Raw genomic sequence first — 1,153,433 nt, forward strand, 5'->3', positions numbered from 1 at the left:
TTTTGCCGGAATTCTGGCAGAATTGCGGCAAAAGTGGCTGCGAGACATAGCCAACCGTCTGGGGGAAAATCTGCCCGCCGCGTGCTAGTGGGTTATATCTCTCCTTTTTTTTCAATTCGTTAATCCCACAGACTAACAGACAGGACACTCAAATTAGATTCTTCACATGTGTCAAGATGGCGCAACGTTACCCTATCAAAAACATCCTGTCTGTCATCTCCCACTTAGAAAAAAACGTTCAACAGTGGTCCTTCATTGGTCCAATACGTTGAATCATTGGTTCAATGAAAGTCCAATCAATCGTTCAACGGGAGGCCAACGCGAGACCTTCGTTTGCCGATTTTGAAACAGACCGTTGAACCGAACGCCATTTTTTTCGTTCAACAAACCCGGCAGACACCCATTGTTGAGCCATTTTTAATATGAGGAGTTGGAGCCCCGTTGGACTAGTTTTACTGCAGAATTTCTGAAGTTTTTTCCACTTATTTGTTCAAACTAACAATACATACCTGCACAATACTTCTACCTAGAGTGCCTATAACCAGAGTGACGACATCTCATCCGTAATGCTGGCAACAATTAAAAACATTCCATTAGCTTTACATTGAATTGACAGGTCGTCTGCTCGTTTGGAACTGGTAGCTGTCATTCCAAACGAACAGCTGTCGCCACTCTGATTATAGTCACTCTACTTCTACCAAATACAAATAATAATACCCCTAAGTCCCATATAAAAGAATCGCAAATGTTTGGTTCACAGCCTGAACAAGTAAGCCTAGCAAATATCTCCCTTTCGTTGCGATAGTGTGAAAATGTGAAAGGAGCTCGTTTCTGGCAACGCTTTATGCTAGTTGCTATGGTGCAAAACAAACTTGTTTGTTTATCGTTGCTGTATTAAACTATTAAATGTTATAGGCACTCTAGTTATTAGGCTCTCTGACAGCTCACTTACAACCACAAATGCAAATGAGATTGGTTTGTTTTCATCAGGAAACGCATGCATTAAACACGATTCAGACGATCAATCAACTTCGGTCGACGTCCAGATTAATTTATTAATTATTTTAGCCGAATATTGCTCACGTATCCGACGTTAAAATGTTCCGTGAACTTAACGTAGTGTCGTTTCAGATTAATCGCATACTATTAATGTTGTTGTTCCGTAATCGTTCCATGCAGGTGATAGTCGCTTGATGCTGCGTGTGAATCGCTTTTACATATTGTTTTGTTTTCATCAGGAAACGTGTTGGCCACCCATTTTTCAGTAGGGCCGCCATTCATTTTTCACCGGGCATAGAAACCCCAATAGGCACTCTAGATCAGCGCTGCCAACTATACCGATTTCTCGGTATTTGTACCGATTTTTGGACACGATACAGGAATACAGATATGCTCTCTCAAAATACCGATATTTCAATTTTCATACAGACAAATACCGATTTTCAGTTTTTGTGTTGGATTCCATAGGGGTAAACCAGGACGAGCGACCTTTTTTTTTGGTCGCAAAATCAGTTTCCGCACTAAATCGATGTTTGATTTTTTGAGAAAGATGTTGTACAGATAGATTTTTCCGCCGTATACAGTTTTTTGGAAAAAACAGTTGGCTGCACTGGTTTTGACCCAAAATTAGGTAACAACTGGTAAGAGTGTATCCTTTGGTTACCAAGGTGTTTTCAGTAAATTTAATTTTATACAAAATTGTCGAAGCTTTACTACAGATCTCGCAAAAATTTCTTGTTGGTAATTTAAATTACAAGTTCGTAATCGAAAAGTGCTTCGCGTTCTAGAGTAAAATGGTTCAAGCAACGCAAAAGAATCATGGAGACGCTTCATTTTATGAAAAATACAAAGCCGCCGTGGCATCATACCAAAATTTTATGGAAGGACTGCAATTGGTTTTGTCTCATAAAGGTTTTTCTTTGATGTCATGCAATCATTCCTCAAACTGTAGTTGTTATAAATTCCAGAACATATGATGAAGGAAATAAGTAAAAGACGGTTGCTTCCTTTGTGGTTCCAAGAACTATCGAACGGGCAAATCGAAGCCATGAATTTACTTTTAGGAGCTATACAGGACGATTTGGACGAGAACACAGTATTCCGTTGCCGAAAATTAATTCGACGTCTAGGTGTTTATCCAATTTGTCCTGAAGTAAAGTTTAGAGAAGCTCTAATAATGTCTCGAGGGAACGATCTTTCGTTTCTCTGGTTTCTGCTTGAGTTGTTCTACTCGAAGCAACGGAAGGATTACAGCAATAATGAGCGTTTGTTAATGTCCGCCATATGCCACCTTGATATGATGACCACACTTCGAGGATTAGAAGCGGTTCTTCCTCCTGCTTCTGTAAAAACGAGGTGTTGCTTTAGAACCAAATGTGAATTATCGGACTGTTCGAGTAATGCACGTTGTTCTCCGTATTTGGAACGCCAGAAGGTTATTTGTCGGGAATTGAAATGTTCCCAATTCTGTACATTTACACCATCAGCCCCGTTTTGTGTTTCACGTTATGAAAATTACAGTGATCCGAATTACATAATTCCGAATGAGGCAACCCGTTGGTTTGCCCGCCAAGCACGTGGAAATCAGACCTCATTCGATGAACCGGAAGAGCAAACTATGCGAAAAATTCCTCAATCCAATGCATGCGACAGTGCGGAACTCATTGTGAAGGAATTGCTGAACGACCAGATCGGCCTTATGGTTGGTCAGGTGAATGAGCATGAACATCTCTGTCGGAAGCACAGAGACATGGATCAGAGGCGGAAAAAGTTGATGGGACTGCTGACGAAACGTAATGTAATAAGGTAAGAATTTGTAATTAATACTTTTCTCCCCATTAAGATGATTAGAAAATACGACAGAAACAAAAGTTTAAATTAGTTCATAATTCGAAGTGAACATTTCTAATGGACCTAATCTGCTGTTCTAGGCGAAATTATCCCTATTTTCGATTTGTAGATTATGCTAACTTACGACCGAACAAGCTTTCCTGTTACATAAATGATTATCCCGCAAAGGATTATAAATCATGAAAACTATCTGTCACGGTGCGAGTGACCCTTCCTTAACGTCTACCTTACTTGCGTTAGAAATTCAGTTTGCCAAAGTCACAAATTTAACTTGCCACATCCAAAAAGTTCGATCTAAAACAAACGATTTCCAAATTTCTCTATTTCGGCACCTCTTCGATCTTGGCACCCTAGGCGGCCGCCAATTTTGCCTACGACTTTACCCAGGTCTGTGTTTCAGAAAAAAAAATATATTTAATATCAACACTCTTACCAGCCGCTACCTAATTTTGGGTCAAACCCTACACAAAATCAACTAAAGTGCATTTCCCCAATTTTGGGTAACGAGTGATGACCTCAAAATTTAGGTAAATGTAAGTTTAGTACAAGTTTTATGCCACAACAAAGCACGCTACCCATTTTTACCGATCAACTCAAAATTTGAGCAGATAACGACCTAATTTTGGGTAGTTTATAGAATGAGTGATTTCACCTAAAAAAAATAGGTAGATGTGTGTATGTGTAAATTATTATTTATTAATTATTTGTTGTGTGTTTTATACAATGTTTGTTTTACATTTTAAGTGATTTGGCCTTTTGGCCCTACATCTTCGATGAAATTAAGTATATGTAATATATGGTGTTTGTAGTTTTGTCTGTTCGTGAAAATTAAGGTTTGTGTCTTAACACATTGTTATTGGAAGATTATTTAAATTGAAATTTCTTACCTACTTATATCTAACCTAAACCTAAAACATTCAATTTTTGAATGATTTGCATTTCTGAGGTTGAGCACCTCTCTCCAAATTTTATAGTTTGATGTTCGAAACGTTGTTCTACGGTTTCCAGGGAAGCCAGCTCATGCACTTCACTGGTTCTCGCCCAAGGGGCCAGATTCAGGATCACTTTCAGGATTTTATTTTGAACTCGCTGGAGCTTTAGCTTGTGTGCTCGTGCACAACCCCGCCAAACGGGGACTGCGTATTCGATTGCTAAAAAATAGGTAGAAATGATTTTCTGTGAAGCTACACTACTACCGACGATATTGACAACACTTTTATACCACCGTTCAGTAACTGGCTGGCACGATGGATACAGCTGTTTGTCAGGTTCAGTGCGGTAAAATTTCATTTTCAATCGAATGATATAAGATAAAAATGAAATTTATGGCCGCTTACCGTCAGCATATCCCTATTAATTCATTTGACTTTTGCAGCCATTTTCAAGTGAAGCTCCCGGAATTCATCGTCAGTTGAATAATCGTACCTAGTCATTTGAAGTTTTGCTTGCTCAGTTTCAGGTGCCAAGTAGTCTAGCTGCTTCATTGTCTTCGCTCTTGGTAGTAAGCAATTTCGAACGAATAGAATTATAAATGGAGTAAAGTGTTAAAAATGAAAACTTAAGGAGGAAACAATTAATTTATGTGTATTCTCCGATTGATATTTCAGCCATCTGATTAGTTTTTCATCTATTATCCTGAACCAATTCGAATGTTCACATGAACCTCATTTGAAGACCGCTCTCACACTATTGAATGAGATATTTTGTTACTTCAAGAGATCAACTGACGGTGGTTAAACTGAGCCTCGATTGAAGTGAAACGAGTGATGAACTGAATGCTGCTCGTTCGGGCCATCAGCAAACATTGTGTGTGTCAGAGAGTGAAGTTTACTGCAGTGGAGAGATCGTCAATGTGTTCCACATTCAATTTAAATTGAATTGAATGAACTTTTACTGCACTGGTCAGGTTCTGTTTTTGTCGTAGTACCACTGGTTTAGCATTCAACAAATGCTTTTATCATTTTCGTTCGTTTATTCGTGCTTTGGAGCTGAATTGCACCAAAGTAGTGCAATTTGAAAACAAAACAAAAATGCCGCATCATAATCATTTCATTTTCCTGTTTCAAACGTATCATGTACCAGCATGTCACTCAGCGGTCGGTTTACGTAAAAACGTCAAAATAAATCACACGAACACAAGTGTACTAATTTTATGAATGAAATCGCGTTCCATTTGTTGTTTGTTTGATTTGGAATGATCCTAAATATAACGCGGTCTCGTTTTCAAGGTGAATCTGTTATCACAGATTTATCGTGCGTCCGGATATTTTATCTCATTAACCATCGTGCGTGCATAGAAGCTGCAGTTACAGTCCGAGTGTTTTGTCCGAAGAAAATGCCATGAGAAGATGTTCCCAGCAAAGACTAGTTTGTTGAATTTTCTTACCTACTGCTGGTTACTGGTGACTTTGATCGACAGTCAGTCCTGTACGGAGAAACCTTGGGAAGTGGTGCACAGACGATTAGCCACCAAAACCCCATACCGACATGTTCTACGAGAGCCTGCTTCGAAACCGATCGAAATCGATGGTTGTCGCATTACGAAAACATGGGGCTTGTTCAGGCATGGGACCCGAAATCCATCACGGAAGGTTATAGAAGGAATGAATAGTGACTTGGTAAGCATTCGAGACGAAATTTTGCAGCACCGAAAATTGTGCAAGAAGGAATTAGAGTTGTTTGAGCGGTGGCAACCCGCGTTGGAACCCGATCAAGAAAAGCTTCTGGTGACGGAAGGAGCGGACGAAATGTTTCAAATCGGACGACGGTTCAGACAACGCTATGCCGGAGCACTTCCGGCTCACTATCATGTAAACGATTTTTATTTCAAGTTTACTAAAACGGAACGAGCCGAAAATAGCGCTCGTAACTTTAGTTATGGATTATTTGACCGGATCGAGAACATCTTCTTTCCGGAACCGTTGGCCAAAGATCCAATTCTAAGATTTTACAAGTTGTGTGAACGTTGGAGACAGAACATAAAACATAATCCGGAAACTCTGCGAGAAGTAGATCTGTTTTACAACAGCAAGCTTATGAAGGAAGTAATTGGAAAAATATCCAAAAAAGTTGGAACGTACGTTGATGCGGAAAGTATTCATTTGATGTACCAGACTTGTGCCTTCGAGACAGCTTGGACCAAAGAGTACATTTCACCTTGGTGTCTGCTGTTCGATAAATCATCCGTTAAGATTTTGGAATTCGGAGAGGATTTAGAATACTATTGGATTGATGGGTACGGTTACGACCTGACGTACCAACAGGCGTGTGCAGCTTTTGCAGATCTGTTTCGACGATTCGACGAAGATCTTGAACCGTACACATTCTATTTCACCCATTCTGGAACGCTTTTGAAAGCTGTGGCTTTTCTCGGGCTGTATCGTGACGATTATCCGCTGACGCATAGAGATTTTGAACGAAGCCGAAAGTGGAGAGTCAGCGAAATTGATGCCTTTGCTACGAATTTAGTGTTTACTAAATTAGAGTAAGCGCGAAATGCTTCAATTTTCAGATGGGAAACCTGTGATCAGTTTTTCTCTTTATTATAGATGCTCCAACGGTACCCAAGTGATGCTAATGCACCAAGAACGTCCCGTAACTATACCGGGTTGTCCCCAGAATCAGACGTTATGCGATTATCGTACACTCAAACGAATATTCAACGACAAAATAGAAAACTGTGCTTTCGAGCCGATGTGCTCGCTTAATGTGCCTCGTAGGGATGAGTTATGACTAGGCGAGCAGCAAAGTCGCACAAGTATATAATCAGTAAGATTTTAAGAGCCTTTACCATGTGGTATAAAACAACATTTGATGTTGGATTTAGACAAAAGTTAACCATTATAATTGATATATTCGCTGGTTGTTAGTCGTTAGGGCCAGGTCTGATCAGCCGAATATGATTCATTACTGCGAGAATTATATATGCTATAATTAAAACTGCTTTGTTAGGTTTTGCTTTATGAAATATACTGCCTTCAGAGGAATGAAATTTTTCATTGTTTCAGGTAATCACTAAAAATATTTTAGCTTCTTTGGAGCCTACTGCATATCTCACAAATATTTCCACCTGTGACCAGAAGACTCACATCAACACAAAATAGAGATTTCTGACGACCGGTGGGAATTTGGGAGAACAGAAATATACTGGATAGGGTAACGGTACCCCTATTCATCTTAGCTCCAGTAGTCTTATATACGAAAACCATTAGTAATAGTGAGATCTGCTGTCTCTAATCGATAGATTGATTTTAAGAGGAAGATGAAACGCAGAGTGTTCGCTTCGACATCAGAATTGCACAATTTTCGAACTATTTTTTCGGTGGTATTGCATTTTAGAGCCAGCCGCAAAGATATTGTATTCGATTTTATCACAATTCGTTGATTGAAAGTCGAATAAACGGCAAAATAACATGGCGACTCTACAAATGAGATGACTAATGGTACAATAGTGTATATGAAATGTACAGGATAATAGTAATATACAGGATTGGAGCTATGCTCGAACCTTGAGCTCGTAGTGATTCAGGTTTACAACATGGGGAGTACGATCAGTTATATAATTTTTAATCATTTTAATCGAATAAATAGGAAACTTAAAGTCGGACATTTTTGTTACTGAACCTTTGTGTAAAACGCAAAGGTTCATTCCTTATAGTTTCCTTATAAGGAAACTATAAGGAATGAACCTTTGTGTGAAACGCGGTCGAATATTTTTCCTATGCATAGAAAAGAAATTTTACCTTTTGCTTTTATCGTGTCTTGTTATCTTAACAAATTGATGAGTAGTTGAAAAGGCGAAATCCAAACTGCTCTGGTAAAAACTCATTCTTACTAAGATATGTTTTTCATTCATCGTTCTTACTAAGATAAGATTTTCGACTAATGATAACTAATTTAGCATTTTCATCATCTCCTAGGGCAGTAACAGGCAGTATTATACACTAGATACTGATTGAAAACTCTAATCAAGAGCCTCAAGACAACGTCAGGAAGATTTGAATAAGAATATTCAAAACTCCACCATTACACAGGAGCCTTCATGTTTTTAAGTTATCTAATTATTGACTTATTTTCATTAAAATTCGTGTCAATAATTTCATCTTGTTACAATACTTGTGTTGAAATATGACACTATAAAACTGCTGAGTGAGTTTTTGAGCTTTTCCATCATTTGTAAGAAATATTTGATTTACTTCTTTGAGAGCTGAATTTTGTTTAGAAAGATTTCAGAAAGGTTTAGGAATTTGTATTATTTGAAATTCTGAATGTAACTGGAATATGATCTGAGTAAAAGTCTGCTTGAGTAATCATTTCACTAGAAAATTCATTTCATGTGTATGAAAAAAGTGTGTCGAAAATAAGTTAGACCAGACAACATAAGTTGTGTTGCTTTTCAATTTGACATTTGGTTTTAGAAATGTTTCGATCACATGAGCAATATGAATTTTGCGAAAGTTAAAAAATAAATCATCTTCACTGGATTTCAAGGATCGAACATTCCAGTTTAGAATATTCAAATGATTATTTAACACCATTGTTGAATTTTAAGATAATTATTGTGTTGTTGCTGCAAAAATGAACGAAACCAAGCTCCGATCATAATTTAAAATAATTTTTCTTGCAGTAAAATACGTTTACTTTCCGTTATGTTACTCAAATCAACGCCGTTGAGAGAAGCGATTGACATGATAGGAGTGTTAGTTTCAGGTCTAATTCTATTTGTGATAGTAGCACACGTGACACCAGATGAAGAAGATTATTTGACAGGAATACCTGTTGATTGTTTATTTGTATTGGAAGGTGAAGTGATAGATGTAGCTACTGTTTGATTGTACGCATCAGAAGAAATAGGTGTCTTAGAAGAACCAGGCTGGGTAGAATGATGTTTTTGCTAAATTTCAGCTTTATTCTGCAGTTTGAATGAAGTTGAATTGGCTCGTTGTTGTCTCAGCGAAGGAGCATTAAATTTATTAATTGATTTTATGTCCTACGAATAAAACTTATAAATCTTCACACATACTGACGAAGGTGTTTGAAATCTTTGATTGCATCCACAAAGACTCTATTCTCCTCTTCGTCCGAAGACTACATTCTCCTCTTCGTCCGGTTTGATAGGAGACTTTCACTTCAGGATGTAACGAAAAAAACTTCGTGCAAAATGCTTCTAAATCAGAGATCTTCACAGTTACTGGAGGCATATATTGTTGTTTTCTGCAGAGTGACATGCCTAAAATTTAGGAATTTGAGAGGAATTTTATTCTATTGTTGTGTCCAAAAAGAAAGTCGTTCCGCAGAATGCCATTCAAACGCGTCAAATCAAGAACACCGATTTTTTTAATGAAAGGCGTCTTGTTGAAGCGAGTAAAACCATGCTTTCTGACAATCAATACAGGCTAAAACGCATCATTACGGACGATGAAACTTAGACCGAAAAACTCGTGCCAAAACTGCCAAAAATTCTACAAATATCCTCAGTTCGCATTCACATCTCATCCAAGTCAGTCGATAAAACAAAACCGCTTACGTTCGGGACAGAAGAAACCAAGTACAGTATTGTGTAGTGAACAATAGAACGACCTCGAAATGAGTGAACCAAACGAACAAAAGCTACCGCCGACACGAAAGAATACAATTGTTGTTGACTTCAGACAGTGCTAAATTCGACCTTCGATACGAGAACTTGAAAGTTTGCTTAAGGAGCCAATGCATCTTGACATTAAACGTGTGCATTTACTTCAATGCAATAAGGCAAATAATGTTATTTACATCCAGTTTTATAAAGAGTTGGATGCAATTCAATTCGCTAAAGACAATAATAATTTGCGCTATGTGTAGCATGAAAATATCAAGTACAACATTCCAGTATATATGGAAGATAGTGCTATAGAAGTGCGTGTGCATGATCTTCCCTCAAGCGTCATCGATTTTTATATTCGTAAAACTATGTCCCAATACGGAGAGATTCTCTCTATCGAAAAAGGAAAGTGGAAGAATTTTTTCCCCGGTATTCTAAATGGCGTACGTTTGTTACGCATGCGCTTGAGGAGGCCTATACCTTCTTATGTGACATTCGGTCAGGATACAAGAATCCCGTGCAAATCACTTGTTACCTATGACAATCAGATGGCCACATGTCAATATTGCCAAAAAGCTGTTTACTACGGTAAGCCATGTGATAAACTGGACAAGGAGACAACTACACCAAAGGACAACGGTGCTTCCTTCACATCAACCCCAAGCAACCCCAGTACACCTGTGACAGTCACCAACAACAGTGAAGCATCCCCTTCAACGAAACCATCCAACGTATCCCCTATAGAACAAAGTACACCAGCTGCAGTTAATAGCTTACCATCCAACCAACCAGAAACTGCAAACAATGTACAACGCATCTACAACAACGAAATCAACAACAATACCACCGGTGCGGCAATGGATGATGAGGCGAACCGCGAACAAACTGCCCCTCAATCCTCGCAGGAGGGAAATGGAAGCTCCTCTCCCCCTAGAAAAAGGGTGACAACGAGATCCCATACAAAAAAAAATATCCTTAAAACTCAGCTAAATCGGCCACGTAAAGCTTGTACGCAAATAGGCATGAATAAAATATCTTTTAAATGAATAAAAAAAAAATCCTTTTACAACTCCGTGTTATTTCGTTGTTTTCTAAACTCAAAAGGCTTAAAGGTGAATTTAAGAAGGAGCTTAAGGTCTAACCGAAGAAGGACTGAAAAAATGTTGGCATAAGTGCTTTTTCTTCGCATTTGAGGAAGACGCATGTTGACCATAATCATGGAGTCCTGGATGATCGTGTTCAGCATCTTTCATCATCAACAGACTAAACGGTATGTTTCAGGGCATTCAAAATTTTTGTCGGGACAGTAAACAGACTCTAACTATGGATGATTTTAAACCATGAGTATTTTCAATTGACTAATATTCATAACAATACACTACAACTTCATGAGTCGACCAATCCGATCAATTTTGATTTTGATATTCCTATGATTTCCAAGTTTCAAAATTCGAACAGCCAAAACCAAGCAGATTCTTCGAATTTATGTTTTATTGAATCCCTGAAAATCCAAAAATATTTGGTTTCATTTGATTTTTGCCTTTCTCATATAGAAAGGTTATGCAATCACTTGAAAAACCGACTAGTGAAAATTGGCCCGGAGGGCCAAGTGTCATATACCATTCGACTCAGTTCATCGAGCAGAACAATGTCTGTGTGTGTGTGTATGTATGTATGTGTGTGTGTGTGTGTGTGTGTGTGTGTGTGTGTGTGTGTGTGTGTGTGTGTGTGTGTGTGTGTGTGTGTGTGTGTGTGTGTGTGTGTGTGTGTGTATGTATGTGTGTGTGTATGTGTCAAATAATCTCACTAGGTTTTCTCGGAGATGGCCGAACCGATTTTGACAAACTAGGATTCAAATGAAAGGTCTCGTGGTCCCATACGGAATTCCTGAATTTCATCCGGATCCGACTTCCGGTTCCGGAATTATAGGGTAAAGTGTGTTCAATATTGTACACCGTCACTTAAACCGGCGAAACAAAAAACGTGAAAATTTTTCTAAACTGGTCTCAAAACTACACAAATCGATAGTCATTATCAGTAGGCAACTAAACAAACCGATTCCGGCTAACCTGGTTCCCGGTATCCGGTTCCGGAAGTACCAGAAATAGTGGTCATATATACCAAAATGGATCTCACTCACTTTTCTCAGCGATGGTTTGACCGATTTCACAAACTTAGATTCAAATAAAAGGTCTTCCGGTCCCATACGGAATTCCTGAATTTCATCCAGATCCGACTTCCGGTTCCGGAATTATAGGGTAAAGTGTGTTCAATAGTGTACACCGTCACTTAAACCGGCGAAACAAAAAACGTAAAAAAATTTCTAAACTGGTCTCAAAATCACACAAATCGAAAGTCATTATCAGTAGGCAACTAAACAAACCGATTCCGGCTATCCTGGTTCCCGCTATCCGGTTCCGGAAGTACCGGAATTAGTGGTCATATATACCAAAATGGATCTCACTCACTTTTCTCAGCGATGGTTTGACCGATTTCCACAAACTTAGATTCGAATAAAAGGTCTTCCGGTCCCATACGGAATTCCTGAATTTCATCCAGATCCGACTTCCGGTTCCGGAATTATAGGGTAAAGTGTGTTCAATATTGTACACCGTCACTTAAACCGGCGAAACAAAAAACGTGAAAATTTTTCTAAACTGGTCTCAAAACTACACAAATCGATAGTCATTATCAGTAGGCAACTACACAAACCGATTCCGGCTAACCTGGTTCCCGGTATCCGGTTCCGGAAGTACCGGAAATAGTGGTCATATATACCAAAATGGATCTCACTCACTTTTCTCAGCGATGGTTTGACCGATTTCCACAAATTTAGATTCAAATGAAAGGTCTCGTGATCCCATACGGAATCCCTGAATTTCATCCGGATCCGACTTCCGGTTCCGGAATTATAGGGTAAAGTGTGTTCAATATTGTACACCGTCACTTAAACCGGCGAAACAAAAAACGTGAAAATTTTTCTAAACTGGTCTCAAAACTACACAAATCGATAGTCATTATTAGTAGGCAACTAAACAAACCGATTCCGGCTGTCCTGGTTCCCGGTATCCGGTTCCGGAAGTACCGGAAATAGTGGTCATATATACCAAAATGGATCTCACTCACTTTTCTCAGCGATGGTTTGACCGATTTCCACAAATTTAGATTCAAATGAAAGGTCTCGTGGTCACATACGGAATCCTTGAATTTCATCCGGATCCGACTTCCGGTTCCGGAATTATAGGGTGCGTATTAGAAGAGTTTGTGTGTCATGTTAGTTGGTGGCCGTACGAACCGACTTCGATTATACCGGTTCTCGGGTTCCGGTGCCGGAAGTGCATATAATAGTGAACCCATTTCGTTCTCTTAAGGATGGCTTACGCAATCAAAGCACTGATTTATTTTGTATGTTATGCATAAACAATCACTTGGTTTCTTTCAAAAATCGAAGACAAAATTTTTGAATAGAATACCACAATATTATATGTACATGAGAAAGGCATCATTACACCACTAGGTGGATTAAAACAGGTAAAGGTATACGTCGGTCGTCGCCATCGCTTTAACTGTAGTATCATGAGAAATTTTCTTGGGAAGGTTGGACATTCGTCTATTATGTTTGTTTACCTTTTTTCGCTCAAACTAAGGAACAATTTTCCGAAGCGTGGAAATGTATGCCAATTTCATTCGTATTCACGTCATTCAGTTAAAGTTTTTAAGGAACACACAAAAAAAACTACTGCCTAAATATTTAAAATAAATTTTAGCTGAGATTTTGACGATAAATGTGAAGTCTTACGTCAACAAAGCGACCTTTGGACTGTTCCTGGTAGTTTTTGTCTATTGATGAATATCATTCAGATCTGATTAGCGGATTCACTTATCAAAGCTTGATTATTAAATTGATGAGTTTAGTATTTAGATCATTTTTGCGATGATGGTTTACAAGTTTAAGAATTCTACCTCTTTTTCGCAAGTTGCACTTTCGCGGCTTCACTAATCGATCGTTTTATCGTGTCATATGCCAATCGATTCAGCTCGACGAACTGAGCAAATGTCCGTGTGTGTGTATGTGTGTGTGTCTGTATGTGTGTTGTCAACAAAGAGGTCGAGATCTCAGAGATGGCTAGACCGATTTTGATCAAACTTGTCGCAAATAAAAGGTCTTTCCGTCACCCTGAACGCTATTGAATGGTTTTGAGATCAGATTTTACTTTTTGAGGTATACGGAGTTTTATGTCAAAATTTTCAGTTTTTTGACAGTATCTGTCACAATTGACCTTGAAAACAGAATATGTTTTCAGACTTAGATTCCGCACGGTAATACCTACCCAACAAGCCATAGATTGTTAAAATGCGTCCATTTTTAACAGAGATTTCGAAATTTTTTTGTAAGCGACTTTTTCCCCTATTCCAGCAGTGGGAGTTTTGTGCATTGTAGGAAAAAGCAATGCTTGGGAGCAACGTAAAACACGATTTTTTATACTGTTACATATTCATGCAAAAAACACATGCGGATTGATAAAAAAAGGTATCATCTCACTGCTAGGTGGATTAAGCACGTTTTTAATATATTTCTCATTGGGTTGGTAGTTTAGAAGATGAACTTTTCCCTGTGACACAAAGTTGAACAAAATTGTTCTAAATCTTCGATATTTGAGCTACTTAAGATTTGCTACAACAGAGACCATATAAAATTTGCCCTGAAGATCGGAAATCACTGCTGATATACACCCTCATTCTTCTTTACGTCCGTATCGACCATTCGACGAATACACACTTTCGAACAAATATGAATAAGCCATTTTTGTTTTCACTCGAATGTATTCGAACGCGACTCGTTTGCCACAAAATATTGAAATATCAGTAAACTTCTTCAAATAAATGCTAAGCCATGATGAAATCACTCAAATTCCGTTGATTAACCATATGTGAAACGCTAGAATTTCTGCCAGTTTATTCTCGAACAATACCAGTGGTGTCTCGTTCTTATGTTCACCTTGTGCACTGCACAACCGGTCAAATTTCCATCCCCATCAGCATCCTATTATTTTTAGATTCTTTATTTATACGATGAAATCAGGTCGGATTGTACCGAAAAGAAACTAATGAACGATTTTGTTCACAGCACAATATGCACAAATTCACTGTAAGCTATTTGCACGTGGCGCTCTGAATTCAATCACTTTGCTTTGTACATCGAAATTGCCTGTATTTACACACATCTCATATACATCCAACTTCAAGTTTCAAGTATCTCTTGTCGCAGTGTTAGTGTCTTTTCCGTGCACGACAGTTACTGCACAGATTCAAGAAGAAAGGGAATTACTTAGCTCAGCTCAGAAATTTGTTGTTCTGTCTGTCACGTTTGGCTCAGTAATAACTTGTATGCACATCTTCAGGAGAGGCTTTAATGGCTCATGCTTATGGTAAATAAAAACAAATTGCTGTCTCCAGAGATACCAGGTTCACAGATTTATCTGAGTTCCACAGATTCTAAATATGCTGCACAGATTTAAAAAATGGCACAGATTTCTGAAATCAATCTGACAATGAACCCCTAAAAGTCATCAAATTGCTAGGAAAAACAAAGTGTCCTAAAGAGCGTTTAAAGTGTCGGGTCCTTTTTTTGCTTAGACTGATTTCTGGTTCGAACTCAGAATTTGCTCGAAGTGCAACACGCGGTTTTTTCTATTGTATCGATGATATGAAATAAGTTTAATAAAAATATCCTATCTAAAAGTATATCGATATTTTATTATATTGAAAAACACAAGCGAATATCAATTCTTCAATCTTTAGTTTTCGTTTACAACGAACTGTTACATCTGTTATAATCAGTGCACAACCCTTAAATTTTGCCACGAGACGCCACTGAACAATACGTGTATTCGTACGAATGAAAAGTCTCTTTCTCGTGTACAGACGAATAGCCGAAATGCAGTGGTTTGGATTCGTCAGTCCAATGTTGCGAATTAACCGTTCGAATACATTGAAAACAGTTTAACCGATTTACAACAATCTTCCTTTAGAATGTGAAGGTGATTTGCAATCAAATGATTTTTTTTAATAAAACATTTAGAAAGCATAGCAGACATAGTGGAAGGCTTTTTTTCTGACGCGCATTCGAATATATGCGCGGTTCCAAGTTTTTACGCATCAAACTGTACTATATCTATTGGGTACTTAGAGTTGGATTGGTGTTGTTCTTATGTATGTACGATGTTTGAAAGTGCGATTGACTCGAACGTAAATAGTAATACGAATTTGACATACTTTCAAACGTATCGCATACGGCCGTAAACAAGAATGAGGGTGATTATTCTATTACGAGAAAGGCATCATTACACCACTAGGTGGGTCAAAAAAAGTTTTTTTTCCATTGGAGAAAAATCTGGAAGAATCACACAGTCTAGCAATTACAGTTTCTACAGCATCCACTATTTGCAGAACGAAGATTAACGACGATGTCACCCGGACTCGGGAAGAAATGCGTCACTCCAAACAGATTGCGCATGACAATCATATGATCAAACTGCTGCTGCGAAAGATCATCGATGATTCGATCGTAACCGCTATGCTAACTCCTCGGAGCAACTGTCCCGAGTGTTGGACATCATTCGAACGGCAACGGATGCTACAGCAGGGAACCCGTTGCTCGTGTGATTCGGCTCGTGGTGTTTTCTGCCTTCGTAGTATGCTGGCGATCAATCAGACACCGGCCCAAAAGTTGTTCCGAATGTGCCGTGGAACTGTCCCGTACGAGTTCGATTATCACAGGATTCTAGAAGATGATGTGGGCCGTAAAGTTCGTTGTCCAGTCAAGAAGGCTATTCGAGTGGCACTCGGGATGGAAGAAAGAGACTGCGACGAGGGACAGGCAATCGGTCGGTGTTTGAAGGACATGTGGCTTTGTGAGTTGAAACTGTGGAACGAACGGTTTTTGAAAGGACAGGAAGAAGCTAGACAGCAAAAGATGGAAGGTGACATTTTGGACTTTGAAAGTATTGATTCCAAAGATCCTTTGTTTTTGGAACTACTTCTAAAGGTAACTAAACAAAAGAAACAGATTTTCGCCGGTGATACGAACTGAACTGTTTTGCAGAGAGCTCTTTTGAAACTTTGCGAGGATCCGAAATATGTCTTGGCGACATTTCCAGAAGCATTCAAAATTCCTTTTCTAAATGCGTGGATTCAAAATCGCTATGGCGTTCGTGCTTCCAGGAAAGAGAAAGATAAATTACTTCACGAGAGTAAGATTTTCTGGGATTGGCTCATACCGAAAGTAACGGCTTTGCGCTGGCCAGGTTGTAAAGATATCGGCATGCAAGGGCGAACCAACTGGAATTACAAGCGGAGATTGGAGATGACAGTAGGTTTTATCGTTTCTAGTTTTTTTTTTGGTTGTGATCACTGTACTGCTTTCCCACTTAGGTTAAAAAACAACTATCTAAATTTTATCGCAAGTTCAAGAATGTTCAAATTCAAGAAGGTCGCCTTTTCTGGTCTACAATGGATGCCTACAACACAAATGTTGATCGATTCCGACAGATTTATCTAGATTACTTACCCAACTGTGAACCGTTGATAGGACCATTGGTAAGGCCATGGCATCCGTTCGAGCATCGTTTGAGTGCAGCTGTAGTTCCGGGAAGCGAGAGTAAAACGCGTTGTTAGTTGCACTCATGAATATTTATTCTAATATAATTCTATATACTAAATTTTTGTATTTTGCTACAATATAGTGTATTTGTAGGGCTTTTCAGGAATAAATTCCACTCATTCAATTACTAATAATATATTTCTTTAACAAATATTTGTGTACTCCAGTATTTTAGTCCCTAACATGTAATATCACAATAGTTTTTCTACTCTGTGGTCATATTAGGAATGAAATGTCCTCTTGTATCCTGAAGAGGTGTATTTGTAACGAACTTTTCCGTTTGCCGCCCCTCGGTAAAATTCAGCAATATACCAGCTATTCTTACTTGAACTGTAATTTAAACTATTCTTTAGGCGGGCTCATTAAGCGATAATGGCATATTTGTTGGTTGGTGTGTGAGAAAACACATTTTAAACAATGCTTTATTCAACACATTTTTTTCTCGACTGGGCAAATGGCAGGATATTGAAAATAAGAATGTAATTTCCTATTATTTAACAATCTTCAGAGGTTCTCCCTCTTCTATCTCGGCAGCATCCAACGACGCTTTGGTAGGTTTTTGGTTTCTTGTGATCCACAGCCAGTTTCTCCGCTGAAAGTAGTCTTCAATGTCGTGCAGTGTCCGACCCTTGGTTTCCGGTAGCATCAGGTACAGCAACAGGGACGCTCCGAACGAAGCGATTCCAAAAATTAGAAAAAGTCCTTGTGTTTTGAATGCTTCCTTCACATACGGAAAGCCTTTGGCTACGCCAAAAAGCATCAAGTTGAAGATTGTAAACAAATAGCCCGCTATTCGTCCACGGATTTTCGCCGGCAGCAGTTCACCGATCATGATTCCGGGCATGGTCATGAAACCAGTGTTAGTTCCGATGTAGATTAGAATGAACGTTGCCGCCAGGTAGGTGTCGACCGGTGTTTTTACCGCATCCAATCGGACATACATGAGAACCGAAATCGCAAGGCAACTAAATCCGGAGCCAATTCCACTGCCGATGACCATCATTCGTCGTGGCATCACCAGTAAAAGGAAGCAATAGACGAACGTAAAAACTAGCCTCACAACGGCCGTCAGAACTGCTGCCTGCATAGTGTTGATATCGCTTCCACCCATGTCAGAAATGATGTCCACCGCGTAGAAAACTACCAAATACGTCCCGGATAGAATTTGTAGAATATGAAATCCATTGATAATTATTAGCGGTTTGATCAGTGAAACTCTTGTCAGCGATTTCCAAATGCCTGTGTTCTTGTCCTCCCGAGTTTCGATCTGAAAACGCTCGATCAATTGCAACAGTTCCGACTTGGCCTGGATCGGACATCCACGCAACCACGACAGCGCTTTGGCTGCCTTCTCCAGTTTGTTGTTTCGCGCTAGATAAACCGGTGTTTCCGGAGTCAACGTGATCGCTATGAAGGACAGCAGCGGAAGAAAGGTTGCGCTCCATGCCACCTTTCGCCAGTGCATATGGCTGCCCATGGCGTAAACCAGCAAGATTCCCATCGAGTAGGAAACGAAAGGGGCACCGATTAGCAAACCTCGGAGACGCGGCTCGGCGATCTCCGCCAGGAGAACCTGCAAAGAGACGAGAAAAGTAAATGAACTTTCATTAACCGCAATCAGCCAGTGTGATGACCGTGAGTTTTTTCTTCTCGTGTTCGTAGGAAACATCGCTCTCTGCAGCCAAAGACATCATATTAACAAGATATCCAGCTCTCACATTTCCCGAACAGTTCATTGGCAACATCCATTTTTGCGAGTATTGCGCCCTCAGGCGAGTCCGCATCGAATCTCGTACTCAGAAGTAGGGGATAGAAATGTCAAATTCTTGCGCGCCAAAATAGCAGCGCTGCACACCCATACAATTGGCTTGATATGTTGAATGTGATGCCATGTGATGGCGTTGTTGAACTGAAGATTAATCTCGGTCCAAGCTGACAGGGTCTGCTGCAGCCGAACCGGAAAGCAACGCTTTGGCATGATTCGAAGAATAACATTTTAAGTACCGGCGTTTTCACTCGGTACTGTCGAAATGTTAGAAATGATGACCTTGGCCTGATTTCGGTTTACGTTAGCTTTTCGGGGTGTCACATTTTGAAGCATTGATATAAATAGTTTTTATATTTGTCTAAATATGACCAGTTATTGTATGAAGATTCTGTTGGCAGAGTTGCGCTTATTATTCAATTTGAGAACTTTCGCAGTTTCGAAGTTGATTTATATTCCAATAAGCGGTGTTTCGAAATCAGTTAATGCTTTTGAAGGTCTGCTGAATAAGCAATTCCCCTCAAATAATAGGGACAAATTGGAATCGGAACATCCGCTGCAATTGAATTTAAATACTCTGTAATTGTGGATCCGGAAGTCGGTTATTGTATAACATTTCTTTATGTGAAAGGCAGAACGTATTTATTTCATCTAACAGTAAAAACAAACCTTTTTCAACACTATTTGTGTGATTTTCCGAATCAATATTCAATAATATTGGAAGCATTGAAATAAATCTACATGGAATTTTACATATCAATATAATATAGGAAACTAAAAATCTTAAATTTCTCATAGTTTGACTTTCAGTTGCCATTTCCTCACAATCGAATTCAGAAAATAAGAACTTCCCACAAATGATGTTTTGCTGGGACAAAATTCGTCACATTCAAAGTAATAAAACAATATTTCTATACACGCAAAAAAAATCACTATCTTTTTTTTTTTGTTTCTATTATAGAGGCTTTAACATTAATGTCATTCACCTCTTCGGAACAGAAAAACTTTCTGACCCTATGTGCGGGGTTGGGAATCGAACCCAGGCGGACTGCGTGAAAGGCATCGACGTATCCATCACGCTATACCCGTCCCCTAAAATCACTATCGTATTCATACTAAGCCAGCTGATATTGTGATATTGATCTGAAGTTGAATACAAAAAAGTTGACGCATTTGTTTGCTCACACCGTCCTCTAGTTTAAATCCCTCCAAATTTACTACTAGACCCAATAGTTAAAGTTTTGTTAGTTAGTTTCTTTTTATAGTCCAAAGGACTACACAATCGCCCGTTATGGTATTATATCTATTGGGTATCGCACGTGAGAAACTTATTTTCGCTTCTACGAAAAACTCCAAACTTCTCCGCTAGAGTGGTGAAAAGAGCCGCAACGCGTATGTATTACTAACTAGGAATTTGGAAGATCAATAGTGTTTTTCCAGTTTCGTGGATTTGGAATTCAACCCCCTTGACATATAGAGTAATCATAACCTTTTAATCAAACCCGAGTAGGATGTTATACCAAACCTTAATCCCGAGGAATTCACATACAATTTCACACAAAATAGAGTTGCACCTTATGGAGTGTGAAATCATGTTCGATTTATGCGTTTCTAGAAAAGAAACATATTTTGTTATGAAATTTTTAGCAGTTTTTATTGAAGAATGAATTCATGTTCTCCCATAGAACAGTAAACAGAGTCTTCGAAGACGATTCTTAAAATGAACAAAAAAAAACACGCCCAGCTTGCAGCTAATGAGTCTAAAATGTTTGACAAATCCGCAAAAATCAATTGTACAGTTTATAATAATTGGAAAAATAAACAATGCAATTCATGACAAATGCGTAGCAAGTAGTTTTCTGTTTTTTCATGGGAATCTGGTAAATAAGGTTTTCGTGTTTGTCACGTTCAAATACAACTTGTGATCTATGTAAAATTTCATCACAAAATTGAAATCATAACTCAAGTTGGGGAAGGTTAACGTGTCAGAGTCCTGTAATTTCTCATCTCATTTTCTACAGTTTTCCAATCTATCCCGCTATAATTATGTTTTTTTGTGATTACGATCAATAAGCCACTTCACTTTGAAGAGGAACTGTTGATGTTTTGACCATTATACCAATTGTAGGAGTCAATCACTTTAAACTAAGTCTGACCTCAAACAAAATCGAGTGGAGTTTGAAGAGTTTAGGCAGGATTGCGCGGGATTAGGTGAACTTTAGATTAGTGATTCCCCCCTTGTATAAATCGTATATTGCCCGACTTAGTTTTTGTGATATTCGACAGCGTTTTCTAGGCCCTATACTTCCGGATGAGATATGTGCAGTTGGCAGCCCTAAATACAGTGCTAGGCGTTGAAAAAAAAATTCCTTATCCTATTAGGATTGGCACAAACATGACATAACCTCACACAAAAAGTTAAATGGACGTTATATGACAGCTATAAACCGTTTTTGTTTACTCTTCTAGTTACACTCATTTATATTGAACATGTAAACGAACAGCTGTCACACATGAACTTCATTAGTCACGAGCTAATTTTTGCAATACATTGCATTCATTGAAATCGTCTTCTCTTCGTCGATTATTGACGGTCAAGAACGAGGTTCATGGTCATACGCTCTACAGAGATAATCTATTCTGTTCCCATACGATGACTGAAAAGACAGTTCACTGGACATGCAAATTGAATAAAGCTTGTCAAACGGTTTTTGCATTTCCCAGCACATTACTCCGGGTGATGCTTTTCAACCGCATATGCCATCATAAATATTATAGCATAAGCTAGAGATGATCGTGGATCGTCGAAAATTTACGAATGCCACATTGTGATTAGGTTTCATGTGACTTTCTAATGATTCAATTTTCAATCATGTATTCCAAACGCTTTGGTTTGATTTGATATGTCAAAACTACGTCAAATTATAAGGAAAAAAAATCAATCATCTCTAGTACAATAATTCCAGGCGCATTCACAGTCCACTCAAGCGGTTATCCTAAGTTTGGATGCCGTACGCAAATGAATTATGATTTGTGCGAACAAACCAGTTCCTGGTTGGACGAGGCGTCAGGACCGTGGAAGTTGTTTTGTGCTTCCACTTACGCTTCGGAAGCAGTAGATGAGCGGAATTGTGCGATCTGACATATGTCAGAGCAATAAATTTAATCCAGAGTATTTTTGTAATTTTACTAGAGAAATTGAAGTTCACGGACCTACTTGTCAGCTTCAAGTGACTAACGAAGAAATTGTTGTGCGTAAAAGCATGCCTTTCTCTGCCATACCGCGAACTAGATAGTCAGACAGTATTTTTTCATCTTGAACAATCTCGAACTTATGTAAATTTTGTCGCGAGCCGATTCATCGTCCAGAGTCGGATAACTATTTGACAAGGTCGTTCGTTGGCACTTCGTTGTGTGATGGCGCAGCGGAACGACTCTGTCGCATATACGATGCCACTTTATATTTATGGAGATTCAACGGAAACTTCCCAGTGTCCAAATTGGTCCGTACGACGTTACAAATCAAAACAATACATTTTTATAATCGTATACATATATTAATATACCTGTGCGGGGGCTGCGATCAGTCCAACGGAAATACCAGTAATGATACGGCCGACCAGGATGAGGAAGTGCGATGATGCCATAGCGAGGCAAATCCAACCGCAGAAGAGGGGCACGATGGCCATCAGAAGTGCAGGTTTGCGACCCCAGCGATCCATAATGGGTCCGGAAGCGAAGGAACCAACCGGTGTAGCGAGGCTGTGTACACTGGCTTAGGAAGGGAATAGAAAAATAAGACCGATGAAATTAGTTAAAAAATACATTGTTTTATCTAAGCACGAAACAAAATTTGAAGAGAGAAATGCGGAAATATCGAACATAGGCTGGTTGTAAAAAAGGCATTTTCCCATTCACACGAATTCGTCTAAAGTTGAACTCTGATACATACAATAGATATATCCAATATTAATCATCTTGTCGACTAAAATGCGTGAACTTCGAAAACCACAGAAATTTAAAAATAATTGGTAACATTTAGATAGATATAAGAATATCAGGGGTTTCTGTCGGTTTTGTTAAAAAAAGCTTGTAGAACAATTTTGTTTATACATTCGTTCAGATTTTTTATCGTTTGAACGGGTTCTAAGGCTGTGAACCATTTCGCGGTTAATTTTAAGGGACGGGTAGGGTCTAAAACTTTTGAAAAATCATTTATTTTTTTCTTTGTATATTTTTATAATAAAACATTTCAAGAATATTCTGTGAAATTTTCAAGTCTACCGGAACAAAACTCTGGAAGTTATGGATATTTACTTTTACTTATCTCATACTGCGAAGGAGTAAGAGCTCGGCACACAGGCCCAAGATTTCTGCTTCGATTGACTTAAAAACTAGATAAAACATTCTTGAAATGTTTCATTATAACAAATTATAATAGAAAAAATATAAAATAATGATGTTTTTTCCATTCATTTTATGGACAAAAAACTTTAAACGCGTTTTTCTAGAAAGAAGGTTTTGAAAGTCCGTGTCCATCGTCATTCAAAAACTAATGCACCAATTTTGTTCAAATTTTGCACACACTTTCTACATATAAAAAAAACATACCCTAACGTTTTCATTTTCGTTGTTTGTTACTTTGGAGAGGTTTTACAGCTACAAAATGACGAATTTTTTCGTGAAAATCGTAGTTTTCACTTTGATCAACCACCAAAAATTCAAACAATTAATAAAACAGAAACGTTGGGGTCCATAAAAACTTCTCCTCTAACTATGCTGGTTTGATTTGTTCACTTCTGATTAATCTGCGCTTAGATACAGCGGACACCGCAAATCATGATTTTTAAGAAGTTTTCTCAAAAATACCTCTTCACCGACTTATTTCTCTATATTTTTCTACAAAAAAAAAATCACAAAGTGTTGTTTGAATGATGCTTTGAACTTGAGCGGTTATTTTGTGTCGAGTAGTTAAATTTAACTAAAACTGCGGCCTACTTCAAAGTTATTTGAGTTTATTTTCCACTGGAAATAATTTCAACTAAAGAAATAATATTAGAATTTTCATTGCAAGATTTTTTTCAGTTTCGGAAAATAACCATCGATCTGTCAATAATAATCATGCTTTCGAGCAGGGTTATTTTTGATAACATCAAATTAACCGCTCGAGTGTCAGATTTTAACTAAAAGTTAAAATTAACAGCGAAATGGTTAACAGTTTTCCCGAATGTTGGTGTTGTTGTTAGTTGACGCGTTTTGTTACACATTAGTTTTAGTGGATGCTAGTGATTCATTTTTCTGGATTCGGATCGGAGTTCCGTTGTTGTGTCATTGAGCGCATGGACAACACATGAACATAGATGAATAGTATTCCTTCGTACTGTGGAATGGCTGCTCCTCAATAGCGGTTGAAGAAAGCTCATGCACACGCATTTTATGACATGATCTTTCAAGTACATTGTTATGTAGTATTTAGCGTTTTCATTTTCAAGTTAATGTTGCTATCAGTGAAAAAATCAAAATTTCGAAAATCGCAACTGAATTTGTTTGCAAGTGATTTCAGACAAAAAAATCATCGATCAGAAAATTCACTGATCTGACACGGAGGAAAACCAGTAGTGAAAAGTTCACTAGTGAACATACTTCTCGAAGATATTTAAGAAAAAGGTTCGCACATTGAATAAATCTGATGCGATTCTCGAACAGAAGATTTTTGGGAAATGAATTTTCATAGCCGTCATATCTCAACATTTTGCAGAATATATGATGAATAAATTCACCGATGAACAAAAACTAACCTTTATGAAAATGTTCAGTGCGCGTAGAGTGGTTGAAATGAAAACCAAAATGTTAAATTTTGTAGCTCTTGCAGTTTGATGCTTTGTTGATAAAAGGATCAATAGTAAAGATGTATTCGATTTTTTTTCGGCAATACCATTGCGGTGGAGAAATATCATCAATAAAAGCTGCTGTGATCAATAATAGTTATATTATAATAAAATCATTGATTAAAAATATTGCCCAATTTAGCTTGATATCATACTCAGAAGTAACAGGGGCGCAAGGTTATTGCTACGCCAATTCAAATGCGTCATTCAAACGCTGCGCCAAGACATGAAAAATGCTGCGCTCCTGTTACTTCTATAAATCAAATTCATGCCAAATAGCGTTTTATTGAGCTTGATCTAAATAGTGCTGTGTAATCAATCAGCTGGAATTAAAATTGGAATGCGGAAAATATATTGATGTTCATATTGACCACCTTACGTGCATCGAAAATACAGCAGTCATTTTTTCTCAGTTGCGAGTTTTTTCAGGGGAGATTTTTTTAATAATAAAAATATAGTAATTGAATCTTGCACGAATTACTTCGGTGTCGAACTGCAACGTAGTGGAAATTCAGCATCGAAATATCATCGGAGACTCTTCTCCCTTTCGATTAGCTCTTTAGCGATATTCCTGTGGGTGAAAATTCGTCATCAAGTTTCGCTGACCCAAAAAATCACTTGTGAACTTCGAGATTCATAGTTTTGTGGACTCTTGTTTCATGCATGAAATACTCGGAAGTGATTTTTTCAGTAACAGAGTTTTTTTTAGAAAATTTCTTGGATTGATTTTTCCACGAGTGATAATGAAAACAATTTTTTTTTATCATGGTTTTCCCAACACTGGTTGTTATTATCACTTGCGAATTCAACGGCCTCGCACTCTAAGGAGAAATCATCGTACATTGCAATGCTGTTTTTGTTCATTTGAATCTCACGCATCTTCTCCAGATTTCAACTGGAATAATTTTTTTTAAATATCATAAAATTCGCTCAAACTAAAGACAAATTTTCTGAAGTGTGGAAAAGCATGTCAGTTTTATTCGTATTTACGTCATTCAGCGATGTCTGTGACATTACCCATCCGTCTTTTTTACTGTTAGTTTTTTCGGAATATATCACAAAGTAATGTAATTGAATACAATTTTCATTTGGGGTCCTAGAAGGTGTAGTGGGGGTTGATTTTTTTTGGAAAAGCTCATTGAATCAGGACAATTTTTGCTTTAAAATGGTTTACGCAAAAAGAAATAAACTCCGGGCAATTCTAATGAATATTTCTGTTGGAATAGTGACAGTATAATTCTGCTGTGATACGGAAAATGTTTTTATGAAGCAATTAATATTTCTTTGGACAATCAAACTCTAGTTTGAATCAAGCATATTTTGTTTGTATGTACGATATCGTTATTCGAAACACCACATTGCGATTAAAAACAACTTCACCGTGTGCAAAACGAAATTATACCTAAGTAACTGCTTATAACTTTAGCACTAAATTCAGAGATGATATAGAAATATAACAATAGACTTTAATTCCCAAGATGGAATTAATCAGCAAAATGTACATGTATATTTTTACTTCGTTTGCAGCATGGCTTACTGGAAGAGCATTTCTAATTCCGTTTTCATGAATGTTACTGATACAAGTACCATCGCTTTACATTAGCAACAATTTTTAAACACTACGCGTTTCCAAATTCCAAATTGTCTGAGGTTAACAAGTTAACCCATAGGTTTTACTCCTTCAGATCAGTCAGTTTTACCTCCAATAGTAATACTATTGCACCAAGTGATTGAAAACATTTCTAAGCACTGTCATATTTTTCATTCAAGAGGAACAGTTTATATTGAACAGCCACACCGTCCAGCATTGCAGCATAAACCGCTAAGAAGACGTAGACTGAACTCTACTTATGAGGGGGTAGGCTCTAAATGATGGAAAAAATTATAATTTTTGCGAATTTTTTTCAGAACTATAGCTCAACAAAATAAAATCAAATGTTTTGCATGATAAAAAGCATCATTCGAACAACATTTTGTAATTTTTTCGTGGGATAATATTGAGAAATAAGTTGGTGAAGAGGTATTTTCGAGAACGCTTCTTAAAAATCATGATTTGCGGTGTTCACTGTATTTCAGCGCAGGCTAATCAGAAGTAAACAAATCAAAGCAACATAGTTAGAGTAGAAGTTTTTCTAGATTCCAACGTTTCTGTTTGTTTTTTTTTTACTTTTATTGAATTTTTGGTGGTTGTTAAAAGTGAAAACTACGATTTTTCACGAAAAAAGCGCCATTTTGTAGCTGTAAAACCTCCGCAAAGTAACAAACAGCAAAAAGGAAAACGTTGGGGTCTGGTTTTTATATGTAGAAAGAGTGTGCAAAATTTGAAAACAATTGGTGCAGTAGTTTTTGAATGACGATGGACACGGAATTTCAAAATCTGTTTTCGAGAAAAACGCTTTTAAAGTTTTTTGTCTATAAAATCAATGGAAAAAATTTTTTTATTGAAGGAAGCCCATAGGGTCTAACGTTTTTAAAAAATCATATTGTTTCTTCTTCAATTTGTTATAATGAAACATTTCAAGAATGTTTTGTCAAGTTTTTAAGTCAACAAAAGCAGAAATCTTGGGCCTGTGTGCCGAGCTCTCACTTCTTCGCAGTCTGAGTTAAGTAAAGATAAAGGCCCATAACTTCCAGAGTTTTGTTCCGATAGACTTGAAAATTTCACAGAATATTCTTGAAATGTTTTACTATAAGAAACAGAGAGAAAATAATAAATGATTTTTCAAAAGTGTTAGACCCTACCCGTCCCTTAAGGTGAAATGTAGCGTCATAAAATGCGCGCAAAATTTTATCCGCTTCAGTTGAACGAACCGTCGCACAAAGCATAACAAGAAAAACCGACACATAGAAACCAGAACTTTTTTCAGTGATCGAGCGCAGTGAGCTTACCTCTCGTTATGTTGGCTTGTAAAAAAGATTGGACGTAATGGATGTTTGAATCCTTCACACTTTGAATATAATAATTCAATCGTTATTGTTAGTGATTACTCTTACACTAGAGCTATGAATCATGAGTATTGTCTAATGAATGACTAACATGAGGTTACATGTATAAGTATTGACTAACTTGCTAACCATGTATATGCCTGAGTTTAGTAGCAAGCATGGATTCTTCTTCAATAGAACGATTGAAGACAAGAGAACATTCAAGTATTTTCGATATCTTTGCCAGTAGTTACCCAGGCCGCATTGTTTGTATCACAGGTTATATAAAAGTTTTATTTTCAAATATTTTACATAAACGATAATACTTGGCTTGTATTCATTTCATTCAGTAGCCTGTCAAGGTTGACAGTAGCCTGTCATTTCATCACAAAACCCAATGCTGCATAAACTCGTTTCATTTGATATGTAATTTTTGCTCACGATATAATGCCACTATGCCCACCGTGCATTTCTCACACCATCTCAATACGAAACAGCAGCGCGCAAGCAATAAAAAAATGCGGAAAATTTTATGTAAACTTTTTCAAATTTCGATTGTTTTGGCTAAAGTTTTATAATTTTTAGTTGCATTTTCAGATTCTTTGTGAAATTCTGCTCCAAGCACTACTTTTCAGTTCTAAAACCATCCCCGTGGAACGGAACAGTAACCGTTTATACATTTCAAAAACCAATTACGGATCGGCAAAGCAAAATTTCAAAATTCTAAGAATGCTTAGTTGTGATAAATTTGATTTCGAAAACTTAAGTGTTTTTGGTTTTTCGAAAATCGGTCTAGTTTTTGAATAATTGATCAAAAACGCGATTCGCGCATTCCGCTACATTTCACCTTAAGGTCTGAGGACAGAGGGTCGCGTGTTGAGTTTTAAATCGACCACGTGGCTCGCTCAATTCCCTTTGCGCTTCGTATTTCTCTTGTACTCTCTTGTATATGAGCAAACTGTACCGGGTTGTCAGCATACATTTTATTATTTTGATGAGAAGTTTTATCACATTAATCTGTCGTATGGATTCCAATGAACAATGAAAAAATATTCCACTTTCACAAAGATTGAATGTCTGGCTTTGGAAACCAAAGCGAAAAAAAATGGCGGATGCATTGAAACTGACTTTGTATCACAGAACAAAAACAAGACTTTATTTTTATCGCGATAACATATATGTTTTTATGTACTAATCGCATCTGAATTAAATTATCTAGACTTTGTCACGGTAGATTTATGATACAAGCCTTCAAAGCCGAGATATTCGATGAACAAGTAGAGGTATGCATTTCCGAGCGTTCCAATTTTCAGCAGTTCTTCAGTCAGAAAAAAATACAAACGACCGCTAAACTCAATGAATCATTCTGAAAATTTCACAGAATATTCTCAACTAAATTTCGAAGACATTGTCAGGTGGGTTTTTCTATATTCTGCACCGTTTTCAAGAAAATTTAATTTGAAACGGAAAAGTAGCAAAAAACCTACCACTTTACGGTACGGTCCTCAGCCCTTAAGAGATACTTCAAGTTATACCATAGCACAGTGTCTTCACTGATGACGTCCCGAACGTGTATAAATTTACGACATACTGGTCGGTTTGAGTTTGTTGACATCTAGGGGTATTGATTACAAGTCACCTGTTTATGCTAAACGCACCTAACTAATCTAGATTTCGTCTTCATTTCGTCTTCGACTTATCAGTGCATAACAGTGTATGTTGTTCTGGAATGTGGCCAAATATACGGCGTAAGCAGATCTAAATTGGGTTTGTGTCAAAATTGTATCAATGAAGAAAGATATGTTCGAATGATGAAGGAAAGACATTATCACACATCACTAGGTGGATTAGGAAGAGGTTGTTTTGTATAAAACCACCGTCTCATTTTTAGTGGTATAAACGGGGTCTCTAGACTCGAAATCTATTCGTCATTTATTCCTAACAAAGCGCTTAGTTCCAGGTCACGATAGTTGAGAACTCCCTTCATCAATTCACTTTCAAAGTCAGTTTTTGTACAGCATCATGATTTACTACTCATGAGTATCGTGCATTTGCTTCAATGAACAATTTCAAATTTTCTATCAATCACGGAAATAAAAGAAGTGATCAACTAAGCTAAAGGCTAAACACGAAACTGGATTTACTTTCTGGTTACATCATACGTCATTTCTTCGTTGTGTTGCTGTTGTTTTTTTTTGTACATTGAAACAAGTACTTCTCTCGTTTTGAATATATTTGCCAGATTGCTGAAAAATTTGTGCAACCTCATCGAAATCACTTCTCAACGAATTTGATTCTCTTAACAGGAATAACAAGTCATCATTACTTTGCACCCATCCAACCTGTTAGAAACTTTCTGCTCTCGCGCATTGGGACCAGGTTTTTCTGATTTGAGAGACAAATAAATAATCACAAGGTTGTAGCCCCTATAATCGAAAAAATAACACCACTTTTGCCGTAGTTCTAGGAATCAATTGAGCGGCGGCTTATGGACTACTGACAGCGTTAACTGTCGCATATTTGCGAGACAGGGGGAAAGGAAGGAACCGCATCGATAAGTGGTGTCTGTTTAGTTAGATTGTTGTTATTGACCCTGGACCTATCTTGATGGCACTGAAAAGACCCGCCCTATGATCAACATCCACCATCTGCCCTGCCTCCGCGGCAACTACATTCAATCAGTCCGATGATGTCTCTACAACCGTGTCTACATAAATCCCTGTCAAGGCTTATGATGAAGCCGAATGAAAAGAATGATCATTTAATTTTCGAAATTTTTGGAGCATCACACACAGTAACGCGACAATTCTGAACACGCATAAGCTAAGGGTTCGGGTTTAGATCCTGAAGTGAAGTTGAAAATTTGTTACTACTCATGCTCAATGAATTCGTCTTTGTCGGTAGTTGCCGAATCTTCGTTCGGCAAAGTGAATTTTCCGCAAAAGTTGAAGTGTTGGATCAAATTTTTTTCGTGTACAGTAACCTCTCTAAGAAAATTTCTAGCTGAAATACGACACACTAGCAGAGATTCTCCCTTACAGCATTGATCGTTTACTGCCTTTCACATATTTGTATATGTAGATTCGTACAAGAATGAATGCTGGTGTTTTATCAAGTAGTGGCATTTGACCTACTTTTTTCGCGGTAGTCACCACAATGAAATTAATAATATTTTTATTCCACCCATCCATTCATTCATTCATTGGAATAAACAACTCGGGGTCGAACCTTGCCCAAGCTCCAGAACGTTACGCTGGGTGAATCGTCTTCCCAAATGATAGTTATCATTTACATACCGTGTCCCGATGGGACGGAACACCTTGCAGGAACCTTCTAGGGTACTTCGTCACGTTTAGCATCCCATACAAACAAACGCATACATAGGTGTACTTACCGATCCACGAGCCCATTTCGATGTCGATGGAAAGCGGCTCGCTCGCGTTGTACAACTGAGGTAGCAGGACGGCCGAGTATCCGATGGGCATCCCGCATGCTGCCGCCAGCAGCAGCACCGCACATGTCACCATAATCTGTGTGGAGAAGTGACGAAACGGTTAGTGGCGATTCGATTACATATCGGGCAATTGAATGAGTCAGTTAGATTGGAATTGTTGCTGCAACGGTTCGATTATTCAATGGAATGGAAATGATTGTTCCAATTGGGATCGGGATGATGTTGTAACTATTTGAAAAAATGATGTTTTAATAGAAACAATTTCATTTTGATTTCAAGCAAAGCAAAATATACTGCCCATACTCGTATATGTGTGTGTTATAGATGTTCGTCATTTTTGAGTCAACTTGACTAATGAAGCCTATCCTTAGTAAACTTTACGGAAATGCAATAATAAATGCAGGTTTATTCAGTGAAATATGAAAAAATATAAACTCGTTTCTGTCCCATATGAAAACTCCCCACATTCAAATATTCATGCAATAGTACCAAGATTTAGCGTTTTGTAGCACAATAAATTAAAAACGTATTTTTCTTAACATGTCGATTTTCCATATGGGACTGATGTGCGAGTATGGGCAGTATCTGAAAGATGCAATTAGTTCTGTTTTTCTCCTACATGGGATATTTTAGTCCTTCACATTTTATAAGAAGTATTAAGATTTGTCAGTCATATTTTATCATGTGTTCGATTTAATCGATTCTAAATTGCCCCATTCAAATACATTAGCAGTTGGTGACTTGCGATTTCCAGTGGAAATCTTTGCAGTGACGTATTTGTACGGCTGTGTTTTAATTGCATCTCGGTAGACTGGATACTGTTATGGCTGTTTACTTGTTCGTTAGTCATCAATGGGAAATGCACAGATTTATCCTCATAAACAATTCAATGTCATGACAATATTTTTTTCTATTCATTATGCAGACTAATGTGTAGATCTGCTTTTGTGAAAAATCTCATGCGATTCATAAGTTGAAAGGAGCTAGAAAGCTCCAGTTCCTTTCCTTTAGAAAACTCCAATTGACTTAATGGATATTTTGTCACTTCAAAAAAGGTCGATGACTTCTTTGTTCATGAGAAAACCAGGGCGCGTTTTCAGTTCGTGTTCACACTTCATTCGAAATAGTCGAAAATCGCTTAAGGTCGAGACGACAAAAACAAAGACAATACAGTCTAGTGAACAATAGTGTATTTAAAATGAGAAAACATGATATACAAATGCCTGAAACTTGACAAATACAAAATCCCTGTGTACGTGATAGACGGTGCAACAGAAGTGCGTGTACATTACCTTCCCCCGCAAATCAATGAACATTACGTTCGAGAAAATATATCGCAGTACGGAAAAATTCTTTCCATCGAAAAAATCTTTCGTGATTCAGGGACAGGGCGGGTGACATCCTTGTAAATCGCTGGTAACTTACGAGAATCAGCTGACTACATGTCAGTTTTATGAACAACCTGCGGTGAATTTTGCACTGAAACTGCGAAAAATACAGCTTCAACCAAAGACAAGGTAACTAGTGAACCCAGCACTCTATGTTCCAGAAATTATTATTATTATTATTGTATCGTTTATTTGTTCCAGAAATACTTTCATCATCGAACTGTCATCAATGCAACCGCCATCAATGCACAACAAGGCACAAACTATGGAACTGGTAATGACCCCGAGACTGCAAACAACAATAAAAAGGGAAAGAAAATAAAAACCACTCACAACAGTACGTTTGACAACAGCAACTACAATACCGACGATGAACCAATGGAGGATAAGACGAGCCGCGAACAAAGTGCCCCACAATCCTCGCTGAATGGAAATAAAAGCTCCTTTTCCTCAATAGTAAGGGTGACAACGAGATACAAGACCAAAAAAATATTTTTAACTAACAAAAAAGGGCTTATTCGGTCACGTAAAGTTAAAAAAAACAGCACGTTCTAAAAAACGATAGTGTACTTAAACTTGATAGAAAGTTATAGATTTCAAATACGACAAATCTTGATGAAATCGGTTCAGCCATCTGCAAGCAAATCGAGTGGAGAGAAAAAAGTGCATTTTGTTGGTTACGTCACTTACACCATTATATCTCCGGAATCGGAAGTGAAGCCTTTTGATATTTGAACAAGTTCAATGAGCTTTAAAATGGTTCAATGAGCTTTAAAATAAAGAGACTGTGCTTATTGAAATCGATACTATTATATCTCCGGAACCAGAAACGACTTCTATTTGATCTTCGAATTTGATCAATGAACCATTTATCCACGCAAAGACCGAAATCAGCTTTTTGGCGAAAAAATTAGTTGATTTGCTGATTTTAGTTAGTTATTTTTTAGGACAACTAAAAAATTCTTATATTTGCTAATTCTGACTTGTTATTTTTGAACCCCTTAATAATGCTAAAAAGTTGGTTGAATTTGCTCATTTTTCAGTTGATTTTGCAACATTTACATGCTGTCATTTCTTAGCAAAGACACGCTCCACTTTCATTCAACTAATATTTTTAGCAAAATCAGCAAAACTATGGTTGATTTTAACAAATAATTATTGTTGATTTCAGTAAAAAATGTTGTAGAATTAAGAGATATTGTTGTTAATTTCAATGAAAATTGACAGTTAATAATAACAATAAACCTTCTTGAGTTAAGTAAAATATATACTGATTCCAACTAATACGAACTGTTAATTTTAGCTACAGCCAAAACGAGTCCAATTAATTAATTTATTTTAATTGGAATTGTCAGTTGATTTGATCAATAAACTTCTTGAGTTTAATAAATTTATTTATGTTTATAATGTGAATAATTGATTTTGCACTATAAACTAATAGCTGCTTTCCTAAATTTGTAAAAGGCCTCTTAACAAAAGAAACAATACATATGGGTACGGTCCTGATTATAACTCATTTTATCTAATTTGTTAAATTTTTATGCACTGTAAAAATGATTTGCTTCTCCAAAGCAACATTTTGTTTGTTCATTGTAAACTCTCACTTACAATCACGAAGCGTAATTACAAACGATCTGCTTTGGTTAGGCACGGAATGTAATGAATGGCCAATGAAAATGTCTTACCATTTCGGATAGTAGCTCTTTGATTCATGTGTCCTACTCTATTGTTGTAGACTCTTCTTGTAACATCACGGTAAATTTTCCAAATGACCGTACAGGGAAGTGTCAGTTTCGATTTGTTTACTTTCTTTTCTGATTATTGAGCGACTAAACGAGTATATTTTCGTTTATTTATATACATGTACTAAGCGGAAACCATAGCATTCAGATGTCGTCTCATACAAAAAGTTCAGAGATAGAAGTCGGAAAGCAAGCATAGAATATGCAATAAACATGTACTTTCTGCACTGGTCACAGAAAAGATTGTTAGTTAATCTTTTTTTTTTTTTTTTTTCATAAATACGTTTATTTCATAGGCAATATACATAAGTTTTTCTTCGCCGTGGCATCCACAATACATAGTAGGTTAAACCTAATACATTTCGAATATCATATTAGTATGTTGGTACTCATTAGTTAATCTAAACACTGTTTTTATCAAGCGAGTTGCTATTTTAAATTACATTAAATAAAATACATTTATTTTGTACATGATCTTATAACTATTTCAGGATTGTTTGTATCAGTTCACCACTTATATTCAATATCCTATAGTTGGCTATTGGTTGAACTCATGGAAGAGAAAACAGTTTAACATAAAATAAAATTTAAATTGGAACTCCAATGGATTTAATGAAATGATAAAGAAGTTTCATGTATGGAAGGTCACGACAAGCAAGAATGTCGCGAACTGGGACATTGGATAGTCTACCTTGGGTACGCAAGGAATTTATTAGTTGAGATCTGACATCACGAAACTCCACGCATGTCCAAACAACATGGTCAATATCGCGGTAACCTTCGCCGCAAGCACAATGATTAGTCTCGGAAAGTCCAATTCGAAGGAGATGTGCATCTAACGTGTAGTGATTGGACATGAGTCTGGACATCACACGAATGAAATCTCTACTCACATCCAGTCCCCTGAACCATGCCTTTGTCGATATTTTAGGAATAATTGAGTGCATCCACCGACCCAGATCATCTTTATCCCAAGAAGCTTGCCAGCTGGCAAGTGTTCTTTGGCGAGACGCGCTATAGAATTCGTTGAAAGCAATCGGTCTCTCATAAATTTCACCCTCAATAGCACCACGTTTGGCTAAAATATCGGCTCTTTCATTGCCTGGAATGGAGCAATGAGCCGGAACCCAAACTATTGTGATTAGATAATTATTATTCAATATGTCGTTCAGACACTGTTTTATTTTACCCAAGAAAAACGGTTCATTTTTGCCAGCAGCGTTTGAGCGAATGGCTTCAATTGCACTCAGACTATCTGTGAAGAGGAAATAATGGTTTGGAGATAATGTGACGATTACATTCAAGCTATAATGAACTGCTGCTAACTCTGCTATATAAACAGATGCAGGTTCTTGAAGCTTGAATGAGGCCGAAACATTATTGTTGAACATACCAAACCCTGTCGCTTCTTCCATTCGCGATCCGTCCGTGTAAAACATTTTCTCAGAGTTAATATGCCTGAACTTACTTGAAAATATTTTTGGGATTTCCATAGAGCGTAGGTGGTCCGGGATTCCACGCACTTCGCGCTGCATGGATGTGTCGAAAAATAAAGTTGAGTCAGGTACATTTAGGAGGCTGACACGGATAGGAATATATCTTGAAGGGTTGATTTCCTGTGACATATGGTTAAAATATACTGTCATGAATTTTGTTTGAGATCGAAGCTCGACTAGTCGTTCGAAATTATTAATTACCATGGGATTCAGCACATCACATCTTATTAGCAGGCGTGATGAAAGCTCCCAAAATCGATCTTTTAATGGAAGAACTCCCGCCAGAACTTCAAGACTCATTGTATGTGTCGAATGCATGCAGCCTAAAGCAATTCGCAAACAACGGTACTGAATTCGCTCAAGTTTGATAATATGAGAATTTGCAGCGGAACGAAAACAAACGCATCCATATTCCATCACTGAAAGTATCGTTGTCTGATACAATTTTATTAGATCTTGCGGATGAGCACCCCACCAAGACCCTGTTATTGTTCGAAGAAAATTTACTCTTTGTTGGCATTTCGTTATCAGATACCTAATGTGTCCTCCCCACGTGCATTTGGAATCAAACCACACCCCGAGGTATTTGAAAGTCAAAACCTGTTCGATTATTCTTCCCATCATATGAAGCTGAAGTTGCGCGGGATCATGCTTTTTTGAAAAGACGACCAGCTCTGTTTTCTCCGCAGAGAATTCGATACCAAGATGAACAGCCCAAACGGACAATTTATCTAAGGTATCTTGCAATGGTTTTTGCAGATCAATAGCTTTGGATCCAGTAACTGAAACCACGCCATCATCTGCCAATTGTCTTAGTGTACATGGGGTTACTAGACAGCTGTCAATGTCATTCACGTAAAAATTATAGAGGAGCGGACTGAGGCATGAGCCTTGCGGGAGACCCATGTAGCTAATTCTGATTGTTGCCAAATCGCCATGTGAAAAATGCATGCGTTTCTCTGACAAAAGGTTGTGCAAATAATTATTTATAACCGCTGGGAGTCCATGTTGGTGGAGCTTGTCTGAAAGAACATCAATGGAAACTGAATCAAATGCTCCTTTAATGTCTAAAAATACAGATGCCATTTGTTGCTTTTGAGCGAAGGCAATTTGGATGTCAGACGAAAGTAATGCAAGGCAATCATTCGTCCCTTTATTTCTACGGAAGCCAAACTGAGTATCTGACAACAAACCGTTCGTCTCGACCCAAGTGTCGAGACGTCGTAGAATAATTTTTTCGAACAATTTTCTGATGCAGGACAACATCGCAATGGGTCTATATGAGTTGTGATTGGAAGCTGGTTTCCCCGGCTTTTGAATGGCGATAACTTTCACTTGTCTCCAGTCAGGTGGAACAATATTTTGCTCAAGAAACTTGTTGAACAATTCCAACAAACGTCTTTTTGCGAGGTCGGGCAGATTCTTCACCAAGTTGAATTTAATTCTGTCCAATCCAGGAGCGTTATTGTTACAAGACATGAGTGCTATGGAAAATTCCATCATTGAAAAGGGGCTATCAATGGAATCATCATTTGAAGAAGACTCCCTAACAATGCTATGCGTAGGAACGGAATCTGGACAAACTTTCCTCGCAAAATCAAATATCCATCGATTCGAGTACTCCTCACTCTCATTTCCTACGTTACGATTCCTCATTCGTCTGGCCGTATTCCAAAGAGTGCTCATTGAGGTTTCTCTTGACAAACCTTCCACAAAATGTCTCCAATAGCTGCATTTCTTAACCCGAAGTATGTTCTTGTACTTGGTTTCTAAAACCAAGAATTTTTCAAAATTCTGAGGAGTTCCTCCTCCTCGTTTTAAAAATGTCTTGAAAGCATTTTGTTTCGCGTGTTTAGCATCTGAGCACTCTTTGTCCCACCAAGGATTTGGAGGTCTTCTGTTAGACGATGGACCAAGAAATCGTTTGGTTTGGGCTTGTTCTGCGGCCTCCAGAATCGAACAAACGAGGAAGTCATATTCTTCAAGTGGGGGAAGCTCTTCCATTGAAGTTAAGACACTTGAAATATTACTTTGGTATTTAATCCAGTCAATATTTTTTGTCAAATCATATGGAATATTAACTGAATTAGCAATGCCTTTGTTACTGCTAATTGAGATGATGATTGGTAAATGATCGCTACCATGTAAATCAGGAAATACTTTCCAGGTGCAATCTAGTCGAATTGAAGTCGAACAAAGAGATAAATCTAATGCACTTGGACGTGCAGGAGGTCTTGGGATCCGTGTCATGCTACCCATATTTAGTACCGTCATGCTAAAATTGTCGCAAATATTATATATTAGAGATGATCTGCTATCATTGTAAACGGAACCCCACATCATTCCGTGCGAATTGAAATCTCCTAAAATCAAACGTGGAGCAGGAAGGGCTTCGACAATTTCATTAAGCTGTCGTTGTCCAACTTGAGCTCTTGGAGGAATATATACCGAAGCAATGCAAATGTCCTTTCCTTTAATGTTTATTTGACAAGCAACAACTTCTATACTAGAAGTCGAAGGAATGTTTAATCTATAAAAGGAATAACATTTCTTAATTCCTAAAAGCACTCCACCATACGGGGAGTCTCTGTCGAGACGTATAATGTTAAAGTCATTAAAATTTAAGGCTATGTTTGATGTAAGCCATGTTTCGCACAAAGCAAATACATCACATTTTTGACTATGCAACAAAACTTTAAATGAATCAAGTTTTGGCATGATGCTTCGACAATTCCACTGCAGGACAGTGATTGAATCATTTGCGGCGGATGATAAATTATCCATCAAATGATACAAAACCTGTAAGAGCTGGCCATTGAGCTGATAACTGTTTCAAAAAAGTTCTAGCTATTGGAAGGAATGCTGTTATGATGGTCTTTAGAGGTTCAGAAATATTGAATGCAGCGAAAATCCATTCTACAATTTCCGAAAATTTCAGTAATCCTGTTGGTGAATGTGAAATGGAGCCCACTGGATTATTGTCTTTTCTTGAGCTAGTTCCTGGATTGGTTTGTGAATTTGACAAACCAGGAGGCACAGTTTTTGGTTTTAAATTTGGCTTTTTAGCTTTAACACGGGGATCTTTTTTTGAAGGTATAATTTTAGGTGTCTTTTTTGGTATTTTGTGGTTTGTTAATCTCCTCTTAACAGACCCTTGAGGAGTGACAAACGAGGTATCTTCACTATTTCCGTCAGAGTCAGATTCCTCTGGCTCCGCAAGATTTGAAAAACCGTTTTCGGTTTCCAAAGGGGAGACATGTATGACCGTTTTGAGCATTTCTGCATATGTGCGCTTAGACCGTGCTTTTAAAGAAAGCTTCATTTTGTCTTTACGCAGCTTAAATGCAGCGCACACTGAAAGATCATCATGAGGGCTTTCCCCACAATAAACACATTTTTCAACATCTTTATCGCAAAGATTATCCTTATGAGGCCCTTGACATTTGATACATTTGGACTTATTACTACAGTAAGTAGCTGTATGTCCGAATTTTTTACAGTTCGTGCAATTCATAACATGCGGTACGAAAAGCCGAACAGGAAGACGAATTTTATCGATATAGACATGGCTAGGCAATGCAGATCCGGCAAATGTTACGCGAAACGAATCTGAGGGACGATAAGACTTTTTTCCATCGACAATAGATGCTGAGTACAATTGTTTGCACTCGAGTATCTTAACTCCCTCAAGCATGGAGTTTTTAAAACGGCCAACTCCATTTTTAAGTAAATCATCTGCTGTCAGACTTGCTTCAGTCACAACACCGTCAATTTCTACCTCCTTCGATGGAATGTAAACTCGATATTCAATAGCAAATAATTTACAGGTTACAATATCGTTTGCCTGTTTCAAGTCGTTAACTACAACTCGAATTTTATCTCTATTAACCTTACAGATTTCTTTAACTTCAGAGAAATGTGATGTCAAATCCTTTGTAATTTGCATCAAGTTTAAAATCTTTTCTTTTTTTCGAAGATAGACTATCCATGGCCCAGTGGTACCCTGTGGATAATGTTTAGCCCTCGGAGTATTTAAACTTTTACTAGTATCCGGAATCGGATTCGGATGATCTTCCATGAGATCATCCATTACATTAAATTTTTTTTGTAAATTAATAATACCAAAATAAAAACTTATGTTTAGTAAAATTTCAGATATAAGAAATAAAAAATAAATTAAATTAAATCTACCTTGTAGCTGATGTCTCTGTTCCTTTATCGTGAAGAACGACGTGAAGCTCTTCCAACGATTTCCAATTGGCAGTCTTTTGCTGTTTCCAATTGGCAGTCTTCTGTCGTTTACTGCTATCTCAGTTGCTCTGCCGTCGTTGTGAACACCACTGCACTTGCTGTACCTGACCCCAGGTACAGTGCTTTTGCTCTTGGTGGCGATCAAATGCGATGCTTGCAGTGTAGCACCTCGCGATATATGCCGTCTCTTTTGATCCTACGCAGCGTACAAATTCTGGTACCTGGTAGATCAGCACTGGGTTGCTTTAGCACCTCTGTGCCTTTGCACCCCTTCGTCTTCGCACCTTTATGCGATGGCACCTCTGTGACTCGTCACTTCTATGCTCTCGCACCTCTGTGTCTCTACACCTCTGTGCGTATGAACGGGATGGCCTTCGTTGCTAGCTTTCCAGTCGGGAAACGCCCCGAATATTGCGTTTGCTATGGGCAGTTTAACTACCTGAAGCTTAGAATTGTCTCGGTAGCAGCCGTTAACTCACGAGCCAGTACAATCGAAACACAACCTCTTCGCTTGAATGGTTTTTACTGAATGTTAGTTAATCTTTTAATAATTCACTGATAGCTGAAAGCACTCCACAAATAAACTTAAACCAAGCAACTTTACAGCAGTTTTACATATCGGTCAGTTAGAAATTTCAAAATCTATATATAAAATATATCAAAACAATTTCAACAAGACTATCCTGTTTTGTTTTTCAACGAATTGTGTTGCTTTGACACTTCTTATGAGTTTTTGACTTGTTAATAAAACCAATTGCATTCTTGTTTTCTTTGTGCTGTCTTTCTGCAGTGATGATGACAGCCAAAAAGCGTCAAACTATTTGATTTTAACAACAAAATTAGTTGACAACGAGAATTTCGTGTGGGATTCAAATGTTGCTGGTTTGTGTCCAGGATTTTCGCCATCTAAATTTATTCGCTAAAAAAACTTTTTTCAGCAAATTAAATTCTGAATATTAACCAATTTATTAGTTATTTTGGCAGTTTTGATGTTAAAATCAACTAATTCAAAAACAGTAATACGAATTAGGCGCAAAGCTAATTTCGGTCGTTCCGTGTCCAAACTTGTTGCAATTGGTTCAACCATCACGGAGAGAATCGAGCGGAAGGAAAAATCTTTGTAAGATTTTTACACACATTTACACACACAAACTCACACAGACATTTTCCGATCTCGTATAGCTGAGTTGAAGAGTATAACACTAGGAATCTCCGGGGCTTCGATCATAAGTTGGTTCTTTTAGCCATTAGGTTCTGCACGACCACAGTCATCAGGCTCGCTTTCACATGGTTTTGTTAACTCCTGGTTGTACAACTCCCGGGTATGGCATTTTGCGACCATTTTTTGTTTCTCGTCACGGTTTGGGGACAGCTGAACATTAACAGTTCGATAAACAGTCATACGTTCTTTGAATCGTTTTATGATAACAGACAACGTGAAAATCGTGATTCCCAGCTTTTTCCGATAGTGCGATGTGATGCAAAACTTTTTCGCACACGCACTGTTCTTTCGTCGCCATTATAAAAACTTTTGCGCACTTGATGAGTGTAAACAATACACAATAAGCTGTGCAGATTAATTTTTAATTGTTCTCAATGGATCAAAAGTTTAATTAATTAAATTTAATTAATTTTTCTCAATGGATCAAAAGTTAGAGCAATTTGGAGTGTGTGCGGGTTTTAAACAGTACACCCTGTAGAGATGTCGACTGATCAACAATGATTTTTTTTTCTGACGAAACAACTTTGTAGACGTAAATTCAAGTTAAGCATGCCTGGTTGAGAAACAGTACCGAATAAAGGGCATCACGGCTTCTGTAGCGGCAATTTGGATACGCAGAATTTTTATATAGCAAAAAGGCTGCAGATTTACAAACCTAGCCTTATGAAATTGGCCAAGGAGATGCTTGGACTTAATCACAGAATTTGGGCCATCAAGACGCATAATTTGTGACAGATATAAATTATGAGCCTTGGTAACCCAAGCAGGGTTTTACTCGAGTTTCAAACATTTAAAAAAAATCGAGGTTATGTACGAGACACGACCGATCACGGTGACATTAAACTTAAAAAGCCTTGGTATTACATTCCTTTTGAGAAATTTAACCTCTACAGACTTCGTTTCAACCGACTTCGCAGTCGAATCATAGTATAATACAGAACCATTTAATGGTTGGTGCTATGATTCTACTGACACTTGTAAGGCCAGTGCCTTATGCATTTAACCCGTAATCTGGACATTGAATATGCAATTTTCAAATTCACTCATAAATGCAGTCAAATTTGAAAAAACCAAACAACAAATCGTGATTCAAGGATCCTAAAATTAAAGGATTTAATATGACATTCATTTTGAAACCTGTTTGCCAAACTTGTTCATAAAATACAAACAATACCGAAAGCCGCCATCTTGAATTTAAAGAAGTTTTCAACCATACATTATTAAAATATACACGTCAAGTAAGTTTGAAAAGTATCTATGATAATATCGGTAGTAACAGTACCGACTTCTGAAGGAGGGAAAACAGTTGCGTGGAGCTTTTCACACAGAATCTGAATTCAGCGAAAATTCTCGAAATTCACAAACGTAGCCTTATTAATTCGACCGAGGAAATTGACGTCAACACCATGGCTATCCCAATCTCTCGACGCAAACCCAATCGAAAATGGGTTCACACAAAAAGAGGAATTTTTCAGGAAAATCCGTTCCAAATTTAAATCTGCTGCCTCGGCAAATTCGAATGATTTGGCTTTTTATTTCAACAAACTACGTCAAACAATTCTCAATGATGGTGGTGACTACACTTTTCTAACGTATGTGTAATAAACGTACGCCGTTCAGGATACTGGGGAATACATTCCTGTGATTTTTATCATAATCAGTTGCTTTGTCCTTCTTATGAAATTGAACGTAAATAATATTATAAATTTTGTTTTATTGAAGCAAATGTACATGCTTTAGATTGATGTGCATTTGATCCTGAAGTAAAGTTTCAAGTTCGTGTATCGAAGATACAGTTTTACACTACTTTAAAGTCATCATGATTAAATACTTTCTCTACTGACTAATACTCATGTCTCTTTTCTTGTAGAACAGATTGTACATCTGAGCTCCGACGAATATTTTAGAAGAATTAACACAACAGTAACACCAACTTTTCGATCCCAAAATTAAATTAACAGCCAAATCTAACAGAATCTGTAAAATGTAACCTCAATGCAAAAAGTACTCGTTACTTTGACTTTGATAAGCTTCGTTCCGCCGTTTTTGATATTCAAAATGCACTTGACCGTCGAAGGTTTTTGTAGTTCAAATTAAATTATCTCGCATCTGAAATAGTGTACAAAGCTTATTACCTGTATGTGAGATATTTGTTCTATCTTGGGATTGTTTCGAAAATGGTAGTTGAGATACAAAAAAAAATTAGCGCTCTTTTGCAAAGTCATCTATAGTCATATTCGGTCTTGTTGTTGATGGAATAACGAACTTTTCGTGAAATTTCTCGCGTAAGCTGACGTCTCTGAAGCATTATTCTTGTCTTTTTTCAAATACCAGTTTCTGATGAAATCCACCATTTTGCCACGGCTTAACTGAAGTGTCTATCGACTATAGTGTGACAATTAGCCAAATCTAGTCTAAACTTAACAGGGCCTTTCGTAATTGGAAGAGTGCGCTTTAGGTCCCCTTTTCCATATAAAACTGCGAGTTTATAAACTCATTTCAAGCATAAATTTGAGCATTTTGTCCGCAGAAGTAAATCGTTTGCCAAATCAAGAATTGTCTATCCAATATATCGGGATATTTGTTCGTTGGATTTGTAAGAATCGTATGAGAGTAGATTTGCTCGAATCGTCTTCAATACGTTACAGTACAGTTGCTGATCGTAACTTCAACTACGACGCTTACTTTGATCTTTTAAAACAATGGTTCAATGCTTACGACAATATATTGAAGAGGACGTGGTGGATTTGGCCAAATTCAAATTTAGTTGAATTTTCAGCAATGTTGTCGAAATTCATTTCCTTTTTCGATTTCCATCTTTCTCGAGTTTTTTGAATATCCTTCCGTAAAGAGAACGCTGTTAGAAAATAAGTAGTTAGTATATAAAGTCTTATGCCTGCACATAGTGGACTTGACAAGATCGGTAAAAGGCTGTGTATGCATTGTTTTACGCTATTTCTATCTACTTCATTTTTTCGGGGATGAAAGAACCCATTCTAACAATTATAAGCTCGTTTAGAAGCTACTATTGGGTCATGGATCTAGTTCGAAAAACAATTGAAATTGAAAAATTTGGATTGGGTAATGTAAAAGAAATAACTGCAAGATTGACGTAGTCCAACTAAATAAAAATACTGTGCCTTAATACTACCCATCTTCTAGCTGCTGGTATTGGCAATTTCCTGAATAAATTCGTGAGATTTTTGGGGTTCTGAAGAAAAAAAACTATTTGAGACACTGAACTTAGATACGTTAGATGCACACCTCCATCGAATTGGATTTTCTAAGACTAATCTTTGTGCTTGTGGCGGAGGTTATCGCGATATTGATCATATCGTTTGGACATACGTGGAGTATCGTGATGTCAGATCTCAACTAATAAATTCCTTGTGTACTCAAGGTAGACCATCCAATGTCCCAGTTCGCGACATTTTTGCTTGTCGTGACCTTTCTTTGTAGTTCCAATTTAAATTTAATTTTATGTTAGACTCTTTTCTCTTCCATGAGTTCAACCAATAGCCAGCTATATTATATTGAATAAAAGTGATGAACTGATACAAACGAACCTTAAATAGTTATAAGGTCATGTACAAAATAAATGTGTTTTATTTAATGTAATTTATAATAGCAAATCGCTTGATAAAAACAGTGTTCAGATTAACTAATGAATACTAACATATTTATATGATATTCGAAATGTATCAGGTTTAAAGTACACGGCGAAGAAAAACTTATGTACTGAATTTAGAAGCGCCGAACTGTAAAATTTTCTCCGATATTAAACATTGTTCGGTGCATATTTCTTTCAACAAAAAAGCAGTTGAATGTTGGTTTTATTTGCACTTGTTTGATGCATTGAGAACGGTGCACTAAATTGATAACTTCGATATGGATATCCACTGAACTGACTTTTATTTCTAATTTGCATATTTAAATGGAAGAATTTTTCTTATAGCTCTTCGAACCATTGAATTTTGTGGAGTATTTTTCGCTAATGCAAAGAACCAGCAGCTGAATGTTTGCAAAATTAACGGTACACTAAACCGAACCGCGGTGGCCCGATTTGTTAATGTCGTTTTCGCTTGATGCCAAACCTAGCCCAGTTTCCACTCCAACTGTTGCTAAACCGTTAGTTTGAAGCCAGTTTTAAACCTAGTTTCAACGTTGTTGAACTGAAAAACGAGTCTGTTTCGAACCTGGTTTTTTTCATCAAGTTTGTTCAAACCCCCGCTGCTACACAGTTTCGTGTTGTGTTTGATGAAACTACCCTGGGTCAGTTTCAGTTTTCTCAAGCGAAAACGACATTAGTGTTGTCGTTCACTCTATTGATGTAGATGGCGGTCTGCGCACTCGAAGGGTATCCGTTTATGGATTTACCAAAGACATCATATTAACAAGATATCCAGCTCTCACATTTCCCGAACAAATAATTGGCAACATCCTTTTTTGTGAGCATGTCGCCCTCAGGTGAGTCCGCATCGAATCTCATACATAGAAGTAGGGGAGAGAAATGTCAAATTCTTATGCGCCAAAATAGCAGGGCTGCGCACCCATACAATTGACATGACATGTTGAATGAGACGCCGTGCGATGGCGTTGCTGAACTGAAGATTGAGATCGCTCCAAGCTGACAGGGTCTGGATTTACTTAGATTGAAGCTGTCAAACGTGCAACAGGGTGTATTTATAGATTTCACCGATTTTAATGTTTTGTGTTTGGGCCTATTTGTGTACTATTTAAACAACGTTCACTTAATAAATGTGATTTGCAAAGTGTGTGCCGCGTTTACTAATAGCTGATCACAAATAAGTTACCGTTACGATGGTTAAGTTTCATGAATTGACATTCGAATTCGCCTGATATTGTTCCCAGAGTTAAAAACCAGCAACCCCCCCCCCCCTGCGCTCGGGCCTGGTACGAATAATGATAAGATTATTATTACTTCTTCTAGGTCTCACAATGCAAACTATTCTCATTAGTTTGATTGCTAATCTGCGTTCGAATCTAAACAAATAAAACACTGTATTTATCACTTATAATTTGAAAATGATTCCATCACTCGTGCTGGATTCATTGACGCGCGTCACAAAACTCGTTTACTCATCAGTAGTCATTCCTTGCTTCGGTACCAACGAGTGTCAGTATTGTTTATTTACACATTTTACCGTAAACCGCGGCAAAGTCCGTGATTAGTGGGCTGCGGATATGGAAAATGTATTCCCATTGAATATATAGGGATGGAAAATTCCGTCCGCACAACTTATCCGGGGAGGATGACCGTACAATTAATCCAGTGAGATTGATCGATTCATTGGCAAGTTTAATCAAATCTCACAGTATGTCGATGTATCAGATGAACTGGAAACAATGTAGAACATTCCACGGATGAACTGAGCTGCAATGATTAGTTTCTGATTAATTTTATTCGTCTGTAGGGTTCTGGTTGAAGAATTTTATCCTCAACAACAGTTTCGCGTTGAAATACAACCTGAATATCCCAGACGATATTCCAAACATTCATAGCAGCATAACAATAAAAAGTTACCCCAAACAATAGTGAAACTTCTTTGTTTTTTACAAATTGCTTCATTTACGAAAAGCCCGATCATAAAAATCGACCATTGTAACTTAATCTATAGGTGAAGTCCAAGCAATTGAATTGACGACACTTTCAACGAATGTTTAATTGCATATCAATTAATTCTAAAGGATCTGGGGACAGCAAATTATTTCGGTTGCGAGCTTTTCCGTCAATTATGACTGAAGAATTGACTTTGCTACAACAAGCTTAGTTGTTTGATGGATCTCAACATGCTTACCATTAGCTTTAAGAAAAGGTTTTCACACACCTGTGGACGCCGGCCCTGCATAGTTGTGAAGTTAAAATAATGGCTTCTGCGTTCCCGCACTAACCTGTTCTGATGACTCGATAGACGCTTCACCTATCTAACAACAACCAGTTTGTGCCTAAGCTTGCATTCAATGAGTTGATACCTTTTTACTTTTCTCGCGTAGAAAAGTCGTCAATATCGAATGGCGGATTGAGTGTCATATACCACTCGAATCAGTTCGTCAAGATCGTATAATTGGTGTATAATCGAAATGTGCGATTGGTTTTCTCGGAGATCACTTCATTGATTTTTTAAAATGAAAAGTAGTTCAGCCCTATAAAACGATTTTGAATTTCTGTTTTAACAGACTTCGCATCCGATTCTTATCGTACAGAATCATTGTATGGCTAGGACTACCATCCTACTTCCACTAAGAATCCTTCAAGGGACAATTGACTTGTAAGACCAGCGAAAGCTTAAAAAATAGAGCTATCGAAGGATTCTCATCAATATTTCAGATAGGATCGGACCGATTTTCACAAAGTTAGAAACACAACCCCGATTGAGAATCCAAGATAAAAATCCAGAATCCCAGAGTTCAGGTCTAGAATACCGTTACAGAATGCATGTTAAAATTCAGGAACAAAAACGGTTAGGTCATATTTTATTATTTATATCAACATCGTATGAATATTTTATTTCAAACTCGTTATTGAAACCAACAACGCGAGTAGTATCTTTTTAAAACTCGAGAAGTTACAGCTCAAATAATTTACACACCTTTGCGACATTTCAATTCCTTGTTGAAAAATAATCTCTAAAGCCCTAGAATATGATTCTAAGGATCACAAGTAATAAATTTGTTCGTAGAATCCGCAAAATATCTATGCTCGTAGGTGACAAAAATAATCAGCAATAATAATAACGTGTTTTGTCGGTTACCTCACTTATACAATTATATCTTCGGAACCAGAAGTCACAGTCATATGATCTTCGAACTCGATCAATGACCCAATAGTAGTGTCGAACTACATTTGTTGAAATCGTTATCGTCGAGAAAATGGAGCTGTAAAAACTTCCGTTGGAGGGTAAAGCCAAGTCTTGGCATAACATTCCTTTTGTGAAATTTGGCCTATCTGTTTCAACAGAGTTCGTAGCCGGTTTTTAGTGTACAGAATCATTGCATGGCTAGCACACTACGATCCTACTGACACCAAGAATCCTTCCAGGTCAGGGCTCGAAACACGACAACTGACTTGTGAGACCAGCGTCCTATGCATTGAACCGACAATCCGTTCGTTGGAAGGTGCGCATACAAATTTACATTAAGGTCTGAGGACAGAGGGCCACGTGTTGAGTTTTAAATCGACCACGTGGCTCGTTCAATTTCCTTTGCGCATTGTATTTCTTTTGTACTCTCTTGTATATGAGCAAACTGTACCGGGTTGCCAGTATATATTTTATTATTTTGATAATAAGTTTTATCACATTAATCTATCGTATGGGTTGGACATTACATGGATTCCAATGAACAATGAAAAAATATTCAACTTTCACAAAGATTGAATGTCTGTGTGTTTGGCAGCCTTGTCGAGTCAATTTTATTCCTCTCTCCTTTTTCAGAATGCTATCAGGAAACCAGAGCGAAAAAAATGGTGGATGCATTGAAACTGACTTTGTTTCACAGAAAAATACAAGACTTTATTTTTATCGCGATAACATATATGTTTTTATGTACTAATCGCATCCAAACTAAATTATCTAGACTTTGTCACGGTAGAATTATGATACAAGCCTTCAAAGCCGAGATATTCGATGAAGAAGTAGAGGTATGCATTTCCGAGCGTTCCAATTTTCAGCAGTTCTTCAGTCAGAAAAAAATACAACACGACCGCTAAACTCAATGAATCATTCTGAAAATTTCACAGAATATTCTCAACTAAATTTCGAAGACATTGTCAGGTGGGTTTTTCTATATTCTGCACTGTTTCCAAGAAAATTTAATATGAAACGGGTAAATAGCAAAAAACCTACCATTTTACGGTACTGTCCTCAGCCCTTAATTTTCCGATATGAGTCGAAAGTCGGGTTTTCCAGCAATTCTAGTACCTTTCTATAGAGAAAGGCAAATCCTTCAACGTTAAAAGTATGGTAATTTCTCAAAATTCTTTCGGTTTAGGTTGTTTACAAAACCGATAGTCTTGTTAATTGATGACAACAAAAAACTCACTGCGGCTATGCTGAATTTCGGATCCGAAGGTAGCGGTCCAAAAACTCCTAAATCGTACATCATTGATTTCTAAAAGATGGTTGAACTAAGACAGTACAGTGTAGTGAACAATAGGGTAAAAATGAGCAAATACGATTTAAAAAAAACATTTCAATTGGTATTGATTAAGTGGTTGTAAGCTAGTCCAGTGTAGACGGTATCTAGTGAGTCCAGTATTTACTCCTGTTCCAAAAATGCTTTCACCAACGAACCAACTAGCAACTGCAATCAATGTACTGCAACTTGCAACGACCCCAAAACTGCGAACAACAATCAAAACGAAAAGAATCTCGACAACAACAACAACAACGACGATAAAGCAATGGATACTAAGATGAGCCGCGTACAAAATGTCAGTTAATCCTCGTTGTATGAGCTTCTCTCCAGTAAGAAAAAGGATGACAATGAGATACAATAAAAATTTGTTTAAATAACAAAAAAATGACTAAGTCAGCCACATAAATCTTGTACGCAAAGGAGCTTGAATGAAAATGTTTTATTCAATTAAAATGTTAAATGATTTTCAAGCAAATTTTCTTGTTTTCATTCAATAGTCAATAGTCAATTTTGTTTTCGAAAATCTCATAGTAGAACATACGCTTATTAGAAAATTATCAGTAAGTGGACCATTTGCGGATTTTTTTTTGTTTCGATTATAGAGGTTTTACCCTTAAGGTCATTCGCCTCTTCGGGCCACAAAAACTTTCTGACCCTATGTGCGGGGTTGGGGATCGAACCCAGGTGGGCTGCGTGAAAGGCGTCAACTAACCCATCACGCTATACCCGTTCCGGATTTGTGGAATTATTTTGTGCGCCATTCGCACTTCGCGTTCAAGGAAAATGCTGAACGACATTATTAATTGAATGTTGGCTGATCTTGATCAGTAACTTTCATCACCAACACTATAAATGTTCAATTACAGGACACCAACAATATTCAAAGTGTCATATTCGTAAGAACTTTTTGCATACATACGAATAACTATATGAGGGAACACAAAAATAACTGCCTGAATATTAAAAAAACCTTTTTTAATACACCTAGCCTTTCTCATATTACTTATATTTTCAAAAATATCACTAGAAGATTCTTTGAAGAATTTTTTTTTTTCAATCTTGAATAAAATAAGAAACTTTCTTTTGGTATAAACTAACATAACTTTTTCAATTTGTAAACAGTTATGTCAAGTTAATAAGTCGCACTAAAGATCAAACATTCTTTACCCTATAGTTCTGTAACCGGATGAAATCAAACAGCAACCTATGAGACTATAGGAACTTTTATTTGAGCCTGTTTGTGGAAAACGATCAAACCATCTCTGCGAAAATTGAGTGTGTCTCGTTTTAAACTTTTTGACTACTATTTCCGGAACTTCTGGAACCGGGAACTGGAAACCAGTATAGCCGAAGTCGGTTGGCTTAGTAAGTAACTAATAAAGTCTACAAATTGAATCAGTTTTAAGCCAAATATAGAAAAAATTTACCCTTTTTTGCAACGTCGCTCTAATAGACAGTGTGAAATTCAATAGCAAAGTATGGTACTACGAGAATTTTTATTTTATGAGTGACATTTGACACATACTCACATACATACACGAACGGACACATACATTGCTCAGCTCGATTTTTCAAGTGATTGCATAAACTTTCTATATGACAAAGGCAATAACTGTACTCTGGGAATTACAAGGAAATATGTGCAAATTTATTTGAAGACCTTTTATTTGCATGTTATAATTAAATCGTAGAACATACGGCAAATATAACCTATGCGTGCAAAAGTGGAGGCGATATACATACAATTTCGGAAAATCTAAAGCTAGATGCGATGTAATAAAGCATTCAGTTTATGTTTCACTGTATCAGTATCAGTGATTTTCTTTTGCAATGTATGCGATCATAAGCATATTTAACTGAGAGTTTATTCAAGTGCCTATGCGATTCTAACCATACATCCTCCTAATAAGCAAAAAATAAGGACGAGCTTTTACGAATCAAGGCTCGAATCTGAAACTTCTGGATCGTTTACCGAGGAGTTTTTCTACTCTCAGCCATATCTTAGCTGTTGTTAAACCCGATTTCAGACGAATACATTCTTCTTGTATCGTAGAGATGATTGAGACATATCGCATTTCTAAGCAAATACAAGATCTTACAGCGCAACATAATTTATTATGTTGTGTGATGTATACTATCATTCACATTCACACACATGTGTTCACAGTATATCACAGAAAAGAAGGCTTATAGAATTTCGAATTGAGAAGCCAAAGGATTTATGATCTTGTGCGAGGTGTTTTACATACAATGTGATTTTGTGCTCTTCGTCGCAGTAAGTTTTTGCGATAACATCATATAAGAAAAAATATAGAGTTCAGTCATATGAATGTTTTTGTAAACATTCCTTGATGTATATTTCGCTGTTCATTGAAGCAGTGGTGATGAAGGGTTTCGAAATCTTACCGCAGCTACAAATTGCTTGCCAGATCATAGCTTTCCTACCATATTTTTCGACTTCAATCGATGTCTCGGACTGGTTTCACACTTGCCCCTCTCGCACCGTATAATATTGTGGCCCCTGCAAGAATTTGTATTAGAGTTTCACGTAGGTTTTGTCGTCCATGATAATGCAGTTCAAATTTCCAGCAAGAATCGTATTGTACAGCTTTCGAACCCTCGACCTGATCGATGCTTCTTGTTTCGGACTACGTTTTTGTTGTTTCTGCTTCTTATAGGTTCGAAGATTCAAAGATTCTTTAGCACGAAGCACATTTGACTTCGAAGTGCCCACTTTTTTGGCCACATCCCAAACTGAAACCTCCTTCTTTTGATCGAACGCCTTCAGTATACGTTTATCCAAGGGTTAGCAGGACCTTTTTTTCGACCCGTTTTCGGTTTATCCTCAAAGGTGTTATCCTCACCGAACTTCCTGATTGCATTTCGCACGGCTTTTTCACTTACTCCTTCCATTTTTGCTATCTTTCTCAGTGACAGTCCGCGTTTTGTGCGCCATCTGTACACAATTTTTCGACGTTGTTCTGCTGAAAGTTCACGCATTTCGAAACAAACTAATGAAAACGAATAAACAACTGCACAAGTGGATAGAGAAGAGTGTGAACGACAGGACGCAGCCATAAAAATTGACAGATTTTGAACCATTGCAAAATGGCAGCGGTTTTTAGTTGCGTCCATACTTAATTATGTGACATTATTTGTCACATACACACATACATACACACACAGACATTTTGTGATTCCGACGAACTGAGTCGGGCCTCGGTTGTGAAGTCGGTTTTCACAGCGATTACATAGCCTTTCTATATGAGATGCAAAAACTATAATTTAGATAGTAACCGTGTAGTTCTACTCCACTTTAATTTCACTATTTTTGAACAAGCATTCAACTGCCCATATGGTTTTCCATACTGAAGACGTGTACAAAGTTTCATCTTAACTCGGCGAACGACCAAAATTTGTTGGAAGCCGGGTATAAATAAACGATATAAAAACACTTTACTTCAATTTACCATCACAATAATGATTGTTACCAGTTTTTCACAAAAGAACTTCAAATTTCAGAATAAAGTCATTGGAAGATTATTGAGTTAGATTAGATTTGAATTCATCGGGTAAATGCTTCAATCAGACAATGGAGTCAGGTTTTATATATTGATATCAGGTGATGACACTACTCACCTGATGAAATACTCCCAACGCCGTGGAATGTATTCCGGGGGTCCTACGACGGCTTGTTTCGGTAACCTGAGACGATCTCCGCCTTTCCTGGGGATCAATTTTTGTTTCTTTTTCACTCCCAAGGTATGGGTTCAATAGCACAGCCATTTCTGGTTTCCGCTCCCTAACTATATCTGGTTCATCATTTGGCAAAATGTCCGATGGATCTTCTCCGATGGCCAACCGTGTTTGATCTTTGTTGTTCTGATCATTTTTGTCGTTTGTACAATTGCTGGCATCGGTTCGTGTCGGGTATTCCAACTGCCGCCTGGTTGATGGGATGCAGCTATTGTGAACGGTGTCAGACGATTGACTGCTGTCATTAGGAAAATTGATATGCATTTATCAGAAACTGTAGGTAATTAACAATCCCTCTGTCAACACGATTGTCTGATTGATTCGTGCTTTGAATATACTGAGAACTACTCTGCACGCTTGAATGAGTTAAAATCGTAGGTTTATTTGTTTGAATAATAACGGCACTATTTATTAACTTATAAACAAGAACAGGAATCAGGTTATATATGACTCAAACGAAGATTGCCACTAGAAAAAACTCGTTTCACTAAGAAATCACTCCATGGAAGTTTTATAAATCTTCTAGAATACTTACTTCTTAGAATTTATCCAAATATTTCAATCCTATCCTACTACCATTTTAGTTTCAAGGACCCTGACTCTCGAATTGACCGTCATTGTTGCTCGATAAAAAAGAATTCTACTTCGCATGCACTTGATAGTAAAAAACTGTGTCATTGCCACTGTTAATCATGTTATCCACAATACTTATTTACGCCGACTTCCATGAAGGCGTGAGTATGCTGGATAATAGCTTGTACACCATCATCACTTAAAATTCATCAAATATCGTATATTCGTTCGTTTAGTCCTGCTTCTCACATAACCTCCTTCCCGCGAAGAGATCCTGTTCAATGACCCTGCGCTACGCTGATACACAAACACACTCTTCCGATGCTGAGGTTAAAGTTGATAGATAAATTTGGTGTTTCTTACACATTAGTGAGCTCAGTTTCACATTTCTAGTAAACGAAAATAATTACCTTTCTCCGTACTTCATGTTTATCTCATTTATTGCCCGCCGTTTTACTTAGTAAGCAACAGAATTGTTGCTCTCATTATTCAATAGATTTTCTTAAGAACTCAACACCAGATTTCTAGTTGCACCTTGAAAGCACTTGTTTTTTTTCTTCTTCAAATCACCCTTTCCAATAACCAATCTGTCGAACACAATCGCAATCGATCACACACGATAACAACGATGATTCTCACTTTCCACTGGCAGTTTGAAACATGTATATCAGCAATATAACATTCGCGAACGCTTGTTAGCTCGGTGACTGCTGCTAAACGAATGCCTGCTGTCGCTGGGATCGATTTCGTATATATATTATTTACTCAGGAACTTCTTCGCGAACGCCTCTGATATCCACGTAGGTACATCAAAATACTCTTATACGAATGCTTCAGGCAACTAATATCAAAACCTGTCCCGTCTAGATGCCGCGCGCGCTCTTGTTGGATGTATTTTGTGACGTTGCAAGCAACGGTCCGTGCGGTTAGCACGCACCGACGAAACCAGAAAGCGGATAATCATGACGTAGCTAAACAAACAAGAATTTACCAAGAGAAAACCGTGCAAAAATGAGTGAGCGCAATTGAAACAGAGAGAGAGAGAGAGAAGCCGCGTGTTGTGCTCGCACACGGCTCTCTGTTGACAGTGCGGTAACCGTGGGCAACCGACCGAAGTGTTAGCAATCACTAAATACCGGCTGATTATTGGAGATGTAGTTGTGTAAGCAACGCACAAACCCTTTGAATCCCACCGAATAAACTATATCGCTAGAGCCCTCCCGAAACGTCGAACAATTCTGGAATGCTTGTTTTAAAAAGCATGCCTTCAAAAAGTTGGGTCAAGTAGAAAGTTCATTTAATTATTGGAAAGCTTGCTAACAATATTCCATATCTTACACGCAAGAAAGAGCTAAATGGAATATACAATTACCCAGTCACGTACCCAGAGGGGGGGCCCGAGGGGCCCTGGCCCCTCCCGAAATCAAAAACATATAATCATTTAGAATGTCTCAGACATGTGAGACCGAGAAGTAGGTGCATACCCAAGTAACATTTTTAATATTAATAAATACTTGTAGCTATCTTCAATGCTACATAATAAATCTTGCATTAAAACTTTAAACTCCACGAAAGCCTACTGAAAACCTCTATAAGAGCATGTTCCTGCCAAGTGGACCATTCTTCATAAGGTTTATAAAGCAAAGTGAAGAATCATCATAAAGCTGCGTTAAAACTTCAAATTCAAGAAAATTTTGAAACCAGCTTTACGATCAACATTAAATTTATTTGGATGGAATAAATTCCACTATGAATAAACTGTCGTTTTGGTAATATTTTTCTGGATTATATTTGTGTCATATCTGCTTTGAATGCAATCATTAACAATTTATTTGATTGTATTTACAAGTTCGAGGCTTTTACCGAACGTAAAAACTTCATGCGCTTTTATTTTTATCGTGAATGTATGGATAAAAATAAGAATTATAACTAATCGCCTTGAAATAAATACGGTTTTTGCGAAAGTCCCCATAATTCATGAAAATTATTTTCTGTGATTTATCGTCTTTTTTGTATAAAACTATTTCATGGCAATAAAACTTGTGCATACGTTTTGAAAATAAATCATAAAAGTCCATCATACTTCTTCGTTTTTGTATTTCGAAGTTTATTTGATGTCAATAAAGGCTACGGCAAAGAACATTATAATGGCGGCCATGAAATTTTCTTTAATACAAATTACACTTAATCTAAGAAGCAATAAATCAAATAGCCCACAACAGGAATGTCATAAATGTACTTTAGAACTCTCAAATTTGCTCTGAGTGAAACTGTCATTCAATGAACGCGCACACACACAAATCTAGATTTATGAAAGAATTTTACTGACAATAATGTTTTAGAGAAAATTTTCTAAAGCAATATTAAGAGCGTTTGCATGGTTTTATTCTAGTACAAATTGATTTATTTTTAGTCCAGTTGTTAGTCTAGGTAAAAGGTTTTATAGAAGCTTTAAAAACTATGATATTACTTGTCAAAAGCGACACATATTATAGTTGTTATAAAACAAGTAGTGATTGAACAATCAATTACAAAACTCCTATAAATTATAATCAAAACCAAAAGGCATTCGAATTGTTACTTGGGTAAGCAATCTGCAGTAACATTATTTTTTAGTCTTTGGGCCCCTCCCGAAATGAAATCCTGGGTACGGGCCTGCAATTACCTATAACTTATAGAACCTTAGCAATTCAACAAATATTGGAGTAGTTTAGATTCGATGTCTAAACATCTAAACCATGAGAAATCTCGAATCATTAGTCATAATGTCATTATCTGCGACAATCAAGTGATTTCTAGGTAATAGTAGGGAAAAGTGTTCGGTTGCCGGCAGTATTCGGTTGTCGGCACCCCCCACCGTAACTTTTGACAGAAAGCAGATAGCGTCATTCCGACAAATGTCATGTGTGTGTGTGTGTAATAGCAGCACATTGTTTTTGTGCCGAATACCGAAGCAAACAGACGCTTGAACTTTTTGCTGCGCTCAAAACAAATTTTAACTGCGTGAAAATCAACACAAACGTTTTTTTCTGATTTTTTTATAGTATCATAAATTGAAAAGCATCAATCGAAAAGCTGAGTGGATTGAATATTTATGAGATGAAATCTCGTGATTTAATACCGCATGTTATCAAAATTTTCACAACCAAACATTTGTTTTGTCATTTTAAAAATCTCTACCGATTTCGGTTACCGGCATCCCAAGGTGTTCGGTTACCGGCATCCCATTTTTTTCGACAAATCATGAAAAATTGTTAGTGATATGCAGGCTGCTGTCGAGACAAAGCAAGCCAAAGTTTTGGCCAAACATCTAGCTGCTCATACATCAGATGCTCTGGCTGTATGAGCAGCTAGATGTTTGGCGTGGAAGACCGGCCAAATCATCGACCAAGAGAGCCAAGGCAAAGTCACCATTAGGCAATGAAGAATGTCCAAAACGCTTCAAAAAAGAAAAAAAATTGTTTTTCCGTTGAATAACTGCAGTCTGTACCTATATTTTTCCATTTTTAGTGAAATTTCTTGGGGTGCCGGTAACCGAATACCTTTTTTGAAATGATCAAAATTTATCGCTTTACTAAATTGATATTTTTTCCAATCAAATGAAGCAACTTAGTTTCTTAATCAGTTGTTAGCTAGGGACTTTAGCTTTCCATTGATGTAGAGATGTCCGCATAATGTGAACTAAGTCGGAGGTTATGAGCTTAAAATAAAAGGATGCCGGTAACCAAGCACTCTCCCCTATGTTCACATTAGCGCTGATATAACTTAATATACCGAGATGATATGCATATTACGTCGAAGTATTTGCATATGAACGATATGATATCGTTTGACAATTAAGTTGTCATTTTGATTATCCTCATTAAAAATAAGGTCAGTAAAATTACCTTTCTCTATTAAAATTCATTATTCGAACGCCAATATTCGTTGATAAAATCAAAATTATAATTATTGTTTATTGTCACTGTCAAAGTGACATTCATAAATGAGTGCGCTGAATACCATTATCCGGGTTGCTAGTCGCAACTTTCGACAATTCGACATGATATCATTCATGAAATTACCGGATATCATGCAAAAATAATGATATGCGTTGAAATCAAATTGTATAAGATATCAATATGGATATGGAACATGATATCATCGTATATCAATTATATCCGCATATCACTTGATATCAGCGCTAATGGGAACATACTATAACTCGTGTTTTAAAAAATTACATAAGTTTTCCAACACTTTTGCGTAAAATCTAAAGGTAAATCTCTTTAAAATTGTTATGTGTGAATATTATTTACACTCTAAAATAAGTTTGCCTGAAGAGTGGTTCTCTTGACTCATGGGCGGGTCTGCAGCGGACCCATTCGCGAGTGTTTTTATTTTATTCTTTCAGTGGTCATGTTTCATCTCGTGTTGTTGACAGCAGAGCGAGTGGGAGAAAAGGGATACTGGTGAGATCGTTCCTTGGAGATATTTTATATTTTTCTTACTTATTATATTTCTCCTTAGTATCTCTACTAACAAATCTTCTATCCCGTGATGTTCGTGGAGATACAGTGGTACCCGCGGTCTCTAGAAACAACGAGTATCGGACTAACATTCCTCCCTTTCCCTCAGTAGCACAGCCTTTGATCGTAGCCAGCGTCGTTATTGATCATTTAATGAAAAGTTAGGACTGTGTATGTACAGTGAAAATAATTTGCTCCTCCCAAGCTTCATTTTCTTGGTTCATTGTACATTTTACATTCATTCGGTCTATCACGAAGTGCAACTACTCGGCTATACAAGCTCAGCTCGGCTATATTTTGCATTGAAAACTTATGTCTTTGAACGTTTTACACGAATATTTGTTCAAGCTGTATCACGATTTATCAAAATGAAAAAATTCAATATTTTTAATAATCCTTATAACTTTTATTGAAACTCGAACTTTCAGATTCGGCTTGCTCTAATACGTGGCATTAGTCTACTAGTTTAAGCTTTATGTCTCCAATTTCGAAAAACTCCGATTTTCCGGTGAGTTATCAGTCTGAATCAAAGTGTGGTTCGAAATTAAAATCAAAGTGGGGTCACTTGCCGCTACTAAATTGGAAATTATTCTAGCTGAAAATTTTCGATTTTTATGAAGGCACTTTTAATTGTAATTTAATTTACGACGAGTTCCTGAATTTTATTTGGTTCCGACTTCCGGTTCCGGAATTACAGGGTGATAAGTGCAAAATTCCAATTTCAATTCTTTTCCTCAATTTTCTCAGAGATGGCATGACCGATTTCAACAAACTTAGGTTCAAATGAAAGGTCGCATGGTCTCATACAAAACTCCCGAGTTCCGGTGCCGAAATTACAGGATGAAGAGTGTTGAACATTTAAAACAGTTATACAGAGTGGTGATGCAAAACACGAAAGTATATTTCAATCGATATGCCTTGTCAGTTGACGGTCAGTCCCCAGGTTCCGGAAACACCGGAAATATTGTTCACAAACTCTAAAATCGAACTAACTTTTCCAGGCGATGGCTTGACCTATTATCGCAAAATTAGTTTCAAATGAAAGGCCAAAAAATTCAAACCTTTCTATATAGCGCACCGTTACGTATATGTGCTGATACGGAAGAAGAAAATACTACACCGCCTCTTCGGATGAAGCACACAGCGTGCTGCGTTCGAATTCATACACGTTTCGGATGCGTTACAGTAGATTGAAGTTTATTTGAAAAGACATGCGTCGGATTTATAATTAAAATTATAATAATAAAAATCCAATCACAAAGCATATTATATATTGCAGGTTCAAAAGTATTACCATATGTAGCATTAATTTCATATACAAAAGTAACACGAGCGCAGGATTTCGCTCGTTTAATTTGTTTAATCGAAAGAGTGCATGAGATGTCAATCAACCAACTTGAGTTAAAACAAGGTCATTGTCTCTATAATCAATATTCAGAATGGAATATTTTGCATTTTTCATATAAAAAGTTTATGCAATGACTTGAAAGATCGACTAGTAGAAATTGTGCCCTATACCATTCGATTCACTTCGTCGAGCTGAGTAATGTCTGTGTGTAATCGGTGTCTTGAAGCGGTATAGCAAGAAACGTAAAAAAGATTAAACTTGCCTCCAAACTACTCCGATTGGTAGTCATTATCAGTAGACGTCCAAACAAACTAGTTTCGGCTTTCCTGGTTCTCGGTTTTCAATTAACGGCCGGAGATTGTAGTTTTCCCAAGTAGCAATTAAAACATGTTAAAATTGGTATGTTTTACGATTGCTACAGAACGGTTATTTTTGTTGGATAAGTTAGAAAAGTGTTTTTGTAACAAATGTGAAAATCATTCATATTACTGCTTGTGAAACCAACCAAAAAACCTGAAAAAATATGTTTCAACTCGGTTTTAATAACTGGCTGTACACTATGTTCATTTGAACAGTTTCATCTTCGGCTTTCTCATAATAAATATTACTCCTGTGAAACATATCAAACAAGGAACTTGTTGCACATCATACAAGCAAACTGCGCTTTTTCAATCGTACAATCGTTGCGAGAAGAGTAAAGAAATACTCAAAAAGGGAACTCATCCACTGTTCTCGATCCGAATTCGAGTATACCGATTCCCGGATTCCGATTTCGAAAGTAATTTTGTGTTTTTCAAGAATCAAAGAAAATTATTTGACGAATGTAATATGTTTATATATGAGAGTATGAGAGATATGAATAAGGATTCATTACACCACTAGGTGGATTGTAACAGGTTTTTTTTTACAGTGTAGAGTTTTTGTTAGTTGATGGGCAAAGAACTCACTTTGGCTAAACCGGTTTCGAACGAATCTGTACTTTTGTTGATTGTATCTAGAGATAACTTTTTTGTTCTTTTGTTACTTGGGAAACATTTATAAGCTATTTCTGTACCAACTAACTTGAATGTTACAACCTACTAGACGAAAAATATTTCTAGTCGTTATGAATAAAACCTTTGGCACAGAATTGCAACTTGTGAAAACATTTGTGTCTAATTTATGTGTGTAAATTCATGGTTGCCCTGAAGATGATGAAAAAAACATTCGAAACGTCCATTGACATGAAATCCATTTTTAAGGGAACAATGACTTAAAAAGCTATATTCCAAAACATTAGCGATCAAAAGTCTCCGAAATGAAACTGAAATTGATTTGTCCAAGATGGGTTAACCCACTTTCACAAATTTATGTTCAAATAAAAGATGCTCTTGTTCTTTCATTTGTTTTCCGATTGCAAAACTACAAGGTACTGAATGCAAACGATTTCAAACGTTTCTACTGTAAGAAGAATTAATTAACAATAAGCTTTACATAGTCTAGCCATCAGAAGAGTACTGATCGATTGAGGTCAAATGTTGTTTGTATGGTGATCATGGTCGAAGTATTATTTTTTTGTTCAATATAATCAAACTTTGATAGGGTTGTAAGTTACTTTGTTTACATATTCGTTTAGCTAGTTCATGGGAAAAAAAACTCTGAATTTTTCTTCCAGCTTTAGACTGTGGAAGCAAAAACCCAAAATTATTAAAATATTTCTTCCTTCTTCCTCACGTATTCTTATTATGTAGAAATCAAATAAACATAAATTTCAATGAAGAATTAAATCCGATTACGCGGGTGAAATGTAATCGAGGAACTTGATCGTATATTTTCGAGATATGGTAACCTCCACTATTGGTGTGGATGTGATAAGCACAGCATCGGTTTATGTTCCTCGAGATAATACTGAGTCACTTCCGCATTCAAATCGGAATGACGCCGAGTACAAGCGCACTCGCAGTACAAGTGCACTCGCAACTCTTTCTATTGAGGTCATAGGGTTGATATGGGTATTTGCTATGAAATAGTATGCAACAAATTCTGACTGATTCATGAAAGTACGTTGTTCTAATTAATTGTCGGGTTTGCAGACAATGTAGAAAGACAGACGCTCTGGCTACCAAAAAAGACTATTTTTCCAGAATTTGTTTTTTCAAATGATATAAACAAATAGTGCTTTCTGACGCGCCAATATACAGTCCCACGATCTGTATATTAGTTCCAATATGTCAATATACAGCAATCTTTCCTGTGCCTGATAAAACCCGCGAATCGAGTTCAACAATAGTGTAGGCCAGGTTCGAGGAGGGTTAATGAAGGCGAAAGTGATCTAAACGCCAGAACACGTTTTCTACTCGACAGTAAATAATTTACATTATCTACTTCGCCACAGAGCAGTTTAACTTAAACCATTTTAAGGTTTACGTGTACTCAACGGTTTAAATTGTACTGCTAGGTGACATAGCAGCTCAATTTAAACTGTAAAGCATAAAAAAAACTGAAGACGAAACGTAAAGAGAACACAAAAATGACAAAAAAAATACTAATAGCGCCACTTAGATACATCAATCTACGATGCTGAGCACCGTTTGCGTTAAGCTCGAACGTCACTTTTGCCACCATTTCTGCTGTAGTAAAATGTAGCAAAGAAAAAAATAAGCTGATTAGACGAGGAACACTTGATTCCGCAACGGACAGTTATTCAATCATTAACAGGCAGTCCAAGCAAGCAGGAGGAGGACCCTCGTATGTTCAGTGTGATGCTCAGATTGTTTTTGCCTGCCGATCAATTAGCTGACTGAAGTGTACTGTTCTTAGTTTTTTGTTTTAAATTAAAAGTTTTCATTTTTGCCGTATAGCGTTAGAGAATCTTAAGTTTTTTGCAAACACGATGAACGATCCTACGAAAACTAGTGACAGTAGCAGTTCAGAATTGAGCCCTTGTGGGACACCTGGTGTTGTGAGCAATGGGATAGAAAGGAGAGGTAAATCAGTTCATTGCAACAGATGCGTGATTCCTAACTTGAAAAAATTCTCCTTCCCGAAACTTTTTGTTTTTAGTTAGTTTTTATCCTTGGATCCTTTTTATCCTCGAATGTGTGAATATATGTAATTTAAATCACCGGACACAATTTAGTGCTGATGTTTATGTATGATTAGAGAGGTTGACCGCAAGAAATAGTGCGACAATAGACGAAAGAACAAACTGTTTCGAGCAGCATACGATCGAGTATTTATGTTTTATTGGCAAGACGTGCGGAACAATCGATTCCGTCTGAATATAATCATTACTTATGAACCACTTAACCATATTCAAGTAGTCCTTCAGGAGTTATCCCATGTTTGTACTTAGGGCACATAACCGTATTCACTTTTCTTTACGCTTAGTCTTAGTCTTAGTAAAGTCAATGCTTTTCTGAAACACTTGTTTTGCACCGAAGTGCAACGTCTTTATTAACGTGTCGAACGAAACCTTTGATTTCGGTTGTTCTTGCCGATTCAGATAGTGGCCCTTGAATAAACAAACTTGAATAAAATCAAAAACTTTCTTTGGAATAAACTACCATCACCTTTTCAATTTGTAAACAGTTATGTCAGATTAATATAGATTTAAATGTGACAACCCTGCACACTATACAAAATTGAACTAAGCACGTTGTGTGCTAGGCGGTGGCGTTTTCTTCTGCCGTGTCAGCGTACATTATATCGATTTTGCATCATTTTGTATGACGGTTTGAAAGCTGTGATACTCATCGCCCTATAATTTTGGAACCGGAAGTCGGATGTGGATGAAATCGCACAGTATCTTTTAAGACACTGAGAGCTTTAATTTGAATCATGATTTGTGAAAATTGGTTTAACCGTTTGCAGAGAAAAAAGTCATTTAGGGGTTAGCCAAATTTTGTGCTAGGGCACATAACCGTTTTTATTATTTTTTACATTTCGCCTTTGACTCATCAGTGCAGAGCAGTTCAAATTGAACTGCATAGTGCTAAACTCGGCAGTTCAATTTGAACCGCTAAGCAGACGTAAAGTTTCTGCTACATACAGAACACTCTATGTTTTGATACGAAGTGCACTGTCTTTTTTGACGTGCCGAACGAAGACGTGTTTTCGACTATTTCTGACCGATGGAGGTTTGGTCATTTAGGGATTAGTCAAATTTTGTGCTAGGGCACATAATCGTTTTTATTAGCAAAAAGAATTGAGTTCCGTTTGTGGAGCGTTTCTTCACTATCACCGGTGCGTTCGGAAGCGAAAACCGGGGACTAGTAGTCCCAAAGTAGATTTACATATCCATTAGCTTGTAATTCCGGAACCGGAAGTCGAATAAAAATAAAATTCAATAACGAACTATGGTAGACCTTTCGTTTGAATCTAAGTTTGTGAAAATCGGTCGCTGAGAAAAGTCAGTGGCAATTTTTTTGGTGCATATCACCCTGTCATTCCGGAACCGGAAGTCATATCGGGATAAAATTCAATAGCGATGGGATGGGATCATAAGACCTTTCATTTGAATCTGAATTTGTGAAAATCGGTACAGCCATCTCTGAGGAAATCGAGTGACATTATTTGTCACATACACACATACATACATACACACATACATACACACATACACACAGACATTTGCTCAGTTCGAACTGAGTCGAATGGTATATGACATTCGGTCCTCTGGACCTCTGTTCAAAAGTCGGTTTTCACAGTGATTCTATAGCCTTTCTATATGAAAAAGGCTAGGCAAAAATTGAATGGAAATTTATTATGAATAAGCTTCTACTAACTGCTCTCTTTATAAATTAGTGATATTACGAGTTATCAATTCCGATAGAAAAACCCTAGATATTGTTATACTGAACTTATCTTAAAGTTTCCGTTTTCTTTTTAATTTATTTTAAATACTGATCTATATCGAACGTTCTTTAGAGCAAAATGTAATAAGAGAACAAGATCAAAAGCAGAAAGACAGTGGAATAACTCACAACAAAAAAAATATTGCTCCAATTCAACTTGTGTTCCTGATAGAACCAGGTGATCAAACTGGCTGACGTTTTTCTGACAGATGATAATTATTCCCCGGTGACCTTTGATATGCCGTTATCGAAGCAAATTCAAAGCAGCTACTTGTGAAATGCAACATTGTAGTAGCAATCTAAACGGCATAATGGCAAGAAAAAGCGATAGGGGAATGTATTATAAAGCGCCTCTGCTGGCCAAAATGTCCCCTGCCTTCCTTTTAAAGTATTCAACACTTTTCTAAACAAAAGTTTTTCACCAACACTTTTTTCGTAAGAAAATATGAACAAACTGAGAGTATCATTAGGCAGCTTTTCGATGTAAGATTTTGCTTCGAATAAACAAGCATTTTGCTACTTAGTAATGAAATTTTAGCATTTACAGTATAAAAATCGATAGAAACAAAGCCATTTCTTTGATATACGAATTTACTCATAACAGTCACTCTATGGACATTATGCCCCACCTTCGAAAAAACAGTATGCTTCGAGTTCAAATATTGTTTTAAAGATTTGTAACGGTTATTAAAATAAAATGGATCAAAAATGTTGGTTCCCAATTGCAATTAATTGATTATGCAATTGATTTCTGATGCAAAGAATATCATCTTTATCTGTTTTTCTTCTATATCGACATTTCAATTGCATCATTGTTGTGGGACGCAATGCAGAGCACAACACTGATTTGTTGTGAGGCATATTATACGGTTGCTGGGGCATTATGCCTACGGCATGCGAAAAAACAGAGAATGTGGTCGTTTTGGAAAATGTGTTTGTATCGACCAATTCTCATCACTTCTACCGAAATCGTTGGAAATTATGTTCCTCAGGTGTAGTGCAATGAAATACCCACATTCTCGAAGACAATTTATCAGTACATTTAGAAAGATCTCCATGTTTTCTCAAGGAGGGCATATTATAACACTTTACCCTAGATGCGATGAACCTGAACAGAAGCAATACTCATTTGTTTCGCTTCGAGTGAAGATAACTGAACATTTTTGAGTTATGTTTACTGCGCGATCTTCGGTAGTGGTTTCGCAAATCATGTTATTGTAAACAGTGTAAAATAGTGAAATAATTTGATTGCCAATTTCTAAGATTCCAAAACATCACACAGGGGAGAGGTGGCGATTAGTGCCAATAACCCTTAATGAACAATTACAATTATTACGTTTCTTACGAGTATGAAAGCCACAAAATAGTCATGTTTTGTTCCTAATAGTGCGCTAGAGTAAGGTAATAGTGTGAAGTGGTACATAATAATGCGCACAATGAATTTTCCGTAATTCTCGAGTCTTCGTTGAAGGAAAAAAACTTTTTCGACCCATATCGTAGGATGGACACAAATCAACCCTTGGACACGTTACATGTACATATTTTTTTGGAGAAGTTTACTAAATTCGGCGAGCAATTTGCAATTTACTAATCATACCAATGTTCTAACCCGGGTTGGTGGTTCAATGCATAGGACGCTGGTCTTACAAGCCAGTTGTCGTATGTTCGAGCCCCGACCTGGAAGGATTCTTAGTGTCAGTAGGATCCATAGTACTAGCCATGCAATGATTCTGTACGCTAAGAATTGGCTGAGAAGTCTGTTGAAACAGGAAAGCCAAATTCCACAGAAGGAATGTAATGCCAAGACTTTGCTTTTTACCAATGCTATATTTACAAAAAAGGAAAAATTATATATTATAATTTGCATTTTAAACATACGATAACGTTCCGATTGACGTTTATGCCCACACACGCCATTTAAACATTCGCTCATTACAACAATAATTTTCGGTCGCCATTTTACACGCATCGAAAAAGCATTGTGAAATTGACTAAACTTGGGCTTGTCACAACGATTTATTTTATTGAAATAGTGACAACAGAATCTGGCTCGATACTGTAAATATTGTTTTTCAAAACAACAAAACAAGATATTTGTTATTTCCTAATGGGTTAGTTAGTTAGATGTCAATTTGCATCATTATCAGTTCAGGGGCTAGGTAATATTATTGCATTGCGTTCTTCAGAAAGCCGCAAGCGGACTGGTTGGAAATTAGATTTGTGCGCCTCTTGTACCGAGTTAATGGCAAGTATATTCATCGACATTCAGCTACAAAAGCTCCTCTTTTGAAAACAAGCCACTCATCATTATTTGACATCGACGGAATAAAGAACGAACGGTTCTTTTTGGAACCAATGGATTGATTTTTGAAAATTGGATAAATCTCCATTGAACGATGAAGTCTACCTGTTATTATTGTATTGACGTAAATCCGGTTATGATTACATGACAGCTATTTAGGTGGTGCTACTTTTGCCATTTTCAAAATAATGGATACAAAACAATTTCGTGTGTTAATTTATCATTGCTTCTTGACGAAAAACAAATAAGCTCAGGTGAACGTACCGATGATGGTGAACCTACTACCAAAGATATCATATTAACAAGATATCCAGCTCTCACATTTTCCGAACAAATCTTAGGCAACATCCTTTTTTGCGAGCATGGCGCCCTCAGGCGAGTCCGTATCGAATCACGTACATAGAAGTAAGGGGAGAGAAATGTCAAATTCGTACGCGCCAAAATAGCAGCACTGCGCACCCATACAATTGACATGACATGTTGAATGAGACGCCGTGCGATGGCGTTGCTGAACTGAAGATTGCGATCGCTCCAAGCTGACAGGGTCTGCTACTACTCAACACGGGTTTATGCCGAAGCGTTCAACAGCTACCAACTTCGTTATCTATACAAATCTCTCTTCTGCTTTCGATAAAATCAATTATGACATCACAATTGCAAAATTAAATCGACTCGGCTTTGGTGCAAACGTCATTCAATGGATACAATCATATCTCAGCAATCGACGTCTTACTATCAGAATTGATGATTGTGTTTCCGAAGAATTTGTTGAAACGTCTGGAATTCCACAGGGGAGTCATCTTGGCCCTTTGATTTTCTTACTGTGCTTCAATGATGTAAATATTTGTCTGGATGGACCACGAGTTTCTTTCGCTGATGACCTCAAGATCTATCATACCATCTGCAGCTCAGAAGATGCGGCATTCCTTCTATGGCAATTGTAAATCTTATCTTTGCGAATTGGTGCAAAATCAATCATATGATAGTGAATCCCGAAAAGTGCTTAATCATTACGTTCACAAGGAAAAAGTTACCGTTCAAGTTCGAATATTATCATGAAGGATTCATGACTAGTAGATCGACATGCGTCAAAGATCTTGGTGTCTTTCTCGATAAGCAGTTATCGTTCAAACAGCACATTAACTTCATTGTTGCGAAAGCTTCTCGCTGTTTGGGATTCATATTTAGAATGGCTAAGCACTTCAATGATATTTATTGCCTGAAGACTCTATACTGTACACTCGTTCGTTCTACTTTGGAATATTGTTCAGTAGTCTGAAACCCTCTTCACCTGAATGGAGCTCATAGAATAGAATCTATACAACGGAGATTCGTACGTTTTGTTCTTCGACGATTACCTTAGAATAATCCACATCAACTGCCGAGCTATGAAAGTCGCGGATTGCTGATTAGTCTTGACACACTACAAGTACGACGAGTGCTGTCGCGTGCTTTGATGATAGCTAATATTTTGAATGATAGTATTGACGGTGCTGTTATAGGCTTGCAAAGATCGTTCAATCGTGTATCATCTGGATTTGACTTCAACCTTCCACGCAAAACAATTCAAGCCAATTTTTTACTTAGTATTAGAAAGTATCATTAGGACTACAATGTGTCTGTTGATTTTACAATAATAAACAAGACAAAAACTTCGCTAGCGGCAAGTCTTCCAGAATCTTTCTTCAAAGTGCAACTCGACAGATGGATCCGTTTTTAGAAAAAAAAAATCGCGAGGTTTAATTATTTCCCGTAGATATCTGGAGAAATAATGCAAAATCCGTAGATTTCAAGAGGTTCATCCATAGATCCGTAGAAAAGGCAGAAATGCGTAGATCTACGGATAAATCCGTAGGGTTGGCATCACTGCCTATAACACACGTAGCCCGCCTGGGTTCGATTCCCAACCTCGCACATAGAGTCAGAAAGTTTTTCTAGTCCGAAGAGTCGAATATACTTAAGATTAAAACCTCTACAATCAATACAAAGCATGGCCTATCATAAACCATTCGCGCTATGCATTCAAAAAAAAAAGAAGTATTTTATTTACGGTAACAATCAATGTATCTAGTCACCATATGTGATTCGACGAAGGAACCACGCATCGTCATTGGACTTTTTCTAAAGTCTTAACTTAATACAAATTTCAGCTCAACATGAGTATAAGAAGGAGGTCGTGAAGGACATGGCAATCGACAAAATGCGAGAAAAGATGGATGTAAGTTTTTTTTAAGTAAAAAATCAGACCAACTACCTTTTTCGTTTTTTTTCTTCCATATTTTAGACCATCGTCCAAAACATGGAGAAAAACGTCAAACACCAACTTGACTTGCTGGTTGATGATCTAGTCAATGAAGTGAAAATTTTCAACTTGAGAAACTACGAATTACGGAAACTTTTTCGGGATGCAAGTCCTTCTTCGCCTGTGTCGTCGGCAATGGCAGTACAAAGCACCTCACATCCATCCGATCGTCGACGTAGAAGAGTCGATGGAAAACTACCGGAAAAGGAATTCTTAGCAAGGAACTCTCTACTAACCGATCTTTTTGAGGTTAAACACATTAAAACAATCTATCACATATTCATTGTGATACTAATTATCATGTTTCTGAATACTGCAGTGCATGATTTTGTCGACCGTGGAAAGTAAGTTATTTTCTTCCATAAACCTAGAACAGTCTGATAGTTGACCTGCTTACTTTTTACAGTATAAATTTAGGTCTTCGTCCTATCATTACTGGATTCGGTAAATTTCATATCGGCTTACTTCTTTGGGGATGCATGCAACTGTCTGCGTTCAGTATCTATCCATGCTATACTGCTTGGGCTTATATTCATCGGATCAACAAAAGTAGTATGATCCTAAAGAATATTCCAGCTATTACCTATTCTAATCTTTCAATTCAATTGCAGGCGAATTTAGAAAAATCGGTGATGTAGGTTTCACTTTAGGTTTTATTGTGTACCAATGTCTGTTTATTACTCTCGTGATCAGAGCCGTCCTACACTACAACTTACCACCGGCAACATCCATAGCCGTTCTAATGGAGATGACTCGTTTTGCGATGAAAATCCACGCCTTCGTCCGAAGTAACGTTGCCCGTAGCTCAACGTCATCAGGCAAAGCGTCATCGGAGGATAAACCAGCGTACGCTAGGACCGTACCGGCCTTTTCGAAGTTTGCTTATTTTCTGTTTGCACCAACACTTGTGTACCGAGATGAATATCCGCGTTCCAAACGCATACGCTGGTCGGTAGTGTTTCGGCACGCTCTGGAAGTTCTGGGTGTTATTTTTTACATCAGTTTTATCTTCGAACGATTTCTGTCACCACTGTTCAATCACTTCGGGCATGAACAAATCACAACCGGAAACTTTGTTCTAACATTGTTCAGTTGCATTCTGCCGGGTTCACTTTCTTTCCTGTGTGGATTCTACTGTCTTTTGCACGCCTGGATGAATGGTGCGGCAGAAATGTTTCGGTTCGCCGATCGGATGTTCTATCGCGATTGGTGGAACGCTTCATCTTTTCCGGAATACATGCGTTCCTGGAATGTCGTAGTTCACGACTGGCTTTACACCTATGTCTACAAGGATTCCGTTGAACACCTGTTCAAGAACTGCCGCCCGCTTGCAACCGTTCTGGTATTCACCGTTTCGGCCGTGTTCCACGAAGTTATTCTAGGGTTTGCATTCCGATTTTTTTATCCTGTAATGTTCGTGCAGTTCGAGTTTATGGGCCTGCTGCTGATGTTCGTAATGCGTAACGTCAGCAAAGATGTGGGAAATATTTTAATTTGGTTGACTCTGTGTGTTGGCAACGGCATCCATTTGAGCTTGTACAACATGGAGTACTACGCAAGGAGGAACTGCCCGATCAGCGGTGCCTCGATCACAGACTATATGATCCCGGTGTCGTGGTCGTGTAATGGAATCTCACATAATCCAAACTGGACGATTACTGCCCCGTGGAACATGGGATCATAGCTGATGGTAGTGGATCAGTGTAAAATAATTTGTGATTGCAAACGATATAATATATCAGTAAGACTATGTGAAACATAATCAATCGTTTTAATTACATTGTATATGCGGAATTAAACAATACTGTTTCAACAGAGTTCGCAGCCGATTCTTAGCGTATATAACCATTGCAGGTCTAGTGGTACGATGCTTTTGACATTAGGAAACATTCGAAAACTGGTTTGTAAGACCTGCGCCCTATGTATTGAACCGTTAATCCCAAGATACCTGTTGCTGTTATGATTCAAATTCAAGAACATGAACTTTTCTGTTTAGCAACTGTCATGGTTGATCTTATTAACAATAATCCATATTTTTTATGAGAGTTTTTTTTTGTTTAGATTATAGAGGTTTTAACCTTAAGGCGTCTCCAACAATAAGCCCCTCCCATTGGTTGGTGGGCTTAACGGTATTGCAAACATCATCACATACAATCAATTAGCGTTACAATTTGATAAATATACGCGTTACAGCTTTTAGTTTCATAATTGAATTAAATGAATAAGTTATGAAACGAATTAAATGAATAAGATGTTGATTGCATTATCCCTCCCTTTGGTTGGTGGGCTTGACGGTATTGCAAACATCATCACATACAATCAATTAGCGTTACAATTTGATAAAGATATGCGTTACAGTTTTTAGTTTCATAATTGAATTAAATGAATAATATATGGAACGACTTGAATAAGATGTTGATTGCATTACGCTCCAACATCCGGGGTTGGAGAGGCCGGTAGGGCTCAACTGAGCTCTTTTTTATGTTTTATTTTCATACTACCGGCCCTTATTACCAGTGTGAAGTGAAAATTAAGTAGAGTAAACGTATCCCAATTGGGTTTCACACGATGACAATAAATGAACGGTAAATCGAATCCATCTTTGACGTTTATTGGTGGTTTGTGTACCATGGAATACTGTGGAATGAAATAGAATATTGTAGAATATAATAAAATAATAATGACCGAACCAATGAGCAAACCACTGATAGCTGTCAAACGATGTTCATCCAGTTTATATTGTGAGGATGTATCGTTTGGGATATGATGAAGATCTGTTATCTCTGTTTGATAGATTAATTTCAAGAATAACATGAAATCTGGAGCATTTTTTTTTTGTTCGTTAAAACAGCAGTATTGAATCATTTCTGAACTACTTTTATGTGCCATTGCTTCTTACAGACGAGGCAAAGATTTTGTATTCGATTTTATCTCAATAAATTTATTGAAAGTCGAGTAATCGGTAAAATAACATGGTGACACTACTAATGAGATGACTATTGGCACACAAATTTTAGTTAGAATCTATTAGAATAGAAATAGTAACTCAATGTTGTGATGCTTGCTTGTGGAATACATGTAGGTATGTATGCATGTGTGTATGCGTATGTGCCTGTGTGTATGTATGTGTTTTTGTGTGTACAACATACATTATACCGTTCCCTCGGGTGTGTTCTATAAAATTGGTTGTGACACATTTCGATTGCGAGTCAGTGTACCAAATGTTCAAAAGTGCCTGAGCGGATGGTAATATACTGTCAAGAATCAACCGAAGATAACGAAATGTGAACATGCTGTAGCAATACTATTAAACCCAAGTGTTATTATCATTTAAATAAAAACGCATGTCCTCAGTTCTTATCCGTCAAACCATGATGAGCTGCTCTACAAAGATCAATGAAACACTAATTTTTTTTTTATTTTTTTTTTGGAAACGGATGACTGGATGAGGAACAAGAAATACGAAAATGCTGAAAGAATTAGAAAGGAATATTGGTAAGAATATAAACACCATTGCATACAACTAACTTTTACATTTAAGGAAGCAACATAACATGCCAGCAAAAGTACGGAGTGAAAAATGACAACAAAAGACACGAATCACAGCTGAATAGAACACTGGAATTAAGGTAAAACAGAATACAAACTATGAACAAAGGTAAGAAAACCAACATGAAGAAATAATAGAAACTGCTGGGTAACAATGTAATTTCTTCATATTGAAAGAGGCGTTTATATGGCGCGCATGCGCTAATTCGGCCTGATACAAATTAACGGGGAGGGCAATACATTTTGGACAGGGCTGTAAAAAGCTGATTGGAACCCTTTCCCCACCAAAATGTAATATAAGGAAACTATAAGGAAGATGTTGATTGCATTACGCTCCAACATCCGGGGTTGGAGAGGCCGGTAGGGCTTATCTGAGCTCTTTTTATGTTTTATTTTCATACTACCGGTCCTTATTACCAGTGTGAAGTGGAAATAAAGTGGAGTGAACGTATCTCAATTGGGTTTCACACGATGACAACAAATGAACGGCAAATCGAGTTCATATTTGACGTTTATTGGTGGTTTGTGTACAATGGATTACTGTGGAATGAGATAGAATATTGTAGAATAGAACGAAATAATAATGACTTAACCAATGAGCAAACCACTGATAGCTGTCAAACGATGTTCATCCAGTTTGTATTGTGAGGATGCATCGTTTGGGACCTGATGGGTGAGATGATGTGTGAGTGATATGTAAGAGTAAGTGCATGCAAAAATGGTAATAAAGGCCACCGTTTCAGCTCAGGACTAACGATCGACCATTAGAAGAGATAGAAATTGGGTAACGGTACCCCCATTCATCTCAAATCTATTAGTCATTTCATATACGAGAACCATTACTTATAGTGAGATAGATTAATTTCAGAAGTAACATGAAATTTGGAGCATTTTACTTCGTCAAAACAGCAGTATTGAACCACTTCCGAACTACTGCTATGCGTTATTGCTTCTTAGAGAAGAGGCAAAGACTTTGTATTCGATTTTATCACAATTCATTTATTGAAAGTCGAATGATTGCTAAAATAACATGGTGACTCTACTAATGAGATGACTATTGGCACACTAGTTTTAGTTAGGATCTATTAGAGTAGAAATAGTAACTCAATGTTGTAATACTGGCGTGTGGAATACATGTAGGTATGTATGCATGTGTGTATATGTGTGTGCATGTGTGTATGTATGTATGTATGTGTTTTTGTGTGTATGTACAATATACATTTTACCGTGCCTTTGGGTTCGTTGTATCAAATTGGTAGTGATGCATTTCGATTGTGAGTCAGTGTACACCAGATGCCCAAAAGTGCCTGAGCGGATGGTAACACTGTCAAGGATCAACCGAAGATAACGAAATGTGAACATGCTGTAGTAATACTTATGGGACCCAAGTTTCAATATAATTTAAATAAAAACGCATGTCCTCAGTTCTTTTCCGTCAAACCATCATGACCGGCCTTACAAAGATGTACACACGAATCCTTTTTTTCGGAAATGGATAACTGAGAATGAATAAGAAAGCTGAAAAATTGGAAAATAATTTAATTAACACTCTTAGGAAATCTTAGATACAAAATGGAACATGGGTAAGAATAAAAACACATACAACTAACTTTTACATTTAAGGAAATAAAATAACATATCAGCAAAAGTACGGAATGGAAATAAAATACAATGACAACAAAAGACACATCACATTCGAATACAACCGGAATAGAAAAATGAACCTACGATTTTAACCTACATCAAAACATAAATTAGACATTATGGGATTGCAGTTCGTCACGCTCTACATTCAGAATGTTACACACAGTTCTTATGCGAGCCTGTCTATCTGTTCTCTCTGCTTATTAAGTATTCTACCGTCACTGCTAACCGCAATTTATTTGTAAATTCAGCAGTAGTTTATATGTTCGGAAGGCAATTTGGTTTAACATAAGACAGCCATAAGGGAAAGTCCATGCAGACAGTACTGCTTAACTTTCAAAAATGATCGTTCATTTTTGAGATCACAATAAAAAAAAACCTAATACCCATCCAAATGAACATGACTTAGCGACTGATGTTCTGCGCACTTAGAAAAAGTAGTTTGAAAAAGAATTAGATCCTACTAATTTTCAAAAGAAGTGAAACGTCCTCGGCGTTTTGACCATCTTGGCAGCCATGAGTACCAGACGGCTGCCATGACCATGATTCAAATACGGCTGTCAAAGCCAAAACGACATAAAACATTCGTCCGTCGTCTAGTATCCTGTACATTTCCACTGATTATTTGCTGCCAATGATGGTTAGGACAACGCATCTTATTTTTCGCAGGATACAGGTTAGTTGAACAAAAATAAAGATGGATACAGATGTATCGTGTGAGGTGTATGTCTGGCAGCGGTGAGGCAGCCGGACACTAGAATGGCTTCCAGCCATATTTTGCCCGCTGGCAGCCATCTGAGTTTTTTGTACGTGCCACTACGGATCACATATTCGCGATAAGACGAGTACTCCAGAAGTGTATTGAATACAACGTACTGACGGGATTTTGTCGAAACAACGATGGATAGAGTGATGTGCTACGTCCGAGTATCTGGGACGTTCCTTCGAATCTCGGAGCTACGGCAAGATGATGGACTCTCTTGTACCGTGTTTAACATTGCGTTGGGAGATGTGATTCGAAGAGCAAGGATCGACACGAGTGGTACAATCTTCCGATAGTCTGTACAGCTTTTCGGCTTCGCTGATGACGTTGATATTGTGACACGTAACTCCAGGAAGATAATGGAATCACACATCAAACCAAGAGTCGAAGCTAGGCCCATCGGACGGGCTATAAATTCGTCGGAAACAAAAAAAACGAGAGGAAGAGGCACTCAAAAAATGATAGATGACGACGATATCGAGGTGGTTTACGAGTTCGTATATTCAGGCTCACTGGTGACCGCCGATAATGATACCAGCAGAGAAATACAGAGGCATATTTTAGCAGAAAATCGTGCGTACTTTGGACTCTGCAAAAACCTTCGATCGAGTAAAGTACGCCACCGCACGAAATTGACCATCTATAAAACGCTCATTACACCGGTTTTTCTCTATGACCACAAAACCTGGACTAAGTTGGCAGAGAATCAACGCGCCCTTAGCGTTTTCGAAAGAAAACTGTTGTGGACCAGCTATGGTGGAATGCAGATGGTAAATGGAACATGAAGACGGCGTATGTTGTAGGAATTGCAACAGGTGATTGAAGAATCACCTATCGTACGTACATCAAAAGGTAGATTACTGCGATGGGTTGGGCATGACGTCAAGAAAATAGCGATTAAATCTGATCCGTTAAGCACAAAAAAAAGAGGGTCACAGTGAGCAAGGTTAACGAAGTATACGTACCTTGATTGATAAGCTAAAAGCGACCATGGATCGAGCAACATTCTTGATACAGCAAAGAACACCACATCACTAGACTGATGGGTAAGATAAGTAAGATGACGATATCAGCAAAGAAATTCAGAGAAATTTCGGAATTCACAGAATGCTTCGATTCTGGACAAGCCTTGTGATCAACAATGAATTGCAGCAGTGCTTGGGAGGACCATTCAAATTCACAAATTATTCCCTTATTCAGATTTTCAAACTCGTGTATGTAATTTACAATTTCTTTAATAACATATCTTTCACACAATAATAAGAAACCTTATCACCAGCCGGATCCACCGGTTATTGCTTGTCTAACAGTAGTGCCGATTGCTGCCGGTTGTAGTCCACCGGTGTTGTTTTCCGCACTTTTCTCGTTGATTTCGGGGCAGATGGTACTGAGATTGAAGTTCGTTAGTGAACTTCCGGCCGTCACAGTATTATTACCTCCCGCGTGCATCGGATAGGGCCCGGTTCCGGACCCGAACGAGTAATTAGGTACCGCCGCATTCTGGTACGGTTGTGTGTAACAGCTGGCACTTTTCGCCGTCACCGAGGGGTTGAAATTGAAGTTATTGTAGCAATGTGTATCATCCTGTAGGTTTGGTGGAGGTGGCGGCGGTGGTAGGATACCCGCAGGAAAATAGCTGCTGGTGGTTGTCGTTGTTGGATGCGAGCTGTGGTCGGTATTCGTCTGTGGTTGCTTGGAATACTTCTTCGATTTAGAAGAAGTCGCTCGTTTTTCACTGGATGGCACGTAGTATGGAATTTCCGCAGAAGGAGCTACTTGATACGATGAAGTCTGATAGTAGCTGCTGGTTTGTTTTTTCTCCGATGAATATCCGTAGCTGCTGTAGTTGGTGCTGCTCGTGGAGGACGTGGCGACAGCCGGAAGCGTTGGTAAACCGTAGCTGTTGTCCATGAAAGATGTCATATAGTTTTGCTGGCAGTTGTAGTTGTAATTTTTGTTGTAATCCGTTGAGTAGTCGAAGTTGAACGAGAGTCCAGTTGTAGCGTTCGTATCGGCATTGTATGTGCCGTAGCTATTGTAGCTTGTTTCGTGCAACAATTTATCTTTCTTGGATGCGCTGTTACTAGGAGCAGCGATTAGTGCCTCAGCAGAATAATTGTTTTGCAGAGGTTTCTGATTATTGGGATAACTGGTGCAATTGAAGTAGTTTTTATTGGTACTTTTTCTAGGCTGATCAACTAGCTGTTGCACCGACAAAAAGCTACTGCCTGTGTCGTTGACTTTTCGAGTTTGACCAGAGAATTTGGTCGTGGTGACCGGTGGACAATTGTTGATAATGCTGTTCAACGCAAGATCGCCGTTGAGGTTCGGCAAACTGACCGTAGTTGGCGGATAGTAGGAGGATGTTGTGTCATTCAAAATGTTGGTGAGTTTGTTCGGTGACCAAGCGACGAGATTTTCTTCCCCGGTAGAAGGATGAGCGAAGAAGATGTCCGATTTGCGGCTCAGATCAATGTTGGCCGTTTGGAACGAGTGTGATGACGTTGGGTTGATGTCGAGTCCGGGAAGCAATTGAGCACACTCCTGATTGGTGTTTGGTTTCGGATCTTGCGACGCCATCCAGTTGACGTCGTATTTGGATTGTTGGCAACTCGATGGTTGTGATTGATATGTGATGTGGGAGCTCGTTGCAGTGGGATAAGTTTGAAGGAGTTTTTGTTTGGGAGGGTTTTTGTATGGATGTGTTGTCGATTTGGCTATTTTGTACAGACAATCTTCTACTTTCGAGTATGAAGAAGAAATACTTGTGACGGCGTTTTGCATTACACATGCAGTCGACGGTGTCGCTATGGATGATTGCGTATACTTCGGCAAGGTTTTAGTTGTTGACGTCAGGGAAAATGTGAAACTGGTTGCAGGTTTTTCTGCTTCTAGGAAATCGTACTTTTTGGGAGTTTTCATATCGGGCTTTGGCGTCTCCGGTATGTAGTTTGCAGTATAACTTGCTGCTTTGTTTGCGATTTTAGATTGATAGTCATATGTACTGTACGATGGGGTTGTCATGGTAGAGGAATGAATGCTACTATTTGTGTATTGTGACTGCATAGTTTTGGGAGCACTTGAGGTTGTGCTGGTTAATGAAAACGTGAACTCACTTACTATTGCCGGTTTCAGCAGTCCATACTCATCGATAGGTTTGGTGGTCGTTACGGTAGTAGGGTAGTAATAGTTTGACGTCGAGGAATGTCTATAGTCGAATGAAGATTGCGTTGTAACGGTTGAGCTAGTAGGTGTCAAAGTGAAGGTAAATGAAGTTGCATTGTACCTGCAGTCGGAAGTATTTTTTGTACATGATGTCTTGTGTTCCAACATGCTGTCAATGGATTGGTAGATTGTAGAGAAGTTCGTAGAAGTAACGGCCGCAGTCGTCACTGGTTCTGAAACAACGGGAACCACACCATCTAATCCTCCGTATACACTCGAGCTGAAGTAAGACGAAAAGTTGTCCAAGAGCAAATTATTGTCATTGGTTTGCAATGGTGTGACCTTTTTGTCATTTTCCACAACATCCGAAATTTCACCGTCACCAGGTGCGAACGTTTGATTACCGGCTATCTTTCCCCCACTGGCAACCAACGGGAAATTCATCAGGTAAGCTGCCGTAGGTGAAAGTGATCCCTGATTTTCACCCGAATCGGCATCTGGGACTTGAAGATTTGCAAACAGATCATTCGATAAATCTGTTTGGTCTAGATTCATATCCAGTGAGTTGGCTCCCTCTTCAATTGTCGTTTCCGAGGCCGTTAGTTGTGCTGCTGTTTGCAACCTCACATTTTCCGAAATACTTGTTACAATTGGTTGTGATTCTTCTGTTACTTCCTGTTGAGTACAATTCGCAACTTTCTCCTCCTTTGTTTGCGTTCCAGATTCAAGTTTCATCTTTTTATCATTTAGTTCCTCTCTTTCCTTTGTATCCGTGATTTTTCGCTTTCGTCGTTTCTTCCGTGGTTCTTTCCTCAGTTTCACCAAAGTTCGGCAAGCTCGCTTCAAAGGTGGTATCGGAATTTTGCCATTTATAATTCGACCGGGAATCACGTCAATGGATTTTATACTAAACTTTGAGTTTTGCAGGTGTTTGGCCTTTGATTGGGACTTGGCGGAATCCGATTTCTTTTTCAAGCATATCTTGAATCGCACATCTTCATTGCTTACAATCAGCAGGGATGATTGGGGAGGAACAAGTGGCATCTGCAGTACGCTCCCGTTGTTCGATATCAGAACACCCGTAGCCATTATCGGTGTAGAGAGGAGAGTCGGAGTGACGTTAACTGAAATGAATGAAGAAGTTAATGAGATCAAATATAGTGTTTTGTCTTTCACATATAGAAAGATTATGCAATCACTGTAAAAACCGACTCGTCTGGATCACAAAATGTAAGTACGTGCAAAAAATTATGCCCTTGATTGAATCTTAAATTCATATGAAAGATCTTATGATCCCATAGAACGCTATAGAGTTTTATTCGGGTCGTACTTCGGGTTCCGGAATTATAGAATGATGTACGAAAAATTGCCACAATATGTTATATGCACTCAATTTTCTCGTAGATTGTTGAGCCCATTTTCACAAGTCCAAGTTTATAAAAAAAGCAATACTTCTTTTAAATTTCTCACGAAACTTCAATAATTTAGTTTTCTCAAATTTATGGAAACAATGAGAAAAACTCTTTATGTTTGCTTGCCTTTCTCGCGCTTGGACGACTGTTTTGAGGTAGTTTCTGTCCCGATGTTCAGCTGGAGTATAAAAGGTAAACCATGGTCGAAAATCGAACATATCTCCTTGTGCGCTAGACGGGACTGGACGTCGTGGCGAGGAAATACCACCAACAGCAACAACAACAACAGACCTACTGCGTGATATCATACCTCAAATGCTTAAGTCGTGCTCTCATTCGCTTCTCGGTCGTCGTGGCGAACAACCAGCAGCAGCAAAAACAGGATCGCTTGGATTGGATTCTGGGACTGATCTTGAGCTTGAGCGACCACCCCTGGTTGCTACTCCGTTACTGATCGGGATTAGCTGAAATTGTACAGGGAGTTTCTAGATGATCCGACCTGGGACTGGTAAATCATCCTTCAATGTACATCTTCTGGTAATCCCAGAAATCAATGATCAGTACCGGCGCTGGCCAGGCCCGAACGTAGATCGTCTAAGGAATGGGAAGGGATGTTAATCCAACACTTGTTGTTACTAGAGGCCGTATATACTACTGCGCACTCCACAAGTGTCACGGGAGAAGGATATTTGTTAGTAAAAAATTCAGTATTGATAATATTCGCGCGCGACTCATTATGTTCCGGTTTCAAGATGCTCGGATGCACAACTAAACTCACTGACTTCCCGAGTGAACGTTTCAACAACATCCTATATTGAAGTCCCGAGAAGTCTTGATTCACAGCTCTTATTGGAGGAAACTAAAGAAAAATTTGCAATACTACCGCGTAAAGAATAAAAACTTCCCTATTTTTACCTTTTTTATATATATAAAAAATAGGTATAGAATTCGCTCAAACTTTCGAAAAATTTTCCGAGGCCCGGAGGGCCGAATGTCATATACCAATCGATTCAGCTCGACGAACTGAGCAAATGTCTGTCTGTGTGTGTGTGTGTGTGTGTGTGTGTGTGTGTGTGTGTGTGTGTGTGTGTGTGTGTGTGTGTGTGTGTGTGTGTGTGTGTGTGTGTGTGTGTGTGTGTGTGTGTGTGTGTGTGTGTCTGTATGTGTGTTGTCAACTAAGAGGTCGAGATCTCAGAGATGGCTGGACCGATTTTGATCAAACTAGTCGCAAATGAAAGGTCTCCCCGTCACCCAAAACGGTATTGAATGGTTTTGAGATAGGATGTTTACTTTTTGAGTTATACGGAGTTTTATGTCAAAATTTTCAATTTTTTGACAGTATCTGTCACAATTGACCTTGAAAACAGAATATGTTTTTAGACTTAGATTCCGCACGGTAATAGCTATCCAACAAGCCATAGTTTGTTAAAATCCGTCCATTTTTAACGGAGATATCAATATTTTTTGTGTAAACGACTTTTCCCCTTATTCCAGCAGTAGAAGTTTTGAGCACTGTATGACAAAGAAATGCTTGGGAGCAACGGAAAATACGATTTTTATACTGTGACATACAATTGTTTCTAAGTGCCCAAAAGACTGTGTGCAGCATCCTTTTTCATGACAATTTGCCTTGGACCGATTTTAGCACGGTTCGTTTTTGGCAACATAATCGTTCGAATATGGCATTTATAAACCAGATGATATCAGCATTTTCGAGTTGAAAGTAATTCCATAATTATATTGATTTATACTACTTACAGCAATAAAAGCTGGAAGAACATAACTTCCATATACCATACGACTCAGTTCGTCGAGATCAGCAAATGCGTGTGTGACAAATAATTTCGCTCAATTTTTTCGGAGATGGCTAAACCGTTTTCTACAAACTCAGATTCATATGAAAACTAGTATACTTCCAAATTTGGATCCGACTTCTGATTTCGGAACCACAGGATGACATGTGAAACGAAATTAAAATAATGCAATTCATTTTTCTCGTAGATGGCTGAACCGATCTAAGATTCAAATGAAATCTAAGAATCATCTATGATTCAAATGAGAGGTCTTAAAATCCTATGAAAATTAGTCAGATCCGATTTCTGGTTTAGGAGATACAGGGTGATTAGTATAAAAATGTCCATTTCACATAAATTAATCAGGTTTATCGGGTTTGCTAATTTGGATAGTCGATTACCAAATAAATTTATTTCAGTTTAAGCGGTATTCTTTTTTGGATTCGGAATGTACCCCCAAATTTTAATTCGCACTACAATTTCTCAAAGATGTCTACACACTCCTCAGGTGAATTTATCTGATTTCGGCTACACCGATCTTAGAACTCCGGATCCAGTTTCGAATCGTTTCTCTAAGTTTAATCATTTTTTCAAAAAGGCCAAATCGAACTTCAAAAACAAAAATTCAAATTAAAGGACTTAAGGTCCCATACAAAATTGGTGAATTTTATCCGATTTTGGAATTACAGATGATGAATTTTCAAAATTCATACCGATAAAGAAGATGTAAATTGTTTGGCGTATTAATTTATGGCCATTCGAATCATTTTGGGTTTTGCTAGTTCCTGAATACCAGCTCTGGAAGTACCATAAATAATGACGAAAAACTCTAAAGTGGAATGTTCAATCGAATGTCACACGTTAAGATTGAAATTCGATACGATACGCAGATTCGAAATTACAGGGTAATGAGTGATTAAAATCTCAATTTGCCGTTTGAAACGACGATAATTAAAATAATGTCATGAGAACTAAAACACCTAAGAATATCCATGCAAAAAACACATGCGGATTGATAAAAAAAGATATCATCTCACTGCTAGGTGGATTAATCACGTTTTTTATAAATGAAATTACTAGTACAAAATAAACGAGTGAATAGGATTGAGACAAAATAGTTGATTCATTGCATTGACATATTCTAAACAGATGTTTAAAATCATTTAAATCACCAAATAAAGGTCAACAGATTTCACACGCGTCTTGATTCTTTATTATTTCCGATTTATTATTTTAATTATTTATTAAAATTATTAATTGGTTATATTGGTTGATCTGGGCAGCCGGCTACCGAGAAAAATAAAAATTTCTTGTTGGAAATTTTAATATCAAGTGTTTTTCTACTATGTATTCAATATACCGATTTATGTTATCTCTGTTGTTAACTTTGTAATATCAACGGATTTGCGCAATAGTTGATTTTTATCATTCAATTTATAATCCTGAAAGACAATCAATAACATGGAAGTAGAAAACATTCTAAATAAAACTAGAAGCTAGACGGAAATTAATTGGTTGAATGAAGAGATAATTTAGTAAATTAGAGTAATCCGAAGTGAAACGTTGAAAATATCTGATAACTGAAACTCCTGCAATTGTCGCCTTTTACGACATGGAAGCAGGAACCCAATGGATCTATTCTTGGTTCATTTTTTCCCGCCGGATTCCACACGGCATCTAGGCTGGTACTGTCCGGAGAGAGCTGATAGGTACTATCAATCTCCTAGTGGACCCCAGCCCCTGCTTGGATTGGATTCTGGGACTGAAACCCAAAACTAAATTTTGGAACTGAATTCAGAACCTGAATTCGGGTATACCTGAATTCTGAACTTAATATATAGTTTAGAACTTAGCTTCAGAATTTTGTTCCATAATACAAGTTGGAAAGTAAAAATTAACTTGAATCCTAAATCTAGATTTTGGAACTAAATTATTGAAAATGGCTTCTTAACAAGATTTTGGAACAGATTTAGTATCATAATTCAAATTTTAATTAGGGCATTCAACTTCAGAACTTTAAGATATAAATTATAGATCTGTATTATGGAACAAAATCTTAGATCGGAACTCCGAACCTGACTTTGCAACTGCACGCCAGTCCCACGTTCCGAATTTAGCTCTCTAATTCAGTTCCAGTTCCTGAATGTCCAAAATTCAGGTTCTGGAGCTTCTTTAGGCATTCTTCCTGGTATATTTCTTTGGTTATCGCTTCGGTAGTAATGAAGCTTTGACTTTTTCGTCATGAAATGCTACTCTACGCCGGTGCATGGAAGTATAGAAAGACATTTCGGGAAGCTGTTCAAAGTCTTCCAGCACATACGTTTCATAGTTCATTTTCACACAAGGAGCCCGGGTTTCAGCTGTCAAATTCTGTTTACAATTACGGTTCGGCACAGTTTTCACCTTGAACAACTTCACACCTTACCGGTGTTTGAAAATATGCATTAAAGTTGAAGGCATTTTTATTCTTGTGCAATATATGCTTCACCTTCACGTCCTTCTGGTGCTACCTGAGATCCATTTTTGTTTCGCTCCCAGCCTTCCTGGCTGTTGTCAATCGTGTATCGAAAGATTTAGGAACGTTATAGACAGTGCTTGCAGGAAAATCAAGCTATTTTGCAAGTTTTCATACTGACAGATTTGGGTTTTGATTACTATTCGCACTTGCCCTTCTTCCGACGCCATCATTGATCTAAAAATTTGTAGTATCACCAACAATTGATTTTTCACACACAGACATACGTTTATCAGTCATATTTCAGGAATCAGGAATCAGAACAAATTGGCTCGTATTCAGGGATGTACATCCTTCAGTTATGTTTGTGACATTACCAACCTGTTTTTTTATTTATGCAAACATAGATTGTTTTTTTTCTGGTTATCTCCAGGTTGAACCATCGAAGTCGTGCGCGTAATATCGACAGAACATATGAGCGTTGCATATTGCTTTGCAAATGTTTGTCTGACGACATTCATGGGACCATGTTCAACTAGAAGGTACGTAAATATCGTTTGAACCACGAGGAATATCCATACGATATTCAATGATTTTGGTTAGGAATTTGATATGGATATGAATGCGTATCGTGGAACGCGGTTTTTGTGTGATTAATAGTTCGATCAAATGATGTCTTGCTAGTTACGGTTGTCCATTAAAAATACAGAACGCGAAATTTTAAATGTATGAAAGAGTATGTCCGGAGTTTTACGAATATCGGAAAGTAATCGTTTCATACATCGTATCTTAGTAGGAAATACATAATAACAAAAAACATGATAAAATTTCAACGCATTCTCAGTAGCCCAGAGCAATAAACACATGATAATATTATTCAAATATTTACTAACAAGCACCTCTCTTTATGATTCATGGGAAAATTTAGAGAATTTCTCGGTTTGTAGTAGCAACATACATCGAATCAACAATTTCTCTCTTCCCAAGTTGATCTGCATTTGCACGTGATCGGCGTCGGTATAAGGGAATCAATACAGTTTGCACAATAAGACACAATATGTTATTTCCAAGTATATTGTTTTAAAACAACCATTTTGCATTTTCATTTTTTTCTGATCAATGGCCTTTATTAAATTTGATATGATTTATCATGTGCTATATCATGGCAACTTGACTCTCAATTTCTTGCAATCAAAATTGAACACTTACTTGTTATTTGAAAGGCAAAAACAACCAAAGTTGGTTATGTGCACTAAGCATAAAGGTAGTTTTCAACCACTCAAATTAGCGCAATTTGTACGTGTTTGTTAAGTGTTTTGCAAATAGCATTAACTTTCCGTCTCCTTAGCGGTTCATATTGAGCTGTCTAGTCTTGCTAGCAGTTCAATCTTAAGTGCTGACGAGTCTAAGACGAAACTAAAAAAACAACTACACTCTTACTGTTTCGAAAACGTACCTCCATTAGTTTGTTTCAATGTGCCAACAATTTGGTTGTTGGCCATCACAAAACACGTGCTGGGTATGCAGGTTGACATCGTGACCGTTGTCGCAATTTTTGCTTCGTTGTTACTATCATGTTTCCGGGTATCCAGTACACTGGATGTTACACTAGAATCGCTAGTTTCGGGTGATCCAGATGTAACCGCGTCAGTAGTAGACGCACTTGTTCCGTCACTAATAGTTGCTTGTTGCTCTATCACAGAATTTATCGGAGGAACTATTGGCTCCGATTGTTGATCAATCTTTTTCTCCTTATCCTTTTTTTTCGGCGAAGTTTTTTTGTTAGGTTTGCTAGACTTTTTAGCGATTTCCGGAACATCTATTGACGTATCTTGGGATCCGTCTTTGATTCCAGTCGAACCGTGCTTACAAGGCGGAACAGTAATATTTGCCTTTTTCAGTAGAGCAGCTAAATCCTCGTTTCTAGCTATCAAAGCCTGCAGTCGTTCTTCAAGCTCGTCGACGTGCTCTAAAATTGAAAATTAATTGATTAGAAGCAATGTTCGTATTATTTAAATTTTATATAGGTACTTTTTAAAAAAACATCCCGCTCCTCCAAGAAAGCTTTAATCTTGTTTTGTAATTTCTCCACATACTCGATCGTCCTCTGGAGGATTTCGATTTTGCTGAGCTGAGTGGCCGGCTCATAATCCGGAAGTAGCTTGGAAAGTCCGTCGAAAGTTTGATTTAGCCGATCACGTCGTTCCTTTTCCCAGATACGATTTTGTCTAAGCGAAAAACGATTTTCATATGTATGTGTGCTGCTATTGCACTTCATTATAAAAGAAAACAATACTTACGGAGATGGTTTCTTTTTAGTCATTCTAACTATTCAACCCGCCAGGTTGACGAGATAACATTTTTAGAGAGTTTTCGACCATAGAAGTAATGTTGTTTGTCGTATTTAAAAATCCAATCACTAGCCTACCAATATTGCTCACGAACTGTTTTTGTTTATCTTTGCTTTGACATTTCAACAAAGAAGGTAGTTGATGCAGAAACGGTAGGTAGTCTCCAGCGGTAAACACAAAATGAAACAGTAAAGGTGATCACCTAAGCTATGTCTGAATGCGTTGGTATGGCACTTGGCAGGCAGTAACAACGTTATCGTAAATCTCGGTTGATTTTTCATTAGGGCGTATAAGCAAGTGACAGTTTCTCTTTGTTTACTTTCTTTTCTATTAATTACCAAGCGGTTTCCACGTTTATCACTCAACTCTTGGCAAATGATACCCGGAACTTTCGACATTCAAACAGTGTAGTGAAATCAAAGAAAATCTTTTTAATCACATCACAATAATCGGAAGAGAGAGTGATTAAAGAGAAACTGTTACTTGCTTATACGCCCTAATGAAAAATCAACCGAGAAATGTCTAATTTATTCACATTACTTCACTGATAAAAATTTGATTTTCATGACCTTACATTTCTAGTTGTTTCAACTGTATGCTGAAATAGTGCGTTGTTCATGTGATTGATATTATCCATATTGTTCCATTTTATGTTTGTTACAACAATAACCGATATTTTACAACAAGAAAGTTCGATTAACTACTAGAAGTTGAGTGAATGTACTTTTGAATGAAAAAAAAATGATTCATTTTATCCTTATTCATTTTACTAACACATGGAAAATTGGGTCAATGGAATGAACTTAATTATGATCGCGTAATCGAAACTAACTTTTTGTTCTTGTAGGAGCATAATGTGAAACGAATCCCTGTTAATCAGAATAATATCTTATAGTAATTTCTGCAAATCTTCATTAAATGAAGTACAGCTTGAAAAGTTTCCAGAATTTTAACCAGAATTATAGCAATCTTTGAAAGAGTATTAATTACTATTACTGGATTGAATGATCATTAGAGCTGGTTGGGTAACGAGTATTTGTTCCCCGAAACCCGGTCCGAACTCATGCCCGACGTGTTCTAGTCGGGTAAGGGTAATGATTTTTATTATTTAATCGGGTTCGTGTTGGGTACGAGTAAATATTTTTAATATGAAATCGGGCAGGACTCGGGTATAAGAATTTGCACCCGACTATCTCTACGTAACATATTGTACTTATCACTGAATATTAGCAAAGACTGCGATGTGACAGTGTCTACGCAAAGAAAGCGAAATTTTAGTTTTCTTCATTTTCAAAAAATAAAAATACGAATATTAGTCAACCAAGCTAAAATAATGTTTCATCAGCTAAGTTTTACCTGAGGAAAGACGGATTCGAAGAATGTAAATGTCTAGCATTGCGGATGTGCAAATTTGCGAAAAACACACCTTAGAGGCAGAACTAGAGATTTTCTAGTAAAATTGTTCTTTTGGATCTCTTTTCGACGAAAATCCATTTTGTTTCCTATTCTTCATATCGTAAAAACAATTATGAACGGTCCCTAAACGAAAGGTTTATGAACGGTCCTTAAATGAAAGTGTTGGGTTTTCGATTAATTAGAATCAAAATAATCAAAAATGGAAAATGTGTGCCATTTGTAACAAGTTTTTCATACAGCATTGGCGGAAAATTGATAAAATTTAATGTTTTTACCAAAATGTCATTCTTTTCAATTGTTTGGAAATAAATTATTGGAAAAATAGAATGTTTAATGTGTAACGCAACTTTGATAAACTGGTTGCACCTAACTGAATTTAAAATTCGTCAGAGTTAGTATGTGCACCGCCAAATGCATCACATGAGTGTTAGTGTCCCATGTTGAAATGGAAAACCACCACTAAAGTTATCAGCTGGTTACTGCACCTTTATTATATAAAGTATTCTGAACGCTTTTCTTTAGCTGTAAGATTATACATGAATCCGTTCGATTATATTTATTACAATAACGGAAACTTTAGGGATAGAGTGAATTGCATATGGTGTAAAACGAAAAAGATTTTTAATTATTTACGAAGCAGAAAGGACAGATTTTTTTCTGGAAATAAAATGATATTTGTTTGCATGAAACTTTGCGTCAAAGGTAATACGTATAACATATATTTTAGTAGAAGTATTACAATAACATACTGAAAAATCAAATTATTGAATTCTGCTAAGAGATAATCCATTTTTTTTGTCCAGAATGAGTTCTATGGCAATTGTTACATACTATATAGCCTTTACCTACGACACGTCCAAATTAACTAAAATTGTGGCCATTGATATAAATACTACTAATTGTAAATTAAAAATTTCATGCTATTTGCAATTTTGGGGTATTGGGAATAGGTCTACGGTATACATACTGAATAAAACGTACGTAGTACACAAACTATTAACACCAGTAAACTTGGCTTACATTTGATCCTCAACAGGTGCATTAGAAGAAAACGCACTAGTTCTAAGAAAAACTGCCGGCGTGGCAGCAGAATTGTTTAGCTGAAATTCAAGTATATTTCACTAATGCAATAATCGTCTTTATCAAAGCGAACGAGCATTAAGAAATGTTGTGTCATTGCCAGTAATTTGACTTATTGTTATCACAACAATTAGAACGTAAACATTTGTATGTGATTTCGTTAATTAGATAGACGTCTTCAGAATTCGAACTACCACGATTCAAGTAGCGAACATCTAATATGACAATTTTTCGTTCCACATCCGAAACTCTGGAAACGAAGGCCTTGTTAGGTTCGGAATGTCATTATGCCGATTAAAATGTTTTCATATAATGTTCTCGTGGAACAATGTGATTATTAATCGCTTTGAAAAAAGTTTGACGTACTAAACTTCTGTTTTCAAGAAATATTGCAGATAAATCACACGTTATTACATCGAAACAACGTATTGAGTTCATTACATCAGCTTGACTGAATACTTAGATGATTCTGATAGTAAATTATGCATCTTTCCGTGTAATATTACAATCTTTAGAACGACACCAACATATTTGTGATATTACATCAAAATTGCTGCACATCACTTCTCACTACTGATATGTTGCTTTTGAATTTCACCAGAACTTCCGGTTTGGGAGTAACGAGGTAAAATGTGCCAAAAAATAGGAAAAAGTTCACTCGATTATTTCAGAGACCGCTCAACTTGGATTCAAATAAAGGCCCCTTACATGCTCAGGTTCAACCCCATATTACCAGACCTAATTTTATCCGGATATGACTTTCGTTTCCGGAATTACAGGTTGATAAATATGAAAATTTCATTTTCAGGTGCGCGTTTTAATACATGACGCTCAAGAATCAAGCCAAATACATTCAATTAGCCGAATAATTCTTCAGTTAGGCAGGAAGGGCTTCAAATTCTAGGATTACCATTACTTATATTTTCATAAATATCACTAGAGAATTCCATTAAAAAAGTGTTACTGCAATTTGAATAAAATTTAGAATTTTTTTTTGGGTATAAACTAACGTAACCTTTTGAATTTGTAAACATCCCGCTCAATGCAGTTTCGCTCTAAGTGACGGTTTGGAATTCCAAACACACTCCACTCTCTAGTTCCGGTACCGGAAGTCAGGTTCGGATCAAAATCAATGGCAATCTCTTGCGCTATAAGACCGTTCAGTTGAGTCTAAGTTTGTGAAAATCGGTTCAGTCATCTCTGAACAAAATGAGTGAGTTCCGTTAGGAAGTTTTTGACCATTTTTTCCAGTTCCGGAACCGGGAACTGATAACCGGTATAGCTGCAGTTGATTCGTTCAGCAAGCAGCTAATGTAGCTCACAAATTGAAACAGGTTTGAGACAAATTTAGAAAATTTTGCTTTCCTCTTATAGAAAGGCTATGTAATCACTGTGGAAATCGACTGTTGGACGGAAGGCCGATTTCATATATTATTCTACTCAGTTCGTCGAGTACGCAAAATGTCTCTGTGTGTATGTAATCAAAATGTGCATTCGATTTTCTCGGAGATAGCTGGGTCGATTTTCACAAACTTAGATTCATATGAAAGGTCTTTTAATAACATTTAACATTTAATATGGATCAGGGTCATTTCTCCGAAAGCCATTTCACCGAAAGCCGTTTCGCCAAAAGCCGTTTCGCCGAAAGCTATTTCGCCGAAAGGGTTATTTCGCAGAATGACATTTCGCCGAATGGGTCACTTCGCCGAATGCCATTTCGCCGGAAGGGTCATTTCGCCGAATCCTGAAAACGTCTTGAAATCGTATTTAGAATTGATTTAAATCAAAGACAAACGAAAAATGATAGCGTTAACGCCCGTTTTGTTGATCTACTATTGTACTTCTTGAATAATGATTGATTTTTGTATTTGAATTCTTGAATAAAGATTAATTCACGAACCTCAGAAAGTAGTTCCCAAGAAAACTTGTTGACTATTAACTACTAAGCATCAAAGCAATTGCATAGGTGTATCTACCAGGCAAATGAAGGTGGTATTTTCCGTTTATTAAGTGAAAACGAAAAATATCTGATGCGGCTACGCCACATAGTTTTGGTTCATGTGCTACCGCTCGTTCGGACCTAACTAAAGCAAAGAAACCTAGCTTTGAGTAGACCGGGCAAACGAGGCGGTTACAGGTTTGTATGCAAAAAGGCCGCCGCTTCCGACGGCGGGTCAGCGGCCGACTCAGCTGGCGTCGGCTCGGCCATCTTGGCTTCGGTTATGTGGCTGCGCCACATCAGTTATACAGGAGACATAACATGTAGGAGATATGACCCCTATGGAGATTATTTAGCCGAGATTCAGCAAAAAAAAAGTGTGTAACAAGCTGATGCGTAGTTGAATATACAAAACGTAATCAACACTGCTCTGGCAATTAAAAAAATCTCATATTGATGAGACTTCATTTTTACTAAGATATTTTTTTCAAAACAGTTTACTAACAGAAGAAGGTAAACTAATTGGTCGATGAATGTTTCTGCTGGGTTTTAATCGGGTTTGAGGATAGGAGTTACTTTAGTATTTTTCCATCGTTAGGGAAGTAAACTAATGAAAAACACTTGCTGAAAACTTTAACCATGAGGCTCAAGGCAACATCGGGAATATTTTTAAATAGAATGTTAAAAATATCATCATTACCTGGAGCCTTCATTTTTTCAAGTTTCCTAATGATTGACTTAATTTCATCAAAATTTATCTCAGTAATGACATCTTGTAACAATACTCGAACTGAAATATTATTATGTTTCAGGAAAACATCGTTTTCAATAGGACTCACAACGTTCAAATAAAAATTGTGTGCACTCTTTCCATCTCAGTACTACTATTATGTATTTCAACTAAGCATTTTTTTTTTTTTTTCATAAATACGTTTATTTCATAGGCAATATACATAAGTTTTTCTTCGCCGTGGCATCCACAATACATAGTAGTTTAAACCTAATACATTTCGAATATCATATTAGTATGTTGGTACTCATTAGTTAATCTAAACACTGTTTTTATCAAGCGAGTTGCTATTTTAAATTACATTAAATAAAATACATTTATTTTGTACATGATCTTATAACTATTTCAGGATTGTTTGTATCAGTTCACCACTTATATTCAATATCCTATAGTTGGCTATTGGTTGAACTCATGGAAGAGAAAACAGTTTAACATAAAATAAAATTTAAATTGGAACTCCAATGGATTTAATGAAATGATAAAGAAGTTTCATGTATGGAAGGTCACGACAAGCAAGAATGTCGCGAACTGGGACATTGGATAGTCTACCTTGGGTACGCAAGGAATTTATTAGTTGAGATCTGACATCACGAAACTCCACGCATGTCCAAACAACATGGTCAATATCGCGGTAACCTTCGCCGCAAGCACAATGATTAGTCTCGGAAAGTCCAATTCGAAGGAGATGTGCATCTAACGTGTAGTGATTGGACATGAGTCTGGACATCACACGAATGAAATCTCTACTCACATCCAGTCCCCTGAACCATGCCTTTGTCGATATTTTAGGAATAATTGAGTGCATCCACCGACCCAGATCATCTTTATCCCAAGAAGCTTGCCAGCTGGCAAGTGTTCTTTGGCGAGACGCGCTATAGAATTCGTTGAAAGCAATCGGTCTCTCATAAATTTCACCCTCAATAGCACCACGTTTGGCTAAAATATCGGCTCTTTCATTGCCTGGAATGGAGCAATGAGCCGGAACCCAAACTATTGTGATTAGATAATTATTATTCAATATGTCGTTCAGACACTGTTTTATTTTACCCAAGAAAAACGGTTCATTTTTGCCAGCAGCGTTTGAGCGAATGGCTTCAATTGCACTCAGACTATCTGTGAAGAGGAAATAATGGTTTGGAGATAATGTGACGATTACATTCAAGCTATAATGAACTGCTGCTAACTCTGCTATATAAACAGATGCAGGTTCTTGAAGCTTGAATGAGGCCGAAACATTATTGTTGAACATACCAAACCCTGTCGCTTCTTCCATTCGCGATCCGTCCGTGTAAAACATTTTCTCAGAGTTAATATGCCTGAACTTACTTGAAAATATTTTTGGGATTTCCATAGAGCGTAGGTGGTCCGGGATTCCACGCACTTCGCGCTGCATGGATGTGTCGAAAAATAAAGTTGAGTCAGGTACATTTAGGAGGCTGACACGGATAGGAATATATCTTGAAGGGTTGATTTCCTGTGACATATGGTTAAAATATACTGTCATGAATTTTGTTTGAGATCGAAGCTCGACTAGTCGTTCGAAATTATTAATTACCATGGGATTCAGCACATCACATCTTATTAGCAGGCGTGATGAAAGCTCCCAAAATCGATCTTTTAATGGAAGAACTCCCGCCAGAACTTCAAGACTCATTGTATGTGTCGAATGCATGCAGCCTAAAGCAATTCGCAAACAACGGTACTGAATTCGCTCAAGTTTGATAATATGAGAATTTGCAGCGGAACGAAAACAAACGCATCCATATTCCATCACTGAAAGTATCGTTGTCTGATACAATTTTATTAGATCTTGCGGATGAGCACCCCACCAAGACCCTGTTATTGTTCGAAGAAAATTTACTCTTTGTTGGCATTTCGTTATCAGATACCTAATGTGTCCTCCCCACGTGCATTTGGAATCAAACCACACCCCGAGGTATTTGAAAGTCAAAACCTGTTCGATTATTCTTCCCATCATATGAAGCTGAAGTTGCGCGGGATCATGCTTTTTTGAAAAGACGACCAGCTCTGTTTTCTCCGCAGAGAATTCGATACCAAGATGAACAGCCCAAACGGACAATTTATCTAAGGTATCTTGCAATGGTTTTTGCAGATCAATAGCTTTGGATCCAGTAACTGAAACCACGCCATCATCTGCCAATTGTCTTAGTGTACATGGGGTTACTAGACAGCTGTCAATGTCATTCACGTAAAAATTATAGAGGAGCGGACTGAGGCATGAGCCTTGCGGGAGACCCATGTAGCTAATTCTGATTGTTGCCAAATCGCCATGTGAAAAATGCATGCGTTTCTCTGACAAAAGGTTGTGCAAATAATTATTTATAACCGCTGGGAGTCCATGTTGGTGGAGCTTGTCTGAAAGAACATCAATGGAAACTGAATCAAATGCTCCTTTAATGTCTAAAAATACAGATGCCATTTGTTGCTTTTGAGCGAAGGCAATTTGGATGTCAGACGAAAGTAATGCAAGGCAATCATTCGTCCCTTTATTTCTACGGAAGCCAAACTGAGTATCTGACAACAAACCGTTCGTCTCGACCCAAGTGTCGAGACGTCGTAGAATAATTTTTTCGAACAATTTTCTGATGCAGGACAACATCGCAATGGGTCTATATGAGTTGTGATTGGAAGCTGGTTTCCCCGGCTTTTGAATGGCGATAACTTTCACTTGTCTCCAGTCAGGTGGAACAATATTTTGCTCAAGAAACTTGTTGAACAATTCCAACAAACGTCTTTTTGCGAGGTCGGGCAGATTCTTCACCAAGTTGAATTTAATTCTGTCCAATCCAGGAGCGTTATTGTTACAAGACATGAGTGCTATGGAAAATTCCATCATTGAAAAGGGGCTATCAATGGAATCATCATTTGAAGAAGACTCCCTAACAATGCTATGCGTAGGAACGGAATCTGGACAAACTTTCCTCGCAAAATCAAATATCCATCGATTCGAGTACTCCTCACTCTCATTTCCTACGTTACGATTCCTCATTCGTCTGGCCGTATTCCAAAGAGTGCTCATTGAGGTTTCTCTTGACAAACCTTCCACAAAATGTCTCCAATAGCTGCATTTCTTAACCCGAAGTATGTTCTTGTACTTGGTTTCTAAAACCAAGAATTTTTCAAAATTCTGAGGAGTTCCTCCTCCTCGTTTTAAAAACGTCTTGAAAGCATTTTGTTTCGCGTGTTTAGCATCTGAGCACTCTTTGTCCCACCAAGGATTTGGAGGTCTTCTGTTAGACGATGGACCAAGAAATCGTTTGGTTTGGGCTTGTTCTGCGGCCTCCAGAATCGAACAAACGAGGAAGTCATATTCTTCAAGTGGGGGAAGCTCTTCCATTGAAGTTAAGACACTTGAAATATTACTTTGGTATTTAATCCAGTCAATATTTTTTGTCAAATCATATGGAATATTAACTGAATTAGCAATGCCTTTGTTACTGCTAATTGAGATGATGATTGGTAAATGATCGCTACCATGTAAATCAGGAAATACTTTCCAGGTGCAATCTAGTCGAATTGAAGTCGAACAAAGAGATAAATCTAATGCACTTGGACGTGCCGGAGGTCTTGGGATCCGTGTCATGCTACCCATATTTAGTACCGTCATGCTAAAATTGTCGCAAATATTATATATTAGAGATGATCTGCTATCATTGTAAACGGAACCCCACATCATTCCGTGCGAATTGAAATCTCCTAAAATCAAACGTGGAGCAGGAAGGGCTTCGACAATTTCATTAAGCTGTCGTTGTCCAACTTGAGCTCTTGGAGGAATATATACCGAAGCAATGCAAATGTCCTTTCCTTTAATGTTTATTTGACAAGCAACAACTTCTATACTAGAAGTCGAAGGAATGTTTAATCTATAAAAGGAATAACATTTCTTAATTCCTAAAAGCACTCCACCATACGGGGAGTCTCTGTCGAGACGTATAATGTTAAAGTCATTAAAATTTAAGGCTATGTTTGATGTAAGCCATGTTTCGCACAAAGCAAATACATCACATTTTTGACTATGCAACAAAACTTTAAATGAATCAAGTTTTGGCATGATGCTTCGACAATTCCACTGCAGGACAGTGATTGAATCATTTGCGGCGGATGATAAATTATCCATCAAATGATACAAAACCTGAAAGAGCTGGCCATTGAGCTGATAACTGTTTCAAAAAAGTTCTAGCTATTGGAAGGAATGCTGTTATGATGGTCTTTAGAGGTTCAGAAATATTGAATGCAGCGAAAATCCATTCTACAATTTCCGAAAATTTCAGTAATCCTGTTGGTGAATGTGAAATGGAGCCCACTGGATTATTGTCTTTTCTTGAGCTAGTTCCTGGATTGGTTTGTGAATTTGACAAACCAGGAGGCACAGTTTTTGGTTTTAAATTTGGCTTTTTAGCTTTAACACGGGGATCTTTTTTTGAAGGTATAATTTTAGGTGTCTTTTTTGGTATTTTGTGGTTTGTTAATCTCCTCTTAACAGACCCTTGAGGAGTGACAAACGAGGTATCTTCACTATTTCCGTCAGAGTCAGATTCCTCTGGCTCCGCAAGATTTGAAAAACCGTTTTCGGTTTCCAAAGGGGAGACATGTATGACCGTTTTGAGCATTTCTGCATATGTGCGCTTAGACCGTGCTTTTAAAGAAAGCTTCATTTTGTCTTTACGCAGCTTAAATGCAGCGCACACTGAAAGATCATCATGAGGGCTTTCCCCACAATAAACACATTTTTCAACATCTTTATCGCAAAGATTATCCTTATGAGGCCCTTGACATTTGATACATTTGGACTTATTACTACAGTAAGTAGCTGTATGTCCGAATTTTTTACAGTTCGTGCAATTCATAACATGCGGTACGAAAAGCCGAACAGGAAGACGAATTTTATCGATATAGACATGGCTAGGCAATGCAGATCCGGCAAATGTTACGCGAAACGAATCTGAGGGACGATAAGACTTTTTTCCATCGACAATAGATGCTGAGTACAATTGTTTGCACTCGAGTATCTTAACTCCCTCAAGCATGGAGTTTTTAAAACGGCCAACTCCATTTTTAAGTAAATCATCTGCTGTCAGACTTGCTTCAGTCACAACACCGTCAATTTCTACCTCCTTCGATGGAATGTAAACTCGATATTCAATAGCAAATAATTTACAGGTTACAATATCGTTTGCCTGTTTCAAGTCGTTAACTACAACTCGAATTTTATCTCTATTAACCTTACAGATTTCTTTAACTTCAGAGAAATGTGATGTCAAATCCTTTGTAATTTGCATCAAGTTTAAAATCTTTTCTTTTTTTCGAAGATAGACTATCCATGGCCCAGTGGTACCCTGTGGATAATGTTTAGCCCTCGGAGTATTTAAACTTTTACTAGTATCCGGAATCGGATTCGGGATCAACTAAGCATTGTTCTCAGTAATTAATTGTTTATTTTCAGTTCTAAATTCACGTTTTCTTCAAAAACGAATTCTAATAATCGAAGGAATTTATGCTTTGAGTCAATGTATCTTAATCTTAAATTAATTTCACATTAACTCTTCGCCCGGTGAAAGTTCAGACCAAAATAAAAATTATTTGCGTATGTGTACCAGTATGGCACTACAAATAACAAGGACAGTTTTCCGAAAACTTCAATAATTTCACACCCACTTCAATTTTCAGTTCCAATTAATTGACGAGTCAAACTAGAAGCATGACTTCATCATCGTACGGTGCAGTGAATTTTCCACCGAATGGCGACACACACCTCCTTATCTGTCATCAACTTTTCGATACAATAACAGCAAATGTGCGTGAGTGAATGCATGTTCACTGCGAGCACCGCAAATATCCTTTTCTCGACAAAATGCCAAATTGAAAAGTAAAATTTTGCACGTGGAATCAGGTATAACCATAAATCAAGTGATAATTCAAATTATCCTTTAGCTATATTCTGCACCAAGCTCGCAGTGGTTACGTCATTCTCTGTTTGTCCTCACCGGCATCGACGACAACGGTGGAAACTTGCATACTTACGGTTATTAGACTTTAATACCTAGGTGAAACCTCCCATTGTCGTGTCCTACCTCGAGTTCTTCCACTCAACGCCGAGCGTGTCACGCATCGCTGAGTCCTGGCCGCGGAAACAACGGAATCCAACACGCGATCGGAGGGAAATTGTTTTACGCGTGAATGGAAACCCATCCCATCTGCATCAGCGTTTGGGTGAAACAAACCTTGCCGCCGTGCCGGTGCAAATGTTGGAGTGTCATGAAGGTACGAAAATACGTGAATTTCTTGTACGTACGACAATTGGGATGCCCAATATTTCCGGGAAAGGATATAAAACCAAAAACAATAAAAACCTAGGCACTGATAGTAATGTAGAATTTTTTTTGGATAAATATCATTTTTCAATGTTGTTGGGAGTTGTTTTAAGCTCAACAATAATTCTTAAGGTATCCTAAAAACATATTACTTTCAACGACTGAAAAATTCACTAGCACATTTCAAAGATATATTCAATTCAGTCATTTTACACAACTCTTTCATTGCGGTCTGCATCAACACTGTCAATAGCCAAACGTTTATGAGTCTCGATAATTAGTTTGTTAGTTAATGAGTCTCGATAATTAGTTAATTCGACGTAGTCAATATGCACCGAACGCACGACAATGATTCCGACTAACTATGAAACTATCGGAATTCTCAGTATTTTCAATTTGGCAGAGAATTTGCATTTACCAAGGCTTTCGGCAGACAAATGATCGACATTATCGTTATTCACGTATATGAGTTTTTGCTTTGATTTTCAGTCATTAAAATCCGTGAGGAAATTCGTGAGCCAGCAATTATTGTGACTTATGACGAAAAGTATGACTCGCGGCATGGTTTATTCATACGCGCCGGAAGTTGCAAAGCGCGAATTTGTCAACACTCATAAAAGTTTCCAATGCACATTGACAAGCTCTGGTCCTAAACTTTGCTTTGTTTTGCTGTGAATTTTGAAAACTTTGTCTCTAATACCTGCTCCTGTTTTCGAATAGAATGTGTCACCCGCAAGCTAAAACTTAGAAAGTTTGATAACACATGGATGTCACTTTTCTCAGTTAACTGTTGTATGACATCCCTAGTCCTCTATTAATAAAGACCACACAATCAACGCGGAGAATTCAACATACCACATGTTGTGCCAATATGTACTTAACCTCGTTTAAACTTGAAAACAAATTTATTTACATAAATAATGTCGATTGTTTCGACCTGACTGCGGCTGATGTATACTTGATTTATATGGGTTTTATCTAGGCATTGTATATAGATGTTAGCATGTATAGGAAAGCAATTTTTCGTTGAAAAATATTGAGTAATAAATCGGTAAAGAGGTATTTTTTAGAACGCTACTTAAAAATCATGATTGGCGGTGTCCACTTTATCTCAGCGTAGACTAATCAGAAGTGAACAAATGAATGCAGCATAGTTAGAGTAGAAGTTTTTCTAGACCCCAACGTTTCTGTTTGATTTTTTTTTATTTTTTAAGTTTTTGGTGGTTGTTCAAAGCGAAAACTACGATTTTTCACGAAAAAATTCGCCATTTTGTAGCTGTTAAACCTCCCTAAAGTAACAAAGAACGAAAAGGAAAACGTTGGGGTCTGGTTTTTTAAATGTAGAAAGAGTGTGCAAAATTTGAAAAAATTGGTGCAGTAGTTTTTGCATGACGATAGACACAGACTTTCAAAACCTGCTTTCGAGAAAATCGCGTTCAAAATTTTTTGTCTATTAAATGAATGGAGACAATTAATTATGTGTATGAGATAAGTAAAGATAAAGGTCCATAACTTCCAGGGTTTCGTTACAATAGGCTTGAAAATTTCACAGAAAATTCTTCAAATGTTTTACTATGAGAAAATATAAACAAATAATAAATGATTTAGACCCACCCGCCCCTTAAGAAAACATAAAAATTAAGCAAAAATAATTCCAAGGAAAGATGGAACCATTTGTAATTTTTACCATCTTTGCTATTCCCTTTTATTCAATTTGTACCCACTTGTTAGCATTATCACAAAATCATGATAATGATTCTGTTCTATAAAAGTATACTTATTGGTTTTCTCATACAGAAAGTTTATACAACAACTTGTAAAATTGACTAGTGAAAATTGGTCCGGAGGGCTGAGCAATGTCTCTGTGTGTATGTGCGTAAGTATGTGTCAAATAATGTCTCTCATTTTTCTCAGAGATGGCTTGATTGATTTTCACGAACTTAGGATCAAATAAAAAATCTCATAGTCCCATAGGTTGCTGTTGAATTTCATCCGGGTCCGACTATCGATTTCGGAACTATGAGGTGAAGTGTGTTTAAAATTTCAAATCGTCATTGTGCGACGATGCAAAATAAAGAAGAATTCTTATTAATTTGGCATAGTTGTTTACAAATTGATACGGTTTTGTTAGTTTATACCCGAAGAAAGTCGTTAGTTTTCATTCAGGGATTTGTCACATTTTGTTCTAGGGCACATAACCGTTTTCAATATGTTTCGTCTTCGACTCATCAGTGCCTAACAGTTCAAATTGAACTGCTTATTGCACGGCAGTTCGCTAAGCAGACGTAAAGTTTCTGCTATTTGCAGAACACTCTTTTGTTTTGCATCGAAGTACAATGTCTATAATGACGTGTGTTTTTGACTTTTTCTGGCCGACGTGCATGACCTGCCGAGTTTTGCCTTTTTTAATTTGAGCTGTTATGCACTGATGAGTCAAAGACGATCAAAGATAATCTCTAATTTTATTTAAGTTTGGAAAATAAAATTTCTTCTTGTGGTATTTTTGAAAATATGAGTAAAGTGAGAAAGGCATCATTACACCACTAGGAAGATCAAATAAGGTTTTTTTTAATTATACAGTCTTGTTAATTGAAAACGTAATGAATTTCAATTTAATCATTCCAAATTAATCATGGTTTTAAATAAGATCTTCGATTCTGTTGATGTCTATGTAATAGTACAATTGATTTACATTTTTTTTCTAATAAAAATCTAAATATAGATCAATTGTTGAGCTCTTCTTGTGTGCATTTTTAAGAGATCATGCAGGAAAATCCTTTCTAATGGAATACAGAACTAGATACTTATTGTATATAATACTGCAAATGACTTCATAAATTTTGGTTATGTCGCTCTATGTCCATACTGACGGGCAGAGGTTATTTACGAAGGGTACTTACCGCATGCCGAAAAACTCGGGAACGTAACCAAACATACAACGAGTCAAATGACCCAGTCTCCCGGACGCCACCAGCGTTCCACCATAACTGACTGACTTTACGTGGTAATCCGATAAGTAGTAAGACCACTGCATATTGAGGTGTTTTCCGCTTTCCCGGCAGTGCTTTGGTGAACAGTTTTTCTTCCGTTTCCTCCCCCAAACTGTCATACACTAGCTGCCGAGGGGATACCGATTCGAAGAACTGCTTTGGGCTAGCAAGAAATAGTTCCAAAACAGTCATACCCCTCGATTTAGAAGTGACGCTAGTCACAGTAATATTCACAGGGTCCGCTTTTGGAAGATCGAATTCCGGTATATGCTACTGCATTCTTATATCGACCTGCTGCTGCGACGTCCCTTCATGTGGGTAAATTTTTAAGCAGTACAGTTGCGTAATCAGGTATGGATTCGTCATAGTGAGTAAGAATTTGAAATTTGGATGAATTAGGTTTTTATGTTGCTTATGAAATCTTGCAAAAAACCACCTGCATCCGACATATTTCCTCCCCATGTGTTTTCGCGAATTGATATCTTCAGTGTAGAACTGGGATTTCGAACGAGCGCCCTTCCGGACTGCAACGCCTCTGGTTACTCGCTCAGCAATACTATCCATAGAAATGGGGACAGCATGACTGAGTGCGAGGGAGGTTCAGGCACTTCAAAAGTGGCTCCGTGTGCTTGCAAGTATTTACCATCGTCGCCACCGCAAGGATTTATTTATTTAGCATTGGAATATATAGCATGATGCATGATATAATTTTACAATTTTTGTTGGTCATTTGTGGGCCGCTCAACGTCGCGTCATACTGAATCTGGAGTGCAGAAAACTGTGCTTTTCCGTTGGTTTGAGAAATAGGCTTATCGCGGTTGCTTTATTGCATGGTTTGGGAAAATGCTTTATTGGGGCAGATAAGGACCCAAACAAGACCGATGCATTGTTTCTATTTTCTATAGATATGCCTTTGCAAAGATTCAGTGCCATTTTTTTGGAAGTCGCATTCTCAGACAAAATCATTTTGATGTTAAATATTAATTCCATTAGCGGTCAATTAGTCACCATAAAGTTTATAATCGAAATACCGGCCGTACATTCTGTTGAATTTCAAACATTAATTATATTAATTGAGCGCTTGTGGCGCATAAATTTTCATATCCCAGCCTTCTGCTTCGAAAAGTTTTTTTTGTTTTTGTTTACCAAGATGGTGAGATGGATAGCTACAGCAGTCCTGGGCGAGAGTGCTGGATGATTGAACCGAAAGTCTCACATTACATCGCGTGAGGCACACATACTGTTTTAATGGGAACGCGCCACGCGAATTCACACGTGAATTCACCTGTAATATGACATGGTTTTACGCATCAAAGCTTGCTAGTTTCAACTAGTGGTGAAGCATATTCAGGAAAATGTCGTGCACGGCCGCTATGTTCATGGTACTATGTGTAAAATTTATCCAAAGGGATACGATTTTCAGAAGGCATGGCATAATTGAATCCGGAATTTGATCGTAGGTATGCAAATTAACAGCTACAGTTAATATTGTTTGAATTGTTAAAATCGAAAAAAGGGCAAAAATGCATAATTCTTTTGTCAATTTTTTACAAAATTGAATAATGTAAGGATTCAACTTGTGCTGACTGTGTCAGGTAATGGCCATTACGGAGGTAACCAATTATTGTGCTTAGGGCACATGACCGTATTGTACATCGGTGTTCTGCAAATAGAATAAACTTTCCGTCTGCTTAGCGGTTTATGTTGAACTGCTAGGTGGTATAACAGTTCAACATAAACTGTTAGGTACACACGAGTCGAAGAGGAAACGTGAAGAAAAATAAATACGAAATGAAACAAACGATAAAGATATTGTCTTTTTTTCTGAAAATTATTCATTTATTATACAAAATGCTGCTCAAGGATATTATTGGACTAATTCTCAAGCAACAATACATCCATTTGAAATTTACTATAAGAAAAACAATAAACTTGCAAATGTAAGCTTTATTCTCATATCACAAGTAATGACTCACACACTAATACAATTGCAGTTCAGTTATTCGTGGCCGAAACATTCTTAAAACCGAATAACAAATTGAAAGGAAACCAACTTATGCAGTTTAACGATTTGGTATAGGTTTACTGGAACGTCAACGTTAAATTAAACATCGCACATTACCTTCTGCCAACATCAAAGTCATTGATAACTTGAAATCGAAATAGAAATCAGTCATAGAATCATTCTTATTGCAACAGTGAATTTAACATTTAAATGCGCTGTTCAGAAAATAAATTCCTTTATTCGGTTTGAAAAAAAAATTCTTTAGGCGATTTGCAAAAAAACCTGTTTTAATCCACCTAGTGGTGTAATGATGCCTTTCCCATATTTCTTATATTTCCACAAATATCACTAGAAGAATCTGTGAAGAATTTTTTTTTTTCAATCTTGAATAAAATAAGAAACTTTTCTTTGGGTATTAACTAACATAACCTTTTCAATTTGTAAACAGTTATATCAAGTCAATAAGAATTTTTCTTTATTTTAGATCGTTGCACTAAATGATTAAACACACTTTACCCTATAGTACTGGAACCGGAAGTCGGACCCGGATGAAATAAAACAGCAGCCTATGAGACTATAGGAACTCTTGTTTGAGTCTGTTTGTGGAAATCGATCAAATCATCTCTGAGAAAATTGTGTGAGTCTCGTTTCAAACTTTTTGACCACTATTTCTGGTACTTCTGGAACCGGAAACTTGGAACCAGTATAGTCGAAGTCGGTTCGTTTAGTAAGTAACTAATGTAGCCTACAAATTGAATCAGTTTTAAGCCAAATCTAGAATAATTTTACCCATTTTGCATCGTCGCTCTAAATGACGGTGTGAAATTCAATAGCAACCTGTGGAACTATAAGATTTTTTATTTTATGAGTGACAATATTTGACACATACTCACACACAGACACATACTTTGCTCAGCTCGATGAACTGTGTCAAATAATACAGAACACTTAGTCCTTTGGGCCAATTTTCACTAGTCAATTATTCAATTGATTGCATAAACTTTCTATATGACTACAAACTGAATAAAAGAATTAAGAATTTACTCATTTTTCACCTGAAAAATATAAATTTTAATGTGGCAACCCTGCACGCTATACGAAATTGAACAAAGCACCCTGCGAACGGAGCAAAGCCGCACGTACCATCGTGTACTAGTTTTGTATCGTCGCACAGTGGTCCAAAACTGGAAAAAGGCAGTCAAAAGTCTGTACTGACTTTCACTGATTTTTAAGAGCTAACGTGTCTTCGAAGAAGTTTTAGAAGATTATATTGCGCTTCTTTCGAAAGTGGCACCTTTATTTTTTGTTAAGGGGGTAGTACCAATTTCGAAAAAAATATATAGTGAACCTGGCATCCCTGCTTACCAGTGCGGTGAACTGGTGAGCTGCGGTTCTTTTAAAAAGCGCTGTGAGCTATCAGCTCACTTTAAAGATTCGATTCACTGGAATAACTCAGGAGCGAATTGCACATCTTTACGGTCACTGCAAAAGTGAGTTACAGAAATAGCAGACGCGTGACGCCCTCCGTTTCTTAACCATTCAGCATGGCTATAGTGAAAATGAGTCAGACGAATAGTATTCAGGATATTCTCATTGGAAAATAAATTTTATTAGGAATATATTTTCCTATAAGTATTGTAAAAGTTTGCTGCATTAAGATGCATATTTCGCTTCAGCACAAGGTTTCCTAGGTAAAAATAGGTAAATTGATGTATAACTTTTCCAGAAAAGAATAAACCTATGTATTACCTTCTACAAAATTATGGGATTTTATATTTTCTACAATTATTCCAAATAAAGTATGTATAAAAAACTAACTTGAAACAAGTTATAATTAGAAAACTAGTTTTAAGGGGGTTGTCATAATTCAATAACTAAAACTAACTTTGAAAAGACTTAAAAAAAGTTCCATCGAGTTCCACTTAAATTTTTTTTATAGCATATCTTTTCCTATAAACTTTGTAAAAATCAGCTGCATAAAGTTGCATATTTTGCTTCGGTGTAAGGTTTTATCATAGGTAAAAACCTGTTTTAATCCACCTAGTGGTGTAATGATGCCTTTCTCATATCAATCAAAATATCATATATAATACTGTGGTATTCTTCAAAATTATTTTTCTTCGATTCCTTAAAGAATAATCGAAACAGATTTGTTTGACCGTCTACTGATAAAAACTATCAAATGGAAAAGATTTGAGGTCCATTTAGAAAACTTTTTACGGTTTTTCGCTCTTTTCAGTGATGGTATAAAATTTTTAGCACACTTTACCCTATATTTCCGGATCCGGAAGTCGGATCCTGATGAAATCCAGGAATTACGTATGGGACCACAGGACCTTTCATGTGAAAATCGGTCAAGCCATCTATGAGAAAAGTTAGAACACATATTTTCATTTTTTTGCACATTTTACCCCATAAAGTTAGGGCAAAAAACGTTACATACACACATACGCACATACACACACACACAAACACACACTCACAGACATTTTGCGTACTCGACGAACTGAGTCGAATGGTATATGACACTCCCCCTTCGGGCCTCGGTTCGAAAGTCGGTTTTCACAGTGATTGCATAACCTTTCTATATGAGAAAGGCAAAAAGGCGAAAAAAAAATTTTTCTTCGATTCTTAAAAGAATAACCGAAATCGGTTTGTTTGACCGTCTACTGATAAAAACCATCAAATTGGAAAAGATTTGAGGTCGATTTAGAAATTTTTTTAAGGTTTTTCCCCATTTTCAGTGATGGTGTACAATTTTTAACACACTTTACCTTATATTTTCGGATCCGGAAGTCGGATCCGCATGAAATTCAGGAATAACGCATCGGACCACAGGACTTTTCATTTGAACCTAAGTTTGTGAAAATCGGTCGCGCCATCTATGAGAAAAGTTAAAACACATATTTTCTGTTTTTTTGCACATTTTACCCCATAACTCTCGAACCGGAAGTCGGATCCAAATAATATTCAGGAATTTTGTATGGGACCACAAGACCTTTCATTTGAATCTAAGTTTGTTAAAATCGGTTCAGCCATCTCCGAGAAAAGTTAGTGCAAAAAAACGTTACATACACACATACGCACATACACACACACACATATACACACACACACACATACACACAGACATTTTGCGTACTCGACGAACTGAGTCGAATGATATATGACACTCGGCCCTCCGGGCCTCGGTTCAAAAGTCGGTTTTCACAGTGATTGCATAACCTTTCTATATGAGAAAGGCAAAAAGGTAAAATGATGTATAACTTTGCCAGGAAACAACAAATCTATGCACTACCTTCAACAAAATATGGGATTTTCTATTGTCTTCAATTATTCCAAACAAAGTATGCAAGAAAAAATAACTCGAAACAAGTTATGAATAGAAAACTGATTTTAGAGGGGTTGCCATGAAAACGCTTTGTATATCCGAAACGGTGCGACCTTGACTTTTGGTACATTTGACAAAATAAATTATTTGCAATGATTCTAAAACTTTGTAGAAGTAGTGTAGAATCAAATTACGCGGTATATATTTGTAAAAAATTTCTTAAAAGCAACTATATGCATTAAAAGAACGGTTTAGCAGCTACTGATTTATGTCCACGTTTTTATTGATTCGAACCACTGTGCGTCGTTTTGAATGACGATTTGAATGTTTTGACACTCATCGCCCTATAACTTCGGAACCGGAAGTCGAATCAGGATGAAATTGCACAGTATATTTAAAGACAATGAGAGCTTCAATTTGAATTATGATTCGTAAAAATCGGCTTAATCGTTGCTGAGAAATCGAGATGAGTTCCGTTTTTGGAGATTTTCTTCACTATTATCGGTCCTTTCGGAAGCGGAAATGGGAGACTAGTAGTCCAAAAGTAGTTTTATATATTCACTTACTAACAAGATCTGTCAACTAGATGAATTTAGCAGTAAGTTTTATAAAAATGTGCACCTCGTTTCGCTGTCGCTTGTGAAAAAATAATCATGAAATTGTAAATTTTCACTAATTGCACTTTAATACCGGAACCGTAAGTCGAATCTGGATCAACTTTTCGGGGACTTTTTCAAGAATTTTAAAACCTTTTATTTGCTTCCTAGTTTTTGAAAATCGGTTAAGAAATTTCCGAAAAAAATCGAATGCGCATTTTGTAATAAATTTGCACATATTTCCTTATAATTCCGCTGAGGACAGTACCATAAAGTGGTAGGTTTTTTTACTATTTTCCCGTTTCAATTAAAATTTTCTTGGAAACGGTGCAGAATATAGAAAAACCTACCTGACAATGTCTTCGAAATTTAATTGAGAATATTCTGTGAAATTTTCAGAATGATTCATTGAGTCGTGTTGTATTTTTTTCTGACTGAAGAACTGCTGAAAATTAGAACGCTCGGAAATACATACCTCTACTTGTTCATCGAATATCTCGGCTTTTAAGGCTTGTATCATAAATCTATCACGACAAAGTCTAGATAATTTAGTTTAGATGCGATTAGTAAATAAAAACATGTATGTTATCGCGATAAAAAAAGTCTTGTATTTTTTTGTGAAACAAAGTCAGTTTCAATGCATCCGCCATTTTTTGTGCTTTGGTTTCTTGATAGCATTCTGAAAAAGGAGAGAGAAATCAAATTGGCTCGACAAGGTTGCCAAACACACAGACATTCAATCTTTGTGAAAGTTGAATATTTTCTCATTGTTCATTGGGATCATGTAATGTCCAACCCATACGATAGATTAACGTGATAAAACTTCTCATCAAAATAATAAAATGTATGCTGGCAACCCGGTACAGTTTGCTCATATACGAGAGAGTACAAGAGAAATACGATGCGCAAAGGGAATTGAGCGAGCCACGTGGTCGATTTAAAACTCAACACGCGACCCTCTGCCCTCAGACCTTAAGACCTTTCATTTGAATCTTAGTTTGTGAAAATCGGTTCAGTCATCTCTGGGAAAATTGAGTGACATTATTTATCACACACACGCACACGCACACACACACACACACACACACACACATACACACACACATCACAGAAATTGCATAGCCTTTCTATATGAGAAAGGCAAAAACAACTTACTAGATATCCTTTAAAATTGATTCCTTTTCAGAGACGAAATTTTCCATTAAATCGATTCGATGTTATAGAATTAGTTTTCGAGTCCCTTTCATCCTTTTGCGACAAAACTTTAAATCAAAAATACACTTTCCCTGAAAAGTGTCTCGGATTTCGGCTCTGGTTTATCGGAGTCCAGGGACGGAATAAACAATGGCTGTTGCTGGTCGGCCAGAGCATTCCTGGTACCCGGGGGAAATTTTGGCTTCGGAATAAAAATTATTGCACCATCAACATGCGGCGTTATGTAACGGAATTATGCAATCGAAATCAGTAGGAAGCGATGAGGGTTTGAGACGGTTTGGTTTAATATTCAATTTAGTTCACTTTCGGTGCCGAACACCGGTTGATACAGTAGTTATTATTTTTTTGTTTGAACGTCTTCTGAGTTCGAGAAAATCTTCCTTTTACCGTTATATGTGCTATTTCTACACTCAAAATAATAATCATGTTATAGTTACGTGAAAAGTTATGTGAATATTTTCCACCCTATTTTTTACGAAGGTTTTAATGGACTGGCATTTAAAAGCTGTTTAATGCATAATCCAGTAAAAGTTACGTTTTTCATAGGTAAAATGTAATGTATTGTTCATATCACATTTACCTATCATTTCATATCAAATTTAGATACCAGAGAATTACTATTTTATATATTGGTTGAAGTCAAAAGGGAGATATCAGATTTTTATATAAATCTATGAAATGAAAAATTCCATGAAAAATAAAACATTTATTTCAGAAAATTAGCATATAATTTCAATAGCTTAAAAAGCAACTAATAACGTCGTGGTATCTCAAATCGACAAGCCTCCAGAAATCGTTTTTGTTGTCACTGCCATCCAACCGAAGCCGTAGTCGAGATTCGAGAACTCTCTCAACACTACCGATTTGAAGTCGCATTACATGGTTCCAGTGTCTCTAGCTTTATACCGATTTGAGTTGTTCGGTGGACCACCGGCCTGTTTCGGTAGGAGCGGTCTCACGCAGGCACTCGGTCCAGTTGAACACATGGAAACTTTCATACTGGAATGGTCCGGACGATGTAGTCAAAAATTGTAACTAATTAACATTTCTCGCAAATATTTACACTACTTACACTTTGAGGGTCACTGTTCGCCATTTTCAAATCGAGTTTTTCACACTGGAAATTCACGTAGATTGTTTGCCGTTTGGTCAATTCACGTAAACTTTATGTGATGACTCTATTCATTTTAGGGGATGTTCGTATAACATTCATTTTCGTCACGCAAAATATTCAATTTGACATTTGAAACCATTTTACGTGATTTTTCAAGTAAATCGAACGTGAATTTTTAATTGAGTGTATACAAAAATCATTTCTCTTCTAAAAAAAAACACTTGGTTTTTGAGTATTGAATAATGTCTACTACTATCATACGATAGACTCCGTTTGCAACCGACGTCACTTGGCATAGTACTCGTTTGGCAATGGTTTCACTCTTTCTACATTTTATATTTGTTATTGAACCGGAAAGTCCTAGCGTAGTAAACGCCTTTGAGTAGACAATCATCGCCCAAAAAAAATTGCGACGGCGTCTACGGCACAGTTGCTGAAAATTGTGACAAGAGGGCACCCATCCTTTTGGAATACAATGACAGGGAAAAAAATCTAATCTAACAACAAATGTGAAATGAAAAGCAATAAATCGCTCCTTGTACTGATAGTCAAAGGTTATGCTAGGCAAAAAATAAAGGGAATGGGGCACAGCAATTGAACTTCGCTAGGCATTCTAAACAGTTCAAACTCTGTTTTTCTGAGTAGAGAAAACGATTCCAGAATTGCGAATCAAAATTGGCACAATTATCATAGCAGAAGGAAGCGTTACATTTTTTTTAGCAAGAGCTAGCTAGAGCTCATTTTGCCGTTTTTTCATATTTCGAAAAACAGTAGCGTAGCCAAGTCAAAATTATTATAGGCTGGCTCCAATATTAAAACCTTTTTTAACGTGAAAAATTTTCTTATTCCTTGTGAAACTTACACACAGAAAAATGTGATCACCATAGTTAGTTACAATATCGTGATTTCAACCAATTTTTTTCTAGTTATAACCAATCATCAAATTGGTTTTGTTTTCTGCACGAAACATATGACACTTGTCTTTCTCTAGCGATTTACCGCTGCTTATAGAGCGCTCTGCTCTACTTACGCTCCTGGTGGTGATTCTCGCGAAAATGCATTTCGTTGAAAAATAGTCCCGACTCAATTTGTTGCTCCAATTGACAGGCAACAGCCTGATATTTTTTTTTTGTATTTTCCTTCCGGTGTGTCTTCGATCGCGCCGTTTGAAAGTGACATACGGAAAGGAAAAGTGATGACACGTTTTTTACCTTTGTTTGTTCGCCGTAGAAGGGTTGTTTTCATTGTTCGATTATTTATCGACTGTTAGGCGGAGTGTTTCCTTTATTCAATCATTTTGAAACGGGCGTTGCTTCCTATCATGTGCTGTAATGATGTCAAATGCCTTACTATGTTGGCTATGCTAGTATCGCTACAAGCAAAAAAAATATATCGAATTGAAATTGTTTGCTTTCATGTGAACTTATCATATTTTTAAGCACTATTTGTATCTAACAAAATAATGAACAAGTGAAGTGTGTCGTGATCGATTGCTTTCCGTAAAAATTAGATCACATATTGGTAGACCAAATCATTCTGCTTTCTTTTTGTATATAAAATTGAAAAAAAAATCCTTATTTGTTATTAAATCACCAGAGAACTGGTGGAACCGCTATGGAGGTTTCTTAGTTATCTATCTAGACACTGGACAACTTTGTATAATAAAAAAATAGTTCGGTAAAAATGAAAGCGGTAAAAATGTAGAAAGTGGATTTGCGTAGATCTTAATTTATACAGACGCAAATCTCATCAGGATTTACCCTTTTATGTTCATCGCGTCAAATAACATTTTCTTTAATAACTTTTTATTGGAATATGAGTTAAAATAAATTATTAAGATTTAAATTGGGTGTTCAGCAGTGGTAACTGTTCAGCCCTATTATATACATGATTTGGTTATTACCATGAGGACATCATTTGCTTCCGCAATTCATAGATTTTTGTGTAGGGAAAATTCTAAACCTACTTATATTGTGTAATGGGGAAAAAGAACTTATATACTAACTTAGTAACTAATACAGAGAGCGAATCGATTCAATTGAAGATTGTATCGATTTTTGTCGGAATTTACTTATAATATTATGTGACATTACATCTAATGGTTCTATATTTGTGAGTCTGTGTAACTCATTTGTACTAAACCAGGGAGGACGCTTTAAAATCATTTTCAGAATTTTATTCTGAATCCTTTGAAGCGTTTTCTTCCTGGTGGAACAACAACTTGACCAAATTGGTGCTGCATAAAGCATGGCTGGTCTGAAAATTTGTTTATAAATTAACAATTTGTTTTTTAGGCAGAGCTTAGAATTTCTGTTTATAAGAGGATATAAACATTTAATATATTTATTACACTTTGCCTGGATTCCTTCAATGTGATCCTTGAAAGTGAGTTTTTTGTCATACGTTAAACCTAAGTATTTAGCTTGATCAGACCATGTCAATTCCAAGCCATTCAATTTGAGAATGTGATTATTGTTTGGTTTAAGAAAAGAAGCTCTTGGCTTATGAGGAAAGATAATTAATTTCGTTTTTACTGCATTTGGTTAAATTTTCCATTTTGACAGATAATCACTGAAAATATTTAAACTTCTTTGTAGGCGACCGTAGATCACTCTTAGATTTCTACCTGTGGCTAACAGACTTGTGTCGTCACAGAATAGCGATTTCTGACAACCAACGGGTAGATTTGGAAGATCAGAAGTGAAAATATTATACAAGATTGGAGCTACGCTCGAACCCTGCGGAACACCTCATCGTACGGGTAGCAATTAAGATTTACAATTCTGATAGCTAACCTGAAGAGTACGATCAATTAAATAATTTTAAATCATTTTGATCAAATAAATAGGAAACTGGAAATCAGACATTTTTGCTATTAAACCTTTGTGCCAAATACTGTCGAATGCTTTTTCTATGTCTAGAAGAGCAACTCCAGTGGATAACCCAGAAGATTTATTTGCTTTTATCATGTTCGTTACTCTGACAAGTTGATGAGTAGTTGAATGTTCATGACGAAATCCGAACTGCTCTGGTAACAAAAATTGAATTCTCATTTATATGAGACATCATTCTCAACAAGATAATTTTTTCAAAAAGTTTACTGATAGAAGAAAGTAAGCTAATTGGTCGATAACTTGATGTTTCTGCTGGGTTTTTATCAGGTTTGAGGATAGAAATTACTTTAACGTTTTTCCATCTTTTTGGGAAGTAAGCTAATGAAAAACACTTGTTGAAATTTTTAACCAGGAGTCTCAAGGCAACATCGGGAAAAATTTTAATAAGAATATTAAAGATTCCATCATTACCAGCCTTCATGTTTTTAAGTTTCCCAATGATTGACTTCATTTTATCAAAATTCGTCTCGATAATGTCATTTGGTAATAACACTTGAGTTGAAATACGATCATATTTCAGTGAGACTTCATTTTCAATAGGACTCACAACGTTCAAATTAAAATTGTGGGCACTCTCGAACTACTAAGTTTTTGAGCTTTTTCGCCATTTGTAAGAAGTATTTGATTTCCTTCCTTGAGAGCAGGAATTGGTTTCTGAGGTTTCTTAAGAACCTTAGAAAGTTTCCAGAAAGGTTTAGAATATGGTTTAATTTGTTCAACTTCTTTAGCGAAATTTTTATTTCGCAAAAGAGTAAATCAATGTTTAATTTCTTTTCGTATATCCTTAACTATGTTTTGCATAGCAAGATCACGAGAACGTCGATATTGTCGTCGACGAACGTTCTTCAACCGAATGAGCAGTTGAAGATTGTCATCGATGATAGGAGATTTTAATTTAGTTTGAGCTTTGGGAACTGAAAGATTTCTAGCTTCGATAATGTAATGATTCAAATTATCAATTGCTGTGTCGATGTCCGCAGAATTTTCTAAAATAGTTTCATGATCCACATGATTTTCAATGTGAGATCTGTAATCCAACCAATTTGCTTCAAGATAGTTGAATATAGAACCAATTGGATTAATTATAGCTTCGTTGGAGAGTCTGAATGATACAGGAAGATGATCTGAGTCAAAGTCAGCATGTGTAATCGGTTCACTACAAATGTGACTTTGATCTGTTAGAACCAGATCAATTGTAGAGGGATTTTTCACCGAATAGAAGCAAGTCGGATTACTAGGATAAAGAACTGTGAAGTAACCAGCTGAGAGTTGATTTTTACCATTACTGTTATTTTGCCTACAATTCCACTGGACATGCTTAGCATTGAGGTCCCCTATTACGAAAAATTTCGATCGATTTCTTATTAGTTTTTGCAAATCGCCTTTAAAGAAATTTAATTGTTCGCCGGTGAATTGGAATGGTAAATATGCTCCAGTGATGAAATAAATTCCATGAATGGTTTCAACTTCGATTCCCAAGCTTGCAATAACTTTAGTTTTGAAAGAAGGTAAAATTCGATGTTTAATTTGCCGTTGGACAAAAATGGCAACTCCACCACCCATTCCAGTAAACCTATCAAATATATGAACCACATAATGTGGATAGCTTTTCAATTTGACATTAGGTTTAAGAAAAGTTTCTGTCACAATGGCAATATGAATTTTGTGAACTTTGAGAAAATTATAAAATTCATCTTCACTCGATTTCAAAGATCGAGAATTTTAATTAAAAATATTCAAATAATTATTTAACATCACTGTTAAATTGTAAATTCATTATAATATTATTTGCAAATTGCCATCCGATTTGAAATTTAAAAAAGTGATGAAGTTGAATTCATTCGGATGATCATTTGAAAAAGTTGATCTTGTAGATAGATCATTTTATTTTTCGTTATATCGCCTAAATCGACTTCGTTTAAAGAAGCGAATGGCATTGAAGGAATATTGGTAGGTAGATGTCTACTTGTTACACCAGTGTAACTGCCATTAGAAGAAGATGACTTGGACGATCTACCTGTATGTATGTATGTATGTATATGTGAAGCCACCATCAGTTCAAGGCATTACCAATGTATGCGGGTAGACTTACAGTAGATCCGAATTTAATTATCAGATAGCTTTCATATTATTACTGTTAAGAAGGCCAAAATGGGTTATTTGGACCCGGCGCCTTCCAGCAATAACATCCAGCCATATAATAAAGATTTTCGCTGTACCAGCTTAAACCCGCCTGATGGTTTGTTTGTTAGAAGGGCGCGTCTTACTCATTTCAGACCTTCAGGGAGAAACACGAAGTTTCTCCCATGTGACTCAGGTTGGCAATCCACTCCATCATCCAGTCATTCACTTGTAAGATACCCTGATGCACTCCCTGCCCCTCACCATTGTAATAAAATAATATAATATTTGTGACGAAGTACAATATAGTAAAATAATAAGACATAATATAATATCATTTAATATAATACAATACAACAAATCGTCATACAATATAACATAATAAAATATAACATAGAGCAATATAATATCACATAATATAACATATATACTACAATATATTATCCTATAGAAGGGTTCCGTCATCATCCATCATCTCCGTTCCGCTATCCACTCATGTTCGAAAACTGACAATTATAGTAAAATCTGCTATCTCTTATCGATATGTTGACTATAGTGTTTGTCCGAAGAAAAGATGCCTACATTCCGTATCTCCTCGAAGTAATGACAGCAACATTATTATATAAGTAAAATCAAATAATATAACTCATTATAATATAATATAATATAATACAATATTATATAATATAATACAATACATATAGTATAACATAATACAATATAATACAATATAATATAATATAACATAATATAATATAACATAGTATAATATAATATAATATAATACAATATACCATACTATAGAAGGGTTTCCGTTATCATCCTTCATCTCCCTCCGCTAGTCAACTCATGCGCTAAAACTGACAATTATAGTGACATAAGCTATCTCTTATCAATATGTTGACTATAGTGGTTGGACGAACAAAGATGCCTACATTCCGTACCTCCGCGATGTTATAACAGCAGCAGTATTATATAATTAAAATCAAATAATATAACTCATTATAATATAATAAAATATAATACTATATTATATACTATAATACAATACATATAGTATAATATAATACAACATAACATAATATAATACAATACATATAGTATAACATAATACAATATAATATAATATAATACAATATACTATACTATAGCAGGGTTTACGTTATCATCCTTCATCTCCCTCCGCTAGACAACTCAAGTGCGAAAACTGACAATTGTGAAATATGCTACCTCTTGCTATTGTCAATTGAACAGAATATGAAAAAATGTTTAAGGAACGATCTCACCAGTATCCTGAATCCTGTATTTAACGTATTTTCAGTAATGTGTCTTGGTCGATCGCTTTACCACCTAAATTACGTGCGGTAGACACTAAATCATGCGGCCAAGATGACGCGCCAGTAGCAAAAACGTTGAACATTCGCGATTTCGATGATAGCCATCACTATAATGATCGTCCGAGTAAAACGCAGCAAATGAATTTGAGCGATCTTACGCGACGAGTGCTCCACACGAATCACTACAAATACATCGTCCGATTGATAAATCATACATGAAAAATAAAACCTTGCGACCGAACGTAGTTTCAGCCATTTGTCGTGGAGAGCACACTAAAATGAAAAATCTGTTCTCTACAGCAACTTCTGCTACTTGTCGCAAGATGACACATCACTTTTTAAAATGTTCAGGTACTCGTGTTAACTATTTCTATTTTGGTGGTGAAATACACGATAGCGACTTGCGTGTTGCAATAATGAAATGATATCAATATTACGAAATAAAATTTGGGATTCCGCACTTTTGATTTCAGGGCATTTTCAAATTTTCACATCACTGCATCATCAATAAAATGACTTCTTTAGCATATAAAACCATGCGAATCCGGGAGGCGGAAACGGAATACGAAAAGACCGACCGGTACAGCCCGAGCGAAACACAATTAACACTGAGAAAGCAGAAAATATGATCTTATGCGATGAGGGCTCTAAACCTGGTTCCTGTCGTTTTCTGCATGCGAAAACTCCACAGTCAGAACACACTAACACTTGCACTTTCATGAATCCGGGTGGCAGAAACCCAGCACACATAGCAGTCCGGATGGCGCAACCCGAGCGACATTCAACGAAAGAGCACAGAGCGAAAGAAAAACACGACCGTGCGCGATGGATGTTATACACGAACTGTGATGACTTGGACGATCTACCTATTAATAAATTGATTTCGTTAGAAGATGAACTGGAAGGCGTTCCTGTGTTTTGATGATTTACATTAGAAGAATTAAGAGGTAGTTGTCTACCTGTTACCAAAGCGTAACTGTCACTAGAAGAAGATGATGACGAGGTCGATCTACCTGTCAATAAATTGTTTTCGTTAGAAGACGAATTGGAAGGCGTACCTTTTTTTTTGTTTTAAATTCGAAGAAATAAGTGCCTTAGAAGAATTAGGCGTGGCATTTGTAACGGTTTTTTTATTTTCAGGTATGTTCTGTAAATTTAAGGTCGTTGATTTGACTTTTTGTCTAAGCGAACGAGCGTTTAAAATTTTTTTCCCTGACAGGACATTTCAAATAATTGGATTTATGATTTCCATCGCAATTTGAACATGAAAATTTATCAGTGGTTTCATTCATTGGACAAACGTCTTTCGAATGCGACGATTTTGAAGCACAGTTTCTTTCACATTTTCGATGTTATCGTCGTAAACAAAGGTGGGCGGGCGTACAGCAAGAGGCAAATTTTCTACAATCTCATGAGCCTCACTGAAAGCTTTATACCACTCAAATACTTGCGCTCTCTGCAATGTAGATTCCCTAAAACACTAAAACACGTAATATTATATTCTTATTATTATTATTCATTTATTATTACTACCATTCTTTTAAATTTAAATCCTCATTATAAATATAGATCACGGTTGAATTAATTCTAAATTATTTTGTTAAATATTCACTTTAAATTATTATTATTTTTTTTTGTTTCGATTATAGAGGTTTTAACCTTAAGGTCATTCGCCTCTTCGGGCCAGAAAAATTTTCTGACCCTATGTGCGGGGGTTGGGAATCGAACCCAGGTGGGCTGCGTGAAAGGGCATCGACTTACCCATCACGCTATACCCGTCCCCCACTTTAAATTATTCTTTAATATTCAACTTTACATCCTTGTCCATATACGGTGTCAGATTTCCCCTAAACAAATAAACACAAATGAATTGCAATTCTATACATAATTTAATGTGAAACCGACACCCTGTTATATTCTCAAAAATTGGAATTTTGGAGTTTTTTTTAATGTTAAATTATTGCTTCCGTTTCGATATTCTTTTAATTTTTTTTTAATTAAATGCAAGGAAAGTAAGTTCGCATTCTACCGGGTAAAATTGACCCGCGCAGAGCAGGTTAGAGAAAAAGGTAAGAAAGTGAAGCATAATCTAACCTAAATAAAATAATCAAAAGTGACACGCGTTGCGCAAAAAAAGTTACACAGTCCAGGAAAAAAATGATCGATTGGGACCAGTCCGTGTCAATTTTGATCAGAAAGTATTTAGAACGAAATCTTTTATCTCTATTCAAGGTATTGACTCAAAGGATATAGTGAAGATGGGTTTAGAGAACGGCAAGACTAAAACCATAGGTAAACAAAATGTATTGCATCAAGCAGAACTATAACTTTTGTTGCTCTATTGTTTAACAATCAGTTAATGAGAGGAAAGTCATGTATGTATACAGACTTGCGGAATAACATGGTTACTGCTACGATTCTACTGACACGAGAAATCCCTTCAGGGTAGTTTCATCAAACAATTGCTTTTCTCGAAACTGTTTTGGTTTTGCACTTAGCAACGGAGGTTTGAGCAAACCAGGCATAATAGTCAGGTTCGAAACTGACTTGGATTTTAGTTCAATGACGTTTAAACTAGGTTCGATACTGGCTTCAAACAAACGGTTTGGCTGCAGTTATGGTGGAAACTGGGTTTGGTATAAAGTGTCCCGGTGGACAGTAAAAAGGATCTTAGAACAAGAAAAGAAAGGATAACTATCCGCAAAGGTGACAACATGCCGTCCGAGGTCAGCGAGTGTTATCGCTGCCGTCGAAAGGAAGATTCGGGTGTATAGATATAGAAATGAGTTCCGCGACGGAATACTTTATAGAAATGAGTTCGCTTTGAGGCTGCCTTTATGAGCACTCACCAAAAAAAAAAAGCAGTATTGACGTATTTTGCGCCAACTAGAATTATTGAAATTTGAAACTCGAAATCTCCGCTTAGCGCAACTCATATGAAACATAGCTTACTGATCGCGATTGGTCGAAAACAATTTTCTCGGATGAAGCATCTTTTCGGAATAGATTTTAGTGACCTTTGGTGCAGCCGTGAAGAGACCTTTGGTGCAGCCGTGAAGAGACCTTTGGTGCAATCGTGAAGAGACCTTTGGTGCAATCGTGAAGTTCATAGATAGCTACCGGAGCATAGTCATTTGACGGTCCAAACATAAACTAGGGCTATGACGATTCCGCATCTGCTAACATTCTCAGCTGGTACAATAAACAGTTCGTGACAGCGTAAAGATGACGGTAATGGTAATCAGTACATTGAAATTACCATTACTGGAGCCCGTTGAGGATGTTTGCATAAACCCAGCGCTCCGCCTCAAAACAACAGGGATACAGTCAGACCCGTTGGCGGTCGATTGGTATCTTCGTTAGCAACAAGTTCGACATGATAATCGAGTAAATATCAGCCGTACTTTGTTCGGGTGCGTGCAGTAGACAGGCGTGGTTGATGCGTTAGAGAATCGTGATAAAGATCTTCAACAGAAGTTAGCTTCAACACTCCCCGAGCAGTCGGTGGTTGTCAGAGGGCGAGGATTGCGTGCAAAAGGTAATGAATGATTTGCTGATGGCATAACAGTATCATATTTCATTAATACACTAGTCGTTTGTCGAAGACAGCTTCTGGAAAGCAAAAAGAATGCATCCAACTCGGGCTGAGCATTTCAGTTTTGTAGAAAACATTTCGGTAGCACTATGCAAGCACATTTCTTCATAATGCCATTAGTCTGCGGATGCATTCCAGAGCACCCGTAAAACTGTCAACAGAGTGAGACTGGAGATGAAATATTTTGTATGCACGAGATGGTATGCTTTATAACTTATCTACTCGGAATACTTCTACTCTACCGCAGTGAACCTGACTAAATCCGAGGCATCTACTGAGATTTATCGAAGCTACAAGTTTTTACTGAGTTTTCTTTTGGCGTTGAGTATCGCATGGTTTTCGTGATAGTAGTTCAATAAATTGTTGATAATGTACACACTTTGAAAAAAATTAGCCGAATTCGGAAATTTTTCACCGAATTTTCAACAGCGGAACGTTTGGTTATCAGTTCGTTATTTGAATTGATTACAGAACGTTCGGTAATATAATGTTGATGATTTGTCCAACAATGCCGAGCTCTTCGGTAAGTTCAATGATGTAAGGTAACGAAACCAAAAACTAATCATAAAATTTATTTCAGATTAACAATAGATTTTCGGTTTTTTCAAACAATGCACTTATTTTTATGGTTAAAAATTTGTTCATGCATTTATTCGTTGATAAAACCAAAATGTTGAGCGCTTGGAAAAAAATAATATGTTGAAAACTGAGAAATGTGTCCAGGGACATGCTCTCGTTAAATTATTTTTTAGAAACATAAAACATCTGAAAATTAAAAGTTTTTCGTTTAAAAAAATTAAAAGTTTTTCGTTTTAGACTCATCAGTACATTAGCAGTTTATGATGAAATACTACTGATTCCACCTCGTGGTTCAACATGAACAAATAAGCAGACGTGAACTTTATTTTTGCTGTTTACAAACTACTTGTTATTCGTACCGAAGCGCAGAGTCTTTTCGGATATGTTGAAGGAACGGAACCACTACTATCTGGTTGCAGCATGTAGTAGTCATTTAGGGGTTTTGGTATCTTCAGGGTAGCCGGTTTGTGCAACACGAACCGCGATGAGGTATTATCAGTGTTTGGACAAAAACTGCTAGTGCACTGATGAGTTTGACACGGAACGTAATAATTACTAAAATGAACTTTTTACAAACCGACTGTCCTTAAGGTACCAAAACCTCTAAATGACGATTTATACATTACAACTGAAAATTTCAATGATGCACACAAAAAAAATTTGAATTTCACAGACGAATTAATTCCTCATACGCTGTAATTCATAAAGAAATAATTTGTCAAATGACAGGAAATTTCATTTATAATGACTTGATGTTGGGTTAGCATGGATTTTACTAGTTTCGACTGTAAGGAACATTCGGCTAGCGGGTCAGTCTGTATGAATTTAATTGCACCTTTTACCAGCCAAGCAGATGTGGGCTTCTGTGGTTCAGTCGATCAACGGACGTACTTTGTGATCTGATGATTCTCGGTTTTATAAGTCACTGCGGGTCGGGACACAATATTGAATGTTCTTGTACGTAAATTTACGTGAACTGCGACGCTCCATTTATTTGCATCTGATGAAACGTAAACTCACAGGATTTTGGCGAAGTGTGTGCGCTTACCTTTTCCTAGAGCCATGTTTTGTTACGCTAGCTTATTTAAGACTAATCTTAGTCACCATCGACATTATAAACATTGAATGAATCCATAATACTGTTCTATCAACAATAAAAACGCAGTATAGTACTTAAAATTACAAAATTACTACAAGGTACAAAAGGCCACAACGATTTTAAAGCTGTCGAGTGAAATTCTATTTTAATTTACTGTTTTTTTATGCACCTTCAATCACAATCTGTTTATGAAGATATGAAAAATAAACGAGGAAATAACTGTATTCAGAATGCTTGAAATTAATCCAAGTAGAGTGATTTCTCATCATTTTTAATTTATGTATCATGAGAATTACAGGGTTGTTCCGGTCACGCGGATTTCACGGTTGTCCGAGCAGATTTTGATGCGATGGCGCGGATTTCGCGCGAATAGCAAGAAACATTATTTCAGATTTGAGAATCATTTGTTCGAGAAAAAAAAGTTCGTTTATGAAACCCCCAAAAATTAAAGATGGGGAACGTTTCAGCAATCGAGCCAGCAGGTCGAGCCGACCGAAATGGTGAATTTCCACCTTGATAAAACCAAAGTTTACGAGGATGCGGCTCTAGCAAATATTTTCTTCAGTGAACAACACTTCGATTTTATACTCTCCAATCTCGAGTTGTACATATCGCTATTTAAGCATAGCTGTTACCAGGAATTACAAAAACTTTCCGATATATGTGCTTGCGTTGTCCCATTCTAATGCGGAAATCGAAAGCAGATTTTTGCACTCGAAGATATTGATGTCTGATGGAAGATATCGTCTCAGTGAAAACACATTCAATAATGCAAAGAACTTAATTAATGGGATGCTATAATTCGATAATATTAACATAAATTTTGTTTGTGATAAAAATCTCATTCTCAAAGCAAAATTTGCACGACAGGCTTACGAAACGAAGTTGGACAAGAAAAGAAGCGGAGAAGAAAAGTTAAAACGTAAATCTAGTGCTGGACCCGTCAGGATTCCATCCGTGGTGATTAGAAATTGTTCTAAAAGTTTGTTGGGTTCACTATCCAACATTTTCAATTGCTCTTTGCGTTCTGGCTTTTTTCCTGAAATATGGAAGAAATCCTATGTGTTTCCGGTTTACAAAAGTTGGTGGGTAATGTCAGAAACATAACTGGATGACGTGGATATGAAATGATATGGTGTTTCTTCACACTTCTTGATATCTGAAACGGAAGATGATATATTGTGTGAATTTTGCATACTTCCATTTCTTAATTTCCTGAGCAAGAATTTCAATGGAAAAGTATCAAAAAGTGCTTTACTAAATAAATCATTAATTTACTGAGAGGTACCACGAGAATGAAATGTTCTTCACTGCATCAAAACCGTCGTCCGAACACGAGTAAGACAAACAAGCCTCATGAGTTTTTCTCTTTGATACTCGTTGATACCATATGGCTTCGATCATATCTAACTGGTCGTGAAATGATAGTGAAAATTAGAGATTGTACAACATCACCATTTACTGTAATCTCTGGAGTTCCTCAAGGAAGTCACATTGGACCTTTTATATTTTTACTGTATCTCAACGAATTAAATTTTTCGATCAAGTGCATGAAACTATCGTTCGTCGATGACCTTCAAATATTTCATATAATCAAATCTGTAGCTGACTCAGAGTACCTACAATAACAGTTAGATAATTTAACTAATTGGTGTAAAATCAACAAAATGATTTTAAATGCCTCTAAATGCTGCGTCATCTCTTTTAGTCGCATCGTCTGTAAGGGACCTGGGTGTTCTGGATTCCAAGTTAAATTTCAAGGAGCTCGTAGATTTTACTATTTTCAAAGACTCTAAGCTGTTAGGATTTATTTTCCACAAAATTGTAAGCAATTTAATTTTCACTGTTAGTTCTGCGATGCTTACCGCAAAAATAGTGGAGTAAACGCTTCGCTCAAATATCGCGCGTTTTAGTTTTCAACTTCGCGCGGATTTCGCGCGTTTTGATTTTGAAATTTTTTGTAACAACCCTAGAATTATAATTTTATCATAATCGATGTTCAATCCCAATATTGTTTTCTTCGTGTTTATGATAGTGCATAGAACAAAAATGACTATTCCGTCTTGCATTATTTTGACCAAAAATAGTTTTTTTAAAAAAAGTAATATTCTGGTTTTATTTATGTTTCATACACTTCTTACAACTCCATAGTGTGTTCGCCATATTGAAACCAACAAAAGTTTTTTGGGTTGCATTTTCGTTATCATTACGTTGGACAAACTTACCGATAGCTATCTGAATCAATGCCAAAAATTGTAATCTTGTAACATCTATTTTATTGCTATATTAATTCACAGATTTATATTCACTAAGCGTGTTTATAATGGTTTCGCAACAGAAAATTAATCCTTTTTGCCTTTCTCTATAGAAAGGTATTAGAATTGCTGGAAAAACCGACTTTCGAACGGAGCCTCGGAGACCCATAGTGTTATATACCATTCGACTCAGTTCGACGAGATCGGAAAATGTCTGTGTGTATGTGTGTGTGTGTATGTGTGTGTGCACTTTTAGAAGATATTTGAACGCGCTCAATTTTCTCAGAGATGGCTGAACCGATTTTAACAAACTTGGGCTCGTTTGAAAGCTACTGTCGGGCCATTGATCAAGTTCGAAGATCAAATGGCTTTAAGTTTTGGTTTCGGAGATATGATTGTATAAGTGACGTAACCGACAAAAAGCGTTGTATTTGAGCGCGTTCAATTTTCTCAGAGATAACTGAACCGATTTTAACAAACTTGGGCTCATTTGAAAGCTACTGTCGGGCCATTGATCAAGTTCGAAGATCAAATGGTTGTGACTTTTGGTTCCAGATATATGATGGTATAAGTGACGTAACCGACAAAACACATTGATTTTTACCGCTCTTATATATATATATATATATATATATATATATATATATATATATATATATATATATATATATATATATATATATATATATATATATATATATATATATATATATATATATATATATATATATATATATATATATATATATATATATATATAAGGGTGCCAAAATTTTAGGATCACCTCTATTTTCGTTAAGTTGTAGTGCTCAAAAGTTTAAGCACCTCGAAAAAAGCCTTCATGCAAAATTTGAGCTAAATCGGACATGCGTAAGGGGTGCTGCCCGGTGGTAAAGGTTTGACAATTTTCGACCTTGAAAAAGCACCATAGGGGGGAGTACATGAAATTTCCAAAATCGAAACTTTTTTTGATGCCGAAACCCTTAAAACTGCATGAAACATCGAAATTTAGTGTTATCTCAAAAAAATTTTTTTTTGAAAAAATCAACTTTCTGGGACTTTGAAAAATTTTCATATTTTTTCGAAGTCCCAAAAAGTCGACTTTTTCAAAAAATTTTTTTTTCAAGATGACACTAAATTTCGACGTTTCATGCAATTCTAAGCCTTTTGGCATCAAAAATTTTTTTTCGATTTCGAAAATTTCATGTAGTCCCCCCTATGGTGATTTTTCAAGATATATGAAAATTCCACTAAGTGGGCTAAGAACGCTTTTTTAAGATTAGCATCACTGATTACAAATAGGCAACGCAAATGTCAAGCACTAGTTTGGAAAAATGATGCTGACTGTGTGACATAAACACTGAAGAATGCTTTTGTGAACTATTCTAATCAATCTGAATCAATTGGTGTCAAAATTAGTATCCAAAATTATTTAATAAAAGTATGAAACATATTTTCATGAGACTGTTATGAAAGAAGAGAAAGTCATTATCACACCACTAGGTGGATTAAGAAGGGTTTTTAATCTTACACATGATAATTAGTTCAATGTTTATTTGGTAAAGAAACACTGCTGTCGCCTTGTTTTAACCATGTTCGTGCTCGTGTTGCAACATAGTTGCGTTAAGTTAATACACGTTCGAGGACAAAATGCTCGCCCTTTGACATTAAATTTTTCTTGGTTGTCAAATTCAGCTAAGCTCGACGATAAAAAGTTTATTTTACTATTTCCTCGGTATGTTATTTACAGAATTTCTGTAAAATATTTTTGTGAAACTTATCGTTCGGTAATAATATACAAAATTTCAGTAAAATAAATTACCGAAAAAGCAGTGTAGAGTGAACTTTTCGCGGAATATACCGTTTTTATATTCCGGATCATTGTTCTATTCCAGGCCTTGAAAAAACTGTTGAATTAACCAAATTTGCTGCATTACATGAAAGACCTGTTGTATTCAATGGATTTCTCAAAGATAGAAATAGGAGAGAAAAAATGTTCATAAATTTAAATTTTTAACTTGGAATTTCACAGGCACGTATGGGATTATGAGACCTAATGTATGGAAATCGGTTTAGCCATCTCGGAGAGATCGATGAGGGTTTCAGTTTGTGATTTTTGATAACTATTTCCGACACGTATGGAACCAGAGACTGGGGATCCTATTTTCTAAAGCCGACTTATGTTCATTTGATGTGCTGTTCACTCAGTTGAGCCTCAGTACATCAAATCAAATCAAACACGGTGAGTGCGAAAGTGTTGATTTTTTCGTCAAAAGTAAAATTTTCTAGTTCGAAATTATTTGGGTTATAGAACATATTTCCAGCAACAAATCATATTCGGTGAGTGTCTTTATCTAATTAAAATGCGCTGAGTTGAATGGTACTAGTGATCAGGGATGGCTTTTATCGTATCAAAGAATGCTCACCAGCAACTTTCCACACGATTGAATCAGTGCCATCAAAGAGAAACGGATATCATCTCAGCAACAAAAAAAAAACCGGCATGTTTCATTTAACATAGAATAGACACCAGTGCGAGACTGAATTTCTCTCGATGACATTTCTGAGAATCAAAGGTTATCACGAAGCTGTGGGGATTCTCTCTGAAGCAACAAACGGTCGCTTATTCTCGTTTCGCGATCCGATTCTATACAGGCAGTTGATAATTGCGATAGAATCATTTTACTATTGCCGCTCATTCTAACTATGTGCATATAATCTTTGTATATACACAAGGGTTTTGCATTGCAACCTAGTATGAAAATCATCAAGTTGAATCATCGATTCGATTTTCTGCGATAATTGTCAACTTGCGATTCTCTCTTGGGAAATTCCACACAGCAACGATCATTATCAGACTGTACATTTTTTAAGGGCCATGAAACACTCGTAGTATGAAGTGCAGCGAAGAAATGTAGAAAAATTCTCTCGCGGTTCATGCATTGAGAGACTCGAGTTCTTGTAGCATCTTCTACCGGATTGAAAATTTTGTATACAATATAGATAGCAATATAGCAGCTTCTGTCAAATTTTCGGTAATCACCAACACTGCTAGTGATAGTTATGAAAACAAAATCAAAAAGAAGTGGTGGGGCGAAAATGGTCACTTTTTGATTGAAATTTATTGTTGTTTTATCACAAAAACTTACTAATTTTCTGAAGCTCAACATTATTTTCCAGTACGCACCAACAAAATAGTCAAAATATCCCCAAAGCCCTTAATTTTAAAAGGACTATAAATTACCGAGATCTTCGTCGCTTTTGGAAAGAAATTACCGAAGTTATCGGTGTTCGTGCATGCGAGTTATTGTCGAGATTTTAAGCAATTAATTAAAATGAACTTTAAAATAAAACATTTAAACATTCCAATTATTTCCAATAGGGAACACAATTTTATTCTCCGCCGATCATATTTCTGCTACAACGAAAGTAATGGCTCAATAAAACATTGAACATTTAAGAGAATATATCATACCGGAATCCAATCAATTTCATTGCATTAGCATTGCGAGGATCTTTATCCAGTAAGAATGCTCTGGAGGATTTCTTGTCACGAATAATCGTTGAACATTAAACAAATTTGTTTTTAATATCACGAAACATATCGCTATATTCGGATTCAATTTTTAGTTGCAACTGATCTCACATATGAACACTTGCACTTATTTATATCGCTTAGTTTTGCACTGAATAAAAATGATTACTTTGATGAATCACCGAATTTCGGTTGTCTAAATGCTGTTTACTGAGATGCCGGTAAGTTGATATCATTAATTTGCTGATTTCAGTAAAACGAACATTTGCTGGTAGACACGGTACTTTACATAACCGAATATCAGTTTAACATTTTGAATTGCCAAGAAATCGGAAATAATGAACCGAGTAATTTGGAAAAAGCTATCCTAGCCGAGATTTCAGTAAAATATCGCCTCGCCGTTCGTTTTCGGCATTTTTTTTGCCGAGATCAAAAGTTAAGATAAAGATTAAGTTGTAAGTGTGAATTGTATTGTCTAAAGTATGTGCTTTCAGAAAATGCAACAAAAATTCCTGTTGACCCGCAACAAACAACTCCATCTACCTGTTTAATTTGGGCAATAGTTCAATCCTTCCCACAAAAGAAGAAAAAAATAATAAAAAACAACATAAAAAGTGCATTTTCAAAATAATTATCAACGAACGTAATTGGTCACAAATTGAGGTCGAAATACGTGATTGTTCCGGTACATTTCCAGTAACGCACATTGTTTTGCTAGCCAAAAAAAAGTGTTTGAAATAATCCGGGCGAACGGAATTTACTGATTCAGTATCTAGCTTTGTCCGACATCAAATTGACCAGCTGATTGCTCGGTCGAGTAATTGAAAGGAATTTTACACAATTCTCCGTCCCACTGACTTTTCCACAGTTTTTCGATTCCAATCCACATTCGACAAGTGAAAAGCAAAAGCAAACTATTTCTATAAAACCAAGCTTGTTTCGCGTGGTAATGGAAAATGTATGCTCTGCCGCAGCTCAAAGCCTTCCCGAGAGGTACAGACAACGCCCACCAACGGGCAGTGAAATCGTTCTGGTATAAAACGGTGAATCTTTTGCTAGTGAAGAGGGAGGTTATAAATAAAAAAATAAAAAAAATTCATAATTATTTTTTGTTTTGTATTCGATTATTTATCCCCCAAAACTGTTTTGCCGAATGCTTTATTTACTGTCATGTTTGAAAGGTGTGTAATCGGCAAAATAACATGCACACTAGCGATGGTCGGGTATAGAAATAGAACCCGACCCGTACCCGAGTGATCAGCAAAAAAGTTTACTCGTACCCGACCCCTACCCGAGTGAGCAGTATTTTTTTTTAACCGTACCCGATTGAAAATAAAAATATTTACTATTTTTCACCTGGAGCTGTTAGCGGAATTTATTCAACAGTTGCACTGTTTATGTACCATTTAATTCCACTATTTCACTGTCACGTTATTACACTTTCACAAAGTCACTATACTTTAATGAAGCATAACAAACGTTACAATACAGATACGCGTATTTCGGAATGTTATTTACATCCTTCTTCAGTGTATCGGTTTTATAAGTTTGTTTTATGTCAATGAAAACAAACTTATAAAACCGATACACTGAAGAAGGATGTAAATAACATTCCGAAATACGCGTATCTGTATTGTAACGTTTGTTATGCTTCATTAAAGTATAGTGACTTTGTGAAAGTGTAATAACGTGACAGTGAAATAGTGCAATTAAATGGTACATAAATAGTGCAACTGTTGAAAAATATTTACCCATACCCGACCAAAAACCCGACGGGTACGGGTACGGGTCGGGTTTCGGGTAAAATACCCGAGACCCGACCATCTCTAATGCACACCAACATAATTTGAATTTTTCAGGTGACTTAATCTCTCATATGATGTAATTCATGAATAGCTAATTTGTCAAATGACGGAAAATATCATTTGTTATGACTTAATGTTAGATTAGTACCAATTTGACTGATTTCGATTGTAACTTGCATTATACTAGCAGGTGTTTTTTTATTTCCAAGAATTTCATGCCATGTAGTTTAGACGCAATATTGAATTTTCTTCCATGTAAATTTACGTGAGCTGCGACGCTCCATTTATGTGCATCTAATGAGATGTTAAATCACAGGGTTTTTTCGAAGTATGTGGCGATTCTACTAATGAGATGACTAGCATGCATTATAATTGTATTTAATTGTTTTTGTCGTGAATACTTACTTGTTAACTTACTTTACTATGGGGCACCTTGCAAAATTTACCCTATACAAGAATGGGTAGAACTTAATCGTGAGTATCCTTTGTTGTACTTAACCCAACAACATATTTTTTCTCAATGCTATCGAAAATATGATCAACAATTTATGATAGAATTTTCAGTAGTATGATATAATAATATCTTTCTCGGGCTCGGACGATTGCTTTGATGTAGAGATCGACATTGCATTCTCACGTTACCAACTGGGTAGGAATAAAATGTAAAAATTGACTCGTATCAATTAATATTTTCTCCCATTTATATGATTGTAATTCGTACCGTGTGTACTTCTGCAGGCGAATAATTTTGTACTCCCTTTAGCCCTGTCTTATTCATTTGTGTGTTAGAATAAGTGTGTCGTGGATTCGTCGTACTTTAGTGTAGGTGCACCGTTACAATTCTGGCTGTGAATAAATGAAACCTTGCACAATTCACAAAATATATCAACTTGTAAGAACGATTTTAGATATTCAGAAGTGTGAAGTAACGTGTTAGTTTTATTCGTATTTACGTCATCCAGTTACCCAATTTAGTTGATTTATTGGGGGTGTTAAGACACTAAAGCTGTCTTGAACTAAGCTAAGCTTTTCACCTCTGTCAAACGAGAACAGACTGAGATTGAGGAAATAGCAAAAAAATGATAATTTTGCGAAAAAGTATCACCCAGAGGAAGCACTTGAAACTACAACTTTCTGTAATTGAAGTCATTATTTACCGCTATTTGTTGCATATCCTAAATTTCTTCTATTTTGTTTCTTCTCATTTTCCTTATGGACATTTTGGCAATTATTTATGTACCATACAAAAGAATCTTAAAAACAGTTAAATATTCATCTCTTGCATTTTTTGTAATAAGATGTTTACATTTTGAGTAGACTTTTCGTCTGTACGTTCTTGAAGTAAATGAAATAGTGCAATTTATTTTGACAACGGTTTGAAAAAAAAATGAAATTAAAAAACATCTTTTTGATTTTTTTCAATAATTTTATTATTAATTTAAACTTTAACCAACGTTTAACGCTGTGATAGTAGTTTTAAAAATAAGGAAGTTACAACTAAACCATTCTGCGAGCATTCAAAAACTGCCTGTAGATTGTTTAAGCGGCAACTTTTTAAAAAGGCACTTATCGCCTTAAGGGCTGAGGCCAGTAGGTGGAGTATAACCACGTGTCTCGCATATGTACAAAACGACTCTCGATGGACCGGGTGACCAGAAAAGTGTCTGTATCCAATAAAGCTACCGCTTGTTTGGCAGCCTTGCTGAGCCGTTTTTATTTCTTTTTCATTTTTCGTTCCGTACCAGAAAACTGGAGCAGAAACAATGGTGCGTACATAAACACCGACTTACCTTCACAAAACTAACATTCACTTAATTTTTATCGCGACAACATATATGTTTTTATGCACTAATCGCATCTAAATTAAATTATCTAGACATTGTCTGGATAGATTTTTGATCCATGATTTTGAAGGCGAGATATTCAATAAACAAGTTGGAAGTTGCCGTTTTCAGCTATGCAATTCTTGCTTCAGAAAAAAGACTTTCCCGACCGTTAAAGTCAATGAATCATTCCGAAATTTTCACTGAATAATCTAAACTAATTGATTGTCAGTTGGGTTTTTTATATTCGTCACCATTTCTGAGAAAATCAGATTTGAAGCGTGAAAATAGCCCTCTAAGAAACGCTCGCTCTAAAACACACTGGCCTCAGCCCTTAATATCAAGTATTAGTTTTAATATCAAATTATGTAGAAAAAAGGTAAAAAAGTTTTTTGGGCATGAAAACTTAAATTGGCAAAACTTTGAACCGTGTTTTCTCGATATCATATTTTGATAGTCCGTTCACACATTTAAAAACAAACTATTGAATCAATTAACATGAATCTATTGAGAATAGATGTCACATTTGACCTTGAAAACAGAATATGTTTCCAGACTTAGATTCCGCACGGTAAAACCTATCCAACAAGCCATAGATTGTTAAAATCCGTCATTTTTAACGGTGATATCGATATTTTTGTGTAAACGATTTTTCGCCTTATTCCAGTAGTAGAAGTTTCACGCGTGTGATGACAAAGCGCCGTTTTGGAACCAAATTTAACACGATTTTTTATACTGTTACATACATTTCATGACATTTTGCCTCGGACCGATTTTAGCACGGTTCGTTTTTGGCAACATAATCGTTCGAATATGACATATGTAAACCAGATGATGGCAGAATTTTCGAGTTGAAAGCAATTCCATAATTATATTGATTTGAACTACTTACAGCAATAAATGCTGGAAGAACATAACTTCCATATACCATACGTCCAGTTCGTCGAGATCAGCAAATGTGTGCGTGTCAAATAATTTCACTCAATTTTCTCGGAGATGACTCAACCGTTTTCTACAAACTCTGATTCATATGAAAAATCGTATGCTCCTACACAAGGTTCCTGAATTAAGTTTGGATCCGACTTTTGATTGCGGAACCACAGGATGATATGTGAAACGAAATTAAAATAATGCAACTCATTTTTTTCGTAGCTGAACCGATCTAAGATTCAAATGAAATCTAAGAACTATATATGATTCAAATGAGAGGTCTTAAAATCCTATGAAACATCTTACTTTATAGTCAGATCTGACTTCCGGTTTATGAGATACAGGGTGATTAGTATAAAAATGTCCGATTCACATAAAATAATCAGGTTTATCGAGTTGGCAGATTTTGATAGTCGATTACCAAATAAATTTATTTCAGTTTAAGCGGTATTCAGTTTTCGATTCGGAAGGTACCCAAAAATTTAATTCGTACTACAATTTCTCAAAGATGTCTACATACTCCTCAGGTGAATTTTACTGAATTCGGCTACACCGATTTTAGAATTCCGGTTCCAGTATCGAATTGTTTTCGAAAGCTCAATAATTTTTTAAAAAAGTCCAAATCAAACTTCAAAAACAAAAATTCGAATTAAAGGAGTTATGGTCCCATACAATATTGGTGAATTTTATCCGATTCTGGAATTAAAGGATGATGAGTTTTTAAAATTCATACCGATATAGAATATGTGAATTGTTTGGCGTATTAATTTATGGCCATTCGAATCATTTTGGGTTATACTAGTTCCTGAATACCGGCTCTGGAAGTACCATAAATAACGACGAAAAACTCTAAAGTGGAACTTACTTCGACATCTTATGGAATGTTCAATCGATTGTCACACGTTAAGATTGAAATTCGATTCGATTTGCAGTTTCGACATAACAGGGTAATGAGTGATTAAAATCTCAATTTGCCGTTTAAAACGACGATAATTAAAATAATGTCATGAGAACTAAAACACCGAAGAAAACACATGCGGATTGATAAAAAAGGTATCATAACACTGCTAGGTGGATTAATCACGTTTTATAACTTAGAACTCGTACAGTTTTCATGGTTCACACTCTTGAGACGAGTCTCTCTGGTCAATTTTCTCGAAGATGGCTGCATCGATTGTAACAAGCTTGAACTCGTTTAAAGGCCAATTCTGGTTTGTGAATCAAGTTGGCTGTCATTTTTTTGGTTTTAGAGATATAATTGTATAAGTGACATAACCGACCAAACTCAATTTTCCCGGAGATGGCCGAACCGATTCCAACAAGCTAAGGCTCTTTCGGGATCAATATTGGATTATGGATCAAGTTCGGTAGATATAATCGTAGAAGTGACGGAACGGACAATACGCATTTTTTCCTATACGCACATTATTTCAGAAACTGTCCAATGACCAAGTTCAATTGTATTATTGCTGATACTTTTTGTTTCGAGAATGTTGTCGAATATGCGACCTAAGTGCTGAATGACGATTTTGTGAACTAACCGAATTAATCTGAATGAATTTGTGTAGAAATCAGCCTTAATTCGTGATAGAAATTGTCCTGATAAAAAAAAGTTTTCAGGGAGTTTGAATGAAAAAAGAAAGGCACTATCACACCATTTGGTGAATTACGAAGAGTTTTTTTCTAGTTCATCTACACATTTTGTAACGGTATTTTGTCTAGCATTTCAAAGTTTTTTCTCCCTGGTCAGTTTACGAGTTAAAACGATTTCAAGAAAGTGCTCACCATATTTCATTCGCCAATTTCCAAAATTTGTCTTTAGTTTTCATTCATTTTGCTATGACGAATATCCATGCAAAGTGTCGTCCAAATCGAAACAACTCGATCCAGTTCGCACTATCTTTTCTATTAGGTTTTGCACGATGACGACACAAATGAACTGCCGATGAATCAAGTTCATCTTTGACAGTTGCCGTGTACTTGTTTTGTTTTGCGACTGCAAGTTAAAAATTGAAAAAATGACGAAAAAGTGCCTGTTAAAAACGTATTCCACAGTGAAAATAACTAAAAAGATTGCCCTGTATGTGATTCCAGCATCAAGGAGCGATATATGTATAAATCTGTTGAGTGTGAGGCGACTTGCAATTTTTACATTCGAACGATGAACTTCTGATGAACTTTTAAACTGTAAACAAGTACACGTCGACTGTCAAAAAAAGTTCATTCTGTTCATTTTTGTGAGGTTATGTCATGTTCGTGCAAAACCTAATTTTCAATTTCTGGAATTACTCAACAGTGAACACGAAGTGATTGACGAAAGCATAATCTGTGAACCAATTCCTTTTGAATCAGTTCGGGTTTACATCTAATCCAAGTCAGTCGATAAAACAAAACCGCTTACGTTGGGGACAGAAGAAACCAAGTACAGTATTGTGTAGTGAACAATAGACCTCGAAAATGAGTGAACCAAACGAACAAAAGCTACCGTCGGTACGAAAGAATACTATTGTTGTTGACTTCAGACAGTGCAAAATTCGACCTTCGATACGAGAACTTGAAGGTTTGCTTAAGGAGCAAATGCATCTTGACAATGCAGACCAATAATGTTGTTTATATCCAGTTCTATAAAGAGTTGGATGCAATTCAATTCGCTGAAGACAATAATAATGTGCACTATGTGGAGCATGAAAGTATCAAGTACAACATTCCAGTATATATGGAAGATAGTGCTATAGAAGTGCGTGTGCATGATCTTCCCTCAAGCGTCATCGATCCTTATATTCGGAAAACTATGTCTCAATACGGAGAGATTCTCTCTATCGAAAAAGAAAAGTGGAAGAATTTTTTCCCCGGTATTCTAAATGGCGTACGTTTGTTACGCATGCGCTTGAGAAAGCCTATACCTTCTTATATGACATTCGGTCAGGATACAAGAATTCCGTGCAAATCTTTTGTTACCAATGACAATCAGATGGCCACATGTCAATATTGCCAAAAAGCTGTTCACTACGGTAAGCCATGTGATAAACCGGACAAGGAGACAATCACACCAAAGGACAACGGTGCTTCCTTCACATCAACCCCAAGCAACCCCAGTACACCTGTGACAGTCACCAACAACAGGGAAGTATCCCCTTCAACGAAACCTTCCAACGTATCTCCTATAGAACAAAGTACACCAGCTGCAGTTAACAGCTTACCATCCAACCAATCAGCAACTGCAAACAATGTACAACAAGGCGCATCTACAGCAACTAGCAACGAAATCAACAACAATACCACGGCAATGGATGACGAGACGAACCACGAACAAACTGCCCGTCAATCCTCGCAGGAGGAAAATGGAAGCTCCTCTCCCCCTAGAAAAAGGGTGACAACGAGATCCAATATAAAAAAATTTTTATCTAAAAACTCAGCTAAATCGGCCACGTAAAGCTTGTACGCAAATAGGCCTGATTTAAATATCTTTAAAATAAAAAATAAATTTCTTTTGAATCTTTGTTGAATCGTACTGATTGCCCAAGAAAAAAATGATGAAATTGTTAACAAGTTCCATAACTTCTTTGTGCCATCTATTTTTCAACGAATTAACTTTGTATTGACATCTCTAACTAATCTGCTGTTACCACTTTAAGGTTCCATTAAAAACCGTTAAGAAGACGCAAAGTCGACTCTACTTGAATACTGATTTTATGATAATTTAACCGAAGCACAATGTCGCATCTGATGTTCTGTTTTTGATTCTAAACCGACCGATTGTAGATATGTCAAAAACGAAAAATGAAAAAAATTAAATGAAAAAAAAAACAAATACATTTTCGGCTACGATTGTAATCAACACTACAAAATATGCGAATCTGTATTGTTGGGAAATATTTGAACTTCACAAAAAAAACAATTAATTTAATTTCAGATCCACCCCAATCATTAAGCCGCGTGTGAGCCCTGCAGCAGCTCACTTTATACAGTAGCAAACATTTACTGCCGTTTCTAGATTAAATTTACTCTTTGCTTCTTATTAAGTTTGTGCAAGCCGTTCAAGCTAACAAGCAACCGAAGAAAGTGAACGTAAATGTTTTCACTCTATCAAATTACATGCGAAGGCAACACAATTTTAGGAAGGGTTTCAAGATGGTTGAATTTTTAAAGAAAAAAAAAAAGAGAAAAAACTAGGGCCATTATTCTAGTAATTTAGACAAAATAAACGAATATTGCAAATCTGTATGGCATTGTATTGTGCACAGAGAGTGTTTGTTTGGATGTTCCGATCGACAACCCGACAATGGCTGGTTTTGACAGAGAAATGCCACCTTGGGAAAATGTGAACGGGAACTCGTAGCGCTCTGACCTCTTCCCGTACTTAAAAATATCTCGTCCAAGATTTATTTGCTGACTCGGTGGAACCCTGCGGACAAAATTACTCACCCAGATGACAACGGAACGAAACCAGCGCAATTCTCTGCAGAAACGAGAGGTGGGGAACGCTCGCCGCTTCAAACGAGAGGTTTGTCAACCGGTGTGCGATCGGCCGCCGGAACTTCTATCGGTCACGTTGGTCTCGAGCTACAAAAATACAATCCAAGATCAACGAGGGCAGCAGCAGTAGCCGCAGAACTGTCAGACGCTCCACCCGAGCTGACCACATGCCAGGTCGACCAAAACAGTGCAAAGTGTGAAATTTGTCTTCATAAATTTGAGCGCACAAATAGGACTGTGGTCGCATTAGTGTCCACCAGATGCAAACGATGGGACTGAAAATTTATTGTTTTCGAAAGCCAACGCCTAATGGTGTTGAATGAAGGCATGTACTTGAAAAAGAAGCTAATCGAAGGGAATTGAAATTTTAGATGAAAACAGTTTGAATACTTTTATTTATTTAGTACTTCAAGTATTGCGCGTAAAAGCTGTGCAACTACAAAATCGCACTGTTGCTTTTATAAACTATATCTCTACTTGTAGTGTAATGGACAAATTCGCCAAGGTGATTTGCAGGCGCAGCAACTTAGGGGGGGAGGATTAGTATTAATGAATAAATAAATTAATTTTAGCAATCAAAAAAAGCATTAAGGCTCTTGGCCAGAGCTTAAAGCTGTTACGTATTTTTAATGAATGAATATAATCCAAAAGCATCATCTTCGTTGTTTACTGTTTCATTCGTATATGATCACATTCAAAACAAACGAAGAGAGAGGAAGCATTTTCGTCTTTCACTTAAACAAAAGAGAGTATCGATGCTAACGTCACTTGTTTTCTAAGACAAGACGAAATAAAAACTTTATTTGCATGGAAATTCAGTCGGATTTCAATTCTCATAGTTTCTTCGATATTCGATTTCGTTTATTTTGAGTCAATGAAAAGGACTTTTATTAGCTCTGTTCCCGGCTATGATGAATCAGTACGGATTTCGTCTTGAGCACTACTGATCAACTTTTTAGAGTAACTAACAGGATAAAAGTAAATAAATCTCCTGGTTTATTTATTGGGGTTGGCTCCGCTTAAAATAGAATAAGTATTAGAAAATCGTTTGGCACAAATGTTTAATAGTAAAAATGTCCTACATTCAGTTTCCAATTTATTTAATTAAAATGATTGAAAATTATTTAACTGATCATACGCTCCAGGTTAGCTATCAGAACTGTTAGAAGCGACCCAGCGAACGACTATGATTAGTTTAAAGCCGGGTCTAAATAAACGATATAAACAAAAACTGTAAATCTGAATGGCTTCCCATAGGAGCATGAGTTTCTCAAGGTTCGATCGAAGTTTTTTTTCGTATGCAATATTTATATTTTGAAAGTTGCTCATGAGAAATCTCTATTCTGTGACGATAACAATCTTTTAGTTCCTCGGTGAACGACCAAAAGGTTAAAGCCGGGCTAAAATAAATGATATTAATAATAATAATAATCTTTTAGTTACAGCTAATAATCTTCGAGTGATTTGCGGTCGCCTTCAAAGGAGATCGAATTATTACAGTGATTATCTGACAAAATAGAAAATTTCACCAAATATCACAAAACATATTATCTTTCCTCATAATTCCAGACCTTCTTTCGTTTAGCCAAACATTAATTATGTTTGGATTTGACATGATCTGATCAAGCAAAATATTTAGGTCTCACGTACGATAAAAATCTCACTTTCAAGGATCACATAGAAGTAAGTCAAACGAATGGTTATAAATAAATATATTAAATTTATTAAATGTTTACATCCTCTTATTAACAGATATTCTAAGCTTCGTCTTATAAAAATATACAGACCTTCCAGGTTTTATTCAGTGCCAATTTGGTCAGGTTATTGTTTCACCAGAAAGAAAATGCTTCACATAATTCAGAATGGTGGTAGCTAAATCATGCAAATAGTAGGCCTCAAAAAAGCACCAATTTTGACTAAAGAGTAAAGACCCAACTTGAATCTTAACAATGTCAAATTAAATCATACTCCATTTTTAATATGGTGAAGTAAAAATGAATTCTCATGTACTTGTTCTTGAAAGTGATTCGGAGTACCATTCTGCTAAATAGATACACTATCCATATTTCCACTGGGGCATGAAGCAGAACAACAGGCCACGGTATAACCTCTATAATCCGAAACCGTTCGGAATCATTCAATCTATTATTGTACCCAGGTCAAAACACGCAATTCTTGGTGCGGACTTGGAGGGAAGCCGGACAACGATGCGCTACGCATTAGGGGTTTGAAAACAAAACAATGATTTCCCGGCAGTGGATGAGGTTTGAAGCGTGTGTCAACAATAAAACGATAAACTATAATGTATTGGCGTCAGCTGGTAGACACTAGAATCAAAAAGCTTTGGTTCTAATTTTTACTCGATTGAACCACCACTAGAAAAAGTGCTGCAAATGGTGGATCATTCTTTTTTTTCTGAGCTCGTTTGTGAGTTGAAGTACACTCTAATCTTCAGTAATGACTTTTATAAATAGCTAAAACGATTGTTCTGTCCATGAGTTGTCTATTCAATCACGTCCTTTCTTTGCGCAGGACACATTCCGATCGCAGAGTGAAGTCAGTCACGTGGCACCGCCTGAATCCAAAATGGAACCTTACTAATATCAACATCACTCGAGATAACTCTTCTACAAATAGGAAGAGAGAAAGAGAAAGCGGTACACGAGGTTGCAGCATCCAATGACGAGACAGCGTACAACTCGATTGTTAAACTAGGGGTAAACTGTAACAGCTCACCATTGCGAAGTGCTATTTCAAATTATAATTAGGGCATGCGCATCGATTAGCACAGCATCTTGCTTTGATTTGCGTTTGCCAATCACCGGCATGTGAACCGAGTTAACCGTAAATTGTTGCCCGAAGGCTGCTGATGTACGAAACAAACATGTCCTACGTTATCACCCAGTATAGGGTATTTATTTTGTCCAACCGAGCTGACCCTTCCGACCTCTGTTGTGCGATTGATGCGGTCGAATAGCAACGGATTTGATTCGAACTAGCGATTTTCTTCCCAAGCTCGGATCCGTTGCATTTCAAACAGAACAGCTTGTCGACGGCACTCCGGAATCGCAAGCCTCGGCAAGACAGTACCGATCGGTTGAAGCGCGTGTTGATAACCTATAGTCCCCCGATGAAGGTCGAAATGTGATTAGTAGTTTACTTAGGACGGGTAAAACCGAATGGAGTTCCGAGTGCACGATGCTACCAGAATCCACCGTGGCCCGGTTACTGGTAACATGGAAACGTCATCTGTTGCACAACTGTTTACTGATTACGGCTGAAGCCGTAGATGTACCGAGTATGTATCTCCGGGTAAACAGCAAATTGATGTCACAACAATTAAAGGCATTTAATTCAATTTTGGATGTTGTTTCAATGAGTGATATTTCAACAAGTATTCATTATTCTTACTATGAATTTACTTCCAATCTTAATTAAAACTATCAAGGCTCAGTACTACACGTTGGTCAAGTTCAACATAATCCGTGTGTGCACTTTTTTGTAGTTTGAAGATCAAATAGCTGTAACTTCCGGAGATACTATATTCCATCCGATAAATTTTCTCTGAGATGGCTGAACAGATTTTCACAAGCTTAGGCTCTTGAGATAGATATTGGTTTCAGAGATATAATGGCTCAATTTTCTCGGAGTCGAAAGCTACTACTGAATCATTGATCAAGTTCAAAGATCAAATTGCGGATACTTTCGGTTCCCAAAGATAAATTCGTATAATTAACGTAACTGACAAATCGCTTTTTTTTTAATAGCACATTTTTACCTTTTTTTATATATATAAAAAATAGGTATAGAATTCGCTCAAACTTTAGAAAATTTTTCCGAGGCCCGAAGGGCCGAATGACATATACCAATCGATTCATCTCGACGAACTGAGCAAATGTCCGTGTGTGTATGTGTGTGTGTGTGTCTGTATGTGTGTTGTCAACTAAGAGGTCGAGATCTCAGAGATGGCTGGATCGATTTTGGTCAAACTAGTCGCAAATGAAAGGTCACCTCGTCACCCAAAACGCTATTGAATGGTTTTGGGATCGGATGTTTACTTTTTGAGTTATACGAAGTATTATGTGGAAATTTTCAGTTTTTTGACAGTATCTGTCACAATTGACCTTGAAAACAGAATATGTTTCCAGACTTAGATTCCGCACGGTAATACCTATCCAAGAAGCCATAGATTGTTAAAATCCGTCCATTTTTAACGAAGATATCGAAATTTTTGTGTAAACGACTTTTCCCCTTATTCCAGCAGTAGAAGTTTTGAGCGCTGTATGACAAAAAAATGCTTGGGAGCAACGGAAAACACGATTTTTTATAATGTTACATACAATTGTTACTAAGTACCAAAAAGACTGTGTACAGCATCCTTTTTCATGACATTTTCTCTCGGACCGATTTTAGCACGGTTCGTTTTTGGCAACATAATCGTTCGAATATGACATATGTCATATTCGAACCAGATGATGGCAGAATTTTTTTTAATTATATTGTTTTAAACTACTTACAGCAATAAATGCTGGAAGAACATAACATTCATATACCATTCGAATCAGTTAGTCGAGATCAGCAAATGCGTGTGTGACAAATAATTTCACTCAATTTTCTCGGAAAATTTCTTTTCTACAAATTCAGATTCATACGAAAAGTCGTATGCTCCCAAACAAAGTTCCTGAATAATGTTTGGTTCCGACCTCTGGTTCCGGAACTACAGGATGATATGTGAAACGAAATCAAAATTGTTTAACTCATTCTTCTCGTAGATGGCTGAACCGATCTAAGATTCAAATGAAATCTAAGACTCATCTAAGATTCAAATGAAAAGTTTCAAGATTCTATAAAACATCTTGCTCTTCAGTCAGATCTAACTTCCGGTTTCGGGGATACAGGGTGATTGGTATAAAAATGTATATTCCACATCAATTATTCAGGTTTATCGGGTTAGCAGATTTGGATAGTCGATAAAAAAATTAACTTTTTCAGTTTTAGTGGTATTCAGTTGTCGATTCAGAAGGCACCCAAAAATTTAATTCGTGCTATGATTTCTCAAAGATGTCTTCACTGATTTTCAAATATTTTGAAACAAATATAAACTATACAGCTACTCAGGTGAATTTATCTGACTTCGGCCATACCGATTTTAGAATTCCGGTTCCAGTATAAAATCGTTTCTCAAAGCTCAATTGTTTTCTCAAAAAAAGCCTAATCAAATTTCAGAAACAAAAATTCAAATTAAAATAAACTTATATACAAAATTATTTAATTTTATCCAATTATGACTTCCGGTTCTCGAATTACATGATGATGAATTTTCAAAATTCAAACCGATATAGAAGATGACAATCCCGAAAAGCTTCAAAGTTGGACTCAAAACTGTTGTAATTTATTCGTCATATGGCCATATGAATCGGTTTGGGTTATGCTGGTACCTGAATACCGGCTCTGGAAGTACCTTAAATTACCGTAAACTCTAAAGTGGAACTTACATATCATGGCATGTTTAATCGATCATATCACACTTCTAGATTCAAATTCGATCCGATTTGCAGTTTCGACATTACAGAGTAATGAGTGATTAAAATCTCAAATTGTCGCTTAAAACGACGGTCATTAAAATAATGTCATGAAAACTTAAACACCGAAGAATATTCATGCAAAAAACACATGCGGATTGATAAAAAAGGTATCATCTCACCGCTAGGTGGATTAAGCACTTTTTTTTCGGAATGATTGAACCATGACAACTTTTGGTAAGAAAATAATGCTTTAACTAAACTCAGATTGTGATTTCCCAGATGGAATTGACCAGCAAAATGTTCACAGGCCATTAGACAATGTTTACTTCACTTGCAAATTGGATTGCTGGAAGCGCATAATTTCGTTTTCTAGTATGTTGTAGATGAAGCCAATGCGTTAATAATTTTTAATCTCATTGACATGAGCTATCCGAAAATATAGTACATGCAGATAAAATGAAAGTATTTATATTGCAGATAAAATTGGATTAAACACGTTTTTCCAGAAATGATCAACTTCCAATGTATTGTTGCTGATACTTCCGGGTTCGAGAATATTGTCGCATATGCGACCTAAGTGCTGATGTCCACTTTTATGAATTAACCGAATTAACTCTTTCAGGTATATCACAAATCAACCCAAATTGGTGTCATATATTATCTTAATGAAAACATATGTTCTCATGAGGATACCTTATGATAAAAAATGAACCGGAATTTTCATTTTAAAATTCCCGCGCTTGTCCAATCGGTAAACTTTTATTCTCTCAACGTTGACAACACTTCTATACACATTATGTCAAATTTTGACGCATATCGTACGATTAGTTTTTGTTTGGCGTCTATACAAAGAAGTAGAAAAAATTTCGTGAGGCGATTTTTATAATGGATGAAAATTTAGAACAACGAGCGTGCATCAAATTTTGTGTTGCAAATGGATTTAAGTGTTCCGAAACGTTGAAAATGTTAGAAAAGGCCTTTAGTGAATCGTGTTTAGGAAAAACACAGGCATACGAGTGGTATAAACAAGTTTTTGTGTGGGTGTTCTTTCGGGGAATGGAAACAATTTTTGATTTGCTTTTTGTTTTAAATTTTATTGAATGTAGTCGATGTACAAAAACAAAAGTCGAACCGTAGCGTGATGTATACCATAAACGATTGAATTTTATGTCTCGAGCTAAACACAACTGGCTACTGAACCGAATGCGTTTTCCAGCATACGAGAACATGTCTTGAGAATTGGATTGAAATGGCATCGAGGGGGAATACACTGAGGTCTCTTTTTACGCGGGGGATACGTACCGCGCAAAAACAAACCACGTAACTTTGGAAATCCGCGTAACTTCGGAAATCCCCTTTAAAATAACCGCGTAACTTCGGAAATCCGCGTAAAAAACCTCCAAACTAAAGAAAAAAAATTGGTTGATTCCTAATATCTTAGAAATGCATGAAACGTCCAGATCTAGTGTAATCTCAAAATTTTTTTTTGTGAAAATTGACTTTGGAACATAGAAAATTTTTGAGACTTCCAAAATCGAAAATTTACTTTTGATGCCGTAAAAAAACGGCGTAATTTTGAAAATCCGCGTAAAAAAACGCGTAACTTCGGAAATCCACGTAAAAAGAAACCGCGTTAAAAAAAGGAGAAAAAAGAGACCCCAGTGTACTAGCGAGACAGTGTCAGAAGAATCTGAATCAATGTGTTAATATACAAACCAGAGGTGAAAATAAGCCCATTTTGCGCACGAAAATGTGAATCAAGATTGCGAATCAAAAAACCGAACATCGTGAATTAAAAAATTGCGATTATTTTTTAAAATGTGGGAACTGTATATTCCACAGAGTAGCAGCAGACCTTATGCATACGCGCTCTTTTTATTGCGCTCAGACAAATTTGTTCTCATTCTCAGAAGACAACCATTCGCAGGCGAAGAGTTTTAGTTGCTCTCACAAAAACTCGTTTGCGCATTTTTGTACCGCGGCAGAAAGGAATGTACAGCGCTTCGTACGTTCTCAGCGCATTTAGCCAAAAACGAGGTTCGAGTGGTCCAGATTAATAACATTTATGAAATTTTATAAGAATATTAAACCCTACATTTTTCGGCAGTTGTGTTTTCTGAGATTCTGAGATTACTTTCCTTGGCGTACGGCACAAAATTGCTAATAATTAGGTTTTCAGAAGCAAGAAAAAGTATTCAATCATTCGAAAGTTTTCTTTTATCTATTTCTTGAAAATCTTGATGCGATCTTGCTCAACATCACCTTAAAATTTATTTAAAATTGTTTGCGTGGTCATACATAAAAAACCCATTCAATTTATGATCTAGAATAAAGAGAGAGTAATCACGTTAGTAATTTTAGTTATATTAAACTACTTTTTAAATCTGATAATATCGATAGTTGGAGTAATTTTTTACACTTTAACCACCCGGTGAATGACAATTAATGGTTAAATCCGGGGTGAATTAGAATAACAATGTAATAATAATAATAACAATAATTCACTTTAATGAATTATGATTCCGAAAAATATTTCAATAGACATATATTATCGAATAAGATCAAAATAAAAATATCTGATCTCTATACAATAAGATTAAAAAAAAAGGTTCGTCATCAATATCCCGTATTCAAAAATCGTGGAAAGTTTCCATGTAAAAATCAACACATTTGTTCTGAAAGTACCGGCTAAGTTTTTTTTTTTTTTTTTTTTTTCATAAATACGTTTATTTCATAGGCAATATACATAAGTTTTTCTTCGCCGTGGCATCCACAATACATAGTAGTTTAAACCTAATACATTTCGAATATCATATTAGTATGTTGGTACTCATTAGTTAATCTAAACACTGTTTTTATCAAGCGAGTTGCTATTTTAAATTACATTAAATAAAATACATTTATTTTGTACATGATCTTATAACTATTTCAGGATTGTTTGTATCAGTTCACCACTTATATTCAATATCCTATAGTTGGCTATTGGTTGAACTCATGGAAGAGAAAACAGTTTAACATAAAATAAAATTTAAATTGGAACTCCAATGGATTTAATGAAATGATAAAGAAGTTTCATGTATGGAAGGTCACGACAAGCAAGAATGTCGCGAACTGGGACATTGGATAGTCTACCTTGGGTACGCAAGGAATTTATTAGTTGAGATCTGACATCACGAAACTCCACGCATGTCCAAACAACATGGTCAATATCGCGGTAACCTTCGCCGCAAGCACAATGATTAGTCTCGGAAAGTCCAATTCGAAGGAGATGTGCATCTAACGTGTAGTGATTGGACATGAGTCTGGACATCACACGAATGAAATCTCTACTCACATCCAGTCCCCTGAACCATGCCTTTGTCGATATTTTAGGAATAATTGAGTGCATCCACCGACCCAGATCATCTTTATCCCAAGAAGCTTGCCAGCTGGCAAGTGTTCTTTGGCGAGACGCGCTATAGAATTCGTTGAAAGCAATCGGTCTCTCATAAATTTCACCCTCAATAGCACCACGTTTGGCTAAAATATCGGCTCTTTCATTGCCTGGAATGGAGCAATGAGCCGGAACCCAAACTATTGTGATTAGATAATTATTATTCAATATGTCGTTCAGACACTGTTTTATTTTACCCAAGAAAAACGGTTCATTTTTGCCAGCAGCGTTTGAGCGAATGGCTTCAATTGCACTCAGACTATCTGTGAAGAGGAAATAATGGTTTGGAGATAATGTGACGATTACATTCAAGCTATAATGAACTGCTGCTAACTCTGCTATATAAACAGATGCAGGTTCTTGAAGCTTGAATGAGGCCGAAACATTATTGTTGAACATACCAAACCCTGTCGCTTCTTCCATTCGCGATCCGTCCGTGTAAAACATTTTCTCAGAGTTAATATGCCTGAACTTACTTGAAAATATTTTTGGGATTTCCATAGAGCGTAGGTGGTCCGGGATTCCACGCACTTCGCGCTGCATGGATGTGTCGAAAAATAAAGTTGAGTCAGGTACATTTAGGAGGCTGACACGGATAGGAATATATCTTGAAGGGTTGATTTCCTGTGACATATGGTTAAAATATACTGTCATGAATTTTGTTTGAGATCGAAGCTCGACTAGTCGTTCGAAATTATTAATTACCATGGGATTCAGCACATCACATCTTATTAGCAGGCGTGATGAAAGCTCCCAAAATCGATCTTTTAATGGAAGAACTCCCGCCAGAACTTCAAGACTCATTGTATGTGTCGAATGCATGCAGCCTAAAGCAATTCGCAAACAACGGTACTGAATTCGCTCAAGTTTGATAATATGAGAATTTGCAGCGGAACGAAAACAAACGCATCCATATTCCATCACTGAAAGTATCGTTGTCTGATACAATTTTATTAGATCTTGCGGATGAGCACCCCACCAAGACCCTGTTATTGTTCGAAGAAAATTTACTCTTTGTTGGCATTTCGTTATCAGATACCTAATGTGTCCTCCCCACGTGCATTTGGAATCAAACCACACCCCGAGGTATTTGAAAGTCAAAACCTGTTCGATTATTCTTCCCATCATATGAAGCTGAAGTTGCGCGGGATCATGCTTTTTTGAAAAGACGACCAGCTCTGTTTTCTCCGCAGAGAATTCGATACCAAGATGAACAGCCCAAACGGACAATTTATCTAAGGTATCTTGCAATGGTTTTTGCAGATCAATAGCTTTGGATCCAGTAACTGAAACCACGCCATCATCTGCCAATTGTCTTAGTGTACATGGGGTTACTAGACAGCTGTCAATGTCATTCACGTAAAAATTATAGAGGAGCGGACTGAGGCATGAGCCTTGCGGGAGACCCATGTAGCTAATTCTGATTGTTGCCAAATCGCCATGTGAAAAATGCATGCGTTTCTCTGACAAAAGGTTGTGCAAATAATTATTTATAACCGCTGGGAGTCCATGTTGGTGGAGCTTGTCTGAAAGAACATCAATGGAAACTGAATCAAATGCTCCTTTAATGTCTAAAAATACAGATGCCATTTGTTGCTTTTGAGCGAAGGCAATTTGGATGTCAGACGAAAGTAATGCAAGGCAATCATTCGTCCCTTTATTTCTACGGAAGCCAAACTGAGTATCTGACAACAAACCGTTCGTCTCGACCCAAGTGTCGAGACGTCGTAGAATAATTTTTTCGAACAATTTTCTGATGCAGGACAACATCGCAATGGGTCTATATGAGTTGTGATTGGAAGCTGGTTTCCCCGGCTTTTGAATGGCGATAACTTTCACTTGTCTCCAGTCAGGTGGAACAATATTTTGCTCAAGAAACTTGTTGAACAATTCCAACAAACGTCTTTTTGCGAGGTCGGGCAGATTCTTCACCAAGTTGAATTTAATTCTGTCCAATCCAGGAGCGTTATTGTTACAAGACATGAGTGCTATGGAAAATTCCATCATTGAAAAGGGGCTATCAATGGAATCATCATTTGAAGAAGACTCCCTAACAATGCTATGCGTAGGAACGGAATCTGGACAAACTTTCCTCGCAAAATCAAATATCCATCGATTCGAGTACTCCTCACTCTCATTTCCTACGTTACGATTCCTCATTCGTCTGGCCGTATTCCAAAGAGTGCTCATTGAGGTTTCTCTTGACAAACCTTCCACAAAATGTCTCCAATAGCTGCATTTCTTAACCCGAAGTATGTTCTTGTACTTGGTTTCTAAAACCAAGAATTTTTCAAAATTCTGAGGAGTTCCTCCTCCTCGTTTTAAAAACGTCTTGAAAGCATTTTGTTTCGCGTGTTTAGCATCTGAGCACTCTTTGTCCCACCAAGGATTTGGAGGTCTTCTGTTAGACGATGGACCAAGAAATCGTTTGGTTTGGGCTTGTTCTGCGGCCTCCAGAATCGAACAAACGAGGAAGTCATATTCTTCAAGTGGGGGAAGCTCTTCCATTGAAGTTAAGACACTTGAAATATTACTTTGGTATTTAATCCAGTCAATATTTTTTGTCAAATCATATGGAATATTAACTGAATTAGCAATGCCTTTGTTACTGCTAATTGAGATGATGATTGGTAAATGATCGCTACCATGTAAATCAGGAAATACTTTCCAGGTGCAATCTAGTCGAATTGAAGTCGAACAAAGAGATAAATCTAATGCACTTGGACGTGCAGGAGGTCTTGGGATCCGTGTCATGCTACCCATATTTAGTACCGTCATGCTAAAATTGTCGCAAATATTATATATTAGAGATGATCTGCTATCATTGTAAACGGAACCCCACATCATTCCGTGCGAATTGAAATCTCCTAAAATCAAACGTGGAGCAGGAAGGGCTTCGACAATTTCATTAAGCTGTCGTTGTCCAACTTGAGCTCTTGGAGGAATATATACCGAAGCAATGCAAATGTCCTTTCCTTTAATGTTTATTTGACAAGCAACAACTTCTATACTAGAAGTCGAAGGAATGTTTAATCTATAAAAGGAATAACATTTCTTAATTCCTAAAAGCACTCCACCATACGGAGAGTCTCTATCGAGACGTATAATGTTAAAGTCATTAAAATTTAAGGCTATGTTTGATGTAAGCCATGTTTCGCACAAAGCAAATACATCACATTTTTGACTATGCAACAAAACTTTAAATGAATCAAGTTTTGGCATGATGCTTCGACAATTCCACTGCAGGACAGTGATTGAATCATTTGCGGCGGATGATAAATTATCCATCAAATGATACAAAACCTGTAAGAGCTGGCCATTGAGCTGATAACTGTTTCAAAAAAGTTCTAGCTATTGGAAGGAATGCTGTTATGATGGTCTTTAGAGGTTCAGAAATATTGAATGCAGCGAAAATCCATTCTACAATTTCCGAAAATTTCAGTAATCCTGTTGGTGAATGTGAAATGGAGCCCACTGGATTATTGTCTTTTCTTGAGCTAGTTCCTGGATTGGTTTGTGAATTTGACAAACCAGGAGGCACAGTTTTTGGTTTTAAATTTGGCTTTTTAGCTTTAACACGGGGATCTTTTTTTGAAGGTATAATTTTAGGTGTCTTTTTTGGTATTTTGTGGTTTGTTAATCTCCTCTTAACAGACCCTTGAGGAGTGACAAACGAGGTATCTTCACTGTTTCCGTCAGAGTCAGATTCCTCTGGCTCCGCAAGATTTGAAAAACCGTTTTCGGTTTCCAAAGGGGAGACATGTATGACCGTTTTGAGCATTTCTGCATATGTGCGCTTAGACCGTGCTTTTAAAGAAAGCTTCATTTTGTCTTTACGCAGCTTAAATGCAGCGCACACTGAAAGATCATCATGAGGGCTTTCCCCACAATAAACACATTTTTCAACATCTTTATCGCAAAGATTATCCTTATGAGGCCCTTGACATTTGATACATTTGGACTTATTACTACAGTAAGTAGCTGTATGTCCGAATTTTTTACAGTTCGTGCAATTCATAACATGCGGTACGAAAAGCCGAACAGGAAGACGAATTTTATCGATATAGACATGGCTAGGCAATGCAGATCCGGCAAATGTTACGCGAAACGAATCTGAGGGACGATAAGACTTTTTTCCATCGACAATAGATGCTGAGTACAATTGTTTGCACTCGAGTATCTTAACTCCCTCAAGCATGGAGTTTTTAAAACGGCCAACTCCATTTTTAAGTAAATCATCTGCTGTCAGACTTGCTTCAGTCACAACACCGTCAATTTCTACCTCCTTCGATGGAATGTAAACTCGATATTCAATAGCAAATAATTTACAGGTTACAATATCGTTTGCCTGTTTCAAGTCGTTAACTACAACTCGAATTTTATCTCTATTAACCTTACAGATTTCTTTAACTTCAGAGAAATGTGATGTCAAATCCTTTGTAATTTGCATCAAGTTTAAAATCTTTTCTTTTTTTCGAAGATAGACTATCCATGGCCCAGTAGTACCCTGTGGATAATGTTTAGCCCTCGGAGTATTTAAACTTTTACTAGTATCCGGAATCGGATTCGGATGATCTTCCATGAGATCATCCATTACATTAATTTTTTTTTGTAAATTAATAATACCAAAATAAAAACTTATGTTTAGTAAAATTTCAGATATAAGAAATAAAAATAAATTAAATTAAATCTACCTTGTAGCTGATGTCTCTGTTCCTTTATCGTGAAGAACGACGTGAAGCTCTTCCAACGATTTCCAATTGGCAGTCTTTTGCTGTTTCCAATTGGCAGTCTTCTGTCGTTTACTGCTATCTCAGTTGCTCTGCCGTCGTTGTGAACACCACTGCACTTGCTGTACCTGACCCCAGGTACAGTGCTTTTGCTCTTGGTGGCGATCAAATGCGATGCTTGCAGTGTAGCACCTCGCGATATATGCCGTCTCTTTTGATCCTACGCAGCGTACAAATTCTGGTACCTGGTAGATCAGCACTGGGTTGCTTTAGCACCTCTGTGCCTTTGCACCCCTTCGTCTTCGCACCTTTATGCGATGGCACCTCTGTGACTCGTCACTTCTATGCTCTCGCACCTCTGTGTCTCTACACCTCTGTGCGTATGAACGGGATGGCCTTCGTTGCTAGCTTTCCAGTCGGGAAACGCCCCGAATATTGCGTTTGCTATGGGCAGTTTAACTACCTGAAGCTTAGAATTGTCTCGGTAGCAGCCGTTAACTCACGAGCCAGTACAATCGAAACACAACCTCTTCGCTTGAATGGTTTTTACTGAATGACGGCTAAGTTTTTATCCGGTTATCCTATTCAAAGCTTTTTGCCCGGTTCTTGCACTAAAAAATTCTCTAAACGTTTTCTGCTCTGGAAAGTTCAAGTCCGATTTTGGCATATAAAGTATTAATTCTGTTTTCGTATTCAAAACTAATTAAAGGGAGTTTCAACGATAAGTTGCACTTATCAGACGTTCATATAACGCTCAATCACTCAAGCTTTGGAAATTTATGTTTCATTCATGTTAACTTGAATATGTGGTATTGGGCCGCAGATTTTTTTTTAGACTCAAAACAAAGCTATTATGAATTGAATTTTATTCAGATTCAACTTCCGATTCTGCAATTTCTGAATTATGAGGCTTTTAACCTCATGGTTATTCAACTCAACGGATCAGAAAAACTCCACAAAATATAAATAAAACTGGCATATAATTCCACACAAAAAGGGTATAAATCTTCTAAACTGGTCTCACACATACATTTCAAATTACCTTTTATGTCGAACGAATAAACAGAATCAGGAATTTATTCAAAGAAAATTACGAGTTTGATTTTTATGCTGATTTGATAGAACGTTTTGCTGAGAATCTACGAATAGTTAGGGCATCATTTTTTTTATCTAATTAGAAAGCCATACCCATATGTAAAAGATCCTGCAGTTGAATTCTTGAACTTAACAGACAGTGAAACTGTTAACTTCGAAGATACTCTTGAATCAGGTCAGGAAAAATCAATATCAAAAAATCATAAAATCATAATCACTAGCGAAGATGATCGCTTGTGATCTTCACCAATAAAGATCACTACTGAACTAACCCTTTTAAGATCAGTTGATCAGTGATCTTTGAATCACATCGATCTTCCGTCACACAACCTGGTAGGATTCTTAGTGTCAGTAGGATCGTAACTCTAGCAATGCAATGATTTTGTACGCTATGAATCGGCTGCGAAGTCTGTTGAAACAGAAAGACTAAATTCCACGAAAGGAATGTAATGCCAGGACTTTGATTTTCGACCATCTTTGAGCATTGGGGAAGAAAATCACATATGAGCAAGATCAGAAATGAGTGCCGATTGCTTTACTTCTAAAATCGTTGATCACGATGAGAGGTCCTACAGGAATTTTTAACTATGGATGACGCGTATCAATGAGACTTTAAAAAAATTGCCAATTTTGTACCTTTGGGAAGTTTAGTGATGGGTGATAAGGAATATTAAAAGAGCATGTACATCAATGTTTTTCGTCAGTTCATATGCTTGAGGATGCTCAAATTGGGGAAAATTGTCAATTTTTAACTTTTCGGAATGCTCCTTCAGCAGTCCTTATCACCAGAGCTGGGAAAAATACCGGTTTCATGGTTTGTCCATGCACTAATTAGGTTAAACTTAATAAAACGCTATTTGACATGAATTTGATTATTATAGAAGTAACAAGAGCGCAGCATTTGACGCAGCGTTTGAATAATGCGTTTGAATTGGCGTAGCAAAATCCTGCACTTCTGTTACTTCTATGTATGATATTCAAGCATCAAGCACTTTGTGATTGGACATGTTTTTCTTATCATTATAATTATTATTCATTGCAGCATGTAGGGTAATATTATTAGCTGCTTTTATTGATAGTATTACTCCATTACGACGGTATCACTAAGTAAATTTCAAATACATCACGAAACATGGAATTTCGATGCGACCGACGAAATAAACTCACCTAACGAGCCTAAAATTATTAATATCGGATTATCCATATCCGAGAAAACTGAGCGGTAATCAGTTTTGACGTTTTTGTCATTTATACCATTATATCACCGGAACCGTAAGTGACAGCCCTTTGAAGTTCAAACCTGTTTAAGGAACACAGAGTAGCATTAATACGAGCCTAACTTTTTTGAATGTTGATTCCGGTTATCAGACAATGATACTGATAACGATGAAGACATTTTTAAACTCTAAGTGAAACCAAAATTTATTTTATCAAAAATCATTCGTTTCAAAATCCATTATAATATCCACAATATATATGTGATACGAAAAAATTATACTGACTATTTTTATTTACTGTGAATCAAAAAAATTTCTTATTTCCACCCCTGGTACAAACAACGTTGATGACACAGCTCACAAATCGTCTCTCAGTGGGTTCTAATATTTGATGTGCACACAGTGCTTATCTGCTGATTGCTTGACTCTACGATGTTGAGACGATGTTTTCTCTACACAAATGGTTACCCAGTTACTCAACTCGCTCAGCGATGCTTCTGAAACCGATTTGCAGGTGAGCTGAACTCGGTGATGATGTAGTACGGAGTTGACTATTGCCAGCCCTGGACATAGGTTGATATTTTTTCACATTTTACTGAACAAACCCTCAACTTTTATTGCAATTTCTGAGAGTATATTGAGGATAGATTTCATTCCTCAAGATAATTAAAAATTGGCGAAAATCGATATGGGACTGATATGCGAGTATGGGCAGTATGGGACTATGAGAATTTTTATTTTATGAGTGACACAGTCACATACATTTCTTAGCTCGATCAACTGTGTCGAATGATATAGAACACTTAGGCCCTCTGGGCCAATTTTCACTAGTCAATTTTTCAAGTGATTGCATAAACTTTCTATATGAGAAAGGCAATATGTGTACTTTTATAGAAAAGCACATAATTTTTACCTGAAAAATATGGATTTAAATGTGGCAACCCTGCACGCTATACGAAATTGAACAAAGCACGCTGCGAACGGAGCAAAGCCGCACGTATCGACACGTACCAGTTTTGCATCGTCATTTTGAATGATTTGAATTTAAATATTTTGACACTCATAATTTCAGACCGGGTCTGGATGAAATTGTATAGTGTATTTAAATACAATGAGAGCTTTAATTTGAATCAGGATTCGTGAAAATCGGTTTAACCGTGGCTAAGGAATCGATATGAGTTCCGTTTTCAGAGCTTTCCTTCACTATTATCAGTGCTATCGAAAGCGGAAACCGAGGACTAGCAGTCCAAAAGTAGTTTTATATTTTCACTAACTAACAAGATCTGCCAACAAGATGAATTTAGCAGTAAGTTTTATAAAAATGTGCACCTCGTGTCGCCATCGCTTGTGAAAAAATTCCCATGAAATTGAAAATTTTCAACTTTTCGGAGACTTTTTCAAGAATTTTATGATCTTTTATTTGATTGTTAGTTTGTGAAAATAAATTTGCACATATTTCCTTGTAATTCCGGAACCGGAAGTCGGATCCAAATGGAATTCAAGAAAACTGTATAAGGCTATAAGACCTTTCATTTGAATCCAAGTTTGTGAAAATCGGCTTAGCCATCACTGAGAAACGTGTGTGACTATTGTTTCCTTCTTTTGATACCTATCACCCTGTAATTCCGGAACCGGAAGTCGAATCGAGATAATATTTAATAGCAATCTATGGGATCATAATACCTTTCATTTGAGTTTGAGTTTGTGAACATCGGTTCAGTGATCTCTGAGTAAATTGAGTGACATACAAACATACATATACACACATACACACACAGACATTTTGTGTTCTCGACGAACTGAGTCTGAATGGTATATGACACTCGGCCCTCCGGGCCTTGGTTTTAAAGTCGGTATTCACAGTGATTGCATAGCCATTCTATATGAGAAAGGCAAAACTATTATATCAAAGATATGGCTAGCCAAAAGTTAGTGATGAAACTTTTGAAAAAGGAAGGGGGCGTGTTAGCCAGTAGGGAGGCTTTCAAATACTTTCCCCTATGCCAGACAAAAGCTGGAGGAACGAAGAAATACAAATGTCCAAAATTTACAAACAGGAACCCTTAGGATAACTTTTAAGTTAGTTTACGTTCATGGCTAACAACCTGTCGTCCTACCAATTTTGTGGAACCAGGACATATCTGAAAAATTCAGGGGGAGGACTTAGCCCAGAGAGGCAAGCTAGGATCACTCTTCCCTAATTTTTTTATTGTGTCTCGAGCGGATGATGGCTTCCCACTTACCACCATATTTGCATGCATTCGTACAAACACGATTACAGATTCTAGGAGTCCACCCAGTCAGTTTCACATATTTAATTCCGATTGACTGTGTTGGATGAAAACAAAAAAAAGCAAAACAGAACAATAAATCAAACTAAATCGAATGCAGCATCCCAGCGTCAAAAAACGTATTCAAAGTCTGACAAAGTCATTATTCATGGCTGCACTGGGAAAGTGGAATATCGGAATGAAACTGGGTTAATTTCGAATCGCTACCGAATTCGAAATACCCCTGCCTGCACCCAGCCCACAATTACTCCGCTGGACGTGTTAAAATCCAGGTGTCGAAACGATGATTTGTGTTTTCAGAAAGCCACAACTTGACAAACTTGAATCCGAACTATGCTCGGTTCCAATGGGGCACGATGGACTGTTTCAAAACTGACAACAAAGAAAATGTCGCATGGATTTGAAACACGATACTCTGGGCATACCAGGACCGTCAACTGTTTGTTCTATTCGGTCCCGTCGTCGTTTGTGTGATTTGCTCGGTTTGCCCCGATTTTGTAAGGCTTCCTCGCCGAGGGAAGTGGAAAATTTAGCATCTGAGCCTACGATTTCCATACGGACGGAGGAATTTCTTCGGGTATTTGCCACTTTGGTACAATCACTGATCGCATTGTAGTTCTTCCTTTATTTTCGAACGAACGAGGGGCAAGGCAGGCCATATGACTTATTCATAGTTTAAAGTCGCTTTTGCTGGTCTGTACCGGGCGAAGGAAGCATTGGAAGAGGTACGACCAAAGCCAGAATCAATAATCGATTACATTCAGCTGAACTTTCTGGCGCTGGAAAATTTGAAAATCAAAGTACCTACCCATCCGTTGCGTTTGGCGATGGTATGCTGCTACAAACTTCCCCGCCGACTACATTTGGCCCGGCCCGACCGTTCGTTTGGTAAACTGTACATTACTACATTGAAATGTGACCTAAAATTTGACTTTGTCTATGCGGCTTTGCCGGTTACGTGAAACGGTCTGGTCGAAGGACTAGGGCCCCGGCTGAAACAGCGGAAGGACGCCAGCAGCGAAAATGAATTTATTTATAACTTTGTTGATGACCCCGGCTGACCCGGAATATCTTTGCATTTTGTCAACGCAAGCAACACGGCTGTATGGTCGTCGTTCGATAGTTGTTAATATTTGTAGCACTTTTATTCCAACCCGTGCATATTGGTTAAGATCGAACTGGTCTACAATGCTGTCGATGTGAGAGGGATGGAAAGGGTCGTTCGAAGTTTTCGTCCGAAGCGGGACCCGGAAATTGGAAATCGTTTGTTCGAGTGGTCTGCCGGATGTTTGAGGAATTTCTAATGTGTTTCATATAATATAATATGTTCTTCAATGTTAAACGGAAACAGTTGAAACATATCGACCCAAACTTGTCACAGAATATTTAATTCGAATACGATCGGTATAACATTAAGAACTTGGTTGAAAGCTAACTCGATCCAAGAGTCAAATTTAGCATAAAATAAAATTACTTTCCCAAATGGTGTCGAGACTGACTTTAGGTTCAGAGTTGAAAACATTATCAGCTGATTACATCTTCTAGGGTCTGGAATCCAAAGAGATAAATGAGATTTTTTTCTTTTTCTGTTTGGTTTGTTTGCATGTACCGCACCGAATCAGCCGAGAATGGGAGAATTGTGGACGGAGTTGGTTTTGTGCTACTGTGATAAGAACAGTCGTTTTATGTTGACTGAGCCTTGGTCACACCACACTGTGATAGAAGAAATGAAACGAAAAAAAAAAAATGGAGATAAGCGAGATGTGTCACTTCGAAAGCCATGCATGGTAAATAGGTCTGATGATCAAACGGATGAAGGATTAGTCGCTTTACCGATCGACGACAGACACAGTGAGAATGCCGATTATCACTATCTCGGTTTCCCTAGAGACAAGATAGTATAATCAACGGTCCATTCTAAGAACACCATCGAAATCATTTATCTCCAGTGTTGTTATTTCTCGAAACAATCTTTCACAGCACCTCACCGAGTAACTGTGCCGTGCGGTTGAACGTTTGAACGACACGACGAAATCAATCAACAGCTTCAGTCACATCATCCAGTCGCACGCGATAGAGCGGGATAGGAACAGAGAGTCGTTTTCTATTTCCGGATCGGCTGTGCGGTTCTAAATAGGATTGATGTCTGTCGGTAACAAAGGTCGACTGCTTCAACTGCCACAAATCAAACTATTCTTACTTCACCGACTCGCTCACTGATTCAGAGTCGGAATTAGAACTTCTTACGATTTTCTTCCATTATCCAACATTGTCGCGAATGAAGCGACATTGTTAAGGAAACTGAGCCTTTAGGTTTAATCACCCTAAATCGAATCAGGTTGTCAGTATTTCGGTATTAAAATGCCATACTCTTCACTATACGGAGCAGGCTGTCAATTAAAAAATACAAAACTAGTCGTGTATAACTTTTTCTGTCACCATTTTGAACGATAATAACTCAGTCATTTGTTGATGAATTGATATAATTTAATAACCAATCGATTCGAAAATATTCAACTTAAACATGTATGGCAACGTCGTTTAAGTATTTCAATAGCATACCATTGAAAAATTGGTTAGAATCGTCCGATGTTTTGATCGATGCTTAACACCTCGCATTTCGCTCAGTAGCAGTTCTGCTTTGATCGGCATAAAGACTGTCCCAGAAAGTATGGACGCAACCAAAAACCGCTGCCATTTCGCAATGGCTCAGAATCTGTCAATTTTTATGGCCGCGTCCAGTTGTTTACACTCTTCTCTAACCACTTGTGCAGTTGTTTATTCATTTTCATTAGTTTGTTTCGAAATGCGTGGACTTTCAGCAGAACAGCGTCGAAAAATTGTATACAAATGGTGCACAGAACGCGGACTGTCACTGAGAAAGATAGCAAAAATAGAAGGAGTAAGTGAAAACGCCGTGCGAAATGCAATCAGGAAGTTCGGTGAAGGTGTTATATCTTCGAGGATAAACCGAAAACGGGTCGAAAAAAACCCTCCTGCTAACCTTCAGTTGGATAAACGTATACTGAAGGCGTTCGAGCAAAAAAAAGGAGGTTTCAGTTCGGGATGTGGCCAAAAAAGTGGGCACTTCGAAGTCAAATGTTCTTCGTGCTAAAGAACGTTTGAATCTTCGAACCTATAAGAAGCAGAAACAACCAAAACGTAACCAAACGGATATTTGAACCGCATAATCATGGACGACGAAACCTACGTGAAACTCGATTACAAATCCTTGCCGGGACCACAATATTATACGGTGCGAGAAGGGGCAAGTGTGAAACTTCGACCAATTGATGAATTTTGGGAATTAACGAAGGTACATCTTGGAAAACATGACTCGGCAGCCGAAACCATTCAACATTTCGAAAAAGATTGGAAAAAAAGTGTCAAAGCTTGTCGCCAAGAAGTCTGTACGGAATTTAATGAGGAACGTTCGCAAGAAGGTGCGCCAGCTAGTCTACAATGGCTAAGTAGCAAATGTTGAGAATAATATTCTGTTGTTGTAGTCTAATATTATCAGTATATCGAATAAAATTTGAATATCTAACACTTGTAAATTATTTACAGCGAAATGTCTGTTCATACTGGGACAGTCTTTGGGGAGGTTTCGTATCATTTCGATTTCATCACCCCAATCAGAACTCGTAATGGGTGTCTGACATTATCTTCTCTCGAGCCTCTGCCTTTCATGTACTTTGTCTTTGACACATTGATGTCTAGTCCGATCCGATTGGCCGAATTTTTTTAGCCCGATGTACGTATCTTTCATCTTCTCAAAGTTGCATACTATAATGTAAATATTATCAGCGCAATCAAGTAGCTGGACGGATTTTCTGAAAATCGTGCCACTCGTGTCTATCCTCGCTCTTCTTATCACATCCTCCAAAGCAATGTTGAAAAGCAGACACGAAAGGCCATCACCATACCGTAGCCCTCTGCGAGTTTCGAAGGGATTCGAGTTTATCCCCGATACTCGAACAACGCACCTCACTCGATCCATCGAAGCCTTGACCGATCGTATCAGTTTGCCCGGGAATCCGTAGTCGTGCATGATTTTCCATAGCTGATTTCGATCGATTGTGTCGTAGGCTGATTTGAAATCGATGAATAAGTGATGTGTGGGCACATTGTATTCGCGGCATTTTCGCAACACCTGGCGGATGGCGAACACTTGGTCCGTGGTAGCGCGTTCGCCCATAAATCCTGCCTGATATTGTCCCACGAATTCGTTTGCAATCGGTGAAAGTCGACGGCATAAAATTTGGGAGAGTACCTTGTAGGTGGCGTTCAGCAGACTTATCGGGCGGGAATTGCAGCAATCCAGCTTGTCGCCCTTTTTGTAGATGGGACACACGATTCTCCGGTAAAACTTCGTCCTCCCAGATCTTGGTAACGACCCAGTGCAGTGATTCCACCAGTGCATTACCACCGTGTTTTAGTAGCTCGCTTGGTAGTTAGTCAACGCCAGCGGCCTTATTATTTTTCAACCGGCTTAACTCCTCCTCGACTTCTTGGAGGTCTGGGACCGGCAGTCTATCGTCCTCCGCACGCGTTCCCAAGTTCGTTACCGCGCCGCCACTTTCGTATTCCGCCACATCGCCATTGAGGTGCTCGTCGAAATACTGCCGCCACCTCTCGATCACCTCACAGTCGTTCGTGAGAAGATCCCCATTGGTGTCCTTGCACATATTGGCCTGTGGCACATGGCCTCTGCGCGAACGGTTCACCTTCTCGTAAAACTTCCTTGTGTCATTAGCACGGAACAGCTGTTCCATCGCTTCGCGATCTCGGTCTTCCTGTTGGCGCTTTTTTAGTCTGTTCCGCGCCTGTCTGTATCGCTCCTCGTTTGCTCTCGTCCGGTATTGCAGCTTGCTCGCCCAAGCTGCATTCTTCTCGGCCACTAACTGTTCACATTCGTCGTCGAACCAGTCGTTCCTCACGTTCGGAGCCGCCGTACCTAGCATTGCTGATGCAGTGCTACCTATGGCAGAACGGATGTCTCTCCAGCCATCTTCAAGAGTAGCTGCACCAAGCTGCTCTTTCGTTGGTAGTGCCACTGCCAACTGCTGCGCGTAATCTTGTTTCGGTTTCGACGTTTGGTAGCCACCGTCGAAAGTTTTGAGCGCATGCATACAGCAACCAAGTAGTGGTCCGAATCTATATTCGTGCTGCGGTAGGTGCGAACATTGTTGACGTCCGAGAAAAATTTTCCATCGATCAAAACGTGGTCGATTTGGTTTTCGGTCTGTTGGTCAGGTGATCTCCAGGTAGCTTTGTGTATATCCTTGCGGGGAAAGAAGGTGCTTCTGACTACCATTCCTCGGGATGCCGCAAAGTTGACACAACGTTGGCCGTTGTTCGGCCCGATTACCGGTCGGTACATTGCCTCCCTTCCTACCTAGGTATTCATGTCTCCGATGATAATTTTTACATCTCTGCAAGTAGTACGCTTCTTTCTAGTCATCGGGTCTCCCTTCGTGTGGGCAGTGCACGTTAATGATGCTGTAATTGAAAAAACGGCCTTTATTTCTCAACTCAACACATCCTAGCGTTGATCAGCTGCCACCCAATTACTCGTTGACGCATCTTGTCCAGCACTATAAAGCCTGTTCCCAGCTCGTTCGTTGTGTCACAGCTTTGGTAGAAGGTAGCCGCTCGATGTCCGCTCTTCCACACCTTCTTCCCGTCCAACAAAGCTCCTTCAGCGCTACGACGCCGAAGTTGCGAGGATTTAGTTCGTCGTATATTATCCTGTCGCAGCCTGCGAAACCTAGCGACTTGTTACCCGGGGAGCAGAGAGGTAGGGATAGGAGTTACTGGACAAGAGGCTAAGAGCCACACTGGGGCCTGAATTACGCATTGTCCAGTCGTTTACCAACCAAACATATGCACTCTTCTGTTGAATCGATTCACTGTATATAAAATAATAAGTTTGTACGTTCTCGAACATTTTTATTATAATATTAAATCGTTTCATTTGTCCAGGTATTTATCTTGATATTGATCTTTTAAGTAACGTTGAAATCATCATCATTTACTTCCAGTTAAAGGATGTATTTCAAAAACTTTACAATATAAAAAATGGGAAGGGTTAAAAAAACAATTATTATAAAAGAATTCAATGGTCAATTTTATCATTCGCAAATAATCTTAGTGCCAAATTAAGTTTATATTTGGTCACTTGGATAAGTTTTTAGTTTAGTGCATCCACCATTATCTTTATTTTTTTATTTATTACCTATGAATTATTTCATTTTTAATGTAATTGTGCTCGGTCGTGTCTTGCATACAACCCGGTAATCTTTTCTTTTCGAATTCGCATAAGAAAAAAGTATTTTGACTTGCAATTGCAGAGAAAGAAATCGACCCTTCAGCAACGGAAAGTGAAAAAGATGCATCGAGTATTGAGTTTTTATCATTAGAACACCGAGGGAGACTTTTTAAATAAGTGTTTGCTACTTTCAACATTAAATGCGATCGTTCAGCAGTGGCAACCGTGACCAAAATTGATGTAGTCTGTCTTCGGAAAAGGGCCGAACATTTTTGTCATTTTTTTTTTCAAATGGTTATAGTCTAAAAATGACAATTTCTCCAAAATGGTTTTGTATTAGCGATTTTAACAAAATAGACACATTTTAAAAAGAAATACAAAAGAAGATCGATTCACCCAAAAAATTGTTGACGATATACAAAAACACACCATTATTGATTTTGATGAACTCAACATCAACTCCGAATACGAGAAATTTGTCTTTAAACAACTTTTTTTTCAATTTTAGAGGTTTTATCCTTTAGGTCATTCGCTTCTTCGAGCCAGAAAAACTTTCTGACCCTATGTGCGGGATTGAGAATCGAACTCAGGTGGGCTGTTTGAAAGGCATCGACTTACCCATTACGCTATATCCGTTCCCCAAAAAACTTTTGATTTAATTTTATTCTGTTTATTTCAAAAATACCTAAACTTACAAAAATATTAACTAATAACTTAAAAAAACCTAATTCCACAAAAGGAATGTAATGCCAAGACTTTGTGTTATATATTAATACAAAACACAATAAAATTTCAACGTATTCTCGGTAACCGCCTATCCAGACAATAAACACATGATAATTTTCACCTTTCTTTATAGAAAAGTATTAGAATTGCTGGAAAACCCGGCTTTCGAACGGAGCCTCGCAGACCCATAGTGTTATATACCATTCGACTCAGTTCGACGAGATCTGAAAATGTCTCTGTGTGTATGTGCACTTTTCGAAGATATTTTTACCGCTCAATTTTCTCAGAGATGGCTGAACCGATTTTAACAAACTTAGGCTCGTTTGAAAGCTACTGTCGGCCCATTGATCAAGTTCGAAGATCAAATAGCTGTGACTTCTGGTTCCGGAGATATAATGGAATAAGTGATGTAACCAGCGAAATGTATTTTTAGATTAGCATCACTCTTCTCATTCAAATAGGCAACGCAACTGTCAAGCACTAGTTTGGAAAAATGATGCTAACTGTGTGACATAAACACCGAATCATGCTTTTGTGAACTACTCGAATCAATTTGAATCAATTGGTGTCAAAATTAGTATTCGAAATTATTTAATAAAAGTATGAGATATATTTTCATGAAAAAAAGTCATTATCACACCACTAGGTGGATTAAGAAGGGGTTTTTTTTTCCATAATTACGTTTATTTCATAAGGCAATCAGTATATATTAGTTTTTCTTCGCCGTAACTTCCACCATATATAGTACTATAAATCTAATATATTTCGCATACAGTCACAACGATAATTATTTAATAAAACATATTAGTGCTAGTTTCTTTAAATATCATATTAGTATTTCGGTATTCATTCGATAATATACTCAAAAACACTATTGGTATCAAACTATTAGCTGCTGTAAATTACATTAAAGAAAAAAATAGCACACTTTCCCGAACGAACCCATCGCTGCGTCTGCGGGGAAGGTCATGTACTTCTATGACATTGTCCACCATGTACACAGGGATTTTATATTTAACATTGTCAAAACTTTAGCACACAACGGTACACATGAGGTACCAAACCCCTGAATGAATATCATTTTTATTCAAATGAAGATTGTTTGCTATTGGTTGAACTCATGAAGAGGAAGGAGGCAAGCCTAAAAATAAAAATTAAATTGAAATTCCAATGGTCTTAATGAAATGGTAAAGAGGTTTCATGTATGGAAAGCCACGACAAGCAAACAACATGGTCAATATCGCGATAACCTTCGTCATAAGTACAGTGATTAGTTTCAGAAGGTTCGACACGAATACGTCTAGCATGTAATGGTTGGACATGAGTCTAGACATGACACTAATAAAATCCCTACTCACATCCAGCCCCCTGAACCATGCCTTTGTCGATATTTTAGGAATAGTTGAGCACATCCACCGATCCAGATCATCTTTATCCTAAGAAGCTTGCAGACTGGAAAGTGTTCTTTGGTGAGACGCGCTATAATATTCGTTGACGGCAATCGGTCGCTCATAAATTTCACCCTCACGAGCCTTCATTACCTGGAATGAAACAATGAGCTGGGACCCAGACGATAGTGATTTGAAAATTATCATTCAATATGTCGTTCAGGCACTGTATTATTTTGCTCAAGAAAAACGGTTCATTCTTGCCACCCATATTTGAGCGAACGGCTTCGTTTGCACTCAGACTATATTTTCTTCCTGTAATACATGTGGAAATGCAGAGGATTCCTCGGTTTCTAGTAGCAACATGCATTGGCGTCGGTATTGATCAGCATGTAGTAACAATCAGCATGTAGGAATCAATAAAGTTCACACATTATGAAACTACGTACTATTCCCAAGCACTTTTTTCAGGAAAATATTTTGCAAGCTTAATTGGTTCTGGTTAATAATGGAGTAGCGAATATGATAAACTTATTTATAAATATTCTAAACTTATTTGAATTGAGCTGAAATCCTCCTAATTTGTACTTTCTTAAGTGCTAAAAACGTAGTTTGAATTCACTCATAACATTTTAACTTTCAGAATTAAAATAATCTTATTATATTTTATTTTATATCAGAATTAAAATAATTTATATTATATTTTATATTTTTATTTTATTATTTCTGAAAATGATATTCTGCTAAAATTCGCTAAATGATTCTTTGTTAAAATACGCTGTCCTACGAAAATTCTCTGAAATTTTCCAGCGAATGCTTTTTCTAAATTTCGTTCGAGATTAATCGGAGATCTTTGAAAGATCGGATTTTTCACAAACTTAAGATAAAATATAAGGTCACTTTTTGAGTCTCATCATCCTGACATTTCGGAACCGGAATTCGGATCCGGATAAAATTACACAGCAGTCTATAAGACTATTAATTTAAATCTAACTTTGTGAAAATCGGTTCAACCATCGAAGTAAGTTCCATTTTGGAGTTTTTTTGTCATTACTTCCAGTGCTTCCGGAATGGGAAACCGGAAGAATTTATCAGGCAGTTTTCTGGAACTTTCACTTCTATCAACGACACTTGTAAAAAAATGCCCAATGAAATCAAAAATTATCCAATTGTCTTTTTGGAACTAGACGGCGGATTTTGATTTATTTAATGAATTTATCATGGACCTAGAAAACTTTCTATTTAAATTTAATTTTGTGAAAATCGATCAAATCATTTCTGGGAAAATGGGGTGCATATTTTTGTACATATTACACTCTAACTCTGGATCTAACGGAAGGATCTCAGTAAAATCAACAGCAACGATCATGAGATCTTTTATTTGGTATGGGAGAAGTAGACCTATTAAATATTTAGTGTGATACAATTAGTGTCTGAAACCACATTGATAATATTTTTTTCCAATAAAAGGCTTTAGATTCGAATCTATCAAGATCATTTTCAACATACATCATGTTTCGACCTTATTTGGTCATGAAGATTATTTTTGTCTTTGTTTTTTTTTGTATCTATGAAGAGCTAGAATCAATTCTTGATCACAGGTCAGACCAACACTGTATCGACAAGTTGACTTTAAAGCTGTTTTTTGTTTGTCGAAGAAATGAGCATCCACCAAACGTGAAAGGTTAGTTTGAGGAGTGAACGTCGTCGTGTTCAACAAAATCCGTTCTTACAGTCAATGAACAAGAAAATGCAATGGAAAAACCCTTCGCGAGAAAACTACAATGGGGAAAAGCGCACCGTTCAAAGATAGCAACGAAGTAGGAAATCGCTGTCATTTCAATTTATTTTCCTCATTACTTCTGCCTCGCCTCACCCGTGTTTTTTCGTTACCAAAATTGTTTGCTCTGTCTGCCAGTCTGTCTTTCTTTCTTTCTGTCCCCATTGCAATGGATCCCTTCGAGCGTCGACGATCCACTTTCGTCTGAGGAAAGCATTCAATGGCCATCATTTATTCCACTTAGTAGCCAACGCAACGCTTTCCACTTAGAATGTGTGGCGTTGTGTATTTGCTACTCTATGTGACACAAATCGACCATCGTGCCGAACATTTACATACATACGTACAATGAGCAACGGAGGGACGGTGCAAGGTAAACGACAAAGGGGAGAATGATTTTGAATTCACCCAATAGTGATACACACAATTGCTTTAGTTGATTGTTTGAAGTGTTTAATATGATAATACAAAGTAGGTTGGAAATTGATTGTCCGGTGACAATCGGTAACATTTACAGAGATTGCTTCGTTATAAATGACAAACATAATTAAATGTAATTGTACAGGTTATTGATTGGACAAATTGTTATGAATGTATGCTGATACCCAAAATTTATCAACTTGATTACGATTCGACTACACACTAAAAACAAACTCTCAATCTATTCACAACAAAGTGTCGAAACTGAGAAAAAAAATCTTTATTTACTTATTGAGCGCTGCTCGTTCCCAGATAGAGGCATTGGTGACAAAATAGTATTTGTATTTTAGATAAGCTAAGGATTATTGAAACAAAACTCCGAAACTATGCATTGGTGGGCAATGTTGAAGCTAAATCTATTTTTGTGTTCAATTACTGCTGACTCGATAATTCACGATTCAATTATGATCACTTTCGCGAAATTCAATTGGACGAATATAAAAGATAAAACATCGTCTGAAATCGATCATTTCTTCTTGTGCTTCACTCGGATCTGGACATCGTGGTGAGAACCTTTCACCAACCGAAGCAGACCTTCTACATGGTATAAAGCCACAAACGTTCAGGTCGCGCTCTCATTCGCTTTTCGGATGTCGTGGCCTTCTCAAACGGCAATAGTAACAACAGATTATCAGTAATCGCAATCAGCTTCTCAATTTTGTTTTCAGAAGTAAAATTCAAAAACTGAATTTCTGCACTGAATTTTGAACTTGATTTCAAATTTAGAATTCAAGAATTAATTTCAAGTTTCAGAACTAAGTTTCAGGCTCAGAAATTGAAACCATGACTCTCGAACTGAATTCTAATTCAGAATTCTGGGTTTCTTTACTAGATTTTGGAACTGAATTTAGTTCCTTTACTCATGCCCGGAATACAAGTTCAGAATTCAGTTTTAGAACTTCTGGATTTTGAAAATGAGTTCAGTTTCATAATTCATGAGCTGAATTCTTGATCTGAATTCCGAATCAGAATTTTGCAACTGAGCTCAGAGTCTGTTCTATAATTTGAATTTAGTTCTTGAATTCTGTTTCAATTCCTTAATCTTGATCCAGAATTTTGGTTCCGGTGTAGATGAATAAATGATGGAAAAACGTACTCATGTGAACATCGGATAAATTCCGCAAATTTATTCTTTTTAGAATTTGTTTAGTGTATTTTTTACTCTCATTTGTTCCGTATTATTTATTGTATGTTAAAATATGTTTGTCTATATTATCTATATTCGGAAGTGTAGAAGAATCAAACGGAAGTTTAGAAGAAGCATTATTCGTATTCACGTTCATTCAGTTATGTCTGTACCCACCCTTATATACGAAAAAATGAATTAGTACATTCCACCAAACGGGTCGAATAATCGATAATCAATCCAAATTGGTTATCGATTAAATGACCCTTTTGGTGGAATGGCCTGTTCAACGAGACGGTATTAGGTGAAATAACGCTTTCGGTGAAGGAAAGAGTAATTTATGCAACAAAACGAGAGAAGAAAAAAGCAAGTAAAAAAAATACTCATAGCCTTTCATGACGTGCCAAACGAAAGCTTGTGACGGCTTCTGGACGTATTCAGGCATGAACTTGGGTTCTGATTAGCGATTTTTATCGAACCGAGTGGTTGAAGATAAACTGCCATTGCAATGATGAGTCGAAGACGAAACTAGAAATAGTTTTTTTTAAACTTGCTAAATAACTGTTCGAATTTGCTGATCTTTCAAGTTGATGGTCACACTATCTCACTTCGACCATATTGAAGCCCAATTTCCTATTCCGGAAGTAGTATTCGAAATTCTCGGGGCAAAATTGAACCGTTTCCTCACTGATGCCTAGACATATTTTTGTAAACTTTGATTTAAATAAAAGGTCTCATGGTTTCATGGGTTGCCATTGAATATAATCCGGACCTAACTTCCAATAACCCATTGACACTGTCTTATTAAAAAAAATTTTCGATCATATGATGTGAAATGATGTGAAATTATCAATCCTAATAGTAGCTCTCAAACGAGCCTTTACTTGTTGGAATCATTTAACCATCTCCAAAAAAGGTGAAGGAGGCAAACATTGCATTTCTCGGTTACGTTACTTATGCCATTCACAGAAAAAAATAATGAAATTTACACGACATGTAAATCAATAGTGCTATTAAATAAGGAGTGTATCGAAAAGTAGTTAGCAACATTGATTATTGAATAAAAAAGCGAAAAAAAACATATTTTGACATCAGTTTTCGATATATTGTAGAAAAATTACATTTTTATGCATTTCACTGATTATATTGAAGAAAATCCTAGTTTCTGTGAAACGCTCGCAATTTGGACTTGACATTCTTCATTAAATTCTGCACAGTTACTTTTGTGACTTTCCTTGTGGCAGCTGTCCAGTTTTTTTAAACTCCTGCATGTTTTGGGACACTGTACCTTCCTTCCGAAAGTGCCGCTTGACAATTGCCCAATACCATTTCAATTGGCCGAAGATCCGGGCAGTTCGGTGGGTTGATGTCCTTTTCCACGAAATGTACATTATTTTTTGACAACCACTGTAGAACGGAGTTGGCGTAGTGGGCTGAAGCCAAATCCGGCCAGAAGAGAGGAGGAGCCTTACGTTTTCTGTACAGTGGCAGCATTCTCTTTTTCAAACATTCTTCCTCGTACACCTTGGCATTAATTGTGCAAACCACAGGTGCAACTCGGGTGCTTGCCAGACCAACACCTTCTGCTCAAACTTTTCCATCGTCAGCGTCGTCCAGGTCCTGGTACACCGATTTCGTATAATATTGCGGTCCGAGCAGCGCTCGAAAGTCTTCCTTGGCGTTTTTTATGGTTAATATGTTCAGAAAGATTTTTAAATATATTGAAATCGGTTGTGCAACTTATCACTGTCAAGTTTTACAATACTAGCGAAAAAATCACTAAAGAACAGTTTTAAGTACATCTGAAACAATTCTGCAGCAAATCACCAACATGTCCAGGTTGCACTAGCAGTTATAGAGATTCTGCAAAAGTTTTCACATTTTCATGTAAAAACGAAGTAACTAAAACAATTGTTCAACTTATCAAAAACTGTCCAAATGGCTGTCATAATTGTATCGGGCACAATATATGCCGAAATGGCTGTATATCTCTTGTGAAGCAAAAAAAAAAAGGAAATTATGCTCTCCGCAAGGCGAAAAATGATAAGCCGAATTGAAAACCTCGCAGTAAAAAATGTTTTGCTACCGAGTCCGCATAGTCTTGGTTGCCTAATGAAATTTTAGGTCAGTGTGTGCAGTTTTCTTCATTTTTAGACAAAAAATTCGAAACTTGCAAATAAGTTGTACTAGATTTATCTGATTGAAATATACGAAAAACTTATTGACATAAGAATATTATCATAAAAGTTTTAGAAATACAGCATTAGATACGCAATGAAAACAAAAATCAATCAGATAATTTGTAATCAATATTCATCTCGCGGAAAAAATGAGCAGACCTGACATCACTTTTTATAGATATTGAATGAAATGTTAAATTCATCATAGTTACTATCATAGTTATATATTACCGCTTGAGCAACTTGTTTTTGCAACTAAAGCACATGTGCTCACCAAAATAATACCTACAGTGCGTATCACAAATATCGGGTTCACTTAGATAAATGACTAAACTGTATTGTTGTTTAAGTCAACTAGTTTGATAAATTTAAAAACAATAAGTTTGATAAAAAAATCTTTTTTCAACATTTACATGTTTATATTTCCTTTTATTTAGATAAAATAAATCATTACGTCGGGTGAACTATTTTCTTTTCACACTGTTACTATCGATGCCATATTGGAAAATATTGAAGAAAAATTCATTTTTCAGATTAATTGAAACATCAATATGATTAAAATCGTCTGAAAAGGTGTATGAATGTTTGATAGCTTTCTTATACATATTTTGAACACTATCCCGATCTTACTCATTGAAAAGAATAGGTTGTTATTTTCATAGAAATTGATGTGCAATCATCAAAACACGTATATTCAAAGGCGCTTAGAAATTTCAGGCGTACGAAGAAATGTTTCACCATAAAAATGCAGTTCGTTGTCGATTTTCTATTTACTAAAACACAAAAAATCAATTCTACAATATAAAGTATTACCATTTATTTATGTTCAGAATATTTTTAAAGTTCCAGGTTTGTGTTATGAGCAGTTGTTTTGAAAATCAAATGTAAAGCTTATTCATTAGAGATTATGTTTGCTATTTTTTGTAAACATCAATTCAATTCTTGTTTACATTACGTAGTAATTTCCATGAGTTTCACAATTGTTTTTTCGTTGATTGAATTGCTGCATCTGTAATGGGATCGATGCATGAGTATTTGTATCAGTTTCACAATAATTGTGAATAAATGTTCGTGACAACGGAAGAACTTAAAGATATGTTGCACAACACAGAAAAATTGCGCTTTTTCATAACACAACAGTTACTAGAATAGTAATATAAACTAATTTGATAAATTGCACAATCAGTAGAAAAATACATGACGGCAACTTAACGTGCTACTTGGGTCTGTTTCTTGTACGTTTCCGAACTTTCAACCGTTGAATCATCCCGATGCTGGTGTTGAACTGCTTGGCCAAATCCCGCGTCGACGCCGATGGGTTTTTCCTGATGTACTCAACCACTTCTAAGTCCCGGCCGGGCTGGCTGGGACCCGTTTTCCTACCGGATCGGGGCAAATCCTTCATGGAAAGGGTCTTACCGAACTTCTCGATAATATTTTTGACACTGGTGTGGTGCACTTTCACCCGTTTTGCAATTTCGTTGTACGTGACACCATCTTCTGAGCACCAAGTGTGCAGAATTTTCTTTCGCGTTTCCGGATCCATTCGACTCATCATTGAAACGATAAACCGTACCGAAACCAATCAATTGCGCATTTATTATTGACATGTAAACAAACATGTCACCGCAAAACACGCTGCAAAAAATTAAGCCATTTAAGAGTAATAACTGTTCGAATGTTGCTAACTATTTATCGATACACTCCTTAGACATCAGTTGAATCGAGAATCTGATTTAAAATCATGATTAATGTAAAATTGAATAGGAATGCATTGATTTATCAATAAACAATACTGTATGGTTCAAAAATTGGCTAGTTTTACTTCTTAAGTACATTGAAAAATGAAGAAATGTGAAGTAACTTTCCATTCAATTGCCTGCTCCAAATATGTGCATGAAAATTGATGTAAATTCACAAAATATTTTTATCTGTGTTGTATCTACGGAATCGGAAGTGACGACCGTTTGATCTTCGAACTTGATTACTTGCTACTTCCTGCTCTTTATAAAAATTGTTATGAAATCATTAATTGCTCAAAATTTTCCATCTGATAATGATTATTTTACAACGAAAGGCTGTTTAACATCATAACTACATTCGTACTATAGAATAACTTTTTTATATCATTTATTTTACCACGGCTTTAATTATTTTGGTCGTTCACCGGGGAGGAAAACCTATGAAATAACGATTCAGTTAATACAAATGTTGTTGTAATCTTATTTCAATCACCTTAAGTCGACAGTTTTCTCAATTTACATAATAAAATGCACATTGATTTTATGATTTCGTCAATTCAGATCAATGTTGAGAATACTTATTCCCCCTCCCTCTTGTGAATATTTTTGTGAACCTCACTGAGTTGCTAGATATATACTGTACTCTTAAAGAAGTACCAATTTTTCGTAAACCCGATCAATTTTCCCTCACACTTCTCATAGTCGGGGCAATTACTCCACTCTCTCAACCTCAAAATAACCTTATAATCTATTTTTAATTATCTTCCTTTTTGTCAGTGAACTTACTGCAGATCTCCTCCACGATTACCCTAAGTAGTGTAGAAAGTATCTGTGCTTGTCAAAAATATCGATTCCCACCTTTGGTACATGTGCCAAACTTAATGGTGATTCGTTTAGTTGTTTCGTAGCTATGCTGAGACTTAAATACACTCGCATTCATAGGCAGATACAGATTATTTTCCCGTAGTTCTTGGAATTTCCCGGCAAAATGGAACCAGATCCTTTGAAAATGTTTAAAGAAAATTGCGTTGCATTCAAATTAACAACAGCAATACTATGTACTACGATTTTGAAATTCTTGCCACTCTTTTGTTTAAAAAAAAAATGAAAGATGAAAATTTATTTAAAAAAAAATCCCTCCTTCTAGTCTAAATGCCGATTCTCTTTAAATTATATAAATTTCTTCCTTGATCCTCTTCTCCCATGTTAAGGACACCTGCTACACACTTTCCCCCCTGAAAATGTCCTAATGATCATCTCTGAAGAGCAAGAAGGATCTGTGCCAAATTTGATAGCAATTCTGCCGTTACATCCCCCTTTTTAAAGGCACTTGCTACATCCATCCCCTATTAAATTATATCTGCGGTATGCAAAATGTTTCCAAGATCCATTACATTATCCATTGTCGTCAAGTTATATGTACTTTTTCATGACCCCTCGTTGTTAATGACACTTGCTACGCTCCCTCCTCCCATAAAAATACGCCTATGACCATCTCTGAAGAGTAAAAAGTACATGTGCCAAGTTTGATAGCAATTCGTTCAGTAATTCCAGAGTTTTGTCATTACAAACATTACTCCCGTCTTTTTGAATTCACTTGCTACATTCAACCTCCCTATAATTATATCTAATACATGCAAAATGTTTCTACGGTCTTAAAAAAGTATCGATTCTCGTCAAATTAGACAAATTTTTTCATGACTAACCCACCTCCCCCCCCCCCCCCCCCCTCTTAAGAACACTTATTACGCTTCCTCCCCTATTCAAATACCCTTATGAAATTTTCAAAAGAGCAAGAAGTATCTGTGCCAAGTTTGGTGGCAATCCGTTCAGTAGTTTCGGAATTATGCCGTTTTAAACATTACACCCCCCTATTTGAAAGCACTTGCTACATCCACCCCCCATGTAGTCATATCTAAGGTATGCAAAATGGTTCTACGGTCTTGAAAACGTATCGATTCTTGTCAAGTTATATGAATTTTTCCATGACCCCTCCTTGTTTATGACACTTGCCATGCTCCCTCCCATAACCATCTCTGAAATACAAGAAGTACCTGTGCCAAGTTTGGTGGCAATCCGTTCAGTAGTTCCGAAGTTATCGCGTTACAAACATACAAACTTACATCCATTTTTATACAGGGTCCGGCACTCGAAGTGTAACCAACTTCAGACCGCTCGCGCAGCTGACGCACGGGCATCAGCTCTCTAGAAATTTGCTAAATGACAGTTCGGAGTTGTATTGTTTACAAGCGCAAGAAAGCATTTTGCCAAAAGTGAACGCGAAAAAAAAATCTTGACTTGAGAGAGCGAAGGAGTTGCTTCGTTTGGCCGAAAGCGGTCAATTTCTGAACATTGTATTTTCTGACGAGAAAATTTTTCCAATTGAGCAATTCGTAAACTCTCAAAACGATAGGGTTTACTTGACCGACCGTTCATACGAGAATTTGAGTCATCGATTGGCCACCAGGAGGCAGCACCCGCAACAGATAATGGTTTGGGCCGCTGTAACCGCAGATGGGTGCTCTCCAATCGTTTTCATCGAGCCTGGCGTCAAGGTAAATGCGACATATTATCGGGAAAGTATTCTGGAGGTTGCTTTGAAGACGTGGGCAGACAAACATTTCGGTGGCAGACCATGGACGTTTCAGCAGGACTCGGCACCGTCTCACAAAGCTCGAGTGAACCAAGAATGGCTGAAAAACAACGTTCCGAACTTCATCACGTCCACACAATGGCTCTCGAATTCACCAGATGCGAATCCAATGAATTATTCTCTTTGGGCCATTTTGGAGAGCAAAGTCCGAACTGAAAGATACACCAGTCTCGAGGCGCTGAAAAAAGTTATTGTCCGCGAGTGGGCCTAAATACCTGCAAGTCACATTCGGGCAGCTTGCGATTCGTTTTTTGACCGTCTCAAGGCCATAGTCAAGGCAAAAGGTGGTCATATCGAGCAAAAGTGAATTGATTCTGAATTTTGTATTATTTTTACACATTTTGTACTTTGAATTAAGTAAAAGTAATTTTCCAAACTGAATTTATGGCCTTTTTAATTGGTTACACTTCGAGTGCCGGACCCTGTATATATAGATAGATTATTTCTTTGGAGCCGGAAGTGATTGCAATTTGATCGCGCTTTGACTCAATAGTAGCTTTTCAACGAGCCTGATGTTGCAATCGGTTCAGTCATCTTCTAGAAAACTGGAACGGATGGAAAAATCTTTGAAAGATGAACACATTCATTTTCCGATCTCGTCGAGTTGAGTCGATAAAAGAGGCAAAAAGGTCAAACCTTTAAAAACGGCAGCTCTATATCAAAAACTCTCGCACGCACACCGACTCAGATTGATTATTGTAGTACAACCATACATATTTGTACCAATAATTTTCAATGTTACACCCTACTCGATGCAAAATATTGTCATTATGGCCTGAAGTTGAAGATCTTTGAAACGTAAACTAAGGAAAAAATGACCATTTTTAAGAGTCTAATTTTGACACATAACTGTTGACAAATTGAAAAGATTATGTTAGTTTATTCCCAAAAAAACTTTTTACTCTTTTCAAAGTTTCATATTATTTTTTTGTTGAGGGAGTCCTTTAGTAATATTTATGAAAATATGAGTAATACGAGTAAAGGCATCGTTACATCATTCAAATCAAACTGGAAAACGTTACATCATTCAAATCGAACTGGAAAACCAAGGATTTTTTTCAAATAACTAAGTCGACACCCTGTACACTATTCAAAACCGATGCGTGATAGGTTTTCCTCGAAAACCGCAGGGGAAATGGTGGTTATAAGCAAAGATTAATGGAATTATTTTCACAATGATTGCAAAGCTTTCCCTACTAATAGTTGATAAATGAAATCTGGGCAACTGAGTGATGATAGTGGTTTTATCGAACATTCACACGAGCTGGTTGAAGATTCTCTAAGGTGAAATTACAAATGCGGTTGAAGAACTCAAGTGTCAAAAATTTCAACTAGATAGTGGGTTCATTTTTTTATTGTGTTCTCTGTCGTTGTGCACTTCTGTTAAGTCGGTGAAATATCTCATAGGATCTTTGTTCTGCCTATAAGATATAGAGTAAACAACTGGCAAGAATATTTTAAATTCAAATTAATATGATTTTTAATTTGTTCAAAAAACTTTTATTGGGCAATCAATAGAAAAAATGATTTAGCATTTACAACGAAAATCATGTGCGTTTATAGTTGCAAATGTGTCAGAATAAAAAACAATGGTTACCTGTGATGTACAAAAACCATCTTGTAACAGAGAGAAGTTTGCGTTTGCAGCAATTCATACAAAGTTGTGCATTTCCGCGGGAAAACAAAACGCAGTCGTCGACAAAAGGGTGAAATTTGACGCAACCATCACATTCTTTACCCTAGCATCGCTATTTCCCGATTTCTCGAAACGAGACACCATATAGCTCCGTTGAGGGCACGGCGCGAGAGTTCAAGGAATGCGTCGCTATTTTCGTCGTAATCAAATCCGTCGCCGCGTTAGCCTATCTTGGGATCTCGAATCGAAACCGAATGGTGTTTCAGTTGTTCTACGCGCCATTCGTTTGTTTGTGTGTGTTCACGAAAGAGAGAAAGTATCTTTAACACATTGGGGAGTAATTTATGGGTTCGGGTAACTTCTGTCGACTACAATAATAATATTCTGTCAAATTTAGAGGCTAATCTTCACCTAATTTGTTTCGCGCTACAATTTGATGTCCGGTCGTAATTGCTACTGAGGCGCTGACAGATTATTGTTCACAAGAATTAACACCAGCAGGCGGCGCATATTGTGAAACAAGTCCTCTAACAGCTTGTCAATCCGTAATTGACGGACCATTACGATCGACCGATGGTCGTAAAGTTTTTATCTCCTCATCGTTTTGCTAACATAAACTGTTAGCTGATATGTAAATACATACCTAACTATAAATGTTTGCCGGATTCAATAAGTGGCGCATATGCGCCTTAACTGTTTTTGTTTCTGAGTGCCATGATATTTATTGACCGAACGACCTGATGATGTTGATTCTTACTCTGCTAAACACTGGCAAAGCAATTCGTTCTAGTTCTATTGACTGTATTGAGGATGATAATGATGATGTTTGCTTTCTGTTTTAATTATATTTATTTATTACCGGCTCAAGTTAGTTGTTCGCAAATGTCCAAACGCTAGTCTACGTTTACTACCGTGTTTCTCATTTAGATTGTGATTGATTGATTTGCGGTTATTTGAACTGTCGGGTTATCAAACATGTGAACTTTACGCTAGGATTTCGTATCTGGTTAGACACGAATTTGTCAATGTTGTCTCACAACACTGCAAGCTAAACCCTGAAAACCATGTTTGTTTATTAATGCTGTTTTTCATTGAGAACACACGTGGAGTGTTTGCTCGATTCGTGCACTTTTCGTGCTGTCGGGCAATCAAAACAGGTGCACTGTGTTTCATTGATTTGCACCGCACGAAAAAAATGCACTTTCGGGACAATTCGCGGGCAACTATTTTGCACCAGTTTCCTTTTCCTAGCAGCAAGTGTACAAACCAAACTTTACAAAACCGTTTCATTAATCGGCTGTCACTGGCACCGAGCGAGTGGAATCAATGAAAAACGACATCAGTTTTGAAAATATAACTTTATTTTTTAAATATAGAAACGATATTTGTTAAATGTTTTAACATAACAATCGAGAGCGAAAATTCATTTTTAATGAGTTGTAAAGATCAAGGGTTCGCATTAACGTTCTACTTACAATGCAGAGTGGTCCGAAACGAGAAATTAATTAGACAACAATATGTTCTTTATTACAAGTTTGCCGATTACAAATGTTCTTTGTAATCAAATGGCGCTTCTTTTGATGTAAAAGGTCATTGGGGTGATTCACGTTTGAATTGAAATCTGGAATCTAACTTGCATAGTTGAATTTAAAAACGATTACACTTCACTTCGTTTAAGAAACCACTCTTCTAGCTTTTCATTTGATCGAGTTACATAAATTTTTCGGAGTAGAAATAGAGTGTCTCTTAAAAATTACTTCTTTTGTTTTAACTTTTTTAAGGCAATTATACGAGGCAGTCATCTTCGGAAGTGTTGTCAAGATGAATAATTTTGCAGAACTAAGCTTCTTAATATAATCTACCTAAAAAAAAGTTAAACTAGTCAACCTTCAAATACCAATACTCTATAGAAGCCAAATCGATAAAAATAGTTCCTATGCGATTTCTGAAACGTCAATTTAATAGAAAATTTTGAGGAGAAATCTTAAAGGGTGTTATTTCTGTAACTCATTTAAATTAGGGACTTACGGCCCTATACAAAATTGGTGAATTATATCCCATTCTGGAAGAACAGGATGATGAGTTTTTGAAATTCATACAGATAAAGAAGATATAAATTGTTTGGCGTATTAATTTATGGTCATACGAATCATTTTGGGTTATGCTAGTTCCTGAATACCGGCTCTGGAAGTACCATAAATAATAACGACATACTCTAAAGTGGAACTTACTTCGACATCTCAATTTTCCGTGATTAAAATCTCAATTTGCCGTTTAAAACGACGATTATTAAAATAATGTCATGAGAACTAAAACACCGAAGAATATCCATGCAAAAAACAAATGCAGATTGATAAAAAAAAGTATCATCTCACTGCTAGGTGGATTAATCACGTTTTTTTATCATAACTTGAAGTTCGAAGACGATGTTTCATGTGCAGAGGTCGACGGAAACTATCCATTTGAATTTCGTCAAGATACTTATATCAACGAATATAAAAATAATAACAAAATTTACCAATCACATATGGAAGTTCATATGTCATTTCGTTATCTTTCAAAAAATCTGAAAATTCGATGTATCTGTGACCAACTTTGAAAGATCCCCTCCTTCTTAAGGGGTTATATATTTTCCGATCGATCGATAAAAATAGTTCCTATGCGATTTCTGAAGCGTCAATTTAATAGAAAATTTTGAAGAGATATCTTAAAGGGTGTTATTTCTGTAACTCATTTAAATTTGTATTGAAAATGCCTTAAAATGGCCTGATATTTGAAGGTCTCTAGTGCTATCTTATAATAAAAAATTAAAGCGTTAGTTTTCGTACTAAGTCGCGCAGAAGTGACCAACCGAAAATCCAATATTTCTGTATTCGGGGAGCTAAACCAGACTTGTCATGGGACACATTAGACTATAACGTTTGACACATAAAAATTAAGAACGAATACAATGGGGTGTCGAATCTCAAGATACCTTAATTTCAACATTCCCCAATCCCTCAAATCTTTTTCGCATGCCATATATTAATCGAGAGATCTTCTCTCGCATCGGAAAATATATAACCCCTTAAGAAGGAGGGGATCTTTCAAAGTTGGTCACAGATACATCGAATTTTCAGATTTTTTAAAAGATAACGAAATGACATATGAACTTCCATATGTGATTGGTAAATTTTGTTATTATTTTTATATTCGTTGATATAAGTATCTTGACGAAATTCAAATGGATAGTTTCCGTCGACCTCTGCACATGAAACATCGTCTTCGAACTTCAAGTTATGATAAAAAAACGTGATTAATCCACCTAGCAGTGAGATGATACTTTTTTTTATCAATCTGCATTTGTTTTTTGCATGGATATTCTTCGGTGTTTTAGTTCTCATGACATTATTTTAATAATCGTCGTTTTAAACGGCAAATTGAGATTTTAATCACGGAAAATTGAGATGTCGAAGTAAGTTCCACTTTAGAGTATGTCGTTATTATTTATGGTACTTCCAGAGCCGGTATTCAGGAACTAAAATGATTCGTATGGCCATAAATTAATACGCCCAACAATTTATATCTTCTTTATCTGTATGAATTTTAAAAACTCATCATCCTGTTCTTCCAGAATGGGATATAATTCACCAATTTTGTATAGGGCCGTAAATCCTTTTATTTGAATTTTTGTTTTTGAAGTTCGATTTGGCCTTTTTGAGAAAATGATTGAGCTTTGAGAAACGATTCGATATTGGAGCCAGAATTCTAAAATCAGTGTAGCCGAAATCAGTTAAATTCACCTGAGTGTGTAGACATCTATAAGAAATTGTAGTGGGAATTAAATTGTTGAGTACCTTCCGAATCGAAAACTGAATACCGCTTAAACTGAAATAAATTTATTTGGTAATCGACTCTCCAAATCTTCCAACCCGATATACCTGATTAAATTATGTGAAATTGACATTTTTATACTAATCACCCTGTATCTTCTAAACCGGAAATCGGATCTGACTAAAAAGTAAGATGATGTATAGGATTTTCAGACTCATTTGAACCATAGATGGTTCTTAGATTTCATTTGAATGTTAGATCGGTTCAGCCATCTACGAGAAAAATGAGTTGCATTATTTTAATTTCGTTTCACATATCATTCTGTGGTTGCGCAATAAGAAGTCGGATCCAAACGTAATTCAAGAACCTTGTTTGGGAGTATATTACTTTTCATATGAATCTTGTTTGTTAAAAAGGTTTAGCCATTTCCGAGAAAATTGAGTGAAATTATTTGTCACACACGCATTTGCTGATCTCGACGAACTGAGTCGAATGGTATATGGGAGTTATGTTCTTCCATCATTTATTACTGTTAGTAGTTCAAATCAAAATAATTATGGAATTACTTTCAAATGCTGCCATCATCTAGTTTACATGTCATACTCGAACGATTATGTTGCCAAAAACGCACCGTGCTAAAATCGTTCCGAGCAAAATGCCATGAAAAAAGAAACAATTGTATGTAACAGTATATAAAATCGTGTTTCATTTGTCTCCGAGCCAGCGCTTCGTCATCAAACACGTAAATTCCTACTGCTGGAATAAGGCGAAAAGTCGTTTACACAAAATTATCGATATCTCTGTTATAAATGGACGGATTTTGACAATCTATGGCTTGTTGGATAGCTATTACCGTGCGGAATCTAAGTCTAAAATAATATTTTGTTTTCAAGATCAATTGTGACAGATATTGTCAAAAAACTGAAAATTTTGACATAAAACTTCGTATAACTCAAAAAGTTAACACCCGATCTCAAAACCATTCAATGGGGTTATGGGTGACGGGGAGACCTTTCATGTGCGACTAGTATGATCAAAATCGGTCCAGCCATCTCGATCTCGATCTCTTAGTTGACAACACACATACAGACACACCTCGATCTCTTAGTTGATACATACAGACAATCTCGATCTCTTAGTTGACAACACACATACAGACACACACACGGACATTTGCTCAGTTCGTCGAGCTGAATCAATTGGTATACGTCATTCGGCCCTTCGGGCCTCGGAAAATTTTTCTAAAGTTTGAGCGAGTTCTATTTTTTATATTTATTAGAAAAGGTAAAACATTGCAAAAAAGTCTTTCTTTTTACTTTTTGTCTTTCTCTATAGAAATGTTATAGAATTTCTGGTAAAACTTTGAGTCGGACCCCCTGAGACCCTCAGTGTTATATACCATTCGACTCAGCTTGACGACATCAGAAAATGCCGTGTGAATTTTTAGAGATTTTTCTCGCTTTATTTTCTCGGAGATGTGTAAATCGATTTCAACAAGCTCAGGCTACTATTGGACTGAGATCGAAAACTTAGTGACGAAACCGGTGATATACCGTATTTTTTATTTTATATTCTCAATGATCAAATTCAAATGTATTACTGCTGATACTTTCGGTTCCGTGAATGTTACCGATTGAGCGTTGAAGTACGCTTTTCCGAATTACTCGAATCATTCTTAGACCCGAATGAATTAATACACTTAGAAACTTCTGTTTTTATCCACCAAGTGATGCGATGATGCCTTCTTCATGAGTAATAAAATATTATAGAAAATCGGAATAGTTTTGATCCAAAATTAGAGGATTTTTTCCCGTTTTTTGCAGCGTCGGCCCAAATGTCGGAACCACAAGAAAAAACTGAACATAAAGCTGTAGCATTGTATACATACTCAATTTTCGTGCATTTGTATCGTTTTATAAATTTTCATCAAAATAATCTGTTAGGGTAGGGAAATCCCATTCAGACTTCCCATGGTTTCGTAGCTCTCGTGCTACCACGAACTTAATCGATGGAGCTTTCGAAACCGCTCTCCACTTCCAAAACATCAACATCGGACGCAGATTTTTAAAGAATCACAGAAAAAATAACAAAAACAAGACAGAATAAAAGCGGAACCATACAAACGAAGAAACACTTGAGAAAAAGCGTAACATGAAGTAGAAGCTCAAAAAAATATGAGAAACGAAAGAAGTAACAAAATAAATAACAGAGAGATAAACAAGAGAAACGATAACATTAATCATCTAAAACCATCCCGTCCTTCTGCAGTTTTCAGTTACGTAGAGGCGTAACAGTGTTATTAAATAAGTTACTCAAAGTACAAATGAAGTTCAAACTATAGATGTTTATTTCTTTTCACATGAAGAATGCAATTATTTACTTGTTTTACTTTGAAATAGTAGAGAGTCGGAAGCATTCACATGTGTTCCTAACCTTCCCCTATTGTCTCTATTTTGTTCATTGATTATATGAAAGAAACAAAACTGTATGCTGAACAACAACTGATCAGTTCGTGCTCGCATCTCATCCGACACAGTCAAAAATTTCGTACGGTCGAGACGACAGAAACAAAGGCAATACAGTGCAGTAAACAATAGAGTGTACGAAATGGGCAAATACGATTTAACATAGCCTGAAACTTGGCCTACAAGACCAAATTCAATTTGTATTGATTTCAAGCGCTGCAAAGTTAGACCAGCAGCAACCGAAATTGAAATCTTGTTTAAGGAACGAATGCATCTAAACGTTAAAGATGTAAGTGAGATTCAATTCAACAAGGCTTCTAACTGTGTGTACATTATGTTCAAACGTGAAAGAGATGCAATTGCATTTGCTTCGGTTAATAACAAGGTGCACAGTGCTAATCATGAAAATGTGAAATATAAAATCCCTGTGTATATGGTGGACAATGCCATAGAAGCCCGCAGACCAGCGATCAGTTCGTTCGGGAAAGTATGTCGCAGTACGGTGAAATTCTTTCCATCGAAAGGGAAGTATGGCGGCATTTTTTTCCGGATATCCGGGCGTGGCGTGCGAGTGGTACGTATGCAACTACGTAAAGCAATTCCATCTTACATCATTTGTGATCAAGACGGGATACATCCGTGTAAAATGCTGATTACGTATGAAAATCAACTGGTTACATGGCCAGTTTTGTGAACAACCTGCACACTACTGCAAACCTTGTACTGAAACTGCGAAAACAAACAAAACAAACAAAAACAAGGACAACCGCTCAACAACGGAAACTAGTGAATGCAGTGCTCCTGTTTCAAAAACACCTTCACCATCTAACCAACTATCAACTGCAATCAATGTACAAAACGCATCTACAGCAACTACCAATGAACCCAAGACTGCGATCAATAATGGAAACAAAGAAACGGAAACCACTCACAACTTCAACGATGTAGCAATGGTTGATATGAGCCACGGACAAAGTGACCTCCAATATTCGCTAGAAGGAATTGGAAGCTCCTCTCCCCCTAGAAGAGAGGGTGACAACGAGATCCAACAATAAAAAAATAATATTGTGTAACGAAAACACGGGTCGATCGGTCACGTAAAGCTTGTGTATACGCAAATAGGCCTGAATAAAAATTGTTATAAAAAAACAACAACAATTGAAGTGTAATGGCTTCTAATCCCTTGACAATTGAAAATTACCGAAGAAGCTGTAATCGTACACTTACCGTATGCGTGATAATGTTTGCACTATCGAACAATCAAGGTTCCTATTGTACTTTCCGCTACCTATTGTACTTTCCGGAATCTTGCTGAGCCCGTACTTGTTGTAAACAGAAGCTGATCGATGATTGACGTACTTTAAGACTGAGAAACAGCAAACCCTTGCCCCCCTTTTCCACAATTTGAATAAATGGAAAAATCGAAACCGAAATCTACAAAATTTTGAAATTGGTGCAAACATTATCACAATCATTTTACGACTGATTATAGATGACTTTCAACTGCTTAGAATACATTTTCCACGCATTGTTGGTTCAATTTCGATTCATGATATGATTTAATACCGATTCCTCAAGTCACAAAAAAAGTGTATACGTATAACGCAATTATTACCAACTTATAGTTTTTTTTCAACTTCCTGCTAACGAAAAAGACAAACTTTTCGATAACATTAGAGTGAAAACAATTCCTAGCACCTCATTCCAAATATTTTTAAACATTGTAGCTAATCACAATCCCGCCAATTTCAACAACAGTCGAGCATCTAAATTTAGGAGAGGTTCTGATTAGGAATTCTGTCAACTAATAAACGAACAATTATAATCCTTTGGCCATAGCTCTGACCCCCGATCGGCGCGTGATAGGAGATCATCTTTCGCGCAGCTGAAATGTAGCAGAACACGGTCGCATTGTTAAAAGTAATAAATTGATGTAATACGAAGCAGAAAAATTCACCCCGAGGTTTCGTCCCGTCGCATCGTCTGTCGCCGACCATCCTCTGTGCCCTCCCAACTGGTGTCCGCGTTGGCCCCGTGTGTCTGTCGCACTTTGCTGAAGTACACACATATCGCCGAGTTCTGCGGTGTGTTGGGTCCCATTCCCATTGCCATTGCCATTCCCGGTCGCCCCGAATGTATTACCTCGCGGTGGAAAGTCTGTGCGGGGACCAATACAGCACATGAATTCCTAACATCGGGAAAGAAAACCAACAAAACAGTCAAACTTTGGCTGGTGGATTGATGAACATATGTTTTATTTGAATATTTTTCAACTTTTTTTTTGTTTTCTTCATTCCACTCTTGCTGTTGCTATTGGTTTACCGTGTGTGCTACTGTTTCCCATAGTTCATACATGTGGAAGAGAGAGGATGGGGTAAAAATTCTCCTTGGCAAACTAGGAAGTTTATTTACAAATGTAGGACTAGAATGTCATTGTATGGAACTATTCTGTTAACTGCACCACTCTGAAGTATGCGATGAAACTCATCTCTGCAAACAACCTGATTGAATGGAACACCGTACATGTGTACTTTGCATAGTCGGTGGGATATCGTCTTTCCCTGAAGACGCATTAAAGCTGAATCGACATAATATCGACATTCGTCAAAAAAAGCATGTGGTACAATTTCCCGTGTTGGTTAGTCACTTTACCCCGCCTTGCCCACCTTACAAAGTCGCTTCATCTAATATCCCACGAAAAAAAAACATCACTGATTGTTGATGAAGGAGGAAAAGAAACGGTAGCCACGGTATGTTGCTCAGTTGTAAAGACGTGGTGGAAAAGCAGCGAAAAATCGAAAGCGAGCCAGAAAAAAATAAATACGTAAAACAGTTTCTGTTCCGCTACATTAGATACGTAAGTTCTGAACAACTGAGCCGAATGGGTGATGAAAAAATTAGAACCCGTACAATGAATGCTGAACATCACCACACACTCACTAGCATCGCTGGACGGTGGCGGACCGGGCGAAGAGTCGTCAGCGCATTGCCACCAAAGCGATGGACGATGCCCTGAAGCAGTTCCTTTGCCTGTTTCTATGATGTTTGAGTTGGCGGTTGGTGGTTGGAAGATGAGGGAAACTTCAAATTTTTGTCACTTTTCCGAGCGACCGCAATTTACACAAAATATTTGAGTAAGTGTCTCTGCAAACGGGAAAGCAAACGTGAGTTCGGGCATGAAAGGGGAATATTTTGTCGGTTCCAAGGCGGAAGAGTTCTTCATTTTTTTCGGCCGTCCTGACTGGTGTGACTGCGTGTCAGTCGGTGTCTCGTTTAGTGTTCTGCTTCTGCTGCTCATATCTTCATATTGCGATGAAGAGTTTTCCTGGTGACGATGATGATGATTTGATGAAATAATTATAGTTGAAAGGGAAAATTGGTTAATTATTAGGTGGTTTTGTAAGTGCGAGACGCTACATTTGTGTGTGTGAAAAAATTATCGATAACCGAATGTTATTATTATAATTACTTTTTAACATTACCAGGGGAATTGTGAACAAGGTAGTCTACTGGTCAACTTTTCTTATGTTTGAAGTTTTTCACATTGAGTAATCGCTTGAAGCCGAAACTTACCCAGTTCCGGTCCTAACTGCTGTCAAATATATGGATCCATACAGTCAGCATCGACATCAAGCGAAAAACGTCACAAAATTGTAATACTATCTTGATGAAAAAGTTACGCGGAATTTATTCAGAAAATAAAAAAAAAACAAGATTATTAATCAAATTCGATATTGTCCCTTTCAAAATAAAACTACAAGGATCAGCCCCATGCACAGTGGTTTGAATCGACAAAAACGTGAACTTAATTCTCTAGCTGCTGGGGAACTCATTCACAGAAATATACCTCGTGATTTGATCACAATAAAAAATGTGAAAAGCCTACTACGATAAAAGTTCGTTTCAACAACTTTTTTCCCTTAAGAGATAGAGAAACAATGTCTTTTACAAAGTTTTAGAGCTTCTAACGTGAAAAAACTTTGCCGAAGAAGCTAAAGGCCTAACGCATATAGTTTCGGATATATGAAGCATTTTCGTTTGAAACCACTTAAAATCAATATTTTGTACATAACTTTTTTCGCAATTATTTTAAGTGTCTACTATGTTCAAGACAATTGCTTAAACCGTAAAATTACACATTTTTGTTTAAGACTGCGCACGGTTTAGAGTTTTCCTTAGAAAGGTATTTAACATTTAAACTTTTATATACACTAACTTTAACTACTAATAGGAAGCAGGGTCGCAGACAAAAAGGTACATACATATACTTTTTACAAAGCTTAAATCAAATAATATAAAGATACGAAGTGAGTAACGTGGCCTTTCTAAATTGTTTAAATAAGGCAACGAAATATAGAGTGCTTTTTTGACCATTTTCTTAGCAAAAACATTTAGAGCTTTGTAGGAAATGTTCAAAAATTGGAATCGGTCGTTAGTGTAGCTTTGGTGCAATGGTGTAATGATTGAATATATTTTGATTTTAAGTCTTCTGAGATTAATTTTTATGTGTTGCAATGTGTAAGTGTAGCCTGCTTGAAAGGCTGAATCCTTTTTGTAAAATCATATCATTCTACGAAATACGTTCTTATGAATTAAGACATACACTGAAAAAAATAATGAAATTCACACGAACTCGAGTATAAAAACGTGCAAAGACTAAGAACAAGGAATAATAATTAACAAAAAAAGTTTGTTCGGTTTTAGGAAATTTGTAACTAATCGGTTGCCTTACAGCAATTCTATTACATTTTCTACTGAAGTCGGTCATATCTCGCGATTTTTTTGTGATAACGGTCAATAAGACACCTATCAACATTCACTTTGAAGAGGAATTCGAAAGACTCGGTACTCGCTGAGAGTAAGTCATAAAAATTGATATTAAAAATTATTTAAAAAAAAACTACAAGGATCAGTCCCATGGGGTTGTTCGAGCCATTGATGTGGAACAAGGCAACCAAAATTTCTAATGATCTACAATCAAACAGTTGAATCCACAATTGCACGATAGTCTGCTTAGGTTGATCTTTATTAGGAACCAACACCGAACATTGTTTGTTTTGATTTGTATTTGTTTTACAGCCGACGAAATTACACCAATATCCCAAATGTATGCAATTATATCCTTGTACATACTTGCGATATGGATTTCAATATTTAAGCTTCTCTTCGCTAAGCTTGTGCTCACGTTTTGTATGCAAGCAGTTATTTTTATAGCGTTGTTTTTCTCTACCATTCTGCGATTTCGATTGGAGCGATAAACTTTCTCTCATTATCAAACGAGTTGATCTTATATAAATTAGAAATTAATTTTAAGCACTCAAAATTTATCCTGAAGGTAGTTGTCAGTTTCTCAGGCGAAACGACATAACATGAAATTTCATCCGAACTCGCATGACACAAGATCGGAGAATACCAATTAAGGGCTGAGGCCAGTGTGTTTTAGGGTGATTTAAAGGGCTATTTTCACGCTTCAAATCTGATTTTCTCAGAAACGGTGACGAATATCATAAAACCCAACTGACAATCTCTTTGAAAATTAGTTTAGATTATTCTGTAAAAATTTCAGAATGATTCATTGACATTTGCGGTCGGGAAAGTCTTTTTCCTGAAGGAAGAATTGCATAACTGAAAACGCCGTCTTTCAACTTGTTCATTAAATATCTCGCCCTCAAAAGCATGGATAAAAAATCTATGCTGACAATGTATAGATAATTTAGTTTAGATGCGATTAGTACATAAAAAGACATATGTTGTCGCGATAAAAATTAAGTTGATGTTATTTTTGTAAAGGTAAGTCCATTTCTATGGTGGCACCATTTTTGTCAGCTCTTGTATTCTGGTAACGTAACGAAACATGAGAGAGAAATATAGTCGGCTCAAAAAGGCTGCCAAACAAGCGGCAGCTTTCTTGGATTTTATGTGATGTAGTAACTTGTAACCGAAAATATCAAAACTTTCTTGTCCACTCGGCCACATCGAGAGTTATTTTGCACATTTGCGAGAGAGCATTGAGGGAAACGTAATACTCAGAGCGAGCTACGTGGTTTTACGTGACCTAGTGGCCTCAACCATTAAAGCTTCAAATCGTTTTATGGCACTTTTTGTAATGCTGTCTACCTACCTGTATGCTACGCGTAAGACTGAAACGTTAGCTATAATTCCGCTTCTATTTATAGATTCGCGTGCTTCCAACAGCTTGGCTTTTGCATCGGTTGACCAATCAGAGCGATGCTTTCCCTTTGATATATCGCTTACTCCTTCAAAACCGTCGTCTATGGCAGGGAAATCCGGTATGCCGGAGATTTTTAGCAGACAAAATAGGACACTGCTTGCTACTAATCAAAATTTCAATCATTTATAATTGAAAATACGTCGCTTGATCAGTGTAGTAAAACTTCATTCAATTCAATTGAAACTGAATGTGGATCACACTGACTATGTCTCTACTACAATAAACTTCACACTCTGACACACACAACGTTCGCTGACGTACCGAACGGGCAGCATTCAGTTCATCACTCGTTTCTCTTCAATCGAGGCTCTGTTTCACCACCGTCAGTTGATCTCTTGAAGTAACCAAATATCTCTTTCAATAGTGTAAAAAGGGGCCTTCAAATGAGGTTCATGTAAACATTCTAATTGGCTCAAGAAAATAGATGAAAGACATACCAGATAGCTGAAATATCAATCACAGAATACACATAAATTAATTTTCATTTTTAATACTTTACTCCATTTATAATTCTATTCGTTCGAACTTGCTTACTAACAAGAGCGAAGGCAATGAAGCAGGTAGACTACTTGGCACTTGAAACTGAGCAAGCAAAACTTCAAATGACTAGGTACGATTAATCAACTGACGATGCATCCTGGGAGCTTCACTTGAAAATGGCTGCAAAAGTCAAATGAATTAGTAGGGATATGCTGACGGTCGGCAGCCATAAATTTCATTTTCATCTTATAATATTCGATTGAAAATGAAATTTTACCGCACTGGGCTTGATACATTTGCACCCCTATATAGAAAATAAAGATGTGTTCCACATCAAAGAATCTAATCGTGTGACGGCGAGCCCACACGGTTGTCATTCCGGGAACTCCTTGATCAAGGTAGTACAGATTATTGAGGAAAATATGACTAACTTGACTATGAGGGACTGCCCTGTACTAGAACACGTAGAACCTAATTCGTAAACAGACAACAGGCATCCCACCGTTGGTAATCAACGAGACTGATGATAATGATTAGACTCAAGTGATTTGATAATGTACCTTATTATAATTCGTACATAAAAATTCTCGGGTAATTTTTCAAAAGGGCGTATAAGCAACAGTTTCTCTTTGTTTACTTTCTCTTCTATTAATTACCCAGCGGTTTCCACGTTTATCACTCAACTCTTTGCATGAAATGATACCCGAAACTTTCGACTTTCAAACAGAAAAGTGATATCAAAGAAAATCTTTTTAATCACCTCACAATAATCGAAGGAGAGAGTGATTAAAGAGAAACTGTCACTTGCTTATACGCCCTTTTGAAAAATTACCCGAGAATTATTTATACGTCATATTTTAGTTACCCTTGAAAAATGCCACCAAAAACGATCGAAGTGTCGGGCAATTTCATAAACCGTTTGTCTATTTCCATTCGACTAAGAGAGCCGTATATCTTCCGATAAAACTCTAAGTCAGTCGTTATACACAAGAGATAATATTTTCAATAGTGTAAGATAACCATAAATCACTCAGGGCTCAAGATTTTTCGCATTACTTACAATATAGGTAAGAAAAATAAAAGTTTGGGATGCTTCATTTGCATTAGTTTGTGCAGTTTACTGAGTAGAACATTTTATTCCGTGCACGAGAAGCACCTCTTATGCGATCTTGGCCCAGCATTCAGTTCCTGGTTCAGAACTCAGTTATAGAATCCAGGGCTCGCAAAAGCAAAATCCTGGTTCAGAATTTTAGTTGGAAAATCCAGATTTAGAATTCAGTTCCAGGTCCATAATTTATCTCTAGAATATACATTTAGAATTCAGTTCTTGGTCAGTTATATAGAATCCTGATTCATAGTTCAGCTCCAGAATTCAGGTGCAGAACTGAGCTATAGAACTCAGTTTCAGAATCGAGGTCCAGAACTCAGTTCCAGATTCCAGATCCAGTACTCGGCTCGAGAATTCAAGTTAATATGTCAGTTCTTGGTTAAGAAATCAGACCCAGGTAAAAATTTCATTTCCTAAATCCAGGTTCAGAGATCTGTGACTTGTCCGGAACTCAGTTATGAAATCCTGGTCTAGAATACAGTTCGAGAATCCAGGTCCCGAAATTTGTTTCCGGACAAGAATTTAATTCAGGAACCCAGGTTTATAATTCAGTTCAGGGTAATTCAGTTTCAGAACCAAAATTCATCCCCAGATTTCAACTCCAGGTTTTCCAGAATTCAGGTTTAGAATTCAGTTCCAGAGTTCAGAATCTATGTCCAGAAACTAGATTCAGAATTCTGCTCCATGATCTTGGTGCAGAATCGAGGAGTGTACTTTCACGGAAAATTTCATCAATACTGTGAAACATCGAAGAGTTTTTAACTAATCCGTTTTTTGTAGAACCAGTAAATTTATTCCTATACAGCTAACTGCGATATTTTCTTCCATTGAAGTAGACAAATCAGTATTTTTTCGATTTGTCTATCAGCATTTTTCATCATTCGGCTGATCCTCCGCAATCGAGGAAATGCATTCAACATTAGCTAATCGCTATTTCAGAGCCCGATGCTTAGAAAACTATGTAATGTTTTCTTCCATTAAAATCTTTGATTTTTTTTTGGTTATTGCAATCTGCTAGTTTACTTTTACTAAAACTGTGCTTAGACTAATAGATTGGATGAGCATTCATTTTCGCAATTGTAAGACATTTAATGTAAGTGTCATCGTTATCGTAAATAGGTTAATTTTATTATGTCAGTTTTTGAATGTTCATACCTAGAAGGATTCTTAGGCTGTGAACCATTTCGCGGTTAATTTTAACTTTTGGTTGAAAAAGAGTAGAGTTGTTCGATTACAGAAGTACATGCGAATTAGAATAATTTGAATGGAAGAAAATATCAAACAGTTCTAAAATAATAAACTTACTGATATTAAAAGTCATCCGCGCAGGCCAGAAACAATGAACCGTGTTTTATACTTACCCAGTTCGCAGCTTCAGCTTCATATGATGGGAAGAACGATCCAACAGGTTTTGACTTTCAAATAGCTCGGGGTGTGGTTTGATTCCAAATGCACGTGGGAAGGACACATTAGGTATCTAATAACAAAATGCCAACAAACAGTAAATTTTCTTCGAACAATAACAGGATCTTGGTGGGGTGCTCATCCGGAAGATCTAATAAAATTGTATCAGACAACGATACTTTCAGTGATGGAATATGGATGCGTTTGCTTTCGTTCATATTATCAAACTTGAGCGAATTCAGTATCGTTGTTTGCGAATTGCCTTAGGCTGCATGCATTCGACACATACTATGAGTCTTGAAGTTCTGGCGGAAGTTCTTCCATTGAAAGATCGCTTTTTGGGAGCTTTCATCACGGCTGCTAACAATATGTGAGGTACTCAATCCCCTGGTTTTTAGTAACTTCATAAGACTTGTAGAGCTTCAATCTCAAACAAGATTCATGACATTATATTTTAACCATATGTCACACGAAATCAACACTTCAAGATATATCCTAGTTCGCGACATTCTTGCTTGTCGTGTCATTCCTTTCATGAAACTTCTTTATTATTTCATTAAGTCCATTGGACTTCTTTATTATTTCATTAAGTTCCAATTTAAATTTTATTTTATGTTAGACTGTTTTCTCTTCCATGAGTTCAACCAATAGCCAGCTATCTTATATTGAATAAAAGTGATAAACTGATACAAACAAACCTGAAATATTTATAAGATCATGTACAAAATAAATGTTTATTTTAATATAAATTATAATAGCGAATCGCTTGATAAAAACTGTGTTTAGATTAACTAATGAATACCAGCATACTAATATGATATTCGAAATGTATTAGGTTTAAAGTACTATGTATTGTGGATGCCACGGCAAAGAAAAACTTATGTACGAATAATTTGATACGATAATTCGAAACAAGGGGTTCCAATTTAAATTTTATTTTATGTTAGACTGTTTTCTCTTCCATGAGTTCAACCAATAGCCAGCTATCTTATATTGAATAAAAGTGATAAACTGATACAAACAAACCTGAAATATTTATAAGATCATGTACAAAATAAATGTTTATTTTAATATAAATTATAATAGCGAATCGCTTGATAAAAACTGTGTTTAGATTAACTAATGAATACCAGCATACTAATATGATATTCGAAATGTATTAGGTTTAAAGTACTATGTATTGTGGATGCCACGGCAAAGAAAAACTTATGTACGAATAATTTGATACGATAATTCGAAACAAGGGTTTCCAAAAATTTAACGGATTTATTTTCTTTTTACATTTTTTTGCTAAATATTTCCTGCAATTGTGTTACGTATAATTTTAACAGTTCAGTTCATATAATATTTCCACTTACGTTTAATGTCAATTACAGTACTTCGTTCTATCCGTGTATGTATTTAATTGTGCTGTGTAAACTATTGAACTATTGTTTAAACCATTAGTTTGTAAGGAATATTACTTATCACGGTATCAACAATATTTCGACAATTATTTCTAACCTCAACACAATACCAATCCATCGATCCTAAATATTAAATACAATAATTCGCTTATTAAATATTTTGAATATCACTTCAAGCACAATATTTACCAATCCTAAGAATTCAGTTCAGGTTCAAACAATAAGTTTAATTTTTAATATAAGAATAAGGTAAATTTTAAGAAACTAGCAATCTTCACACGTTTTCTTCGTTGCTCACTGATGATTTGCTTTGTTGTCTAATATCACCTACGCTGTCCCAAATACATCAATCCTTTCACTGGCTCTGGGTGTGACTGAGACATAGCGAGCGTCTCAGCGGAGTTTTTAGCAAAGGGCGTAGCCTTGCCGTATTTATGGAAAAAACCATCTTTACATTGAAAAAAAAAATTACCCAATTGCGAGAATGCAATGTCGTATCAAAGCCGTCTCCCGGGCACGCGTCATGAATTTTTTTCTTTAATACTTGTTGATATCAAAGATTTTAGAAAACTGTAATTTTGAGTTATTTGTAGTTATTTAATACTACTAAAAATTTTATTATAAATTGTTGATCAAATTTCCGATAGCATGGAGAAAAAATTATGCTGTTGGGTTAAGTACAACAAGAGATATTCACGATTAAGTTCTACCCGTTTCTTGTACATGATAAATTTTGAAAAGGCGCTTCATAGTAAAGTAAGTCGTATTCACGACAAAAATTGGTTCGGAGAGCTGCAGTCTTAAATTTACAGTTTACCAAAAAATAGGAAAAAATTACGTTTCGGGAAAAGGCCATAACAAGATTGTTTTGATATGTAATTACCAAATATTATTACCAATGATAGAGAGGAGATTACCCTACAAAATGAAAATGATTACATGTATGTGTGTGGCAATTTAACACCCATGGTGAAATAATTGCTGAAAATTGACCGTTTTGCTCCAGTCACCCCATTTGGAAGATTATTTGGTGTATATAAAAGATGCATGCATTTATTATGGGAATGCCATTTTTGCTTTCTCATAAAGAAAGATTATGCAATCACTGTTAAAACCGATTTTTCTCGACTGGACCGATTTTCACAAACTTAGATTCAAATGAAAGGTCTTGTGATCCCATACAAAGTTCCTGAATATTATTTTGATCCGACTTGACTTGAAGATGGCTAAAACGATTTTCACAAACTTTTATTCAAATGAAAGTTCTTATGGTCCCATACAAAATTCCTGAGTTTTGTTTGAATCTGACTTCCGGTTTCGGAGCTGTGGGGTAAAATGTAAAAAAAATCAAAATATGTATTCTATTTTTTTTTCAAAGATGGCGTGACCGATTTTCAAAAACTTAGATTCAAATGAATGGTCTCATGGTCCTTCACAAAACTTCCGAATTTCATTTGTATCTGACTTCCGGTTTCGGAATTATAAGGTGAATAATGTAAAAATTCCAATTTAAATTTACTTACTCGCTTTTCTCAGAGATGGCGTGACCGATTTCAACAAACTTTGATTCAAGTGAATGGTCTTATGGTTCTTCACAAAATTTCTGAATTCCATTTCGTTTTCAAACTAACCCCAAAACTACTTCATCCGATAGTCATTATCAGTAGAGGACCAAACAAAATGATTTCGGCTATCCTGGTTCCCAGTTTCCGATTTCGGAGGCACAGGAAACAGTGGTCATATTTTCTCAAATGGATCTCACTTACTTTTCTCAGTGATGGTTTGACCAATTTTCACAAACGTAGGTTTTAATGGAAAGTCCTGTGGTCTTGTATGGAATTCCATAATTTCATCCGGATTCGAAATCTGGTTCCGGAATTATAGGGTAAAATGTGTTAAAAATTTTATACCTTCACGCGGGCGAAGCAGAAAACGAGAAAAAATTCTAATTCGGCCAAAAAACTACTTCAATTGGTAGTCATTATCAGTAAACTTTCAACTAAACCGGTTAATCTTTCAAGAATCGAATTTTTAAGAATACCACAGTATTATATGTTATATGATAGTATGTTTGATATGAGAAAGGCATCATTACCACCACTAGGTGGATTAAAACAGGGGTTTCTAGAGTTTGTTTGAGTTTTCTCAAATATTCGTAAACGAATACTCTATACGCAATATTTTAATGCTTGAAATGATTAACATTAACTGAATTTATATTGATCACCAGAAGAAGTTCTGTCTTGTATTCACTCACACTCCCAGAACGTGATAAAAATCAATTGTTCATAAAAATTGTATTAAATAATTATACAATTTTCATAATTTTCCTACAATAAATTTAAGATTATTTTATTATCTGTGGTCACAGCTTCATTCAAATATTATAACAAATACAAAAAGGATTTTTTTAAGTATGGTTTTGTTGAAGAAGTGAAAAAATAATTCGTTATTATTTCGTTTATAGAAATTCATCGTTAGAATGTTTTTCTCGGCAGATCATTTTAATGCTCGAATGGAATCAAATTGTTATCATTTGAACAAACCTATTTAAATAACCCAGCATCAAAATTTTGCCTTTTTATGCAGAGTATTACAGGTTTAAAAATCACCCCTAAATTTGTAAGCAAAGCCTTGGTATTACATTCCTGTTGTGGAATTTGACCTTCTGTTTTAACAGACTTCGCAACCGATTCTACGAATCCTTCCAAGTCGGGGCTCGAACATACGCCAACTGGTTTATAAGACCAGTGCCCGAAATAGTTTTGAAGATCTCTGCTGCATAATACTGTAACATTGAGATACTACATTTGAGTTTAAGTAAGTAAAAATTTATTCAATGATATGTTAGAAAGAGAAGTGAGCTATATTTTATTCCATTTGATTACTATTGTTGGTACTTCCGCAACCTAAAGCTGGATATCGGCATAGTGACATTCGGTTCATTCAACCATACACTAATATGACCTACAAATTTATTTATACTATTCTATATGAAGATTTGAATTTTGGAAAAAAATGTACCGGTAGTCGGACTTCAGCAGATCTTTTATTTGGTTACAGACTCTCATGGTCTGCAAACTAGAGCAATCAACTAGTAAATATAAAGAGGTAGCTTATGAAACAAAATATTCTTGAAACTGACATTTTTACACTAAGCACCCTACCTCCGCAAGCAGGGGTTTGAGCCGAATGAGAATTAGAATATTCGTATGTTATCTTAAGACCTTTCATTTGAATCTAAGTTTGTGAAAATCGGCTCAGCCATCTACGAGAAAAGTGAGCGACATTATTTCACATTTTTGGTGCATATCATCCTGTAGTTCCGGAACCGGAAGTCGGATTCAATTGAAATTTAGAAACTTTGTATGAGACCGTAAAGCCTTTGAATTTGAGTTTGTGAAAATCGAGTCAGCCATCTCCTGGGAAAGTGAGTGACATTATTTTCACAGTTTCGGTGCATTTTTCCCACATTTTTGGTGCATACCACCCTGTGAATCCGGAACCGGAAGTTGGATCCAAATGAACTTTGTATGGGACCATGAGACATTTAATTTGAATCTAAGTTTATGAAACTCTTTGAGAAAATTGAGTGACATTAATTTCACATTTTTGGTGCATATCATCCTGTAGTTCCGGAACCGGAAGTCGGATCAAAATGAAATTCAGGAACTTTGTATGGGACCATGAGACCATTCATTTGAATTTTAACACACACACACACACATTCTCTCAGCTCGGTTCAAAAGTCGGTTTTTGCAGTGATTGTACAGTCTTTCTATATTAGAAAGGCAAAAACAAATTCCATTTTCCAATAAACTGGATTCCGGTCTTACGCTCAAAGAGTTGTAAGAGCATGAACAATACATGCGGTTTCTTTTCATGAGGTTTTTTATGCGGTTTCTTTGTTCGCGACTTTTTTACGCGGATTCTCAAAGTTACGCGGATTTTCCTGGCATAAAAAAAAATTGCCGATTTTGGAAATTTTTTTGAGATTACACCAGATTCATGACGTTTCATGCATTTCTAAGATATTTAGCATCGAAAAAAAATTTTTCTTTAGTTTGGAGTTTTTTTTACGCGGATTTCCGAGGTTGCGCGGTTTTTTTACGCGGATTTCCGAAGTTACGCGGTTTTTTTACGAGGATTTCCGAAGTTACACGGCTTTTTTGCGTGGTTATATTTTACGCGGTACGTATCCCCCGCGTAAAAAGAGACCTCAGTGTAAAATTTTGACTCTGTTGAGTTCTGAAAGTCCCTAGTCGGCGGTTTAATGTGTAAGGCGTCGATCTAACAAGCCAATTATCGTTTATTTGAGTCTCGGCCCGGAAGGATTCTTGGTATCAGGGGGATGGTAGCACTAGTCATTGCAAACTTGTTAAATGGCTGTGAGATCTGTTGAAACAGACAGTTAAATTTTGTTAACCGTTAAATTAATTGGTACCCGACATGAAATGATACACGGAAATTTAAAATTGTTAACTAAATGAATATTTATATCAAAGTTTCAAACTCAACATCCACTCTCAGCATGTATTTAAAAAAAAACCATAGTAGAGGCTCAACTCAATCATGCACTTAAACCCAAGGATAATTTTTCTCAAAACTGCGATAAGACCGAGTACTTTTTCTAAATGAATTACAAATGTGATGTGATAATGTCTTTCTCTTATCATTCAAACAGTTTCATTGTAACATTGATCTCATAATATCCAGATTAATCCTGTTACAAAATCGTGCTTTAACGCCTATGTCGCTTAACATAACATATAACATTTCCGATACCGGAAGTATCAGCAATAATACGTTTGAACTTGATAGTTGACCTCTTTGAAACTTACCAAGCAGTCCAAATATGTCGAAATCGATAGATCCATTTTCGAGAAAATTATGCGAATAGAAATGGATTCGTTTCCGATGTTTGTGTCGCTTACTCGATTTGTTAATTTTGTAAGTTTCAAATCGAAATCGGTTGTTGCATCATATTCGCTATTAGTTTGGAATAAGTTCCGAATCAAAATTCGAACAATTTGGTGAATAGTTTTCGTATTATTTTGTTGTATTGGTTAATACTAGTGCATCCGAAAATAATTTAAAAAATTTCACCTGTCATCTCTAACTTTGGACTTGAATTGTCGAAAAAGTAAATAATACATCGACGTGAAGATATCAAATAGGTTTTAAAGCCAATAGCAGACACTCTTCTGTTAATGATTCATATATTTTCACGTTTACTTTGGTGTCTTTTTTAAATATTTGTTAAAATGTCACCAAAAATATTCTTTTGGCTGTCATTATTAGATTGTTAACGAGCAATTGTATAATAACGCAGCAAAAATCGAAATAGAATGTAAACAAAGAAAACCTGTCATTACATTTTTGGCTCATTTGAAAAGTTCACGTCGAATTAGTTTACGAAATCACGCTAAAATTCTTTATTCGATCTTTTCTAATGTACAAAATGATACACAAAAAAAAACTCATTTTTATCAATCAATTCGAAATTTTTTTTGTTCGGTGCATTGGCTTAAAGGAAAATAGATGTAATCGTTTCGAACTTTTGTGTCAATATAACAGAAACATTCCATATTTTTCTTATAATTTTTTCTGTAATATAGTATCATGAAAACGAAGCGAATATACGAATTCCGAATATAGTCCAAACCGTTGATTGAAGGCAGAGTAATAAGCAAAATAATGCGTTGATACGACTAATGAGATAGATATTGGTATAACTTTCTTAGTAGATTAAACATCAAACATTTCTAACTTGTATCATATAACATACATAGTTCATAGTATAGAATTGAATATTTTAATGGATGGAATAACTAATATATGTAACGTCGAATGAATTGCTCAAATTAATGTCATAAAACTCTCCCGCTCCTTTATCGTTACTAAACAACTACCCATCAACACTAATCGTAATAAAATACAAAACCGCATAAAGGCCAGGTTCCTCCAATCATTATTCAAAAAATCGAAAAACTATTTTCCGTTAATTGTTAGAAAATACTCTTAGAAACGATATAGAATTAGTACCTGGGGTACACGCGACCGAGAAATTGGTAGAAAAAAGAGGGGACGGTGCGCGCCTAGGCACGATTAGTCGCTTGATCAGTTTTTCGTTTGAAACCATGTTTTTTCAACTGGATAGCAATCGTATTCCAAAACTATTGCACGTATCAACATGAATCTAACGGCATTTTATTCGCTTAGCTTTTTGATTACCGATGATTTAGTGTTAAGGTGTATACAAAGTATAGAAGTATACGATGGTTTTGACAGTGTAGAATAAAGTAAAAATTATTATAAAGAGTGATTTTTTGCTGCTATCTTTTTGGCAAATCATGTCTTGTGTCATTGTCAACCTTGTTCAATTTGGTCTATAATTTAATCATGAATCGTCGTTTGATCTATAATTTAATAATGAATGAACACTGACAAAGTTGGAGGAAGATCCACTTTTTTCGAAAAATTGTATTCAGCGATGAAGTTCGTTTCTGGTTGAATGGATACGTCAACGAGCAAAATTTCCACATCTGGAGTGAAGATCAGTCAGAAGCATTGCAAAAGGTACCAATACATCCCAAAAAAGTCGCTGTTTGGTGTGGATTATGGGCCGGTGTCATTATTCGTGAAATACCGGCCGATATGTTGGAGAGAGTGTGCCAAAATTGGACCTTGCGCATGGGCGCCCGGGTTTGGCGGTTCAATGCATAGGGCACTGGTCTTACACCTGGTCTTTAACCTCCTAAAAAATCACCCTTTATTATCGAAATATCATAACATACATTTATGTTTCAAGTGTATATTTTTTCGATGTAAAATTCATGGGAAAAGAAAAAACTGTTCCTAATCTACATAATTTTCTATACTCTATACTCTGGTATTCTTAACATAGCACAACACTACTAGGTGTATTTATTAATGAGTTAGATTACAGAGGTACAATTACTTCAACAAATGTGCACTGAACAAATTTTTCTACTATTATCAACGGTCACAGCCACCGCATTGCATGTCGAATGAAATGTTGCTAAGTAGCAAAGCAATTAAACTTTAACTGTTATGCACTGACAAGTCGACTAGAATAAGTAATGATAAAATATATTTTGTTTCATAATTATGTTTACGTGCAATTAGTGCTTGAGTGCTTGATCCATCACAATTATAAAAAAAATCAGAAGGAAATTAGCTGATACATGTTTAGTTGCTTTTTTGCAAGAAATTAAATAATAGTAAAATCAGTCATGTTACTAAATTCAACATTTGTTGTTTTGCGTCTTTAACAACTCAAACGATTATGACTACATTATGACTATGAACTATTTACACCTGCATCAATTTTTAGCAGTAGATTTCTTTTTGTAACTCGATAAATGAAATTATAACTAAACAGTAGTGTAGATTAGAACTATCAATGGAAACACGTTTTCTGCGCTTGAAAAAGCTAGTTCGTTTATTATACGATTGTACGCTCAACTATAACAAATTGAAGTGAACATATGTGTTACAATGAAGAGAGCTAAAAAATTAAATCCTTGTTCAAAAGTTATGACATGCAAATACAAGAAACAGTTTCAATAACGTTCAACGTTTGGTAATTGAGAGTTAATTTGATGATCGATGATGTAAAGCATTAAGAGAGTGATTGGAATGCTCATAACACAATTCTATTTTACAACGTAAAATTCAATTAATGCCAAATAAATCCCTTCCGGTTATTCAATCCTCAGGAGTTATTAATCTTGTTGGAAATTTCTCTGAAGGTATGCGTCTTCTTGCGATACCACACGTAACTGCAAGTACAATCAACCGCATGTTTTCTTTATTTTGTTATATAGTTTTTGAGTGGTACAATTGAAGCAGCCAGGATTTGAAAGCTACATATCCATTTTCGTTTTTCACAACTTTTATCGTTACATTACGTACGAATCCTACAATTTCTCCGTTCGTTCGTTCGTGTCATAAATGGTAAAATTTCTCGTCAATGACCATTTGCTCATTTATTCATCGCGTACGGCCTCACGGATGTGTATCGCTTTCAGTAACGAATTTTCTCTGCCGTCCTCACGAAACGCGCTCCCGGACCGCAAAACTCACGCGGCGCGCAAGAAGAAGCCAAACAAAAATCATATCAATTTAACCAATTATGCTTCTCACTGAATGTAGTTTTTTTTTATTTTCTGCTCTGTGCTGCTAGTTGTGTGCCAGAGTATTACAGGTTTAAAAATCACCCCTAAATTTGTAAGCAAAGCCTTGGTATTACATTCCTGTTGTGGAATTTGACCTTCTGTTTTAACAGACTTCGCAACCGATTCTACGAATCCTTCCAAGTCGGGGCTCGAACATACGCCAACTGGTTTATAAGACCAGTGCCCGAAATAGTTTTGAAGATCTCTGCTGCATAATACTGTAACATTGAGATACTACATTTGAGTTTAAGTAAGTAAAAATTTATTCAATGATATGTTAGAAAGAGAAGTGAGCTATATTTTATTCCATTTGATTACTATTGTTGGTACTTCCGCAACCTAAAGCTGGATATCGGCATAGTGACATTCGGTTCATTCAACCATACACTAATATGACCTACAAATTTATTTATACTATTCTATATGAAGATTTGAATTTTGGAAAAAAATGTACCGGTAGTCGGACTTCAGCAGATCTTTTATTTGGTTACAGACTCTCATGGTCTGCAAACTAGAGCAATCAACTAGTAAATATAAAGAGGTAGCTTATGAAACAAAATATTCTTGAAACTGACATTTTTACACTAAGCACCCTACCTCCGCAAGCAGGGGTTTGAGCCGAATGAGAATTAGAATATTCGTATGTTATCTTAAGACCTTTCATTTGAATCTAAGTTTGTGAAAATCGGCTCAGCCATCTACGAGAAAAGTGAGCGACATTATTTCACATTTTTGGTGCATATCATCCTGTAGTTCCGGAACCGGAAGTCGGATTCAATTGAAATTTAGAAACTTTGTATGAGACCGTAAAGCCTTTGAATTTGAGTTTGTGAAAATCGAGTCAGCCATCTCCTGGGAAAGTGAGTGACATTATTTTCACAGTTTCGGTGCATTTTTCCCACATTTTTGGTGCATACCACCCTGTGAATCCGGAACCGGAAGTTGGATCCAAATGAACTTTGTATGGGACCATGAGACATTTAATTTGAATCTAAGTTTATGAAACTCTTTGAGAAAATTGAGTGACATTAATTTCACATTTTTGGTGCATATCATCCTGTAGTTCCGGAACCGGAAGTCGGATCAAAATGAAATTCAGGAACTTTGTATGGGACCATGAGACCATTCATTTGAATTTTAACACACACACACACACATTCTCTCAGCTCGGTTCAAAAGTCGGTTTTTGCAGTGATTGTACAGTCTTTCTATATTAGAAAGGCAAAAACAAATTCCATTTTCCAATAAACTGGATTCCGGTCTTACGCTCAAAGAGTTGTAAGAGCATGAACAATACATGCGGTTTCTTTTCATGAGGTTTTTTATGCGGTTTCTTTGTTCGCGACTTTTTTACGCGGATTCTCAAAGTTACGCGGATTTTCCTGGCATAAAAAAAAATTGCCGATTTTGGAAATTTTTTTGAGATTACACCAGATTCATGACGTTTCATGCATTTCTAAGATATTTAGCATCGAAAAAAAATTTTTCTTTAGTTTGGAGTTTTTTTTACGCGGATTTCCGAGGTTGCGCGGTTTTTTTACGCGGATTTCCGAAGTTACGCGGTTTTTTTACGAGGATTTCCGAAGTTACACGGCTTTTTTGCGTGGTTATATTTTACGCGGTACGTATCCCCCGCGTAAAAAGAGACCTCAGTGTAAAATTTTGACTCTGTTGAGTTCTGAAAGTCCCTAGTCGGCGGTTTAATGTGTAAGGCGTCGATCTAACAAGCCAATTATCGTTTATTTGAGTCTCGGCCCGGAAGGATTCTTGGTATCAGGGGGATGGTAGCACTAGTCATTGCAAACTTGTTAAATGGCTGTGAGATCTGTTGAAACAGACAGTTAAATTTTGTTAACCGTTAAATTAATTGGTACCCGACATGAAATGATACACGGAAATTTAAAATTGTTAACTAAATGAATATTTATATCAAAGTTTCAAACTCAACATCCACTCTCAGCATGTATTTAAAAAAAAACCATAGTAGAGGCTCAACTCAATCATGCACTTAAACCCAAGGATAATTTTTCTCAAAACTGCGATAAGACCGAGTACTTTTTCTAAATGAATTACAAATGTGATGTGATAATGTCTTTCTCTTATCATTCAAACAGTTTCATTGTAACATTGATCTCATAATATCCAGATTAATCCTGTTACAAAATCGTGCTTTAACGCCTATGTCGCTTAACATAACATATAACATTTCCGATACCGGAAGTATCAGCAATAATACGTTTGAACTTGATAGTTGACCTCTTTGAAACTTACCAAGCAGTCCAAATATGTCGAAATCGATAGATCCATTTTCGAGAAAATTATGCGAATAGAAATGGATTCGTTTCCGATGTTTGTGTCGCTTACTCGATTTGTTAATTTTGTAAGTTTCAAATCGAAATCGGTTGTTGCATCATATTCGCTATTAGTTTGGAATAAGTTCCGAATCAAAATTCGAACAATTTGGTGAATAGTTTTCGTATTATTTTGTTGTATTGGTTAATACTAGTGCATCCGAAAATAATTTAAAAAATTTCACCTGTCATCTCTAACTTTGGACTTGAATTGTCGAAAAAGTAAATAATACATCGACGTGAAGATATCAAATAGGTTTTAAAGCCAATAGCAGACACTCTTCTGTTAATGATTCATATATTTTCACGTTTACTTTGGTGTCTTTTTTAAATATTTGTTAAAATGTCACCAAAAATATTCTTTTGGCTGTCATTATTAGATTGTTAACGAGCAATTGTATAATAACGCAGCAAAAATCGAAATAGAATGTAAACAAAGAAAACCTGTCATTACATTTTTGGCTCATTTGAAAAGTTCACGTCGAATTAGTTTACGAAATCACGCTAAAATTCTTTATTCGATCTTTTCTAATGTACAAAATGATACACAAAAAAAAACTCATTTTTATCAATCAATTCGAAATTTTTTTTGTTCGGTGCATTGGCTTAAAGGAAAATAGATGTAATCGTTTCGAACTTTTGTGTCAATATAACAGAAACATTCCATATTTTTCTTATAATTTTTTCTGTAATATAGTATCATGAAAACGAAGCGAATATACGAATTCCGAATATAGTCCAAACCGTTGATTGAAGGCAGAGTAATAAGCAAAATAATGCGTTGATACGACTAATGAGATAGATATTGGTATAACTTTCTTAGTAGATTAAACATCAAACATTTCTAACTTGTATCATATAACATACATAGTTCATAGTATAGAATTGAATATTTTAATGGATGGAATAACTAATATATGTAACGTCGAATGAATTGCTCAAATTAATGTCATAAAACTCTCCCGCTCCTTTATCGTTACTAAACAACTACCCATCAACACTAATCGTAATAAAATACAAAACCGCATAAAGGCCAGGTTCCTCCAATCATTATTCAAAAAATCGAAAAACTATTTTCCGTTAATTGTTAGAAAATACTCTTAGAAACGATATAGAATTAGTACCTGGGGTACACGCGACCGAGAAATTGGTAGAAAAAAGAGGGGACGGTGCGCGCCTAGGCACGATTAGTCGCTTGATCAGTTTTTCGTTTGAAACCATGTTTTTTCAACTGGATAGCAATCGTATTCCAAAACTATTGCACGTATCAACATGAATCTAACGGCATTTTATTCGCTTAGCTTTTTGATTACCGATGATTTAGTGTTAAGGTGTATACAAAGTATAGAAGTATACGATGGTTTTGACAGTGTAGAATAAAGTAAAAATTATTATAAAGAGTGATTTTTTGCTGCTATCTTTTTGGCAAATCATGTCTTGTGTCATTGTCAACCTTGTTCAATTTGGTCTATAATTTAATCATGAATCGTCGTTTGATCTATAATTTAATAATGAATGAACACTGACAAAGTTGGAGGAAGATCCACTTTTTTCGAAAAATTGTATTCAGCGATGAAGTTCGTTTCTGGTTGAATGGATACGTCAACGAGCAAAATTTCCACATCTGGAGTGAAGATCAGTCAGAAGCATTGCAAAAGGTACCAATACATCCCAAAAAAGTCGCTGTTTGGTGTGGATTATGGGCCGGTGTCATTATTCGTGAAATACCGGCCGATATGTTGGAGAGAGTGTGCCAAAATTGGACCTTGCGCATGGGCGCCCGGGTTTGGCGGTTCAATGCATAGGGCACTGGTCTTACACCTGGTCTTTAACCTCCTAAAAAATCACCCTTTATTATCGAAATATCATAACATACATTTATGTTTCAAGTGTATATTTTTTCGATGTAAAATTCATGGGAAAAGAAAAAACTGTTCCTAATCTACATAATTTTCTATACTCTATACTCTGGTATTCTTAACATAGCACAACACTACTAGGTGTATTTATTAATGAGTTAGATTACAGAGGTACAATTACTTCAACAAATGTGCACTGAACAAATTTTTCTACTATTATCAACGGTCACAGCCACCGCATTGCATGTCGAATGAAATGTTGCTAAGTAGCAAAGCAATTAAACTTTAACTGTTATGCACTGACAAGTCGACTAGAATAAGTAATGATAAAATATATTTTGTTTCATAATTATGTTTACGTGCAATTAGTGCTTGAGTGCTTGATCCATCACAATTATAAAAAAAATCAGAAGGAAATTAGCTGATACATGTTTAGTTGCTTTTTTGCAAGAAATTAAATAATAGTAAAATCAGTCATGTTACTAAATTCAACATTTGTTGTTTTGCGTCTTTAACAACTCAAACGATTATGACTACATTATGACTATGAACTATTTACACCTGCATCAATTTTTAGCAGTAGATTTCTTTTTGTAACTCGATAAATGAAATTATAACTAAACAGTAGTGTAGATTAGAACTATCAATGGAAACACGTTTTCTGCGCTTGAAAAAGCTAGTTCGTTTATTATACGATTGTACGCTCAACTATAACAAATTGAAGTGAACATATGTGTTACAATGAAGAGAGCTAAAAAATTAAATCCTTGTTCAAAAGTTATGACATGCAAATACAAGAAACAGTTTCAATAACGTTCAACGTTTGGTAATTGAGAGTTAATTTGATGATCGATGATGTAAAGCATTAAGAGAGTGATTGGAATGCTCATAACACAATTCTATTTTACAACGTAAAATTCAATTAATGCCAAATAAATCCCTTCCGGTTATTCAATCCTCAGGAGTTATTAATCTTGTTGGAAATTTCTCTGAAGGTATGCGTCTTCTTGCGATACCACACGTAACTGCAAGTACAATCAACCGCATGTTTTCTTTATTTTGTTATATAGTTTTTGAGTGGTACAATTGAAGCAGCCAGGATTTGAAAGCTACATATCCATTTTCGTTTTTCACAACTTTTATCGTTACATTACGTACGAATCCTACAATTTCTCCGTTCGTTCGTTCGTGTCATAAATGGTAAAATTTCTCGTCAATGACCATTTGCTCATTTATTCATCGCGTACGGCCTCACGGATGTGTATCGCTTTCAGTAACGAATTTTCTCTGCCGTCCTCACGAAACGCGCTCCCGGACCGCAAAACTCACGCGGCGCGCAAGAAGAAGCCAAACAAAAATCATATCAATTTAACCAATTATGCTTCTCACTGAATGTAGTTTTTTTTTATTTTCTGCTCTGTGCTGCTAGTTGTGTGCCGTTTCGCTGCTGCGCCCTCCATTTCTCCGCGCATATGTTTGCCCCCTGCCTAGTTCATAACTTGGGATGTTGTGTCCCTCTCACACACGCCACTGAAGCGGACCCATCGGTACAGAACCGAACAGGGAAACATCGTAGTATCTGCCCGTCCGGGAGTACCAGAACAAACCACACACAGGAAGTGTTTCATAAATTAGCACAACCGCAATATTGCGCTGGGAAAGCAGCGCTAGGAAATTCCTTTTCTTATCACTAAGCCAAGCGGTCACCACCGCGGTCCTTCGGTCTACCGTGTTCACTCAAAACTGTTCGGGCAAGTCAAAATTCATATCACATATCACTTATCACAAGCACAACGATTGATCCCGGAACACACGTCCGACGAGAGGCGACCGTCATTCGGTTGCGGATGAGACCTTCCATACTCCCGATGATTTTGAAGGCTTCGGGCTCGGACGACATCTTTACCTGACAGTATTAGAAGTATTCAAAAAATATCTAATGCTGCCCGGTAAGATGTGAACAGACACCCTACTTCCGACAGCAAACAGAGATCCTCCACGGAGATCCAAGTCCTGCGATTCCAGTGTTGCATAATTGAGTATTCTCCTACACCAGCGACAGTTTTCCGGTTGAAGTAACCAGTGGAGTGTGGGTCCATTTCAAAGCACACACAATTCAGTTCAGAACTCCGAAGTGTTGCGACAGCGGAACGCGAAAGACACGATGCGCGCGCGAGCGACTTAAAATAAGACTGATGTCTAACTACGGTGACTGGTGAGCTGCAAAGGAAAAATGTGCTTCTTCAAAAATTCAAATTATCTCCGGGACCGTTCAGCACTCGGTCGGTAGGGAGGGGGACAGAGAAAGAACTACAAATAAAACAGAGCGATAAGGGAAAACTGAGTCGGAGAGAAAGTGAGAGTAAGCGAGATCGAAAAGACCTCTCGGGCAGTTAAAATACTCGTCTCACTCTGTTGAACGAAGTTGAAAAGAGAACTACGACTATAGCGAGAGTTAACGATAAGCGGGTTACTTAAGCGAACTGAGTAAGTTCGATGGAAAGCAGCTAAGTCAAACACGTGTTCATGTACAGACCGTCCGTTGTCTCATTCCAACCAATTCGACTGTACCCGTCGTTGGACTACGACCGCGTTCGAAAGTGACCGCTACGTTCCAGTGGTCCTCGTTGATCGGGAACCAACCTAATGCAATTTAATTGATGTGTGTAAATAAACAGCGCGAAAATTGACCGTTATCCAGGGCGCCGCCACGCGTCCACTGTACATACCATTTCTCAGTCAGATATCTTTAAAATATCACTATCACTCTGGCAATGTTGGTCGGAACTGATATGACGCATGCGCATGACAGGCACATTTTTGACACTTTGTAACATCGGTATTTCGAATGGGCATTATCGAACATACAACTCTTCATTCGTATATATGTGGGGTGCATGTGTTCCGGTGTCAGTTTGGCGAGATTTGTCCAAAATGCGATTTCACAATTTTCTCCGGCTACCGTGATGCCATCTTTTCTTCTCTATAACGACTGTCAATCATTCTATAATTAAGCGATTTCACGGGCTTCTAGAAACAGCGTCAGAGGACGGCCTGCGCCACGCATCTCTACGTTCACGCAATTCTGAGTTGCTGAGTGACAGCGAGGCGCGCATGTGTGTTTTCCGTTGGTTGTTTTGTGTCACCACAGGCGACCACGCACTGCCAAATGATCTCTTTTGTTCTTCAGTAACCTTTCTATTTGGAAACATTCCGCTCTATAGTTTCAATTGCTGCTGTAAACCCGAACAGATGTTTACAAAGAAGTTTAATCTACAAACCAAACCAAAGTAATAATTTAATTTTCATACTTTTAGAGTTATTTACCTATGAATTTCATCGTTAAAAAAAAATTAATAAATAGGGTAAGGGCTCCCTATTTCATCTCATTTGTAAGGACGTCACCTTCAAACCCCGATTTAGCCACTAAAATCACTATAACTATTTCATATTACTGCTTCATTCGCCTTGCTCCACGTTGAGAATTGATTCACATTTCTTGAAAATTTAACTAACATTCATAAAACAGCTAAAAACACTTATGATGTATTCACTACTCTGCTTCTAATTCCATCTCAATGGATTTTTATCCATCCTATCGTTGATCCTTTATATTTATATCCTTTGTATATATATATATATATATATATATATATATATATATATATATATATATATATATATATATATATATATATATATATATATATATATATATATATATATATATATATATATATATATATATATATATATATATATATATATATATATATATATATATATATATATATATATATATATATATATATATATATATATATATATATATATATATATATATATATATATATATATATATATATATATATATATATATATATATATATATATATATATATATATATATATATATATATATATATATATATATATATATATATATATATATATATATATATATATATATATATATATATATATATATATATATATATATATATATATATATATATATATATATTGTTATTGTATATATTATCGTTGAATATTCTCGTGAGCGGGGCAATGACTTACGGAGATATAAAGAACTATCTGTTAACATCATTTCATTAGTGAAAACAGATAGAGCAGATATCGACTTTCTATGCAACGGAATACATATTTTCTATGAAAATATCTGGCATCTCTGTGCACAGCCGATGAAACACACACACTTTACAGCGTTATGTTGACGTATAGCGGAAAGAAACCAGTGCTACTAGATGTGCCACAATGGTTCTTTCATTAGTATTTAACACGCTCTTTCTGGTAATATTCGAAGCAAAAACAGTTTTATTGAAGTATTAATATCAATAATATAATTAAACTAATGTCACGGATACCAAAAACATACTTTTTGGTAATAATTTGAAGAAGATAAACAATTTATTTTTTGTAACATTTTGAGATAACTTGGCAACTTTGCGAAACAAAATGAGATGAAAACAAAGCGCAATCAAGTGAACTAAGTGAAAAACTTTCATCTCATATTTTTAAAGACTTTTATTGTTTGTCGGGTAGTTTTTGAAGTTTTAAATCGTTAATTAAACAAGTGGCAAGTGAACATTACTAATTATGAAGACATCCAGCATTCAATGGTAGTGCAATTGTGCGAAAAAGTGATCATGTTTTGAGACGAATCGATTAGAAGATAATCAGAAACATGACGAACTGTAAATCTTGAGACGAAAATGTGTCCTAAATTGAAAAGTGAGTTTATTTTCAATGAAAAAAACGATAAACGAAGAACTTAAAACTAATTCTTTCGATAGGAAAGTGTGACAATAACTTTTATAAACATTTCACAGTTTGGTTCAGGTAGGTTGTAAAATATTATTCATGTTCAAAGTAATGAGGTGAAGGGATGAGATGGAAATAGGAGCTCAGATGAAACAAAGAGCCGTTACCCTAAATAATGTAATGTAGATGCATAAATGGTTATACTTTAATTTTAATTTAATTACATTCACTTAGTGGAATAGTTACAATGATTGAAATTCACCTAAATTTGTTTCCATTGGATTCAACTACACTTTTTCGTTCACTATCACTTGTTCACTTCACTAGATTCAAATATACTTGTGACAGTATACGTATAAAAGCTATGTATTCCGATCGTCAATACAAGGCCTTCATCAGTGTCACGATTTATCTGTAAAGAAAACAATGAACAACGACTTAGTCTTTTGAAATAGTGACAGAGAAAAATTTATGTTTGTTCAGTAATATATGTTGTAAAACAACTACAAAAAATACTACATTGTTTTTTTTCCCTACCAGATTCGATCGTTCTGTTAAATATTTCGATTAAAACTACTAATGTATATGAAATAAACGAACTTTGAATAGTGTTTCAACAAACCCGATGTTGGAAATGAAAGATATAATTTGAATATAAATTTTTGTTGTTCCAGTATCTGTCTTGTCTTACCTCTCTAATATAGTCACAGAGAAAAACCGATTTTTGTACCGAGATCCGGAGAGTTAGGTTTCATATTCACAAATTCAGATTCATATTCACAAATATTAGATTATCCGATATTTGTGATTTTCACACAGATCTCGAAATTACATGGTGACACGCAGTGTCATCTGAATTCGAAATCCGATTACGGAATTATTGATTTTCACACAGATCCCGAAATTAAATGGTGAAACGCAGTGTCATCTGAATCCGAAATGTGCAAAAATGAGAAACTTATGCACTTAACTATCTTAGAGGTAGCTTTCAGTTTTCATAAACTTAGTAGAAAGAAAGGACCAACGATCTCAAAGAATGCCCAAAATTCCTCAATTGGTCGAAGTTACTGGGCAATTTGGTGGATTCATGGCTTTTGGGACGAAAGTGATATTTTGGTAGTATACCATTCTACCGTTGATTTCGAGTAGTGGCAAGAAGCAAGATCTGGCCAGAAGACTACAGGATCCTTGTGACTTCGAACCATGGGTAGAAGTCGTTTTTGTAAACATTCCTTGATGTATATTTCGCTGTTCATTGAAGCAGTGGTGATGAAGGGTTTCGAAATCTTACCGCAGCTACAAATCGCTTTCCAGACCATAGCTATCTCACCAAATTTTTCGACTTCAATCGATGTCTCGGACTGGTTTAACACTTGCCCTTCTCGCACCGTATAATATTGTGGTCCCGGCAAAGATTTGTAATCGAGTTTCACGTAGGTTTCGTCGTCCATGATTATGCAGTTCAAATTTCCAGCAAGAGTCGTATTGTACAGCTTTCGAACCCTCGGCCTGGTCGATGCTTCTTGTTTCGGACTACGTTTTGGTTGTTTCTGCTTCTTATAGGTTCGAAGATTCAAACGTTCTTTAGCACGAAGAGCATTTGACTTCGATGTTCCTCACTTTTTTGGCCACATCACGAACTGAATCCTCCTTCTTTTGCTCGAACGCCTTCAGTATATGTTTATCCAACTGAGGATTAGCAGGACCTTTTTTTTGACCCGTTTTCGGTTTATCCTCAAAGGTGTTATCCTCACCTCCTGATTGCATTTCACACGGCTTTTTCACTTACTCCTTCCATTTTTGCTATCTTTCTCAGTGACAGTCCGCGTTCTGTGCACCATTTGTACACAATTTTTCGATGTTGTTCTGCTGAAAGTCCACGCATTTCAAAACAAACGAATGAAAACGAATAAACAACTGCACAACACAACAGGACGCAGCCATAAAAATTGACAGATTCTGAACCATTGCGAAATGGCAGCGGTTTTTGGTTGCGTCCATACTTTCTGGGACAGTCTTTAATTCTCAGTTGCTCAAACTCAATTGAAGTAGTTATTTTGGTAATAAATTAATTAATGTTGTTCTGCAATCTATTTTCGGCTGTAGTTTTTGAGTGTCTCATTTCTCGAATGGACAGTGTATGGAACACTGTTAATTTGATACTATTATTTTGCTAAAGGAAGTATGTTGATACGTTAAGGCGTTTAAGAGTTATGCAATGTTTTTGAGAATGTCGAAGGTATTTTTAAGACTTATTTAAATAAGTTCCAATTTTCTCTTAAATTTTTAATTATAAAATGGCCTTTCAGAAACCGCATAGGATACATGTTGATCGATCTGGCATCTAATGTTAGTTGAAGCTTGACCATTTTTTGATGAAAAAATAATCATAACTTTTTACTGGATGCTCATATGAAAAAGCATGAATTAGCAAAATTGTGCGCAATAATTAGTTCAACAACTTTTCTGAAGACAGCTTATCCATATAACGTTTCACAAAAAAGTAAGAACAAAGAAAGTGATTGTTTTGGAGCCACCCTACTTTTACTCGGGAAAATTGATGTAACTCGATCAAATGAAAAGGTAGAGAGGTGCTCTTTTCAGCAAAGTTGTTCAAAATAAAATTTTCTACAACCTCGTTGTACAATAAAATCATTCTCGAGTTCAATTGAGAAAGTTAGTTTTCAAATTTCAATCTAAATAAGGACCACCCTTGTAACTTTTTTCATCAAAGAGAGCGCCATTCGATTACAAACAACTTTTGTGAAGATGCCAACTTAAAAAAAACTAATATTTAATAGTGAAAATATTTTTGTCAAGCTAATTTCCCAGTTCGGACCACTGTGCATTGGTTGCTATAGAGTTTTATCTGGACTAGGCTGCCGGTACCGAAGTATGAGGTTGATGAATGATTAAAATTTCAAACCATCACTAAAAGTGCTGACGTTATGTTCAAAACTCCAATTTGCTGATCTTGTTGGTTAATTATTATTATTAATAATGTTATTTTATTACACCCCGGTTCTAACCATTAATGGTCTTGCACCGGGGGGCATTGGTTAATAGTCTACCAATTTGTTTTCATCCAAGGGCCAAGCGAAAGATTTCATTGATTCCTAGAATTATGAGAGGTTTTTTTATGTTGCAGTTCATGCAGTTAGAAAAAAAATTGAGTACACTCATATTACTACTTGTGTTATAGAGCTTGGAATATCATCTAGCATCAGAATTACACCAATCATACGTAAATTTGAGTCACAGTCCCAGTTTCTTAATAACATTCCAACTGTCAAATAAATTTGGCGCTTCCCACTGATGCGTAGTCGTATTAGAAGCAGACAGCAGAATGGACCAACCATCAGTCTCGTCGGTTGGTCAGGATGACAAAAATAAAGTGTTTTGCTTTTAGACAAATGTACGCACTATTTTTAAATTGTCACACCCGTTGTCTGACTAACTATGTCTTACTCTGATTGCCATTTTCTGGTGAATCGAATCGCTCTCTTTCTCCTGATCATTCTAGCGTGAACAATTAGGAGCTTCTTTATTGCTATACATGCCTATATAAAGTGACAAAACTATTCCTACCGCACCGTGATTGCACTTTTAGCTGGTTAGTGCATTTTGTTCGTCTGTTTGGTTTGGTTGTGGATATCTTTTTTCCTTTCCGTGGGTTTTCTAATTGATAGTGTCTACTACATCACACTTACGCATTTGCCTTCAAATGTCTTGGAATACTGTTTGTCGTTTTTCAACGAACAGCATGCGGCATGCGGTTTTCTGTTTTGGCGACAAAGGTTTTCAGTCGTCTCTTGTTTCTCTCATTCTAGGCATTTGGGTGTACACGAAGTACTGTTCTCGATAAGGCAAAAAAGAAAGTAAAAAAACCGTACTGAGACGTCGTGACATTTATGTGTCATTCAGCAGCCCCGGTCGGTTACGTCAGAGGGCGTCAGGCCACTGGCGATAGGAAAAAATGTGACTGAGTTGAGCATGACTTGACGGGAACGCTCGGCAGTAGCATGATTTATTGCGGTGGCTTATCAGTACTGGGACCTTAAAATGGTGTCAGAATCCGGTTGTTCGCACAAATCGAATCGTGTGTCATTCCAGCTTATAACTGTTTAAACACGATCTGATCAGAGTATCCAATTAACAGTCGGTTTCATAATTATTTCATTAGAAACATATCGCTTTCCTGCCGGTAGTCTCCCTCTAATGACTTTACCGTTTTGCTTCTATCAGTGTTTCTACTAGCTTCTATTTGTGTTTTCTGATAGTCCCCGATGAGAGGTTATCGCTAAGGTTTTTTTTTTCAATGCAATAAAATATAAATGCAGTGAAGATTAAAAGTTTACCCGGTTTACTGATGTTTCTTTTCGGTGTGTTACACTGATTCCGAAGCCAGTTTTTACGTTGAGTGCCACAGATTAAACGGAACGAGCAGAGGGCTGGAATTGTTCCAACCGATCAAACATTGAACCTCCATCGGGTTTTTGAATTATATTTTAACTGTCTGTAGCATCATGATTAATTTCATTTGAACTAACAGTTAAGGCATGCATTTGTTCAGTCTATGATTGAATAGCAAACAACCGTCCACTTCTGATAAGAATAAAGCTATTTTCATCTTAACTGAACGAGTGGAGAACAGATTTTTCAAGGAATTCTTGCATTGAATAGACTGATTGGAATAAACCAGGCGCGTTTCTAAAAAACTCATTTATTATTTTGATGATTCGGCTTACCGAACAGATCCAAGAAAGCTTCTGATCAAACAAGTTTAAGCCTATCTTGCGGGTTTTAGTACTTTTCTGCCAACAAAAATCTTAATCAAGTGGTACCTTTTTTGTTACCTTATCTCGCTCGCGCCTGTTATACACATGAGATTGCGGGAAAGTGTATTTATCAGTGCTACTGGGACGGGAATAAACCCTGTTCACGCGATATCTTATCATACTAACCGCCCTTGCAATCTCGGAACATTTCAACAAACACTTGCCTGTAGCATGTGACGATTCGATTTCACTGGCTAGCTGTAGTAGGACAGAAGCGGTCAATTCGCTGAATCATTTTGGTTTGTCATTGACATTGTGAAAGAAAGTAAAGAATACTACTATACTGCGAAATTGATAAATAAGGTGCTATCATTCGATGAAAACGGATTGACGTCTTCGACAACGACAACAACGGAACAACAGTCACTACAACCACGGCGACATTATGTTGACCGGTGATTGTTGTCAGTATTTGGCATTATGTCAACAGCACAATCTGTGTAAATTGATTGATAGATGAAAAATTGTCTGTAGACGCTTACATTTGTTTGGCTCAGGACTTTCCATTTCTTTCCTATTCCTGACCTGGGTGTCGTTTCAGTTCCATACATCGGAAACGTTACAGAACGAATCCAGAGTTGATTTCTCAAAAACTTCGCCCACTTTTTTCGATTTTTTGCTATAGTTGTTTAACTAATCAAAAGAAAAATATTATAGAATATTGAAAAAATAGATCTTAACACAAAATTAAAAAAATCAATCGACTCTATAAATCTCTTGTGCGTTTGCTGGCTCAAAACAAGTGGTGTGTTCAATAAAAAAAAGTTAATATTATTCGCAGTGTTTTGATTACACGTGTCTTGCTTCATAGTTATTCATACAGTAGTTCCAGACATGTCGTCGAAACCTGAAACTGTCCATGAAAAAATTGTGCACACTTAAAATCAAAATGCGGAGGAGTCCCAACGATGGATCGCTAAAAAGTTTGAAAATGCCAATACAACTGTGTCTCTGGTAATAAGGACCTGCAAGGAGCGTTCAAGTGTTCAAACGAAGTGTTGTAAAAGTGGTCCAATGGACAGTAAACGGGCCAGGAAAGAGGTGCCATAATTGAAGAACCGTACAAACATATTAATTCGAGATGTCGCTAAAAAGTATAAGATGTCAGTCTGTTTTGTGCAAAAACCATGGGTTACATGTTTAGAACGTGTGAAAAATACCAAATCGGAATGATAAAAAAAACATCGCTGTGTATCACTATTGTTCATCTAAATCGTGTTGCATCGTGAAGGTTGACGAATGTTACGACGACAGCCATCAAGTTCCTGTGCCAATATATTTCTTTTCCGAGCCTAAGTTTGACATTCCGAACAATTGAAGAAGTCTCTTGACATTTATAAGAAAGCACAGCTGAATCAACTTTGTTTTTGCTTGATCTAGCATCCGGCCACTACGCTCGAAACGTGTTGAAGTGGTACCGAGCCAACGGAGTGATTTTTTTGCCAGAAGATATGAACCCACCAAATTGACCGGAACTTCGTTCAATTGAAAAAAAATCAGGGCAATTATGAGAACGGAATTGTGAATTTCCCAAAACAATTAAGAAAGAGCCATAGTTCAAATAAATTTTCATGAAAACAACAAAAACACTTGAAAAATAAGTGATAAAAAATTTGACTGGTGGAGTGAAAAGGAAGATGCCTACATTCCAGATGAAGGACGAAATTGAATAAAACAAATTATGAGAACCATAACTCAATGGTAGTTTTCCATTCCCTGAATATTTTAATAAAATCCGACAATCGATTTAATTTTGGGGACTACATACGTGTGCCATTTTTATCGAATACACTTCTTTAAAGACTGTCCCAGAAAGTATGGACGCAACCAAAACCCGCTGTCATTTCGCAATGGTTCAGAATCTGTCAATTTTTATGGCTGCGTCCTGTTGTTTACACTCTTCTCTAACCACTTGTGCAGTTGTTTATTCGTTTTCATTCGTTTGTTTTGAAATGCGTGGACTTTCAGCAGAACAACACCGAAAAATTGTGTACAAATGGTGCACAGAACGCGGACTGTCACTGAGAAAGATAGCAAAAATGGGAGGAGTAAGTGAAAAAGCCGTGTGAAATGCAATCAGAAAGTTCGGTGAGGATAACACCTTTGAGGATAAACCGAATACGGGTCGAAAAAAAGGTCCTGCCAACCCTCAGTTGGATGAACGTATACGAGGTCTGTTCAAAAAGTACCCGGAATTCTCATTTTTCTAAAAAAATATTTATTTATTCGTCTACATCTATATGGTCCCCTTCAAAGTAATCCCCCCTAGATATAATACACTTATGCCAGCGTTTTTTCTAGTCTTCGAAACTCCCCTGATAGTCACTTTCTGTAATGCTCTGTAGCACTCTCAGCGATTCTGCCTTTATCTCTTCAAGCGATGAAAAACGCTGTCCTTTCATGGGTCTCTTCAACTTTGGGAACAGGAAAAAATAACACGGAGCGATATCTGGTGAATAAGGAGGTTAGGGCATGATTAAAGTCTTGTTTTTAGCCAAAAAATCACGAATAAGCAACGATGAATGAGCAGGTGCGTTATCGTGGTGCAAAACCCATGAATTGTTTTTTCCATAAATCGGGGCGTTTTTTTAATTGCTTCACGCAAACGTCGCATTACTTCAAGGTAATACTCCTTATTGACGGTTTGACCTTTTGGCAAGAATTCTTTATGCACTATGCCATTATAATCGAAGAAAACAGTAAGCAAAACCTTGACATTTGATCGAACTTGACGTGCTTTTTTCACTCTTGGTGACGTTGGGTGCTTCCACGTGGACGATTGTGCTTTTGTTTCGACATCATAACCGTACACCCATGTTTCATCACCAGTTATGACCCTTTTAAGTAAATTTGGATTGTCGTTGACGTCGTTTAACAGCTCCTGAGCGATGGTAATGCGTTTGTTTTTTTGATCAAAATTCAGCAGTTTTGGAACGAATTTTGCTGCCACTCGTTTCATGCCCAAAACATTTGAAAAAATATGATGGCATGAGCCAACTGATATGCCAACTTCATCAGCAACTTCTCTAATAGTGATTCGGCGATCATCCATAATCATTTTTTCCACTTTTCCCACATTTTCATCGATCATTGACGTGCTGGGTCGACCGGAGCGTTCGTCGTCTTCAACGTCTTCGCGGCCATCTTAGAAACGCTTATACCACTCGTAAACACTTGTTTTTTTCATAGCAGACTTACCGTAGGCTCTCTGTAACATTTCGCACACTTGGTTACACTTTATTTCATTTTTCACGCAAAATTTAATACAAATTCTTTGACTCTTCAATTCTTCCATTGTTTAAACTAACAAAAATCTCCGAGCTCAAAAAAACACGTCTACACCAGCCGCTACAAGACAGAATGTAAACAATGAATACAGCTGAAAACTTCACCATACATTAGGGACATATGTACCAACACAATAAAAAAAAATTTTGACCACATGACTCTCCAGACGCGCGCAATTAAAAAATTCCGGGAACTTTTTGAACAGACCTCGTACTGAAGGCGTTCGATCAAAAGAAGGAGGTTTTAGTTCGGGATGTGGCCAAAAAAGTGGACACTTCGAAGTCAAATGTTCTTCGTGCTAAAGAACGTTTGAAACTTCGAACCTATAAGAAGCAGAAACAATCAAAACGTAGTCCGAAACAAGAAGCACCGATCAGGCCGAGGGTTCGAAAGCTGTACAATACGATGCTTGCTGGAAATTTGAACTGCATAATCATGGACGACGGAACCTACGTGAAAATCGATTACAAATCCTTGCCGGGACCACAATATTATACGGTGCGAGAAGGGTAAGTGTTAAACCAGTCCGAGACATCGATTGAAGTCGAAAAATTGGGTAAGAAAGCTATGGTCTGGCAAGCGATTTGTAGCTGCGGTATGATTTCGAAACCCTTCATCACCACTGCTTCAATTAACAGCGAAATATACATCAAGGAATGTTTACAAAAACGACTTCTACCCATGATTCGAAGTCACAAGGATCCTGTTGTCTTCTGGCTAGATCTTGTTTCTTGCCACTACTCGAAATCAACGGTAGAATGGTATACTACCAAAAATGTCACTTTCGTCCCAAAAGACACGAATCCTCCAAATTGCTCACAACTTCGACCAATTGAGGAATTTTGGGTATTAAAGAAGGCACATTTTAGGAAACATGTCTCGGCAGCCGAAACCATTCAACATTTCGAAAAAGATTGGAAAAAAGTGTCAAAACTTGTCGCCAAGAAGTCTGTACGGAATTTAATGAGGAACATTCGCAAGAAGGTGCGCCAGCAAGTCTACAATGGCTAAGTAGCAAATGTTGAGAATAATATTCTGTTGTTGTAGTCTAATATTATCAGTATATCGAATAAAATTTGAATATCTAACACTTGTGAATTATTTACAGCGAAATCAAAGTGCGTTCATACTTTCTGGGACAGTTTTTATATTACTTGAAGTTCGAATCAATGCGATTATGTATTAACACGAAATAAAAGAATGGCTATCAGAAGATAACAATGAAATCCAATCTAAACAATGTCGAACTGCATCTAAGATCTATTCAATTTGTCTAAGGTTAGTTGACTGTACGTGAAATTTCCCTAAGTGTATGAATAGAATCAATTGTATTCTACTTTGGAGTAGTACATCATAATTCGAGTTCCTAACATGACTTGTAATTTGCAATTATCAATAGCCGTGTGAAAACGGAAGAAAACGAATATTAGTTAAACACTTGTTGCTACTCTAGTGTTCAGAGAAAGAAATGGTGTTATGGCGAATCGACTCAGTGCGATAAATTTTCGAATGAAATTATTTTGATGAAAATGAAATGTCTGGCCTTTCACTGTCAATATATTGGAATTCATTGAATTGGCTTTGGTGGTCATATTCTAGTGAATAACTATGAGTAGTCATTTGAAGTAAAGCTTGTTCTGTTCCAAGCGCCAATAAATCTACTTGTTTCACTGTCTCATTCACCTTCAGTGCTTCGAATGAATAGGCATAAACATCAGTTCGAAGACAGAAAATTATTCCTACCGGAAGAATACACAAAAGGTGGCGGTTCCCATTTTAGTTGACAATTATCGCCAGCCAGTGTGAACAGATAATTTTTTAGTATGCACTGAAATATGTTCCGAAGTATTCAAAATGAAGATTTGAAGTTAAAGCAATATATTTATGTACATTCTGTGATTGCCATTTATTATCTTTAACAAACTGAAGCTCATTCCATAGACGTCCTCTAAGTCAATTTACAACAGATGAAGAGCTGAGTGCTGTCCTTTTTGTGCGTCAGTAATTGCGTATGTGTTGAATATAAAGTATGACACAGTCAACTGATCAGTTGGATATAGTCGATTTCATTTGAAGGAAATTTTGCGGCATTGATGGCGATTAGTAAAGTAAATAATATAATCTAACTAGAGTGTGTGAGAAAGGGACTTTCCAGATATTCATAACAATATTGGTCTAAGTGAACCTTTCAGTCGAGATGACAGAAAGGAAGACAACACAGTTTACTGTATAAAAGGATACTACCGAAATGGGAAAATCCGATGAACAAAAGTCGGAGTCATTGTCTGTGTTACTAAATTCGTTTTTGCCTTGATTTCAATCACTGTAAAATTGACGTGCCACTACACAAGGTACGCTTTAACACACTTCACCCTGTAGATCCGAAAACGGAAGTCGGATCCGGAAGAAATTCAATAGCAACAAATGGGATTTTAAGACCTTTCATTTGATTCTATGTTTGTGAAAACATTTGTTTTTAACATATCTGAGAAAATCAAGTGAGTTCTGGAGTCTGAGTTTTTGATCACAAGCCGGTATAGCCGAAGTTGGTTTGTGTAGGAAGCAACTAACATAACTTGCAAATTGAAATAGTGTTGAGCCAAATTCCGAAGATTTCTTCACTATTTTGCAACGCTGCTCTTATTCACGGCTTAATTTTAAGCACAATTCACCCTGTAGTTCCTGAACTGGAAGTCAGATCAGGATCAAATTTAATAGCAACCGATTGAAGTTTGTAAGAATCGGTTTTGTCGTCTCTGAGTTTTTAACCACAATTTCCGATGTTCTAAATTTGGAAGTTCAAAAAACGGGAACTGGAAACAAATATAGCCAAAATCGGTTCGTGTGGCCAGTCGAGAGTTGGAGAAATTTTCCTTATTTTGCACCGTCGAGTTTGGAAGAATTTTTCCCTATTTTGCACCGTTGCCCTAAATAACAGTTCGAAATATTTAACACACTTCACTCTTTTTTTTACATAGTTTATTTATCCCCGGTTTTACCCTAATTATGGTCTTTCACCGGGTCACTTCACTCTGTAATTCTGGAACCGGATATCGGATACAAATAAAATTCAATAGCAGTCTATGGGGCCTTAAGTCCTTTCATTTTAACCTGAGTTTGTTGAAAGTCGGTTTTGTTATCTCTGATAAAATCAAGTGAGTTTCATTTTGGAGTTTTTGAGTTTTTGACCACTATTTTCGGTACTTTGGGAATATATACTTTACTCTCGCTCTAAACAACGGTTCGAAATACAGGGTTGCGCAAAGGAACCTGATGTTTGTTACACTGGAACCAAACAAGGGAGGGAAAAACCGAGCACGGCATCGGAAAGTAGAAGAATGAAGGTTTTTTTTCGTCCGGTAGTTTTCCATTATAGAGCACTGGAATGTCGCTCACCGTGTTTTTATGTATAACTTGTTCGTACGTTACAATTCACTTTGTAACTCTGAAACTGGAAGATGAATCCAGATGAAATTCGATAGCAACCTATGGGACCATAAGACCTTTTATTTGAGCATAAATTTATGAAAATCGGTGCATCCTTCTCTGAGAAAAATGAGTGACATTTGTTTGTGTCAAAAACACTCATACACATACCATACACACAGACATTGTTCAACTCGATGAATTGATTTTGATAGGAGTCTCTGGACCAATTTTTACTATTCGATTTATCAAGTGATTCCTTAATCTTTTTGTATGAGGAATGCAAAAACGCAAAAAACGTTGTTAAGGTGTTATTTCGAAAAATTATTTTTTGAAAACAATCGACTCGCAGACTCGGGTTTAAAAATAGTCTAAGACAGAGAAAGTCGGTATTTTTGATAAATTTGCGTTCAAAAATATATCAGATCTCCAAGTTTCGTGCATTTAATAGACATCTGGCATCGAAAAACATTTCAAATTCAATTTCAATAACAAACAAACAATCAAGCTCCGGTCTAATCCATACAAAAAAATCCTAAGGCCTAGAGCCGGTTTTTACAAAGGTTCTTCCTACGAGACATGCATCTCTAATACAATTGACAGCAAAAAAGAAAACTTTTAATAAACTCGCATAAAAACCGCTTTACTTTGAATTTTACGCATTCAAAACTGCTCAATAACAAAAAGACTTCAGTATAGATGATTCAGTTCTCATCTTCCAATGAATGATACTTTTCTAGGATTTATCAAAATTGAATACGTTTGTTGCTGATGACAGCCGCAAGAAGAAAATTAATTTTTGGTTGAAAAATGTTGCGTTGTTGTCAAAATCAAACGTTGGGAAATGGTTGAATTTTCCTAAGGTCGCTACTAGAGTGCTTGTGAAATGCAGAGCGTTCGAAAGCAGTTCGGAGCGATGCTCTGTTAATGCGTCGCGTTCACTCTGACATGCTTGATTTGATCAAGTGTCACTGGAAGTGAATTTTTTTTCGTAAATATGCGTCGTAGTTGAACTTCCGATCGACAATTGCATTGAGAACAATACCCAGTATACCCTGAATGGTAACAGAACTGAATTACCAAAACACGAGAGGATTTAACGAGGTTGCGAACTGCTGGACGAAGAAATGTATGTTAAGATAAATTACAGTCAGTTTCTCGGTCAAAGTTTGATACAACTACGACTCGAAAGATGACATCAACATACATAGATTCATTTTTTACTGAAAACTGAAAAAAAATAATTTGGCAAGCGATTTGCAGGTAAAGAGAGGAAAATTCATGTTTACGTTAGAAATAAATCAATGAGCTTACTGTTCTACTACAAAAAGTTCCAGAAAAATACGCGTTCTGACATTCACTTTCATGAATGGTTAAAAAGGGCCTGTAAAGTTTAGGTTTGATTTAGTTCGTTACCACTGAAACTGAGAGACTGACCGTAATTTCATCCATTGTTATTTGTATCCATGCTTTTTTCGGTTTTTTAACGATATCAAACTAACTAGAGATTACAAGAGGAGAAAGAATATGCAATCATAGAGCCATAGTACTCAAGGAAGAGCAAGGATGTGAAGAATAAAGTGCGGAAAAGTGAGACGTGACAAGGGTCATTTAAGTAAGCAGAAGGCTTCTCGTATCTAAACTTTTACCTTCTACCAGAGGAGTCGAACTTAGGCATCTTAGCGATACGAGTCATCCAAGTCTCTGATATGTCAGAAAGTAAATGCAAAGGTCGTTTGCCATTTACTGTCCGAACCGGCAAAAGTAAAGTTACGAGAAGTAAATACGTCGAAAATACGCTATCCACATACATTCGTGTTGTACGCATGTATTTGTGATGGTTTTTTTATGGTCAGATCACAGCATGCTGTGCGTTTGGCTGTCAGCTTTCGTTTGTTTACATGTTAGTGCGGTTGAAATTCTGCGTTCTCAAAATGTCGCGTATTGAAAAGGAAGTGAAAATTAAGGTTCTGGACACATGGCTAAGTGAGAAGAGTATTACTATGCGAAAATTGGCGAAGCGGTTCGGAATTCATCATGCCAGTGTTGAAACAATCATTAATAAGTTTGGGGAACACTATTCTTTGGATGAGGTACCAGGAAAAGGCAGAAAACCCGGTTCTTCCAAGCCGAAACTGGACCAGAAAGTGGTATCTCTAATCCTGAAGAACAAATCAATGTCAATACGTAGTTTGGCAAAAAAGGAGGAACGAGTGTCGGAATGATCCAGCGTATCAAGAGGCGAAATCGCCTGAAGACCTACAAGAAGCAGAAAATCTCGAAACAAAGTGTAAAACAGAAGAAGCGAGCAGCAACAAGGGCCCGGAAATTGTATTCGCGTCTTTTGCAGTGTCCAGATGCATGCGTGTTAATAGACGATGAGTAAAAGAGGACTCAAAAACCCTTCCAGGACCACAATACTTTACTGTCGTCGTTGGCGAGGATGTGAGCGATGCGGACAGGTCGATTCAAGAGAAGAAATTCGGTCGAAAGGTACTGGTATGGCAAGCAATATGTTCCTGTGGTTTGAAGTCAACCATTTTTTACACTGCCGGAACTATAAATGCAGAAATCTATCGATCTGAGTGCCTCCAGAAGAGATGTCAGCCTTTATATAAGAAGCATAGTACACCTTCACTGTTTTGGCCGGATTTAACGTCGGCTCACTATGCCAAAACCATTCTAAATTGGCTTGCGGAAAAGAGTATAAATTTCGTTGAGAAAAATATCAATCCACCAAATTGCCCTCAGCTTCGACCCATCGAACGTTACGGGTCAATCGTGAAGAGGGTCTTCAAGAAGACCGGTAAGGCAGCTGGGAACATGCAGGAGTTCAAAAAAATTTGGGCTCAAGCGCCCAAAAAATGCGATGCAACGCTTGTCCGGAACTTGATGAAGAGCGTTCGATCAAAAGTTCGAAAATTCATGAAGGAATAACTTAAATTTCATCCGGTTTTCATTATGTTCAAGTTTAACTTCGTACAATAAAGGATTAGTTTTTAGTTTGAATGAAATATTGTTTTTTATCATAATTTGAAAGAAAAAGTTTTGGATAGCTTATTTTCGATACACTTCTTATTTTTAAAAAAATTTTAATCATTCCTTCCACTTCCACTTAACTAGTATCTATTTGATACTAGAATCAGTTTTATGCTTGAAACTTGAAAATTTCTAATAATATGATATAAATGTTTTGTTATTTTATCTTATTGTTGAATTTGAGAGTTATTTTTAAGAGCTGTATCTGATTCATCTTACGAAATATCAAGCAACACGAAATCACGGTGAAGTAATCAGATACTGAACATATCAGCTATAAAACCAAACCAATCGATCTCGAACCTGTTCAAGGTAGCAAACGTGAATATAATGAAAACAAAATTTCTGTCAATTATGCTTACTAACTCTTGATTACAAAGGTCTGTATTCGTAAAAAAAACTTTAACCAAGGTTATTCATAGCTCTTCAAAAATGCATCAATATTTGATTTATCAATTTGTATTGAATGAATGGTTTGTAAATAAATTGCGATAATTATTCACCTCACAGTAAACAGTAGTTATTACTTAGCGCATACCTTCTTCCGAACGAACGCGTTAAGCGTGTTGAATGACTTAATGTCATACCGAGAGCCTCACCAAGTAGCGTACAAACGGAATACTGCATCGCAAGTGCATAACAAACTGAAATGTTATGACTCGAACCCTTTAAACTACTCAAGCCAGCTCCCATCGATTGGTTATTTAGCGATTAGCCTCACTTACTGTTCTGCTTCTTCAGTACTCAACAAACAGCAATGCAGGCAACTGTTAAAGTCTATATCTACACACACCCCGAGGATGGGTGCCGGACTTGACAAATCGATCCTGTAGTGGCGAAGATTTCTTCAAGACTTAACTACTGTTTCCGTGGCGATCGTTAGTCCATCAGTTATATTCTAAGTAAATAGAATTAAATACAGTCGAGTTTTCACGATTTCTTCTGCTTTGAATTCGAAGTAATTAAAAGTTTTTTCATTGAGTCGTATTCCAAAAGTTAAAAGATTTAGTCAAAGTTTTTATTTTAAATTGTGAGTTATGGAAATTAGAGATTTGCAAACTTCCTCTGGAGCGGCACTTCCAATCTAAACATTAGAATAAATTTTTGGTCAGTACAAAATAGTAGAGGGCAACCAAAATCGGGTCACTACTGTACCACGATTGCACTTCAAAAATTAACACGTCTTCCTCCGCACTGCAGAAGATAGAAGCTAGGAACTGAAGAGGTCCGAAACCGTACCAAACATTGAAGGGTAAACGTGGTGATACCGAAACGGAGAGCCTATTCATTTGGTTTCGCTTTCATGTCCGGTAAAGACGTGATAAATGGATGGAAAAAATGTTAATTGCTTCTATTTTCGATTTATCTGCTACCGTTTTTACTTTTCCACAGTCAATTTATTTTCAAATGTGTAAGTTTGATTGCGAAGGCTATTTGCTGGATGGTATCTTGAGGTATAGACAAAAAACCAAGATCACCGAACATTTTTGAATTTTAAACATTTTAAAAGACCAATACATGTCAATTCACCACTTGAATCGAGATACCTTATCGAATCATCAAGTAACTCCTAGGTCACCTAGGCGTCGATTCTATACATTTATAAGTATTGTTAAACTTACGTTTCCGCATAAACATTAATCCTTCTGGAGAATATTTCTTCAAACCAGAAGTATATTTTACAATCTAATCCTGCCCGGAAGCCCCGAGTTCAACTCTCCTTTCAATTAGTGTTTACTGCCTTGAACCTCTTCACTACCTACCTACTTTTTACTTCTTTCATCGAACGAGGGGGCAAGAAAATCATCCCATAATTTACGCCTTCCTCCGATGCTTCAGTTAATGAGCCTGTCAAATTTTAATGATGCGACCACCTCAGCAGCAGTAGCGGGCGTTCGTTCATTATGACCGCTAGTAATGGCGTTCGTCAGTCGTAATCGATTGGGTTGTTGCTGTTGATTGACCGAACATTTTCTGGTTTTATTCAAATGAATGGGAATGTGTTGAACTGTACACATACAGAATGCTGTTGGCAACACGAGGTCATCTATTTAATGTTCATCTTTTTGCTTGATGCCAAACTAAAAGATGACAAAAGATGCATTGATGTCAAACTAAATTATCAACATTACAGAATCTATTCAGGTTGTTTACTTTGATGGTATTTTAACGTTGAATTTAGTCGTTATTAAATGCCGTATAAACATGCGCACTAGACTGGATGAAAAAACATTTTTATTTGTATATCCTTCGTCTCATTAGGGTTACCACCTAAGATGCATCCCTCTACCGGTTGCAATGTTCACAAGTAGAGAGGGTTGTTTTCATAACTAGTTTAAATAAAAATATTGCGAAAAAAGATCGGTGCGAGTTTTTTTTAAATTTAGTTTATTCTTTTATATTTCCTATTCCTGAAAAATTATCCAACTTTTTAGAGTATACTTTATTTTTTCATAAATACGTTTATTTATTATTTAGTTTCCTACAATTTCTTCTTGAATAGCAATTCTGCGCAGTATACACATAGTTTTTTGAGTTCTAACGATTCAAGAAAACAGTTTTATTGATTACGAGTGGCTGCTTATATTTCCGCCCAACCCTTTTGGTTCGCTTTTCGGTAACAGCTACAGTAAGAAGGAGAATGGATGAGTCATGTCGGGGCTACAGTAAGTCTACTCACATCTACTGGCAAGTCATTGAACTGATTGTGGCTTCGCTTCACTTCACTCCACATCATTTCACATCACATACGAAACATAGTAAAGATTGTCCCAGTAAGTATGGACGCAACTAAAAACCGCTGCCATTTTGCAATGGTTCAGAATCTGTCAATTTTTATGGCTGCGTCCTGTTGTTTACACTCTTCTCTAACCACTTGTGCAGTTGTTTATTCGTTTTCATTAGTTTCGAAATGCGTGGACTTTCAGCAGAACAACGTCGAAAAATTGTGTACAAATGGTACACAGAACGCGGAAAAGCCGTGCGAAATGCAATCAGGAAGTTTGGTGAGGACAACACCTTTGAGGATAAACCGAAAACGGATCGAAAAAAAGGTCCTGCTAACCCTCAGTTGGATAAACGTATACTGAAGGTGTTCGAGCAAAAGAAGGAGGTTTCAGTTCGGGATGTAGCCAAAAAAGTGGGCACTTTGAAGTCAAATGTTCTTCGTGCTAATCGATCAAGCCGAGGGTTCGAAAGCTGTACAATACGATTCTTGCTGGAAATTTGAACTGCATAATCATGGGCGACGAAACCTACGTGAAACTCGATTACAAATCCTTGTCGGGACCTCTATATTATACGGTGCGAGAAGGGCAAGTGTTAAACCAATCCGAGACATCGATTGAAGTCGAAAAATTAGGTAAGAAAGCTATGGTCAGGCAAGCAATTTGTAGCTGTGGTAAGATATCGAAACCCTCCATCACCACTGCTTCAATGAACAGCAAAATATACATCAAGGAATGTTTATAAAAACGACTTCTATCCATGATTCGAAGCCACAAGGATCCTGTTGTCTTCTGGCCAGATCTTGCTTCTTGCCACTACTCGAAATCAACGGTAGAATGGTATACTACCAAAAATGTCACTTTCGTCCCTAAAGACATGAATCCACCAAATTGCCCACAACTTCGAACAATTGTGGAATTTTGGGCAATAACGAAGGCACATCTTAGGAAACATGTCTCGGCAGCCGAAACCATTCAACATTTCGAAAAAGATTGAAAAAAAGTGTCAAAACTTGTCGCCAAGAAGTCTGTACGGAATTTAATGAGGAACGTTCGCAAGAAGGTGCGCTAGCTAGTCTACAATGGCTAAATAGCAAATGTTGAGAATAATATTCTGTTGTTGTAGTCTAATATTATCAGTATATCGAATGAAATTTTAATATCTAGCACTTGTGAATTATTTACAGTGAAATCAAAGTGCGTCCATACTTTCTGGGGCAGTCTTTATCATTCATAAAAAAAAGTTCTTTTTTATACATGCCCAAATACTTCGAGAATTTGAAATTTGCAAATGCTTGTGAATAGTGTCAGCTGAAACGTCCGTGTATAGCGAAAAAAAATTATTTGCTATTCTTCGAATTAAGAAAATATATGAAACTTATTTTTCAGTGTATTATATTTTGAGTGTGCCCAATTGATTACCTTTTTGTACAAGTACAAGAAACGATATAAAGATACTGCACTCGCCCTGTCTAAATATTCGTTTATTCGTGAAAACTAGTTTGGTATGCTGAATACGCGCACATAGTTTTATCCAAATCGGAGAAATCCTGGATTTTGATGTAGCCACCTTTTCAGTCGTTAATTTTTGGAATTGCTCATAAAACTTACCATATCCCATATCAAAGTGCTAAAATAAAAATTAATTTTATCTTTCAGGAAAATTTGCTTTTCAGTTAACGAGTTTCGAAAAATATTTGAAAGTGACCAAAAGTTGAATATTTTCAGTGAATTCTATTTAAAAAATTGAAAAAAGTATTATTTTGCGAAATTTTATGGTACGTCTGTTTTACTATACTTTTTTGGTTTTTATTTTCTCTATAGAAAGGTAATAGAATAGCTGGGAAATTTTTCGATCGAAGCTTCGCAGAGCCCTAGTGTTATATCAGAGGTGGAAATAAGCAAAGTTTTTGATTCACTGTAAATAAAAATATTCAGTATTATCAATTCATATCACATTTTATTGTAGATATTATAATGAATTTTGAAACCAATGATTTTTGATAATTTTCTCGGATATGGATTATCCACTATTTATAATTTTAGGCTCTTTAGGTGAGTTTATTTCGTCGGTTGCATCGAAATTCCATGTTTTGTGATGTATTTGAGATTCATTCAGTAATACCGTCGTGAAGGAGTAATATCATCAATAAAAACAGCTAATGATATTAACATACATGCTGCGATGAATTATAATTATAATGATAAGAGAGATATTTCCAATCACAAAGTGTACTACGCAGCTGATTAATATTACCCTATTAAGCTTGAATATCATACACAGAAGTAACAGGAGTGCAGGATTTTGCTACGCTAATTCAAACGCACCATTCAACCACTGCGCCAAATGCAGCGCTCCTGTTACTTCTATAAATCGAGTTCCTGTCAAATAGCGTTTTATTGGGTGTAATCTAAATAGTGCATGAACATCATCATCAACATCAACCAGCTGGAAGTAAAAGAAAGTGATTATTTTCCTAAACCCTTCCTCTAACATTCATTTCCCTTTATCTAGTATGCATTTTATTGCGAATTAAACAACAGACTGCATTGTCTTAAAAAATACTATGCAATTTCATCCAGATCCGGCTTCCGGTTCCGAAATTACAGGACGATGAATGGCAAAACTTTCAAAATAATGCAAAACCGGTACTCATCGGTAGGTGCTGCTACGAAATAAAGAAAACACCACCGCCAAACAGGGTGCGTGCAGGGTTTCCACATTTTAATGTATTGTATTGACAATTGTTTACAAATTGAAGAGGTTATGGTAGTTTATGCAAAAAGAAAGTTTTTGATTTTATTAGTATGAAAGAAAAAATCTTAAGAGAATCTTCTAGTAATGTTTTGGAAAATATAAGTAATAGGAGAAAGGCGTTATTTATTAATATAACGAGTTGGAGCCCCGTTGGACTAGTTTTACTGGAGTTTTTGCACTTATTTTTTTAAACTAACTCTACTTACCTGTACAATACTTTTACTTCATGTAGAATAACAACAAATTTTCTTCCTATTTGAAGGAAATCCCTAGTTTTCACACTTTTGTTTTGCAAGAGAAAAAACAACAACAAACCGATCCAACAAACTGAACGAATATTTCGTGCAGTATGTCGTTCAACAAACGCTCAACGACCAACTAAATATGATCGCTTGCTGAGTGGGTATTCCTATGAGACTGGAGCACTCGAACCTCGCTCTAGGCTAAATGCGCTAGAAAGTGTTGTACATTCATTTCAGGAGCGGTACATACATAAATGCGCGATGGAGTTTTAGTGAGAGTAGCTAAAGCTCTTCACCTGCGCATGATTGTCTTCTGAGAATGAGAACAAATTTCTCTCAGCGCAATAAAAAGAGCGTGTAGGTATATGGTCTGCTGCTACTCTGTGTAATATAGAGTTCCTACAATTTAAAAAAATAATCGCAATTTTAGTTTTGTTATCCAATTTTTTAATTCACGGTGTTCGGTTTTTTTTATTCACAATCGGAAATCTTGATTCACATTTCCGTGCGCAAAATGGGCTTATTTCCTCCTCTGTGTCATATATCATTCGACTAAGCTCGACGAGATGGGAAAATGTCTGTGTGTGTGCATCTTTCGTCGATTTATTCTACACGCTCAATCAACAAGCTCAGGTGCATTCGAAAACTCTTGATGGATTGTGGATCTAGTTCCACGATCAAGTGGCCGACACTTCCGGTTCCGGAGATCTAACCGTAATCGACCACACAATCGACCATCCGCACTTTTTATGCTTTATATGCTTAATGGCTGAGGCCAGTGTGTTTTAGGGCGTTTTAGAGGGCTATTTTCACGCTTCAAAGTTGATTTTCTCAGAAACGGTGACGAATATCAAAAACCACAACTGACAATCTCTTAGAAAATTAATTTAGATTATTCTGTGAAAATTTCAGAGCGATTCATTGACTTTAACGGTCCGGAAAGTCTTTTTTCTGAAGGAAGAATTGCATAGCTGAAAACGCCGTCTTCCAATTTGTTCAATGAATATCTCGCCTTCAAAAGCATGGATCAAAAATCTATCCTGAAAATGTCTAGATAATTTAATTTAGATGCGATTAGTGCATAAAAACATATATGTTGTCGCGTTAAAAATGAAGTGAAAGTTATTTTTGTTAAGGTAAGTTGATTTCTAGGGCGGCACCATTTTAGTTCCCTGGTAACGTAACGAAACATGAGAGAGAAATAAAATAGGCTCAAAAAGGCTGCCAAACAAACGGTAGCTTTCTTGGATTTTATGTGATGTCAAACTTGTAACCGAAAATATCAAAACTTTCTTGGCAACCCGGCCACATCGAGAGTCATTTTGCACATTTGCGAGAGAGCATGGGGAGAAATGTAATACGCACAGCGAGTCACGTGGTTTTACGCGACCTACTGGCCTCAGCCCTTAATTTTTTCGAAAATGGCTGAACCGATCTCAACAAGCTCGTTCGAAAGCTACCATTGAGTTGTGAATCTAGTTCGAAGATCAAGTGACTGTCACTTCCGGTTCCAGAGATGTAATGATATATGTGGCGCAACCGACATAATGCGTTTTTTCTATCCGTACATTTTTTCAGGGAGTAACCAATGATTTCAAATGTATTATTGCTGGTACTTTTGATTTCAAGCATGTTTTCGATTACAAAGGCGCCGGCCAGGGCCGAACGTAGTCCGACTAAGCCCAACACTTGTTACCGTATATACGTTTGCGCACTCCAAAAGTGATACGGGAGATGGATATTTGTGAGTATAAACTACAGTTAAGGTAGTATTTACGGGCAACTTAGTATGTTCCGGTTTCAAGATGCTCGAATGCACCATAACTAACTAACTAATGAACTATCCGAGTGAACTTTTCAACAATATCCGCTATTGATGCCCCGGAAAGTGTTGATTCACAGTTCTTTGTCGTGAATACTGAATTCACACTTACCAAATGTAGACTAGAAGTAAAATTTTTAGTGCTTTCTCGGAACGACTAAAGACTGTCTCAGTTAGATATTCAAATTTCATTCGACATACTCATAATATTAGACTACAACATAATATTATTCTCAACATTTGCTACTTAGCAATTGTTGACTAGATGGCGCACCTTCTTGCGAACGTTCCTCATTAAATTCCGTACAGACTTCTTGGCGACAAGTTTTGACACTTTTTTCCAATCTTTTTCGAACTGTTGGATGGTTTTGGCTGCCGAGACATGTATCCTAAGATGTGCTTTCGTTAATGCCCAAAATTCCTCAATTGGTCGAAGCTGTGGGCAATTTGGTGGATTCATGTCTTTTTGGACGAAAGTGATATTTTTGGTAGTATACCATGCTACCGTTGATTTCGAGTAGTGGCAAGAAGCAAGATCTGGCCAGAAGACAACAGGATCCTTGTGGCTTCGAATCATGGGTAGAAGTCGTTTTTGTAAACATTCCTTGATGTATATTTCGCTGTTCATTGAAGCAGTGGTGATGAAGGGTTTCGAAATCTTACCGCAGCTACAAATTGCTTGCCAGACCATACCTTTCTTACCAAATTTTTCGACTTCAATCGATGTCTCCGACTGGTTTAACACTTGCCCTTCTCGCACCGTATAATATTGTGGTCCCGGCAAGGATTTGTAATCGAGTTTCACGTAGGTTTCGTCGTCCATGATTATGCAGTTCAAATTTCCAGCAAGAATCGTATTGTACAGCTTTCGGCTCGGCCTGATCGATGCTTCTTGTTTCGGACTACGTTTTGGTTGTTTCTGCTTCTTATAGGTTCAAAGATTCAAACGTTCTTTAGCACGAAGAACATTTGACTTCGAAGTGTCCACTTTTTTGGCCACATCCCAAACTGAAATCTCCTTCTTTTGCTCGAACGCCTTCAGTATACGTTTATCCAACTGAGGGTTAGCAGGACCTTTTTTTCGACCCGTTTTCGGTTTATCCTCAAAGGTATTATCCTCACCGAACTTCCTGATTGCATTTCGCACGGCTTTTTCACTTACTCCTTCCATTTTTGCTATCTTTCTCAGTGACAGTCCGAGTTCTGTGCACCATTTGTACACAATTTTTCGACGTTGTTCTGCTGAAAGTCCACGAATTTCGAAACAAACTAATGAAAACGAATGAACAACTGCACAAGTGGTCAGAGAAGAGTGTAAACAACAGGAGGCAGCCATAAAAATTGACAGATTCTGAACCATTGCGAAATGGCAGCGGTTTTTGGTTGCGTCCATACTTTTTCGGACAGTCTTTAGGAAATTTCCTAAACTTCTTCTAAATGAAATTGACTTCTACAGTAGAAACGAGTAAATCGAATTTATGCAAAACTGTTGATTCATTATAGTGACATTGAAATCTTCATTTGAGAGCTCTGTTAAACCGTACAAGCCGAAAAATGAAGGTTTTTTGAATTAACAAAACAGTGGGTAAATTCTTACATTCGATTCATGTTAATTTCAAACTAGAGTATAATTGTTTCAAACAACAACATATATCTCTATTCAATGTGAATCAAAATTGTTGTCTAGCCTAACGAACGAAATATTCGTTCCAGCTGATTTTAGTGCTGAAATAGAAAACCAATTTATTGAATATCAACAAAAGTAGAGTTGATTTTGTTGACAATATTAATAAAAATTCCATTCTGCTTTATTTATTGATTAATGTTATTTATGATCTTATTTATGTAATTATACAACAAAGGATATTGTTCAATTGAACCGTATCAGTTTTATTTCTTCGCCCGTGAATAAAAAGAAAAGTTTGTACACGTTTCATAAGTAAGATTTTATCTGCTTATGTCTTTTTCTTGAGGCTTTTCCAAGCGTAATGATTGATAATTGATAATATTATAAACTGCATAACATTAATTAACACGTTTTTTTACAAAAAATTTTTTCTTGCAGGATATCTCTATCTTGACCGAACTGAAAAGGCATCGAATCATTGGATACTACAAAAAGTATTATAGACGGGCTTGATTGTGGTAAGTAAATAATTAGAATTTTATAAATGTGAGTAATTGGAATTGCTGAAAAATACATAAACCAAAAAGAATTCATCAAAAACAACCTTCGAAATTATTTTGAAAGAAACCAAAACAAAATGTATGATTTTCAAAAACAAAACCGTAAGTTGAATTTTGAGTTAATATTTTATTTTCATTATTTTCATTATTATTTTACTAAAATTATAATACTAACGGATTTCCGCAATGGATGATTTTTGTCATTCAATTTATAATCTTGAAAGACAAGAAATTACATGGAAGAAAAAAAAATACAAAATTAAACTTTTCTCATAAACTAGATATAAATAGATAAGAAATAATTTTGCCGTAAATATTTTTGAAAGAACTGTTAGTTGAACGACGAGATACTTTAGTGAAACAGAACAACCAGATGTGGAACGTTGAAAATTCTGATAACTGAAAGAAGGGAAAGAGAAACTTCTGCAATTGTCACCTTTTTACGACATGGATGCAAGAAACCCAGTGAATCTATTCTTGGTTAAGTATATTGTACCGTCGGATTCTTTACGTCAACTAGACTGATCCTGTCCGGAGACAAATATTAGGTTTCTATCAATCGCCTACAGGGCCTGCAAATTGAAGCAACGAATATTAACAAAAGAGTTTCACCATCAGTGCTATTCACAAACATTCGTATGTCGAGTCACAGCGCAACCCAAGCAGGGAGAGCTGCTTCGTTCGTGCATTAGTTCATGAATTTGTGCGTCATCTGATGACTATGCTTCATGAGGTTAACATTTGATGCATGGTTTTCATATTGGAGATGAATATGAGAAAACTAGATTCATAACTTTCAGTTACGATAAATATTATTAATTTATAGAGCATTGCTTTTAGTGTTTCTAGGATATATACACAGTGTAAACTTCCAAGAAACAAATTGATCGTTTTGAAAATGGGCTCAAATGCAAAATTTATACAATGTTTGAAATATTTTCGAAATGTGATCAAATTCGGTGTTAGAGTGCAAACATTAGTTTCAAAAATGAATTTCTGTAAACCTACACTGAAAAAAAATCACCATAAACATTACCTGTATGACCTTGCTTCGCTTCTTGTAGCACGCCGTGAAGCAAAGTTCTTCATTCTCGTACAGTACTAACGAGAGCGAACCCATTGCCATGAATTGCTTAGTTCATGTGTTAACTGAGACTGAGAGCACAGGCAATTTACGAAGCAAGGGAACTTGTTTCTACCCTCACGCATCTAGTTTCTCTCTAATACAGGTCTTTCATTCAGCAATGTCAAGCAAAGTGTTCAAAGCCCTGATTTTACACCCCCTTCCTCCTTTTCTACTAACATTTTCACTCATAGATATTCTTTCAGTTTGGCTTCTTGTTGAGTACTGATAAAAATAAAAACTTATCCGAAACCGACTCACATGTGTTAATACCAACATAAATTAATTGTATATACATCAGTTTCTGTAACGCAATGCAACTTGCAACAGGTCATTTAGAGGTTTCGGTACCTCATGGGTACCCGGTTTGTGCAAAGTGTACATGACTTTTTACTCTAAGACGAAACGAAAAAAATAAATGCAACAAGTGTTTCCCATTACTCAAAAAGTGCGCCCCGCACAAATTTAGGTGATTAATTTACCGCATAATTCATGTTCGCTTCTTTAGACAAACGTGCTGCCCCGTTCAGAATGTCCACCATTGATGTTTTCCGAATACTATTAGTAACGCCGACAGTCAGTGGAACAAATCCTCCACTAAGCTATGGCCACTAGCCGTTATTTTGATACATACTGGAGCTATCATGGATAGATTTTGAACCGAGTTACAAACTATCATTAGAAACTATTTTTGACACACCCTTCTAAGCACTTACCTCGGTTGTGGTAAATGGTTATCTGTCACTACTCTATGAAATAGATCTGAAAATGAATTAAAACAGACAGTTTAATTAGTCTCCACCGGCGAAAAGTATGTGTCTAGGTTAAAAAGGAGAAAAAATTCGTGTGACAAACTGCTAATAATTAGTTTGAATATACATTCTATTGGAATTCTGATTTTATTCTAATTGCATCATTCGGTTGGCTTGAGTTAGAAGGAAAAATTTGATGAAATATTTTCTTTTTGTTTCTATCAAAAACATAATTTCTTCCACAGTACTGTCCTCGACCTTCGTGTTTTATGTCACTATTACCAGCCCGACCAGGCACACATATCTAATGAGTTTTATCTATTTTTTTTTCCACCGTATCAAATATAATTCATCAATTTCACCGAAAAACCTTTAACGTGCATTTATTTAATTACAGGCCCCTTCACTGCACCTCACTCACCCGTTTTGGCTACGGCAGAAGCAGGAGCATACCAGGAGCTCTTCGGCCAGTGGTCAACAGGTATGTGAATAACTTTCACCTGATCATCATCGGAAGCGAACGACTTTTTGGTCGTTCCTGCGCGGCACTAACACAACACTGGCCGCAGCATACTCGTTGATGGTTGGTGTTGGAGTTCGGTTAGCACCCAGCCCACGATCCACGGTGGTCACGTTTGTTTTCAGAGAGAATGTTATTCTTGTGCCTCGCGCCTTCGAGGAATTGTTGTTTTTATTTATTTTTTTTCGGACCAGTATTATATCTTGTTTGTCCATTTGTCGTGGTTTTTCGCATTTCGTTTCGGACAAGCTGAGAACAAACGAACGAACGAATGGAGAGCAAACAAGTAATTTATGTGATGGCATGAATGTGTAGGAAGAAATTCCACCTCGCCGTGTGTAAAAAGGGCGCGTGCCCATTCACCTGAACCACCTGCGATTATGTTACGAAAGGCATAAGACCGAACAAGGTCATCGTAGTCGGTTTGCCTAGTTGGCGAGCGTTTCTGTAGGAAGTGGTCTGGAATAGACCTTGACCTACAGCGTTACTGGCAGAAATGTAGTCTAATATACACCGTAAGTTTCAAATGTACAATTTTGTAACGGCTGATTGTGAGTGAATGAACTTGCGAAGACAAAAGCAAAGCCATGACATTACATTTCTTTTGTGGAATTTGGCCTTTCTGTTTCAACAGACTTTGCAACCGACTCTTAGCGTACAGAATCATACTATTCTACTGACACCAAGAATCCTTCCAGGTCGGGGTTCGAACATATGACAACATCTGGGTTGTAAGACCAGCGCCCGATGCATTGAACCACCAACCTGGAAGACATTATCAAAAGTAAAGCTTGAGCCATTTGATATCTGGACACTAAAAATCTGGTTTATCTTATAACCATGCTAATGAGATCACAATACTGAGTACTCAAAATAAAGGTCATTTTTGAACTTCAAAGGAAAAAATAGCGATTATTCCGATTTGGTTTTGATAAAATCTTCATATTCATACTTTGGCTATTTTGTTCCACCATATCTGATGAGTCATCTTTTCACTCTTTTTCAACCTCTGTGCAGAAAATGCAAAAAAACAACAGTTTGTCGAATACGCAAAACCTACACGGAAACCCTGAGTGTGAAAAGGAATCAAAAAGCGTGAAAGACTCTGGTTTTGAAAAAACACCAGGACTGCACTTTGATCGAATACGAACCATATGTCAAACTCGGCAGGTTTAGATTTTAAATAAGTTTCCGGTCAAAATTTTTATCTCACGTCTGTATGGGGAGACGTGTTGGGAATGTTCGCGAAGAAAGTCATGATTTGATAAGCGATTTGCAGTTGTGGACTTAAAACGAAACCATTCGTCACATTCCCGGCGATTTTTTTTATTTAAAAGGTATTTTTATTCAGGCCTATTTCCGTACAAGCTTTACGTGGCCGATAGAGCCGATTTTTTAAATATTTTTTTTTGAGTTGGATCTCATTGTCAGAGGAGCTTCCATTTCCCTCCTGCGAGGATTGAGGGCAGAGATGGCATTTCACCAGAGTTATACACGCTAGGGTCAGATTTTTGCCACACCGAGGATGAAAAAAACGAAGCACCGCACAAAGGGGAAAGCGCACTTCTTCTCAGTGTCGAATAGACAGCATTTGAGTGTGTGCTTGTGGTTAAAGCAGCTGGCGCGAGTGAAACACATTCTCTTCGCATGAATCGCTCACACGCGCTCTCGTCTAAATACACCCAAGTGACCACTGGCGCGTGATGCTGAGCAAACACTTCTGTGAACTTTAATTATTAGAGAGTAGATCTGGCCTTGCTATGAAAAATTTGCAAGGAAAACCGAAAATTTTACGATAAATGGTTTTATTTTGCTGATTTTGCGTGTCCACGCTTCATCTACGAAAACCATACAGCAGAGTGCTCACCGGCGTGTACACCTCTGTGAAAGTATCTGCATCCACCTCAGAGAATTTATTAGCTAATGCTCTAGCACTTTGGTGCGATTCGGTGGAAGAGGTAAAAGGAAATAAACAAACGCACTCATGATGCGTGCACACTTACACAACAGTGGTGTATAAATGTGAAAGAGAAGAGCTCTCGTTGAAGTTGTCAGTGCGAGGGGAGAAATTTTGCTTGCTCTTCGTCACACAGAGGAGATAGACATCTCTGATTGAGGGGCACTTCGTTCGTGGTTCGTCTCGTCATCCATTGCCGCATCGATGGTGTTGTTGTCGATTTCCGTCTTCTTTTCGTTGCTAGTTGCTGTAGATGCACCTTGTTGTACATTGGTTGCAATTGCTGGTTGGTGGGAGAGTAAGTTATTAACTGCAGCTGGTGTACTTTACTCTATAGTTGATGATGATGGATTCGTTGAAGGGGATGCTTAATTGTTGTTGGTGGTTGTCACAGGTGTACTGGGGTTGCTTGGGGTTGGTGTGAAGGAAGCACCGTTGTCCTTTGGTGTAGTTGTCTCCTTGTCCAGTTTATCACATGGCTTACCGTAGTGAAAAGCTTTTTGGCAATATTGACATGTGGCCATCTGATTGTCATAGGTAATAAGTGATTTGCACGGAATTCTTGTATCTTGACCGAAAGTCACATAAGAATGTATAGGCCTCTTCAAGCGCATGCGTAACAAACGTACGCCATTTAGAATACCGGGGGAAAAATTCTTCCACTTTTCTTTTTCGATAGAGAGAATCTCTCCGTATTGGGACATGGTTTTGCGAATATATGAATCGGTGACGCTTGAGGGAAGATCATGCACACGCACTTCTATAGCACTATCTTCCATATATACTGGAATGTTGTACTTAATGTTCTCGTTCTCCACATAGTGCACATTGTTAATGTCTTTTGCGAATTGAATTGCATTCAGCTCTTTATAAAACTGGATGTAAACAACATTATTTGTCTTATTGCATTGTAGTAAATGCACACGTTTAATGTCAAGATGCATTTGGTCCTTTAGCAAACCTTCAAGTTCTCGTATCGAAGGTCGAATTTTGCACTGCCTGAAGTCAACAACAATTGTATTCTTTCGTGTCGGCGGTAGCTTTTGTTCGCTTGGTTCACTTATTTCGAGGTCGTTCTATTGTTCACTACACAATACTGTACTTGGTTTCTTCTGTCTCGAACGTAAGCGGTTTCGTTTTATCGACTGACTTGGATGAGATGTGAAAGCGAACTCATCCCCGGCGATGACATCCCAAGTTCATATCGAAAAATTGCCGTCCATCCGCAAGCATATAGGAAAACTCACCTTGAGGGCACGATTTGACCCACTGCCACTACGCCAAGGTGGTTATGGAGTGCTTCAAACAAGATTGATTTTGTCCCCAAGCTTCTCTGAAATCCTTCTAATTACCTGGATTTTCGGCCAATCGAAAAATACTTACTATACTTTAAAAGCAACGATTTCGATGAGCGGCGCGATCCAACTATAGGCCATCCAGCAAAGGAAATGCGCTGATTCCGTGTCGGTTTCCACTGTGCTTGCCAAATAAAATCAAGTCTTTACAATTATGAGCATTGAAGTTTTAAGTAAAATGTATCATTTGGATGATTGTGAACTTGGAGCTTTTCTGTCTGTTGGAGAGCAAGTTTGACAGAAACTATCTCCACCGTGCTTTTCTCTGCTAAAAAAATAAATAAATAAAAATAACATAAGAATAAAGAATACGCTTTGTACATTTGAGATTCCACAGTTTTGATCGTCACGAAAACCTGGATTTTAAGTCCATAGCTTCAAATATCTTGTCAGATCATCAGCTATCTTGCGGTTTCATCGGTAAATCTGAACTTGCTAGGAAAAGTATCTCGATCGATGGCTTCCCTTTGTCCGGGAAGCTTTCCCAATGTTGCACGAATATCAAAAATGCAACGTACGCCAATGATCATCGTTCGCTTCCCTTCGCCTTTGTTCGATAATCGCTCTGATATACGGACGTATATTCGGGTGCGAACGAAGCCGACGTTTCTTCTTTGCTCGCATGAAGATCTATTCATTGCAGTTGTTATTCGCATTGAACGTATCCACGAATGACTTAACGCGAATGTGGAACGAATATTCATGCAACAACCATCGTCAAAATCTAATTCGCGATGATCGTTCGTGTTGTCTTTGAAACAACCAAATTAAGGCGTTTTCCTCTGTATTAGTACCATAGCCTTATGTGTGTGTGTGATGAAACATATCCCATCACTCCTCCAATGCTGCTACCTCACGAGATATGATGAATTTATTAGGTGAAGAATGCTTCGCTAAAAATGGAATCCAACGATCATGACGCTATTTGAACCAATTGGAAGAGTGAAGTAAATGAACGAATAATGTATAAGTAGATTCGGGTTCTCTACGACTATTGTTTATTCATTTCCACCCTTCTCTCTTTCGTGCAGTGAATAGTTCGACGTTATTCGAGACGGGCAGACGAGTATAGACAGGATATTCGCAGCGAGGATGGGTGAATGAATTAGTTACACAAAGAATACGTGCAACTTTGAGGCGCCCATAATCCAACTTCACGATTTAGTCAATTGGAATGCGGTGTCCAGAATTAATGTACGGTTTGTGGCTATCGTTAAACATAACATAATAAATCGTGGCGGAGTTATCAGCACTGGAAGTCGCAACACTTCAAAACAAACTACAGTCAAAACCCCCCAAAAAAAACATTCCAGTCGACTCCCCAAAAGCAACGAATGAAACAAACAAATAACCTTAAATTAGTATCTGACGGCAGAAGCGGAGGATGAATTAGACTTGGAATGTGACTTGTGGACTGATTGCTGGTAGGTAGATTAGAAATATGAATATAATTGAACAGAGGTATTTTTTTCGCAATTTTTCATTTTTTCGGGGAAAGCTGTATTTGTCAGTCTTTTTTTAAAGCTGCTCTTACCTTTAGATACTAATGAAAACCTATTCTGAAACCGAAGCCTATGAGCGATAGAGTAGAATAAACGGTTTGCCCAGATATTAAATGATACAAACTTTAAGCCTCCACAAAAACTAGAAATGCGTTATAAAGACTTTCCCAGAAAGTCAAAAATTACTCCCATTTTGCATAAATTGAAATTCTGTCAATTTTTCAGTTACACATACACATACACATACCAGAATTTTTATTTCAAACTAAACATACAATTATCAGATCTGATAAAATCATGATTAAAAATTCGTCAAATCGCGATCACTGCCCAAAATGATCATCATATTTTCCAATCAAAATCTCTTGAACTTTAATTACGATTATTCTGGATATGTGTAAAATCAATCATTGAACTGTTTTGAGCATTGTGGTAAAATTAAACAGGAGAGATTTGATCTTAAAGTTTTTGTCGATTCCGACGATCGTTTCCAACCGTATCTGTGGGTGAAAGATCTGTTATTTCTCGGAACATTCAGTAAGTGATTTTTTATTTATAATGAAATTATTCGTCGGTGCTGACAAATGTGTACAAACCAAAAACCACTAAATGTTCAAATTCTGCGGTGGCCAGTAGTCGGTCGTCGCACGTTTTCGCCCGATACGTCAGATATCCTTATGTGAAATATCCTTATAGGGACACATAAACTGTGTGAACTTAGCGTCTGCTTATCGGTTCAAATTGAACTGTTAGGCGGAGATGGCGGTTCAATTTGAAATGCTTTAAACACTAATGAGCCGAAGGCGAAATGCGAAGAATTCGAAACGAAAAACTTTTTTTACATACCAAAAACCTCTAAATGTTCGAGGAAATAGTCGCTGGAGGCTAAATCTGAGGAATATGTAGGATGCTGTAGCAATCGTAAGGATTGACTTGAGACACGATGTTTTATTTTAATGAAAAATCACTTTTTTTTCTTTTCATTCCGGGCCATTTCATCTCGGTTTTGACTTTCCAATGATCGAGTAATAATGTGTAACGTTCACTTTTTACCGTTTTGCGCTTTTCAAAGTATTCAATGGAAAAAAAATCATTTGCATCCCTAAATACGGAACCTTACCTGGGGACAGATAAAGTGACCTTTAGGTTAAAATATCTATAATTGAAATAAAAAAAAATCTTACATGCCGATGTTTCAGTCTTCGAACGCTTTGGTCAGATTATTTGATGCGGGTGCGACCAATTCGATAGTCCCACGACAAAAGGGCCTAACTGCAAATGAGAGCCTCTCATTGTTTACTTTCTCTTTTGATTATAACGGAGCCATTATTGCAAATTCTCTAAAGTTTCCAATTTAAATCGAAAGCTTGTAGTTTTACCTTGAAAGTTTTGTGAAGAGTTAAGCGTCAAATATAAAATCAGTTCGGTAAATCGTGAAAGAAAAAGTAAACAAAGAGAAACTGTCATTTGCAGTTAGGCCCTTCTGTCGTGGGACGGTCGAATTAATGTTGCTTCAAATCAATTAATTGCTTTTTGGTCAATTGGTTTCTCGTCAAAAAAATTATTTCTCGTTAGCGGCCAACATTTCGAAAGTTAACCTTCATCTTCAAGGCAACTATAATTTTATGCATTTGTTAGTCATTGAAATTTTCACAATATACAATGGTTTAACCAAATGTACTCACAACTACTACAAATATAATAGCGAGTATGGAAGACAGTAGAGCAAAAGTTAGAGTGTAACAGATGAATAGTGATAGACTGCGAAAACGTAGGAGCAGCGGCATGAAAATCACACATTACACACACACACACACTTCAGTGTAATTCTTCGAATTTCTTATTGAACGCATTACAATGGTTTTCAGTGCATCAAAGAGTTCACTATTTAACAATGATGTTCATTTTCAAATTTAGATATTCTGCAGCATAGCCACTGTATTTGAGTAATCTGATTAAAAGAAAAAGTTCAAGAACACCAAACACATTTTGGAAATTGAAAATGTTAGAAAAGGCCTTTGGTGAATCGTGTCTAGGAAAAACACAGGCATACGAGTGGTATAAACGCTTTAAAGGTGGTCGTACAAGCTTGGATCATGATGAGATCCCTGGCCGCCCAACAAGATCTGTTACTGAAGAAAACATTGAATCGGCGAAGCAAATCGTGTTGCAAAATCGTTCTGTACCGATTAGAGAGATTGTTGTGTTGTTGGGCATCTCTTATATCCATAAGATCACATTTTAACACATTTTAACTGATGTTTTGGGTTTGAAACGCGTCGCTTCTCGGCTGGTGCCAAAAAAGCTGAATTTCATTCAAAAACAGCGTTGGTTGTGTTGCAGTTTTTTGGCAAAAAACTCAACCAATATCATCAACCAAGCACCGTACTCTCCAGATATGGCCCTGTGTGACTTTTTCCTGTTCCACAGATTCAAATTGCCATAGCGGGGAACGCGTTTTGAGTCCATAGAGATCATAGAAGAGAATTCGCTGCGTGAACTAAAGGCCATACCTTTGGCGGCCTATAAAACTTGTATGGAAAATTGGATCAAGCGTTGGCATGCATGTATTGCCGCAGGAGGAGAGTACTTTGAAGAAATTTATTAAAAATTGAAATTTTGCGTTTTTTAATAAAATTCCGGTTCTTTTTTTGTCATAAGGTATGAAAAACTCGATTGATAATGAAAAAAAGATTATCGCTTCAACCGAAATCGTAGAATGGTAGAGAAAAACAACGCTATAAATATAACTGCTTGCATACAAAACTTGAACACAAGCTTAGCAAGCTTGAATATTGAAATATAATTGCATACATTTGGGATATTGGTGTAATTTCGTCGGTTGTAAAACAAATTAAATCAAGACAAACAATGTTCGGTGTTGGTTCCTAATAAAGATCAATCTAAGCAGACTCTCGTGCAATTGCGGATTCAAAAGTAAATTTGATTTAACTGTTTGATTGTGGATCATTAGAAACTTTGGTCGCCTTGTTCCACATCAATGGCTCGAACAACCCCATAGGGCTAATCCTTGTAGTTTTTAATTGGACGCGAAACTATTTCCATTTGTAAGTCATGTTATATGATGATCATACTATCCGGTATTGGAATCCACGATCGCTATAGCCAGTTCCGGAACTCACTTCGTTTTCTCAGAGATGGCTTAATCTATCTGAGAACTATTTCAATTTGTTGCTTATGTTATATTTGATGCCCAAGAAAACTGTTCTGTTTTCTTTCAAGAGCCTAAAACGATGTTACGGATGACTACAGTATTATGTGTGAGAACATGAATGGTATGAGATTTAACCATAAAGGTTCTAAGTTCAACACGCGCAAAAATACCATTTCTTAATTGAAACTTATGTTGAAAATGCCGTAGATCGCCCACTTGCTAGCAACAACAATCCAAGAATTTTTCATTTGGGTCTACATATCGAGCGCTACAAGACCGGTTTTTGTAACGGAGTTCGTTGAAAAATTATCTCAAATTTTCGAGGTCTGCTCGGAGTCCGAAAAAATGTAAGTTCTTTTTTAACCAGCCAATGTAAACTAATGACCAGCACACCTTTCCCGTTGACCGGTTTTTTTGGACAACACAGCGCTTCATGCAGTGCTTATTTTTAAAATCATCGCCGTCGTCGTTGTTGTTGTTGTTGTTGCGTTACTTCTCCTCAAGAATCGCTTCTCCGAATCAGGCTGACAATTCGAAACAAGTTCTACCGGTCGGATCTTCAGCACATTTTATTCCTTCTATAGGCTACCGCGCAGGTCCACACCCTGCGCGTTCAAAACCTACGCCAAAGCAAGGGATGTGCATTTGAATAAAATCAGTACCGCCAATAGGAGCCAAGGAAGAACCTTGCACAGTTTTGGTTATCCCTTGATCAATTGAGAACGCCAGGGTAAGCGGATTTTTTTTCCTGGAATATGAATTACACAAACGAAACGATTTCGTGGAACCGATCAGTAAGACGAAACACTCGAGACAGATTCAACAGAACCGCTGTTGTTTTAGATTGATCGTCTTACCCGCAGTTCCTCCAGAGTATCCACAATTCAGTGATCATCACCGTTGTCATTTGGACGATCTTCGGAGCCGGTTGATTCACCTGTGAGGCAAATGATTCTCTGTCTCTATCTCTCTCTACTACTCATTTTTGGCAAACCCGTTTTTCGGCGAAAAATGCATAATTTGGCGAAAGTTCAACGAACCAATTTCATCGTGAATAATCATTTTCGACTACACTGGCGCGGCCTTGAGGCTGTAGGAAACGACGAGCATCGAACAAATGGGGACACGATACCGTCTGTTTGAGGCACATGTGTCAATAGTCAACTCCACGCGACGATGGAACAGTTTACACAAAAGTCGACAGAAAACGGTCTGCTAAAATCCAATTCCTTACATAATGGAGACTTGTCATCATTAGAGGATGGAGGAATACAGCAGTTACGACATATTGGGGATACGACGGGAGAAATAAACAGACAAAATTGAAATCGATCGTAAAACACAGAAACCAGTAGAGAGCTGGACAAATTTACGCATATATATATTTTTGTGTTCTTGCTACTGTGCCATAGACGGTCCGCGTTGTGACGATATTTCCCCGTTCCGCACTGACCGTTCTCTGCATTGTATTAGTTTCGTGTTTTACGAGAGACCCACCCTTGCGCCAATAAATGGCGGGGGAGAAGCAGGCGGACTGCACAATAATGTATGTACATCTGTGTGTGGATGTGGCATGGGGCAAACTCAGGAACTGACTATACCGGTAGACCGATGTCATCGATCTAGGAAACCATAGTACCAATCCAAGGTAGGAGCTATTTAGGTTTTCCCGAATGTGCCAAATGTTCGTTCCTATGGTTCGTATTCATTCAACCGTGAAATTGATTCACTTCTTCGAAATAATCCACATTATCTAAAGCTTGTTACAGGGGTTGAAATGATTGTTGAATTGATGATGCATGAATAAGGAGAACCTAGCATCACAGTTCCAACGCAATCATTTTTTTAAATCCTCAAACTAGTTCTCAAAGCTATCGTTGATCGTTTGGTCGAAGCAATTGTATAAAAACTACAATGATTAGAATTACGTACATTTTGCACAAAATCATCTTGGGAACAACTACTTTCTTGAATAAAGATTACTACAAGTAAATTTATTGCTCTTGAACAATAAAATCATTTTCTTACTTCCTTAATACTTGTATTGTGTTGCTCAGCCAGTGCGTGTCCCATCGATGAATAGATGTGACAATCAGAAGACGCCTGATCTGATGAATAATGGGGGGGTGGAAGAACTTCTAAACCAAATGTATAAATTGGTGTCTTTCTAAAACAAACTTTTTCAATGTCAAGCCTCAACAATTTTTTTTCTATACAGAGGTGCACCAAAACTTTTAAGAAAAGATACCGAAAGTGGGCATGTTTTGATTGTTTTAAATTCAGGCATGTCTCAAAGAATGCTATTCAATAAGTAACCGGGTTTCAATACGCCAAACTTCACGTTTTAAATAAAATACGTATGAAAAGTAAATTATTGACCCGCACTAGGCCGATTTGACCGACCCAACCGATTTCAGGAAAACGTAAAATTATTGGTTTCATAACTTTTTAATCATGTCAACAGTAAAGGTTGGCTCGAACTAGCCTGTTCCGACCGCTGCGACCTATTCGGCACCGATTTTTTTTTCTGCTTCGGCTATGGCTTAGCTGCACAGGCACACAGTTGCAAGTGTAGCTCAGCCATAGCCGAAGCAGAAAAAAGTCGGTACCGGATAGGTCGGAACGGTCTAGTGTGGGCCAACCTTTACTGTTGTTATGATTAAAAAATCATGCAACCAACCATTTTACGTTTTCCTGAAATCTTGATAATTGTTATGATTTTATGATCCATAGGATCCCAATCAAAAGCAATAAGTCTTCTCCCATGAACATTGATGAATATAAATTGAAATAAAAGTAGTATAAGAAATTACCATGCGAATTAGTTTGAAAAACAATAATTTTATTCTTAATACAACAAAAATGTTTGATTATAAAAAACAAAAGCGTTAGTTGAAATACCTAAATTTGAGTTCATTCATTCCAACTAAAAAGTTTGTAAATTTCAAGCGCTACTAGAGTTTATTCATTTAAAACAAATTTTTCAAACTCACATTACTGTGAAATCGTTTGTCAAGTAATTAACAGGAACGCACAAGTAGAATATTTGTTATTTTTATCAAAATATTGATTGAAACAAACAAATCCACAGATACATATTTATTATCATGTTTTGTAGTTTCAAGTAGCAATTTTTGCTATATCAAATCAGATTTTCTTTTGTCACTATTTCAATAAAAGCCTGTTTTAATCCACCTAGTGGTGTAATGATGCCTTTCTCATGTAAAATATAGAAACCAAGGGAACTCCAGAACCGGAAGTCGGATCAGGATGAAATTCAGGAAATCCGTATCAGGATGAAATTCAGGAAATATGTATGGGAGACCTTTCATTAGAATCTAAGTTTGTGGAAATTGGTCAAACCATCGCTGAGAAAAGTGAGTGAGATCCATTTTGGTATATATGACCACTATTTCCGGTGCCTCCGGAACCGGATACCGGGAACCAGGATAGCCAGAATCGTTTTGTTTAGTTGCCTACTGATAATGACTATCGATTTATGTAGTTTTGAGACCAGTTTAGAAATTTTTTACCGTTTTTTGTTTCGCCGGTTGAGGTGAGGTGAAATTCAGGAATTCCGTATGGGACCATAAGATCAAATGAAAGGTCTTCTAAGTTTGTCAAAATGTATTCAGCCATCTCTGAAAAAGCCTAGTAAGATTATTTGACACACACACATACATACACACAAACACACACGCACACACTCAGACATTGCTCAGTTCGATGAACTGAGTCGAATGGTATATAACACTTGGTCGGTTTTTCAAGTGATTGCATAAACTTTCTATATGAGAAAAACAAAAATCTAAAAAATAGTTTTTTTTACAATTTTTTTTCTCTGCCTGTACCCGTATGTCACTTTAAATCTCCATAGTCAAAAGAAAAACTGGGACTCCTTATAATGTTTGCTTGATTCAGAGAATAATTCAATAATTACAAATTAAGAGTGCTTTTATCCGTTGGATGGCAGAGAATTGAAATCATAAAAGATAATGAACGAACTAAAAACGGCTACGTCATCCATTTGGCAAACAAAATTATGCTTAGTATGTATTCGTATATGTTTAATTTTGTTATTGTTGAAATAGCGAGCTAGCATAAACCAAAAAATAAATTCGATAATAAATAACACTACCATATGAAAGTAGTCATAAATATTATCTTATTTGGCTACGTTTTTAATTTGGTTCATGGATATGAAAACACAAGCTGTATTGATTCACCAAAATATTTCAAATAAGACGATTTTTTACGTGAAAAATAAAGTGTCAGCATTTCGCGGTTGATTACACGCTTTTTTACACAATTCGTATGTGCCCGGAACAATGAACTGCTTACATAACAAGTTATTTTAAGCGTCGTTCTTCGAGGACACAATTGTTTTATAACACATTAAAAGGATTCAGATTCATTGGATCGAAATTAATTTTTAAAATAAACTTTTTATGTGTTTTTCACTATTTTGCTATTCAAATGCATCATCATCATGAGCTGTAGTAAAAGAAATAAAAAATGATGAAATCGCGTGAAAATATAAATTCTACACACCATTTAATTTCATTCATTTTTAATATCTCATTTATTTTCAAACAAAACGCCTGATTTTATGCTGCAAAGAAGCAGAAACACGCTAGAATCAGTGTAAGGAGCGTTACGCTTAAATTTCAGTGAAATTAGTCCAAATGAAAATTTACTCTTTTCCCTAAACCATGACATATTTTGTTCATTTGTAGTACCGGAATTTTGTCCGTGTTACCACAGTCACAATATTAGGATGCTGCTCTTTGATTGGTCATTCAAAGCTAGTGCGAAACAGTAAAAATACACGAACTTATAAATACAAGCGACATTCTTGCTATCCGATGTAAAATATCCATTTCAAAATGCTGTCGTAATGCATAAAAAACGCATAGTTTGAAAAATGAACAAAAAATTTTTCATTATTATTAATATCTGCATAAAACAAAACACATAACCTTCCAAATTGATATAACATTCGAAATACTGTGTCAATGCCAAAGATAACATGACACACATGACGAATGGAGCCATGAATTTCAGCATTTTTAAACAAAGACAATTCGAATGTCGGCATGAGGATCGTTGTTTCGCGTGGACATAATAAAAAAAAACATGAAAATTCGAACGATCGCACATACTACTGAATCGTATTAAGATGAGCAAACTCGAACGAATACGTGATCAAACAATCGGAAAATAAAATTGAGTGTAAGAACCGGACAAAATATTTAATTTCAGTAAAACCGGTTAAATTTTTATCCAGTTTTTGCTTTTTAAAATACATAAACGGGTTTTCCAAACTAAGTCTCACTTATCCGATTTTGCATTCAGCCGTTCAATTATTCTTCTTCTTCTTCTTCTTCACTTCTGGGTGGCGTCACCTCACTTGAGATGACACCGTTTAATGGTACAACTTAGGCTATATTGCCAGCAAGGATGGCTTTTATCGTATCAAAGAACGTTCACTGGCAACTCTTCAACGATTGAATCAGTGCCATCAAAGAGAGACGGAAATCATCGAAACAACAAAAACCCGGCATGGCTCATTTAACATAGAATCGACACCAGTGCGAGAGCGAATTTCTCTCGATGACATTTCTGAGAATCAAAGGTTAGCACGCTGCTGTGGGGATCTTCTCTGAAGCAACAAACGGTCGCTTACTCCCGTTTCGCGATCCGATACTATACAGGCAGTTGATAATTGGGATAGAATCATTTTACTATTGCCGCTTATTCTAACTATGTGCATATAACCTTTGTATGAGTTGTGTCTACGAAAATGTCTGTGAATGCTCCACACAAGGGTTTCGAAATATTGCAACCTAGTATGAGAATCATCAAGTTGAATCATCGACTCGATTTTCTGCGGTAATTGTCAACTTGCGATTCTCTCTTGGGAAATTCCACACAGCAACGATCATTATCAGACTGTAAATTTTGTTAAGGGCGTGAAATACTCTGTGTATGAAATGGAGCGAAGAAATGTAGCAAAATTCTCTAACGGTTCATGCATTGAGAGACTCGAGTTCTTGTAGCATCTTCTACCGGATTGAAAATGTTGTATACAATATAGATAGCAATATAGCAGCTTCTGTCAAATTTTCGGCAATCACCAACACTGATTGCCAGTTAGTTTTCTTTTATACTCCAATGGAATTTCTTTTCACTGGACTACAATTGAAAACCTTGCTGCTTGACAACGTGGAGTCACCAAAGTACGGATGAAAATTCTTTTTTTCTCGCGAAATACTCAAATTTGTTCGCATACAACGTGTTCTCACGTTGAGAGTTTCACCGGAAGTGTCAATTATTCTTCTATAGTTGAATATTCCGGGAGTAAACAAATATATGCACATACACAAATGGCAACACTGCCAGACGATCCAACGTAAACTGACGGATGGTTGGTGATCGGACCAACACATTTCTAACAAAAAACTTCTCATATCAATGCCAGTTAAAAAAAATTGATTGAATATAGATTCAACACCTCACTCCGGTCCTGGAACAATGAATATCGCTTTCTTCCTGTGTTTAACTGGATTCTTCATCGCCTTTCGTTATGTGGTCGAAGAATTACTTTTTTGCTCGCACACCTCGTCTTCAAATAGATACCGGTTCCAAACGATCGAAAAAATATGTTTTAATTTATATTATTACGTCCAGCAACAATTACAGGTCCGTTTTTTTCCTTGCACCCAGCATCCACGAACGGGTTTTGTGAGGATGGAACATGGAGGAAAAATTAATTGAAATCGATAGACGACATCGAAGGTGGAATAGGAACAAACCGGTTCCGGTGGGATGGTACGGCCAGACTGCAGGTTTTCCCTTTTTCGCTCGGAGCGGTATCAAATGCTGCTGGCTTGACATGAAGACTAAAAGCTTTTATCGGTGATTATGTGTGTAGCTTCACTTCTCGGACAGTAGCGTCATCATTCAGACCACGATCGAACTGATTCAAATGATATCTGGTTACTTTGTAGCGAATTCCAGGCGAAGTCACCGGAGTCTTCTTTGCTGTATATTGCTTATTTCCTTCCAGTAAAGGTGATCGAATTTGAAATACTGTAAAACTGTTCAGCATTGAATACAGATAACGATCGCAGTGAATTGGCATTGGTGGCAGCTGCTATCGTATAAATTCCATCTTACCATTAAGTATGTGACCTTCCTTGCTATGCCGTAAAGTACGCAACGTCTTACGCAATTTTGGTAGATTTTAATAAGGCACATTGACTTCTAGGTATTTCGTTTTCATTTGCTTTTCTCAATGTGACAGTTTACAGTGTGAAGTGGATGATGAATACCCCAAGGCTGATATTGTTGATAGGTCACTATTTACTTGCAATGCAAAATGATAAGGTATTTTGGAAGCGGGATCGTAATTTCCCGAAATTTTCGGAACCCTCTTCGATCAGTTTCAACCACATAACTTTTGTTCTGGGAAATTAAACGAAACATAATACGAAAGCGTTTGACCAGTTCGGTTCAACACCGGAAGTCCTGTCAATATACGATGCGATCGTGAAACAAGGGTCGAAAAACGGCAGATAAAAGGTGTGAAGATTTCTAACGATATTCAAATAAGCCAAGCAACCCCTTTTTGTTGTTGACAGCATTTTCGCGTGGACCTTGTTTATTCACCGGCTGCTCAGCCCGATGATTATAGACAGGGTGCCGATGCGGAATTTGCTGGTGCATGCAATCATTCGTCCTGGACACAGTAGCAAATTGGCGCATGTGCTGTTCGGACAGCGGCGGTCAGTGGGTCTACTCTACACATATTTTAGAACTGCCTCGCGGGACACTGAAACTATCAACCGTGGAATAGGAGCCGTTTGTTGACCAGTGTGCCAATGAACCACCGATTTCACAAAATATTTGCTCATATGTCTCTCCACCTTTTTGCTTTCCGCCGACTGCTATATGCCAACGTTTTCAGTCGTATTGTGTCCAAAAAACTCGACCTTCTGAGGTGCATTATGCATACTAACAGGCTGCAGTAGCAATCAATTTTGAACACGCATGCAAAAAAGGAACGTCTCGGCCACCGGCAAGGCATACGGACCTCGGTTCACTGTTGACATTGGTCACATTAATTCTTCAGACTGTGATCAAATATTTACAGGACTAAGCGCTATACAGCACGAAACAAAGTTTAGCCAAGTCATTCCTTCTTGATTGATGTTACGACGGGCAGCAGGTTGAGCATTTTGAATGGATCCGTTGCAAACAGTATGCGATTTATCATGCGAGTGAATGCAATATACGTGCATATTCGCAATGCAGTGTGATTCATGTGGGTTACTTTCGACGTAAAAAGTTATTGTATAACCAATATGTTCTTGTTGTGGATCATGTTCTCTGTTACCGATCGCTTTTGGATCCAGGCGATTTCCGTTATGTGAATTGTTGTTTCTCTAACCAATTAAAAGAACGGAAAACGAAACCGATTGAACAATGAAATGTTAACTCGAAAAATAATAATATTAATAAACACATAATTGTAAATGTAGAGAAAATAGTTACGATGTGAATACTTTCAAACAATTTCCGATCGTTGAGAAATTCTTTTACCCATTGAAAACTAAACTAAACGAAATCAAACACTTTCAACATTCAGTTTTATATCCTTCTATACCGGGCTACTCTGGGCAAGGGTTGGGGCTTCCGGGTTACGTGCATTTCATAGCGAACGAACCAGGTGTACTTGCCCATATGAACACCGGTCGCGAAGAATCGAGGCCTTCGCCGAAATGATAGGTTCTTTGTGAGGAATATTTTTGTTCCGGACACTAAAGAGTGTACGGTATGAAATGACACCACTTTACAAAGGCTGTAGCTCTTCACCCATTGGGTATTTTAAGTTAAATTTTTGAGGTGAAACTAGTTCAATGTGTATTGTGTTTAAATTGTGGAAGTGACAGTAGTAGTTATGCAATCATTGCGAAGGTAGAGTTGGAAGAATAACAGCGGCGTAATATAATTTTATGCTTGGAAATCCGAATCTCTCTCATTGTGTCATCGGCAGAAAATTGGGAATTCCTGCGGGTATAACGGATAGAAAAAATACTATTTAGAGCTATCGATAAAAAAAATTCCAATGATTTTGTATAATGCAAAGCATTATTTGAACAACATTTTGTAATTTTCTCGTGGAAAAATATTGAGAAATTAGCCGGTGAAGGAGTTTTTTTAGGACACTTCTTAGAAATCATAATTAGCGGTGTCTACTGTATCTCAGGGTAGACTTATCAGAAGTCAACAAATCAAAGAAGAATAGTTAAAGTAAATGTTTTTCCAATCCGCTACGTTTTTGTTTTATTTATTTTTTTTATATTTAAGTTTTTTAAGTTTCGGTGGTTGTTTGAAGTCAAAACTATGATTTTTCTCGATAAAATTCGCCATTTTGTAAGTGTAAAACTTCCCAAAGTAACAAAAAATGTAAACAGTGTGGTCTGATGTTTTACATGTAGAAAAAATGTGCAAATTTTAAAATAATTGGTGAAATAGTTTTCGAATCACGATGGACACGGACTTTCAAAACCTGCTTTCGAGAAAATCGCGTTTAAGGTTTACTGTCTATAAAATTAATCAACAATTAATTTTGCTAGGGGCGTGTAGGGTCTAACACTTCCAAAAAGCCATATTTGTTTTAATAAAACATTTAAAAAATGTTTTGCCAAATTTTCAAGTCCATCGAAACAGAACTCTTGGGCCTGTGCGACAAGCTCTTGACTCTCCGCAGTATGAGACGCAGTATGAAAAGTATTAGACCTTGACCGCCCCTTAAACTTGGAGCGCGAGTACCATCCGAAAAATATAGGGGAAGATCGGGTAAAACGCACCCCCGAGGCATAATGCACCTTTTGCTTTTCTGAAAAGTTACCAATATTTTACACTGAAATTTTAATGAAACTGAAAGTCCGCCATAACAACAGATTACTATAAAATTTTGGTTGCGATGGTTCAATCATATCTGAAAAAATTTAAAAAAAAAACAATTATGTCCCTGTTATAAGTAATTTTTGATGTTCATTCATTCATTCATTCCATAGTAATTTTCTAGGGTGAGGAAGACGATTTTAATTATGTAACCAGTGAACTTCTTTGCCAATTATTCTGGTTTCTAAAATTGGTTCTAAACAGACGATGTTTCTTCAATTTTTCAGAAAAATCGTCAAATATTTTTGGGGGCACAACGACCCGAATTGTGTGAGGCAAAATGCTCAAGAATTCGCTTACTACAATTATCCATAAGTTATCAATTTAATGAATAATAGTGAACAATCTTCCACCTGGCAAATATTTCGTCAACGAAAAGTCTAAAGCTTTCTTTAAAGAAGAAGTAGAGGTTTTATGAGGGTGCATATTGCCCCGTGGTTGTCATGAGTTTCGCATAACTTAAAATGTATATTTTTCATGTTTACCACGATCGGGCGTCATGTCCCGCATTTATTTCAATAGACAATTTTTAAGGGTTTCAGAAAATATTTCATGTATTTTTCAATGCATTCAGCGAGTATTGGTACGTAATTTTGAGAAATAATGATTACGGAAGATAGTCATGCATGAAACTATTCCGTGTTATTCTCTATAGTTAAGATATAGCTACATTTCCTAAGGGGCTGCGTTTTACCCCATCTACCCCTACGAATATCTTAACAAATTTGTCCCCTTGACTTGTGAGTTCGATTCTGCACGCGTTCGTCTGTTCTAAGTGTGCGTCTGTTTCGAAATGGACAAAGTCTTTATTCTATTCTCATATTAAAAACTGCACAATTCAACAAAAATCTGAATAATTTGAATTTCATATCTAAATCTAAGAGAAAGTTCACTATGAGCAAATGACTGTTTTTCATAATTAAAACCTGAGTTTTTACGAATACCTCCAAAATGTTTAGCTGTAGCATTTATTTTCGAAAGATACCGAATTCAAGCCAAATTTTCGTTAAATGTTGGTTTAAAGAATTCGGTGATAATAAAAATATTGCGAAAAAAAAACAGAAATGTGTTTGTTTAAAGTTTAGAAATGTGTTTTGGTTAACTATGTTAATTGTTTGACAATAGTTTCTTTTTTTATATCTAAAAATAAGCGATGCAAAATAAAGCTTTTTTTCATAGTGCAGTGCCTATTTGATTTTCTTCTTCTTTATTTAAAAATTAAAAATTTATGAGATACAACTATTTAAAGAAAAACGGCACAATTCAACAAAAGGCTGAGTTCTTTGAATTACGGCGTCGGTTAGAAAAAAAGGTCACTTCGAATCACTATATTTCTTTTCATTAGTAAAAAGCATATTCTTAGAGCCTTGGTGCAATATCGTTGCAATATAAACGCGTTTTACTCGAAAGCAGGTTTGGAAAGTCCGTATCCATCGTCATTCAAAAACTACTGAACCAATTTTTTTTTAATTTCACATACACTTTCTACATAAAGAAAACCAGACCCCAACGTTTTCCTTTTCGTTGTTTGTTACTTTGGGGAGGTTTTACAGCTATAACATGGCGGATTTTTTCGTGAAAAATCGTAGTTTTCACTTTGAACAACCACCAAAAACTAGTCCACCATCTTCATTGGAACTAACAAGATCCTTTTTTGTCACTAACTTTTCGTTTCCCCTTTCCCCGTCTTTTCACCATCTCGATTGCAACTAATTAAATCTCTGTAGTTTTCAGACATTTTGTTTCCATACCCCTATTTACCTCGGTTTCCACAATATTTACTTTTTTTTCATTCTCTTCGTAACATCACCATCACCGCCTACGGTCCTACGCTCCAGTCGATGACCAGCATGCGGGCCACCCGACGGGCCTTCGTAGCCTGGGGGTGTTTCTCGCGAACCCACACGAACCGAAAGGAAGCGGCCATAGATAGCGCCATCTGGAAGTCATGCAATATTCAATTCACCGACCACTGCCGAACGCCAGGATTTTCGAAAATTCGAGACGACATAATCTAATGATACTATTCTAGTTTTAAGTTAGTCCTTAATTAAGATTAGAAAATTCCCTTGGCATCTTAGAGCTTAAGCAGTGTGCCTAAAAATATATTATACTATTGAATAAAAAAAAACCACCAAAAATTAAAAAAAAATCGAACGTTTCCGGGTCTAGAAAAACTTCTACTCTATCTATGCTGCTTTGATTTGTTCACTTCTGATTAGTCTGCGCTGAGATACAGTGGACATCGCAAATCATGATTTTTAAGAAGCGTTCTCAAAAATACCTCTTCGCCTACTTATTTCTCAATATTTTTCAACGAAAAAATTACAAAATGTTGTTCGAATGATGCTTTTCATCATGCAAAATATTTGAATATAATTTGTTGCACAATAATTCTGAAAAAAATTCTAAAAAATGATGATTTTTACATCATTTACATAGCACCAATCATGTGAGATTTGATTAGCATATTTCAGTAGGCAGTATCGGCTCTGTCATAATCATTGCATTGTGTTGAGGACTATGAGCAGTTTTCTAGTCCTTTGAGAAATATATTTTGATTATTTCAATAATCGTTGTTCCGTGCAGAGAATAATAAAGTTAGAGTAAGAAAAAAAAGGTATTGTGGAAAGGGAAACTACAAAGTATTCTACAATAGAAAACATTGCTGTCTGTAACAAGAATTACATATATTTCGTATAGAAATACTAGGTGTTATTGTATGAAATGGTCCACGTGAACCGTACAATTCTAGAAACACACTTCTCACACTTTCAGTTAGAAGGTAAAATCTGTGTCAAAGTTGGAGAAATTCAAACCTTCCTCAATCTGAGAATATATTTACACCTGTCCGAATCAGTTTTGTCGTTATTGAAATGTGTCAATGTGCACTGAATCCATCATCAGTTCAATGACTGAAGTCCAGTGGAAACGGGTAAAATTATTGTAGCCCCGATTCGATTCATCTATTCACCTTATTACTGTGATTGTTTCCGAAGAGCGAACAAAGGGGTCGGTCAGACCTGGACACAGAGACATTTACACGCAGTCCGTGGGCAAAATATGCTGTTCCTACCATAATATCCAATTTATGAATAAAGCATCTCGCTATACATACTTGAACCCGTCCGATGTTTGTTTCAGAAGGGCGCGTCAGACTCGTCTCAAACCTTGACTTGGGCTGACTATCCAAAATCCATCGTCCAGTCATCAATTTGTATGATGCCCGGATGCTCCCATTCCCATATTTTCAATCATTTAGTCATTTGAGACATGATAAAATGTTATTATAATAAAAAAAACAATGTAATACAATATAGCTTGATATAATACTACACAACATAACATAATATAATATATAATGTAATGTAATATGGCATATAACGCACATAATATAATACAATATTATAATAATACGATATAATGAAGGAAACTACATGATAAGTTACGATATATTAAAATAAATATTCATGTGTAAGATGGGCTGGAATCTCTACGTCACCTTGAACGCTATTCAATGGTTTTGAGATATGATGTTTACTTTTTGAGTTTTATGTCAAAATTTAAGGCTTGTTTGAAAATATCTGTCTCCATTGACCCTGAAAACAGAATATGTTAGAGTTCACACGGTAACAGCTGTCCAACAAGCCATAGATTGTTAAAATCCGTCCATTTTTAACGGAAATATCAATAGATTTGTGTAAGCGACTTTTCGCCTTATTCTAGTAAGGAGTGTATCGAAAATAAGCTATCCACATACATTCGTGTTGTACGCATGTATTTGTGATGATTTTTTATGTTCAGATCACAGCATGCTGTGTGTTTGGCTGTTAGCTTTCGTATGTTTACTTGTTTGTGCGGTTGAAATTCGCGTATCGAAAAGGAAGTGAAAATTAAGGTTCTGGACACATGGCTAAGTGAGAAGGGTATTACTATGCGAAAATTGGCAAAGCGGTTTGGAATTCATCATGCCAGTGTTAAAACCATCATTAATAAGTTTGGAGAACACTATTCGTTGAATGAGCTACCAGGAAGAGGCAGAAAACCCGGTTCTTCCAACCCGAAAATAGTCCAGAAAGTGGTATTTCTAGTCTTGAAGAACAAATCAATGTCAATACGTGATTTGGACAAAAAAGCCGCAACGAGTTTCGGAATGATCCAGCATATCAAGAGGCAAAACCACCTGAAGACCTACAAGAAGCAGAAAATCTCGAAACAAAGTGTAGAACAGAAGAAGCGAGCAGCAACAAGGGCCCGGAAATTGTATTCGCGTCTTTTGCAGTTTCCGGATGCATGCGTTTTGATGGACGATGGGACTTATGTAAAGGAGGACTCAAAAATACTTTCAGGTCCACAATGCTTAACTGTCATTGTTGGGGAGGATGTGAGCGATGCGGACAGGTCGATTCAAGTAGATAAACTCGGTCGAAAGATACTGGTATGGCAAGCAATATGTTCCTGTGGTTTGAAGTCAACCATTTTTTACACTACCGGAGCTATAAATGCAGAAATCTATCGATCTGAGTGTCTCCAGGAGAGATTGCTGCCTTTATATAAGAAGCATAGTACACCTCCGTTGTTTTGGCAGGATTTAGCGTCGGTTCACTATGCCAAAACCACTCTCAATTGGCTTGCGGAAAAGGGTATAAATTTCGTTGAAAAAAATATCAATCCACCAAATTTCCCTCAGCTTCGACCCATCGAACGTTACTTAATAATCGTGAAGAGGGTCTTTAAGAAGACTGGTAAGGCAGCTGGGAACATGCAGGAGTTCAAAAAAATTTGGGCCCAAGCGTCCAAAAAATGCGATGCAACACTTGTCCGGAACTTGATGAAGTGCGTTCGATCAAAAGTTCGAAAATTCTTGAAGAAATAACTTAAATTTCATTCGGTTTTTGTTATACTCAAGTTAAACCTCGTTATGCCTCGGATAAATTTTTAGTTTGAATAAAATATCGTTTTTTATTATAATTTGAAAGAAAAATTTGTGGATAGCTTATTTTCGATACACTCCTTAGTACGAGTTTTACGCTCTTGATGATAAAGCGATGTTTCGGAGCTAAGTGAAAAACGATTTTCAATACTGTTTTATGCAATTGTTTCCCTTTTTCATGACGTTTCGATTTTAGTCCGGTTCGTTTTTGGCAACATAATCGTTCGAACATGACATATGCTTTCTAATACATTGGCAGTATTTTCAAATTCAAAACAGTTTCATACTTATATTAATTTATACCGCTTGCAATAATAATTGCTACTTCTTATACCCATATACCATTCGAAGAAGTTAATCAAGATTAGCAAATTTGTGTGTGAAAAATAATTTCATTAATTTTTCTCGGAGATGGTTCAACTGATTTCTACAAACTCAGACTCATATGAACAGTCTTATGTTCTCATATAAGGTTTCTGAATTGGATCCGACTTCTGGTTCCGGAACTATAGGATGATATATGTAATAAAATTAAAACAATGTCACTCATTTTGCTAGTAGATGGCTGAACCGATTTCGTCTATCTAACATTCCAAAGAAAGATCTTGAGTTCCCATAAAAACTGGTTCAGGAGATACAGGGTGATTGGTGTAAAAATTTCACATAAACTTACGGGTTTATCGAGTTTACAGATTTTGAGAGTCGATGACCAAATAAACTTATTTTTGTTTTAACGGTATTCGGTTTTCGATTTTTGAAGGTACCCAAAAATTGTGTCAGTTCTACCACTACGATTTCCTTAAGATGGCTACACTGATTTTCAAAAATTTCGAATCTAATGAAATGGTTAACAATCCATTAGGAGAATTTAACCGGCCTCGGTTACACCGGTTTCCGAATTCCGTTTCCGAAAGTATCGGGAATAGAGAAGCTAAAAGAAGGCCAAAACCATAATTTAATAAACACAAATTCAAATTAAAGTGAATATATGGTTCAATACAAAATTGGTGAATTTGATCCGGTTCTCACTTCCAATTTCGCCATAGAAGATAACGATACTAAAAAATCTTCAAAGTTGGGCTCAAAACTATTTCAATTTATTCGTCATACTAATTCATGGACATAAGAACTATTTTGTGTTATGCTGGTCTCTGAATACCGTTTCTGGAAGTATCATAAATAATGAAAAAAACTTTAAAGAGGAACCTACTTCTACAACTCATGGAATGTTTAATCGATTGTCACACGTTTAGATAGAAAGGAATAATTTTAAGGTTCATACAATTTCTTTCTTCGATTCGTGTTGCAGCTCCATAATTTTAATTGCAATTCATTTAAAACGACGGTTATTAAAATAATTTCATGAAAACTAAACACAACGAGGAATATTCACGCGAAAAAAAAACACATGCTGATTTATAAAAAAAAGTGGATTAAGCACGTTTTTCAGTTAAAGATAGAGATGCCAGGTAAAATATTTCACATATCTGCAGACAGGATTTCAAAAGTCTGTAAAAATCTGCAGTCAGCAAGCATATCTTGCTGGCTGCAATTTCTCAATAAAGTATGACACGCAAAACTGACTTGGCGAGCAAAAAAAAAAGGTCGCGGCAATTTCAAAAGTCGATTGGACGAAAGTCTGCAAAAAACTCGATTTTCAAAAGTCGGCAAAAGTCTGCACTGCAAAAAATGTCTGCAGCACTATACCCGAAATCTGCAGTTTACAGACAAATCCGCAGATCTGGCACCTCTGGTTAAAGATGAATTATTCCCTCATTTTCAGTTAGTTATCGAAGCTACTGTTTATTGTGGGATATGATTCCTGTCATCTGTGTCGTCACAAAGCAGACACACCTGGTCAGGTATTTTCGGCAGCATACAAACACTAATATCAAAGTGGCACAAATTCAGCAAAACGGTAAAAAAATTAAAAACAAATGAAAGATGAGCTACTTGCGCAAACGACTTGAAGCTGATATCTGTCAATGCGAGGCAAGCAAATTCTTCTTTAAAAAAATAACTAACAATGAATGAAATTTTAATGGTTTCTTGGCGACAATGCGGTTTTCAGCGCCGCTTGATATTCTGCTGCTGTAATCAAAGACAAATGTAAATTCTACAGTCGTACTCACTTACTGCTGCACTTAGATTTTTTCTCTGTAATTTATGACCAGAAAAATGACAGTTTCAGCGGTCAGCACTTACGACTCGCCTCCTATTACAGTTCTTTTAAATTACGAACTACATTCTACCACCTGTTCGCTGACTGACATATCATAACGCAACATGCGAGCAAGAAACCATACCCGACCGAGTGACCGACCGTGCTCCCTAACGCGCTCCACAATAATTACACGGTTTTTTTTACATTAGTCCAACCTGGCCTCGGGGGGCTCGAACTGATGGCTATGGCAGAATGTGGTGAAATATAGTTCTCTCGCCGAAAAAAAAAGTCTCATTAGCGTTTTATATGACGTGCAATTCGAAGGCCATTTGTTAGTTGATGGGTTGGTCGGTCATCGACTACAGACGGGGGATCCTGTTTTTTACACTGTTTAGCTAGATCTAGAACACGAGATTAGGTAGCAGGTCCCTTTCGCATTGTTGATGCTTTCATGTACGGGGAGCAGTTTTTGTTTCCTTTGGAATAATGCGGATCGCTACTAGTAATACGCGGTGTTTGACACACCCTTTTCAATCGAAAGTGGAATACTAATTCAAGAGAAAATGTGAAAGCTATTTTATTCACTTTCACTTGAATATCGCTCAGAGTTGATTGTTTCGAATTCATCGGGTATTGGCAAACCTTCTTAAGTTTTTCAACGAAAGCTTAAGATCATATGATAAAATATTTCGTTATAAAATATATTATATTATATTATATATAATATTATATTGTATTAAATTATATTTTTTTCTTTTTATGCGATAGATTAGACCAGAGACCATTTTTGTAGAAACAGAAAATGAAAATTATAGAATGATAGTACTCAAGAGAGAGCAAGGATGTGAATATATAGAACGGAAAAGGAGATACGTGACAGAGGGTAGAAGACCTTTATCACTACTTTCCGACATACCAGAGACTTGGGCGATTCGCATTGTTCAGATGCCTAAGCCCGACTCCTCTGGTAGAAGGTAAAAGTTAAATTACTAAAAGATTTATACTTGCCTAAATGACCCTCTGTCACGTCTTTCCTTTTCGATTGTATATATTCACATCCTTGCTCTCTCTTGAGTACTATCATTCTATAATTTTCATTTTCTGTTTCTACAAAAATGGTCTCTGGTTAGGTGAATATCGCATAAAAAGAACAAGGAAATATTGACTTAGTCGTCAAAAAGAAAGATTATATTATATTATATTATCACTGAGGTCTTTTTTTATGCGAATTTTCAGAGTTGTGCGGTTTTATGATGGTACGTAAACTCGCATAAAAAAAGGCTTCAGTGTATTATATCATATTATATTATATTATATTATATTATATTATATTATATTATATTATATTATATTATATTATATTATATTATATTATATTATATTATATTATATTATATTATATTATATTATATTATATTATATTATATTATATTATATTATATTATATTATATTATATTATATTATATTATATTATATTATATTATATATTATATTATATTTTATATTTATATTATATTTTATTCGTGCCGTTTTTCAGCAAATGTCTTAACTCGATTTTTTATAACAGTGTTTCTAATTATGGGTTGGAAAGTAACTGTCATACAGTTTCAGATTCAATATGTGTCATTTAGCTGAAATGTAAACAAAAATATTTGTTCAATATGAAAGGGCGAATAAAGTGTTTTTTGCAGGGAGCGTTTTTGTTTGAAGAACATTATTTCAATACGAAGAAAACAACCGCCGAAAGTCATCGTATTTTTATGCATGTGATGAGCATATGGTTTGCATGGTTCTGAAGTGGCAATTTCTTTTTGGACGACGAAGAACATTCCGGAGCACCACCAAAGTTCGAAGATGAGAAATTCGAGGAATTGCTCGACCAAGACCCGTCGTAAACGCGAACAGAATTTGCAAAATCACACTGAATTTCTTAGCCAACTATTTGCAACATTCAAAAGCAATGGTAATGATCCGAAAGGTAAGCAAATCGGGTGCCGTGTGAGTTGAAGCGAAGGGACGCCGAACACCGTTTCTTCATTACTACAATGGTACAAAAGAAATGGTTTCTTGCATCAAATTGAAACTGGTGATGAAAAGTGGGTCTATTACGATGTCTATATGGCCTGAGAGGTTTGCTTTGGATATGGTGGAACCAGCTGGATGTAGTGTACAACCGTGTGAAAGCATCACGGGGACTTGAACCTCTTACTACTCCTATCCGGGGAAATTAAATAGTCATCTACTTGCGTGGCTGTATCTTCCAACAAAGCAAGCCTGGTATCGCAGCTCAACTCATCAAGATGGGTCCAGAAAAGTTGGCCACCTTTTCGCACAGGTTAATAGTCAGGATCTGGGACGCCAAACAGCTACCGGAGAAGTGGACACTTTCACAAGAAAGACAACCATTTGGAATGCTCATACAAAGATCATTTTTCTGTCATCTATCGCCTAAATCGAATGAGTTCGAGAAAGGTTAACAAGCCGGTTTCATCGACGGAGATCGACAGCGGACCAGATTTTTACCGTGTGACAAATTTTCCAGAAATGCCTTGAATAACCAGATCTCAACGCATCACCTGTTCATCGACATCAATGCAGCATACGACTGTATCCTGGCAATCTGACTAGAACGATCAAAGCAATGATGGACGATGTGCAAAGCTGCGTAAGGGCTTCGGGTGAACTATCAAATTCAGTCGGATCTCACCGGGGTCTGCGACAAGATGACGGACTCTCATGACTCTATTCAACATCGCCAAGGAAGGTGTAACGCGACGAGCCGAACTCAACAACCGGGGTACGATTTTTAAGAAATCCATTCAATTTGTGTGCTTTGAAGACGACATGGACATTATCGCCAGAAACTTTAAACGGTTGCAGAGCTGTACACTCGCCTTCAACGAGAAGCAGCAAAGGCCGGACTGCCGGTGACAAGTAGACGGAACAGAGCGAGACAGGATTCGTCTAGGAAACAGAGTTGCAAATTGTCAGTCATGTCAAAAGACTTTGACAGACTGACTAAAATCATCGTCAACTGTAATCGGTACGGTCAAAGTGTCTGTCAAATGAGATACTCGATAGTTCAATGGCCAAGTAGAAGTATACTCAGTCAAAGACAGACTACTTTTTTGTTTTCTCTCTCATTCTCCTATTCCCTGTTGAATTAAAAAAAATCCACGGGAGTACTAACATAAACATAAATTAATAAAGTTCATTGTTCTTTGCAAAAAGTCATCGGACTACCGAGTTTATTGGTGTAAATGAAATAATTTAATGTTTATGCTGCTTGATTAATATTTAGTCATATCATAATCAAGCAGTGACAGGAGAAATGAAGATAATTTCAATCGCATCGGCAATCAATGAGCGTCCTGGTGAGTGTAATTTCAAGAAAATTCAAGTTATGACTGATCGGCTCTCAGACACTCAATATATGATGAGTAGAGCCTTGGTGGCAGCAGTCCAGTGACATAAGCTTTCCAATCTTCGTCGTGCAAACTTGCTAATGGAGGTATTCATCAACCATGGATCCTTACTAACGACTGACAACTCTACGGCGAACCCAAAAAGTGGCCAAAGTCGAAAGAATACGTTGGGCAGGCCATGTTGCCGGACAACTCAGCAAAATTGGTGTTTTCCGCAGATTCGGTTGGAACAAGAAGGTGTGGAGGCTATAGAGCCCAGTATTGTGGCGTACTCTTGTTGATTATGTGTTGTCTTAATTATGATGTATTCCAAATAAAAGTATCTATGTATGTGGCTGTTTCTTTATGTGTTTTATGCGTAAGGTAGGTGCTGATGAAAAAGAATTCAAAATCATTATGACACTTTGAGAATTCAAATGAAATGAACCAATAGAACGTATGTAGAAAACGGGTAACCGACTACATTCATTGCTTTCAGTAGTACTTGTTGGTCATGTTTCTCTTTTCTTCTACTCAAATTCTTTTTTTTCTGCAGATTAGTTGAAGTGTGCATTTATTTTATCACTACTTTGCCTTTCACTTTCGAACCGAGGCCCGGAGGGCCGAGTTTCATATACCATTCGACTCAGTTCGGCGAGTACGCAAAATGTCTGTGTGTGTGAGTGTATGTAACAAAAATATGCACTCGAGATGGCTGGACCGATGTTCGTAAGCTTAGATTCAAGTGAAAGTACATAGGTCCCATTACGGATCGGATTTCCGTGCAAAAAATGCAGAAAAAATGCACTCGATTTTATTAGAGATCGCTCAACCGATTTTCTTCAACTTAGATTTGGTTCTGGAATTACAAGCGGATAAGTAAACATTCATTTTCAGGAGCGTGTTTTATTCATGACACAGAAGATCAAACCAAATACATTCAAATAGCCGTATAATTTTACAATTAGGTTGATGGTTAGTTGATGACCACACGAAGAACCCACAGATCACAAAATTACAATATTGCAATTGTTGTTTCACGCCCTGGTTGTTTCAACTAAAATGTTGTTGATATAACTACATATCTGTTGATTTTGTCATAACCATCCAGGTAACCGAAATTGTTGTATTCAAATGCTCTCACTTGGCGAAGAACGAAGACAGCAAAATGCAGAACAAAAAACCTCTTCATTTCACCAGAAACGTTTCATATTGAAAATTTTCAATGGTAAATGATTGTCATTTATGTTAGTTACGTAGTGGTCGTTTTATGTAAGTGAAAGTATGTAGAAGAATATAACAGTTAATTGTAAAACAAGTTTTTCGTGTGTCAAATAGATATTCCTACAGTATAAATGTTTTAATTTCATCTGAGAGTAATGTATTCTAGGACAGTTCATGTCAATGTTATTAAAACCGCTTAAGGCTTAAAAATTTGCTGCTAAAGTGAAGTGGTTCTATTTGTATTTTCTTGAAAGTGTATCTGTAGCATTAGGTTTACCAGCGAGCCATTCTGCAAGTTAAGGAACAATTTACTAATTCCCTGTGACCATTTTTCTGGTGAGTTCCCTTTTGAGAATTGTAATATTTTGGTGCATTTCTATATCCTTTGTGAGTTTAGTGATAAAGATATAAGCAGTTAATTATGTAAAACTTCGTTGTTTAAGCAGTGAACGATTAGCTGCCCCCCGAAGAGGCTAATAATAAAAAGTATTTATTGCAATTGGCGACTTAAGTTCAAATAACTGAATAATTGGTTGAAACAACTGAGACATTTTTTGGCTTTCATGCATACAAGTAACTTTGCTGCGATTGTGTCTTTGCTCAATTGCGCGAGTCACACCTCTTTGAAACGTTTCATTGTTCGCTCAGGGTGTTTGGCATTGCTCAACTGAAACGTTTCAATACTTGTTTGTGGTGCGTGTCTTTGTTGGGTGTCGTTGCTAAGCTGCCAGCACGATAAATCAAAAATGACAGTGTTATGGCGTTTTCGTTTTTAATTTGCACTACACCGGTGTAGTGCTGCACTGAGGCATGAATAAACGAACAAAAATGACGAAAACATAAACAGTAACTATTGACAACAATAAACGATTCCATTGCACAGAGCTACACCAAACTTTTGATGAGTGCTACACCAGAGGTATAGGTGCAGAAAAAGTGTAGCACTGGTGTAGTGAAATTGGTAAAAACGAACGGTTTAGGTGCAGCTTTCGCTACACCAGTGTAGTGCAACTTAAAAACGAAAACGACATTAGTTAAAACAACAGTCGATTAGTTGTACCAAATTTTAACCAATCAAAATCAGAAAAACAACTAATATTTTAGTTGTTTTGCGATCGCTGGGTTATCCGTGAGGGTATAGATTTCGTTGAGAAAAATATCAATCCACCAAATTGCCCTCAGCTTCGACCCATCGAACGTTACTGGGCAATCGTGAAGAGGGTCTTCAAGAAGACTGGTAAGGCAGCTGGGAACATGCGAGAAAAAAATTAGGCTCAAGCGTCCAAAAAATGTGATGCAACACTTGTCCGGAACTTGATGAAGAGCGTTCGATCAAAAGTTCGAAAATTCGTGAAGGAATAACTTAAATTTCATACGGTTTTCATTATTCTCAAGCTTAACCTCGTACAAAAAGGATCAATTTTTAGTTTGAATAAAATATCGGTTTTTACCCTAATTTGAAAGAAAAATTTGTGGATAGCTTATTTTCGATACACTCCTTACTGGTAAACAAAACAAAATGCCCATTTCAATATCTGTTGAATTTCCCTCGTTGATTTGATTCAAATAAAAGTAGTTATTTTCGGAAACACGTTTTTAAAATCATTGTAAAGTTTCATTAATTGGAATGTTTAAACAATATTTCACTTGAAGAAAACCATTTCAATTTATATAAAAAAAAAGTTTTAATCCACCTATTTGTGCTATTTCTTTTTCATATAACTTTCATATAACTCATATTTCTGATTTATCGTGCTGGCAGCTTAGCAACGACACCCAACAAAGACACGCACCACAAACAAGCAATGAAACGTTTCAGTTGAGCAATGCCAAACAGCCTGAGCGAACAATGAAACGTTTCAATGAGGTGTGACTCGTGCAATTGAGCAAAGACACAATCCCAGCAAAGTAACTTGTATGCATGAACCAATTATTCAGTTATTTGAACTTAAGACGCCAATTGCAATAAATATTTTTTACTATTAGCCTCTTCCGGGGGTAGCTAATCGTTCACTGCTTGAACAACGAAATTTTACATAATTAACTGCTAAACTCACAAAGGATATAGAAAACCACCAAAAGATTACAATTCTCAAAAGGGAACTCACCAGAAAAATGGTCATTTGCAGAATGGCTCGCTAGTAAACCTAATGCTACAGAAACACTTTCAAGAAAATACAAATAGTACCACTTCACTTTAGCAGCAAATTTTTAAGCGTTAAGCGGTTTTAAAAGCATTGACATACTGTAGGAATATCTATTTGACACATGGAAAACTTGTTTTATAATTAACTAGTTATATTCTTCTGCATACTTTCACTTACATAAAACGACCACTACGTAACTAACATAAATGACGATAATTTACCATTGAACATTTTCAATATGAAACATTTCTGGTGAAATGAAGAGGTTTTTTGTTCTGCGTTTTGCTGTCTTCGTTCTTCGCCAAGTGACAGCATTTGAATACAACAATTTCGGTTACCTAAATGGTTATGACAAAATCAACAGATATGTTAGTTAAATCAACAACATTTTAGTTGAAACAACTTTTTGAAACAACTGCGGGTTCTCCGTGCTTTTCCGCAAGCCAATTGGGAGTGGTTTTTGCATAGTGAGCCGACGCTAAAACAGACGCCAAAACAGTGGAGGTGTACTATGCTTCTTATGTAAAGGCAAACATCTCTTCTAGAGACACTCAGATCGATAGATATCTGCATTTATAGTTCTGGTAGTGTAAAAATGGTTGACTTCAAACCACAGGAACATATTGCTTTCCATACCAGTACCTTTCGACCGAATTTCTCCATTTGAATCGACCTGTCCGCATCGTTTACATCCTCCCCAACGGCGACAGTAAAGTATTGTGGACCTGGAAGGGTTTTTGAGTCCTGCTTTACATAAGTTTCATCGTCCATCAAAACGTATGCATCCGGACACTGCAAAAGACGCGAATACAATTTCCGGGCCCTTTTGCTGCTCGCTTCTTATGTTCTACATTTTGTTTCGAGATTTTCTGCTTCTTGTAGGTCTTCAGGTGATTTCGCCTCTTGATACGCTGGATCATTCCGACACTCGTTCCTGCTTTTTTGGCCAAATCACATATTGACATTGATTTGTTCTTCATGATTAGAGATACCACTTTCTGGTCCAGTTTCGGGTTTGAAGAGCTGGGTTTTCTGCCTCTTCCTGGTAGCTCATCCAAAGAATAGTGTTCCTCAAACTTATTAATGATGGTTTTAACACTGGCATGATGAATTCCAAACCGCTTATCCAATTTTTGCATAGCAATACCCTTCTTACTTAGCCATGTGTCCAGAACCTAAATTTTCCCTTCTTTTTCTATACGCTACATTTTGAAAACACAGAATTTCAACAGCAGAAACATGTAAACAAACGAAAGCTGACAGCCATACGCACATCATGCTGTGATCTGAGTATGAAAAATCATCACAAATGCATGCGTACAACACGAATGTATGTGGATAGCTTATTTTCGATACACTCCTTATACATTCTTCGACTATTAGGGAATATGGAAGTTAATTAAATTAAAAAACCAAGTGTTTTCTCTGAAACGAAAATCTAACGGAAATCTTTGTATGAAACAAATTTCACGTAACTAGTCGAAATCGGAGAACCAAACCCATTCACCACAGTGCACGGTTTACGGCAAAGTAGTGCCCCAATCATTCATCCTAACCAACGAGGGGGGGTTACAATTAGGCGAAAGTATACTTGAACATTGCTTGGGAGCTGATACCGACGCTGAGGAGTTGTAAATATTATGCCATCCACAACAGCGCCGATGAGGATACCCTCCGACTGTGAGAGAGAACTCAGTGAGACGTGGTTCGCTGAGCTAATAAACTTGTTAATCAAAAACCAATTAATTAAATGGAATTGTGTTTCTTTCGTACGCACGATTCGGTGCGGACCATCATCCCGAAACAGGCAGCTTTCATGCTTTGACCTACAGGGGATTGGCTGTTGCAGGACCGGTCGTGGATTCCATGCTCTACACTGGAAGGAATGAAATTATTTTGAGCAAGAGAAATGTTTGCTCTGCAAATGGAATTTCAAATGCGAATTGATTCAAAATCAGGCGATGAAGGGATAAAAAAAATTGGGCGATCCAGAATATAATCTGGGAAGTAGTTGCGAGTACTGAAAAACATATCGCTTAAAGCATAGCAGTTTTTCTTCCGTTAGATATTGTACAATTTCTAACACTAGTTGTATTACGGTTCGAGGCCAGTAAATGAAACAAATGGTGGCATGTACAAGCGGAACAAGAATGGATACAATTCCAATCGAAAGTTTCATTATTGAATGATAAGCGAATGTCCAAAAAAGGAATTTTAAACAGTATGTCGGAGGAAAACGCTATCGACGCTAAACAAACATGTAGAGAAACTTCACTGCAAGCGGATTTCAAGTGAATAGAAATTTGTTGAGCCATATGTTGCGAGGCGCGGCCAACACATGTGCCGGCCCCGATCACCAACAACCGAAAGTGCCTACTCGTACTTCGAAAACTCATCGAAGCGCATCTGCAACAATACGTGCACCGATCTGGACAAGCGTTACTGTATCTTGCTGTTCAAACGATCACCACTGTATTGTTATTTCTTTGTTTACAAGATTACACAGTAACGACATCTGGGGTGGTGGGGGTAGGGGTCAATAGTTGCTAGGACATCGATTCATCGATTTTCTGCTTCGTGGATCAATACAAGCTAAAGACTTGAGATGGAAATATTGCTTCGAAATAAAATAGTTTCGCATAAACGCTTGTTTGATGATAAGAAAACTGGTTCCGGAGCGAGCTAACCGAAAAACCGGTACCACATCCCGGCTTCGGAGGCGCTTGCCCGGCCAGATCGCGCACTTCAATTTGCATACTAATGTTCACCTGGCGGAGTGGAAGGCAAGACAGGAATAACATCAGCAACAACAGGCAATGATATAATTTACATCATGAACTCGCAGCTCCCGGGGTCTGAGCAACAAAAAATTAACTTACTGCTGAGTCGGGGACATTGCATGACTTGCAGGCAGATAGAATATAGAGAAAAAAAAGTCATATCCATTAGAGTGGAACTTTTCCGATATTGGTACAGTGACGGATGTAGATCTTGCACCCGTCGTGTAGTGCGTGAGCTGCGGATGATCTTTGCGGCGCCGGATCGTCGGATAGTGTAAAAACGAAACATCGTCGGTGTGAGAAGGACAACGTGTTTTTATGATTGTTCAATTACTAACGAACCGTACTTAAGCTACGCTCAGCCGGTGCAGAACCGACAGAAATCGATCGATTTATTATCCACGTGCGCGAGAGAGAACAGGTGCCACCTGGGACCGCTACCTAACGTGACGTGATCAGGTAGCAGTTGGACATTTCGCATCCACAGTATGCATATGAAATGATTAATAATACATCGATACGGGTTTATTTTGCTAATCAACGGCTCAGCTGGGTTGATTAAGAATAAATGTAAAACTTACGCAGCTTTACCTGATGGATTTAACTTCAGTTGCAGTCTGTGAATCAAGAACAGGTGTGGATGCATCAAACGCATCTGGTTGCGTCGAGTTAATCTAGTCAAACTACATCTGGAACTTCCTGTCAAGTATGTTTACTTGAGTGCGTTTATACAATACGATTTATCAAAAAATATTATTAATGATTGATGAATCACAACACCCTCCTTAACAACAGCAAGAATAGTAATAATAATAATAACTTCAACGCCGCCTGCTGCGGTACTAAGGATCACAATTGTCTTATTTCGAAAGAATTTTTAGGTTTTTCTCAAACATTATTTCGCTGCAAATGCCAGAGCTTTCTTCGTCTGTCTGAATCGCAGAACACCCACCATCGAGAATGGCCAGGGCGTGATAATTGATTTTCCTGTCTCCTTGCTCCATTCGGTACCCGACAACTTTCACTGTCAATTGGTTTCACTACGGCTTCACTTGATAGATTCGGATCCGTATATAGGCCCAGTGATATGCAATTATGTTAGTTGTAGACATGCATCAGAGTGTTGATAGGACTGTTTGAAGCGCGCACTTCGGTTTGACTGGCCTTAGTCCTCTTTAATCTGACAATTGACAAACCCGGATGACGAGGGGAACTGTGGGTGGTCGGGATATTTGGTTTCTTGTTTTCGTTTGTTTCTTGTTAACGACCAACTACCAGCTGGAATCCAGTGTCGTAAACATGTACTTAGTGTCAAATGGATTATTTCTTTCAGTTTTGCAATTGCAGCTATCTGTTTCAAGAGAACGTCATTTTTTATGAGCAACTAACTTGTCCACTTGATCCTACTTTTTCTATGCTAGTAATAGATGTTAACGTGTTAACTAATCTATTATTTTGTAGAGTGTAAAAAGAGATTTTTTTTACAAATTGGTAATCCTGTGATTTTAAATCAATTTGAATATGACGGAGAGACCGGTGTATGGTGAGTCGATACCTTTTGAACAGATCATCTGGGTTTGATTCCCAATCCCGCATATATAGTCAGAAATCTTTTCCCGAGCCCCGAGAGGCAAATGACGCCAAGTTTAAAATCTTGTAATCGAAAACAGGTACATAACGTTGTTTAATTCCCGCTTGGTACTCGAAATATGTGCATGAAAATATTATTCAAAATATTTTGAACTATTTGAAGTATTTGAATACATACTTTTTATTAGATATGCTGTTATTATTAGTGCTAGACTAAGAACCGATTGGTATTCTCTAAATTTGCTAACTGGCGATTGTGAGCTAAATAGCGGCGCAACATGGACTTCTTGGACTTCTTGGAAAAAAGTTTCGACACTTTTATTCCAACCTATTTTCAAACTATTGAATGGGTTCGACTGCCGAGACATGTTTCCCAAAATATGCCTATGTCAATGCCCAAAATTCATCAACTGGTCTTTTTTTGGTATACCATTCCACTGTTAATTTCGCGTAATAGTAAGACGCAAGATCTGACCAGAATACAATAGGATCCTTGTGGATTCGAATTATGGGTAGAAATCGATTTTGTAAACATCCTTTGATGTATATGTCTCGCTGTTCATCGAAGCAGTTCGGATGTAGCGTTACGAAATCTTACCGCAGACACAAATAGCTTTCCAGACCCTAGCTTTCTTACCAAAATTTTTGGACTTAAATCGATATCTTAGACTGGTTCAATAATTGCCCTTCTCGCACCGTATAACTTTGTAGCCACACCGAAGATTTGTAATCGAATTTCACGATAAATGATTCCATGATAAAACAATTCGAATTCCAAGCGAATATTGCGTCGTACAACTTTCGTGCTCAGAGTCTTTGAGTTTTGAACTGCATTTTGACTGCTTCTGCTTCTTGTATGTGCGAAGGTTAAAGCGTTATCATGAAGAAAATTCAGCCTTGAAGTGCCAACTTTTCTAACCACATTTCGTCTTGAAACCTCCATCTTCTACTCGAACACCTTCAGTATACGTTTATCAAAAATAGGATGACCAAGACCCATTTTCAGTTTATCCTCAAAGTGTTATCTTCACTGAACTTCCTCATCGCTCTTCGAACGACTCTCGCGCTCACTCTTTCTGTATTTGCTACCTTCCTTAGTGACAATCTGGGTTCTGTGTATTACTTATGCACAATGTTTCGACATTGTTCTTCTAAAAAAAACGGCATCGGTTTTCGACTGCGTCCATACTTTCTGAGGCAGTCTTTGAAACGGACATGTGATGTTAATACTATTAATGACTAAAACAATTTACTTATATTCGTAAAATTTCGTAATTCTTTTTTCCTGGGTAGCTTTAGAGTACTCGATCGATTTCTTATTACTTTTACTTTTTTGAAAGATTTACAGTTACCGAGTGATAACGATTTATAAGACGAATCGAAACAATTCAACAAAAAACTTTTGGATTTCATGTCTCAATATCTAAAGAACGGATACGTCTAGGAGAAAGGTGACTATGAACAAATGTATTGCTTTTGATTTGCTGAATCATATTAAATTCTTCGTAAGGGCTAACTACTTGTGAAATCAGATCCGTAAAAATTCATATTATAAGAGTTTTCAAAGCATCTATATATTGCCATCTTTGATTTTAAAACAACTTCAACAAAATGTATTTCCCTATCTAATCGTCAAATCTGTTCCGAAAATACCTGCATTGATGAAGTTTTCTAAGAATATCGATAAACTGAAAGCAGCCATTCTGGATTGTTGTTCACTGTATCAAACTTTTAACATTTCTTTTTAACAAAACAAAAGTTTGACAGTATAACAGGGATACATTATCAATTATCGAATTATTCGGAATTCCTCTTTGAATTCGAGTGTAGAAAAAAGTGCACAGAAAATGTGACATATAAGAAGAAATTAACAAACGAGAAAAAGTCTGCGAAAGTGCCAATAAATCTGCTATATTCTCTCTGGCAACTCTGTTGGATAAACATAAAATCGCCTGCGTAACTCACTACAGTATGCTCAAGCTCAGCACTCATTTTTTTCTAAACTCAGTGAGGAAGCTATATATGGTGAAATCTAAACTGAGAACTATCACAACTTAGTGCCAGCGATGATCATCTAAGAGATTTTGTTCGTATTGATCAGTGATGAGTTCCATCTCTACGTTTTAAAGATGGCATCTGCAATCTTGAGGTGAGTGGATCGATTAGGAAAAAGCAAGTCTCGCGATTGATTTTGTACCCCCCTAGATCAGTAAATTGTTTTAGTCGGAACTTCATGCGTTTTTGAGATATCTGCCCAGTAAGCCTCCTGTCACCATCCACTTCGGAATGGAATAGCTGGTGAGCTATGCTTAATGGAGGGAGAATACAATAGAGCTCTACACCAGAAGAAAGAGAAAAGTTATTTTTTGCTTACTGTTATCACTAATTCTCAGTGAGCACTGCATTCTTCTGATTTTTTTTTTAAATTGATTGTTGACACTTATTCGAAAATCTTCGAAGTCCCCCTCGGGCGCATGACCAGTGGGGTTAAAACCGGGCTTCAATCTTGAGGTGAGCTGATCTATTAGAAAAAAAAATAAGTCTCGTGATTGAGTTCTAATCTAATCTAACCCTCGGAGTGTTTTCCAGTAACGTAAAAAAAATAGTTTATTGCGTAGCGCAAGACTAAAAAGCCTTCTTTTATTGAACAATGACTTCGATGATGGCGGCACGCAGCATGGCTCATAACATGGCAATACAATATTACTAGACATCAGTGGGGCGCCAATTTCTTTATCGACCACCCTGTCGGAGCTACACACCCAGCGCTTGGCCTACGTATAATGCTATTCCTGCCAACGGTCTTGCCCACGATATCACACACGATTATAATTTAGGCAATGTCAGTATCCGATGCCAACCGTGCCAGACATGTAGGCAATGTTTTTTGAGAATGCTTTCATTTTCTAAGAGCTACATTTAATTACATTATTGGATGTGAAAAAAAAGAAACTTGGCCCTAACACGTAAAAAAGAAAAAGATCTTTATCGGTAAGAGGATAGACTTTGGTGGATTGTAGCTTTAAATGAGATTGAAAATATTTCGTCGCTCGTAGGTTCGATCCTGTAGAAGATACGAGAAATGCTTTTGTTCTACCTATGAGCTTTATCGCCCCCAGATCATTCTCATAATTAAAAGGGCAACGATGAGTTTGAGTAAAGTTTTAGAGCATGGTTTTGAACTGTTGCAATTAATTGTTTTTTTTTCATTTTCCTAGATCTTTGAATAAAAACATAATGAAACAGTATTGAGATCAATTATGAAAATTCCATTTGATTTACTGCATCGTCGCTGGGAAACGTTAGCAATCTAGATCCCATACTGGTTGGAGTGGAAATTAATCCCCTGGGGAGTAAAAAATGTTTCTGTAGTTCTATTCGATGTAGCCCATTTTGGTCAATTCACTTATTCCAACGATTTTCCAACTTTTCGATTCCGCCCGAAAACAGTTATTTTCCAGAAGGTCTGCTAAATATGATATTCAGCGGTTATTTGATTTATTATTTTATTGTTGAGCTATCTTTTAAAATTTCGGAACAGATAAAGCATGCTTCATTTAGAATTGGAACAAACTCTTGCTCATATTGTGGACGGATTTAGAAGTTCTTGGTGCCCACGTGTCGGGAATTTTGTCAGCTTCACGTATGATTTTTGACATCCCGCAAATCGACTGTACTTTGTAAACAGTCAACATGGAAGCCGAAAGAAGGAAAAAAATTGTGCACAGTTAATTGGAAAATCCATTGTGGTCTGCATCTAGGCTAGCTGAACAGCTGAAATTGCCCAGAAATACCGTATGGCGCGTTATCAAACAGTATAAGGAAACATTGACGACGATTCGGAAACCTCAAGCCAATCGTCGGAGTGGAACTGTCGACCGGAAACTGCGTGGTAAGATTTTGAGGAATCCTAATCTGTCGGACCGTGATTTGGCCAGAAAATTCGGTGCTGCCCATAGTACCGTGAGGAGAACTCGACTCCGGGAAGGAATCAAGTCTTATCGAGCTAGCAAACAGCCAAATCAGACCATAAAACAGAATAGTGTGGTCAAAATTCGTGCTCGGAAACTATATGATCAGGTGCTGACCAAGTCCGACGGGTGTCTTCTGATAGACGATGAAACCTATGTCAAGGCTGACTTCGGGCAAATCCCAGGTCAAAAATTTTACTTGGCAACGGCTCGTGAGGATGTTCCAGCCAAATATAAATTTGTTTTTGCCGACAAATTTTCAAGAAAATTTATGATTTGGCAGGGCATTTGCAGCTGTGGCAAAAAAAATGAAAATTTTCGTTACAAATAAGACGATCCCACGACCATCCCGTAATGTTTTGGCCAGATTTGGCAAGCTGTCATTACAGCAAAGTCGTTCAAGAATGGTATGCAGAAAAAACGGTTCAGTTTGTTCCGAAAAATCTTAACCCACCCAACTGCCCCCAGTTCCGACCTATTGAGAAATACTGGGCAATCATGGAGAGGAGACTCAAGGCAAAAGGAAAGGTTGTCAAAGACATGAATCAGATGTCGACCTAGTGGAATAAGATAGCTAAAACGATGGACGAAGAAAGTGTGCGCCACCTAATGAGCCGTGTTACAGGAAAAATTCGAGAATTCCTTCGAAACCGTGACGAATAATTTTATCCGTATTTTTTCTTAAAAGTATAAAGAAAACGCTACATTTGTATAAAAAACGTGATTAATCCACCTAGCAGTGAGATGATACCTTTTTTTATCAATCCGCATGTGTTTTTTGCATAGATTTTCTTAGGTGTTTTAGTTCTCATGACATTATTTTAATTATCGTCGTTTTAAACGGCAAATTGAGATTTTAATCACTCATTACTCATCACTCTGTAATGTCTAAACTGCAAATCGTATCAAATTTCAATCCTAACGTGTGACAATCGATTGAACATTCCATGAGATGTCGAAGTAAGTTCCACTTTAGAGTTTTTCGTCATCATTTATGGTACTTCCAGAGCTGGTATTCAGGAACTAGCATAACCCAAAATTATTCGAATGGCCATAAATTAATACGCCAAACAATTTACATCTTTTTTTTTTTATTTAAAAGATATTTTTTCAGGCCTATTTGCGTACAAGCTTAACGTGGCCGATTTAGCTGAGTTTTTAGATACAATTTTTTTTTGTATTGGATCTCGTTGTCACTATTTTTCTAGGGGGAGCTTCCATTTTCCTCCTGCGAGGATTGAGGGGCAGTTTGTTCGTGGTTCGTCTCGTCATCCATTGCCGTGGTATTGTTGTTGATTTCGTTGCTAGTTGCTGTAGATGCGTCTTGTTGTACATTGTTTGCAGTTGCTGGTTGGTTGGATGGTAAGCTGTTAACTGCAGCTGGTGTACTTTGTTCTATAGGGGTTACGCTGGATGGTTTCGTTGAAGGGATGCTTCACTGTTGTTGGTGACTGTCACAGGTGTACTGGCGTTGCTTGGGGTTGGTGTGAAGGAAGCACCGTATGTAGTCCAGTTGTCCTTTGTCTCTTTGTCCAGTTTATCACATGGCTTACCGTAGTGAACAGCTTTTTGGCAATATTGACATGTGGCCATCTGATTGTCATAGGTAACAAGTGATTTCCAAGGGATTCTTGTATCCTAGCCGAATGTCACATAAGAAGGTATAGGTCTCCTCAAGCGCATGCATAACAAACGTACGCCATTTAGAATACCGGGGAAAAAATTCTTCCACTTTTCTTTTTCGATAGAGAGAATCTCTCCGTTTTGGAACATAGTTTTGCAAATATAAGGATCGATGACGCTTGAGGGAAGATCATGCACACGCACTTCTATAGCACTATCTTCCATATATACTGGAATGTTGTACTTGATATTTTCATGCTCCACATAGTGCACATTATTATTGTCTTTAGCGAATTGAATTGCATCCAACTCTTTATAGAACTGGATATAAACAACATTATTGGTCTTATTGCATTGAAGTAAATGCACACGTTTAATGTCAAGATTCATTTGCTCCTTAAGCAAACCTTCAAGTTCTCGTATCGAAGGTCGAATTTTGCCCTGTCTGAAGTCAACAATAATTGTATTCTTTCGTACCGACGGTAGCTTTTGTTCGTTTTGTTCACTCATTTTCGAGGTCTATTGTTCACTACATAATACTGTACTTGGTTTCTTCTGTCCCCAACGTAAGCGGTTTTGTTTTATCGACTGACTTGGATGAGATGTAAACCCGAACTGAAATTTTGTAATTTCAGAATCGGATAAAATTCGCTAATTTTGTATGGGACCTTAAGTCCTTTAATTTGAATTTTGGTTTTCAAGCTCGATTTGGAGAAAATGATTGAGCTTTGAGAACGATTCGATACTGGAACTGGAATTCTAAAATCCGTGTAGCCGAAATCAGTAAAATCCACCCCATGAGCTGAATAGTTTACATTTGTTTCAAACTGTTTGAAAATCAGTTGACATCTTTGAGAAATTGTAGTGCGAATTAAAATTTGGGAGTACATTCCGAATTTATTTGGTAATCGACTATCCAAATCTGCAAACCCGATATACCTGAATAATTTATGTGAAATTGACATTTTTATACTAATCACCTTGTATCTCCTAACCCAGAAGTCGGATCTGACTATAAAGTAAGATGTTTTATAGGATTTTAAAACCTCTCATTTGAATCATAGATGATTCTTAGATTTCGTTTGAATCTTAGATCGATTCAGCCATCTACGAGAAAAATGAATTGCATTATTTTAATTTCGTTTCACATATCATCCTGTAGTTCCGGAGCCAGAGGTCGAAACCAAACATAATTCAGGAACCTTGTTTGAGAATATACTACTTTTCATATGAATCTGAGTTTGTAGAAAACGGTTTAGCCATCTCCGAGAAAATTGAGTGAAATTATTTGTCACACACGCATTTGCTGATCTCGACGAACTGAGTCGTATGGTATATGGTATGGAAGTTATGTTCTTCCAGCATTTATTGCTGTAAGTAGTTTAAATCAATATAATTATGGAATTACTTTCAACTCGAAAATGCTGATATCATCTGGTTTACATATGCCATATTCGAACGATTATGTTGCCAAAAACGAACCGTGCTAAAATCGGTCCAAGGCAAATTGTCATGAAAAAGGATGCTGTACACAGTCTTTTGGTACTTAGAAACGATTGTATGTCACATTATAAAAAATCGTGTTTTCCGTTGCTCCCAAGCATTTCTTTGTCATACAGCGCTCAAAACTTCTACTGCTGGAATAAGGGGAAAAGTCGTTTACACAAAAATTTCGATATCTCCGTTATAAATGGACGGATTTTGACAATCTATGGCTTGTTGGATAGCTATTACCGTGTGGAATCTAAGTATAGAAACATATTCTGTTTTCAAGGTCAAGTGTGACAGATACTGTCAAAAAACTAAAAAAATTGACATAAAATTTCGTATAACTCAAAAAGTAAACACATCCTAAAAGTAAACACATCCTATCACAAAACCATTCAATTGCGTTCTGGGTGACGAGGAGACCTTTCATTTGCGACTAGTTTGATCAAAATCGGTCCAGCCATCTCTGAGATCTCGACCTCTTAGTTGACAACACACATACAGACAGACACACATACACACACGGACATTTGTTCAGTTCGTCGAGCTGAATCGATTGGTATATAACATTTGGCCCTCCGGGCCTCGGAAATTTTTTCTAAAGTTTGAGCGAATTCTATACCTATTTTTTATATATATAAAAAAAAGGTAAAAAGATCTTGAATTCAATAATAAATAACTGAAATACAGTTTGTCTTTGTTCCAATTCTATCTGAAGCAATCTTTAACAGTCGCATCAGGGTGGGCCGTTTCGCAGCGATCTCAGCTTTGAATGAAGCATGTAAACAAATCTAGACTGTCAAAAATGATAGACTCGCGAAAAGATAGAGATGAACTAAGACTATAGAGAGATTCATTTATATCTAAAATTGTAAAAAATATTCCAGCCATCTTTGAATTAGGATAGTTCTGACCATAACTTTCAGTTAATACGGAAGCGAGAAACAGTATAGTCAATATGACTTTGTTTGACCACCAACTAGCAATGTCGGAAGAGTTTACTATAAAGATTTTAAAGCATTCTCTTCGACGCATCTTTTGTTTTTATCCACTTTTTGCTTTTTCATATAGAAAAGCTATGCAATCGCTGTGAAAACTGACTTTTCAACCGAGGCCCGGAGGGCCGAGTGTCATATACCATTCGATTCAATTCGTCGAGATAACAAAATGTCTGTATGTGTGTGTATGTATGTATGTATGTGACAAATTTCTCAACCGATTTTCACAAACTAAGAACAAATGGAAAGTTTTGAAATTCTTTAAAAAGTCTCCAAGAAGTTGATCCAGATTCGACTTCCGGTTCCGGTTATACAGAGCGATTAGTGAAAATTTTCAATTTCATGACTATTTTCTCACAAGCGATGGCGAAACGAGGTGCACATTCCCAAGTAGCAAACGTGTTCTTGTATTGTATTTCTTAACTCTTCTCGCAGCGATTGTGAAATTGGAAAAACACACGAAGAAGACCTTTTATTTGCACGGGAAGACCTTTTATTTGCGACTAGTTTGATCGAAATCGGTCCAATCATCTCTGAGATCTCGACCTCTTTGTTGACAACCCACATACAGACCCACACACATACACACGTTTTCTTAGTTCGTCAAGCTGAATCGATTGGTATATGAAACCTGGCGACTGGCAGAAGGACGTCAAGCTGCTTAGGTGACTTGTAGTCCAGTGAAAAAAAGGCTATTGGACTATAAACGAAAATTAACTAGCAATATAGCCTAAGTTGCAGTGACATGACGTAAATTTGCGTGAACTGCGACGCTCCATTCATGTGCATCTAATGCAGTCTATTACATAAGAGCGGGTTTACTGTTGTGAGAAAATGAATAGACTTAAATGCAAATATATTAAAAGCAGGTCCAATCCCCTTCAGCGTTAAAAATGACTTGACACCTTCGAGGCATACTTTGAGCGAGATTTTGGGCGTATTCTTCTGAAAACGACCTCTGAATTTTATGAATTCGGCGAACAAGCTGGTTCAAATTGTGTGGTCGGTTCTTCCCAAGCTTCATCTTCATTTGAGCCCAAACGTTCGGGATTTAATTTAATTGGCATCGGGTCGTTTTGAGCTTGGGTTATTTTGGGACTTTTCGGATGCGGGCTCAAAGAAAACTGCTTCGAAGCTACTCATTTTGGAAAAAATGCTGAGATCGAATTGTAAACAATAGTCAGCTTATTTCGCATTGCATGAAGGACACTTCTGCCCTCTGTGTTAAAAAAATCACACCATTCCAGTTTACCTATCCCGAGTAATCGTGACCACACTCTTATGTAACAGACTGTAAGATGTAAAATCACAGGGTTTTTTTTTCGAAGCTTGTACAGAACAATTGCATAGCTGGTGCTACGATCCTACTGACACTAAGAATCCTTCCAGGTCAAGCTCGAACATACGACAACTGACTTGCTCTATACATTGAAATTGAAATTGAAAAAAATTGACATAGTGCCACACCAAATTGGCAGAGGACTTAAACCTATCGGATCGAAGTCTCCTCCGTCATCCTGAAAAATGAATTCCAGACCAAGCCTTATAAGATTCAGAAGATTTAAGACCTTTTGTGGAGTCGAAACAATAAACTCTTCACCTCTTCAGTATTAGTTCGGACACTGCTTTTGGTCCCAGAAGATCAACCAAAATACATATCGGAAACTAATTTAGGTAGATATCAGACAATCAAACCGAAATGAAAGCTCAATTTCGTTGATTTTTCAACTTCAATTAAACAAACGAACTGATTCGAATGTTATTTAAAAGTCGGCCCTCTTGGTACAAAGAAGAAAAAACTGAAAGACTATCATTCATTAGTTAATTTCCTTAGATTCTCTAAGGTAGTATGAAATTTGTTTCACTGAATTTAGTCATTTCCGTTCATTTACAACTATTGTTCAGCACCAAAAAAAGCTTGCTCATAGTTCTAAAACAGCCCCTTTGTCATTCATTTGCCAGTTGATATGAAACGACGAAAGAGGTGGGGAACGATAAATTATTTTTGTAGCGATAGAGACTTATACCAGTCATTATATGATGCCAATTTATCCTACCCTCTCATGTCCTAATGCAATCGTAGCGTATTCTAGCAACTCAAAACTTCCCGGCTCGAAACTAGTCGAATAGCTGCGCATAACTTTTTATAGCAAATCAAATCGCCTAAAGTTATGCAATTTCATCTTACTTTGCGAAATCTATTTTTAGATTTGCACGGTAAAGCTTTTCCCTTCAGAAAATGGGTGATAACAGATAAAAAGTCGTACTAATATTGTAACAAAGTTAGATATAATATTGATATTTACATATCAAGGTTAGTAACAATTTTGTTATCACCTAGGTCGAATTGAGTTATGATTTCAGTTATTTTAACTATTAACGATACTAAAATAATGACTAATTTAGATAGAAAAAACGAAACAACCTCAGATACAATTTTGTTCTCCCTTGTTGATCGGGTCGTGGTTAAGCTCGAGTAAGCAAGAATTTGAGATAAGATTTTCTTTTGATCAATTTATTGAAAAATTGAATTTGAATGTAAAACTTCTATTGCCGGATTCTGTATAGCAAAACAAAAAAATACTGTGAACTCCTCCAGCGTTTTACTTATGGTTGAAATATGTAAAAAAAAAACAGATATACCAGATATATGATATATGTAATAGACCAGATACCAGTTCTAATTAGAAATGTTCGAATAAATAAAACTAAGTCTTTTGTATTTAAGAAAAACTAAATCGATTGCAGGGGATGCGTCTGTTCCAATTTGTTCTATTATCTATCTCCCATACAGAATTTTGTGCTGCTGAGATAGTGTCTTAAGCCATGTTTAGTATAGATAAATTTTTCATCTTATCTGTAGCATTAAGAAGCGGATCAAGGGAAGCTGTGTGAAAGTCAATCGTCTGCTACCATCACAGTTTATGTCACAGTAAAATGTAGCAAATAAATAAAAAATATAACTATTTTACCATCATGAAAAACTTGTAAACAAAATCTATAAAAATAACAACAATCCGCAATACTCGCTGAATTCGTCACTGCAAAATTGCATTGGCCGAAACCAGCAGTGTTCATACCAAATGGTAATGTCTTACTTACCATCATGAACGCTGAACATTCCATTAGGTGTGATACGGACCCGCAAGTGACCCTCATAAATTCATTCCATCAACCGCGCAATCCAACCCTATTCCGCCAAATTGGTATGAAGTAACCACACGCGTGTGATAACCGAAGCGCACTCGGCGAAACTTTTCAATCTTGCCGGCACAATTTGCTTCTCTCTTCGACCGCCTTTCTTCCGTTAATCGTAACATCGTTCGCGCGGATCGTGTGATTTAAATTCGTTTCATCGTTGATTTTTTTTTCTTCTTTCTATCATTTCAGCGGCCTTCACCAGAAACTGCTTCGAGGTTCGTAGTTTAATTCGCTGTTTGTTCGTTTTTTGATTCAAATCTGTCCTGGCGCGGCGCACACGTTTCGATGATTGTGATGCCCGGTGACAATCGCTTCGGACCGACGAAGAACCACGCACATAGTCAGCGGGATTCTCCTCGAAACTTCCCACCCGACCCGGCGCGATTACTCTTGGATGGGAATGTCATCTAGGAAAGACGACTGATTTTGGTGTTATTTTTAGATGTCACATAGTTTCTTGACGGTGTACAGAAAATCCCGAAGCCGAAGCCGTGAACTGAACGAGGGTCTTGGACCTGTGGCTTGGGACAATCATCCGCTTTCACTCGCGTCATGTTCTTCATTCTTGCAGGCTTGCAGGCACGCGGTTCTTGTCACAAAGTTATTTTTGGATTTACATTCTTCCATACCGTGATGGAGAGAGAAAAAGAGTTCGAAGTCACGCGCGCTAGGGAGCACAACTGTTTGGAGCTCGGGAATTCCCAATACTTCTTCTACTGTGTGCTTCCTCGCCAGACTGCAGTTCCAAACTAAACTGATTTGATGTTGTCACAAAACTAATTTCATTTTTCAAACTTTTATTCGGCTCTGGTCGTCGTTTGTTTCATGTTTTTTCGTTGTTGCTGTAAGTTTTTTTTTATCAAACACGTTCTTCGTCGCGTTCTGACTCTGCCTGCTTGGCGGTGCCGTTCGCCCAGCCAATTCGCCTCAATCTATTCACGAGAACCAGTATATCGGCGTTGGACTTCTTGCGCGCCCAGTATTGGCGATGAGTCTCTCTATTCAACGACTTCGAACCACGTTTCCAGTGCTAGTGGTCTCTTTCTACGAATATTTACCCCCCTGGAGCAACCGCAGTGATGTTTATGCAGAGTATGGTGGTCTCATTTCTACACTCCACGACGTCTGTGATATCGTCTCTTTTCTCCAAATAGCTGAGTACGATATAGTTTCCCACCGAGAGGCTTTTCCACTTTTGCCTTCGAACGCATGGAGTGCGAAATATATTTTGGAGCTCGTTGATGCGTTGGCTGGGGGACAATAGCATGTTATGGTGAAGGTGAAAACAGAACTGGGAAAACTGAAAAACGATAAACGTGGCTATTCTAGTGCAGCACACCGTGAAAAATAAAACCGTAGGGTGGTTCTAATATTATACTTTTGTGATTGTGTTTTGGGTTTATTGCAGATTTTACAGTGTTTCACTAAGATTAGTATACGATTTTGCTTTACTTTTGTATGAAAAAGTTATCACAAAAGCTAAAGTTGAATAAAATGCAGTGTTTCATTAATAATTCTTTTCATTACATTCCTTCTGTGGAATTTAACCTTTCTATTTCAACAGACATCACAGCCGATTCATAGCGTACAGAATCATTGCATGGCTACACGGAAAGACCAAAATCACCAACATGCTGTTGGCGAAAAAATTAGTTGATTTGCTGATTTTAGTTAGCTATTTTTTGAGACAACTAAAAAAATCTTACTTTTGCTATTTTAGTTTTTTAATTCTAATTTCCTTAATAATAATAAAATATTTGTTGAAATGGCTATTTTTTCAGTTGAATTCACCAATTAAACGTGCTGTCATGTTTTAGCTAAGGCACACTACTATTTCCATTCAAATTATTTTCTAGTTGAATTAGAGAAATAAAACGTTGTTTTCAACCAACATAAATGGTTGAATTGGCTTCTGCAATTTGCAGCTATATGGCGCACCGAAAAAACGTTATCACCGTTATGACTACTAGCCACTAGATGGCACACCACTACCGAAAAAAATTTCTGTCGCGATTGTTTTTTCTATATTGGCAGGTATAAATACGATGTTGTATTGGAGTAAAAGACATAAACGAAACATAAACTTGTTTTTGAAATTTTTTCTTCTATATCGCTGTTTTCTTTATTCGACTTCGCGAAATCGACTCTCTCACTGAAAACACTTGAGCACTCGGAAAACGAAAATCGAATACAAGTAGTACACCGAACGACGCAGCCAATTACAATTAAAGTGCAACATTCTAAACTCACTACACTGTTCCGCGTAAAAACATTATTACGTACAATCGCTTCAAATGCGCACAAATTCTGAATAAATTCCACTAAGAGTTTACGCCATTTTTACATATCGGTTTAGAAATTTATCAATGGATATATCGTAACACATGCGAAAAACATCAAAACAATTTTCAAGCAGTTTCAACAAGACTGCCCTTTTTAGTTTTTTAAAGGATTATTTTGCTTTGACATTTCTCATGAGTTTTTGGCTAATAAACTTGTTAATGAAACCAATTTCATTTTTGTTTTATTTGTGCTGTCCTTCAGCAATGATGGTGATAGATAAGGAGTGTATCGAAAATAAGTTATCCACACATTTTTCTTTCAAATTATAATAAAAAACGATATTCTATTCAAACTAAAAATTGCTCCTTTATTGTACGAGGTTAAACTTGAGCATAATGAAAACCGGATTAAATTTAAGTTATTCCTTCACGAATTTTCAAACTTTTGATCGAACGCTCTTCATCAAGTTCCGGACAAGTGATGCATTGCATGTTTTGGACACTTGAGCCCAATTTTTTTTTGAACTCCTGCATGTTTCCAGCTGCCTTACCAGTCTTCTTACGATTGCCCAGTAACGTTGGATGAGTCGATGCTGAGGGCAATTCGGTGGATTGATATTTTTCTCAACGAAATTTATACCCTTTTCCGCAAGCCAATTGAGAGTGGTTTTGGCATAGTGAGCCGACTCTAAATCCATCCAAAACAGTGGAGGTGTACTATGCTTCCTATATAAAGGCAGCAATCTCTTCTGAAGACACTCAGATCGATAGATTTCTGCATTTATAGTTCCGATAGTGTAAAAAATGGTTGACTTCAAACCACAGAAACATATTGCTTGCCATACCAGTAGCTTTCGACCGAATTTTTCCACTTGAATCGACCTGTCCGCATCGCTCACATCCTCCCCAACAACGATAGTAAAGTATTGTGGACCTGGAAGGGTTTTTGAGTCCTCCTTTAAATAAGTTTCATTGTCCATCAAAACGGATGTATCCGGACACTGCAAAAGACGCGAATACAATTTCCGGGCCCGTGTTGATGCTCGCTTCTTCTGTTCTACATTTTGTTTCAAGATTTTCTGCTTCTTGTAGGTCTTCAGGTGATTTCGCTTCTCGATACGCTGGATCATTCCGACGCGTTCCTGCTTTTTTTGGCCAAATCACATATTGACATTGATTTGTTCTTCATGATTAGAGATACCACTTTCTGGTCCAGTATTGGGTTGGAAGAACCGGGTTTTCTGCCTCTTCCTGGTAGCTCATCCAAAGAATAGTGTTCCCTAAACTTATTAATGATGGTTTTAACACTGGCATGATGAGTTCCAAACCGTTTCGCCAATTTTCGCATAGTAATACCCTTCTCACTTAGCCATGTGTCCAGAACCTTACATTTCACTTCCTTTTCAATACGCGACATTTTGAAAACGCAGAATTTCAACTGCACAAACAAGTAAACAAACGAAAGTTGAGAGCCAAACGCACAGCAGGCTGTGATCTGAGCATAAAAAACCATCACACATACATGAGTACAACACAAATGTATGTGGATAGCTTATTTTCGATACACTCCTTAAATAGAAATAAATTTTCTGATTTTAATAACAAAATTAGTTGTCAATGAGAATTTCGTGTTGGATTGAAATATTTCTGGTTTATGTTCAGGATATTCGGCAACTAAACACATTCTCTAAAAATAAGAGTTTTTTTCAGCATAGTAAATTCTCAATTTTAACTGATTTCATAGTTATTTTGTTGTTAAAATTAACTAATTCTAAAACAGTAATACGAATTATGCGCAGAGCTAATTTCGGTCGTTCCGTGTAGTACTACTGACGCTCGAACATACGACAACTGGCTTGTAAACCAGCGCCCTTTACATCGATCTACTAACCCGGGCTTGTTTCATTAATGCTAACTTCAATTAAAAAATAACCCCGAAAAAAACATCACGGATAAAAATATTTGTTTCTAGTGCTCCTTAACGGCTCTATCTGGATCTGGATGCCCTATTTGATTATATCAGACTTGTGGTGGTGAGCTCATTTTATCCACGCCTCTTATTGACTTTTCCGCATAGGAACCGCCCATACACCTGGAAGACCGGAATTTAGCACTTTTGAACTGATCAGTCTTTATCAAGACAACCACTAAATAAAAACCTGTTTTAATCCACCTAGTGGTGTAATGATGCATTTCTCATATATAATACTGCGAAATTCTATTCAAAATGTTTCTCTTCGATTTTTTAAGAAACCAAAGGATTGTTTGTGCATTAACTAGTATAACATAGAGGATGAAACAGTTATCTGATCGATTAGGCCATTCATTATAAAACGAAGTGGGTTCACTATTATATGCACTTCCAGCACCGGTATAATCGAAGTCAGTTCGTACGGCCACCAATTAATATGACGTACAAATTCTGCTAGTTTTTTTTTAAACTACGTTAAACGTTACGTTCAATTTTTGTTGCATCCGAAAATATGCAGTATTTTTTGGTAGGACTATAAGAACTGTCATTTGACCCTAAGATTGGGAATAACGGTTATGAGTCCAGTTTAGAAAATTGTTTACGGTTTTTGTTTCGCCGGTTTAAGTGACGGTGTACAATATTGAACACAGTTTACCGTATAACTCCGGAACCGGAAGTCGGATCCGGATGAAATTAAGGAATTCCGTATGAGACCGTGAGAACTTTCATTTGAATCTAAGTTTGTGGAAATCGGTCTAACAGTCGCACAGTGGTCCCAATCATGTTAAAACACGCGTTTTTCTATTTGTTCTTCAGGGGTTGATTTTCGATCGTTTATGTCTTCAGAAGAATTTCGGTTTAATATAGTCCGCTTCTTTTAGTATACTCAAAATTGTCATTAATCCACCTACAAGTGAGTTAAAAAAATTTATTTTGCACACAATACGAAATAGAGCATTTATGTCTTCAGAAAAGTGGTAGATTATGTTTAAAAACGAAAACATGTCGAAGACATGAACAATTTAAAAGGCATTGGTGTCGAGATATGATGCATTGTTTTTTAGAGACCCCCAAAATCAAGTTTTTCCATCATAACTTTTTTCAATGAATTTTTAGAATTTTCAAATGTTCTACAATTATATTTAAATTGTCAAAATAGGTACTTTTGTCAAAGGTTACACATTTTTAAGTTTACAAACTAAAAAGTTTTTGCACAATTTCACTTCAAAATACTACACATTTAAGTATCAATATCTCGAAAATGTGGAAATATGTGGAACCAATTTCAACAAAATTTGAAAGCATGAACTTTTAGAAAAATTATTAGTCAAATTCAATATTAATCAAAGTCAGTGGGAAAATAGTAGAAGACGAAAACAAAATAAACATTTTTACACAAAGTACTGAAACATAAAAAAAACGGAGAGTTCTCCTAATACAATGTTCCCTCCAATGAAAAATGAAATACAAACTGCTTAACAGATTAACAAAATTTAATTGAAGAAAACATTGAAAACTTCGTATATCTTTAGGAAATTCTTTTTAGTTCTGTCTGAAATGTTCAACTGCTCCTATTTTCTCGTTTACTTTGATTAACATTGAATTTAGGGTGCAAGGTTAATGAATATTGCATGTCAGGGTGCTAAATATATATTGGAGAATGTTAGAACCTGCTTTTTTTTTAAAGTGTGTTCCATATAAATTTAAGCGAATTTAAGTTGTGACTAATAATTTTTCTATTAGTATTTTGATCATACTTTCAAATTTTGTTGAAATTAGTTCCACATATTTCCACATTTTCGAGATATTGATACTTAAAAATGTAGTATTTTGAAGTTAAATTGTTCAAAAACTTTTTAGTTTGTAAACTTAAAAATATGTAACCTTTGACAAAAATATGTATTTTGATAATTTAAATATAACTGTAGAACATTTGAAAATTCTAAAAATTCATTGAAAAAAGTTATGATGGAAAAACTTTATTTTGGGGGTCTCTAATAAACAAAGCATCATATCTCGATACCAATTCATTTTAAAGTGTTCATGTCTTCGACATGTTTTCTTGTTAAAATATCGTCTACTACTTTTTCAAAGGAGTAAATTCTGTATCTCGTATTGTATGCAAAATATTTCTTTTAACTCACTTGTAGGTGGATTAATGTCAACTTTGATTATACTAAAAGAAGCGGACTATATCAAATAGAAATTTTTCTGAAGACATGAAAGATCCAAAATCAACCCCTGAAGCAAAAATCAAAAAACGCGTGTTTTGACATGACATGATATGCGTCGCTGAGAAATGGAGAGAGATCCATTTTGGAATATGTCGATTTGTGGAGTTTAGAGACCAATTTTGAATTTTTTTTCTACGTTTTTTGTTTCGCCGGTTTAAGTGACGGTGTACAATACTGAACACACCTTACCCTATAACTCCGGAACCGGAAGTCGGATCCGGATGAAATTCAAGAATTCCGTAAGGCCTTTCATCTGAATCTATGTTTGTCAAAATCGGTTCTGCCATCTCCGAGAAACCTAGTGAGAGAGAGAGATTGCTCAAACGCATTATTTATTTTTATGACCGTCGTTTTAGGCGCGATTTTAATCACTCATTACCCTGTAATATCGGAACTGTAAATCGGATCGAATTTGAATTTAAAGTGTGACAATTGATTGAATATTTCATGAGATGTCGAAGTAGGTTCCACTTTAGAGTTTTTCGTCATTATTTACGGTACTTCCAGAAACGGTATTTGGGAGCCAGCATAACCCAAAACGATAAATATGACCATAAATTAATATTATGAATAAATTGTTCTGAGTCCAGCTTTGCGGATTTTTGGGATTGCCATCTTCTATATCGGTTTGAATTTTGAAAACTCATCACCCTGTAATTCCAGAATTTGAAGTCCGAATCGGATAAAATTCACCAATTTTGTATGGGACCATAAACCCTTTAATTTGAATTTAGTTAATTTAATTTTTGTTTTTGAAATTCGATTTGGCCTTTTTGAGAAAACGATTGAACTTTGAGAAACGGTTTGATACCGGAATTCGAAAATCGGTGTAGCCGAAGCCACTTAAATTCACCTAAGGAGCTATATAGTTTACATTTGATTCAAAAATTTTAAAAATTATTATAGACATCTTTGAGAAATCATCATGCGAATTAAATTTTTGGATACCTTCCGAATCGAAAACTGAATACCGCTAAAACGGAAATAAGTTTATTTGGTTATCGGCTATCCAAATCTGCAAACCCGATATACCTGATTAATTTATGTGAAATGGACATTTATGTACTGGTCACCTTGTATCTCCTACCGAAAATCGAATCCAACTAAAAAGAAAAATGATTTATAGACTGCTAAGACCTTTTATTTGAATCTTAGATCGGTTCAGTCATCAACGAGAAAAATAAGTTACATTATTTTAATTTCGTTTCACATATCATCATGTAGTTCCGGAACCAGAAGTCGGATCCAAATGTAATTCAGGAACCTTGTTTGGGAGTATACGACGTTTCATATGAATCTGAATTTGTAGAAAACGATTGAGCCATCTCCGAGAAAAATTAGTGAAATTAATTGTCACACACGCATTTGCTGATCTCGACGAACTGATTAGAATGGTATATGGGTGTTATGCTCTTTCAGTATTTATTGCTGTTAGTAGGTTAAAGCAATAAAATTATGGTATTACTTTCAACTCGAAAATGCTGCCATCATCTGATTTATATATATCGTATTCGAACAATCAAGTTGCCAAAAATGTCATGAAAAAGGATGTTGTACATTCCAAAAATTAAAGTATCATATCAAATCGGATGAAGAAAGAAATGTCGAGCCTTGATAGAAGGATGTTTGAAAAGCTTTTCAAATATGTTCATATAAAGGGGCAGGGGTCCACTAGGCGATTGATAGTCCTTATTATCTTTCTCCGGACTGAACCAGCCAAGAGGCCGTGTAAAACAACGTTGTGAGGTATACCGAGTTGTCAGTATTCATACCGATTTTCGACCTCTTTACAGTAATACAGATACACTCTCCTGAAATAACGATATTTCATAATTAATACAGAAAAATACTGATTTTCGATTGGAAAGATGCAAGGTCGTAATGTGACCTTTTTTTGCTCACAAAAATGAAACCTTGTCACAATTCCTTTATTCAAATAAAGACTGTACCAGAAAGTATGGACGCAACCAGAAAACGCTGCCATTTCGCAATGATTCAGAATCTGTCAATTTTTATGGCTGCGTCCTGTTGTTTACACTCTTTTCTAACCACTTGTGCAGTTGTTTATTCGTTTTCATTAGTTTGTTTCGAAATGCGTGAACTTTCAGTAGAAGAACGTCTAAAAATTGTGTTAAAATGGTGCACAGAACGCGGACTGTCACTGAGAAAGATAGCAAAAATGGAAGGAGTAAGTAAAAAAGCCGTGCGAAATGCAATCAGGAAATTCGGTGAGGATAACACCTTTGAGGATAAACTGAAAACGGGTCGAAAAAAAGGTTCTGCTAACCCTCAGTTGGATAAACGTATACTGAAGGCGTTCGAGCAAAAGAAGGAGGTTTCAGTTCAGGATGTGGCCAAAAAAGTGGACACTTCGAAGTCAAATGTTCTTCGTGCTAAAGAACGTTTGAATCTTCGAACCTATAAGAAGCAGAAACAACCAAACGTAGTCCGAAACAAGAAGCATCGATTTGAACTGGATAATCATGGACGACGAAACCTACGTGAAACTCGATTACAAATCCTTGCCGGGACCACAATATTATACGGTACGAAAAGGGCAAGTGTTAAACCAGTCCAAGACATCGATTGAAATCGAAAAATTTGGTAAGAAAACTATGGTCTGGCAAGCAATTTGTAGCTACGGTAAGATTTCGAAACTCTTCATCACCACTGCTTCAATGAACAGCGAAGTATACATCATGGAATGTTTACAAAAACGACTTCTACCCATGATTCGAAGCCACAAGGATCCTGTTGTCTTCTGGCTAGATCTTGCTTCTTGCCACTACTCGAAATCAACGGTAGAATGGTATACTACCAAAAATGTCACTTTCGTCCCAAAAGACATGATTCCACCAAATTGCCCACAACTTCGACCAATTGAGGAATTTTGGGCATTAACGAAGGCACATCTTAGGAAACATGTCACGGCAGCCGAAACCATTCAACAGTTCGAAAAAGGTTGGAAAAAAGCGTCAAAACTTGTCGCCAAGAAGTCTGTACGTAATTTAATGAGGAACGTTCGCAAGAAGGTGCGCCAGCTAGTCTACAATGGCTAAGTAGCAAATGTTGAGAATAATATTCTGTTGTTCTAGTCTAATATTATCATATTATCGAATAAAATTTGAATATTTAACACTTGTGAATGTGGGCTACGAAATGGTGAGTTGACATCTGGGAAGGGGCGTCCAACATAGCTCTGGTCCTCACAAGTTCCAATTCTCACGCTTCCACGGGTCTTCCGATGTCAATTGACCGCCAGTTAAGGATTTCGTACTTAACTGGTAGTGTAGCCTGGGCACTGTTGTCCTTCTGACATCAGCTAGAGTGAGGGGGTGCGACCTACGGGGCCTGTCTAGGATGTGGTGGGGTTTGGCAGTGGGCTCTGTTAAACCTCTATAAAAAGCTGCATGTGTCCGCAAGCAGGCCTCAAGAATGGAACCGTGTGATGCTCGAAACGCATTAGCCCAGTCCTGATGTGGTGTGGGACTCTAAACAAATCTGACACCACTGACCGAGCGTCTGTTCATCAAGGAGGTGCGGCTCAAACAGCGTCTGTCCTGGCATCCAGTGGCTGAATAAGAAATGCTTTTCCCCGGAAGCTATACCTAAGATGGCAGCCCCGTCCCGGAGGATAGGGAACCTTGGGCCAACAACCTACTGTTCCCGAAACTTAAACTTTGTTCGAGAAACCAATAATGAAAGATTACGGACTGATTTAACGCAACGACATTTAGCATGAAACAACGGACACGAATTGGAACATGGAACGTTTTAACCCTAGCCCAGCAGGGTAAACTAGCACAACTTGTCAATGAGGCGCGTCGAATGAAACTTGAGATCCTAGGACTCAGTGAAGTCCGTCAGCCGAACTTTGGAGAACACAGAATACCATCGGGACAAATTCTGCTATACTCTGGCCTATGAGGGGAACACGCTCCCCGGCATCGTGGAGTTGGCTTCCTACTGAGCGCCCAGGCACACTTTGCGCTTATGAAGTGGGAGCCTATAAATGAAAGGATAATCGTTGCCAGGTTCAGAACAAGGGTTCGAAACCTCACTATAATGCAAACTTACGCGCCAACCGATGCTGCCGACCTGCAAGACAAAGAGAACTTCTACAGTCAACTCAATGCAACCGTAGATAGAATTCCGAAGGGCGACATCATCTGTATGGGCGATTTCAACGCGAAGATCGGATCCGATAACTCGAACTATGAGCGCATTATGGGGCGCCATGGTCTCGGAGAAATGAATGAAAACGGAGAGCTGTTTGCAGAATTCTGTGGCAATAACGACATGGTGATCGGGGGATCGCTCTTCCCCCAGCGACCGGTTCACAAGGTTATGTAGGTTTCCCGTGACGGCTTTACCGAAAATCAAATTGACCACATCTGCATCAGCCGAAAGTGGAAACGGAGCCTTCTTGAAGTTAGGAATAAACGTAGTGCCGATATCGCGTCTGACCACTACCTCATCATCGGTGAAATACGCCTGCGTGTTGCGCGTATTCGTCGACAAGAGGAGAGAGTTGGACGGCGGTTTAACACACGCCGACTGGATGATACCACAGTGAAAAGGTCCTTCACTGTGGAACTGCAGACTCGTGCTGCAGACATTCCGGAAGGTGGCAGCGTGGAAGACCAATGGACTGCCATCAAGAATGCCTTCATCGTCACCAGCGAGAAATAGAGGAACGAAGAGGTGCCAAAGCCGCAATACAGCGATCCAAAACCCGAGGTGCCATATATTCGGCCCGTCAACGATACTCGGCTCTGGAGAAGGAAGTAAAACGCTCATGTAGACGGGACAAGCGAGCGTGGGCGGACTCCCTCGCCGACGAAGGAGAGAAGGCCGCTGCAACCGAGGACATTCGTCTCCTCAACGATATCTCACAACGCCTAAGTGGGGCGAAGATGAATGCGACAATGCCTGTGAAAGACGTGATTGGTCAACTGCTAACCGACCCAACTGATCAACTTAAACGCTGGTTCGAGCACTTCGAACAACTTTTCCAAGTGCCAGCCAGGCCACCATCACCTCGGCACGACCCGCCTAGGGTCAGGCGTATCACACGCGTGAATACCGAAGCTCCGTCATTGCTGGAGAGACAAAAGGTCATTCAAAGCATGAAATCGAACAAAGCCCCAGGGGTCGATCGCATATCAGCCGAGATGCTCAAAACAGACCCCATGACATCCGCTCAACTGCTGCACAATTTATTTCGTAATATCTGGGACACATATTGTCTCGCTCCGTATCATCCTGGAGCAAGTCAATGAATTCCAAGAGACCCTTTATTTGGTTTTCATTGACTACGAAAAAGCTTTCGACCGTCTCAATCACGAAAATATGTGGCACGCCCTGAGACGCAAGGGAGTTCTTGAGAAAATCATCGCCCTCATCGAAGCGCAGTACGAAGCCTTCTCATGCAGAGTTCTGCACAACGGGGTCTTGTCTGAACCCATCCGGGTCGTAACTGGCGTGAGGCAAGGATGTATTCTATCACCGCTACTGTTCCTCATCGTAATCGACAAGATCCTGGTAGGTGCGATTGACCGTGAACCAAACCGTGGGCTGCTATGGCATCCCATAACTATGGAGCACCTGAACGACCTCGAATTGGCTGATGACGTTGCACTCCTAGCTCAACGGCGCTCTGACATGCAGAGTAAGCTTGACGACCTTGCCGAACGCTCCTCATCGACAGGCTTAGCAATCAATGTCAACAAAACCAAATCGTTGGATGTGAACACGGTGACCCCTTCCACCTTTACAGTAGCAGGGCAATCAGTGGAGAATGTTGAAGGCTTCCAATATCTTGGCAGCCAAATGGCGCCAGATGGCGGTACCAAGATTGACATAGGTGCAAGGATCAAGAAGGCAAGGGCTGCCTTTGCGAGTTTAAGAAACATCTGGAAAACAGGTAGATAAGTGAACGCACCAAAATCCGAATATTTAACTCTAATGTGAAATCTGTGCTGCTATACGCTAGTGAAACATGGTGTGTATCAGTGGAGAACACTCAACGGCTGCAGGTGTTCATCAATAGGTCCCTGTGGAACATAATTCGAGCCTGGTGGCCCCATAACTGGATCTCAAACACCGAGCTCCATCGCCGGTGCCATCAGAAGCCGATAGCAACTGAAATTCGGGAACGAAAGTGGGGCTGGGTCGGCCACACCTTACGTAGTAGCGGAAACGAAATCTGCAGACAAGCATTAGACTGGAACCCAGCAGGACATCGCAGCAGAGGCAGACCCAGAGGCTCATGGCGGCGTAGCCTCTATAAAGAAATAAAAGAAGTCGACCGAAATCTAACAACAGGTTGAGGCGATGGCGGGTAATCGCCCAGGATGGAGATTTTTCAAGTCGGCCCTTTGCACCACTCGGGGTGCGCAGAAGCCTTAAGTAAGTAAGTAAGTAAGTAGTGTGAAGTATTTACAGCGAAATCAAAGTGAGTCCATACTTTCTGGGACAGTCTTTAGTATAAGTAGCAACTCTCGTACTACACATTCCAAACATTACATAAAATCTATCGAAATTATGAATGGTTGAATAATTCACACTTAAAACCAGTTCATTTTCGATGTACTTTTATCTTTTACACATTAAATTGAAACCTTATTTCATTCAACTATGAAACCAGCGTTAAAAATTAGAACCCAGTCTTATTTTCGAAGCATGTTGGAGTACTACAAGAAGTGTTTCCTTTCTGTATTTCTACATCATTTTTGTCGCACAAGTAACAGTAACTGATCCTCCCTGTTTCCGGACGTAATCTGTCGCTGCTGTGCTTTTCTGAGAATTACATGTTTTCACTTGATTGACGACAGCTATTGGAAAATTTTCCAATCCCAATGACACCATTATCGCCAACAATCATCATCCGCCTCTACTTACCCGAGTCGACTGTGATAACCTTCCGCTTCGAACATGTCAGTTACAACATCGCTCGCACACTTGAAACTCGAAGATGCTGCATCAGTCAACAACATTCTTATCACGAACTCAACCGCACGGATGGCGACGAAAATATCTCATCCTACGAACTAAGTGGCAACACACCGACAGTCAGTCAGTTAAATGCGGCCGCCGGTACTGGTAACTGATTAGGAAAATGTGAGAAAATCTTTTCTTGGTTTTAGGGCATCCTTGGAAGTAGGCTCTAGGGGAGATTTCACACTCAAACACTGAGTCAAACTCACAACTTGATCATAATATATAATTTTATTAAGATTTTTTCTTCTCTGTATGCAGTTCTCTTTTCGTAATGTGGTAATAATATAATATTTTGCTTTCTTTCTCCACTTTGTTCTCACGCTTATAATAATCTTCTATACATCATGCCGTCTCTTACTCTGCTATCTATAACCGTCTTGTTTGCAATAGATTTTGTTTTTTCATAATATATGTAAATGAATCGGTGCGATTCGACAAGGAGAAAGAAAAGTGTTTCTGTTTTGTTATGTACTATGCGGTTTCTGTATGTACTTTCTTTTGTGAAAGTTTCATGTAAGAAACAATATCTATTTTTATTTTATTTTTGTTTTCTCTCGGTTTTGTTTACATGTTTGTTTTGTTTTGTTTCCTGACTGTTTTGTTGCTGTTTACTCTCTGGTTTTGTGTTTTTTTAAGTTATCATTATTTTGTAGTAGCATTTATTTCCATATAAAAATAAGACTTTTCTGTTTTCATTATTTTAACGGTTTTTATTATTCTTTTTTCGTTTTTGTCTGAGTTCTTTCCCGCGTGTGTTTGTTGTTCATGATTAATCTGAGTCAATATTTGGAATTTGTTTGAACTTTTTTTGTATCCGATTACGTGGTTTGCTCGGCCGCTCATCTATTCTCGCTCCGTTGACTTACTGCTATATGGTTGATTTCTATTTCCATATACTTTATATCTTAATGTGACCTTATATGTACAGGTAGGTCTGTGCTTTTGTTTCCTTCTGTTCTTAGGAGGGTAGTACCGATAATAGATTTTAAAGAGAAAGTTTTACAATTTTTACTTTTTGCATTAAAGTTTATATAGGTCTTTATAAAAATGAACAACTAAACATTCTAGTAACAAGTTTTTTATGTTTGTCCTGTGAGGATTTGTTTACTGCTACTGCAAATTTTTTCATTTGCTATTTTGTTCGGTTTGTTTTGTATCATTGTTCATAATCTGATTTGCCTCATCCGGGTTTTGTCGGTTTCACGTATCTGTTGAGATATTTTTTGTATCGACTTATTGCACATAGATTCATGTAGTTTTACCCTCTTTTTGTATAACTAAGTATAATACTGTAGCTACTAGTTAGATTATAATTTGCCAACAATATCAGAAAAATTTGAAGTGGTTCTGCGTGCATTATTCCATTCTTTAACGATAAGAAATATTCTCTGATGGCATTTCTTAATTAGTTACGTTCAGTCAACTTTGTGTGTTTGAAAATACCTCACTAATTATGTTCATAAATCAAAATTTCCAATAGCATTGCTAGAAACAACAGAGGTAGTAAACTGGAAACGATCTTGAAAATTCTAATTTGGTTGAAACACAAAGCAACCGAAATGCTATTTTTCTACAAATTCAACAAATTGAGTGTAAATTTTAGGCTTTTGATAATAGCAGAACCGTATCTAAATAAGTCGACACGTCGCGCCAAAATTAACCGTTAAAATAACAGAAGAATGCCAATTTATGATTATGATTTTCTATCAAAATACTAATAATTAATGACTATATTAATTTTGTTTCTACGTTTATGGATAAATTTAACCATCTACTAATTATCCGTTGGTTTACCTTTTTCTCAAAAAACTGTTCTTAAATGAAGAGCACCGCGATCAGTCATTTAATTTATTTGATTTTTTCTCTCTTGTTGTCACTTAACAAATAAGTGCATAATTTGTTCATGTTATTTTGTTCAATGATGGTAAACTAGAGCAAAATGAAAAGTTCAAATTTCTTTTCGCCTTTGATAAATTTCCCAAATGTTTTCAAGTCTTTTGTTTTATATTGTGCCAATTTTACTCGTTTCGTTACTTCTTTTTCTTTATGCTAACTTCACTTATATGGAAACTGAATGAAACTAAATCTAAACGGAACACACTATACGAACGGTGCCCATTTGCAATCGATAATGGTAGTGGGATGATAAACTTTCACTTCGGTACGCGCTGAAGAACGACGCAATGTGAAAACTTCAACCCGCTCCAAAACCTGCCAGTCTCAAATTCAAAATCTCCTATCATTTTCTTATACTTCTAAATGGTTTTAGCAATGAAACATCCAAGTTATTCACTCTCATATTAGATATTAAATAAACGACTAAAATGCTGTGCACAAATGCTTACCTCTAAGAAAACCAACTATCTGTTTTAGTCCCTTTCCGTAGATGGCATCACTGTCCGGATTGACAGGCTGCTGTTTCATGGTATAGTCGCGCATGCAGGTTTGAACTCTAGACACTTAGACACAAAAATGCTGGTCATTTATTTATCCACATTGACTGTTTGTTGGTGAGAATTCATCTTGAGGTTAGCTGGACGTTGCTGTTCGTCAAAACTGTCACTTTTGACATTCAACCACGTGCCACGCAAATGTGCGTGCTTATGTCAAAGAGCATTTCTGATCGTATTTATTAGTTTTATAAAAATCTCTACAAGCACTTATCAAAAGTTATGTGGTAAAACGTGTTCAGCTAAAACTGGCAGTTTGATTCTTATCTTATCTATTCCGTTGCTATGGATATCGACATCTACTGCTGTGATTAATTTGGAGTTTAGTGGGATTTTTGATCGAGCTGCTGTTGTCTATGGTGCGGGACAAAATTAGAGTTTGAGAAAACACCGAGCAATTATTTTTGGTTTGTAAATACTCCTAGGTTCTAATTCATGAATCCAAATTTTTAAAAATGTTTCTTAACCTTGGCAGTGTCTTTTGTGTTTATTATTAGAATCTTACCGTTAGTCTTAAAACTATTTACTATTTTGCAATGGTAATTTTTACACAATGTTCGATCAGCAGTATTTAATCAGCATGTATGTTAAGCCTATAAATCGAGATCAGAAAGATTTGTGCGATTAATGTGATTTTTCTCTAAAACGTTTTTGTTTCCGCGACCATCAAAAGTGACATTTCTAACGTTTCACAACCAATCTAACCTCAAATTATTGCTCATTTATTTGAGCTTCGTTTGTGGCAATTTTTTTTTCTTGTTTGGTTGTTTATTTTCGTTTCTTGTTTTACATTTTAGTATTTTTTGACAGAATTGGTGACCAGAGTGCTGATGATTATCATGACATTAAGTTCTTTTTGAAATGTCTTAAATTTACGCATTTAGTTCTAGTTCACTTTTGGAGGACTAATGATTCATGTCTAATGAGATTACAAGATTTGATCTTAATATCTGACGATTATTGAATATGTTCAAATTACGGTATGTAGCTTTTTCTAATATAAGATATTTGAAAATCTTACGATACCTTATAACTGAACTCTTCTGAGTACTTGTGAAGATCGTAATGCAGTTGGATTTCTGTTCGTTATTCTCTCTGTTATTTGTAATTTACACTTAATGCCTATGGGATTATTTCTGTCCCTCTTTTTAATGGTATTCTACGTATCAAATGGATGTCTGTGTAGCTGTACTAGCATCACTATTTAGTAGTATATTCGGCAGTGACTAATGACAAAACAAGTCAAATTTCGGCTCCGTTCTGGATCTTCTCTCAGTTATGCCCAAATATTCCAAACGCGACTTTCTTTACCGGTTACACTAATCGTCCACCTCCGTAGTTTTCCATTATTTGCAAAATAAGAATCTCCAACCAAACTCAGAAATAATAATGTCCGTACCGGATGATAATGAATAAGTTTTCACGCGAACTTGCGGTATAACAGTTTAACCAGATATTTCCGTTCGGCATTGGCACCTTGTCCAACTCAGTCCACTTGCTTATGACCGAGAAAACTGAATAAAAAACAACAACGTTGTGAAAACTAAGACACTTTTGAGATGAGCTAAACTAACAGATAAAATCGACGGTCACCGGCGATCAAGATCAATTATTATTGATTTTAAAACATTCCGCATTTGCTTTTCGTTACAAGAAACAGAAATTAAGCTGAAGAAAGTATTTGAGATTAAACTAAATAAAGGTGATAGTGCGATCTATGCAATAGAAGTGCATAATCTTTCTAAACGCAAAGGACTGCGATCGCAAAACACCTAAATTGTTTAGCTGTTTTCCGGAATTTGATCGGTTAAAATTTGCTACAACTAATCGTTTATTATTTTTTCTAAAGTTTCATTTTTGATTTATCATGCTGGCAGCTTAGCAATGACATCCAGCAATGGCACACAACATATTTGGTGTCATTTGTACAACATTGTCAGTAAAATTACCATAGAAAGTTGCATGAAAGCAAAACGTGTCTAAGTTGCTACGGACAATTATTCAGTTGTTTGAACTGAAATATTTTTTTACTGTAAGTCTCTTCAAAATATGTGCAATGTAATATAACAATTTTCATTTGGGAGACTAGAAATTTAGGTTAAGATTGATTTTTAACTTTTTTTATAAATATAAAAAATAGGTATAGAATTCGCTCAAACTTTAGAAAAATTTTGCGAGGCCCGGAGGGCCGAATGTCATATACCAATCGATTCAGCCCGACGAACTGAGCAAATGTCCGTGTGTGTGTATGTGTGTTGTCAACTAAGAGGTCGAGATCTCAGAGATGACTGGACCGATTTTGATCAAACTAGTCGCAAATGAAAGGGCTCCCCGTCACCCTGAACGCTATTGAATGGAGATCGGATGTTTACTTTTTGAGTTATACGAAGTTTTTTATCAAAATTTTCAGTTTTTTGGCAGTATCTGTCACAATTGACCTTGAAAACAGAAGATATTTTCAGACTTAGATTCCGCACGGTAATACCTATCCAACAAGCCATAGATTGTTAAAATCCGTCCAGTTTTAACGGAGATATCGAAATTTTTGTGTAAGTGACTTTTTCCCCTATTCCAGCAGCAGAAGTTTTGCCTGTCTGGCGAAGCAACATAAAACACGATTTTTTATATTGTTACATACATTTGTTTCTAAGTACCCAAAAGACTGTGTACAGCATGACATTTTGCCTCGGACCAATTTTAGCACGATTGGTTTTTGGCAACATGAACGTTCGAATACGACATCTGTAAACCAGATGATGGCAGAATTTTCAAGTTGAAAGCAATTCCATAATTATATTGATTTGAACTACTTACAGCAATAAATGCTGGAAGAACATAACAGCCATGAACCATCCGACTTAGGTCGTCGAGATCAGCAAATATGTGTGTGACAAATAATTTCACTCAATTTTTTTCGGAGATGACTCAACCGTTTTCTACAAACTCATGTCGTTTTTCATTCATTCCACTCGCTCGGTGCCAGTGTTTTGCCTTGACAGTTGATCAATGAAACGGTTCTGTAAAGTTTGGTTTGCACGCTTGCTGCTCTGAAAAGAAAACGGGTGCAAAATAGTTGCGAGAATTGCCCCGAAAGTGCATTTTTTTCGTGCGGTGCAAATCAATGAAACACAGTGCACCTGTTTTGATTGCCCGACTGCACGAAAAGTGCACGAATCGAGCAAAACACTCCACGAGTGTTCTCAATGAAAAACGACATCAGATTCATATGAAAAGTCGTATACTCCCAAACAAGGTTCCTGAATTATGTTTGGTTCCGACCTCTGGTTCCGGAACTACAGGATGATATGTGAATCGAAATTAAAACTGTTTAACTCATTTTTCTCGTAGATTGCTGAACCGATCTAAGATTCAAATGAATAGTTTTAAGATTATATAAAACATTGTGTTTTTCAGTCAGATCCAACTTCCGGTTTCGGAGATACAGGGTGATTAGTATAAAAATGTCTATTTCACATAAATTAATCAGGTTTATCGGGTTAGCAGATTCGGATAGTCGATAATCAAATAAACTTATTTCATTTTTGGTTGTATTCAGTTTTTGTTTCGGAAGGCACCCAAAAATTCAATTCGCGCTACGATTCCTCAAAGATGTCTACATTGATTTTCAAACATTTTGAAACAAATGTAAACTATACAGCTACTCAGGTGAATTTGTCTGACTTCGGCTACACCGAATTTCGAATTCCGGTTCCAGTATCGAATCGTTTTCTCAAAAAAGCCAAATCGAATTTCAGAAACAAAAGTTCAAATTAAAATAAATTCAATTTTATCCAATTCTGACTTCCAATTCTGGAATTGTAGGATGATGAATTTTTAAAATTCAAACCGATATAAAAGATGACAATCCCGGAAAGCTTTGAAGTTGGACTCAAAACCATTGCAATTTATCCGTCATATGGCCATACGAATCGGTTTGGGTTATGCTGGTTCCTGAATACCGGTTCTGGAAGTACCTTACATTACCCTGAACTCTAAAGTGGAATTTACTTCGACATATCATGGAATGTTTAATCGATTGTTACACTTTTAGATTCAAATTCGATCCGATTTGCAGTTTCGACATTACAGAGTAATGAGTGATTAAAATTTCAAATTGCCACTTAAAACGACGGACATTACAATAAGGTCATGAAAACTGAAACACCGAAGAATATTCATGCAAAAAACACATGCGAATTGATAAAAAAGGTATCATCTCACCGCTAGGTGGATTAAGCACTTTTTTTTCGGAATGATTGAACCATGACAACTTTTGGTAAGAAAATAATGCTTTAACTAAACTCAGATTGTGATTTCCCAGATGGAATTGACCAGCAAAATGTTCACAGGCCATTAGACAATGTTTACTTCACTTGCAAATTGGATTGCTGGAAGCGCATAATTTCGTTTTCTAGTATGTTGTAGATGAAGCCAATGCGTTAATAATTTTTAATCTCATTGACATGAGCTATCCGAAAATATAGTACATGCAGATAAAATGAAAGTATTTATATTGCAGAAATATCTATTCGGCAAAATGAATCCTTATTTTACAATTAATTCGTATGTTGTTTTGTATACTGTCACTTACTTGCAATGACAAGTACGAAACTGATATAAATGGCGTTCAATTGTCATTTAAATATTTCAATATGGAATGTTTCTGGTGAAATATGTTTTTAACAGATCGGCTGAAAAGTTCGTATCGTTTCTATGAGAGGGCGTCACTAGAATTAAATCCATACCATTTTCAGTTAGTACCAACCTTCAAAAGATACGTGTATAAATTTGACAGCTGTCTGATTATTAGTTTGTGAGATTTTGCATTTTGAGTGAAGCTACTTTTGTTATTGTGAAAAAAAATGGAAAAAAAGGAATTTCGTGTGTTGATGAAACACTACTTTTTGATGAAAAAAAGTGCCGCCGATACCAAAAAATGGCTTGATGAGTGTTATCCAGACTCTGCACCGGGCGAAGCAACAATTCGTAAGTGGTTTGCAAAATTTCGTACTGGTCATATAAGCACCGAAGACGATGAACGCAGTGGACGTCCAAAAGAGGCTGTTACTGATGAAAACGTGAAAAAAATCCACAAAATGATTTTCAATGACCGTAAAGTGAAGTTGATCGAGATAGCTGACACCCTAAAGATATCAAAGGAACGTGTTGGACATATTATTCACAAATATTTGGATATGAGAAAGCTTTGTGTAAAATGGGTGCCGCGTGAGCTCACAATCGATCAAAAACAACAACGAATTGATAATTCTGAGCAGTGTTTGGAGCTGTTATATCGAAATAAAACCGATTTGTTTCGTCGATATATAACAATGGACGAAACATGGCTCCATCACTTCACTCCGGAGTCCAATCGACAGTCAGCTGAGTGGACTGCACGCGATGAACCGAACCCAAAGCGTGGAAAGACTCAACAATCGGCCGGTGAGGTTATGGCGTCTGTATTTTGGGATTCGCATGGTATAATTTTCATCGACTACCTTGAAAAGAGAAAAATCATCAACAGTGACTATTATATAGCGTTATTAGAGCGTTTGAAGGACGAAATTTAAAAAAAAAACGGCCTCATTTGAAGAAGAAAAAAGTTTTGTTTCATCAAGACAATGCACCGTGTCACAAGTCGATGAAAACCATGCTGAAATTGAACGAATTGGGCTTCGAATTGCTCCCTCATCCACCGTATTCTCCAGATTTAGCCCCCAGTGACTTTTTCCTCAAGAGAATGCTCGCTGGTAAAAAATTTAGAAGCAATGAAGAGGTAATCGCTGAAACTGAGGCCTATTTCGAGGCAAAGGACAAATCGTACTACAAAAATGGTATCGAAAAGTTGGAAGATCGCTATAATCTCTGTATCGCCTCTGATGGCAATTATGTTGAATAATAAAAACGAATTTTGGCAAAAAATGTGTGTTTCTTTTAAACGATACGAACTTTTCAGCCGAACTGTTAAGTATTTCATATTTCAACATGAAACGTTACAGGTTTTTGGTTTGCATTTTTCTGTCTTCATTCTCAGCCAACTGACAGCATTCGAAAGTAACAATTTTGTTTATGGCAGATAGGTTAGTCAAATCAATAACATTTCGGTTGAAACAAAAAGGGTATGAAACAACAATTGCAATATTGTAACTTTGTGATCTAGGGATTCTCCGTGTACAGACGCTACCGACGATTTTGTTCGAAGCGGAATGTCTCTGTACCGGGAGGTTCTCTCAATCGAAAGAGAAGTGTTCGCGGCATCCTGAATGAAGTATATATGTGTGTGTGTTGCACATGTACTCGTCCATTCGGTTCCTTCCCATGTGATTTTGTTCTCACACACCGAATATCTGTGTAAATCGCTGGTCAGTTACGACAATCAGACGGCTGCATGTCAGTATTGTCAGAATTCTGCCCATTAGGGCATATTCAGTAGAGTTCTAGTTCTAGATGCATAATTTGTGTCAGTATTAAAATTTGAATCTAGAAAATATAACAAAAAATACTGGCAGCTCAGCAGCGTTTTATCTGTGTTTCAAATATAGAAAAAATATAACGGCAGCGTATACCGGTTTTAAATTTGACAGTAGAACTGTTCGAATAAATAAAACTAAAACGGCTTGCTGTGAATACGTTTGTTTCAGTTTCAGTTATAAAGGGTGATTTTTTAAGAGCTTGAGAACTTTTTTAAACAATAAAACGCATAAAATTTGCAAAATCTCATCGGTTCTTTATTTTAAACGTTAGATTGGTACATGACATTTACTTTTTGAAGATAATTTCATTTAAATGTTGACCGCGGCTGCGTCTTAGGTGGTCCATTCGGAAAATCCGCTTTTTTATCGACAAATTTTGTTCAGCGATGAGGCTCATTTCTGGTTGAATGGCTACGTAAATAAGCAAAATTGCCGCATTTGGAGTGAAGAGCAACCAGAAGCCGTTCAAGAACTGCCCATGCATCCCGAAAAATGCACTGTTTGGTGTGGTTTGTACGCTTGTGGAATCATTGGACCGTATTTTTTCAAAGATGCTGTAGGACGCAACGTTACAGTGAATGGCGATCGCTATCGTTCGATGCTAACAAACTTTTTGTTGCCAAAAATGGAAGAACTGAACTTGGTTGACATGTGGTTTCAACAAGATGGCGCTACATGCCACACAGCTCGCGATTCTATGGCCATTTTGAGGGAAAACTTCGGAGAACAATTCATCTCAAGAAATGGACCGGTAAGTTGGCCACCAAGATCATGCGATTTGGCGCCTTTAGACTATTTTTTGTGGGGCTACGTCAAGTCTAAAGTCTACAGAAATAAGCCAGTAACTATTCCAGCTTTGGAAGACAACATTTCCGAAGAAATTCGGGCTATTCCGGCCGAAATGCTCGAAAAAGTTGCCCAAAATTGGACTTTCCGAATGGACCACCTAAGACGCAGCCGCGGTCAACATTTAAATGAAATTATCTTCAAAAAGTAAATGTCATGTACCAATCTAACGTTTAAAATAAAGAACCGATGAGATTTTGCAAATTTTATGCGTTTTATTGTTTAAAAAAGTTCTCAAGCTCTTAAAAAATCACCCTTTATTATAGGCCACCCATATGAATCTTGTAGCTGCTGAATTTGCTCTTACTGTTTGAATGACGAATCTTGTGAGATACTTTAGACAAGAGGACAACTCCATCTAAGGGCAATGCAACTTCACCTACATCAGCCCAAAGCAGTACTACTAAGACAGAAAGTAGTAGCAAAACAACATCTGGTTCCAGTTTGTAAGGTATTTGTTACCAAATTACAAACGTAAATTACAGTAGACGATGAAATAAACATTTATAAAACAATAGAAAAAGCTTAAAAGCGATGCTTTCAACAACTACGAAAACAACAACGTCATTCGTTCGCTTTCACATCTCATCCAAGTCAGTCGATATAACAAAACCGTTACCGTTCGAGACGGAAGAAACCAAGTACAGTATTGTGTAGTGAACAATAGAACGACCTCGAAATGAGTGAACCAAACGAACAAAAGCTACCGCCGACACGAAAGAATACAATTGTTGTTGACTTCAGGCAGTGCAAAATTCGACCTTCGATACGAGAACTTGAAGGTTTGCTTAAGGAGCAAATGCATCTCGACATTAAACGTGTGCATTTACTTCAATGCAATAAGACGAATAATGTGGTTTACATTCAGTTTTATAAAGAGTTGGATGTAATTCAATTCGCAAAAGACAATAACAATGTGCACTATGTGGAGCACGAGAACATTGAGTACAACATTCCAGTATATATGGAAGATAGTGCTATAGAAGTGCGTGTGCATGAGCTTCCCTCAAGCGTCACCGATTCTTATACTCGCAAAACTATGTCCCAATACGGAGAGATTTTCTCTATCGAAAAAGAAAAATGGAAGAACTTTTTCCCCGGTATTCTAAATGGCGTACGTTTGTTACGCATGCGCTTGAGGAGGCCTATACCTTCTTATGTGACTTTCGGTCAAGATACAAGAATTCCGTGCAAATCACTTGTTACCTATGACATTCAGATGGCCACATGTCAATATTGCCAAAAAGCTGTTCACTACGGTAAGCCATGTGATAAACTGGACAAGGAGACAACCACACCAAAGGACAACGGTGCTTCCTTCACATCAACCCCAAGCAACCCCAGTACATCTGTGACAGTCACCAACAACAATGAAGCATCCCCTTCAACGAATCCATCATCATCCTTTATAGAACAAAGTACACCAGCTGCAGTTAACAACTTACCCTCCAACCAACCAGCAGCTGCAACCAATGTACAACAAGGCGCATCTACAGCAACTCTCAACGAGCCCAAGACTACGATCAACAAGGAAAACGAAAAGAAAACGGAAATTACACACAACACCGACGATGAAGCAATGGATGATGAGATAAGCGGCAGACGAAGTGACCCCCGATCCTCGTTGGATGGAAATGGAAACTCATCTCCTCCTAGAGAAAGGGTGACAACGAGATCCAATAGCAAAAACAATTGTGAAGTAACAAAAATGTAAGCCAATCGGCCACGTAAAGCTTTTACGCGAAAAGGCCAGAATAAAAATTTTATTACAAAAAAAACAACGTCATTACTACATTCCGAATGAAACTGTATTGGACGATCCCTCGTCGTTTTGTTTACCTTATGTAGAGGCTGTCAGTTGATGCATATGTTATTTTTGTAATCGTGTATGTGTGTCTGTATGTGTGTTGTCAACTAAGAGGTCGAGATCTCAGAGATGGCTGGACCGATTTTGATCAAACTAGTCGCAAATGAAAGGTCTCCCCGTCACCCTGAACGCTATTGAATGGTTTTGAGATCGGATGTTTACTTTTTTAGTTATACGAAGTTTTATGTCAAATTTTCAGTTTTTTTACAGTATTGTCACAATTGACCTTGAAAACAGAATATATTTTAAGACTTAGATTCCGCTCGGTAATACCTATCCAAGAATTATGTTTGGTTCCGACCTCTGGTTCCGAAACAACAGGATGATATTTGAAATGAAATTAAAACTGTGTAACTCATTTTTCTCGTAGATGGCTGAATCGATACAAGATTCAAATGAAATCTAAGAATCATCTAAGATTCAAATGAAAGGTTTTAAGATTCTATAAAACATCTTGTTTTTCAGTCAGATCCAACTTCCGGTTTCGGAGATACAGGGTGATTAGTATAAAAATGTCTATTTCACATAAATTAATCAGGTTTATCGAGTTAGCAGATTTGGATAGTCGATAACCAAATAAACTTATTTTATTTTTGAATGTATTGGCACCCAAAAAATCAATTCTCACTACGATTCCTCAAAGATGTCTACATTGATTTTCAAACATTTTGAAACAAATGTAAACTAAATACGCAGGTGAATTTGTCTGACTTCGGCTACACCGAATTTCGAATTCCGGTTCCAGTATCGAATCGTTTCTCAAACCTCAATCATTTTCTCAAAAAAAAGCCAAATCGAATTTCAGCGATATAGAAGATGACAATCCCGAAAAGCTTTAAAGTTGGACTCAAAAATATTGCAATTTATTCGTCATATAGCCATACGAATCGGTTTGGGTTATGCTGGTTCCTGAATACCGGCTCTGAAAGTACCTTAAATAACTGTAGACTCTAAAGTGGAACTTACTTCGACATATCATGGAATGTTTAATCGATTGTTACACTTTTAGATTTAAATTCGATCCGATTTGCAGTTTCGATATTACAGAGTAATGAGTGATTAAAATCTCAAATTTTAAATTTTTCATATCATTTTAGAATAATGTCATTAAAACTGAAACACCGAAGAATATTCATGCAAAAAACACATGCGGATTGATAAAAAAGGTATCATCTCACTGCTAGGTGGATTAAGCACGTTTTTATGAAAAAAGCAAACATAAAGATTCGAGATCCTCCTGTGAATCTTATACAGCGGAGATAAGATGCCTGGTATTTGTGGTGAAAAAAAGTTCATTTTGATTTTCGAACTCGTTGACGGGATCGAGCTGCCAAAAATTGATTGACGTTCAATGAATCTATTTCAAAAATAGGGTATACATATAATACCATTCAGCCTCTTGTTTCACAGCTCATTGGATCAACGAAGCACACCCGTTGGACATTGTTTTCTTACAGGGGTGCTACATTCTACAGAAATAATCGCCTAAAATTAGACTATGTAGCAATCGAACTTTCATACAATATCAACTTGTGTTGCGATTAGGTAAATAATGTTACTAATATTGATCCAGTCGGTGTTTTTTTTTATGTCGTAGTTGATGTAAGGCAATACAAAAAAAACAAGTGTTTAAGAAAAAAAAATACATCGAATGGTTATCTGAACAAAACAACCTGATTGTGTAAATAGCAAGCTTGGTTCCTTTTATTATTTAAGTCCTTCGAGGGGTCAATGCAATGTTCAAAATTTGGTATAGAGCGGACAGATGAAAAAAAAAACTTAAAATAACTTTACACTGCATTAAAACTAAAACACAACCTCCAAATTGTTAAAAAATATTTTATTACAAAAATAAAATAAAATAATATAGCAATAATAATATTAACTAATACAAATATTAATAGGTTTTGAGAAATTCCTTATTTTGCACATATCCCAGTTCTTTCTTAGTATCAAATATTCACTCCCTGCGTTACTCTTCGCATTTAAACTCTCGTCACCTTTCGATAGGTAGAAGGGGTCGGGTGTGAAAATAATCACCCCAACTATTCCCTTCTCAAATACCGTTTCCATCATTTCTCCAAATAGTTGTCTGATTTTGCTTTCACTTGCGCTTTCAATCGTCGTTGCACTTTTTTGACGATTCATTTCATATCATTTCTGCTTATTATCTGTGTGTTTGTTTATGCATGATTTTGGTTTTTCTGTTCCTTATTAGTTTTGATTTATTTTCGTTTTTTTTTCACTGAATCAGTCGTTTGCATCCGTTCTGGTTTACTTGTACACTTAATCGGATAGATTTTCCGTTTACTAGGTTTACTTTTACTGGTTCTGGGATTTACTACTCTTGTTTTCGTCTGTATTTCTGCTTTATCACTTTAACCTAACAACTGCACTTTTTCTGTCTTTTCAAGTGTTCATTTTTTATAAAAGTCAGTACTCTGTGTTGGGTTATTCCTTTTTTACACGCAACGCCACCTGCTTTTTTGCTCATCCCTTCTTTTTTTTGTTTATCTGTATGTTTGTTTGTTTGTTTTTTTTTAACTCTTTACTAAAGGCACCTCCGTTTCCGAAACTTATACTTCTGCATCAAAAACTGATTTTCTTTCCGTTTCGTGTCGTTTATGTTTGTTTGTTATTTTGTTTAATTCTTCGACTGTTTTTTTTCTTGTTTGAAGAGAAGTAAATCCTACTGATGAAACTGATCCCGTTATTGCTGGTTTTCATTGTTTTTTCTATGGTTCTATTGATTTCTGTTACTCTGTGAACTGTGGAAGTATAGTTTTTTCGACTGAAACAAGCGAATAATTGACTAATTCATTTGCTGTTTACGTGTGCTTCACGGCTGGCGTCAAAACAAATTCAAATGAGGTTCGCTAAAAATTTGACTAAAAAAAATTTTGATACGTGTTTGTTATCGATTTACGTTCTTTTCACTGACAAAAAAAAAGTAACAAAGGCCATACATTTGCGGTGGAATTCGTTCTAAAAATGCTTACGGTCCCGATTTAAAATTAATTTGATAAACAACAGAGGCTCGTAAACACACAGATCTGTCGTTCTTTCGCTCTTTCTCAGGAGCACAACTTTCCACAATTATCACGTTAGTGCAGCTTTCATACCTCTTCCTGCTTTGATTTTCTTTTCTGTTCCTAATATATAATCATCTTCTTATATGATTGTGAAACTGTGGCAGTATATGCGCTCGTTTGATTCACTCTCCTTTGTCTAAATTGAATTTCTCTTTTTTTTATTATTCAAAAATATACGTTATTGCTTACTTCGTCCACTCATGCATTTGCTTCCGCTTTCTTACTTGATCTCAACCACACGAACTCGTACACACAACCGCATACTAACACTCACACACAAGCGGTAATTTGTTATTACATTTTTTCTTTTCTAAAAAGAAAAAACATTAGCATCAATTAGATCATTTTTATCCAGTTTGTTTAGATAAACTTTACTAAAAAAGAAAACAAATGAAGGAGCTTTATTTTAACTTATTTTACACTTCGGTTCTGCTTGCATTTTCAAGTGATTTATCCGGTGCGGGAAAACAGAGCCAGACGCTGTATCAAATGGTAAACGGAACTGCGTGACTGTCACAGCTTATAAACACCAGAAAATGTGATTTCCGAGGTATAATTTCTTCAGCAAAATTGCTGGGAATGATGGAGGCCATGTTTTAAAAATTTGATGTATAATAATTAGTATGCTTTACCTACTTTTCGGAAGAATACCAACTCATCATTTTTTTTTCCATATGTGTCGCGAAGTTGAATATTTGAAAAAGTATAAGGTCTATGATCCGCTCTAAACTAGCGATACGATCATGGATTCATAAGATGAAACCAAGAATAAAAAGTTGGGTTTCGCCATCAATTAGTTTTCACAAAAATGAGAAGCAATTCCCCGTAAAAAGTGTAGGAAAGTCGTGCACAAATGGTGCCCTATTCCCAACGTTTCGTAGCTTTTTTTAAGAAGATTACTTTTCAGGACAAGGGAAAATCTGAACGTACATCGGGCCCTGTGAAGCAAAACCGGGAACATAAATTCGTACAAGCTTCCACCGTAAAAAGCGTACTTTCGTACGAGATGTAATCAAACATTACTGTCCATTTTTTCAAAAAAATCAGTAAAAAGTTTTGAAAAGGCAATTTGTGAGTGTGGAAATTTTTCGATTCCATTTATAGCAACAGGTATGATGACGGCGTTATTTTCGTTTGGGAATGTTTGCCACGGCACCTGAAGCAGTCTTGGCATTACACATTCCTCTGTGGAATTCGGCCTTCTTGTTCCTCTTTGCAGCCGATTCATAGCGTATAGAATCATTTCAAAGGCTAGGGTACTACGATCCTACTGACACTAATAATCATTCCAGGTCGGGGCTCGAACATACGACAACTGGCTTGTAAGGTCATTACCCTATGCATTAAACCGTCAACCCGGTCACAGTACCTCCATGATTCAAAAACATCATAATCCAGCACTGTTTTGGGAGGATTTGGCATTAGTGCATTACGCGAAGAACATGGTAGCCTGGTAAAAAACCCAAAAAGATAAATCCTCCAAACTGTCAGACCCAGGCCTTACTGATTGAAACTTTTCAGTCCATGACTAAGCTCGTATTGTTATTATCAGATAGTTCTTAGACTTGCTGGGTCACCCCATAAGCACAATTTAAAGTCGTTGAAAATGTGTGAAGATATACATATCAACATTATATAATTCATAATATTTAATTTTATAAGCTTAGATATGCAAGAAAATTGTGTATTGTAACAATCACCATTATAACAAATATACATTGAAATCTGATGTGCAGAAAAATACACTTTATCATTGACGCAATTCAAACCAAATCGTATTCGGAGTTAGTCACACCCTCTTAGAGTTTAACTTCCTGGACATGAAGGCTTCGTAGCAAAAAGTTAGTTTGCCATACATCGTTTTTTTTTCAAAATTGATCTACATTGTCTTTTGAAACTATTCATAGTCACACATACAAAAATAAATATTCTACTGACACAGCGCAACTTCACCCATCAATGAAATTTCGTTATTGTGATCGTAGCAATTGTTGTGCAGTACCAAACATGTCGATGTTTGTATCTGAAAAATCTATTTTGCAAGAGGTGTCATTAACACGAAGAAACGGAAAATGAACGTATTTTGGTTAAAGTATACAGTGAACATGCTATGACTGAGTAAACATGTGGAAAGTGGTTAGCGCGGTTCAAAAAGATCAATTTTTAATTGGAAGAGCAGGAATGCCCGTAAAAGTTCGACAATGGAGTTTTGGTAACGTAGTTCGATTAAAATCCGTGCAAAACACTTATGGGAGATTTTGTTTCACTTGCCATATTCACCGCACATTGTCCCATCCGATTACCATTTGTTTCGCTCCATGACTTGTCAGAGTAGAACTTCCAAAACTACGAAATGATCACAAATTGGACTTTTAATAACGGTACTGTGATGATACTATCATAATAAATCACGAAACTTCGCAAAACAAAAAAAAAACGCAACGAATTAGTTCCAACATCCGATATCTCACTTTTAGAGAGAATAATCACACGAATCAAAATCCATCATTCTCAGAAACTTTACCGAAAATACTAAGAAAATCACATTCTATGCGTAAAATTGGGCTTTTAAACCACTTAAAGTTCTGTAGTTGATGGAAGCACTGAACTGTCGTTTCCAATAGAATTGCTTCTTGTAGAGGGAAAATTCCCTACAACATGGGACAAATATGACATTTTGAATGAATAAAATAATCCTTGTCTAATGATTCGCATCGAATTTAAAGTATAAAAAATAATTTGTGAAATGTTCCTAGATAAATTATTAATTTTTATGAAATTCTTACGATCGATATGATATGCTTTCAAAAATACTACTATTGAGATTCTATCAAATGTTCAATTCCTAGCTCAAAATTAACACAACGTCATTAGTTTAAAAGTGATGATGATGATGACGATGATGAGCTGACTTTGTTAATAAATCAGCGTTACAATGTTATTCAACCTTCCATCAAAGACAGTACGAAACCTGGCTGCCAAAAATTTACACGCCAATCAGTGTCGGTTGTAGCTGACGAATGATACTTATTCAGTGTATTGCGCTTATAGCATAGACTGATTCGTAGCACGACTTAGATCATTTTAAATCTAACCCGTTCGCATCCGACCTAATTTTGCAAAAAAAAAATTTTTTTGACACAAAACCTTCACAACGCGACGTCAGCATGCACTTTGCAAGCGTCGATCTCTGTTATCCCTTCCGAATACAAAACCATCTATCAATGCGCCGCGACTTTTGTCGGAAGTTCCTAGCAAATCAGCCCCAGTTTCGTTCACTCCCGTTGCTTGAATAACGCAACGGTTCGAAACTGTCTGCCCTGTCTGGGTGCTCTAAAAACTGTCTTGGAAACAACAAGAAACAGAACCGCGTCGTCTCAACTCATTCGCAATACAAGAACCGCACACATCTACGCCAAGGGTGCATTTGCTTCTTTATCATTATCTTCTTCCTTTTCATAATGCAACTAAATAACTTACAGCTTTCATTTTCTTGTTCTGTCTGTACTGTAGCTTAAGCCTAAAACATAGAAAAAATGTACATCCTATTGTATTCATTACTCATCCGCCGTCCACTGATTTATTTCCGTTCGGATTCCGAAACGTCTAAGCGTTCTAAACTTGTTTGCTTACTAGTTTCTTTCTACACATTCTTTCATTTTGTTTGTTTGTCGTGTACTCGAGTGGTTTGATTTGATTTTTTTTCTTTCTATTTTCATTAACTTCTGTTTGTTTCATTATTTGTATGTGTGTTCTCTTCTAAACTAATATAGTATCATCTTAAAAATATTAACAAGTCACAGCCAAACGATACGAAAGAGGTCGGGTTGGCCGCTCTGTTTGTTTTTGCGTTAAGTGGATTTGGCGTTCTCCGTCTCTCTTCCTTTCCCCTGTCCAACCCGATAACATATTTCAGCGTTAATCGTTTCCAATCACTTGAAACTGAGCAAGCAAGGGACCCATGGAACAGGAGATGGAAAGCGCCTTTCGGTAGTAGTGGCTAGTCTTCTTCTTGTGGTGCACCCATTCGGATTGTAATAAATGGGTAATAGTTTTGTTCGTTTTGCGGGAGAAGAGGGATTGGCAGCATTAGTTTTCCTCTCATTTGATTTTCCGAGCACGACCAGCGAGCCCCTGCACACCTACTGTTTTCGTTTTGTTTTCAGACTTCAAACCACGATCCTCTTTCATCTCTTTTCCTTACCAGCTACATTGTTGTAAAGTTACACCTCTAAACGCGTGTAATATTTAGTTTTTGTGTGTTCTGTCTACTTTTTTTTCTTCTGTCCTTTCGATAGTCACACGACGTTCATGCAGCCCGCCAGGTTTTGGGTTTTTTTCTTAATATGAGTCATATTTAGTATAAACATGACAGTTTAATTTTCTTGTTTGCTGCTGTGTAGTAAATTTTGCGAGTTTTCGTATCATAAGCTTCTGGCGAGTCCACTCTTGTCTGGAATACTTTCTCGAAAGAGTCAAATCAAAATGTTTCGGGAACAAAAAGTTCAGTCACTTGCCTTCGGGCGACGAACAGCCGCCACATCCCCGTCTTGGATTGTCACCAAAACAGGCAAGTAGCACGGTTATAAGAAAAAACAAGTTTGTAAAATAAATAAAAGCGATATAAAAACGGAAAATCGGCTTAACTCTCTACGATAAATAAGATTTCGTCCTCGGGGAAGGAAACAATGGATTGGGCATCGGTCGCGAGAGACTCGGTTTCGCTGGCCAGCAGTGGAATGGAAACCGGCCCGGAAACCGTGTCCTACACTAGCTATACCTGATCGAGCAAACTAAGTGCGGAGATGCCTGCGCTATTGTTACTAGTACCATTGCCACTACTACCACTACTTCCACCGTTGGCGTGAACTTGTTGCTGTAACTGACTGTGCTGCTGCTGCTGATTTGGCGTTAATTGCGGATGCTGCCCGTGTAAACTACTACTACTACTACTGCTGCTGCTGCTACTACTACTACTATTGGTACCGGAGGCAGATAACTGGGAAGAGGTTGACTGATGCTGCTGTTGCTGGATCTGGGCCTGCATCGAGGGCGGTATGTCCTGGACGTCCCAGATCTCTTCTAGGAACCGCGGCAGTTTGCGATTCTTCAGCTTCAGCGAGAAACACATCTCTGAGTTCTGATTACCGAGCGTTCGCAACTCGGTCAGTATCGATAGCAGTTTGGCGAATATCACACTACACTTCGGATCACCTCCGTGCCTGTTCAGGATGTAGATCCGGAGCGTGTCGATGTAGTAGCTCTGTATGTGCTCCACCAGTTCCGCCTGTTCCAGTCCCGGCCGATCGGAGAAGATGACTATCGCCGTCAGCAGAGCGTATTCCACGTTGTCCACCGTGAGCGAGTACATCTGCCGACAGAAGTGCAGCAGGTCCTCTATCGTGTCCGCCATGCCGGCCATCCGGTAGGAGTCCCGCGTGTACGATCGGTTGTTGGCGAACAGGATGGAATCGGTGGCGGCGTCATAGCGACGGGCCATCCGCAGCATCATCACCTCGCTTGAGCAGGCCTGTGGGGGAGGTGAATAAATAAAACGAAACATTAGAACGAAAATCATTGGCAGTTATTTAAATTAGCACAGCTGATAGAAAGAATTCTTCAAAATTATTATTAAAAAGTAAAGTTCTGCTTACTGGCTGCGCACGGTCAAGAATGGATATAGAACGAAAAAACTTAAAATTTCGAGCTATTGATGTGGAACACCTCGAAGATGTGAACCAAGACACTTTTCGCCTTAATTTGTATTTGTCTTGTAGCTTACGAAATAATATCAGAAGCCGAAATATATGCAATTATATTTATAGTACTTGTTAAAACGCTCAGGAATTTGATATTTAATCACTTAACGTCAAATTTATGTTTAGATTTTGCTTGCTTGCAATTATTTTCTTAACGCGTTTTCTCATTATAAGATGAGTTCAAATTTTAGGTATCAACTATTTTTAGATTTTTTTATGAATATAGAGAATAGGTATAGGATTTACTCAAACTTTGGAAAACTTTTCCAAGCCCAGAAGGACCGAGTGTCATACTAATCAATTCAATTCGACGAAACAAGCAAATGTATGTAAAACTTGCGTCAGATAGAATAGGAACAAAGACAATTGCCTGTATTTCAGTTATTTATTATTGAATTTAAGATCTTTTTTTATACAAATGTAGCGTTTTCTTCATACTTTATCGTGTATCGAAAATAAGCTATCCACAAATTTTACTTTCAAATTATGATGAAAAACGATATTTTATTCAAACTAAAAATTGATCCTGTATTGTACGAGGTTGAGCTTGAGCATAATGAAATGAAATTTAAGTTATTCCTTCACGAATCTTCGAACTTTTGATCGAACGCTCTTCATCAAGTTCCGGACAAGTGTTGCATCGCATTTTTTGGACGCTTGAGCCCAAATTTTTTTGAGCTTCTGCATGTTCCCAGCTGCCTTACCAGTCTTCTTGTAGACTCTCTTAAAGATTGCCCAGTGACGTTCAATGGGTCGAAGCTGAGGGCAAATTGGTGGATTGATATTTTGCTCCACGAAATTTATACCCTTTTCCGCAAGCCAATTGAGAGTGGTTTTGGAAAAGTGAGCCGACGCTAAATCCGGCCAAAAAAGTAGAGGTGTACTATGCTTATTATATAAAGGCAGCAATCTCTTCTGGAGACACTCAGATCGATAGATTTCTGCATTTATAGTTCCGGTAGTGTGAAAAATGGTTGACTTCAAACCGCAGGAACATATTGCTTGCCATACCAGTACCTTTCGACCGAATTTCTCCACTTGAATCGACCTGTCCGCATCACTCACATCCTCCCCAACGACGACAGTAATGTATTGTGGACCTGGAAGGGGTTTTGAGTCCTCCTTTACATAAGTCTCATCGTTCATCGAAACGCATGCATCCGAACACTGCAAAAGACGCGAATACAATTTCCGGGCCCGTGTTGATGCTCGCTTCTTCTGTTCTACATTTTGTTTCAAGATTTTCTGCTTTTTGTAGGTCTTCAGGTGATTTCGCTTCTCGATACGCTGGATCATTCCGACTCGTTTCTGCTTTTTTGGCCAAATCACGTATTGACATTGATTTGTTCTTCATGATTAGAGATACCACTTTCAGGTCCAGTTTTGGGTTGGAAGAACCGGGTTTTCTGCCTCTTCCTGGTAGCTCATCCAAAGAATAGTGTTCCCCAAACTTATTTATGATGGTTTTAACACTGGTATGATGAATTCCAAACCGCTGGAACATCTTCCCGAGCCGTTGCCAAGTAGAATTTTTGACCTGGGATTTGCCCGAAGTCAGCCTTGACATAGGTTTCATCGTCTATCAGAAGACACCCGTCGAACTTAGTCAGCACCTGGTCATATAGTTTCCGAGCACGAATTTTGACCACACTATTCTGTTTTATGGTCCGATTTGGCTGTTTGCTAGCTCGATACGACTTGATTCCTCACGGTACTATGGGCAGCACCGTATTTTCTGGCCAAATCACGGTCCGACAGATTAGGATTCCTCTTAATCGTCTTCAAAATCTTACCACGCAGTTTCCGGTCGACAGTTCCACTTCGGCGATTGGCTTGAGGCTTCCGAATCGTGTTTCCTTATACCGTTTGATAACGCGCCGTACGGAATTTCTGGTCAATTTTAGCTGTTTAGCTAGCCTAGATGTAGACCACAATGGATTTTCCAAATAACTGTGCACAATTTTTTCCCTTCTTTCGGCTTCCATGATGATTGTTTACAAAGTACAGTCGATTTGGGGAATGTCAAAAATCATACGTGAAGCTGACAAAATTCCCGACACGTGAGCGCCAAGTACTCCTAAATCCGTCAACCAGGAGCGTCACAATATGGGCAAAAATTTGTTCCAATTCTAAATGAAGCAAGCTTTATGTGTGTTCAAAATAAACAGGTGTGGATTTCAGAGACCAATTTTGACCAAACTATTTGCAAATGGAAGGTCTTCCTGGAAGTAGGGTAACCAACTCGGATGCATCTCTCACCGGGCAGTAAATTTATTTGAGGAAAAAAGATCCTGAATTTGTAGAGAGTTATACACATAACTTTCCGGCTTATCAAATCACGCATTACTTGCGTTTGTATAGCTGATGCTGAAGATGTAACTGAGTACTAATTCTACCGTATTACCGCTTTTTTTTTGGAGTGCAGGCAACTAACAATGGATCTTATTACTAGAATCTCAACGATGCGTGCAAAATGCGCATGTTTTCATCTAAGTGAGCTGATCTTTTGATTACCAACAATGCTTCAGCCAAGGAGCAATCTGCCTATTATTGAAAAGTTATGGCTCTCGAATTGTAGGATCTGATACCCCATTGGGGTGTATGCATGACTTGATAATATCAGCATCAGCTGTTCAATAACTCTGGAAGCACATCGAAGCCGTAGGTTGCGCAGAGTCATTATTCTGTTGCTTATATTATAAGATGGCTGCCCAACTTCATTCACGTATACTTCAATCCATATGTGACGAGAGGACAAGTAAAACTGCCAACAAGTATGTTATATTTTGTTTCAATCGATCAACTCGAAAACAATAATCCTTATTTCAACATGTCTATGTAAATCATAACGTCTTGATTGAAATTAAATTTTGTCAAAACCATGTAATATTCAGAATAAATCTCGTTTTCTAGTCTTTCAACATGAATTATCATTAAATGTTTCCAGACTGCTAAAAAAATCTTGAAAAAAAACTCATGTCGTTTTCGGATGAGAAAACCAAAACTGACCCAGGGTAGTTTCACCAAATAAACACTTCCAACGAAACTGTGATGGTTTCGCACTTAGCAACGGGGGCTTGAGCAAACCTGATATAAAAACCAGGTTCAAAACTGACTCGATTTTCAGTTCAACAACGTCAAAACTAGGTTCGAAACTGGCTTCAAACGAACGGTTTGACAGCAGTTAGAGTGGAAACTGGGTTAGGTTTGGCATCAGTAAATCTTCGTCTCTTTCTTAAAGAGAAGTAGTAAATCTTTTTTTGAATAGGCTACTCTCAAAATGTATTCGCCATTTCATCGCTTCTGTCTGATAAAATTTTATTGTCGATTTCCGCTGTGGTTGTCATGTTTCCAAACTTCTTGAGACAGCAATAATGGAGTTGGAGTGTTTATGCAACTCAGTAGCGTTTTTTCTTCAGCTGTTTTATTTTTATGCTTGGCGCAAATTTTAAAGCTCATGATCAAAGGCTAACGGAAATTCTTCCTTGATTCATATCCTACAATTTCACCAGCTGTCAATGATATTGCCACGAAATCGCTAAACAAGAATCTCGGCATAGTTTATTACCAAATTATAGCAGTTAGAAAGAGCTCCGACATTGACATGACATAAAACCACGACGAATTTGCTTTGCTTTTGCAGGATACAAAGATGGAGAAAATAATTTTATTGAAATTTAAATAAGATGCAACATTTCTGTACATGAGCTTTAAATCAAAAGTAGGGATTGTATTATTTTAAAACCAAATTAGAGCGATGCTTCCCAACTGGTATGTCGCGAACTGCTTTCAAACTACCATCTTCAGACTTTTAGCAGACAAAATAAAACATGGCTCGCTATTAATTAAATTGAAATTAATTGAAAATACTCTCAAATCGATGCGTAAGAATACTCCGTCATTCCGGAACCGGAAGTTGGATCCGGAAAAAATTCAGGAACTTTTTATGGAACCACAAGACCTCTCATTTGAATCTATGTTCGTTGAAATCGCCGCAGCCAATCTAACAAAGGTGAGTGCACAAAAATGTTACATACATACACACAGTCATTTTGCGAATTGATTCGAATGGTATATGACACTCGGCCGTCGGTTCAGAAATCGGTTTTCACAGTGGTTGTAATGTCTTTCTATCTGAAGGAAGTCAAAAACACATTGGAAGCACAAATTACCATTTTTCTCTCAAATGTCTGCGCAGTAACAAGTAAATACTCAGAAATAAATTATAAATTTAACATGTGCAGGAATTCTAAAAACGGAACATTTCATAACTATTTAACTTGTCAAATGATTCAATATTCCATTCGTACAGAATATTACAGGTTTAGAATGTAATCTGCACTCAGCTACCAAGTATTTCTGTCGCTCAGTCGGTTAACTGACGTGCTTTGTGATCTAATGCTTCTCGGTTCAAGTCGCGCTGTTGCTATCTATCTTTTGTTTTTTTATTTAATTCATTTTGAGGCCATGTAACTTTCAAATTACAAAATTCTACATTTCTTGAATATAAATTTGTGTGAAAAACAGCACTCCATTTAAGTGCATCTAATAAGATGTAAAATCACAAGATTTTGTCGAACTTTGTAAATAAAAAATTTAAAATAATTAAAACAATGAAATTTAAAATAAGTATTATTTCCTGCTTGGTCCACACTGCTGGTTTAATCTTATGGTTAAGTAAATTTGAAATAGTATTTAAAACGAAGGGCTTCAAACCAGTCAGAAATGAGTCTTAGTACCATTAGTTATTCAGTTAAAACATTCATTTAACTTCAGGGAGTAACAAATAGAATGGGAGCTGGATAGAATGGCAGACGAAGCAAAATATCTTTTAAAATTTTAAAAATAAATATAAGATCTAGGAACAATTGGATTTACGATTTCAATCTCAATATATTTTGTGTGGTTCCTTTCACGTAATGCCTCGTACGTAATGCCATCATAACATTTATATATTTGTTTTATGTAAGTGAAACATGCATTGTACTTTTTCTAATATTTTTCAATTGTTCATTTCATTTCGATTGAAGTGTATCATATAAAATTGTTGAATGATTGCAGCACGTGGCTTATAAATGACATTCTTTTTTTTCAAACCAGGGAGATCTTATGTATGCTTCAAAAATGCGGTACATGAGATATTTTTTATAACCATGTTTAGAAAAGGCTTTCACAAAGACTGTTGCCTTTAGAAATACCATTAAAATCAAAGCAATTTTCGGCAGCTAAAATGTTCAAAACGTTTCGTTTGCAGTACGAACAGCTATTCAATTCGGCCTGACGTCTTCACCATTGATTATTCAGCCAATATAATGACTATCTATTCATTATATTGGCTGGTGAACAATAGTAATAATTTATACCCGCATGACAATTTATCAACATGACAACGAGCATGTGAACTTTACAGCTTGAAACAGATCGATTATTATTTAAATGCAGACCATTTCTAAAATATGCTATTTTTAATGAATAATTCAGCATTTAATTTCCTAGATACGCCAAATACAGAACGAGTTTCCCAAGTCGTAAACATCATGCATCACGTTGGCTTCAAAAACAGAAGGGTATCTACGCCCTACTTACTGCTCAGCAACTGATGCTGTCAGTTGAGCTAATGAATTGCCTACATGTAGGCAATTTCCTCATCGGGATTAAAACGATTCAGTATGAAACCTACCTTCAGCAGCGTGATCTGGTCCTCCTGTGGAATCTTGGTAAATGCTGGCAGTCCTTTGGCGAACTCCACGATTAGTTGTACTGTTAAGATTGTGATTTCCGTTATGTGCCGGAAGTGCACGTCATGTTGATCTTCCTCCTCGTTGGGTGAACCCTGTTAAGTAAAATTTAACATATAATACCGACCTATCGTTGGCTATCATAGGCTTTTAAAAATTGGCCACTTACGATCATTATCCTTTTGAGATCTTCTTCCGACGGTTGCTCGTAACCGTCCTGGTACCAGATGAGCTTGTAAATGACGGCCATCTGGTTCGCCGTCAGTAGAGGTATGTTTCTTAGCCTATTTTCATTCAGAAGTTTTTCTGGTAGTAGCTGTAGGACAAACAAAACAAACAATATTAGGAAAAGCTCTCAAAATCGTTCCAACCGTGCTTACAGGTATTGCTGCGTGCGGCGGTGGATCACATTTCATCAAGACCGGCAATATTTCCGACTTGTAGGCGCTGTTCGTTGTACTAACGGTTGCATTCGTCTGCAGCTTATCCTTTTCCTTTTGCGCCTTCTTCTCCTTCCGCTTGATGGCGCACTGGTTTTCGGGCACAACGCACTCGGGCCTCATGCCAACGGCGAGACACTTTTTAAGCCGGCACTCTTGGCACTTCCGTCGCATGTACATGTCCATCTCACACGCATGCCCAAATTTGCAGCAGTAAACGGCATTTTTGGTCACACTCCGTCGGAAGAAACCTACGGGAGAGAAAAACAAAAAACAAAAAACAAATCCAGAGCCTTTCAGTTCGCTACCGTGTTCAAAAGAAACCCAAACAGTATACTTACCTTTACAACCTTCGCAGGTGAGAGCATTGTAGTGATAACCGGATGCCCGATCCCCGCAAACCAGACACAGTTCTTCCTGTTGCCGCGGGGTAGGTCCTTTTTTCTGCTTCTTGGCATCGTTGCCGTCACCGGAGTAGCCGTTGAGACTGCTGGAGGGTGACAGATCTTCGCGACCTGAAATCGAGCAGCAAAAAAAAAACGGAAACGATTTGTTAGATTGTGTGTTAAAAACCTGTCGAAATTAGCATTGAATGGAAATTGGCTGACGATGCTTATTAGCCGTCGCGTTTTTATTCAATTGGATTGTAGCTTTTTTTCGGTTATTGTTGAACAAGGAAGTCAAACAGTGCATAATTAGCTATAGCAAGATTGGTTTTGCAACCTTGCTGTCTCGAGCAATAAGTGGTTGATGATCACAGGAAAGTGTTTTCATTTCCTTTTCTTGCATTTATTCAAACTTCGTGTCACGGTTAAGGTGATCTTTTTTTCGTGTTTTTGAATAGGTCTACTGGTCCATATCCAACGATAATTTTTGACATGTTTCAAAATAACACAACAATTAGTAGCCCATCGAACCACAATGTGATTCAAAACAAGTCAGATATCGTAGATTAAAACATAATATGTTTGTTTTTAAGCTAAGTCTAGCATGACGGTAATCCTAGTTATTCCAAACGAATGTTAATGGTCAAAAAACATCGGTTGTTTAAAATCAGTATTGTTGTCACTATGGGCCTACGTTGTGTTTTACTACTAGAGGCGTTGTACCAATACTCGTCTAATTAGTCGAGTAAACATTTTTTTCTTGTTACTTGGCTTACAATGAATGGATTGCGTTTGCTTCGGTTCTAAGAAAGCAATATCAATGGAAAAATTGAAAGAAAATGCGTCACTATTATTATAGTGACGCGAAGGTTAGATGCGATTGCACCTATTATCATCTTATCTTTTGAGCCAATGTACGGAACAGAGATGACCTAGCTCTCTCTAACGAAGGAATTTCCTATATGAGATAAATGACGGAGCTGAGATGATTAAGGGAGCAGTTACTCAACAACAACAAATTCTAAGAAATTCCCGAAATAAATGGACGGAGAATGGTCGACGCAAGACAACAATCTGACATGACCAAATATTGTTAAAACGAAGAAAATACATTTCACTTATAATTAATATCGCTGCTTGGTTTAGGAAAACAATGGACGCATATGCAAATGTTGTCGCTCGTGCGCACACAATCTTGATGAGCTCTGCGAGAGCAATCAATGCAAACTTTGTAGTGCTGATTATTTAGTAATTCGTCCTAGCGACACACCGAAAGAACAGCTGGTTTCAATTTTTCTTTCTCAAGTTGTGTTTTTTGTGCTTGTAAGTGCGAACGATTTTGATGAAAACAAATCAATTCATCTAGCATTCACATTGAATTTAACACTTTAGAAACGTCTAGAAACGTACACACGTCGTCGGTAATATCGTATTTGTAATTATCAATAATGCCCGACATTGTAAGGCACAAATCTCTAAATCAAAAAGAAAAGTCTTGGCATTACATTCCTTTTGTGGAATTTGACCTTTCTGTTTCAACAGACTTTGCAGCCGATTCTTAGCGTACAGAATCATTGCCTACTGACACTAAGAATCCTTCCAGGTCGGGACTTGAACATACGACAACTGACTTGTAAAACCAGATCTCTGAATCTCTAGTTCTGATTCCCTGGTACGTACCCCAAGCTAATGTAGAGCTTCATAAAATCAACAATTATTTGTAAAAAAATCAATTTGTAAATTTGCGACTCAGACCGAATCTAGTGGACTTTTTTTGTCTCACCATGTCTTTTCGATTAGCTCGGCTTGGCGGTTTAATGCATAGGGCGCTGGTCTTACAAGCCAGTTAACGTATGTTCAAGTCACGATCTGGAAGGATTCTTAGTGTAAATAGCATCATAGTACTCTAGCTATGCAATTGAAGTTGCTGAAAAAAAGAGACCAAATTCCACAAAAGGAATGTAATGTCATGACTTTGCTTTGCGTCTTTTCGATGTTGTGAAGTAATAGCACAAAGTCATGATCATGAAAACCACTAATACCATTCCATTCAGCGCCTCTTCATTAGCCTAAAACATTCGCCGAATATAATTTGTTATTCGGAATATAGTCTACAATCCAAAAAAATTAATATAAGGATAATTAACTTTTTATGAAAAAATTGACTATGGAGAGATATGGGAACGAAAATGGAAGAATATTCTAATCATTGATGAAGAATTTAAATTAACCCTTAAATGCATACTGTTGCCTTTTGGCAACATATCGAAAATAGTATAGTAGCAAAATCGTAATTCTAAATGCGGTAGAACAGGAAAGAAAAGTCACTGTATAAACTCACAACTGAACTTTTTATAATTGTCATAAAATAAACAAAAATTAAAGGGGTTGTACAAGTTTGCAAAGTCATCTAAAGCTTTGTAACAAATTTAACGTAGTCATCAATAGTGTTCATGAAAATTACAATCCGATATTTTTTACGTTTCTTTATTGCATTATTACTAAATGCTCGAAAGCTGAATCTAAGTATCAAAATAAATCAAACCGTTTCCGCAGAGTATCTTTAGTATCTTTACGAAACAATGTCTTCCTGGTATTTTCGAAAACAAAAAAGCGAAACACAAAAGCACGAATAAACTTGCAAAGTTATGTTAAACTTGCATCACAAATTCGAAGCTATTTGCGTAAATTCGCCACAGTGAAATGAAAACAAATCTCGCGTACATTCCCACGGAAATCAAAAGTTTCAAATTTGATTAACAAATCTTTCAAGGTTAACTTAAATCAATATGCTGCGCGAAAAAAAAAGTCGTTCGATTACAGTGTTGGCGTTCTCATTTTATCATCATTGCTTAGCTACTTTACAACAGCTACAAAAAATCAGTTTCGGAAATGTGCGTGAGAAATACGCATGTTTTGGCGGTCAATGATCATTCGTCAATCGGCGGCCAATGGTTATCATTCGCCATTCGTCAGTTCTCTAACCCGCCTAGCTCATGTGTCCCTTGAGCACTTGTGACCTCTCACATGCCACCCAGAAGTCACCGAACGGATTCAAGGCATGTTTTTAGAACAGCCATGAATTAGCATCACAAACGAGTGTTCAACCAAATCGATGTTGATTTCAAAATGTATGACTTTTGATGAGACAACCGACGACTCTAACGAGAAATTGCGATCCTGGCCCGGCGGCAGAAATTTCATTTGCCCATCATATTAGCTGTTGTGTATTATCTCTGCTGGATGGTTCCCGACCGATTGTAGGTGCACGAGTCCACGTCATCCTCGGTTGTTGCATTTGCAACGTGGGTCAGAAAACTTTTTTTTTGCATAAATACCTGTTTATTAATCTTATTTTTGTGTATTACATCAACGTTTTACAGTACAAGTGTTTGGACCCTTTGGCCTTTCATCTTTGTTGTTCATACGATTCGTTATTAATGCTAGGTGTTTTAGTTACTCTTGTTTTACATACTAATGTTTCATCATAATATTTATTTTAATTATTAATAAAATATCTACCTACTTATAACTATCCCTAACCTAATACGTACAAATTTTGAATTATTTGTATTACAGAGGTTGAGCACCACTCTTCAAATTTCGTGCAGTATTGTTCGAATTTTTGTTCTAGTATATCCAGGGAGACCATCTCATGTACTTCACTAGTCCTTGTCCAAGGGGATAGATTTAGAATCATCTTTAAGATCTTACTTTGAATGCGCTGAAGCCTAAGTTTGTGCGTTCGTGCACAGCCTCGGCCAAACACTGCGTAGACTGCGTATTCAATTGGGGGTAGATGATTCGTTTATAGACAGCCATCTGATTCTTCAGGCACGGTTTAGATGTTCTACAAATCAGCGGATACAGAGACCTAGTGAGTACGCTGCATTTTTGAACGATTTCGTCAACATGTGACCTGAATATCAGATGTCTGTCAAAGGTGAGTCCTAGATAGATAACTTCGTCGGTCCATTGGATGACCTCATTACCGAATCGTATTCCGCATTCGTCTGATGGAACAAGTTTTGGGGAACCTTCGCCAATTTTCACATAGTAATACCCTTTTCACTTAGCCATGTGTCCAGAACCTTAATTTTCACTTCCTTTTCAATACGCGACATTTTGAAAACGCAGAATTTCTTACGCACAAACAAGTAAACAAACGAAAGCTGACAATCAAACACACAGCATGCTATGATCTGAGTATAAAAATCACAAAGACATGCGTACAGCACAAATGTATGTGGATAGCTTATTTTCGATACAGTCCATACTGTCAAGTAATCGTTCGTTCAATCGTTCAATAAAATAAATTCAAATATTTTGTATAATAAAAAGCATCAATCGAACAACATTTTGTAATTTTTCCATGGAAAAATATTGAGAAATAAGTCGGTGAAAAGGCATTGTTGAGGACGCTTCTTAAAAATCATTATTTGCGGTGTCCACTGTATCTCAGCGCAGACTAATCAGAAGTGAACAAATCAAAGCGGTATCATTAGAGCAGAAGTTTTTCTAGACCCCAACGTTTCTGTTTGATTTTTTTTAAATTTTTTGACCACGATTTTTCACGAAATCACGATTTTTCACGAAAAAATCCGCCATTTTGTAGCTGTAAAACCCCATAGTAACAAACAACGAAAAGGAAAACGTTGGGGTCTGGTTTTTTATATGTAGAAAGTGTGTGCAAAATTTGAAAAAAATTGGTGCAGTAGTTTTTGAATGAATTTCGAGAAAAACGCGTTTAAAGTTTATTGTCTTTAAAATTGAAGGAAACAATTTATTACTCAAGGGAGCACGTAGGCTCTAACATTCTCAAAAATCCATATTTTTTCTTTTGTATTTTATTATAATGAAACATTTCGAGAATGTTTTGTCAAGTCAATAATTTGAAGTCAATCGAAGCAGAAATCTTGGGCCTGTGTAACACATGGATCAATAAGTCCCGAGACTAACAATGGAAACAACATATTTTTTGCAAATTTGTTTTATTCATCAACATAATCACCTTTTAGGGTGATACAATGGTTCCAACGTTTTTCCAATTTTTCAATACCATGTTTATAAAAAAATTATCTTTCGCTTCAAAATAAGCTTCAGTTTCAGCGATGACCTCCTCATTTGACCCAAATCTTTTTCCCTGGAGCATTTTTTTAAGATCAGCAAAGAGCCAGTAGTCACTGGGGGCTAAATCTGGCGAGTATGGGGGGTGGGGAAGCAGCTCAAAGCCCAATTCGTTCAATTTCGCCATTGTTTTCATCGACTTGTAAAATTGTGGTGCATTGTCTTGATGAAAAGGGATTTTTTTTCTCTGCATGTGCAGTCGTTTTTTTTTGCGATTTCCTCCTTCAAACGCACCAGTAAGTCAATATAATAATCACTGTTGATCGATTTACCTTTTTCGAGGTAGTCAATGAAAATCTCGCCATGCGTATCCCAAAAAAACTGACGCCATGACTTTGCCAGCTGACTGCTGCGTTTTCGGACGCTTCAGACGGCTTTCGCCAGCTATGCGCCACTCAGATGACTACCGCTTCGACTCTGGAGTGTAGTGATGTATCCATGTTTCGTCCATGGTCACGTAACGACGCAAGAAATCTTTTTTGTTGCGAGTAAATAGCTATAAACTGCTTTCTGAATCATCGACTCGTTGCTGTTTTTGTTCCATCGAAAGCAATCGCGGCACCCACTTGGAAAAAACCTTTTTTCATGCTCAATTTTCCATGAAGGATAGTAAATACACTTCCATATGATATCTGTGTCATCTCAGCAATCTCACGGAGTTTCACTTTACGATCTTTCATTATAATTTTTGTCACTTCACTCACATTTTCCGGTGTAACGGCTTCCACAGTTCTACCCGAGCGTTCCGCGTCATTTGTGTCGGTACGACCACTTTTAAACTCGGCGAACCACCGACAAATCGTTGCTTTTGATGGACAAGAGTCCGGATAACATTTTTCAATCCATTGTTTTGCTTGCACGGTGTTTTTACCCATTAAAAAACAATGTTTTATCAAAACACGAAACTCGGTTTTTTCCATTTTTTAAACAAACTACAAAACGACTTTACTCCAACCTCGATAACTCAGCTGTTTCTGGTCGGATCGATTTAAAATTTTGACCCGTTTCAAGCAAAGGTTAGTACTCTAGAAAGACGTTGTTACTGGTTTACTACGAGCGCCATCTCTGCTTTAGTCTCGGTACTTATTGATCCATGTGTTACGCAGCTCTTATTTCTTCATAGTATGAAATCGGCAAAGATAAAGGCCCTTAACTTTCTGAGTTTTGTTCCGATAGGCTTCAAAATTTCACAGAATATTCTTGAAATGTTTTACTATCAGAAAATAGAAAGATAATAATTATTGATTTTTCAAAAGTGTTAGACCCTACTTTTGGTGCTTTTCTCGTATCAATCATATTCTCATATATAATACTGTGGTATACTTCGATTCTTAAAATGAACCAAGAGATTGTTTGTGCATTAACTAATATAACCTACAGAATGAAACACTTCTCTGATATCCATGAAAAAAACAAAGTGAATTCTACTATTGTAGGCATTTCGGACACTGGAACTCGAGAACCGGTATAATCGAAGTTGGTACGTATGGCCATCAACTAACATGACCTACAAACTCTACTAGTTTTTATTCAAACTTTGAAGATTTTATACGATTTTGACATCGTACTCTTAGCGACAATTTTAATTGTATCCGAAAAATATGCTTAATTTTCGGTAGGAGCATAAGATCTTTCATTTAAACCTAAGATTAGGAACACCGGACTGCCTCTGATCTCTGAGAAAAGTAAGTGAGATACTTTTTTTAGTATATGACTTTTCTTATCTGCCGTCGTTATTCGAAAACCGGGAACCAGGATAGCCGGAATCGGTTTTTTTGGCTGCCTACTGATAGTGGCTACCGATTGGAATACACTAAGGTCTCTTTTTACACGGTTTTTTTCGAACGGTTTTTTTATACACGGCTTTTTTTACACGGATTCCGGAATTAACACGGTTTTTATTTACACGGTTTTCGCAATTAACACGGTTTCTGATGGGAGTTTAAAATGCACTGTCATTTGTTTTTTGAGAAAACTTCAAAAAGAGAGGACAAGTTGTCTGTAAGAAAACGATTATAAGAGTTAATTCAAAATTTGAAAGTTACTTAAAATCATCCGTTCAACAATTCACGGGAGTAGAATGATTAATCAGTCTTCAGATCTTGAATCTTTGTCGCCAATTACATGACAACGTCTCTTTCGCTCAGTTGTGGTGTATGATGTCAGCATCGTCATTGATATCATCGAGAATTTCGTAGCGTTGAAGAACTAGTCGAATTTACTAATCTCTTCAACTCTTCATCATATCGACCAGTACAGTATTTTATACCCATTTAAATGATATAGCTCTAATAGTATTATGATTTTGACACATTGTTATACCTTTTCTTATTTGATCCATATTCATCTCTATAAATTCTTCCCCTTTGATTCTGTCGCTGCGTGCTTAGATCTTCATCCAATATCCATGTCTTCCCACTCAGTTTAGTTAAGAAAGACTGTTAAGATCGTTAGTGTTTATTACACATCGCAACTTCGGAATTGAAAAGAACTTATTTTCAAGTTTTTTTTGTAGTGAAAGTATTTATGGGTTCTAATTGTACGTATTATCGTTCTTTTGAAAACTGAATGCATTATACAGAAGGCATGAGCCATTTAGAATAATTTGCTTATCGTACATTGCGTTTCCTAAGTGTTCTAATTTTAATTTGTCATCCAATGTGTTTAATCAAGTATGACTGGACCCTTCTCGTAACCTCAGGCTGTTTTTTAGATTTCCGTTTCTATTGTGAAATAGCAGTTACATTTTCACAATTATGTGCATCTTGCATAAATTTGGGGGTTAAAAAATGGCCTTTTTTCCTCTTCAAATTATCAAAAGTTACATTTTATCCAAAACAAAACAAACAAATAATCAAATCTACGGTTTCTGGAATTATTACATCAAATTTTCCACGTGTTTTTTTTTGCACGGTTTCCGCAATTAACACGGTTTTCTTTTACACGGATTTTTTTAACACGGTACGTAACTCCCGTGTAAAAAGAGACCTTAGTGTACTTTCGAGACCAATGTAGAAAACTCTACTTTTTTCATTTCGACTCTTTAAGTGACCGTACATAATTTTTAACACACTTTACCCTATCATTCCGGAACCGAAAGTCGAATCCGGATGAAATTCAGGAATTCCGTGTAGAACCATGAGACCTTTCATTTTAATCTAAGTTGATCAACATCGATTAAGTCATTTTCGAGAAACACACACACAGACATTGCTCAGCTCGACGAACTGAGTGGAATGGTATATGACACTTGGTCAATTTTTGATTTTCAAGTGATTGTATAACCTATCTATATGAGAAAGGCAAAACAGTTCAGCGATTCAATAAAATTATTATTGTTGTTAATTTTGTGACTCGTTATTTCAATATACGTCGAGCTGGCTACCCGTGATTTTGCTAGCATTTTTACGATTGCAATTTATTTCCTTCCTTAATTCTAAGAATATGGACCATGCTGCAAATTATTTGAACTTTAAGTTAGAATTTGACAGTCGAGCAGTTATTTTTTATCGAGCAGTTAAATTTATCTAAAACTGCGGCCCATTTCAAAGTTATTATCTATTTTGCTCTGAAAATAAAGTAATAGCAAGTGAGGTGATAATTGCAATTGAATTTCGAGATAAACTTACTTCATTTAACAAAGTATTTAAACTTTTTATTGGGGTATTTTTTTTGAGTGAAAGTATTAAAAACACACAAACGCAAAAGCAATTTTTACTAAAGGTCTGAAATAAGAACTTTGTTGCAAAATTTTTTTCAGTCCGGTCGGTTGAAAAATCATTTAATGTGCTGTGAATATGGTGATAACAGAGTATTTTTGAAAGAATATGATCAATATTATACACAAATCCAACTGTAATGGCAGAAAATGACGTGGCCGTATTTAGATACAGAACGAACAATTCGACTTAAAACTTAATAGCCAATCGATGTTGAACAATCGTTCGCACCGCAAGCGAATAGTTTCTGGCTCTGGAAAAAAATACTCTGCGAAAATACGCTGGAAGTATTTTCAAACTCAGATTACAACGATTTTGTTTTAGACTTTGTTAAGACGTAAAGCCGCCTTGAGCTAGTTTTAATATGATCAGTATCTAACGGAGAAACAGATTGGAAAACCGACATGCGAACACAATGATGTAATGAAAACCGCGAAAATGTTACCGCAGAGACGGGACTCGAACCCGTAGCTAACTCCTAACCGGGGAAATTGTTTTACCAATTAAACTACCCTGCATATGAAAACACATGAAGAGAAAGTCCAATTGATTGGACGAAACTAAGCATGCTTCGCTCTACTTAGCCACTACGGTATTCACTTACAGTCCCGTATCGACGGAAACAAATTCAACAGAAACACATACAATGATCACGAGTCTATTTCTACCCATCTGTTTTTGCCGCACGATACTGATTTGAGACTTTTGTTTTTGTCTATTTCGCTATCTACGGGATAACACACGATAGTTTCATCCATCGATTTAATGGATCTCCACTAGTGTGTGGTAGCAGCAGATTACAAGTTATGCTATGGTAGAATTATTTTTTCCACTCGCCGCCTCGTGCGCTGTCGTCCCCGGGCCACTAAACCACGTCTTCGCACACGGTCCCTATAGGGACCGTGCACGATAACAAGTAGCGCCATTAGTGGCGAATAGGCGAAAAAGCTCTACCATAGCTTTACACTGTTACCATATGTTCACGCTGAATAAAATAGTCAATTTTAATACAACCTAGTGGTGTAATGTAGTATAACCAACAGAATGAAACAGTTCTCCGACATCCATGAGAAAACGAAGTGAGTTCCACTATTTTAGGTATTCCGGGCACTGGAACCCGAGAACCAGTATAATCGAAGTTGGCTCGTATGGCTAACATGACCTACAAACAGTACTTGTTTTTATTCAAATTTTGAAGATTTTATACGATTTTGACATCCTACTCTAAACGACGAATTTAATTGCATCCGAAAAATATGCACAATTTTCGGTAGGAGCATAAGATCTTTCATTTGAACCTAAGATTAGGAATACCGGACTGCTATCTCTGAGAAAAGTAAGTGAGATCCTTTCTTGAGTATATGACTATTATTTGCCGTCGTTGTTCAAGAACCGGGAACTAGGATAGCCGGAATCGATTTGGTTGGCTGTCTACTGATAATGGCTACCGATTGGAATACATTCAAGACCAATTTAGAAAATTTTTACTTGTTTAGTTTCGACTCTTTAAGTGACAGTATACAATTTTTAACATACTTTATCCTATAATTCCGGAACCGAAAGTCGAATCCGGATGAAATTCAGGAACTCCATGAAAAACCACGAGACCTTTTATTTGAATCTAAGTTGGTCAACATCGATTAAGTTTTTTTTTAGAAACACACACAGACATTGCCCAACTCGACGAACTGAGTGGAATAGCATATGACACTTGGTCAATTTTTACTAGTCGATTTTCAAGTGATTGTATAACCTTTCTATATGAGAAAGGCAAAACAGTTCAGCGTTTCAATAAAATGATTATTTGTTGTTAGCTTCGTGACTCGTATTTTCAATATACGTCAAACTGGCTATTGCTGAGATTGCTAGCATTTTTACGATTACAATTTATTTTCTTGCTATGGACCATCCTGTGAATTATTTGAACTTTTAGCTAAAATTTGACGGTCGGGCAGTTATTTTTTATCGAGTAGCTAAATTTATCTAAAACTGTGGCCCATTTCAAAGTTTGACGGATGGAAAATTATTTGGGTCTATTTTGCTCTGAAAATAAAGTAATAGCAAGTGGTGTAATGATTGCAATTCAGCGAAAGTAAGAACAACTTCGAGATAAACGTACTTCATTTAAAAAAATATTTAAACTTTTTATTGGGGTATTTTCTTTGAGTGAAAGTATAAAAAGAAATTACACAGAAGCAATTTTTACTAATGGTCTGAAATTAGAATGTTTTAGCAAGATATTTTTCAGTGTTTCCGGTCAAGTCGATTGAAAAATCATTTAATGTGCTGAGAATATCGTTCGAGTGTTTGAATTTGAGTGAATATGACAAATATTAGACACAAATCCAACTGCAATGACAGAAAATGACGTGGCCGTATTTAGATACAGAATGAATAATTCGATTCAAAATTTAATAGTCAGTCGATGTTGCACAATCGTTCGCACCACACGCGAATAATTCCATAGGGTTCGGAAAAAAAATCCCCAGAGAAAATACGCTAGAAAGTATTTTCAAACTCAGTTTACAAGTTTTGCTATGGTCGCATTATTTTATCCACTCGCCGCCTCGTGCGCTGTCGTCGCCGGCCACTAAACCACGCCCTCGTGCACGGTCCCTATAGGGTCCCTATAAAATAATGCTACCATAGCAAAACTTGTAAACTGAGTTTGAAAATACTTTCTAGCGTATTTTCTCTGCGAATTTTTTTCCGAACCCTATGGAATTATTCGCGTGTGGTGCGAACGATTGTTCAACATCGACTGACTATTAAATTTTGAATCGAATTATTCATTCTGTATCTAAATACGGCCACGTCATTTTCTGTCATTGCAGTTGGATTTGTGTCTAATATTTGTCATATTCACTCAAATTCAAACACTCAAACGATATTCTCAGCACATTAAATGATTTTTTAATCGACTTGACCGGAAACACTGAAAAATATCTTGCTAAAACATTCTAATTTCAGACCTTTAGTAAAAATTGCTTCTGTGTAATTTCTTTTTATACTTTCACTCAAAGAAAACACCCAAAGAAAAAGTTTAAATATTTTTTTAATGAAGTAAGTTTTTCTCGAAGTTATTCTTACTTTCGCTGAATTGCAATTATTATTTATTTTCAGAGCAAAATAGACCCAAATAACTTTCCATCCGTCAAACTTTGAAATGGGCCACAGTTTTAGATAAATTTAGCTAGTCGATAAAAAATAACTGCCCGACTGTCAAATTTTAACTAAAAGTTCAAATAATTCACAGGATGGTCCATACTCTTAGAATGGAGGAAGAAAATAAATTGTAATCGTAAAAATGCTAGCAATCTCACGAGTAGCCAGTTTGACGTATATTGAAAATACGAGTCACGAAGCTAGCAACAAATATTCTTTTTATTGAAACGCTGAACTGTTTTGCCTTTCTCAGAAAGGTTATACAATAACTTGAAAATCGACTAGTAAAAATTGGCCAAGTGTCATATGCCATTCCACTCAGTTCGTCGAGCTGAGCAATCTATCTTTGTGTGTGTGTTTCTCTAAAATGACTTAATCGATGTAGACCAACTTAGATTCAAATGAAAGGTCTCATGGTTCTACACGGAATTCTTGAATTTCATCCGGATCCGACTTTCGGTTCCGGAATGATAGGACAAAGTGTGTTAAAAATTGTGTACCGTCACTTGAAGAGTCGAAACGAAAAAAGTAAAAAGTTGTCTAATTTGGTCTCGAAAGTATTCCCGGTTTTCGAATAACGACGGCAGATAATAGTCATACACTCAAAAAAGGATCTCACTTACTTTTATACTTAGTCCGATATTCCTAATCTTAGGTTCAAATGAAAGATCTTATGCTCCTACCGAAAATTGAGCATATTTTTCGGTTGCAATTAAAATCATGTTAGTTGATGGCCATACGAACCAACTTCGATTATACGTTCTCGGGTTCTAGTGCCCGAAATACCTACAATAGTGGAACTTCCTTCGTTTTCTCATCGATGTCAGAGAACTGTTTCATTCTGTAGGTTATACTAGTTAATGCACAAACAATCTCTTTGGTTTATTTTAAGAATCGGAGAGAAATATTTTTAATAGTATACCACAGTATTATATATGAGGATATGATTGATATGAGAAAAGGATCATTACACCACTATGTTGTATTAAAACAGGTTTTTGACTATTTTATTCAGCGTGAACATATGGTAACAGTGTAAAGCTATGGTAGAGTTTTTTCACCTATTCGCCACTAATGGCGCTACTTGTTACCGTGCACGGTCCCTATAACGTGAACTACAAAATTCCTGTGTACGCGGTAGACGGTGCAATAGAAGTGCGTGTACATGACCTTATCCCGCAGGTCACTGAACATTACGTTCTTTCAATCGAAAGAGAAGTGTGGCGGAATTTTTCACCCCGGTATCCGAAATGGTGTGTGAGTGTTACGTATGCGACTAAGTGAGACGATTCCATTTTACGTGATTTTTGGACAGGGCGGGAGACATCCTTGTAAATCGCCAGGAGCTTACGAGAATCGGCTAATTACATGTCAGTTTTGTGAACAGTGATTCTCTGTTTAAATGGAAAATTTCACTAAATGCAGCAAAACCGCTATTATTTATCTTTCCTTATCAACCCAGAGCTTAACAAAAAGAGGCAAAGTGTAATAAATAAATTAAATGTTTATACGCTCCTAAAAACAAAAATTCTGAGCTCTGTCTTAAGAACAAATTATTATTTTATAAACAAATTTTAAGACCAGCCATGCTTTATGCAGTACCAATTTGGTCAAGTTGTTGTTCTACCAGGAAGAAAACGCTCCAAATGATTCAGAATCAAATCCTGAGAATAATTTTGAAGCGTCCTCTCTGGTATAGAAGAAATGAGTTACATAGACTCACAAATACAAAACCATTAGATGTAGTTATTACACTTATCACAACACGATGAAAAGCAAATAATATCGGTATCACTTCACGGATAAAATCAAATGAAGTGAATGTAGGTCCTTATTAGGGAAGTCACTTCAGAGAAAAACGTAGTTACTTAGATGAGCTTGATTATACTGATGATTATACTGATAGTGGATAAAGTTAAGTGAAGTAAAAGTGAAAGTAGTATTAGTCTGTATTAGTTAGTAAGTTAGTACATAATTTCCTTTTCCCCATTACAAATTACAAGTAGGTTTACAATTTTCCCTACAAACAAACAGCATTGCGAAATGATTTCTCAATGCTGTTAACCAAATCATGTATAATGGGGCTGAAAAGTTACCACTTATGACAGAATATCCAACTTAAATCTTGATTTAAATTTAACCTATATTGCAATAAATAATACATTAAAAATAAATATTCTAAAGATAGAAATTTTTTGCTGAATAGCGCCAATCGAATATGGTATTATTTAATAAATGCATGAGAATTTGCAGTAAAATAACTGTGTTGCAATAATTTCGTGTTCAACTTTTACGTCAAATCGATGACAAATTTCTGCCGAAAATTTACCGAATGCTTTGCAAAAACCTCCGTTGGTACGTTATCAATTCATGACCAGAAATCGTAAATAATGGCCCACGGTGCATTGATGCGAAACATTTCCTCAAAGATGGTGGTAGTTGATAAGGAACATTCGTTATCAACTGTTCCCGATTCAAGTATGCACAAGAATTGAGGTCAGTTCTGTTAGCAATTCATTAAAAACTAAACAAAAGGCCGATGTATCGATTGCAAACAGTTATTGCAATAGAATCGAACCAATACCACCGAAATTCGCGCGTTGGCAGTGGGGCGGGGAAATGACCCCTTGAATCGCGATCCTGGACACGAGGCCACGATGTTTCTTTGTTCTACAGTGACGCATGTTTTTTTTTCCTCCAACTTAGTGCGAATTTCAAACTTCTTCGGCAAGATTTATTTGGCGTCACGCAGGACCAGTACAAAGTAGAACACACGGAAATGCTTTATCCCGGACCGCAGAAACAAGGAAAATTTGGATCATAAAACATTTTAATTATCGGACTTTTGTGCAGAACCTCGAATCACGTAAAAACCGACACGAGTTTTCAAATCGTTCTGTTTTGTGTGAGTCGCAGTCCTCCGGTTGTGCCAGTTCTCCAAAATGAACGAAGTGCATTACTTCGCTGTCAGGAGGAAGTAGGAAGTAAGCTGGTTTGAGCTCGATTCTCAGAAAGTGCAGCATGAGTACGAGCGAGTTGGCTTGACATAGACCTTGATTTCCGACTAATTTGATACTCGCTTTCGACGACAACTTTCCGCTCGTACTTAAGTTAATGTCCACGAGCAAACATATTTTGTATGCTCGGATATCGTTCAAGGCCTACGGAAAAGTGTTGCATTCTACTGAAAACACATCTGAATCCAATTACGGAGGGTAGGATTCTAGTACAAGGCGATCGCAGATGTGATGAACAATGATCTTTATAAGCCCTTTACCCGATTGGAATTTGAAATCATAACAAAAATCAACCTCCATCGCAATCTTCTTGACCTTATTGGGTGGATTAGTGTACGTATCTACACCGTCAAAAAGCATATGATTGACGGAGTTTTCTTCGCAAAAGTATAACCCCACAGAACATGTATCACTGGAAGGAAAAATAATACCGACAGCGTGACACGAACTGCATCCCATTAATTATAAACAAAAATCTGCTCACTCGCTGCTGACACGTAAAGGTCATTCGTCGACGGAGACAGCAGATGATGCTGTTCGGGGAGACGCCATTCGTGCATATATAAGTTTGCGACTTGCTGCACCAATTCCGATTTTCACAGTAAGAGAGAAAATGTGTCACTTCACAGGCATTGTATGGGACTCTTAAGACCATTATTTGAAGAGACAACTTATGGGACTCTTAAGACCTTTATATGAATCTAAGTTGAAGAAAATCGGTGACGGGAACGTTTCATTTGAGCCAATTAGTTCTGAAAGTTCAATAGAAACCTATTGGACCAAGAGACCTTTCATTTGATTTCTGGACCAGAAGAATTCCTCAGCATAACAACGATTCGAATAAAATTTTCTATTTTTCTCGACTAGAGTGATAAAGCTTTGGTAGGAGCGTTTTACATGAATCGAAACAAGTGATAGTCGGATGACCTCAGGTCTAGACTACAAGGCAAGAGAGGTTAAATTTTCTATCCATTATTTTTTGAATAGTTGTTTGTCACCGAAACCGCAGCCTGAATCATCTAGTCGCTTTGCTAATAACATTAAACGATGTGCCATTAAGTTTTCACGTTGTTTTACAATTTTTGTTGTTCATGTTATTTATTTATTTTTACATTTAGCCGTTTCAAGATTCGAATTATTGTATTCGTTTTGTTCTTGAAATTGTTTTAAAAGATGATGGTTTTTACACCCGTATAAGAATTATAAACAAGATCCATCTCAAATGGACTTTTTCCACCTTGCTTGTTCACTTAGATTCGTTTACCCGATGGACATAACTCAAATGACGTAAATCTTAAGTCTGAAAAGACACCAATAGCCAAGTCTAACATTACAAAAGACCCAAGTCTCAAGTCTTAAAATTCTCCCATCTCTTCAGGTGCAAAAGATAAAAGTATTAAGATCCAAAAGACACAAGTCTCTTGTCACAAAAGACGCAAGTCTAAATATTCAAACGACCCTAGCTTCAATTCCCTTAAGATCGAAATCTTAAGTCCAAAAGACCTAAGACTCAGGTTACCTGTTTTTTTCCTACAAGTTAATCAAGTCTCAAAACACGAAATTCTTAAAACGTAAGTTCCAAAAGGTACAAGTCTAGAGTTCAAACTCCAAACGGTTAAATAAGCAAAGTCTTGGCATTACATTCTTTTTGTGGATACATTGAATCACCACCAACCCGGGCAAGCTCCAAACGGTACATGTCTCAAATCCGAAGAAAAAAAAACAAATTTCAAGCTCTATAATCCTCAAGTCTCTAGCTACACAATGACACATGTCTCAAGTTCAAAATGTTAGACACAGGTGTCAAGGGCAAAAGCCAAAAGTTTTAAGTTCCAAAAGACAAAAATTTCACATCACAAAGGAACCAATTCACGATTTTCAAAACACTCAAATCACAAAAGCTTTATCAAGTCTAAAAAAATACAACTTTCAATTCGTCAAATTCAGGGTATAGCCTTTCTGTTACAACAGACTTCGCAATCGATTCTTAGCGTACAGAATCATTGCATGGCTATTACAACGATCCTACTGACACTACACTAAGAATCTTTCTAGGTCGGGGCTCGAACATACGACAACTGGTCGTAAGACTAGCGCCAAATACCCGAGTCCCAATTTTAATTTACAATTAACAATAATCCCATTCCCCAAATCTCAACAGAAACAAGTCTCTGGTCACAACAGATGCAAATTTCAAGACACAAAACATTCAAATTTAAAGTCCTAGAAGACACATGTTTCCAGTCATGAAAGACGAAAGTTTGAAATCACAAATGACCAAACTCAAGTCTTATGTTTCAAAATCGCATGTTTCAATTCCCAAAGGTACCAAATCTCAAATTATCATTGATCGAGATGTAAGCTTTTTACTTTTTTGTAAGCTTTAGGAGTTGAATGTGTTACTCTTTTTCATGTTACAGGCGTTACGAAATGTTACATTTTTGTGAATTATATACGTTACGAAGCAGTACATGCGTTATGTTTTGTATTTGATTGGTGTTAATAAGCGTAACATGTGTTACATGCGTTCCATCATTAAGTTTTAGACGTTATTACCATTTAGGCGTTAGGGAGTGATCCGTTCTAATAAGTTTTAAACGTTTTGAAGCGTTACATGCGTTACTTTTTTGCTACTTTCAAGCGTTGCGTGTGTTACTGCTTTTGTAAGTTTGATGCGTTACAATGAACTACTTTTGAGTAAGTTTTAGGTGCTACAAAATATTACATGCGTAATTTTTTGTTAGTCATAGGAGTTGCGAAATATTACATGTGTTACATTTTTTTATAAATTTTAAGCGTTACAAAGCGTATCATGCGTTACTTTTTTGTAAGTTGTATGCGTAACGAAGCGTTACACGCGTTACTTTTTGGCAATCTATGAACGTTACGAAGCGTTACATGTGTTATCTTATTAAGTTTTGGACGCTACGTAGTGTTACATGCGTTACTTTTTTTGTAAGGTTTAGTCGGTTACATGCGTTACTCTTTTTTAATTTATAGATGTTACAAATTGTTACACTTTTGTAAATTATATGGAGTACGAAGCATTACATGCGTTATGTTTTTGTACTAAATTATTCTTATTAATATGTAACATGTGTTACATGCGTTTCATTGTTTCGTTTTAGATGTTAAGAAGCGTTACATGCGTTACTTTTTTGCTAGTTTTAGGTGTTACAAAGCGTTTCGTTATTCATTGTTTTTGTAAATTTGAGACGTTGAGAAGTGTAACACTTCGTAACACCTCAAATTTGAGTAAGTTTTAGGCGTTATAAAGTGTTACATGCGTTACTTTTTGTTAGTCATAGGCGTTTCGAAGCGTTACATGCGTTACTTCTTTATAAGTTTTTCATAGTTCTGGTAGTAAGTTTTTTGTAAGTTTTAGACGTTACGAAGCGTTCTGAAGTGATACAGTGTTGGACGTTACAAAATGTTACATGCCTTTCTTTTTAAGTCTGCGTTAATTTTAAATCTTAAAGGACAATATAAAAATGATCAAGGTCAAGTTTTATATTCCAGAAACTGAAATTTCGAATTCTAAAATTCCCAAGTCCCAAACTCTCATAACTCGAGTAGTAAATTTTAGGTGATACGAAGCGTTACATGCGTTATTTTTTGTAAGTTTAAGGCTTTACGAAACGATACATACGTAACTTTTTCGTGAGTTAAAGGCGCTTGAAATAAATAAAAAAAAATATAAATGAATGTGGCCAAGTGTTGTCGTGATGAAAATCGAATATGCCGAAAACAAAAAATTCAACCATGGTCAGTATACGAAAATCGTAAAAAAATTACACAGTTGGAGAAAATGGAACATTAAAAAACTATGAAAGCGTTTTCTGCAGAAAGATATGTTCCATAAAAAATATCCAAAAGAAAACTGCTCCGATGCTTTAAATAAATGATGAGATTTACTGAGTGCCTCCAAACACGATTTTTACTTTTTTTTAGAGGCAGCACGATAGAAATCCATTGTTTTGTATCAATGTGATATCATGCCAATACTCTAAAGCCAGGCAGAAATGATAAGCAGCTAATTATGTGGTGTTTTGACTCATTTGAGAGTTTTTTGGGCCATAATGAACCTCGAAAGACGAAAAAAAAAAAACAAGATGAGAAATAGGAAAGAACTAAGAAAATGTTCCGGAAAGTACTGTACAGGCTCTGATGGGGGCCGTCAATCGCTAATGTTAAGCATGGGTATGTGAGCTGAAATAAATACATACACAAAGTTACTATAGAAAATTAGAAAGTTCGAAAAATATAGATTCGATTCACCAATCAGCCTGAGATGTCGAAATAATTATCGATAACCCTTAATGCATAAGAAAACTGTTCATGTCGTAAACTCAATCTGTCGGAATGGTTAAAGATTGAAGCAGTGAAATTTATCATATTATGTTTAAACTAATTCAGGCAAAAAGGCAATATTTAGTTTCACATCTTTTATGCATCTTTGAAAAATAAATAAAAAAAGTTGACAGATGGAATATGACTGTGAATTGTCACTTGTCCTTCAAAAACAATCGTTTACGTCTAGATTTTAAAATCATTGCTGTAACAACTCCAGTCATGTATCTTTTTGTCGTTTTTCATATGAAAGGATTATGCAAAGGACTTTCACTCAATTCAGTTTATCGAGGTAGGTTACCCGAGTAGAGTGTGAGATTAAAAAGAAAACTCAATTTGATGTTGTGCTGTTCGTATATATCGATTACTTAATTTGCTATCGTTTTGGTCGTTTTAACGGTTAAAAGATCAAAATTGAAGGCAAAAAAATGCTGTGTGACATCAAACTGGCAACTAGTTTTGCTCTCAGTGAAAGCACATTGAAAACTTAATATGATGTGGATTTTCTCGAAATGAAACGTCACGAGCATAATCTAAAAAAAGAACAGCCGAAAAAGGTCCGGGATAGTATACATTTAGGCGATATTACTCGCAAGCAAGAAAAAAGATTTTATGCAATCTCCATATTAGTCGCAAGCAAGAAAAAAGATTTCTTACAATCTCCATACTACCGCGGAGAGAATCCGGTTTCGAACGTAGGTGTTTTGGAATGTGAATTTTTGGCGATTGCTATGGACTGTAAGCCTAAGACTGATTATATGACAAGCAGTGTTGTTTCACAAAGTTGTATGCAGGTAGTTTCTGTCAGTGCACACTCGTTGCGTCGCTTCCATCCCGCATCCACCGTGAATAGCAGTGTGGCTATTTGAGTACAGTATAAAAATGTTCTCTTTGTCCATCTCATATCCAAAACTGTAGCATTCAAACATTATAACATCAAATTGAGTTATCTACTTGATCGCATATAACTCGCACATGTAATCACTTTGAAATACGAATTTAGAGGCTCTGAAGACCGAACGATTTACAGTGAAGTCTTTTACAACACAGGGAACGTGAATTAGGAATCCGGCAATAAGGTATCCCAGATCATTTGTTTTTTCGGCTAATTGGGACAATGAACGATTATCTCGCTTCTGACACAGATAGAACCAGAATCTCTTCAGTTCTTGTGTAGACTTATAATTTACGATCGTTTGATGCAGAATTAGTCATGTGACTCAAAATTATGAAGATTTAGTTAGTCGGGTTCTTTAGAAAAGTATATTAAAGTTTCAAGATCTATTAGATGATTGATAAAATACTTCTCATAGCATCTAGCGTTAGTGAGAATATGAAGTTCTAAGCATTTATAAGAATTGTTTTGAAGAGGTTCTTCGACACAGTTTGTGGACTACTTAGGAATATACAAATTAAACATACATTTTCTTGGTGGCTCCTCTAAGCCACTAAAGTTTCATTAAGAATTAGCTCTAGGTTCTGAAATCTTAGACATTCATTGTTCGATGTTCGAACTTCGCCATCCAGGTCCCCAATTTTTGGATGCATTGAAAATAATGGTCTAACAACTTTGGGATGAACTTCGCGACGTCGTATGATTACAAATATTGAAACATTTTTTTAAAACTGAACGCAAAAATTTTTACAGGACCGGATACTTAATGTATCTAGAAGGAAATCGATGACGTCAAATATATTTCTCATATCAAATTCTGAAATAAGCTCCTTCTACGGCAGACGATCAGCGAGATGGGAATGCCAAAGCCACTATTCAGATTGACCTGCTTCAGACAAACGTGGTACCGATGATCGCCAATTTATCTAATACCTCACAGACGTGTGGTTTGACACCAATATTCTCGTGGTTAAAAAAAGAGCATTACTTGCGTAAAAGTTGAAAAAATGTTGAAAAAAATCGTTTCTTCGCGGTTATGGTTGCGGGCAACTGCAGGATCTCGGCAGGATGTCAAAGCATTTTTGTAAAAGGCAACAAAGGATTGAAGGAATAATTCTTCCATTAAAACTTAACTTTGTATTTGTGTGTTGCCATTTGAAATTTGCTCAATTTCAATGGATTCACTAAGTTGTTGATATTTTCATTTTTGAGTTTCACAAAACTTTTGCCTTTAAACAGCAAAATGATAGCACAATGTGATATTATTTGAAAATTTCATGAATCGATATCATATTAGGATTTCAATCTGATGTTGCTATCATAATCAAATATCAATTTGTTCTAATTTTGATGTTAGACTTTACTCGGGTAATTTCTCTCTCGGAAAATATGTACTGTACTAGCAATGTAGCAATGTACTGTTTGCATACTAATAATAATTCTAGTTTCGCCGCTTGCACGAAATATAATTAGTGTCAATATCATGACTTCAACCACATGAAACAGGACTATAGAAAATATAATGGTGGGAATGTGGTACATATGGGTTTTAGCAAGGGCTGGAAATTTAATTGAATGAATTGATTTTACACAGACTCTACGCACTGCACAAATATTTAATATCTCACTCCAATTGAGGCTTTGAAATGGGCGGTATGAGTTTGAATACGTTTATAATTGGTGAAAGAAGATTTCTACCAACTAAATAATTTTATTCCCCAGTAGAACTAAACATTATTAACCTACAATCAAAAGTGCGAGACGGGCCCCATTGCCATATTGACCGAGTGAGATAGCATTATTTGGTTGACGGAAAAATATGTCAAAACGGCTGCCAGACGACATCAATTACTAATGGTGAGAGTTCTCCGCGCAGGCATGGCAGGAAGAACCTTGGACATGGCCGAAATTAATTAAATCTGAAAAGTTAGAGGTGTGACGTCCCAGACCAGTATCTGAATCATCGCGGCGACAGATTAAACCGTTCGCATACTTCGGATCTTACGGTGGGGAAAGCTCGTCGTGATGTGGATATTTATGACACAGCGTGGCCGACCAAACGTTGTGTTTCTGCGCAGGATGAATGTGTCTGCGATTGCATCGTTGTTTTTTTTTTGTTCTACGTAGTTGCAAATTCTTCACTTGGGTTAGGAAGAGTGCTCTAATACAAATTCTCCACGCTAGAGTTTCGTTTAGCAACATCAGATTCAATAATGAATCATTGCAAGTTTTACCGTCACAGTGATTGAACTTTTCATACCGAATTAAGAATGTTAAGGTCAAAATTGTTCAAACTGGAATGTGTTTGTAAATCGGTCAAACTTCCGGACTTTTCTTCCAAAATTCAATTCATAACTTTTTTGTTATGCCTAATTCAAAAACCATAATTAAAAAAATCAATTAATTAAGGTAACTCTCCTCGTCACAAAATGTCAGGCAAACCTTGAAGAACTTTTAAATAAGCCGGGATTATTACCTAATCGCTGGTGGAGATACGTAGAATATATATTGTGCATCATCAAACGCAACGATTTATCAGCCTCCTTAGAAATAATTAATGATTTACATAAAAATATTAAATTCACCTAAGAGGAAGAGAAGGACAACAGTTTACCTTTCTTGGATATTCTAATTGTCCGGGAGAAAAAATCTTTAACTTTCGAAATATATAGGAAGCCAACCAATACGGACCGTGTCATTCCAAATACTTCTAATCATTCCCATCAACACAAAATGCTATCCTTGCCCCTTAGAAAAGATGCTGCGATAAAAAAGAAAAACCCTTCTGAAAATTTTAAAAGAATATCGGTGGACTTCAATCGAAATATTTCACTTAAAATCAAAACTAAAAAAATTTGGCTTAGATTTAGTGTTCAGCAATCTTTCCTTTTCAATTTTTTGTTCCTTTTGTGGTTTACCTACTTACGTTTTTACCTACTTACGTTTGTATAAAAGGAACTTCACTGCAGCATTCTTTCAATCAACTTATAAAACCGATACACTGAAAAAGAATGTAAATAACATTCCGAAATGCGTATCTGTATTATAACTAAAGCTCGTAATTTTTTTGACAAAAAACAGTACATTTGGTGTAAAAATGAAAAAAACACAGTACATCGACTTTGAAAAAACAGTACTTTTACAGTACGCATTTTTCTAAAAATAGTGAATAACAATCAAAAGCGAATAAATTTGATTAACATCTTACGAGGTTAATCGATTGAAAAAATGACATGCGAATACAAATATGTAATGAAAACCACGAAAAAGCCACCGCATGGACGGGACTCGAACACGTAGTTAGCTCCTATACGGTTAAATCGTTTTGCCAATTAAACTATCCTGCATGTGAAAAACACGACGAAACAGTCTATTTGAACCGAGCATGTTCAGCTGTGTTCGGGCAGCACGGCGTTCATTTGTAGTCATTTGTCTATAGCAACCCCTCCGTCAGTTGTTTCAGTCCTCAATTAATTTGTTTTTTTTTGTGTGATTCACATGCAGGGTAGCTTAATTGGCAAAACGATTTCTCCGGATAGGAGCTTGCTACGGGCTCGAGTCCCGTCTCTGCGGTAGATTTTTTGCGGTTTTCATCACACTGTTGTATTTGCATATCATTTTCCAAATCTGTTTGAAAGTTATCAAATGATTTATTTTCATGATCTAATTTATTTATTTCCTTTTTTGGGGCATTTTAAGTTCGACAAAAACTGAAAAATGCTTGAATTATTCATCAAACATTTTTTGAGTAGCGCACGATTCTTCTTGATTGAGATATTTAACTTTTTTTATCATCAAAATTTCGCTAAATTATTGTGACGCGCTCTGAATAAGAATGAATAATGAAACAATTGTTGTTTGCATGTACCTACATACTCATTCACATTCGCTATGTGTCATCACTGTACTTTCTGATGTTTTGTTCTACCACAAATCGAAATTCGATGCGTTGAAGATTTAAAAATTTGTATTAATTTTCAGAGTGGAAAATACAGTTTATTTCAGTGTAAAAATACAGTACAAATTAGAATACAGTACATTTGAGGGTAAAAAACAGTACACAGTGTTTGGGTCGAAAATACAGTACAATACTGTAATATACAGTACGGATACGAGCGTTAATTATAACGTTTGATACACTTTTGTGAAAATAGTGACTGTGAAAATAGTGACTGTGAAAATAGTGACTTTGTGAGAGTGTAATGACGTGATATAGTAGAATTAAACGGTACAACAACAGTACTATTAGTGAGAATATTCTACTAACAGCTCAAACAGAAATTTAGTGGTCACTATAGTAAGCCATGTAAAAAACTGGACAAGCAGACATCTGCACCAAACGATAATAGCGCTCCGTCCACTCCAACTCCTAAAAAAACCCAGTACATCAGAGATAGCCATCAACAACAATGAAGATTGCTCCTCAACACAAACCTGTTGTATCCTATGTAGGACAAGGTGCGCCAACTGCAGTTAAAAACGCACCCAACCCTTGGACAAATGTAAGCAATAACGATGATTCCGCCAACAACAGTGACACCGAACCGATGGACGGGAACATGAAAAGCGAACCACTGGTTTCCTTTCATTCGCAGGATAGCAAAAAGGCCAACAATGGCTAATAATGACATCTACAAAAAAAAAGGTTTCAATGAAGTGATTTTCATACAACGTAATACTACAAACCGGATCTGTTTAGCTCTTCGGATCTTGAGCCGTGGATGTATGTCGATAAGACCAAGCAAATAGATTTAAAAATTAGTGTTTAAAAGCCGAGTTCATATTACTCATTCGGAAATGTCTAAAACTTTGAATGTTTGTATTGAAAAACACTCAAAACTTTGAAAATTTGCTTAAAATAATCCGCATAAATGAAAATTCGCATAAAGGAAACAGCTTAACCCCTTAACGCTCAAGGGAAATATGTTTCCATTCTGTAAAAATCGTTATAGATTGTTCAATTACTATTAAATCGATGTTTTTTTACTGAATGTTAAAGAAAACTTATTTCCAAGGCGACAAATGTGTTTCTGAATGAATAAGTGAAAAGAACTATCAATCTTTATTGCACTAAAAAAGTTAGTGCAAAATGACGTATAGAAAATAGAACACATAATAAATGTGTTATGTGCAACGTCCATTAGTACATGACATCGTTTCGTAGAATGCCATAACTAACTATTTATTTTACTACTCAGATAATTAAAGCAATAAATTAAATTACGATATAATAAACTCAATTCTTCTTTTATTTATTTCTAAAAATCACAGGGAAAAGTATTTCCCATGAAATTATAGGAAACTTATGCACCCTGCTATGTTTTTCTGGTGATATTCTCTTAATTTACACCCCCAATAGCTAAAATATTGCCTTGTACTGACATATTTCGTCCTGCACATCTTATGGTCGTGAAAGGGTTCAGAAGAGACTTAAGTGTACTGAAATACCGATATGACGTAAAGTACAATAAAACTTAAACGAACTAATGAAAAAAAGTAACGCGACCACTCGTTCATGTCCGTTTTCGATAACCTTTTTTGATATCGAAAATTCAACGTTGTACAATTGCAAATTAACCAAGTAATATAATCTCAACTGATTAGTTTCCACATCACATTTATTTCGTTATGACTATTTGTTGTGACGTATTTGTATATTGTTCCGGGTTTGCGGTTCAATGCAAATCTATGTAAACACTTTCGTTTTGCCCCAAATCCCTCTTTTTTCATACCTTACTTTGAAAAACTGACTGTAAAACTCTGTTAAGGATCAAGAGTAAACTAAGTTAACTTGTGTTGGTAATTTGTGTATTACGTACATTTTGTTTGGTACGTATGTCATAGATCTATGTATTCATATATGCAGTGCAGTTTATCGAAGTGGCTTGCACGATTGAGTTTCAAACAATCTTTTTGAACGATAATTTATTCTCAAATGAATGTTAAGCCTGACATTTTGGATGAAATATTAGTTTTGATCAATTTTTCACCAACGTTTGCTGGAAAATTGCTTACATTTTATGATTGTAGATTTTAATTCTTTAATAAAAAAGTTAGCAACACTGCTTCAATGCATTTGTATTAGATTGCGCTACACAAAATAAGCAAAACTAAATATTTTCTGTTACAAAAGCAGTTTTCTGAAAAAATAAATAGTTTTACGGCAACTTTCCATATCCATTGCCTTTCGCGTGTTAAATTAAAGGTTTCTATTTTGCGGGTTTACTTATAGAAGGTACGTAAATCTTTATATAGCAATAATTTCTGCAAGAGGAAATCCATATAGGAATGTTGAATTGTTGCTAATCAAATGTGTCAGTGGAAGTAAGCTGAAACTGAAATTATTTTTCTCGAGCAGTTTTAATGAAAACGGAAGAGTTTTAGACTAAGATTTTCACTTTTCTTGAATTGCAATTTTAAGGCAGTATGAACCGATTGGTTTATTTTTCAACCTTATGGAAGATTTATTGAATAAAATCAGGAAAAAAAGCGCCGGAATTTGTTTTTACGCACACATTGTTGATATTACTCATACGCATGCAAAGAGTCTTGCTCCTTAAAAATTAATACGACTAATCAAAAGGTACTCCTGACATTTTAATACGTTCTATAAATGGATTGCGGTTAATCAGAATGACCGCAAAGAATTGTATTCTGTTTTACCCCAAATCTTTTTCTTCCATAAACTTAAAATTCTGCTGATCGGTGTTTGAGCCAATTATGGTAAACCAAGACAGTTGTTTGTTACGCATACGACCGTACAAAATAATTACCAGATAGTTTTGAATCGTGGAACATCGTTTTACCTCGATTTTCCCTCAAACTTAATTTTAAGTTTAATTCTGCTTTACGATCCTGAAACAGAATCAATACGACCTATCAATAGTGGTCCATGTTACGTAGAAAACTTTAGTTATCCAAGTACATACAATGGGAATGACAGTACTAGCTCGTTTAACCCGTTTTACCCCAATTAATTTCATAAATCGTATGATTGTTTAAACATTCTTTCGCATTCCGAACGAAGGCTGATTGCGGTTGATTAAAATCGACTGATATTACGTAGAAATCCATAAAAAGTAGATAAGAAATAAATTCAATGACCGCACGAATCATGTTATACCGTTTTACCATATTTTTTTTCAGAAGTCGAATCTCTGGTTAAACTTTCTTTTACAGTCCGAAAGGAGGCTGATTTCGGTTGATATTACCCAGAAAGCCCAAAAGAGTAGATTAGAAATAGATTCAATGACCGTACCAGTCAGGGCTTTAGGGCTTTCTACATAATATCCATCGATTTTAATTAGCCACAATCATCCTCCTTTCGGAATGCAAAAGAAAGTTTAACAAAAGATACGACTCATAACACAATTTGGGGTAAAACAGTATAACGTGATTTGTGCGGTCCTTGAATCTATTTGTAATGTCCTAGATTCAACCTCTACCACCACCGACCACCAGAGCACTGTTTCACTACTATCCGAGGCACGACTCCGCCACCGCGAGAGGCTGGCCTCCCGGAACACCTATCACTGGACCCCACTCCCATCGGACCTCCACCTGCAACCATCACCCGAATACAGGACCGAGACCAGGAGCCTGGTCCCGACCTCCAGAAAGCAATCCGCCACAGACCCAGCACCTAAGCGGCCATCCGCCGGGGGCGCTGCCCTCGGGGATGTTACCCGCGGCCCGAAGCTGTAACATCAATCCCAGTCCAGCACAGAAAAATAGTCTTTAACGTAGTCTTAAGCTTATCCTTATCTTCTCTCTTTCTCTATCTCTATCCCCTCACAATCTAAGACATATGAACCGATACCATGAATTGTAACCATTATTACTGACTCTATGTAAAAAACTCCCCCCCCCCTTTCCCCGAAATGCCCCACCTTATATCTCCCAGCCACCCCCAAACCCCTACCCCAATCTGATACATACCCGGTGAACGACCATTATTAGGTTAAAACCGGGGGTAAATAAACGATATAATAATAATAATATTTGTAATGTACTGTTTAGGGCTTTCTAGGTAATACCAGTCGATTTCAATCAACTGCAATCAGCCTCCTTTCGGAAAGTGATGGAAAGTTTAACCAATGATACGATTCACGAAATATATTGGGGTAAAACGAAATACATTGGAGTAAAACGGGTAAAAGGGCTAGTACTGCCATTCTCACTGTATGTACTTGGATTGCTGAAGATTTTTACGTAATATGGACCAATATAGGTAGATCGTATTGGATTTGCTTCTGGATTGTAGATTGAATTTCAACTGAATATTACAACCAGAAAAAAGGGGAAAACCGGCACAACAAGTTTCCTGCTGTCATCAAAATTATATGCAAACGATGCTTTCAAAAAAGTCGTCACTTTTTTCTGTTAAAACAGAAGGTCATATTACACAAAATGTAATGTAATACCAAGACTTTGTTTTGTTTTGATATCTGTACATTGTTGCTACTTTTAGTGAAGCAATGACATAGTGGTAGAGGAATTAAATAAAAAAATCATTGTGGTAAATAGTATTAACACGTTGGAAAACTTCTTTGGATAAGTATTTTTCAAGATACGCATTCTGCATGTTACGAATTAAAGCTATCGTGATTAATGATCATGAGAAAACAATTATGACCAATTACAAGATCATGAATCAAGACATGACTTCATGATCATACTAGAAAGTCACTAACCCATTTTAATTTATCCATGCACAATTAGGAGTATAATGCTGGGGGAGCAACCGATCGTTCGCAAAATTTCACGATATTTGGAAATAGAAAAAACTAACGAAACACACTCGTATATGGTTCTGCTACCAATTTAAGACCTGAACAAGACGATAAATCCATAAATTTTACAATACTTTTAAAAAACCAGATGTCCTTTCTGTTGAAGAATTAGTTCTCTGTACGAACGAGTTTCACTGGAACCAGAAGGTCGTCAAATTACCACAACCACATTCCAACATAAACCAACATCTCGTCGTACTGAGAAACCACCAGAACATTGCCCTACCCATTATCCACAGCCACGGGAGTTGATATTTATAATTGCTTCGCGTTAACAATTACCGGGCTGCATTTGGAATCGTCTGTCGGCAGTTTCCCTGCAAGCGCAAATCGCACGTCACGTTTCAGCTCGTGTTTCCGCTGCTGACCAGAAGTTGTGCTTTGAAGGTGACGGCCGAGAGTTGAATTTCTCGTTTTCATCCGAACCCAGCCTAGCCATACTGTGGCGGTTGGACACTTTTTAGGACATTCGTTGGTCGAGTCCGTTGCTAGTTCCATTACCGCTCGAATGGTAATGATGATGGCTGATTAATTTCCAGCTGACGGACGGGTATTTGTCAATTTACTAAGATATGTCCTTCGCATTACTTGCATAGACACAACGAAACCCGCTGGCGTCGTCGTATGGCGACATCTGACTACCTACAACCTTCGACGAGTGTTGATTACCGGTTTTGTACGTTGGTTCTTGAAGGTTTTCTCCGGAATAGCAAAGAGCAAACACAAAAAGGATGCAGTTGGCATCGTTGAAAGATCATAGCTGTCATTCGAGGTTTATTACGATTGACGAGATACTTAATGACCGATGGAGAATCCGAAGATGTTCAGCAGTCGTCGTTAATCTTTAAAACACGGTTATGATTGTGATGACAATGTTGCCTCGATCGTAATTTATTGAAATTGTCCTATCATGGCTAATGACTGAAACTGATGCCAATCTGTTTATACTGAGCATTATTTAATCACATAACTTGATTTTGAAACGCCTTCGAACATTCATTCACTTAAATCAGCACAAAACACACAGCAAATAACCTGATATAGTTGAACCAAGAATGGCCTCCCACAACGTAAATCAGAACCAATGGAATGATAGCAAAAAATGATCTCACGGATTCAATTAGCCGAAAAAAATTGGACACTGCTGGGTAAAGTAACAAAAAAAAACACTGACCGTAACATATTCCAGGCTTAAGGAACAAATAAGAGCATGACGAAAGAATGATAACCCGAGCCTGACTGGAATACAATTACATATCTGCAAACGAACAATGATACGTGAGCCATGGAAACGGCGACGGATCTCCGGTTATATGGTTAATGAGTCCTGTCGTGGTTCGCCAATAAAATAATTCGCAATTAAAAGCAAAAGCTTCCCACTGTCATAAGAAACGTGTTTTCGTTTTCTCTTAATTTTGCTGTTGCTGTTTTCAGTTCGAGTGTACGATTAGTAACCGGAAAACAGAAACAGAGAATTGTAGATCATTGTCCCACGACAATGCGGCTTGGTAGATTGGTGACCAGAAGTGAGATTAAGCTGAAAGCAGGTGGAAGGGGGCAGCCGGTCGCGGATCATATGGATGGTTTCCGCGAGTCCATAAATTAGGCGGTAATTAAGTCGAATTCACGCGATAAAAATCCGGGAATTCGCGGGCAACCAAGGGGAACCGACCGAGCCGTCCAAAAACTATGATGAATTCAGTTTTTCGCTGAGCTTTCCCGTCTTCTCCGGGACCGGCAACCTGAGTCACAAAACCGGTCGAGTTACTGACGACTAATCCGAAACACTTTCGAGACTCCACTGGCAACGAGTACGTCAGCGATGGCCGGCGATGAAATGAATTTCAAGCAAATTTTTGTTTCACTTTTTTCACTGTGATATATCAAAACTTCGCTTTTATAGTTTTTGGCAGTCGAATTCTATTCAACAACTACCCATATGGGGGATGGCTTTTCAAGAATAACATACAAACTTTTCAAAAACCTATATAAATTGTGGTTGAATATCCAATATTCAAGACTACTATATCAGCTCGTAAACTAGAATGTGTTTCTCCAGTAGTTATTGTAATTAAAAACTGTCAATTCCAATTTAACAAACATCACACTGTTGCCAGACAATTATAAATACAGGATGGACCGTGGAGATTATTGAATATTTTTTTAGGACTGCAAAATTTAATTTTTTCATGCACACCCTGGAAGAAATCCGCTATAGTTGTCATGATTGAAAAAATAACGAAATCAATCATTTCTTCTTCTCATGAAATCATGACAACATCATTAACATTAACATCATAAAAGATCATTAACGGACTGAACTTCTTTCATTTGGCCAAAGTAATGTTTTGCATGAAAAAAGCTTCGGTCAGTAAGATCCGTCACTAACTACTTTTGGAAAATTTGTAACATCATTACGAAACAAAGTTTGTTTTGTAATGAAAGAAATACATGCTCAGAAATGGCTTGAAATAAAATAATACGTTTCAAGCAAATCAATCGTTACTGACTGGTATGTTGAATTTTAACGTGGTCGTTCAAACACCGATAATGCATCACGCTCCAAATGAGTCCTTTGTTTAGGAACTCATCGTAAATATATCAAAAGTAAGTGTATTCACAATTTTGCATGAGAACTTTAATATGAGAAAAAATTGTTTGCAAAGTTGGTGCCGTGTTTTCTAACAGCTGATCAAAAACAATCTCGTTACGATGTCATGAATTGAAATTCAAATTGCTCTCGTATCCACCTTATTTGCCAGATTCGGTCCCCAGCGATTATTTTCTGCTCTCAGATTTAAAAAAGAGGCTGCCCGGAAAGAGATTTGCACCGAAAGATGATGTCATCGCTAAGAATGAAGCGGTTTCCATTAGAGATGGGCAAAGCAGTTAATTTCAAAGAATCGTTCAGTGTGGCAGAGTTCTATTAAAAGAACTAGTTCTCGAGAGCCGTTCGTTCGTTCTCTTGTTTCGTGAATGACAATAACCAAGACACCGTTCGCTTCGGAGTCTCGAAAAAGGTTGAGAGAGCAAAAAAAAAATTACGTCTTTGAACTAAAGAACTACCGTTCCCAAAAATAGAACTATTGGTCATTCATTCTTTCAAAAGAACTAGTTCTTTTGAGCCGTTCGCGAACGAATTGCCCATCTCTAGTTTCCATGCTAAGGAGAAATCGCAGTATGAAAGTGGTGTATAAATGTTGGATCGCCGTTGAAACAATTGCATTATTCTATTAAGGACAGGTTCCTCAAAACAAAATCGGAAACTTTTTGCCATGAATTGCTTGAAAATACATTAAAAATGATATAAGATATAAAAGTCTCGAAAGTACGCGCGACTGAGAAGAGAAAATTAAGCGATAAGAAAACAACCCATTTTGTCGGTTACGTCACTAATTCCATAATAGCTCCGGAACCAAAAGTGACAGTCATTTGACCTTCGAACTTGGTTAATGCTTTTAAAATAGCTTTCAAACGTACCAGTTTGTTAAAAACGGTTCGGTTTTCCGAGGCTCCGTTCGAAAGTCGGGTTTTCCAACAGTTTTATTACCTTTCTATAAGGAAAGGTAAAATGGTTAATTTTGACATATTTTTTAATCAATAAACAGGATTGAAAAGAAAAACATTCTTTGGAGAAACCTGGCCTTAAAGCAGAATATGTTGATGAAAAAATCAAAATTTAGAAGAAGAAAAAAGTTTCGTTTTTTTTTGTCATTTTGTCCGACGTGTTACATCAGAATCCAAATTGCCAAGACTTTGATCAAACAACTTCTAATTATTGATCCAACGTATGTAATGTAATATGAAAATTTGGCTTTCATCCGATAAATACATAAGATTGCAGAGTAAAAAAGCTGTGCTGCAAAAAATTTGTGTTCACCCTTTAGCAGCATCCAATAGAGCCGTAGTTTGGAAGATGCTGTGAGGTCAGTGAATTTTCAGAGATTTATGTTTTGTTTTCAACAAACCGGAGCACACAAAAATTAACCAGTAATTCACAAACATCAAATGGTGAATGGATTGAAAAATCAAAGCCAAGCAAAGAGAAAAGAATAGAAGACTAAACCAGAACGTAGCAATCGGGTTTGCACGATGAAGAAAGAAATGAATCAAAAGTAGAAGAAAACCGAAAGCAAATCAGGTGAAACTGAGCAATTAAAGAACCAGTTTCTAAATGTTAAGGCTGAATCGATCTTACACGGGCAGTTTGTCGCTTCCTGTCGGATTGCTTAGTGTGTAGGGAAATTTGGGGAAGAGTCATAGAAGGATGGAAAGACTGCTTCGTACTGAATATTCTTCGGACTACTTGCCGATGGTATCAACCAATGAATCATCCAAACGGGAAAATATTATTAGAAATTGAAGCACATTTTACAGTTTTCATCACGAAACCAAAGGACTCTAGTGCTCATGTATCACCACAAAATATCCACTCAAGAACAAGAAAATTGTGTGATTTGAAATGAAATAAAAGACAAAAAACGGAGGCAACTGCAACTTGAATCGAGAATCATTAGATCACAAAGTACGTCCATTAACCGACTGTGCCACAGACGCTCATATCTACTTGACATAGGAAGCACATATCTGCTTGACAGAAAAATGGAGCAAGTAAATTACAAGGTCCACAATGTGGGTTACGAATGATGAAACAAACGTCCCTCCCTTCAGTGACAATGCACTAAGGATGGTTCGGTTTACATTATTCATTACAGATTCGTTCAAAATCAAATGCAACAGAGTTAAGAAATCTGAAATTTCAAAGTTTCATTTTCATTACGAAATCGAAACGTGAGTGGAATCGTTGAACGTGGTGCAAAAAAAAGAAACGCTCAGAATCAAAATAGAAATTCTAATTCACCACGAAATTTGAATTAGGCAACGCAATACATACATAAACAGTGCAACAACAACTCCCAGGTGGAATAATGGAATAATTATATCATTTCTTTTTGGGCCGTTTCTTCCTGTTTGTTTGTTTTTTTTTTTCATGCAGAAACCAGCGGTGTTGAAACTGAACACGACCTTTTGATGAAACTACACTACAATGTTGCAACTCTTATGTTGAAGTGTTGAAGAAGCATACTGACGGGAGGTACAGTGTGCCTCCAGTAAATGAATCACAAGAAAATAGCCGATGCCATCATGACACAAAATCGGTATCATTCTTTCGCCGATACAGATTGCAAGTATTCAATTGCTGTTTCATGTTCATTTCAAATAATAAAATTTATATCAAATTTTAAAAAATGATTCATAATTGAATCATCGAAAATGAAAACTGTGGAATAACATCCTCCAGAGGCGGGCTCGGGTTTGGGAAATTTATCCAATACATGGAACGGCTGTCCCAGGTAATCAATAAGCACATACTAATGCTAATGCCGCATTATGAGAGCAAATAATCGCTCCTGAGACAGAATTAGGGCCGACTTAGGGAAAATATACGTTTAGTCTTAGATGATGCTTATTTCTAACAAGTGTGCATTCTGAAAGATGAATTCTGATTGATTTACAACTGATGAGCTTTCAGATTTAAGGTATAGAGCTATAAGAATTTTGATATTCATAAAAGGCTACTTTACTGCCATTATTAGTGCTTATTGGTTTCCTGGGATGCTTCATGCTAACCTTAGGAAAACACCGTACAAACAATCCGAGAGTTTAGAGTAACCGTGCTACGTAACCGTAACCTGCCTGTACATTATTTGAAGAAATTCTGCAATACAATGGAACACGAATATTTTTCATTTGTTAACAGAGAAATTGATGAAGCTTTATCTTGGCAAATCTATACATCATCACGTGATAGGATAGTCAGAACAGCGATTCGTTTGTTTTGTGACTGTTATTTTTTTTCCTGAGCGGTTACTCAAATTTTTGTCATCTGCAGACAATTATTTTTATTTTTAACTTAGCAAAACAAATTAATTTTACATGTGGTATAATTTTACTTTTGACTTTTGATTATTCAAATCTGCGATAAACACACCCAGTTTTTAATACAGAGACTTAATTTAATTCAGACTGCTGAGTTGGCATCACTGGGAGTGCGATGCGGTGTCCTGGTGCTGCTCTCAAAAAAGTATAATTTCAATGTGTTGTTTGATGCGTATAGTAAAAAATTGGGTTGAAATAGTTATTTTGAGTGATAGTGCAGGTGTAGCAAGTGTGTGTTTAGTAGTGAGAGTGCTTTTTATTGAATAATATTGATCCTCGAAACTAAAGATGGTCAAGCGGCTGAAACGGCCCGAAAACTCAACGATGTTAACCTGTTAACCGATCGAAGCGCCGTCTGCATGTCATTGTCGGTGTTGTCGGATTTCTATGGAATATGTGAAAGTTTACAAGTCGATCGTGTCATTCAGACTGAATGCCTAGAGTTGGTCTGCAGCGGACCCATTCGCGAGTGTTTTTATTTTATTCTTTCAGTGGTCATGTTTCATCTCGCGTTGTTGACAGCAGAGCGAGTGGGAGAAAAGGGCTACTGGTGAGATCGTTCCTTGGAGATATTTTATATTTTTCTTACTTATTATATTTCTCCTTAGTATCAAAAATCAGGTTTTGTTGAGATCATGTTGTTTACCAAAACATATCCGGATCTTTTTCTCTCTCTACTAACAAATCTTCTATCCCGTGATGTTCGTGGAGATACAGTGGTACCCGCGGTCTCTAGAAACAACGAGTATCGGACTAACATTCCTTCCTTTCCCTCAGTAGCACAGCCTTTGGTCGTAGCCAGCGTCGTTATTGATTATTTAATAAAAAGTTAGGAGTGAGTGGGTATGTACAGTGAAAATGATTTGCTTCTCCCAAGCTTCATTTCTTGGTTCATTGTACATTTCCACTCATTCGTTCAATCACGAAGTGCAACTACGGGCGATCTACTTCAGCTCACCTCAGCTCAGCTCAAAGACTTAATTTAATTCAGACTATAATTTCAGCACTTTAAAATGTATCAGAATGCATGAGATATGAATTAATTTGGTGATCGAGCATGTCTGGTTTAGAAGGTCCAAATTGAAACGATTTTTTTTCTCTTCCATGAGTTCAACCAATAGCCAACTATATGATATTGAATAAAAGTGATGAACTGACAATAACAAGCCTGAAATAGTTATAAGATCATGTACAAAATAAATGTATTTTATTTAATGTAATTTATAATAGCAACTCGCTTGATAAAAACAGTGTTTAGATTAACTAATGAATACCAACATACTAATATGATATTCGAAATGTATTAGGTTTAAAGTACTATGTATTGTGGATGCCACGGCGAAGAAAAGTTTACGTATATTGCCTATGAAATAAACGAAATTTATGGAAAAAAAATCCGATTGTGTCTGATTTTTCCCAAATAGGGTAAGGGCTCCCTATTTCATCTCATTTGTAAGGACGTTACCTTAAAAACCTGATTTAGCCACCAAGAACACTACGATTTTTGCATATTTCTGCTTGATTCGCCTTGCTCCACATTGGGAATTGATTCACATTCCTTGGAAATTAAAATAATAATTAAAAAATCAGCTAAAAACACTTTTGATATGTTCACTACCGTGCTCTTAATTTCATCTCAAAGGTTTTATATTCATCCTATCGTTGGTCCTTTATTCATCCTATAAATTAGCAATGGCGACAATCAAAACCAAACTATTGCACTATTACACTCTCAGGTTCAATATGTCAGGATTTTCCTTAAAAAGGGCCTAATGCCAACTATGACACAACACACGATATTAAAAAAAAACAGTTTGGAATCATTTCGACGGTTAAAATTTGTTGGATCGTTTTTACTACCTTCCGTTTCAAATTTAAAATTTTACTCTGCAGTTAATTTGGAGAAATTAGAAAAAAACAAAAGAAGAATTGTTCCTATTTAGGCATTAGTCCTTCTAAAAACAAAATGCAGAACCAGAGATGCCATTCATACAAATTTATCTGTATTGTATAGATTTTTGCGTTCGCGTTCGTTAAGTCAGATTACAGATTTTTTAAATTTAATACAGATTTGTAAAGGTTCATAAAAAGTGAGAAGTAAACCGTTAGACTTTTCTCTCTGAGTATCTATTAGTATTTGATAGCCGTACTTCTTTAAAAGTTTATTAATCAACGGACAAATCACATGTTAAAATGGAAATCTTTTGTGCAAATGTTTGATGATGAACACTGATAAACATTTATATTAAAATTTAAAATCAATTTGAATTTGATTTGAATTTGAATTTGATTCATTTTATTAGTGAAAACAGATAGAGCAGATACATATTTTCTATGAAAATATCTGGCATCTCTGTGCACAGCCGATGAAACACACACATTTAACAGTGTTATGGTGACGTATAGAGGAAAGAAACCAGTGCTACTAGATTTGCCACAATGGTTATTTGATTAGTATTTAACACGTTCTATTTGGTAATATTAGAATCCGAAACAGTTTTATTTATATATAAATATCAATGATATAATTAAACTAATGTCACGGACACCAAAAAATACTTGTTGATGATAATTTAAAGAAGCAAAAATAATTTTTTTTATTTAACATTATGAGAAAACTTGGCAACCTTGCGAAACGAAATGAGATGAAAACAAAGCGCAATCAAGTGAATTAAGTGCAAATTTTCATCTCATATTTTTCATTGCTTTTATTGCTTATCAGGTAATTTCAGAAGTCTTTAATTGTTGAATAAACAAGTGGAAAGTAAACATTACTAACTATAAAGTCATCCAACATTGAATAGTGGTGTAATTATGTGAAATAGTGATGATGTTTTGAGACGAATCGATTAGTAAATATTCAGAAACATGATGAATTGTAAAACTTCAGACGAAAGTGATTCCTAAATCAAAAAGTGTGTTTATTTTAATTGAAAAAAGCGATCGTTGAAGGTTTTTTAACTAATTTTTTCAATTGGAAAGTGTGGAAAAACTTAGAATAAATGTTTTAAAACGTTCCACAGTTTTGTTCAGGTACGTTTAAAGACATGATTAATGTTCAAAGTTATGAGGTGAAGGAATGAGATGAAATAGGGAGCCCTTACCCTACTTAAGGTTACTGAAGAGTTAACTGCTAATGTGCTCTACATGTTTGCAATTGCAGTCATTTTCCCGCGGATTCGGCCAACATAGATATTTACCAACGCCATCTGGAAGACTGGATTTTCGAGGATCCGCGACCCCGATACGACATTACCTAATGGTACTATTCTAGTCTCAAGTTAGTCGTTAATTAAGATTAGAAAATACCCTTGGCATCTTAGAGCATAAGCTGTGTGCCTTAAAATTATTTTATATTATAGAATTAAAAAAAATTGCAGTCATTAAAATCAAAATTAAACGTCGAGCAATTTTAGTTTTAAAGTTCTGCTATGTTAGTTTCAAAATTCTGCGATATATTAGGTTTGAAACGCAAAAAATTCAATCCAGAAGATTATTGATTCCGTTTTCATCCAGAAACAATTGTCAGTATTCGAAAACATTTTTTACAGAATCCTTGCAAGGCTAGTATACTACGATGCTACTGACACTAAGAATCCTTCCAGGTCGGGGCTCGAACATACAACAACTGGCTTGTAAGTTTAGCACCATATGCGTGGAACCGTCAACCCGGGCTGGCTATACATAGTTAACCAACACTCGACTTTACGTCACAACAAATTTTTCAGGAGTCGTTGGTCGTGCCGTAGCCCGCCCGGTGACATTGCCGGGTATGGTTCATACTGGTAAAAAGGTATTGATTTCGACAATTTTGTTTTGTTCTAGCACACGTATATGTTGCTTCGAAATATATACTTGATTCATTAAGTGTTAACGAAAAAAAAAACCATTGCTCCCGTGTTAAGATAAAAACAATTCCGGTTGGTTGCACTGCACAAACTTAGCTGGTTCATGAACAAGAATCTGTGATTTCGACTGCTTCGTTCAGAATCTATCGTGATGAAACTATACGAATAAAAAAAGAAAAATAGTTCTACACAGATCTGATTGTCAGTGCTGAGAGATGACGATAGTTTACGATTCTTTTTTTTCGTTTTCTATTGTGTGGTATTTCCATCAGAATAAATTGGTTCCACTTCCTGCCTTCGCCATGGTGAAGTTTCGTTTCGCTGTTGAGCCTAAAATAACAGTCTTAAGACGTCGAGCACCTGTATGCCTACCTGTCGTTTCGCATACTCTCGTCCGGGCTAGGAGAAGCTTGAAATGCTTTTTGGCCATAATAGAAAATAAGCATGACTTCCCATTTTTTGGTTTTCTGTGTTGCGTAAGAAATTGGGGGAGATATTGGCCTCGTTGTACGACTATTGGCAGGTTGTTCAACATGTTCTAGTTCATTTTATGTATGATACGACATGCAAAATAGACGAAAGATGTGAAGGGAATCATCATGCCTCGATGTAGTTTATCAAAATATTTGTTAACACGATGATATTTATAAAAATGATTATTTCGATTGTTTGGCACCACTTCGCTATCAACAACAGGCAAGCAAGTCTAGAGCGAAGCTCATTGAACTACTAGTCACGTTCATAGATAAACTGCATGGCACAGACACAACCCAACATATGGCATCTATATTGCAACTGACCCTCGGAAAAAATGTGTTGGGTGAAAAAAAAACTAACACAACTAGAAAAAACCACTACCAATAAGTAAACACGTGTGCGGGAATCTTTTGCAGAGAAATGGATGTGACACAGCTACAGAACGCCACGAACCGGTTATTGTCCACTATAATTCTAGACTTATTTTTAGCAGTACATAAGTCTACGCCACAACTAGGTATCAACTCGCCATGGTTATTCGGTTGCAGCAGCAGCAGCCGTGTTGGTGCATGAGTAGTTGCAGTTTATAGTTATGATTCTCAACAAGCAAGCAAACACTGTACTTGCCTACTAGATCTAACAGCAAGTCGCGGACTATCGCCTACAACGCCCTCGCCCGACAGTTAGTTCGAGTCGCTGCACTTGCTTTTTGCTTATTTCATGTCACTGCGGGTGTATGGTGGTAGGTGTACTAAACAAATCAAAACAGTCGACTTTAATGAATGGCTTGCGGCTTGGTTTTTTTTTAGTTGTTCGCACACCCTCCTTCCTAGAATTAATTGTGAACTAAGACCGGGTTGATGTACTGAATGACTGTCGAATTGATAATGAACTCATCACACACCGGCACGAAAGTTCTTCTTCACTCTCGATTCCTGTATTTGTGAATAGTTGGATAATGAAGCAATGTGCGTGGCAGATTTTACTGCAGGCGTGAAAATGATCAAGAGCAATATTTACGACATCACCAAGCAAGCAACCGAGAGTGAGATTCGATCGGGAGTTTTATTGGTAATAATAACAACACTTATTGAGAATCTATGAATGAGAATACAGTTGACTAGAGTCTTTTCTGGAATCCAACCTTTCACTGCTGGATGGATGGTATACCAGAGCGATTCCATTCTGCATTTTATTCGGATCCGACTTCTGGTTCTGGAATTACAGGGTGATATGTGCAAAAAAGGAAAATAAATGCATTTACTTTTCTAAGAGACGGCTGAACCGATTCTTACAAACTTGAATTCAGATGAAAGGTACAACTGTCCTATACAAAGTTAGTGAATTTAATTTTGATCCGACTTCCGGTTCCGGAGATACAGGGTGATTAATGAAAAATATCTTATTTTAATTTACTTTTCTCAGAGATGGCGTACCGATTTCAACAAACTTAGATTCAAACGAAAGGTATCATAGTCTCATAGAAAACTGCTAAATTTCATCCCGATCCGGAATTATATGGTGAAGTGTGTTGAAAATTTGATACCGTCACTTGAAGCGACGAAACAAAGCACGTAAAAAAATTTCTTAACTTGCCTCGAAACTATTCCAATCGGTAGCCATTGTCAATAGACAACTAAATAACCCGATTACTATGCTAGCTCTCGGTTTCTGATTCCGGAAGCACCGGAAATAGAAAGTAAAATAATTTCTACTTGCCTCAAAACTATTCCAATCGGTAGTCTTTTTCAGGAGACGGTCAAACATTAATTTGGCTTTCTTGTTTGTTCTTGGGTTTTTGATGAATGACCGAAGATTGTAGCCATAGACTCAAGAATGGATCCCAGTCACTTTTCTCGAACCAACTTCTATTATACCGGTTCCCAGATTCCGGTTCCGGAAGTACCTCTTTTTGTTCCTCAGAGATGGCCTAACCGACCTGAGTACTGTTTCAGTCTGTAGGTTATACTAGTTTATGGACAAACCTTTTTGATTTTTAGAATCAAAGAAAATTATTTTGAAGAATACCACACATTTAACACATGGATCAATAAGTCCCGAGACTAACAATGGAAACAACATTTTTTTTGCAAAATTTTTTTTTATTCATCAACATAATCACCTTTTAGGGTGATACAATGGTTCCAACGTTTTTCCAATTTTTCAATACCATGTTTATAAAAAAATTTATCTTTCGCTTCAAAATAAGCTTCAGTTTCAGCGATGACCTCCTCATTTGAGCCAAATCTTTTTCCCTGGAGCATTATTCTAAGATCAGCAAAGAGCCAGTAGTCACTGGGGGCTAGATCTGGCGAGTATGGGGGGTGGGAAAGCAGATCAAAGCCCAATTCGTTCAATTTCGCCATTGCTTTCATCGACTTGTGGCAGGGTGACTCGTTGCTGTTTTTGTTCCATCGAAAGCAATCGCGGCACCCACTTGGAAAAAACCTTTTTCATGCTCAATTTTTCATGAAGGATAGTAAATACGCTTCCATATGATATCTGTGTCATCTCAGCAATCTCACGGAGCTTCACTTTACGATCTTTCATTATAATTTTTGTCACTTCACTCACATTTTCCGGTGTAACGGCTTCCACGTGGCTCGCTGTGCGTATTACATTTCTCTCCATGCTCTCTCGCAAATGTGCAAAATGACTCTCGATGTGGCCAAGAAAGTTTTGATATTTTCGGTTACAAGTTTGACAACATCACATAAAATCCAAGAAATCTGCCGCTTGTTTGGCAGCCTTTTTGAGCCGATTTTATTTCTCTCTCACGTTTCGTTACGTTAAATTGGAACTAAAATGGCGCCGACATAAAAATCGACTTATCTCCACAAAAATAACTTTCACTTAATTTTCATCGCGACAACATATATGTTTTTATGCACTTATCGCATCTAAATTAAATTATCTAGACATTGTCAGGATAGATTTTTGATCCATGCTTTTGAAGGGGAGATATTCAATGAACAAGTTGAAAGTTGCCGTTTTCAGCTATGCAATTCTTCCTTCAGAAAAAAGACTTTCCCGACCGCTAAAGTCAATGAATCATTCCGAAATTTTCACAGAATAATCTAAACTAATTTTCTAAGAGATTGTCAGTTGGGTTTTTTGATATTCGTCACCGTTTCTGAGAAAATCAGATTTGAAGCGTGAAAAAAGTTCTCTAAAACGCCCTAAAACACACTGGCCTCAGCCCTTGAGGTATTACGCTTCATCTGGTCTGAAAAACTTTCTCATACTATAAAGTACGTTCGTTAATCGCCTAAACCACAGAAGCACACAAATTCATCAATTCATAAATTCATTCAATAGCACTTGCTAAAAGAATTCATGTTAATCCAACATTAAGTCATTACAAGTGAAATTTTCCATCATTTGACAAATTAGGTCTTTAAAAATTGCATCGTATGAGGTTACCTATAAAATTAATTTTTGTTGTGTATCCGTAACACAATGATCAATACGAGCTCCGATTTAGTTCAGGTTATGCCCAAACTTGCATATCAATCCCATATGGAAAATCGGTATGTTGGGAAAACACGATTCAAATTTTATTTCCGATTTTTTAGATTTTCTGTGCTATGATATATGGCACGGAATACTGGCAATACATCATCGCCATATTCCAATGCAATTTGCACTAAATGGTACTTTGGTAAATGGTACAGACAAGAGTTGATTTTTTTTTCATATTTTACCGAACAAACTCATAATTTTTATTGGAATATTCCAGAATATTAAGAATAGATTTAATCCATCGGCGAAAATTGATATGGGACTGTTATGCGAGTATCGGCAGTATACTCACAGAAGGACATTTCCTCTTTAGGCCGAAACGCATCCTTACCTGAAAGAAAAGGAGAAAATAGGTTAGTGAATTGTGTTTCTGCGTGTATTAGTTATATACATGTACTAGAAAAAAGGATTATTAATCAATAATGTTTCGATGAAACGAACAAGAAAAGTGTTATGCTCTTGGTTAATTCTCATAGAAGAGCATACCGAATTCTTCCCGTTATAAGAATGATCGCAGTTGAATCGGAACCTATTAGATGCTATAAAACTGCTATATTTATAATACGTTGAGTATTCTAAAGGAACAAAAATCTACTCCGTCAAACCAGGACTGTTGCCATCATACGAAAGCAAGTGTAATGCAAATACATGGCGATAGTACGAGCATATGCGCTGCACATGCATGTAGTAGTCGTTCGGATCTACTCCAGTCGATGGAGAACTGGGTGGCAACGGCAGGGTGCCTCGATAACAGCGAAAAAAGAAGAAAAAAAGCAACTGAAGAAGCAGAGTAATCTATTGCATGAGTCAAGGACGCACAGTGCCCTCTACTGCGAGTATCTTGGTTTATTTATTCGCTCACAGTTTTTTTTTCGTATAGCTTTCTTAGGGGTACCGCCAGCATTAAATAGCATAAGGTAGCTAAAAAGTATCGTTGGTCACGACAACATAACAATAATGATGATGATGATGATGATGATGATGATGATCATGATGCTAATGACGGCAATGCTGCTCTTGAATTGTACATGGAGGTACGTTGCAGCAACGTCCTTTGCCTTCCGCTGTCGCTTGCACTTGATTCGACTAGAGCGAACACGACCTGGTGCAAGAGAGTACTCCTTAGGGTCTTTACTGTGTCCATTCGGTTCGCGTGACTGGATGTAGATAAAACCACCGAACAATAGCTCGGTCATGTGACTTGGTTCGTTTCGTGTGCCGCGATTCTTTTCTAATTCATTCTCCGAGTTTGATAATACGTGACAGAAAATTATGAAAAAAAAATATTAAGATAATCTATCAAACACATCTGTTCAAATTTTAGCCGTTTTGGTTCGAAAAACAAAAATATGTCGGTACTACTTTCTGCATTCTCAAAATGTGCCCTTATGCAGTGACCAACCAAAGAGAACCGAGAGAAAAGTGTCGAGAGAAAGCAAGTTATGCACGGGGAAAGTAGATCGATTTTTTCCCTTCGTTTTTCCACTGGACGAGTTTGAGCTCTCTTTCTCTTCGGATGTTCTCTTCGATTATCTCTCGTCGTGGAGCAGACGGTGACGGTTGGTTGGTGGTGATTGCAGCGGTGGAGCGGGGGTGCAACTTCGACACTGGCGCATACATGACCTATACCAGTGCTTTCTCATGTTGCGTTGCCCTGGGTCTGGTTTGGTTTGGTCTTGTCTGGCACGGCCGTGATGATTCTTTCCCGTTTCCAATGCGCGTGCCCTCTCTATCTTCCCACCCGCCGCCATCTCAACCCAAAGGGGATCGGTATCGGTTGGTTCTCCTTGACTCTGACTCACAATTGCACCAATTGCTTGGTCGGTCCATCCCTCTCCACCACTGTCCCTGTTGCATCCGTCCGTTCGATGTGAAACGAGCCAAGGGGACATATAGGGCGCCGAACACATTGTTCATGAGTCGACTTCCGTCGCACCTCATCCCTGTGTATGGACCCATTTCATTCCCGGACCCCTGGTCTGCGTTCAAGTGAGTGAATGAAAGAGAAATAAAAATGTAACTATGCAAAGTTGCGCCTTCAAGTGCACCTCTGGGTGATTTTTTTTTATGTAGTGTGTATCGTTTTCTCTGTGTTATATATTTTTCGAAATGTTCAAGAGAGAGAAATGTTGGTATAGCTGAATGATTTTTGCATATGCTTTTGATTGCTGAAAATAAATCTGTTTGTAACTGAGTCTGTCTGCTGGCGCTTCATAGTTTTCTACTCCGGACGGTACTTTGAAAGAGATCACTGCTCTTGCTGCAATAAACAACGCAAGCTTATTGATTCCTGATGTTCGTTACGAGATGTTTATTGCAATCAATTATATCCGTAATTTTGAAACCAAAACCTCTTTAGGTATTTTTTAACATGTCATTTCAACAATTCAATAAAGCTACATCATATTCCTATGAGTGTCTAAACATGTACATTTTTGGCTGAGATTGAATCCATTTCCATTAGGGATAATACTGGAGGTTAGTTTTTTCCGTGTTGGAATATCGCAAAGGCAACAATAGGTTCTGTCACCCTTATAGTCAAATATAGCAGCGATACTATTGAAAACACGCTGTAGTCCTAAGATGATACTACTGCGGTCTTTGTTGATTCCTCAGAATGGTGTCAGTAAGCAACATTTCACCAGAAAAGTTCGGGTGCAACCATCTAAATCCTTGTGTTCAAAAATTCTACAATAGTCTGTTGAAGTTAAGGCCATCGTCCAAGTATCAAGCGCGCGGGTGGTTTCAGGAAAATTTCGATGGAAATTTTGAAAAATTCCATTGAAATAACATCACTCATGAAATAATCATTCAAGATAGAATCCGTTCTGTGTTTATTATATTTTTACCCACGTATGTTCCGCCTTTATTGGTAACAGTGTACAGTGACTTTACTCCCCTCCCACTGTTAAATCAATTTTCTGCGTCATTACTTCTCTTGACCGCCCTTGACGATGACCAGCTTGCAGGCCACTCGCTGGGTTTTCGTGGCCCGAGAGTGTTTCCCGCGGACCCACACGGACAGGATGCGGCCACCTTCGATATGTGCCAGCGTCACCGACTACCATCTAGAGGCACGATACCTCAGAGTAAATCACCGTTATCCCAATGCGACAACACCACAATGGTTGAAATTATACTAGTTTTGGGTAAAAAGATGTTTAAAATTAGAAAATGCCCTCGGCATTTTATAGTTTAATTAATGTGCCTTATTAAATAAAAAAAAGTGTACAGTGTGAACCGATTTGCACTGTGTGTCAATTTGATAGGAACAGTACCGGGTTGGCGGCTCAAATAGATCATACAAGTTAGTTGTCGTATGTTCGAGCACCGACCTGGAAGGATTTTTTTTCGTTGTGTTACAGTACAAAAACAGCAAAAGACAGTATAATTTGTTTTTAAATATCTGCAGATAAAAGTTTGAACGAAAAAAAATAGGCTGACGTATTGAGCTTCTTCTGAGGCAGATTCTTCACCCCGAGTTCAGCACTAAGCAGTTCAATTTGAACTGCTTTGCACTGATGAGTCAAAGACGAAACGTAAAAATAATAAAAACGGTTATGTGCCCTAGCACAAAATTTGGCTAACCCCTAAATGACCTAACCTGTATCGGCCAGAAATAGTCGAGAACACGTTTTCGTTCGGCACGTGAGAAAAGACATTGCACTCAGTTGCAAAACAAAAAGTGTTCTGTAAGTAGCAGAAACTTTACGTCTGCTTAGCGGTTCAAATTGAACTGCCGAGTTCAGCACATAAGAAGGTTCTTCACGTTTAAACGATGTCGTCCGAGGTTGAACTTCGATGCATACAAATGATTTATCAAATCTCCCAGGAGAATTGTTTCGAGTGCGTGAAATTCAAAAATTATACAAATTTTCAAATCCTTTCAATTAATCGGTTCTTTTAAGAACCAGCAAACCGAATTCAAAGAACTTATCTCTTATCTAATGAATACTTGTGATAATTGTGAGAGCTACACTTACATTTAGTATCTGTTTTCGTTCAATAAATGTTCATAATTTTCTACTTGAAACTACTAACGGATTGTTTAAACATGCCTGAATATATACATCTATATTTTAATTCTACTTCTTTTCACTTATTAAAATTAGATTTACCATAAATCAAATCAAAATGTTCATTATAATTATGTAGCGAAGCAATCAAATTGGTTTCAAGAAAGACTCGTAAAGTCATTTTCAACATCAATAATTTGGTACTGCAGGGCGTGTAGTTTTGAGCGTTAGCGAGTCTCACGCAATGTTGCAACCAACATACAATCCATTCAAGCATGATTTCATTTCTATTGCGCGCATTAAGTTATCTTAGGTTTTGGCACCCCACCGTATTCGATGTTCATTTTTGTTTGAGCTTGAGCTTGAGCTTGAGCGACCACCCCTGCTTGCTACTCCGTTACTGATCGGGATTAACTGAAATTGTACAGGGAATTTCTAGATGAGCCGACCTGGGACTGGTAAATCATCCTTCAATGTACATCTTCTGGTATTCCCAGAATTCAATGACCAGTACCGCCGCCGGCCAGGCCCGAACGTAGATCGTCTAAGGAATGGGAAGGGATGTTAGTCCAACACTTGTTGTTACTAGAGGCCGTATATACTAGTGCGCACTCCACAAGTGTCACGGAAGAAGGATATTAGTAAAAATTTCAGTATTTGTATTATTCCCGCGCGACTCAGTATGTTCCGGTTTCAAGATGCTCGGATGCACCACTAAACTCACTGACTCCCTTTCAACAATATCCTATATTGAAGTCCCGAGAAGTCTTGATTCCCATCTCTTATTCGAGGAAACTGAAGAAAAATTTGCAATACTACCGCTAAAAGAATAAAAACTTTCATATTTTTTATAAATGAAATTACGTGATACAAAATAAACGAGTGAATAGAATTAAGACAAAATAGTTCAGTCATTGCATTGACATATTCTAAACAGTTGTTATAAAATCATTTTAAATCACCAAATAGAGGTCAACAGATTTCACACGCGTCTTGATTCTTTATTATTCCCGATTTATTATTTTAATTATTTATTAAAATTATTAATTGATTATATTGGTTGATCTGGGCAGCCGGATACCGAGAAAAATATAAATTTATTGTTTGAAATATTACTATCAAGTACACTGAGGTCTTTTTTATGCGACTTTTTAGGCGAATTTTCAGAACGGTTTTTTCTATGCGAATTTTCAGAGTTATGCGGTTTCCTTTCTGCGGCTTTTTTTTTATGCGAAGTTTCAGAGTTATGCGGTTTTTTATGCGATGTTTCAGAGTTATGCGGTTTTTCTTATGCGAATTTTATGCGGTACGTAAACTCGCATAAAAAAACGTCAGTGTGTTTCTTTTCTATGCATTCAATATACCGATATATGTTATCTCTGTTATTAACTATGTAATATCAACGGATTTGCGCAATAGTTGTTTTTTATCATTCAATTTATAATCCTGAAAGACAATCAATAACATGGAAGAAGAAAACATTCCAAATGAAACTTTTCTCCGAATCTAGTAGGAAATTAATAGGTTGAATGAAGAGATAATTTAGTAAAATAGAGTAATCAGAAGTGAAACGTTTAAAAGGAAAAAGAAACTCCTGCAATTGTCGCCTTTTACGACATGGAAGCAGGAACCCAGTGGATCTATTCTTGGTTCATTTTTTTTCCACCGGATTCCACACGGCATCTAGGCTGGTACTGTCCGGAGAGAGCTAATAGGTACTATCAATCTCCTAGTGGACCCCAGCCCCACGTATTCGTTCTTCATTTTTGTGTGAATCTTTAAAGTCCGGTTTAGCCCCAATTGGGTTTCATTTCATGAAGTCACCATAAAAAAAAACTAATGCTTGTGTTTCCAAGTCATAAATTGTGAATTGTAGCTAAAAGTTGAAGCTGCTGTATAGATAAATGAGTAAAAATCGAAGTGTAATGGGTGTTCCTTTTTTTAATTTCCAAGAAATGTCCGGTTTCGTCCCATTGAGTGTCCGGTTTAACCCCGCAGCTTCTGGAGTTTTTAATTTTAGGTTAGTCACTTCATCGCTACTTTGTGCGAAACTAATACATATTTGTCCATAGCACAAATTGGGAATTGTAGCTGAAGTTAGAAGCTAAACAAAGATATAGAAAACTTGGGTAAAAACTTAGTTGTAATGGGTGATGTTTTTCAATTTCCAAAAAGCGTCCGGCTTAACCCCGGTCTCCCCTATGTATAAGGCTCGGTTGACCTTATTCAGTTGGATCTCCTGTACTTTCTTTACATCAAAATGCATGCGCTTATTTAGCAAAACTCAATAATGTCAGATGCTGTGTCATCTTGTATATTGTTTTATGAATTGTTAGTTAATGTGTTTCAATTATTCGCTCGATTCCTCCGTTACGTGAGAACTAGTGATAATGTTGAAAATTAGAAAACTAACAAGTTGTCAAATCAGAGTAACAAAGTAGCAAAGCTTAACGAAAAAAATAAGACAGAAGATATTAAAGATATTTAGCCAAAAAAGTGGGTTTTTATTGTACTAAACAAAAAAGGTAAAACATTATTATCAGGTGTACAACTTTGCTTCCGCCATTTTTTTTCCAAAATGGAAAGCTTTATTGCGAAAAAATGCTTACAGATGTGTTATTCAAAGTATTGTCCGTCGCTAGCGACAACTTTCTTCCATCTTTCCGGCAATTTTCGGATCCCGGCTCGAAAAAAGGAGTCCTCTTTTGACGCTATCAATAAAGCAATCCATTTTTCCAACTCTTCGAAGGATTGAAAATGTTGATCTGCCAGGCCGTGTGCCATCGAACGGAACAGGTGGAAGTCAGAAGGGGCGACATCTGGGGAATACGACGTGTGGGGCAAGACTTTCCATTTCAGCCCTTCCAGGTACTTTTTGACCAAGTTTGCGGCGTGAGGCCGAGCATTGTCGTGTTGGAGGATGACTTTGTCATGTCGCTCTTGATATTGTGGCCGCTTTTCTTTTAACGCGCGACTAAGGCGCATCAGTTGCGTTCGGTAGCGATCTCCTGTGATGGTTTCACCCGGTTTTAAGAGCTCGTATTAAATCACACCGAGCTGATACCATCAAATACAAATCATAACCTTGGCGCCGTGAATATTCGGTTTTGCCTTCGACGAAGTAGCATGCCCGGGCTTCCCCCATGATTTTCTGCGTTTAGGATTATCGTAACGAACCCACTTTTCATCACCGGTTACGATTCGATGTAAAAACTCCTTACGATTTTGTCTTTGAAGCAGTTGTTCACATACAAATAGACGGCGCTCAATGTCCCTCGGTTTCAACTCGTACGGCACCCAGTTTCCTTCTTTCTGAATCATGCCCAGGGCCTCGAGACGTTTTGAAATGGCTTGCTGACTCACTCCCAACTCTTCTTGGGTTTGGCACGAATCTTCATCAAGCAATGCGTCTAGTTGTTCATCTTTGAAGGTTTACTGCGGTTCGTCCAGTTGTACTCACGGATCCCATATATTCCCTGTCAGATAAACTGGGCTACGTTACCCACTTGAATACTGGTAACATAGAACCGAGGTCGTTTTATCTGGGCCTTATTGTGACAAACTTAATATTTTACTACAAGTTAAATTTCATGAAACATTAAGAAATAATTACATTTATCATGCGCTTTAACTACTAGATTTTTTTTGTAAAAAATGACCTAATAGATTCAAAATTTAAGCACCCGTTTTGAATCTAATGTATGCCGAATAACACATTCAATAGTGGCTTGTATGATATGTATCCTACTATATTATGAAAAGTTAGAAATCCCCAGATATTTTAGATTCGGAATACCTGACTACAGGTTAACACGTTATATCTCTCTAGATCCTACATTTTCTAAGCTCTGATTAAGTTTGCTCGGTTCGAAACTGAGTTCTTGGTTAATATAAAGTACAGGTATGATAATTGTACAGAAATATGTTATACATAACAAACCCGGATCAATAACTGGAGTTATTAAATTGTGGACAACGACAAAAACCAAAATCATATTGTGGAGAATCAACATGAAAAATGACAGATTTTCAGGTCAATAAGCAATACGAGCATATGAATGTCACCGAAAGATGAGATAATTAAGTGCTCAAGCTCCTATCGGATGGCAGCCAGACAGAGGGGCACAGGTAAAAAACAAAATTTATGTTTTTGGCTGAAAAATCAAATAGATTAGTAATGATTTGAGATTTTTCGATCTTCTCCATCGTGCTCTACAATGATCGAGAAATATATCGTCTTTGATATTTCAAGCAGAGCCACCGAAGTGATTGATCGAAGAAACAAAGGTTTTACAATATTCGGCCGGAATCAATTTCAATCTCCGGAATGTTCTGCTTTAAATTGGTCCTCACGTCGTGGCGTTCACAAGTTCCGAAATATTTGAAAAAAACAGTTCCCCGAATGAAGCGAAAATAATGCGATGATTCAACATGGCTGGGCATTCACAATTGGTATTCCAAAAGCGGATTAGCTATTGGTCCAAAAATAACATCTTGTCCTGTTGCAAGCAGCGGTGGCAGCAATATAACAAGAAGAACCGAGAGCTCCCGGGACGAAAACTCCGAAACGGGAGAAACTCAGCGCATCACCGCGTCAAAACTCAAAGAAACCCGTGAAATTAATTCAAAGCGATCAAAATTATAGCAACACTGAGCGAAGATTCGTTCCTTCGGTGAACACGAAAACAAACAAAACAAGGAAATAAATACGTTGCGAATTCGCATTCTGGAGTCGCAAAAAAAAATGCATTGACAGATTTATGCCCGTCGGTTGCGAGCCGAATTTTATCGCTTAAAAAAAATTCTCGACAATTCTCATCAGGAGTGCATTCAGTGCAGTGCTTAGTTTTGTGTTATAGTAGGTTAGAGCATTATACAACCTAGGGTTCATAATTCGAACGTAATCGAAATTGTCCAACATTGTGAAATCTCAATCTGAAACACAATTACCGGGCCCCAGGCAGAATACATCCCGTCGACCACTCTCGACGGAATTATTTATTATTGTTGAGTGCAAAATTAAAATGCATTTTAAAACGTCGCCGTCTTCGTCATTGTTGTCCGCATTAGCTGATTTAACGCACAAATTATAGAGGACAAGGACAGCCGGGCTGTGGTGAGTTTTCGCATATTTTTTTTTGCGTGCGGAAAGAGCGCACGGAGGTGTGGGATAAACAGAACATCAGTCCCTACTTGGTTGGCAGTTGTCGCTGCTAAAGTCAACAGCATTCTAAAATGCAGAAAAGAGCAAAAGATAAAAAAGTCATATAAATTTCACTCTTCTTCAAAGTCTACAGTTGTACGAAAATGTTGGGGGCCGACGACTACGTTAAATCTGGTTCGATTCAAGATTTTTCGTTGTTTTTTTTCTTCTTCTGTTAGCTGAAGCATTTTTTTTTATTTAGATCGAAATCATTTAAGCTTTCATATGGGTTGAGTCAACAAGAGCTTGGCAGTGAGCATCGCATGCCATTCAACTCGTTTTGTTTTCGATTTGAGAAATCAAAGTCGTTGCACTTTCAGTAGAAACTATTGGCGCTGGTGCCGGTGATATCAATTTGTGTTATTAGAATACAGCTCATTAGCGACCAGTAATATCAAGTCGCAGAGAAAAATCTTCACGCGAGACGGGTCGTCTAAAAATAGATGCGCTTAAAAACGAAGAAGCGTCGAACTAGCCTGGGCATCCGGAACAAAATGAAGAAAAAAATGTCGACAGCGATTAGCTAGAGAGAGACCGAGCGGATAAAGATCAAAACACAGAATCAAAATCCCGTCCCTTTTTGATGATCGGAGGACGACTCGCGGGGTCGCAGAGGCAAAGTGGTATTTAGTTCACGGTCAACGAAATCAAAACAAGCATTTTGGGAACGAACGCGAGAATGTCCGTCCGCGCTGGTGGTTGTGTGTAGAGCGTGGTGTTCAGGATTAGGTGCTGTAGAACCAAGGCGGAGACCGACAGTCGTTAATAATCTGTTTCTTAGACCGAAGTATGTTTGCTTTGGTATCTAGTGTCAACAGTTTGGTGAATTGGGTCAGGTGCGGTATGTCAGAACTGTTTTGAAGTTGTTATGAATATTATCATGACGTTGATTTGATGTATCTCGAAAATTTGACAACCAATGTATCTAGCAGTTCCAGATTGACGTCCTGTATCGGATCCAGTGCGGTAAAATTTCATATTCAATCGAATAATATAAGATGAAAATGAAATTTATGGCCGCCGACCGTCAGCATATCCGTACTAATTCATTTAACTTTTGCTGCCATTTCCAAGTGACGTTCCCAGGATTCATTGTCAGTTGAATAATCGTACCTAGTCATTTGAAGTTTTGCTTGCTCAGTTTCAAATGGCCAAGTACTCTACCTGCTGCATTACCTTCGCTCTTGGTAGTAAGCAAGTTCGAACGAATAGAATTATAAATGAAGTAAAGTATTATAAATGAAAACTGAAGGAGGAAACAATTAATTTATGTGTATTCTGTGATTGATATTTCAGCTATCTGGTTTGTCTTTCATTTATTTTCTTGAACCAATTGGAATGTTGAACCTGTTGAACCTCATTTGAAGGCCGCTCTCACACTATTGAAAGAGATATTTTGTTACTTCAAGAGATCAACTGACGGTGGTTAAACTGAGCCTCGAATAAAGAGTGATGAACCGAATGCTGCCCGTTCGGGCCGTCAGCAAACATTGTGTGTGCCAGAGAGTGAAGTTTACTGCAGTAGAGAGATCGTCAATGTGTTTCACATTCAGTTTCAATTGAATTGAATGAAGTTTTACGGAACTGATCGAATCAATACATAAGGACATCACTAGTGACGATAAATATGCCGTTTGTTCATTAACGATCGATAAAGGGCTATTTTTAAACCACGTAAACTCTCTGCTGGGCAGGGAGAAAGTTTTTACAAAGCCTACGTATCTTATATTTTTTGTTGTTCCTAACATATTTTGAATTCAAACATACTCGAAATTGTGAAATAATTCTTCTTCGAAGATGAAGGCTTTCTGTACATTTTTGAAAGTGATTTGTGGCACTCGGATTTGTGTATAATCGCTCAAATCTCAGTTTAATTTTTTGCCAACCCTAACGAGAAACACACTAGAAATGACTAATCGATTCTCTAGATGTGATACAACACAACACAACACTGAAGACAATCCTGTTGAATATAACTTTAGTATCACCCCTATCGTCTCATTCAGCACGAAAATTTCAAAATACCGTCTTTATCACCAAACAGATCACAGGTTTTAGAGGGCTATATTATCATCAAATGAAAGGAAATGGTATGATTGTAAAAGTTTTTGATAACTATTTTCGGTACTTTTGGAATCGGAATCCGGAAAGTTTTAACCCCAAAGTTGTTTTTTACGTACGTATTTTGACATCGTTGCCTTAAATGGCAGTTTGAAGTTTTAAACAATCATCCTCCGGTAACTCCGGAAACGGAGGTCGGATCCAAAACAAATTCAGAATATATTTTATCATGTTTTCTAAAACTAAACTATCTAAGTAGACTTATTTCCAAGGGGACGGGTGAATTTGAAAAATTCTGCGAAAGAGAACTAGTTTATACTCAATAATTTCTTGATGTCTAATTTGACCTATTGCGTATTGCAACGATTCCATCGTGCTGATTACAAACATAATGAATATAACATCCGAATGATAGTGAACGGAATGTCCCCTTCACCTCGAACAAATGTTGACATTTGTTAGATTTTAATAAAACTTTCTGGACATGTAGACTTTCTCATGAAATACTGTGCTATATCGACACTTCTTGAATCTAAAATGACAAAAAACATTTCCCAATGATTGTTACCTGTTGGTGCTCGTATATATGGTAATTTTGGTTTACCAAGGGGCGCTTTACTTAGATTTGTCATATATTAGACACTCTTACAGCTAAATTAAACAGATTTTCATTCAATCGAAGAAAAATTTGAGAATTGAAATTCGATTGATTCTCCCTGCAGCGGATATTTTGGTTTCGTCTTGTCGTAGGGTAACGAGTGACGTTGGCATTGATACTCTCTTTTGTTGCAGTGAGAAACGAAAATGCTTTGTCTCTCTTCGTTTGTTCTGGATGCGAGCTTGAACGAATGAGACAGAACAAAACTTTCATTGAAGATACGTGACAATTCTAGGCTCTGCTATTGAACGTTAGGGGCATTGTTAATTAGTGACTACATTTGTCTGTCAGACCGGGGGCTTATTGACGATGTGTTATTGACACCTAGATCTAGACGTCTAGGTATACAAATATAAATAGTTTAAAAATTATTGATGGATTCGAATAATTTTTTCTTGTTATATGTTTTTTTCATTTAAAAAGATTGTATAAAGGTAATCCAAATTTTCGAATGAATGATGTGACTAAATCAAACGGAAGCCTATATTACGCCAGCCAAATTGACAAAACGCTTTACACAAAAAGGAAAATTCCATGAGTTCAACCAATAGCCAGCTATCTTATATTAAATAAAAGTGATGAACTGATACAAACAAACCTGAAATAGTTATAAGATCATGTAGAAAATAAATGTATTTCATTTAATGTAATTTATAATAGCAACTCGCTTGATAAAAACAGTGTTTAGATTAACTAATGAATACCAACATATTAATATGATATTAGAAATGTATTAGGTTTAAAGTACTATGTATTGTGGATGCCACGGCGAAGAAAAACTTATGTATATTGCCTATGAAATAAACGTATTTATGAACAAAAAGGAAAATTCATTTAAAAAAAGCTGTCATGTACAATGAAACGAACCTCAGAATACATAAACGATAAAAAATGGGGTAAAAATGCAAAATTTTGGAGAAGGTTTACCATTCTCAATTCATAATTTTGACCTTATTCGAGTTTTCTTACATATCATGAATAATTCACTAAAATACTTTAAATTAATCGAAATTCAATACATGCATAAATTTTTGTTATCAAAATAACAAAATAGTGATTCGTCTTTGATTCGTCCGCTAAAGAGACATACCGTTTAGGCTTAAACCGCCAAGCAAACATAAAGTTTAGACTTAATGCCGCTAAGCAGATTTATGTATGATTAATGCTGAGGTGGTAAATTTGTATGCACTGACGAGACGAAGACGAAATATAAAAACGGTTATGTGTCCTACGTTACTTTATTATTCTCAAGTATTCTTGCAAAATTTTTAGAGCCATTATAAAAAACTAAATAAGCAATGAGAGCAAAATGTACTATTGTTATGATATCGATTAGTTCTTCTCTTCTACTCGGGCCGCAGTCAGTTGGAATATGTTTTTCTTGATGCGCAGCAGCATCTGGAGCTTGGTTCACCCCCACGACGACAAGTATTTGGCAAGTGCTGTAACAATTTGAACAACGGAATGAGATCACACCACATTCGTAAACCGACAACTTTACTATCGTCAGACCCTGTCAGCTTGGGGCGAAATCAAATTCAACATATCATGTCAATTGTATGGGTGCGCAGCCCTGCTATTTTGGCGCGCAACGAATTTGACATTTCTCTCCCCTACTTCTATGTATGAGATTCGATGCGGACTCACCTGAGGGCGACATGCTCGCAAAAAAGGATGTTGCCAATGATTTGTTCGGGAAATGTGAGAGCTGGATATCTTGTTAATATTATGTCTTTGCAAACGTTCAATCACTTTCGGAGGCATAATTCACATTAACTTTGCATTGCGGAATGCTGTCTAATGGCCGCGCAACTAACCCTCTGTTACATTTCACCTACAAGACAGTTCAGATCAGCTCGGCATTAGTGTTTCGCTCATGCCCGACACAACCAAACCCAAATGAGATCACAATTCACCTACTGGAAGTTATTTTGTTTTGAAATATATAGGACTTGTTGGAATTTTCAATAGTTTGAACCAATCATCAAAGAAGCATTTTTTGAATTGCTTAATTTAAAATTCATTCTAGTAAAAGTAATGAAAATTTCGCACGAGCTGTTGAAATGCATTTACCGTTGCAGCAAATCACGGACCGAGCCGGTTCGAACTCGTTCGTGACAGTCACCGATGCGTTTGTGTGGTGCGGAGTGAGTGGACGCGTGCGGAACGAGAAAAAAAGCAAGATAAACTCATTGCCGCCAGATCGTCGTCAGTTTTCAATGTCAAATTGTTTGTGAAGTGTGTTTTTGTGGTAAATAGTAGGTGCGAGAAGTGAAACGAAACCGGCAGTAGGAAAAATAATGGGTAAGATAATTTTAGAAATAATTCAGATCGGCTCTGTTCTATGTTCTGGTGCCTTCCGGGGAGAAGACTAGCGGTACCAGGATTCGAGGGGTAAAACCATCAGATTAAACCGGTTTCGCTGGGGTATTTCGTTTGTTTTTAATCGCGTTCGTCTGTGAAGTTATTGATCTGCGATTCGTATTCGATTAAGTTAAGAACTAAGCATGACTCTTGACTATATGATGAATACACTGAAGTATGTACAGAAACAGGCGGTACTAAAACCGCCTCCGATAAATGAAGCCGCCCAAAACAAAAACTTATGTTGAGACAAGAAAATCACATAACGTTCAGATTTTCTCGAGTGCTAATCTTTTTATAAAGTAACATATGTCCAGTCGGTGTTGAACAGTCGTTCGCACCGCACGCGTATAGCTCTTGGCTCCTGGAATTTTTTTCTGGCTACCTAGAGTTTCATTGATTCAAGGCTTCAGTCTTTTTCAAGGCTACCTGAATCACTAACTAAGTGATTAAGTGATACAAAGAGTGATATTAGAGTGACTAAGTGATATTAGAGTGACTAAGAAATTAATCAGCCTTTTTTAAGGCTAGCTAGGAGTCTAATCGAAGACTAATTTAGCCTAGTTAATTTAATTTAAAATTTCATTAATTTCAAAAATGCCTGCGTCCAACCGGAAAGGCAACAAGCCTAAGGTTAAAAATAATTCAATACGGAATAAATCACAATCCGTTATTCAACATTTTTCTAATAACATTCACGATCTTATAGAATCTGAATGTAAAAATAAAAGACAACGGACGGATTTCCCTTCCGTTGATCCTATGCCGTCTAACAATATTTACGAGATTCTTCCTGAATCCGATTGTAGTGACATAGAAGAAAATTCTTCAAAAATTCCCAAAATGGACGCTTGTCGTTCTGGGAAGAAACATCAATCTATGCCACCAGTGACGGTGATGATTTCCGACTTCAAAGCATTCCGTACTGAGCTTTCTACTTTTCTCCCGGAAGTAAAAGTCTCATTTCAAATCGGACGAAGAGGAGAATGTCGAGTCTTGGTGGATGGATTGGAAGATTACGAACGTCTTATTCGATATTTGTCCGAAAAACTTCATAAATTTTATTCATATGATATAAAATCAGACAGACCCTTCAAGGCTGTCTTGAAAGGATTATCAAATGATCAAAGTATTGATGAAATTAAAAACGAACTAAAAGAATTGCTTGGTTTTGCCCCTTCCCAAGTAATACTTATGAAAAAAAGAGCGAATGGTACTTCTAAACCACGCTCTGGAATTTCCCATGAACTTTACCTAATACACTTCAATCGAAGTGATGTAAACAATTTGAAAACTTTAGAAAAAGTACGTTTCATTTCCCACATTAAAATTCATTGGGAACATTATAAACGGCATAATCGTATTGCTAACTTAACGCAATGTCGTCGTTGCCAAGGCTTCGGTCATGGAACCAAAAATTGTCATATGAATATACGGTGTTTGAATTGTGGTGAATCGCATTCGAAAGACGTTTGTCCAATGAATGAAACCACTGATAAATTTTCATGTTCAAATTGCAATGGAAATCATAAATCCAATTATTTGAAATGTCCTGTCAGGGAAAAAATTTTAAACGCTCGTTCGCTTAGACAACAAGTCAAATCAACGACCTTAAATTTACAGAATATACCTGAAAATTCTTCTAAGGCACCTGCCAATTCGTCTTCTAACGAAAACAATTTATTGACAGGTAGATCGACCTCGTCATCATCTTCTTCTAATGTCAGTTATGCTGGTATATTAGGTAGAAATCTATCTCCTATTTCTTCTAATGCAAATAATCAAAACACAGGACCGCCTTGCAGTTCTTCTTCTAACGAAAACAATTTATTAATAGGTAGACCGGCCAAATCATCTTCTTCTAATGGCAGTCTACCTACAAATATTCCTTCAATGCCATTCGCTTCTTTAAATGAAGTCGATTTAGGCGATATAACTGAAAATAAAATGATCTACCTACAAGATCAACTTTTTCAAATGATCATCCAAATGAATTCGACTTCATCACTTTTTGAAGCATTTCAAATCGGATGGAAATTTGCAAATAATATTATAATGAATTTAAAATTTAACAGTGATGTTAAATAATTATTTGAATATTTTAAATTGGAATGCTCGATCTTTGAAATCGAGTGAAGATGAATTTTATAATTTTCTCAAAGTTCACAAAATTCATATTGCCATTGTGACAGAAACTTTTCTTAAACCAAATGTAAAATTGAAAAGTAATCCACATTATGTGGTTCATCGATTTGACAGGTTTACTGGAATTGGTGGTGGAGTTGCCATTTTTGTCCAACGGCAAATTAAACATCGAATTTTACCTTCTTTCAATACTAAAGTTATTGAAAGCTTGGGAATCGAAGTTGAAACCATTCATGGAATTTATTTCATCGCTGGAGCATATTTGCCATTCCAATGCACCGGCGAACAATTAAATTTCTTTAAAGGCGATTTGCAAAAACTTACAAGATATCGATCGAAATTTTTCGTAATAGGGGACTTAAATGCTAAGCATGTCCAGTGGAATTGTAGGCAAAATAACAGTAATGGTAAAATACTTCATAATCAACTCTCAGCTGGTTACTTCACAGTTCTTCATCCCAGTAATCCTACTTGTTTCTCTTCCGTGAAAAACCCGTCTACAATTGATCTGGTTCTAACAGATCAAAGTCACATTTGTAGTGAACCGATTACTCATGCTGACTTTGACTCAGATCATCTTCCTGTAACATTCAGACTTTCCAACGAAGCTATAATTAATCCAATTAGTTCTATTTTCAACTATCATAGAGCTAATTGGTTGGATTACAGATCTCACATTGAAAATCACGTGGATCATGAAACTATTTTAGAAAATTCTGCGGACATCGACACAGCAATTGATAATTTGAATCATTATATTATCGAAGCTAGAAATCTTTCAGTTCCCAAAGCTCAAACTAAATTAAATTCTCCTATCATCGATGACAATCTTCAACTGCTCATTCGGTTGAAGAATGTTCGTCGACGACAATATCAACGTTCTCGTGATCCTGCTATGAAAAACATAGTTAAGGATTTACAAAAAGAAATTAAACATAGATTTACTCTTTTGCGAAATGAAAATTTCGCTAAAGAAGTTGAACAAATTAAACCATATTCTAAACCTTTCTGGAAACTTTCTAAGGTTCTTAAGAAACCTCAGAAACCAATTCCTGCTCTCAAGGAAGGAAATCAAATACTTCTTACAAATGGTGAAAAAGCTCAAAAACTAGCTCAGCAGTTCGAGAGTGTCCACAATTTTAATTTAAACTATTGAAAATGAAGTCTCACTGAAGTATGATCATATTTCAACCCAAGTGTTATCACACGATGACATTATTGAGACGAATTTTGATGAAATTAAATCAATTATTAGGAAACTCAAAAACATGAAGGCTCCTGGTAATGATGGAATTTTTAATATTCTTATTAAAAATCTTCCCGATGTTGCCTTGAGACTCCTGGTTAAAATTTTCAACAAGTGTTTTTCATTAGCTTACTTCCCAAAAAGATGGAAAAACGCTAAAGTAATTCCTATCCTAAAACCTGATAAAAACCCAGCAGAAACATCAAGTTATCGCCCAATTAGCTTACTTTCTTCTATCAGTAAACTTTTTGAAAAAACTATCTTGTTAAGAATGATGACTCATATTAATGAGAATTCAATTTTTTTACCAGAGCAGTTTGGATTTCGTCATGAACATTCAACTACTCATCAACTTGTCAGAGTAACGAACATGATAAAATCAAATAAATCTTCTGGGTTATCCACTGGAGTTGCTCTTCTAGACATAGAAAAAGCATTCGACAGTGTTTGGCACAAAGGTTTAATAGCAAAAATGTCTGATTTCCAGTTTCCTATTTATTTGATCAAAATGATTCAAAATTATTTAACTGATCGTACTCTTCAGGTTAGCTATCAGAATTGTAAATCTGAATTGCTACCCGTACGAGCCGGTGTTCCGCAGGGTTCGAGTGTAGCTCCAATCTTGTATAATATTTTCACTTCTGATCTTCCAAATCTACCCGTTGGTTGTCAGAAATCGCTATTCTGTGACGACACAAGTCTGTTAGCCACAGGTAGAAATCTAAGAGTGATCTGCAGTCGCCTACAAAGAAGTTTAAATATTTTCAGTGATTATCTGTCAAAATGGAAAATTAAACCAAATGCAGCAAAAACGCAATTAATTATCTTTCCTCACAAGCCAAGAGCTTCTTTTCTAAAACCAAACAATAATCACATTCTCAAATTGAATGGCTTGGAATTGACATGGTCTGATCAAGCTAAATACTTAGGTTTAACGTATGACAAAAAACTCACTTTCAAGGATCACATTGAAGGAATCCAGGCAAAGTGTAATAAATATATTAAATGTTTATATCCTCTTATAAACAGAAATTCTAAGCTCTGTCTAAAAAACAAATTGTTAATTTATAAACAAATTTTCAGACCAGCCATGCTTTATGCGGTACCAATTTGGTCAAGCTGTTGTTCCACCAGGAAGAAAACGCTTCAAAGGATTCAGAATAAAATTCTGAAAATGATTCTGAAGCGTCCTCCCTGGTTTAGTACAAATGAGTTACACAGACTCACAAATATAGAACCATTAGATGTAATGTCACATAATATTATAAGCAAATTCCGACAAAAATCGATGCAATCTTCAATTGAATCGATTCGCTCTCTGTATTAGTTAGTAAGTTAGTATATAAGTTCCTTTTCCCCATTACACAATACAAGTAGGTTTAGAATTTTCCCTACACAAAAATCTCAGAATTGCGGAAGCAAATGATGTCTTCATGGTAATAACCAAATCATATATATATATAACAGGGCTGAAAAGTCACCACTTGTGGCTGAACACCCAATTTAAATCTTAATAATTTAATTTTAACTCATATTCCAATAAATAGTTATTAAAAAAAAAAAAAAAAAAAAAAAAAAAAAAAAAAAAAAAAAAAATAAAAAAAAAAAAAAAAAAAAAAAAAAAAAAAGTAACATATGTTGAAGAATGAATGAAGAATGAAAGTTTGTCTTCTGAAAGTTATCCACTAACTTAAAATCAATTCGTTCAGCGACCAAAAGTTACAGAGTAAATTCAACCAAAATTCTAAAATCGAACTAATTGCTCTCGATTGCTGCATTTGTGCATCTGGAATCAAGTCAGAAAGATTTTCTCGGTATAATCCATAAGATTAGACCGAGCTCCGACCGCTGACAGTTGTTTTCCTATATCAAAACCTACAAAACAAAGTAAGCAGTTGCCGACGTAAACAGGTTTGCGATCTCTATCTAAGAATTAATATTCTATAAATAGGTGGTACAATTTTTCTTGAAAATAAAAACATAGATGAGAGATCGATTATCCGGACTTCACGAGTTTTAATAGCTAGACTTTCTAGAGTATCAACTTGAACTAGTTCTGTTAACGTTTGGAAATTGGGCCTGCTCGACTACCGAGGGAAACCTCCCTTTCCGAGCTGTCTAGACAGTCGTGTAGTGTCGGTAGCGGTTCCTAGTTGACTAAGAATAATACTACGACCCATCTGTTCCGGTGGAATAAGTCTACCAAACAAGAAAAGCCGTGTGGCAGCCGGCAGAATTACTTCAACCTAGAATTGATCAACATATTTCCTGTTCCAAGTCGTAAAAGGCCATTCCACAAAATCCATCCATGGTTAGCTATAGGCGTTTAAAAATAGAGAAATGCTGGAGATGAAGTGTACATTACTCGGATTGATAACAGTTAGAGTAGCACAAATAGATCTCCAACAAAAACGTACAGCAACTATGAATGGTTGTATCATACTGTTGCAAAAGTAGTGATCTCCCACTTATAAGCACAGCAGTACTACAAATGTCCACCAAACCATTTGTGGCAGAACGGAAATGAGGCAGACTGATGGAGTCTGTGAGCAGTTCAAATCTGTAATAGTCAATGCAAGTAATCGTCATTGACATTTTTTATTAGTTTGTAAGTTCTTGTGCTAAGAATGACGCTACTTTTGTTATTTTCAGAACAATAGATCAAAAACAATTTTGTGTTTTAATTTTACACTGCTTCTTGATGGGGAAAAATACCGTTCAAGCGAAGCAATGGCTTGAAAAGTGTTATGGAGACTCCGTTCCATCAGAAACAATAATAAAACGTTGGTTTACTGACTTCAAACGTGGTCGTAGAGACACCAATTATGCAGCTCGCAGTGGACGTCCAAATGAGGCGGTAACACCAGAAAACATTAAAAAATCGTTTTGAATGATCGAAAAATGAGTTAGCTGACATCATAAAAATATCACAAGAACGTGTCGGCGCTATACTGCATGAACATTTGACTATGAGAAAGCTCTGTTAAAAATGAATGCCGCGTTTGCTCACTTTTGACCAAAAACGAGAACGCGTTGATGATTCCGAGCAGTGTTTGTCCATGTTTAAACGTAACAAACCGGAATTTTTGCGTCGATATGTGACAATGGACGAAACATGCATTTATCACTTTATTACGGAATCAAAACGATCGTCATCTGAGTGGACAGCAACTGGTTAACCTCGTCCAAAGCTCCCGAAAGCACAACAATCGCCTTTCCAGCCGATGGTCTCGGTATTTTGGGATGAGCGTAGGCTAATATTTATCTACTATCCTGAGAAACGAAATACCATTGACAATTAATATCATATAGCGTTATTGGAACGTTTAAAGGCTGAAATTGCAAAGAAACGACCGCATATGTAAAGAAAAAAATTCGTTTTATCAAGACAACGCACCATGTCGTAAGGAGTGTATCGAAAATAAGCTACCCCCAAATTTTTATTGAAATTGTGATACAAAACGATATTTTTTTCAAACTAAAAATTAATCCTTTATTGTACGAGGTTAAACTTGAGCATAATGAAAACCGGATGAAATTTAAGTTATTCCTTCACGAAAACTTTTGATCGAACGCTCTTCATCAAGTTCCGGACTAGTGTTGCGTCGCATTTTTTTGACGCTTGAGCCCATTCTGCATGTTCCCAGCTGCCTTACCAGTCTGCTTGAAGACCCTCTTCACGATTGTCCAGTAACGTTCGATGGGTCGAAGCTGAGGGCAATTTGGTGGATTGAAATTTTTCTCAACGAAATTTATACCCTTTCCCGCAAGCCAATTGACAGTGGTTTTGGCATAGTGAGCCGACGCTAAATCCTGCCAAAACAGTGGAGGTGTACTATGTTTCTTATACAAAATCAGCAATTTCTTCTGGAGACACTCAGATCGATAGATTTCTGCATTTATAGTTCCGGTAGTATAAAAAATGGATGACTTCAAACCACAGGAACATATTGCTTGCCATACCAGTATCTTTCGACCGAATTTCTCCACTTGAATCGACCTATCCGCATCGCTCACACCCTCCCCAACGACGACAGTAAAGTATTGTGAACCTGGAAGGGTTTTCGAGTCCTCCTTTACATAAGTCATCGTCCATCAAAACGCATGCATCCGGACACTGCAAAAGACGCGAATACAATTTCCGGGCACTTGTTGCTGCTCGCTTATCCTGTTCTACACTTTGTTTCGAGATTTTCTGCTTCTTGTAGGTCTTCAGGTGATTTCGCCTCTTGATATGCTGGATCATTCCGACACTCGTTCCTGCTTTTTTGGCCAAATCACGTATTGTCATTGAATTGTTCTTCATGGTTAGAGATACCACTTTCTGGGCCAGTTTCCGGTTGGATGAACCGGGTTTTCTATCTCTTCCTGGTAACTCATCCAAAGAATAGTGTTCCCTAAACTTATTAATGATGGTTTTAACACTGGCATGATGAGTTCCAAACCGTTTCGCCAATTTTCGCATAGTAATACCCTTCTCACTTAGCCATGTGTCCAGAACCTTAAATTTCTCTTCCTTTTCAATACGCGACATTTTGAAAACGCAGAATTTCAACCGCACAAACAAGTAAACAAACGAAAGCTGAGAGCCAAATGCACAGCATGCTGTGATCTGAGCATAAAAAACCATCACACATACATGAGTACAACACAAATGTATGTGGATAGCTTATTTTTAATACACTCCTTAAGTTAATCAAAACATTGGCGAAACTGCATGAAGTGATCTTCGAATTGCACCCACATCCATCGCATTCATCAGGTTTGGCTATCAGCGACTGTTGGCTGTTCGCAGACCTAAGCAAAATGCTCGCCGGTAAAAAATTTCGAAGTTATCGCTAAGGTAAGAAAGAGATTATGAGGCCTGTTTTGAGGCAAAAGATAAATCGTTCTAAAACAGTGGTATTGAAATGTAAGAGCGGCGCTGGAATGATGGCGCTGCTCTTGATTAAGATTACGTTGACGAATAAAGTTAATTTTAAACCAAAAAATCGTGTTCTCTTTGGTATATCTGGGACTTTTCAGCCCATGTGTTACGTTCAAGTTCGCCAGGAATTTTTCACTGTTTGGCCGGTTGCACCGACCTTCCGACCAAACGCACGCAACGATGGCTACTTTTCTCTTGGAGCTTCTTGTCGCTTGTCCTTTGGAGCTTTTTGTCGCTCAGGATAGTCGGCCGTCCGGAACCGGGTTTTCTTTCGATGCTCTGATTGTTGTCTAATAGTGCCTAAGTGTGGTAGATGCCGGAACGGGCGTATACGGCGTTCACAAAGGGCCGCACGCTGTCAGTTTTCCGACGCGGCTAGGTGCCGTTCTTTGAACGCATACTCTTATGAACAGAGTTGCTTCACTGTTTTTGCCATCACGGTTAGAGTTCGTGGTAAACCCATGAAAAATCGACATTTTTGTCCATATTTATTTCAAATGCAATTGTTTTAACTATCTTAAGTTATTAAGAAATTCTATGAGAAGGTGAACCGCTCACGTAGAGGCTACACGCCACAGGCCGAAATGTACAGAGATACTATTGGTAACCTTCTCACGAACGAACGTGAGGTGATCGACAGGTGGAAGCAGTACTATGACAAGCATCTGAATGGCGAAGCACAGGATACAGAGAACGACACAGGAATCAATCTAGGGATTTACTGGAGCCCGCGCCATTACGGATCACATATTCGCGATAAGACAAGTACTCCAGAAGTGTCGTGAATACAACGTACCCTAGCATCACCTATTCATTGACTTCAAAGCGGCATACGACACAATCGATCGAGAACAGCTATGGCAGATAATGCACGAATACGGTTTCCCGGATAAACTGACGCGATTGGTCAAAGCAACGATGGATAGAGTGATGTGCTACGTCCGAGTATCTGTGACGCTCTCGAGTCCCTTCGAATCTCGGAGAGGGCTACGTCAAGGTGATGGGCTTTCTTGTATCTTGTTCAATATTGGCCTGGAAGGTGTGATTCGAAGAGCGAGGATCGACACGAGTGGCACGATCTTCCGAAAGTCCGTATAACTTTTTGACTTCGCTGACGATATTGATATTGTGACACGTAACCTTGAGAAGATGACGGAAACTTACATCGGACTGAAAGCTGAAGCTAGGCGTATCGGACTGGCCATAAATGCATCGAAAACAAAATACATGAGAGGAAGAGGCTCCAGAGAAGAAGCACTACGCCTCCCACCACGAATATTGATAGACGGTGACGATATCGAGGTGGTTGACGAGTTCGTGTATTTGGGCTCACTGGTGACCGCCGATAATGACACCAGCAGAGAAATTCATAGACGTATTTTGGCAGGGAATCGTGTGTACTTTGGACTCAGAAAAACCCTCCGATCGAGAAAAGTACGCCACCGCACGAAATTGACCATCTACAAAACGCTCATTATACCGGTTGTTCTCTATGGCCACGAGACCTGGACTATGTTGGCAGAGGACCAACGCGCCCTCAGTGTTTTCGAAAGAAAGGTACTGAGGACCATCTATGGCGGAGTGCAGATGGAAGACGGAACGTGGAGACGGCGTATGAATCACGAATTGCAACAGCTGCTAGGAGAACCACCTATCGTACGGACAGCTTAAATCGGACGTCTACGATGGGCTGGGCATGTCATAAGGATGTCGGACGATAGCCCAGTGAAAATGGTTCTTGAATCTAATCCGACTGGTACAAGAAGAAGAGGAGCGCAGCGAGCAAGGTGGATCGATCAAGTGGAGGGTGATCTCAGAAGCATCCGTGCCTTGAGTGGCTGGCGACGCGCAGCCATGGACCGAGTTATGTGGAGACGTATGCTTGATACAGCAAAGGACACCCCAGGCCTATAGCTGTTAGGTAAGGTAAGGTAAGTAAGTTATTAAATGTTGCATGTTGTCACTTCATTCGCAAGTTTCAGAGTGATGGCCGAGAAGAAAACGCAAGTTTCGAGTTCTGTATGAAATACATTTGGCCAATAACGTGACCATGACAAATGTTCGCGAAAGAAAAGTTATTGAGTTATTCCTGAGAACACTAAAGAATTTGTTCCGTGAATTTTGAGATAAGGATTTTTTTTCTAAAACAACAACACGACAACGAAATGGGGGACTACCAAAAGCTTTTGTATTCAAAATTCATTTAAGAAGTTGTTAAAGGACTCTACTATTGCTAAGAAAGATAGGCGGTATATATTTTCAGAACAATTCAAGAACAAATTAATCACAGACAGTCCAGTCACGTACCCAGAGGGGGGGCCCAAGAGGCCCGGGCCCCTCCCGAAATCAAAAACAGATATATAATTATTTAGAAGGTCTCAGACAAGTTCCAGTGGAAAAGTTTGAAGTGTCTGTTAAAAACACTCGTAAAAGGCACAGCGAGAATGAGCTACATAAGCAATCTTCAAGTAACATTATTTTTTTTATCTTTGGGCCTTTCCCGACACGAAATCCGGGGTACGGGCCTGACAGACACCAATTTATAAACCCACAGTACGTAACAATTGTAAATGTATTGATGAAACTGAACATTCTATTAAAATTTTATGATAGACGTCAAAAGCGACGTCTTCCAATAATCTTTAAATGTCAATCGGGAACTGGGCAGTCAGATTTGACAGGAAATCGAAAACGAACCGTCGTCAACGTCGCCCATTTCGCGAGTGCTCTGCTCACCCAGCGGGCCACTCTAGAAAAGGGCGGAAATCGTTAATAAATTAGGTTTCTCGATTAGCATCGATATTGAAAACGAAATGTGTGATTTGATGGGTTTGTAGCAGAAGAACCCGGGGAGAACGAGGTGGCATCCTTTGACACATACATACTCACACACACACACACACACACACACACACACACACACACATAATGATCACCGGCGATCGCGCGCGATGAATGATTGCGAAAATGTTCATTAAGATATTGCGCGGTTGATGGCATTGAAAAGTAGGAACCGGTTCCGCCATTCTGTAGTACTGAGAGAGAGAGGCTCTTAGGGTTGTGGATTGAAATTTCCAAACGGGGTTGATACTTCGTTCGAGTCTAACAAACGTGCAAAAACCTGTCGATCTAGAAACTGTGAATGGCAGCAACAACGACACGTCGTCGAATGACGGAAATTGAGTCGTTTTAGAGTGCCTCGCTATGTGCCGCTATTACCAGTAGAACAAGAATTCCTGCGTTATTCTCACTCTCACTGCTGCTAGAACTTGTTTACAGTGCACGCGTGGAGTCGGTGTATGCACTGCATTGCTGACATGATATACAAATCGAATCAACAGAAACGTAGTACACAAAATTATCATTATTCTAGGATGGCGACGGATAGAAGCATTTGTTGTGAATATTTTGTACAATGTTCTAAATTTAACTCAATATTGATCGAATGGCGCATTGGAAACGAACCTAACGACTTATTAAAGAAGTTGTGTGAATCTTTGCACAAAACATAATCAGAAAGTGCATTGCAAACAAACAGATGCAAACTGTTCATTATGTCTCCGCGGAATCACTTGTACTGCATTCAATCCCACTAAACGAATTTCAACAACGAAATGACACGAATTAAGATATTCAGATCAGTCAGATCTTTTCATCGTCAAACGAGCGAACATGAAAATGGGGAGCACACCGCACCGCACAGCTCCGTCGACGATCTTCTTTGATGGTGTGGATCTTCTACCACTGCCCTCGAGAACGCATGAATTATGAGCTGACTCATTTCAAGGTTACCAGGCAGTGAGATAAAAACACTCCCCACCTCTGGCGGATTTGACGCTAGGGAGATCTTGTAAGGCCCTCAACTTACTACTAGTAAATATTAGTAGCAGGGACCGATGCGTGGGTAGGTGGTGGATGGCAGCAGATCGTTGCTGGAGCGTTTACATACCGACTGCTTTATGATCCCGCACCGAACAAAACACGCCTTTGTAAGGCGGATTGGATTCGCGCTCGAGTCAGTCGAACGCAGTATCCTCCATGTATCCGCGTCACCCACACCCGCGCATCGGATAAAGTTCAAAGCAAAATGATGCACTGAAACACTGAGTACTTGGAGGGATGTAACAGAAACTGTGATAGTATCGTATTTTTTTTCGTTCGTCTCGCGTGTTGGGACAATGTGATGCATTCTTGATGCTTGCTTCGTTTGTGGGCGGATCTCACCGCAGCAGCTGTATATAAATATGATAGTGTAAATATGAAAAAAAAAAAAAACAAATCACACATGCTTCAATTGGATGTAGTTTTGCTTACCCATGTCTTCACTTTCTCGGTTTCGCACGAAAAAAGTCATGTTTGCAGTTGCAATCATGCCGTGTAAACTAAGATGAAATCTGAATCAGTCGCGTTTTGAGGCGGGGGAAATCCGTTTGCTAGCATGATTCATGGAGAAACGCATCGGAAGCAGGCTGAGGATTTTAATTCGAAATGAAGAAGACTGAGCAGTTTGCTTGGCTGTGGGCCATTGCTAAGTGTTCGTATTGTTTTGCACAGAATTGTATCAAAAAATTTTTTTCTGCTATACCGGAATATCGAAATAGCAGACGGCATCAGATTAATAAAATATGACAAATTACTGTTGTATGAAAACGTAGCAAGAATGCAAGGATTCGACTCCTGTCTCGGTAGTTATTCTTTGCAATTTTTCATCCTGTTTATTTTTTCGATTGTTCATTCAGACGGTACTGATAAAAGTTAAAGTAAGTTCAGGAGGACTGATATGTCTCAACAATCAAAATAAATACGTCATTTCGCTAAGAAACACTTTAAAATTTGCGCTTCGACCCTTTCATAACAACACCAAGACACTTTTCAAAAATAATCTGGGTACTGCAAATAAGAAGAAATTGTATTCAATTCGACATCTATGAGTTGAAAATACAGGGTTCTATTCGTTTGTTCAATGTATTGTTTATCGTATTGGGAGCACGAGATATTTTATATTTCGGATTTTTTCAAATTATCTGTATAATCTTTTGCAGATTCTAGCATAACTTTTAATTGATAGTTCTTACCGCGAAATACTGAATGTAAGGTTGGCATTCTATGATACATGTGGTGAAGGCTGCCATTTCATGCTGATGGGTATGATTAGAAGTATAAGACATGATTCTTTCTGGATTGGTTGACTTCCTATATATTTCAAAAGAAAGGTTTTCTGCCTCCCTCACGATAAGAATATCCAAGAAAGGTAAACTGTTATTAATTTCCTCTTAACATGTGAGTTCAACGTTTTTGTTAAGGTTGTCAACAGTTTACAAAAAAAACTTCCTAGAGCAACAAATTCGATGATGCCGAAGATATCATCAACATTTCTCCACCTGCCATTAGGTAGTCACCCTCATTCTTGTTTACGTCCGTTTCGACCATACGACGAACGGGTACTTTCGAACGAATGAGAATAAACCATTCTTGTATCAACTCGAATGAATTCGAACGCGACTCGTTTGCCACAAAATATTCAAATATCAGTAAACTTCTTCAACATCATTCGTACGAACGAAAAGTCCTATTCTCGTTTAAGGACGAATAGACGAAATGCCGTGGTTTCGATTCGTCAGTTTAATGTTGCGAATCAACCGTTCGAACACATTGAAAAAAGTTTAACCGATTTCCAACAAATTTATTTTCGAATCTGAATGTGATTTGCAATCAAATCATAAATTTGTGTTTTGCATAAAACATTTAGAAAGCATAGCAGTCATAGTAAAATGCTGTTTTCTTTCAGGCGACCCTTCGAATGAGGAGTGTATCGATAAGTAGTTAGCAACATTCAAACAGTTATTACTCTGAAATGGCAATTTGTACCTGTGGTTTGCGGTCGTCGATTTTCTTCACGAAGGGCACAATTAACGCCAAGGTGTACGAGAAAGAATGTTTGAAGAAGAGAATGCTGCCACTGTACAGAAAGCATAAGGCTCCTCCTCTCTTCTGGCCGGATTTGGCTTCATCCCACTACGCCAACTCCGTTCTACAGTGATTTTCAAAAAATAATGTACAATTCGTGGAAAAGGACATCAACCCACCGAATTGCCCGGATCTTCGGCCAATTGAAAAGTATTGAGCAATTGTCAAGCGGCACTTTCGGAAGGAAGGTACAGTGTCCCAAAACATGCAGGAGTTCAAAAAAAAATGGACAGCTGTCACCAGGAAAGTCATAAAAGTAACTGTGCAAAATTTAATGAAGAATGTCAAGTCCAAAGTGCGATCGTTTCACAAAAACTAGGATGTTGTTAACTATTTTTCGAAACACTCCTTATATGCGCGGTTCCAAGTTTTTACGCATCAAATTCTACATCTATTAGGTGCTTTATGGAAAATATGTCATCGGTAAACATGCTTTATTTTATATGAAATGCATGATTTTACCAATAAAATAAATATGTTGACTATCGAAAACATGACAAAATTGCAAGAAAAATGCAACATATTTTTCGCAGATACTACTGATCGGACTGCTATTTTAAATACCTTTTTTACTGTGCACGAAGTTTAATTTGAAATTTTATTTATCGACTTGAATAAAATTGGTCCTGAGTACGATATGTATTTATTATGTAGCATTCGTCACTTCCTTGATGCTTGGAATCTTCCTAAAAAAACTACCACAGGAATGCGTTCGTACATATTCGAGTGAAAACAAGAATGGCTTGTTCGCATTCGTTCGAAAGTATGTGTTCGTCGTATAGTCGATACGGACGTAAGCAAGCATGATGATACAAAATCAGTTAAAAAACAAGTCAAATAACAAATGACATCCAAGGATTTTCAATTACAACTCAATTTTTCTATATTTCTTCGGTCCACTTCATACTCTGACTATTTCACAGCCCTTAACAAAATATATACAGTCCGGCTATGATCGGTGCTGTGTGGAATTTACCAAGAGAGAATCGCAAGTTGACAATTATCGCAGATTCGACTTGATGAGTCTCATACTAGGTTGCAATATTTCAAAACCCTTGTGTGGAGCATTCACAGACATTTTCATAGACACAACTTATACAAAGGTTATATGCACATAGTTAGAATAAGCGCCAATAGTAAAATGATTCTATCGCAATTATCAACTGCCTGTATAGAATCGGATCGCGAAACAAGAATAAGCGACCGTTTGTTGCTTCAGAGAGGATCCCCACAGCAGCGTGCTACCCTTTAATTCTCAGAAATGTCATCGAGAGAAATTCGCTCTCGCACTGATGTCGATTCTATGTTAAATGAGCCATGCCGGGTTTTTGTTGTTGCGATGATATCCGTCTTTCTTTGATGGCACTGATTCAATCGTGTGAAAAGTTGCCAGTGAGCGTTCTTTGATACGATAAAAGTCATCCTTGGTTGCAATATTTCAAAACCCTTGTGTGGAGCAATCTCATACATTTTCATAGACACAACTTATACAAAAGTCACATACAAGTCTCGCACTGGTGTATATTCTATGTTAAATGAACCATGCTGGTTTCTTGTTTCTGCGATGATATCCATCTCTCTTTGATAGCACTGATTGAATCGTGTGAAGAGTCGGTGAAGAGCGTTCTTTGATACGATAAAAGCCATCCTTGGTTCTGGTATCATGAATTTTTGAAAAGAAAAGATTACAGTTATTCAGACCTGCGTTCTATGATTTTACGTCTACAATAATTTGTCCAATGTTTTATTTAGAAGGAAAGCAAAGTCAAGTAAAGTCTAGGCATTACATTCCTATTGTGAAATTTGGCCTTTCTGTTCCAACAGACTTCGCCGCCGATTCTTAGTGTGCAGAATCATTGCATGGATAGTACTATGGATCCTACTGACACTAAGAATCTATTTAGAAGGAATCGCAAGATTTAACCCATGGTTAAGTAGCTTTGTTCGTTCTTTTGTAGAATTTTGGGATGAACGATTGATTGACCGGGCTTACACTCTTTCGCAATTTGCTACATAGGAAAGTAGTGAAACCGAGTGGATATTGTTTTGCTCATTTTAAATGAATAATCTAGCATTCTAAAGTTTTCACGTCTAGAATGCTATATATTTCCTTTTTCTCCTATTTGATTTCATTTGAAATATTTTGGGATGAAGATTTCCCCACCCTTACGTTACATTCACAGCATGTGGGAATAAGTTCAAATTTACTGCATTTTTTAAATGCAATATTTTAAGATATTCCTGCAATATTATTCTTATCCATAATTTTTGCTTAGACAAACGTTTGACATATTTTCTTTTATAAGAAAGGTGAGAACCTGTACAAAATTAGCTCATTAATTTATAATTTCAGCACAACCTTAGAGGCATAATAATCATTGATAGTAAGATGAACTATTGCTATGCGATGCAATTAAATTTCCGTCTTGTCGGGATGCTAACAAACCTCGTTGTGTTTTAACCAAGGTATAACATTTTGCTTTGCAGAAACTGGTAATACGAGTATACCTAGATAGATGCTCGACTCTCGTCAGAAAGTCATTGAATCAAACTCTAATTGGCCAAGCAAATTGCTGCCAATAAACTTCGCACGCCGTGGTATCTTAGTTCCACCAAGTTCAATCGGAGCTGAAGATCGGTATAATTGAAAGCAAATAACCAGCGAGATTCCCATCGAGAGGAACATGATTTCTACACAATAAATCCCCGTACTGTACTGTTACGATGATAAGTTCCCAACTCTTCATTGGTCATAACAGTCGAAACTTTGACAAAGCGCCGGCTGTAGAAAAAAGACGCATTTTTACCTATAATCCAAGAACAAGATAAAACGATAGAATGCCCGCTAGTTATTAGTAGAACAAAAGTAGTTAAGCGAGTGATGGCGTCAGGCAGTGGTATACCTTGCTTGTGTTTGTAGAAAGAAGGTGAAAAAGCACTCCACTTCGTTAAAGAACCGGCATTCCGTATCTAACTTCTTCCAGCCCCTAAATCCTCACCACCATCATCATCGGTGTGATCATCGTGAAACCATCGCCACATGAACAGCAGCCCTCGAGTGGAAACCTCCATCGTCCTCATTCCTCTGTTCTAGCCATATCCATTCGCGTGCTAGTCTTGCCTATTATTATGGCTTTACACACTATTACATTTAATAGTGGTCGGTTGGGTTCCCCCTCTTTCCAACAATGACACGTTTTCCGATGTTCGTTCTCTCATCCCCATAAGTTAAGTGCGCCTGCTGTCACTTCCTTATTTGAAAACACTGCTGCGCCGGCCGGCTCTCAGTTCGGTTTTGGGCCGGACAGATGAGGGGTGGTGGTGACCTTCAAGTGTCGATCACCCACCACCAAAGGCTATAAGTTGTGACGTTCATGTTCTGAATAGTCACACAGTTGGGAACCGTTTCGGCGCAGGCAAACGACGATCGTATCGATCTAGCACTCTAACAAGACCGCGTCGAATGCATCCCGATCGTGATGATTCATCCCATAAATGCTATTGTTGCTATTTGCTGGTAGTAAAATTTAACATCGACTGAAATCACGTTCTCTGCGATGGCATCGGTGTAGCATTTCTCGACTATGGTGGACCTTCGCAGTGCATCTACTGACTGTAAACAATTGACTGGAATCATACTCGGTTGTGGAATGTTCGGCAAAAAAAAACACACACACTCGGCTCTTGGCAGAGACTGCAATTGAACCATTTTCTTGCAATCGTCGCGGTCCGAAGCTCGACCGTGCCTCTCCGGACGCTGCTGACTGATCATGAACAGACCCGGGTTTCGATTCTAACAAACCGGAAAGAAAACGTCATTTTCAGTCTGTGGAAAAGCCGAGGAATCTGTTTCTATATGTAGGCTTCCAATTACAATCCTCTCTAACTTTATGAGTTGTAAATGGTTCAGAGATGCTAGTTGAATATTCAACCAATGCTCCATAAAAAGTGGACAACAACATTATCAAAAACAACAATAGCAGTGGTGATGAAGTAATGGATAATACAATCTGCAAACTAATTGCCTTTCAATGTTTACTAAGTAGAAACTGAATCCTACTCTCGACCACGAAAAATAGAGACAACGAAATCCACATATAAAAGAAATAATCGATAAATTTATCAAAATAAAATTATATTGTCACATTTGTTCCCATAAAACATACGAAATTAACGTAAATCAAAATGCTTTTGAGTTGATTAAATTATTGGACTAGGCAAAATATATCTCCTGCTATATTTAATCGGGTCGCATTCGAAAGGTTTCATCGCATATCAAACGAAATTCAATTGACAGAATATTTCAGCGAATTTGAAAAAAAAACTCTTCATGATTCACGTAGTGGTAACATTCGCCAAACCAAAAGTATCATCAATAAAACTTTTGAATTTTGTCATTGAGAGGTCAGAATGCGGACGGAAAAAGTGAGACTTGTCGGTTACGTCACTTATATGATTATGTTTCCCGAAATGCTGGTCATAACCCTTCCGAATTTGATCAATAACACAATGATAGCTCTTAAATAAGCCGAAGTGACACGACAATCTTTGAACAACCTACGAGAAAATAATGCCGATAGTAAAAAAGTGTGGTTTGTCGGTTAGGTCACTTGACTTGACCAATGAACCAATAGTAGCATCCAAACCAACCAAAGCCTGTTGAAAGCGATATAGCCATCTCCGATCAAATTGAACGGAGAGAACAACGGTTGAAATGTGCACTGACATACATACACACCCACATACTTTCTCCGATGTCGTCGAGCTAAGTTGAATGACATACAACACTAGTGGGTCCTCCGGGGCTTCGATCAAAAGTCGGTTTTTCCTACAATTCTTATCCTTTCTATAGAGAAAGATGAAACCGGGCTCAAACTCAACCTCTGGGATATACTCGCTATTAACTATTTACGGACAATTTTCATCAAACTGCATTTCGTCTTGTATTGTCAAATCATTAAATGAGGATATAACGGTTTTATCGTAATAACGATAAAATAAATTTTTCAACGATTTTATTTTTCAGTTGGTTTGTTACGACGTAGGAAGTCGCCATGAACTTAAACCAAGTTTTTACTAGTATCTAAGGAAAAACATACGGGTAAAGGAGTCAGCAATGAAATCGCATAAATAAAAATTTGCGAAGAAACGCGGTCCTGTTTCATAGCATTCACAGTCGAATCTGAGTCTCGTTTTTGAGTTATCATGTTTTGTTCTGCTATTTTATTCATCATTAATTTTCGAGAATAATTTTAGATAGTAGGAACAACTTGATTATTCCATTTATCCGGAGCGTACTTAAATTTCTCCATGCTCTGTACTATTCAATCCCAAAACGATTGTGAAACTTTAACACACACTTTTCGCATTGAATGACTTTCATTAGAACAAAATTGCACGAAAAAATAGTTTTTAGCAAAAACTGCTCATTTTGTTAAGGATTAAATAGAGCAAATACGGTTCAAGGTTCTTGTGTTTACGACAGAATCAAGCATCAAGGAAAGGCACAACTGTAAATAAAATTAAAAGATCACTTCCACGAACAGATTTCAATGCATGAGTCTATAAAAATGTAAAACCACAAAAATGCTAAAAAACAGCCTTTCCGTACATTCTGCTGATCCAAAATAATCCCGAACGATTCCCGTTTTCCGACCGCAAACGTAATCTAGACTGAGGTACCGTCTGAGGCCACATGCAATAAACAAATGGGGATTGAAACGTGGTAGAGATTATTAATTTGTTGCACGCGTCGCAGCATCAGCCGTAGTGACAAGTAACAACCGCCACCACGGGAAGGCCCCCAACGCCAACGTTCCCGACCGGTCGCGGTAGCAGACTTTGAAATGGAAATAAATAAAATGCATTATTTTCGCGCATTGGACCACTCGCCACTTCTTACACCGCACAGTGATTCCATTTCCGTATCTACAAAAATTGGCAACAATTCAAAACATGTTTGTGAAACTTTTTATTGTAATATTTTACATAATTTCATTTGCATTGTAATCTGATTCGAAAAATATTTGTCACTCGTGACCCTTTCGTTACTATATATTACGCACCAAATCGCCCGCGAACTCGGTACAAGGAAAATAAAAACGAAGATAAAAAATTGGCGTCCCAAGATATTTGAACTCGTCCGCAATCTCTGCACCTTCACCTATCAGTCACCATGTAGGGGAGACCGGGGCTAGTTGGCCGAGTTTCGCTTTCGGAATTTCTGTACGCTTTCTGGTTAGACATTTTGATAAACGCTTTGCTCTGTCATGAAGATACACCTTTTGAGCACATGTGTGATTTTTTTCATTCTTGTATGGAAATCAGGAAAATAGTTATCAACAATCAAATGCGGAGAAAAAAATCGGCCAACCAAACCCAAAGCCGGGGTAGGTTGGCCGAGTTTTAATATGTGAAAACACATCAATTGTATCAATGAACGTTTGCATTAGTTAAAAAAAGTCTGTATGCATCATTTCTATTATGTAAGTACGTGAAAATACTCCCCTTTTTGGTTTTTGAGTCTTTTTAACTATTCTGGAATTAGTTTCGGCCGCATTAGTGACCTTTTCCATTTTCCTTTCTACCGTTTTTCAACGAGTATCAAAAAAGAAAACTCATGACGCCTATCTCATACCTGGGTTAACACTTAATATATTTCGTTTATTCTCGCCTGTGCAGTGGACTGATCAGAAAGTAAAGTAAGTACATCATTCCAGTTGGTTCATGTCCAGGGCTCAATTCCAGTTCCAGTATAAAGAAAGTTCAGTATTGAATCAATCTGTACTGGAAGCAGTTCTGCTGCGGGACGTTCGCAGTGCAAGGTTCGCTTCAAACAAAAGCTATTACATCATCATTCTGCCGAACGTTTGCATTGGAGAAAAATACAACGAAAAGTGTACAACGATGGGAAACATTATATGAACTTTTTGAATGGCTTCAAATGTAATCCAAAGAACTATGAAAATTACTTCTTCGCAAATCGGTTCGGAAAAAATCATCAGTGTAATGCGAATCTAGAAGAATTTGCTTTGTACACTTTTCGCAGTACAAAATTTGAACAAAACGAGTGCAAATTACGCCAGCATTTGGCTGCTTCGCGTTCGAGAAAAATGCTCCCAACAGTGTTTAGTATCGTAGAAAATTCCCTTCTGAAAACCAGAAATAAATCCCGTACTGCATTTTGATAGTTTTGACGTTAACTCGTCTTACTTTACTATGGGGCGCCTTTTCAAAATTCGCTCTGTGGAAGAATGGGTAAAACTTAATCGTGAATATCTCGAGTTGTATTCAACACAACAGCATAATTATTTATCCATGCTATAAGAAGTATGATCAGTTATATATGATATGATATAGCAAATATGATTCAACAGCGTGAGATTATCATGAATAACTCAAATAATAAGTTTTCTCAAATGTTTGGACACAATGAGGAAAACTCATCACGCTTGAATTTTCTTTACGTTTCGTCAGTGCAGTCAGTTCAAATTGAACTGCTTAATGCAAAACTCGGTAGTTCAATTTGGACCTGCTAAAGCAGAACACCTTTTAATTAGTATCGAAGTGCCACGTCTTTTCTAATGAGCCGAACGAAAACGTTTGTTTTCGACCTATACTGGCCGATTCATGTATGGTCATTTAGGGGTTATCCTGTTTGTGCTTAGGCCACATAACCGTTCTGAATTTCAAATTTCTGAAATTTTCAAACTTGGGGGTTATTTTCTACCCCTCAAACAACCATATTCTGTACAGCCAGGCCAGCATGCCGAAACTTGTTTCGTCCAAGACGTTACACACCTAGAAAAAAATCGTGTAAATTTACGTCTTCTGAGACCGACATAAGCGAGCGTCAAAAAGAACTCAGATTAACAGTAGATCAAACACATATTTAATGAATTCTGATAGAGTACTGAAACATGTAAATTTACACGTCCGCTTGGAAGGCGGGGTATGTTTAACATATATTGCAATCAATCCGTAAAATTCAGTCATTTTACGAAATATGTTCTTACGAATTGTTTCATATGTGAATTTGCGTCATCTGTAAATTTCACTTTTTTTTGCTGTGTAGTTTAGACATGGCACTTCAGTGCAATAGTGAAAAGTGTTTTCCAAATAGTACTACCTACACGTCTTCTTAGCTGAGTCTTGTTAGTAGTTTCATACAAACTGCTAACGCACTGAAGAAACGTAAAAAATAATAAATAAAAATGCTCGAACGTAAAATTTTCATAAAACTGAAAATACAACTATACATCAAGACGGCAAATATTTGGTTGGATTGCTCTCGTCGCGGCATCACTGTGCATCGGGAGGATCTACAATGTTCGGAGTAGCCACCGTGACTAAAAATGCGGCAAGAAACTGCATGGAATTTGACTGTTTTATTACCCTACTCGGATGGACTTTAGTTTTATTTTTTTTTTTGCTTTTTTTTTGGATTCCTGCTGGCGTCCAGAACACATATCTGAAATCACTGACCAAAGTTTACCAAACGTTACGAGCCGCTGGGTGCCCTTCGATGCCCCTTTTGCGTCGTTTGACGAGTTTTGTGCGGTTCTGGGAGGCGATCTCGAACGACTTACCTGGAAGGAGAAAGAAGGAAAAAAAGATGGCTTTAATAAATTGCTTTATTTGAGTAGTAGCGATGTAGCGAAATTCGACGATTTGTAATGTTTTGTGCGATGACTTCTTGGAGTTGCAAGAAAATTGATTGAAGTTTATGCTTATATGGAAGTAGAAGGTTGTACAGCAGTGGTTCGGGGAAGGATTTAGGATAAGTATGATTCAGAATGTTCACTGTTAATTTCACTGGAAACAGGGCCGTCGGTCTTTTGTTAATTACTATGACCAACGTTTCGAAGGTTTATTCCTTCATCTTCAGAGCGTCTAGAGATTTACAAAACTAATTTAACCTTCAACTAAAAAACCATCAAAACTTTGACCACTAGCGTCGAATTATTATTTTAAAAAAGCAACACATAACCAAACAAGAAGACATTTTTTAACACAAACTTTATGTTGTAACTTTGTTGAGGACATAAATTCTCTAATCCAAATATCAGTTTCCAGTTAGTTCCTAGCCACCTGTTCGCTTATTGTAAATTGTTCAATAAAATCCAATTGTACAACTAACAATTTTTCAACCTATCCTAAACTGCTTCGGTGAACTCTTTCACTGGCACGACCTACCTTGCTACCGACAAAACCTCACATCATTCTCATAATAATAATGTGGACAAACGGCTCTTCATTTACCAACCGACTAGCGAAGAATAGCGCAGCATGTTTAACCTAGCCTAGCTACTACAAACAGAACAAGTTTCGCATAGTTTAACAAAATAATTAGTGCGTTTCCTGTGTCGTTTTTTCAGTCTCTCGCTGCCGTGACAGTGAATCTTCGTTCCGTAGTTCACACCGACCGACATACTGGCAGTTCACCCGTCCGCTGTAATGCAGCAGCAGCAACTCCGGAAGGCTGGCGGCAGTAGTTAGTTTTTTTCTTGTTTTTTTTTGCGCTGTCATCTAGTCATAGTTCGTTGGTCATGTTGGCGACTGTTTTACATAAGTTCCAACCGACCCCTTGAACCACAACGGGATGTCCCTCGAACCGCGTTCCTGAATTTGTTGTTCTTGGCCGAGGAAATGGGTTGCGGCGAGGGCACCCATCCGAGCTCCCGGAACGAACAACAATAGGCCATTGTCGCCGAGCAGTTGCAATCGTTGCAGTTACCCGATGCATCCGAGGCAAACTATGAATAGATTGCTCTGTTGTTGAGCAGTGCAACGGTCGGCTGTCAACGTCACGATGGGCATCGCCGATGAATGGTGTTTGTAGAAACGAACTAGGGCCTTGACAGTGAAAAAAACTATCACATGCCAATACTGTCACGTTGAAGACCCAGAGGGAGGAGGACATCAGTATCTCGTTACATCGATCAGTTAATTCAGTTTGCAGTTAATGAACTTGACTACATAATCGGATGAATATGGTGGTGCTGCGATGTGGTTTCGCTATCCCTCAAGGGGAATCCGGAGGATGTTGAAAAAATAATTCTCATCAATTTGAATTTGAAAAAAAAAAACAAGAAGCAGCGAAGTTACAAAAAATATTTAACGACAGAATCTGTTCGGTTTACTTGACGACTAGCACATGGTGAATTTATAGCACTAGCAGAATTAAATGGATTTTGGGTTAGACGACGTTTCAAGGTCAAGTAGTGGAATCATTTTAAATATAATTGAAATTTTATTTCAAGACAACCTTAAACTATCTTTTTGCATTTCTTATATGGAAAGGCTATGTAATCACTGTGAAAACCAAATTTTCAACCGAGGCCCGGAGGGACGAATGTCATATGCCATTTAATTCAGCTCCACGATGTGTCAGTGTGGGTGCGTGTATGTGACAAATATTGTCATTAAATTTTCTCGAAGATGACTGAACCGATTTTCACAACCTTCACAATACAAATTTCCGAATTTCATTGGGATCCGACTTCCTATTTCGGAATTACAGAGTGATATGCACCAAAAAAGTGAAATTAACGTCACTCAATTTTCTCGGAGACGGCGGAACCGATTTGCACAAACTTTGATTGAAATGAAAGGTCTAACGGTCTCATACAAAGTTCCGGTTCCGAAAATACAGGGTTATATGCACCAAAAATGAAAGTAATGTCAGAAGTTTTTTTCGAAGATGGAAGATGACTCAACCAGTTTTTACCATCTTATATTCAACTGAGAAGTCTTCAGATAGTAGAGGAATATCCCTATTTTTATTTACATTCAACTTTCGGTTCCGGAGATTGGGTTCTTAGATTAAAAATATCATTTAAGAGATTTTTCATAAGTAACTATGTGAAGGATAGGGAATTCCTTGAATTGGCTAATAAATTTCTCTAGTTTGCAGATCAAGATAGTCTAGGGCCAACTCAAATTAACAGTCCGATAGTCTTATTAAAAGTCCGGTTCTAACATAAAAATGTGACAAGTTTTCAAAATTTTAAACCGCCACCATTTTTTTTTAATTGAGCTTAATACAGTTTCAGTTTGCAGTTCATATTATCTGATGTTAATGATTCGAATTTCACTACATCGGTATCCAGTTTTAGGTTCTGTAAATATCGGGTTGGCGGTTCAATGCATAGGACGCTGGTCTTACAAGCCAGTTGTCGTATGTTCGAGCCCCGACCTGGAAGGATTCTTAGTGTCAGTAGAATCCATAGTACTAGCCATGCAATGATTCTGTACACTAAGAATCAGCTGCGAAGTCTGTTGAAACAGAAAGGCCAAATTCCACAAAAGGAATGTAATGCCAAAACTTTGACTTTAAATACCGGAAATAATGGTCAAAATCTTAAAAATGGAGCTCACTTTATTTTCTCAGATATGGTTGAATCGATTTTCACTAATTTAAATTCAAATGTAGTATTATTATGCCAATGCTCGGGTTGGTGATTCAATGCGTAGGGCGCTGTTCTTACAAGCCAGTGGTCGTATGTTCGAGTCCCGACCTGGAAGGATTCTTACTGTCAGTAGGATCGTAGTACTAGCCATGCAATGATCCTGTACGCTATAAATCGGATGCGAAGTCTGTTGAAACAGAGAGGACAAATTCCACAAAGGAATGTAATGCCAAGACTTTGACTTTCTTAGTATGATGCAAAGGATGTTTTCTAAATCGGGGTCTAATTTTTTTTTAATTTGGAGGACAGGATACTGAATAACACGAGAAAGGTATCATTACACCACTAGGAGGATTGAAACAGTTTTTTCGAGTACTATTTAATCAGTCATTATGAAATCTGATTTTAATCAGTGTTTGTGAAGGCGTAATCGAACTAGAATTTTATGCAAAGACTAATTCCGACTACTAAGAGTTAGCCATCTCGAACCGTTAATTTTCTTTTTGAATCTCAACAACGCACAGTGGTTCGAATCAACAAAAACGTGGACAAAATTCAGCAGCTTCCAAACCGTTCTTTCAATGGATATAGTTGGCTTTAAGAAATTATTTACTAATATATACCGCGTAATTTGATTCAGTGTTCATGGGCTACATTGGCAAAAAATATAACCATAACTTTTTTTCTCAAGAGATAGATAATTATTTTCTTCTATAAAGTTTTAGAACTATTGAAAATAATTTACTATGGAAAATATGCCAAAAATCTAGGTCGCACCGTTTCAGATAGACAAACCGTTTTTATGGCAACCCCCTTAAAATCAGTTTTTTATTCATAACTTGTTCCGAGTTATTTTGTTATGCATACTTTGTTTGGAAAATAAAAAATCCCATATTTTTGTTGAAGGTAGTGCATAGGTTTGTGCTTTCCTGGCAAAGTTGTACAACATTTTATCTTTTTTTACCTATGATGAAACCTTGCACCGAAGCAAAATATGCAACTTTATGCAGCTGATTTTTACAGAATTTATAGGAAAAGATATGCCCAATACTATGAAAAAAAAATCCAAGTGGAACTTAATGGAACTTTTTTTAGGCCTTTTCAAAGTTAGTTTTAGTTATTGAATTATGGCAACCCCCTTAAAACCAGTTTTTAATCATAACCTGTTTCGAGTTATTTTTTCATGCATACTTTGTTTGGAATACTTGTATAAAAAATAAAATTCCATAATTTTGTAGAAGGTAATGCATAGGTTTAATCTTTTCTGGAAAAGTTTTACATCATTTTACCTTTTTTTACCTAGGAAACCTTCACACCTAGAAATTATCGTGTAAATTTACGTCTTCTAAAACCGACACATACGAGCGTCAAAAATGACTCATTTTTACATTAGATCTAACACACCTTTAATGCATTCTGGCATATTTTCAAGTGTTGAAGCATGTAAATTTACTCGTCTGCTGTAAAAGTGATGTATGTTCGACACATATGTAAAATATTCTTGTAAAATTCAGTCATTTTACGAATTACGTGCTTTTGATTTGAGTCATATGCGGATTTACGTCACCGGCAAATTTCATTATTTTTTGCTGTGTTGTATCGAAGCGAAATATGCAACTTAATGCAGCAAACTTCAACAATACTTATAGGAAAATATATTCCTAATCCAATTTATCCAATGAGATTATCTCGAGTACTATTCGTGTGACTTATTTTCACTATGGTCATGCTGAAACCATGAAGGCGTCTGCTATTTCTGTAACTCACTTTTGCAGTGAGCGTCGCACAGTCAACATCTCGTCTGTTGTTTCGCGATAACTCAATTTATTTACACATTTACACATGAAATCTCTTTGTAAAGGTTTGTACTTTTACAATACTTTATCATGATTTGTTTAGAAAACATTTTTCCATTTTTTAAATATGTAAAATTAAAACTAACTTTTCGTTCCCCTTCCCTGTCTCTTCACCATCTCAATGGCAACTAATTAGATCTCTGTCGTTTTCAGACATTTTGTTCCCACATCCCCTTTTTACCCCGTTTCCACAATATTTACTTTTTTTCATTCACTTCCGTAACATTACCATCATCGCCCACGGAAGACCGCTCCAGTGGAAAACCAGCATGCGGGCCACCCGTCGGCCCTTCGTAGCCTGGGGGTGTTTCCCGCGGACTCACACGGACCGAAGGATGCGGCCAGCATAGATATTTACCAACGCCATCTAGAAGACCACTGCCGATAGCCAGCTGAAAGCTGGTTTTTCGAGAACCCGAGATGACATAGTCTAATGATACTATTCTAGTTTTAAGTTAGTCGTTAATTCAGATTAGAAAATACCCTCGGCATCTTAGAGCAGTGTGCCTAAAATTATATTACATTATTGAATAAAAAAAATTAAACTAACCTTGAAAAGGCCTAAAAAATTCCATCGAGTTCCACTTAGATTTTTTCTAATATTGTTAATTGTCAAAAAGTAAATAAAATGAAAATCGCAACAATTTGCTTAAGTTGCGCGTGCAAGCATGAGTTTGTTTATGCGTGTTTACGCGCGTTTAGACTGGTCGGATAGAAATATCTTTCATATATTTGCATACATGCATAGCATGTATAGTAATAATCTATATATATTATTATCTTGTTATACACTATATTAATTTGAAAGCTGGAAAAGAATTGTCACTTGAACCATCTGATATGCTGGAACTTACAACAGAACAAGAAAATACAGAGCAAGAAATTAGTAAGAAAACAGAAAACTCGAACGATAGCGTGACTGATACTGATTGATCGAATGCAATGCGACTAACTGACAATTGTAATGGTTTATTCGGTAACATTGATTACCTAATTGATTAGGGTGTGAAAAGTATTTTTCCTTTTTTTTCTCATTTAAATGTATCCATATCAGCGAATATATCTCAAAAAATATTTTTTTTACATTATTTGTTTCTCTAGCAAAAATACTTCAAATGTTTTTTTCTTCAAAACGAGATAGAAAAAATTTTTTTTTGTGAAAAGAATAAATTTTATTCGAAATTGGTACTACCCCCTTAACAAAAATTATGGTGCTATTTTCAAAAGAAGCGTTATATAATCTTGTAAAACTTCTTCGAAGACACGTTAGCTCTTAAAAATCCGTCAAAGTCAGTACAGACATTTGACCGTCTTTTTCCAGTTTTGGACCACTGTGCGACGTCAACTTTTCTCTAAGAGATCCTAGCCTACCATTCGCAGATGAGGTCAAGATCTGTTGTAATATCAGAAATCCGGGTGATGTAGCTTTGCTCCAACGGCAGTCGGTAAGTTCTTCCGTATATGAGTGAACCATATTAAATTGAACCCCGACAAAAACTAGACCTTTAAGTTCACGGGGAAACAAGAACCATTTCTTTTCTAATAGTTCCTAACCGGATTCATGGTAGGCAGATCAACGTGTATTAAAGATCTTGGTGTTTATCACTACGAGCAACTGACATTCTAGTAGCACATCAGCTACATTGTTGCTGAAGTTTCTCGTAGCTTGGAATTCGTAATATGATGGATAAACAATTTACAGACGCATACTGCTTGAAATCCCTTTACTGTTCTGTTCAACCCTTGAAGCCCTCGCTATGGTTAGAACTATCAAGCTATCAAAGTCGCGGGTTACTAATCAGTCACGGCACACTACAACTGCGACTTTACGTGACACGTGTTTGAACAATAGCCAATGCTTTGATTGGTAAGACTAACCACTTTGCTTTGCGACGATAGTACCGATGTCCGACCCCGTTCTCTCCACAACTGTAGCCTTTTTCGACTATCTTTACCTATTTCTGTCTACTAACGGTAATTTTCGTCATGGCTGATTGTATTTTACATGTTTCTCGCATAATTTTCACTATATGCTACTGTATGAATTTCAAGCAGGTATATGTTTCTGTGACTCAGTAAATACACGGGCGCTTTTTGTAATCTAATGATTCTCGGTTCAAGTCCCAGACTTTAATTTTTTAATCGTACATGACATTCTGTTACTTATGCCAGATGCCGTGTGGAATCCGGCCAAAAAAAAACTTAACCTAGAATAGATTTTCTGGGTTCCGCCTTCCATGTCGTTACACGACAATTACAGGAGTTTTGCTCACGTTCGAAACGGAAGAAACCAAGTACAGCATTGTGTAGTGAACAATAGAACGAGCTCGAAATGAGTGAACCAAACGAACAAAAGCTACCGCCGATACGAAAGAATACAATTATTATTGACTTCAGGCAGTGCAAAATTCGACCTTCGATACGAGAACTTGAAGGTTTGCTTAAAGAGCAAATGCATCTTGATATTGAACGTGTGCATTTACTTCAATGCAATAAGACAAATACTGTTGTTTACATCCAGTTTTATAAAGAGTTGGATGCAATTCAATTCGCAAAAGACAATAACAATGTGCACTATGTGGAGCACGAAAACATTAAGTACAACATTCCAGTATATATGGAAGATAGTGCTATAGAAGTGCGTGTGCATGTTCTTCCCTCAAGCGTCATCGATCCTTATATTCGTAAAACTATGTCCCAATACGGAGAGATTCTCTCTATCGAAAAAGAAAAGTGGAAGAACTTTTTCCCCGGTATTCTAAATGGCGTACGTTTGTTACGCATGCACTTGAAGAGGCCTATACCTTCTTATGTGATTTTCGGTCAAGATACAAGAATTCCGTGCAAATCACTTGTTACCTATGGCAATCAGATGGCCACATGTCAATATTGCCAAAAAGCTGTTCACTACGGTAAGCCATGTGATCATTCCTCCAAGGAAAAAAATTCAAGATCTAGCAAAAAAAAATTTTTTTATTGTAAAACGGCCGCGTTAATCTTAAGTACAGGAGTTTCGTATTTCCTCCAGTTATTCGATTTTTTTAACGTTTCACATCCGGTTACACTATTTTACTAAATTATCTCTGCATTCAATAAACAGTTTTTTGAAAAAATTTTATCTCAACAATTTATGACAACATCTCTTATACATCTTGCTTCTGAGGAAAGTTTCGTTTGGAATTTTTCTTCATGTTATTGTTTGTCCTTTAAGATTATCAATTGAATGATAAAAATCAACTATTGCGAAGATCATATTGCAATGTTAACATCAGAGATAACATAGATCGGTATTTTTAATAAATAATAGAGAAATGCTTGGTTGTTTAATCACATACAAATGTTTGATAATCTAGCTCCGATAGATAGCAAATAAATTAAAAATTTTATCGGTAACCGGCTGCCCAGATTAACCAATATGACCAATGAATTATTTTTCGCGGTAAATAATATGGCGAAAATAATAAACGATCGAGGCCGGTGTGAAGTCTGTTGAACTTTTAAAATGATTTCAAATAATTTATAGAACAATTAATACACGTACTTTATCTGTAAAATAAAGCTTTCGGATGATGTTCATATGTGACATCAACATCATAAGTCAACTATTTAGTCTAAATCCTATTCACTAGTTTATGTTGCAACAGGAAATTTCATTGAGAAAAAAATTAGGGAATTTGTTTTCGGTCCGCGATAGCATTTAAAATTTTCCTTTACATTCCACGAATAATAACTGTGAATCATGATTTTCCGGAACTTCAGTATCGGATATTGTTGAAACTTCTACTCGGGAAGTCCGTGAGATTTGTGGTGCATCACAGCATCTCGAAACCGGAACATACTAAATTGTGCACGAATACTACGATTACTGGAAATTATGTTCACGAATATCCTTGACACTTGTGTAGTGCACCGTGGTATATAACATACTATACGGCCTCTAGCAACAACAAGCGTTGGACTAACATCCCTCTCTGGGGTTACCAGAAAATGTACATTGAAGAATGAATGGTCAGACCCAGGTCTGATCATCTTGAAATTACCTGTACAATTTCAGCAAAAAAATCTGTTACATTTGTTACAGCTGATTCAATGTAATTTCACAGATAGTGACATCCTTCAGATGTCATTTGTCAAAATTTCAGACCTGGCTTTTTTGATCGAGGAGATATTTGTGTATATTATCATTAGCATCATATCTTACTTGTTGATTGTACAAAATAAATAGATGAATAAATAAATGTTGTCGCAAATTTTCACTGCTACAGGGTCGACTCGGTTCGATTTCGATGAAACTTTGCATACATTTTAGGTATGGCGAATTTTAAAAGAAAGCGAATGTATGTTGTGGTGCTCTTTATTCAAATAGTAGAAGCTCGGAAACTCTTAATTATATAAAAATGGTGTCAAAAAGTGGAATTGAATCAATATTCTAAAACAGACGTGCACCAAAAAAATCTGAATGTTTAAAGAAAGAACTGAAATACATACATAAAAACCTGAATCAAAGTATTTCATCTAACATCTAATTTTTTTCTTCACTACTGTTGGTGCTTACAGAACAGGAAAAGGAAAGACCAGTAGTTTTTTTTTTTTCATAAATACGTTTATTTCATAGGCAATATACATAAGTTTTTCTTCGCCGTGGCATCCACAATACATAGTAGTTTAAACCTAATACATTTCGAATATCATATTAGTATGTTGGTACTCATTAGTTAATCTAAACACTGTTTTTATCAAGCGAGTTGCTATTTTAATTACATTAAATAAAATACATTTATTTTGTACATGATCTTATAACTATTTCAGGATTGTTTGTATCAGTTCACCACTTATATTCAATATCCTATAGTTGGCTATTGGTTGAACTCATGGAAGAGAAAACAGTTTAACATAAAATAAAATTTAAATTGGAACTCCAATGGATTTAATGAAATGATAAAGAAGTTTCATGTATGGAAGGTCACGACAAGCAAGAATGTCGCGAACTGGGACATTGGATAGTCTACCTTGGGTACGCAAGGAATTTATTAGTTGAGATCTGACATCACGAAACTCCACGCATGTCCAAACAACATGGTCAATATCGCGGTAACCTTCGCCGCAAGCACAATGATTAGTCTCGGAAAGTCCAATTCGAAGGAGATGTGCATCTAACGTGTAGTGATTGGACATGAGTCTGGACATCACACGAATGAAATCTCTACTCACATCCAGTCCCCTGAACCATGCCTTTGTCGATATTTTAGGAATAATTGAGTGCATCCACCGACCCAGATCATCTTTATCCCAAGAAGCTTGCCAGCTGGCAAGTGTTCTTTGGCGAGACGCGCTATAGAATTCGTTGAAAGCAATCGGTCTCTCATAAATTTCACCCTCAATAGCACCACGTTTGGCTAAAATATCGGCTCTTTCATTGCCTGGAATGGAGCAATGAGCCGGAACCCAAACTATTGTGATTAGATAATTATTATTCAATATGTCGTTCAGACACTGTTTTATTTTACCCAAGAAAAACGGTTCATTTTTGCCAGCAGCGTTTGAGCGAATGGCTTCAATTGCACTCAGACTATCTGTGAAGAGGAAATAATGGTTTGGAGATAATGTGACGATTACATTCAAGCTATAATGAACTGCTGCTAACTCTGCTATATAAACAGATGCAGGTTCTTGAAGCTTGAATGAGGCCGAAACATTATTGTTGAACATACCAAACCCTGTCGCTTCTTCCATTCGCGATCCGTCCGTGTAAAACATTTTCTCAGAGTTAATATGCCTGAACTTACTTGAAAATATTTTTGGGATTTCCATAGAGCGTAGGTGGTCCGGGATTCCACGCACTTCGCGCTGCATGGATGTGTCGAAAAATAAAGTTGAGTCAGGTACATTTAGGAGGCTGACACGGATAGGAATATATCTTGAAGGGTTGATTTCCTGTGACATATGGTTAAAATATACTGTCATGAATTTTGTTTGAGATCGAAGCTCGACTAGTCGTTCGAAATTATTAATTACCATGGGATTCAGCACATCACATCTTATTAGCAGGCGTGATGAAAGCTCCCAAAATCGATCTTTTAATGGAAGAACTCCCGCCAGAACTTCAAGACTCATTGTATGTGTCGAATGCATGCAGCCTAAAGCAATTCGCAAACAACGGTACTGAATTCGCTCAAGTTTGATAATATGAGAATTTGCAGCGGAACGAAAACAAACGCATCCATATTCCATCACTGAAAGTATCGTTGTCTGATACAATTTTATTAGATCTTGCGGATGAGCACCCCACCAAGACCCTGTTATTGTTCGAAGAAAATTTACTCTTTGTTGGCATTTCGTTATCAGATACCTAATGTGTCCTCCCCACGTGCATTTGGAATCAAACCACACCCCGAGGTATTTGAAAGTCAAAACCTGTTCGATTATTCTTCCCATCATATGAAGCTGAAGTTGCGCGGGATCATGCTTTTTTGAAAAGACGACCAGCTCTGTTTTCTCCGCAGAGAATTCGATACCAAGATGAACAGCCCAAACGGACAATTTATCTAAGGTATCTTGCAATGGTTTTTGCAGATCAATAGCTTTGGATCCAGTAACTGAAACCACGCCATCATCTGCCAATTGTCTTAGTGTACATGGGGTTACTAGACAGCTGTCAATGTCATTCACGTAAAAATTATAGAGGAGCGGACTGAGGCATGAGCCTTGCGGGAGACCCATGTAGCTAATTCTGATTGTTGCCAAATCGCCATGTGAAAAATGCATGCGTTTCTCTGACAAAAGGTTGTGCAAATAATTATTTATAACCGCTGGGAGTCCATGTTGGTGGAGCTTGTCTGAAAGAACATCAATGGAAACTGAATCAAATGCTCCTTTAATGTCTAAAAATACAGATGCCATTTGTTGCTTTTGAGCGAAGGCAATTTGGATGTCAGACGAAAGTAATGCAAGGCAGTCATTCGTCCCTTTATTTCTACGGAAGCCAAACTGAGTATCTGACAACAAACCGTTCGTCTCGACCCAAGTGTCGAGACGTCGTAGAATAATTTTTTCGAACAATTTTCTGATGCAGGACAACATCGCAATGGGTCTATATGAGTTGTGATTGGAAGCTGGTTTCCCCGGCTTTTGAATGGCGATAACTTTCACTTGTCTCCAGTCAGGTGGAACAATATTTTGCTCAAGAAACTTGTTGAACAATTCCAACAAACGTCTTTTTGCGAGGTCGGGCAGATTCTTCACCAAGTTGAATTTAATTCTGTCCAATCCAGGAGCGTTATTGTTACAAGACATGAGTGCTATGGAAAATTCCATCATTGAAAAGGGGCTATCAATGGAATCATCATTTGAAGAAGACTCCCTAACAATGCTATGCGTAGGAACGGAATCTGGACAAACTTTCCTCGCAAAATCAAATATCCATCGATTCGAGTACTCCTCACTCTCATTTCCTACGTTACGATTCCTCATTCGTCTGGCCGTATTCCAAAGAGTGCTCATTGAGGTTTCTCTTGACAAACCTTCCACAAAATGTCTCCAATAGCTGCATTTCTTAACCCGAAGTATGTTCTTGTACTTGGTTTCTAAAACCAAGAATTTTTCAAAATTCTGAGGAGTTCCTCCTCCTCGTTTTAAAAACGTCTTGAAAGCATTTTGTTTCGCGTGTTTAGCATCTGAGCACTCTTTGTCCCACCAAGGATTTGGAGGTCTTCTGTTAGACGATGGACCAAGAAATCGTTTGGTTTGGGCTTGTTCTGCGGCCTCCAGAATCGAACAAACGAGGAAGTCATATTCTTCAAGTGGGGGAAGCTCTTCCATTGAAGTTAAGACACTTGAAATATTACTTTGGTATTTAATCCAGTCAATATTTTTTGTCAAATCATATGGAATATTAACTGAATTAGCAATGCCTTTGTTACTGCTAATTGAGATGATGATTGGTAAATGATCGCTACCATGTAAATCAGGAAATACTTTCCAGGTGCAATCTAGTCGAATTGAAGTCGAACAAAGAGATAAATCTAATGCACTTGGACGTGCAGGAGGTCTTGGGATCCGTGTCATGCTACCCATATTTAGTACCGTCATGCTAAAATTGTCGCAAATATTATATATTAGAGATGATCTGCTATCATTGTAAACGGAACCCCACATCATTCCGTGCGAATTGAAATCTCCTAAAATCAAACGTGGAGCAGGAAGGGCTTCGACAATTTCATTAAGCTGTCGTTGTCCAACTTGAGCTCTTGGAGGAATATATACCGAAGCAATGCAAATGTCCTTTCCTTTAATGTTTATTTGACAAGCAACAACTTCTATACTAGAAGTCGAAGGAATGTTTAATCTATAAAAGGAATAACATTTCTTAATTCCTAAAAGCACTCCACCATACGGGGAGTCTCTGTCGAGACGTATAATGTTAAAGTCATTAAAATTTAAGGCTATGTTTGATGTAAGCCATGTTTCGCACAAAGCAAATACATCACATTTTTGACTATGCAACAAAACTTTAAATGAATCAAGTTTTGGCATGATGCTTCGACAATTCCACTGCAGGACAGTGATTGAATCATTTGCGGCGGATGATAAATTATCCATCAAATGATACAAAACCTGAAAGAGCTGGCCATTGAGCTGATAACTGTTTCAAAAAAGTTCTAGCTATTGGAAGGAATGCTGTTATGATGGTCTTTAGAGGTTCAGAAATATTGAATGCAGCGAAAATCCATTCTACAATTTCCGAAAATTTCAGTAATCCTGTTGGTGAATGTGAAATGGAGCCCACTGGATTATTGTCTTTTCTTGAGCTAGTTCCTGGATTGGTTTGTGAATTTGACAAACCAGGAGGCACAGTTTTTGGTTTTAAATTTGGCTTTTTAGCTTTAACACGGGGATCTTTTTTTGAAGGTATAATTTTAGGTGTCTTTTTTGGTATTTTGTGGTTTGTTAATCTCCTCTTAACAGACCCTTGAGGAGTGACAAACGAGGTATCTTCACTATTTCCGTCAGAGTCAGATTCCTCTGGCTCCGCAAGATTTGAAAAACCGTTTTCGGTTTCCAAAGGGGAGACATGTATGACCGTTTTGAGCATTTCTGCATATGTGCGCTTAGACCGTGCTTTTAAAGAAAGCTTCATTTTGTCTTTACGCAGCTTAAATGCAGCGCACACTGAAAGATCATCATGAGGGCTTTCTCCACAATAAACACATTTTTCAACATCTTTATCGCAAAGATTATCCTTATGAGGCCCTTGACATTTGATACATTTGGACTTATTACTACAGTAAGTAGCTGTATGTCCGAATTTTTTACAGTTCGTGCAATTCATAACATGCGGTACGAAAAGCCGAACAGGAAGACGAATTTTATCGATATAGACATGGCTAGGCAATGCAGATCCGGAAAAGACCAGTAGTGCCGAGTTAAATTTATATGCCCACAAAAGAACAAGTTCTGGAGACTATAATAATTTATCCGGCAGAATTATGGGATTTTTACCTGTTTTGGAGCATCGTTCGTGAAAAAATACTCATGGAATTGGTAATTATCCACATATCACTTTTTAGTTCTGGAACCGGAAGTCGGATCCGGATAAAATGTTCTAGAAATTTGTAGGAAATTAAAAATCGTTTAACTCTATCGGGAAGTCACAGTTATTTATTTTTATTTCGGTTTCGAACATGTGACAATTTGTGTGTAAGACCGATGACAGTCAATAAAGTTGCAATTCTATACCAATCGAAAAGTTTCAGTTTACAATACAATTTATCCGTTTTTACGTCAATTTAATTGACTGTGAAAAAATTGTAAAAATGATTTGTGTGTGTGTGTGATTTTTTTTTGTCTTTTTGTCTTACTCATATAGGAATACAATCACTGCAAAAACCGACTTTTGAACCGAGGCCCGGAAGGCCGAATGTCATATACCATTCGACTCAGCTCGACAAACTGAGCAAATGTTCGTGTGTGACAAATATCAGGTGTACAACTTTGCTTCCGCCGTTTTCCGATAGGTGGCTGTACCGGCTGAGGCTGGTCAAAATACATAGATGAGAATGCCTTTAAAGAGAGTGTGTACAGTGCCTAACGAATTGTCATCGCCGTTTCAGTAACAGTTGTTCTTGTTTTCGTATTATTCACGCTCGAAAATGTCTGTTTATGTGCCAAATTCTCGCCATTTGCGGGAAGTTTTACTTTTCTGTTACAATTCGAAAAAAATGCAGCTGAATCGCATCGATTGCACTCAGAAACTTACGGTGATGCTGCTCTGAGTAAAAGAACGTGTCGGGAGTGGTTTCAACGTTTAAAAAATTGCGATTTCGATGTCGAAGACAAACATGGTGGTGGAAGAGAAAAAACCTTCAAAGATGAACAACTAGAAGCATTGCTTGATGAAGATTCGTGCCAAACCCAAGAAGAGCTTGCCGAATCGTTAGGAGTGAGTCAGCAAGCCATTTCAAAACGCCTCAAGGCCCTGGGCATGAATCAGAAAGAAGGAAACTGGGTGCCGTACGAGTTGAAACCGAGGGACATCGAGCGCCGTCTATTTGTATGTGAGCAACTGCTTCAAAGACAAAATTGTAAGGAATTTTTACATCAAATCGTAACCGGTGATGAAAAGTGGGTTCGGTATGATAATCCTAAATGCAGAAAATCACGGGGAAAGCCCGGGCATGCTACTTCGTCGAAGGCAAAACCGAATATTCACGGCGCCAAGGTTATGATTTGTATTTGGTGGGATCAGCTAGGTGTGATTTACTACGATCTCTTAAAACCGGGTGAAACCATCACAGGAGATCGCTACCGAACGCAACTGATGCGCCTTAGTCGCGCGCTAAAAGAAAAGCGTCCACAATATCAAGAGTGACATGACAAAGTCATCCTCCAACACGACAATGCTCGGCCTCACGTCGCAAAAGTGATCAAAAAGTACCTGGAAACGCTGGAATGGGAAGTCTTGCCCCACCCGCCGTATTCCCCAGATGTCGCCCCTTCTGACTTCCACCTATTCCGTTCGATGGCACACGGCCTGGCAGATCAACATTTTCAATCCTTCGAAGAGTTGGAAATATGGATTGCTTCATGGATAGCGTCAAAAGAGGAAGATGGGAGAAAGTTGTCGCTAGCGACGGACAATACTTTGAATAATTCATCTGTAAGCACTTTTTCGCAATAAAGCTTTTAATTTTGGAAAAAACGGCGGAAGCAAAGTTGTACACCTGATATTGTCACTCACTTTTCTCGGAGGTGGCTGAACTGATTTTCACAAACTTAGATTTAAATGAAAGGTCTTATGGTCTCATACAAAGTTCCTGAATTCAATTTCGGAGGGTGATATGCACTAAAAATGTGATAATAATGAAATTCACTTTTCTTGGAGATGACTGAACCGATTTTCAACCCCTGGTTCCAGATGTAGGGTGCTTAGCGTAAAAAATGTCAATTTCAAGAATTTTTTTTTCATAAGCTACCTCTTTATATTGGCTAGTGAATTTATCTAGTTTGCAGATCATTAGAGTTTGTAATAAAACGAACCGTTGATAGTTCCATAAATGATTTGCTGAATTTTATGCAAGTCTGACGACATACATTTCTTTTCAAAATTCAAATCGTCATAGATAATCGTAAAAAAATTGGAGGTCATATTAGTTTACGGTTGAATGAACCGAATGTCACTATACCGATATTCGGCTTCGGTTCCAGAAGTACCGACAATAGTAATCAAATGTGATAAAATGAGGCCCACTTCACATTCTCACATATGATTGAACAGATTTTCACTAATTTAAATTGAAATGTAGTTTATCAATGTAGTAGTGTTATGCAACATAAATCTTTAAAACTCTTCTCTAAACTTTTTTTATATTGTAGTATTTCGATAAATTTCTGCTGTAATATATAGGAGAAAATGAATAATATGAGAAAGGCATCATTACACCACTAGATGGATTAAAACAGGTTTTATCATTGTCAATATTTCGCACAAAACCGCACGGCTTTTATTAATCACAGTCACCGTCGTCGAGTCGGTGATGACGACGCGGAGAAAGTTTCTCGCCAGTGAATGAAAGTAAAACTTGTAGCTTCGATTACTTGATGTTGGCGTTTCGAGCGTTGCTGCTTTCACGCCACCGTCCGCAATTTTTTACTTCAACATCGACGCCTATTTCATTATGGTTACTTTCTTCGTGTGCTTCAGTGCGAATGCTCTAACGCGAGCTAAACTGATGTTTTCTTTTTCTTCATTCTGTCTGTATGTCTGTCTCTCTATTTGGTGTCTAGTCTCTTTTTTCCTAATGAGAGTGTGATTTAATTGAAACACTTTGAAGAAAGTTTGTTTTGTTCAGTTGTGTTACTTTTTTTCTGTTACGGCCGACTGACCAAGATTTCGTTTTCACTTTCATAATCTGGTTTATTTGAGCGATGGTGGTAAAATCGCTTGTGTATTTATCTGGCCGAATAAAGAATCAAATTAGAAAAAAAAAGTTCGGATTATCTGCGCTACCAGAAACAGGTCATTGAACTATTTTCTCAACACATCATTTAATCGTTCTTGACTTTTGCGGTGTTGCTTCCCTTACCGCGCAGAAATTACCGCATATTTTTTTCAAACCTCGTCGTATTCTTGATTGCACACTCAACCAGATCCATCGCATGTTCTAGGTTTTCCTGCTGACAGCCGGCTGGCTTGGCAAGTATTCTTTTACCAGCCACACCAACTTTATAGAACAACAACTTCCCTCTTCTTCCATTCACTTGTCTTGAAAGCAATAAAACAGCTCCCATTGCTATATACAGTTCCTTTTCATAGAACCATCCCCGTGGAGAATTATTCGGTGTACATAGTTGAAGATGCCAGTCAGCACTAGTCGGAGGTTCCATCCCGAGCAGAGTGTGAGATCAAATGGAAAACTCAATTTGATGTTGCGATGATCGTATTTATCGATTACTCAATTTTCTATAGTATAGAAAAAAATTCTGATTCAATGTGCGGGATTGGGTATCGAACTAAGGTGGGCAGCGAAAGCGGTACATTGTGACAGGCGACTGTGAGTGGATGGTAGACAGATAGTTTTTGTCGGAGTATGCTTTTTCATCGCATCTATCACGTACGGATAGGGGAGACCGGGGCTGGTTGGTCGAAGGGACAGGTTGACCGAGTGTCTTTTATGAAAAGACTATTATGAGCATCGGCGACATCTATAGAGATTTTTGTGGGGTTTTAGGGCGCCTATGTACCGACGTAATTTCAGGTGTTTATGTGTTTTCGTTTGTACGGGAGCACGTTTTTTTTAGATACTGGTGAGTAAATTTTTATTGTTGTAAAGTGATATGTGTAACGCGAATCAATTTACAGCCCATTTCCAAAAACGTGCTACCGCTGACAAGGGTATTCGAAACCCAACAAAATAGTTTAACGATTGCCGGTGTAACAATACTTTTGTTTGTGTAGAGCAATGTGCATTTTTATATTCTTGAGCACACGTTACTCAAAAGTTGTATCTTTATGACAGCGCATACCGTTTATCAAAAGCTCTAACCAGAATGAGTATAGAAATTCCGAAAGCAATACCCGGGTGACCACCCCTGGTCTCCCTTATGAATAGCAAAAAGGCCTTTTTTAAGTAACGAATGTGTGCTGTTTACCTTTCGAAAAACTATAGTCCTCTGACTAGACTCGAATGTCGATGTAATCACTGTGAAATCTGAAAAATGAGAAATAAAAATCCCTTTTTTCAGTTTTTGACCACTATTTCTGCATCTTTGTTACTCTGGAGCCGGAAGTCGGATTCGGATAAAAATTAATAACAGGCTGCGGGACTAAACGACTTTTCATTTGAATCTAATGCCGTTTTTTATTGTAAAATACTAGTGGCGCGGATTGCTCTGGTTTTGCACTTTCGAGCAGAAATGTAATATTTTGACGATGTTTCATTGCCATTTCTGCTCGAAAGTGCAAAACCAGAGCAATCCACGCCACCAGTGTTTTTTAATGAAAAACGCTATAAGAGTAATACAATCGGTTAAGTCGTCTGTCCTTTTTTTCATTTCTCTCGAACATTTTACCCCGTTACTCCCGATCCGGATAAAATTCAATAGCAGGCTATGGGACCAACAGACCTTTCATTTGAATTAAAGTTTGTGAAAATCTGTTCAGCGATCTCCGAGAAAATTCAGTGGTACATTTTTGGTACTCGACGAACTGATACCGTTTTCGTTTTTGAACCTACATGCGGGCGACTCTGACTCCGAATAAAATGAACACTTGGTACGCGCCCTAAACAACAACTCATAGAAAAACCTGTTTTAATCCACCTAGTGGTGTAATGATGCCTTTCTCATATTACTTATATTTTCAAAAATATCACTAGAAGATTTTGTGAAGAATTTTTTTTTCAATATTGAAGAAAATAAGAATCTTTCTTTGGGTATAAACTAACATAACATTTTCAAATTGTAAACAGTTATGTCAAGTTGATAAGAATTTTTCTTTATTTTGCATCGTCGCACTAAACTCTTTACCCTATGGCTCTGGAACCGGAAATCGGACCCGTATGAAATTTAACCCGTATAAAATCCTACAGAGACTGTTGGAACTTTTATTTGAGCCTGTTTGTGGAAATCAATCAAATCATCTCTGTGAAAATTGAGTGAGTTTCGTTTTAAACTTTTTTACCACTACTTCTGGTACTTCTGAAACCAGGAAGAATTTTACCCTTCGTCGCTCTAAATGACGGTGTGAGAATCAATAGCAACCTACAGGACTACGAAATTTTTTTTATGAGTGACATCATTTGACACATACTCACACACAGCCACATACATTGCTCAACTCGATGAACTGTGTCGAATTATATAGAACATATTGTATAAACTGTCTATATGAGATCGTGCCAGTTTTGCATCGTCATTTTTTTCGATTATAGAGGTTTTAACTTTGTTGTCATTCACCTCTTCGGGCCAGAAAAGTTTTCTGGCCCTATGTGCGGGGTTGGGAATTGAACCCAGCTGGGCAGCAGGAAAAGCATCGACTTGCCCATAACGCTATACCAGTTCCCCTGTATCTTCATTTTGAATTTGAATGTTATGACACTCCTCGCCCTATAACTTCGAAACCGGAAGTCGGATCAGGATGAAATTGCACAGTATGTTTAAAGACAATGAGATCTTTAATTTGAATCATGAATCGTGAAAAACGGCTTAACCGTTACTGAAAAATCGACGGAAGTTCCGTTTTTAAAGATTTTCTTCACTATTCTCGGTGCTTTCGGATGCGGAAACTGGGGACTAGTAGTTCCAAAGTAGTTTTATATATTCACTAAACTAGATTCAACTACATCAATTTAGCAGTAAGTTTTATAAAAATGTGCACCTCGTTTCGCCATCGCTTGTGAAAAAATCCTATGCAAATATCTGCATCTATAAGTTTGAGAGTGAGAATGATATTCATCGTATCATATCAATACGATAGAGAAATTCACACAACATCGTTCGAAGTTGAAGTCTAATACATACAAATGATATGAAAATTAACCAGGAGGCTAGCCTAAAATGCGTGGGTCCCAAACTCAATAAATTTTCCAAATTTGACCCCATATAAACGAGAAAACCTGCTTGCATTTCTCTAGAGAAATTACATAGAAATGCTGAATAAACCGACTATGGATCGGATCCCTAGAGACTCTTAGTGTTTTATGCCATTTGACTCAGCTTGACAAGACCGGAAAATGCCCTTCAAAGATCAACCAATTTCAACAAGCTTAGGCTCGTTTAAAAGCTGCTATTGGAACATTGATCAAGTTTAAACTTTGAATGGCGTTTTCATCCGGTACAGACGGTATAATGGTATAAGGGATGCAATTGTCTCAATTTCTTCGAAGATGGCACAACGAATTCCGATAAAGTTATTCAAAAACTACTATGAAGTTGGAAGAGTTGTGATAAATATATGATTTGGGATAAGTAATCTAAATGATGACATAACCGACACATGGTACTTTTTGAATACACTAAATTTTTACAAAGATGTCTGAGCCGATTTTGAAAAGTTTAGACACGTTTGAAAGTTTTTATTATGTTATTTGTTAGGTTCACAATGCTCAAGGCGAACACATTTTGTTTCAAAGATATAATCGTATAAGGTAGGTTATATTATAGGTTATTTCACATGCTAAAACATGTAATTTTCAATTCTGCACAAGCTTTTGAAATTCATATTTTTCTCCTGATTACCTAAATGTTGCTTCAAACATTAGCTCAACAAAAAAGATGTTTCAATGAGACTATTTGAGTTACAAGAAAAAGGCATTAACCACCCGGTTTTAATGGTTGTTGTTTTTTTTATAAATATGTCGTTAAAATATTTGTTACATTTATTTTTAATAGGATTTGTAGGTAGCGTTAAGTCCAGTGTGCGGGTATTGAAAGGAGGTTGAACCAACTTCGCAAACACATAGCTTATGTGAGTTTATTCATTTCTTTAGAATTTCCGACATAAAATTTATTTCTGGTGCAGAAATTTTTCTATGAAGGTCCTTCTGTGACTGACAATCAGCGAAAAGGGAATGATCAAGCGACGATTCTTTCCTTCGAATTTGACAATGAAAGGCCAAATATATATATAGTAAAAAATGTTTGCCTGAAATTTCAACCTTCATCAAGAAATATCATACGGATGAAAATGTAGTTGTTCGGCAAAGAAGAGTTCGACCATCCGAAGAAGAACGTTGCATCTCCAACCCTTCCAACGCGTTCCATCTCCAATATCTTTTGAAATTTCGCATTGCCATTTGGAATTCGGCAAATTGTTGTGTTTGATATTTTAATTTTTGCGTTTCGGTCTGTTAACTAAATTAGGGTGATACGATCTAATATTTAGTCATCGAGTATTAAAAAATCATGCATCTCTCTTTTTAGAGATGAGTGCACGCACAAAATTCCGATTCCACAAATGAGCACAATAAGTCAGGATTTGGAGGAAAGATATTTATTGTTATGATCATTAATCATGATTAAAAGTTCTTGGATCATGAATCATTTGGAATAATCTTACTGGAATAAAAGTGTAACGCACCTTACACTGCTAATTGTCTATTTTAACGCGTTTCCTTGATTTTTAGGCAATGTTTTCGTTTTCTAATAGCCTCCGAATAGTGAAGAGCACATCATTTTATTAAATTTCAATTCTAATAATGTGAATCTTTTTAATTTAAAATTGAAGTGTTATCTTAGCAGTTTTTTGCTCCGGACTTGTTTTCATATTTGAGAATTTATTCAAACGAACTGCGTGAAAAAAACGAGAGTCGAACCTGATAGCAAAAGGCTTCATATTTAAATTCCGCAAATATTTTTGTAATAAACCCCAGAACGGTATTTTTAATTTGTTCAAAAAAAAATGTTTGAAAAATTGTTTTATTTAAAATATTTATGTGAATCAATACGGCTTGCGTTTTCGTACCTATGGAACCAATTAAACAAAGTAGTTGAACAAGGAAACTTTTATGACTTTCATTATTTGGTGTTTCAAATTTAATATTATAACTATAACAAAATTAAATATATAAGAATAAATTGCGATGTAACCACACAACACATTGCCTTTCTATTCGTTCATTATGTTTTAATCGTCTAGTAAACAATAGCCCTTTTTTAATGTCTGCTTTTCGTCTTCCCAATAATCTATTACAAAATCTATCACATTATCATTTGATGCTGAATTTCCAAAGAGACGCATGTAAAATTTTGCTCGCGCATCTCGAAAATCCGACCTACTCGCACGGCAAGAGTTTGTTAAATCAATCAACTGTCCCCAATCGAAATCAACTGTCCCAAACGTAAGTGTTCGAAGAACTTTTTCTGACAACCAGCAAGATTCGTTTGGAAGAAAATTGAAATTCCAAGGCCACAAAAAGAGTAGCCGGAAGTTTCAAGCTGGACCTCAACCTCTACGGCTGAGATATCGCAATCAAACTGATGATATCTTCTATAACCGTGCATCAAGCTATCTAAGTGACTGAGAAGAAGATGAACACGATCGCGAAAGTTATACTTCATGTAGAACGAAATGCTGAAAGTTAGATGGCAATTCGCAAACAATATTGAAATCATTTGAATGTTTTAAATAGAAATGCTCGATTTTAAATTCGAGTGAAGATTAATTTTTAACTCTCTTGATGTTCACAAAATTTTTATCAACTATTAACAAACTTTTACCTGGAAGACGTTTTTACTTATTATAAACAATGAAATGATAACGTTATGGATATCATTTATAAAATTTCGATCTGATGTTGCTATCTTAATTAGATCTCGATTTGTTCTCATTTTGAAGTTTAGGTTTATTCGGGATAGCAAAACCAATACGAACGGGTGAGCCATTTTAAACTAAACGTAGCTAGCCGTAGCGTAGATTCTTCACGTACGGAAAAATAGCATTTTGTAGTACCGATGATATTGCGATCATTACCGTACAACGCAATCCCAACACACGAACGAATTTTTGGCATATTTATCCAAATGACAGTAAGTATCTGCCGAAGCTGTCAAAAGTTTCAAGTGTAACCTAATTTAGCAACGTTATGGAGCTTAAATAAATATTGTTTCGCAGGGAGAGAAAATTAAGCCGAAAACCTGCTCGGAAACACCCCGCGTCACCACCTGAAGTGTACATCAAGATGCTTTACAGCTATATAATAATAATATCAATTCAGAACTTTGCCTAGTTCTTCGATTGCTCCTTCTAACTCCGTAGAAAAACACCTTCTACTCCATTCGTTACCGTCGCCCGTTCCACCTCTTTCCCGCCTTCTGTTGAAGAGAATAAAGAATGAAGCAGAACAGAAAACCTCTACGAAGACCGACCGACCGGGGTTTTTTCTCGAATCAATATTCAGGTTTTCTGGTGTAGTTGGTTAGTGGAGAACTAGTAGCGAAAAGGAAGCTTCTATTATGGCGACTGTAAGCTGGTTGCTGGAAGCGGAGCGAAAATGCGGTTGGCTAGAATAATAATTAGAATGCTTTTGAAGCAGCAGAAAAATGTGTTACTCCAGACTGTACGAAACCACGGGCGGCGACGGAGCTAGAGCTCCCACTTGACTTGAAGTGTTTACAATTTGTATTAGGACTCAGGCGCGTAGGCTTGGTTTCGACACGATGGTTGCAGAATGTTTTTACAAGAAAAACACATATGGAGAAACCAGAGCCCGTCTAGCAGACTATCTATCTTAGGGTTCGTTCGGAACACCCAGCAACTCGCTCGGGCCTACTTACGACTCGGGCACCAACCAACCAATCAACCTCGCTTCGATCTGATCCGACAATTAGCAACAATTTAGCACCACCTTCTCGCTGGTGTTAGTTCTAATCTGTCATTTCTAATCTCGAATAGCAAGTGCCAAAGCGACAATGGTCTTGACTTCAAACTTGGACTGTATTTTAACGCCAACTTCCGCACCAGTGTACAACGTCTGGTTCATAAATCTATAAGCGTTGGGTGGTGGGGCGACAGTATTTGCACGCTACTTGTGCCCGATCGCATGCATAAGCTTATCGAGTGATTTGCATGCAAGGGAATGTCACAAGGACTAAGTTGTATTCCAGTTCTGAGCCAGGTTAACTCCGTGTTGAGTTTATTTCGAGTGCATTGTATCAACAAGCATTAGGGATACAGTTCTCGTGATACGGCTACAGTTTGCTTACTTCTTATTTTACGAACATTTTTTCACAAAATCAAATTTTGTTCTAGTATTTCCTGGACACACACTAAAATTGAACCAATAAACAGAAGATTTGCACCGCCCTTGCGGATGACAGGTAAAATCGTAAAGCATTCCAAATTTTTGTTTGTCAAAAGATACGGTAACTTAGTGCTGACAAGTTTCTATCTCATGTTTCCTCGTGTGTCTACGATGAATTTGATCGGTAGAACGGCGTCGACTGGGTGCTATCGTCACCTGGGTTAGTAGCAGAATAAGAGGGTGTGAATTGTTTTGTGTATTTGAAATTAACCCGACGAACGACCGTAACTAGGTAAAGCAGGGTATAAATAAACGACATAAATTAAAATTTCTTTTTTTGAAATTGCGAAACAATTGAAAATTCTTCAATTAAAAAAATTATGTTGGCTTGACGTCATTTTGCTGAAGTGTATTGAATCCCCTTTAAATTAGGTTCGAAATTGGCTCTGAGTAAATTACTCAGACTTTCAACTAACTTGTTGATTTGTTTCCTTAAAAAAAACCGTCAGTAACAAATCTTGCATTGTTCATAGATTCATAGTATTATTCATCTCATCCACAAAAAACTACAAGAATCAGTCCAATGGGGTTGCTCGAGCCATTGATGTGGAACAAGGCAACCAAAATTTCTTTTGATCGACATTTTCAATCCAACAATTCAATCAATCGTCATACCTTTGAATCTGGAACACGCGTACCCACAATATAGACTCTATTTGTCTTCATTTGTATTTGTTTTGTAAACGACGTTATTACATCAATATCCCAAATGTATGCAATTATATTTTTGTACATACTTGCGATACGGATTTCGATATTAAGCTTCTCTTTGCCAAGCTTGTGTTGAAGTTTTGTATGCAAGCAGAATTTTTTTATAGAGTTAAGTTTTTCTACCATTCTGCGATTTCGGTTGAAGCGATAAACTTTTTCTCATTATTAATCGAGTTCATCTTATTGAATATAAATTAGGAATTAATCTTAAGCGCTCGAAATTGACCTTGGGGTAGTTATCAATTTCTCAGACGAAACGACATAACATATAATTTCATCCGATCTTGCATGACACAAGATCAGAGCATACCAATTAAAGCTTTTTTTGGCATTTTTTGTCTTGCTGTCTAGCAACAACCTACCTCTGGCATGCTACGCGTAGGACTGAAACATTAGCTATAATTTCGCTTCTATTTATAGATTCGCGTGCTGCCAACAGCTTCGCTTTTGCATCAATTGACCAATCAGAGCGATGCTTTCCCTTTGATATATCGCTTACTCCTTTAAAACCGTCGTCTATGGCAGGGAAATCCGATATGCCGGAGATTTTTAACAGACAAAATAGGATACTACTCGCTACTAATCAAAATTTCAATCATTTATAATTGAAAATACGATGATACATTCAAATCGAATCTTAGAAACATTTCCAATCCAATAATGAAATTAGATTATTAATTGATACAAAATAGACTGAGCTGTAAATGTTTAAAACCTGGCCACGTTTCTACGTGTATTTTTTCTTGAGTTTCTGATTTGCACTCCTATATAGAAAATAACGATGTGTTTCACATCAAAAATCGAGGTATAATACAACAGAATACAACATCAGCCAGACCGGGGGGCTTAGGAAGGGTTTAAACAAACACACACACACACACACACACACACACACACATAACACCCACTATTTCATATAGTCAATTCACAGTAATATATTTTGTTTTAAAATGTCTATCAATCTATATGTTAATTTGATATGGTAAAATGTTATGTTAGCACTAGGAAGGCAAATACCAGCAGTTTTTCTTTAAGTCTAAGATCATGCAGCTAATGAGTCAAAGGCGAAACGCAAAACAGAAAAGCTGCTTTGGTTAAGCATCTAAGTAACCACCTCAATAAGAGAAAATGAAAATAATTTTAAAAGCTTTCATTCTTTTTTCATTGGATAGTCTCGTTGCAACTTTTTTTTCATTGAGTTAATATTTAAGATCTTATTTTTTGGACAGGCACAAATACTGATCGGTTGTGTGTGTGTATGTGTATGTGTGTGTGTACGGTCAAATCGTATATCACACGCTTAGAAAAAGTTACTCATAGTTGGAGTACTAATTACTCATTTTCAAATGATACATGGAAACGTCAAAAATTGAGTAGTTACCATCAATGATAATGAGTAGGGTAACAGAAGTATTTTGGCCCACTTTAGGATTGAATTTAATTTGGCCCACTTTGTAAAAATATCCACCAAATGTTGCAATATCTTTGAAAACCCCTTCCGCATTAGGTAATTTAATGTGATTACCTTCAAATTGATGCAACATGAGTTACTTAACATCGATAAAATCCGATGAAATCGATAAAGTTTGTTAGGTGGGCCAAAATATATGAAGTGGCCAAAATACCTCTGTTACCCTAACTCTTACTCTAAATTTGAGTGTAACGCAAGAACTCGTTTTTGTGACACTATTTGCAAGATCAGTCTAAAAGTTGTAATAAACGTTTTTAGCAACAGGTTCTATTTTTTGTTAGTGAGATCGCGTATTTCAAGGGTGAGTCGCTTAACACAAACGGTGTTGTGTCTGCAAAAACCGGATAAACTGTGCTCTTGATTGTGCAATCGACGCTCGATATTGTGTTTCTGAATGGAAACGAATATGCTTAAATGTCATTTATGAGGAATAAGTTTCTGATTGATGCCTGAGTATTACTAACATGTATGTTAATGTGCGATTTACACACTACTCCAAGCGACCGCCACTTGATGTAACGTTTTCAAGTTAGAAATTAATTGTAAACGGAATAATAAATAAACACAATATGGTTATTCTAAGTATTGCAGAAATTTTTACGAAAATTTGGTATATGTGGAATAAAATTTCACTCAAAATTTGTGTGCAAATTACTCTATTTTTTGGACATGTACAAATGAAGCATTACTCAGTAAATGAGTAGATTTTACCCAAACATCGTTTCCAGTGGAAGAACTCAAATTTGAGTAACTAAGTAGTTACTCTTAATAAGAGTTGTTTCCCTTTTTCTGTAGATGAGTGGGATCTTACTCATTTTTGAGTAACTATTTTTAAGCGTGCAGTATATTTTGACTTTTCAATTTTCATAATTTCAACTTTGTTTACTAACGCAACAAGGCATATTCGAAAAATAAGAACCGTTCACTTGAATTCCAAAATCGTCAATCATGAATGCGTTTAAATTTGTGAAATTCTACTCATAAAACTCGTTCAGATGCTGTTTTGATTCAGCAGTCATTTGCCTGTCTGTGCGCATAGCAAACAATGTCCGCGGTAACCGTTACTTCCGCCAGTTGTGAAGTTCCCACTTTGATATAATTTGTGTGTGCAAAACGATCTCAAACTGTTGATGTTCATCAAGAGTTATGCTTATTTTAAGTATCTACTGTAATGAGTGAAGAAGAAATTGGACTATAGTGTCATGATCTCGACATGTTCATAGCAAAGAGCGGAGTGTTGGGCGCAGTTAGCAAACCGAAGAAATTGTATATCTTCTGGACCGAAAACTGAGTTAATGATTTTTTTTCTCACGTCGGGCCCACTACATCACGTCGGATTTTCTCAATTCATGAACGACATCTAGCTGTAGCTTGTCATGCAGTAAATAAAAAAAAACAAATAAACGTGATTTTTCTAGTCTAAAATTCATTACAAATTACAGCAATGACTGCAAGCTGTGTCCAGTTGATGCATATGGGAGAACATCTAAAATGAAGAAACTTCAGTAAACCTATAGATGAAAATTATTTTGCAATGAAAAGTTTTCAGCTAAACATATAATCGATATTTGTTGAAAATTGATCAGGAATAAGCTAGCGCAACATATTTTGTTAGTTGGGATTTGGAACCAGTTTTCGTAAATGATTTCCTAAGACATCATAGCTTGCCAAATCAGACCAAAACTTTACAGGTTCATTATGAGCTTCAAAGCACGAAAAAATACGTCTTTTCAGGCAATAATACCAGTACATTCATGCGAATACAAAAGTTTGTCCGTAACTGCAAATAACTTTCTAGATCATATCCTTTCTGGTAGTTTTATCGGCACAAATAAATTGTTTTATAAAACATTTGTTAGGGATTCATAATCCATCTTCATGTATGAATTCATTGCTCTTAGTATGCAGCTGAATAAAATTATTGTCGCACTAGCACTACTATTGTATTTCGGTGTGTTATTTGAAACCTTCATCAGTGTAAAGGTTTCTTCGTTAGTGTAGCACATTCTTCGTTAAATCTGCCCTCGACTATGCAGGTATTCGATATCTCTACATACAATATCTTCATGATATCTGGAATAGAAAAGCTCTGCTCAATGGAAGAATTTTCAAGAAACGGACACCGTGATCGCCTCTAGGGTCAGGAAGCAAGATTATAAGGCTTTATTCACGATATGTGGCGATAAATAGCACGAACAAACGTCTGAATAAACAGTTATTTGAAGCTTACCAACAGAAAACACAGGATAATCTAAAAACAACCCGAAAGCTTTTTGGAAATATGTTAACGAACAAAGAAAGGAGAGTGGGCTACCGAAAACTATGGTAAACGGCAATATTGAAGCAAAATCAACTGACAGTATTTGTAGTCTTTTCCGTGATCACTTCAGCAGCGTTTTCTGAGACGAGAAACTCGACATCGATTCCATTGCTGAAGCCGCTAATAATGTACCTTGTTTTCCATCTGTCGGCTCTCCAAACACTATATCGATTGATGATGTGATAGAAACGTGCAAGCGTCTTAAATGCTCTTCGAATCCTGGCCCTGATGGTATCCCGTCAATTGTGTTAAAAAAATGTGCTCCCAGTATCGCAACTCCATTGGCCAACGTTTTCAATAGCTCGCTGTCATCAGGCATATTTCCAGACATCTGGAAAGCTATTATTCCCCGTTCACAAGAAAGGCGATAAACATATAATCTCCAACTATCGTGGTATTGCGTCATTAAGTGCACCTTATAAGTTGTTTGAGCTGATTGTCATGGATTTCTTGCACCGTTGTAGTTCACAGCACATATCTACCGACCAACATGGTTTCGTTCTTAAGCGTTCGACAAACACAAATCTCATTTGTTACACATCGCACATCATTTCTGAGATGGAGAAGGGTCATCAAACTGACTCTATCGATACCGATTTATCTGTTGCTTTCGACAAGATCAATTATGATATCGCTATAGCGAAACTCAACCGCATTAGATTCCATGGTAGATTTTTAGACTGGATAAAGTCCTATCTCGTTGACCGCAAAATGTCGGTAAAAATTGGTGACACTATTTCTAATTCGTTTACTATTACCTCTGGTGTGCCACAAGGTAGTCACCTTGGACATCTTCTGTTCCTGCTTTACATCAACGACGTTAATCTCTCCCTAAAGTGCTTGAAGCTTTCGTACGCAGACGACTTCAAACTGTTTTTAAAAATTGATAGCCAAAGCGATGCTAAATTTCTTCAACAACAACTTGATATTTTCGGAAATTGGTGTCAGGTCAACAGGATTGTACTAGATGCTTCAAAGTGTTCTATAATAACGTTCAGTCGCAAAAGAAAACCAATAATTTTCTACTATTCGCTGAATTAAATAGAGTAAGCTGCATTAAAGATCTAGGAGTCATACTTGATAGCAAATTAACTTTTTGCGACCATGTATCATATATCGTTTCTAAGGCATCCAAACAACTCGGATTCATCTTTCGAATGACGAAATCATTCAGTAACTTAGGTGTAATTTAATTGGACTTGAATTGCTTAGTGATCGACGCAATGTTTCGAAAGCAATGTTTGTTTCCGATTTAATTCTGGGAAACATCGACTGCTCCAGCCTTCTCGGACAACTCGATATAAATATTAGACGCAGAACTCTTCGGAATAACCCATTTCTTGTCCCCCAGTTCGCTAGAACGAATTATGCGAAGAACGGAACTGTATCGAGCATGATTCGTATTTTCAATCGTTGTTATACTATATTAATCTGTCTCGTACTACTCTCAGACGCTCATTTATAGTATTTTTTAAGAACTTGACCTAAGAATGACATTACTTATAATTCGTATGTTTGTATTTATGTTAAGTTTGTGAGTGCAATGTATATTATGTTAGTTTGTAAGTGTACCTTGTATTTAATTATAATTAAATAATGTATCATTTGGATGTGATTATCTGTTGGTACAAAATATGAGGAGGTTTTTTTGCCTACTGGAGAGAGAGACTTAATAAGTATCAACTCCAGTGGGCTTTTCCCTGCTCCAAATAAATAAATAAATAAATTAATAAATATTGAATGACAGAGGGCCCATTTTTTCAATCTATCATTCTACTTTGTTTCCACGAATTTAAACTGGAAAAATGTTTCTAAGAAAATGTACGAGGAAATTACGGTCAACCCCGGTCTTTTCCTACGAGATGTGGTCAGAAAGTACATCACCAACTTTCAAACGTTGGAGAATATATTCTTACCAGGGAAGGATACAAGTTAACCTGTAACAATTCAAACCGGTTCACGAAGCAGAATGTGTCAGGTGTTCAAAAATTAACTTGTTTTGATGAAACACTTGGGCTGCTAATTAAGCGTAAAATTCGATTTTGAAAAACTGTTAAATGTTTTACATCACGACTGGACGTGGGGATGCACCGGGAAGTTTGCCGACAAGCTCGCAAAGAACGCCACGATTTGACAAGCAATTTGCAGTTGTGACCTGCCAACTAGAACCATCCTTGACGATGACATCCAATATTTATAACGAAAGATGCCTTCATCTGCAAATATAGAGCAAAGTCGTTCTGGACTGGTAGTTTGCTGTCTACAATATCGATTTTATCTCCAAACTAATGAATCCTCACAATTGTCCGGAATTTTGACAAATCGAAAAACGCTGGACAGTTTCAAAACAGCACCTTCGATAAAGCGATCATGTACATCCAGCAAATGCGGACTAAATGAGAGAAATGCGTTGGGGCGCTGATGGGCTCCACCAAAAAGAAAGTTCGAGATTTTGTACGAATTAGAGAAATGTAACAATCTAATGCTGTAATTTAAGTTTTAATAGAAGTACTGAGCAACCGTCAAAGATTTTTTTTAGAATCTATTGAATCACGAATTACAGGTGGTTTTGTGCGCACCAATGTAAAGACTGTCCAAGAAAGTATGGTCGCAACCAAAAACCGCTGCCATTTCGCAATGATTCAGAATCTGTCAATTTTTATGGCTGCGTCCTGTTGTTTACACTCTTCTCTAACCACTTGTGCAGTTGTTTATTCGTTTTCATTAGTTTGTTTCGAAATGCGTGGACTTTCAGCAGAACAACGTCGAAAAATTGTGTACAAATGGTGCACAGAACGCGGACTGTCACTGAGAAAAATAGCAGAAATGGAAGGAGGTAAGTGAAAAAGCCGTGCGAAATGCAATCAGGAAGTTCGGCGAGGCCGAAAACGGGTCGAAAAAAGGTCCTGATAACCCTCTGTTGGATAAACGTATACTGAAGGCGTTCGAGCAAAAGAAGGAGGTTTCAGTTCGGGATGTGGCCAAAAAAGTGGGCACTACTCGAAATCACCGGTAGAATGGTATACTACCAAAAATGTCAATTTCGTCCCAAAAGACATGAATCCACCAAATTGTCCACAACTTCGACCAATTGAGGAATTTTGGGTATTAACGAAGGCACATCTTAGGAAACACGTCTCGGCAGCCGAAACCATTAAGCAGTTCGAAAAAGATTGGAAATATGTGTCAAAACTTGTCGCCAAGAAGTCTGTATGGAATTTAATGAGGAACATTCGCAAGAAGGTGCGCCAGCAAGTCTACAATGGCTAAGTAGCAAATGTTGAGAATAATATTCTGTTGTAGTAGTCTAATATTATCAGTATATCGAATAAATTTTGAATATCTAACACTTGTGAATTATTTACAGCGAAATCAAAGTGCGTCCATACTTTCTGGGACAGTCTTTAATATTAACTGCAAATCTCACTTTATCTGACAGTTGGAGTACGGATCCGATGCAATTTGCATTCTGAATTGACCCGATGAGATAATATCGACTCTGTTTTGAACTCATTCGGATGTCAGAAAATTCTATCCCATCCGCCGTTTGAAACATGGAATTCTGATGAGAATTGATCATTGTTTTTCGTCACAATTATTGGTCATGGTCACTGCCACAGTCAACACCACACTGTGAACCGTTGATGATGACAAATGTTTTCATTAGGAATTCATCACACAGGCGAAGCTCTGGCGATCACCGTGCGTTCGCTTGTCAGTAATGGGTGTGGGGAGGCGACGCAAAAAAGCTCCACCCTCGCATTCACACAGAAAAAAAAAGATTTGCTATTCAGTCAGCTTCCTTCAGATTCGTACACTTGGGTTTTGCGACGCAATATTCTTACTGTTAACTGACATATACTTGTCAGATGTAATTTTTGTTCGGTTTATGAAAGCAACTATATGTTTCTGTATCAAAGCAAAATTTTACATTATATATTAAACGTCATCCTTACGATTTTCATGTAACATGTGTCACATAAGACAGTAATTTGTCAAATCGCGAAATGGACAAAGAAGACATATGTTTTATCGGTCAACTATCAATTGGAGTTAGACACGCTCTGCCAAAAAAAAAACCTTTCCCACCCATCGGATCCATGATCACGAAAATCGAATCCAACAAAATTCTGACCGTTCCACGATGCGACCAATGAACTAGGCTTTCCAGCGTGCAGTCAGCAGAATAGTTAACTCAGTCTGACATCCTTCAGCGTTATCGGTTCTCATTTTTTGGAGAGCACTTAATCGGTGGTACTATCGTTCGACACGCCGCTTTCAGCCAATACCACGGTACAAGGTAGGCCTACGACGATAGTTAACATTCCGATAAATAAACTATGACTCATGAACAATGCACGACAACAACTAATTGTACATAACCAGCTTCGAAGGCCGTTGACCTCCAGGCAGCGCGCAATGGAAAGCACCGGCTACCGGTGGAGCCCATCCATTATAGGCCATTGGTCAAGTGAACCCCAGGTACCGCAGGGTTTGAACTAGAAACACACTGTTACGACGCCTGCTTTTCCGAAGTTGACCCAACACCTCTCCCCGGCAACCATGAATAAATGAAAACACTTCGCATTCCGTTCGTGTGCCACGATTTTTATTTTATCAATCAGCATTTCCAGAGGCCTGGGCCAGCACAAGCCTAAAACCGAGCCATTTCGATGTGGTCAATGGGCGGGGGAAACTGGTACCCATAGGCCTGAAAAGCTAGTTCCAGAAGTAGGCCGCGATTCGTTTACCACCGTGTGGTTGCCTGGTAACCTTGCCTGGTAGTTGATGTCCGCACTGTGAATGTGGAATAAAAGCGTAGGCTTTTTTCCGGTCACTTCCGTCTTCTAATGTACCACCTATTTGTGTGTATGTGTGTATGTCCAATACAAAAGAAGAGTGCAGTTGTTTAAACACCGCGGTTTATATGGCCAGACAAGTTCCTGATTTCTGGCTCTAGGATGTCGCAAAAACAATGAAATTTAGACCTTTTGACATATGAATAAAGATATACATATTGACCGGCAAAACGGGAAACCAACCAAAAGGTTGTATAAACCTTTTGTGCTGTAGAACTCGAAACAAATACGAAACAGGTCGTCAGATGGTGAAATAACTAAGTCCTCACAAGTTCCTATCTCATGCCTCCCCGGGTGTCTATTTTTTTCCATAAATACGTTTATTTTATAGGCAATATAGATAAGTTTTTCTTCGCCGTGGCATCCACAATACATAGTACTTTAAACCTAATACATTTCGAATGAACATGATCTTATAACTATTTAGGTTTGTTTGTATCAGTGCATCACTTTTATTTATTATAAGATAACTGGCTATTGGTTGAACTCATGGAAGACAAAGGGGTCTAACATAGAATAAAATTTAAATTGGAACTCCAATGGACTTATTAGAATGATAAAGAAGTTTCATGTATGTAAGGTCACGACAAACAAGAATGTCGCGAACTGGGACATTGGATAGTCTACCTTGAGTACGCAAGGAATTTATTAGTTGAGATCTGACATCACGACACTCCACGCATGTCCAAACGACATGATCAATATCGCGATAACCTTCGCCATAAGCACAATGATTAGTCTCGGAATGTCCAATTCGAAGGAGATGTGCATCTAACGTGTAGTGATTGGACATGAGTCTGGACATCACACGAATGACATCCCTACTCACATCCAGTCCCCTGAGCCAAGCCTTTGTCTATATTTTAGAAACAATTAAGTGCATCCACCGACCCATATCAACTCTATCCCAAGAAGCTTGCCATCTGGCAAGTGTTCTTTGGCGAGACGCGCTATAGAATCCGTTGAAAGCAGTCGGTCTCTCATAAATTTCACCCTCAATAGCACCACGGTTTGGCTAAAATATCGGCTTTTTCATTGCCTGGAATGGAGCAATGAGCCGGGACCCAAACTATTGTGATTCGATAATTATTATTCAATATGTCGCTCAGGCACTGTTTCATTTAGCCCAAGAAAAACGGTTCTTTTTTGCCAGCAGCGTTTGAGCGAATGGCTTCAATTGCACTCAGACTATCTGTGAAAAGAAAATAATGGTTTGGAGATAATGTGACGATTACACTAAAACTATACTGAACTGCTGCTAACTCTGCTATATAAACAGATGCAGATTCTTGAAGCCTAAATGAAGCCGAAATATTATTGTTGAATATACCAAACCCAGTAGCCTCTTCAATTCGTGATCCGTCCGTGTAAAATATTTTCTCAGAGTCAATATGCCTGAACTTACTTGTAAATATTTTTGGGATTTCCATCGAGCGTAGGTGTTCCGGGATTGCACGCACTTTGCGCTACATGGATGTGTCGAAAAATAAAGTTGAGTCAGGGACATTTAGGAGGCTGTCATGGATACGAATATATATTGAAATGTCGATTTCCTGTGACATATGGTTAAAATATACTGTCATGAATCTTGTTTGAGATTGAAGCTCAACTAGTCTTTCGAAATTATTAATAACCAGGGGATTTAGTACCTCACATCTCACATCTGAATTCGCTCAAGTTTGATGATATGTTATGAGAGTTTGCAGCGGAACGAACGTAAACGCTTCCACATTCCATCACTGAAAGTATCGTTGTCTGATACAATTTTATTAGATCTTCCGGATGAGCATCCCACCAAGATCCTGTTATTGTTCGAAGAATATTTACTCTTTGTTGGCATTTTGTTATCAGAAACCTAATGTGTCCTCCCCACGTGCGTTTGATATCAAACCACACCCTGAGGTATTTGAAAGTCAATCATTCTTGGATCATTCTTCCCATCATATGAAGCTGAAGCTGCGCGGCATCATGCTTTCTTGAAAAGACGACCAGCTATGTATTCTCCGTAGAGAATTCGATACTCAGATGACCAGCCCAGACGGACAAGTTATCTAAGGTATCTTGCAATGGTTTTTGCAGATCAATAGCTTTGGGTCCAGTAACTAAAACCACACCATCATCTGCCAATTGTCTAAGTGTGCATGGGGTTACTAGACAGCTGTCAATCTCATTCTTGTAAAAGTTATAGAGGAGCAGACTGAGGCATAAGAGACCCATGTAGCTAATTCTGATTGTTGCCAAATCGCCATGTGAAAAATACATGCACTTCTCTGACAAAAAGTTGTGCAAATAATTATTTATAATCGCTGGAAGTCTATGTTGATGGAGCTTGTCTGAAAGAACATCAATGGAAACTGAATCGAATGCTCCTTTAATGTCTAAAAAAACAGATGCCATTTGTCGTTTTTGAGCGAAGGCAATTTGGATGTCAGACGAAAGTAATGCAAGGCAATCATTCGTCCCTGTATTTCGACGGAAGCCAAACTGAGTATCTGACAACAAACCGTTCGTCTCGACCCAAGTGCCGAGAGGTCGAAGAATAATTTTTTCGAACAATTTTCTGATGCAGGACAACATTGCAATGGGTCTATATGAGTTGTGATTGGAAGCTGGTTTCCCCGGCTTTTGAATGGCGATAACTTTCACTTGCCTCCAGTCAGGTGGAACAATATTTTGCTCAAAAAACTTGTTGAACAATTCCAAAAAACGTATTTTTGCAATGTCGAGCAGATTCTTCACCAAGTTGAATTTAACTCTGTCCAACCCAAGAGCGTTATTGTTACAAGACATGAGTGTTATGGAAAATTCCATCATTGAAAAGGGGCTATCAATGGAACCATTATTTGGAGAAGACTCCCAAATAATGCTCTGCGTAGGAACAGAATCTGGACAATCGTTCCTCGCGAAATCAAATAACCATCGGTTCGAATATTCCTCACTCTCATTTGCTACGTTACGATTCCTCATTCGTCTGGCCGTATTCCAAAAAGTGGTCATTGAGGTTTCTCTTGAGACCCCGTGTGTCTATGATGACATTTGGTCAATAGAACGGCGTCGGCTGGGTGCTATCGCCTTCTGCGTTAGCAGCAGAACGAGAGTGTGCGTAATGAGTTATAAGTCAAAGCCCATCCTAAAGTGCAATATTCATCATAGTATATTGCAACATATAGTTCTGTTGTTTATTACATTATTGATTATATATTGAATTGAATCATATTATTATTATTATTATTATTATTATCATTATTAGTATTACTATTATTAGAGAAAATTAGAGAAATATTATATTTCCTGCAGTACTGCGACGAAAGAAGAGCATAACTTACACTGCGCCATTGACTGTTATATATTGTACCATAGCATGTTATTTCATATATTACCGTCTTATATTATATTATGTTATGTTATATTACGTTGTATGGTATTATACTGCATTTCATTATGTCATATTAACTTGTATTATATTATTGTATTATATATTATTATATTATGACGAAAAGGTGTCGAATATCGTTTTGAAATCCAAGATGGCAACACGAAATTTTTAAAGCCCATACAACATTTTTGGAGGAGGTACGATGAAGAGATGTCGAATATTGATATCTGAAGTCATTTAGAAATCCAAGACGGCGGCTTCCGGTTCGTCAAAATTCTTGAAAACACATGTAGTATGTTTATTTTTGGAACGGGTGTGATAACACGGTGTCGAATAATAATGTCTGGTCATTTTTAAATCCAATATGGTGACTTCCGGTTCGTCATAATTCTCAAACTTCCCCTGTAATATGTGTTTTTTTCATCAAATCATTTTGAAATACAAGATGGTGATTTCCGGTTTGTCTAAATTTCTGGGGGTATTTTAGGAAGAGATACAATGCAAAGGTGTCGAATATCGATGCCTGCACGGAAAGACCGAAATCAGTATTTTAGCGAAAAAATTAGTTGATTTTCTGATTTTAGTTAGTTATATTTTGAGAAAACCAAAAAAATCTTACTTTTGCTAATTTATATTTCTTAATTCATTCCCTTAATAACAATAAAATATTTGTTGCAATGGCTGTTTTTATAGTTGAATTAGAGAAATAAAACGTTGTTTTCAACCAATATAAATGATTGAATTGGCTTCTTCAATTTGCAGCTATATGGCGCACAATCACCGAAAAAAAGTTAACACCGTAATGACTACTAGCCACTAGATGGCACACTACTACCGAAAAAATTTCAGTCGTGGTTGTCTTTTCTATATTGGCAGGTATAAATACGATGATGTATTGGAGAAAAAGACATAAACGAAACATAAACTTCTTTTTGAACATTTCTCTTCTAAATCGCTGTTTTCTTCATACGACTTCGCGAAATCGACGCTCTCACTGAAAACTTTGAGCACTCGGCAAACAAAAACCGAATACATTTACAATTAGAGTGCAACATTCGAAACTCACTTCACTGTTCCGCGTAAAAACATTATTATTACGCACAATCGCTTCAAAGGCGCACAAATTCTAAACAAATACACGTGCTACTAAGAGTTTACGTCATTTTCACATATCGATTTAGAAATTTGTATATGAATATATCGTAACACATGCGAAAACATCAAAACAATTTGCAAGCAGCTTTAACAAGACTGTCATTTTTAGCTTTTTAATGGATTGCTTTGCTTTGACACTTCTCATGTATTTTCGGCCAATAAACTTGTTATAAAACCAATTTCATTTTTGTTTTCTTTGTGCTGTCCTTCAGTAACGAGGGTGATAGATAAATAGAAACAAATTTTCTGATTTTAATAACAAAATTAGTTGTCAATGAGAATTTCGAGTTGGATTGAAATATTGCTGGTTTATGTTCAGGATATTCGGCAACTAAACACATTCTCTAAAAATAAGAGTTTTTTTCAGCAAAGTACATTCTCAATTTTATCTAATTTCCTAATTATTTTGGAAAGTTTGTTGTTGAAAACCACTAACCCAAAAACTGTAATACAAATTAGGCGCAGAGCTATTTTCGGTCGTTCCGTGTGATGTCATTTTAAAAGTGAGTGATTATGCCAACACTGCTCACATTAATAAAGTGTTCATTTTTATAATCCATCCAAACACAGCCCACTGATTTATTTTTATTTATTCGCTGCTTGTTCCTGTCGAAATTAGATCAAACCGCTAGTTTTTTACACGCATTGCCCTTAGATACTGAAGAAAGCCACTACATTGAATAATTTGTCCAAAATGTAGGTGTACAGCCGCGGTAAAAAATAATTTGATAGAACAAAAAAAAACTTCCGATGCGTGTCCGTGGTGTAGTTTCTTATGGTACCTTCGGTTCTGCTGTTGTGTTTATTGTGTTTGTTTCTTGAAGGGTGAAACATTATCACTATTCAGAAAAGATAGTTTATTTAGGTTGGCTAAATAAAGTGCAGGATACAAGTAATGGAATTAAAGTTGACTATTCGAAAGTAAATACGGACTATATTATAGTGATGATTGTGGTTGATAAAAAATAATTTGTTTGTTGTTAACGTTTAACAAATACTAAAAATATTAACAAAATTTCAATATTTTGTTTTTATTCAATCGTATATTTAATAATGCATACAGCTCTAAGATGTCGAGGGCATTCCACGACATGTTGATCAGTGGTATATGAAAGGAACCAAAATAAATATAAAACTCATCGATACCAAACTCATATTCCAATAATTTTATAACTTTGAGCTTCTAATTCGAAAAATTTCCTTATTTGCGTTTCTTTGGAAGAAGTTGCTTGATTATTTTATTATTCGTAATCAATACTAGGACCACGTTTTAATTATACTTTTACGAGATTCGATATGACTAGGAACCATTTGTGTCGTTTCATCCATCCATCAGTGTTCCTTCCGGGAAGTTACACGCACAATCCATAAGCGGGGAAAATAAGACGCAATTTGAGCCACTTCACCGTCTCTTCCCATTCTCCAGTTGCGGTCTGCCTTTAGGCAAAGTTCAAGTACACAAGGAAAGAGGTCAATCTCTCCCCGGGAACACCTTCTCCCTTTGCTGTAACTTTTGTTGTGACTATTTGGTGAGAACGAAAGAAATCAAACAACACGCACTCTACTAGGCCTAATAGTGCCACATACGATGTTTACCAGAGCAATCAGTAATCGCAGTCGAACGGCCTTTAGGAAATAGTATGAGTAATAGCAATAACAATACCAGTGGGTTAGAGATTGGTGGGAAATTATTAATATGGCATTCTCAATGCGTGTGCTTTATGACTGTACCTTTCGCAGTCAACTTTTAATAATAAAAGCCATCTGAGACTAACTAGCCATTACTGATATTTATCAGGTCAAAATTCAAAAAGATATTTTAGGTAGATCTACTACTTGTAGGCTTCTTCAATATGTGAATTAGAATGGATTTTGATTAAGAAGCAAAATGAGACATATTCGAGAAATAAGAACCGATCTCTGATAGATCAAAATCGACAGGTCATTACACACTTAAACATTTGCCTATCCGTGCATACAGTAAACAAAGTCTGCGATATTCGTTGCTCTCGCCAGCTGTGCAGTTAATGCTGCACACGTGTAAATCTTCAACTAGAGTGTTGTATAACTCGATGCATTTCACGTAGCCCACCTGGGTTCGACTCCCAAACCTCCATATTCGAAACAAAAATAAATCTTCAATGTTTATGACGAAGAGCGGAGTGGTAGGCTCAGTATACAAACCGAACCGCTAATAGTTGCTCCTGAAGTACGGAAGCTAATTCAAAACTTATAGAGTTCACAGAGAATAAATATTAGAACTAAAATTTTCACACCCACCCCAAGTTCCACACGTTATTCATCATTAATATGTACCCAATAGAGGGCGCATGAAATACAACGCCGCTTTAATTCTCTTCACTGTTGTTTAATGAGCCTGCGCTAGAAGCGAAATAGTAAAACCGATTCCTTAGGTGGGGAGGGGAGGGAACGTGAATTTAAGCTAGCAAACTGCCTGGAGCATTCCCTATTCCCGCCCGCCGAACGAAGACTTAGCCCAAGCCCCGCGACAGGAACCTCTGACATTGCTATATGCCTGCCCGTTTCCTCGAACCCCGTTCTATTCTAAGCCGATCCGCTCGGTCGGTGTCATAAAGACAATACCCGGCCGTCCACGACAGGTGGGAATTTGTTAAAACAATCGTTATGGGGTGTAATGAAATGTGTTTTTTTCTCACTCACTCACTCGCGACAGAAGCCTGCGGTTGTGGTCTCTAGATTTTGCTTACCTATAAAGAAAGGAAAAGAAAAACAGAATAAGCTTTAGTATTGGTCGATTCGCACTAATGAAGATAGACTTTTAATCACTATAAGCGGATCCCGATCAACAGAGTATAATAATATGTTAGCTCGAATTATATTTGACCGGGATATTTATATATATAATTAAGTTATTAATATGATGCCGAATCAGGCAGCGGAAATTTGGATTGTGTGAATATTTTAGCAAATATTGATATTATATCTAAAGTTGTTATATTTTCAGTGGAAAACATTACTTAAACTAGATACTTTTATTTCACAAAAGTTTGACTATGAAATCAAAATAGATTAATTATATTTTGGAACAGTACAATCGTTTTATTTGATTGCATTCATAATCATCACTTGAAAATAGAATCCTTTTTCAAGGGTAGCTTTCTGATTTCAGTTGAACTTCATTTCTTTCTCGAATACTACTATGAAACATTGCACACGTATACGGTATGACACACCAAGGTTCCCATAACAGAATCCTAAACTTACTGTGTTTCTTTTGAAAGCTTGTTAGAAATTTTTGTTATTTATTGCTTTTAGTCGTGTGATTTAAGGGACTATTTTGCATCAAAAGCTTGAGGTTTTGCAAATAATTGTGAATATTTTTATTTGTTTCAATTATAGAGGTTTCAACACCTTGAGGTCATTCGCCTCTTCGGAGCAGGAAATTTTTTTGACCCTATGTGCGGGGTTTGGAATCGAACTCGAACACCGGGCTGCGTGAAAGACATCGACTATCCCACCACACTATACCCGTCCCCCGAATTGTGAATATTTTTTGCTGTAAATATTTCATTTTCAAAAACAACTGATGATTTTAGTAAGAATAAAATAAAGTTTGTTCGCGACAAAATCTGGTCAGGTTCAATTTGGAATCAAAATCAAGGGTGTAGCCGGGTTTTCATATAAAAACTGCCTCCAAACAGAAAAAAATGATATACGCTATTTGAAAGGGTTTATATTGCAGATGATTTTTCCAAAATTTCAATTCTTTAACTGCCATTGGTCGAGTTAGGGTGGTTTTTCTGATTTTCATTTTATGTAAATTTTTTAAAAACCTCTTTAGCAAAAAATTAAAAAAAAATCAGGAATATTAAAGGAATTATGGGAAACCTTTCTGATTTTTTTTCTGAAATATTCAAAATGTATTTCGTGTGAAAAAAAAAGTTCAAAATTTTCGATTTTTTTTTTCGCACTTACAATTTTGGTACACTTTAGATTTTACACCAAAATTAATTCATTTATGAGTTTATTACGCTGCAATTTTTTCAGATTTTTAAAAAATGTGGACGGGTATAATATCCGACTTTAAAAAAACAATCATTCGGAAAACCATGCGACTCCATAAAATTGTCATCATCCGATGGAGACGAATGATATTTAGTTCTAAAATCATATATCTAAATACCGAAACGCATCGAACTAAATACCATGCGTTTCCATCTACAACTTGAGTTCAAGGCTTGAGTATTGATGTAATTAATAATGATAAAAGAATTATTTTGCCTTATATTTCCAAGCAATGATGCAAAGAATGCATTAGTGAACATGTATGCCAGCGGACGGTTGTAATTCGTTTCTAACTTCAACATCTTGCGGGATAGTCTGGAGGTTTTGAGGTTAGCTATTAGCAGTCCTAAGAAATACTATAAACCAAATAGAAATCAAGTCGAAGCACTTCAGCAAGTCCCGAAGACCCAAAAAGAACGTATTAATTCGCATCGTCGAATTTCTATACGAACAACATGTTATTTAAACTTAATATTCTCAGTTTTTAGCTATTTCCTGAAGAGAACCCCAACAATTTCGGAAAATCGGAATTTTATTGCTTTAATCGAAATATGTATTAACAAAGAATGATTGAAAAACTGAGCTATGTATAAAAAATGAATTTCAAATGCTTTCGCAAATATTGTTCATCGAATTTACTTGCACTTAGTGGTCTTTTACTGGTGTTTCGTGGAGTATTTTTCTCACGTATCAGCTCAAGCCCGTTTATTATAAAAGGTGATTTTTTTGAGGTTAGGATTTTCATGCATTAGTATTTGCTCAGATTTTTTGAGGTTATGATTTTCATGCATTATTATTTGCTCAGTATGCTCTGACATTTCATCATGAATAGACTTACTAACGAGCAACGCTTGCAAATCATTGAATTTTATTACCAAAATCAGTGTTCGGTTCGAAATGTGTTTCGCGCTTTACGCCCGATTTATGGTCTACATAATTCTGGTTGAATGGCTACGTAAATAAGCAAAATTGCCGCATTTGGAGTGAAGAGCAACCAGAAGCCGTTCAAGAACTGCCCATGCATCCCGAAAAATGCACTGTTTGGTGTGGTTTGTACGCTGGTGGAATCATTGGACCGTATTTTTTCAAAGATGCTGTTGGACGCAACGTTACAGTGAATGGCGATCGCTATCGTTCGATGCTAACAAACTTTTTGTTGCCAAAAATGGAAGAACTGAACTTGGTTGACATGTGGTTTCAACAAGATGGCGCTACATGCCACACAGCTCGCGATTCTATGGCCATTTTGAGGGAAAACTTCGGAGAACAATTCATCTCAAGAAATGGACCGGTAAGTTGGCCACCAAGATCATGCGATTTGACGCCTTTAGACTATTTTTTGTGGGGCTACGTCAAGTCTAAAGTCTACAGAAATAAGCCAGTAACTATTCCAGCTTTGGAAGACAACATTTCCGAAGAAATTCGGGCTATTCCGGCCGAAATGCTCGAAAAAGTTGCCCAAAATTGGACTTTCCGAATGGACCACCTAAGACGCAGCCGCGGTCAACATTTAAATGAAATTATCTTCAAAAAGTAAATGTCATGTACCAATCTAACGTTTAAAATAAAGAACCGATGAGATTTTGCAAATTTTATGCGTTTTATTGTTTAAAAAAGTTCTCAAGCTCTTAAAAAATCACCCTGTATATCTAGAAGTCGTCTCCATACAGCTCAGACTATGACCACTCTTTGTCTCCATTTGATCGATCCACTTTGCTCGCAATGCTTATCTTTTTCTTGAGCCTTCCGAATCACATTCAAGAACCATTTTCAAAAGTTTGCCGTCTGTTATCCTGATGACATGCCCTGCCGATCGTGACTGTCCAATTTCAGGTGTACGTATGCTAGGTGGATCTCCAAGCAGTTGTTGAAAACCTACGCCGTCGATTAATTTCTTATGGTGAAGTATTACTTTTCTTGTATTCTTATCCGCGGTCATAAATGAATATTCATTCATTCACAAATTCATGAATCACCACGGTATCGTTGCCACGCACCATTATTCGAGAAGGAAGGTGTGATATTTTAAAGCCTTTCCCTCTCATACATTTTGTTTCGATGGATTTACCGTCAGTCCGATCCCAGTTTGAATAATCCGTCTTTATGGGCTTTTACCTTAAAACTGATAGTTTTTTAGATTTTGCTTGGTTTCGGATTTTCTTGTTTTTGAACTTGGTATCTAGGAATACTTTTTTCTGCAAAAGAACTATAATTTAATTGTCCGCATGGTATTTAGTTCTAAGGGCATGTGATATATGATTTTAGAACTAAATACCATGCGTCTCCATCGGATGATGACAATTTGATGGGGACGCATGGTTTTTCGAAGGATTTATTTTTTCAAAGTCTGGTGTTATACCAGTCTACATTATTTAAAAATCTGAAAAAATTACAGCGTAATTTACTCAAAAATGATTTGTTTTTGACGTAAAATCTAGAGAGTTGTAAGTGTGATTAAAAAAAATTCGAGATTTTTGAACATTTTTTTTACACATTTTGAAAAATTCTGAAAAAAAATCAGAAAGATTTCTCATAATTCCTAAAATATTCCTGATTTTTTTCAATTTTTTTGCTAGAGGTAAAATTTAAATAAAATGAAAATCAGAAGAATCACCCTAACTCCACCTATATGGCAGTTGAAGGGTTAAAATTTTGGGAAAATTATCTCCAATATAAACCCTTTCAAACAGCGTATATTATTTTTTTCTGTTTGGGGGCAGTTTTTATATGCAAACCCGGTTACACCCTTTGCTGTTAGCTCAATCCAAGATGCAATTTTCATTCATTTACTCCTAGCTATTTTAGAGCTAATTACATTTACCTCATTAGGCTGCATGAAAAAACTACGAACTTTTGAGTTTACTTCAGCCGTTGGGGTCTGTGCAGACTTCTCTGTAACCGATTTAGCTGCTTTTGTCCAAGATTCTCGATTTTTTCTATAGTTGTAGCTTGTTGTTTATATTGAGAGAATTCTCTCTTCACGAGAGCACAATACCGCTCGATAGGTCGTAGCTCTAGTCAGAATCCACCGCCTCTTTCAGTACAACATGGACTACATTCACTCTATACCATTCCAAAACATTTTTGGCGCAGTGACAAGATGTCAAATCGTGCCAGAATAACGAGGGAGCGTCATGGTTGTATAGGAATAAAATGCTCCTGTACGCTGATCTGTTGCATAACAGTATAACTATTAGAAAAAAGGCATAACAAAATAACATCATTTTTTTTTTTTTGAAAATCAATCGTCAATAAATGGTTTGCCATACTGAAGATGTTAGCAAAGTTTTTACCACATCGGAGCAAGCAAGTTTTAATATGCTCACTATAGCATTGTGTTGAAAACAGTAAAGCATTTAGAATATTGACATATTTTGAAAAAAAATCTGCTCAGTATTTTTTACTGGAGAGGATAACTTGCTCAATTTCAAACAATGAATCCAATAATAACAATCGATTGAACAGCTCAATAAAATTTGTATTGTAGTGTGTTGATTTAGTAACATATCGTTTTACCTTTTTTATAAGTATAAAAAAATTCATCGTCCACGGAAGATCGCTCCAGTCGAAAGCCAGCATGCGGGCCACCCGCCGGGCCTTCGTAGCCTGGGGGTGTTTCCCACGGACCCACACGGACCGAAGGATGCGGCCAACATGGATATTCGCCAACGCCATATGGAAGATCCTCATGCAATATCCAATTCACCGGCCACTGCCGATCGCCAGCTGAAAGCTGAATTCTCGAGAATCCGCTACCCCGATACTACATTACATAATGATACTATTCTAGTTTTAAGTTAGTCGTAATTAAGATTAGTAAATACTCTTGGCATCTTAGAGCTTAAGCAGTGTGCCTAAAAATAATATTATAATATTGAATAAAAAAAAAGTATAAAAAATAGGTATAGAATTCGCTCAAACTTTTGGTAAATTTTCCGATGCCCGGAGGGTCGAGTGTCATATACCAAACGACTCAGCTCGTCGAACTGAGCAAAGGTGGCAGTATTTTCAAATTCAAAACAATATTCAATATTTATATTGATTTATACTGCTTGCAACAATAATTGCTGGAAGAACACAACTTCTTACACCCTTATACCATTCGAAGAAGTTCGTCGAGATAAGCAAATTTATGTGTGAAAAATAATTTCAATAATTTTTCTCTGAGATGGCTTAACTTCTTTCTACCAACTTAGATTCTTGTAAACAGTCCTATGCTCCCATATAAGGTTTCTGAATTTCATTTGGATCCAACTTCTGGTTCCGGAACTACCCTGTAATGATACATGTAATAAAATTAAAACAATGTCACTCATTTTGCTTGTACATGACCGAACCGATTTCGTCCATCTAACACTCCAATAAAAGATCTTGAGGTCCCATAAAAACTGCTTGTTTTTTAATCAGATTCGACTTCCGGTTCAGGAGGTACAGTATGATTAGTGTAAAAATTTCACATAAATATATCGGGTTTATCGGGTTCACAGATTTCACCGATTTCCGAGTTCCGTTTCCGAAAGTATCGGGAAGAGAGAAGGCCACAACGAATTTAATAAACAAAAATTCAAATTAAAATAAATTTATGGTCCCATACAAAATTGGTGAATTTTATCCGGTTCCGGTTCAATTTTGAAATTACAGGGTTAAGAGTTTTTAAAATTCAAACCGTCATAGAAGATGACGATACTAAACAATTTTCAAAGTTGGACTCAAAACTATTTCAATTTATTCGTTATACTAATTCATGGACATACGAATCATTTTGTGTTATGCTGGTCTCTGAATACCGTTTCTGAAAGTACCATAATTAATGACAAAAACTTTAAAGAGGAACCCACTTCTACAACTCAAGGAATACCGATAGATTGAAAGGAATAATTTTAAGGTTCATACAATTTCTATCTTCAATTTGTGTTGCAGTTCCAAAATTTTTATTACAATTCATTTAAAACGACGGTTATTAAAATAATTTCATGAAAACTAAACACAACGCGAAAAACACATGCTGATTGATAACAAAAAGGTATCATCTCACTGCTAGGTGGTTTGAGCACGTTTTTTTTCAATATGATTAAAACATTATTTTAACAGCATAACTACTACATTATTTCAACAGCTTACCTGTTACAATATTCTGATCGGGATCAGATGAATAGGGCCGATTCAGAAGCAACATATTTGTGAAACAGTTCGTAACAATTAAGGAAGTTTGTTTTCCCAGGTTATTTCTCTAGATGTTGAATTATATCGAGGAAAATTTCCTGGCAAATATTTGAGTAGTTTAATTAATTTGGAATGCAAAACCCGGATAACAACATCAAGTGCAAAAGCCGGACATGGATTTAGCAATGCAAAAATCGTTCAAAAACATCTTTTCCAAGAACCGGGCAAAACACTAGAATGCAAAAAGCCGACAAAGGCGTTTTTCTACCGGCTGAAACGATTAGAAAACAGGGTTTAAGGTTAGCTACTGAGTGGCAATGACAACTTAGTTTGCTAATGCACTAATGTGTTGAAGACGAAATGCTATGAAAAAGTTTTCGGAATAAAGTGAGAATAAATTTAGAGTCTACAAAGTTGAAACTATGACATGCAACCCTACTAAGTTTATCGGATGAATTAATATGCTAAAATAGAGTAAAAGTAGAGCAATTGAGAATTGATGCATCATTCAACGAAATCGAGCGATTCCATTTGGACTCGAATTTCGTTTTATCGCATTCTGTGATTTAGTTCAAATTTGGCATAAGCATTCCTCATAACCAAGAAGGACAATGTGCATCATTAATTGATTATTTTAACTCTAACCTTTTGAGAAGGCCTTCAGCACAAAAATTTTCTGAAAACTTTCTTGAAAATATATTCCAGAAACCGTTTTACTAATTCATTTGTTGTCTTCGGTAATGTTTTATGTAATTATTGCGGCTATATGGAGGAAATATGCAAAGTGAAAAAATGCATTTTTATTTTACATCGAAAATAACAATCAATTCTCAATCAAAGAAAATTCTTATTCACCAATTAAACTGAGTTAGTTAAGTTTTAACTGAATTTTTCTTGGATCATTGGAAAAGTCATGAAGAGAGTGTTCGATAATCAATAGTCGGATTTTCACGAAGTTTTCACTGAATGAAGATCTACTAATAAGTTATGATTTACAAAATTTGTTCTATTCAATTCGTCTCCCAATACGAATGGTCACACCCTCTTTACGCATTAAATTTGAACAACCGATTTCCCCGTTTTTGTTGACTTTACCCAAAGTTTCCTTTCTTTCAGCTCTGTTTGAATAGTTTTGGGATGTTTGCGAAGCTCCGTCTTTATAATAGCCATGACATTTTTAATTGGGTAGAGTTACGATGGATTTGGTGGATTTATAACTTTAGGCACAAAATTGATTCCGTGGGCTCTGTACAACTCCAACGCGTATCAAAAGCACACTTCCGTGTTAATCCCACCGTTGATTGTTACGAACGTGATGGAAAGAGGGCTTATTTCATCACATCTACAAATCGCCTGCCAGATCAGGTACTTTTTTGCAATATCGCACTTAGACATGGAAACGAAATATACTTTCCCAGGAAGTTGACGTAAGTTTTGTCATTTATCACGATGCAAAACGATTTGGTGAGCAACTTCGTGTGAAGTATAGTATGTGTATGAAGGCCTGGATGTTTGTTTTTCATTGCAATTTGGGTTTTTTTTCATGTTGTAAACATGTCAACTAGCACATTCATGGTTTGCTGCACCAAACGAACTGATACTGTGGACTTTTTTCTTGTGTCGGCAACATTACTGTATGAACACAGGTGTAAACAATATACGATAAAAACGAATTACTCTTATTTTCTGGTATTCTACTCAAACGCTTCAAAAGTAACGAAGATTTTTGTCGAATACACCATTTATCATGTAGTACAAATTTTATGACGATAAAGAATATGAAATACATAGAAATAAATCTAATCTGAAGTGTAATTTCAGTTAAGATTCTAATCGAATTTTAATATGGTCGACTTCTAGCGAACAGAAACATTTCATGACTAGTGCTACGATCTTAATGATATTGAAAATCTTTCTAGATCACGATTCTAGCATATGACAGCTAAGCCGTGTTATTTATTCTATCAAACTCTTGTGGCTTGTTCAGTAGCTAGTTTGTATATCATATTTAAACAGCATGAAATAACTGGTAGCGAGTCTCCAATTGAATCAATTGTTCGAATGTCATCCAACCGTTCGGACGAGGTCAAGAACCTGCACCAATTGCTTTTGCCAAAATCGTTTACTTTGTAGCAATCCCAATATCTAAAACTAGGTAAGCAAATGTTCCAACTGCGCTATGCACATCATTCATCAAGACTATTTAAAAGTAGTCGTACTATCGATCTGGTGACCAGTCACGAAGTCTAGTCGCAAATGCAGACTCGACTTTCACTGAGCCGGACTACTAAATTATATCTGGCTAAATTTATCCATCCAATCGTTTGAATATGTTCAAAACTCTTCGTCAAACCTCCGGTGCATCGGTCGCATTGTCCAACCTCACTAGAATGACACGGGACGATGGGACACTCAACTGAAAATAGAATCTCGGTAGTTTTTTGAGTCAGTCAGGCCAGTATTGCGCAGAGTAGAGCACACATGCGTCTGTTGCGAGCCGGCATTCCGACCGAGTTATCTGCGAGTTTGCGCATGATTAGAATGGAATGACTATCAGGAGTAATTCGACGGGGTGGAACCTCCAATAAAGTTCATGTCCTATAGGTGGAGGCAGACACTGCTGAACAGGTGAACACAATCAATCACACAAACAAAGTTGAGTTAGATAGCGCCTGTCGACCGCCTTCTCACAGAAACCAAAAGCACCGCAAGGTCACCAGCGACATGCCAAAAACATTCGGTAGTCGTGTTTTGGCCACTGCCTGGCAAAACAAAGTCTCGCAATCGTGCTCTGATTTGCCGAAAAGAGGTCACTGTTTTCAGGCCATTCACATGTTGCCAGTATTTGTGCGGTGATGATGATACCCCTTGCTGCCTGCTGCTGCTTCTCAGACCGCTCCCGATTGATAACCAAAAATAGCCGCCTCAAGAAATAATTGTTTCAAGGACAGACAGAGTGAAAACATTACGCCGCCCACGGATCTTAGCCACCGTCGATTCGGCGTTAGCCGCTCCTAAATGTGTATTTTTCTTTTTATGTTTCGATCTAGCTTGTCAACTGACGGTAAACATTACACCAAGACAGGCGGAGTGTCGAGGCTTTATCGCTTCGTTTTTTCGTGTTTGCTTGTTTGGTGTGTGAAACTGAAGGTTGTAATCAAATTTTTCAATATTGAGATGTGTGAGTTTATTAAATTGAATGAGAACGAGTGGGATTTAGTGGCGAAGCGGTGCACAAGCGTTGAGATGTTTGTGAACTTGAAAACTTTGACAGATACGCACACAAATTGGAAAAATATTTGACCTTTTGTTGTTGTTATTTGTTATTTATTGCATTTTTTTTTCGTGTTGTAAAAATTATTTGGTATTTCTTATCATCAAAATTGCATTCCGTTATATGATAACAGGTGCTATTGAAAACCAAGGGGATCACTTTTAGAATGCACATTTAATGACAATAAAAAAAATCAATGAATGTTCATTTTCGCATTACCTTTCTATGACAAAACGTTCTTACTAATGCCGTTTTTGTTTTTAGCGCTACACCGGTGTAGTGTAGCAGTGACTATATTCGTTCCAATTTGGGTGTAATCAAGGCATCCTTTTCTTCCTTACACCGGTGTAGTGCCACCGCTAAAAACGAAAATGCCATAAGATTATTTTAAGTCAATCCGATACACCGAAATTTACATTTACGAACTAAACGGGGGTTCGTAAATGGAGGTAGCTCGTGAAAAAAGTTCCTGTTATTTGGGATTTGATTCGCAAAAAAGTTTAGTGTAATGATTGTGGAAACCCCCAATCATATGACCATTTTCGAAACGGATGTGATAACTGGGTGCAAGAAAATGATGTTTGGGGTCGTTTCGAAATGCAAGATGGCGACTTCCGGTTCATTGATAATTCCAAGATGGCGATTTCCAATTCATTGATTTCATTGATAAAACCCTTACAAATTTGATATTTTCGAAACGGATTTGATTAATAGATGCTGAGAATCTAGAAGCGATAAAAAATATGTAGTGATGAGAGTAACAGCACTATTCTAGATTTTATCACGTACACTAAAAAACTGTGATTTGTGTAGCTCTGAAAATAAAAATTTATAAGAACACTTGACACAAATTGACTTGAAACAAATGATTTATGTTTGAGGTCGCTTTTTTTAAAGATATTTTTATTCAGGCCTATTTGCGTACAACCTTTACGTGGCCGAATTAGCCGATTTTTTAAATACTAATTTTTTTGAAGTGGATCACGTTGTCACTCTTTTTCTAGGAGGAGAAGAGCTTCCATTTCCCTCCTGCCTCATCGGTTGTATTGTTGTTGGTGTCCGACTTCGTTTCGTTTTCCTTGTTGTTCGTAGTCTTGAGCTCGTTGCTAGTTGCTTTAGATGCGCCTTGTTGTACATTGGTTGCAGTTGCTGTTTGGTTTGATGGTGAAACAGGAGTACTGCGCTCACTAGTTTTCGTTGTTGAACGGTTGACCTTGTCTTTAGTTGAAGATATCTTTTTCGCAGTTTCAGTGCAAGGTTTACCGTAGTGTGCAGGTTGTTCACAAAACTGGCATGTAACCAGCTGATTTTCATAGGTAATCAACGTTTTACACGGACGTGACCCACCTTGATCACAAATGATGTAAGATGGAATTGCCTTACGTAGTTGCATACGCACAACTCGCACACCGTTCCGGATGCCGGGGAAAAAATTCCGCCATACTTCCCTTTCGATGGACAGAATTTCACCGTACTGCGACATATTCTCCCGAACGAACTGATCGGTGGCCTGCGGGGGGAGGTCATGCACGCGTACTTCTATGGCATTGTCCACCATGTGCACAGGGATTTTGTATTTAATGTTGTCACACTCAACGCTGTGCACCTCGTTGTTAACCGAAGCGAATGCAATCGCATCGCTTTCACGTTTAAACATAATGTACACACAGTTAGACGCCTTGTTGAATTGAATCTCAGTTACTTTACTAGCGTCTAGATGCATTCGTTCATTAAGTAAGATTTCAATTTCATTTGCTGCTGGTCTTACTTTGCAACGCTTGAAATCTATACAAATTGAATTTGGTCTTGCAGGCCAAGTTTCAGGCTTTGTTAAATCGTATTTGACCATTCCGTACACTCTATTGTTCACTGGCGTATTGTCTTTGTTTCTGTTGTTTCGACCGTAAACGATTTTCGACTGCGTCGAGTGAGATGCGAGTACGAACTGAATGAGGTCGCTTTTGAATATTATATTAAGACTTTCAGTTGTTCAGTAAAAGATTGAAATCATACAATACCACTATAACAACAAAAAATTATAATGCGAGACACTCGAACAAGCTTTTTAGACGTCTGCGTTTTATGGTTGTTTCGAAATTATTCATATAGTACACTATTAAAACAATATCGAAGAACTAGCGGTCACCATCTAGTGTAAGAAACGGTTGCAAAAACCGTTTTCTGAAACACATCTACTTCTCAAATAGCATATAATCATATCGTAATGGTCTTCATGGTATATCGACACACCTAAACTCACCATATTGATTTTTGAAACGCGCCTAAACATCATTTTCCGGTACCTAATTGTCAAATCCGATCCAAAAATACCCATATGGTAATAGCATTCAAATATTATAAAGAAACCGGAAGTCACCATCTTTGAGTTTAGAATCACCTCAAACCTCGTTTTCCGACATCTACTCATCAAATCCGGTCCGAAAATACTCATATTGTAAGGGTTCCTCAAGAATTTCAATGAATCGCCAATTCAATGAGATATCGCCATCTTGAAGTCAGAACACTACTTCCAACATCGTTTTCCGGCATCTACTCATCAAACCCGTTCCAAAAATACCCATATTGTGAGGGTTCTCTTGAAGAATAACAATAAACCGGAAGTCGCCATCTTGGATTTTCAAAATACCTCAAACATCATTATCCGGAAAGTACTCTTTGAACCCGTTCCAAAAATACTCATATTGTTGTAGTTTCCATGGAATATAAATAAGCAGGAAATCTTTTTCATCGCATGCAAAACACTCTAAAGGTTCGTAAAAAAAGTCTACGTTATTTGGGTTTTGGTTCGTATAAAAAGATTATGTTATTTAAGATTTAGTTCGTAAAAAGAATTACGTAAAAAGAGGTAAAGTAAAAAAAAGTTCGTAAACGGAGGTTTGGGTGTACACGGGGGCTTATAATAGTAAGAAAGATAACTGTATGTATGTGCACATGTGTTGATTTGTTGAAACGAAAATATTCGCGATTTTCATGTCCAAATATTTTGAGAACAGTTGTTTCTAGAAGAAGGGTAGCAATGAACAAATTCATTGCTATTAAAATTATAAAAAAAAATCATATTTCAGTGTTAAATGTACTATTAGTTTGGTCGTGAACTTTCTTAGTCCCTTCTCGAAAGTAAGGCTAGAATAAAAATGCCATACTTATGATGCAAATGCCATACTTATGATGCAAAATTTGCATATGCAAATTTGAGCCAAACCAGAAAATACAACAAAAAATCGTTCTCGAAAAGCTCAGAAAAAATTGGTTTCAAATCGAAGATCACTTGCCGGAACAGCAAAAAACCATTTTATGAAATGTTGGAAAATCTGTTCTACGTTATTCAAAATCCAGCAAAACTTTTGATATGCTGTGAAAAGTAATTGAGCACTGTCCGTTTGGTTTTCCATTCGACATTAGGCCTAAGATCTTTTCGGAATGCTCCAAAAGATTTCAAAATATAAGAAAATTATATAATATTGTATATTCCTTGGAAACTTCTGAGGTGGAACATATTGGTTAATCGACGGGTCGTGAGGGGTTCCAATAGTTCAAAAGTTGTGACGCACGACCACATATGGCGATTTCAAACAAAATCTATTTGGAAAGAAGTGGCCTATTAGAAACCTATTAGATAAATTTTACTGAATTCCGGACTTGGCACCATCCGACTTCCAGAGCAGAGGAAATTTAATTCTAACAAGGGAATCGTAAATAGGGCTTCAAGACGAGAACATTTTTTTACCAAAATTTCTACGTTGCAAGAAAAACAGAATTCCAACGTTATAAGAATCTATTCGAAATATAGTGAATTGGTTATTTTTGTTTCATCCACCTTACAGTCCGGAATTGCAGTTCTCGATTCTCTTGTATGCATACTTATGATAAAAAAAATCGTTATAAGGCACACACGCATGCTCGCACGCACACACACACACACACACACACACACACACACACACACACACCAACTTACTTAGGAAACCTTTCTATAGAGAAAGGCAAAGCCTCCTTAGGGAACGAGTGAAGGATAAGTCGATGTTTTTCACGCAGCCTATCTGTGTTCGATTTCCAACACCGCACATCGGACCGGTTCCGGAGATATAATTAAATAAGTGACGTAACCGACAAAACGAATTTCAAACCTAGGCCCGGAGGTAAGAGTGGCACATACCATTCGACTCAGTTCATCGAGATTCACCGATTGCAATGTGCTTAGTCTCGTTTGAAAGCTACTACTGGATTATTGATCAAATTCGAAATTCAAATGGCTGTCACTACCGGTTCCGGAGATATAATGAAATAAGTGACGTAACCGACAAAACGAATTTTTTCCCTCAGCTCAATTTTCTCGAAGACGACTGAACCGATTTCAACAAGCTTAGACTCGTTCAAAAGCTACTATTGGTTCATTGACCTAGTTCGAAAATGAAATGGCATGGCATTATTGGTTCCGAATATAAAATGGGATGAGTAACGTAACCGACAAACCCATTTTTTTCTACCCGCAATGAGTATTTTTTCAAAATTATCCTAATGAAAAATTAAATAGGTTGTAACTGTTTGGTAAGAGAAAAGCAATATTGGACCACTAGATTAATTAGGAAGAGTATGTTTTTAGTTTCATCCAGATCCGACTTCCGGCTCCAGAATTAAGGGGTGATATGCGTTAAACAACGAAAATTATGTCACCTATGTTTCTCAGACGTGGCTGGACCGATTTTCCCAACCACAATTCCAGAGCTAATAAAAGTCATTTCCATTGACTAAAAATAGACGAAAATGACAAGAAATTACTGTCACTCTCAGTTTCACTTGTAAAAACTATGAGAACGATGTCATGTCCAGTCAATGACATAAGCAGGACAGTAATTTCAAAATTGTGTTTTTATAGCCAAGCGTCACAGATTTTCAATACATCGATGAAAGAATGAGAATGGAAATTCTACTGATGCTCCCTGAAGACGTAAGTTTGGTTTCGTCTTGTCATAGAGGAAAGAGTGACGTTGGCAATTATACTCTCTCATTTTTTCGATGAGAAACGAAAATGCTTCGCCCCTCTTCGTTTGTTCTGGTGTCGGTCATTTACGAATGAGACAGTAAAACATTGAAAATGAGGCTGTTGGAATGGTTTCTTTCATTGAGAATGCGTGACAATTTTAAGCTCTGCTCAATTCATATGAAAGCTTTTACGGCTCCATAAAAATACGGTGAGGCCTTTTTTACGCGGAGGATACGCCAAATGTCCTAGTCTGAAACGTGATGATCTTCTAGTGATGTTTTTGAGAATATAAGTAATATGAGAAAGGCATCATTACACCACTAGGTGGATTAAAAAACAGTTTGAATCCACCTAGTAGTGTAATGATGCCTTTCCCATATTACTTAAGTTTTTATCACTAGAAGATTGTGTCAAGATTTTCTTTTTCAAACTTAAATTAAATCAAAAAAATTCTTTGGTGTAAACTACCATCACCTTTTCAATTTTTAAACAGTTATGTCAGGTTAATATAGATTTAAATGTGGCAACCCTGCACGCTACACAAGATTGACCAAAGAACGCAAGGTGGGTGCGTTTTCTTCTTCTTCCGTACCAGAACGTACCGATGCGCACCGATTTTGCATCATTTTGTATGACAGTTTGAAAGTTTTGATACTCATTGCCCTGTAATTTCGGATCCGGAAGTCGGATCTAGATGAATTTGCACAGTGTTTTTAAAGACACTGAGAGCTTCAATTAGAATCATGATTTGTGAAAATCGGTTCAACAGTTGCTGACAAATCTAAGTGAGTTCCGTTTCTGGAGCTTTTCTTTATTATTAGCGGTGCGTTCGGAAGCGGAAACCGGGCACTAGTAGTCCCAAAGTATATATCCACCAACCAACAAGATCTGCCAACTAGATGAATTTGGCAGTAAATTTTATAAAAAATACTCACAAAATTGAAAATTGTGAAAAAAATACTCACGAAATTGAAAATTTTTACTAATCGCACTGTAATACCGGAACCGGAAGTCGGATCTGGATTAACTTTTCGGAGACTTTTCAAAGAATTTCTAGACCTTTCATTTGCATCTTAGTTTGTAAAAATCGGTTAAGAAATTTTCGAGAAAATTGAATGCCATTTTCTCATAAATTTGAACATATTGCCTTGTAATTCCGGACCCGGAAGTCGGATCGAGATAAAATACAATAGCGATCTATGGGACCATAAGACCTTTCGTTTGAATCTAATTTTGTGAAAATCGGCCATCTCTGAGAAAAGTGAGTGACATTTTTTCCATTTTTTTGGTGCATATCACTCTGTAATGCCGGAACCGGAAGTCGGATCAGGATAAAATTCAATAGCGATCTCTGGGACCGTAAGACCTTTCATTTGAATCCGAGTTTGTGAAAATCGGTTCCGCAGTCTCTGAGAAAATCGAGTAACATTATTTGTCACATACACACATACATAATACATACATACATACATACATGCACACATACCCACACAGACATTTGCTTAGTTCGTCGAGCTGAGTCGAATGGTATATGAACCTCCGGGCATCGGTTCAAAAGTCGGTTTCTCAGTCAGAGATGGCATTTCACTAGAGTGATACAATTATACACGTAGGTTTCAATTATACACTGCGCATACATTTGCTCCGCTCCACACAAAGAGGAAAGCGCACTTCTTCTCAGTGTCCAGACAGAGTGCGTGCTTGTGTTGAAAGAAGCTGGTGCGTGAGAATAACATTCTCTTCGCACGAATCGCTCTCATGTGCTCTCGCCTAAATACACCCAAGTGATCACTGGCGCGTGATGGTGAGCGAACACTTCTGTGAACTTTAATTAATAGAGAGTAGATCTGGCCTTGCTATGAAAAATTTGCAATGAAAACCGAAAATTTAACGATAAATCGTTTTATTTTGCTGATTTTGCGTGCCCCACGCTTCTTCTATTCAAACCATACACCAGACCGCTCACCAGCGTCTGTGAAAGTATCTGCATCCACCTCAGAGAATTTATTAGCTAATGCTCTAGCACTTTAGTGCGATTCAGTGGAGGAGGTAAAAGGAAATAAACAAACGTACTCATGATGCATGCACACTTTATACAGCAGTGGTGTATATATGTGAAAGAGAAGAGCTCTTTTTGAAGTTGTCAGTGCGAGGGGAGAAATTTTGCCTGCTCTTCGTCACACAGAGGAGATGGACATCTCTGTTCTCAGTGATTGTATAGCCTTTCTGTAAGAGAAAGGCAAAAAAATGCCATACGTTCATTTTTCGTTAAGACATGTTTTTTTTTTGGTTTTCTCGATTTAACGACAAACTGTGAATGGTTTTTTACTTAAATATGAGGACTTATATATAAATTTTTCAAGTAACCGTTCAAAAAATTAAAAAAAAACAATCCTTTCTTATGCTCTGATATTAGGAATTCATCATCAATCTATCTCTTCTTGAGTAACAATACAAAATCTGCCTGGATGAAAAAACCGAACATCTTAAACCAATCGAATGAATGTTCCCAAGAAAAACGGGGTCATGATTCTCTTACTCGAGGGATGAAAGCGCGTAGCCACACACACTCATTCGCCCACTCGGAAAAACCGCGAACGGTTTAGTCTGCATGGTTTGGACGATATGCACACCACCAGTTCGCATGGATCACGCATTTTTTAACATTCTAGTGCACGCGAGAACGATAGGCACGTACTTCGTCGCGATAGCGAAGGGGAACTGCATCGGCTGAAATCCCAGCGGACCGTTAACCAGAGTGAAGAGGAAGAGCATGAGAGAAAAAAAACACTTTTAAACGATTCTCCTAGTCAGAGAATAGCTGTTAATAATTGAATTAGGTCTATAGCAGATATTTTGGCTCACTGACTGGCTGACTGACTGACTGACTGCATATGGGATGGTGTTGGTTGGTTAGCTAGTGGAATTGAGGTCAGACTGAGTGTGTTGGAGAGTGAACACGTCACAATCAGCGACGAAAGGAACATTTTATGATAACAACCGGCGGCTTCCGTGGTTTGCCATTGTGTTGGCGCATAACGAGAAGAAACCTTGCCACCGAACGAACTGTGGAATAATACGCAGGCAATAGGAACCGAACCGAATCGAAAAAAAATATACATAGTCGTTCGCGCACTTTTTTTCCTCCGTTGATAAGCGGGTGTAATATTTTCAAGGTTCGCACCAAATATTGAAGCGACAATGTTAATTAACCTATTTATTTTTTTGGAGGGTAACCAATACCATCGCACTATGATGTGTCATTACTTTGCGATGTTTTGCGGGAGCTGCCGGAGCGCCGGGTGATGATTTGTCACGTGTAATCTTACATCGTGATCGGAAAAACGTGCTAATAGCAGAAAGAACTGGTACCTAACATGACGTTGATGATGGTGAGCTGATAGTGTAACTCGGGCGAGAGTGAGACAAGTGATCGGGCTTGCAGTCATCAATCATTTCGCTTTTTATCCCGTGCCTCGGGGTTCGGTTGGTAGTTGTTTACGCTGCTCGGGAAGCCAGCCGGGAATTGGCTTTCGGGGCTAATCAGATGATCTAATTACAAGATTAAATTAGCACAAGACTTTCGCAACGGGTGCGAAAAAAGCATTGTCAGGAAACCCTATTGTATGTCAGACAACGCGCTGGCGATACCAGCTATGATTTCGACATACTTTTTTTCTCCACGACACGGATCATTGAACTCCGTAAGATGGGTTCATAAGTGTTTGAAAATGTGCACTACCGTTAACTAGCTTTGTTCGTACACGTCAAACGTAATTTTAAATGTGAATTAATACAGCAAACCTGTGATTTGTTTTTATACACGCCACATATAACACTGAAGGGTATATACGATCAAAATGGTTTGTAATATCTGATCAGTATGAATGAGAAACCTGAAAATTGGATTAAATCTTATTCATAGTATATTATTTACATCGGTCAAGTTTCATAGCTATTCATACTTCCATATTCCATCATATTCATAATCCCAGTCGCGTCGTCGAAACAAGAAATTGCCCGTGAAAAAGTTTTGTGCAACTACAATCAAAACCCAGGCGCCCCATTGATGGATCGCTGAAATGTTTGGAATTGTAAATACAACTATGTCTCGTGTGATAAGAACTTTCTAAGAGTATCTGAGTGATCATTAAACTGGTTTCATGAACAGTGAAATGACCAGGAAAGTGGTGCACCATATAAAGAACCGTTTAAATAAGTCAATTCGAGAATCGCTAAAAAATCGGATTTGTGTAGGAAGCCATGAGGTACGCTGAGTTACATGGTGCAGAAAACCCCTAACCGGAATGGAAAGCCGAACATCACTGCGAAATCCCGCGCCCGAGAACTTTACACGAAGTTGCTTACCAAATCGTGTTGCATCGTGATGGGTTACGTCAAGGTCGACTGCCGTCGAATTATGCAAATAGATCTAATCTGGCAGGCGATTTGTGGATGTGGTGAAACAAACGCTCCCTTAATTACTTCCGGAATAATCATAGATGCGATTTACGCGAACTTAACAAAATTTTAAAAAAGTCTCTTGCCATTCTGAAAGAGGCACAAAGAATCAATTCTGTTCTGGTCTGAACTAGCATCCGGCCACTACGCTCGAAACGTTTCTTTTCTGGAATTTGGCCTTTCTGTTTCAACAGACTTTGTAGGCGATTCATAGCACAAAAAATCATTACATGGCTAGTACTACGATCCTACTGACACTAAGAATCCTTCCAAGTCGGGGCTTGAACATACGGCTACTGGCTTGTAAGACCAGCGTCTGATGCATTGAACCGCCAACCCGGGCGTGGTATCGATCCAACGGAGTCAATTTTGCGCCTTAAAATATGAGCCCAGAAAATTCACCGGAACTTCGCCCAATTAAAACTTCTGGGCAATGATGAAGATAAAACTTTGGAAACATCCCAAAACTATAAAAACAAAGCTAAAGTAGAAGATAAATTGATTAAAATAACAGAACCATTGGGAAAATCGATTGCACAAAATTTGATCGATGGAGTGTGATGAGAGACTATATTGTATAACACAAATGTTCTAAATCACAACTCACTAGTAGTTTTTCAAACACGTTGTACCCCTGTACCCAGACTTACATAGCACATTACGGTACGGAGGTCTGTTTGACGTGATTTTCTTAAGAGTTTTTACGCGGATTTCGGAAATTACTCGAAACGTCGAGATCTGGTGTTATCTCAAAATTTTTTTAAGTCAACTTTCTGACAAGATTTTTTTTTCAAAAAAATGATTTCAGAGATCCCGCCAGATCTGAACGTTTCATGCATTTCTAAGAATCCAATTTTTTTTTTCGATTTCGGAAATCTTGACATTCGTCCAAAGTTCGGAAATGTCCCAAAATCGATTTTTTTCATACAAATTGTTTCGAGATAACACCAGATCTCGATGTTTCATGAACTTTCTTATGTGCGGCACGCATCCTCAGCGTAAAAAAGATCGCAGTGTAGTACATCTGAACTTGATCATTGATCACTCTGAGAAAATTGTGTAAATGGGAAAACAAATACGATTTGTCGGTTACGTTACTTATACGATTATATCTGCGGAACCGAATGTATTCGCCATGAAAAATAACCAAACAGTAGTGTGTAAGATTATTTCGAAATCGATCCAGTCAACTCTGCGGATGAAAAAAAAACAGTTTTGTCGATTACGCCATTTATAAGATTTTATCTCTCGAATCGTAAATGTACGCCATGACATTTCCAATCTTTATCATGGAACTTATAGTAACTTTTACACCAAATCAGTCTTAGTGTGTCGAAACATATTGACATTTGAAGATGGCGATTTGTTGGTTACGTTACTTCTACGACTACATATTAGAAGCCGAATGTGTCATCCACTCGCCCTCCGAACTCGATCAATCCTACAGTCACTTTCAAACGAGCCTGAGATTCTTAAAATCTGTAGAGCGATCAAGGAGAAAATTAATAGAATAAGTGCGTTTTGGCCGTTGAGTCACTTCTACGATTTTATCTCCGGAACCCGAGATGTCAACCATTTGATATTCAAACTTGATCAATGATGTAATAGTAGCCGTAGATGACCTTCAAATCGTTGAAGTCAGTTCGCTGAGAAAATTGAGCATATAGAAAAGGTTGGTTTGTCGATGAAATCATTAATTCTATTACATTTCCGGAACCGGAAGCGTCATCCATTTAATCTTCGATCTTGATCAATGGCTTAACAGTAGCTTTCAAATAACTCTAAAGTTGTTGAAATCGGTTTAACTATCTCAGAGATATTTGAGCGGATATAAAAAACGTAAAAAGAATCACATATACACATACATACAGCCATTTCCCGATCTCATCGTGCTGAGTCTAATAGTATTTCAAACTAACACATGGATCAATAAGTCCCGAGACTAAAGCAGAGATGGCGCTCGTAGTAAACCAGTAACCACGTCTTTCTAGAGTACTAACCTTTGCTTGGAACGGGTCAAAATTTTAAGTCGATCCGATCAGAAACAGCTGAGTTATCGAGGTTGGAGTAAAGTCGTTTTGTAGTTTGTTTAAAAAATGGAAAAAACCGAGTTTCGTGTTTTGATAAAACATTGTTTTTTAATGGGTAAAAACACCGTGCAAGCGAAACAATGGATTAAAAAATGTTATCCGGACTCTTGTCCATCAAAAGCAACGATTTGTCGGTGGTTCGCCGAGTTTAAACGTGGTCGTACCGACACAAATGACGTGGAACGCTCGGGTAGACCTGTGGAAGCCGTTATACCGGAAAATGTGAGTGCAGTGACAAAAATTTTAATGAAAGATCGTAAAGTGAAGCTCCGTGAGATTGAAAAATTGAGCATGAAAAAAGTTTTTTCCAAGTGGGTGCCGTGATTGCTTTCGATGGAACAAAATGCACCCTGCCACAACTCGATGAAAACAATGGCGAAATTGAACGAATTGGGCTTTGATCTGCTTCCCCACACCCCATACTCGCCAGATTTAGCCCCCAGTGACTACTGGCTCTTTGCTGATCTTAAAAAAATGGTCCAGGAAAAAAAATTTGGCTCAAATGAGGAGGTCATCGCTGAAACTGAAGCTTATTTTGAAGCAAAAGATAAATTTTTTTATGAACATGGTATTGAAAAATTGTAAAAACGTTGGAACCATTGTATCACCCTAAAAGGTGATTATGTTGATGAATAAAAAAAATTTTGCAAACAAAATGTTGTTTCCATTGTTAGTCTCGGGACTTATTGATCCATGTGTTAGGGGTTGCAGGAGCTTCTGAAAATTGGTTTTCATAGAAATTTTATAGTTTTTCTATAAAGAAAAACAGAAAAACATTATTTTTTATGAAGCAAATCGTCAAAGAAAACCTAAGAAAAGTAGGATAAACGTATTAGGGCTTGTGCTCCTCTAGCTTGCAATGTGAAATCTTTTTTCGATCATTTCATGGAGGCCGAAACTCCATTCTCTGACGCGGTAACATTAGACTATGCCTAAACATACATGAAATAGTGTTAGTGGAAAGTAGAGATTCGCGAGCTATCAGATGCTACACCAAAAACACGAGCGCGATCGCACTGCGGAAGCGTGTTTGGCCATGCTGCGAAACGGAATCCGAGGGAATCTCAACAGGTCAGAATGCTCGTGGTGTTGGAATGCTATCGCTTTTGTAAAATTTCTAAATCCTTTCGGGGATTGGAGTGCATAACGATTTGTTTTTTTTTTGTTTTGTGCTGTTTTCCCACTTCACTCACTATACACTTCCTCTGAAAAATGATGAGAAACCATGGCAAGGTTCAAATCTCCAAATAACCGAGGGAACGCGCCACTTGAGCCAATTTGTTTTGGTTCCTAAAACGCATTTTGCGACCATGATTAATGCTCATGAGTGAAGAATTCAGATCACAAAATCATGAATAATTGCTATGACTATATTTGAAGACATCATTACCATTGAATCACAAAATACTAGAACTATAATATCACATTCATGATAATTCTCGAAAAACTTATTGGTAAAGGTTTTCAAGTGATTTTACTAAATCGTTTTTGTAATTTAGTTGAAACAATTTGTATCCTAACTGTACGGAACCAATCGTTAGCAAATGAGGCTAATGATTAGAACGAGCATCTTTTTCAAGTTCAATTGCTTTCTAGCTGAAGAAACCCATCTGAAATCCACCCGGCCTCTGCCTGCTAAAGCTTGTATCCACTTTCCACCTTTCCTCACAAAATCCATATTACATCCCACATGTGTGCTCTCATTTATTTATTTATCTGTTACTATTCTAGAAACGTTTCTAACAAAGACCTTGTGAAGGAAAAAAGGCAAGCACACCAATGACAACGACGACGAAGATGACACGGATGTCAGTTATCCCTCTAACGGTTTCGATCTGCTCAAGCGCCCTACACAGACAAGGGACGATAGCTAGGCCCGGCACGCACGATTTCAAACATTTCAACCAGTCCGGCTGTCAAGCCACATGTCAAATGTTTATATTCTCGTCTAATTTTTTTGCTATTTACTGCGTTCATTCGCCTACTTCAAAAGTCTTCATTATTCTCCTTCCTACACCTTCGTTCATCAATTTCCACATATTTTGTGTCGTCTCAACGACTCTGGTAGCGGAAGCAGCAGCAGGATCGAAATGAACAGCAGGAGGACACATTTTGACGAACTAAAAATCAACATTTTCCTTGCGCTCACCCTGCGCGCGTCCTTCCTTTCTACCCTACCTATCCCGCGTGTCCGGAAAAGATTCTCTAATTGCGTTAATGTGATGGATTTTCGTTCGGTTTGGATTTTCCTTTCTTCCGGAGATCGAGGCGACTGAGGAAAAATGAGGACACAACTAATGACTTTCCGACTGACTGGCCAGGGGCAGTCGTGGTCGACCCCTGGTGCGAGTGCTGCCACATGCGCATTTTTCCACCTCTCCGGTACTTGGTGTGCCGGTGGTTGGTTGCTCTCGTTTGGTGGTTATTCGACATTTACGGATGCTGGGTCTGTTCAGATTGAGAACACGCGGGACTGATTTAGAGTGATTTAGCAGAGAAAAAATAAATAAATCACCTATGCGACGCGATCTTGCAACTCGCCCATGAGAACTGGTTTCTCAGAACATGCGAAAGTTGTATATCGCTTAGAAACCATGCGCGGTTGGTTAAATCGGTTTGGCTTTGGGGCTAACTCTACAATCTCGTCAACTGCCCCCGGACTACCTTTCGAGCGCAGAACTAGTGATCTTAGTAGCAACAACCACCACCAGTCTAGAAGAATGCACAGATAAAAATATTTTATGAATTTACATCTATTGTTCTGCACAAATTTGGAGCATGAAGTAAAACTTAAAGCTACTTTCTGTATTCTGTACGTTTCAATATAATTCAAACGTAAAATTAAGCGATAATTGAACTATACAGTACTATACATTGGAAAATCATTGCAATCATATTAAATTTTTCATCGATGATGGCTTCAAACAAATTTTCTATTCCATAGTATTGATGATTTAAATGTCGTGTAGATATCATTATTTTTTTCTGTGTGGCTTCAAATCAATCCATGGAACTCCCCTTTCCCATGACCCATTCGAAAACACAATGTTCCGAAAATAACTGATATCATAAAAACACATCTCGGTTAGTATTTATATTCTAGTCCACCGCTTTTTCCTTCCTCAGAAATTTCGTTTGCCTTTGGCTTCGACTTCTCCCCTCTAGATTTCAGTTTCTATGACAATTTCAAAAACACACGCACACATCCACGAACCCAATATTGTGTACAGAGCCTGTCCTGTCAGCTGAGCGACTTTCGAACAAAAGCCGACCGGGTCAGTGCGTTTGCTGACTACATTCATCTACTCCGGTAAATCCGATCCAAGTATGCGCACTGCAGTGGCGCAGTGATTTTTGTATAGTAAAAGTAGGCCACCGTACCAAGATCAGACTAGTGGCTAGTGAGCAAACACACGCACACACTTCAACACACCAGTACACGAATCAACGCGAATGATCACTAGGAGATCTTTCCCGATCCCAATAATCATGATGATCATTGCAGTGACCGTCTCGACGTCCGCTGGCCGGTTGCTAGGCACAACGTAAAAAAAAGAGAAATGCTTCGCGATTACATGCGAACTGGTGGTGGTGGATGACGTGAAATGCGTCACGATCCCGATCGGACGGACAGACGGGCAGCAGAAGCAAAGACAAGCCGTCGACGGCGAAAGGCTGGCAAATCCAAGTCAAGTTCGGAGAAAGTGAACTGGTAGGTGAAAGAGAAATGCTGCACAACGGTGGCGAAATAGTGGTTTGAGAAAACGAAAACCTGTTACCTACTTGTTGACGGCTATGAACCGTAGGCAGCCCCGAGAGACGGCGGAAACAACCGCGGCCGCCACAACTTCAGTAACCGAATGGTGATACTAGGCGCGATACCAGTTCGAAATGAGGGCTCCAGACGATGTCACTTTCATTTCATGTACAGCGTGCCATTGGCGTTGTGACGTCAAAACAACTGGCTATTGGAACAATGGGAAAGAAACTATGCGAATTATCGGTACCGGTCTGGAGGATGGTCGGAAGTCAACAAAGGTGCAGCAGTAGGGTCTGGGGATTAATGAAATAAAGTATGTCGGATACGTTACTTGAAAACAGAAATCCAACTAACTTTAGGCAAAATGAACAATAAGAAACACAAAAACACTAGATGATCCGTTCCAGTGATTTACTAGCAGAATCGCACTATCAAAGTTAAAACTCCTACTGATCACAAAGACTAAAACTAAAGTGCTGAAAATGTGGTTTCCATTCAATTATAGCGTGATATTAAATTAATACAGATCAACAAGTTAACTTAGGTTAACAAGTTAACTTAGGCATAAGCTATCCCCACATTTATGCCATAGTAAATCCGGTAAAACGAGTAACTCGAGACATATGTGGTGGTATTTGCGATTGTTGTTGAATATAAAATTCGTCACACATGGATTTGTATGATCAGTAAAATTTACAATTCTATGGAGTGCGCAAACTTCTAACATAAGGAAGCATCATAGTTTTTTGCCAGTTAGACTCAATCCACTTTTATTGGCTGCGGATGTGGGTTCTCAGTGGGTTTTCTCAGTGCAAAGGCGAAATGTTCGGATTGAAATTAATTTTATGCCGATCAACGGTAATATTGCGAAAGCGCCGATTGAAACAGCAACAGTATTCAAGTGTCGGATGAAGTGTTGTTTTATAAGTTTGTGCATACCAAGAATGCGATATGTTCAAGATTTGTGCCCAACATCAGAAACGGTATACGTGTGCGCATATGCGTTTGATTTAGCATATTCCATCATACGTTGTACTAGATCAAGACAAAGCTTTTAAAACACTTGTAACGTACGTACATTGTGTAGACACATAAAATCTGTCTACAAATAGCTCACTGCGAATAACTCCGTAAGAGAAAGAGTAGAGAATCGTCTACAACCAGAACCAACATTCAACATCAGCAGGAGCTATACTCGATACTTTTGAGTTATGTCGAAATCAACAATAATCATGCGAGAACCAAATTCACAAATCTGATTTATTAACAATTTTCTGTTCCACAATCTTAAAAATAGTAGAAGTATCACGGTGTCCAACAACAAAAAAAGGGATGATGATGTGATCAGCGAACCAATTACCCTCTGACTGTCACTGAATAATAACAAAGTCGATTGCCCAAATCACTTATGTTTAGTATTTTTGTTAAATATTCCTTTGATTCAAGCTTTAAACTGAAATCCCATGTCAAAAAACATTGTAATAGGTCCGCTGGTTGAGGGTTGAATTATTTTTTCGGGTATCTCGAGATATAAATAAGATCGATAAATAAATATTCATTATTACAAGTGTATATAAGAAAAGCAAAAACCCTTCTCTTACCATTTAATTAGTCTCAATACAATATCTGTAACATTAGCTATCCTCACCCATTAGTATTGTGAGCTTATCAAACAACCTAAGGAGTGTATCGAAAATAAGCTATCCCCACATTTTTCTTTCAAATTATGATAAAAAACGATATTTTATTCAAACTAAAAATTGATCCTATATTGTACGAGGTTAAACTTGAGCATAATGAAAACCGGATGAAATTTAAAATATTCCTTCACGAATTTTCAAACTTTTGATCGAACGCTCTTCATCAAGTTCCGGACAAGTGTTGCATTGCATGTTATGGACACTTGAGCCCATATTTTTTTTAACTCCTGCATGTTCCCAGCTGCCTTACCAGTCTTCTTGAAGACCCTCTTTACGATTGCCCAGTAACGTTCGATGGGTCGAAGCTGAGGGCAATTCGGCGGATTGATATTTTTCTCAACGAAATTTATACCCTTTTCCGTAAGCCAATTGAGAGTGGTTTTGGCATAGTGAGCCGACTCTAAATCCAGCCAAAACAGTGGATGTGTACTATGCTTCTTATATAAAGGCAGTAATCTCTTCTGAAGACACTCAGATCGATAGATTTCTGCATTTATAGTTCCGATAGTGTGAAAAAAGGTTGACTTCAAACCACAGGAACATATTGCTTGCCATACCAGTAGTTTTCGACCTAATTTCTCCACTTGAATCGACCTGTCCGCATCGCTCACATCCTCCCCAACGACGATAGTAAAGTATTGTGGACTTGGAAGGGTTTTTGAGTCCTCCTTTAAATAAGTCTCATCGTCCATCAAAACGGATGCAAAAGACGCGAATATAATTTCCGGGTCCTTGTTGCTGCTCGCTTCTTCTGTTCTACACTTTGTTTCGAGATTTTCTGCTTCTTGTATATCTTCAGGTGATTTCGCCTCTCGATACGCTAGATCATTCCGACGCTTTCCTGCTTTTTTGGCCAAATCACGTATTGACATTGATTTGTTCTTCATGATTAGAGATACCACTTTCTGGTTCAGTTTCGGGTTGGAAGAACCGTGTTTTCTGCCTATTCCTGGTAGCTCATCCAAAGAATAGTGTTCCCCAAACTTATTAATGATGGTTTTAACACTGGCATGATGAATTCCAAACCACTTCGCCAATTTTCGCATAGTAATACCCTTCTCGCTTAGCCATGTGTCCAGAATCTTAATTTTCATTTTCTTTCCAATAAGCGACATTTTGAAAACGCAGAATTTCAACCGCACAAACAAGCTGACAGCCAAACGCACAGCATGCTGTGATGTGAGCATAAAAAACCATCACAAATACATGCGTACAACACTAATGTATGTGGATAGCTTATTTTCGATACACTCCTTAATAATAACTTTCAAACGAGTATAAATCTTTCAAAATCGATTCTTTCATCTCCGAGAAATTTTGTTGCATTGAATTATACTGGGATTTGACGGTTAAGTCACACATAACATGACATTGTTAACTTTCAAATAAGCCTGAGTTTATCGAAATTCATTGAGTCATTCTCAAGAAAATTCAGCGGTTAGTCGAGCACGTCACTTGTACTATTATATCTTCAGAACCAGACAATCATTTCATTTTTAAAATTCATCCAAAATTCGGCAGTAGTTTTCAAACGAACCTAGAACCGGCATCAGAAGTCACAGTCGTTTGATCTTCGAACTTGATCCACAACTCAATAGGAGCTTTCAAATGAACCTAGATTTGTTAAAATCGGCTCAGCCATCTCTGAGAATATCGAGTGGTAAAAAAATAACGCGTTTTGTCGGTTACGTCACTTATACCACCATATATCCGGAACCTGAAGTGACAGCCGTATGATCTTTGAACTTGTTCAATTGTCGAATAGAAACTTCCAAACGAGTTTTAGTGACACAGAACCATATCCTTCCAAAATTGTTGACGCTTGTTGCTCTGCAAAACCAACAACAATCTATGCCTGCAATTTCAAAACATTTCATGCTGAGCTTTCTTCGTTTCATCCGGAAGTGAAAGCGGAAATTTCGGTTCGATGGAAAAATTATGAACGGCATGATGGCACTACGAGTCTAACACAATATCGTTATTGCCAGGGCTTCGGCCATGATGTGGTTGTTCGCTTGCAAAAACGTTTTTCCAATGAACGAAACACTCATATGAATATTCGTGCTGTGATGGACACTTTTCAACTGTTCTTTTGCCTAATCAAACCACATTCTAAACCTTTCTAAGGCTCTTTACAAGTCCTTGGAAACCAGTTTCAGCTCTCAATGAAAACATTCTAATACTCCCTGTAAACGGTGGATATAGTCAAAGTCGTTAACTTTTCCAATTCTGTGAGTTCTATTAAACACGTATAACACAAGTATTGTCTCAAGATGACATTACTGGAACAAATTATGATGAAATTTGGGCAACCATTAGCGAACTTAGTAACATGAAAGCTCCAAAAAATGTTTATTAATTATATTAAACATTTCCCGATGTTACCCTGTGGCTTTGTCAACAATTTTAAAAGTGTTTTGTAGATTTATTCCCAAAATTAATAAAAAAAACAACAGAAGCATCCAAATTATCCTTATTTTTCATTACAAGCTTTCATTGTGCTGTTACTGATAACAACTAAGAAAGCTTTGATGCTTTCTGATTAATTTGATACTACTGTTAAACTCTTATAAAATCGTTGGAGCTATTTGCAATGGATTGTTCAATATAGAACCTGTATGGGACAATAAGCTCTTTCAACACATTGACTGAACTTCTTGCTCAAACACAAAATTGGGTATTGCCTCCTACTTTTCGTTTGTTGAATTTAAAAAAAATCATGATGCTAAAATCATGATGCTCATATTTGGGCTTGCCATATTTTTCGCGGATTTCGCTTTGAATTTTTTCCCGGTGTAACTTAATTCTCAATTTTTTCTGGTTCTCCCGATTTTTCTGGTCATTTCTCTTTCAAGATACCATTGATAAAAAAGAGCCGTTTTCGTTGGTCGATTTCTTAGGCATCATCATAAAATTGCCACTCAACTTAGATCCGTTGTTTTGGGTGTAATTTGAATTTCAGAGGAGATTCTACGGAGTTGTAATCATCAAAATCTGGCAACCTTGATTGATAGCTCTCGCCAATCATGGCCACCAAGATCCGGTTAATGACAGGCACGTGTCAGGCAAACTTCGCGTGGATCTGAATTGCCTCCACCATCAACGGAACCGTCCAGTTCACAAACAAACCGCGTTAACAAGACAAATTACGACCGTTCAGATGGATCGTGTCACCCGCCTTCTAAGTCAAACTGCGACGGCTTGACCGAAATCAAAATGTGGTGGCAGCGGTATGTGTGTCATATTTCAACCAAAAATATTAGGATCCAAAAGCATCACCAGAAGTTGCGACAGGTTCGCGTGGTGGGTCTTCTTTTCTTTGCCGCTATACTGCTATTTACTACCATTTTCCCCTCATTCGATGATGAATCTGCGCGTAGGCGTAGGCTAACATCGAAAGGGAAAAAAAATCACGCTAGGATTTGAAGGTGAAATGTTGCTCCACTAAACTAACATAAATCATTTCAAACGGTCCGACGATGAATGTGACAAACATCGGTCATAATTGCCATCTGTGAAAATTTATGAAATTTCCATTAAACCCTAGATACACTCGAACCCCTCCCCATTTGCTCAACAATCGACATATATCACTGTGGACTTCACTCTACTCCTGCAGAGGGCTCTTCGGAAATTTCTTACTTCCGTGCCACTTTCATCGCCATGTTGTCGTCATGTTGGACGACAGTGTGTTACGATGGGTTTTATTTTGGGATATACCAACAAAGTTACAAGCTCACGCAAGTCGTTCGTTGAATAATTGGGTCAACAGATAGGCACTCGCCTAGGGTGTCTGCTTCTACATAATAGGTAGGTATATGTTGGCGGAAAGAAAAGAAGTAGAATACGATATCGTAAGCAAAAACAACATCGGTTGCGAGATGTTGATGCTGTCAGATCTGCCGTAACGTTCATAACCAGGTGCGTAGCCAGGAAAAAAAAATTTCGAGGGGTGTAATATGAAATTTCTCGAAAAAAAATTTAGGTTATAAAGTCGTTTGTTTTCAAGTTCAAGTTTTCATAACATAATAATTTTTTGAGTTTCGGATTGGAACAATGGTTGGACGATGTCAGAAGAATTTTTAATTAATCAATCAATCAATGATGATTTTAACCCATCTCGATAAACATTAGAAAAGGTCCCAAGTGCAAATGACAGTTTCTCTTGGTTTACTTTGTCTTCCAATTATTACGGTAAATTCCAGTAATTTTCAACAAATTCTACAGTGCCTATCGAAAGTTGATGGTTTTGGCTATTATCCTATGTGAAGTGTTAGATTGAAGGATTGCTGATTTAGCCGTAATTCTCGAAAGAGAGAGTAAACAAAGAGAAACTTTCATTTGCACTTAGGACCTTTTCTCGTGTTTGTCTTCCTATTATTATTAACAGCACAGAGAAAAATTCAAATTTCTCCATTTATGGGTTTTGATACCGCGCAGGCTTTTACGGTTTGTGCAAGGTTAACATATAACAGTTCGGCTGAAATGTTCGTATCGTTTAATAGAAACACACATTTTTTTGCCAAAATTCGTTTTTATTATTCAACATAATTGCCATCAGAGGCGATACAACGATTATAGCGATCTTCCAACTTTTCGATACCATTTTTGTAGTACGATTTGTCCTTTGCCTCAAAATAGGCCTCAGTTTCAGCGATTACCTCTTCATTGCTTCTAAATTTTTTACCAGCGAGCATTCTCTTGAGGTCTGAGAACAGGAAAAAGTCACTCATGTACACATTTCTACTCATTTATAACTCGCTCTCCAAGATCCGAAGATTCGTTCAGTTCGTAGCTTTCACCTTACCAGCAGGGATGCCAGGTCATTTTTTCAAAAATATATGACCATCCAAAAACCCTCACTATTTCGTACCACTCTGTGATTTTTGGTGCTGAACTGTGATCAATTTTAAAAATCTATAATCGATTTCAGAATCTGTGTAAATCTGTGCCTATTTTCAGAAATCTCGGAGAATCTGTGCCATTTTTGAAATCCGTGTAAAAGGTTGAAAATCTGTGAAACACAGATTAATCTGTGAGTCTGGCATCCTTGCTTACCAGTGCGGTGAACTGGTGAGCTACGGTTACGCGTTACGCTCTCCGTTTCTTAACCATTCATGGTTTCAGCATGGCCATAGTAAAAATGAGTCACACGAATAGTACTCAGGATATTCTCATTGGAAAATAAATTGGAAAATTTTCCGATAAGTATTTTCTACAATTATTCCAAATAAAGTGTGTATAAAATCTAACTTGAAACAAGTTTTGATTAGAAAACTAGTTTTAAGGGGGTTGTCATAATTCAATAACTAAAACTAACTTTGAAAAGGCCTAAAAAAGTTCCATCGAGTTCCACTTAGATTTTTTTTATAGTACTGAGCATATCTTTTTCTATAAATTTTGTAAAAATCAGCTGCATAAACTTTCATATTTCGCTTCGGTGTAAGGTTTTATCATAGGTAAAAAAGGCTAAAATGATGTATAATTTTGCCAGGAAACAACAAACCTATGCACTACCTTCAACAAAAATATGGGATTTTTTATTTTCACAATTATTCCAAACTAAGTATGCATAAAAAAATTACTCGAAACAAGTTATGAATAAAAAACTGAATTGAAGTTATGAATAAAAAACTGAAATGAAAACGCTTTGTATATCCGAAACGGTGCGACCTAGACTTTTGGTATATTTGACAGAGTAAATTATATTCAATAGTTCTAAAACTTTGTAAGAGAAAAAAAATTCTATCTCTTCAGAAAAAAAAGTTATGGTTATATTTTTTGTCAAAGTAGGCCATGAACAATTAGAGATAGAATCAAATTACGCGGTATATATATTTGTAAAAAAAAAATCTTAAACATGGTTCTATAGCATCTACTCCTTTTATGCATTAAAAGAACGGTTTGGCAGCTACTGATTTATGTCACGTTTTTATTGATTCGAACCACTGTGCGGCGCATACAAAGTATCATGCACGTGTTCAGCACCATTTAAGCAGGTTGCTTACTGGAACGTGCTCACTCATGTACCAGAGTAGCTCAGTTGGCAAAGTGGTACGGAGAGGGTTGTAGGTTCGAGTCCTCGCTCTGGGCGATGCTTTTTCCCATATTTTAGCACTGTGTCTTTCTTCGGCCTGTTTCTCGTTCGTAGTGATGTAATGAAAACAAAGTTCATAAAATATAAATTCTTCATGTCTCGAAATATTTATCAGAGTAACAGGAATAAAATTCCAATTGCATTCTAAGCAGTAAATTCAAGGGCTTGACGTTGTGATGAGTACGAATAAAGGTAAGCTTTGAGTTGCTATTTATTTCAAATATAGCAATTTGGCTTAGCTATTATTGATCGGAACGCACGGAAAAACATTCTTCTAAGAATGATACTAGTCACAAAAACAGTGTCGTCCCTGAATCCAAAATCTTCGACTTCGTTTCATTGTTCTCCTGAAGATCCCTTATAGAATATTATAGTCTTATAGAACTTCAAAAAGCTTCGGTTGTAAATTTCTAGGATTTTTGTTGTATTCGAATTATACGTGAATAGTTTCAAGCAACAAAATTTCCGCTCTGTGAAGAATTTCGAAATATATAATTTACAGAAGGTTAAACAGTATGCTTAACGACAGCGGTACTGTTACTCAACCAGGCATGCTTCACTCAAACCTACAACCAAAAAGTTGCTTTTTCAAAGAAAATCGTGTTTGATTAATCGCAATCCTTATTTATTTCGCATCTTAAGATTTTCCGGATGGATGGCGCTGCACGGGAATTACTAGCGTACGGAAAGGTTTTGCAATGTTTGTCCTTTATCATATATAAAGATTATGCAATCACTGTGACCGACTTTTGAACCGAGGCCCGGTTCGACTCAGTTCGTCGAGTATGCAAAATTTCAGTGTGTGAATGTGTGTCTGCGCGTGTATATATGTGTATGTATTTGTGTGTACATATATGTACACGTACATGTGTATGGAACAAAAGTATGCACTCGATTCTCGGAGATGGACCAATTTTCACAAACTTAGATTAAAATGAAAAATCTATTGAATTTTGCTCGGATCGAACTTCCGGTTCGAGAGTAAAGGGGTAAAATGTGCAAAAAAAAAATGAAGAAAAAACGCACTCGATTTCCTCAGAGACCGCTCAACCGATTTCTTCTTCAACTTAGATTCAAATTGAAGGCCTTATAGTCCCATTACCTGCTATTGAATTACATCTAAATCCGGCAGCTGGTTCCAGAGTTATGGGGTAAAATGTACAAAATGAACTACAAAAATGCACTTCATTTTCTCAAAAACCGTTCATCCAATTTTCACAAGTTTAGGTTCAAATGAAAGGGTCTTATAACTCCATATAACCCTACCGAGTTTCATCCGGATACGGTTCCGGAATTACAGACTGATAGATATAAAAGTACCATCTTCAGGAGCGTGTTTTTGTACAAGACAGGCAAAAATCAAACTAAATATATTCAAATAGCCGTATAATTCTTCAATTATTCAGGTATGGTTAGTTGATGACCAAATACGTTGATTTTGGATATACCGGATCATCGCTTCTGGCTCCTGGAGGTACAAAGTTTTATTCGAACCGGATTCCAAGATGACGGCTTCTGGTTTGAAGCCATTCCTTGAAAATCATTACAATATGAATATTTTTTGAATGGATTCAATGAGTAATCCAAGATGGCGACTTCTAGTTTATCGAAATTCCCTGAAAACATTACAATGTGAGTATTTTCGGAAAGGATTTGATGAGTAGATGTTGTGAAACGATGTTTGATGTCATTTATTTTTAATTCAAAATTGTGACTTCCGCTATTCTTTGAAAACCCATACTATGAATGAATGTTTATTCGCGTTTCAAAATCCAGGATGATAACTTCCGGATCTTCGATATTCCTTGAAATATAGTACAATATGAGTATTTTCGGAACGGGTTTGATGAGTAGATGCCGATGACGACTTCCGGTTCCTCGATATTGCTGAAAACCATTACAATACGAGAATTTTCGAAACGGATTTTATAAGCAGATTTCGGATGTTTGAAGTCGTTTTATAATCCAAAATGGCGACTTCATCGATATTTCTTGAGAACCATTACAATATTTTTGTAAGGAAATTGATAAGCAGATGTCGTGAAACGATGTTTAATTTTGTTTCAAAATCCAAGATGGTGACTTCCGATTTAACAATATTCCTAAGAATGCTCTACAATACAAATATTTTCGATACAGATTTGATGAATAAATACCGGCAAATGACACATGAGATCGAAAATTCAAGATGACAACTTCCGGTCTATCGCTACTATGTTAAAACAATAAAAATGAGAATGTTTCTGGAATGGATTGAACCAGTAGAATTTGAAAAACCATTTTTTGTTACCTAGCCGTCAAATTTGATATGAAAATATACACACTCTGAAGATTTTTGAAAAATATCTATCATCCGGAAGTCACCATTTTAGATTTTGAAACGATCTTAAACATGGTTCTATAGCATATCCGTTCCGAAAATACCATTTTTGTAATGGTTTTTATAAAATGTTGAGGAAACGGAAGACGCCATTTTCGATTTTGAAACGACTTAAACATCTTTTTACGGTATCTTCTCATCAAATTGGTTAAAAAAAGTTATTTTGTGATGGTTTTCAAGGAATATCGATAAGGCAGAAATCGTTAAGTTTGGTTTTGAAACGTCATCAAACATTGATTTACCACATCTAATCATTAAATCCGTCTAGAAAATACTGTAAAATACTGAAAATTAAATTGTAATGGTTTCTAAATAATATCGGAAGTCGCCATTTTGGATTTTATAATGACTTGACACATACTTATCCGGTATCCACTCATCAACTTCGTTTCAACATAATTTTATAGTAGTGGTTGCCAAGAAATATCGATGAACCGGAATTTGAAACGGTATAAAACAGTGTTTTGCGATGTTTTGCTCATCAAATTCGTTCGAAAATACCAGGGGCTGGGGTCCACTAGGAGATTGATAGTACCTATTAGCTCTCTCCGGACAGTACCAGCCTAGATGCCGTGTGGAATCCGGCGGAAAAAAATGAACCAAGAATAGATCCACTGGGTTCCTGCTTCCATGTCGTAAAAGGCGACAATTGCAGGAGTTTCTTTTTCCTTTCAGTTATCAGATATTTTCAAGGTTTCACTTCTGATTACTCTATTTTACTAAATTATCTCTTCATTCAACCTATCAATTTCCGTCTAGCTTCGGAGAAAAGTTTTATTGGGAATGTTTTCTTCTTTCATGTTATTGATTGTCTTTCAGGATTATAAATTGAATGATAAAAATCAACTATTGCGCAAATCCGTTGATATAACAAAGTTAATAACAGAGGTAACATATATCGATATATTGAATACATAGTGAAAAACACTTGATAATAATATTTCAAACAATAAATTAATATTTTTCTCGGTAGCCGGCTGCCCAGATCAACCAATATAACCATTTATTAATTTTAATAAATAATTAAAATAATAGAGCGGAAATAATACAGAATCAAGACGCACGTGAAATCTGTTGACCTTTATTTGGTGATTTAAAATGATTTTATAACAACTGTTTGGAATATGTTAATGCAATGAATCAACTATTTTGTCTAAATCCTATTCTCTCGTTTATTTTGTATCACGTATTTTTTATTCTGTACGCGATAGTATTACAAATTTTTCTTCAGTTTCCTCGAATAAGAGCTGTGAATCAAGACTTCCCGGGACTTCAATATAGGATATTGTTGAAACGTTCGCTCGGGAAGTCAGTGAGTTTTAATCTGGTGCATCCAAGCATCTTGAAACCGGAACATACTGAGTCGTGCGCTAATACTACCAATACTGAAATTTTTACTAACAAATATCCTTCTCCCATGACACCTGTGGAGTGCGCAGTAGTATATACGACCTCTAGTAACAACAAGTGTTGGACTAACATCCCTTCCCATTCCTTAGACGATCTACGTTCGGGCCTGGCCGGCGCCGGTACTGATCAATGAATTCTGGGATTACCAGAAGATGTACATTGAAAGATGATTTGCCAGTCCCAGGTCGGATCATCTAGAAACTCCCTGTACAATTTCAGCTAATCACGATCAGTAACGGAGTAGCAACCAGGGGTGGTCGCTCAAGCTCAAGCTCAAGCTCAAGCTCAAATTCGTTCCGAAAATACCGTTTCCGTAATGGTTTTCAAAGAATATCTATAAAACGGATGTCGCCATCTTGGATTTTAAAACAACATCAAGCATCGTTTAACGACATGAACCCATATTGTAATGATTTTAAAGGAATACCGATTAACCAGAAGTGGCCATCTCGGATTTTGATTCGAGTTCAAGTATTGTTTTTCTCTATTCGTCAAATCTGCTACAAAAACTCCGAATTCGAATGATGCCATAGTATATCGTAGAACCGGAAGCAGCCATCTTGGATTTTGAAACGGCTTGCAACATCGCTTTCCGATATATACTCATCAAACCCGTTCCGAAAATAATTATACAAGGTGAGATGAAAAAACTGCAACAAAGTAAAACGCCATAATTTTTTCATTTTTTTTTTAAATTTTATTGAATGAAAGCAAAAAATGTCGGAAATAACATCAAATTTGAGAATCGGTTTAGATTTGTTCGAATTGGCCACCTTTGGCACGAACTATGGCCTTCAAACGGCCAATGAAACCATCACACGCTGCCCGAAAGTGGCTCTGCGGTATTTTGTCCCATTCTCGGCGAAGCGCTTGCTTGAGATGATCGACACTTTGGTATTTTTTAGTGCCAACCTTGCTTTCCAAAATACCCCAGGCACAATAGTCCAACGGATTGGCATCCGGAGATTTTGGTGGCCATTGTGCGGTGGAAATGAAGCGAGGAACCTCATTTCTTAACCATTCTTGGGTGGCGCGTGCTGAGTGCGATGGTGCTGAGTCCTGTTGGAATGTCCAAGGTCTGCGGCCGAAATGTTTGCGTGCCCAGGGCTTCAGAACTCCCTCCAAAATATTTTCGCGATAGATTTGCGCATTTATTTTGACCCCACGGTCGATGAATACGAGCGGCGAGCGACCATCGGCTGTTATGGCGGCCCACACCATCACCATGGCCGGCTTTTGAGTTCTGGTGGCCAACCGAAGTTGCAAATTTTCAGCTGACCTCTCTGGCAAGTAAACACGATCATTTTGTTTGTTTACAAACTGCTGGATAACGAATGGTTTCTCATCGGAGAAAACCAAATTCGGCAGTTCACCACTTTCGGCCAAGCGAAGCAACTCTTTAGCTTTTTCGAGTCTAACTTTTTTTTGCGCATCAGTAAGATCTTGCATTTTTTGGAACTTCAATGGCTTTAGTCCAAGCTCATTTTTCAATATTTGCCGAATGGCATATTGCGATATGTTCAGCTCACGAGCCATTTTTCGGCCACTGCGACGCGGATTTCGTTCAATTCTCTTCTTCACTTTTCGAACCATTTCTGCCGATGTTGCTGTTTTTTTTCGTCCACTTCCTTGACGTCGGGCTACGCTACCAGTATCACGGTAACGAGCGATGGTACGAGACACAAAAGATTTATTCACTTTTAAATGCTGGAGGGCTCTAACGATAGCCACTTGTGGTTTTCCAGCCAAATGCAAAGCAATCACACTATCACACTTGAATTCCATCACAAATAACTTTTTTTCTGAAAAATTCCCACCAAAATGCTTTTGTGCGCTTGTAAATAATATAATGAGCTGTCACTAGAATAAATCTGACAGCTGTGGGACGAGCGGTTTAGAAATGACAGCAGTCTGAAGTTGGTTGCAGTTTTTTCATCTCACCTTGTATTGTAAGGGATTTTCAAGAAAAATCGATAAACCGGAATCACATCCGCTCCGATATTGATATATTCGAAAACTCCCGCTTTAGTTCGTAAATGGAGGTTTGAGGTGTATTTTGCTAGATACCTAAGTTTAGAAATTTTTTATTTGCATTTGATCTAGTAAAATGCAACGGAATCGATACGGTTTGAAATTTGAAATTTCGTTCATTAGGTATAGCGAAATGAAACTAATTTCAACAGATGCCAGCATGTAAAAATCTATCGAACAGCTTACCCGCCTCCAATGTCAACCAGGTCATTCGCATTTCATCGCCGAAACCGACCGTCGAAATTAGCACATGAAGTTTCGCAACATCAGACCGCGAGCACTATGGCGAAAAAAAAACCCGGTGTTCAAGTTTATTATCACGACCTACATTGGTATTCCGGCCCACAGACGGCACACGGTAGGCCTTCGCCTATTGCCGTCGTTGTTGATGACGGCGTCGAGCGTCCTTGGAAGATATCGCGGTAGATTTCGCGTTACTAAAACATCGCCCCAGCTTGGTTCGTTGAAACAATGAAATCAGCCTGGCTGACGTGACAACCACCAGCCAACAAAGAAGGAATCACCAGATTGCCTGATGTCTGTTTAGGAAGGCTTAGAGAAGCAGAATGAGGTCCCCGTTAAAAGTAGTAATAAGACTATGGCCCAGTTTGCATCCGGAACTCCAGATTGACAGTGTGCTCTGGGTGAGCTAGGGAAAGTGCAACGGTGTCTAGCCGAACAGACAGATCGCGTCTGGCAATCGCAATCGTGTGTGTACGTCATTTAGCACCAAACAACAAAGAGCTGGCCATCGTCGTTGTCGTCGTCGGCGTCCTCGGCGTAGTCGGCGTCATCGTCATCATTGACACAGTTTCGGGGTTTCGCTGAATTGCACCCCTTGTCTTCGTCTTCTGACTGGTGCGCTGTGGTGCGATGCAATTTTCTGCTCATCGAAATAGTGAAAAAAAGGGTTGTGTTTTTTTTTGTTTAACCAGGGAGGATAAGTACCCAAGTAAGGAAAGCTTGAGGTGATACCAGTCTGTCGGTTGGTTGGTTGGTTGGTTATTTGATTGCATGGAAATACTTTACAAGGTGAAAGATGATGATAAAGCACCTTCGGCTTCGGCTCCTTGTGCTAATGAGTTTACTTTAACCGGTCTGAGTTTGTGTTTTTAAATGGGAGGGAATTTTTTTCTATTCGATTCGACAAACGTGAAATATGCATTACAGGCATTTTTTTTTTTACTGGGTCACGAGCTAAAATATACAAACGCTATTGTTGAAGTAATTGGTCACTTTGATGAGATGTTTTTGTTCGATTTATTACCACCAGCGGTATTATAACGGTTTCTTCCTGCTTCGGTGAATCAACTTAGAAGGGACTTGGAGTTTCGAAATCAATTCAATAAAAAATGCCACTCACCTGACGAAATCGAGTTAACCGATTCACTGCGGGGCGTGTTCATGATCGTGTTCTGAATGATCGACGGAAGCGGCGGTATCAGCGTCTGGTTCTGGGTCATCCCACTAATCAAATTACCGACGATGTGCTGGATGTTGTTCCCGTTGGCCTGCACGGCCTGTCCGGCCATGTTCATCATTCCGTTCAGGTTGTTGTTGGCCACGATTCCGTTCATGAGCATATTGCCGGCCGCTCCGCAACCTCCGACGTTGTTGTTTCCGTTCGATAAAACCGAGTGCCCGTTGTAGGCGTTCTCCTCGTAGGCACTCCACAGTTCCAGATCGTTATACTCGGGCGAACCGAGTGAGGTCGGTGACATAGTCATCCCGGGGGACATGACTAGTGCAGCCGAGGACGAAGTTACCTCGGAGCTGCTCTCGTCCAGCATGCGCAGCGACGTGAAGCCGCCATTGTTGGACCATCTTCTTTTCATCATTTTGGAGCTTCGGGTCAATCCACACACGCGGGTAGTTCTTCACTTGTTCAACAGTATAAAAATCTACTCTATCTGCGACAACACTCTTCACTACCAAAGGCCTCACGCTTCCCGCTTCTAGAATCAACCAACCAATCAACAAGTAACAATTGTTAAAACGCTCTCTTCAGCTACCGTATCGCGCAACACTAAATTCTACTTTGATTTGTTTTTTTTTTCTTTTAACAATCGATTCTCCAAACCAAAACAATCCCGTCCCGTTGCGGTTATTATTCCCGTCAAAACATTCCGCTACTAGAATCCTAACAATCACAAATTACACAAGCCTGCAGTGGAAGAACCCATCGTTAAGGCTTGGGAGTAAGCAATGATGGTCCTTCTCCGAATATTTCCGCATTCTGGTGGAGACGTCCCAAATCCGATCCGGCTCGGAGCGCTTGCATGCTGCGTCGTCTGAGGTGTCGTTGTATCTGGCATATAATTCTGTAACTATACTGTGGCGAGAAAAAATATTGGTTAGCCTAAAAGGTTCTATCCAATGCATTCACTAACCTGGAGGGTTCTGCTGAATCGGTTTACGGAAGCGGACTCGGACATGACGACGAATGTGACGACAATTTGTTTCAATGAGTAAGAAGTATACGGTTTTGAGTTTCAGTTATGACAGAAATATTGAAATCTAATAGTTTCGAAAGCATTTAGCAAAACTGAGAACATTCATAATCACAATCAACCAAATTGTGTCGGTTCAACTTATACCGCCAAGCAGACGTAAAGTTAATTCCGTTAGCAATACACTTATCTGCACTGAACTGCAATGTCCTTCGTGCGAATTTCAAAAATCTCGATAGTAGAGAAAAAGATCATTATTCCGAAACAGAAATAAGTACTTTTTGGATATTACTAAACTATACTTGGAGTGAGGTTAATCTTACATTAAGTTGAATTCCCAACATTTGAAATCACTTAGAACTTAGATACTGGAATTCTTATTTAAATAGTTATTGTGTATACTGATGTGAGTGGTGATGCTTAGGTATATTTTAAATAACCGTCAGTCGATTCGATGTAAAACATATTTTTTCTGCAATACCTGAACGGAAAAACAGATTGAAAAGTCAAATGAATGAAAACTCACAAAAAAGATGATTTTTTGGAAAAAGGATACACCCAGAGGCAGGACTCGAACTTGCGTTCTTATGCATTCCGTGCTCACGCGTTTACTATTTCCGCCACCCTGAGCTGTGATAGACAACAGAGTTAATAAAAATGAGTGTACTTATTTGAAATACATTTTACATTCCATTAACAGTTCCAGTTACAATGACTAATAATCATTTTTATCGCCTCAGAATAGACAAAAATGACGAAAAATAAATGTCACTCTCTGCTCCGTTAGCAAATTTTGTCCAGTCAACGACAAAACTCGAATAGTAGTTTCGAAATTTTTGTTTTGTCTTTCGTTTACTCTTTCAGCCTTGTCGTACGGAAACGAGTGACGTTGGTATTGATACTCTCTTTTGTTGAAGTGAAAGACGAAAACGATTCCTCAGTAATAAAACAAAGATTAGACTGTTGGATTGAAATCTTTCATAGAGTTGACAAGTTTAAGCTTCGGTAGACACACCAACACCGACCACGACAACACCAAGTTGGTACAGCGAACATCGAACATGTTCCGATCCCAGTCGCCTCACGACCGGCACCTTCTAACCAATCACCTTCTCTGTTCATCACAAACACACCAGTCTTCTCGCTCTATCCCTATTATCCACTCAAGCACGTCGTAGTAACAACTTGTTTCGCGTTCGAGCAGTCACCAACATTGGTCAAAGAAGGATTCTTTTTGCTGGTCCAATAAAATATAACGCACTTCCATTTGACATACAAAAAAACATCCAGCCGTGCCTTATTCGGAGCTAGACTGAGCATAGTCATTTTAAGTATAGACTGAGCGAGATATTTAATTAATGTAGTTCCTTAATGTATTCCTTGTTTCACAAACTGTGAACAGTAATTCATTCTTGTATAAATTTTTGTTAGTCTGTATCATTGTAGATCTCTTGAAAGGAAATCATTTCCACTGGGATTTTGCTATTTTAATTAATAACAATTAATTGCACATCAGGAAAATACAAACATCTCAGCGCTTTTTGTCGTGAATACGGCTTACTTTACTATGGGGCGCCTTTTCAAAATTAGCTATACGGAAGAATGAGCAGAACTTAATCGTAAATATCTCGACTTGTATTAACGGCAGCCACGTAATTCTTTCATTATTTCATCAAAAATATGATCAGGAATTTAGGATAATATTTTGAACAGTGTGAGATAACCACAAACAACTCGAAAATTAAGTTTTCTCAAAATTTGAAAACAACGCGGAAAACTCTTTACTTTCGCTTGGGTTTTTCGCGCAAGGACGACGATTTTGAGGTAGGTAGGTACATATCTTCAACTGAACGTTATAAAAGGGGAATCGTGGTGGAAAATCGATTATTTCTTCTTGCGTGTTGGATGGAAGCAGACGTCAGGGCGAGAAGACGCATTCAAGCAGCGATATCGGAGAGCGCACCTTCTGCGTGATTGAAAAAATGAAACGCACAGGTCGTAGTTCTCATTTACCTTCCGGTCGTCAAGGCGAGAAGACGCATTAAACCAGTTTGGCATCATTTGACACTGCGAGCCGATGTGTAGCGGTTTATTCGCAAAGCTAGAACAAGCAAGCAAGCAAGAGCGATTGCATCAGACAGCAGAGCTGCTGGTCGTTTGCATTGGAGAGAAAGAAAACGAAAAGTGGACAACATATAAAATCACCCGTTCTAATGGCTCTAAATGTTATCTAAAGAACTATTAAGATGACTTCTTTGCAAATCGAAGGTAAAAATCATCAGTTTAGTGACAATCCAAAATAATTTGATTTGCTTCGTGCACTTTTCGCTGTGCGAAAATCGTTCCGAACTGTGCTAAATATCGTAGAGAATTCCACAATTTGATCATTCTAAAAGGCAGAAATGAATCCTGTACAGCATCATGATAGTTACTTTCAATGAAATATGCAAATCCGAAATGAGATAATCGACGTGAAAAATCGTTTCAAATTCTAGTAGTGAAAAGGGGGAAAATTTCACAATTCACACAATCGATCAATTATCAATTCGAATTCGAAAGTATAAAGAAATCGTATCAGTTTTATTCGTATTCACGACATCCAGTTATGTCTCTGACAGTACACACCCGTTCTTTTTATTATATTTATTGTTATGTTGTGTAGGAGACCGTGATTATTTATCGTGTGTTGTATAGTGTACTGATCTTACAAGCCAGCTATCGTATGTTTGATCCCCGACTTGGAAGGAGTCTTAGTGTCAGCAGAACCGTAGCACCAGCCATGTAGAACCACGCCATGAATGGGCTGCGAAGTCCAGTTGAAACAGAAGATAAAATTCCACGAAAGGAGTGTAATACGAACGCTTGCTTTTTGCCTTCGCTGCTCAGCCAGGTAAAAATTGACAAAGTAGTGGTCCAAATTTTTCATTTGGTTGTAAATAATGCTTATGCAAAATTTGGTAGAAACCGTTAATTACAAAAATAAATTGAAAAAAGAAATTGTGATTCCCGGTGAAACTGCTCAACTAAAGTAAGTTCATGCCGACTTACGTCATAACAGGCAAATAAATGAATTCATGATTTATTTAGTTATTTGTCTGTTATGACGGAAATCTTTAAGAAAAGCAAATACAAAATACTCAAACACAAGGCACATTTGTCTAGTTATACTAATTTTGTCTGGTTCACTCAGAGGGGGTTAATTGTTCATCGGTCTACAAGTAAGTTCCGAGGGATTTAAACCAGATGGCGGTGTGAAGATATAAAAGCGTTAGCTATTTCGTATCCCGCTTCAGATCAGAATAGCATAAGCTGGTCTAAATGTTCGACAATTGTATAAAAATATTATTTTCTAGTTTTGAATATTTCGCGTTTTGTGCCCCAGAAAAGTTTTTTGCCTTCACTTGCAAAAATACCCACTGAAAGCCACCGAATATTGTGCAAGACATGTGGGAAGCATTCTTCATCAGTAGAAACATGCGAATACTGATTTTAAACGTTCAAAAGAGCTAATTTTTGTAACGCAAGATGGAGAGCGCGAATGAAAACCAGAAATCATCATCAGAATCAGATGGTTTATTTGGCAAAACAGTTGCCAAATTAGAAGTGACTCCCAGGCTATTTTAATATGTCCCAAAATCAAATGGTTAACAAACAAAGCTTTTAAACGCCGTACGAATTAATGGAAAGAGCTGTTTAGAGACGTTGTAGATGACATCGTAGTGATACTGAAGATGAAGAAAGAGTCTTGTACGACAATTTTAAACGTATTTCAAAATCATGGGGTAATCGATGATGCTTTGTATTTGGTGGGACCAGCACGGCATTCAAAAAAAAAAGACAAGAGGATTCTACTGTCAGCAATTGAGGCATTTGAGCCAAGAATTTCTGCCAGAAACAACCGGAAACTAGTGAGAGGCAAAATAATGCACAACCACACAATAATGGCATAGTGAACATACTTTTGAACGCCAGTTCGCTTTCACATCTCATCCAAGTCAGTCGATAAAACAAAACCACTTACGTTGGGGACAGAAGAAACCTAGTACAGTATTGTGTAGTGAACAGTAGACCTCGAAAATGAGTGAACCAAACTAACAAAAGCTACCGCCGACACGAAAGAATACAATTATTGTTGACTTCAAGCCGTGCAAAATTCGACCTTCGATACGAGAACTTGAAGGTTTGCTTAAGGAGCAAATGCATCTTGACATTAAACGTGTGCACTTCAATGCAATAAGACCAATAATGTTGTTTATATCCAGTTCTATAAAGAGTTGGATGCAATTCAATTCGCAAAAGACAATAATAATGTGCATTATGGGAAGCATGAAAATATCAAGTACAACATTCCAGTATATATGGAAGATAGTGCTATAGAAGCGCGTGTGCATGATCTTCCCTCAAGTGTCATCGATCCTTATATTCGCAAAACTATGTCCCAATACGGAGAGATTCTTTCTATCGAAAAAGAAAAGTGGAAGAATTTATTCCCCGGTATTCTAAATGGCGTACGTTTGTTACGCATGCGCTTGAGGAGGCCTATACCTTCTCATGTGACATTCGGTCAGGATACAAGAATCCCGTGCAAATCACTTGTTACCTATGACAATCAGATGGCCACATGTCAATATTGCCAAAAAGCTGTTCACTACGGTAAGCCATGTGATAAACTGAACAAGGAGACAACCACACCAAAGGACAACGGTGCTTCCTTCACATCAACCCCAAGCAACCCCAGTACACCTGTGACAGTCACCAACAACAGTGAAGCATCCCCTTCAACGAAACCATCCAAAGTATCCCCTATAGAACAAAGTACACCAGCTGCAGTTGACAACTTAACATCCAACCAACCAGCAACTGCAAACAATGTACAACAAGACGCATCTACAGCAACTAGCAACGAAATCAACAACAATACCACCGATGCGGCAATGGATGACGAGACGAACCGCGAACAAACTGCCCCTCAATCCTCGCAGGAGGGAAACGGAAGCTCCTCTTCCCCTAGAAAAATGGTGACAACGAGATCCAATACAAAAAAAAATTTATCTAAAAACTCAGCTCAATCGGCCACGTAAAGCTTGTACGCAAATAGGCCTGAATAAAATATCTTTCAAATAAAAAATACTTTTGAACGCCAAAATGGAAGGTGTTACCTCATCCACCGTACACCTCAGATGTTGCAACTTCGAATTTCTGTCTGTTTCGATAACTGTTACATGACATAGGCGGTTCATTTTATACACGAAGAACAATTCTCAAAGTTTGACATGAAACCATCTACTTATGAAAAGGGGATCAGGGTATATTTCTTCAAATTGATATCAGTTTTCGACGTTTCATGCATTCCCAAGACATATGTCATAACCAAAAGGCTGATTTCAGAAATTTCATGTAAACCAGAACTGGGGTGTCAAAAAATGATTTCTTTAATTTTCGAAAATTGTAGTTTCAGCACCACAAAAACAATCGCCATGCCAAAATTGGATCTAAATTTGACATGGTTAAGTGATACCATATGGCGGTTAAATTTTGAAAATATTCAATTTAAAACAATCATCATACAAAGGGGTTTCCGGTTCATGCAATTCGAAGCCATTTGGCTTAAAAAAATTCTCTCGATTACGGTAATTTCACGTACTCTACCTTTGGCGATTTTTAGGACTGAAAATTTCCAAACTTTGACCGCCATTTGGCACCACTACCCATGCTCATATTTTGTTCAGAATCGTTTTTCAAGGAGCTGGGTTAATTGTGTACTTTAAAAATTATAGATGATCATTTTCTGCACTTTAGTTTCTATACGCTGGAGTGTGGAACGATTGAACCAACTTTTACAACTACTGCTGCTGAATTTCTTCAGGATCCGAATTGGAATTCATATTCATTTTCAGAAGACGTCGCTTTTCGACGTAATTTTCTAAAATTGCAGTGTAGAACGTAGATAGAGAACACTTTGCGTTTGTTTAGCAAGTAAAGTTGCGCGGTCGAATTTTAACTGCTGTTCACTGATAAGATGAAGATGAAACGCTTACTCCCTTCCTCTCCCCAAACACTTGAACTGGTTACTTCCTCTCCATGAACACTTGAATGTTTTCAAAGGTGGATAAACTGTGTTTAACAAACATAGATTCCAATTTAAGATTCTATTGCTCAATCGATTGATATTGAATTTCATCCGGATCTAGAATCCCGTCTCAGAGTTTCGGGTTGATACATGTAATCGAGTATAAAATAACAACCAATTAAAAAGTTATGAGAGGCAAGTAATTTTTGTTTCAATATGTTAAACAACTATTTCCATCTCTCGAACGTGAAGCAGATTATGTTCTGGAAGGTTGTAAAGAAATTTGTAAAGGTTTGATAATATATTAGAATACAACATATATTAAATAATAACTTAGTACGTTCCTTTGTTACACAAGCTGAACTCATCAAGAGAGGTTCAACACCCCTTGTCGAAGAATTAACCAGCGGTGCAGCTGCAAATTTATGCAAACATTTTAAAGGAGAACCCGAATTCCAAGAAATGTATTCTTTTTCTCAAATGTTCAAAGCAGAATAAATAACGATCCGATAATCGATTCCTTGCTGCCATGTCAAAGCGTACAATCGAAAATGTAAATCAGTATTCGACTGGTAGAAAAAAAAACGGGCTTCAATTTTTTTTTGCAAACTTGGAGAAAGGATCCTACAACCTTCAATATCAAAGCGACATTAATCTGCCGAGACCTGATTTGGTAGAGTGAGAAAAAACCGCATCTCAACGAAGCCATCAACCCGCCATAAATAAGGATCAACGATCAGATATAGGATCGATCTTGCGCCTCACTCGCACGCACGCTCGATCTCTCACACATTCAGCGAGATTCGAATTCCAACGTCAAATCAAAATCACCACTAACTGGAACACGCCGTCGTTGTGTGCTACAGAATTATATTTGGGATCATGATCGAGCCAGACTCCACCGCTGAACCGGTTACCGGTTGTTCATCTTTCTGTTTTGATCACCTCGTCACACTCCAACATCGGTATCGAAGAATTTCACCGAAGGTAAAAATCCTGCGCCGAATCTATCGAGACATAGTCAGATAATAGCGGCGCGATAGGGGGAAGTTTATCATTTATGTTCCTATTGCGGCCAAAGCACGAGAAACTAGGTCACCCGCAGCCATCGATGCAGTAACTCGGTAATCATGGTTCCGCGCGCACCCTCCTTCCTTCCTTCGTTCCTTCCTTCCTTCCATTGGATCGTGGTGTTCTGTCTGATAAGCACGAAAGGCTGTGACGCTAGCGCACATAGAGACAGACCGGAATAAAATAAAACGGAGACGCTCACACACAGACACAGGAAACAACACAGCACAGAACGATCTATTTCAATGAGACAAATGAATTGCTCCGAACCCAGAGTTGAACCCAACGGGTGTGAAGTCAAGGAACCAGCCACGTAATGAACTAGAGATAGCCACGGCTTTCGATGCAGCTCAAGGATATTCTTGGTGGGGTCATCGGAAGTGTGTCAATGAGGTCAATTTTATGCTTGCGATGATTGCTAGTAGTGAAACGGGAAGTGTTTCCTGCAGATATTAGACTGCTGTAAAGAAGTTTACTCTACAGATTCAGCTTCAAAGAAAATTTACCGATCGCTCAATAATTAGCTAGCATTTGTTTCACTTCAACATCACTAAATTTGTGTGCACTTTGACAACTTTTACGTAGGAAGTCGACGGTACCGGATACTCATATCGGTTTCGATTCGTGACTTGCAACACGGAGAAGAGTGAAGCAACTTTTATTGACTCCCAAGGTAACGAAATAAACCACAAAATCTCAAATCAGTGTCTGGATACAGAAGCAGAGTGTGAATTAGAACGGTGATGCGATATGTGGACTGTTCTCTAGAAGGCAGGATGTCGGACGAATTTTGACAATTCATTGATCTGTGTAGACTTTCTCAAGGCTTCTCATGCAAACTCGATTTCCTCGGATAGGGTAAGTTACGGCTTTGAATCCCTTCTACGGTAAATTTTTTTTTTTAAATAACTATTTATTGGAATAAGAGTTAAAATTAAATTATTAAGATTTCAATTGGGTGTTCAGCCACAAGTGGTGACTTTTCAGCCCTATTATATATATGATTTGGTTATTACCATGAGGACATTATTTGCTTCCGCAATTCTGAGATTTTTGTGTAGGGAAAATTCTAAACCTACTTGTATTGTGTAATGGGGAAAAGGAACTTATATACTAACTTACAAACTAATACAGACAGCGAATCGATTCAATTGAAGATTGCATCGATTTTTGTCGGAATTTGCTTATAATATTATGTGACATTACATCTAATGGTTCTATATTTGTGAGTCTGTGTAACTCATTTGTACTAAACCAGGGAGGACGCTTCAAAATCATTTTCAGAATTTTATTCTGAATCCTTTGAAGCGTTTTCTTCCTGGTGGAACAACAGCTTGACCAAATTGGTACCGCATAAAGCATGGCTGGTCTGAAAATTTGTTTATAAATTAACAATTTGTTTTTTAGACAGAGCTTAGAATTTCTGTTTATAAGAGGATATAAACATTTAATATATTTATTACACTTTGCCTGGATTCCTTCAATGTGATCCTTGAAAGTGAGTATTTGCCATACGTTAAACCTAAGTATTCTGCTTGATCAGACCATGTCAACTCCAAACCATTCAATTTGAGAATGTGATTATTGTTTGGTTTAAGAAAAGAAGCTCTTGGCTTATGAGGAAAGATAATTAATTGCGTTTTTGCTGCATTTGGTTTAATTTTCCATTTTGACAGATAATCACTGAAAATATTTAAACTTCTTTGTAGGCGACTTCAGATCACTCTTAGATTTCTACCTGTGGCTAACAGACTTGTGTCGTCACAGAATAGCGATTTCTGACAACCAACGGGTAGATTTGGAAGATCAGAAGTGAAAATATTATACAAGATTGGAGCTACACTCGAACCCTGCGGAACACCGGCTCGTACGGGTAGCAATTCAGATTTACAATTCTGATAGCTAACCTGAAGAGTACGATCAGTTAAATAATTTTGAATCATTTTGATCAAATAAATAGGAAACTGGAAATCAGACATTTTTGCTATTAAACCTTTGTGCCAAACACTGTCGAATGCTTTTTCTATGTCTAGAAGAGCAACTCCAGTGGATAACCCAGAAGATTTATTTGATTTTATCATGTTCGTTACTCTGACAAGTTGATGAGTAGTTGAATGTTCATGACGAAATCCAAACTGCTCTGGTAAAAAAATTGAATTCTCATTTATATGAGTCATCATTCTCAACAAGATAATTTTTTCAAAAAGTTTACTGATAGAAGAAAATAAGCTAATGAAAAACACTTGTTGAAAATTTTAACCAGGAGTCTCAAGGCAACATCGGGAAGATTTTTAATAAGAATATTAAAAATTCCATCATTACCAGGAGCCTTCATGTTTTTAAGTTTTCTAATAATTGATTTAATTTCATCAAAATTCGTCTCAATAATGTCATCGTGTGATAACACTTGGGTTGAAATATGATCATATTTCAGTGAGACTTCATTTTCAATAGGACTCACAACGTTCAAATTAAAATTGTGGACACTCTCGAACTGCTGAGCAAGTTTTTGAGCTTTTTCGCCATTTGTAAGAAGTATTTGATTTCCTTCCTTGAGAGCAGGAATTGGTTTCTGAGGTTTCTTAAGAACCTTAGAAAGTTTCCAGAAAGGTTTAGAGTATGGTTTAATTTGTTCAACTTCTTTAGCGAAATTTTCATTTCGCAAAAGAGTAAATCTATGTTTAATTTCTTTTTGTAAATCCTTAACTATATTTTTCATAGCAGGATCACGAGAACGTTGATATTGTCGTCGACGAACATTCTTCAACCGAATGAGCAGTTGAAGATTGTCATCGATGATAGGAGAATTTAATTTAGTTTGAGCTTTGGGAACTGAAAGATTTCTAGCTTCGATAATATAATGATTCAAATTATCAATTTCTGTGTCGATGTCCGCAGAATTTTCTAAAATAGTTTCATGATCCACATGATTTTCAATGTGAGATCTGTAATTCAACCAATTAGCTCTATGATAGTTGAAAATAGAACTAATTGGATTAATTATAGCTCCGTTGGAAAGTCTGAATGTTACTGGAAGATGATCTGAGTCAAAGTCAGCATGTGTAATCGGTTCACTACAAATGTGACTTTGATCTGTTAGAACCAGATCAATTATAGACGGGTTTTTCACGGAAGAGAAGCAAGTCGGATTACTGGGATGAAGAACTGTGAAGTAACCAGCTGAGAGTTGATTATGAAGTATTTTACCATTACTGTTATTTTGCCTACAATTCCACTGGACATGCTTAGCATTTAAGTCCCCTATTATGAAAAATTTCGATCGATATCTTGTAAGTTTTTGCAAATCGCCTTTAAAGAAATTTAATTGTTCGCCGGTGCATTGGAATGGCAAATATGCTCCAGCGATGAAATAAATTCCATGAATGGTTTCAACTTCGATTCCCAAGCTTTCAATAACTTTACACAGATAAAAATATTTTGTGAATTTACATCTATTTTCATGCACATATTTGGAGCAGGTAATTAAACATAAAATTAGTTTACAATACTGTACGTTTCAATACAATTTAATCGCAAAATAAGCGTTAATTGAAAGATACAGTTATATTCATTAAAAATTCAATGCAATTTAATTTAGTTTTGCATCGATGAAGGTTTTCAATCAAAATTTCGATTCAACCCATGTCTATTCCATGTTACTATTGATTTACATCTCGTGTAAATTTCATTATTTCTTTCTGTGTAGTATTGAAAGAAGGTAAAATTCGATGTTTAATTTGCCGTTGGACAAAAATGGCAACTCCACCACCCATTCCAGTAAACCTGTCAAATCGATGAACCACATAACGTGGATTACTTTTCAATTTGACATTTGGTTTAAGAAAAGTTTCTGTCACAATGGCAATATGGATTTTGTGAACTTCGAGAAAATTATAAAATTCATCTTCACTCGATTTCAAAGATCGAGCATTCCAATTTAAAATATTCAAATATTTATTTAACATCACTGTTAAATTTTAAATTCATTATAATATTATTTGCAAATTGCCATCCGATTTGAAATGCTTCAAAAAGAGATGAAGTCGAATTCATTTGGATGATCATTTGAAAAAGTTGATCTTGTAGGTATATCATTTTATTTTCAGTTATATCGCCTAAATCGACTTCATTTAAAGAAGCGAATGGCATTGAAGGAATATTGGTAGGTAGACTGCCATTAGAAGAAGATGATTTGGCCGGTCTACCTATTAATAAATTGGTTTCGTTAGAATTATTTACATTAGAAGAAATAGGAGGTAGTTTTCTACCTAATATACCAGCATAACTGACATTAGAAGAAGATGATGACGAAGTCGATCTACCTGTCAATAAATTGTTTTCGTTAGAAGACGAATTGGCAGGCGTACCTGTTTTTTGTTTCAAATTCGAAGAAATCAGTGCCTTAGAAGACTTAGGCGTGGCATTTGTAACGGTTTTTTGATTTTCAGGTATGTTCTGTAAATTTAAGGTCGTTGATTTGACTTGTTGTCTAAGCGAACGAGCGTTTAAAATTTTTTCCCTGACAGGACATTTCAAATAATTGGATTTACGATTTCCATTGCAATTTGAACATGAAAATTTATCAGTGGTTTCATTCATTGGACAAACGTCTTTCGAATGTGATTTACCACAATTCAAACACCGTATATCCATATGACAATTTTTGGTTCCATGACCGAAGCCTTGGCAACGACGACATTGCGTTAAGTTTGCAATACGATTATGCCGTTTATAATGTTCCCAATGAATTTTAATGTGGGAAATGAAACGTATTTTTTCTAAAGTTTTCAAATTGTTTACATCACTTCGATTGAAGTGTATTAGGTAAAGTTCATGGGAAATTCCAGAGCGTGGTTTAGAAGTACCATTCGCTCTTTTTTTTTCATAAGTATTACTTGGGAAGGGGCAAAACCAAGCAATTCTTTTAGTTCATTTTTAATTTCATCTATACTTTGATCATTTGATAATCCTTTCAAGACAGCCTTGAAGGGTCTGTCTGATTTTATATCATATGAATAAAATTTATGAAGTTTCTTGGACAAATATCGAATAAGACGTTCGTAATCTTCCAATCCATCCACCAAGACTCGACATTCTCCTCTTCGTCCGATTTGAAATGAGACTTTTACTTCCGGGAGAAAAGTAGAAAGCTCAGTACGGAATGCTTTGAAGTCGGAAATCATCACCGTCACTGGTGGCATAGATTGATGTTTCTTCCCAGAACGACAAGCGTCCATTTTGGGAATTTTTGAAGAATTTTCTTCTATGTCGCTACAATCGGATTCAGGAAGAATCTCGTAAATATTGTTAGACGGCATAGGATCGGCGGAAGGGAAATCCGTGCGTTGTCTTTTATGTTTACATTCAGATTCTATAATATCGTGAATGTTATTAGAAAAATGTTGAATAACGGATTGTGATTTATTCCGTATTGAATTATTTTTAGCCTTAGGCTTGTTGCCTTTCTGGTTGGACGCAGGCATTTTTGAAATGAATGAAATTTTAAATTAAATTAACTAGGCTAAATTAGTCTTCGATTAGACTCCTAGCTAGCCTTAAAAAAGGCTGATTAATTTCTTAGTCACTCTAATATCACTCTTTGTATCACTTAGACACTCTAATATCACTCTTTGTATCACTTAGTCACTTAGTTAGTGATTCAGGTAGTCTTGAAAAAGACTGAAGCCTTGAATCAATGAAACTCTAGGTAGCCAGAAAAAAAAATTCCATAGCCAAGAGCTATACGCGTGCGGTGCGAACGACTGTTCAACACCGACTGACGGTAAATTTTTATTTCGCTGTTGTATTCGTCAATCTTATACCCATCTGTTTTTCTCATTTGATACTGACAAAAACTGTTCTTGTATTTATGTAACTTTATTTACCTACTTTTCAACAACAATAAAAACCCAACATTACAGTTTCCCTCGAAAAAGGCCATCTAAACGGCCGAAACGTCGGGCAATATAAGGCTTAAATCGTTTACCTAGTCAGAAAGTCGTCAATACTGAGAAAGCCGTCAATACTTACAAAAACCTAACGTTACTTGAAATGTGCACAATCAGTCTCCGGAACAGGTTCAAACAATGCAACAGTGTGTAAATGATTAGGAAACAAATCTTCAGTATATAATTTAGGGTGTTACGAGTCGATGGTCATTAATTTTACCTTTCCAACTTTAAAAACACCAAAAAGCACATTATCGAAAAATTTGTTTTCGATACCAGACGTCTTAGAAATACAGGAAACTTCGAGTCTTGAAAAAAATCTCTCGAAAAAAAATGTTAAAAAACAAATATTTTGAAAAAAATTGACTGGGAAAATATAAATATCAAATATTTTCCTTGTATCAGAGTCGATTTTTTCAAACATTTTTTTTTATTAAAACTAAATCTCGACGTTTCATGCGTTCCTAAAACGTCTGGCAATAACAAAAAAAATAAATACAGGGAAGTTCGTGACTTTAGTGATTTTCAACATTAAAATGGAAAATTGGAAACAATCATACTTTACAAAGCGATAGTTTCCAAATGATTTTCGAAAAAGGTCACTGCAAAATTTAAGCCAAATCGGACCATGCAAAGTGGACCCGCCCGTTCAGGTATACTTCCTATGTCCGGTTTGGAACAAATTTTGCAAAGAGACCTTTTTTTGTTGAGATGCTAAAGCTTTCGAGCAACATAGCAGTTCATATGGAAGATAATGAAACAGAAGTGTAGCTAACGATACTTTTATTCGGAAAACTATGCCTCAGACCGAAGAGATTCTTTCTATCGATAAGACAGTGTAGACGAACTTTTTCCCGGTATTCTATACCTTCTTCTGTGACTTTCGATCAAGACACAAAGATCCCTTGTTATCTACTATTTACCACTTATATTTGAATGAAAGGTCTTAAGATGCCACACAAAAATCCTGAATTTTGTTTCGGTACGACTTCTGGTTCCGGAATTACAGGGTGATTAACGCAAAAATTTCGATTTCAAAGGTGTTTTTTCAAAAATGACCATGTGAAAAGAAGCAAAGAGAGCGTTATATTGGTCTCAGTTTTCGATTCCGGAAGTACCGGAAATAGTGGTAAAAATTCTTAAATGCTACTCACTTAATTTCACCGAAGATGGTGAGGCCGATTATCACAAACTTAACTTCAAATGAAAGGGCTTACAGTGCTTTTCAATTACCAACAGTCAATTATCCAACTTTCGGTTCCGGTATTATAAGATGATAAATGTTAAAAATTCATACTGACATTCAAAGTTATGATAGAAATCCCATAACAACACTTGGCGGTGCTAAAAACAACTCCACGTTCGAAGGCCTTGTTGGTTTATGACAAGCAGAGCTTACTTCCGGAACTAAAAGTTGATGATGGTTTAATATTTCAAACTGTCGTTTAGAGAGACGATGCAACAAAACGGTAAAAATCTTCTTATTTGGACTCCAATTTACGAATCATTCTAGATTTTCGACAAGAGAGCCGATCGATTCCCGGATTCCGGTTCCGGAAGCACCAGAAATAATGGTAACACATTCCAAACTGGAACTCACTACCTTTTCCCCAGAGTCGGCTGAATCGATTTTTACACACTTCGAAAAAAAACAATGATTTTACATCTTATTAGATGCACATAAACGGAGCGTCTCAGTTCACGCAAATTTACGTGAAAGAATATTCAATATTGGGTCTTGAATTCCATGACATGAAATTCATTGAAAAAAACAATGGAAACTGATTGATTGCGACCGCCGCGCGACTTGAATCGAGAATCTTTTTATCACAAAGTACGCGTGGTAGTTCAAGCCCCATTAAACGTTCTTGTTTCTATTCAAGATTCAAATAATTTTTTTTAAGAACTATTAGAAAGGCATTATTACACCAGAAAAGCCTTGGTATTACATTCCTTTTGTGGAATTTGACCATCTGTTTCAAAAGATTTCACTACCTAAAGACTGTCCCAGAAAATATGCACGCACTTTGATTTCACTGTAAATAGTTCACAAGTGTTCAAATTTTATTCGATATATTGATAATATTAGACTACAACAACAGAATATTATTCTCAACATTTGCTACTTAGCCATTGTAGACTAGCTGGCGCACCTTCTTGCGAACGTTCCTCATTAAATTCCGTACAGACTTCTTGGCGACAAGTTTTGACACTTTTTTCCAATCTTTTTCGAACTGTTGAATGGTCTCCGCTGCCGAGACATGTTTCCTAAGATGTGCCTTCGTTAATGCCCAAAATTCCTCAATTGGTCGAAGTTGTGGGCAATTTGGTGGATTCATGTCTTTTGGGACGAAAGTGACATTCTACCGTTGATTTCGGGTAGTGGCAAGAAGCAAGATCTGGCCAGAAGACAACAGTTATTAGCACTGAGAGTTAGCAGGACATTATTTTCGACCCGTTTTCGGTTTATCCTCATAGGTGTTATCCTCACCGAACTTCCTGATTGCATTTCGCACGGCTTTTTCACTTACTCCTTCCATTTTTGCTATCTTTCTCAGTGACAGTCCGCGTTCTGTGCACCATTTGTACACAATTTTTCGACGTTGTTCTGCTGAAAGTCCACGCATTTCGAAACAAACTAATGAAAACGAATAAACAAGTACACAAGTGATTAGAGAAGAGTGTAAACAACAAGACGCAGCCATCAAAATTGACAGATTCTGAACCATTGCGAAATGGAAGCGGTTTTTGGTTGCGTCCATACTTTCTGGGACAATCTTTACTCTAGGCTACAGAAACATTTCATATAACAGGTGCTACGATCTTACTGACACTAAGAACCCTTTTAGGTCGGGGATCGAACATACGACAACTGGCCTGTAAGACCAACGCCCTAAATATTTAACCGTAAACCAGAGCAAATCTGTGGACCAACCCACGCTAGACGAAATACGCAAAGCGGTTAGACAGCGACTGTACTACGCACTATACCAAGTGTTTGGAATGATCTGGGAAGGAGAGGAAATGCCTTCGGATTAACTAGATGTTCTGTCTACAAAAAGGGTCACCGACTTAATTGTAAAAACTATATACACCTTGCGACGAATTCTCAATAAGTTTCGGGAGTACAACTTGTGGAATCATCATCTGTTTGTAGATTTCAAAGCAGCGTACGACTCAGTGAAACGTAACGAATTGTGGCCGATCATATAAGAACATAGCTTTCCGACAAAGCTAAGACCGATTCGTGCGACGCTCGATGGATCGAAATCAAGCGTCAAAATAGCTGGTACGACATCCGATGCTTTCGTGACGTTAGATGGATTGAAGCAGAGCGACGCGCTCTCAAATTTGTTGTTCAATATAGCGCTCGAAGGTACAGGGTCCGGCACTGGAAGTGTAACCAACTTCAGACCTTCGAGCCTGGCGTCAAGGTAAATGCGACATATTATCGGGAAAGTATTCTGGAGGTTGCTTTGAAGCCGTGGGCAGACAAACATTTCGGTGGCAGACCATGGACGTTTCAGCAGGACTCGGCACCGTCTCACAAAGCTCGAGTGAACCAAGAATGGCTGAAAAACAACGTTCCGAACTTCATCACGTCCACACAATGGCTCTCGAATTCACCAGATGCGAATCCAATGGATTATTCTCTTTGGGCCATTTTGGAGAGCAAAGTCCGAACTAAAAGATACACCAGTCTCGAGGCGCTGAAAAAAGTTATTGTCCGCGAGTGGGCCAAAATACACCTGCAAGTCACATTCGGGCAGCTTGCGATTCGTTTTTTGACCGTCTCAAGGCCATAGTCAAGGCAAAAGGTGGTCATATCGAGCAAAAGTGAATTGATTCTGAATTTTGTATTATTTTTACACATTTTGTACTTTGAATTAAGTAAAAGTAATTTTCCAAACTGAATTTATGGCCTTTTTAATTGGTTACACTTCGAGTGCCGGACCCTGTACAATACGATAATCCGGCGGGCAGAGAAACGGATCCCTCATCAGTAAGTCTCACATGCTTCTTGGTTTTGCGGACGACATTGATATTATTGGTGTGGATCGTAGAGCTGCGGTAGATGCCTTTGTGCCCTTCAAGAAAGAAGTTGCGAGAATAGGGTTGACGATAAACTCTACTAAGACTAAGTACATGGTGGCTGGTAGAGAACGAGCCAACCCAAATATACAATATATCTTGGAACACTAGTGACATGCGATAATGATACTAGTCGTAAGGTAAAAAAGTGTACTGCATCTGCTAATAGGGCTTCCTACGGGCTCCGTACCCAGCTGAAGTCTCGTAGCTTGCAAACACGTACAAAACTTGCTCTATACAAGTTGTAGATACTACCTTTTGTCCTATACGGTCACGAAGCATGGTCATTGAAGGAAACAGATGTTTGAGTACTCGGCGTCTTTGAGAGAAAAATCCTGCGCTCAATACTCGACGGGAAAGAAGAGAATGGAGAATGGCGCAGACGCATGAATCATGAGCTTTACCAAGTATACAAAGATGCGGACATTGGAAGACTTATAAAACACGGCAGACTACAGTGGGCTGGGCATGTAGCAAGAATGTCGGAAAAGAGTTTGTCGACTGCGGGGCAGGCTTCGCACTCGCTGGCTGTGTTCAATCGAAGAGGATGCAAAGTGTGTGGTGCGAAATTTCCCATTTTCCCCTACTTGTGTGATCCAATTAACGAAGACTGAATGACTAAATGTTAGATAACGAAAATTTAACCGATTTTATTTAAGAGTGCACCAAGATAGAATTCAAATCGGACAAACACTCGCTTACTACCTTTCGCCTATCCAGATCCCGTCCCTACACTTTACCGAATCCATTCCATCAACGAATGTCGGCAAATTTGCATAACTTGGAAACGATTTTATATGTATGCTTTCTTTCCACAGACCTTTGATAGTTGTGAGAAGAAAGTATGTTTCGCCCAACGCAACGCGATAGGCACTCGTTAGACTGATGATTGTGGATTTCTGACACCTTAGAAGGTATTCTTTATCTTCAAATTTGCTTGCGGACAAAAGTGAAAAATTGCGACACATGTTTTAATTCCTTCAAGTTTGGTGTACGGAAATCTCTGTACAATCGTTGACAGAAATTTTTTTGATTTATAACATATCTAGTTTCAACGTAGATAATTCAAATACAGTAAATGTTTTTTTTTATGTTGTCGAACGACCACAAAAACCAGGCAACGAAGCCACTACAAACTGGCCATAGGCGACGCTGCACCACACCATCATTGCATTGATCGGGAGCACGGCGAGCAAAGTTCTTATTTACATAATGATATTGTTGCATTGATTACAGATAGCATGCCGCAGTCGTTGTCGTTGTCGTTGTCGTTGTCGTCGTCGTCGTCGTCGTCGCCGTGGTCACTGGGAACGAGGCATTTCCCGCACTCATGTTATCACCAGTGCAACGCAGTAGTGCAACCAAAACTGATGGGGCAACGGGACAGGGATAGCCCCCCGCTAGAACCGACGAGAATGAATTTCTTTAGGTTGTGAAGAGCTGCACTTTGCATGTATCTGTGCCCGATGCGGCTATCTACGTTCTCTTTTTTTTCCGCGCCGCTGTCTGCCTGCCGACGTCGGTACCGCTTATCAAGGTTGGCTGCAGTTTTTATTTAACTTGGCATCGCATCCCCATAGCCGTTAAGAAGGAACAGAAAGCTGAAAACGAAACGAACGAGAACCCGCGTCTGGCGGCAGTGCACTGGCAGCAATCTGCGAATCTTGATAACTGACTAATGGAAGGACACACGCGGGATGGGTTCAGGGCACTCTTCAAGGTGAGTTGATCAATTTTTTTTCCATCAAGATGAAACGATCTTGGGCCAATTATGGAAATATTGATGCATACGGGATGTGATGCTTCTCTTCGAAACTGAAAAGAGTTTGGACGATCGCCACAATGCATCACTCCAATGAGACTTGACAAATTTTAGATAGCAGCTTTGGGATCAAATCCACCAGGAAACAATCTGTTCTATTAACCGATTTGAAAAGCGACAGCAACCAAACGTACCCAAATCCATGAGAAGTATGTTCCTGTCATTCATTCAACCAGGAACCAGTTTGCGTCTTGATTGAAAAATAAAAGAAACAAAAACGAAGCATAGGGCTAAAAAATATTCAACCTGTTCGCCTTTAGATTTTCCTTTCTTCTCGACCTTTACTATAGAACCTTACAGAACCAAGATCAAGCATCCTTATTTCTTATCTTCTTTTTTTTCGTGTTTGTGTGTGTGTGTGTGCATAATTATTATGTCGAAACTCCCTTCACTTTTTACTCATTACATCGGCCTTCGTATCTTTCCTTTCGCATCGAGCGAGAATGCACATTTCACCTCTACCGATTGTGCTACGATCGACATCGGTAGCAGGATCTCTCTCGATTCGATCCTACCTTGTATAACAGATTTTACGAAAGTTTCGAGTAACTCGTAATTTTGTTCACTCAGAATGTTGAATTTATGTCGAAATAGAATTCAAATGTTGTGCAATTCAGTTAGTCAGTAACATTCACTTCTGGATCGCATATAAATAATTCCAATTCTATTATTCTCATAAAATATTCTCCGTCCAGAGAAAAATTACTTTTGAATGCTTTTCAAGACCGTCAAAAATACTCTTAACAGAACAAACTACGAAATAAACAACACAGACGGTGTGATACACAGGGTATTACAATCCACTGAAGGTTTGTTTTTCATCATGCATTAAAAAAACCTGCGCAGCCCCCATTCTGAAGATGTGTGTGTGTGTACAAACATCACTTACCTACTGTTTGATTTTGAAATTAGCTCTTCAATTTACAATTCAAATTCAAACAAACCATAAGGAGCAACACGTTAAAATTTTGCTCGAGCATCGCGAAAATTCCATCTACTCGCACACCGAATTGGTGAATGTTGAATGCGGCTGGCAGGATTCTTAGCGTCAGTAGGATCCATAGTACTAGCCATGCAATGATTCTGTACGCTATATGAATCGGCTGCGAAGTCTGTTGAAACAGAAAGGCCAAATTCCACAAAAGGAATGTAATGCCAAGACTTTGCTTTGAATGCTTCTACATCTACTGTGTCTAACTATGACTGGAAACAAATACTACCTCTTTTGACATTTTTATTAAAATTAACACAGTTTTCATCCTGTTAAACCAATGCTCTGGAACAAGACAACAATGCGTTGCCACTTTCTATAAATGTGTAACATTTCTACAAACAAGTGGTGGTATCACCAATTTTATAATTGATTCCCATAACTTGAAGCTTGTAATAATCATCAATCTCACTTTCTTCTATTTTAACATCCCCTGCCTTTTTGGTGTTCATAACTACTCATTTGTCGCCCTCTAATTTCAGCTCTATTGTCTACCAGTAGCACTGGCAAAATATTTCAATATTCATCCTGAGGCCATGTACGTGAAAAGTAACACTGTACGTAACACGAGATCTCGACGTTTGGTGCAGTTTGAAGACAAAATAAGAAAACCGCATAACTTTGAAAATTTGCATAAAAAAACCGTATAACTATGGAAATTCGCATAATAAATTGTTTAAAAAACTGTATTTGTTTGTAATATTTTGATTTCAAACTTGTCATAACAACAAACATTCGATAGTTTTAAATTTGATCAGTATCTAACGAGGAAAACAGATTGAAAAAATGACATGCGAATTCAACTATGTAATGAAAATTGCAAAAAAAAAACTACCGCAGAGACGGGACTCGAACCCGTAGCTAGCTCTTATCCGGGGTATTCGTTTTGCCATAGGTAGCAATAGAGACAAAAACAAAACCTCAAATCAGTGTCAGACGGCAAAGCGGAAAATGGAAATAATGCGACGTGTGGTGATTTTTGGCGGAAAAGTTTCCATAGATATATGACTAGAATTAAACGACGTAGCGCCAGAGAACAGCAAAGTATGCTCGGTTCTTCTGTTACGTTAGGCTGTTTCTTCATGTGTGTTTCTAATGCGGGGCTAGTTTAATTGGTAAAGCGATTTCCCTGAACAAGAGCAAGCTACGGATTCAAGTTCCGTTTATGCGATGGCTTTTTCGCGGTTTCCATTACATAGTTGTATTCGTATCTCATTTTTTCAACCTGTTTCCTCGTTAGATAGTTATCAAATTTAAAAATAAGTTTGTTATTATAACAAGTTTGAAATAAAAATATTACAAACAAAATACAATCCAGTCTTTTTATACGTTCTACTTTTTTTTTAAATATGAAAAATAGGTATAGAATTCGCTCAAACTTTAGAAAAATTTTCCGAGGCCTCCCCGTCACCCTGAACGCTATTGAATGGTTTTGAGATCGAATGTTTACTTTTTGAGTTATACGAAGTTTTAAGTCAAAATTTTTAGTTTCTTGACAATATCTGTCACAATTGACCTTGTAAACAGAATATGATTTTAGACTTAGATTCCGCACGGTAATAGCTATCCAACAAGCCATAGATTGTCAAAATCCGTCCATTTTTAACGGAGATATCGATATTTTTGTGTAAACGACTTTTCGCCTTATTCCAGTAGTAGGAGTTTTGTGCATTGTATGACAAAGCTATGCTTGGGAGCACGAATTTTATACACTTACATACAATTGTTTCTAAGTACCAAAAAGACTGTGTACAACATCCTTTTCCATGACATTTTGCCTCGTACCGATTTTAGCACGGTTCGTTTTTGGCAACATAATCATTCGAATATGACATATGTAAATCAAATGATGGGAAAGATGGCAGAATTTTCGAGTTAAAAGCAATTGCATAATTATATTGATTTAAACTACTGACAATAATGCATGCTGGAAGAACATAACACCCATATACCATTCGAATCAGTTCGTCGAGATCAGAAAATGCGTGTGTGGAAAATAATTTCACTCAAATTTTCTTGGAGATGAGTCAACCATTTTTTACAAACTCAGATTCATACAAGTGCTTCCAAACAAAGTTCCTGAATTACGTCTGGATCCGACTTCTGGTTCCTGAGCTACAGGATGACATGTAAAACGAAATTAAAATAGTGTAACTCATTTTTCTCATAGATGGCTGAACCGATCTAAGATTCAAATGAAAGGTCTTAAGGTTCTATAAAACATCTTGCTTTTTAGTGAGTCGGCATTGACTTTCGAACATTTTGAATCGAATGTAAACTATACAACTCCTCAGGTGAATACAACTGACTTCAGCTACACCGATTCTCGAATTCCGACTTATCCGACTCTGATTTCCGATTCTGGAATTACAGGGTGATGAGTTTTCAAAATTCAAGCCGAAATAGAAGAGCTTCAAAGTTGGACTGAGAGCTATTGCAATTTCGTCATATTTATTTTTTGGCCATACGAATCGTTTTGGGTTATGCTGGTTCCTGAATACCGGCTCTGGAAGTACCGTAAATAACCGTAAACTCTAAACTGAAACTATCTTCGACATCTCATGGAATCCGATCCGATTTGCAGCTTCGACATTACAGGGTATTGAGTGATTAAAATCACAAATTGCCGCTTAAAACGACGGCCATTAAAATAATGTCATGAGAAAAAAAAAAGATATCTTCTCACTGCTAGGTGGATTAAGCACGTTTTTATTATACGATTTTCCAGAGTTATATGTTTTTATGTAAATTTTCAAGTTATACGGTATTCTTGTTTTGTCTTAAAAATGCACAATCTGGCAATAAATAACCATTTTACTTAGTTTTGCGTTTTTTAATGCGAATTTGTGCGAATTTTTTATGCGATACGTATCTCCCGCATAGTAAGACTTGAATATATGATTTTTTTTTTATTTTTTCGGATCAATTCACTAATGCTAAAAAAATAATTGCACCTTTTTCCAAAGCATGATTTATTTAAAAAATCCAATCGATTTTCTACAACATTTTCTAGGACTTCATTTGAGTACAAATAACGGTGCTCGAGGTACAACAATTCGAAGAAAGCGCATTCGAATTATTTCTATTCGTGCGAAAGTAATGGTTTGTAATGTTGGAGACGTGTACAAAGTTTCACCCAGATCGATTCTGATAATTAAAAATCTGATAATTGAAATAGAAACACTTTCTTAATCCTCCTAGTGGGGTGATAGTACCTTTTACTTGTCATTTTAACAGTCGAATCGGTATCTCCATCCGTGCAAAAAACAAATGGTTTGCCATACAGAACACGTGTACAAAGCTTCGTCTTAGCCAGAGTACGGAATGTCTGACGAATTGTTACCCGCTTCTGGAAACACTCCATACTATCCCAAACCTTTGAACATAAGTCGTGATCATTAACCGAAGAAGAAAGAGAATTAATTTGTTTTCAATCTTTTTCGCAAATAAGTTGAAGCACATAACTCAAACTTAGAAATTTAAATTAACCGATTTTAGTCTGCTTCTCGTCGCTAGTGCTTGTATCCTACATCGTCGGCAAGCAGGCAAATGACCGTAATGAGAAGTGACTACGATTAGTGCTTCTACGGCCGATTTTTTAAGGATTGGCTAGAAATGATATACCCGCATACGCGACTACCGTATGAATAAAACATGGCGTATGTGTATATGTGTGCGTGTATGCGTTGACGGTGCTCGTTGATTTTTTTTTTTCAGTTCAAACAACAATGTTAACATCCCAGACAAGGTTGAAATAATTCACATCGTTTAAGTTTAGAACACCGCCATTGGAGCATCCCAGATCTAGGCTGGACGAACGTTTGGAACACGTGACTTCTGGTTTCGCTTTCGGCTGATAGCTTGGAACTATTGTTTCCGAAATTTTGCACTATCGGGAAAATTTTCAACACCCCTGACCTTGGTTGATCAAAACCTTTTCACGAAGTTCAGTCAGCACCCGCAAACAGGTTTCAAAAACTGTCCATGCGATTATATCAGCGAGCGAAAATTATGCTAATTTATGCTCTGCGGATGCGGAGCCCGCCCCACTGGCAACTGGTTGGTTAGTTGGTTGGGTAGTTTGTTGCGTTAATTTGATGGTTTGAGCAAGCGATTGTCGAAAGGTTTTATTTCCTGGGACGGAATGAGTTCCACGAAGTACGAAGTAGTATAAAAAAAAACACGCGTTGTCAAATGTCGATGTCATTTTCCTTTGGTACATACGTACGTGAAACATGTTCAAAACCACATCTTCTCAGAATTTTCGGCAACCATGGAGTAATGTACAATGAAAGACATACAACCGGAGTCGCCTACTCAAAGTAGTTTCACTGCTCAAAATTTGCTGACAGTTTTGCGTAGTTTCGCAAATAGCCTAGGGTCATCTCACCGAGAAACAAAGTCAAAATGACAGAAACATTAGCTAATTTGACAGCACTTATTCTTCGATTGATTTGTGAAATCCCACAAAAAAAAGACGGACTGCCCCGCCTCAACCAGAACCAGAAGGAAGTACATTGACATATAGTCCGAATAATTATAAAAATGTTTTTTTTTTTCGCACATTCACGGCCAATGATCGCTAACACATCGAAAATGGCAATCTCTGCCTACTGCCGGCTTTACCGCGCCGGACTGTTTAACCCGGTTGGAAGCGCGCAATCCATTAGAATTTACAATGATTCAATCCGCGCCCGCCGTCCGGGTCCGGTGAGCGATTCGAATTAACATTAACAAGCAATTAAAAATGCTTGAAATAAACGACTCGGCGAACGAAAAGGCCCCCGGTAGAAGAAAAAAAACTGCGTGGCAGTGGCAGTGTGTAGCAGCCCAAAAAAGCTCCGCGCAGTGAACCCCGGAGAACCATCAAATAGAATCATAATAAAAAGGAGGGTCGTGGTGGGGGTACACAATTAAGGCGGATGGAGGAAACGAAACCGAACTAGATCTAGGTGTTTTGCGTGGTGTTCTGTGCCAGCTAGCGTCATGCACGAGAGATCATCCGGGGCTGCTTTTCCATCCCCCCTACAAACTCCGACCATACTTCAGCTCGGTGAAGTTTTGAAACCTCCAAGAGACTACAAAAGGAAGCAATTTCCCATAAATGTGTGTATATTGGCTAGAGAGCGGAGCATGATGTAAAATGGGGCCCCTCTCATCGAAGTAAAAACAGCCCAATCATGGAGTCGCAAGTCGCTGAACTTGTTGAAGGACGCCCTGGTTGCTGTGCGGCCGTCGTGATGGACGATCATCAACAAATATATTCACGCACATACACATCCATAGAGAGAGAGAGGGATGGTTCATAGTCATAGGGCCGCCGGTGCGAAAGGCCGCCGGTTGGTTGGATTTACCTTTTTGTTATCGGCCGATGCACCTGAAGAGTGCAGTTCAGGGTCATAATGCCAGTACGTTCCTGTTCGCGCACGCTTCCACCGCGCAACTATCATCGTACCTAGGTAACTAACTACTAACTGCCGTCATCATCTAGTTGTGCGCTGGCAGAGCATTGAACTGGCCGACCGACCAGCTGCTATTGTTGTTCTATGGTAATTAGGTTTCAGAGGTTCTCACCCTGAACTAGAACTTGAGTGGAGGCGCTGGCGAAGGGACGGCAGCAGGTGAGCCGACTAATTTATCCACCGAACAAACAAATAAACTGCAGGTCGCGAATCTTCGGAAACCATTCCAGATCGTCGTCACGCAAGCCGTCGTCCCGACTGCCAGTAGAGGTAGAGGTAGAGAAACAGACACAGAGATGGTATTGTTTGACTCGGACTGGTTACTTTCCAAACCTGCCTGCTGTTGGATTTCGTCATCATTTGGCATCATCGTGTCCGGTGGTTGCACACGCAGTACGGCCGCAACCGATCCGGGTGTTGAAATATATTGACAGCTGAATCTAATTAGCACCCGCAGCTATTAGGCGTTTCCAGTGGTTGTTGGATTGATCGATACACATTTCGAACTGTGCCGATACAAAGTGCGTAGCAAGGTGATACTTTCGATTTAGCTAGGTGTAACAATCGTGAGTAATAGCAGTGTCCGGACTAGTGACTAAGTGCTAGAATGACAAACGGTAGCTCGAAGATCATTCAGAAAAAATCTTGTCTCAATCGAAAAAAATAAAACTTCTGGCTACTATATAATTGACAATGTCAACATGCATTTCTTTTTCGAGATTTAATTCAGTCAAGAGAATTTACTGAATGGAGAAGGCGACGTTGTACTAGAATGAAATTATAAATTACAACAAGTCTGTAGTAAAACAAAATTTTACTTCATTGATGAATTCAGACCAACGTGGATTATCAACTATGGAAATAAACAATTTATAGGGCTATATTAGTTACTACTTAGTTAGGGCTTCCCGGCCTAGAGAGGTGTTTTCCTGGCTCCAAACATTCTATATCAGATGACCAAGGCTACGTCACCCAAATGAACACCAGTGACGTTTGATTTAGTAACCTTCAGATGGGCAATACTGTTTCAAAACAATATATCAGATTTTTCATTCACGTGTTTAATACAAATTTATATCGATACAAGTGCTGTAATACTTATATTTTCAAAAATATTACCTAGAAGATTCCGCAAGAATTTTTTTTCACACTTGAATAAAATTAGAAACTTTTTTAGGATATACTCTAACATAACCTTTTCAATTTGTAAACAGTTATGTCAAGTTAATAAAAATTTTTCTTTAAATTTCTCACTAAATAACGGTTTGAAATTTTGAACACATTTTACCCTATAGTTCCGGAACCGGAAGTCGGACCCCTATGAAATTCAACTGCAACCTATGAGACCATAAGACCTCTCATTTGAGCCTAAGTTTGTGAAAATAGATCAAATAATTTCTGAGAACATTGAGTGAGTTACGTTTTAGAGTTTTTGACCACTATTTCCAAAACTTCCCGGGAGTCACAGTCGGTTCGTTTAGTATGTAACTAATATAGCCTACAAATTAAATCACTTTTGAGTCAAATATAGAAGAATTTTACTCTTTTTTGTATCGTCGTTCTAGATGATGGTGTGTAATGTTAAACACATTTCACCCTATAATCCCGGAACTGGGAATCGGATCCGGATAAAATTCAATAGCAACCTATGAGCCTATGACACCTTTTGTTTGAGACTAGGTTTGTGAAAATCGGTCAAGCCTAAGTATGGCATTCATCGTATCAAAGAACGCTCTCTACCATCTATTCACACGATTCAATCAGTGCCATCAAAGAGAGATGGATATCATCTCAGCAACAAAAAACCGGCATGGTTCATTTAACATAGAATGGATACCAATGCGAGAGCGAATTTCTCTCGATGACCTATATGAGCATCACGATTTAGCACGCTGCTGTGGGGATTCTCTCTGAAGCAACAAACGGTCGCTTATTCTCATTTCGCGATCCGATTCTATATGGGCAGTTAACAATTGCAATAGAATCTTCTCATTATTGCCGCTTATTCTAACTATGTGCATATAACCTTTGCACAAGTTGTGTCTATGAAAATGTATGTGAATGCTCCACACAAGGGTTTTGAAATATGGCAACCTAGTATGAGAATCATCAAATCGAATCATGGATTCGATTTTCTGCGATAATTGTCAACTTGCGATTCGCTCTCTTGGTAAATTCCACACAGCACCAATCATTACCAGACTGTATTTTTTTAAGGACCGTGCAATACTCAGAGTATGAAGTGGAACGAATAAATGTAGAAAACTTCTCTCACCGTTCATGCATTTAGAGACAGGAGTTCTTGTAGCATCTTCTACCGGATTGAAAATGTTGTATACAATGAAGAGAAATATCGATCAGCTTTTGTCAAATTATCGGCAATCACCAACATTGGCCAAACCAAATGAATGACACTATTTGACCTATACTCACACATATACGTACATACATAGACACACATACATTGTTCAGCTCGATGAACTGTATCGCATGGCATAGTTTCCAAGTGATTGTACAACCTTTCTATAAGAGAAAGGCAAAAAGCATACTTTTATAGAATAGAACCGATATCGACTAACGGAGTAATACTAACAAGTGGGTACGAATTGAATAAAAGAAAATATCAATGATGATAAACACTACAAATGGTCCCATTTGCTTATGACTGTTCATCTATATTAACTTTTCTTGTCATTATTTTAGCGTAGTTCTTTGTTCACTAAAATTTCTTCTGATATGATGGAAGGATGGTGGCCTTAGTCATAATGTAAGATATGATTGCAAATTACATCACAATAAATGCTACCTCTAAAAAAAGTAGCTGTTATTGTCGGATTCGATTTAATGACTTTTCTGTTCCGTTGCACCTTAATTTCTTATCATTTTCATATACAGATTTTCAATACATCATTTTCATATACAGATTTTCAATTTTGAGTATCGGGAACAGTTTTATATTTTTCTTCAGAAAAATATAGATTTAAATGTAACAACTCTGCACGCTATACAAAATTGAACAAAGCAAGCTACGAACGGAGCAAAGGTTGTGGTGTTTTCTTCTTCTTTCGTACAAGCACGTACCGATGCGTACTGGTTTTGTATCGTCATTTTGTATGACGGTTTGAAAGTTTTGACACTCATCGCCATATAATTTTGGAACCGAAAGCAGGATCTGAATGGAATGGCCCAGTATATTTTAAAACAATTAGAGCTTTAAATTTGAATCAAAATTTGTGAAAAATGCGAAATCGAAGTGAGTTCCATTTTTGGAGTTTTTCTTCACTACTATCGGTGCTTTCGGAACCGTAAACCGGGGACTAGAGTCTCAAAATAGGGTTTATATATCCACTAACTAAAATGATCTGCCAACTAGATGAATTTGCTAGTATATTTTAAACACATTTGCACCAATCACAAATTTCGCAATCACTTATGAAAAATACTCATGAAATTTGTAAATTTTCCACTAATCGCATTAAAATTCCGGAACCGGAAGTCGGATCTGGATAGACTTTTCGGGGAATTTTTAAATTTTTTTTTGCATCTTAGTTTGTTTCCAGACATTTCTAAGAAAATTGAGTACGCATTTTCTTATAGATTTTCACATACTACCTTTTAATTCCGGAAAGTGAAACGTTTTTAAAATTTTAAACTAATTCTAAGAACCATTTGTCTAAGTTAGGCTAAAAAGTTTATAGGTACTACTAGTTTATGCCCAAGGTTGGTTATACTAGTTTATACCCGAATCCCGTTTTCGTGTTTTTCTTTCAAATATTTAATGAAATAAGCTTTTAAAAATATCGCAGTAATATTTATGAGAGTATCCTATGTATTGCATCGCCAAACCGGATTGGATGAAGCGTGATTTGAAACTTTTCCAATACACACAATCCAATTTGCAACTGATCCTCGGCCAGAAAATGAGATCTACGTAACAGACATGGACGCAGGCGAATTACATTACATATCAATTTATCCCTTTTCTTGATAAGTATTTTTTCCAATGAGTCTTCTTTTCGTACTCTCTTGTATCTTGTTCAATTTTGCTTTGGAAGGTGTGATTCGAAGAGCGAGAATCGACACGATCTTCCGAAAGTCCGTACAACTTTTTGGTTTCGCTGAAAATATTGATGTTGTGAGACGTAACCTTGAGAAGATGATGGAAATATACATCGGACTGAAAACAAAAAAATATCGGTCAAAAACAAAATACATGAGAGGAAGAGGCTCTAGAGAAGAAACACTCCCATCACGATTATTGATAGACGGTGACGATATCGAGGTGGTTGACAAGTTCGTGTATTTGGGCTCACTGGTGACCGCCGATAATGACATCAGCAGAGAAATTCAGAGAGGTATTTTGGCAGGAAATCGTGCGTTCTTTGGACTTAGAAAAACCCTTCGATCGAGAAAAGTACGCCACCGCACGAAATTGACCATCTACAAAACGCTCATTAGACCGGTTGTTCTCTATGGCCACGAGACCTGGACAATGTTGACAGAGGACCAACGCGCCCTTAGTGTTTTCGAGAGAAAGGTACTGAGGACCACCTATGGCGGAGTGCAGATGGAAGACAGAACGTGGAGACGGCGTATGAATCACGAATTGCAACAACTGCTAGGAGAACCACCTATTGTACGGACAACTAAAATCGGACTTTTACGATTGGCTGGGCATGTCATAAGGATGTCAGACGACAGCCCAGTGAAAATGGTTCTTGAATCTCATCCGACTGGTACAAGAAGAAAAGGGGAGCAACGAGCAAGATGGATCGATCAAGTGGAGGGTGATCTACGAAGCATCCGTGCCTTAAGTGGTTAGCGATGCAGCCATGGACCGAGTTATGTGGAGACGTATGCTTGATATGGTAAAGGACACCCCAGGACTATAGCTGTTAGGTAAGGTAAGGTAAGGTAGGTATGAAGTGAATTCGAATCGGTAACCAATTTCAGGCATAATACGGCTAACTTGGGACCACCTTAAACCGAAACCCAGGGGATCATGGGAATAAACGGTTTCAATACCTTGGGGTTCGGATGAATAAGAAAACTTTGAATTTGTACGTTTAGTCTTCGGCTCGTGAGTGCATTGCGGGTTTTCAACACATACCGAAGTCTCATATTTTTACTGAAGTAACGAAAAAAATAAAAAACATTTATGCGCAATTAGCACAAGTCGGTACCCATGCGGTGCCAAAACCTCTAACCCCCTTATAATGTTAAAGAAGATTAAGACAGGAGGAGGTCACTCTAAGAAACCCAAACAGAAAAATGGCAATAAGTTGCATATGATATGAGGGCAAGAAGTTTTATTTCATACATATGAAAAAAAAAACAAACTGATTTATACAAATGATATCCCAAAACTCTTTCTTATAACTGTTTCTTGTGAAAACAACTTAATAATTCGACTAGTGTTGTGATTATACCTTTCTCTTGTCATTCAGGTATGGATGAATGAATCATTCCATATACGACAAAAAACACCCTTCATTATTACAATTCAAAATGACTTATTGTATTTCGAATAATTACAGATAAGATAAATAGAAGTACTTAATACCTGGTTCGCCCCTTACAATCGTGATTTTCCCGCATCTTCAGAGAAGCTCAAGGGAAGAGCATTTTACGAATCAAAAATGGCATGAGATCAACCTGCAGGCAGTGATACAATATGAACTTGAACCGGTGCGTACAAAGTATCATGTAGGTGCTCAGCTTACTGAAGTGTGGTCACACATATAACAGAGTAGCTTAATTGGTAGAGAACCACAACAGCAAGGAGAAGGTTGTATGTTGAATTGTTCAGCGGCGAATATTTTTGTTTTACCATGGATTAAACAAATTTTTTTTTGGGATGCGAAAACTGAAATATTCAGTTAAACCCACTATTGACGGGAAAGTCGTTGAACAACTCAACATTGAAAAAAATCAGTCGATAGTTCTTCAAATGGGAAAGTTGAAGACTAGAATCCCTCCTGTGAGCGAATCTGTTTCGTAAACTGTTTCATTCATTTGTCTTTTCCTACGATCTGTTTTCCGTTTGCAGTTTCGAGATGTAAAAATAAGAGTGGTGTGGTTATGCCTTTCTCTTGCCATTTAAATAGTCTTTGTAAAATAGTTAAACGACAATCTCATTGATATGAAATAAGCATAATTTCATCGAAATTCATTGAGCCATCTCCGCGATATTTTAAGCCGACATAAAAGATTGCGGATTGAGCCTAAGCCGACATAAAAGATTGTGGTTAGTCGGTTTTGTCACGTATGTCATTATATCTCCGGAATCGGAGCTGTCCGCCATTTTATCTTTGAACTTGATCAATGACTTAATAGCATCTTCAGACCGAGCATGAATTTGTTGAAATTGGTTTAGTCATCTCTGAGAAAAGTGAGCGGAGAAAAAATTGTGTTTTGTTGGTTACGTCACTTATACCATTATATCTTTGAGGCCGAAAGTAGCAGTCATTTAATTTTCGAGCTTTACCAATTACTCAATAGAAGATTCCAAACGAGCTGAAGTTTAGCTGAAGTTGGTTCAGCCCCTTCCGAGAAAAGTGAGCGTAGGGATAATTCTTAGAAAGGACAGAAAATTTCCGATCTCATCGAAATGAGTCGAATAGGATATAACACTAAAGGGCTCCGATCAAAAGTCGGGGTTTCCAGTGTTTCCATATCCTTCCAATAAAGTACCTAAACTTTAAACTCTAAAATATTCCGGGAATAGAGAAATTTGCACTTGTGACAAATAAAGTATCGAGCTTATACAATGTAAACAATTGCTTGTGTGCTTATTCTCAAATATTTCCCAACACCCAAGTGGAAATATAGTTTATCAACTCGAATACGATGGAAACTAAGTCTTTCGGGTAGGCATTGGCAATTAGATCATTGCTGCCGCTACCGAGCGGAACACATTTCACATGATGACGTCATTCCTCAACCATCGCGACATTGCACAGAGTTCTCCGTCGACTGTCAGAAGTCAGTCCTGTAATAATGGCAAATGCCACGGATCAACGACAACGTCGTATAGATGTGTTATCTCGGGTGCTGCTAAAATTGCTCTGCCACAATGAGCTCAAAACCTAAAAAACATGAAACGGGGACATTGATCGGCTTTTGACAGAAGCAATCAAGTGACTGTCGTCGCCACGATACACGGCTTGTGATGGTGTATGTTCGACAGAACACTCGCTGGGACAGGTTGCGTGAACGGAGACAGGGCTCTCGGGGCTGGGGACCGTGCAGAAGGAAGTCCGGTTTCTTTAAGATGCGTAAGTGCACGGACTGACCGTGGCTGTGTCATCCGAGTAAAGACCGGCCATAAATGTGTCCAGCGTTAGCTTTTTCGGTTTTCGGTTCGAAGTGACCGGAATTTCAATCACAATCACCGCGATCGCCTGTTATAGAGCGACAGAGAGAACGAGAAAAAGAGAGAGTGAGCAAAGTGTTCGAAAACGAAATTGATATGGTCTTTGCGTCAATGGAGGTATCGATGGGGTTCCGAGAGACATCTGGCGAACGATTCGAGCGAATGCTCAGGGAAACCCATGGCCACAATAGTTGGCCTATTATTGGACGGCCCCGGGTTCATGATTGCTCGATAATTAGAATTTTCATCGTCAGAAGGAAACGGTAGCAACAACACAGTGCAGGAGATTTTTAACCTTTTCCCGACACGGGTTGATCTTCTTCCGTGCTCATCATTTCCATGCGCACCAGGATGAACCGAAGACTTGAGAAGTGGAAGGCGCAGAAGCAGAACGAATGAAAGACGCTGACCGGCGAAAACACATGACGAGGAAAAACGAGTGAAGATCCAAGCACAGCAATTATGATTGAGAGTGAGATCGGTGATTTTGTTTTTATTTTTTCTCTTCCTTTGCTGTGTTGTTGATCGTGGAATTTTTGTGCTAGGTTTTGGAGTTTTTTTTTCTTCATCTCCTTTTTGGACAATGTTGTGTTCACTTTCAGCCTGTTTCTTCAGGTGTAAGAGAAAGAGAGAGAGAGAGGGTGAACAAAAACAACGACGACTGACGGAGGTAATTTTATATGCGGAAACCTTGAAGAGTTTTGAGTTTATTGGTGTGGTCAAGTGTATGTGTAAGTGTGTTAAGGTTATTAGAATTGACTTTTTTCAGAGCGTAACATAACATTCCTTCTGCTTCTAGCGAAGCAGCACTCGAAAGAATGTCGAGAAAATAACAAAAACGAAGGATCGACTCTGTTATTTTGGAGAAACCGGTTTCGTGTTATTCGAAGATATCGAAAAGGACTACATAGCAGACTGTAGTTTTAGGTATTTAGCTCTTTAAATGTGTCATTATTTGTGATCAAGTCGCTCTGTTCAATATTTAATAGATAAATTAATCATTGGTTCATCGACTTAGAGTATACCTCTAAGCGGTGACGATCATAGGAAGTCAGTCGACAGTGCTAATTTGAATGTTGATACACGAACCGCTTAGACAATTAGCGATCATGGACTGCGGCCACTAATACGTTCTAATCGGCTTCGCTGACGATTCCCTGAGTTCATCACTCCTTTAGGAATCATGAGTCTTTCAAGAGACAAAAACGATAACTTCTTACGCAATGAGCTCAAAGCTCGTTATCTATTACGGACCCTTCGTTTGAATCAATACACATGAGACTATTCCATATCCGTCACCCGATGCACTCAAAGTGCAATTCACAAAGCGTAACAAATTCTCTCACATTCTCGACCATTTCGAAAATGGCACATACTTGTCAAGACGGTGAGCCAAACCAACATATAACGAAAGGGAGAAGGAAAGGTGCATTAGACTAGGCACTGCGATCTATCGTTGCAGCAAATGCACCAAGACATACATAGGCTTATCCTCAAGTCGTCACGTCCACCGTAATGCAGCGATTCAGGAACTCCAGCAGAAACCTCCTGGAATTACCATCCAAACAATCCACCGACAACGCGAGTTCGGGTTTGTTTGGATGCGTCAAGGGTCACGTTTCAGAAACAGTTTCTGTTGATCAAAGCACACTTACACAATGATGCACACCGACAGCGATAAGGATCCTACTTCGTCGTAATTGCACAATAGAATATATCAATATCGTAACCACTGAACTTGAAATACAATCATCTCTTTGGCCGTACAGTGTAGTGTGATTCTCAACTAATGCAGGTCATTGTACCACATGTAAACCAACACTTTTCACTTCTCTGCTTGGAATGCACTTCTTGGATAAGGAACGACGAAAAAAAAACTTTCCTTTGCCACCGGATTTATTCTCTGCCTGCCTGACTGAAGTTACACAATTATTCCTTGCTTCGGTATTGGTTTCTATTAGCCGTTTTGTCGATCCAATCACTCCACTTGGCTCATCCTGGCGGTACCCACCAGGAAGGATGCACACTTTCACCACCACACTTCCACCTTTACTTTCGAACCAAAACACACCGTTGGACGGTACTTGAACCGGCTTTATCATCGACGAACGGCAAATAACTCGAAAGTGCTTCTCGGGAAGCTTGAAGAAAATCCTTCCAGTACCGAACTTGTTCAATCAATGTTGGCGATCATAAACGTGTACACATGACCCATAGTTAATCCAAGCTGGGTAAAGGTCCTCCAATATACTGACAGTATTGTTCGTATCGAAACTATATAAAAAAAACAAACCGAACCAAAAAATAAACAGACCGCTCGGATCCTTTTTTACATCCGCGGCGCACTTTTGCGTCTCAAGCGATAACCCTTTGCCTGGGACCCGAAACCGCACCGGAGCAGTGATAATAGGAGCTGTAGCCGCTTGTCAAACGGTTGCTGGCGTGTCCTCGGTCTTCCGGTTACGGAACACTAACAATAACATACTCTAGTTAGCTATAGTTTAGCGACGCTGGAGCTTGAAATCTCTGGTAGTAGCAGCAGCTCTCACGGCCACCACAATTCTTCAATGTGGAAGATACACAAGCCAAAAACTCTACACCGCATGACGGACAAACATATACTAGAAGCTAGTGGAGAAACACTAGCGACCGAGACCGGGAGAGAGTCACCGCACGGTTTTCCGGTGTGAGTGTGCGCCTGGCGGTGCCATCGCCATGCCGTGACCGTGCTCTGGTGGTCGTGACGTTGTACGGCTGTAGTGGTTCGTGGGAGACGCAATGATTTCGCTTTCCACACCGCCAACCCAACCGATATCACTACACCACACCAAACCAGCACAGCATACCAGTGCATCGAAGCTTGTGTGAATGGTGTTTTGATTGCCAAGCTACGAGCATAAACTATGTGCCATGAATACGCTGCTTCGCACCGGATCGGTTCTCGGCTGAGAGGAAGAGCGATCACGCAGCTTACGTGCGGCTCATGGAGCACGGTCATGTGCGGGGATAACTGAGGAATGGTATATTTCCGCGGTATATGTAAGCCAGACCCGCAGCAGAGCGGACGGCACGCCGAAAAGTGAATTTTGATTACAAATCTTTTGAGATTGCTATTTAAATAAAATAAAGGTAAAATTCAAATGCGTATTCTACGATTATGTTGAAGTCTACGGTTGGATGAAAGGCAATCATTGAATTTCTCAACAGTTATCAAAAATTGCTTCCCTCGCACAACGGTTTATAAATTTTTGCATTAAAACTGACTATACGGAATCGGGTGTCAATAAAAAAAGTCGATTTTTTGTCATAATTTTGAAAGTTTATAGCTCAGTGATCTGTAGATGGATCTAAAATCTAATCATCAATCGATTCGGTAACATTTAACTTGAACATATATATTGCAACGTCGTTTTAGTACTTCAATAGTAAACCTTTGAATAATCGGTTTGGATTTACTAAAAAAAGGCGTCCAATTTCCACAAATTTCAATTCAAATGACACGGTTTATGTTTCTTTGAGTGATGTACGATTTTATCCGGATTTAGTTTTCGGTTCAAGAATTGCAGAGTTAGGTGTGTTTGAAATCGCATCCAATCATTAAGGGTGACGATTCAAAAAACGGAATAAATCTTTTAAATTTGGCTCAAAACAGTTTCAAATTGAAGTTTATGTTATTTGTAGGCTACACACACTGATATCGGTTGACAGTTCCCATATCCGAAAACAGTGGTCAAAAACTCAAAATTTTCTTTAAAAAAGCTTAAGGGGGAGGGAAGAATAGGGTCTAAACAATGAAAAATGTAATCATTTTTGCGAATACAAAATAAATTCAAATGTTTTGCATGATAAAAAGCATCATTCGAACAACATTTTGTAATGTTTTCGTGGAAAAATATTGAGAAATAGGTCGGTGAAGAGGTTTGAGGACGCTTCTTAAAAATCATGATTTGTGGTGTCCTGTTTCTCAGCGCAGACTAATTAGAAGTGAACAAATGAATGCAGCATAGTTAGAGAAGAAGTTTTTCTAGACCCCAACGTTTCTGTTTGATTTTTTAAATTTTTTTATTTTTGCTTTTGTGGTTGTTCAATGTGAAAACTACGATTTTTTAGGAAAAAATCCGCCATTTTGTAGCTGTTAAACTTCCCCAAAGTAGCAAACAACGAAAAGGAAAACGTTGGGGTCTGGTTTTTTATATGTAGAAAGTGTGTGCAAAATTTGAAAAAAATTGTTGCAGTAGTTTTTGAATGACGATGGACACGGACTTTCAAAACCTGCTTTCGTGTAAAACGCGTTTAAAGGTTTTTGTCTATAAAATCAATGGAAACAACTAATTACTCCAGGGAGCCCGTCTTTTATAATTTATTATAACGAAACATTTCAAGAACGTTTTGTCGAGTTTTGAAGTCAATCGAAGTAGAAATCTTGGGCCTGTGCGCCGAGCTCTTGCTTCTTCGTAGAATGGAATAGCCATAGATAGGGGTCCATAACTTCCAGAGTTTCGTTCCAATAGGCTAGAGATGGGCAATTCGCTCCTGAGCTATTCCAGTGAATCGAATCATTGAAGTGAGCTGACAGCTCACAGCTCTTTTCAAAAGAACCGCAGTTCATCAGCTCACTCATTTGCTACCCAGTTCACTGCATTATGACGAAGGGAACACGCTACGAGCTGATCGGATCTTCGGCTCTTTAAGAGATTCAATTTAGTCGACATCAATTAAAGATAAACTAATTCGCATTGCATTCATTGCATCATTGCAAATAAATGATTCAAATTCGATCATGCATACGAAAGAAAACCGGTGCCTAAGAAAAACGGCGCACAAAATGAACCTTAAGTTCAAACTAAAAGAGCTGATGAGCTGATACATCGAATCGATTCACTTTGGTGAGCTGATCGGTTCGGAGCTGTTCACCAAAATGAGCTGGTTTGCACGCCTCTACAATAGGCTTGAGAATTTCACAGAAAATTCTTCAAATGTTTTACTATAAGAAAATATAAAGAAAATATTAAATGATTTATCAAAAGTGTTAGACCCTACCCGCCCCTTAAGCGATTCTCTCAAACTTAAACTCAAACTTAAACTCAAACTAAATGTCTTATGATGCCATAGGCTCTTATTGAATATCATCCGGATCCGACTTCCGGTTCGGGATCAACAGGGCGAAGTGTGTATTTCAAATCGTCAATTAGAGCGACAATGGCAAATAACGGAAAACTTCTTCTGTTTGGCACAAAACTGTTTACAAATTGAAACGGTTATGACAGTTTAGGCCCAAAAAAACCTTCTTGCTCTTATTCATGATTTAAAGAAAAGGGATTACTTACATAGTAATATTTATAAAAATAGGTGAAACAGATTTTTAACAATAAAGTAAATAATTTCCTTGAGTAGAGCAGATTTTACAAATCTATTTAAAATTGTGGAACTTTTTGAACACGAATCAAGCATATTACAGAGTTTTACGAAATAGTAACTACCTTGTAAGACCAGTATTTTATGAATCTAGCGTGTAAATAGTCGAATAAGGTAACATAATTGACGAAATTGCAGCATTTATCATCTTAATTGACAAGAAAAAGATTAAAATAATTAAAAGTTAATACTTATCGATGCTAACCAATTCCTGTCCTTTATTGGTGTAGTGCCTTTTGCATTTAGACAATAAAACAATAAAACTCACCTGGAATGAAACGAAAGAGAAATATATTAGAGAGATATCAGAATTACTTGCCAGATATTTCTAATCGATTATGATGAAATAGGCTCCGCTGAAACTTTGCCAACAATTTTTCATGTATTTTGTATACGTATACTTAAAATTATTCAGAATCCAGCAGAAGCATCCATATTGTCCTTATTTTTCATTATCAGCCATCATTGTGCTGTTATTGATTACAACTAAAAAAGTCTTGATGCTTCTTGATTGATTTAAAGCTGCTATTAAACCCCATAAAAATGGTCGAACGAGACATAGGGTGTTGCCCCAAATTCCAATGGATTGTTCAACATAGAACTTGTATGGGACAAAAAATTGTTCAACACTTTTACTGAACTTCTCGCTCAAACGAAAAATTGGGTATTGCCTTTCACTTGTTCAATAAAAACATCATGAGGCTGAAAATAGTTACTCATATTTGGGCTTGTAATATTTTTCTCGGTTTAGCACTAAAAATTCCCGACATTTTCCCGGTGAAACCAAATTCTCGATTTTTTCTCGGTCGCTTGCCACCCTGGTTTAGTCTACTAATAGAAATTATAACTCAATGATTTAAAAGCTTGATGGTTGACGAATTGAAGTATCGATAGGTTTCACAGATGTATTCATAAGTAAAATAAAATAAACCCAATATGCATTGATCCTGGAGTCGCTTGTATTCTATTGACGTAAACATTGCAGTGAGACGCAGTTGATGGATGGAACACAATTTGCTCTGGATCCAAAATGGGTCATCGGATCTCGATTGAGAATTCATGAATCCCAGTCCTGAAACCACGTTATTTGCATGGTTCGAATACATACGAAAAATATTGATTTAGTTATAAAATATACTACCAATAAAATCAGAGTGGAAAATAAATTCCAAAAATCAATTGTACCCAACAATAAAATAATTTAATCACACATCCCCATCCAGACGTGCCGTCAATCCAGTTTCCTTCGCACAAATCCCCACACAATCAACTCGTCATCGTCGTTGTCGGCGTCGTCGTCGTCTTCGTCGTCGTATTCAATCATTGCCACATAACCTTGCCTGCGATCCTCATTCATCCGCTCACCAACTGTGCCATTTGTACAATCTTCACAATCCGACGTGAATCCAAGGCGTAGTAAGCCCAACTAACACCAAGTGAGGCTACAATATACATGAGTTACACATTTCGCTCCCACCTTTTCTCTCTCTCGGGCCGTTTTGCATCCTCTTTCTCTTTTCCGTACAATCTCAATCCAACGTTCGGGCCACTGCTGAAAGGCTGTGTACTCTCGACGCGGTCGACGTCGTTTTCAATTTCAATATCAAGGTACTGAACCTGCCCCAGGTTCTTACGGAGTACCAACACAAGTTGCCGGCTTCCTGCAAATGTATAGGTACGGGAGAGAGAAAAGCAAATTGCAGCAGCAGCAGCAGCATTTGATATCAAAAAATTGTATAGTAAAATGCGCCAGCGGCGCAATTTTTTCCTATCTATTTACAAATACAAACATCGCACGCATGCAATACAATACATATCGAAGTCGGCGGTGGCGACGGCAACAAAAATGCACTTTTATTTGCTGCTGTGTGATAGAAGTTTCTGACTAACGCGCGCGCTCTCTCTCTTTTCCTTTCTATCCCTCTTCGACCTGACCGTAGGGCGATCGTTGATGTTGATGTTTGCTGAGGTCCCCCATTTATTTCCACTCTCTTCCTTTCACTGTGCTATGATGTAATGCAAACAACACATTCTAATGGAAGGAAGGAAATGTGGAATGGTTTATGTGGATCTTTGGAAACTCGACAGACTTATTTTCAAGCCCATATCGTTGAAAGAAGGGCATTTTCTTGCTCGGATGGAACAACGAACTACTTTTGTTTTTTTTTCTTTGGTCCAACTTTTCCACCACTATTATAATGACAGGATGGCGCTCGGTGGGTGGGTAGATTAGAGAGCTGAAATGTGGAATCAGAAAACTTGCGCTTTGTTGCATTTTTGTTTGTGTGAGTCGTGTGGCGCACATCTCCGCGGATGATGGTTGTGAGAAAATAGTAAAAGTTTTGCCAAAGCGCAATCTATAAATATAAGCCCACCATCCACGAGCAAATATGTAGGTATATATTAGTGGACTTGAATGTGTGCCACTGCCATTGAGGGATGCACGGAGATTCAGTGGCTGTGAGAGAAGAGATGTGCTCAACACTTATGTATGCAAGGGAACTTTACGACGTCGTGTACAAGAGGGGGAAGAATGGGGCCCAGATGGAGATGATGATCGCTGAAGTAGAAACATAGGAAAGATGCAAGACCAGAATAATAATAATAAATAGTGGAAAGGTTAGGGACGAAGCGCCGTGATGCCAGACGACGACGGTGGTTGGGCAGTGCAGCGCCGCAGTGCTGATGAACTGTGGCTGAGACTGTTTTGTATTCGCCGAGAATGACATGATTAGTTGTGGAGACACATAAAAGTCAACTATTCAGTGCTCCCCGTAGCCGATATGTAGCAATGAAAAGGCAAGCCATGTTTGTGTTAGTAGAACAAATGTTCTTGGCGAACGACAGAGATCAGCAATTGGGAAGGAAAAAGTGTCTCATTGAACTGAATAAATACGTGCGGTTTCATTCTCCGCATTTCATTCTAATTACTATAAGTTCGGAACATTCTATCGGTGGCAATTTTGAAACGAGCAACACACATTCAACTAAACTTTGTCGTGATTTCCGTTTCTCAGCGAAGTATAACTTCAACAACCACGACAACGACCGAAGCAGCACATGTGTATGCAATTTTCGAGATGCCTGCCTTGCTGCTGACATGACGGGCTTAGTCCGCCGATGTGCAGTACTGTTGGTGCAAATCTACTGGTATACAAAAAAAACGTCATGCTGAAAGTGAAATATGAGAAACAGAATAGGCGACTTGTTAGAATTGATATTATGGGGGCAATTTGTTGCAATATTTACATGTTTAAATTGGGAATGTGTCAGCATGCCGTTTTTCGAGAGCAAAAACGGATATACTGTCAACATTCGAAGGCGTGAGTAGTATTTCATCAGACTGTAAGCACAGGATGCAATTAGCGTAGCCCACGCACTCAGTGAATCCAATCTAAATGTATTGGATAGGGAGAGTGGAAGTGCAAACACTACGGACAAAGCACATGTTCTTCATAGTGTACCATTTACAATAGATTGTATAAAAGGAAATAATTTGTTCAATTTTTCCTTGACGTTTCCAATTCATGGCCGGGAACGAAGAGAGAATTTTGAGCCATTCATAATCAAGACCTAAAAATTATAAAAATCAAAAAAATTAAAATTGCATACACAGAAAAAAATAATGAAATTTACACGATATGTAATTCAATGATACTTTTTGCTTTTAAAGTATATTGAAAAGTAAAACGTGAGAAGTAACTTTATATTCAATTTCCTGCTCCAAATATGTGCATGAAAATAGATGTAAATATTTTTATCTGTGTAGCTTATTTAGTGTCATCCCGCATAGAAATTTGCACCTCTCGAGCTCTAAAATTAAGCGAAAAAACCCTTCTTAATCCACCTAGTGGTGTGATAATGCCTTTCTCTTCTTTCATAACAGTCTCATGAAAATATGTTTCATACATTTATTAAATAATTTTAGACACCAATTGATTCAGATTGATTCGAGTAGTTCACAAAAGCATGCTTCAGTGTTTATGTCACACATTCAGCATCATTTTTCCAAACTAGTGCTTGACATTTGCGTTGCCTATTTGTATGAGAACAGTGATGCTAATCTAAAAAAAGCCTTCTTAGTCCACTTAGTGAAATTTTCATACAGCTTGAAAAATCACCATAGGGGGGAGTACATGAAATTTTCGAAATCGAAAAAAAATTTTTGATGCCAAAAGGCTTAGAATTGCATGAAACGTCGAGATTTAGTGTCATCTCGAAAAAAAATTTTTTTGAAAAAATCAACTTTTTGGGACTTAAAAAATATGAAAATTTTTCTAAGTCCCAGAAAGTTGATTTTTTCAAAAAAAAAATTTTTTTTGAGATGACACTAAATTTCGATGTTTTATGCAGTTTTATACGTTTTGGCATCAAAAAAAAATTTCGATTTTGGAAATTTCATGTACTCCCCCCTATGGTGCTTTTTCAAGATCGAAAATTGTCAAACCTTTACCACCGGGCAGCACCCCTTAAGCATGTCCGATTTAGGTCAAATTTTGCATGAAGGCTTTTTTCGAGGTGCTTAAACTTTTGAGCACTAGAACTTTACGAAAATAGAGTTGATCCCAAAATTTTGGCACCCTTATATATAAGAGCGGTAAAAATCAACGTGTTTTGTCGGTTACGTCACTTATACCATCATATATCTGGAACCAAAAGTCACAACCATTTGATCTTCGAACCTGATCAACGGCCCGACAGTAGCTTTCAAACGAGCCCAAGTTTGTTAAAATCGGATCAGCCATCTCTGAGAAAATTGAGCGCGTTCAAATACAACGCTTTTTGTCGGTTACGTCACTTATACAATCATATCTTCGGAACCAAAACTCACCAGCCATCTCTGAGAAATTTGAGCGCGTTCAAATACAACGCTTTTTGTCGGTTACGTCACTTATACAATCATATCTCCGGAACCAAAAGTCACAGCCATTTGATCTTTGAACTTGATCAATGGCCCGACAGTACCTTTCAAACGAGCCCAAGTTTGTTAAAATTGGATCAGCCATCTCTGAGAAAATTGAGCGCGTTCAAATACAACGCTTTTTATCGGTTACGTCACTTATACAATCATATCTCCGGAACCAAAAGTCACAGCCATTTGATCTTCGAACTTGATCAATGGCCCGACAGTAGCTTTCAAACGAGCCCAAGTTTGTTCAAATCGGTTCAGCCATCTCTGAGAAAATTGAGCGCGTTCAAATATCTTCGAAAAGTGCACATACATACACACACACACACACACACATACATTTTCCGATCTCGACGAACTGAGTCGAATGGTATATAACACTATGGGTCTCCGAGGCTCCGTTCGAAAGTCGGTTTTTCCAGCAATTCTAATACCTTTCTATAGAGAAAGGCAAAACAATATTCATTTCTTTAACATTTGAAAATATAACTTAAATAGAACCAACAAAGTCAAAGTCTTGGCATTACATTCCTTCTGTGGAATTTGTCCTTTCTGTTTCAACAGACTTCGCAGCCGATTTATAGCGTACAGGATCATTGCATGGCTAGTACTACGATCCTACTGCCACTGAGAATCCTTCCAGGGGCTCGAGCATACGACAACTGACTTGTAAGACCAGCGTCCTATGCATTGAACCGCCAATCCGGGATAACCAACACAATCGTCATAATTAACAACGTTCCAAAATAGCTAATTGGTTCAGAAAGTTTTTCTTTTTATCCGGGAGACGCATGGACGGACATAAAGCAAACAACTCGATGATCGAAATAAAAAAAATCTATTATTTCGACTCTCTCATTTTTACTTTACCCGAGCTTTTGTTCCAGAACATTTTGAAAAGTAAATTCAATTTCAAATATTTTAAAATTATACGGATCGCAAGGTTCTTTACTCATTTCGCTTTATGATCGGGAATATAATACAAGAAGAGACTCCTAGTGTCACCTATCATTCGACTCAGCTCGACGAGGCTGTATTTGTTTTATCCATCTGCTCCAGGCGCGGCAACTATGGGGGGGGCAAAGCACTTTTTGCCCCCCCAATATTTTGGCAACTGGAATAATTATTAGAAAATTTGCTAGGAATATCTTATGATATAAAACTTTTTTCTATTATCCCCGTAGCTCGTCTCCGAAATCCTTCACATTTCTTAACTAAGTAACTAAAAATTTTAAACTAATTTAATATAATGTGAAATGTGCTATACTGTACCACTTTCGAATATTGGTTATTACTGGAATAGTAGGGAAAATGTTTGTGATTTTTACTTGGTTGCTTTTTATTTGCTCTGACCTTTCCGACTCCTTTATAAAAATGCTTTATATTTTGAAAAGTTTAATGATCTGTAGTAATAATTTTTTGTGCCCCCCCAATATTTCATCGAACTTGCCGCCCCTGATCTGCTCAGAGATGGCTGAACCGATTTCAACAAGTCTACTAATGGGTCATTGATCAAATTGGAAGAGCAAATGGCGAACATATCTGGTTTTGACAATCTCAGCTTCATTAAAAAAAAAACAACTTATTTAATGCGGGTGCGACCAGTTAATGTTGTTTAAATAAAGAGATGGCTTTTTGGTCAATTTGTTTCTCTTCAAGAGTAGCCGTTTTTCAACCAACTATTATAAATGTTACACCATACTTGACGAAAAATATTTGTAGTCATTTTGCCCTGAAGATGAGGGTATAACCTTCGAAACGTTGGCCTTTAACGAAAAATAAATGTTTTGGAGAGAAACAAATTGACCAAAAAGCCAAATTAAAAAATTAAAAAACAACTATTGAGTCTTGTAAGTGTCGCGAGCGGCAAACTGCATTTTCTTATATCCTCTCTTGTCGATATGACAGAACCTCTTTAGACAATCTTAGGCTTATTTGGAATCCATAATCGGGTTATTTATCAAGCTCGGAAGACTCATGGCAAACACCTCCGATTCCGGGGATATATTCTTATAAATGGCGTAAACGAGAAACCGCTCTTTCTTTTATTCGCTCAATTCTATCGGAGATTTTTCGAGTGAAACTCAAACTCGGCCAGTTTGTTTGGCCAGTAACTAACCTAATCAACAAATTGGAACAGCTTTGAGCCCAATTTACTAGATTTTTTCCCTTTTTTGCATCGTCGCTCTAAAGTCGATATATTCGAAATCATTTTTTGTTGCCATCAACCGATAAGATGTACACATTGTAAGCATTATAGGGTTAGTTCTTCATTGGTTTTTGAATCGCCATGTAAAGAAAATCGCTCTTGAATTGGTTTGTTTTGCGTATCACCCGGTAATTCCGGAACCAAAAGTCATATCCAATTAAAATTTTCAATTGCGTTTTATGCAAAAGCTTTTATCTGAGCCAAAGTTTGGGAAAATCAGTTCAACCATTTCCGAGACAATTGAGTGACATTATTTGCCACATTCACACACGCACGTCAATTCCAGGAATGAGTGGACGAAAAAGTGACAAAATCAGAATCGACCTTCTCCGATTTGGATGAAACTTTGCACATGGCTTCAGTATGGCAAACCATAAGTTTTGAACCGATTGAGAGATCAATCCGACTCACGACTGATTTTTAAAAAGGACGTATGTATTTTTGCATTTCTCAAAAATTGCCTTTTTTAAATCGTTTTAACTCGGAAACCGTAAATTGTACAAAAAAATGTAGGGAATCGATAGGGCACTCTAAAATAATATACACTGAAAAAAATTTTTTATTTTTTTTCTCAATAATTACAAAAAAATCCGAAAAAGTTAAATAATAAAAAGGATGGTTTTAATTTTTTTTGATAATTTTTATTTTGAAGCTGTTATTAAAACCTACAGATTGATGGGCCATCCATGCCTTTTGAAAAATGAAGAATTTACAGCTAAAACAGTTTACGGATCTCGTTGTATTCGGAAACCGTTCAACGTACAAAAATGGCGTCCAGGAAGAAATGGCAGGGAATCAATAGGACACTCTAAAAAAAATATACACTGAAAAAAAAATTGATTTTTTTTTCTCAATAATTTAAAAATGAACCAAAAAAATTAAATTAAAAAAATTAGGGTTTCGATTTTTTTTGATAATTTTTATTTTAAAGCTCCTATTGAAACCTACAGATTGATGACTATCCCATCCGTGCCTTTTGAAAAAATGAAGAAGTTACAGCTAAAACAATTTACAGGTATATTCGAAATTTCAAGTTCTCGTTGAAAGATAATCAAGAAACAGTAGAATATTATTCTACAGGTTAAAGGCAATAAATTTGTTCATGATATCCTTTCTTCTAAAAGTAGCTGTTCTTGAGATACTTGGATATTTAATTATAACACCATTTTTTTTATATTTCCATTAATTGTTTATTTGCTTGCTATATCTACAATTATTACATGTACATGAATAATTCTTAATTATATTTAAGGTTTTAAGTTTTTGAAAATTGTATGAGTACTACGTGCATCGTCATTCGAATACAGTCATGTGACGATTGTGGTTTCTGAAATCGGAACGAAAGAATGGTATTTCTGTGTGCCTGTAATCATTTTGGTATCCTTATAAACACTACTCTACTCGGTCACACCCCGTTCATATTCTTCTTGTGGCACGTAACAAAAAGACATGGTTGTGAATGCATCTCGACGTCTCTGCTCTGCCCATTCATATAACTGTATTGCAGTTGTGATTGGGTGGTTATGTAGTTTAGCCCTAGTGCATCACATGGTCCTTTACCATGAGAAGTTGCAAAAAAATGTCAATCAGCATCAATGTTATACATTGATTTAAATTTACAGAGACTTGCAAATTTTGTTCTGTTTTTGTACTGCGAGGCAGCTCCGTTAGACATAAACAAAACCTTCAATATAATTAAAAATTATTCACGTACATGTAATTATAGTAGATATAGCAAGCAAATAAACAATTGATGGAAATATAAAAAATGGTGTTATAATTAAATATCCAAGTATCTCAAGAACAGCTACTTTTAGAAGAAAGGATATCATGAACAAATTTATTGCCTTTAATCTGTAGAATAATATTCTACTGTTTAAATGATTATCTTTCAACGAGAACTTGAAATTTCGAATATATCTGTAAATTGTTTTAGCTGTAACTTTTTCATTTTTCAAAAGGCACGGATGGGATAGTCATCAATCTGTAGATTTCAATAGGAGCTTTAAAATAAAAATTATCAAAAAAATCGAAACCCTGATTTTATTTTATTTTAATTTTTTTGGTTCAACTTAAAATTATTGAGAAAAAAAATCAACTTTTTTTTTCAGTGATTATTTTTTTAGAGTGCCCTATTGATTCCCTACAATTTTTTCCTGGACGCCATTTTTGTACGATGAACGGTTTCCGAATACAACGAGACCCATAAAATGTTTTACTGTAACTTCTTCATTTTTAAAAAGGCACGGGTGGGATAGCCATCAATCTGCAGGTTTTAATAACATCTTTAAAAAAAATTATCAAAATAAAAATTAGAACCATGCTTTTTTTTATTTAACTTTTTCGGAATATTTTGTAATTATTGAGAAAAAAAATGAAAATTTTTTTTCAGTGTATATTTTGTTTAGAGTGCCCTATCGATTCCCTACAACTTCTTCCTGAATCCCATTTTTGTACAATTAACGGTTTCCGAATTACAATGATTTGAAAAAGGCAATTTTTGTGAAATGCAAAAATACATACGCCCTTTTTTAAAATCAATCGTGAGTCGGATTGACCTCTCAATCGGTTCAAAACTTATGGTTTGCCATACTGAAGCCATATACAAAGTTTCATCCAAATCGGAGAATGTCGAGTCTGATGATCTGCTAAGCATTTCTGGAATTACCCATCTGTCAAGTTGGGTTTTAATGAATTGGAATGGAAATGAAAATACAAATAATACGAGTCAATTGAATTTCATTTTAATCAAAGTGTGAAATTTTAACAATGTTTTAAAATAGTGCTATTATAAACATTCTCCCTGCTCATATGTATTAGAGTAACTTAAGTGAAATATTGCTAGTCTTGGAAAAAAATATGACAAATGTAAATAAAAAAGACGATTTGACGAGAAAACTTAACATTTGTACATGGTCTTAATGATTGTCTTAACGTTTATTGAAACAAAATAACCATATAATTGAATAATTATGTTGAGGTATTCTAAAACATCACATTAGTATTTTCCTTATATCCCGTGGAAGCTTACAAACGAAAAGACTAACTGCACCTTCGTGATCCGAAGCTAACTTGCTTCAAATCATGCACTTTCGGATTCGCTTATCATTTGCGGTCTCTGTTGATGACTTCAACTTCCCCTCGATCCAATTTCCACCCGCATCGCATCGAGCACGGATGGATTTTGCTATTCATTTTTCGAAATATCTGTTCACAATCTTGTGACTGTGTGGTGATTTTTTATAGCTTTGTTTATTTTAGATTTGCTTAGCACGAAGCTAAATAAAAGAAAGAAAAAAAACTGCATAATTTCTCGTCCCGACCAGACGAGTGCAGTCCAGCGCGACCATGAATTCGATTTTCGCTACACGGGAACATGGAAATCGTCATCGCGGTCAAACAAAAAAAATGAAATAACGTGACAAAATCGTATCTACATACAGAAAAAAAAATCGCGCGATGATGAGCGGTTTGCAGTTTCGGGTGGCAGTCGCCATCGTCGTCGACTTCGCTGTCGTCGTCGTCGTGTGATTTGAAATTTGAAGTCGTTGCACTTTTCGGGCGGTGTGATTTGTTGCTGTGTTTTGTTATTTTCTACCTCATCTTTCACCACGGCCGCCGTCGAAAACCAACCGTCACCGAGTAGTGGAAGAAGTCGAATCGTCGACTTTACGGTTTCCACTAAGCGGAAACATACGGAAGTGGGAGTGGGGAGATCGGTTTAATGTACTTTTTGATACACAATTTACTTGTTCTAGATGTTGATCTAATATGAAATACAATCTGTGCACTTTTTGACCGGGTAAATAAATGTAGCAAATTTTGAGTTTTCATTTCTATCTGGAGCTGGTACGGATCTTGGTCCGTGAAAGCAAATGTGAAAGCAACCAGGATAAGATTTTTTTTTATTATCGAAATATTTGGAACGGTGCAGTTGAATTTAAAATAACAGAAACAATGAAATCTTGCCCAAAGCTACGAAATACGATTAAAGGTTATTTTCCGATCGACAACATCCGACATGACAGCGATCGTGACAGTGACCTCAAGCCACATTACCACTCGTACCGCCCTGCATACTCAGAAGCCAATAATCGTGTCAGGTTTTTGCTGTCATCATCGCCGGCTTCAAGCAATCGGACACCCGCAACAAATACTAGACAGCTCAGTTAGTTCGACTCGTTCAACTGTCTTGACTGCAAGCGAAATGCAATTTCATATCCACAGTACGAGCTGAAGTTGGTGTTGCTCGCCACGACTAGATCTTCGACTCTATGTTGTTATGCTACATTGCATTGTTTTGTGGCACTTTTTACTCCACTCCGGTCTGGTTTGATTATTGTTATTGAAAAGTTTTGAGTTCCATTTCTCTACTCCAGTGACAGTTGATTTGTTGAGAAGAGCCGTGCACTTTTGCCACACTCAGCGTCCCGGCGATTCGACCCAGGGAATTTCTGTTTGCTTGCACAGTTGCATGTTTGTTTACGATTGCTGAGTGTTGTACATTTCAATGAGTGCAGTTTTTGTTTTGCGTTTTCTTTGTACTACTACTTTGTTGATATCATCGTCTCTGATTATTGGCAGGATTGTATAACTCGATGCAATTATTTTTCACATTACAGGATACTAACATTTCCGAATTATGTTCGTGGAAATTGAGAAAATTCTACCGGACTCCCCACAAGATTTGATCACAAACCCACTACCAAGCAGGAATTTTTTTCCGTGTCTTATTTTCAGCTGCCAACAATTCAGTAATCGCCGCTGTTACAGGCCTTTTCTTATCCAGAGGACTAAAAGAAACAAGAACATATTTATGCATACCGTCGGGCACCGTCTGTTGGCAGACGGTAGCAATTTTCGGTTGTTTCGTTACTTCGATTCTATTTCAAAGAAAGGTGCTGACTGATAATAATTGCAGACAGCAAGAGGCAAAGCCGTGCATGCACTAAGCACTGTGGGCTTCGACTGACAGAAACAGTGGCCATAATTGGCGTGAAAAAGGGTTTTGATTTTCGAACCAGCCCTGCACATGGGCCTCCAATCCATCTAAAGACTGTCCCAGAAAGTATGGACGCACTTTGTTTTCGCTGTAAATAATTCACAAGTGTTAGATATTCAAATTATATTCGCTATACTGATAATATTAGACTACAACAACAGAATATTATTCTCAACATTTGCTACTTAGCCATTGTAGACTAGCTGGCGCACCTTCTTGCGAACGTTCCTCATTAAATTCCGTACAGACTTCTTGGCGACAAGTTTTGACACTTTTTTCCAATCTTTTTCGAACTGATGAATGGTTTCGGCTGCCGAGACATGTTTCCTAAGATGTGCCTTCGTTACTGCCCAAAATTCCTCAACTGGTCGACCTTTGTTTCGACCCGTTTTCGGTTTATCCTCAAAGGTGTTATCCTCACCGAACTCCCTAATTGCATTTCGCACGGCTTTTTCACTTACTCCTACCTTTTTTGATATCTTTCTCAGTGACAGTCTACGTTCTGTGCACCATTTGTACACAATTTTACGACGTTGTTCTGCTGAAAGTCCACGCATTTCGAAACAAACTAATGAAAACGAATAAACAACTGCACAAGTGATTAGAGAAGAGTGTAAAGAACAGGGCGCAGCCATAAAAATTGACAGATTCTGAACCATTGCGAAATGGCAGCGATTTTTGGTTGCGTCCATACTTTCTGGAACAGTCTTTATGTGGATGAGACTCCAATCCATGCAAAAGTTTTTGTATTATGATGCCCAAAATTAACAGTCCTTTTTTTCTCAAAACAAACAATTTTGGTTTCGCGTTATGACGCAAAAGTCTCCATAAACTCAGTTATTTTTTTTTAATCACTGCTTACGAGAAACTGACCAACAGAAAATCGTAATGAAAAAGTGAAAAATATGAAATTTTACGAAGAAATATTGACCGGAGTAGAGACTTGAATCTTCTGTTAATCGTGGAGATGATCTACGTCCTTGAGCTAAAGTGGAATGTGCAGAAACATGCTTAAAAAACGATTGAATGGTACTGAAATTGTATTGCAATGATGATAGTGTTCCATCGAAACGGAACTGAACATTTAAAACAACATCATGAGCAGTTTTGTACAGAAATCTGTCATCAACCAAAGCCATTGAATGCTACTCCGTCATTGAAGAACTTATTTGAATATTTTTATGTTTCATAAAACTATTGAGTAATTCCAGAAAATACATACTTTGACTTGGATGAAATTTGGCACACATCTTCAATTCGACAAACCATTATTTTGTACTTCGACTTATTTTCAAAAAGAGCGAATGCTTTTCTGCGCGAACTTTTTTAATTCGCTTTGACTCGAAAACTATTGTAGAGAAATGGTGTACAGTGAGATCTTTGTTAAGCGGTTTTTTTTGACGCAGATTTCCGAAGTTACGCGGATTTGCGAAGTTATGCTATGCGGTTTGTATGCGAATTTTCATAGTCAAGCGGCTTTCTTGTTTTGTTTTTAAGATAGTCGGCTACATATGAGTCCGGATGCCTAACTCTACGAGTGTAAAATATGTGCTTTGGACGAAACGGTGATGACCTTCCGAAAACAGCAGCAACAACAGACCTCAAACGCTCAGGTCGTGCAGTATCCTTTAATCAGCAATAACAGGGAACTGAATTTTAAACTGAATTCTAGAACTTAATTCATAAACTGAATTCAGAACCTGGATTCCAGTCTACTTTCGAAATTTCACTGAATTCGGAATTTTATTTCAGGTTTAGAATTTAGTTTCAGAGTTTAGTTACAGTATACAGGTTCAGAATTAAAAACATTGACCGTGGAACTGAATCATAATTCTGGAACTGGTTTTCCTGACTAGATTTTGGAACTGAATTTAGTTCCTTATTGATGTTTAGGATTCTGGTTTAGGATTTCAACTTAAGAAATCATGGATATGAAATTTAGGTCTGGATTCTGAAACCAAATGTTAGATCTGGATTCCAAACCTAAATTTTGCAACTGAATTCTGTTTTTGCAATGACTGAGCGGAAATATATATATTGGAGTAGCCAAGTGAAAGAAAAACTAACAGAAAAGATGAATTTTTGGAAAAAGATACGCTCAGAGACAGAACTCGAACCTGCGTTCTTATGCATTCCGTGCATACGCGCTACCATTTCGCCACTTTGGTCTTGTTTTAGCCACTATAAAACTCGAAATCATGGCGGCTTTACGTCAAACTAAAAATTAATAAATCGTTAAAAACAATTGCGGTTTGATTTTCCGTAACATCTGCTTCTGGTAGGAAAGGGCAGACAATCAATACAACCTTCATAGGGGTCTGTCGCTGACGATGTCCAGCCAGCGACTGGCACCATTAAAGAAGGTGACAAGCGATTATAAATACACTCTCCTACTTCAATGCTTGATCGGAGAAATAGGTATAAAGCGAGAGGACTAGTGTTTGATGGACAGAGAAGATGTTTGGATTTAAGGTATCGGTCGGATGACGGCCAGGATGTAGACCATGTTCGATGTACGTTGCTACTATGTCTGTTTCGAGTTTTAGAGTGGCTAAAACAAGATCAGAGTGGCGAAATGGTAGCAAGTATGCACGGAATGCATAAGAACGCAGGTTCGAGTCCTGTCTCTGAGCGTATCTTTTTCCAAAAATTCATCTTTTCTGTTAGTTTTTCTTTCACTTGGCTACTCCAATATATATGTTTCCGCTCAGTCATTGCAAAAACTGAACTTAGTCATGGCGGCTTTACGTCAAACTAAAATTTAATAAATCGTTAAAAACTGAACATGTTTCAGATTTCGAATTTAGTTCTCGAATCCTGTTACAGACTTCAGTTCTGCTCCAGAGTTTTAGTTGATGACAAAAAGACTCAATAGTTTGATAAATTCTACAAATCGGTTATTTTTAGAAGCATTAAAATATTTCCAATATTCGAACCAATGATATATTCTAAATATTCCAATGTTCGGCACATCAGGAAGAACTTAACACTTCGGTGCTAATTATAAGTGTATTGCAAATAGCAATAACTTCACGGCTAATTTTTTTTTCGAACAAATTATTGTTGAGATAACACCACATCTCGATGCTTCATGAATTTTTAAAGATGTTTGACAACAACAAAATTTTCACGTGGATTTCCCAAGTTGTGCCTTTCTTTACGCGGATTCCCAAAGTAACGCGTTTTTACGCAGATTTACGAAGTGACACAGTGTTTTTTGTACGGTATGTATCCCCCGCGAACAAAAAAAAAACTTCAGTGTATAACAAAAAATAGTAAACAGGGCTGGAAAAATCATCGAAAATAGAAAATCATTGATGATCGAAAGTCACTGCTGATCTTAAGATCACTGTTCGCGAACGTAAAAAGATCACAACTAAATCCATCACAAGTCAAGCCAAGGAAGAAATCATCGTTACATAATCACAACAGATCTGATCTCAAAGAGATTTTGTTTTTTTTGGATGATCATGAACATATCAAGTCGAGATCAGTAAAGATCTAAATTCTGAAAAAATCATTCGATCAGAAATGATTGATGTAGGAAATCGTTTTTGGTGTGATTAGTAAAAGTACACAGAGCGTAAATTAGCGAAATTTTATTTTTTTGCATAATATTAACTTAATTTGATTTTTCGACTTATACGACTACACCTCCGGAACCGGTTATATAATCTTCGTATTAATCTCGAACAAGTCTGAAATATTTTAAATCGGTGCATCCATATTGGAGAAACTAGAGCAGAAGAAATAGTAAGGTTTGCAGGTTACGTCACATATACCATTATTTCTCCGAATCTTTCAATTCTATGAGCAAATAGTCGCTTTCAAACGAGCCTATGTTTGTTGAAATTGGATCAGCTATATCTGCTAAATTAAGCGAATAGAAAAAATAGTTAATTCTGGCGGTTACGTCGTTTATACATCTCCGGAGTTAGAAGCGACGATCATCTGATCTTCCAACTTAATAGTATGCTTTGTCGGTTACGAGCCTTCAAACGAGCCCCGAATTTGTTAACCATCTAACTCCTAATGCTGTTTTAAGGCAGCTTTTCATAATAGTCATTTTCAGTATAAACTAGAGAGAGTATTTGGATCCGGTTCCGGAATGACAGGGCAATATGCACCAAAAAAATAAAAATAATGCATTAAAAATGTGAAAATAATGTCACTCACTTTTATCGGAGATGGCTAAACCGATTTCCACAAACTTAGATTCAAATGAAAGGTCTTGAGGTCCCATCGGTCCCATACAAAGTTCTTGAATTTCATTTGAATCCGACTTCCGCTTCCCGAATTACAGGGTGATATGCACCAAAAATGTAAAAATAATGTCACTCACTTTTCTCGGAGATTGCTGAACCGATTTTCACAAACTTAGACTCTAATGAAAGGTCTTATGATCCCATACAAAGTTCTTAAATTTCATTTGGATCCGACTTCTGAATCCAGAATTACAGAGTGATATGCACAAACAATATGGCAATAGTGCATTAAAAATCTAAAAATAATGTCACTCACTTTTCTCGGAGATGGCTGAACCGATTTTTACAAACTTGGATTCAAATAAAAGGGCTCACGGTTCCATACAAAGTTCCTGAATTTCATTTGAATCCGACTTCCGGTTCCGGAATTACAGGGTGATATGCACCAAATATGTTAAAATAATCTCACTCACTTTTCTCGGAGATGGCTAAACCGATTTTCACAAACTTAGATTCAAATGAAAGTACTCACGGTCCCATACAAATTTCTTAAATTTCATTTGGATCCGACTTCTGGTTCCGGAACTACAGGGTGATATGCACAAAAAATGGAAATAGTGCATTAAAAATGTGAAAATAATGTCACTCACTTTTCTCGGAGATGGCTGAACCGATTTTCACAAATTTAGATTCATTTAAAAGGTTCTATGGTCCCATACAAAGTTCCGGAATTTTATTTGGATCTAACTTCCGGTTCCGGAATTACAGGGTGATATGCATAAAAAATGTGAAAGTAATGTCACTCACTTTTCTAGGAAATGGAAGTTCTTAAGATTCCAAAAGAATATCCCAATTTTCATTCGGATCAAACCCCTAATTCCGGAGATAAGGTGCTCAGCATGAAAACGTCAATTTCAGGAATAGCTACCTCTTTATATTGGCTATCAATTGGCTATCAATGTAGTAGTATTTTTCAACAGAAATCTTCAAAACTATTTTCTGAATTTTTTCAAATTGTAGTATTTTGAGGAATTTCTGCTTTAATATACAGGAGAAAATGAAAATAAGAAAGGCATCATTACACCACTAAGTGGGTTAAAACATGTTTTTAGAAACTACCATTGGTTCATTAAACAGGTTTGAAGTTCAAAAGGCTATCACTTACGGTTCTGGTGACCTAATGCTAACAGTTCGGCAGAAAAGTTCGTATCGTTTAATAGAAACACACATTTTTTTGCCATAATTCGTTTTTATTATTCAACATAATTGCCATCAGAGGCGATACAGCGATTATAGCGATCTTCCAACTTTTCGATACCATTTTTGTAGTACGATTTGTCCTTTGCCTCAAAATAGGCCTCAGTTTCAGCGATTACCTCTTCATTGCTTCTAAATTTTTTACCAGCGAGCATTCTCTTGAGGTCTGAGAACAGGAAAAAGTCACTGGGGGCCAAATCTGGAGAATACGGTGGATGAGGGAGCAATTCGAAGCCCAATTCGTTCAATTCCAGCATGTTTTTTCGTTGTTGTTTTTGATCGATTGTGAGCTCACGCGGCACCCATTTTGCACAAAGCTTTCTCATATCCAAATATTCGTGAATAATATGTCCAACACGTTCATTTGATATCTTTAGGGTGTCAGCTATCTCGATCAACTTTACTTTACGGTCATTGAAAATCATTTTGTGGATTTTTTTCACGTTTTCATCGGTAACAGCCCCTTTTGGACGTCCACTGCGTTCATCGTCTTCGGTGCTCATATGACCAGTACGAAATTTTGCAAACCACTTACGAATTGTTGCTTCGCCCGGTGCAGAGTCTGGATAACACTCATCAAGCCATTTTTTGGTATCGGCGGCACTTTTTTTTATCAAAAAGTAGTGTTTCATCAACACACGAAATTCCTTTTTTTCCATTTTTTTCACAATAACAAAAGTAGCTTCACTCAAAATGCAATATCTCACAAACTAATAATCAGACAGCTGTCAAATTTATACACGTATCTTTTGAAGGTTGGTACCAACTGAAAATGGTATGGATTAAATTCTAGTGGCGCCCTCTCATAGAAACGATACGAACTTTTCAGCCGATCTGTTATAAGTAACGTAAATATCAGAATTCATTACCGCTCAAATTTCTTGTATATGGATTAACCGATATCACTGATTTTAGGGTCGTTCGAGACTAAAATTGGGCTGTGCTTCGAAGATATAAACAATCGTACACGGGACGTAATCGAAAAAACATTTTTCTCTATCCGTATAATATTCAGATTTAAATTGCATTATTGCTGATACGCTTGGCCTGAGAAATGTTGTCGAATATGTGACAAAGACGCTGAAGCATGCTTTTGTAAATCAATCTGAATAAATTCGTGCTCAAAATGAGCTCAAATTAGTGTCAAAAATTATCTCAATAAAAAGGCAAAGAATATTTTAATGAGACACACCACTAGGTGGATTAAGAATAGGTTTTTTGCGATTATGTTGAACAGCTGAAAATCATCCGCAAACGATAGTTGTAATGCATGTATTTTATAAAGAGATTGAAATCGTTTAAATAAATTAGGTCCGAGATGACTACCCTGCAGGAAACCCGAGCCAACATTGCATGGTGATGCCGAGCAGTCTCCAGTATTCACTATTATGACACGGCCGGTACTTTGAAGTCATACGTTTAGTCCGAGCATTAAATGAGAAACGGGTAAAATTTGGCAATCAGTAAGACAGTGACAAAAACAGCGTAGCTTTCATGTCCGGTCCAAATAGGTATCGTCTCGCTTTAACCAGTTTTTTTCTCCAATAATCCCGTTGTGCCGATTGTGATAAGAGGCATGCACCAGCCGGAGCGAATTGAAATTCAAAACATTCAGGGCCGCTGTACGGCAGCATAAGTTGGTATGAAATTTGACCGATGGTGACATGTGTAAGTGAGACGAATGGGGAAGAAGTGGGGGGGCGTCCGGCAAATTTCGGTCGAAACGATGCAATGACCGTGGCACGCCACCTAAATGTGCATCGGCGCCAAATTCCGAAGAGCGGCACTCTGTTATGTGTCATAACAGCCGAAGGTGCCGGGGAAATGAACATCGGAAACAATTTGAGCTTTGCAAATTGTGTGCGATTCGTTTGCAAATCACGATGCATCCGACGCTTGTCATCCAGTTTCTGATAGACCTCCCCCCATCACACTGCAGTTGGCGGGCGGTAATTTCCTGCGCGCCACGATAAGATTGTGTGTTTGCTTCTGATAATCGCGCTGATTCGTAAAAAGTTGAGTGGGCTAACAAACAAATTTGGGGGAAAAGTGGCTGCATTTTCTGAGGAGAATAAATAAATATACATAATTCTCATAGATTTAGATTCAGTTTTTACATTGAATAAATATACAATGGTTTACAACGAGGAACATACGAATTTTTGCTAGCTGCCTTTTAGGCCGTTTAGTTGCAAAAGCAATTTAAACGTGAATTTTAACTTTTACCTTTCAAGCATTCGTTATTTTAACCAAAATAACAACATATCTGTCTGAGCGATTAAATCTTGGAGTTACGTCAGGAACTTTGACCGCCTTGTTGTTGAAATGAGATCATAACGGACAGAATCAGAACTAGTTCGCGGTCAATTTTCCAACTAATAACAACCGCAGATAGCTGGAAACATAACAAGCAAAGTAATAATGAAACTTTTCCAACGTTACGAAACTCGAACAACCAAAGTCATCCGAAGGAAGGCACGTTCTTCATCGGTGGACTACGATTTCCCCCCTCGGTATCTTTCTCCGACATCAAGATCCGCCAACCGTTTAGACCATCGTCGCACAGAAAAGTATCACCGAGATCGGAATCGAGCCATAGAACGAATTGCTCCCGAGGGTGCAATGAAAAGACGACTTACTTTCCAGATTAAATATGCCAATGGGATGGAGTGTGGGATGAATATGTACGGATAATATGAATGTCATTAGAGTTACACAGAATGTCATTTAACCGTATGACCATTTCGACGAATGAGATGGCGTCGGCCCACTACTCGGAGCGATCGTTGGAGAAGATAGAGCGGATAAATATCGATGTGGTGAGAAATTCGGCGAAATAAGCTTAAATAATTATCTTCCATGGGAAATTTATCAAAAATAATTATCTGCCTTAGTTTTTTTTTGTCACCATTTCTTTGAAAACTGTCCGACGTTTCGACCATCTTTAGTGGCCATTCTCGAGAAATGGGATTTTTCAGCGAAACACTGATAAATTACAGAAGGTTAAAATAAATGGTCCAAAAAGTCAGACAGTCAGGAAATCGAAATGACATTAAAATTCATGTACAACACTTTTTTTTAGCAATGTTCTCATTTTATTCCAAGATTTGACGCTATTTGATTTGTGCTTTTGGAGAAATGAATGTTTTACATACTAAAACAGTTTAAATGCTTTTGCTAAGTCATTTAAACATCAGAGTATGATTTTAGTATGAATTTTAGATGATCAAGGGCAATGAACTTGCTCATAGTCATCTTACTCCTCTAGAGTTTTCGATATATTTTCTCAGAACGATGATTTGTTTTCAATTCCTATCCAAACATGTTGATCAAATCTAGAGCAAAACAGAAACTAAAAATGTAACGAAAGTCATCGTCCATGCCATGTTTTGCCAGAGCAGAAATGATGCTGCTGTTGGTACACAGCTGGATCTGTAAGATTTTGTCTTATTTACATAATTGGTTGGTTAGTTGGTTGTTCGGTTACTAGGATAGACGATTACGGCCAGAACGGAAGAAGCAAAACGAACGCACAGTACAACTGTATACACACTAACAGACTGACTGACTGAAAGGTTGGCTTGCTCTAGCTCTATGGGAACATGCGTTCCGCTACGACCGGCTGAAACGCTCTAGCAGATGGGAGATTTGGAGTCGGCGGTAGAATATTAAAAGATTGTCACCATCGCGCAGCCATACCCTAGGCTAAAGGGAAGCCATGTTGATCTAGGTTAGGAGAAGATAACGGTTTGAATTTGTGTGTGAATGGGAAATGTTTAGTAAAACCTTTCGATGGAATCAACAGGTTCCATTCAGTGGAAGTTTGGATCCATAATCTGAGTCAGTTTGCGATTGTTGGCACCGTTCTGGGGACGATTCTGTTTGATGCAGGCAGTTTTGTCGTTCTATTTCAAGATCGTTAATCGTGATTTCACGAACTTACAGCGAAAATGCTGGTACTCTACATTGTCGTCCCAGTGGTTATTTTCAGACCCTTGCCAGGCAAGCGAATCAGTGATTTAATCACCAGTGAATGAAAATTGACTTTGATACGAACCATTCTGCTTTGCAATCAAGAATTCTAATCTGCAAGCTGCACCCAATCGGTAGAATGGTGGTAACCGCAGTAAAAAAAACGAGGAACTTGAGAAACACCAAACTGAAGTTCGTTTTTCGTTGCTCCTCCTTGGTCCAACAGAATTGCAACAGTTCCTTGAGTTTCGCTGCTGTGTGAGTTTCTTCTATTTTTGTTCTGATTCAGACATCTACAGTGCCGCCGGGGACCGGGACAGACAGCGCACTCCTTTTTCGGGATAATAGCTTAGAATAAAGTGGCAACAGAGGAAGCGTTCGGTTGAGTAGTAAATTTAGTTTTTACTCCACTTGATTGTGTCGATCGAGGCAAGGAAAATTTACATTTTTAAAGTCGTTTTCTTGTGTGGATGAATTTCTCCTTCTTCTTATCCTGTCTTATTGTGCCGATTTGCAGCTGCCTTTATTGATGCGATGGTTTTAGGATTAGACAGCGTCCTCCTGGTGGAAGAAAATTGTGTGGAAAATATGGTGTTTGGCTTTTGTTTCTTCATTTTGGTATTCAAAGAATGATTCATCAATCGGGTTGAAGCCATTAAATTAATCTGAAGTTGAAAGATTTCGATTCCTGGAAAAAATCAAACATCAAAAATGCGAGTCTAACTTCAACGGTTGTCGGTTTAAATTCGATTAAGGGAAGGGTAGGGTTTAACATTGTTGAAAAATCAATCACTTTTTTCTTTCTATTTTCTTATAGTAAAATATTTCAAGAATATTTTGTAAAACTTTCAAGCTATTCGGAACAAAACTCTGGAAGCTAATTTAGGGATGGTACTCGGAAGGCAAAGTATCGATACCTTGGGTATCGGGATACCGAAATTTGTGTATCGATACAAGGTATCAAAAGGCAATTAAGTATCGATACCTGTAAGTATCAATTGATACTTGCGCAGCAATCATTTCAAAATAAAATAAAATTGTCGACTGTGGCGTTATTTTATGATGTACAGATGTTAGCACACAGCAAAAAAGAATTGTAACAATCTCAATTTGATTATCAATCAATGTGAATAAAAATTAGACGTACTGAACATCAAATGCAATAATTTTCTGTTTTCAAGAAATATTGCTGATAAATCACACGATATTACATCAAAACAACGTAGTATGTAGTTTACATCAGCTAAACTAAAAGCCAATTCCTATTGCTATTATTCCATCGTTATTAGGCTCACTGAAAGAAAGTGCAATAAGTGTGCGAAATTGAAATGATAGAATTGTCTGAGAGTATGTGCGTGTTTATTTTATGGTTTTCTCTCATTGCACTCTATTTAAGCGCACCTGTGGGACGAAGCGAGATAGTCGAGAACGAATTTTAACGACGGCTAATCCACGTCATACCAATACATTTCACGCAGCCCATCTGGGTTCGATTCCCAACCCCGCACATAGGGTTAGAAAGTTTTTTGGGCTCGAAGAGGGGAATGACCTTAAGGTTAAAGCCTCTATAATTGAAACAAAAAAATGTTCCGTCGTAATAAGAATTGATTTCAATCTGTTGCGATACTGTAAGTATCGAGACCAAAAGTATCGATACTAACAGTATCGCTCTGATGCGATATCGATACCAAAAATACCCGATATTTGAAAGAAAGTATCGATACCTTAAAGTATCGACTCGGTATCGGACATCCCTAGAAGCTATGGGCCTTTATCTTTGTTTATCTCATACTACGAAGAAATAAGAGCTCGGCACACAGGCCCAAGTGTTCTGATTCGATTGATTTGAAAATTTGACAAAACATTCTTGAAATGATTTATTATGACAAAACACAAAGAAAAAACATGATTTTTCGAAAGTGTTAGGCCCTACGCGTTCCCTAGAAAAATAAATTGTTTCCTTCGATTTTATAGACAATAAACTTTAAACGCGTTATTTCGAAAGCAGGTCTTGAAAGTCTGTGTCCATCGTCATTTGAAAACTATCAGGTGTACAACTTTGCTTCCGCCGTTTTCCGATAGGTGGCTGTACCGGCTGAGGCTGGTCAAAATACATAGATGATAACGCCTTTAAAGTGAGTGTGTACAGAGCCTAACGAATTGTCATCGCCGTTTCAGTGATAGTTGTTCTTGTTTTAGTATTATTCACGCTCGAAAATGTCTGTTTATGTGCCCAATTCTCGCCATTTGCGGAAAGTTTTACTTTTCTGTTACAATTCGAAAAAAATGCAGCTGTAGCGCAACGAATGCTCTCAGAAACTTTCGGTGATGCTGCTCTGAGTAAAAGAACGTGTCGGGAGTGGTTTCAACGTTTTGAAAATGGTGATTTCGATGTCGAAGACAAACATGGTGGTGGAAGAGAAAAAACCTTCAAAGATGAACAACTAGAAGCATTGCTTGATGAAGATTCGTGCCAAACCCAAGAAGAGCTTGCCGAATTGTTGGGAGTGAGTCAGTAAGCCATTTCAAAACGTCTCAAGGCCCTGGGTATGATTCAGAAAGAAGGAAACTGGGTGCCGCACGAGTTGAAACTGAGGGACATCGAGCGCCGTCTATTTGTATGTGAGCAACTGCTTCAAAGACAAAATCGTAAGGGGTTTTTACATCGAACCGTAACCGGTGATTCGATACGATAATCCTAAACGCAGAAAATTATGGGGAAAGCCCGGGCATGCTACTTCGTCGAAGGCAAAACCGAATATTCACGGCATTGGTGTTGATTTGTATTTTGGTGGGATCAGCTCGATGTGATTTACTACGAGCTCTTAAAACCGGGTGAAACCATCACAGGAGATCGCTACCGAACGCAACTGATGCGCCTTAGTCGCGCGCTGAAAGAAAAGCGGCCACAATATCAAGAGCGACATGACAAAGTCATCCTTCAACACTACAATGCTCGGCCTCACGCCGTATTCCCCAGATGTCGCCCCTTCTGACTTCCACCTATTCCGTTCGATGGCACACGGCCTGGCAGATCAATATTTTCAATCCTTCGAAGAGTTGTAAAAATGGATTGCTTCATGGATAGCGTCAAAAGAGGACTCCTTTTTTCGAGCCGGGATCCGAAAATTGCCGGAAAGAAAGTTGTCGCTAGCGACGGACAATACTTTGAATAATAGAAAAGAAAACGCTTGCTGCTCGGAAAAGTTGCCCGCGAATTGCCTCGAAAGTGCATTTTTTTTTGTGCGGTGCAAATCAATGAAACACAGTGCACCTGTTTTGATTGCCCGACTGCACGAAAAGTGCACGAATCGAGCAAAACACTCCACGAGTGTTCTCAATGAAAAACGACATTAGTATTAACTTTTAGCAGTGCTAATGTCTCTATTTACAGAGTAAAAATCCAGAGAAATAAAGCCATTTCTTTGATATACGAATTTTCTTATAACAGTCATTGTGTTTGTATCAATCAATTCTCATCACTTCTACCGAAATCTTCAGGCGTATTACGAAGAAATACGTACATTTTCGAAGAAAATATATCAGTACATTTAGAAATATCTCAATGTTTTCTTAAGAAGGGCATATTCTAACACTTTACCCAACTATAACTATGCTGATTTGATTTCTTGACTTCTGATAAGTCTACGCTGAGATACAGTGGACACCGCAAATCATGATTTCAAAATTACGGAATGTTGTTAGAATGATGCTTTGTATTATGAAAAACATTTCAGTATATTTCGTTGAACGATAGCTCTAAAAAATTCACAAAAATTCATTTCTCAAGTAACGTATTTTCTAACCATGATTAGATATTAATGACAAAAACCCTATTGCTCATGATTTGAATCTTTTTGATCATAAAATCATGAACAATTATCATGACTTCATGAGAAGTTAAAATGATTTTTTAATCATGACTGCAGTAACGGGTTTCTTCCCTTGTACGAGTATGACAGACAAGAATTCTACTGAATTAACGTTATTGCACTCCATTATGAAAGAAAAAAAGGTATTGAATGATCAGAGTTTAATAAAATATAAAAATTTATGAATTCAGAGTTTTATAAAATATATAATATTCGGAGATAATCTAAAGGGACTATAAATTTTTTCAACTACTTAGAGTGTTGTTAAACTCAACCGATTACCACTTGTCCAAACATACTTGGAAATGCTAACTAGTCGAGCACAATACTAATTATTCACAGTTTATCTACCAGTGACAGGTTACTTGAACATGATAACCAATATGGTGACGAACATCACATACCTGTGTAGTACCGACGCAATCCAAACGGAATCGTACTGCTGATTTGTGAAAACTGTACGACAATTGCCGGTATAATAGACTGGTAGTGTGGTATCAAATTATTGCAGTGTCCCTTTTGTTTCCATGGTTGGGGATCCGTTCTGGTTTAATTAAATTGGTTCACTAACTAGTATCTTGTTGTGAATGCTACATATTAGCTTGAAGATGCTTTGTTTCGTTCTAGTCAGCGGGAAAGGGCAAAATTTGAAAATCTATCGATTCCAATTCTTTTCTGATATTAGTAATCGTGGTTACTCAAGAATTGCATTGACAGTATTTAAGAAAGAGAATGATAATGCAGAAGACTGTTGTAGATCTCAGTGTTTAATGATTTTTTTTGTTTGCGCTATACTCTACAATGATAAACTACTCAGTAGAACATCATGCAAAATTTCACTTCCATGTCTTAAATTATGTTATCATCCAGATGTAACGCAAATGATAATTCAATAATCATCAATCGATTCGAAAAATCTGAACATAAAAATACCGGTATCGTACATATTAGAAATTTCTTTATCACTCTGCATTTCTTTGGCGTGGAATATGGTCACCGCTCAACAAAGAATAAAGTCATTCGCTATTCGACGGCCTTTGGAATGAGCGTATGTGAATTTTATGCTGCAAAAACCTCCGACGAACGACCACAAGATTAAACCCGGGATATTATAAATCGAACATAACAGCAAAATTGGAATATGAATGATACGATACTTTTTTCAAGGCTGGATTGTCTGTATGGATACCATCGCCTTCATAATGCAACGCTACTGCAATGCGCAATCCTGCCATACAAAAAGTTAACTTTCTTCAGTGACAACAAACAGGGTCATTTCATCGAAAGCCTTTTTCCCGGATGAGTGATTTCGCAGAAAGAGTCATTTCGCTGAATCAAACATTTATCGTCGGTTCTTTTGCTTAAGTTTATAAAACGAATAGATTCGATCCTAGCACGTTTGAATTCAACTAAATCATGGAAATAAGTTTCCGATAAAACGGGGAAAACGAGTTAACCTAGACCAGTGCGGTAAAATTTTATTTTCAATCAAATAATATAAGATGAAAATGAAAATGAAATTTATGGCCGCCGACCGTCAGCATATCCCTACTAATTCATTTGACTTTTGCTGCCATTTTCAAGTGAAACTCCCAGGATTCATCGTCAGATGAATAATCGTACCTAGTCATTTGAAGTTTTGCTTGCTCAGTTTCAAGTGCCAAGTAGTCTACCTGCTTCCTTGCCTTCGCTCTTGGTAGTAAGCAAGTTCGAACGAATAGAATTATAAATGAAGTAAAGTATCAAAAATAAAAACTGAAGGAGGAAATAATTCATTTATGTGTATTCTGTGATTGATATTTCAGCTATCTGGTTTGTCTTTCATCAATTTTCTTGAACCAATTAGAATGTTTACATGAACCTTATTTGAAGGCCGCTCTCACACTATTGAAAGAGATATTTTGTTACTTCAAGAGATCAACTGACGGTGGTTGAACTGAACCTCGTTTGAAGAGAAACGAGTGATGATCTGAATGCTGCCCGTTCGGGCCGTCAACAAACATTGTGTGTGTCAGAGAGTGAAATTTACTGCAGTAGATTCAATTGAATTGAAAGTTTTACTGCACTGACCTAGACATAAGTGATTCTTGTGAAGGGTGACCAGTTCTGAAACAAGTTATGCAAAGAATATTCCGGTCAATAAAATAATGTTTGTGCTTTGGGCACATAACCGTTTTTACTTAGGATAACCTCTAAATAACCATACCTGAATCGGCCAGTATTAGTCGAAAAAGACGTTTTCGTTTGGCACGTCAAAAAAGACATGGCACTTCGGTGCCAATTGAAAAAGTGTTTTGCAAATAGCATGAACTTTACGTCTGCTTAGCGGTTCAAATTGAACTGTTTCAGTTTGCACTAAGCAGTTCAATTTGAACTGCTCTGCACTGACGAGTCTAAGACGAAACGTAAAGAAACGTAAAAACGGGTATGTGCACAAAGCACAAACTTAGGATAACCCCTAAATGGATATAAAGAGTGATTTTTAGGAGCTTGCTGATTTGAAATTAAAAAAAAAACACATGCCATATTATGAAATGGCTAAAGCTTTTTTTTGTTTGGTTGATAATTTCTGGGCATATAAAATCTATTTTCTTAGTTGAAGCAGAAAAAAGTCTGCTGGAGTTGAGAATTAATTGAACCTCTGCCTCCAGCAGGCATAAAACCTCCTCATTTTTTGTACCAACAGATAGTTTACATCCAAATAATGCACGTGTTATTAATACTAAACATTTCAAAGACTATAAAATAACTTACAAACTAGCATTGATTCTAAAACTAGCATGATAAGTGACTAAGGAACAATAGTTTGATTACATTTCGAGATAAGTGGAAATCGAAGACATTGGACAAGTTATCGAATAAACAGCACATACTAGTAAATGGTTCATTAAATCCATAGTTTGTTCTGGCGGGAGGTAATCTCAAAAAGGGATGGTAACGTAGACTGCGACGATGAATGTCGAAATTAATTAATTGTAAGAGTGCAGGATTCAAATATGGTTTCAAAAAGGTCACTCTGGAGGTCCAATTTTTGGCCATTTTATCAAGTATTTGAAGGCATACTGTAGCAATGACACATTGAATATTGGTTTCCAAAACATCAATCGTTGTTGAACCAATAACTTCGCGTATTCCCACAAAAAAACAATCGGCGTCAAATTACACGACCGCGGAGGTACATTGTCGTTGAAATGTGCTTCGAATTAGTCGATTGTTTCGGCGGCAGTATGACAAGTGGCACCTCCTGTTGAAACCACATTTCGTCCACATCCATATCCTGAAGATTTGCGAACGAAAATTCATTGATCATGGTTCTGTATCGAATTCCATTTTTTCATCGTTTATTTATACCCGGCTCTAACCTAATTCGCCGGGTCGCGAATTCCATTCAAGAAATAAGGACCGATGATTTAACCAGCACATAGACCGCACTCTTCTCATTCTTGTCGATGGATTGCATAAAATTCACGAAGTGCTCTATAAACAGTTTTAATTGAACACTAATTTTAAAGCTTTGATCATTTGCCAAATAATACTGAGTAGAGACGTCACTTTACACTGTCAAAACAACTTTCAGACAGGAGAGTAATCCCTAAAGCTTGCTTCATTTAGAATTGGAACAAACTTTTGCTTATATTGTGGCGCTCCTGGTGGACGGATTTAGAAGTTCTTGGCGCCCAAGTGTCGGGAATTTTGTCAGCTTCACGTATGATTTTTGACATTCCGCAAAACCTCAAGTCAATCGTCGGAGTCGGAAACTACGTGGTAATATTTTGAAGACGATTAAGAGGAATCCTGATCTGTCGGACCGTGATTTGGCCAGAAAATTCGGTGCTCGAGCTAGCAAACAGCCAAATCGGACCATAAAACAGAACAGTGTTGTCAAAATTCGTGCTCGGAAACTATATGACCAGGTGCTGACCAAGTTCGACGGGTGTCTTCTGATGGACGATGAAACCTATGTCAAGGCTGACTTTGGACAAATCCCAGGTCAAAAATTTTACTTGGCAACGGCTCGGGAGGATGTTCCAGCCAAATTTAAATTTGTTTTTGCCGACAAATTTGCAAGAAAATTTATGATTTGGCAGGGAATTTGCAGCTGTGGCAAAAAACGAAAGTTTTCGTTACAAATAAGACAATGACATCGGAACTATACCGAAAAGAGTGTCTCCAAAAACGAATTTTGCCGTTCACTCGATCCCACGACCATCCCGTAATGTATTGGCCAGATTTGGCAAGCTGTCATTACAGCAAAGTCGTTCAAGAATGGTATGCAGAAAAAAGGGTCCAGTTTGTTCTGAAAAACCTTCACCCACCCAACTGCCCCCAGTTCCGCCCTATTGAGAAATACTGGGCAATCATGAAGAGGAGACTCAAGGCAAAGGGAAAGGTTGTCAAAGACATCAACCAGATGACGACCTGGTGGAATAAGATAGCTAAAACGATGGACGAAGAAGGTGTGCGCTGGTGTGTTACAGAAAAAATTCTAGAATTCTTTCGAAACCCTGACGAATAATTTTATCCGTATTTGTTCTGAAAAATATGAAGAAATCGCTACATTTGTATAAAAAAACATCTTGAATTCAATAATAAATAACTGAAATACAGGCAATTGTCTTTGTTCCAATTCTATCTGAAGCAAGCTTTATTGAAAAAATAAACCTCCAAAAATAACACCCGTTACAAAATCCGTCCGTCACAAAACTTGTCCGTCGCGACCATATTCAATTTGTATTGATTTCAAGGGCTGCAAAGTTAGACCAGCAGCAAACAATTGTAATCTTTCTAAAAGAACGGATGCATCTAGACGTAAAAGATGCAATTACATTTGCTTCGGCAAGCAACGAGGAGCACAGTGTTGAGTATGATAACTTGAAACACAAAATCCCTGAGCGGATTTTTTCCCGAATATCCGGAATGACGTACGAGAGTTACGTATGCGACTGCATAAGGCGATTCCATCTTACATGAATTCTAGACAGGGTGGGAGATATCCTTGTAAATCCCTGGTAACTTACGAGAATCAGCTGATTACATGTCAGTTTTGTGAACAACCTGCTCACTACTGTAAACGTTGCGCAGTTTCAGGCATGAAAGACAACTTCAACCACAAACAACCCAGTACCCCTGTTTCAATAATACTTCCATCATAGAACCGTTTGGCAACAGCAACAACACAAGTTCCACTCAATCCTCGCTGGAAGGAAATGGTATCTCATATTTCCCTCAGGAAAAAATGTGATAACGAGATTGAATAGCAAAAAAAAAATATTTTAACTAACAAAAACATGATTCATTCGGCCAGGCAAAGCTTGTGCACGAATAGGCCTGAATAAAAATTTTTATTTAATAATAAAAATATTTTCCAGTGATGCAACCATGCAGATTTTTACACAGTGTGCCTTATTACACATATCGTTAAACAGTTCGCATTCACATCTCATCCAAGTCAGTCGATAAAACAAAACCGCTTACGTTCGGGACAGAAGAGACCAAGTACAGTATTGTGTAGTGAACAATAGAACGACCTCGAAATGAGTGAACCAAACGAATAAAAGCTACCGCCGACACGAAAGAATACAATTGTTGTTGACTTCAGACAGTGCAAAATTCGACCTTCGATACGAGAACTTGAAGATTTGCTTAAGGAGCAAATGCATCTTGAAATTAAACGTGTGCATTTACTTCAATGCAATAAGACCAATAATGTTGTTTATATCCAGTTCTATAAAGAGTTGGATGCAATTCAATTCGCTAAAGACAATAATAATGTGAACTATGTGGAGCATGAAAATATCAAGTACAACATTCCAGTATATATGGAGGATAGTGCTATAGAAGTGCGTGTGCATGATCTTCCCTAAAGCGTCATCGATCCTTATATTCGCAAAACTATGTCCCGATACGGAGAGATTCTCTCTATCGAAAAAAAAGTGGAAGAATTTTTCCCCGGTATTCTAAATGGCGTACGTTTGTTACTCATGCGCTTGAAGAGGCCTATACCTTCTTATGTGACATTCGGTCAGGATACAAGAATCCCGTGCAAATCACTTGTTACCTATGACAATCAGATGGCCACATGTCAATATTGCCAAAAAGCTGTTCACTACGGTAAGCCATGTGATAAACTGGACAAGGAGACAACTAAACCAAAGGACAACGGTGCTTCCTTCACACCAACCCCAAGCAACCCCAGTAACAGATCGGCTGAAAAGTTCGTATCGTTTCTATGAGAGGGCGCCACTAAAATTAAATCCATACCATTTTCAGTTAGTACCAACCATCAAAAGATACGTGTATAAATTTGACAGCTGTCTGATTATTAATTTGTGAGATATTGCATTTTGAGTGAAGCTACTTTTGTTATTGTGAAAAAAATGGAAAAAAAGGAATTTCGTGTGTTGATGAAACACTACTTTTTGATGAAAAAAAGTGCCGCCGATACCAAAAAATGTCTTGATGAGTGTTATCCAGACTCTGCACCGGACGAAGCAACAATTCGTAAGTGGTTTGCAAAATTTCGTACTGGTCATATGAGCACCGAAGACGATGAACGCAGTGGACGTCCAAAAGAGGCTGTTACCGATGATAACGTGAAAAAAATCCACAAAATGATTTTCAATGACCGTAAAGTGAAGTTGATCGAGATAGCTGACACCCTAAAGATATCAAAGGAACGTGTTGGACATATTATTCACGAATAATTGGATATGAGAAAGCTTTGTGCAAAATGGGTGCCGCGTGAGCTCACAATCAAGACAATGCACCGTGTCACAAGTCGAAGAAAACCATGCTGAAATTGAACGAATTAGGCTTCGAATTGCTCCCTCATCCACCGTATTCTCCAGATTTGGCCCCCAGTGACTTTTTCCTGTTCTCAGACCTCAAGAGAATGCTCGCTGGTAAAAAATTTAGAAGCAATGTAGAGGTAATCGCTGAAACTGAGGCCTATTTTGAGGCAAAGGACAAATCCTACTACAAAAATGGTATCGAAAAGTTGGAAGATCGCTATAATCGCTGTATCGCCTCTGATGGCAATTATGTTGAATAATAAAAACGAATTTTGGCAAAAAAATGTGTGTTTCTATTAAACGATACGAACTTTTCAGCCGAACTGTTACACCTGTGACAGTCACCAACAACAGTGAAGCATCCCCTTCAACGAAACCATCCAACGTATCCCCTATAGAACAAAGTACACCAGCTGCAGTTAACAACTTACCATCCAACCAACCAGCAACTGAAAACAATATAGAACAAGACGCATCTACAGCAACTAGCAACGAAATCAACAACAATACCACCGATGCGGCAATGAATGACGAGACGAACCGCGAACAAACGAAAAAGCACTCATCAGAACTACGGAAAAATTATACGTTTTCATCAACCAAAATATTTTTTCAAGTAAAATACACGTATCTACTAAAAAAGCGATATTTAATAACGCTCAGTGAAAAAAAATATAATTTCAAAACTATGCAACTGACAAAAAATGAAATCCGGTGCATTCCACATCTGGACGTAGAATATCAATTATCGGAATATTTTAGAATATTTGGAGAAAAAAAAATTCGTTCCGACTGCGATGAGCTAACGAACTTTTCTTGAAATAACTTGCAATATTTTTGGGCAATCTGTTCGTCTACTTAGGAATCTGTTAGTCTAATATTTTTAGATTGGGCGAAACTTAGAGCAATTTGTCGTTTTAGATTAAATTCAGCCTGTTTTCAGGAGACCATCTCTTTGGACTGTAAACGCAACTAGCGTCAAATTTCACACGATCTTTGTGTGCCGTGAAGAATGATACAATACGTTTCTACATGCACTCTTTCTGACAGAGCATCAAGTTCTTGATGATACATAATGTATCGAAAACTAGAGTTTTTTGTCCGCAGCTGTAAATCGCTTACCAAATCGAAAATTTTCTAGCAACAGTAACGAGTTTGTCATCTTTTGGAGGTATCTATGTGAGCCGTAACCACATAACACTTTTCTCCAAAGACTATTTTTACAAACACTTCGTCGTGCATCAAGATTCATCCTAAACACCTCCATATATATCATATATAGCTCGTGTAACCGATTTTTTGTCACTTTATTATAAAAACACTATCAGTATTTAACTGAATTTTGTTGGAACGAATCCATCAAGAGTGATGAATCCAAAAATTAATTGTTCTAACTAGCAACTGGCCCTAATGATTTCACAAACGAAAACGATTGTCATTTTCACTTGTTTTTTTCAACACTAATTATGAGAACAAATGAACGCATCATTCAAAAAACGAAACAAATGCTCCGTTTAATTGCGATCGCTGCATGTACATAATTGTGTACATTTTCTAGTGAATTTTCTCGCTCTTTGTGCGTCTATAATTGTGGGTTCAATGTTTCACTTTTCCGATTCAGTAGAAATCATTTCCATTCACACCTTCTGACGAAATAAAAAAAAACCGACCCACGGCATACTGATATCGGTGGAAAATCCAGCCTAGCTTCCGCTCCACGAACAATCCCACTCAATCAATTTTCACCGGATTGAAGTTTCATCAGCATGCAGAAATAAAAGGAAACGCTTTCGCTTCAATAGCGAAACACAGCGAAACCTGTAACAACGGATCCGGTTTGTTGTTCGAGATCAAGGAATTTTATTCAGAGTTCTCTATTTATAGGCGTAGGGCGAAAGCGTTACCGCAACCACCGATCAGCAACTCGTAAAAGTTCAAGGTTCCTGGTGGTAATTAATCTTAATGTTGCTTCACTCTTCAGCCTTACGCCTTACGACGAAGAGAACGCAATTAATTACAATTACCATATTACATTCCGGGTGTTTTCTGGCACGCCTGAATCGGGCCCGGTATCGCATCGCATCCCTCTCGAAAGGTTTTGAAACTTTACCTTCGTAGGATAATGGTTCCGATTTGCGGAAGCTTCAATTATACGATTGCTGATAGTGAGACGTAATTGGAAATGATGGGTGGACTGGACTAATTTCGAGCCTATGCGTTGTCATATGGTTTGTAAAATGCTATTGAGTGGAAGTCCAAGGGCTAGCGTTAGTGTCAAATGTCGATTAGATGATCATATTACAATACAATGCCTTGCTCGAATCTAATTATCTTCATTTCAGGATATTACCCTACATTTAAAAGGGTGTCAAAACAATCCTGCGCAAAAAAAAAACAATACTGACCTAATAAACGATGATGTGATGTTTGCAATTATTCATTTTTTTCTTGAACCTGAAGAGAGCAAATGCGAAAGCCTATGGGATCACTGTGTCAGTCGAGGAGCTTGGCTCTGTGAAAGCATAACACCCTTGGTTTTCGGAAGACATTATCTTATGCAAATGGACTACATTCATGCTTTCACTTTTCAGAGCCTTTAAGTAGGGGGAAAGACTGCCAAATGAATGAAAAATTGTGTTGTAATCCTTGGGGTTTACAGCGATGCACGGTAATTCCACTTGTGAGCAAATTCCTGCTTGACTTGCAGTCATTAGACGAGCAATCGCACATGGGTTGAAGAGTTATTGCCATTTTTCTGCAAATTTCGTCAATGCTTTAAGACGTTGTTATTTTCATGTCTATCAGTATCTGAGTAACCAATTTGAACCTTCATTGAAAATCACTACAAAGCATTCCCAATTACTGCTATTTTCGAAAAAGTTCCAATGTGAAAAAAATGAGGATAATATGAGAAATATGGTCGAAACGATGAGTGCATGGCGATCTGAAACTAAATAAAAGGGTTGTGTACCGTGGAATCCTTTCTGCAAATGCATCCTACTATCCACGTTTCGGTTTGGACTCCTTCCATGCCAAGCAGCTTTAATTACAGGACATGTAAATTCAGCAGTTATTACGAGCGATAAGCTTCCAGAACCCAGTGTAACATTGTGCAAGGAAGTTTTGAAGTGAGAGCAGTCTTCCATTTACTAGCTACTGGAAGGAAGACTTTTTTTATTTTGATCGGTACGACGTATGGGACGCCATGAACTTAGTTTTGCTTTTATCAGTGCTTAAAGAGAAAAATAATTAGCAAAATCGAAAATTTGACAAAAATTGAATCTATTTTTTTTTCTTCCCGCCAATCGAGCTACTATGGATGTGATAAAACACAAATCAGGAAGCAACCCAAATGATCCAAACTTCACTCTTTCGGAGTAATTTCCGCCCTGCGACTTTTTCGCAAAACTATATTCGATTCACAATTTGTTTTCAAATTTCTAATTTTTATTAAGATGATCAATTACTGAAATAGAAAGAAAATCGTCAGACTTCACACACTCCGATTTATATAAATATATTATGAAGAAGGAAGATCACTTCGAGCAAATTTGCTAATTTCTATTAGTAGAATCATATTGTTGTGTTTAAATGATTATATTTCATCAAAACCATTATTATACATTATACATTGTTTTTGCTACAACTTCTTCATTAAAACGTGATTAATCCACCTAGCAGTGAGATGATACCTTTTTTTGATCAATTAGTATGTGTTTTTTGCATGGATATTCTTCGGTGTTTTAGTTCTCATGACATTATTTTAATTTCGCATTTCGCCGAAAGGGTCATTTCGCCGAATGTCATTTCGCCGAATGGGCCACTTCGCCGAATGTCATTTCGCCGAAAGGGTCATTTCGCCGATTCCTACAAATGTCTTAAAATCGTAATGGAAATCGATTTAAAATAAAGACAAATTAAAGATAATAACGTGACGCCCGTTTTGTCGACCTACAATTGTACTTCTTGAATAAAGATTGATTCATGAACCTCAGAACGGAGTTCCCAAAGAAACTTGTTGACTACTAATCATCAAAGTAATTCCATAGGTATCTACCAAGCAAATGTATGTGGTATTTTCCGTTTACTAAATAAAAAAATATTTAATGCGGCTTCGCCACATCGATTTGATTCGTGTGCTGTCCGACCTCGCTACCGCTCGTTCGGACCTAACTAAAGCAAAGAAACCTAGCTTTGAGTAGACCGGGCAAACGAGGCGGTTACAGGTTTGTATGCAAGATGCCGCCGCTTCCGACGGCGGGTCGGCGGCCAACTCAGCCGGCGTCGCCTCGGCGGCTTTATGCCGCAGAGCCATCTTGGCTTCGGTTATGTGGCTGCGCCACATCAGTTATACAGGAGGCATAAAAAATAATTATGTATTCGAAATTTCCCTTTCGGCGAAATGACCATTTCGGCGAAATGACCCTTTCGGCGAAACGACTTTCGGCGAAATGGCATTCGGCGAAACGACTTTCGGCGAAATGGCTTTCGGCGCAATGACCCGCTCCCATTTTAATTATCGTCGTTATAATCGGCAATTTGAGATTTCAATCGTAAATCGGATCAAATTTGATTGACTCTAAGCGTGTGACAATCGATTGAACATTCCATGAGATGTTGAAGTAAGTTCCACTTTAGAGTTTTTCGCCATTACTTACGGTTCTCCCAGATCCGGTATTCTGGAACTAGCATAACCAAAAATGATTCGTATGGCCATAAATTAATACGCCAAACAATTTACATCTTCTATATCTGTATAAATTTTAAAAACTCATCATTCCATCATCATCCGGATAAAACTCACCAATTTTGTATGGGACCGTAAGTCCTTTAATTTGAATTTTTGTTTTTGAAGTTCGATTTGGCCTTTTTGAGAAAATGATTGAGCTTTGAGAAATGATTCGATACTGGAACCGGAGTTCTAAAATCGGTGTAGCCGAAATCAGTTAAATTTACCTGAGTGTGTAGACATCTTTGAGAAATTGTAGTGCGAATTAAATTTTTGGGTACCTCCCGAATCGAAAACTGAATACCGCATAAACTGAAAAAAAAAATTATTTAGTAATCCACTATCCAAATCTACCAACCCGATAAACCTGATTAATTTATGTGAAATGGACTTTTTTATACTAATCATCCTGTATTCCCTAAACCGGAAGTTGGAGCTGACTGAAAAGTAAGATGTTTTATAGAATCTTAAGACTCTTCATTTGAATCTTAGATCGGTTCAGCCATCTACGAGAAAAATGAGTTGCATTATTTTAATTTCGTTTCACATATCATCCTGTGGTTCCGCTATCTGAAGTCGGATCCAAACGTAACTCAGGAACCTTATTTGGGTGTGTAAGACTTTTCATATGAATCTGAGTTTGGAGAAAACGGTTGAGTCATCTCCGAAAAAATTGAGTGAAATTATTTGTCACACACGCATTTGCTGATCTCGATGAACTGATTCGAATGGTATATGGCTGTTATGTTCTTCCAGCATTTATTGATGTAAGTAGTTTAAATCAATATAATTATGAAAATGCTTTCAACTCGAAAATTCTGCCATCATCTGGTTTACATATGCCATATTCGAACGATTATGTTGCCAAAAACGAACCGTGCTAAACTCGGTCCGAGGCAAAATGTCATGAAAAAAAAGCTGTATACAGTATGTTTGGTACTTAGAAACAATTGTTTGTAACAGTATAAAAAATCGTGCTTCACGTTGCTCCTAAGCATTGCTTTGTCATACAGCGCTCAAAACTCCTACTGCTGGAATAGGGGGAAAAGTCGCTTACACAAAAGTATCGATATTTGCGTTAAAAATGGATGGATTTTAACAATCTATGGCTTGTTGGATAGTTATTACCGTGCGGAATCTAAGTCTGAAAATATATTCTGTTTTCAAGGTCAGTTGTGACAGATATTGTCAAAAAATTGAAAATTTTGACATAAAACTTCGTATAACTCAAAAAGTAAACATTCGATCTCAAAACTATTTAATTGCGTTCTGGGTGAATGGGAGACCTTTCATTTGCGACTAGTTCGATCAAAATCGGTCCAGCCTTCTCTGAGATCTCGACCTCTTAGTTGACAACACACATACAGACACACACACACATACACACACGGACATTTGTTCAGTTCGTCGAGCTGAATCGATTGGTATATGATACTCGGCCTTCCGGGCCTCGGAAAATTTTTCTAAAGTTTGAGCGAATTCTATACCTATTTTTTATATTTATATAAAAAGGTAAAACTGTACTGATTAACCCTTAAACGCGCAATGTTGTATTAAAACAACATACCAGAAATGCCTCAAACTTCTTGTTTACGCGTTTCAGGTAAAGTTATATCCAATCAAGAAACGAAAAATATCGACCGTGTGCCTTTAAGGGTTAACTTAACATAAAATGATAGATCGAAATAAAATTATTCGAACAAAAAAACCAAAGATGCAATTTACAGTTTTTGAGTTACAGCGGTTGGAAGGGAGAGCGTGAGAAAAATACAAAATACCTTTTGAAATTCAGTCAAATAGCACCCCCGGGTTAGCTGTTCAATGCGTAGGGCACTGGTCGTACAAGCCAAATGTCACATGTTCGAGCCCCGATCTGGAAGGATTGTTAGCGTCGGTAGGATCGTAAAACTAGCCATGCAATGGTTCTGTACGAAATGCATCGGCAGCGAAGTCTGTTGAAACAGATAATCAAATTCCACAAAAGGAATGTAATACGAAGGCTTCGTTTCAATCAAATTTGTCTCTCGGGGACGGGTATAGCGTGACGGATAAATCGATACCTTTAACGCAGCCTGACTGGGTTCGATTCCTAACCCCGCACATAGGGCCAGAAAGTTTTTTCTGGAACAACAATACACGGACACAATTTGTTTGCGACCTTTCAACTCTTTCTAGAATAGAATGTAAACAACGTTATTGGTTTTGTTCAGTTGAAGCAAGTGCACTTGGTTTATATTCAGACGCATTTACTCTTTGAGCAAAGTTTGAAGTTATTGCATCGAAGCTTTTACATTGCTTAGAACCAATAGCGGTTGTATTTTGTCGTGGAATCTAGGAGATGGTACTTTTTGTTCGTTAGTTGTGCTCACTTCGAAATCGTCTTATTATTCAAGATATTAGATTTTTCATAGTAATTTAGTTATCGTTTCTTTAGCCCGGTTTTAACCCTAAAGGTCGTTTATTTCTATCGTCCCGGGTGTATGCAGTTTTTTTCATCGACTGAGTTGAACGAAGGATCTTGGAAGGATCGTTTTGTTAGTCCAAAAAGGTACTAAATAATCAAATTTCTTCAAAGCACAACAACACCAATGGCATTTCCTTTGAATGCGAAAAACCAGCCGATAACCGATGGAAATGCTCCCTCTCTTCTCGGTATCGATTCTTCAGAACAGTAGCATTTATCATTTAATATCATACTCGAGCAATGGAACTAAAAATATGAGCCACGCTTCTTACACTGCTGCAACTCGACACTTTTTTAGAATGTTTTTCTCTCAATACATTTTAATTTTCTTACTCACCAATATATCAAATTCATTTCTTTCGTGTTTCCAAATTTGAATGCATAAATTTGATGTATTTCATCATATGGCTTAATTTAATTTAATAACGTGTTTTAATTGTAATGTAAACCACTTAAGTCCAACGTGTCGATTTTTTTTCAGTGTAGGGTCGTTCGCTTATACACCGAAACCTCCATTTATAAACTAGACGGGAGTTTGTAAATCGAGTTAGTTCATAGAAAAGTTTACGGTACTTTAAATTTGGTTCTTAAAAAAAGTTTGTGCAATGAATATTTATTTAACTAATATGGATGTTTTCGAAATGGAATTGATAGGTAGGAGTCGAGAACAAGGTTTGGGGGTGTTCCGAAATACAAGAAGGTGAGTTTTAATAAATTTGTATCTCTCGAAAGCCCTTATTTTGGGAAAGAATTTGAAATGGAATACGATGACTACCGGTTAATCGATATTCCTTGAATATCCTTACCCATATTATAAGGATTTTCAATAAACCGGAAGTCGCCATTTTGGATTTCGCAACGTCCTTAAACATCGTTTTTCGGCACCTACACATTAAATTCGTTCCAGAAATATCCATATTGTAAGAGTTTTCAAGAAATCGCCCACTCGGATTTCGGAACAACCTCAAACATTGTTTTCCAGGACTTATTACCCATATTGTAAGAGTTTTCGAATAATATCAGTAGACTGATAGTCGCCATCTTGGATTCTAAAAATACCTCGATCATCGTTTTCCGGAATCTACTTTTCATACCTGTTCGAAAAATACCCATATTATTGTAGTTATTCCGATTTGGTTCGTAAAAAGAGTTACGTAAAAGAAGGTAACGTAAAAAAAGTGTACGTAAACGGAGGTTTGGCAGGCAGTGGCGTCTCGTGACAAAATTCACGGGTTGTGCACTGATTTTGTGGTATGATGCCAGATGAAACCAGTTCGTTGTAAGTGAAAACTAAATATTTAGAAACGGATTTCGCGAGCAAAAATAAACACTTTCAAGTGCGCAATATTAATTTCACTGTGTTTTCTCTACCAATTTGAAGATTGTTAGCCAGTCAGTCTGTGATCAATTTCAGGAATCTGTCATATTTAAAATGTATGTAGCACATTGAAAATCTGTGAACCTGGCATTTTGGCAGAGCTAAACGTGACAGAGACATCAACAAATCTCAGAGCTGAACTGAGTATTTCCTTTTCTTCTTGAATCTATGTAGTAACTCATGTGCACGGAAACGAAACTAACACAGTAACTATCTTTTTTTATATTCTGCATCATTCTGCATTCGTCATCATCGAATAAATAGCGAATCTAAAAAAAATGAATACACATGGGGATGCAGATTATTTATTCAATTTGACCGGTTGTGCAGTGCACTAGGTGCTCATGATTATTGCAAAAACTCGACAAGTCGTAACACGCTCAAACTTGTGCATATCTGTACGTGTCGCCTTCATACAGCTGTTTCAGGTGTTATTTTGATTAAGCTGTCGTTTGCCTATCTGTGCGCATAGCAAACAAAGTCTGCGATAATCGTGAATCTGATGCCGTCGGATTTACTAATCTCTTCAACTATTGAATATAACGGTTTCTTTATTTATCTTCAACATACTTCAGATGTTACTTGTTTTTCAAGTAAGTAATTTCGTGAATAATGAACAAACATTTTTATTTTTTTAAACTTTATTTCATTTTTTGCCAGTTATATTGTAAAGCTTTTCAGCCAGAATTGTGAAACTTTTCACCAATAATGGCGAAACAGGTTTTATTAATAGGAGATAATGTGTTAAATTTAATATGAAAATATCACAGCCCTATTCACGGTACGTAGCCCCCGTGTAAAAAAAGTAAACCCCCCTCCCAGCGAATGACCATTAAGGTTAAATTGGAGTAAAATAAATTAACATTGATAAAAAAAAAAGTATACAGAAATAAAAGTTTGATTACTTGTCAATACATGTGATGTAAATTAGTTTTGTGAGTTCCGCAATTTAATCATAAACGTCTTTCGATCAGAATTATCTCACTACGAAGCGGACTGTTTACTGAACTCAAAATCGAAGGTCAGTCGCACATCATAACGAAACAACATTCGAAAGACTTGCAGTGATTCAGACAGCGAACCTTACCACATAACATGACAACGAAACAGCAGTAATTTTGCTTACATTGCCAACACGGCGAAAGGTCCCCTGGGTTCGCGTTCGTCGTATTCAAGGTATTCGACTTACCTGTAACAATTCGGAAATAACTAGCGCACCGAAAGCCCTTCAACGGGATCAAGTTTTTTCTTCTTTCCCGCCGCTGTACCGATCCGTCCCCTCAGTCCGTTTGTAACATTATTTTCAAAAGGTCAACAGCTTCTAAAGTTTCGCTCTCTTCGGTTTCGTTCCCGAACTAGTTTGAAAGATAAATGACCATCAGCAGAACAAACACTCGCCACCATTCCGAGCACGTTCGGAGAGCAGATCACATTCAACGACCGGCTCTTTGCGAATCATTGCTCGTAAATGCAGATCTCCTCCACGGCACACATTCAGCACAGAGATTCTCATGTCGTGGTAGAGTAGAGTGCCGAGTCGCGCCAACTCAATTTTATTATTGGCCTAATTGGGCCAGGGTCAGACCCCCGAAGAGTGACTTTTGCACGAACACCTACCGTACAACACATCGACCCGGGTACCATACTTTCGTATGTATGGCAAGCGGCAAACCAAGTTCGATTACGTGCCCGTCACCTTCATCGGGCCCCAATCCGACTGGTGCCGGTATATAAGATTTGACATTCAATGCTGCTTACTTTGCCCACATTGCCGCTGTTGTTGGTGGTGCTTGTTTGTGGCTAGTCACTAGTCAGCAAACGACGTGATTGAGTTAATGGAGTAGCAGGCAAGATATGTTTCGCCGACCAGTCCGAGTTATTTGGCAGATTTTGATGACGGAGCACGTTGTTTGGCAGCACTGTTGGGTAGCGCGGTCACAAATGTCAAAGCACGCGACATTTCACCTTGCGCTGTCCTAAATTCTTTTGCGCTGGACTGCAAGGCTGTTTGTTTCGTCTGCATGCCCGTTTATGGGAGAATTGGATAACCGAAAAGGTTACCCAGTGCTTTTCGCGCAAATATTCGGGCATTTCTCGTCTTGATCGTGAGGTTTGGTATCTTTCCACTTCTTCGCGTCGTTGTTTTCGTCGAGACGATTGGTGCCCACGTCAACACAGAGTATACTTCAAAGTCATTTTTTATCCGAAAATACTCCGGATAGTTTGTCAGCTTTTTTTTTGAGAGACTCGGTGACGTACTCGGCTTACTGAAAGTAAGCGCTGACCTGAAAAGCCGCCCAAAACGGCATACGGTTCAAAAGGGGTAAAAGACGAAATGGCATAAGATTGACCACCATATGATTGCGGCGATTGGTGTCACGAGTGCCGAGTAGAGAAGGCGGCCTGGAACCGCAACAAGCCTGTTTTGTTGTACATGGGAACGAAAGCGGTGATTGTAGGGCGTCTCATCGGCTGTTTTTTTTGTTCAGATATTTTGATCGGCCTGTCTATCATTTTCAAGGTTTAAATCTGATGGACACTAAGCGAAAAAAATTGCTTATTCATTTCGATCGATTAGCGTGTGTCCCTGAAAGTGACAGACAATTACAACAACAGCGACATTATACATTGTAAAGATTTTTTTTTTTTTTTTTTCAATAGTATAATATATATTTTCAGGCACACTGCTTAAGCTCTAAGATGCCAAGGGTATTTCCTAATCTTAATTAACGACTAACTTAAAACTAGAATAGTATCATTAGATTATGTCGTCTAGAATTTTTGAAAAAAGCTTTTAGCTGGTATTCGGCAGGTGTCGGTGAATTGAATATTGCATGAATTCCAAATGGTGCTATATATGGCCGCTTCCTTTCGGTTCGTGTGGGTCCGCGGGAAACACCCCCAGGCTACGAAGGCCCGGCGGGTGGCCCGCATGCTGGTCATCGTCTGGAGCGTAGGACCGTAGGCGGTGATGGTGATGTTACGAAGAGATGAGAAAATAAAAAAAGTAAATATTGTGAAAACCGAGGTAAATAGGGGGTATGGAAACAAAATGTCTGAAAACTACAGAGATCTAATTAGTTGCCATCGAGATGGTGAAGAGACATGGAAGGGGGGAACGAAAAGTTAGTGACAAAAAAAGATCTTGTTAGTTCCAATGAAGATGGTGGACAGGGACGGTGATCGAGAGAATCGAGCGGATGTTAGTGTCGAACCTGTAGGTGGAGATTATACTTTCTGAGCGAGGTATAACAGATTACACTTGGATATTAATGTGTTTGAGGTACTGGTATATAAGAAGCATATAAGAGATATCCCGACTAGCCAACACATCTCGGACCGGAACTTCAGGTGGTCTACCTCGGGCCCTTAGGGAGTCCTTTAATAAAGACCTGGCGTCACGATACTCCGTACACGTCCATACGACATGCTCGATGTCCTGATAACCGTCACCACAAGCGCAGAGACCGCTCTCCACGATTCCAATACGCCGGAGGTGCGCGTTGAAGGTGTAATGGTTTGACATGAGCCGAGACATCACACGAATGAAGTCACGACTCACGTTCATCCCCCTGAACCAAGGTTTCGTCGATACCCTAGGGATAATGGAATGCAGCCATCGTCCCAGTTCGCCATTGCTCCATGAAGTTTGCCAACTTTCGAGAGTTTTCTGACGAGAGATACTGAAAAATTCATTGAAGCAGATTGGTCTTTCATAAATATCACCTTCTAATGCGCCCACCTTAGCCAATGAGTCTGCCTTTTCATTGCCCGGAATGGAACAATGCGAAGGGACCCAGACTAACGATATTAAATAAGACCGTTCAGATAAAGTTCTCAAATGTTCCCGTATTTTCCCCAGGAAATATGGGGGATACTTTCCTGACTTCATTGCCCGGAGAGCTTCTATTGAGCTTAGACTGTCCGTGACAATGAAGTAATGGTCTTTGGGCAAGGTTTCAATGATCTCGAGGGTGTACTGAATAGCAGCTAATTCTGCGACGTAGACTGAAGCCGGATCACTGAGTTTGTACGAAGCGGTGATGTTCTGATTGAAGATTCCGAAGCCTGTGGACCTGTTGATGTTTGATCCGTCAGTGTAAAACATCTTTTCACAGTTGACTGTTCTAAATTTATTATAAAAAATATTTGGGGCCACTTGAGGGCGCACGTGGTCCGGAATTCCACGAATCTCTTCTCTCATGGATGTGTCGAAAAACACAGTAGAATTAGTAGTATCCAAGAAATGAGCACGGTTGGAAACAAACGAAGAAGGATTAATATTCTGAGCCATGTAATCAAAATACAAGGACATAAAACGGGTCTGAGAATTGAGCTCGACAAGCCTTTCGAAGTTTTCAATCACCATCGGATTTAAGATATCGCATCGGATTAGCAATCGATATGAGAGATCCCAGAATCGGTTTTTCAACGGTAAGACGCCCGCGAGCACTTCGAGACTCATCGTATGAGTCGACTGCATGCAACCTAAGGCAATACGCAAACAACGATACTGAATTCTTTCCAGTTTAATGAAATGGGTGTTCGCGGCAGATCGGAAGCAGAAGCATCCATATTCCATTACGGACAATATCGTTGTTTGGTACAGCCTGATCAGGTCTCCTGGGTTTGCACCCCACCAAGTTCCGGTTATTGTGCGAAGAAAATTGATTCTCTGCTGGCATTTTTGTTTCAGATATCTAATGTGACATCCCCAGGTGCCTTTGGAGTCGAACCAGACCCCGAGATATTTAAATGTGAAGACCTGAGCTATGGTTCCACCCCCTAGTTGAAGCTGTAGTTGTGCTGGTTCTCGCTTTCTTGAAAATACGACCAGCTCAGTTTTCTCCGTAGAGAACTCGATACCCATTTGAAGAGCCCATGTCGACAAGTTGTCGAGGGTATCTTGTAATGGTCCTTGGAGATCGGCAGCTTTGGGTCCTATAATGGACACAACGCTGTCGTCGGCAAGTTGTCTTAGCGTGCAAGATGTGTTGATACATTCATCAATGTTGTTTACGTAAAAGTTGTATAAAAGGGGGCTTAAGCATGAGCCCTGAGGAAGACCCATGTAACTGAATCGTACTGTCGACAAATCACCATGTGCAAAATACATGTGTTTCTCGGACAATAGATTATGTAAAAAGGTATTCAAAACCGGCGAAAGACCATGCTGGTGCAGCTTCTTAGATAGGATATTTATAGAAACTGAATCAAAAGCCCCCTTGATATCTAGAAATACTGATGCCATTTGTTCTTTACGAGCAAATGCCATTTGAATTTCGGTTGAGAGCAACGCAAGACAATCGTTCGTTCCTTTACCCCTGCGGAAGCCGAATTGTGTATCTGAAAGTAAACCATTAGTCTCGACCCAATTGTCTAGACGGAAGAGAATCATTTTTTCGAACAACTTCCGGATACAGGAAAGCATAGCAATCGGCCGATACGAATTGTGATCGGAGGCTGGTTTCCCAGGTTTTTGAATGGCGATAACTCTCACTTGTCTCCAGTCGTGTGGAACAATATTACCCTCGAGGAACTTGTTAAACAAATTCAGCAAGCGCCTTTTGACAGAGTCAGGAAGCTTTTTCAACAAGTTGAATTTAATTCTGTCTAACCCCGGGGCCTTATTGTTACACGACAAGAGCGCAAGTGAGAACTCTACCATCGAAAACGGTGTTTCGTTTGTATTCGAAGTCGCGGCGCGGGATATCTTCTGTTCCGGAACAGAATCAGGACATACTTTTTTAGCGAAATCGAATATCCAGCGGTTAGAATATTCCTCGCTTTCGTTCGTTGTGTTTTGGTTGCGCATTCGTCGGGCTGTGTTCCAAAGAGTGCTCATCGATGTTTCTTTTGTTAATCCGTCAACAAACCGTCGCCAGTAACCTAGTTTCTTTGCTTTAACTAAGTTCTTCATTTGATTATCTAGCGCTGCGTAATTTCTATAATTATCAGGTGTTCCATATTTTCTGAACTTTTTGAATGCTAAAGATCTTTCCGCGTTCAGTGATGAGCACTCTTTGTCCCACCACGGGTTGGGAGGACGAATGTTAGTATTCGCGCCGGGTATACGTTTCGTCTGAGCTTGAATCGCAGTGTCGAGAATCAAGCCAGCCATAAACGTATACTCTTCCTCCGGAGGAAGTTCTTGTGTTGTTTCTAGTTTCTCAGATATCGATATTGCGTAGCATTTCCAATCAATATTTCGTGTGAGGTCATACAAAACATTGATTGTTTCCGATGGTCTTAATCCGCTGGCGATTGAAATTACGATAGGCAGATGATCGCTACCGTGGGGATCAGGGATTACCTTCCACGTGCAATCCAACCGTAGCGATGTCGAGCAGAGGGATAAGTCCAGCGCACTTGGTCTTGCTGGTGGTGCGGGAATTCGTGTCATTTCTCCCGTATTCAAGATTGTCATATTGAAGTTGTCGCAAATATCATGGATCATAGCTGATCTGTTATCATCATGAAGACAACCCCATCCCGCACCGTGAGAGTTAAAGTCTCCTAAAACTAACGTCGGTGCGGGAAGAAGTTGCATGATACTGCTGAGCCAGTGGTACCCAACTGAGGCTCTAGGGGGGATATAGATGGAAGCAATACAAAGGTCCTTGCCTTTAATTGTGACATGACATGCGACAACTTCAATACCTGATATCGAGGGGAGGTTAATTCGAAAGAAGGAATAGCACTTTTTGATCCCCAAAAGTACTCCTCCGTAGGGATTATCTCGATCCAGGCGAATAATGTTAAAATCGTGGAAGTTTAGTGATACATCAGAAGTTAACCAAGTTTCGCACAATGCAAATGCGTCACATTTCAGATTATTTACTAAGTATTTAAAAGGATCTATTTTCGGGATGATACTTCTACAGTTCCACTGTAAAACAGTGATCGAATCCTTGACCTCGTTCGAAAAATTAGCCATCGAAGGAAACGATTGCTGAGAGGAGGGGCCATTTTGCAGTCAGCTGCATCAAAAACATTTTAACTTTTGGCAGGAAAGTCATCAAAATACCTTTTAGGGGGTCAGAAATGTTGAAGACGGAAAATATAAAGTCCACAATGTCACTGAATTTTACAAGTCCAGCACTTGATGTGTTTTCTGGTTCCTTGGGGACTTTCGGGGTTTTGGGTGTCCCCGGAAGTGTTGGATATTCTTTCTCCGATTTCAAGTCTCCGGAACTAGGAGCTTTTGGCTTCTTCTTTTCGTTTTTTTTACCAACACTTCCTTCTGCTGTTACTTTTGGAGGGCCTTCAAGAGATATCTTCGAACCCTTTCTAGGGAGTTTAGGAGATGATATATTTTTCCTCTTCCTAAAACTACGAGGGACAGTTGAAGATGTACCTTCTTGAGGATCGTCAGAGTCGCAATCGTCCGCAGACAAACAGGTGTAGGGGTTCTGTTCAGGTGGTGTGGCGATTTTCAGCATTTCTGCGAACGAGCGGTTTGATCGTTGCTTGAGAGATCGTTTCAAATGATCTCCACGCAATTTATACGCAGAACATGCTGTGAGGTCATGCGGGGCCGCCCCACAGTAAAGACACTTTTCAATGTCTCTGTCGCAAACGCCATCCGCATGACTCTCTCCACACTTCGAGCAGCGGGGCCGATTTCCACAATGGGAAGCTGTGTGTCCTAGTTGTTGACAACTAGTGCAATTCATTACCCGTGGTACGAAAAGTCGTACAGGTAGACGAACCCTGGCCAGGAGAACGAATTTCGGCAAAGCCGAGCCGGAGAAGGTCACCCGATACGAGTCCGAGTGGGGATAAGACTTTGTCCCATCCGCGGCGATCGATACTGAATGCAAACGTTTGCAGTCCAGTATCTTGACATTCTTAAGCAAGGGATCTTTAAAACATCCGACCCCATGTTTGAGAATGTCTTCGCATGTCAGACTTGGATCCGTGATCACTCCGTCTATCTCGACTTCGCGAGCTGGTATATAAACGCGGTAGTCCCGCGTAAAGTGATCGTTTCGAGCGATCTCATTAGCATGTTTCAGACTGGTCAACGAGACCCTGAGCTTATCGGGACGAATTTTTGAAATAAATTTCAATGTTGTATATTTCGACTCCAAGTCTTTAGATATTTTCAAAATATTAAGCGGTTTATTCTTCTCTTTGGTCCGAAAATAAACCACATAAAGGCCGGCCGAGGGTGAAGGCTCTTCGGGATACTGTTTAACCCGGTGAGTCTTACTATTTGGGGCAGATTTAAAATCTGTTTCCATTTTATCTTCGGGGGGCAGGGGAGAATTTAATGGACTTGCCATAGCGCGGTTGAGGTTCCGCGCAAATTATAGGGGGAGTCAAAATATAAGACGATAAAGGGACACGAAGGGAAAAAATATTATACTTAGCTAATGATCCGTAGCAACTCGGCCGCTGAGGCCAAGCGTTAGTTACAACGACCTCCGAGAATAAATATGCACACAGCACCGGTTCACGGCACCACACTAAGCGTCGGTTCACTGTTCTTATTGTTTTAACACAATAGCACCCGGCACTGTCTAACGGTATTTATTGTTTATACTGTATTGATCTACTGCACAAGCTCACGAACAAAAGATCTGATATTAAATGACCTTGAAACGGATTAGAATGGATTAACGCACAGCTGCTCTAATGCAAACTACCATCCGATCGATACGATGGTCACGAAAGGAATGATTGTAAAGATTGAAATGTTTACGAATGTATAATTAGCCCTATAACGATTTTTGATGATCTTGGATTCCGATCCGTGAACAGCACAAAAATTTATTTTCTCATAATAAAGCCTTAAAAACATAAGCAAAAAGCTTTTAGCGTTATTCCCAAAATTAGTGTTTGGCGTTATTCCCAAAATGTGAGGCTTTGTTGTGAAAAACTGGTTACAAATTCATATATCCAAAATATTGTAGTACTATGACTGTTTGTGAATTCAGAACCAATCACATATGTCGTGTTTTCAAACCGAAGACGTTTTTTTATGCGAGAATTTCGCTCCAACTTGAACAAATGTTGCCAGCATCATCTGAGGTTTCATCTAGATCTTCTGTAAATGTGGACTTTATCACTAAAAGCCACTTTGAAGACTTGATCACGGCTTTCTTTTGAAGAGAGTCGGTCACGCTTTCTTTTACTAACATTTTCTACGTTTCGTCTTTGACTCATCAGTGCAGAGTAGTTCAAATTGAGCTGCTTAACGCTAAACTCGTCAGTTCAATTTGAACCGCTAAGCAGACGTAAAGTTTCTGCTATTTGTAGAACACTTATATTGTAAATTAGTTGTAAATTTTTCAATTTTTGAGAACTTAGAACTCAGTTTTGAAAACGAAAAATTTCGAACTTAAAATTTTGAATTCATGATTTAGAGTTCAGAAATTCGAAATCCTCAGAATTCAGTAATTTATACAGATCTAGATATTCGGCAATAAAGGCAATTAAGGAATTGAAATATTAAGAAATTCAGGAATTTAGGATTAAAGAATTAAGAAACCAAGTAATTGAGAGATTAAAAATTAAGGAATCAAGGATATTTGAGATTAAGAAATTGAGGAATTAGGGAAATAAGGAAACAAGGGAACAAAATAACAAGAGAACAAGAAAACAAGAAAACAAGAAAACAAGAAAACAAGAAAACAAGAAAACAAGAAAACAAGAAAACAAGAAAACAAGAAAACAAGAAAACAAGAAAACAAGAAAACAAGAAAACAAGAAAACAAGAAAACAAGAAAACAAGAAAACAAGAAAACAAGAAAACAAGAAAACAAGAAAACAATAAAACAAGAAAACAAGAAAACAAGAAAACAAGAAAACAAGAAAACAAGAAAACAAGAAATAATTTAGAATCTACAGCTTGAAATCGAGAAAATTTTTAATTTTGATTTAGTAGTGGTAGTAGTTTTTTTGTTAGTAGTTTTCGAGCTGGGACGTTTTTTCAAGTAAGAGAGTGAGTTATGGCCATCGTTGAGCACACCTGTTGTCGATAGAAATAAGTGGATATTGAATTCAAATTATGAATGTTAAATGTATTTCATTGCTTCTTCGGGTTATTTCGAACTTAAAATTTTGAATTCATGATTTAGAGTTCAGAAATTCGAAATCCTCAGAATTCAGTAATTTATAGATCTAGATATTCGGCAATAAAGGCAATTAAGGAATTGAAATATTAGGAAATTCAGGAATTTAGGATTAAAGAATTAAGAAACCAAGTAATTGAGAGATTAAAAATTAAGGAATCAAGGATATTTGAGATTAAGAAATTGAGGAATTAGGGAAATAAGGAAACAAGGGAACAAAATAACAAGAGAACAAGAAAACAAGAAAACAAGAAAACAAGAAAACAAGAAAACATGAAAACAAGAAAACAAGAAAACAAGAAAACAAGAAAACAAGAAAACAAGAAAACAAGAAAACAAGAAAACAAGAAAACAAGAAAACAAGAAAACAAGAAAACAAGAAAACAAGAAAACAAGAAAACAAGAAAACAAGAAAACAAGAAAACAAGAAAACAAGAAAACAAGAAAACAAGAAAACAAGAAAACAAGAAAACAAGAAAACAAGAAAACAAGAAAACAAAGGAACAAGGGAATAAGGAAACAAAGGAAACAAGGGAACAAGGGAACAAGGGAACAAGAGAACATGGGAACAAGGGAACATGGGAACAAGGAAACAAGTCAACAAGGGAACAAGGGAACAAGGAAACAAGGGAACAAGGGAACAAGGGAACAAGGGAACAAGGGAGGAACAATGGAACAAGGGAACAAGGGAACAAGGGAACGAGGGAACAACGGGACAAGGGAACAAGGGAACAAGGGAACAAGGGAACAAGGGAACAAGGGAACAAGGGAACAAGGGAACGAGGGAACAACGGGACAAGGGAACAAGGGAACAAGGGAACAAGGAAACAAGGCAAAAAGGAAACAAAGAAACAAGAAAACAAAAAACAAGCAAACAAGAAAACAAGAAAACAAGAAAACAAGAAAACAAGAAAACAAGAAAACAAGAAAACAAGAAAACAAGAAAACAAGAAAACAAGAAAACAAGAAAACAAGAAAACAAGAAAACAAGAAAACAAGAAAACAAGAAAACAAGAAAACAAGAAAACAAGAAAACAAGAACACAAGAAAACAAGAAAACAAGAAAACAAGAAAACAAAAAAACAAGAAAACAAGAAAACAAGAAAACAAGAAAACAAGAAAACAAGAAAACAAGAAAACAAGAAAACAAGAAAACAAGAAAACAAGAAAACAAGAAAACAAGAAAACAAGAAAACAAGAAAACAAGAAAACAAGAAAACAAGAAAACAAGAAAACAAGAAAACAAGAAAACAAGAAAACAAGAAAACAAGAAAACAAGAAAACAAGAAAACAAGAAAACAAGAAAACAAGAAAACAAGAAAACAAGAAAACAAGAAAACAAGAAAACAAGAAAACAAGAAAACAAGAAAACAAGAAAACAAAAAAACAAGAAAACAAGAAAACAAGAAAACAAGAAAACAAGAAAACAAGAAAACAAGAAAACAAGAAAACAAAAAAAAACAAAAAAACAAAAAAAAACAAGAAAACAAGTAAACAAGAAAACAAGAAAACAAGAAAACAAGCAAACAAGAAAACAAGAAAACAAGAAAACAAGAAAACAAGAAAACAAGAAAACAAGAAAACAAGGAAACAAGGAAACAAGGGAACAAGATAACAAGAGAACAAGCAAACAAGAAAACAAGAAAACAAGAAAACAAGAAAACAAGAAAACAAGAAAACAAGAAAACAAGAAAACAAGAAAACAAGAAAACAAGAAAACAAGAAAACAAGAAAATAAGAAAACAAGAAAACAAGAAAACAAGAAAACAAGAAAACAAGAAAACAAGAAAACAAGAAAACAAGAAAACAAGAAAACAAGAAAACAAGAAAACAAGAAAACAAGAAAACAAGAAAACAAGAAAACAAGAAAACAAGAAAACAAGAAAACAAGAAAACAAGAAAACAAGAAAACAAGAAAACAAGAAAACAAGAAAACAAGAAAACAAGAAAACAAGAAAACAAGAAAACAAGAAAACAAGAAAACAAGAAAACAAGAAAACAAGAAAACAAGAAAACAAGAAAACAAGAAAACAAGAAAACAAGAAAACAAGAAAACAAGAAAACAAGAAAACAAGAAAACAAGAAAACAAGAAAACAAGGAAACAAGAAAACAAGAAAACAAAAAACAAGAAAACAAGAAAAAAAGAAATCACGAACAAGGAAATAAGGAAATAAGGAAATAAGGAAATAAGGAAATAAGGAAATAAGGAAATAAGGAAATAAGGAAATAAGGAAATAAGGAAATAAGGAAATAAGGAAATAAGGAAATAAGGAAATAAGGAAATAAGGAAATAAGAAAATAAGGAAATAAGGAAATAATTAAGAACGAATTCAAGAATTAAGATCGTAAAGAATTAAGGGATTAGGCCATTTAGGAATTGAGACATTTTGAGAAATTGAGAAGTTAAACAATTTAGAGATTATTTAATTAAGGATTTAAGGTATTTTAGAAGTAGCAGCCTATAATTTAGAATCTACAGCTTGAAATCGAGAAAATTTTTAATTTTGATTTAGTAGTGGTAGTAGTTTTTTTGTTAGTAGTTTTCGAGCTGGGACGTTTTTTCAAGTAAGAGAGTGAGTTATGGCCATCGTTGAGCACACCTGTTGTCGATAGAAATAAGTGGATATTAAATTCAAATTATGAATGTTAAAATGTATTTCATTGCTTCTTCGGGTTATTTCCGTCCATAATAAAAGAGCCACTTGACTGTACAATCGATGGAAAACAACATCTGCTGGATTCAATTGCATCAAGTGCTAGCAGATTAGATACAACAAGCGATAAATCATGCTCGATACACGACTTAAAAAAGTTCTAATTTCAGTACATTTATTCGCAAAAAAACGAAGCTGATACATAATAAAACAGCAGCTGCTGGTTTTGCTACTCTTAATCGCTCCCGGCATTCGATGAGTTCCGAAAAAAATGCACCTTAGACAGGGTGATGTGGTGTAATCCTGTTTATGTATGTTTAGGCAGAACAAAAAATCGGCCTCACATCGATTAAGAAACACACATTGAAGGAATTCCAGACCGAGTTCGATGGAGCAGCAATTTTTCCGATTTCCAGTTAATGGAGTTATGCGAAGCAAGTTGTTCGTAAGAGTTCTCTTCTAAGAGGAAACTCCTCAGAAAGTGGTCGTTTAAACTAGACATCAACGAACATTTGGGCAACGAAAAAAAAACAGCACAAAGTAGCCTTCAAGCGTCATTGCCGTACATCAGCAGCAGCACTACATCCATGACTCACGGAATTTTTCTGTGTTCGCGAAAAATCTTCCTATAATTCTACTCGAAAGTTGGCGTGTTCTGGCGAGCGAATCGAAAACAAGCTGGAAAAAGAACCAAAAACAAAATTCGAAGATTCAACCATCCGATTGGGCAACATACTTCTAAAACAGACGAAACTAGAGGAGGAACGAGGTAGAAACCTGCATGCAGCCTGCTGTTGCTGCTCAATTTAGCGATCTTTTCGCCGACTTTTGACTCGTTTTTTTTCTTTCTGTGGGTTCTTTTTGTCTAACTAAGAATAGCATCAAGAAGCCGAGTCAATTGCGCTTGAAAATTCCAATTTTGGTCAAGAAAATAAAAAAACAAACCCAAAGAAGAATGCTCTACGGTAGGCACTTAATTTGAGCATCACAGATTCGCGGCACAGGTTTGGCATGGTCGATTGATCGGAGCTGACGAAATGAAGTGACTGTACGCGAACAGTTGTTGGACTGCCAGTCAGGCGTGCAATTTTCAGTTCGATTGATTCCTGACTGGATGCCTGACTAGATTGAAAATGAGCTGAATTGATTGCTGTCAAATTTGTAATCGGTTTTCTTGGCCTTAAAGTCATTGAAAAGAGAATCCAAAATAATTTGGGTGACGGCTGCTGCATGCGCGAATTTACTATTATTTCTTCATTATCGAAGTGAATAGATTTGAACAAAATTATTCATTGAATGAAATTACCAAGATGTGTGAAAAATGAGCGATAACTTCAATGTCGTCGTCCTCTGCTGCAAGTATGAACAATCACGTAGGAATCAGGAAAAAAGCTGAACAAAGGATTGACAATTGAAGTCCGAATGAAGTTAGCTTGATTCAAACGAAAGTTTTTATTGCTGATAAATGACATGTGAAAAAAAGAAAGTTGGAATCAATACAAATTAGGGCCGTACTAAACGCCAAGATTAATTGATAGCTTGCTTTCAAAATTTCAGTAACTCTCAGCAGACCCTGTCAGCTTGGAGCGAAGTCAATCTTCAGTTCAGCAACGCCATCGCACGGCATCACATTCAACATATCATGTCAATTGTATGGGTGCGCAACCCTGCTATTTTGGCGCGCACGAATTTGACATTTTTCTCCCATACTTCTATGCATAAGATTCGATGCGGGCTCGTCTGGGGGCGACATGCTCGCAAAAAAGGATGTTGCCAATGATTTGTTCGGGAAATGTAAGAGCTGGATATCTTGTTAATATGATGTCTTTGCTCTCAGCTAGTATGGATTTCGGTCCGGTTCGGTTGCGATTGAAACGGCAAATACAACAACTTCGCACTATAGCTTCGGTTTAGATCCGATGTCGTCGCAGTAAATCCAGAGACGGGCTATGACCATTTGCGAAACGAGGTACCATTGAAACAACAACCAACAACCAATCATTCATCTAGAACAAATTCTGTTTCTGGGCTAGGATATAGGTGAGCTACGATCAAACCTGTCGCTCGTTACGTTCGGCGATCGTCTTGGGAAAGGTTGGCAGCGTATTGAAGTATGCAAATCAATATGAATCTCCGCACGAGGTGCGCGTGCTCAGCAGCGCTTGTTAGATTGAGATCGTGCCTGAGCACACTAAAAAGTCCAGTGTGTTCTACTAGATGGAATATTCAACATTTTGGAAGTTTCATTAGTATGGAAACATAATAAAGAAAACTTATGAGACGGGTAAAGCGTAATGGGTAAATCGATGCTTATCACGCAGCCCACCTTGGTTTGATTCCCAACCCCCCACATAGGGTCTGAAAATTTTTCTCGCTCGAAGAGGAAAATGATCTTAAGGTTAAGACCTCTATAATCGAAAAAAGAAAAATCAAATCCTTAGGCCCTCGGTGAGTTGAATAACTCGTCAGCTAATATAATATCAATAATTCGGAAAAAATCATTTCTACACAATCGAACAATCGAACCCATATCTTATTTACCGAGGTATTATTCGATTACCAGACTGATCAGTAATCGAAGTCTATGTTAATACTTTTTCACTTAGTAACAGAAACATAGTGAAAGTAGATAGAAAAAGTTGAACTAAAAATTAAAGAAATAGAAATTGAGAGGAAAGATGAATTACTGAAAAATAAACGACTGAAGTTCAATTGCATCAATTTAATGAAAAATCAAATCAATTAATAGATGTAATGAATCAAAACACGCTAATTCAAAAGTACATCCAATTTATTGAAAAAAACATGAATTCAACATGGAAAATTAAAATTTGAAAATTCAAAATATTCGAATAGCAATCTGAGGATTGAGAACTAAAAATTCTTTTAGGGCTCAGTCTTAATTGGTACATCGTTTTCCACTCGTCAGCGATAAAGTTTAAATTGAACTGTTATACAACCTAGAAGTTCAACATAAACCGCTAAGTAATTTCCTGCTATATGCAGAACACTTTTTGGTTTTGCACCGTTCTTACTGACGTGTTTTTTTCGACTATTAATGGTCGACTCAGACTAGGTGGCATATCAATTCATTCAAACATTGTATATTGAGCCTTGAAAATCGAACATAGTATATCGAGCCTTGACAATTGAACATTGGAAATTAATCATGGTCATTGGTCATTGAATAAAATTGAGCGTTGAAAGTACACATAGGAATTGAAAATAAAAAATGGTAAATGAAACATAGAAAACAGAAACCAGAAACTAAGAACTAGAAAATTGGAAATTGAACATTGAAATTTGAAACTTGCAAATTGAAAATTGAAAGTTAAACGATAAAAGGTGACAGTAGAAAGTTGGAAATAAAACATGGCAAATAGAAAACAGAAAATAGAAAATAGAAAACAGAAAACAGAAAACAGAAAATAGAAAATAGAAAATAGAAAATAGAAAATAGAAAACAGAAAATAGAAAATAGAAAATAGAAAATAGAAAATAGAAAATAGAAAATAGAAAATAGAAAATAGAAAATAGAAAATAGAAAATAGAAAATAGAAAATAGAAAATAGAAAATAGAAAATAGAAAATAGAAAATAGAAAATAGAAAATAGAAAATAGAAAATAGAAAATAGAAAATAGAAAATAGAAAATAGAAAATAGAAAATAGAAAATAGAAAATAGAAAATAGAAAATAGAAAATAGAAAATAGAAAATAGAAAATAGAAAATAGAAAATAGAAAATAGAAAATAGAAAATAGAAAATAGAAAATAGAAAATAGAAAATAGAAAATAGAAAATAGAAAATAGAAAATAGAAAATAGAAAATAGAAAATAGAAAATAGAAAATAGAAAATAGAAAATAGAAAATAGAAAATAGAAAATAGAAAATAGAAAATAGAAAATAGAAAATAGAAAATAGAAAATAGAAAATAGAAAATAGAAAATAGAAAATAGAAAATAGAAAATAGAAAATAGAAAATAGAAAATAGAAAATAGAAAATAGAAAATAGAAAATAGAAAATAGAAAATAGAAAATAGAAAATAGAAAATAGAAAATAGAAAATAGAAAATAGAAAATAGAAAATAGAAAATAGAAAATAGAAAATAGAAAATAGAAAATAGAAAATAGAAAATAGAAAATAGAAAATAGAAAATAGAAAATAGAAAATAGAAAATAGAAAATAGAAAATAGAAAATAGAAAATAGAAAATAGAAAATAGAAAATAGAAAATAGAAAATAGAAAATAGAAAATAGAAAATAGAAAATAGAAAATAGAAAATAGAAAATAGAAAATAGAAAATAGAAAATAGAAAATAGAAAATAGAAAATAGAAAATAGAAAATAGAAAATAGAAAATAGAAAATAGAAAATAGAAAATAGAAAATAGAAAATAGAAAATAGAAAATAGAAAATAGAAAATAGAAAATAGAAAATAGAAAATAGAAAATAGAAAATAGAAAATAGAAAATAGAAAATAGAAAATAGAAAATAGAAAATAGAAAATAGAAAATAGAAAATAGAAAATAGAAAATAGAAAATAGAAAATAGAAAATAGAAAATAGAAAATAGAAAATAGAAAATAGAAAATAGAAAATAGAAAATAGAAAATAGAAAATAGAAAATAGAAAATAGAAAATAGAAAATAGAAAATAGAAAATAGAAAATAGAAAATAGAAAATAGAAAATAGAAAATAGAAAATAGAAAATAGAAAATAGAAAATAGAAAATAGAAAATAGAAAATAGAAAATAGAAAATAGAAAATAGAAAATAGAAAATAGAAAATAGAAAATAGAAAATAGAAAATAGAAAATAGAAAATAGAAAATAGAAAATAGAAAATAGAAAATAGAAAATAGAAAATAGAAAATAGAAAATAGAAAATAGAAAATAGAAAATAGAAAATAGAAAATAGAAAATAGAAAATAGAAAATAGAAAATAGAAAATAGAAAATAGAAAATAGAAAATAGAAAATAGAAAATAGAAAATAGAAAATAGAAAATAGAAAATAGAAAATAGAAAATAGAAAATAGAAAATAGAAAATAGAAAATAGAAAATAGAAAATAGAAAATAGAAAATAGAAAATAGAAAATAGAAAATAGAAAATAGAAAATAGAAAATAGAAAATAGAAAATAGAAAATAGAAAATAGAAAATAGAAAATAGAAAATAGAAAATAGAAAATAGAAAATAGAAAATAGAAAATAGAAAATAGAAAATAGAAAATAGAAAATAGAAAATAGAAAATAGAAAATAGAAAATAGAAAATAGAAAATAGAAAATAGAAAATAGAAAATAGAAAATAGAAAATAGAAAATAGAAAATAGAAAATAGAAAATAGAAAATAGAAAATAGAAAATAGAAAATAGAAAATAGAAAATAGAAAATAGAAAATAGAAAATAGAAAATAGAAAATAGAAAATAGAAAATAGAAAATAGAAAATAGAAAATAGAAAATAGAAAATAGAAAATAGAAAATAGAAAATAGAAAATAGAAAATAGAAAATAGAAAATAGAAAATAGAAAATAGAAAATAGAAAATAGAAAATAGAAAATAGAAAATAGAAAATAGAAAATAGAAAATAGAAAATAGAAAATAGAAAATAGAAAATAGAAAATAGAAAATAGAAAATAGAAAATAGAAAATAGAAAATAGAAAATAGAAAATAGAAAATAGAAAATAGAAAATAGAAAATAGAAAATAGAAAATAGAAAATAGAAAATAGAAAATAGAAAATAGAAAATAGAAAATAGAAAATAGAAAATAGAAAATAGAAAATAGAAAATAGAAAATAGAAAATAGAAAATAGAAAATAGAAAATAGAAAATAGAAAATAGAAAATAGAAAATAGAAAATAGAAAATAGAAAATAGAAAATAGAAAATAGAAAATAGAAAATAGAAAATAGAAAATAGAAAATAGAAAATAGAAAATAGAAAATAGAAAATAGAAAATAGAAAATAGAAAATAGAAAATAGAAAATAGAAAATAGAAAATAGAAAATAGAAAATAGAAAATAGAAAATAGAAAATAGAAAATAGAAAATAGAAAATAGAAAATAGAAAATTAAATATAGAAAATAGAAAATAGAAAATAGAAAATAGAAAATAGAAAATAGAAAATAGAAAATAGAAAATAGAAAATAGAAAATAGAAAATAGAAAATAGAAAATAGAAAATAGAAAATAGAAAATAGAAAATAGAAAATAGAAAATAGAAAATAGAAAATAGAAAATAGAAAATAGAAAATAGAAAATAGAAAATAGAAAATAGAAAATAGAAAATAGAAAATAGAAAATAGAAAATAGAAAATAGAAAATAGAAAATAGAAAATAGAAAATAGAAAATAGAAAATAGAAAATAGAAAATAGAAAATAGAAAATAGAAAATAGAAAATAGAAAATAGAAAATAGAAAATAGAAAATAGAAAATAGAAAATAGAAAATAGAAAATAGAAAATAGAAAATAGAAAATAGAAAATAGAAAATAGAAAATAGAAAATAGAAAATAGAAAATAGAAAATAGAAAATAGAAAATAGAAAATAGAAAATAGAGCCCCGGAGACCCTGCCATTTATCGTTCGACTCAGTTCGACAAGAACGGAACATGACTGTGTGTATGTAAGTTTGAGTACTTTTCTTAGATGATGATGACTTTAATACTTTCGGTTTCGGATATGTTCCGCAAAAATGACGAAGGCGTTAGAGAATAATATTGTGATATATCGGATTTAATCCGAATATTATCGAATCTGCCTAAAGGTAGTTCAATGCAGAAATATCATGATGACACTATTTGAATGACAGAAAAACGATATTATTGCACCACTAGATGATCTAAGCATCTATTTTCAGAATAAGCTTTCGATAGAATTAGGACAGATGTTGGTCGCCATTGAATTTTACTAGTAGAATTCAAAACTGACCAATGGAGTGTAATTGTTGTAAATACTGTTAAAAAGAACAATATTTTGTGGAAAATTGACAGTATTTTTCCCACTGTAATCTAATGCAGCACATCTAATCAACGATTTATAAAACATTTAGTTATTTTTAGGTACGTTAGAATTAACACCAAGACGATCGATTTTAGATGCTTCTTAAATCCAATCTTGGAACCATTTATTGTACCATCTTTTTATTCAAATAAACATTTTAAACTATTGGCGAAAGAGTTGCTGATAATTTATCCCGTGCTCTGTTTACAAAACGTCCACGCATTTAACTTGTAGGAACCGCATTTCCAAGAAGCGAATGCGTCTTCGAATAAGTGAGCCAAGCCGCACCATCGTAGGAGCGAAACTTTGCCAAAATTCTATCGTAACAGTCATGGATCGGACCTGAACAAACGACTGTTATCTTCGAATAGCACCAGACCGAAAGACACATACACACACGCATGCATACAAATATTTTGTCGCATGCCAGAGTGAGATCTGGTTTGAGTCGGACTTCTAGTTCATTCCACCGTTTGAGACACCTGAAACGTATGACGGCGTCCTCCATGGACTTGAATATCATTGAAATTTGCCAAGAATTTTCTGGGGATCAGAAAAAAAACAATTAACTCGAATTGAATACGTAGTCCACATGCATGTGTAATGACAAAACTTCAAAAAAGGGTCATAAAATTCTAACTTTATTTGGATGATTTAAAAATGCAAAAAAAATGTTTTTAACATGATTATATGCATTTGAAATTGGTTTAGAATATGATCTGTTAAAGTACAAAAAAAAACAATGATTATTCTTCGTGCTTGGAATTTAATAAAACCTCAACAAAGAAGACATTTGAATGTTTTTGGTTCCGTCTTCGATCTATCGATGCAGAGCAGTTCAACTTTAACGATAAGGGCAACTTTGCTGTTCAATTTGAACTGCTCAGCAGACCCAAAAGTATTTGAGTACGATCTGAATTCTAACAGCTGTCCGTCATCGACAGATAGTCTTCATTTAGGATGTAGAATCGCTGGAAAACCTGAATTTTGATCGGAGCCTTAGATATCCGTAGTGCTAAATACCATTCAGCTCAGCTCGACGCGATTGAAAAATGTCTGTGTGTGTGTAGGTATTCGATCAATGTTCTTCAATATGGCCGAGCCGAAGGTTCGTTTAAAAGTTACTATTGGGTTGTGGATTAAGTTCGAAATTCACATGACTGATATTTCCGGTTCCGAAGACATGATCGTAGAAGTGACGTAACCGACAAACCGCACGTTCAAGACTTATTTTAGCAATCTTAGACTACTTTGGAACCTAGTATTGGTTTATTGATCATGTTCAAAGATTGAATTCCAGTTCCGGATGTATAATGGCATAACAAATTGGTATTATTAATGTCGTTTATTTCTACTCGGCTTCAAACCTTTTTGGTCGCTCGCCGTGTGAAACCGATAAAATATCATCTTTATGACGCACATTTTTTCTCTTCGATTCCCACAAGCTGGTTTGAAAGCTACTATTGGGTCATTGATCGAGTTCCAACTACTAGTTTTTTTTCTATTTTCCGACTTTGATTGTTATACTAGCTTGATGTACAATTTTACGTCTGTTCAATCGTTCTAATTGAACTGCTAAGTAGCACTAGTAGCTCCAGTAAAACTGCTATACACTGAAAAAATGGAGTCAAAACGTGAAAAATGAAGTGAATAATTAGTTATTACTGAACAAAACATGCGGTTCAGTTTGCAGTTATTTACATTTGTCTACACGACAATCAACACCACTATCTAATTTTAAAAGTCGTTCCTCTCTCCGTAAATCATCAGCATGTCAATTCAGGGTATGCTTCGAAAATAAGAATACTCAACTACTTTTTGTTTGCTTTTTCTGCTCATTCAGAACCGGTACTATCCGACTGCGAGAATGGTGCTGATCTTTTTCCAAATATTACCAAATCAAAGAAAAAAACCCAGATGGAGACAAATAAAACCGACAAGCGCCCGCGAATCTGATTCATCAACTTTCGGAGCTCATAACGGTGAAATTTGTTACGCGCTCGGGACACAAAATGACAGGCCGGTAAGGAGTTATTAATTAGCGTGCATGAGGATTTTCAACTGCCACCGAGACCAGGTTCAGGAATTCGACGTTATGACTTGTGTTAATTTTTTTTTGGCTCTGCTACTACACGGGGATTTAATTAGCACTGTGTGTAGTATCCGAAAGTAAATGACAAAGCGAAAACACCAATCTCGTAAACGACTTTCGAGCAGTGCTAACAGGAAACAGAACCGTTAGGTAAATATGAGTCAGAAGTGATTAAATAAGAAGAAACAAGAATTTGTCCAATTGTCCAGGCTCGTCTTTACGGCGGTATGTTGGATGCATGATTTAGTTTTATTTGTTGTGACATGAAACGTGACAAGGTATTGTAGAGTGGTAGACACACTGACAGATCAAGTCGAGATTATGGCTTGGGTCTAGTCTCTACGAGGTACTGTTCAAGGATTCTTTCAACTTCCTCCTGGCTCTCCTAGGCGCAGTTAAAAGTTTTCTTTTGACGCGGTGTACTGTATCGTGATCATATCATCCGGTTTAATTTCTTAACTCAATCCGTTACCACCTCCCGGGCATCTGTTGACTTTTTAACCGAACATACAGTACTTAGCGAGTAAATTAATTGCGGTTCACACGCCAACCGGCACGATTCACCACATCAGGGTTCAGCTATCGATCAATAGTGTGGATCGGCGCCGGCGTCATCAGTTCGAGCCGGGGTAAATACGGAACGGTTCTGCTTTTGCGTTGGGCTAGGGGAAAATCGATGAATGGGAGAGGTTGGGCCATATTAACGGCGGTTTGTGATATTTAATCGGTTTTCAATTGAACAGGAAATCCTACACCAGGTGGTTGGATAAGAAGTCGTGATGATCTGCTTTTCTTCACAACCGAGCGTGCTCTAGTCGATTCCGATTGATCGTTGTTATAGCGTTGAAAATGAACCCCTCTGCTGGGGTAGTGTTCTTAGCGGCGAAGGTGAAGGACGTCCAGGTCCAGCGACTTAGATGATGAATTGCATTTAATAATCCGAACGTCACGAAGAACACGCTTGAATCGAATTAGAAACAATTCTGGTTGTTGATCATCATTCAGACAAATTTTTATACTCTGCGCGTAATTTTTTTATAATTCAATCTAATTGAAATTTGTTTATGTTTCGATTAGGAAAACATAGAAAAATTTCAATTGTTCAATTGGTTTAGGAAAAAGTTAATACTGTTCATCAATAGTAGCACAAATTACATTAGCAAATGTAAAAACTATAGGGGAGAGGTGACGATTAGTGCACACCTAAGCGTTTTAAAATATTACAAATCAGATAACACTGTTTTCTAGACCTTACTTTACAATAACCTCAAATGAACGGTTACAAATATTAGGTTGTTTACGCACCTGAAAACCAAAACATAGTCATGTTTTGTTTCTAATGGAGCGCAAGGGTAACGAAAAAGTACGCAGTGGTACATAATAATGCCCCAATGAGTTTTTTGCAATTCTCGAGTATTTGTAGAAATAAAAAAATTGGTCGACCCAAATCATTGGATAGACACGATCAAACGTTGGACACGTTTTGATTTACCAACCAAAAATATGAAAAATTTGCTGTTTGTACAAAAATCGCTCATGACAACGATAAACTTCGTTTGCCTTTTAACACACCGAGAAAAAAATGTGAAGCTGACTAAACTTGGGATTATCACAACGATTTATTTTAGTGAAATGGTGACAACAGGAAATCTAGTTCGAAACTGTAAACATTGCTTATTGAAACAACAAAAGAATAATTTGTTATGTTCTAATGTGCTAGTTTGTTTCGATCAATTTTTCGATTTTAATTGTTGCACTAACTTCATTTTAAACTGGTCTAATTTTTCGGCGTGTAGCAGATGAAATCGTCGTAGTATGGCTGCACGACGCGCAATACTATCGAACGCCCTAGGGTGCCAATCACCGATGCCAGTTTGTGCGCGCTGAATTTCCGTATTCCATCTAGTATCGGGGTGGTGGTAGAGTAAAAAAACCTGTTTCAATCCACCTAGTGCTGTAAGGATGTCTTTCGCATATCTCACATATTCTCACATATTCTCACATATGAATGTGTGGTGTTCTTCCAAATAATGTTCTTTGATTCTTGAAAAACAAAAACGAATTGTCCAAAAACTAGTATAACCTATAGAGTGAAACAGTACTCAGATCGGTTCAGCCATCTCGAGAAAACCTGAGTCCCACTATTTCAGGCACTTCCGCAACCGGAATCCGGGAACCGGTATAATCGAAGTCGGTTCAAGAAAAGTGACTAGGATCCTTTTTAAGTCATTTAGGGGTTAGCCAATATCCTTTTTTGAGTCTATGACTACAATATTCGGTCAGTAATCGTAGTAGTAGTTTGTAAGTAGTCTCAGTGGCAGCAGTCCCTTGCTTCAGTTCTACACTGGACCCTTGATAAGGTTTGCTTCTATCAGCTTCTATTTTAAGGGGGGGTAGAGTCTAAATGATGAAAAAAATCATCATTTTTGCGATTTTTTATCAGAGTTATCGTTCAACAAAATAAATTCAAATGTTTCGCAGAATAAAAAGCGTAATTCGAACAACATTTTGTATTTTTTTCGTGGAACAATTTTGAGAAATGAGTCGGTGAAGAGGTATTTTCGAGGACGCTTCTTAAAAATCACGATTTGCGGTGTCCACTGTATCTCAGCGCAGACTAATCAGAAGTTAACAATTCAAAGCAGCATAGTTAGAGTAGAAGTTTTTCTAAACCACAACGTTTCTGTTTGATTTTTTTAATTTTTGGTGGTTGTTTAAATTCAGAAGTACGATTTTTCACGAAAAAGTCCGCCATTTTGTAGCTGTAAAACCTCCCCAAAGTAACAAACAACAAAAAGGAAAACGTTGAGGTCTGGTTTTTTATACGTAGAAAGTGTGTGCAAAATTTTATAAAAATTGGTGCAGTAGTTTTTGAATGACGATGGACACGGACTTTCAAAACCTGCTTTCGAAAAAAACGCGTTTAAAGTGTTTTGTTTATAAAATCAATGGAAACAATTGATCACTCCAGGGAGCCCGTAGGGTCTAACATTTTCACAAAATCATATATTTTCTTTTGTATTCTTTTATACTGAAACATTTCAAGCAAAACATTTGTTTTGTCAAGTTTTTAAGTTGATCGAAGCAGAAATCTTGGGCATATGTGCCGAGCTCTTACTTCTTCGCAGTATGAGATCGGCAAAGATAAAGCCCCATAACTTGCTAAGTTTTGTTCAGATAGGCTTGAAAATTTCACAGAATATTCATGAAATGTTTTACTATAATAAAATACAAAGAAAAAAATAAATGATTTTTCAAAAGTGTTAGACCCTACCCGCCCCTTAAATCAACACACAGAAATTCCTAGGCTATGGTGCCCACTTGGTCACTGTTTTTTTGTGCTGATTCAAACAGATTTTATAAAATTGTTGTGTGTTCATGTTTGTGTCTTATGAATTTAGTTGCTGTTTTCGTCATTATCGTGAATTTGTTTGTTTTATTTTTTTAATTTGTATATTATACATACATACATACATACATATATGTACATACATACATACATACATACATATAGATAGATAGATATATACATCCATAGATACATACATACATACATACATACATACATACATACATACACACAGGGCTTTTTGTGGAAGCACGCGAGGACATGCAGTGCCCCTAAAGAAAATTTCGAAAATTTCACCCTGACTCATCTGGATATTTTAAGCTTATCATACTTATCAATTCGTAAATGACTTTGATTATAGACTAGCCAGACCAACAAATCGGTATAATGTTGATATCAATCATGATGATTTCCTCCCTGTTTTTGCGTCATCAACCATACGGAAGTTGGAATTTTCAACATCCAAATTTGGAAGCTGCTTTAAAATTTGATACGTATGTTGTAAACAAAAGTTACTATTTTGTAACAATAAAAACTGATTAGAAGTTCTGCTATTCTATTTTACTAAAATATTAAGGTTTTTAAGGTATGAATGACTCCAATATTTTCTCTAAAACATAATGGAGGAGATACAAAAAATTGTGCATTAGTGTGTCCCTTAGAGAGAAGCGAAAAAAAGCCCTGCATACATGCATACATACACGCGAACATACATATATAAATACATACATACATTCATGCATACATACATACACACATATAAACATCATAACATTGAGTTACTATTTCTATTCTAATAGATTTTAACTAGGGGTAATGTACCAATAGCCATCTCATTATTAGAGTCACCATGTTATTTTACCGATTACTCGACTTTCAATCAATGAATTATGATAAAATCTAAAATCTTTGCTTCGGTTTTGTGAAATTATACCGCAGAAAAAGTAGTTCGAAAATTTTTCAATACTGATATTATAGCGACGCGAAAACTCGAAGCGAATGCTCCTAATTTTATCTCACTCTAGGAGTCAATCTATCAAACAGAAACAACAGATCTCACTCTAACTAATGATTTTCGTATATGGAATGACTAATGGAGGTGAGATAAAGAGGGTACCGTTACTCTACTTTTATCTCTACTATTGGTCGATCGTTAGTCCTGAGCTGAAACGGTGGCTCACACATCATCTCACCCATTAGACATCCTTACAAAATGGATGAACATCGTTTGACAGCTATTAGTTGGTTTGCTCACATGTTCAGTCTGTTTTATTTTATTCTATTTCACAATATTACATCTCATTCCACTATATTCTATGGTACATAAACCACCAATAAACGTCAAAGATGAACTTGATTTACCGTTCATCTGCTGCCATCGTGTGAAACCCAATTGGGATATGTTCATTCCACTTAATTTCCACTTCACACTGGTAATAAGGGCCAGTAGTATGAAAATGAAACATAAAACAGAGTTCAGTTAAGCCATACCGGCCTCTCCAACCCCGGATGTTGGAGCGTAACGCAATCAACATCTTATTCAAGTCTGTCCATATCTTATTCATTTAATTCAATAACGAAGCTAAAAACTGAAACCAACACATATATTTATCAAATTGTAACGCAAATTGATTGTATCTGATGATGTTTGCAATACCGTCAAGCCCATCAACCACGGGAGGGAAAACCGGGAACCAGGAAAGTCGAAATTAATTTGTTTGGCCGTCTACTGACAATGACTACCGATTGGAACAGTTTTGAGGCAAGTTTAGAAAAATTTTTTCATCCTAGCAATCTATTACGAGCCGTCAGGTCGTGCTAGCAGTTTGACATAAGCTAATGAGTCAGACATAAAATCAAATTATTTTAAATTTTTCTACTTCGCCGCATTTAGTGACGGCATGAATATTTTAACAAGTTTCACCCTGCAATTCCGGAACCGGAAGTCGGATCCGGATGAAATTCAGGAATTCAATACGGGACCATAAGACCATTCACCATCAACCTGAGTTTGTGCAAATCGGTCAAGCCATCCCTGAGATCTGAGTGAGTGAGATCCATTTTGGAATATAAAAACACTATTTCCGGTTCTTCCGGAATCGAAAACGGGTAACCAGGATAGACGAAATCGGTTTGTTTGGTTGTCTACTGATAATAGATACCGATTGGAATAATTTGAAGCAGGGGTGGAAATAAGCAAGTTTTTTGATTCACAGTAAATAAAAATAGTCAGTATTATCTTTTCATATCACATATTTTTTGTAGAAATCACAAGAAATTTTGAAACGAATGATTTTTGATAGTATAAATTTTGGTTTTACTAAGAATTTAAAAATGTCTTCATCGTTATTAGTATCACAACAGCATTTCAACAAAGTTAGGATCGTTTTAATGCTACTCTGTGTTCATTGAAGTTCAAATGGATGTCACTTTCGGTTACGGTGATATGATGGTATAAGTGACGTGAACGTCAAAACTGATTACCGCTCAATTTTCTCGGATATGGATTAATCGATATCAATAATTTTATGCTCGTAAGGTGAGCTTATTTCGTCGGTCGCATCGAAATTCTATGCTTCGTGAAGTATTTGAAATTTATTCGGTAATACCGTCGTGGTGGAGTAATATTATAAAAACAGCTAATAGTGTTAACATACATGCTGCAATGAATAATAATTATAATGATAAGAAAAATTCAATCATAAAGCATGCCATGCGACTGATTAATATTACCCTAATTAGCTTGAATACCCTACACAGAAGTAACAGGAGTACAGGATTTAGCTACGGCAATTCAAACGCTGCGCCAAATGCTGCGCTGCTGTTACTTCTATAAATAAAATTCATGTCAAATAGCGTTTTATTCGGTTTAGTCTTAGAAGGTGCATGCGCATCAGTATCAACCAGCTGGAGGTAAAACAAAGTCTTTTGACGCTTTCATCACTATTTGGTGTTGTTTATTATTTACTAATTATACATTATAAAAGTGATTACGATCCCAACTGATTATTTTCATAAAACCTACATCTAGTATTCATTTCCCTTCGTCTAGTATTCATTTTATTACGAATTAAACAACAGGTGGCGAAATCAAACACGGTTTGTATCAAACGAAAACATATGTTGAAACTTCGTCATCGTACCGTAATGAAACCGGTATTTTTCCCAACTCTGGTGAACTGACAGTTTACCCCAATTTGAGCACCCTCATGCATATAAGTTGACAAAAATCATTGATGTACATGCTCCTTTAATATCCCTTATCACCCACTAAACTTCCCAAAGCTACAAAATTACTAATTTTCCACGATTTTAAAAGTTTCATTGACACGCGTTATCCTTATGACAGTTAAAAATTCCTGTAGGATTACTGTTGTCACTAATTTTCACACCCCTCAAGATTTTAGGCGTAAATCAATCGGCATCCATGTCTGATCTTGCTCATATGTGTTTTTTCCACAATGCTCGAAGCTGATCGAATCGTCCATTGATTTGACCTTACAGGAATCAGTGTTAATAGTAACTCAAAATCACTACCGATCTTGTGTGATGGAAGGTCAATATGGATTTTGATAGAAGTGATTCAAAGATAACTGATAAACTGATCAGATCATTAGTGATCTTTATTGGAAAAGATCACAAATGGTCATCTTCGCTAGTGATTACGAATTGATGATATTTGGATCTTGATTTTTCCAGCCCTGATTCAAGAATGTCTTCGAAGTTAACAGTTTCACTGCCTGTGAAATTCAAGAGTTCAACTGCAGGATCTTCTACATATGGGTGTCGCTTTCTAATTAAATGCAAAATTTTGACAACATGATGCCTAAACTATTTGTAAATTCATACCAAAACGTTCTATCAAATGAGCAGAAAAATCAATCTAGCCATATTTTTTAAATGTATTCCTGATTGTGTTTATATATTCGACATAGGAAGTAATTTGAATTGAATGTGTAAGAGCAGTTTTGAAGATTTATAACCTTTTCGTCAGATTTAATTTTTTTGGTGAAGTTTTTCTGATCCGGAGAGATTAATAACCATAAGGTTAAAAGCCTCATATTTCTGGAATTGCAGAATCGGAAGTTGGATCTTAATGAAATTTTATTCATAATAAATTTCTTTTGAATCCGAAAAATAGTAAAAATCGATCGATACCAGTTCCATTTTGGAGTTATAGACCACTATAATTTTGAAGTTTTCTTCGACCGAATTCAAGTTAACATGAATTGACATGAATGAAACATTAATTTCCAAAACTTTTTATCAAAAAATCTCTATGTGTGATACTGTTTGAAAAATAGCAGATTTCAAAAAGTGATTGAGTCGTATATGAACGGCTGATAAGTGCAACTTATCGTTAAAATCCCCTTTAAGTAATTTTGAATACGAAAACCGAATTAATATTCTATGTATGCCAAAACCGGACTTGAACTTTCCAGAGCAGAAATCGTTTAAAGTCATTCTCAGTGTAAAAACCGGGCAAAAAACTTTGAATGGGATAACCGGAAAAAAACTTAGCCTGTACTTTCAGAGCAAATGAGTTGATTTTTGCATGGAAACTTTCTACGTGTTTCCCTTGGCTACGGGATTCATTCAACATATTGAATATTATGTATTTTATCTAACATTCAAAGTCGTTTGCTGTATTAATTGAACATTTGCGCTTCCATCCCACTATTTAACCTTCAAGATTGTTGAATACTGAATAATGATAACGAACCTTTCATTTTAATCTAATTGTATAGAAATCAGATGTTTTTATCTTGACTAAATTAATTCGATAATGTTGTCTATTTAAATATTTTTCGGAATCAATGTTCATAAAAATGTAAAAAATTACTCCGATTATCGATGTTATCAGGTTTTAAAAGTATTTTAATATAAATAAAATTACTAACGTGATTACTACATTTAATTCTAGATGATATTTAAGGGAGGGGGGGAATGTGAGTTTTTTCCAGTATTATCATTCAACAAAATAAATTCAAATGTTTTGCGTGATAAAAAGCATCATTCGAATAACATTTTGTAATTTTTTCATGGAAAAACATAATATTCTGTTTGATTTTTTAAAATTTTTTTAAATTTTTGGTGGTTGTTCAAAGTTAAAACTACGATTTTTCACGAAAAAATCCGTCATTTTATAGCTGTTAAACCTCTCCAAAGTAACAAACAACGAAAAGGAAAGCGTTGGGGTCTGGTTTTGTATATGTAGAAAGTGTGTGCAAAATTTGAAAAAAATAGGTGCAGTAGTTTATGAATGACGATGGACACGGACTTTCAAAACCTGCTTTCGAGGAAAACGTGTTTAAAGGTTTTTGTCTATAAAATCAATGGAAACAATTAATTACTCCAGTGAGCCCGTAGGGTCTAACATTTTGAAAAAATCATATTTTTTCTTTTATAATTTATCATAACGAAACATTTCAAAAATGTTTTGTCAAGTTTTGAAGTGAATCGAAGTAGGAATTTTGGGCCTGTGCACCGAGCTCTTGCTTCTTCGTAGAATGAGATAGCCATAGATAAAGGTCCATAACTTCCAGAGTTTCGTTCCAATAGGCTTGAAAATTTCACAGAAAATTCTTTAAATGTTTTACTATAAGAAAATATAAAGAAAATAATAAATGATTTTTCAAATAAGGACCAGCTCATAGACCGCGTCAAACCGTGCATATATCGGGATGCATCGGTAATTCTAGAACGACGTGTCGATAATCTTTGCTCCAAATACGGCAATCCAATCTAAAAATGCACCTCACCACTGAAATTTGCGCTATAAACAGTTTTAATTGAACACTGATTTTGAAAATAAATTAGCACGATTTGGAAGTGTTATTCTGGAGTTAACCTTTTCATGATGATTTGCCAAACAATACTTGAGTAGAGACGTTAGTTTGCACGGTCAAAAAAACTTTCAGACAATAGAATGATCCCTATTAAATAAACTAAAAAACACTCGTTATTATGAAGTGGAATTTGACCAATGTAGGAATTATCTTCAATAATCGTTTCACATTTAGTTTCTTTCGTTGAAGATCCTGGTGGGGCGAAAATGATTATTTGGGGCAAAATTCAACAACCAATTACCAAATTTTACAGGTGGCTTAACGAGCTTCAAAGTAAGGGGTGTCAAATAGCGCCACAAATAATGTGTTTTTTTAACTCGCTCAGAGTTCTTACCACAGCTCCTCCATTGAACCCTTTCAAACGGAACCAATACTCGCCATTAAATTAAACCAACCCATCGGTCGCAGATCTAACGGCCGTTGATCGATGGATCCCGATAATGATCGGCACGTTGATGAGTCGGTTGGTTAGGTCGTTAAGTCCCGGGATTTTTACTTACTTAATCAGATCCAGCTGAACCGAGGAAAGAATTGGTGGAGTTTAACTTACCTGAAAAAAAAGAAAAGTAAAAATCTATAGTAAACATCAAGTACATTTAATTACTAACTAACAAATTCTAATTAAACAAGAGTAAATGGCTATTGAACCTCAGTCTGTGAGCGGGATTGTTAATCTACCGGAACCGGATAATTAAAACTGGAAGCAGGTTGGTACCAATGTCCTGGCCCAGTTAAATAATGTTAGAGATAAGCTGACAAGAAATGGCATGAAGCGAACAAATTGAAAATTTCGAACAAAATAGCTCATTTTTGCAATCTGAATCGACACTGTGCTATAATTCTATAGTAATTCTGTTCCATGAAGACTGGAGAGTCACTTGGTATGCAGCGCACCGAAATACTCCCCACTCTCGACAGAGGACGATTGTTAGAGATGCATGCCTGCACGGAGAGAAGGGAGTGTCAATCAAGACGTGTCAATAATGATTAATATTTATGCATATTGCTAAAATGTGCAGCCGGTGGAAATATTGGCTGTCGAGTATTGTACCGAGTTTGACTGACGCTACATCAGCTACTAAAACGGTAGAGAAGTTGCATAAAGCTGCGTAAAGGCTTTATATTCAATCAACGCTGTAAGCAAGCTTTTAGCTATTACCTGCCAATGTTATGCATTGTGCGGTCATTTTATTACATATTCAAATCAGACGGAAGAGTGTTGATGTGGCGGCAAATGAGGATGCTTTGATGGACTATTTAGGATGTACGCTGCAGTGTTCGAGTGTTACGCAACGACCTTTGCTTAATTATTGAAACATTCTGATGTGGGAATTTTTCAAAACAATGTGCTTGGGAGACATTCTGCAATTTAAAACCGTACTGCACTCACTTACAAAAATTTCGAAAGAAAAAAAAGGCTGCAGAAGGCTACATCCAAAACGATCTCGTTAATGTAGATGATGAAGATGATGATTAATTTCTTTTTCTGATACACAGAGAGCAGTCCTTGTTTGAAGAAATCAGCAAAAAAAAATTTATGTTCGTATGAAGGAGGACCCAAATTAATCCAAGCTGTTTCTGTGGAATACATGAGGAAGCCGAAGCAATTCGTGAGCAAGTAGCCGAATCTCGAGAAAAAGTTCGGTAATTTCGATAATTTTCCCAATCGCTGCAAGTGCAAGTAAAGTGACGGAAAAGTTACACGCAGTTTAACGAAGAAATCGAATTGAAGCAATTGTTTTTAATTGATAGTGCTTACTACTGAATACTAAATCCAGATCAAAAGTTTTTGTTTTGAGCGATTCAATGGTTGGGTTAAAGTAGTAAGTGACTATTTTTTTCAACATTCGCAATTCTCACTTTTTTTCAGAGAAAATGGGCTCTATTGAATATTGAATTTCCCAAACCGCAAACCTAATAATTTGGACTTTCTAGATCATTTTGGACATTTCAAGGTTTGCCAAGAGAATATGCCGAAAACATTGATAATTGTCAAGTCATAATTGATGCTGTAGGCGATTGGATTTGCTACTAAGGAATTGAACTCAATACTCAATAATTGAGTGATAATTTTACAATAAACGTTACCCGGCGAATGCCCACAATATCTAAAGCTGGGTAACATAAACGATTATAATAACAATCAGTGACAACGCTCTTGTATAACTTATTATAAGTTAAAGCGCAAATTAGAAAAGCAATATGGTCGCGACTTTCGAGAAAATTCATCTAAAATTTTCTTCTATATTTAATTGATATTTTGTATTGGGAGTACAAATTAATTCAATCCGTTTTTTTTTGGGATCAAAAATGCATTTATTTCAAAATAAAAAGAATTTAAAGATTAAACGATTCAAACAAATCATCTTTTGAATTATTCTTTCAATCTTTAGACACATTAATTTCGAATATGGAACCTGAAGTAAAGCTTCATATTTTCGGCGACTTCAACCAACGACATGCGGACTTCATTTCTGACATTGAAAATGAATCAATCTTACTTCCCGTCGTAGGAGAAAACGCAACATTGCTTTACTTGTTCGACAAAATTTCTAATTTTGGCCTGCATCAAGTAAACTCAGTAAAAAATCGACAAAATGCATATTTAGATCTTCTTTACACAAAGGTCGTCAAATGGTGAGATAACTAAGTCCTCACAAGTCCCTATCTCATGCCTCCCCGAGCGTCTATGATGACATTTGGTCAATAGAACGGCGTCGACTGGGTGCTATCGCCTTCTGCGTTAGTAGCAGAATGAGAGGGTGCGAAATGGCTTGTAGGTTGAAGCCCATCCTAAAGTGCAGTGTTTATCATAGTATATTACAACATATAATTGTGTTGTTTATTACATCATGTATTAATATTATTTTTTTTATTATTATTATTATTATTAGAAGAGCGTAACTTACACTGCGACATTACCTGTTATATTGTATCATAGCATATTATTTCATATATTATCGTCTTACACTATTTTATGTTATTATATACTATGTTGTATGGTATTATACTGCATTGCATTATATCATATTATATTGTATTATATTGTATTATATTTTATTATATTATATAATATTATATTATATTGTATTCTATTGTATTATGTTATATTGTATTGCATTATGTTGTATTATATTATATTATATTATAGGGTTTATTATGAGTAGTACTACGTACCTCTGCGCAAAATATGAATTTGTTTTCCTTGTAAGTTATCATTTTTAAAGTAATCTTTTAACTAAATATCAAGGTAGTCACAAGGTGAGCTTGGTCCTCACTGGTTCCTGTTTCATGCCTACACGTGTGTTTGTGGTGACAAATGGTCGATGGAATGCGTTGATGGCAGAATGAGAGGATGAGAAATGACATATAAATTCAAGTAATATAATATCATAGCATATCGCAACATATCATTTTATTCATTCTATTATTTATTATATAATTCATTGTACTATATTATGTTGTTTTTTATTATTATTTTCATTATTATATTTATTGTTATTATTATTAATTTGTCATCAATAATAATAACATATATTATTTTTATAGATGTGGATATTATTTTTATTATTAGAAGAGAAATATTCTACTTCGTGCAGTATTGCGAAGATAGAAGAGCATAACTGACACTACATTAACTGTTATTTTATATCATTGTATTATATTATATTAAATTAAAATATATTATATTATATTATGTTATATTATATTATTTTGTAATCTATTATATCATTTTATGTTATATTAATTTCATTACACTATGTTTCATTGTATTTTCCAATATAAAACATTTTGCACGGGGTCGTAAAGGGTAGGGAGCATCAGGGCATCGGACGAATTGACGACTGGACGAGGGATTGTGGATAGCCAGCCCAAGTCACTTGAAGGAAACTTGTTTCCTTCTGAAGGTTTGAAATGAGTCTGACGCGCCCTTCTCAAACAAACCATCAGGCGGGTTCAAGCATGTATAGCGAAATGCTTCATCCATGCACTGGATATTATGGTTGGAAGAGCATCTTTTATTCCCGCGGAATACGAGTAAGTGACTCTACTTACATATCCGCTCAACCCTTTTTGTTCGCTTTTCGGTAACAGCTATAGTAAGAAGGTGAATGGATGAGTCATATCGGGGCTACTGTAAGTCTACCCGCATCCACTGGCAAGTCCTTGAACTGATGGTGGCTTCACTTCACATCACATCACATCACATCATTTAGATCTTCTTTACACAAATTGCACAGAAGACTTTTGTATGAATGCATCAAACCTGCTATTATGGGAAAAAGAAGCATTTCACACCGCAATTGAATATTCATTATTTTTACACAATGCATCCCTTCCCTACGACTTGGAGTATGAGGAAGTGCCGGAATACAATAAAATTGACTTTGAAGAAGTCAAGCGTAGACCAAGTATAATTAATTGGCGAGATGTATTGAGTATAGAAGGAAATGTCGACGACGAAGCAGACAAATTTTATCAAATTGTAAACAATATATTAGCAGAAATTTACCGAAGAAAAGAAGAAAAAATTATAATAGCAAATTACCTGTATGGTTCAATTCACAACTGAAACATCTGAAAAATAAAAAGCAAAAACGCACACAAAATGTACAAACAAGAAAAAAGTGACACTCATCTCCATAATTACATAGACCTCTGCACAGTTCGTGCTCGCATCTCACACGACACAGTCGAAAATCGTTTACGGTCGAAACAACAGAAACAAAGACAATACAGTGCAGTGAACAATAGAGTGTACGGAATGGTCAAATACGATTTAACAAGCCTGAAATTTGGCCTACAAGACCAAATTCAATTTATATAAATTTCAAGCGTTGCAAAGTTAGACAGCAAATGAAATCGAAATCTTACTTAAAGAACGAATGCATCTAGACGCTAATAAAGTAAGTGAGATTCAATTCAACAAGGCGTCTAACTGTGTGTACATTATGTTCAAACGTGAAAGCGATGCAATTGCATTCGCTTCGGTTAATAACGAGGTGCACAGTGTTGAGTGTGATAATATTGAATACAAAATCCCTGTGCACATGGTGAACAATGCCATAGAAGTACGCGTGCATGACCTTCCCCCGCAGACCAGCGATAAGTTCGTTCGGGAGAATATGTCGCAGTACGGTGAAATCCTTTCCATCGAAAGGGAAATATGGCGGAATTTTTTCCCCAGCATCCGGAATGGCGGGCGAGTGATACGTATGCAACTACGTAACGCAATTCCATCTTACATCATTTGTGTTCAAGGTGGGGGATACATCCGTGTAAAACGTTGATTACCTATGATAATCAGCTGGTTACATGTCAGTTTTGTGAACAACCTGCACACTACGGTAAACCTTGGACTGAAACTGCGAAAAGAACATCTTCAACCAAAGACAAGGTTAACTGTTCAACAACGAAAACTAGTGAGCGCAGTACTCCTGTTTCACCATCAAACCAACCAGCAACTGCAACCAATGTACAACAAGGCGCATCTACAGCAATAGCAACAAGCTCAAGACTGCGAACAACTAGGAAAACGAAAAGAAGACGGAAATCAACAACAAAAGCACCGATGCGGCAATGGATGACAAGACGAGCCACGAACAAAGTGCCCCTAAACCCTCGCAGGAGGGAAATGGAAGCTCTTCACCTCCTAGAACAAGAGCGACAACGAGATCCACTTCAAAAAATTCTTTAGTTAAAAAATAGGCTAATTCGGCCACGTAAACCTTGTACGCAAATAGGCCTGAATAAAAATATCTTTTAAATGCAAATAGACATCTGCAATCAACTCAAAATAGCCACAAATGCAGCACATGAAGAATATAAACGCAAAATTGAAAACGAAATAAAGACTTGTCCTAAGAATTTTTTCAACTACTAAACTAAAATGCAGCAATTTTCCATCTCAAACTTTTTTCAAGAAGTATATACATCGTTTTCAGAAACTGACCGTGACCGTGAATACTTTTCTTTCATACCTGCATTTTCCAACTTCATCTCTGTAATCTATCTATCAGAACATGACATTTCGACTGCACTGACTGACTTAGAAACATAGACGTCTCAAAAGGGCCTAGACCTGACCGTATACCACCAATATTCTTGCTGAAGAACTCACACTACCACTACAACTACTTTTCAACTTATCACTTATTAAATGTACTTTTCCTAAAGCATGGAAATCTTCTTTTCTGGTACCAAAATTTAAATCTGGTTCAAAATCTAGCATTTAGAGCTACCGTGGAATAGCCATTATCTCTTGCATTCCAAAATTATCCAATTTTTCAACAAATGAAGAACGTAATAACTAACATGGCTTTTTCAAAGGCCGCTCAACTACAACAAATCTTCTTGAATTTGTGACATTCACTCTGAACGCAATGGACGCTGGCAACCACGTAGAAACTCTTTAAACCGACTTTAGTAAAGCTTTCGACCGTGCTGACACACCATTACTTCTATACAAACTACAAAAAATATGGCATAGAACAGCTTTCTGGAGTGGCTTGAATCATATTTTACGAATCGTATACAAGTAGTTCGCTTCCAAAACATAAACTCTGAACCAATAAATGTAACATCTGGCGTACCTCAGGGCTCTCACCCAGAGCCTCTTTATTTCATAATCAATATAAACGAACTCATACTCAAAAATCTGAGAGTGCTTATATATGCCGACGACATGAAACTCTTCATGGAAATTAAAAATATCAACAACGCTGTAATATTCAAGAACGAAATCAATCTATTCCACATTTGGTGCTGCAAAAGTCTACTCCAACTCAATAAAAAAAAATGCAACTCAATGACTTTCAGTAGGAAAAACGAAACCCATTCTGTAGAAATATTTCTAGGAAATCAAATAGTAGAAAAAAGTAAAATTGTACGAGATTTAGGTGTAATCTTGGACTCCGAACTAACATTTGTGGAACATTACAACACAATAATCAATAAAGCAAACCGTATCCTTGGCTTTATCAAACGCTTCAGTCATAATTTCCAAGACCCATATACTATAAAATTGCTATATAGTACATATGTCAGACCCATTTTGGAATATTGCATCCTAGTATGGAATCCATATAACATTATTCACGAAGAACGCATTGAATCGATACAAAAACAATTTCTTTTATACATAGAAAGAAAAGATGAAACTTACACGACATGTAAACCAATCGTACTATTAAACAGACATCAGTTGAATCGAAAATCTGATTTAAAACCACGATTGATGTAAAATTACATTGAAATGCATTTACTTTTTCATCGAACAAGGCTGTATATTTACCAATCGCTAAGTTTTGTAATGTAACATTCCGTTCAATTACCTGCTCCAAATATGTGCATGAAAATAAATGTAAATTCACAAAATATTTTTATCTGTGTATGCACTTCGTAAATTAAACTGGACAGCATTTCCTTTACCATTAATGCTTTATTTTATCAGCGACATTATTTCTCAACGCATTCAATCAGCTCCATTATTATCGTAGCCGTCAACTACGTTCCAGGAAATTATTTTTAGAAAAACATACTAGAACAAATTATGCAAAATACAGTCCAGTCAATCGAATAATGCACCATTACAATCAATACTGCGAACGTTTTGACCTTACTATGTCAAAAAATCGAATAAAATCTCAGCTTTGTCGTAGTATATAAGTAAACATTGTAAACAACGTATATGCAGTCCATATTTGCTTGACGAAATAAATAAATAAAAAAAATAATAAAATCAAAATATCGCCCATCGCTAGTTACTACTTTTTCCCACCTCTCAGGCAATTTTTTATTTATTTATTTCGTCAAGCAAATGTAGACTACATATAAATTGTTTACAATGTTCACTTACATACTACGCATTATTTCTACGACAAAGCTGAGATTTGATTTGATTTTTTGACATAGTAAGGTCAAGATGTTCGCAGTATTGATTGTAATGGCGCATTATTCGATTGACTGGACTGTATTTTGCATAATTTGTTCTAGCTTGTTTTTCTAAAAATAATTTCCTGGAACGTAATTGACGGCTAGATATATAAAAATTTAATTGCGATAATAATGGAGCTGATTGAATGCGTTGAGAAATAATGTCGCTGATAAAATAAAGCATTGCAAAGTCGCGGCGTTCTTTAAGTGTTTGTATATTGATGAGCATGCAGCGTGCTTCATATGATGGTAGAGGAAATGCTGTCCAGTTTAATTTACGAAGTGCATATAAAAGAAATTGTTTTTGAATAGATTCGATGCGTTCTTCGTGAATAATATTGTATGGATTCCATACTAGGCTGCAATATTCCAAAATAGGTCTGACATATGTAGTGTATAATAATTTAATTGTGTATGGGTCCTGAAAGTTATGACTGAAGCGTTTAATAAAGCCCAGCATGCTATTAGCTTTATTGATTATGGTATTGTAGTGTTCCACAAAAGTGAGCTTGGAGTCTAAGATTACGCCTAAATCTCTTACAATTTTACATTTTTCTACAAGTTGATTTCCTAGATGTATGTTTATAGGTATTGTTTCATTTTTCCTACTGAAAGTTATTGAGTTACATTTTTTTACATTGAGTTGGAGTAGACTTTTGCAGCACCAAATGTGGAATAGATTGATTTCGTTCTGGAATATTACAGCGTCGTTGATATTTTTAATTTCCATGAAGAGTTTCATGTCGTCTGCATATATAAGCACTTTCAGGTTTTTGAGTATGAAGGAAATGTCGTTTATATGTAAAATGAAAAGGAGAGGCCCTAAGTCAGAACCCTGAGGTACGCCAGAAGTTACATTAATTGGTTCAGACAGAATGTTTTGGAAGCGGACTACCTGTACACGATTCGTTAAATATGATTTGAGCCATTCCAGAAGAGTATGTTTTATGCCATATTTTTGTAGTTTGTGTAGAAGTAATTGTATGTCAATACGGTCAAAGGCTTTGCTAAAGTCAGTGTAAAGAGTTTCTACATAGTTTCCGGCGTCCATTGCATTCAGAGTGAATGTCATAAATTCTAAGAGATTTGTTGTAGTTGAGCGGCCTTTAAAAAAGCCATGTTGTTTGTTTGTTATTACATTTTTAAGTTGATGAAGAAGTTTTTCATTTTCAATTTTTTTCAAATAATTTTGGAATGCATGAGATAATGGCAATTCCACGGTAGTTCCGAATGTTAGATTTTGCACCAGATTTAAATATTGGTACAAGAAAGGAAGATTTCCATGCTTTAGGAAAAGTACATTTATTAAGTGATAGGTTAAAAAGTAGTTGTAGTGGTAGTGTAAGTTCTTCAGTAAGATTTTTTTAAAATATTGGTGGTATACTGTCAGGTCCAGGCCCTTTTGAGGTGTCTAAGTTTTTCAGTGCTGTCGAAATGTCATGTTCTGATAGATAGTTTACAGAGATGGAGTTGGAAAATGCAGGTATGAAAGAGAAGTATTCACGGTCACGGTCAGTTTCTGAATAAGATGTATATACTTGTTGGAAAAAATTTGCAAAGTGATTGCAGATTTCTGTACTATTTTTCCCTACATGTTTGTCGAGGTGCATTTGAGATGGAAAATTGTTGCTTTTTAGTTTGGTTTTTGTGTAGTTAAAAAAGTTCTTAGGGCAAGTCTTTATTTCGTTTTCAATTTTGCGGTTATATTCTTCATGTGCTGTGTTAATGGCTATTTTGAGTTGATTGCACAGATTTAAGTAATTTTGAAGGTGAGCGTCACTTTTTTCTTGTTTGTAAGTTTTGTGTGCTTTTTGTTTCCTATTTTTTTAAATGTTTTAGTTGTGAATTGAACCATACAGGTAATTTGCTGTTATGATTTTTTCTTCTTCTTTTCATAGGCAAAGTTTCGGCTAATATTTTGTTTATAATGTGATAGAATTTGTTTACTTCGACGTCGACATTTCCTTCTGTACTCAGTATGTTCCGCCAATTTATTATACTTAGTCTACACTTGACTACTTCAAAGTCAAAATGCTTCATTTTTCCATAATGGCAGGTTTGATGCATTCACACAAAAGTCTTCTGTGCAATTTCTGAAAAGAAGGTCTAAATATTCGTTTTGTTGATTTTTTACGGAGTTTACTTGATGTAGGCAAAAATTAGAAATTTTGTCGAAAAAGTAGTGCAATGTTTCGTTTTCTCCTACGACTGGAAGTAAGATTGATTCATTTTCAATGTCAGAAATGAAGTCCGCATTACGTTGATTGAAGTCGCCAATAATATGAAGCTTTACTTCAGGTTCCATATTCGAAATAATTGTGTCTAAAGATTGAAAGAATAATTCAAAGGAGAATTTGTTCGCATTTTCGGGTGGGAAGTAGACAGAGCAGTAAATATGTTCTTCTCCCAATATTGAGACTTTGGCCCATACATGCTCAAATTCTTTATATTTAGGAGTAATAATTTCTTCAGAAGTAAAGAAATAGTTTATGGCTATGAGGACTCCACCTCCAGATTTTTTCTGACAGAGAGATAAATTTCGGTCGTGCCGGAATACGTTAAAATTATTTCCTAAAACTTCTTCGCTTCTAACACTTTCATCCCAGCTGCTTTCAGTTCCAAGGATTACGTCGAAAGAGGAGGTTATTAAATTTTGATGAATTTCTTTCATTTTGGCCGGGCTTTTCATGCGGTTGAAATTTTGGCAATAGACCAAAATTTCAGTCACATTTTATCTATGAAGCGAAGAAGTTTTTGAGAATTCTGGAATACTTACATTACTAATTCCTGTTTCTATTCCTTCGTCAAAGGGCGTCGTTATTTCCGAAAATTCGGCCTCGTAAAATTATGTTCGGCTTCCCGGATTAGTTGGAGTCGGCGGATACGTTCACTTGTCAAAAATTTCCCATTTTCGAATTACATCTTGAAATAATATCTCACCTTTTGATGTATTCCAAGGTTGAAACCAATTTTAAATTTCTGCGAAAGAAGTAAACCGATAATTTTTCAGATCGTCGATCAACGTCGGAACAACCAGTAATCAGAAGAAGCAATGTCAGAAGAATACGGCGGATGCGGCAAAATGTTTCACTTGAGCGTTTCTAAACATTATTTCACGACTTTTGTGACATGAGATCAAGCATTGTTATGCAGGAGAATGACTTTATCACGCCTTTGTTTGTCATTCGGTCATTGTTCTGGTTATGCACGGCTCAAACGCATCAATTGCAACCTATACCAATCCCCCGTTATAGTACATATGACCTGGTTGAAGCAGCTCATAGTACAAAACACCCTTTTGGTCCCACCAGATGCACAACATGACCTTCGAACCATGAATATTCGGCTTAGGTGTTGATGTTGAGGTCGATGGCAACAATTGACCCGGCATAGTAGAGATGGGCAAAACAGTTCATTTCAAAGAACCGTTCAGTGATGCAGAGTTCTATTAAAAGAACTAGTTCTCAAGAGCCGTTCGTTCGTTCTTTTCATAATTAGTTTGCCTGTTGAATGACTAACCGAGATCTCAATTCATAGATTCAAAAAGGATTGCGTGAGCGAAAAAAAAGGTCCTCAATCTTGAACTGAAGAACTACCGTTCTCAAAAACAGAACTATTGATCATTCACTCTTTCAAAAGAACCAGTTCTTTTGAACCGTTCGCGAACGAATTGCCCAGCTTTACGGCATAGCATAGTATTTTTGCCTTTCTCTATAGAAAGGTATTAGAATTGCTGGAAAAATCGACTTTCGAACGGAGCTTCGGTGACCCATAGTGTTATATATCATTCGACTCAGTTCGACGAGATCGGAAAATGTCTCTTTCTTTCTTTCTCTCTCTCTCTCTCTCTCTCTCTCTCTCTCTCTCTTTCTTTCTTTCTCTCTCTCTCTCTGTGTGTGTGTGTTTTTTTTTTGAGATCACCTCTAATTTCGTAAAGCGCTAGTGTTCAAATGTTTAAGTACCTCGAAAAATATCCTCATGCAAAATATTAGCTAAATCGGACATGCGTAAGGGGTGCTGCCCGGCGGTAAAGGTTTGAAAATTTTCGATCTTGAAAAAGCACCATAGGGGAGAGTACATGAAATTTCCAAAATCGAAAATTTTTTTTGATGCCAAAAATCTCAATTCAAGATTTAGTGTCATCAAAAAAAAAATTGTTTTTTTAAATCAACTCCCAAATGCGTCCCAAAAAGTCGATTTTTTCAAGAAATTTTTTTTCGAGATGACACTAAATCTCGACGTTTCATACGATTTTAAGCCTTTTGGCATCAAATTTTTTTTTTTATTTCGAAAATTTCGCTTTAGTATTGAAAGAAGGTAAAATGTTTAATTCGCCGTTGGACAAAAATAGCAACCCTACCACCCATTCCAGTAAACCTGTAAAATCGATGAACCACATAATGTGGATTGCTTTTCAATTTGACATTTGGTTTAAGAAATGTTTCGGTCACAATAGCAATATGAATTTTGTGAACTTTGAGAAAATGATAAAACTCATCTTCACTCGATTTTAAAGATCAAGCATTAAAATTTAAATTAAATTTAAAATGTTCAAATAATTGAAAACCTTCTTTTTAGTTAGCTGGTAAATAATGAATATGAAATTTTCTAAGTATGTTATTTCAAAATATGCTTAGCCATGATAATTCGAATCTTTTACGATAAATTGCTTCAAGTAAATATTTAAAAACCAAATATTGTTTACTGTTCAAGAGTTGTGCCCAAAGAGTTACTGCATGGCTTCAGACCAATCGAGATTCTTGTGCTCTTTCGCCCAGCTCAGGAATTTTCCATTTAAGTTGCGCTAAACATACAATTAGAGCTTGTAGAATGATATTGCAGCTAGGCCACTTGTATACGTCGGCCAACCCAAGTAACATTTTTAATATTCATGAATACTTGTAGTAGTCTTCAGTATTACATTATAAATCTAGTATTAATATCAGCAGTCTTCAGTATTATATCGTAAATTTAGTATTAACACATGAACAAAGCATACTTAAAATAACTACAGGGTTGCGCAAAGAAACCTGACAAATTCTATTCTCTGGTTATACTGGAAACATACAAGGGTGTGAGGAACCGAACACGGCATAGAAAAGTAGCAGAATGAAGGTTTATTTCCGTGTAGTAGTTTTCCATCATGGAGCACTGGAGTTTTGCTCACCGCGTTTTTATTTATAACTCGTTTTCGAAGAATCAGTCTACCGTTATCACTACACTGTTTTGTGGACCGCGTACTTGTTTTCTTGTACCATTTCTACCCCCTTGACGTCGACTGTTTTTAATCATTGTTGCTGCCACAGAATACGATATTGTCGGTCCATTTCCATGAACTCATTTCAATGAACTAGTATCGTGAAGCATTTTTTTAATTCTACTATAGCATCCTTCTTGTGGGATAAAATTTCCTGTCGAATCGAATAATAAATTTAAATACATCTCACCCACTAGACAGAAGTTTAAGTAGAATTGCTGCATTCTGAAAAATTTAAGATGAAAAGAAAAAACATCGTGAGGACGAAAGGAAAAATTTTTGGTATCATAGTAACAATAAACAAACTTTAAAATCTGCATGGGATGCTTCCCGAAAATTATTGCAATAAATACATACACAAATCTTTTTTTTAGATTTAAATATGCACAGAAATACTGTGCCACTACTGGATGTTATCCTACATAATTTACATGATAATATCGACAACTGTCACACAGTGCCTTCTATTTTCATATCCACGTCAAATCATATTCTTAAGGATTTCGACCATATTGTTGACAAAAAAAACCATTTATATCGATCATCGAGCGCCATCAAAACAACTTAATTGAATGGAAGCCATTCCTTGGCCCATTCTAGCATCTAACCTAACCACTTGTTTTCGACGAACGCGCTCTTTCTCCTCCGTTGGCGAAAATTTCACACTCACTAGTTCATATGTTTTTGTTTGGGTTTGAGTTGGGGACGATGGGCGATAACGAAAATAAAACAAATTCTCTCTTTCCCTTTCTTTTTCGTTTCCCGGCTGCCTTTCATCAACCCTTAATCAACGCATTATTATCACATACGGCCTACTAACTAACCGAAGACGTGCGAAAGTGTGCGTAATTTGCGAATTGGCGACACGACGGACCTGCAAAAAAAACGCCCATATGTGACTGTGCAGTGAGCTATAACACCACACAGCAGCAAAATAAACGATGAACTTGAACTTGAAATTCATTTTTTTCACCATATTATTATTCTATCTCTGTTACCTCCTCTAGCATACCCTCCTCCGTTCACTCGGGGTTCATCCAACACAACGGAGCTTCCCGTTCTTCTTTTTCCTTATTATTCGCTATTTTCTGTTCAGTGTGCAGCTATCAGTCTTCCTGTTGTTGCTGTCGATGGGAACGTCTCCCGGGGCACCGCACCCCAAATTGGCAGCTGGAGAAAACAGTGTTTCGAAAATTGGCAGTAACAACATATTTTCTGCGTCGAGTACCCCTCCATTTTTCTCGAAGTTTTGAGCTTCTTTTTCCAGTTTTCTTCCTACTCGGTTCGCTTTCCGCTTTCAATGGATCGAAGTGCACGGAAAGAAACCCAACCACGAGTAATTTCTCCCGGTCATTGGGATCTGTTTTCAGCGTTCACACATCACCCACACGGAACCACCCGCGATCCCATTTCAACCAGAATATTAGTTGATTTTCTGAATTCGATTGGTTAAAATTTGCTACAACTAATCGGTTGTTGTTTTAACTAAACTGTAATTTTTGTTTTTCTATTACCAGAAACGATGGTTGAAACAACTAATTTAACTGTTTGAAAAAAATGCTGTCAATTAGTGAGGACACATACCTTTCAATTTCAACAAATATTTTAGTTGAAATAACTGGTGTTGTTATTAGCGGCCCTTACACGATCATTAAAAGTGTCATTACTAAGTAATGACACTTCTGCTCAAACGCTCGTCATTACTGCATTACTGTACATCATTACTTTTTAGCATTACTCGTTCATTATTAATGATGAGTATTTGTAACTATTCCAGCACGGGGCTTGTAATTCTAAAAAAATACTTCTGATTCGATCGGAAATGATTGATGTAGAAACACGTTTTAATCAGCAAAAGTGCCCGGAGGGGCGAGTAAATTAGCGAAATTATTAAGTAAACGCTTTAACCATCGATGTTGTTTTCATTGACATTTTGAAGCGACGCGAACAGATTTCAACTAAAAACGTTGTTGATTTTGCATTGCGATTATTGTTTTGCTTTCAACTGTCTCCGGCATTTGACAGCATTCAAGACAACATATTTTTCAACTACTTGAATATATGCAGATCAAAAACCATATTGGTTGAATCAAAAAGAAATTAGTTAAATCAACTATCGCAAAAATCAAAAACTGCGATATCGTATTTTATGATCGAAGGGTTCTCCGTGCAGAAACCGGCGAAGCAGCAATTAGAGGCCAAGTTCAAACAATTGACTCCCTGGGGGTTCGCGTGCCCAGTTGCATTAGTCAAGTTACGTTTGCCGCATTGGAAATAGTGCATAAAACTGCATACCGACCCTGATGCTGCTCAACTCACATACTCGGTACCGAAGTCGAAATAGGAAATGTCAAACTGTCCTGCCTAACGAAAGTAGAGGCACCTTTCTAGCGTTATTTTTTCTCTCACTTCTAGGTGAATTCACTAACTGATTCCGGTGGCAGAGAACTAATGAAAAGGACCATTCCGACAAGCATTGGACAGAGCCCGGGAACAAAGAGTTGAGAAGTAACGAAGCAAAAATCATATTTGTAAAAATACACCAAAGCGAAGCTTGCGAGTATGGATTGGTATTCTAACCAACGTTTCGAAAATTTGGATGCGCTCAAATGGTTTTCCTTTGTGACAATTGTTTGAACTTCCAGCCTCAATGCATCTTTAATTAACAGCCAGTGAAACAATTTACAGGCCAATAATAATGACAGATAAGTAAAGCTATTGCTATGACTACAGAAATAATACCAGACTGGGAAATTCTGCATACATTTCAAGGTTCCAAAAGATTATACTAGAAATGTAGATCTGTGAATGTTGAGAAATTCGACAATCCGTAGATCCAATGATGATTGAAATTTTGCTGAATGAGTGTATTTATTACGAATACCATAACGGTTAAAGAGCAGTGTATTTCTAGTTCGAATTCTCAGTCGTTGATGCTGCTGTTGTTATTGTCGGAAGCGTCGTTGGGGTCTGTCTACGACAATTCACATAAATAATAGGGTTTTCTACCTATTATTTCTTTAATTTGTCACAGTGAAACGCAAATAAAGTAAAAACAAAGTTTTTTCACGAAGCCGATACGACGGATTCGTATGACGTTCAAAAGCAGATAGTTGATATGACGTTCGATGCATTTGTGATGGTAGATGGATTGAAGTAGGATGATGCACTATCTGAATGGATGTTTGGTTTGTGTTTAATGTCAAAAGATGCTTCTGTACCTTTAATGCGAAAAGTGTTTAGATAATACTAATTTAGTTTAGCTTACCAACACGCCAACTGTTGTACTGTTTGGCTTTCGACGCTTCCGAAAGAAATTCCGGAGAAAATTCAGCATCCAAATCCAAGCCGTATCAAGTATGTAGTCATCGATAGGATAACGAAACACGGCAGATTACAGTGGGCTACACATGTAGCACGAATGTGCTGGAGATTCTCAGAGGAGAATCCGAGAGAGATCGTCGACTACGGGGCAAACCTCGTACTCGCAGAATGTGTGCAATCCAGGAGAATGCTCATATAGTGAAAGTGCAATAATACTACCAACTAATTCGTTTTTGAACCTAGACGCGGGCGGCTCTGACCGAGTAAAACGAACACGTAGTACGCGCCCTGAACAACAACTCATGAAAAAAAGAAAAAATAAACAAACTCGTATGGATGCGTGGTGTGACCCGATAAAATTTTCAGAGCGAAACTACGCGATTGGAGTCCGATATAGAGCGACCTCAGATTGCTAAAACAAACATATTAAACGTTGTTTGGGCGACTCTGGGTCAATTTTCGGGCTGCTCTGATCAATAAACGAAAACGGTATAAGCCGTCTATGATTTGTTATCATGGAAATATATATCGTTCGGTCATTTTTCCGAAGGTAAAATTTGTGTCATTCGAATAATCTTGATTCATATTTGGATCCTGATTTGTTCTCGATTTTATGTCTAGGGATTGTTGGAGTCAGTCGTGCAGTGATTATGTACACTAAGAATCAATACTAAGAATAAATCTGGAAAATACTGGTCGAATTTCGCAAAAATTATTGTAATACCAACACTACGTCGCTTTTCTCTCAGATTAATTTTAATTTCTACTTGAATCAACACTCTAAAAAAAATTGAATTTTACAGGTGACTTAATCCTTCATACGATGTAATTCATACAGACCTAATTTGTCAAATGACGGAAAAATTTATTTGTAATGACTTAATGCTAGATGAGCTTGAATTTTACTGGTTTCGACTGTAACTTGCGTTCTGCTAGCAGGTGCGACTGTATGATTTTAAATGCACCTTTTACCAGCCAAGCAGATACATGCTTCTGTGGCTCAGTCAAATAACAGATGTACTTGCGATCCAATGATTCTCGGTTCAAGTCGTGGCGGTTGCTATCAGTATTCTTTTTTTTTTATTTCAATGAATTTCATGACATGGAGTTTTAGACACAATATTAAATGTTCTTCGACGTAAATTTGCGTGAACTGCGACGCTCCATTTATGTGCATCTAACAAGATGTAAAATCACAGGTTTTTTTTAAGTGTGAACCTTGTGGTGTGATGATATCTTTATCATAAATTTACACTGCCCATAGTTGCATATCAGTCCCATATGGGAAATCGGCATGTCGAGAAGAAGACGATCAAAATTTTATTTCCGAATTTTTTAATTTATTGTGCTACCTAATGCTAAATTTTGGTATTATTATTTGAAATATCGGTAATACACCTTTGCTATTAAAATATTGCAACGGACGAAATTATTGAAATTTGCACTGATAGTATATTAAGAAGTTACACCACTGTAGAAAAAAAAAGAAAAGGACTTTTTTGGGGAATTATTTTGGGATCCAAGAAATGGAGTATTCCGAATTTGATATAAAGCACTTTTTAATATGTATATTTAAATACAAAAAAAAAAATTATCAGTTTTCAAAATTGAAAATCAAATGTAAAACTTCTGTAAAATTTTTGAATCGATTGGTCAAGATTTACTCGACTTATGTTTCCAGCCGTCAAAATGCCGCACTTTCGCGGAAATGTCGCCAAGCCGCCATTTTGTTTTTCAATTTTTAAAGCTGATCATTTTTTTGTACTTAAATATACATATTAAAAAGTGCTTTATACAAAATTCGGATTACTCCATTTTTTTGGATCCCAAAATAATTCCCCAAAAAAAACCTTCTCTTTTTGTTTCTACACGGAAAGAAATCCGTTGCTGCTGTCATGATTGGATAATCATGAAACCAATCATTTTAACTTATCATGAAACCATAAGCAATAACTCCTCTCCCATGACAATCAATCATGGTTCGAAAATGCGTTACTTGAAGAATGCATTTCTTTCAAAGCTCGTAACTCTAATTTTCTACCCGGATATCACTTTGAAGCCTCTGCCTCAAGTGATGTGATAGATTAATAGATTAATGGTAAAGCAAAATGCAGACATTGAAAAGCAAGACCTACTGAAAATGTTTACTTGATCTTGAAGCATGTTCATTCGATAATCGTGTTGTTTGACCCACCGGCTGATAGAGAATTAAACATAACATAAAAATAAATATAATTAACCGAAAATTGACATCATAAAAGACTAAGCACGACTACGCTTTTCATTTGACAAACATCAATGTTACATTTTGTTTGAAAGTATTTTTACATATTTGATGTGACCGTTGTTGCTAGAATAATATTCCAAGAGCTAGCGTAAACCAAAAAATAAATTCGATTGTGAATTCGGAACACCATCTAACGAAAAACAGAAAAATATTTTGTTCAACAACTTTGATTCATTTGTTTCATAGATATAACAACACAAGCTACCTAAATATTATAAATAAGACGATTTTTTTTGCAAGAACTCGACATAGAGTTTCTTTTTAAGAGGTTTGATTCACACGTGTTTTTCATGCAGTTCGTATAAGTATTTAAATTCTGAAACACAAAATCAAAATTGAAGCAATGGACGCAAGTAAACACGTTATTTCAGGCGTCGTCGTCGTTTTTCAAAAACATAATATTTTAATTGTTAATGACTCTGATTAAAAGAAGTTCATCGTGCTTTTCACTAAATTAATATCGTTGCAAAAATCACATATAACGCCTGAGTTTATGTTGCAAAAATTACCATCGTAGCAGAAACACGCCTGAAGTTATACCCACCAACGTCAAGTGCGTTACGTTTAAATTTCAGCGAAATCAGTCCAAATAGATCATGATCCGAGAAGTTTTAATCATGGTGTATTATCATAACATGAAAACATATTATTTTCCCCAAATCATGACTCGTTTTGCTCATTTATAGAATTTTGCTCGTGTTCAGTGGTGTAACCCCTTAAGGATAGATTTAATTCCTCGAGCTAAGTCAAACTTGTCTAAAATCGATATGGGACTGATATGCGAGTATGGGCAGTACATATTACTGAAAAACTTTTCAAGAACACGAAAGAAATACTTAAAATGTATCTGTATTCTAAAATCTCAGATGCTGTGAATGTTTAAGAACAGTCTATTTAACTGTTGCATTTGAGGGAGATTACGTTTGTTAAAATCGATTCACTAAAGACTGTCCCAGAAAGTATGGACGCACTTTGATTTCGATGTAAATAATTCATAAGTGTTAGATATTCAAATTTTATTCGATATACTGATAATATTAGACTACAAAAACAGAATATTATTCTCAACATTTGCTACTTAGCCATTGTAGACTAGCTGGCGCACCTTCTTGCGAACGTTCCTCATTAAATTCCGTACAGACTTCTTGGCGACAAGTTTTGACACTTTTTTTCAAACTTTTTCGAACTGTTGAATGGTTTCAGCTTCCGAGACATGTTTCCTAAGATATGCCTTCGTTAATGCCCAAAATTCCTCAATTGGTCGAAGTTGTGGGCAATTTGGTGGATTCATGTCTTTTGGGACGAAAGTGACATTTTTGGTAGTATACCATTCTACCGTTGATTTCGGGTAGTGGCAAGAAGCAAGATCTTGCCAGAAGACAACAGGATCCGTGTGGCTTCGAATCATGGGTAGAAGTCGTTTTTGTAAACATTCCTTGATGTTTATTTCGCTGTTCATTGAAGCAGTGGTGATGAAGGGTTTCGAAATCTTACCGCAGCCACAAATTGCTTGCCAGACCATAGCTTTTTTACCAAACTTTTCGACTTCAATCGATGTCTCGGACTGGCCATTCTCGCACCGTATAATATTGTGGTCCCGGCAAGGATTTGTAATCGAGTTTCACGTAGGTTTCGTCGTCCATGATTAATGCAGTTCAAATTTCCAGCAAGAATCGTATTGTACAGCTTTCGAACCCTCGGCCTGATCGATGCTTCTTGTTTCGGACTAGGTTTTGGTTGTTTCTGCTTCTTATAGGTTCGAAGATTCAAACGTTCTTTAGCACGAAGAACATTTGACTTCGAAGGGCCCACTTTTTTGGCCACATCCCGAACTGAAACCTCCTTCTTTGCTCGAACGCCTTCAGTATACGTTTATCCAACTGCGGGTTAGCAGGGCCTTTTTTTCGACCCGTTTTCGGTTTATCCTCAAAGGTGTTATCCTCGGTTCCTGATTGTATTTCGCACGGCTTTTTCACTTACTCGTTCCATTTATGGTATCTTTCTCAGTGACAGTCCGCGTTCTGTGCACCATTTGTACACAATTTTTCGACGTTGTTCTGCTGAAAGTCCACGCATTTCGAAACAAACTAATGAAAACGAATAAACAACTGCACAAGTGGTTAGAGAAGAGTGTAAACAACAGGACGCAGCCATAAAAATTGACAGATTCTGAACCATTGCGAAATGGCAGCGGTTTTGGGTTGCGTCCATAGTTTCTAGGACAGTCTTTAATTTTTATGAAGTAGATTTAAGTTTCTTTTCGGATCATTTTGTTCCTGTAAGATGTTAATCCAAGTATCCAGAAACCATGAGACCAAAGTGATTTCTGTTGGTCCCGAATCGTTAAAACAAATAAATCGAAGTACTTTTCTGGTTCCGGTTATAGAAGCTTCAACCTTAATTGAATTGAAAGATGACTTTTTTGGTCACTTGTTGCTTTTAAAATATTTATTTCAATTTTTAAAATTTTAACCGCCTCTTGGGACCAGAAATAATTCGATATCTCTGTTGAAAATGAACGGATTCCTACAATCTATGGCATGTTGGATTAATTTCTATAAATCGAAAAGTAAACATCCGATCTCAAAAACATTCAATAGCGTTCAGTATGTAAATAAAGTTTAGACTGAGGGAGGATCCATTTGGTATTTTTTTATTTTGATTAAAGAGTAGATATCAACATTACTTCGTATCGCGTAAGGCGTTGTTGTTCGTTTAATGATGATCGAGTGATATTTTGCTAGTATTACGGCTGTCTGTTGAAAAAAAAACACAATGAATGAATTGATAGTAGGATTATTACAAAACGCGATATAACTGCAACGTATTCTCGGTAGCCGGCTACCCAGAGCAATAAACACATGATAATAGTATAAGTAGTAAAAAGATCACATTATCTACCAAGATAAAACCATGATCATTTCCTCGCCCTATTAACACCACTCCTTTCCTGTGACACTTGTGATGATGCAGAAAATGCCTCGGTTCCTAGTAGCAATAAGTGTTGAACTAACATTCCTTCCCTTCTCATATTGACCTGCATGGGCGTGGCCATCTACGTTATTGATTAGTCCATGTTCTAAGTCAGTTCAGGTTGCACGTTGAGCATGGTCTACGACTCTCCAAGCACCATGCATTTGGTTCAATATGCAATTTCAACTGGTTTCTGATCAATCACGGAAAATTCACGGGCGGTCAACTAAGCTAAGCTAAGCTATTTCTGTACATTTTGCAATATCCGAGTTGCCATGATTTTAAGAAAGTGCAAACCAAAGTACATCTGCCTTTTATGAGAAAAAAAAATCAATCTTGAGTCGAATCAGAGAATGTGAAATCTAATGAAGTGCAGCCCATTTCCAGAGTATGCAATGTTACATCATATATTCAGTTATCACGATTGGATATTCACTGCCGTGTTGTTCGGTTCCGTCCCTTTTAAGAATGCCCACACTCAGAACCAACTAACGTTATTACGGGCGATTGGCATGTACATGTGCCGTTTATTTAACAATTGTCAATAAAAGATCTTAAGTACTACACACCAACGTTAAATTGAACTTCACAAGTGACTTAATCCCTCAGACGACGCAATTCACAAATACCTAATTGGTCAACTGACGTAAAATCCCATTTTCAATGACTTAATATTGGATGAAACTGAATTTCCAATCACTTGAATCATTGTAATTTGTCAATGCAAAATATGAGGAGGTATAGAGTCTGCTGGAGATAAAGTTAGAAATAACAAGCTCCAAAGTTTTTCTTGTTTCACAATAAACAATAAATAGTACATATTCTATTGTAATAATTTATTCTGTAATTGGCGAGTTTTACACAAGGATTTTCAAACCTGTTATGAATTCATTAAATAATCAGAACTGAAATTTGCATATAAGCGAAATTGACACATGCTTGTTTTTCTAGCAAAACACCTGTTCTGTTTTCACTTTGCCAGTAATTCGCACAGGTTCATGCGTCACGTTATCGGCACTGATTCGGGCAGAACAGAGATATTGAATAAGTTACTTGGAAATTGTTACAGCGCTGAGAACTGTTAGCTAGAGTGACAGGCTCTCGTTCTCACTTTTTTGCCGTATGCTCTGCCATCTTGTTCATGCTTCGTTCCAATTCCGACGATAAGTGCGAAATTTTGAAAACAACCGCAGTTAGCCACCATCTGATGATGTCCACTGTCGAAAAAAAAAATCTCCTGACAAACTGGTCTATCATTAGTGAATTCCTAAGTAAGTGACAATTCTTTCGTTTACTAAATTAGTCAATCCAATTATTTTAATTTTTTCTGACCATTTCTGATCGAGGAGGTGTCAAAAAACTGGCACACTTTCACAACAACAATCGAAGCGTTGCCGAACTTATCGTTACTAGAGTGCTCTCTTTTAAACGCACCGATGAAAATATGCATGTTTCGTAGATGTTACCTAGAAACATATTGAAGAGTCCTGTATGTAATCCACTGCGTACGTCCTACAGTTCAGATTCAGAGGGTCAATTCTGAATTAAGACTTCCTTTTGTATACATTGAAAAACGGTGGACGCGGCACTTTTCAAACGTTATTTTTCACGTCAGTTAGCTTTCAATTTCATGCCGTATCGAAAGACATAATCTACAGTAGTTGGCATAGTGGCGATGACGACACCACCTCGATCCCACTTCGCAAATTCAACGGCTGAATGGCGACGACGACGACGACGACCATCAAGCAATACGATTATCCTCAATTATGTGCAACATGTATGAGTTCCATTCTCTTACTGCAGAGACCGCACTCGATCTGCCAAGAATACTAAACTTGACCATCAGCAAAAACGTCAATTTTTACCATTACGTTGACGCGGACTGCGGTATGCGGTAGTAAAAACCAACGCGCGTAATAGGTAAATTTCAAGATCCCACCAAATTAACGTGTGCAGACCTTCGACTTCGAACGAATCGATATTCGCTCGCTGTCGGAGGCACTCGGTATGTCTCCTCGTCACCGTCTGCGCACAATCGACGATTGACGGCCGATCAGGCTAAGGTCCAATTTAATTTCGGCATCCTCTCACCGATCGCGATCGTGTGCGTTCTCGTAGCGAGCGCTAGTAGCATGACTCACTTACCTACTGCTAATACTGGTCTAGGAGATGCTGAGCAGCAGCCAGATCCGCAGCGATGGAGCGGTGGAAATCAATTACGTTGCATCCAGCCCCATATTTTCCCCCGGCCCCACTTGACGAAGGGTGTAATTTTGAACAACCACGTGTGAGAGAGTGGCGGTTTCGCGAATCGGAACATACCGAAAAAAAACAGAGAGTGATTATACAGTTGCTCTTTGGTTTCCTTTTCCAGCTCCGGTCGTTTTGAACTTGATCAAATCCAGCTTCACTGTGTAATTATAGGTTGCAACGAACTTGAACATTGTCATGTTAGGTTGAAGACCGAAGTGTGATCTCTCTCTTCTCCACCTCCGTCCAGCGGGCCTCGATACCAGACCAAAGGTTCTAGTTTTTCTTCCTAACATTTGAAGCCGGTTACCAGCAGTGATCATTTGAATATCACGAGTGTTTGAACGCTAACTCCCGCATATGCACAAACAACTGATTGACTGGAAATCGGGTTCATTAGTGGCACTGTAACCGTGTAGTGGGTGTACGAAAGGGGTGGCCGTGTCGGAATGCAAGGTCAGCCAACTTGTAACTGGTCTGTTGTGACTTCAGGGTGGAATATTTTGCATCGCGCTGAACGATTCTTTGCTTGCTTTTCTCTGCAATGGAAGTCTATCTAATCCATTATTGGAGGCTGCGGTGAACCCACGAAATGAAATAATGATAACGAGAATGAAGCAAATTATGGATGCGATTTATATTCTTACGATTCCTCCATCAATATTGATCCTGAGCTTGTCATATTGAGTGATACTCAAAGATTCAAGCGTTCGAATGAAAGGAAATAAATTGGCTCAAGTAGTTTGCACAGTTTATGAACATCATTCTAAGCATCCCGTTGTTTTTTGCCTTTCTCATATAGAAAGGTTCATTTGAAAAACGTGAAATATTGTACACCGTCACTTAAACCGGTGAAAACCGGTGAAAAAATTTCTAAACTGGTCTCAAAACTAAAGACTGTCCCAGAAAGTATGGACGCAACCAAAAACCGCTGCCATTTCGCAATAGTTCAGAATATGTCAATTTTTATGGCTGCGTCCTGTTGTTTACACTATTCTCTAACCACTTGTGCAGTTGTTTATTCGTTTTCATTAGCTTGTTTCGAAATGCGTCGACTTTCAGCAGAACAACGTCGAAAAATTGTGTACAAATGGTGCACAGAACGCGGACTGTCACTGAAAAAGATAGCAAAAATGGAAGGAGTAAGTGAAAAAGCCGTGCGAAATGCAATCAGGAAGTTCGGTGAGGATAACACCTTTGAGGATAAACCGAAAACGGGTCGAAAAAAGGTCCTGCTAACCCTCAGTTGGATAAACGTATACTGAAGGCGTTCGAGCAAAAGAAGGGGTTTTGTCAGTTCGGGATGTGGCCAAATAAGTGAGCACTTTGTAATCAAATGTTCTTCGTGCTAACGAACGTTTGAATCTTCAGGCCGAGGGTTCGAAAGCTGTACAATACGATTCTTGCTGGAAATTTGAACTGCATAATCATGGACGACGAAACCTACGTGAAACTCGAATACAAATCCTTGCCGGGACCACAATATTATACGGTGCGAGAAGAGCAAGTGTTAAACCAGTCCGAGACATCGATTGAAGTCGAAAAAATTGGTAAGAAAGCTATGGTCTGGCAAGCAATTTGTAGCTGCGGTAAGATTACGAAACCCTTCATCACCACTGCTTCAATGAACAGCGAAATATACATCAAAGAATGTTTACAAAAACGACTTCTACCCATGATTCAAAGCCACAAGGATCCTGTTGTCTTCTGGCCAGATCTTGTTTCTTGCCACTACTTGAAATCAATGGTAGAATGGTATACTACCAAAAATGTCACTTTCGTCCCAAAAGACATGAATCCACCTAATTGCCCACAACTTCGACCAATTGAGGAATTTTGGGCATTAACGAAGGCACATCTTAGGAAACATGTCTCGACAGCCGAAAACATTCAACAGTTTGAAAAAGATTGAAAAAAAGCGTCAAAAATTGTCGCCTAGAAGTCTGTACGGAATTTAATGAGGAACGTTCGCAAGAAGGTGCGCCAGCTAGTCTACAATGGCTAAGTAGCAAATGTTGAAAATAATACTCTGTTGTTGTAGTCTAATATTATCAGTATATCGAATAAAATTTGAATATCTAAAACTTGTGAATTATTTACAGCAAAATCAAAGTCCGTCCATACTTTCTGGGACAGTCTTCACACAAATTGATAGCCATTATTAGTAGGCAACTAAACAACCCTATTCCGGGCAATCCTGGTTCCACAAACTTAGATTCAAAATGAAAGGTCTCACGGTCCCATACGGAATTCCTGAATATTATTTGATTTGGATCCGACTTCCGAGTCCGGTACTATGGGGTAAAATGTGCAAAAAATTGTGAAAATGAATCCACCAACTTTTCTAAAAGATGGTTAAGCTGATTTTCACAAACTTATATTCAAATTAAAACTCTTATGGTCCCATATAAAATTCCTGAAATTTGTTTGGATCTGACCTCCGGTTTCGGAGTACAAAACCATCAAAATATGTGTACTATTTTTTCTCACAGATGGCGTGACCGATTCTTCCAAACTTGGATTCAAATGAATGGTCTCATGGTCCTTTAGAAAACATCCGAATTTTATTTGTATCCGAATTCCGGCTCCGGAATTATAAATTGATTAGTGTAAAAATTCCAATTTTAATTTACCTACTCGCTTCAGAGATGGCGTGACGGTTTTAAACAAACTTTGATTCAAATGAGACCATTCATTTGAATCAAAGTCTTTGGTCTTACACAAAGCTTCTGAATTTCATTTGGATACTACTTCCGGCGCTGGAATTATAGAGTAAAATTTGTAAAAATGTTTAAGGGCTGTGTATAAAAGACGTCATGCCGCAAGGGGGAGGGGCGTGTTTCACAAATCGTTGTTGGAATGTGACGTCCAATATTTTCAATGAGCATAATTTTGAAATACCTAATTATATTACTGCTTTGCCCTATTTCCTGAAAAAACTCTTCACAATAAACGTTTACATTCTATAGGAAAATATGTATTTGTTGACGTGAAAGCTTCTTCTTGTAAACTGGGAAATGAATGATGCAGGAAATCAAACCCTGTGCTCCTGTTACTTCCATAAATTAAATTCATGCCCAAAAGCGTTTTATTGAGTTTAATCAAAATAGTGCATCATCATAAACATCATCATCAGCATCAACCAGCTGGAAGTAAAACGTCGCTCTAATCACTACTTGGTGTGAAATATTTTTGTAAACTAATTTTGCATGGAGCATTGCTATTGCGTAGAGAATGCTGTCAAATTAACAATATCAATGTGATTACGATCCAAACTTATTATTTTCATGAAACTTTCATCTATCATTTATTTCTTTTAATCTAGTATTTATTTTATTGCGAATGAAACAACGGTTGCGAAATCGAGCCCGGTATGCATCAAACGAGAATATATGTTGAAACTACGTAAACCGTACCGTAACGAAACCGATACTTTCCCGCGTTATCCTTATGTTAGTTATAAATTTCTGTAGGATTGCTGTTGTTACTTATTTTCACACCCCTCAGCGGGGAATCAACGATTTCAGACGTAGTTCATGTCATGTCTTATCTTGATGCTTTTAGCTCAAAATCACTACCGATTTTGTGTGACGGAAGATCAGTACCGATTTTGATCGATGTGATTTAAAGATCAACTGATCTTGAAAAGATTAGATCAGAAGTGATCTTTTTTAGGAAAGATCACAAGCGGTCTTCTTCGGCAGTGATCTCGATTTGATGAGGTATTGATCTTTATTTTCTCAGCCCTGTATTCTACACTAAGGAAATATTATTGCTTAGCTAAAGGAATAATGTATCTGTGTGAATTTTATTTATTTTGATTTCGTGACATGTGACATAGGAGGGGAGGGGGGGTCTTTACTGCTGTGACAATTTGTGACAAAGGGAGGGGTGGGGAGACAAAAATTGCCAAAATAAGCGTGACGTCTTTTATGGACAGCCCCTTATACCTTCACTTAGAGGGGCGAAGCAAAAAACGATGAAAATATTCTAAACTAACCCAAAAACTACTCCATTCGATAGTCTCAAATGTTAAGCTCGGGTCGAAATTGTAAACTGATTATGCACATTGTCCTTTTTGGTCCTTAAGAATGCGTATGCAAAATTTGAGCTAAATTAAGAAAAACAAAAATTAAATTTAATACATAATCGAAATTTTCGCTGGAACCGCCCATTAGTATTTTTCCTACTGTGCGTTGGATCATATGCGGAACCGTACGTGATCACAGTCACAGCAAGTGTATAACAAATTCAAACCGGCAGCATTTCATTCGTAATTCTTGCTGTACCTGCACATTGCATCATTGAGAAATGAAGCAAAAATTTAAATTAACCCATCAAAATCGTCTCCAAAATCATTTCTATCGTCCCACTCACGCGGTGACTCGCCATCCTTACCGTCGAACTTGAATGGTTGAGTGTAAAATGGTAAATGATAAACTGCGCACGGTAGCAATTATGTTACTACTTGGGAATAATTTTTGGTTTGTGCAAAAACAAATCGGCTACATGAATTTGACTACCAGTTGAAACCCCCTGCTGTCCCCTCGACCTGCAGAACCGCTGATGAAACGCACCCGGTCCCGCCCGACCGAATGCCCTCGTGTGAAAAGTGAAATGATGTCATGGTCTAATGAGTTTTGTTTTATTTGATAGGTTTTGTTGAACGATGTGGGTTTTGCTTCAAGCCTCGGTTCATCCAAAGTGGAAGGTAGTGACTGTTCTTTATTTTTTCTTGGTTGGTTATGGATATGGTGGATTAAATTGAATCACCTGGTGTTGATATTGTAGCATTTGGAGAGAAGAAGAAAAAAATATATCGGTAATGTAAGCTCAACAGCTTGGAAGGCACTTTTGTATTGTTGCGGTTTCCAGAGAACAAACTGCTCCAGCCATCACCTCACGAAATGTGGTTTAAATGTTACTTCGGTAACACGATCCTAATGAGGTGATCAAGCAAAAAAAAAAAGGCCGAGAAAATCGAGAGCCTAGTAGGATAATTCCGCGTGGTCGTTTGCAACCACTCAAGACGATGGTAGGAAGCAACCAGCCGAAGATGCCAAAAATGCACTGGTTTGATTAACTGGCCCTGCATCAGACTACAACTACTGAGAGTTCCCACTGCGCCACCAACGTTGGTATAAGCGTATGTGTGCCCGGTTCACTCTTCCAAAATTGGTACCCATAAGATTCAACCAGGTAGATAACGAGAAGAGCCTACAGGTATCGAATTCCACCATCAATTACATCTACACTGGTGCAGTCCACGGTGGTAAAACGTTTCAAGATCATGACTAAGACAAATTGAATCTCCTAGAGTATTGAGTCAGGTTCACGCTATTCTAATTGTTCGATAGTGATCTTTACCGGGGTAACGACGAGTCGTTACTGAAGCCGAGTCGTTGCGCGGAGCGATGCGGAGTCATTGCAAAGATCAAATCACTTGTGCCGGTGAATGTCAATCCGCCAACAGGCAATCAGATCGCTTCTCCGAGACTCTGCCATGCCTGGAGCCGCCCGCTGTGGTGTAAATCTATGATATACGATCCGATCCTAGAGAGTTCATATCCAGTGAGGATATGGTATAAGTATATAGCACTACTTGTTGTGTGTGGATAAATCAATCCCAAGCCCATCAGCAGCAGCTCGAGAGAAAAACTCAATTGCAGCTGAAGATCCGAGATCTTCACGACAATGAAACGTCATTGCAACCAGACTCGTTCCATTTCGTAGCCTATTTCCCTCTTTCGACTGCTTGAATCGTTTGTAAACGTTTGCTCGTTGAATGTTGCAAACAAATTGCTTTGACATTTCCATACCGAGGAGTTTGTCACCTTTCGTCCCCGAGCCAACATTTTACTTCGATCTGGTTGGGATAGAATCTCAAGGTTAATCTGAACGGTTTCACTTCCACACAATGGGAGTTACATTTAGTTTCGTTTACGGAAAATAGTTTAGTAAGACGGGTTAGTAGTACGCGGTTATGGCTTTCACTCAATGTATAGAAGTTACTGAAAGGCGAGTCGATAATTATTGCAATACCTTTTTAATACACGAATTGGTTATTAAACATAGCAGAAACTATTCAAGTTTTTTTGCAACTCATCTTTCAAGTGTATTGTTCAAATCCCCTCAGTTGTAAAGTCGAACAAGCGATTATAGCTGGGACAAGAACTTGAGCGAGAGTGAATGTAACCAGTTTCAAACGGAATCAAACACATATCAACGTGGAAATATATTGGGAGTACAGATCCCGGGTTGGCGGTTCAATGCATAGGACGCTGGTCTTACAAGCCAGTTGTCGTATGTTCGAGCCCTGACCTGGAAGGATTCTTAGTGTCAGTAGGATCAATAGTACTAGCCATGCAATGATTCTGTACACTAAGAATCGGCTGCGAAGTCTGTTGAAACAGAAGGCCAAATTCCACAAAAGGAATGTAATGCCAGGACTTTGCTTTTTTACAGATTAGTTCGGTCCGTTTTTACAAGATGGCTCTGACTGACATGAATATTTAACAGTAAAGACTGTCGCAGAAAGTATGGACGCAACCAAAAACCGCTGCCGTTTCGCAATGGTTCAGAATCTGTCAATTTTTATGGCTGCGTCCTGTTGTTTACACTCGTCTCTAACCACTTGTGCAGTTGTTTATTCATTTTCATTACTTTGTTTCGAAATGCGTGGACTTTCAGCAGAACAACGTCGAAAAATTGTGTACAAATGGTGCACAGAACGCGGACTGCCACTGAGAAAGATAGCAAAAATGAAAAAGCCGTGCGAAATGCAATCAGGAAGTTCGGTGAGGATAACACCTTTGAAGATAAACCGAAAACGGGTCGAAAAAAAGGTCCTGCTAACCCTCAGTTGGATAAACGTATACTAAAGGCGTTCGAGCAAAAGAAGGAGGTTTCAGTTCGGGATGTGGCCAAAATAGTGGGCACTTCGAATTCAAATGTTCTTTGTGCTAAAGAACGTTTGAATCTTCAAACATATAAGAAGCAGAAACAACCAAAACGTAGTCCGAAACAAGAAGCATCGATCAGGCCAAGGGTTCGAAAGCTGTACAATACGATTCTTGCTGGAAATTTGAACTGCATAATCATGGACGATGAAACCTACGTGAAACTCGATTACAAATCCTTGACAGGACCACAATATTATACGGTGCGAGAAGGGAAAGTGTTAAACCAGTCCGAGACATCGATTGAAGTCGAAAAATTTGGTAAGAAAACTATGGTCTGGCAATTTGTAGCTGCGGTAAGATTTCGAAACCCTTCATCACCACTGCTTCAATGAACAGCGAAATATACATCAGAGAATGTTTACAAAAGCGACTTCTACCCATGATTCGAAGCCACAAGGATCCTGTTGTCTTCTGGCCAGATCTTGCTTCTTGCCACTACTTGAAATCAACGGTAGAATGGTATACTACCAAAAATGTCACTTTCGTCCCAAAAGACATGAATCCACCAAATTGCCCACAACTTCGACCAATTGAGGAATTTTGGGCATTAACGAAGGCACATCTTAGGAAACATGTCTCGGCAGCCGAAGCCATTCAACAGTTCGAAAAAGATTGGAAAAAAGTGTCAAAACTTGTCGCCTAGAAGTCTGTACGGAATTTAATGAGGAACGTTCGCAAGAAGGTGCGCCAGCTAGGCTAAGTAGCAAATTTTGAGAATAATATTCTTTTGTTGTAGTCTAATATTATCAGTATATCGAATAAAATTTGAATATATAACACTTGTGAATTATTTACAGCGAAATCAAAGTGCGTCCATACTTTCTGGGACAGTCGATAGTATCAAGAGGTTAGACATCTGTCATTATTATTCAGTTCATATTGTTTCGAATTTAAAAAAAAACTTGTTTTTCACTGTGTTAATTATGAGTAATTTTCTGTTAGCTAAGCATTTGACAGAATTTTTAGTTTTCTGTTTCAATTGTAAAAAAGTGCAGCTGGAGAGCTTCAAATGTTTGTGCATGTTTTGGGAATAATCAGTGATGATATTTCACTAGAGTGATACACGCTGGTGTGAGATTTATTTACGCTGGGGATAAAGCAAGCGAACTCCAGACAAAAAGTAGAGCGCACCTCTTTTCAGTGTCGAATAGACAGACTTTGAGTGTGTGATTGTGTTTAAAGAAGCTTATGCGAGTGAACCACATTCTCTTCGCATGAATCGCTCTCACGTGCTCTAGCCTAAATACACCCAAGTGATCACTTGTGCGTGCTTGTAATAGAACACTTCTGTGATTTGTTTTTTTTTTTATTTATATGAAAATATATGAAAATCTTTTTGACAGCAAGGAAAAGCGAAATTTTAACGATAAATATGCGTAACCCACGCTTCACTTATGCGAACCGTAAACCAGAATGCTCATCGGCATGTACACTTTGGTGAAATTATCTGCATCCACCTCAGAGAATTTGAGAGCTTTGCACTAGCCTTTTGGTGTGATCCAGTGCTAGAGGTGAAAGAAAATAAACACGCGCTCTCATGATGCGTGCATCCTCTATTTAGCAGTGGTGTATATGTGTGAAAGCGAAGAGTTCTCATTGATGTTGTGATGTTGAAATTACACTTGCTCTTGAGGAGATTGACATTCCTGATGATAATGCTCCAACTGATACATCATGTAGGGAATGGTTCCGACGTTTCGAGAACAGAGATTTCAGTGTTGAAGACAGTCCTCGCTCTGGACAACCCAACAAATTTGAAACAAATAGTTGAAGGCATTACTTGATGAAGATCCGAGTCAAAGGAGTCAGGAGGAGCTAGAAGAATAATTGGAAGAGACTCAACAAGCAGTTTCTGTACAATGAATATCCATGGGAATGGTTCAAAAGCAAGGTAGTTGGGTGCATTATGAACTGAAATCGAGAGATATTTTCATTCGCGAGCAGCTGATTCAAAGGCAACAAAAAAGGGTTTTTCATATCGACTTGTTATCGGGGATGAAAAACGGATACTCTATGATAACCCCAAGAAGAAAAATAATATAATACGCTATGTCCGGTCAACTGTTGTCATCGACCTCAACATCAACACTAAAGCCGAATATTCATGGTTCAAAGGTCATTTCTGGCGGGACCAAAAGGGTGTTGCATACTATGAGCTGCTACAACCAGGCGATGCTAACAGATCGGCTGAAAAGTTCGTATCGTTTCTATGAGAGGGCGCCACTAGAATTAAATCCATACCATTTTTAGTTAGTACCAACCTTCAAAAGATACGTGTATAAATTTGACAGCTGTCTGATTATTAGTTTGTGAGATATTGCATTTTGAGTGAAGCTACTTTTGTTATTGTGAAAAAAATGGAAAAAAAGGAATTTCGTGTGTTGATGAAACACTACTTTTTGATGAAAAAAAGTACCGCCGATACCAAAAAATGGCTTGATGAGTGTTATCCAGACTCTGCACCGGGCGAAGCAACAATTCGTAAGTGGTTTGCAAAATTTCGTACTGGTCATATGAGCACCGAAGACGATGAACGCAGTGGACGTCCAAAAGAGGCTGTTACCGATGAAAACGTGAAAAAAATCCACAAAATGATTTTCAATGACCGTAAAGTGAAGTGGATTGAGATAGCTGGCACCCTAAAGATATCAAAGAAACGTGTTGGACATATTATTCACAAATATTTAGATATGAGTAAGCTTTGTGCAAAATGGGTGCCGCGTGAGCTCACAATCGATCAAAAACAATAACGAATTGACGATTCTGAGCAGTGTTTGGAGCTGTTATATCGAAATAAAACCGATTTTTTTCGTCGATATATAACAATGGACGAAACATGGCTCCATCACTTCACTCCGGAGTCCAATCGACAGTCAGCTGAGTGGACTGCACGCGATGAACCGAACCCAAAGCGTGGAAAGACTCAACAATCGGTCGGTAAGGTTATGGCGTCTGTATTTTGGGATTCGCATAGTATAATTTTCATCGACTACCTTGAAAGGGGGAAAACCATCAACAGTGACTTTTATATAGCGTTATTAGAGCGTTTGAAGGACGAAATTTCAAAAAAACGGCCTCATTTGAAGAAGAAAAAAGTTTTGTTTCATCAAGACAATGCACCGTGTCACAAGTCAATGAAAACCATGCTGAAATTGAACGAATTGGACTTCGAATTGCTCCCTCATCCACCGTATTCTCCAGATTTGGCCCCCAGTGAGTTTTTCCTATTTTTTTTATTCAATATTATAGTATAATTTTAAGGCACACTGCTTAAGCTCTAAGATGCCAAGGGTATTTACTAATCTTAATTACGACTAACTTAAAACTAGAAAAGTATCATTATGTAATGTAGCGGTAGCGGATTCTCGAGAAGCTATCGGTAGTGGCCGGTGAATTGAATATCGCATGAGGGTCTTCCATATGCCGTTGGCGAAGATCCATGTTGGCCGCATCCTTCGGTCCGTGTGGGTCCGCGGGAAACACCCCCAGGCTACGAAGGCCCGGCGGGTGGCCCGCATGCCGGTTTTCGACTGGGGCGGCCTTCCGTGGATGATGATGGTGATGTTACGGAAGAGAATGAAAAAAAAAAGTAAATATAGTGGAAACGGGGTAAAAAGGGGATGTGGGAACAAAATGTTTGAAAACGATAAAGATCTAATTAGTTGCCATCGAGATGGTGAAGAGACAGGGAAGGGGTAACGAAAAAGTTAGTGACAAAAAAAGATCTTGTTAGTTCCAATGAAGATGGTGGACAGGGACGGGGATCGAGAGAATCGGGCGGATGTTAGTGTCGAACCTGTAGGTGGAGTTTATACTTTCTGAGCGAGGGATAACACATTACACTTGTATATCAATGTGTTTAAGGTACTGGTATATGAGAAGCATATATAAACTATCCCGACTCGCCAACACATCCCGAACCGGAACCTCAGGCGGTCTACCTCGGGCCCTAAGGGATTCCAGTAGCTTCGACCTGGCGTCACGATACTCTACGCACGACCACACGACATGCTCGATGTCCTGATAACCGTCGCCACAGGTGCAGAGACCGCTCTCCGCAAGCCCAACACGCCGGAGATGTGCGTTGAAGGTGTAGTGATTTGACATGAGCCGCGACATAACACGAATGAAATCGCGACTCACGTTCATCCCCCTGAACCAAGGTTTCGTCGATACCCTAGGGATAATGGAATGTAGCCATCGTCCCAGTTCGCCATTGCTCCATGAAGTTTGCCAACTTTCGAGAGTTTTCTGACGAGAGATACTGAAAAATTCATTGAAGCAGATTGGTCTTTCATAAATATCACCTTCTAATGCGCCCACCTTAGCCAATGAGTCTGCCTTTTCATTGCCTGGAATGGAACAATGCGAAGGGACCCAGACTAACGATATTAAATAAGACCGTTCAGATAAAGTTCGCAAGTGTTCCCGTATTTTCCCCAGGAAATATGGGGGATACTTTCCTGGCTTCATTGCCCGGAGAGCTTCTATTGAGCTTAGACTGTCCGTGACAATGAAGTAATGGTCTTTGGGCAAGGTTTCAATGATCTCAAGGGTGTACTGAATAGCAGCTAATTCTGCGACGTAAACTGAAGCCGGATCATTGAGTTTGTGAGAAGCGGTGATGTTTTGATTGAAGATGCCGAAGCCTGTGGACCTGTTGATGTTTGAACCGTCAGTATAAAACACCTTTTCACAGTTGACTGTTCTAAATTTATTATAAAAAATATTTGGGGCCACTTGAGGGCGCACGTGATCCGGGATTCCACGAATTTCTTCTCTCATGGATGTGTCGAAAAACACAGTAGAATCAGAAGTATCCAAGAAATGAGCACGATTGGAAACAAACGAAGAAGGATTAATATTCTGAGCCATGTAATCAAAATACAAGGACATAAAACGGGTCTGAGAATTGAGCTCGACAAGCCTTTCGAAGTTTTCAATCACCATCGGATTCAAGATGTCGCATCGGATTAGCAATCGATATGAGAGATCCCAGAATCGGTTTTTCAACGGTAAGACGCCCGCGAGCACTTCGAGACTCATCGTATGAGTCGACTGCATGCAACCTAAGGCAATACGCAAACAACGATACTGAATTCTTTCCAGCTTGATGAAATGAGTGTTCGCCGCGGATCGGAAGCAAAAGCATCCGTATTCCATCACGGACAATATCGTTGTTTGGTATAACCTGATCAGGTCTCCTGGGTGGGCACCCCACCATGATCCGGTTATTGTACGAAGAAAATTGATTCTCTGTTGGCATTTTTGTTTCAGATACCTAATGTGACATCCCCAGGTGCCTTTGGAGTCGAACCAGACCCCGAGATATTTAAATGTGAAGACCTGAGCTATGGTTTCACCCCCTAGTTGAAGCTGTAATTGTGCTGGTTCTCGCTTCCTTGAAAATACAACCAGCTCAGTTTTCTCCGTAGAGAACTCGATACCCATTTGAAGAGCCCATGTCGACAAGTTGTCGAGGGTATCTTGCAATGGTCCTTGGAGATCGGCAGCTTTGGGTCCTATAATGGACACAACGCTGTCGTCGGCAAGTTGTCTTAGCGTGCAAGATGTGTTGATACATTCATCAATGTTGTTCACGTAAAAGTTGTATAAAAGGGGGCTTAAGCATGAGCCCTGAGGAAGACCCATATAGCTGAATCGTATTGTCGACAATTCACCATGCGCGAAATACATGTATTTCTCGGACAACAGATTATACAAAAAGTTATTCAAAATTGGTGAAAGACCATGCTGATGCAACTTCTCAGATAGGATGTTTATGGAAACTGAATCAAAAGCCCCCTTGATGTCTAGGAAAACTGACGCCATTTGTTCTTTACGAGCAAATGCCATTTGAATTTCGGTTGAGAGCAACGCAAGACAATCGTTCGTTCCTTTGCCCCTGCGGAAGCCGAATTGTGTATCTGAAAGTAAGCCATTAGTCTCGACCCAATTGTCTAGACGAAACAGAATCATTTTTTCGAACAATTTCCGGATACAGGAAAGCATAGCAATCGGCCGATACGAATTGTGATCGGAGGCTGGTTTCCCTGGTTTTTGAATGGCGATAACTCTTACTTGTCTCCAGTCATGTGGGACAATATTATCCTCAAGAAGCCTATTGAATAAATTCAATAAGCGCCTTTTGGCAGAGTCAGGCAAATTTTTCAACAAGTTGAATTTGATTTTGTCTAACCCCGGAGATTTATTGTTACACGATAAAAGCGCAAGTGAGAACTCGACCATCGAAAAAGGTGTTTCGTTTCTGTTTGATGAAGCGACGCGCATGATTGTCTGTTCCGGAACAGAGTCAGGACATACTTTTTTAGCGAAATCGAATATCCAGCGGTTAGAATATTCCTCGCTTTCGTTTGTGGTGTTTTTGTTGCGCATTCGTCGGGCTGTGTTCCAAAGAGTGCTCATTGATGTTTCTCTCGATAATCCGTCTACGAATCGACGCCAATAACCGCTTTTCTTCGCTTTAATCAAGCTTTTCATTTTAGTCTAATGCCGCGTAGTTTCTGAAATTATCAGGTGTTCCGTTTTTCCTAAACTCGACAAATGATGAAGTTCTCTCCGCGTTTAATTCTGAGCACTCTTTGTCCCACCACGGGTTGGGGGGACGGATGTTAGTTTTCGCGCCGGGTACACGTTTCGTCTGAGCTTGAGTCGCGGTGTCGAGAATCAAGCCAGCCAAAAATGTGTACTCTTCCTCCGGAGGAAGTTCTTGTGTTGTTTCTAGATTCTCAGATATCAAATTTGCGTAGCATTTCCAATCAATGTTTCGTGTGAGGTCATACGAAACATTGATTGTTTCCGATGGTCTTAATCCGCTGGCGATTGAAATTACGATAGGCAGATGATCGCTACCGTGGGGATCAGGGATTACCTTCCACGTGCAACCCAACCGTAGCGATGTCGAGCAAAGGGATAAGTCCAGCGCACTTGGTCTTGCTGGTGGTGCAGGAATTCGTGTCATTTCCCCCGTATTCAAGATTGTCATATTGAAGTTGTCGCAGATATCATGGATCATAGTTGATCTGTTATCGTCGTGAAGACAGCCCCATCCCGTACCGTGTGAGTTAAAGTCTCCTAAAAACAAAGTCGGTGCGGGAAGAAGCTCTATGATATCATTGAGCCGCCGATGCCAAACCGAGGCTCTTGGAGGAATGTAGATGGAAGCAATGCAAAGGTCCTTGCCTTTGATTGTAACATGACATGCGACAACTTCAATACCTGATATCGAGGGGAGGTTAATGCGATAGAAAGAATAGCACTTTTTGATCCCCAAAAGTACTCCTCCATAGGAATCATCTCGATCCAGACGAATAATGTTAAAATCGTGGAAGTTTAAGGGTATTTCAGAAGTTAGCCAAGTTTCGCACAATGCAAATGCGTCACATTTCAGATTATTTACTAGAGTTTTTCCTATTCTCAGACCTCAAGAGAATGCTCGCTGGTAAAAAATTTAGAAGCAATGAAGAGGTAATCGCTGAAACTGAGGCCTATTTTGAGGCAAAGGACAAATCGTACTACAAAAATGGTATCGAAAAGTTGGAAGATCGCTATAATCACTGTATCGCCTCTGATGGCAATTATGTTGAATAATAAAAACGAATTTTGGCAAGAAAATGTGTGTTTCTATTAAACGATACGAACTTTTCAGCCGAACTGTTATAACGTGCGATCGATCCGACAATTCGACCGTGTTCCGTATGACGAAGTTGTTCAAGGAGACCCATATGACCCACCAGCAAGCTGACAGTGGGAAGAAAACGGAAAAATACAACACCGTGAACAAGAAATAGGCAAAACAGTTCATTTCAAAGAACCGTTCAGTGATGAAGAGTTCTATTAAAAGAACTAGTTCTCGAGAGCCGTTCTTTCGTTCTTTTCATAGTTAGTTGGTTTGTTGAATGACTAACCGAGATCCCAATTAGGAGGTTTTGTAGTTTTCTGATTAAACTGCCCACGACTTTGTACTGAAGAACTACCGTTCTCTAAAAAAGAACTAATGGTCATTCTTTCTTTCAAAAGAACTAGTTCTTGTGAACCGTTCGCGAACGATCTCTACCGTGAACTCATAGAAGGTGAGGGATTACTACAAGCGCAATCTGAACCTTTCGAATCGGGACGCGTCCAGGAAGGTCTATTTTGTCCAGTAGACACTGAAGTGGACGGTATCTCAGCCGTGCGAAATACAATCAGGAAGTTCGGTGAGGATAACACCTTTGAGGATAAACCGAAAATGGGTCGAAAAAAAGGTCCTGCTAATCCTCAGTTGGATAAACGGATACTGAAGGCGTTCGAGCAAAAGAAGGAGGTTTCAATTCGGGATGTAGCCAAAAAAGTGTGCACTTCGAAGTCAAATGTTCTTCGTGCTAAAAAACGTTTGAATCTTCGAATCTATAAGAAGCAGAAACAACCAAAACGTAGTCCGAAACAAGAAGCATCGATCAGGCCTAGGGTTCGAAAGCTGTACGATACGATTCTTGCTGGAAATTTGAACTGCATAATCATGGACGACGAAACCTACGTGAAACTCGATTACAAATCCTTGCCGTGACCACAATATTATACGGTGCGAGAAGGGCAAGTGTTAAACCTGTCCGAGACATCGATTGAAGTCGAAAAACTAGTTAAGAAAACTATGGTCTGGCAAGCAATTTGTAGCTGCGGTAAGATTTCGAAACCCTTCATCACCACTGCTTCAATGAACAGCTAAATATACATCAAGGAACGTTTACGAAAACGACTTCTACCCATGAGCCACAAGGATCCTGTTGTCTTCTGGCCAGATCTTGCTTCTTGCCACTACTCGAAATCAACGGTAGAATGGTATACTACCAAAAATGTCCCAAAAGACATGAATCCACCAAATTGCCCACAACTTCGACCAATTGAGGAATTTTGGGCATTAGCGAAGGCACATCTTAGAAAACATGTCTCGGCAGCCGGAACCATTCAACAGCCAAGAAGTCTGTACGGAATTTAATGAGGAACGTTCGCAAGAAGGTGCACCAGCTAGTCTACAATGGCTAAGTAGCAAATGTTGAGAATAATATTATGTTGTTGTAGTCTAATATTATCAGTATATCGAATAAAATTTGAATATCCAACACTTGTGAAGTATTTACTGCAAAAACAAAGTGCGTCCATACTTTCTGGGACAGTCTTTACAAGGTAAGGAAGGCGCCTAACCGATCCGATAAACAGTATATGGTGACCAAGTTCTGCTTTTGCATGTCCCATCTGGATGTTCCGAAAGAAGAATAAATTGTTCAAGAAGTACTTGGTGTAGCAGACGATCTGTGGTTGCGACGCTTTCAGCTGTCTTTCCTCCGGTCCCACGATGGTTACGCTCATTTTTGACAGAGTTTGGCATCGTACCGATACTTGAAACCGGTGATAGAGTGCTATCAAGCCAACGGTGCTGTTTTGTGCCGAATGAAAAAAAGCCTTGCCAGCACTTTGTCCAATAGAAAAAAAAATCTGAATGATTATGAAGGACAAGCTTCGGCAAACAGAGAAAGTCTTCCAAAACGACAAGGATTCGAGGAAAGAGTGGATGAATGTGTGTAAAAGGGTGCAAATGTTACACAGGATTTGTTCAAGGTGCAGGTATTCAGCTTAGAAGATCGAATAAACCAACTTTGCTAAATCATATCTAATCTGTTGCATTTTTTTCGAGTAAAGTCTTTGAAAGCTTCATATCACTTCGATATACATCACCTCAGTTGACAGCGTTGAGTCATTTCGCTTTTCCATCTCATTCGAGACGGTTTACACAGTTCACCGCTTAATGTCCGGGACAACAAAAACAACAAATTATAAAGTGCTGGAAGCAATCCAATCGCTGTTGATTTCAAGTAGTGTAAAATTCGGCTTTCGATACAAGAACGTCAAACTTTGGTTGAAGAGCAAAAATATCTCGACCTAAAACAAGTGCATTTGCTTCAACTGAACAAAACAAGTAATGTTGTATGTTGTTGTGTTCAGTTCAATGAGGGATTGAAAGCAACAATGTAAAATAAAATAACATAAAGTACAATGTACCAGTCTATATGGCCATAAAAGTAAGTATTCATGATGTGCCGTTCCATTTTAGAGATGATTTTGTTCCATCAACTATGTCACAGTAATGACAATCGCAACTAGTTCTGATACGACTAAGTCCAAACTATGTTGCAACAAGAGCACGAACATGTTTTTCTATGTTATATTGGTTAAGGTGACAGCAATGTTTCTTCATATCATAAACAGTAACGAAATAGTTATCTAGGTTTCCAATCACCACATCTCTTTATCGTATTGAATTAATTATAAGTTATAAGCTATCGTTACACAATCCAAACATATCTTTAATCACAACTTTCCTTCAGCTATAAATTGAAAATAGGTTCATTTGACTTCCCATTTGACTATACCACTTAACGCAACTATGTTACAACAAGAGCGCGAACATGTTACACTGGTTAAAACAAGGTGACAGCAGTGTTTCTTTATAACATAAACATTGAACTAACTATCAAGTGTAAGTTATTGTTACGTAATTCTAACATACCTTTAATCACAGCTATACTGTTAGCTACTAGTTAGAAAGAGGTTTATTTTTCGTTGCGAAACCATTATAAACACGTAAGCGTAGATGTTATTCGTTACTGTATCATTGATATAGCAGTAACATTGATATTACAAGATTATAACATACAATTTCTGCATTGATTCAGATAGCTATCTGTTGGTTCTCGCAACGTAATGATAACGAACATTTAACCTAAATAACTTTTGTAGTCTTGAATATGGCGAACACAAAATGGAATCGCAGAATATGTATGCAACGTCAATAAAACCAGAATATTACTTTTTTTTAAAACTACTTTCTGGCGAAAATAATTAAAAGCAGAATAGTCATTTTTGTTCTATGCACCAGCATAAACACGAAGAAAACAATATAGGGATTGAATATAATTTGTGATAATATTATAGTTCTCATGATATATGAATTTAAAATAATAAGAAATCCCTCTACTTGGATTAGTTTTGAGCATTCTGAACATAGGGTTATTTCGTTGTTTATTTTTCATATTTTCATACACAGATTTTGATTGGAGGTGCATAAATTATAGGTAATTAAAATTGAATTCCGCTCGACAGTTTTAAAATCGTTGTGAAATTGGTACTTTGTATCATGTTTGCAATTTCAAGTAATGCTGTTTATTGTTGATAGAAGTATTCTGAATTCATTCAATGTTTATAATGTCGATAGTGACTAAGTTTCAACTAGTTCACTTGAAAACAAGTTATTTTTAAGTTATGGAAAGATAAGTTATTTCAGTATGGGTTACAACGTTACAACTTATTCAGAGCCGACTTAGCAACTAGTAGACACTGCGCTTTTTGAGTCACGCAAGTGGTTAGATGTTAGCATCAATCACTTAAATTTCTGGTTGCAAACTAGTCACAAATAAGCTAGCGTAACAAAAGTTGTTACTTGGGTGGCGTTACATTTCTTTTGTGGAATTTGACCTTCTGTTTCAACAGACTTCGCAGCCGATTTATAGCGTACAGAATCATCGCTCGGCCGGTCCTACGATCCTACTGACACTGGGCAGAGCTCGTGCTTCGAAGGAAAAATCAAAAAAAAAATCAATTTGCGACATCTCCCTGTCAACCTTGTTTTAAAAATATTTGTATTTTATTGATTTGATTTTAGTCTTGTCAAGACGTAGAGCCATCTTGAACTTGAATGAAGTGTTGTTTTTCAATATACAACGATAACAATAACAATTCAATATACAACGATAACGATAACAATGACTAACGAATGATGAAACAGCATAAATGAAAATTTGCGAATAAGTTACTGCTGCGACGTAATGCGAGTGCGTAACCTTTTTTATCCGGGGAAATCTTTTTTCCAATCAAGTATGTGGAACTAACGCAGAAACTGCCTAATTGAACGGAAGAACCGACCGTGTTTAGCTTTGCTCGGATACGACCCGATCATATGCACATAACAAAATCATAACACAAGTATATCAACAGTTGATATTTTGAGATATTTACCAAATGAAAACAGTTGAAAGTTAAAACTTATAATAACAATATAATAACAAAATCAGTTATGATGTTTTATTTTCATTTGCAAGACTCATGATAAAGTTCATTAATTTAAAAAATAATTTCTTCCGTTGCTTCGTATCGAAATATAATTATCAGAATTTCAAAGAACTAAAAGAAGAACCCAGATCATTAAATAAATTATTCATTTAATAAAAAAAATCTTCAACAATTTTGGATTAGAACGATGCTAAAAGTTGGCTGTGTTAAATTTGCTATCTAATTTATTGCAACAATTGTTATAAATTCCTGCTTTCGGACTTCTGTAGTTATATCAAATTCAATAATAATTGTGATACAAACGTTTCAAAATCTGTTACGATTTTGTTCTCGCAAGAGTCTTTTTTGTTATGATTTTTGTTATTTTAACAGCTTACCAGCGAAAAATATTTCAAAATTTGTTACAAAATATTTCTGAAACAAACTACTCCAGTTGTTATAATTCTATAATTATAATTTTTACCATTGGTATCCTCTATTTTCAACTTGAGATGAACTGAAGTTTGAAAAAAATATCACACCGCCAATGTAAAACATGGTTCGAGTTGATAAGAGTTTCATTTGAATATTTTTGTTATAATAAGCCTTGGTATTACATACCTTTTGTGGAATATTACCTTTTGATTTAACAGACTTCGCGGCCGATTCATAGCGTACAGGATTAGTTGCATGACTGGTGCTACGATGACTACTGACACTAAGAATCCTTCCAGATCGGGACTCGAACATACGACAACTTTTTAGCAAAACCAGCGCATCTCAATCAAAAAAATTTCGATGTTTAAGAGTTTCGATTTATTTTAGAAACAAAAAATTCTCGTAACATGCATTTCCAAGACATCAGGCATCAAAAAAATGTTCAATGTCGGAATACTGAGCGCGAGTGGAAAATGACAAGTGCGATTCATTCAGACATAACTTAGGGAAAAACTAGCTTTGAATAGGCCGAGCAGATGAGACGTTCACAGATTTGTATGTGAGTGGCCACCACATCCGAAAGAACAGGTGTTTTTGCCCAACGTTTCGATCAATGGTTTCAATCGTTATCAAAAAAAATTTTCAACGATTCCCGTCTGGAAATCGAATGTATGCGGTCGGTTATTCATATAGTAAAACTGCAGCAGGCTTTCTTATTTCAATGAAAACATTTGGTTTATTCAGCACCTATTTTACCACTGCGCACTACCTAAAGGTACACAAAGATGATCCTTGGAGGCACACAATTTTCGGACGAGAAACGTTGTTATACTTCTTTCATAAGAAACGGAAAATCAGCAATCGTAGCGTCGGGCAGTAAAATAGTTGTTCGTGTTAAAGAAACGTTCTTACAATATTTTTTCAGGTGAATAATCCCTTAGGTAAAATGACTGCTTCGGTGAAACAGCTTTCATCGAATTGACCTATGGTTAAATGGCTATCGGCGAAATGACCTAAAACTAAAAGTTAAAACTAATAATATTGTTATTATAAGTTTTAACTTTAAGTTTCAATTTTCTGTAAACACTTTTTATGTAAGCACTGCTGTTTTGGAAAATGAGCGACGATTTTTGCTTTTGTTACCCTAACATTTACGTGGTATTGAGTTGTGGAGATCAATCTCAAACCGGAAGTCATAATCTTGAACTTCAAAATTTTTCGAAAATTGAAAGTACTACTTATATGCATGACCCAGTTAGCTCAATTAAAAAAATATTTTCTCAGGGTCCGCATCCGCACAGTCACCACGACACTTACCCGTTGGATTTTCTGGAATCAGGAATCAGAACAAATTGGCTCAAATGGCACGTTCCCCTTGATATTTGGAGATTTGTGCCTATTTTGAAAATTTTGTTTGCGGGTTTTCCGGTATATTTTCGTTGAGGGTTTTGTTAACGTTTGAATAACTACGGTTGTAAAAGGTGCAACGATGGCTTTCGCGGTTCCTGAATGGAACTTGCCCAAAATCCCAACGCCTGGTCTGGGCGTTCCGGGATGGGCACAAAAGGCCTCCTTTTAATGTCGAACCGGTTCATTTCTACAGTAAGCCGCAATTATACAAACGTTAACATGTTACAAGCAAGGATGGCTGTTATCGTATCAAAGAACGTTCGCTGGCAACTCTTCAACGATTGAATCAGTGTCATCAAAGAGATTTGGAAATCATCGCAACAACAAAAACCCGGCATGGCTCATTTAACATAGAATCGACAACAGTGCGAGAGCGAATTTCTCTCGATGACATTTCTGAGAATCAAAGGTTGGCACGCCACTGTGGGGATCTTCTCTGAAGCAACAAACGGTCGCTTATTCTCGTTTCGCGATCCGATTCTATACAGGCAGTTGATAATTGCGATAGAATCATTTTACTATTGCCGCTTATTCTAGCTATGTGCATATAATTTTTGTATAAGTTGTGTCTATGAAAATGTATGTGAATGCTCCACACAAGGGTTTTGAAATATTGCAACCTAGTATGAGAATCATCAAGTTGAATCATCGACTCGATTTTCTGCGATAACTGTCAACTTGCGATTCTCTCTTGGAAAATTCCACACAGCAACGATCATTATCAGACTGTAATTTTTTCTAAGGGCCGAGAAATACTCAGAGCAGAGCTAATAAAAGTCATTTTCATCGACTGAAAAATAAACGAAAATGACAAGAAATTATTGTCACTCTCAGTTTCGCTTGCAAACTATGAGAACGAAATCCATGTCCAGTCAATGACATAAACGGGACAGTAGTTTCAAAATTGTGTTTTTTCTTTCATTTGCCCTTTCAGTCATTTGCAGTTTACAGTGAAAATCCTATAGTATTCAGTGTCGATATTCAACCAAAGCTGTGAGAATTGAAAACGACAGAAAAAGGTTTCACAATAAGTTTTAACTATTGGTGCTCGAATTTGTAGTAGTTTTGGTTTCCAAAGAAGTTCTGGGATGTAATTACTTCGATTTGCCATATTTTAGTCACTTTTTATAGCCAAGCGTCACATATTTTCAATACACCGATGCAAGAATGAAAATTTCAATTCTGCTGTTGCTACCTGAAGACGTTAGTTTGGTTTCGTCTTGTCATAGAGGGAAGCGTGACGTTGGCAATTATGGTCTCTCATTTTTTCGATGAGAAACTAAAATGCTTCGTCTCTCTTCGTTTGTTCTGGTGTCGGTCATTTGCCAATGAGACAGTAAAACATTGAAAATGAGACTGCTGAAATGGTTTCTTTCATTGAGAATGTGTGACAATTTTGAGCTCTGACTCAGAGTATGAAGTGGAGCGAAGAAATGTAGAAAAATTCTCTCGCGGTTCATGCATTGAGAGACTCGAGTTCTTGTAGCATCTTCTACCGGATTGAAAATGTTGTATACAATATAGATAGCAATATAGCAGCTTCTGTGAAATTTTCGGCAATCACCAACACTGGTTACAAGATAACGATATTTTTTTCAAATTTGGTTTTATATGATTTATCGAGTTAAGTTTTTAGTGGTTAGTGAATTTATCCTATGTTAAATAACAATTTTACAAAAACAATTTACTAATTATAATTACAATATTATAAGAGCCTTTGAAGTGAACAAAATCTAATAATAATAATTCTAAATATTAAAGAAAAAGATCGCTTTTAGAAATCGCTTTATTGTAGCCGAATTTGAATTTTTCGAATGTCGGTTAACAAAATCTGTCAACAGTCGACAAATCAATGAATGAAGCTTTCGCAAAAAATCGGCAAATGAGTCGCTCGTTAATGTGATAGATTCCAAATGATGATTGCCATTACTACTCAAACTGACTATTTTTGATATTTTGTTTATCCTCGGAAAAAGTTTTGTGTTATAAGTCGGTTCAAAAACAAATATTTGAATGAATAAAAATGTTAATCAGTGCAGTCGATTGTAATGCTGAAAGATTCGTTGTCAAATATTATTTAGTGGATTTCCTCGACACATATAATAAACTGAAACGGAAGAAAGAAGCATAATAACGATTTGAAGAAAAATATATGGAATTAGCTTTACCGTCGGACAGTGCACAAAGTCAGAAAGTTACAGCTTTCAAATGGTCTACCAGTTGCTTATGTGAGACCGACCAGGAACAGTGATCCCAATCAGTTTCTCGTTCGAGTTCTCTCTCTCTCTCTCTCTCTTTCTATCATCACGTTGCCGGGAACCGACGCTGTTTGTTTCGCTTGCCGAATGGCTATTATTATAAAATTTTTGCATTAGAATACAGAAACATTCGCTGATGGGGCTTGGCTTTGAAGTAGAAAAGCCTCCCAGACCGAATATGGATGGGAGAGGAGAGTAGGGACCGAGATCGTAATCGCATTGATGAGGGGTTTTGTGCAGCAACGCAAACCAACAGCCAGAGCCACACAGCCAGAGGGAAGCCAGAGATTGGCCAGCTAACAAAAACGCTGTTTTAGTCTGTCAAATATAACGAAGTATGTATGCATGCAGCTTGCTTACTTTGGAGAGCAGATGGTGCTTCGCTTCGCCACGGATCTGAGCCTTTCACAGGACCGGGGCCTGGAACTGGCCGAAGCAAATGTTCTAACATAAGGCTAAGCCGTGCAGCACCCAAGTCTGGCTAAGCTCAGTATAAACAGGATGTGTTCGACCAGCTAATGTTGACCGATGTGAAACAGACGGCGCGCGGAGGGAGGTGAAGCGAAAAACAACACGTAAAATTAAAACCGGCGGGAAAATCATAAAAGCATTCGCACATGGCTTAGCCGGTGTAATAGACTGCAGAGTGTGAGTGATTAAAAGTTCCAATCTTAAGTAATCCTATACGGTGCTGGCTGAACCGTTCGAAAAATGTTTACAATAATCCGACACAAAATTTGAACGCAGCTAGGATATTTTTCATCATTCGATGGTTGAGAAAGATTTTTCAAAATAAAATTGAGACTATCATAACCATTTCCATTTCATCCAAAACCTGACGAAAAAGGAGTTCAATTTTAATTCCACAATCACTATTTAGATAACCGACGGCATTAATCATCCCTTTCGGTGAGGTGAACTCCAATCCAACCAGCTGCCAATCGTTGCAGATGGAACACTGATGTACTGGCATAATTTATAACACATGCAAGTGCAGATTCTACTTGTCGTGCCGATAGTGCCGATAGAAGACCATTCATCAAATCTTCTGGTTGCCGTTGGATCCAGGACTCATCTGTCGCAACTTCTTCTGAAACCGATGAATTCGCGGAAGACCGATTATTTTTGAAGTTTCGTCACGTACTGCACGGGAAAGTGTGAAAGTAATGGATTCAGATCGTGACCAAACAAATCCTATCGTTGTAATTGAACTGTGAAAATTCCGGCACACGGATGTGCACCATCAGCAAACTGGATAAATGTAAGTATGGTCTGGTGTGGGAGCAGATTTTTATGTCAACATCCGCCTCCGTTTTCTTCCAACGCTGCTGCTGGACGGTTGTGCCCCAGTCGTTTCCGGTCCATTTGACGTGGCAGTGGCGTAAGGATTCGTTTACTTCGCAAATTAGATATCCTGTTTGATCTATATAATAACGTCAATGTGCCAAGTAGAGACCAAGGAAATCGGTCGATGCATCACGCGTCCGTTTGCTCGATTGTCCGAGAAGATGCCTCACACAAATGGAAAATCGATGAGGAAAGCTTCGCTGTAGATGTTTAGCAGCTGTGAGCGGAACGTAAATGGATATGGAGATCTTTGAATAGCATTTGTGTCGAGACACTTTTGACTTACGTGACATGAAAGAGGGCGCACGTGACAACTGTGCAACGTGTTCAATAACCAGATGCTATTTGGAATAAATGCATTTCGGACATAAGTAAATAGTATAGTAGCTGCAGTAGAGTCGGGACTGAAGTTAAAACTGGATCCCATTTAATAATATCTTTGATTGATAATATTTTTCTCCGGACAAAACTAGTTAGAGACCGTGTGGTTTCCAGCGGCTGTGATTTACCCGCCAAGAATTGATACACTGGGTTTCTGTTTCCATGTCGTAAGAGACGAAAAAACAGAAACATCTCTGTCATGTTCCATTGACATATAACGGTTCTGCGTATAACATTTAATTAAACAATTAGTGCCTCTCCGTTGCTAAACTAATTTAAAAAATCGAAACGGTGTAGCATTTAAAGTAAAGTTATTGTCACATTCTGCCTTCGACGGCTTCCTGGACAGAATGGCCATACGTTTCAAATACAGGCACAAAGCTAAATAGTTTAGACTAATCCTTCATTCCGGAATTAAAACTACACAGAAAAAAATATGAATTTCACATGATTCTACAAACGATACAACTCATAACAACTTAACTTGTCAAATGACTAACAGGCTTCGAGTGTGATTTGCACTCGGTTACCAAGTGCCGCTGTAAGGATTCATATGAGCAATTCCAGAAATGCTTAGCAGATCATCAGACTCGACCTTCTCCGATTTGGATGAAACTTTGCACATGGTTTCAGCATGGCAAACCATAAGTGTTGAACCGATGGAGAGGTCAATACGACTCACGATTGATTTTTTAAAAGGGCGTATGTATTTTTGCATTTCACAAAAATTGCCTTTATCAAATCGTTGTAACTCAGAAACTGTTTATTGTACAAAAATGACGTTCAGGAAGAAGTTGTAAAGAATCGATTGGGCACTCTAAAAAATATACACTGAAAAAAATTTTTGATTTTTTTCTCAATAATTACAAAATAATCCGAAAAAGTTAAATTTAAAAAATCAGGGTTTAATTTTTTTTGATAGTTTTTATTTTAAAGCTGTTATTAAAACCTACAGATTGATCACTATCACATCCGTGCCTTTTGAAAAATGAAGAAGTTACAGCTAAAACAATTTACAGTTATATTCGAAATTTCAAGTTCTCGTTGAAAGATAATCATTTAACCAGTAGAACTAACGTAACTACGTGAAAACGAATATACACATGTAGAATCAAAGAGGTGTGCCAGTTGACTAACTACTGTTTACAACCAACGTATGTACCGGCGAATTGCTTACCTAAATTCTACCTGTTTCACATATAAATAGCTATGCATCGTAGAACAGATATCAGTTTATAACAAATATCTTTCGAAACAGTTACTACAATATGGTTTTTCCAAAGTATTGTAAACCTTTTCCTGGTTTTGTGTGTTCTGGAATTTTTTTTCCAATTAACAGAAAGCATGATTGGAAAATTAGAAGCTCAAAAGTGTAAGGTTAAATTGAATATCACGTTAAGCATTTGTGATCGCTGTCGTAGGCGGGATTATAAGGAAAGTCATACGTCGGAAACAAAAGGGCATTCAAAAACGGAACCACATCCATCCACATCGCAATACGATTTAAAGGAAGTACCTTCAGCAGCTTCCATCAACTCAGCATCTTTTGAAGAATCAGTCGCGGCAGAGTATTCAAGAGCATACAACATTGAACTCTTCAACAAGGGCATCGCAGGAATCAACGTGTCTCCGTTATCATCCAAGAAAACCCGGAATATTAATTATCCTCGAGAAAAATATTTGGATATTTAAAGAGGTATAAAAAAGCAAATATTCGGGTTCCCGGCGGATAAAGAAGATCTAGAATTACTCAAAACGAGCAGCAGCAGAGTTGGATGAAGTGATTACTAAGATTAGAGCAGTTTGCTAAGCCTGATTGCACTAGGAATGAAAAAGTTCGACGGAACGCAGCAGGAACGAAACGATAGAAAACGAGGTGCTTCAATATTTCAACAGCGTTGACGTCAGCAGGGTAATGCCAGTATCAAGAGATTGCATCACAGTAAAAATGAATAATAAGTGTGAACGCAAACAAAAACGATTGCTTTATTCATCATTGAAAGAAATTTATTTGGAGAAATTTTCAGATCGAAATATTGGATTCAGTACATTTGCAGCATTAAGACCAAAACACTGCAAGTCGCTTGGAAGTTCGGGTTCACATAACATAATGATGTCATAATTAAATACCCAAGTACCTCAAGAACAGCTATTAGGTGTACAACTTTGCTTCCGCCGTTTTTTTTCCAAAATTTAAAGCTTTATTGCGAAAAAGTGCTTACAGATGTATTATTCAAAGTATTGTCCGTCGCTAGCGACAACTTTCTCCCATCTTTCCGGAAATTATCGGATCCCGGCTCGAAGAAAAGCAGTCCTTTTTTGACGCTATCCATGAAGCAATCCATTTTTCCAACTCTTCGAAGGATTGAAAATGTTGATCTGCCAGGCCGTGTGCCATCGAACGGAATAGGTGGAAGTCAGAAGGGGCGACATCTGGGGAATACGGCGGGTGGGGCAAGACTTCCCATTTCAGTGTTTCATGTCGCTCTTGATACTGTGGCCGCTTTTCTTTTAGCGCGCGAATAAGGCGCATCAGATGCGTTCGGTAGCGATCTCATGTGATGGTTTCACCCAACGTTGACACCACTCCCGGCATGTTCTTTTACTCAGAGTAGCATCACCGTAAGTTTCTGAAAGCGTAACAGAAAAGTAAAACTTCATGCAAATGGCGAGAATTGGGCACATAAACAGACATTTTCGAACATGAATAATACGAAAACAAGAACAACTGTCACTGAAACGGCGATGACAATTCGTTAGGCACTGTACACACTCACTTTAAAGGCATTATCATCTATGAATTTTAACCAGCCTCAGCCGGTACAGCCACCTATCGAAAAATGGCGGAAGCAAAGTTGTACACCTGATACTTTTAGAAGAAAGGATATCATGAACACATTTATTACCTTTAACCTGTAGAATAATATTCTATTGTTTAAATGATTATCTTTCAACGAGAACTTCAAATTTATCTGTATATATCTGTAAATTGTTTTAGCTGTAACCTCTTCATTTTTCAAAAGGCATGAATGGGATAGCCATCAATCTGTAGGTTTTAATAACAGCTTTAAAATAAAAATCATCAAAAAAAATCGAAACCCTGATTTTTTTAAATTTAATTTTTGGGTTCATTTTGAAATTAGTGAGAAAAAAATCAATTTTTTTTCCAGTGTATATTTTTTTTAGAGTGCCCTATTGATTCCCTACAACTTCTTCCTGGACGCCATTTTTGTACGATGAACGGTTTCCGAATTACAACGAGAAGAACTTGACCATTTGCATGCACCCGTAAACTGTTTTAGCTGTAACTTCTTCATTTTTCAAAAGGCACGGATGGGATAGCCATCAATCTGTAGGATTTAATAACAGCTTTAAAATAAAAATTATCAAAAAAAATTAAACCCTAATTTTTTTTTTGTTAAACTTTTTTGGATTATTTTGTAATTATTGAGAAAAAAATGAACATTTTTTTTAGAGTGCCCAATCGATTCCCTACAACTTCTTCCTGAACGCCATTTTTGTACATTTAACGGTTTCAGTTACAAAGATTTGAAAAAAGGCAATTTTTGTGAAATGCAAAAATACATACGCCCTTTTAAAAAATCAGTCGTGAGTCGGATTGACCTCTCCATAGGTTCAAAACTTATGGTTTGCCATGCTGAAGCCATGTGCAAACTTTCATCCAAATCGGAGAAGGTCGATTCTGATTTTGTCACTTTTTCGTCTACTCATTCCTGGAATTGCTCATATGTATCAATTATTCATCAAGCAGATATGTGGTTCAATCGATTAAATGACGTGCTTTGTGATCTAATGTTTCTCGGTTTAAGTCGCGCTGTTGCACTCGATCTGGAAGCTTAGATGCGAGATGACCCTAGTCTCGTCTCACTTTCCGCACTTTGTCTTCTTATCCGTGCCCTTCCGTCATTTTATATGGCGGTTTAAAAGTTCTGACACTCATCGCCTTGTAATTGCGGAGTTGGAAATTCGGATTCGGATGAAGTTTCACAGTAGCTTTTTAGACAATGTGAGCTTCCAATTAAGTCAAGATTTGTGAAAATCGGTTCAAGCATCACTGAGAAATCGAAGTGAGTTCTACTTTTGGAGTTTTTATTCACTACCTTCGGCGCTTCCGGAACAAGAAATGGGGAACTATTAGCGACGATTCAAGTTTATATATCCACAAACTAATAAGTTTTGCAAACTTTAAGAATTTATCAGTCAGTTTTATGGCATTTGTGCTTGTGTTTGCCATCGTTAGTGAAAGAATACTCATGAAATTGAAAATCCTACTTATCGCACTCTAGCTCCGAAACTGGAAATCGAATCCGAATGAAATGTTTAAAAAAAATCTTAAACGAGACCTTTCGTTTGAATCTTAGTTTGAGAAAATCGGACAAGCCATTTCTGAGAAAATTGAGTTCATATTATATACTTAATTTTCACATTATTATAACTCCGGACCTTTCATTTGAAATTGTGAAAATCGGTTGAACCATCTCTGAAAACTGTAAGTGCATGTTTTGTTTTCATTTGTTTTGGTGCATATCACCCTGTATCTCCGAAACCGGAAGTCGGATCGGAATGAAATTCAATAGCATAAGACCTTTCATTTAGATCTAAGTTTGTGAAAATCGATTCAGCCATCTCCGAGAAATGTGAGTTCATATTTTTGTTACATGCACACACATACATACAAACAAACACACAGACATTTGTTCAGTTCGTCGAGCTGAATTGAATAGTATATGACATTCGGCCTTCCTGGCCTCGGTTGAAAAGTTGGTTTGCACAGTGATTGCATAGCCTATTGAATCAAAACAACATCCGAAATAGCAGCATGAGTAGCGCACGTACCTACAGATATGGACAAGTTTAATCGTTTTGTTTTGAAATATGAGCATTGAACAGCCCTTACTTTTCGATCATGCCTCGTATAGAATGTGGATGTACTCCAAAGAATTGATTGCCGGTGGAAATAATGAACGCAAAAGTTGATTTACTTCAAGTCTTCATCTCGATTTTAGCCCTCGAGGTTAAATTCGCCGGAGAAATAAACTATATTTTTTTTCAATGATAGGAACGAAATTTTGGTTTTTCCGTTCCTGAAAAGTTGATGTTCAGAGTTCAATTTGTAAAGCGGAGTTTTTCAACAAAGTACAAGAACGTGTCTAATTATTTGTAAAAGCCGAACGTAAATGTGCTGATTGTTGCAATACAGATCACAGGATCGCTTGATTAAAAGTTATTATTAATATTCGGGTCCACAATTGGCGGCACTCTGTCTTAAACGTGTGTCAGATAATAAATCTTCCGAAATCAACGAGTGAAGTACCGAATGGGGGCATGTACCAGCAGGTAAATGAATATCGCCATAATGGAATCGTATTTTAATGATAAGTTTGGACCGTCGTCTGGTTAACTGAGTTCACAGTACTTAATGGTTGGTTATGAACGGGGCGTGGTTCGTGAAAACTGATTACTGCCAGTAATTAAACCATCCGAGAGGAAACGGCACCCTGGTGTGCACATTGTTTGGGCTGCAGCATGGATAATTAGTACAAGTCAATTTGTAGGCATTGTTAGGGGTAGACCTTTAGAACAGCTACATTATAAAGGACAATACGCTACGTTAGCGCATCTAACAATCAAAATTTCTCTGGTAGATTTTTTCTTCATGATTGACAACACGATTCACACATAGCAACTTGATTCTCGTACGTTACCCAGGTTGTTTGGGTGTGTATTTTGTTATGTTGCAAAATAGAATAAATATAGAAGTTTAACATACAGCTCGTATTCTGTGGAAAGCCTCTCTCGATGTTTTTCAAAAGTATAGCAAATGGCTAAAGCATTCAATAGACATCTTGTTTCTAATACGTCTGATGACAGATCTTGAGGGCACAAGAATTTTTTGCTCTAATTATATTCTCCTCGGTTAGAATGACTAGTTAACAATTTGAAGTGTATTTCACATTCCACAAACACTGCACACTTATTGAACCTCCCGGAACGGACAACGTAGGTATGATTCAATTAGTATTTTTAGCCCTTGATCGTTGCCATTCGTGAAAGAAAGTGAATTTCATTCACACCGTTAGGCCGATAGCGTCGCAGTCTCCCGTCGAGACAATCTCTTTGCCCCCCTTCTTCATCGTTTCCACCGCAAAAAATAACACTAACATGATCTCACTTATGGCGGCATCAGCAAACCCAATCCGCGTTCGAATGAAAAGGCGAGTAGGGCATAGGACAGAAGAAACGAAACGGAGCAAGATCAGAAAATTTTCAAGGACACAATCCGAGAACTGCATCAGGAAACCGGCCCCTGCCAGTTTTATGCACCAAGCACCAGTCCCACACACCGTCAGTTTTGCAAGTTCTCTTGTCGGTCGTAACTCCGTACAGCAGCATCTTAGAGCTGGTTTTGTTCCCTTTTCTGGTTTCCCGTTGGTGGTGCAACTCAAACCGCAGCATCACTGCACTGCACTACCTTTCCCCGCTTCCGATTGGCAACCTCTGATACCAGCGCCGAACCGTGGAAACCTATTTTCGACTTTTACAAAGATCTGCCTTCGGTGCGAGAATGTGTGCACTGTGCCAGTACGAGATTGGCATCATAAACTCGCTTTGCCGTGGTACAATCGCATCGGTGAATGTGTGCGTGTGTAGCTACACTCATTAGCAATGCAAAAAAGTGCATTTTCTAAACAACGGAGTTGGTGGAGGAAAGACGTGTACGGAGCCCGCCGTCAAGTCCACTAACCACCGCACAACTCGTGACTTGGCCCTCCCTGTCTGCTGGTGGGTTTTCAAGTTTCGCTAAGCTATAAACGTTTTCCATTCGAATGCACTTTTAATGCATTTCTGTTTATTTCTTTCATTTTTTTTTCTTCTGCTTCTTCTGTTTAGTTCGTAGCTACGATTCGTCTGTCTCAAACAGGCTGAAATTAATATGAATTTATAGTGTGCACTCCGAACACGGACCCGGTCGCATCCGAAGAGATTGGTCGACGTTGAGGGATCGCATATAAGCTCGGCGAAATGCATGCATAAAACACGTTTGATTTCTTTGTGACTGTGCGTAGTTTGACCGTGCGGTTGAACGCAATCGAAGAGAGTGCCAGTTTGCGTTTCAGGAAGTTAGAATGCAGAGAAGATCTACAATGCATGGAAGAGGGTTGACTAAGAAACACTCGACAGGAAGTGTTTCTTGTAAAAACAGGAAAAACCTTTAATGCTAATGTAGTCGAAAAATAATTGTTTGTCTTCAAATTGATCGAAAAAATACTATAAACTTACCAGAAACAGAAGCTATGATTACAATCGGTAATATATTTTTCGACTTACCTAGAAAAGAAGATAAGAAAAGAATGTTACAATAAAAATAATCAAGGATAATTCTTGGTTGTTGTTTATTATTCAAATGTGGATTCTTTGTAGAGATAGTCGGGAAAGTATTTTTTCAAGCCCGAACCCGACCCGTATCCGATCAAAAATAAAAAACTTGTACCCGAACCTTGTACCCGTACCCGACCCGAACCTGACACGTACCCAATAAAACTATAAAAAATATTACCCGTACCCGACCGGAACATGAAAAAAGTTCCGAAATGCGAAAAAAAACAGAAACCCCACCAAACTTCTTAACTCGTACCCATTGAAAATGGAAAAATCAGCACCCGTACACGACCCGAATCAGACAAACATTGAAATATCATATTGTGGCGCAACTGGTGGACGGATTTGGAAGTTCTTGGCGCCCACGTGTCGGGAATTTTGTCAGCTTCACGTATGATTTTTGACATTCCGCAAATCGACTGTACTTTGTAAACAACCAATATGGAAGCCGGAAGAAGGGAAAAATTGTGCACAGTTATTTGGAAAATCCATTGTGGTCTGCATCTAGGCTAGCTAAACAGCTGAAATTGCCCAGAAATACCGTATGGCGCGTTATCAAACGGTATAAGGAATCATTGATGACGATTCGGAAGCCTCAAGCCAATCGTCGGAGTGGAAGTGTCGACCGGAATCTGCGTGGTAAGATTTTGAAGACGATTAAGAGGAATCCTAATCTGTCGGACCGTGATTTGGCCAGAAAATTCGGTGCTGCCCATAGTACAGGGTGGCAAGTGTATAGCCGATTTCAATTTCGCGGTTTTTTCCCGGTTTTCCCGGTTTTTGGAATAGGCCAAATCGCCCCTGCTTAGTTTTTTTTTATATATTTTTAATTCAAACTTTAAACAGATATCCCATGTCCAAAAAGGACAATTGTAATAGGCCCACTAATTGAGGATTCAAATACTTTCCAGACAATCCCAAAAACGGACGCTTGCCACTCGGAAAAAATAACAACAATCTATGCTTGCAACTTCAAATCGTTTTGTAAAGAGCTCTCTTCGCTCCTTCCAAAAGTGAAAATGCAAATTTCAGTTCGGTGGGAAAATTATAAACGGCATGATGGCCAAGGATGGCTTTTATCGTATCGAAGAACGTTCTCTACCAACTCTTCACACGATTCAATCAGTGCCATCAAAGTGAGACGGATATCATCTCAGCTACAAAACACCGTCATGGTTCATATAACATAGAGTGGATACCAGTGCGACAGCGAATTTCTCTCGATGACCTATATGAGCATCACGAGTTAGCACGCTGCTGTGAGGATTCTCTCTGAAGCAACAAACGGTCGCTTATTCTCGTTTTGCGATCCGATTCTATACGAGCAGTTGATAGTTACGATAGAATCATTTTACTATTACCGCTTATTCTAACTATGTGCATATAACCTTGGTATAATTTGTATCTATGAAAATAACTGTGAATGCTCCAGACCAGGGTTTTGAAATATTGTATATTGTAACGTAGTATAAGAATCATCAAGTCGAATTATCTACGATAATTATCAACTTGCGATGCTCTCTTGGTAAATTCCTCACAGCGTCGATCATTGCCGGACTGTATATATTTTGTTAAGGGCTGTGGAATGCTCAGAGAATGAAGGGGAGCGAAAAAATGTAGAAAAAAATTCTCACGGTTCATGCATTGAGAGACAACGAGTTCTTGTAGCATCTTCTATCGATCCGCTTTCTGCCAAATTATCGGCAATCACCAACACTGATAATGGCACAGCGAATCTAACATAATGTCGTCATTGCCAGGGCTTCAGCCATGGTATATAAATTGTTATATGGACATATACTGTTTAAATTATGTCGCTTGCAAGCACATCTGTTCAATGAACGATACCCTCATATGAATAATCATGCTGTGATTGTGATGAAAACCAATTATGAACAGTTATTTTTTTCGACCATTTTTTCTAATGTATCTGTTAGTCAATAAACAATTTTTACGATTTCAATGCGTTGATGGGCAAATAAATCAAATGATAACTGTTAAAATGCACAATATATCGATCTGTTTTTTTTCAATAAGATTTTAAATGCTCGTATAGTAATAAGAAAAATAATCAGAAAATACGAGTTCTTCATGATGAACTCTCAGCTGGTTTTAAGCCAGTTTTTTATATGTTTTGTGTGCTTAGTATAAATTTGGGGGTAAAAAACTTTTCCACTTCAAACTACCAGTTTTTATTTTGGAAATAGCTTAACTAATTTATCTTCTATGAGAAATCTTTCTACAATTGATCTGATTGTAGCAGACCAATCAATAACATTCAGGTTTTCAAATTAAGCAATTTAGTTCAATTAGTTATACAGGGTGATTTTTTAAGAGCTTGAGAACTTTTTTAAACAATAAAACGCATAAAATTTGCAAAATCTCATCGGTTCTTTATTTTAAACGTTAGATTGGTACATGACATTTACTTTTTGAAGATAATTTCATTTAAATGTTGACCGCGGCTGCGTCTTAGGTGGTCCATTCGGAAAGTCCAATTTTGGGCAACTTTTTCGAGCATTTCGGCCGGAATAGCCCGAATTTCTTCGGAAATGTTGTCTTCCAAAGCTGGAATAGTTACTGGCTTATTTCTGTAGACTTTAGACTTGACGTAGCCCCACAAATAATAGTCTAAAGGCGTCAAATCGCATGATCTTGGTGGCCAACTTACCGGTCCATTTCTTGAGATGAATTGTTCTCCGAAGTTTTCCCTCAAAATGGCCATAGAATCGCGAGCTGTGTGGCATGTAGCGCCATCTTGTTGAAACCACATGTCAACCAAGTTCAGTTCTTCCATTTTTGGCAACAAAAAGTTTGTTAGCATCGAACGATAGCGATCGATCCAACAGCATCTTTGAAAAAATACGGTCCAATGATTCCACCAGCGTACAAACCACACCAAACAGTGCATTTTTCGGGATGCATGGGCAGTTCTTGAACGGCTTCTGGTTGCTCTTCACTCCAAATGCGGCAATTTTGCTTATTTACGTAGCCATTCAACCAGAAATGAGCCTCATCGCTGAACAAAATTTGTCGATAAAAAAGCGGATTTTCTGCCAACTTTTCTAGGGCCCATTCACTGATTTGCAAGCGTTGCTCGTTAGTAAGTCTATTCATGATGAAATGTCAGAGCATACTGAGCAAATAATAATGCATGAAAATCATAACCTCAAAAAATCTGAGCAAATACTAATGCATGAAAATCCTAACCTCAAAAAAATCACCTTTTATATTCTACAAGCTTAGAACTAATAGACTAGAATACTATCGAATGTAAACACTGAAATTGTTTTGGGAAATATAGATATAGCCGTATATAATTTAAACCATTACTTTATTGAAGTTCCAAAAGCTCAAACCAAATTCAATTCACCTTCATCTACATCAATATCAACGTTCTTGTGATCCTACTATGGAATAGTTGAGGACCTTTAAAAGAAAATTAAAAATAGATTCACTGAACAAATCAATCCATTTTCTTAATCTTTCTAAGATTCTATACTGGTCCTCAGAAACCAGTTTCGACTCTCAAAAAAGGAACTCAAATACTTCCTGTAAACGGTGAATAAGGTCAAAGTCGACAACTCTTCCAATTTTGTGTGTCCTTTTGACATCTCACAGCATAACACAAGTATTGTCTCAAGATGACATTACTGAGACAAATTATGAAAAACAAGGGCAATCATTAGCAAACTTAAAAACATGAAGGCTCTTGAAAATGTTCAATAATTTTATTAAAAATATTCCCTATATTACCTTGAGATTTTGTCATAAATTTTGCAGGTGTGTTGAATATTTATTCAAAAATTTATTAAACATCCAACAGAAGCATCCAAATTATCCTTATTTTTCAAAATGAGCTTTCATTATACTGTTATTGATAACAACTAAAAAAACTCTGATGTTTCCTGTTTGATTTAAAACTGCTTTCAAGCCTCTAAAAAATTGTTGGACGAGACATGGGGTGTTGGCCCAATTTCCAATGGACAATAATTTATTTCAACACATGTACTGAACATTTCGCTCAAACGCAAAATTGGGTATTGTCTCCTACTTTTCAATTGTTGAAAAAAAAATCATTATGCTAACAACTGTTACTCATAGGTGAGTTAGTAATATTTTTCCCGGTTTTTCATTAAAATTCCCGACTTTTTCCCGGTTTTTCCTGGTGAAATCAAATTCCCGACTTTTTCCCGGTTTTCCCGATTTTCCCGGCCACTTGCCACCCTGAATAGTACCGTAAGAAGAACTCGACTCCGGGAAGGAATCAAGTCGTATCGAGCTAGCAAACAGCCAAATCGGACCATAAAACAGAATAGTGTGGTCAAAATTCGTGCTCGGAAACTATATGACCAGGTGCTGACCAAGTTCGACGGGTGTCTTCTGATGGACGATGAAGCCCATGTCAAGGCTGACTTCGGGCAAATCCCAGGTCAAAAATTTTACTTGGCAACGGCTCGGGGGGATGTTCCAGCCAAATTTAAATTTGTTCTTGCCGACAAATTTGCAAGAAAATTTATGATTTGGCAGGGCATTTGCAGCAGTGGCAAAAAAACGAAAGTTTTCGTTACAAATAAGACAATGACATCGGAACTATACCAAAAAGAGTGTCTCCAAAAGCGAATTTTGCCGTTCATTCGATCCCACGACCATCCCGTAATGTTTTGGCCAGATTTGGCAAGCCGTCATTACAGCAAAGTCGTTCAAGAATGGTGTGCAGAGAAAAGGGGTCCAGTTTGTTCCGAAAAACCTTAACCCACCCAACTGCCCCCAATTCCGCCCTATTGAGAAATACTGGGCAATCATGAAGAGGAGACTCAAGGCAAAGGGAAAGGTTGTCAAAGACATCAATCAGATGACGACCTGGTGGAATAAGATAGCTAAAACGATGGACGAAGAAGGTGTGCGCCTCCTAATGAGCCGTGTTACAGGAAAAATTCGAGAATTCCTACGAAATCTATATTTTTTCTTGAAAGTATAAAGAAAACGCTACATTCGTATAAAAAAGATCTTGAATTCAATAATAAATTACTGAAATACAGGCAATTGTCTTTGTTCCAATTCTATCTGAAGCAAGCTTTACTGTTCGAAAGCTACAACCTTCAGTTGAAACACGCATTTGGTTTGAGGTGCAATCTGGCTCGGAGTACACCAACCTCCAAATCGAAAATCTAAAAATGGGTGTGACGAAAATGACCATTTTGACATTTTGGCGCTGAAACAAACATGACTAAATATTGTGTGTACATTAAATTTGTTGGGTATATCGATATATTAAAACTGTTTCGTACATGAGAATATCATTTCATTTTAAAATTAAAATTAAGAGAAATGGTAATTTTTTTACTCTTCTGTTGACACCTGCTCGAGAATAGTGTTAAGCTTAATAAATTCAGCAACAATACATTTACGACTCAAACCGAGTCTAGAGGACATTTTCGCCCTACCAAAAAGTGGCCATTTTCACCCCACCGCTTCGTTTCGATTTTGTGAAGTCACAACACAAACCTAAAATTCATTAAAACCACTAGTACCATTTTATTAAGCGCATCATAATTAGCTAAAAACTAACCGATAGTAGGTGAGACCTACTAGGGAATTGAAGAACTATTATACTTGGTTTAAGAAAATTGTTGAATATCCCTTGGAAAAGTACAAACACATTTTCACATTTTTACGGATATAGCGTGGTGATTTAGTCGATGTCTTCCATGCAGCTCACCCGGGTTCGATTCCAATCCCGCTCATAGTGTCCGGAAGTTTTTCAGGCTCGAAGAGGCGAACGACCGTAAGGTTAAAACCTCTTTGACGAAACCAAAACTTTTTAAAACATGTCAATGTTTTTAAACACAAGTAATGCAATGTTACAATAAAAAGCACTAGTTAAAACACTTTCTACACACAATTGAAGATACTTCATGAAAATAATATTCTGGCATTTGGAATCAGAACTAATTGGTTCGAGAGGAACGTTCCACTGGTTATTCGGAGAGTTGTGCCTGGGATTTTGTTGACGAAGAATCTACAATTTGCCAGAAAGACGAAAAAATGTTTAGCTAGCAATGGCCAATACGTTCAGTTTTCCATCTCAAATAAGTATTTGTTATTTTTGTTTATTATTTATCTACCACTTGAAACCTTTATACAGGTAGTAGCATTAGTGAATTTGATTCGAACTTGAGTTTCCAAATTATAATACGACAGAAATCTGAACCTACGGTTCCAAAAGATTTTGCAACGTTTAATAAAAGTATGCGTTACTTCTCAGTTTACAAGAATCGCTGTGGAATAGGTGCGTGCCAAAGTTTTAGTTTTTCGTACATTATGTCCCGAGTTTTGGGAGTCGTAAATCGGGAACAAAAGTGACTAAATAGATTTTCTATAAGTTTAAAACCATTTTGATGAACATTTGTTAAAAGATAATCCTTTTCCCGATTTTATAGTACAATTTTCAAGCCTTTGTGCAAGTTCTGCATTATGGTTTACCAGAGAATTTCAAAGCTGATAAAGTTGCTTTAATTTGAAACTAGGTTTGTGAAAATCAATTCGGTAATCTATATGAAATTGATTTGACTTTCATAGATCATCAATTCTAGTTCACAAATTGATATTACAATTCAATTATCATGAAAGATCTTCCTAACGTTATATAGAAAATACAGTTTTGTCAATTGATCTAAAACAAAAGAAAAGGAAATTTTTTTAACATGTCAATTTTTTGTGAAAATGCCTCAAACTCCATACAGTAGTAGACCAAAAAATGTCAATTTATTAATTGAAAATTGTTGACTATGTGCAAATTTCCCTCCTCGTCGATTACACACGTTCAAAGTCACTTGTCATCGTTTCTCGGTTCGTATTCCCGGCACGCTAACGCTTCGAAGAATGTAACCAAAACCCTCCGACTCAACATATTCGGGGAAGCGCGCAAAACAGGAGCGTGACCGGGAAAGACACGTCCGTCGACTTAGAATAGAACCACAAAAAGGACAAAAAGCTAATTTACAGTGTGTCGATGCAATTGCCTCTCTCTCTCCCTGTACCTCTTTGTTCGTTCCTACAGTTCAACCCAATCCAGTCTCGGGTCCCATCCACCACGAACCAGTTTCGTTCGATGCGTGGCCCTGCACGGGGATCGAATTCACATTACCGTCACCGCCGGTGCCACCGCGAAGGATCCATCTACTCCTCGAATTAGAAAACCTGAAACTTTGTCCGGTCCGGTTCTTAGCTGGACTTGCAGAATTTTGCTCCGATGCAACCAATGCCAACCAAATGCCCAACCAGTCCGACGATCGGTGTCTCCTTTCTTTGTTTGCTCGTCGTGAAAAAAGCACAACAAAAGAATAAGAATGCAACCACGCTACTAAACTGGCGAAAAAAAATGCAACAAGAAGCTATCCCTGTCTTACACTCTCTTCTCCGTCGAACGCATTATGCAATCTGTTGCCGGTTATAGATTCTGAAAGTATATACGAACCCATCGGCAGTAGCGTCCGCTACTGATGCAACCCCAGCCCATCTTGATTTTCCCCACTCGGCGGACAAACCCACAATCAGGGAACCACTGGTCCGGTTTCGTATATGGCGGTTACTGGGACGACGGCTGTTGCTACTGCTTCTGTTGCTGGTGCTATTTTTCATTGTGAAAATTATATCCTTTTTACTGCAGTGCAAGGAGCGAGAACTAAAAAATCCCACGATATCGCGCGTAGATTCCGGGACGTAGACGCAGACACACAAGTAGGGACTTTAATCCTTTCGATTCTACATCCGAGACCGTACGATGGTGATCTTTTGTCTCGAACCGGGATGGACTGGGTCCCGGGACGGAAGGAATGTCTGCACACAAGACGATTGAAAAAGTGCATTTCAAATGAAACGCGCAAAGCAAATGCAGTTTTGATGTTTTGTTATAAGTCCGGCTGGACGAATTTGTTGTTGGTGGCAGAATGAAGTGATTTGTGTAGACCAGTTTCTTGATTGAAATAGTATACCAGTATGTCTGCCGGTGAAATCAACGTGTGTGTGAAAAATATGCATATCTTTTCATCGCAAACAACTGAATACATTTTAAAATCATAATTTTACGTTTCGTATTCCACGTGCATTAGCAGTTTATGTTGAACCGCTAATACCATATCGTTGTTCAACATAAACCGCTAAGTAGACGTAAAGGTAATGCAATTTACAAAACTTCCATTGATGTTCAACATAAACTGCCAACGCACTGATGAATCGAAGACGAAACGTAAAAATATGTTATTAACCATGTGCACTTTGCACAAAGTACAATTCTCCTACAGCTGACAGAAGTGAAAAGATAGAAATATTATCGGTACTGCCTAAGTCTTGGTCAGTAAATAAAATCTTAGGAGAACTCATCGCACTATTGTACACGGTGAGATAGGTAATGGAACTTGTTGGTGAGCAGGGTATCCTTTGCAGCACCAACAAAAGATGGGGTGTGGTATCAAAGACAGTACAAAACAATCAATTAGGAATTTTTATGATGATAATGATATCAGCCGACCTATACCAGGAACAAACGATTCGAAGAACAAGTTCATAAACGGCTTTTAATTGTGTCACTCGTAGAGGCGTATATCCTTTTTATATAGATAGGTACAAAACTATCAATATTGGTTTCACTGTATCCACACATTATTAAGCCTGTTGATGAATTTCTTTCCATACCTTGTTGATATAATTTACAAACTTATAACTCATGATTTTACATGCAGAAAACAGACATCGTTCATAATGAATAAAACAGATTCATTAAAAGAAGATGAAATTCTAGCGATTTGTGATTTTTCTGAAAATTACTTAATTTTTTCACACTAAGATTTAATTCCTTTGTTCGGTAATATTTTTGACGAGATCTTTCGGTAATCTATAGAAATAACCGATATTTCGGTACATGGGTGTTATTTTACAACAATTATGCAAATTTTCACGGAACGAGTTTAACGTAAATTTTCATTACAGAATTCTGTATTAGATATACAATTGATACGGTAATCCTGAATAGTCACCAAATACGGTAAAAATCGTACTGTCCGTTTGGTAAAGTTATCTTCCAATAACCGAACTTCTGTGAAAACTAATTGTCATGAAACTAACTGTTAAACAGTTACCAAAATATTCAGTGAGTGTCTTTTTATTAACCAAACGAAAAAATGTTGAAGGGTTCATCGAATGGATTGAGGTACAGGTGATAAAAGTTTTTAAGGCATTAGAGCCACTAACAGCTTTTTGTTTACTTATAGGCAGAAAATAATTTTGTATTACTTGTCCACTTGCTGCCAACACAAATCGTTCAAGGGTAATTTTTGTTGAGCTCGACGGATTGTGCAGTGTTTTGGAAGGCGCTCATAATTCCGGACAGTCGGAACATCTGACACTTTTTAAGTTTCTCGTGGAATAAAACCATTTTCTCCATTCGTTTTTTGAATATGTGTTGTTTTTTTTACATCCGAAAATCCAGAATTTTAACCAAAGGAATTCAAACAAACAAAAATTACCGAACAATCTGTTAGATCCATTTGGTTTACAGTTTACGGTAGTTGTTTGACAGTTCAGCAATTACCGAACGAACGGTAATCAATTCAATTACCGAACTGATTACCGAACGTTCAGCTGTTGAAAATTCGGTAAAAAATTACCGAATACTGCGAAATTTTCTAAGTGTGTTATTCAAGACGCTGCTCGAGGATATCATTGGAATAATTCTCAAGCAACAATACGTCCATTTTAAGTTTACTATAAGAAAGACAATGAACTGGCAAATGTTACCTTTTTTATCATATCAGAAGTAATGACTCACGATACAATTGCAATTCAGTTGTTCATCAAAAAATGATAAATTTTATGAAACAATTGACAACCCTTTTCTGTTTATATCTGATGGAGCAGCAGTACTATACAAAAATAAAAAAAAAAACAAGTTCGTGTAGATATCAGCAAAGCAAAGCAAAGTGGTCGTCAAATGGTGAGATAACTAAGTCCTCACAAGTTCCTATCTCATGCCTCCCCGAGCGTCTATGATGACATTTGATCCATAGAACGGCGTCGACTGGGTGCTATCACCTTCTGCGTTAGTAGCAGAATGAGAGGGTGCGAAATGGCTTGTAGTTTGAAGTCCATCCTAAAGTGCAATATTTATCATAGTATATTGCAACATGTGGTTCTGTTGTTTGTAGCATTATTTATTAAATATTGAATTGAATTATATTAAATTGTATTATACACTGTTGTTATTATTGTTGTTATAATCATTATTATTATTATTATGATTATTATTATTATAAAAAGAAATATTATATTTTGTTATGTTATATTATGTTGTGTGGTATTAAACTGCACTATATCATATTATATTTTATTATACTATATTATAAGTATATGTATTGTGTTATATTGTATTATGTTAGAATATATTGTATTATATTACATCATGTTATATTATCTTATATTATGTAATGTTATATTATATTGTTTTATGGTGTGTTATATTGTGATATATTATATTTTATTATCTTATATTTTGTTATATCACAGAGAACAGATATCCAACAGACATTTATAAGTGCAAAGTCGTGTGCAACGATGATTTCTATCGGATTTTCACTTGTATGCTTTACACAGCTTTTCAAAAAAGTTTGTACTAAAGCTGTTATATTGAATTATATTATATTATATTGTAGTATACTGTATTGCATTATATTATGCTATATTATATTATATTAATGTTATATTGAATTGTATTATGTTATATTCTGTTATATTGTATTATGTTCATTGAATTATATCATATATATTGTTTTGTAAATAATTATTTATTTTGTAAAATTCAATACATAATATTGTGCTGGTTATTCCTTTCCCTGATTCTTCCTCAGAACTAAACAAGAAAATAAAGAAGTTAGTTGCTGCATTAGACTATATCTTCTCACAAGCTGATTTTTTTTTTGGATTCTGAGATGATTATGACTTTCATTGTTTTAGTTTTCGATAAAAAACTGGAAAAATGCAGTTTGGACAAGAAACAGTTTTTTTTCAAATAACTTTTTGTCTTTCTCATATAGAAAGACTATGCCATCACTGTGGAAACCAACAGGGTCCGGAGGGCCGGGTTGTCATATACCATTTGACTCAGAGTCAAACGAAAGGTTGGTATTGGATTTCATCTTTATCCGACTTTAGGTTCCGGAATTATAAGGTAACAAGTGCAAATCTATGAGAAAATGCGCACTCAGTTTTCTCGGAAATTGCTCAACCGATTTCCACAAACTAAGATACAAATAAAAGGTCTAGAAAATCTTTGAAAAGTTCCAGAAAAGTTGATCAAAATCCGACTTCCGGTTCCGGTATTACAACGCGTTAAGTAAAAAAAATCAATTTCATGAATATTTTTTCACAGATGATGGCGAAGCAAAGCAGAGCCTTGGTATAACATTCCTGTAGTGGAATTTGACCTTCTGTTTCAACAGACTTCGCAGCCGATTCAGAATGTACAAAACTATTGCATGGCTGGTGCTACGATCCTACTGACACTACGAATCCTTCCAGGTCGGGGCTGATGGCGAAACGAGGTGCAAATTTGAATAAAACTTTCTGGTAAATTCATCTAGTTGGCAGGTCTTATTAGTTGGTGGACATATAAATCTACTATGGGACTACTAGTTCCCAGTTTCCGGTTGCAACGATTATAGTACAGAAAAACGGCGCTCACTTTGATATCTCAGCAACGGTTAAATTCATTTTCACAAATCTTGCTTCAAATAGTCTTAAAAGATACTGCGCAATTTTATCCAGCTCCGACTTCCGGTTCCGAAATTATAGGGCGATGAGGGTCAAAACTCTCAAACCGTCATACAAAATGACGATGCAAAACCGGTACGCATCGGTACGTGCTGGTACGGAAGAAAAAAACATCATCGCCTTTGCTCCGTTCGCAGCGTGCTTTGTTCAATTTCGTATATCGTGCAGGATTGCCACATTTGAATCTATATTTCACAGAAGAAAAATCTGCAAATTTGGGACCAAAGTTCTGTATTGAACATTTGTATATGAAAATGTCAAGAAATCAAAGCACAACGAAATGAAAAAGTTATTCAATCGAATCTGATAGTGACAGCCTCTTTTTGTTTAGAGGTAGCGTTAATTGTAATGTAATTTTTCAATCATTTTACTATTATGACCAAGGCCACACTCTTTCCTTTTAATCAGATTTTTTTAGGAATAACACATGGATCAATAAGTCCCGAGACTAAAGCAGAGATGGCGCTCGTAGTAAACCAGTAACCACGTCTTTCTAGAGTACTAATCTTTGCTTGAAACGGGTCAAAATTTTAAGTCGATCCGACCAGAAACAGCTGAGTTATCGAGGTTGGAGTAAAGTCGTTTAGTAGTTTGTTTAAAAAATTGAAAAAACCGAGTTTTGTGTTTTGATAAAACATTGTTTTTAATGGGTAAAAACACCGTGCAAGCGAAACAATGGATTGAAAAATGTTATCCGGACTCTTGTCCATCAAAAGTAACGATTTGTCGGTGGTTCGCCGAGTTTAAACGTGGTCGTACCGACACAAATGACGCGGAACGCTCGGGTAGACCTGTGGAAGCCGTTACACCGGAAAATGTGAGTGAAGTGACAAAAATTATAATGAAAGATCGTAAAGTGAAGCTCCGTGAGATTGCTGAGATGACACAGATATCATATGGAAGTGTATTTACTATCCTTCATGAAAAATTGAGCATGAAAAAGGTTTTTTCCAAGTGGGTGCCGTGATTGCTTTCGATGGAAAAAAATGCACCCTGCCACAAGTCGATGAAAACAATGGTGAAATTGAACGAATTGGGCTTTCATCTGCTTCCCTACCCCCCATACTCGCCAGATTTAGCCCTCAGTGACTACTGACTCTTTGCTGATCTTAAAAAAATGCTCCAGGGAAAAAGATTTGGCTCAAATGAGGAGGTCATCGCTGAAACTGAAGCTTATTTTGAAGCGAAAGATAAATTTTTTTATAAACATGGTATTGAAAAATTGGAAAAACGTTGGAACCATTGTATCACCCTAAAAGGTGATTATGTTGACGAATAAAACAAAATTTTGCAAAAAAAATGTTGTTTCCATTGTTAGTCTCGGGACTTATTGATCCATGTGTTATAGGGAATAACGCTAAAATAATGGAAAGAAAAGTTAATATTGATAAACCGTCATTAGCAGATGGAACCATTTGTAGTATTTACTATCTTTGATAATCACTTTTAATCAATTTGTACCCACTTGTTAGTATTATCATAAAATCCTGATAATGATTATGTTCTATAAAAGAATACTTATTCCCTATTTGCAATGACTTGAAAAATTGACTAGTGAAAATTGACCCGGAGGGCTGTCCTATACTATTAGACACAGTTCGTCGAACTGAACAATATCTGTGTCTGTATGCATATGTCAAATAATGTCACTCATTTTTCTCAGAGATGGCTTGACCGATTTTCACAAATTTAGGCTAAAAAAATCGCATAGTCTCATAGGTTACTATTGAATTTCATCATGCTTTCGTGGGGTAAAGTGTGTTTAAAATTGCACATCGTCATATAGAGCGACGATGAAAAAAACGGATAAAATTCTTCTAGGTTAGGTTCAAAACTGATTTAATTTGTAGACTATATTAGTCACTTACTAAACGAACAGACTTCGGCTATACCGGTTCAAGTAGTAACGGAAGTGGTCAAAAATTCTAAAACGAAACTCACTCAATTTTCGCAGAAATGATTTGATCGATTTTCACGAACTTAGGCTTAAATGTAAGGTTCTATAGTCTCATAGGTTGTTGTTGAATTTCACCCGGGTCCGACTTCCGGTGCCGGAACTATAGGATAAAATGTGTTTAAGATTGAAGGCCGTCATTAAGTGCATTGGTGCAAAATGGAAAAAAAAATCCTATTCATTTGACATAACTGTTTACAAATTGGAAAGGTTATGTTACCTTGCACCCAAAGAAAGCTTTTAATTTATTTCAAATTTGAAAAAAATTGACAAAATCTTTTAATGATATTTTTAAAATATATAAGTAATATTACAAAGGCATCATTACACCACTAGGTGAATAAAACAAGGTTTCTTTTCTTAAATGTACCCAACTTGAACGGTAGATAGGGATCAAATCAAAGATGAAGTGTTTTGTCAATAATTCTATTCAAAAATTTGACTAATTTCGTAAAAATCATTCCTACAATATTTGTAATTTTTAGATTATGGCAATTTGAAAAAAAATGGTAAAAAAAATTTGACCCTTTTCAAAAGACAGATCATGTCTTGAAAAACAAAGTATGCAAAAGAGGCCTTTTGTGACAAAGTCTTTATGCCAAGAAGAGAATATGAATAATAGGAGAAAGACATCATTACAGGACAAGGTGGATTAAAACAGTCTTTTCTTTGATTCTCCATATCTGCTTGAGATTATCTGTTAGGTTTTCAAACTTTAATATTTGTATTTTTTGGTTTAGGTAAGTTTTTAATTTAGTAAGCTCTGAAGAACTCTCATTCGAATCTAAGATACTGAGGCTGGAATCGACTAGTAGTAGTCAATCAATTAATCAATTCCGTAATATCGAGTTTTTTTTAATTGGCTGATTGAACTAACGAGTTAGAGGATTCAATCAGTTATTTTATCAGCTAGAGTTTTTTAGGCAATATTCTTCACGTTGGATCACCAATCGTAATTTCACCCGAAAAGCTATTCCAACAACAAAGAATAAATGTTATTTAATAATTCAGGGAAAATAAAATAAAACGCTTAGCTACTATTGACCAAAGACCAGAAAACTTTTTACACAACACATCGTGTGAGTTCCGAAAAATGATTTTTTTTTTCAACAGTCAACCTGCTCCCATTGAGGGCAGCACAACCAAACGCACACATACGTGAACCTAGCATCTTCCTGTTTAAGTCGTCGCCGCCGGACTGGAGCCACCAAGATCCAAATATGGACTACCCATACCTCATCGGCCAGATTTCTCGTGTGCCTCTCTCTTTTAGACATAGGAACCCAAAAAAAAAGAGCAGACGGCAAGAGGAATCAGCCTCAAGACCTACAAACACTTTTGCTGTTCCTACGTCTGCTCGGTTACAACTTCCACTTTTTAATGGTGTATCTCGCAACTCGCGACCTCTTCACCGCGTTGGGTTCCTTATATGGAGATAACTAAGAGCCCCATTGCAGGAGGTGCAATCACCATCTCCCTCCTTCTGCCAAAACAACCTTGCTTTTAGCGAGAGCTTTCCTAGTTCCCTTGCTTTAACACAACTGTGCGCTACAGCGAGCTCTTGATCTTGGAGCTATGTGCAAAGCCACTTCCCAAGCTTTTCACAGCCCCATTCGTCTCGAATCGGTTCGTGCTTCCACTCGTTTCACCAGCTTATAAATTTCAAGGTTATGCCGTTTAATTGCCCTAGCACTAGCGAGTGTCGTAGTTGTAGCTCAACGAAAGACAAGCCGCGAGCTCGTAGGTAACTATGAAACTTTTAGTTCGTGGTGAGGAAAAAAGACGTGGAGGAGAAACATCGCGAAAAAGATCGCCAAGTGCCAGAAGGATAAAAAGAACGCTGGCAACGAGGCGAAAACAATAATAGCGTGGCAGCTACCAGCCACAGATAGGCAAAAGTATGAAGAGCAAAATAATAAAAGCTTGCTTGACCACTTGCTTTCCCGCCCGCCTGCCTTTCAGCCATCTTGCCACAGTAAAAAAAAAAGCTTCAACTCATCTGGCTCCGTGGGGCGTAGCAAAACAAAAACAAGAAACAGTAACTATCCAAAAGAGCGGCAGTAAGAAGCAAATCCGTGAATAACAATCAGTTCATCAAAGCCCTGGTGCCTCTGGATATGGATGGTTAGATGATGGTGCCTCAAAAAAAACACACTTTTTCAAACTTCACATTCATTTCGATTACTGATCACAGCGCCTATCGATCGTCCGTGCTATGCTCCAAGATTCACTTCACAAGGAACTCAATGCCCCTCTTTCCACATCACGGAATCAAACACAGCGATGATGGCTTAATTGCGAACCTTGATTTTGGCAATTGTTCGACGAACGAAGCCCCAGCCAACTGGGCCCGGGCTCGGCGGCTCTGGTCGATTTAGACCACAGGTTGGAAAGGAAACTGAACGCTCATAAACTGAACGCGATTGAACGCGCAAATTGATTCTAAGTAATTGCACACTCAAACATGGCTTCCGGCCTTCGACGCTCGAATGCCGAATAGCTAGGAAAGTAAAAAAAAAAACGAGACAAGAATTGGTGAAGAGCATGTTCGGCAGTCATCTTCGGAGCGATGGTCAGTTGTCATTATTTTCTTCCTCTTCTTCTGTGGGTGCGCCATGCGTCGTGCAATTCAATGGAATGGTTTTTTGGCGAGGAAAAACAAACGCTTTCAAGTTCAAGTCGCACGGATATGACGCGTAAAATTTAATGCGGTCAAATCTGTCCAAAAACACCTTTTCCGTGAAAAAATGTAACCATGTGCAGCATGCGTTAACAGTGCTGACACATTCGATGCAGAAATAATAACAATGAAATGACACCTAACGACGATAATAAACCTAATTGAGATATTCCGTGATCGCTGGCGAGACAAAAAAAAATAACAAACCTCATTCGGCCAAGAGGGCGTCCGTTGCAGCGAACGTGCAGAAGAAAAACCAGCGTCATTCGAGAGTGCTAATGCAAATATGTAATAATAACGTAGTTGTACGCTACTCGGTTTGACGAAACGAGCGGTTCTGTGGGGCGGGTCCAATTGCAGCTGCAATAAATTCAGCAACAAGCAAACGAACTTGCTGCAATCGTCATCGGTTGCTCTTGACACATGCACGACGCTGCTTCGGTTTGGGGTAGGTCGGTCCCGGAAGGTGACTTGCCTGTTTCGATGGGAGATTGCCATGGGGTGTCGGTGCCGATTGAGATATTTTCTAATAAGAGAGTAGCACTAATTAGGTGTTGATTGTTTTGCTCTGCTGTTGCTAATTTTTGCGGACGAATTTTTAAAGGTGCGAATAAGCTAAGTGAAAGGGTTAAAACATGAACTGTATTAGATTGTAAAATTCTGCATATAGGTTTGACCCGACAAGTAATCGATAGACGAAAACTGTTTTATCTGTAGGTGTGCATTTGTCCAGTTTATCGTAGGAATTACCGTAGTGAACAGATTCGGGCAATGTCGACAGGTAGCCAGCTGATTGTAGTAAGTGACCAGTGATTGACCGGGCTACTTTATCTGCTTAACGAAAATCACACAAGATGGAACAGTTTCCTTTAAATACAGCAAAATTTAAGCCGTTCAGGATATCATACATAATGCTGCACCAGGACTTTTCGAATACATCATTGTTAGTAAATAAAGGAAGCTCATACACACTCACTTCTGTGATATGATCCTCCACGTATATTGGTATCTTGTAATCCGGCCTCCAAATATGGCTTATTGTTTTTTCCTGTAGCGAACATAACTGTCTAGCGATTAAAAGAGAATTCATTGTATATTGCGTTATTAGTTTTGTTCAACTCAACCAACTCTCATATCGAGGTCAGTAATGATTGATCTTGAAATTGCAATATAAACACATTTTTGTCATAGTCTAGAGGTGAATAGGTTTAAATAATGCAAAAATTTTATGACGTCGCAGGAAGTGCATGGAACATAAATATAACATAAAAAAAAAGTTCATTAGCAAAATAAAAGGTTGCTGAATATCCATTTTGCTTCGATGCACTACCATAAAACCGAATTCGGAATTTGAAGAGCCGTTGAAAAATATTTAACCAGAATTGAGCTTCATTCGACAGTTTGAAATCCGTAGTAAATTTTGTGCATCGCATAAATTTGTAATTCCAATTTCTTTTATTTCCATCCATAAAAAACGGCTTTAATGATTTATCTATTGTTTACATTGTTGTAAGCTGTAATAAATCCACTTGATATAAGTTATTTTCTTGTTGCCAAAACATCAGTTGCAATGAAACAACAACTAGTTTTTAACTTTTTTTAAACTAATCTCAAATATGTCGCTAGACTCAAGTCAAAACTGCGCTTTTTGAGTCCCGAAATAGGTGAGATGTAAGTAGCAATCACTCAAATTTTTATTGATAACTGATCACACTTGGGCATTATCAAAGCCCAACATATTCGTGAACGTGAAAAAAAGGCGGGTGGGTAATGTCAGAGACATAACTGGATGTCGTGAATACGTAAACAACTGACATGTTCCTTAACACTTCCGAATATCAATTAGTTGATCAATTGTATGAATTATGCAAGCATTCCCCTTTTCCACATTTTTCGCAAAAACAAAGAAGGCTTCACTTGATCTAGATTACTGTGAATTTTACACAGCGAAAAGTGCAAAAATCAAATCAAACAGTTCTAGATTTGCACTAAACTGAGGATATTTCCCTTCAATTTGCGATGAAGAAATCCCAATAGTTCTTTAGAAAACTTTTAGAGCCATTTGTGTAATGCTCTCCAGCGTTGCTTTTTCACGAATGCAAATAACGCAGCTGTGACGTAATCGCTCTTGTCGTAAGCGAAACTAGCTTTGCAAACGACACAAAATACATCTGCTCGCAGTGGCGGTAGAATCCAAACTGATCCAATTTTTATTGAGAGACTTGTTTTTACCTGATTTCGTTTGTAGCTTTTTCACTAATGGGCGGTCCTAACGGCTATAAAAATAGCTGCATACAGAATTTTAATGTCGATTATTTCATTTCGGATTTGCATAATTTATTGAAAGAAACTATTAATATTCTGTAGGGATTCGTTTCTAGCATTCAGAAGGACCAAATTGAGGAACTCACTACGATATTCAACACTTTTCGGAACATTTTCCTCGAACGATTTGTTGTACAGCAGCAGATATTTTGTTCTCTACCTCAGAACGCGTTCTGATTGGCTGGTATTGACATGGGTCAAATGAGACAGGTTTTTCAATAGTGTACTATTGAAATACTTCAATGCTTTTGCTATACACGTTTAAGTTGAAAAATTTCGATTCTATTGGTAGTTAGATTATATAAATCCTTTCACAGGTCACTGAGCTATGAGCTTTAAAAATACGAGAAAGGCAAATGCGCCTTTTGAATTATTCCCTTTGATACTCGTTTATACTAAACATTTCAGAAAAGTCTAATTTTGAATTATTTGAGATTATGTCACACAACTGAAAATTTTATCATAAAATTGTGATCATATTTCCGATGGGGTGTAGCAAAAATTATGTTGATTCGTTAGATATTCACGATCAAAAACTTTGAAAAGGCACCCCATACTAAAGTAAGTCGTATTCACGACAAAAGATTATGATTTCATACCACATTGGCAATCCATCATAATTCTCCCGAATTAGTCACAAAAATCGAATACTAGATTAAACCGGTGTCCCTCGAAGTTCCAATTTCAGGGACCTGGGTTTTCAGGGAATTACACTCAATAGCACGTAGGACCGTTGAAATCGATATTCCACACTAATTTTCTGCGCAATCTCTATTGATACCTCCTCATCGGCGTGAATAAGTCTTACTTTACTATAGGATGTCATTTCCCAAATTAGCCCTGGGGGAGAGTGATAAGTTTTTGATCGTAAATACCTCTTGTTGCACTAGAAGTAACGATATCATGCTATCGGAGAATTTATTGAAAAAACTACAAGGATCAGCCCTATCCGGTTGTTCGAGCCATTGATGTGGAACAAGGCAACCAACATTTCTAATGATCGACATTTTCAATTAATCGAATCCTTTTGAATCCGCAAATGCACGAGAGTTTGCTTAGATTGATCTTTTTAGAGAAATTAACACCGAACACGCGAACCCAGAATATAGACTCTATTTGTCGTAATTTGTATTTGTTTTGCAGCCGACGAAATTACGTCTATAGCCCAAATGTATGCAGTTATATGTTTGTACATGCTTGCGATACGTATATCGATATTCAATCTTCTCTTCGTTAAGTTTGTATTCAAGTTTTGTATGCAAGCAGTTATTTTTATAGCGTTCGTTATCCATTTCTACCGTTCGGCGATTTCGTTTGAAGCAATAAACTTTTTCTTATTATCAATCGAGTTCATCTTATATAAATTAGAAATTAATTTTATGCACTCAAAATTTACCCTTGGGTAGTTGTCAATTTCTCAGGCGAAACGACATAACATGGAATTTCATACGATCTTGCATGACACAAGATCAGAGCATACCAATTAAAGCTTCAAATCGTTTTATAGCACTTTTCGTCTTGCTGCCTAGCAACAACCTACCTCTAGCATGCTACGCGTAGGACTGAAACGTTAGCTATAATTTTGCTTATATTTATAGCTTCGCGTGCTTCCAACAGTTTCGCTTTTGCATCGATTGACCAATCAGAGCGATGCTTTTCCTTTGATATATCGCTTACTCCTTCAAAACCGTCGACTATGGCAGGGAAATCCGGTATGCTGGAGATTTTTCGCAGACAAAATAGGACACTGCTAGCTATTAATCAACATTTCAATGATATAATATTAATATAATATTATGATATGATATAATATTAATAATTGATACAAAATTGACTGAGCTGTAATTGTTCAAAACCTGACCACATTTCGCGTGTATTTTTCTTGAGTTTCTAATTTGCACCCCTATATAGAAAACAAAAATGTGTTCCACATTAAAAAACCTCATGAATCTTACTAGCCTTTCTCGTGCTCGTTCGATGAAAGATAGAAGAAGTGAAAATTTGATCCGTTTCATTCATTCTCCAGGATCAGGCTAACAATCCAGATGTCGAATTCAGGCCAAGAATTCAGTTTAGGACCGCTATTCAGATTCAGATTACAGATCCAGAATCCAATTCCACGTGCCGAACCCAGGTTCAGAAATCAGTTCAAGAATCCAGATTTAAAACCGAGGTCCAGAATAAAGGCCTAGGCTTAAATTCATATCCAGAATCCAGCTTCATCGTTCAGATCCACAATCCAAAATCCAGGTTAAGGCTCAGAACCCAGGTCCAGATACAGAATCCATGTCCAAAATTCAATTCCTGAATTATGATCTACAATTCCGGGTTCAGCGTCCAGAATAGAATTCACATCCGAAACTCAGATTCAGATGCAGAATCTAGGTCCAGAGTTCGTTAACAACAGATCCAAAATTATGGTCCACAATTCACAGTCCAGGTTCAGGACCGGAATTCAGATCCAAAATCCAAATTCCAGAATTCTAGCCCAGAATTTCATGTCCAGACACCGGTGTCGTGTGCAGAATCCAAGTTTAGAAATCAATTTAAGAACTTAGATCCACTACCCAGGTCCGGAACGTAGCCCTTGTATTAACAATTCAGGTCCAGAATCAGATCTGCAATCCAGGACTAGAATCCAGTTTCATCATTTAGATCCACAATCCAGGTTCAAGATCAGAATCCAAGCTCAGGTGCAGAATCCAGGTGCTGAATTGAATTCCAGAATCGCGATCCAGAATGATGATATACAACTGCAGATCCAGAGTCCAGGATCGGAACTCAGGGTCAATATTTAAATCCAGGTTTCAAATCCGAAACTCCGAGCCCAGAATTCAGGTTCCATGTTCCATTTTAGAATCCAGCTTCAGAATTCAGTTACAGAATCTAGATTCAGAATTCAGTTTCAGAATCCAGATCCAAAATTAAGGTCGAAAATTCACCGGCTGAATCCGGAATCCTGGTCCAGAATTCCAAATCCAGAATCTAGTTCCATATGCAGAATCCAGACTTAGAAATCAGTTCAAGAATCCTAAATAAGATTCAAATCAAGAATCCAAATCCAGAATTCTTGTCCAGAGCTCCAAGTCCAAAATCTAGTTCCATTGGCAGAATCCAAGTTCAGAAATCAGTTTAAAAATCCAGATTCATAACCTAGGTCTAGAATACAGACCCAGGTTTAAAATTCCAATTCACAATCCAGGTTCAGGCCCAGAATCCAAGTCCAAATGCAGAATCTAGGTCCAGAATTACGATCTACAATTCCAGGTCCAGATTCCAGGACCGGAACTCAAGTCAGATTTAGAAGCCAGATCCAGAATATAGGTTCACAATATCGGTCTAAGTCCCATATTTCGATCAAGTTGTTGGATTCAGAATCCAACTCCAGAATTCAGGAAATAAATTCAGTTCCAGAATTCAGTTTCACAATCCTGACCCTTAATCCCAAGTCCAAACTTTAAGTACAGAATTCAGATTCAGAATCCGGATTCAAAATCCAAGTCCAAAATTTATATTCAGGTCCAAAATTTATATTCTGAGACCAGGTTCAGAGTTTTGTTTGTTAAGTGTGCACAATCCAAGTCATGAATTTAGAACCAGAACTTCAGATGCGGAGTACACATTCAAGCTCCAGGTCCAGTCAGAATACCACTTCAGAATCCAGGTCCAGTTGCACAATTCAGTTATAGTTCAGGAATTCAGTTCCTGAACTCAGATGCTTGATCCAGGCCCAGAATTCAGGTTCAAAGTTCAGGTACAGGATCCAATTCTAGAATCGAGACCTGGACCAGCAAGACGACGATCTGGACATGGATCTGTTATTTTCATTCATATTCATGTCATCCGGTTATGTCTGACATTATCAATGTGCCTTTTTTCTTGGAAACACTATGCTGGTTTGTTTGCACAAATTTGGTTCAGATGCATCTTCTCGCCGACCACAGCGCAGAATTCAGGTTCAGACTTCAGGTTCAGAATCCAAGTGCAGAACTTAGATCTAAAATTCCGGTCTGGAACCCTGATTCTGAAATCCAAGTTCAGGCCCGTGTGCAAAACTCAGGTCAATAATTCAGTCTAGAATCCAGGCCGAGAATTCTTCTTATTGCAATAAAAATCATATTTCAAAATATCGACGAATTACTGCACTATGTTCAGTTTTGAAACAACTTGAAATCATAGTATTGGAATTAATAACTCAAAACTGTCAGGCTTTTCCTTTCTTAATTAGCCTGATTCATTACAACCAGGAAAATGAAAATAGCTGACTGTGTCAGGGAAGCCATCTGGGATCGTTCATACATTTATTATATTTAAACAATTGAAATGTTGCATTGCTGTACATGATCCTTTGCAGATAATTTTAAACTTGTTTTTTTTTTCAGAATAAGAATTGATTATCAAATTAAGGCGTTATATGCGTAAAAAAGGATGAACCCCGAAATAATCGGTCAAAAATATTCCACCGAGGAATTTTTCCACTAGGGATGTTTTTTACATCAATTTGTTATAAGCATCTTTTCTTCTGTTTCAATTATAGAGGTTTGAACCACAAGGTCATTCGTCTCTTTGGACAAGAAAAATTTTCAGACCTTATGTGCGGGGTTGGGAATCGAACCCAAGGTTCCAGAAAATAAATCCACCCTAGAAAATATCAAACAAATACTGATTAATCCCATATAACATAGAAAAAAGATCTTATTATTAACATTATTTTCTCAATTTCTTAACTCTTAAAAGTAGCACATTCCACTAGCTGTTCCGGTCCATTCCCCTGTCCGCCCACCAACCGTTGCACAGTGCAAAAGAGAAAATCGCTTCAATGCGAGTGCTGAAGCTACAAGTGAAATGCATCCAAATCCGACCATCCACTTTTGCTGTTTGTTTTCCAAAGTGTTGCTCGGTGTGCTTGTTTAATTCTGCGCGGAAAATCTCGCATTTCTATTTATGTTCAACGATCGCGGCTTTCCGAAAGTCCCATTCCTACACCGTTGTACACATCGATTGATGATAATAATGATGCCGCTCTGATGGTGATGATGATGCTGGTGAAGCACGCTTGTGTTTTGTTACTTGAAAATTGCTATCATCGCAAGTGAATTTTCTACTCTCATTAAAAACTGTAGCATAACTTGCGCATATGTTTCTTGCGCTTTGCGCACACCTGCTACTGCTGCTGCCGCCATCTAGCTGATGTGGGTCTTGGCCAAACCGACTTCGCGATTGCTTCTAACGATGGGAAATCCGGCACGACTGTTTGTGGCTGTGTGTGTGTATGCACGAGAGAAAGATCCACTTCTCACCAAAAGTACCATTTATCGAATCCAGCCAGCTTGGCCAGCACGCGAGCGATTCTGGCACAGATCGAAAAAGAGGCGGACGAATGTGCAAAACCATTTCCTCCATAGCTCTGCTCTCACTCTCTGTTACTTTCGACATCACATTATCAGGCTCATTGAATTCTCGTGTTGTGATAGTTCCGATACTGGAGAAACTAAAATTGCACCCGCTTTCGTTGAAGCGCTGCATTTGCGTAATTGAAAGCGAAGTTTTACATAGCGCAATCACTTCGCGCTTCCGTCGTCGCCCCCTCTCGATACCAGGTTCGGCCCAGTTCGACCATTGGCAGAAAAATATTTCACCTAGAAAACTCGATTTTCTGTATTTTTTTTCAAATCTATAATCAACATATATTCGTGTCCGTTGGATTGGTTGGTGTTGCGCGGGTTGAAAAAGGAAAAGGAAAACAATTGCTGTTAGCTTAGATCACGACCGAAAAACAAAAATGAAAACGAAGTGCTAGTGAAAGAAAAGTGCCATTGTTGAACGGATTTGGTGACCAGAAGACCGGTTCCAGTGCTATTCGACACCTGGGTGTAACTAAAGGCCTTAATTGGCATTTTCACTGCTATATTAGTTACTAGGACATCCGAAGTTTACGCAAATACAAACAATGAAAACAAGAAGGAGAATTGAATTTTAGAAAATCATCCCTTTTACATTTAAGCTAAAATTGTTGCTTACTGAAGTTAGTAAGTTGTAAGTGTATTAACCATCTTGACTTGATTTCTTTTGAACCGTCTGTAACATACCTTGCATTATTCATAAATTAGCATTTTTCATCTCACCCTTCAACCCTACAACATTGTATGAAACAACAAAATACGTCCTATGATTAAGAGTAGTTCCGTGAAACAATCAAAGCCGTGTAAATAGTTCAACTTCTTACCGTTGGCAATCATTGTACTCGACAGAAACGATAAGACTTAAATTCACTTGGAAAAGGCCATCAAAACGTCGGGCAATTTATGAAATAAATCGTTAGCCTAGTGATGTGGGTGGTGTCGTCAATACTTACAAAAATTCATCTTTTAGTCATTAAACCACACACACACACACACACTCACACACACACACACACACACAAACGCGCGCGCACACACGGAACATAGCAATATCTGGCCAAGTGTTACAATATGGAACAACTACAATGCCGTTGCGATATGGTCTCAGATTCTGGTTCGAAAATGTCTCAGAAAATGACACCATGTCGGCACGGGTTCGTAACTTTTCTTTAAGGCATCGCTTGGCCACGTATTGCGGTTCCAGTTAAAAATTAATTGAATTATCAAGAGTTGGAAATCTCCCGGCATCAACTCGAACGGCACCCAATTTCAAAGCTTTTTCGATGAGCCATTGACGAGGATTGCATTTAGGAGCAGGGAAAAGGGCTTTTTGTGTCATCTCATGATTTGTTGTGCTACACTGTTAACACGCCACTAATATCATGATATTTTCACTAAATAAAATTGATATGCGGGATATTTTATTCTCTTGTTTTACTGAGCAAACCAACAATTATGTATGATCCGCTTATCTCTCTATCTTTATCTATCCGCTCAATTTTCTCGGAGATGGCTAAACTGATTTCAACAATCTATTTCTATTTTGAAATCTACTATTGAATTATTGATTACAGTCGAATATCAAATAGCTACAGTTCCGGAGACAGTGTTGGTGATTGCCGAAAATTGGACAGAAGCTGCTCTCGCACTGGTGTCGATTCTATGTTAAATGAGCCATGCCGGGTTTTTGTTGTTGCGATGATATCCGTCTCTCTTTGATGGCACTGATTCAATCGTGTAAAGAGCTGCCAGTGAGCGTTCTTTGATACGATAAAAGCCATCCTTGTCCGGAGATATGATGGAATATGTGAAGTAATCAACAAAAAGCACTTTATAATGTTTATTTTCCATGAGATGATGAACCGATTTCAATAATGTTAAGCGAATACGGAACAAACGTGCAGCATTCTAGCTGCAGTAAAGGAAAAATCCTTCACATTTCAGATACAATCTCTTAATGTTGCGACAAGGTTTTTCGCGCATAATCCAATTCAGGGAAAATCAAGTACTCGCACGTTTAATACACGCACACCGAGATTTTGAATGTAATGTTCGACTGTGTGCACATTATAATTTGCTAACGAACTGTAATGAGCAGGGTGGCAAGTGAATTGCCGATTTCAATTTCCCGGTTTTTTTAGATCAAAATTCCCGGTTTTTGGAATAGGCTCAAATCGCTCCTGTTTAGTTTTTTTTTTAATATTTTTTAATTCAAACTTTAAACAGATATCCCATATCCAAAAAGTATCATTGTAATAGGCCCGCTAACACATGGATCAATAAGTCCCGAGACTAACAATAGAAACAACATTTTTTTTGCAATTTTTTTTTATTCATCAACATAATCACCTTTTAGGTAATACAATGGTTCCAACGTTTTTCCAATTTTTCAATACCATTTTTATAAAAAAAATTATCTTTCGCTTCAAAATAAGCTTCAGTTTCAGCGATGACCTCCTTTTCCCTCTTTTTCCCTGGAGCATTTTTTTTAAGATTAGCAAAGAGCCAGTAGTCACTGGGGGCTGAATCTGGCGAGTATGGGGCGTGGGGAAGCAGATCAAAGCCCAATTCGTTCAATTTCGCCATTGTTTTCATCGACTTGTGGCAGGGTGTTGTTGTTCCATCGAAAGCAATCGCGGCACCCACTTGGAAAAAACCTTTTTCATGCTCAATTTTTCATGAAGGATAGTAAATACACTTCCATATGATATCTGTGTCATCTCAGCAATCTCACGGAGCTTCACTTTACGATCTTTCATTATAATTTTTGTCACTTCACTCACATTTCCCGGTGTAACGGCTTCCACAGGTCTACCCGTGCGTTCCGCGTCATTTGTGTCGGTACGACCACGTTTAAACTCGGCGAACGAACCACCGACAAATCATTGCTTTTGATGGACAAGAGTCCGGATAACATTTTTCAATCCATTGTTTCGCTTGCACGGTGTTTTTACCTATTAAAAAACAATGTTTTATCAAAACACAAAACTCGGTTTTTTCCATTTTTTAAACAAACTACAAAACGACTTTACTCCAACCTCGATAACTCAGCTGTTTCTGGTCGGATCGACTTAAAATTTTGACCCGTTTCAAGCAAAGGTTAGTACACTAGAATGACGTGGTTACTGGTTTACTACGAGCGCCAGCTCTGCTTTAGTCTCGGGACTTATTGATCCATGTGTTAATTGAGGTTTCTCATACTTTCCAGGCATTTCGATGTATAAATAGGAAATATTCATTATAACATATGCATATAAGAAAAGTATAAAGGTTTTTTCAAGTCATTCAGGGGTTTTGGTTACACGTAACCGATTTCTTCCGAGTGCACATGACTGTTTTTATTATTTTTTTGGTATACATATGACTGAAAATAAATCAATAAGGAACAACAATCCCAAAAACGGACGCTTGCCACTCAGAAAAAACAACAACAATCTATGCTTGCAACTTCAAATCATTTTGTAAATTTTTTTTTTCGCTCCTTCCGGAAGTGAAAGTGGAAATCTCAGTTCCATCGTATCAAAGAACGTTCGCTAGCAATTCTTCACACGATTCAATCAGTGCCATCAAAGAGAGACGGATATCATCTCAGCAACAAAACACCGTCATGGTTCATGTAACATGGAATGGACACCAGTACGAAAGCGAATTTCTCTCGATGACCTGTCTGAGAATCAAAGGTTAGCTCGCTGCTGTGGGGATTCTCTCTGAAGCAACAAACGGTCGCTTATTCTCGTTTTGCGATCCGATTCTAATTGCGATAATTGCGGATATAGGATAGAATAGTTTTACTATTGCCGCTTATTCTAACTATGTGCATATAACCTTTGTATAAGTTGTATCTATGAAAATAGATGCGAATGCTCGAGACCAGGGTTTTGAAATATTGTATATTGTGACCTAGTATGAGAATCAAGTCGAATTATCTGCGATAATTATCAACTTGCGATTCTCTCTTGGTAAATTCTCAGAGTATGAAGTGGAGTGAATTCTCTCACAGTTCATGCATTGAGAGACATCGAGTTCTTGAGCCACTTTCTGCCACATTATCGGCAATAACACTGATGATGACACAGCGAATCTAACATAATATCGTCATTGCCAGGGCTTCGCCTATGGTGCAATAAATTGTTATATGGACATATACTGTTTAAAGTATGTCGCTTGCAAGCACATCTGTTCAATGAACGATACACTCAGATGAATTATCATACTGTGATTGTGATGAAACCCATAAAACCAATTATTAACAAAGTCGACAACTCTTCCAATCTTGCGAGTCCTTTTGACATCTAACAGAAATATAAGCATAACACAAGTATTGCCTAAAGATGACATTACTGAGACAAATTATGATGAAACTTAAAAACATGAAGGCTCCTAAAAATGTTCAATAATTTTATCAAAAATTTCCCCTGAGATTTTGCCATAAATTTTACAAGTGTGTTGAATACTTATTCAAATATTTTATAAAAATCCAAAAGAAGCATCTAAATTATCCTTATTTTTCAAAATGAGCTTTCATTATGCTGTTATGATAACAACTAAAAAAAATTCTGATGCTTCCTGCAAGCCTCTAAAAATCGTTGGACGAGACATGGGGTATTGGCCCAATTTCCAATGGACAATAAGTTATTTCAACACTTGTACTGAAAATTTTGCTCAAACGCAAACTTGGGCATTGTCTCCTACTTTTCAATTGTTGAAAAAAATCATTATGCTAACAACTGTTACTCATAGGTGAGCTAGTAATATTTTTCCCGGTTTTTCACTAAAATTCCCAACTTTTTCCCGGTGAAATCAAATTCTCGACTTTTTCCCGGTTTTCCCGATTTTCCCGGTCACTTGCCACCCTGAATGAGTGTACAAAAAACTTCGATTTTCGACAAAAAAAAAATTTTCTGAGCGATTGGTGGAATGAACTAAGTCTTTTCAAAAGAAAATAAATTTCATTTAAGTCCACTACATTAGAAAATTGAAACAGATTTATTACTGATGAATGTTGCAAATAGCACACCTAAATACTAACATCAGTATCTGCTACTATCTCGTGACATTAGGGGCGAAACAGTAAAGATTGTTTAACACAGTGAAATTTAACGGGATTTATTTTCTTTTAAAGCGATTAAAGAGCTATTAAGAATTAATAGAATTTAAAACCACCAACAGAGTCAAATTTACGTACAAGTCGATTTCAAAAATAATTTTTTGCCAGATCTAGACATTTCAATTTTGAAACTTTTATGTACCCTCTCTATCCCCCTTTGGTGATTTTTCAAGATCAAACATCTTCAAAGTTTGACCGCCGGGCGGCACCACCTATCCATGTCCGATTCAACTCAAATTTGGAAACGATTTTTTTTAAGTGTTCAAAGTTTTGAGCACTACCGCTTTACAATGTTAGAGATGACCCCTTTTTAAGGGCACCCTATACACATATACTTTCGTTGTAATGCCAGTATTATTCCAATCAAATCAGCAACGAATGTGGATTTTGAGTTCAAGTTTAAAATAATTTTATTAAAAAAACTATTCTTAAACCACCTAATATAATAATGCATCTCTCTTTCATTGACACAGTCTCATTCAAATATTTTTTACCTTTTCATTGAGATAATTTCTGATACTAATTTTGGCTCTTTGTGACACCAATGTGAATACATTAATTCGGGTAGTTCACAAAAGCATGTTCCAGCGTTTATGTCACATATTCGGCAAAATTTCTCAGACATTTGAATGTGATCATAGCTCACTATCTAAAATAATAAAAGTGCGTTTAGTTGGTTACGTCAGTTATACTTGATCAATCACCCAATAGTAGCTATCAAACAAGTTCAAGTTTGTTGAAATCGGTTCAGTCATTTCCGAGCAAATAGAGTGGTAAGAAATAAAATGCGTTTGGTCGATTACAAGACGCATACCATTATATCTCTAGAACTAAAAGTGACAGTCATTTGACATTCGAACTAGATTAATGACTCAATTCTAGCTTAGAGATGAGTCTGAGTTTGATAAAATCAATTCAGTAATCTTGGTGAAAATTGGGCGGTAAAAACTAACGTGTTTCGTTGATTACGCTACTTTTACCTTTATACAAACTAAGAAAATTTCGCAGAATTCGGTAATTTTTTACCGAATTTTCAACAGCTGAACGATCGGTAATCAGTTCGGTAATTAAATTGATTACCGATCGTTCGGTAATTGCTGAACTGTCAAATAACTACCGTGAACTGTAAACCAAATGGATCTAACTGATTGTTCGGTAATTTTTTGTTTGTTTGTTTTCCTTTGGTTAAAATTCTGGATTTTCGGATTTCGAAAAACAACACAAATTTACAAAAACAAATGAAGAAATTCCAACCTTTTGTGGCTATGATTTTATTCCACAGAAAAAGGGTCAAATGTTCCGGCTGACCGGAATTATGAGCGCCTTCCAAAACACTGCACAATCCGTCGAGTTCACCAGAAATTACCCTCGAACGATTTGTCTAGGCAGCAAGTGGAAAAGTGATTAATTATTTTCTGCCTATAAATAAGTTTTTAGTGGTTCTAATGTTTTAAAAACTTTAGCACCAGTACCTCAATCCATTCGATGTATTCTTTAAGAATTTTTTTGTTTGGTTAATAAAAAGACACTTACTGAAAATTTTAATAACTGTTTGACAGTTAGTTTAACGACAATCAGTTTTCACAGAAGTTCGGTTATTGGAAGATAATTTTACCATACGGACAGTATGGTTTTTACCGTACTCGGCGGCTATTCAGAGTTACCGTATGAATTGTATATCTATTTACACAATTCTGTAACGAAAATTTACGTCAAACTGATCGTCCGGTAAAAAATAGCATAATTTTTGTAAAATATAACTCATGTACCGAAATATGGGTCATTTCTATCGATTACCGAAATTTCTCGTCAAAAATATTACCGAACAAAAGAATTAATTCTTAGTGTGTATATTCAGAACCAGTAGTGATAACCATTTTTTCTTCAAATCCGATTAATAACCCAGTAGTAGCTTTCAAACGAGACTAGGTCTGTTGGAATTGGGTCAGTAATCTCCGAGGAAATTGAGCGGTAAAAGAAAGTGCGTTTTGCCGGTTACATCACTTAAAACATTATACCTCCGAAACGAGAAGTCACAGCCATTTGATCTTCGATCTTGATCAATGGCCCAATAGTAGGTTTCAGACAAACCTAAGTTGTTGGAACCAGTTCAGTTATCTCAGAGAAAATTTAGCGCGTTTTCTTTTGAAAGGTGCATACACATTCATACACAAAGAAACATTTTGCGATCTCGTCGAGCTGAGTCGAATGGTATATAACACTTTGGGTTTCCAAGGCTCCGTTCGAAAGTCGGATTTTCCAGCAATTCTATTACCTTTCTATAGAAACAGGGAAAAATTGAACTGATGTTTTTTAAGTTCTATTTTTCCGGTTAACTCTTTAACTCTTGTAAAAATATTCGCCTATTTGTTCAATGTATATTTTTTAAGATTAACCTAATCGATTTCCTACAACTTTTTCATCACCATTTTTCCACAATAAATTCAAATTGAACTGCCGAGTTTAGCACTAAGCAGTTCAATTTGAACTGCTCTGCACTGATGAGTCAAAGATGAAACATAACTGAAAACTGTTTCAGTAGTAATTATTTATTTAAAAAAAATTAATATCGGAAAAGAAATTTGGGATGATTTTTTTTCATAATTTTATATTTCCCATCAATTTTGAATTCTTTTTCTTTTAGTGATACATTTACCACGTATTTTTCGACCCCATTTTCCTGCCAATAACTGTTTCCGAGTTACAACTATTATGCGAAAATGCATTCCAAAATAAATCAAATGGTTTGTCATACTGAATATGTGTGCAAAACTTCATCCAAATCGAAGAAAATCAATCTTAATTTTGCTACCCTTTCTGCTGTTAATTTCTGGAATTCAGTCTTTATTCAAAGGGATAGTTCCCCTCGAAAAAAAAAAACAAAATAGTTTCAAAAACGTTACAAATCATGATTGTTGAAATATTGTGGTTTGGTCGGGTTGATTGTACAAATGCAATATTCCACAAAACGCGTCCCGCGTGTCGTTGAACAATACAAAAGTTTAAAGCATTAGGAGCTCCAATTATTGTCTGTGTTATTTGAACATGAGTCACGTAAAACTTGTAGTTCTAGTGGAAAGTTGATGAACTCGTTGGATTTGCGTCCTAGAACCATTGTAAAATCTACAAATCTAAATCTACTGACTGCAGTAAGGTTCCATACCTTGAAAATGAACTTAACAATAAAAATCTACCAACAGTTGACAATCTCGGAAAGTGCACTTCCGGCAACCGCGACAACGATATCTGAACTGCGCAGGTGACCGATACGCGACAAGGTTCTTCACTGCACTTCTCGGCAGTAGAATTTATCCGCATACGTGCACAATCGCAAAGCTGTTGGGAAAGTCTTCGGGTCGGGTCGACGACAGGCCGTTCTTATCTGGCACGGAAACCATTGCATAATGACGCACGATGAAGGTTTCGAAAAAAAACAGCACACTTGGGAATCGGTGGCCCACGTGCAGGACAAGTGCCCCGTTCCATCCAGCCGAACAAAGGTTCACACCAGGAGCCCCAGCAGCATGAGTTCAGGGCCGTTCGAGTGACCTCTGGTTCGAGCGTATTTCACTGAACTACCACCACCACCCCACCCGGGAGTGAAAACCAATGGGACCGAGGAGGCAAATCCTTTGTATCGACGTTTATTTAGTTACACTGTTTACACCGGTCGGTACACTGTCCAGAAGGGACGGATCAAGCAGGTGGTGCCGCAAGGGAAGTGATGTGCAGGGGATATGGTTTCATTGAGCTCGCGCGAGATCTGACCAGAGAGAGGAAGAGAGACAAGCGCTGATAATTATAATTATCGCAAGCTTCGAAACGTGACGCTCGAAAGCAAGCAATTGAACATGCAACGAGTGCGCGACCAGAATTGCACGAGATGGATTGGATTGGGTTGGGTTGGGTCTGAGTTTTGGTTCAAATGATGGTGGCACCAAACACCAACGCCAGCGTCGCTATTCTTTTTTTTTTTTGCGCCGACAGTGCAGGCCAGGCACCGTCAGCAGACCCGATAGGAGCACGGTTCGGGGGTACGAGAGGTTGGCAACAACCAAACAGCGGTGATGCTTTTTTGGAGCAGAACATAAGGCTGGTCGTGCAATTTTACCGTATGTTTTGTATGTACATGAAAAACCAGGCAATACTTTTGCATTTGGCTGCTGACTACTGCTGCCGTTGCCATCACGAACAAGGGGGGACTTTGCGCAGCACAATTCGCTCTAGGTTGGCGCAGGTCAGTGTCATCCAAGGGCGTGGGCCCAAACCGACCGAATGTTGGCTCCGTTCCGTGCTCTGGCTGTTGCTGGCTTGTTTCTGGCCGGGATCAGTAATGGTGGCGATGATGATGACGATGATGACGGTGATCATTGAGGTAGATAAGAGCACCATGGAGCCAGGGAAAAAGGGATAGAGGTTGATTCATCCAGCCAGACGAAGCGAATCCGATTGCTGAATTGAGTTAAAATAGCTTGGTGAGAACATTTCTGCCAAGGTGAAGGTGAGTAACCTTTGAAGGTTATTTCATTAGGTGCATGCTTTTTTATGATGGTTGTGAAGGACCGAGTACCGGTAGGTGGCAGTCATCAGGCAGAGGATTGTGTCTCTGGGTAAATATTACTGTACCACATTCAGTTTTTTTTATTATTGGTATCAACGCCAGGGGAGGGAAAAGATAATTTATTGCTCGTGATATAATGCAGTTTGCTTTGCGAAGGTAATGAACTCCAATTGAAGCTGACGCAATTGTTGATTCTATGGTCTGGAACTGTAATTGAGTGAACTGTGCATTTGTACCAGAGAAGTGAAATGAAACAAAACAGGGAACAATTAACATGGTCCGTATTTTGTGGTCGTGTCATAGTATTGAGTTTTTATTTCAAGTTCCACGAACTGATGCTAATTTCCTAAGTAATAATATTAAACGCATAGATTCCTACTACTTCCTTTAGCTACGAATGTTTTAGCAACGGTGTGTTTTTAGAGTGTCACACCTTCCATTCAAAGTCTGATGTTTTTGTTCAGCAATCTTTGACAATTTATCGTGGAAAAGTTTATATCAGAACAACGCTTTCTAATTTTGAAAATTTATTTCGAGAACAGTAGTTTAATTCGTACGGCCCACTGAACGTAGCATTTTTTGCTCAGTGGGTTTGAACAAAATTGCCGTTTTTGGAACAAGAGCATTATTTCTTTAAAAATGACGATGGAGCCAACGTCACGGCGAATGGTAACCGTTTCCGTGCCATGCGCAACGATTATTTCTTCCAAAAACATCGAAGTTATCAATCCCGAGTAATCACCAGGACGGCGCATCATTCCATACTTCGGGCGAATCGATTGATTTATTGAAAGCTGTCTTCGGTAATCACGTCATCTCACGTTTTAGTCCCGTTAATTGACTGCCGAGGGATCGAGCGATCTGAGTTTACCTCATTATTTTTTGTGGGCCAATGTTATCTAGGCAAATAAGCCCAACACTTTGGATGCTTTGTAGAACAATATTGAGCGTATCATCAGTGAATACATCCCGATTTGTGCGAGAAAGTGATCGACAATTGGACCGACCGTATGGCGTTCGTACAGAAGCACCGAGGTGGCCATATGCACGAAATTATATTTAAAAAAAGGTCATGAGCTGTTCTTTCAAATGAAACCAAATTTGAGCCAAGATTTATTTCTGAGTTTTTTTGAAAAACAAATTTGAGACACCCTAAAAAAATCTGTTTTAATCCTCCTAGTGCACAGTGGTTTAAAAACGCAATTTCACGCTCTTAATTGATAACTCATAGGATCGTGGTTTTTGAGGTACAGTATCTTCAGCAAAGTTGCTCAGAATGATAGACGCCATCTTTCGCAAATTTTTTTGTGTGATTAATTCCCCTAAAAGTGAGATAAAAATTTTAGTTTAGCTCAGGGCCAACATAAGGGCTGAGTTACTTCGACAAAGTTGTGCAGAAAGTTATTTCAAACAAGTTTGCTGAAGGCACTATACCCGTAACTTGATTGTAATTCATGATATAATGTATTTTCAGAAAAGGGTGTCCAAAAACCAGTTTTTGTAAGAAAACACGTATATTTTCAATTTATATGAGTTTTTCATGTTATTCAAAGTTTTTCATCTTTAAAAATACACAACTTCCTCAAACATGAAATAGAGCAATTTTTCATGTTTTTTTTAATAAAATTCTAACTTGTCTATTATCAAAAGGTGCAGGAAGGTGCAGATGAGACTACTTACATATTAAACTACTTCAAAAGAGCTTTCATACCGTGGTTGAATTACTCGTCTGCGATCGTCTGCAGGCGAGATATGTTCTTTTCAAATATCCTTGTCCTTGACATTAGCAACGATAAGGTTCGTTGTATATCAGATCAGATTTCAGTATATATTCGTTACCATGGAAACTCACACAATAAAAGGTTTTAATGGACATCGAAGTCTACAAATAGAAAAGTTTAGTAATCATTACAGACGTTTTTCGAAAGAAACTGTCCGACGGTTTTTGAAAGTGAGATAAGAAGCCACGACTTTGAAAAAAGGCAATCATCATGTCGAATTACTTTATGTCATTTTTTGGTAAACTTTTTATATAAAAAAGCTCTGCGGATAGATATCCTCTATTCATCAATTAAAGTGGAAATCGATAAACGCTTGCTATGTTGTACTGTTCCTAATGATTAAGAAGTTTCTTTGATACAGATGTCGAGAGTATTATACACGCGAGCAATACTGATCACTTACGAATCGGGATCGCATGAATTGGTTACTAGTTTCATCGAATCCTTTGATTACAAATATTCGTGAACGTTCAAAACAGTCCAAGAAGAATCTGGCGAACGATGCTAAGAGTCTTTTGGCTGGTTAAGAACATTATCAGCTATCATAAAATAAATACAAATAATTAAAAAATGAGTTTTGATAATACTTTTCTCTACCAGAAGATGACATAACTTAATTCGATTTGATGGCTTTTTTAAAAGTCGTGACAAAACAGTTACTAAACTATTCAATTTATAGACTTCAATGTGCAAAACAAAAATCATATTTTGTGTCAAGTACCATAGTAATGAATATATAATGAAATCTGATCTGAAATACATTGAACCTAATCATTGCAAATGTCAAGGACAAGGATATTTGAAAAGAACATATCTCGCCTGCAAACGATCGCAGACGAGTAACTCAACCACGGTATGAAAGCTCTTTTGAAGTAGTTTAATATGTAAGTAGTCACATCTGCACCTTCCTGCGCTTTTTAATAATAGACAAGTTAGAATTTTATTTAAAAAAGCATGAAAAATTGCTCTAAACTTTGTATAACATGAAAAACTCATAGAATTGAAAATATATGAGTTTTCTTGCAAAAACTCGTTTTTGGACACCCTTTTCTGAAAAAAAAAAATACATTATATCATGAATTACAATCAAGTTACGGGAATAGTACCTTCAGCAAACTTGTTTGAAATAACTTTCTGCACAACTTTGTCGAAGTAACTTAGCCCCTATGTTGGCCCTGAGCTAAACAAAAATTTTTATCTCACTTTGAGGGGAATTAATCACATAAAAAAAAATTGCCAAAAGATGGCGTCTATCATTCTGAGTAACTTTGCTGAAGATACTGTACCTCGAAAACTCCGTTTTTAATAAGCTATCAATTAAAAGCGTGAAATTGCGCTTTTGAACCACTGTGTAGTGGTATAATGATGCCTTCTTCAAATCAATCATATTCTCATATATAATAATTTGGTATTCTAGTCGAAATATTTCTCTTCGATTCTTGAAAAAAAACCAAGGGTTTTTGTGAATTTTTACCAGTCGATTTTTCAAGTGATTACATAACCTTTCTATATGAGAAAAAAACTGTTTTAATCTACCTTGGTGTAACGATGGTTTTCTCATATTATTCATTATATTTTATATAGTAAATTAAGAATAATCAAAATACTACCAATACTACCACATTTGAATACATTTAAATTCAAGATAGTGAACCATATTTGAGCTGAGCTGAGCTGAAGTAGTAGCCCTATTTTTATAAATAAAATTACAAAATAAACGAGTGAATAGGATTTAGATACAAGAGTTGATTCATTGCATTGACATATTCTAAACAGTTGATATAAAGTCATTTTAAATCACCAAATGAAGGTCAACAGATTTCACGCACGCCTTGATTCTTTATTATTTCTACTTTATTATTTAAATTATTTAATAAAATTATTAATTGGTTATATTGGTTGATCTAGGCAGCCGGCTACCGAGAAAAATATTAATTTATTGTTTGAAATATCAATATCAAGTGTATTTTTACTATGTATTCAATATACCGATATATGTTATCTCTGTTATTAACTTTGTTATATCAACGGATTTGCGCAATAGTTGATTTTTATCATTCAATTTATAATCTTGAAAGACAATCAACAACATGCAAAAAGAAAACATTCTAAATGAAACTTTTCTCCGAAACTAGACGGAAATTGATAGGTTGAATGAAGAGATAATTTAGTAAAATAGAGTAATCAGAAGTGAAACATTGAAAATATCTAATAACTGAAAGGAAAAAGAAACTCCTGCAATTGTCGCCTTTTACGACATGGGAACAGGAACCCAGTGGATCTATTATTGGTTCGTTTTTTTCCACCGGATCCCACACGGCATTTAGGCTGGTACTGTCCGGAGAGAGCTAATAGGTATTATCAATCTCCTAGTGGACCCGAGTCATCAGAAAATAAGAACTACACACTGTAACAGTTTTAATCTGAATTCAAAAGAATTTCCAACATTTCTGCACCTTCGATTTGAATGGCGGTTTGAAATAAATGACGGGTCCAGTATAACTAAAAACCGTTCGTATGACTACTAACCAACATGACCTACGAATTGAAACAGTTTCGAGTACAACTTAGAAGATATTTTAAGATTTTCTATGGCGGTTTAAAATTTTGAAAACTTTTCAACTTGTAATGCTTGAACCGAAAGTCGGACTTGTATATTTTTATGGGACTATCAGACCTTTTAATTTAAGGTTTATTTCATGAAAACCCAATATGAGTTTATTTGACCCTAGACTATATTGATCTGCAAACTAGAGGACAATTTGAAGAATATGCTACTCATCACATTGTAACTTATGAAATCGTGAGATTGGCATTATTATTCTAAGAACCCCATTCCCGGAACAGGAAGTTGTATCTGAATAAAAATCGGGAGGTTCTTTTTTTTATTTAAAAAATATTTTATTCAGGCCTATTTGCGTACAAGCTTTACGTGGCCGATTAAGCTGAGTTTTTAGATAATTTTTTTTTGTATTGGATCTCGTTGTCACCCTTTTTCTAGGAGGAGAGGATCTTCCTTTTCCCTCCTGCGAAGATTGAGGGGCAGTTTGTTCGCGGTTCGTCTCGTCATCCATTGCCGCATCGGTGGTATTGTTGTGGATTTCGTTGCTAGTTGCTGTATATGGGCCTTGTTGTACATTGTTTGCTATTACTGGTTGGTTGGATGGTAAGTTATTAACTGCAGCTGGTGTACTTTGTTCTATAGGGGATACGTTGGATGGTTACGTTGAAGTTGTACTAGAGTTGCTTGGGGTTGGTGTGAAGGAAGCACCGTTGTCCTTTGGTGTAGTTGTCTCCTTGTCCAGTTCATCACATGGCTTACCGTAGTGAAAAGCTTCTTGGCAATATTGACAGGTGGCCAACTGATTGTCATAGATAACAAGTGATTTACACGGGATTCTTGTATCCTGACCGAATGTCACATAAGAAGGTAAATGCCTTCTTAAGCGCATGCGTAACAAACGTACGCCATTTAGAATACCGGGGAAAAAATTATTCCACTTTTCTTTTTCGATAGGGAGAATCTCTCCGTATTGAGACATAGTTTTGCGAATATAAGGATCGATGACGCTTCATTTGAATCTAAGTTTGTGAAAATCGGTTCTTTTATCTCCGAGAAAATTGAGTGATAATATTTGACATTTGCTCAGTTCGTCGAACTGAATAGAATAATATACGACCTTCGGCACTTCGAGGCTCGATTGAAATGTCGGGTTTCTCAGTGATTGTATTGCTTTTCTATCGATCTAATTAGCATGTCACCTAAGAACAGTAAGAAGAAGTTTACGGATTTTGGTTCAACTGAAGATATTTGTATACTTGTATTGAATCAGTTGGGCTTCTTTCTATCCAAAGCTTGATCCTGTTCATACAAAGTACGATGGCGTAGGAAATGAGCACTACCTCGGAATTTTTGGATGAACGACAAATTAGCTAATCGGAAGATGGAAAACCAATTAAATACATATTCACAGAATTATAACACATCATAAATCACAGAATAATTTTAAATCTGACTGGCATCTAAAGTATTGGATTCCTCAGATCAGCACTGCCGATACCCGCATATCAGTACCAAATGAAAAATTGATATGTTGAGAAAAGACGATTTGAATTTTGTTCACATTTTTTTTTGATTCGTTGTGTTAGAACATGCTATATTTTATTTTATTGTCGAGCACGATAGAGTTAGTTTCTGTCAAAATTGCTCTCCAACAGGCATACAACCTCCTCTTCTTTCGCATCAACAGATTACAATCATCCAAATGATGCAGTTTACTTAAATCTAGTAGTTAGATAACCCGAGGAACAAATTTTTGACAACATTTCGTGATAAATGAAAATCGATTGTACTGTAACAGCATATTCAAAAACATATGCTAGAAAAAGGCTCGTTATGTCCATAACTAGTTATAGCATAAAGAATCCGAAGAAAAAATAGTTACGAAGATCGTGGCGATGAATATACAATTATAAAAGCAGTAAGAATTGGAAGCAATCGATTCGTGATTGAAGTAGATCCATTCCATAAAAGTAGGCTTACTAGCATCGCGTTCGAAAGACACTGAATCAAGATGATTGCATCGGTCATGGTAACTTGGAAGGCTCAAGGCGTATCTTCAAGAAAGACAACAGAAAGTGAATCGGACAAATTTACGTTAGATTACTTCAATTCGTTGGATATCTTTTTGGTAATAAGGTGACCAAACAACCGAGACATATTCGAGAGGAAATAAAGTGATTTCAACCAATGTAAATCATTCAATAAAACAGATAGTAAACTCAATGTGGATTTGATGATATGAAATAGTTTCAAGTCAATTGATAGTTTCAAATGCTTAATCGTAAAATTTAAATCGTTGAAATAGGGTAAAATATAAATGGTCCAAGGTGACTTCTTTGAGAAGCTCCAGAGGCAACAGCGAATGGTAAGGTCTCTTACTTTCACTTTTATTTCGCGACCAGTAAGATATGATTGAAACCAATTCCGAAATGATCCATTAAAACCCATTCTACTTAACTTAGAGATTGTTATGTGATGATTGATCTTGTCAAAAGCAGTGGAGTAATCGGTGTAAATAGAAACTATTTGTAGTCATGATTGTAACGAGCGTATGAAAAGGAAGTGTAGGATACTAAGTTTTTAGAGTCTCACATGTATAGCCAAAGCAATTCTATGTATCAGTAAAGACTGTCCCAGAAAGTATGGTTGCACTTTGATTTCCCTCTAAATAATTCACAAGTGTTAGATATTCAAATTTTATTCGATATACTGATAATATTAGACTACAACAACAGAATATTATTCTCAACATTTGCTACTTACCTATTGTTCACTAGTTAGCACACCTTCTTGCGAACGTTCCTCATTAAATTCCGTACGGACTTCTTGGCGACAAGTTTTGACACCCGTTTCGGTTTATCCTCAAAGGTGTTATCCTCACCGAACTTCCTGATTGCATTCCACACGGCTTTTTCACTTTCTCCTTCCATTTTTGCTATCTTTCTCAGTGACAGTCCGCGTTCTGTGCACCATTTGTACACAATTGTTTGACGTTGTTCTGCTGAAAGTCCACGCATTTCGAAACAAACTAATGAAAACGAATAAACAACTGCACAAGTGGTTAGAGAAGAGTGTAAACAACAGGACGCAGCCATAAAAATTGACAGATTCTGAACCATTGCGAAATGGCAGCGGTTTTTGGTTGCGTCCATACTTTCTGGGATAGTCTTTATTATCATCACGGATGGAATCCCATCGGGTCCAGCACTTGATGAACGTTTTAACTGGCACATGCAGAGCCTACAGAAACAGTCGAGATAGTAAGATGACATCCAATTGGAACGGAGAGGAACATGATTGTCAACAGAGATATTTGTTGATCAGTTAAGTTTCGTTGTAATTATGTTGTATTTAAATGAATGTATGATTATGTTAGAAAAGCTTTCTGTTGCTACACCCTAACAATTTCGTAACTGGCAAATTTATAAAATTTGGAAAACTTTTCCTATCCTCGATTACAAAATCAATCAACTCTTGGAATGTCCTGACCTGCGGTAACTAAATGGAAAAGCGTCTCTCTTCGTCATATACGTACCATTTCCCCCTGGGCTTACTTTGAACTATAGACTGGTCACGTTAACCCAATTATGGACACCGCTAACCCGTCACAACACACAACTGGAAAGCAAGGAAACCCCCAGTTGCGAACGGAAACCCTAGTAGTGCGTACCGTGCGACTGTTCAGGCGTACTAATTCCTACAACTTCTTGTTTTACCTTCGATTTTTCGGAGACACTTCCGCGAAATGTGATATAGCTGACCTGTTGTTTGGTTCTGAGCCTCCCAGAGGCGGGTGTCAGAACCGGGAAGAGAGCAGGAAGAAAAGAAAAACCTTTGACAACAAAAGCCCGATTTCGAAATGTTCCACGTTCAACGAACACACCGAGTCGGGTTGACATAGGTAATGGCATGTCCAACTGGCGGCGCAATTTCACGACTCGATGTGGTTCATTGATCCGACGACGATTGGAAGACTGGACACCGAAAAACGGCAGCAATTTCCTGCTGCTATATTTACCATTCCAGTCCAGCTTGGTTTGGGTCAGACGGTGTTAATCAGACTCAATCGGGAAAAAATGCAAAATAAAGTCCGTTTCGATAGGTGTTGTTACTTATTCCTTATTTGCGCCACAATCGGAAACATCGTCGTCGGAAAGTTCAAGGTTACAATTAACCAGTTCGTTCGTTGCTGGTTGGCCCGGCCGTTCGAATGCATCATTTCACCATTGTAAGACCGGCATTCCGACTCCCTGATTATAGAGTTTTGTGAGGAATCGTGACTTCGGTGCAGTTAGCGCTATTATTTTCACTCCACCAGAAGATCCTAGCCCAACAGAACAGAGCGTGGAAGCTCTCCGGCTTGATTGGCGGTGTCTTTTTGCCTTACAGCCCCTGCTGCACCAGTAACCCTAGAACCAATCAGGGTGCAGTGAGCTTCTGATTTATGATACTGAACTTTGCCAATGGCTTACTCCACTTGAACTTTGGGAAGGAAGATTTTGAGCAGTGGAAAGGGAATCAATGTTGCTGGATTTCAATGTTCTATTTCAATAATGGAATATCTTCAATAATGCGAGCATCGGAACAACTTTGTGGCAATCATGATATAGGCACGTACCATTCGAGCTCTGATTGTATAAAGAACGACTGACTACCGCCTTGTTGGTATTGAATATCTGGGATATAAGCCGCTTTTGTATTTCGAATGGATTTTGTTCAAATTGCAACTATCTTACCCAAAGACTCTTCTTTCTATCTCATATTCTTCTTTGTAAATATTGTTAAAATTTGTTCTGACAAATCAATTGTAGTTACATTAATAAGTTTCATAACAACTAGGCTAGGTAAAACGCAATCTCCAGGTCGATACACTTATTACAGAGATTCTCAAATTTGTAGTATCTTCCTAAATTCCATCGATTTGTCAAAAGTAGAAAAAATTTTCTGCGAATAATTTTGGTGCGGTGACGACGAGTTCCTCGTGTAAACTGAAATTTTAATGGATGAACCTAGGACAGGACCAGACAACTGGCTTCTTTTTCCAGAAAAATAATTCTCTTCTTATTCCGGTTGCTCCCTGCTGTAAATAATAAATGCCTCGCGATCACTGTTGCCAGTAGAGATAATTATTCAATCTGAAAACTTTTTCCCCTTATAACATGCAATTATTTATCATTTGAAAACACTTAGACAAATGTTATATCGGCCAAAAATATAGCTCTGGATTCATTATGATCAGATGTTTGTTTTGAAGAAAACGTTTAGTTGAAACAGCTTAATAAAATTTTTCTAAAACACTCAATTTTGGGTAATTAATTCTTGCAGCTTTATTAACTAAAGTATTCAACATATTCTATTTGAGAAAAATAATAACATACAGAAGTATCCAAAGATACGGTGCTATTTTCAACCAACTTAATCAATATTCTCGTCCATATCACACTTCGTGATTTCAGGCTTTCTCTTTGTATCATCCATTGACTGTTAAATGTACTCGTATACTTTCCCCATTGTCAGGACTTAAAAACAAATTGAACTTAATCCTATTGAAATTAATAATTTTGAAAAGATGACCCGAAAAATAAAATATCCAATATCAAGCTACATTGTTACCGACGATACTGACAACACTTTTTCTACCACCCTGCAGTAATATTGATTTCAACAACTTGTACTTGCTTATGTCAATTTTAACCAATCACGAGCTGGTCCTTAATTGGTCCTAAAAGTGGATTAACAATTGTCAGGTCCTGTCCTAGGGATCGAGGGATCTTTCGAGTGTTGCGAACAGATGATAATCCGAGGGATCAATAGCGTATGACTATGGTGGATGGGGAAGCAATTGGTCAGCCATCCCTGAATTCGCAGTTTCGATGCTCTCGTGTGACGTTGCATTTTTTGGTAAAAAAAATAAATCCCTTCATGTGAGGCCGTTTTGCAGCGATTTCAGCCTTTAATCGCTCCATTAAAGAGCAATAATACCCCCAGCTTAAACTTGGTTCCATACAAGTGCAAAGTAGAATTATTTCTATTTTTGTTTTGTTTTCTGGACGTCGCTGTTTCAATTCTCAAATTGCCAAATTTTCACTGCAGAAGACGATAAATTCGGTCCTTTTGCAAAAGCTGACATAAAGATAGCCTCAAAGCGAAACTCGTTCCGATAAAGGAATGCTCTCTTCAAGATTTCAAGAATAACTGAGATAAATTCACAATTGCCGATCGAATACATGAGAAATTGATATGATTTTAAATCCACTATCTACTATCAAAATTCACGTTTCTTGTCTTGAAAAAAAAAACAGTCACCAAAGATGTATGTGGTTGTGCGTTGTCATGATGGTAAACGGCACCCTTGCGGTTCACCAATCCTAGAGGGTTTTTAATTTTTTTTTATCTAATTTCGTTTGCTTTGACTACGCTCCACTTCCAAGTTGATGGTTTGGTTTAGCGATAGTTGCTCAAAATGAATGATACAGGATTATCTTCCTAATGAATGTCGGTCTCTGATGCGGATTGTGATGGTTCAAGTTTTTTCGCTTAATGATATAAGGAGTGTATCGAAAAGTAGTTAGCAACATTGATTATTGAATGAAAAAGCGAAAAAAAAACATATTTTGACATCAGTTTTCGATATATTGTAGAAAAATTACATTTTTATGCATTTCACTGATTATATTGAAGAAAATCCTAGTTTCTGTGAAACGCTCGCACTTTGGACTTGGCATTCTACATTAAATTCTGCACAGTTACTTTTGTGACTTTCCTGGTGGCACCTGTCCAGTTTTTTAACTCCTGCATGTTTTGGGACACTGTACCTTCCTTCCGAAAGTTCCGCTTGACAATTGCTCAATACCTTTCAATTGGCCGAAGATCCGGGCAGTTCGGTGGGTTGATGTCCTTTTCCACTAATTGTACATTATTTTTGACAACCACTGTAGAACGGAGTTGGCGTAGTGGGCTGGAGCCAAATCCGGCCAGAAGAGAGGAGGAGCCTTATGCTTTCTGTACAGTGGCAGCATTCTCTTCTTCAAACATTCTTTCTCGTACACCTTGGCGTTAATTGTGCCCTTCGTGATGAAAATCGACTACCGCAAACCATAAGTACAAATTGCTTGCCAGACCAACACCTTCTGCCAAAACTTTTCCATCGCGACCGTGGTGTCAGCGTCGTCCAGGTCCTGGTACACCGATTTCGTATAATATTGCGGTCCGGGTAACGCTCGAGAGTCTTCCTTGGCGTAGGTTTCGTCGTCGATCAGGATGCATCCGACTTTATTCTGTAGAATCCGGTTACACAGTTTTCGCGCTCTTGTTTTGGTCTGAACTTGCTGTACCAGGGACTTTTTCGGCACCTACTGTTTCTTGTACGTTTTCAGGGAGTTCCGAACTTTGATCCGTTGAATCATCCCGATGCTGGTGTTGAACTGCTTGGTCAAATCCCGCGTCGACGCCCATGGGTTATTCCTGATGTACTCAACCACTTTTAAGTCCCGGCCGGCCGTTTTCCTACCAGATCGGGGCAAATCCTTCATGGAAAGGGTCTTACCGAACTTCTCGATCATATTTTTAACACTGGTGTGGTGCACTTTCACCCGTTTTGCAATTTCGTTGTACGTGACACCACTTTCTGAGCACCAAGTGTGCAGAATTTTCTTTCGCGTTTCCGGATCAATTCGACTCATCATTGAAACGATAAACCGTACCGAAACCAATCGATTGCGCAGCTGTTATTGACATGTAAACAAACATGTCACCGCAAAACACACGAAAAAGTAAGAGCTCGGCGCATAGGCCCAAGATTTCTGCTTCGATTGACTTAAAAACTTTACAAAACATTCTTGAAATGTTTCATTAGAACAAAATGAATATGATTTTTTGAAAATTATGAATTGTTTCCTTCGATTTTATAGACAAAAAACTTTAAACGCGTTCTCGAAAGCAGGTTTTGAAAGTCCGTGTCAATCGTCATTCAAAAACTACTGTCCCAATTTATTTTCAAATTTTGCACACATTTTCTAGATGTAAAATATCAGACCCTAGCGTTTTTCTTTTCGTTGTTTGTTACCTTGAGGAGGTTTTACAGCTACAAAATGGCGGATTTTTTTCGTGAAAAATCATAGTTTTGACCTTCAAAAACCACCAAAAATTAAAAAAGAATTTTTAAGAATCAAACAGAAACGTTGAGGTCTAGAAAGGCATTTACTCTATCTATGCTGCTTTGATTTGTTGACTTCTGATTAGTTTGCGCTGAGATACAGTGGGCACCGCAAATCGTGACTTTCAAGAAGCGTTCTTAAAAATACTTCTTCACCGACTTATTTCTCACTATTTTTTCTCGTAAAAATAAAAAAATGTTGTTCTAATGATGCTTTGTATTATGCAAAACGTTTGAATTTATTTTGTTGAACGATAGTACTGAAAAAAAATTCGCAAAAATGATGTTTTTTTTTCATTTAATTTAGACCCTACCCTATCCTTAATCAATTTTATTCTTCTCGTGTTGCTGTTTCAATAGACAGAAAAAAAGCCATTACAGTTGATTCGCAAGTGTACAAAATAATGACATAACCTAATGCTACGATCATATTGGCACTAAAAAATTCTTCTGGGGATCTGAGATCTGGGCTCGAGCATACTCTATCTGACTTATGAGACCAGTGCCTTTTACTCTTAACCACCGACACGGGAATTTATTTACATGGAATATTATTGGAAACACTAAATGGAGAAGATATGTATAACGGTTCCGTGCCATTTGCAATACGCCTATCGTTATAGTGTTGCCATAATAATGTTGCCATTTATTATTGTTCGTGAATGTGGTATTAAAACATCGGGAGTTTTTAAATCACATTGCAAAGATTTAACACATGGATTCTTTTTCTTTTGCAATACCAAAATTATGAAGAATTGCTCGAATGACTGGTGTTTAGTTAATTTTTATGGAGCCTCAGTACTAGATTTATGATGTAAACTTCGATTTTTTTTAAATTGATAATGTTACTTCATTGTACACCGTCTAAAATGGTAACTTGTAGGCATTTTTTCAACAAAATAAAATAATTAAAAACAAGTATCTAAAAGAGGTTTGAAGTCATCTTGGTTTCACAAATGAAATGTCTGCTTCGCGTTTTTTTTTGTATGTATGTGTATTTTCCCCCTTGAGTTGAATAATCTGGAAGAATGAATTTCAAATGTTACAATCTGTCATCATGCGAAGAAACTTTAGCAAGCTAATTGCTGCAGGACCTGTAAGCAGCTGGTTGACATATATTCGTCCAATAAAGAATTCAACAACTCTCCCCAGCCGGTAACCAAAAAAAAACGTCCTGTATAATGAAGTCATCTTGGTTGCAAAAATGTACTAGTATACGTATCAGGGTCTGAATAAACTCAGACAAAAAAAAATAATCACATTACCAGTCGTGTCACGTGCTTCTGTCACCGCCAAGGTAAGCCCGATCACTTTCAACGAAACAGTGACCTTACTGACGCCTGACCCACCCATAAACAATTCGAGTAAAAAGTCAACGAGCAGCACGAACCTCGTCAAAGCCAGCCAATCCTATCCATTCCTTCAGCCCCTGCGGCAAGCCCAATGTCTTGCTCTTGAAAGTATCGTAGCAGAATTCTCGCAGCACCGTGAAACTAGTAATGTACCAACACTACGAGGGAACATGAGCGTGCGATCGCTCAGGTTCCAATTGACGTTGAATTTTATCGGCACCAGCATGGTGGACCAGCACGAAAATAGGCGATTGCCCGGAACCAATTGAACGTGAAGAGTTTCCAAACAAAACGAACCCAATTATGAAAGTGAAACGTGCACTGCATCAGCAGCAGTAGCAATGAAAGCAAAAAATCTTAACCATTAATTGAATGCTGCACAAAGATACAAAGCGTACAACTGTGTTAGTGGGTATCATAATTGGCTATCGCTTACTCGAATCCGCAAGAGAAGAGTATAAAACGCTTGATCGTAGTCACTGCTGCCATCTTTGTGTCGAACAAACCACTCGATCGCAACGTTTACGCTACTGTTCGGCAGAGGGACTGCGACTGTTTTTTTTTGCATTTGCACCTATATACAGAAACGACATGATCGTCAGTACTTACCCATTTTCCCATTTGGACTGTATGGGTCGTAGCTTCCGGTGGACATTGGCGACGAATACCCATTGGACATGGTGGTCGTGTAGGTATGGCTCTGGGAACCAGGTGAAGGGCTTAGGGGCGGTGCGGAACCTGGCACACTGCCCGGACTAGGGGACGATATCCATTCCTCATTGCTGTACGTTGCGTGTCGGGATAAAAGAAAATGACAAATAATGCGGTATTAATTTCATTGTGATTTAATTCGCGTTAAAGTTATTTTGACAGAAGAAAGCATGCAAGATAATGAATTTAGTGTGGATGGTTCTGAAACTCTGTAACATCCGGCAATGGCAGTAACGAATTATTCACACACAAAAACAATTTGTTGTAAGGAAATTTTTTCAAATAACTAATTAAAACTGTCAATCTGTCAATGTCAGAGCAGATTAGGATGTGCGCCTACACAAACAACTAATCATTTAGAGAATAACTGAATATTCCCGCCTACCATCTGAAAAGTCCACACTTCAGTCGACACACCATCATACAAAATCTCCCACAGATCGGGGAAAGGTACCCTCGTAAAATCAAAAATTCATCTGTTCAGATTCACAACCCTGTGTCACTCGTCACCCCAGTCACAACAGCAGACACCCCGTCAGCAGAGTAGATCAGACGATAGCAGCAGCAGCAGCAGCACCAAACAAACCATGCCCTAGGTCTACACCCACACGCTTCGATGCCAGTAGGGTATGGCATAAACAGAGAGGCTGCGACACGTCGGAGCTCAAACAGCAACGACGTCGAGAAAGTTCGAAATAAGAAGACAGTTGGTCACGAGGGATTTCGCGCGGACGAAACGGGGTCTGTGGAACGGTGTGTCATTGAAGCGATAGACCGGCGGCGGTGGTAGGATGAGTTCCCTGAGGTCGACATGCTTCCCGCGCGGTACATGCTTATGTATTTGTACATACAGCTGGAGGGAGGAAGAAAGACTCATCATTGCTGCTTCCAAATGGTGCTGCAACAACTTTCATCTTTGTTGGGGTATTATCGAGCATTACTGTCGGTTGAGGGGATGGTAAACGGGAAACGGTGTAACAGAATGGGGAGCCGGTGTGAAGCTAGCTGACGCCAGCACTACTCAGTTTTTGACACTTCTGTGTAAATGCTGTCTGGTTGAGTTTGCTATCAGCCACCGACCGAGAGCCGGGAAAAGAGAAAGAGAGAATTCAAGAGAAAAAGAGATACCCCGCACGCACCGATTTTGACGGTGTTTTGCAATAGAGATTTTTTTTAAACTATGCAATGAAACACATCTTCAATATAATAAAATTTTAGTTTCTGAGAAGTTATTCATTGTTATGAAAGTGTGTGCAAAATGCAAATCTTTTCATAGTTAAAATCTTTTCTTGCTGCAGCTACAAATATTAGTACCGGCTATCGACTCTGGTCAGAAAATAAAATTCCTTGATTTGACGCATTGTTTTCATTGTAAAAATGCTGTCAAAGAAGATATCCTAGGAAATCGGTTGAGAACTCTGAAAATATATGCATTTAAAAAAAATTCAACACTTCAAACAATAAAAAAAATAACGGAAAAATCAAATTAAAAACGCTTCTTCAATTATCTTAAACGAATCAATTTTAAACTTAAACCTAAAATCCACATTCTTTGTTATTTGATTAGTGTGAATTTCCTAGTAAAGTTACAGCTGGAATAATTTTAAGGTATTTTCCACCTTTAGATTTCTAGTGAAGAGTCATTTAAATAATAATATATGATTCTACACATAAAAAGCAATACATTTACTTATAGTGGCCATCCTAGAAGTTGTCGTGGTCCAGATATTTAAACTTGACTCAAAGAATTCAAATTTTTAATGAATAGCACCGTTTCAAAAGTCTACGCATATGTCCCGAGATGGTGGTCCAATGTGCAGGGCGCTGGTCTTACAAACCAGTAGTCGTATGTTCGAGCCCCGACCTGGAAGGATCCAGTAGGATCGTAGTACTGGCCATGCAATGATTCTCTACACTAAGAATAGGCTGCGAAGTCTGTTGAAACATAAAGGTCAAATTCCACAAAAGGAATTTAATGCCAAAATTTTGCTTTCACACATATAAGAACTGTGTACTCCTAAATGAAACATACCACTACCAGTAACTTGATCGAATCAGTGTTATTAATTGAAAATATGATTTTATTGCATTTCATGTCTAAATATCTCGAACACGGTTATTATAAGTAAATTTATTTGGGAAAAGTGAAGAATGCTTGAAACTAATCGTTGTTTTTCAATCGGTCATTTATTGTCATTCCGTATGCAAAGTCATTTGGGTTTTTTTTCCACAAGCTTTGTTCTAGACAATAGCCACCCATGAGATAGAGAACCAAATGTCATGCAAACATTTTTTACTGTGTATATTAGGGTGCCAATGTTTTGGGGTCCTCTCTAATTTCGTAAAGCGTTTAAGCACCTCAAAAATATTTTGGATCTTGAAGAATGGAGAAGGGAATATTCGAATTAAAAAAAAATGTTTATGCCAAATGTCTTAGAACTGCATGAAACGTCGAGATCTAGTGTCATTTCTGGTGATTAATTTGGCTATATTTCACCAAGAGCTTGAACTCTTGAAAATGACTAAAAATTGTTTCATGTGTAACTACTTAACTTCTCAAAAGACACACGGGCAATATTCCGATTCTAGAAATGAGCAAAACGAGTCATGATTTGGGGAAAATAATATATTTTCATGTTATGATAATACACCATGATTAAAATTTCTCGGATCATGATCCATTCGGACTGATTTCGATGAAATTTAAATGTAACGCACTTGAAGTTGTTGGGTATAACTTCAGGCGTGTTCCTGCTACGATGGTAATTTCAGGCGTTATGTGTAATTTTTGCAATATAAATTCAGTGAAAAGCACGACAAACTTCTTTTAAAATGAAAATATTTTGTTTTTGAAAAACGAGGACGCAAGAGATAACGTGTTTACTTGCGTTCATTACTTCAGTTTTGATTTTGTATTTCAGAATTTAAACACTTAAACGAACTGCATGGAAAAACACAAGCGAATCAAACCTCTTAAAAAGAAATTCTATGTCGAATTCTTGCAAAAAAAATCGTCTTATTCATAATATTTAGGCGCATCAATACAGCTTGTGTTGTTATATCTATGAAACAAATTAATCAAAGTGGTTGAACAAAATATTTTTCTGATTTTCGTTAGATGGTGTTCCAAATTCACAATCGAATTAAACGCTAGCTCTCGGAGTATTATTCTAGCAACAACGATCACATCAAATATGTAAGAATACATTTTGAACAAAATGTAACATTGATGTTTGTCAAATGAAAAGTGTCTCTTATGATGTCAATTTTCGGTTCATTATCTTTATTTATATGTTATGTTGGTAAAACAACACGATCATTAAATAACATGCTTCAGGATCAAGTAAACATTTTCAGTAGGTGCTTTTCAATGTCTGCTTTTCGCTTTACCATTAATCTATTTATCTATCACATCACTTGAGGCAGAAGGTTCAAAGTGATATCCGGATAGAAAATTAGAGTTACGAGCTTTGCAAGAAATGCATTCTTCAAGTAACGCATTTTCGAACCATGAATAATTTTCGTGGGAGAAGAGTTATTGCTCATGATTTTCTAATCATAACAGCAGTAATGGATTTCTTTTCGTGCACGAATCGCATCAACGGAAATCTTTACTTTAGAATGTATAGAACATCTTAGGATTTTGTCATTTAAGGGTTTTGGTTTGAGCTTAGTGCACATGCCTTTCATTCCGTTTCGTCTTCGGCATTAACAACTTATGCTGAACTACCTATCAAATTCGTGCCGCTGGTTTAATTAAAAACAACAAGAGCAGATTCAGTTTTTGCAATGACTGAGCGGAAACATATATTGGAGAAGCCAATTGAAAGGGCAGACAATCAATACTACCTTCATAAAGGTCTGTCGCTGACGATGTCCAGTCAGCGACTGGACACTCTCCTACTCAATGCTTGATCGGAGAAGTAGGTATAAAGCGAGAAGACTAGTGTTTGATGGACAGAGAAGATGTTTGGATATAAGGTATCGGTCGGGTGACGTCAAGGATGTAGACCATGTTCGATGTACGCGCTATTGTGTCTGTTTGGCGTTTTAGAGTGACTAAAACAAGATTCAGAGTGGCGAAATGGTAGCACGTATACACGGAATGCATAAGAACGCAGGTTCGAGTCCTGTCTCTGAGCGTATCTTTTTCCAAAAATTCATCTTTTCTGTTATTTTTCATTCATTTGGCTTCTCCAATATATGTTTCCGCTCAGTCATTGCAAAAACTGAACTTAGTTATGGCGGCTTTACGTCAAACTAAAATTAATAAATCGTTAAGAGCAGATTATTTTCTTATCGTATTAACTGATTGTGGAACTAACTTATATTTCAATCCAAATTTCAAAGAACAACAACTACACAATATATTTCCATTGTTCAAAACACTACGACAACCCGCTTCGGTTCTGTATTTTCGCACATAAAAACTCTTTCGAGAGAGCAATTCTTGTCATTCCAACCCCAACCGTCCGAAGCTCGGTACCGGAACTGAAGACAATTTTCAACGTTTTCATTGTTAGGTTCGCCTATCATCCAAAAACTGTACTCGAACTTTGTCCCGGTGGGTTGCCAATAGAATTCTCCCTCGGTCGCGAGGTCACTTCCGCCTAGCCAGACTTCCGTTAAAGATGTATTCAACTTTTTCTCTTCGGTCTCCAGCGCAAGGATTGCTCGTGTGTTAGCCTCCTTGTTGGTGATCACCGCTAGACGCATTCCCAACGAGTTGCAATATTCGGTCGCTCTGAACCAATTAGCCTAAGCCAGAAGAAAGTGAAGGATTACTTCGGTTCGACTTCTCAAAAGAAAAATCAACACTTACCGAGAACTTCGGCATGTAATACGGCGAGTCCGAAACGCATTTTAGATCCTGTGCGTAGCAGAACACCGAAACGAGAATGATCAATAGCGGAAACAGTATTTTCATCTTCACTGACTGACATCAGGGGATCAAATAGCGCATCCATACTTTCTCGTTAGGTTTTTTTATACAAGCTTGGTGTCATTTCCGATGAGGATGATTTTCTAGTATCTTATCTTATCTGGACCATAGCTTTTGAATGCAGTACAGTAAAGATTTCGAGCCCTATTTTGTATCATAAAACTTAATTGTCTGTCTGCCTCCACCACATTTGATGAAAATTTTGAATCTTGAATGTATACCCGAATACAAAAAGACTTTTTTTCGGAGAATATGGTGATGGTAAAATTTCCGAATTAGTTATAAATTTCGTCGAAGAATTGGTCAATATTGATTGTCCTGCACTACTTAGTCAAATCAACATCAATGTTCGTTCTAGAGCTAAATAAGTTTATTTCAAAAGTTTTTCTTCGCCGTAGCATCCACTATACATAGTACTTTAAACCTAATACTTTTCGAATATCATATTTGTATGTCGAAATTCATTAGTTAATCTAAACATCAAGCATCTATCAAGCGATTTGATAATATAAATTACATTAAAAATAAACATTTATTTTGTACATGATCTTATAACTGCTTCAGGTTTATTTGTATCAGTTCATCACTTTTATTCAATGGAAAATAGCTGTCTATTGGTTGAACTCGTGGAAGAGGAAGGAGTCTAACATAATATAAACATGAAATTGGAATTCCAATGGACTTAATGAAATGATAAAGAAGGTCACGACAAGCAAAAATGTCGCTAACTGGGACATTGGATAGTCTACCTTGAGTACGCAAGGAATTTATTAGTTGAGATCTGACATCACGGTACTCCACGCATGTCCAAACTACATGATCAATATCGCGGTAACCTTCGCCACAAGCGCAATGATTTATCTCGGAAATTCCAATTCGAAGGAGATGTGCATCTAACGTGTAGTGATTGGACATGAGTGTGGACATCACACGAATGAAATCCCTGCTCACATCAAGTCCCTTGAACCATGCCTTTGTCGATATTGCAGGAATAATTGAGTGTATCCATCGACCCAGATCATATTTATCCCAAGAAGCTCGCCAGCTGGCAAGTGTTCTTTGGCGAGACGCGCTATGGAATTCGTTAAAAGCAATCGGTTGCTCATAAATTTCACCACCTAATAGCACCCGGTTTGGCTAATAAGCCGGAATCCAGACTATAGTGATTCGAAAATTATTACTCAATATGTCGTTCAGGTACTGTCTTACTTTGTCCGGGAAAAACGATTCATTCTTGCCAGCAATGTTTGATCGAATGGCTTCAATTGCGCTCAGACTATCTGTGAAGAGGAAATAAAGGATAATGTGACGATTACACTCAAGCTATAAAGAACTGCTGTTAACTCTGCTATATAAACAGATGCAGGTTCTTGAAGCCTATCAGGAATCAGGAATCAGAACAAATTGGCTCAAATGGCACGTTCCCCTTGATATTTGGAGATTTGTGCCTTGCCATCAATTTGTTTTTAGCATCATTTTCCCGATATATAAGAGGGAAGGATTGAAAGGAAATGGTAAGGGTTGGACTAGGAGGATGGGAAAAATTGACGACACAAAAACACATAAAAGCAGAAGTAAATTCTGCACCCCTAAGGGATGCTGAACAATCTGCTGAGGATCACATTTAGTGGAAGCAGAAGGAAATTCTGAACCTCTACGAGGTCCCGAACAGTCTGCTGTTAATAAAACCTCCAACCCCCGAGAGGATTTAGAGATCTTACAAAAGCGACACCATTCTGCACTCCCGGAAGAATGCAGAACGACTCGCAGTATGTACGAGAAGAAGTAAATTCGGTACCCCTCAGAGGATGCCAAACAATCTGCCAAACCCTATTTAAGGTGAATACAGAAGGGATTCATTCACTCCAGGAAGAACGATGAACCCTTCTGACTATAGCTCCTTACCACATTGGGTGAGAAACGAGAGAATATCCTTCAATTTTAGCTCCGCATACACAGACTCAACCATGTATGGAGAACCAAAAACCCGGATACGTAGCTGCGTCAATGCGGGACAGTTACATATCAGATGATATGAAGTACCATAATCGCATTCACACAAATCACACGAATAATACTCAGCACGTTGAATAGTAGCCATGTGATAATTGAGTTTGCAATGTCCAGTCAGAGCTCTGACCAGAATACTTCAATGATACTTGGAGAAATGCAGTAGACACTTTGACATTTTCAGATTTAAATCTGGTAGAAATGCTTTTGTCTGAGCGCAAGTTTGCAAGCTGCGCCAGTAGCTGGCATGTTTGGATGCAGCCCAAGAACGTATCTTGTGCTTTATCCAACTAGTTGAAAGTGGTAAAGCTGGTTCAGGACCAACGAAATCATTCGTTGCACCAGCTCTAGCCAACTCATCAGCCCATTCATTTCCAGTAATACCAGAATGGCCGGGTACCCATATGAAGTAAACAGCATTTGAAATGCTGAGGTCTTCAATTTGAGTTCGACATGCGATCACTTGATTCGACCGTGAGTCATTCGAACTGAGTGCTTTTAAGGCTGCCTGACTGTCGGAACAAAAATAAATACGTTTACCACAGATCCTCTGCTGAAGTGCCGATTGTACTCCACACAGAATTGCGTAGATTTCTGCTTGGAACACAGTACAGCATCTACCAAGTGAATGAGACTGCTCCAGCCTATTTCACGACAGTAGATACCAGCACCAGCACGACCATTCAACAGAGAACCGTCCGTAAAACAAACTATGTGTTCATCAAGTTGTCGTTCCAGACAACCAGACAATCATTCCTAACGAAGAGGATAGCTCACATTGAATGTTTTAAAAGGAAAACTGCTTGTGAGAGTTAGGTCACTAGGAGCGAGTAAATACTCATCCCACGGAAACATTTGAGACCACAAGCGAGTGTGACTGGTAGCATATTCTAATGGGTTACTGTTCCAAAGCCCTGTAACCCTAAGACGGTATGCACAAGATAATGCTTCTTGTTTTAGGAACACATGTAGTGGTTTAATGCACAGTAGCGCCTCTAGAGCAGCAGAAGGAGTTGTCGTGAATGCTCCTGTCATCGCCATTAGGACCATCCTTTGGAGATGATTTAGCTTTGACTGAACTGTCGCGACTTCTCCTTTCTGCCACCATACAAGACATCCATATGCTAAAATTGGTCTAACGATAGTTGTGTAGATCCAATGAATATATCTGGGTTTGAGTCCCCATGATTTTCCAAAAGCTCGTCTGCATTGGCCGAAAGCCATGCAAGCTCTTTTAATCCTGAAATCAATGTGAGCAGACCAATTCAGTTTTGAGTCAAGAATAACCCCGACGTATTTAACTTGATCGACCACAGTGACCCCTGAACCAAAGAACTGCAACGGACGAGCTCCTGTAATTATCCTACGATGAGTGAAAAGCACCATTGATGTTTTGCCCGGATTTACAGATAATCCAAACCTGACAACACCATTGTTCAACAGATCGCAGGGCTTGCTGCATTAAATCAAAGAGAGTGTTAATGCTTATACCGGTCATCAATATATGATAATCGTCGGCAAAACCATAAGTCGGAAATCCAAGGTTATAAAGTTTCCTTAACAAACCATCAGCGACTAGGTTCCATAAAAGTGGGGATAGTACACCACCTTGAGGACACCCACAGACACTCAGCTTTCTAATCTCTGGCCTACCGAAGCGATGATCAAAGAAGTTGATTGCTAAGCATTGCGTGTATCCAGTAAGGGAAAAACCCAAGATATTCCGTTCACGACTGCAATGTTTAACCTCCTGCAGCCATTCAGCCATCGGCACGGAAATACACCTTGACTTAGGAGTTCCTATTTTTGTGGCCTTTTACGACATGGAATAGGAAACCAGTGGATCAATTCTTGGTAAAAAATAATTCCGCCGGATGCCACACGGCTTACCTGTTTGGTGGACTTATACCACCGGTACAGGTGGACCGTAGCGTTATTCTTAGCAGTTGGGAAACCGCTACCGACACTACACGGCTATCTAGGCTGCTCAGAGAGGGAAGTTAACATTGATGGTCAACTTCCATGGATGGCCGAGCAGCCGTTCATAAATTTCACCACCTCAATAGCACCCGGTTTGGCTAATAAGCCGGAATCCAGACTATAGTGATTCGAAAATTATTACTCAATATGTCGTTCAGGTACTGTCTTACTTTGTCCGGGAAAAACGATTCATTCTTGCCAGCAATGTTTGATCGAATGGCTTCAATTGCGCTCAGACTATCTGTGAAGAGGAAATAAAGGATAATGTGACGATTACACTCAAGCTATAAAGAACTGCTGTTAACTCTGCTATATAAACAGATGCAGGTTCTTGAAGCCTAAATGAGATCGAAACATTATTGTTGAACATACCAAACCCAGTAGTCTCTTCAATTCGTGATCCGTCCGTGTAAAACATTTTCCCAGAGTCAATATACCTGAACTTACTTGTAAATATTTTAGGGATTTCCATCGAGCGTAGGTATTCCGGAATTCCACGCACATCGCGCTGCATGGATGTTTAGAAAAATAAAGTTGAGTCAGGGACATTTAGGAGGCTGACACAGATAGGAATATATCTTGAAGGGTCGATTTCCTGTGACGTAGGGTTAAATATACTGTCATGAATCTTGTTTGAGATTGAAGTTCAACTAGCCGTTCGAAGTTATTAATAACCAGGGGATTTAGTACCTCACATCTTATTAGCAGTCGCAATGAAAGCTCCCAAAAACGATCTTTCAATGGAAGAACTCCCGCCAGAACTTCAAGACTCATTGTATGTGTCGAATGCATGCAGCCTAAGGCGACTCACAAACAACGATACTAAATTCGCTCAAGTTTGATAATATGAGAGTTTGCAGCGGAACGAAAGCAAACGCATCCACATTCCATCACTGAAATTATCGTTGTCTGATACTATTTTATTAGATCTTTCGGATGAGCACCCCACCAATATCCTATTATTGTTCGAAGAGAATTTACTCTTTATTTACATTTTTTTATCAGAAACCTAATGTGTCCTCCCACGTGCATTTGGAATCAAATCACACCCCGAGGTATTTGAATGTCAAAGCCTGTTGGAGCATTCTTTTCATCATATGAAGCTGAAGCTGCGGGGGATCATGCTTTCATCAAAAGACGACCAGCTCTGTTTTCTCCGTGGAGAATTCGACACCCAGATGAACAGCCCAAACGGACAAGTTATCTAAGGTATCTTGCAATGGTTTTTGCAGATCAACTGCTTTGAGTCCAGTAACGGAAACCACGCCATCATCTGCCAATCGTTTTAGTGTGCATGGGGTTACTAGATAGTTGTCATTTTTTTTTGACAATTTTTTGATGCAGGACAATGAGTAGTGATTGGAAGCTGGTTTCCCCGGCTTTTGAATGGCGATAACTATCACTTGCCACCAGTCAGGAGCAATATTTTGCTTAAGAAACTTGTTGAACATTTCCAACAAACGTCTCACTTCACCAAGTTGAATTTAATTCTGTCCAACTCAGGAGCGTTACTGTTACAAGACAAGAGTGCTATAGAAAATCCTATCACTGAAAAGAGGCTATCAATGGAACCATTATTTGAGGTAGACTCCCGTTGCTAATGCTTTACTTAGGAACTGAGTCTGGGAAATTTTTGCTATCAAAGTCAAATACCCATCGGTTCGAGTACTCCTCACTCTCATTGCCCACGATACGATTCCTCATTCGTCTAGCCGTGTTCCAAAGAGTGCTAATTGAGGTTTCTCTTGACAAACCTTCGACAAAATGTCTCCAATAGCTACATTTCTTGGCCCGAAGTATGCTCTCGTTCAAAATTCTGAGGAGTTCTTCCTTCTCGTTATAAAAACGTCTTGCAAGCATTTTGTTTCGTGTGTTTAACGTCTGAGCATTCTTTGTCCCCCAAGGGTTTGGAGGTCTTCTGAAATTTACTTACATTATTTTATTTTATATTATCATTTCAAAAGAAACGTGAGAGTATCTTGAAAATGGCTCAAGGAAAGTTTTTAATATCGTTTTGAAATTAAGGCTAAATAACAAAGACATCAATGCGTTTGCGTACCATCTGTACCACTAATTTTATCATATTGTGTTGTATTATATTATATTGTGTTGTTTTATGATATATATTATATTTTATTTCGTTATATTATATCATATTATATTATATTACATTATATCACATTTTTATATATTATTATATTATATTGTTGTTTTATATCATCCTAAATGTTATTATGTCATATTTCTTTAGTAAGTAGTCACAGTGGCAGCAGTCCTTTGCTTCAGTTCGACACTGGACCCTTGATAAGATTTGCTTCTATGAGCTTCTATTTTAAATCAACACACATACGTTCCTAGGCTATGGTGCCCACTTGATCACTGTTTTTTTTTGTGCTGATTCAAATAGATTTAAAAAAATTGTTGTTATAATGTGTGTTCATGTTTGTGTCTTATGGATTTAGTTGTAGTTATCGTCATCGTCGTGTATCCGTTTTTTAAATAATGTATATTGTACATATAAACATACATGCATACATACATACACACATAAGCACACCAATACATACACAAATGTATTCCACAAGAAAACATCGTAACATTGTACAGCAAAAGTAATGAAATTTACCGGTGACGTAAATCCGCATATGACTCAAATCATAAGAACGTAATTCGTAAAACGACTGAATTTTACAAGAATGATTTACATGTGTCGAAGTAAATGTACATGCTTCAACACTTACAAATATGTCAGAATGCATTGAATATGTAATATGATCTACTGTAAAAATGAGTCATTTTTGACGCTCGTATATATTTACACTATATTTTCTAGGTGTGTGAGTTACTATTTCTATTCTAAAAGATTCTAACTATTTCTATCTCAACTATTAGTCGAGCCTTTATTATTACCGTTCTTACTTCACTCACAGATCATCTCACCCACCAGGTCCCACATGAAAATGACACAACCTCACAAAATAAACTGGATGAACATTGTTTGGCAGCTATCAGTGGTTTGCTCACATGTTCAATCTATACTATTTCTTTCTAGTCTACAATATTTCTGGTATAAAAACCACCAATAAACGTCAAGAATGAACTTGATTTACCGTTCATCTGTTGTCGTCGTGTGAAACCCAATTGGGATATGTTCATTTCACTTATTCTCCACTTTATACTGGAGAAAAGGAACGGTAGTATAAAAATGAAACATAAAACAGAGCTCAGTTAAGCCCTACCGGCCTCTCCAACCCCGGATGTTGAAATGTAATGTAATCAACATCTTATTCAAGTCGTTCCATATCTCATTCATTGAATTTAATAATAAAGTTAAAACCGGTAATACATATTATGGTTTATTGTTTATATTATACTATATGTTATTATGTCATATTATTATTATATTATATTATATTGTATTATATTATATTATACAAATATAATATGTTAAATTGCAACATATTATATAATGTTATTGTCCCAGGTTGGCGGTTCAACGCATAGGACGCTGGTCTTACAAGCCAGCTGTCGTATGTTCGAACCCCGACCTGGAAGCCAAGACTTTGCTTGTAGGTCCACCTGCATCCACTGGTAATGCCTTGAACTGAGTACATACACATAAATAAAACTTCATTGTCTGCCTGTTTGAAAGCAAATTGTTTACTTAATTCATCACGCGGTCTAAATCCGGCTTTAATTAGAAAACACACAATTTTTAAAATTAACAAAAAAGTTGTTACGCTGTAATATTCGCAGCAAATATTACGTTGATTCGGAGTTGGTTGATTTAAAGTGGACTGTGTATTTACATCAATAAATCACACATTTAAACACCGTTCCTAGCGAAAAAGATCAACAACCGCTCAACGCCCAAACAGCGTCATTTCGAAGGCCACAATCCTTAAATTGGCACCCTTGACCTCCTAGCCCCACCCAATTTTTTTCCGAAGAAATCCAAAATTTTCATCTACTACTGACTATCTTGAGCTTTGTGTGAACAGTTAATTGATAAAAAGTGCAAATTGCAAATTCCAAGTAATCGATTGAAACAAAAAATTTGTTCATCCAGGCTTCGAAATGGATGAAAAACAAATGAACTTATCACATGTAAGAGAGGACGGCAACCAGCGGTACCCGGGGACTCGGAACAAACAGATGCGAAATATGTTTAACGAAAAATAAATAAACAAACAAGCGCAGACACGGACCATGACCTTTCGTAACATAAGTGTACAGTCGGTGAGATTGGTTTTACGAGCAGAATACGGCATTAATCAGCCAGTTGCTTGGTCTGGAAGATCTATTTGGCGAGGTGTACGTCTTTAAAACGTTATTTTTAAATAGCACACTGGATGCTATAAACTGGGATGATCTTTGAAAGAAACGAACAGCTCAAATTCATCATCACTATTCGTTATTACAGGGTCCGGCACTCGAAGTGTAACCAATTAAAAAGGCCATAAATTCAGTTTGGAAAATTACTTTTACTTAATTCAAAGTACAAAATGTGTAAAAATAATACAAAATTCAGAATCAATTCACTTTTGCTCGATATGACCACCTTTTGCCTTGACTTGATGACTTGAGAGAGCGAAAGATGTTGCTTCGTTTGGCCGAAAGCGGTCAATTTCCGAACATTGTATTTTCTGACGAGAAAATTTTTCCAATTGAGCAATTCGTAAACTCTCAAAACGATAGGGTTTACTTGACCGACCGTTCATACGAGAATTCGAGTCATCGATTGGCCACCAGGAGGCAGCACCCGCAACAGATAATGGTTTGGGTCGCTGTAACCGCAGATGGGCGTTCTCCAATCGTTTTCATCGAGCCTGGCGTCAAGGTAAATGCGACATATTATCGGGAAAGTATTCTGGAGGTTGCTTTGAAGCCGTGGCAGACAAACATTTCGGTGGCAGACCATGGACGTTTCAGCAGGACTCGACACCGTCTCACAAAGCTCGAGTGAACCAAGAATGGCTGAAAAACAACGTCCCGAACTTCATCACGTCCACACAATGGCTCTCGAATTCACCAGATGCGAATCCAATGGATTATTCTCTTTGGGCCATTTTGGAGAGCAAAGTCCGAACTAAAATATACACCAGTCTCGAGGCGCTGAAAAAAGTTATTGTCCGCGAGTGGGCCAAAATACCTGCAAGTCACATTCGGCCAAACGAAGCAACTCCTTCGCTCTCTCAAGTCATCAAGTCAAGGCAAAAGGTGGTCATATCGAGCAAAAGTGAATTGATTCTGAATTTTGTATTATTTTTACACATTTTGTACTTTGAATTAAGTAAAAGTAATTTTCCAAACTGAATTTATGGCCTTTTTAATTGGTTACACTTCGAGTGCCGGACCCTGTATATGCATTTAGTTCCAATTGAACTAGTCTCTGACATGTCCTTGATGTACTATGCGCTTGGTGATAACAAATTACAACGAACTACGCAGCTCTAGAGCTGTTCGAACTGTTGACGTAGGACTACATAACTGTTTTTTTATAAACAATTTTATTCAGGCCGATTCGCGTATAAATAAGCTCTACGTGGCCGATTGACCCAAGTTTTTTGTTAGACAATATTATTCTTTTATTGTTGGATCTCGTTGTCACTCTTCTTCTAGGGGGTGAGGAGCTTCCATTTCCTTCTAGCGAAGATTGGAGGTCACTTTGTCCGTGGCTCATATCATCCATTGCTACATCGTTGGAGTTGTGAGTGGTTTACGTCTCCTTGTTTTCATCGTGTTGATCGCAGTCTTGGGTTTATCGCTAGTTGCTGTAGATGCGCTTTGTACATTGATTGCAGTTGATAGTTGGTTTGATGGTGAAAGTGTTTTTTTTTTCACTAGTTTCCGTTGTTGAGCGGTTGTCCTTGTTTTTGTTTGAAGATTTCCTTTTCGCAGTTTCAGTGCAAGGTTTGCCGTAATGTGCAGGTTGTTCACAAAACTTACATGTTGCCAGTTGATTTTCATACGTAATCAGCGTTTTACACGGATGTATCCCGTCTTGATCACAAATGATGTAAGATTCGCACGCCATTCCGGATACCCGGAAAAAAATTCCGCCATACTTCCCTATGGATGGAAAGAACTTCACCGTACTGCGACATACTTTCTCGAACGAATTGATCGCTGGTGTGCGGGGGAAGGTCATGGACGCGTACTTCTATGGCATTGTCCACCATGTACACAGGGATTTTATATTTAACATTGTCATGATCAACATTGTGCACCCCGTTATTAACCGAAGCAAATGTAATTGCATCTCTTTCACGTTTAAACATAATGTAGACACAGTTAGACGCCTTGTTGAATTGAATCTCACTTACATCATTAACGTTCAGATGCATTCGTTCCTTAAGCGAGATTTCAATTTCGGTTGCTACTGGTCTAACTTTGCAGCGCTTGAAATCAATACAAATTGAATTTGGTCTTGTAGGCCAAATTTCAGGCTTTGTTAAATCGTATTTGCCCATTTCGTACACTCTATTGTTCACTGCACTGTATTGTCTTTGTTTCTATCGTTTCGACCGTAGGAAATGTTCGACTGTGTCGGGTGAGGTGCGAGCACGAACTGACTACATAACTGTTGTCAACATGACTGAATTGCGGTAACCTATTTCAAATGATAAGTGACGATAATCGCTACTTTTCGCCATTACCTAAAGGAAAGACAGACGAACAATATGACTGGTAAAATGAAATAACGAAAAACGAATACTGGCGACACAAGTTCTTGGAGACAGTTCTTAATTCGCAACCTTTTCCATTCCGAAGGAATCATTCTGCCAACAGAACTACTGTGGATGTGATGAAACCCAACTAAGAAGACTTCCCGGTAGAAAAAAATTTGATATATGATCTGACTGTACACGGCCGATATGGCTTCGATAGTCTCACTCCTGTCATCTCATACGTAAACATTTATCAAACCTTTACCCTACTTTCTTGGATTCTTCTTGAGTCTCCAATTCCCAACACATTTTTTACCCAATATTTGCTCGATAAGATCCATAAGCCATATTTTATTTTAACCTGGTAGGATTGGGAAGAAAACTAGTTTTCACGCCATACCCTCTAACTCAAGTTAGCAGCAAAAATGCTACATCGATTGACATAGAATTTTTTATTTCTTTTCAACTTGGTGGGCAGTAGAGAGAAACATTAATCCATAATGGGTATTAAATCAAAAAAGTTCGGGAATCACTGGCATAGAGTGTTAGATTTAGTGTAGCAGTCTACATTGTGTTCAAAAGTTCGAAGCATTTTCCCACAATTCACGTTTTTGAAGTTGGAGCCCGTCATAGCTACAGAACTGCTGTACCAATCCATTCAGATTTTTTTACAATAAATTTTATTTAACAATAAAATTCAAAGAGTTAAAAAAAACGAAGAATTGAAAAAACTAATAAACTTTGATTTGTTGATTTCAGATGATCCAGCACCAAGTGAGGAGGGGTACCACAGTTCTACTTTTTTTTTCCTAGACATGCACGTATAATTACTGCCATTGCAGTATTTTATAAGATTTCTTCGTGAAAATTTTACACAATATTCTTCGAATGTTATACAGGGTTGCGCTAAGGAACCTGACACATTTTGTTCTTCAGCTACACTGGAACCAAACAAGAGAGGGAGAAATCGAATACGGCATCGGATAGTTATTTCGTCTAGTAGTTTTCCATCATGGAGCACTGGAGTGTCACTCACTGCGTTTTTATTTATAATTCGTTTTTGAAGACGTCAGTCGTACGTTACCACTGTTCATGAGTTTGAAAAACATTTTAAATTAAAGCCGAAAATGCCGATGCCTTCGCGTAATACTGTGAAGCTGTGGGTGAACAATTTTGTAAAAACTGATTCTTTGACCAAAATAAAATCTTCGGGTCACGTTCGGACACCACAGTTTGATCCACTCTAGTGAAAAGTCACGCGCGTTCGGGTAAGTAACAAATTTCTCGTCGTTCTTTCCATCGATTAATCAAGGAAGATTTGTCCTTTCATCCATATAAGTTCGCCATCATCCAGCAGTTGCAAACCGGTGGATTATGGAGCTCGTTTATCGTTCGGGAACAAGATGCTCGAAATGGTAGGCAGTGGTGAGATTTCTCTAAGCAGCATAATGATGAGCGACAAAGCTCACTTACACCTGTTCGGTGCTGTAAACAAACAAAATTGTCGTTATTATACCGAGACGAACTCGTTACAGATTATGGAGAAGCCTCTCCATTATTTAAAATATTTTTCGAACTCACGAATAGTTGAAACTGATTCTTCAAAAACGAGTTATAATTTGAAACGCGATGAGCAACACTTCAGTGCTCCATGATGGAAAATACACCTTCATTCGTCTACTTGCCGATACATTGTGTGGTTTATTTATTTCGTCAAGCAAATGTGGACTACATACAAATAATTTACAATGTCTACTTATACTACGCATTATTTCTATAATAAAGTTTTAATTTGATTTTTTGACATATTAAGATCAAGATTATAACAAAATTGATTATAGTGACGCATTATTCGTTCGACTGGACTAACATGTTCTATTGTGTCTTTCTAAAAATAATTTCCGTGTTCGTAATTGACGGTCAGGTACATAAAAATTTAATTACGATAGTAGTGAAGATGATTGTACGCGTGGAGAAATAATGTCGTAATTAAATAAAGCATTGAAAGATTACGACGTTCTTTGATTGTTTGTATACGGATAAGCGTGCAGCGTGCTTCATACGATGGCAGAGAAAATGCAATGGCGACATCTATAATGATTTTCGTGGAGCATAAGGTCACCCACGTATCGACGCAATTTCAGGTGTTTTTGCGTTGTCGTTTGTGGAGGACCACGTTTTTTCTTTTTTTTCGTTTTTCTAAAGTAATACGTGTAACGCGGATCAATTTATATTCGATTTCCAAAAACGTAATAGAAGTGAAGCTGAAAAATTTCACTAATGCTGCCCAGAATATTATTCTCAACATTTGCTACTTAGCCATTGTAGACTAGCTGGCGCACCTTCTTGCGAACGTTCCTCATTAAATTCCGTACAGACTTCTTGGCGACAAGTTTTGACACTTTTTTCCAATCTTTGTCGAACTGTTGAATGGTTTCGGCTGCCGAGACATGTTTCCTAAGATGTGCCTTCGTTAATGTCCAAAATTCCTCAATTGGTTGAAGTTGTGGGCAATTTGGTGAATTCATGTCTTTTGGGACGACATTTTTGGTAGTATACCATTCTACCGTTGATTTCGAGTAGTGGCAAGAAGCAAGATCTGGTCAGAAGACAATAGGATCCTTGTGGCTTCGAGTCATGGGTAGAAGTCGTTTTTGTAAACATTCCTTGATGTATATTTCGCTGTTCATTGAAGCAGTGGTGATGAAGGGTTTCGAAATCTTACCGCAGCTACAAATTGTTTGCCAGACCATAGTTTTTTTACCAAATTTTTCGACTTCAATCGATGTCTCGGACTGGTTTAACACTTGCCCTTCTCGCACCGTATAATATTGTGGTCCCAGCAAGGATTCGTAATCGAGTTTCACGTAGGTTTTGTCGTCCGTGATTATGCAGTTCAAATTTCCAGCAAGAATCGTATTGTACAGCTTTCGAACCCGCGGCCTGATCGATGCTTCTTGTTTCGGAGTACGTTTTGGTTGTTTCTGCTTCTTATAGGTTCGAAGATTCAAACATTCTTCAGCACGAAGAACATTTGACTTCGAAGTGCCCACTTTTTTTGGTCACATCCCGAACTGAAACCTCATTCTTTTGTTCGAACGCCTTCAGTATACGTTTATCCAACTGAGGTGTTATCCTCACCGAACTTCCTGATTGCATTTCGCACGGCGTTTTCACTTACTCCTTCCATTTTTGCTATCTTTCTCAGTGACAGTCCGCGTTCTGTGCAACATTTGTACACAATTTTTCGACGTTGTTCTGCTGAAAGTCCACGCATTTCGAAACAAATTAACGAAAACGAATAAACAACTGCGCAAGTGGCTAGAGAAGAGTGTAAACAACAGGACGTAGCCATAAAAATTGACAGATTCTGAGCCATTGCGAAATGGCAGCAGTTTTTGCTTGCGTCCATACTTTCTGTGACAATCTTTAAATACCTGTCTATAGAGAAAGGCAAAAATAAGCTAGTATGCATACTTTTTTTTAACTCAGTTTTGGCAATGACTGAGTGGAAACATATATTGAAGAAGCCAAATGAATGAGAAATTCACAGAAAAGATGATTTTTTGGAAAAAGATACACTCAGAGACAGGACTCGAACCTGTGCGCATGATATACACGGCTGTACCACACAAACGGGTTTGGTAAAGCGTACATCAAACATGGTCCAAATCCTAGCCGCCTCACGACCGGTATCATATATCCAAACATCTTCTCTGTTCACCAGAAAACAATCACTAGTCATCTCGCTCAATATCTATTCTTCCGTTCAAGCACTGGGTAGGAGATTTCATTCATAATCACTTGCTGCCTTCTGTGCTGTGCCAGTCGCTGACTGGTTATTTAAGACTACGCCTAAATTTCGTACAATTTTACATTTTTCTACAAGTTAGTTTCCTAGATGCATGTTTATAGATAGAGTTTCATTTTGCCTACTGAATGTTATTGAGTTACATTTCTTTACATTGAGCTTGAGTAGACTTTTGTTGCACCAATCGTGGAATAGATTGATATCGATTCCTGAATTTCTTCCAAGTATTCCAAGTCGTAGGGAAGATGAATATAGTGTGAAAATAACGAATTTTCAATTGTAGTGTTTGATGCAGGAAAGATAAATATAGTGTGAAAATAACGAATTTTGATTGCAGTGTTTCATGCAATCACCCAAAAGTTTCTCCCTCCCTTGTTTGGTTCCACTGTAACCGGAGTAAAAAATGTGTCAAGTTCCTTGCGCAACTCTGTACTTTGAAGTGCGGTTGAGGGCGGGTGGTTAATGTCAGAGACATAACTAGATGTCGTGAATACGAAAAAACTGGGACGCTCCCATCACTTTTTCGAATATCAGTTAGTTGATTGATTGTATGAATTGTGCAAGCTTTCCCCCTTTTTACGAATAGAGTTTGAAGCGATGCACCTACATTAAAGTACAGATTAGTTACATTAAACAGCTACTATTCTACAACTATATATTCCAAACTTGAAACAATTCCTTTTAAATTTGCTAATATAGGAGGCTAGGTACGACATATTTGTAGTTTATTTAATAATAATAATTGATTAATCTTTTGGTAGGAAATATTGAAAGTTTAAATAACTATTAATGATTATCTGTGGCACTAAAAAGTGCCTTGAATTGTCACAATCAACAAGATCTGAATCTAGATCTGAGATGGTTTTCGCGTGTGTCTTGTTTCGACAACAGTTGCTCAGAAAATGGTAGGAAAGCGACAAAATTCAACTAGTTCTTTATGATGATCTTTAGCACTGAAAAGTGCTTTGAATTCTCTGAAAAGCACTGAAAAGTGCTTTGAATTGTCTGAAAAGCACTGAAAAGCACTGGGCCTTGCTGAACTTTTTTTTTCTGGCGTTCTGATTTTCTGGTGCTGTCATGGGTTAAATCAAATAGGTTTTTCAACAGTGTACTATTGAAAAACTTCAATGTTGTTGCAATACACGTTCAAGTTGAACATTTTCGATTGTATTGGTAGTTAGATTATATACATCCTTCCACAGATCACTGAGCTATGAGCTTTCAAAATACGAGAAAGGCAAACGCGCCTATTGAATTACCCTCTTTGATCCTCTTTGGCGCCCATTGTAAAGTAAGTCGTATTCACGACAAAAAAGATTTTGATAAGCAGTTTTTCTTACGAATTAACCTGCACCCTCTTGAGGAAACCAATTCCTTCGAATATGATTTTCGATGACGGTAATCCATGTAAATCACTGATAACCTACGAAAAGCATCAGTTCGCTTAATAATGCCCCACACACTTACCTTTCCAGCCGCCGTTTTGCGCCGTAAATGACTTTGCCATTGCCGGCAGTTGCGACAACCGTTCCGCTTCCCGTTGACACGGCCGTAGCCGTGGCCGCCGGTACGACGGTAACGGTAAGTCCACTGGTGGGGTTGGCACTTCCACCTCCGCCACCGGAATCGGGTGGCACGGGTTCCACCTTGACGGCTTTCAGCATGATTTCATCGCCAATTTTAACGATGCTGATGTTGTTATTGTTGGCGGCCGCCTTCAGGATACGCTTGGCCGTTACGCTACCGGTATTTACCACCGTGGCCGATTTGCCAGGCCCGACAGCGCTTGCGGAACTGTCACCAGATGACACTGCTGCTGCTGCTGCCGCCAGTCCACTGATCGAGCTGGCATTGAAGGCATTCAGTGCCGTCAGTCCGATTATGGTTGTGGTGGTGGCACTGATGGTTTGAATGCCACTCGTGGGCTGTTGCTGCTGGACTAGTGTAAGTTGCGGAGGTTGCTGACTGCTGGTTGTCGCCGTCGCCGTCGTCGTCGTCGTCGTCGCCGTGTTCAGCGGTTGCTGCGATTGTTGCAGCTGCTGTACGTTCCCGGTTGGATTGGTGCTTATGATGTTTACGCGGTACATGACCTGATGGGGTTAGCGTTTTCGTTGTTTCGGTTTTGATTGACTTTCCGGGAACCAGAAAACTGACCGAGGACGCGGATAAACGGAAAAATGTCTACGGTGGGAGATTCATTTGCTGAAACGATTCCTATTCGATACTACTGGTCTTTTCTTCCTGCATTTGCCGTGGTCTTTGAATCGCAAAATCATGGCTGAGCCTGGCACGGCGCGGGAACCGTCTGCTTCTTCCGTTGCTGGCTGGAGTGTTGTTCAAGCAATCCTCTGGGAAGCAATAATTAGTCCCGATTCGACAACCATTATCTGAAACGAGAAACGATAATTACGTTAGTCACACTGGACAGGGAGGGGGTTGCCTGATGGGTACACCATTTCAAGCCGACGGAAATTGTATTGGATTACGAGAATCTAGTTCAAGCAAGTGCATACGGAGCCGCTCGCCTCGAATACCGGGATGCATGCAGACAGATTGCCATTATTTTGAAGTACGTTTCCGGCAATCAAGGAAACGGTTATGCACCAAACTATTCAACTGATGGCAAGGCTTCTGATGCGTGCCAAAGGGTTGTCATCCGGTTATTGTTGTTTTGCTGTTAGTTTTTTTTAAGTTTACTATGAGAAAAAGCTTAGCTGCTTTCTATGTCTGCTGATTCCGAACTTTAAACAACATTCAGTTGCTGAAACACAAAACCAAAAAATATGGCGAGTTTTTCAATGCAAATATTGCTAATAAGTAATGAAGTTAACATTCCAATGTTTCCAACATAGTAGTTTTTAGCAACATAGAAATTTTTTTGGCAACGTTGTAAGTGTCAAGGTAAAATTCCGGATATTGCAATGTTAGTTTCCATTCGAGCTAGAAATGCCAAACTACTTTAATCTGGAATCATATCAGACCTCTTGAAGCGTGAGGATCGCCCACCCCACGTATAAAGCTGTAACAGAAGATATAAAATGCTTATCACAAGTTACTTCTTCCAATCTACACAGACAACATCACACAAAAACGAAAATATCCATCTTTAGCAGCGCTGAATGGAAATCTCTAATAGCATATAAAATATTTATTTGCACATAGCACAGCTACCCTTATCAAAGGTGGAAAAAACAACAAAACCAAAAGGAAGAGTTTCATCCTTTTATCGTTGTGGTAGTTCCACAAGGCACTCTCAGCTGCAGCACAACACGACCGCTCTGAGCAAAAGGCAGCTCCAGCGTCGAACAAAGTCCTTCTTTCTATGTGCACATAGAAATCTAGGTCAATGCAGTACTTTGAACACATAAAAGACGAACACCCCGTCGTTTCACCCTTGCCAGTTGGTTTCGTCTCCCACCGCCACGCAAAGCAGCACTTTGGTTCGCTCACTTTTCCCGCCAGGTATCATTCCGTGCACAAGTCCTTCGAACGAAACAAACGAGGAGAGCAGAATAAAAAATAAAACAAACGAGGACCGATGGGAAAAACCTACCCCAACTTGTGTTCCGTTCCGAACAAACAGTCACCCGCTCGTCAGCAAGTTGTGCTAGGTTGAAACACACAACGGAACAAACCGGGGGTGGAAGGGGAGAAAAAAGTATAACCCAAAACGCTACACCGAATGGAAAATAATCATCTCCCTTTTCACCCGTGTCTGTTCACCCGTGCCTCGGACAGACCCTTCAGGGGCTGCTATGTGTCTCCGGTTTTCGATTTTCCAACTCTGCTTGGGTTGGGAACCCCAACCGAATCCGATTTTCTATTTTTTTTTTTCGATGAAGGCGGCTTCCACCAACCAACCAACCAACCAACCAACCAACTGACTGACTGACTGACTAACTGACTGACTGACTGGCTGGCTGATGTTGGAATGCACTTGAGAGTGCCATCAAAGGATTGTGGCAGCGTTTGAAGACTGACAGCAATTGATAGGAAGTTGTGTCGTTAGCGTTGATTGGACGAAACAAACAATAGTCGGTTGAAAAAAAAATAGTTACATCTTCAGTAATGGGTTGTTAAATGCCAGAGGAATGGATGTTGCAGGATATTAAGCTTGTGGTTTGTTTTTGCAACTACTACTCGCTTAGGAAACTTTGTCCTGTGGTTTGATAGAGCAGTACAGTTGACAGTAGCCGTTGCCATGCGTCTCTTGATGATAGTCGAGAGCACAGACTGTAGACAATGGGAAAGTTGTTCCAGGCTAAAATATTGATTTTTTTTCATATCACGGTTCAAACAAATGGTTTCCTGTCATTAACGTTTGAATAATAATTTCACTTAAATGTTACCCGCGGTTCGTTGGTTCATTTGTATGAAGCTTTGTACCAATAGTCGGAAGCCCAACGAAAATTGTACGCCAACAGGGTCGTATTTGATATATGGTTATGCGTGCAGTGTGACATGTGATTACGTTCTTTTGAAATCGTGTGTCGACCGAATCCAATTGCATCACTTGGGGCAGAAGTATCAGCAATAATACATTTGATTTGGTTATTTTCGGGGAAAATGTACGGTTAGAAAAAAGTGCGTTTTGTTGCTTAAGTCACTTATGCCATTTTATCTCCGAAACTGAAAGTGTAAGCCACTTTTTTTTAATAACTATTTATTGGAATATGAGTTAAAATTAAATTATTAAGATTTAAATTGGGTGTTCAGCCACAATTGGTGACTTTCAGCCCTATTATATACATGATTAGGTTATTACCATCAGGACATTGTTTGTAGACGACTGCAGATCACTTTTAGATTTCTACCTGTGGCTAACAGACTTGTGTCGTCACAGAATAGCGATTTCTGACAACCAACGGGTAGATTTGGAAGATCAGAAGTGAAAATACGGCTCGTACGGGTAGCAATTCAGATTTACAATTCTGATAGCTAACCTGAAGAGTACGATCAGTTAAATAATTTTGAATCATTTTGATCAAATAAATAGGAAACTGAAAATCAGACATTTTTGCTATTAAACCTTTGTGCCAAACACTGTCGAATGCTTTTTCTATGTCTAGAAGAGTGGATAACCCAGAAGACTTATTTGCTTTTATCATGTTTGTTACTCTGACAAGTTGATGAGTAGTTGAATGTTCATGACGAAATCCAAACTGCTCTGGTAAAAAAATTGAATTCTCATTTATATGGGACATCATTCTCAACAAGATAATTTTTTCAAAAAGTTTACTGATAGAAGAAATTAAGCTAATTGGTCGATAACTTGATGTTTCTGCTGGGTTTTTATCAGGTTTGAGGATAGGAATTACTTTAGCGTTTTTCCATCTTTTTGGGAAGTAAGCTAATGAAAAACACTTGTTGAAAATTTTAACCAGGAGTCTCAAGGCAACATCGGGAAAATTTTTAATAAGAATATTTTCATTTTCAATAGAACTCACAACGTTCAAATTAAAATTGTGGACACTCTCGAACTGCTGAGCAAGTTTTTGAGCTTTTTCGCCATTTGTAAGAAGTATTTGATTTCCTTCCTTGAGAGCAGGAATTGGTTTCTGAGGTTTCTTAAGAACCTTAGAAAGTTTCCAGAAAGGTTTAGAATATGGTTTAATTTGTTCAACTTCTTTAGCGAAACTTTCATTTCGCAAAAGAGACAATCTATGTTTAATTTCTTTTTGTAAATCCTTAACTATGTTTTTCATAGCAGGATCACGAGAACGTTGATATTGTCGTCGACGAACATTCTTCAACCGAATGAGCAGTTGAACATTGTCATCGATGATAGGAGAATTTAATTTAGTTTGAGCTTTGGGAACTGATAGATTTCTAGCTTCGATAATATAATGATTCAAATTATCAATTGCTGTGTCGATGTCTGCAGAATTTTCTAAAATAGTTTCATGATCCACATGATTTTCAATGTGAGATCTGTAATCCAACCCATTAGCTCTATGATAGTTGAATATAAAACTAATTGGATTAATTAAAGCTTCGTTGGAAAGTCTTAATGTTACTGGAAGATGATCTGAGTCAAAGTCAGCATGTGTAATCGGTTCACTACAAATGTGACTTTGATCTGTTAGAACCAGATCAATTGTAGACGGGGTTTTCATGGAAGAGAAACAAGTCGGATTACTGGGATGAAGAACTGTGAAGTAACCAGCTGAGAGTTGATTATGAAGTATTTTACCATTACTGTTATTTTGCCTACTATTTTCATTCCACTGGACATGCTTAGCATTTAAGTCCCCTATTACGGAAAATTTCGGTCGATATCTTGTGAGTTTTTGCAAATCGCCTTTAAAGAAATTTAATTGTTCGCCGGAGCACTGGCATGGCAAATATGCTCCAGCAATGAAATAAATTCCATGAATGGTTTCAACTTCGATTCCCAAGCTTTCAATTACTTTAGTATTGAAAGATGGTAAAATTCGATGTTTAATTTGCCGTTGGACAAAAATGGCAACTCCACCACCCATTCCAGTAAACCTGTCAAATCGATGAACCACATAATGTGGATTACTTTTCAATTTGACATTTGGTTTAAGAAAAGTTTCTGTCACAATGGCAATATGAATTTTGTGAACTTTGAGAAAATTATAAAATTCATCTTTACTCGATTTTAAAGATCGAGCATTCCAATTTAAAATATTCAAATAATTATTTAACATCACTGTTAAAATTTAAATTCATTATAATATTATTTGCAAATTGCCATCCGATTTGAAATGCTTCAATAAGGTGATGAAGTCGAATTCATTCGGATGATCATTTGAAAAAGTTGATCTTGTAGGTAGATCATTTTAGTTTCAACTTCATTTAAAGAAGCGAATGGCATTGAAGGAATATTTGTAGGTAGACTGCCATTAGAAGAAGATGATATGGCCGATCTACCTATTAATAAATTGTTTTCGTTAGAAGATGAACTGCAAGGCGGTCCTGTGTTTTGATTATTTACATTAGAATAATTAAGTGGTAGATTTCTACCTATTATACTAGCATAACTGACATTAGGAGAAGATGATGACGAGGTCGATGTACCTGTCAATAAGTTGTTTTCGTTAGAAGACGAATTGGAAGGCGTACCTGTCTTTTATTTTAAATTCGAAGAAATAAGCGTCTTAGAAGAATTAGGCGAGGCATTTGTAACGGTTTTTTTATTTTCAGGTATGCTCTGTAAATTTAAGGTCGTTGATTTGACTTGTTGTCTAAGCGAACGAGCGTTTAAAATTTTCATCCCTGACAGGACATTTCAAATAATTGGATTTATGATTTCCATGGCAATTTGAACATGAAAATTTATCAGTGGTTTCATTCATTGGACAAACGTCTTTTGAATGCGATTTACTGCAATTCAATATGATAATTTTTGGTTCCATGGCCGAAGCCTTGGCAACGACGACATTGCGTTAAGTATGCAATACCATACCAATAATGTGGGAGATGAAACGTACTTTTTTAAAGTCTTTAAATTGTTTACATCACTTCGATTGAAGTGTATTAAGTAAAGTTCATGGGAAAGTCCAGAGCGTGGTTTAGAAGTACCATTCGCTCTTTTTTTCATAAGTATTGCTTGGGAAGGGGCAAAACCAAGCAATGCGTTTAGTTCATTTTTAATTTCATCAGTACTTTGATCATTTGATAAGCCTTTCAAGACAGCCTTGAAGGGTCTGTCTGATTTTATATCATATGAATAAAATCGAATAAGACGTTCGTAATCTTCCAATCCATCAACCAAGACTCGACATTCTCCTCTTCGTCCGATTTGAAATGAGACTTTTACTTCCGGGAGAAAAGTAGAAAGCTCAGTACGGAATGCTTTGAAGTCGGAAATCATCACCGTCACTGGTGGCATAGATTGATGTTTCTTCCCAGAACGACAAGCGTCCATTTTGGGAATTTTTGAAGAATTTTCTTCAATCGGATTCAGGAAGAATCTCGTAAATATTGTTAGACGGCATAAGATCAACGGAAGGGAAATCCGTCCGTTGTCTTTTATTTTTACATTCAGATTCTATAAGATCGTGAATGTTATTAGAAAAATGTTGAATAACGGATTGTGATTTATTCCGCATTAAATTATTTTTAGCCTTAGGCTTGTTGCCTTTCCGGTTGGTTGCAGGCATGTTTGAAATGAATAAAATTAAATTAAATAGGCTAAATTAGTCTTCGATTAGACTCCTAGTTTGGAAAAGTCTTGATAAAGACTGATTTTGTGGTAGTCATAATAAAGACTGATTAGTTCGAAGAATAGCTCTTTGAATAGCTAGCCTTAAAAATTAATTTCTTAGTCTTGAAAAAGACTGACTATATTGGAATATCACTATTTGTATAGCCTTGAGAAAGGGTGACTAATTGTTAGTCTTTAAAAGGACTGTTAGTGATTCAGGTAACCTTGAAAAGGACAGAAACCTTGAATCAATGAAACTCTAGGTAGCCAGAAAAAAATTCTAGGAGCCAAGAGCTATACGCGTGCAGTGCAACACCGACACCGACTGAAGTGTAAGCCACTTGGTATTAGAACTTGACCCACAACCCAATATTGGAATCGTTTGTCATCTCCGAGCACATTGAGTGAAAAATCGAATGAAATGAAACACTAGGGATCTACGAGGCTCCAGATAAAAACCGGGGTTTTCCAGTAATTCTATATGTTCTTTCTATAGAGAAAGAGGAAAATGACCCACGAATGGAATGAAAATTAGTGACAAAAAATCCACGGATACGGAACTCGAATCCGTAGCTTTTTCTATCCTAGAAATCGAACTTTTCCTACCCGTAAAAATCTTAAATCGAACCGAGAAAGAATTAGTTTAGTGATTGTGCGATGTATTATGCTCTCTTCCGAGAAAAATTTCACATTTTTTTTGACGTACAGTCAGATCTCCGGACAGTAAAAAACCTGTTTTAATCCACCTTTCTAATGTTGCTGTGGCATTCTTCAAAACCGGTATAACTGGAGCCGGTTCATTTGGCTGGTAGCTAACATAACCTACAAATAAAAACTACGATTTGTGTTTTAGTCTTTGTTAAGACGTAGAGCCGTCTTGAGCTAGTTTTAAATATCATCAGTATCGCACGGGGAAAACAGATTGGAAAATTGACACGCGAATGCAATTATGTAATGAAAACCGCGAAAATGTTACAGTAGAGACGGGACTCGAACACTAGCATCATCGGTGTGGACTCCGATAGGTAGCGAAATAGACAAAAACAAAATCTCGAATCAGTGTCGGCGGCAAAGTAGAAAAAAATAGTCTTGTGATCGATCATCAGTGTGTGTGTTCTATTGACTTGTTTCCGTAGATATAGGACTGAAAGCGGTGACCAAGTACAGCGCAGCATGCTTGGTTCTTCTAATGAATTGGGCTATCTTTTCATGTGTTTTCATATGCAGGGTAGTTTAATTGGTAAATGAATTCCCCCGGTACGGGTTCGAGTATCGTCACTGCGGTAACATTTTCGCTGTTTTAATTACATAATTGCATTCGCGTGTCAATTTCCAAACTTTTTTCCCCGTTAGATACTGATCATATCTAAATAAAAATAGTTTTGATTCAGGTTCAGTTTTTTTACATCATCGCTCAAAATGACGGTTTAAAATGTTTAACTACACTTCACCCTGTAATTCCGGAACCTGCCTCTCTCTGAGAAAATGAAAGTATGACCACTTTTTCCGTTACCTCCGGAACTCTGATCCGGTATACCCGCAATCTTTTTTTTGCATCATCCCAGACATGAACAATTCAAGTTTTGCTCCTGTTTTCCTCTTGGAATTAAATTTTTCATACTTATCAACCTGTAATTCCAGAAGCGTAAGTCATATCTGGATAAAATTTATTAGCATTCTAGGGATACCTAAGGCCTTTCATTTTTACGTTGAATTGTGGAAATCACTCCAGCTTTTTCTGATAAAAACTGATTTTCGCATTTCACACAAGGAGAGTCGAAAACAAACAAAATTCAATAGTCAGGCTATGGGATTGCATGGCTTATCAGTTAAATCCAAGATTGTGAAAATCAATTAAGGGGTCAATGAGCAAATAGATTACCCATTTGTTTCATTTTTGTTTCAGGTTTTCCCCGTAACTCCGGAAACGTTCTGTCCAACGGGTGTAAAAACTCCTCGTGTTTGGAATTAAAAGATTACAAGTGATACATTTTTCTAAAATTTTATCCTTCTACGTCAACTACGTGGACAATAATCTGAGGAACAATTTCATGATAACATTACGTGATCGATACAATCGTCAAACGTACTGGAACAGTGGCTCAATACGCGGCAAGTGCTGGCGATAATTTGTTGCAGCGTAGGGAATCCGAAGAAAAGAAGAAAACGACGATGTATATCAAATTGTAGAAATTGTAAAACTCGGAAACATCAGCGGGTATTTCCAGGAAGATGGATTTGCTTTACCTTGCTCACCAGTCATGCAACAATAAAACTCCGATCTAGACAGAAACAATTGAATTTGCTGAGAGATCTGATCAAATTGTTCCAATGTCTTACGTTGATAATAATAAAGATGCATTAAAAACTTAGACATCGTGCTTTCTTAATGCATTTGAATAAACTAGTTCAATTTACCTGTTTTTGTCATTGAATGAAACTGTTCTCTATTGAGACTGTTTTTAGAGAGCGTCGTCTAACGGTCTCTCAGAATACAACAGTAAAAATGGTGTTTCAAACCAGAACATTTAAAAAGAAATCCGCCCTACTGTCCTTCGAGTGAGGATAACCAGAAATCAGCAATCACGACGCGCATTTTTCAACTTTTTTTTATAGACCAGAGAACTTTCACTACTTTCCAGATGTCATGAAAACAATACTGTGCAAATTGGGTTGCGAACAGACATTTTCAAACCTATCCGTTCGGTGAAAAACATATAAATTCATAGAAAATGACGGTTAACCAACAGTGGAGACTATTCATATTTTTGCAATATCGACCTCGAAACCTTTTTCCTGCGTTGATAATTTATAGTTATCAAGTCGTTCCTGCAAGTCGAACAATCGAATGAAACGTGTTCAAATTACATCATGATAGACATATAATAACAATAACAGCAGTCTATTGTTCATCGGCTTACAAAGACTCTAGCAAACTTTCTTTTCTTCACAAGTGCTGATTGAAGAGCAGGCTATGCTTTTCCAAGCTATTGTTATGTCACGCCTGTAAAGTCCCTGTCTTCAGTAAACTTCGTCATGTGGCATCCATCCCTTCATCGAAGGTAAAGTTCTAAGCATAACGAATGTACCGTTTGCCATTTCAAACGATCGACAGTAATCCCGTCGAACATTAAGCTTTTTCTAAAGTTTTCCATTCGATTGGCCTCTCATAAGACTTAGCTATTGAACAACAACAACATCAAGGCTACCGAAAAAGTGAATTTTAAATCCACCGTTTGCTGAGGAACGAAATTAAAATGCTTTTTTTTCACCCCCAACTGTCTGGCTGGCGCCAATGCGGAGAGAAAAATGATACATAAATACAGCGTGGCTCCCAATGCGCCTGCAAGGTAGACTGCACGCTTTACATAGGACACAAGCACATGGTTCTTGCAAGCACACAGAGAGTCACGCTTCTAACAATGGTCGTGATTATGTGTTGGTTTTGGAACGAGCAGTAGCTTACCACTGGAAGAGAAGTTTCGTGAGCGTATTGGTGAGCGAAAGAGCACGTGAAGATCAAGCTCAAGGAGAACTCCGTGCAACGACTCGACCGCTGTATGTTTTTGGTGTTAGTGAACTTTGATGGGTTGGGTGAGTGTCTACCCCATTGCCTGCCGACCACTGCTTGGTGAATTGAATCAGAAGCTATTTTTCGTCAAGTTTTTGGACCGAAGAAACAGGTGAAGAGATGCCGATTGGGCGACGGACGGGCATGTTCCGTTTATTGCAAGGACATTTTCTTCTGTAGAGCACAAATTGCAGATCAGAAGGGGTCAAATTCCTGCGAATGCGGAGAAGAATTCCACCAGCAACCGGTAGCAAGCAAGAGAAAGAGTACGAAGTAACAATCGAATGATGAGACATGCGAGCTTCATGCGAAAGTCTGACACCGAAATTCGGGGTCATAGGTCATGGTTTTGGGTGGCATCGAATTGATACAAGGATAGAGCTTTGTTCTTCGTGCTACTGGCGCTGAACGGCAGAGCCAGGAGCCCCAGAAGGGTGTGCTTGTGAAATTTCGTGCGTGGAGATTCTGTCTATAAGAGACAAGATGTCACTTGGAAGTTGTTCAGTTTATTGATTTTTCTATAAACTTCAAAGATTTTCAAAAGTCTCCATGCACAACAAAAAATGTTTGCAGCCCTATGCACGAAATCTGCAGATTTACAGACAAATCTGCAGATCTGGCATCTCTGACTGGAACCAACGTATCCCCAGCAAGCCGTTTTAGCAGAGATGCCATTTATACGGATTTATCTGTATTATACAGATTTTTACATGCTCATACAGATTTAATACAGAGTACAGATTTTATACAATTTAATACAAATTTATACAGATCTCACAAAAAGTAAGAAAGTAAAAATTAAACTTTTCTGTCTAAGCTATGTTTTAGTATTTGATTCCAGTGATGAAATAAAAGTCTTTCAATCAACGAACAAACCACAAATTAATATGGAAATCTGTTGTGAAATCCATTTATATTATTTTTGAAACCAATTTGAGCTGATATTCAAGAAAGGAATGGCATCATGAAATTTTTCTACCAAACTGAGAGTTGTATGACCCGACTTGACGTTGTATATTGGGCGTTGAAATTCCATGTCAAATTATGAAGTCAATAATTTCAAACTAGATAAATATATGGAATTACAATTCAATTGCTGTGGATGAAAAAATAAAAATAAAAAACTATGAAATTTCGTCGTTGAATATTCTTGTGAGCGCAGCAATGACTGATTGAATCAACCTACCTACAACCACAATCTATTGGAATAACATCTTTTGGCATCATTTTGTTGTGAGAATTTCATTTTATTAGTGAATACAGATTAATAAAGATTTTTTATAAATGGCGACACAGATTTTCTATGAAAATATCTGACATCTCTGCGTTTTAGTTTCATTTGTTCGAACAGTTCGTCTGTCAAATTTAAAATTGGCATACGCTGCCGTTCTATTTTTTTTCTATAGTTGAAACAAGAGTGAAACCGACGACACGACCAGGCACTCCGAAGAAAATTCGAAATAAAAAGTGTTCGTGAGCGATTTACCGCCAGTTACCACAAATATAGCGGCCCCTTGAAAATAATCTTCTTGCGCAACACTGCTTAAGTTGCTACGAGCTAGTTACCAAGGAGCCCAATAGTAAATAAATAAACCATAATGCCGAATAGAACCAAAACTGTTTTTTATTGTGATTTAAAATTTCTGCAGTACAGAATAGCGATTTCTTAACATTATCATTTATTCATTGTATTGAAATATGTTATTTTTGAAATTATCCTGAGTGTAAACTAGATCTTGCTGGATTACTTTTCGGGGGACGCTTCAACAAGGCAAAATTTGTATTGGAAGGTTAAAAAGTCTTAATGTTACGTTGGGGTTTTATTATGATGGATCGTTTCAGGACACCAAATATGACACCTAGACCACTCGTCATGATAATGAATCTTACCGATGCAGGTTGTGATAAAAAGTTGACTGCCTATGAGAATGCGGTTCTATCAATAGCTGTAATTGCGAATGACACGAACTTTATGATTTTTGAAGATGCTTGGCAATGCCTTAGAAGCTTAGAGTTTTACGACTTTGTAAGTAGTTTGAAAATACCTTCTCGATCATATTGAACATTTTTATTTATTCCAAATTACAGGATTATCCTACACCAGTGCCAGGTTCAACAATTGATCAAGTAGGGTAACGGAGATATTTTGGCCACTCATATATTTTGGTCTGGCGCACATATTTCTGAAGATAATCAAAATAAAGTACATCGTGACTCAAAATTTTAAAGATATTTCCATTCGTAAACATATTAGCTATGAATATGTACTTCTTTGACTAGAATCTACATATTAGATCAGAGTTTTTATTTGAAGATACCGCAAAGTACAATTCAGTATCAGTTGAAACACACACAGAAACATCAGGGTAGCATTAATAATGTCGGTTAATAATTTCGTCTAGAAAAGTTTCTAATATATAATAATTCTAATAAAATATGCACAATTACACTAACGAAGATCAATCCTTGAAAAGTTCCTAATACGTTCCGTTCTCAACTCTGCTTACTTCGTTATACACATAACTCATGTCAGACTTTTTTGAAAAATATAACAGTGTGGCTTCGAATAACAGTGCAAAGAAACCGTAGAAACCCCAAATCAATGGTTTCTCTGTAAAAATGGTAGAGTCAAATACAAATTATTTGTATTTGGTAGAGCTGCTTCGTAGCGAAACAACCGACTGTTATGAAAAAATAAGGTAAATAAATGTAACTAAGGCAACAATAGCTGTTATTCCAAAAAAACAACAATTTTTCTGGCTGAGTTGCCAGTTTCAAACATTTTTCAAGCAATTTCATTTTGACATTACGAGTTACTGAGGGGTAGTTGAATTTGTGATACAGTTTTGTATAGTGAGTGGCAGGTCGTGTCGTCGGTGAAACTCTGCTGGGGCTGCTAATTTTCCTTGTTATAAAATCCAGATTTGAATTTTTAAACTGACATAAATTATGCATCTAAAACTAGAACACTACTGAATATGCCCTGAACATGCTCTAAACATATTAAAAAAAATAGAACGGTAGCGTATGCCCACGACGTAAAATACACTGGTGGCGTGATAAGACAGTTTTGGTTGTGTTGGTAATTTTCTCACGAGATTAAGTATGGCGCGCCGGGATTCAAGCATGTAAACATAAACAAACGACCAGTTCAGATCGGGATTTCACTGCTAAGTTACTCCAGTTGTCGCGCAGCCTGGCGAATCTTTGGCACTAATTGAAAATCTGAACATTTTTTTTCAAGGGCTTGCAAAGTAACGTCGAAATATAGAAAATTTTACATACATTCGATTCTGTTCATTTCGTTAGAGGAAGGATTTGGCGGATCGCACTGTGGTATCTATTACAGTTATTATGGATAATGGAGTGATTGTGCTGTGGGTGGCATTTCAAATGCAGGTGATGAAAACGATTGAAACATCTCGGAACAAAACACCGCATTTCACTGTCAATATTTTCGCAAACAGAACCAACTCTAAATATTTTCATTAAAGCAACTCCCGGAACGTTATTTGTTTATGTTTTTTCTTCACGTCTCTCTGTTATTCCAAAATAAAATGACAACCGCACTAACACATAGAAAAACGTGATCACCAGGGTATTTTACATCGTGCCGTATGCCAGCTTCAAATTTGACTAAAGTACTGTTAGAGTAAATAAAACTAGAACGGCTTGCTGGGGATACGCGTGTTCCAGTTTCAGTTCTATCCTAGATCTCCAATTTAAAATTTTCAGCTGGTGAATTTGCTCTCAAAATACAAGTAAAACAAATTTGGGCTGTCAGTTTTCTTTGTTATAATTTCCAAATTTAAAATTTTTAAATTGACATAAATTGACTGGTAGCCCCAGCAGCGTTTTATCTGTGTTTCAAATATCGAAAAAAATAGAACGGCAACGTATACCAATTTTAAAATTGACAGTAAAACTGTTCGAATAAATAAAACTGAAACGGCTTGCTGGGGATACATTTGTTTCAGTTTCAGACCACCCATATGAATCTTGCAGCTGCTGAATTTGCTCTAAGATTCAAATGATGAAACTTAGCATCAGGTAAAATAAGTTTTAAGTTAAATTTACAATAAGAATGCATGTAACAATATATGAGTATAGAGTTTATATATACATATATATATATATATATATATATATATATATATATATATATATATATATATATATATATATATATATATATATATATATATATATATATATATATATATATATATATATATATATATATATATATATACATATATAAAATCTGTATACTCATACATTGTTAGAAGTATTTACAATAATTTTATATACATTACACATATCAATGCTCTCCGTTAACCGAAGTTCGCATTTCTTAATCTTATTTGCAACGTTCATTTCAAACCAATTCCGATTGCCACATCCCCTTGTTTTTCTATCGAGTCACGTTACATGCGCCGTTCGTAACTACTAGCAGAACCCCTAACAGCACTGCATTGCAACCCTGCGGCATACGTTACTGTGCGAAATTTCGAACAGTCTGCTACTGACAGCTGTCATCCAGCAGGCGATCGGTTGTCACTTTCGAACAGTTCGAAGCTCCAACACATCACCGTCTGGCTGTTTACGTGTAGAGACGAAGCCACCGCTCTGCGGACACTTTCATTAACTTCTTCCACAAGCTCATTCATTTCGAAAAAAGTGTTCGCCCATCACGGAACGGAGGAGCGGCTCTACGTTTTTTTCCTCCTTGGGATCAGAGAAACGTTTCTAATTCTGAACAATAGTGAACAGCTTTTCATTGTGGAAATATTGCCGTAGACAGTGAATATTTCGTGATTTTCGGGTCGAAATTTCCCGTTCGTTTTTCCTTCGGGAAGTGAAATCGTAAAGAAAAAGAAGAAGTACACTCACAAGATGGGAAGTAAGTGGCCTAGAAATTTGTTGGGAAGGTACATTTCTGTGATTTTTAATTGTTCCTATTATTTTCAGTTAAATTTTTGGAAATTATAAAACCGTTCTGCAGTATCCTGCCGGAAATTGCAAAACCGGAACGAAAGATTCAATTTCGAGAGAAGGTACTATGGACGGCCATTACTCTGTTCATTTTCCTGGTCTGCTGTCAGATTCCACTGTTCGGTATCATGAGTTCGGACTCAGCGGATCCCTTCTACTGGATACGTGTCATCCTGGCTTCCAATCGAGGCACACTGATGGAGCTCGGAATTTCGCCGATTGTAACATCTGGTTTGATCATGCAACTTCTGGCCGGAGCAAAAATAATTGAGGTTGGTGATACCCCAAAGGATCGGGCTTTGTTCAATGGGGCACAAAAACTGTTCGGCATGGTCATTACTATCGGTCAAGCTATCGTGTACGTTATGACCGGAATGTACGGTGATCCAGCGGAGATTGGGGCCGGTGTATGTCTACTGATCATCATTCAGTTGTTCGTTGCTGGATTGATAGTACTTCTGTTGGATGAACTGTTGCAAAAAGGTTACGGTCTTGGCTCGGGAATTTCGCTATTTATTGCAACCAACATCTGTGAAACGATTGTGTGGAAGGCTTTTTCACCAGCTACGGTTAACACGGGTCGCGGTACTGAGTTCGAAGGTGCTGTTATTGCTCTCTTCCATTTGTTGGCCACTCGGCAGGACAAGGTTCGAGGACTTCGCGAGGCGTTCTATCGTCAGAATCTTCCGAATTTGATGAATCTGTTGGCGACGGTTCTAGTCTTTGCGGTGGTCATATACTTCCAAGGTTTCCGGGTGGATTTGCCAATCAAATCGGCACGTTTCCGTGGTCAATACAGCAGCTATCCAATTAAACTATTCTACACGAGCAACATCCCCATCATTCTGCAGTCGGCACTGGTTTCCAATCTTTACGTCATTTCACAGGTGAGTTTAGATTTGGCAAGCACGCTAAAAATTGCCATCACACTGATGAAATTCTTTTTTCCAGATGTTGGCAGTAAAATTCCACGGTAACCTTTTGGTTAATCTGTTGGGAACCTGGGCCGACGTGAGCGGGGGTGGACCGGCACGTGCCTACCCGATCGGAGGTCTCTGCTACTATCTGTCACCACCGGAGAACTTATCGCACATCGCCACTGACCCAATCCATGCCCTTCTCTACATCGTTTTCATGCTAGGCAGCTGCGCGTTCTTCTCGAAAACCTGGATCGATGTGTCCGGCAGTTCGGCCAAGGATGTCGCCAAGCAGCTGAAGGAACAGCAGATGATTATGCGTGGCCACCGAGAGAACTCGATGATCCACGAACTGAACCGGTACATTCCGACGGCGGCTGCCTTCGGCGGTTTGTGCATCGGGGCACTGTCGGTGATTGCTGATTTCATGGGTGCAATTGGATCCGGAACCGGTATTCTGCTAGCTGTGACCATTATCTATCAGTACTTCGAGATATTCGTTAAGGAACAGAGCGAAATGGGTGGAATGGGAACGATGCTGTTCTAGGTTCGCAGTTTACCTGTATGTCAGTGTTAGGATTCGTACTCATACAGCTTTTTTTGTTGTTGTGAGCGAACGAGATTCACAATTTATCACACACATCGTTCTGATTGTACGAAGAAATGCAGCGTTATGATGTAAGGAGTGGACAGGTTTTTCTTATGTTTGGTTTGTTGTAGAACAAAGACCGGTTCATTGACTAATTTATTATTTTTTTCTCGTAACCGCCCCACATACGATTAGCAGGAAGTTGTGTGTACTAAAGAACGTGTAGAAGGAACTTTAGAAACTTAACGAATGAAATAAGCAATAGGCCGAATGTCGAAATGACAGCAAATACAAATAATGTAATTAATAGAGAAAGGGAAAAACACATTGAAGAGATTTTAAGACTTTTCCTATTACTAAGATAAGACAGCATTTTGTGTTTTGTTCGTTTTGTGAAAAGAACAATAAAGTAATGTTTTGAAAATGAAATGTACGTTTCGAGATTTTTTTTCAGAATTGAATTGAATGTAATTAGCAAAGATAATCCACTACTGCTTGGTGCGGTCTATGGGCTGGTGGAATCATCGGTCCTTATTTTCTTTAAAAATGTGGAAGGACAATGCGTTACCGTGAATAGAAATCGATACAGATCCATGATCAATGAATTTCTATTGCCAAATCGTCAAGATAGATAGGATGTGGACGAAATGTGGTTTCAACCGCATGGATCCACTTGTCATACTGCGGCTGAAACAATCGACTTATTGAACATTATTTCGAGAAATGGACCTGTGAATTGGCGTTCGTGGCGTTTGACATTTTTGTACAAGCTCTTAAAAAACACCCTTTATATCGAGCCTATACACATTTAGTTTTTCATCAATCTGTATCGAAACGCATTTGCATCCAATTAAATCGTCCGAAATTTGAGACGAGACTCTTTACAATTCCTAAATGGATTCCGATTCAAGTGCCACAATCGGTTGGTGCACTTGAATCAGAATTGTCCGTAAAACTGAGGCTTTGAGATGTTAGCAACAGTGATGCCACTTTTCCCTGAGGTGAAGTCCGTAGATTTGGTTTCAAGTGTACTCATACTCATACATTTGCATAAAATTATTTTATGTCCTTTATTTAACCCCGCACGTAAAATGGGGCTCTGAGCCATAAAGACAGGCTGCAGAAATGAGTGATCGGTGGCGAATAGATTACTTATATAACTTGGCAGGCCAACAATAGTAATAAAGATGTTTTAATAATATTTTAAGTGTTTTTCCGGATAATGGTCAATAAGTCATTTGTCAACACCTACTTTTAAGAGTAATTTCTGAAGTGTTGAAATCAGCCAGACGAATGATAAAACATTTCGTTTTCAATTACTATTATAACTGACTACCTGTAAGCCCCAAGTCATCCAGAATCTTTCTTTAAATTGAATTTTGACAAATGGATCATTGGCTATTTTCCGGCCACCTGTCACGACGCCATCTTGATGAGATCAAAATCGGAACTTCAAAATCAGCTGATTGAAACGAAAACAAACAATCCGTAGTGCAATTGCTTTACGGTTTACCTTGTTTAGTGCACGAAAATTAATGAATTTTGGGTCGATTCTCTCACAATAACTTGTCGGTTTAGTTAGCATACAGAAGACAATGTTTTGGGATATGAAGTGCAAGTAATTTTTCACAATTTGAGAATCGCGATAATTATCAAAACATCGCAGCGTTTGGGGCTCGAAACGCGAGGGGCTCAACGTAATCGGTGTACTTTCAAATGGCTGGTGCTCACATACCGGTGTCAGATGACTGCTGTTTTCAGACTAAAAACATCCCTGTAGATATCGGGAGAAATAATGCAAAATCCGTAGATTTCAAGAGGTTCATCCGTAGAAAAGGCAGAAATCCGTAGATCTACGGATAAATCCGTAGAGTTGGCATCACTGGTTAGCAATATTCCGCATGAAACTTTTCGAGCTTTTGCCAACAATGACGGAACAAATCTCGATGAACATTAGATTAGGTCCTAAGCACGATGTAAAATACACTGGTGGCGTGATATGATAAGACAGTTTTGTTTGTGTTGGTAATTTTCTCACGAAATTAATGTCGTTTTCGCTTGAGAAAACTGAAACTGACTCAGGGTAGTTTCATCAAACAAACATTTTTCACGAAACTCTGTTGATTTCGCACTTAGCAACGGGGGTTTTAGCAAACCTGATATAAAAATCAGGTTCGTAACTGACTCGATTTTCAGTTCAACAACGTTAAAACTAGGTTCTAAACTAGCTTCAAACAAACGGTTTGACAGCAGTTAGGGTGGAAACTGGGTTAGGTTTGGTATCAAGCGAAAACGACATAAGTATGGCGCTCGGATTCAAGCATGTAAACACAAACAAACGACCAGTTCAGATCGGGATTCCACTACTACGTTACTCCAGTTGTCGTGCAACCTGGCGAATCTTTGGCTCTAATTGAAAATCTGGACATTTTTTCTTCAAGGGCTTGCAGGGAACGTCGAAATATAGAAAATTGTACACACATCGGAATCTGTTCATTTCGTTGGAGGAAGGATTTGGCGGATCGCACTGTGGAATCTATTACAGTTAACATGGATAATGGAGTGATTGTGTTGTGGGTGGCATTTCAAACGCTGGCGATGCTTTTAATGATTCCGAATTGGATGAGTAAAATGTTGCACTTATCGATAATTTTATTTGATACACAATGAGGACCACAAGTTGATTGTCGCTTAGCCGATCGGTTAACCGATAATGAATACATCTTAGTTTTACAGTTCCTAATCGATCAAACAATATCTGCATGTAGCTCTTCAGACTCTTAAGTATGGTTTTATTTGACTTATTATATTTTTTCTGACGCAATTTATTGTCATCTTTTCAGCGTTCTCACCGAATAGGTATTTGGCGAAACTGATGTTTTATCAACATCGCAAGGAGATATCAATCTATCGTGAAACACCGAAGATGACAAAATGAAATCATTTCAGACTACCGATATTTATATGCAGGTCGACCGAATCGATCCATTTGTTCGCTCGAATTACACTGAAATCCGTCGGTGGAGAAGTCTACTCTACGATACAGGCTTCAGTACGCCCGTTAACTCACACACAGAACGAACGGTTCATTTCAAGTGTCTATCCGTAGTACGTAAGTGCGTCTTTTAATGATGGCCGACGTGTTTCTAATATTGTTAGTTTTTTTTTATAGAAGGAAGGTGCTGTGACCACTAAGTATGGCCTAAGACTGATAATCTTTGGTCCCGAAATGTGCAGAACATACGCGTCAGTTCTTTACACTATTGTACTCCAGTCCGCAACAAATAAACCAGTTTTTTTCTAATAACCGGGTTCTTCCATGCTGGATGGTATGAAATAGGCCGATCATTTCCTCTAATTCGACAATTGAAACATCCCAGAACAAAACACCGCTTTTCACTGTCAACATTTTCGCAAACAGAATCAACTCTAAATATTTTCATAAAAGCAACTCCCGGAACGTCATTTGTTTATGTTTTTTCTTCTTCACGTCTCTCTGTTATTCCAAAATATAATGACAGCCGCACTAACACATAGAAAAACGTGATCACCAGGGTATTTTACATCGTGGGTCCTAAGTGCAAATGACAGATTCTCTTTGTTTACTTTCTCTTTTGATTATTACGGTCCTCTTAGCAATCCTTCTTTCTAGCTATTTGCAGAGAATAATAACTAAAATTATCATCTTTTAATCTGTACTGAAGGAATTACCAAAAATACAGGAATATTCGATAATAATTGGAACAGAAAGTAAACAAAGAGAAACTGTCATTTGCACTTACGGCCTAATTTAACGCTCATCGCGAAATGTCGTCACTCTCCTTACAGTCACTTTTACCATAAATCAAATAAACATAGATTTCCCATTGTACGGTGACACTGACAGCGTTTCAAGTGAGAAACGGGTGTACTTTTTTCCATTAGCTACTGTGGTTGTGTTAAATGCGCAGGCAATTTTATGCATGCATTTTAGGAGCATTTACGCATCCATTCTCCGCCAGACGGTGCTTTTAGTGTCACGGGTTGCTCACCTACATTACTATTACACTGGGAAATCTATGTTTATTTGATTTATGCTTTTACTCTTCAATGTAATGAATGTAACTTAATTTCTCTCACTAAATATTACATCTTTTTGTCGTGAATACGACTTACTTTACTATGGGGCGCCTTTTCAAAATTAGCTATATGGAAGAATGGGCAGCGCTTAATCGTGAATATCTCGACTTGTATTAACGGCAGCAACATAATTCATTCACTATTTCATCAAAAATATGTTCAGGAATTTAGGATAATATTTTGAACAGTGTGAGATAACAACAAACAACTCAAAAATTAAGTTTTCTGAAAATTTTAAAACAACGCGGAAAATTATTTACTTTTGCTTGGGTTTTTCGCGCAAGGCCGACGATTTTGAGGTAGTCATATCTTCAACTGAACGTTATAAAAGGGGAACCGTGGTCGAAAATCGATCATTTCTTCTTGTGCGTTGGATGGAAGCAGACGTCGGGGCGAGAAGACGCATTCAAACAGCGGCATCGGAGAGCGCACCTTCTGCGTGGTTAAAAACCTCTAACGCTCAGGTCGTAGTTCTCATTTACCTTCCGGTCGTCAAGGCGAGAAAACGCATTAAACCAGTTTCGCATCATTTGGCACCGCAACACATGGTTTGTGCGCAAAGCTAGTTTCAATTCAAGCAAAAACGATTACAACAGCTGCTAGTCGTTTGCATTGGAGAGAAAGAAAACAAGAAACGAAAAGTGGACAACATTATATAAAATCAGCCGTTCTAATGGCTCTAAATGTTATCTAAAGAGCTATTAAGATTACTTCTTTGCAAATCGAAGGTAGAAATCATCAGTTTAGTGAAAATCCGAAATAATTTGATTTGCTTCGTGCACTTTTCGCTGTGAAAAAATCGTTAGAGATAAATGTTCTGAACTGTGCTAAATATCGTACACGAAAAGAAATCCGTTACTGCTTTTATGATAAGAAAATCATAAAACCAATCATTTTAACTTATCATGAAATCATGAGCAATAACTCTTCTCCCATGAACATTAATCATGGTTCGAAAATGCGTTACTTGAAGAATGCATTTCTTTCAAAGCTCGTAACTCTAATTTTCTACCCGGATACTACTTTGAACCCTCTGCCTCAAGTGATGTGCTAGATTAATGGTAAAACAAAAAAGCAGACATTGAAAAGCACGACCTACTGAAAATGTTTAATTGATCCTGAAGCATGTTATTTAATAATCGTGTTGTTTTACCCACCGGCTGATAGAGAATTAAACATAACATAAAAATAAAGATAATGAACCGAAAATTGCTACGACTACGATTTTCATTTGACAAACATCAATGTTACATTTTGTTCGAATGTATTCTTATATATTTGATGTGATCGTTGTTGCTAGAATAATATTCCGAGCTGGCGTTTAATTCGATTGTGAATTTGGAACACTATCTAACGAAAATCAGACTTTGATTAATTTGTTTCATAGATATAACAACACAAGGTGTATTAATGCGCCAATCTCTTAGTTGACAACACACATACAGACACACACGGACATTTGTTCACTGGTTTCTTTTTCCAATATGGAAGGCCTCTTCTAATTTTTGTGGATACCTGATGTGAATTTTGGAAGCCTCTCAGCCAGCGATACCTGAACAGAAGGAAAGACGATAAATATTCAACCCAATATCAATTACACTTGTTTGGAAATTATAATCTGTAGAACTTGAGTTCTGGGTTTTTCGAATTGCTTCGCTTGCAGAACAATGCATTGCACTTCATGTTTACTACATTTATAGCAAACAGTAATCAACCAAAAACATTTAGCCTCTTTCATATTAGGATTAAAAGAAACAATTGACGGTAAACCTGACAACACTTTTATTTTACCCTGCAGCTCTACAAAACCATTCGACTAAAAAAATAGTTCGAATAGTTGTTATAGTGACACGAAAACTCGAAGCAAATGCACCTATTTTCATCGTACCCTTGAGGTCAATCTATCGAACAGAGACAGCAGATCTCACTCTAACCACGGAGAACAGACATCCAAGATAGTACATCCAAACTTTTTCAAAAAAGCTGTGTAAAGCATACAAGTGAACATCCGTTAAAAAATCACCGTTGCGTACGACTTTGCACGCATTAGTTGCCATTGTATGGAAGCTCGAACGCAAGAGCGCATAAGCAACTGCTGGGCTGCTCGGAGCGCCTCTACAGGAAAATTGCTACATGGCGATTGCTTTTTAAAACAACCGTTAAATTACTTACACACATTGAAATCTCTACTTGGATGTCTGTTCTCTGTGCTCTAACTAATGGTTTGCTTATATTAGGTGACTACTAGAGTTGAGATGACTACTGGAGCCGTTACCCCCTACTGACTATTTCGACCGTCCCACGACAAAAGGGCCTAACTGCAAATGACAGTTTCTCTTTGTTTACTTTTTCTTTCACGATTTACCGAACAGATTTTATATTTGACGCTTTACTCTTCGCAAAACTTTCAAGGTAAAACTACAAGCTTTCGATTTATATTGGAAACTTTAGAGAATTTGCAATAATGGCTTCGTAATTATCAAAAGAGAAAGTAAACAAAGAGAGGCAATCATTTGCAGTTCAGTTAGGCCCTTTTGTCGTGGGACTATCGATTTGGTATCAATACTCCCCACTGATGGTGAACAACGAGCAGCAAAGCAATTGTAAACAAGCTAATTTGAACCGCTTTTGACAGTTCGACTGGAACCATAACAATGAATCCTATTGTTCAATGAAAACGAAACGAAATTACCCAGATCTGCACGATTCCGTCCCGGAACGTCAGCCTCTGTCAAAACTAGTTTCATACTTTCTTTACCGGAACGTTCACACGTCAAGACGTTTCGTGACGGTGACGTTATGTGTGAATGTCTCCATAAGAATGCATGCAACTTATTTTGGTGACGGTGACGGAGCTTGACTGTGACAGAAGGTGACGGACAGTCTGAATCGTACTTAACTAAGCAAAGCTGAATGTTAAACAGTGCGAGCATTTATGCGAATTGCCTTAATAATGTATGCGAATTAACGAATTAATTCGAGTACGTTGCCATAAAATGTTTCACACTTACTCTGCTAGGTCCACAATTTGACGGCTTCATGTATTACGTACCTGTGAACAAAAAAAAATAAAGCATTAGTCGAGAGTTCAGTTCGCAATTCATTTTGGAATCGTTGTAAAATAAACGATTCGAGAAAATCTTTGCATGCTTTTGAGTACGACGAATAAATAATTTTATGATATATTATAATGGTTTTGTGAGTCAAAATTTATGGATAGTGTCCTGGTCACTGACTGATCTTCTTGGAATTTGCTCTGGTAACCAGGTTATTTCTGTAAACTTCAAATGACTTGATCCTAAATTTCAGAACTTGTATTCGTGTCTGCGTTCGATTTGTTTTACTAGAAGAGTATGGATAGAAATAGATCCATGTTACTTGATTATGAAAAACAATAGTTTAACAATTGCATGACATGAGTTGGATCTTTATAAAACAAAATCCTTTATATTTTGCTCTTTTGGTGCTCCGTTTGGTTCTTATTGCATTCACTCTTCCTGCGTCTCTTTTCATAGCAAGACGCTGTTCATTACAATGCCTATAGAATGGAGTTGAAAACATTAAATAAATGAATGAAAAATTAATAAAATAAGAAAGAATGATCGTTTTACAGATTTAAACAAAGTATCATATCTTTCTTTCTGAGTACTACGGAAGTATATTCTTTTTATATCCGTTATAGAGGTTAGAACCTTATGGCCATTTGCCTCTCGGGTCAAAAGAAGCTTCCTGACTCTATGTTTGAGAGTCGAACCCAGACAGGCTACATGAAAGGCGATGGTCTTATCAATATAGAAGTATGTATTTCCAGCAGAGCTTAAAATTGTCACGCATTCTCAGGCTGTGAACCATTTCGCGGTTAATTTTAACTTTTGGTTAAAATCTGACACTCGAGTGGTTAATTTGATGTTGTCAAAAATAACCCTGCTCGAGAGCATGGTTATTTTTGACAGATCGATAGTTATTTTCCGACACTAAAAAAAATCTTGCAATGAAAATTCTAATATTAATTCTTTAGTATAAATTATTTCCAGTGGAAAATAAACCCGAATAACTTTCCGTCCGTCAAATTTTGAAATGGGCCACAGTTTTAGTTAAATTTAACTACTCGACACAAAATAACCACTCAAGTGTCAGATTTTAACCAAAAGTTAAAATTAACTGCGAAATGGTTCACAGCCTCAATGAAAGAAACCATTCCAGCAGTCTCATTTTCAATGTTTTACTGTCTCATTCGTAAATGACCGACACCAGAACAAACGAAGAGAGACGAAGCATTTTCGTTTTTCATCGAAAAAATGAGAGAGCATAATTGCCAACGTCACTCTTTCCTCTGTGACAAGCAGCGATGCCAGAAGTTAGTAGTGCCATTCCCTTAGATTGATTTTTCTCGGAAACTCTCCCGGTGGAAAGCTTTTTTTTTTTTGCTCGCCAGACAAGACTAGTTCCCGTAGCTCTCCGTTGATAAATTAAAATTTCCATAGATTTTCGTAGGAAAAATCCAATTTCCGTAGATTTTGTCTACGGATCCGTAGGTCCGTAGATCTACGGAAATTTTCGTAGATCTGACATCGCTGGTGACAAGACGAAACCAAACTAACGTCTTCAGGTAGCCAAAGCAGAATTTCAATTCTCATTGTTTCATCGATGTATTAAAAATATGTGACGCTTGGCTATAAGAAAGGACTAAAATATGGCAAATCGAAGTAATTACATCCCAGAACTTCTTTGGAAACCAAAACTACTACAAATTCGAGCACCAACAGTTAAAACTTATTGTGAAACTTTCTTCTGTCGTTTTCAATTCTCACAGCTTTGGTTGAATATCGACACTGCATACTATGGGATTTTCACTGAAAACTGCAAATGACTGAAAGAAAAAACACAATTTTGAAACTACTGTCCCGCTTATGTCATTGACTGGACCTTAGCCTTAGCCAAAAATAAATGGAGAAATTCATCCGCATATATTAGCGATACCTGATTAACGTGCTTTACCATTAAATGAAATATTATACGGATTTCAAAGTGGTTTTCCTTTATTCGGTTTTGCCTTTCTCATATAGGTTGGTTATACGATCATCGTTTATTGCATTGACTTTTCTCATAGATGGCTGAACCTATTTTCGCAAACTTGAATTCAAATTAGAGGTCTTGTGGTCCCATACAAAAATCCTGAATATTATTTGGATCCGACTTCCAGAATGATGGGGTAAACGATTCCGGAGGCATCGGAAATAGTGGTCATATTTTCCCAAATGGATTCAACTTACTTTTCTAAGCGATGGTTTGACCGATTTTCACAAACTTGGGGTCAAATGAAAGCTCTTGTTGTCCCATACGAAATTTTTGTATTTCATCCGGACCCATCTCTTTATTTTTCATACCATCACTTAAAGATCAAACAAAGAACGTAAAAAAATTTCTAAATAGGGATCAAAACTACTCTAATCGGTAGTCATTCTCAGTAGACGGCAGTCTTTCTTTTGTATGTTGACCCGGGAACATTTCCAGATTTTATTTCCTACTAAGTAACCCTTATTCGATTACTTGCTGTAATTTTTCTCTACAATCAAGATTGAAATATTGTAAGAATGTTATAGATATCACTTTTGTTACAAATACATTGTTTTAATAGTGGAAAATGGGTCTAAACACAAAATACAAAAAATCTAACGAATCATTAAATACACTCTTTGCTTTGTTAAAGTTTTTCTCGAAAAGAAATGTTTACAGAAGTCTTTTTCTACACTCAAGTTTTTTATGCCGGGTATACGCACCACATAAAAAAATCACTTGAAAAAACCGCATAACTTTGATATTCGTATAAAACCGGTTTTTATCCACCTAGTGATGTTATGATTCCATTCTCATAAACTTCACGTTTTCATAAATATCATTAAGGAATTCAACAAAACACTTTTTTTTTAATATTGATTAAAAATAATGAAGCTTATTTGGGCATACATTAGCATAACCTTTTCAATGTTCAACAGTTTTAACCCAAGTTAATAGGAATTCTTCTTTTTGCATTTTCGCTCAAGATGACGGTTTTAACATTTTAAACACATCTCACCCTGTTGTTCTGGAACCGGACGTCGGATCCGAACAAAGGTCAAAAGCAGTCTATTTTAATAGACGTTGACCCTTTTAATTGTGTCTAAGTTTGTGGAAATCGACTCAGCAGTTTCAGAGAAAAAAAACAAGCTCCTAAAAATGATACCAGAAGTTGTATCCGGAACAAGTCGTATCCAGATGAAATTCGGGACAGTTATATGGGTATGTAAGTCCGTTCCATTTGAACCTAAGCTTGTGAAAACTGGATGAACGGTCTTTGAGAAAATCGAGTACACTGTTTTAGTTAATGTTGCACATTTTACCCCGTAACTCCAGAACCGAAATAATAGGAATTTATGGGACTATAAGGGCTTTAATTTGAATCTAAGTTGAAAAAAATCGGTTGAGTCGTCTATGAGGAAATCGAGTGCACGTTTTCTTTTTTTTTTTGCACATTTCAGCTCGTTACTCCTGAACCGAGAGTTCGATCCGGGTAAAATTCAATAGCAACCTATGGAACCAAGAGACCTGTCAGTTGAATCTAAATTTATGGAAATCAGTTCAGCCATCTCCGAGGAAATCGACATTTTTGTTACATAAACACATAAATGCAAGCACCTACAGACATTTTGCGTACTCGACGAACTGAGTCGAATTGTATATGACATTCGGCTCGTCGTTGAAAACTCGCCAAAAGATATAATATGTTAATTGCTGAGTGAAATTGAGTGTGCCCTACCACTAACAGTTCGGCTGAAAAGTTCGTATCGTTTAATAGAATCACACATTTATTTGCCAAAATTCGTTTTTATTATTCAACATAATTGCCATCAGAGGCGATACAGCGATTATAGCGATCTTCCAACTTTTCGATACCATTTTTGTAGTACGATTTGTCCTTTGCCTCAAAATAGGCCTCAGTTTCAGCGATTACCTCTTCATTGCTTCTAAATTTTTTACCAGCGAGCATTCCCTTGAGGTCTGAGAACAGGAAAAAGTCACTGGGGGCCAAATCTGGAGAATACGGTGGATGAGGGAGCAATTCGAAGCCCAATTCGTTCAATTTCAGCATGGTTTTTCGTTGTTGTTTTTGATAGATTGTAAGCTCACGCGGCACCGATTTTGCACAAAGCTTTCTCATATCCAAATATTCGTGAATAATATGTCCAACACGTTCCTTTGATATCTTTAGGGCGTCAGCTATCTCGATCAACTTCACTTTACGGTCATTGAAAATCATTTTGTGGATTTTTTTTCACGTTTTCATCGGTAACAGCCTCTTTTGGACGTCCACTGCGTTCATCGTCTTCGGTGCTCATATGACCAGTACGAAATATTGCAAACCACTTACGATTTGTTGCTTCGCCCGGTGCAGAGTCTGGATAACACTCATCAAGCCATTTTTTGGTATCGGCGGCATTTTTTTTCATCAAAAAGTAGTGTTTCATCAACACACGAAATTCCTTTTTTTTCATTTTTTTCACAATAACCAAAGTAGCTTTACTCAAAATGCAATATCTTACAAACTAATAATCAGACAGCTGTCAAATTTATACACGTATCTTTTGAAGGTTGGTACTAACTGAAAATGGTATGGATTTAATTCTAGTGGCGCCCTCTCATAGAAACGATACGAACTTTTCAGCCGATCTGTTAAACTTAAAATCAACTTTATTGTTAGTATTGGACATTCATCTCTCTCAAATAGAACAACATAACAAATAATTTTAGAGTATTTCAAAGTACGATCCTTGAAAAAATTCTGTTGAATGTAGTTCAATTAAAAACTATCGGTTTAGTCTGAGTACAGAAAACAAAAACGTTGAAGTACCTATGAACGTTTAAAATATTTTATATGGAGAAAGATCATTGATGCGAAGTGATCCTTTTCCATATAAAATAATTTACTTAAATTTCATTACAGCGGTACCGTCATTTTTACTAAAGGTTTTAGCATATTTGATGAATGGTGTAGCTGTGATGAACCGGTCACCGTAACTGAAATAGGAAAATTGATAGTTCAGAAAAATGTTCATACGTTCTAGGTACTTAGGTTAGATAATTACAGTAAGTGTCTGTAAACTCCTAAGCTTAGTATTAATATTGAAGAGTGGTGAGCATTGAACTGAGACTTAACACAATGATTTATTATTCCCACATAAGTATTCAATTTCAACGCTAAATGTTAACATGACTCCAACTATTAGTATGTAGTTTTCAATTCAAATATGGACTAATGCGTAACCGTCGGATTGGTAACTCAATAGTTTACATTACTTCACCTACGCTCCGTAAAGCCGCTCAATTCTGGCTAATCGGTTCATATAGACGGAATACGACGACAGTAGCATAGCCACGTGGTCGATTCTGTGCCCGTGTACCAAAACAAAATTGAAAAGAGGAGCCCCGAAACCAGGATACGATTACACCAGAGGAAGTTGGGGAAGAACATATGAAGCTGGCCTGATGCAAAAAGCCACTGGGTAGATTTTGACTGGGGCTGAGTACCTTTAGCTGGTACGGGGTGGATGAACTCGGCCTGAGCTTAGTATTGATTTTATTCGCAAAAGCGCCAGGGCAAGGGAAAGTGTCTTGGCCGCCGTGATCGGGTCTTGAGGGACCAGAAGCATTGGTTCCATTATGACGACGACGTCTGTGTTTTGGCCAACCCAAAACGATCTGGTGTCGTGTGGCGACGCGAAAATGGAGCGTGATTAATTATGATTTTGACAGTGAGTTTGGCTGTCTCTGTGTCTTCCCATTTTCGAGATCGGAAAAATGCCTCGCACTGGGCTACGCACCCACGCCTTTTTTCTCTTTCTACTGGCAAGTATATTAATTTGACAGCTTTGTTGCTTTTTAGATGAATGATAATGTTTTTGATAAAAGTTCCAGTTTTCACTCGATACACTAAAACATGTGCCTTTTGTGTCGAATTATTTGCCACAATTGTTTACCCAGAAGGACATGTTTGTTGCGTGAGTTCGTTGGATATTACTTTAAAATGTTTTCTGGACTGGATTTCTATTCTGCACAGTTCTATTCGAAGGCAATTGTTTAGCAAGCAATTTGAATTGGTGTCTACAAGAACAAATCGTCACCACAGACACAATTGACGAGATAAATTAGAGTAAAAACCAACAACAAAAAACAGTTTTTTAGTTAAGGTGTAGACACGTGCCGCTCGCTGAGTGGCTGGTTGAGATTAAATGTGTTAATAGCGAATGAAATATTTTGCTGTCCAAGACATTAGTACTTACTCAAAAGTGAGTAGAATCCAAATGATACCTACTTTTCTTGAAACTAATGCAAGATATACTCAGCATACAAACATTGAATGCACTAAACTTAAACATAATAAAATTACATACGAAGGCTACTGAATGTCATGCATTCTATCTCTTCTATTGAACTAAAGCCGGGGTTGAATAAACTGTATAAAAATAATAATAATACTAATAACCCTGGGCATTAGCACAACCTTGAGACAGATTGAATGATGCTGTGACGGTTCCACTACTTGTCTGTATCCTTACTCAATGGAGAAGGATTCACACTAATGGTGTCATGGATGATGTCTGACAAAAAAGAGGCAACAACACACAGGAAGGAAACAAAGAAAAGGATATGTTCCTTATTCTGAGTATGCCGAACTTGTCAGACATTGCCCATGCTAGAATAAATACTACACTTTGATCTATGTAAAAAAAGTGATCTACTAATCAAATTTTATCTGTTTTGCAGTATGCAGTTGACCCTATAATGACCAAATCATGTGCTCTTTCCAACCTTTTGGAGCCGCAAACGGTGTGGACAACATCGTCCAAAATCTACACACCTAGTAGTTTAATTGCATGTTAAATGTAGCTCTTTCTTAGACTGCATTGTAGAAGGCTTGGTACTGTCTCAAACAATCGTTACTTTCACTCAGTTCCAAACTAATCCCATCATTATTCATTCTCTTTATGCGGATGCAAAAAATACATACATTTATTTCCACCTTCAAGATTGTAGATTTAATGCATTTTTTTATCTTGTTATTTACATTTTCTGATATATTCTCATGTGTAACATCGACAAAGACAGAAACAATCAGAACAGATTAGAAAAGTTAGTGCTAGTAGACCAATCATTTCGATATAATTTCTAGATAATTAAAGTAATAATCGTATGTACCGCTTCAGACATAAAAGACTATATAAGAAAGCAGGGCCAAGAACGAAGCGGAAACAATACGAAATTCTCTGAAGTTTCATTAACGAAGACATTGAAAACACGGAAGCAGTTGATAGGATGACAAAATACCGATACGATACAGATGCACGACCCAATGATTGACTGGTTACCAGGTGAAACACATTTCCTGCCCTAGTGACAAATTCTCTGGCGAACTTGCAATAGAATGTACTCGTATCTTTCGTTGCGAATTGGTTACCGTAAAGGAATCTGTAGCTATGCTATCATCTCGATAGACGGGAACCTATCATTTCGATGATTCCTATGGCGTTGCTAGTGTTCATTTGGGCACCATAGCCTAGTTCGTCCAGCCAGAGTAGCCCATAAAAAGATAAACAAATATTAATAAAAATACCAATAAAAATATTAATAATAATATTAATAATAATAATAATAATAATAATAATAATAGGGAGTACAAATTAGTTCAGTTAATTTTCAAAAGAAGATGGCTCTGGCTGTTACGAATATTGAACAATAATAGCTGATGTCGATAGTTTAATAAGGTTAGACATTGCTTCGAGTTTTTTTTAAATCCCTGTTATTCACTGTGTGAATTAAGTTCAATTTTGTGTTAACTAATTTGCGTGAAGTTTTAGTTTACTGTTTTAACTAGAAGAAAATTGCGCGCATCAAATGCTTGTGGATGTTTATGGTGATAATGCTCCAACTGATATATCATGTAGGGAATAGTTTCGACGTTTCGGGAATTGAATTTTCAGCGTTGAAGACAGGCCTCGCTCTGAACAACAACAAAAAATTCAAAGACAAACAGTTGGAGGCATTACTCGATGCAGATTCGAGTCACATGCAAGAGGAGCTTGCAGAATCATTGGAATACGATTAAAATCTTGGCTTCAAATTTGGATCACCTCGAAAGACGAGACGTTTTTTCAAGATGAAATTCGAAAAATGACTTTGATTAATCTTTAAATTCTTTTTATTTTAAAATAAATTCATTTGTGACGCCAAAACACGGACAGAATTAATGTTTACTTCCACACGGAACGACCGAAATTAGCTCTGCGCCTAATTCGTATTACTGATTTTGAATTAGTTGATTTTAACAACAAAATTTCCAAAATAACTATAAAATTAGTTAAAATTGAGATTTTACTTTTCTGAAAATAACTCTTATTTTTAGAAAATGTGTTTAGTTGGTGAATATTCTGGACACAAACCAGCAATATTTCAATCCAACACGAAATTCTCATTGACAACTAATTTCGTTATTAAAATCAGAAAATTTGTTTCTATTTATCTATCACCGTCATTACTGAAGGACAGCACAAAGAAAACAAAAATGAAACGCGCACGCGTATAGCTCTTGGCTCCTGGAATTTTTTTTCTGGCTACCTAGAGTTTCATTGATTCAAGGCTTCAGTCTTTTTCAAGGATACCTGAATCACTAACTAAGTGACTAAGTGATACAAAGAGTGATATTAGAGTGACTAAGTGATATTAGAGTGACTAAGAAATTAATCAGCCTTTTTTAAGGCTAGCTAGGAGTCTAATCGAAGACTAATTTAGCCTAGTAAATTTAATTTAAAATTTCATTAATTTCAAAAATGCCTGCGTCAAACCGGAAAGGCAACAAGCCTAAGGCTAAAAATAATTCAATATGAAATAAATCACAATCTGTTATTCAACATTTTTCTAATAACATTCACGATCTTATAGAATCTGAATGTAAAAATAAAAGACAACGGACGGATTTCCCTTCCGTTGATCCTATGCCGTCTAACAATATTTACGAGATTCTTCCTGAATCCGATTGTAGCGACATAGAAGAAAATTCTTCAAAAATTCCCAAAATGGACGCTTGTCGTTCTGGGAAGAAACAACAATCTATGCCACCAGTGACGGTGATGATTTCCGACTTCAAAGCATTCCGTACTGAGCTTTCTACTTTCCTCCCGGAAGTAAAAGTCTCATTTCAAATCGGACGAAGAGGAGAATGTCGAGTCTTGGTGGATGGATTGGATGATTACGAACGTCTTATTCGATATTTGTCCGAGAAACTTCTTAAATTTTATTCATATGATATAAAATCAGACAGACCCTTCAAGGCTGTCTTGAAAGGATTATCAAATGATCAAAGTATTGATGAAATTAAAAATGAACTAAAAGAATTGCTTGGTTTTGCCCCTTCCCAAGTAATACTTATGAAAAAAGAGCGAATGGTACTTCTAAACCACGCTCTGGTATTTCCCATGAACTTTACCTAATACACTTCAATCGAAGTGATGTAAACAATTTGAAAACTTTAGAAAAAGTACGTTTCATTTCCCACATTAAAATTCATTGGGAACATTATAAACGGCATAATCGTATTGCAAACTTAACGCAATGTCGTCGTTGCCAAGGCTTCGGTCATGGAACTAAAAATTGTCATATGGATGTACGGTGTTTGAATTGTGGTAAATCGCATTCGAAAGACGTTTGTCCAATGAATGAAACCACTGATAAATTTTCATGTTCAAATTGCAATGGAAATCATAAATCCAATTATTTGAAATGTCCTGTCAGGGAAAAAATTTTAAACGCTCGTTCGCTTCGACAACAAGTCAAATCAACGACCTTAAATTTACAGAGCATACCTGAAAATAAAAAAAACCGTTACAAATGCCACGCCTAATTCTTCTAAGGCACTGATTTCTTCGAAACAAAAAACAGGTACGCCTGCCAATTCGTCTTCTAACGAAAACAATTTATTGACAGGTAGATCGACCTCGTCATCATCTTCTTCTAATGTCAGTCTATCACCTATTTCTTCTAATGTAAATAATCAAAACACAGGACCGCCTTGCAGTTCTTCTTCTAACGAAAACAATTTATTAATAGGTAGACCGGCCAAATCACCTTCTTCTAATGGCAGTCTACCTACCAATATTCCTTCAATGCCATTCGCTTCTTTAAATGAAGTCGATTTAGGCGATATAACTGAAAATAAAATGATCTACCTACAAGATCAACTTTTTCAAATGATCATCCAAATGAATTCGACTTCATCACTCTTTGAAGCATTTCAAATCGGATGGAAATTTGCAAATAATATTATAATGAATTTAAAATTTAACAGTGATGTTAAATAATTATTTGAATATTTTAAATTGGAATGCTCAATCGAGTGAAGATGAATTTTATAATTTTCTCAAAGTTCACAAAATTCATATTGCCATTGTGACAGAAACTTTTCTTAAACCAAATGTAAAATTGAAAAGTAATCCACATTATGTGGTTCATCGATTTGACAGGTTTACTGGAATGGGTGGTGGAGTTGCCATTTTTGTCCAACGGCAAATTAAACATCGAATTTTACCTTCTTTCAATACTAAAGTTATTGAAAGCTTGGGAATCGAAGTTGAAACCATTCATGGAATTTATTTCATCGCTGGAGCATATTTGCCATTCCAATGCACCGGCGAACAATTAAATTTCTTTAAAGGCGATTTGCAAAAACTTACAAGATATCGATCGAAATTTTTCGTAATAGGGGACTTAAATGCTAAGCATGTCCAGTGGAATTGTAGGCAAAATAACAGTAATGGTAAAATACTTCATAATCAACTCTCAGCTGGTTACTTCACAGTTCTTCATCCCAGTAATCCTACTTGTTTCTCTTCCGTGAAAAACCCGTCGACAATTGATCTGGTTCTAACAGATCAAAGTCACATTTGTAGTGAACCGATTACTCATGCTGACTTTGACTCAGATCATCTTCCAGTAACATTCAGACTTTCTAACGAAGCTATAATTAATCCAATTAGTTCTATTTTCAACTATCATAGAGCTAATTGGTTGGATTACAGATCTCACATTGAAAATCATGTGGATCATGAAACTATTTTAGAAAATTCTGCAGACATCGACACCGCAATTGATAATTTGAATCATTATATTATCGAAGCTAGAAATCTTTCAGTTCCCAAAGCTCAAACTAAATTAAATTCTCCTATCATCGATGACAATCTTCAACTGCTCATTCGGTTGAAGAATTCCTGCTCTCAAGGAAGGAAATCAAATACTTCTTACAAATGGCGAAAAAGCTCAAAAACTTGCTCAGCAGTTCGAGAGTGTCCACAATTTTAATTTAAACGTTATATATATATTTCTGATATTACATCTTTTAAGATTTTATCTGATCAACAATTCTTCTCCATGTAACTCGATCCATGGCTGCTTGCCTCCAACCACGTCGGCGCCCGATACTATCCAGGTTTCGCTCCACTTGGTCCAGCCACCGTGAACGCTGCGCTCCTCTTTGTCTTGTACCTGCCGGATTAGAGGTGAACACCAACTTGGTGGGGCTGTTGTCCGGCATTCTCACGACATGCCCCGCCCACCGTACCCTTCCAGCCTGGGCTACTTTCCGGATACTTGGCTCACCGTAGAGTTGCGCTAGTTCGTGGTTCATTCTTCTCCTCCACACTCCATTCTCCTGCACACCACCGAAGATCGTTCTCAGCACCCTCCTTTCGAAGACTTCGAGTGCTTGCAGGTCCTCCTCGAGCATTGTCCACGTTTCGTGCCCGTAGAGAACCACCGGTCTTACCAGTGATTTGTACATGGTGCACTTCGTGCGGGGGTGAAGTTTCCTGGATCTCAATGTTTTGTGGAGTCCATAGTAGGCACGACTTCCGGATATAATGCGCCTCCTGATCTCCCGGCTGGTGTCGTTGTCCGCAGTCACCATTGAGCCAAGATAGATGAACTCGTCAACCACCTCGAACTCGTCGCCGTCGATCGTAATACTGCTGCCCAGACGTTGCCTATCGCGTTCAGTTCCGCCAGCCAGCATGTACTTTGTCTTAGACACATTTATCCTCAGTCCTACTCGTGCCGCTTCGCGCTTTAGTCGGGTATACAGATCTGCTACCGTCTCCTTGTTTCTACCGATTATATCCACGTCATCAGCGAAGCACACGAATTGTCCGGACCTCGTGAAAATCGTGCCCCGCATGTTGAACCGCGCTCTTCGCATAACTCCTTCAAGTGCGATGTTGAACAGCAGGCAGGACAACCCATCACCTTGTCTTAATCCCCTACGTGATTCGAACGGTTCAGAGAAACCGCCCGCAATCTTGACACAACACTGTACACCATCCATCGTAGCCTTAATCAGTCTTGTCAGCTTCCCAGGGAAGCCGTTCTCGTCCATAATTTTCCATAGCTCTACACGGTCTACCGTGTCGTATGCGGCTTTGAAGTCGATGAACAGATGATGCGTCGGGACCCGGTACTCACGGCATTTTTGGAGGATTTGCCGTATAGTGAAGATTTGGTCGTTTGTTGATCTGCCGTTGATGAACCCGGCCTGATAACTCCCGACAAATCCATTTACCAGTGGTGATAGGCGCCGGAACAGGATCTGGGATAACACTTTGTAGGCGGCATTTGACACTGTGATTGCCCTGTAGTTTGCACAGTCCAATTTGTCACCTTTCTTGTATATCGGGGTGATGACCCCTTCCTTCCACTCCTCCGGTAGCTGTTCTCTGTCCCAGATCTCTTCGATTATTCGGTGCATGCATTCCGTCAGTTTCTCCGGTCCCCTTTTGAAGAGTTCTGCTCCTAGACCATCCTTACCAGCTGCTTTGTTATTCTTGAGCTGTTGGATAGCCTCCTTGACCTCGTTCATAGTGGGCACTGGTACATCTCCGTCGGCTGCAACACTGACATAATCTTCCTCCTCCAACGCCTGATTGTCCGCCTGTGCACTATTCAGATGTTCATCGTAGTAATTTAAACGTTGTGAGTCCTATTGAAAATGAAGTCTCACTGAAATATGATCATATTTCAACCCAAGTGTTATCACACGATGACATTATTGAGACGAATTTTGATGAAATTAAATCAATTATTAGGAAACTCAAAAACATGAAGGCTCCTGGTAATGATGGAATTTTTAATATTCTTATTAAAAATCTTCCCGATGTTGCCTTGAGACTCCTGGTTAAAATTTTCAACAAGTGTTTTTCATTAGCTTACTTCCCAAAAAGATGGAAAAACGCTAAAGTAATTCCTATCCTAAAACCTGATAAAAACCCAGCAGAAACATCAAGTTATCGCCCAATTAGCTTACTTTCTTCTATCAGTAAACTTTTTGAAAAAATTATCTTGTTGAGAATGATGACTCATATAAATGAGAATTCAATTTTTTTACCAGAGCAGTTTGGATTTCGTCAGGAACATTCAACTACTCATCAACTTGTCAGAGTAACGAACATGATAAAATCAAATAAATCTTCTGGGTTATCCACTGGAGTTGATCTTCTAGACATAGAAAAAGCATTCGACAGTGTTTGGCACAAAGGTTTAATAGCAAAAATGTCTGATTTCCAGTTTCCTATTTATTTGATCAAAATGATTCAAAATTATTTAACTGATCGTACTCTTCAGGTTAGCTATCAGAATTGTAAATCTGAATTGCTACCCGTACGAGCCGGTGTTCCGCAGGGTTCGAGTGTAGCTCCAATCTTGTATAATATTTTCACTTCTGATCTTCCAAATCTACCCGTTGGTTGTCAGAAATCGCTATTCTGTGACGACACAAGTCTGTTAGCCACAGGTAGAAATCTAAGAGTGATCTGCAGTCGCCTACAAAGAAGTTTAAATATTCTCAGTGATTATCTGTCAAAATGGAAAATTAAACCAAATGCAGCAAAAACGCAATTAATTATCTTTCCTCATAAGCCAAGAGCTTCTTTTCTTAAACCAAACAATAATCACATTCTCAAATTGAATGGCTTGGAATTGACATGGTCTGATCAAGCTAAATACTTAGGTTTAACGTATGACAAAAAACTCACTTTCAAGGATCACATTGAAGGAATCCAGGCAAAGTGTAGTAAATATATTAAATGTTTATATCCTCTTATAAACAGAAATTCTAAGCTCTGTCTAAAAAACAAATTGTTAATTTATAAACATATTTTCAGACCAGCCATGCTTTATGCGGTACCAATTTGGTCAAGCTGTTGTTCCACCAGGAAGAAAACGCTTCAAAGGATTCAGAATAAAATTCTGAAAATGATTTTGAAGCGTCCTCCCTGGTTTAGTACAAATGAGTTACACAGACTCACAAATATAGAACCATTAGATGTAATGTCACATAATATTATAAACAAATTCCGACAAAAATCGATGCAATCTTCAATTGAATCGATTCGCTCTCTGTATTAGTTAGTAAGTTAGTATATAAGTTCCTTTTCCCCATTACGCAATACAAGTAGGTTTAGAATTTTCCCTACTCAAAAATCTCAGAATTGCGGAAGCAAATGATGTCTTCATGGTAATAACCAAATCATATATATATATATATATATATATATATATATATATATATATATATATATATATATATATATATATATATATATATATATATATATATATATATATATATATATATATATATATATATATATATATATATATATATATATATATATATATATATATATATATATATATACCCAATTTAAATCTTAATAATTTAATTTTAACTCATATACCAATAAATAGTCATTTAAAAAAAAAAAAGCAAAAAGGGACAGTCTTGTTGAAACTGCTTGCAAATTGTTTAGATGTTTTTCGCATGTGTTACGATATATCCATATATAAATTTCTAAACCGATATGTAAAAATGACGTTAACTGTTAGTGGAAAGTGTATTTCTTCAGAATTTGTGCGCATTTGAAACGATTGTGGGTAATAATGTTTTTACGCGGAACAGTGAAGTGAGTTTCGAATGTTGCACTCTAATCGTACACGTCAAATGAAGTTTTTTGTATCTTCTAACATTCTGGGCTACGCCGTCCGGTATACTACTTGTATTCGGTTTTTGTTCGATTTCGCGAAGTCGAATGAAAAAGGAAGCTTTTGAAGAAAAAATTTCAAAAAGAAGTTTAGGTTTCGCTTATGCCTTTTTCTCCAATACAACATCGTATTTATACCTGACAATATAGAAAAGACTAGCGCGACGGAAATTGTTTTCGACAGTAGTGTGCCATCTAGGGGCTAGTAGTCATTACGGTGTTAACGTTTTTTCGGTGACAGAGCGACATATAGCTGCAAATTGCAGAAACCAAGTCAACCATTTATGTTGGTTGAAAACAACGTTTTATTTCTCTAATTCAACTGAAAAATTAGTTCAATGGAAATGAAGTGTGCCTTAGCTAAGAAATGACAGCACGTTTAACTGGCGAATTCAACTAAAACAATAGCCATTTCAACAAATATTTTATTATTATTATTATTAAGGGTATTAGAATTAAAAAATCTAAATTAGCAAAAGTAAGATTTTTTTAGTTGTCTCAAAAAATAACTAACTAAAATCAGAAAATCAACTAATTTTTTCGCCAAAATGCTGATTTCGGTCTTTCCGTGCAATAATGATAATAATGGTAATAATAATTTAAAGACTGTCCCAGAAAGCATGGACGCAACAAAAAACCGCTGCCATTTCGCAATGGTTCAGAATCTTTCAATTTTTATGGCTGCGTCCTGTCCACTCTTCTCTAATCACTTGTGCAGTTGTTTATTGATTTTCATTAGTTTGTTTCGAAATACATGGACTTTCAGCAGAACAACTTCGAAAAATTGTGTACAAATGGTGCACAGAACGCGGACTGTCACTGAGAAAGTTAGCAAAAATGGAAGGAGTAAGTGAAAAAGCCGTGCGAAATGCAATCAGGAAGTTCGGTGAGGATAACACCTTTGAGGATAAACCGAAAACGGGTCGAAAAAAGGTCCTGCTAACCCTCAGTTGGAAAAACGTATACTAAGGCCAAAAAAGTGGGCACTTCGAAGTCAAATGTTCTTCGTGCTAAAGAACGTTTGAATCTTCGAACCTATAAGAAGCAGAAACAACCAAAACGTAGAAAACAAGTGTTCTATAAGTAGCAGAAACTTTACGTCTGCTTAGCGGTTCAAATTGAACTGCCGAGTTTTGCATAAAGCAGTTCAATTTGAACTGCTATGCACTGATGAGTCAAAGACGAAACGTAAACATATCAACCAAAACGTAGTCTGAAACAAGAATCATCGATCAGGCCGAGGGTTCGAAAGCTGTACAATACGATTCTTGCTGGAAATTTGAACTGCATAATCATGGACGACGAAACCTACGTGAAACTCGATTACAAATCCTTGCCGGGACCACAATATTATACAGTGCGAGAAGGGCAAGTGTTAAACCAGTCCGAGACATCGATTGAAATCGAAAAATTTGGTGCGAAAGCTATGGTCTGGCAAGCAATTTGTAGCTGCGGTAAGATTTCGAAACCCTTCATCACCACCACCACACTCAATGAACAGCGAAATATACATCAAGGAATGTTTACAAAAACGACTTCTACCCATGATTCGAAGCCACAAGGATCTTGTTGTTTTCTGGCTAGATCTTGCTTCTTGCCACTACTCGAAATCAACGGTAGAATGGTATACTACCAAAAATGTCACTTTCGTCCCAAAAGACATGATTCCACCAAATTGCCCACAACTTCGACCAATTGAGGAATTTTGGGCATTAACGAAGGTACATCTTAGGAAACATGTCTCGACAGCCGAAACCATTCAACAGTTCGAAAAAGATTGGAAAAAAGTGTCAAAACTTGTCGCCAAGAAGTCTGTACGGAATTTAATGAGGAACGTTCGCAAGAAGGTGCGCCTATGGCTAGTCTACAATGGCAAAGTAGCACATGTTGAGAATAATATTCTGTTGTTGTAGTCTAATGTTATCAGTATATCGAATAAAATTTGAATATCTAACACTTGTGAATTCTTTACAGCGAAATCAAAGTGCGTCCATACTTTCTGGGACAGTCTTTACTTAGTAATGTTTGTCTGACCGGGACTTACTGACTGACATGTTATGTGACGTTAGATTGATTGAAACAAAAAGATGTGCCCTCTAATTTGTTTAATAAAGCGCTCGAATCCATTCTAAATTAGTTAAAAAACTTCTTTGTTTCGCGGACAGCATTGACACTTTTGGTGTCGATCGTAGAGCTTTGGAAGAGGCTTTTGTACCTTTTGAGAGAAATGTAAAAATTTTACAAAGACGAAGTACCAAATGGTGTTTTCGGCGATGTTGACCACTAGCGACATAAGACAATGATGGTGATGTAGAAAAAAAGTGTTCTGCATGTATCAGAAACTTTATGTATGCTTAGCGGTTTATGTTGAACTACTGGGTGACGTAACAGTTCAACATAAACCGTTATGTATTGACGAGTCGAAGACTAAATATAATGTATTTAACTCTATTCATCTGCAGCATTGCCTCCTTCAAGAGCAACTCAATCAATCCAGCGCTTCTCGATCATTTCAATTCCTTTCTTGTAGAATGATTTATCTGGTCTCACTCGAGATGAAAGCTGTTTATTCAACAACAACAAGAAGAAGATGATTACCTTTCTCAATTCAACCGATGAACAAAATTCCACGAGCTTCGCAATAACCTTACCGGACTAACGACCCCTTTGACAACGGAGTGTTGTGGCTGATCCAAGTTTCGTCCATTGTCACATATCGAAGCCAGAAATTCGATTTAGTTCGACGGAATAGCTCCAAACACGTTGTCGTTTTTGGTTCACCATGAGCAATCGCGGCACCCACTTCGACAACAGCTATCTCATAGACAATTTTATAAATATCAGCTATCTTACACAATTTCGATTTACGGTTTTCAAAAGCAATTTGGGAGACCTTTTCCACGATTTCCGGTATAATAAATAGCTCATTTGACCGACCGGAGAACGTTTCAACTCAGTATTCCACCGTCAAATGATTGTTTATGGTGACTCCACCAAGAATCCCTGTAGCACTTTTCAAACATTCACTGAGCTCGCGTTGTGTTTTTTATCGTCAAAAATCAATGATAAACCAACACACGAAAATATTTCGAATCCATCGTTTCGAGTATATCAAGACTAGCGTCACCTCAATCACTTTATTAAATTTATATTTTATTAGAAACTTGAACCGAATTACTAATTTCATTTCAAATGCACATTTTATTTCGTATGTATGAAATTACAATGTCTCGTGTCCACCGGATGACATCAATCCATACGACGTATTGATGTTTCTTTAAGAGTTTATATGACCCACTAAGAGGACGTTGGTCATACAAGCCAGTTGTCGTATGTTCGAGCCCCGACCTGGAAGGACTCTTAGTGTCAGTAGGATCCATAGGATCACTAGCCATGAAATGACTCTGTACACTAAGAATCGGCTGCGAAGTCTGTTGAAACAGAAAGGCCAAATTCCACCAAAGGAATATAATGCCAAGACTTTGACTTTGACATCATGCAATATATCGTCTGTTTGAAGTTCGGAGTTTTAGATCGGTCTTGCCTGAATTCTTTTCGGCTGAGAAATCAGAACATCTTGGGTTACTTAGTTGCATTGTATACTTTTAGATGAAACTTGAGAACATAATTTTGTCTTTTCCAAGGGCCAATGTTAACTGGTCGGTAGATGTACTTGCGGATCGGTCTTTCCGAGAATAAAAGTAAACACAAAGACAAATTTTTCAATGACAAAACATTACTATAATTATTGTCAATGATTTGATTGGTTAAAAATCTTGATTACGTTAAAATAAAATCTGAAGCAAAGTTTATTTCACTAAGCCAAAAGAGTTATGTTTTTCTCACCTGTTTCAACCTCATTGGTTTGGTACCATCTGCCGTTTTGTAAACCACACCAATTTTTGAGCAAAACATGATATACTAGCATCCAGGACTGACGAATGAATTCTGACAAAACATTGTCAACCTTGTCGAGGTTGATTTCATTTTCAACTCGAAAAATTACACTAAACGAACATTTGCATTCGGCTCAGCGTATCCGAGTAATGTTTCATCCGAAATCTGACAGCCTGTAAGCGGTTCGATGGTCGTCAGATGTAGCAAATGCATGCATCCGAGCAAAACGAGCGACTAGCAAATTGCATTTTGCATATTGAACTCGGTATAAATTTCAATACGGACTTTCAACTAGGTTCAATGTATTCCGTCTGCCTGCACGGTGATAGTGTGATGGGTGATTGAAATAATGCACCGATGGCCTTGAATCGCCACCCGGCCAACGTGTGTCAACCAGTTCAAATTATTTATCTTCTAGGCAGAAACGCCAAGAATGCATGCGATTCGAAAAGAAGAAAAAGGTTTTTTTACATTAGAGTAACACAAAACTTTGTACAACATATTGGTATAATTTCATATTGTTACGTAGGTAGTTCAGTGTTAATGTCGGATTCGTAAATATGAAGCTTTATCCTCTATCATCTCGATCATTTTGTCGGACTAAGAATATTAAGTACGCATTAAACAGAACATTGGATCAAAAAACAATTTGAAATCAATTTAACTTAGTTCTGCTTCATTAGAAGAACATACAGAAAGAAAGTCTCTACCGCTACAACGACCAACCCACGTGAGACTCATTTAGCCCAAAAACCGAAATAACGCCTGTCTGGCCCATTTCGGAAACACCACCATCGTAATCACCGTCAAAATACGCACACTCACACCGGTTCCGGCAGAGAAGCTGTTGGGAAACCCACGAAAATAAAAAGCGAAGAGGTCGGCGGGAACGGGTGCGGAACCACATCAAGCTTTCAGGTTTTCTTACCCTCGGTCTACGAGGAGATGTAGTGAAATGGGAATTCGCCAAAACACCGTATCTCATCCACCGGAATCACATTCCAACCGAGGTGTAAAAAATAACACAGAGACGGAAATAGTACGCACGTACGTCGTTTCGGATGGGAACCCGCACGCAAGGATGCGAGGCCAGAGTGTGTGTGTGTGTGAGAGAGAGGGAGAGACAATGAGAGTGAGAAACGAAAAACTCTACCGTCTGGTCGACTCATTCCATCGTCACTGTCTGTGCTTTCCTTTCCACATGAACGACGGCCTAGCAAGGCCTGTTCCGTAAAGGCTGGCGGAAGATTGCATACAAGAAAACCCAAATACCGAAGAACCATGAGCAGGCGAGGTGGAAAGAAGCGGGAGATGCGAATGGATTCGCACGGACCCCCAACAGTCTGCCAGTATTGATCGGCACACTTTTTTTTGAGAACCTTCTGCTGAGTAGTTCACTCACTTGTTTGGGGTTTGCTTGAACCAGCCAAAACGCACATACACACATACTGTTGAGGGTATTTATTTTATGTTTTGTGGCTTTTTACAGTGCTGATAGTACACCGAAACCTCCATTTACGAACTAAACGGGGGTTCTTAAAAAAAGTTTACGTTATTTGGGATTTGAATCGTAACAAAAGTGTTGTGTAATGAATGTGGAAACCGCGCATCATATGGCTATTTTCGAAACGGATGTGAAGAGTAAGTGCAAGAAAATGATGTTTGGGCTTGTTTCAAAATCCAGGATGGCGGCGGCCGGTTTATTGATATTGCCTAAAACCCAAACCACCTCAAACATCGTTTTCCGACATCTACCCATCGATTCCGTTCCGAAAATACCCATATTGTAAGGGTTTTCAAGAAATATAAACAAATCGGAAGTCGCCATCTTCGATTTCAGAACTACCTAAAACATCATTTTCCGACATAAACTCATCAATTCCGTTCCGAAAATAGCGATATTGTAAGGGTTTTCAAGGAATATCAAGACACCGGAAGTCGACATCTTTGATTTCAGAACTACCTCAAACATCGATTTCCGACATCTACTCATCAATCCAGTTCCGAAATTACCCACATTTTAAAGGGTTTTTAAGGAATATCAAGAAACCGGAAGTCGCCATCTTTGAATTCAGAACTACCTCAAACATCATTTTCCGACATAAACTCATCAATTCCGTTCCGAATATACCGATATTGTAAGGGTTTTTAAGGAATATCAAGACACCGGAAGTCGCCATCTTGATTTTCAGAACTACCTCAAACATCGATTTCCGACATCTACTCATCAATCCTGTTCCGAAATTACCCATATTGTAAGGATTTTCAAGGTATATCAAGATACCGGAAGTTGCCATCTTGAATTTCAGAACTACCTCAAACATCGTTTTCCGACATCTAGTCGACAACCCCGTTTCAAAAATACCCATATTGTAAAGGTTTTCAAGAAATATCGATAAACCGGAAGTCGCCATCTTGAATTTCAGAACCATTTCAAACATCGTTTTTCGACATCTACTCATCAATCCGGTTCCGAAATTATCCATATTTTAAGGGTTTTCAAGGAATATCAAGAAACCGGAAGTCGCCATCTTGAATTTCAGAACTATCTCAAACATCGATTTCCGACATCTACTCATCAATCCTGTTCCGAAATTACCCATATTGTAAGGATTTTCAAGGTATATCAAGGAACCGGAAGTTGCCATCTTGAATTTCAGAACTACCTCAAACATCGTTTTCCGACATCTAGACAACAACCCCGTTTCAAAAATACCCATATTGGAAAGGTTTTCAAAAAATATCGATAAACCGGAAGTCGCCATCTTGAATTTCAGAACCACTTCAAACATCGTTTTTCGACATCTACTCATCAACCCTGTTCCGAAAATACCCATATTTTAAGGGTTTTCAAGGAATATCAAGAAACCGGAAGTCGCCATCTTTGATTTCAGAACTACCTCAAACATCATTTTCCGACATAAACTCATCAATTCCGCTCCGAAAATACCCATATTGTTAGGGTTTTTAAGGAATATCAATCAACCGGAAGTCACCATCTTGGATTTCCAAAATACCTCAACCACCATTTTCCGGAATCTACTCTTTAAACCCGTTCCAAAAATATCCATATTGTAGTAGTTTCCATGGAATATAAATGAGTCGGAAATCGCTTTCGATGTATGCCAAAACCTCTTTTTACGAAGTAGGTTCGTAAAAAAAGATTACGTTATTTGGGATTTAGTTCGTAAAAAAAGATTACGTTATTTGGGATTTGGTTCGTAAAAAGAGTTACGTAAAAAGAGGTAACGTATAAAAAATATTCGTAAACGAAGGTTTGGGTGTATCAGAAGAAAACGGTTTTGACGGAATTGAACGATGATGCTGTGCTTGCCTAGTGGTAGATATGTAATACAACCAATGACATTAGAGGACAAAATCACAATATTAACGTCAATCAGGACAGGTTATGAAACTGCTCTGATCTTAGTCAACAAGAAAACAACTGCCTATCTATTCACTGCAAACGAAAAACAGACTGAAATTGAAGCTAACAGTTCGGCTGAAAAGTTCGTATCGTTTAATAGAAACATACATTTTTTTGCCAAAATTCGTTTTTATTATTCAACATAATTGCCATCAGAGGCGATACAGCGATTATAGCGATCTTCCAACTTTTCGATACCATTTTTGTAGTACGATTTGTCCTTTGCCTCAAAATAGGCCTCAGTTTCAGCGATTACCTCTTCATTGCTTCTAATTTTTTTACCAGCGAGCATTCTCTTGAGGTCTAAGAACAGGAAAAAGTCACTGGGGGCCAAATCTGGAGAATACGGTGGATGAGGGAGCAATTCGAAGCCCAATTCGTTCAATTTCAGCATGGTTTTCATCGACTTGTGACACGGTGCATTGTCTTGATGATACAAAACTTTTTTCTTCTTCAAATGAGGCCGTTTTTTTTAAATTTCGTCCTTCAAACGCTCTAATAACGCTTTATAATAGTCACTGTTGATGGTTTTCCCTTTTCAAGGTAGTCGATGAAAATTATACCATGCGAATCCCAAAATACAGGCGCAATAACATTACCGACCGATTGTTGAGTCTTTCCACGCTTTGGGTTCGGTTCATCGCATGCAGTCCACTTAGCTGACTGTCGATTGGACTCCGGAGTGAAGTGATGGAGCCATGTTTCGTCCATTGTTATGTATCGACGAAAAAAATCGGGTTTATTTCGATATAACAGCTCCAAACACTGCTAAGAATCATCAATTCGTTGTTGTTTTTGATCGATTGTGAGCTCACGCGGCACCCATTTTGCACAAAGCTTTCTCATATCCAAATATTCGTGAATAATATGTCCAACACGTTCCTTTGATATCGTTAGGGTGTCAGCTATCTCGATCAACTTCACTTTACTCATTGCCGTTTCAACCTTCCGAGCGAACGGACGTGATTTGGATTTACTGCGAAAGCATTGAAAACCAGTTGTGTGTGTGTGATAAAGTGGTCGGACGATATTGTGTGATAGACAATAGTGCTTTTTCCTCTGAGAGGTTTTTTTTTTCGAATTATATAATAGAACAGTGCCTTATTGCGAGCGGTCGATCGAAACGGTACCGTTAGCCGATTATTGTTTCGCCGATCAAGGCCAAGTGTGAGGATTATAAACAAGCGGCCATTGTGTGAGGATTATAAATAAGTGTGCCTTTTCCTCTCGGAGGTTTTTTGCACACCATCAAAGCGGCGATACGCCGATCGACGAAGTCCAGCTTGGTGTCCCCCGTTGGATCTTAGTTAAGTACCTTTACGTCGTTTATTTTTATTTCTTTATTTGACCATTATATTTCCCCCCGAATCATTTGTTTTTGCGCGGAAGTAGTTCCGCTATGCCTATTTTAAATCCTGCCCCCCCCGCTCCCGATGTTCAAATGGAGACTTCCCTTGTCAGTAAAAAGTCCCGCATAAAGAGCTATCCTGATGGGCTCGCACTACCGGCCGGGCCTTACGCGGTCTATTTCCGGACCAAATCAAAGGAAAAAAAACTGAATATTTTAAAAATATCGCGGGACCTGAATTCGCGATATAATACCATAAAAAGTATAGATAGAATACGGCCAGACAAGCTCAGGGTCCTGTTTACCAGCTCAAAACAGGCTAATGAGCTTGTTCAAAAGGATCCTTTTACGCTGGAGTACCGCGTCTACGTGCCAGCTCGTGAAGTCGAAATCGACGGTGTGGTCACCGATTCGAGTTTGACTTGCGAGGATATTCTTAAGTACGGGGCGGGTTGTTTTAAAGACCCCTCACTTAAGAATGTCAAGATACTGGATTGCAAGCGATTGCATTCAGTATCGATCGCCGGGGATGGAACAAAGTCTTATCCCCAATCAGACTCTTATCGTGTGACCTTCGCCGGCACTGCTTTGCCCAACTACATCCTCTTGGACCGGGTTCGTTTGCCTGTTCGTTTATTTGTACCCCGGATAATGAATTGTACCAATTGCAAACAACTGGGGCATACAGCTACTCATTGCAGCAATAAGCCACGTTGTGCTAACTGTGGGGAAGCTCATGCGGACGGCTCTTGCGGTAAGGATGCTGAAAAGTGTCTCTACTGTAAGGAGGGTCCGCATGACCTCTCTGACTGTCCCGCTTACAAACTGCGAGGAGATCGGATGAAGCGTTCCCTGAAGGAACACTCCAAGCGTTCCTTTGCCGAGATGGTTAAGAGTGCCACCCCTCCTAAACAGGCAACGAATCCATATGCCTGCTTGTCAACTGACGAGAGCGATTCTGACGACCCTTTGGAAGGTCCATCTTCAGCGGTCCCTCATAGCTGTAGGAAAAGAATGAATAAATCTTCTCATAAGCTACCTAGTAAGGGTTCGAAGGTGTCTTCCGAAGGGCTTCGAAAAGTTACAGCTAACGGGAATCGGGAAAAATCACCGAAGCAAAAAGCTCCTGGTCTCGGAAAACTCAATTCCGAGATGGAATTCCCACCGCTTCCAGGGACTAAAAAATCCCCAAGCGTCCCTGAAAATTCACCAGAGAACCAACTAGGTGCTGGACTTATAAAGTTCTCTGATGTTGTGGACTGGATTTTTACAACTTTCAATATTTCAGACCCTCTTAGAAGCATTTTAATTGCTTTCATGCCAACAGTAAAAACATATTTGAAGCAGTTGACTGCAAATTGGCCCCTTCTTTCAGCGATTGTATCTTTCGATGGCTAAATCATCCACCGAGGTCACGGATCTAATCACTGTTTTACAGTGGAATTGCAGAAGTATTATCCCAAAAATAGATTCATTTAAATTTCTAGTAAACAATCTGAAATGTGACGCATTTGCATTGTGCGAAACTTGGCTAACTTCTGAAATACCCTTAAACTTTCACGATTTTAACATTATTCGTCTGGATCGAGATAATCCCTATGGAGGAGTACTTTTGGGGATCAAAAAGTGCTATTCTTTCTATCGCATTAACCTCCCCTCGATACCAGGTATTGAAGTTGTCGCATGTCATGTTACAATCAAAGGTAAGGACCTTTGCATTGCTTCCATCTACATTCCCCCAAGAGCCTCGGTTGGGCATCGGTGGCTCAGTGATATCGTAGAGCTCCTTCCTGCACCGACGTTGGTTTTAGGAGACTTTAACTCACACGGTACGGGATGGGGCTGTCTTCACGATGATAACAGATCAACTATGATCCATGATATCTGCGACAACTTCAATATGACAATCTTGAATACGGGAGAAATGAGACGGATTCCTGCACCACCAGCAAGACCAAGTGCGCTGGATTTATCCCTTTGCTCGACATCGCTACGGTTGGATTGCACGTGGGAGGTAATTCCTGATCCCCACGGTAGCGATCATCTACCGATCGTAATATCAATCACCAGCGGCTCAAAACCATCGAAGACAATCAATGTTTCGTATGACCTCACACGAAATATTGATTGGAATAGCTATGCGACCTCGATATCTGAGAAACTTGAAAGAACTCAACAACTTCCTCCGGAGGAAGAGTACACGTTTTTGGCTGGCTTGATTCTCGACACCGCGACTCAAGCTCAGACGAAACGTGTACCCGGCGCGAAAACTAACATCCGTCCTCCCAACCCGTGGTGGGACAAAGAGTGCACAAATTTAAACGCGGAGAGAGCCTCCGCGTACAAAATATTCAGAAAAAATGGAACACCTGATAATTACCGGAATTACGCGGCGTTAGACGTTAAAATTAAAAACTTGATTAGAGCTAAGAAACGCGGTTACTGGCGTCGGTTTATAGACGGCTTAACGAAAGAAACATCTATGAGTACTCTTTGGAACACAGCCCGACGAATGCGCAATCATAACACCACGAATGAAAGCGAGGAATATTCCAACCGCTGGATATTCGATTTCGCTAAAAAAGTATGCCCAGACTCTGTTCCGGAACAGAAGATCACCCGCGCCGCGACACCAAATACAAACGAAACACCGTTTTCGATGGTAGAGCTCTCACTTGCACTCTTGTCATGTAACAATAAAGCCCCGGGATTAGACAGAATAAAATTCAACTTGTTGAAAAATCTGCCAGACCCCGCCAAAAGGCGCTTGTTGAGTTTATTCAATAAGTTCCTTGAGGACAACATTGTTCCACATGACTGGAGACAAGTGAAAGTGATCGCCATTCAAAAACCAGGAAAATCAGCCTCCGATCACAATTCGTATCGGCCGATTGCTATGCTTTCCTGTATCCGGAAATTGTTCGAAAAAATGATTCTCTTCCGTCTAGACAATTGGGTCGAAACTAATGGCTTACTTTCAGATACACAATTTGGTTTCCGCAGGGGTAAAGGAACGAACGATTGTCTTGCGTTGCTCTCAACAGAAATTCAAATGGCATTTGCTCGTAAAGAACAAATGGCGTCAGTTTTCCTTGACATTAAGGGGGCTTTTGACTCAGTTTCTATAAATATCCTATCTGAGAAGCTGCATCAGCATGGTCTTTCGCCAGTTTTGAACAACTTTTTACATAATCTATTGTCTGAGAAACACATGTATTTCGCGCATGGTGATTTGTCGACAATACGATTCAGTTACATGGGTCTTCCTCAGGGCTCATGCTTAAGCCCCCTTCTATACAATTTTTACGTAAACGACATCGATAAATGTATCAACACATCTTGCACGCTAAGACAACTTGCCGACGACAGCGTTGTGTCTATTATAGGACCCAAAGCTGGCGATCTGCAAGGGCCGTTACAAGATACTCTTGTCAACTTATCCACATGGGCTCTTCAAATGGGTATCGAATTCTCTACGGAGAAAACTGAGCTGGTTGTATTTTCGAGAAAGCGAGAACCAGCACAATTACAGCTTCAACTAGGGGGTGAAACCATAGCTCAGGTCTTCACATTTAAATATCTCGGGGTCTGGTTCGACTCCAAAGGCACCTGTGGATGTCACATTAGGTATCTGAAAAGAAAATGCCAACAAAGAATCAACTTTCTTCGTACAATAACCGGGTCGTGGTGGGGTGCCCATCCAGGAGACCTGATCAGGCTGTACCAAACAACGATATTGTCCGTGATGGAATACGGATGCTTTGGCTTCCGATCCGCGGCGAACACTCATTTCATCATGCTGGAAAGAATTCAGTATCGTTGTTTGCGTATTGCCTTGGGTTGCATGCAATCGACTCATACGATGAGCCTCGAAGTGCTGGCGGGTGTTCTCCCATTGAAAAACCGGTTCTGGGATCTCTCATATCGTTTGCTCATTCGATGCGACATTTTGAATCCTCTGGTGATTGAAAATTTCGAAAGGTTAGTTGAGCTTAATTCTCAAACCCGTTTTATGTCCTTGTATTTTGATTACATGGCTCAGAATATTAATCCTTCTTTGTTTGTTTCCAACCGTGCTCATTTCTTGGATACTTCTGATTCTACTGTGTTTTTCGACACATCCATGAGAGAAGAAATTCGTGGAATTCCGGCTCACGTGCGCCCTCAAGTGGCCCCAAATATTTTTTATAATAAATTTAGAACAGTCAACTGTGAAAAGGTGTTTTACACTGACGGATCAAACATCAACGAGTCCACAGGCTTCGGCATCTTCAATCAAAACATCACCGCTTCTTACAAACTCAGTGATCCGGCTTCAGTTTACGTCGCAGAATTAGCTGCTATTCAGTACACCCTCGAGATCATTGAAACGTTGCCCAAAGACCATTACTTCATTGTCACGGACAGTCTAAGCTCAATAGAAGCTCTCCGAGCAATGAAGCCAGGAAAGTATCCCCCATATTTCCTGGGGAAAATACGGGAACATTTGAGTACTTTATCTGAACGGTCTTATTTAATATCGTTAGTCTGGGTCCCTTCGCATTGTTCCATTCCGGGCAATGAAAAGGCAGACTCATTGGCTAAAGTGGGCGCATTAGAAGGTGATATTTATGAAAGACCAATCTGCTTCAATGAATTTTTCAGTATCTCTCGTCAGAAAACTCTCGAAAGTTGGCAAACTTCATGGAGCAATGACGAACTGGGACGATGGCTACACTCCATTATCCCTAAGGTATCGACGAAACCTTGGTTCAAGGGGATGAACGTGAGTCGTGATTTCATTCGCGTTATGTCACGACTCATGTCAAATCACTATACATTCAACGCACATCTCCGGCGTATCGGGATCGTGGAGAACGGGCTCTGCACCTGTGGCGACGGTTATCAGGACATCGAGCATGTCGTGTGGTCGTGCGTAGAGTATCGCGACGCCAGGTCGAAGCTACTGGAATCCCTCAGGGCCCGAGGTAGACCGCCTGAGGTTCCGGTTCGGGATGTGTTGGCGAGTCGGGATAGTTCATATATGCTTCTCATATACCAGTTTCTCAAACACATTAATATACAAGTGTAATCTGTTACATCTGGCTTAGAAAGTTCCTCCTATTTATCGACGTTGTTTCAACTGTGGCTAAGAATTATTTCTCAACTGCAGGTTCGACACTAACTTCCGCCGATTATCCCGATTCCTCATCTGTCCACCATCTTCATCGGAACTAACAAGATCTTTTTGCTGTCACTAACCTTCGCTTCCCCCCTCCCCGTCTCTTCACCATCTCGATGTCAACTAATTAGATCTCTGTCGTTTTAGTCATTTCATTCCCATATCCCCTTTTTACTCCGTTTTCCGCAATATTTACTTCGCTATTTTTTTTTTTCATTTTCTTCTGTAACAACACCATCATCGCCCACGGAAACTTATCAACAGCATGCGGGCCACCCGCCGGGTATTCGTAACCTGGGGGTGTTTCCCGCGGACCCACACGGACCGAAGAATGCGGCCAACATGAATATTCACCAACGCCATATGGAAGACTCTCATGAAATATTCAATTCACCGGCCGATCACCACATGAAGGCTGGATCTGCCAAAGTCAACCACTGCGACCCAAATATGACATTAATTAATGATACAACCCTAGTTTTAAGTTAGTCGTAAATTTTAAATTAGTAAAAGCCCTTGGCATCTTAGAGCTTAAGCAGTGTGCCTTAAACATTATATTCTTGAATAAAAAAAAAAAAAAAACTTCACTTTACGGTCATTGAAAATCATTTTGTGGATTTTTTTCACGTTATCATCGGTAACAGCCTCTTTTGGACGTCCACTGCGTTCATCGTGTTCGGTGCTCATATGACCAGTACGAAATTTTGCAAACCACTTACGATTTGTTGCTTCGCCCGGTGCAGAGTCTGGATAACACTCATCAAGGCATTTTTTGGTATCGGCGGCATTTTTTTTCATCAAAAAGTAGTGTTTTATCAACACACGAAATTCCTTTTTTTCCATTTTTTTCACAATAACAAAAGTAGCTTCACTCAAAATGCAATATCTTACAAACTAATAATCAGACAGCTGTCAAATTTATACACGTATCTTTTGAAGGTTGGTACTAACTGAAAATGGTATGGATTTAATTCTAGTGGCGCCCTCTCATAGAAACGATACGAACTTTTCAGCCGATCTGTTATGACTGAAAAAGCAAGAAAAAAAAATCTTTTTTGATCCACGTAGTGGTGTAATGATGCCTTTCTTATATTACTTATATTTTCAAATATATCACCAGAAGATTCTGTGAATAATTTTTTTTCAATCTTGAATAAAATATTAAATTTTTTTGGGTATAAACTAACAAAACCTATTCAATTTGTAAACAGTTATGCCAAGTTAATAAGATTTTTTCTTTTTTTTTTGCATCGTCGCACTAAGTGATTAAACACACTTAACCCTATAGTTCTGGGACCGGAGGTCGGACCCGGATGAAATTAAACAGCAACCTTTTGAGACTATAGGAACTTTTATTTCAGCCTGTTTGTGGAAATAACTAATATACCCTACAAATTGAATCAGTTTTAAGACAAATCTAAAAGAATTTGACCCTTTGTTTGCATCGTTGCTCTAAATGACGGTGTGAAATTCAATAGTAACCTATGGGACTACGAGATTTTATATTTTATGAGTGACATTATTTGACACATACTCACACACACATGGCTCAGTTTGATAAACTGTGTCGAATGATATAGACCACTTAGCCATCTGGGCCAATTTTCACTAGTCAATTTTTCAAATGATGTCAAAAACTTCCTATATGAGAAAGGCAATAAGTGTACTTTTAAAGAAAAGCGTCGTTATCATGATCTTGTAATATCTAGTGATACAAATACGTACAAATTGAATAAAAGAATTAGTAATTTAATTTTTTTTTACCTGAAAAATATAAATTTGAAAGTGGCCTTGCACGCTATACGAAATTGAACAAAGAATGCTCCGAACGAAGCAAAGCCGCACGTACCGACGCGTACTAGTTTTGCCTCGTCATTTTGAATGACAATTTGAATGTTTTGACACTCATCGCCCTATAATTTCGGAACCGGAAGTCGGATCTGCATGAAATTGTACAGTATTCTTCAAGACAATAAGAGCTTTAATTTGAATCATGATTCGCGAAAACCTGCTTAACCGTTGCTGAGAAATCAAAATGAGTTCCGTTTTTTGGATCGGTGTGAAAAAATACTCATGCAATTGAAAATTTTCACTAATCGCACGATAATACCGAAACCGGAAGTTATATCTTGATCAACTTTTCGGGAACTTGTAAAACAATTTTTAGACCTTTTATCTGCTTCTTAGTTTCTGTAAATCGGTTGAAAAATTTTCGATAAAATTGAGTGCGAATTTTTTAATAAATTTGCATATATTTCCGGAAGTCGAATCCAGATGAAATTCAAGAAAATTGTATGAGGCCATAAGATCTTTTATTTGAATCTAAGTTTGTGAAAACCGGTTCGGCCATCTCCGGGACACGTGTGTGACTTTTTTTCTATTTTTTGGTGCATATCACCCTGTCATTCCGGAACCGGAAGTCGGATTCAAATGAAACTCAGTAACTTTGTATGGAACCTTAATACCTTTCATTTGAATCTAAGTGAAAATCGGTTCAGTCATCTCTGAGAAAATTGAATGACATTATTTGTCACATACATACATTCGTCCACATACATACACACAGACATTTTGTGATCACGACGAACTGAGTCGAATGGTATATGACTCTAGGCCCTCCGGGCCTCGGTTGTAAAGTCGGGTTTCACAGCGATTGCATAGCCTTACTATATGAGAAAGACAAAAAGAGAAAAAAAAGTCGCAAGAGACAGGAATCGAACCAACAAATTTCATCTTACCGTGAAGATGCCCTACCAACTATGTTAATGCTCTGGTACACCTGCTGGTGACCTCGTACCACTAATCTCGCTCTGACTACTTCAAACTTCCATATATCCCTTCATTACTCTTGCTCTGTTCCCTGTTAAGGCAGGAAGGTTTGAAGAAAGTTTTTTTTATATTTTATGATGTTCATTTCAAATTAGAATAGTATTTTCCAAATCAGGCGAAAGGGGACGGGTATAGTGATTCACGCAGCCCGCAAGGGTTCGAACCCCATCCCCGCGTGTAGGATCAGAAAGCTTTTCTGGCCGGAATAAGCGAATGACCTTACAGTTAAAATCTTTATAATCGAAACAAAAAAACAGATATTATTATTATTGAAGACTACGTTGTGTAATTGAAAAAAAGCATTACACGAAGTAGCGGAATTTACAGAGATTAATACTTGGGACAGGAGCTGTGAAAAAAACAAAAACATATATAATAACGGGTCTTTGAGTCGGCATAGAATTGAATATGATTTAGTTTTTACAAGGCTGATATTGTATATTCGTTTTTATGTCGTCAGTTTTTGCAATGACTGAATGGAAACATACATTGGTGGAGCCAAATGAATGCAAAACTTAACAGAAAAGATAATTTTTTGAAAAAAAGATGCGCTCTGAGACAAACTCGAACCTGCGTTCTTATGCACTCCGTGCATACGCGCTACCATTTCGCCACCCTGAACTTTGTGATAGACACAGCTCTAAAACACGGTTATGCCTGATAGAACATACATCGAACATGGTCTACATTCTGGCCCGTCACCCAACCGGTATCATACATCCAAACAACATCTCTGTTCATCAAACACTAGCCTTCTCACTATAGCACTGAGCAGGAGAGTGTCGCTTGTCACCTTCTCTACTGGTTTTTAGTTGGTTTGACGTAAAGTCGTCATAACTAAGTTAAATTTTTTGCAATGACAGAGTGGAAACATATATTGGAAGCCAAATGAATGAAAAACTTAACAGAAAATATGATTTTTTGAAAAAAGATGTGCTCTGAGACAGGACTCGAACCTGCGTTCTTATGCATTCCCTGAATACGCGCTCCCATTTTGCAACTATGAACCTTGTGATAGACACACCATGATAAACACATGATAGAACGTTGGGTTGAAAAATAAAAAGCGGTAGAGACACAACAAAATGTATCATATTGTTACCAGGAAATAATGGTCAAAAACTGCAAAAAAAAAACTCACTTCATTTTCTAGGACAAAACCCAGTAGATTTTCACAAACTTCTTCTTGAACGTTAATTAATTTCATCCGAATCCGACTCCCGGAGAAGTGAGCTTAAAATTTTAAAATATCATTTGGAGCGACGATGCAAAATAAAGAAAAGCTCTAATCAATTGGGCTTAAAACTGTTTCAATTTATAGCATAGCGTACTAACAAGATTCAATGAAATGTTATTCGAAAAATACCACAGTACTACTTATGGGAATATGAATACTTTGAGAAAGGTATCATCACACCACTAGGTGGATTAAAACCGGTTTTGTATAAGATATTTGCAACTTACAGATATTTCGCGCACAGTCTCATATCATTTTTCAGAAAAAATGGCGAATTTCACTACATAATAAAATAAATCAAAGATTTTACAACAGAAACAATTGATTCACCATCATATCTTGTCTAGATATTTTTCTGCTCCCATAGCGATACTTGATATTTTATCGAAGGAATTAAGAAACTGCACAATATCTGTTCAGTATCAAAATAAGTTATTATATCTTATTGATGAGTTATTCCAATTTCATTAAATTTAAATTGATCCAGTAGTTCTACCTTCAAATAAAATACTGTTGATTCAACTGCATCAGAATCAGGTAAGATAAATGCATATCATAAGCATTCTATTCTGAATGCTACAATATCAACTAACTGAAAAAATCATCTTCTATGAATATTTTGTTTTTGCTTTGATATTACAATGACAAAATTTTATATTTTGTTGCTATTTGCTCATACCGACTTTGTTGTGATTTTTTATATTTTACCTCTTATTTCAAACTAAATAATGTTAATTTCTACCATTAAGATGATTGGTTTTAATAATAACATGTGTTATTGGTTTGAAAATCACTTCTTCCCGGGTTTCAATACAGTTTATTGTATTTTAATAGCAACATTTTTATTTTTAACGATACAATGTGCAATCGAAATTATTATATTTGTGAAATTCAGAACAATACGAAAACTGTACACATTATTGTTTTCCATCTGAAAGTTGAAGAATTTTAATTGTAACGATACCTAACATCCTATACATTCTATTGTGAAACGGTGAATAATTATATATTTTATAACTATTATAAACACTATATTGAAATTGATACACATGGTCACTGCGAAGTTTTGGAAAGCAATATTTTTTATTCGGGTCACCTGTTTCACGGCGGCTTAAATTAAACTGCTAGACGGAGATGGTAGTTCAATTTGAACTGTTTTAAGCACTGATGAGCCGAAGGCGAATCGTGAAGAAATCACCGTACTCTGCTTATTACCTTCCTTACATTGAAGATATGAAGTGCGACAAGCTTCATTGTTTGCTGGACACACCAGACTGAAGAATAGACCTGTTCACGAGGGTGCATTTCTTGTCAGCTCACCCCTGTCTCAGCTGTCTGGATCTCCTTGAACGATTTTGCCACACTGGACGCGGTCGAATTGTCGATTCTCAACTGTTTCGGGATCCACTTGTGAGACGGATTTGGATTTTTCACGACCCCGCCCAGAATTTTTTTCGAAGAATTTCTTACTTGGAAGTCAGTTCAATAATTACTTGACAGATTGTAACGAAATTTTTGTCAAAAGTCAACGTTACACGCTAAACTAATTTCATCCTAAATTACATCATTTTACACCCAGACAATAAAAAGTGTTGCAAGACTTGAATTATCGAATACACACCATTGTTGAAATATCTTTCGAAATATGGGAAACAATGTTGTAAAATGGAACCATCTGAACGGGCCACTTGCGGCGTAGACGCGATCTCGACAAACATGAATTTTAAAACGTAAAAGGCAAAAATTGATTTATCGATTCAAATTAATATTTCATTCAGTTTTTAATTTTTCATCCAAGATAATACGAATTTATCTTCATAAAAAAATTCGAAACGCATAATTTTCGGTAACCAGTTTCTTCTTTTTAATAAATAAGCTCTTCCTAATGCAGATATTAGCAATCCTCAGCACAGTGTTATCGACAATAATAATTTTAGATTCTTTTTTGTGTCATTTTGTTTTGCATATTCCGACTCAGTTGGAAAGTTCATTGCTCTAGCATGAACCGACTAGCGACCCCCGTAAAAAGATGCGCCGATGGCTGATGGTCGGTTGCATTTGCATCATCAAACAAACGCGGCTGCTCATGCGCTGGGTGGTGTTTATTTAGATTGTTGATACCCACGCAACACACTCACAAACGTACCAAGCATCTCCTTCGGCGAGGCTGCTCCGTTGCATATTCCACTCGCAACACCATCTCTACTCACTCTTTCCTGATCTCTGTCTTTTGAGTGATCTTTGCGATGAGCCGCAGGCAATCAACACAATGAATGATAATTCTACAACATACTGATACTGTTTATCGTTGCTTATCGAATGAAATGCAAGAAAACCGACCCCATGACTGTGACGTTGTGGTAATCAAAACCAACCGTCAACGCTTCTCGGGAAAGTTTGATGTGGAATAGAATAGTGCAGCAAAAAGAGTGCTCCAAAAATAAACGACATTGCATCACGTATCTCATGCCTGCCGATTTATCGGTGAATGACATCATGTTTCACCGTGCTCGATGCAATATAAATTGACCCTTATTTGAAGGTGAAAGTACAGTCTCCATATGCAGATATTTCATTGAAATCGCGCAAATAAAGAAAATCAAAACATTCTATGTGAAGCGGAACGAACTTCTGTTCTGCTAAAAAATGATTGCCGGGACCACAATTCATTTCTAGTAAGTACATACGTGAATCTAAGTTCGTATCTAAATTCGTTGTACCTTGAACTTGGCTGTCAATCAGATGTGAAACGATTGAACCCTCATCTTTATCAATTATTTTTTCGAGCCTTAAAGATTTAACTTTTACTCAACGAGAAAACAGATTGGTAAACGAAATTAAGATATTAGAAGTAGCGAAAAACAAAGAGACGGAATTTGCATCCGCAATTTTCTTCCATACGGGAAAACCGTTCCACCGTAAATGTTATTCAGGGGTTTGGATAAACGCCGTTTTGCGCTTTGAGCACATAATCGATCTCACAATTCTTTACGTTTTGTCTTCGACTCGCCAGTGCAGAGCAGAGCAATTTAAATTGAACAGCTTAGTGCAAAAACTTAGACAGTTACATTTGAACCCCTAAGCAGACGTAAAGTTTACGTTATTTGCGAAACACTGTTTTATATTGTACAGAAGCGCAATATGTTTTCTGACGTCCCGAAGGAAACGAAAAGGCGACTGAGCTGGACCACCACCGACTTTGGTTATTTAGGGGCGTTTTGTGCTTTGGACACATAACCGATTTCACTATTCCATTTTAGGCGAATTTTAATTTCTTCTTATCTGTTTATCAAGGTACGATTCACGATCAAAATCGAATTAAATCACTTCCAAAAATATCTAAAGGGAAACCATTTCTAACATTACATTTAAGAGAAATTATTAATGTTAAAAATTATACAAAAAAAACTACAAGGATCAGTCCCATGGGGTTGTTCGAGCCGCCATTGATGTGGAACAAACAAGGCTACCAAAATTTCTAATGATCTACAATCAAACAGTTCAATCAAACGTCACACTTTTGAATCCGCAATTGCACGAGAGTCTGTTTAGATTGATCTTGATTAGGAATCAACACCGAACATTGTTTGTTCTACAGCCGACGAAATTACACCAATATCCCAAATGTATGCAATTATATCTTTGTACATACTTGCGATACGGATTTCAATATTCAAGCTTCTCTTCGCCAAGCTTGTGTTCAAGTTTTGTATGCAAGCAGTTAGTTTTATAGCGTTGAGTTTCTTTACCATTCTGCGATTTCGGTTGAAGCGATAAACTTTTTATCATTATGAATCGACTTCATTTTATATTAATTAGAAATAATCTTAAGCACTCAAAATTGTTGTTGTCAATTGGCGAAACGGCATAACATGGAATTCCATCCGAGCTTTCATGACACAAGATCAGAGCATACCAATTAAAGCTTCAAACCATAAAACGATTTGAACCTCTAACAACCTACCTTTAGCATGCTACGCGTAGGACTGCAACATTAGCTATAATTTCGCTTCTATTTATAGATTCGCGTGCTTTTAACAGCTTCGCTTTTGCATCGGTTGATCAATCAGAGCGATGCTTTCCCTTTGATATATCACTTACTCCTTCAAACCCGTTGTCTATGGCAGGGAAATTTGGTATGCCGGAGATTTTTAGCAGACAAAATAGAACACTGCTCGCTACTAATCAAAATTTCAATCATTTATTATTGAAAATACGTGGCTTGATACATTCAAATCGAATCTTAGAAATATTTCCAATCAAATGATGAAATAATATTAACAATTGATACAAAATAGACTGTTTAAAACCTGACTACATTTCTACGTGTATTTTTCCTTGAGTCCCTATGTCCTATATAGTCCTTGCATCCCTATATAGAAAATAAAGATGTGTTCCACATCAAAAACAAAACTATAGATCAAAGCCCCCAAGAACATACTAACTGAAGAGATAAACAAATCATGAGCGCATACAAAGCGACAGACATCTACTGAAAGTAGAACACAAATCGTTTTGGACGGCTTTACGAATGGTTTGTAAAATGATGTCGTGTACGTGGATCTTTCAGCAGTTTTCGCTAAAATCAATTATGATATCGCAAGAGCTAAGCTAGGTATATAAGGATAAATTCTGTCTTGTTGTCGATCGTATCCTGTTGTCAGACATCTACAAGTTAGCAAAAAAAAGTATATCTGCACGGCTCCGTTTCGTGATACAAGATACATTATACACGATGCATTATACACGATACATGATGCACGATACTTGATACAAGACACACGATACATGATACACGATGAGGACCTTCAAAAGGAAATTACACGACACATGAGGCACAATACTCGATATACGATCAATTAGACACGTTACATCATACAGGATACTTGATGCACGATACATGCTATGCGATACCCGATATATGATATACGATACATGATACACGAAACATGATATCCGATACATGGAACATGATACACGGTACATGATACTTGATACAGGATACGCGATATATGATACACGATGCATGATAGATGGATACATGAATACACGACACAATGCATGCAACACGATACATAATGTACAATACACGATACATGATACACGATACAAGATGTACGACATATGATACACGATACAAGATGTACGATGATACACGATACATAATAGATGATGCATAATATACGTTTCACGATACATGATACACGATCCATGATACATGATACACCATACACGATACATGATACACGTGGTACGATACATGATATACGTTTTAACATATATGATTAAAGTCTTAGCATTACATTCCTTACAATTATTTGCGAATATATAAATTACAATGAATCTAGCTAATTCACTGATGACCCCGACGTGATGGTGACTTTGGTTCAGATCATCTACCAATACCATTCAAGTTTTCAAATTAAGCAATGATTAGTTCAACTAGTTATATATTCTACCACATCAGAACTAATCGGATAGGATACAGATCTTATATCGAAATCAATGTAAACCCTTGTTTTGAGAAATATCGGTACAGCCATAAATAATTTAAATTATTCCATTATTAAAATTCCAAAAGCTCAAACTAAATTCCATTCTCCTTCATCTACATCAATATCAACGTTCTTGTGATCCTACTATGAAATAGTTGAGGACCTTCAAAAGGAAATTAAACATAGATTCACTGAACAAACCAATCCATATACTGAATCTTTCTAAATTCTATACTATAGAAACCATTTCCAGCTCTCAAAGAAGGAACCCAAATACTTCCTGCAAATGGTGGATAAGATCAAAACCGATAACTCTTCCAATTTTGTGAGTCTCACAGAAATATGAGCATAACACAAGTACTCAAGATGACATTACTGAGACAAATTGTGTTGAAACAAAAGTAATTATTAGCAAACTTAAAAAACATGGTGAAAATTTTCCCTATGTTACCTTCAGACTTAGCCAACAATTTTGCAAGTGTGTTGAATACTTATTTCAAAACTTAATAAAAACCCAACAGAAGCATCCAAATTATCCTTATTTTTCAAAATGCGCCTTCATTGTGCTGTTATTCGTAACAACTAAGAAAGCTCTGATGGTTAATGATTGATTTGAAACTTTAATTTCCAATGGAATGTTTAACATAGAACCTGTATGGGATAATAAGTTGTTTCAGCACTTTTACTGAACATCTCGCTCAAACGCAAAATTAAGTGTTGTCTCCGCCTTTTCATTTGTTCCAAAAAAAAATCATGCTAACAACTGTTACTCATATGTGAGCTAGTCATATTTTTCCCGGTTTTTCACTAAAATTCCCGACTTTTTCCCGGTTTTCCCGATTTTCCTAACACTGTACACGATACATAATACATTTTACACCGATAGTATATTCCACTATGAGGCTTACTATGATGAATCCGAACAAAAGTTTTCCACTCACAGAAATGTTTAAGAACGCTGCACATGGTAGATAACCCGAATTCAACGATTTCGCAAGTTATAAGCCTGAACACGTTGGATTTTCAATATAGGGGCTCTCAATGGATCATGCAAAAACGTTTCCCATTCAAAAACGATCGTCTGTCAAAACAGTACAAGAACCGACTAATAAGAGTATTTTAACATTTCCGGTGAAACGCTCAACGAGTGAGCACGTTGTACCATGTTAGTGCGGTTAAAATTCGAATATTTCGCTAGAAAGAAAGAATCTTTTCATCCATACTTTGGCGACTCGACGTTGACACTCAGCGAGATTTTCGCTGGTAGTCCAGTTGAAAGAAATTCCATTAGACTATGAACGAAAATTAACTGGCAATATAGCCTGAGTTGCAGTATCATGAATCGGAGTCATGTATGATTACACAATAAAATAATTAACTTCAGAATCGAATAACTACCATATATCAGGGAATTCGTAATGTATTTGTTAGCAGTTGTTATCCCAAAAACCACTATCATCGAGCGTGATTTGTAAGTTTGCTACAATGTGCAATATAATATAACACGAATCAGTAAAAAGTAAAAAAAAATCAGTGCATCGATTAAGTAACCATGTGCAGACCAGAACCGTACTCGCTCACAAAATGCAGTGGAATGTTCTTATGAAAAATTAACGTACTTTCGCGTGCGGTAGGTTCGGGAATCAACAAAAGCCAGAGTCGACTGAGCATGTGTGTTTGTACGAACGACATGTCGAACCACGGCGGTACTTGGCGATGGTCGCCGCTGTTGTAGTTTTTGTTGTCGCAAAACAGTTGCCAGTACAGGCAGTAGACGCGATAGTGATGAGTCGGTTCTGTGCTCACACTGGTTGGTATGTATGCTAATTATATCACGAGACGAATTGTACACAGCACACGCATATGTCACTCAATGGACCGGCCGTCATATGTCGCCATGCAGCAGGGAAGAGTGTATCGTGACCGACAAGGCCATAGCCTTTGAGAACATTGGCATTTGCCGAGGGGTTCGACACTCACCAGTGTTTCGAGAAATAAGCTGTAATTGCTGTTCGCTTCTATTTTACGATGATTAGGAAATCAAAATTTCAATTCAACAGCACATACATTTTCTCAATGATCAAATCGGAGTGTGTTTTAGAACTTCCCATACACGAAACCCCTCGGTGTCAAACAATCGCTACTGGACTTCTTGGCCGGGTGAATGGTTGAGCAGAAATATAGGCCGATGCAAATATCGTGTTACACGTCGAGCGTGCTAATCCCTTGTGGCTTCTTGAAATGCTACTTGAGGCACGGACGACGAATCGGATAGATTCTCGTAAAGCTCAAAACCGTACGTATCATCATCTCATTTTATTGTTTTACGAATGCACTCGTGCAGGCAACATTGAAAACCAGCCGCTCAGTTCCCTTCGGAATCGCATGTTGATTGATGCCGTTTTACTGCAACCCTATAGTCGGCCTTTTATCGGTTTGTTTTGGCTCTAGCGGCACTTGAAAAGGGCACCACGGCGACACGTCCACCCGGAACGGCACAGGTGAATGTGGACGGCGGTACGTTTCTCCGTCGTCCGTTGAAACTGGGTCAACTTGTCGGTGGTTAGGTTGATTGGGAGGTAATTTAAATCTGGTTTTGTTCAGCAAGGTTAATCGCGTGCATATCTGTGGGATCTGTAGGCACCATATGAGTTCAATGCATTTGGCGTTTTCTGATTGAAATATTGTTGATGCTGTAGCCATAGCATGCTCTGGTCGATAACATTAAATATAATGTCGTTTTCGTTTTTAAATTGCACTACACTGGTGTAGCGAAAGCTGCACTGAAACCGTTCGTTTTTACCAATTGCACTACACCAGTGCTACACTTTTTCTGCACCGATACCACTGGTGTAGCACTCATCAAAAGTTTGGTGTAGCTCTGTGCAATGGAATCGTGTATTGTAGTCAATGGTTACTGTTTATGTTTTCGTCATTTTTGTTCGTTTATTCATGCCTCAGTGTAGCACTGCACCGGTGTAGTGCAAATTAAAAACGAAAACGCCATAAGTCTCGTATGTCCTTCTACAGGAAGGTGAAATTTCTACACCACTTCGGTCAATGTCAAGTCCCCGGTCGGACAAAGAAAGCAAGCCTTTTTCCGAGTTTCGACTCTGTTCACCAATGTAATCTCCGCAAAAAAAAAAACAATGTCGCTTCACGGAATTTGCAACGCTCGACTTGTTTTGGATCAGCCGTGAGAAAATATGTTACCAGCTTTGCACACATTTTTGCATATTCAAACCCTCGTGCAAAATTGTTAATACACTTCCTTTTGATATCTTTAAGATGTCAGCTATTATCTCCCGCAACTTCACTTTTCATTTTTTCCCTAAAGATGGAATGAACTTTTAAGACGGTTTCCGGAACAACAGCTTAATTTGGACGACCAGAGCGTGGTGCATCGCCGGTGTTTGCACGACCTCGCCTAAGTCCAAAATACCGATCAATAATTATTGATTTACTTGTAGCGGAGCCCGGGTAATGCTTAGCAAACCATTTCTTCGCTTTAACACTATTATTTTTCATTTTATTTCTTTTATTCTAATTTTCCAAAAGTTATGTTACTGTATGTTTCATAAGTAACACACCGAATATCATGGAATTTACACAGATGACATCTGAAGGATGTCTCTATTGAATACTAGAGAGATTTCTAATTAGTGACGTCATCTGTCTGTCAGACCGGGATGTTTTCGACCGACGTGTTAGTGTAGGTTCAAGAACCATATTAGCATTAGCATTAGCATTAGAGACCGCCCGTGTGTTGCTACTCCGTTATTGATCTGGACCAATTGAGATTGCAAAATGATTTTTTGAAGTAACATGTTTGGGAATAACACATTGTTTCGCACTGTGCAAACTGTATTGAACCATGCATGCTGATCAATACCGACGCCGGCCACGTCCGAATGCAGATCTACTTGGGAGGGAAAGGATTGTTAGTTCGATGCATGTTGCTACTAAGAACCGAGGAATCCTCTGCATTCCCACATGCATCACAGGAGAGGATACTTTGTTAGTAAATGTTTTAATAATGTTATCATGTGTTTATTGCTCTGGGTAGCCGTTGTTTTAAAGTATTATCGTTTTATGTGTTACTTTGTGCTGGCAATATAATGCACGAAACAGTCAATCTCCGAAATTGACAAAACTCCGGACAGCCGGCTGTCGAGTATGCAGTCACTCGTTTATGCATCTACCTTTCGCGTTTTTTTAGTCATGCAAAAAAAGCACATGTGGATTGATAAAAAAAACGTGATTAATCCACCTAGCAGTGAGATGATACCTGCATTTTTTTGCATGAATATTCTTCGGTGTTTAAATTTTCATTACATTATTTTAATGACCGTCGTTTTAAGCGACAATTTGAGATTGTAATCACTCATTACTCTGTAATGGCGAAACTGCAAATACAATCGAATTTAAATCTAGAAGTGTGATAATCGATTAAACATGCCATGATATGTAAGTTCCACTTTAGAGTTTACGGTAATTTAAGGTACTTCCAGAGCCGGTATTCAGGAACCAGCATAACCCAAACCGATTCGTATGGCCATATGACGAATAAATTACAGTTTTGAGTACAACTTTGAAGCTTAATTGGATAAAATTCATTAATTTTTGTATGTATGTATAAAACTAATTAATTTTGTATATAAGTTTAATTAAATTTGAAATTTTGTTTCTGAAATTTGATTAGGCTTTTTTGAGAAAACGATTGAGCTTTGAGAAACGATTTTATACTGGAACCGGAATCATAAAATCGGTATGGCCGAAGTCAGATAAATTCACCTGAGTAGCTGTATAGTTTACATTTGTTTAAAAATATTTGAAAATCAGTGAAGACATCTTTGAGAAATCATAGCACGAATTAAATTTTTAGGTGCCTTCTGAATCGACAACTGAATACCACTAAAACTGAAAAAAGTTAATTTTTTTTATCGACTATCCAAATCTGCTAACCCGATAAACCCGATTGATTTATGTGGAATAGACATTTTTATACTAATCACCCTGTATCCCCGAAACCGGAAGTTGGATCTGACTGAAGAGCAAGATGTTTTAAAGAATCTTGAAACTTTTCATTTGAATCTTAGATGATTCTTAGATTTCATTTGAATCTTAGATCGGTTCAGCCATCTACGAGAAGAATGAGTTACACAATTTTGATTTCGTTTCATATATCATCCTGTAGTTCCGGAACCAGAGTTCGGAACCAAACATAATTCAGGAAATTTGTTTGGGAGCATACGAATTTTCGTATGAATCTGAATTTGTAGAAAAGAAATTTTCAGAGAAAATTGAGTGAAATTATTTGTCACACACGCATTTGCTGATCTCGACGAACTGATTCGAATGGTATATGGATGTTATGTTCTTCCAGCATTTATTGCTGTAAGTAGTTTAAAACAATATAATTAAAAAAAATTTGCCATCATCTGGTTTATATATGTCATATTCGAACGATTATGTTGCCAAAAACGAGCCGTGCTAAAATCGGTCCGAGGCAAATTGTCATGAAAAAGGATGCTGTACACAGTCTTTTTGGTACTTAGAAACAATTGTATGTAACAGAATAAAAAATCGTGTTTTCCGTTGCTCCCAAGCATTTCTTTGTCATACAGTGCTAAAACTTCTACTGCTGGAATAGGGGGAAAAGTCGTTTACACAAAAATTTCGATATCTCCGTTAAAAATGGACGGATTTTAACAATCTACGGCTTGTTCAATAGGTATTATCGTGCGGAATCTAAGTCTGAAAACATATTCTGTTTTCAAGGTCAATTGTGACAGATACTGTAAAAAAACTGAAAATTTTGACATAAAACTTCGAATAACTTAAAAAGTAAACATCCGATCTCAAAACCATTCAATAGCGTTTTGGGTGACGGGGAGACCTTTCATTTGCGACTAGTTTGATCAAAATCGGTCCAGCCATCTCTGAGATCTCGGCCTCTTAGTTGACAACACACATACAGACACACACATACACACACAGACATTTGCTCAGTTCGTCGAGCTGAATCGATTGGTATATGTAATTCGGCCCTCCGGGCCTCGGAAAAAATTTCGAAAGTTTGAGCGAATTCTATACCTATTTTTATATATATATATATATATATATATATATATATATATATATATATATATATATATATATATATATATATATATATATATATATATATATAAAAAGGTATATATATATAAAAAGGTAAAAAGGTATCATCTCACTACTAGGTGGATTAAGTACGTTTTTATAAATGAAACTAAGTGATACAAAATAAACGAGCGAATAGGATTTAAACAAAAAAGTTGATTCATTGCATTGAAATATTTTAAACAAGGATAATTTTTTAAATATTACCATTTAATTCTGTTATAAGTATATCACGTCACTATACAAATTCACTATGTATCTCACGACACTATAAATCTTGTATAATAAACGTCACATCACATATGCACATTTCGAATACAATTTATATTCTTCTTCAGTGTGATAGTGGCAGCCGGCTACCGAGAAAAATATTAATTTACTGTTTGAAATATTAATATCAAGTGTTTTTTTACTATGTATTCAAAATATCGATATATGTTATCTCTGTTATTAACTTTGTAATATAAACGGATTTGCCAAATGGTTGATTTTTATCATTCAATTTATAATCCTGAAAGCCAATCAATAACATGGAAGAAGAAATCATTCCGAATAAAACTTTTCTCCGAAGCTAGACGGAAATTGATAGGTTGAATAAAGAGATGATTTAGTAAAATAGAGTAATCAGAAGTAAAACATTAAAAATATCTGATAACTGAAAGGAAAAAGAAACTTCTGCAATTGTCGCCTTTTACGACATGGAAGCAGGAACCCAGTGAAACTATTCTTGGTTCATTTTTTTCCGCCGGATTCCACACGGCATCTAGGCTGGTACAGTCCGGAGAGAGCTAATAGGTACTATCAATCTCCTAGTGGACCCCAGCCCCTATTAGTGTAGGTTCAAGAACCATATTGCCAAAAAAGGAATTTCCATGTCGAAAAATCATTTGCGGGTTCTGTAGATCTCTGAGGTTTTTCAAGCAGCTTGTTATCACTTTTCCACGTGAAATGTTTCGTGCATGCTAGTTTCCAAACTGCGCTGTAGTTGATCCATTTATACCCGAATTGACCTTTCAAAGTGAAACTTGTGTCTGAACCGGTGCCGGGTGAAGTGATCACGACATTGTACAATATATAAATGACCATACCTGGATCGGCCAGAAATAGTCGAAAACACGTTTTCGTTCGGCACGTCAGAAAAGACATTGCACTTCGTTGCAAAACAAAACGTGTTCTGTAAGTAACAGAAACTTTACGTCTGCTTAGCGGTTCAAATTGAACTGCCAAGTTTAGCACTAAGCAGTTCAATTTGAACTGCTCTGCACTGATGAGTCAAAGACGAAACGTAAAAATAATGAAAACGGTTATGTGCCCTAGCACAAAATTTGGCTAACCCCTAAATGACCATACCTGCATCGGCCAGAAATAGTCGAAAACACGATTTCGTTCGGCACGTCAGAAAAGACATTGCACTTCGTTGCAAAACAAAAAGTGTTCTGTAAGTAGCAGAAACTTTACGTCTGCTTAGCGGTTCAAATTGAACTGCCGAGTTTAGCACTAAGCAGTTCAATTTGAACTGCTCTGCACTGATGAGTCAAAGACGAAACGTAAAAATAATGAAAACGATTATGTGCCCTAGCACAAAATTTGGCTAACCCCTAAATGAATATATAAATGATTCTTACACTTTGGTGGACAGGTTTATCGTTTGGTTTTAAAAATACGACATCACGGAACAATCCCAAATAAAGCAAATAAGAGTGAATAATAAGGACGGCTTCAGATAATATTTGGATGATTCTTTTTAGGTACTCGGACACCTCTATTCATTATAGAAGAAAATTGTTGACAGTGTTTTGATGCGGAAGATTTGTTTATTCAATTATGAAAATTTCGTAATAATTCCTGCATACAGCCAAAATTGATTAGCAATGGAACTCAAAGACGAGAAATAATTCTGCATACTCACGTTAAAGATCTAACATGGTCAGGAGGACAGATCGTCAAAGGTTTTGAAATGTCCGAAATCGACCGTAAACATAGTGCTGAAACGTCACCGGAAACAACGGTAACGTTAGATCGAGCATGACGGCATGGCCGAAAACTACGAGTGAAGGATGTTAGGACAATCAAACAGAGCTCAGGGATCTTCGGCCGTGATATGAGGGAAGAATTTGTTTGCGAAAAGGATTTCAGTCGTACCGTGCCTATAGCCGTCCGAATAGGTAACTGAAACAAAACCTTGTTGCCGAGAGTCGTGTCAAGAAACTTAAGTTCTGACCTAATATAATCGATGTATTTTGGTGGATGATACAACTTACGTCAAAATGGATTTTGGACAACTTCCGGGTTAAAAATTTCACCTCACTAAGCTTGGAGGAGGTGCTCCGGTCAAGTTAAAATTTATCTTTCAAGATAAATTTGCTCGCAAGATGATGCCTTGGCAAGGCCTATGTAGTCGTGCGAAAAGAACAAAGCTCTACATCACTGAGCAAAGTCATGGCATTACATTCCTTTTGGTGAAATTTGGCCTTTCTGTTTCAACAGACTTCGCAGCCGATTCATAGTGTACAGAATCATTGCATGGCTAGTACTACATCACTGAAGCGTTTATGAATGGATCAGTTCACAAAGAGAGGGGTCTCCAAAAGAGGGGTTTGCCTTTCATTCAATCACACATCGGTCTTCACATGATGATAATGCCTTTAAAGTGAATGTGTACAGTGCCTAACGAATTGTCATCGCCGTTTCAGTGACAATTGTTCTTGTTTTCGTATTATTCACGCTCGAAAATGTCTGTTTCTCGCCATTTGCGGGAAGTTTTACTTTTCTGTTACAATTAAAAAAAATGCAACTGAAGCGCATCGAATGCTCTCAGAAACATACGGTGATGCTGCTCTGATTAAAATAACGTTTCGGGAGTGGTTTCAACGTTTTAAAAATGGTGATTTCGGTGTCGAAGACAAACATGGTGGTAGAAGAGAAATAACCTTCAAAGATGAACAACTAGAAGCATTGCTTAATGAAGATTCGTGCCAAACCCAAGAAGAGCTTGCCGAATCGTTGGAAGTGAGTCAGCAAGCCATTTTAAAACGTCACAAGGCCCTGGGCATGATTCAGAAAGAAGGAAACTGGGTGCCGTACGAGTTGAAACCGAGGGACATCGAGCGCCGTCTATTTGTATGTGAGCAACTGCTTTAAAGACAAAATCGTAAGGGGTTTTTACAACGAATCGTAACCGGTGGTGAAAAGTGGGTTCGATACGATAATCCTAAACGCAATATTCACGGCGCCAAGGTTATGATTTGTATTTGGTGGAGGATCAACTCGGTGTGATTCATTACGAGCTCTTAAAACCGGGTGAAACCATCACGGAAGATCGCTACCGAACGCAACTGATGCGCCTTAGTCGTGAGCTAAAAGAAAAGCGGCCACAATATCAAGAGCGACATGACAAAGTCATCCTCCAACACGACAATGCTCGGCCTCACGTCGCAAAAGTGGTCAAAAAGTACCTGGAAACGCTGAAATGGGAAGTCTTGCCCCCACCCGCCGTATTCCCCAGATGTCGCCCCTTCTGACTTCCACCTATTCCGTTCGATGGCAGATCAACATTTTCAATCCTTCGAAGAGTTGGAAAAATGGATTGCTTCATGGATAGTGTCAAAAGAGGACCTCTTTTTTTCGAGCCGGAATCCGCAAATTGCCGGAAAGATGGGAGAAAGTTGTCGCTAGCAAACGACAATACTTTGAATAATACATCTGTAAGCACTTTTTCGCAATAAAGCTTTTAATTTTGGAATAAACGGCGGAAGCAAAGTTGTACACCTGATATAAGCGGAATGATAACGGTTTTATTGAGAAAAATATGAATCCAACTGTCCAGATTTTCGTATAATTTAATTTAATTTTAATTAGTCAACTTTTTGTCGCAATTGAACCAATATATGTTTCGATCAGTTGTTGATTCGGTGTTCTGTTCTGATTTTCTTTTTCAAGGCATTGACTGGCTGATTGACTGACTAACTGACTGACTGACTGTGTAAGCGTAGGTTATTATTAAACAATACGTCAATGAAGGGGTGAGGGAAAGTCAAATATATGCCAGATACGAAACAGTAATGGACGATGGAACTAACTATCACTGTCAGGAATCCTATCCAAATCAATCCCATATACTCTATAACTTGGAGCAAACGAAATTCTTGATCAACATATGATAATTACATGGAGATCGTCACTACGACCGTCATAAAGTAGAGGAAGTTTGAAATTTGGGTCATCTCCACATTGGAAAGTGTTCATCGGAATTTTCTGTTGAATGATAGCATTTTGGGAAACAGAACTAGTGGCGGGTTGTAGTATAATCATGTCTGTCAATCGCTCGTATATGGAACCGAATTTTACCTTTGGAAGCATCTCGTTCCTCGATTGATAGTGTCTTTTATTACATGCTACAAAACGTTCGTCGAGTGTTGACGAACATAGTAGTTTTTAAATATTGACTTCAAAGCTTTATAACGATAATTTTACCAGAAAAGATAGCAAGGAAAGAAATCACATTAGAAGATTTGGGTAAGCGAGTTTGGTTGAATAATGCTAGTTAGAATGTAAATATTTGTAGCTCTAATGAATATTAACGAATATTTCGAACCTCTGTTGCGCTGAATAAATTTTATTTTCATCATCACCATGCATTATGCTTACAGAGTAGAGCTCGTTTCTTATGAAGGAAGATCACTCAATACACGACTAGAAACATTTCCAAAAATGCTACAAAAAAAACATTACAATAATTCAACTGACATTTGCAAATGGCTCCTGTTGTACCGATTGGAAGGGAAAAAACACATGGCAAATTACAGTGGGCTAGTATAAAAAAACTCCGGAAGAGAGAAAGTTGTTTAAGAATAATTCTTTTTTTTTTTTTTTTGTTTCAATTATAGAGGCTTTAACATTAATGTCATTCACCTCTTCGGGCCAGAAAAACTTTCTGACCCTATGTGCGGGGTTGGGAATCGAACCCAGGTGGGCTGCGTGAAAGGCATCGACTTACCCATCACGCTATACCCGTCCCCTAATAATTCTTCTCTAAGTTTGTATAAATCCAAATTTATACGTGCCAGAAAAAGGAATTCAAGTCAGCCCTGATATGATTCGGCGACGTTACGAATCACAATTGGTCGAAAAATTGGATTTCTCTCAGATAAAGCTGCTTCTTAGGCGTGAGTTCGAGTGAAGCGCGTCTGATTGGGAAACATTTTCGATTCTATTGTCAAACATCTGATAAAATTGAATGTTTGGGAGTTTGAAGCGTTTCACGCAAAATTTGACCGCAACTAAGCTTTTCGAATATTACAAATGAAATCTCATGATCGAGAAAATGTTTGGACATGACAACAGAAACATCGAAGCCGACTATGCCATCCCTGTGGAAGGAGGAAAATGGCGTCGACATCTTGGACTGGCATTCCCAATTTCCTAAGGCAAGCCCTGTGAATAATCAAATACTGTAATCCGCGCACAAATTGTGTCTAAGAAGTTATAGGAAATCAATTAGGCACTCTAAAAATATACATTGAACAGAGTTGAATGCCTTTACAAGAGTTAGAGAACTATCCAAAATAGAGTCCAAAAAGGAACATTTTTTGTAATACTTTTGATTTAAACATGAAATTTGTACATAGTACTGTACTATTGATCATTAAAACATTATTCAAACAACACATTACACCGTACTTTTTAGCAATCATCTTGACGAGGTTTTTGATATGATATTTGAATGTTGTTCATTCCACTATCTAGCCAGAACGCTTAAAACTTTTCAAAAGGTGGAACATTCAAATTCGTAGTGCTAAAAACCTGAACAGTATCGCAAGATAATAGTTTTTTTTCGCAAAATATGTGCAAGTTCAAAATGTCGTTTTTTTCAGAAAAATAATATCGAGTAAGGAGTGTATCGATAAGTAGTTAGCAACATTCAAACAGTTATTACTCTGAAATGGCTTAATTTTTTGCAGCGTGTTTTGCGGTGACATGTTTGTTTACATGTCAATAACAGCTGCGCAATCGATTGGTTTCGGTACGGTTTATCGTTTCAATGATGAGTCGAATTGATCCGGAAACGCGAAAGAAAATTCTGCACACTTGGTGCTCAGAAAGTGGTGTCACGTACAACGAAATTGCAACGAAATGCGGGTGAAAGTGCACCACACCAGTGTCCAAAATATTATCGAGAAGTTCGGTAAGACCCTTTCCATGAAGGATTTGTCCCGATCCGGTAGGAAAACGGGTCCCAGCCAGCCTGGCCGGGACTTAAAAGTGGTTGAGTACATCAGGAAAAACCCATCGATGTCGACGCGGGATTCGGATTTGGCGGGATTTGACGACGAAACCTACGCCAAGGAAGACTCTCGAGCGCTGCTCGGACCGCAATATTATACGAAATCGGTGTACCAGGACCTGGACGACGCTGACACCACGGTGGCGAAAGAAAAGTTTGGGCAGAAGGTGTTGGTCTGGCAAGCAATTTGTACCTGTGGTTTACGGTCGTCGATTTTCTTCACTAAGGGCACAATTAACGCCAAGGTGTACGAGGAAGAATGTTCGAAGAAGAGAATGCTGCCTCTCTTCTGGCCGCATTTGGCTTCAGCCCACTACGCCAACTCCGTTCTACAGTGGTTGTCAAAAAATAATGTACAATTCGTGGAAAAGGACATCAACCCACCGAACTGCCCGGATCTTCGGCCAATTGAAAGGTATTGGGCAATTGTGAAGCGGCACTTTTGTAAGGAAGGTACAGTGTCCCAAAACATGCAGGAGTTAAAAATAAACTGGACAGCTGCCACCAGGAAAGTCACAAAAGTAACTCTGCAGAATTTAATGAAGAATATTTCACAGAAACTAGGATTATCTTCAATATAATCAGTGTAATTTTTCTACAATATATCGAAAACTGATGTGAAAATATTTTTCTTGGCTTTTTATTCAATAATCAATGTTGCTAACTACTTTTCGATACACTCCTTATTCTAGAATGATGGCGAAGTATTTTCATTTATAGTATTGTCCATGCCTTTGGTAATTGATGAACACTATCCCAAAAAAAAACTCTTCACCATTCATTGACTTTCTTTCATCGAGCAAATTTCGTACATTATCGAAAGTTCTAAAGTGTTACCTAGTCAGTGTGTGTCCCATCGATGAAAAAAGATGATAATCCTATAGGACCAGGTCTGGTGAGTATGGCGCGTTTGGTAGATGTTTCCAATCAAGTGTAGAAATTATTTCTTTGACCACATTGGCTAAATATACAGGACCGTTGTCATACAGTAGAATAACTTCGCCATGTCCTCAAGCCCATTGTGGCAGTTGCGTTGTTCAATTTGATTAGTTGTAGACGGTAGCGGACAGTATTACCTGCTTCGCCATAGTCAACTAGTGCAGTCCGAAACGTAAATATGCTGAATACTCAAAAGTTATATATACACCAGTGAGATCCGATACAAAAAAAATCTTGCTTTCGTAGAAGAAACGCATCATTTCGCACTGTTTTCCACATTTCCGTATGGCATTCGTTCAGCTTGGGTGGAACCCATTTACCAATATTTTTAATTTTGTCGTGAATACGACTTACTTTACTATGGGGCGCCTTTTCAAAATTTACCCTGTACAAGAATGGGCAGAACTTTATCGTGAATATCTCTTGATGTACTTAACTCAGCAATATATTTTTTTGTACAAGTTATTGGAAATATGATCAGGAATTTGTGAATAAATTTTCAACAGCGTAAGAAAACCATAAATAATTGAAAAACAAAGTTCTCTAAAACTTTTGGGAATAATGAGGAAAATTCATCACGCTTGCTTGCCATTTTCACACCCGGACGACGGTTTTCAGGTAGTCAAGCACATATCAGTTCCGATTATCTGCTGGACGAGTATAAAAGGTAAAGGTCGTGCTTTTAGTTGGACTTCAATCGTCGGGAGCAGCAGAAGCCAGAAATGAGAGCAGACTTTTAGCATGGTACAAAACCTCAAACGCTCAGGTCGTGTTCTCATTTGGACTTCGGTCGTCAGATGGAGCAGCCGGCAATGAAAGCAGACCTTTTGCGTGGTATAACGCCTCAAACGCTTCGGTCGTGCTTTCATTTGGACTTCGATCGTCGGGTGGAGAATTTAGTTTCAAAATTATGTTTCAGGAACTTAGTTCCAGAATACAGGTTTAGAATTTAAAACCTGCATGTTGGAACTGGATTCCAGAATTGAATTCAGTTTCGCAACTAGTTCGAAAACTAAATTGCAATTGTATTCTGAGCCTGTTCTAAGTTCTGAATGTAGTTCTCGAACTCAGGTCCAGTCCCTAATTCCTGAATTCTTCTTGTCGGTTCTTTTTATAACCATTAACATATTCCCGAAAACTATGCGAAATTTTACTTTACTGTACTATATACGGTCCTTTTTTCAACGAGTTGGAGTTCGTAGTTGTAGGAACTTTCTATTAATTTGCTATATAAAATGCATAGTATCGGCTCAGTTTAGGTGCATCGTTTCAAATTCTAGTAGTGAAAAAGGGGAAAACTGGCATTCCGAAAGTGATGAACTAATTTATATTCGAAAGTAAGAAGAAAGTGTTTCAGTTATATTCGTATTCACGACATCCAGTTATGTCTGTGACATTACACACCCGTACTTTTTCTTAGGCCTCATGGTAGAAAATTAATTGCGGAGTGATATTCAATTATTACCGTTCCGTAGAAATACATTCAAATATACCAATCGATTCAGCTCGACGAACTGGGGTCTTAAGAACCCATTAAAACTTCTTGTTCTTTCATCAGCTCCGGCTTCCGGTTCCGGAGATACTGGGATAGTATAGAGGAAAAAAAAAAGTCAATTTCACATAAACTTCATCGACTTTCGATTCTGAAATTACAGGGTGATGAGTTTTTAAAATTCAAACCATCATAGAAGATGGTGATACAAAGAATCGAAAGAAATCTTCAAAGTTGGGCTCAAAACTATTCCAATTGAGTCTTCATGTTAATTCATGGCCATACGAATCGTTTTGGGTTATGGTGGTCCCTGATTACCGGTGCCGGAATAACCATAAATAATTACCAAAAGCTCGAACTCATTTCAGCATTACATGGAATGTTGAATCGTTTTTCACGCGATTAGATTAATCATACAATTTTTATTCTCGAACCGAGTTCCGAAATTATAGTGTAATGAGTGAATGAAATTTCAAACTCATACTAGCATAATTCTTCTACATTATGCTCAAAACTGTTTCAATACGTAAATATATTAGTTGATGGCTAAACAAACCCAATTCCATTGTATACGCCACTAGTTTCTGGTTCTTAAGATATAGAAACAGTGGTCAAAATCATTAAAATGGAGCTTACTGTATTAATAAAAATAATGTATAGAATTCGCTTAAACTTTGTAAAAATAATCCAAGACCCGAGGCGCCGAATATCGAATACCAATCGATTCAGCTCGACAAATTGAGCAAACGTCTTCATGTGTCTATTAGTGTGTACAGATAATATAGACGTAGATCTCAGAAAAATACATAAATTAACCCTCCGTTTGACGGACATTTCTATACCTTCGGTCTGACTGATGAGTGTGGCTAAATCTGCATACATGTATGAGCATTTCTAAGCATTTTGATGTAAATTAGAAGTGTATTCAGTGTCAGTCCTACAAACCACGTGTTTTGCATAGATCGATAGGAAATATAATTTTCTGTAGATCTGGTTGAACCCATCTGTTGTGTAAAAGTTAATCCGAAATAAAGACTGTTCCAGAAAGTATGGACGCACTCTGATTTCGCTGTAAATAATTCACAAGTGTTAGATATTCAAATTTTATTCGATATACTAATAATATTAAACTACAACAACAGAATATTATTCTCAACATTTGCTACTTAGCCATTGTAGACTAGCTGGCGCACCTTCTTGCGAACGTTCCTCATTAAATTCCGTACAGACTTCTTGGCGACAAGTTTTGACACTTTTTTCCAATCTTTTTCGAACTGTTGAATGGTTTCGGCGGCCGAGACATGTTTCCTAAGATGTGCCTTCGTTAATGCCCAAAATTCCTCAATTGGTCGAAGTTTTGGGCAATTTGGTGGATTCATGTCTTTTGGGACGAAAGTGACATTTTTGGTAGTATACCATTCTACCGTTGATTTCGAGTAGTGGCAACAAGCAAGATCTAGCCAGAAGACAACAGGATCCTTGTGGCTTCGAATCATGGGTAGAAGTCGTTTTTGTAAACATTCCTTGATGTATTGTATGAACAGCGAAATGCTCATTGAAGCAGTGGTGATGAAGGGTTTCGAAATCTTACCGCAGCTACAAATTGCTTGCCAGACCATAACTTTCTTACCAAATTTTTCGACTTCAATCGATGTCTCGGACTGGTTTAACACTTGCCCTTCTCGCACAGTATAATATTGTGGTCCCGGCAAGGGTTTGTAATCGAGTTTCACGTAGGTTTCGTCGTCCATGATTATGCAGTTCAAATTTCCAGCAAGAATCGTATTGTGCAGTTTTTGAACCCTCGGCCTGATCGATGCTTCTTGTTTCGGATTACGTTTTGGTTGTTTCTGTTTCTTATAGGTTCAAAGATTCAAACGTTCTTTAGCACGAAGAACATTTGACTTCGAAATGCCCGCTTTTTTGGCTACATCCCGAACTGAAACCTCATTCTTTTGCTCGAAAGCCTTCAGTATACGTTTATCCAACTGAGGGTTAGCAGGACCTTTTTTTCGACCCGTTTTCGATTTATCTTCAAAGGTGTTATCCTCACCGAACTTCCTGATTGCATTTCGCACAGCTTTTTCACTTACTCCTTCCATTTTTTGCTATCTTTCTCAGTGACAGTCCACGTTCTGTGCACCATTTTTACACAATTTTTCGACGTTGTTCTGCTGAAAGTCCACGCATTTCGAAACAAACTAATGAAAACGAATAAACAACTGCACAAGTGGTTAGAGAAGAGTGTAAACAACAGGATGCAGCCATAAAAATTGACAGATTCTGAACCATTGCAAAATGGCAGCAGTTTTTGGTTGCGTCCATACGTTCTGGGACAGTCTTTAAGCTTAGCATCGAACGAATTAACAACGATCCTACGCCAATGCTCGGTATCAGTTAGACCATAACTAATCAAAACAAGTTTCCCTCTTCCGAGCAGCAGTCAATCAGCGTGAAACGCCTGTAAATGCATCGATCCTGTAGTGACATTTCATTCTCGCTTCCACACTTTGAGGTCAATAGGTTACCAGAACTCATCAGCAGGATACCGCATGCCCTGTACAGCTGTTGAAAAATAAATGCTTTCAATTATGAACGGCAGCTGAGCTACAAGCGCATAATTAGGTCACTATACTTTCCACATCGTAGGTGTCTACAAAGGCACATGCATGGTTTACGTGTTCGTCGGTGTGTGCTCCAATGGATGAGTTTCGTTATATCACCGGAGCAAGCTAATAACTGTCAGCGTGTATCAACCTGACGAGGTGTTATGCTCGGTCAGCGGGTAAGTAGACGAACAGAAACGTAACAGGGTTACAGTACCGGTTCAAGGATATTTGAACTAATCTCAAAGGTTGAATGACTCTGTTAAACAAACAGGGAAACATATAGGAAAAAGGAAGATCAGCTCTACTGAACCGTTTCTAGCTCTAATCCTTTCCATTATAATTTTTATTCCTCAGCGATTGTTGCAGCTTTTCCAGGAGCGCGAGATTGAATTCGTGATATCTTACTACTTTCTTGACATGAAGCAGAGTAAAACTTTGATACCAGAGTATTGAAGCATAACTTTGATTTTCGAAATTCACAGATTATCAAGCAATTACATTCTAATGTTAAACACTTTAATCCTATTGAATTCGATTACGACATACAAATAGAATGAAACCAGAAAAACTCAAATTCGCAACAATATATTCCAAGAATTGACAGACAATTTATCGTCTATCGTCACATCCAGCATCTTAAAACTAGCAAACGTCGCCAACGTGCTAATTGAGTAGTGCCGGTTTTGACACTGTTTATTACATTCGTGTTTTGTGGATCCGAAATGCCGCTAACTGTGACAAGTGGCAAGTTCATTCACCTTTCGATGTTCTTATTCCAGAACGAAAGAATTTCCGTGATCGTTTCCGAAAGTGATACGCATGTGCTGCGAAATTCTTAAGTTCTTGCCTAGTATTTTTTTTCCATTTAATTGCTAAGTCATATTTCAGTTCCATCCCACTGCCTTTTTTATTCTAATCGCATTGATTTTTTTCCCTAGCCAGTCCGACTGAGAAGCAAATAATCGTCGACACCTGGATTGGGATACACTTGAACAACTTGTCACGATCAGCACATTGACATTTTTATCGGCCATGGCCCTGCGTTGTTGGTCGTTGGTTTTCTTCTTGGTGTACTGCTAGTGCTAAAGGATTAGACACCAGAATTCCATTCCGTAGTGTAGGCTTTTGGCGTGGACCACCAACGCCATCCATCAACGGCAGGAATTGAACGCATTATGAAATTATAGTTAGCCTACCTAACAAGCAAACGAGAAGGTATTTCCAGTCGTTAATTTTCTATTGTCCTAACATGGTTTCTGTGGTTGTGATTCAGCCTCTTCGTTTAGTGGAAGACGTTTATGACAATCAAACGCTGGTATGCTGTTTTCCCGGACTGTCGTCATGAAAGTAAGCGCGAGTGAGTTGCAAAACAAAACTAAGGTACTTGAACTTGGCTAGGAATGATCGACTGCCAACATTCGGATCACGTTCTGATGTGTGTAAGAAGCGGAAGATGGAAGGAAGAAAACGGAAGAATGTCACTTTTAGATATTTTTTAGAAATTGATTCATTGATTCATTAAGATCACGAACTCTTGTGTAAATTTAGATCATTTCTTCTTTTGAGCTTCCTTAGAACTTCGAACCAAGACTTAGCAAGGGAATACACTTGCTTAGGAAGGGGATCGAAGCCGGACTTTGAGTAAGTTTTGTCATCCTTCACGATGCAACACGATTCGGTGAGCAACTTCGTATTTTCGGGCACGAAACTTTTTGCAGGGTCAATTTCTTGTTTCGACGACTGAAATTACTGTTTGAATGACAATGACACTCGATAGATGTAAACAATACACTATGAATAAAATTTACTCAAATTTTCGGGGTTTTCACTCATACGGGTCAAAAGTTACAGAAGATTTTCGATGTGCTATTTCTATCGAACGCACCCTTTGGATCAGCTTTGTAATAAGAAGCGCAATTATATAAGAGACATTGGAACGGTAGCTTAGTAGTTCAATGGACGAAAAATTTCACCCAAAGCACCTACAGCCTCAAATTAAGCGACATTTCCGAATGGAAGAAGCAAGGAATAAGGCATAGTGTTGCATACAACAAGAGAAAGTCAGAATCTAATTTATGTTTCTCACGAAGAGCAAAATTAAAAAAGACACTCCATGTTAAAGAAAGGTGAAATTTGATTTTTTTTATTGGAACTTACTCGGTCATTTTACTAGTCACATAATGATTATTAGGAACTACATCTTTGGTGTCTCTTCTCAATTTCACTTGAAGATGGTAAAATCTGTTTTAATGTGGCGGAGCTCCGAGGAGGGTTAATTTCCTTGGGCATCACTTGGACATTATTCGCGGCATATCACTCCATGAAATATTTTCGTAATAGAGCAATTTCACATCAAATCGTCCAAAAATAGCAAAATTCTGGCACGATCCCCCTTCGATTTGTACGAGACTTTACATGTGTGATCGGTATAGCAAATGAAGTATTTTTCATGGTCTAGAGATTTTTTTCACTCAAGACTAATTTCTGGAAAGGGCGTATATGTTTTTATCCACATTATTCTCAAACAATTATAACTAAAAATCTATAGCTTCTACGAAAAATATGTCTAAGAAGAAGTTGTAGCGCCTGACGCAGGTTTCCATCATTCTGTACCACATAATCAAGCTGCGTAAGCATATCCATGTGCAGTTTCCGCGATCGTACTCTGCTTGACTTGTTTTACACGATTTGGAGTTACCACCTTCTTGTAAGTTGAAGGTTTAGCTAGTTTTGTACCTCTATGTATGGTTGTAGACTTCAGGTTTGCTTATGACATATCGGACGGATAGGTTGGGATACTGCTGGTCACTATTTTCGGCGTTTTCGACTCCCCTTGTCCTTCAGTATTCCTGACCAGACGTTTAAAAAAAAAATACATTCATTACTGTTGGCTAGACCACATGTAACAATTTCATTAACTCGGTGTGAGAGTAGTTTGGATTATCGTGATGGGCGAGCGAAATTTGAACGTGTTGCTCGGATGCCATTTTCACGACTGAAGAGCAAATGTTTGAATAAAATAATGGGCATGATACTATATACTCACATTTTTAAAACGAAGGTTTCGCTGGGTTTTTAACACATAATGAAAATAGATACTTCAAGTTGTTAAATTTTATTATTTTATCATAACATCCTTTTCATTTCTCCCGATTTTGTGTTTTAGGCTATGAAGAACGATTCTTTTGGACATCTTTTTTTCGGGATTGTTCCGATGGAACAAAACAGTAGAGTAAGACATAAAAATATCTATAGTCTATTCCATATCAGTTTAAATAAAACTTTTCCCAAAATATCTCTTGTCATCTTACGGACACTCTGTTCGTCCGTTTCAGAAGTCTTTTTAATCTACCATCAAGTCATCTTTTAAACATCCTGAATTTCGTTTTTCGTTTGTTTCAGATTCCGCTTAACACATTATACAGTATTTCTCGATCAGGTAAAATATAGAACAATAGTACGGGTAGTTTTTTTTATAAAATTAAAATTAAAAAAAGCGCTCCACAGAGGGACTGGGTTTCGAACCTAGGTGATTTGAATTCCGAACTCGCTGCGAATACTATGGACTGTGACGTTAAGCTGTAAGTGGATGGAGAATTTTCGATCATATGACAAGCAATGTTGATTCGCAAAGCTGTACACAGGTAGTTTTAGCCGATGTACACTCGTTTCGTCGCATCCGTCCCGCAACCGTCGTGTATGGCAGTGCGGCTATTTGACAGGTATGAAATGTGCTCTTTTTTCTTTCTCGTATTCAGAAGCTGTAGCATGTGAACATCATAATATCAAATTGAGTTATTTATTTGAACTCATTCTACTCGAGTATATAATCACTTTGAAATGCGAATTTCGAAGCTCACAAGAGCGAGCGCTTCAGAGTGAAGTCTTTTACAGCAAAGGCTCACTGAAGGCGTGAATTAGGAATCTGACAAAAAGCAATCCCAGATCATATATTATTTCGATTCCAAAAAAATATCTTACTTATTTCGACTAATTGGGACAATGAACCAGTATCTCACTTCTGGCCACAGACAACATCACACTGATTTAGAAAGTTTTTAATTTCATTTTTACATTTTAGACTTAAATTCGGGATCATTCGGTGAAGATTTATTTGGGAGCGAACATTTAGCAATTCATTTGCTTGCTTCAGATAAAATGGAGTAAACATAGATAATTCATGGATATCTGATTATTTGGAGAATAGGGTTTTCAACCTAGTTTTCTAAGTTTTTCAAATATTAATGCAAAATCGCTGTACTATATGGAGCTGGTGTGCTAAAATATGATCTAGCTCAGAACCTGAAATCTCCAAAGCTTTTTTCTGTGGAAAGTTGTTCGGGATGTCAAGGTCTACATTATGAAGAATATGTTAGATAGGACGAGAAATCGATAATGTTTCTAACGGTATAACTCCGAAACTACTGAACGGATTGCTATCAATTTTGACACAAGTAGGTTTAGGTAGGAAGGTGTTTGCTAACAGAGGGAAAGGCAAAATGTTTCGAGTTTTACGAAATCGAAATTTTTCGACAGGCACTGATATTTATTACAAATAAAATATGATCGTTAGGATATTTTTTCTTGTCGTGATCAGATATTCATTGCACAGGTGAACAAAAGGTTGGAGTTTGTAGCAAGTGCCTCTAAAAGAGGTTTATTGTTAAATTTATCTTATTCGTCGACAAACGAGGGAGGATATAGACTAGGAGAAAAGAGTCTCGAAAATCAATTTTCATTCCCCCCCCCTCTCTTTTTTTGACGAGCACAGATACTTTTCCCATTACTCAGAGGGTAGAGAGCTCAATGTAAAATTCATTCGACGAGAAACGATACTTCTTGATTAATACAGATTAATACCTTCACATCAAAATAGATTATAGGGAAGAAGTGTAGCAAGTGCCCCAAACATGGGAAGTATAAAGTGAATTGATCGGATTTTACGAAAAAATGGTACTTCTTGACCAGTACTGCATATTTCTAGCAACTAAGTGAGGGTCACAAAAATATTCACGAGAGGCAGGCGGAATAAACATTCTTAACCAAGGGAGGTAAAGTTGATCTGAATTGACGAAGAAATCATAAAATTAATGTGCATTTTTTTTCTTGTAAATTGAGAAAACTGTCGAACCGAGCTGATGAAAATAGGTTTACGATAACATTTGAATTAACTGAATCGTTATTCTATAGAACGAAAGTGTTATCTAACGTAGTTATGAACAGCCTTTCGTTATCCAATAATCATTATCACAATCTTGAGCAATTGTGTGGAAATAAGTTGTGTTTCACTACGCTCTGAGTATTTTTGGTCAGAACAATTTCTAAAACTGTTTTTGCGGCCTCGCCTTCACGAAACATTTCTGAGCAACGCTGGGTAATTCAGCTAGTATGATATAAACAAGAGCGTATTATTCAAAGGACTTGTTAGTTGATGCACGGAAAAACAATCATTTTGGCAATGCCGTTCGTCGATTTCTGAACCACAGACAATAACGGTCAAAACAACGACCGAAAATAATAGTCAGAACATTTAACATCTTTTTTTAACTAAACGCGAAAACTGTTAGAGAATCTGATATTTAACGTATCCCACCAGAAGGAAATCGTTGACGTGAAATGTATTTTTGATATCAAATTCCTGAAGAAGGTCTTTCTGTGGCTGACGATTAGCGAGATAAGAATGCCCAGGAGATCGCTAACTTCAGATAAACGTGGCACCAATGATCACCAACCTATCCAATGTCCTCCAAATGTGTGGTGCTACAACAATAATCTTTCAAGTAAAACTATAGTGAATTATTGGTGCAAAAGCAGCAAAAAGTTTTGACAAAAATCTTTTCCTTGATCACGGTTATGGTTCCGGACAACTGCCACAGGAAGCATTTTTGTAAAACACAACATAGAATTAAAGGAATAATTGTTCCTTTAAAATGTATTTTTGCATTTTTGTATCGCCTAATGGAATTAGTCCTATTTTGATGCAGTTATTAAGTTGTTGCTATTGAATAACCATTTTTGGAGCTTCCAAAATTTTTGCTCGCAAGTTTTTTTTCAAAAGTAACAGCAAAAAGATAACATAATGTGATATCAATTGAAAAATTGATGAACTGAGATCAAATTGAGATTTTTATGTGATGTTGCTATCATAATAAGATTTCAATTTGCTCTCGTTTTGATGTTTGACTTTGCTCGGGTAAAGTGTCACTTGGTAATAGTGACAGCTAACTAAATCATGATCAAACTTCACAAAGCCTTTGCGTATTTTAATGAATGATAGATTATTTTGTTTAAGGCACTCTTCCTCGCAGAATTTGCCGTTCATTATTTATAGCGTAAAATCGACACTTTTCCACAGTAGCAAATCGCTTGCCAAATCATAAATCATTTGCAAACACATCACAACAACGAATTAATATTTGTTGGAGACATTTTCTCAATTCGTGACCGAATTGAACTTTTGTTCGGAAATATGAGCAAAATCCATTTTTACTCAGGTTTCGTCATCCATCAGTATTTACCCTATATGTACTTCATGAGAATCTCACCGTATAACTGATCATATACATCAATTCCAAGCATCGGAGCCGGATAAAAATCACTAGCAGTAGATGTATATTCGAATTCGGTCTTGCCATCACTGCGAAATATATTTTGTATTTTTAAAGCACTTCTTCCGGTACTTTCGGAAACGTAGATAGGTAATATGATAAAGGCATCATTACACCAATAGATGGATTAAAAAAGGTTTTAAGATTTACACCCCTGACATAAATTGTACTACATAATAACGTTGTCTAATTGTATGCCAAATATTAGGCAGTATTGATTGTTTCCGCTAAAAGTTATCCGAACCATCATCTTACCACCAAAGATGAAAACGACATGATGGAAGGTACACGGAGAACCCTTCGATCATAAAATTGCGATATCGCAGTTTTTGATTTTTGCAATAGTTGATTTAACTAATTTCTTTTTGATTCAACCAATATGGTTTTTGATTTGCATATATTCAAGTAGTTGAAAAATATGTTGTTTTGAATGCTGTCAAATGCCGGAGACAATTGAAAGCAAAACAATAATTGCAATGCAAAATCAACAACTTTTTTAGTTGAAATCTGTTCGCGTCGCTTCAAAATGTCAATGAAAACAACATCGATGGTTAAAGCGTTTGGTGAAATTGTGTTCATTCGATTTGAGAAATTTATGATAACAAGTGTTTATCTAACAGCGGTGTTGTGATAAAGTTAACCTTGTTTAATATGAAAAAGATTTGGTGACAAATTAGAGAATGTTAATGAATGATCATCTAGTAATCTTTCAGGTATGCGCAAAAATTTTATGCTTTAAATTCGATTATGATTTACTTCCAGCAGACTGTTTTACTTCATGGATTAGCAATAAAACACTTTTTGACATGAATTTAATTTATAAAAGTAACAGGAGCGAAGGGTTTCAAACACACAGAATGCGCTGCGATTGAATGGCGCGTTTGAATTAACGTCGCAAAATTCGAATTCCCAGCGGTTGATACAGCCAAGCTCAAATAAATTGACTAAAATTATCAGTGCCTAACTTTAGTTCAACCGTTTGAAGGCATCATTTTCATTTTTCAATACTCATTTTAGGTAAATTCATTAATTTCGCTAATTTAATCGCCCCTTAGGGTATTTTTGATGATTAGAAACGTTTTTCTACATCAATCATTGCCGATCAAATCAGAATAACATTGTTCGAGTTGATTCAACTATTGATGATGATGATGGTCCCACCTCATACCCCTACAAAGGTGTGAACAGAACGAGTTATCTAAATGATAATTAATATTTTTGCACGTATCTTAACCAGTAAATAAAAGAAAACGATCTGATTAATCTAGCAGGTATAGATTCTTCTTCAAAAGAACGACTGACCACAAAATAACATTCAAATATCTCGGATTTACTATCCAGGGTTAATCAAGAAAATTTCCAACCCGGGAAGATCCTTGATCACATCAGGAATCGAACCCGATATCTTTACCAGTATCAGACAGTAATTCACCTGGCCCTTACCGCCGGACCAGTTCATCGCTACACACATCAGCTACGATGGAGTAACGAGACTGCGGATGAGCAGAGCCAAGCCCAATTCCATCAACAACTGTCGATCCCAATTAGTTTCCCGAATCTATTCCTTAAATTATTATCCAACCTTGCGATCAAGGTCAAGAGCAAACTTAACACACTGAATGCTAAGGCTCTTCGGCCAGTCCTGTTCGCTTTCCAAATAGTCACTACCTACTTCGCGCGCGAGGCTCAAACGTTTGTAGACTGCTCATTATTTTTAACTCTCAAACAAACTAAAAATCCATCATCATCATACCGAACATAGTAACTTAATACGTCTCACAATAATATATATAAACAAAAAAAGATACAATCTTCGTAATACGTAAAAAAATAAAAAATCTAAAAAAATTTAACTAAATATTTGCTTACAAAGCGGACTTTATGTGTGAAATACATAACTTTTTGAACTCCACCAATGTCGCCGCGCGTTTGATCTCTCTTGGCATCGAATTGAAAAAACTTATTCCCTTGTACAATAATGAGTTTTGCGATCTGGCTAACAAAAAGCTTGGTGTTCTAGCATCAGACTCGTTTCTAGTATTGTACCTATGCAAATCAGTTCCTCTTTCAACTCGATCACACAAATATCGAGGCAGCATGCCATTTAATATCTTGAAAATAAATACCATGGTTAAGTAGTAAATTCTCTGTTTCACTGAAAGCCATCGTAATGCGTTCAGTAGAAAATCTGAGGAGGTATATCTACTACATTTTAGAATTAATCGCATGATCTTATTTTGCAGTCGCTGTAATCTCAAGATTTGTGTGTTATTAGCAAGAAACAGAATGGATGGGCAAAAGTCAATGTGCGGTGAAATGACTGTTTTATACAAAAGAATCTTACTATGGGTCGTTAAGTCATTTTTCAAACGACATAATACACCATATTTTTTGGCAATCTTCTTGATGACGTTATTGATATGAGATTTGAATGTTAACTTTTCATCAATTATGACTCCAAGATACTTCATTTCTCTAACGCGATCAATAATTTCACCATCAATTTCCACATTGGCGTCATGACCGGTGCTAACAGAAGAAATAACCATATATATAGTTTTCGCGACGTTTAGTTTCAGTTGCTTAAATTTTAACCATCGAACCAGCGAACTTAGATCCTCGTTTAAATGTGCAACAGCTTCATTGAAATCTTTAGCCGTAATGAACAGAACAGTATCATCAGCAAACAAATTTATATCACAGAAACGTAAGACTCGCTTCAATATCATTAATATACATGATAAATAGAATAGGACCTAACACACTTCCCTGAGGCACACCAAGTGAATTGCCGAGAGAACTAGACATTACATCGTTAAAAACAGTCTTTTGAGATCTACCACATAAATAGTTTTCAAACCATTCATGTGCCATTCCCCCGATGCCAAAACGCCGCAATGTCTGCAACAATAAAGGTCTTGAAATTGTTTCAAAGGCTCTCTGCAGATCCAAGAACACAGCAAAAATACTCTCTTTGGCTTCGATTTTCTCCTTCCATTTTGCCAATACTAGGTTCAAAGCGGTTTCACAAGAGTGCCCTTACGATATCCCGATTGTTCCGGTATTAGCAAACTGTTAGAGTTCAAATAGTTAATCAGCTGATCTTTAACAACAAGTTCCAAAATTTTTTCCAGCGTGTGCAGCATGTTAATGGGACGGTACTCCTCGGCTTTATCCGTTCCAGTAACCTTGGGGATAGGAACAACCAGAGATTCTTTCCACACTTTTGGCACGTGCCCCGTGTACAACGATTCATTTACCAAATCCAGTAGATCGTGTCCGATAACATGAAAGCAATCCTGTATCACTTTTGAGTTTACATTGTCAATACCCGTCGATTTTCCCAAATTAAAACAAATATTTTTCAATTGTTCAAAAGTGATTGGTTGAAATTCATCAAGTCTACAACAGTTATTCATCGACTGTGTTATTTCAACAGGTTCACCTACCAATTCAATACTTTGATTGATCTGCTGAACACTATTTATGAAATAACTGTTGAACTTTTCAGATATAATTTGTTCTGTGTGTTCTTCTATACCGTCAAAAGTTATACTTTTCGATGCACTATGTGTAGGCTTGATAAGCTGTTTGAGAATTTTCCATAACTCTCTACTGTTTTGTTGATTTTGATCGATTCTCCTCTGTATGTATTCATATCTAGTCTTCTTCAGGGCCCGTGAATAAATATTTCGTGCTTGTGTATATCTACTCCAGTGACTATCATTGTTAGTTCTACAGAATCTCTTGTACTGTTTATCCCTCTCCCGTTTTAACCGTAAGAGGTCTATTGAGTACCAACTACTCGAGCTGTTCAAACTAACATACTTTTCAATTACTAATTCATTAGTACACTTTTTCAGTATGTCAGTAAGAATAGATGCCCTGTGATCCAAATTTCCAGTCAACTGTGTACAACCCAAGCTTCTTGATACAAGTCGAGATATGGATTGCTTTGAATAGTTTTTCCAACACTTGATTTTCACCGTATCTTCCTCATTTCTAGAGCTACTCGTTACGGAAATTGCAATTGTTTCATGATCTGAAATCTTGCAATCGGATTCCACATTTGAATAAACACCGTCGAAATTGGAATACACGTGATCTATCAATGTTTTACTGTATCTCGAAATTCTTGTGAATTCATTCACAGTTTGCCTCAAATTGAAGAATTCTGCTAACTGTTTCAATTGATTCGAACCTTGATCACGGAGCCAATCAATATTAAAATCTCCAGTAATAATATTTAGTTTACCAAAATCGACGAAATTCTCCCACCAGTTTTCTAGAATTTCCAGAAACTGGCGGTCGCTTGAACTTGGAGAGTGGTAAATGACTCCATAATTTCCCATCTGCATGCCTCTTTCAACTGATATACCCAAGAACCAATTATTTCCAACTGCTTCGTTTGATTGAATGCTGAATTTAATTGATTCTCTGGCGTAAATTGCAACTCCACCCGTGTGCCTGGAATGGGACAAACAAAAAGCAACAGTGTAACCCGGAACACTGAACTGATCGAAAGCGTCAGAATCAACAATATGTGTCTCTGAGAGCAAAACTAATGAAGGATGTCTATCCTCTATAAGATGACGCATTGCGACATAATTAGAAGACAAACCGGCTATGTTCAAATACAAAATATCTGAATGCCTCCCATCGATTAGTTGCTATTGCATTGACATAATGTTGTTCTTTTTCGTTTCAAGCAATCTCAGATATACAGGACACTGCTTACTAAATGCTGGATGGTGAATGTCTAAATTCAATTTCCTTTCTTTGTTCATTTTCAGACAATTAACGCATTTGAATTCAGTTGAAGAACACTCAGATGTTTTATGTGCGGAATTACATTTGGAACAATTTTCACTGTTTAAACATTCGGTGCTCTTGTGACCAAACTCACCACACTTGAAACAGCGCAATACGTTGAACGACTCGAAAACCGAACACCTATCCCAGCCGACGCAAACCTTACCGGCGGCCATCAAACTAGAATAAGTATTTTTATCAACCTCAATTATAACATTATTTGCAATGTCTAAAATAAATAAAACCGATTTATTTTTCAACTAACGGAATTTTGTTTCAATAACAACACCAGTTATTTCAACTAAAATATTTGTTGAAATTGAAAGGTATGTGTCCTCACTAATTGACAGCATTTTTTTTTCAAACAGTTAAATTAGTTTTTTCAACCATCGTTTCTGCTAATCAAAAAACAAAAATGACAGTTTAGTTAAAACAACAATCGTTTAGTTGTACCAAATTTTAACCAATCGAATTCAGAAAATCAACTAATATTTTGGTTGAAATGGGATCGCGGGTGGTTCCGTGTAGTATAGAAAACATTCGATCCCTTGATTCCAGTCGACCTTCGATAAACATAGCAACAGAAACCTCCTGTATCCGAGCCATCTAAATTTCGCTCTGTTCCTTCGTAGCTTCCATCCACACCACAGCAGAAGATGAAAGAATACCAAAGTGCATCGGATCGTATAATGCTGCGCTGCACGCCATTTTTCAAAAGATCACATCGTTGGAACTGCAATAAGTTGGCATCATTAATTTATTAATCGGCGCACGATCGTTCCATCGGCGAAACCATTGTCGGGGCTGATTACAACGATATTTATTTTATTATAGAACGACTGTTGAACGTCGATGGATCCAAGACGGTTGCAATGAGAGGTGTTACAGTTCATCCACACCGGTTACTAAATTGACAAAGATTCATCGTAGTATTTATACTATTTTACAATACAGTGACTGCATTGAGATATGAATTACAAGATAAGCGGTGCTCGGTGCCTTCTAGCATCTTGCCGATAAGTTCCTGAGATACAGCACCTTGGCGAGATAACATCATCATCATCATCATCGTCGTCGTCGTCGTCATAATTGCCCAGGTCTTCGCTGAAAGAATAAACGCAAATAAATGTGCGATATTATTCCGTTGCCTTTTGTAGTCGATACAGCGAGTGTGATAAATCAATTGACTAGGTATTTCACCTCGAGAGCCAATGTGTCTCAGTGCTGGGCGCGAGTTGAATGTTCGTGCTTATTTGTTGTTTTTCATCCGATACAAGTTTTTCAATTGGTAATGTCAAGTGTCATCTAGGGAATGGTACCAGATGTCACGGAGTTTATTCAAACCGGATAGATTGAAAATTAGGAAACCTATTTTGCAATAAATCAATGCGTCCAGACAGAAATTGCTGTAAGAAACATTTCCAATTTTTTTTTCGAGTTGAGTAATCAGAAAAAATAGTTATCTGATGAATAACATGCCCATTTTAGTGATCCATTTTTTTGTCGAATAAAATCCAAAAGCACTTCTACTCGACATCCGACACACCTCTGCTCAACCAACAATTGCTCACTGGCAGACCTTGAAATTCGGAGCAGTGATGACTAGTCCCTGTGTGCTCAAATCGTCGGACGTACCCATCATTAATCCTTCCGGTCCGTTTGATAACACAACATGGAAAAATTCCGTCGCTGGAAAGGAGATTTTATACATTTTTGTGAAACGATTGCAGAGATTTCAACACTATTTTGTTTCATGTAGCATGGCATGGATAAAGATTGTGGTATCGGTTCGCCTCTTGCCACGATAATGGTACATGTGATAGTTCGGGATAGGTCTTAAAATGAAATGGTAAAGCAAGTTTTCTGGGACATTATAATTAACTTAGAGATAAATTTACAAGAGCATTTTCCAAGAACGATTCCAAATAATAGGTCTGTTTATTTCTCAAAATTGAATTTCAAAGCAATGGACAGATAATTTGGAACACGTTACAAAAGTGTGCAAGCTCCCGAAATTCAGTCATATCATTTACCAGTGCCAGTGAGCAATTGTTGGTTGAGTCCTAGGCAAAAAATCGAAATAATATTACTGTCACTAATCGCAAATGTGGTACCAAAAACCCTTAAATTACAACAATCTGTTGCAAGGCGTCACTTGCTTGTGTCCGGTGCGTCACACAGTGGTTCGAATCAATAAAAACGTGGACATAAATCAGTAGCTGCCAAACCGTTCTTTTAATGCATATAGTTGCTTTTAAGAAATTTTTTACAAATATATACAGCGTAATTTGATTCTATCCCTAATTGTTCATGGCCTACTTTGACTAGAACTATAAACATAACTTTTTTTCTGAAGGGATAGAAAATCTTTTTCTTCTACAAAGTTTTAGAACTAATTATTTACTTTGTCAAATATACCAAAAGTCTAGGTTACACCGTTTCGGATATACAAAGCGCTTTTATGGCAACCCCCTTAAGGGCTGAGGACAGTACCGTAAAGTGGTAGGTTTTTTGCTATTTTCCCGTTTCAAATTAAATTTTCTTGAAAACGGTGCAGAATATAGAAAAACCCACCTGACAATGTCTTCGAAATTTAGTTGAGAATATTCTGTGAAATTTTCAGAATGATTCACTGAGTTCGCGTTGGTTTCCTGATAGCATTCTGAAAAGGGAGAGAGAAAAAAACTGGCTCGACAAGGCTGCCAAACACACAGACATTTTATCTTTGTGAAGGTTGAATATTTTTTCATTGTTCATTGGAATCCATGTAATGTCCAACCCATACGATAGATTAATGTGATGAAACTTCTCATCAAAATAATAAAATGTATGCTGGCAACCCGATACAGTTTGCTCATATACGAAAGAGTACAAGCGAAATACGATGCGCAATGGGTGCCACGTGGTCGGTTTAAAACTCAACACGGGGCCCTCTGTCCTCAGACCTTAAGGTGAAATGTAGCGTCATAAAATGCGCGCAAAATTTTATCCGCTTCAGTTGAACGAACCGTCGCACAAAGCATACCAAGAAAAACGGACACATAGAAACAAGAACTTTTTTCAATGATTGAGAGCAATGGGTTTACCTCTCGTTATATTGGCTTGTAAAAAAGACTGAACGTAATGGATTTTGAATCCTTCACACTTTGAATATATGCTAATACAATCGTTATTGTTAGTGACTACTCTTACACTAGAGCTATAAATCATGAGTAATTATGAATGACTAACATAAGGTTATATGTATATGTATTAACCAACTTGATAACCATGTATATGCCTGTTGTTTATCAATGTTTATCACATTGTTTATATCACGATAATACTTGGTTTGTATTTCATTCAGTAGCTTGTCAATGATGAAGTTATTGTTTTGCTATAAAAATTGCTACAATCTAAAATAATACCTGTTATACGATATCACACAGCCAAGTTTTATTGCTTCAGCAACATCAATGCATTGAACTCAACAGAATTGGACATTATTAGCATTATAAATGACAGTTACTTAGAAAATAAACAATTTCTTACAATACCCATTTTATTGTATTCAACTCGTTTTTATTTCAACACAAAACCCAATGCTGCATAAATTCGCGTCATAATTTTACATGTAATTTTTGCTCACGATATAATGCCACCGTGCCCACCGTGCATTTCTCACACCACCTCAATACGAAACAGCAGCGCGCAAGCAATAAAAAAAATGCGGAAAAGTTTATGTAAACTTTTTCAAATTTCGGTTGTTTTAGCTAAAATTTTATAATTTTGAGTTGCATTTTCAGATTCTTTGTGAAATTCTGCTACAAACACTACTTTTCAGTTCTAAAATCATCCCCGTGGAACGGAACAGTTACCGTTTATACATTTCAAAAACCAATTACGGCTCGGCAAAGCAAAATTTCAAAATTCTAAGAATACTTAGTTATGATAAATTTGATTTCGAAAACTTAAGTGTTTTTGGTTTTTCGAAAATCGGTCTAGTTTTTGAATAATTGATCAAAAACGCGATTTTCGCATTCCGCTACATTTCACCTTAAAATCAGTTTTTTATTCATAACTTGCTTCAAGTTAGTTTTTTATGCATACTTTGTTTGGAATTATTGAAGCAAATAAAAAATCCCATATTTGTGATGAAGGTAGTGCATAGGTTTGTTCTTTCCTGGCGAAGTTATACAACATTTTACCTTTTTTATCTTTGATAAAACCTTACACCGAAGCGAAATATGCAACTTTATGCAGCTGATTTTTTCAAATTTTTTAGGAAAAGGTATGCCCAATACTATAAAAAAATCTAAGTGGAACTCGATGAACTTTGTTTAGGCCTTTTCAAAGTTAGTTTTAGTTATTGAATTATGACATCCCCCTTAAAACTAGTTTTCTAATCATAAGTTGTTTCAAGTTAGTTAGTTAGTGAGCTGATAGCTCACAGCTCTTTTTAAAAGAATCGCAGCTCACCAGTTCACCGCACTGGTAAGCAGGGATGCCAGGTTCACAGATTAATCTGTATTTCACAGATTTTCAACCTTTTGCACACATATTCTCAGATTTCACAGTTTAGCACCAAAATTTACAGAGCGGTAGGAAATAGTGAGACCTTACCAAAATAATTCCTATCAGTTATTATGGAAACGGGGAAACGTGCACAGACAGGTTTTTGGCTTGATCACAGATTTTTGAAAAAATGACCTGGCATCCTAGCTGGCAAGGTGGAAACAAGCTACGAACTGAACGGATCTCTTGAAGAGCGAGTTATAAATGAGAAGAAATGTGTGCATGAGCTTTTGTTCGTTCTTTCAAATGTGTTTATATCCTTCTTTAACAGATTGAATGAGCCATTGTCAATAAGAAATCTTACCTCTCACTCAGTAGGCTGAGGTACATTCAGGGACGCCATTTTTGCAGATATTCTCAAATATGACTAGAATAATTCGCAGACAAGTTAGTTCGCATAGCATTGTTCTTTGTGCATCAAAGATTTCGATCGGAGTAAGAAAAACGGCGCAAAAAAAATGGCGCTCAAAGAAACCTTCAGTTCAATCTAAGTGAGCTGATACATTGAATCGATTTCCTTTAGTGAGCTGATCGGTTCGGAGATGCTCACCGGTATGAACTGCTTCGCACATCTCTAAGTGAGCGTCGCATGATCAACATATCGTCTAAAAAAACGTGTTGCTTCGCGATAACTTCGCGATGAGCTTGTTTATGCGTGTTTACGCGCACTTTGTAGTAGATGCTTAGGTAATAGAGGTAGATTCTACGTATATAAATCCAAAAAAAACTGTTTTTAAAATAAAGTGAATATATCTCAAAAAAAATTTTTTTTTTACATTATTTATATCTTCTGTAAAAATACTTCAAATGTTTTTATCTTCAAAATGAGATAGAAAAAAATTTTTTTGTGAAAAAAAAAATTTTCATTCGAAATTGGTACTACCCCCTTAACAAAAATTAAGGTGCCACTTTCTAAAGAAGCGTAATATAAACTTGTGAAACTTCTTCGAAGACACGTTAGCTCTTAAAAATCAGTGAAAGTCAGTACAGACTTTTGACCGTCTTTTTCCAGTTTTGGACCACTGTGCGTCAGTAACAACATTGCACTTTGTTGTAAAATTAAGTTCGAAAAAAAAAAAACGGTTGAGTAATGCCAGATACATAACTGGATGAAGTGAATACGAATAAATCTGGTATGCTTTTTTACACTTCGAAAAATTTTTGAGTTTGAGCGAGTTCTATACCTATTTATAATAAAAAAGTTTACAAACAAAATAGAAATACATGTATGTATCAAAAGGAAACCAAATATTTTCAACTGTTAACGCAAAATATTATTACGTTTGTATTATCAGGGGTACCTTTTGAGAAGTGTCAAAACATTTGGTAAATTATGATATATTTTAAAAAAGTTTTTTATAAGATTCATAATAACTGATCGGATTCGTCCACTCGTAAAATTGTAGTGTATTGTAATGCATAGCCCGATTTTTACTACTCGTATTGTCTATAGGAACTACCATGTATTACATAGATGTAAATATAGGTATAGGTAAGCAATCAAATTGTGTCGTAAGCTCACAGCACTCAATCACTGAAAATTTCGTATTGTTATGAGTCGGTTTTGCACGATACGCTTCATTAGTATTCATCCTGGAGATTTTCCTTATATAACTTCCGAAGTCATGTTAACAGTATACTCAATATTGTTTTATTGCGTACATTACTTTTAGGCACGACACTGAACGATTGAAGCGCACTGATGCTCTAATTTTTCCTATCTAATAGGAGTACGTCTCAAAGCTACATAGTGGCAGGAGGGTTGACGTACATCGACAGAGAATAGACATTTATTTCCTTGAACCCGACGGCGGTCTGAAGATCGACGATGAAACCATGGTGAAAATACTGATTGACATACCAAGTATCCCTTCAGATGCCTATTTTTGGACACAGGCGAACCATATACTCATCAGTCGCACGCAAGAAGACTATTGCAGTCAACACCGAGCGAATAATGAGGAGAAGAAGGCATCTGGGAAAAAATAGATAGATGGAAACAACCCGGCACATGGTCGTGTTTTCAAAAAAAAAATCAAAAAACTGAAAGCGAACAACGGAAAAAGCAGAAAGTAAATTAGATCGACTTTTCGACCCGCAAGCGCGGAACGCGCCGTGAGCCGATTCATTTACTGACCCACTAACCGTTGCTGCTGGGGCGATGGCGGATTTTTATTTTTATTTTTATTGTTATTATTATTGTAACATTTTTTCTTTATAGACGCTCATCCATCAGTAGTATGCGTTGGAGTAATAGTTTCGTCTGCGTAGCACATGATCTTAGATATACACTGAAGCGGTTTGTTTTTGTGTATCTATGTGATGGGATGATGATGGGAGGGAAGCGAAGAGTGAAATTAAAATTTGCAATTCTTAGTTTTTTATTGCGTACATCATCAAAGTAGAAGAAGCATGAACATATTTTTATTAGGCATTAGTAAAATAGTAACAGGTTTGCTAGAGATATTTGTAAGAAGTTGGAAAATTAGAAAGTAACACAGTTTTCTGCTTTATAAAAAACCGAAAAAACAGGCTTATTCTAAGAAACCGAAACCAAAACCGTCAACTACTTAGTTAACGTTTTATCAACAAGCAACGACGAACCGTTAGAAAAACAATTGAATAAAATAATGACAATGAGTATTTGCGCTGAAGTATTCCAAATAAACGGGACTCGTACCTCCAACGCTCTCCAATTTGACAAACTGCTCTAAGACTAGATTCATTCAATGCCAGGGAGTACTTTTGATTTGTACAGTGTTTTTTTTACAGTGTAAACAGAATATGGTGGCACCTAGAAGCTGTACTACGAATGGTTGATGCAGCCGAAATACGTTGTAATGGATGATGAGATGGACATAAATAAAGCCGGATGGAAAAAGCGGACGCCTAGCAAATCCCCGGCTTGGAGATTTCCGTCAGCAACTCCCTCCTGGATGTTTTGGAAGAAGAAGGTTAACAAGATTGCCAAGCATTCTCTGATATGGCAGGTGATCTGTGGGTGCGGAAAATTCAACAAGCCGGAAAATTCTACATAGCATATATAAAGAAGAGAGTCCCGGGTTGGCGGTTCAATGCATAAGACGACCTGGAAGGATTCGTAGTGTCAGTAGAATCGTAGCACCAGCCATGCACTGGTTCTGTACACTCTGAATCGGCTGCGAAGTCTGTTGAAACAAAAGGTCAAATTCCACTACAGGAATGTAATACCAAGGCTAGGCTATATATAAAGAAGATTGCCTCTAGAATTTTAGCGGAAACTGGCATCGTGCCATTATGCGAAACCGGCGATGGAGTAGAACGAAACCAACGTTATTCAAAGCAAAACTACCAAAGTCTCCAGAAATGCGTCTTATAGAAAAATACTGAGCGATCATGAAAGGTCAGCTCTGAAAATCAGAGGTTTTCGAAAACAGAAAGGATTTGAAGAAAGAGGAGATTTAAATGTGTAAGAAAGAAGGACAAAGTGTTGTACAGGATTCGGTGGATTGAGTGAAGTCCAATGTGCGGGAATTTAGTTAAGGAGATAAAACGAGAAACATAACTAATATATGTTTTGCTCTAATCCCTGAGAGTTTCAAAAATATTCGATATAAAATGAATTTCGGAAACCATTTTTGCCACCTGCATTTTTGTCTAGTACAGTTTTTAATGTTAGTAGTCCAACATGGATAGGTTAAAAATTTCGATTACGATGAATTTAGCTTAATATACCGTGTGCGCATAGCGAATAACTATTGTTAAGAAGCATCACGATAAGCATCGTAGTGTAATTTAGGTTCGACAATTGCATTGGAAGATTTAGATGAATTTGAATATATGCTTCAACAGACTTCACAGTGGATTCTTAGCGTAAATAAAGAGCTGGTGTTAAGATCCTATAAACACTTAGAAATTTTTCAGGTTGGGTTTCAGCTGAGAAGATTTATAAATATGTTCTCACAAATAACACAAGATGCATATTACTGGAAGACGAAAAGTCCAGATGCATAGATGGGATTCTGACAGCTTCCCGACCGTTTTATATGGCCACATTGCAAAATATCCTCAACGGACATGATTGCGATCAAAGATCAAAGATTGAAGATTTCCAATCTTGAAAAATCACCTCGGAGAGGCTGATTCACTTTTTATACCCAAAATGGCATTGTTTGTACCAGGTCTCTTAGAAACAGGTCGAGGTCATGTGTTGCCTTGAAAAAATAACTCCCTGGGATTCGTTTTAATTCAGTTGAGATTGATGTTGGACCAGGATAGTTGGATCCAATAGTAGTTAAACTATTGTTAAATTATTCGAGAAACCATGTTTTGAATTTGGTATGTGGCATTTTATTGAAAACTTCAATTTCATCTCAATTTGAAAATTCCCAGAGTGCCAGAGAATCGACAATAACATTTTTTTAGATAACATCAACATTAAAATAACATTTTTTTAGATTAGATCAGATCTTTCCAATACTCCTTAACCATGCCCAAACTTAATCGAACTTTGCTTCCTAAACTTTGCAAGAAATTTACGGGTTCTTTATAAGATTTAGTAACATCTGGTATATGTTGTTCACGAAAAAATTGCAATTGAATGGTTCAAGTTCAAATTCGCTTGATCAGTGAAAAGTTACATAACCTGCTGTGAAATTTTATACGGATCCATCCTCCGGTTCTGGAAACATTAGATGGATAGCGTAAAAAACGTGAACGTGAAGGTATAGATCCGATGTAAAGACTGTGAAGAATCAGCGGTAACTTTGCTGAAAATTGACAATTTGTCCAATTCATCGATCTCGTTAGTTGATGGCCAAACGAATTGACTTTGGCTATATCGGTCGTCAGTTTCTGTTTCTAGGAACTAGTTGTCAGAAGCATTCGAAACGAGCCTTCTCTCAAATGAAATGACTTATGGTCTCATGGGTTACCCCGGTTCAGGAAGGCAAACTTCATGGTCTTCGGGTCCTGTTGAATTTTATCCCGATCCAACCTTCGGTTCCGGAAATGCTGGATAAAGTGTGTTCAAAATTTCAAACCGTCATTTAGAGCGACAATGCAAAAGCGGAAAAAAAGGCGGATGGGTAATGTCAGAGACATAACTGCATGTCGTGAATACGAAAGCAACTGACATGTTCCTTAACACTTCCGAATATCAATTAGTTGATCAATTGTATGAATTATGCAAGTATTCCCCTTTTCCACATATTTCGCAAAAACAAAGAAGGCTTCATTTGATCTAGATTACTGTGAATTTCACACAGCAAAAAGTGCAAAAATCAAATCAAACAGTTCTAGATTTGCACTAAACTGAGGATATTTCCCTTCGATTTGCGAGCAAGAAATTTTGTGCAATGATCTCCACCGTTGCTTTTTCACCAATGCAAATGACTGGCAGCTGTGACGTAATCGCTCTTGTCGGAAGCGAAACTAGCTTTGCAAACGACACAAAATACATCTGCTCGCAGTGGCGATAGAATCCAAACTGATCCAATTTTTGTTGAGAGGTTTGTTTTTACCTGATTTCGTTTGTAGCTTTTTCACTAATGGGCGGTCCTAACGGCTATAAAATAGCAGCATATAGAATTTTAATTTCGATTATTTCATTCCGGATTTGCATTTCATTGAAAGAAACTATCCGGATGCTGTACGGGATTCATTCCTGCCTTTCAGAAGGACCAAATTGTGGAACTCACTACGATATTAAACACTGTTCGGAACATTTTCTCGAACGATTTGTTGTACAGCAGCAGATATTTTGTTCTCTTCCTCAGAACGCGTTCTGATTGGCTGGTGTTGACATGGTTAAAATAAGACAGGTTTTTCAATAGTGTACTATTGAAATACTTCAATGCTTTTTCTATACACGCTTAAGTTGAAAAATTTCGATTCTATTGGTAGTTAGATTATATAAATCCTTTCACAGATCACGGAGCTATGAGCTTTAAAAATACGAGAAAGGCAAACGCGCCTTATGAATTATCATCCTCTTTGATACTCGTTTATACCAAACATTTCAGAAAAGTTTAATTTTGAATTATTTGAGATTATGCCAAACAACTGAATATTTTATCATTAAATTGTGATCATATTTCCGATGGCATGTAGCAAAAATTATGTTGATTCGTTAGATACAACAAGAGATATTCACGATTAAAAACTTATCACTCTCTCAGAGGGTAAATTTTGAAAAGGCACCCCATAGTAAAGTAAGTCGTATTCACGACAAAAATCATGAAGATTTGGTTCAAAACTGTTTACAAATTGAAAAGGTTATGCTAGTTTATGCGTATATAAATTTTCTTGTTCTTATTAAAAATTAAAAAAAAACAGTTTTCTTGAGGATCCTTCATGAATATTTATGAAAATAGGAGTGATTTGAGAAAGACATCATTACAACACTAGATGGATAGTAACAAATTTTGTATATTAAATTCTACAATCAACTACGTTAAGCTAAAGCAAATAAGCCAGAATAAAAATTCTTTAAATATAAATGATTTTGGCTGCCTCAAGAATCCGAAAGATCTGTATTCTGTTCGCAGGATGATTCGGTCCTGTCTTGCTATACGTAATATTTTGAATAGACAAGAGGAATTGCGACGATGGTGATGTCTTATTTTCTCGTTTCCCATCTAATTAAATACTGCATGTGCAAATATGGCACAGTTTACCAAATGGAGGAGGTCAATCTGGATGTAAAACACCCTGATAAAAAGGGTGATGTTTTAAACCACATACAACAAACCGAGAACCAAGTATGTAGTAAACCAGAGTTTCTCTTTTGTAAATGATACTAATGTGAAATGAATTCAACCGAAAAATAATAGTTCTGGTATGAGGCATATTTCTGCTGACCGAACCAAAAGGATATTTTTCGGTTGCGCTTGCCAAAATATCCACTTCCGGATGCGTTTCGCCATAGATACTGTTGACGCCGACTGGTCTGAGTCTAGCAGATTTTTTTTTAATTCTAGTTTGTCTTTTTACCCTATGCTGAAGATTCATCTATCGTCAATACATAGAGCACTCAGGGATCGGAATATGATTATGTTTGAGTATTGCACTTTGAATGTTACAAAAAGGTAAAAAGAGAAAAATCAATAGCTGATCCATTCTGATGTGCAGTAATATTGCGGTCGTTTAACATTTGACTCATCCAATAAGTTTTTGGCGATACGTCTTCAATGTATTCACAAGCAGTTTGAATTTATGAAATACTTCAAATGTACAGTAGTATGTAGTGGGAAACATCCTCACTAGAATACTTTAATAGTAGTAAAAAAATGTGCAAACATGGGATTTAATTCACAGCATGTTAAAATTAACTTACCTTGTTTAAACGTTCCAGCTCGGGCCAAATGCGGAATACAGGTGGGCTTCAATCAAATCGGACAAGTCACTTCTTTCTCGCAGTCACGGTAAACCTTTTCGGTAGGTCACAAAATCTGAGTGACGATTCGGAGCAGTCTTCTAGTTTTGCACTTGATTCTCACCCGGCATAGTAGCAGCAGTCGATAGCAGCAAGCTGATGATGAACCAGTTGTAAATTTTCACTTCTTTTTTTCTCGAGTACCACGAACAGAACAAAAACACAAGCACTAAACTTTGTAGACTCGTAACTTCTGCGGTTACGGACGCACTCAGACATACGCGACGAGACACAAAACCACACAAACGGAAACTTTTATTTTTTTTTGCTTTCAGCTTTGTTTACCTCAGGACATTTACTTTTGCGATTGCGTTTTCCTCACCACTTCTTCAAATAGCGTTTTTTTTTCTTGCTCCAGCTTCTACTAAACGTCGAGGATTGCGAACTGGGCTTGCTTGGTTTGTGTAGTAAAAATGAGTGTTTTCCTCTGTCGTACCTCTAACTGCTGCTTTTCCCGCAACTGTTGACGCATACTAGCACCGCGAGAAGGTAAATAACACTAAACAACACTAACAGATTAACTGAATGACTGACTGACTGACTGACTGGGTGGTTGTATACTGGGTTAATGATTTGTCTGGGGTTTTCACTTCCACGCCTTGGTGTTTTCGTTAGCTTTTATTCGACACAATATTTCACTTATTTGGTATTCGAATGCCGGAGATTCTGTTGGAAACATTCAATTCACTTGTCGTTATGCTAGATTGTGTTCAATTTACAATTGCTTTTTTTACTTTACTAGACTTTAGAAGCACTGGTTAGACACACTTATGATAATTAAAAATCTTTTGAATGAGATTTTTCTGGATCCTTAACGCATAAACTTTGAAATGGTATTTATTCTTTCGCTCACATGCTTTTATATCGATCAGTAATCGTTTTTTTCGATTACGTACACCACGCAACACTGGATGGTTTGAGTGGTTTTTTTCTGGATTCACTGTCGGCAGCACTGGTGGTTGGAAGTATTATCTGGAAGTGAAAAAAACGAAGATTAGTAAAATTTTGTTGTGATTCTCATTGGCTTCTTCTTAAAAAAGTCTAATTTGAATTAAAACGCTGCAACTCAAAAGTAAAGTTTCATATTTTTAATTATCATAACTCTTCACTTAAACAACTAACGAGCTCCATAAAAAAATTTTATACATTTATTATTCATGTAAATGAAATCAATACAAACTATCTTCTCATATCCAACGTGAAACAGATTGCAGAATATAAATGAATGAAGTAACGGAAATCAAACACAAGAAATAGTAAAAGACTAGGTGCAGGACTTCAGCATACTTTTCAATCCGTGGAACAGCTCTATCATTGAGCTGCCCTGAAACCACGCTGCAGAAGCAACTCGACGAGCAAAAGCAAAGCCTTGGTATTACATTCCTTTTGTAGAATTTGACCTTCTGTTGCAATAGACTGACGTACTGACACTAAAAAAACCTTCAAGGTCGGAGCTCGAACATACTCCAACTTGCAACTGGCTTCTATATGCCCTCTGTGAATGTTTAGCACATGTATACAACATACCTGGTGCCCCATTTAATAATGCATTTTTTTCGAGAGGTGTCTCTGCAAATAGCGATTAAATCTCCATCGAAACTATTGCGTCACTTTTTCACCTTCCTCTATAGAAAGGTAATATAATTGACCATAGAGCAATTACACCGCTAATTTTTTTTTGAAATTTTATTTTTGTATTTTTTTATTTGGTTCAAATTTTGCATAATGGGACAAAGCAAATATCCCTTGAAAATTTTCATTAAGGGCTGAGGACAGTACCGTAAAGTGGTAGGTTTTTTGCTATTTTTCCGTTTCAAATTAAATTTTCTTGGAAACGGTGCAAAATATATATAAAAACCCACCTGACAATGTCTTCGAAATTTAGATGAGAATATTCTGTGAAATTTTCAGAATGATTCATTCAGTTTCGCGGTCGTGTTGTAAGGAGTGTATCGAAAAGTAGTTAGCAACATTGACTATTGAATAAAAAGGCGAAAAAAAAACATATTTTGACATCAGTTTTCGATATATTGTAGAAAAATTACATTTTTATGAATTTCACTGATTATATTGAAGAGAATCCTAGTTTCTGTGAAACGCTCGCACTTTGGACTTGACATTCTTCATTAAATTCTGCAGAGTTACTTTTGTGACTTTGCTGGTGGCAACTGTCCAGTTTATTTTTATGAACTTCTGCATGTTTTGGGACACTGTATCTTCCTTCCGAAAATGCCGCTTGACAATTGCCCAATACCTTTCAATTGGCCGAAGATCAGGGCAGTTCGGTGGGTTGATGTCCTTTTCCACGAATTGTACATTATTTTTTGACAACCACTGTAGAACGGAGTTGGTGTAGTGGGCTGAAGCCAAATCCGGCCAGAAGAAAGGATGAGCCTTATGCTTTATGTACAGTGGCAGCATTCTCTTCTTCAAACATTCTTTCTCGTACACCTTGGCGTTAATTGTGCTCTTCGTGAAGAAAATCGACGACCGCAAACCACAGGCACAAAATGCTTGCCAGACACCTTCAACACCTTCTGCCCAAACTTTTCCATCGCCACCGTGGTGTCAGCGTCGTCCAGGTTCTTGCTGTACCAGGGACTTTTTCGGCACCTTTTGTTTCTTGTACGTTTTCAGGGAGTTCCGAACTTTGATCCGTTGAATCATCCCGATGATGGTGTTGAACTGCTTGGCCAAATCCCGCGTCGACGCCGATGGGTTTTTCCTGATGTACTCAACCACTTTTAAGTCCGGGCTGGCTGGGACCCGTTTTCCTACCGGATCGGGGCAAATCCTTCATGGAAAGGGTCTTACCGAACTTCTCGATAATATTTTTGACATTGGTGTGGTGCACTTTCACCCGTTTTGCAATTTCGTTGTACGTGACACCATTTTCTGAGCACCAAGTGTGCAGAATTTTCTTTCGCGTTTCCGGATCAATTCGACTCATCATTGAAACGATAAACCGTACCGAAACCAATCGATTGCGCAGCTGTTATTGACACGTAAACAAACATGTCACCGCAAAACACGCTGCAAAAAATTAAGCCATTTCAGAGTAATAACTATTTGAATGTTGCTAACTACCTATCGATACACTCCTTATTTTTTTATGACTGAAGAACTGCTGAAAATTGGAACGCTCGGAAATGCATAACTTGTTCATCGAATATCTCGGCTTTGAAGGCTTGTATCATAAATCTACCGTGACAAAGTCTAGATAATTTAGTTTAGATGCGATTTGTACATAAAAACATATATGTTATCGCGATAAAAATAAAGTCTTGTATTTTTCTGTGAAACAAAGTCAGTTTCAATGCATCCGCCATTTTTTTTGCTTTGGTTTCCTGATAGCATTCTGAAAAAATAAAATTGGCTCTTGTCGAGCTGCCAAACACACAGACATTCAATCTTTGTGAAAGTTGAATATTTTTTCATTGTTCATTGGAATCCATGTAATGTCCGACCCATACGATAGATTAAACTTCTCATCAAAATAATAACATGTATGCTGGGAACCCGGTGCAGTCTGCTCATATACGATAGAGTACAAGAGAAATACGATGCGCAAAGGGAATTGAGCGACCCACGTGGTCGATTTAAAACTCAACACGTGGCCCTCTGTCCTCAGACCTTAATATCTATTTCAGAAACAGTGGGTCCGTTCGATTTGGTATCTTCTGAAATGGTTTAGGTAATTATAAGGACCATGTAAAAAAAATTCGTGCTGTTGAAAAAAAAATTTCGCTTGATTTATTTTTACAGATCACCTAAAATACAAACATAAATAATGTGTTTTTTTTTTATTTTTTGATATGTTGTAACTGAAGTCCAAAGTAAAATATTGTCAAGTTGGAGAAATAATATTTGAAAAAAGTTGCATATTTTCAAAATAATGTGAAGTTTCGAAAATTATGACAAACCTTTACTTCTTTTCATATTTATCAACAACACTTTATGAAAGAACGCTAAATTTCCAATGAAAAAGATATTAATTAAAGTTTTGCTATATGCTACGGTTCTCGAGATACAGCGGTTTAAAAAAACGATTTTGGATGATCTTTGAATCTTCCCGCATGTAAAAGTACCATAAGCTCTATTCCATGTATCATCCAAGCCATACTACCTTACCCGATCAGAAAACCATATCTGAATTGTATTAAAATTGTATCTCGTTTTGTTGTTTATATTAAAAAAGACATATAATTAAGATGTATAGTTTTGCACTCCATAGACAATTCGGTGTAAATTGTACCAAAATTTGATTTATCAGTATTGATATTTATTTATATATAGAACTAAGATCAAGAAATTGTGTGTTTCAAACATTATAGCGAAATGATAATTATTATTCTCTTACTGAAAGAAAAAGCAAATAAACTGTAATTTACAGTACACAAACCAAACCAATCAAACCAAATAATAAATAATATTATTTCACATAAAAATAATCTTAGATATAATCAGATACATTCAATACAAATGTTTGATATCAAATCTTGATATTTTAACCACTATCCATAGTGAATTTATATCAAATTCGGATGGATTTTGTGTTATTTATAAAATCAAAATTTGATACAATTTTGATAAACACATCTGATCGGGTAACGTTTGTTCTATATTTCGTATAGTTGATTTATGGTATCGGTTCATGCGGGTCGTTAACATATAACACATGGACTGAAAAGTCCCGGGCCTAACACATAGATGGCACTATTTTTATATTGCAGTCATCTTTTTTACAGTTAATACTAACCTTTTAAAGACAGCTGTTCATTAGTTTGTGAGTTATTGTGCTAAGAGTGACGCTACTTTTGGTATTTCAGAACAATGGATCAAAAACAGTTTCGTGTTTTAATTTTACACTGCTTCTTGGTGGAAAAAAATAACTTTCAAGCGAAGCAATGGCTTGAAAAGTGTTATGGAGACTCCGCTCCCTCAGAAACAACAGAAATTTTGAGGCAAAAAATAAATCGTTCTACAAAAGTTGTATTGAAATGTTAGAGGCGGCGCTGGAACGATTGCGTTGATCTTGATGGAGATTACGTTAATGAATAAAGTTAATTTTGAACCAAAAAAATCGTGTTCTCTTTGTTAGGCCCGGGACTTTTTAGTCCATGTGTTACATTATTATATCTAAGGTAACAGCTAGACTAGAAGCGACATCTGACTGTACCGAAGAGAACATGGAACTGACTGATAGATTGTATTGTATTGAAGAATGTACGTCAACTCAGTTATCGAAATGATGTGAGCCACCCGTAGTTGCACTTTTAAATTGACCGAGTAAATGGAACTGAACAATAAAGCCAGCGGCGCTCGGTGCTTCGGAGGACAATCCAGTTGTCGTAGCTTTGAATTTTTGAGTCACGACACGGATGAGTCTTTAGTATGCATAAGGCTGTAGAGGAACTGACCTGTACCTTACATATCGAATGCGTTGTCTGTTGGAACCGAATGTAAAGTTCCACGTTAGAGAAATTCCGGTGGCAAAGGTGACAAAATCAGGATTGACTTGCTCCAATTTGGATGAAACTTTGCGCGTGTCTTCAGTATACCAATCCATTAATTTTGCATGGATTCATTTTTAAAAACAAGAAGTGATATTATTCCGATTCCATCGTGAATTGTTGGGAATACTTTTCAAAACTTGATACTCTATAAAAATACAATATGCAGTTTAGGTATAAGGACGTTTTACTTGCGTTGAATTTTCTAAAAATATAAAGACTGTCCCAGAAAGTATGGACGCACTTTGATTTCGCTGTCAATAATTCACAAGTGTTTTATTCGATATCCAAATTTTATTCGATATACTGATAATATTAGTCTACAACAACAGAATATTATTCTCAACATTTGCTACTTAGCCATTGTAGATTAGCTGGCGCACCTTCTAGCGAACGTTCCTCATTAAATTCCGTACAGACTTCTTGGCGACAAGTTTTGACACTTTTTTCCAATCTTTTTCGAACTGTTGAATGGTTTCGGCTGCCGAGACATGTTTCCTAAGATGTGCCTTCGTTAATGCCCAAAATTCCTCAATTGGTCGTTATTATCTTCTTTTAAAACGATCATCCACTTTAAATTAGTCTCTTCAGGTACAAAATTCCTGCTCTGAAAATCGTTGAAAGTGAGCTTAGCTTTGTAATCACTCTACAACTATACCTGATCAACTTTCCCGTGTCCAGCTATTCGAAGCGATTTGTGAAGCTTCGAACCTTTTAGGCATGTAATAAATTTACTGCCTAGACCTACTGAACGTAACATTGCAAAGCGTTGACCTATTTTGGCAATACAACGTATTGAAATGTTCATACAAAATCAGGATCCTTTCGTCTTTTTTCTACTCACGGTAATCTTTCTGCCACGTGAAGTTGGTCTAAACTAAGCCGACCCTTAAACTTTTTCAATCTTTTTGAGATAGTTGAATTACAGATTTGAACTATTGTTCTCTAAAGCACGATATGACTACTAGGCATTTTCCATGATTTTCTTTTTACACTCATCTCCATTTGACTGACTTTCCTCTTGACCGCAACAAAAAACCGTTGATAATTAACGTATTATGAATATCGACATAGAGATTGATTTTGATTGTATAGTTTCTACTTTATTAATGTTAACAATCGCATAGGTAGCTGTAGTTTATTTTTCAAGAATTTCGTTTATGTTTTATGTGTACTCTAAAGCCTTTGTAGTTTAGTGGCCGCCACCCTGTCATCACCAAACGTACCCACCACAGCAATCAACCTCGTCTCCCGCCCAGTATAGTCTCTACCAGCGGGAATTTTGAGCCACTCTACAGTAAAGAAACTTTGATCACAAGGTTAATTTAATTGGTTTCATCGAACAGCAAATTCATGAATAACCCATCATTATTGTTTGTGTGTATGAGCTTTCGCGAAACAATTTAAACTACAAACGAAACTGTTAAAATCATACAGTAATAGTAACCGCATAGCAGACAGAAAAACGATAACATAGAGAAGAAACGAGAAATAAGAAAAAATCCTAGCTCGTGTTGTATAACAATAAAGAACGAAAGGAAATGGCGCACGGAAGGGTACCGGTTTTAGATACCAACGGCTGGTGCGAATTGCTCAGGTTGACTTTGAACATGGGCCGATTGCGCTACCACTCACTACCCCATGCTTTGTTGGTGTGAAGTAATAATAACCGTTTACAGTTGAATAACTGCAACATCCAGCCGGCGAAACTAGATTGCGCCTTTTGTTTCAAGAGCGAAGACGTGATTTAGGTTGGTCACTTATCGACTAATGGGTTTTAAGATTATATGTAAAAAGTAGGCAGCACCGGACAATTGGATTTTTTAATGATTGATTTTGCAGATATGAAAACGAAACCTATAAAAAAAATACCGAAATCTTTGATAAATATACCTTACAGGACATGAGACCGACAAGTCTATACTTCAATCTCAAAACATGAAATGATTATATTTTGTACATTCATGGCATTACATTTCTTTTATGGAATTTGCCAATTCTTAGCGTACAGAAACGGCGTACAGGCTAGTACTACGATTCTACTGACGCTAAGAATCTTTTCAGGTCGGGACTCAAACATACGACAACTGGCTTGTATGTTAAGACCCGTGCGCTAGGTATTGAACCGTCAACCCGGGATCAATCTAATGAACTGAGAATATAAAGACTATATTTTGGAAAACAACTTCTACTACACTAGAACCATAACTGAACCTTCGTTTACTCAACCGTAGTTTTCACTCTGCCGAATTTCAGACGAGACTAGAAAAATGTAACTTGAAGTTTGAATGATTTGAACTTTTCACGAGTTTTTATTGTTCTATTTTATTCAAGATTTGGAAAATGCCAGAATCCTGCAGAAATATTTGGCTGTTTCTTCTAAACGGTGTGATCTCAACAAAATGATATTGAATCAGAAAGTTCCGTAATCTAGCAAACGCACAACAATTGTATTCAACTACGAGAGACGGTGACGAAAAAGGCCACTTGCAATAACTCGAACACTAAATGTCACATATCGTATACTACGTTCAGCGTCAGTCGTCGGTGAGTGCAAACTTGTCGATTTTTCCGTCAATTTCATTATCTTAACGTTTCGTCTTGGACTCGTCAGTACATAACAGTTTATGTAGCAATAATTTTATGTCTGCCTAGTGGGTTTTTGTTGAGCTGCAGGTGACATAACAGTTCAACATAAACTGTTATGCACTGACGAGTCTAAGACGAAACGTAAAGATGATGACAATGTATATTGTTTATATTGTGTAAGTTACAGTGGTAGTTTTGAATCATTTCGAAGATGGAGTCGGAAGAACAGCAGCGGCGTAATCTCTCTCATCTTGTCATCCGGTAGGAATCTTGGAATTGCACAATCTGCGATATCTCAACCGGTACAAAGAACGTTTAACGGAAGGATCAAAACGACCAATACAGATTTCCGTATTTTGAAAAAGAATCACAAACGGGTAGCTCTTGCTTTCAAGAGAAATCCAAACAGTTCTATAAAAGATGTGGCGAAAAAAATGCATTTGGACAAAACTTGCATGCGAGACGTACCGAACCGTAATGGACTGCGGAATACGGTAGGAAAATTGCGAGTACTGACGCGATTGGTCAAAGCAACGATGGATAGAGTGATGTGCTACGTTCGAGTATCTGGGACGCTTTCGAGTCCTCCGAAACTCGGAGAAGGCTATGTCAAGGTGACGGACTTTCTTGTATCTTGTTCAATATTGCCCTGGAAGGTGTGATTCGAAGAGCGAGGATCGACACGAGTGGCACGATCTTTCGAAATTCCGTACAACTTTTTGGCTTCGCTGACGATATTGATATTGTGACACGTAACCTTGAGAAGATGGCGGAAACCTACATACATCGGACTGAAAGCTGAAGCTAGGCGTATCGGACTGGCCATAAATGCGTCAGAAACAAAATACATGAGTCATTCAGTAATAGCCGTTCAACCGAGAAGGTTGTGTATAGAAGCGTACAGTTTAATAACGCTGGTTAGTTTACACGCGTTAAATACGACAACAGTTGAACTACAGGTAGAGACCTGTTGGCAGCAGCCGTTAAAACGTAAAATCGTGCTGCATAAGAGAGCCCTAGTGCTGGGCCAAGCTGGTGAAGGAAACAACAAAGGGCGTTTCCCAAGCTCTACCCAGGCCACAATATACAGCCACAAGTGCTGAGCAGAAGAGTGCAAAGGCACATTAAAGAAGAAGAGTGCAAAGGCACACAGAAGCAGGAGAGTGCAAAGGCACACCGGTGCGAAGGCACTTCGGTGCAGAAGCATATCGGTGCGGAGCACAAGGAAGAAGGAGACAAGACAACTCGGTCTTTCCACTGCCATACAACACGCAGGTATACACCGGTGACCTGCGCTGGTTGCAGCTGGCGAAGACAAAAGTAAATCGGAAATCGAGTGGTGCTGGATGTCAGGTAGCAGTAGCATCACATCCAACAATCAGCATCCAACAAGAACATCTAGAGCAACGAGGATCTACACGGCAGTGCAACGGAGATAGACAACAATTTCAAGGTAGAAGTTTTTTCTTTTCCTTTTGATTGAGTACTGTGTAGTGTTGGTTTCATTTTTTACTTTAAAGTTTGATTAAAAATTTTAATGTGATGGATGAATCCATGGACGTAAATCCTAGCATGAATCCTATACCCCCACGAACGAAAAAATATCAGGAGAGCTCTTCTGGGCCTTGGATAGTCTTTTTTAGACGTATATCAAAGCCATTAAACATTTACCAAATTTCTAAAGGTTTGACATCACGATTCTCTTCAATCAAAGAGATCATAAAAGTAAATAACGATAAAATTCGTGTTGTGGTAAATAATTTGAAACACGCGAATAATATTGTCTCTTCGGAACATTTCAATAAAGAGTATAAAGTTTACATACCCTCCAAAGATGTCGAAATTGACGGTGTTGTTACCGAAGCGAGTCTTTCGGTAGATGATTTACTCAAGCATGGTGTTGGTCGTTTCAAGAACTCTATGCTTGAGGGTGTGAAAATACTGGAGTGCAAACAACTGTACTCAGTAGTTTATGAAGAGGGAAAAAAAGTTTATCGCCCATCAGACTCGTTTCGAGTGACATTTGCCGGATCTGCGTTGCCGTCCCATGTCTATGTCGATGAAATTCGCCTCCCTGTTCGGCTTTTTGTTCCAAATGTAATGAATTGTACGAACTGCAAAAAATTCGGACACACAGCTACTTACTGTAGCAATAAACCAAAATGTATTAAGTGTGAAGGACCTCATAAAGATAATGATTGCAACAAGGAAATTGAAAAATGTATTTATTGTGGGGAAAGTCCTCATGAGGATATTTCAGTATGCACTGCATTTAAAGTGCACAAAGACAAAATTAAGCTTTCTTTAAAAGCACGGTCTAAGCGCACATATGCAGAAATGCTTAAAACGGTCATTGATGTCCCCCCTTTGGAAACCGAAAACGGGTTTTCAAATCTAGAGGAAACAGAGGACTCTGACTCTGACGAAAATAGTGAAGGTAATTCGTTTATCACTACCCAAGGGTCAGTTAAGAGAAAGAAGTCTTCTTCCAAATTACCAAAAAAGACACCTAAAGTTTCATCTTCAAAAAAAGATCCCCGTGTTAAACAAAAAAAGTCAAAACCAAAGACTGTGCCTCCTGGTTTGTCAAATTCACAAACCAATCCAGGATCTAGCACAGAAAAAGGTAATAATCCTGTGGGCGCCATTTCACAGCCACCAACAGGATTACTGAAGTTTTCGGAAATTGTTGAATGGATTTTCTCAGCATTCAATATATCTGAACCCTTAAAGACCCTCATAATGGCATTCCTTCCAATAGCTAGAAATTTTTTGAAGCAGTTATCAGCTCAATGGCCAATTGTCTCAGGTTTTGTATCTTTTGATGGATAATTTATCACCCGCCGCAAATGATACAATCACTGTCCTGCAGTGGAATTGTCGAAGCATCATGCCAAAACTTGATTCATTTAAAATTTTATTGCATAGTCAAAAATGTGATGTATTTGCTTTATGCGAAACATGGCTTACTTCAAACATAGCTTTAAATTTTAATGATTTTAACATTATACGTCTCGATAGAGACTCTCCGTATGGTGGAGTGCTTTTGGGAATTAAGAAATGCTGTTCCTTTTATAGATTAAACATCCCTTCAACTTCTAGTATAGAAGTTGTTGCTTGCCAAATAAACATTAAAGGCAAAGATATTTGCATAGCTTCGGTTTATATTCCTCCAAAAGCACAAGTTGGACAGCGACAGCTTAATGAAATGGTTGAAGCCCTTCCTGCTCCACGATTGATTCTGGGGGATTTAAATTCGCACGGAATGATGTGGGGTTCCGTTTACAATGATAGCAGATCATCTTTAATACAAAACATTTGTGACAATTTTAGCATGACGGTATTAAATATGGGTAGCATGACACGGATCCCAAGACCTCCTGCACGCCCAAGTGCATTAGATCTATCTCTTTGCTCAACATCAATTCGACTAGATTGCACCTGGAAAATATTGCCTGATTTACACGGTAGCGATCATTTACCAATCATCATCTCAATTAGCTGTAACAAATGTATTGCTAATTCAGCTAGTATTCCATATGATTTGACAAAAAATATCGACTGGATTAAATACCAAAGTAGAATCTCTAGTATTTTGAATTCAATGGAAGAGCTCCCTCCACTTGAAGAATATGACTTCCTCGTTTGTTCGATTCTGGAGGCCGCAGAACAATCCCAAACTAAACGCTTTCCTGGGCCAACGACTAACAGAAGGCCTCCCAACCACTGGTGGGACAAAGAGTGCTCAGAGGCTAAACTCGCAAAACAAAATGCTTGCAAGACGTTTCTAAAACGGGGAGGAGGAACTCCTCAGAATTTTGAAAAACTTATGGTTTTAGAAACCAAGTACAAGAGCATACTTCGAGCCAAAAAATGTAGCTATTGGAGACATTTTGTCGAAGGTTTGTCAAGAGAAACCTCAATGAGCACTCTTTGGAATACGGCCAGACGAATGAGGAATCGTAACGTGGGCAATGAGAGTGATGAATACTCGAACCGATAGATATTTGACTTTGCTAGGAAAGTTTGCCCAGATTCTGTTCCTACGCAGAGCATTATACGGGAATCTCCTCCAAATAATGGTTTTATTAATTACCCATTTTCAATGATGGAATTTTCTATAGCACACTTGTCTTGTAACAATAACGCCCCTGGGTTGGACAGAATTAAATTCAACTTGGTGAAGAATCTGCCCGACCTCGCAAAAAGACGTTTGTTGGAATTGTTCAACAAGTTTCTTGAGCAAAATATTGTTCCACCTGACTGGAGACAAGTGAAAGTTATCGCCATTCAAAAGCCGGGGAAACCAGCTTCCAATCACAACTCATATAGACCCATTGCGATGTTGTCCTGCATCAGAAAATTGTTCGAAAAAATTATTCTACGACGTCTCGACACTTGGGTCGAGACGAACGGTTTGTTGTCAGATACTCAGTTTGGCTTCCGTAGAAATAAAGGGACGAATGATTGCCTTGCATTACTTTCGTCTGACATCCAAATTGCCTTCGCTCAAAAGCAACAAATGGCATCTGTATTTTTAAACATTAAAGGAGCATTTGATTCAGTTTCCATTGATGTTCTTTCAGACAAGCTCCACCAACATGGACTTCCAGCGGTTATAAATAATTATTTGCACAACCTTTTGTCAGAGAAGTGCATGTATTTTTCACATGGCGATTTGGCAACATTCAGAATTAGCTACATGGGTCTCCCGCAAGGCTCATGCCTCAGTCCGCTCCTCTATAATTTTTACGTGAATGACATTGACAGCTGTCTAGTAACCCCATGTACACTAAGACAATTGGCAGATGATGGCGTGGTTTCAGTTACTGGGCCCAAAGCTATTGATCTGCATAAACCATTGCAAGATACCTTAGATAACTTGTCCGTTTGGGCTGTTCATCTTGGTATCGAATTCTCTGCGGAGAAAACAGAGTTAGTCGTCTTTTCAAGAAAGCATGATCCCGCGCAGCTTCAGCTCCATATGATGGGAAGAATGATCCAACAGGTTTTAACTTTTAAATACCTCGGGGTGTGGTTCGATTCCAAATGCACGTGGGGAGGACACATTAGGTATCTGATAACGAAATGCCAACAAAGAGTAAATTTTCTTCGAACATTAACAGGATCTTGGTGGGGTTCTCATCCGCAAGATCTAATAAAATTGTATCAAACAACGATACTTTCAGTGATGGAATATGGATGCGTTTGTTTTCGTTCCGCTGCAAACTCTCATATTATCAAACTTGAGCGAATTCAGTACCGTTGTTTGCGAATTGCCTTAGGCTGCATGCATTCGACACATACAATGAGTCTTGAAGTTCTGGCGAGAGTTCTTCCATTAAAAGATCGATTTTGGGAGCTTTCATCACGCCTGCTAATAAGATGTGAGGTGCTGAATCCCATGGTAATTAATAATTTCGAACGACTAGTCGAGCTTCGATCTCAAACAAAATTTATGACAGTATATTTTAACCATATGTCACAGGAAATCAACCCTTCAAGATATATTCCTATCCGTGTCAGCATCCTAAGTGCCCCTGACTCAACTTTATTTTTCGATACATCCATGCAGCGTGAAGTGCGTGGAATCCCGGATCATCTACGCTCGACGGAAATCCCAAAAATATTTTCAAGTAAGTTCAGGCATATTGACTCTGAGAAAATGTTTTATACGGACGGATCGCGAATTGAAGAAGCGACAGGGTTTGGTATGTTCAACAATAATGTTTCGGCCTCATTTAGGCTTCAAGAACCTGCATCTGTTTATATAGCAGAGCTAGCAGCAGTTCATTATAGTTTGAGTGTAATCGTCACATTATCTCCAAACCATTATTTCCTCTTCACAGATAGACTGAGTGCAATTGAAGCCATTCGCTCAAACGCTGCTGGCAAAAATGAACCGTTTTTCCTGGGCAAAATAAAACAGTGCCTGAACGACATATTGAACAATAATTATCTAATCACTATAGTCTGGGTCGCGGCTCATTGCTCCATTCCTGGCAATGAAAGAGCCGATATTTTAGCCAAACGTGGTGCTATTGAGGGTGAAATTTATGAGCGACCGATTGCTTTCAACGAATTCTATAGCTCGTCTCGCCAAAGAACACTTGCCAGCTGGCAAGCATCTTGGGATAGAGATGATCTGGGTCGGTGAATGCACTCAATTATTCCGAAAATATCGACAAAGGCATGGTTCAGGGGACTGGATGTGAGTAGGGATTTCATTCGTGTGATGTCCAGACTCATGTCCAATCACTACACGTTAGATGCACATCTCCTTCGAATTGGGCTCTCCGAGACTAATCATTGTGCTTGCGGAGAAGGTTATCGGGATATTGATCATGTCTTTTGGACATGCGTGGAGTATCGTGATGTCAGATCTCAACTAATAAATTCTTTGCGTACCCAAGGTAGACTATCCAATATCCCAGTTCGAGACATTCTTGCTTGTCGTGACCTTTCATACATGAAGCTTATTTATCATTTCATAAAGAAAATTGGAGTTTCAATTTAATAAAGGCCCCTTTTAAGACTTAGTTCTGATCCCAGCTGCGTCCATGAGTTCAACCAATAGCTAAATTAGAATAAAAAATATGTAATGATACAAACAAACTCGAAACAGTTTATGAAATTATCAACAAAATGTCTGAAAATAACAGCTTATTTTATAATTTATAGAAGTTAATCGATTGGTTCAAATAATATTTCCGAGTAGATTTCATAATTAATGACGAGTTACCTAAGATGATATTTGAGCTATAAGAGAATATGTTTTAATAAATTCAAAACGTTGTGACTATGTTAGAATTAAATTAGGATAAGAATATTATGTAAAAGTGATGCTACGGCGAAGAAAAACTTATGTAAACTGCCTTAAGAAATAAACGTATTGATGGAAAAAAAAATACATGAGAGGAAGAGGCTCTAGAGAAGAAACACTACGCCTCCCACCACAAATATTGATAGACGGTGACGATATCAAGGTGGTTGACGAGTTCGTGTATTTGGGCTCACTGGTGACCGCCGATAATGACACCAGCAGAGAAATTCATAGACGTATTTTGGCAGGGAATCGTGCGTACTTTGGACACAGAAAAACCCTTCGATCGAGAAAAGTACGCCTCCGCACGAAATTCACCATCTACAAAACGCTTATTAGACCGGTTGTTCTCTTTGGCCACGAGACCTGGACTATGTTGACAGAGGACCAACGCGCCCTTAGTGTTTTCGAAAGAAAGGTACCGAGAACCATCTATGGCGGGATGCAGATGGAAGATGGAACGTGGAGACGGCGTATGAATCACGAATTGCAACTGCTGCTAGGAGAACCACCCATCGTACGGACAGCTAAAAACGGACCTCTACGATGGGCTGGGCATGTGATAAGGATGTCGGATGACAGCCCAGTGAAAATGGTTCTTGAATCTAATCCGACTGGTACAAGAAGAAGAGGAGGGTGATCTCAGAAGCATCCATGCCTCGAGTGGCTGGCGACGAGCAGCCATGGACCGAGTTATGTGGAAACGTATGCTTGATACAGCAAAGGACACCCCAGGCCTATAGCTGTTAGGTAAGGTAAGTCCACTGTTGTAGGTACTTCTTCTTCTCTACTAGTTTTTATTCAAATTTTGAAGTTATTTTTTACGATTTTGACATCGTACTTCAAATGACGGTGTTTTTTTTCGGAATCCGAAGAATAGCCCTAATTTTTGGTAGGAACATAAGATCTTTCATTTGAACCTAAGACTGGAAATATCGGCTCTGCCATCTCTGAAGAAAGTAAGTAAGATCCTCTTTTAAGTATACGACTATTATTTCCCATCGTTAATCGAAAACCGGGGAACCATGATAACCGGAATCGGTTTGTTTGGCTGTCTACTGATAATGGATTCAGTAGTTCAGAGGTCGCTTTGAGTGAGGGTACAAACTCTTAAACATACTTTACCCTATAATTTCGGAACTGAAAGTCGGTTCCGGATGAATTTTGAAAGCTTTGTGTGGGATCATTTAAATCTAAGTTTGTTCAAATCGGTCACGCCATCTCTTAGAAGAGTGAGGAAGTAATTTGAAATTGAAATTCATGCACTAATCACCCCGTAATACCGGAACCGGAAGTCGGGTTCAAATAAAATGTTGGAACTCTGTATGAGACAATTATAGCATTTTTGAATCTAAGTTTGTGGGAATCGGTTCAGTTATCTCTGAGGAAAATTAGTGCACTTATTTTAATTTTTTTTCACACATCACCCTGTGTGTACAAACTCTCAAACATACTTTACCCTATAATTTCGGAACTGGAAGTTTGTTTCGAATAAAATTCAGAAACTTTGTATGGGGCTAGAAGACCTTCCATTTGAATCTAAGTTTACGAAAATCGGTTCAGTCATCTCCGAGAAAATGAGTGAAAAAATGTTACATACATACATACAGACATTTTTCGTACTCGACGAACTGAGTCGAATGGTTCAAAAATCGGTTTTCACAGAAATTGCAAAACCTTTCTATATGAGAAAGGCAAAATATGCTCTTGGAAATGGAATTTTTAAACTTATTAGCCTGTAATTCCAGAACCGAAATTTGGAAGTGTTATTATTGTTTATTTATTTATTTGGGAGCAGGGAAAAGCCCGATGGAGATGAAATTTGGCAATCTCTCTCTCCAGCAGACATAAAACCTCCTCATTATTTGTATCAACAGATTACAATGATCCAACAGATACATTTAGGCTTAACACTAGAATTAAAACTAACAGTTAAAACAAAATGTATAACACTATAACTAGTTAACTGAAAAGAATCTAATGATGACCTCGGTTTCCACCAAGTGTTACTGGTGTTTATTTGGGGAACTTAGCCTAATTGGTTCGGTATGGAATATGTGGTTTTAAACCACCACCCTTGGCCAGAGTAGCCCATAGGAGGAATAATCACTTGAATAGATGGTTCTTCGTGCTGCATAATTAGTGGAAAAATAGTATTTTAGAGGTTATAAGTTATGATGCAACCTCCTGATTTTTTTCTGTTACTAGGCACTTAGTAGAGACCAATATCAGCAAATTATTACTCACGCCAGCCCAAGAAGATTTTTGACTGGAGCTTTCCTAGGTATCAAATTATCTAAAATATGGTGATCTTTTGCATCGACTTATTATTGACTAAATTTTTCCCAATAGGATTGTTTTTTGTGCCAACTGATTTACAACATACAAAGGATATGTGGAAGATATTAAATTGTTACTTTAAATATTAGTATTAGAATAATGTCACCTATAAATTGACACAACTGAGCAACTAACTCGTTTTATGGATATTTCTGTGTTTAGAGTACAGATCTAACTTGACAAAAATGTAACTTATCTGTTACTTGAAAAATATAACGAGAAAATCTCGACGCTTTAGACATTGAGTTTAATAGTTTCGACGGAATTATTGTCAATTTGAAAAAAGTTTGTCGAAAGAACACTGACCCAGAGAACAAAATACTTTGTTTTAGTTAAAAGAATATGAGACAAAAGTTGTTTTATGAATAACCGAATCCAAACAGGAAGAAGCTCAAGCGTACGTTTCGTATAATAATACAAATCCGATTCCATCTAAAAACCAGTCCCCACATCAAATCGCCTTCGTCTCCGGACCCAGACAAATTGACAGAAGCTGCTGTGGTGAAAGTGAACGGATCAATTGACAAACGATTGTAGTGACGATAGCGGTATGGGTTGCTCGACATAGACATATTCGGAAGCAACGGCCGCGTGGAAGTCAGTTTTATGCTGCCCACAAAAAATTGTTTTTCGTTTGTAGACTGTATTCTGAGTTTCTGGTTTCATCTTTCAGGGAAGTAAAAACAGACAAACAAACCCCTAAATTGTACAATCAATCAAGCGTTATTTGTTTGGTTAGAACTTCTGCGAAACCGGAACCTGGGCTATTGTAAGGGTTATTTGTTGGCTTTAGGATACAAAAATAAGGAAGATATAAATTAGTACTAATTGCCGTCGATCTACCTGGGCAAACATGATGAGTGGAATGTTACCTATCAAACTAAAACTATCGTTCAACAAATTGAAACGCAAATATAACCGGTGACAGCTCAAGGTCGGTGAAATTTACAACCATCAATCAGCTGAAAACCGAACCCGAACGAGAATGAACGACAACGGAAAGTGAATGAATGATACCGACCCAATATCATCGAACTCCAACCCGACGCACTGCAAGTGAGAGTTTTGAGACGCGAACGAAAAGACCTTGCAGTTGTACTGCATACCAATATCGCGAAACATCGCGATTTGCTATTCTCCTCGTCGAAAATTTCAGCCGGCAGTCCCAAGTGGGCTCCATGAAAATCTCGTCGCTCTGCGCACACAACTCTGTGGCAGTATTGGTTTTGTTTTCAAGTTCCTCTTTCGTTCCGAAATGGAGACAGACATCGGTGAAACCGGTTTTGACTCCACCAATGACCATATTACAGTACAGCCGATGGACCAACCGCCAGCCAGGCCAGAGCGGTCTGCCGGGAGGAGCCGTTCAAAAATCGAATTCGCTACAGTACCGGTTTGAGGCTTTTTCGTTTTCGTCTGCTTCTTGTTGGCAGCGACGGCCAAATTGCCGGCCTTCCAGACCGAGCCAAGTCCGGGATGGGTTTGCAGTTTTCCCAGCAAGATACTTGTGCTCTCCGGCGAATGGCTTGAGTGGGAGCTGTTGGAGTATGCAGTGGCGAGAAAGTGAATTATGTCCCACGAAAATGGCCGGCAAACACGCAAAACCTGCCACACGGTAGCTACTTACTACTTGGGAATAATACAGTGAAGCAGGCCGGATCGGAGGAGTGGTTGCACCGGGCAGGGAAGCGAAATGATTAACTGTTAGTGGATAGACGGTTATAAGCGGTATCGGTGCTATTATAAAACTTAGAACTCAGCTGCTAAGAAATGTGAATTCTGAGCTAGATTCTCGGTGTGAAAGAAAGTTACTCTACATGTTTACAAATATGGGTTTGTTTTATGTGATGATGATGCACCATTCACGAAATTATTCTATTCTTACGTCCAAGACATCAAGAAAACAAATTCAGCTTCGGTATAATAGTCTAAAGTTGTTCTTTATGTAGAGGTAGGAATTGTATTTCAATTTGAAATACTAATGCATCAATAAATAAAAGATGAAACCCTAAGAACTGAAAGAAAAAAACATATTTTAGTACCAATTGATTTCATTACCTCAATCATTGGGTTGGTTGTTTAGAATTTGAGTCGCTGTTCTTGTGAGTCAGTTGTCGTATAATCAAACCCCCACCAGGAAAAATGCTGTATCAGTTGGATCATAGAATTAACCATGTTATTGTTCTGTACACTTAGTAAAATTATTGTCATAGAAGCTCCGCATCGGAATGTAAAATAATCTTGACTTTGCTTTTATGTCTCATCCTCTTCACAGTGTGGTCAATTTCCAACGAATAGTGGAAACGGGAACCAAACTCTTAACGTTTCCCGAAAATTACCACCTTCGTTCCAGATCGAGGCTATATTATTTGTTTTTAATCCAAAGCTTCCCATGTCAATTAGACGAATTGCATTCGAAATCGGACGAAATTTCAATTTTTTTAAGTATACACAAAAATTGTGAATATTACAGAGTTTTAACTTTTTGTCACTGCCAACGAAAAACAGAACGGGAGAGATGATAAATGGATGAAATTGCGAAAAAATGAATATTTTCGAAAAAGAATCATCATAAGCAGGACTCGATCTCGCAACCTTCTACTTACCGTGGAGATGGCTCTATCAGCTAAGCAACTCTGGTTCATGTGAGAACACGTTGCAGAAGGTAATCAGAGTCGCTTTTATTGGCAACAGCTTTTATCGGATCGGTGGTTCATGTCGTATAAACGAGTCCTGACTTGGATGGATCCCTAGTTTTCGTAGGATTATAGCACTGGCCATGCAATAGTATTGAACACTCACGAGTCGGCATGTTGAAACAGAACGTCAAGTTCCGCATTAAAATGTAGTAACCTGACCTTATTTTTAATTATTAGGATTTAAATCGGGTGTTCAACCACAAGTGTTGACTTTTCAGCCCTATTATATACATGCTTTGGTTATTACCATGAATACATAATTTACTTCCGCAATTCTGTAAGTATTGTGAGGGGAAAATAGTAAACCAACTTGTATTAAGGAGTGTATCGATAAGTAGTTAGCAACATTCAAACAGTTATTACTCTGAAATGGCTTAATTTTTTGCAGCGTGTTTTGCGGTGACATGTTTGTTTACATGTCAATAATAGCTGCGCAATCGATTGGTTACGTACGGTTTATCGTTTCAATGATGAGTCGAATTGATCCGGAAACGCGAAAGAAAATTCTGCACACTGGGTGCTCAGAAAGTGGTGTCACGTACAACGAAATTGCAAAACGGGTGTAAGTGCACCACACCAGTGTCAAAAATATTATCGAGAAGTTCGGTAAGACCCTTTCCATGAAGGATTTGCCCCGATCCGGTAGGAAAACGGGTCCCAGCCAGCCCGGCCGAGACTTAAAAGTGGTTGAGTACATCAGGAAAAAACCCATCGGCGTCGACGCGGGATTTGGCCTAGCAGTTCAACACCAGCATCGGGATGATTCAACTGATCAAAGTTCGGAACTCCCTGAAAACGTACAAGAAACAGAAGGTGCCGAAAAAGTCCCTGGTACAGCAAGTTCAGGCCAAAACAAGAACGCCAAAACTGTATAACCGGATTCTACAGAATAAAGACGGATGCATCCTGATCGACGAAGAAACCTACGCCAAGGAAGACTCTCGAGCGCTGCCCGGACCGCAATATTATACGAAATCAGTAAACCAGGACGACACTGACACCACGGTGGCGATGGAAAAGTTTGGGCAGAAGGTGTTGGTCTGGCAAGCAATTTGTACCTGTGGTTTGCGGTCGTCGATTTTCTTCACGAAGGGCACAATTAACGCCAAGGTGTACGAGGAAGAATGTTTGCAGAAGAGAATGCTGCCATTGTACAGAAAGCATAAGGCTCCTCCTCTTTCCTGGCCTGATTTGGTTTCAGCCCACTACGCCAACTCCGTTCTACAGTGGTTGTCAAAAAATAATGTACAATTCGTGAAAAAGGACATCAACCCACCGAACTTCCCGGATCTTCGGCAAATTAAAAGGTATTGGGCAATTGTCAATCGGCACTTTCGGAAGAAACGTACAGTGTCCCAAAACATGTAGGAGTTAAAAAAAACTGGACAGCTGCCACCAGGAAAGTCACAAAAGTAACTGTGCAGAATTTAATGAAGGATGTCAAGTCCAAAGTGAGAGCGTTTCACAAAAAAAAAGGATTTTCTTCAATATAATCAGTGAAATGCATAAAAATGTAATTTTCCTACAATATATCGAAAACAGATGTCAAAATATGTTTTTTTCGCTTTTTTATTCAATAATCAATGTTGCTAACTACTTTTCGATACACTCCTTATGTAATGGGGAAAAAACTTATATACTAACTTATTAACTAATACATAGACCGAATCGATTCAATTGAAGATTGCATCGATTTTTGTCGGAATTTGCTTATAATGTTATGTGACATTACATATAATTGTTCTATATTTGTGAGTCTGTGTAACTCATTTGTACTCAATCAGGGAAGACGCTTCAAAATCATTTTCAGAATTTTATTCTGAATCCTTTGAAGCGTTTTCTTCCTGGCGAAACAACACCTTGACCAAATTGGTACAGCATAAAACATGGCTGGTCTGAGAATTTGTTTATAAATTAATAATTTGTAATAAGCTAAGAATTTCTGTTTATAAGAGGATATAAACATTTGATATATTCATTACACTTTGCCTGGATTCCTTGAAAGTGAGTTTTTTGTCATACTTAAACCTAAGTATTTGGCTTGATCAGACCATGTCAATTCCAAGCTATTCAATTTGATAATGTGATTATTGTTTGGTTTAAGGAAAGAAGCTCTTGGCTTATGAGAAAAGATAAATAATTGCGTATTTGCTGCATTTGGTTTGATTTTTAATTTTGACAGATAATCACTGAAAATATTTAAACTTCTTTGTAGGCGACTGCAGATCACTTTTAGATTTCTACCTGTGACTAACAGACTTGTGTCGTCACAGAATAGCGATTTCTGACAACCAACGGGTAGATTTGGAAGATCAGAAGTGAAAATATTATACAAGATTGGAGCTACGCTCGAACCCTGCGGAACTGAACGTAATCTGAAGAGTACGATCAGTTAAATAATTTTGATTCATTTTGATCAAATAAATAGATAACTGGAAATCAGACATTTTTTCTATTGAACCTTTGTGCTAAACACTGTTGAATGTTGTTTCTATGTCTAGAAGAGTAACTCCAGTGGATAACCCAGAAGATTTATTTGCTTTTATCATGTTCGTTACTCTTACAAGTGGATGAGTAGTTGAATGTTCATGACGAAACCCAAACTGCTCTGATAAAAAAATTGAATTCTCATTTATATGGGTCATCATTCTCAACAAGATATTTTTTCAAAAAGTTTACTGATACAAGAAAGTAAACTAATTGGTCGATAACTTGATGTTTCTGCTGAGTTTTTATCAGGTTTAAAGATAGGAATTACTTTTAAGTTTCCTAATAATTGACGTAATTTCATCAAAATTCGTCTCAATAATGTCATCTTGTAATAACACTTGAGTTGAAATATGATCATATTTCAGTGAGACTTCATTTTCAATAGGACTCACAACGTTCAAATTAAGATTGTTGGCACTCTCGAACTGTTGATCAAGTTTTTGAGCTTTCTCGCATTTGTAAGAAGTATTTGATGGTATCCTGACTTTGTTTTTTATTACGCCTCTCGTACAACGCATTCCGTGAGGCTTGTACTCATATGGCAGACAGCAGTAAGTCTTGTTCGTTTCAACGCTTTTGGCTACCTGGGCAGCCATGGCCACCAGACGGCTACCTAAATTGATTCAGTGACGGCTGTCAAATCCAATTTGGCAAAAAATAGTCGCCTGTATCTTAGTTAGCCGAGCGTTTTCATCTTTTCACCTTCGCTGAAAATGTCAAAGATTTCGATGTGGAAAAATCCTGGTGGATACGGTTGTATCGTTTGAGGTGTATGTCTGGCAGCGGTGAGTCAGTCGGTCTCCAGAACGGCTGCCAGCCATATTTTGCTCGCTGGCGGCGTTTAGTCAGTCGCCTGGCAGCCATGCCTATGCGGACATAGTTAAACATGACACAGTAGGGGAGACCGGAGCGAAAATGACCAGTCGCAATAAGCATTAGCTAGAATTGGCTTATGTACATTTGACATGCCGGATAATCAGCTGAGACTCACTAAGTGCGATTGTATCGATTTTTCGTCAAAAGTAAAATTGTATAGTTCCAGAATTTTTGGGTTGTAGAATACATTTCCAAGAACAAATCGTATTCGGTGAATGTTTTGAGCTAATCAAGATTCGTTGAATCGAGTGGTACCAATGGTTTCCACGAGACAAAAATGGTTCTCACGAGACAAAAAACTTCGCAAAATCGAAACGAAGCGGTGGGGCGAAACTGTCACTACACTCGGTTTGAGTTGTTTTACAAAAACTTTCTGATTTATTTCGAGTACTTACCAACAAAGAAGTAAACAAAATTCCTAAATCTAGGGCATAATTCATAATCACAAATACGATATTACCGACGACGCGTGTACGTTTCTAAACGTTTCTAAAGCACAGATTCCGAACAATCGAATAATTTGAATAAATGCTGCGTTTGCTGGGACAAATTACTCAATCATCAGCGCTACAAAGTTAGCATTGAATGCTCCTACAGTGCTCACCCGGATTGTGGCCTCAAGCAAAAACATTTTCTCATGCTTGAATTGTTTCTTTGAGGTATACAGAGAATCAGATTATGAGTGAAAAGATCTTTTCTTTTAAATTTTGATCTTACCTAAAAAATAATTGCATTTTATTTCACTTTTTTCTCATGATTTTTAATATTTCTTTCACTAAATCAGTAATTTTAAGATGAACTGTACTTGTACTTAATAGTTGTAAGATATCAATAAGATCAGATAATTTAATTTCCTCAAAATATTTGGTCATTTCTGATTGTTTCCTGCGTCGAAATGTGACATTTTCACCTCACCCATTTTGAAATACCTTATGACCAAAAAAGAACCGGAATTTTCATTTTAAAATTCCCGCGCTTGTCCAATCGGTAAACTTTTATTCTCTTAACGTTGGCAACACTTTCATACACATTCTGTCAAATTTTGACGCATATCTTACGATTAGTTTGTGTTTGACGTCTATACAAAGAAGTTAAAAAATTTTCGTGTGGCGATTTTTATAATGGATGAAAATTTAGAACAACGTGCGTGCATCAAATTTTGTGTTGCAAATGGATTTAAGTGTTCCGAAACGTTGAAAATGTTAGAAAAGGCCTTTGGTGAATCGTGTCTAGGAAAAACACAGGCATACGAGTGGTATGAACGCTTCAAAGGTGGTCGAACAAGCTTGGATCATGATAAGATCCCTGGCCGCCCAACAACATCTGTTACTGAAGAAAACATTGAATCGGCAAAGCAAATCGTGTTGCAAAATCGTTCTGAACCGATTAGAGAGATTGCTGTGTTGTTGGGCTTCTCTTATGGATCAGCCGAACACATTTTAACTGATGTTTTGGGTTTGAAACGCGTCGCTTCTCGGCTGGTGCCAAAATAGCTGAATTTCACGATAATGCGCCGGCTCACACAGCGTTGGACTGAGATGATACCTTTTTGTATCAATCCGCATGTGTTTTTTTGCATGGATATTCTTCGGTGTTTTAGTTCTCATGACATTATTTCAATTATCGTCGTTTTAAACGGCAAATTGAGATTTTAATTACTCGTTACCCTGTAATGTCGAAACTGAAAATCGTATCGAATTTCAATCTTAACGTGTGACAATCGATTGAACATTCCATGAGATGTCGAAGTAAGTTCCACTTTAGAGTTTTTCGACATTATTTATGATACTTCCAGAGCCGGTATTCAGGCACTAGCATAACCCAAAATGATTCGTATGGCCATAAATTAATGCGCCAAACAATTTACATCTTCTATATCTGTGTGAATTTTAAAAACTCATCATCCTGTAATTCCAGAATTGGATAAAATTGACCAATTTTGTAAGGGACCAGAAGTCCTTTAATTTGAGTTTTTGTTTTTGAAGTTCGATTTGGCCTTTTTGAGAAAATGATTTCATTTCACATATCATCCTGTGGTTCCGCAATCAGAAGTCGGATCTAAACGTAATTCAGGAACCTTGTTTGGGAGTATACTACTCCATGCATCTCCGAGAAAATTGAGTGAAATTATTTGTCACACACGCATTTGCTGATCTCGACGAACTGAGTCGAATGGTATATAGGTGGTATGTTATTCCAGCATTTATTACTATAAGTAGTTTAAATCAAAATAATTATGATATTGCTTTCAACTTGAAAATACTGCCATCATCTAGTTTACATGTCATACTCGAACGATTATGTTGCCAAAAAACGAGCCGTGCTAAAATCGGTCCGAGGCAAAGTGCCATGAAAAAAGATGCTGTACACAGTCTTTTTGGTACATAGAAACAATTGTATGTAACAGTATAAAAAATCGTGTTTCACGTTGCTCCCAAGCATTGCTTTGTCATATAGCGCTCAAAACTCCTACTGCTGGAATAGGGGGAAAAGTCACTCATACAAAAATGTCGATATCTCCGTTAAAAATGGACGGATTTTGACGATCTATGGCTTGTTGGATAGGTATTACCGTGCGGAATCTAAGTCTAGACACATATTCTTTTTTCAAGGTCAATTGTGACAGATATTGTCAAAAAACTTGACATAAAACTTTTGAAAATTTTGACATAAAACTTTCACGTGTATACAAACTTACAACTGTTTCACAGAACTAAAAAGTCATGTCGATTTGTGCCTCTATAGAACGAAAAGGAAATGTACATGTGAAAATGTATGTCTCTGTCACGAAAAGGAAATGTATCATGTCATTATTTGTGCAGTTACCAGTTGTTCGTTTAATGAATTTTCGTTTTTTATCGATAAATGGCGACCTATGATTTGTATTGCTGTAAGTAAAGCATAGCTGTCACTTCCTTTTGTCGTATTGATGGTCGAAATATGTTTTTTTGAAAAAAATTTCAATCAGTTTTTATTCCGGGAAACAAGCGTCCGAGAGCCAACAGAAGCTTGTTGAAAATTATGACGATCATGATCCGACAAGCAAACATTGTTTGAAGATATCGAATTGCCAGCATTATTTGATAAAACCGTCTCGCAATTGCAACGACAGTTTGCAGAGAAACTGGCAGTAAACACGACCCTTGGGAAAGATTCGGACAGAAAAAGCGTTTGGGAAGTCTACAGTGAGAAGTGCTTCCTCATGCGGCTTACTCACCAGAACCGATCCCATCCGACTATGACCGTTTTGCTTCGTCGGACCATGAACTTCCTAAGCAGCGCTTCGATTCTTTCGGAAATTTGCAAACATTATGGTGCAATATCAGAGGAAGTCGATTCTTCTAGAAAGTATCCACAAATTGCCTACATTTTGTAAAAATCTTTCGGAAATATTATGAATTAAATAAATATAACCGTTCCCTTGCAATTAATCTGATCGGTTTGCGAAAAAAGGAATATTTAGATGAATTGGAGATTTAAATGATTTGGACATCGAAAAAAAAACGAATAAATAATTTTAAATATTAGTAGATATCCTCTAAGGAAAAATAGCTCGTTAATTCAAAACAAACGCAAGTAATGATTTACGAAGAATTGTTTTGATTATTATGTAAGTAGGTATAGTTTTCTGCCTGTATGCCGGCTTCTGCTATCGGGAATCGTTAGCTTCCGAAGTAATGCTGTAATTCATTATTGGAGCGGAAGTCTCATTCTGCTAGCATTAACGAGACCTCGAAGCGATGTAGTCAACTGCAATGTAGTCAACAAGCAACTGCGGGCTAGTGTAACTGAAAGGCACCAAACAATAAGAAAAACAACAACCGAAGCAAACAGGGACATTTCGTGACTTACTGGCGTGCATCAATCGCGCGCGGGTTTACACAAGCAAAAAAAAATCCTCCAGAGATGGACATTTTGCTCCACCTCTGACCTCGATCGATAATAGCGGATTCTTCTAAGAGGAAATAATTGCATAATAAAGGACAGTAGTGTAATTGTAAAGATATCCTCGATTCGTCAAGGTGCACCGATGTCACAGTTTGTTGAACTTATGTTTCTTTGAGTTGTGCTGTATCTTCTCTCTGTGAAAACAGGTAAACTCAAAATCATCCAGCTCTGAATATTTAACCCTGTACTTTCGTTGAATAAGTAGACGGTGTCTAAAAGTTTGCTTTGCTGTTTGATTTCTTGTATGATTTGTTGAGTGCGGAAAAGTCACAGAAAATGAACAGACAGTAGAAAGTAAATAAAAAAGAACGGCAGCCCCGAGATGTTGCATGATGAAACATCCCTCGTACTTTTCGTGGCCATATCCTGTTGCCGTCGCGTATGAAGTGAGAAAAACAAGCGGAAATTGGGTCATAACATGGCCACATACAGACGGGTAGGTAGTAGCCGCTTAATACCTGCGGCCTATCCTCGTTTCAAATAGCGGAGAACTAAACTTATACATTTCCAACATCATTATGAAGGGACAGTAGCGTGACATTTTTTCTGGTTGACAACCAGAATGAAAGGCACAAGTGGTTATGGATGAAAAAATAGAGGTTTGCTCTTATACCTGAATTGTTCACCCATAAGCCTAGGGAGAGGTGAAGATTACCTGAAAAACAGAAGGAAAAAAGAGAACATTTTAGTAATTCATGCCTATCAAAATCAGTACCCGGGTAGAAGTGATTTGCATACCGATAACAAACTTTATATTAAAAACCGAACATCTCAATGGTAGAAATTAACATTATTTTGTTTGATATAAGAGTTAAAATATCAAAATTCATAACAAAGTCTTCATGAGAAAATGTTACTAAAATATAAAATTCTGTCATTGTAATATCAAACCAAAAACAAAATATTCAGAGAAGAAGAATTTATCAGTTATTTTATAGTCTAGCATTCGGAATTAAATAATATAATAAGAATTTATCTTAGCTGATTCTGATGCAGTTTATTCAATTGTATTTTATTTGAAGATAGAACTACTGGATAAATTGTACTTAATAAAATTGGAATAACGAAATAAGATATAATAACTTATTTAGATGCTAAACAGTAATTGTACAATTTCTTGATTCTCTAGAGGGCTGTTCATAAAAGACGTCACGTTCCCCCTTTATCAAAAATTGTCACAGACAGCTCCTAGCTGAAATATCAAGTACCGCTATGATAGCAGAGAAACGTCAGGACAAGATATGATAGTAAAATTTGTTATTATTTAGATCTTTGGTTGCCATTTACATCTACCCGAATAGTAAATATATATCACTGTGCTTGAGTGTCAATATTTAAAAATAAATGGTTTATTCCACCTCGTTGGGTAAGTGCACTTTTGATTATTCTTTTGAACATTTTACCCCGTCAGTCCGGAACTGAAAGTCGGATCAGGATAAAATTCAATAGCAGGTTATGAGATCGTGACACATTAAATTGTAATCTTAGTATGCTCCGTTACTCCGGAATCCGTACCATAAGACCGAACATTTTAATAAAAGTTTGCAAAAATGAGTTCAGCGGTGTTTGAGAAAATGGAATGCACTTTTATTCGAACTTCTGCACATTTTATTCCGTCAATCCGCAACCGGAAGTGGAATTTGAGATAAGATTGACTTTTCATTTGAATCTTAGTAAGCGAAATTTGTAGCAGCGGTTTTCGAGAAATCCAAGTGCACATTTTTCTTTTTTTACACAACTTTTGTGTTATTCCGGAACCGGAAGTCGGATCCGGATTAAATTTCAGAGCAAGCTATGTGACAATAAGACCTTAAATTTTAATCAAAGCTCGCAAAACCCGGTTCAGTGGTGTTCGAGTAAGTTGAGTTTCATTGTTAACGCCGTAAATCTGGAAATGGAAATTCGATCTGGATAAAATTAAATAGCAGGTTAGAGGATCTCAAAACCTGTCATTTGAACCTTAGTTCACGATAATTGTTCCGGCGGTTTCGGAGAAATGAATTTTTAATATTTTTTTACACATTTTACCTCTTCAACAGTTCTGCTGAAAAGTTCGTATCGTTTAATAGAAACACACATTTTTTTGCCAAAATTCGTTTTTATTATTCAACATAATTGCCATCAGAGGCGATACAGCGATTATAGCGATCTTCCAATTTTTCGATACCATTTTTGTAGTACGATTTGTGCCTCAAAATAGGCCTCTGTTTCAGCGATTACCTCTTCATTGATTCTAAATTTTTTACCAGCGAGCATTCTCTTGAGGTCTGAGAACAGGAAAAAGTCACTGGGGGCCAAATCTGAAGAATACGGTGGATGAGGGAGCAATTCGAAGCCCAATTCGTTCAATTTCAGCATGGTTTTCATCGACACGGTGTATTGTCTTGATGTGACACGGTGTATTGTCTTGATGAAACAAAACTTTTTTCTTCTTCATATGCCGTTTTTTTTAAATTTCGTCCTTCAAACGCTCTAATAATGCTATATAATAGTCACTGTTGATGGTTTTTCCCTTTTCAAGGTAGTCGATGAAAATTATACCATGCGAATCCCAAAATACAGACGCCATAACCTTACCGGCCGATTGTTGAGTCTTTCCACACTTTGGGTTCGGTTCATCGCGTGCAGTCCACTCAGCTGACTGTCGATTGGACTCCGGAGTGAAGTGATGGAGCCATGTTTCGTCCATTGTTATATATCGACGAAAAAAATCGGTTTTATTTCGATAAAACAGCTCCAAACACTGCTCAGAATCATCAATTCGTTGTTGTTTTTGATCGATTGTGAGCTCACGCGGCACCCATTATGCACAAAGCTTTCTCATATCCAAATATTCGTGAATAATATGTCCAACACGTTCCTTTGATATCTTTAGGGTGTGAGCTATCTCGATCAACTTCACTTTACGGTCATTGAAAATCATTTTGTGGATTTTTTTTACGTTTTCATCGGTAACAGCCTCTTTTGGACGTCCACTGCGTTCATCGTCTTCGGTGCTCATATGACCAGTACGAAATTTTGCAAACCACTTACGAATTGTTGCTTCGCCCGGTGCAGAGTCTGGATAACACTCATCAAGCCATTTTTTGGTTTCGGCGGCACTTTTTTTCATCAAAAAGTAGTGTTTCATCAACACACGAAATTCCTTTTTTTTCATTTTTTTCACAATAACAAAAGTAGCTTCACTCAAAATGCAATATCTCACAAACTAATAATCAGACAGCTGTCAAATTTATACACGTATCTTTTGAAGGTTGGTACTGACTGAAAATGGTATGGATTTAATTCTAGTGGCGCCCTCTCATAGATACGATACGAACTTTTTAGCCGATCTGTTACTCTGGAACCGAAAGTCTGCCAGTCAGAAATAGCACTCAAGTCACTTGTGAACAATATGACTATGTGACCTTTCTTATGAATTAATGTTTATGGAAATCGGCATTGTGATCTCATTCAGTATTTATTTTTGTTTAATTTAGCACAATTCACACCGGAATCGGAAGACGGATCTGGATCTAGCCATGAATCTAAATTTTCCGAAATTGATCCCTGAGCAATCCCTGAGAAAATCGAGGACATATTTGCGTCACATACTGATCTAGACGAACTGAATCAAATAATATATGACGCTCGGTTCTCTGGGCCTTGGTTGCAAAGCCAATTTTTACAATGATTGCATAAACTTTCTGAATGAGAATAATAAAAAATATTTTTTAAGCAATGTAAACTGCATTGCCAGACACTATCGCCTCTCTGACACAACTAGAAAGACATCGGATTCGGATGCAATCTGATTTCACTCCTGCCTTAGAGTGACAAACGTGTTCAGTCGTCAATTCCATTGTTACTGGTGAAAGGCGTTAGCGAAATGTTTGTCAAAAAGGACCCGAAAAAATAAAAAGATTGAGAAAAATTGATTAAAAAAAAATGAAACGAATCAACACATGAAAAAGCAACAACAGACATAAGACGAGCAGAAAAGGCTTGCCTTGTTTGCACAAATCCGTTCGAAAGCGAATTCCATTTGCCATTATTTCGCGTTGTTTTGGTGACGCGAACAGTCTAACCAAAGAAGAAAAAGAGAGAAGTATGATCAATCGAATCGCTTTCCTTTTCAACTTGAATGCATATTTTAAGCACGGGATGGCTTAGAGTGTCTGCTGTTTTGTTTTTTTAAGTTCACGCAGTGGGCTAATAGTTATTTGAATTTGGAAATTTTTTCAACTGAATTTTGATTCTGTTCTGGAAGCACTAAAAATCATCAATCATGAATGATCCGTTTTGATGAAAAGAATTTGTCAAATCTTATCACTCTACACCGAATTCTTCGGACTGCAGATCAGACGCTATTGGTTGATGTCGACAGAAAAAAAAGTTTTATTTAACATTTTACGACTCGCATTGCTCGGAAGGCTGTAAATGTCCAATCGGCGTTTATCGTTTTTGCAATAAATTGTTTCAATTCCTTTTTTGTTCGATTGATCATGCTCGATGCTCTGCGGGTTGTTTATAACTCCTGACCACCACTTCAGGGATCAATTGAAATTCATAATCCAACAGCTGTGCTTGTGCTGGCTGTCGCTCTGCTGGGACGGAAATCGTGCTTATCTTCTGCCAGTAATTTCCGTCCATCGGCGACTTGTTAGCGTTCTGAGTGCGGAGTTTTTTAACATAATTTTTCGATTATCACTTGTTTGCTGACTTCAATTCATGTTTTGTACGTCTGTCTGGTTAGCGTGGAGCGAGCGAGTCGGAAAGATTCGTCGGTACGAGACAGGACGTGGTGGCAATAATTCAGTCACGATCGGGTAACACTCGACGCGAATGACGATCTGTGGGGTTCTGCTCGGACACCTTTTGGACTTGGGCAAGCACGGGCACGATGGCGTGTATATCTTGTCGCGATCTTTTACGCATTTGTGCCTGTTTCCTTACCGAAGATTCTGAAAAGTCAGGCAGGGGTGCAAAAAAAAAAGTTTAGGCCATTATTCAACGCGCGTTGATCAGCACGATAACGCAGTGATTGATGCAATGTGACTTTGGGTTTGGTATTTCTGTTTCTAGCTCGAACACTGGAATGATGTCAAGTATTTTCAAAATGAGGCTCGAACGAGAAATCTTCTAATATGTTCCAAAGAGAATAGATAATAAATCTAACACACAATAAAAAGTCCGGGGTCTCCGGCGCCGAGTATTAAGAACCAATAGGACTTTAATAGGTTTATAGTAATGTTATGCAAACCGAAGCAATTCAACAAACAAATTTTCTTTTGATAACTATCTGTAACGTGGGAAACACGCGGGAAACACGACAAAGTTATAGCGCAGATGGTTAGGAATATCCGTACTCTACGTCTGCATAAAACTAACTTGCACGATAAGAAACTTGTGTCAATCGTAGCACAATCATTGGTAAATAACACGGTAGAAATCATTTACTCATTATCTCAATAGTAGATGTTAATTCAATCAATGTTTCAAAGACATATAGAAACATACTTCGGCCAAGAAATGTAGTTATTGGAAACATTTTGTCGAGAGTTTGTCTAGAGAAACCTCATTGAGTACTCTTTGTAAGATGATGTAAATGAGGCAATGAGGGCGAGGAATACACATATCGATGGATATTTTACATTGCCACGAAAGTTTGTCCATATTCTATTTTTACACAGAGAAATATCCGCGAGTCACCTTCAAATTATAAGCCTATTGGAAGTTCCCTTTCCAATGATGTAATTTCCCATAGTACTTTTGCATGCAACAATAATGCTCCTTGGTTGAACAGATTGTTCCACCTGACTGGAGGCAAGTGAAAATTATCACCATTCAAATGCCGGATAAACCAACCACAACTCATACAGATTCATTGCACATTGGTCCAGAGCCACAATTTAATGGGGTGAAATTGTTTGTGGCAGCATGATTATTAAAAAAATGGCGATAGAGATAGTTTTAAAAAATTTCAAATTGTGTTCAAACGTTTTTTTTTTCATTCAGGGGTTTGGTACCTCATGTGTACCGTTTTGTGCTAAAGTGCACATGAGTAAATTTGATTTATACGTTTCGCATTCAGCTTATCAGTGCGTCAGTCAGTTTTTTTTTGTTTTTTTTAAACGCATTTCGCACCAAGTTAAATCCTTTTCAAATGACAGTCTAGGTGAAATTTATATGTTCGAAGTATGCAAAATAGCATTTTGTGACAAAGCATTCCTGTTCAGAAATTTTCAATTAAAGCTGAGTGAGGGCTAGCAATGCCGAACTCGATTCAGTGTGAAATGCGATTATCGAGAATAAAACTATTCAAACGTTGTTGAATACAGATTAAAATAAAATTTAAAATATCTCCACATGTTTTTCAATAAATCATAATTAATGGTTGAAAGTATTTTCTAAGAAATGCTAGGAAAAGAAACAAACATTAGTCTACCTGTTTTTGTTTTTGCACAAAACTTCAGTTAAAAGAGTGCTACCTGAATCCATTGGTCACGAAAAGATTTATTTTATTGAATTAAAAAAAATGCAAAAAATCAAATACTGTACTGCGGACGCACATAACAAAGTTTACTCTTACTCAACGTTTCGTATTGGACTCGTCAGTGCAGAACAACTCAAATTGAACTGCATAGTGCAAACAGGCGGCTTGGGCACTAAATTGGGCTTTCTGCCAGAACCTCGGAATTGTGATCTGCCAGTTTGGCTTCCGCAAAAATAAAGATACGAATTATTATTATTATTGCATTGCATTGCTTTCAACTAACTGTTTCTGCTCAAAAACAACAAATGACATCCAGATATCAATCCATTCCGATATATTCCTATAAATGTTAGCATTCTAGCATTACCTGACTCAACCTGATTTTCGGCACATCCATGCAGTATAAAATGCGTTAAAACCCCGGATCACCTATGTTGGTTGGAAATTCGAATAAAAATTTCAAGTAAGTTCTTGGAAAAAAAAATTCATCCGAACGTGAAAAATATTCTACTCGAGTCGTGACTCTCGATGAGGCTACTGGCATTGGTATGTTAAACAATAATGTTTTGATCTTCTTCAAACTTGAAGAACCAGTATTTGTTCATGTACAATAGCTAGCAGCAGTTGAAGCTAATTTGGGTCTCAGCTGGTTTCTCCATCTTGGGCAATAAGAGAGTGGACAATTTAGCCATGTGTGGTGCTCTCGAAATTCACGAATGGTCAATTGCTTTCAATAAATTTTGTATGGCGTACCGCGGAGATTTCATCCATGTGATATCCAGACTTATTTCCAATCATAACACGAAGTACACACAATTCAAACTTTATTGAGAGTAATCATTGTTAACGCGGCGAGTATCATCATGTCAAAATCTAACTCTAGAATTCTTTGCGTACCGTGAAGACCATCCAATAGTCCATGATATTACTGCTTGCGTGATCTATCAAACTTCTTTATCATTTCATAAAGACAACTGAAATTATAACTTAATGACGTCCATTTTTCAATTTGAAGCCTATTATCCATGAGATCAGCCATTAGTTAACAAATTGATTTTCAATCAAACAAATCTGTAATATTTTGTGAAGGTATGAAAGGCCACGTGCACCATAATTCACACCAACGCAGCGCTTAAAACTCCTACAACTGGGATAGGTCGAAAAAATCACTTACTATGTCTTACTATGTTACTATGTCGATATCTCCGTTCAAAGTGGACGGATCTTAACAATCTTGTTGGATAGGTACTACCATGAAACATATTTTGTTCACAAGGTGGTTATCGAGAAACTGAAATTTTGATATAAAACTATGTACTAAAACAAATGAAAATCAAATCTCAAAAAAAATAAAAGGCGTTTTGACTAACGAGGAGACCTTTAATTTGCAACTAGCTTGATCGAAATGGGCCCAGATAGCTTTTAGACAGCCGAATGCTCCGGATCTCGAAAATATTTCCAAAATTTGAGCGAATTCTACGTCCACTGTGTTTAGTCTTCGACTCGTCAGTACATAGCAGTTTATGTTGATCTGGTATGCTAGTGTTCTAAAATAAAAACCTAGTGTCTAAAATAAAAACGGTTATGTGCCCTAAACATGAAATAAGGCTGAACTGTGAATAATTCTATATTTTTTTCGTGAATAAAAAAACGTGAAAACATAAAAACTTTTGATTATTGCAACTAATCTGAAAAACGAGGAAACAGGGCGGATATGCATGATGATCACAATTGGTTGAAAACGGTTTTCTCGGGGATGTGATCGGGTGATGCGTGTCTGGTTGGGAAACAGTACTGATTTCGTTAAGCATACTGTGTGAAATATCCGGTAAAAGTAAATGTTTAGGGAATTTTCTAAGAATGGGATTTTTTTTTGCTTGGAGCGTCTTCGGACAGAGTTTGGATGCAGTGAAAATGTTGAAAATGTACAAATGTACTGCAAGAATGTAGACCTACAATCTTGTTTGTAGATTTGTAGTCTGAACAAGCACGAGTAGTACAGAAAAAATAGAATAAATTAACTCTGGGCAATGATAACGATTTTTTTTTATTGCTATAGGGAAAATAAATGTTCAGATTTTAATCAACTGTTTTAAAATCAACATTTGTTTCAAACAATCAAGTTGCGGTTCAATCAACCACGTTATCGTTTGAATCTACGGCATCCTGGTTGAAACAAACATATTATTAGGGTAGAAGCTACTGTACATTTGAAAACTATTTTTTGTTTGATAGGCAAGTAATCGTTTTGTTGTGTTACACAATTCAAACTAAGTATCTTAAACAATTTTTTTGCGTATACAATTCATCAAAAAACGAAAATTACTATTACTAACTCAAAAGATCTTCGGATCGACCAACCTAATCAGCCAGGAAAAAAACATTCAAAGCTACGCCCATCCACTGACACTGAGAGAACACTTTCGACTCGTTACCCGACCGTGACTTAGAGCTGCGGCAAACATGTACCGGATCAATATTATGCAACCCAACATGCTCGATTTGAAATTGTCGGTGGGTGTTAGTTTTAACCTTAACGCACCCGGCCGGAACAGGTAGTATCAATGCTGACGATGATGATGGTCGGAGGCATGTGGAAGATTGAAAAGTCGCCATTCACCCAGTGTCGTAACCAACGAACGAAAAGTTCCACATTTCTAGAACTGGCAACACGACCTTGGCCCAATTTCTGACTCCCCGCGACCACAGAAAAAAAAACCAATGCACGAGGTTCAATTGGTTGGGTTGGACAGACGAAAACATAGAAAGCAATACCCATTCGGCGTGGTTCCGTTTTTTGTTTGTTTCTTCTGTTCGTGGTAAGGTTGGGAAGGTGGAGACGATGGGTAAATCATTTTGCAATTGTATTATTTCTGCACCCGACAGAACAAGTGAGTCGAGTGTTCAGTTCATACGAAGTATAAACTGTTCATATTTATAGACACGCCGCTGGTTGTAGGATTTGCCGAGTGCAGTCATGCACACGACCAAAAAAAGTGTAAATCAGATTTGAGTTTGTTGACTTTGTGAAGCCGAAATCTCGCGTAAGACGAAATTGTTTTTGGGGGCGGGAGGAGCATTTGACGTGCTATTGAACAAATGCAACGAATTGATGTACGTTTTGAAGGACACTATGCTATTTAGGTGCGATGGGACGGTTGTTCAACTTTGCTTTGCTACCAAATTACTTTTCTTATAGTTGATATCATTTTCTCAATTTAACTGATTGAGGGACAATATAATCTCAGTTTTTTTTTAAACCGTGTGTAAAAAGAACGGGGACTTCAAGAAGAAAGGACGAAAGAAAAATACGTTACTTATGATTTGTAGAACCATATTTCAGTGCTTGTGCACACTCTGATTTTTAAAATTAAATCGCATTAACCTCAAATGTTTATTTTATTAAGTGACATAAACAGAAAATGGCGGATAGTTTTCTAGTTCTTGAAGCATTCAATTATTTTTCAGTGTATATATTTTTTGCATTAGATCTATTCCCTACAACTTCTACTTGAACACTTATTTTTTTGCAATTAACAGTTTACAACCATTTGAAGAAAGTGCATGCAAAAAAACACCCACTCTTTATGGAACCCTGTCTTGAATCGAGCACAGAACCAAAGTCATCATTGAAAAGATAACTCTAGTTGTTCGAAATGTATTTGGCCCGGTTACCTTTTTCGAGTACTTGGTGTTACAGTTAAGTCCGCGTTTTTTATTATTCAATCAACCCATATCAATACGATCATCTTAGGAACGTCGTATTGTATTCGCTTCTGTTTGTTCTTGCATATTGTTTTTCAGGTCCGGCATTTGAATCAAACCAGTGAAAAACTATGCCGCAGTACCACAATGACACGACGCCGAATCAGGCCAAAGTAGCATAGACCTCTTGCGCTTTTGGATGCAGACACTCATTGATGTAAACTTGTTGATAATCGTTATCGTACCTGTAGTTATAAAGGTGTAGTTTTCCAAGGACAATTGTGACAGATGAGCAATTCCAGGAATGAGTAGAAGAAAAAGTGACAAAATCAGAATCAACCTTCTCCGATTTGAAAGAAACATTGCACATGGCTTCAGTATGGCAAACCATAAGTTTTGAACCGATGGAGAGATCAATCCGACTCACGACTGATTTTTAAAAAGGGCGTATGTATTTTTGAATTTCACAAAAATTGTCTTTTTCAAATCGTTGTAACTCGGAAACCGTCAATTGTACAAAAATGGGGAAAAAGTTGTAGGGAATCGATTGGGCACTAAAAACTGAAAAAAATTTTGAATTTTTTTCTCAATAATTACAAAATAATCCGAAAAAGTTAAATAAAAAAAAATCAAGGGTTTTAATTTTTTTATAATTTTTAGTTTAAAGCTGTTATTAAAGACTGTCCCAGAAAGTATGGACGCACTTTGATTTAGCTGTAAATAATTCACAAGTGTTAGATATTCAAATTTTATTCGATATACTGATAATATTAGACCACAACAACAGAATATTATTCTCAACATTTGCTACTTAGCCATTGTAGACTAGCAGGCGCACCTTCTTGCGAACGTTCCTCATTAAATTCCGTACAGACTTCTTGGCGACAAGTTTTGACACTTTATTCCAATCTAAAGAGCAACATTTATCATAGTATATTGCAACATGTGGTTCTGTTGTTTGTTGCATTATTTGTTATATATTGAATTGAATTTTATTAAACTGTATTATACTCTGTTGTTATAATTATTATAATTATTATTACTATTATTATTATTATTATTATTATTATTAAAAAAGAAATATTATATTTTGTTCTGTTATATTATGTTGCATGGTATTATACTGCATTGCACTATATCATATTATATTGTATTGTATTATATTACATTATATTATATTGTATTATGCTATGTTGTATTGTGTAATATTACATTATATTATTTTATATTATGTTATATCACAGAGAATAGATATCGAACAGACATTTATACGTGCAAAGTCGTGTGCAACGGTGATTTTTAACGGATTTTCACTTGTATGCTTTACACAGCTTTTTAAAAAAGTTTGTACTAAAGCTGTTATATTGAATTATATTATATTGTATTGTAGTATACTGTATTGCATTATATTATGCTATATTATATTATATTATGTTATATTGTATTATGTTTATTGAATTATATCATATATTATTTTGTATTGCATTAGGATGTGATCTAATATATTATATTTTTTTATATTATTTTTATTATGTTTTATTGTATTGTATTATGCTCAATTATATCGATAAAGGAGAGGGGCAGAGAGTGCATCAGGGTATCTTACAAGTGAATGACTGGATGATGGAGTGGATTGCCAACCTGAGTCACGTGGGGGAAGCTTTGTGTTTCTTCCTGAAGGTCTGAAAGGAGTAAGACGCACCCTTCAAACAAACAAACCATCAGGCGGGTTTAAGCTGGTACAGCGAAATTCTTTATTATATGGCCGGATGTTCTTGCTGGCAGGCGCCGGGTCTTCAAAACCCATTTTGGCCTTCTTAACAGCAGTTATATGAAAGCTATTTGATAATCAAATTCGGATCTACTGTAAGTCAACCCGCATACACTGGTAATGCCTTGAACTGATGGTGGCTTCACACATACATACATACAAAATTCCTCAATTGGTCGAAGTTGTGGGCAATTTGGTGGATTCATGTTTTTTGGGACGAAAGTGACATTTTTGGTAGTATACCATTCTACACCATTCTATTCATGGGTAGAAGTCGTTTTTGTAAACATTCCTTGATATATATTTCGCTGTTCATTGAAGCAGTGGTGATGAAGGGTTTCGAAATCTTACCGCAGCTACAAATTGCTTGCCAGACCATAGCTTTCTTACCAAATTTTTCGACTTCAATCGATGTCTCGGACTGGTTTAACACTTGCCCTTCTCGTATAATATTGTGGTCCCGGCAAGGATTTGCAATCGAGTTTCACGTAGGTTTCGTCGTCCATGATTATGCAGTTCAAATTTCCAGCAAGAATTGTATTGTACAGCTTTCGAACCCTCGGCCTGATCGATGCTTCTTATTTCGGACTACGTTTTGGTTGTTTCTACTTCTTATAGGTTCGAAGATTCAAACGTTCTTTAGCACGAAGAACATTTGACTTTGAAGTGCCCACTTTTTTGGCCGCATCCCGAACTGAAACCTCCTTCTTTTGCTCGAACGCCTCCAGTATACGTTTATCCAACTGAGGGTTAACATGACCTTTTTTTAGACCCGTTTTCGGTTTATCCTCAAAGGTGGTTCAACGAGAACTTGAAATTTCGAATATACCTGTAAATTGTTTTAACTGTAACTTCTTCATTTTTCAAAAGGCACGGATGGGATAGCCATCAATCTGTAGGTTTTAATGGTAACAGCTTTAAAATAAAAATTATCAAAAAAATTAAAACCCTGTTTTTTTTATTTAACTTTTTCGGATTATTTTGTAATTATTGAGAAAATATCAAAAATTCTTTTCAGTGTATATTTTTTTAGAGTGCGCAATCGATTCCCTACAACATTTTCTGTTGAATCGATTGGTATATCATACTCGGCCCTCCGAGGCTCTGATAATTTTTCCAAAGTTTGAGCGAATTATATGCCTATTTTTAATATTCATAACAAAGCTAAAACTTCTGAAAGTGCTGAAAAGGACCAATTAGTTCAAATGGTTTCAATACTTGTTCAGGGACATTTCCTCGGTTTAGATGGGGTATATGGATCTCTACGAAAATAATTACCACGAGTTTGATAAAAAAGGCTCATTTCGTTAGGGACTATTCACACATATCCGGTCCGGTTCAGTGCCGGCATGACACCGTGCACGGATACTGATATTATTTCATTCGTTTTCTATGCGCGCATTCACACCTATCCGGCACCGTGCCGTTTCAGTGCAGCTCGCCGTCAGTGTAGCTTCCGTCCGGCAAACTCAAATTCGTCGTCGCCGAAATTTTTTATTTCCACTGAAGTCGGTATGTCCCTGCATTTGCTAAGCCGGATACGGGACTGAAATGTGTGAATAGTCCTTTAATCGGCAATCCTGCAGCAGTCGATTGGAGTCGATGTTTCCACCGATAAGAATGAACTGTGAAATAATGCTGGGTTGAGCATTGACTAATTCAATGTGGATTTGTGTTGTATCATGACCACAGAGGTGTCATTTTAAAAAATTCACCTGATACTGATGCTTCTAAGAGAAGCCACAAATTGTGTAAACGCACTGTATGTATGTATGTGCTCGGATAAGGCTAGACCGATTTCTGTAAACGTAGATTCAAATGAAAGATCTCCGAGTCCTACAGCCTGCTATTGAATTTTATCAGGATCCAGTTCCGGAATTAGTTTGGTAAGTGATAAAAACTTCAATTTCTACATACGATTTTTAAGAGGCTAGCCAAAAATAAAGTTGATTCCTTTCAAACTCAATAATAATTCTTTCTGATTGTGATTCCAGGAGCACAAAACACATAAATGATGATAGGAAAAAGGCATGAAATCTTCAAAAATGGCCTTGAAACTATTTCGAATGATAGGTTCTGTTTCGTCTAGCTCAGAAGAAATGGTCGAAATGCAACCATATTTTATCTTTTATACTCGTCCAGTTGAACAGCGCTATATGAAATAAGAAGTTTTGGTTTTAATTTTTGAGTTATTCATGATTACTTCATGGTAAACGAAATTTAATAACAAATCGCTGAGGTTTTTGAATTTATAGAGCAAGAGTTTTGTTACCATCATGTCAGCATTAGATCACATCCCACCTCAATTATGGCGCTCCATAAATTCCACTGCAGATTTAGCTTCGCCACGAAACGAAAAAAGTGAAGATGAGTCTGAGTCTTATCGAAAGGTCTAACGTGTTCTGTTTTTGCTCTAGTGAAAACATTAGTTAAATTAGCTGCGGGTGTATCTGCGAAATTTTCAAAAAATATATATTTTGAGTGAAATGTTGGCATTTGCTCACAGATATTTCAGGTTCAAATGTAAAAAATCAAATATGTATATTGTTGAAAAATATTTCCGTTTTCGAAACAACAAATTAATGATATATGTTAACAGCTCCGACATGAAAAAAAAAACTATTCCTTCTTTAAAACTAGTTATAATGTAAAGGCCGAGGTTATTAAGGCGAACAAAACCGGGATTTCTCTAATATCATGAATAAACTCCGCTCTTAAGATTACAACTTCAACATTCACAGAACATGAGGAACGGATTGCAATAAAAACTTGAATAATCGGGAAATACAACTAAAATGCCCCATCAATTTACATTGACTGATTGATAAACTCTAACTTTTGCTTTTCCAGTAGTAAAAAGCGGAAAGCGAAAAACCGGCCGCCGGTCGTCACTGGGGCGATACTGAACTGAAACTTGCTGACAACGACCTGATTAGCATAAAAGTTCCCTCTCCATGTGATGTCAATTTGTCGTGAACATAAATACATCGCAACCAACTAATACATATGCAGGACTGACACCAGGAATGCTAATTGAGCAGCTACTCGTCCGCTGCTTTGCGGGGGCGAGTTCTGGCCTGACCGATTTCCTAGAACTTGCCCCATACATAGCGTGGAACCTGCCGGTCTCGGTCAGGTTGCGAAAGTTGTTTAACTTGTACCGCACTTAACTCCGAGCCGTGGTGCGCAGGGCAACAATGTTTTCAAGCAGCCGGCCGGCATTCAACGTGTGAGACTTTGCGCGCAGAAATGTCCCGCTCAAAGGTTGCTTTGGGTTGGCATTCTAGCCGCAACTCTGTGCGACTAGGCCAAGTGTGGGTACCATCAGGTCTTATCCGTTGTTGTGTACACCGCTGTTGTTGGGAATATTAATTAGCACTCGTTTCGCCGCTCCTCCTCCGGCACTGCATTAGTACACACCACCGGTCTGTCTTCGAACGACTTTTCAATTTGCATTTGGCAGCATAACTAATAGTCGCCGACTTGGTTTGTTGGAACAAGGTGTAAACTGTATGCAAGAGCTCAGTCAGTCCAGAAAATAGTAATTTAAATGTTTTCCGCTTTTGAATAGTGCACCACTCTAGGCCGGAATAGAAACTAGGCCTTCGTCTAAATGTCTAAATCAATCTTCATCGGTGTGTGGTTGGTGCATTCTTTCGATGGTAAAGCAATCTGTTGGCGGTCGGCTGTTAACAAGTAAACGAACTGACCATTTCCTGCTATGCATTTCTGCTTGTTTCGTGATGAAGATGTTTTTATTGATGGGTCAGCTGGGCGTAGGTTCCGAAGTTCTATCATTTTTCATTTACTATGCATGCATGCATGCATGCATACATGCATCGCCACGAAGCTGTTCGCGGTTTGTGAAGACGACTGTTTCATTATAGGCAAACGATCGACCCACCGCCGTTTTCCACCAGCACCACCGCCGCCTGCTCGGGTTGGTCACATCGAAAGATCTGTCGTTGCAGATATGCACACTCTTAGCTGGGCGGCCGCTAGCTTCGGGTCGGTTCATCACCACCAGAGGTGCAATCGCAGACAGCGGGAGGTCACGTCTGTGGGAAAGAAATCGCGTTGCATCTGGTGGTGTAGGTAGCAGCGGCGTGGTGGTAACAGACGGGACGGAAAGGTAAATATGCTAATAAGGTTGTCCTTGAACTGGTATCGGAGCTTTTGTTACGATGAGTGAAGTTCCTCCCTCTATAATGATAATTTGCTAGCCAGCAACAACAAACTAACTGACCGATCGTTCTTTGTGAAAACTGCACGCTGCACCGATTTCGCTGTCTTCGATCGGCGGCCACCAGATCAGCACGTTGACGCTGAGCGTAATTTATTGAAAATACGCCACAAGAGTGCCGACTACGATTCGACACATCCGCTGGCTCAACCAACATAATCGGCCTGGCAGAGTGTTGGATGACAGTTTCCAGTTGAATACGCTGCTCCAGACCAGTGTTGGCGACTGTGGACATTTTCTGGACCTTTTTCATATAGAACAAAGGAGGAACAAATCGAAAACTCTCTCTGCACTTTAAACAGATATCCCGAATCAATATTCAGAATACAGGTCCCGTATTCAGAACTCAAATTCAGTTTCTCGTCTAGAATCCAAGGCCAGCATCGAGGTCCAGATCTCTGGAACTGAAACCGAATTTCACCGGATTTTGGAGCCGCAATTTGAAACAGAGATCTGGATCTAGATTAAAGACCTGGACTTTGAAACTAAACTCTGTAAATGAATTCTGGATTTGGATCGGAATTAGCAAACTGAATTCTGGAACTGAAATTGAGATTCAGACTAGACTAGAGTTCTAAAATTCAGTTTTACCTTTTTTTATAAATAAAAAACCTGTTTTAATCCACCTAGTGGTATAATGATGCCTTTCTCATATAACTATATACCACAAGAAGATTTTGTGAAGATTTTTTTTTCAATCCTGAATAAAATGAGAAACTTTCTTTGGGAATAAACTAATGTCGTTTTCGTTTTTAAATTGCATTACACTGGTGTAGCGAAAGCTGCACTGAAACCGTCCGTTTTTATCAATTGCACTACACCAGTGCTACACTTTTTCTGCACCGATACCAATTGGTGTAGCACTCATTAAAAGTTCGGTGTAGCTCTGTGCTATGGAATCGTTTATTCTAATCAAGGGTTACTATTTATGTTTTCATCATTTTTGTTCGTTTATTCATGCCATGGTGTAGCACAACATCGGAGTAGTGCAGTTTAAAAACAAAAACGATCTAACATAACCTTTTCAAATTGTAAACAGTTATGTCAAGTTGATAAGAATTTTTCTTTATTTTGCTTCGTCGCACTAAATGATAAAACACACTTTACCCCTTTACCCTATAGTTCTGGAACCGGAAATCGGACCCGGATGAAATTAAACAGCAAGCTATGAGACTGTAGGAACTTTTATTTGAGTCTGTTTGTGGAAATCGATCAAATCATCTCTGAGAAAATTGAGTGAGTCTCGTTTTAAACTTTTTGACCACTACTTCTGGTACTTCAGAAATTAGGAACTTGGAACCAGTATATCCAAAGTCGGTTTGTTTAGTAAGTAACTAATATAGCCTACAAATTAAATCAGTTTTAAGCCAAATCAGGAAGAATTTTACCCTTCGTCGCTCTAAATGACGGTGTGCAATTCAATAGCAACCTATAGAACTACGAGATTTTTTTTAAGTGACATTATTTGACACATACTCACACACATACATATACATTGCTCAGCTCGATGAACTGTGTGGAATAATATAAAACAATTAGCCTTTCGAGTCAATTTCCACTGGTCAATTTTTCAAGTGATTGTATAAACTTTCTATCTGAGAAAGGCAATAAGTGTACTTTTATAGAAAAGCATCGTTATCATGATCTTGTAATAACACTAACACGTAGGTACAAATTGAATAAAAGGATTAGAAATTTACATATTTTTCACCTGAAAAATATAAATTTCAATATGGCAATCCTGCACGCTATACGAAATTGATCATGGAGTGCTGTGAATGGAGCAAAGCCGCACGTATCGTCGCGTACTAGTTTTGCATCGTCAGTTTGAATTTTATTGTTTTGACAGTCATCGCCCTATAATTTCGGAACCGGAAGTCGGATCAGGATGAAATGGCACAGTATATTTAAAGACAATAAGAGTTTTAATTTGAATCATGAATCGTGAGAAACGGCTTAACCGTTGCTGAGAAATCGACGGAAGTTTCGTTTTCGAAAATTTTCTTCACTATTATCGGTGCTTTCGGAAGCGGAAACCGGGGACTACTAGTCCCCAAGTAGTTTCATATATTCACCAACTAATAAGATCTGTCAACTAGATCAATTTAGCAGTAAGTTTTATAAAAATGTGCACCTCGTTTCGCCATCGCTTGTGAAAAAATACTCATGAAATTGAAAATAATACTGTAATACCAGAACCGGAAGTCGGATCTGGATCAGCTTTTCGGGGACTTTTTGAAGAATGTCAAGACCTTTTATTTGTTTCTTAGTTAGTGAAAATCGGTTAAGAAATTTCCGTGAAAATTGATTGCATATTTTTTCATACATTTTCACATATTTCCTTGTAACTCCAGAACCGGAAGTCGGATCCAAATAAAACTCCGGAAAATTGTATAAGGTCATAAGACCTTTCATTTGAATCGGTCAGCCATGTCTGAAAAACCTGTGTGACTATTTTTTTCCTTTTTAGTGCATATCACCCTATAATTCCGGAACCGGAAGTCGGATCCATATGAAACTCAGGAACTTTGTACAGGACTTCAAGACCTTTCATTTGAATCCAAATTTGTGAAAATCGGCTCAGTAATCTCTGAGAAAATTGAGTGACATTATTTGTCACATACAAACATACATACACACACATACACACAGACAGACATTTTGTGATCTCGACGAACTGAGTTGAATGGTATATGACACTCGGCCTTCCTGGCCTTGGTTGTAAAGTCGAGTTCCACAGCGATTGCATAGCCTTTCTATATGAGAAAGGCAAAAATAGGTATAGGATTCGCTCAAACTTCATACCAATCGATTCAGCTCGACGAACTGAGCAAATGTCCGTGAGTGTGTTTTGTCAACAAAGAGTTCAAAATCTCGGAGATGACTGGACCGATTTTGATCAACCTAGTCGCAAATGGAAGGTCTCCTCGTCACCCTCAACGCTACTAAATGGTTTTGAGATCGGATGTTTTTACTTTTTGAGTTAACAGTTCGGCTGAAAAGTTCGTATCGTTTAATAGAAACACACATTTTTTTGCCAAAATTCGTTTTTATTATTCAACATAATTGCCATCAGAGGCGATACAGCGATTATAGCGATCTTCCAACTTTTCGATACCATTTTTGTAGTACAATTTGTCCTTTGCCTCAAAATAGGCCTCAGTTTCAGCGATTACCTCTTCATTGCTTCTAAATTTTTTACCAGCGAGCATTCTCTTGAGGTCTGAGACCAGGAAAAAGTCACTGGGGGCCAAATCTGGAGAATACGGTGGATGAGGGAGCAATTCGAAGCCCAATTCGTTCAATTTCAGCATGGTTTTTCGTTGTTGTTTTTGATCGATTGTGAGATCACGCGGCACCCATTTTGCACAAAGCTTTCTCATATCTAAATATTCGTGAATAATATGTCCAACACGTTCCTTTGATATCTTTAGGGTGTCAGCTATCTCGATCAACTTCACTTTACGGTAATTGAAAATCATTTTGTGGATTTTTTTTCACGTTTTCATCGGTAACAGCCTCTTTTGGACGTCCACTGCATTCATCGTCTTCGGTGCTCATATGACCAGCACGAAATTTTGCAAACCACTTACGAATTGTTGCTTCGCCCGGTGCAGAGTCTGGATAACACTCATCAAGCCATTTTTTGGTATCGGCGGCACTTTTTTTCATCAAAAAGTAGTGTTTCATCAACACACGAAATTCCTTTTTTTCCATTTTTTTCACAATAACAAAAGTAGCTTCACTCAAAATGCAAAATCTCACAAACTAATAATCAGACAGCTGTCAAATTTATACACGTATCTTTTGAAGGTAGGTACTAACTGAAAATAGTATGGATTTAATTCTAGTGGCGCCCTCTCATAGAAACGATACGAACTTTTCAGCCGATCTGTTATACGTTTTATGTCAAAATTTAGTTATTCGAAGTCTTTTGACAATACATAGTGACAGATGTAATAGCTATCCAACAAGCCATAAATTGTTGAAATCCCTCCATTTTTAACGGAGATATCGATATTTTTGTGTAAGCGACTTTTCATCTTATTCCTGTAGGATAAGGAATTTTACGGTCTTGATGATAATGCGATGTTTCGGAGGAAAGTGAAATACGATTTTCAATACTGCTTTATGCAATTGTTTCTTAGCACCTATGTACACTATGTACAGCACCCTTTTTCATGACGTTTCGATATTAGCACGGTTCGTTTTTGGCAACATCATCGTTCGAACATGACATATGTATTAGGAAGATGGCATTATTTTTGAATTTAAAACAATTTCATATTACTATTAATTCATACTGCTTGAAACAATGATTACTGGAAGAACAGAATTTCTTACACTCTTATACCATTCGAAAAGAGTGTCGAGATAAGCAACTTTGTGTATGAAAAATAATTTCATCAGTTTTTCTCAGAGATGGCTTAACCGATTTCCACAAACTTAGACTCACATGGACAGTCCTTTGATTCCATATGAGGTTTCTGAATTTCATTTGGATCCGATTTCTGGTTCCGGAACAACAGGATGATATATGTAATGAAATTAAAATAATGTCATTCATTTTGCTCGTCCATCTAATATTCAAATGAAAGGTTCCGGTTCAGGAGATACAGGGTGATTAGTGTAAAAATTTCACATAAATTCATCGGGTTTTTCGGGCTCACAGATTTTAAGAGTTAATGACCAAATTCACTTATTTCAGTTTTACCGGTATTCGATCCCATAAATTTTATTTGGAACGCACTGCGACTTCTCTAAGATAGCTACATTTATCCAATGCCATCTTCAAGTTATGAAATTATAGGGTGATGAGTTTTTAAAATTCAAACCGTCATAGAAGATGACGATACCGAAAAATCTTCCAAGTTGGGCTCTAAACGATTCCAATTTATTCGTCATAGTAACTCATGGATATACGAACCGTTTATAACCCAAAACGATTCTCGGAATACCGTTTCTGGAAGTACCATACATAACGGCAAAAACTTGAATCTGGATCCAGAAGTTGAATTCAGGAACTAGATTCTGAATATTTTTTAACTAAATTCCGGATCTGGATTCTAGTACTGAACTTCGAAGCTGAATTCTGAATCCGAAATTGGTAATTGAATCCTGGACCGGAATTCTGTAACTGAAATTTAACTGCAGATTAGAATTCAGGTACATACGTCAGTGCTAAGATTCAAGTTCAGAACTCTGGAATATTGCAGCCTATATGTATAGTATGGAATCCATTATTTTTCACGAAGAACGCAAAATCAATCCAAAAACAATTTTGTTTATATGAACTAGAGCTCTGCCCACGCATTCAGTTCCAAACACAGGCTCAGTGATCAATTCAAAACTCCAGATCCAGAATTCAGTTCTAGAACTCAGTTCCAGAATTCAGTTGCCGAGTCAGTTCCTAAATCTAGCATCAAAATTTAGTTTCAGAAATCAATTCTAACATTCGGCTAAAAGATTCGGTTCCATAATTCGAGATCCAGAATTTAGATCCATTAACATCAAAGAAGCTCAACCATTCGTATTCAAGTCATCCGGTTATGTCTCTTACATGACCAGAGAAATGTCTAGAAAGTACGAGTTCATCATATTGAACTCTCCGTTGGTTTCGAGCCAGTTTTCTTTCCAAACAACCTTACTAGTTTATCTTCTATGATAATTTCTTCTACAATTGATCTGGTTCTAGCAGTTCAATTTGGCATTCGTAGTTTACTAATTACTCGAACAGACTTTGATTCAGATAATCTGCCAACAACATTCAGGATGATTAATTCAATTAGTTCTGTATGCTACCATCTTAGAGCTAATCGACTAGGATACAGGTCTCATACCGAAAGCATTTTAAACCCTGAAATTGTTTTAGAAAATATCGATACAATGATCTATTATATGAATCATTACATTTAGAATCTATCAGTTCCAAAAACTCAAACTAAATATAATTCTCCTACCATCGACAATCTTCAACTGCTGCTTCGTCGATCCTACTCTGGAATCCATAGTTGAGGACATCCAAAAGAAAATTAAAAATATATTCACTGAACAAATCAAACCGTATTTTAAAGGTATTACTTTCCACAGAACGCTATTAAATTCGACTTTTGGTCCCGAGATACAGGGTGATATCATAAATGAAGTAAGTCTAGATTTCCCACAGTATGGAGACATTGACAGTGCTTCTAGTGGAATGTGGGTGAAGTTTTTTTTTAAATACACACTCTTATTGTGTTAAATGTGCAAATAACTTTACGAACTGTTTACACTAGATAATATAGATGGTTTCGATTTCTGGTGATGTGTACAAAAAGTTGCAGAAAATATGCTTTCAATTTTCTTAAAAATGGCTGAACCGATTTTCACAAACTTAGATTCAAATGAAAGCTATTACAACTTCATAGAAAGCAATTGAAGTTTATCCTGATACGACTTCCTAGTTCGAAAATACTGAGCGATTAGTAAAAAATAAATTAACGAGTAATTTCTTCTACTGTTCCATGAAATGGTCAAATTTCATACCATTTCTGTAGAAGATTAAAAATTTATTTCATTTAAGAGGGTGAGCTAGTGTGTCACATAAAAAATGCATTATTTTTTTCATTATTCACGTCTACAATATATGTACAAGACGAAGGATTTTTCGAGATTTGAAGTGATTTTTTTAAACTATTGCCATGATGTTTCTTAAATTATTTTATTGTTTTTGCTCAAATTCAGGACTTATATAAACCAAAAAAAAATCAATTTGTTTCTTTGAAATTATCCAAACATATTTATTTTCAAACTGTTTACTTTACTTTAGTTCCGGACAGAGTCTCAAGTACCACGAATAAAACGGTGTGTGGTTTTTTGGTTGCACATAAACAGAAAACTCGGTACAATGGCAGAAATGGCAGAAGTCCCACTTCTGGTTGTTAAAAATTTTATACCACCAGGGGCGAAACACAAAACGTAAAATAATCTAAACATGCCTCAAAACTACTCCATTCGATAGTCATTGTCTGCAGAGAGAATTAGTCGAATTTAAATAATCATTCGTTCACCAACAAAATGAAAATCTGTGACATTTGGCTCTGAAGAGTGTCTTAAATATGATAAAATGAAGTAATTACACCCCAGAATGTCTTCGGAAACCAACACGTTTTATGGTATTATGAATTTTAGAAGCTTCGGTAGAATATCGACACTGCACAGTATCTGATTTTCACTGGAAACAGGAAATGACTGAAAGGAGAAATGAAAGAAATAACTCATATTTGAAACTACTGTATTTTTCGTTGACTGGACATGGATCTCATTCTCATAATTTGCAAACGGAGCAGAGAGTGACATTTATTTCTTGTCACTTTAGTTTAATTTGAGTCAATAAATATGACTTTTTAGCTTATTAGCACTGCTGTCATGCAAAGAAATGACTTGATCAGAGTTCTGCTTCAAGCATATCAACCGTTATAGACTTGTGTTCTATTCAAGCGTTGTCGTGCAAACACCGATGATACATCACGTGCTGGTCGTACAAATCAAACTATTGTTCCTTTCCAATAGTGTGAATAACATGGAAAATTGGAAAAGTGAGTTTTTTTTTTGCATAATGGGGACTTTTTTGACATACTTGTTAGATATACCTTTTCATACATCTTTCCAAACATTGTCAATTTTTACTGATGCACATTGGAAATGTGAAAATCTAGTAATTTTTCATTTCATTTTTCTAAATATTATCTATTTTCATTGATTGACAACAATATCCACCTTGAAAATGCCTGAACCCGGTATTTTTTTTTATCAATATTGACAAATTTTCAACAGAAAATACTGCTCGAAATTTCTCCACATATAGTCAATTTGCAATGATGGACAGTTTTTATATAATTGGAGGTTGAAGTTTTTATATAATTTTTTCACCTGAACAGTAGCGCTAGAAATTCCTGACATATTTTCGTACTTTGTTCAAAATAAAAAAAATCCACATCACCTATTCGAGTTTATAAGTTTTGTAACACTCACAGCTCTATTTTATTGGTGTAAATTCGTGTGCGATTCTTACTCATTTGCAATTGAAAGTGCATACAGTTTTCCTAACTCTCCAATTGCTTCCACTACACATTACCTTTCAGCCAGCATTTTCTGGTATGTTTGTCGACTGGTCTGCGGACCGATAGCTTTTCGACTGGTTTTTCCTACCGATGCTACGCACACGCAGTCTAACTGTTGTTTGGGTTATGTTTTGCTGTTGAATTACTTCATCATTTCTTCTTGGTTTCTCTATCCGGAGGCCAAGTTGCGTGTAGCAGCTTCTGTCGGAATTTTCATTCAGTTCCGACTGTGTCTACTGGAGTTGTGTGTGTTTCTTGTGATTTGATTTTCTTCCCATCCCCACTGTGCACTTATTGCTCAGCTGGTTGTTGTAATGCCTAAATTTTTCAACGCGTTTTTATCACTTCCATTTATCTTCCTTTTAAAATCTTCTTCGCGTACTAAGTGCTGTTAGGGGGACTTTGTGTCATACTTTTTTTTCAAGCACTTTTCATTTAATAATTTCACCAACTTTCTGTATTTCCACCAATATTAAGATATAATTATTTTAAAAATTCCATATTCAATTGATTTTTTACCAACACACAACACAAATCATTGCAGACCAAATCGCCTTCAAATGCAACTTCGGTATACTTTTTAATGAAAGACTCCAAAACGGCAACAATAACAAAACATGAACACAAACACCCGACGGCACAAACGTTTGCGCGCAGACACACACACGCACACATGCACTAACACCAACAATGTTGTATCACACTTTTGCTATGCCCGCAGCTAGGTAGCCAAACCCGAAATCGTGCACTTCGCCAAACGGTTCAGGTTCGTTTTATAGATGTAAAAATAGTGACTTTTACTAACGACGCCAACGTCGCGTTTTTTTTCGTGGTCACTACTGTCAAGTTGCTACTAGGATCAGAACGACCGGTGTGTGGGCCATGGAAAATTCATTTTTCATCTCCCATATGAAATGGGCACTTCGAAATAATTTCGTCCACGACGACCGATCACGAATTGATCGACGATGCGATGTTGTAACACACAACCAACTACACACAAAGATGATCCGCTAGAGAAACAGTGCCAGAGACATACACTGAAATAACGCGCGACCGTGCAAATCAATGGGCGAGGAAGCACTGACGTTTGGCTCCAACAAGCGCGAAACAGTGGCGAAACATTTTTTGTTGTTTTTTTCTCTTCGTTCGAACAAGGTGGGGAACGGAGAAGAGAACCGTAGGAAATAGAAAAAAAACATCGCCCGCCAGAATACACTCTGTGACTCGGGGGGAGCATAAATGTGCACCAACACGCTTATCGTCACTCGAGTGGTGGAGTCCGATGTTACTTGAGAGGAGGCACACGAGAAGCAACACTCGACACTGACAACACTGACTGCAATAGTGAGCGACTGACTGCATTGAACGAGAGCCTTAGTTGATCAGTGGAACTCATCGTCGGCAATTTTAGTGAGTGCAGTCTATGTTTACTTGTGATGAAGGGCAGTGTTGTCAATTCAGCCAGTCAAACATTTATGTTATTCCGCAATTTGTTACCTAAAGTTGGAATAAAGATCGTTTATGTCACTCCGAACTGGTCCATATGCAAAAATTTGTATACGCTAGAGCCGTATTGAATTAATAAAACCATGAATTTATAAATATTGGATATATTTTTAATAAAATGCGCGCAGTGCCTTGTTTTACCTATTAAAAATCTTGGACGCTATATTGGGTTACGGGCTTCCCCTATCAGAGCTACGAAATATTTAAAAGAATAAGCGACATTGCCTTGATTGATCAGTCATAGCAGAGACGAAACTGTAAATATATTCGAACTTATAAATACAAGCAACATTTAGTTTCTTGCGTGACCCGAATAAAAAATATCATTGAAAACCAATACGATTTCTTGTAACAGAGTTAACGAATGGAATATATTCCAAAATATTATTAATATATTATTTTGGAATATATTGGAATATATTCCAAAATATTATTAAAAACGGTTAATCAAATATATATATATATATATATATATATATATATATATATATATATATATATATATATATATATATATATATATATATATATATATATATATATATATATATATATATATATATATATATATATATATACTATACATCTCTTTTGGACTAGGATGCCATCTACCGAAAAAACATTGGAATTTCGGTTCGAAACACTTTTGAACTTTACCATGCGTCAATTTTCTTGAAGGAGTATTATTTTTATGACACGAGTCGAGTTCCGGTGCGTCATTGTAATCGCAACGTAAGTTATTTCAGCCCACATTGAAAAAAGTCTGTGCTTCTATAGTTAATTAACCCCGGCTAATGACCAAAAGGTTAAAACTGGGCTCAAATAAACAACTAACTATAACGTATAATGTTCTTCCTATGAGTCGGAAAGAAAAATGTTTTCTCGAAACGAATCGGGATATTGTACTGCGCTCAACGACGTGTAAACTTATTTTGCACGAGTTGGTGCAAGATCTGGTCCATACTACAGATACGATTTCGAAACGCAAAAAAGAATTTAATCTTTGAATGCATTCATTGCATTTTTTTTCTCGACAAAATGGTTTTTATAATAAACAAAGTTATTTTATGTAAAACTAAAATGATTTTCTAACCATCAACTGTTAACGGACTATTGGCTTCATAAACATAAATATATGTTAATGTCAACGGGTTAATTTTAACGTTAAATGTTATCATGAGATATTATTAAGAGGCCAAACTTTTTTTTTCGTTTTGTAATAAACAAAGCAGATGAAAATAGCTTTTAGTCGAGTTATAGGTCAATGAGCAGTGTAGCGATAAGTAGTTAGCAACATTCAAACAGTTATTACTCTGAAATGGCTTAATTTTTTGCAGCGTGCTTTGCGGTGACATATTTGTTTACATGTCAATAACAGCTGCACAATCGAATGGTTTCGGTACGGTTTATCGTTTCAATGATGAGTCGAATTGATCCGGAAACGCGAAAGAAAATTCTGCACTCTTGGTGCTCAGAAAGTGATGTCACGTACAACGAAATTGCAAAACGGGTGAAAGTGCACCACACCAATGTCAAATATATTATCGGGAAGTTCGGTAAGACCCTTTCCATGAAGGATTTGCCCCGATCCGGTAGGAAAACGGGTCCCAGCCAGCCCGGCCGGGACTTAAAAGAGGTTGAGTACATCAGGAAAAACCCATCGGCGTCGATGCGGGATTTGGCCAAGCAGTTCAACACCAGCATCGGGATGATTCAACGGATCAAAGTTCGGAACTCTCTGAAAACGTACAAGAAACAGAAGGTGCCGAAAAAGTCCCTGGTACAGCAAGTTCAGGCCAAAGCAAGAGCGCGAAAACTGTATAACCGGATTCCACAAAATAAAGACGGATGCATCCTGATCGAAGACAAAATCTACGCCAAGGAAGACTCTCGAGCGCTGCCCGGACCGCAATATTATACGAAATCGGTGTACCAGGACCTGGACGACGCTGACACCACGGTGGCGATAGAAAAGTTTGGGTAGAAGGTGTTGGTCTGGCAAGCAATTTGTACCTGTGGTTTGCGGTCGTCGATTTTCTTCACGAAGGGCACAATTAACGTCAAGGTGCACGAGGAAGAATGTTTGAAGAAGAGAAAGCTGCCACTGTACAGAAAGCATAAGACTCCTACTCTCTTCTGGCCGGATTTGGCTTCAGCCCACTACGCCAACTCCGTTCTACAGTGGTTGTCAAAAAATAATGTACAATTCGTGGAAATGGACATCAATCCACCGAACTGCCCGGATCTTCGGCCAATTGAAAGGTATTGGGCAATTGTCAAGCGGCACTTTCGGAAGAAAGGTACAGTGTCCCAAAATATGCAGGAGTTAAAAAAACTGGACAGTTGCAGGAGTTAAATAAAACTGGACATTCGCAAAAGTAACTGTGCAGAATTTAATGAAGAATGTCAAGTCCAAAGTGCGAGCGTTTCACAGAAACTAGGATTTTCTTCAATATAATCAGTGAAATGCATAAAAATGTAATTTTTCTACAATATATCGAAAACTGATGTCAAAATATGTTTTTTTTTCGCTTTTTCATTCAATAATCAATGTTGCTAACTACTTTTCGATACACTCCTTACAGCACAAATTTGTATACGCATGAAATATTTTATTTAAAATGTACAATTATTTAACAAAAATGTTTCTACCTTTCCCCAATTGCCCAATATTTTTTCTGGAATCAAAAAAGTGTGCAATTTGCATATAGTTAAGTACACCACTAATGCGTAAAATGTCATTAGAAAATGTAAAAACAACAGATTGTATATTTGAAAACAAATGTAGTATTTATACAACCACTTTTAGTGAACCTCATAGTCTAAAATCAGAAAAAAATAGTATCGGGTACGGGTGACGATTTTTTTTATTGTTCACGGGTACGGGTCGGGGTTCGGGGAAAATTATTCTCGGGTACGGGTACAAGTTTCTCACTTTCGATCGGTTTAGCAAATTGCTTACATGCAGTTGTTTTGATTTTCATTCGAATCCATCTTCTGGTGGCAGAAGTATAGTGTGATATTTAAAAAAAAAATGAAATAATATTCACTCATTTTTTTCGGGGATGACTGTTACCGATTTTCATAAACTTAGGAACTCAAATGAAAAGCTGCATGATCTTGCGGAAACATTTAAACTCTTTATGAATCTTATGCAATATGCGCAAAAATGAGCATTCAAAGTTTTTCGGGAAAGCTGAATATATTTTCACAAATTTTGATTCGGCTATATGATCCTACAGAACGCTGTGGAATTTGACTCTGATCTAATCAACACTCTAAAAAAATTTGAATTTTACAGGTGACCTAATCCCTCATATGATGTAATTCATAAAGACCTAATTTGTCAAATGACGGAAAATTTTATTTGCAATGACTTAATGTTAGATGAGCTTGAATTTTACTGGTTTCGACTGTAACTTGCGTTCTATTAGCAGGTGCGACTGTATAAATTTAAATGTACCTTTTACCGGCCAAGCAGATGCATGCTTCTGTGGCTCAGTCGATTTTCAGACGAACTTGCGATCCAATGATTCTCGGTTCAAGTCGCGGTGGGTTGCTACAAAATACTTTTTTTTTTTATTTCAATGAATTTCATGTCATGGAGTTTTAGACACAATATTAAATGTTCTTCCACGTAAATATGCGTGAACTGCGACGCTCCATTTATGTGCATCTAATAAGATGTAAAAATTTTTAAGTGAGTACAGTTTCGGAATTACAGGGTGATAAATATTTTAATTTTATTGAAATTTATGGGTGTTTATAAATGAATATAGACAATAACGAAACTGATAAGTGTAATCTTCCAGTTTACAAGTGGAATTCAACCTTCTGTTTCCACAGACTTCGCAGCCGATTCAGAGTGTACAGAACCGCTGGTGCTACGATTCTACTGACACTACGAATCCTTCCAGGTCGGGGCTCGAACATACGACAACTGCTTTGTAAGACCAGTGCTCTATGCATTGAACCGCCAACCTGGGATGAACGTACCGGTGTTTAATTTCCAATTGAAGAAGAGCTAGCAGTAGTTATCAAAGAATACTGTAATTGAACTTTCTTCGGATTCTCATATATGGCTGAATGTTGCTTTGACAAATTTTGAAAAGATAAACTTATCATATAACATAAGACCACGATTATTTTAATAAGAAATCTTCCAAAAATTATGTGTTGCTTAGTATCGGTATTATCCCTAATCCAGAGATCGCACAATAATACAGGTCAGAAACTTTTTTTTACTTTTTATAGAGCAATTTGGTCGAATATCGTACGGTTTACAAGAAGTATGTGAGTACATATTTACGTTAGGGATATCGGTATATCTACGGAAAACTGTAAATGAATACCGTGGTGACTAAGTACATGGAAACATGCTTAGTTTCGTCTAGTCAATTGGACTTTCTCTTCGTGTTTTTTCATGTGCAGAGTAGTTTAATTGGTAAAACAATTTTCATAGTTAGGAGTAAGCTACGGGTCTGAGTCCCGTCTCTGCGGTAGCATTTTCGCGGTTTTTTAATTAACTTAATTGCGTTCACATTGCAGTTTTCCAATCTGTTTTCCCTGTTAAATACTGATCATATTTAAAACTAACTCAAGACGGCTCTACGTCTTAACAATGACTAAAACGCAAATCGGTAAGTAGGTTTGTTTGGCCTTCATTTTCATTTTCTTCACATTTCATCTTAGGATCATCTGTGCTTCAACAGTTTAAAATGAGCTTCTATTGCCACCTAGTGGTTCAATTCAAACTACTAAGTAGACTCAAACAAAATAAGCCACGCATTGGAATAGGATCCTGATAAAATTAAATAGCCTATGTTGCATAATAATTTCGAGAAGAGTCGAGAACACGTTATCTTTTTCACAAACCGAGAGATATTTCCAATCTCGATGAACTGAATCGATGGGTATATGTTTCTCGGCATTCCAAGGCTCGATTGATGTGGGGTTTGACATTGCTAGAAAAATAAATTTATTTCAGGTATACTAAATCAGATAAATTTAAACGTGAATTTCGATTCAATTTTCAGAAATAAAACTTTCTCTGCATGGGCCTTTCATGCGGTGAAGCTCTATGCAATTCAACACAACAAGCGAATGCACGGCTTAGTCACTCGGTGTAACTAGTTCTCTGTCTTTCTGTGAAGCATTGAGTTCTATTGAGTGCTCACAACTACCACTATGTCAGCAGTAGTACCCAACACCAAATCACATGCAAATCCATTCGATCCACCCACTCTTCGCACGTTTTTCCAACCACTCGCATCGCATCTATCTATTTTTTCACTTCTTCCATTTCGCCAGTGTTCGTTCGCCAATGCTCTCCTTCCCACCGTTCAGGACATTACGGTTTAGCCCCATCGCCCACCCATCATCCTCATGTCGTTTGGATTTAGATGCTTCGGCGAAACCGGTTCTTATTGGTTTGATTATTTTCCGTGTTTGTCCACCACTTGGTCGAGCAGAAACAAATCCGCCAACAACATTGTCGGGGTTCGAGCAGTTTGCTTTCAATGTTTACGCTGTGGTCAACCAAACCAATACATCCGGAAGCCTCGCTAATACCAAAACGGGTGGGAGTCGATGGAGCTTCCTGTCGTTGAGCGCTATTCACAACTGATCCGAATAGCACCGACGGCAACGCTTTGCACTAGTGAAGCCAGATGCCGGAGCGAACATGAGTGTGTTGGGTGTAAACAAAAAAAAAAAAGAATGCAATTCCCGTCACACGATGACCTGTGATTCAAGCAGTATTAGATGAAATCGAGTCGGTTTTTTTTTGTACAGACGATGATAACAGTTCGGGATTGCATCAGTCACGTTTCAAAATTTGAGAACTTAATATCAAAGTTTCAAAGGTAGAACTTCGAATAGTACTCTGAATTGACTCAGCCATGTCTGTGCAGCGCCAAACTTTTACAATGTATATTTTTGAAACTGAGTTGCCAACTATTGAGCTATTTGATTCGAATCTATATCTATTTACTAAACTGTTGAACGAAGTAATGCACAGATGTTTTTTATTGCCTTTTTTTAAATTAAATCAAACGAAAAACTAGCTTTTTTGGTTTAAATGGTTTTGTTTCTGGATGAAACTTCTGAGTGATGCTGATCAGTAATTTTCATCGCCAACAAACTGAAGGGTCCTTCTCAGAGCAAAATTCTCAAGAAACCTACTTCCTAAATATTCAAATCAAAAATTTTGATTTTGACAACAGTTGTGTAGTCCTACGTCAATAGGGCTGCCTCTTGTAGTTTTTGTCTTTCTCATATAGAAAGGCTATGCAACCGCTGTGGAAACCGACTTTTTTCATAGATTTGCCTTGTAATTCCGGAACCGTCGTAAGTCGAATCGGATAAAATTCAGTCAGAGAAAATCGAGTTACATTATTTGTCATATACACACAGTCATACAAACATACGCACACACACATGCACACAGACATTTTGTGATTCCGACGAGCTGAGTCGTGTCGGACCTCCGGGCCTACGTTCAAAAGTAGTTTTTCACAGAGATTGAGAAAAACAAAAAGTTACGTGCCTATCACATTTCTGCACGTTGTAATTCATTGATGCAGAGTATTTGTTATTTCACGCGTTTCAGAGTAATATATGTTCGGTTTCTTCACTAATTTCGTTTGAAGAATTACAAAAATCAGATTCAACGTCCCAAAAACTTCATACACATTCGAAGAAACAGACTGAGGTGTTTCATAATTCGCTCCATCACTGAACAATGGTACAAGAAGATCAATTATAACTTTCATAGCTAAACATTTCACATAGGCTTGAGCATCAAAAAATTTCCCCGATTTGCTAAGGGCAATAATAACTGTAACTGCGATTAGCAGAAATACAAAACTCACCCTGAATTTAGTCGGTGATTCCGACGGCTAGCAGTTCCTAATTGAACACGTAACCTAATATTTTCGTAATAAAAGAATCAACGAATCAGTCGAAAAAGGAATAATGGTACATCATGTCAAATATGCTTTAAACTCTTTCATAGCTTTGGTAAGCTGGACAAAAAACTGATGATTCGACTAATTGGATTGACGAGTTTTTACTACAGCACCTTTCGAATGGCAGTACAGGTTCGCTCTAGTTGTTGAACTTTGCACGGAACGCTTAGCGGAAGGTTATTCATCGTTCAACTTTGGACCTAGGACAATGACGGGACAGTGACTTTTGAATGTGGCGAGCACCTCCAGGGGCTGCATCGAAAGGAGGAAAAGAATATCTAACAAAGAATGATAAATTTGACCAACAAGCAGCTGATGCAAGATAATCAGGTATGCGTGTGTGTGTCACACTTTTCAGATGTTTTCCGTTGTTATTTTTCTTTGTTAACATTTGTTTAACGTTGAAGTATTCTAAACAGTTAGTTATTAAGTTATTAAAAAAGAGCTTTGAATATTATCGTCTGTGCAGGAAATATGGATGAAGATGTTATCTTAACGATTCACAAACCGTCATTGTATGGTGATGAGAAGGATAACAACTGAAGCAAGTGAAATTAATCTACATTGAATACTTTATAAACGTTATCGACCGATGGAACCAATCTTAAACAAATTGTAAAAAAAAAAAATTTTGTCCTGGAACAAATTAAAAAAAAACAATATTCAATTAAATATCTAGAAGTGTGTACTGAATATGAGACGAGTAATTTGTGCTCTCGGGTGTCATTAAACAACAGCGAGCACACTTTCGACGTTTCGCTTTATTTATCCTTTTGAAGAACTAAAACTTATGTTGTTTGTTGTCAATTGTGTGAGCCAAAACTGTCCATACTTCCCGCGGACGCACACGGATCAACATAGATGTTTACCAATGCCGTCTGGAAGACTCTCATGCTATAGGTATTCAATCCACCGGCCACTGCCGATCGCCACTTCCTTGTCCCCGATACGACATTACCTAATGATACTATTCTAGTTTTATGTTAGTCGTTAATTAAGATTAGAAAATACCCTTTGCATCTTAGAGCTTAAGCAGTGTGCCTTAAAATTATATTATATTATTGAATAAAAAACTGTCCATACATTGATAATTTCACAAACTAGTTCCGGAATCGATTGTCAATTACCCCAGAAATCTTTATACCAAACTTGAGGAAAATCGGATGACTCTAACAACTGCGATAACGCGCTTGAAATTCGGCAAAATTCTTCAGTTGAAGTTACATGGTAAAACGTTGTTTGAAAGCATTATTATCCCTAGATGCCACAGTAGCATCAATAGTTTAAGCTAAGCTAGCTCCATACTCATTTTTAGTTTATGTTGAACTGCTACCTCCGACCTGACGGCTCAACATAAATTGCTACGCACTGATGAGTCTAAGCCGAAACGTAAAATCAAATGAAATTGGTTATGTGCACCTAGCATAAACTAGGGGGTGGAATCCTTTTACCTCTTAAACTTACCACAATCTGTACGGCTAGCAAGCCGAAACTGGTTTCGTTCGGGACGTCAGTTTTGATATTACACTTAGTTCTAATATCAAAGAAGTGTTTTGTAAATAGCATTAACTTTACGTCTGCCTAGCGATTTAAATTTTAGCTCGTATTCCAATAAACATTTATAAAAAAAAGAACGTCGCAAAACTTGCAATTCGTCATTGACATTATCTTTAAAAGATTACAATCTGAATTATTGCATTAAATATTTCAAATTTATTACTTCTAGTCGCTATCCTAGAACTCGTCTATTTTACCCAAGCTCTCAGTTTGAGATATATTTTTTTTACTGAATCGGCCTCGTTTTAGATAACCCCAAGCAGATGTGATCAGCTGTTGAATAGCTGTTTTTAGAGCTGTCTTATCGAAAAAAAAGATTTTTTTAATAAGTTATATTACCAAAAGGATCATTTTTATCAGTAAAAAGCATAGATTTGAAATATTGTTTGAACAATAAGTGGAATTTTAAAAAAAAACTCCCGACTGACGGCTGTCCAGAGTTTTACGAGTTTCAGAAGGCAGTTCTTTCATACATGGTATTTTAGTAGGAAGAACATATTAATACAAAACACGATAAAATTTCAACGTATTTTCGGTAGCCGGCTACCGAGAGCAACAAACACAGGACAATATCATTCGTTAATTTACTAACAGACATCCCCTTTTTGTGATGCATGTGGGAATGCAGAGGATTCATTGGTTTCCTTCTCTCCCCTACATTTGGACGTGGTCAACGTCAGTATGCAGTGATCAATGCAGTTTACACAATGTGAATTTCTATGCAAGTTGTTTCAGGAAAACATTTTGCAAGCTCAATTCACTCTGATCAATTACGGAGTAGCAATACACGGACGGTATCTTATGCTAATGCTAATAAACTAATTTGCATCCAACACTGAACAGAAGCTTAAGCAGATAAACACACAGATAAAAATATTTTGTGAATTTACATCTATTTTCATGCACATATTTGGAGCAGGTAATTAAACATAAAATTACTTTGCAATTCTGTACGTTTCAATATTATTTAATTGTGAAATAAGCGTTAAGCAGTTATATTCATTGAAAATTCAATACAATTCAATTTAGTTTTGCATCGATGAAGGTTTTCAATCCAAATTTCGATTCATCCCATGTCTATTCCATGTTACTGCTGATTTACATCTCGTGTAAATTTCATTATTTCTTTCTATGCATATCCTTGAAATGCGTCGAATTATTAAAAATAATAAGTAAATTAAGTGATTAAAACAAAATGATTATGACTCCTAAGCACATATTGATTGTTTTTAAAGAGCACACATCTTGCAGTCGTGTTTCAAATTTCAGTTGATCTCCGCAGTCTTCCCTGATCGTTCGTCTGTTCGATATCCATCACAAATCATTTGCCACTTGTTATTCCATCCCCGTGGATGTGGGCAATGTTCGGTGTGATTATGACCCATTTGCACGAGCGTAGTGCAGACACTTCGTGTTGGACGGATGCACTTTTCACTCTTTTTCAATTTTTTTGACAATGTTTGTGTGCATCGTTGCATGTCAGACAGGGCACGAGGAAGTATGGGACTTCCAGCTTGTTGTCATGTGTCTGTTGGTGGTGCATATTTGCGATATCCAATGAAGACCAATAAAGGAACAATTTATATTCATTCCGACTCATTTGTGAAGGATGTCATTTTTTCGGGACCGCGTCGAGTTCCCACTGCAAATATGTTTACTAGGTCAGACACGAATTTGGGTTTTGTGCCAGATTGACTGTGGTTGGTTAGTCGCGATTCAATCGAGTCAACCACGAATTTGAGTCTGATTAGTTCGACCTGATGTGTAGTTATGCTTTAGGGGTCTGTAAAAAAACGTTCCGGATAGTCCCGGATGGTCCCGTCCCGGTCTTCCCGGAATAGTGCGAATAGAGTTTAATGGCTCCCTATTTCATCTCATTTGTAAGGAAGTTACCTTAAAAACCTGATGTAGCCACTAAAATCACTATGATTTTTTCATATTTCCGTTTAATTCGCCTTGCTCCACATTGGGAATTGATTCACATCCCTTGGAAATTAAAATAATATTCGAAAAATCAGCTAAAACGCTTTTGATATGTTCACTACTCTGCTCCTAATTTCATCTCGAAGGATTTTTTTTCGGTCTATCGTTGGTCCTTTACTCATCCTATTAATTAGCAATGGGGACAGCAATCAAAACAAAACATTGCACTATTACACTCTCAGGTTCAAAATGTCAGAATTCTTCTTAAAAAAGGACTTATGCCAACTATAAGACAACACATGATATTTTCAGAATCAGTTTTTAATTATTTCGACGTTTAAAATTTTTTGGGTCGTCTTCGTTACCTTCCGTTCTAAATTTCAAATTTTACTGTGCAGTTAATTTGGTAAACTTAAAAAAAACTAAAAAAAGAAATTGTTACTATTTGGGCATTAGACCAAAAAACAAAATGCAGAGCCAGAGATACCATTTATACAGATGTATCTGTATTGCATAGATTTTTTAGTTCGCATACTGATTTAAATCAGAGTACAGATTTTATACAGATTTCCTAAATTCCATACAGATTTGTACAGGTTCATGTGAGAAGTAAAAAGCTAGAGTTTTCTCTCTGAGTATCTATTATTTAGTATTTGATTGCAGTGATTCTTTCAAAGTTTATTTATCAACGGATAAATCACATGTTGAAATGGAAATCGTTTGTACAGATATTTGATGATGAACACTGACAAACATTTATAATGAGATTTTAAACCAATTTGAACTGATATATTCCCTCGTTGAATATTCTAGTGAGTGCAGCAGTGGCTTACGGAGATATGAAGAATTATCTTTTAATGTAATTTTATCATAGAAATTTCATTTTATTAGTTAAAACAGATAGAGCAGACATAGACTTTTTATGCAAAGCAATGCATATTTTCTATGAAAATATCTGGTATCTCTGTGCACATCCTATGAAACACATACACTTAACGGTGTTATGTCGACATATAGCGGAAAAGAACCAGTACTACTAGATTTACCACAATGGTTATTTCATTAGTAATTAACACACTCTTTTTGTTAATATTCGAAGCCGAAACAGTTTTATTGAAATATAAATATCAATAATATAAATAAACTAATATCACGGATACCAAAAAACTTGTTGATGATAATTTGAAAAAGAAAAACAATAAGAAAACTTGGCAACTTTGGAAACCAATTGAGATGAAAACAAAGCGCAATCAAGTGAACTAAGTAAAAAACTTCCATCCCATATTTTTTTAAACTTTTATTGCTTGTCGGGTAATGTTTGAAGTTTTTAATCGTTAGTTAAACAAGTAACAAGTGAACATTGCTAATTATGAAGTCATCCAGCATTCAATAGTAGTGTAATTGAGCGAAATAGTGATCATGTTTTAAGACGAATCGATTAATAGATATTCAGAAACATGACGAACTGTAAATCTTAAGACGAAAATGTGTCCTAAATTGAAAAGTGAGTTTGTTTTAAATGATAAAACGTGCATAATCCACCCAGCAGTGAGATGATACCTTTTTTTATCAATCCGCATGTGTTTTTTTGCATAAATATTCTTCGGTGTTTCAGTTTTCATGACATTATTCTAATGTCCGTCGTTTTAAGAGGCAATTTGAGATTTTAATCATTCATTACTCTGTTATGTCGTGTAATGTAATGCAAATCGGATCGAATTTGAATCTTAAAGTGTAACAATCGATTAAACATTCCAAGATATGTCGAAGTAATTTCTACTTTAGAGTTTAGGGTAATTTAAGGTACTTCCAGAGCCGTTGTTCAGGAACCAGCATAACCCAAACCGATTCGTATGGCCATATGACGAAAAAATTGCAATATTTTTGAGTCCAACTTTTAAGCTTTTCGGGATTGTCATCTTCTATATCGCTTTGAATTTTAAAAATTCATCATCCTAAAATTCCAGAATCGGAAATCAGAATTGGATAAATTTGGATTTATTTTAATTTGAACTTTTGTTTCTAAAATTTGATTTGACTCTTTTGAGAAAACGATTGAGCTTCGAGAAACGATTCGATACTGGAACCGGAATTCAAAATTCGGTGTAGCCGAAGTCAGACAAATTCACCTGAGTAGCTGTATAGTGTATATTTGTTTCAAAATATTTGAAAATCAATGTAGACATCTTTGAGAAATCGTAGTGCTTCCGAATCGATTTTAATAATAATAATTAATAAGTTTATTTAGTTGTCGACTATCCAAACCTGCAAACCTGATAAACCTGATTAATTTATGTGAAATAGACATTTTTATACTAATCACCCTGCATCTTTAAAACCGGAAGTTGGATCTGACTGAAAAACAAGATGTTTTATAGAATCTTAAAACTTTTCATTTGAATCTTAGATGATTCTTAGATTTCATTTGAATCGTAGATCGTTTCAGCCGTCTACGAGAAAAATGAGTTACACAGTTTTATTTTCGTTTCACATATCATCATGTAGTTCCGGAACCAGATGTCGGATCCAGACGTAGTTTAGGAACTTTGTTTGGGAGCATATGCCTTTTCATATGAACCTGAGTTTGTAGAAAACGGTTTGCTGATCTCGACGAACTGAATCGAATGGTATATGGCTGTTATGTTCTTCCAGCATTTATTGCTGTAAGTAGTTTGAATCAATATAATTATGGAATTGCTTTCAGCTCGAAAATTCTGCCATCATCTGGTTTACATATGGCATATTCGAACGATTATGTTGCCAAAAACGAACCATGCTAAAATCGGTAAGAGGCAAAATATCATGCTGTACACAGAATCTTTTGGGTACTTAGACACAAATGTATGTAACAGTATAAAAATCGTGTTTTATGTTGCTCCCAAGCATTTCTTTGCCAAACAGCGCTCAAAACTTCTACTGCTGGAATAGAGAAAAAGTCGCTCACACAAAAATTTCGATATCTCCGTTAAAAATAAACGGATTTTAACAATCTATGGCTTGTTGGATAGCTATTACCGTGCGGAATCCAAGTCAGAAAATATATTTTGTTTTCAAGGACAATTGTGACAGATACTGTAAGAAAAAATAAAAATTTTGATATAGAACTTCGTATAAATCAAAAAGTAAACATCCTATCTCAAAACCATTCAAAAGCGTTCAGGGTGACAGAGAGACCTTTCATTTGCGACTAGTTTAATCAAAATCGGTCCAGCCATATCTGAGATCTCGACCTCTTAGTTGACAACACACATACAGATACAAACACACACTCACACGCACACACACACTTGCTCAGTTCGTCGAGCTAAATCGATTGGTATATGACATTCGGCCCGCCGGGCCTCGGAAAATTTTTCTAAAGTTTGAGCGAATTCTATACCTATTTTTTATATTTATAAAAAAGGTAAAAAACGATCACCGAAGAATTTAAAACCATTTCTTCCAATGGGGAAAGTGTGACAATAGCTTAAATAATCATTTCAAAACATTTCACCGTTTGGTTCAGGTACGTTGTAAGATATTATGAATGTTCAAAGTAATAAAGTGAAGGGATGAAATGGAAATAGGAGCCCAGATGAAATAGAGAGCCGTTACCCTATGTATTTCAATAATGAAGTGGAGCATTCAATTTCCAAAGCTAGAGTATAAATACTTGATTAATGGAAACGGTTTGCTAGGAGCAATATGCGAAATGAACTCAACTTTACTGACATTCAACAGTGCAGTGTAAGGCAAAGAATGAATTTAATCAACAGTTAAGCTTCGTAACTACAAGTCGTAAAAGCATTGTATAGCTTTCACCTACTTTCTAATTTACAGAGATGAACTATGCCACCCTGAAGCTGGATAATTGAAGCTCTTTATTATTTTATATGCGCTATCGAACAGCATAGAGGTGGTTGGATTTATCGAAACCTAAGCCCCAATCAAGCACACAACGACGGGCGATAAAAAAGTGAACTCTCCACTTAAACTGTCACAAGGACACAAAAAGTAAAGTTATTTTTTTAATGATCTTGTTATCGTTCCGGGTTCTGACCACCTTCCTTGCGGCACATTCGCACCAACCAAACAGATCAATAAATCTACAACGAATCATTAATTGTGCGCTTATCGAAAGCACAGACCGTCATTAAATGTTCGTTCGTGAGTTGGTTGGCTGTTGCCGCCTTCAAGATGGATGGCCGGAGAAAAACTCATTCAACGACGTGATTATAGAGCAGCACGCGAATACCGAGATGCAAGATCATAACGTCACTCTATATCGAGCAAGCGTCCTTGAACGGAGAGACTCTGTTGCATTGGTTTAGAGGTCAGTTAAAGCAGCACAGAAAAAGGCACAATAAATTGAGAGCTCACATATATGGGTGAGAAACGGTTCATCCTTAAGCACATTTATTGGTACACCGTCCTTCCTCCGCCGGGAAAGAAGTGGAAACTGCAACTGCACAGTTTCTGTTTTCCGCTGAAGCAATGTACGCAGAAAGTAATAATTTTAAATAATCTGCTCTCATTCGGCCAATAAGCCAAAGTACTCTACTTCGCAGAAAACTACTTTGCTTGGTGTGCTGTTCAACACAAGGTCAGGACTGCAACTGCTAGTAACAGTACATATTTTAACACTTTCAGGCATGTGAACTTCAGAAAATTACGACGCGTGTTTTATTTACATCAATGAAGAGATGTTCTTTTGTTTTTTAACTGTTCCCACGCGAGTTGCGTTCTGGAAAGTGTTTTCGGCCTCATATGAATATTCCCTTCCCGTACTATCAGAGTATTCACAGCTTTTCAAGCACTACAGGGCGCTATTTTCATAAAATATTACGCTTTTCCGCCCACGACTGTTTGATTTCGCAGTCACACTGTGAGTGTGCTGTGAGAATCCCATGGATTACCATTGTAAAATACTAACCAACCGGTATGTCGTTCGTCCTTGTTGTGTCATTAGATTTCTGCTTCATGCTTGGTTACAGTAGATTTACCTCCAACACAAATAGTGCCGTTGCAATCCTTGGCTTACTTTGGAGACCATAATCTCTCTGATTATCGCTCGACAAAGTTCGACAATGAGAATCAGTAGCAGGGCGATGCATTTGTCGAAGGATCATCTGAGCTGTGAGCACTGCCTGAAGGTTACTGAAACGGGACATTGTTCACACTTTGAGGTTCCGAGTCAGTTTCGAATCGTAACTTACGATTCAACAATAGCAGCAAGTTGTGAGGCATTCGTGACTGCATCACTCAGAGCTGTCGGAAAAGGGATGATGATTTGCTAAAAGTTTGACCAGAGTATTATCCGGTTGCCACTCCGTCGAATGGACAAACTCATATTATGTTGCTAAAGACAAGCTGCGATGAGAGTATCCAGCGGATATCCAGTACGTTTTTGACAGCAGGAAATGGCGGTCGTCAGCGAAGAGGGTTGATTGGAAAAGTTAATGCATCGTTTTGGGCCACTTCATGGTACGGAATCAAACATTACTTTATTGAATTACCTTATGTTTTGGTGAAATATGATTATCTGAAACGAAATTAATGAAAAAATTAAAATGATTATAAAAGCTATCTCTTGATAATTGATACTAATGGTAACTTTTCATGAGTAAAATAGACGAAATAGACGAGAATACACAGATAAAAATATTTTGTGAATTTACATCTATTTTCATGCACATATTTGGAGCAGGTAATTAAACATAAAATTACTTTACAATTCTGTACGTTTCAATATAATTTAATCGCAAAATAAGCGTTAATTGAAAGATACAGTTATATTAATTGAAAATTCAATGCAATTCAATTTAGTTTTGCATCGATGAAGGTTCTCAATCAAAATTTCGATTCAACCCATGTCTATTCTATGTTACTATTGATTTACATCTCGTGTAAATTTCATTATTTCTTTCTGTGTACGTCTTGCTTAAATATAGGACGCCTTTTCATAAATTTTGATTATTTTTGACCGAAAGTATCTCATTTTTGCGCCATCAGAAATATTCAGTAATTAATGATATAATTTTTCGCAGTATGAAATAACCATAGACGCATTCCGCGCCAACTTGAACAAATGTTGGCAGCACCATCTCCGATGTTAATTAAACTTTCTGGATATCTGGATTTTGTCATAAGAAACCACTTTGCATACTTGGTTCTACCAAAACTTTTCTAGACTGCCTGAAAAGGTCAAACATATTTTTGCTTTTTTTAAAATGCCTATAATCGAAAAGTGAAAAATCCAACAATAATATTTGTACTATCCGTTTTCTCTAAACTAGTCATATTTTCAAATAAAAAATCGAATTTGACGAATTTACAGTCGGTTTACGAAAAAACCGCCATCTTTGATTTCAATAAAATTTTGTCCAAAGAATACTCTTTCTTTAATTTTGTTTTCTTCAAATCGTTGTAATAAAAGAAATATGACAAACCATACAAAAAAAAGTGTTGTACTAGTAATTTTCACAAAATTTTTAAAATTTTGGAAACAACAATATTGAAAAAAATCCTAATCGAGTCCTACACTGAAAAAATCAAGTTTAAACGTTTAAAGTAGATATACTATAAGTGTAATTTTTGACCTGGATGAAATTTAGTTCCAAGTCAAGTGATTATGTTCCCTACCAACCTTTAGGGACGAACATTTTTCTTCTTATCCAAACTATTTTGTTCATTGTCTTCCTATCGAAAATGTATAATCATATAGGAATCTAATGAAATTTAATTTGTGAGAGGATTCTTGCTAGTTCTGTAACTATACATGCCATTATCAGCCAAGAATTCTATTTGACAAAAGTTAATATCTTCAAATTAATATTACAGTACCTTCTTATTTTCTTGTTTAGTTCTCAGGTATATTCAAGGAGAAAAACAAAATGTGTGATCGTAAAAATACTGCCAACACTTTCACAGATTACAATGAGACCTTGTGAACAAGTGTTGTATGGGTGAGTTTCACAAAATTAGTCAAATTTTTGAATGAAAATATTCAAAAATTGATAGCGGGAAATTATCCTACATTGAAAAAAGTTGCTTTCAAACATTTCAAGGTCGTGAACCACGGTTGCGAATTATTTTAATTTTTAGTAAGTATTTGACAATCGAGTAGTTATTTATATTTATTCTGCATTGAAAATAAAATGATATCAGGTGGTATGATTATTGCAATACAGAGAACGTTAGACGGATTTCGATATAAACCTACTTCGTTTAAAGCTTTTAATATGAATATTTCTTTTGACTGAAAGTATAGAAAAGAAATTCCACAGAAGAAATTTTTTGCGAGACCTTTTTCAGTGTCGGAAAATAACTGTCAAAAGTAAACATGCTTTCGAGCAGGGTTATTTTTGACAACGACAAAATTACCTTCCGACTGTCAAGTTTGAACTAAAAATTCAAATAATTTGCAACCTAAGTCGGTTTACAACAAAACGCTATTTTTTATTTGGATGAAATTTTATCCCAAGATAGCTAATTATGTTCCCTACAGCCGTTCATAAATTGCAAGATGGGCACTTTTGTGGAGGTAAAGCTTTTCCAACAAACACTATGAAACCGATTGGATTTTGTTGTTTTTTGATACTTTTCGGTGATAATTATTTCTTACTGAAAAGTATCAAATAACAACAAAATCTAACGAAGTTGCGGTGACTAAATAGAAGACAAAGACTATGAAACCGAATTTGTGATGAGATTTAACTAGTTTCTGGCAAAAAAAGTATTGGAAAAACTTTTTTTCCTTAAAAAGTGCCCATCTTGCAATGCAAGAACGCTTGGTTGAGAACATAATTTTTCGATTTTGTGACAAAGTTTCATCCAAATCAAAAATAACATTTTTTTGTGAATCGCTACAGATTTTGAAATCCAAATTTTTTCAGTATAGTATTCAGAAATTTTGCTATATTTTTAGTCTGAAATATGGCAAATTTGAGAAAAAAAACGCCAATACATAACTCGTTCAAAAGATCTGATTGTATTCTAAGCAGATGATGCTAATATTTTTTAGGATCACAACTCAAAAATATTATTCCTCATTACTGATTCGATCGGAAGTGATTGATGTAGAAAATCGTGTTTGATGACGATCAGCCAAAAATGCACAGAGGGGCGAATAAATTAACTAGATTCATATTTTTTTCATAAAATAAGTATTGAAAGATGATGCATTCAAACGTTTGAACTAACTATGCATTGATCATTTTGATTAGTTGGTATGAGCTTGGATGCTGGAAATTATCAATTTTTTAACATTCGGGCATCTAATGATGGGTAAGCAAAGGTTGGTTATACACCACACTGCTTCATACAAGTGCACTGGTAAGGATGAAGGAAGCACACCACAAAATTTACGAACAATGCTCACAGCGTTCGGTGTGCGACGTCATACACGCGGTAAAGAAAACGAAACCCGATACTGAACGATTTGTTTGGAAACATAACCCAGTCCAACGGCACCGAGCACACACACACATATGTGTACGAGTTTTCAACCGTTGAGGAAACCAGATCAACGTGTTGAAGAAACCAGTATAGGTACGAATGTCTGATACCAGTGCCTGGTTTTGATTGAACACGGTGCAGCGGTTGGGTGAAATCATAGGCACTTTGCGGGGAATATGGCAGAAAGAATGAAAAAATTTCAATGAATTTATATAAAAAGACATGCATCGAATTTCAACGCTACGTGATTTATTTGCATCAGCAAATACATCACACAAACATGCTGTGTTATTATGGAAATAAATACATTAATAAAAATTCAATCACGAAGCATGTTATGCAGCTGATTAAAAAATATTACCCTATTTACCATACATAGAAGTAATAGCATCGCAGAATTTTGCAACGCCAACGCTGTGTCTGCCGTGTGTCTAGGACAAGCAAAATCCTGCGTTTCTGTTACTTCTTTAAGTCAAATTCATGCTAAATAGCGTTTTATTGTGATTAATCTAAATAGTGCATGAGTGTAAATCAACCAGCAAGAACTAAAACTAAGTCCTTTCTGGCTATAGTCACTATTTGCTGTGAACTATTTTCTCAAGAAATTTGCATTGCTTATTGCTATTGCAAGGAGAAATCTGCAAGGAATGCATAGATTCGAGTCCTGCCCCTAAGTGAATCATTAAAAAAAAAACATCTTTTCTGAGAGTTTTTCATTCATTAGACTTTTTAAATATATGTTTCCACTCAGTCATTGCAAAAATGAAAAAAAAGCCTTTGTTAAATAAATTTGTTAGAAAGTTTGTTAGAAGATATTCAACCAATCGATCATTGAAAGACAAATAAATCCATCCAAAAGAAATAATAATGCTATTCTTTTATAACAATGGACAAATCGCTACTAAAATAACACCAAAGATTGAATTATTCTCCGATTTTCTTGGAGCGAGAAGCCGTTATTTTCATCATTGTTTGGCTCATTCTGTTTATTCGAGGGAAAGCTTTCATTATTTCGATATGTATAATGTATATGTATCCATAGTGAAATAATTAATCGAGAAAGAGTCCGCCGTTTTTTCGTTAATTTTTCGCTCTCGTTAGCCCCGCCTTTTTCAGTGACACTGCACTTTTCGTCGATTGACATATGACATATGATTGACATATTCTCGAAAAAAAATGTATGGAACATTTGTAGAACTGATTTGATACTATTATTTTGCTCAAGAAAGTATGTTGATACGTTAAGGCGTTTAAGAGTTATGCAACGTTTTTGATTTTTTGAGGGTATTTTTAAAACTAATTTAAATAAGTTAAAAAAATAACACCCTTCCAATTTTCTCTTAAATTTTTACTGATATTATGACCTTTCAGGAACCGCATAGGATACATTTTTATCGATCTGGCATTTAATGAATATTAATATTTGAAGCTTGACTAGTTTGTGATGAAAAAACAATCATAACTTTTTACTAGTAGCTCATATGAAAAAGCTTGGTTGAGCCAAATTGTGCGCAATTATTAGTTCAACAACTCTTCTAAAGGCAACTTTTCGATAGAACGTTTCACAAAAAAGTTAGAACAAAAAATGGGCTTTCGCTCTTTCGTTCGTTTTTTGTATGTTTCTGCCAAGACTACACGTGAGCATAGGCCTAGCGATGAAAAAAAAAACAAAGAAAAAGGTAACTCGGATGAGATTTCGTAATGTCGCATCTTAATATGAGAAATACCGTTCTTCAACAAAAAACTATCGATCATGCATTTGAACCGTTCGCGAACGGATTGCCCATCTCTAATCGGTGTCAATCAATAGTACAAAACAATAGGGTTTCATTTCCAAAAGGTATGCGTGAATACGGTGAAATTGTTGCCATCGAGAGGAAAGTATGGAAGACTTTTTTCCAGTACTCGAAATGATGTACATCCGTTTAAAAAATTCCGTGCCTGAATACGTATCCTTCGATCGGGACTAAAGTAACTTAAACAAATCGCTTATTACCTACGAAAATCAGTTGAACACATGTCAATACTATCAGCAACCAGCCTGGTAAGACATAAACAAACAAAATAAAAAAATATCTATTGCCTACCCCAAAAAACAGTACTAGTAAAACAATCGATACGAATACTGTCAAAATAATACTTTTACCATCGACTGAACCATCATCTGCAATAAATGTACAACAACAAAGCACTTCTGCTACAAAATTTTTTTTTTTGAATTGAAGATAAAAAAAACCTCATCAACGACGAGGAAAATGAAACCATCAGTAAACTAATTTTGTCGAATCTCCGCTAGATAGTAATAAGAATCTCGCTTTCCCTAGTAAAAGGACTTATTGAAAATAATGATTGTTGTCTCGCTCCAAATTATAGTCAAAAAATAAATTATTTTGAAATGGAATACTTTTATTTAGCATTTAAATGTAGCGGTATCAATTTGGATCAATCATTTCAAATCTTTTACATACCTTTGATCCGAGCGAAGGTCATCCCGCTGTCAATACTCGCAACTAAACTTTCACCGCGCCGGGTCAGAACAGGGAAATTCATTAGCTTAGTTTCAGTTCAGTGATTACATAAATAACTTTTATAAAAATTTTGACATTGGACAAATGCCGCCATTCCAGGATGGCGAAACTGTACTGGAATGTGTCTTACAAAAAATATATCGAACAGAAAGAGAGTGAACAGTCTAACATCAGTTTCGAAAATACCCATCCTCAGCAGCAGACACTCTATTTCCTGCACTCCAACGCGAGAACCTACTCACCCGCATCCTTCCGAGAAACTCATCCGTCTCTCCTCTCGTACCATGTACCGTCCGTGTGCGCAGGAAAAATCATTTTCTCAAGGACTTTTTTGCATCACCGCCGGTCGTCGCTGTCGGTGCGTTGTTGGTTGGTGTCCTTCATTCCGGTTGGCTTTCGGGTACTCATTTCGTCTGCGTCTGTTATTCAAACGTCCTTGACCCCTGGTTCTAGGACAGGAACAAACCGGAGGTCGAGAATGCGAAGCGCGACGGTTGCGGGCTTGGTACGGTTTGAAATTGGGAAAATCATGTACAATGCGCGGTCTACGAAGAGCGAGACAATAACGACAGACATCAGCAATACCTTTTCTCCGTGAAAGGCCGTTGGACCTGATTTTCCCACGATGGAAATATTTGCTCAGAGGCTGTGAGCGTGTTCTTGAGTGGTGTTGGATGCGTAGATGCGTGATGAGTGTCTGTTTAGGGGAAGTGATACGTTCTGATGATTAGGATTTTCGGCGGGAAAGCAGGATGGTGATTGGAATCAATTTATAAGACATTATCTACTGGGTTTCTGGCCATTCTGAAACCATTTTATTAATTCCTTTGTTAAAATGTTTCATGGAAACCTGACAATTTTCCTATTATTATACCCAAGCTATTTATAAGCATTATTTTAATGTGCTGTACAAATTCAAAACCAGCACATGTATTCTGACTGTCGCACAGACAACCTTATTCAAGGGCGGAAGTTCAACGGACTCCGAGCGGAAGGATGGGTTTTTTACTGTACTTTTTCGCTTGCCCTGATCAAAGTCAGCAGACAGGAAACGGGTTCCCTGTTTCGCGACCAGAAAAAGCACCAGCACATCATAGGGAAAAACAACTTTCCTTGCACGGTTCCATCATCACTCGATACGTACCAAAAACATATTGCAATCTCGCTCACTAAAACGACAAGCAAATGGAAACTTAATAAAACTCAAACGGTACTGGCGGCGGCGGTGGCGGCAGATATGGGTGCTGCTTTCGAATATTTTCTTACTCTGCTTATCAGGACAATAACCCCCAGTAAGTGAATCCTAAATGTGCAGAGAGGGAAATTCTGCGTACATACAGAAGACATAAATGAATGATTCGCTTTTACTCTGTTCTGATATTCGCTACTATGAAATAACGGTGAAATCTGACTTTAAAACTGAGGTGAAGAGGGCCGAGCATCATATACCATATGACTCAGTCCGACAGGATCACCATATGAGTGCGACAAGAAAATTTATTATTATTTATTTATTTATTTCCTGTCTATGCCATCTTCAAGACCAACTATGACAACACAAATATCTCGAGTTGTGAGCTCTGATACGAGAGATACATCGAGAGCACTATTTGCAAGTATGCATGCTCGAGGCATTTCACGCGGATTAGTCATATTATTCTTGTTGAAGGCAACAAAGACTGGGTTTAATAACTTTCCAACGTAGGAGTTTCCAAAATCTTACCTTCTTTCACAGACATAGACACATAGTTGCCGTACGTTTATGATGGAGATTGATTTGTGCTACTCTAACCATTATCAATTAAAATAATGTACACTCCATCTACAGTATTTATCATACAACAGCTAGAAGAAACCAAATATATTGGCTTATAGTAGCCTATAGCGAACCATGGGTGTATTTTTTTAAATGTTTTAATCAATTTAAATCTCGCGAGTTGCGAAAAATGAAAACGTCTACTGAACTTCGCTTATCACGGTAAGGGCATAGTCCAAGATATTCCATTCACAATTGTCTCATTTAAGCTCCTGCGGCCATTCAGTCATCGACACGGGAATACATCTTGACTAGGAAGCTCCAATTACCACCGGGCAGGTGGACCGTAGTGTTATTCTTATCCAGTTGGGAACCGACACCAGCATTACACTAGACTATCTAGTCTGCTCAGAAAGGCAAGTGGACTTTGATGGTCAACTTCCATGGATGTCCGAGCAGCCGACTTGGGAAGGGATGTTAGTCCAACACTTGGTGTTACATAAGTGTCACGGGAGGAAGACATTTCAGTGATAGTGAAATTCACGCGACTTAGTATGCTCCGCCCTGATAATGCTTGCATGTTGAAACGTTATTAACAGGTAATAAACATAGGCAAAAAGTTTATTGTTAAATACAGAATAAACCAAAACTAATAAAAATTGCTTCTACACAAGAAACAAGTGAATGTGATTTATGCAAATTAAGGTCTAGAAATACGAGAAATAATAGTGATAAAAATAAATTTTGCACGAACAAACAATAGATAAGATATTCCATGTATTAAAACAAAAATTGTTGGTTGATACTTCGATAAAAAGATTCACCAGATTTGGAACATTGAAGAAATCTGGTAATCGAAAGTATGAAAATAGATACCCCTGCAATTGTCGCCTTTAAGGTAGCGCTTCGCCGTGGTCAGGTCGAAGCGAGACAACTCACTGCTTCCTCTTGCTTTGTCGCCGAAATTTCACCCTAAATTTCAAATTTCTCCAATACTAAGCCGATTCTCGAAAAATCAAAAACATACGATTGTAGGTAAATGATTTTACTATGCATTTGGCGAAAAATATTAGTTAGAAAGCTTTTCTTTCGCGAGATTTCGTGCGAGTTTTGTTAAACATTTTGTTTTCTTTTTTCCTTTTCTCGCTATAAACAACTCGCATATGTAGGGATGTGCTACGTTTTCAACAAAGCGTCAAAACTAGTAGCGATGAAAATCATTACTGATTTCTGGTTCTACTGAAACATGAATAGACATTATTTTACAAAGTAGTAACACTTACTTACATTTTCTACTCATCTATATTCAACGTTTACGCAGAGAGAACAAACAACGAAAACAAAAGATATGTTGTTGGCGTCTACCGCATGTGACATTTTCCACACCCCAATGCATGCGTGGACATTGTGTGCGTGCGAAAAATAAGGAAAATTATCAGGCACAATTTATATACGAATCGATAGAAAAATTATTTATCTAGAATCGTATGTTCTTGGAATTTCCGTTTTCTTCCCCGTTTTCTCACAATTTTGGGTAAAGTGCATGAAACCCCGGGATAGGCAGCGAACTCCCGTGACCACGGCGAAGCGCTACCTTAACGACATCAAAGCAGGAACTCAGTGGATCCATTCTGGCTATTTTTTCCGTTGGATTTCATACGGGCTTCTAGGCTGATCCTGTCCGGAGGAAGATAGTAGGTACTATCAATCACCTAGTTAACCTCAGACTCTTTTTGCCTTTCTCATGTCATATACCATTCGACTCAGCTCGACGAACTGAGCAAATGTCTCTCTGTGTGTATGTATGTAACAAAAATAGCTGAACCGATTTTCACGAACTAAGATTCAAATGAAAGGTCTCATGGTCCCATAGCCTATTGAATTTCATCCCGATCCGACTTCCTGTTCCGGAGATATAGGATGAAAAAATGGAAAAAAATATGCACTCATTTTTTTCAGAGATGGCTTAACCGATTTTCACAAACGTAGTTTCCAATAAAAGGACTAACAATCCCATACTACTGAATTTTGGATCCGACGTCGGGTTCCGGAATTACATGGTAATATGTGAAAATTAGAGTAAAAGTGTGCACTCATTTTTCTCTGAAACGGCTCAATCGATTTTTACAAACTAAAATTCAAATGAAAGGTCTTATAGTTTCCTTAAAAATTCTAGAACATTTCATCCGGATCCGACTTTCGGTTCCGGAATTAAAGCGTGATAAGTGGAAAATTATCAATTTTATTAGTAGTTTTTCACAGACAATGGTCAAAAACAGGTACAAATCCCATAAAAATGTCTGATAAACTCTTCTAGTTTGCAGAGCTTAGTAGTTTGTGGGCATAAAAACTTAATCCTGTTCCAGAAGCACCGAAAGCGGTTAAGAAAAACTCCCAACATAGAACACACTTCGATGCTTGAACCGATTTTCACAAATCATGTTTTGAATTGAAGCTCATATTATCATTAAAAATACTGTGAAATTTCATCCGGATCCGACTTCCGGTTCCACAGTTACAGGGTGAAGAGTGTCAAAGTTTTCAAATCGCCATATAGATTGGATAATGGTGTGTGATATTGGTAAAAGACGGTGCTGCGGGTTTGACTATTCTATGATAAGTGCGATAGAAAGAATAAACGAATGCCACTGAATTCAAATTTATTTGAAAAAATATGAAATTTTCACAGCCAATAGTGCAGTAATACCGTGCCACTGGTACAATGATTTTTTTTATTCAATAGTATAATATATTTTAAAGCACACTGCTTGAGCTCTAAGATGCCAAGGGTATTTACTTATCTTATTTACGACTAAATAACTAGAATAGTATCATTATGTAATGTAGTATCGGAGTAGCGGATTCTCGAGAACTCAGCTTTCAGCTGGAACAATGATGTCAATAATAATAATAAAAGCAATAATTCTACTCCATGTTTTATGCTGCTGGTTCATGCTGTCTAGCTTGACTTACATACGCAGAAGTAACAGAAATGCAGGTTCGTTTCGTTTGTTAGATTTCGTATAATTGGTTTAATCGAAATAAAGCATGAGATAGTAAGTCTAGGTTTAAATAGGTTCAAAACTGTTCCAATTTGTAGTTCATATTTGTTGCTGGCAAACAAACCAACTTAGGCTATATCGGCCATCTGAATCCGGTTTTGGAAGAATTGGTAATGGTGATTAAAAACTGCAAAAAGGATCTCACTCACTTTCCTTCAAGATGGCCACATCGATTTTCACAAACTTATAGGTTCAAAGGAAAAGTCTTACAGTTTCATGCGGAATTACTAAATTTGTTGTAGATACTACTTCCGGTTCCGGAACTACAGGATTTGTAGAGTTTGTTAGATAAGGTCCGAACAAACTTTCCTATTTCTATTCAATGAACAGTTGTTTTTGCGAATTCCACAGAAATATTATGATGTTATGAGTAATTTGAGAAAGGCATCACTACACCATAAGGTGGATTAAAACAGGTTTTTTTTGTTGAAATACAGGTTCAATTTTAAAAATTTCGAATTCATTTTTAGATTATATAAATGCTTCAACAGATCACTGAGTTATATGCTTTCAAAATTATTACAGAAAATCTAGCGCAGAAATGAAGTGTCGCTTACTGCCTCAAAGCCTTCGTCGATACAGACTATATCGATTAACGAAGGAATAGCAGTTTGAAATTGATAATTATGATCAACCTTAAATCAACAGCAGTTGGGGTTATTAACAATGGATTATATATTCAATGTAAAAAATTGTACCTTTCTTGCCTATTTCCAATACAATATCCTTAGTACTTTAATAGCAGTTGGATTTAAATAATTCTAATCGATTGAAGCGAGTGTAAGCTAGTTCAAAATGAAACATTGTAACATATTATTTTTGTTATTTTCAAATCGATGCTCAATTAATTAATTCATTCGCAGTTAGAATTTTATGACTTGGAATATTTATAACGATATTTCACTATTGCCATAACTATTACATCTTCAAAGTTGCTCTCGCAACTATTTTAATTTGGGATCTTGTTTTTCTACATACTTTTGGTTTGCTTCCTGCTTATGATTCAGAATTAATCGACCCATGAACCTTTGCAATACTCTTGAGACGGTTGAAATACAGATTTGCTGCATTTTTTTCCCAAAGCACGATGGGACAGGTCCAGATTTAATATGAGAGCGTACTATGTTTGTTCACGAGTCTCCACTTAACCCAAGTTCCTCTTGGCCGCAAAAAACTACAGAGCTATGCAAATACTAATTTCGAACACAATACTCGGATGCATTTGGAGGAAGGTGTATCTTGTATCTGGCACGTACATTGTTATATTTTTCAGCAAAGGTTTCTGCGTCAGGGTACTGATGGAAATGTATATATCTCGAGCTAAAAAAATTGTTAAATTAAATTTCTTCTACTTCTTTACATCAAAGTGCGCTTGCTTTTTTAGATTGAAATATCAGTTTTTATTAACTCTTGGTATTGACAATGATCGAAATCATCACTGGATAACATTCGCCACGCTGCTCAATTTACTGCTAATAAATTTCTTTGCTCAATATGAATTAAAATAACGAGACAAACAGACACAAGCATACATTTTTACATTAAAAGTGTTCTAATTCGCGGCTTCAAAAATTTTTTATGAATCCTCCTGGCGTCCGCAAACCATGAAACTGCTTCATAACGTTATAATCGATTTGATTATCTAATTAAAGTTAGACGAATAATATCTTCTAAGCTCACAAAATTAATTAATTTAACAACTACTATTGAATATCAATATGTATTATAATCGAATCTCCAGGATTCGAGCAAAATGTTGATCTTTGAACCAAGAATAGTAACTCGTTCTGTGTAAGTAAATTACAATACCTAAACTTGAATTTTAACGGAATTCCCAAAGAATTATGACACTTAAATTCACATTTATTGCCGAGGTCGCTGCATGCATAATGTCAATGAAAGCAATGCTCGCTAACTCCATGACCTGTGGTAACAACTCTCAAAATAAACATTGACGTGTGCGTATTGCCACAAATAGTACAAAAGTGGCCTGCACGATCAACGGCTCTCCTGGGTACAGACCAAACCGTCATAATTCACTTTTCATTGTTTGGTTGTCAACACAACCTGCCGGCCTGCGATCGCTGTTCGTCCGAGAACCGGCACCGTCGCCACTGTAAACATGCAATTTTGCATCAACTCAAGTCAATATGAGTGCTGAATGGCATGTGGTAAACATTCATAATGTGGTACCGGTACGGCCACAATTCCAAAGGTTTATTTTAAAAACCGCTCGACCACCGAGTGCATTTCGCTGTTTAGTGCTCGGCTGTCCTCGACATGACCGCAGACGGAGAACACACATCCTGTAGAACTGACAAAAAAAAAGAAAACCACAGACAACGAGGATCCTTCGGAAGGCGGGAACTCATTACAAGCTCTTGATTGTAATGTTGACAGAAAGATTGTCAAAACCGCATCATCGATGTCAGTCTCGGTGCTGTTGGTTGCGACCCGTAACTTATGCTGGCGAACAGCGTCACAGGATGCGGAGTTTTTATGGATATTCGAATGATGGATAGAAGCTGATAGCTTTAGATGATTTGCCATAATGTCCTGAATGTGCCTCTCCAAGCTGGAAGAGACATAATTTTTCCTAAACTGAAATTTAAAAGTTGAAGTCTTTAACAGTTAGAATTTGAATCTGGGTGAAATGAGATATCATCATGTCACAAAACTTAACTGAAGGACGCGAATACGAATAAAACTGACATACTTCTTTCACTTTTCCGAATATCGAAAATAATTCGTATTAGTTGATTGATTGTGTGAATTTTGCAATTTTTATTGCATCGATTCCAGAATTGCAACGGTAGTACGACCTATTGACGATAAACATATTCCACATTACCATTACCACACAAATAACGTTGAACAATTGAGAGTACATAAATATAATAAACTATGTTGTAGTTTGTACATTTTTTTTGTAGATTTACATACTCTGTGGAGGAAGACTTCACACAGTTCTTTGGAAATATAAGGTTCTTGAAAAAACCGATTTGTGGAATTTATCCGATGTACACTACATCAAAACCTAAATTTTGGGACCAGGACTCAGGGACTACAATGAAACTAAATTCTGAGTTTGGGACTGGCTCAAAATTCAATCGCAAAATTCAGGTTCGGAATCCAGATCAAGAATTCAGTTCATGAATTTAATTCTACAATTCTGAAACTGACTATATTTCCAAAATTCAGATTTCGAATTTAATTCTATAGCTGAATTCTGAACTTGTATTTCGAATCTGAATTCAGCAACGGAATTCAGTCCCGAAATCCAGTTACCGAACTCATGTTCCGAATTTAGTTCTAGCATGCAAGTTCTGAATTTAGAAAATGAATTCTGACACTGAATTTAGGTATTAAATTTTGAACTGAATTGAGAAAGAAAATTCTGAAACAGAACCCAGGATTTTGTTTGTTTGTTTAGGTTATAGAGGTCAATCACCTCTTCGGGTCAGAAAAACTGGTTCAGAAATCAGTTCCAAAATTCAAGTTCGGCTTTCAGATTTAAATTTTTGTTCCAGAAACCAGAACTAAAATTCAAATCTTAGTTTTTACCTTTTTTTATATATAAAAAATAGGTATAGAATTCGCTCAAACTTTAGAAAAATTTTCCGAGGCCCGGAGGGCCGAATGTCATATACCAATCGATTCAGCTCGACGAACTGAACAAATGTCCGTGTGTGTGTCTGTATGTGTGTTGTCAACTAAGAGGTTGAGATCTCAGAGATGGCTGGACCGATTTTGATCAAACTAGTCGCAAATGAAAGGTCTCTCCGTCACCCAGAACGCTATTGAATGGTTTTGAGATCGGATGTTTACTTTTTGAGTTATACGAAGTTTTATGTTAAAATTTTCAGTTTTTTGACAGTATCTGTCACAATTGACCTTAAAAACAGAATATATTTTCCGACTTAGTTTCCGCACGATAATGCCTATCCAACAAGCCATAGATTGTAAAAATCCGTCCATTTTTAACGGAGATATCGAAATTTTTGTGTAGGTAACTTTTTCCCCTATTCCAGCATTTTTAGAGCGATGTCTGGCAAAGAAATGCTTGGGAGCAACATAAAACACGATTTTTTATACTATTACATACATTTGTTTTTAAGCAGAGATGTCTATCTCCTCTGTGTGACGAAGAGCAAGCAAAATTTCTCCCCTCGCACTGACAACTTCAACAAGAGCTCTTCTCTTTCACATTCATACACCACTGTTGTGTAAAGTGTGCACGCATCATGGGTGCGTTTGTTTATTTCCTTTTACCTCTTCCACTGAATCGCACCAAAGTGCTAGAGCATTAGCTAATAAATTCTCTGAGGTGGATGCAGATACTTTCACAGAGGTGTACACGCCGGTGAGCACTCTGCTGTATGGTTTTCGTAGATGAAGCGTGGACACGCAAAATCAGCAAAATAAAACAATTTATCGTAAAATTTTCGGTTTTCCTTGCAAATTTTTCATAGCAAGGCCAGATCTACTCTCTATTAATTGAAGTTCACAGAAGTGTTCGCTCACCATCACGCGCTAGTGGTCACTTGGGTGTATTTAAACGAGAGCGCGTGTGAGCGATTCATGCGAAGAGAATGTGTTTCACTCGCGCCAGCTGCTTTAACCACAAGCACACACTCAAATGCTGTCTATTCGACACTGAGAAGAAGTGCGCTTTCCTCTTTGTGCGGTGCTTCGTTTTTTGCATCCTCGGTGTGGCAAAAATCTGACTCTAGCGTTTATCACTCTGGTGAAATGCCATCTCTGTTTTTAAGTACCCAAAAGACTGTGTACAGCATCCTTTTTCATGACAATTTGCCTCGGATATATGACATGACATATGTAAACCAGATGATGGCAGAATTTTCGAGTTGAAAGCAATTTCATAATTATATTGTTTTAAACTAATTACAGCAATAAATGCTGGAAAAACATAACACCCATATACCTTTCGAATCAGTTCGTCGAGATCAGCAAAAGCGTGTGTGACAAATAATTTCACTCAATTTTCTCGGAGATGGCTAAACTACAAACTCAGATTCATATGAAAAGTCGTATACTCCCAAACAAGGTTCCTGAATTTCGTTTGGATCCGACTTCTGATTGCGGAACCACAGGATGATATGTGAAACGAAATTAAATTAATGCAATTCATTTTTCTCGTAGATGGCTGAACCGATCAAAGATTCAAATGAAATCTAAAAACCATCTATGATTCAAATGAGAGGTCTTAAAATTTTATAAAACATCTTACTTTTTAGTCAGATCCGACTTCTGGTTTAGGAGATACAGGGTGATTAGTATAAAAATGTCCATTTCACATAAATTTATTTCAGTTTAAGCGGTATTCGTTTTTGGATACGGAATGTACCCCCAAATTTTAATTCTCAATTACAATTACAATTAATTACAATTTCACACTCCTCTGGTGAATTTAACTGATTTTGGCTAGATTCTAGAATTCCGGTTCCAGTATCGAATCATTTCTCAAAGCTCAATCATTTTCTCAAAATTTCTCGATCATTTTCGCCAAATTGAACTTCAAAAACAAAAATTCAGGTCGCATACAAAATATAAATCCGGACTTAAGGTCCCATACAAAATTGGTGAGTTTTATCCGATTCTGGAATTACAGATGATGAGTTTTTAAAATTCATACCGATATAGAAGATGTAAATTGTTTGGAGTATTAATTTAAGACCATTCGAATCATTTTGGGTTATGCTAATTCCTTAATACCGGCTCTGGAAGTACCATAAATAATAACGAAAAACTCTAAAGTGGAACTTACTTCGACATCTCATGGAATGTTCAATCGATTGTCACACGTTAAGATTGAAATTCGATACGATTTGCAGTTTCGACATTACAGGGTAATGAGTGATTAAAATCTCAATTTGCCGTTTAAAACGACGATAATTAAAATAATGTCATGAGAACTAAAACACCTAAGAATATCCATGCAAAAAACACATGCGGATTGATAAAAAAAAGGTATCATCTCACTGGTAGGTGGATTAATCACGTTTTTTCCAAAATCAGTCAATGGATTCAAATTCCGAATTTAAATTAAGGCACTAAATCCAGTTCCAAGTTAACGACCAGCCTCCACCCAACCCCCTCCTCTGATGATTTTTTAAGATCAAAAATTTTCAACCCTTCCGCCGGGCGGCACCACTTATTCGATTTAGCTCATATTTTGCATAGGGAATGTTTTTGAGGTGCTTCAGCCTTTTAAAACTGCCGCTTCACGAAATTATAGATAACCCCAAACTATTGACACCCAAATGAACAGCCAACTTTAATCCTAACGATTTGATGCAGTTTCTATTTTCAATCTGAGAACAGAAAATAGTTGCTGGGGGCTAAATCTGCTGGATATGGTGGATACGGTAACAATTCCAATTCCAATTCATGGTGAATTGATCCATCAGTAGGTTTAGAGTCTATTGTTGAATGAAAATTACAAAAAAATATTTTATGAAATTGCTCGAACTGTTGCTTTGTTTGTTGTGTTGGTGATGAGATGAACTGATTAGACTGATGATCACAATTCTCGATTATCAAAATCATCCAGTAAATGATTGTTTTATCTAGATCAGCCACTGTATAGAAATATTTTCAAGCTGTAGGTGTAATGATGCCGAAAAGGCTATAGCAGGATAAGCATGTGAAATCTGCCCCCAAAGGGAATTCATATTGTTATACCACATTCGTAAGGTCGTAGACTGGAAACAATTTTCTCAAAAGATTCAATCCTTTAACTGCCATATTGACGGAGCAAGGGTGGTTCTATTGATTTTTATTTTTTTTTATTTTTAAAGAAACCGCTTATCCGAAAACTTTGAAAAAAATCAAGTATGTTTAAGACATTATGGGGAAGGTTCACAATTTTTTTCAAAATTTTTGAAGATGTATTTCTTCCATTAAAAAACTTAAAAAATTTGAAACATATTTTTCCCTCTTCCAATTTTTGCACCACCCCAGATTTTTTAATGATAAATAAAAAAAAATTTGGACATGTTGAAGTGGTATGTTTTCATATTTTTAAAAAATGTGGACGACCACCATGTTTGATTTTTTCTAAAAAATAAATAACAGTCCACCATGCGTCCCCATCAAGTTCTGTTAGAAGGAAACGCATGCTTCTTTGTTGTAGTAGTTTATGCAATTCAAACACATATGAAATTCGGTTACGGCAGTCAAGAACTAGAGCGGGTGTCAGTTTTTTAACGTGTTTCTGATGAATGTAATGAAAGAATAATAAAAGAAAGAATGAAAATTTCGTTACAGTTTCAAAAGTGACTGTGTATAATTCGATAATTTTTCATGAAATGGTCGAATCGTTTTGCACTGTGGGGTCTCGTACAATGCGGTTTCCTTTTTACCAGCTCTGTACATTTCACAAAATGCATATCGAATTTAAACAACAGCGAATGGAATTTTTCTTTTTTATATCGGTGTCAAACAGAAGTGGCCATTGATGAAGGTTGGAATCGATTACTTAGAATTATTGACTGTATATTTCATTCAAATAGGAAATGTGATAAAAAATGTTATAAAATTACAATTTGAAAGCGCACATTTTCTCTCTGATTATTTTCGTTTATTCTATACACTTATCATCATCACTTCTTTTATTGATAGTTGTTTGTAGCTGTTCTGATTTAGGCATTGCTAACAATATTTCCGCCGGTCTCACTATTCTGGATAAAAACCGAGCATAAGATAAGTAGTAAATAATGGCGGCCACGTGTGAACAGCAGCCAACAGTTCTATTGCCAATAGCGCATTCACAGCAACGGCGCTGGATTCCCAAATATCCAGTCGAATTTGGACTGTACTCGATATAGCACTTGTAAGCTTTGAAAAATAAGATATAACTTCTTACGGGCCCGAATAGCTTTTTTGTGATATGTGTGACTCAATTAGGTTATCTCGTGATAAATCTTTAAATTAAAAATTGCTTGGCAGAACATCCTTCTCAAAAGCTTCTATTTCAGATCTACTATATTCCGATACTTGCTGCTCTCGTTCCAATCCAAGGATTGAAGATATTAACTTATTAGAACTTCCCGTTTGCAATTTAAACAAAAATGCGACCAAATCTTTCTCATTGACACCAGCATATCACGAAGCTCAATGATATTTGGCCATGTTAAACCAGTAAAAACCTCTGGAGGCGTTCATCTGAGAGTGAATAATCACTTACTGAGTTGATTGGTGTCATTATGTATTCTCAGATATTTCTGGAAAGTACGGAGTTTTCTACACAATCTACCAAATTAAAGAAATCGATTCAGCGAATCAAGTTTTTTAATGGACATGGTCGATAAATGCATGACTTGAAATTATGCAAAAGGTTATAACTCAAAAACGAAAAATAACACATCGCTTTTTTATATCTGTTGTTGTTTCAAACCATGAAAACCATCATAAAGATATTCGCTTGACGTTTTCAAAACTCCAACTTTATCCGTATCACACATTTTTCCAGAAAGGTATAGACATCCTTCGAGAACATATCTTTATGATAACTTTTGACACGGTTATGAAATTTTCATTCTTTCTTTCATTATACTTTCATTACATCCATTAGCAACACGTAAAAAACTGGCACCCGCTCTAGTTCTTGATTGCCATAACCGAATTTTATATCTGTGATACTCGCGACGTTCATATATTACTACCATTCATATATGAACCACATAGCAGTAAGTTCTTGCTTCGTAGCTCTCTAGGTTGTACCCGAAGTATGATCGTGTATGTATTATGCAAAGGTTGAAACTCATTTCCTCCTTTTCGTTACTTTGATTCCTAAGCCCTGCGCTTGAGTTGCATAAACTACTACAACAAAGAACCATGCGTTTCCTTCTAACAGAACAGAATTTTTCGGATAAGCGGTTTCTTAAAAAAAACAAATTAAAAATCAATAGAACCACCATAGCTCCGTCAATATGGCAGTTAAAGGGTTAAAACTTTGAGAAAATTGTTTCCAGTCTACGACCTTTCGAATGTGGTATAACAATATGAATTCCCTTTGGGGGCAGATTCCACACGCTTATCCTGGCTATAGCCTTTGTTTTTTAATTTGGTCGAGTTCTATTAAAGTATTGTAAAGTCCTTTGTCGAAAACGTTTTCCAGTGAACATTTTCCCATTCCGCACAAAAAAACACTACAGATCGTATTCTATTATTAATGACTAAACGAAACTATGCATTAAAAATAAATAAAGTGTTAAAATATGACATGATTGAGAATCATTCTCGAATGCAGCTTAACAGCTCAAAACGAATTAGGTAGTGTGCGATGCAGTTCAATCGCAACGAATCAATTAAATTAACGAAGGTAATCACACGAATATTTATTTCCTTGGAAGATTGATAAACAGAACAAAAAATAACCATAACAGATGAAAAATCATCTGAAAATCGCACCTCTACCCAAAAAGTTATCATAATTAAAACAAGGCGGTTATAATTACTAGAAGAATCTTTTGTGTTTTTGTTTGCAAATATAGGTCTCATGCACTCGATTGCATGTTTAATGATTATATCATTTTGAGATAAATAGTTGAAGAAAATGATTTCAACAGTCGAAAGGATTTTTTTAGATGCTTAAATATAACCAAAACCTAGAAAACAATCTTGTTTGTTTACCTTTCACACATTTACCTTCAATTCACATAAAAGTTTCTCCATCGGCGGAATCAAAAACCTAAGCAAGAGCGAGACGCGTTCGTTACTCCGGCCATTGATCTGTTAACCAGATTCAAAACGGTTCGCTAGTTCAACCGCAAAAAAACGCTATGAGTCCTTCGAACGACATTGGAAGGAAGGATTCAGTGAGACGCGACAACGTACACTAATTTCCATGTACTCTCTACCCATTTCTGATTCAACTGCATCTTAAGGTTAGATCCATCATTATTATTTTGTCCTATTATTTACGGTTTTAATCTTTCTTCACATATACCACTCTATTATAACGTGTTTCCCACGCCTTATGTCTCCCTGTCAGCACCAGCGCGCGAAAGTTTGCTTTCCCGCGAAACACCCGGTATGATGAAACCGAAACGAACAAATGACGGTGATATGTTGAACTCTTATCAGGGCGTTCAGAGAACCCCGACCTAGGGCAACGGTTTACGATGCAATACGAATACACACACTCACACAAACAGGCAGGCATACCGCGGCAAGTGTTCCGTGGACGAGTGGAGCTTCGAACTTTGCTTTCGGCGTAGGTGAAAAAGGTTGATGAAGTGATAGTAGAATGAAATTCAACTAGTTCGTATCTGCGGTGTGTTTTGAACTGCGACGGCAATATGGTGGCAAAACAATTTCTGAACCAACCCTGCTCACATGAAACGCATGTGGACATATCTTCCTTGCACTTTCAAATTCCCCCCCACTCAGCTGAAAACAGCAGACAGCTACCGATCGTTCGTTGATTGGAGCAGGAAAAAAAAACATTTTATTTTCCTGGGCACGTACCGGTAGTTTTTCAATCGTAGAAGTCCGATGGAAACTGGCTGACGCTAGGGAAATGGAATCAACCTTCTTGGTGTGACCGTGCCTTGCTTGCCTTGGGATTCCTTCAGGCAGACTGGGTGGGGCATTGCAAAATTGAATTTATCCTTCATTAAACCGGAGCTACAAAGGTCCGACATGGAAAAATCGAAAGGGCGATGGGTGAATAGTCGTTCCGTTTAATGCCAAACAACTCAAGTGACCTGTTGATCCCGACTGCGATTTGCTTCCAGCTTTCATCAGTTCAGCAAGTTGGTGTGAGTTTATTTATTTGCAGTTTCGAAGAAGAATGAGTGCGGTAATCCCAAGGTACATAAGCGTTCATTAGATTTTTTTCATGCAGCGCGGTGTTTACTTTCAAGGGGGCACTACTACATGAAGATTTGTAAGGAACAAAAACGTGAGTGGGTAATGTCAGAGACATAATTGGATGGCGTGAATACGAACAAAACTGACACGCTTCATTCACCCTTCCGAGTAAGAATAACTGCTCTATAAGTAGTAGATATCTTGCTTTTGTGCTTCGTGTGAGCTTTCATTTCTTGGCTTCCAGGATACAAGACGAAGTTTTCATACTTAGAATAAAACCTATTCAAATCAACCATATTCTAACACACAATGAAATAATATACAATAATGTAAACATTTAAAATATAATAATGGTGATTCTGAAAAAAAAACCTTCAACGCGTCGGTTAAAAAGTCATTGATCTAATGAAGAAAACAAATTTCTCCTTGAAAAACCATGTAATTGTTCAAACATTTCTCCGGTGAAAGACCGTAACTTGTTTAAAGCCGGATAAAAATGAACCGACATTAATAATAATTCCAAGACCACTTTTATATCAAGATTTCTTCTTAGCCTCATGAAACGCTCTAAAGCTTGCTTTGGTACAAAGACAATTGCCTGTATTTCAGTTATTTATTATTGAATTCTAGATCTTTTTTTATACAAATGTAGCGTTTTCTTCATACTTTTAAGAAAAAATACGGATAAAATTATTCGTCACGGTTTCGAAGTAATTCTCGAATTTTTCCTGTAACACGGCTCATCAGACGGCGCACACCTTCTTCGTCCATCGTTTCATCTATCGTATTCCACCAGGTCGTCATCTGATTGATGTCTTTGACAACCCTTCCCTTTGCCTTGAGTCTACTCTTCATGATTGCCCAGTATTTCTCAATAGGGCGGAACTGGGGGCAGTTGGGTGGGTTAAAGTTTTCAGGAACAAAATTCGTTTTTGGAGACACTCTTTTTGGTATAGTTCCGATGTCATTGCCTTATTTGTAACGAAAACTTTCGTTTTTTTGCCACAGCTGCAAATGCCCTGCCAAATCATAAATTTTCTTACAAATTTGTCGGCAAAAACAAATTTAAATTAGGCTGGAACATCCCCCCGAGCCGTTGCCAAGTAAAATTTTTGACATGGGATTTGCCCGAAATCAGCCTTGACATAGGTTTCATCGTCCATCAGAAGACACCCGTTGAACTTGGTCAACACTTGGTCATATAGTTTCTGAGCTCGATTTGGCTGTTTGCTAGCTCGATTCGACTTGATTCCCGTCCAGAGTCGAGTTCTCCTCACAGTACTATGGGCAGCACCGATTTTTCTGGCCAAATCACGATCCGACAGATTAGGATTCCTCTTAATCGTCTTCAAAATCTTACCACGCAGTTTCCGGTCGACAGTTCTACTCTGACGATTGGCTTGAGGCTTCCGAATCGTCGTCAATGTTTCCTTATACCGTTTGATAACGCGCCATACGGTATTTCTGGGCAATTTCAGTTGTTCAGCTAGCCTAGATACAGACCACAATGGATTTTCCAAAAAACTGTGCACAATTTTGTCCCTTCTTTTGGCTTCCATGTTGATTGTTTACAAAGTACAGTCGATGTCAAAAATCATACGTGAAGCTGACAAAATTCCCGACTTGAGTCTTTAGTCTCAGTGATCACCTCATCATTTAATGCAAATCTCTTTCCAGCAAATTAATCTGAGAACAGAAAATATTCGTTGGGGTTTAAATCTATAGTAGCAATTTGATTTTCAATTCAAGGAATTCTTTAACTTTCACTTTATACTTTCAATATCTTTACGACGTCAGCATTCTCCTGCAACTTCACTTTTAGTTGTTCCAGGAACTTATTAACCGTCGTACCAGTTAGCCGATAATGACAAGTTGGGTTTGGTTTTCTATGAATGCCACGGACTTCCGTCATTTTGTCCAGTCTGACGATACTGACGTAGTCACGATAATGGTACTATTGGAGTAGATATAGTATTCTCAAACGATTACAATTTACCAAATGATGAAAACTTCAAACCGTTCAAACGTATTTTATGTCACCTAGTTATGCGATGGTGGCTTTCCCATATTACTCATACTTTCATAAACAAACTTTTAAAAGCAAAGCAGAGCAAAGTGCAGGCATTACATTCCTTTTGTGGAATTTGGCCTTTCTGTTTCAATAGAATTCGCAGCCGATTCTTTACGTACAAAATCATTGCATGGCTAACACCACGATCCAATAGTAACAATAGTTTGAGTGATTTGCCCGCAGCTGCCAATCGCTTAGCAAATCTGGAATCTAAATAAACTAATTTATAGCAGTTATCTATGATACTGCTTTCCGATATCAACGCTATCCGTCGCGGAACATAATCACGGCCTTTTTCTGGGACATATTGGTTTAGATCATAAAAATATTCTTCAATTGTAGGAAATTTATACTCATGATCAATAAATTTTGCTTGCTGTTGAAGTGATTCCGGAACTTCCGATTCAATGTTTAATTTCCGTTACTAGTAATCCTGTGCATTTCATCGTTGCACTTCTTTGCTTCATTTCGTAATGTTAAGAAATCTTAGTGACAAACATTCGGTTTGTGATATATTAAAATATTTTCGATTAACTTGTAAAAACAGGTAGCAGCTGATACGTACTTTTTTATATATGTTTATAAAAACTCAGCGCGTTGACTCTAAAATGCCATTGACAGAAAATATAATTCCACCAAATTACCATCTGAACGGGCCCGCCTACACAAAGGCTTTCGTTCTAATTACGTTATATAATGCGATTTTTTGTATAGAGATTCTCACGAAATACCCAGGATACTTACTGACAAACGTCGAAACACGCGTAAAGATGGACTTTTGTCAGTCCTCAGGGCGGATACAAATTCGTTTCTACTAATAAGTTCGCAAGAAAGTTCCTGATTTGACAGGCGATTTGTAGCTACGAAAAAAAAACATCCAGCTTTCGTTACAATTGACTTAATAGACTCAATGCTCACACACACACTTCCATTCACCATAGCACACAAATGCCCTGTTGAGTTTTGACCCGATGTAGCTAGCTGCCATTGCAAGCTAGATTTCATCGAATCGGACTTCAATCCATCCATCACCCGATCGATAAATATTGGGAAAAGCTGAGCGGTAGCTAAAAAGCACTGAAAGGTTAATCTAAAATGCTTCAGAAATCATCAATAGATTGTACTTGTATTTTTTCTGAAGAAATAAATAGGTCTAATTTTAAGTGCTCAACTGTTTCATTTCATCAAAATAAAACCGTTCTTAAGTTATTTACAGATGAAATTGCAAGAATACAAGTTTCGACGTAGTAATACTTCTTCATTTTTATATAGGGGTGCAAATTCGAAATTCGGAAATAAAAACCGTACAAACAGTGGTCAGGTTTGGAACATTTACAGCTCAACCAAATTTAAACAAATTTTCAGTAGATCTGCTGAAGAGAAATAATTCCATGCATCGATTTGAGTCGAGCTATTGATGTGAAACAAGACTACCAAAATTTCAAATGATAGAAACTTTCATCCAAAAATTTCAATTCAATATGCGATTTTTCATGTATAATTTAAATAGGACCTCTTGATGAACTTGGTTTACCGTCAGATTCAGATCAATTACTCTTTTAAGTGAAGCAACAAATATCGGATTGCTGCATGCGTCGAAACTATGACAATATTTTGTAACTAACATCAAGTTACAATATGAACGATACTGAGAAATTTTGCTGCGAATTTATGCGATTGTTGAAATAAGAAGGTAAGATTACTTGAAATTATTGCTTTGAGTTTATTTTGTTATTCTCTCATCTCACGAAGCATTGAAGTCAATGGAAGTAACATAACATTTGGGCGGATGGTTTACACATGTTCACTTTCCAAATTTGTTTTGTTGCCATGACTAAATTTCGATCTTTTCTTTTCGACAAAAGTATGTTGTTGTAGTCTAATATTATTAGTATATCGAATAAAATTTGAATATCTAACACTTGTGAATTATTTACAGCGAAATCAAAGTGCGTCCATACTTTCTGGGACAGTCTTTATGTAATTATATCTATGTGCTTACTAGTGTTACGAATTTAGCTGTTTAGCCTTTTCTTCAACAAGTCTGTGTTCAAGGTTTGCTTGCATGCAGTTTTTAATTTCAAAGCTTCAAGTTTCTCTTGCGAATGTGTAACGTAGCGATTCGTGATCGATTTTGTGGTTCTACTAACCCTGTCTAGAAGCAACCTTCCGTAGACATGTTTCATGTGAGACTGAAGCTTTGGCAATAATTTCGTTTACGATTTATAGATTCGTGTGCTACCACAGTTTCGCTTTTGCATTGAATACCCAATCAGAGCAATACTTTCCAGTCTCCGTTAGAGGAAGCCAGTAACCCAGTATAGTATTAGTAATTGAAATAAGATTGACTGAACTGTAAATGTTCAGAACATGATCACATTTCTTAATGTATTTTCCTTCAATTTCTGATTTAGAAAATAAAGATGTGCTTCACATCAAAATTTTATATTTTTAATGATTAGAAGTCGAAACTAATCAATAACGGACAATGCATAATATGTGTATGTATGTTTCGCAATCCATTATCATGATCTTGCTTAACAGAGACGACAATTTCATATTTATAAATTCACTTTGCTTTTCGCGTGGCATAGACGCTACCATTTAAACAGAGCCCGTCACTCAACATATATCTGGGCGGTTCGACAACGCCATGTAGAAGATTGTTGTGCACATTGGTGAGTTAATTTATTTTATACGCCGTTTGCCTCACACAAGAGGCCTTGGTCGGAATTCCACTAATACATACGAGGAAAATACCAGAAACTGTGTTTAATATTGATGAAATTTTGTGAATCGATTCCTTTAAGAATCTATAATTAATAAAAAAAACTATTTCGGATTTACTTCGTTTGAGAGCATTGCCCGGGTTCAGGTCGCTTTCACATATCATCCAAGTCAGTCGATAAAACAAAACCGCTTACGTTCGGAACGGAAGAAACCGAGTATAGTATTGTGTAGTGAACAATAGAACGACCTTGAAATGAGTGAACAAAACGAACAAAAGCTACCGCCGACCCGAAAGAATACAATTGTTGTTGACTTCAGGCAGTGCGAAATTCGACCTTCGATACAAGAACTTGAAGGTTTGGTTAAGGAGCAAATGCATCTTGACATTAAGGAGCAAGACTCTTTGCAAGCGTATGAGTAATGTCAACAATTCCGGCCCTTCTTTTCCTGATTTTAATCAATAAATCTTCCATACGGTTGAAAAATAAACCAATCGAATCATTCTGCTTAAAATTACAATTCAAGAAAAGCGAAATTCTTAGTCTAAAACTCTTCCGCTTTCCTTAAAACTGCTCGAGAAAAAATATTTCAGTTTCAGCTTACATCCACTAACACATTTGATTAGCAACAAACACATTCCTATATGATTTCCTCTTGTAGCAATTATTGCGATATAAAGATTTACGTACCTTCTATGAGTAAACCCGAAAAAAGGAACCTTTAATTTAACACGCGAAAGGCAATGGATATGGAATGTTGTCGTAAAACTATTTATTTTTCCGGAAAACTGCTTTTGTAACAGAAAATATTTAGTTTTGTTTATTTTGTGTAGCGCAATCTAATACAAATCCATTGAAGCAGTGTTGCTAACTTTTTTTATTAGGAAATTGAAATCTACATTCATAAAATGTAAGCAATTTTCCATCAAACGTTGGTAAAAAAATTATCAAAACTGATATTTCATCCGAAAAATCTGACATAACGTTCGTTTGAGAATAAATTATTGCTAAAAAGATTGTTTGAAACTCAATCGTGCAAGCCACTTAGATAAACTGGTTGCACTGCATATATGAATACATAGATCTATGACATACGTACCGAATAAAATGTACGTAATACACAAATTACCAACACAAGTTAACTTGGTTTACTCTTGATCCTAAAACGTGTGCATTTACTTCAATGCAATAAGACAAATAATGTTGTTTACATCCAGTTTTATAAAGAGTTGGATGCAATTCAATAACAATGTGCATTATGTGGAGCACGAGAACATTAAGTACAACATTCCAGTATATATGGAAGATAGTGCTATAGAAGTCCGTGTGCATGATCTTCCCTCAAGCGTCACCGATTCTTATATTCGCAAAATTATGTCCCAATACGGAAAGATTCTCTCTATCGAAAAAGAAAAGTGGAAGAGCTTTTTCCCCGGTGTTCTAAATAGCGTACGTTTGTTACGCATGCGCTTGAAGAGGCCTATACATTCTTATGTGATTTTCGGTCAGGATACAAGAATTCCGTGCAAATCACTTGTTACCTATGACAATCAGATGGCCACATGTCAATATTGCTAAAAAGCTGTTCACTACGGTAAGCCATGATATAAACCGGACAAGGAGACAACTATACCAAAGGACAACAGTGCTTCCTTTACACCAACCCCAAGCAACCCCAGTACACCGGTGACAGTCACCAACAACAGGGAAGTATCCCCTTCAACGAAACCATCCAACGTAACCCCTATAGAACAAAGTACACCAGCTGCAGTTAATAACTTACCCTCCAACCAACCAGCAACTGCAACCAATGTACAACAAGGCGCATCTACAGCAACTCTCAACGAGTCCAAGACTACGATCAACGAGGAAAACGAAAAGAAAACGGAAATCACACACCACACCGACGATGAAGCAATGGATGATGAGATAAGCCGCGGACAAAGTGACCCCCGATCCTCGTTGGATGGAAATGGAAACTCATCTCCCCCTAGAAAAAGGGTTACAACGAGATCCAATAGCAAAAAAAAAATGTTAATTAACAAAAATGTAAGCCAATCGGCCACGTAAAGCTTTTATGCAAAAAGGCCAGAATAAAAATTTTATTATAGAAAAAAACATTGCCCGGGTTGGCACTGGTCTTAGAAGCCAGTTGTCGTATGTTCGAGCCTCGACCTAGAAAGATTTTTAGTATCAGTAGGATCGAAGCACCAGCCATACAATGGTATTGTACGCTATGAATTGACGCCGAAGTCTGTTGCAAAAGGTCTAGTTCCGCAAAACCAATAAAGATTTTTTTTCGGTTTGAAATGCATAATTTAGCAGCAAAAAAATCAATCAAGAAACATTCGGTAATATATGGCAGATCACTCTCACACAATCAAAAGTAACAATGACACGATTTACACTCAGTACCGTTCGTTAATGCCGTGGAAGGAAATGTCACAGTACACGTTCAGAAGTTACCCATTTGTGGATCAATTTTGAGCGCCGCTGGACTCGTACGAGATGCAATGATTTTCATCGGAATTCGAAGCAAATGACCTCGATCATTGAGTGTTGGATGATCTTGTTCAGCACCTCTTGTCACCAACACCAACAAACTAAACGGTCCTTTTCTGGATATCCAAAATTCTGAAGAAATGATTTTCGGAAGTACTTTTCACATATATACAAACAAGTAATTGCTACCTAAATGATCAAAATAAAAATTATCAGTGATTTGTGTAGTCCTACGTCAACAGTTCGAACAACGCCATAGGACTGTCTCTTGTGATTTTGGTTGAACTGCGCCGTTCTGATAGTTGTATATTTCATTCAGAATGACTGAGCTTGAATATGTAGAATCTCATTTGATGTGTTAAATTTCACAACTAAATACCTCGAGATAATCAATTATTACGTTAGTCCACAATAGAGTTTTTGAAACATGATTTTAGGTCAGATTTCTTTATTTTGTTCTGCTAGGAAACTCCACATTTTTATTTATAATAATTTGAAATGTTAGTCAGTGAATTTTGTGTTCGGGGAACGCCCAATCGATCATTCCAAGACCATTCTGACGTAATCGTCAGTTCACTGACCACCAGAAGCGCATCACCGCACAAATAATCTTCTAATTGGAAAGTAAACACACCCTCTTCTCGTCGAACATCGCTATAAACTATAATAAACACCATCAACACAAATTCGAACGATTACAACATCGCACGAATCGGCCGCATGGCCGAACGGGGAATATACGAAAACACAGGCTACCGGGTGCTAGGAACAGGAAGGAGGTCGAAAACATTTCGCATGTGCAACTAGCGCGCATGTGACTTACCCGGCCCCATCCCGTTTGCCCGATAACGGACCAGGCGTCGCCATAAGTAACACTACGGATCTAGTTAGTGTTTGTGCAATTCAGACAGCGAGCGATAAGCGGACTTGCAGAGGTTTTTTTTCTTTATTTTCTGTGTGCACTCGAATGTACAACACCCTGGCAGAATCTAGGCATACAGCTCCAAAATTGTCCGACTACGCTGGTGTTGGTATCGTCGATTTGCAATACTTCGTTTCGTTGCAGTAAAAGCGACATTTCAAGTTCATTGCCTCAAACCCATAACGTCTTGTAGGTTAAAATAAATCATCCCCAGGTAGTCGAAAGAAAAAAGCAGCAACTGGTTTCGCTGTTGACATATCGCACCATGACATCCCGTCGGTATCTCAACAGTTCAAAGGTTACATGTTCTTGAAACCGAAAGTCCTTCACAGTTCGAATAACTAGAGATGTTAATAACTCAAATAATCGAGTAATATTCATTCGATTAGTTTGAAACTAATATTCGAATACTAAACCAATCGAATATTTTGAACAGTTCAATAACAATAATCAAATAATTAGTCGAATAATCGATTAAGAACCCAGATAATCAATTAAAATTTTACCTAATAGTTTGAAAATTATACTCGATTATTGGATAATCCAGTAATTCGAATAATCTGACATCCCTACGAATGACTTTGAATTGAATTGAATACGTCATTTGTATCGGAAAACAATTCATATCAATATATTCGCAAAAGCACGCTGGGGGGCGGAGGCACATCACAGCATAAACCGAAGACCTTCAAATTGCATGACCAGACCTAGATTACATGCACTGACCTACATCGGAAGTGGTGGAGGGAGCGAAAATCGGAACCTTCAAATCGTGCTGTTTCCCATTTATCCGTTCATCGCTAGCTAGGATTTGGTTGCATGATCAGAAAATATCGCTGGAATGAATTCGGCGAAAAATGCACAACAAAAACGAAGGTTCAATATTCGGTCGTGCGCGCGATTCCAAACGATCGAAGTGTTGTAGCCAGAGACGCCAGGTAAAAATGTTATATATCTGCTAACAGGGTGGCAAAAGTCACTAAATCCGAAGAAAAATTTGCAGTCAGCAAGTATGTTTTGCTGCCAGCTATTTCTCTATAAAGTATGACACGCAAAACCTACTTGGCGAGTAAAAAAAAGGTCGCGACAATTTCTATAGTCTGTCAATTTTGGTTTCTGGTGAAAGTCTGCGTAAAATTCCATTTTCAAAAGTGTGCACAACAATAAATGTTTGCAAAACTATACACGAAATCTGCAGATTTACAGACAAATCTGCAGATCTGGCATCTCTGGTTGTAGCCCACAGCCATTGTTTACTTGAATACTTGAATGTCCATTATACATTTCGAATGAGCGCAGGCTACCGGGTTGCCATATTGCCAATTTAGTTTGTTGCCATATTTTTGTTAGCAGATTCCGCAGCTGGATATTTTATATGGAATATGGAAAAGAGAACTGAAACTAAAGCAAACGATTGCGCAGAAAATCGTAATTTTTCCTACTATAATATTGTAAACTGGTAAACGCTGCCGTTCAATTTTTACTATATTCGAAGCAAGAGTGAAATGCTGGTCGGGTTGCCAGTTTTACCTTTTATATAAAGATAAAAAAGGTATAGAATATACTCAAAATTTGGCGTGGACACGCCTTGCTTCACTATGCGGCGCCATTCCAACTCTGTACAAGAATGGGTAAAACTTAATTGTGCAGCAATATATATTTTTCCTCATATCATCGAAATTATGATCAGCAATTTAAAACTTCCAGTAGTGTGAAATAATCACAAATAACTAAAAATTTAACTCATGACGCCTGTGTGTGCCTTTTTGTCAAAATTTAGAGCGCCTATAACTCAATTATTTGTTGATTGATTTGTATAACTTAACTACCAATCCATTAGGAAACATTCAACTTAAACACATATTGCAACTTCTTTTAGTCTTTCAATAGTACACCATTGAAAAATCGGTTTGTATTCACCTATGTTTCCACGAACCAATCACAGCATACCGAAATGATGTCATCTTCATGGTTTTGACCTTTGCTTTACATTGTATTTCTTTCAGTAACAGTACAGTTTCTGTAGGTATAAGGAAGCTTTTACCGCGCCATTCTTCACAGTATTCACTTTCGTACATACACAGTGTACTGAGATTAAATATTTTACTTTAAATCACTAATTTCCGTTTCATTTATGTATTTGGTTTCTTTTCTGATCTAAAGAAAAAAATTCTGTTATAAATATCACATATGCACCGAAAATGTAGTTTTAGTAACCGAAAGAGACAGTAGTAAATATCTACCAAGTTTATAAATAGATGTTCTGTCACATTTTTTGCTCAGTTGGTTCTGTTATTCGTTCGCTGAATAGGTGAATTTTCCCTGGTGCTCACGGTGGTGTACAGCATACCAAATATTACTTTTTTTGTTTCGATTATAGAGATTTTCACCTTTAGGTCATTTGCCTCTTCAGACTAGAAAAACTTTCTGACCATATATACGGGGTTGGGAATCGAACCCAGGTGTACTGCGTGAAAGGCATCGACTTACGCATCGCGCTATACCCATCACCAAATATTAGTTGATCTCGTTTGTTGCACAACGTTGGTTGTGAGCACTGGTTTGCTATTCATTTCATTACTCTGCTACACAGTGAGTCAAACTAAACTGAGTATTTTCAGATACATTTTGACGTGAATGCACCTTACTTTACTATGGGGCGCCATTTCAAAATTCATGCTGTGGAAGAATGGGTAGAAATTAATCATGAATATGCGACGAACGACTGAAACTAAATTAAAGTCGGGTATAAATAAATGATATAATAAGGATAATAATCATGAATATCTCGAGTCGTACTAATCGCTACAACATAATTCTTTCTTATTCTTTCTGCAATCAGAAATATGATCAGAAATTTATGATTTACAGTTCTTGTATGTGGTAAATGGTTTTGGTGTAGATAGGAATCTACACCAAAACCATTTACCACATACCAATGGTGGAAAAAAGTACTCAAATATTTCCAAGGAACTATTCGAAGTTTTCCTTCGCCGAAGATGTAACTCTTCAAAAAACAAAAAGACAACTATATCATTGTTTCTTCTATTGTTTGACACTCGTTTGTTTAGCGTTATTTGTGAAGTGTAATATGCTAGTCGTCAATAAGTCATACTTTAGCATAGATACGCTGTTACAATTATGGAAGCGAAGCAATAAAAATTTCAAAATTCACACAATCAATTAAATAATACGGAGGATTATTCATATTCAGTGAGAGAAGCCTGTAAGTTTTATTCGTATTCACGTCCTATAGTATGATACGCAAAACTGACTTGGCGAGCAAAAAATTTTAAATTTTACCCAGTCTGCAAAACTCTCGATTTTCAAAAGTCTGCAAAAGTCTGCACAACAAAATCTGTCTGGAGCACTACACACGAAATCTGCAGATTTACAGACAAATCCGCAGATCTGGCATCTCTGCTTTTTACGCACGATTTTTCAATAAAACACTAAAAATCGCAAAGAGCTTAGAGTTCACAAGGCCTTTTTGGAGCCGTAAAAATGTTCCCTCGCTAATTGTATCTGAAAAATATCACGTTGAATAAGCCACAAATAAAACACATGAATGACGTAATAAAAATGAATTGAAACATCCCAGGATTCACCAAATTTCTTAAATTTTTCAACAATTCGATTTCGATAACAATTTCAGGTCATGATATTCTTTCAAGATATTTTATTTATTATTGAAATCTTTACAATTTAATCGAAAATTATCGGAGCAAATGCAAGAATATTTAAATGCGGAACAATAAAAAGTACGTTCTGGTATGATTCCCAGAGTTTAAACTGGCATAAATTAGGCATCTAGAACTAGAGTGCCCCTGAACATGCCTTAAGCTGCACTGAAGTTGTAAACAAAAATAAAGACATGATAGTAAGAAATTTTCTTAAAGATGCAGCAATTTACAATCAAATTATTAGTGCTACGACGTAACCATCGATTGCTCAGAAATTAACGATATATGTTGAGTTTTTGTTAAGACTTGGTGTCTTGAATATCAGGTTTTTATTCGCCGCAAATCTAAACAAAACAGCAATGGACAGTTCTAAGAGGTTGTTCGAACTGTTGACAAAATCATTGTTAAAATATTCAGGCAATATATTTTTTTAAATTGAAATTTTTGAAATTTTAAATGAAAACAAATTCTGGTTGTGTGAAGGAAATCTGCTTAAATATTAACTCACCATTGAACAGTGACAACATGAGTTTAGTTTCATAAAAAGCTAGCTAAATTAAACATGTTGGCCACTTCTACGGAAGCAACAGAACAACAGAAAAGAAAGCAAACAAAAGGTTTACTTCGAATTTACGGACTGGTTTTTTGGATGATTATTTTACAACTATTTTTTTTTTCAAACAAAAAACATTCCTAATCGGAGCTGGTTGTAGATTCTTAGAATAATCGATGTACTGAATTTCTTTACTGTTTAACACAGATATTCGTATTTTCCTTGTATGCAGAAGTTGCTTTCCGATGAAAATCGTTGCCTCTCTTGCGAGGCGAATTGCACAGTAACCTTCTCCACAATATTAAAGAATCACACAGAGGGCAAATCGCTTCAATAGTAATACTGGTAGTGTGAAGGGGCTCTGTTTAAATAGTAGAAATATTTCCAAGCAATAGTGGTAATATTAAAAAATCTTTTTAAAAATCGATCGAGCAGTGAACGTTCAAAACCTGACCACTATTTATACGGTATTTTTTCAGAATTTCCATTTTGTGACCCCAATATGAAAATCAAAACCGTAGTGCTACGTCAAAATCTCTTAGTCTTCGTGCCCGACGAAAGACAGAACGAGTAGATAAGAGTGGGTTCCTGGAATGTGTTCATACATACATACATAGCGTAGCTCAGTTTGTACAGTATGTCCACAGTAAGGAGTCCTCCTTCTGAGCGATTTGTTATAGAAATTTCGCAGTGTGGCTTTTCATTGAAATTTAAATTTTTGTAATGATCTCTTCAAACGCAGTGACGATTAAATTAATCGTTTATTAGGCAAAAGGTAGGTATGTTAGATATTTGGTTGCCCTAGAAGTAGGTGAATTGAAATAATTATTCGTTTACCAACGGTAAAACAATAATGTGAACAGTGAATAATGAAAATATCTTCCTCAGTTGAACAGACTGGCAACACTGGAATGTATCGGAACCCTCTACTTGTACTGCACCTGACCGGCGGGATAGCTTCTCGTTCCTCTAACACATATGTAAACAATCCATTAAAGAATGGGAAAAGACGACACAAAAAGGGGGTTCATACAAACTTTTCAACATAATCAGCAATGGTTTTAGTTGCACTTACCTATATTAAACTGATGGGAGACAGCTGGGAGGACAACGAATATTTGACAAAATTATCCGCCACATAAAATGTCGATTTCTCGACAGTTCGCTACGTACAAACATATCAATCTTGATTTTTCACTGTTTCACATTTCTTTGGATTGAACGCTTTACACTTGTTTTCACGTAGGAAATCACTCAACACTTGGTCAATCCTCGACTCTATGATGACTTCTGACCTGAATTATGTATTGCTGCTCACTTCCAAAGATTCACCCAACCTTTCAACTGTATACCGGGGACATTGCATATTACGCCGGAGATCAAATTTTCACCAGAATTTCCACTTTGACACAAACATTGATGTATACGCGGAAGCACAGACTAAACACTGGGACTTATCAAAACTTTTGACTTGTTCGGCTATTGAAAGCTGACACCATTTAGTATAGTTAACAATAATTTGGACAATTTTCACAAAACGTTCAACGGGGCAGTTCGATGACTTTATTTTAATCTTTAATATTAGGGGTTTTTCGAACGATACACTAGATTTGAACTGATTCGATTGGATTTTTTTCCAATGGGACACAAAACATACGCACACAACACCGATTACATTCAGAATCAGAACATTCATCAGCACGGTCGAACGTCTGACAGATATTCCAATAGATGAAAATGATAGTCGTACTCTTCTGACTGCAACATTGCTATGAGCAGTTTCATGATATTAGCTTTCATTCTCCCTTGTTGCGCCGAGATGTAACATTTTCTTATTAGAATCATGACATTGACAGGGATGCCAAATGATATATAGCATGGATATGACATTTTTGAAGAGTGATGCCAAGGAATATCAAAATTATTAGTTTGTTAGAAAAACTAATCTGCACGGTTCGATCGGGACCCGGTAATACAATGTTTTTGATTTTTAAATGATTTGAATTTGCATTACATTGGCTCGAATTATTCAAATAATTTCTCTTTGGGTAATTCCATTACAGAAAAGATATAATAATTCGACAAACAATAGTTATTAGAATACCAATACCAATACATTATGTTGCTTTATTCATCAAAACTGCATTCGAATAAAAGTAAAATTTAATGAGTGAGATATATGAATACATCATAGTGGAAAATTAAGCTGCGATGATTACTATTGTTTATCAATGCCATTAGTTGAAGTGAGATCTGATAAGATTAAATAGGAAATATTCTTGGTATTGGCATGGGTAATTTCCGTTTTTTTCACACTTTTCTGCGGAACTGTTTGTTTGAGTCAAAACAAAGATATTTGCTTCGCACTGCAGAAAACTGTTTCGTTATATTAGTCTGGTACAGATTCAGAACAATAATTTTTGTTGTTCTGGTACCAACAAAATTCGAGCATAAATTAGTTATTTTTTGTAGGCGTGAGATTGAAATTGGAAGTGTAGTTGGTTGTTTAATATTACTAGTTTTTTTTGTTTCAAAACACAATTTCAAGGATTTCACACTAAAACAAAATAATCTTCAAGTCTGAAACAAAACTGAAATATTTGAAAAAAGACGGCCAGATTTTTCAGCGTGGAATACATACGGTGGTACAATTATCATACCTAATTCTGCATCAGTTCAGTCCCAATAAAAGTTTTTATTGCTAGTTCCAGAAAAGTTGCAATTTGAAAGTTAAACTTTTTCGAAACAACATCCAAGTGATCGCTCAACACGAAACATGTGTGGCACTCAAATAAAACGATATATAAACTCTTTCATATTGTCTCATATTGGGTGAAAAGTTAAATAAATATTTAACAATCATTCTATATCGAATAAATAAGAACATGTGGCATCACTGCCAATTCCGACAAAATGGTTTGTAACGCTTTTGAGATGCATTACGTTTAAATGGTTTGAGTATTCGATTGATGGTGCTGGTATAATTAGACGGGAAACTACAGTTACTCTAGTAACCTATGCTCTGAGAGAAATTTATTAGTGAACTTCTTTGATTATTATAAACATTTTCGAAACCGGGATATGCGCAAGCCACAGTTTTATATTAATTAACTAGAATTGCGAGAAATATTCATGCCGCGTATGAATTTATTTAGGTTTGAAGGAAGTAATATTTTTACATTTCATATCTGGGTTGGTGTACCAACTAAAGCTTTTAGTACATATATGAAAATCTATTGAATCTGCGTTGATTATTCCAGATAACTGTGAAAGTCAATATAGTGAGCAAAATTTATAACAAATGCTATTCGCACAAGTCTCGGTTAATTTTTCAAAAGGGCGAATAAGCAAGTGACAGTTTCTCTTTAATCACTCTCTCTTTCGATTATTGTGATGTGATTAAAAAGATTTTCTTTGATATCACTATTCTGTTTGAAAGTCGAAAGTTTCGGGTCTCATTTCATGCAAAGAGTTGAGTGATAAACGTGGAAACCGCTTGGTAATTATTAGAAGAGAAAGTAAACAAAGAGAAACTGTCACTTGCTTATACGCCCTTTTGAAAAATTAACCGAGAAGTGTGTAAATTACGTTGTATCGTGTTAGTGCGGTCAAAGTTCAAGTGTTTCGCGCGAAAGAAACTATTTTTATCCGTACTTTGGCGACTCAACGTAGCCAGCGAGATTTTCGTTTGTAGTCTAGTGAAAAGAAAGTCCATTGGACTATAAACGAAAATAACTGGAAATATAGCCTAAGTTGCTGTGCCATCAATCGGCATCATCTCAAGTGAGGTGTCGCCAACCAGAAAAAAGAAGATGTAGTATAGTAACAAACATTCTTCAAAATAATTTTGCTTATATTTTTTCAATATATGAAATATAAAAATTATTTATCACGGATAACATATACTCTGGCGCGATTTTTTTTATAAACATTTGTAAATTTTGAATTATATAAAAGTTGGAAATATGGGGGTCACTACTTTCACATAATCATATGCTTACCTCACACGATTCCCACATATCGGTACCAACATGTGATTCGAGAATATCGTACGATAGGCCCTTGCGAATGTTACAAAATATAATACTCATTGCTCGGCTACAGTTAAACCTCAATTTACCCTTTTTTTTAATGTACGCGAACCTTTTTTTTAATACAGTTAACCTTCGTAATCGATAACATTAGTGAGATTCTTTTTTGTGGTCGATACTCGTGGTATCACATTCAATTTATTCGATCATTGTGATGAGTTATGAGGTAGTGCTTGTTCATCCAAAAACTACTTGGAGTATAGGGATTAAGATCTACCAGCGTATTCAAGTGAACTATTAGGATCCTTGTACATGGTCCATGCTGGTGATACACATGGGCAGAAAAGTCATGGGCCTAACAAAGAGAACACGATTTTTTTGGTTCAAATCTAACTTTATTTACCAACGTAGTCAAGAGCAACGCAATCATTCCAGCGCCGCTCTAACATTTCAATACCACTTTTGTAGAAAGATTTATCTTTTGCAGTTTCAGCGATAACCTCTTCATTAGTGCGAAATTTCTTACCGGCGAGCATTTTTTCAGATCAGATCGTAATTTATATTTTTTTTCTAAGAGAGTGGATGGTTTTGCAGAGGGGAAAAATGAATTGAATGAATTAATATATAGCATATAGCATTAGAGCTTTTCTTTGGTTAATATCGCGTTAAATTATTAGTAGAGCAGTAAATTGTGAAATTCAGTGTGGATTTCTCCATAGCTTCGTTCATTTTAGCTGTTAATTGGCCTTTTAGTAGTTAAATATGTTACTCAATCTCCGGAACTGAACATCAGAACAAAGATGCCATATATTTTCATAGAAAATCTGTATTTCCCTGTACAAAAAAATTGTATTTATCTGTATTTACCTGTATTTACTAATAAAATAAAGTGATGTTAAAAGATGTCTTTGTAGTTCATAACTACACCTAACAGAAGATACAATGACGAAATTTTTTATAAATTGATTTATCAACATTAAATAAATTTTAATTCGCATGTAACACATGGATCAATAAGTCCCGAGACTAACAATGGAAACAACAATTTTTTTTGCAAAATTTTATTTTATTCATCAACATAATCACCTTTTAGGGTGATACAATGGTTCCAACGTTTTTCCAATTTTTCAATACCATGTTTATAAAAAAAAATTATCTTTCGCTTCAAAATAAGCTTCAGTTTCAGCGATGACCTCCTCATTTGAGCCAAATCTTTTTCCCTGGAGCATTTTTTTAAGATCAGCAAAGAGCCAGTAGTCACTGGGGGCTAAATCTGGCGAGTATGGGGGTGGGGAAGCAGATCAAAGCCCAATTCATTCAATTTCGCCATTGTTTTCATCGACTTGTGGCAGGGTGCATTTTGTTCCATCGAAAGCAATCGCGGCACCCACTTGGAAAAAACCTTTTTCATGCTCAATTTTTCATGAAGGATAGTAAATACACTTCCATATGAAATCTGTGTCTTCTCAGCAATCTCACGAAGCTTCACTTTACGATCTTTCATTATAATTTTTGTCACTTCACTCACATTTTCCGGTGTTACGGCTTCCACAGGTCTACCCGAGCGTTCCGCGTCATTTGTGTCGGTACGACCACGTTTAAACTCGGCGAACCACCGACAAATCGTTGCTTTTGATGGACAAGAGTCCGGATAACATTTTTCAATCCATTGTTTCGCTTGCACGGTGTTTTTACCCATTAAAAAACAATGTTTCATCAAAACACGAAACTCGGTTTTTCCATTTTTTTAACAAATTACAAAACGACTTTACTCCAACCTCGATAACTCAGCTGTTTCAGCGATTACCTCTTCATTGCTTCTAAATTTTTTACCAGCGAGCATTCTCTTGAGGTCTGAGAACAGGAAAAAGTCACTGGAGGCCAAATCTGGAGAATACGGGGGATGAGGGAGCAATTCGAAGCCCAATTCGTTCAATTTCAGCATGGTTTTCATCGACTTGTGACACGGTGCATTGTCTTGATGAAGCAAAACTTTTTCTTCTTCAAATGAGGCCGTTTTTTGAAATTTCGTCCTTCAAACGCTCTAACAACGCTATATAATAGTCACTGTTGATGGTTTTTCCCTTTTTGAGTAGTCGATGAAAATTATACCATGCGAATTCCAAAATACAGACGCCATAACCTTACCGGCCGATTGTTGAGTCTTTCCACGCCTTGGGTTCGGTTCATCGCGTGCAGTCCACTCAGCTGACTGTCGATTGGACTCCGGAGTGAAGTGATGGAGCCATGTTTCGTCCATTGTTATATATCGACGAAAAAAATCGGTTTTATTTCGATATAACTGCTCCAAACACTGCTCAGAAACATCAATTCGTTGTTGTTTTTGATCGATTGTGAGCTCACGCGGCACCCATTTTGCACAAAGCTTTCTCATATCCAAATATTCGTTAATAATATGTCTAACACGTTCCTTTGATAGCTTTAGGGTGTCCGCTATCTCGATCAACTTCACTTTACGATCATTAAAAATCATTTTGTGGATTTTTTTCACATTTTCATCGGTAACAGCCTCTTTTGGACGTCCACTGCGTTCATCGTCTTCGGTGCTCATATGACCAGTACGAAATTTTGCAAACTACTTACGGATTGTTGCTTCGCCCGGTGCAGAGTCTGGATAACACTCATCAAGCCGTTTTTTGGTATCGGCGGCACTTTTTTTTCATCAAAAAGTAGTGTTTCATCAACACACCAAATTCCTTTTTTTCCATTTTTTTCACAATAACAAAAGTAGCTTCACTCAAAATGCAATATCTCACAAACTAATAATCAGACAGCTGTCAAATTTATACACGTATCTTTTGAAGGTTGGTACTAACTGAAAATGGTATGGATTTAATTCTAGTGACGCCCTCTCATAGAAACGATACGAACTTTTCAGCCGATCTGTTATTTTGAATTCAAAACTCTGCATTGAACAAAAATGAAAGTGTTCTTCCTATTCAAACCAGAACATATAACAAACCCTAGATGGCAATTACTTTAGGTTTAGAAGAACTTCTGAAATCATAAATGCCACCTACAAGGCTGAAACTTAAAGTCTATCGCACCCATAGAGCAACAGTTTCACTTACCTAACTGTGGAACCATGCTAGACAATTTTTTCCGCCATACCTTCACGGTCAAAGTGATGATGTTTTTAGTGTTTCCCATTCAGTGACAATTTATGTACACATCAAACGCTTCAAGATCTGTAGTGGCTATTCGTTGGTCATCTCTCATACTCCTTTGTAATGAATGAAAACTACAAGCAACCCTGAGAATCTTTTTTTTGTAGATGGAAATTTCTAGATGACCACCTAATTGGGCAAATTTTTTCTTCAAACCAATGATAAAGTCTTGTCGGTCAGGCGCTAAGCCGCATATCCTTGCCATGTCCATTTACAAAAAAAAATAATTGAGTCATTCAGAGTTACGTCGAAATAGCAGTATGTGATAACATACACGGGATATCCATCTGATTAACCTAAATTGTTTGTCATGCGCGCAATTGGTCTCGAGTAGTGGCGGTAGTAGCAAATACGAGATTCTAACGAAACAGGACGGTTTAAAATAAGACGAACAATCTTCTCATTGAAAGTGACACCCGTGCTTGAGGCGGAAGATGGGGTTGAACGCATCACATATGGAAATATCGCTATAACTTAATCACATAATAATAATCTAGCTACCATTGAATAATACTATATCAGTCACACGACGGTATACTTTCGATAAGTATCACAAACGGTCCAATACAGATACGTGTTTCAAGCTGTTACATACAGTATTCATCAGTGTATTAGTACTGATTATAACTGTGAGTATCAGCTCGGAATACGTACCTGTATTGTAACGTTGGTTATGCTTAGAAAAGTGTAGTGACGTAACAGTGCAATAACAGAATTCAAGGGTGTAACTGTAAACAGATTCTACTTATTGCTTTATCTTAACAAATTGTTTTTCCTACAATTTTTTACTCTTAAATATGTGAGTCAAATACTCAGTTTCACTTTCAATAACGAGAGTATGTTTGTTTGGCAAATCGAAATCGACTAATTTCACAAAACTTGGAACTTCTGTTTCATGAAAATTTCAGTAACTTTTGAGAAAATCTTGGATGCGTTTCACCCAAATTTTCCATAAACAATTGAAAACCACTATAGTCAAGCAAACCGCTTTCACTGCTTCGAGAATTTAGCATACTAAGGCATTAAGATCTGGAGCTCGTGAAGTATGTATTCGTATCGTATGTCGACAGTTTGGTGTTTGGAACGAGAACCTGATTAGCAGCTCGATAAGTAAGCATTCTTCAATTTATAATGCAAATTTAATCCACCGAACGTTGTAGAATTAACTCGAACAGAATCGAATGAAACGAATTTGGATGATTCCATAAGTTAATTTAGTTCTGCATCTAAAAATCATTATTATTAAGGTACAAAGATATTAGATATGATAAACTTTTTATTCAGGATACAGACGAAAATAGTTATTCATTTAATATTTTCCTTTTAAATTTTACCTTAATCCAAAGGGAATGGCTAAGTACGAAAAGTATTAGAAAGCAACCAATTGCAACAATTTTTCTCAGTGTCAATAGAAATATGGATTGATAAATGAAATAGCAGAAATAAAAATTAGCGAAAATGAAAATTACTTAGAAACGGGATTTAAACCCGCAACTTTCTCCTATGCGGAGAAAAATTTTACCAATTGTACAGATCTTCGCACATATTCAGACTTTGCAATGCAGGTGTGTGGTTCAATTTTCAGCCTCGCCATTATTATTATTATTATTATTAATGTTATTTTATTTCACCCCGGTTTTAACCATAATTCGGTATTAACATGTGATTAGGGCATATCGTACGATAGCCCCTCGCGAATGGTACAAAATATGCTCATTGCTCATTGCTCTACAACTACGATAGCCCCTCGCGAATGGTACAAAATATGCTCATTGCTCATTGCTCTACAACTTTCATATACACAACAGTCGATATAATCTCGTAGATGGAAGCTCGATCTACAATATCATGCAAAATATGCCCTAATAACATGTTAGTACCGAATTGATCATTCGCCGGAGGCGCTCGCTATTATGATATCATTTCGCCAAAGAACGCTCCACTCGCTATTGGGCTCATCAACATATTGTGCTCTTGAGCAGAATTTAGAATTATGATGAAATCTAGTACAGTACATTTCTATCAGGTGTACAACTTTGCTTCCGCCGTTTTTTTTTTCCAAAATTTGAAGCTTTATTGCGAAAAAGTGCTTACAGATGTATTATTCAAAGTATTGTCCGTCGCTAGTCCCATCTTTCCGGCAATTTTCGGATCCCGGTTCGAAAAAAGGAGTCCTCTTTTGACGCTATCCATGAAGCAATCCATTTTTCCAACTCTTCGAAGGATTGAAAGTGTGGTTCTGCCAGGCCGTGTTCCATCGAACGGAATAGGTGGAAGTCGGAAGGGGCGACCACTGGAGAATACGGCGGGTGGGGCAAGACTTCCCATTTCAGCGTTTCCAGGTACTTTTTGAGCACTTTTGCGACGTCAGGCAGACACTTTGTCGTGTTGGAGTATGACTTTGTCATGTCGCTCTTGATATTGTGGACACTTTTCTTTTAGCGCGCGACTAAGGCACATCAGTTGCTTTAGTAGCGATCTCCTGTGATGGTTTCACCCGGTTTTAAGAGCTCGTAGTAAATCAGTTGTTCATCTTTGAAGGTTTTTTCTCTTCCACCACCATATTTGTCTTCGAAATCACCATTTTTAAAACGTTGAAACCACTTCCGACACGTTCCTTTACTCAGAGTAGCATCACCGTAAGTACCTGAAAGCATTCGATGCGCTTCAGCTGCATTTTTTTCGAATTGTAACAGAAAAGTAAAACTTCCCGCAAATGGCGAGAATTGGGCACATAAACAGACATTTTCGAGCGTGAATAACACGAAAACAAGAACAACTGTCACTGAAACGGCGATGACAATTCATTAGGCACTGTACACACTCACTTTAAAGGCATTATGATCTATGTATTTTGACCAGCCTCAACCGGTACAGCCACCTATCGGAAAACGGCAAAAGTTGTACATGTGATAGTTCTATGGAATTGAATTGCAACATTTTTGTGCACTTATTTTGCTCAATCATGGCTGGGCCGATTTTAAAATACAAAATTCCCTAATTTATTCAGGATCCGACTTTCGGTTCCGGAATAATAGGGCTTCTAGTGCGAAAAACTCCTTCTTCATTAACCTAGTGATGTGATAATGCCTTTTGCTTGCCATTTAAATAGTCTCATTAAAACATTTTTAAGATTATATCCTCCGTCATTTGTATTGTGAGCTTATCAAATAACCTGATATTCGCTTTCAAACGAGTCTAAGTCTTTCGCATTCGGTTCTATCTATTCTCTATTTGTCGGTTATGTCACATATAAGATTACATCTCTCGAACTGAAAATGTTCGCAATAAGCCTTCCAAATTTGCTTAACATTGTTAGCTTACAAATAAGCCTAAGTTTATCGAAATATACGATTAGTCAGTTACGTCATTTATACAGGGTTGCACAAAGGAACCAGACACATTTTGTTCTCTGGTTACAATGGATCCAAACAAGGGAGGGAGCAATTGAACACGGCATCGGAAAGTAGAAGATTGAAGGTTTATTTTCGTCTAGTAGTTTTCTCTAATGGAACACTGGAATGTCACCACGTTTTTTTTAAACTCGTTTTTGAAAAATCAGTCGTACATTACAAGTATTTGTATGCGTAAAAAAACATTTTGAATTACTGTTGTGTATATGAAAGTTGTAGAGCCGAGCAATGAGCTTTATATTTTGTAATTTAAAATTCCGGTGCCTTTGCCTAATATGGGTCAAGCTGTGGGTGGAAAATTTTGTGAAAATAGGCTCTGTTACTAAAATAAAACCTCCGGGCTACTTCGGAACTATCCGGACACCAGCGTAAGTGAACGAGTTTGATCCGCTCTTGTGAAGAGTCCCGCGCGTTCGGGTATGAAACATGCGGCTGTTCTTCCAATTTCCCTTCGTTCTTTCAATCGAATGGTCAACGAAGATTTGTCGTTTCATCCATATAAGATCGGCATCACCCAGCAGTTGAAACCGGTGGATTTTGGCGCTCGTTCATCGTTCGCGAACAAGATGCTCGTGGTCGGTTTCTTCCTCCCATGTTTGGTTTCAGTGTAACCGTAGAACAAAATGTGTCAGGTTACTTTGCGCAATCCTGTACTGTTATATCTCCGGAACCTGCAGTGACAATCATTGATTTTCGAACTTGATGCAAAATTCAATAGAGTTGTTTGAATGGGCTCAGCAATCTGTGAGAAAATTGAGTTGGAAGAAAACAACGTCGGTTATGTCACTTATACCATTATATCTCTGGAACCAGAAATGACAGCCATTTCATCTTGATCATCAGTCCAATAGTAGCTTTATAACGAGCCTGAGCTTGTTGAAATCGGTATAGTCATCTCCGTAAATATTGAGCGGTAAAAAAAATCTCGAAAAGATGCACACACAAACGTTTACCGATTTCGTCGAGCTGTATCGAATGATACATAAGTTATACTAGTTATGCGCTACACCAGACAAATATACTCTATCATTGATGGAAGACCCTTCTCGGAAAATTTAGAAACTGATGAAATTTCTTACAATTTTTATTATTTTGCATAACCTAATGCCAGTCAAAATTACTATATTACAACATTACTGAATGAATAGAAGTAAAAAATTATCTACTCTTTCTGATAAAATTGCTTTTAAGTTAATAAGACTCGAGAAATACTCGAAAACAACCGAAAGATATAGATTTCCAGTAATCGCTAATTTCAATTCGCTGTATCTTGAGAACAAAGGCATTTAGCTGAATTTGGTTTAAACTTTATAATTGAATAAGTTTTAAAAGTTTAGTAATATTTGAAAGACTAAAACTATTTGGTTTATTATTCCTCCAACTTGAGCTATAGTGCAATAAACGTCATCAGTTGTCAGCTGATGCTGGGAATCAGGAATCAGAACAAATTGGCTCAAATGGCACATATTTGGAGATTTGTGCCTTGCCATCAATTTGTTTTTAGCATCATTTTCCCGATATATAAGAGGGAAGGATTGAAAGGAAATGGTAAGGGTTGGACTAGGAGGATGGGAAACATTGACGACACAAAAACACATAAAAGCAGAAGTAAATTCTGCACCCCTAAGGGATGCTGAACAATCTGCTGAGGACCACATTTAGTGGAAGCAGAAGTAAATTCTGAACCTCTACGAGGTCCCGAACAGTCTGCTGTTAATAAAACCTCCAACCCCCTAGAGGATTTAGAGATCTTACAAAAGCGACACCATTCTGCACTCCCGGAAGAATGCAGAACGATTCGCAGTATGTAAGAGCAGAAGTAAATTCGGTACCCCCTAAAGGATGGCAAACAATCTGCTAAACCCTATTTAAGGTGAATACAGAAGGGATTCATTCACTCCAGGAAGAACGATGAACCCTTCTGACTATAGCTCCTTAGCACATTGGGTGAGAAACGAGAGAATATCCTTCAATTTTAGCTCCGCATACACAGACTCAACCATGTATGGAGAACCAAAAATCCGGATACGTAGCTGCGTCAATGCGGGACAGTTACATATCAGATGATATGAAATACCGTAATCGCATTCACACAAATCACACGAATAATACTCAGCACGTTGAATAGTAGCCATGTGATAATTGAGTTTGCAATGTCCAGTCAGAGCTCTGACCAGAATCCTGCAATGATGCTTGGAGAAATGCAGTAGACACTTTGACATTTTCAGTTTTAAATCTGGTAGATATGCTTTTGTCTGAGCGCAAGTTTACAAGCTGCGCCAGTAGCTGGCATGTTTGGATGCAGCCCAAGAACGAATCTTGTGCTTCATCCAACTAGTTGAAAGTGGTAAAGCTGGTTCAGGACCAACGAAATCATTCGTTGCACCAGCTCTAGCCAACTCATCAGCCCATTCATTTCCAGTAATACCAGAATGGCCGGGTACCCATAAGAAGTAAACAGCACTTGAAATGCTGAGGTCTTCAATTTGAGTTCGACATGCGATCACAAGATTCGACCGTGAGTCATTCGAACTGAGTGCTTTTAAAGCTGCCTGACTGTCGGAACAAAAAAAAATTCGTTTACCACAGATCCTCTACTGAAGTGCCGATTGTACTCCGCACAGAATTGCGTAGATTTCTGCTTGGAACACAGTACAGTATCTACCAAGTGAATGAGACTGCTCCAGCCTCATTTCACGACAGTAGACACCAGCACCAGCACGACCATTTAACAGAGAACCGTCCGTATAACAAACTAGAGGATAGCTCACATTGAATGTTTTGAAAGGAAAACCACAAGCGAGTGTGGCTAGTAGCATAATCTAATGGGTTACTGTTCCAAAGCTCTTTAACCTTAAGACGGTATGCACAAGATAATGCTTCTTGTTTTAGGAACACATGTAGTGGTTTAATGCACAGTAGCGCCTCTAGAGCAGCAGTAGGAGTTATCGTGAATGCTCCTGTCATCGCCATTAGTACCATCCTTTGGAGATGATTTAGCTTCAGATTCAGATTCAGCTGATGCTGAGATGATGCGATATATTTTGAAATTATCTGCTTATATTACCTTACGAGGATTCACTGAATGGATCATTCCCCCATATTCCGTTTCGTGAAAAACGGAGAAAATCATTTAAATGCGTCTCCAATCTATTCCAATTTGTAGGTCATATTAGTTGATTACCATACAAATTTCTTTGACTATATCGGTTCTCTGTTGCAGGATTTGGAAATAGCTGTCGAATACTTGCGCTTAGTACTAATCCTTGTGACACTTCTACTTTCGGTCATCCAACACCGTTTTATGTACACAGTTCGAAAAAATCGTGTGATTTTACAACTTATAAGATGCACATAACTGGAGCGTCGTATTTCACACAAATTTATATTCAAGAACATGTAAATTTGAGTGATTTGAAAACTACATGGCTTGAACTCGAATAAGGAGCGTATCGAAAATAAGCTATCCACATACATTTGTGTTGTACGAATGTATTTGTGATGGTTTTCTATGCTGTGCGTTTGGCTGTCAGCTTTCGTTTGTATACTTGTTTGTGCGGTTGAAATTCTTCGTTTCCAAAATGTCGCGTATTGAAAAGGAAGTGAAAATTAAGGTTCTGGACACATAGCTAAGTGAGAAGCAATTAATCATGCCAGTGTTTAAACCATCATTAATAAGTTTGGGGAACACTATTCTTTGGATGAGTTACCAGGAAGAGGTATAAAACCCGGTTCTTCCAAGCCGAAACTGGACCTGAAAGTGGTATCTCTAATCATGAAGAACAAATCAATGTCAATACGTGATTTGGCCAAAAAAGCAGGAGCGAGTGTCGGAATGATACAGTGTATCAAGAGGCGAAATCACCTGAAGACCTACAAGAAGCAGCAAATATCGAAACAAAGTGTAGAACAGAAGAAGCGAGCAGCATCAAGGACTCGGGAATTGTATTCGCGTCTTTTGCAGTGTCCGGATGCTTGCGTTTTGATGGACGATGAGACTTATGTAAAGCAGGACTCAAAAACCCTTCCAGGCCCACAATACTTTACTGTCGTCGTTGTGGAGGGTGTGAGCGATGCGGTATGGTGGTATGGCAAACAATATGTTCCTGTGGTTTGAAGTCAACCAGTTTTTACACTATCGGTACTATAAATGCAGAAATTTATCGATCTAAGTGTCTCAGAAGAGATTGCTGCCTTTATATAAGAAGCATAGCACCACTCCACTGATTTGGCCGGATTCAGCGTCGGCTCTCTATGCCCAAAACACTCTTAATTGGCTTGCAGAAAAGGGTATAAATTTCATTGAGAAAAATATCAATCCACCGAATTGCCCTCAGCTTCGATCCATCGAACGTTGCTGGGCAATCGTGAAGAGAGTCTTCAAGAATACTGGTTAGGCAGCTGGGAACATGCAGGAGCTCAAAAAACTTTGGACTCAAGCGTCCAAAAAATGCGATGCAACACTTGTCCGATATTTGATGAAGAGTGTTCGATCAAAAGTTCGAAAATTCGTGAAGGAATAACTTAAATTGCATCCGGTTTTCATTATGCTCAAGTTTAACCTCGTACAATAAAGGATCAATTTTAAGTTTGAAAAAATATCGTTTTTTATCATAATTTGAAAGAAAAAATTGTGGATAGCGTATTTTCGATACCCTCCTCCTGGTTGATCTTAAATAGAAACATTGAAGACGGGTGCGCGTGAGATCTATAGCATTTCAGCGTTGCATATTTTCGTGCTGATGTTTGTCTGATGACGTTTCTGGGACCATGTTTGATTAGGACGTATGGAAATATCATTCATTCTACGAGGATTATCCTTTGAATATTTCATGTTTTTCGTTAGAAAGCGGATATCAACATTACCTCGTTGAGCGTTTGTTCGATTGATTGTTGGATCAGGTGATATTTTGCTAGTATTACAATTATCTATTTAAATACAGAACATGAATGGTATAATATATGAATGGGCGTCATTCCCGAATGCCATCGGTCCTGAGTTTGAAGAGGTTCGGAATTTAATTGTATCATGAATCGTATTTTTAAAAGTATGTACATATTAACACGAAAACACGATAAAGTTTCAACGTATTTCTCGGTTTCTAGTATGCAACATGCATCGAACTAATAATATTTCCCTTCCAAAGCAGATCTGCATTCATGTTATTCTCAAGCCTGTTGTTACAGAAAATAACATTTTGCAAGCTTAATTTGTCCTGATTAGTAACGGAGTAGCAACACACGGGTGATCCTTAATGCTAATGTTATTCTATAATGTAATTCTGAATAATTGCCATTAATGTTCACAACATTGGCTTAATGATAGCATATTTATCGGACTTGAATGCAAATATTCTTATGCTTGATTTGCATGACTAGAATATCAAATTGCCGAGTAATTAGTAGTCTCGTCTGCTACCTCTGACCTTACAATGATCTGCTTAATTCGAAGCAATTTCCGAAAATCATACTTAATGAACCCCTGCTGCCCATTATGATTCTACATTGACATTACCATTCCATCTTATTTAAATGATGAGATCATGTTGTTTTGATACGCACGTCATTACACGAAGCAGAAACATTTGCCTAATTGAATAAAACTGACTGACGACTTCCACTTTCTATGTCCGTGTCAAGACTCAAGATTGTAGAACTAGATTGACATTGAAACATAATGTGTGCATTTATGGAAGCCCATTGCCGTTGCCGGCTAACCAAAACCGCGCTCTGAAGGTTGCTCTGCCGCTTCTGCCAGCAGAAGGCACAAGGGTCTTGAACATCGTTTAATGGGGACGTGGTCACTGCGTAACAAAAGGTGTATACGAAATCGTTAAACTTAGGATTCACACTAAATTTGGCTAACATTCGCAACGCAAGAATGGGAAATCGAGCCATCAACTCGGTTTCATAGGCCCAAACTAAACCCTCAACGATTATTGCAGCAATCGGTTATGTCCAACAAACCTCAGACTTGTAAACGAGAAGGCGCTAATTTAATTGGTTAATTAAACGCTCGCTCGTGGTATCTAGTTGAAAATTTAATCCAAGTGCAACCTGGACGAACTTAGTCGAGAACAGAAACCCGCTCAGCTGCAGTTGGCATTCGTTGATGGATCAATCCAACCTTAGGCTTCAATAAAAACTAATGGAATTAGAAGCATTGTGCATGGCAAAGCAAATGCAGGAATGGCACTGATGTAGATTTTGTTTTTTCGACGAGTCGAGCTTCGTTTGCGCACTTAGTGATTGTGATCGGTGCAGCATGAAATTCCCACTGGGGTCGTCCGAAGCCGTTGCGTGCAAGCAGCCGTGATGAGGGCCTTTGGCCAGAAGTGGAGTAAGTTCACTGGAACGTCGTTCATGGAATGAATCAAATGGTTCAATTTGCTCAACTTGATTATACTTCATAATTCGTTGGAGCTCGAGTGATAGTTTTACGGGTTGTAAGTTAGATAATTCCTGAGAGAAATTTTATAACTATGGCCCTTTCTGTTGCTTGATTGGCTTAATTTAACTTGAATTCATGCGAAACAAAATTCTACTTTCTGTATAAAATATCGTCGAAAAGTTATGGGGTCTTAAAAAATTGTTCAAACATTGATTACGATTTCTTTAGCCTCTTTTTTTTTCTCATGTATAAATGTATGTTATCATAAATCGATATCATAATTGTAAATCAGTGAAGCATTAAAACTCGATACATTGATTTTAGCAAAAATATAAAACATAACGTACGCTTACAACAGTGAAGTGTCATTTGATACTTACATCTTGTTACCTCAGTTCTACCAAACACGATATCACAATCAATTATCGTTAGGCCAATTTATCACTTAGGCTCATAAAAAGTCGTACTGACATAGCTAAACATAGTGCTTGAAATGCATACCAACCGATTAGATTACTATGAAACGTTTAACTTCTCTGGGTACGACTGAATACTGTGCGACAAGCTATAGAGCATCGATGTTGTAGAACAGTTAGAGCTGAGTCGAACAGGATAGGAAGCGTGCGAAAACCGTTTACCGTTTTGGGACCGGAATTTACGCAATGTCTTCGATGGTAACTCTTACCGTCGAAGCTCGATAGAGGAAGAGGTGATGTAACAACAACAACGACGGATAAATAGAAGAAGATGTTATCTGTGAACCAACTGCCCTTCATTCTTCGCTGTATGAGTAATGAGGATGCCTCTTCCAAAATGACGGCAACAACTAGTTCTAATAGTGAACTATTGGTTATATTCACACACAACGGTGTACGAAGGTCCGTATCAAATGAACGAATGAATAGAAAAAGTCATCTGTCAGGCGAGCTGCTCAGTAGGAGATTGGTGATTATATATGAGTAGTATTACTACTAGTGCAGTAAAACTACTGCAGTAAACTTCACACTCTGACACATACAACATTCGCTGACGTACCAAAGGGCACCATTCAGTTCTTCACTCGTTTCTCTTCCAATCGAAGCTAAGTTTTACCACCGTCAGTTGATCTCTTGAAGTGACAAAATATCTCTTTCAATAGTGTGAGAGCGGCCTTCAAATGAGGTTCATGTAAACATTCGAATTTATTCAAGATAATAGATGAAAGATAAATTAGAAAGCTGAAATAACAGATCGGCTGAAAAGTTCGTATCGTTTCTATGAGAGGACGCCACTAGAATTAAATCCATACCATTTTCAGTTAGTACCAACCTTCAAAAGATACGTGTATAAATTTGACAGCTGTCTGATTATTAGTTTGTGAGATATTGCATTTTGAGTGAGTGTGTTGATGAAACACTACTTTTTGATGAAAAAAAGTGCCGCCGATACCAAAAAATGGCTTGATGAGTGTTATCCAGACTCTGCACCGGGCGAAGCAACAATTCGTAACTGGTTTGCAAAATTTCGTACTGGTCATATGAGCACCGAAGACGATGAACGCAGTGGACGTCCAAAAGAGGCTGTTACCGATGAAAACGTGAAAAAAATCCACAAAATGATTTTCAATGACCGTAAAGTGAAGTTGATCGAGATAGCTGACACCCTAAAGATATCAAAGGAACGTGTTGGACATATTATTCACGAATATTTGGATATGAGAAAGCTTTGTGCAAAATGGGTGCCGCGTGAGCTCACAATCGATCAAAAACAACAACGAATTGATGATTCTGAGCAGTGTTTGGAGCTGTTATATCGAAATAAAACCGATAATTTTCGTCGATATATAACAATGGACGAAACATGGCTCCATCACATCACTCCGGAGTCCAATCGACAGTCAGCTGAGTGGACTGCACGCGATGAACCGAACCCAAAGCGTGTAAAGACTCAACAATCGGCCGGTAAGGTTATGGCGTCTGTATTTTGGGATTCGCATGGTATAATTTTCATCGACTACCTTGAAAAGGGAAAAACCATCAACAGTGACTATTATATAGCGTTATTAGAGCGTTTGAAGGACGAAATTTCAAAAAAAAAAGTTTTGTTTCATCAGGACAATGCACCGTGTCACAAGTCGATGAAAACCATGCAGAAATTGAACGAATTGGGCTTCGAATTGCTCCCTCATCCACCGTATTCTCCAGATTTGGCCCCCAGTGACTTTTTCCTGTTCTCAGACCTCAAGAGAATGCTCGCTGGTAAAAAAATTAGAAGCAATGAAGAGGTAATCGCTGAAACTGAGACCTATTTTGAGGCAAAGGACAAATCGTACTACAAAAATGGTATCGAAATGTTGGAAGATCGCTATAATCGCTGTATCGCCTCTGATGGCAATTATGTTGAATAATAAAAACGAATTTTGGCAAAAAATGTGTGTTTCTATTAAACGATACGAACTTTTCAGCCGAACTGTTATCATTTACAGAATATACATAAATTAATAGTTTCCTCCTTCAGTTTTCATTTTTAATACTCCATTTATAATTCTATTTATTTTATCTTGCTTGTTACCAAGAGCGAAGACAATTAAGCAGCTAGACTACTTGGCACTTGAAACTGAGCAAGCAAAATTTCAAATGACTAGGTACGATTATTCAACTGACGATGAATTCTAGGAGCTTCACTTGAAAATCGTATGGATCACCTAAAACGTAGTCATGGCCAACATTTGCACCAAAAAATCTTTAAAAAATAAATGGCAATGATTACTATAAATTATTATTATTATTAATGTTATTCTGTTTCACCTCGGTTGTAACCATTAATGGTAATTCGCCGGGGATTACTATAAAAATCATCAACTGAAACTGAAACTAACTTATACCCAGCTTTAGATTTGTTCAATCGACCAGTGCTTCTGTCAAGTTTAGAACTGGTAAACGCTGTCGTTCAACAGGTCCTTGGTTTGATGGAGCGTGTTTTTCACTTATTTTTTGGTTTTTTCTGCTAACTGAAAGTCCTCGGTCTATTTCGTGTCTTTGCTCAATCGACGTTGTAGGTTTTTTTGTTTTTATTTAAAAGGTATTTTTATTCAGGCCTATTTGCGTACAAGCTTTACGTGGCCGAATTCGCCGATTTTTTAAATAATGTGTTTTTTGAAGTGGACCTCGTTGTCACTCTTTTTCTAGGAGGAGAGGAGCTTCCATTTCCCACCTGCGAGGGTTGAGGGGCACGACGTTGTAGGTTGTCAGGTATTTGAGCACATCTCGTACTGAAGCACCCTTTTTACACATGAACGTTTGCACGATTTTCTGGACATGGTTTTGATTCATAGAGCCTCGTTTAAATTTATATTACGGATTTGGCAAGCGGTTTGCAACTGCAGATCGGTTAAACGTAAGCTAACCAAGGCTGCTGAAAAGACTGAGGATGCCTCGTAGATGAAGAAATCGAGAAATAAATCCGACTCAAGACTAATATTTAAAACGGGTGTATGTTTTTTTTGCATGCACTTTTCTCATATCATTGATATTCGGGATCAGTAAATTGCACAAAACAAAACAAAAAATGCATGAAACTTGATTTAGTACTCTCTCTTTCATTCCGGACTTTAACTTTAAAAGAGTCATTTTTCATAAAGTTTTCTATAATTATTTTTTTGATGTGGAACACATCTTTGTTTTCTATATGGGGGTGCAAATTTAAAATTCAAGAATAAATACAAGTGGAAATGTGGTCAGGTTTTGAACACTTACAGCTCAGTCAGTTTAGTTTCAGTCAGTAATATTATTTCATCAATTGATTGGAAATATTTCTACGTATTGATTTGAATGTTAATAGCCATGTATATTAAATTATATATCATTGAAATGTTGATTAATAGCTAGCAGTGTCTTATTTTGTTGACTAGAAATCTGCGGCATTCAGGATTTCCCTAACGTAGTCGAAGGTTATGAAGGAGTAAGCGATATATCAATGGAAAAGCATTGCTCTGATTGGTCAATCGATGCAAAAGTGAAGCTGTTGGTAGCACACGAATCTATAAATATAAGCGAAATTATAACTTACGTTTCAGTCCTATGTGTAGCATGCCAGAGGTAGGTTGTTGCTAGACAGCAAGTCAGAAAGCGCTATAAAACAATTTGAAGCTTTAATTGGTATGCTCTGATCTTGTGTCATGCGAGTTCGGATGGAATTCCGTGTTGTATCGTTTTCGCCTGAGAGATTTGCAACTACCCAGGGTTTCAAAATTTATTCGAGTGCTAAGGATTAATTTCTAATTTATATAAGATGAACTTGATTAATAATTAGAAAAAGTTTATTGCTTCAACCGAAATCGCAGAATGGTAGTAATGGTAGAGAAACTTAACGCTATAATAATAACTACTTGCATACAAAACTTGAACACAAGCTAGGCTTAAATATCAAAATTCGTATCGGAAGTATGCATACATTTGGGATATTGTTGTAATTTCGTCTGCTACAAAACAAATACAAATCAAAACAGAGTCTATATTCTGGGTTCACGTGTTCGGTGTGATTCCTAATTAAAATCAATCTAAGCAGACTCTCGTGCAATTGCGCATTCAAAAGTGTGACGATTGATTGAACTGTTTGATTGAAAATGTCGATCATTAGAAATTTTGGCTGCCTTGTTCCACATCAATGGTTCGAACAACCTCATGGGGCTAATCATTGTAGTTTTTCTGGCAATTTTCAATTTATAAAAAAAAAGTATTTCATTTTTTTCAGTGTGTAAATTTTTTAAAGATACCAAATCGATTTCCTACCACTTCATTTTGGACACTTTTTTCCAGTTTCCGAGTTACAACGATTTGTAAAAATTTTCATGCAAAATTGTTAGCCTAAAACGACAAAAGACTTTTGATATGTTTAATAGTTAATTTGAATGATAAATTGTTTTGATTGAACATAGCCTAGAGGCCATGCAGAATCCAGAGTGAAAAAACCTAACCACTGGGTTCCTGCTTCCAGGTCGTGAAAGGCGACAATTGCAGGAGTTCTTTTTGCCTTTCTCATATAGAAAGGTTATGCAATCACTGTGAAAACCGTCTTTTGAACCGAGGCCGAGTGTCATACACCATTCGACTCAGTTCGTCGAGTACGCCAAATGTCTGTGTGTGTATGTGTGTGTGTGTGTGCGTATGTGTGTATGTAACGTTTTTTTGCACTAACTTTTCTTAGAGATAGCTGAACCGATTTTCACAAACTTAGATTCAAATGAAAGTTCTTGTGGTCCCATACAAACTTCCTAAATATTATTTGGATCCGACTTCCGGGTCCGGAATTATGGGGTAAAATGTGCTAAAAATTGTGAAAATAAGTGCACTAACTTTTGTCAGAGATGGCTGAACCGATTTTGACAAACTTAGGTTCAAATGAAAGGTCTTGAGGTCCCATAAAAAATTCCTGAATATTATTTGTATCCGACTTTTGGTTCGGGAGTTATGGCGTAAAATGTGAAAAAAAAAGAAAATATGTGTTCTAACTTTTCCCATAGATGGCGCGACCGATTTTCACAAACTAAGGTTCAAATGAAAGGTCTTGAGGTCCCATAAAAAATTTCTGAATATTATTTGGATCTGACTTCCGGTTCGGGAGTTATGGGGTAAAATGTGCAAAACAAAGAAAATATGTGTTCTAACTTTTCTCATAGATGGCGCGACCGATTTTCACAAACTAAGGTTCAAATGAAAGGTCTTGAGGTCCCATAAAAAATTTCTGAACATTATTTGGATCTGACTTCCGGTTCGGGAGTTATGGGGTAAAATGTGCAAAACAAAGAAAATATGTGTTCTAACTTTTCTCATAGATGGCGCGACCGATTTTCACAAACTAAGATTCAACAGAAAGGTCCTGTGGTCCCGTAATTCCTGAATTTCATGTAGATTCGACTTCCGGATCCGGAAATATAGGGTAAAGTGGGTTAAAAATTGTATACCATCACTATCAGTTCACGTATCAAACTCCAGATTGCAAGGAAATTTTGGGAAATTTTTATTCATTCGCCGATACTGATCAATGAATTCTAGGATAACCAGAAGATGTACATTGTAGGATGATTTGCCAGTCTGAGTTCCGATCATCTAGAAATTCCCTGTACAAGTTCAGTTAATCATTTCATTGAATTGTGATGCGATACAAGTCATGTTATGATCGCGCGAATTTCGCGGTTTTCGCGGGTTTCGCGATTTTCGAGGATTTAGCGCGGTTTCTGTTAAGATTTCGATGCTATGGCGCGGATTTCGCACGAATTTCAAAAAATTCCACATCATTCCACATTTGTGAATCATTTGTTCGAATAAAAAAATTCTTTGCAAGTTTTTGAAGCTTGTGAGTTTTATGAAACCCTAAAAAATTTAAGATGGGCGAACGTTTCAGCAAGTGGACCTGGCCGAATTGGTGAATTTTCACCTTGATAAAACTAAAATTTACTAGAAGGCGGTTCTAGCAAATGTTTTCTTCAGTGGACAAAATTTCGATTTTATGCTTTTCGATCTCGAGTGTTACAAGTTCAACAGAGCTGTTGCCAGGAATTACAAAAACTTTTCGATATATGTGATTGCGTTTTCTAATTCCAATGCGGAAATCGAAAGAAGATTTTTACACTCAAGGATATTGATGTCTGATGGATGTCGGATATCGTTTCAGTGAAAATACATATTATTGAATGTAATAAATTAAATGCGATTCTTCAATAATATGGTAACAAATTTTGTGATAAAAATGATATGATAAAAATCGCATTCTTAAAGCGAAATTTGCACGACATGCTTACGAAGCGAAGTCTGACAATAAAAAAAAACGAAGAAGTTTTGGGATTCCATCCGTGATGATAAGAAAGTGTTCTATTAGTTTGTTGGTTCCACTATCCAACATTTTCAATTGTTCTTTGCGTTCTGAAATTTTTCCTGAAATATGGAAGAAATCCAATGTGAACAAGGGTGTAGTATCCAACTACCGTGAAATTGCTGCTTTGTGCGCTGTATCGAAGCTGTTTGAAATTATAGCTCTGGATTTTATAACACATAGTTTATCTGACTACATATCTGAGACTCAACTTGGATCCATGCCAAAGCTTTTAACTTCTCCTGCTGCGTTCGACGAAATCAATCATCACATAACGATCTCCAAGTTAAGTAGACTGGGATTAAACGAATCATTTTTTAATTGGCTTGGATCATATCTAACTGGTAATGAAATGATAGTGAAAATAGGAGCTTGTACATCCTCACCATGTGCTGTTACATCTGGAGTTTCGCAATGAAGTCACCTTGGACCGTTCATAATTTTATTGTATCTCAACGATCTAAATTTTTCGATCAAGTGCATGAAACTATCGTTAGCCGATGACTTTCATATTTTATATTTCAAAATGATTTAAATGCCACTAAAGGCTCCGTCATCTCTTTTAGTAGCAAGTAGTCTGTATTCCAGTTCGACTATAATATTGCACAAACTGTTCTCGAGCGCGCATCTTCTGTTAAGGACTTGGGTGTGCTGGAAACCAAGTTAAATTTTAAAGAGCACATAGAGCTTGCAATTGTTACAATTTGACATTCGACGTCGTAGTTTTCCTATTTTTTTTTCGGATTCTCTATGTGAACTAATTATGGATATAACGATCCCATTGCTAGCATGTGCGCATATTTAACAAATGTTTCAATTCTTTCGACTTTCATTTATCACGTAATGTTATCAAGAAATCGTTCTTGTGTTACTGTCTCATTAGATTTAGTTACTATGGAAGCACTAGATTTAAGAAAATGTATCATTTGGATGATTTTGATCTATTGATGCAAAAGATGAGGAGGTTTTATGCCTGCTGGAGAACAAGTTTGACAGAAACTAATTCCAGTACGCTTTTCCCTGATCTAAATAAAAAATAAAAGATGAGGAGGAAAAGAAAGACATTCAGAGTAAAATCTGACAACCAAAGAAGGCGCTATTATAATTGAAACTGAAATTAAAAAGATTGAATCAGATTATCCTGATGTGATGTACCTTAAAAGTCTTCTTACCAAGAAGAAAATGTTTGCCGAGCAAAAAGATGTCGAAGCAGAAAAAATATTTTCGGTGAAATCTGTTTAACTTCTTTCAAAATTACAATTGTAAGCATTTTTATTTTTACTGTAACATTTTCCGAACATCAGAAAGTATTACTTAAGGATCAAGAGTAAACCAAGTTAACTTGTGTTGGTAATTTGCAGGATTGAGTTTCAAACAATCTTTTTTGACAATAATTGATTCTCAAATGAATGTTAAGCCTGACATTTTGTATGAAATATCAGTTTTGAACAATTTTTCACCAACGTTTGATGGAAAATTGCTTACATTTTACACTCAAAAAAATAAGATGGTAACAGTTACCATATGGGAGGTTAGTTTAACCATACGAGTATAGTGGTTTTCAGCACACAATAAAATCAGATGATGTTGACAATATGCAAGCTCATTTTTACTATGAATAGTTTTGGCTCTAGAATAGTAATATTGAACTGTATATGGTATGAATAACTACTACAATTGGAATGTTTAGCATAACCGTGAAAGCATCTTATTTTTACATTGTACTTATAGTTTTAACTAGTGCTATGGTATTTTTAACATTTCACTTCTGGTTCGTTCGAAACACAAAATTATGGTTAATTTGACAATGGTGAAGATCATTCGAACATGCGAAAGTGTTCAAAAGTTATATTAATTGAAATTTCGATGCAAGAATAAAAAAATACATTGAAACCTGCTTTATTTTAATAATACATTTTTACACTGATTTTACATTATATAAAAAACAGCTTCTCGCGCCCACCCTTCTTTCGGCCGAAGAGTTTATTTTTTGATCACCAACTCGTTGGTCTCTCTAACGATTTGATGTTTCCTTTTTGTTTCTGTTATGAAATCGATCATATAATAAACCAGACGGGTTTTTACCATCGAATTTATTGGGGAATAATACAGTTCCTATAAAAGTGTAGAAAAAAATTCTATAAAAATTACTAATAGAAGTATTTACACAGAAACTTAATGTCACGATTTCGTCGTTGGAATATGAAATCTGCCGCTCTAATGAAGCATTATGTGACACTAAAAAAAGCAGACGAGTTAATTGACAATTTGTATAGTCGCACTAAGAAAATACATAGTCAATTGAAAAACACCATACGGCGATGTTCTTTCTACATAAATTATGTTGATTTGAACAATCTGTATAGTGCTTTCAAACTTGACAATCTCTATCCAACTATATGTTTATTCATGGTAACATTATTCTATTCTGAAGAAGAACTTACTCACATGGTAGTCATAACTATATCACTTCTCAACTTTATGGTGACCGAAAGCTCAATTTCACCTTACTTGTAATTGTCATTGGGACTTTTTCGTTCTTATTTTAATGATTGTCAGAATTACCACGCCAGAAAAGTCACAAAGACTAATAGTATATTTAAGTAGTAGATTTTTTATTCTAGTGCTTATTACAATACAGATGGTAAATAATCTGATATCATGGTCGTTACTATTATTTGAGTGCATAGTTGAAATGACTATGAGGAATAGGTTGCAGCTACTGTAATATTTTTCTGAGTGTATGAATGTAGATTATAATTCCCTAATAAAAAAGCTAGCAACACTGGTTCAATGCATTTGTATTAGATTGCGCTACACAAAATAAGCAAAACTAAATATTTTCTGTTACAAAAGCAGTTTTCCGGAAAAATAAATAGATTTACGACAACATTCCATATCCATTGCCTTTCGCGTGTTAAATTAAAGGTTCCTATTTTACGGCTTTACTTATGTACCTTCTATAAGTAAATCTTTATTTCGCAATAATTTCTGCAAGAAGAAATCCATATATGAATGTGTTTGTTGCAAATTAAATGTGTCAGTGGAAGTAAGCTGAAACTGAAATAATTTCTCTCGAGCAGTTTTGAGGAAAACCGAATAGTTCTAGAATAAGACACTTTTCTCGAATTACAAATTTAAGTAGAAAGAACTGATTGGATTATTTTTCAACCATATGGAAGATTTATTGATTAATATCAGGAAAAGAAGCGCCGGAATTGTTTTTACGCACATATTGATTATTGACATTACTCATACGCTTGCAAAGAGTCTTGCTCCTTAACTAAGGACATCGAAAAAGAAAGCGAATAAAAATGAAATCGTTTTCATGGGGTTTGTCGAAGTGACGTGTTGTATGCGGACTTGTTTATTGTGTTCATATGACAAACATATGCAGATTTTAAAATTATATTTAAGTGAATTTTCAAAAATTGCGGAAAGTATCACCTGCATAAAAATAGTCGTCTAACGTTTCGCTCGAATATCGCGCGTTTTAGTTTTCGACTTCGAGCGTTTTAGTTTTCGACATCGCGTGGATTTCGCGCGTTTTGATTTTGAAATTTTTCGTAACAACCCTGGACGTTGGACCACAATGCTTCAATAATGAAAGTCGTACATCTTCAAAACATATCTTTTTTATTTATTTATTTATTTAAGTACTCAATTTGTTCAATTATTTATTCTAGAGGACTCGAAATTTGCACAAATTGCAGAAACTAATAACTCGACACTATTATAGTATAATATTTTCACTTAACTTTATTTTATCGTAGAACTTTGAAAGATATTCACTCGAGTGGAGCATTCAAATCAAGTCCATGATTGAATGGCAACAACACCGCTGTCGTTATTCAATTATTAAATATTTGTTTACCAAACCCAGCAGTTTACCATGCAACATTCATGTCATGTTCAGTCGTAAACGTGCGAGAGCGTGAACCTTTGTAGTTAAATGAACTGATAACACAGAGAAAGAAAGAGAAAAACACTCTATTATAGGACTGCATACGCAGCATAACATTCGTACACATTGAGAAAGTAGCGTGAATGCCTTTCATTCTCTCGAACCGCACCACTCTTGAGCAGAGGTATGTATGCAATAGAGCTGTGCGATATTCAACCCCAATATCAAATCTCTCTCGTCTCTATTGAACGCCGACTTTTCCTATGCTCAGCTCTGCTCACTGCTCTCCCGGCGAACTTTGGAGTAGCAACCTGCCGCTTTGCTACGAACCATAACACCAAGCATCAACGCAACGGGGTAGCTAAGCAATGCTGTCGGACTGACTCGACTCATTTCACCGAAAGTCACATTTTCCAACCGAACACCGACGAGTGGCGAGAGCGCGCGCACGCGTGAAACACTTGAGGCGTTTGAGTCTGCATTGAGGGGGCTCGGGCGGTTCACAATCCGGTGAACCTGGCCAGTTTCGAACTTGCAGTTACTGCGCGCGCACGGATTTTCTAGCTGCTTGGTGTCTGCTGAAGCAAAGAGGTCCTGCCGATTGCGATTGTTTTCGGTGCTAGAAGCGAAGAACAACTTGGGCCTCTTGGTGGTGAACTGTTTGGAATTCGAGGGTCCACATTTCTCGGTGGTTCAGATTTGCATAATAAAACCAATTTTTCGATACTGTACTGTAGTTGCGGTTGATTTGGGATCGTGTACGAATCGCTGAAAAGTTTACCATACTCGACCATTGAAGCGTTGTACTTTCACCGTAAATTGTGAGTTAGTTTTTTAATTGTTTTCTATCCTTCAAAATAAAACCCATCGGTGAGTTCAAAATGGGCGCTGGAAATGTGTTCACGTGTTGCGGAGTCCTGCAAAATGATGTTTGAGTGCAGGTTGAAATCAAGCAAGGCCAGGGTCCCTTTTTTATAGGAAAAAGGCAGACGAAAAGAAAAATCGAAAGTGATTGTAACGAGAAAGGTGGTTGAGGAGAATAAACCTTTCGGATTGTGTTTTTGGGTTTGAAGTTTTCAAAAAGAAGCAGACAAAAGTGTACATTTTGGCTGTATGACCCCGCGGGAAGTTATCGAAACTTAATACCGAAGATCCCAGCAACCGGGGGCGAAGTGATTGTAGCTGGAGCGTGAACGAGTGCAGTTTTCTTAATCAATGAATTATCGTATCCGGCCGGGCCAGTAATCAAATAGCACTTAAGTCGCAAAAAGGTTCAGTGTGTCCTGTTGGATTAATTACGTCCACCTAACCGGTGGAACGGTACCGGAGAAAACCGATTAGGAAAACGATTTACGTCGTAGTTTTACGACTTTTTAACTATACTTCCACCGAACGCTGGTGGTCTCACTTGGCGAGATTCCGGCGACGAAGGCGAACTACGAAACTCAATCAAGGTAGGTACACTGGCTATTTGGTAATAGCAGGTTATTTAGTACCTGCTTCGGTGATGGGTTGAGGATTTCGCACACTAGGTCAACAGATATATGCACTGAGCTGGAGCTGATCAAACAACTTTCTAATGAGGTTCAAAACAGAAGCGGAAATGGGGTTTATGAGAATAGATCCATTAATTCCATCTTTATTTGTTTGTGTTGAGAATTATTTTCTGCAAAGTGTAGGTTTGGCAATTTATCACCGACAGACATTCTGGGCTGCACATTGTTGAAATTCTACTTTTGCAGGTTCGGTAATAATAGCGTTTTTCACTCAGACAGTTGAATAGTTACATTTCTAGGGTGAAAAAGATTAACAACTCTCCTAATTACTCATTTGAAGATTGGAATTTTAGCAGGCTTGATGATAGCCTTTAAATAAGACTTGGCAACTAGAAGGGCGATCAAAGTTTAATGATAGATGAAGATTCTAAAGAATTAGCTTTCGTTATTTAAAACTAGTAACTAGTATTCACGTGTACATAATTATTGAGAAGGGAACATGCTCTTAGGACATTTTCAGAAGCGTTTCAGTTCATTCGAATCATTGTTTCCCGATTTACCATGGCTGAATTAATATTCACACAATACTTTTGCGTTTGAAACACATCTCTAGTCAAGTTTTAATTATAAGAGAAAAACGAATGGTAACGAATACAAAAAAATTTTTTTTTTCAAATTTGACATTAGAACTGTTAAAATTCATAGAACTAAAGTGCCTTATTGTTGGTACGTTCGTTCTTGTATAAAATTTAGGGCGTGTTCATACACGCTTTAGTTCTAGATGCATAATTCTTGTCAGTTTAAAAACTTAAATCAGAAGATTATACAAAAAAAATACTGTTAACCCCTGCAGTATTTCAAATTTAGAAGAAAATATAGTGGCTACGTATAGCAGTTTTAAATTTGTCAGGAGAACTGTTCGAATAAATAAAACTAAAATTGCTTCCTGGGAATACGTTTGCTTTGGTTTCAGTTCTATTATTCATCCCCCATATACAGTTTCTAGGTACTTAGTTGCTCTTAGAGCTACTAAACATGCTTTACAGTTTTCTTTTGGTATCATTTGACTAGCCAAAATCGTTAGTTTGGGAAGCCCGTTGAAGTATTTTTGAATGCCAAAACCGGAAAACATTAGTTGCAGAAATCGGATTTGTATTTTTCAATACAAAAGACGTTTTAAATCATTTTTAATGCAAAAACCGGACAAAAAATACTTTGAATGCAAAACCCGGATAAAACCTTTGTTTATTAAGGGCCGATTAAATTTTTATTCGATTTATGCATTCGAAATTTTTTGGTCCGGTGATTTTTACTTCAAACAAACATCCGAATAGAATATGCCAAATTGAGATGAGACTGAAGGAAATGAATTCCCAGTCAGTTGTTTCAGTTTGTTTTTTTTTCGGACTGTGCTGGTGACAAATTTGAAACTGACAAACGCCAGCGTTATCTATCTTCTCTCTCTTATATATATATATATATATATATATATATATATATATATATATATATATATATATATATATATATATATATATATATATATATATATATATATATATATATAAAATTCAGAGGTCATTCTTTGTAATCGCATCACTTAAGAACGGATGGATTTACATGATTTTTTTTTGTGTTTGATCAGATTCTACTCCCGCCGAAATCGCACATAAAAAAAATTTGGAAAATTTGCCGGAAACGTTGGAAAAATCCATAAAGTTGTTTTGTATGGAGAATGGAATTTTCCGTTGAAAAAGTCGCCCACGATTGCTAGATCTACGATTGATGTTTGGCGCGCAACGAGTAGCATAAGTGCTTGGAAGTCGAAGGAAAGAATACTAGATCATTGAAAGAATCTTTTGGCGCGCAAAAAGTTGAAGTTTTCGCATGCATACTTGATTCATGTTATTCGTCATTCCGAGCCACGTGCTTAATTGGGTATCAACATTATTGTTTACTAATGTCGTTTTCGCTTGAGAAAACTGAAACTGACCCTGGGTAGTTTCATCAAACACTTTTTAACGAAACTGTGTTGGTTTCGCACTTAGCAACGAGGATCTGAACAAACCTGATATAAAAACCAGGTTCGAAACTGATTCGATTTTTCGTTCAACAATGTTGAAGCTAGGTTCGAGACTAACTTCAAACAAATGGTTTGACAGTGGTTAGGGAGGAAACTGGGATAAATTGAGAATTAAACGAAATCGAAATAAATGACTGGCGGAATGTATACTGTTCTAGAAATAGGCAGGAGAAAAAGTTCTGATATCGTTCACCAGTTGATGGATTGTTTGTAATGGAGTCAGATGAATAATATTGGTCATTCTGAGTGTGAGTTTAACAAATCTGAAAATTTTTTAAATAATCAAACTAAGAGATTTTCCTTGAATTTTTCTGATTAGATCAATGTACAAGAGGATTACCATAATGGATTGAGATTGACATTTTCTATGCATTATTCTGTGAAGAATGTTCAAACTTGTAAGATCAATATCAAATTAAAATTTAAGCGTCGTCTCACCAAGCAACAAAAAGTTCCACAGTACCTGAAAAATATCCACTTTAATAGAGCTATAGAGTACGTGTGGCACTTTTTGGCAACTTGAACGCATTTATGAGAAAACTTTGTCGCTACTTAAAAGCTTTACAAGGAACTGTTCAAAGTTAGTTCTGTTGTGTTGGGTGAACATTCAAGTATGAGTGATTGCCTAAAAACGGACTGTTCAGAATACTTTGTATACTTCTTAAGTCAAATCTTTTGTTTACGAAATTTTCGTTACTTTGGCTAAATACAAATTGTAAATATATCTCACCAAATGAAGAACTCTAGAAAAGAAACTCTTCAACATATTGTTAAGTTTGTCAATACAAAACTCTGGTTAGTGAGCTTTTTCATCGATTACCGAAAGCAAGAATCACATCTGGAAGAGAAAAGAGAGAGAGAGAGAGAGAGATCTCTGTTCAGTTCTTTGATACAAAGGATGAGATTATAATCTGTACCTCAATTTTTGCTTAACAGAAGTATTTCACATTTTCACAATAATTTTCGGTGATATTTTTTTTTTGCTGAAGCGAATGTGTGTCGAATTTCGTTGATTGTAGGTTAATCAGAAAAATAATGGAGAGAAACGTTAACCACTTAGTCGACAATTCTGCTGTCCGAAAACATAAATTCGAATAAATAAGTTTTGGGCGAGACGAAGTTCGACGGGTCAGCTAGTATTTTATAGAATATTTGAAACTCGTTCGGAACTATGCTCTAAAACTAGGAACAGCGTGTCATGAAATAATTAGAAACTAGAATTGTGTGCTATAATCCATTGTATAAAATAAATCTCTAGTAAAATAAAATTCCTGATAAAAAGATTCAAATTTCATAACTATAATAAATTTTCCACCTTTAACAGGAGTTGTTCTTAACTTTTTGATTCAAGCGATAAAAATTCGCTCTTGATTTGTTGATTTATTTGTAAAAGCCTCGACGGCTTTAGTTTTTGGTAGTGCCTTAAATGAATTCCCGGAATTTAGGAATAGAAAGGTTCGCAGTGTTAGCGTCATCAGTGCGAACTACTATTTCCCGACTTTGATGTTTCACTAAATTCCTCGATACAATCAAATCTGAGATGTTATCCAAAAACAGATCAGACGAAATATTTTTCATAGTTCCGGGACATATGTATGCATAATAGTGACAGGTATAATGCACATCAAAATAATAGTTTTAATAGTTAGTTAATAATAGTTAGTAATAATACTTTTAATACAAAGTTCAAAATAAAAATATTGGCAAAATAAAAATGCTGGTATCTTGAATTTTATTTTTACTAATTTTCAAATTTTGGAAATGTGTTCAATTATTATTTCAGTGCATATTTTTCTACAAAACCCTATAGATTACAACCAATTCTTCTTGTACAGAAATGGTACAATCAACAATTTCCAAATAGCAATGATTTAAAGAAATTGCATGCAAAAGTACATCAAATCAGTCTTGCATCGAATCGGTCTATGTCGCAAAATACTGGAGACGAGCTCCATTTAATTCGTTGCAATTTGGTCCGGTGGTGGCATTATGCGACTTTTTCGTACATGAACTCTTACTTTGGTACCGTTCGTTTTGAGTTTCAACGGTTATTGTTTTAGTGTCATATAACTCCTTGTTAGTATTCAATCGATCTAGTCTAGGATAGGACAAGACAACTGGTTTCCTTTTTCAAGAAGAAATGCATCTTCTTGTTTTTGTGGCTCTCGGCCAATGTTGCCAGTACAGAAGGATTTCTATTACAATTGAAATGAATGTTTTAAATGTTTCGGTTGAAAAGAAATGCATTGCACTTCATTTATAGATTGTAGTAAACATTGATTAACTAAAAATACTCGGCTTCTCTCAGATTGAAATTAAAACAATCTATTGCGGGAGATCCTGACAAGATTTTTATTTCACACTTCAGTAACATGAATTTCAAAGTCGAGTACTTGTTTATGCCAATTTCAACCAATCATGAGCTGGTACAAAACGGGCTCCAAAAGCGGATACATAGTTGTCTGCTCATGTCTAAAGTAAAACAGATCCGGGCTGTCACCAAATATAAATGAAGCCAAATAACGAATTTACATGTCGTATATTCGTTTGGAACGACACTGAAAAATATGCCTTTTAAACAAACAACTATTGTCAACTGCTTTTTGCCTATTGTGGCAAAGTCTACATGTTCATAAAATTACATAAGCTAGTGCCGAAAATTCCGAATTTGATTTGGCTCGAAATGTGCCAAAAGGGATTTCTGACAATAATCGGTAGAGAATAGTGGTGCATTTTATCGATAGTTTCTTCTGTTCGCGATGTTTCCTTCGAAGTGTTCATACTGTTGGATTATGAATTCTGGGATTTCAACATCTTTCAGTTGTAGATGGCTCTGATTTTAAATAGTCACCAAATTAAAATGAAACAATCGCTCTTCTGTTCGAAAGATGGTGATCCTCGACCTAGGTTTTTTTTTAGTGGAAAACGACAATATTCGCAGTAAAGTGTATCATTAGCTCTGCAGAATACATTTTTTTTCATCATAATGTCTCCATTCTCTCTATTCAGCAATCTTTGAAAAAATAATTGAAAATAAAAGAATAGCAAAATGCCAATAACTTTTACGTGGAATTTTCCATTTCTCCATTACATTGTGAGTCGAATCGATACCCTGCACGCAATCATCCACATCTCTTGTAGTCATTCTTCTTTCAACATTTTCAACTTTATTCATCTCTCTTCTTTGCGCCATTCCTCGTCACTCTTTCGGTCACCACCGCTTGAACAGGTATGCGAGCCACCAAAGATGCCGGCAACCTGCAGTCATTCTTTCTTGACCTATCTGTGCGGACGATTATGTACGGCTGGGTTGTCAGGTAGCCGCGAGACCCTAGTCAGGTGGTACAGACGTACGAGAGAGAAAAGGTCACTTTTCCCTTTTTGTTTCTTTTCGAAATGATTTTCGATTTCTGTTGTTACCTTCTGACCTACTGACTCACCGAAGATTCCCTTTCGTTGCCGTGAAGAACTATGTGAAGCTTGTTTTGAAGTTGATTCGAGGAATCTGTTTTACGTCTTCCGAGCGACTGATGAAGATTAACACGGCTTTTTTTCATGGACTAGGGCAGAAAAACGGGCCATCAATGAATCTTGAATACGGTTCCTCTGAATCGGTTGTAACTCTAGCCAACAGTAATTATTAGCTGTGTATTTCACAGTTCACAACTAATCGAACTGCACAGTATGAAAGTGTACTGAAACAAAAGTATGACCATAAGTGCAACACTGCTCTGATAGGAAAGAACTGTGCCGTTTATAAACGACAATACAATAATATGCTCTTGTTATTTTCTTTGCCTTTCCTGTTTGCTTTGTTTTTGATTGAATAGGTTTTAACCATGAGGTCATTTGCCTTTTTGGGTAAGAAAAGTTTTCTGACCCTATGTGCGGGGCTCGGAATCGAACCCAGGTAGGCTGCGTGAAGTCGAAGTCTTACCCATCACGCTACATCCGCCCCTCTTATTTTCCTTTTTTTCGTTGTCAAATTAGTAAGCTGGGTTACCAGTTATTCAGTTAATTAGAAAAACTTAATTAAATCTATCTGTTCGTTAAACTTTATTTTGGCATCCAAAAAAGTGTGGTTAAGAAATTTCGTCAGAAATACGGCTTCGGTAGCAATCTGCAATATATCATATACAATTTTGTTAGGTATCTGTGGAGTTGCGAGACAAGATTAATATCAAGTTATACCGTTTGCTCGAGCTAGAGGGATGTTTGTTGTCTCCGAAGAGTCAATGTGTGATGCAGGCGCGTACACAGGGGGGGGGGGTTTAGGGGTTCAAAAACCCCCCGCCCCCCCCCCGAAACAAAAAATTATAACCCATGGGAAACATTGTGATATAAATTGTACATGTGTTGATTTATCACCATGTTCTAAAAAACCCCCCCAACACCCCCACCCCCCCCCCCCCCCCAAATTTTCTCTGGCTACGCGCCTGGTGTGATGAATGTTAACGGTTATTTTATATTCAGAATGAATTATTTAAAATGACCACACTGTTCTACATTTATTACATACACAGTTTTTAAGAAATCTAGTGGTTTTACATCTTATAAAATGCACATAAATGATGCGTCGTATTTCACAGAAATGTATATTCAAGAACATGTGAAATTGTGTGATTTGAAAATTACATGGCTTGAAATCGAATGAAATAAAAAAAAACAAAACATCGATGAAACAGCGAGGCTTGAACCGAGAAACATTAGATCACAAAGCACGTCAGTTAATCGACTGAACCACAGAAGCCCATATCTGGTTGATGAATAATTGGTTCATATAAATCCATACAGCGGCACTTGGTAGCCGAAAGTAAATTACATTCGGAGCCTGTAAAACTCTATACGAGTGGAAAATTGCATCATTTGATATGTTAAGTATCTACGAATTGTATCGTTTGTAAAATTATGTCACCTGTAAAATTCATTATTTTTTTGTGTTGAATTTCAATATGGTGAATCGTTCGTTTTCTTATGGTGAATTAAGTCAGTGTTAACTCAAACTGTTTTCTACCGGCAAAGGTTCAAAAGAATGACAGCTCTCGATGTTCTCGCCTTTCTTACTGGTACATTAAGCAGAAAATTCGCATGAGAAGGAAATAAATTAAAGGAAAAATCTTGATCAGAGCACACCATTCATCATACGTAATATACCCTTCCACGGGCTTCCACGGGTTCCTCAAGCCAGTCTAACGGCACTCGTTGACATCTTGCTTCAATGCATTCTGCATTTGGATTGTGAATTTCACGGAATAGAGAGAAATTAAACTTCATGCATCTATTGGCAGAGTCCAACGAGGGTCGTCTATCGACTAAGACGACGTTGGAGAACGACCAACAACAACAGAAAAAATACCCACTCGATGACAACTGTTTGCGCACTCGTTCAAGCTTACGAACGCGGATGGAAAATTTATGTATCAAGCATAAATAAACGGCAGCTGACAGCTTCGTTTAACTGGCGGGACCACCTCTTTCTGGCGAGATTCTAGATTTCATTCGAAGGGTTCATGGCCAATCGACGCATTGAAGTCACCGCCGCCGCTTGGAGACCGGAGGGAAATCTATTTTACCGTGCCGTAGATGGTCCGGAAAATGCCTAAACAAAAGCCAAAGCAAAGAAGCATGGACAGAATAAGCACTGTGATTCTAATCTTGATTTCCGTTTCTATTTTTTTTTTCTGTCTCCACCCCGCTCCAACGACGAACTGAATGAATGATTTTCTAACAGTAAAATCCGAAGCGACAACCGTTCCGGCCGGAGGAAGCTACAATTAAATGGGGCTCTTTTTGTTTTTTTATGTTCTTTTCTTTGGATTAAATTTACTTCGAAGTTGTCGTTGGCCATTCGCTATGGCTGACCGACAACAGTCGCTGCTGACCGAGCGGGGAATTTGAATTCCAGATAAACCTCAACTTTGCAAAATAAGGCGGAGATCGGAGGAGAAAAACTTTCTTTTTCTGTTGTGTTGAAAATACAATAAAACAGATTTGGTATTGTCATCGGGAGGTGGTCAATGACCGGTCGCCATAGTTTTGCAGAATGCCGGGAAAATGAAAACCAAAAGTCGTTTGAATGATAATTCAGATGATTAGCGATGGAAATGTGTCAATGTGAATGCAACTGTTAATAGATCAAGATCTGTCGAACCGTCGATAGCCAGTGGTCGATTCAGGTTTGCTAATACGTTGAATAAAATAATGATGATGGGTATTGTAGGATTGGTATCGCTTGATTGTAACGGATCTGGTGTTGGCATTATTTTGCCCCAAAAGTTGTAGCAAATATCTTGGTTGCATGGCGTAAATCGGTGTGTCAGTGTTAGCTCTGTCAAACGGCTTGCCGACAGATATGATATATGAACAAAGTTTTCAATAGTTGTGTTTCGTTTCGGCCTGGTATAACATACGAAGTAGTCAGTTTGGTTAGACACAGATTCAATGCGCGTACATACTTTCCCAATACCATCCGGATATTGCATGCGTTGTTCTCTACGGAAACATTGTCACTTCATTGAGCGTGGTGATTCCTAACGGTCGATGACATATCAAATATTCAAAACTTCTATGGCAGCATCGTTCATGTAAACAAGACTTTTTTGTAGATCGTTCTCATGTTAATGGAGTGTCGCATTTTACGCAAGTTACGATAGCAACAGCACAACTTAATCCGAAAATCATTTGATCACAAAGTACGTATGTTAATCAGCTGAGCCACAGAAGCAAAAAAAATGAACTGCGGCGGGTTCGGATAGCTGGAATTAACCCGTTAGATACACCATCAATCCTAAGACTAAACTGCGATTCGATGAAATTACCTTTTCGGTAAAATAGCCTTCGGCGAGATAGCTTTCGATGAAATATCCCATTCGGCTAGATGGATTTCAGCGGAACGGCTTTCGTCGAAATAATACTGATTCGTTTTTTAAAGTGAAACAAAATATTTTATCTGCTTTGATATCCATAGCAACTAAATCAGCCATGAAAACACACTCCAAAAAAAATTTGAATATTACAGGTGACTTAATCCCTCATACGATGTAATTCATAAAGACCTAGTTTGTCAAATGACGGAAATTTTTATTTGAATGTTAGATGAGCTCGAATTTTACTGGTTTCGACTGTAACTTGCGTTCTGCTAGCAGGTGCGACTGTATGAGTTCAAATGCACCTTTTACCAGCCAAGCAGATGCATGCTTTTGTGGCTCGGTCGATTAACAGACGTACTTGCGATCAAATGATTTTCGGATTAAGTTGTGCTGTTGCTATCGTTTTTAATTCATTCAATTTCAAATGACACAATTTTTACATGATCGTGCATATAAACTTGCGTAAAATGCGACACTCCATTAACATGAGAACAATCTACAAAAAAGTCTTGTTTACATGAACGATGCTGCCATAGAAGTTTTGAATATTTGATATGTCATCGGTGTTTTAGACACAATATTAAATGTTCTTCCACGTAAATTTGCGTGAACTGCGACGCTCCATTTATGTGCATCTAATAACATGTAAAAAAATTTAAGTGTGCAGCTACACGATTTTTTCGGACAGTGTGTACACTTAGACAGTATTCTGTAAATTCACATCTTCTAAGACCGACATGAAAGAGATTCATGAAACATCTCAATTGATCTATCCCATATTTTCATACATTAAAAGCAAAGATTTAAGTCAACGTTCCACACAACTAGAAAAAAGCGTGCGAATTTACATCTTCTGGGACCGACATAAAAGAGCTTCAAAATGACTCATTTCTACAGTTGATGTTAGACATGTTTAATGCATTCTGACATACATTTAAGGGCTGAAACATATAAATTTACACGTCTGCTTGAAAGGTGGGGTATGTTTGACATATTATTCTTGCAAAAATCAGTCATATTATGTATCAAACAATTGTGAAAATATACAACGACATAGGAAACGGAATATAGGAATATGTAGATCATTGGTCACTGACAAAAACTAATAATCAAAGTTTCAATACTGCCGACAAGCCTTGGGAGAAAATTGGCAAATTGTCTTACGCAAGTAACCGAGACAAAAACTAGAAATAAAGTCCTTCCAGTCCTGTCTCTGAGGTAACTTTTTCGCGGTTTTTAATTGCATAGTTGTATTCGCATGTCATTTTTTTAAATCTGTTTTTCTCGTTATAATACTGATCAAATTTAAAATTAGTTTAAGGCGACTCTACGTCTTAACAATACTAGAAGTCAACCAGAAATAGCCAAATACTATTCTCAAACGAATCATTAACTGTTACTACAACAAACGAAACGCAAATAAGACAAAATAACCTTACAACGACTTCTTTAGCTACAACATCAATGACAATAGCATCAGAAACAACAATAACAACAACTGTGACGACGAACCAATGAAATGATGGGGCGAATAGTGAACCAATAGCTCCCCAGACCTCACTGGATGGTAATGGGGCTACCTCTCTACTAAGAAAAAGGATATCAACGAGAACCAGTAGTAAAAAATAGTGAGCTAATTTCACTAAATGAAGATACCATAAATCAGGTACTGTTTTATTTCATAAATCCCCAATCGTGTAAAATAAATGAGAATAGCTGGATGCACGTCATCTGATAGATATCAGTGGTCTGTATATATGTTCCATGATTACGAGCTTATTCGTGACGCGAAACCTAATTCACGACGAGCTTGTTTTTCTTTTGCAATTGTTAAACAAGTTTCGCTTGGCTTCCTTGAGGTACACTGAATATTTCAAATATATTTTTTCTTGTGAAAACTGGACGAAATCCGTCACATTTTGAAAACTGTGCTTGAAAAATTTTTCATATTTCAACGTCACGTGAATTTCTAGTAAATTGTTCTCAGTCGTTCTGTAACGATGAGTAGCACTTTCCTCATAATTGAATCCAAAACAATTATTTTCGATCTGCCGGGTAATTCCAACGGAAACCTGCTTTCTGTTCTTCCCTGGGTAGGGTTGTGCTAATCAAAGCCATAATTTGAGGTAATAAACACAAAAATAAGGTTCAAAGATAGCAGCTATGGGAAATATCCTAGTTTAAAAAAAAATTGAGGGTTAGCTTCAACGTGAAAGGTCTTTCGGTCACCATCGCCTTAGCCGTCCATCATCGCAAAACAAGAAATTGCATCACTTCGCTCTTATGGCAAGTGTCGCAGAAGATTGGTCGCAGCAAATTGACGCGATCAATCGTTCAGGGCCCTCTGCGCAAGTCAGTTTACCTGCCCCCAGTTCACCAATGCCTCAGAGCGAAGCTTAGGACCAGAGTGCACCCTTTTCGTGGTGAACTCGGGACAGTAATTATCTTCGATTGTTTCAATCACATCGCATACCGGGTTGTCGATTGCCTCCCCCCGCATTTTGCGATTTTGTTTTTCGCTGCAGCATCGTTGCATGGCCGGTGCAGGTATTAGATTTGCAGTCCACAACACAGACTTCGCATTGGGTTACATAATTTCACCGGCTGCTGCTGTTGTTGTTGTTGTTGCCGTGTGGGTCGAAAGTTGGAGAATCAGCTGTTGGCAGAGCGGTGCGAGTGATCGAGAGTTGTATTCGAAAGATGTTGGACTGTTCTTTATGAGGTATCTTTCGAAAGACTTGAACAATTACTGTTTGACTTCTAATTGTCATTAGTGGGATTGTACAACTGTGTGCCGATGGGGCTTTTATTGCATTATAGTCATAAACCAAAGGCATCACTGATCAACTTATGCCGACATTGGTGTGGATCCATCAATACCTCTCCAGATCTAGAACAAAAGATACGGAAATCAATTCAGGTTCCAACCAGATGAGGATATTTTTATCGGTCGAGTTCTACATTAAACTTACAAACATCGTCTCTCAGCCGACCGTGGAAATGATTAAAAGTCATGGTAAGGCACTTCCATTTTAATTCCATATAAACGTATACACGGAGAACCCATCAATCACAAATTTACAATGTTGCAATTGTTGGTTTTTGCGTTGCCTGGTTCAACTAAAAAGTTATGGATTTAACTAACATTGCTGTTGATTTTTTTCCATAATCAGATAGCATAAACTTTTTTTGTTTTCACATGCTGTCAATTCCAGATGAACATTTCAAAAGATACTGTCTAGCATTTTACAAAAACTTAAGATAATGATGTTGGTATAAAATGAAGATAACGCTGTTGGTGGAAAATATTTCATATTTATGCTATAAAATTATGGATTTAAGTAAAACGATCAATTTGCATCATCGATAATAACGTGCAGTTATGTTGATTGGACGTTTGTTGGATGGTTAGTCCAATCTGTTTTTAAAATTAGGGGCTGTCCATAAAAGACGTCACGCCGCAAGGGGGAGGGGGGTGTTTCATAAAACGTGACCTTTTGGGACAGGGGGAAGGGGGTAGGGTTGTTGGAATGTGATGTCCAATATTTTCAATGAGCGCATTTTTGAAATACCTATTACTGCTTTGCCCTATTTCCTGAAAAAAATCTCCACAATAAACGTTTGCATTCTATAGAAAAAAAGTGTATTTGTTGATGTAAAAGCATCTTCTTGTAATTTCCGGAATGAATGATGCAGGAAATCATTTCTGTTGTGATCAACGGAGGGGCGAGTAAATTAGCAAAATTTTTAAATTTGCCTAATATGAGTAAAAAATAGATGCCTTCAAACGGTTTAACTTAAGTTATGCACTGACAAATTTAGTCAATGTATATGAGTTTGGGTGCACCAATCGCTTGGAATTAGGGATTTTTTAATTTTCAGAAATCTAATGATAGGTAGTAAGCAGATGTGGATTATGAACCACACAAAGAATGAAAGAATTTCAAAAAGTTTGTTTGGTCGGTCGCATCGAAATTTCATGCTTCTTGGTGTATTTAAAATTCATTCAGGTGGAGTAATATTAATAAAACTAGCAAATAACATTAACATATATGCTGTGATTATCAATAATTATAATGATAAGAATAACATGTTCAATCATAAAGATCATGTCATGTCTTATCTTGATCATATATGGTTTTCCTCCACCAAGATCAAAGATGATCGAATCCAATGATTGAACTTACATGAATCCAGAATCATTTTAGCTCAAAATCACTACCGATTTTGTGTGACGGAAGATCAGTACCGATTTTGATCGATGTGATTTAAAGATCACTGGTCAACTGATCTTCAAAAGATCAGATCAGAAGTGATCTTTATTGGGAAAGATCACAAGCAATTTTCTTCGGCAATGATCTCGATTTGATGAGGTTTTGATCTCTATTTTCTCAGCCCTGTATGCTACATTAAGGAAATATTATTCCTTAGCCAAAGAAATAATATATCTGTGTACCTCTAGGAGGATCAAAACAGATGATTTAAATGTTTCATCAATTCCAGTCAAATACATTTTGTTAAATTTTATAATTAATATGAATAAAACAATTTCGATGGCTTTGTAGTTTTAGTGATATTTTTTAATCTAATGGCAGCATGTAATAAATCGAATTTCCCCTCATATTTGTACGGTTCGTCATACATATTGAGTATGTATTGAGATGAATTTTATTTATTTTGAATTCTTGACATGTGACATAGCGGAGATGGGAGGTCTTTGCTGCTGTGACAATTTGTGACAAAGGGGGGTGGGGAGTCAAAAATTGCCAAAAAAAGCGTGACGTCTTTTATGAACAGCCCCTTAGGCGAAAAACAAAAAATGCTTTGATTTTTTTTTGCAAATTACTGTTTTGTTACTATTTTTATTACCATTAAGTAAAGTTGCTGATATACAAGACAATGAATACGGATCAGCAAAATGTATCTGTAGTGAAATAAGTTGTTCCGTTTTAGAACAAATTTATGATACCTATGCGTCGTAAATCTAATGATCAAATACCTTGGGAATATTTCAGAGTCGACCTACGAAATAATTATTTTAATGAGAATCGGATAGAATAAGCGACCAGATGCAATGTTATTTCCTAGGATCATTCTTACGTATAGCGACGTTACTATCCGAGTGTTAAGTCGTCTCACTTTTTTCGGCGAAGTAAAATACTAGGAGGAATCGCGGCTTTGGGAAGCCCAAACACGTCTTTAAATTGTGTTTAAAGCGTGAATATTACTGTGTCGATACATTTATTTCAACTACACTAAATTTGAAACCTTCTGTTCTTGAGATTTAAACAATTTTTATAAAGCTGGTTGAAAAAGTTCCGACAAGAATATTTTTTATCAACACAGTATTTACTACAATTTTTCGGTAGGTAGCTCCAGAGGTTGCTACTCGTGCTTAGAAAAATTAAATAAAGTGGCATTTTTGCCGCAGTAAGTACGTTTCTTGCTTTGTGCATACTTACCCTGTACTGTGCAGTATCGATATTCAGTCGAGCCTTCGAGAATAGATTTTTTTCCATAAATACGTTTATTTCATAGGCAATATACATAAGTTTTTCTTCGCCGTGGCATCCACAATACATAGTTTTTATCAAGCGAGTTGCTATTATAAATTACATTGAATGAAATACATTTATTTTGTACATGATCTTATAACTATTTCAGGTTTGTTTGTATCAGTTCATCACTTTTATTTAATATAAGATTGCTGGCTATCGGTTGAACTCATGGAAGAGAAAACAGTCTAACATAAAATAAAATTTAAATTGGAACTCCAATGGACTTAATGAAATAATAAAGAAGTTTCATGTAAGGAACGCTTCGAGAATTGATAACGATAGAAAACAATGCACACAGATTTTCACCTGTTGATGCTAGTTTCGATCATATTTTCGACCGCCGAAGAAGCTTTTGAGTGTAGTAACGTTAATTTATCACATTTTAGATAATCTTTGTTATATTTGTTATATTAGGGAGAGAATGAAAAACGATATTCTTCTCTTGATTTTACGTTTCGTCTTAGACTCATGCTACGCACTGATGAGTCCAAGATCAAGTGAAATTGGTTCTGTGCACCTAGCATAAATTAGGGGGTAAAAGCTCTTTACCTCTCGAACTTAGCAAAATCTGTACGGCTAGTAAGCCGAAACTTGTTTCGTTCGGGACGTCGGTTTTGATATTACACTTAGGTGCAAATAGCATTAACTTTACGTCTGCCTAGCGGTTTATGTTGAACCGTCAGGTCGGAGGTAGCAATTCAACATAAACTGCTACGCACTGATGAGTCTAAGACGAAACATAAAATCAAGTGAAATTGGTTCTGTGCACCTAGCATAAATTAGGGGGTAAAAGCTCTTTACCTCTCGAACTTACCGATATTCTTCTGCATTTCTATACAGACGATATTTCGGTTTCATCTTGTCGTAAGGAAACGAGTGACGTTGGCATTGATACCCTTTTTTGCCAAAGCGAAAGACGAAAATGCTTCGTCTCTGTTGGCTTGTGTTGAAAACTATCTTTTTTTTTAATGAGACAGTAAAAAATGAAGGTGAAACTATTGGATTAAATTCTTATGTTGAAAATTGGAAGATTTTTTGGAAGGAAAATTAAATGAGTTTCAAATGTACTGCCCCAGGTAAAGTTCGAAATGTATCTATTATGGCTTAGAACAATTTAAGAATGAAGCATTTCAATTTCAGAAATATAACAATTTCATTCACTGCAACTGCTCTCAAATCCTTGAACAAATTTTAGAATAACAAAATTTGTTTCAATAGATTTTCAATTTTTTTTTCTTAGATTGCTCGACCAAGCGTATTTCGAACTCGAGGAAAATTTAGTAAATACTGTACATTATATACTTGATTAGACTCCTGCAAGAAAATTAATTACACAGTCCATTTTCCTCAGTCAGTACAAATATACAAATAAGCTTTGTACTTGACTTTCATTTTAATCGCTTTTTTCCCACTGTTAATAAAACAATTTGCTTGCACGAAGCTGCCTGAAAATTCAACCTAGCACTCCTAATGGTAACGACATGTGGCTTTGCACTTTTTAGTGCCAGAGTCTTAGAACCATGTTCAGCGCATGAGTTTAGTCATAAAAGTAAATAGTTGAAACATCTTAAACGTTTGTAACATTTAATCCATGTAAAATCATCTACATTAAATATTTCAACCCGGTCAACTATTGATCTCTGTGATTTGTGTCTTCGCGGAGCTGCCAGCATGATAATTCTAACTGGATTGTTAAATAGTTTGATCGTCAGTTCTGAAAACAAAAATGACGTCAGTTCTAAAAAACAAATGTTGACGAAATCAACAATCGGTTATCTATACTAAATTTTAACCAATCGAATTCAGAAACTAATATTTTCGCTGTTTTACGATCGCGGGTGGTTCCGTGGATGAACAGAGAGAAATACTGTTTTGTTAAGCTTATTTACTCAGACTTTTCTAGCTAGACAAGTTCATTAAACCCTAATTGAAGCGCAAATAGAATGCGTCATTTCCTGTGACGAATGTCATTAATGGAATAACGATGGTTCAATAATTGCACTGGATTGTTCTCCACACATAATCAACATAATTGAGCCAAAGCCCGCCGTTTTAGCCAGTCATGCTACCGATGAAGGGTGAACGCGTAGGTAGAAATGGCTACCGGTTCGCAATACGAAATAAATTGGGAAAGGTTAGGTCGCTCACTAATCACTGTACCGTGGCCACCAGAATAAAATATAGAACAGGTAGAAGGCAAAACACAAACAGGTACGAATAAAGAACCAAAAAAAGTGGATGGTGAAAATGTGTACAGGGAGCCACGATGTAACGTGAGGAAAACGAGTCCAGACGACTGTCGCCGTAGCACCTGTTAACTACAATAGTTGGATGATGGATTTCATGGAAAGGAATTTTGGATTTTGAAAACATATCTGATTCTTTGTTTCTGGAATAATGTTCAAGTAAGTTTGGGGTAATTATAGGTCATTGGAATTCGTTCAAGGCCTAATATATTTCGAATTGGCGTCATTACTTATTTGTCAGAAACCACTTATGTCGAAACTGTCACGGATCCATTAATCTGCACAGAACAACCGTTTCCCAAGAGCTAGAGGATATTTCCTCGCTTTGAACGAGTGACAACCGGAACGTTGGCCAAGTTCGTGTTTATAGAATGCAGTTTTGCCCATGGTGGAGCAGTCCGGTTACCGAAATTGCGTAGATAATTACTGCATTTACTGCGATATCCAACCAACATCGTCGGATCAGAATTGGTGGTTCGTCAATTGAGCAAACGAAAAGTAATGTGCGCGGAGTCAGGCGGGAGTGGTTTGAAATTGAATCGAAAACTGCTCGCGATTGCAGCGCAACTAGTGGCTAGTGGGGCTTCTGTTGCGGTTGGTGGGGATTCGGGCGATGCTTCTGCGCACTAACTGACGGTAATGCGTGATCTACCCCGTGCTTGTTGAATGTATGAGTAAAATAATAAATTATACCGCAGTCAATTGTTTCAAAACTGAGGTGAAGCGTATGCGCGATTTCGACATACGAAAGCAGTGCTGTCTGTATCGGTTGAGCATGCAGGTAACTTTCCTACTTGGCAGATTGGTTTCGAATGCTCCACAAGGAATGAATGGTTTGGTTGTCGTTATCGGAATGAAGTGAAACAATCAGGATGATCTACCAACAGCACATTCATTACATGGAGCCTATTATGCCTATCAAACACCTTTATATGGTTTTTCTGATCTATTTTCCGACGGATTCTTGATTTTAAAATCAAGCGAATCGGGAGTTACGCGAAAGGCACATTTTACCCTACGGTACCACTTTGAAGACTACTCATTGGTCACGGTATACCACTGACAACTCGCTTGGCATACAAAGAATGTGCATAGGTTACCTTGTAACAATTGAAGGATCTGCGGCTATTCCGCACCGTTCGATAGAAGGTTTACTGGGTCAGTAATCGGTGCTCTTATAATACATGGTAAAGTGGAAAACATATTGATTGGTATGCTAGTGAGGCGGCCTATCATCGTCGTGCAATTTCAACTGTGCAACAATTCGTTACATGCAACTGCTAATCAGTTTCGTGCTATTGCTCACAGATGCTACCGGTACTACGATAACTAAACTTACAATTGATCAGACAGTAGGCAGTTGCTCTACTACTCAACGTTTTGTAAGTACAACGTTAAGAAAATGAGTACGATCGATCGATTGTCTAACCATTCTTTAATCGATATATGATACAATTGATTGGTTTCATTTTCTTGTTAATAGTTTTTCACAATTTTGGAGTTTCATAACTATGATCCGCGCAAATTCATTACAATCATCCGCGCACCGACATTCGATAGTGTCTGCAAAATGAATAGATCTGTTAAATTTACGTGACAGATCGTATTTAGATACTATAAAAACTAAAACTATTGCTTTCAAAACAATCACCCTCTTCGGATGACGAAGGTTCATAGTAATGAAAGTTACTTTCCAATATATACTTAACATATTATTGTGAATAAGTATATCCTCGTTCTCACTGCTGGTAGCAGTCATAAATTAAAAACTAAAACACGATGGTTAATTTTATAACAACTACTAAAGAGTGATACTACAGTGATAGGCAAATTCATCCATGTTAATCTCAGTCCAGATCAAGATTCGGATCTTAAACGGGTTTTACCATATCACTAGACCTGGCCTGTAATGAGGTAAATCCTGGGCCAGGTTCAGTGTCAAATTCTGGAACTGAATAATGAAAAGTCGGGAACTGGATTATGAATCTTAATTGTGAACCTTTATTCTGGAATTGAATTTTGAACCCGTATTCTGGGATTCAGGACCTGAAGTGTAGAACCGTATTCAGGAATTGTATTTTGAAAACGGATTTTGAATCCAGTAGTGCCAGCGCACCACACAGTTAAATTGATGGTCATACGCCTTTTTCTGTTCAATGAAGCTGTTTATTTGGGTGTTTCACATGCTGGGTAGTTGGCCAAACGATTTTTCCGGATAGGAGAAGTAACGGATTCGAGCCTCCCCTTGAAATCTGTATTTCTATCAAAAACGGTTTTTTTAAATGTACCTGAAACGATGCTACGTTTCAACAAGCTAAAATACATCGTAAGAATTATGTTGTTTCGATGAGTACAAAAATTAGAAAAACTAATGCAATGTTTTAGATATTCACGATCAAAAACTCGCATAGCAAAGTAAGAAGTATTTGCGTCAAAATTTAAATGTAATTTAAATAATACAGGGTGATTTTTTAAGAGCTTGAGAACTTTTTTAAACAATAAAACGCATAAAATTTGCAAAATCTCATCGGTTCTTTATTTTAAACGTTAGATTGGTACATGACATTTACTTTTTGAAGATAATTTCATTTAAATGTTGACCGCGGCTGCGTCTTAGGTGGTCCATTCGGAAAGTCCAATTTTGGGCAACTTTTTCGAGCATTTCGGCCGGAATAGCCCGAATTTCTTCGGAAATGTTGTCTTCCAAAGCTGGAATAGTTACTGGCTTATTTCTGTAGACTTTAGACTTGACGTAGCCCCACAAAAATAGTCTAAAGGCGTCAAATCGCATGATCTTGGTGGCCAACTTACCGGTTCATTTCTTGAGATGAATTGTTCTCCGAAGTTTTCCCTCAAAATGGCCATAGAATCGCGAGCTGTGTGGCATGTAGCGCCATCTTGTTGAAACCACATGTCAACCAAGTTCAGTTCTTCCATTTTTGGCAACAAAAAGTTTGTTAGCATCGAACGATAGCGATCGCCATTCACTGTAACGTTGCGTCCAACAGCATCTTTGAAAAAATACGGTCCAATGATTCCACCAGCGTACAAACCACACCAAACAGTGCATTTTTCGGGATGCATGGGCAGTTCTTGAACGGCTTCTGGTTGCTCTTCACTCCAAATGCGGCAATTTTGCTTATTTACGTAGCCATTCAACCAGAAATGAGCCTCATCGCTGAACAAAATTTGTCGATAAAAAAGCGGATTTTCTGCCAACTTTTTGGTAATAAAATTCAATGATTTGCAAGCGTTGCTCGTTAGTAAGTCTATTCATGATGAAATGTCAAAGCATACTGAGCAAATAATAATGCATGAAAATCATAACCTCAAAAAATCTGAGCAAATACTAATGCATGAAAATCCTAACCTCAAAAAAATCACCTTTTACTACTTTAATCCACCTAGTGGTGCAACGATATCTTCTTCACATTATTCATATTCGCATGAATATTATTAGATGACTTTTTAATTGAAATTTTAAACACACTACACCCTGTAATTCTGTAACCGGAAGTCGAATCCGAACAAATTTCAGAAATCCTCAGTCGAATAAAATCGGCTGGTAGCATCCATCTTGGAGAAAAAAGAGCGTGTTTTATTTTGGAGTTTTTCAACATTTCCTGAACCGATATCCGAAGACCGGTCTAGCCAATGTCCGTTCGTAAGGCTATAAACTAATATGACCTGCTAATTGGAACAGTTTTGAGCCCGAATTAGAAAATTTCAGACGTTTTTTGTATCATCATTTGTATGGCCTTTTATTTGAATTGTGAAAATTGGCTTGACCATCTCAGAGAATGTGTGAATGTAAGTTACATTCGATAGTCTTATTATTCGCTACTCCAGTATAACAATACACTAAGGTCTTTTTTTTATGCGGTTTTTTTTATTCGACTTTTTTTATGCGAATTTTCAGAGTTATGCGTTTTTTTTATGCGAAGTTTCAGAGTTATGTCGTTTTTTATACGAATTTTCAGAGTTATGCGGTTTTCTTTTTTACGGTTTTTATGTGAAGTTTCAGAGTTATGCGTTTTTTTTGCGAATTTTCAGAGTTATGCGGTTTTTTCATGCGAATTTTTAGAGTTATGCGGTTTTTTATGCGTTTTTTTATGCGGTACGTAAACTCGCATAAAAAAGACTTCAGTGTAGTGGGTTTCAGGCGCGTACAAAAATAAATTTGTTGTTTGTTTTCATAATATAGGGGAGACCGGGGCTAAATCGGACACTTTTTAGAAATCGAAAAAAACATCCATTAAAACACGGTTTTTACCCAAGTTATCTCTACCGCGTCATCTCTAAGCTTTTTACGTAAGAATTCTTTTCAATTAATGTCGTTTTCGCTTGAGAAAACTAAAGCTGACACAGAGTAATTCCATCAAACAAACACTTTTCTTGGAACTGAGTTGGGTTAGCAATTGGTAACGCAGGTGTGAGCAAATCCGATATAAAAATCAGGTTCGAAACTGACTCGATTTTCAGTTCAATTACGTTGAAACTGGTTTCAAACAAACGATTTGACAGCAGTTTTGGTGGAAGCTGGGTTGGGTTTGGCATCAAGCGAAAACGATATCAGTAAGCTAAGAAGGCTTCTTGGAAATGCATCACAGAGAGAAGAGAAATCATGTCACACTATTAAAAACATTGCACAACGCATTAATTCGTTTTCACTATCAGGAATCAGAACTAATTGGCTCAAGTGACACGTCGCCTAGTTATTTGGATATTTGTGTCTTCCAGTGGTTTCTCATAATTTTCCTGATGCGTAGGGAAGGAAAAAAGTAACATGGAAGAGAATCGTGAAGTAGGTGAGGTGGAAAAACAGCACAAAACAAAACGAAAAAAAATCGTTCTGCATCCCCGATAGGATGCTAAATGATCCGCAGGTGACAAAATGCACACTTAAAAAAAAAACCTTCAACCCCCGAGAGGATTTAGAGACAAAAGCAACACCATTCTGCATTTCCGAAAGAATACAGAACGCTTCGCAATATATATGTGAGCAGTAGTATTTTTATGCCTTCAATTGTGAGACCAACTGTAAAAGCACAAATATCCCGAGATGTGAGTTCAGATATGAGAGACATATTGAGAGCACTATTTTTAAATATGCATGCTCGAGGCATTTCGCGTGGATTAGTCATACCGTTCTTGTTGAAGGCAACGAAGACTGGGTTTATTAACTTTCCAACGTAGAAATTTCCCTTTTGGAAATATGGTTCTTAAACCAAAGTTATAGAAGCTTCACCTTCTTGTAGAAGTCTGAATAGATTCATAGTTGTTGTACGTTTATGCTGGAGATTGATTTGTGCTACTCTAAACATTTTCAATTAAAGTAATGTACACTCCATATTCAGCACTTATCATACAACAAATAGATGAAAGGAAGGATTTTTTGAATGGTTTAATCAATTGAATCTCACAAGTTGTGAAGAATGAAATCATCCACCATACTCAGATCGTTGAAAATCAAATCACAGGAAACTCCACGGACTTAAACTTCGTTAGGGCACATTCTACGAGAGGATATCAGAAGCATCAATTACATACCTAAGTTTTTCAGCTTCATCCCTGAGACGAAAAAAGTGATGAGTTCATTCATTAGCCTTTTTTTAGTCATGGTAAGTGAGTTCTGCGCAGTTAGGTTACTTTGTGAGTTGTTTTTCGTAATATTCTGTTTTATTTTCAACTGGAAAACCGATTACCTCGGACCAGAAATACTTACAAGTTCGAGGCCTATGTCTGATTATTTTTTTTCGTCAAACTTTTGCTTTTACAATTTCATTCTTCAATACCTTTTTCCAGGAAGTTTTTTGCTTATTACTGTTCATAGTGATTCTATACAACACGGCGATTCAAACAAAAAAAAGTATACTCAATTGCTTTGATTTATGTACGAAGTACCTTGTATCAGATAAACGTTTAACATATTTTTAGAAATAGTAAATTTTATTTAAAAGAATAATTTTGTATACATTATGTATTTTTTCATGAGTATTGCTTTTTGGATTCACTACTATGCAAATGTTTTCATCATTCTGGATAAAATATGTTTTATCTTCCTCTAAAGAAGGGTAATGGAATTGCTGGAAAACCCGACTTTTGATCGGAGCTCCGTAGATCCGTAGACGTAGACGTGTTATATAGCATTCGAGTGAACTCGATGAAATCGGAAAATGTATGTGTAAAATTATGGACAGACGCTCTGAAACTAGACCTGGAAACTGGCTAGGAAATCTTGATCTAGTTTTGGGACCTGAATTCTAGTCCTGGATTCGAGACCTAAATTCCACAGACTTGATTCTGGACCTGAATTCTGAACTTGGATACTGGATAGGGATTCTTGATCTGGATTCTGAACATGGACTCTGGACCTGGTATTTGAAATTTTGTTCTGGAGCCACCGAAAAAACGTGTTTACGATGCACTGTCTCTATTGTACTGGCTAGAATAAAAATAAACAGATCAAATTGTCTAGTACATAGATAAGTGGATAAAGCTTGATGGTTTGTTCTGAGAATAACATGCCAGGCTCGTATCAAACGTTATAATAAACACTGAATATCAAACAGCAATCGACTATAAGCTCGAAGACTGCACTCAAAATAATAATCATATTATAGTTACGTGAAAAGTAATGTGAATATTTTCCACCCTTCTTTTCACGTAGGTTTTAATGGACTGGCATTTAAAAGCTGTTTAATGCATAATCCAGTAAAAGTTACGTGTTTCATAGGTAAAATGTAATGTACTGTTCATATCACATTTATCTATCAGTTCATATCAAATTTAGATACCAGAAAATTACTATTTTATATATTGGTTGAAGTCAAAAGGGAGATTTCAGATTTTTATATAAATCTATGAAATGAAAAAAGCCATGAAATATAAAACATTTATTTAAGAAAATTGTCATATAATTCCAATGGCTTAAAAAGCAACTAATAACGTCGTGGTATCTCAAATCGACAAGCCTCCCGAAATCGTTTTTGTTGTCACTGCCATTCAACCGAAGCTGAAGTCGAGATCCAAGAACTCCCACAACACTACCGATGCAGGTTGAAGTCGCATTACATGCTTCCAGTGTCTCTAGCTTCATACCGACGGCCTGTTCGAAGCATTCGGCAGGAGCGGGTAAACTCACGCAGGCACTCGGTCCAGTTGAACACATGGAAACTTTCATACTGGAATGGTCCGGTCGATGGAGTAAAAAATTGTAATTAAATAAATTTTCTCGCAAATATTTATACTACTTACACTTCGAGGGTCACTGCTCGCCATTTTCAAAATCGAGTTTTTCACACTGGAAATTCACGTAGATTGTTCGACGTTTGGTCAATTCACGTAAACCTTATGTGATGACTCTATTCATTTTAGGGGATGTTCGTACAACATTCATTTTCGTAACGTAAAATATTCAATTTGACATTTGGAAACCATTTTATTTGAGTGTGCATTTAATATGATGACAAGTCGCTCTCAAAGTGCTCACTACCTTCCTTGGCATCTACTGCCTGTGATTGATGATAATAGCATATATCAATCTTGAGACACGTAATAACCACAAAACTAACTAATGAAAGACACTCTCTAAAACCGTCACCATCAGACAATCGCCAGACTATTTTATCTATGCTTAAATCATAGTTGAATTTTGGAGCAAATACAGATGGTGTGCAGGAGTTTAACCACAGTCCAGCGAAAATTTCTCCCAATTATTTATGTATCTTCATTAATACCGCGCAACAGCGTAACCAGCTTTCTCAAGCATCCGCCGGTTTGATCACTGATGGAGGGAAAACTTTTCAATTAGTTGTTCGTTACAACCACCCAAGAGCTGGCAGCTGTGGATAGTAGAAAAGTAATTCAATTCATTAATATGGATTAGTCGGAAGACGGCACAGATATTTGAATTACGCCAAACGACGATTGTTTTGAGTTGAATCGCGCGCAAAGACACACACACATATACACACACAGTCTTGCGTGACAGCACTACCTATCAGGGTGAAAAAATGTGGTCTAGGAGAAGAGAAAACACGAGCGCCCTCTACGCTGTTTTTGTTGTTTTTGAGTGGAAAAACAGATGCTCTGCCAGTGGCTCCATCGCAGTACGCCTGTTAGAGATGAAAACCGCAACGAAGTGATCTGCTTTATGAGAGATAGAAAAACTGAACGCAAGGTGCAATCACACGAAAACAGGTCAGCCTCGGTTGAGTTCGATTAACGATGTGAACTGATTATTGATATTGAGAATTTGCTTGATGGTGCAGATCCGGTCGGATAATGCTGCGATTGGCGCAGAGAAAGTGAATCAGTTTACTGCAACATACAGAACGAACAGATTTGATAATTAGTTCAAAGTTGTGACGGGTACATTTGATGCATCATACGCTTATATAACAGATTTTTTGGGTATACATTTCTAAACCGTTTATTAGTAAACGGTTTTACCTCTTCGTCCTATACTTTGTAAACAGTTAAGTAAAAACACGACGGTATGTAACAGCATTACCTACGCTTGCGAAAAAAAAACGGAAACAAAACAAAACCAAACTGTTGAGCACAAGCCATTGATCGCTTAAGTCTTCCTCAGGCAGTCCGATCGCAGTCTACTAGTAGTCCAGCAAACAACGCATTGGCGCAGGAAAAGAAAGGAAACACACAGCTTCTCAGCAGACATTTTAAAACCCACTTTTAGAGTTAATTACTGGCCCATGGAATATCAATGAAGGAACAGGTGAAGCTGTGTCTGTGGTCCATCCACCAGAGCTCAGTTCAAGCTCGTCGTAGTGAAATAAGCCAGAAACAACCGGAGTCTGTTCGGTTCATCACTGAACAGAAGATGCGCAAAACTTTCTTCCAACTAATTTGTTGTGCAAATTTCTACCTTCGCTTGTTTGAACGCTAGGCGTGATGGACAGCAATGTGAACTTGTATTGATTACAGAGACTAAATTACGCGTGATTTCCACTGCAAAGTACAATTTAATTGACGAGAAGGAAGTGCAACCAGTTGGTTCAGGTCAAATATGCAATCACATCGCATCAATCATGAGCTGATCATCGTGACGCGGATTCACTGTTAAGACCTTGAGGATGCTGAGCAAACATTTTTTTTTCTGTTACTATTATCATATTTACTACCGGTTTCCGTTGGATAATTCAGGCCGTTTCTGTAACTCTCAAATTTCCCAATTTAATGAGAATCTGTATTTGAAAAATATTCACCCCGATTCAGCAATCCGACGGATTTGTGATACGAACGAATCTACACTTTCGTTCGAGTTCGAATTTTGCATTCGTTCGACTTGTATGATTCGATCGACTCCTGTTCGGGAACACTTGAAATTTCGAACACTGACTATCAAAGCTGTCAACACTACTTACATGTTCTATATTATTTATATTATTCATTTCCTAGTAAACGAAATCGTCTTAAAAAGTCTCGAAGAAGACTCAACATAGAATTAAAGAAAACTCAGAGAAGATTCAATGATCGAAGAATACTCAAAGAAGACTCAATTAGGACTTAAAGAAGGCTCTAATAAGACACTAAAAAGATTCAAATAAATCTCCAAGAATAATTAAAAACCTGGTTTAATCAACTTAGTGGTGTAATTATAATTACTTATAGTTTCAAAAATATCATATAATTAATTCATATAATTTCGGAACCGGACGTTGGAGTTGGAAATTGCACAGTATTTTTTAAGACAATCAAAGCTTTAATTTGAATCAATATTTGTGAATTTTCGGTTTAACCGTTTTTGAAGCTTTCCGGTTTCCGGAACCGGAAACCGGGGACTAGTAGTCCCAAAGTAGGTTTATATAACCACCAACTAGCAAGATCTGCCAACTAGATGAATTTACAAGTAAGTTTTATACAAATTTGCACCTCGTCTCGCCATCATTTGTGTAAAAACACCCATGAAATTGAAGTTTTTCACTTATCACACTCTAATACCGGAACCAGAAGTCTGATCCGGATTGACTTTTTGAAGAATTTCTATACCTTTTTATTTTCATCTTCAGAGACGAACCAGCCACCGACTGAAAGTCTCTTTAATAAAGAAAACTAACTAACTAACTATTTTCATCTTAGTTTGTGGAAATCGGTTAATTCCTAGAAATTTTAGTGCGCAATTTCTCATAGATTTACACATTCCTCACTTTGCATCACATTTTCACCATGTAATCCTGCAACCGGAAGTCGGATAAAGATGAAATTCAATAGAAGACTATGGGACCATAAGACCTTTCGTTTGAATTTAAGTTTGTGAAAATCGGTTCAGCCATCTCTAAGAAAAGTGTGTGACTATTTCTTCCATTTTTAGTACATATAACTCTGTAATTCCGGAACCGGAAGTCGGATGGGGATAAAATCATCAACATCAGCCTATGGAACCATTGAATTTTTCATTTGAATTTGAGTTTGTGAAAATCGGTTCTGCCATCTCTGAGAAAATTGAGTGACATTATTTGTCACACACACACAGAAATTGTATGATCTAGACGAACTAAGTCGCATGGTATATGACTCGGTTGTAAAGTCGGTTTTATATGAGAAAGGCAAAAAGACTCAAAGAAGGCTCCAAGAAGACTCAACGAAAGCTCAAAATAGGCTATGAAAGACTTTAAGAAGACTTAAAGAAGACATGAAGAAAGTCTCATAGTAGACTCAAAGCAGACTCAAAGCAGACTCAAAAAAGACTCAAAGAAGATTCAAGGAAGACTCAAAACAGACTCAAAGAAGACTCGAAGGAGACATGAAGAAGAATCAAAGAAAATGGAAATAAAGACACTAAGAAATCTCAACGAAGACTTGAACAAGTCTCGAAGAAGACTCAAAAAAGTAAACTCGTGAAAGAAGGAAATTTCTAAACAATATACCCCAAATACAGGATCAATCCCTACAAACTTTCTCCTACCTGTGAAAACCTTCTACCAATTGAACTGCTATGAAAGTGATGAAAAGAGTTTCTAAAGGCTATCTGATTTTAGTTTAAAATATCATGAGTAGCATATTATTTTTCGGTAGTGTTGAAATATTGTGAAAGTAAATTAATCCATCTAACTCGTATTGAAAAATACCAAACATTCATCACTTAATAGATTTATCTCGTAAATTTTTCAATAACCTCTAAATGAGGAAAAACAAAAGAAAAAAATTTGACATTAGTGCTCATTGTACAACGAACTCATCGCTGGTTCGCTCACAGTCGTAGGAGTTGTTTAGCAAACTGAACACATTTTTTAAATGATGATTTATAGCATTCGACGTCATCGGAGGAACGATGAAGCCTCGACTAGCAGATTCACAATTTTGCTAAAGGTCACCTGTTTGTTTTAAGTGTTCACCATGATCGGGCGAGAGATGTCATAGTCGTGAGCTACGTGAGCACCACACAGAGAAAGTTTTCCCTTGACCTGCTGATCTCGGCGGAGCTGGAATCTTGTAAGTAATGACAGTCCGATCTGACGTTAAGAAGTCGTAATTCATCAACTGGTTATATTATAGAAACTGTTGGATAGCCTTAGGATTATGTCATTGACGATGCTTCCATTTCGACTATTTGAAAGTATCAACTTGACAAACGGCACGTTTAGTGCAGTCAATTTGTACTTTGGTCACAGTTTAAACGCTGAACCAATCAGATTCACGACCACATTTTATGGTCAGGCGTAAAATTTCGGCTTCATATTTAACAGCTTCCGCCTCTTGAGACATGTCGCAAAACTCTGTTGGACGTCATTTTTGTTTTTGCTATACAAACTAAAAGGCAAAAATTTCAATTTCAAGCTCGATTTCGGATGGTCGCGCGTGGTCCAAAATCTTCGTTTTCGTTGAAATGAAGCGTGACTTGCGGGAATCGTGTAAAGCAAGCTCGCTGAGATAGGATCTGTACTTTGGCTGTTGGTATGGTATGGAGGAGTAGATAATGCGGAAGCGGTTACCGCTTCACTTCAAGGTGAGTGTTTTGGAAAATGTGGGATGCAATTTAGTACAAGTTCATTTAGTGGTAGCTATTAGAGAGCGGTGCTTTTGCTAATGACTTTGTGGCATCTAAATTTCGCGCTTCAGCTGTGACCGCCAAGCCGCTATTAAAATGTAGGAATCTTTTATTTCCCTGTGAAACGTCAATGCTTCATTCAAAATCGGTAGTTCATAGTGCTGTCATTAAAGGATAAGAGTATTTCCTTGAAATGTGACTAGCGTTTTCAATCAAACGAATAAAACGATTTATTATATAATTTTTTGTTAACTCGGAAATTTTCAGTAAATGAAAATAAAATCACTACCGAGATCTAAGGCCATGAATCATCGTCTAAGGTTATTATTTACAACTAAATCAAAAAGATAATCTAATGTGTAAAGTGAGAAAAAGTCAATTTGCGTTGACCATTTCTAGCTCATTAGCAATTATTGAAATTGCCCTTCGCAAACAATTGTAACAGAGCAGTTTCCACAAGGATCTTCCGATTGTTCGACATGAAATTTGATGGTAGCCATATCGCGTGTAGTGGGAAACTGGCTTTTTACAGACCATTTCAAAAATTTCAAATTGACCTGTTTGAATGATGGCTCAATCTATGGAATTGTGAAACAATAACACTAGATTTAAGTAGATATGTTCACCTGCACGGACTTATAAGTTGCTACCGGATGGTTCATATGAGTAAAAGACTTTCTCAGAAAGTGTGGACGCAGTCGAAAACCGCTGCCATTTGTTTCCGTCAGTTCGTTCCAGAATGAGTGGATTTTAAGCAGAACACGACGACCTACGTGGAACTCGATTACAAATCCTTGTCGGCGTCACAACAGTCCGATATAGCAATTTATGTCTACAAAATTGGTAAAAGAGCTACGACATCTACATCAAGATATGTTTAGAATACCGACTACTATCCATATGTCGAAGTCACAAGGATCCTACACGGATACAAATCCATTGCCGGTACCATGATTAGAAAATCATGAAAACATGAAACATGTCTCTTCACTGTCTTATGGTTAGATCTGACGCCTTACCAGAAAAATGTTTCTTGCATTTCAAATGAGCTCACTAAATTTTCTGCAAATTCGAACAATTGGGGAATTTTGACTATTAACGAAGGCACATCTTAGGAAACAAGTCTCAACAGCCGAATGTATTCATGGCTTTCAAAAGGATTGGAAAAAGGGTCAATATCCAATGAAAAATAAAATATCCAACATTTTCGTATAATTTTCACTGAAAACTAGGTCTGAGGCAGTCTTTACTTCGTTATGATGATTAGTGATCATTACAATGCTAATTTTTTTTTATCTATGCCCAACGAAAGACAGATAGGGACTCACTCGATGATATGATGGGATCACTGGAACTGTCTTATTACTTTAACAATCTTGGGATGCGTTCTTATACTAGAAGCAAACATTTACAAGCTACATTCAATAATGATCTTTGTTTCCATCGTTCGCCCGACAAAGATATTTCTATCTATATATATATATATATATATATATATATATATATATATATATATATATATATATATATATATATATATATATATATATATATATATATATATATATATATATATATATATATATATATATATATATATATATATATATATATATATATATATATATATATATATATATATATATATATATATATATATATATATATATATATATATATATATATATATATATATATATATATATATATATATATATATATATATATAAATGCCGAGGTCATTCTTTGTAATCGCATCACGTAAGAAAGGATGAACGGATTTACAAGATTCTTTTTTTGTTTGTTTGGTTAGTTTCTACCCCCGCCGGGTTCGTACATAAAAAAAATAAGGAAAGTCCACCGGAAAAGTGGAAAAAATCCATAAAATTGGTTTGTATGGAAATGAAATTTTCCGTTGAAAAAGTTGTCTATGCTTGCGAGATCATCGATAGATGTTTGGCGCATAACGAGTTGTATAGGTGTTGGGCCGCTGAAGCAAAGAATACTAGATCGTTGAAATAGTTGTTCGGTGCGCTACGTGTTGTTTTGTGTGAAGATTCCACATGCATATTTGATGCATAGAATTCGTCATTTCGAACCACGTGCTTAAATGGGCTCAATATCGAATTGAAATTGAAGCGAAGTCTCTTCAGCCAACCAAAAGATTCACAGTATCTGTAAAATATTAATTTTCTAACTGCCCTAAAGTACGCGTGGCATATTTTGGCAACTTGAACGTACAGAACAAGTTCTTAGCGAACTTTGCTCACTGCTCAACAAGGAGCTGCTTTAATGTTTGTTTCGTTGCGTCGGGTGAACATTCAAGTGTGGACAATTCTTTAAAAACAGGCTGTTTAGAATGATATAATGATATAATGTATAATAATATATAATATATATAAGCTTTGAATGCTGCTTAAGAAAAATCATTTTCTTTTTTACGAGCTTCCGGCTACTTGAGCTAAATACAGATTGTCAATATAACATACTCTGCCTAATGACCAACTCTAAGATAGAAAATCTCCAACATTGTGTTATATATTCTCAATACAAAATTCGGATTATTGAGCATTTTATCGATTTAAATACCGAGTTGCAAGCATCATCTTGTTGATACTGTTCAGTCCATTGACTCAAGGGATGAGATGACAATCTGTGCATTCGCTTCATTTTCACGCCTCCCCCTTCCTTGAACGGTTAATCAGTAAAATAATGAAGAGAAACGTTAACCACATAGTCGTTTGATAATTCTACCGTCCGAAAACATAAATTTGAAAAATATATTTGGGCGAGACGAAGTTCGACGGGTCAGCTAGTAACATAATAGAATCTGAATTTCGATGGGATTTACCTTTCGTATGTTACAATCATTCGAGTGTCTAGACCAAGAGTTGATGGATTCAGTGGAATTTCGTGTGCTATGAATCGAGCGTCTCTCAACTTCACCTAAAACTGTTCTGCAACATTCTTCGCAGTAACACAACTGAAACTAACAGAAATTGTGTGCGGATCAAAATTTTCATTAGAAAAATATACCCAATGTTGGGACTAGTTCGTAACATTTCACGAAAGACAGCTAGTCATTGTCGCACATATAGTTAATAGCAACTGACATAGCGCATGCTCACCAGTATATGAAATTTCGTTATCGTTTTTGCGGAGACGTTGCTTAATTTCTTAAATTTTAAGTAGTGTGTTGTAGAAAAAAAATGCTATCGCTGTGCAAACATGCAGAAAGTGGTTTACGCGGTGAAAAAATTGCCAATTTGTACTTGGAAGACAAGAAACGTCCCGAGCAACCGATGAAATGCATTTGATGGGATCAACTGCGCTAACCGAGTCAAACGATCGCTGGTGACGTATACAGACGACAATTTATACGTTCGAATAGTGCATTACAGGAAATGCGCATAAAGACTACATAAAGACCACCACAACAAATTAATCTTTCTTCATGGCAATGCAAAACCCTATGTTTCAAAAGTCGTAAAAACTTATTTGAAAACGTAGAAATTAGGCACATTCGTCTTATCCACCAGATATTGCTCCATTCGATTACCATTTGTTCCGGTCCATGGCGCATGGTTTGTCAGAGATCACTTCGAAAACTACGAAATAATAAACGAATGGAACGATTCATTCATCGAATCTAAAGAAAAAGATTGTTTTCAATGTAGTATCCATGCTCTACCAGCAAGATGTAGATAACGAAGGAAGATACTTTGAATAACGACGATACTGTAACTGTAACTGTACTGTAACGATACTTTCATAATAATTCACGAATTGCTTTGCTTCGAATTATTTCCAACACCCGATGTAAACATCAGAACCAGATTTTTTATGAAATCTTCAGAATAATAAGAGCTACGAATTCGTTGGAATTGTGCAGGTTTTCAATTCATGAATTGTTTTATATACGAAATAAATTGTGCTCCATTGATTTTCGTATATTCTTCGATTATCGTAAACCCATTAGCGGAAAGTTATACATAGTAATGAAACAGCGATGTTTTTAATTAGTGGTAAGAATTAATGAGTCTTTCGATGATAAACCACGAAATCTTTTTTATAAATATAACTTTTCTATACAAATTTCCTTCCAAATCTTCGTTCAAACTAGCTCTAGAGCGGAATATATGTTTTCTTATGAGACTGGGAACATGATTATGGTTTTTGTACAAAACAGACTGACTATCTGTATAAACTCGAGACCAAACTCATGAAGTTAAAAAACAGGTGTTAAACAATAGTAAACATCAATACAGAAATCAAAAGCACAGAAATTTTGCTTCGAATTTAAATTTTCTTAAAACTAAAATACTTCTTGCTTACATGCATATATTTATTTCGTCTCGTTGGTACTGTAAATTCGTGTGTTCTCGTGTGACTTTGTCAATATTGTTTGTTGTTTCGCCGAAGATCTTCTTACAGTGTTGCAAGAAGGTAATAAATTCTGCTCACAATAAAGACAGAAGGTTTCTCTTACCAATAATAGCTGATTTTGAAATTTTGGACTTATGGCGTAAAATCATTCTCATCACCATTGAAATGTCAGCTATATTTTAAATTTGAACTAACGAAACCCCCAGCGACAAATCTAACAACTGCAGTGGGATTACAAGACTGATATGTTATAAGATGGAAAATGTGTTTAATCGGCGAAACTATCGAAAAACAAAATTTACAATTGTGCACAGAAACTTGCTTCTAAAAACTGACGATGATTGATACTTTTAGAAGAAAGTTATAGCATTTAGGAAAGATTTTATGGTGTTTCTTGATAAAATACTTACAAATGAAGTTTATTCTAAATATCTTTGTCTGCATGATCTTAATATAATTAATTTTAAATCAAAATTTTCCGAAGATTTCCGAAGGCTAAAAGGTTATCGATTTGAGTTATTTTATTGAAGTTAAGTACAATATAGTATAGTGCAATATTCGGTCGATGTTTGAATTAAGCTTCCAATCAGATCTCACAATTCGAGAGCTAAAAGTTTTCAATGCCTAACAAATTACCCATCATATGACCTAAGAAAGGAATCGGCTTACTTAGACAAAAACATACACATTTCCCACGCATCGTACAGCCATCTCTAGCTAAACACATACTGCCCTAACAAAGTTCGAATAATATAACCAGTACTCAAGTTCGTTTCCATCATCAGCTATTACATCACAATGTTTTTCTGATTTTACAGCATATCAAAGAAAGATGAAAGAAATAAAATCAAAGCTCAAAATTCAAATAAAATTTCGAGGGATGCATCTGAGTCGGTACCACCAACTGTTTCGTCAATGCTAGGATACTAAGTAAAAACATGTTGCTAAGGGATTTTACACCTTCATGCACAGCTAATCCAACCAGATAGCACTGATCCCGCGTGTGGTATTTTCACAAATGTGCCAAATCGAGCAATCCAGTTTGATTGCCTGCTTCGACGGGTTGCCAGTTATCCAAGCATACGAGTACGACTTGTTTTTTAATTACATCTGCAAATTGAAAATGATGATAGTTTACACTCTCTGGTTGTGATCACTCTATTGCTGATGCTGAAGGTGATGTTTTGTTTGCACGAAACTGGAAATATCGTCAGTGGAAGATGTTATCTAACCCTTAGTGATGGAGTTTTAGTAATTTCTAGTACTCATGTTGTGGTATCACAACTCATCATTTTACCATTTTCAACCACATTGAAGGAATAAATAGCCAAAGGCTCCAAATGTTTTTCCAAGATCATAATGGAGTGGATTTCAACAGACATCAAATCAAACTTCAATTCAGGTTGAGACACATAGCCTTTCCACCAGTTAAGGGGTTGCAATCTCTATTTTGGACTGTGTAGAAAAACCCTGAATGCTTTCGTACCAACTAACTCTGCACATCGCGAGGCAAGGATCAGAATATGCTTTGTACGAATGGCGTTCCAGTTGATACCAACCAACCTGATACTGAGCGGTTGGGAAAAAATTGTTGAAGTGGGAGCATGCCTTTCTCTTCGTAATTGTGAAATAAGTCAATTGATTTTACATCGGGTGCAAATGTTGGTTCGATACCAACTAATGCTGGTGGAATTGAAAGTAATAACAAACATGTTTCGCATTCAATAGATGTTCAAGAGTAATACTCGATTAGTGAGAAATAACAAGACTGTAACTGAAAACAATGTACGTGGCACATGGTGTACTAACTAAAAAAAAATGTCGCAAAAATAAAAAAAAACGGTTTGATAGATTTCAATGATTATACATTTATTTGAAAGGAAACGTGAAAGTCTACGTTTTTCTACAAGGGGAGAGGGGGGTTTTTGTGCAAAGTCTACGTAGTCTCATTTTTTTATTCACAATTACTATCTCAAATTTAATATTTATTACGGCAATCAGTCAACCAAGCCAGAATTATGTTTTATCAGCTTAGCTTTACTTGAAGCAAGTCAGATTTGAAACAAAGTAAATGTGTAGCATTACTGAAGTGTGCATTTGCGAAAAATATCGCAAAAATACGAAAAATCTTTTTTTTTTCATTCTACTAAACGCAGTTTCTTTGGTATTTTGCTCTATCAAGCATTGTAGTAAGACACTAGACCAAATAGAGAGTATTGAGAGCTTGAGCCGACGTCGCTTCAAGTATTTCTCGGGAAACAGTCCAAATTTCATATTTACATTCGTTTCATCTTTCATCAGTGTGTATCCAAGATTATCTCGCGTGTTCTAAATATATATTTTCTTATTTTGGATCTCATTTGTCTCAACTAATTTATAACAACGCTCGAGAAAAGAAGAATGATTGCAAAGGCAGTATTTGCAGCGAAAATATTAACATCTGAGATTGACAGTCCAAATCTGTTGGCGCAGTTAAATGCTATAGTGTCCAAGCTCGTTCTCTTTGTACTAGACTGGGTTTTTTTCATCGTCCTAAATAAAGATAGGAGTTTCAAAGAAATTACTCGTTTCGGTCGATATGTTCCTCTTTCAACGAGATTTTTTTTTTCATTTATTTGAGTTCAATGAAACTGACACAGGAATTGCGATGAAATCCATGACTTGTATCTGACTGTTTTAGACTTTTTTTGTAATGTGAGCTTTTGAAAAAAGACAGGTTTTGTGTCTATTTAAGAATGGTACATTGTACACCAACTCAAACGGATTTTACCCTGTCAATGGTTATTAGAAAAACCATTAATACATCAGTCGGATGATAAAACAAAAAATAAAATAGAAATAAAATGCTGTATTATACTATTTTAGCTAGTGTTTCGTCCTAATAATTGGCATTTGGGTCTCATAAAAGGAACATGAACTGCGTTTGTTCAAGAAGTTGAACGGTTTCATACCACTCCTGCACGGTGCGATACTAGGTCGAGTGGATGAAACTTTTTTTTTCGTGTGAAAAAGTGGTTTGATCCAGTCTGACTCTCGTGGTTGTTGTTGGTTAAAACTGACCGAAAAGTGTATGTCAAGAAGTCCACCACTCTCTGGGCAATGACTAGGGGCGTTCAGTTGGGCGATGAAGGAAAGTCTCGACTATTCTGCCACGACGGTGGCAGACGAGGGGACTTTTTTCTTTACTTCAAGACACGTTGGATGCATGTTGGACCCATGGAGCAACACGTGATCTTACATAAGCCAACCTCGAGAAGGTTGCTCGAAAAAGGCTCCTATAGCAGCAACTCATTCAGATGACTCGAAGAAATTGATGCTGAGGTGAGAGAGTTGTGATCAGCAACAGCAGCTATGGTGGGAGTGATCATGAATGAATGAATGCTGGGGACGGTCAACGTAGTGCGCAAGGGAGAAGTACGTAGTAGGCCTACTTACTTTGGATCGGGGTCTTTCACTTGATCCGACTTGAGTTTTCAAAAGTGGTTGTTGCTACTTAACGTTAATCAGGTCAACGATTGGAATCAGAAAAAGAGTGATACGGATTGCTTCTATAATGACGTGTTGCAACAGAGAACGGTCTGGGCTATTTTCTGTTACGTCATCGAAGATAGTAAGAGTGATAAAAGTGTTATCATATGTGGAGGATCATTTTGACTTCTGTTACTATATAAAAATAAATCGTTTTCATCCTGTTAATTTGGTTCAACACTAAGAATCTGCGAATGACCATAAAATAAAACAAACACTAAGAATGTAGTTAGCTTGTGCTATCTTATGCAAAATTGTTTATTCAATTTGTAATTTCCATTACTTTGTGGTAGTATTCTTAACTAAATGGATTTTTTTTTCAATTTTTAGGTAAATATTTATCGCCTTGCAACCACAGTGAGTATATTTCTGTTTTAACTCGTAGAGTGGAACTTCAAACAAGTAATTATCGTCAACTATCAAACACCAATTAAAAGCCGCCAAAACGTCTTGTCCAGTCACTTAACATGGGTTTCTCTAGTATCGGTAGAAATCTTCGCAATCCAATTGGGAGAAAGTGAATAGCCCTTCAGGCATCCTTGTTTCCCATTCAATGCTACACTCAACCACCAATACGTTTATTTACGAATTAATTGTTCGATAAGATCTCACAAAATAAAAGTCGGTTTCGTTGCCTCTTTCGGTGTCCAGTAACAATCCGAACAAAGTGAAAAAAAATCAACAGGCTCTAATCATTGGTTCCATTTCGTTCTATCAATCGCTTCCGTTGAAGTGAACTGAAGCCCCAGCGTTACCGGCAGCCACAACATGGAACCGTGAGTGAGTCGGTCAGTTAAATTCGCATCCAACTATAAGCGTGAATGCTAGATTTATCCATCATCAGCACCGTCAGGTTTCGAACGACCTCAACTGGGCCTGAGGGGTCGCTACAACCGATAACACATTGCACCTCGGTGATCGATAGATAATGCTCTAGCTGTTGTAAGTGAGTATGAGTCAGCAGTTTCTTATGTCTATCAACCCCCGACGGCAGGCCATCCCCAATGTTAGTATGCAGCAGCGGTGATTGGTTTGTTTTTTAAGGTCATCCAATTTACATAACTATTATTATGGTTAACTGAATGGTTTACGAGCACCGATCGCTACTGTTTACTGGGTTGATTGGGTGCAGATAAGTGCGTGCGTGGGTGGATGGAAACTCGGTTGCCGGTAATCGTGGATTCACCCGACAGGGAACTTTGATACGAAGGTTCTTAACGAGGCAAGACGTGTGTTCGAACACGTAGTGGTTGATTGCCTGCCATCAAGAGCGACTCGTGATTCGATGAGACGCCATTTTTAATACTATTAGATAACTACTCATGAAACATGCTTGCTTAGTTTCGTACAGTGATTATGAATGTGTGCTCAGAAAACTGTTTACGAATTGGCGATGAGTGACAAAACAAAAGGAGGACTAAAATAACTAATTACTCTTCAATGAATTGTCTAAGTATATTTAGATGCGGTTCCGCAACAACATAGCGACTTAAGTGTTCAAAATTAATAATTCGTCGGCTATTGTTATGAGGTAACTGTATCCTTAATAAATTCCCCTACATCCATTATCTCAGATCTAGAACCACTAGCTAAAGTTAAATCTGCTACCTAGTGTTTTCTCACTAATTTTGCTCTGAGTCGAAGCTAAGATATTTGTTCTGATTGCATTACAATCCAATGATTGAAGGCCGAGCAACTAACTAAGTAATTTACGATTGACACAATCAGGGCCGGTGAAAGAGGTGGGGGTACGGTGGGTAGTACTACCCACCCGAAAATATTTAAGGTGGTTAATTACCCCCCTGAAATTTCGAGCAAAAAACAATGGTAATAAAGTTATTATTTATAAAGTCAAGCATAGTTTTATTGTTACTAAGAATAAATAAAATCAAATTTATCGAATGCTTGTACTCATGGTAGAGCAAGGAAGTAAAGATATTCAATAGAAAGGTGAGACGTGACAAGAGCCATTTGAGCAACCAGAAATCTTTTAGAAACCTTTAGCCAGAGGAGTTTAGCTTTAATCTCATCAATTCAAATCACTCGAGTATCTGGTATGCCGGAAAGTACCTTCTTAACCATTTACTATCCGGACCGGCAAAAGAAAAGTTACCAAAAGTTGTCACTTTCTGTCTGCGACGGCATTCTCATACACAAGGAGTTCTTCACTGTATGGATATTTTTTATCTATCTTTTTAAAGCTATAAGTTCGTCTCCTCTGGTAGAGTGTGAAAGTTAAGTTACTAAAAGATTTCTGCTTGCTCGAATGAACCTTGTAACGTCTCACCTTTCCGTTTTATATCTTCGCATAAATAAAATCACTCAACATATTTTGACGTAGGCCTTTGTTTTCGATACCGGAGTGCAAATTCAAAATACAGGAAATAAAACCGTACAAACAGTGATCAGATTTTTTATTGTTTACATCTCAACCATTATTTACCTGATTTTCGATATATTTTACATGGAAATATTTATACGCATCGATTCGAGTAGATAAATCCATGTATTTTAGGTAAATGGTGAATGAAAGTTCAAATCGTATCGAATCGACTTACACTCTGTGAGGTTCGATACTGCCGTAGAGAAGGTTGTTAACGCATTGATCAAAAAGTCCAGATAAACATCATTTTTTGAGCAAAATGCAATTGAATCGTTCTTGTACTATAGTATGATTTGCCCATGGCTTCAAAATTTTTGATGGTGCTTTCCTTTTCCAGATAGTCGATGTGAATTATACCTCGAGCATTTAAAAACTGACGTCATGATTGTTTTAGCTACATGTTACATTCTCGGCTGGCTTTCCCCGTCTGAATGCTGATATGACTCTGAAAAATGATGGATCCATGTTTCGTACACTGTTTCATACCAACTCACGAAATTCTTTTTCATTGCGACTAAACAGTGCCGATCAGCTCTCTGGATCCTCGATGCGTTGTTGCTTTTATTCGATTGTGAGCGAACGAGGCACTGCCTCGTCACGTCTAATCTCACAAACTTTGATTTTGCCTTCATTTATGATGATTTTCAAAAAAACTTTCTTATTTTTTCCATTTCGCCATGTTCCAAATCAGAATACCACAAATCTTTATTTTCAGTGGATCCGGGTAACATTACTCAAACCAATGTCATTTCTGGGCTGGCACGGTTTTCTCCTTTTAAAAAGCAATGTTTTACCAACACACGGAATTCGTTATTTCCATTTTCTCAGAAATGAATATGTAACGTCACTTATATGTCGGTAGGTACGATTGACGAGAAAATTTGACATATGTCATCTGAAGGTTGATACTTTCGAAAAATGAGGTTAGTTTGACATTACAAACGTCATCTCTGGCTCAGTCCCGGAAGTCAGTTTTGAACAATGTGTTATAGATATCAGCGGTTATTTGTAGATTTGTTTTGTGCGCCGTTCGATTTTCGCCAGACACATTTTGATCGAAAATTCTCAAAGAATGGTTTTCGAAAATTCGCAGACACAAATGAGTTTTTGCGGAATACAAAAGACTGCTGCCTTAATATTCAAAACAAATATTGGCATAATTTTGAAACTAGCTGGGTAGTTCTACGTCAACAGTTCGAACAACACCACCATAGTTTTATGTCGTATTTAGCCCTTAAATACGCAATTTTGTTTCGAAACAAAGTACGAAAAACGCTTCAAAACGATTTACGCGTAAAGTTATTTCGAAACAAAACATTATAAAAAATCGACCTTACACTTTTAAGGGATAAATATTATTTCAATAATATCGTTCCTCCCGGTACGAAAAATTACCCACCTGGGCATAACATGTTTTACCAGCTCTGGACACAATCATCCCATATTGGATGTAAATAAAATCAATAAACTTTTTTTTCAATTCCGATGCTTGAATGATAATGGGTTGAAATGCAGTTGGTTCACTGATCGCATATTCATCCAATGATTGGTCGTCACTGTTTTGGTAGTAGAAAGTGTCATTTTGTTGTTTACCATGTTGTTTTCATTTCTATAATAGAAATGGTTGGATAAATTGATTTTTGATTGAAGTCTTTCTGGGACTCTTAGAAAAAAAATAAAAATTACGCATGACGTAAATTCAAGCATGTCGTATTTACTTGGGTGGTATCAGAATATTACATCAATTAATGAGTAAAGGCTATTGTCGGATTAGCATGTGAAATCTGCCCCCAAAAGGTATTCATATCGTAATACCATATTTGAAAGAGCTTGGACTAGACACAACGAAAACCACATATTTTGTTTCCGATTTCTTCGCATTTCGCCTCTGGCTCATCAGTGCTTAAAGCAGTTCAAATTGAACTTCCATTTCGTGTTTACATTCTGCGACGGGCAGTAATAAACCGCTACTCGTTTACGCCCGAGACGTCAGAAATAATATTGCACCTAAGCAACATTATTTAAGGGTTGCATAAATAGTGCAAACTTTGAGTCTGTCTAGCGGCTTAAATTGAACTGCTAGACGCGAGATGGCAGTTTAATTTGAACTGTTCTAAGCACTGATGAGCCAAAGGCGAAACGCGAAGAAATTGATTCAAATTAAGCTTTTTTCAAATAACTTTTTATTGGAATATGAGTTAATATTAAATTATTAGGATTTAAATTGGGTGTTCAGCCACAAGTGGTGACTTTCAGCCCTATTATATATATATATATATATATATATATATATATATATATATATATATATATATATATATATATATATATATATATATATATATATATATATGATTTGGTTGTTACCATGAGGACATCATTTGCTTCCGCAATTCTGAGATTTTTGTGTAGGGAAAATTCTAAACCTACTTGCATTGTGTAATGGGGAAAAGGAACTAATTAACTTACTAACTTATTCAGAGAGCGAATCGATTCAATTGAAGATTGCATCGATTTTTGTCGGAATTTGCTTATAATATTATGTGACATTACATCTAATGGTTCTATATTGGTGAGTCTGTGTAACTCATTTGTACTAAACCAGGGAGGGCGCTTCAAAATCTTTTTTAGAATTTTATTCTGAATCTTTTGAAGCGTTTTCTTCCTGGTGGAACAACAACTTCAAATTAAGCTTGATTGACATTGTCACACTACTGGCGACATTTTGTCTTCTTTTCACCTTTATTGTTGCTTGGGGAGTTGAAATCGTCATTAGTGAATTTGTTTGCGTCTAACACTAATCGTTATGAGTGAATTTGAAATCGTCGTTTGTTTGCTAGATGCATTGATTTGTTGTTTTGTCTCATTTGTCTACTTTCTTTCGATGACGGATAAGCTCAATTGCAATAATCGTAATGCAGAAAGACAAACATCCATTGAATCTTTCTTGTATGACGAAAAGTTGTAATAATTCGATTTTAAATGTTCATTAAATGTTGCTTACTTAAATTCCATTTTACCTGATTAACTTCCGCAGTCACAATATCCTAATGCAAAAAACTCACGAGCGTGTGCACAGAAAAAAATTCGTCATCTATTAGCATATCTTTTCTTGGCTTCAACAATCATGTATCACCATAAACCTACAAACCTAGGAAACTTGATGGAATGAACTCGACCCCAAAACGGGTGTGAGATATCTCCATCAATTATGCTTGGAAACGTTGAGTAATCACTATCACCCCCAATATCCCAAGGTTATCAATGCACTGGAAACATTTTGACATCGTGGAAACCCCGTTGAATTGGGCACGGATACATCTGATGAACTGAATCGAAGCTGAATAATTATCGCACTAGGACTCGCACGGCGTGAGCAGATTCAAACCGGTTAGCCGGCTTGGATCTTTATTGACAATCAAAACGATTGGAGAGTAGAGACATTTTATCAAAATAGTTTCAGACTATCCAACGCTTCATGGAAAGTATAAGATACCATCAATGGTAAAACAAGTTATTTCAAGCTAATATAAAGAATAGTTCGACTCATTATGAAATATTTGAATAGTTCATAACAAACCCTGAGTTTGCCTTGAATAAGCGAGTTTTCACGAAAACATTCGGGTCCATCCGCATTGATACAAAATCGCCTCTGTTTCTTTCCGGCCCATTACCGACGAAGTCAGATGCTTGGGCCGGCTGGAATCCATAGCCTACAACAGTAACCACAACAAAACTCTGTCGAAAGTGAATTGTTTTGAATGTGTGAGTGTGCGTGTAGTGCTAGTCAAATTGCTTAAATTGTACTCAATAACGGTGCGGCTGCCGCCAACATTGCCGCAAGTGAGAAGTGAAGAAATTGGTTTACCCCAACTACTAATCACTACAGCATTTTCGTGGCGGTGCAGTTGCTGGGAACATTGTTGCCTTGATTGGCCGGCATTTCTGATGCCTGTGTTACCGCAATTACCTATAGACAGTAGATCGGCACGCTTCTGGCGATCCTCGACCCGAACAGAAATGTGTGGAAATGCTGCCAAATCAAGCAAACACTCAAAGTTGGTATTGGTCAAATGATAGGTTCGTCATACACGATGCCCTTTGATCTAGTTAGAGGGATGTGGTAAAGTTTCCGAGTGGATCTTAATTAACCGGGAAAGTGGCGTGAATAGATCTTATTGAACGATCTGCAACGAGCGTCATTCGTACTGAATCAGTGACAGTACTCAGCAATTGAAGCATTTTTTTCGGTTGCATTCAAAATAAATTCACTCAAGTTTATTTAGCATGGAGTAAATTAAACAATTCGTTTTTTTTAAGCATTAAAAATTGTTCAAACGATTTTCTTCCATTGAAATGCTAGTATCAGAATTAATTTAACTCGCACCGTGTGCAGTTCAGTTTTTGCAAATATATTTGACATGAATAAGTCGTACTTTTGTTCCGCAATGTACCGCGAAGGAATGAAACTGGCACAATTCGCACAATCAATCAACTATTAAGAACGCGACGGGCAGATTCCCCCCAGACGGCAAAAGTCTGGCAACAATGCAACAACCGTTTCCGGCAGAGAATTTCGCCTAGCGGTTATTAACGGTTCTTTTTCTGTCGGATTCATGCCATACAAGATTGGCAGAACAGTTTTGAATCGGTTCTACATTTTAAGCATCTTGGTCTTAAATAAAAAGTACACATGAAAGGCAATAAGTTATTGCCCCTCATATATACTAATCATGGAAAATGTTATTGCCAATAACATTGCTTTCTCACTACCAAACATACCCATATTTCAATCTCATTTTCCTCGTGTCAAGATTCGTTTTTTGTATGTACATGCGGGATTGACGAATATCAAATGAAGTCGAATAAAAAAAAGAAAAAAAGATGGAGGAGGGAAATAAACAAGACACGTACGGCGAGATAATGACACAATTTCGCCTGGACAATTTTGACAGCAGCCGGAATGCAGCCAGCCTTCTGACGGTTGCCAGAATTCCTCACAAGCGGGTATTCGTATTCAAGTTATCCACTTATGGCTCTGACATAGACCACTCGCTTTTTTTTCTTGCAGTGTATTTTGTCGAGAATAACGTGATATCATCGTCTACACAGAAAACAATGAGAAATAGAATATGAAAAGTCTTTTTCAAACAAAAAAAATCTCACAATCTAGAAGCTATGCGAGTTAAATTATCGCATCTAATTCGGATGTAAATAAAAATTGTTGACAACAAATCAATTTTACACTCTATTTACATTCTTTCTGTCAAAACCACAAAGATCAGGTCAAATTTTTAAATGTCTGCCAAATTCGAAATGCTCGAAGAAAAGGGCTCCACTTTGTAGTTCTAGATAGCTATTTTTGCAGATTATTGTAGTATTTTACAAGCAACTTCGGAAATCTGCGCAAGTACTCGGAAATCTGTATTAATCTGCAGGCGAAAAAATATCTGCAGCTCTTGAACTTATTGACCAAAACTCAATATGAGCTAGGACAGGACCTGACAACTGTTAATCCATTTCCGAGCTCGTTCGGACCAATCCATGATTGGTTGAAAATGACGTAAGACCGTACAAGATATAGAAATTAATATTATTGCAGGGTGGTATTAGGAGAGTTGTCAGTATCATTAGTAGTAGTTTGATATTGAATATTGAATGTTTTCTGATACATAATATTTTTAAAATTATTAATTTCAATAAGATGCGACTTAATTTGTTTTTATTTCATGTCAATGTGAAAAGTATATGAGTACGTCTAGCAATCACTGGATGATACGAAGAGAGCAATTCAAACCAAAAAGTGTAATACACAGATCGAAGAAACGTTGTGATTTTACATTTTATGAGATGCCCATAAACGGAACGTCGTAGTTTACACAAAATTATATTTTTTACTTTTTTATTTATGACTTCTGGTCATTCAGTATCAAATCAAAATAACTAGAGATTATAAGAGGAGAAAGAATATGAAATTATAGAGCCATAGTACTCAAGGAAGAGCAAGGATGTTAAGAATAAAGTGCGGAAAAGTGAGACGTGACAAGGGTCATTCAAGTAAGCAGAAGGCTTCTCGTATCTAAACTTTTACCTTCTACCAGAGGAGTCGAACTTAGGCATCTTAGCGATTTCCCAATAATGTTGAATTGGGATGTATTAATTTTTCTTATCATTTTTAACCCTCTGGGTACGGACTATAAGAAAGTTACGTTCAGTACGGACAGGGTTAGCCTAACCCAGCGACTTTGATTGGGCGTATATCGAGCTGTACTTTGTCAATTTGAATAATTTTTTTTTATTTTGTGTGAAATTGTCTCAAAAATATAATAGAGTTGTCAGATTAATCATTTAACTGATTGAAAAAAAATTATAATGAAAAATGTGTACGGGTCTTGAATTTTTTTTGTAAAATCGTTTTTTTTTTCAAAATGCTGTAACTTTTTGAAAAAAAAAAATATTAACATTGTATAACTCGCATTTGAAAGGTAAAAAGTAGTTCTTACAAATGTCCATAACGGTTTTTTGATTTATTCAAAAAACTATATTTTTTTTGAAAAATGAAAATACGCGTTTTTTCGAGTTAGCGAAAAAACGTTGTTTCGTTGATTTATGATGATAAAGGTTAAAATTAATTACTTTGAGCGTAAAAAAATTGTTTCTCAGATATTGTTGAGTAGTATCATATAAATAAATACCAAACATAATTGTTAAAGGCGAATATTTATTATTAAAAAGTTACACAAGTCATGTTACATAATATTGCCGCACTCGCAGCACAGTTTCGCTACGGTATGAAGGGCGGCCGCGTTTGCGCGGCGGGGCGCCTCTCGGAGCAGCTGCTTCTTCTTCGCCTGACAATGGCTCTCCTTCAGATTCTGCGTCTGTTTCAGAATCGTGAGAACTTTCCTCTTCCGCACCTACGGCGTCGTCGGTGTCACTGTCATTCTCTGTAACGCTGTCCTCCTCGTTTTCCTTGTACAACTCCTCCAAAGCAGCAACGCTTCGAGTGATTCGACGCGTTGCCATGTTTTTAATGCGTGTTCTTTAACAAAAAATTACAAGAAACAAAATTTAATGAGTTATAATTCACTACGAGCAGCAAAGATTTCGATATAAGACGTACGTTCAAGTGATTGAGATCTACTACAATACTTCGCTTACACCATGTACAACGCGTTATTTTGAGGTTAGAATCTACAAAATTAAGTAAAGAGTACGTATTCTTACTTACCTTTTTATTCCTCAGCGGCAAACAGACGAAAATTAAAACTTAATTTTTTTGAAAATTTTGGATTTTGTAACGTTCGATACGGACTGGGTGTACCACACCCGAGCACAATGTTTATATGTGTCTAGCTCGGACACAAAGCGGAGACTGACTCCGCTTGGGCCTCTAATAGTGTGTACCTATAAGTTTTTTCCACCCCTGGTCCGGACCCCCCTCGCCGACTTCTCTTCGTATGGCGCTTCTTTCAAATTTCGCTCGGGTTACGGTAACCCAGTCCGTACCCTGAGGGTTAAATACATCAATGAGTTGAAATCTGATAACATTTGTTCTAATATGAAGGAGCATGGAAAAATTTCACAAATCATTTTATGCACGAGTTCTCGAGCTCGGCATAGTAAAATGCCGAGACAGATCGGTAACATTCAATTTTACTGAATGCTCAGTAATCAATGTTATGTTTTCAGAGATGCATTTAGTAAATTAACTGATTTTTCGGAAGAGAGTATCTCTCTGACGAGATCTGACAAAATCTTGTGCTGTGATTAACAACTATCCCGAAAGTCAGCAAATGCGTCTGCAGAACTTTCGAAATATGTGTTAGTTTTTATCGAAATCCAGCAAGACAACTGACTTTTAGGTTTTACATTTTCGCCTCGCTTTACATTTACAGTTTGTTTGAACCAGGTGCGTATACAAGGGGGGTTTTAGGGGCTCAAACCAGTCCCAAAACTCAAAAAAAAACTCTATTTTATGAATATGGCGAATTGTGCGGTGAACGACCCAATCGTGGTTAAAGCCGCTAATAAACGACAACAACAATATGGCGAATTTTGCGTCAACTCGAACAAATGTTGGCAGCCCCCTTTTTGACTTGAATGAAACTTTCTGGGCATGTAGACTTTGTGTCAAAAAATCACTTTGCATACTTTGTTTTCCCAAAATTCATTCAGACTGTCTTTCGAAAAAGGTTAAAAAATTTTAACCTATTTTGTTCAAAAAGCTTTTGTCGAAAATGACCAATCCTACAAAGAAGTGTTAAACAAGTGATTTTTACAAAATAAGTCAAATTTCTCAATAAACAATACTGAAAAAAATTCTTATCGAGTTCTATGCGCTTTAAAAATTGAAAATCGATTTACAAATAAACCCATTTTTGATTTTGATAAAATTTGTTCCCAAGATTATTTTCCCTACCAACCGTTCATACATTCCAAGATGGGCACATTCAAGGAAAAAAATCTTTCAAACAAAAACTGTTTCTTGTCCAAACTGAGTTTTTTCTCCAGTGTCTTTTTACTAAAAACTAAACTAAACTGAAGGTCATAATCACCCAAGATTCCAATGAATCTCAATTTGTAAGGAAATTTCACCCTGTTCCTAGTTGCCCGATATTTTCAGGAAGTAACAGTACTGGAAAAGAAAAAGTTTTTTTTTTGTTCGAAAAACTTTTTTCCATTTAAAACGCCCATCTTACAATATATATCTAAGGTTGGCAAGGAACATTATTATCGATGTTGGAAAAAAATTTCATTCAAATAAAGAATGGCGTTTTTTGTAATTTGATTATTTCTTAAGATTTATTTTTTGCAGTGTAAAATTCGATTAGTAATTTATTCAGTTTTTTCATTCTAAAAATAGACTTATTTTGAGAACACAATCAGCACAACAATTTTTTGTAGGTTATGTCATTTTTCTACTCTAATTAATAGCAAAAGATTGGTAAAAATGTCAAGTACTTTTCAAAAGTAAGTCTAGATCAATTTTGGAAAAATAAAGTGAGCCAACTCCGAATACAATTTTGCGCGAAATTCGTCTATTCGAATCCTACTATGAAAAAAAAAATTGGTTTTCAGAATTTTAAGTCAAATTCAATGAAACATTCAACGTATGCGTTATTTCCATACGTCATGTTTTGAAGCCTTCTCCGAAATTGGACATTCATCGGATCAACATATCGAACATATTGCTCCAATGGAGGACTTTCGTTGGGCGTTTTTTTTCTCACAGGCATTGTATTTGTCGCTGAATTGCCAGATTTGATGTTCTAGCATACATCGGTCTGTCAACATATAATAAATATGTTTATATATTTGTTTTTTTTTCATCAACTTTATTACTAATGTACTTCAAAGTTCAGTCAGAGATACAAGTTGACAAAATCTGCTGAAAAGTCCAGATACACGATCGAACATTGTTGAAATACTTATCTTGAGAAACTTCATTTTACTATCATATTTCAAAAGCAATAAATTAAAAATAATAAAAACATATATTCGTTACATAGCCGCTTTTTTCATGAAACAATGTTAATATCTCATTCATTTCAAAACCAAAACTTCTAGCTGCTCCCAAAGTATACCGCTGAGAAAGGTGTTACATTTGCATTCAGCATAATGTAAATGTCGTGATCTTGCCTACTTCGGTATTGGTGTTACGTTCCCCATACTTCTAGAAAGTATCACACTGGCAGAGCTGCACGGAAGTTGGGCGCAGAGTTGTGTGAGATGATGCCCCGGCACGCGATGTAGCAACGGATAGAGTCTTCCTTCTGCTCCATCGTAATGGAATGGCCCTCAAAACACATCCCCATATCACACTTACCGTGAAATCAATGATAATAAACCTTAATTATTTGTAAGCACAGTTGCTGTTTGCAATAGCCGATGCTACCGGGTGCAGAGACGGATAAAAGCATTGTGATATGATAGGTCACAGTCAATGACTGCAGGAACTAGGTAAAGTTTTCGTTTTGCAGTTCTGGTAAGTGTCGAGGGTAGATCACCACTAGGATGGTTGTACACTTAGGAAAATTTGAATCCGACCAATTGTTTTTCACAAACCGTTGATCGGCACTGTGGTCGTCCAAGTCTTAGCACACACACACAATACTTAGGAGGCGGAAAATCTACAGTAGCACGGAACGAAGTTGAATTATGGTGGAAACGTTTTTTTTTTCGTTTTCAGCGAGTTTCTCAGATATTAATAAGCACACTGTACCTACTGCAGTTTGGCACGCCAAACACTAAAAACAAATGGCGTAGAATCTCGATTTTAGGTGATCGAAATTTTATGGGATGGCAAATACATGGATGCTAGTCGGCTAATGGATTCAGTTTTTCTTTTGGTAGACAAGGTGTGAAATATAGGTGAAAAACACACTGTTCCACATGGTTGTTGGGCCATTATGGGAATGAGAGAAACGCTGAATATCGGCACATGTTCCATTTCAATCCTCGCGTGAGAGCACAGCGTGACGGAACTGTTTGGTTTTATTTATCATAACGAAGAAGGTGGTAGAAATGATTAAGTGGCGCGTGATGAATGTCGAATAGAAACAATTTATAAGCCATGAAAATAAAATCTTTTCACAACCAAATCCGTACACCCGCAAATCGAATACTAAAAATTGAAAATATTATTTGTTAGTGATGGTAATTTTCTACTTATTTATATATCTCAGCATAACTACTTTGAATGTGATTTGAACTTTTGTTGAAGATGCAGTGGAAATGCCGCATGTGATAGAGCTCGTTAACTCGTTACTCTGGCATTAGCACTCAGGTCGGAATAGAACCTAAGCTTAATTTGAGTCGATAAAATATGCAAACTTGAAAATTTGTATGAGACCCATTTGAAAAGTAAAGGTCGTTTTGTCCAACAGTATTATACAGTGAATGATTAATAAGCTCGCAAAAAAAAAAATTGAAAAAATGTAAGTGGAGGAAATTTATCATCCAGGGTTAAACGACGACCAAAGCTTCATCTACCAGAGCAACAAGTAGTGCACGCACAGATATGCACAAGTCCAAATGTTTTATAATTTGTTGATTTTGAAATATTGTTTGCTCATATGGTAAGATTTGTTCGCGACAAAATTTAGAAACTCGTAAATACGTATGCCTCTGAAAAAACTTCATCAACGCGTGAAATATTGTGCCGACTGATGAACGGTGTAAAATCCACTTCGGTGATACTACAAGCTTTTAGATCGAAGATGGCGTCGAAAGAAGAGCAAGTGCGAAAAGCAATTGTATGCGATCGCAATGAAAATGTGGATCTGTCAGTAAGAAAACTTACAAAAAAGCATTTTTTTTTTTTTTAAATAACTATTTATTGGAATATGAGTTAAAATTAAATTATTAAGATTTAAATTGGGTGTTCAGCCACAAGTGGTGACTTTTCAGCCCTGTTATATATATATATGATTTGGTTATTACCATGAAGACATCATTTGCTTCCGCAATTCTGAGATTTTTGTGTAGGGAAAATTCTAAACCTACTTGTATTGTGTAATGGGGAAAAGGAACTTATATACTAACTTACTAACTAATACAGAGAGCGAATCGATTCAATTGAAGATTGCATCGATTTTTGTCGGAATTTGCTTATAATATTATGTGACATTACATCTAATGGTTCTATATTTGTGAGTCTGTGTAACTCATTTGTACTAAACCAGGGAGGACGCTTCAGAATCATTTTCAGAATTTTATTCTGAATCCTTTGAAGCGTTTTCTTCCTGGTGGAACAACAGCTTGACCAAATTGGTACCGCATAAAGCATGGCTGGTCTGAAAATTTGTTTATAAATTAACAATTTGTTTTTTAGACAGAGCTTAGAATTTCTGTTTATAAGAGGATATAAACATTTAATATATTTATTACACTTTGCCTGGATTCCTTCAATGTGATCCTTGAAAGTGAGTTTTTTGTCATACGTTAAACCTAAGTATTTAGCTTGATCAGACCATGTCAATTCCAAGCCATTCAATTTGAGAATGTGATTATTGTTTGGTTTAAGAAAAGAAGCTCTTGGCTTGTGAGGAAAGATAATTAATTGCGTTTTTGCTGCATTTGGTTTAATTTTCCATTTTGACAGATAATCACTGAAAATATTTAAACTTCTTTGTAGGCGACTGCAGATCACTCTTAGATTTCTACCTGTGGCTAACAGACTTGTGTCGTCACAGAATAGCGATTTCTGACAACCAACGGGTAGATTTGGAAGATCAGAAGTGAAAATATTATACAAGATTGGAGCTACACTCGAACCCTGCGGAACACCGGCTCGTACGGGTAGCAATTCAGATTTACAATTCTGATAGCTAACCTGAAGAGTACGATCAGTTAAATAATTTTGAATCATTTTGATCAAATAAATAGGAAACTGGAAATCAGACATTTTTGCTATTAAACCTTTGTGCCAAACACTGTCGAATGCTTTTTCTATGTCTAGAAGAGCAACTCCAGTGGATAACCCAGAAGATTTATTTGATTTTATCATGTTCGTTACTCTGACAAGTTGATGAGTAGTTGAATGTTCATGACGAAATCCAAACTGCTCTGGTAAAAAAATTGAATTCTCATTTATATGAGTCATCATTCTTAACAAGATAATTTTTTCAAAAAGTTTACTGATAGAAGAAAGTAAGCTAATTGGGCGATAACTTGATGTTTCTGCTGGGTTTTTATCAGGTTTTAGGATAGGAATTACTTTAGCGTTTTTCCATCTTTTTGGGAAGTAAGCTAATGAAAAACACTTGTTGAAAATTTTAACCAGGAGTCTCAAGGCAACATCGGGAAGATTTTTAATAAGAATATTAAAAATTTCATCATTACCAGGAGCCTTCATGTTTTTAAGTTTTCTAATAATTGATTTAATTTCATCAAAATTCGTCTCAATAATGTCATCGTGTGATAACACTTGGGTTGAAATATGATCATATTTCAGTGAGACTTCATTTTCAATAGGACTCACAACGTTCAAATTAAAATTGTGGACACTCTCGAACTGCTGAGCAAGTTTTTGAGCTTTTTCGCCATTTGTAAGAAGTATTTGATTTCCTTCCTTGAGAGCAGGAATAGGTTTCTGAGGTTTCTTAAGAACCTTAGAAAGTTTCCAGAAAGGTTTAGAATATGGTTTAATTTGTTCAACTTCTTTAGCGAAATTTTCATTTCGCAAAAGAGTAAATCTATGTTTAATTTCTTTTTGTAAATCCTTAACTATGTTTTTCATAGCAGGATCACGAGAACGTTGATATTGTCGTCGACGAACATTCTTCAACCGAATGAGCAGTTGAAGATTGTCATCGATGATAGGAGAATTTAATTTAGTTTGAGCTTTGGGAACTGAAAGATTTCTAGCTTCGATAATATAATGATTCAAATTATCAATTGCTGTGTCGATATCCGCAGAATTTTCTAAAATAGTTTCATGATCCACATGATTTTCAATGTGAGATCTGTAATCCAACCAATTAGCTCTATGATAGTTGAAAATAGAACTAATTGGATTAATTATAGCTTCGTTGGAAAGTCTGAATGTTACAGGAAGATGATCTGAGTCAAAGTCAGCATGTGTAATCGGTTCACTACAAATGTGACTTTGATCTGTTAGAACCAGATCAATTGTAGACGGGTTTTTCACGGAAGAGAAACAAGTAGGATTACTGGGATGAAGAACTGTAAAGTAACCAGCTGAGAGTTGATTATGAAGTATTTTACCATTACTGTTATTTTGCCTACAATTCCACTGGACATGCTTAGCATTTAAGTCCCCTATTACGAAAAATTTCGATCGATATCTTGTAAGTTTTTGCAAATCGCCTTTAAAGAAATTTAATTGTTCGCCGGTGCATTGGAATGGCAAATATGCTCCAGCGATGAAATAAATTCCATGAATGGTTTCAACTTCGATTCCCAAGCTTTCAATAACTTTAGTATTGAAAGAAGGTAAAATTCGATGTTTAATTTGCCGTTGGACAAAAATGGCAACTCCACCACCCATTCCAGTAAACCTGTCAAATCGATGAACCACATAATGTGGATTACTTTTCAATTTGACATTTGGTTTAAGAAAAGTTTCTGTCACAATGGCAATATGAATTTTGTGAACTTTGAGAAAATTATAAAATTCATCTTCACTCGATTTCAAAGATCGAGCATTCCAATTTAAAATATTCAAATAATTATTTAACATCACTGTTAAATTTTAAATTCATTATAATATTATTTGCAAATTTCCATCCGATTTGAAATGCTTCAAAAAGTGATGAAGTCGAATTCATTTGGATGATCATTTGAAAAAGTTGATCTTGTAGGTAGATCATTTTATTTTCAGTTATATCGCCTAAATCGACTTCATTTAAAGAAGCGAATGGCATTGAAGGAATATTTGTAGGTAGACTGCCATTAGAAGAAGATGATTTGGCCGGTCTACCTATTAATAAATTGTTTTCGTTAGAAGAAGAACTGCAAGGCGGTCCTGTGTTTTGATTATTTACATTAGAAGAAATAGGAGATAGATTTCTACCTAATATACCAGCATAACTGACATTAGAAGAAGATGATGACGAGGTCGATCTACCTGTCAATAAATTGTTTTCGTTAGAAGACGAATTGGCAGGTGCCTTAGAAGAATTTTCAGGTATATTCTGTAAATTTAAGGTCGTTGATTTGACTTGTTGTCTAAGCGAACGAGCGTTTAAAATTTTTTCCCTGACAGGACATTTCAAATAATTGGATTTATGATTTCCATTGCAATTTGAACATGAAAATTTATCAGTGGTTTCATTCATTGGACAAACGTCTTTCGAATGCGATTTACCACAATTCAAACACCGTATATCCATATGACAATTTTTGGTTCCATGACCGAAGCCTTGGCAACGACGACATTGCGTTAAGTTAGCAATACGGTTATGCCGTTTATAATGTTCCCAATGAATTTTAATGTGGGAAATGAAACGTACTTTTTCTAAAGTTTTCAAATTGTTTACATCACTTCGATTGAAGTGTATTAGGTAAAGTTCATGGGAAATTCCAGAGCGTGGTTTAGAAGTACCATTCGCTCTTTTTTTCATAAGTATTACTTGGGAAGGGGCAAAACCAAGCAATTCTTTTAGTTCATTTTTAATTTCATCAATACTTTGATCATTTGATAATCCTTTCAAGACAGCCTTGAAGGGTCTGTCTGATTTTATATCATATGAATAAAATTTATGAAGTTTTTCGGACAAATATCGAATAAGACGTTCGTAATCTTCCAATCCATCCACCAAGACTCGACATTCTCCTCTTCGTCCGATTTGAAATGAGACTTTTACTTCCGGGAGAAAAGTAGAAAGCTCAGTACGGAATGCTTTGAAGTCGGAAATCATCACCGTCACTGGTGGCATAGATTGATGTTTCTTCCCAGAACGACAAGCGTCCATTTTGGGAATTTTTGAAGAATTTTCTTCTATGTCGCTACAATCGGATTCAGGAAGAATCTCGTAAATATTGTTAGACGGCATAGGATCAACGGAAGGGAAATCCGTCCGTTGTCTTTTATTTTTACATTCAGATTCTATAAGATCGTGAATGTTATTAGAAAAATGTTGAATAACGGATTGTGATTTATTCCGTATTGAATTATTTTTAGCCTTAGGCTTGTTGCCTTTCCGGTTGGACGCAGGCATTTTTGAAATTAATGAAATTTTAAATTAAATTAACTAGGCTAAATTAGTCTTCGATTAGACTCCTAGCTAGCCTTAAAAAAGGCTGATTAATTTCTTAGTCACTCTAATATCACTCTTTGTATCACTTAGTCACTCTAATATCACTTAGTCACTTAGTTAGTGATTTAGGTAGCCTTGAAAAAGACTGAAGCCTTGAATCAATGAAACTCTAGGTAGCCAGAAAAAAATTCCAGGAGCCAAGAGCTATACGCGTGCGGTGCGAACGACTGTTCAACACCGACTGATACAAAAAAGCATGGTTTTTCTGCAAGAACTGTCTAAAACGTTCTTAAATTTTTCGATACACGTTCGACAATAGCCAGGAAGTCTGAGAGCGGAACAAAACTGGATCTGGAGAAATCACCAGAAGAAACGCGAAGGTGAAGCGAATATTGCAGAAAAGACCAGATCGGTACGTATTATTGCTAGAATTATAAAAATATATTCAACTTTCATACATACAGGGTCCGCCATGTAACTTTTTTTTGGCATTAAAAATGCCTTACTCTTCACTATATGGGGCCGGGTGTCAATTAAAAGTTTCAAAAATAGTCGCGTAACCTTTTTGTGTCATAATTTTGAACGTTAATAACTCGGTCATTTGTTGATGGATTGTTATAATTTAACAACCAATCGATTCGGAAACTTTTAACTTAAACATGTATGACGACGTCGTTTCAGTATTTCAATAGCATACTATTGAAAAAATGGTTAGAATCGACCTATGTTTTCATCCACCAATCCCCGTTGTGCAAAATGACGTCAACTTCTTGTTCGGCATAGGAGGCTTTGCGTCATGCATAAAAAAACACCGCAACGTTATGCGTAGTATGAAGAGAAATCTATAAATATAGGCTGCACAATATTTCTTTGCCTAGTCGATGCTTGACTGCGAATGAAACAAGTAGCTCGTCCAGTGAGCTGATTACTGGATTGTGTATGCGTTCGCTCGCTGGATTGTCGCTTTTGCATTATGTGTTGGTGAAATTTCCTGTTGTCTGCGCAACACCGTGTTCGCTTGAATATCTTATATATCATCTAGCTATTGAAGAACCGAATCAGCGTGATTACCGATTCTTTTGAAATATCCCTTGTATTTAGCAAATTTTTGGTCGATTTTGCCATTAAAAATGCCTTACACTTCGCTTCCCGAGGCTGGGTGTCAATTTAAAACATGCAAAACTAATCGCGTAACATTTTTCTGTCATAATTTTGAACGCTTATAACTCAGTCATTTGTTGATGGGTTTATATAATTCAACAACCAATCGATTCGGAAACATTTAACTTAAACTTATGAGATGACGTTATTTGAATATTTCAATTGCATACCATTGAAAAATTGGTTTGAATTGAGTATTTCATTTTAATTCTCTGGTAACTATCAGGCCAATTTAGAATTATCGGCGATAGATTTTTTGCGGATCTAATTTGCAGCGCTTGTTGCTCGATGATTTGTTAATGGATTTTCCTAATTTAAATTATTCCAAAGCTTCAATATTGTAAGCTTAAAAATATTTTAATTTGTCTAAAAATGTTTTAATTTGTTGATGGATCGGTGTTTTCAATTCCCATACGAACAAAACGTGACAATGTTACTGCAGAAGTTGTTGTCCCACCAGGAATTGAACGCTTCAAAAGATTCAAAATTAAATTCTGAAACTTATCTAAAAGCGGCCTCCTCGGTTTAGTAGTATAAATGAGTTCCACAGGCTCACATATACAGTTCAATTAGATGCAATATCATATACTATCAAAGATAAACTCAAAGTAAGTTTACCTGCGGTTTTACATGTATCCTTTGAATAGGAACCCTCGTAGAATTTGGTTAACCGCCAGTTTCAGTTTAATTATTATTTGCTGCAAAACAATAAACGTCTGATGACTACACGCGTTGTAACTATAACAATGTTCATTCATATGTTAATAACATCAAGTTACAATATTAACAAAATTTCGGAATTTTGTTGCGTATCCATTCCGTATATTCCTAATATGCCAAAGCGAAAATCAATGTAAGTAACTAAATATTTTATGAGGACTGTTTCACATGCTTTCTTCCTCGTATTGTTGCCATATTATTTACCGACATTTTCCGAAGATTATTGACGATTTTGAAGAAGGATTAATAAAATTACGCTATTACTGAGTGTACCGGTACAACATCTTTCGTTAAAATAAATAAAATCTTCTCTTGGATCGATTAACTGTTTATAAAATTAATAAGTTTGTACGTTTCTCGAAAATTATTATCATAAAATAAAAGTTTTATTTGTTCAGGTTTAAATGTTTAGGTTGTTTGTATCTAAAATTGAGCTTTCGAGTAACTTTGAATTCATCATAATTGACTTCTAGTTAAAGGACGTTATTCAAAAACTTAACAGTGTAAAAATTTGTGGAAAGGGATCAAAATTGAATAGAATCAATAATCAAGAAAGATTCTAATTGTCAATTTTATCATTCGCTAACAATCTCAGCGCTTAAACTAGAGCAAGTTTGTAATTAGTCAATTGAATATGTTTTTAGTCTAGTGTATCATCATCATTATCATCTTTATTTTTGTATTAATTATGAAGACCCTAGAAACGTTTCATTTTTAATGTTATTGTGCTCGGTCGTGTCTTGAATACAACCCTCTAATTTTTAAACATGCAATAAAACACAAACGGTTCATCCGATTTCAAAATTTATTTCTCATATTAAAGTACAATCATTCCGGTTAATTGTGGAATATAATTTCATTCAAATGGCTGCCTCGGCTGGCCTTGCAGTACGCCATACGGTCGGTTCGGTTTTCAGTACATTTTCGATTGTATGCAGCTTTATTTCAACTATGGCTGCACGAATGTTGTCCTTCAAGGCTTGAATTGTCTCTGGCTTGTCCACATAACACTTATCTTTGACAGACCCCCAAAGATAATAGTCTAACGGCGTCAAATCACAGCCCCGAGGCGGCCAAACGACATCCGAATTTCGACTGATAATTCGATCTTCGAAGACTGTGCGCAGAAGATCGATCGTAGCGTTGGCTGTGTGGCACGGAGCGCCGTGTTTTTGGAACCAAATAGTGTCCAAGTTTTCCTCTTCAAGTAACGGAAAGAACCAATCGCGGTAGCGCTCGCCATCGACCGTTGCGGCGGCTCCTGCCTCATTTTCGAAGAAAAATGACCCAATGATGCCGCCAGACCAAAATCCACACCAAACCGTCACTCTCTGAGAATGCATCTCCTTCTCCATGATAACGTGCGGGTTTTCCGTCCCCCATATGCGACAATTTTGCTTATTAACATACCCGCCGAGATGAAAATGATTCAAAGTGGCAAATTACCATGATTTTCAAAGTAAAACTGTACTATTTTCACGCGTTTCTCAAGCGTATACACAACCATTTTCGTTCAGCGGAAGGATAAAACTAAGTTTCTGTCAGATCAGAAGTGACATTACGGTTACCAATGTTGAACTAACCGCTAGTTCAAAAAAAATGTTAGACGTGTACATTCATGCGCCGGCAAGGTGAAGTCGTTCAAGGTGAAAATTGTACCAACTCGTAATTATAAACAGAATGTGAGGGCTAAAGCCCGGGTTCACAAGTTGTATCTCGTATAATTGACGAGATTTTCCTGCGTGATATTGGACGATGAAACTTATGTGCTGGAAATCTTTAAGGGCTGAGACCAGTGTGTTTTAGAGGGCTGTTTTCACGCTTCAAATCTGTTTTTCTCAGAAACGGTGACGAATATCAAAAAACCCAACTGACAATTTTTTCTGAAGGAAGAATTACATAGCTGAAAACGGCAACTTTCAACTTGTTCATTGAATATCTCGTCTTCAAAAGTATGGATAAAAAATCTATACTGACAATGTCTAGATATGATTCAGTAATAGCCGTTCAACCGAGAAGGTTGTGTATAGAAGCGTACAGTTTAATAACGCTGGTTGGTTTACACGCGTTAAATACGACAACGGTTGAACTACAGGTAGAGACCTGTTGGCAGCAGCCGTTAAAACGTATAGTCGTGCTGCATAAGAGAGCCCTAGTGCTGGGCCAAGCTGGTGAAGGAAACAACAAAGGGCGTTTCCCAAACTCTACCCAGGCCGCAATATACAGCCACAAGTGCTGAGCAGGAGAGTGCAAAGGCACATCGAAGAGGAAGAGTGCAAAGGCACATAGAAGCAGGAGAGTGCAAAGGCACACCGGTGCGAAGGCACTTCGGTGCAGAAGCATATCGGTGCGGAGCACTAGGAAGAAGGAGACAAGACAACTCGGTCTTTCCACTGCCATACAACACGCAGGTATACACCGGTGACCTGCGCTGGTTACAGCTGGCGAAGACGAAAGCAAATCGGAATTCGAGTGGTGCTGGATGTCAGGTAGCAGTAGCATCACATCATATTCTATCGCTACAGTGAGCTTCAGCATTGTATCAACGTCCAGATACATCCAACAAGAACATCTAGAGCAACGAGGATCTACACGGCAGTGCAACGGAGATAGACAACAATTTCAAGGTAGAAGTTTTTTCTTTTCCTTTTGATTGAGTACTGTGTAGTGTTGGTTTCAAATTTTATTTTAAAGTTTAGTTAAAAATTTTAATGTAATGGATGAATCCATGGACGTAAATCCTAGCATGAATCCGATACCCCCACGAACGAAAAAATATCAGGAGAGCTCTTCTGGGCCTTGGATAGTCTTTTTTAGACGTATATCAAAGCCATTAAACATTTTTCAAATTAATAAAGGTTTGACATCACGATACTCTTCAATCAAAGAGATCATAAAAGTAAATAACGATAAAATTCGTGTTGTGGTAAATAATTTGAAACACGCGAATGATATTGTCTCTTCGGAACATTTCAATAAAGAGTATAAAGTTTACATACCCTCCAAAGATGTCGAAATTGACGGTGTTGTTACCGAAGCGAGTCTTTCGGTAGATGATTTACTCAAGCATGGTGTTGGTCGTTTCAAGAACTCTATGCTTGAGGGTGTGAAAATACTGGAGTGCAAACAACTGTACTCAGTAGTTCATGAAGAGGAAAAAAAAGTTTATCGCCCATCAGACTCGTTTCGAGTGACATTTGCCGGGTCTGCGTTGCCGTCCCATGTCTATGTCGATAAAATTCGCCTCCCTGTTCGGCTTTATGTTCCAAATGTAATGAATTGTACGAACTGCAAAAAATTCGGCCACACAGCTACTTACTGTAGTAATAAACCAAAATGTATTAAGTGTGAAGGGCCTCATAAAGATAATGATTGCAACAAGGAAATTGAAAAATGTATTTATTGTGGGAATAGTCCTCATGATGATATTTCAGTATGCACTGCATTTAAAGTGCACAAAGACAAAATTAAGCTTTCTTTAAAAGCACGGTCTAAGCGCACATATGCAGAAATGCTTAAAACGGTCATTGATGTCCCCCCTTTGGAAACCGAAAACGGGTTTTCAAATCTAGAGGAACCAGAGGACTCTGACTCTGACGAAAATAGTGAAGGTAATTCGTTTATCACTACCCAAGGGTCAGTTAAGAGAAAGAAGTCTTCCTCCAAATTACCAAAAAAGACACCTAAAATTTCATCTTCAAAAAAAGATCCCCGTGTTAAACAAAAAAAGTCAAAACCAAAGACTGTGCCTCCTGGTTTGTCAAATTCACAAACCAATCCAGGATCTAGTACAGAAAAAGATAATAATCCAGTGGGCTCCATTTCACAGCCACCAACAGGATTACTGAAGTTTTCGGAAATTGTTGAATGGATTTTCTCAGCATTCAATATATCTGAACCCTTAAAGACCCTCATAATGGCATTCCTTCCAATAGCTAGAACCTTTTTGAAGCAGTTATCAGCTCAATGGCCAATTGTCTCAGGTTTTGTATCTTTTGATGGATAATTTATCACCCGTCGCAAATGATACAATCACTGTCCTGCAGTGGAATTGTCGAAGCATCATGCCAAAACTTGATTCATTTAAAATATTATTGCATAGTCAAAAATGTGATGTATTTGCTTTATGCGAAACATGGCTTACTTCAAACATAGCTTTAAGTTTTAATGATTTTAACATTATACGTCTCGATAGAGACTCTCCGTATGGTGGAGTGCTTTTGGGAATTAAGAAATGCTATTCCTTTTATAGATTAAACATCCCTTCAACTTCTAGTATAGAAGTTGTTGCTTGCCAAATAAACATTAAAGGCAAAGATATTTGCATAGCTTCGGTTTATATTCCTCCAAAAGCACAAGTTGGACAGCAACAGCTTAATGAAATGGTTGAAGCCCTTCCTGCACCACGATTGATTCTGGGGGATTTAAATTCGCACGGTATTATGTGGGGTTCCGTTTACAATGATAGCAGATCATCTTTAATACAAAACATTTGTGACAATTTTAGCATGACGGTATTAAATATGGGTAGCATGACACGGATCCCAAGACCTCCTGCACGCCCAAGTGCATTAGATCTATCTCTTTGCTCAACATCAATTCGACTAGATTGCACCTGGAAAATACTGCCTGATTTACACGGTAGCGATCATTTACCAATCATCATCTCAATTAGCAGTAGCAATTGCATTGCTACTTCCGCTAGTATTCCATATGATTTGACAAAAAATATCGACTGGATTAAATACCAAAGTAGTATCTCTAGTATTTTGAATTCAATGGAAGAGCTCCCTCCACTTGAAGAATATGACTTCCTCATTTGTTCGATTCTGGAGGCAGCAGAACAATCCCAAACTAAACGCTTTCCTGGGCCAACGACTAACAGAAGGCCTCCCAACCCCTGGTGGGACAAAGAGTGCTCAGAGGCTAAACTCGCAAAACAAAATGCTTGCAAGACGTTTCTAAAACGGGGAGGAGGAACTCCTCAGAATTTTGAAAAACTTATGGTTTTAGAAACCAAGTACAAGAGCATACTTCGAGCCAAAAAATGTAGCTATTGGAGACATTTTGTCGAAGGTTTGTCAAGAGATACCTCAATGAGCACTCTTTGGAACACGGCCAGACGAATGAGGAATCGTAACGTGGGCAATGAGAGTGATGAATACTCGAACCGATGGATATTTGACTTTGCTAGGAAAGTTTGCCCAGATTCTGTTCCTACGCAGAGCATTATACGGGAATCTCCTCCAAATAATGGTTTTATTAATAACCCATTCTCAATGATGGAATTTTCTATAGCACTCTTGTCTTGTAACAATAACGCTCCAGGGTTGGACAGAATTAAATTCAACTTGGTGAAGAATCTGCCCAACCTCGCAAAAAGACGTTTGTTGGAATTGTTCAACAAGTTTCTTGAGCAAAATATTGTTCCACCTGACTGGAGACAAGTGAAAGTTATCGCCATTCAAAAACCGGGGAAACCAGCTTCCAATCACAACTCATATAGACCCATTGCGATGTTGTCCTGCATCAGAAAATTGTTCGAAAAAATTATTCTACGACGTCTCGACACTTGGGTCGAGACGAACGGTTTGTTGTCAGATACTCAGTTTGGCTTCCGTAGAAATAAAGGGACGAATGATTGCCTTGCATTACTTTCGTCTGACATCCAAATTGCCTTCGCTCAAAAGCAACAAATGGCATCTGTATTTTTAGACATTAAAGGAGCATTTGATTCAGTTTCCATTGATGTTCTTTCAGACAAGCTTCACCAAAATGGACTCCCAGCGGTTATAAATAATTATTTGCACAACCTTTTGTCAGAGAAACACATGCATTTTTCACATGGCGATTTGGCAACACTCAGAAATAGTTACATGGGTCTCCCGCAAGGCTCATGCCTCAGTCCGCTCCTCTATAATTTTTACGTAAATGACATTGACAGCTGTCTAGTAACCCCATGTACACTAAGACAATTGGCAGATGATGGCGTGGTTTCAGTTACTGGACCCAAAGCTATTGATCTGCATAAACCATTGCAAGATACCTTAGATAACTTGTCCGATTGGGCTGTTCATCTTGGTATCGAATTCTCTGCGGAGAAAACAGAGTTAGTCGTCTTTTCAAGAAAGCATGATCCCGCGCAGCTTCAGCTCCATATGATGGGAAGAATGATCCAACAGGTTTTAACTTTTAAATACCTCGGGGTGTGGTTCGATTCCAAATGCACGTGGGGAGGACACATTAGGTTTCTGATAACAAAATGCCAACAAAGAGTAAATTTTCTTCGAACAATAACAGGATCTTGGTGGGGTGCTCATCCGGAAGATCTAATAAAATTGTATCAGACAACGATACTTTCAGTGATGGAATATGGATGCGTTTGCTTTCGTTCCGCTGCAAACTCTCATATTATCAAACTGGAGCGAATTCAGTATCGTTGTTTGCGAATTGCTTTAGGGTGCATGCATTCGACACATACAATGAGTCTTGAAGTTCTGGCGGGAGTTCTTCCATTAAAAGATCGATTTTGGGAGCTTTCATCACGCCTGCTAATAAGATGTGAGGTGCTGAATCCCATGGTAATTAATAATTTCGAACGACTAGTCGAGCTTCGATCTCAAACAAAATTCATGACAGTATATTTTAACCATATGTCACAGGAAATCAACCCTTCAAGATATATTCCTATCCGTGTCAGCCTCCTAAATGTCCCTGACTCAACTTTATTTTTCGATACATCCATGCAGCGCGAAGTGCGTGGAATCCCGGATCATCTACGTTCGACGGAAATCCCAAAAATATTTTCAAGTAAGTTCAGGCATATTGACTCTGAGAAAATGTTTTACACGGACGGATCGCGAATTGAAGAAGCGACAGGGTTTGGTATGTTCAACAATAATGTTTCGGCCTCATTTAGGCTTCAAGAACCTGCATCTGTTTATATAGCAGAGCTAGCAGCAGTTCATTATAGTTTGAGTGTAATCGTCACATTAATTCCAAACCATTTTTTCCTCTTCACAGATAGTCTGAGTGCAATTGAAGCCATTCGCTCAAACATGACTGGCAAGACTGAACCGTTTTTCCTGGGCAAAATAAAACAGTGCCTGAACGACATATTGAATAATAATTATCTAATCACTATAGTCTGGGTCCCGGCTCATTGCTCCATTCCTGGCAATGAAAGAGCCGATATTTTAGCCAAACGTGGTGCTATTGAGGGTGAAATTTATGAGAGACCAATTGCTTTCAACGAATTCTATAGCTCGTCTCGCCAAAGAACACTTGCCAGCTGGCAAGCTTCTTGGGATAAAGATGATCTGGGTCGGTGGATGCACTCAATTATTCCGAAAATATCGACAAAGGCATGGTTCAGGGGACTGGATGTGAGTAGAGATTTCATTCGTGTGATGTCCAGACTCATGTCCAATCACTACACGATAGATGCACATCTCCTTCGAATTGGGCTCTCCGAGACTAATCATTGTGCTTGTGGCGAAGGTTATCGAGATATTGATCATGTCGTTTGGACATGCGTGGAGTATCGTGATGTCAGATCTCAACTAATAAATTCTTTGCGTACCCAAGGTAGACTATCCAATATCCCAGTTCGAGACATTCTTGCTTGTCGTGACCTTTCATACATGAAACTTATTTATCATTTCATAAAGAAAACTGGAGTTTCAATTTAATAAAGGCCCCTTTCAAGACTTAGTTCTGATCCCAGCTGCGTCCATGAGTTCAACCAATAGCTAAATTAGAATAAAAATAATGTAATGATACAAACAAACTCGAAACAGTTTATGAAATTATTAACAAAATGTCTGAAAATAACAGCTTATCTTATAATTTATAGAAGTTAATCGTTTGGTTCAAATAATATTTCCGAGTAGATTTCATAATTAATGACGAGTTACCTAAGATGATATTTAAGTAATAAGAGAATATGTTTTAATAAATGCAAAACGTTGTGACTATGTTAGAATTAAATTAGGATAAGAATATTATGTAAAAGTGATGCTACGGCGAAGAAAAACTTATGTAAACTGCCTTAAGAAATAAACGTATTTATGAAAAAAAAAAATGTCTAGATAATTTAGTTTAGATGCGATTAGTGCATAAAAACATATATGTTGCCGTGATAAAAATTAAGTGAATGTTATTTTTGTAAAGGTACGTCCATTTCTATGGCGGCCATTTTTTCTGCTCTTGTATCCTGGTTAGAGCTAATAAAAGTCATTTTCATTGACTAATAAATAGACGAAAATGACAAGAAATAACTGTCACTCTCAGCTTCGCTTGCAAACTATGAGAACGAAATCCATGTCCAGTCAATGACAAAAGCGGGACAGTAGTTTCAAAATTGTGTTTTTTCTTTCATTTACCCTTTCAGTCATTTGCAGTGGTCCTTCATTGGTCCAATACGTTGGATTATTGGTCCAATGAAAGTCCAATCAATCGTTCAACGGGAGGCCAGCACGGGACCTTCGTTTGCCGATTTTGAAACAGACCGTTGAACCGGGCGTCATTTTTTTCGTTCAACAAACCCGGCAGACAGAGGTCCATTGTTGAGCCATTTTTAACATGAGGAGTTGGACTAGTTTTACTGCAGAATTTCTGAAGTTTTTTCCACTTATTTGTTTAAACTAACATTACATACCTGCACAATACTTCTACTTCACATAGAATAACAGCAAATTTTCTTTCTATGTAAAGGTAACACTTAATTTTCACACTATTTTTGCAAGACAAAAAACAACAACAAACCGTTCCAGCAAATTGAACGAATATTTCGTGCAATATGTCGTTCAACAAGCGCTCAAAAACCAACAAAATTGAACGGCCTGCTGAGAGGGTGGTAACGTAACGAAACATGAGAGAGAAATAAAATCGGCTCAGCAAGGCTGCCAAACAAGCGGTAGCTTTATTGGATTTTATGTGATGTAGTCAAACTTGTAACCGAAAATATCAAAACTTTTTTGGCCACTCGGCCACATCGAGTGTCATTTTGACATTTGCGAGAGAGCATTAAGGGAAATGTAAAACGCAGAGCGAGCCACGTCGTTATACGCGACCTACTGGCCTCAGCCCTTAAGCAGCTTCGCGGAATGTCTTCTTATACTGCCATGCTACGAAAGGAAAAAAAATATTTTGTTTGGGAGGAAATATGTACAATTGAAATAATAAAAAATTCAGCTTGGATTAAATAGCAGATTTCAAAATTAATCTTACCAGAATTTGTCACGAACAAACCTTAGAGTCCCAACTACCTGAATGCTTTAGCACCTCAAAAATATCCCTCTGTAAAGCGGCTCTTTTTTAGGTTATCGCCTTTGTTCTGAATAACGACGTATTGGTTTTTCGATCGAATATAGTTCGGTCGAATCCTAGCCTAGATTCAACGTTATTCAGAATAAGGGCGTATATAGTCTTCGAATTTAGCTCGTGAATTTAATATTTTTGCCTTTCTCATATAGAAAGGTAATGAAATCACTTGAAAAACCGACTAGTAAAAATTGGAGGGTCAAGTATCACATACCATTCGACTCAGTTCATCGAGCTGAGCAATGTCTCTCGCTGTTTGTGTGTGTGTGTGTGTGTGTGTGTGTGTGTGTGTGCGCTTGTGGGTGTGTGTGCTTGTGTGTGTGTGTGCTTGTGTATGTGTGCTTGTGTGTGCTTGTGTGTGTATGTATGTATGTGTGTGTGTGTATGTGTGTGTGTGTGTGTGTGTGTGTTCCGGAGTTATGGGGTAAAGTGTGTTCAATATTGTACACCGTCACTTAAACCGGCGAAACAAAAAACGTAAAAAATTTTGTAAACTAGACTCAAAACCGTCAATCTTAGGGTCAAATGGTCTTATGGTCCCACCAAAAATTACTGCTAAATTAGTTTCGGATAGAACAAACATTTAAATCGTCATTTAGAGTGCGATGGCAAAATTGTATAAAATCTTCAAAATTTGAATAAAAACTAATAGAGTTTGTACGTCATGTTAGTTGGTTAGTTGGGACTTCGATTATACCGGTTCTCGGGTTCCGGTGCCGGATGTGCATATAATAGTGAACCCACTTCGTTTTCTTAAGGATGACCTACGTGAGCAAAGCGCTGTTTCATTCTGTATATTATACTACTTAATGCACAAGCAATCGCTTGGTTTCTTTCAAAAATCGAAGAAAATTTTTTTGAATGGAATACCACAGTATTATACATGAGAAAGGCATCATTACACCACTAGGTGGATTAAAACAGGTTTTTAATTTTTAAGATGGGGTTATTCTTTCCACTTTCTAACGAGTTCCGTATACTGCACATTGCTTTCTAATGATTAAACAACCAAAAGAGTATTGTATCGAACTCAGCTTATTCTTCTTTTGACGCATGTATTTAAATACTCCGGTCACAAACTATTCGTGGTAGATGAGAAAATCAAAACTCAATTGTGCGCTACACGTTGGTCTAGTCGAAAACCCCAGCCGAACTGGAGGAAAACTACTTCGGTGTGTCGGACCAGTAATTGTTATCCAACACGCATGAATAAATTGGTTCTAGTGCTACGTGTGATCCGTCATCCCTCACCAGTTTACCCCGTCGAGCTGAGGTGACATTCAACTGCCTTGTTGGGGCGAACCAATAATAAGCACCGCCACAGTGGCCTACGGTAGCGATAAAAGTATCTGACGTTAGGCGGTTCCAGGCACTACTATACCAACTGATTGTAGGTACGCCAAATAATCTGTTTACGCATAGCTGCATGAAAACGTACATACAGCTTCCAGCGTTGAGCAGTTATTCAAGCCAACAGTGAGTGGACAAATGTTTTGAAACTATAATTACATAAAAGTGCCATTAAAACGGGTCTTCAAGTCCACACCGGTCTTGCACCGTGTGCCGTAGAAGTCTTCCACGTATGTTTGATAGCTGGTACTGGTGTGCATCAGTCAGGCAATCGGCAACATCGTCGTACCTTCTCGAATTACTGTTGTAACGCGGTTTGTGTTGGTAATTTTCGCCAAGAAGTAGCTGTTCGGTTCAAGCAGCGTGTTTAAAAGCCACGATTTCATTTCAATTTAACACTGCAAAACATCTAGAATGTTTAAGCTAGCCGAGCCGAGTCAATAAAACAACAAATTCATTGGATTGAAAATTACGTTTCCCACCTCATTTAGATTTAATCAGAGCAACTAATTAGTAATTTAGCTAAATAAACACTTCATCCAGCTCTATTTTCCATCGTAATCCATCACGCGCCAAGGGCTTGGTCAGTGCATTGCCCTTCTGCCGTCACAATGTCAAAACTATGAAACCCTATTTTCAAAACTGACTCACCACACCACACCGTCGGTTGCAAAGATGAAAGCAGCGGCATCATGGTTTTCACCGGGTAATCCGTTTCAGCAACTTCACCAAAAAGTGGTACAAGATCGACTGTCGGTGAACTGTTTTACGCCGAAGGCGGAGGAGGCTGCATAGAGAATGGTTTTACAGTGCCATTGTTTCGACCGCCAGTTGATGGTATCCCCAGGCGGTCACACCGCGAGACTGTTTGTTTTCAAATGGGTGGGACGGTGGGGCGTCAACGAATGAACAAGCAACCAACCGCAGAAGCTTGCACTTTGCTTTTCTCGAGCTCGACCGTTTCTACTATTACCTGCTTAGCATAAATTCGCATCGTTAACCTTGTGTTTTTTATTAGTAGTAATTGTTCAATTTCCATCCGGTGCGGCAGCCGCCGTCCGGCTGCCCCCTAACTAATCAGGCGGAGTGACTGTTTCGGACGATGAATGTCTCTAATCAGTGTGCTATGTGTTAATTTTATGCTACCGGCCCGAGAGATGGGCACTTGAACTTCGTTTCAAGCTGCTGGCTGCCCGAGAAAGGCGGAAAAGAGCTCTTGAGAAAATTTATACTGGCTATTCTGTCGGAGCTATCATTGCTTGTTGTTATTATGATTACTGAACTTAATGGTTCTAAGCGATTCTTTGAAAAGTAGGTCTTGGTGCGGTGTTTCGCGAATTGGAAATGGAATAATCGGGAAATGGCGGAATGGTGCACTTAATGTGAACATTTAAAATACGATTTCTAGATGAAGGGGCTACTTTTTCTGGAGATCTGGAGATGAAGGGGCTACTTTGCTTGACCGGCATCTCGACTAATCCAGGAATAATTGACTTTCTTTCCTCAGTGATTTTGGGCTCAATAAATACTATAGTTAAGATGTTCGTTTTTTAACCCCCATCCATTCAAAATCATTGGTTAAATTGAGATCTGCTACCTACATTTACAGCACTGACAGTTTTGAAATAGAACTATGCCGTAAAGCTACCTAAACCCTACAAGTTAGTTGAATATGATACCTTCTTATACCTTCTTTTGTTTTTTTTACTTGAATTGTAGTTCTACCAAAGAATTATTCCAGTAGAATAAGAAGCTACCCTGTTTCGCTCAAAAAATAATGAACGATTACGATAACGGTATCAAATGTTGGTTTTCAAATAGTTCATAGGCAAATGTTCCAATTTTCTAAAAAAATAAATGTTTTCGTGCATACCATACTGATTACAAGTATTGCATATTTAATTATTGCGACATTATAAATTGGCAGGTAGCTCAAAAAATAAAATCAATTTTCACGGTATCTAAGTTTGTGTATTTATTTCAGCTCACATTCCTTGGTTAAATTTCAGAAAAAGTATTGAGAATAATGATATTCATTTTCGACTGATGCCCTCCACGAGAACTAAATTAGTTCCGGTTACTGTATTTCTCATCCGATGAAATTAATAATTTTCTTAACGAATTGCTTTTGTCTTTTCAAGACCTAGAGCAGCCTTAGGGTAGTTTTAAATTTTTATCAATATCTAACGAGGAAAACAGATTCGAAAAATGACATGGGAATACAACAATGAAATGGCAACTGCGAAAAAGCTTTCGCATATACGGTACTCGAACCCGTTACTACCCCCTATCCGGGAAAATCGTTTTTCAATAAATACCCTGCACACTTAAAATTTCTTGCTGAATCTCGGCAAAAAAATGCCGAGATTTGCACAGCCGAGTGCTCGGTTATCGTCTCGGCAAAATGTATAATTACTGAGAATCTCGGCAATCCAAAATTTGTCAACTGTCAATTATTGCCGAACTTGTCAGCAGAAGTTTTGCTGTCTGCTCGGCAAAAGTTATCAGGAAGGAATCATGAATTGCCGAGTCATCAGTAATCGAAAAAAGGAAAGATATTTTTTTATTTTTGCATGAAATTAATAACAGCAATAGCTAGTGTTGGTGAAAGGAATATTTTATTGATGTTCATTTCAATTCAGCAAACCACAAAAGCGCAAACACCAAACGAAAACATCACGGCTAAAGACAATTGTTTCTAGTGCTCCTCACCTCACCTGTAAATAAGCGGATATAAATATATATGCAAATTAGATAGTTTTCGATTTTACTTATCTTTTAATAAAATATACAAATCTTCTTCCTTCATCCAGTTTAGATGTTTTCCAGTTCCACGAGCAATGGCGACGTGATGCTTGTAAAATCTAAAGGAAACATTAAATGACAAGTGTCTAACCGAGTTTCAGTAAAAGCTAAGTCGCTGTTCGAAATCTCGGCAAACGGTTTTGCTGATCTCGGTATATTTGTTGTTTACTGACACGTTCAGCATAATATTTTGCCAAACTTCAGCAAAAGAACTTTACCGAGATATCAGCATAGAACTTTAACGATTTTCGGAAAAGAGCATGTTAATTACTGAATAGTCAGTAAAATTAAGTGTTGTCGATATAATTCGGCATTTCATTATGCCGAGCTCGAGAATCGGTTTTAAGTGTGTGCATGTGAAACTAACGGAGAATGGGGGAGTAGTTGCAATAGAGATATGACTATAGTTGAACTGCGTGGTGTCCGAGCACAAATGAATATGCTCTTCTGTTTAATTAGACCAGGGGTTCTCAAAGTGGTCGATATAGACCCCTTGGTGTCGATATCCTTTTCGCGGGGGTCGACGTAAACGAAAACTGACTATGGGGGTCGACGAGGTCTAGAAATCGACCCCCTATTGTTTGATATAAATTGTTATTTGAAATATTCATGCTAAAAAGTTGTGTTTAGTTTACTATCCGCAGAAATTGGTAAGTATTTGACATCAATATTTAAAAAACTAGAAATTCCATTTCCAAAGGAATTTGTTAAAGGGGATCAAAGGCCTAAGTTAATTTTAGTAAAGGTCCATGACCCAAAATAGTTTGGGAACCCCTGAATTAGACTGGTTCTGCGGTAACTTGTATGCAGTTTTTTTTTATTTGTATTCAAATGTCATTTTTTAAATCTGTTTGCCTCGTTAGATATTGATCAAATGTTAAATTTTTTTTTTGTTCAACGAAATCTGAGACTAACAATTTTTCGATTGAAGAGAGCTTAAAAAAAATAACAGATACTAAAGCAGAAATATAAACCGCTCTCTCAACTGAAATCGAATAGTTCCCGAGAGTCGATATATGTTTAAAAAATCGCACCAAAATCTCGACATTTCATGTATTTAATTAAATTTTTCGATTTCGGAAATTAGATGTACTTGGTGATTTTTCATAATCGAAAATTTTTAAACTTTACCTGCCCGGTGGTATCACTCACTCATGCCAGATTAAGCTTAATCTTTTTTGTGGTGCCTAATCATTTAGGTACTACCGCTTTATGAAGCTAGATATGATCCTTTTTTATTGGCACCCTAATACATATTCATTGCTAAGAATGGATGTAATGTGACACCTGGTAGTGATAGCGTACTAACAAATTTATTGATTAAAATTTATAATCAATATTTTTTTAGTATGGAACGATTTCTTCGGTTGAGTGCTAGTTATGCACGGAACCACCCGCGATCCCATTTCAATCAGAATATTAGTTGATTTTCTGAATTCGATTGGTTAAAATTTGGTACAACTAATCGATTGTTGTTTAAACTAATCTGTCATTTTTGATTTATCGTGCTGGCAGCTTAGCAACGACACCCAACAAGTAATGAAACGTTTCAGTTGAGCAATGCCAAACACCCTGAGCGAACAATGAAACGTTTCAATGAGATGTCACTCGTGCAATTGAGCAAAGACACAATCCCAGCAAAGTTACTTGTATGCATGAAAGCAAAAAAATGTCTCAGTTGTTTCATCCAATTATTCAGTTATTTGAACTTAAAACGCCAATTGCAATAAATATTTTTTACTGTTAGCCTCTTCGGGGGCAGCTAATCGTTCACTGCTTGAACAACGAAATTTTACCTAATTAACTGCTTATATCTTTATCACTTAACTCACAAAGGATATGGAAATGAACCAAAAGATTACAATTCTCAAAAGGGAACTCACCAGAAAAATGGTCACAGGGAATTAGGAAATTTTTCCTTCACTTGCAGAATGGCTCGCTGGTAAACCTAATGCTACCGATACACTTTCAAGAAAATACAAATAGTACCATTTCACTTTAGCAGCAAATTTATAAGCGGTTTTAATAACATTCACATGAACTGTCCTAGAATACATTACTCTCAGATGAAATTAAAACATTTATACTGTAGGAATATCTATTTAACACATGGAAAACTTGTTTTACAATTAACTGTTATATTCTTCTGCATACTTTCACTTACATAAAACGACCACTACCTAACTAACATAAATGACGTTCTTTTACCATTGAAAATTTTCAATATGAAACGCTTCTGGTGAAATGAAGTGGTTTTTTGTTCTGCCTTTTGCTGTCTTCGTTCTCCGCCAAGTGACAGCATTTGAATACAACAATTTCGGTTACCTGAATGGTTATGTCAAAATCAACAGATATGTTAGTTAAATCAACAAAATTTTAGTTGAAACAACCAGGGCGTGAAACAACAATTGCAATATTGTAATTTTGTGATCTGCGGGTTCTCCGTGTGGGTTCGAGTCTCGTCTCTGTGGTACCATTTTGCGGGTTTCATTACATAATTGCATTCGCATGTCATTTTACTAATCTGTTCACCTCGTTAGATGTTAATACCTATTATCTTTCTGCGAACAGGATCAGCCTAGAAATCGTCTGGAATCCGTTTGGTAAATGGACCAATTTTTGCCTGTCTCATACAGAAAGTCGCTGTGAAAACCGACTTTATAACCGAGGCCGGAGGGCCGAATGTCATGTACCATTCGACTCAGTTCGTCGAGATCACAAAACGTCTGTGTGTGTATGTGTGCGTATGTATGTATGTGTGTATGTATCAAATAATGTCACTCACTTTTCTCAGAGATAGCTAAACCGATTTTCACTAACTTAGAACTAAGAAAGGTTTCTTAGCATGATACAATTTTCTTGAATATCATTTGGATCCGATTTCCGGTTCCGGAATTACAAGGAAATATGTGCCATTTTTTTTAAAAAAACGCGCACTCAATTTTCTCAGAAATTCCTTAACCGATTTTCATTTGCATGCATGGTCTTTGAATTCTTTAAAAAGTTGATCCAGATCCGACTTCCGGTTTCGATATTACAGTGCGATTAGTGAAAATTTTCAATTTCATGAGTATTTTTTCACAAGCTATGGCGAAACGAGGTGCACATTTTTATAAAACTTACTGTTAAATTCATCTAGTTGGCAGATCTTGTTAGTTAATAAATATATAAAACTACTTTGAGACTACTAGTCCCCGGTTTCTGCTTCCAAAATCACTGATAATAGTGAAGAAAATTTCCAAAAACGGAATTCACTTCGATCCGACTTCCGGTTACGAAATTATAGGCCGATGAGTGTCAAATCATTAACATGGTGATAGGCACCATAAAAAAGGAAAAAAATAGTCAAAATGACGATGCATAACTAGTACGCGACGGTACGTGCGGTTTTGCTCCGTTCGCAGCGTGCTTTGTTCTATTTCGTATAGCATGCAGTGCTGCCACATTAAAATTTATATTTTTCGGGACGTTTCGTCGAAAGGGTAATTTCGAATACATCATATTATTATTTTTTTGTATTATTATGTCTCCTGGATAATTGATGTGGTGCAGCCACATAACCGAAGCCAAGATGGTTCGGCGGCACAAAACCACCAAGACGACGTCAGCTAAATTGGTAGCCTACCCGACAACGCAACGGCCTCTCGCATACAAACCTGTAACCGCCTCGTTTGCCTTCGCTAGGTTTCTTTGCTTTAGTTAGGTCCGAACAAGCGGTAGCGAGGTCGGACAGCACACGAATCTAAACGATGTGGCGAAGCAACATTTGCCTGGAGGATACACCTTTGCAAATGCTTTGATGCTTAGGAGCTAATAAAGTCAACAACTCCGTTCTGAGGCTCATGCATCAATCTTTATTCAAGAGTACAAGAATCAATCTTTCAGTTCGTGCTCGCATCTCATCCGACACAGTCGACAATTGCTTACGGTCGAGACGATAGAAACTAAGACAATACAGTGTAGTGAACAAAAGAGTGTACGGAATGGGCAAATACGATTTAACATACACAGAAAGAAATAATGAAATTTACACGACATTTAAATCAATAGCAACATGGAATAGACATAGGTTGAATCGAAAGTTTGATTGAAAACCATCATCGATGCAAAATTAAATTGGATCGCATTGAAATTTCAATGAATAGAACTGTATCTTTCAATTAATGCATAGTTTTGCAATTGAATTATATTGAAACGTACATAATTGTAAAGTAAATTTATGTTTAATTGCCTGCTCCAAATATGTGCATGAAAATAGATGTAAATTCACAAAATATTTTTATCTGTGTAGCCTGAAACTTGGCCTACAAGACCAGATTCATTTTGTATTGATTTCAAGCGCTGTAAAGTTAGACCAGCAGCAACCGAAATTAAAATCTTGCTTAAGGAACGAATGCATCTAAACGTTAATGATGTAAGTGAGATTCAATTCAACAAGGCGTCTAACTGTGTGTACATTATGTTCAAACGTGAAAGAGATGCAATTGCATTTTATCTAATAAAAATATGGCTTGTACGCGAATTGACCTAAATAAAAAAAATTTATAACAAAATCAATCTTTATTTAAGAAGTACAATTGTATGTCAACAAAACGGGAACTAACGCTATCATTTTCCATTTGTTTTTATTTTAAACCAATTCCAATCACGATATTAAGAGAATTGCAGGATTCGACGAAATGACCCTTCCAGCGAAATGAACTTCGGTGAAATGGCATTCGGCGAAGTAGCCTATTCGTCGAAATGTCGTTCGGCGAAATGACCCTTTCAATGAAATGGCTTCTGGCGAAACGGCTTTCAGCGAAACGACCCTGACCCATTCCTTTACTATATTTTATGTTCATATAAAATCCATCATCCTACTATAACCGCCCTTCTATTGCCATCTTTCAACGGCATAAGATAGTAGTAGAGTAGCCTTTTCGATGGATGTTCTATTTCGCCGAAAGTGTCATTGCATCGAAAGCTATTTCAAGCCATACATGTATTCGGTGGATAACTTTTTTGTTGCTCTAACAGACTCATAATCGAAGGATTAAATTTTCGACAAACGAAGGTGTTTATTTGTGGTTTCTAGTAAACGATTATGGGTAAGACGGCCATGAGTGTCCAAAGCCGACTGGTGACCGATTGCCTACGAGACGGCTGTAGATGGAGAATGTAACTGGATCTATTGGCCAAAGTGAGGAAGCAGCCAATCCACCCCGCGTGCAGAAAGCACATCTTGTTTTTGTATCGATTATAGAATTTTTGACCTTAAGGTCATTCATTTCTTTGGGCCAGAAAAGTTTTTCTGACCGTATAAGCGGGATTGAGAATCGAACCCAGGCAACCCAGGATGCTTGAAATAAATCACATCTGTCCGGGATTATTCGTTTTTACTAATTTATCCAAAGCTAAATTCTAAGGCTTAATTGAATAAGCGATGGCCGATTGGAGAAAAATACGCAGATGATTTAAGATTGACGTTAACCAATTAGTTTTCTTCGAGACGCGATTAGTTGAAATGATCATCATTCCTTTGCTAGAATTAATCAATGTGGAATAATAAAACAAACCAAATGAAGAATCGATCAATTTATTAATTTGTGTGAAATAATAGCAAAGTCTTGGCATTACATTCCTTTTGTGGAATTTGGCCTTTCTTTTTCAACAGACTTCGCAGCCGATTCTTAGTGCACAGAATCATTGCATGGCTAGTACTATGGATCCTACTGACACTAAGAATCTTTCCAGGTCGGGGCTCCAACATATGACAACTGGCTTGTAAGACCAGCGTCCTATGCATTGAACCGCCAACCCGGGAAATAATGGTCATCGCAAATGATTAGGAAAAAGGTGTTTGTAGGATAGCCCATACAATCTATAAATTTCTAAATATTCCGATAATCGATATCCGGAAAGAAAAATTTGAGTTAGTTTTTTTATATCGTTTATTTATACCCGGCTTTACTCTTTTGGTCGTGCGTCGGTTGAGTTAGTTTATTTCAATCATAAATTCAAGGATAGTATTCATGATATCATGAGAAGATAAAATCATGATAAGATCATGAGTCCCCAGGGGACTATTCGAGTGCCGGTCAATCAGGCAGAATCATTGGTTTGGGTCATCGGAGTACTAGTGAATAGAAAGTAGCCGTCTTTCACCCCGGATTCGTCGGACTAACACCGAAACCTTACCATTCAGCATGGAAGGAGAAGCAAAACCATTTTTCGTCTAAGAATTCCCTGCCGGAGTAGGTTATCTCCATTTGCGGAGATTATGTAGTAGTCTAGTAGTTACATATCCTGTCGAACCAACTGGTTTAGAGTTTCCGAAGTGCCAGCGATCCGGAAGTCATCCTTTAATCGGAATTGATAGACCAATCGCAGCACTTAACTGGTATCGTCGTGAGAGAGCTCCTAAGACCAGCACAGGAAAAGGGCAAATGCGGAAGCAGAGGTGCTTGCTAGAGTGCTAGAGAATGGTGATATAAAGTGCATATACATAGCTAGTCTATCATTTCCAATCAAACGCACATAAACACACATCTCGATCCTCAAAGTTCCTTGTCTTTTGGTCCAGTATTTGTTATGCTTAGTGCAATTAAACCCAATAAACGTACAGGACGGATCAGATCTCGCTGAGCTGAATCGAATATTATTCAATACCCAATTATGCGGGAGTCTGTTTAAATGTCGAGTTATGGAACTGTCAAGCGCCTTTCTTTTCATAGGAAAAAGAAAATCAATGCTCGTGTTATTGACCGACTTGATACATAATTCAATGTAATGTTGGGCTCTCACTTGATAGATGAAATGACACATATTTTCGATTTACGGAACCTCTTACCGACCTTAACCCACCGAACCATAAATTAACAATACCTGTACCCACCGATATTCAATGCTGAGTCAAAATTGCGCAAGCAGCTTCCGATTGTTTTCGTCATGCTTACTTCGGTAAACCCCAATAACGTATTTTGTTTGGAAACAAAAATCAGATACATATATTTAGCTTACGCAACTAATGCCAGTCTTAGTGAAGTTCCATCATCTGCTGGTTTTGAGTTTGTGTTTATTATTCTTGAAGCTTTCCGAAGACCACCCCGAAAACTATGCGATACGTAACCTATGAATTAACCAGCTGAAACGAAATTATGGCATCTCTTTTGTATACTTTTGATCCCCACAAGTTTATCGCGCCATAGTCACACCAAAAAAGAAAATTATTTTCAACCATAACAATAGCAAACACTCTATTCGCTCCTAGCTATCAATTATGTGGATTTTACCCTCTTCCTAGTCCAAGGAACTTGACCGGAAACGATGATCTCGTAGACTCGCCGTCTAGCAAATCGTGATCTCGTTAATGCATTTTCAACAAGTTAACGACCACCATCAGGATGCCCAGCCTAACGACCCTTTAGTCGATCCATTACGGCTTGGTCGATTCATGTGTTTACAATAAGATCACGTGCTTCAAATTGCCGCTCTAAACACTTAACAGCACCGTTGTCGGCGTTGCGTTAGAAATTGAGATGCTAGTGAAAATAAAAGCAAGCATCGTTGCAGGTGTAGTGTTTGTTTGGATAAACCCGAGAAGATGTAGTACAACTCCTGCAAACATGCGAGCTCGGACTAGTTCCTAATTGATGTAAACGGTGGTGCTGATAGCAAGGCACTGACCTTTGCAGAAAAAGGTTTGCTAAACACATGTTGTCGGGATAGGAATGCTGAATGAAAGCATGACATTAGGATTTCATGGCAGTTGTTAAAATTTGAATAGCCTGGATACTAAATAAGCCCGGATTAAGGTATAACCTAATTAACTTTTAGGTGCGGCAAATAACTAAAAAGAATCGACAAATGCTGCAAAACTTACAGTTATACTAAGTTTCGTAACATGATTGATTGAGCTTTGCAGTTTCATTCGGCTGTACAACGCTAATTCTATTAATGATCTCTCTCAAATTGTTCAACATTACCCATGAGAAATGAGGCTGCACAAGGCAACTGTTGTTTGCGCTAGCTGTCTAGCACAACTAATAAACCATCACAATGCAAAATACTGTGCAATTTAAATTTTCATGCTACACCTCTTTCGAAAGAAATAAGCATCGTGAAAACAGATTTAGTGTAACTTTCAAACCTGTGGGAAATTGACCGTCAATTCTATTGATGATTATCATTACTTTCCCCTAGTCCCCAGGGCGGTTTTCATCTTTGCGGAAAAGCCACGCAAACGCATGTTCCATTCCTATAACCACGGGTAGAGAACTGTCTTCCTATCGGTTATCATTGAAAACAGTCCAACCGCCGTCTTTGCATCGAACTTGAAAAGAAAAAAATAAAATCCCAACGTAGAGTTGTACTGTGCGAGCTAGACCAAGCGAGAATCGCGGAGGAAATTGCTCATGAAACCAAAGCAGTAGAGTTATTCGTTTGTTTACATCCCATTACAAGCCAGTACCCTCCCGGTGCGTAGTTCCCATTAGGTGCCGCACCCACCACGACTCTGTGCCAGGTGGAAGAAACAACAACAAACCGAACGGGCGAGGGAAAACTTTCATTTTTATTTAAATTTCTATGTGAACTTGAGAATCGGCGCGGGACAACGACCGACCAACGGCGCTGCAGTTGTGTTTCCCGTGGTTAACCCGAAGTGCTGCGTTGGACTGAAAGCATGAATGAACTATCGACTAACCTTACCTCGACTGAATGAGCCAATTAGCGAAGTGCACTCTTGTTTTATGTTTATAGCAAGTAAACGCCTCAACCAACTTCGAACTGAACCGTTGGTTTGATATTTTTCGTAGTGTTGCGGATGCAATTTTAAGTACCCTTCATCATCACAAGTAAGACTAATCCATCATTTTTGCACTTCGCTTTTTCCTTTTCTAGATGACTTGTGGTATCTCGTGTGTGGACAATGCTTTGAACCGGTCATTCTACAAGCTGGGTAAATTCATCGGACGGCATCCAGGATACTTTGTAATCGTACCAGTGCTACTTACGCTGCTGTGCATAACTGGGTAAGTGTAACCAAACCGTTGAGATCTGAACTGGTTAGCATCGTGACAGTCGTTTAGACACGAAATTGTGAAAAATTTTCCGCCATAAGGCACTCAATTACAAAGGAAAAGTGAAAAATTTCGAACCAGACCTTGATTCTGACCGATAGCTCACCCCAAACTCGTAATTTTTCCAAATTGTAGAAATAAACGTTAAACGAGTAGTAAAATGTCACGTATTAGGATTTACAAAATTGGAAAATTCAAATTTATTTCAAAGTTATATGGATTATAAAAATAAATTCTATTTGCTTGTTCTGAAAATCGTGAGAAATTTCAAATCACTTTGCAATTTGAGACAAATATTCATGTGAAACGTTCGTTTATGACTTCGTAATGAAAAAACATTAGATTTTAATAAAAAAATATTGATAAGGCATCGATGTTGTTTTTCGGAATCCGCAGCTTCTGATTAATCATGTTCTTCTACGTAACGCAGCCTATTCACAATAAATTACCGAACAACCTCTTTTGAAAAGCTTCAAACTAATCATTTAACTATTCTTTTGTCTATAGTTTTTTGTTATTTCGTATGCAAAATCATTTTGGAGCAGAAAATATACATTGAGACATTCCATACAAGCTATGTTTCACAAATCATCCGCGCATGAGTAAGAAGACCTAAATGTCATGCAATTATCTATTTCATATTGTATTTGTCACATACAATGATTTTGAAGATATTCATCTGTTTGATTCTACGTGAAAGTTTTGGACAACCAATTTAATTTTTGAAACACAAAAACACTTTTGGACTCTCAAAAAATCACTTAATTATCGCAGAGAGCACAGCATACGTTTTTTCGGCTCGACGCTAATGAAAATATGAGATAAAGAAAGAATGAAACGATGACAGAAGTTTCGTATAGATCGGTGTCAGATAATGACAGATAACCCGGGCAGATGTAAACAACGAACAACGATCAAAATAACAACAAATGTTACCATCATATCTTATCTTGATGTTACTGTGCTGTCATAGCGATACACCCAAACCTCCGTTTACGAACACTTTTTTTACGTTACCTCTTTTTACGTAACTCTTTTTACGAACCAAATCCCGAATAACGTAATCTTTTTTTACGAACCAAATCCCAAATAACGTAAACTTTTTTTACGAATCAACTTCGTAAAAAGAGGTTTTTGCATCCAATGAAAACAATTTCCGGCTCCATGGAAATTACTACAATAAGGGTATTTTTGGAACGGGATTGATGAGTAGATGACGGAAAACGATATTTGAAGTGGTTCGGAAATCCAAGATGGCGACTTCCGGTTTATCGATATTGCTTAAAACCCCTTACAATATGGGTATTTTCGGAACGGAATTGATGAGTAAATGACGGAAAACGATGTTTGAAGTGGTTCGGAAATCCAAGATGGCGTCTTCCGGTTTGACGATATTCCTTAAAAACCCTTACAATATGGGTATTTTCGGAACGGGATTGATGAGTAGATGACGGAAAACGATGTTTGAAGTGGTTCGGAAATCCAGGATGGCGACTTCCGGTTTGTCGATATTCCTTAAAAACCCTCACAATGTTATGCCGTTTTTCATTGAAAAACACTGGTGGCGTGGATTGCTCTGATTTTGCACTTTCGAGCAGAAATGCAACACTCTGACGGTGTTTCATTGTGATTTCTGCTCGAAAGTGCAAAACCAGAGCAATCCACGCCACCAGTGTTTTTCAATGAAAAACGCCATCAGTATTTTCGGTATGGGATTGATGAGTAGATGACGGAAAACGATGTTTGAAGTGGTTCGGAAATCCAAGATGGCATCTTCCGGTTCTTTGATATTGCTTAAAAACATTTACAATATGGGTATTTTCGGGACGGGTTTGATGAGTATATACCGGGAAATTATGTTTGAAAGCGCTTCAAAAATCAAAATGGTGAGTTCAGTTATATCGGTATTCTTTGACGATCTTTACGATATGATATATCGTCTAAAAAAAGTTAAGCTTCTGACAAAGGTGTTTCCTGCTAATCATTATTGTTTGAATATTGTACTATATTTTCGAAATGACCATAACAAGTAGACGTCTGAACAGCTATAATAATTTTGCTTTCAATATTTTATTGAACAACTGGAAGTCTCAATCTAATATTTGGAAGCAACCACAAACATTAAAATTTGGTTTCAAATCAATGACCGTGTTCTCCAATTGTTTTTATTTTCAGTGCTACACTTTTAATTTCAGTGATAAGAGTCAGTTAGACAACCACATGACACTGAGTTTCTAACATTTATGATCAATTCCAGAAATAAATAGCAGATAAACTGGCAGGATCGACTTTCTCCGAATCGGATGAAACAATGTACACCTCTTCTGTACGGCAATCTCTTCTTCCTGATAATGGTACCTTTTCGACTCAATATTAATTTTTAGAATGTCGAAATTTAAAACCGTAAATAACCACTTCAAACATCGTTTTCCGTCATCTACTCATCAATTCCGGTTCGAAAATATCCACATTGTAAGGATTTTTAGGAATATTGATAAACCAGAAGTCGCCATTTTGGATTTCCAAACCACTTCAAACATCGTTTTCCGTCAACTACTCATCAGCCCCGTTCCGAAAATACCCACATTGTAAGGATGTCTAAGGAATATCGATAAACCGGAAGTCGGCATCTTGGATTTTGAACCGACCTAAAAACATCATTTTCTTGCACCCACTTATCACATCCGTTCCGAAAATGGCCATGTGATTGGGAGTTTCCACATTCATTACACACAACTTTTTTTACGAAGTAAATTCCAAATAACGTAACCTTTTTTTACGAACTACCTCTATTTACGAAGCCCCGTTTAGTTCGTAAATGGAGGCTTCGGTGTTCTTCATATTTTCTTGATATCGATATTCTTCAACGAAGGAATCAAGAAATTGTACAGTATCAGTTCAGCATGAAAATTAGTTATTATATCTTATTTCGTAATTGATGAGATGTTATTCCAATTTCTTTAAGTACATCAGCATCAGATAATTTGAATGCGTGTGATATTATTCTATTTTGAATGCTAGAATACAAATTAACTGAAACATTCTTCTTCTATAAATATTTTGTTCGTGCTTTGATGTTACAATGGTAGAATTTTTTATTTTGTTGCTACTTCCTCATGCAGACTTTGTTATGATTTTTGATATTTTGACTCTCATTTCAAGCTAAACAATGTTAATTTCTACCATTTAAATGTTTAAATATTGTGGGTCCGATCTAAACCTATCTTTTTAGTATGATCAGTATCTAACGGAGAAAACAGATTGGAAAACTGACATGTAAACACTATGATATAATGAAAACTGCGAAAATGTTACCGCAGAGACGAGACTCGAACCCGTAGCTAACTCCTAACCGGAGAAATTGTTTTACTAATTAAACTACCCTGCATATGAAAACACATGAAGAGAAAGTCCAACTGACTGGACGAAACTAACCATGCTTCGCTGTACTTCATTTACAGTCCCGTACCGACGGAAACAAATTCTACAGAAACATATACATCGATTACGAGTCTATTTCTTCCCATCTACTTTGCCGAACGATACTAATTCGAGGCTTTTGTTTTTATCTATTTTGCTATCTACGGGGTACACACGATCGTTTCATGCATCTATTATATCTGTACAATGGAAAATACAAAATTCTGCCTCAATGGCCCGTCTTTTAGTTCGAACTTGGTACCGTTTTTCCTTTGGAACATGCCTAACTTCTTCCGAAGAACCAAAAATTGACTCAGTTCCTTCATGAGCTCAAATAATGAGAATTTCTGTTGATGCCTTTGACCGCAAAAACCAGCAAATCGGTGATATTTGGTGTAGATTTTTCATCTATTCTGTGTCTTAGCTCAAAAATGGAATAAATTTATGATCTCACTCACGATAAACCATAACTCTGATTTGGATCGAATTTCGACAGCAATCGGTATACGGTTGGATAATATTTCATTTTAATAAGTTTGTAAAAATTGGTCCTGCCGAAAGGCTCAACCTTCTGTTTCAACAGCCTTCGCAGTCGGCTCATAAGTTTACAGAACTATTGTATGGGCAGTACTACGATCCTACGGAGAGTGCTAGCGCAGCGTACCTAAGAATGTGTTATTAAATTTTAAAAAAGTGGGTGGGTAATGTCAAAGACATAACCGGATGACGTGATTTCGAATAAAACTAACACTTACCTTCACACCTCCGAATATCTAAAATCGTTCTCATTAGTTGATATATTGTGTGAATCGTACAATTTCATTCCTGTATTTGCAGAATTATAACGGTACACCTATATTAAACTACGACAAATTCATACCACACTTATTTTAACACACAAATTAATAAGACAGGGAAAAAGGGAGTTAACAATTATTCGCCTGCAGAAGTACTTACGGTACGAATTACAATGGAAGAAAATATCGAAAAGTTCTTCAAAAAAATTATTTATTTATATAAAAAGTCAATTGTGCAGACTAGAATGTATGAAACGTGTAATTTGTTTACATTTTATGCCTACTCAGTTGGTAGCTCGAGAATGCATCAAAACTATCCTCCGACCACGAGAAAGACAAACAAGCGCCATGAGTTTTTCTCTTTAATATTCGTTGATACCAAACATTTTGGAAAACTAAAGTTTTAAGTTATATAAAGTTATAAATGTGGCTCTGTAATTTAAATCGATAATGAAATGGCTTGACTTTATGAAATAAAAGGTATGGAAAATCTAATGAAATATCCACACAAAACGTTTGGTTTATCATTTTTATTTCAAATTCTTCAAAATGAATGTTATACCAAGATACCTTCAGACCACGTATCAAAAATCAATTATCACCAAATCAAAACTGAAAAAGTTTGTAACCATTTTTTGCACAATAAAGTCTCAGAATGTACCTTTACGAATTTACTTCTGGATCAAATACTTCATGGTATGTTGCATATTGGCTGAACCGTTTAAATGCAGAAGAAAATCGTGGAGATCTATATTTTGTTTTGTACGATGTATAGTGCACTAGATCGATTTCCATGCTTTAAAGAAGGAATCGGCTGTTGATCGAAATGCGTCCCTGTTTGAATGTTGTTTTGAATTGAATGCTGATAAAGCTTCGCACTTCAAGTTAATTTCTTGAGTTCGTATAAAAACGAATCCAAATCGGCAGAAGTAACCCCCTACACCGCCTCGCAGCACGCACTCCGGCTCTATTACATGGTTATAATTCTGTTCTCTGGCGTGTAAAACTTTGTTCAAGATTTCACAGTATCCAATCGACACTAAAAGTACACCCGATTTCGCATTACCATGGTGAAACTCGCTCCCGAAGTACGCTCGCGTTCGAGTTTTCGATCCGGAGTCAGCATTCGTCGGTATCTAGGAGCAACTTACATGACACTAACAATCCTCCTCTTCCCAAGCAAGCAGATCTACATTTGGACGAGGTCGACGTCGGTATTGATCAGTATACAGGGATCAATTCAATAAGGTTGGGGATCGAGAACCTATTAACCTGGTCAAGTGAAAAATTGCATTTTATAAAATATCAATGTTTATAAAATAGCAACAGATATTTTCTTGTCGTTTCAAGCCTTTTACTTCACTTTATAAAATGAATTAGATTAGCATATGGATATTTCCCCTGCTGCAGCCCTTCATCCAAAAAGGCGCAGGTTCCCGAACCCTAAGTTAGACAGTGTGTTATTCTCATTTAGGTTGTTTAAAAAATCATTTTTCAATTTCAATTGCCAACGGTCTCTATTTCTAGATTTAAAAAAGTTCGTGCAAAATTGAGTTATTCATTACGACACGTTTGCAATCTAAAATTCATAGCCTATTTGGCAAATTTTCGCGGTGATTCAAAAGTGGATCATATAAATATAGAGATCGACGAAAAAGTGTCTCAAAATAATAATCGCAAGAAGATCCACTGTGTTCGCGACTTTTACACCATTAAACTCAAACGAAGCCGTCAATATTCATAATGTATGCAAAGATGCACAGTGTGATTATGGATTGTTTGCGGACAGCACACATTTCGCAACCTGTTGGTGTCCTCATTAATCGACTTTGCGTTAAGTTGAAGACACAACTAAACCCTTCCAACAAAGTCACTGGTCAAATAGTTTTCTAAAGTTTCTGAAAGTATTGGAACGGAACGGGGTGATCAATTTGTTCGATAATTTATCCACGAGGACAGTTTGTTGGGTAAAAATTGAGCGTATGTCAACTACTTTAGTACATTTGTTCACTACTTTTCACAAATGTAATCACACTTCCATAAATGCTAACTGTTCAGTATTAACTGCCGAAATAGTTCCGAAGTGCTCTAGAAAACCTTCCATTGATTTCTGTTTAGCTTCTTGCATTTAAGCGCACTTTCTGACATTTACTTGCTCAGATTATTAGACGCACTGTTATATTACCGCATGCGAATTTACAGACCCCGAAAAAAAGTTTCACGCAACTAGGCCGTATCCGTATTAATTGTCAGTTATGCATGTAAACACTCCGCTGCTGCCGCTAGCTGTCTGGAGAACTTTCACTTTCTAACATATCCACTGTATTCATTCTACCGCGTTCCGAAGCTAGTGTGAATCTTGGTGTAGTAAAAAAATAAACTAATTCTCGCAATTCTTCTAATCTCCCAACAGCTATCAACAGATCCGGTACGAGATCGACCCAGAGTACCTGTTCTCGCCGATCCGGGGCGAGGGCAAAACAGAACGTGCCATCGTCGAGAATTTTTTCAAGGTTAACTACACACATCGTTTCAACGTTGGCCGTATCACCCGACCGGGTAAGTTAGTTAACCCATTAGGTCCTAGCGTATGATATTTCATACCCAGAAATATCTATTTTTCAAAAAAATGTTTACTGTGAAACTGCACTACCCAACCACTTCACGTTAACAAAAACAGATAAACTACACTACGCAACTTCTTTGTGTGTTAAATCTGCTGTTTGTTTTTAAAAATTTAACTGTATTTTGATCCTTGACCTTTGACCTACTAACGACTAGAAATGGCAGTGCAAAAGTAAGTTATATATTGCTTTCTATTTTTTGGTCAAATTATGCGCTAATAATTATATCTTGTGAGAAAACATTAACAGAGGCTCTAAAAAGGTTATATTTATGAAGACATCCCAAATAATGTGTAAAATAGTGTAAAATTTGAAATTTGATGGAATAATTTCGTTTAGAAAAGATTTCTAACAGTGGTTTTGCGTTTCCCATAATCTTCAACACATAATATAATGGATATCAGTTCATTTGATTCAAATTTTAAAACCCCCGGGTTATAATGGGTTAAAAGTTATTTGTGAATGATAACAGCCACCATAGAAAATGTGATATATTCAGGACTATTAAATTCGTTTCGCATTCATAGAATGCATTGTTTATAAATCGTAACCTAATAAATTACCTTTACTTAAATTGAGATTCATAGTGGCAAGAAATTCGGGATAAGTGCGACTTCTTATGATGGTCCCTAATTTACTATGTAATTGCTCACGCATACCCGACTATGCTAAAACTATTATATGTTGTTCGAGATACTATCATCAATATTGTTTATGAGAACACATACTTTTAATTCCAATCGTAGCACCCACTGCACAATCAACTCAGATTGTAGAATTCACACGTAGATACTGGTGTTCGATTGTACATTCCTAATTAGCCTTATCTCAGCTAACGAGTTAGAGCCAATGTAGATCGTTTCTTGAAAAGGCAAATCTCTACCCGGTAATATGAAGGATGGTTGTGAATACAATCGTCAGCCAATTAATCACACGTGTTGAACCATTCGTACTAGGAAACGCTCATACAGTAGGCCTTATTAAATTATACAAGGATCATATGATTTTCTAAACTGTAATGTTTCACAGATTACTGTGATAATCATTTCCCAGGCGTTGACGAGGCATTTTTTGACACTGTGTAATTAGCTGTCACTTGCTAGATAAATACAGCGGTAATAGTCTTCCCAATGTATGTAATATTGGACTGAAACACAGAACTATGTTTCGTGATACATTTTTTTCTGTCCAAAATGGCATTCAACTACTTGCTAGCCGCTCGACGATTTCATTTCTGTACTTCATAGCTACAGAGCCACAGTTCAGTTCAAGTTCACTTTACTGTCGTCACCAATTGCTCTGTCATGTGAGAGCCTTCAGGTGTGACCATAGTAGAAAGATCATTGACCATTCCTAGCCCGCGGCCCTCGACACAGTAAGATATCCAATACAAGCTTTCGCTTTCGAACAGCTCGCATTACTATGGAAAACCGGCACGATAGAGAATGTAAATTTAAATTGAGCAGCTCAGCAACGTACTGTTTAAATCTGTGATTTGTTCGCAACAGAAAGTGCAATGTTTTTCAATTTTTTCGAAACGTTATACCGGTATGTTTCGTATTTCGTGACAGTATCGAGATTTCTTCAATATCAAACCAGTATCTAAAAATCTATGGATGAAGAATTCATGATAGTTATGCTATGTTATCGTTTCCCAAGAGCTGTTGGTTACACTAAAAATCACAGCTGTCAGTGACATTAAGTATCTCACAGATGAATGTCATCTATGAGAGTCATGACCGGGTGCAGGGATGAATGTAGCGGCGACTGTCACGCTTGTAGTGGGCGATGAATGTAACGAAAGAATGATCGTCGTCAACAGGATGGGCTTCACTAATTTAGCTTAGTTAAATTAATTTAAAATTATATTCATTTCAAAAATGCCTGCGTCCAACCGGAAAGGCTAAAAATAATTCAATACGGAATAAATCACAATCCGTTATTCAACATTTTCCTAATAACATTCACGATCTTATAGAAACTGAATGTAAAAATAAAAGAGGACGGATGGATTTCCCATGAACTTTATTTAATTTACCATGAACTTTACTTAATACACTTCAATCAAAGTGATGTAGACAATTTGAAAACTTTAGAAAAAGTACGTTTCATTTCCCACATTAAAATTCATTGGGAACATTATAAACGGCAATGCCGTCGTTGGCTTCGGCCATGGAACCAAAAATTGTCATATGGATATACGGTGTTTAAATTGTGGTAAATCGCATTCGAAAGACGTTTGTCCAATGAATGCAACCACTGATAAATTTTCATGTTCAAATTGCAATGGAAATCATAAATCCAATTATTTGAAATGTCCTGTCAGAGAAAAAAATTTAAACGCTTGTTCGCTTAGACAACAAGTCAAATCAACGACCTTAAATTTACATACCATACCTGAAAATCAAAAAAAACCGTTACAAATGCCACGCCTAATTCTTCTAATGCACTTATTTCTTCGAATTTAAAACACAAAACAGGTACGCCTTCCAATTCTTCTTCTAACGAAAACAATTTATTGTCAAGTAGATCGACCTCGTCATCTTCTTCTTCTAATGACAGTTACGCTTTGGTAACAGGCAGAAAATTACCACTTAATTCTTCTATTGTAAATAATCAAAACACAGTAACGCCTTGCAGTTCATCTTCTAACGAAAACAATTTATTAATAGGTAGATCGGCCAAATCATCTTCTTCTAATGGCAGTTACACTAGTGTAACAGGTAGAAATCTACCAACCAATATTCCTTCAATGCCATTCGCTTCTTTAAACAAAGTCAATTTAGGCGATATAACTGAAAATAAAATGATCTACCTCGATATCAACTTTTTCAAATGATCATCCGAATGAATTCGACTTCATCACTTTTTGAAGCATTTGAAATCGGATGGCAATTTGCAAATAATATTATAATGAATTTAAAATTTAACGGTGATGTTAAATAATAATTTGAATATTTTAAATTGGAATGCTCGAATTTTAAAATCGAGTGAAGATGAATTTTATAATTTTCTCAAAGTTCACAAAATTCATATTGCCATTGTGACAGAAACTTTTCTTAAACCAAATGTCAAATTGAAAAGCAATCCACATTATGTGGTTCATCGATGGGTGGTGGAGTTGTCATTTTTGTCCAACGGCAAATTAAACATCGAATTTTACCTTCTTTCAATACTAAAGTTATTGAAAGCTTGGGAATCGAAGTTGAAACCATTCATGGAATTTATTTCATCGCTGGAGCATATTTGCCATTCCAATGCACCGGCGAACAATTAAATTTCTTTAAAGGCGATTTGCAAAAACTCACAAGATATCGACCGAAATTTTTCGTAATAGGGGACTTTAATGCTAAGCACGTCCAGTGGAATTGTAGGCAAAATAACAGTAATGGTAAAATACTTCATAATCAACTCTCAGCTGGTTACTTCACAGTTCTTCATCCCAGTAATCCGACTTGTTTCTCTTCCTTGAAAAACCTGTCTACAATTGATCTGGTTCTAACGGATCAAAGTCACATTTGTAGTGAACCGATTACACATGCTGATTACAGATCTCACATTAAAAATCATGTGGATCATGAAACTATTTTAGAAAATTGTGCGGACATCAACACAGCAATTGATAATTTGAATCAGTACATTATCGAAGCTAGAAATCTTTCAGTTCCCAAAGCTCAAACTAAATTAAATTCTCCTATCATCGATGACAATCTTCAACTGCTCAGGGGCTGTCCATAAAAGACGTCCCGGCGCAAGGGGGGTGTTTCATAAAACGTGACCTTTTGTGACAGGGGGAAGGGGGGGAAGTTTTTGGAATGTGACGTCCAATATTTTCAATGAGCGCATTTTTGAAATACCTAATTATATTATCGCTTTCCCCTATTTCCTGAAAAAAATCTCCACAATAAACGTTTACATTCTATAGGAAAACGTGTATTTGTTGATGTAAAAGCTTCTTCTTGTAAATTCGTAAATGAATGATGCAGGAAATCATTTCTGTTGTTATCAGCAAAAGTGCACGGAGGAGAGTAAATTAGCGAAATTAATAAATTTTGCCTAATATGAGTAAAAAAGAAAAAGATGCCTTCAAACGGTTTAACTTAAGTTATGCACTGACAATTTTTTCAGTAATTTGATTTTCTAGCATTGATAATAGTATATCATAAGAATTTCTCTTATCTGATTCTGATGCAGTTTACTCAATTGTACTCCATTTGAAAAAAGGGCAGGAGATCAACGATTTCAGACGTAGATCATGTCATGTCTTATTTTAATCATATGTGATTTTCCTCCACCAACATCAAAGCTTATTGAATCATCCAATGATAGAACTTACATAAATCAAGAATCATTTTAGCTCAAAATCACTACCCATTGTGTGAATAAGATCAGTACCTATATTGATCGATGTGATTTAAAATTTACTGATCAACTGATCTTGAAAAGATTCGGGATCTCGTTTTGATGAGGTTTTGGTCTTTATTTTTTCAGCCCTGTATGCTACACTAAGGAAATATTATTCTTTACCTAAAACAATAATGCATTTGTGTACCCATAGGAGGATTAAAACAGATAATTTAAATGTTTTATCAATTCCAACCAAATACTTTTGTTAATTTATATAATTGATATTAATAAAATAATTCCGATGATTTTGTAGTTTTAGGGATATTTTTTAATCTAATGACAGCATGTAATAAATCGATTTTTCCCTCATATTTGTATGGTTTGTCATACATATTGAGAATGTATTGAGATGAATTTTATTTATTTTGAATTCGTGACATGTGACTTAGGGGGGAGGGTGGGTGGAAGGTGTTTGCTTCTGTGACAATTTGTGACAAAGGGGGGATGGGGAGTCAAAAATCGTCGAAAAAAGCGTGACATCTTTTATGGACAGCCCCTCATTCGGTTGAAGAACGTTCGTCGACGACAATATCAACGTTCTCGTGATCCTACTATGAAAAACATAGTTAAGGATTTACAAAAAGAAATTAAACATATATTTATTCTTTTGCGAAATGAAAATTTCGCTAAAGAAGTTGAACAAATTAAACCTTATTCTAAACCTTTCTGGAAACTTTCTAAAGTTCTTAAGAAACCTCAGAAACCAATTCCTGCTCTCAACGAAGGAAATCAAATACTTCTTACAAATGGCGAAAAAGCTCATAAACTTGTCCAGCAGTTCGAGAGTGTCCACAATTTTAATTTGAACGTTGTGAGTCCTATTGAAAATGATGTCTCACTGAAATATGATCATATTTCAACTCAAGTGTTATTACAAGATCATATTATTGAGACGAATTTTGATGAAATTAAGGAAACTTAAAATCATGAAGGCTCTTGGTAATGATGGAATTTTTAATATTCTTATTAAAAATCTTCCCGATGTTGCCTTGAGACTCTTGGTTAAAATTTTCAATTAGTGTTTTTCATTAGCTTATTTCCCAAAAAGATGGAAGGGGACGGGTATAGCGTGATGGGTTAGTCGATGCCTTTCACGCAGCCCACCTGGGTTCGATCCCCAACTCCGCACATAGGGTCAGAAAACTTTTCTGGCCCGAAGAGGTGAATGACCTTAAGGTTAAAACCTCTATAATCGAAAACAAAAAAAAAGATGGAAAAACGCTAAATTAATTCCTATCCTCAAACCTGATACCCAGCAGAAACATCAAGTTATCGACCAATTAGCTTACTTTCTTCTATCAGTAAACTTTTTGAAAAAATTATCTTGTTGAGAATGATGTTTCATATAAATAAGAATTCAATTTTTTTACCAGAGCAGTTTGGACCGGCTGCTTGGCCATCCATGGAAGTTGACCATCAATGTTAACTTCCCTCTCTGAGCAGCCTAGATAGCCGTGTAGTGTCGGTAGCGGTTTCCCAACTGGCTAAGAATAACGCTACGGTCCACCTGTACCGGTGGTATAACTCCACCAAACAGGTAAGCCGTGTGGCATCCGGCGGAATTATTTTTTACCAAGAATTGATCCACTGGTTTCCTGTTCCATGTCGTAAAAGGCCACAAAAATAGGAACTCCTAAGTCAAGGTGTATTTCCGTGCCGATGGCTGAATGGCTGCCGGAGGTTAAACATTGCAGTCGTGAACGGAATATCTTGGGTTTTTCCCTTACTGGATACACGCAATGCTTAGCAATCGACTTCTTTGTTCATCGCTTCGGCAGGCAGAGATTATAAAGCTGAGTGTCTGTGGGTGTCCTCAAGGTGGTGTACTATCCCCACTTTTATGGAACCTAGTCGCTGATGGTTTGTTAAGGAAACTTAATAACCTTGGATTTCCGACTTATGGTTTTGCCGACGATTATCATATATTGATGATCGGTATAAGCATTAACACTCTCTTTGATTTAATGCAACAAGCCCTGCGATCTGTTGAGCAATGGTGTTGTCAGGTTGCAAAACATCAATGGTGCTTTTCACTCATCGTGGAATAATCGCAGGAGCTCGTCCGTTGCAGTTCTTCGGTTCAGAGGTTGCTGTGGTCGATCAAGTTAAGTACGTCGGGGTTGTTCTTGACTCAAACCTGAATTGGTCTGCTCACATTGATTTCAGGATTGAAAGAGCTTGCATGGCTCTCGGCCAATGCAGACGAGCTTTTGGAAAATCATGGGGACTCAAACCCAGATATATTCATTGGATCTACACAACTGTCGTTGGACCAATTTTGGCATATGGATGTCTTGTATGGTGGCAGAAAGGAAAAGCGCGACAGTTCAGTCAAAGCTAAATCATCTCCAAAGGATGGTCCTAGTGGCGATGACGGGAGCATTCACGACAACTCCTACTGCTGCTCTACTGTGCATTAAACCACTACATGTGTTCCTAAAACAAGAAGCATTATCTTGTGCATACCGTCTTAGGGTTACAGGGCTTTGGAACAGTAACCCATTAGATTATGCTACCAGCCACACTCGCTTGTGGTCTCAAATGGTTACGTGGGATGTGTATTTACTCGCTCCTAGTGACCTAACTCTCACATGCAGTTTTCCTTTCGAAACATTCAATGTGAGCTATCCTCTTCGTGAGTAATTGTTGTCTGGTTGTTTGGAACGACAACTCGATGAACACAGAGTTTGTTATACGGACGGTTCTCTGTTGAATGGTCGTGCTGGTGCTGGTGTCTACTGTCGTGAAATGAGGCTGGAGCAGTCTCATTCACTTGGTAGATACTGTACTGTGTTCCAAGCAGAAATCTACGCAATTCTGTGTGGAGTACAATCGGCACTTCAGCAGAGGATCTGTGGTAAACGTATTTATTTTTGTTCCGACAGTCAGGCAGCCTTAAAGGCACTCAGTTCGAGTGACTCGCGGTCGTGTCTAGTGATCGCATGTCGAACTCAAATTGAAGACCTCAGCATTTCAAATGCTGTTTACTTCTTATGGGTGCCCGGCCATTCTGGTGTTACTGGAAATGGATGGGCTGATGAGTTGGCTAGAGCTGGTGCAACGAATGATTTCGTTGGTCCTGAACCAGCTTTACCACTTTCAACTAGTTGGATAAAGCACGAGATACGTTCTTGGGCTGCATCCAAGCATGCCAGCTACTGGCGTAGCTTGCGGGCTTGCGCTCAGACAAAGGCATTTCTGCAAGGTTTGAATCTGATAATGTCAAGGTGTCTACTGCATTTCTCCAAGTATCATTGAGGTATTCTGGTCAGAGCTCTGACTGGACATTGCAGACTCAATTATCACATGGCTACTGTTCAACGTGCTGAGTATTATTCGTGTGATTTTTGTGAGTGCGATTGTGGTACTTCATGTCATCTGATATGTAACTGTCCCGCATTGACGCAGCTATGTGTCCGGGTTTTTGGTTCTCCATACATGGTTGAGTCTGTGTGTGCGGAGCTGAAATAGAAGGATGTTCTCTCGTTTCTCACCCAATGTGGTAAGGAGCTGTAGTCAGAAGGGTTCATCGTTCTTCCTGGAGTGAATGAATCCCTTCTGTATTCACCTTAAATAGGGTTTGGCAGATTGTTTGGCATCCTTTGGGGGGTACTGAATTTACTTCTGCTCGTACATACTGCGAGTCGTTCTGCATTCTTCCGGGAGTGCAGAATGGTGTCGCTTTTGTAAGATCTCTAAATCCTCTCGGGGGTTGGAGGTTTTATTAACAGCAGACTGTTCGGGACCTCGTAGAGGTTCAGAATTTCCTTCTGCTTCCACTAAATGTGATCCTCAGCAGATTGTTCAGCATCCCTTAGGGGTGCAGAATTTACTTCTGCTTTTATGTGTTTTTGTGACGTCAATTTTTCCCATCCTTCTAGTCCAACCCTTACCATTTCCTTTTAATCCTTCCCTCTTATATATCGGGAAAATGATGCTAAAAACAAATTGATGGCAAGGCACAAATCTCCAAATATCAAGGGGAACGTGCCATTTGAGCCAATTTGTTCTGATTCCTGATTCCTGATTGGATTTCGTTATGAACATCCAACTACTCATCAACTTGTCAGAGTAACAAACATGATAAAAGCAAATAAGTCTTCTGGGTTATTCACTGGAGTTGCTCTTCTAGACATAGAAAAAGCATTCGACAGTGTTTGGCACAAGGGTTTAATAGCAAAAAAGTCTGATTTCCAGTTTCCTATTTATTTGATCAAAATGATTCAAAACTATTTAATTGATCGTACTCTTCAGGTTAGCTATCAGACTTCTGAATTGCTACCCGTACGAGCCGGTGTTCCGCAGGGTTCGAGCGTAGCTCCAATCTTGTATAATATTTTCACTTCTGATCTTCCAAATCTACCCGTTGGTTGTCAGAAATCGCCATTCTGTGACGACACAAGTCTGTTAGCCACAGGTAGAAATCTAAGAGTGATCTGCAGTCGCCTACAAAGAAGTTTAAATATTTTCAGTGATTATCTGTCAAAATGGAAAATTAAACCAAATGCATCAAAAACGCAATTAATTATCTTTCCTCATAAACCAAGAGCTTCTTTTCTTAAACCCAATAATAATCACATTCTCAAATTGAATGGCTTGGAATTGACATGGTCTGATCAAGCTAAATACTTAGGTTTAACGTATGACAAAAAACTCACTTTCAAGGATCACATTGAAGGAATCCAGGCAAAGTGTAATATATATAATAAATGTTTATATCCTCTTATAAACAGAAATTCTAAGCTCTGTCTAAAGAACAAATTGTTAATTTATAAACAAATTTTCAGACCAGCCATGCTTTATGCAGTACCAACTTGGTCAAGTTGTTGTTCCACCAGGAAGAAAACGCTTCAAAGGATTCAGAATAAAATTCTGAAAATGATTTTGAAGCGTCCTCCCTGGTTTGGTACAAATGAGTTACACAGACTCACAAATATAGAACCATTAGATGTAATGTCACATAATATTATAAGCAAATTCCGACAGAAATCGATGCAATCTTCAATTGAATCGATTCGCTCTCTGTATTAGTTAGTAAGTTAGTATATAAGTTCCTTTTCCCCAAGTAGGTTTATAATTTTCCCTACACAAAAATCTCAGAATTGCGGAAGCAAATGATGTCCTGATAATTTTGATCGCACTAGTGAATATCTAAAATTCAACGTGAAATTAATTGTATTTTCGTTGAATATGTGAGCCGCACACTACTCTCATATGAGTCATACACCAGAGTGCATACCAGTATGTACACTTTGGTGGAAACATCTGCGACCACCTCAGAGAATTTGAGTGCTTTTCCTTAGCACTCCGGTGCGATCCTGTGCTATTGTCACATCATTTTACAGGTTCTTTTGCATGTCCAATTATAGAAGTTATCAAATATCTACCGTCACTGATTACTCATTTTTGGAAGCCTTTCTTCATCGCTTATAAATTCCAGGCTGTTAATTTTACGTAGATTTTTGATTTATTGATTTCGTCTCAAAGGAGCATATACGAGTATAAGTAAAATTGAAGCCAAATCTGCAGAAAAGTGACTACAGGTGCAAAAAATACACGCGCTGCTAAGATGCGCACACACTGTATAGAAGTTTGGTGTATATGTGTAAAAGAGAAGAGCTCCATTGCTGTTTTCAGTGCGAGGGGAGAAAATCAATTTACTCTTCGCCACACACACATTTTTCACATAAAAAATACTCAATAGTCACCGGAATAAACACGATATGAACTTTAAAAGCATTAACCATATTGTCGTTACGATGCAGAGAAATCAAATATACTCATAATGTTAGAAAATTTAAAAAAAACGTTTTTTCATGAATACGGTTGATGTCAAACTGAATTAACTCAGAATCATCCAACTAACTGAAGTCAACCTGGCACATGAAATCGCGTTTACAAAGTCAATCCATGGGTCGTAATAACTACTGGTTTATAAGATATTCAAGCTATTCGGTTTAGCCCCGGTATGACCTATAAGGTTGTCATCCAACGAAAAATTTTAAAACACTTTCAGATATAACCTGTATGAACAAGGAAGCTAAGAGTGATCGAAAAATATTATATTCAAGCATTTTCGAGATGTATATGGTTGTTAACTAACGGAAATTGACTCTTTTTTTATTTTTTAGACATTAATTGAATGAAATCGAAAGTCTTAGCGACTAACTTAATTTCACGTAGAGTTTTGATTTATTGATTTATTTGTGATTCATTTGTTTTGGTTTGGTTTTATCCCGGGTTGGCGGTTCAATGCATAAGACGCTGGTCTTACAAGCCAGTTGTCGTATGTTCGAGCCCCGACCTGGAAGGATTCTTAGTGTCAGTAGGATCCATAGTACTAGCCATGCAATGATTCTGTACACTAAGAATCGGCTGCGAAGTCTGTTGAAACAGAAAGGCCAAATTCCACAGAAGGAATGTAATGCCAGGACTTTGCTTACACCTGCTACACAAAAAATCGATATTTCTGTTAACGGTATGGACGGATTTCAACAAACTATAGTTTAGTGAATAGTTATTAATACAAGGCTTCAAAGTTTCAAAAAACATTTTGTTCACAAGGTCTTTTGTGGTAGATACAGTCCAAAAGTAACATACAACAACACAAAAAGTAAACATCAAATCTCAAAATATCATTTGAGGCTAATTTGATCAAAATCGATCCTGCCATCTCTGAGATCTAGATCTTTTCTTGCGTAGTTTGACGATTCTTTGGGTAATACTAATTTGTAGTTTATATTAGTTAGCATAATACTCCTCCATAGAGCGTTTTAGTTAAGTCTGATACATTGATTACAAAAACAACAATAAGTAGGAGTAGACTTTTTGCTTAAATTAGTCGCTATTTTCCTATACAACATGAATTACTGATAGTGGAAGGTTGATTCAGTATTTCGATTTTGTTCAACAAATCCATCAAATTTCTCACCCCATATAATCGGGTATTGTTTAATCCATTATTTTATTTTATCATCTGCCCATATCTGTCAAGATAGCCTTATGCACGCTACCAACTCGAAGAAAGGTCAAATGTACGCTGCTTCAAAAGGTAGACCATAAAAATGATGTCCTATAATTTCTTTTTCCTTGCTTTAACTTGAAGGTTGATCTCTGAACCTTGAAGAAAGCTCACAATGTACAAGCTGCTGTCACTATTACTGGTACTTCAAGTCGGTGCATCATGCAAACCTTTTTTCGTAAATGAGGTCAATGTTCATTAGGGTGGCTCATGTATGGCTGCGAAAAAAATCTTAAGACGATTGGGGTGTTTTATGAGCCAAGCTAAGTACCACAACAAATAAATTATACTGTCAAAAAATATTTGTCAATCATTTTAGCACATTTGTGACCACAGTCTATAAAAATTTAATAATCTTTTAATTTGAAATAATTATTCAGTTGACTTTAATACGCATCCTGAGCCAACTGTATTCAGTTGAGAATTCGCTTGTCGGTTGATTGCTGACTGGGTGTTGTTTTATCTGCTTTCATTTGTTCCCTGCGGCTGTCGCGACATCCAATTTGTTGAAAAACTTTTACGTTTTCTTTATGCTACGAAGTGAGGATCCTTAAAAGGGAAAAGCAGTGCGGCGGGCTTGAGTGACAGTTAGCCAAACGGTAATGAATTGACAACATGAAAAGTGCCCACCTGTTTGAATATCAGCTGCATTTGAACACCATTATTGTCAACCATTAAATATTATATCTGTGTTTAGAAGAAGCAACGGATGAACACGGAGAGCACAACAATCAGATAACGACAATATTACAATTGTTGTTTCTTGCATTGACTGTTTCAATTGTTTGATTCAAGTAATATCTCTTTTGGTTTTCTCCCAATCAAATGGTTGGAAAACGTCGCTTACGAACGTTGCTATTTGTTTCACATCAATTGAGCAAAATATCAACGCAAATAAGCAAACGTCCGGAACGTTTAAAACCTTTATTTTTAATACGTAAATAAAGGCCATATTTTGTGGCAGAAAACAGAAATCACTTTCAATTAAGCTAACTAGAAGTTTTCACGAAGTTTACAGAACAGTTTGAATGAGAATTAAAATTAAGTTCAATTTCGGTAAATTCTGGAAATGACCAAAATATTCAATTGTTTTTGAATACCACAAGTTCAACACACTAGCAGCTCAATCATCAGGAAAATTTGACACAGTTGGGTTGTTGCGATTTGAAACAGTGAAAAATTTCGAATTGACATCAGCAATTTTATTTGTAATTTGCACCCAATTTGCTTTTTAATTTAGTATAATATCATTCTACCTTATCTCTCATAGGATTGAAAAAGTTTTAAAATGACCAATTTGTACTGATAGGTATTTTGAAAGTGTAGTTCAAGCTTGAAGTTATAGCAATACATAAAGTTTCACTTCAAACAGTGCAGAGTTTGAGTTTAGTCAATCTAAAAATTGATTGAAACAATTAATACACTCATAGCATTCAACTCATACAAATTTTAGAAACAACATCCATATCAGTTGTTTCAGACTAGTTGATTACTGATTTCATTGACGTACATCGTTGCATGGCTGCCAGCATAAAAAAGTCAACTAAGATTTAAGTTGTATTGAGAAGTTCCGAGTAGGTCATCTAAGTACATTCCAATAGTTGTATTCGGAATATCGAATAACAATCACAGTCTAGTGAAAGTGTAATCGGATTGATTCAGTTGCTTAAAGAATGCTAATTTATATTCAAATCAACTCTCATGATTTGTAGTATATCTACTGTAGACTGTTACACAGTAATTAAGTACTAGTTCATGCTAGTGTACTTGTGTCTGCTGAATGGTACAATCAGGTGTTGTGGCTGTCCTTGAGAGCCTAGACCAGTTCACACGCACCTCAAACAGGTAGCAGGTAATACTATAACGGCCGATAAAGCCGCTATCGCAGTTCAAAGAAGCCAATTCACACAACGAAGCAAAGAGTCGAGTTCAAAGAGCATGCGTTTTGAAGGATTTTCCAATTCATGGTTCCGACTTGTTACCCACCGGCCTGCTGGAGATCGGCCTGACATGTCGATGTGAATGGGAACGGGAATTGTTATAGTGACTGACGTGCCGTTTATTGGAATTAAATTGAAAACTTACCGTACTACCTACCGGTACTTCACTGGAACCGGTTAGAATAAACGGATCCTGTCGATATAGCCATCGATGTTGCGGCTGCAGGACGAGGTTACATGGTTTTAAAATGTGCCTTGATCTGAACCCATGATAATATCAAATCAAAGCTGTTCGTGGGAGTTGCATGCTGATAAAAGCAATTTGTTCATAGTATTTTTATTTATAGAAAGATGCATTACTTCTGATTTTTTTTTGCAATGATTGTGTTAATGAATCATAGTAAACTATTATTACCTCCTTTGTTTCCTTGAAAAATATCAATAATTTAACCTCAGGGACGAACACGAAACTATTGCTCATATTACAATTTGTTGTAGTTGTAATAATAGTTTTGTGGTTTATTGCAGCCAAAATGGAAGTGATTCAAGTAGAGGTACGTAATATAATGTGTACGTTCACATGGCAAATCCGGAGCTGTCCCATCGTGCTTTGGGGTAAATGTTGTAAATCTGTAATTCAACTATTAAGAGAATTTTCCCCGAAGTCGCAACATTTCATCGCGTTATATTGTCAGAAAAGTCAGTGTTTTGCAAAATTACGCCCAAAAAGCTAAGACAAGAGTAAAATTGCATGCGCACAAGGTTCAAGACTGCCCAAATCACGGTATACTGTAATTGACATTATGGGCTGAGGCCAGTGTGTTTTAGGGCGATCAATCTGACAATCTGACAATGGCAAAGTCATCCTCCAGCAAGACAATGCTCGGCCTCACTCAATCTCTTAGAAAATTAGTACTGTGAAAATTTCAGACTTTAGCGGTTGGGAACCTTTTTTCTGAAGGAAGAATTGCATAGCTGAAAACGACGTCTTTCAACTTGTTCATTGAATATCTCGCCTTCAAAAGCATGGATCAAAAATCTATTCTGACAATGTCTAGATAATTTAATTTCGATGCGATTAGTGCATAAAAACATATATGTTGTCGCGATAAAAATGAAGTAAAAATTATTTTTGTTAAGGTAAGTCGATTTCTATGGCGGCGCCATCTTAGTTCCCTGGTAACGTAACGAAACATGAGAGAAAAAAATCGGCTCAAAAAGGCTGCCAAACAAGCGGTAGCTTTCTTGAATTTTATGTTATGTAGTCAAACTTGTAACCGAAAATATCAAAACTTTCTTGGCAGCCCGGCCACATCGAGAATCATTTTGCACATTTGCGAGAGAGCATGGAGAGAAATATAATACGCACAGCGAGCCACGTGGTTTTACGCGACCTACTGGCCTCAACCCTTAAGACCCGAGCTCTATACTAGAGATGATAGGCAAATTCTTAAACCCGAACCCGACCTTAAAAATCTTCACCCATAGAAAAAAAGGCGGGTGGGTAATGTCAGAGACATAACTAGATGTCGTGAATACGAAAACAACTGACATGTTCCTTAACACTTCCGAATATCAATTAGTTGATCAATTGTATGAATTATGCAAGCATTCCCCTTTTTCACATTTTTCGCAAAAACAAAGAAGGCTTCACTTGATCTCGATTACTGTGAATTTCACAGTTCTAGATTTGCACTAAACTGAGGATATTTTCCTTCGATTTGCGAGCAAGAAATCCTAATTGTTCTTTAGAAAACTTTTAGAGTCATTTGAACGGCTGATTTTGTGTAATGCTCTCCACTATTGCTTTATCACCAATGCAAATGACTGGCAAACGAAACTAGCTTTGCAAACGACACAACATACATCTTCTCACAGTGGTGATAGAATCCAAACTGATCCGATTTTTGTTGAGAGGTTAGCTTTTACCTGATTTCGTTTGTAGCTTTTTCACTAATGGGCGGTCCTAACGGCTATAAAAATAGCAGCGTATAGAATTTTGATTTCGATTATTTCATTTCGGATTTGCATTTCATTGAAAGAAACTATCCGGATGCTGCACGGGATTCATTCCTGCCTTTCAGAAGAACAAAATTGTAGAACTCACTACGATATTCAACACTTTTCGGAACATTTTCTCGAACGATTTGTTGTGCAGCAGCAGATAGTTTGTTCTCTTCCTCAGAACGCGTTCTGATTGGCTGATGTAGATATGGGTCGAATGAGACAGCTTTTTCAATAGTGTACTATTGAAATACTTCAATGCTTTTACTATACACGTTTAAGTGGAAAAATTTCGATTCTATTGGTAGTTAGAATATATAAATCCTTTCACAGATCACTGAGCTATGAGCTTTAAAAATACGAGAAAGGCAAACGCGCCTTGTGAATTATCCCCTTTGATACTCGTTTATACCAAACATTTCAGAAAAGTTTAATTTTGAATTATTTGAGATCATGTCACACAACCGAAAATTTTATCATAAAATTGTGATCATATTTCCGATGGCATGTAGCAAAATTTATGTTGATTCGTTAGATACAAAAAGAGATATTCACGATTAAAAACTTATCACTCTCTCAGAGGGTAAATTTTGAAAAGGCACCCCATAGTAAAGTAAGTCGTATTCACGACAAAATACAGATGATGTTTGACAGAATTTTACATAGGAAAAACGCATTCCAAGTATAGGAATATTTCATTTTGCTAAATATCTGACTCTGCTGAAAACAAACTGAAATTTTCGTCGCAACAAACACCATCAATGATAAAATTTACTAAAATAAATGCCAGTAAAACAAATTTACCGTTTTGGCCTTTCTTATTTAGAAAGGTTATGCAATCACTGTGAAAACCGACTTTTGAACCGAGGCCCGGAGGGCCGAGTGTCATATTCCATTCGACTCAGTTCGTCGAGTACGCAAAATGTCTGTGTGTATGTGCGTATGTGTGTGTGTAACGTTTTTTCCACTAACTTTTCTCGGAGATGGCTGAACCGATTTTCACAAACTTAGATTCAAATGAAAGCTCTTTAAGTCCCATACTAAATTCCTGAATTTCATTTTGATCTGTGTTCCGGTTGTTATTCCGGTAAAATGTGCAAAAAAAATGAAAGGTCCTGTGGTCCCATACGGAATTCTCAAATTTCATCCGAATCCGACTTCCGGATCAGGAAATATAGGGTAAAGCGTGTTTAAATTTGTATACCATCATTAAAAAGGGCGAAAACCGAAAAAAATTCTAAATCGACCTCAAATCTCCTCCAATTGATAGTTTTTATCAGTAGACGGTCAAACAAACCGATTTCGATTATTTTTTCAAGAATCGAAGAAAACTATTTTAAAGAATACCACAGCATTATATATGATAGTATGACAGATATGAGAAAGTTTTTTTTGTTGCAGCACCAAGAAAACCATTATTTTGGTTAAATTTAGCTTTATACCACCATTTTGAAAAGCGCTCTTAAATGGTAAGGTACTCATTTGGAACATTTTGTTCCCAATGACAATCTGTATGAAAAATCGTTGAAATTTTCATCGAAACATTTCATTTGGCAAGCTATCTGCACCTGTGAATAACGAAGTGATATTTTCATCGCTTTTTCCATTTCTGCTGCCGAAACATAAATAAATGATGGGACGATTTTGCTTTGTACCGCTGTTTCAAAAACATTCTAAAATGGATACAAGCTCATTTTGGCCAATTTTGTTTTCAAGAACAGTCTGAGCTTTTGAAAAATTCGTTGAAATTTTTTTCAAAATATCTCATTTGGCAAGCTCTCTGTACCTGTGGAGAACGAAATGAAATTTTGGTCGCTGCAAACACCATCAATTGTGAAATTTACAAGCCCAAACAATTTTTGTTGGTTTTTGTTCAGCACTAAGAAAAACCACGTTTTGGGTACGTTTAACTTCATACCACTATTTCGAAATCATCCTTAACTGGTAAGAGTCCAATCCCGTGAAGTTTGCCCGACATGAATCTACTTTTTAGATATGATTTATTTTACCCGTTGTTCACCGGGGATGAATCTACTATACTGCATCTTATCGAACCCTTGTGGGCCATGATGAAGCGCTCATCAAAACCATCAAACTCAGAAAGACCAAGTCATCATTAAAATCATCAAACTCACAAGTGTACAAGTTCATACAGTTTAGTTTAGGCGTAATTATGTTATTGTCTACTCCTTTATCAAGCAACCTGTATACTGGACTGAGTGCATATATAAAACAACACTGCAAAATTTGGTTTTTCTAAATATTTAAGATATTTTAACAGTACATTAACTGTGTTGCAATAATTTTCTCTTACCTATTATCTATTTTATCGTGTGTGCCTTATCTTATTGATTATCTCATTCAACTTACATCTAAAGATCCATCGAGAATCATATTGATATTGGCACAACTCAAGTCTGCAAACCTGTTCCAATCGGTGACAATTTTCTAACAATCTGGAAGTGTGTTCAAATTAAAGTGAGTCCAATGTGCATTGCGTACAAGTGTAGAAAAGTATTTACACAATATACTCAGTAATCATCTCATATTATTCTCTATCGTTCGCCTGGTAAAGGCATTTACCCCTTTTTGTCTCATTTGAGGTTTGATATCCAACTGCAATTCTTACGTCGTTTGCATCTACGTCCGATAACAAATTAGAACCAGTTGTTATCTTCTCACCTAATAACGTGCACGAGCCGCGTTCCCAGAATGAGTATACTATCTGTCTGATCCCAATGATCTGCTGCGGTTTTTAATATCGGCAATCAAAACATTAACGCGTAAAGACGTTGGCCTTCACAGCCGGGCATCTATCCATGTCAGGCTGTCCGCAAACGGGAAGACAGTAGACAAATTATTGCGAGGTTATACAAACTCAATAAAAAGCCCTGATCAACCGACCGTCCTTAGAAACGCCTTCGATTAGTCACTCGCCACTTCCATTACTTTTCCTTAGTCTCACAATAAATTATTTAACCCGTTAAAGGCCAGCATCACGTTTTTGCATCGTATGTGAAAGAAGGCGATTTGCAGTCTTTATAATTCCAAATTAAAAAAAAGCATCATTCCTGGGGCTAGAGGGGCTGAAATATCTATATAAAGTGCGATGCTATTATATACCCATCTGTAGGATGATAAATCTTATATTGACACTTAATTAATAAAGACTTTGCGGTTGGGGAACGAAAGAGGGCTTAACGCCTAGCAACGTATTCAAGTGTTTTATTGTTTAGGCGTTTTTCTGTTTCCCACCCGTTTGTTAGGAGATGTTTGCGATAATGTCTGATTCGATATGACGTGGAGATAAATTCTGACATGGGTACCCAACTAGCACGTGTGAATTCGAACCTGAAATGGTAGCCAGAGGTACAGTTCGGTGATAAATCACCAGCCTTTTTCAAGTACTTTGTTCTTTCGATTTTTTCAAAATACCATAAGCTAACGATTTTGCTAATAAGTGACTATTTTTTAAGCAGACAAACAAACTTTTTTATTCCATAGCCATACAAACAACAACAAAAAAATTGTACTGCCTTTTCAAGTTACCCTGAATTTTATCAATATCAATATTGACGAAAAAGATTAAGCATCTATTCAACTACAGGGCACCAGTAAGGCAAACTGTTTATAACTTCCTGGTGTACTCGTAATTCAAACACATAGGGCACCAAACACCTACCGTTATATGATTGAAAATTACATAATTCATTTCAATTAAAAAAAATATGGAATATAATTCGTAGAATGCAGATTAATCAGGGATTATGATAACATGCGAATTTCGATTCAAAAAGACAGATTAAATCTGTTACATATAGCTGAAGTTGAAACTTGTAGCACTAAATTTCAAGGCTACGGAGAAGTGAACTGGAAAGAAGCCATGTTGGCAGCGTAGGAGTATTTTTTCCACACTGAGATGCTTCTGCTAGTGCGCACCTGCCGGCATGGCTAAAACCAATATGCGTACGAATGATGATCAATCGCACTGCTGATTAAATTGCATTGAAAGCACCCAGTCCAATGAGGAATTGGTGAGCATGCTAAGTGAATCGAAAGTATTACATGTACTTAATTAAGTTGTACGATCCACCCAGCGTTACTGCTAACAAGGGTTTACGAATGCAACGATCGACAGAACAGAGCTTGAAAAATGTAATTGGAGCATAAATTGAGGTAAACACTTGTTATTTGCACTTGAAATTAAACCGATCGTTTGTTGCACTGTTAAACAAAGTCTAATTTCATGGTATAACAATATATTACATTGACATTCCATAGTTTAGCGGTGCTTTGTCCACGCCGTGCGGTCCAAATAAATTTATATTACTTTCTTGACCATTTAGAAAGCCATCTAATTCATCAAGTCAAATACCCGTGGATCAAAAAAAAAGTGCAAATTGAAAGGTTGTAAACTATAAAACGGTTTGTTTTATCACATTCTATAGTTGAAATGTAGCCATTGTTGTAAAACTTTAAATCAGTAGTTACTTTCACTACTGTTAGACGAAAATGAATATACCGATTTGAAATGAATAGTTGTCCTAGCCCATAACCTAACCATAACCTTCCTTTACTGGTTACGCTAATACTTGAAAGATCATTAAATGTCGATGAATATCGGTGATTATATAAAGGATGTTGCGATCAACATTTGATCAGCTTCAATTTGACACTTTTTTTCATAGCACATTTGAAATTTTTTTTTCTTATTTAAAATATGTGTGTTGAATTGAAGCTGACCCACTAGTTGATAGTGGCATTTGCGTTTTAGTTGCGAAAATGGCATCGAAGCGTCAAAATTTTGCTAGCCCTGAGAGAAAATCCGAACTACTCGCATGCCAAGTTATCACCCAAGAAGACTGAATTGGCTGAAAATCGAAAGCCGTTGTCAGGGAGGAAAGTGCTCCCCGAATAAAAAATGTTATAGCAAAATAAAACGATTTATTGTTACAAAATTATCCAAAACTTCTCAGTGACCATAGGAATATGTTTTAATATAATGTGACAAACACTCTAATGAATTGTGAACAACCTTCTTACAATAGAATGTATAGGTTGTTAAATATCGTAACAATTGGAAATGTACAAAAATATGGATTTTTTCTTGAAAAACTATGATGTATACAGTTTGCATATTCTTCAGAGTAGTATTATTACAATAAATTCAATAGTAAATTATATCCTTGAAAATACTACTCAAGTTCAATAAATTACACTGAATGCCATGGATCTGATTGTGAATCAATTGTTTTCTGCTGTTATATAAATGATCCCTTTTTCGGGTCACTGTGGCTTAAACTTTATAGTAAGTTTTGAACAGAATGTTTATTTTACGATATACGAATGTTCTGTACCGATGAGGAGCTTGTTTACTGCCAACATGAATTAATTAATGTATATTGGGTAGTTGCTACTCAATTGAATTCGACTTCCATTTAAAGTTATACTTTAAATTTTAAGAAAACAGCCGATGTTGAAAAACTCAAAGGCAGATATCTCCACTACCGCTAAAAGCATCTTCGTGGAAAAAAACGTGCTTAATCCACTCAGCAGTGAGATAATACCTTTTTTATCAATCCGCATGTGAAGCTTTTCGGGATTGTTATCTTCTATATCGCTTTGAATTTTAAAAATTCATCATCCTACAATTCGAGAATCTGAAGTCAGAATTGGATAAAATTGGATTTATTTTAATTTGAACTTTTGTTTCTGAAATTCGATTAGGCTTTTTTTGAGAAAACGACTGAGCTTTGAGAAATGGAATTCTAAAATCGGTATGGCCGAAGTCAAATAAATTCACCTGAGTAGCTGTATAGTTTACATTTGTTTCAAAATGTTTGAAAATCAATGTAGACATCTTTGAGGAATCGTAGTGCGAATTAAATTTTTGGGTGCCTTCCGAAACGGAAACTGAACACAACCAAAAATGAAAATGAAAGTTTATTTGGTTATCGACTATCCAAATCTGCTAACTCGATAAACCTGATTAATTTATGTGAAATAGACATTTTTATACTAATCATCCTGTATCTCCAAAACCGGAAGTTGGATTTGACTGAAAAACAAGATGTTTTATAGAACCTTAGAACTTTTCATTTGAATCTTAGATGATTCTTAGATTTCATTTGAATCTTAGATCGGTTCAGCCATCTACAAGTAAAATTAGTTACACAGTTTTAATTTCGTTTCACATATCATCCTGTAGTTCCAAAACCAGGGGTCGGAACCAAACATAATTCAGGAACCATGTTTGGAAGTATACGACTTTTCAAATGAATCTGAGTTTGTAGAAAACGGTTGAGTCATCTCCGAACAAAATTGAGTGAAATTATTTGTCACACACGCATTTGCTGATCTCGACGAACTGATTCGAATGGTATATGGCTGTTATGTTCTTCCAGCATTTATTGCTGTAAGTAGTTTAAATCAATATAATTATGGAATTGCTTTCAATTCGAACATTCTGCCTTCATCTGGTTTACATATGACATATTCGAACGATCATGTTGCCAAAAACGAACCGTGCTAAAATCGGTTCGAGGCAAAATATCATGCTGTACACAGTCTTTTGGGTACTTAGAAACAAATGTATGTAACAGTTTAAAAAATCGTGTTTTATGTTGCTCCCAAGCATTTCTTTGCCAGACAGCGCTCAAAACTTCTACTGCTGGAATAGGGGAAAAAGTCGCTTACACAAAAATTTCGATATCTCCGTTAAAAATGGACGGATTTTAACAATCTATGGCTTGTTGGATAGGTATTACCGTGCGGAATCTTAGTCTGAAAATAAATTCTGTTTTCAAGGTCAATTGTGACAGATACTGTCAAAAAACTGAAAATTATGACATAAAACTTCGTATAAGTCAAAAAGTAAACATCCGATCTCAAAACCGTTCAATAGCGTTCTGGCTGATAGGGAGACCTTTCATTTGCGACTATATTGATCAAAATCTCTGAGATCTCGACCTCTTAGTTGACAACACACACACACACACACACACACACACACACACACACACACACACACACACACACACACACACACACACACACACACACACACACACACACACACACACACACACACACACACACACACACACACACACACACACACGGACATTTGCTCAGTTCGTCGAGCTGAATCGATTGGTATATGACATTCGGCCCTTCGGGCCTCGGAAAATTTTTCGAAAGTTTGAGCGAATTCTATACCTATTTTTTATATTTATAAAAAAAGGTATCATCATTTTACTTAGAAAAATGAACTAATATTTCTTTTATGAATTTCCATTAAACAACAGCGGGGGAAACTTCTTTTGCGTTTGGCATCAATGGCTGTTTGCTTAAAATTGACTGCAACAAATTAACACTAATTTTATGCAAAAATGTTCTTCGAAAAAAAATTATCCCAATTTTTTAAACAAATTTGATGAAAAAGAAAAAAAAATAGTATATTTTGTGGTAACTTGTAAAAAAATCACTGTTTTAAAAAACACAAAAACGTCTCTCCATATACGTCTCAGAAAATACCTATAAATTTGGTTAGTTCCAGAATCTACTCCTGACGCATCCTCCATGCGCGGAACGATATCACAGAAATCACACCATATTTTGACATGAAATTAAAACTGTAGCGGTCTGTAATGAAGAATAATAACTACATAAAGTTTCAAAATTAGACAACTCATTAGACAATCAATTCTTGCTTAATGAACCTTGAAATTTTTTCTAGCAAATGCAGAAAATTTCGCGAGCTCAATCAAGCGAGCAACTCATTGATTAGTCAAATTGCCGATGAAAATCGCATACTATATGTGAATGTATTTAGCACCAGCTTAAACCAAATACCAAACAGTCGGTTAAAACATGCAATCGCATGAGCTGTTGATTGTACATAAAATGCAATTCGTATCGCAGCACTAATAGATTTTGTCGAAATAATTTACCAGACCTAACCTTGATTTTGTTTCGATTGTTTGCAGGACGTTTCGGTCGAGTAATTATCACTTCCAAGGACGAAAATAAGAACCTCCTGCGGCGAGCAGTTTGGGAAGAGCTCCGAGTGCTGGACGGAATCATCCAGAATGCAACAGCGCACTACGACGGGGACTCGTTTAGCTATCGGGAGTTATGTGCCCGATGGGAAAACGAATGCTTCTTGAACGACATCCTCAACCTAGATCAAATCATCGATGAAGTGAGTTTAGATTTTGACCTTGAATCGGCTCAATAGGCTTACATTTCTTCAATTAATTGTTCGATTCCTGAATACAGGTCGAGGCTGGCGAGCTGAATCTCACCTTCCCAGTTATGTTTAACCCGGTCACGTGGGACGCGCACGTTTTTCCAGTCTTCTTCGGTGGAACCCAAGTATCGGAGGACAACCTCATCATCTCGGTGCCGTCACTGCAGATGGTATACTTTGTGACGGCGGATTCTAAGCGACAGGACGCGCGTGGTGCCGCCTGGGAAGAAGCCTTTCTCGATGCGGTCGGCTACGCGGAAGATAACGGCTTGTTCAAACACATTATGGTTGCCCGATTCGCTTCGCGTACGCTCGATCACGAGCTCGAACGGAACACCCGGACTGTCGTGCCGTATTTCAGTTCGACCTTTTTACTGATGGCGGTGTTTAGGTGAGTGAGGAGTCCGCTTCCTAATTGCTGGCTCACGGTACTTGTGCGGAAAGAGATACATGCTAATTAGAACCGAGTCCATCCAAATATAAATTCATTGAAAACTGCTTCATGGTTACATGGTATACTGGAACCATTACCTAGTTTTCCTTTAATTTAACTTGTAACGGGATTACGGAAACTCGATACAAGCACCGTGCATTCAAAGCGACAAATTACTAAATCACGACTATTCAAATACGTTCTTTTTTCTATTTTTCTCTTTCCTGGGAATCAAAACTATAAATAAAACAACCACCGATAGTGTTATAACTTGCATGATGGGTGATGTGGTGCGTTCGAAGCCATGGCTCGGATTGCTTGGTAACTTGTCGGCGGTGATGGCAACGTCGGCAGCCTTCGGACTGGCCATGTACCTTGGGATCGAATTCATCGGAATCAACCTGGCTGCACCGTTTCTAATGATCGGTAAGTTGTATCCTTCGAGGTGTCAGGCGCTCTGTACTGATATTAGTGAATTTGTTGAGTTTGATATACAAATGAAAATAAAATAATTTGTAGTGTTGGTATTAAGTTTAATATTATAGTGAAAAGTTTATGGAAGTCCAATAATGAATTTCTCAATTCTCTATTTGGATGGTTCCGCGAATACTAAGTGATTTATGCAAAAAACGTCAATGTATATACTGTTTTGTCATGTCCAGTCGCTATGTAAAACGTTTGTCCGAGCAAAGGCTTAAAATCGAGTTTGGCATATGTTTTGTCATCAATCAAAGTGCAGCCCTTGTGTTTCGTCCAAACAGGGTCATACAACAGTCTTGCACGCTTTTTGGGCACGAAATTCTGATTCATGTGCCGTAAACATCCGGCTTTGTACGACTTGTATTCTTCTCTGCCAAGAAAGTTCCGCACCGTTTGAAACTTTGCGTTGTACCATTTGATGTTATTTTTGAACTCGATCTGCCACTTGGATCAAACTCACATCACTACACTCTATAGAAGTGTAACCTAACCATGCCATCCAGTCCCACTAATACCGGAAGTATTGGCCAAATTCCAGAAATAGAATGTGTATCCATTTCTCATACTAAGTATCAAGGGTAAGGTATCTTTAGGATTGATACAGTTTTCCTTTCGATTTTATATTACGTAAATAGTATAATAAAGAGCAGAATATTATCAAGTTCATTTTTTTCTCGGCTATAACCTTGTAGGCCATTCTCCCTATAAAGAGAAGAGATCATTGAATATCTCAAATGGCAACGAATTTACCTTTACAATTTAACAGTTCCAATTCTGGCTCATAACCACAGTGGCATAAAACCACGCATACAAATCGACAGTGAGTCATTGTAACTCATTGTAATAAAAACAAAGAAATCAATTTCCAACGCATTCTCTTCCGAAGGGTCATCAGCCTCAGCATCCAATGTCTAGCTCACGTCGACTTGTCGATACCTCAACATCTTCCCAGACGATGCACGACATCCGTCAACGCTATTGTCATGAACTTCAGCGAGCTGAGTCTGATCAAGAACAATGACTTTGTATAAGCATCAACATGAGAAAGCGACCCGATGAGTAACACGCACGCCAAGAACGAACGTCGCGTTTCCAGGGAGTGCATATATGGAATCTCTTTCGGTCAAGGGGTTTGCTCGGTGGACAATCGGAAACGGTATGAAAAAACAACGATTGTACAAGCTCGCGGTCGTTTCTAATTAACATTCACCACCGGTTGGTTGGTGCTCATGGGTGGAAGTACGTCTATGGACGTTGTTTCGTTAGGCTATCGATGCTACGACAATCATTCGGAAACTAGTGCTCGATGACAACCGACTGATAAATGATCGAAATTAGTTTATTGCTACGTCCGGAGCAACAACTTCAGAAAGGCTGCTTGGTTTAATCAATGATTTTCTGGGTGAATAGTTGAAGGTTTTTCTGTTTGGTTACCGAACGGTCTCAAAGTCATGGCAATGTCCCGGCTGGTCGATGCCCCATTTCGCACAATCTAAAAAATGTTCGAAGCTCATGCTATGCCAACAGGCGAAACAAGCTCGTTTTGTTTGCTCTATCGTAAATTGTACGTATCAGTAATTGTTCACACTTATTTGCTGCTAAACGGTGCAAATGAACCATGAACAATTTGCACTTGTTAAAGAAGCAGTGAAAGCATTTCGAAACGGCTGGCGTCCCTGATTAAATCCGATTTTCATACTTTGGTCAACATTTACGACGACAAATTGCTGCAGCTCCATTGGAATTATAGAGGAATGATTCCTGACCATCCATTCCACAAGTGTTTTGGGGTGCCTTTTGGGTTTCTTAGCCATCAGTGGCTTTTGGTCAAAACAACAGATTTCCCACAAAAGTTAACATGGCAATATAATCACTATGAAAAACTATCTAGAAAATAATTTCAGTTTACCAAACATCACCGAATTTTTACAATTATTTCTGGCAGCACTGTTTGTATACCTAACACTCGCTTTTCAGCGTGATGATGGTTGATAGTAAAACGCAACTTTCAACTAGAGTTGCCATGGAAATTCGTATAATGTGGTAATTTTAAGCTGCACAACTGGGTTTAGTTTTCTTATAATTTTTGAAAAGATTGTAACATCATTTATCAGACAAAGCATATGCAAAGCTTTAGTAAACACATGACTATTTGTAAATCAAGACACATAAACGTACAACAACTGTAATCAATATGGTATACAATTACTCAAATGCGGTCATTCCGTTGCTCGGTTGAATAGTCACTCAAATTTAAATTGACGTTCAATCGAATAGTGAATTATACGGGTATATGCGAAGCAAACTTCGCAACAAATCGAACTGCATAAACATGACCAATTATCATTTTCATGGCAAAATGCCTAATAGAGCAGCAGCTCCAGTAAACCATCCATCACGGCTACGTTTTTTTTTTATCGAAGAGTACTTTACTTGTTTGCTTTGGTAGCTGTTTTAGACATTTCGAAGAGTAGAATAACTAATTTCTGCATTTCTTCACGCTGGGTCCGATGGGGAAAGCTGACTTACTTGAGGTATATTTCATGCATCAAACACTCCAATAATAAGTCGTTCAAGCTATCTGACCAGGACATTGCTTCACAACACGCAGACTGCTTTTTCTGTCAAATAAAATTGAACCGCGTAAACTTTTGGAATGGGAGAAAAGTGACATTACTGAATAACTTTTCAGCAGGATATTATTGCTCGTGTTGAATACTAATTCCAATCAGAAGGTTCTAATACTAATGTCAACTGAGTATCATCTTTTATCAGCATCCAAAGAGCAAACACCCTTGAAAAGACTCATAAATACAACAGCGGAAATGCAAATTTGCGAAAAACATATCACAGAGACGGAACTGGAACTCGTATAATTCTCCTATTCGTGGAGATCGTATTGCCAAGTAAGCTACTTTTGAAGTGAAACACAACCCAGGAAGCAACTCAGTTGAACAAAACCTCCCATATAAAGACTGTCCCAGAAGGTATGGACGCACTTTGATTTCGCTGTAAATAATTCATAAGTGTTAGATATTCAAATTTTATTCGATATACTGATAATATTAGACCACAACAACAGAATATTATTCGCACCTTCTTGCGAACATTCCTCTTTAAATTCCGTACAGACTTCATGGCGACAAGTTTTAACACTTTTTTCCAATCTTTTTCGAACTGTTGAATGGTTTCGGCTGCCGAGACATGTTTCTTGAGATGTGCCTTCGTTAATGCCCAAAATTACTCAATTGGTCGAAGTTGTGGGCATGTTTTTTGGGACGAAGGTGACATTTTTGGTAGTATACCATTCTACCGTTGATTTCGAGTAGTGGCAAGAAACAAGATCTGGCCAGAAGACAACAGGATCCTTGTGGCTTCGAATCATGGGTAGAAGTCGTTTTTGTAAACATTCCTTGATGTATATTTCGCTGTTCATTGAAACAGTGGTGATGAAGGGTTTCGAAATCTTACCGCAGCTACAAATTGCTTACCAGACCATAGCTTTCTTACCAAATTTTTCGACTTCAATCGATGTCTCGGACTGGTTTAACACTTGCCCTTCTCGCACCGTGCAATATTGTGCTCCCGGCAAGGATTTGTAATCGAGTTTCACGTAGGTTTCGTCGTCCATGATTATGCAGTTCAAATTTCCAGCAAAAATCGTAGCTTTCGAACCCTCGGCCTGATCGATGCTTCTTGTTTCGGACTACGTTTTGGTTGTTTCTGCTTCTTTTAGGTTCGAAGATTCAAACGTTCATTAGCACGAAGAACATTTGACTTCAAAGTGCCCACTTTTTTGGCCACATCCCGAACTAAAACCTCGTTCTTTTGCTCGAACGCCTGCAGTATACGTTTATCCAACTGAGGGTTAGCAGGACCTTTTTTTCAATCCGTTTTCGGTTTATCCTCAAAGGTGTTATCCTCACCGAACTTCCTGATTGCATTTCGCACGGCTTTTTCACCGACTTCTTCCATTTTTGCTATCTTTCTCAGTGACAGTCCGCGTTCTGTGCACCATTTGTACACAATTTTTCGACGTTGTTCTGCTGAAAGTCCACGCATTTCGAAACAAACTAATGAAAACGAATAAACAACTGCACAAGTTGTTAAAGAAGAAGGTAAACAACAGGACGCAGCCATAAAAATGGACAGATTCTGAACCATTGCGAAATGGCAGCGGTTTTTGGTTGCGTCCATACTTTCTGGGACAGTCTATATGCAGACTTTGTGATGTCGCTGTGTGGTTCAATTCGTGTTCAATCTAATTCATTTTATTTTATTTTAGTCTACAAAGTCTTTTAATGTCAAATAACAAGTGAATTTACGGCACAAATTCTAAAAAATGGCTGGAATAAAAATTATCTGTAGATAATCGCCAGTATCATGAAGAATTTATGATGCATATAAAAAAAATCACTCGGCATCACACGGATTTCTTGAATTCCAGTCACATACACAGAAGGGGACAGATATATAATTATTTAGAAGATCTCAGACATGTGTTACAGAAATAGCAAGACAGTAAACGTAAAGAAATGTAACACAATAACAGTTCCAGTGGAAAAGTTTAAAGTGTCTGTTAAAAACACCCTTAAAAGGCACACCGAAAATTAGGTACATAAGCAATTTTCAGTAACATTATTTTTTATCTTTGGGCCCCTCCCGAAGTGAAATTCTGGGTACAGTTCCTGATTCTGACGTATTCATTCACAAATCTTCTTCATTGCTGTATAACGGATTTGTCTTCTACTTGACGGTTGCGTTGACATGACTTGATGTGTGTAATAAATTTCAATAATAATTACATGAACCATGTTATAGAATTTGAATAACGAAAATAAATTCTACTGGCTTTTGGTAGCTCAAGCCATTAGAAACGATTTGAAAAAGGACAGAGTGAAACACTATGCATGTCATGCTGCGTTTTCCAATGTGGGACTACTGACTTATTCGACTCGGCATACCATATTTATGGTAGAACCGATATATACAAGAAGCTTTGCTCTATTAGCGCAACGACTGATTAAGAATAATTTGAAAACTTGTACCGAACAGCGGAACTTGTTGGCCATAAAAAGTGCACTGCTACTAACTGGTCAAATGGCTTTCAATTTTCTTATACCGCGCATCGATTGGATTGGTGGTCATGTTTCGAAATTTTGACTCGATGAGGACGATAAAGACAACGAGAGTGACGACGACTAATGCGTAAAGAACCGTTCAGTTAAGATTCGGTGGAAAAACGAGCTTACGCTGCCTACAGTGAAACACGAATACCAATACGGTTCGTGGCCAGCGAAGGTTTCGCTATCAACAGTGTTTCCGAAACTAATTAGCTATAACTAATATGGAAATCAATGCGCATGTGACCGCATGATTCGAACGGATTATTCAGTGTATAACTCTGGTTGGTATCGTGATTGTACCTACGGTTTCGAGCACTCATAAACCTTGTTGACCTTGTTCTGTAACCGTTCTTAGCTTCCAATAAAACACAGTTTTAAAGTTGTTTGGTCAATTTTATGAAACACCAACATAGCTTATAATTATCTGATCTCTGAACCTTTGGTTGCAAGCAGACTTCGGGATATTTTTATATAGAACTGTGATTTGAGCTTGTTATTTTACAGATTTCACTAAAAAACTATTATAGAAAAAGAAAAATCATCACGCCCTTTTATAATTTAGCAAGTCATACGAGGATATGGAAAACGAAATCTCGGCCATTCTTGGTGACATACACAATTAATGGTACAATCTTCGTGGAAAAAAGCTAGGAGCAGCATATCAAACATGCAGTAAGGTACTGACAGAAAAAAGACTCCTGAAGCCAACAAGCGGTGTTTTCAATATTTTTTTCAAATTAAAATAAGATTGGCCTAAACATTGTGCCAAGGATTATGACTTGTATTATTTAAAAAGACCTGCTTTAATCTATATAGAAAACAAAAAAGTTTGTTTGTTCATTAACTAGTATGCCCTAGTTAAAACAGTTCTCAGATCTCAGAAAACGGAGTGAGGTACCACTACATAGAACCCTATGTATATCTTATAAGCCAGCTAACGTATGTGCGAGAACCGGCCTGGAAGGATTCTTAGTGTCAGAGGATCGTAGCACCAGCCCTGCACTTGTTCTGAACGCTATGAATCAGCTGCAAAGTCTATTGACACAGAAAGTCAAATTTCACCAAAGGAAAGTAACACCAAGGCTTTGATTAGCTTCATGTTTTGAAGTATTTGACCAATATTTTCTGCACGTTCGGAACCGGAATCCGGATACCGAACGTTCCGAAGTCAGTTCTAATGACTAACAACTAGAACGATTCATAAATTGGAATATCTCAGAAATTTTTTTTTGCACCTTTGGTTGAAAGTTCACGCACTTATCATTTTGTAATGCCGAAAGCGGGAGTCAGATCCAGATAAAATTGATGAGTTCTGTGAGGGACCATAATATCATTTGAATCCAGCTACCTATAATGAGCTTAAGCAAATCTTCTCAGCCATCCCTGAGTAATCGGAGCGGGCTACGTTTGGGAATGTTGTGCCATCATTTTCGATACTTCCGGATTCGGAAATCGGGGACCAGTATAGCTAAAGTTGGTTCGATTGATTTGTCATCAACTAACAAAGTCAGCATTGTCCCGAAGATTTAATACGTTCTTTAAATCGTCACTTCGTGGACCTTTCATTTGAATCAAAGTTTGTGAATATGTCGGCCTAGCTTCCGGAACCGGAAACTGAGAAATAAAATTTTAGAAATTTACATCTAAGGAGTGTATCGAAAATAAGCTATCCACATACATTTGTGTTATACGCATGTATTTGTGATGATTTTTTATGCTCAGATCACAGCATGCTGTGCGTTTGGCTGTCAGCTTTCGTTTGTTTACTTGTTTGTGCGGTTGAAATTCAGCGTTTTCAAAATGTCGCGTATTGAAAAGGAAGTGAAAATTAAGGTTCTGGGCACATGGCTAAGTGAGAAGGGTATTACTATGCGAAAATTGGCGAAGCGGTTTGGAATTTATCATGCCAGTGTTAAAACCATCATTAATAAGTTTGGGGAACACTATTCTTTGGAAGGAAGAGGAAGAGGCAGAAAATCCGGTTCTTCCAACCCGAAACTGGGCCAGAAAGTGGTATCTCTAATCATGAAGAACAAATCAATGTCAATACGTGATTTGGCCAAAAAAGCAGGAACGAGTGTCGAAATGATCCAGAGTATCAAGAGGATAAATCACATGAAGACCTATAAGAAGCAATTTTTATCAATCGTTTTTTATCATAATTTGAAAGAAAAATTTGTGTATAGCTTATTATTTTCGATACACTCCTTAGTGACCTTTCATTCCAATCTTAGTTTGTGAAAAGCGGCTCAGCTGAGGAAAGTTAGTGCACATATTTTCATTTTCGCGCACTTATCTGTACCTCCGGAACCGGGAGTAATATTTAAAAAAAACATGGATTTTGGTTCATCTTGAGCAGATTTCAAGAAATAGATAATAGAAAGAGAGAACATTTTGAGCTACTACATCTTAAACTATCAGCTCAAGTAAATTTGTGTGGCTCTCTTCGCTCCAATATGAGTTGTTTATATTCATCTAATGCATTTTTTGTGATTTGTTTTTCTAATAAAGAAAAACTATGCAATCCCGGTGGAACCCGACTTTTCAACTGATGACCGGAGAGTCGAGTGTCATATATCTTTCGACTCAATTCGTCGAAATCGCTAAATGTCTGTATGTGCGTGTGTGTGACTTTGTATGCTCGGGACAAAAATATACATTTAATTTTCTCGGAGATGGCTGAACGAATTTCCTCAAACTTAGATTCAAATCAAAAGTCTTATAGTTCTAGAGTGTGTAAAGAGAAACATATTCCCTAATCCTGATCAGTGAATGCTTTGAAATCGTCAGAACCGGCATCCAAACAATTCAAATTTAAAGATCTTGTTAGTTGATGGGCAAACAAACTCGTAACTAAAGACTTTAGTGATCTTCAATTTTCGGTTCCAAATGAACCGGAAATAGTGGTCAAAGGAATCCGGAATGGAACTGCCATTGATTTTTCAAAAATGGTAAAGCCTAAGCTAAGGTCCACACCTTTATTTTTTATGAATACTATACATTGAATTTCACTCGGGTCCGACTTCCGGTTGCGGAATCACAGGGTAATATGTGTTCAAAATCTCAAATCGTCATTCTAGTGATGATGCCAAGTATATACGAAATATTTCAACTTGTCGGATAAAAGAGAGAGAGATGACTGAACAAGCTGATTTCATCAAGCTTAGACTCGTTTGAGAGCCACTATTGAGTTGTGGATCAAGTCCGAAGATCACATGGTTAACACTTCCCGATTCCGGAGATATGATCGTAAATGTGACGTAGCCAACAAACCGCACTTTTTTCTATTCGCTTAATTTTTTCGGCGATGACTGAACTGATTTCAACAACTTCAGGCTCATTTCAAAGCTATTATTTTATCATTAATCAGGTTCAAGCATCATATGATTAACACTTCCGGTTATGGAGATATAATCGCATAAGTGACGTAACCGACATATAGCGCTTTTTCCAATTCGCACGTTTTTTCAGATTCAGCTAATGATCAAGTTCAAATGTATTATTGCTAATACATTAGGTTTTTGGAATATTGTCGAATATGCGACGTAAGCATGAAAGCACATTTTTTTTTGACTGCCCGAAACAATCTGAATAAATGTTAATGAAGACAAAAGTTTCGATTGGACTGTTTGAATGGTGAAGAGAAAGGCATTATCACACTCGATGGATAAAGAAAAAAAAATAGACAGATACTTTCGGTGCTTCCATAATCATAAATCAGATACCAGTAAAGCCACCGTGGGTTTGTCTTGCTAACAACTTACTAGTTTTGCCCATCAGAAACAATAAGTGTTCAGTTTTGGATGAATTATCGTCATTTTTCATAGCCACTAAAAACTCAATTTTGAAATTGCTCATCAATTTTTTGCTTATTTTACCATATGAGTCCTGAACCAGAAATGATTTTTCTCTCCACTCTATTTTCTCGGAGATGGGTTAACCGGTTTATTTTGTGATGGTTTCTGAAATTATGCGGTAGTTTGTGTCCCCCGCATAGAAAAAAATTTGATCACTCGCTTTCATACTTTGTTTGTGTTTGGCATCCTAATCAAATAGATTTCAAAGGATATCATTTAAAAGTTACAATATAATTTGTTATATATTTATGAGTAATATATTTTGGGGATTAGTCAGTTTTTGATCAACATAAACAGGTATGCCTTTACAAGTCGAAGACGAAATGTAAAGTAAACAATTTGACTTTCTAACTCTATTACGATGTCATCACCTTCAGTAACATTAACACGCTGGTAGTTACACGAAGTTTCAGAACATAGTTGCAACAAATTTCAATCATGATAATTTTATTCAGATTTTCACAACGACTTGAACACTATGAAACATTAATTGAAGTCTTTCGGATCCATTCAATACAAAATCAAACTATTATTGTGCGTTGAAAGTTGTTTCCGCACATGTTGAAACTGGGTTAGCAGTTCTTGCAAAACGAACTACAACACAATCGTTGCGCATTTATCGGAAGCTAATAAGAGTAAAAATTCAATTATGCATTATATCTTTAACTGGTAAATAGCAAAAACCAAAAAAAATACATGCCCCTCACATGCTCCGAAAACGCTGAAGAAAATTTAAAGATAAAATCCACACATGAAGTTGGAACTGAATGAAGTGATGAATTTTACATAATTTCGCGCATACATGTATACACATAAATATTTAGGTCTGTTTGAGCATGCGAGTGTCAGTTTGGTCACTGCCGCCCGAGTAGTCCATAAAGCACAGACAAATATTTCTCAATGAACAGCAGCGTTACCGCTTTGTTTACATTCAATTGCACGTGTGTATGCTTCTTTCGCCCACTTCCAATATATTTACAACGTTTAAGCAAAATTTTGCAAGTTCCGCCTTGGATCATTTCGTGTGGGATTCGCTGAAGTTTACCATTCTCATGAGAAGAAATTTCATCATTACTCGCGACCTCAGTTTGGTAATTTGTGCTCGACTGAAGGTGAAAAATAATTGCTCATTACGATGTAATTTTCATAATCATGACAACGATCAGAATGGTGCAAACTTGCTTCACAGGTCAAATCTTCAATTCTATTGAAACAGAAGGAATCTGGTGTTAAACAAAGTATCTGAAATCTTTGCTAGATAAATTTTATGTCACTTACTATAAAATAACGCTATGACGTTTCGATCACTTCCGCCCCTCGAATGAGTACCGAAGTTAAATCGCACACCGAACCGTCGCCGTACGGACAGGCATAAAACGACCCAAACATGTCCTGAATACTAATTTTCGATTTTTCATACAGCTCTCACCACATTTGACTGTTTACTTGGTGCTTACTTACAGGTATCGGAATAGACGACACATTCGTGATGCTTGCCGCGTGGCGACGAACCTCGGTTAAATTGTCAGTGCCGGAACGCATGGGTCAAATGATGTCCGAGGCGGCCGTTTCTATCACCATCACCTCACTGACAGACATGATCTCGTTCTGGATCGGCATCGTTAGTCCCTTCCCGTCGGTCAGGATCTTTTGCAGTTACAGTGGATTTGCGGTGTGCTTCACCTACCTGTGGCACGTGACATTTTTCGCCGGTTGCATGGCAATATCGGGATACTGCGAGCAACGGAATCTGCACGGAACCTTCGGATATAAAGTGGTACCTGTGTCGGTCGCTATCAAAGGTAGGTGCTGCGAATAATTATACCCTCTGATACGTTAATAGCATTACCCGACAATACCCAATCAACGTACGGGTGCGGATTGATGCAGAACTTCGTCCCGAGAATAATTGTTCGATTTTCGGATAGTCTTTCTTTCCGAAAAGCTGAACCACCCAACCGCCGCAGCTAAACGCATTCTCAAATGGCTATTTTCACCTACTTCGGACAGTTATTTATATAATTCTTATCGAACATGTTTCTCTCCTTCACGCTTTCACAGGCTGCCCAGGCATACATACTTAATTGAATGAAACCCCCGGCGATTACACCTTTTCATTCGACTCGCAACTGATGCTGTCCCGTCGATTGTATCCCTGCCGCATTTGCTATATAGGAACTCTGAATGGCTATAGTATCTACTGGTGTTCTGTACTCTGCTGTCCCTCCCATGAGTCTTCTTTGATGCCAGCCGATCGACACGCAGAGATTGTAGGTCGAATGTGGGAGCAGGGTCTAGGGATGTTCGGTTGGAAGCAAACATTCGGAGAAACTTTTACGAAAACTATATGTTTCTTCAGTTCAATCTGTGAAAAATTATTTTCTAGATATGAATTGTACCGTCCATGAAAGATTTTGTTTACAAATCTACAATTTTCTATTTTGACGATAACACGTATTGCTCTGGCATTAAGCGGCGTTTCAAAATTAACTGCCCGAAAATATGAACTGCAAAAGAAATGAATCGAAACTAACTTCTTTTTTTATTAGTTTCATGATTTAATCATATATTGTTGGAAAATAAAATACCTTCACTGTTTCAACTAACAATTATTGATTTTACTAATATATCTGTTGGTTTTCTCATGACCAACTGAATAAACGAAATTACTGTTTTCAAATCTGCATTTTTTGGGGGCTACCACGTTTGGTATAAAGTCGTTTGGCATAATACCGTTTGGCATAACGCCGTTTGGCATAATAGTTATTTGGCATAATGGTTATTTGACATAATGGTCATTTGGCATAACAACCATTTGGCATAACAGATGAACATGCTGCTTAATAGAAATTGTTTTTATTTACTGAAATTTTGTAAGGTCTAATGCGGCTACGCCTCATCGTTTTTAATGACCTGCTGTCCGACCTGGCTGCCGCTCGTTCGGACCTAACTGAGGGATAGCTCCTAGCTTTGGGTAATCCGGACAAACACCCGCAACTAGACAAAGGTAACTTCTGCGGGGGCGCTGCCTCCCCCCCCCCCCCCTTCTCGACCTGAATCATCTATGACGAACAGAAGAGAGAGAGCATGGAGCAAAAATTATTATGTTGTTGGGTTAAATACAACAAGAGATATTCACAATTGGTATCCCTGGTTCAGCCCGTTCAGTCTGAAATTTTGCCAAGATTGAGTTAAGCCCCCAAGGCTTCTTTTTCAACTAAAAAGCTCAGCTTTAATTTTTTTTTGTTTATTAATTTTTAGAAAGACTATACAATCACTGCAACAATCGACTTTTGAACCGAGTCCCGGAGGGCCAAATGTACCATTACTCATTCCTTTTTTTTCTTGGCATTACATTCCTTTGGTGGAATTTGGCCTTTCTGTTTCATCAACAGACTTCGCAGCCGATTTTTAGTGTACAGAATCATTGCATGGCTAGTACTATGGATCCTACTGACACCAAGAATCCTTCCAGGTTGGGGCTCGAACATACGACAACTGGCTTGTAAGACCAGCGTCCTATGCGTTGAACCGCCAACCTGGGACGTCCTCAAGTCCTACTACCAGTATATTTTTAATTGTAGTATTTCGGGGAACTTCTGCTGTAACATACAGGAGTAAATTAAAATTAGAAAGACATCTTTACACCGCTAGGTGGATTAAAACAGTTTTTTCCATTAAATAAAGCTAAGGAAAAGACGCACAATTCATGTCTTGAACGAATTTTTGTGAATTTTTATGAGATTTTACAGTATAGGCTGTTGAAAGAGGCTCTTTTTTGTAAACGGGAAACTTTAAAAAATCATGTCTCTAAAATTCCACGCACCACATTGAAATAAAAAAATACGTGTCGAATATTTTCGAGTTATTTACCGAGCAAAAATAGTTAGATGAAAAAAAAGTGGGTGGCTGATATTGCGTGGAATAGTCAAAATACAATTAGTTTTCCATAATAAGCAGTAGAAAAAAATTATCATCATCGTTCTATCGGTTCAAATAAAAAAAATTAGATGGCGCACGAAGTACCTGCAATTAACATAGTTTTGCGTTAAATTGATAATAGACTCACATTTGGCAATTTTCCATTTATGTATTCTGGATGAACGTTGATGTCTTCAAATACAAAAAAACACGAGAAACGGTATCGAAAAGGAAAAAGAAATATTTTTTGAGATGCGTTTTTGTCCGATTTTTTATGGTTTTTCCATGTAAATTGATTTACGTTAACAAACTGAATTGCAAGTCATTCATTAAGAAAACTGACCTCATTAGACTTCATAAATTCTGAGCAACACTCATTCTATAACACTATTCTGAACGAGAATTAAAAAAGTTACACAAATCAATTTATTATGGATGCTTTTGGTTTCCTAACTTGGTTCGTCATTAACAAATCAAAACAGTATTCTACGAGATATTTCGCATCGTAAGAACAGAGATTGAATTTTTCTTTAAGCATAGAGAGACCTGTCGAAACTGAACAGCCCTAGGTGCGTCCCCCGATAGAACCAGGAAGCAACAAACGCTACATATTTCTACTTCTTCCGAATGGATGCGACGACAGCAGCGGTGAGCGTCTTCGGCAACTGTTGCATGTTGCAAGTCGAGCCCCATTGACTGACCCCCTTTAGCCCCGGACACTTTCAGTGCGAAAAGCATAAATCCAACACCAAGCACCTATGTTCACAGACAAGTGAATTTTACACTACAAACATGAACATCATCGCCGTGTGTTCGTTCTATACAGCATTTTACGGTTATGTCCGCTCGCATCGGTAGACTGGAAATTGAATGTTGAACTGGACCTGTTCGGGTACTTGGAAGCCGCACTCCGTACTGCCTCGCAGCTAAATCGGTTTCTAATAAATTGATAAACATTTTGCGTAGGCCCTTTCAGCGAGTGGGAGAATCGAAGATCCGAATAGTGTTGGTACCGTTAGTGCGCTTGCAGAAAAAAAAAAAACACTAAACCAGAGCTGAGAAACGTGTGTTGTAAGGCTTTAGAAATGCAGATTAATGGTCTGATAGGAAATGTGTGAGAACTGTAATACGTTACAATCGGGTATCGGATTTCGGATAGACTCAACAGCGAGTGGTCCCCGGGCAAGACAAAATGTATGGCTTTCGATGAGAACATTTACTCTGACCGGCGATTAGTGCTAAGATGTTTCGAATGGTTGCGTTTGGATGCTTGGAGGCCCTTTCAAACCTAACAACTATACTAAGATTAGTACCATAATCGTTCACACGTCCTTCAAAGTCATCGTCAAGTACAACACCGCCATTCTCATTGTCATTGTTTTCAGTAGCATAGTTCACCACTTTCCATCTCTCGAATTGCCAATCTACAGATGCCATTTTGCGCCGACTCACAGACGACTATACAGCAATGGCACAGATTAAATTATTTCTATTACAGAGCCAACAGTTGGTTTGTTGCTGTCGTGTCTAGCATAAGATTTCAAATCTAATGGCGAAATTGTTAAAAATTCGACAATGCTGCTTGATCGACAACCGCCTCGGTGCGATGGGCAAATTGTTCAATAACGTATTTGTTTCGTCTAGTTGAGCGACGTACACCACGGCCATGAACTACTTGTTGTTAGTGCGGATAAATTGCGTTAAATTGTTAGATCGCGCGTATTACGGAACGAATCGGTTGGTCATTTCAAGTCAGTGTAATCGCAAAATGAATGAATAGATACAGGGATCTTGTAGGGTTAGAAGTTCAAACATTCTTTTTTATATGGTAACTATGTAAGGTAAGCGCTGTTCCTAATTGCAACCAGTCAATGGAAAAGATAAATGGTAACGATGATAATTTCTTACAGTAATCAACTATGTAATAAGCATTGGACTACATTCCGTATCATTTCTATTCAACAAAATAACTCAAGTTACATGTAAAAGCTGTAATAATCATCATACTGATTGAGTTTTTTTCTTAAATCTGCTCAACCAATTATTCTTTCATATTAAAATTAGGATCACACTAATTCTTCTGATATCTTCCTGATATCAGTGATATATTCTGTAAAGACGGTTTTGTTCTCTAAAACGAATGATTAATTTTCTTAAAAATTCAAATATAATATAATTTCAATTAAATCGTCTAAATTGTCACACAAAAGAACAAAAACGTCTTCTTTCTGGGAATGTAAAAACGGTTTATTGTATCATTAGTAGCGTATCCATGTTATTTTACGGTTTGCTCAATTTTTAATTAGTGAATTGCTATAAAATCGTATACAATGTCATCGCTTCGGCTCTAAGAATCAATGCCGCAGGAATAATAGTTCAGCAATTGTGCGAAGCGCGAAAACTCGAAGAGAATGCACCTGTTTTCATCTTACCTTTAGAGTCATCGGATCGAACAGAAACAGCGCAGATTCCACTCTCTCTTACGGTTTGAGTATACCAGATGACTACTGGAAACATCACCCTAGGCATTATTATTTGTTTTTCAAGTAATCAATACATAGATTAAAGCAAATATATCAATCACCCTTCAGATTCACGAGGGAAATCTCAGTAACTCTGCGGTGCAAAACACTAAGGATACTAATAAGCGGCCCTTACACGATCATGTCATTACTAAATAGTTATGTCATTTTTAATTAACGTGTAAGGGTAGTAATGATGAATTCTCCCTACAAATTTGGAATGTAGTTACTTAGTTTTGTTAAAAAGTCAATAATAAGTCTCGTGTAGAGCCCTTAATTTTGTTATGCCTATACTACAGCTTTTCTAATCAGTACACTGAAACAAACAATACTAAATACATAATACATTCCATCATACACACTGTACAAAATATCAGGTGTACAATTTTGCTTCCGCCGTTTTCCGATAGGTGGTTGTACCGGCTGAGGTCGGTCAAAATACATAGATGATAATGCCTTTAAAGTGAGTGTGTACAGTGCCTACACGGAAAGACCGATATCAGCATTTTGGCGAAAAAATTAGTTGATTTTCTGATTTTAGTTAGTTATTTTTTGAGACAACTAAAAAAATCTTACTTTTGCTAATTTAGATTTTTTAATTCTAATTTCCTTGATAATAATAAAATATTTATTGAAATGGCTATTTTTTTAGTTGAATTCACCAATTGTCATTTCTTAGCTAAGGCACACTTCATATCCATTCAACTAATTTTTTAGTTGAATTAGAGAGATAAAACGTTGTTTTCAACCAACATAAATGGTTGAATTGGTTTCTGCAATTTGCAGCTATATGGCGCTCTGTCGCCGAAATAACGCACCGTAATGACTACTGGCCACTAGATGGCACACTATTACCGAAAAAAATTTCAGTCGCGGTTGTCTTTTCTATATTGGCAGGTATAAATACGATGTTGTATTGGAGAAAAAGACATAAGCGAAACATAAACTTCTTTTTGAACATTTTTCTTCTAAATCGCTGTTTTCTTCATTCGACTTCGCGAAATCGACTGAAAACTTTGAGCACTCGGAAAATAAAAACCGAATACAAGTAGTACATCGAACGGCGTGGCCCGGAAGGTTGGAAGATACAAAAAAACATCATTTGACATGTACAATTAGAGTGCAACATTCGAAACTCAATTCACTGTTCCGCGTAAAAACATTATTACGCACAATCGCTTTAAATGCGCACAAATTCTGAATATATACACTTTCCACTAACAGTTTACGTCATTTTTACATACCGGTTTAGAAATTTATATATGGATATATCGTAACACATGCGTAAAACATCTAAACAATTTGCAAGCAGTTTCAACAAGACTGTCCCTTTTAGCTTTTTATTGGTTTGTTTTGTTTTGACACTTCTCATGAATTTTGTGGCTAATAAACTTGGTGATAGATAAATAGAAACAAATTTTCTGATTTTAAAAACAAAATTAGTTGTCAATGAGAATTTCGTGTTGGATTGGGATATTGCTGGTTTGTGTCCAGAATATTCGCCAACTAAACACATTCTCTAAAAATAAGAGTTTTTTTCAGCAAATAAATTCTCAATTTTAACTAATTTTATAGTTATTTTGGAAATTTTGTTGTTAAAATCAACTAATTCAAAAACAGTAATACGAATTAGGCGCAGAGCTAATATCGGTCGTTCCGTGTAACGAATTGTCATCGCCGTTTCAGTGACAGTTGTTCTTGTTTTCGTATTATTCACGCTCGAAAATGTCTGTTTATGTGCCCAATTCTCGCCATTTGCGGGAAGTTTTACTTTTCTGTTACAATTCGAAAAAATGCAACTGAAGAGCATCGAATGCTTTCAGAAACTTACGGTGATGCTGCTCTGAGTAAAAGAACGTGTCGGGAGTGGTTTCAACGTTTTAAAAATGGTGATTTCGATGTCGAAGACAAACATGATGGTGGTAGAGAAAAAACCTTCAAAGATTAAAAACAATTTACTACGAGCTCTTAAAACCGGGTGAAACCATCACAGGAGATCGCTACCGAACGCAACTGATGCGCCTTAGTCGCGCGCTAAAAGAAAAGCGGCCACAATATCAAGAGCGATATGACAAAGTCATCCTCCAACATGACAATGCTCGGTCTTACATCGCAAAAATGGTCAAAAAGTACCTGGAAACGCTGAAATGGGAAACCTTGCCTCACCCGCCGTATTCCCCAGAAATCACCCCTTCTGACTTCCACTTACTCCGTTCGATGGCACACGGCCTGGCAGATCAACATTATCAATCCTTCGAAGAGTTGGAAAAATTGATTGCTTCATGGATAGCGTCAAAAGAGAACTCCTTTTTTCGAGCCGGGATCCGAAAATTGCCGGAAAGATGGGAGAAAGTTGTCACTAGCGATGGACAATACTTTGAATAATCCATCTGTGAGCACTTTTTCGCAAAAAAGCTTCTAATTTTGGAAAAAAAAACGGCGGAAGCAAAGTTGTACACCTGATATAAGGTTTAAAAAACAAACATTTACTAATTCAAGAGAAAATACATTGTTATATATATTTCTGATATTACATCCTTCAAGATTTTATCTGATCAACAATTCTTCTCCATGTAACTCGATCCATGGCTGCTTGCCTCCAACCACGTCGGCGCCCGATACTATCCAGGTTTCGCTCCACTTGGTCCAGCCACCGTGAACGCTGCGCTCCTCTTTGTCTCGTACCTGCCGGATTAGAGGTGAACACCAACTTGGTGGGGCTGTTGTCCGGCATTCTCACGACATGCCCCGCCCACCGTACCCTTCCAGCCTGGGCTACTTTCCGGATACTTGGCTCACCGTAGAGTTGCGCTAGTTCGTGGTTCATTCTTCTCCTCCACACTCCATTCTCCTGCACACCACCGAAGATCGTTCTCAGCACCCTCCTTTCGAAGACTTCGAGTGCTTGCAGGTCCCCCTCGAGCATTGTCCACGTTTCGTGCCCGTAGAGAACCACCGGTCTTATCAGTGATTTGTACATGGTGCACTTCGTGCGGGGGTGAAGTTTCCTGGATCTCAATGTTTTGTGGAGTCCATAGTAGGCACGACTTCCGGATATAATGCGCCTCCTGATCTCCCGGCTGGTGTCGTTGTCCGCAGTCACCAGTGAGCCAAGATAGATGAACTCGTCAACCACCTCGAACTCGTCGCCGTCGATCGTAATACTGCTGCCCAGACGTTGCCTATCGCGTTCAGTTTCGCCAGCCAGCATGTACTTTGTCTTAGACACATTTATCCTCAGTCCTACTCGTGCCGCTTCGCGCTTTAGTCGGGTATACAGATCTGCTACCGTCTCCTTGTTTCTACCGATTATATCCACGTCATCAGCGAAGCACACGAATTGTCCGGACTTCGTGAAAATCGTGCCCCGCATGTTGAACCGCGCTCTTCGCATAACTCCTTCAAGTGCGATGTTGAACAGCAGGCAGGACAACCCATCACCTTGTCTTAGTCCCCTACGTGATTCGAACGGTTCCGAGAAACCGCCCGCAATCTTGACACAACACTGTACACCATCCATCGTAGCCTTAATCAGTCTTGTCAGCTTCCCAGGGAAGCCGTTCTCGTCCATAATTTTCCATAGCTCTACACGGTCTACCGTGTCGTATGCGGCTTTGAAGTCGATGAACAGATGATGCGTCGGGACCCGGTACTCACGGCATTTTTGGAGGATTTGCCGTATAGTGAAGATTTGGTCGTTTGTTGATCTGCCGTTGATGAACCCGGCCTGATAACTCCCGACAAATCCATTTACCAGTGGTGATAGGCACCGGAACAGGATCTGGGATAACACTTTGTAGGCGGCATTTGACACTGTGATTGCCCTGTAGTTTGCACAGTCCAATTTGTCACCTTTCTTGTATATTGGGGTGATGACCCCTTCCTTCCACTCCTCCGGTAGCTGTTCTCTGTCCCAGATCTCTTCGATTATTCGGTGCATGCATTCCGTCAGTTTCTCCGGTCCCCTTTTGAAGAGTTCTGCTCCTAGACCATCCTTACCAGTTGCTTTGTTGTTCTTGAGCTGTTGGATAGCCTCCTTGACCTCGTTCATAGTGGGCACTGGTACATCTCCGTCGGCTGTAACACTGACATAATCTTCCTCCTCCAACGCCTGATTGTCCGCCTGTGCACTATTCAGATGTTCATCGTAGTGTTGCCTCCACCTTTCGATCACCTCACGTTCGTCCGTCAGGATGCCACCTTCCTTGTCTCTACACATTTCGGCTCGCGGCATGAAGCCGTTGCGAGAGTCATTCAGCTTCCTGTAGAACGCCCGTGTATCCTGAGAACGATACAGCATCTCCATCTCCTCTCTCTCCGACTCTTCCAGGTGGCGCTTTTTGTCCCGGAAAAGGCGAGTTTGCTGCTTTCGTCTCTGTCGATACGATTCCACGTTCTGACGGGTGGCTTGACGCAACATCGCTGCGCGTGCTGCATTCTTCTCATCCAATATCTCCTGGCATAAATTCATATGCTTTGCTGATTAAAGGTTGTAGAAAATCTATGAAAAGTAACTGTGTTGCGGAATAAAGGCGATAGGCCCTTTTGATCGAGCAAATTATATCGACGTGAAAAGATATCGACGCAATGCGTCATATCCAGTTATGGTGACAGGTCATATAAGATAAAGAAGAAGAAAGTTAGAAACTAGTTAAGCCGTCTGTTCTGATTTAATCTAAAGGTTAATTGTATTTCCAATTCAAAGCAGTTCTTTGATTTAAAGATTATTCTACGTAATTAACTGTAGACGATTACAGTTCAAGGTTGTTTATTTTATTCGATGAATTGATTAATAATACTAACTGAATTTATGTATTTCTATTAAATAACCTAAAATCACAGACAGTTATCACAGCTAATTGGAAAAGCCTAAAGAAAATGTATACTTAAATCTAAATAGTACGGATACGTAAGTACGTTTATTAAATGAAAAGGATGTTTGCTAACGGAATAATTCTATGAGCAGTATATAGATATTCATTGTATAAACACGTGGTTCTCTTTGGATTTATTTGATGGTTAGGAAACTAATTTGTAAGTTGATTTCATTTCATTATTAATTAGATACAATAAAAGTATATTTGCAGTCGAGTTGCGGAAAACCGAACTACGGAAAAGTTTACACCATTCTCGAAAATTATAATCTGAAGAGATCCCTTTCGTTATGAGTACGTCCGGAGACCATCCTACAGGCAGCTGCAAGGTCTGCAACCGACCGGATCATGCCGAAGATATGGTCGCTTGTGACTGTTGTGAAAAGTGGTTTCACTTCACGTGTGCAGGAGTACAGGCTTCCATCTGCAACAAACCATGGCGTTGTGGTTATTGTTCAAGTCGAGATGACGACCGTAATTCAACAGTGTCAATCTGCTCGACTACCTCAAGTGCTCGTTTACGATTGAGGCAGCTCAAAGAAGCGAAAACACTCGATGATCGTCTGTTATTACAACAAGCGGAAAGGGAACGAGCTTATTTAGCTGAGAAGCACCAACTGGAAGCCGAGATTCATACAGAAATGCGACTAAGAACCAGTACATCAAGCCGAATCAGCTGTAAAAGTAGTCACAGTCACAGAACTGAAATAAAAACCTGGATTGATCAGTCTGGAAGCACAATGGCAGTAAATCCAAACGCGGATGCAAAAGCATCGACACCCGTTATTTCTATAGGGAATATAGTACAAGCAGATAAAAACAAAAGTGTAATAACGCCAGTCCAGTCGATATCCACAGGTATTCGTTGTAGTGTAGTTCCGTCCACGTCAACCAAGAAAGCCGTGGTTGAATTCAATAGAATGTCAACAAAAACGCACGTTCCACCGATTCCCATTTCTGGTTCAGCATACAGTAAATTTCCATCGCAAGTAATCAACACTGTTAATTCAAACTCGTCTACACGACTGTTTCCAGCATCGCAGCATAATGCCGTCCGTCTAGATCAACAGAAACAACATCCATCAGGTCCGTCTAAGCAGCACATCCCACCGACGAGTCAGTCAGGTCCACGAGAAGGCTCGCAGTTAGGCGCGGAACCTATAATGGAAAGTCAAGTTCCTGTTCGGACTGATTCCGGTGAGCGGAATCAATTGGATATATTATGTAAACAGCGAACAGTACAACAGCAATTTGGAAATCGAAACAGCAGTTATTTTACGCAACCTAGAGGAAACCAATCGGGAACATCGTTTATGCCGTCATTACCACCAGAAGGCACGCAATTAGGCGCGGAACCTATAATGGAAAGTCAAGTTCCTGTTCAGAATGATTCCGGCGAACGAAGTCAATTCGATGCATTTGGTAAACAGCAAACAGTGACGCCACAACTATTTGACTTGCGACGAGGAAATATTATTTCGCATCCTAAAGGAAACCAAGCGGGAGCATCGTTTGTACCGCCATTCTATTCTACACATTGGCCCGTGAATGAAAACTTGAGTTTTGGTAACAGTCAACAGCAAACTCCTTTCATGGCTTCAATTCCCGTGCACCCATATACACCGTCGAACTATTTGAGATGGTTCGCAAGTGGAGCACCGAATATGGAAGAATCAAATGCATCACGTCCTCGGACAAGTGCGACAGCAAGCGCTGAACCGCTTCAGAGCGAACAAGGACGCCCTGATAGGCAATCAAATATGGGACAATCATCTAATAATCACTGTACATCGGCGACTGAAGGAGTTCTGAATGCACAGCAATGGGCAGCACGTCAAGTAGTGTCGCGTGACTTACCAAAGTTCTCGGGTGACCCGCTTGAGTGGCCACTGTTTATTAATGCGTTTGAGTCTACTACAATGATGTGTGGAATTCAGCAAGACGAGAATCTAGCTAGATTACAAAAATCCTTAGTGGGAAGTGCAAGAGAAAAGGTTCAGAGCATTTTAACTCTACCAGCAGCGATCCCCGAAATAATTCAAACATTGCGAGATGAATGCGGGCGGCCTGAACAATTGGTTCATTGCCTCCTAGTAAAGATTCGTCATGCTCCTCCTCCAAATATCAACAAACTTGATACACTTATAAATTTCGGAAGGGAGGTAAAAAACCTGGTGATTTACATCGAAGGTGCCAAACTACACGACCATTTGGCAAACCCCATGTTACTATCGGAATTAGTAGGAAAACTACCACCAAATTTACGGTTGGAATGGGGGCTACATACCCAGAAAATACCGGAAGTATCGCTGAAGGCATTTAGTGAATACGTTACGGCTATCAGAACTGCTGCTTGTAAGGTCTTGCTGCCAGACTGCAGTCATGACGAAGGTCGTCGGAGCAAGAAGGAAAAAGGTATCTCAATTTCATCATTCTGTCCGAAAGAATGTGCGCTCACGAAACCGCACATTCTTTCGGACAGAATGATGAAATTGAGATACATTCGAGAAAAGAACACCAAACTAAAACTAAAAACGCCACCTCGAAATCATGTGCAGCGTGTAATGAGAATGATCACAAACTGCGGAACTGCGATAAATTTAAGAATTTAAGCCTAGATCAAAGAAGACAACTGGTGGAACGTTTGAAGCTTTGTCAACATTGTTTGGGAAGTCGCGGTAAGTGGCCGTGTAGATCCAAACAGTTGTGTGAAATCGATGGTTGTAAAGAGTATCATAATAGTCTGTTACATACAAAGCCAATTCGCTCAGTTCAACGAACAGTTTCCACTGGTGTTATTTCCGCTCACTGCTCTAATCAGGAAAATATTCTCTTTAAAGTAATTCCTGTCATTCTGTCACATAAAGGAAAGTCTATTTCAACCTTCGCATTTTTGGACGACGGATCTAATCTTACGTTGATGGAAGAAGAAATCGCTGAAGAGCTGGAGTTGAATGGAAATGTCACTCCACTATGCATCCAGTGGACAGGAAGTGTGACAAGAAAGGAGTCGACCTCACGTGAGGTTCAAGTGAGCATTTCGGGCACTCGTTCTCAGCAATACACTATTTCAGGTGTTCGCACGGTTCCTCGCCTTGACCTTCCTCATCAAAGTTTGGATTACGATTATCTAGCCAACAGATTTGATCACCTGAAGAGGCTTCCAGTTAGTAGTTATTCGAATGCAATACCTCGGATTCTTATTGGTTTGGATAATGCGAAACTGATCATGACTTTAGACAAACGTGAAAGGCATTATCGTGAACCTGTTGCAGCTAAAACACGCCTTGGTTGGACGATTTTTGGTGGCGAACAAAAAGAAACACAGCAAACCCATCATGTATCGCTTCATATGTGCGATGGCACTACAGATTTTTTGCTCCATAATCTTGTCAACCAATATTTTGATGTTGAAACCGTGGGTGTAAAACCTCTGATTTCGCTGGAATCGCCAGAAGAACGACGTGCCAAGCAGATCTTGTTCGATACTGCTAAGCGTACTGAATCAGGAAGATTCGAATGTGGGTTGCTATGGAAGAGTGATACTATTGACCTACCAGATAGTTACGCAATGGCCACGCGTCGTTTAGTTTGCTTGGAGAAAAAAATCTGTAAAGATCAAAGCCTGAAATCGAAAATCTTAGAGCAAATTGACGAGTATCTGCAGCGAGGTTATGCCCACAAAGCAACAGAGAACGAGTTGCGTAATTCGGAAAATTATCTCGTTTGGTATTTACCACTTGGTATTGTTTCTAATCCTCGCAAGCCGGAAAAATTGCGTATCGTGTGGGACGCTGCAGCACGAGTGGGAGATGTATCTCTGAACTCAGTATTGTTAGCTGGACCAGATTTGTTGACTCCGCTGCTAAAGGTTATGTTTCAGTTCCGCCAACGGCAGTACGCTGCAGTAGGAGATGTTCGGCAAATGTTTCACCAGTTATTGGTTAGGAAAGAAGACCGACAGGCGCAAAGGTTTCTCTTCCGCCCAAAGCCGGATCAAGCACCAACAGTTTATGTCATGGACGTTGTTATCTTTGGTGCATCGTGTTCGCCATGTCTGGCGCAACATGTAAAAAACACTAACGCGAAAGAGTTCGAAAAGCTGTACCCTGAAGCCTCATCGGCTATCATTAATAACACTTACGTTGATGACTTTCTGGATAGCCGAGATACGGTAGATGAAATAGTGCGAATCATAAAAGATGTACGATACGTTTTCGATAAAGCGGGATTTGAGATACGGAACTGGCAGTCAAATTCTCAGGAAGTTCTCCGACGGGTCGGGGTTGACGTCTTAGAAACAGCGAAACGTTTTTCAATAGAGAAGTCAACGTTAGCAGAGCGAGTGCTTGGAATGTCATGGAAACCAAAGGAGGATTTATTCGTATTCGCCACACAGTTCCGCGAAGATCTTCTACCGTTATTATCTGGTAACGTCGTACCCACCAAGAGGCAGGTTCTCAGGGTTGTGTTGAGCCATTTTGATCCGCTCGGCATCGTAGCTAACTACACAGTACACGGAAAAATATTAATACAGGACGTTTGGAGATCCGGTGTAGATTGGGATGACCCAATAAAAATGGAAAATTTCGAAAGTTGGCAGCGCTGGGTGAGTTTGAATCAAAATCTGTCGAAAGTTCAAATTCCCAGATGCTACTTTCCGAACTACAAGTTAAGCAGCTACGAAACACTGGAGCTGCACGTTTTTGTTGATGCGAGCTTGTTAGCCTATTGTGCCGCAGCTTACTTCAGGATTGTTGACGACGGTGTACCCCGCTGCGCTCTAGTAGCTGCCAAGACGAAAGTGACTCCTTTGAAACCTCAGTCTATACCACGCAACGAATTATGCGCCGGTGTGCTTGGTGTAAGACTTGCCAAAAGTATTCAAGAGCATCATTCGATACCAATCCAGAAACGTTACCTGTGGACTGATTCAACAACAGTTCTCTCTTGGCTAAGAGCAGACCCACGGAAATACCGGCAATTTGTAGCCTTCCGAGTGGCAGAAATTCAGACGGAAACCAGTATAAAAGAATGGAAGTATATCCCATCGAACCTGAATCCTGCAGACAAAGGTACCAAATGGGGAAACGGGCCTTGTTTCGACCCGAGAGACCCGTGGTTCTGTGGGCCAGCATTTCAACTTCGACCGGAGTGTGAGTGGCCACGTCAACCGTCCAGATTTTCAGACCCACCGCAAGAAGTCAGAGTGATGCATCACCATGCAGCAGTTTGTGATTCAGTCATACAATTTTCAAAGTTTTCGCGATGGGATGACTTGTTAAAAAAACTTGCCTATATTTACCATTTTATACATTGTTGTCAAATAAAACAAAAACGATTGACAAGTAATGGATTCGTCACCTTAAATCAAACAGATTTTGTTGCCGCTGAAGCAAGCTTGTGGCGAATAATTCAAAAGCAAGAGTATTTCGAAGAAATCAAAATTCTTCACAAGAACGTTGATAGACCCAATAGCGAGAAGCAGCCCTTGAAAATAAGTAGTCCAATCGGAAAGCTGTCACCATTTCTAGACGAAAAAGGTGTAGTTCGTATGCAAAGTCGGATCAATATTACTGCGGCTTACTATTCCTTCGATTTTAAGAATCCGGTAATCGTTCCTAAAGAATCCCACGTCACGAATCTGCTGATCCTTAAATACCATCAACGTTATGGACACGCTAACGAAGCTATCGTCGTAAACGAGCTGCGTCAACGGTATTACATACCCAAGCTTCGATTCGTAGTGAAAAAGGTCGTAAAACAGTGCATGTGGTGCAAAGTCTATCGGGTGAGGCCGACAGAACCTAAGATGGCTGCATTGCCGCACACGAGAATTACCCCGTACGTTCGCCCGTTCACATTTACGGGCTTGGATTATTTTGGACCGCTGATCATAAAGCGTGGACGCATTAATGAAAAACGATGGGTGGCACTCTTTACGTGTTTAACTATTCGCGCCGTGCATGTGGAAGTAGTACATACTTTGTCAGCTGATTCCTGTAAAATGGCAATTCGTCGTTTCGTGGCTCTCAGAGGAGCTCCGCAGCAAATTTATAGCGACAATGGAACAAATTTTCGGGGAGCTTCTCGCGAACTTGCAGACGAAATCAAAGCTATCAATAGGAAACTAGCCCCAGTGTTTACCAACGCGGAAACTGAGTGGTTATTTAACCCTCCTTCCTCCCCTCACATGGGCGGTGTGTGGGAGAGAAAGGTACGTTCGATCAAAGATGCGTTGAAATCTCTTCATCATAAACATCACTTGAACGACGAAGAATTGATGACCTTTTTATCGGAAGCTGAGATGATAGTCAACTCGCACCCTCTGACTTTTGTACCAATAGAAGATCCATCTGATGAAACCGTGACACCAAATCACTTTTTACTCATGAGTTCGAGTGGTGCCAACGTATCTACAAGAATATCCATAAAGGAAGAAGTACCGCTGCGAGTCAACTGGAGACTGATGCAACATCTGCTCAACCAGTTTTGGAAGGGTTGGATTAAGGGTTACCTGCCCACCATAGCGCGCAGAACAAAGTGGTTCAATGACGTGCGTCCGCTTCAGGAAGGGGATCCGGTGGTCATTGTAGACGAAGCAGTACGTAATGGTTGGTTGCGAGGTCGCGTTGTCAAGGTTTATCCCGGAAAGGATGGACAAGTAAGAAAAGTGGACGTCCAGACTTCTTCAGGCGTATATCAACGACCAGCGATCAAAGTAGCCCTGCTTGACATCATAGAAGGAAGTAAGACCATTACAGAATAAGGTATTACGGGTCGGGGTGTTGCGGAATAAAGGCGATAGGCCCTTTTGATCGAGCAAATTATATCGACGTGAAAAGATATCGACGCAATGCGTCATATCCAGTTATGGTGACAGGTCATATAAGATAAAGAAGAAGAAAGTTAGAAACTAGTTAAGCCGTCTGTTCTGATTTAATCTAAAGGTTAATTGTATTTCCAATTCAAAGCAGTTCTTTGATTTAAAGATTATTCTACGTAATTAACTGTAGACGATTACAGTTCAAGGTTGTTTATTTTATTCGATGAATTGATTAATAATACTAACTGAATTTATGTATTTCTATTAAATAACCTAAAATCACAGACAGTTATCACAGCTAATTGGAAAAGCCTAAAGAAAATGTATACTTAAATCTAAATAGTACGGATACGTAAGTACGTTTATTAAATGAAAAGGATGTTTGCTAACGGAATAATTCTATGAGCAGTATATAGATATTCATTGTATAAACACGTGGTTCTCTTTGGATTTATTTGATGGTTAGGAAACTAATTTGTAAGTTGATTTCATTTCATTATTAATTAGATACAATAAAAGTATATTTGCAGTCGAGTTGCGGAAAACCGAACTACGGAAAAGTTTACAACAAACTGAGTATTTCATAAGCAACCGTATTTACCAGGAGAACTATTATTACATAAAAATATCAATTTAAAATAGCATCATTGAAACGTTCCTAGCAAAGTTGAATAACCTCTGGTAATCCACTAATTATTTTAACGACTAATTAAATGTTCGCTTGTACAATCATATGAATAAATATTTTGTACCTTTGTCGAACCATGTTTATTTTCCAGTGGCTTTAGAAAATACCCTTGAACTTTTTTGTTATTTTTGTTTCAACCACAGATGCTCTAAAGAGTACCAACAGTTTCAGTTATTCAATCTAGCGAGATTTCAAACACTGGCATTACTCTCTCACCTACGAAGAGCAAATTCTTGTGTAATTAAAAATGATTTACCATTCACAAACAGAAAGTGTCTCACAGTCTCCGTAAGAGGAAACACCTCATAACACGTGGCCTTGATAGGAATACCAGGCCGGCTACTCCCCTCCCAAAGACCTACAGCAATAGAGTATCATCCCGTGCGTGAAACGCGCATTTCTGTTACATCTATTTGCTCTATTACGCGACACCAACAGCTCATGTTTGTCAACTGAGGGTTGCATATGATCATGGCATATTTTGGGGTGCCAAGTACTTACCCACCTGGGCGAGGTCTAGATGATTCAAGTTTGTTTTTACATCATCTTTTATTTCGGGTTGTGTACAGACATGCAGTGTTCATATTCTGTCTGATTACTCATTTGCGCTCGTGAAAGACAAAGCTGCATCAAGCTAAATAAAAATTTGTACTGTTTTAACACTCAATGCGGAAGATCGGTGTTACCTAATGAATTTATTTCACTAATCTATGGCGAATCTGTTGCGACTACTAACCTACAGTCAGCTGACGAAGCTCTCGTTATATATTTCCAACCTTTCGGTTCATTGCTCGGAATTGATCAGATTCGTTTAAATAAGATTGAGCCATGCGAAGCGTGTAGTCAGGTATTTCGTGAACCTCAATAGCGTAACTAAATCCGTATCTTTGGCCAATTGTTGATCTGCGTAACGTTTATGTCAGTTTCCTGCTTGGCAACGGGATGTTCGCGCTCGTTCGTTCGTTAGCTTCTTCAGAACCACATTTATCGGATCAGAAGGCCCTTGCGAGTTGGTTTTGATGTTGAGTAATAAAATATATGTTTTTACTATCCGAGTAAACTGTGTTGTTGTGATGATAAGTGTGCAATAACTAAACAATTAAGTTTCCGCAACACTAAATTATTCTTCTAAATCATTCTACTAGTAGTCGAATATACAATCAACAGTATAAATCAACAGTATAAAGTTTTGATTTTAAGATTTGCGTTTACTGCTTCCAGTTCAAGTCCTGAATTTTAGCTCCAGGTCAAATTTGATTACTTTAGTTTCGTGGCTCTGCTTTCCTCAATCAAACGACTCCAATTTTACTGAATGGTAAAAACAATTTAGTTCTCCTTGCTTCAACGATGGTTAGCTTAATTCAATGGTTATAATAACACTTACCCAAAAATTTCAAAAAGCAAACAATTTGAAGATTTTCCGTGACAATTTGAGTCTTTTAGCGCAATGCACTGAGGGTATAATGCAAGCCGAATTTCACAGGTTTCAAATATGAGCAAATAATCTTACAGAACGCGAAAGAATTAGACTACTGGGATGCTTTTCCCACGAAAGTGAAAGATTTGTCGATGAATTTTATGTCGTTTTCGTTTTTAAATTGCACTACACCGGTGTAGCGAAAGCTGCACTGAAACCGTTCGTTTTTGCCAATTGCACTACACCAGTGCTACACTTTTTCTGCACCGATACCACTGGTGTAGCACTCATCAAAAGTTTGGTGTAGCTCTGTGCAATGGAATCGTTTATTGTAGTCAATGGTTACTGTTTATGTTTTCGTCAGTTTTGTTCATTTATGCATGCCTCAGTGTAGCACTGCACCGGTGTAGTGCAAATTAAAAACGAAAACGCCATTACAGTTTATTTCATTAAAGCTCATACTTGATTCAAGCTGAAAATCTAAAATTTGTCAGCAGCAAACCCATCCGCGAGTGTTTATTTTATTCTTCCAGTAGTGGTGTGTCATGTCGCGTTGTTTACAGCAATGTGAATAGGAGAAACAGGATACTGGTGAGATCTTTCTTTAGAAATATTTCACATTTCTCTTATTTAGTGTCTTACTATATTTCTCCTTACTAAAAAAGCGGGCTAGACTAAACTGCGTCGTTTATTCGGAGAACGTTTGATCAATGGATCTATTTTAATTCATGTTAAACGCCAAGTTTAAGACGCGAGCATGAAGTTTATAACCATGTCAATATTTCTTGCAACCGTGCTTAACAAGAACGTATGCAAATATAGTTTCTATTTGGTTTAGAGAGTAGATATCGACATTACGTCGTATCGCGTAAGGCGTTGTTGTTCGATTGATGGTGATCGAGAGATATGTTATCAGTATTACGGTTGTCTTTTGAAAAAAAAACAGAATACAATAAATTAAATGTATAAATTTATAGCGAACCTCCCGACAGCCGGCTGTCCGGAGTTTTACGAGTTTCGGAAGAAATTTCGTATTTCACACGGAAAGACCGAAATCAGCATTTTGGCGAAAAAATTGGTTGATTTTCTGATTTTAGTTAGTTATTTTTTGAGACAACTAAAAAAATCTTAGTTTTGCTAATTTAGATATTTTAATTCTAATTCCCTTAATAATAATAAAATGTTTGTTGAAATGGCTACTTTTTAGTTGAATTCACCAATTAAATGTACTGTCATTTCTTAGCTAAGACACACTTCATTTCCATTCAACTAATTTTTTAGTTGAATTAGAGAAAATGTTGTTTTCAACCAACATGAATGGTTAAATTGGCTTCTGCAATTTGCAGCTATATGGCGCTCTGCCACCGAAAAAATGTTAACACCGTAATGACTACTAGCCACTAGATGGCACACTACTACCGAAAAAAATTCAATCGCGGTTGCCTTTTCTATATTGACAGGTATAAATACGATGTTGTATTGGAGGAAAAGACATAAACGAATCATAAACTTCTTTTTGAATTTTTTTCTTCTAAATCGCTGTTTTCTTTATTCGACTTCGCGAAATCGACTCTCTCACTGAAAACTTTGAGCACAAAACCGAATACAAGTAGTACACCGGACGGCGTTGCCTGGAAGGTTGGAAGATACAAAAACCATCATTTGACATATACAATTAGAGTGCAACATTCGAAACTCACTTCACTGTTCCGCGTAAAAACATTATTAATCGCTTCAAATGCGCACAAATTCTAAATGAATACACACATGCGAAAAACATCTAAACAATTTGCAAGCAGTTTCAACAAGACTGTCCTTTTTAGCTTTTTAATGGATTGTTTTGCTTTAACACTTCTCATGAGTTTTTGGCTAATAAACTTGTTAATAAAACCAATTTCATTTATGTTTTCTTTGTGCTGTCCTTCAGTAATGATGGTGATAGATAAATAGAAACAAATTTTCTGATTTGAATAACAAAATTTGTTGTCAATGAGAATTTCGTGTTGGATTGAAATATTGCAGGTTTTTTTTCAGGACATTATCTAAAAATAAAAGTTTTTCCATCAAAGTAAATTCTCAATTTTAATTAATTTTATAGTGTTTTGGAAATTTTGTTGTTAAAATCAATCAATTCAAAAACAGAAATACGAATTAGGCGCAGAGCTAATTTCGGTCGTTCCGTGGCGTAAAAACATTATTTATCACTTCAAATGCGCACAAATTCTGAATGAATACACTTTCCACTAAGAGTTTACGTCGTTTTTACATATCGGTTTAGAAATTTATATATGGATATATCGTAACTCATGCGAAAAACATCTAAACATTTTCATTAAAGCTCATATTTAAGAATAAAAACTTATGGAAAGACTAACCTGGGACGGTATTTGATCATTTGATTATAATCGATGGTAACAAAATTGGTATTGAACAGACATTCTAAGGAAAAAAACCCAATGAAACTGTGCGCCGTACAATAATGTGTATGCTCGGCGAACTTCCGAGTATACCTACTTTGCCGAGTATCCTCAAATCGCAAACAATATTTACAACTGTATACATTCACCAACTCATTTCTTTTTATACTTCGTAGGTTGAAAATACATGATTACCCTTCGCATGAAGCATATCACTAAAAGAACCATATTTTTTTTATATTAATAAAGAATTTTCAGAATGAAAAGCCAAGCAATTGTCTTGTGCTGAGAGAGTCAGCTCCGTAGTCTGGTCAAAGGTCAAGCTCCGCATCGAAATGCAGTATCAGCACATCACTTTTCATCAAAATGTTAATTCCCATGTCAATTTCATCTCGCTAACATCGTTGTACCGTGTTGGAAAATGATAAACTTAACGGTGCAAGCTTTACTGAAAATTGTTTGCTGACATGGTGGCAATTCTGGCAATTTGAATGATGATGTAGGATGCAGAAATGTATACATGTGTTCTGATGATATATTTAACGATCTTGAGAGGAATTGTCAACCAAAAATAAGTAGTAACGGACTCAATGCGAAATGCTTTATTTGGAAAAAGGAACGACTATTTTTATCGGTGCGTGTACAACAAGTAAACAAAAGCAGGAAAAAAGAAACAAAAAAACAACTTTTTGATAATTCCTGTAAATTATTCTAATAACGTTCAGTGATGATTTTCCCAGAATCTGACTTATTATTCATTTGTTCTTCAAATCAAATAGTATTTGATTGACAGTATCTAAGAATTGTTAGTGAAACTTATTCGTGTTATTTATTGAAATTTATTCGTGTTATTTATTGTATAAGCTATATGCGTATTTAGCAGCACCCAGCAAATGTCAAATTACATCAATAACGTTCACGACTTTTACATTTTCATTTCCCTGCGACGACAACCGTTCAAAAGTCAATTTTGCCTCGCCAGTACGCTTGCAACTGTTTGAGTAATCTCACCACTCTCCATAGATGGTGAACGGTGTATCCTCCTGACCTACTACTGACGGACTGACTGACATGGCCTGTGAAAATATAACCCGTACAGTGCTCTAAAACGCATAGGCTCACGAAGATCATCGTTCGGCAGGCATTGTCGCCTGCTCTTCTGGGCCATTATCGCCGTAATTCGCGTTCGTTATGTCACCGACGAAATCTGAAGATGCCCACGGAGAGCAAGAGGATGGGAAAATGTGCCGGTCAGTAATGTGGCGGTCCGATGATTACATGCTTACAAATGCTAAATCTTGCTTAATTGTTGTTTCGATCAGCAAATCAATGCTTAAATAAGAGAACTCAGTTGATTATGTTCCATTTATTGATGAGTTGTTTTAATGCCGCATGACGACAATAGGGTAGTGAAACAAATGGATGATAATAAAACAATATTACTCAATCTCTCTCGGTCACTCGTTTGTTTCTTCCTTAAATTCTATATTAACCCGATCAGAAGAAAATAATTTAAGCATACCTTGTTATGCCCTTGTCTCCGACAAGCAAAAAAGCTTAAAGTTACGAGGTCTGTTCAAAAAGTTTCCGGAATTTTTTAATTGCGCGCGTCTGGAGAGTCCGGTGGTCAAATTTTTTTTTTATTGTGTTGGTACATATGTCCCTAATGTATGGTGAAATTTTCAGCTGTATTCATTGTTTACATTCTGTCTTGTAGCGGCTGGTGTAGACGTGTTTTTTTGAGCTCGGCGATTTTTGTTAGTTTAAACAATGGAAGAATTGAAGAATTTGTATTAAATTTTGCGTGAAAAGGTGAAATAAAGTGTAACCAAGTATGCGAAATGTAACAGAGAGCCTACGGTGAGTCTGCTATGAAAAAAAAACAAGTGTTTACGAGTGGTATAAGCGTTTCCAAGATGGCCGAGAAGACGTTGAAGACGACGAACGCTGCGGTCGACCCAGCACGTCAATAATCGATGAAAATGTGGGAAAAGTGGAAAAAATGATTATGGATGATCGCCGAATCACTATTAGAGAAGTTGCTGGTGAAGTTGGCATATCAGTTGGCTCATGCCATCATATTTTTTCAAATGTTTTGGGCATGAAACGAGTGGCAGCAAAATTCGTTCCAAAACTGCTGAATTTTGATCAAAAAAACAAACGCATTACCATCGCTCAGGAGCTGTTAAACGACGTCAACGACGATCCAAAATTACTTGAAAGGGTCATAACTGGTGATGAAACATGGGTGTACGGTTATGATGTCGGAACAAAAGCACAATCGTCCACGTGGAAGCACCCAACGTCACCAAGACAAAAATCGCCGAGCTCAAAAAACACGTCTACACCAGCCGCTACAAGACAGAATGTAAACAATGAATACAGCTGAAAATTTCACCATACATTAGGGACATACGTACCAACACAATAAAAAAAATTTTGACCACCGGACTCTCCAGACGCGCGCAATTAAAAAATTCCGGAAACTTTTTGAACAGACCTCGTATATTCGTGAGGTTGAACTAAGAGCTAAAATAGCTAAACAGGATACTTAAAATTAATTAAAATTATTTTTTTTTTTTGAGTTGGATCTCGTTGTCACCCTTTTTCTAGGGGGAGAGGAGCATCAATTTCCCTCCTGCGAGGATTGAGGGGCACTTCGTTCGTGGTTCGTCTCGTCATACATTGCCGCATCGATGGTATTGTTGTCGATTTCCGTCTTCTTTTCGTTGCTGTAGATGCACCTTGTTGTACATTGTTTGCAATTGCTGGTTGGTTGGAGGGTAAGTTGTTAACTGCAGCTGGTATACTTTGTTCTATAGGGGATACTGATGGTTTCGTTGAAGGGGATGCTTCATTGTTGTTGGTTTCTGTCACAGGTGTACTGGGGTTGCTTGGGGTTGCACAGTGGTTCAAAAGCGCAATTTCACGCTCTTAATTGATAACTCATAGGAACGTGGTTTTTGAGCTCTTTTGAAGTAGTTTAATATGTAAGTAGTCCCATCTGCACCTTTCTGCGCCTTTTGATGATAGACAAGTTGAAATTTTGTAAAAAAAACATGAAAAATGGTTCTAATTCATTACACTGAAACGAAAGCAGCATAGTATGTTTGAGAAAATTGTGTAGCTTTTAATGATGAAAAACTTTGTATAACGTGAAAAACTAATATAAATTGAAAATATACGTGTTTTCTTACAAAAACTGGTTTTAGAACACCTATTTCAGGAAATACATTGTATCATGAATTACACTCAAGTTACGGGAATAATATCTTCAGCAAATTTGTTTGAAATAACTTTCTAAACAACTTTGTCGAAGTTACATAGCCCCTATGTTAGCTCTGAACTAAAATAATATTTTTATCTCACTTTTAGGGGGATTATTCACATAAATAAAATTAACCAAAAGATGGCGTCTATCATTTTGAGCAACTTTGCTGAAGATACTGTACCTAAAAAACTTCGTTCCTATCAGTTATCAATTAAGAGCGTGAAATTGCGCTTTTGAACCACTGTGGGTTGGTGTGAAGGAAGCACCGTTGTCCTTTGGTGCAGTTGTCTCCTTCAGAGCTAATAAAAGTCATTTTCATTGACTGAAAAATAAACGAAAATGACAAGAAATTATTGTCACTCTCAGTTTCGCTTGCAAACTATGAGGACGAAATCCATGTCCAGTCAATGACATAAGCGGGACAGTAGTTTCAAAATTGTGTTTTTTCTTTCATTTGCCCTTTCAGTCATTTGCAGATTTCAGTGAAAATCCTATAGTATTCAGTGTCGATATTCAACCAAAGCTGTGAGAATTGAAAACGACAGAAAAAGGTTTCACAATAAGTTTTAACTGTTGGTACTCGAATTTGTAGTAGTTTTGGTTTCCAAAGAAGTTCTGGGATGTAATTGCTTCGATTTGCCATATTTTAGTCACTTTTTATAGCCAAGCGTCACATATTTTCAATACACCGATGCAAGAATGAAAATTTCAATTCTGCTGTTGCTACCTGAAGACGTTAGTTTGGTTTCGTCTTGTCATAGAGGAAAGAGTGACGTTGGCAATTCTGCTCTCTCATTTTTTCGATGAGAAACTAAAACGCTTCGTCTCTCTTCGTTTGTTCTGGTGTCGGTCATTTGCGAATGAGACAGTAAAACATTGAAAATGAGACTGCTGAAATGGTTTCTTTCATTGAGAGTGTGTGACAATTTTAAGCTCTGGTCTCCTTGTCCAGTTTATCTCATGGCTTACCGTATTGAACAGCTTTTTGGCAATATTGACATGTGGCCATCTGTTTGGCATAGGTAGAAGTGATTTGCACGGAATTCTTGTATCTTGACCGAAAATCACATAAGAAGGTATAGCCTTCTTCAAGTGTATAAATCGATTAGTTATTATTTTTCATCGAACAAAATTGATAACGTCGATATAAGCTTATTTGCGCTGATGAACACAAAACAACAACAGAATATTTTATTGCATCTTTGTTTACAAATGTAACATGAACTGAATGCATGTACCAAACAACTTTCGGGACCCTCCATATTCCATCGCCATTATGCAGGTTGGACAAAAAGCCACAACTACAACCCACCAGACCAGGCGCAATTAAGTGGCGACCCACCTTGCACAGGCAGCTAGTCGCAAATCAAATGAGCGTGAAAGTGTTTATCATCGAACATACCGGAGGGCGATCACACGATGAAGAAAGAAAATACGAGAAATTCCTTTTGGGGAATGTCTAGACAAAAACCACAAAGCTAGTTGACCGGCGTGAAAGAAAAAGACCGCAGTTACCAGTTGTTCTGCTTCGACCTTCTCGAAATAACAAATGTTCCATATGCATAGAAAAAAATAACTATAGACATATATGCTCTCCCTGTATCGAATTATACAAAGACGGGAAAGATAAACTTGTAATTGATGAATTCCACCAAAGTGTTAAGATATTCCACAAAAGTCAGTGAAAATGGTCTTTGTGGAGCCCGTACCTTCCCAGACCGATCATCAGCACAATCGATAAACCGGTTGTTCTCTTTCACTTTTCCATGATTGGCAAAAAAATCACGGAATACTTCCGAGCCAGTTTCACCAGTGGGCGCGATTCGGCAGGTGAGAGGAACAATTTGCCAAACAGCTCAATGAGTCACACTATGCCGGGAGTGCAGGTTCGGAAGAAAACTGTTCCTAAACAGAATATGGCCAAGTCACGGCAAGTTCAAGTTGAACTTGCTGTTGCAAGAAAGACGAATGGACACGGCTGATAGCCACAAACCAACGACCGGACTGAACACTTTCGATTTCGTTAGGATATATGTTTAATGTGTAGATTTTTGATATGTTAATGAGGTTGATGTCAATAGAAGGGCAGATTTTGCTGCAAATATTCACCAGCTTCCATGATTGCAAACGATGAATCATATTAAATATGTCATCCTTGTCATTATTTTTTATCTCTCCAATTTTTGAACAGTACAAATGACATAATTTAAATGACAAACATTCGCTATTAAATTTTGACATTCGTTAGTAAATTACTCATCAAGAAATTTTAATTACCTCCAGGATTGCGTAACATAACTTTAAATAATCTTACCAGCAGTAAACAGTATCATACTTGATGGTGAATTATATTTTGTGGTGGGGATCTGGGGAGAAAATGTTAACTTGATGCCAGTGGTTAAAACATCTATAAGTGACAAAATAAACCTTCCTTATCCAATATGTTACGATTTGCAATTTGCAGAATATTTTCGCTTCTCTCATCCTTTTCACTAGCGCCAATTCAATCGGAGCAAGTGTCGAGCCATTTACTCATCGCGTAATATTTGGCGTACAGCTGCAATTACCGACCGGTGAATAGATATTATACGGGTGGATATTATATCCGAGTACATCTAGTCGGTAAAGCATTGCCCGGTGCCACGGTACCGTAAGAGGCGCATATGGAATTCCAAGTCACACACACATAGTAGATCGGAAGTAGGGCAACCGGTTTGAGGAACTACTTTTGTGGAGGATCGCTAAACGGTCTAATGGAAGGTTTGTTTGGTTCAATCATCACGGTTCGCATCCGTGGGAAACGATCATGATAGATGATATGGTTTTGATGGTTAGTTCGGATGACTCGCATATACGTGAATGCAAATGTTTTTTTTTCGATTTCTAGATTAAAATAATTTTTACTAAACTACGAACATTTACGCATTCTGGTGACGAGAACAGTGTACTGTGGCAAGTTTATAACAACCTACATCGCGTGTCAACTGGGCTTTTGCAATATAGAGAACAATCAAACATTCCAACAACTAGCTAACATTTATTAATTCTGTACTGGTTGCGATAATTCCCGGGTTGGCGGTTCAATGCATAGGGCGCTGGTCTTACAAGCCAGTTGTCGTATGTTCGAGCCTCGGCCTGAAAGGGTTCTTAGTGTCAGTAGGATCGTATTACCAGCCATGCAATGATCCTGTACGCTATGAATCGGCTGCGAAGTTTGTTGAAACAGACAGGCAATCAGTCGAAATTTAGTGAGAAAAGACGAACTGAATTGTTAACTCATTTTCTTCTTCTTCTCCTATTTTGAACGTGTTAGTACTTGTCTATTGTTTAATTCGAAATCAAATTTTGGTACACTCTTAGAAAAAATGAAATTTACGCTTGACGTAAATTCAAGTATGCCGTAATTTCTTCGGTGATGACACAATATTACATATACTAACATGCAAACATAAATTTTGCGTCTGTATCGATGTGAGTTTCAGCTAAAACAACTGTGAAGTTAATGATATGACTTATCTTTAAATGCTTTGTATTGTGAATGTAAGTAAATCGCGACGCTCCTTTTATGTGCATCTATAAAGATGTAACATTTTTTAAGTGTGTAGTTATGTAGTTTTTCGGAGATATAGAACTTTTTCTCAGAATTCCAACGTGAACTGTTGTTGCGAGGAAACCAACAATAAGACCTACCTTGGACCAAGGTCCTTGGTTAGTATCGTCAATTCCTATAGCTGGAGTGTAATGAAATGTCGTAAGTCACCAAACTTTTACACTAACACATTCATAAAGTGAGCGAGAATCCCATGACATTTTTAAAGTCACTGTCAATTGGGTTGATCGTGCAGTTAGGAACGAACAGTCGAGTATGAATTCATTGCTCAGTCCGTCATTGAGACAATGTGAGTTGTATCGTAGAATGACAGTTCAGCAGCTCTCACGCGAAAAATTACGCGATCGCAAACATTGGTACAACTAATTGATTGCTGTTTTTTTTTCAAGACTGTCATTTCTGATTTGCTAGGTGTTCATATATTATTAGAACATCGTTACAGCATCCTTATTTGAAGTATTGTTCACCGTTATCCACTACTCTTTGCAATCTTTCTGGTATACATCATTTTGTAATTTTTGCCCTTCTCATATAGAAAGGTTATGCAATCACTGTGAAAACCGACTTTTGAACCGAGGCCCGGAGGACCGAGTGTCATATACCATTCTACTCAGTTCGTCGAGTACGCAAATGTCGAGCAAAAACGACTCTCTCCAACTTTTTTAAATATTCATTAGTTTTTTGTAGTATCAAATAAGAATAATGAGAATTTCTAAAAATAAACTTTATTTTTGATTTTATAAAAAACTGTTAGATTTTTTTCAGTGTGTATAATTTTACAAAGGACAAATTATTACCTACTACTTCTTCTTCTTAGACAAAATTTCCGTAGAAGCTATAAATTTAGGTTATAATTGTTTAAAAATAATGTGGCTTAAAACACATAGGTACGCCCTTTTCAAAAATTAGTCTTGAGTGAAATAATACAAGGATCAGCCCCTTGGGGTTGTTCGAGCTATTGATGTGAAACAAGGTAACTAAAATTTCTAATGATCGATATTTTCAATCAAACAGTTCAATCAATCGCCATGCTTTACTTATTACTTTTTCGAACAGTTCTTCTGTCAAGTTTAAAACCTGCATACGTTGCCTTTCTATTTTTTCTATATTCGAAACACGAGTAAAACACGAATGGGGCTGTCAGTTTTTCTTGTTATAATATCCCGATTTGAATTTCAAAACTGGCATAAATTATTCATCTAGAACTAGAACACTACTGAATATGCCCTAAAATTTACTCTGGGATATTTGAAAATTTCTCAGGTGAAAACGACATAACAAAGCATTTCATCCAAACTCGCATGACACAAGATCAAAGCAAACCAGTTAAAACTTCAAATCGTTTTATAGCGCTTTGTGTCTTGTTTTTTAGCAACTACCTTCCTCTGACATGTTACACGTGATACTTATTCTTCTTCTTTCTTCTGGAGACGCCGATTGATGGCATAGCAGCTTAGGGTGAAGCCAGAGTGGGCGCGATACGCGACGCGATCATTAAAGTTATGTGTTTCGTTCATTTGTTTATAGCAAAAAATTAACATGTATTTCAGAGTAAGCACGAGGCGTTGCGTAGTGACAAGCGATTTTCGGTGCGACAAACAACGAAGCAGCACGTGCACAGTTTTTCATGCGATTAACGAGCGACGAAATTATTTTAATTATTTTTCGTTATTGCGGAAGAAGATAATTTTATAGTTATCAAAGCTCTAATCAGAGCAGTTTCATCGGAATGCGCAAGTGTTGGAAAGAGATTTCGAAAACATTAAAAATTACTGGCATGTGCAATCAATGAAAGTGCAATGAGTTTTGAGAATATTTCGAGTTATTTCGATGAAAATTTCAATTTTTATTTATTTCAACAGGCATTTTACGCCATCAAACATATCCACAAAACTCTTCGATGAATATAAAGTCTTCTGTACATTACAATGACAACGACATGATTGATACCGTCGATAAGGGTTATTTGAAATGGCATCTAGTCGGATTGAAACATTTGAACTAGCGAAGTTGCGCTTCTACTCCACCTCTCAGCAAGAAAGTGGATGAGGAATCCAAATAGAAAAAGCAATCGGCACTACTTCTGGAAATAGAACTTCGAAAGTTGAAACTACTGGAGAAAAAAACATTGTCGTGTAAGAAAGATTTGTATTCTGCAAAAAAGCTACAACTTCGGATAGAGCTGAAGCGATTGACACTACAAGAATATAATTAAATTATATTGTTTTGTTACTACTGTCACTTTGACACTCGCTACTATCTCTCATTGGAGAACTTTCGCGTTACGCATCGCGTCGCGTGTCACGCCCACTCTAGCTTCACCCTAAGGCTATATCCCGGTTAATTTTCGTTCATAGTCCAATGGACTTTCTTTTCACTGGACTACAAGTGAAAATCTCTCTGTGTGGCTACATCGAGTCGACGAAGTACGGATAAAAATTCTTTCTTTCTTGTGAAATACGGGAATTTTTACCGTACTATCACGATACAACGTGCAGGGCCGCCGAGAGAAAAAAAAACGGGCCCGGGGGGATTTCAATACGGGCCCCCTTTGAAAACACCTCTATCTTGGAGGATTGAACGAGCAAAAAAAAAGGTCCCAAGGTAAGTTCCATTATGAGCAACGCAAAAAAATTTTAAATCTTCGAATTTACGGGCCTCATGAAAAGTCCGGGCCCGGGGGAAATTCCCCCTCTCGGTGGCCCCGACAACGTGCTCACCCGTTGAGAGATTCACCGGAAGTGACACGTAATACTGCAACGTTAGCAATAATTTTGGTTATATTTATAGATACGCGTACTTCTCTACAGCTTCGCTTTTGCATCAACTGATCAATCAGAGCGATGCTTCCCAGTTAATAGATAGCTTACTCCTTCAAAACCATCGTCTCCGCAAGGGAAATCCATTATGGCAGCATAGTGTCTTATATTTTTACCTGACAAAATAGGGCACTGCTTGGTATTAACCAAAATTTTCAATCATGTATAATTGAAAATACAAGGCTTGATACATTCAATTCGAAACTTTAAACTTCCAATCAAATGGTGAAATAATATATATAAATAATACAAAATTGACTGAGCTGTAAGTGTTCAAAACCTGACCACATTTCAACGTGTATTTTTTCTTGAGTTGCCTAATTTGCACCCCTATATAGAAAACATAGATATGTTCCACATCAAAAAATCTCTAAATCAGTGAAAAATACTTTATTTACTATATCGAACACACATGCAAATTGAAGGTGGTCATACCGGAATTTTGCCATTTCTGTACGATTTGGCGTGGAATTGCTCATTTGCATTTTGTCGTCCTTATTCTCAGCCAACTGACTGCATTTGAAAATAGCCATTCTGTTGACCTATCTAATTATAAGGAAATCATCAGATATATTAGTTTAGTCAACAATATTTTAGTTGAAATGACAAGGGTGTGGAATAACAATTGACTTATTGTCAACTGATTTCTCAAAATCAAATTTCCAGATATTCCTTGATATTCCAGAACGATTTTAAAATTTTACAGACTTATCGCACGATTCTCGATGTTTGGGATTGTCGTACGTAAAAAATTCTTCTGTCTGTGTTTTTCAGAGAGCATTTATTTAGTGACAAAATGTCTCTCAGGATCAGTTTTCTTTTACTCGTACAATACAGATTAATTATATTTCCAATTCTAATGATTACGCGAGCCCCACTTGCGCTTGTAGTATCAGTCTTTGTGCAATACATATTCTAACTCTACCTTCAGGCTCTTCATCTTCCACCTAAATATTACCGAAGAATATGGCATGTGATAACTTTTATCAAATAACACAGATTCTTACACATTTAAAATTACATTACTTTTGTGGATATTGATCATTGCATGACTAGTACTACAATCCTAATGTTACTAAGAATACTTCCAAGACGGGGCTCGACAATACGACAATTGGTCCTGAGCATTGAACCGCTAATCCGGGAGGAAAATTTAATATCAAGTGATTATTGTCTGTATAATTCAATATTGTCACAATCTGAAATCATCCATCCCAGAATAACATTGAAAATCCTCACTGAAATAAGGCTAATATTATACTAATTAGTAATTTGCAGTAAAATATCTCATGATACCAGTATTATTGTTCATGATGTATTTTCATAACATGAATACAATATTTTACCGAGTTACTATTGCATAGTGCATCGTAATAATTATTTTGAAAGATCAAGCCATTGACCGAACCATGTTATTTGACAACCATTGTTAGTAGGGGAAACCGGGGCTAAATCGGACTTTTGGAAAATTGAGAAAAGCATCCATTACAGCTAGGTTCTTATCCAAGTTAGCTATACCATTGTATAGATTCACCCTTCAGCTACAATTCCCAACTTGTGGTTTGGAAAATATGCATTAGTTTCCGTAGAAAACCACGATGAAGTGACCAACTCAAAACCCAAAATTTGTAACTTGGAAAAACATGTATTAGTTTTTGTACCAAGTCACGATAAAGCGACCAATCCGAAATCCAATATTTTGGAATCGTTGGGCTAAACCGAACTTTAAAGTTTTACAGAAAATTGAAGAAAGAATGCAGTAGGGTGCCAAATCTTAAGATAACTTAATGCTCGCTGGGAATAAATTGTCCCGAAACCCAAAGGCCTTGCAGTACCTAACAATTGATATCGAAACTGACTTTATTGAGTCTTTATTGAATTATTACGGGACGCATAAATAAATTTAATTTCCGCGTAATCGACAGCACTCAATAATCACTGGATTCAGCACGGAATAACATAAACATATGAAAGAACTAACCAGACCGTCATTACAATGTTCAGATATCAAATATACCCAAAAAATCAGAAAATAAAAAAAAATCAGTAAATAAATCAGTAATTGACACGAACACGATTGACGCCATTGACTGAATTTACTCAGCGTCATCCAGCTACCTGACGTCAGTCTATCAGTCCAAAGTCAATCCATTGATTGAAATAATTGCTGCTTTAAAAGATATTTAAGCTGTCTTGTTTAACCCTGTGTCCGGACTAGCTCCGGTCTCCCCTAGATTTGAAAGCACGTGTACACACTATGTAGAGAGATGAATTTATATCAAATAGATTGAATTAAATTTACGGACGGAAGAGATTTGAACCAAATTTCAGCAATGCCCATTAAAGTACTTGCGGTCCAAACCCTTACACTCAATTACATATTCTGGTTCGTTAGCATGGTGTCACATTTAGTGAGAAGACCGAATTTATGGACTAACAAAATAAACAAAATTTAATATTGATACATTTTTTGTATTCATTATAACGACGAAAATACACACCATGCGTGAACGAGTTGAAAAACAATCTTCTTTTATCAAATTGAATGCCGTACTGCCAAGTGCAATGACTGTTGCAGAAGTTTGTGTCGTGTTTCATATCGCATAGCTTGGCTCGGATAGTCAGTGTAACAAGCGACAATTGAGTATTTCCTGGATTGTGATCGTCGCAGAACGAACGGAGCATTGCGATGAATATAATCTAAGAGTGTTCTGTCTAGAAGGGTGTTACTGCACATACCGATCCTAAAAAGCATTTCTAAAGAACCATTGTGATTCAACTAAGAAATTGAGTCTCAGACAGTCTGAAACTATGTTGCGAATTGTCGGTGCAAACTGAGCAACGAAATTCATACATAACCAGAAAGGTGTAGCACCCTCCGTCTCAAGAGCAACAGTCATTCGCCATATCACTTTACTATGGATCCATGAACGAACCAGCTATAAATCAAAGGCAATAAATCTTCCATAGTGCTTTTTGCTCCTAGTATAAGTCTGTTTACTTCATTGATTACTACAGCTACATACCTGCAACTGAACAGGTCTGCAACATCTAGTATTGGCCACGCTTCTTCACACGTTTCAATCTATCCGACGCTTATGGCAAAACTTGTTCTTTCATTTTGAACACCTCACTTGCGTCTCGTTTCTTTAAAAAAAAACTTTCTATAAACGTTTCTAATCTCGTCACCAATTAAACAACTTTTTTGATCCCAATAATCTTCGACGGTGCACAGTAAACGTGAATGTTTCGCGTGACATCATCACTAATGACTTCCGCCAGTTACAACTTACTAATCGTCATCATCACACAATAATAAAAACTGTCGTTTATTTTTAATTAATTGATGATTATTTGGAGAACTCTCTACACAAGTAATCAAACTATTTAACTGAGCTTAGAGAACAGGAATCCATGTGAGGTGTAGATAGGAAATTTAACTGCCGTTTTGAAAAGTTCTAGCAATCACTTATGGGCATTTTCGTTCGAGCTTGCAAAATGTGATTCATGGTGAACCGTTCGAAGCAGTGACTTTTAAATAGTTTTCACTTGTATGTTTTACTCAGGTTTTGGATGAAACTTTTTTTCAACTTGGATGTTTGTTCTCTACACTCAGAAAAATGTTATGGTACCAGTTACTATATCAGGGATCATGTTGACCATGCGAGTATAGTGGTTTTCAACCGACAATTCAATCAGATGATTTCAACAATGGTCAAGTTCATTTTTACTATATAAAGCTTTGCCTCTAGAGCAGTAAAATTGAACAGAATATTGTCTGAATAACTATTACGAATATGATGGTTACACTCCAAAAAATTTGAATTTCACAGGTGACTCAATCCCTCATACGATGTAATTCATAAAGACCTAATTTGTCGGAAAATTTTATTTGTAATGGATTAATGTTAGATTAGCTTAAATTTTACTGGTTTCGACTGTAACTTGCGCTCTGCTAGCAGGTGCGACTGGATGAATTTAAATGCACCTTTTACCAGCCAAGCAGATGCAAGCTTCTGTGATTCAGTCGATTAACAGACGTACTTGCGATCCAATGGTTTTTTCGGTTCAAGTCGCCGCGGTTACTATCAGTGTTCTTTTTGCCTTTATCATATAGAAAGGTTATGCAATCACTTGAAAAACCGACTAATGCAAATTGGCCCGGAGGGCCAAGTGTCATATACCATTCGACTCAGTTCATCGAGCTGAGCAATGTCTGTGTTTGTGTTTGTGTATGTATGCGTGTGTATGTGTCAAATAAACTCACTAGGTTTTCTCGGAGATGGCTGAACCGATTTTGACAAACTTAGATTCAAATGAAAGGTCTTCCGGTCCCATACGGAATTCCTGAATTTCATCCGGATATGATTTCCGGTTCCGGAATTATAGGGTAAAGTGTGTTCAATATTGTACACCGTCTCTTAAACCGGCGAAACAAAAAACGTAAAAACTTTTCTAAACTGGTCTCAAAACTACACAAATCGATAGTCATTATCAGTAGGCAACTAAACAATCCAATTTAGGCTATCCTGGTTCCCGGTATCCGGTTTAGGAAGTACCGGAAATAGTGGTCATATATACCAAAATAGATCTCACTCACTTTTCTCAGCGATGGTTTGACCGATTTCCACAAACTTAGATTCAAATGAAAGGTCTTCCGGTCACATACGGAATTCCTGAATTTCGTCCGGATCCGACTTCCGGTTCCGGAATTATAGGGTAAAGTGTGTTCATTATTGTACACCGTCACTTAAAATATTTTCGGATGCAACAAACATGTTATGCATAAACAATCTCTTGGTTTCTTTCAAAAATCGAAGAGAAAAATGTTGAATAGAATACCACAATATTATAAGTACATGAGAAAGGCATCATTACACCACTAGGTGGATTAAAACAGGTTTTTTTTATTTCAATGAATTTCATGTCATGGCGTTTTAGACACAATATTAAATGTTCTTCCACGTAAATTAGCGTGAACTGCGACGTTCCATTTATGTGCATCTAATAAGATGTAAAATCACTGCACCGCTACTGATTCCACTGCTAATGTTTTCCCACTTCAGATAGCAAGCTTCCAACGGGAATGGCGATATTTGACTCAGGGTCCTCATCAGGAAGGAATACTCATGCTGTGGTGGCAGGTGCATCGTGTCGTAGTCGGAAACAGCACCGTCTGGAACTGGAAACTGTCACTTCAGCTCATGTGGTGACATCAGTTCAATCCTGCATCACTCATTACGCCGTTGTCTGGTGAAAGGTTGATGATTGACGTAGAAGCATGACTGCGGTTGCAGTTGCTGATCCAAGAATCTGGATCACTATCCGGTGAAGTATTTCCCGGAACAAGAATGAGCAGCTAGAATGAAATCAACAGCCGAGTCAAGAAGTAAACCTCAACACCTGCTAGATTACCGGACTAAGATATCTTGCTACTTCTCCCATTATAAAGAGCTTATGTTGTTTATTGACTTATTTTTCATATACAAGACGTCCATTTACATAACGATTCGACTTGACTGAAAACAAGTTGAAAAGTTCAATTTCAACGATGGAAACGAGTATGACTATAAAACTTACATTAATTATCTTCAAGACCAATGTAAATGAAAAATTATGCACAATCACAAAATACAAAAACTTTGCATCCATCACTCCAGTTATGTTATACACGTACGAAATTTTCAGCCATACTGAAACTTTTTTATGCCCAATAAAAAAATAGATGCGTTTATTGACAATTTGTATAGTCAGCTTAAATAAAATACATAGTCGGTTGAAAAAACACTATACGAGCATGTAGTTACCACATGAATTCTGTTCATATAAACAATATGAATAGTGTTTCCAAACTTCGCAATCTTCTAGCCAACTACATATGTACTCATGGTAACATTTGTACATTGTAAAGAAGAACATACTGATATGGTAGCAATAACTACTTCGCTTTTCAAATTTATCATGAGCGATTTCACCTTCCTTGTGATGGTGATTTTATCTATTTGTTCTTAGTTTTGAGATCTAATAACCATTGTTAGAATGACCATACCAGAAAAGTCATAAATACAAACAGTCTTCTCAAGTTATAGTCTCTGTTATCTAGTACAATTTATACAATACAGATGGTGAATAATCTCATATCATGGCCGTTGTTACTATTTAAGCATATAGTTGAAATGACCATGACAAACAGGTTACGGCTACTATAGTATTTTTCTCAGTGTACGATGCAAGGCTGTTAAGAATTTCGCGAATTAATTTAATAAACGTCGAAATTTTCATATCGGTAGGTTATTTCTATCAAGTAATATGGTTCAGCTAAAGTATGGCCTATTTCAAAATTCGATAATTGTCATACACAAATCATTTCAAAAATTTCAAAAAAAAAACCTCCATGAGAATAAAATTGTTTACTTCTACTTGTGGCATTTTTAGATGGATAACACAGGAGCGATTTTATCAACTGGAACTTGCATTTTCTGGATCATTGTTTTCAGTATTACAAAATCTGTCAAATTTTAACCAAAAATATTCGCACAATGCTTCACAGCCTAAACGGGTGCATTGAAATATTTCAAAACCTACACCGTGATCTACCATAATTTGGTTATTTTTTTTATTTCATGCGCTTATTTGAAGCACGAATTAAAATATATAATTTAACACAAACTAATATTTCCTCATCTTGACGTGCCGAATCGAAAGGAATGTGGCACTTGGTTGTCAAATCGGTTGAATAGACTTTCTATTACTTCGAATCAAATTTTGAAATGTTTGTTCATATCATTGTTAGATTTCATTGTGGTGAACTTTACTTTACTTTACTCATTTATGCTAAGGAATTTACATCGGTATTACATTCCATACCTTAGCGTACAAAGCCATTGTCTGCCGGGTTTGTTGAACGAAAAAAATGGCATTCGGTTCAACGGTCTGTTTCAAAATCGGCAAACGAATGTCCCGTGTTGGCCTCCCGTTGAACGATTGATTGGACTTTCATTGAACCAATGATCCAACGTATTGGACCAACGAAGGACCACCGTTGAACGTTTTTTAAGAGGGAATGAAACACTGTCAAAATATTGCCTATCTGCTCGAAAGTGCAAAGCCAGTGCAAACCACGCCACCAGTGTTTTTCAATGTAAAACGGCATAAGAATCCTTCCAGATCAGGGCTCGAGTTAGTTTTTCTTCGAGCTAGTTTTTTTTGAGATCAGTCAGTTCAATCAGTGAAAGTGCACAAAACATGTTTATGCATTTTTCCTTATTAATTATTAATATCGTTTTTTATACCCGGCTTTAACATTTAGCGGTCGATAGTTGCCGTTACGAGCTTAGTTTTTGCACAAATTCATTTTTATTTCACTGTTCTGTTCTCTGTTATACTCTACTATAGTTCAACGTGACATTTCATTTTATTGTACGATAAGAAGTGGCCATTTAATCATATGCGGGTAACTAGCTTCAGCACAGGCTGTTTACTAACAGTTTTGCAAAGTTGACCAGTCTTTTTCAGAAGCTGTCTTGATATGTTTCCATTAATATGCCTTTGTCAAGGTTAAACAAGTTTTAACGTCTGTGGACATCCGCTGTTCTCGTATCTGTTATCACAAATAATGGACTCTAAAACACTCAACACCCACAAATTGCACACCAAACCATTGCATTCCTACCGGTAATAATCCACTATTTTGTCCAGCATGGTCCATGTAGATTACTTTTTGAAAAACTACAATTGAAGCTAAATTATGGCTTCCAACAAAAATATAAACCCTTAAGCCAAATAGAGACTCAACCCTCTAACCAGCAAGTCGCAAATCACAGCAAGTAATTCTCACACAATTGTTCGAATTTTTACGTACGTACGTTTTATTTGAAATTTCTTTCACGAAAGGCTGTTCTGAGGCAGCCTTGCGAGTTACAGGGTTAATTGGGCAGCAATTGATTCAAAATTCATCGAAACAATTGTAAGTTGCAGTATTGATGAGATCCTGCAAATAGTTGTATTGATTTGATCCTGCAAATAGAAAGTTACGATAGTCCTGTTACGTTTGATTATAAATTTAAAGACCCTTATTACCGGTGTCACTACACGGTGAAAACCAAGTGAAGTGGCTGTGACCCTTATTATGGGTATCACTTCACGGTGAAAACCAAGTGAAGTGAATGTAGGTCCTTATTACGAAAGTCGCTTTAGAGACAAAAGTAAATACTTGGATGAACTTGATGTCATTATTACCATCACGCCACCAACATTTTGTTGAAAAAATTAGTTTTCTCCACCACAGTGATCACTTCACTATGCGTGATACTGGTAATAGGTAAAATAAAGTGAAGTGACACGTAAGTGAAGTGAATGTGAAAGTGGAAGTGAGCACGGTAATAAGGGCCAAACTGTAGTTCGATCAATTTCCTACAACGCATCAATTATGCGAAAGCTTAGCGACTACTATACCACAAAATTCAACGGAACTCTTCTTTCAACGCAACAAAAATGTGAATGTATAATTGTAAACTCGAGCAATTTCAGAAATGGGTAGCAAGTCTACTCCGATTTAGATGAAACTTTTCATACGCTTTCGACTCGAGTTTGACTTTTCAAAAGGGGGGAATCAGTTTAAGTTTTTTTTAAATTTATTTTCTAATTCTTGAAGAAACATTAAACTTTTTTGTTTGTTTAGAGTCCCCTATTGATATCCTATTGCTTCTTCTAGGACACTATTAATGCAAAAGTAATTGTTTTCGAGTTACAACGATTGTTATACTGAAGACAACTATAAAGTTTCATTCGAATCAGTGAACGTCGATTATGATTTATCACGTTTTCTTCAGTTAAATTCTGGAGTTACACACACAAAATGATTTCTCTGCTGGTTTTTTAGTAACTGTGTTTGAATCCACAACTGTGTTGCAGTAACATTCCCATAAATCGCATATTTGAATGAAAATCCATGTCAATTGCTAAACGAATTTACTCTAATCAACTACTTTTCATTCTCACACACACACAGAGAAACGATCATGGCTTTACCGAAAGTTCAACACCGGTGGAATCAACCACGACGATCCGGACAACCCAATCGACAACCGGGAACATATGCTGATGAAGTTCTTCCGCGACAAGGTCGCCGACGTTCTCAACCGAGGCTGGGTGAAGGCATTAGTAATTTTGATCTTTGCAGCCTATCTTGGGGGGGCCTGCTACGGATTGACCAACATCACTGAAGGATTGGAACGTCGGAAGCTCTCCAAAGAAGACTCGTATTCGGTGAAGTTTTTCGACCTTGAAGACGAGTATTACCGTGAATTTCCGTATCGGATTCAAGTGATCGTGACCGGTGACTTAAACTACTCGGATCCCACTACGCAGATGCAAATTGAGGATTTGATGCAATCACTGGAAAACACGTCCTACATCACGTCACCGCTGTATAGCGAATCTTGGTTGCGGTCGTTTATCTCGTACGTGGACAGGAATAATGACTATTTGAATCTGACGTTAGACAGTGAACAGGCATTCATAGACGCCCTCAAAGAGGTTAGTCGGATCGTGTTGTTTTAGCGTAATTGATAACAAAATAATGCATCTATTGTTTCTCTCTATTTCTAGATATGGCTGTTCCCAGCAAATCCTTTCTCATTGGACGTGAAATTCAACGAAAATGGCACCCGCATTTTAGCGTCACGTTTCATGATTCAAGCCATTAACATCACCGACACCAATCATGAGAAAGTCATGGTGAGAGACCTACGTCAGATTTGCAAAAATTCGCCGTTGAATGCAACCGTTTTTCATCCTTACTTCGTATTTTTCGATCAGTTCGAATTAGTTCGGCCCACTTCAATCCAATCGATGGTGATCGGTGGATTGATCATGATGTTGATCTCGTTCATCTTTATTCCGAATTTCCTCTGCTCGTTGTGGGTTGCCTTTTCGATTGTAAGCATTGAACTTGGGGTTGCTGGCTACATGAGCTTGTGGGATGTTAACTTAGACTCGATCTCGATGATCAATCTGATAATGTGTATCGGATTTTCGGTTGACTTCACAGCGCACATATGCTACACCTATATGTCATGCAAGGCTAGAACCCCAGATGAACGAGTCCGACAGGCACTTTACAGCCTTGGAATGCCTATCGTACAGGGTAGTGTTAGTACCATTCTGGGGATGATAGCGCTTTTATTGGCTGGTAGTTATATTTTCTTGGTATTCTTCAAAATGGTATTCTTGGTGATCTTCTTTGGGGCGATGCATGGACTGTTCCTGCTACCGGTGCTGCTGTCACTTTTTGGCCCAGGATCGTGTACTTCATATTCCGAAGATGAACTTAAAATGTCCGCAGTAGAAAAAGCATATCCTCATCCTTATTGTATATCACACCCTCAGTTGGCGTTGACTGGGGCTTTTGGTAGTAAAACGTTTCTTGGGGCTCCATACAAGGCTTACGGAGATGAAAAAGATCTAGGACTGGGTACTTCAGGGGAGGATTCCAGTGAAAGTTCCAGTAGTAAATCACAACGAAGGCAAGCGATTGAAGATGAAAACACTAGAAGAAGGTACGAAGAAGGTTGGAGAAGATCATCGCACAATCTCACTGGACAGAGTCAGTTTCAGCCCGTTTTGGATCTGTATGGGCAAGATTCAGTGTGGTCTAAACCAATAAGCAAACCTACTATAAAAATGGGTAACAGTCGCTTCGTTTATGACGATTCGGTTAACATAGCCCAAGGTCAAACTTCAACGAAGAAAAAATACGACTACGATGAGGATTTACGTCGGCCGGAAGATACCCGAGTACGCAAGTACCGCTATGAAGACAACCGAACGTTTGAAGATGATGAGGTTGTGGAGGACGACTATCAACACACAAACCGTTACTACATGTACGACACTAGTCATGTGAAGCGCATTTCAAACGACAGCAACAACAGCGGCAGTGACAGCAACCATAGCAACCCAAATCGCCGGAAGTACTCAGACGATGATGACCACAACAAACGACGACGCTTCAGTGATGAACGCCGCCCAAGAAAATATTCCCCACCGGAGGGTATCTATAAACAGAATCCCCACCGTTCATCCTCGCAGCACAATCTGTACTATCCGCGGCAACCACCGCAAAGGACCGTATCCCAGAACAGTTTGCATCAGCTGCGGCACATGGGTGATATGAGATTTCCTTGAGAGTTAGCCTGAGTCTGGTTTCTAGTTTTGTTGTATATGTAGACAACGGTAGTAGCGGGTGGTTTGAACTAACAGCGTAGAACTTTAAGTAGGCAATTTTAAGATTTTCACCTCAATCCGATGGGAGCGCTCCTCCATTATCCTAAGGAGCTGTTTTCATTTTCTACCTTTTTCCTTTCATTCGATTTCGGCGATAATTCATCGTTTTCGGTAATCTGATTCATGATTGATTGATCAAGTTCGATTGCGAGCAGCAAGAGATCGAAACAAAATTTGTTTTCATGACACTATCCGATATCGAAAAATTCTGAAATAAATTAAATTTAACAAAGCCTAGGTTTTCAAAGCACTACCGAAGAATGAAAATTAAAATGTCGTAACATAGTAAACTTCTGATATTTGATGAATATTTAATTTGATTGTTCGAGCAATAAATTTGAACATCCGGAAAAAACTTTTTCCGTATGTGATCTAATGCACTACCATTTGATTACACTACTGATATCTACTATCTAACCATCGCCCAAACGTTCATCAACTATAGGAAAGTAACCAAAATCAAAACCATGACTGATGCGATGTTTTTGGAAGGAAATATGCATGTATGTATTTCATTTGGAAGCCATTGGTTATTGAGCTATTGAAGAATAGTTTCAATGACGCTTTTGAGTTCTGTTTGCACATGTTTAGCTCGTTTTTGGAGAACATGTATATTTCCTTCCAATTTCGCAAACCTCTTCAATTCGAAATCGTCCAACAATTGCTTCCACTGCTAATTCTTCAATTCCGTGGAATCTCCAGATAAACTCAGTTTGTATCATATTAGTGAAGTTAATCTAATAATTTTCTGATCGCGACTCGAATGTATGTGAGTAAGAGAATGCGATTCGTATGCATTAGTTTTAATTATGTGAGTTGTGAGAACCTTAAATGTTTGCTCCCTCGTTTCCAACTTAATTTAATATATTTTAGGCGATTTCGGAAAATAATAAATTTAAATAATAATAAAATCCTAGTGGTAGCGAAAGACAGGTCGACAAGAATCTTCTATCGCATACATACAGAAATTATGGTATGTATCAGGTTATTCCAATATACGTAGGAATTTAGAATGTTCAATAAAATGAAGCTACCCATTCGGCTATAAAAGCATAACACAATAATTTTAAAAAATACGGAACGGAATAAAATGCCAAAAAATATATTGAATGGTACCCCACTGTAGGTCTATGCAATATGAATTTTAATAATAGACGCAACCACCAACAAACGTAATAAAGGCAATGTATAAAATGTTAAGGTATGGAATCTGAAATAGTTTAGAAGTATATTTTCTGTATTACACTGTCCAACCGCGCATGCATTCTAGATATTCAGCTGGGGGGTTAATGCTCTTGAACGTGAATCACGGGCGAAAATAGAATGAAATATTAAATTATCGAAACGAAAATAAATTTAAAAAAAATCAATGCAACTTGTTCATTATATCCGAATGCATATGTTCCTGAATCATTTCATGATATACTTAGGCTGTGGACCATCTTGCAAATTATTTTAACTTTCAGTTCAAATTTTACAACCGAGTAGTTATTTTTATCGAGTAGTCAAATTTAACCAAAAATGCGATTTTATAGTTTGACGGATGGATTGTTATTTGGATTTATTTCGCACTAAATCTAAAATGGCATTAGGAATTAGAATACAGAGAACGTAAGAATAACTTCAAGATAAACGACGGAACCGCAACACAACCTAAGTACATTCCACCCAAATGGGGGGGGGTGTTTACGTTCAATAACCTAATTTTAGGTAAAGTGGCTCTAGGTAATTTCCGTAAGGCACGTTAAAAAATACTTAAAGATGAGTTATATTTACTCTACAGTTGAGTCGTAATGACTCAATTTGAGGTTGATACGGTTTACTCAATTTTAGCTTATTGAACGAGACTCTCGTTGTTGGGTGGTTTCGCTCTTTGTATTTTGACAACAATGGAAGAAGTAAATGAAAGAAAAGATTCAAAAGAACTCAAAATTGAGTAAGAGATGTCAAATAATAGGTAGTTTTTAGGTTTCCGTGTACTTTGTTTGACAATGTATTGTAACTTCAGCTGTTTTTCAAAGAACGGTGAATCTAACACTGACAGCAAATGGAGAAAAACATCGATGAATGTTTCGATTTTGGTTTTAAATCTTATTTAAAAATTATCGTTTGTTCTCAGATCAATTTAATCGTTGAATTGTTAGTTTATCTTCAAAAGGCATGCAAATTTTACCACTTTCTATCTATATCCACTGAATAAATCAACATAAAAAGAGTTTCGCCCTTTTTTTATTTGTTTACTTTTATGCTTCCTGTGTGAAGATACGCCCTTGCGCATTTTTCATGAAATTGTCTGGTTTTCGCGACTAAGACAAATCTGGGAGTAATTTCATCGTCTCATTTACTATTTCCAGTAGTTGAAGGTTCGGGAACCATCTGAAATAAAGAAAAAAAAAGTTTCGCCCTTCCTTACTAGCAATTGAAGTATCGCCCTGTTTGTTGTCATGGAACATGGAGGGCGAAACTTACGTAAACAAATGGAATGATAGTTTCGCCCTTTATAGTTTTTTGTATTACTAAGATTGAGATTTTTGTAGAATCCGAATAATGAGGATGTAGGATTTTGAAGCATTTATTGGTAGGAGAGAGAAAAACTATTTGTTTACTTTTGTAAGATTCGTCCTTTTTTGAAAAACTGCTGACTTTTTTTTTGACTCAAAGTATAAAAAGAAAGAAGAAATTTTTACTAAAGGTGTGAAATTAGAATATTTTGACAAATTTTTTTAAGAGTCGGAAAATAACTACTCTCTTAGAAAAAAAAAAACGTTAAACGGTGGTCCTTCGTTGATCCAATACGTTGGATCATTGGTCCAATGAACGTCCAATCAATCGTTCAACGGGAGGCCAACACGGGACCTTCGTTTGCCGATTTTGAAACAGACCGTTGAACCGAATGCCATTTTTTTCGTTCAACAAACCCGGCAGACAGAGGTCCATTGTTGAGCCGTTTTCAATTTGAGGAGTTGGGCTAGTTTTACTGGAGAATTTCCATAGTTTTTTCCACATATTGTTGCCAGACTTTTGCCGGAATTCTGCCATAATTCCACAGAATTCCGGCAAAAATGGCTGACAGACATAGCCAGCCGTCTGGGGGAAAATCTGCCCGCAATGTACAAGTGGGTTCGAGCAGGGTTGTTTTGACAACGACAAGATAACAGCACAGACTAACAGACAGGACAGTCAAATTAGATTCTTCAATCATTTTAACTGTCATTTCGAATATTCCTTTATTTGGGACAGTACTCACATGTGTCATGATGGCGCCACGTTACCCTATCAAAAACATCCTGTCTGTCATCTAGACTGTGTTTATTTTTTTCATTTACCAACAGAGTTGCCATTTATACAGAATTACCTGTAATGTATTGATATGTATTTGCATTTGTATGCGAATTTCATGCAGGATACAGATTTAATACATATTGCCAAAACTATATACAAAATTGTGCCTACCTCTCATCCTTCAACGCAATACAAAATCGAACCCGTTTAGTGGCAATATTTACTTGCTTCTGATCTGCCGCCACTTAATTTCGGGTGAAAATTACCAACACAATAAAAAATAGTCTAGATGAACAATGTTGAGAAAAATAAATGGTTACCTTCCAACATCGCTAAAAAGTTTAATATATTATTAACGTAATATAATAATTTACTGTGACGATTCATTTCCAAATATTATGATGAAATCAGGCATCCCTGCAAGCAGCTGATCGGTGTTGACAAACGAGGGGGAACCAACTAGTAAATTAACTTTTACATAACACAAGGGGTGTACCGATAGTAAATAGTTCGCGCAGTATAATATAGGTGGAACTAGTGCATCACGAAAAATTATTTTTTATAAGAATTTACTCATACTGTCATGTCTGTTAGTCTGTGATAACAGCTCGACTGTCGAATTTTAATTTAAAGCTAATTACATAGTATGTTTAAGTATGTTCACATCAGTTCTGATATCAAGTGATATGCGAATATACTTGATATCCTATAATATCAATTTGATGTCAACGCATATCACCATTTCTGAATGATATCTGGAATATCATGAATTTTAAGAGAGAAATGTAATATTATTGATCTTATCTCTAATGGAAAATTCAAGATGACAAATTGATTGCCAAACGATATTTCGTTCATATGTGAACATTCTGACGTGATATGCATATCATCTCGGTATATCAAATGAAATCAGCGGTGAAGTGAACATGGTATTAGTGTCCTGAATCTGAGTATGAAACGTTCATGCTAGTGAAGCTTGTTCCGATCTGCTAATCATGTGTAAAACTCAAACTTAGATCCTTACCCAACGTCAAATCGGAGGAAATACTAGAATCAGGAACCAAAACTGCGTTAATCTTAAAATGTTTACTCCATTTGCTTATTAGATTTTACCTAGTGATTTGCCGCATTTGTATTTGTGCGCGAGTGATATCCTGAATGCTCGGGTTTGTTTGCTTGTAAACTATCACACTTGTAGTAAAAAATGAAGTGTATCCATCAGGGTAGCAAAAACTCACTCATGATACTCATTTTCTTCTATTTATCAGCTCAGCTCATGATTTGATGGCAACCAGTGGATGCGACTCATTTCTCAGATGGTTCTAATATTTGACGTATACGGTAAACTGGATGCACCTAGAAATAAATACTGATGTGGTACTGCGAAAGTTAGTACAAAAATAATCGAGAACGTGATTATATTTACTGGAAAATACGAGCAAGTCACCATCTTGTTCATTTTATTTACCTATAACTGGCTAAAAAGTATCTCAGTAATTTACCTAGATTCTGAGTTTGTGCACTCTTTTTTTATCCTGGGTGCATTCTACTAAGAATCCAACAAAAGTGTACATGCTCAAAGTTTAGGTAAATTATTGAGATACTTTTTAAGCAGATATGGGTAGAAGAGATTAACAAGAAAGTTATTTGCTCCTATTTTCCTGTAAACTTTTCCAAATTCTAGATCATTTTCTACTAACTTTCTGAGTACTACAGAAAGTTTTAATTTCAAGATGTATCTAGATTACCGTGCTCATCTGTTCACTGGTTGGTAGTACGATGTTGAGGCGTTGTTTTCTCTTTCCAAATGGTTGCCTAGTTACTCAACTCGCTCAGTGATGCTGAGCTTTGAGTGTCAAAACACAAAGGGTCAAACCACAGTGAAAGTTCCGTTCAATGAGTTAAAATTGAGTAAACAGTATTTAACTTGAATTATTGCAACTCAACAACCGAGAAAACTTAGTACACTATTGAGTAGTTCTAACTACCTTTCAATATTTTCTGCATATGGTTTATAAAATTACTTTGAGTCACTTTACTTAAAATAAGGTTAATGAACAGAAGTTCGATAGAGCTACTCAAAACTAGGTAACTTTCTGGTTCCGTGCAGGTTCCAGTAATTTATAAATTTCTTTCGATGAAGATCGTTTTCTGCTCAAATTCCTGAGAGAACGGATTACCATATCACAACCGCTTTTTCGATGTCGACCGTTGACCACGAGAATATGGAAACTCATGTAAAAATAGTATCAATTTGTAAAATAACGGTAATGGAAATAAAAATTTTATCCATCACAAAATGCAGCATCAAACTTTATCTAATTTTGTTACGAAATGAATAAATTTAAAGAAGTTTGAACACCTAAAATATATTTTCATTCACATCATAGTAACATCCTTTTGAAATGTACTAACGCAGACTAACCTACAGGACACTCAAAATGGATTCTTTAATCATTTTAGCGGTCATTTCGAATATTCCTTTAGTTGGAACAGTATTTGCATATGTCATGATGCCACCACGTTACCCTATCAAAAACATCTAGTCTGTCATCTAGACTGTGTTTATTTTTTCATTTACCAACAGAGTTGCAGATTTTTTTTATGTTATTGATTTGTATACATCCATGCGAATTTCATGTATGATACAGATTTAATACATATTGCTAAAACTAAAAAACGGATATGTGCCTCCTACTTCTCCTCTTCCAACCCAATATAAAATCGAACCGAATCAAATGTTTTGTTACGATATTTACTTACTCCTTGTCGGCCGCCATTCGATTTCGGGTGAAAATTACCAACACAATCAAAAATAGTCTAGATGAACAACGTTGAGAAAAAATAAATGGTTACCTTCCAACATGGCTAAAAAAGTTAAATATACTATGAACGTAGGCCCATAATATATTGCGACGATTCATTTTCAAATATTACACAAAGTCTGATGAAATCAGATATCCCTGCAAACAGCTGATTGACAAACGAGGGGCAACCAACTAGTAAAAATTTTTTTACATAAGACGAAGAGTGTAAATAATTCGCCCAGTTCAATATAGGTGGAACTAGTGCATCTCGAAAAGAATTCACTCATAGTGTCATGTCTGCTAGTCTGTGGTAATAAATCGTTTGTACAGAACAAACAGAGAATTAAAGATTTGGTTACGCTTGAGTGTACTGTGAACTTTGTTGGAGCAGACCCTGTCCGTTTAGAGATAGCTCAGTGGCAAGAATAAGGTGCTCTAGTAAGTGCAGTCGTAGCCAATATCTTGATCATTTCTGGGGAATTTGAATGATTATTTAAAAAGAAATATAGAATATCTGTTTGGACATGCTTCTTCATTGTTTTGATTTTCCAGAAGAAGGTGGGAGATATCAGTCTTCAGTTCAGTTAAGTGTATGAGTTTGACTTTTTTCACCTACTTGAATGTGCGAGTAAACATTTGAAAACGGTCCGTGATCGTATTTTCGGCGAAGCTTCTGTTTGATGTCGGAACTGGCTCTTCAGTTATTTTTGTACACCAATGAGCTCAAAACCCCGAAGAAAGCTTCGATTAGGCGACACTGAGGTAGATTTATCGGGTTGTGGTTTTTGGGTACAAATGGGATCGAATGGGTATTCAGGAACGATTGTGTTATTTGGCGCAATGCGATGACGCTTTATTCGGCCAAAACACGTATTGTCCATCAGCATGATGGTTTTGAAAAAAAAAACGGTATCAAAACTTTCTATAAACATTCGTTCTGGGACACATCTTGATTGCTTGCCAACCCAGATGGCTTGAACCATGGCTTAGAAATGCCTTTCTTGGAAATGACAATGTACAGCATCACTTTCTGTTGAAACTTATGTTTAAACTAATATTCTATGTTCGGATGTACAGTTGAACTATCCGTTGAATAGTATCGATCGTTTGCGGGAATCTGCGTCTTCGAAAGAGTCTTTTCAATGTTTTGCAGATGTACTGGTGACGGCATCCCTTTGACTCAGTGAATCCTTGTTGTTGAAGGCACGAGAAAGAGAACAAAGTCCTTTTGCGTCTATAATTTTGGCTGGTCTTCCACTACCTGCCTTATGAGCAGTTTTTGGGCATCTTAGGATATTGTAAACTGTCGAAGCCGCAACATTTTTGCTTTTAAAATGTTGTACCGTATACTATTTGCCGAGATTTCTGTGCAGTTCGTAGAACGGCATTTTGAGCAAAACTGAGCAAGCATGAACAAAACAGAAAATACTAGCAGAAAGAGGAGAAAGAGAGCTAACACACTCTTAGTTCTTTCTGAACTCGTTTGTTGTTGAGCATACAGGCCTCGAAAAAATTCCAAAATTTTAGTTGCCACCCGTTACTACTACTTTTTGTGTAAACTACGATTAAACATGGAAAATCTTCAAAAATGTTTGAAATTGGGTAAGGTTAAGTTTTTTCGGTTCAACATTTTTTCAAACAGAAACCAGAGTAATGTTAATTGCTCGAGTACTAGAATGTATAGCGATCGAGTACCATTTATTTTGGATACTTTATTTGTTATTTCCGGGCATTTGAAAAATGGTATTGAACCAAGTTTAATGCTCCATTCTAACCAACTCAGAGTAAACACATTTTCTTCTACTTCTACTATGATTTTTCAAATGAATTTACCAGTTTTTATAAGAAATCGTTGAAAATGTGAAGTAATTAAAAATTTTCCGCCGTGAAGTAATTAAAAATTTAGCCGCCGATGTTGACAATTTTGATCGGTGCACAGGTCTAAGCTGAATATCTTAGTAATATGATTTGTTTAGTTGAAACAACATTGCCCAGTGATTTCGCCCGTGGAACGAATCGTATGCGAAACTTACGGTTTCGTTTCGGATAAGTTTCGACGTTTGCATTTTGTCTCTTTAGGTAAAAAATGAAGAAGATAACAAAGCGAGAGACACATCAAATGCACGCTATCGAAACGAGACCGGTTGAATAATATCGATGCATTAGAAAAAAAAACCTGTTTTAATCCACCTAGTGGTGTAATGATGCCTTTCTCATATCAATCATATATAATACTGTGGTATTCTTCAAAATAATGTTCTTCGATTCTTAAAAGAATAACCGAAATCGGTTTCTTTGACCGTCTACTGATAAAAACTATCAATTGGAAAAGATTTGAGGTCGATTTAGAAATTTTTTTAAGGTTTTACCCCATTTTCAGTGATGGTATACAATTTTTAACCCACTTTACCCTATATTTCCGTATCCGGAAGTCGGATCCGCATGAAATTAAGGAATTACGTATGGGACTACAGAACCTTTCATTTGAACCTAAGTTTGTGAAAATCGGTCGCGCCATCTATGAGAAAAGTTAGAACACATGTTTTCTTTTTTTTGCACATTTTACCTCATAACTCCCGAACCGGAAGTCGGATCCAAATAATATTCAGGAATTTTGTATGGGACCACAAGACCTTTCATTTGAATCTAAGTTTGTGAAAATCGGTTCAGCCATCTCCGAGAAAAGTTAGAGCAAAAAACGTTACATACACACATACGCACATACACACACAGACATTTTGCGTACTCGACGAACTGAGTCGAATGGTATACGACACTCGGCCCTCCGGGCCTCGGTTCGAAAGTCGGTTTTCACAGTGATTGCATAACCTTTCTATATGAGAAAGGCAAAACGTCCAAAGAAAGTCCTTTGATAGTCCAATGCGATGAACCGTTGGTTCAAAGTATGTACAACAAATCGCGCAAAGAGAGGCTAATTCAGGGCTTTTGTTTGCCGATTTTGAAACAGAGCAATGAATAATGGGCGGGCGCATACCCGCATTTTCTCAGAATTACATTAAATCACATTATCTTTACAGTTTGTAGGATACATTTTATTTTAAATTTGTTTTCGGGTAGTAGAATTTGGAATTGATTCGAACTTAATTGTAATTGTGTAAATAAGAATCACAATATAATTGTTTTCAGTGTATAATTCTATCCGAGACACATACCACACTGTTCCAATTTTCATCCAGCTACTTATTCGTTTCATTTTTCGCTAATTTGACAGATTCCTTCGCGCCAGAAATATCTCGATTATTTTCATACCCGTGTTTAATGTTGCACATTCGCGTGGGTTTTAACTCGAACGAAGCTCTCTAGTTTTGTGTCTTTTTACTTTAATTTCGTATTAGCTGTCTTCATTCGGGAGTTGATATAGTTGAAAAAGATTTTTCGAACAATTTTAAACATGATGAAATAAAATTAAACAAATTTTGAACGAGGAAAGTGTACTAAAAAAAACGAAATCAGCAAACTGCGTACTGGCTACTTGAGTGAAAATATAGCCTTTATTCCTCTGTCACTAAATGAAACAGAGTGGAATTTATAAGAAAATAGAATTGTGTATATAATCCGAAAAAGGAGATTAAGAAGTGCATTATAAAAAGCCCGCGCGTGCATATTGAGTCATTTTCATCAAGAAAATCCCGTTGGATAGAAAGAGACCAATCGTACTACTACTACAAACGCAGGTAATACACATAGTTTGCCCATCGATTGTTTCAGTTTTCATTGCATTCCGTTTGATTTTGTTTGACGTTTAGCAAATTTCTTTAGTCGATGTGTGAGAGAGTGTTAAATCAAAGCATCTATACAACAAAGTGAATATGCATAGAGGTGCATGCATGCATAAGCTGTGTAGGTGGTAAAATCATATTGCATTAATTCGGAATTTGTAGATATTTTGTCTATTTGAGGAATTTAATAAACTAATAGTTATTCATATGTTAAACCGAAGCATCAATTCTAATTATAATGTTAGTATGTTTATAACCTGAAAATTAACATCAACACAATCACATACACGATTGAACTCAACCTAGATAAAAGAAAAACACCTTGAGCTTCTGAAGGAAGTCGGGAAAATAGCAGCCAGCGCTTGGTGTGGAAAAACAGTGCAGGAAAAATACAAAAACGAAAAAAAGAAAAAGATGCCTTTTACGAACACGAAAACGTCACAGAAGGTTGCGTATATTTTGACCTCTTTTGTTGTTTTTGTAATTTTCGTAATCGAAGCGCGAAATTTTTTCTCCAGCTGTTTTTGTTTACGCGTTCATTACATTGTTGGCCCTTTAAATCCCGTTGTATAATAAACCCGCCACAGTGGGTACTAGGCAGTTCAGTTACCTTACTTTGATTTTTCAGAAATCGTGCATTCGCGCTCGTCGGTATCCTACAATGACGGCGGCGACTGGATTCAAACTTCCGGCTCATGATCATTACGATAAGCTACGAAAGGCACTTCAATCGGGCAATCGATCTCAGATTGACAAGCTGCTCGAATCCTTGGTAAAGATTTGTCAAAAGCAGAATCCTTCCAAGGAAAAACAAAGATTGGACGATGATCAGCTGAATTTCTGGATGAATGAGTTGCTGCGGTTGTTGTTCGATTGGGAAAATCCATTGACACGGGACTTGGCACTTCGCGCATCGGAAGCCATACTTCCACATCTGGAACAAACTCTCTATCTGGAATCTCCGGCATGGCCTGCACTAAAGACGCAAATCAGTACCATCTATTCCAACCTACTCGAGCAGGCACGAGGCCGAAACGATCCCGAATGGCATCGGAAATGGTCGGTGCTCGTCCGGGTGCTGGACAAGGAAATCTGTCAGGGAGCAGTGATTATCAATGTTTTTCTGGCTATCGTCGAAAGTGGTTTCCGGTCGTCGGAGCTACTGGTTCGTGAGCAGTCATTCGATTGTTGGAGGCTACTGGTGGAAATTTTTGCAAAATATAACCAGATAAGCATTCAAAAGCGAATAAAGTTGATATGCATCCCACTGAAGAGTTCGAAATCAAAGACGGAGGTGATAGCGAGGAAAAAGTTTGAAATTTGGTGGTTTTTGATCAACAAACTGCAAAGTCAGCTGGAAACCTTTGCCGATAACGTGTTCGAACCGTTTATTTACTTTTGTTTTGGTCCGTCGTTCAAGACACCATTGTGCTATTATTTCGACAACAGCTATCAGGAGTTTGGTGCGCCGGGTAAAATGTGTGTTGTTTTGGCGTTGTCGTACTTTTTCCGGTTTTAATTTTTGTTTTTTGTTTTTTGGCAGCTACAATTCTATCAAACAGTTATCGGCCGTTGCGCTGATCCATATGTTGGGTCCAGCGTCGAAAATCACCGACACTTTGCTCCAGGAGGCTAATGGTACCGGAAAACACGTGTTGATCAATTTCGATGTGACTGATAAACATGCCATCATATCACCTAAGCTGTTTACTTCAAAGGCGAAACTGATAATCAACTCCTGTACCGAGTGTACCATGCTGTTTTCGCAGATGAAAGATCTGAACTATCTGGAGTTGAATCGGTGTCTCTGGAAAAATCTGCTAAGCATGGTTGAACAAGAAAAGACTATCCCACGATCCGAGATGTTGGATTGGGTGCGTGAGAATTTAAATGCGTTGTTGAATTTGGTGAGTGGGGTGCTGGTAATGACAGTTCATTGAAAATATAAGCTAATGAAGTGGAACATTTTCTTGCAGAGCACCCAACTGAAAGACACTGCCATCTGTGAGTTACTTTACGATACAACACGGATGGTGGCGCTGACTAATTTGACGACGGTCGTCATTGGTCATGATAGTCCCGAACAGTTAGTGAGCAACTACCGAAACTTGATGTCCCTGATGTTCAATGCAGATTCTAATTATCCTGAGGAGTAAGTAAATCGAGTTTCCATTTTGTCTAATGTGTAATGAACTCCTTTTTTACTATTTTCAGCATATCGCTTACAATTATATCTCACATTTTCGACCTACGGCGATATGCCTCTCAACCGAACGGGTACTGGGACATGCTTCAGAAAACAATTCAATACTTGGTAGACCTGGATTCGACGCTATTCATCGACTCCAGCGCGAATGCTTCCAATCGTCGTATAGTCACACAAATTTATCAGTTGATGGCCGGTCATCTTAAAGAACAAATCCGAATTAATCGCAAACAGTGCGAACCAGCGTTGCCGATTGCACTGAGTTTCCTGCTGTTTCCGCTGGAATATGATCGATACCTGCTGGTTGGTCAGGTGCGCGATGATTGGCAGCAAGTTTACGATGAAATTGTATCCAAGCAGCGACACACCCGTTATGCATGTGCTTTTAGCGAGCTACTGAAGGCAATGACGGTCGCCAAGTACAACGCCAATCTGGGTGTGATTCTGGATTTCTTCCGGATCGTGTTGGATTCGGTGCCGGCTGATTTTGAGCTTGGTCAACCACCGTTAAAAACTCTGGAACTTTTTAAGGATCTGGTGCGGAAGGCACTGGTGTTTCAGAACAGTTTGGAGGAGGTGGGTCGAGGAGTGAATGCCTTCCGCTTGTTGATAGAGCGATTATCAATTCGTTGTTTGCTGGTGATCATAATGTCGATTCGAAATGTGATTGGCGAATTGGTCACCGGAGAAAGTGATGAACTGGTGGAAGATGTGCGGAAAACGTTGAAATCTTTAGTGGATCGATTCGTTGCAGCTAAGTTCATAACCGAGTTGAAGTCGCAACCGAAGGAGGTTAAGTGGAACTGCAAGATGCTACTTTCGCAGCTTTTGGATCTTCCCAGTGGGATGCAGCGTCAGTGGAAAATAGCGGAGCTGAAAAGACTTGTTGATATTTGCGAAGGCAAGGAACCGACCAAGGCCTCAAAAACAGTGAAGAAAGAGGGTGATTTTGTGGTGATCGAAAAGGTTTGGAAGTTCACACCGGATAAACTAACGGAACATCAGCGGGATCGTATGCGTGAGAAGCGCGATGACATTCCGGCGCTTTACAACGACATGAGCCAGTCGCAGGACAGCTTTGTGATTAAACCGTGGACTCCCAATAAGATTGTCATACCAGCTGATGCTCAAAATGATCACGATACGATCGTAATGTGCGCATCTGGAGATTCCAATTCTGTAACCAATGGTGCACGGGAGGCTTTTGTCCCGAAAGAACAAGGAGCTGCTGTAGTTGAGAAGATCAAATTGGACAAAGAAAACAATAATGGCAATGTACCAAGTGGTGCTATCACGAAGGACCGTCCTGGTAGCTCAAGCACTTCCAATGCAAAAAGAACTGCAGAGAAAAAATCACGAGTTGCCAGAGAATTAGACCAATTGAAGATTGATACTATTGAGGGTAAAAATTTACAAGTGAGCAAAATGCCAAGAACAAGAAGGTCGGGCAGTTTAGAGCCCACCGGTCCGACCCGGAGGAGAGTTATTGATTCTAAAAAATCATCCGACGTGACCAGTAAAACAGTTGATATAGAAAATAAACGTCCGAAGCGAAAGGTGGAAAAAATCGAAGAGAAAACTGAACCAGAAGTAGCGTCCCCCGCGAAAAAAATAACCGATGAAAAAACAAAAAGTCCACCAGAACGTACATCACCCCGAAAATCGTTGAATTTTGATAACGTCATCGACAAAGAACCAACAGTTGCGACCGAAGCACCTCGGACAAGATCTCCGGTGAAGATCAAAGCGAATAACGAATCCATGGACGATGTGATAGAGTCATCACAGCAGCTAAACTCTCAGTCATTACTAACGCGAAAATTCAATCCACGAAAATCGAAGGGTGAAATCTCAAATGCCGACGACTGTGCCACGTTGCCATTCGATACGGAAGCCGAGAACGAACTGGCAAAACTGAACCAAAAGTCACCGAGTAAAGTAAAACAAGAAACAATTCTAGTGTCCCCCAGTAAGAACACAAGAAGTGCAGCAGCCGCTCAGCAAAAGATTTCCGAGATGGATACAGTGCCGAATACGCCCCCTCCGGAATCTCTGCCAGATACGATTCCTGTGACACCGGTTGAAAAACTCAAATCCGTTTCTCCCGCCAAAAGCCCCAGGAAATGTAGAAGTACCGAGTCGTTATCTGAGATGCTTCCAGCGACGGAATCGGTGACCACACAAATTGAAAAATTATCTCCTGTGTCACCAGTAAAAAGTCCTAAAAAATGTAAAAGTCCTGAACCCTTGTCAAACAGCAAGGCGCCTTCTACAACGGAATCTCCAATAACTCAAATTGAAAAAGCTAAGATCGCATCACCCATCAAAAGTCCTCGGAAAGGTAAAAGATCAGTTAGTCCTCAGCCAATGGAGACCGAGCCTGTACCGGCGGAATCTCCTAAGACAATAAACGAAAACCCTCCCGTGTCTCCAAATCTATCACCTGTTCGAAACCTTGACGATCAAATGGAACCACTGACCAGGAACCTGAATCGCAGTCTCGTCTCCTCGCCGGAAGGGGCGTACCAAGATGAACGGGAAGCGGACCTTCTCAACAGTACCCTCAATATTTCCCCCATCTCGGAAGAAAAAGGACCACCCGCTTCGACAACTCCTTCGTTGCAGGCGGCGGCAGCTACGAAAGAATCCGGTAGTGGCGAAAAGCGCTTATCAAGTCGGTTGATGGAACGGGAAAAGTCGTCCACCGCCGTTATGCCATCGACTGTAACACGTCGAACTCGTAACTCACCTCCCATGCCGGCTTCGATGGCCAATCTAAGGGGTCGTACACTCCAGTTGACACCTCGCAGCCCCAGCACTAACAAAATCGAGCTTAGAGGTCGTGGAGCTCAACTGATCAATCTGATTCGGAATCAACAGAATGAGGCTTCACCCAAACCATCGGGACCATCACCGCAGAACTCATCTACTCCAAAACCAGCACCCTCTACTCCCAACGACCGATGTCTGATGATGCGAAAAATTGCCAGCGCATCCAGCACCACCACCCCGAATGCGCAATCTCCTGATCAACCGAAGCCACTCGACAAAGACAAAGAAAAAGGCTATCTGGTCTTTTCGAAAGTCCTTCCATCACCACAGGCTTCGCCGGCGGCCAGTATTCTCAAACGAAAGCTTAATCAAGATGACAGTGGAGATGAAATAGAATCTCCGGCCAACAAACGCAAACGGGTAAGCTTCCACGATCCACCGGTTTCACTGACCAAAGAATACATCCGCCAGGAGGAAGAATGTCGCTCTCCGTCAATCAATCGCTGTTTGCAGTTGGTTGGTATGTCCCCGTCAGACAAAGCCAAATTTCTGATGCGCCGAAAGAGCAAAGCAGACAGCCTATCCGAATTGGTCAAGTTCACACGCGGCTCTGCGAATCCTGCTGATCTCGGTAAAGATGGAGATGGGGAAGAAGAAGAGATCACCTCGTCACCAGAATCTCTCGATGGAGATTTCATGCTTAATACGACTGATAACATGAGCACTCTACAGGTTACATCCGACTCCGATGCTATACAAGCTGATGCGGAGCTTAGAACTTCTTGTAGTCCGAAAGACGAGGCACAATCAACGGCTCCAGCCTCTGAACAACCGAACGAACTGCCTAAAAGAACCTCGCCTAGAAAAATATCACCGAAATCAGCAGTTGAAGAGTCACCCTTTAAAAAACCTACATCACCTGTTTCAGAGAAAGCATCCGCTGCCGTTGTGGTCTCGGAAAAACCAGATAGCACAATCCGTTTCCAAACGGAAGACGAAATTCTTTCGCACGTGATCTCCAGGTACTCACTAGACTTTGTTTTAGAGCGCTATCTTAGCGCAGGAAAAACCTTCGAACAGAATAAAACCGCCCGGCTGCTCACCCGAGAGCTGTCCACCCTGATGAGTAAGGATAGTAAAACTCGCTACACAGTGCTAGATGAGCTTTCGGAGCGTCATTCCGCTGAATTTTTGGACCATGCCGTACAGGAGAACTCCTCTGCTATGGTCTGCCAGCGGTTGTCGATGACCACAATGACTGAGAACATCTTTGAGCGATTAAAGAAACTGTCCCGTGAGATTAGTAAACGCGACGAGCAAGAGGAACGCATTCGGATCCTGAAGACCATGTTTGACAATTTGCTCGCGTTGGACGGGTACGGAACCGAATTCCATCAGATGAAGGAGCGATTCGTGAGAGCCGTGGTGCACACCAAGAGCCGACTGGAAGTTATGGAACTATTAGAGGAGTATTTCGTTGGTAGCAGCAGCAAACAAACGACCAGCACGTGACGAGGTTTTACTATCGCAAAAGATTTTAGTTGTTTGCATTTATATCTAGTATAAGGCGTTCTAGTGTAGAGTCAGATTTTTATTTTGAGAAGTATAGTATCGTTTATTTCACAAAACTAAATTGTACTATTTCCATCATGCTTTCACGTGAATACTAGCACGAGTAGTAGTACCGAATGTGTGTGTGTACGTCTGTTACAATCAGGTGATGCAAATATAATTAACACAAGCAAGTAAAATTTCCTTGTCTTCTCGAACAACAGCAAAATAATGTATTTTGGGTCACCTATATATTCTCATTTTAAGCAACACAGAAGGTACAAATGTTTGATGATAAAAATTGTTTTATTTGTTAAGTATCGCCAGCTCTGGCCGATTAAAATATCACAAATAAATAAATGCAGGCTTGAAATAAGCCAATGTATTTTGGAAATGTCTTGGCAGTTTTTATTTCTTGTTTGTGAATCGTAGAATCGCTACGTATCAACAAAGCTCACAACCACGCCTTGATTTTACTCTAAAAGAAAATTTGGAAACTTCTGGTGGAGCTCTAAACGTGTAAGCATGTTGCTTCGCACTAGTGCGATGAAATTTTGTGTATTTCTCGCGATTTTTTTGCGTTCTGGACTGAATCAGTGTTGCGTCACCGCGAAACTATCATCGAGAGTCACTGTAAAAGCATTTACAATCGAATATAATAATAATCGCAAATAATTACATAATCGAACACATTACATAACGGGCGAGATAGATCTCTATAGGTCCCAGCCCGGTGAAGTTGACACACCAGCAAATACGAAAAATAAAATTGGAGTTGAAAATTCTAATGGTACAAAAATATTAGAAAGTCCTATAATATACAAATGATAATTTAGCTCAGTGTATGTTGAAAGATTTAGATCTATACTAAAAACCTCTTAACTGAAAAGCTTTGTGAGTGCGCAAAATATAAAAAGCTATTTGTACGCCCCATCAGAGACAGTATGCAACATCAGATACAAGTTATTGGCTTTCAAACGCAAAACTCAAATCAACTCCGCTCCTTCTATGTTTCACATCATGGACCAAGAAAACGATGATGTTAGCAAATTATCACATGGAGCAATATAGCAATCGAGTAATAAATGCGAAAATAGTTACTAACATAGTAATTTTTCTTTAAACAAACCTACGGAATGGGTAAAACTTTTGCATTAATTCAACTTGTGCGTAAAAAATAAGCCTTTAATTTCTTCAATACTTAACTATATTTAGATATTGATGCTAAATGAGGTTATGTCATCAATTTTCGTCATCAGAATTAAAGGTTCAAACAAATGGAATGGTGGAATAAACGGCCAGAACAATTATTTCAGAGCGGTGTCAACAAGTAAAGTTAATATTATCAATCTGTAGGTCATACTGAAAGCAAAAAACTTAGATTTATTCCCAAGCGAAATATTAAAAATATTGGTTGAAATTCTAAAAATTAAACCATTTATTTCTTCAATACTTAACTATATTTAGATATTGAGCTTGAGCGACCACCCCTGGTTGCTACTCCGTTACTGATCGGTTTTAGATGAAATTGTACAGGGAGTTTCTAGATGATCCGACCTGGGACTGGTAAATCATCCATCAATGTACATCTTCTGGTAATCCTAGAATTCATTGATCAGTACCGGCGCCGGCCAGGCATGAACGTAGATCGTCTAAGGAATGGGAAGGGATGTTAGTCCAACACTTGTTGTTACTAGAGGCCGTATATGTATACTACTGCGCACTCCACAAGTGTCACGGGACAAGTATATTTGTTAGTAAAAAATTTCAGTATTGGTATTATTCGTGCGCGACTCATGTCGTTTTCGCTTGATGCCAAACCTAACCCAGTTTCCACTCTAACTGCTGTCAAACCGTTCGTTTGAAGCCAGTTTCGAACCTAGTTTTGACGTTGTTGAACTGAAAATCGAGTCAGTTTCGAACCTGGTTTTTATATCAGGTTTGCTCAAGCCCCCGTTGCTAAGTGCGAAACCAACACAGTTTCGTTGGAAGTGTTTGTTTGGTGAAACTACCCTGGGTCAGTTTTAGTTTTCTCATCCGAAAACGACATCAGTATGTTCTGGTTTCAAGATGCTCGGATGCACCACTAAACTCACTGTCTTCCCGAGTGAACGTTTCAACAATATCCTATATTGAAGTCCCTGGAAGTCTTGATTCACAGCTCTTATTCGAGAAAACTGAAGAAAAATTTGCACTACTATCGCGTAAAGAATAAAAACTGCCCTATTTTCGCCTTTCTCATATAGAAAGGTTATGCAATCACTGTGAAAACCGACTTTTGAACCGAGGCCCGAAGGGCCGAGTGTCATATACCATTCGACTCAGTTCGTCGAGTTCGCAAAATGTCTGTGTGTGTATGTGTGTGTGTGTGAGTGTATGTGTGTGTGTATGTGTATATGTATGTGCGTATGTGTGTATACGTTTTTTTGCACTAACTTTTCTCGGAGATGGCTGAACCGATTTTCACAAACTTAGATTCAAATGAAAGGTCTTGTAGTCCCATACAAAATTTCTGAGTATTGTTTGGATCCGACTTCCGGTTCCGGAGCTATGGGGTAAAATGTGCAACAAAATGAAAATATGTTTTCTAGCTTCTCTCATAGATGGCGCGACCGATTTTCATAAACTTTGGTTCAAATGAAAGGTCCCGTGGTGTTATACGTAATTCCTGAATTTCATGCGGATCCGACCTCCGGATCCGGAAATATAAGGTAAAGTGTGTTAAAAATTGTATACCATCACTGAAAAGGGCGAAAAACCGTAAAAAGTTTTCTAAATCGACCTCAAATCTTCTCCAATTAATAGTTTTTATCAGTAGACGGTCAAACAAACCGATTTCGGTTGTTCTTTTTAGGAATCGAAGAAAATTATTTTGAAGAATACCACAGTATTATATATGATTGATATGAGAAAGGCATCATTACACCACTAGGTGGATTAAAACAGGTTTTTATAAATGAAATAACGTGATACAAAATAAACGAGTGAATAGGATTTAGACAAAATAGCTGATTCATTGCATTGACATATTCTAAACAGTTGTTATAAAATCATTTTAAATCACCAAATAAAGGTCAACAGATTTCACGCGCGTCTTGATTCTTTATTATTTCCGCTTTATTCTTTTAATTATTTATTAAAATTAATAATTGGTTATATTGTTTGATCTGGTCAGCCGGCTAGCGAGAAAAATATTAATTTATTGTTAGAAATATTAATATCAAGTGTTTTTACCTTTTTTTATATATATAAAAAATAGGTATAGAATTCGCTCAAACTTTAGAAAATTTTTCCGAGGCCCGGAGGGCCGATTGACATATACCAATCGATTCAGCTCGACGAACTGAGCAAATGTCCGTGTGTGTGTGTGTATGTGTGTGTGTCTGTATGTGTGTTGTCAACTAAGAGGTCGAGATCTCAGAGATGGCAGGACCGATTTTGATCAAACTAGTCGCAAATGAAAGGTCTCCCCGTCACCCAAAACGCTATTGAATGGTTTTGAGATCGGATGTTTACTTTTTGAGTTATACGAAGTTTTATGTCAAAATGTTCAGTTTTTTGACAGTATCTGTGACAATTGACCTTGAATATGTTTTAAGACTTAGATTCCGCACGGTAATACCTATCCAACAAGCCATAGATATTCAAAATCCGTCCATTTTTAACGGAGATATCGAAATTTTTGTGTAAACGACTTTTTCCCCTATTCCAGCAGTAGGAGTTTTGAGCGCTGTCTGGCAAAGAAATGCTTGGGAGCAACATAAAACACGATTTTTTATACTGTTACATACATTTGTTTCTAAGTACCCAAAAGACTGCGTACAGCATGATATTTTGCCTCGGACCGACTTTAGCACGGTTCGTTTTCGGCAACGTAATAGTTCGAACATGCCATATGTAAACCAGATGATGGCAGAATTTTCGAGTTGAAAGCAATTCCAAAATTATATTGATTTACGGCAATAAATGCTGGAAGAACATAACAGCCATATACCATTCGAATCAGTTCGTCGAGATCAGCAAATACGTGTATGACAAATAGTCTCCGGAACAACAGGATGATATGTGAAACGAAATTAAAACTTTGTAACTTATTGTAGATGGCTGAACCGATTTAAGATTCAAGTGAAATCTAAGAATCATCTAAAATTCAAATGAAAAATTTTAAGATTCTATAAAACATCTTGTTTTTCAGTCAGATCCAACTTCCGGTTTCGGAGATACAGGATTAGTATAAAAATGGTTAGCAGATTTGGATAGTCAATAACCAAATAAACTTGTTTCATTTTTGGTTGTATTCAGTTTTCGTTTCGGAAGGCACCCAAAAATTTAATTCGCACTACGATTCCTCGAAGATGTCTACATTGATTTTCAAACATTTTGAAATAAATGTAAACTATACAGCTACTCAGGTGAAGTTGTCTGACTTCGGCTACACCGATTTTCGAATTCCGGTTCCAGTATCGAATCGTTTCTCAAAGCTCAATCGTTTCCTCAAAAAAGCCAAATCGAATTTCAGAAACAAAAATTCAAATTAAAATAAATCCAATTTTATCCAATTCTGACTTCCGATTCTGAAATTGTAGGATAACGAATCGGTTTGGGTTATGCTGGTTCCTGAATACCGGCTCTGGAAGTACCTTAAATTACCCTAAACTCTAAAGTGGAAATTACTTCGACATATCATGGAATGTTTAATCGATTGTTACACTTTTAGATTCAAATTCGATCCGATTTGCAGTTTCGACATTACAGATTAATGAGTGATTAAAATCTCAAATTGCCACTTAAAACGACGGACATTAGAAAAATGTCATGAAAACTGAAACACCGAAGTATATTCATGCAAAAACACATGCGGATTGATAAAAGAAAAGGTATCATCTCACTGCTAGGTGGATTAAGCACGTTTTTACTATGTATTCAATATACCGATATATGTTATCTCTGTTGTTAACTTTGTAATATCAACGGATTTACGCAGTAGTTGATTTTTATCATTAAATTTAAAATCCTGAAAGAAAATCAATATATAGTATATATAGTTAGAAATAGTAGATGTTTTTCTAGACCCCAACGTTTCTGTTTGATTTTTTAATGTGGAACACATTTTTGTTTTCTATATAGCGGTGCAAACTAGAAACTCAAGAAAAATACACGTAGAAATTTCACACACGAACAAACAAATCTTCTCAACTTGGGGTTAAATTATGCCATTTCTTCCAACGTTAATCTCGAACAGGTTATCATAGACGTTGAAACAGGTCTAGATAGCTGTAACCTTCCTTTTTCGAAAATAAATGAAGCCAGGACTATTGTAGCTGAAGTCATTAAAAATACTCCATTAAGAAATGAACAAACTAAAAATTAAAGAGAGCTAGTTAAACAATTGCGGGAAAAGCCAGTTTTTTATGTTAAAGCTGACAAAGGAAACAAAGTTGTTATTATAGATAAGGATGATTATGACAATATAATCATCCAAAAAATTAATGACGGACCATATAGGAAACAAAGATCCGACCCCCTTCCAGAAATTATCAAAAAAATAGATAAAACTCTCATAGAATGTAACCCTAACTTCGATATCAATCTCAGCCGCCTCAAAGTTCCTAACCCTTCATTACCAAAAATCAAAGGATTACCTAAAGTCCATAAACCTGGGAATGAAATAAGGGAAATCATCTCTTCAGTAGGAGCCCCTACCCAAAAAATCTCCAAATGGCTAGTGGAAGAATTCAAAAATATGCCGAAAAAGTTTTTTAGTAGATCCATTCCCAATACACAAGAATTCGCTACTCAACTTCTGAACTCAGGTGAAATCGAAGATGACGAAATAATGGTATCTTTCGATGTAGCCTCCTTATTCCCAAGTGTCCCGGTGAAGGACTCAATCAATCGGTTGGAAGATTGGTTAGTTAAACAAGAGAGTAGTAGTTTATGGAAATGCAAAGTAAGGTCTTACCTTACTCTAACCCGACTTTGCATGGATGTAAATTATTTCAAATTCAGAGGGGAATTTTATAAACAATTACAAGGGGCCCCAATGGGTAATCCGCTCTCCCCATTTTTATGCGAATTATTTATGGCAAACCTCGAAGAACTTTTAAATAAACAAGGATTACTACCTAATCGCTGGTGGAGATACGTTGATTATATATTTTGCATCATCAAGCGTAACGATTTGGAAAATTTTTTGGATACAATCAACAATTTACATAGGAACATAAAATTCACCTGTGAGAGGGAGACAAACAACAGTTTACCTTTCTTAGATGTTCTTATTATACGAGAGGCGAAAACTTTATCTTTCGAAATATATAGGAAGCCAACCAATAAAGAGCGAGTTATACCTAATATTTCTAACCATTCTCACCAACACAAAATGGCAGCATTTCACCATATGTTTCACAGAATGCTAACATTACCCCTCAGAGATAATGCGGTAGTGAAAGAGAAAAATTTTATCTTCGAAATTGGAAAGCTCAATGGATATCCGGAGCGCTCAATCCAAACAATCCTCGATAAGAAATTAAGATCATTGAAAAAATTATCACTTACAACTTTGACCCCCCTATCAGAAACCTTGAAAAAAATATCGGTAGACTTCAACTCTAACATGGCATATCCACTTAAATCAAAATTAAAACCCTTTGGCTTGGATTTAGTGTTCAGTAGTACTAGCAACCAGTTGAAAACTTTACTAGGATCTACTAAAGATCCTACTGACAAATTGAAAAAATCGGGGGTATACAAAATTTCATGTTCTCATTGTGATAAATTATACATTGGACAAACAAAGAGATCATTAGATATCCGTTTCAAGGAACACATAGCGGAAATAGGGAAAGCATCAGTGCTTGGAAAACGAATGAACCGAATTAGAGTGAATATCCTTCATACGCTTCTTGGTTCATGAATGTACTAGCAACTGAACCATTCATCATCCACTTATGGTCTGATGGATTTGGTTCACATTTGTTTGTGTTTGTGAATTAACGCACTACTGGACGTGGAAGGTGAGCGTATAGAAGTGGTATTAGTTCTTCATTCTCTTCCACATTACAAGGCGAAGCTACGAGCGAATATCGTTCGTTCTGCATCGTAAGCAGCCACGGCTTGGAGAACGAATGAACCTCAATATGAAAAACTCTTTTTTGTTTCCCTTTCACATTCGGTGTATATTGATCAAACTTCGCTCGCATTCGCACTTTTGTTTGAGCTTTAATAGTATCAGGATTGTTGTGATGTCTACAAAAAGCAAAAATCGTTCCTCAAAGGGACCAACATTGAAGCAAAAAGTGCTCAGTATGATAAGAGAGCCAATGAGAGATTATAAATAATATCAATCTCACTGCCGCTAATTTTAGTTTTAAGTACTGCTAAATGTTAAATGTTCTAACTGACTCAAAAACATGAATTATAGCTACTGGTAGTGAAAGATGACGTGGAAAGTCTTTTCTACAGCAGCGTGAAACCTTCTAAATTTAATTTTTTTATGCTTAAATACTTTAATTATATAAATTATTTTTACATTCAAATTCAACAGTATTCTTTGATGATGAATGGTTCACTAGCGATAGTGTGCTTGAATCACTTATACTACCGATGAATTATTTGAACGAATTGCCTATATTTGAGAGAAAAGAGAATACTGCATACTCTTTTTCAGAAAGGTTCAATAGTATTAAACGTAATACGGCACGCTCGTCGGCAAGTATGTATGGAATGGTTTGTTCTCCAATCTGTTCGCTCGTGTATATTTCCTGCATCGAAGCCGGTAACTCAGTCTGTTGGTATGAGTGCTGTAGCTGCGCTGAACCGTTTTGTTGCAAGTCACTCGCATTGATGAATGAATGGTGAAAGCTCTGGAAAGCATCCAAGGATCTGGAACGGGGTTTATCACACCATTTCAAGTCGAAAGTAGCTGAGCATGCCTTTTCCGAAAACCATGATTTCACTACAAATGACATAAAAATTTTAAGACAAATTTCCAACCCATAGGAATTAGATTCGGCAGAAAGTCTGGAAATTTTCAAACATAATTCCACTTCTTTACTAAACAGAGACCAAGGAAATAGGTCTTCCTGGCTCTTTAAGTTACTACCTACACACAGGGGACAGACAAACATAGAAAACACTTAATCTCTCCCTACCCTAAAACAAATTAGATAATTTTTTCGAGGTGTTTATACCTGTTGTAGGAATCTACCTACTTCCGTTTCATATAAAAGGAACAACATTGCAGCATTCTTTCAATAACTAAACAAAACTATCACACTGAAGAAGAATATAAATTGTATTCGAAATGTGCATATGTGATGTGACGTTTATTATACAAGATTTATAGTGTCGTGAGATACTTATAACAGAATTAAATGGTAATATTTAAAAAAAATTATCCTTGTAAAATCATTCTGTTCAAACACTCAAACGAAAAGTTAATGTGGTCAGGTTTTGAACAATTACAGCTCAGTCAATTTTGTATCAATTATTAATATTATGTCACCATTTGATTGGAAATATTTCTACGTATTGATTTGAATGTTCATAGCCATGTATTTTCAATTTTATATCATTGAAATGTTGATTAATAGCTAGCAGTGTCCTATTTTGGCTGCAAAAAATCTCCGGCATACCGGATTTCCCTGCCATAGTCGACGGTTTTGAAGGAGTAAGCGATATATCAAAGGGAAAGCAGCGCTCTGATTGGTCAATCGAAGCAAAAGCAAAGCTGTTGGAAGCACGCGAATCTACAAATAGAAGCGAAATTATAGCTAATGTTTCAGTCTTATGCGTAGCTTGCTAGAGGTAGGTTGTTGCTACACAGCAAGACAAAAAGTGCCATAAACGATTTGAAGCTTTTATTGGTATGCTCTGATCTTGTGTCATGCAAGATTGGATGAAATCTCATGTTATGTCGTTTCGCCTGAGAAATTGACAACTACCCCAGGGTAAATTTTGAGTGCATAAGACTAATTTCTAATTTATATAAGATGAACTCGATTGATAATGAGAAATATTTTATCGCTTCAACCGAAATCGCAAAATGGTAGTAATGGTAGAGAAACGCTATAAAATAACTGCTTGCATACAAAACTTGAACACAAGCTTGGTGAAGAGAAGCTTAAATATCGATATCCGTATCGCAAGCATGTACAAACATTTAATTGTATACATTTGGGCTATTGATGTAATTTCGTCGGCTACGAAACAAATACAAATAACGATAAATAGAGTCTATATTCTGGGTTCGCGTGTTCGGTGTTGATTCCTAATAAGGATCAATCTACACTGAGAAAAATACTATAGTAGCCGTAACCTGTTTGTCATGGTTATTTCAACTATATGCTTAAATAGTAACAACGACCATGATATGAGATTATTCACTATCTGTATTGTACTAGATGTACTAGATAACAAAGACTATAACTTGAGAAGACTGTTTGTATTTATGACTTTTCTGGTATGGTCATTCTAACAATGGTTGTCATCTCAAAACTAAGAACAAATAGATAAAATAACCATCACAAGGAAGGTGAAATCGCTCATGATAATTTGAGAAGCGAAGTAGTTATTGCTACCATGTCAGTATGTTCTTCTTTACAATGTACAAATGTTACCATGAGTACATATATAGTTGGCTAGAAGATTGTGAAGTTTGAAAACACTATTCATATTGTTCATATGAACAGAATCCATGTGATAACTACATGACCGTATAGTTTTTTTCAACTATGTAATTCGTTTGAGATGACTATACAAATGATCAAATCCTCATTTCATTGGAACGCCAAATCTCATGTACGTGGTACAATGAAACTGTAAAGGAATGCAAAATGTGTTGGAATTAAGTTCGTAATTGTTCATTGATTTTGGTTTTTCAAGTAAGTTAAGTAAGTTGCATTGAGTATTGTTCAATAATTGTGTCGGCAACGGCTTTGATTTTCTAGGAAGCCGTTTAATTTTCAGGCCATTATGAATATAGACGTGTCGCATACGGACTGCCACCGGTTTCGGAGGAAACAACAAGCGGATCGTGAAGGATACGACGACCCACATTCACTTAACGGATTCGAATCTGACGGAGAAAAGCAGCTTGGTAGCATAGTCCGTTAGTTTATAGAGTATCGAGAGGACACGTATGATGGTTCGTACTTCGACTCCGCTTATGATTTTGTCAAGCTTTCCTTTCTTTTTCCCAGGGAAACACATCCAAACAATACAGGATGTATACAAGGAATTCAACGTATTACATTCTCTACACAACCCAAGCTGGTCTATGAGTCGGAAAAAGATGACGGAATATCATCAACCCAACATCATTCGATTGTAGTCGGTCGAATTTTGAACATTTTGCAAGAAAGTTAAAACAGAACCGACCTGTCAACCTGTGGAACTTGCCAAAAAAGGCGGGTGGGTAATGTCAGAGACATAACTGGATGTCGTGAATACGAAAACAACTGACATGTTCCTTAACACTTCCGAATATCAATTAGTTGATCAATTGTATGAATTATGCAAGCATTCCCCTTTGCACATTTTCCGCAAAAACAAAGAAGGCTTCACTTTTTATTGAGCGGCTTGTTTCTACCTGATTTCGTTTGTAGCTTTTTCACTAATGGGCGGTCCTAACGGCTATAAAAATATCCGCATTCAGAATTTTAATGTTGATTATTTCATTTCGGATTTGCATAATTTATTGAAAGAAACTATCAATATGCTGAAGGGACTCGTTTCTAGCATTCAGAAAGGTCAAATTGCGTAATTCTCTACGACATTAAACTCTGGAACATTTTTCGCAAAAACAAAGAAGGCTTCACTTGATCTCGTTTACTGTGAGTTTCACACAGCGAAATGTGCACAAATCTAACCAAACTGTTCTAGATTTGCAGTAAACTGAGGATATTTCCCTATGATTTGCGAACAACAAATCCTAATAGTTCTTTAGAAACGGTGCAATGCTCTCCCAATGCTTTTTCACCAATGCTAATGACTGGCAGCAGTGACGTAATCGCTCTTGTCGAAAGCGAAACTAATTGTGCAGACGACACAAAACACATCTGCTCGCAGTGGCGATAGAATCCAAACTGATTGAATTTTTGCATTTTTTTTTTTTTTTTTGCATAAATATCTGTTTATTAATCTTATTTTTGTGTATTACATCAACATTTTACAGTACAAGTGTTTTGACCCTTTGGCCTTTCATCTTTGTTGTTCATACGATTCGTTATTAATAATAGGTGTTTTAGTTACTCTTGTTTTACATACTAATGTTTAATCATAATATTTATTTTAATTATTTATAAAATGTCTACCTACTTATAACTATCCCTAACCTAATACGTACAAATTTTGAATTATTTGTATTTCAGAGATTGAGCACCTCTCTTCAAATTTCGTGCAGTATTGTTCGAATTTTTGTTCTAGTATATCCAGTGAGGCCATCTCATGTACTTCACTAGTCCTTGTCCAAGGGGGTAGATTTAGAATCATCTTTAAGATCTTACTTTGAATGCGTTGAAGCCTAAGTTTGTGTGTTCGTGCACAACCCCGCCAAACAGGGACTGCGTATTCAATTGCGGGGTAGATGATTTGTTTATAGACAGCCATCTGATTCTTCAGGCATAGTTTAGATGTTCTACAAATCAGCGGATACAGAGACCTAATGAGTATGCTGCATTTTTGAACGATTTTGTCAACATGTGACCTGAATATCAGATGTCTGTCAAAGGTGAGTCCTAGATAGATAACTTCATCGGACCATTGAATGACCTCATCACCGAATCGTATTCTGCATTCGTCTGATGGAACAAGTTTTGGAGATCTTGAATGTGGAAACAAGATGACCTGAGTTTTTGCTGCATTGATCACAATTTTCCAGCTTGTAAAATATTCTGTTAAAGCGTCCAGACCTGTCTGTAGTTTATTTTTCAGAGCATTAATGACACGACCTTTGTAAAGAATGGCAGTATCATCAGCAAATTGTGACAGAACACCACCACCTGGAAGAGGTGGGATGTCTGATGTGAAAATGTTGTATAGAATGGGACCTAGGATACTTCCCTGGGGTACACCAGCAGGAATAGTAAATCTTTCTGAAAGTGCATTATTCAGAGAAACCTGGAATGCTCTATCTGCAAGATAATTTTTGATAATTTTAATAAGATACATGGGAAAATTATACCGATGCAGTTTGAACACCAGTCCATCGTGCCACACATTATCGAATGCCTTTTCAATATCCAATATTGCCATGGCAGTCGTTTTGGACACTGATTTGTTTTGCTGGATGACGTTGTTAACCCTTGTGAGCTGGTGGATGGTGGATCTTCCTTTCCGGAACCCAAACTGTTCTTCCAGAAATATATCCTGTTCATCTGCAAAAGCAAGAATTCGCCTTTGTATTGACTTTTCAAACAGCTTGGATAGGGCAGAGAGTAAGCTGATGGGCCGATAGCTCTTGGAAAAGGAAGGATCTTTCCCCGGTTTCAAAACTGGGATAACTTTAGCTAACTTCCACATTGAAGGGAAGTAACCAAGCTCCCAGCACCTGTTAAAAAGTTTAGCTAAGAAGACAAATGAGCGAATACTCAAATGTTTCAGCTCAATGTTGAATGTGTTGTCGAAACCGGGGGCCTTCATATTTTTGGATTTTTTCACAAAAGCCATCAGCTCATTCGCAGTGACTCTACTTTCCTCAGGAACTAAGCTGTCTGATTGGTCAACCTCAGCTACGCTATCAGCAACGGCTCTTTCATATGGACTAACAATGTTGAGTCCTAAATTGTGAGAACACACAAACTGCTGGCCTAGCGCATTTGCCTTCTCTACTGGTGTGATTAAAGGTATTCCTTCAGCTGCGTCCTGGGGTGACATCAGAGGAGGAATAGGCTTCGGTTTTTTCTTAAGCACCTTCGTTAAGGACCAGAAGGGCTTTGAATGTGGGAGAATTTCTCGAAGCTTTTGCTGGAAGTTCCTGTTGCGAAGCTCAGATATCCTTTCCTGGATTATCCTAGTTAAGTTGTTATAAGTAGTCTTCCTATCTAGGATGCCAGTTCGTTGATACTGCCTCCGGTAGATATTCCGAAGTCGGATGAGTTTCTTGGTGACACTGTCGATTTGAAGAGAGGAACTCGGCATATGTTGTACTGGAACCGTCCTATCACGAGCGACTGTGATTGAATGCTGGAAGGAAGATAGGGCCGCATCGATTTCCATCGGGGAATCTAGTGGAACATTGATATTAATAAGTTGGTCGGCGATTTGTTGAAATTGGACCCAATCGGTGCGATAATAGTTCCTCCGTGGTTGAATAGGCACTGTTTCTGGTGAAGATCCCAACGTCAATATTACTGGAAAGTGGTCAGAAGAGAGCTCGTAGAAGACAACCGGAGAGCTGTCTATGGCGATGTTGCTGATGAATACATCCAAAATGGAATGAACTCCCGATCTGGAAAGTCGCGTTGGTTGATCCGGAGCGAAGATGTTGTATTGTCCAGCTTCGTAATCTTCGGCAAGTACGAATCCGTTTCGATTCTGTCTTCTGTTTCCCCACAGCTCATGCCGTGCGTTCAGGTCCCCAGCAATGATGAATTTGTTCTGTCGTCGAGTGAGCGTAGCCAGATCTCGCTTCAATGATGCACACGTACCATCTCGAAGATTGGTTTGTTTGGGGCAGTACGCTGCGATGATGATGATGGGTCCCATCGTCGTTGTAATCTCAATTTCGATGGCTTCTATGAGTTGCAATTTAAAGGCTGACAGAAGCCTGTGCTGAATGGATCGTTTAATGGCAATGGCAACTCCCCCTCCTCTGGTAGTTGCCCTGTCGAGCCTGTGAATCCTGTAATTGGAAATAAAAATAGAAATTTCAGGTTTAAGATGAGTTTCAGTTAAAATAGCAATATCGGCATTCTTCTCTTGAAGAAAGTCGGACAATTCAGCAGTTTTGCTCCTGAGTGAGCAAGCATTCCAATTTACTATAACCAACCCATTATATTGCATATTCGATGATGAATTTGCCTAAGGCGTTGATTTGCTCTAACCGCGTTCTGCAGTTTCGTAGTTTTGTTGTCATTGTTTCAAAAATGACGATCAGTTGTTCAGCAGAGAATAAATCACCAGAGTCATCCTTTGCTTGTGGTTGATTATTGCCCCATCCAGGAGGGATTCTTGAGGAAGATTCTTTTTGAGATCCAGCGGCTGAAGTCTTTGGATTGCTGCGAGGAAGTGGCGGCAAATTCGGAATATCCCTCTTCGGTGGGAGCCGTGGGAAATTAACTTCATCCTTCTGTGGAACATTCTTGCGCGTTGATTGTTTGCGGAACGCCTGTTGTCGAATTTTTGTGAACTCAGCACGTTTGGGACACGATTTGCTAGTAGATGGATGGTCGCCATCACAGTTCACACATTTTACAGCGATGTCATCTAGTAGGCAATCGTTGGTATTGTGTGGTTCGGCACATTTCCCGCACCGACTTTTCATGTGGCAATTCCTCGCTCCATGGCCGTAGTTCAAACAGTTCGTGCACTGTGTGACATCCCGATGTACCGGTTTATACTTTTGCCATTCGATGATTATGTGAAATAACGATTTAATCGTTTTCAGTTGACTCATGGTGATGGAGCCCTTCTCCAGATGAATCAGGTACAGTTGATCTCTAAACTTTTTGTCCGTATTATGGCGCTTCATTTTAAATACCATCAAAGGCTTTAGTCCAGCCTCCGACAGTGCCTGCTTTAGTTCGGCTTCCATCATGTCGGGTAGTCCTCGAAGTACAACCTTCATAGGTTTGTTGGCGGCAATATCGTGTGTGAAGTATTCCGCTTTTGTCTGCTTCAGATAGCATTCCACTCCTTTGTAGTGGTTCAAAGCCGGAACAGTTATTTTGTAGCCTTCAGTACATAAACGGATTGTTGCCTGTAGTCCTTTGCTGATCAGTGTGTTGAAATCCGAGCGTAGAGTTGGTGGGAAGCCCTTCAGGTAGAAAGGCGGCATTTTTTCCTTCTTCTGCAGTTCCTCTTCGACATCTACTGGCAGATCAGCATATTGGTTTTTACTCAGCAAACGGTCGTTTACCTGTACATCACTTGGCTTCAGACGCTTAGCATCCTTTGGATCCTTCTCGGATCTATGGCGGTTTTTACCCATAGCTTGGGTAGGTAGACAACTGCGAATAAAAAATAAAACAAAATCGAAATTAGTCGTAATAGGTTATTCGTCTATCCACATCGAGTGTTAGATGACGAATTGGATTGAATTTTTGTTAAGAGATTTCCTTTTATGTGATTTCGTTTGTAGCTTTTTCACTAATGGGCGGTCCTAACGGCTATAAAAATAGCCGCATATAGAATTTTAATGTCGATTATTTCATTTCGGATTTGCATAATTTATTGAAAGAAACTATCAATATGTTGTAGGGATTCGTTTCTAGCATTCACAAGGACCAAATTGAGGAACTCACTGCGATATTCACCACTTCTCGGAATATTTTTCCCGGACGATTTGTTGTACAGCAGCAGATATTTCGTTCTCTTCCTTAGAACGCGTTCTGATTGGCTGGTGTTGACATGGATCAAATGAGACAAGTTTTTCAATAGTGTACTATTGAAATACTTCAATGCTTTTGCTATACACGTTTAAATTGAAAAATTTCGATTCTATTGGTAGTTAGATTATATAAATCCTTTCACAGATCACTGAGCTATGAGCTTTAAAAATACGAGAAAGGCAAACGCGCCATATGAATTATCCTCTTCGATACTCCTTTATACCAAACATTTCAGAAAAGTTTAATTTTGAATTATTTGAGACTATGTCACAAAACTGAAAATTTTATCAAAAAATTGTGATCATATTTCCGATGGCATGTCGCAAGAATTATGTTGATTCATTAGATACAACAATAGATATTCACGATCAAAAACTTATCACTCTCTCAGAGGGTAAATTTTGAAAAGGCACCCCATAGTAAAGTAAGTCGTATTCTAGACAAAACCAGTAATGGTAGTGCGAGTGCTTCAAGCAAATTTTCAATTGTCGCTTCTACGTCACATCAACAGACAAAGTCAGATGCATTACGTCGACCAGTGGGCGTCGATGTCCAACAAGAAGTCGCGCTAAACCATCACCATCACAGTGAATCTAAAGCGGATCATTACGTAGACCGCACTCGACGTTATTTTTTAAAAAATAAAATAGATCTTGGTAATACTTTTTTGTTTTTATACTGATACCTTCCAAACAGTTTTTCATGTTCCACTGATCTTCAATACTGTTGAATCAAGCATTAAGTAGTGTTTTAAAAGAATCAACAATGAAATGTTAAATCTACTATGACTCTAGTTATAATAAAAAGTACAATGTAAAAAAAGAAGGTGACACGGTTACCGTTACCTTCCCAATTTTTAAAGTTATTCATACAATCAACTGTTCAATTTTACTATTCTGGAGGCAAAACTACTTATAGTAACAACGAACTGGTATATTGTCAACATCAACTAATGTTATAGTCAGTTGAAAACTACTATACTCGCATGGTCAAACTAACCCCCTAAAATAGTAACTGTTACCATAATATTTTTCTGAGTGTAAGCAGACTCTTGTACATTTGCGGATTCAAAAGTGTGACGATTAATTGAAAATGTCAATCATTGGAAATTTTGGTTGCCTTGTTCCACATCAACGGCTCGAACAACCCCATGGGGCTGATCCTTGCAGTTTTTTTTTTAATTTTTTGAATTTTTGGTGGTTGTTCAAAGTGAAAACTACGATTTTTCACGAAAAAATTCACCATTTTGTAGCTGTAGTTTTTTGTCTATAAAATCAATGGAAACAATTTATTACTCAAGGAAGCCCATAGGGTCTAACATTTTCACAAAATCATTTTTTTTTCTTTTGTATTGTTTTATAATGAAACATTTCAAGAATGTTTTGTCAAGTTTTTAAGTCGATCGAAGCAGAAATCTTGGACCTGTGTACTGAGCTCTTACTTCTTCGTAGTATGAGATAAGCAAAGATAACGGCCCATAACTTGCCGAGTTTTCTTCGATAGGCTTGAAAATTTCACAGAATATTCTTGAAATGTTTTACTATGGGAAAATACAAAGAAAATAATAAATGATTTTTCAAAATTGTTAGACCCTACCCGCCCCTTAAGGTGAAATGTAGTGCCAGAAAATGCGCGCAAAATTTTAACCGCACGAATCGTCGCACAAAGCATAACAACAAAAAACCGACACATCGAAACCAGAAATATTTTCAGTGATTAAGCGCAGTGAGCTTACCGTCCGTTTTGAATGCTCGTAAGAAGAGACTGTTATTTTTTTTAATTGTTTTTTTGGCTCTTTTGCACTTAAGCTGAACGCGACCGTTTTACAATAAAAAAATATTTATTTTTTTTTATTATTCTTTTAATTTTTTTCCTTGGAGGAGAGGCGCTTTCTCTGTTATCTAGCGAATGAAGAGGGAGCAGTGGTTCGCTATTCACGCTCCCGTCCATTGGTTCGGCATCACTGTTATTGGCGGAACAATCGTTATTTATTTCACAGGCGTTGGGTATGTTGTTAACTGCAGCTGGTGTACTTTGTTTTAAAGGGGATACTGATGGTTTCGTTGAAGGGGATGCTTCATTGTTGTTGGTGGCTGTCACAGGTGTCCTGGGGTTGCTTGGGGTTGGTGTGAAGAAAGCACCGTTGTCCTTTGGTGTAGTTGCCTCCTTGTCCAGTTTATCACATGGCTTACCGTAATGAACAGCTTTTTGGCAATATTGACATGTGGACATCTGATTGTCATAGGTAACAAGTGATTTGCACGGGATTCTTGTATCCTGACCGAAAGTTACATAAGAAGGTATAGGCCTTTTCAAGCGCATGCGTAACAAACGTACGCCATTTAGAATATCGGGGAAAAAGTTCTTCCACTTTTCTTTTTCGATAGAGAGAATCTCTCCGTATTGGGACATAGTTTTTCGAATATAAGGATCGATGACACTTGAGGGAAGATCATGCACACGCGCTTCTATAGCACTATCTTCCATATATACTGGAATGTTGTACCTACTGTTCTCGTGCTCCACATAATGCAGATTATTATTGTCTTTTGCGAATTGAATTGCATCCAACTCTTTATAAAACTGGATGTAAACAACATTATTTGTCTTATTGCATTGAAGTAAATGCACACGTTTAATGTCAAGATGCATTTGCTCCTTAAGCAAACCTTCAAGTTCT

The 1,153,433-nt window shown here is 37.3% G+C and overlaps 10 protein-coding genes, 1 long non-coding RNA gene and 1 other non-coding gene across 21 annotated transcripts; 7 read left to right on the plus strand and 5 right to left on the minus strand.

Moving 5' to 3' along the window:
• Positions 1-1,706: 1,706 nt before the first annotated feature.
• Positions 1,707-17,200, plus strand: LOC131435208 (uncharacterized). Its single transcript, XM_058602865.1, has 5 exons — positions 1,707-1,911; positions 1,968-2,805; positions 15,878-16,475; positions 16,533-16,799; positions 16,862-17,200. Exons 1-5 carry the CDS (start codon positions 1,794-1,796, stop codon positions 17,102-17,104), a joined length of 2,064 nt encoding a protein of 687 aa, XP_058458848.1. The 5' UTR covers positions 1,707-1,793; the 3' UTR covers positions 17,105-17,200.
• Positions 4,991-7,456, plus strand: LOC131435210 (multiple inositol polyphosphate phosphatase 1). Its single transcript, XM_058602869.1, has 2 exons — positions 4,991-6,334; positions 6,399-7,456. Exons 1-2 carry the CDS (start codon positions 5,199-5,201, stop codon positions 6,580-6,582), a joined length of 1,320 nt encoding a protein of 439 aa, XP_058458852.1. The 5' UTR covers positions 4,991-5,198; the 3' UTR covers positions 6,583-7,456.
• Positions 17,113-54,418, minus strand: LOC131435209 (facilitated trehalose transporter Tret1). Of its 3 annotated transcripts, none has more exons than XM_058602868.1 (5): positions 54,118-54,418; positions 53,018-53,369; positions 31,063-31,198; positions 22,422-22,630; positions 17,113-18,663 (listed from the first exon to the last, which is right to left on the minus strand). In XM_058602868.1, exons 1-5 carry the CDS (start codon positions 54,132-54,134, stop codon positions 17,581-17,583), a joined length of 1,797 nt encoding a protein of 598 aa, XP_058458851.1. In that variant the 5' UTR covers positions 54,135-54,418; the 3' UTR covers positions 17,113-17,580. The 3 variants fall into 3 exon arrangements, with proteins under 3 accessions (XP_058458851.1, XP_058458850.1, XP_058458849.1); XM_058602867.1 differs by having other exon boundaries at positions 53,018-53,372; XM_058602866.1 differs by having other exon boundaries at positions 53,018-54,418.
• Positions 54,419-62,264: 7,846 nt separating this feature from the next.
• On the plus strand, positions 62,265-70,764 carry LOC131436848 (sterol O-acyltransferase 1). Of its 2 annotated transcripts, none has more exons than XM_058605786.1 (5): positions 62,265-62,529; positions 68,851-68,918; positions 68,985-69,346; positions 69,409-69,554; positions 69,614-70,764. In XM_058605786.1, exons 1-5 carry the CDS (start codon positions 62,436-62,438, stop codon positions 70,684-70,686), a joined length of 1,743 nt encoding a protein of 580 aa, XP_058461769.1. In that variant the 5' UTR covers positions 62,265-62,435; the 3' UTR covers positions 70,687-70,764. The 2 variants fall into 2 exon arrangements, with proteins under 2 accessions (XP_058461769.1, XP_058461770.1); XM_058605787.1 differs by having other exon boundaries at positions 69,409-69,551.
• A 5,386-nt stretch (positions 70,765-76,150) lies between these two features.
• LOC131436352 (mucin-5AC-like) lies at positions 76,151-86,766 on the minus strand. The gene is made up of 4 exons (XM_058605025.1): positions 86,084-86,766; positions 85,815-86,011; positions 85,240-85,752; positions 76,151-79,247 (listed from the first exon to the last, which is right to left on the minus strand). Exons 1-4 carry the CDS (start codon positions 86,104-86,106, stop codon positions 76,231-76,233), a joined length of 3,750 nt encoding a protein of 1,249 aa, XP_058461008.1. The 5' UTR covers positions 86,107-86,766; the 3' UTR covers positions 76,151-76,230.
• A 145,460-nt stretch (positions 86,767-232,226) lies between these two features.
• Positions 232,227-234,542, minus strand: LOC131435949 (uncharacterized). 2 transcript variants are annotated; one of them, XR_009230557.1, is made up of 4 exons: positions 234,388-234,542; positions 233,931-233,976; positions 233,697-233,853; positions 232,227-232,307 (listed from the first exon to the last, which is right to left on the minus strand). It is a non-coding gene; the product is annotated as an uncharacterized LOC131435949 (long non-coding RNA). The 2 variants fall into 2 exon arrangements; XR_009230556.1 differs by lacking the exon at positions 232,227-232,307 and having other exon boundaries at positions 233,036-233,853.
• A 61,128-nt stretch (positions 234,543-295,670) lies between these two features.
• On the minus strand, positions 295,671-928,036 carry LOC131439359 (ecdysone receptor). Of its 4 annotated transcripts, XM_058610274.1 has the most exons (10): positions 927,424-928,036; positions 892,763-892,788; positions 823,638-824,708; positions 720,460-721,379; positions 699,477-699,649; positions 322,468-322,641; positions 322,067-322,377; positions 321,856-322,002; positions 321,629-321,781; positions 295,671-315,719 (listed from the first exon to the last, which is right to left on the minus strand). In XM_058610274.1, exons 4-10 carry the CDS (start codon positions 721,077-721,079, stop codon positions 314,964-314,966), a joined length of 2,334 nt encoding a protein of 777 aa, XP_058466257.1. In that variant the 5' UTR covers positions 721,080-721,379; positions 823,638-824,708; positions 892,763-892,788; positions 927,424-928,036; the 3' UTR covers positions 295,671-314,963. The 4 variants fall into 4 exon arrangements, with proteins under 4 accessions (XP_058466257.1, XP_058466258.1, XP_058466260.1 ...); XM_058610275.1 differs by lacking the exons at positions 892,763-892,788; positions 927,424-928,036 and adding an exon at positions 875,325-876,392; XM_058610277.1 differs by lacking the exons at positions 699,477-699,649; positions 720,460-721,379; positions 823,638-824,708; positions 892,763-892,788; positions 927,424-928,036 and adding exons at positions 483,688-484,651; positions 519,261-520,233.
• On the plus strand, positions 426,956-427,058 carry LOC131439730 (U6 spliceosomal RNA). The gene has a single exon (XR_009231189.1). It is a non-coding gene; the product is annotated as a U6 spliceosomal RNA (small nuclear RNA).
• LOC131439361 (CD209 antigen-like protein C) lies at positions 703,921-704,549 on the minus strand. The gene is made up of 2 exons (XM_058610280.1): positions 704,401-704,549; positions 703,921-704,336 (listed from the first exon to the last, which is right to left on the minus strand). The coding sequence occupies exons 1-2, from the start codon at positions 704,503-704,505 to the stop codon at positions 703,959-703,961; spliced, it is 483 nt and encodes a 160-aa protein (XP_058466263.1). The 5' UTR covers positions 704,506-704,549; the 3' UTR covers positions 703,921-703,958.
• LOC131439360 (protein transport protein Sec61 subunit alpha-like) lies at positions 735,314-737,666 on the plus strand. Its single transcript, XM_058610278.1, has 3 exons — positions 735,314-735,639; positions 735,708-736,618; positions 736,683-737,666. Exons 1-3 carry the CDS (start codon positions 735,633-735,635, stop codon positions 737,193-737,195), a joined length of 1,431 nt encoding a protein of 476 aa, XP_058466261.1. The 5' UTR covers positions 735,314-735,632; the 3' UTR covers positions 737,196-737,666.
• Positions 928,037-954,625: 26,589 nt separating the features above from the next.
• Positions 954,626-1,120,209, plus strand: LOC131433736 (patched domain-containing protein 3). Its single transcript, XM_058600315.1, has 9 exons — positions 954,626-955,578; positions 1,034,655-1,034,785; positions 1,041,464-1,041,609; positions 1,065,035-1,065,249; positions 1,065,327-1,065,688; positions 1,065,993-1,066,156; positions 1,076,657-1,076,995; positions 1,116,569-1,117,095; positions 1,117,168-1,120,209. Exons 2-9 carry the CDS (start codon positions 1,034,655-1,034,657, stop codon positions 1,118,743-1,118,745), a joined length of 3,462 nt encoding a protein of 1,153 aa, XP_058456298.1. The 5' UTR covers positions 954,626-955,578; the 3' UTR covers positions 1,118,746-1,120,209.
• Positions 1,120,210-1,128,216: 8,007 nt separating this feature from the next.
• Positions 1,128,217-1,135,596, plus strand: LOC131435696 (telomere-associated protein RIF1). Of its 3 annotated transcripts, none has more exons than XM_058603844.1 (5): positions 1,128,217-1,128,628; positions 1,129,302-1,130,152; positions 1,130,217-1,130,580; positions 1,130,650-1,130,825; positions 1,130,888-1,135,596. In XM_058603844.1, exons 2-5 carry the CDS (start codon positions 1,129,335-1,129,337, stop codon positions 1,135,161-1,135,163), a joined length of 5,634 nt encoding a protein of 1,877 aa, XP_058459827.1. In that variant the 5' UTR covers positions 1,128,217-1,128,628; positions 1,129,302-1,129,334; the 3' UTR covers positions 1,135,164-1,135,596. The 3 variants fall into 3 exon arrangements, with proteins under 3 accessions (XP_058459827.1, XP_058459826.1, XP_058459825.1); XM_058603843.1 differs by lacking the exon at positions 1,128,217-1,128,628 and adding an exon at positions 1,128,990-1,129,120; XM_058603842.1 differs by lacking the exon at positions 1,128,217-1,128,628 and adding an exon at positions 1,129,000-1,129,240.
• The last annotated feature ends 17,837 nt before the right edge of the window (positions 1,135,597-1,153,433 follow it).

Source organism: Malaya genurostris, chromosome 3 (assembly GCF_030247185.1).
Source record: "Malaya genurostris strain Urasoe2022 chromosome 3, Malgen_1.1, whole genome shotgun sequence".
Lineage (NCBI taxonomy): Eukaryota > Metazoa > Arthropoda > Insecta > Diptera > Culicidae > Malaya > Malaya genurostris.

Bases quoted from the DNA above. Each gene is read 5' to 3' on its own strand.
- LOC131435208 (XM_058602865.1), top strand. From the start codon at position 1,794: ATGGTTCAAGCAACGCAAAAGAATCATGGAGACGCTTCATTTTATGAA. The intron at 2,806-15,877 runs GTAAGAATTTGT...CACTATTTGCAG, and splicing joins ACGAAACGTAATGTAATAAG to AACGAAGATTAACGACGATG. The intron at 16,476-16,532 runs GTAACTAAACAA...ACTGTTTTGCAG, and splicing joins TTTTGGAACTACTTCTAAAG to AGAGCTCTTTTGAAACTTTG.
- LOC131435210 (XM_058602869.1), top strand. From the start codon at position 5,199: ATGTTCCCAGCAAAGACTAGTTTGTTGAATTTTCTTACCTACTGCTGG. The intron at 6,335-6,398 runs GTAAGCGCGAAA...TCTTTATTATAG, and splicing joins TTAGTGTTTACTAAATTAGA to ATGCTCCAACGGTACCCAAG.
- LOC131435209 (XM_058602866.1), bottom strand. From the start codon at position 53,398: ATGCATATCAATTTTCCTAATGACAGCAGTCAATCGTCTGACACCGTT. The intron at 31,199-53,017 runs GTGAGTAGTGTC...TTCTCCACACAG, and splicing joins CGTTGGGAGTATTTCATCAG to ATTATGGTGACATGTGCGGT. The intron at 18,664-22,421 runs GTATATTAATAT...GTCTCTTTGCAG, and splicing joins TGATCGCAGCCCCCGCACAG to GTTCTCCTGGCGGAGATCGC.
- LOC131436848 (XM_058605786.1), top strand. From the start codon at position 62,436: ATGAACGATCCTACGAAAACTAGTGACAGTAGCAGTTCAGAATTGAGC. The intron at 68,919-68,984 runs GTAAGTTTTTTT...TCCATATTTTAG, and splicing joins AAATGCGAGAAAAGATGGAT to ACCATCGTCCAAAACATGGA. The intron at 69,347-69,408 runs GTAAGTTATTTT...TACTTTTTACAG, and splicing joins GATTTTGTCGACCGTGGAAA to TATAAATTTAGGTCTTCGTC.
- LOC131436352 (XM_058605025.1), bottom strand. From the start codon at position 86,106: ATGACTAAAAAGAAACCATCTCC. The intron at 86,012-86,083 runs GTAAGTATTGTT...TTTTTCGCTTAG, and splicing joins ACTAAAAAGAAACCATCTCC to ACAAAATCGTATCTGGGAAA. The intron at 79,248-85,239 runs GTACGTTTTCGA...CATTCATTTCAG, and splicing joins ATTGAAACAAACTAATGGAG to TTAACGTCACTCCGACTCTC.
- LOC131439361 (XM_058610280.1), bottom strand. From the start codon at position 704,505: ATGAAAATACTGTTTCCGCTATTGATCATTCTCGTTTCGGTGTTCTGC. The intron at 704,337-704,400 runs GTAAGTGTTGAT...CTTCTGGCTTAG, and splicing joins ATTACATGCCGAAGTTCTCG to GCTAATTGGTTCAGAGCGAC.
- LOC131439359 (XM_058610274.1), bottom strand. From the start codon at position 721,079: ATGTACCGCGTAAACATCATAAGCACCAATCCAACCGGGAACGTACAG. The intron at 322,642-699,476 runs GTAAGTACTGAC...GCTCGATTTCAG, and splicing joins CAGTCCAAATGGGAAAATGG to GTCGCGAAGATCTGTCACCC. The intron at 322,003-322,066 runs GTAAGCACGGTT...TTTGTCCTACAG, and splicing joins CGCCGCACGCAGCAATACCT to CTACTACCAGAAAAACTTCT.
- LOC131439360 (XM_058610278.1), top strand. The intron at 736,619-736,682 runs GTGAGTTTAGAT...TCTTTTTTCCAG, and splicing joins ATCTTTACGTCATTTCACAG to ATGTTGGCAGTAAAATTCCA.
- LOC131433736 (XM_058600315.1), top strand. From the start codon at position 1,034,655: ATGACTTGTGGTATCTCGTGTGTGGACAATGCTTTGAACCGGTCATTC. The intron at 1,041,610-1,065,034 runs GTAAGTTAGTTA...GATTGTTTGCAG, and splicing joins TGGCCGTATCACCCGACCGG to GACGTTTCGGTCGAGTAATT. The intron at 1,065,689-1,065,992 runs GTGAGTGAGGAG...AACCACCGATAG, and splicing joins TTACTGATGGCGGTGTTTAG to TGTTATAACTTGCATGATGG.
- LOC131435696 (XM_058603842.1), top strand. From the start codon at position 1,129,088: ATGCCTTTTACGAACACGAAAACGTCACAGAAGGTTGCGTATATTTTG. The intron at 1,130,153-1,130,216 runs GTGTGTTGTTTT...GTTTTTTGGCAG, and splicing joins TTTGGTGCGCCGGGTAAAAT to CTACAATTCTATCAAACAGT. The intron at 1,130,826-1,130,887 runs GTAAGTAAATCG...TACTATTTTCAG, and splicing joins GATTCTAATTATCCTGAGGA to CATATCGCTTACAATTATAT.